This window comes from Apis cerana, linkage group LG5 (assembly GCF_029169275.1).
Source record: "Apis cerana isolate GH-2021 linkage group LG5, AcerK_1.0, whole genome shotgun sequence".
NCBI classification, from domain to species: Eukaryota; Metazoa; Arthropoda; class Insecta; order Hymenoptera; family Apidae; genus Apis; species Apis cerana.
Genome location: NC_083856.1, coordinates 7151502 through 8304934, shown reverse-complemented (window position 1 = coordinate 8304934; position 1153433 = coordinate 7151502). Strand labels below are relative to the sequence as shown.

Here is a 1153433-nt window from a genome sequence, read left to right as displayed (position 1 = left end):
AAAGAAAGATGGAACGTTTGATACTTGGCCTCGCGATTGTCGGGTTGTGCGGTTCGTGAACAACACGGGAAACTACTTAACGATAAAACGACGAAAAGTTCTTGCCTCGTTAACGTCGAGCCTCGAATCTCTTATTATTTATCAAGCGGGCCGTTTCACGGTATAATAGGAGAATCGTGTCACTTTAGGCGTCGACATCTCTCTAAAACCGTCCCCTACAATATTATATCAGCAGGAATGCAGCCGATTCACCGAGAAAGATCCATTGTTCGTTCCGGCACAATAGCGCCATTTCGAAGCCAATCAAGCTTCCCTGGAAAACAATTAGTACTTTCGCGTCTCCACACAAACCAACCAACCGGTTAATTCATAAACCGCTTATTGTAGAACATATAACGATCACAATTTCGGCGCCGATTGACGCTCTCCATCGTCTTCTTTTTCACTTTCACAAAGATCCTCGCAACGTTCGTTTCAACGATTTGTTCTCAGAAAAGGATGGAACAATATTCCGAACACCGCTTTAAACGGGTAATTACCTCTTTTTCGTCATTTTCTCTCTTACGCGGAACAGAAAGGAGGGGAAAAAGGGGAGGATGGGCGATGCAACGTCTTCGCAAGGAGCAAAGACGAGGCAGAGTTAGCGAGAGTGATAAATGGTGATGAAAGGTCCTGGAGTTTACCAACTATTACGACCCATTAAAGTTTCACGGTGATCACGGATGAAAATTATTAAACAGTATTAAGCCACGTGTCGTTCGTTGAAAACGGGTCACTTAGCGAGGCTCGTGAACGCCATTAAAGTTCAAGGTGGCGGTTAATGATTCAACGAATCCATCCAATGCTCGCTAGGGATAGGTTCTCGATAGAGGGAGGAAACTTTGGTTCGATAGAAACGTTTTCACGATTATATTTCGCGAATCTAAAGAATCTAAAAAACGTGGATCATTCGATCTTATCGAGGGAAAAGATTGGGTTAAGGAGAAGGAAAGAGAGCGGTCGAATTTTCTCGAAGAGAAATCAAGCGACCACCGATGTAAATAACATTTAATGTCTGTATATTTTGCACTTTCGACTCAATTACAATTAATTGATTCTTAGTCGATCGCGTAATGTTTGTTTGTTTCGGCACGCGTGATCCGCTTGCGATCAAGCAACGATTGTTAATTCTTATTATACAACGGGACAAATAAATAAGATATATAGTATCTTTCCTCGTGTGTATATATATATATATGTATATATACATATATAATATAATAGAACAAGTTCGTCTTTTCTAAAATATCTTTTTATTAACTTTGCATATTTTTTTCTTTAATATCCTACTTGCAATCTCGAATAGGCTCTTAATTTTTGTCGAGCTTTAAAAAGGAATTTATATTTCTTTCGTTGCATCGAAGGCAAGCGGTTACCATCTTTTTTCCCTTTCTCTCTCTCTCTTTCTCTCCCTCTCTTTCTCTCTCTCACTCTTTCTCTCGCTCGCATTCTGACTCTCTTCTCGTTCTCGCAACGGGCTCCGTTTCTTTTTAAAGTTTTCTTTTTCCTCTTTTTTTCCCTCAGGGGTTCTCAACGAGATCGTACGTCAACAATTAACACGTTTATCCGCCCCTTCGTCGTTTGCACGCCCATTGTTCTCGAATTTGAATTTTTCGTTCGAGAGCAACGGATGCAAACGACGAAAGTCGGATCGACAGTATAATAATAATAATGCCAATAATAATGAGCGTAGGCATAAAACGGCTTAACGTCTTACAACGATATTTTTAGAAGGAACCCGGTCCTCCCGGCCCTTTTTTCTTTCTTTCTTTCTTTCTTTCTCCCTTTTTCTTTTCCCTTTTGCTCTTCTGCACAGGAGTTATACATAGAAGACGGAAGATAAAGCATTATCGCTCCTCGATAATAGTTAGAAGAATCGAGCCGAAAGATCGATACTTTCGCATAAACGGTAAAGCGCCACGTTTCTTCCATGCTTATATCTCTCCAACGGATCTAATGTCGTGCCCTCGCACGAGATAAAACGCGGAATTTCTCTTCGATAAACCGTTTTGCATCTTTATCAACCCTTTGTTCGCAAACGATTTTACTAACGCGTTTCGCATGGAAAATTGCACAATGACTCGGACAGATCTAAAAGATAAACGGAATCGATATCGTTCTACGGTATATGTAAGAAATCTAACTAGAAGATCGATAAATACAATCACGTATTATGTTCGTAAAATAATAATCACGAGGATTTCGTAGTTTCGTTCAAAAAATTCGATCGAATAACGTCCAATTATTAATTTCTTATCGAGGAAGAGAAACGGCATTGATCGGCACGCTGATCGCAATACTTTTCCACATTATCTCCTAACTCGCGTTATCTCGGCGTGGGTTAATTGCTCTTCGGCAGAGGTATGCGCGATCGGCGGCAATGCGATTACGCGATAAGTCTCGACCTTCCCGCCAGGCGAGGCTGCCTTTAGATTGGTTAAACAGTTTCTTGATTCAAGCGATACACGATCATGCTTTGCGAACGTTTTTGCGGGCGCAACGTAAACGTAATCACATTTCGTTGTATCGGCGCAAAGGTCGAGAGATTAAAAAAAAAAAAGAAAAAAAAAAAAAACGGAAGTTCGTGGGCAAAAGGATCGTTCTTTCGGAATCGGTATATGATATCGAAAGAAATGAAATAATTAAGAGAGGGAGAAAAAGAAAATAAGGAAGAAGGGGTAAGAGTGATCGATCAATTCGTATAAATACAGATTGGAATGTGACAATTCGAAGCGACGTGGTGACGTCGATCGATCGTGTTTTCTCGGTTGAAGGAACGAGAGAGATTAAAAAAAAAAAAACAAAAACGGAATAAAAAAAGTCGACGAAGATAGTGGATGGATAGAAGAGTGAAAAGACGAGTAGAAAATCCGTGTGAAGTGTTTCACAGGGCACTGAAATGAAGAATGTTTCCTCGTTTCTGCAGTGTTCGCTATGTAAACTCATTTTTTTCTTTTTTTTCAATTTTTTTTTTTTTTTACGCGTTACATTCAACTTGTCGATTCTTCTTTCTTTTTTTTCTTTTTTTTGTTCTTCATCTTCGCTACGGGCTTAACTTCTATCTTCGGTATCCTTACGTGCTAAAAGGGACGCGTGTCTCGTCCACCGTGTGGATCTTACGATTAACAATCGATCGAACAGCGAGAATTATTCGAGGCCTCTTAGCGACCTGCGAGGAAACGGTCAACGAAACAACGAATTTTTCGGTGTCATTGATGCGACCATCGGACCAACGTTTCCGCTCGATGATCGCTAGAAATTATATTATTGATATCTTTACAGTGTTCTAATATACCCTAACTAACTAACCGGTGCTTGTAAATATATCGACGACGGTCGGACAGGAACTAAAACTCGAAAAGATAACCGCGACGAGATCCGTCCGGTTGTCGAGCGATCGATTGTCCTAATGATCTCGCATCGATGACACTTGTGAATCTCATAAAATCAGCAACTTTTCATCGTACTTATTTACAACATTACCATTTAATATGGTGCATAATACTCTCATCCTAATCATCGGACAGATGCTCCTGACGGCAAGGAAGAAGAAAGTTTTTTTTTTTTCCCCTTTTAACTTGTATAATAACTCTCTCGATCGTCTCGTAACGCACCTGTTACGTTTCTTTTTTAACTGTTAGGCAATAACGCAACAATACATATATACATATCGTTTAATAATCTCTACTGGCGAGCAGTACTCTCTGTGTGTGTGTGTGTATGCGTGTGTATATATATTACGTTTTATACGATATACAAAACTCGCATCCAATGCGAATCCCTCCTTCCGTTTCATCCATTTTGTTTTCTTCTTCCATTAGCTCGAGTGGCGCCCTCGAAAGACCACCCCCCTCTCTCACCGCGTTCCCCACTTGTGTCTCTTCTTTCCGCTATCTACTTTACAAAGTTTTCCCTATCTTACGGTGTAACTTTAGTTCTCGAAATGTTTCTAAGGAACATCCACGGCCCGACCATCCTGCTACCTGCAACTATTTTCTTATTTATATCACCGTCGCGAATAGAGACCATGTTGCGAGATATCCGAGTCACTTGGCTCTCTTCAAGTCTCTCGTATCGATGTTGTTTGTTTCGTCGTGTCGAATCCTTTATCTATTCCTTTCTTTCTCGCCTCTCTTTTCTTTTCTCTTTCCGATCTTCTCTTTGTTGTTGCGGAACGAAAGTCGGGCCGTTCGATAACGCGATTTCGAATCTCTCGCGACAGAATAAATTCTTCTAGCGAGCCGAAATGGTCCTACGTGTAATAATAATAATAATTTTAATCTTTTTTTTTTTATGTTTCTTTCTTCCTTCTCTACGTATATCGTGCAAGTGACGAGTAAAGACGGTGTGTAAAGACAAAGATAGAACAATAGATCAAAGAGTTGGAGATGGTGTATAATAGGTATAGATAGGAGTACATTTTTTTTATTTTTCTTTTCATACTTAGTGTATATAGTATTGGAGAAAGAGAGATAAGTGTATAAGTATAATAGGATTTTTTTGAGTGAGAGTAAAGTTTGAATAGAAATCTGGATAAGTTTAGTAAATTTAGTAATATGTTTAGTATTTCATAGAATGTTCATGGCCAGCCCCGGTTTACGTACTACTATTGATTAAAAAATTTGAAATCACTTTTTCTCAGTAGTAATTATATCGAATCCTTCGCTAATCTTATTATTAATTAAAATCTAATACTACAGATATTATAGATGTTTCACGAGAAAGAATCTTTTGAGGTTATAAAATTCTAACCTAACTTTTATTTAAATTCGTCAATTCTTGGAACGCGATTGGTGATTTCAAATTTTTCGTGTATTTCTTTATTATATTTCTCGCGAACGAAAACGAAAGTTTAGGAAAGAAAATACGAGCGATTCGATAAGTTGCAGGAATCGAAAGTAGCGCGTGAGAATTTCTCGTTCACTTTATGGCTAATAATGTTTTCATAACATTTTTCACGCGCAGAGAAATGATTTTCCTAATGTTCGTTCCGATTTTGGTCCAAATCGAAAAATTCTCTCTAATACATTGGTCGTTTCGCGTATACGGTTGACTAATCAATTGACGAAAGTCGAAACTAACGTATACCGAATAAACTATAGAGAAAAGAGATTTTTAAAATATTTTTCCTCAAGTTTGAAATTACGTACTGGTCCTGGCTGTGCGTATGACCTTGAAGTTTAATTATTCTTTTTTAATTTACTAGGTAATGCAGATACCTTGTTTCAAAGCGATAATTTGCACAAGAATCGAATTATAACCAGAAACGAACTGGCTACCACTTTGTCCGTGCGATTTCAATATACTTAAATCGAACTTAGTTTACTCTTGTTCACAGGTACAAATGCTAATTAGATGATTGACTAGATAATATGTTTCTCATTTTTTTTTTTTTCAAAATCACAACAAGCGAGGATGTTACAAGTATGAAAGTATAGTACGTAATAAGTTAATCAGTGGTAGCTATCGAGGTTAAATCAGCCTATTGTAGTAATAAACTCTAACGTTAATCCTTATATGATTGTCGTTAAGAAAAGAAGAAAATTTTTCTTAAATATATAAAATACCGAACGATGGATAATTCATTGTCGCGAGAACGGAATCTACCAACGTTTTAGATATGACTCAAAGTTACAACAAGTCGAAGAATGAAAATTGGTCGAGAACTCGATCAAGTCTTTTCACGAAAGTCTTGTAATATGTTTCAAGAATCTGCATTTATCATTTTGGTTCCTTTGTTTCCAATAACAACTAAACCCTACCGATACTGATACATACGATAATCTATAAGAGCCAATTCTAAACTAAAACATTTCTTCCTAACCTCTATTCAACTAATCATCTTTGATCGCGCGAGATCGTATAGAGAATACAAAACGTATAAATGCACACATTGGCCTCAACAAAGATACTCGATATTAATCAACCTACGCGAACACACTTTGCGATACATCTCTGTTAAAATTTATCTAATTCGTGCACGGTTTTACGTACCGTGCATTTCTGGCACAGATACTTTACGACAAAGTAAGAGGGAAAGAGATCGACGTCGAAACAGACGTTACTTTCGACGAGATATAGATAGATTTTTGCTCGATCGGTAATACTTTTCATTCCTTGTGAAATATATTTGTCAATACCGGTCGATGGTACGTGAAAACTTTCAAGGAAAAATTTTCGCGAATTTCTCACGATTTCTTGGAATTCTACGGTATTAGATTCGCTACGTCGATAGGAATTGGGACTGGCCACGTGGAACGACGGTTTTAGATTCGAGCAAACATAATGTCCATTAAACGGCGAGCGTTTCTTCGCTCGCTCTCGTTCGATTCTAAATATATAGCTATGCGTTTTAACAACAAATGCACAGACCGATTAAACGGAGTCGAGTGCCGCGAGGGAGAATTGCAATTATTATTTTTTTTCGTTATTTTCGAGATTCTGACATGTTCGTTTAACTTATTCATTAACTTCGCCTCCCCATTTAATCAATTTTTTCCGGATAGTTTATATCACGGTTTCAATTTCAATTCCGAAAATTAGTTAGTCGTGTCGATGTTGTTCGTGTTGGTAGAATAAAGAACACGAAATTAAATTGGCACTTCGAACATTCCCTTTAATCCGCATCGTCTTAATCCTAAAACGAGTGAGAAATATTTATCCGCGAGCTGTCGTTCACGATGATCTTTCTCAAATATCGAAACGAAGCGAGAAAAGATAAAAAAAAAAAAAAAATTGAAAATTCGGTAACGAAATTTTTTCGATCAGAATCAACGAAACACTCGTTCATTCGTAAAGTAACGGACGTTTGGTTAACGATGATACAAACAAAGCAAAGGAAAAAAAGAAAGAAAGAAAAAGAGAAGAAAAACAAAAAGAGAATAGTTTAAAAAACGACGGTCCGCGAATAAAACGAGCGAATTCATTCGTGGCATAAACATCGAACTCGATCGAACTCGTTTCGTAGCAGGTCCGTTTAGCAGGATTGAAAGGACCTTGCGCGAGAGGCTGGGTGAAAGAGTAATTGGAATAAATGCACGAAGAAGAGAGATCGTCCGTTTCCATAAATTCTCGCCGATAATTCTGCTGGACGTTCCGATCGTCGAGATACATGCGCTTCGATACTTTTTTGACTGTAGCCTGATCAATCGGCTATTACCATTTCTCTACGGTAATTCCGTTGCAACTTTGTAACTGTTGTAAAACACCGTATCGATCTTGGAACGTGCTCGCGAGTGAAATTCGGAATTCGTGTATCGCGTAAATTTGATCGCGAAAGAGTTACGAGAATTGGGTGCAACAATCGCGAGAGACCCGACGCGATCCGATCTCAGCGATAGACGCGGGTTCTCAACTCGAAAGGATCGGTTGAAAGAAGAAGAGATAAGAATACGATTCCATATTTCCATCGATGGAGTAGTACACGTACGAGTGAAAGCGGTTGAACACGTTACAGAGTGATGGTTATAAGCAACGGACGTTGATTTTTCGTTGCTCGTTGAAAGCAAATCGAAGGGATGAATCTCAGGTACTCAGTAGCAGAATGTATTTTTCGCGTGCATGCATCGTTTCGAGACGGTGGAACGCACGAAGGTCGCGACGAAGCACCTCGTTTTCAACAAAAATCGACGAAAAACTTTGATTATTATTTTTTTTCCCTTTTTTTCTCCTTTCTCTCTCTGTCATCGCGACGATCGTCCCGTCCAGCGATAGAAAAATCTCGAGAAATTGGTAACGTTTCGGATCCCGTTTACGGTTTATCACTTCAACGCTTTGCTATTGAGTGTCGTCTATATATCGTCCTACTGTATGTATATTATTTATACATGTATATATATTAGTATATTAAATCTCTTTGAACGGTATCTCTTATTAAAATATCTATGACGCTTGTACACTATATACTTCTTTTTCCCTTTTTTTTTTTTTAAATACATGTATACATATATGTATTTATATCTTTCGTCATCTTTGGCTGACATCACGATTGTGTCATCGTTTACGCGAAACTCTCACCGCCCCTTTCTTCTTCTTTTTTTTCTTCTTGCTTCTTTTTTTTTTTTTTTTAAATTTTCTTCACGCTTTTAATATCGATCCCCCGGAGCTTTTGGTAATGGAGTGAAATAAAACGCGAAACCTGGTCGTGACTGGGATGCGTAAATGGGTATACACGCGGTGCTACACACGTGTGGACGTTCCTCGATGGTGTCTCACGTAAATGACTAGGAGAGATCGCGTGTATTTTAACCTCTGGCCACTATCGTTTGCAGGCAGACGAAAAGGAAGAGATTCGACGGAGCATTCGCATCATCTGCTTTTGATTTATTTTTGATCTACTTTTCACGGAGGCGCGTTCAGAGATCCTCGAAATGGATGGTTAAAAGCAAATTAGGACGAGGTAGTGATTCGTTCAATTAACAATCGCGAACGAAAGCATCGTAATCTGCTTCGTCAGTATTGACCCACGATTGTTTTCCAACTAACCAATGCGGATAATTATGCATACCAAGTTTTTTTTTTTATTTCTCGCAATTTCAATTTTTAACGAGAATCTCGTTAAAATTTTTTTATTATTATTTTTTTCTTATTGAAAATTCTAATCGTCTTATGTGCGTTTGTATTAATCGATTGATCTCTTGTAATCTGAGTAGATACAATACTTTTTATAGAAACTGTACCACTGGATTATATATACAACGATGTGCGTTGAATATTATTATATCGATGCATTCCTAAAGAGATTTTCAACGAAATTTTCAAAGAATCTTGTAATCTGGAAAAAAATATTCGAACGAATTTCAAAAATTTCTTCTGTCTCTTCAAGCAATCTTGAAACGATCTTGGAACGAATCCGCACATCGTTTATGGAAAATCGTTTCGATTCTCTTGGAAATGATTTTTTCCTCGAATATCACAAAGCAAAGAAAAAGAAGTCGTAAGTTCAGTAAGTTTTTCTCTCACGCACAAATTTCCCCTATTTCGATTGTCGATTTTTTTCCCCAAAAAAGGAAAGGAGGAACGGTTTCGCGGATTGATAACCGTCCATTCAGGACTTCCGTGACGCGGGTTCCGTTTGGCTATCCACGAAGATGGCTCGCTTTTTACGATTCGTTACGTTTTCCTTCACGTCTCTCTGCCTGTAAACGACATCGCTCCGATTGATTCACTTCCCATGAAATCCTATCCTTACAGTAAGCGTCGTATCCTGAAATTTTCTCCCCGTATCGGTCGCAACTTCTATTATGTCGTCGGATGAAAAGGGAAGCTTGTAAGCAATCTCGAAACAGTTAGAGGGGAGGGGCAGAGATTTTTCTCGGATACAAGCACTCGGAAGTAACGGTATACGGGGCCGACCAACGTTGGTTCGAGCGTCTCTGACCTTTTATCTTCCCCCTACCCCACCCCCCTCTTTAATTACACGCGATTTCACGAAGAGAAGGTTCACTCGATGCAAGGCTCGGAGCATGAATCGTTCATCAACCACGTCTGTTAACTTTAACGATCGTAAACGGGGATATCTTTTGGGGATATCGTTCCACGGGGATTAGTCGCGACGAGACTTCTGCTTCTATATTTAAATCGACTACGAGAACGGCGAATGTCGGATTACCGGACACCGTCGATCTTTATCTACCGAGGCAAAACCGAGGTTTTTCTTTAATCATCCCTCTGTGAAAAAGATGAAAAGTAATATTCGAATCGGTGTACAACCTTTGCAGTGTGTCGATTAAATCTGTATGTTCGGCTAAAGCTTTTTGAAGACGTCATCCTTTCCTTTTTTTTTTCTTTTTTCTTTTTTTTTTAAGAACACGAACCACGATACAGCCGGTCGGGGCCGTATCTACAACGATTTCTCTAAAATTAATCGAACATTATGTTCTCACTGAGAACGTTATTAAGTCACTGTGATTCTTCCGAGTATTATCTATAGAGATATATATATATATATATAAATGTTTCTGGTGAACTTTGATCACGGTTCTTTCTTTTTTTTTTTTCTTTTTCTTTTTTTAAAAACGAGGCTTCCGGCTAGTTCGGAAAAGCTGTTTTTTTTTCCCAACGCGTGCTATATAATATCTATTATTCGTTATACAGAGAGGCTTCTATAACTTTTATCAGCCCCGAATTGCATTTTTTTTTTCTTTTTATATACCTGATGCATGTTATCGTGCGTATTCTACCTACGTTTCCCTACCAAATGTCCGTTCAAAACTGTTTTTGAAAACTCTTGATCACGGTTTAAGCGACCCTCGATCAAAGGCAGTGAATACCAACGAAAATTTTCAACATTCGAACGAAGGCCGCCACTTTAGCCGCATTGAAATATATTTATTTATTTACTTATTTCTTTCGTCGCACTATCTAATTACTCTTAATAAATAGCAAACATGTTTCATCGTGTTAGTGAGTTAACGATCTAAGCAATTATCGCGGCGAGCAAGGCTTATTATTATCGAGATCGCGCGTTAACATTTTTTTTTGCTTCTTAAGATTTATTGGAATAACAAGATAAACGGAAACTGAATAAAATAAACGAAAAAATTCGATTCGATAATTAAATTCATATTTCGCAATTTCTAAATAAACGAACGCTTTATCTTCTTTCGAAAATTTCCCTTCCCTTCGCGAGGGATAAATATTCGATTTCGCGCTTCCATTATACACTGCCTTGCTCTTATCGCGGCTATATATGTATGTATCCTCGTCTTATTTATTCCCTAATAAGTAAATATTCCTTCGTAAGATCGCGATTTGGAATTTTTGCGATGGAAATCTACGACCTCTTTTGATATAATATATATATATGTATAACACAATGCGTACGAAACGCTCGAAAACTTGTCGTAGGATCGCGAAAGCATCGAGGATCGTGTTATTTTTTTTTTTTCTCTCTCTTTTAAAAGTAGTATCGTATGATAATATACGTTTATATAAAATTAGCGACATCGTTCTCTGGCGAAAGAGGAATGGCAATACAATCCGCTACTAAAATACCATAGAAACCTGTGTGTATGTATGAATGTACGTGTATATGTGTGTGTGTGTGTGTGTCCTGTTCATCGAACGATTAAATAAATACGCTATTTTATACATACGTGTGTCCGTGTGTGTGTGTGTGTATATATATATAATATATCCTTCTGTATTTCTCATCAATATATTTGAATAACAACCGTGAATAACGAATGATTCACGGGCCCACGGGAGATTAGAACACGTTTCTTTTTTTTTTTCTTTTCTTTTTTTCACCTATATAACCATTCGTTACGCGATCTATCCGTTAAATTATATTTTAAGGCAAACTCACTTTACTTCCTCGCACACGTACAAAGCTTCTCCTTTGTTCGCTCTTCTCCTCTTTCTCCTTTTTTTCTTCCCTCCGATTTAACTTCTTCTTCGCTCGTTCTCAGTTATACGTTCTCACGCTCTCGTTCTTTCTCTCTCTCTCTCTTTCTTTCTTCCTCTCATTCTCACTCCCTCAGGTACCTCTACGCACATGCACGCATTCAATAACGTCACGCGATCACGTTCGTTGTTAAATCAATCCCGGATGCGGGAGGGCGAAAGCTACCACCAGTAGTTTTCCGGCACAGAGTGTTCGTTCGCCAGCGAAATCGCACCCCTTCGATTCCACTTCCTTTTTGTCCTGGAAAAAGAAAAAGGATGAATCAGATAAAAGAGTTCCTTATTCAGCAACCTTATTCGCAATTGCACCTTCTCTCTCTCTCTTTCTTCGAAGGTGCAAAATTCGTATCGCAATAGTGTATATATATATATATATATATATATATATATATATGTGTGTGTGTATATACACAGTATATGTAGGTCTCGAAGACGAGTCTCACCGCGCGAAGACAAAATTTTATTCCGCGCTATTTGCATGGACGCCCGATGCTATATTTACGCTTTTAAGTTTCTGAATGAGAATCGTTGCCAACACGAACGTCTGAATTTTCAACGTTTCCATATTGGGAGCACACGTTTCATTCGCGACTTTTTGATTTTTATCGGATTTTATAAATTTGTAGAAGACGGACGTTCGGTTTTTAGTCGAATAGAGGGAGAGAACTTACCGAGAGAACGTTTCGTTGAGCACACGCCTTGGCGGACGCGACGAGTTTTTAAGATACACGCGGAGCGGGTGTAGGCCGACGTTTGCTGCCGCTGAACGGGCTCCTTTTAGAAGCCCTCGATATAGCCGTAGGCCTCGAGGATCGACATAATGAGGTAGAACACCCAGAGGAAAAAAAGGATCAGCGACGTGATCACTTTTGGGACGAATGGCCCGCCGAGTTCGCCGCCGATGCTTTTCGTCCGCCTCAGTAGTAGAACTAATATTACCAGGCACGCTTCCGTGCAGAACAGCGTCACGCAGAAGGCTAAGCTGTTGGGAACACAGTGTTATTTGTCTCTCCTGTGTTAATATTCCTTAATATTTCTTGACAACTCTTACGATTGGACAACTCGGGATTTTTATTTTTATTCTAAAACCTTTATAAAATATTTGCAAAAATATCCGATGATGAGTCAAGATCGTCAAGTTTTCAAAATTTAAGTTTCCAATTTAACGATGGAATTTTTCCCCAGTTTCGGACAATCGAAATTAATCCACGGAGGATTAAACGTGTGAGTTATAGTAGAACACGTCGAATAAATAAAAAATACGCGGTATTTTTATACACTTAAAAATCCTCCTACCTAACGCTTCGATAGTAAAACGAATCGTGTTTCATCGAGAGCGTATCACCAATGTCGAGAATCGAGAGTTGTTTTCGAAAACTCGAATCGATCGATAGGAGGGCGATCGAGAGCAATGATGGAAGACCATCCGTGCCATCTGTGCGCGCATCGTGCAACTACTTCGATCCTTGGACTTGGTTCGTCCGTTGCCAATCCAATTTATTTATGGGTTTACAACGAGATATCGGACGAGAATCTCGATCGGGAAGAATTCATTTATTTCTAGATCGGCGATTTCATCCGGGCTGGCCAACCGTTTCGACGCGATTTTGTCCTTTGTTCCCGGGAACAAGAATTCGATTTCACGGCCGTGAAATATTCTCGTTGGATTTCGGAAGGGGAACGGCCTCGAAATAAGACGCTCGGTTCTCCTCGCCGTTGAAATTCATGCGAGGCGGTTTCCGGTATCGACAACCTCACCTTACCAACCGAGAAAATTGGAAGCAGCCAGAGAAACGTATTCGTGGTGTCTTGCACGGGGAATGCATGATTACGAGTAACGATTCGAACCGTTGCACACTATCGTGTAAATATTTCTTATCGAATAGGAACGTTACATTTTTCACGAGGAAAGGGCTCGAGCTTGATGTTCCAGCTTTCCATTTTTTGGATCTTCGCGTTTGATAAGCGGCGAAATAAAGCAACGTCGACGAGGAAATTGTGAATCCTTCCGTGATTATAAGTGCAACGATTCGAAGGTTGATCGAACCACCTAAATAATTTCTTATCGAATAGAAATTTCATTTTTCGTGCAAAAAAAATTTCCGTGTTTCACATCTTTGTGCAAGATTAAATTTTGTAATTGACGCGGTTTACCATTTTGAAGGATCATTGTGATTATATATGACGATTCGAAGGTTGATCGAACTTATGCGCACCGTGTATGAATATTTCTCATCGAATAAAATTTTACGCGGAAAAATTTCTATGCTTATGCATCTTTGCAATCGACGTGCTGTACCATTTTCAAGGTTTTCTCTGAACATTCCGGAGGAACTGTTTTAAAATATTCTCGTACAGAAAATATGCACGATTACGAGTAACGGTTCGAGAGTTGATCGAACTGCACACCGTGTAAATATTTCTTGTCAAATAGACGAATGGCAGGAATGTTTCGTTTTTCATGCGAAAGAGGCGCGCGTTCGACGTGCAAACTTTGCACGCTTTTTTTTAGATCTCCGGCGATAAATGTGAAATTAAATTTTTTAATCGACTGATCCGTCCAGAGAAACCTCGTTCCGGAGAAATTGTTCTGGAGAAATGGGTATTTCTTTTTTTTTTTTTGCAGAGGCAATGCACACACGATTGCGAGCAACGGTTCGAGGATTGATCGAATAGCGAACTCCGCACACCGTGTAAATATTTCTTATCGAACGGATAGACGAATGGCAGAAAATATTTCATTTTTCATGCGGAAGGGAGGTGCGCTTGATACGGTGCGCAAACTTTCCAACGCTTTAGGCCTTTGATGACAAATGTGAAATTAAATTTTGCAATCGATTTGCCCTACAGTTTCTCCATTTATCGCGCTAATTCTATCGAAAAGTGTACAGAATTTATTGGATTTACCGCGCGCGTGAAACGTATGATAATTTTACCGTGTAAAATCGTTCGGAATTCAGCGGAATTTAAACGTACCGTTGAATCACAATGCTTCCTTGCACGCCAATTCGAAATTAGTCGAATACACGTTTCATATACAAAACGGTAAATTATACATTCTCGTACTGACATTAATCGAGCGCGAAAAAAATTTGTTCGACTCGTAGATCAATTGAAAACGAATCGAGGAAGAACTCGATCGATGGCACGGATAAAAAAAAACATTTTTTTATCATCACTCGATTGATGATCGATCTCTTTTCATGCCAAAATCGGCCCCTCCGTTTCTCGTTTGACGTTTGACTCGTCTCGGAAACATCCGTATCGAGTATTACGAGTATCCTGGAGGATGATATCCCTGCCGACACGGGACAACAATTTTCTAGAGCACCGTCACACCGTTGCGGAGTTCTGGTCACGTTTCAGCGCATAAATCGACAAGCACCGCGAGTTTCTCCCGCAATCTCTGACCGAATTTCTCGAGAGCGTCCCCCTCTCCACCTGCTCGAGATCGTAAACGGTGCCCTGATATCGAGGGAGGGATCTATATATACGCTCTCGTCGTCTTTCACCCGATATTGTTTCGTTTCTGTTCCACTCTTATCCAGTCCCGATGGCGTGGGCTTGTATCAGATCCGGTATCTCGCGCTCTAAATCGCGTTTACAACGGTACGAGGATGCGAGCAGGCCATTGTCCGGAATCGAGATTCGTTTCGCCAGTAAGCCGAGAGCTATCGCGAGTTTTTTTTTACGACTGCGTGGACTGCGAATTATTTACAGCAGTTTCGATTTTTATTGTTCGTAAAAAAAGAAAAAAGAAAAGATGCGATCTGAATCTTTGGCGAAGATCGATGATTTCTCTGGGAGGAAAATACGGAGTGGAGAATTTCCAGAACGATTTTCTCATTTCCTATTCGAAAGTCGAGTCCGATCTCGAAAGTTTTATTGTATTCGTGAAGCTCGTTTCGATAAATCGACTCGTCGAGAACGCGAGATCAATTTTTCAATTAAGACGACCACGCGATTAAATCTAATTTTTTTGTACCCAAATTCCATCGTCATCCGAACGACAGATGTATTATTTTCGAATAAATACATTCGAGATTAAATTTTTTCTTCCCTTTAGAATATTTCAAAGTGACTCAACCGCATAATTTTCCAACACGAATTTTTCGGAATGATTCTCGAACGGATTCGCTTTCTAAACAAATAATAATTCGTTTCATTTATATCCCAAGTTCTCCTGGAAAAAAAAAATAAAAAACGCAATCCGTACGAAGTTGTAAATGGTATCGCAAAAAAGTAAGGATAAATCGATACTGACTTGCCCGGTTTTACTCTAAACTTGTCACCGTGCAACGCATGGTAAATGGCCGCGATGCTCCATGCAACGCCGATCCCCAGGAAGACGTTCACCGCGTTACTTCCGGTCACGTTCCCCACGCTCGCGTCGGCGTACTTGTCCTGGCATGCGGCCACCTTGCTCGCGAACGTGTCTGCAATAAAATCACACACTTAGATCCACCTCCTCCCTACTCTTTCTCTTTCCCTTTCATCGCCCTCTCGCTCCCCCTTCTCGTCAAATTTATCCACTTTCGATCATTCCCCGTTCGCGCGAGCAACGACAATACGTGATCTCGTTCGTCTTATATACGTACGCGCGTTGTGTACATCGCGTGGAGGGTGCGGCATATGTCTCGAGGCCAATTTGCAGTTTACGTGCTTGTAAAACCTCCGAGATCAACCAGTACATCGTGGAAATGTATTGATAAATATTGGCGAAATTTTATGAAAATTTTATGGGTCCATCAGGGGTGGATTGTTCGTTGACACGCGTACGAGCGAAGAGTTTTTTCAAAGTTGAACATTTTTCAGAAAAATGGATCCTTGATCTTTTCTCTCTCTCGCTTCTTCTCTTTCTTTCTTGTTCACGCGAGATAGGGATACATATACGGGAGCATAAGCGTTTTGAAGTTTAAGAAATAATCGGCTTCTTCCGGGAGTAAACCTTCCGTTTTCTAGGAAACGTGGTTCTCGTGGAAATCATCGATCGATCGAGGGAGAGAGGGAACAAATTTCGTAAAAACTTTGGCTCGAAAACTTCAACTATCATCGAGTAAACACACTCGTAGAGAGTTGCAAACCGTTCCAAAAAACGGGATTCCTCCCCTCCTCGTTTAATCGGCGAATATGTTTCGCCATATGCGTCGCCTACTACTTTCGTCGGTTCTTGTTATTGGTCGTTGCTCCTATCGCGACGAGAACATTGTGCACAACAGCCAGCTGACGTGAATAACCAAGGTGTACGTAACTGTGCGTGCACATACACTTGGATTAAATCCAGTGTGCCTGGATTCATTTCACCCACCAGTTTTATATATATATATATATATTCCAATCGATTGTGCCGCTAACTTTCCACTGTAAAAAACTTTCACGCATTCGATACTGTAAACGATTTCGTGATTATTCGAGTCCCGATATCCCGGGTTGAATATTATCGAGTTTTGTTTGAAAAAACGAGGAGACAAAAAGAATTATTGGCAATCGTATCCCCGTTTTTATCCGATGTATTTCACGGTTTTTCGTTACCTCGATGCCATTCGTACGGTTATTTGGCTAAAAATTTGGAACCATTTTTCCAATCGTTCTTTCAGATCTTTTTACAAGACTGTGTATAAAAAGATCATTGGAGAGAAGGAGAAAATCGTGGAAGGATATTAAGTTTATTCACTATTGCATCGGCTCGAATCGAATCGAATCGAAAATCGAGGTATCGACATGGATAGACCAATCAAGAGTAAGAAACGACGCATCGATTCGAAGTTCGTCCATTCCTGTAGATCGTGTACAGCTATCGAAAATTCTGGATGCCAATCGGGGCGCTGTATCCACGATCCCCGTAGATCGGAATCAATTTTCGACCGGGGATGTTGCTCACGATCGAGAAAATTTGTATAATTCGCGGGCCGAGGGATGAATTCCGGGCGAAACTATTGGCTTCCCCTCGCGTTTCGCGTATTTTTACGATCGTCGCAAACTTCCTTCCTTCCTACAATTCTCATCAATATTTATGGCCGCGTATTTTGACCAAGAAGATCGGAATTTTCTCTTATTGTCCCTCGTCTCTCGTTGAATATGTCGAGGATCCCTTGTTCGTGAAACAACTTATCTCATGGAGGATTCTGAAACGATGTTCAACGACGACGGTTTCGAACACCGTTACCATTCGTGCCCGCTTTCACTATCCGACTTTGATAGTTCCATCTCCTCGGTTTCGAGAATTAGAATTCTCTCTGTTGCCGTTGGATGGAGAGGGATCGATTTTCACTTTAATTGAACTTGAAATTAATCAACGGAGTTCGATCTTCGAGTTGTATCCACTCGCGATATAGTTTGTTCGATCGTCCTAATGGTATTCCTCGCCGATAAATCGAAAGATTATAGAAAGTCAAATTTATTTATGAAGTATAGATCGATCGATTTATATTTTTCAAGCTTACAATTCGATTATCGATCGATCGTTATAAGACGTTACAAGAAAACGGACTATTAAATAATGAACAAGGACGCGAAGGGTCATTTTGCTGGACGAGGAATAGACGAAGAGGCGACAATTGATCGAAATTTCCGCGTTTGGCGTTGCATAAAATTGGGTTTCACCGTTTCGATCCACTGGCTCCATCTGTTAATGTGATTAATGGCCGATCGATAATTAAGTTCGATACGTAAAATTCGTCCAATTATCCGTTTATTTTACCTTCGTTGTCAACGTCGATTGTTTCGGAACGAACGAGGCAGATTAACGACTCTCGAGATCCGAACGGTTCCAACGGATGGGAACAATTTTTCTCGGATATCTCTATGGGGGGAGAGAAATATTTGGAGGAAATGTTCTTCGCATTTGGATCGTTAGATGGAATGGAGAGTTTTCACACGATAACGCGTTAAGGTTGATCCAACGATCTATCGGAGGGGATGGCATGGAGGACAGTAAGGGGGTGGCGTGACCCCGAAGCGAAAGCATTGTTCGAGCTCACAATGGCCAAACGCAATAAATTATCACCGACCCCGGCTCTCTGCCGCATATCACCACGCCACCTTATATACTAACCCCTAAAATCCTCGTTGAATACGGAATACGCCGGTGAAGGCGGGGTTGTGCCACGATTCGCGTCGATAAATTCCCATTACCAGTGATAATCGTTCGCTGTTATTCCATTATTCAATAATTTCCTGTTAAAAGAATAACAACATTTTCGTCGCCTCAAAACGTTGATTCTTTTGCACGATTTATTCAATCGAAGGTACAAGGTTAAATCGACGAAGATGAAGAGTTTCACTCGGTTGGAGATTCGACATCGGGAGCAAGTTAAACGACGACGAAATGGTGGAAAAGAAGAAACTAACCGACGGGTGATTTTTCATATTTCCCCCCTCTTTTTTCATCCCTCCCTAGCGAGGAAGTGTCGAGATGAAAGCCCTGGAAACGGGATCGGCCGAGCACATTGAAACCTCTACTATAAATCTTGCAAGAGATCGCGTCACTTTGCGAAACGTTCCCTCTGTCGTGGTCGAAATACGATCTCCCCACGGTCTCTTCCCGCGATTCGAGAGTGGAGTAGAGTCGAGGAGGAGGAGACTTTTGTCGGCAGAAGACCGCACAATTCCTCATGGCCTTGCGTACACCTCGAGGAGATCTTCTTCCGAGGTCTGAAAGTTAAACAGAAGAGGTAGGTGGGGAGGCAGGAACGGCTGCAATTTTTACGAGCTGCGCCAGCCGTTGGTCCCGTGGATCCTTTGAAATTTAAATGTCCCTCTCTAAAAACTATTCGAGCCACTGAGAAATACCTTTACTACGAACTCTATTTAGATTGTTGTTCTTCCTCTCGAGTTCCTTATCGCTCTTTCTGATCAGCGTGCTATTTAACGGATAGATCTGATTTTAGAAAGGAGATGCTCGATCCTTTGCGCCTTATACTCCTTCCAATATCGATGTATATATATATATTCTTTTCCTTTACTTGATTATTCTCCATCCGTTTTCACTTCATTCTTCTCGTATCGACGATAATCACGCGCATCACCACTTACGTGTATCCGTGGCTCTTGATCCAGTTTCCCTTTGCGAGTGAATAAAAGCACGGAAAAGTATCGACGAAAGAAAGAAAGAAAGAAAAGGAGAAATCCTACCCCTTTTCGTATTGAAATAAAAAAAAAGGAAGTAAATGGCTGGCGAGATTTTTAATTAAACGCGATAAGGTTAATTTCGCGGCACGTTTACCCTCTACGAATTGGCCGTATTCAGATGGAGGAAGAGGGCTATTCAGGGTGGTTTCGCTCGAACGCGCTTGTTCCAAGGATGGAAGGGAGAGGAAGCTCGCTCGGGCGAAATTTGTAACGGTGCAGTCAAGACGCCCTTTTTCAGCGAACGGCGGCGGCGGTTTCTTTTGAATAAAATCAAGTATCAGGTTATTGTGCCGGAACGGAGAAAAGCCGCGATAAGAAGGTCTCTTTCAACGCTTTTCAAAACCAGCCTTCCCTTCGCCTTTTTTCATTTTTCATCCTTCTTTTCAAGCCTCGTTTGTCCGGCCGGAAATTTCTTTCTCGCAAGGGTGGAGATGTTTTTCAACAAGGCGGGCCGTGTGCACGTGTGCTCGTGCAACGAATTTCTCCCGTCGCGACAACGCGGGGATCGTGCGCACAGAAATTCGGTTTTGCCAATTGTGCAAGCTTTTAAGAAAAAAATTTCTCGAAAGCTGCCTCGAACTTTGAATAAATAAAATTATATCGACGAGAATAATTTAGAATGATAAGAAAAATTTACGCGATTGTACGCGACAATATTACCGTGAATATTAATCCACGCGAGTATCACGAAATGTATTGATAATATACTAGATAAAAGCAGTAATAGCATAAAAATTAATTATAACGTAATTACGTGTTTGTATTATATAGTGCTTTCTAGCATATCATTCATTTATATTAAAATGCTGCCGCGAGCCGAGTACCGTTCCAATTTGGATGAAATTTACGTATCGCATTTACTCTAATTTTCTTTCTATTACCGATCTGTGTATTATTCTCATTTTTTAAAACGCAGAAAATTAAACATTAAACAATTCTCCTAATTTCGAAGAGATCTGGATCTAAAAAAAAAATGATGCTCGCGAGTAATTTAAATTTAAGAAGTATCCTGATAATTTAACGAAACAAAACAGTTTGATAAAATACCTGGAATTAAATTCAAGAACGATTATTACCGTAGGTACCGTATTTTTCCGATACTTTTTAAAAGAAAAATTTCGTTTCCTCGCGGAACGAACCGAACCATTTCGAACTTTCGAGGGGGAAACTATCCCAAATTTATTTTCCTCGCCGAACGTGTATCGAATCCCTGCCCAAGCTCCACCTTTTCCACCGTTTCCACCGAGCGAAGCCGGTATAATTGCAAACGCGGCGGCCAACGAATGGACCGCGAATATGCAAATGCAGCGAGCGGGTTTACCTCCGATAAAAGCGGCGCCCGCTGATTTATTCCAATAATCGTGCGGATGGCCGTTGACACGCCAACCCGCGCACGCACACCGCTGATAAACGCGTTCGCACGCCGTTGCCCACGCTTTTCACGCGGCAATGGTCACTGCAGAACGATTCTATTCGTTTCCACCCCCTGCCTTCATGCGAAAAACGTACGTGGAGACGCGTCCATTCTCGTCAACCAAACTGCCAAATTCATCCCCATCCCCTTTCGTAAAAAGAAAAAAATATATATATTTTTTAATTATAATTCGCGAATTGATATAATAAGTTATCTCGAGACGCGACGAGAATCTTTATCCTGTTTAAAAATAACTTTGCGATCCAAAAACGATTCGATAATCGCTCTCTTAGAAAAGTTCGTATGCACATTTAGTTCCGTCGTTCTTATTTTTAAATTCTCTTGAGAGTATACACTTCTGGTTACTTCTAATTACGCGTCAACGAGAGGGCTAATCTTATCTCGATTTATCTATCCTCGAGAAAATGATAAATTCGCTCAACTCACCGGGGATGCTGGTGCCGAGGGCGACGAAGGCAACCGCGGTAACCGAGTCCTTGATGCCCAGGGTGCAGCCAAAGTAGGATGCCACGTCTCCTATTACCGCCGTCACCACACCGATCCCGAATATGCTGACGACAAAGCACAGGTAACCACCGGCGATATCTGAAAACCGATATACGATCCAGTTTAAATCGCACGCTTGGGCGAACCTCGCCAAATTTCTCGTCGATTTAAATTATTTATACGCGAGAGTGGGAGGGGAATAAGTAAGGGGGATTTCTGACCGAGAATCGTGGAGCGGATAGGGGTGGTTTGGAGGTTGGAAAATTGGACAGAAGAATTTTGTATCCACCTGAAATCGTGTTTGCCAACCAAAGTGGATGTGTATATATGTCGCATAAATTGGATTAGTTACGTGGAAAATGTTACGTTCTTATTAACGTTCGAAATTAACGAGCTGTTTGAATTAAACAACGTTCCGTTTCCACGATGCATAACCAGGATTAAAAGCGTTTAATTAAGCGCGCCAGGAACGTAACTTTTTTTGCTCCAATTTTTCCCCCTCCTCGATCAAACCATCCGTTAATCTTCCTTATGGTTTAAGATGAGGAAGTCGTGAAATGCGCAACGTCGAGAGAAAAATCGGGTGTTATGTTGTTTGTGCGTAAACTTCAACTTTCGTGGAATAGCATTGGAAGAAAATTGGCAAACACGTGGAATGCATCGGTTATTTGGTAGATATTCGACTCGATGCGACACCGGTGTCGCATCGTCGTTCCCTTTAGCTTTGATTAGCGAGACTGCAAACTGTGTTTACTAATCAGCATAAGCTCTTCAAGTTCATGTTAAGTAAACGCGAGGGAGGATATCCGGTTATCTCGTCACCTGAGAATTACGTTCAGAATCATGTCGGACAAGTGGATAGCGAGAAATTAGTCGGTCGACGAAGTTCTTTTTCTCTTTCAAAAGAGCTCTCTTGCGTGTGTGCATTGCACGAACTTTTCCTTTTTCTTTCTTCTTCCTCGATATAGGAATTAAATATTATTATTCTAAGGTAAATGTTATACTTCAAGGAAATATATATATTCGAGAAAAATTTCTTAACTCATTTCTTTGCATCGCGAAACGAAACTCATAAATTCTTGCATAATAAACTCTGGGCACAATCCTTGGAATAAGCAGAATTCATATTTATTTCTTCAACGTATCTCGAATTTAAATTCGTTTCGATTTCCATTTGTTCGAATTATTTGTTCCTGTTATTAAGGAATTGTTAAAACCTTGACTTCAACTTTAATCGATATAAACGAAGGTGAAGTGGAAGCATCGCAATTTGCATTCCACGCATTCCTACCTCTTCCCATCTTCCTTTTTTCCAACTTGAATTAATTCCCGTTTACACCTCATCGACTCCAAAAACGTACCTACACATCTTGCCGTGCAGAGCGCAGCTTTCTCGAATTTTCCCCAGAATTCAACGATCCTTTTTTTTTTTTTCCAAACGAAGAAGCTCGAACAAAGGTGATTAAATTCGTTAATGAGATACTCTTTGAACGAAACAAAGCTGGTGAAAACTAGGGGGAAACTGTTCAAGTAGGCAAGCAGTTTCGGCGGATTCCAAATTGTCGTGGCACAGGCTTAAACTCCTGAAGTTTAACGAGGAACGGCGGCTGCGCATGCAGCTGCATCAGCTGCACGAGTTTCTCGAGTGGCGAGCGTTGAATGCGACGATTGAACAACCAGCTTTTTTTTTTTTATTATCCTCACGTCACGCGTTTATTCGTTGTCAAGGAGATCGGTACACTGTCGTTCGAGATTCGCGAGGATTAGAAGGGAGATCCTGGTGTAAACATGGCGTCTCCAAGATGTCTCCACTCTAATCCTTCTCTCACCTTCTCGATTCTCCCAAAAGCGGACTACGATAAGATTGGAATGGAGAGGAGGAAAATCTCTTTCCTCGTTACGAAACGAACGAGATTTAGGGAGGAGGTAGGAATAATGGGAATTTTTTTTTAGGTCGATTTCTTTCGGAACTGGATTATTTTATCGGGATTGAAAATTTGGTCGATCCAGGAATTTTGGCGCGGAGAAAATTTCAGAATAGAAAAAGTTTTTAAATTTCGTTTCGATGCAACATTTTTTTTAATTCATACTACGAGGATCCGAAAAGAATTTCGTATCGAGGGATTTTGGCAAAGCACGCGAGAATTGGAAAAAGTTTCTCCTTCTTTTAAGGGGAATTTTTTATTATTTCTTTTTTTGAATCGAAATGCAAAGATGCGAGTTTAATTTTCGTGGTAAATTTCTCGAGTGAAAGCTCAGCAAGGATTCGTTCAGCTAGAACTCGATGATGATTCTCCTTCTTCCGACTTTCGATGTTCTATCTGAAAAGAAAGAGAATTATGGTACGAGGTTCGGTATTGTTATCGTCGGTAAGATCACGCGTTTGATTACTTTTAGGAGATAGTTGGATGGAGTGAGCTCGGTGATAGGAATTGCCACGGATGGAATTTTATTTCGTTCGTTGAAAGTTTTCTCCGAGCGTCTACTACGTTCTCAAAGTTCGTAAACAGGGTCGGTTAACCGCCACTGTTCTGGAATTTGTATCTGACGTCTGATCCTCCTCCTCCTCCTCCTCCTCCTCCTCGAGATCCTCGAAACCTATCCACGATCCACGAACGAACTTCCCTCGTAGGATTTCCAAACTTCGTAACGATTGTAGTTCCCTCAACCACGTGCGAATTCCTGCAGCTTCGCGAAACTGCTACGACCACGCGCATACTTGACGAACCAATTAATTCTCTTTTTCAGACGAGATAATATCCCTTTTTCGAGAAAATCATTATTAACTATAAACATCGATTTTTTCAGATCCCACAAAAATCTTTTCTCTTTCGCAATGTTCATCAAACGTAAAAATAAAAGTACATCAACAGACGCTGGAGGACTCTCTAGAATATGTGGAGATGTTCAAGCGAGATAATATCACCTTGTATAAATAGGATTCCAGCTTTATCAAGACCTTATCGTCGATGGAATGTCGATAATGGAGTCTTTCGAGGACAAATTCGTAGTTGGACGAGACGGTGAGGCTGGACACGAGGCGGGGTAACGCGGTTTGCCAATAAATCAAACCGCGGCTAGTCCATCGATGCGACCGATATCCAAGGGAACCGAGGATCGATAGCCACGAGGTGACCCGAGGTCCGTGAATGTAAATGAGATTAATCGACACGGATCGTGAATCGTCGATCGTTTCACTCGTTGGCCTCGATTTTTTTTTTAGATCGTTGCACGTTCGATTCGTAATTTCAACTCACGTTAAATTCATCCGATCCGTGTTTCGTTTACGGTTGTCAATATCCATTTAATTTGGTTCGAGGGAGAAACGATAATATCACGGTTTGTTTCGAGTCATCGTTGAAAACATCGTTTCAGCGGCGTCGGTAATTGAATCGACAAACTGAATTATCGACCGAAATCAGCGCGAACTTTGATTATAAACACTTTCATCGTAAACTCGATATTTAATTTAATCACCGCCAAGTCGATCCCTGCTTGATAATCGTTTCGGAGGATAAAACATTATCCATCGTGGTTTCGATAATACGACTCGTCCCATCCTCCGTTTTGTTTATCGAATGGAACTCGACCGACTTTATACGCGCCCAACATGTTCGCCCACCGATATACCCGACTCTCTGTTGCGCGTCGGCGATGACCAAAGTCGCCCCTCTCCCCGCCCATGAATTATGCGATATTATCATCCCTGCTAAATTCGGGGAAGCGCAATGCGGTCTCCGCCATTTTCACAGTGTGTGTATGTGTGACACGAATCGTAAACTTTACCAAACTTTATTAACGAAACACAGTGATTGGAATTAGCGGAGAATTGATTTCCTTCCAACTCTCTCAGTGATTTTGAATCCGGTCTCTGGAAGAGACTCGAATTTTTTCTTTTCTTTTCCCGTGCATATCGGATACAAACATTGGTAGTCGAACACTGTTACGAGATAAATCAATGAGAATTTGTTTCGTCGTTTTTATCTCGATACGTAAGAAACGTAATTCTACCTTATCTAATCCTATCTTATCGATGTTCTCGAACGAGAATTTGTCAAAAATAAATCGAACTCGTATTTCAGGAAAACTCTTTCCAATTTATCTATATATCATAAACACTTTATTGCCTATTTCTTACCACGTACAAGGAAGGAATCGAGAAGAATCGTGAGCCAGCCAAAGTCGAAACGAAACGATTTCTCCAATTTCTTCTTCCTGTTAGAGATGTACTCACGTTCCAACTTTTGGGCCACAATCGATAAATGTGTTTATAGTTCGTGTTCCGTAGAATCACCGAGTATGCTTAGCAGATGCAGTCTCCTCAGTTTTGTTCTCCCAACCAACGTGACCCGATTACATCATATAAATTATATATCTGCCACGCGTGACGCAAATCCTAATGTTCCGGAGAGGCACGATGATCCTCGTTCCAACTATGTCTCATTCCTCTTCCATTCTTTTTTCTTCTTTGCGCTTCTTCGAAATCTACACGTTATCGAAGAACTCGTTGCATCGTTGAAATTATTCGTGCGCCAATCATTTCGAAATATCTGTGGATGCATTTAAAACAATTTTATGAAATGATTTTCGTTTTCTTATTCTCGATCCCGTTAGAAATATCTCTTTTTCGATATCTTTCTCTATTTTTTGGGGATAGATGAGAGTATTTTTCACAAACAAAGTCGTTTTAAGATTTTCAGCATCAAATAAATCGAAATAATAAACTTCTCGAAAGTTTTATTCTCAAAGATATTTACATACTTGAAGGATGTTCCAATTTCTTCCCAACGTACTTTAAGCAGTAATTTTTACTAATACGTGCGATAACTTCGTTGTCAGATCCCAAGAAGGGACAAAAGGTTCGAGAATTCGTAAGATCCACTCGAAGAATCTCGCGCAAGATCGATGCATCCTCCATCGATTCGATCAGAAACAGACGCGAGGATTTCTCCCGTTATTTTCTCGCAGTGTTTAAATTGTTTCGAAGATTTGATCGCTTTGACAGTATGATGAAACAGCTGGCAATTTTTAGCCAATGTACGTGAATATGCATCTAAAGAGATCGATTTCACAGATTCGAGGGATTGAAAGATGCGCGCTTTATCGAAATTTATCGCGTCGTTTTTAGATAAGAGATATAAATAGTTTTGGATAAAACGCGCTCTTGGTAAATAATAAATCGTTTCTATCTTGGTGAAAAAGATGTTCCTCCATTCGGACAATCTTTTCTCTCGCGATACGATACGATAGGTACAATATCTCAACCCGTGGTATATAAGTATTGAATTTGCATGTTGGATGAATTTTCTTGCAAAGGAACGGAACTTTATTCCGCCATAAATCTTCCGCGTTCGACAAAATTGTTCGAAAAAGAGAGCATATAATAAAATCGTAATAAATCCGAGATTTCGAAAGAAAGAGCGTTCGCGAAGATTTCCAAAAAAAAAGGAAGAAAGAAATTTAATGCGATATTACGAAAGAATCTAGAACGAATTAAGATATATTCAACATGTAAGCAAGTACCTCGAGAATTTTGAGAAATAAAAATTTCGTAACATCATCCCAACAACCGAGCCACTCAACTCAATATCCCGTGCACGTAAGAAAATAATTTCCAAGCATTTGGAATAAGCATTGTTTAATTGAGCGGAATTTTATCGAATCGAAGTATCGTGACGCGAGTTTTCGACATCATCCACCGAAGCATTCGCGACGTTGATTTATAACAGCCTCGGCCTCCGACACTCGAGGAGAGGAATAAACAAACTCAAGCCCTCCTCCTCCTCTCTCGCCAGTTTGATACAGCGGTTTGGAGGGCTTTCGCCAATTCAGCGGGGCTTTTGTGTCCGATTGTGCCGAAATAAAGCCCGCACTTCTCCTCTCCGTCTTCGCCCTTCTTGGCCAAGTTCTCCCCGTTCCTTTTACCGTTTATCTCCCCCTCTCCATCCCCCTTTTCCCTTCCAGACACCCTCGGAAGCTCCCTCCGCGAGACAATGTATTATTCACCTTCGCGTATGGCACCTTCGACCCTCCCTCGTATTCCCCGCCACTCCTTTTCTCTTCGTTAATTCCTAGATCGATCCGTAGGGATGGAAATCGAGCGCTCCTTAAAAATTCACCAGTGGATTAACGGAACGAGGCCGAAATTGTGACGTTAAGAGAAACGATTCTTCCATTCTTCCAATAATTGATGGACGGATTTGGATAAATTTTGGATCTTCGAATCGCTGAGAGAGAGAGAGATGTTTTTGAGAATGTAAAAACCAGTTTCGTGATCATATTGGAAAGATGGAAATTTAATAATCGAAGTTAATGAGAAAGTTAGTTGGATGAATTGTATTATTCGAGTAACTGTTTTTTAGCGTTTTGAATAATTTTATTCAATTACAACTCGAGTATTTAACTGATTATACTTTTTCAACGCGTTCAGAGTTGAAAACGTTCTATTATTTTCTTATTGCGGTGTACGGCGCGCAAGTGGTACGACTACGTATCACGTCAGACGAAGTAAATCGCATCGACTTCTTTCTTCGATATATATGCAATACACGTATATTTTTCCAACCGAATTTCATAGACCGAAGGAAGGAAAGTTTGTGTGGCATAAAAAGACGCGGGAAGAAGAAATTTCGACGAAACTTGGCTTACTTTTGACGGAATTGTCCGAGGAAAGTTAATGGTTTAACGAGAGGTTTTAGATCGTCGTTGGGATAAAGTTGCCCCAATAGAGAATAAAGTACGAGGCACGCTCTTAGCGACTATCATCATCTTCATTTTCCACTTTCCGTGATATTTAAAAGTCAGCACTTGAAATGGCAGATTACATTCACTGACTCGATTTCGAGACTCGAAACGAGAATCTCAACTCGACGATTTCCTAAGTGATCTTGGGTAAAAGTAATCTCTTTCCAAAATCAATTTTCTCTCTCCCTCTCTCTAACCATTTTCTTCGTTTATACCGTGTATTTGTTGCGCCGTTACGTTCTCAATATTCTCGATAAATCGATCGTATCAAGTGGCATACGCGTATAACCGCGATAACGCGATATTAGTTATTGCGCAATGGCAATGGTAATAGCATTGGAGGATACAATAGGGTGTGTCAGAGGAGGTGTGGGGGAGGAACTCGACGTATATGGAATACACAGAGGCATCCGCGCGGATTCTACAGAGTCTCCAACGACGCTAATTGCACGGTACACAATGGACCGACCCTCTCTCCTCGTCCACTATCTCCTCCTCCGGTTATTCTCTCGATTCCGCGGGAGAGGAGATCGGACGTCGAGCCTTTAAATAATTTCGCGACGATCGTTTATCCCATCCCATCCCCTTCGACCAAGTAAACAACGGCGTTTTTCTCTCTCCCCAGTTGGTCATAGTTGACCATTTCGACTATTTCAATTCGAAAACCGATGAATTGAAAGTCGATCGAGCCGATTGGGAGAACCGAGGGAGGGGAGAAGATCGAGTTGGATAAATTGAAATGGCGAGGAATAATAGTATTTGATGGGTCGAATTTTAAGATTAATATCTTTGTTTCTTAATCGAGTTGATCTTCGATAGAGAGGATCGAGGGGGTTGTAAAAATTTCGAAGCGTCAAGTCGGTCTTGAAAGCTTCTTCTTTATATCTGTCAACGATTTGCATATAGGTGAAATTCGGCTATATCGCGAGATACGAGAGAGAGAGAGTGTTTGGCCAACATTTCGAGGATGATGTTCCTCCTGGCCTATTTTTTCTCCTCCTCCTGGTTGAAGGACAGTGAACCCGATCCTTTCAGCCGCTCGTTGGAAGATTTACGATAAAACGTGTGACAGACGTCCTCTCTGATGGATTATTCGACTCTTCTCTCCAAGCGCGGGATACGCATTGTGACGTTGCTTTCGCTCAGACGTTGATTTTTATAAGAGCAGGAAGAAAGGAAGGGGAAGTTTTAAAAATCAACTAATCTCTACGACGTTTAATAATTTCCACGATTCGAATACAGGTGAAAAATGATCCATTTTTCTTAATTGATTAAAAATTATGTAGAAAAGAGATCGTTTCTATCCATCGCGATTGATTTTCTCTCTCGTCACTCGACAAAGAACATTTCAACCTCCGTTTCCGTTTCTTGCTCGAGAGGATATCTCATCATAGATATAAGAATTCTCGTTCCTTTCTTGCGGAAAAGTAAGTAAAAAAGAAAAGAACACGGTATCCGGTTGAACGACAATACTAAGCAAGATACCAAGGAAATTTACCATCTCGTGCACGGATCGTTACATCGTTTCATCCATTTTCACGGAATTACCGGCTTGTTCTCGTTCAACGGGGCGAAATTCAATTTCTACCCTTTCCTCGCATTATACGCGATAAACAGGTAATAACGTTCGAAAAACAGGAGGAGATGCGCAATGCAGGCAGCTACACGAGGCTCTTAAAATTTCCCACCATTTCCCTCCTCACTACGCTCTATTCCTCGAAATAGGGGTTGATACTCGAGGCTTAATCGTATAATAACGAGATCATTCCTATTCATCTCTCGATTCCGTTAAAATACTCGAAGAAAATATAAGAAAATTTCCACCCTTACACAAAAATAAAAGATCCTCGTTTATATTCGTTTCGAATAATATAACGTTCTAGCATCAACTTTAATCCTCGTGTTTCGTGTAATCTTCGATCACCATTGGAGAATTGACAACGATTTTCATGATCGTTTTACGCTCGAGATTATATTGGAAATTGGAACCGCTTCCATATCATACATCGTACAAACAACAACACGCCTTATTTACACGACAATTGAACGTGTAATCATATTTGCCCATTTCCACCATCGCTTCCTCTCCTAAAATACTCTTAGATAAATACAATTTATTCATTTATTCGCATCCCTCCCTAAAGCTACGATCCAGCGTGCACACCAGCTGGGATGAAACGAAACGCTGCGCACGCCAGGGGAAGAAACGTTTTATTGTGATCGGCATTAATAAAAAGAGGAATAAAGGAGGGAGATCAGTTGTGCGCCCCTGAATAAATTAAACCGCTACGTCTGGCCGCCTCTCGCAAGATCGTAATTGCACGGATATTTTTCTCAATTAAAACCGTAATTCCGTTTCCCGGCCAAGTTTCCCAGAGAGAGAGAGAGAGAAAGAGAGACGCGTTTACCGTAAAAATGAACACCGGTTAGTAATGTCGATCGATATCCTGCCAGCCTGCTGGGATTGCGGAGGCTGCGGAAATTACCTGCGGAAATTTCATTTCGTCGGGTTAGGCTCTAATACCGGTCGAGAGCTATTGCCAGATCGTAATGCCGAGATACACTCGTCCATTATTACCCTCTGCTTATTTCTTTATTTTAATCTATTAATCCGTTAAAGTGGGCGGCGGTTTGTGCTCTCGTCAAATCAAATGATTTTTCGCTATGAAATCAAGGGAGGAAGAATAGCAGGTGAAATGAAAATTCAATGGGGGATGTTTTCTGGATTAATACCATTCAAACGATATGAGAATTTCTTACAGTCAGGACGATACCGTTAAACTTTGTTCATCCTCGATTTTCCATAGTTTCATTAAACTTTAATGCAACTTTTCCAACGTTGTTGAAGTGAAAATTCAATTTCGAGATATTCAAACCTCGGATAGAAATCGAGGAACATTACTATATCGAATTATAAAAACTTCGAGCAAAGGAAATGTCCGAAACGATCGCGACGAATCCTCTGTTTAGATATTTTTATCTCTCAGCCATTCTCTTCCTTCATTGCTTCCCGAGTTTCGACTCTTTCCGATAGATGGATCAGAATAACATACACGAAATATTCACGCCGTTAAACGTTCTAATCTATTGAAAAAGCAATAAACTTTGAACGTGATGGAACAATTCCATTCGACCTAGTCACCGAACTTCATTAAAATATAATACGGGGAAGCATACGTGAGAGATGATTCTCGCGAGTCAGCGTGCAAACCCAGCTTCGAGGATGAGTTTAATCAAGAACGCCGGTTATCTGGCCTCCCTTCCTTCCATTTCTAGCTAGCTTTATCACCACCAACTGGTTTATCATAAGCTAGGTAGCCTGGAATGGCTAATGAAGTCCAAGATGGGGGCAGTAAATAACGAGAGCAGAGCCGGGCGTTTCGCAATTTATTATTCCTGAAAAATGGATAAACTGCCAACACTTGCCAGTTTATCCTCACGATTTTACCAACGTCTCCTTTTCCCCGATTATCGAGTTTCTCGGGGATTTATCGGTTTCTAAAAATGGGGGAAGAAATTCCCCCCGTTAACACGACTGTTCATCCACAGCTTCACGGATGCATTACGTGTACGAGCAAGCGCGTGAAACGTCCCATCGGCCGCGTACATTACTCCTACCACGACAGGATGTTCCATCAGGTCCTCGGAGAGCCATCGGTTTTAGTTTACGAACCGAGCCCGATCCCCGAAGATCAAGGTTTTTCTTAATTTTCTATTCGTTGCTCGAGATATGTATATAATTCTTCACGTTGCTCTCCGTTAAACAGATCGTGTACCTTTGCATATTCAACGAAGGAATATCGATGAGACGAACGAAAGAAGAAATTGAATATTTAATAAGTCGCTCGCCGATATCACGGTTTCGCTTTATCTTTCCTTTTCTTTCTAAGAAACACGGAAGTTTAAAAATAAATATATTTCTTTTCTTATGCAACGGATCTTGTATGTATAAATACATCTGATTGTATCTTCAAACAGATATTGAAAGAAACAATTTTTTCTTATCCTTAAAAGAAGAGATTAATCTATTAGTAAGTTACAATTAGTATGCGAGTTAAAGCTTAAGCCTTTTGTTTGTAATTTCATCTCCACGAATCTTACAATTGCTTTTTAAAATAAGAAAAAAGAAGATATAAACTTTCGTTCGTTCAATTTCTACGATCTTAGGGATGGCAAACGCTTCGTTTTCAGATTATAATTGCACGAGCGCGCAATTGCCACGCCAAGAAATTTGCATCGCGAATTTTATTCCATACACAGCGATCCAAAAATGCGCGGTGGAGAGCCAAACGAAATCTGTAATTTTTGTTGTTTTTCGACCGTCGAAATTAGAATTTCATTGCGGCTTGGTCACAGCTGGAGACACGCCGGAGCGTTTCGAAGCTTTTTGTTGATCAAATTTTGGAACGGTCCCGCCTCGCATAATCTGTAACCGATATAAAGATCCATCGATTTACGATCCTCCTTCGAAACCAACGCAAATTCGCGCTTTTTTACTTTTGCAAATATCATGCGTCTTTTCAATCATGAATCATCCTAACCATTATCGCCAATTTTGACCATTTTTGTAAAATTGATCAATTTTACATCCTCCTGAAGTCAACTCCACGCAGAAATTTTTCATTTTCGAACAGCATATTCCTTTGTCTCTTCAATCGTTATTTTTCCTGACAGTTTAATATCTTTTTCATTATCCATCGATATGAATCTTTGTTCCATCAGAAACGAATTTTATTCCATTATTTGGAAGGAATAATCCATGCATGGTTTGTAAACGTTTCAAATAATTTTGCAGGCCAAAATAGATAGGGGAAGGGGTAAAGGCGAGCGGACAATGAAAGCCCACAAAATCCCTGTGGAGTTGCGATCTCTCCTGCAGGATAATATCATCCTATCGAGCTTCTTGTCGAGGAGAAAGGAGAGAGAGATTCTCATCGTTGGAGAGAATCGGAAACCATCCTTGTCGCTAGGAGGGTACTTATTTCGAGATAAAGCTCGTCACAGTTTCAGAAATACCGTCCGATCTCAAATTTAATTTTACTTCTTTTCTTATCTTTTTTTCTTCCATCCTTTGTCGTTCCGTTCTTTACAATTTCACTTTTTTTCCTTTCCTTCTTTTTAAAAACTGCCTGGCAATCATACACTCACGATTAATCACGATGTTTCAAACCAAATTGTACACACTTTAAAAATCTGAAAGAGTTGTTCGATCCTACGCCTATCACACCGCCTAGGGACCCGAGACCTTTACAGCTCCGATACACCGTTTACTTCGCCGTAAAGTTTCCCGATCTCTCCAACCATTACGTCGAAAGCGCTCCTTGGAAGAAGTTATCCTCCCGGAAAGCGGGGGTAACTTCTCTCTATCTCCGTTCTCGTTTCATTACCCTTTTCCCCATCAATTATGCCATTGTTCCATCGCATAAACGCGTGCGTTGTCTTTTTTTTCTTTTCCTTCCGTTTCTTTCTTCGTAAATAGATTTGCAGAAAGCAATAAACCCCGATCTTTCCGCTTTTCTCCAACTTTCTTCTCTCTTTTCAACCATCTCCCTCTCCCCATCGTTGTTTCGTGTAACTCTATCTCCGCGTGATTGATGGCCCCCGTCAACTCGTGATCTATCGCGTTAATCACGGGATACCTCGTTTTACGCTTTCATCTTTTTTCTTCTCCTTTCCACCCGGTCGTTAAACGGATTGCTGCGGACTGTATACATCGAAGAATCTCGTCGTTGTCTTAATCTTCTCCCCGTTTTGATTTATCGCTCCCCCAACTCTTCCCCCCCACCATTTATCCTTACAACAAACGAGGCGAATTCTCGTCGCATTTTAACCTCTTCATCGACAAGCTTTTCTCTCTCTCTCATCGATACATCTTCCACTCTTCTTTCTCTTACTCTCTTTTCCTTTCATCTTTGCGTCACGCATCCCCAACGACGGATACTTTTTGCATTTGCTCGAGTCAAAATAGAAGTCGGATGCAAAAGGAAACGCGTGCAGGAAAGAGAAAAGAGGAGGGTAAAGAAGATATTTGTTGTCAATAATCGTGATGGGCGTGGCCGTGCATATGCGATATGCGAGACACTTGCATTTCGTTTCATTCGATTCCTTCGAGATCGCGTTATTCCCGCGATATTTTCTAGGACACTGCAGCATCCACCCTCCTCCTTTCCCTCGCCACCGTCCCTCCCTCCCTCCCGTTATCTCGAAAATTTCTTCCACGATTCTTCCACCATCGATAGATCGAATCGAATAATATTCCAAACGAGCGTTTTTTGAATTTCAATAATTGCAAGAATTATTTACTTCGCTTCATCTTCGTCTAATTTCAATTAGCCAAACTTCAACGTCTTTATAACTTCATATGCTTGTTTTTTACCCTTATAAGATCTCCCAAAAAGATAGAAACGCGCGTGTAAATTGAAAAAAATGTTAAAAAATTTTAGAATCAATCCGAATTAGCCGGCACTTTTCGCCTCGAAAGAGAAAGATATGGAGAAGGAGGGGAGGGGAGAGTTGGAGCTGTGAAAAATACTCGTATTCCGGAAACGGGGATCGGTTCCATGTAAATTGGCTCTCGCGGCCACGCGAATTATTACCTCGAGGGCGTGTCATGAACACTCTTCACTCTGGCTCTCCTCTCCCTCTCCTTGCCCGATGCTTTTATCGAGTGGCTGTCGACCTGGCGGCCGATCGAACCCCGATCGAACCTCAACCCCTCTGCACACGATCCACTGGGGAAAAACCACTTTATAGCCACTCTAGATTTAGCTGAAGGATTCTTCGCACGAGCTGATCGCGGTCTACCCTTCTCTCTCTCTCTCTCTCTTCGTACGATGACGATGATTTAAACGCTCCTCGCTTATCTATTAACTTCTTGCTTCCAGCTAATTTGCTAACTTCTCCTCCGCCTATTTTTAATTCACACATTTGCGCTTCACAAATTGTACGTATTAAATTGTACGTTGTTGGCGGTAATTTTAATCTCGAAAAATTTCCAATTTTCCTTCGATGTTGATTAATTTTAACTGCCGCAATCCGGAAATTGTATTTCATTTTTGAAAATTGTGCCTTCCGAAATTGCGTCGTTCAATTATCGAACTTGTTGTAGTTAGTTGTTGATTTTTCAGTTCGCGCAGAGTCAATCAAATTTCGTTGGTGGAATTTCCTTCTCTAGGAAGGAGATATTTCTTTCTCGCGTTTTTTTTCGTAACCCAACCTGAAATATCCACGACCATCGCGCGTAATTTAATAACGTTCTTTGCATGCCAAACTTCCTCCGCGCGTCTTCTTTTTCGCAAGAGAGCCTCGATGAAAATTTAAAGAGTTCCTCGGGGAAAGGAAGAGGATTCGTTAAGCGTTGGACGGAGACGTCGTGTTTTGAAAAAAAAAAAAAAAAAGAAAAAGTTAATCATTCTTTAAACACGATTGCAACGTTTTATCTATCAAAGTAAAGAAAAGAAACGAAAGGAAGACGGTCGACAATAAGAAAAGAAAAATAATTTTCATTCACCATTGTTCCACCTCTCCTGTTTCAACTCTACACCATTCCATCCCCCATCGATCTATCTCGTCGCTTCTCCATTTTTTCTCCACCCATTATCGCGAGTCGAATCGAATCGAACGCGACAGACACTTCACAACCATCTGTGCGTACGATTTAAACCAATCGAATTTTTATTTCTTCGGAAATTTTTCCTCCCCCAAACGCAAACGCGCACCGAAAATGGAATTTCACGAATTAACGGCGCTTGTACGACGCGATATTTCGTTAAAAAAGGGGGAACACGCGAAATACGCGAAATTCTCCAACACGCGCGGTCAAAAAATTGGCCGACGTTTTTCCGTCGATCTCTTTTTACACGCGGGCAAATATCATTCCTTCGCGTGGAAGGGGAAAATCGCGTTAACTATTCGTTTCGCTCGTTTTCGTACGCAAAAATATGGAAGGGTGGGGGGCTTTTTTATGGAAATTAATCCAACACCTCCTCTTTATTGGATCGAGCCATCGTGAAACGCCGATTTTGCGATTATCGGATCGCGACTCGATTATTTATCTGCAATTTGACAGGAGAGGGAGAGGAAAAAGAGAGAGAGAGAGAGAAAGAGGATGGTGTTTAATCTCCCTCGGCTTTAAATAATTCTCCATCTCCTCCCCCATGCCGTGCTCGTAAATTATGTTACCTTTATTCGCGCGTTAGTCACACGAATTTCACCCAACTTTTTGAAATATTTGAATTGCAGCCTGACGAGACGAGAATTCATTAAATATCGAAATACGGTTTTTTCCGTCCGCGTTAATTCAAAAATTAATTGAAAAACGAAGAAGGGCCGATGTTGATTTTTGGTGGGACGAACGAAAACTTTCCTTGCTTCCAAAAGAAAATTCTTCGTAGCTTAAAAATTAAGTTGCGAGAGCCGGTCGTTAAATTCCGAGTCGCGAGTGGAAACTGCTGATTAGTTCCTTCGGAATTCGGACGTGGCCAGTGATAGAGGTCAACGATAATCGAACAACTTTTAATCAATCCCTATCTCTCTCTCCTTCCATCGTTTCGATCTCTCTCTTCTTTCCCCGAGCAACGATATCGTGAACTCTGTAGAAAACGCGAAACAATGGCGTTAAGGAAGAAGGGAAGAAGAAGAAGAGAAAAGAAGAAGTTCTGGTGACGAGAAGGTAACCCGGTTAGAATTTAAAAAGTAAATAAATACGGTCCACGGAGAAAACTCAATTTCCATTTCCCGTGGGAGTCCTTTTTTCCAGTAAAAGTATCCACTTCGCAGTCACGTTCAACGTTGTTGGCGCGATACACGTCCCTGTAATTCACTATCTGTCCGCGGTAACATCTTCTCGCGAGAGAAGGAATGAATGACTTCTTACCATCCTCAATCGTACAGATTCTTCCATGGGACCGATGAAAGATGGCTAGAATCTGTTCGTACCGTGATTTCGTGTATTCTTCAAAAGAAGAGAAGAATATACTTAATCAAACTATTTAACGTATTTCGTTAATGCCATTTACCTTCAAAGTATTCTCACTGTGCAAGAATTGTTCATCTTTCGAATAATAAATTTGATGGAAAAATCGCGTTATGCCCGGTCTCGTCGAGCGTCGTCATAATGTTATTAATTATCTCGATTCGAGATAAAACGAGCAACATTTTTCGCCAACAAATCCCTATCAAACTATTTTAGTTCAATTTATATTCTACCCAGCCTCTTCCATCCGCTTCCATTTAACCGTAAACAAGGCGTAACCACGGAGCAAGTTTTAATTTATTTAATTACGCGTTCGAGAAGGCAACGGGTTGCGCGAAAAATATTTCAACGAGCATAAGCGAGCCTCGCTCGGCTGTGTTGATAAACACAAGTTACGCGTGCCAGATGCAGCGCCTACCTCGCCCCCCTTTCTTCCCCCACTCCTCCGCGCTGGGAAGAGCGTTCGTTCGACATCTGGAAAGAACGGAACTTACCCGTGGGCGGAACGAACGCGAACAACACTTTCCACAATATCGTCACGCCGTGCATCAGATAGTCCAAGGTGGACGGCGCCGCTGGTTCCCCGCCGCCCTCGTCGTCCTCGTCGCCGCCGCTCACCGTCAATGCCTCCGTGAACTGTTCCTTCCAGGAACTGGTGCCTGTCAACATTACACCACTCGATTATTATTAATTGCTCTTCCAGGGGATTATCTTTGGTAAATAAAGAATAAAATGGATTTAGGGTATTGGAAATTAGGTGGTATAAAATTAGGAGGAAATTGTAGGAACGTGAAATGGGCGTTGAATCGCAGCCAAGTTGACAATTTCTTATCTCTCTATAAATTAAATACGGAGAGGTTCGTGGATAATTGTTAAGAAAAGAGGGATGTTTCGAGCATTAGATCCTTTCACGAGTCGAATTTTCCCTCGTTGATTAATTTATATCTTTCTGGATAATTGGCAAGTTTCTATTACGACGCCGTGAAATAAATTCAGGTAACGAGATCGTGTACCTTTGATAAAACGAGTTCGAATTTCACGTATCGATTTCGATACGTGGGCAATAATTTCCACTTAACGTTTCGAAGCGTGCCACTTCGTTTACTTGGTTCGAATGTAATTTTTCCTCGTTGAAGATTGTTCCAAATGGTAACGCCTCGATCAATTATTTCCGTTATCAACGTGAGAGGAGAGCCAGAAATGGAATCAGCGTGAAATGGAATCACGAGGGAAGGGAGGGAACTATCAAAGCTATGGTTATGAACCAAGAGAGGGGTTCTTTTTAATAATGAAATTCCGGACAAGTTATGCAACTTCCCTCTGCTAGTTTCTCGGATATTTACGCTTTTTACCCGCTCGATATTTAGTTAAACGTTCGAAAAAAGCCTGCACGCCACTTGCTCCCAAAGAATACTCCCTCTACTTTTTTCATAACTCGACGAAATTTTATTAACCGTTTTATTCTAGGCCCGTCGTAAAAGTTTCCATTACCTCATCGTTATCCCCCTACATTTTCATATTAGAAATCATAAATTCGACGTGCTATCGGATCTTTTATTGTCGCGATCATGCTCGAAACACTTTGAAAATTCTCGACAAATTTCAAATATCAATCTTCGTCGAGAAAGCTCAATTAAGAAACGAATAATTGTTCGTCCGTGGAAAACGCAACGAGCAACGAGTCGACAGTTGAAAAAGAAAAAAAAGAAAAATAAAACGTAAGAAGGAAGAAAAACTATTAATTTCAAATCGCGATATACGAAAAGAAAGGAGTTTGGAGGAAAGAAAAACGCTTCAACCGGTGTGAAACGAACGATGAAACTGGGATCTCGCAAGGACGTGTCTCGCAGGACTTTGGCCGCGGATGTGGGTCACAATTTCTTGCGGAAAACGCGAGCGCGAGACAACTCCCCCCTTCTCCCTTCTCGAAAGATTTAATGATTCGTTTCACGATGGAAATCCTCGCTCGAGGAGAAGCATTTCGAAAAGATTTCCTCGCTTGTTCATTGTGGATCCTCTCGCGTGAGATTACCAACGATGGCCAATCTTGCGAAACGGGTATTCCATCCCCTTCGTGTTTTAAAAATCTTTTATTCTTTCGAACAGAGAGAGAGAGAGACGAAAAGAGTGTCTACCGTAAGTGTTATGGAATTCTGCTCCATGATTTTAAGAGGAACGTTTCGTTATTCAAGAATTCAATGTTAATTACTTGGAGTAATTGAAAATTTTTTAATCGAAAAATTTAATTATTCCACTTGGGTTTTTTTTGTGTAAATTATAATTCTTAATTTAATTACAATTTTGAAATAAATCCACTCATAGATTTCCACGATTTTAATCAAGCCATCAAAGGGCCCGACCAATGAATCTAATTCGTACGAAAACTCAAAGGGAACTGATTCGAAAATCGTTTATCGTAAAATAAATGGAATCGAACGCATTAAAGGCGGTAGACCGACGGCTCGCACCTTTGAGTTTAAAATTAACTTGCCCGAAGGCGAGTTGGGGTGAGTGCACAAAGGATGCCAATTCTTTCCCTTCCCCCTCCCTCCCCCTTTGTCTCTTTTATTTTTCGACTCGAATAAAAACCACCGCCACAAAGGGTCATTCACTCGAAAACTTGCCAAGAAGAACTTCTCGCTAATTCTTGGATGAATTTTCGAGTAACACGTACAAATAAATCATGCTAATTCGATCGTTTGATGAACGAAATCTGAGCTTGGTTGGATCTCAAAATGTTCCGAAAATTTGCATTCTTTTTTTTTTTTTTTTTTTCCAGTAGTTGCGACGAGCGTAGCAGAAGTAGAATTTTTCCATAGATATTTCCCGACGTATTTTCGATATTTTTGCATTTTCGTTTTCTCTCTGTCAATGCTTAATCTGAATTTCAATACGGTGTTTCTACGGAGAGAAAAATCGCAACGAAGGATTCGTTTGAAAAACAAGATCAAAGTTTGACAGGGTAGATATGTATACACGGTTAAAATAATCCATCACTTCACTTTTTCAACCGAGATAATGACGAACGTTTGTCGCCTGTCAAAATTATGTTGCACGATTTTCAAGATTCAATGAGGAGCTGGAAATCCTGAAGGAGATCGCGAGGAGACAGATTCCAGATTCCAGGAATCTATCTCCACGTGTGGATATGCTTTGCGAATTTACATTTAAAGCGGTCGTGCCGACTAAGTTCTCGATAGTAAGCCGCGTGGTTGCAGTGTTACACCGAGTGCACAATTTCACGCTATACATCTTGAATCGAAATCGTTAGAGGAAAGTTCGCTTACTCGGTGTGAATCTCTTTATCGGATAATTTCATTAACGACACAGGTAAATTCGCCGTATCTTGCCATTGTTGGAATTATCATAAGTAAAATTTATCATATTATATATATATTATATATTATTGTCAAAGACAAGAAATTTGGCAAACGGAATTTGTGAATTACAATTCTGTACATCGTTATTTTTCTTTTTTTGCGAAGAAACATGGAATATAATTGCATAAAATACATAAACGTGAATCGATCAATATTATTGTATGTAAATTATTATACTGTCAAAAGAAATTCCTTCGTATATTCCATCAAAATATGAATATAAATCAAAAAAATACGAAAAAATTGGATTCAATCATTATACTCGAGGATTCTGTTAGAAGAAATTCCTTTGTATATTCCAATATAAAATAATGAATAAAATTAAAATATATTATCCGAATAAAATTGAGTATAGAAACGTATACTATTAATTTAAAGAAATGGTTTTAGCACACGGAGGGTTAAGTGATTTATTCGAGGGAAAATGCCTTGCAACTATTTCGTTCTTGTACACGCGCGTGTAGATCCGTCATGATTGGTTCATTTTACTGGACAGTTAGCTGGTATATCTGGAAACACGCGTTCTACTTTATGCTTGACCTAGCACGAGCATCGTTTTTCAATTACGACGTGTAATCGAATTTGCTACGTACGTAGATTCCGGTATCGTTCGTTTCTTGAGCAGGGCCACTTGACGAGAACAACATCGAGGACAATGCTGAGACGTAGCAAAATTAATGAAATGGTGGTTTAAGACCAGTGCTTTAAGCCAGTGCTAATCAGCAATTGTCTTTATGGATAGAACGACGAGTTGTAATTGCGAATAACGTCGGGCATTATCGGGTATCGTCGGTTAACATCGGGCAACATCGAGTAATATCGGCTAATATCGGACAACATCGCACGAATATCAGGGAACAGGCAAATGTATTAGGTTTTCAATTTCGTAGCTTTGTTCTTAGCATTGTTCACGAAAAATTGCATTGGAAAGTGATTTTTTTTTCAAAAATGTACGATGCAAAAATCATCCTCTTCGCTATATTTCGATATTCTACGGATACTCGGCGTGGGAGCGAAGTTAAAAATAAAAATTGAACGATCTTAAACTGAATTCGAACGAGGTTAACATTTGGAATTCCATTTGAATTTCATTTTCATTTCAACTAGTAAGCGTAATGTTATCTTGCAAATGTTCCGCGCGATTATATAAACATTCCGGAATATGGTGGCTGCGACAGGTTAATAATACCTTGAAATTTATTTGAATATGTTAACGACCGTAACAAACTAAGCGACCGTGGGAAAGGATCACGAGTTAATTTCCCATTTTTGCTTTCATTTAACTTTTACATTACTCCATCAGTCAAATTCTTCGATTCCTCTTCAACCTTATCCTTAATTCAATCCAGAAGGAATTGGATCGAAATAAAAATTCTTCCATCCACGCTCTTTAAACTTTAACGATATCATCACGAAATATCTTCCACGAGTTGACAAATGCTCGAGGATTCGCCGTGACATGAAGGCTCAATCGCCTCGAACGGCAATGTCACGCTCGAGCACGATTCCACTCGCGGAATTAGATCGGACAGAGGGAGGTGAGCTCGATTAACGAAGATGTCCCCCGAGTCGATAGACACATTGCCAGCCAATAAATCAATCGGATGCCTCGGAAACGCGCCACGGAATTCCCTTTCTTTTCTTTGTCGGCCACTTGCAAAGTCGATTCGCCTCATCTGGAGCTGGAGGAATCCATTAATTTTCGACGGTTCCCTCCCTTGTTTCGTTTTTCCTTCCTCCTCGCTTCTCCCTATTCTTTCCATCCCGCCTCCGAATTTCCATCGGGCGATGGAAAACCTGAATTCGAGCGAAAGGAAGCTACACCGTTCGAAAGGAAGACGCGGCGCAAAGAAGGCGTGTCCCCGGTGATTTTCTTCTCACAAAAGGGAGGATGCAAACCGTGAAATGCAAAACGAGCGTCGAACAAAGGGAATCTCGCGCGCGATAGAAGGATGCCGATTCACCAAGGCTGCACTTCCTTCTTTCAACTTTCGCCCCCGTTCCTGGACTTACCGGACTTTGCGTTAACTCAGCTCTCTTTTCAACCTCCTCATCATCCCCCCCCCTCTCTCTCTCTCGCTCTTGCTTGCGACACGATCCAAGTTTGCAACTCAATATAACGGGACAGTGATCTCGAATGTAATATCAACCATGGAAATGGAGCAGAAACGAAGTAGCCCTTTCACTGTCGTGCCCCATCTTCACGCGTTGTAATACAGATGCAGTTACGAAGCTGGAGGATTGAAGGTGATTAAAAAGATTCGAGGAAGAAAGGGGGTGGCAGAGAAAATAATACGAATTCTCTCTTCATTCCGGAATCGGCTAGAAAACTTCGTTGCTCGAATTTCGTTTCCGCCCCGGTAATCCAACTTCAAGATGGTTTTAACGGAGCAATATTTTGTGCGTTTACCGAGTTCCCGGACAGAGTGTTTAGATTTTAATCTCTCTCGATATTTTAACCTCGTTTGAATATTTTCTCGTCCCCGTTGTCTCTGATTCTGAAATTGTATATGGATGGAATGAATGTAAAAAAGAAAGAAAGAAAAAGGAGGAAAGAATGGAAATTCAATTAAAGCAGATAAACGATCATCTTTGGATAACGATTAATCACGAATTGTGTTAATTTTTAAAATAATGGGTCAAGCATGAAACGATTCCTTCTTTTCTTTTTTTAAGATATAAAATTTTCGTTCGCGTTTTAAAAATGAAATATTGAATATTACATTTTCCTCTAATCCTTCGTTTCCATATTTTTATCTAATCGAAAGATGTACAGAGCCACAAACACGAGCGCGATTAGTGTCACGTATGGCTGTCCATTCCGACAACCTGTGCAAATATTAGGATTAGAGTGAAGGTACTTTCGCCAACGACGCGGATAACTCGATTGGCCACGGTAGTCCGATCCAGCTGACGGAAGAGATTTTTCTCAACCTTTTTCCGGCTTAGACCGATTCTTTCTTCTCCAAAAGCAATAAGCCGTACATTATTGGATTCTATTAGCCAGGAAATATATAGATAATTTCTTATCGCCACGTCTTTTATTTCGTTTAATCGACACAAATAACATGGAAATAAAGGGATAAGAACGAAGATAGAAATCTTGAAGGAGGAGGAGATCAAATATTGAACAAAAATCTCATCCTCTTGTGTATTAAACGTTTTACCAAGAAAATGTTTAAAAAGAGAAATGGTGAAGATCCAGGCCAAAAAAGAAAAGCTGCTAAAAATGGATGTATTCTTCCTTTCTAATTGTTCTTCATCAGGCGCAGTCTTAAGCGTGATTCCGTTTGTTTCCTTTCGCCAGTGGAACAGCTTAACACTTTCTCAGCCTGCCCTGCTTTAATCAAGGTCTGTTCACGGACAAATTTACACTCGAGTGGTACAATAAGGAGGATTTGAAGTGGTGGATAATGCAGGTGGAAAATAAGAGAGGACGAGAACCGGCTGAAATGATAAAATGCTGGAGGATCAAGGAAGAAAACAGGCTGTCTCGCCTGTTAGAGGGAATAAAGTAGTCCTCGGAGGGACAAGAATCGAGTTCTCGAGCGTTTCACCTCGTAAAACGTCCATTTTTAAAATAAGCGGAACGAGAAGTTAATTTCCAAAATTATGCAGAAATAAAGGTATGTAAGAAGACGAGAAAATCGTCGGTGAGAGAAGAGTTAGCGAAGGAAAAAAGGTCTTTTAAAAAAGTACGCGAAAAATTGAAAATTGAAACTGTTCAAACTTCTTCTCGAACAAGTTTGAGAAAAGTCTCGAGGGAATTTTTTAAATCGGAAAGAAGAAAAAAAAGACTCACCAAGCAGTATGGAAGCGTTGGCCCTTTGCACCAGTTTGTCCACGGTATTCTTGAACTCCTTCGACTCTTTGATCCGTATCTGTGCCCTGAACACCTCGCCCAACTTCGGTTTCCCGAGCAACGCCATTTTTTCCTCGGCGGTCCGCTCTTCCGGCTGCTTCATTTCCGCCGCTACTGCGATCCCTGCCTCGGCTAAAAACAGATCGCACAGACTCCCTGATCAAATAGTTTCACCCAATGTTCGAAAAATTCTACCGTTGCCGAATATATGGTCGAAACTTGTGGTCGAAAATTTCAAGAAATGAAGAATGCAAAGAAAATCAATTTCTTCGATCACGCGTTTATAAATTATACAAAACACAACAGGCTCCAATACTAATTCGCCAAAGTCTGACCATATATCGGCTGTCACCACTCGAGCGTCAATTTCTTATCGATACTTACTACTTGCATACATATATATATGTATATCGTAGCTAACTAACTCTCTATGAATTACGTTACGAATCGTTTTTACGCTGATTTATACCCCTGAACGTATATTCCCCTTCCTCCCAAGTCTTTGGCCCCGCTTCATTTTCGTTTCGCGCAAATATATTCGAACGTGCACGTTGAATAAATATCCTGGTAACGCTGTTTCCACGAGAAGATACATCGTTCCGCAACAATAGAGCGAATAACGAAGAAGAAGAAGAAGCTGGGAATACAAATGGATGCTTATCGGTAGGGGATGTACTTCACGTTCTAATCTAAATCGAGCAACGATAATAATCTTTCCACAACGTTGATTTTTCGTAGAAGTGAATTTCACAGAAGATTTCGATGTTATTCAAAGTTATTCCTAGTTGGGCGAATTTTCGAAAAGAGTTGTAAATATTCTTCTCGTTAGCTGCGTTCAGGTAGCCTGGAACAAAATCGAATTCCAATGTGCTCTCTTTTGTTCTTTTTCTGCTATCCCCTCCTTCCTTCGTTTTCTCTCTCTTTCTTTCCACAGCATCCATTCATCCCTTAATTCAATACAAGTTCCCCGATGCAACCGAACTCATTTCCTCCGTGACGTGAAATACGATCGTTTGCGTGTGTACACGTATCGGGCGAATGCATTTATCATCGGCTTAGAATGCGCATCGGTTCGAAAGATTGTCATATCGATTTCGGCGCGTGTTGCGTCACGGAGGATTTTTCCTTCCTTCCCTGCGGGCAATCTGTGCGGAGAAAAATATGATAGGGAAGGGAAGAAGAGACAGTTGTGTTTCTTTTTTTTTTTTTTTGGAAACAAGGTAAGAAATAAATTTGTTTTTGATTAAAAAATTTTAAGCGTTTCGTACACATTAATTATTATCGTTATTGTAAGAAGATTTGAGAGGGGTAAAAGATGATGATGGAAACGAGGAGTGATGGAAAATGTTGGCTATCCATTAGATTAAATAATTAAAAATTTGTGCATCTCTTGTATAACGTTGAATGTCATTAAGGAAGAGATAACGACTTGATAGCACATCTACTGCACGTTTTATTTTTTTTTTTTTTACAGAAATTTATGTCTTATTTAGCAGCTCATACCCCCATTTGTTTAAACATTTCATTGTTCATGTGCGAGTAAAGGTGGCGAGAGAGGAGATGAAAAGTGCGTTCATGATTTATGAATTTAGACTTGGGAATAAAGAAGTAGGTACGGAAGAACTCATTTGTGCTTGCGGAGATGTTGCGCGATTATCGTGCATTTATATAAATTTATAAAAGGAGAAGAATCGTAGAAATAAAACGATGATGAACATTTTTAAATAAAATGCGAACTTTTACACACTTTTTTTTCTTTTTTTTAAATAAGATTGACAAGATCTTGGAAACAAGCGTTCATTCGCGTTTCAAAATTTCTCGTGTTCTATTTAAATTGTTTCATAAACGGAGCAGGAAAGAAAAATTCGTATATAAACCTGGCGATTTTACGGCTGATGTTTCTTGGAAAGTTCCCAGAAGGCTCGAACGAGGCTTTTCGTTCCACGTTAATTCGATTTACCTGTTACTACTTGTTCTCTCGATTTCTATCTCCTTTATTTAAGGGAGAACGCCTGTTCAGATGTTTGATATCGTAGATAACTATTACACGAGCGGAAGTGCACGGGGATCGAAGACTATCACGCAAATCCAGGATAATCGATAGAGAGTTTACCGAGCAAACAACCGACACGCGATTTACAAGACTGATTGTCCATTTTGCAACGTGATGGACCGTCCGATATTTGTTCCACGTCGATTGTTTTGTATCCAAATTTTTACGATATCGATAAAGTAATGGCTACATTTCACAATTTAATTAAATTCGCCATAAAAATTCAATTCAATTCAATTCGTGAAATTCCTTTTCGTACGATGTTAAAAAAATACAGTGCAATTATAAAATATCGGTTTAAGATAGAAATTATACAGGGAATAGAGAATGGTTGAACAGACGAGTTGTTTAAAAAATTTTACAAGTATTAAGACGATAAATTCGATCGTCATTTTCGTTCGAATGGAAACCAATTGTTAAATTTCTACTCCGAGGCATGACTCGGTATCGTTCCATCCGTCCAGGTCCTTTTATCCATCTTCTTCATCCCCTCAACTCGAACGCCTTCAATTTTTCGCCATCTCTCGTCCCTCGAAACGTCGTAATTCGGATAAAATTCTTCGAATTCTCGTTCGTTTCATCGGTTATTCTATCCGGTTGGACTTTCTTCCCCTCGTCTATTCTTTGAAAATAATATTTTTCTCGTCGTCGTCGTGACGGACGAAGTGATTAAAGACACGCACCACGTCATATCGACGTTCGAGCCGAAAGATCGATTTTACGTCATCCGCAGTCTATCTGCTCAACGACTATATTTAAAATGTCTTTTCTTTTATATATATCATAGGTATAAGGATAATGTAAGGTTTGAACGCTCTTCAAACGAATCTGATTATTAGTTATATTAATAATATAGAATAAAATTTTATCGTGTAACCATATTATCGAATATTTTGACTTCCCCACGCGAGAAAATTATTCTCTTTCCTCGATTTATTTTTACACGAGTAGAATTCACATACTCCTTTGTGAAACACCTCAAGTTTCCATATAAAACGATCATTGTACGTGTAAATCTAACGTTCTAGACATCGATCAATCCTGTCAAAATAATTATACGAATAAAGTTTTATCTAGAAATGACAACCAATATATCTATCGAGATGTAATCGCCGAGGTAAGTTTACGATATTGAAAAAAAAGGGGGAAAAAAAAACGGAGCAAGAAACTTGCAAATATGAGATCTATTTATATCTCTGATAGACGGATGTGTGCTTTTGTGTCAGTTACTTCTTGCAACGCGATTTCAAGGAATTTGCGCATTTTCCTATACGCAAGGGGCTCGAAATTCCATCGAATCTCAGCCGAAATATTATTCCATTCGGCGGCTTTTAGCATCATCCCGTTCCTCGAACAAGCTCCTTATCCCGTTGAAGAAGCTCGCGCGAAACCAATCCCTCCACGAATCTGCTGATATATCCTCCAATTTCTCGGTTTCGAATTCGATTTCTCGACACGCGTCTTTTTTTTTCTTTTCGTCCACGGCCTCGATATCGATTCCCAACGAAACTTCCGCTTTGCTTCTCGAGTTCCATCGAGAGTTTCGCTGGAAGACGATTCACGAATCGTTGATTTCATTGCCCTTTCCACGTTTACAGCTCGACGACGTTCAAGAGGACCTCAAGAGGTAACGAACTTGTTGTTGGACGTTAAAGGTCGCGAGGTCTGCTTTTCTCCTTCCTCGGTTATCACCATACAATCGAAAAATAAAATCCCCGTTGCCCTTTCCAGCTCGTTTACGGCTCTCTCATGATCCACAGTCAAGTTACGATGATCAATTTCATTCTTCTTTAAAGGTCACAACACTTGTTCTTTCGGGTGGTTAATTTTTCTCCATTATCGTAAAATCGAGAGAGGAAAGAAATGAAAATCTTCGACGAGATCCAAAGTTGAAATCAATCTTCGACTTCTCGTCGAAAGCAAGAGCTGCTCCCTCGATCGATCAATCTCCTCGTTGCCACGCGAAAATGAGATGTAAGAGAATCGTCCTCGTTATTTGATTCGTACACTTTACACGGATCGGAAGTGTACAGTTATTAAACATCGAATATTGAGAATTGCGTTTGTTTAAATATTATCGATAATTTAATCTCAACAAATTTCAACCGCTTTTATCCAATTTTTCCTTCCATTTGCAACACTCTTGTTTAATACTTGTTTAATATTGGTTTAACATCGAACCGCAGTGCATTGATTCTCCATCATTCCATCGTTCACGACTTTTATCAATTTCTCTTTTATATCCATAAATCTTTGAAACGTATCTACATATAATTCCACGATCATTATCATCCATCGTCTCCCAATTTATCCCAAACCAGGTTGAAACACGATCAGAGAAACATAACGCCTATTAGAATAAGCTTCGGAACAAAGCTCCGGCGGCAAACATTCGCGGCAACATTTGAGCTCTGTTATTTACGAGCAGTGCTTGTAAACGCGTTTAATCGCGTTAGAAATGTCAGCAGCCTAACATCCGGCCTCAACGCGACCCAGAAACGCTTCTATTTATCATCCTTTTGGAACGTGTGCAACCCTTCCCCTGCACTGGGGGCAATTCTACCCCTTCCCTCGGTAAAAACACAACAATCCCGCAATAATTCGCTCGACCGGGTGAAATAGAACGTCTTAGTCGAACATCGTCGAGAATTTTAAAAGTTTCTTTCTAAAAGTCTCTCATTTAGAGAGAAAACAAATAAATAAAAAGAAAAATCCGTTCGACGAAATTCCATTTTTCATTAATTCTTCTCTTACGTTCATCGTATCAAGCAATTTTTTTATCCAGAGAAATTGTCGGTTTTTTCGAAGATTTTTTCCTTTCTTCCAGCCATACGATTACTTTTACTCTAATTTTTCATTTCATGCACAACGGAATTTAACACTCGAGAACGTGTCTTGATCTCGATTAAACAGTATAGGTTCGTTTGCACCCGACTTAGGATTACTTTTTTCGCCGGATATCCGGGATGAATTTGTATCATTCACGACATCTCGAATTTCCGGGAAGCGAAACCGGCAGTGGCCGTAATTGGGAGAGGAGACGGGGTCCCGACCGCACCCTGATTCCACCCCCTCTCCATCGGGTCACGGTCGTCCCGTCCCTCTTTTTAATAGCGCCGTTTAATGAGAATCGCGGAAGAAGATAAAATGGAGAAAAAAAATGAAGGAGAGGGAGAGAGAGCGAGCGACAATCGCCGGCCAACGAAACAAAAATAGAAAACATTTCGTGGAAATGGAAAAACAGCGGAGAGAAATATTATAATAATCGAAAAATTAAATTTGAAATATAATACGGCTTTTTAATTTTTTTTTTTTTACTAAATTAAAGTATCTCGCCATTATAAAAACATTTCCCACGAAACTCGTTTCTTTTTTTTTTTTTTTAAACTCGCGAAATAAACAAGTTCCACCAAATCGAAGAAAAATGTTCATCGAAAGTCATTTTATAATTTTCATTATACATAAGCTTCAATCATCTTCCTTATTAATCCCCTTATTAATTAAATACGAAAACCTTGATGTTTCTACTGTCGCTTTCAATATCGGATGGTAGAGATGGATGGAAATGATCGAGCTGATTCCGAAAAACGATCGAGTTTGGGGAAGTCGTCCCCCCGCGAAGCGTATTAAAAAGGTGCTCAAACGTAACGAGCGGGACGATTTATCGCTTGGAACGAGATTAATAATGGAAACGGGCAACGAAGGGAAAAGGAGAAATCGATTAATCGATCGAGCTACGAGGCGATACGATTTATCGCCTTTCCGGGATCCACCGTCATTTTGCGTCCCGTTCTCGAACTTTCCTTATTACGAAAGAAAATTCGATCGAAAAAATTTCGACTCCTCCTATATATATATATATATATATATATATATATCCGTAAAACGAAATTCTCTCGGCTGTTTGAAGCATTTAAAGGGTTAGTTCGGTGTATCCGGCCTTTATAGACGGCCTCGTGGCTGCCGCATCCTAAGTGGATTACGGGATTAAACACGAACGTTGCTTCACTCCTCGGTCTGATCTTTTCTATTTTAGGAACGCGCGCATTTAGAAGCTTCCTAAAACTTTGGGAACAGACGCATGCGCTTTTACGGTTTCTCGCGTCCAATCATTGTTTCCCTCTTATATCAACCGACGGATCCCTGCAACCGTTTCATTAATTATTCACCTTCTTTTGCCTCTACGTTTTAATCTATTGCAAGATGAAGAACGCGATGAATTATAATTCGTTTCGGAGAAAATGAAGATGATTATGCGTGTTAAAAGGAACGATTAATTATATATATATATTTTAAATATAATGTAATCAAAGTATGAAAGTAAGTCTCTTCGATTACGTTAATTTTACACGATATATAAAAAAATTGCAAAGAATAAAAGCGTGACAGGAAAATTGATCGTTCTTTCCAATACGCAGGATCACATTTATTGAATATTAGAAAATTTCATAAAAATTAATAAGCAATGGAACACGTCACGTATACGCGATAACAAACGTGTTGAATGCCATTATTACAAATTGCAAAATCTGAAATCTCCCTCGTCGAAAACGTTATTTTCGAAAAAATACGGACGGACAAATGGAATTGATCGACCAAGTTCGATTTTACCCGCGACGCTAAGTTTCGTTGTGCATAATTTTTGGGACGATCGAGCGTTTCGTCGCGCGGCAACTATAGAGAGGCGCTTATATGCACGTAAAATGACGTAAACGTATTAGGCGCATCGTGAAACCTAACCGCTACCGTGGCTAATTAGTTGCGCCATGAAAGCGGCGCAACTAGCAGCGGCGCTGCGAATGCGGCAACGCTTTTCTCTCGTTCCTTTCAATTACAAACGTTGCTTCGACCAGACAACGTTAAACGACGGTGCACTTTTCACCTGTGTTAATTAATTAAAAACCCCCCCTCAACTGATCAGGTATTTATGCTCGTTAAAACATCGAATGCGGGGATGGAATACACCGACTTCTTTCTCTCTCTCTCTCTCTCTCGCCTCCATTATTTACCGACTGAGCTTTTCATTACGATGCTCGCTTACGTACTACGCATCGTTGCATAATACGTTCATCAAGGGTTTTTAGAATCTCTATCTGGAATTACATCGACGTGAATTCATTCGACACTTTTGTTCTGCGCGAAAATTTATCAGAGACATCGGTAAAAGCGTTCGAGACACGATCAATGAATGCCTCAAAAGGATAAATTACTAATAATATCACAGGACTGGCATAGCATCGATTGGTGGTCGGGAGAGGCGAGCCCTCAAAGAAGATATCTCCTGTAAATCTAACAAACAAGATCATCTTAACAAGATCAAATTTTGGTAATCTTTAATTCAACTTACTATTCTTATTATTCGATAATCACGCTATATAAGATACCCCTGTCGAATTTTCTCTAAATACAAAAAAATTTCCTTCCATTCTCTCTCTCTCGACGATCGAACGATCGAGTAAATCAATCTATGGACGTCAATAAAGATCACAACGACGATTGACATATAATAAAATCCGTCCGAATCGCGTGCGGAAACAGAACAATAGGTCGAAATAGTTATCGTCCATGCGTGTAAAAGTTATTCCATTCCTTAAGCAGAGATCGATCGAAAGCGATGGCGGCCATAGATTCGAGGATCATTTTTCCTCCAAGACTAGGAAGCTCCCATCCGATCGTTTATCTTCATTTCCCTCTGTGACCACGCTCGAATATTTATCGATGACGTTGGAAAGGCGCGAGCAAGACCGGGTTTCGATTCAATTTCCCGGGGAAAAGCTTTCAACCCCCGGTTGAAAGCTGGAATTCTCGAGGCCGAGCAATTAAGGGTGGGCACAATTGCTTCCAAGTTGTTGAAACTCTTGGACCGCGGAAAATCCTTTCGGAAACAGTTTTCCAACTCCTCCTCTCCCCACCCTCTCTGCTTACTTCCCGACTCGGGGAGATAAGCCGCAACGGTGAAGAGAATGTATCCAACGGCTATGTATCGGGATCGTTGTAACGCGGCCACTCGTGCTCGTGTACCGGGTGAGCCTCTTCGAAATTTTCCTTCCATGAAATGCATGAGGCTTCGAAAATTTAATCGTTAAAAGTTTTTAATTTCGAATGATTCAATTTGGCAAATTAGAGATGATCGATTGAATTATTTATTATACGATATTATATTTATCGTACGATGATGGATGGAACTGTTCCTTTCTCAAGAAAGGATCTATTGGAAAGGATTTGTATTTAATATTTCTGATTTATTCTTTTCGTATCACAATTTTCTCTGAAATGAATTCTTTGCTATCAATGCAGATTGATTACCTTACTACGAAAATAAAGAAAAGAAAGTAAAGAATTCTCGAGAATCCGTGCAAAATATGTTCAAATATCTTTCGAAGTGTCGCGATTTCGATTCATTTTAAGTACAAATTATTCGTTATTTATTATTCGTTATTGCGACAAGCTGTCAGAGCACGGAGCAAAGATTTTATTTCGTCCTTTTTAGGTCATCCTCCTTTCGCTTGCGCCACCCTGTATACACCGCTTCTACGTGTTCAAACAAAGAAAGAAGATCCTCTCGAAGAGGATCTCTTAATGGTGTCCGAGTTTCGTAGCTACTTTGCGAAATTAGTCCAACAAACTGTCGACTCACATCGCACTGTTTCCCATTCGAAAGGAAAATAATATTCTCCGGATCGATCGAACGATAATTCATATTCGGCCATCCTTTTGGAAAAAAAGAGAGAAGAAAAAAGAGGGGGAATAATTCATTAGAGACCCAACAATGGCGCGCACGGTGTGGAAGCCACGGCGGGACTATCAATCGCGGGCAATCAGGCCGCAACGTTCGCGATTCGATCATCGAAACGTTCGTACTCGTCAAAGAGAAATTCAATAGAATGGTAATAAAAACAATCCCGTCGAGGACGGATCCCTTCCTCCCTCCCTTCCGCAACAGAGAGATGCTTTCATTCTCCAAATACCAATTTTTCGTGGCTGTCAATCTATCGTCTCCTCTGGTAATTATAAAATCGAAGCTCTTTTATCATTCTAAAACCTCCCTTTCTTTTTTCTTCTTTTTTTGGAGAATAAATTTTATAAAAGTAAAATATCCTCGCGCAAATATTATACGTCCACTGGGTAAAATATTGTTGAAATATCAAGTATATTCAAAAAGTGCGTACATATTGATCACAATATCGCTTCGAAACGTCGTTAACGTCGAATCAGTTGGAATACTCGAATAAAATTGGCATCATCCAGAAATTATAATTTTTAACATCTAATGAGCGGCTAATGAGTAAGAAAGTATCTTTCTTTTTAACATCGATTCATCATCTCCTTTTGCGACCGCGGCTCCTTTCGAAGCTCACTCGTTTTGTTCGATCGTGATCGATCCTTCCTTCCCTTTCCCGTTAAAAATAAAATCGAAAATACACGACGAGGTTTCCGAGGCATCCCGACAATTCCCAACGACGACGAGTCATTCGTTCCAAGCAGCCATGTTTACACACTCGATCCACCCTCAAAATTCCGGATTATCCGTTTCACCCCGTGCTCTCTCTCCCTCTCTATTTTTCTCCCTCCAATATCCGGAACCCCTCTCCGTCCCTTTCAATCCGCTTCGACAATCGGTCCCCGGAGAAAGACTTTCATATTTTTCCGCGGCCAAACATACATTTCCTTTCATTTTCAACGTACGATTTTCGCCATGATTCTTATCACTCGCCACGGATTCGATTTAAATTTAAAATATCGAGCTCCTCGCCTTTCAAAAAAACCCGGTATCGCATCGAAGCGAAGAGAGACAAAATATTCGTACGAGCTGTATTTCGTGTTCCTTTTTCGGGACAAAGAATTAATCCTCTTAATAAAATAAGAGCAGAAACCGTAGAATCGAGGGGAACACAGGGGAGACTCCCCTTTGGAAAAGATTTCGTTGGAATTTGTCGAATAACATTATCCACGAGAATTGAACGATAGCATACACGGCGCGAAAATCCTCAACCAACCCCTCTCTAGTTCCTAGAGATCGCTCGAAACTCGTTTGCTGTACACGATGATTGTTCGAGTGTTTCACAAACGATGGAAGGAGAGGAATAAAATAGAACGAGGATCCATGGTACGAAAAAGAAAGGAGAAAGGCGGAAATAGTGGACGAGGGGGTTGGGCGGAAGAGATGGAGCCAAGGTCGTAGGAAGCCGAGGGTAGAAATGGAGTGGGGAAAAAAGTGAAATAATCGACGATGAGGCATACGTCGACCGTTGTATAAAAACCACGTCGTAACTACTCCTTTTTACTTTCGAAGCTTGACAGAGAGAAACTTCGTCGTTTACCTCGTTCCAGGTGTCCCGCCGCTGATAAAGTTCCAACTTATGCGATGCTTTCTCTCGATTCGAGCAAGGAAATTTTAAAAAATCGTTGGAACGTACCGCTTTAATTTTTTTTAATTCGATTTAGACAAGCAAATTACTCGCTAATTAGAGCACGCGATATAACGCTACGAAAATTCTTAATTTTCATCCCTGCTTATAACGTTAGTCTTGCGTGGTTGTAGCTTGGAAAAAAAGAAATTAAAAATATCATATTTCGAGTAGACTGCGTTTTTTAATTTCGATCTCAAGTTTCGAATTCGCATGAATTTTTCGATATTCCAAAAGAAAAAAAAAAAGAAAAAAAGGTTAGAAGACATCGCGTTTCGAAAGTTATAATTCCTCAATTTCGTAAGAGAGAGTAATAGAGAAAGTATCTCTGGACGATTTTGAAATTCTTTTACCGTTGAATTATTAAAACTGCGAGTACACGATACTCACGCAATCCTCCGATGAATGATCTCGAGACACGAAGTGCGCCAAGTATACATACGTACATATCCTCTCAATATTTCATCGCGTTTCTCATTTCTCGCGATCTCATTTCCCTTCGATCTCCCGCGTATAATTTTCCATCGGTTTCTCCGATTCTCCATTTCCAGTGAACGCTTCGGTTGATCGACACATCCGCTTTAACAACCCCTCCAATACCCCCTTCGTGTGTTCATTTAAGCCCTCCTCGAGCCCAAGGGCTCTCTCTCCCCATTTACGAATAAATACGAGCGTAAATCGATATTTCTTCCCTTCTCCAGATTATTTCCAATATCCGGATAATTAAGCGCGTCTAATTCCATAACGATTCGACTCCATTTTCCATCGATTCATTTATCATTTACTTTCAACGATGTACTCTCTAGGCGAGACGATGATTACTCCATGTCTCTGTACCGTAACCATTTCAATCAATTCAATTACCACCCGATTTACCTGGGAAAAGAGACGTTCGAGACTTGCTCGAATCACGTCTCGGCTTTCCAACCGATTCAAATCCCTCCTACTCTATTAATCCCTTAATGAAAAATACACAAGTTCGAGTTAATTGCGCTCGTTTCGAACGGGAGAGAGGAAAAACTAGTGGATTTACTACCATCGTTTCCTTTTTTCAAGCGCGGTGGAAAAGCAGGTCTTAAGAAGGTTCGACCGAGGCTCGTTTGTACCGCGTATCGCACGTGCACCATATTTTTCTCCGGCTTTGAGGCTGTGGCTATATTTCTTGGAAATTGTAACACGCGAAACGAAGGGAGACGTAAGGCGAAAAAAGTCACAAGGGAACACTAACATCCAACGAATGGAAGGTTTTAAACGTTGTAGAACGATATTTTATCTCGTGAATTGTATCCAGTCGCGAATAAAAAACAGATATAGGAATGAGAAATAGTTCTCTCGCTATATTATTTATCCTTTTTCCATCTCGATTCTATTGTTACATTAACCCTAGGTGGACGTTATTAAAGTCTTTTTCACGTCAAAAGTTTTCCAATCTGGTTGGATATCTGAAATTACTGGATACTCGAAATTGAGGTTAAATTGGAAATTGGTTGCATTGGAAATCGCGGTTATCAGAAATTATCGGGATCGTAATTGTTGTAGATATTCGAAATCGATGGCATTCAAAAAAAAAAAAAAATTGACCACTCAAAATTTTTGAAGTATTCTCAAGTATCGTAGACATTATACAGGAAATTTTATTCATTCATATCGAATCTAAGATATTAAAAAATTTTAAGTATTCAATCATTTTAATTTACTCGATCAACAAAGGGATTAACAGATACGCGGGAGAATATTTATCGAAGCTCGACACTTTTGTCGAGACTCTTCTCTGCCTAAGACTTGGATCAAACAGGAGTCTCCATTCTCTCGGCTCAAACTTTATTGATCCGCAAGGCAAGAAATAACGACGAGAAATTCCACAAACCGAGGAATAACAAGAGAAGCATCTAAGAAGAATTAATAAAAATCTTATTTTTCGACATTTCATAAAAAAGACACGAAAAGCCCATTGGATTTTCCTCCGTTCCATTGTCCTCTCATTGGTTCGTCGCGGAGGGAAAACAAACGGGACAATGAGAAAGAAATTGAGGAGGAGGAGGAAGTGGTTGCTCGCCCGATTTTATTATTTCACGCCGCGAACGAATCGAGGAACCGGAAGAAGAGGGCTCGATCCGATGGATAAAGAGAAGGGAAAAAGAGAAGAGGGAGAAGGAGGGGAAACGAAGTTTGTTTAATCGCGGTTACATTATTAGAAAACTTGGCGGAAGTTCCATTAAATTTCGAATGGCCGGTGTCTTACAGCGGATTCGATGGCCTCGCTAAATCACACCGCGCCACACTCTCCCCATAATGCACCGCCACAAATCGATGTTCTCCATTCCCTAAGCTCTTAGGGGTCAATTAATTCGATTGAATTTCTACCGTCGCCTTTAATTAATCCCATTATTCCCGCGCATCCGCCCATTTTCCACGTCGAACAAACTTTCCATCTTTCCACCCCTCTCCCCCTCCCCTTTCCTCCACAAATTGATCATCCAACGTTTTTCAATCCTGTCCGTTCGATCGATCGTTTCTTAAGAAAGTTTCGCTTTCGCTCTTATCCCAATTCGATATGTTTTGCGCGTATAAACGCGTTTGATCTTGAATCAAATTGGCAAATTGTTGGCAAGCTTTTTTAATTATTAGAGAGAGAGAGAGACGCAGAAGCGTTGAATGACGAGAAATGTTCTCTCTTTACTTAGAGTCTGTTTAAAAGTAGCGAGGAGGAATATTTTATACGATTTCTCGTCGCGTGACGACGAGAAAAGAAAGGAAGAAAAATTGAAGCGTGGTATCGGAGGGGTATCCAACTTGAAACTTTTCCGCCCTTTTAATTAAACTTATCGAAACTCTCGTGAACTCTCGTCGCGCAAGATAATCCCCCCGGCTCGGAATTAAGGTTTATCCCGTTAATTATCGCGATCGTCGTATTATGGTAACAAGGGGGAAATTGACAAAGAGAAATTGACGGGATCGTTGAAGGGAGAAAATACGAGTTTCCCTTGTAGGATGGTTTGCGACACGGGATTCGACCTTGAACGTTACGATCCTCGAGCATCCTTCGTGCTGTCGTGTTATTGCATCACGTTCCTCCTCCTTCGCGCGCAATTAAACGAGCTATAAACCAAGATTCTTACACCCACGCGAGATGTATAAAGGCAAGAAGCAGGACGCAACCGGAGGTGGCTTCCGACGATAAAAACAGTGATAAAACCAGCTTCTAATTCGATTCTGCGCCTACGCAACGTGACGAGAAACAGATTTTCTAGGTCGCTAACAGCGTGGACCGGGAATCTTGAAAGAAAAAAAGGAAAAGAAAAGTAAAGCAGCATAAACTCTGATAAACTCTTACAGTAAATCGAAAACGAAGAATTATGGACGATGATAAAACAGCTTCGACTTGGTCGATTCCAGATATCCGCTTAACAGATATCCCTTCAATCCAAGCAAACGGAATCAAAAAATCTTAACTTTCAAAGGTGGATCTCGAAAAATGTTGTCTTCTTCCGTTTCAAAACCGGCCTATGATATTCGGGCGTGATCTTTCCTCGCGAGAGTGCGTTTCTGGCGTTCGTCGTGGCCATCCTCGAACGTGTGCATCGCTAAAAATATGGGCCACGCGGAAAGGGACCAGCAGATGGCGAAGAGAACGATCTATTCTTCCAAAACAAAGTGGGCGAAAAGCACGAGCCCGGAATCTCTCTTTCTTTCTCCCTCCATTCTTTTTTACGCGAAACGAAACGAAACGAAACTAATTCCCCCGATGACTGGCAGAAAAACCAACTGCGTCGTCATTCCACGCCGTTTTACCGTTGGACACTCGTCCTTACCCTTTCTCTTTCTCCTTTTTCTTCTTTATTTTTCTTTTTTTTTTTTTATTTTTCAACCGTTCCACTTTCATTCCGCCGCGCTCGTTTCCTCGCGCACAAAGCAAGGATTCTCGATAGTCGTAAAAAAAAAAAAAAAGAAAGAAAGAAAAGAAAAGGAGAAAAAGAAGAGAGAGAAAAATCGAGGCAAGGACGCGACATTGGGTCGAGCATTGGCCACGAGGATGACGTTTTCAAAAAGCGTGATGGACGGATTAATGGCCCCGTTGAGTGTGTTCGCCGGTAAAAGCTTAAAATTACGATCTCTATTTCGTCCCGATGCGGTTAATTCGCGCCCATTTTCGCGCTTTTCAAACGTCAACCGTTTTTTTTTTTCTCTTGATTCATGCCAACCGTTTCGAGCGATAATTCCTCCCCGATTTATTCAACGAAATGATTCATAAATCGGTAAATATACGCACGTTATCGATTCTCCCTTGTTCCAGTCATATATAGAGAAGATATAGGATATTGGAAAAAGTTTGGCCGCTCTTCGACGCCCCGATGATCAAATTCGAGATCGAATTTTCATTTGAAAATTCGCAAATCTAACGAGCGAACAGTAATGGTAGGAGCGAAAAAAATGTATACTTTCAATCTTCCTCCTCTTTTTCGATATTCTTGTACATATAGATATATCGATAGACAGAATACACGAGCAATGAATCCGCGCAAATCCTCGCACATCCTCCTCCCCACCCGTCTTAATTAAAAGGGAATAGAATAATTGAAAGTGACGATAATCAAAGTGAATCGAAGCAACGGGAAAAATATCGGAATCGCGCGATTTCAACGCGCTGGCGCGAAAAAAAGTGGAGCAAGGTTTCCCCGTTTCTGAAAGAAACGTTCGACCCCCCCTCCTCCCCTGCCATCCGATTAAAAAAACTCTCGATCCCTCTTTTCACTCGTCGCCCTGCATCAACAACTTTTTCGAATCGATAACCATCCCCATCGACCATCCTCCCCATTCTTCCGTCAATTTCACTTTCACTCGCATGCACGCAGGCATTTATTAATATCCCCGTCCACGTTCGTTTATGTAAGGTCGAAGCATCATTTCACGTGGGACGTTGAATGATGACGCGTTCATGTTACGTCACCACTATGCTCTATTATTAAACGATCGTTGGGATCGTGAAATAATTATTAGAATTAGAAATTCTCGCGCATTATGTCCTAACTTTTTTTTTCCTTTTTATATATCTTCTCTCGCCCCACGGCTATTAACACTACTCGGCGTTGAAGAAATCGAAGCGATCATCGCGCTTCCATTTTGCGGATATAGATTTTTTTTATCGGTGCAAAATAGAATTGTGAAAAAAAAATGCAACGAGTTGCAAAAAAAAAAATGTGTACAACGATGACGATGTTGTTTTCTGTATGGAACGCGTGTACGTAAATTTTTTTCATTTTTCACTTTTTCTTTTTCTTCTTTTATTATTTTTTTTTTGGAAAATTCGATCACAGGACGAGAATCCGCACGAACGTGTGTTATCAATTTTTGATTTTTTTAAAGGATAGATAATTCACATCTCGAATGTTTGTCAATCTTTGAACGTTTGAGAGTGCAAAACACGAGAATACTTTCGCAAATTGAAGCATCAGTTGCCAGCGATAAGATAAACACGCGATTAGTATGTATCGCTATAATGATGTTTATTTTACGCGAGCGGCAATTTATTTTGCTAGATCCATAAATTAATTTTTAACGAGAGACAGATATATATATCATTAGTTATCGATTTATTAATGCAGTAGCGTAATTACGATTGATCGAATTGCGTCTTTTTATCGAGAGGAAAAAAAATGAATTCGTTTCTGTAATCGTCCGTAAACGATAAAAAGTTTAAAGAACTTGTCCACGCGCGTTTGCTCAACTGTCCCTCGCTCGATCATTCCGCTCGTAAATCTTTCGTTTGAATCGGTCGAATACATTTAAATTTTGAGCGGTGGATTGAAAAATTGACGATTGCACTTTGATATTGGATTTTTTTTTTTTTAGAATAACAAGCCGAGAGTAAGAGTTTAAATTTGTAAAGATGCAAATTCCAACTCTTTACTTTCTTTAAATTTTTAAATCTTCCCGCGCGAATCCTATCATATTCTTCACTTGATAAAATCTACTTACCGATATATAAAATCAGAATTATTCGTATGAATTATCTTCAATTATCAATCTATATTTCATCTATGTTTGCAACGTTATCCATCATACTTCCTCACGTTCGATATTTTTCGCATCAACAGAACAATCTCGAATAAACCGACTTCAAAAATTATTCTCGTCTTAGCTTAACTTTTACGCACACAACGATCTGTCCCAATGTTTGATTATTCAATTTTTCGCAACGATTGAGAAGCTAAAAACTTCTCTTACCTCGAACGATACATATATATTCAATCTACGTTTCGGTTCGGAAAACTTGACCGTCGCTTTATGCAATTTTCTCGAAAGCGAGTTTCGAGCAAAGCGAGAAAACGCGTTGTCAAAATCTGTTCAAGCACGAGCCGACTCTTTACCGAAAATTAACGAGGGTAATTCCCACACGAGGCGTAATTAATCGTAACGATCGTGTCGTTACCAGAGGTGGTCAATTAGCAACGTTGTTACGCGCTCGTTGGATCCCTGCCCTGATATCCCCCTCCCCTAATTACGCAACTTCGTCTTATCAAGCTGGCTCAGAAGTCAGAAACCACTGTGGAGGCCGCTCGTAGTCGGCTCGTCGTCTATCAAACGATAAGAGAGTGTAAGGAACGATTACGTAATTTTCCGTCCGATTTGTTATCTACGAGGTTCACGGACGTTTATCTCGTTGAATGCACGCGATTCGCCGCTCATCTACAGATATAGTTTAAATAAATTTCGATACGATAGGTGATTAAATTCCATTTCCATGATTTTTAAACCATGCGTTGTCCATAAAAGACACATGATTCTACGTAATTAATCTGGTTGCGTGTGATCTTTGATCGTTGCAAATACCTGCGAAAATTGACAATTGATATTTAATGATCATGGTAATTTTATCATTTTATGTAATTGATCGCAAAATTTTTTTATATAGGTATTTTAGATATTACAGGTATCTTGTCTAGAAAAATTTATATATAACTGGGAAATTCTGACGGATTACACGACGGAGAAACATTTTTCACGGGAAATCTGATTGAGCAGTGAAATTAGTTCTCGAAAGTTTTAGCATTTTTCCTCGACAAGAAAAATTTCCCTTATAAAAAAAAAAACTTTTATATCAGCTTTAAGAATCCTTGAAATAATTTTTAAACAACCTTCGGATGGTATAAAATTTTCCTTCGATATAATTACTTTAAACTTAGAAGAGCAATTATTCCGTTGATGAATATGGGGCAAAGGTCACCCAGAGAAAGTTATTTATTCCCATCGACACGTTTAATTTCGTGGCCGCGATTAAAATCATATTCGCGTTAAGAGGAGATCTCTTCTGTCAATGCAATACGCGACGGACGGATGGTCGACGTCAAATTTCTAAAAATTTCAAAAAAAAAAAAAAATACATATCCTGTGACAACTAACGAATAGATCGATCATTCATCGATTAAAAATTCTAAATTTTTTTTTTTTAAATTCGATGTACAAAATTCCAGCTCGTACGATATCGATGACAATATTCGAATCGATTAATATGTATTTATTCATCTGGATATTTCGAAAATTAAAACTGGCAATGATAAATTGTTAAATCGACTTAATTTAAGTAGGTGAGACACGTAGCGAAAACAAATCAAATTTTACGGATCGATGGCGAAGCTCTACTCGACGAGCCAGTTTTCCAGGGACTTCGAACAAATTGTAAAAATGCACAACCGATTAAAGACGAAAGTGGAACGAAAGATAGCGTATACACGGTCGACAAGTGGGTTTAATCGCTTTAATCGCGATCGAACGAAATTATATTCGGCCGAATCGAGAGATTTCATCAAGTTTAAAACGTTGCATCGTTCCGCTTTTCAACCGATCGCGGCCCCCCCGGAGCCATTTATCCCAACCAGGCCGTTCAGCTCTCTCTCCTTCGACCTCCACTCGAGAATTCTTGATCAACTTCCTTCCCTGCTAACCGCCCGTTAATTAACCAATTAATTAATCCTAGAACAAGTGGTCATAAATACAACCCTCTTCCTCTCGTCTATTATCGAGAAATCGATCTTGAGAAGACGCGTTTGATATTCGATATCAATGATTTTATCTTCTTATCGAAACATGGTGGACAAACCACCTCGTCCACGAATAAAGTAACGCGAAATGGTTTATGGTTTACCGGAAACGATATCAAACGATATTAAACCGCGTATATTATCCGCGGCGAAATGCGTGTTAATCCATATTCATGAGTCGTGCGGCATAACCACAGCAACGCGAGACCACGCGTAATATGCAAATCATGATGGCAAAAACAACACTAACAACGATCGGCCAAGAACACCGCTGTGAAAACGGAACACATGCGGACGTATTTCGTCCCAAATCAGTTCCACCTTACTTTTCTTTCCCTTATTGTCCTTCAATTTTCACGGGATTTCCTTCAAGAATCCGCCCTTAAGAGGCAATCTCTTTGAAAATTCTCCGTGACGGATAACGCGTTTCCATTATCGTAAATCCGTTTCCAAGATTCGTCCATCGATCCAGGCATCGATCGTTCGAACCCCTTTCTCTCTCTCTCTCTCGGACGAAGGAGCATGAATTCCGTTGCGAGACGAGCAGCAACCTTCTGTTCCTCTTCTTCGAAAGGAGGGGGATCGTTTCGTCCAGGACGACGTGTAATGATGATATGCGTGATGATAATGTCGACGTCTTCGATATTTTCGCGATGTTGGATTTCCACGTTATTGGAACGCAATCGGTGTCACGGGAATGCGGAGAATCGAGCGAATCGATGTCCTCCACCGCCACGCCACGCCACGCCCCGCTCGCTGTTAACCGAACCTTCTTGCCGAAGAGCTGTGTTATCGGATTCCCCAAGGAATTCGCACGTGCTTCTTCATTCAGGTTCTCGAATAAGTATTTTTCACCAGTTAAGCTTCCTCTTCCATTATTATTATCAGTCATCTTCGGATAGAAGCAGCATTGTGATCGTTATTTTTGTTAGAACGGTACGAAAGGAAAAGAAAAATGATTCAAGATCGAGGTAACAGGTTTAAAGCTGTAAGGATTCGTATATTTGGCGAATCGGGTTTAGATTCTGTTTTTGTCTGTTCGAATCGTCCTTTTTACTTAGAGTGCTGATAGAACCACATCCACATATTCATTTCTATCTCCTTTATTAAATATATTCTTTCTTGCTTCTTTACTTTTCGATCAACCTGTTCCCTAATAAGAGAAGATGGCAACTCGAAGAAACGAATAGACACGCAAGGTTCTTCAAAGAAACAAATCGAGGGGGCAAAGATTCGTCGTTTATTATCTCCGCTCCATTTTACAATTAGCGAATATTCACCAGGCGATCAAAGTTTCTAAAGTATTACGCGTGATTTAGGAGGGGGTTGTAGGAAAATTGCTGTTTAAACCCTCGCGTATTTTCGCGAGGATGTCAAGTGTAAACCAGGCTTAATGCGGCTGAACTAGCAATTCGAAACGAACGAGCAGAGTTTACAATGGTACAAAGCAACTACACTCTGTATCGGATTGGAGAGATTCTAATGTACGTGAGCCATTACTGAGTTGGTTTGCGTTTATAGATAGCAAGTGCTGGTAACCGATTCTATGCCGTTTGTCACGGATTCAAACAGTTTGGGAGAAGCTAAACGACAGGAACGGCGAATCGATCCAGCTTCGAGTTAAATGAAGAAAAAATAAAAAAAAAAAAAAAAAGAATCAGACTTACGTCCATTCACGTCGGATCCAGTTGCGACAAACGCGTGAAGCAAATTACACATATAATTAACAATTTCATGCTTCTTTTTTTTATATAACGAAAATTCTCACTGGGAAATTTTTCTCTTTTTCTCATTTTTTTTTTTTGTTTCCATCAATCGGATTCAATCGATAAATCAATTCACGACACGTGGACACGCTTTCCTATTTTTCCTTCTCGATCAATAATTTCACGCTCGTTCCACACTCGCGATTTGTAAGAAACGAAATCCGAAATCCGGAGCTTGTTATCGGTTAACCTTGTCGCGATCTATCGATATCGTAAATGCTAATTTCACGGAAATTATACGTGGCGAAAGGGAAAAGGAATTTCCGGCCCAATAACTTAACGCGCCCGTGAGAAGCGTAATTTAGGGAAGCTGGCTACCGATCGCTGCTAATTTTTCTCGAGTAACGCTCCATTTAATCTCGATCCACTTATTTCGAATTTCCCTCGAATTTCAAACTTGCGAGATTTCGCGCAATTAGCCAAATCGAAGGTCGCGAAAAACTGTAAATCAGCACAAAATTTACAACGACTCGAGCATGCTTCGTCGAAAAAATGAAAAAGGATCAAAATTTACGATTCAGAGATCATTAATCAAGAAGATTACTCGTCCCTTCGTCGCGGACAATTACGAATGAAAAAAATCGATCGATGGAAACGCGGTTACCGTTTAATTAAAAAAAGAAAGTCAGCAAATTTTGCGGCCAATTTTCTGCCTCTTTTTCTTTTTTTTTTTCACTGGACAGCGACCACTTTAGAGTGTTCCAATAATTTTGAACAAGAGACATTGATAGAACCCCTTTGACGTTCCCCTCTCAATAGATTCGCTTTGAAAAATTTCTTCGATTCCTTCAATTTCCATTTCTCGATCGTGAAAGAAAAATGCTTTCTTTGAAGCGCCCACGAAGAGAAAAATCACAGTTACGAATCTCGTTCAATTCTCATACGATACGTTTAGAAAAATATTACTACTCACCCCCTTGCAACTGTGGCTCACCCAGCTCGACGTAGAACAGGGCATCCTTCTCGTACGAATCCTCCTCGATAATCTCCAACGTGATCTCTTTTCTGGAAAAAGGAAAAGAAAAAAAGGAAAAAAATAATAAAGCGGAAAAGGTAAAAAAAAATACCGTGAGATTATTAATCCGCGTAGGAGGAAAGCTCGTCGGGTCGGGTCGGGTCGGGTCACATGCCGAGTTTCGAAAGAAAGTTCGAAGGCGAAGTTCGGTTAAACTTGGGTAAACGGCTAAAGAACGGCTCGAGGCCTTAAAATAAGCGTCGATCTTTGCTTGTTGGCCGAGCAACTTCCGGTCCCAAGGCGCGCGACGCGCTTCTCGAGTCCCGCAACTTTTTCGAGTCCATTGAATTTGTTTTGAGACGGCTCAATTTCGTTCATGATCTCCTCTCGAGTTGCAAAATTAAACAGCTCTCTCTTTCTCTCTTGAACTCGATTCTTCGTAGGATTTCCAAGGATTAAGTTTAATGATTTGATATCTCGAGTCGTGTTCGTCGAGATTCTGTTTATTAAATTTTTCTTCCGAAAAGAAAAAATTGTTTCGAACATTTTCAACTCAACGATCATCGTTCGAAAGAATTTGTTTAGACTGAAATTTTTCAACGCGAACGAATTAAAGAGAACGATTGTTCACGGATGATTAATGGAGAGAGAGAGAGAGAGAAAGAGAGACTAGTACGTAAATATAAAGGGATTATTATTTTTGACAATTACAGATCGCGCCATCTTCAAACAACTTTGCATTATCCTTGAATTTAAGACATATTTTACGACGAATTCTACTACAGTATCCATTAAACGCAACGGATTAGAGAGATCCCGTTTCGATTGTCCCCTCGAATTAACAACGTGGAAATTCTGTATATCGCGATCATTACTCTAGATTGCTGCCGGTAATCGGAGCCAATAAGCGCGAGTTATGATAACATTACGCCAACTAACCGGTATCGATATCGTCATAAAGCGACCGCTAAGGGAACACAATGTCAGCATCGATAATTAATCGGGACACGTCGGCCGGACGACGAATCTGTTCTACGAATGAACGCGAGATTGGCCAATAATCCAAGTTTCTGTTCCAGAATAATGAAAATAATTACATCCAACATCGGATAAAAGACTTCGAGTTTGAAATTTCGGGGAAAAATATGTTTCGTTTCATAAATTTCATTCGAACGGCGGATTTCGACAGACGTCGTCGATCACGCGTCGCGTTACGAAGACGTTAACGTCGATCCCGTTGCGTTTCCAAGAGTGAGTGCAACGAGAGGTCGGCCGAGAATCGCGCATCGACGAGAGATTTCGGCGTTGTCACAGCGAGACGGCACGGTAAATTGATTTGGCTGCCAGTCTGAATCGATTTGAATTTCAAATTTGAACGTCTAATTTGGCAAAAGCCGTCGGATCGTTCGTTCCATCGGCCGTTACTCGATTATGGGGATCGTGTGGATGCACAGACGCCTCAGAGGCTGATTGAAAACTGGCTAAATGGAATCTCTTATAAGCCTGATACGATCCTCTCCTTTCTTTCTATTTTATCCGTCGCTCTGTACACTTCTCTTCGTAAAGAAGGAAAAGATATTTATTTGCAGCGTAGGAAAAATTCTTGGAATATTTTTTCTTTCTCTCTGTCCAATGCAGCAGCGATGGAGGAACAACGGGCGGCGGTGTATTTTTCACTCGATATCCACGGCTCGTCGAAGGCAAAGTCTTCCTGAAATAACTCTGACCTTAGACTTGAAGCCACGTCGCGACGATAACCCGTTGACTCGAAGCGTACGGACAGTTTGCGACCAACTATATCGCGTCGATCGATGCACACTCGTTTCTGTGTACGCGCAGTGACCACACGAGTCGAACACGGGAGGAAAGATTGTTAGCTTTAGACCTAAACTATCCGCCGTCGATCACTCGAATCGTTATTTCCCAACTTGGGTAAAATCGGTCGAGTTTGAAATCTCGATAATTAAAAAGCATAATTAAAAAGGAAATCTCTGTGAACTCGATAACCCTGTTCGATCCTTCGCATTGCTGCCTCGCGTTGCAAACGATTTTTCAATAATTTCGTTAAATTTTCTATCCTTCACCACTCTCTCGAAAACGTATAAACTTTGTTAAAATATCAAACTTGGTACAAAGGTCTTCGAGAACTCTGGATGGAAGAGACTTTGTCACGATAATTAAGAACATTCGTTGCGGAAAATTTCTCGAAAATTGTCCTATTTTCCCTTCTCGAAAAAAATGACCGAATTTGATACAAAGATTGTACCATGAAATCTTGATAACCCTGATAGAATATCTTCTTCGCATTTGTAACGAATTCTCGCATCGTAAACAATTTAAATTTATATTTTCTATCCTTTACCACTCTGGAAAATATCTAAAAAATTTTCGAGAACTTGGCAGCTCTGCAATCATTCGATGAAAGGAAAACTTTGCCACGATAATCTCACCGATCATCATAACGTTTCCGCGAAATATTCAAGTTTTTCCAAAGATCGAATCGGGGCCTCTCTCACGCGGTTGCCTCCTCTCTTCTCGTTTAATTCGCGTTTCGCGTTACGAGTATTGCCCGGTCAACGACATGTTCGAGTGTTATTCGGAAATGCGCACGACGATGGCCGGCGTTAATGCAAATGTGCATTAACCCAGTTAGGCCTGTTTACATTAACCGAGCCACGGTGCTCCGAATGTTATTCGCCATCCTCAAAATTGACTAAGGCAACTCCTCCTCTATGCTAATGATGCTCCAACCTGTCAAATAATCTTGGGATCGATGTTTGCGGGTCAGAGTATCGAGAATCCAACATAGAATTTCGTAAATGTCCTTTTTCCTGATGATATTATATATGAGTTATCCGTCTCGTTTTATTCGTTTGTTCGGTGAAATGTTTAGCAAATATTTTTGTACACATAGTTTGAAGCGTATGATAAAAAGAAATTCGATCGAGATGAAATGTATTCCGATGAAGCGATTCGAAATAATAGGAATAAGCGATTATTATTTCCAAATTTTTAATATTTCGTACGTTGTTTCAGGGAAAATGTTTCGTGAAATCCTCTCGTACGAACAACAATATCATCAACGAAATGGAAATAATGAATTAAACGAACTTTTATTATATAAACGGCCCAATTAAATTTCCTTATCCTTATCCTGTGTTCTATGAATTTTATCAAAATAAAAGTACCGATGAGATGGGAAAAATCACTCGAATTCGCTCGAAGATTTGTCAATTTGAGAAGGTTTTTTTTCTTTTTCTTATCGATGCGAATTCGTGTCCAGCCATGGGACCCATTTTGACCGGTTTTTGTTTAGAAACGTCCCTTGGACACCGACTCAAACAGCGCTGGAGAAAACGAGAAAGCATCGAATCGCGACATTAAACCTCCATGGAATGAGGAATTCGTAATGGAAATGAAAGGAATAACTTTATATATACGTCGCCTCCCCTCCTCCCGTGTAAACAAGATTTGCCCGCCGGAAACGAGATGCGTGGCAATCTCAGCCATGCGAAAAATGGTCGTGGAATAAAATTCTCCCTTCCAATCTTGTCACCGGGCAAAAAAAAAACAGAGTTACATTTTACGAGGACGAACTCCTCCTATTTACGGAGGCGCTCCATCCGGATTCTGCGAGAATTCAATTTTCCTATCCCATCTCCTCTCCCCCCGGTCAAGGTTGAGCGATCCGTCGGCCTTGCCCTCCGTTACAGGCCGAAGAGAAAGGACAATTTTCGTATCGTTTAAGCGCGATAAAAATATCGTAACACGCAGCCAATCCGTTTTTCTCTCAACCGATTGTTATCGATTTCTTTTTAAAATCGCTCCACCTGATTCTTCCCCTCCTCGACTCTTGTTGTTGTCCACTCGAGAATACGATTTTGATGGATCGATTCAACTTGGGGAGATTATATGAAAGAAACGAGATTGTGAATTGGAAAGATATTAGAATATAATATTTAATTTAACTTAATTTCATTTAATCGATCGTCACTTTGAATCTGGTAGCCGCGATTGATATTACAAATTTACATAAAATAATAGGGATACTGGAAAAAAAATCGTCGAGTGGCGGATTAATTAATTTTGTTTATGATGACATCGACCTCTTTCGATTCCATCTTTAAAGCAATCGCGTATTTCTGAAAATTCATCGTATTGGTATGTAACGTATAAAAATATTTCTGTCATAGACGCAGCGAGAAAAAAACTGATCCACCAACCGATTCACGCGGATTTTTTTCAGATTCTCCTTTTTTTTTTTTTTCCTCCAGCTTACGTCTCGCTCAATGGATCGATCCATGGAGGATCTCGTTTCCTCGAAACGAGACCGAATCCAATCTATACGAAACTGGATTTTTTTTCACAAGCGAGATATGAGAACGGACACGAGTAGATATAGAACGGGATACGGATAAAGAGACGGCTCTTCGATTTTTTAACGTTCGTTGGAATCTATCCTTTGTGGTTACGAGCTAGTACTTGTTTAGAATTTTTCGCTATGGAAATACCGTAGCTCGTATCATTGCAACAGCTTTGAATGGGATCGAGTTATCTGGTATAGCAGACACGTGTTAGAGATCGATTTAATTTAAATTTGACCAAAGGGAAACGAATCACATCTACTCCAAATCGCTTTTATTATTAGAATCATATCGAATCGGCAAGATCTCGTAAAATATCTTCGTTCGACGAGAAGAGAATCTGTCAAAGTGAATAATAAAATCATAAGATAAAAAAAAAAAAAAAAAAAGAGTAATAGATATCCAAAATATACGTCCTAAATCCGACAGACTCGATCTCTTATAAACGTGCAATCAAAAATTTAAGCTTTGTCCCCTGGACAAAGAATTCCACCACGATTTCGATCCTTAAACTATCTTTAAAACCAATCCTTTTTAATCTCGATATTTCCTATTCAATACTTCTGCGTTTGTTCTCCAACAATGCTTCGATCGCGAGATCACCCGAAGATTTCGAGATTTCAAACTTTTTTTCACTGTTATCCTTGCTCTTCGACCCTGTCAATACGAAAATTTAAACTTTCCAATTATAATTAAAAGATGAGACGAGATCATACAAACACGAGTATTGGAAAATACTCACGGAGCGATACGAATAGTATTCTTTCATTTCGACCCGATCGTCGAGCGTATTTCGCAGAAGCGTTTAACTTACACCATGAACCAGGTGTTTCCCGTGTGTAATGAGAAATCGATACGGGCTCGATCGAACCTCGAAACGGCATGGAAAGAACTCGCGAGATTCCTTTTTCTATCTTCAATCTCTGCTACATTTGCGAGCAACAACGATAACATATTTCTCGCTGCCTGGCCACAATCCATTCGTTTCCATCTGGCGTATGTTTTAGTAATATTCTAAGCGGTGTATTTCGGCCGCAATGGCGTCCACCACGCTGGAAAAAGGAAGGAAACCGAGATTTTTCGAGAATTACCATGGGATGGCCATGGGTGGTTAATCAAAACGTTTCTCTCTTTCTCTTCCTTTTCTTCTTTTGCTCTTTCTTTCTTTCTTTTCTCTTTTCTTTCTTTTTTTAACGAGAACAACCGACGCTCTGAAATATCACTCGGATGGAAGGGTAAATAATGCCGAACTCCGTGTGCAAGTTTTCATGCGGTAAATGCGAATCCGCTTCGGCGTCTCACATATGCTGCTCTATTTTCTCTTTTTTCTTTTTTTTTTTTTTTTGCATCGCGTTGCGGAAACTTTGCGCTTGAGAGTTGCGTCAACCTCGAAGCCAAGATCCGTTCGTGCGAGCTTCGAACAATCTCGATGAGCACTTATGCTTACGCAAATGGATCGAGAAGAAATTTAAATTCTGAGAGATCGGAGGAATTAGTTGGATAGAAGAAGAAGAATTGTTTGTAACTTCGAAAATATTAATTTTATCGTGTTGAAATCCTCTAATTATCCTCCAACATTTCTAAAATTTGTAATATCCTTCGCACATCCTCGAGAGATTTTTACTCGATAAATCGAAGTTGGAAGAGAAAATGCATTAAACGATTAAACGAGAATTTTTCTTTTCTTAGACTCCTGTTTTTCACCCGAAAGAAAATCTTCGAATCTTCTTATCGAGTTAGAAAAGAAGAAAAGAGAAAGGTGTTCGCGTCGTAATTGCAGAGAGAATTAAAATTAGCCCCTCGTCCGCGAATATATCTTGAAAATTAAGCGATGCGCACCGATAACGAGGGTAAAAGTTCAGTGTCGGTTGTCACGGAGTTGAAGCGAGTTCACGCGCGGTGCCTGTACTTGACATAATTCGAATCCCGCCGGCTCCAAATTCTTCGGGAGGGTGCACACGCGATTCGAGCCTCCACGCGCGTCTCTCTGTTGTTCAGATTTCGCACATTCTACCACGGATTGTTCTAGCAACGAGCAAACGCGTCCTATACCCGGTGTCCTCTTCCACGAAACTCTTCCAACGGAGTTTTCGCGCGGCACGAGTTTGCCAAGTTGCCGCCTCCGGGGCGATGTGCAATAATTCGAGGATCCATCGAACCGTGAAGATTTATCGTTCCAAGATCCCGCATTCCGGCGGGATGAATGCCGAGGGATGAAAAGTAGCCAGGAAACTTTTGGATGGCGCGATATGAGAGATTCGCGAGGAAAAAAGGGGGAAAAAGCTTTGGAATCGAAGCCGGATTGAAAGGAGAACGCGAACGTCCAGACCTTTCTTCCGCTATCTATTTTTCCAACGATTTATGCTTCATTATTTAAAACTGGCGATATGAATGGCTGAAAAGGTAAGGTTGGATTCGTAGTAGGATATCGAACGATGACGCAAAGCAAGTTTCGATTATTTTGCAGATACTTCTTTTAACCTTTTCGCGAGAGATATTGTTTCATTTCTATAATCTCGTACGAAGATCGATGAAAAATGATTTCGTGATATTCATAACTTGCAAAATCTTTTAAATTAACGAAACACCGCTTGTCTTCTTGTAGAATATAGCAATTCTGTGTGCCGAAAGTCAAGCTTAGAAATCCACTGAAAACCTCCGAGAAACGTTTCAAAGACTTTTTTCAAACAAATTTACGCGATATTTTTTCCTCGCCTCCCTCCATAATTTTTCATAACGAAATTCTCTTCTTGCAGCAGTTTTTATCCACCAAGTTTGACGCAACTCGCGACGTTTCAAGACGTGAAAAATCGTCTTCCCTTGCCCACCACCCTTGCCCATTGTCGCAGCTGTGAGTCCTGGCGCCTGTGGCATGTATATGCGCTGCAGTTTGTCCGTCACACTGGTATACAGGGGTTTTAGAACATCCCGAGTAACGCCGTGTATGTATACGCGGGTATGCATAATATATGACCGTAACATCGCGGGCTGTAGTTTCGCGCATGAACACGCGGTGTCTGTGTATCTCGCGCGGTATTTCCCACGGAAAAAAAAGAAAAAAGGTAAAAAAAGAAAGGAAAGTAACCTCGCTTCTTTCTCCCTTTTTTCTTTTTTTTTTACTTTCTTCCTTTCTCCGTTGCAAACACATCGTAGTTTCAATTGGATTTCGCGCGAAAAGAAAAAGAAGGGAAGATCTTGTCCTCGCCTTTTTATCCTCGCGGTTCCAACGTTGTTGTTGTTCTTCTTCTTCTTACGTTGCTTCCTTTTGCAATTTTGAAATTTCCTTCTGAAATTTTTTCTAAGACGAATATCATGAAAATATCGACGGGATAGGAACAATCGTGGTTTCCTAATTTCGATAAAGAAACTTGTTTGTAAAAGACACTTTTCATTTCTCAATATTTTTCACGTTTTTCATTACGCTAATGGAATAAATTAATGGAGGAAGTTGTTCGTGTGTACGTTCCATAAGAATAAAGATATCCTTGGCAGCGATCGATGATAGCAGGTGGGGATCCAGATCTAAATCGCTCGCGCGGAGTTACAGTCTGCTTTTTTACTCCAACTTGCGCGGCAAACGTAACGAAAATAGCAACTGGGTAAATCTTGATGTCAGAGAATTCTTCAGAATTGCCTTCGAGACGCGGTGGGAAGGGAGCGAAGGAATTCGGTCGAAAACTTTTCATCGTTTTTCCAACCAACGATGGAGGGCTCGACGTTCATCGACGAATCATGCGGAAAATCGCCTACAAGCTTGCGATAACCCTTCCAGACGGATCTCTCTCTCTCTCTCTCTCTCGTTGACAAAACGACCAAGATATCGTGTCAAACTCGTCTCATTCTCATTCAGTGATTTCGCTCAAATAAAATTCCAACTCTCCGCTTAAAGAGGGCTCCGGTTAAGAAGAAATAAAACCAACGAACATCTCGATAATTGGATCTTTTTCGAAAAGCGAACACCTATATACCTATGTATATTTACACGCGACACGTGTGGCTAAGCGAATTTAAAGGCTGCAAATAGTACTCGACACGCTGACAATTATCGAGTTAATTTTGACGACGATGACGTGGTAAAACGGTACACTTACTTCAACCTACGATCTTTATTAAATCCGTTGCAACATCGGAATAATTCGGACTAATTCGTTTCGATTTCGATCATCTTCCTCCCATGTTGGATAGTCGTAAGTGAATAACTGAATTATTTAATGCAAATTAAGCTGTTTAACCGAGAGATTCTTACAGATTCTTTCTGTTTTCAACGGTTTGACAAACGTTCAGCTTTATTTGCATTCGGTCCATCTTTTCTAAATCGGACAAAGATTAATGTATCCGATGGGGGTTAGGGCGGACGTACATTGTTGCGTTGCGCTCGGTGATTAGTCGGACAATGGACGGTGTCTGGTCGCGGATTTGGTATTTATCCGTGGGCTCTTCTGTTGCCCTGTATGCGGGGCGATAATTAATTTCCCGTTTAAATAAGCCCATCGTGCGGCGACTACCTAATTAATCAACCTTCATACGTCAAATGACGCTAACGAACTCGTGTCACTGATGCACTTCGAAACGTCCACGGAGATAATCGGGATGAAAAGTAATTGTCATTTCTGTACCCTCGTTAATTGATACCTCATGTAATTAATGCCGCAGCATTATTGCCGATGCGAATTTTTAATAATTTTTAATAAAATTTTTTTAGGGGATCGACTTGCATTCCCCTTATCTTCGTTCGAGGGGGAAAAAAATCTCTCCAACCGATTAATTCCTCACCATTTATAACGATTTATAAAAATTTGTTGGAAAAGTGGATATATAATATTTAAGAATTTTTCGCTGCATCTTCTCCAAGATGCACGAGCAGTCCGATAATCAAACATTGTCAACAATCAAAATTATTACAATTCATCGTGATAGGAAAATGCAAAATTTTTCTCAGTCGTCTCGACGACAACGATCGTGTCCTAACGAAGGAAATAAAGATTCGAAATTAAGAGATTCCTTTCCTTAACACGGGAATTCACAAAGTTTTTAACAACGATCCCGTCCGATCGAGATCGAACGACGAATCATATTCTATTCTAGCAAAAAGACGTCCAAAGAGGAGAGATTAATTAACATTCGAGAATATTCGAGGAACATTGAAATTTCGGTGGTCAAGTTCGGTTTTCAGGAATTAACGAGTTTCCAGACGAAAGAGAGAGAGAGAGATCGGGGAGAATCCTCACAATGGCAGACCGCGATTGTAATTTATCCGCTTTGAAAACGGTGCATAAGTAGCAGCTCCCCTCCCCCCGTCCGGCCTATCAGCTCGCCGCGAAATTTTGAAATTTTAAACGTGACTTCCAGCCAAGATCGGGATTATGGGCTGGAAGGCAAAGTTTCACCCGAATTATTCAACACCCAGCGAATCGCTCGCTCCTCAGTGTTTCTCATTCCGAAGAGACCTTCGCGTCGAACGATCAAACCGTCCAGGATTTCCAGTTTTTCTCCTCTAAATATTTTCCCTCGAATTTTTCTTTCTTTTTCTTTTTTCTCTTTCTCACGTTTGCGTGGTTCCTTTTTTACCCACGATCGGAATCTTTTGTCCTTCGATCAGAATCTCGAATTTACGTACATCCCTGTAAAAATCGTGCGCATTCTTGTTGCGCTTTTAACGATCGACACGCGAAATTATTAAATCGTTAATTAATAAACGTATGTTAATAAATTCTATTAACTGGATCCGCTATAATAGCATCGAATCGAGTAACTCGATTTTTCCAATCCTTTGAATAATTAAAGCTCGTTCGATTGGGGAAAAATCATTGTCGAAGTTTCTGAAACGGCGAAAAAAAAATTATAAAAAGCTCGTAATGGCGTAACAGTAGGTTCGATACACCGATCGAAGAGAATTAAATTATTTTATCGTTATATATTTATCGTTATTGGCTACTTTGATACGTTATTGACAAAATATAAATGAAACGCGAGATTCGTTACATACGATTCGTTTTTTTCCTTTTCTCGGTGCGTTTTCAAATAAACGTTACGATAACAATGACGTATAATATATAATTAGGTGCAAGAGAGGAGGTGCACATTAAGTTCTCTTCTTTAAAATCGTTCGTTGGCCATGCACTCGTCAACGAATCACAACAATTACGATTAAACGACCGAATCCAATTAACGAGCTTTTATATTCATAACAGGATCACGGATAAACGATCACAGCGACACCACGCCCTTTTGAAGCGTGCAAAACCCACCCTCCGGCAATCAAGTGCTTCCGAGGGGTTGTCACGGCATTTATAAAAGCACTTTCGCCTACGGAGACGCGACGAAAAGGTAAATAACGTAATATCGCGATCCCTCTCTTTCCACGCTTCTCCACCTCTCCTCTTTTTCCGTCCGATTTCCAATTGCCAACTTGCGCATTATCGCTATTTCCACACCGCAACTTTCGCGTCCTTATTTTTATATACGTGTTTCGATAAATGGAAAAAACAACTTTCCAATGGGAAATCTCTTTCTTTCTCCCGTTTACGAAACTTTCGAGCCTGTTTTTAAACGCGCAATTTCGTCCTCGAGTACCGTTTATCGAATAAAAATCGATAATTTCTTTACGAGTTTAGTTGGAATTTTTAGAAAATCACTCTTATCGCGACAACTGCGTTTGAATGCGAAACTTTCAAGAATATTTTCTGACCAGTTTCTGGTATCGGAAATAATCTTCATTAAAAAAAAAAAGATCCACGTTTAAAAAATCGCCAAGTTAAGGAATTCGATCGTATCCACCACGAGTTCCCAGAATGAGAAAAATAAAAATATATTCGAATACACGTGGCAAATGGTTTGGAATATACATAGAAGACACGTAGAAGAGACGATAAAGCGGCATTCTAGGGAAAAGTGGTCGACGTTGAATATCGAAACGGCTGTCATCCAGGCATAAAAGTCCGTCCGTCTGTCGCTTTTTCACAGTATGGATTTATCAATCCATACAAGCGATAGGCCACCTACGTATAATACGTCATGTAACGTATTCGCTTCGTCGTCCCTCTTCTTTTTTTTTTTTTTTTGCTTCCCCTTAAAACCCATCCGAAATTCTTCCGCCAAGGTTCCACTCGAATAATTCGAATGAATCCAACGGAGTGCTTCCTCCCCCTCCTAACGTTATATTTCGGCCGCGAGGACATCGAGATTCTCGAAAAGTTGCACGTTCGATTATGCAAATAGCGAGATTACCATGAAATATCCATGATAATCCGCGACTCGAAAAGGTGGAACTCGGCAGCCGGCAGCACATCGAGAGTGATAAATCCGGCAGAATTTGCAATAATCGTCCGTGTCTGGGCCACGAGGGTGGAGAAGAGGGTTTGGCGACAACATGCCCCTTAGTTCGTACGATATCGATTTTCGCGGGAAAATTAGATCGTTGGATGGGAACAACGAGACTGACAACTGATATCCCAAAGAGACTAATTCCACGTGCAATCGGATACGCTTGCGAAAGTGCACCGGTTTGTATACACGACAGGTTATGCTAGATATATGTGGATCATCACGAAGAAATGCAAGGGAAGGAAATAATTAACGAATTGATAAGTTACCGATTTTTACCAATATCTTTCATCTTTGTTTTTTCTTCTTCGATCGAAGGACGCGTTTTCTTTTTGCTCCTCCGATTATCGTGGAATTGATCGCGAAGTGTTCTCGTTGCGTATGAATTTTTCTTTCGTTCACTTCTTTTTTTTTTTTTAACCAACGATTAAAATTAACATCACGGCAATTACATCCGTCACGAGTCAGCCAATTCGTGCGCCCATTTACCTTCGAGATATATATATATATATATTATAGGATATTTCAATAACACGCGGCGTTTATTACCCATAAAAAAATCCTGAAATATTTTTTAGGATTGAAATTAATCCGTTTCAACGCGCTCACTCGGAATTATTCGTTATTCAATTGCTTACAATTTTCGTGATATTTCGACGAAGAAATAAGGGGAGGCAAATTTCACGATCCCTCTCTCGATCATTATTCAACATCTCTAATAATAAAAATACGCGTGGGCCGAGAAGATAATCCCATCAGGATCCTGGCGGCGATATTACGTTCATTCCGCGAGCACCGCGAGCTTGGTCATAGTTATTTCATATTTCCATCCGCAGGGCAACCTCTCGCAAGCCGCTTAAGTCAGCATTCACGCTCACGTTTTAGAGGTGGGTCGTTCGCTTTCATTTCTCTTCTCCCCCTCCTTCTTGCCCCTTTTACGGCACAGGAGAAACCCGCTCTTTCCGGATTTAAAAACTCGAACGGCGGCCGAACATGGCTGTTACGCAATACGAAAAATATATTTTCGTGTTTTTCCGTTCGATTGGAAAACAGTGATTATATACGTAATACGTTTTTAAGTGGCTCAATCTTCTTCTTCTTCTTCGTTCAATCGTGGAGAAATCCAGCCATCGATCCTTGAAATGAAATTTCTCATGAATTCTGAATAACGAGAATATTTAGCACGAAAATTAGCAAAGGCAAAGTAATTATTTAAACTTAAAAAGTTCGTTTCGGATAATTTAAAAGTGAATTTTCATTTTTTTTTCTCAAGAAATAGGAAAATATTTCGTTCAAAAGTTTTGCAAATTCTCGTTTACCAAGGGATACTAAAACTATCGAGCGCTGTAACGAGCGAAACATTATCCCAACTTTTTGTTCGTGCCTCGTACATCAGGCTGAACGAAACATCTAACGCGAAAGTGGATCGAAATGGATATTTGGCCAGGGATGGAATATTTGTCTTCGATTAAAGAAACCTCTCTTCCATCTTCTTCAATCAAACACGCATCTCAAACACGAATACCAACGAGTAAAAAAAAAGTGGAAAACAGGCGATACCCTTTAAAATTTCGGATCGAAAATCATGATTTGCAGCAACCAGAGACCGAGCACTTATCCCGTGGATCCTAAACGATCGAAGTCATTCCGCAAAACCGTGGAAAATTATGGTCGGGTCGCTCGTAAATTTGGGACGTGTGATCGTCGAGGAGGGTGGAGAAGGGAGAGGAGATGGATACGCATCCTGTATACGCGGCAGAGAGAGAGGGAGAGAGAGAATCGTGGGCGTGGAATATCCAGTGTGTGTATTCATCGATCAATCTTAACTCCGTTATGATCCACAACCCCCTTTTTTCAACCACCATCCACGCACTTGGTATTCGAACGCGCGAAGAATGTCGTCACGAGGACGGTGGAACATTGGTGAACTATCTACGAGAAATACGATTCGTGATGGATGATGATTCACTCGATCTTCTGATACTATGATCTATGAACACTGTATTAACTTGTTGGAATTTATGTAACCTTAGAGGATTACGGTTTTCTTCTACGTATTGCGTTTCACGTGGCTCTGATATTTCCACTTTTTGAGTTTTATACGTAATACAAGGAAAATATGTCTATTATTGCTCGTCACAGATTTTCAGAATCACACGTGTTAAAAGTTTTTGAATGCGAGTCGATCTCCTTTGATACTCATGTATCGTAGAACATAGTTTCATGATAGATGTGTCTTTCAACGGTAAAATGAGTTGAATTTTCGAGGTTTAAATTATGAAAAAATCTGATAATTTCCAAGTTTCCATTTTAACCGTTTATACTCGCACGACGATCCATTTGAAATTGACACGCTTTTCTTAACCTTCCAATCGTTCTATCTTTGCATCGTCGTGAACAATCGATATTGCTCGATTAGATTCCCGTGACAAAACATAAAAGTGGAAAATAGAAGACTTTCACGGTTGACGGAACATTTCCATCAAGGGATCGAATTTAAAATTTCGCTGGAATCGAATCGAATTCTTCTAAGCTCCGCGGTCGCATGTGAATTGGCCGAATTATCTATGCGGGGGGAAGGAAGGCGAGTGACGAGTTTCAAATTCGAATCGATGAGAGACAGAGCGAGTTCAGAGGCGGGGAAAAGTTGCTTCCATTCAATGGAATTTCTCAACTTCCGACTCTCGACTTCGAGACCTTCGAGTTTTTGGCCGAGTTTTCCTCGCGATCGACGGAAACGTCGACCAAGTTCACCGATTCCAAAGCCTCTTAACGAGCGTCGACGTCTTCGAAGAATCTTCCTTCCTTCCTTCCTTCCTTCTTCCTCTCCTCTTCGCGCGTTTCACGGTTCCGTGAAACATCGACGCGAGTCGATTTCGCAATTTTCGCGACCTCCAACCGCTCCGTGACTCGTTCGGATGCGCGAACGAATAGAACGAAACGGATATCCTATTGGATACCTTTTTTGATTGATTTTTTTTTAATCAGCTAAACGAATACGTTTCTTCTAAGTAAATATATTGTCTTTGCTTTTGATCGACGTGCATTGTAAATTTATCATTAAACGATACGCGTCTAATAATAGCGCAATAGCAGGGAATTAGGTAATTTAAATTACTGTGGGATACATTTAGATAATAACTATGAAATAATGAGGCCGGTAACGAAGGCACACGTTGATTACACAACGGCTACGAAAAGCATTTGCATATCAATGCAGTTATGTATACGATTGATTAGGAGATATTGCATTTCGTGTAATTTAATAACACCTTTACGTGATTATAATTTTATAAATATGATAAAAAAAGTTTCATTAAAAAAATTAATAATACGTGTAAAACTTCTTGGCGGAAGAGAGAAAAAAAAAATATTGGCGAAACGATAAATTGAAATTCATTAATTTTTTTTTTTTTAACTTTCATAACTACGTCACAATCGTATACATCTTATCCGTTGATATTCCCTTATCAAAAATTTCTAAAATAATTATATTCTTCGTATTATTACGTAACGTTACACTACAACGAATTAATCGAAGAAGAAGAAGAAGAAGAGAAGAAAAATTTGTCTTTCGTGGAAAAATCAATAATCGGAGTTCTGCACGGTATTCAATTAAAAAAAGGTGTACATACAATTTACAATACGATCCTTCATCGATTCCTATTCATCCAATGGTAATTCGTACCATGCTCGCGTTCCCGGATAATTGCAAATTCCAGAAAGTCGTCGAATCCATCGGGGAAGGACGACGTAGGAAAATTGGAATCGGTCCTGAGACGTTGATTTATCGCATCTGGAACAACAAAGCTGTTCCACGAACCAACTGTAGCACCTGGAACCAATCCCTACCGAAATCAACCACACGTTCGATTCACGCGGAATCCTCCCCAGTTTCGTCGTTCGGTAAATATTTGAACGGTCGAGTAATTGCGTTTTTTTTCTCCCCTCCCTCCCCTCCTTCACCTATTCTCGACCGATGAAAATCGAATGGCCGTTAAATGGATCAAAGTTTCAGGAATGGCCTCGTGATAGCAAGTTTCCGTTTGAAAAATCGCGCGTGGAACGATATTTCGAGAAGAAATTCGCCCCCTTTCTTCGAATTACTTTCCCCACTCTCTTATCGATCTTCTAACTTTCTAAGGGGCAAGAATCAACTTTCCCCTCTGCACCATCTATTTGGAACGAATGGAGAATAAAATTTCGAATATCTGAAAGGATCTGAGGATTTGAGATCGAGAATATGATCGATTCGAGGATATCGATGTGTATCGAAGAACGTAAGAGAGGAAGAGTTGACGATATAATTATTCCATTAACGTCGATTCTTCGAGTATTATTGAGCAACCGACTAGATCTATCAGTTCGAAAGATGCAAACTTATCGACAGATTCTCTATAAAAGATATAGACGTGCTTTTAAAAGCTCGTGCTTTCATCGGGATAATATAACACCGGTGCTTCTGGCTTCAGGTTCGTAAACTCGATCGAGGGAAGAACGTACGTACGTGACCATGAAACGTGTTCGATACAATATATTATTTCATTTATTAATTTCCAAGAAATTCTAGCATTGTATTTGTACAAGTCGAAGATAATTTCCTTTTCGGGGAGACGAGAAAAAAAAAAAAGGAAAAGAAAAGAAAAATATAGAAATTTTCTTTCTTTCCGTCTCGAGAAAAAATCGCTTGATTTTTCAGACAGGGCAAACAGGAGTATATTTTTACGTGGAAAAAGATTGGAAGCAGCCGAGATACGAGGGTGTTTAGCACTTGAGAAGTTAACAGGCTTGCCAGGGGAACGAAGGGCGCGCAGGGGTGTAACATGCCGCATTTTACGGGCTTCCCGCCCCTCTATTAGTCCACTTACAGACTCGCGCTTTTTTTTTTATTTGTTCAATGGCTCTCCATGTTCTCCCTTTCCTTCGTTTCTCTTCCTCTCCCCTCCCCTTTCTCGTATTATCAATATTATCGTCGTTTATTCTCACTCTATAAATACCAAGAACGCCAACATCGAGTTATCACTGTCGTATTTTCTTTCGATCCATTTAAAAGAGATTTGGCAGAATTCGAGGTTCGATTCCTGATCGAATTCCTAAATTTAAATTTTCTTCGACAAAATTCACGATTGAAATCAAGATCCAATTTTCGTCATAAATCCTTCCAATTCTTTTGTTAATACACTTAATACGCGTAATTAGTTATTATTCGAGACGAGTCAGGATAACGCAAGGAAGAAACTTTTCTGTCAACCCAAACAACATCTCGAGAGAGGCAGGAAAAAAGAGGAAGCAACACGATATCGTGTATCGAGAATAAGAAACCCTCCACCATTCTATTCTGCTTCTTCCTCGACTTTTCACCGCGTTCTACGGACGGTGGAAGAGACGAAAGTCATTTGTCTCGAACAGAAAATTCTATCTCGCGGCAGGCGACTCGTCACGATGACGAGTTTCGTGTTTCATCGCGCCACTCTCGAAAAACTGCGAGCGAAAGCTCGAGAAAACGCACGAAAATGAAACGAATCTCCGCGCCATTCGCAGCGCTTCCCTCTTTCTCCTCTTTCCCCCTTCCAGTTTATTCTGGACCCGTGAAATTCTCCGGATATCTCGTAAATACCGCCTCCTCGTTCTTCGTGTTCTTTCGCGAACTGGGTATTGTACATCGAGATCACAATCGTCGAGGATCCGGCGAAAATCGGCCGAGCTCGCTCTTGTTAAATGAGAAAAAAAACTTGTACCTCTGTTTTAAGCAACATTCCAGTCTTTCCATCCGTATTCGCGACGTTGTGAATATTCAAAAAGTTGTAATATTTTGAATTATCCTCGAATGCTTTTTTTCGAAAGATCTCCCTCGTCATCGTTACTGAAGGAAACTCCTTTTGGACTCCAATATCGCTCGACAAAATATTAAAATTAAATTTAAATTTCTTTCGAGACCCGAACATTCTTCGATAATCGACTAATTTGATTTTGAGTCGAATAAAGTTTTTAGGATCGATTAAGTTGCAAAAAATTAGATTGGAAAGATTCGAAAAAATTCGGATAACATCTTTGATATGAATCGATGAGAAATTTAATGGAAGCCTACCTCGATCGGAAAGGATACTACTTACACAACCCGGAAACGATTCGTTTCTCTCGAGAAGTAGAAAAGCCACCTTCTTCCGGCAAGATAAGTGATGTAGTTCTCGGCTAAAAGTAATTCACCCATAGGCGGCCAGTTGGTGGTGGTTTCTATCGTGACTCTCGAATCTTGGCGTGGAAAGAGGCGACGGAAAGGAGAACAACGATCGAAAGAACGCAAGAGAATTAATGGGGTCGTAAAAAGTGAGATGGGGTCGCGCGTGACCACGATTCAGCTAAAACCGATCCCTTATTATCGTTGCCTACTGGCCTCGATTTCTTCGCCTTTTCCCTCTCTAATTTCCCCCTCGATTCGTTTCACGTTCGTTAAGCTGATTGCCGATCGCAGTGACGAAGTCCAATTCCGAAATTTCCAGCTTCTCGATAAATTTTGCGGCAGCATTTTTCTCCATCTTGTGGCTATTGTTTTCTCAATCCTCGAAATAAATTTAGGAAGCTTGGAAGTTTTGAGAATTGGAAGAATAGGGAAGGGGGTCATAAGTCAGGCTCGATGTGTAGTAGGGCTTGATCGATGCTTACAAGAACATATTTCATCGATAATTGATCGACGAAAGTGACGTTGAGTCGAAAACGAACTCGCTTGTAAAATATCCTTCCCAAGAATCCTTCCACTCGAACGCGAATCCCGCTTTTCCAAACTATTATTCTCGAAAGTAGTTGTTCCTGGTATTCGAAATAAATTTAGAAAGTTTTTATAAAGTGCTCCTGTGAATTTAGGAAAAACTTTCCAAGAATTGGGGGATTTTTCTGGGGAATTTTACTGGAAACAGGCTATTGGAACGTAGAAATATAATAGTTAAATCTGAAAATCAGATTTAACCTACTATTTTCTTTTCTATTCTTTTCTGTGACATCGCATAGAAAAAAAAAAAAAGAGAAAAAAGAAAAAGAAAAATTTGTTTCGAAAGGATTAAGGAAAACGTCTAAGTGAAACAAGGATCAGACACAACGATCGAAGACGTATCTAAATAATTTTTCAATATTTTTCATTCGTGCATTGTTAACACTGGAGTGTTAGAATCGAAAACGAATCAAATAACTCGCAATATATTTCCCACAAAAATTTCTTGTTCACTTGCAATTGTTGGAATGCGTGGTAAATCGCCTTTTTTAAAATGCAATAACGAGCCCTCGCTGCCCTCGAGCGCCCTTCCACGCTCCAATTATTCGTCCAACGATTGATAATCGACGAACCAGAATACGATAACAATCGATTCGAACGCGACGAAACAGCCGCTCCTTGATATTATACATCGCCACCCCGCGTTTATACCTCAGCCCATCGAGTTTCGGTTTAATTTATTCGATCGAGCCGGCCAACCAGCTTTAAATTCCATTAATCCGCGACTCGATGCATAATATCCGAGCGTTACCTCGCCTCTCAATTCTATAGGCTTATTGTTACCTTCCGTACAGTGCACGGTTATCGATCATCCTTCGAATCGTCGTTTCCTTCTCGATTATTCTTACGATTGTATTCATTGCACCGATGCGGAAAAAGTAACGCGACGGAAGAAAGAATTTCCGGGGAAAACACACGATTCCAAGAAGCTTTTCGTACCGTTTCTTAATAACTTTTCTACGCGTTTTCGAAACTTAACTTTCGATTCGAGTCGGCTCGCTCTCGTCAACTTTCATTCGTGTGTTACAAAAACTCTAAAAACACCACGAGAGCTGAAAATGTGAGGAAGCGAGGTCAAATTTTCCGATCCTAGTCAAGATGAACGCGATAAATAATAAGCAACACTCGAAGATATCGGATATAAGCATCGAATAATTTTAAATTGGAATCGCGTGAGATAAAATCGCTCGATAAAAACGCGCCACCACCGCGCCCCCCGACTGCTCCATCGCGCTAGAAAATTCGATTAAGGCCAAGAATAAATTTCCACGCGCTTTCCCTATCTTTCCACGCGTTCATCGTGCAATCCAAAAATGGAATGCCACGCTCGTCCTAGTAAAAAAAAAAAAAAAAAAAAACGCACTTAATAACTGGCAATGGCCTATCCCCCTCACCGAATTACCTAATCTAAAGCTCTTTACGGAACGGCCGCCACTACCGGTTGAGAAACCAATTAAGGTCGCCGATAAATCTCCCTCGTGTCCACGAGGGGGCAAATTCGAAATTCATCCCCTAAACTTCGAGTCACGTTCTTCACCCTCGAGCCAGATGCATTAACCGATCGATTAATTATCCATAAATATAAACGGTAAGAGTTCCGCTTTGATCTCTCTCCTTTGACAAATTTCCGATTGTACAGAACGAAGTTGGACAAATTCTTAAAAAAAAGAAAGGGAAAAAGTTATAATCAAATTAATCGCACTTACTCGGTCTGATTGTCCTCGAAGGTGAGGGAGCTCTCGGTATGCATGTATTGCTTTCCAGGCTTAGCTGTACCCTCGATCGTGCGATAAGGGACGACCACGCGCCCCCTTGCCCCGCTGTATCTCATCACTCGCAAAGGATACTGGCCAACGCTTTCCACGAGCTCCATATCCCTTTCGGGGAACCCGAACACGCCGCTGTGATCGTCGTCGAGAATCATCACGGTCGCTAAACTGGGTGAAACTAGCATGGCTGGCTGGGACGCGTTGCTTAATCTGTAACAAATTGTATCGATATCGTTAATTTAATTCAACAACGTGTTTTATACAGGCATATATCAAATATACGTTTTAGAATTAACTGAACAATGCCAAATAATTTATCAATCTCATTTCTTTTTTTTTTTCTTTTGAATAGGTTATACGATACTTGTGTTGCGACACAAAGTGTATAGGTATATAATTTAGCACATTTTTCAATAAAAATTCGCAGCCTATATAGAGAATAAAGATCGATCGACCGATGACAGTAAATTTAGTGTTGAGAGAAAATTTCTCCGCGCATTTGTCATAGCGACGAGTATGCATTCTGTGTCATAACCGCAACGCAATGGAATACTTCCGCCGATCAAACCAGCCCATCTAACCTAATTGCTTTCCTTCTAAAGTTTGGATTAAGTCGGTCGTATAAGCATAATTGAAAGTAACTTGAAACAAGTCTGCCCTCGTTGCTTCCGTTTTCGAACCGTTTCTTCGCTTCATCGAAGCGAATACGACTGAAAAATTCGAAATTCGTAATGAACGCGCACAGAGAGCGTATTTAAACGCGATAGATCGAAGGAAATCTTTCGTTCTTTCGTGCTTTTTGATCGCTCTCTCCTCGACCTGGACTTTCGTTCTAACGATCGAAAGAAGAAAAGGCGACATTGTTTCCCTCATTATCGAAACCTTTCCATCTTGTTTCACCGCGAGAGACGATAAGAAAACAAATTTATGCCGTGACTTGTCGTTTCTCGCGAGATCGAGAACAGATTATGTTGCGTAGTTAAAAAGATGGAAAACTAGTAGTCTTTCAGCGTTTCTCTTTGAAAGACAATTTCAGTTCTTCGAGATTACTTCGAGGTTCCTTTAACAACGAAACGAAACGGTGAGAATTTCACGAAACGCTTACTTTCGCTAAGAAAGAATTCAGGGGAGTTTCCATGGAAAAATTACCAAATCAAAAAACTGCTCAATTAAAAAGTTCGAGAAAGAAACTTAAGTGCGATCTCATTTCCATTTCTCAGATCATGGGACGAGAGAAGTCGTCGGATAAGATAAAATACAAAGAAACTTTCAAACTTTCGAAGATTTTTCAGAAAATGTGAAATCTTGACAATCTCGAACTCGATCGATTATTACGAGTTCGAGAATGGATACGATATCTCGACAAAATGAAAAGCCCTGACAATATTTATAATAATCTCATCCGATTCGGCAGGAGAAAAATAAGGATGTCGAACAGGTGAGGAACATCCTTCGAACGAACGCAATCTTTGCGAATTAAAATAACGATTCCAAGATTTTTCGAGCTGATTCAACATAATTGTCAGATATTGGCACGATAAAACGATGGTAACGGACATCAATCTATAAACGAAGCCGCGAGCAAGTAACCTATACCCTTTGTACGCTCTAATTTAAACGATAATGAAATTGCGCACGCCATCCGGCCCGAAGTTAATTGAAAGATGCACTTCCCCGACGATTTGTCAATCGTTATCAATTTGTTATCGTGGCTAGCTAGTCGACGGCCAACAGACGCTCTCGAATTAGCGTCTTGGTGTATCGAATCCGCTTCCTGTTTTCCAAGAACCGGGTTGCTCTTCGATTGCTAAGCTCGCGAATGCTAATCGAGTCTGGTCACGATTCGATGAGAAAAAAGTACGAGGAGAAAAGTAAAGCTCGTGCAATGAATTGGAATATCTTCGAACGTTGTTGTCATCGTGCGTGAAAAGATGATTCGTTAGAATCGAAGGACGAATCTGTATTTTTATTCGATTGCAACTTTTTGCCAATTTCTGCACAAATGCATAAATAACGTCGGCCAACAAAAAGTATTTCCTATGTTAAATTTATACCCAAGTATCGACATCTTTTATCGAATCGATCGATAGAATATTAAACAGACGCCCCGTATGATGCATCGAGGCTCGACGAAGATCGTCCAAGGTCCTCTTTTAAAAGAAAACACAGATGTTCGATCAATTTGAACGCTCGTTATTCCTCCATGATCTTTGGAACAATGCACCACAATCAACCACGATTTCCTTTTTTTTTATTTATCTATATTCCCGTTGGATATTGTTCCTCGACCTCGACCTAGTTTCATCGGGAGGGTGGAAAAATGAAAACCGATTTTCCAAGGTTTCGATTCAATGTATCGCGAAACAAGGAAACATTTTGTAATATTTCTCCGCCTCGTTTTTCCCCGCCACAACGATTTTTCAAGGTCCAACGTATTTGACAGAAATACCGCCAACATGGTACCCATTGTTCCCTTCCTTTGATTCCCCATTCCTATCTCCCGAACGAACGCATTCAGCGTGCTCCAAGACAATTCGCCGTTGTATTACATCGACCAACGAAACGGTTTCACCCTTTCACGAGCACGCGTTTCACGAGCCCCCGCATTACACGTAACTTTGGAATTTCGAGCTAACATTTCTTCGTTGATTCACAAAGGTGAACGATGAACGAGAAGTGCAATTTCAATATTACAAGTGTTAAGACAAAGTTCGATTCGTACCATCTTTTATTATACATCTGCAAAAGTAGATAAGAGGCGTGTGGAATTAACTCCATTAGAATCGGATCTTTCCATTCGTTCAGTCGGCTCTCTCTGGAAAAAGAGAGAAAGAGAGAGAGAAAAATTGTCTCTCGAAAGCTTGGTGCAATTTCGAATCGTTGATTGCGTCTCTGGGTTTAATAGATGACTAACGTGCGCCAGAGAGGCGCTCGTTCGAGTTTCCGCGCCGTTATTGACCGTGGCAATAAAACTAGGGGGTACATGCAACTCTGCAATCCGATCCCCCATGCGTCCTTGATCCTTTCCCTTGAATATCTTTTTCCGGAATAGCAATTATCCCTTCCTTTTTTTTCTTTTTCTTTTCCTAACGCGTCAGAATTATCGTCGTCGAGTCGAGAAACGAGAGTACACGTTCGAAGATGCATTTTTTATTCGATTTCGATTGGATTAATCGGCAACAGTTTACAACCTCGATGGAATCGAAAGAATCAATGAAAATCGGTCGTTGAACGCGACACGAGATTTTATAGAATGTTGGAGCAATTATTTTGCAGATGGAGTGAGTCCAGTAGGCTATTTGCCATCGAGGAACGGCCGAGCGAATGGAAAGTTGCGCGTGCCAAGTTCACGAAACTCGAAACCATTTATTGCCGACAAGATGTTGGCGTTTGCCAAACATATGATATCGCGGATATTTGATTGTAAACTCTTTACGCGACTTCCAATTACATTATTTAAAACGAAACGATTCGACCATCTCGAAGTAACATTTCTTCCTTTTTCACTCGTAAACGAGTGGGGTAAGATGAAAGTGGAGGATAATCGGGAATGAAATTGAGCGGGGGAAAAAAGTCTGACCTAACGTAGAAATGCTCGTCCTCTTCGAACAACTCGTCATCGATGACGGACAGCTTGATGGTCTTCTTGGTCTCGCCCGAGTCGAAGGTGAGGGTGCCCTTGGCGCTAATGTAATCGGAACCAGCCTCGGCGGAGCCATCCTCGGTGCAATAGTCGACGGTGCACGGTTTGCTCAGGTCGCCACCGGCTCTGGTCACTCCCACCTCGAAGCTACCAACGTTCTCCATCACGGTATAGTGGCCAGGCTCGAAGAAGATTCTCATCGCGTTCACGTTCTCGATCTCGATGCTCTCGGCTTCTTGCTTCTGAAGCTCGGCCTTCACCTCGCTCAAGTCGCTCTGCGCCCTTTCGCTGATCTTCTTGCTCAGATTCCCCGCACCGACCATCTTCCTCGTCGCTTGCACCCTGTAGAACGCTCTGCTCTTCGGCCCTTTGCCGAGCACCTCCTCGTGCGCCATCACTTCCAACTGTTCCAACGGCAAGGTAGGATACTTCTTCCTCAACTCTCTCAAAGTGTTGATGTAGTCCCTCCTCGTCTGCTCGAATTCCTTCGCCTCGGGCGTGTCGGCGTCCATCATGTTGTGAAAACTGTCCTGCTGCGGCTTGATTTCGAGCTCCACCCCGCCGTCCGAGTCGCCTGCCTCGGCCTGCACGATCACACCCCTCTTGTTCATCCTGTAACCCTTGTGCAGATACTTGTAGATGAGGAGGCGGCGGTCGGCCACGTAGGCCGTGAGCACGGTTGCAGGGAAGAAGGAGAAGGTGAGTATGCCCTCCCAAACTTCGAGCACGCCAGGGCTCGAGACCGCCAGGATCAAGTAGAGCCAAACGTAAGCGAAGATGCTCCACGTGGCGGTGACGAAGAAAACTCTCAGATGTTTGATCTTCCTCGTCTCCCCGTTCGGTATCACGAACACGCACAGCGAGATGATGACGAAGAGATTGTAAGCGGCCGAGCCGACGATCGTGCCCGGCCCCAGTTCACCGGCCTCGAAGTTCTTCGCCCAGATCTCGATGATCGACAAAAGGATCTCTGGCGCGCTACTTCCCAACGCCATCAACGTCAAGTTCGCCACCGTCTCGTTCCATACTCGCACCACAACGATCTGAGGCTCCTTACCCTGCCGGCGAACGACCAATTCCTTCTCCTTCGAGGTGATCACCTCGATCGCCGCCATGAAACGATCGCTGATGATCGACACGCCGATGAACAGGTACAACAACAGGGAGAAGTATACGAAGCCGCGGAAGATTATGTCCGAAAGATTGAGATTCTCCTGCGGCCTCCATATCGGTACAACCAGACCTGGCTCGCAACGAGTCGAGTAATTTCCCGGCATCTTTCCTTTCCCGATTTTTACGCGCGCGTAACGTTCGCCAGCCTCGCGATTCAACGTGGAAAGATCGAATTGTCCGCGGTGATAACGACACCCGCCGGCTCCCGACAACCCCCTATTATTTCCCAACAACTACGACTCCAAAGAAGAATCGAATATCTCGGCGAAACAATTTCTTCTTTCCTTTCTTCTTTTTTTAAACCCTTTTAAACCAAAACGCGCGACAAACGTCGCACGAACCCGCGTCTTCCTTCCCTCGTGCGATCTTCTCACCACTATTTCTTCCCCATCGATCAGAATATCTCGACGAGTTCGCAGCTTCACGCTTTCCTCACCGTTACTCCTACACTTTTATCTCCCCCTTCCGATACACTTTCTCTCTCTCCACGACACGCACTTTTCACCCTCTTCCTCCGTTTCCAAGTCCCCCCCTTCTTTATCTTCTCCCGGATATTTATCTCCGAATTGTATGTATATATACGTGTACTTGTGTGTGTGTGTGTATATATATATATAAGTATATATACGTGTGCCGATTATACGGACCGCGAGCGAGAATCGCGCGTGTCACCCTGACGGGACGTGCGACATGGATGGGTCGGGGAATCGGCTACCGAGGGAACCTGCCGATACCACCGCGGCAGCGAGCTCCCATCACGAAGAGAATCCTTCGAGCACGGGGCGACAGAACCGTACCGGGCCGTGTTCGAACGAACACTGAAAGAGGAGAGAGAGAAAGCGAGCGAGGAAGAGGAGAGCTAGGTGGGAGTAGACTCTCGGAGCTGCCTAGACGAGGCAGACCTCGGCCGCTCTCCGTCCCTCCTGTTCTAGCTATCGCTGCGCGCCGCTAACTCTCTCTCTCTCTCTGTCTGTCTCTTCCTCATTTTTACTCCCTATACTCGAGCCTTCTCTCTCCAACTTTCGCGAATCGACGCATTCGATTCGTATTCTCCATATCCTTTGGATTTTTATTCTTCTTTTTTATCTCTCTCCCCTTTCGTTTCGTTTTTTTTTCCTCCTATCTTCTCTCGCTATTCCATTTATTCCGTCCGTTGTGGCTATCCTTTTCCAGAGGTTTAGAATCGCTCTCGTTCTTGATCGTATCTCTGTCTCGCTCGCGGGAGGCAAACACTCCCTGCCTGCCACTCGTACTACTCGGTTAAGAAGGTGCGCATGCGCTCCCATCCACCCTCTTCCTCCATCCCAACTGACACTCCTGATCAGCAGGGACACCTCCCACTCTCCGACATATCGCCACTATGGATGGCTTGGTCAACCTAGGCCAGATCTAACTGGATGGAACGCGGTGGTCGCGTCGCGTAACACTTCCTTTTTCCACCCTGATTCCCATCCGTTTTCTTTTCTTCCTTTCTTCCTTCAGCCTTCCTTTCCGCGCTTCACCCTGTCCCTCTTTTAACCCTTAACCACGGTTGAGCGCGTTTTTTATTAAAGAACGCCGAGTTTATTCTTCTTTTTTTTTTCTTTTTCATTCGAAGAGTCTCAGTTATTCTCAGTAATTTGAAATATAAGTGGGTAAACAAGTGGTATTTTTCTATAATCTCTTCGAATCGTTGTTCAGTCTTTTAACAGTGCGAAGAAGATGAAAACGTTCGTCGACGTTTCGATCATTAAATTTAAAAATTATTACGTAATTCTACTATTTATATAAATGTATAATAATTTAATAACGAGGAGAAGAACATTGACAGATCCCGAAAAATTTCTTCTTTTCTTCGTTTTCATTATTATTTTGAAGAGAGAGGGAAAAAAAAGATTCGCGCGTTCTTGATGATCCATCAAACGAATGGCTCCTAAGTGGAAAACGTTCTTTTCGTTTGTCTACATCATCCTTCACGTAACAAATCCTCGACATGTTTTGGTAGCCTAATGTATCTCACCATGGTTGACAAGAAAAGATATTCGATGAGAATGTGAGAGAAAATCCAAGAGATTGCGAGCGATAACTACAACTGGATCTTATACGATACGAAGATCGTACCATCTTCAATTCACAATGATTTCTTAACGATCGAGATTCCATTATATGAAACGAAATATTTTTTCTGGCAATTTGTTCGAATTTATCTAACATTATAATTAAATTTTAGAATTAAATTTGGAAAATCGTATCGAATCGACTTCAAAGGCTTTGATACAAAGAAATGATAGAAATGTGATTTAAATCGATCAACGAAATCATTTCGTTTCAAAAGGATCTGAACAAAATACCTAAGTAGTTGTACGTTCGTCGAACGAGTACTTCAACTTCTCGTTACAAAAATCAGACTCTTTGCAGTATCGTCGAACTATCTCCGATCCAAGTGATCTCGTTATCCGTTAAGGGAGCATTTCAAATACTCGAACGATCTTGAAGATCGATAGTAATTTGATGACAAGCTCGTTAGAAGAATCCTCTTCGATCAATTCAAGAGTAACAAGCTGTTTTCGCTCAAGGATCATTTTAATTCCTTTTTATATAGAAAAAAAATCGCAATCTGACCATTTTAACGACTTCAATGAATGTAATTTTAAATCGTGGTTATTCTTAATTGTATTTTGCATTCGATGCCAGAAATATTTAAAATTCTGGCAAAAGCTTTAAATTATTAATTGAATATCGTTTTAAGCTCGTCTGTTTCGATATTAATACGTCTATATATGTAAACATATATTTATTGCAAAAATTTATATAGCAAATGTAACATAACAAAATTGAAAAATTATCTTACAACATTATTACACATTAATATGTATTTATTGCAGAACTGAAAAGATAATTAACAAAACGGAAAAGAGATAAAAGAAATATATCTAATTTAAATTCATAACTAATATGCATATCTGTTATTTATAAATGTTGGAAATATCAAAAATAACGAATTAGATCCGAATTCCTTTGCCTCATTAACTTTTTAGTTCTGCATTATGTGTATATTTCTAGTTAAATAAATATTTTTTTACTAGCGATTGCAAATTCATAACTGTGTCGCCATCTAGAGATCTAAAATGAAAATACTTTCATACATTTTCGTCCAGTCGATAAGTCTGATATCTTATTACCTTAATTGACTCTATTTTACCGAAAAAAAAATATTTAAAAAAAAAATAATAATAATAATATATTATTATTTAAATTATAATTAGCGAACAAACACTGACTCTACTTTCGCGAGAATACACTATAATAATTTAAATTTAAAATTATTATGCTTTAAAAAATATTGAAAATAATATTACGAAACAAACACTGATTCTACCGATCGCATTATATGCAATTACAAAAATTTCCTGAAAATAAAACTACGTTAGTAGAAAAGGATGATAGTTAATAGAAAAAAAAGAGAAATATTTTTTCAACATTTTTTTTCTTTTTTCCTATAGAGCATTTAAAAAAAAATAATTTTTCTGAAATTATTATAATTGAAAATTATATAATAAAAAAATTAATTTAATTTATTTAAAGATAAAAAAAAGTATCCGAAATAAAACTTTGATTAATGTCTTTTTATAATATTCATAATTATTAACGTAATAATTATATATTAATATAGTATAAATTATTATATAAATCAAGAATAATCTAATAAAAAGAAAATAAAAACGTATTTACTTTTTATATAAAAAGAGATGTTACCAATTCTTCGTCAGAAGTTATCATCTACTTGATCATTGTGACGAATGGTTATTGTGTGACGTCCATATTCTTTTTTCCCCGCTTTGAATTCACCAATCAACTATTAAACCAAAAAAGAAAAAAAAATTAAATCTTTAAAATAAATGTAATAAGAATATAAAATAACAAATAATCGTATTAAATCAAATTTTATTTTAAATGATCATGATATGATCATTTGTCGATCGTTTTAAAAAAAATATGTTTAATAAAAAAAAAAATTATCGATTATAATAAATTAAAAATAAAATAAAAAAATTAATAAAGACAAATAATTAATATACATTAATAAATTAAATTAATTTATTAAATTAAATTAAAAAATAATATGCAAAAAATGAAAAAATAATTATTGAAATAATATTCTATGTAATAGATTATATACCTGCTACGAATTGAAACGTCTAATCGGCACGAATTTCGACGACATAATGACTCGTTCGCGGCACAATTTCGATTATATATATGGAAAGGAATATAAATATCGATCGACATTGAACGTATATAAACACAAACCTTCAATTTTCTAAGAATTATTTTAAGAAATATTGCCAACAATGAACGAAACATAAACACGATATACGTCGAATATTTGGATAGACACATTTAAAAAGAAATATGTAAAAATATGTAAAAATTGTTAAAAAAAATAAAAAATATAAAAATATTATTAAAGAAATAAAAGTAAAATCTTACTAGATTTCACATATGTAATTAAATTTTATTCCATTACACTTTCGAAATTTAATTAATAATCAAATAATAATCTATATAAGTAAAAATCAAAATAACAAAATAAATAATATAAGATTAAAATAATGTTAAAATATTAAATGTAATGATTAAAATCAAATTTTGATCTTTCTTTTATCTTTCCAAGACATGAAAAATTTTGATATAATGATGATACAAATATTGTCAAATAAGCAATGTAAAATGATAAAAAGAGACAATAAACTATTTAATTTTGAAATATTATTTAATAAATAATTAAATAAACACTAATTATATTATTAGACTATTCATAACTATCAATCACATCACATTATCAATAAAATTATCAATAATTACGCACTTTTGCCGGTATAACATGCACTGTCACCACGTGTTTCAATAATAACTGACGCCATGCACATTAATTCGTTAGTAGCTTTCTGATTGGCTGAAATGGCGCAATTTCTTATTTCAACCGCGCGAAAATTAAATATATTTTAAATTTTTACTATAGATTCTATACAAAGGTAAATTCATTAAAAATATAATAAGAATAAACTATTATAATTAATTTAATATAAAAATTTTCCAAAATAGAAAAACTGGAATTTAAAACTTAATATTTAAAATAAAAATTGATTATTATAAAAATTGATAATTTAAAAAAATATAAATATAAATAGTATGAATTTATGTATCTATATGTATGAATTATGTATATATAGAAAGAATATATATTTAACACATCATTTAATTTGAGTTGAATTTAATAAATTTCTTTTATCTTTAACGATAAATAAAAAAATTTTATAAAGATTTTAAATACAAAATGGATAAAATAAATATGATTAATGATGATATATTGATGACTTTTTTTTATTTTATTGTTTCATTCTATGCTTCACATTATGCTTCACAATATTAAAAAAAATTAAGATTAGTGATAGTTTGAATTGTTAGTAGCAAAACTGGTATTATTTCGATGGGCATGTATTAATGATCCATTAATAAAAATGACAAAAATAATAAAAAAATAATAAAAGAAAAGATTATTAAAATAAAGTTGTACAAAAGTAAGTTGAATGTAAGCAAATTGAAAAATTACAAATATATGAAAATAGCGATTCTTCTAAATTTTTTATTTATTATAGATCACTAAATATAATGTCTGTATTTTCTCCCAAAAATAATTCATTTCCAAATGTTCGATTTTTCAATTTATCGTAAGAAGGATCGTTTCTCGTCGAAAAACGAAAAAGACCGTAAAAGTTCTGAAAAAGCATTTTAATATAAATAAGATAAAATAATGAAAAAAAAAAAAATAAATTAATTAAAGCAAAATCTTACCATTGAGATTATTGTTAGTAAATTTCATTGCTTTCATTGCTTTCATTGTTCGAAGAATCATCTTCTTCGATGCTTGCAACATGCTTTTTTAATATTTCAGCAATTTCTATATCACAATTCTTCATTTCTCTATATTCTTTTATATGTATCATTGAATTGTTCAATCTTAAGAACAAAAACGGATTTTCTTCAAGATGTATTTCGCGTAATGTTCTCAATTGTAAAGTTAATAAATCATCGATGTTCGTTATGCTATTATTCTTCAGCAAAAGAATTTCGAGAAATTGTGTCCTTTGAATCAACATTATCGGAAGTTTATTGATAAAATTGTTCGAAAGATCCAGTTTCTGCAACGTTTGCAGTTTATCGAAATTATTGTTGATATTCAAGATGTGATTATTGGACAAATCTAGCGTTTCAATGAACGTCGTGAAACAGAAACTGTCGCTGTTTATTTCCACGATTCGATTATGGCTTAAATCCACGTTTCTTACCGAATGTAACGCGCATATATTCGGAATGGAAATAAGTCGATTGTGGCTCATTCGAAGTTCCAATAGGGATTCTAACCCTCTAAAAATATTCTCTGGAAGCGATTCTATCTCGTTCCTGGATAGATCCAACGAGACAAGATTCGTCGTGTATCTAAACGCGTTCTCCGTAACAGTCTTGATATAATTACCGGACACGTTCAGATTCAATAATTTTCTCATCCCTTCTAACGACAAGAAGGAATACTGTTTGCAATTTATACTGCACAATTCCGTGATCTTATTGTTACTTAGCTTTAAATTTTCAATATTGTGTAAATAATTTTTTTTTATGCTCGAGAACGAGTTATTATGTAAATTCAAATAAGAGATAGTTTCCGGTAAGTTAACAATAAAATCGATCGATTTCATATTATTTCCCGATAGATCCAACGATCTCAAAGAGGGTGCGAAATTTTTTAACGAGATATTCAAATTAGAAATTCCGTTGTTTTTTAAGGACAAACGTTCTAATTTCGGTAATGGATGGAATATTTTATCTATAACAGTGTCAGTTCCATTATACTTGTTGTTATTTATAATCAAATCCCGCAAATTATCATGCTGGTTGAACCATAACATTTTATCAATGGAAATGTTGTTGTTACTCAAGCTTAGAATATTCAGCTTGGTCAACGAATCGAATGCTTTAATAGAGATTTTCGTGATCTCGTTGTCGTCGAGATACAACTCCTTTATTTCTTTACTCTTAACGAAAAAGTCGCCAACTGTTTTTATACCAATACCCTCAAAATGTAGTATCGAATTTGATTTACATTCCTGGTATTGTATTATTGGTTCACATTTTTTACACGGAGTAATCGGCATTGGTGGTATATTTGTATGAGAAAATACGGGTCGATTATTGTCACCATACTGATAATTATTGTTACCATATAACAGATACTGTCCGCCATACACCAATTGCAAACGAAAAAGAATCGCGAGTAACACTGGCCATGATTGCACGAACAACATCTATAAATATAAATTTAAGAGATATAAAGGATGTAATGAAAATGTAAATTGATACATAAAATTGATCTTTTCTTTTTTTTTTTTTTTCTTTCCTGTATTTTGCGAAAGTTAAACTTACCTTAACGATCGTAAAGGATCTTTTCATCCGTTATGAAACACAGTTTTTTACTTCAACACGTATCAAACACCTTCTGTTGCAAACTGGTTCGTCTATCTTCTTATAATACAGCGATAATCCTTGCGAAATTTAACACTGTAATATAAATAAATAGTCTCAGGAGTGTAACCTAGCGAGGATTGCCCTGTAATTAATCGCACAAATAAAATTTTCTTTTTTCTAATAGACATATTTGTTTCTAAGTAACATTGTAAACATGGGTAAAATTATAAAAAAGAAGCATACGTTTATTTGAACGAACGGATTCAATGATCCTTTTAAAATATGTACGTTAAAACATTAAATTCATACATATCCAAGAAAGTTTCTTTTCATTGATACATGTTTATTTTTTACTTTGATCCTCTATGTATACAAATATGTAGATATCTTCTTTCTCACTGAAAAAGAAAATGTACAGGGTGAATAAGTGTTATTCGTTCGTCACTTTGCTGTATCGAATAATTGCTGAGGTGTACATATCATTCTGCGAAAAGCTATCTTTCTTCGCTCATGTTACAAAGTTAGAAACACTATGGCATAATGATGACTTCTGTTTCTCTTCAAGATAAAATTAAACCATACTGTCACAGCGTGGTTCAAAAAATTCAAAAACAAATTATCGATAATCAAAATCCGAATGTTTCTGACGAATGTTTCTAAATAAATAAAAAAAAAACAGTTTTTTCGCCACGAATTATAAGAAATGTATGTGTGTGAATACGCATAGACATATAATACATAATATATATAATAATTTGTTAGGAAAAATATTCTCATTCGAAGATAAGTATAAATCGAAAAGATTTCCTTCAAATGTTTCGTTAATTTGAACTTATGCTTCATAAAAAATGAAAAATTTTCCGATTAAAATAAACTTGAATGATTTTAAAAAATTATTGTATTTCTCAATATTATCTTATAATTATTATTTGCTAATAATTTTTAATCTTTATCTATCGTCTAAGTAATAAGATTTTTAGTTCTTAAAAATTCTATACTTAAGAAAAGATATCGTTCGTATATATCTTATATAAAATAATTCTATATTATTTTCTTTGTAAAAAAATTTTTTGAAATATGTACACGATAAAAAAGGAAAAATGAATATTATAAACATTATCGTAAACTGAATTGTTTTATTTTTATCTAACAACAATTAATAACAATGAATAATGACAGTTTAACAATAATGATAAGCGAGAAATTCAACATAGAAATGTGATAATCGAAATACATTCAATCTTTTATTCTTTATCTCGTGTGTGATAATATTCAAAGCAAATATATAGTACAGTTTTGTGGTATAATTTTTAATTTATTTAAATCTATCGACATGATATCATTATTTTTTATATAAAGTTTCTGTAAAGTAAATAACGAATTCAACATCATACTTTCTATTTTTTGAAAATAATTTGACTCTAAGTTGAGATATTTCAACATTGACAAGTTTTTATTCCAAGCAAATGGTAACGATTGTAATTTATTTTCTGATAAATCTAAAAATTCTAACTCTGTAAATTCGAAAAACGCTTTTTCATTGATGTTATATATCTGATTTCCTCGTAGACTTAACATTTTTAAAGATTTTGTTACACTTATATCTTTTACGTTGGTAATTATATTGTAAGCCAACGATAATTTTTTAAGATTATTTAAAGAAGTTAAATTTGGAAATTTATCAAATTCATTTTTACTTAAAATTAAATTTTCTAAAGATAATGTATATTCTAAGATATTCTCATTTGTAAAATGAAATCTATTTTGAGATAAATCTAATGTTATTAACGATGGAATGTTCAGTTTAGGAAAATTCAACGTAGTATTTGATAATGAGAGAATTTTTAAATTTTTTGTAAATTTTGGGTCGAACGAGAGATCATAAAGAGGATTATTATCCAAATATAATTCTTCCACATTTCTAAAATTATATCCAATTAATTCATTGATCAAATTATTTTCTAAATGGATATTTTTCATATACGGGAATATGCTTATATTATTTATATATTGTAAATTAGAATCGGATAAATAAATATTATTTATTCTCGGAAATGATGCTGCTATTGAAGTTAAAATATCATTTTTGAAATTTTTCCAAGATAATGTTTCCAAATTTGGAAATCGTCCTTTCATTTTGACTGGTAAAAAGATTTTATTTCTATTACTTTCTAAATTCTTTTGATAATCGAGAATTAATATTTTCAAACGATCATGTTTCATTTCAAGATTATTAGGCAAAATTTTATTCCGTGCTAGATCAAGACACTGTAAATTTGGAATTTCGTAAAATATATCACTAGGAACTATACTTATTTCATTATTTTCTAATGAAATTGCCTGTATTGTTTTACTTTTAATTAATTCTGTTGGTATACTATTTAAATTTAATTCTTTTAAGTTTACAATTTCCTCTTGAGAACATGTTACAAAAGATTGTTTATCAAGTATTATTTCGTCTAAATTTTCTTTTATAATATTTGGATCCCAAGATATTATGCGGCTGCATTTACTTTTTACGATAGTCAATATCAAGATAAATAAAACAGTTTTATGTTGAATCTGAAAAAAATGGAAAATAGTTATAATAAGAATAGATAAGAATAAAATTGTATTGTTATATATTTTGAATTACATATAGAAACGTGTTGATAATTAAAAAATAAAAATAAAATGTAAATTAATATTATTATTTATATTTAATTATTAATTTTTCAATTATTAATTTCATAAATCTTTAAAACAATATGTTAAGTCGAAATAGAATTAAAAAATAATTGTTTGATACATACCATATTAAACTAATAGATCAATTACTAACAAATATATCTTATTAGTAACTAAAGACCAGTAAGTAAAGACCAGTAAAGGGATTAAAAATGTATTTTATACAGTTGCTGAAGTATTTATATCCAAAATGTAGTTCCTATCTCTTAAATTATATGTATAATTTTTCATGAAGATAGATAAGTTGCGACAAAATATACTTTGTTTCCATTACCATGAATCAATTTCATTTATATATATTCTAAGAATACCTATAATACTTATTTATCTTTCATTTGATTGCAAATGAATATCATTAATTTGCAATTGAACATAAATGTTGCATTAGAATAATCGTGTCTTTATAATCTGAGCAAAATATATATACAAAATACAAAGCACGTACATATTTAAAAGCTAAATTAATATGATTTTTGTAGCATACATTTTGCATATTTAAATATGTGTCTCATGTCAAAAAAAGCGAAAAAATAAAGCAATATGCAATGAACAATTTTAATATATTCTGTATTTTAATATATTTTTACAATAAAATTACAAAACATTATATCTAATGTAACTTAGTGTCCTTTGTAACACTAAAAAATCGAGATTGCCATAATGGAGTTGAATACTTTGTAGAAGTTGGATAATTCTCTTCCGTAAATGTTGAAGTTAATGGTAAATTTGTAGTTTCGGTTGGTATAGAAGGCATGCATGACGATCTGTTAGTTTCTGAATCAATCTTTAAATAAATTGTCATATTTTTTGGTATTATTTGCAATATACTTGACATATTAATAGATTGAACTGGATTACGTTCCAAATATAATTGTTCTATTGGCAAAGTAGAACTATAAATCACCATTTCTAAAGAAGTGAATTTATTTCCCGACAGATTTAAATATCGAAGCTTCTTCATAAATTCACACCAATTTCTTGGCAAAAAACTTAAATAATTATCATCAAGATATAATTCCTCTAACAATTTTTGAGTTTCAAATGTGTCCACATTGATGCTTGAAATCATATTTCTGCTTATGTGTAATTTTCTTAAATTTGGCACGTTGATGAAAGTATCATACGTTAGATTTCTTAATTTGTTACAATTTAACGAGAGCGTAGTTATATTTAAAGGTATTGAAATCGGAATATTTTCGAGTAAATTATTATCTAATATAAGAGTCTCTAAAAATTTCAAAGGTTTCAATATATTGAAATTAAAAGTCGAAGAAGTATTACGAAGATTTAAATATCGAAGATTGGGCACACATTGAAATGTATTATTGTTGAAAACACTGATTTGATTGTTCGCCAATGATAAATTCTGTAACGCATTCAATCCATACAAAGTAATATCGCTTCCCATTCTGCTGATTTTATTATTATCTAAAATTAACGACAATAGATTATTTAATCCTTCGAATAAGAATTCGGAAATTCTATTATTGCTTAAATTAAGATACGTTAATGTGTCAGGTAAAATATTATTCAGGGAAGTTGACTGAATCATATTCCCTGAAATATATAAATGTGTTAATTTTGGGAATGGATTGTACACTTCACTATATAATGCAGAGATATTCGCATATTCTAAATCCAAATATCGAAGTTCAGGATATACATTCCTTATTACTATTTTTCTATTTTCTATCCAATTTGAAGTTCCTTTTTGATAACCGAAACGTAATATTTCCAAATTTGATAGATTACCAAAAGAAAAGAAATCAACTGGATAAATATTATTTTCTCGGAGATCAAGATATTTTAAATTTGGCACATTATCAAAAGTTCCTTCTTTAATCGTAACAATGCCTTTTATATCAATACATGTTACGGTAGGAGAAGCAATAAAATATTTATCTATTGTTGTTAAAGAAGAAAATCTTAGTATCAAAGTTTTATTTGCACAGATATTTGATGCATTCGTAATTATATTGTAATCATTTGGAATAACGTTTCCATATATAATTAATGACGAAAAAGTTAAGACTATCACGAAGGTAATTAATAATTTCATGATTCCAAGATTTCTGAAAATAAAATATAAATTTTCAATTATTTCTTATATATGCTTATTATTCTTAAAAAATATTTATTAATCAATGAAATTAAAAAAATATAAAGAAAAATAGAAAAAATAATATAGTAACATCATATGTTAATTTTATAATGTTTCAATCTGAATATTAAAATAAACAATTTTGATATTTTTTTTAAAAATAAATCCATATATAAAAATACAGACAAAAAGAAATTTGATATTATCGAGATAGTAGCATCATATTTTATTATATGTTATAAAATTTTTAATATTTTCTAATTTAAAAAACTATCATCTTTTTTATAAAAATTCATCTTTTTTTATTTTATTTTATTTCTATTTTAATTATTATTAAACTTTAAGCTACAAAGATCACTATTTGTCAATTATCAATTTATATTTAAACTTTGCACATGACATGTATTAATTATAAAAAAAATCGATAATAACACAAAATTCTAAAATTCTAAGATTATCAATCATATACATATTTCATATAAATCTATTTAATATGTATAAAACAAAATTTTTTTTAAATATACCTATTACAAAATAATTTTCAATTAAAATCATATGGCCCTATCTTATTTATTAAATAAGATAATTAATCGATTTAATTATTTTTAATATATTTTTAAATAATAAATAAATCAATTTAAGAAATATAGATTGCTAAAAATATATTAAAACACAAAGTAATTGGTATCGTTTAAAATCAATTTCATATTAAAAAAAAGTTAATACTATATAATATTTTGGCGATTGCATTTTGAAATACATTTTCAAAATAATTTAAAAATATAAAAATATTCATAATGATTTTAATTTAATTATATATCGGAAATTCTTTTTTAGAAGAGATTCTCTTTTTCTTTTTTATAAAATCAAATTATACATTTATATTTGTTACTAATGAATAACAAGATATTCTATTATTTCGAATCACATGCTTATATGATTACATGCTTATATGTTTAATACAAAAAAATTATAATAAAATTTTTATGTATCAATATATATAAAAAATAATTTTCAAATTTATAAAAATTGATATTTTTCTCACTAAAAGATATTTATATAATTTCAATATTATTAATTCGATAAAATTAAATAATACATACGTGTTAGCATCAAAATATTTAAAAATATTTATATAAATATAAATGTTAAATAATAAATATAAAATAACTTTATTTATATCGAAATATAATATTTTCTTTATCTTCCTGCACTTTTCCTATTGAACAAATAAATAAAATTAAATAATAAAACTTCTTCTATATATATAATATGTAACAATGTTATTTTTTTAATTTTTAATCAACTAATAGATAATTGATATTATATATCTTTAATATGATTTTTCAAAAAAAAAAAACATTTAAAAAATTGAAAATTGTTTATTTTTAAAAAAATAATAAATTAAATTGATTTTTACTTATCATTAAACTTACTTATCATTATTTATCATTACTTATCATTTTTTAACTTATTTATCGTTTAATAGGAGGACAAATCATATAAATCTAATTAATTTTTTTCTTTTATGGAATTTATTTAATGAATAATATTATCACATGTATATACTGATTATATTAGATTATAAAGTATTGTGATATTATATGATATGATAAAATTATTTTAAGTTATTTATAAACGATATATATATCTTTTCAGAACTTCGAAATCGTTCTTTTTCTCTTTTTAACATAACATTGAATAAAATTTTTATTTTTCATTTTAGATTTATAAAGAAACTATTCTTCATTAATTTTTTTTTTCTTTTATTATTTTAATGAAAGACGAATTTTAAATCAAGATAAATGAAAAAAAAACAACAGAATAGGTTTTTTTATCTAGATAAAAAGTTATTTAGAACAATACTCTTCATTTGATATTTAATGACTCTTACTGAGATTTTTATCATTTTCATTAAATAATTCCAATAATTGTGATATTTTTTATATATTATATATTATATATATATATATAGTATATTAAAAAACTATACATCATTCGATATTTCCGAATATAAGAAAAATTTAAAAAAGATTTATTTTGAATAATTCTAAAAAAAAAAAAAAATTATTAAGAAACAGTAGGAATTATAAAGTGTTTAATAACGACAATATTAAAATATAAACTCATGATATTAAAATATTAAATATCGCGATAAAAGTGAAATTTAAAAATTCTAATATATTATCATAAATGAAATAAATGAAAAAAGCATTTTGAAAAAAAACTTTCTTACATTTTATTTAACAATAGATTTTTTATTTCGTAAAATATTCAGTCCTTCTTTGCATCTTTATCTTTATTGGACGCCTTTTCCAAATTAGATGTATTTTTTTTAACATCATGTTGATGAATCATCTTTGACGTATTTTCATATTTATGTTTTATGTGTGTCCAAAGTCTCTATAAAAATGATAATAAATATTTGATAATTAAAAATTTGTAATACAAAATTTATTAATAGGAATTACAACAAATATTTGAAAATATAAATAAATTATAATGTAAATTAAACTGTCACATTATAAAATTTATTTATTTAAAAATAACTTTAGCGTTCAACAAACATACTATTTTAGTACATGTTTAATTTCAAATTTCATTTCAAATAAAAAAATAGTTTTAAATAACTCATATAATATAATTAAAAGATTAATAGCATACTCCTTTGTTTATCCATTCAAAAATATTTTCACAAGCGTGATCATAAGCTCTTTCAAAAAATACAGATGCAATAACAATACTAAGAACAAAACTAGATGTCCGTTTAAAAATATAGCGATAAATGAAACGTGAAATCATTTTTAATATTTTGATTTTAAATCACTTTTAATAAATATATTTGAATATATTAATTAAACGATTTAACTTGAAACGAGCTACATATCGTTGGTTGATATTATATTCATAGTAATCATCAATCATTGAATTATTAAATTTATATAGTATTTTAGATTAAAAAATTTAATAAGGAATTGGAAAAGCTTTATCCTGAATAAAAAAACGTGAATTATCAAATTGAATTAGAAATATTTTAATTTAATTCATTATATAAATGATATCTAATATTATATAAGAAAATATTATTTAAATTATTTAATAAAAATACAAATAAAAATTTTAACAAACTAATTAATTATATTTTATAATATTATTATTATTAATATACAGTTATTAGATTTGTCTTTTAAAAAAAATATAAAAAATATTTATAATGATTTTTTCTGCTAACCTTTAGCAGTATCGAAATTCGTTTGCATAACTGGAATTTGCAATACTTTTCGAGATAATCTGATTCGTCCATTTACTGGATCTCGTCCAAAATATTTTACTTTTATTTCATCTCCGACATTTAATCCAAGTACATCAGGATGATGAATTTTACGTTGATCTAATTGTGAATTAGGTAATAAAGTTGGTATCATAGTCGGATATAATGTAACCATAACTCCAATTTCACGAATTTCAGTTATTTTTGCTGTATAAATGTCACCAAATATCAATACGGGTTCCTCTTGTGTTTCCAAAATTTTATTTATTATATATTTTGCTTCATCCATTGCATTTTGATTAGGTGCAAATATAGAAAATACTGTATCATTTATCGAATATATCTACAAAAAAAAAAATAAATGCTAAGTAATTTTCATACTAAATTAGTCAATTTCTATTTTTTTTTTTTTTGAATTTACATTAACTCCAGTTTCATCAAATATCTTTTTTATATTTAATCCTCCAATTCCAAGAAATTTTCTTCTTTGATGTATTGGTATTTCTATAGTATCAAGTACAGGTTTATTCGTTTTTTTATTATTTGTTGGAGAAGATATTACTTTATTCATAATATTAATAATTTGGTTTTTTGCTAAATGTGCATTTTGAATAGTTTTTATTATCACGTTAAAAGGAATTCCCGGTATTTTTATATCAGCTTGGAAAGCAGTAAATCCTTTCTTTGTACCTGCAATTTTGAAATCCATGTCTCCAAGATGATCTTCTATACCCTGATTATATAGGAAATCAAAAATTAATCTTTTTATATTGTAAATTATATATAATTGTATATCAATAATAATAAAATAAATTATTACAGATATGTCAGTTAAAATTTTATAATTGTCTTCTTTTAAATCAGCATTATCAGTACTATTGCAAACTAATCCCATAGCTACACCAGCTACAGGAGATAATATTGGTACACCTGCATTCATTAATGCTAAACTACCACCACAAATAGAAGCCATAGAAGATGAACCTTTACATAAAATAAGAAAAAATATTTAAATTTAGATGTATACAAATATTATTTTCATATTTTTATGCATCATATTTGTATTTACCATTTGATTCTAATACTTCACTTGTTAATCTTATAGCAAATGGATAATCTTGAGGTATAACTGATTGCAATCCTTTTTCTGCTAATGCTCCATGACCAATTTCTCTACGATCCATTCCAATAAGTTTACCTGTTTCGTTTATAGCATATGGAGGAAATTCATAATGGAGAAAAAAATTTTTCTCTTTTATACCACTGCAAATTGTAAAAACATAATATTTACTCATTTATATACTCATTTATATTTGTGAATATTAATAAATAAAATTAGTTTACCTAGAAAACATTGAAATAGTATCTAATTTAAGAGAACTTTCTATACTATCAAGAGTTACTGTACATAAAACTTGAGTTTGTCCTCTTTGAAACAAAGCAGAACCATGAAGAGGTTGAAATAAATCAACCTGACAATTTATGTTTCTCAATTCATTTATAGTACGACCATCACATCTAAAATTGTTTAAGTCTTTATAACTTTTCATTAATTACCATTTTCAATTAAATTTAAAAATAAATAAAACACAATATTTTTTAATAAAAAATACCTTTTCTCTGTTTCAAATATTAAAGATCTGAAAATTTCTTTACAAATATTGCTAAAAATTTTTAAAGCATTTTTAGTATATTTTGAATCACGATTTTTTATACTTTCTAGCATTCTACCTCTCAAATTAAAAATAGCATCGTCTCGCGAAATTTTATCATGAAAATGATAATTAAAAATTTTACGTAATTCATCTGACACAAATTCTCTTACAAATTCTTCCACATCGTTATTTTCATCACTGACAATATTTAATTTAGGTTTACCAATTTCTTTTTGTAATTCTGATATAGAATGTATAATTATTTGACATTCTTTAATACCTATCTTTATTGCTTTTCGAAGTTCTGGTTCTAAAATATCATTTGCTGATCCTTCTATCATAACAATTAAATTTCGTGACATACATGATAAAACAAGATTTAATTTACTTTGTTGAAGTTCACGTTTTGAAGGATTAATTACATACATATTATCAATTAAACCAATTCTTACAGCTGCTACAGGTCCATTCCATGGAATATCCGAAATGCTTAAAGCTGCAGATGCAGCATTGATAGATAATACATCTGGACTATTAATTCCATCAATAGCTAATAAATTACATACTATCTGTGTTTCATATGAATATTTTGGTGGAAATAGAGGACGTAATGATCTATCTATTAATCTACTAATAAGAATTTCATGATCTGTGTAACCTAATTCTCTACGAAGAAAATTTGTTGGTATACGGCCTATTGCAGCTGCTTTTTGCCTATAATTTACTGTTAATGGAATTATAGAATTTTCAGATAATACATTTTTTCTAACTACAGTTGTCATAATTGATGTATCGCCAATTGTAGCAATGACACTTCCATTTGTAAATCGTGCATATTTCCCAGTTGATAGTTTAATTTCCGACCTAAAGAAATATTTAAAATAAAGAATAATAAATATAAAGTAAATGTAATTATAAATAATATATAACAAAATTTATTCATATTATATAAATATTTATTATAAATATTTATATATAAATATATAATTTAATTATGACTTTATTATTATGACTTAGGTTAAAAAGTACGTAATATTCTTACCCATTAGATAACTTTATATTTATATTTTTTACATTATCATGTGATATAAATTTAATATGAAATATATTTTTATTATGATTTTTCAATCGTAAAAAAATTAAATTTCTATTATTTAATAACCTACAATATCTAAATAGTATCATTTTCGTACTAATTTTGTTTCAACATATTCATAGTTGCCATCGTTTACAAAAAAAAATCCTATTATAAATTTTTTATCAAATATTGTAAAAATTTTTATTAAAAGTAAAAATACATATATAAATTAAATTATATTATATATTAAATTATATTATATATTAAATATATAATTTACTTTTTAATAATACATATATTAAATATATTATATATTATCATTAAATTATATTTTATTTTACTAATGAATATCAATTTTTTCTGATCTTTTATAATCTTTTTCTTTTGTAATTTTATTTGTAATTAAGTAATATTCATTAAATTATGTTATATATAATTATATATAATAATTATTATATAATAATTATATAATTATTATATTAAATTTATATACTTTTAAAATTGATTTATATTACATTTTCGTATGTCAAAATAATTAAGAAAATTAAAAAAAAATTTTAATATGTGTAACTATTAAAGAGAATAATAATGAAAAAAAACTAAAATATAAAAATTAATCTTTAATCAAATTTAAAATTATATTTATATTATAATTTTTATACAAATTATATTGTAATAATCTCTACTGTAATAATCATAATCTGATTGAATTTTTCATATGCAATACAATACATTGTAACATGATTAACTAAGTTATAATATCAGTCAAAAAAAAGTTATAATTTATAATTTAATAAATAAATTATTGTGAAAAAAAATATGGAAAAAAGTATTTTTCGTCTATTAAAATCATATTTTAGAAACTCTTTAACTATTAAAAGATTTTACAAAGATTATAAATCAGATCAACCAATATATGATAGAATAACAGAGGATGATTTTAAAAATCTCAGTTTTTTTCAAAAAATAGAAAGAATATATTGTATGTATAAAGATGAGTGTAAATTATTTATACGTGAAGCATTGCAGAATTATTCAATATATCCACGTAAATTTATAGAAAATGAAATTGATATTGTATGGAAGTTTGATGGATCTCAAAAGTCGCTGGATCAATGGATTGTAAATTCTGACAGTGATTATAAATATGGTTATTCAAGTGCTAAGTACATAATATTTTATATATTATCACATTTTGATAAAATATAAGTAAATTAGTATAAAAAAATGCCTTTTTTTTGTTGTTTTTTAGGTTAGAATTATCATCTCATGGTTATGGAATATTTCACGGTATATTAAATACCACTCCAGTGAAAGATGGCATAACAACAGATAGTGGTTACTGCAATATCACTACAATCCCAAAATTTAAATCTTTTTATCGAATAGATAAATATGATTGGAGTGAATATAATGAAATTGTATTACGAGTTAAAGGAGATGGTAGAACTTATATGCTAAATATCTTACAAAAAGGAACACAATTTAAGAATTTTACTTATCATTATTTTATGTATACAAGAGGTGGTCCACATTGGCAAATAGTTAGAATTCCTTTTTCAAAATTTGTGGTTTGTAACAAAGGACAAATTAATGAAAATCAATATCGTTTACTTGAAAGTACTGTTACAAATTTTGGTATTACAATTGCTGATAAAATACCAGGTTCTTTTAAATTAGAAATTGATTATATTGGAGTTTGTTATAATACAAATATTTCTGAAAATTTTGCATATGAAATGTATGATGTAAATAGGAACTAATATCTTTTTTTTTATCAGATAATTATAAAGTAAGAATATTTTTTTATTAATTTTATTTATGTAATAAGTATGAAATAAATACTTAAATATTTAAATAAAGTAAATAAATTTATATACATTAGTTTATTGTTGTGATCATTAACATATATGCTTAAAAAGATGTTTTCGATGAAGTTTTTTTTCTTAAAAATTTATATGTATTTTTTGATATTAAATAACTTAAACCTCCTGCTAATGTCGTTAATGCTGTTATGTAACAGGAAGCTATTAAAATTGGATGATTTACAAAATGAAATACAGGTGCAGCCAATGTTCCACCAATAAAAGATAATTGAATAGCAGTATTGATTTTACTTATGGATGTTGGAGCTAATTGTGCTGTTGCATATGTAGGATTAAAATATCTTGCAAAAGTTTTCTGAAATATATTTTATAAATAAACAATACTTAAATATTTAATATTTAAATACTTGTATATAATTTAGCAATATATACATACTGGAGAAGGTAAAGATTTATATCTTATGTATGAAGCAGCAGATATCAAGACAATATCTCGTGTAATAACAAGACATGTTAAAGGAATAGGAACCAATCCTACCCAAGCCAAAGATAGGAATAGTGTACCTACAAGTAATTTATCTGCAACTGGATCTAGAAAAGTACCAAGCTTAGAAGCTTGTGATGACCATGTACGTGCAATCCATCCATCAGCTAGGTCACTAAATCCTGCAAATACTAATAACCACAATGCTATCTGTAACAAACAAATCATAAATATCAAAAATAATAAACATTCACATATTTATATATTCATATATATTCATATATTTATATATTTTATATATTACCTGATAATCTTGTGATAAAATTAAATAACTTAAATATGGTGATGTTAAGATTCGACCCATACAAAGAAAATTTGGTACTGTCCAAATATTTTCTTTCTCAATAATTATTTCTACTTTTCGTTTAGTCTGTTTGATACCTTGAAGCATTGTTCTTGAAACATTATGTTTTTTTCTAGTAATATTTTCCTTTTTAATATAATTTTTATAATGATTAGTAATTCCAGTAGAATATATTTTTGCATGATAAATTAAATATTGTTTCAAATATTTTTCCAACCAATATTTATTTAAGGTTGTAGATTGTTTCAAGCATAATATTGTAAAGTGATTCATAATTGTTTATTCCTGAGATAATTTAATGGAAAAAAAGATGTTATAAATATTAAGATCACAATATGTTTATTTATATTTTATTAAAAAATAAAAGTACATAATATAAGTACGAATAAATTTATATTAATAAATATCTTAATAATAATAATAATATTATTTCTAATAAAGTTATTTAAGAACAAGTTGTTAAATTAAAAGTTAATATATTATATATATATATATATATATATATAGTTAAACTAAAAATATTAAAATTAAAATTATTAATAAACAAATAAAATGAAATATATCATATGTATATACATATATATATACATATTTTAAAACATTTTATAATAAACTTTCTAGTAAAAAATTTATTGAATTAATATATATAAAAAAGAAATTTTATTTTCGAGGTTATGTTATCGAATAATATAAAACTTACCTGTCAAGTTAAATTTGTTATACTTTAATATGTACCGAAGAAAAATTAAAACTATTGTTTTTCAAAAAATTAAAAAAAATTAATTATGTGATTAATCCTATCATATTTAATCATAATTTTTCTATTTCAAAATCAAGTTAGTCTTGATCGAGTTAAATAATATTCATATTAGTTAACTAAAATTAGTTTCATTAACAAATTGTTGTATTACAACCTTATATTAATTCTAATTCAATTAATAATATATATATTAAAAAATCAATGTGCAAGTTATTTAAAATACATAATAACAAAAAGGTGAGAAAAATAATTTCGTGAAATGTTTCTGTTTCTTAATAGACAAATTCTTATATGTTTATAATATATTGATTATTGATGATGAGAACCATTGTTTTTTAATATTTACACTCAAATAATTTATATATTAAAATACTATAATTATAGACAGTATTTATTATATAATATATAATAAGATATACTTTATATTTCTTTAAATTTTTTAAATTAATTTATAAAAGATGCAGTATTTAATTTATTTATAATTATCACTTTCTTAATCACTCTTCTAAATAGTTTATATGAATTTAATATTTAATATATTGTACAATATGATTAAAAATATAATAAATAAAAATATTTATTTAATAATTGAAGGATGAGAGATATATATTAAAAGAAGTAAAATAAAAAAAAATTTATTTCATTCAGACTTCTTTTATTTAAAATATATTAAATTCAATATAGTATTTTTTTTAAACAAAAAATAGTATAAGTTAAATGTAATAATTATTGATAAATGTATTGATAATGTTATAATTAAATATATAAAAAAACTACAAACTTCATACTAAAGAAATTATCTCAAAATGAGAATCCCTGTTGAAATTTTCGTTGTAAGAATGTATGCCCGCGAAACGCATGCGTATAACTGGTCGAAGTATTGCAGGCGCACGACAAGCAACAGAGTGCTGTGTACATCTCCGCCTACGTATTATTATTCGTCTGTCTCATAACCACGCTTTTTGTTGATCGTGATCAACCACGAGTTCTAAATAGTTTCCAATCATATAGATAATGAATTCATTATTTACAAAAAACGTATTGTGGCTTGTCGACAAAACGACGTAAGAAGGCTTTAATGCGATACAAAAGCAAGCATGATTCTGGCAGGATCAGACCATTTTCTGGCGGGTAAGTCCACTATCTTTTATTTGTTATCTACTTTTTTCCAAATTTAATTGTTCAAATGTAAACTTTTATAATGAGATTAACCTTATAATATTGATGATTGTAGGAAGAAATTGAATAAGTATTCATTCGAAATATGCGTTCCCTTTTATACCCTTTTCGTTATGCTTTTCTTAGTTAAATATATATACATATTTCTAATAGATTTAAATTTTAATACATTTAATTTTTAATAAAAATTAATTTTGACTATAATATAGCAACTATCTTTTAATATACTGTTAGATTCTGACAATAGAAACATTTTTTACATATGTAGAATATGTATATCGTTCGCTTTGATTAATCGAAAATGATTCGAATGTGAATGTATGCCATGGTTTCCGCATTGCGCAAATTAAGATTATTTCAAAATTCACTATCTTGAATACTATTTTATTATTATTTATTTGCTTCTTTTTTTATGAAAGAAAATCAAATGATAATTTTAATGGTAGATGGAGATCGAAAATATGATAATTTTGAAAACAATTTTTTAATTAAAAATCTACATAAGTTATTAATAAATAACACAAGTATATATAATTTTTTAATATTCATTTCTTTTAATGACAAGTTCTGATTTTCGACAAAAATTATTAGAATCAATAAATTTTGTAAGATTTCAGTATCGTGAATCATATTCATTATTTAATATAGAGCAGTGGTTGCGTGATAAGTGAAGCGATGGTTAATTATTCCAGGTCATTACGACGTAATATGTCGCTGCTGTTATAACGCGTTCGATACATCGACTACACGTATAACCGCCGGTCGAGAGAAAGATTTAATCGGTGTATGGGTGAACGCCTTTCTCCATAGTCAATAAATAACTTTTGCTTTGAACGTGCCCTTTTTAATCATGTTTTTTACATCTATGAAATCTTCCTTCCGGTTTGTGTCATCATTCTTCTTTCAATGCGCGTTATGTTTGTTTCTTTCTTTGATTTTTCGTTTTTTTAATTCATTTTCATTTATGATCGATCATTTGTCGGACGATAAATAACGTACACAACCAATAATTTATATCAACTAGTTGTTCTCACAAATCGATCAACTTACAGTACCGGTGGAAGCGACAGCATTTCTGGGTGCTATTGCTGGTTTTGTGGTTCTTCTGTTGGCTCTTTTCCTGTACCTATCACGCAAATGGTGTTTTACTCCGCCGTCCACGACCACACTTTTCGGCGGCGTTTGCGTGCCTCTTTGCGAATCTAATAATGGCTCCACTTCTCAAATTACAAAGAACATAGGTAGGTTAATGCATGACTGATCCTACGCTTTTAATGTTGAAATTTTTTTGGAAAATATAACAATCCAGAACAGGCGCAATGATCCCAGTCCTTTCAAAGATCGTTATCAGCTACTTTGTACCTGAAATTAAACGAACATTGAAACCCTAAGTGAACATTGGGTTTAATATTCGATTTGAAAATGAAACTCGGCAGGGAAGGCATTTTCCTATTCGGATCCAGAGACTAGTTCCGATTCGGAAGAAGATGTCCGTCGATTGAATTCTCATTCTCATCCACCACCGGATACTTTAACTATTCAAGCAGAGGATGGACCGACTATCCTGGGTTAGTTTCCACTTTTTTTTTATTTTTTCTCTTTTTTATTTATTTTGTTCATTTTTAATTGATTACATATCAATATTTCAGATGCTGGCACCACTTCTAGCAGCTGCACAGAAGAACACTCGTCCAATGATCAACAACAAGTAAGTGAAAAAAGACATGTTTTAATTATGTGCGTTCAAATTTTATTCTTTTGATCTGCTTGTTGCCATACAAATAATTAATCGGAATTTGAATTTCCCGGATATCCTCCCGAATATCTTATCATGCAATATTCTAACCATATAAAATCTCATCACTTTTTGATTTATTTGTTTATATTAGCTCAATGTTTAAAATTTATTATCAATATATTTTTCAAATAAATAATTTTTAAATAAGAAAGGAAAAATATAATAAAAAAATTTAATAAATTTTTTAATTTGTTTATCTATTATCTATATAATTTATTATTGATTTCTATGAAGCAATAATTTTGTTTGATACAGTGCGTGGTAGAAGTGGGAGCTTCCGGTCTTGACAATAGAGAACAAGAAGTAGAAGTGGAACAAAATGGTTCAACTACTAACGATGTTATTACAACAATGGGTACTATCACCGAAGAAGTGGGTAGCTTGGAAGTCGCTTTTCTATATGATGCACCAATGCGCGAGATGACGGTTTGTATTAGTTAATTTTATTTATGAAATTTATTCATAATTTAATAGCTAATAGATTTGTGTTTTGATAGGTTCATGTATTGCAAGGTCGAAATTATCCTGAAGGTATAGGCGGTAGTCAAGTTCGACTAGTATTATTACCATCAAAGAAACAACGACGCAAAACTCGGGTGCGCCAGGGTACATCTCCACAATATATGGAAAGTTTTTTACTTCCACGAGTAAATCCGGAAGATGTAAATGCCATGGGTGTACGCTTAAGAGTATATTTATGGGGTGGAAGAATGCGTAGAGAAAGATTGTTAGGCGAAGCGAGAGTTTCTTTCGATCAAATTAATCTTCAGCTTGAAACTACACTTTGGTTAACGCTACAACCTCCACCTTTTTCTTCGGTAAAATATTTATATAATTGTCATATTTATATTGTTTATATATATATATATATATATATATATATATATATATATGTATTTATTATATATATTAGTTATATATATTTTATTTATTTATAAATTCCAAACAAAATAATATATTGATAAAATAAATATAATCTTTAAGGTACAAGATTGGGGAACAACTAGTAGTTTGACTCGCAGTGATTCTACAGGATCACAACAGTCAGTTCAATCATATGCATCACCTACTGCACGTGTACCAACTTACGCATCGCATACTATACCTCCTTATGGCAGTAGTATGAAAGGTGGAAGTGTAGCAGAAATTTTAATAGGTTTGGCTTATAATGGAACGACCGGACGTTTATCGGTAGAGATAATCAAAGGATCTCATTTTCGTGGTGGTGGTGGGAATGACACGAAACCACCTGATACATATGTTAAGCTTTCTCTTGTGGATAGTAATGGTCATGAAATGGAACGATCAAAAACTGGTTTGAAACGTGCTCAGCCGAATCCTCTTTATAAGGAAACATTTATATTTCAAGTATGTTTGTTGCTAATTATTGCTATAATGAATAATTAAATAAAAAAATTTAGCATATTTTTTTATTTTCTATAAATTAATATAATTTAATCAATATTTTGTTTAGGTTGCACTATTCCAACTTGGAGATGTAACACTCTTTTTATCGGTTTATAATCGACGAAGAGGCGGAATGGGAAGAAAAGGAAGAGAAATGATCGGTTGGCTCAGTTTGGGATTAAACAGTTCCGGTTCGGAGGAGCTTCAACATTGGAATGATATGCGTGCAGCAAGGCAACCGACACAAGTTCAACGTTGGCACTCGTTGCTACGTCCTTGAAACATATGATCATGAAAGAGTTTTTGTTACAAAACAACATTCCATGTTAACGATTACGATATGGTTTGATCAATGGAACATGGTACAGATTACGGTTACTCTTGCACACCGTGATATATGACTGATCGTGTAGCAAAGCAACTGAATTTTTCAAGATGAATGCGGCTGCGCTCTATTGGATGCCGTTTGTACTGCCCGAACAGAACAAAGAAGTCAATATATTGATCTGTTGATCCTGTGAATCAGAGCTGTCATAATTTAGCATGTGGTAACTCTGAGTTCAAAATCTATCGATGTACCAAGTACATTCCTTTTTGATACGCTGGATGGAGTTGAGGGTGTTTCCAACATACATATTACGTATGTATATTACATATACAAACAAAAAAAGAACGCGTGTACTTATACCATTCATACACTTACACGTATTTACCTACATATACGCACAATACATTTCAATTACACGCGCATACAAATATGCAAACATACATTTCATCGGTCCCAAAAATCGAATGTATATATTACCAGATGGACCGCGAAACTGACTTCGATTCGATATGTGCCTGAGCCAACCTTAATCGTTTATTTTTTACTTTGTGCCTTTCACCCTTTTTAGGCCGCGTGTCCATCGACGGAGAATCGTCGTGGGATACCCAGCCGAGTCGAGAGCCCATTATGAACCGCGATCCTCTAGTCGTTCTCCTTTGGACGAGTTAAATTAAACTAATGTAACTTTTCCTCTCTCGACTCCGCGATACTTTCAACGGAATATTCGATTTGCAGTATTTATTTGTTCGATACGTTCGATACTACGAATCTTGGCGTTTTGATCATATGGTTCGAGAATGGATTGATACGCAAAAAGAATTAATGCTTTGTTGCATTTGTTCGATTTTCGAGTATTACTCTTTGTGTGAAATAGAAAACAATATTTCTAAATAAATAAATAGATTATATTAATTTCTTACATATTTATGTCTATTAATTTTTTTTCTATCTAATATTCTTTGTACATGTATATACTTATTTAATATTGGATAATTTTAAAACAGCAGAAAGTTACATCAACAGTTATTAACAGTTATATGTATATTTATAGTTATGTATAAGCGCTACATTATAAATATTTCGTGTATGCAAGATATCAGTTAATCAATTAATAGCATCGAGGGGTTATAGTTAATCGATGGAATAAAAAGAATGTATTACGAGGACAGATTCATAATTCAACGACGCACAATAAATTCATAAAACACCTTGTAAATTCAGATGTGATCGTAATATTACTAATAATAATTAACATTACTAATAAATTAGTAATATACATTATCATGAATACGATAGATTACGTAGAAATGTTTTTTTCACGCATTTATAGTTGAAATTGGTTACTGATGAAACGGGCGACTGATTAATGAATAAAAAATATCAGATACTACGAATAGTTCAATGCTTGACTTTTTCAAGCTTTATTATAATATTTAGATGATTACCAATGATTAATCCATGCTCGAACTATTCTCTCGTTTACGTATTTAGATAATATATAACGCGATTGCAAGGACTCAGAAGTTTTTTTGATACAAATATAAGTAATTATGAATTTTCTCTATAAAATGTGCAAAACTTCTTTTTACGATGCTTTCCTTGAAAAAATACTTTTAAGGCTTTCAAATTTAGCATAATCATTAATAATCGATAATATTGTAGTTTATTGATACGTCTAACTTTTAATCTTTTTAGAAAAGATTGCGAGAAAAAAATAATGGCAGAAAAGAATATATAATAAAGTGTGCGATTGAATTATTCAAGTTTCTACATTGAGTAAAATTTTAAGCTAGCATTTTACTGAAATTTTAGCTAGCATTATTAGGATACTTTTTCACTTCTGAGTCCTGGTAAAATAAATCGTATATTGTACAGTCTGTTTATAAACAACACGATGTTGAAGATGAGAGATTTGAGAAAAATAAGAAAAGCATATTCGATCTCTCATTACAGATGAAACAAATGTAACGTGGATAAAAACAGAATGTTTTCGAAATATTTATGATGATAATTAGTTAATGAGTAAGGCTTTTTCAGGGTGATTTCTATGCCTTTGATTGTTCCCGATTTGTTACGATATAGTTGTAATTGCATCGAACTATTTTAAAGCAAATGACTGGCTTTTGCGAGATGATTCAATGATGATGAAATGCAGAATGCTTGATTAAAGATATTTAAAATATTGATTAGACAAAAAGAGTGTATGAAGTTCAATTTTATTTATCTAACTATTAATGTTCTATGAGCATGAATGTATGGAATGAAAAGATACTTGTGACATTACAATCTTGTTCTCTGGTGTTTTATTCTATTGTGTCGCTTTCTCAAGTGAGCTTATAATGTCGATAAAAAAAAAAAAAAGAAAAAAAAACTCAAGAATCGCGAGGATTATAAACAGACTAATGTTGAATTTTTATCTATATTTTATCTACAGCACTCTATCTCGATAAGTATTAATTGAAGTTTGAACGTCTACTGCACAAAATAATTACTTAATCAATGTTATTACTTATAAATTAATAATAATTATTATTATATCTGTCGCGTTTTATAAAAATGTACTCTAATACAATTAAACAAATAAACTTATAAATAGTTGTTACTGAATACATTAAAAACTAAGAATAAAACCTATCAAAGTACATATTTCTCTAATAGTTCTTGTTTTTTTCTCGCAAGTAATGCTTCCTGAATATCTTGTTGTGATGGTATTGCTTTTTGAGCAGTTGTTTCGATTTCTTCTTCGATCTCTGATTCTTTTTTATTTTGTGTTAACCATTCTTGTACTGCTTTTTCTCGTGCTTCCTGTTCAGCTTTTTGTTCTAAAGGTAATAAAATTCCATCATCATCATCTCTGTAACCGTAATAATCGGCATCAATATCTTTCATTAATTCGGCGCGTGTTTTACGAGGCGGAGGTGGTGGTTCTTGCTCAAATAATTCTCTGACACCCGGTAATTCTTTTGCTGCTCCAAAATATTTGTAACCACGATTTCCAGGTACCTAAATATTATAATTAGTTTTTATCAAAGATAAATTCAATTTATTAAAATAAAAATATACTATACCTCACGACCTTCATGATCTAACATACGTGGTCCTACTCTAGAATAATCAGGCCCACCTAATTCCTTAATTTGAGCTTCCCAATGTCGTTTTTCTCGTAATAATTTATTGATTTCATCATTTAAATCTCGAATACGAAATTCTCCTAAACCTGCATTTTGTATTTGCGCAACTTTTTTTGCAATTTCTCTAATTATTTGCATTCTCCATTTTTCTGCTTTTCGCAAATCTCTGCATTCAGATGCTAAATATGGTCTTCTTTCTTGTTCTTTCCTAGCTCCTTCATTACTTTGTGCAGCTCTCCATCGAGCAAGGGTGGTCCTGTTAAAAGATATATATTTAAATAAATATATAAAAAAAAATATATTTTATAAAAATTCTATTAAAAAATTCTTTTTGACATACTTACATAGCTTTTTCTGCATTTCGTGCCTAAAAAAAACAAATATATAGTAAAAAAGTAAAATTAATTTTATATATGTAAAACTTACCATTTTTTTAACAAATTACTATTTAAATAAGAATGTTTAATAAAATAATTCACTGTCAATCTTCAATATTCATATATATACAATTTATGAAATATTTGTAATTTCAAACAATATTATTATTTAAATGTTTGTATTATATATTATAAATATCAAATTTTATATCATTTTATAATCGATAACAAATAAATAACATGATTTATAGGTTATGATTTTGTTGTATTATGAAGGTTATGTTGTTGTATATGGCAACGAGATTATCATATATATATATATATATATAAAGTTCTGTAATGTCCGAAAGAATCAACAAAAATGAATTAATAAAATTAATAAAATATTGAATGACATAAATTGTTTTTTTATATATACATATATATGTATATTTAAATCAGAATACACAAAAGCGCATAAAATTTATATAATAGATAATGAAAACAAATAGTATAAGAAAGACAGAGATAGAAAAAATATGAAAATCAGCGCCATCTCTAAAGTATTGCAAATTAAACACATAAAAAAAAGAATAGAAAATAGTAAGAAAATGATAAAAATAAAATTGATCATTAACATCATCTTTTGAGTTTTAAATACATAATTTCAAAGAATATTTTTAAATGTATTCGAGAGATGGCGTTGATTTTCAATTCTTATTTATACTATTTTTCAAAGATAATACTAGCGATCAATTCTTATCGTAATTCTATCTTTTTTATATTATTTTTTGTTCTTTTTTGTGTTTCATTTGCGATACTCTGAAGATGATCGCTGATTCCCATGTTTTTTTTCTATCCTTCTCTTTTTCTCAGTCATTCGACTATTTAGTATTTTATCTATAATTTAGTAAATTGCATGCGTTGTCGACTGATGGTATACTTAGCAAATATATTTTGTGGTATGTGAATATAGAATAAAACTTAGTTATTTTATTTTGTGAGCATTCCAGAATCCTCGATGTCATAGATTCAAGGACAAAACTGGACAAAGGTTAGTGTGTTTCGATCTTAAAAATTCTAGACAAAGGAAAGAGCAACGTTATTTACGTTTGACGAGTTGAAACGTATAGACGTTTGTGCTAAGTGAAAAGGTAATATATTTGTTATATTTTCATTTGTTTTTTTTTAATATTTTCTAAATAATATAATATAATAAAAATTAATAAATATTGTAATAAATATATAATATAATAAAAATTCATAAAAATATTGATTAAAATTTCAGGATAACAATATTCATTTAAAATGCAGAGTAAGTAATTTTAATAATATTTTAATAAACATTTAATAAGCATTTTAACTACGAATAATATTGAAAATTAATCTTTTAAACATAATTTCATGTGCAATTAAATAATAAATATTTAATTTATAATAATATTAGCATTGTTTGGTAGCTAACAATATAAAAACTTTTTTGTTAATTCTTTTTTATGCTTTTCTTTTGTTTCTTTTTTTTCATTTTTTAAATAAATTTTGGCTTTAATTTTTTCAAATATTAATCATAATATTTTAATATTATTTTAATATTAAATTTTAATATTAAAGAAATATTTTAATAGTATTTAATAAATATATGAATATTTAACAAATTATGATTTATAATTTTTTCTTTTATAGAATTGATATTTCTAACAGTTCTCTTCTTTTGTGGAGTCATAGGAGAAAATTGTGAAGATAATAATAAGAAAGAAGAATGTGCTTTAGCACCTTTAGATCAAGACAAGAATTGGAAATCAGCTTCTACCATTTATGATTTTCATGCAAAAGATATTCATGGGAATGATGTGTCATTGAATAAATATCGTGGACACGTTTGTATAATCGTTAATGTTGCTAGTAATTGTGGACTTACAGATACAAATTACAGAGAACTTGTACAATTATATGAAAAATACAATGAAAAAGAAGGTTTAAGGATTTTGGCATTTCCATCAAATGAATTTGGTGGTCAAGAACCAGGAACCTCTGTAGAAATTTTAGAGTTTGTCAAAAAATATAATGTTACTTTTGATCTATTTGAAAAAATTAATGTTAATGGAGATAATGCACATCCATTATGGAAATGGTTGAAAACACAAGCAAATGGATTCATAACTGATGATATAAAATGGAATTTTAGTAAATTTATTATTAACAAAGAAGGAAAAGTTGTTTCTCGATTTGCACCAACTACTGATCCTTTGCAAATGGAATCTGAGTTGAAGAAATATTTTTAATTGCATTTTTTTTTAATTGCAATATAACATTTTATTTGCTTGATTCAGTTTTAATCACCTGTAATACTCTTATTATATATTAATTGTTAAGATTATTTTTAAGATTGTTATAAGAATGAATTTTTAATATCTTTGCTGTTATGTCTTCTTTACTTTATATGAACAGAATTAAAATTAAGAATTTAAAATTAAGAATTTAAAATTATTTTCTATATAATGAAATTTTATTGAAAGTTAAAAAATTATATAAATAAAAAAAAAATTTCAAATAAATATTTCTGTTCATAATTTACAAACAGTTTTATTTATTTTATATTTTAACATTTTTATACGACATATTACACCTTATTTGTAATATATATAATATTTTTAACAATATAAACTGTACAAAATGTGATTCGGTCATTGAGACTCAACAAAATTATATATATATATATATATATAATATGTATTATGACTTAAATTTTAACATTAAATACATAGAAAGCAATTGTTAATAATATAAAGGATTATAACAAATTTGCTTTCATATATATCTAAATAATATTTCTAATTATTTTTAAATTACTATCTTATTATATAGTATGATATATAGTGTTACTTAACATTGCTATTTACAATTTTTAATACAATTAATCGATTATTTAATTAAAGAAATTATAATTTAATGTAGAATATCAAAATATGCATATATAAAGTATATATTTCGTTAATTCGTTGTGTTTTAAGTTTCATTCGATCGAAAATTTCAATTAAGAATCCTTTGATAACAATATAATCAAAATGTAAATCAAATGTAAATCGAAAAATCGAATAAAAATAAATAAATACAGTAATATAATAAATTACAAAACTTTAAATAGGTTCTTTTAGGTTGCTATTAATGGTAGCCATTTCATGATCGGTGCTTTTACTTCTACCATTCGATATCGTAATGGTATCTTCACAAGTCTGAAAAATCACAATATGTTTTTAACTTGTCGGCAATTGTATATTTATAAAATATATCAATATATATAACGAATGACACGACGAAAGAAATAATGGCCATGATTATCGCATTAAAACAATGAGAATGAATTACCCATAGTCTCTTGTTGTAATTCTACCTTGTAGGAGGGATTGTCGTATGCTGATGTACTTTTACGGGAAGATATATCAGCCTTACTGCTAGTACGTCTTTTCATGAGCATCATTAGAAGAATTAAGGTTGACAGAATAGCAAGAGACGCGACAATGGCCACCACAACCAAAGGTCCGTAATAATCACCTTCATGAAAAGGCAAAGAAGCAAGTTTTCCTGTTAAAAAAATAAAATATATTACTGATTAAAAATCAATTAAGTATATTTATTGATCGTTTATTAGAGTTTCATCTGATTTTTTTATCTTCATACCTTGTGATATCGTAGCTGGCAAAAGAACACCAGGCTTGGTAACGAAATCTTGCACGTTGCTCTTTTTTATTCTTCCATTAGTCAAATAAATTTCAAGCCATAAACGATACCTAGTACCTGGTTTAAGATCAGTAATTATGGTTTTCGGGTGAGAATCTCTTTTAGCGATTTTAAATGTACTTGTATCTTCTTTGCCACTATCACTTTGGTAAATTGCTCTATAAATATTCACATATTTATCCTCCGGATAAGGTACACCAGTCCAAGTCACTTCCACATCAGTCGACTTAATCGTCTTAATCTCCACTTTGACATCGAACGAATATTGATCTGGTTCCATCAAAGTAGTTGCTTGAATCTTAGAGAAGTATAGATTTAATTATAAAAATAAAAGATATATTATCAGATATATTTTTTATCATTAGTAATAGTTTTATTGAAACTTACCATTTTTTCATTAATCAATTCTGTTAATTGTCCAGGAAATGGAACAAAAAAGATTCCAATTTCATAGGTAGTCGATGATTGTAAATTTTCGATTAAATAATTTCTAACTGCTCTATGAATCAATGGTGAAGCGGTATAAATTTTATTGTCGTGCTCCTTGTATCTCAATTGAACACCATCGATAAACTGTAACTCATACTCTGTGAATTTTCTCCACATCACGTTGATCCATGTGGTATTCGTCTCCGCAATTTGAAGTTCAGCGTCAATTGGTATTTGTGGTGGCAAGGTGGTCGCATCAGTTCGCTTATCCAACGTTCTCACACTATAAATTTTGCTCGTAGGACTATTGGCTAGATCTTTCAGTTTTACCGTGATTTTTACTTTGTATTCGGTCGAGGGCTTCAAATCGCTCAATTCAAATTCGAGCTGCGGTGTCGCGATTAAATCGTTTGGAGGAGCGAACACTTGCGACTTCCAAGTGGATACATCAAAATTTCTATAAGAAAAAATATAAATGACTAATTAATTTTCGTTTCCTTAATGCGATATTTTAAGATGGAAAAGTTTAATTATAAATTATTGCAAAATATAAATTTTTAGAAGAAAATAAAAATAATAATTTTTCAAAATAGTAATATATGAGATTTCATGAAAAAAATATATATAAAATACGTTTTGTCATTGGTGTAACGCAGCTCGACTCGTCCATGAAGTCCAACTAGAACTTGCGGCACTGTGAAAACAAGACGAACAGTGTTCTCATCAAGAGCCTCGAGAACTTGTACAGTGACCTCGTCCGCGGAAGAAGCAACAGGGAATCCAGGAATGGCACTAGGTAACGGGAAGCCCATCGCTATGTTATGTTCCATATCTAAATTTTACGTACATAATTAATCATTCGAATTGATTAATGCAAAATCTTAATGCTTGTCAATGCTCATCGATTTCAAGTAGCTTGAACAATTCGAGCAAATCAAATATTATAATAAAATCAATTATAAAACTCTCTCATCATTTATTAAAAGATCACTGATCCTTGAATATTTATACAGCTGAACTTTTTTTTCTTTAACGATTAATTCGCATAATACCAAAATAAAAAAATTAAAAAAATAGAAAAAAAATACGATCCGATTCAAACTATTTCTATTATTGACAAGAATAAAAGAATTTCTTGCTGATTTCAGGGACGAACCTGACTGGTTAGGCGTTTGTGCTGCGAACTGTGGATGATTCAAGTGCGTGAGTCCTGAATGCGATATGTGAGCGTCAATGTGAAGAGGCAAAGTAGCTGTCGGGCCACTCGCCACGTTATGAGATATGGCTGGCTGTCCGGGATAATGTTGGAACGGTCCAGGATTAGGATCGTGTTGACCGATATGGGCTAACAATTCCTCGATTTGCTGTGGTGAATTCGGTATATCTGGTGTGTGTATGTGATATGTCGTCTGACCGTTTTCGTTCTTCTGCGTATAAATATGCGGCTTCGCCGGTTTTTTTACCACGCCACTTGCGGCGAAGAATCCATTCTGTAACTGATTGTTTGGCGTGTTCTTCTGTCCCGATATCTGTTGATGGATGTCGTATAAACCAGGATGCCCTTCGGGCGGAGTGTGTTCCAATTGGATCAACCCTGGATGTTGAAGATTGATCAGATGATAGAGTTCTTCCGGTAGAATTTCTTGATTCGGATTTCGTTGGTCCTGTTTCGGCCGATTCGCCAATCCTGTCGGTGTTTTACCTTTCTCACCATCGAATGCATCGCTCGGTGGAGCTTTCTTTTTTGAATTTATGGGAACGATCACGTTCGGATCGAGATTATCAGGACCATTATGTCCTCTATAAGGCGAACCGATCGCGGAATTGTCGAGCTGCGCGTTGAGATCGACTTGAGGAAGGCTTTGTTCATTGTTGGCGTTCGCGATTGCGAATCCTGGGCCGAGCATCTCTCGATGTGGATTCAACGGGACGAATTGCGGCTGATCAGTCGCGTGGCCAACTTTCTGCACAGGTGGCAACTTGTTGGGATTGACGGGACCTGGAATAAATTGGTGATTCTCGTTCGTGTTTGTGAGTAGCGGACCACTCTTGTCCAAGAACTTGTCCGAAGTCAACAAGCCGGGAAAATAGTCATCTTTATGCGGTTTCATAACAGGCTCGACAGGTTTCTTAGCGTCTATCTTCGATTTGATGGTCTTTTCTTTGAGACGTTCGCCAGGCGTTGGAGGTTTCTCGGTGTGAGGGGGTAAATGGAACACATTCTCTACGGTAGGGTGTGTAGGTTTATAGTCAGGATTGTACGGTCCATTGTACGGTACGGTTGGATGTCCAGGATCCATGGGGTAGTGAAATAGTCCATGAGTAATGGCGGTATCTGTGTGCGCGTGAACGTCTTTCGAATCTTCCCGTAAGGAGGAAGTTCCAGGATCCGGTTGCTGGCTGGATTCGGCCGAATTCGACTTGTTATTCGGTCTTTCGTTATCGTCAATCGATTGCCGATTGAATGGATCTGTGGCTAAGGGGCCGAGAAACGTCGCGTTCGTTCCTGCAATAAGTAATAAAGTCGATTGTCATATGCATGCAGTCGTCGGATCGTAGAATACCGACCAAGTTGTCCGAATTTCTCCATGCATATTTACAGCAAGAAGTCCAAAAGTACATATATGTACAAGCGTATCGTACAAAGCATGCATTTACAGCTTCTTCTTTCCTTGCTCGAATCGCTGTGATTGAGATTCGTTTCTTCCTATTTTTTCCCCCTTCATTAAGGAAGAATAGATTTTAGAAAAATCAACCACTTTTCGAAATTATAATAACGTGTATAATACGAAAGAATATGGAGCATAAATAATGTACAATGTTTTGATGTTAGGTTTGAGGTAAGTAGGTATTGTCGATGAGAAAAATATTGAATATGGCGCGAGAGAGATCGGTCCACTAATGAGAGGTGCGAAATGTGAGAATATACTTGAGTGTATGTATCGGATCGAGACATCATATTTGCACTGGAGAGTTCCAGTCAGGTCCGCACGATAAATAAGCATCACCCATAACCAATTTAGCGATCTCCTTTACAATAATAATCGCTTGGAAGAAAATATCACTGATATTGATACGACCGCCACCAAGGAATCAATTGAACGATCTCGATATTAATCATGTACAATAATCAAATTTCTACTGATATTTCTCAAAATCATACTAGACAGATGTACAGGCTGGTTCCATTTTCGATCAAATATTTTTTCATCTATTTAACAACTTTGATTTTCAAACACAGTCTGTACACACTCTAGAGAAGTTCATTGAATAAATTTGTTTAAATGGATCAATTCTCCGGTTATTAACGAAATAATCATTTTATCCATACTACGTTCTTTACACTATTTTTATGTTCTCTATTATAGAAGCTTACCTGGCAATTGGTTGGTCGGATGTCTGCAATTCCACTCTAAGCAACATTCGTCACCCGGTAGATGCATCAACGCGGCCTGATTAGGCGGACAAGGTAAAATTGCAGGTGGTAGAGCAGGAACTGGTGGACAAGCTGCTTGACAGGATACGTTCCCCATCTCGCAATAACATCGTTTCTCGCATCCGGTTACGTTCAAGGGCAGCTCGCTCCAATTGTCGTACGTATTACCCTCGTAATCGCACGAGCCATTATTTCTGCACCGCACTTCCTGCGACCGTGATAATGTTATCATTAGACTTTGTATTATCGATCTTGTATCTATGCAAGAAAGCAGTTTGCAAGCTATTGACTCGTGTACTCTCGTCCAAAATTAATACATTCGATGCAACATTAAAAATCGAAGAGAATTCTCGATGGCATGTATCTATTTTCCAAAAATAATTATATCAAAATTATATTCACAGCAACATTCAAAAATTGGATATTTAAAAATCTTTTACATTTTTTACATTTTATGAAAGAAAATTCGTAATATTATTGCATCTTTTCAATTTGTTTTAGATCTTCAACGAAAGAAAACGAAGGCCGATTTCTAACGAGCTGAATTCTATACCTGGGGACAGCAGTGAGGAGGTTTTGGAATAAAATTCGGAGGTACAGTTTCCCAGTCCAAACAGTGAGGATCGAGAGCATCAAGACCAAAGTCCGTAGGACATTCGATCGTCAGACATTCGGTTTTACCACCCTCGACGCAAGTGCAGAAAGAGATACACTCGTCGTACCATTCCGCTCCTATTTTGTATATTTTTCCCATATGGCTGCAAGAGCTTTTATCCGTCATCTTGTCCGAGATATTCGTCTTGATTACCTCTGCAGGAAGAAAGACTTGTAGCGCTGGACCCATTCGAGTTCCATCCGTCACTCGCACGTAATATGAATGCGCAGGATCCAGATTCGATATGATACCCTCTGTATTCAATTATCATTCATAAGAAATTTTCTTGAAATAATATATCTTAAATATAATTTTAGATATATTATATATTCTTAAATATAATTCTCACCTTTGTCAGGCTTCTGCTGTCTCCATACGTGATTGTCATCGGATATCTCTACGGTCACATCTTGTGGATTCTTAGCCGACAATTTCAGCTTGATCGCCGTTGAGTTTAACACTTTTACGTCCGTAAGATTCACGGCCAAATCGGTCGAAGTTTCTGGTTTGATCTCATGATCGCCCAAAGTAACATCACAAAGCGTGATCGTGCAACACGAGTCTCTAAAACAAAGAAGAAGTTATAAGCGAACGAAGAAATAACTTTGGAATCTGGAGAAATTAGAAGATTTTTTTTGTACCTTGGATCGGAGAGTACGACGCAGCGATCGTGTTGATTCGTTGCTGAGATTGTGTCGTTTGGTGGACATCTTTGTTGACACTTCAAATTTCCTCCTGCTTCGCATATGCAGACCTTGGAACAACCATCTTCAACTCGTTGACCCCTCATTATCGTTTTATTTCCAAAAATACAAGTCTCTTCCGGTTCAGGTGCTAAAGAAAATAAAATTTACAAAAGAATTTCTTTATAATATTCCCTTTATCATATTCCACGTCGATTTTAACTTACCTGAATCAGCAGCGCAAACTAAAATAGCGCAGCATGGTTCCTCCTTGACAAGTTTTTCCTGGCACAAGGGATCTTCGATTCCTCGATTGGCTCGGATGTATGGTGAGGAGCAAAGTGGTTTGCAATTTATGGCTACGCCATTCTCACCGCATATGCACTTTTCTTCGCAATTTCTGACAATTTTCTCTCCAATGGCGTATGTTCGGTTTTCTTCCACGCATACATCCACCGTTGGTAACAGAGTCGAAGAAATATTTACAACTGTTTCGTTATGAGATGCCACGTATTCGCCACCTGTATTAAAACATTAAAATATTAAAATATTTGAATTTGTTTCTTTTTCGTCAAACGATAATACGAACTATATGGCATATTAACATATTTATTAGACTCTTTTGAGAATTGATTCTTCAGATCCAAATACAAAAATCTCGATTTAGATTTATTTATTTAAATTTAAATTTGTATTAGATAAAGATTTTCGATTCAATCATTTCTTATTTTTATTCTTGTTTATTATTTTAGAATTGATTTTCCAAAATGATGTTTCAATATATTAACACTTTGTATAATAATCACCTTCGACTTCCTTATCGTCATCGTCCATACTGACATCGCTCAAATCGGTAATATTTGGATGCAAAGAATTAGTCGGTTCTGGTGCTGAAATGTTCAATGCCCTTCCTCTGAATGATGTCGTCTCCTCCGTCACGCGAACATTCTCCGTGATATTTTTCGATGTCGATAAAGAATCATTATTTATCGATGATATTTGTCGATTTTCCATCGACATCGTGGAATTCGTTATGATAGGTTCGCCATGAAATAGAAAGGGTATCGTGACTCCTAAAATTTCGATTGATCTTGTGGTTGCGTCTTCGATTGCCATTGTCGTTGTGGTCGTTATGCCATTGCTTTCGCTGTGCTTTGAATCATCATCCTTGAATGTTTTTTGATATTTTTGCTCGGTCTTGACCTTGAAATCGATCGGCTTTTTCTTTGGCTCGATCGTGGTTTTTGATTCCGATTTGCGTTCATTTGTCTGGTTTCTCGTTTCGCTACGAAGCGGTTCAACTCCTAGTATTTCTTCGACAACAGCACCTGGAAATTCGAGATATATTTTTCATTAAGCGATCTATCTTTTGAAACGATATTTAACGGGTTTAATGGAAGAACAGCGTAACAGGAAAAGGTTCGTCTAACGGGAATAAGATAATAGAAGTATTGTTCATGAACTTGAACATCAAGATCGGAATTGTTATCATTTGACTGTCAGTTATAGACAATGGATCATAATTAATTTAACCAACTTGTGAATAGATGTACTTATTTTTGTATTTTAATCAAATATATCTTTGGAAAATATTAATACTTATCGAATCGAAAAATTTGGTTAAGAGTCTATGGAGTTTTTCAAGAACTCCGTTAATACGTTTCTTGAGTTTTGTAACTGCAATTTGTATCGACTTCACTCATTAGACGTTCGCGTTACTTTCTCCTCAATGACGTGTGTCCTCCATTTTATCCATCTTGACGTAATGAATTATCATCTATATTATTATATTAAGATTATATTCACATTTTCCGGATTCTGATAATTTATAAGATTCAAACAGTGATCTATGTATAACTACAGATTCTCAAATGAATGTTAATATAGTCTATCTTTAATGTTATCGTATGCACATATTTCAATTCTGAATAACTACAAAATAGTTTAAACAAAATATTACAAACTGTTTTCTCAGAAATCTATGAAAATATTCATATATTTATTATTTTTTTTCAATCAATGTATCTCAATTTGTTTTCAGTGTATCAGTTTAATAAAATTTTGTATGAAATAAATTCTGAATTTCAATATATCTATGATATCTTGATGATATTGGAAGAATCGTCAGATGTATCTATTTTTAGAATAATTACGAATTCATTTCTAACATTATTGCAATTAGGTTTACCGCACAATCGAAAGAAGCAGAGAATCGCCATTTCCATAGATCTTTCGCAATATTGGAGATCTGCCGGTGATATTATGACGAGAAACTTTCCATCCGGGGCTGAAAACGCGGGATGCGCTATTACGTCAAACAAGTTAGTCGATCTCATCGTTCCCATCGACTTCTTTCATTTATTTATCCACGATCGAGATCGAGTTTTTGCTATACAACGATCGGTCAAACCGTACAAAAATAATGTAACAGTATCGGCAAGGTATGTTTCCGTGAATCTAGCGCATCGATCGTTTGGACTGAGGTTTTCTTACATTTAGATCGAGCGGTATATTAAACTTTATTTAATATTTATTTATTTAATAGAGAATCATTATTATTCATAAAATCTCTCTACAATACTTGTGAATTTTTCTCAGGAAAAATATTAATCTTTGTATAAAGGTTAATGTTAAATTTCTCTTACTTGAAAACTAGGACGAAGTCTTCGTAACTAGAAAATTTAAATTTTAGTTACCAAAATTATTGACTATATCGATATAAAACTATATTGACTATATCGAATTAAACGAACTTGATAATTTTAGAACTGAATATATTTATATTTATAGCCGAAAAACAATTATTTTGATTAATCATGTTATTCATATAATCGCAAAGTCTAGTGATAAATCAATTGCCAACTTAGATTTCAGGTATTTGAATTCACTAATTCCAAAATCTAAATTTGATCAATAGAATTGAAGTTTTAAAATAGTTTCATCGATATTTATCACACTTTTTGGACCAAGCGTAAATGAACAAGACAACTGTGATTCCATCCATCCACAGTTTCGATCTTTTCCACGTTTGGAACACGATGTTTCGATCAGTCAGGAGCGAGAAGTCACGTTGATTGGTCGGTTTCTATCGAAAGTCGGATCCGGCCATGACTTTTATCGCGGCATGAATGGGGAACCGTAACGGTGCGACCGGTTCACACGAGGCCATGTCTCGTCATTGGGAATCCACCTGATGTCGATGGCCGGTTCTTTCGAATACGTGTAACGATTTTACGCGTAAGTAGGTAATGGTCTCCTTTTCCGAACGCATATGCATCAAAGCTGGTCCGAAGAGGAATTTAGCTCTTTCTTCTTTGACATCAACATTGATATCTTGTTTTTTCCACTTTTTCCGCGATTGAAAAAAACAAATAAGTCTGGATAGTATGAGGAGAAAATGAAGAAAATTTGAAGATATTTTTTTTGAAAAATTCTTCAAGATAAGAAGAGATAAGAGTATGGATGCTTCTCTTGCATCTGTTTAAAATTATTATTTTTAATTTTATATTCTTCATAAGATTGAGAAAAAATGTTTTTAATTTTTATTAAATTTCTAATTATCAATGATTAATTTAATTTGATTGAATGTTGGATTATTCGAAAAATTGTATTTATCAGATAAAAAAGATTTATCGTATCGAGGAACGACAAAGGTGCAATAATACTACGTAAGTAGCTACATTGCTGTGTTTTGAATTTAAATACGAAAAGTTATGATTTCTATAATATTTATTGATAAATGTTTTTTTTATCAATTATTGAATGAACTTCTTAAAGATTCTTAAAGAAAATTTGATGATATTTATATCGCTCATATTTTTAAAAAAAAAAACAGAATTTCATTGATTGTTTTGAATATTATTATTATTTTTTTTAGGGATTTTGATTCTGATGAAGACGTGGGCCAAGAAAGCAGGTCGTGGAACGCGGAATCGCTCATCGCGCATTAAGAGGATCTTCACTCGGTTTGCTCGTCGCCGGAAGTCGCACATCGTCCATAAACCCAAGTCTAGAACGGGCGCATTCGACCACGTTTAATTGTTAACTCGACTGTCTTCGTGTACGCCATTACGTAATTGAACTTGACAGAAGAAACTATTTGTAATTCGTGTTCATGATTTCTTTAGAAACAACGCTTTTTTTAATAAGTGAGCAATCTACGTAACTTTGTTTTCGTGTATTCTCTGTTTATAAATACAATTAGAATTAATTATTATTAATATTTATAAAATCAAATTGTGAAAAATCATGCTAACTGTAAGTTAATCAGAACCTAAATTATTTAGTATTATAGCTTAGTATTATATTCTTTGCAATTGATTAGCGTTGCAATTGATCTTGTCAAATTCATTAAATTATAATGAGTCTATAGTATAAGAAGTAGAAAAAATAATTAAAAAAATTTATTGTATCTCAATAGATTCGAAAGAAAAAAAAAAGAAAAGTACTTTGTATTAAAGAGTAGAATTTGATGAAAAAAACGAAATTAAATTAAATATTATCTTTCAGTTAGCTATGATAATAAATACATATTAATTTTTTTTATATTTTTTGAAGATCATTATCAAGATCTAATCTTCAATTTCTAACTTTGTCATTTTTAATGTCAAGAGCTTTCTACGGCCTTGATAAATTCATCGAATAAGTTAGTGCAAGTTTCAGTTTCGAGCAGGCTAATCACGTTACTTCTTACAGCATGTCTTCTTCACAGCGGGAATTACGTTCCGGTTCGCGTTCACGGAACCACCGCTCGTAATCTATCCTGTAAAGTGGGTAGAGAAACTTCTGAAACAGCTTCTGTCATTTCTCAGAGACCTTGAACTATGCTGCTTCTCGATAGAAAAGCAACTATTCGTGTAGCTCGATATAAATTCAACAACGAAAGAAAGAATCTTATTCGAATGGAATAAAAAATCTCTCAAAAATCAAAAATCGGAGACGTTAAGTTAAAGAAGTTAAAAAGAAGTTAAAAATATTTCGAGTTTTAATCGATTATATGAGGAAAAAAAGGATAAATTAAAAAAAAATGGAAAATAAGAGTGGATAAGCAGAAGATAAAAAACAAGTGAGAAGATGAGAGGTTAAAATAATCGGTCACCAAACGTGCCTTTGACTATACGGTATCCTATCCTACTTGTTACTCGTTGCACGATCATTACTTCGTTCCATACATCACGTTTCGTCGGTCATCATTTTTTTTCTATTTTTCGAACGAACGATGAGTAGCTAATGAGTATCTTTCGATATTAATCATAGTTTCATCATAGTTTCCTTCTTCTCTTCAACATAGAAAAAAGGGGAAATTTGTCTTGCCATTTCGAATCTTTTACATTCTATTTATTCAAGAATAGTCTCACTTCCTGTTTTAAATTATTAACTCTCTGTTATTGGCAATAGAGATACGAAAAATTCATGAGAGAAAATTCGAGGGTTGCGTAAAGGAAATGTATAAAGAAACTCGACTTCTGTGAATTATAATGTGCAATGGCAAAAGTGTTTTCAAAGATTTCGTTGCGGAATCTCTGTATGCTATCTGCATGCGCTACTTGCTCGACTATAGTTTTACTCGATGTACTTACGTGTTACATTTCACTTTGCTAACTATTCAGATTTTTCTCTGAGAGACATTTTTTTCTACATTTTCTACGAACAATGTTTTTTGATCCTTTTTTTCGATATGGAAAAAATATTTTTTTGAACATTTGTACATTCCTTATCATTCTGTTTTCTGAAAACTAAATACAAAAAGAAAAAAATTCATTTCTATGAATATTCCCTCATAATCTTTTGCGTTTCAACAGATGTCTTTAATCGATTCTTTGTTGCGCGATTATCTGCTAGCACAAGACGATCTATTGTAACGAACGGTTCTTTCTTGATCCATATGCTCCGTTTTTTTGCTCCAGTTAATCGACACGCGATTAATCAATTCCACGGTTCGTCGATCACGCTGATTACGAGCGCGACTGAGAAATCATGAATTTTCACCATTAGCGATCAGATTCTTTGATTTATTTTATATTTTAATCCTTCTTAATATTTCACTTTCACTGAAATAACGATTCAATCGCATCGAAATTAATTGTTTTTATAGAAAACATTGATATATTTATAATCATTCCAGAAAGCGCAATAAATATAATAATGCTTAAAATTGTTAAAATTCAAGAGATATAACAGTAGATAAATTTTTGCTTAATCGATAATATATACTCGTTGGAATATCATGAAAAAATAATAATTAATTTTAATTTTAATTTCTACGTTCAACAAGGATGGATGAAAAATCAGTGGTGATTGGATAAATAACATTTCCAAGATGGTAACCTGTTCCTCGAACAGGAATTCGTATATTACCTAAGACAGGTTTAAAGTACAATATTCGTAAAAAAAAATTTTCTGAAAATGATTAGATTGTGGACATATCGAAGAATCATAATATATAATGAACGATTTTTTATCATTCATTAATAGTTCGTCATTCAGCTGCTTATTTCATAAAAAAATCTATAAGTTTGATTTTTTTTTCGATGCTTCGTTTTTAATATTTCACAATTTTGAATTTTTATTTTTTTTCTCGTAAATGATTGTTGCACAAAATTCAAGATCTATAGATTGAACTTCAAATCGTGAAATCATGAATAAGTTCATAATTCGTCCTCATCGATGCTATTACGATACTGAATTCGCAATCGTACTATTTATCATGATATTGTTAAATAGTGAAAAAATAGCCGAAGGACATTAAAAAAGAATTTGTAAGATTTCACGATGAGATTTGATTCTGATTATATGTACCTTTAGTACAGAGTTATTTCCGTTTTTTTTTCTTTTTTTTTTTTTTATCTTCATCGAATAACATAAACAAAATTAAATTAGCGCGGAATTTCTAAATTTCACCAGAAAAATTTCGGCCTTTTCTATGAAAAATTTTTTCTTAATTAGAAATCAAATCGTCGGTTTATCCATAGCCGCAATTATTGTTCACGCTATTGAAACTTGAAAGCGATGCATTCAGTAAATAAATATCCATTTATATTTCTCACTGTTACGCGTATAAATACACTTCTTAACTCGTCGAAATCATTTTGACTGCTTTTGCGAGAAAAAAATATCTTTATTTTGACGTAGAATTGAATCGCATTTGTGCTTTCACTCTATTACTTCGCCCTTTCTCTAACACGAATAAAGCTGAAATAACAGGATCAGCCGCAAATATTTCGTGTTGCAATCGATTCGTCTATTTTGCAGCATGTTTAGAGACTATAACAGTTCGATACTCTGATTTCGATATTCTATATTTTTACCAACTTACAAAAAATCGTAAATTGATCAAAGCATACTTTCAAAGATTTAAAAGACATTAAATGTATATAGTATCTCGAAGTAGGCGGATCTTTGTAATTTAATTTAAACATATTCATGATATACAAGACAAGACGTTTCTCTTTTTATGAAATTACTATTTCCTATACTATGACTACACATTTCAAATAGAAATAAAATATAGTATAATAATCTCGAACGATCGCTGTTATGCGGGCATCAAAGTTTCCAAGCGTCAACTGGTTAGAAATACGTTTTCACGACTTTAACAGTTGTATTATCATTTGCATATAATTAAATAAATACCCGCAGTCATTTATATTACTATAAATATAGATACGCAAATTTTATAACGATTTAAAATTTTTTATCGTAAAATTACTTTTCTCTGCAACGTTTTTCAAAGATATTTTTAATCGAAAAAATAAAAAAATAAAGAATAATCATCCATGCTTTTTCTACTAGAAATTGCTTCACCTACAAATCGACGTTTTCGGATACTCAAACCGAAAAATGTACCATATCCTTTTCGAATTAACTCGCAATGCACGAGGAGAGAGTCACGAGGCGCTTGTTTGTCGTTGTTGTCGAAATGACAGTTTCCACCGATGCATTCTTTCTTTTCTCGTCCGTTAAGCATCGAACATTTCGTCCCATTGTTCTTGCGTGGCCGAGAATAACGCAAGAAAGCCGATCGAGGGAAAGTTGGGCGAGCAGGTTGGAAAATGAAACGCTTTTGGCAAATAGAGCGGCGGTGCACCGATAACTTAATTAACGTGCCCCGCGGGACATCGGTGTCCAGTGACCATTAAGTGAAAGTCGAGAAACAATGAGGCGGGAAGCTCTGTGACTCGGATTTAATCACGGTAATTACCATTAACGACGATGCTTCGCGTTTTTTATCTGAATCGCGTGGAACTTGAGGCGGAATTGGAAATGTGGACACGATAAAAAGGTGAAACGATCCACGAGCAGGAAGTTGGTGGTAGAGATTTTAAATCGTACGCCGATCATTGTTTTTCGAGCACCGATGAACAGGTTATGTAGATGATACTGGAGGATAGCATTGTGATGTTGTTGTTGCCGTAACAAAGATATCAAGGGGACCGGGATCGTGTTAGGAATATAAAGGAAGGAATATACGTTCACTCGCATATTTATAGTACCGTTAACCAGGTTACTTCGCCAAGTACAGCGTTTATGAGACTTTGGAGATCCCCATTAGTCTGCGGTTTACCTGTGCGGTAATTTCGCAACATGCTCTTGCTTCCTTCGTTCTTAGACTCGGTTTGTACCATACTTTTATCACGCGATAGTAATCGAGATAACACGCATCCATGCTTCGTTATGTCGATGAAATGAATATCGTGGCAATTAGTTAATTGGTTACAAAGCAACTTTTCGTCGTGACACCCGTTATAGCGTCATGTTTGACCGTTTGACCAGATACACCGATACTTTCTTTTCCTTGGTAGGAAAGGATTATTTCGTGATTGGAATCGAGAATCTTGTATCCAATCCATTTTTGATTTTCCTTCGGTTATCACGTGTATGTAAAAAAATATTGTAATTAAATAATATAAAGAGATTTTGATGTAAATCGAAAGCAACTCCAAAAAATTATTAAAAATTGAAATATAAAGAATTAGGAAGGATTATTTTGTAAAAATAAATTGTGTATTTAATGCTTTTTTTTAATGTCGAATAAAAAAAATTTTATAATCAATCTTTTCATTAATTTCCTTAAAATTTTTCAAGATCCTCAACTATTCTTTGGTGTTAAACGTGATCAGCAAAAATTAATATAAATCGATTCTTCAAGGGAGTATAACGGTATCGAAAAAAACGTAGAACGAATGATCACGGTTCGAGCAAGATAATCCAGAAAAACGATACAATCACATACAACGATCAAGGAGATCGAATAGAAACCGAGAAACCGAGATCGTTTCGTTCGATCGTTGGACGTGCGAACGCGCGAGATTGGAACGATTCTCGCGTGGGATTAACCATGCAACACGAAATAGAAAGTCTGAAGGTATTACGCGAATTGGAAATGATTATACATACGTATCACAGAAGTGTAATCGTCGTTTAATTAACCTCCTCTTGTTAGAAGAGACAACACCCGGCAACTTTTCCAAGATGGTGCAACGCGCGAGAGGATACGAGCGAGCCTTTCCAAACCAGCCGAAGGACAAGTTTCTGCGATTACCTTGCTCGGGATGCAATTAAAAAATCTTTCGTTCTCGTTTTACGGGACAGAATGTGTACGGTTACGTTGATCGTTCAATTTAGATCAGATAAATACATTTCCATATTGTTCTTGATAAATGTATCATCGAGATGCATCAACTCTGTGTTTTTATTGAATGATTTAATCTGGGATCTTCCCAGATTTGCTCTTTATCTTTATCTTCATATCACGTAAAAAAACTTATCGATATATTTATTTACAAATGTCTGCTTTTAGTATATTTAATATTATTATATTATTATGTAATATTAATATAATATTTAGTATATATATATATATATATATTCGAAAATGAGATAATTTTCTGGGTTAATACGTTATGTATCGTGAATGATCACAAACCCGTTACAAGAATTTCCTGATGTTGCATCATGGATTTTCTTTTAAAAAAATATTAATATAAAAAAATATAAAATAGTTTTTGAACTTCTCTTTGACTTTCGTTGCAGTTTTCGTCAATTTACAATTATTTTTTGTACGTATCAAAAAAATCGATATTTTGCACAAATTTTACTTATGAATGTATCGATAAAAAAAATTGATTTAACGATTGCAGGATTAAAAAATCAATTTGCATCGCGAACTCGTTATTATCCGCATTATTTCGCGCTTCTATAATTCAATTACTCAATCTTTATCAAGTTTCATTCTTTATAAAATCTTTGACTTGAATGAACAATCGTTAACTTCACCAGAATAACCTACATACCGCGTGAAATTCGTCTCATTGTTTCGTTAATAATCTCGTCCATTGTGCGATGGCAGACAATCGGAAACGAATTCAACGGCCGTGCTCGATCAAGTTGAAAAAAGAAGAAAAACGTGACCGATGAGGAAAGAGGTCTTCTCCACAAGAGAAAGGTGGTTATACCTAAATTCCATTGGATACGATCCATCTGCTCGCTCGAAATTACATCAAGAAGATAGATTCCAGTTAAATAAAACGTTCCCCTTCATCATTCGATTTGTGCCACGGTTAGTCACCGTGTTTCGTTATTGACAAAACTATTTTCGACCGAGGAACTCCGGTTGAATCACGCTTACCTGCCTATTACCTTCAATAGTTGGTTTAGTATGCGTGACAAGCGTCGTCAGTTGTACGATCGAGGGAACGATAACTCGAGAAGTCAACAGTTCATACGCAAGAAATTTTTGTCTTTTATTAGTAGAAAATCCTTATCTTTTATTAGTGAAAAATTTAGAGGAAAACATTTCGTGCGATTTACAAATATTATGAGTTATGAAACGAGAATTTATTCGATTTATGAACGTTGGAATTACGTAATTTAAAATTTAACGTAAAATTTATTCGATTCGCAATTAATAGGATTGTGTAACAAAAAAAAAATTCCATTTGATTTACAAATAATAGAATTATGTAACGAAATTTGAAGAAATTTATTCGATTTATAAATGTCAAAATTATGTAACGAGATTTAATCAAAAATTCGTTCCACTTACAAATTTTGTATTAATCGTCATAGTTGAAGATTCGATCGATCCATCTGTCATCGAAAACGCTCGATCCTTCTCAGCCTTTCGTCTCTCGTGATCCGCGTGTTCTTTCTCTTCTCGCGTTCCATCGATCGATTCGACTTTATTTTTTCCCAAGGACGTTCATAGCGGCGAATACGTGTCGACCAGTTCACCAACTGGATCCAAAGCTACCGTTAACACGCATCGCGTCTCTGTCCCTCGTACATTACAGCCCCCTCTGGTCTGTTTACCTTTCGATCACGTGCAGTCGACAATCGATTTAACGCGCGCCACTTTTAATCATTTCTATAAATGCAGTTTTTCTTATTTTCTATTTTTTTTATTTTTCGACTTGCCGATTCATCGACTCAACGTGATATAAATATATTTAGGCGATTGAGAAGCCATTTTTCAATATTTATACGCTCTGAATTTGTTAGAGAGAAATCAAAAACCGGTTTTGCGTTTCGCAACATTGATGCTAATTTTACTCAACACGGATAAAGCAACGAATTCAAGAGAAAAATTTTTTCGCTATGAGATTGAATTTTTTGAAAAGATTCAAATTCTTGTGGTCGAATGGTCGAAAAGTTTCTGATATTAAATCGAGAGGATACAATTCAATTTCTATCGATGTTAGCGAATGATCTGAACGACGTCTTTACGAATTGATACTCCTCCATGATTGGCAAAATGTATTTTTTCTTTTGATCCTTCGTAAAAAAAAAAAAAAAAAACGCTATAATTATTTCTTCCGATTTTATTCGCGAGGATGACATCAGTGTACTCGAACGAGGACGTGATAGAATTTTTCGCCAGTTTCACGTAGTATACCGTTATGAGAACACCGATCGGCCGTCTCAGAACGATGTTCTTCTCCTATAGTTACGTTTCATGCCTGTCTTCGGCATATTAACCTTTCTTTACGCAACAAATTCTCCCTTCTCCCTTCTACCTACTTTTATACATTCTTTTACCAATTTTTGGATCAATCAAAGAGTCGTGATCGAATACATCGTAAACATTCGATATAAATATACATCTTCCTCGAATAATTTTAAAAAGAACCTTAATTTTCGATTAAATTACAAACGATTGCGACTCGAGTTTCATCTCGGTCGAGGTGGTTCGCGCTAAAAAAGGCGGAGCGAATCGCGAAAGATCATGGCTTCCGTGCACGAGAGGCAAGAGGACGTGTGTCGGGGTGGAAAAATGAAGGAGTGCGGGAAAAACTCACCGGTGGTGGTTTGCATCGATGGCTCGACGTCGAGTGGCGACGTCGAAGCGACGACGACCCCGCCTATCAGGCAAAGTCCTGCGACCGCGCGCAGAAAGCATCTTTCCTGGATACGCATCCTACCGCATTCTTCTGACCACGGCCCCTCTGAAACGCTGTTCGAACACCAACAATCGCGCACTCGCGATTAATCTTGCCACTCGATCGAATCGTGCAACACGATTCGAAACGAAACGCGCGAACAAAACACAGGACGGCCGGCGATCGATCGATCTCCGATCGATCAATGGACAAGCGATAAATAGGAGCACAAACGAGATATACACGGTGTCCACTTGGTCGGTTCACTTGGTCGGTCGCGATCCGTGCCGAGGCCGGAGGTGAAGTGCACCGGTGAGCGGGATTTACCTCCTCCTTGCCGGTGCTAGAGCGTTGTTGCCTCGCTTGCCTTTCATTCCTCCTCTCCGGCCAGCCGGAGAATTCTCCACGCTCACCTTGCTACAGGCTCGCCACGATGCGATTCTACAGGCTGTTCCTGATCAACCGGGCAGTATCGATATACTCGTCTTCGACTCGATTTGGTGTGCGCGTTGCTGCCCGCTTCAGTTTTCAGGGGAGACCCACTTCCGGCCTTCCCCTCTTCCGTTTCAATCATTGATTCGAGAGGATCGTTCGACGAGATTTCTTCGATTTTTTTACGTCTTGGTGTCATATTTGTGATTGAATTAGGATTAACTGTAAATTTGGAAATTGTTTGTTTCACAGTGGATGGATTAATTAATTGGAGGAGATGATCAGATGATTGGATAGAGAAATATGTTATACGTATTATTAAACGTGCATTGTTTCAACATTTTCGGTCTTCTCGATTCTTTGGATAGATTTCGAAGAAGAATGTAAAAGGTATGATATAGGTGGATATTTAGAATTTTTCTTTTTCCATTGTCCAATGATATAAAAATTAATATTCTTACATCTATTAATATTCTTTCAAACGGTAATGATTATAGTAATGATTACACAAAGTTAAAATAACAAATGTTTCTATTTTCTTACAAAGAAACAGTGAAAGAAAATTTCATTAAAAATTCATCGGTATGTTAAAGACTCTCGTAAAATTTTATTTTTCAAAGCTATTCCTTCTTCATAGTTTCGTCTCTCTTTTTTTTCCCCTTTCGAGGAAAAAAAATTTTTCCCATTTCAGCTCACACTTCGAAGAGAGATTCACTTATAGAAAATTATATATATATTTTTTTATACAAATCAGATTTCCTCAAAGTTTCTTTTCCTCGGTAAAATTGCTCGCCATTGAAAGTTTCGCGCCAAATGCACGCAATAGCCTCCCCTCCTTGTTTATTGAATCGATCGATTAGATCGTGCGTGGGCAATCGAAGGATAAATCGATCGATGTTCAAAGCAATGGTGAAATCGAAAGTATTTCGCTATTCGCGTATTCCATCGATCGCCATGTTATCCCATCCCATTGCACGAATGTTGAAAATGTTGCGTATCGAAGATGTAATTTTAGAAACAGTTTCACCTTACTAAAAACGAGGCGACGATCAATGACAATTGCGACGATCTTTCTCTTCCTCGCAGAAACTTTTTCTTCTTTTCCTTTTTCTTCTTTTTTTTACGAACCAATTAGCACACAATCGTTCGAGTTGTATCGTCATGGACATACACCTTGGAATTACCAGTCGTATGCAACAGCTTGTTAAATTCATTTGAAATTCGTTACACGTTCATTCCATTTTTGTATGCGCGCTGTGAAAGAGATATTTTCATTTCTGAATGGAGACAACTCAATTATTCTGTATATTTTCTTTTTTTTTTTATATTATCATATTTCCATTGATAATTATAATGGTCTCTGCGCCACAATCGCCAGACAAAATCAGTTGAAGATTGTCTAAGAATAAACAAACGAATAGCGTAAGAGGAGACAATTTCAGATGTGTCCTCGTTTCTCAAGTTCCTCCAATTGCATTGCTAGATTTGTATTTTTTTTCTTTATTTTTTGTGAGAGATGCAGCGGATAGGATCTTAAGAAAATAGGGTGATTCGTACACGAATGATCATCTTATCATTCGAATATTTCGAATTGAAAGAATTCGAATTTTTTTCTCGCGAAATAATTTTCCTTTCTTGTACAAGTCGAATAAGTCACCGTTTTTTTTTTTTAAATTTTTAACAAGTTCCTTGTTCTTTGAAGAGAAAGCTTTAGTGGGTCAGGGTGACGACATATCGCAAGACGGGTCTGCGACGAGGGAAGAACAGGAACAAGAATCTCCAGTTCGTGCGGGTCGTCGCAGTAATCGCAGGATTCGAATTCGAATTGCATGTTACATTGTGTGAAAATTTTTATTTCGATTTAATTATTCAAATTCTTATTCCTTCCTTAGTAAACATATGTCGTCCTTTGATAAAAATAATTTCATGGTATTAAATACACATATATCAACTCTGATGTGAAAATTATATCTTTATCGTGACGAAATTAAACATGTGAAATTTTTCGATTGACAGAATGTACAAATTATTAAAGCAATAATCTAGAATCTATAACAAATGTGCTAAGCGAAGATTTAATTCCGATAAGAATTAAACGATATCTGCAGATGTTGAAACATCAGAACGCAGATATCGAGTCAAGTGATGGGTTTGAGTTAATTGTTCAAACAAATCTGGAAGTAGTACAATGAACGTTTTATGGATTATTAACAAATACTCTTACTATATCCTTACTATACATCGATACTCCCATTTTTTTCTAAGTATGAATGGCAAATAGCTGTGACGGCTACTCTCTTATTCTCTTTCTCATTGAAATAAAAAGTCATCCGATTTTATTTCCTTCGTTTAATTTAGTTTTTGATCAAAATTGCTGGACGTTACTTATCCTTTCACCATTAAAAATAGCTCGATTTCTCCACGGTGAATTTCTATAGAAGGAGAATGACGTCACATTATTTCCACTGTTGTATTAGGCAAACTGACCAGGCTTCCGTCAAAGGTAAGCATGACGTGTCTCTGCATAATTTAGCAACGATGGTATAAGAGGAATCGAGGTACTTTTAATAATATTCGTCAACTCCATTGTTGTTGACTCAAACCCATCACTCGAATCTGAGCTACATCTGTGCGCTACCTCAGATTTTACGCGTAGAACGTTGACATTCCTTTTTAATCGAGTCACCCTGTATAGAATCGAGTCCGCTCTTCGACTCGAACATATAACATTTGGCCGGAGAAATCTTTTGCGGGGAAAAAGCAAATGGATACTTATCTAGCTCGCACGCACTCACTCGGCCTCACCTTCCTAATGATCTCTCGTTGCATGCGCCCGTATATGTGTACGTGTCTTATGTCATGCAGCCGGTAAACTAGATTCCTCACGCTAGGCGTTTCAGAAAATCGTTCCCCGCGCTCTATTATCTTACGCGATTCTTCGGGTAATAACGTCTTTGAGCAATCTTTTAACAGTCAGGATTATATCACGTTAGATCGTCTACATATTTCACCAACGTAATACGGAGATCGTGTTGCGAGATTTCTGTTCCATGGTAACATTGAAAGCGAGACACGAGATAGAGATAGTTCTTGTACTCGAATGTCTCGTCGATACACCGATACAACGATGCTTCCATATTTTTGTCATTGAGATTTTCATTAATATTTTTTTTCTAAATCAAAATTTTCTAAAAAAGGAACTCTTTATAGAATTGTGTTAAAGAACTTTTATGATTCCAATTTCTTTTCCCTTACGAAAAAAGAAATGTACGTTGAAAATCCTCGTGGATAGGCTTATGTCACTTTTACGTAATTAAGGGATATCGTTTAGTAGCTATATGCTATTAAAATATTCAAGGTTTTCGTTCACAAATTAGCCTGTTAATCATAGATACACAGATTTTCTACGTGAAATAGGATTTCTACTATCTTGTTCGAATCCACGGTAAAATTAAATTATGGGACTTTCACGTAATTACGAGATTCCAAGTTGTGCTACGTAATAACCAGGTTCACGTCATAAAATAAACGATTACTCATCGACACGCGTTCCGGATTTTCTATGAGGTCTGTCGATTTAGGGATCATCGGTTCGCATCGCAATGAATCTCTGATTCGTAAGTAGGGACGTCATTGAATGCTAATTACACTTTGCAGTATCCGATAATGAGACGTTTAAAAAATACGATAAACTTTGTTATATCGGATAATATCTTAACGATTGGATGCAAAGTTGTTATTGAATAATATAATTAAAATATTCATTACACGATATTCGCGAATATTAATGGGAAGAAACGAGGAACAGCAACGTGGAAAGTGTAACGCGGGCGAAGGAGGACTTAAAACCAAGGAGAGACATGGATTCGGTGAAAGCGTGCCGAATAATGTAATACGCTTCCGTTAATTTGCCGCTCGTATTGCAACGCATTATCAGCCAACTGTTTTATCTTCTTCTTCAATTATTTATCACCAGCTGCATCACGTGCGCAGAACAATGAACCAAAGAAAATATGTTTAGAAAATACGCACTAATCCGTCGCGATTCTCTGTTCAAGTTTCCTTTTCCAGCCTTTCTCTCGAGCCGCATTAGTGGCGCGTGAAACGAAAGGAAATAAAAGTGGAGGAATAACAATGTTATTCGGAAAGATGATTAACGTCCATCTTTCTGTTATGTAATCCAGATTGAATGTATCATTCAAATAACAATATCTAAGTACTCGCTAATCCATCGAGATCGAAAAAGAAAAAAAGAAAAAAAGTAAATTATTATTATTGAAATTAATTATATAATATCGAATATTCTGTATATGTTCTGAATAATTTCTTATCGAAATCTCAATTATCGTGTTTTTATCTCGATTCATAATTTTCAATTAAGTTATCGCAACGATTTTCGATCTTATTGTAAAATTCCATGGATAGATATCTATACATATCTATTTTAATCATTCTCGAGAATCTCTCAAAGATTCAAATTATTACAACTCAATTTAATCAAATAATTGTGTTTTTTGATTAAGAGAATTTCTTTACGAATTTTCATCAGATTCGATCGCAATGTCGGCGCAATTTCGTATAGTTTCTTGAAGCCCGCATTGAATAGTAGGATTTTGATTCTCGTAGCACCGCCCAAAATTGTTCTCAGCTTTGTATGTCCATCTGAACACGCATTGTTTGCACGTTATATTCGGTATACGAACTGTTATGTCGAATTCTGTTTTCAGGTTGGGCACTGGGAAGTCGTAATTATATTGATTGACCAATTTCAACGGGTACTGATTAAAACATTGCTCGGTTTCGAGATGGAATGTCTCATTCAGAGGACACAGATTGAATTTGAACGTTCCTAAATGGTTCTTGGTCAGTTTCAGCTTTACATTTATGACTTGATTTGTCTTGTATCTGTGAACGACAGAACAAATAATATTAATTAAGGAGAATTTCAAACGACAATTGATTGAAATTTGATTTTGTGTTAATAAGTTTAACAGTGAAACATCAAAGGATCATAGAGATATTGTAATAAGAAAAAGAAAATGGATTTACCTTTTAACAATTACACCGGTTCCATAAAGACCACCGTTCTCGTTTGGTCTTGGACGAGGAATAGCGTAATCGTCACCGCATTCGCCACATCTTCCCGCATTTTGTCCATATTGGATCTACGATATAAAACTGTATCAATCGTAATTAATTAACGATTTGTTTTTCATTTACAACACTTTAACACTTGTTAACACGTTCAATATATACGAAGAATTTGATCCGTTTTTGGAATATAATTTATCGTTTACTGATCTGATTTTCTTGAATTTTCCTCGCGATTAAAAATATTATTGATTCTTACATCTATTCCTCCGCACAAGAGTTCATGATCGTTGTAATTCGGTTCAACAGAGAATCCTTTTCGCCAAGCACTGCTTCTGCTAATAGGATCGAGCATTAAACCTCGTCCTTGAATCTCTGAAAAATAAATCCCGATCAGGAAAATGATCAATAAAAATTTTTCAAATGTCATCTTCAGTTTTTTCCTTGTGTTTTTTCTTTGATCAACACTGCTATAATACTATTGTTAAGATTATTTTCTTATATAGAATAATTTGATAAATTATCGGGACATTTATCGTATCAATGTGGAATTAATAGATGGTTTATCATCAATCATCTTATCATGCTGAATAGACGAGCATTTGTGTTGAAAATTTATTTCATTTTTTTTTAATAAAATAATAAAGTAAAATCATGATTTACCATGTTTAGTTCCAATTTTTTTTTATATGATAGCTTGAATAAAAAAGGATAAATAATGAATGAAGCACGATAGAAAAATGAAAGATAACGAAAAAAAATAGGAATATATTTTCTATAAGTTAATATAGATTTATAATAAATACATTTATTGTATCATTTTTGTTTTATTATATTTATTTCATAATTATTTAAATTTAAATAAATTTAATTAAGTCGAAGAGACAAGATGTTTAAAATGAAATTGTGAAGTTTTGAAAAAAAATTTTAAAGAAAAAAAAATATTGCGATATATAGGAAAGTAAATTTATAAAATTTATGACAAAAATATGTAACAAAAATATATATATATAATATATATATATTTTTTTAGTACTTAACTTGTTGCGCCATCTCTTTGATAATCGCTCAAACTTGTCGCAGATTACCGATACCAAAGCGAATTGTTAGAGATTTTTGTCTAGTGATTTTATTTTAAGAAATGTTTTTTTTATATATAATTATCGATAATAAAATGAATTTTTAAAAGTTTAAAAAAATTAATATTGTATTTGAATTATAACTCTAAATTGATATTATATAATAAAAAGAAAATTATTTTTATTAAATAATAAAAACTTAAATCAGAAAAATATCGATAGTTTCGATATATCGATTTTTAAGTATCGATGGTAAAATTGATGTTTTCAATCGATATATCGACGTCTTTAAAATATATTGTTACCATTTCTACATGTGCTTCATTGTTTGTAATATTATAACCTCTAAGGTGCGAGTTTCCCGCCAATTGCAATTAAACACTTTATACTTTTAAATTGTAAAAAGACATGTCTAAGGAAGAACCAGAAGAATCAGAAAATGAATTCATGTTGCGGCCAATGAATTGTGAGTTAAATCAGTTATCTATGCCTGATGGATCAGCAATGCTAATGCAAGGTAGCTATTAATTTTTGTTATAACTTTTCATTATGTTTATTAATAACGTTAAATCTTATTTAATAATAATCTTTTATGTAATTTAGGAAATACTGCTGCAGTTGCTGGAATATATGGACCAATAGAAGCAAAACCTCAAAAAATGATTTATGATAAAGCATCAATCGAGGTATCATATATTCCAGTCAAAGGTCCAGCGAGTAAGTTAAATTATATTCCAAATGTAATTTAATTGTTTTATAAAATATTGATATGTGTATTAATTTTCCAAGAGATTGATGATAGAATGACAGAAATGTACATTAAAGAAACTTGCGAAGCTGCAATAATTGTTACTTTCCATCCAGCGACTGCTATATGCATTAACATACAAGAAATGGAAGATTCTGGTGGGGTATGAATTTATTTCATATAAGTTTGTATTATAAAAATTTAAAATATACTTTAAAGTAATAAATATTAATTAATTTTACAGATGTTAGCTTGTACAATTAATGCAGCTTGTTTAGCACTTATTAATGCTGGTATTCCAATGAAATTTACTATTGCAGCAGTTAACTGTATGATACAGGAAGGCACTAACAATATTATATTAGATCCTGATAGTACTCAGTTACAAGTATGATTATATCAATATATATTTACATATCTTAGAGATAAATTAATTAAAAAAAGATTCAAGACAAATAAAACATTTCAATCGATTAATCTTTCAATTTTTATTAAATCTGTTTCAGGATGCTAAAGCAGAATTTACATATGCATTTGATAGTGTGAAAAAAGACATCATATGTTGCTATACTGCTGGTTGTTTTACAGAAGAAGAATTTTTAGAAACAATAGATAAATGTAAACAAGCTAGCCAATATGTATTTGATTTTTATAGAAATCTCGTAAAAAAGTACGCAAATGTAATATAATATATAGAAATATTTTCATGAAATATGTTTGTATTTTTTTGTTTACCTAAAAAACAATAAAATTTGATATTTTATTACTTAATTTTTAAATATTTATTACGTATATGTGATGCAGAATGATAAAGTTTAAGAATTTCTATGATAAAAAAAAAATATCACTGGAAAATATTTTATTATATGCATATTTAAAAAATATAAAAATTGAATCAAATAAAATGTTAAGATTTTTAATCAACAGACAAAAAAAAACAATAAGAATAATTAAATATCGAAGCGGTATTTTTAAAAATATTGTATGAACAAGGAGAGCAAATATAAGAAAAAGGATAGAGAGTGGGAAAAAATATTGAAATCAGCGCCATCTCTAGAGTGCCGCAAATGAAACATATAAAGAAAGGATAGAAAATAATAAGAAAAGGATAGAAATAGAGTAAGAATTAACCGCTAGCGCCATCTCTCGAATATCAAAGAAATTCAATTTCAAGAATTTTAAAGAATTGTTTTTAAAAAATCCAAAAGATGGCGTTGGCATTGAATTCTTTTTATCATATCTTTAAAGAAGTGTCTTTGAAATTCAAAAGATGGCAGCAGTAGTCAATTCTTATCCTATTTCTATCCTTCTCTTATTATTTTCTGTCCTTTCTTAATGTGTTTCATTTGCGGCACTCTAGAGATGGCGCTGATTTCAATATTTTTATCTATATCTATCCTTTTTCCACTATTTTCTTTCCTTGTCTATCTTACTTTTAGTACACGAGTTATTTATTATATATCAACTGAACACATTTTTATCTTTTCTCTTTTAAAACTATAATGTATCTAATTTTTTATGTAAAAAATATTATATTTTCGGTTTTACAATATATATTTAAACTCATAAAAGTAAAATCGTAAAAAATAAAATTTTTAAAATAAAATTTTTCTAATATATGATAGAAGTGTTCTGATTTGAGGTATTGTTTGTAATAGCAAAATTTAAAGAAAGTTTACTCAGCGATAAAAGTAAGAAGAAATTTTTGAAATATTTAATTAAAAAACGATATTTTTTGCCGAATTTATTCTTTCGTTATTTATAATTTTGTGAAATATTTCTAAAATTGTGTAATTAATTATTCGCAAAGTATATATGTATAGTTTCTAACAACTGTTACTAGATGGCAGCACATGATTCTTTGATCGCTACTGCCCTCTGCCGGCCAAATCTGTAACTACTTTTAACCGGAAGAAATTGAACCTGCAAAAAACAATTCAACGCGAATTTTTTTAAATATTTTACTACATTAACAGTAAAAATTCAATTGTTATCAAAAGAATATATAAAATATCTTATTATTACGATATATCTATCTCGCTAATCTAACATTATCCTTCAATTAAAGATTAAAATTATTAATTCAATATTAATCTTTATCTTATCTATTTCTATTTTTTCCTCTTTCTCGTCACGCAAGCAATAATATAATTATCCAAACGATTGATTTCATTAATTTTCACACTCGTTCACACGTCACAATTACAATACAATATGTTGAAACATATTCCATGGGGAAAAAAACAAGTCTTTCCGTATGTGCAGTCAATCTCAACTATTTCTCGAATCTTTAGCGGAAAAAAAAAGAAAAAAAAGAAAAAAGAAAAAGAGTAGAGAAGGAGGGAAAGCCGGAACGTGTCCTCGAATTCAGCGACGTTTAAAAAGAAGCAGGATATCTGTCGGTGGGACCACGCCCGGTCGCCAATCACAGCCAGTACCGAAGCTTCGACGTGGATCCTTTGTGTCCCTCCGGACCCTTTTAAGTCCCTCTTTCTGGTTCTCGGGAGCCGAGGACTCGGTGGCCATCTCTGGACGTCCATTAAATACAGAAATGAGCCTTCGAAGAGCGCCACGAACGGGTCGGACCAGATCTTCTCCGGTCTCGGGCCCCGACCATCGTACGAAAGAACGAAGCGGTGGAATAGCAAGAGCGAGAGAGGAAACGAACGGAGAGAAAGAAACAGAGAGAGGCGGAGAGAGAGAGAGGAGGATAGAGCCGGGTCAGACCGGGCCACGTTTAGCTGAGGTCGCCCCGGGGCCCCAGACCATTAACAAGGAGCGGAGCAATTTATGGACCGGCTCGCTCATTTCCACTTTATTATTATTTTCTCATCTCATAGATGGTCTTCTGCATCGTTTTGTTACGTTCGTTCCCTCGCCACGCCGCCCTGCCTCTCCGCGCCGAGTCGCGGCCGCTCCTCCTCCCTCCGCCGTTCCACCGTTCGCCGTCTCCTTCCCTCCCGGAATTAATACCCACGGCGGAACCGGGAGAGAGCCGGTGGCGCAACACCGAAGTCGTCGATGAGCCCGGAATGGAACTCACGGCCGGGCAAAAAATTGCGGAACGCGAAATATTATTGCCCGGGACCCGCCTCCGTACCCTCCGCCCTACCAACAGTCGATAATACTCTCTTCCTCTCCTTCGCTAATTTCGCCCGACTCTGCTAAGCGGAAGTCGTCCATTTTTCCCGAAACTTTGCGATTTTGCTAAAACATCGGGATCGCAACCATCCGTTTCGATCGATGCAAGTTAGAAATTTCTTACAATTATTAAATTTCATTTGATCGTTGCAATTTATCGATTATTAATAAAATTCGCTCGTTTCATGTGACTATCAAAGGGGTGAATTTCATAGGTGGATTCGAAGGCCGGTTGACGAGGAACAAGGGGTGTCAACCGTTCACGTCGCTCCAAGTAAGTAACGTTTCTGGGTGACATAACCTCGCGTGACGGTGCGCCGCATGTTCGCCCCGATAAATCCTCGGTGCGCGAGTTAATTTTAAACGGTCACGATTTCCAACGGCGATGACAACACGATGGTGTGCCAACCTTTCCCTACCAATAGTTCGCCACCACCATCATTTGCCTCCCCCCTTTAAAATCGGTCCCAGCCTCGAAGATGAGCTCTCCATTTTACGACGTACGGCTAAGTTGAACGCGCGGACGCACGGTTGCCGAACGAAATAGGCGGCTTTCGTTGCCTCTTCACGGCATGCTGGATGGACCAACTCTCAGCTAAGGCCGCTTCGAGATCTCCTTTCTTTTTTTCTCTCTCCTTTCCTTTCCTTCCTTTTTTTCCCCTCCATTTTTTATTTCGGTTCCTCGCGGCCACTCGAGCCGCGTCGTTTTCGCTCTTTTCTACGGCTGGCTCGCCCATTGGCGCAAGGGTAGTTGTTATGAAATTAGCATGAGCGATCTGGCCGAGGTAATCGCTTCGACGAGGGCACCACGTCGGGATTGGACAAGCCGGTTGGAACCGGATGCTTTGCGCAGTGCCGCCAATAGTGGGCCGAGGCTGTAGCATCGCCACGTCCCATTGGCTTGCAACGATTTACGAGCACCTTTTGCACCGAACGTCGATGAAGATGATCCTCTTCTTCCACTCTTTCCACGCTTAGCGGCTCAGCAACCCCCCTTCGAGGCACAACCCTCGCACGGCACGGTTACTTCTTCTCCGTTCATCGGACGGCGGTACGCAATTAAGAGTTCCGATGTCTCAATGGGAGCCGAGAGGAGAGATTACCGCCAAGGAGCTGTGCATCTTCGAACGGTCGAGTCGTTCGGTTAAATGATTGCGTTCATTAGAGGACGCCACTCATGGAGGATTCTTCAGATTCTGCGCGTTGGTGATATTTCTGCTCGGTTACGAGATTGCTATTGGCGTGATACTTCGTTTATTTGGTTAAGGTTGTGGAATTAACTTTCATCATTGCCAGTAATTGAATATTATTTAACATTAATTGCGCATCATTTTGGCTTTTTGGATTTTTTGGATTGTAACGCTTTGTGTTATCGAAAGTAATTTTATGTATACACGTCTTGCATTTATGATATTGCTAGTAAGTATCAAGAAAGAAAGTTCAATATGCGGAAGAAAGAAACAATTTTTTTTTATTTTAAAAATTTAATGGGAGAATATGTTTGCGTTTGTTTTCTCGAATTATAATTAAATTAAGTAAAAGATAGAAAAATATTAAACTGATTTTTTACTAGTTTTTAATTAGGTAAGCAAATTTCTAGTTTCGAGCAAAATTTTTTGAAGTTCTTTGTATAATAATTTTTCAAAAAGAAAACATCAACTCGATCAATTCTTAAGCAATTAAATTACAAAATCAGGAAGAACTCCGTTCCTTTTGCCATTCTTGGATTTATTACACCCCAAAATTACAGAGCAACTTCAATCCTCCCCTTTCCATGCCTCCAAACTTTCAAAAATCTCCATTCCGAAAGAAAACATCGTTTCGCCAATTCCTAAGCGATTAAACTACAAAATCAGAGAGGAACTTTCACCCTCTCCCCTTCCATTTACTGCACACATATCAATAATTAGCAATTACCCCCAAAATTACAATCCCTTTCCATGCCTCCAAACTTTCAAAAATCTCCATTCCGAAAGAAAACATCGTTTCGCCAATTCCTAAGCGATTAAACTACAAAATCAGAGAGGAACTTTCACCCTCCCTTCCACTCCACTATTTAATTACACACATATCAATAATTAGAGGGCAGGGGGACGCACGACGCTCGATATCTGGCCGCGCATCGGCCCCTATATCGCCCGATATTATCATATCGAATCGAAACTAATTACACGCGCCGTAGCCCGCAATTAATACGCGTCGCGGGCCTCGCGGTTCCTCCCGTCGGAATTGAGTCGTCGGCCCTGAACGGATTCGTTCCACAACTCTCTCTCCCTCCCTCTCTCTCTCTTTTTCTCGTCGAAGAAAGTGTGCGCTTCGGGGATATGTTCGACCGTGAGGGTCCGTTTTTTTGCGCCCCGCCGGTGAAATTTCGGTGGCGAGGCCCTCGAATGGAATCCAGGGCCCCGAATCGGGGCCGACCGGTAGCCTCGTTTCGGCCGACGTTGAGATGGCCGTTTGACGTTTGACATGACTCGAATTGACAGCCGGCTTGTGTAAGACAGGAATCGCGCGTCGTGAAACCGACACTCGCGTCGGGCCCACGCGTCAGGGGACCGAGATGCGATTTCAGGGTCCGTTGGGGATGATTGATTCGCGTCATGATACTTATTGCGGGAACAGTGCTGGAAAGTACTCTCTCGGATGAATATAGGTTTGGTTTCGACAGTGTCTCATTATATGCAGATATATTTTTTAATAGTAATCGCTTCTTTCAGAAATTTTTATCTGATTTGTTTTTTGGAAGTTGGGAATAGATACACGCTGTTAATTAGGTTAAATAGGTGTAAGGTTTGATAAGATGCGAAGAAAAATATTTTTGTATTTATCTCTTACTTTCTTTTTCTTAATTGCATGTTTCGTTCCTTTTATATCAACGTCTTTGCTCGTTTCTGACGTTTGCAAAAGTAATTCGAGTCAATTTTTCATCATGATTTGAGGATTAACGGAGACAAAGATGGAGAGAAAGAAAGGACAACGAGAAAAGTGATACGATAGTTAAGGAAAAGTCTTACGATAAATGTAAAAAATTAAATTAGAAAAAGATATGGAATGGGAAAATGCGCGATTAATAAATTCGGCAGATACTCGATTTATCGTATATTTACTGTATAAGATCGTACGATAATATCGAATAAATATAATTCCTTCTCATAATTTCATATATACATATATATATACACACAAACACGAGTGCAATGGTTCCTCGTGCCAATCGTATCTCGATCACGATCACGACAGGTGTTTTATAAAATTCGCTCGATCATCGGCTCTTGCGCAAAAACTGTTTTGTAACATTCACACCGATCGTTTAGTAGGGTATGTATAATTTCTAGCGAAATCGGGGATTCTGTGACGTTATCTGCTTGCGGATCGATTAATTTCGTGGTACAAGTTCTACGTTTGACAGGTGACACGACTGGAAGTGACACCCGTTCCTGGGTGCGCGCGTACGCGTGTACGCGTTCACGCAACAATCTCGAGGAACAGAGATAAACAGATGACGAGAGAGAGAGAGAAAGAGAGAGAGAATGGCAGAGAGAGATGGTTTTTTTTTCGACTCGTTTGGGACCTCAAGTTGAAGCAAGGCCCCCTCGGCCCTCGAATGATGGATTCCCGTCACGTATCCCACTCGCTAAACGTTCTCCCGAGAAATTCCCTCGGTGCATTCGATACAAGCGTACGTGCCGCTATAAACGACGTTATTATCGATAATCTTTTATGTCGTACCTTGAATCGCCGACGAATGGCTGACAACCTTGAGCAATCCTGTCGCCTCGATGCTCGGTTTCGATCGGGAGATATCTCTTAAGGGGTTTTCCCTTTTTTTTTTTCTTCTTTCGAGGCTTTTGCAATGAATTTTCCCCGAGCAAGATTTACTTTTAATCGAGGAAGCTCGTGTAAGAATATTTAATTGGAGAGGTGAAGCCAATTGTATCATCGAATTCTTTCAGAGTTTGTATGTATCGATTGTTTTGATTTATACAATTTTGGAAATTGATGAAAATGATATATGATACGTATTATATTTAAAGGATTAAGGAGGATCGTTCGTTGTCTAAAAATAATTTATGCGATTTCTTTATCGTTTAAATTTTCAGATGACAAATCAATTGATATATTAAAGTAAGTTATTCAATTGTTTCGTTAACTAAAAGTTTTAAAGAATAAAGAGACTTTTAATTGACAATTTTTAACGATTGCCAATCTAATAATTTTCAAACATAAAAAAGAAATTTAAATTATACGATAAAGTCGATTAATACTGGTTTCAAATCACTGGTATCTTTAAGATAATCGTGACACGGAACTACCCCAAGAAGTCTGTTCACGCCCTGCAACGCCTTCCAACCCTAATCCCCGATCCTTTCGACAAGCCTTCGAAGAGAATCAAGATCACGATTCCCAAACAGGTCCTCTTCGAACATCGTTCAACTCCTGTCCAAGGGGATCCACGTTGAATCCACGGTTGATCCTCGGAACAGGACACGGATGGAAGCGGATGTTTACACAGGAGACAAAAAGCCGGGGTACAATGATGACGTTACGGTTCCGTTGTCGATCTGTCAGCCTCGCTTACAACCCATAACGTTCTCTCCCTTCTCGAATGATTAACCGGTCTCTGGTGATCCGATCGACCGGTCGGATGAAGATCGAGCTTGGTAAAAAGGAGGATCTGATGTGAAAGAGAGAGAGAGAGAGGCGGAGGGAGAAAAAAGGTCGAGGAGGGGGTGAAACGGGACCCGACCGGCTCTCGTGGCGAGGATAAAGCTCGAATAGACGGTGTTTCTGGTACGTGTAAGCATAACGCGGGGAGGAAAGGGCAACGAACGGAGGAGGAACACGATCAGAACCCTGTGGCGCGATCCAATCGGCCGACAAGATTGATGGTTTCTTAATAACCGAGAAAAACCGGCGAAACGATCGGCGCAACGTTGCACCCCAGGTGGTCACAATACGCGACGTGCTTTTTCGCTGCTCGACACGCGCCATTTTCTCTGCCCACGTCTCTCGTCTCCTGGTCTGGACACCTTTTATTAGTAGTAGTTGAAGCCGCGCTTGCTTACTTCGATTGCGAGCGCTCTCGCAGTTTCGGTCAACGAAATGGTGGTCGTGTTCACGGAGGAATGGTTCGAGAAACCTTGTCTCCTGACTACTCCAATGAGGCAGAAATTAAAAATTTTGACGCCGGGTATCAAGATGCGCCGTCATGTTCCCTGACAAATGTACACGAGAGATATCATCTTCTTAAATTCATTGAGCAAACTTCACCTGCTGTCAATTCGACGCCTCGCCATTAAAATTAAAAAGCACGAGCGTATTTATATGACATTTTGCGATATTTAATTTCTGAATCTTTTTCTTCTTCCATTAAATTTTCCAATCAATCGTCGATCTGAAATATCGCGACAATTGTGTCGTTTCCAAACAAATATTTCATGTTCGAGACTTGTTTCAGAAGAATACCGAGAAAGGACTTGATCCGTGAGATCGGCGCGAATAATTCGTGGCGCTGAACATCCGTATCCAATCCGCCCTGTTTCCCCTTTTTTCTCTACGGGCGCCGGGGGAATAAGAAGAACGAGCAATTTCGGCGAGGCCGCCGCCTACGTCGAGCGCTCGAAACGAGCGGGACAGCGAAGTCAGTTTGGTTCTTGTCACATTCTTGTCAACCGAGACAGCGTGCCACGTCAATCTCTCGCTTCACCGCGATGTCCGCCTTCCCCGTCTTCGTGCTGCTTCTGTAAAGAGCAGGGAGGGGAAAGAGAGGCTGGATCCCTGCCACGAAGCCCCTCCGATCTGGATGGATGGACGGACAGTCGGACAAGCGCTTCGATGCGTCAAAGAAAAATATAACCGGCGCCCCCTGACGCAGCCAAACTGCCTCATTAGCCCGGTTTACCCGCGAAAGCGTATCGTTCTGGGACGCCTGGATCGACACTGAACACCTCTCGATACCTCCATTTCCATTGGTTCTCAATCGTTCCCGGAGGATCGATCTGTTCTTGGAAAATTAATTTTTTTAAATCGAATTTTCGATATTCTGAAACTACTCCTCGATCTTTTTTACTCGTGAGGCGATCCAATAATACGATTGATCCGAAATTTTACATCAGATACGAGTGCTGTGACGAATTATCGGAAAATAAAACGGTGTTAATTTACTCCGTGTACCATATTTTTAATCTGATCGAAATATCATCAGCAAGAATCTAGTTGACCCCAATGGAGAGTGGAGAAATTCGAGATGCGGTAGCGAAGGACAACCTTCATCGAGGAGTGGTCCGTGTTCGAAGGGTCCGCCGAAAAATACGGCGGCGACGGGGTCCAATTCATCGCGAGCACCGTGGCCATCGATCAATCCACGGCGGTGGCGGGAAAGGGTTTAAGAGGAAGCCGTTCGAGGAGACGGTTGGAAGAAGGAAGCTACGCTTGAGAAGGTAGCCGTGCAAACGTTGTACGAAGAGGGACATTAATTGACACGAGTCGAAGGCGGGGTGGGACAGAGGGCAGGACATGGGCCTGAATGCTAGCGAAACGAGGGGACCGCATTCTCTTCGCGTGATGAGAGGAAGAATACTACTACTACTACTACTGGAAGAGAGACGAGAGAACAACGGGTGGCGACTGTCCACCGAAGCAGCAACAGCAGCAACAACAATAACAACAACAACAACCGTGAAGGAGAAGAAGGTGAGCGAGCGACGTAGGCGGAGCTCCGAAGCTTTTGTGGATCGGTCTCGCCGCCAGGTTCGCATTGGTCGCGTTCTGGAACGAACTTCCGAGCGCCAGAGGTCGTCTTCCGTCAGCCACGTGATCGTCGATTGTATTCCTCGATCGAGCTACTGCCGTGAATCCCATGCCTGTCTCTTCTCCTTCTTCTTCTCCTTCTCCTTCTCCTTCTTCTTCTTCTTCTTCTTCTTCTCCTCCTCCTCCTCCTTTCTCCTCGTCCACTGGTTCTGGCTGTACGTTGTCGTCGTCGTTCACGTTGCTTCTCAGGCACTGGCTCCTCCGAGGCTGAACCAAGATTTATGCCTGCCGCCAGTTGAGACGTTTGCGCGAAGAGATTGGACGAGATACAGGGGAGGGCCGCTACGCCGTGTGCGCACAAGAGACACCGCCGGTAACTGGACGATGATAGTGAAATATGTACGGGATCCGTTCGCCGAGGGAATCGCTTCTGTACACCTGTAACGCTTTGTAATCGAACCAGTCGAACCGTTCCTTTGCCTCGATCCTTGCCTCGAGGTATCGATGCGAGACGTTGATCGCCGACAGCGAAATTTTGACGTACGATCGGTTTTGCGGTTTTTCGAGAGGGGATCTGTTTGTTGAGGATGGCCGAGTTGAGAAAGGATTTCCGCTCCCGTGAGAATTATCGAGTCGCACGTCTCGTTTCCCACTATATATTGAGTTATATCTCGGATTCGAGCACCTCGAAATCTATCATTATTTTCTTCGAATTGAAGTAAGTTTCGAAATGAGTGAAATCGAGATTCTTTTTTGAAGAACGAACGTTTTCTGAATTTTATACGAGTACAATATTTATATTACTTTTAATATGCAAGATTAAGTATTAGCTTGAACTCAAAGTAGTTTGACTCAAAGTAATTCGAACAAGATTACAGTGGTCATTTTACGAGACGGTATATTTTCTATCAATTTTTCTACTTGAATTCGAAAAATGTAAATTGCATGTCATTTGACTAGTTTATTAAAGAGAGATAGATGAAAACAGGATTTAATTATACACGGCGATGAAAATAGAAATCTCGGTTTTCTAGTAACGCAGCTTTTCATCGTAAGTGGCAAACGTTGCTAGAAAATATTAAAGGATTATGTATGATCGCCCTGGGCGATCATCGGTACCCGCCGCGTCCGTCAGAACCGTCCAAATAACACGTTCCCGTTTAATTTCACTTTACTACTGTAAAATTGGCCGGCAATAACGAAAATGAAACTGTTTCTGCCGAACCCACTAATAACGGTGATCCATCTGCTCCAGTAGCTGACTGTCAGAGTCCTACTTCTCGGTTGCGGTTTCTAAAAACCCTACCTTCCGAGGAAACGGGATACCCTTTCAAAATACCTTCCCGTATGTAACGTATTAATCATTTCCTTTCCATACATAATAACACCGTTCATCGACAATTAATAATTTTCAAATTACCCGCCAATTATCCGAAAAGAAACTGTCCGAAAATCTGATTTGACTCTCCCTCCCTTTGCCCATTCATAATCTTCAAAATTTCAACGTTCTATGTTTCACAATCTTCCTCGATAACTCAAAAAAATATTCATCAAAGATCGATCCGCAAAGGATTCGTTCTCAACGAGAACGAGACGAGCTGCCAGCATTCATCAGCATCCTGTTTCCGCTCGGAACGGCGCGATTTTCATTAAGATCCGTCGCCTTTCCTCCTCGGCGTAACGAACTACGCGCTGCCTACCAGCTTATTAAATCAGATCCACGGTAAATAACGCATCCCATCGTTTTTTCCTTTCCGATTCTCCTCCTCCCCTTCCTCCTCCTCCTTCCCCCTCTCTCTCTAGCATCCATTCGTTTCGATCTCTTTCCCCCTGTATCTGTATCTATAATCGCGCGGTGAACCCGGTCTCGTTCGTTTCGTCGCTAATTATTTTAATTGGCCGGCGCACATTCAAAAGAGATACCGAGAAGCGGAGAAGGTGGAAGGTTTCTCCGGCGGCGAGTCCGCTTCGATTACCGATCAGCCTCTCCACCACCCGTTTCTTTCCTCCGCTCTTCCTACCCTTCTTCCCCTACCCACCTCTTCTTCCCCATCTCACCCTCTTCTAGGCCACGAAATCGCTCGTTAGCACATTGATTGATCCGATGACAGGATATCTCGCGCTACGGTGCCCTCGAGAGAATTAAAATGGAATCGCGAGTTAATTTCGCGATAAGTCCTTGGGCTTCCTTTAACGAGCTACGACGACAACTATAGTAATTGAGAATCTTGTAATCGAAGGGAAATATTATTATGAAAAGAATTTATATATCGCGTTAGTGTAAATATATACGCGGATAATTAATAAAATTGTTGGATACTTTTATTATTGCGGGGTGCTCGAATAATTTTGGGTTTGGATTCTTTTTCGTTTCGTTTTTAAAGCTTGTTGAGAGTTTAAATGTGATATTAAAGGATTTGAACTTTCAGACTGATGAAAATTCTCTTGGATTTTTCTTATCTTCTTACGAATTTTGTACCGAGCACTCTGCGAAATTAACCACAAAGGAGAGGAAGGCGAAAGAAGAAGAGCTTTACAAACAAAAATGATAGTAAAGAATACTTTAATTTTAATAATTCTTAATCAACCGATTGAACGCACGAAAGTCTTCTCTCGATCTTAATTACTCGTTGAGCACACTTCAGCAGTGCGAGTGGCCGTCACGTCACTGTCCATCGATCGAAATCGATCCGGAGAGTCACCTGAGCTGTGGAGGAGATAGGAAAAAAAGAAAAAGAAAAAGAGAAAAAGAAAGGGAGAAGGAGAAAACGAATGGGCGAGTTGCGAAAGAGGAGGGAAGGGTGAAAAGCGGCGAGCTCCCTTTAGGCTTCGTTAGTCAGGCCAGCGACTTATCAAAGGGCAGGCCTCGGCCGATACAATGGCTGAAAATCCTGCAGCGTTGCTCTTCTGTAAAAGATGGCCCGGCTGTCTCGTAAATTCACCAAGGACCCGCACGGTCTGTTTCTACTTTGACAGGCAGCGCGGCCTCTATACGTAAATCTGGCGCTGCAAACTTCCACGCTATTATGTTTGGACAGGGTTCGACAGTAATCGATTACGCAAGCACCAGACACGATTATCGCGTTTCTTTGTTTCTCCTTTGCTTCTGTCTATCCACGATGGCGAGAAACGATGCCTCCCGTTGATTGCGCGTTTCACGTTTGCTGCCTATGCGATTGAGATATGAGTTTCACCATCTCTAATTAGCGTAGTGTTTTTGCGTGGAAATTATATTTTTATGAACGAGAGTCTTTTTTTCTTTTGCATGCAACATTTAAGTTTTATTTAAACGCATAAACGCATCCGCGAGCCTGCAATTAGTACAAGTTTAACAATTGCTTGCAAGGATATTTTCAAGATAAGTTAATTTAATTATAAGATACATGGCTGTAGTAAGGGAATGTAAGTCGATAAATTCGTTCGATGATTCAATTTATTGATTTATAATTGGACAACATATCATTATCGTTTCCTTTTGATACAATGGATAACGCACGTGTACGAGTACGAAGGTTCTAATCTACTTACCAGCGACTCGCATTAACATATTCATACACCGCGTCTGTGCCCGCAGATTATTATTGTCCTCCATACATTTCCTTACACAATAGCATAATTGAATCGATCATTTTTCTTTCTTTTCCCAATATTCCAAATCACTTGTTAATGCAAACCTAAATGTTATACGATATTATGCAAATTGATCGTAAATGACAAATGATCGTAGAAAAATGACAAAGGAAACAAAGTACATGGTGATGATAAAAATTTCCATCGATTCTCCGCTCGACGTCGAGATCCAGAAGAGAAACTGTCGCCGGTGAGGCCGGTGTCCGGTCGCTACGTTATAAGGGGATATCCTAGATCGGGCACGACGTTGACAGGCACCCGTAGGGCGGCTGGTATCAGGAGGCCGCGGGCGTCGTCGTTTATTTTGGCGAAACGCTTAAAACATTGTCCCGTTGAAGGACTGCTGCCGCTGCTCGTCCGGCGAAACCTGACTCGCGTTCGGAACGGCCGCTCGCGCGGCGTTTCATTTATTCAAAGTAAGTTATTGCGATCGGCCGGGCTACTATATTACAGGCCGAAGACTCCTCTCCGCCATTTCTCTTTCCGCCGTTTCCGTCTCTGTCCGACAGCCGATCCGGCGCGCTCGCGTTCACGGTCGGCCTCCTGATTTCCAGCTAAGATATTCATCTAATTCCCCTCCCGATTAGCCCGCGGACGACCGAATGGCCGATCCTTGGGCCGCCGCCTATATAAGCTTCTCAACCGTTTGGACAGCAACCACTAACTTCTCCGTGCCCGGTCGATCCGTTATATCCACGCACACACGCGAGACCTAGATGTTCTAGGACAGCGTCCCCTTGCCGGCTGGATGGATGCCCGTTTTTCTGGACACGCTTCGTTAGCCCTCTCTTTTTTTTCCTCTTCTTTGAGAACGGGTTGATCGATCCGTGGATGGATTTGTCCTCGCAGCTTGTAATTTCTGGATTCCCCAGGATCATGCTCTCTCTTTCTCTTTCTCTCTGGAAGGAGATGTATAGGTTTCGGATTCGTAGCGTGGGAAGATGTCGATGGAGGTGCGGATAAAGGTTTGAAGGGTTCTTCGAAGTCTTTAAGTCAACTCGTCGAAACCTCTCAAGAATTCGAGAGCCTTCAACAACGCCTTCGATTCAAAAATTTTTCCAAACTACGACGATCTTCCAAGTGTCTCGCGAATATCACCAGTATATAATGCCAAAATAGATACCAAGAGTCTCGATTCTAATTTTTCGAAATAAAACTATTCCCCAGAATTCTCAGTAGAAATTTTTCTGATCTCCACATTTTCTGCGTTCTCAACGCCTCCGTTCCTTCCAATCCAAAATTTTTCGACTATGATCGAACTCTGAAAGATTCTTCAGCCCTTCGAACGAAAGAACCTTCCAATGAACAGACTCGTTGGAAGTTGTCGGATCTGGTCGCTCAGTATGCCGGTGCGCATCGGTGAAGGTCCCCTGGGAAATTTCTTGACAACGGCTGCCGTGCAACGTGGGAACAATTTGCAAGCCCGTGGCGGTTCCAAGCCACGGTTCGTAACATTCCTAAGCTGAACGGTAAACGGTTATTCGGGACGCGTTCTCGTACGTGCATTGCAGAGAGAGAAAGAGAGAGAGAGAGAAAGAGGATCGTATCCTCGTGTGACGCCGAAGACGCCGGCTGGAATTCCGGAATTCGTCGGCGAAATTCCATTCCTCGCCCCCCTCGTTCGTCCTTCATCAAGGAAGACGCTTCTCTCTTTTGTCCGCGCCTCGCGTTACGGAACTATGCTGACGTACTCGGAAGAAGAATTCTACCGGCCCTCGTACCCGGTAAAATGGCCGCCGTGGCCCGCGTCCCCTGCTTTTTCGAGTTTCTGCGTGATTGCTGTCAGGGAAGGCGGTGGAAAGAGGAATGGCGTTTGGTACGAAAGTGTGAATATGAGTTCGGTGGGCGAGCTTTTCAGTCGATGGTATGCCGTTTCAATGCACGATTTCGCTCGTGGGAAGAAGGATTGAGAAAGGCAAGAACGATCGAGATTCTGTTTAGATATTTTATCGAATGGGTGTTATGTTGTAGTAGATTCGGTAAATGAGGAGGTGATCGCGAGCTGGACGCGAATAGACTGATGGATAGAGGGATAAAAGAATTCTTTTTGGAGAATTAATTAAAAAATGTCCCACTCCTTCAACAATCTGATATTTTTTTCTGCAATAACACCAAGTCGAATAATAAAATATATCAATAACTCGCTTCATAATTAACTATCTACCTAATTCATTTTTTAATTTTCCTCTTTTTTGTGTACCGTTACTATTAAAAATGAACGAATTAATTTCTTTTAATCTTTCCGACATAGTTCCACCATTTTTCCCATCTCTCGCCTCCTTATTTTTTATCTAATCTCCAGACAACACGCAACACAAATATTCCAACAAACGAGATCATCGTTCACACGACGTGTAACACCGTGTGATTCCTCCTCCCCCACACCGGAAATACGATCTTTGATTCGCCGTTTATCCGTGGAAAAGGGCAAATCTTAGGAGTGACGGTTATGCATGAAGGCGGGAGGGGAAGGGAAAAAGAGAGGAGTGAGACGTCGTTCCCGGCGGCCAGGAGAATTGTAAACGTCGGCGCGGGTGACACGCGTATTTCGAGCACGCGGCAACGAAAATCCCGTCGGTTCTATTTGTGGGGTGGCACCGGTGATGTTTCACATTGACGGGACGACGAGTCTGTTCGGCTGTGCACGAGGCTGAATCTTCATAGCCGAGGAAAACTCTCTCCCTCTTTCCCTTTTTGCCCGTTCGAACCGTCTCCCGCCTAGACGTCCCGCGAATTTATTCCGGATCCGCGCGATCTATCGCCCTGCTTTCTCGTAAATTTCGTCCCCGTCGTAGGGGGAAATCACCGCCTGATACGATCCTGTTATCGCGGTGATTAAGCGCTCGTCGTGTCTTTTCCGTTCTCGATCCTCTTGATTCCAGGTGGAGCGAAGCCGCCGAGGTTTCCGCAGAGCGGAATATTTAAATTGGGCTTGGAACATAAATGGATAAAACACAACTTGGAACAGGATGATTTTTTTCAAACGAGCCATCACTTCTCATCGATGGATCTGAACGTATTTTTCAGACAGATGTATGTAAATTTGACGCGTTTTATCAACAGAAATGGAGGGTTAATCGTCCAGATTATGGCAACAATGTTTCGTTATTTCTGAGTTAAGGAGCATCGTAAAATAATAATAAAATAATAATAACAGCTTGGTTTACGCCGCTCTAGGAGATTTTTAACGTAATTTTTTTTTTATTTCTCGAGATTAACTAGATTGATAGTATTATGAAGACGTTATCGCCTTATTATTTTCACGCTCTGGGAAAGCTCGTAAAACCGGATAGCCTTGCAATCTTGAGTATCAAGTGAAACGATAAATCTCCTTGTCTGCAAGAGACATGTTTTTAAAACAGAGTTTAATAGTTTTTCAAAAATTCTTTAATTGAAAAAGATATCGAGATAGATTATCACCGGGATAGATTTTTTTAAACAGGGGTGTCGATTAGTTTCCAAGGGGATCGGAATTGGCGTCGACCAACCAGAGCAATCATATCCTCGTTACCATGCTCATGGTGGGAAGCCATGGTGAATTCATCGTTTGTGCACACTGTGTACGTGTGAGTGACGGATAATGCACACCACCTGCATGGCCACTACGTACACGGTTAGTTCAAGATGGCGATCGTCAGCCCTCTCGTGCCACGAGCCAGTTCATTATAACGACTGTCTTGTTATGCGAAAAAATAGCACGCGAATATAATAATCTCCCGTCGTTTCTACGCGTGAAACTGCTCTGTCCTTTGAACGCTAATTACACCATATCTCCCGTGATTGTTAAATTAAATTCAACTTTGTAGATTTATGAAAAAAAAATTTACGACCTTCTACTCGTAAAGGATATTATAAGTTTCAAAACTTTTATATTTTAAGTGATTTCGATAAATCGTCTTTCGATTATTAGAGGTTGATCGAATAAACGCGAGATTAAGATAACGAGGGAAAGAAAATTGGAAAGTTTTCCGGAGGAAGAATTCCTTTTGCTATTTTTTTTATTCTATCATTGTATCTTTCTCTTCAGATTATATAGCTTTTCAGAAAGCTTCTCCTTTATTAAAATTCTATGGTATACAATGGTGATGATAATTCGTACCAAATAAATTAATCGCAATTTAATACAGAACATTTTTTTATGCAAGTTTCATGCAATCTTCCAATTATTTCATTTCTGTGTTATTCTCTCAACACGTATATATTTATTTGAAGAATTATAAAAAAATAATATTAAACAAGTAATTCATTTTCATTTACGCCAATTATCACGATTTCCTAAAAGTTAATCCGGAAACTTAATCCGGTTCTAGACAAACGAACAAATTGCAATGAAACATCGAGGGGTGTTTAAACCGATTTCCATGGCGAAGCAAAGCATCGATCACGCGAATGATCACGCGAACGTTTTGGGTGGGGTTCTGGAGAAAATTGGCGGATTCTTCGTAACCAATGCTTTGTTGCCATAATCCTCGAATCGTTACGATAATCCACGACTATTATGATCATCGAACTATGCTCGAGGAGTTTCGCTGCATCCGCGAATGAAATGTTCGTGAAAAATCGTGGTCTCAGTTTAGATATCGATACAAAATTTAGAGAATGATGAGAATGATGCACCGGATAAGAGAAATGGGAGATGGAATTGTCACGCTGGAAATCTGGAAACGTTGTTGTAATGCCGTTTGAATAAGAGTTGTCAGTTTTCGACGCATTGAAATCATGATTGAATTTTTGTAATCGAACGGGCCTGCGTTATTTATTTCAGTTTTTGATTCACTTCCAAAATGAAAATGCTCGTTTTCCTTCGAGATATTCGAACTCTCGATTTCGATCTCTCTTATTAAACAAATTTTATCAAAAGTTATTAATACTCTATTAAAAATTTTTATTATTGTAAATTTCCTAGTTTACATTCGTATACAAAATTTTTACCGATCGCTTTACAACACTCTTTATAACTTTCACAGTGGAGAAACGATTAAAGTAAAATGGGAAAATACGGGACGGAATCGACAGAATACGATCCAAGATTCTCGACACGAGAAGGCGAGAGGATTAAAGTCGACCGACAGACCATCCTCATCGAGGTAAAATTATCGTGGGACCATTAAACGAACTTTAGCAGCGGCTTATTTTCACGAATAATCGTGGCGCGTGCGAGGAGGGTAACGATGCTTCATAAATCCGCCGTTTTTTCATCACGCCGCCGCCATCTTAATTTCGCGGGAAGGGTGTGCGGGATAGGAGAGGGGGGATGAAGAAGAGAGAGAGAGAGATAGAGGAAGAGGAAGAAAAATTCGGGCGGATGCTTGCACGTGCCTCTCCTCGTTGAATGGTGGCCCTTTCGTTTCGCGAGTTTCTTCGGCCGCCATCGGTTCGTGAAAGAAGAAGGTGGAGAAGGGGCGCCGGCAGAAGGCAGGGAAACAGCGAAAGGGCGAGGGTGTAAGTAACGAGTTCAGAATTTCATTAGTGGACGAGCGGCGAGATTATTTTAAAGAGATACGGAATTACCTGATTAGCGGGGAAAAAGTCATTAACTCGGGCGAAACTAATTAACGCTAGGCCCGAGAACTCGACTCCTCGAAGAGCAATGCCGAACCTTTCACAACCGTTCTCGCTTCCCTCTCCTTCCCGATCTTTTCTCCATCTTTGATCCGTACGAAATTTTTATTATCTTGAAAAAAAAAATTTGAACCCGCGAGTTTTTTCCAACGATGATATTATTTCGCTTAGACGTCTTCAAGCTTTTCTAAATGTATCGTTTTCAAGATATTCTTTGATTGTTTTTGTATAGTATATATGCATTATATTTAATTAATAAGCAAAGGAGACTTAATTTTATTTAAATTTCATTTCTCTATAAAAATTCATTGTAATATCGCTGTAATATATCAAAGATAAAATAGTTTAGATAAAAGAAATACAGGAGGATGTAATAAGAAATTTTGAAAGGTAAAGTTACAAGGAGGAAGATATATAGGATCATATATAAAAAAAACTTTCATTAAGATGTAACCTGTCCTGTTGATCTGTCGAAAGATTTTATACGCGTTGACTTAATACTTCCTAAACATTGTCCTCGATATTTATGTACTCGAGAAACTTAATACTTCCTAAACATTGTCCTCGATATTTATGTACTCGAGAATAATTTTTCAAGCATAAATAAATAATTAACTTGCCTCTCCCTTTCACGTAAGATCAGAGAAACGATTTATTTCACGCCGGGATAAAACCGAGACCCTTATCGTCTCATTATATTATTACAGTATTGCAGTACGCGCCGAATTAATTCGAGTGTTTTAGAAATAAGAAGCTTCGAAACTTCCTTGGTGGTCTAGCGTCTGGTGTATATCGTTTCAACCGTGACGTATTAAGAAACAGAGAAGGGAATGTTTACGAGATCCCGGGGTGAATCCCGTGGAACGATCCGTTTGCTCGAACGGAAACGTTACGAGTCTATTATCTCCGGTGTGAATTGCGAGAGAACGGACGATTTCGTGCGCTCACCGTGAACTCGAAAGAGTCTCACCTCGTTACACTCTGTGGCGTACACTCCGATCGTACACGGTATTCCTCGTATTCGTTCAATGCCGATCGGCCCTAATTTCCTGCCCCTTGCTTTATGATTTCCCGATGGGTCAGATAATCGAAAACTGTAAACGTTATTCACGCCTCGATGATCCAATTACCGGTAAAACAAACACGTTATACCTTTGTGATTCGTGATTCGTATCGCGGGATTTTTTCAATCGAGATCCTCGCCTATCGACCGAACGATCGTCGACGATTTTTACTGGAAATAGAAATTTCAAGCGATCATATTACTTTGAATTAATTATTAAAGGGGATTCTTAAGTATTAAAGCGTATTATAGAGAGGGGAAGAAAGAGAGAGAGAGAGAGAGAAAGAAGGCTTCATCGGTGGAGGCGGGAATAGAATTAAACCGCGTCCCTGAGTAGATATTATCACGAACACGAGCGATTCATAACTGTAACGAGATTAGCTCCGAGCTCAATCCGTACCATCCGGATTTTATTTGTTTACACTTCCCTTCTTATTCCACTTCCGCGTATACGCCTTCGGTTTCTGTATCCGCCCGCCTGTAAGGGATACTGATATCGAGTTGAGAATTAAGAGAAATGATCGTGCACATGATCGTATGTTTAGTATGTTCGTGTAGACGTGTAACGTCATGGAGATTGATTAGGAAGCTTAACGTACAATGAGGATGGGAATATACGGCAGTGAAATTATTAAATTTATTTATTTTTGTATGCATCGAACGGATAATATGTTCATTATTTTTTTGCCTCGTTTATTATCTTTTTGCATGTTTGGCGAGACGAAAATTTGAAATTTTTAAGAGTTGAAAAATTAAAAAATTAAAAAAAAGAAAAGAATGTCTATGTTTTTACATAATGAAAATTTGCGTTGAAGACGGACGATTAAACGTACAACAACACTTTTGTAAACAAGAGTATATAAAGTTGCATCTAGAAAAATAATTTATTAATATAACGGATAACGCGATAAGGAATTTTTAAGAACATACGAATGGGAATTTAAACAGAACGCGCATAAACAGGTTTGAATAAACTTTGTAACAAATTACACGCCATATATGCTTTATCAATTCTTGTTTCCGTCTGTTAATAGTGAAAATATGGAGATCTTTAATGATCTCTAATTCCACGGGCGTTAATAAGATATTCATGAACTCTTAAGACTGAATGATTCCAGACGTTCGAGCATTGCCAGCGGTTCATTTCCATAAATTGTGATAATATTGCATAGGTATCTGATCCTAAGTGGTAGGAATAATTAATCAGTTCCCTTCTTACCTTCTAATTACCAGTCCATTTTTGAGGAAAAGGAAATTAAAAAATTAAACAAAAAAAAAAAAAGAGAGAGAGAAAAACCAGCATAGGTAAGCTGAAAGTTACACGATACCCTAGATCTTTCAACATTCTTGTCTCTCAACATCTTCCACTAATTAAGTTTTAATCGTGTTTCAACGAAACGATCGCTTACATCCATCTCCTGCCTCGTAAAACAAAATTAAGACGATCTCACGATCATTGTTTCGAATTAAAATATAAATTTCAAACAAACCGTGTTAAACATCGTAAATTTCTTTTAACAAGAATCCAAAGTTTTTCAAAGTTGCGATGTCTGGTGAACAATAATAAATGTATGTTACGATGTTGTATTATTGTTTTGCCCATTTTCATACGATTACAATCGACTCGTGAAATTGCATTTTCACACAATGGATAGTTAAAATAGTTCCAAGCCGTAGTAGTATTTAATTCGCACACATACACACACATATACACGATTATTCAAAAAAAAGAAAGAAAGAAAGAAAGAAAGAAAATAATGGCCTTGTTTTTCGGCTTCGCAAAACAATGCTAAGCGCATATATAAATCCACGTGTCGTCGAAAAGTATGTTATTATACCTCCTCTATCTCGTAGTTCCCAGAAACGAATCGCTTTCAAATTCATTTATTTGTTTTGCAAATATCAGAATACATTATTTGAAGTCAGACTTCTGTAATACGCAAAGAGAGAGACAGAGAGAGAGCGAGAGAGTAAGAAGTATTCCCCACTCATAATTCTTCGACCAGTCGCATCCGTTTCGTATAAATATCTCGTTATCTGATCGAAAAAAACGACCGTTTCCATTGCTTCGGGACGCGTGTAATTCGCTAATTAAATAAAAATACGGGCCGCCGCTCGTGCCGGGGAATTGCACAATTTCGCGCCGTGGCTTCGCCACGCTAGCGCTGATAAAAGCAACACATGATAACAGAAGGTTACAAACATCATGGCTGACACTCTCTAACAGGCGCACGTAACCGTCTCAATTTTTATTGGACAGTTCTCGCGATTGTTGTCTTGTTCTTTCAGAATTGCCTGATTGGGGCTCTCCCTTCAGGTGTGAATTAAGATTCACACGGGTGTAAAAAAAAAATTAGCGCATACTTGTTTGCAAAGGAGGAGAATGATTATTTCCTTGGATCGGCGAATTTCGCATTATGCCCCCGACTTATCTGGGAATTCTCAAGTAAGAAACTATTTCGTTTATCACGATCGGTCTTGTCTTATTCGCCTTTTCCTATATATTTATATATATATATATTTATATACAAGTTTCGTTAATTGTACTTATGACATTAATGAATCACGGGACGTGGAGATATCGCAGGGATGCGTTCGTTAGCGTAACGAAAAGAACAATTTTGCGAGAGGCAATTATCATGTTAATAATTTATCCGGCTGAAATATTCATAGAGTGCGATGCGAGAGACCTTGACTCGAGGCGGTCGAGAGATCCGTGAAAATCACGAATCACGAGGGTGAGTTTCGCCTTCTTCCCTCCTCCTCTCCAAGATTTTACGAAAAGATTCTTTTTTTTTACCAATTTACCGGAATAAAAATTTCGAGAGTAAAATTTTGCTCCAACTATATAACGATATCTCCTCGTGGGTGTTCGTTAAGCGGGGTAGAATTTTTCGAGACCCTCGTAAAATTTCCAACTAAAGCCGGGCGACAAAAATCGTGAGGAGTTATTATGGGTGAACCGTTTTAACGTGGAAAGCATGCAACTCGTTTTTAGCCGTTCGTGGAAGCTCGAGAGGATTGTTCCCCCATCCTTGTTCCACTCCTCCTGTCTACCGAATTTTTTTTTCCTGTCTATTCTACACGCTGCTCCTCTTCCCATGGAATTCACCCTCTTTCTCGCGGCCACCACGCTTCCTCCCGCGCATGCAATTCCCATGCATATTTGCGCCGTTCTTTACGAGCTACATTTTTCCCTCCTGTCATCGTCTTGCCGGTTATTCGGCCGGGAAAGCGCCAAGAAACGCACCTACCTTTCACGCCTCTTAATCGCGTCGGGTCTTACGAGAGAGGGTAAAACGGTGATTATTATTTGAAATTGAGCGAGAGAATTTAATAGTCGTGAAGGGGGATTGTGGGGCCGTTTGCTTTGTATGCACGTTTTATCAAGTGTGCACACTTGTTGGCTTTGTATTTTATCTGGACGGTAAATTAGAGCTGATTGAAATTTTTGATATTTTTTTTTTTTTATTCACTTATCATGATAAGTACGAAATAACGATATTTGATTCACACGAATATCGTGTCTCAATCTATTAATTGCAAATTAAATCTAACACGGATTAGATATGAAGTTCATAATGAAAAAAAAAATCTGACGCATAAATTATCATAATGGTATTAATAGGAAAACTATTTATTAATGAATATATATATACCTATCAATTGAACGAAATAAAAATCTCGAATAAACGACTTATAAATCAAAACACGACCGATTTCTCGTATCAACCGTAACGAATATAATTAACACGATATCACGTTCAATTACGTCGTTCATCATAAATTATCGACATTCATCCCAAGAAATCTCTTCACGCTCCTCATCGAGGACCTCCTCGATCCTTCTTTCGTCTATCGATGATGATCGCGATAGTTTACCGTTCAGCGTTATGCATCGATGAATACGTGAATGCAACTTCATCGCGGCATGCCGGCAGCTGGAGCCGCGTACCGAACCGGTTTCGCTTACGATATAACTTACGACGTCAAGAAACGGACGGTCGATAAGCTGATAAACAAATCTGCCCGCTACCGAAGGAACGATCATTCTTCCACCACGTTGCACGCTCGAAAATCGTTCCTTTTAATCGTTCCCTGTTTATTGGCCAAGCGTGTTCCACTTTGATCGATAAAAATCCTTTGCCGAAAATCGTTGAAACGAGAGGAGCAAGGAAGCAGAGAACAATTTCGTCCAATTTCGTGTTTCGTCCTATCCGTGATCCGGCTTGGTGGCGGGGATTAATTAAAAAGGGATTAACCAGTGTCTCGCGAATTCGCGTATTCAACGATGGCGGACACCGATGTTTCCGCTGGTTATCCCTGGCAACAGCTGGATACGTATCCAATTATATTCGAGTATAAACGTTAATGTTTCTGTTTAGACTGGATATTGGTATTCCGCTACGAGATAAGTAAGTGAAATTTTGTCCATTTTGCCACGGAATTTCGTAATTACTACTTAGTTCCATGATCCAGAGAAAAATCTAACTGATCGACGCGAAGTCTGAAAGTGTTTCTCGTACGCGATGGTAAGAACTTATTCTCCAATTAATTCTCCAAACATTCTAAAATTCTTTTCTCTATCATATCTCATCCTCTTTCATACTGCCAATGATCTCTCGCCGATCTTCTTACAAAGTTGCAAGATCGACACCGTTACAAGGGCAAGGCAACTCCGAGTCGAGTTCCAGATCGATACGCGTAAGCGAGCGAAGAAGCTCGTTACGTCGAAGCCACAAAAATGGAGAAAAATCGGCGCGAGGAAAGCGGACTACGTCCGGTGGACGGTTAAGGGTCGGTAAATATCCGGTCCGCGTCGGGTGCAAGAAACACGATGCAAGTTTACGCCAAAGTCATATACGAGGCGAGCCACGTGGTAACAGGAAACTTACCTTAACCTCTTCACCCTGCCACACTTATTTCGTGGCCGCAGCCGTTTTCATGGTCTGGCTAGTAAGCGATTTCGAGAGAGAGAGAGAGAGAGCGTGGAAGGGTGGTGGTACATAGCCACGTGAGCACTCAGAAATAGAAGCCACCGCCGCCGCTGTCACTGTCAACGCCTAATGAACAATATATATATATATATATATATATATAAGACGGGAAACACCCTGGGCTAAGAATCCAAGATGGCCACCTGCATCCCGAAGGATCGCTAGGGAATCCTGTGATTACATTCCACGGGGCTCTCTCTCTCTCTGTGCACGGGCTCGCCACCGCCTCTCACGCCTCCACTTCCCTTCGAAACCTCCTTCCTTCCTCCTCAACCGTAAGAGCTCTGGATCTCCCTGGGACGTTATTTCAAGGGAGTCGAGCGTCTTGGATAGTTTTAGAACATCCTCGAATGATGCAGGGCTGGGGAGAGAGAGGGGGTTTAATAAGGCTCGATTTTACGTAGAATGCGATGGAGGGTCGGTTATGTTTTAATATGGGGGGGATACGATGCGAGGGAATTGTGATTAATAGACATTTGAATGTGTTACTTGCTTCGGATATTTTAAGTATTTTCTACAAATGCGAGGATGGTTTAACGATGTAACAGTTGGATTTAGCGAAATAATAGAGTTGGAAATGAAAGATGTTTTCGAATGTTTCTCGCTCAGGTGTTTGTGAAATAGGAGAGAAGCAATAAAATTTCATATTTTAATACTCTTTATTAATACTCTGTATTAATTCTACAAATTGTTTAATTTTTAACGTTATGATATTGTTAATATTATTGAACGTCGTGACAATTTTTTAATACGCATAAAATTTCTCTTTAATTATTGGAGAAAATTCAAGATGATATAAACAGTATTGTTACTTAATTAAAGATTTCGTTTAAAGATCTTCCAGAAATGTTTTCCATCCAAGTGTCGTGAAATAACATTTTTAATTGCATTTTTATCGCGCAGTTACACATAGAATTATACCTGTCACGAACGATCGTGGCCTACCGATAGAAACCTCGTCGCACGAACTGTGTGACAACGCCGAGCTCGAGGATCCATCGATCATCGGGGATATTACGATCATTTCAACGTTTCTGTCCCGCGTTCTACCGCGCCGAACGATTTATCCGCCGATATGTACCTTATTCGACCACGGCTCTCGCCATTCATTGCAAATCGCACTTGTTAATTGCTTTTAAACCCTTACGTTTATAATCTCTTTACACTTACACAAAATTTATTTCCTTTCTATTTCTTTTATGAAAGAAACTGCATCGTCATTCGTTATTTGTTCACATTTCTTATCGATTCGTCGGTTTCAAATATAAGATTTTATAACGTCCTAGAAAATTAGTGAAATCTGAGAAGTTGATTGATAAATTTTGAATATTGACCAAAGGATCTTTTAAATTCAATAATATTCAATTATAAAATTTTAACAATCATCTACCGAATAATTTTTTGTACCATTGGTGTTTATAAGATTGTAAATATATAATAGGCGCACAGTTTCATGTATTCCTCATATATCGTCTGATGGAATGTTCTGATGAGCATGAAAACGAGTATAATCAGGGGAGTAGGTAGATAAAGCGTCACGTGAATCTGATAATTATATCGCGAGTCAAACTTTTTAAGCCGTTTGATAATGTACAAAATGACATGGGATAGAAAGATGGAGAAACCGAGACGAGTCGAACGGTCGGGAACGAGATCAAACACTGGCATGGAAGGCACGAGTTAGTTCCAACTACTGAAATAATAATCGATTTCAATTTTCCGTTGGTTGAGAGAAAGAGAGAGAGAGAGAGAAAGAGAGAGTGCGCGCGTAAGAAACGTTATTGCGTAATTTAAGTCGAATCTATTTCGCGTTTTATTGACATTTCACGTCGATTCCCGTTCCCGCGTAACGTTTAATTTAATGAACTGTCAATATAACCCGAGTCAAATCGACAGCCACCGTGGCTCTTTTCTCTCTTTTTTTCCAAACCCCTCTCTTCCCCCCTTCCTCTCCGCGCGGAATCCGCGCGTTTCGAGCGTGTTGTTTATAAAACCATCGACCAGTAGATTACATCTGTAAATGGAAAAAGATATTCGAAGCTGCAAATTACGTGTCAATGCGAGCAATAATTACGATTTGATGTGTTCACATCGTTCCAATTGCGTTTTATTTCCCGGCAGGGAGGGATTGTTATATTGTATCTCGCCGACTGTTAAACATCGATACAATGTACTTAAAAACGTCGTTCCGTTTTAATTCATTCCCCTCATGACCGTTAATTGATTATCAAATTTTATATATATATATATATGTATATGGCGGAGAAAAATTTTTCCATGTTCGTTCCATTAAAGGCGGGGAGAGGAGGAGGGTATATTCCGCGTTCGATTTACGAGAGGAAAGAGGAGGGGAGGAGGATTCGTGTCACGAGGATAGGTTCGATATTTAATTTCGCGTGTATAATAATAAATATAAAGATCGATCGCGGTTTCGTTGCCACTGTCACGCATGATGAAGCTTTTCAATTTCACTCAACAGATAACACCGCTATAAATATCACTCGCTACCGATTAAAATTCGGAGGATGGAAAACTGTGATTGGAACAAAAAAAAAAAAAAGAGAGAGAGAGAAAAAGAGAAAAAAGGAAAAAAATAATAATGATATCGGGAAAAGAAATACATCTGTATATACGTATACATACATTACTCATTGTAATCACGGTCGTATGGACGCACCACTTTGCAAATTGCGTTCATAAATATTCATCGATAACGTTGGGCCCCGTAACGAAAGCGGGAACCGTCGAAAGCGTACGAAATTTATCGATCGGCCCCGCTCGATCTCGAATCGATTCGAGATCGAAACGCTTTATCCGTACCTTTCTTAATGCATCCGAGATTAATATCGGGACAGTAGAATGGAGGGAAATTTTCATCGTTCGAATAATTCAGATCGAGTAAGGTTTAATAACTTAATAACCGTACAATTTTATAAATCGAAAGATATAATAGGGAATAAAGGATTGTCGAACAATAATTAACTGTAAACAAAGACACGTAACTCCTTATTCATGCATCTTCGAAAGTTATTATTTTATCCTGAATATTAAATTTATCATTCTTTCAATTTCAATTACACTAATTTTTCGAGTTCTTTGATCTTAGAAATTCCGAATCGGAAACATTTCTGACGTTCTCTCGACGTGTATCAGAATACACAAAAGAATCGAATTTTTCTTCGCCGCTTTCATTAATTCAATCAAAAAAAAAAATTACACCGCAAAATTACAAAATACAAAAATCATCCTCCAGTTTTTCATCCATCAAAACGACACATCGCATTCTCGATTTTTGCGAATAATCATTTCGCACGAAGTACGCACAGAGGGAAAGATATACGGAGGAAGGGGTGGGGAGAGAAAAAAGAAAGAAAGAAAGAGAGAAAGAAAAAATAAAACTCGATTGCGCAAAGAATCCGTTCGCCGCTGCATCGGTTGAATGCGAAAGTCCCTTTGCCTCGAACTGTCCGCGCGTTTTACGCAATACTAATTATGCAAACGAGAAAGGAACTCGCTGGAAAAATGCACGCTGGGAATAATAATGCTGTCGATCATGCTAATGGCGGAAGTGAAGGCGAGGATAATCGTGGAGGTAATAACAATGGTGTACGCGTCTCGCCGCGACCGCTGAGTGAGAGCGTGGAGGTGATAAGGTTGACGTTAATGCATTGCGATCGGAACGGTACACGATTGTGAACAGTTTCGTCGTCTTTTCCAGAGCGTGGCCTCTATTTCGTAATTTTGAGCCGCAGAGAAATTGTTGTGCAGCCGCATTGTTAACCACAGCTTGAGGGTGACACCGTGCGACACCGTTAAATGGAAAATTAACCATTAACCACCGTTAATTTCCTCGTTTTGAATCGTGGAAATATAATCGATGGTATCAATCATTCGTATACGATTATTCGTATACGACGGTGATTCTCGATATTTTTTTTTTTCTCTTTTTTTTTCTTCGAAGAGGAATGCGGTTGAAAAGGAATGTAGCAGGCAATTTCAAGGAAGTTTTTATCGAGGAATACCAGAAACTCTTTCAGTATACATGAGGTTATTAAACTCAAGGATTACGATGGATTTTGAATAGGGAATGTTCAAAGAAATGTTGTAAATTTTTGTGCGAAACAGGAAATCACGATCTTTAATTAACCTTCCGATCTTTCTACGATCGGAGAACGTGGCTGTTGAAATATAAAATTTCGTATATTATCGTTTCGTATATTATACATTTGCAGAGATTTTTAAATTAAGGTTTTTAATTAAGTCGTATAGCGCGTAATAGACGAATAATACGTCATTGTGATCTTAGTCAATTTTTCAAATTTATATCGGTAATTAAATAATTAATTAAAGAACAGGAAATTCCATTTGAAATTTTCTAATAACGCGCAAGGAGATATTCCTTCGCACAATCTTTACAAAATCTTAACGATACCATATTTCTCTCTTAATAATCAGTTAACACGATTCCGATTTACACTTCGTTCAAATAATATAAACGTTTCAATTTCGTTTTATCATGAAAGATAAAAAAAAAAAATCTTCGAGCATTATTATTCCTTTACAAAAGTCTAACCGTCACCTAACCGTTACATATGTTTTGCGCCTCGCTCGTCCAACGAAACGCGATCGTTCAAACGTCGCGAAAAATTTCAAATTAAACAAGAGGTCACGTTCTCTTTTTTTCTTTTTTTTACACGGCCGTTATTAGAAAATTCCAGCCGAAACAACGGGGAACGATTGGCCGGCGTCGTTTTTGCAACGGCCGGCCAAGATTAAAGCTCGACTTTACGAGGGAACTTTCGAGGCTGAACCCTCGGTGAAGTTCATCATCATCAAGTCGCGGGTGCGTGACCAGCGCGGGACACGAAAAGTAAAGCGGATTTATACCTTTTACGACTACCGCTCGTTAGGTCCGCCATTCAACCACCATTCGTTTCGAAACCACGTGGAAAATCTCATTGTCTCGTGTTCTCGGTTGATCGGAGAATATTTTTTTAAAATTTGCTTAGAAACTTATTTATCTTGAGTCGATCAGTTTGATAAAACTCGAATATTCGCGTGAGTTTCTTTAAGAAAAGAAAAACTCTTCTCTAAATGATTACTGTATCTTTGAAAAAAGTTATGGATTTTATTTTATTTCCTGTTTTGTAATTATTGAAAGTATATTAAATTATTTAAAGCTGATAGTTCAAGTATTTTTTTTTTATTAAATGAAAAAGAGTAAATGAAATTTTTATTGATGAAATGCATTAGTTTTAATTTATTGCATTTAGAATCCATTCGTATTCGTTACATACGTCACATATGTAATAATTTATACTTTTATGCTAATCTTTGGAAACACAACAAGATTCTTCGAATTCGTGTAACTCATGTCAATGGAGATCGCTTAATATCGTATAATTCAATAACATTGAGCGGCTATATTTCAAACATGAAAGCTTTGTGAATCCCTGTTTATCAAAACATCGTACGAACGTAAATCTCCAAACTATACTGTCGAATCATTCTATATATTTTCTTTGACGTTAATTTTTCCACGTCCATTAGCATTCTTACATATTTTATGTATCTGACAACTTTTCCGCTGTTTTTCCTCCTAATTCCTGATCGGATTCAATCACAAACTTAACGTTGATCAATTTTTCTTTTCCAAGATAAATTTACATCACATTTTAACTGAAAATTTCTTTTCAATGCTCTGACGATGGAAATTTTCTTCTACCCTGTAGAACATCATTGTATCTCACCATCATCGTTAATCAATTTTGATCAAAAATTAATTTTAATTCCATTGTATCCCATGCACGAACAATAATTCATAACGATTGTTTTAATTTCCGGAGGCCCTCAATAATACTGTCATTCATCGTTGGAATATTCCATTTTCCTTCAAATCCTTCTCATACAATTTCCATAAATTCATGATCAAAACCTTATAATATAATACCGTATCGAAGAGACTAATTTTTTTTTTATTTCAAAGAATTAAAAAGAAACATCGTTCTTAAGAACGGAGGCAGTACTGTGCCTCGACACGGATGCTAACGGTAACTTATTCCCCTTTCATACTTAAATACAGCAATTTTTGAGTTTCTTCGACGCGTTGTTTATGATAATTCATCGGTACCGCTATAAATATTCCCACAAATACAAAAATTGCAAGGCTCGCCCGCGCCGCGATAGCCGCCTCTCACGCCAACAGGAAATCACCTGTGGACGTTAAAAAGAAAAAGAAAAAAAGAAAGAGAAACAGAAAAGGACGAGGGCCCGGTGAAACTCGGTGAAATATATTTTCGACAAGCGATCGTTAAGAATTTCGCGCGACTATTTTTACTTTGGCCAACGTATGCATCGTATGAAGGATCGATGAGAAGCGGAAGTGGAGGCACGATCGACTCGCGATATTCGCGGCGCCATATGCTAATTATCATGGATCGAAATATAATTGGACTTATTGCGCTGTCTGCCAATTAAGGAAGTCGTTTCCTAATTGTAATTTAAATCGATTTGAGCAACGTTCCAGTATAAGCTCCTGCACGTTTCGGGCGAAATGGAGATCGTGGGTCGCGATATCGCGTTGCAAAAATGAATTCCTTTCGTAGAAAGTTTCGCCGAATAGGAGTTAAGTTCGAAATACATTAACATTAGTAACATTAGTATTTGACATTTTCCTGAATCCACGTGTGTTACGATTCAAATTATATCAATTAGATCATTTTTTTTCCCTTTCTTGTTCACCTTTCATCGAGCATGAAATTCGTGGAAAACATACTTAAGCAACATTAAGGCCGAACTAGGTTAGAAAAAAAAAATATGGAGATTACTGTCTGTCTCGAGCATTGAAAAGTTGTTCGAAAGTGAACTTCTAGCCAAGCTATATAATTTCCAATATAAAGGAGGTTGGATATTAAGTAAGAGCCTTAAACGAGCATTTAAACAGGGTTCCAATTTGCATCTATAACCGTTCTTCTACGAAAAAGAATCTTACGCGACACTTACGCGCTACTAATCTCGTACAAAAACTCGATTTCTCCAATTTTAATCTCGCTCCTCCTCGCATTATGCAACAAGGTTATAGAACGAAGGTTAAAATACAAATTGATTCGAGAAAATAATTAAACGTTAAAACTCCTTGTACATTAATACAAGCGCCGACGATCCACCGACTAATCGCTCGCGCAACGGAATCCCTCATCCCACATCAAGCCGCGCAACAACAACATCCTCTCTTGCACCACATTCTGCGCGCGTGACTGTTAAACTAATGAAGAGGAAGGACGGTGCGCGGAGTTAGGGAGGAGCTAACAGTTGGAGCGAGCAATGCAAATTACAATCCCTCTTTTCATTCGTTCCAGGTACCGATCGTCATTTCGCTTTCCCATTTCGCCCAGGCCGGATTCATACTCACGACTCCAATCCGGGACGTCGGTAAATACGTTCGTGCTCGCACGATATTTGCGATAGACAGTCCCTAACGAACAGCCAGGCGAGAAGACAAACGAGTTATCCAGTCGATTATTGTCTCCGCCCACGCCGTGGGCTCGATCCTCTCTCCTCGTCGCACTTCCAAAACGAGACCCCTCTCTCTTTCTCTCGCCACCTATCGTTGCCAGCCAGCTTATCGACCAGCTAGATGTTAATGTTAGATGAGCGGGGGGCACCTGGCGCTCGCGTTGTAGTTATTGTCACGAGTCGCTGAAACTTTAATCGGCTTCCTCACCTGCCCTTCCTCACCTTTCTCCTATTTTTCTTGGAAGAACGCGCCCTTCGACACGGGGCAGGCCGAGCTGTATTTTTAGCCCGATGCGTTGGCCGTGGTGTATCCGTGTGTCGTGAATTTTTAGCCTCGTTGTTGAGAGAGGGTTGGGTTAAAAGCGGAAAGGGTTGGATTAACTCGCGACGAAAAAGGGAAGCGAGATAGGAAGATGGAAGGTGGATCGTAATTTTTGCAAAATGTCGAATCGAAGTCTATTTTTTCGTTCGTTTTGTAAGCTTTGCGGGAACCGAATGTTGTCTTTTTTCAATATCAAGTTTTTTTAAATTAATCATTTTCTGAATCTTATATATATATATATTTTTTTTTTCTTGAATAACGTGGCATTTTTAGTATTTTTTTTCGTTGTTTTAGGTTCTTCAAAATTTCATTTATCCAATGAGAAAGATATATGGAACATCAATTGAAATTTTAATTCATATCAATGAATGATTAAAAGTTAAAAAGAAATCGTTACTTCTTTTCCTTTGAATTAACAATTGATTAAATTGTTCTATGAATGGAAGAAGCATTTCTAGTTTCCGATTATTATTTCACGAAATCAGATAGTTACACCGGCGAATCCTCTTACACGAGTGTCAGTCTCCTCGTGTCAGATTCCGTTCCAATTCTCATTTCTTCCATTACCGTTCACATCACGCTTTCCAATATTAAAACACGGTACATTCCAACCGAGACTATTCTGCCAAACGAACTTACTAGTATCATCCTTCTGACTATTTCATCATCCTAATGTAACAACTTTCTCATTTTCTTAAGAGCTTCCACCTTCCCAACAAAATTTCCCCCTTTTGAAAAATTCACACACATACTCGACCGCAAACCTCCACAGAGAGAGGTAAATTAAAATACCATACGTACACACCATAAATTAAATAAATTGCGAGATTACAAGGAATTCGCAAATTGCAGGATTACAAGAAACCTGTCATGCCCAACCATCCCCTTATCTCTCGTTCCCCGAATTTTTAATCTCTCGTCTCCCTTTATCAATCGTTTCTCGAATATCTTTTTTCGTATCTCGAGCTCGTGGACGCGGGGAGCGCTCCGTGTCAAACGCTAATTATTCTCCCGGATATCAAGCATTCCGTTACCAATTACCCGACACAGTCGACACAATCGCCTCCCGATGCAGGGTTAAGTAATCGCGCGTATTACGGATAATTATTGGCCAGTATCGTCGATTTATCGGCCAAGAATTTTCAGAGGGTACCGCTTAAATTAGCCTCTCGCATAATGAGATAACAGGGCGGTATCATTTGTCTCGATCTTGCAAGAGGAACCGATCCGAGATCGTGCACGCGCGCTTATCGTCGCGGTTGTATCGTGTTCTAGTGAGTTTATCCTTCTTGGGACGAGTTCTTTCGTGCATCGTTGTGATTAATAGCCGGTGCACAATTTTGTCGCCGATATCGGTCGCTAGATCCACAACTTTCTCCGCCTCGAAATTTTATTGGATTATCGGGGAGAGGAGAAAAATTGTAGCCAAATTGTTGAAGTTAACGAAAAAAAAAAAGAACAAGTTGTACGAATATATTCTTATCGATTATTTTAGCATTATAGTAGCCAGGAAATCTTATATATTAATTTATATATATGAATATTTAAACTACTTTCTTAAATCAACACTTACGAACAACTCTCCTCGACTAGCAATTCGCTCGTAAATCTAAAACCCTACAGTCATAAAAGAAGGCCTTAGTTGTACGATCAAGAGCATCCCTTCCGTAAAAGTTACTCGACCCTTTCTTTCGCTTTATTCCCTCTAATTAAACCTTCCCTGATCGAAAAAAAAATAATCCGAACGTTGTTTCGACTCCATCGAAAATATATCGAATATCCGATCGAAATCAGCGCTTGATTTTACAAATATTTTCGCGAGAACGCAGGGGATTAAAATTTTCATCAACGATCGAGACTCGTTCGAGCGCCGTTTTCCAATTATGATCCATTAATCAAAATTAGATGAAAATCGATGGAAAAAGATCTCGTGCTGGAAGCCAACCTGCTCGCATTTTTCCGCTTAATCGGTGCACGTACAAGGGGTGGCGATCCCGGGTGTATCTCGTGATACGGTGGCGCGAGAGAGCTGGTTCCTGGGATAGGAGCGGAGGAAGGGGGTGGGACTGTTCGAGCTGGCGAGAATGTAATTATGAAGCGGAGATCTACGGGAGGAGATAAGGCCCCACGAGCGTGATGGATGTTTTCAGCGTCTGCTACGCGTCTGCTCCGTATAACTGACTTACGAGCTCGCAACACCGTTGTCCTTTTCCATCTCTCCTCTCCTCTCTCCATCTATCCTCTTCCTTTTCAACCACCATCTTTCTCGTCTCTTCCGCTCTTTCTTCTTTCGTTCTTTCTTTCCTTCCTTCTCCTTTTCTTCTTCTTCTTCTTCTTCTTGGGGACTCTAATGCCGCCGATATACTCCCCGGCAGTCGGCCATTCTATGTAAATCACGTCGTAAAAGACCCGACACCACCACTGGGCCTTGAGGAGGCCCTACACGTCCTACGGTCCTCCTCCAAAGGACGACGTCGTGGCACGACATTAAAACGGACGACCGCTTTGATCGCGAGGGAAATTAGAGTGGCGCGGCCCGTTGCCGGGGTGTGTATACTTTGAATATCGATTTCTTTTTCGTTTCGAACCGATTCCTTCGTATTATCCTCTTCCCCCTTTCTCTTTCTCTCTTTTGTTTCCCGTTTTCCCCCTTCCTCCCGCTACGTTCCCTCCGCCGTCTTTTTTTCATTCGCTTTATCGGCCCCTTTGGCATTGTTGGCCTCCTCGATGGTATTGATATTGCGGTCGAAACGCGCGCGAGCACGTTAGAAACCCTCGATGGCGGCCCTTTATTGATAAGCACCACCGTTCAGAGCAGAAGCCGCCGCGGGAAGATTTATGGAAATTGGATATTAATGTAGCGTTCCCGGCGTTCGTTACGTTCGAGGAACGATCACTGGGAATTCTGACACTGTAAAATTGCCTTGTGCACGATCGGCTGTACGGGCAAATGTTAACGAAAGTTTAACGATTAATTAGTCAAACGACTGATCGGATATTAATTAAATAAAATATCCCTGTAAAAGAGGTACTTTCTTTCTTATCCCGTTTCGAATAATTCTCAGTTTCAGAGTATCCTTTATCCAATCAAAGAAATTTAGAACTGAAAGGAGTGTCCCTTGCGCGCATAGATTACCTTCTTCGAAAAATTATTCTGCGCGAACCCATCTTCGAAATCGCTTCGCATAAGATATAATCACTATCACATTGAATTGAAATGAAATATCGACTCGTTTGATCTTCGTCACCTTAAAAATACTCATAAAAGATAATATATTACTCGTTTTCAACGATCGTTTCGAAATTTCTTTTCGTCGGTTCTTTTCAACTCTCTCTTCTATGTAAACAGAAGAACGCGCTCTGCCTATCGAGATTCCTATATCTATTCTGCGCGCATCCCTAGGAAAGATCGGGCAGAGGGAAGGAAATATTGCTGGAGGCTCGATCCCTCGAGTCTGCCCCACATACGCTCGGCTGTGCACAAGCGGACAAGTTCTCCGGGTCCCGCCCAGGTCTGCCGGCCAATAGTCATTAGTTGGGCCCATTAAACCCCCGGACGTGCACGCACGCACGCACGAGGTCCGCGAGGGCCACACGGCGAAGCGGGTACGCGCGTTTGCACGCGGTGGAAGGCGGTTTCGAGCGAATGGCGCGGGAAGGACGGAGGGATCCTGCCAACGGGAACGATCGACAGGGATGGAAGAGAAGGGCCGAGCGAGGAGGGAGCTAGGGGAGAGCGGCGGAGGGAAGAGAGAAAGAGAGAGGGATGGTCGATCGTGGAAGAAGGGTAGGAAACGGTGGAATTGCGGGAGGAGAAGGAAAGTGGAGAACGAGGATTTTGAACAGCTGGTATTGAACGATTGCTAGAAAGGTTTTTTTTACTATTTTCTTGTACAAAAGAATGTTTCAAATCGGTGTTTATCCGATCATCGTCGGGAGATTTTTGAGATCAAGTTTTGTATTGAGCTGTCGTTGCGAGGATATATCAACTTACGTGTTCTTATTAAGTATTCATTCCTGTGTCGGATAATAGTAGTCTTTAGTCATTTCAGGTTCTTCGTCTTTGTATTGGAACGATTGTTAAAAATATTCTATCGTCAGATTATATATAGTCTTACGTGTTCTCGAATTCGTTTCTGCTATCGAGCTATTATTGTCATACGTTCTTGGATTCGTTCTTGTATCGAATGATGAATTGCGAATTGTTGCGAAAAATTTGTATTCACTTTTAAGAATATCACATCGTGATATGGAGAAACGTTCTTGGACAATTCCACTCGTACATATATTCAAATTTCCATCTTCTTCTCCAAATTCTCGAAATCATTTCAAGAAAAGGAGCGAAGAGTAGAAAAGTCTGGCTACCAAACGAGGCAGGCTAATTAAAAAGAAAAATCAAAACGATCGATAAAGCGAAACGAAAGAGGGGGGGGTATCGATGTGGAGTGAAAGAGCAGAGGCGTAGTGTCGGTGGAATGGCGTGTTACGTGGCCGTTGGCTCTCGATCGTCCGCCAGTTCCGGCGAGGCGAAACGCCAGGTTGGCGGCCAACTTCATGGCTAGCGGCAGGTCTGGTAGCGTCTCCCGGTGAGAGACGGCGAAAACGGTGGGGGATCGTGCACAGGAGGTAGAGGCGGGCCCGAGGAGGCGGCTTTAACGCCCGCCTTCCATCCACTTTATAGCGGTTGATAGCGGGCAGCGTAATCAAACGGCACTTGCCGCGACGACGTTCAGCGTTATCGTACGGCTCGCGTACGCGCGCCACCGTGCTCGCTCCACTCCGCAAGCAGAGGGGTCGCCGACGTGTAAAACGAGCATAATAATGGCCGAAACTGTACGCGGCCGGAATCGTATTGCGCCACCGGTTACTTGCCGCTTTACAAGCGGAGTTATATGTTTACCGTACCAGGGCCTCGTAACTCGTCTCGAGTATAGGGCGATCGAGTATCGCCGATCTTCTCCACGTTTTACGATCGTTTTTTGGGGCGTGCTCACTTCGCGGCCTTACTTCTTCCTTTCTTTCTCTTTTCGTCTTCTTTCACTGTTTCGCCTTCACGGCTTCCATCTCTACTTTCCATTTTCACTTCGTGGAAGTCACGGTGTTATCGCGACACTCGTACACTCGTGTTATCATATTCGAGGTATGCACTGGTCACCGTGGAGCGATACTTTTTCTTTTTCGTAAGGTAAATTTTTGCAGCACGAACGCGCGAGACGCACTTTCAACCGTGCGCGAGAGGGTGTCGTTGGTAGGATTCCGCGAATCCTTTGGCGAGGATTACACACGGCGGAGGAACGACTTCCGCGGCGAGGAACGTCGCCTCCTGGCATCGTGCGAGGAACTGCCGCCGCCAGGCCGTGGCCGGCGCGAGGCAGAGGAGGCAGAGCAACGAGCGGATATTTCAGCTGCCGGCTCCTGCTGAGATGCGGCGATTATGTTTGTCCATTAATATGCGCCGAGACAAGGCAGCTTGGTCCTTTATCCGCTCAGTGGGTCTCTGGGTCTGCGGGTCTTCTAGGGCCTCCCGGTATGCTCTATCATTTATCACCGGGGGCTTTCACGCACACTTTTCGCCCTGCCCTCTCGTTCCACGCGAGAACGGCCGTTAGTCTCGGAGGCCTCGTTATACCTCCGGGGATCTTTCAGCTTTCCGCTTCTTTCGAATAATTGGAGAATAATTTTTCGTTTCGGTTGTCATCGATTGTCGACCAGACGAGACCGGACAATTTTGAGTCTCTCGATTTCGGATTCGTTATCCCGGAATATGGACGAGTCAAATTATCGAGTTAGCTCGCTTCAATGGACCGAACTTTCACCGAGTTCGGTAACGATATTACAATAACAAGCGGACAACTTGACCCAGAAGCGACACAGGTACCGCGGACGTGTCGGCAGCTGTCCGTCTTCTTGGATGACGAGCGGATTTCGAGCGTCGTTCGTTATTATCGGCAACCAGTTTGACGAAGAAATGCTCTGTTTGATTATGCTTTGGTTTCGAATTTACTATCGAAATACTTTTAATAGATCTACTTTTAGTAGACTACTGCAACGATTATTTAAGCTTCGTTCAATTTTATAAAAATTTGATTTCATTCGCAAGAGAATCCAATCTATCCTATCGATGATGTATAATCTCCATTTCACAAAAATGTCCGATGCCTTTCCATTTCGAAATCGTAGGAATGATCGAGCGCCAATTTAGCCCAGTCGATCCCTCAATCCTCTCAGCTGGCGCGCCACCAACGATTCTATGATTCCCTGAAAAAAAAAAAAAAGAAGAAAAGGAAACGAACGCCCACGCCCCTCGAATCGATCCAATCAACGGTCAGTCGGGCAAAATTAGAAGAAGTTCTCGTCCTCTTAACGAGAATTCTTTAGCGGGATCACGGATGCAGGGGCAGCAGGACTCGCATGTCTGTCAGGCATGAACGAAGCCGGGTTACTACATCGGTATTAATAACAATTCCTCGGTCGAATAGTTTCGTGGCCCGGGCCCGGTGATTTAGTAACTCGTTTCTTCTCCTCCGCTCTTTCTTTCCTTTCGTGGATCCTCCTACGGAACACCGCGTCAATATGTTAATCCACGGAATATAATCCCCTTACGATACGAGAGAGAGGGAGAAAGAGAGAGAGATAGAGAGAGAGAGAGAAAGAGAGAAGGGGGAACGAGAGGTTATTAAAGCACCGGGGAAGACCCCTGTCCTCGTCCATTGGATACACGTTATACCAACCGGTACGTCGTCGTAAATATGAAATATCGAAGGCCGGATCCACACGGAATCCTCGCTTTCGGTTCCTCGCCACGAAATCGTGTACGTGGCGACGATCCACCGTTTCCACAACGACTCCACCTCCTTTCGTCTCTCGTCTCTCCCGGGGCCCTCTCCCCCTCCCTCCATCCCTGATGCGCAACCCTTGCGACCGTGGCTCCCATTCGACTCCTATGCCAATTAAAAATCTTCCTTTCGGCGATTTTATGAGGGGAGCGGAGGGAAGAGGGGGGAGGGAAGCGAGTCGACTAGCGTGGGATCGAAACCTCGATTCCTCTCCTCTACGCTTCCAACGGAATTAACGTCCGTGGACGAGGAAATAATGCCCCTCCGAGCTCTCTTGTTGCACCACGATCGGACCTCGGAACTCGAGGACTTTTGTCCTCGTTAATTCCGGATCGGGCTCGAGGACCCGTCCGAGGCGAGTGAGTTGGCGGCTTGGAAAAATGCCTGCGAGATTCTTTTTTTCTTTTTGGACTGGCGCGACTTCGCTCTTGGTCCCGCTACGGGAGGAGGGATTATGGAGTCTAGGAATATTAATGGGAGAGGACGGAATTCCGGGAGTGAATTTTGCCGAGGATCGTTCGAATTCTAGTTGATTCCGGAATTTTCGTTAAACGATACGAACCAATGGATAAATGGAAAAATTGAGGAAGAGAAATTTGATGAAAGAAAAAGTCCGTGACGATCTGAATAATCGAAAGAAACGGAGTTTAAATGGATATACTTGCTTCGAAGAAAGATCGGTAAATCGGTTTTGATCGAAATTTATTTTGATTCGACAAACGAAATCTTTGCCTTATCGATCGCGTTGATCTTCTTCGTTAATTTCTCAGCGATTCCACACCGGAACGGAACGAAAATTCAGAGAATCGCGAATCTTATCCCCATCGATACCGTACGAATGTTCAACCCGTATATATTCTCGAAACACGGAGACAAGATCGAATTAAATCCGCGCCATTAGCGGCAGTATTTCCCGCGCGTTCCTATGTCCATTCACGATCGTAATCGGCGGATTAAACAAGAAGAGGTCTCGCGCGATATCTCGCTATTTTGTGCATTGGTCGCGATAAATTGCGCCTCGTTGTAATTGCGCTTCGATTTTCTCGTTCGATCGAGCGAACGAAATGGAACGAAGGTCATATAAGCGGGGATAAGAAGGGGAAGGAAGAAGGAATGGAAAATGGATGGCGATAAATTGAAGTGCGTAAGGAATTTGATAAAAGGAGAGGGAAAAAAACTGAAGCACCTTTGGTGGTTGAAGAAGCGATAAATTAAAACGTGGTAGGAATTTGAAGCTTCTAGGGGGCGGGGGTTGAGGAAACGTGGTGGCAAGAAAAGGAATTAAATGGCGAAGAATCGCGGTGCAGAGAGGAGAAACGGTAGGAATTTGTAACAAATTGATGTACAGGAAGAATTTAAAACCTCTGAATGGTGGGGCGGAAAGGGTTCGGAGTAACGGCTACTGAAAAAGTAAGTACATTAAATTTTATATTCCTTTTTATACTCTTCACTTGATGAACGGTCTGACCCGTATTTCTAAAGATTTACTTCCAATGTAATTCGAATTCATATTTGTCGTTTGATCGTTTCGTTTTTTTGTTTACAAGTTCTTTTTTTTTTTTAATTTTTGAAATATTAACTCCGACACGACGAAAGAAAGATTCTTAATTTTCACTAAGGAGAAAAAACTAATTGTTTACGGAAGGAAGTGGGCAAATATTTTAAAGGGATAATGACGATCCATGCATTCTTCGATGAAGCGAAGATCGAAGTGTAGGAGGAAAGGAAAAAAAGGGCGATTTGTCAGTGGAGCAGTCGCAAATTTCAAGTGACGCGCAATAAAAGCGTCGTCGAGTGTATCTCTTGAACCGAGGAGGGTTATTTATCGTTCTGGAAATTGCGGAGTGCTTCTGCAGAGTTAATATCGTCAGAGTATAATTCTATCTTTATAATGACGACGATCTTTTCCCACGGACGAGTCCAGGCATATTACCGGTACTTTATTCTCCGCCCGGGAAATTTACACCCTCTGGTGTCCCTACGGTGCTCGGGCACTCCGTTGGAATTTTCGGTAAACAGCTTCTTGTTACATTTTAATTATTCTTCGCGCCCCCTTTATCGCGCCACTTCCTGCGTTTTACTCTACAAATAGGTTTCTCGCCTCTCGAAACAAGCAACTCATTGTACCCTCCTTGGAACGCTTTTATCAATGTACCACATTCACGATTTGAAAGAAAATACACGACCTAATTACGTTTTAAAACATCAATTGATCCCTTGTCTCGCGCCTTTTATCATATTTTCTAAACAAATTTAAATTACTTATCCTTATCGATAATTAAAACACGTCTATTCATCGTCCTTCGATTTCTTACACGTGAAAAGATCCTCGAGGCAAAGGTATTGGAAAGGTGAGCGAGAGAACCAGAAGAGCGGAGAATACGTGGAAAACGCGTAAACGCGAAATCGAAATCGAAATGGAAAGTTTTCTCTCTCGGGATTAAAACGAGGATTCACGGAGGAGGAGCGTTGGTGCATCCCCGCGAGACAATGCCACTATCCGACAAAGAGCGGGCATCTAACGCGGCGGAACAAGCGTGTTCGCGATCTCTTAACGAGAACCAACGTCCCCCGGAGCACAAGCCCCGGAGCGGAGTGGAGGAGAAGAGGCGAGCCGCTTCGCTGGCACGATTTTATCTTCGAATTCCGTAACTCGATAAACAACGTCGAGATGTCACGGCAGGTCCCGTGCGCTTCTTCTGTTCGAGAGCTGGGCCCCGTGCAGCCCCGTGTCTCGTAAAGATCCCTCTTTATAGCCGCCCCTCTCGTTTCCAGTCCGCTTTTATAATTTCCTTTTTGAAAAATCTCTCCTCGGAACGAAGCGGAGCCAACAACCTACGCCGCGCCTTCCTGCTCGCCTTTTTTCCCCTCTTTCTTTCTCTCCTTATTTTTCTTCCCTTTTAGTATTTTTATCTCTTCTTTCTCGATTTCGCGATCGAGAGATTCTTCTTTTTCCTCCTCCTCCTCCTTCTCTTCTTCTTCTTCTTCTTCTTATTCTCCCTTCTTCTTTTTCCTTTCCTCGACGGTCTTCTAAGGCAGGAATAAAAAAAGGAAGGAAAGAAGGAAGGGAGGAAGGAAGAAAGAAAGAGAAACGAGGATTCTTTCAATCGAGGATTTCTCTCCATTCAGAAGATCCTTTCGCTCGAACTCTCGTCGTTCGTTCCTACGCTCGCGAGATCGTATTAAGATGCGAATTCGGAGACGGCTAGCCTCGTTGATCCGAATTTATTGCGACCGATCCACGCGGATAAATTCGAGTCTTATCGGTCGGTGGTTGCAACACGGGCGAAGAGATTCCGTTTCTTAATCTTCGACCCATCCTTCGTACCTATCTCCTCGGCCAGAGTCTCCAAGTGGTTCCGATGCGTCTTGTCATTGACGATTTCCTTTTCGATACCGATTTTTTTTCATTCCCATTACAGATATTTCACCTAACTTTTCTCTCCTTGATTGAATTAAAACTTAAATCCATTTAGAACAATTCTATATTTTATACATATTAATTATGCAATGTAACATAATTATTAAAATTCGTAAAATCCATGAAAAGTAGATATTTTTTGTAGTTCTTAAATAACAATTTAGCGACGAAAATAAACATGTAATTGAGAGATTCGTAAAAGCGATTTTTGTCTTATTTTAATCTGCTATTTTAAGTACTTTTTTCTACAATACAATTGAATTAATAAAATCAAATATCGTAATTTTATTACAATACAGCTTTGCACGATAAATGAGCAATTATTTTTTGAATAAATTATCTTAAACTCCATTTTACTACATTTTGAAGTAGCTAATGATATAACTAACGATTTCAGGCTAATCGTCTTTATAACTCGGTTTTTTAAAATAGTTTTAAACAATATCTTACCGCTCATTCGAGTCGTAATTCTCGTTTAATCCTTTATTCGAGGCTCGATCTCAGCCATCCGCTTCTTCTCTCAGAGAATTTCCGCCGATTAACGAAGAGATACCCTGGCCAATAACAACACGTACAAATTGTAAACGGCAACATTATAATAATTCCTTCTAGTATATCACGAGTCCATAAACACGCGGGAGAGCTGAATTTATCGAACGATCGCTCGAAACGCTTCTGCATTCCTCGTCTCCTCTTGAATTCCGCGGTTCAACCGGGTCACCCGTTTTTCTTTCTCTTATTTCTTCTTAATTCACGATCCACGGCGTCCACGCGTCGAAGATGAGCGAGAGAAAATTTTTGTTTGCAATCACATCTTTTTCTAATAATATTTTTTTTTATCGTTTAATATCTATTAACATCGAATTTATAATTATTTCATTAATGGAACAATGGCTGTAAAATAGGTAAATTTTTAATCACTATATCAAACGAATGTTTATATTTATCCGTTTTTAATCTTCTCGCGATGAAAGTTGGTTTTTTCGATCATTCGATGTAGAATTCTTTAAAATTTATTTATCACAATGCAGGATTGTTGATATAATCCGCATTGCTTAATTAGTAAATTATTTCACCGAGAAAAAAATTTCCTAGTTTGGAAAAAAGAAATACTTTTTTTTTAATGAGGAAATTAATTTTCGATCAGTATTCATATAATTTTCCTTAAAAAAAAAAGAAAAATATTTTTTAAAAAATAAGAAATCTAAGAAGACAATTCTCAAAGAATATCAATCGTCGTTTCCTTTTTTTCCAATTGCCCCTCTTCTTTTTTTTCTTTTTTAACATTAATCGACTCGTTATCCGGTTAAATTCAGATCTTCAAATTTGTTGTTCCCTTGTACCCAATTCGAGGCCCGCTTTCGCCAGTTACATTTAATCGAGCCCGAATTCGCCGACGAGCACGCATTCGAGTGCAATTTGCATAATTCACGTATCAACGGTTCCGCACGATTATTGGTGTGCGAAAGAAAGGAAGAAGGGAATAGGGAAAGGAGGGTAAGAAGGAAACGCCGAAACGGCTGATAGTCGAGGTTGTTATTCCGTATGAACGGGGATCCCGAAAGAACGTGCGGGCAAATATTTAAAGCGCGATAATATTCCGCGCGGCGCACGCACCGAATCGCACGAGGAATAATAAAAAGATACCGATGTATTTTCCGGTAGGAAAACACTTGTATACGCATCGACACGCGCATCCGATCAAATTCGGCTCATTATTACATATCTTCCTTTCAAATTTAATAAATTTCAGTTGAAATTTGACACAGATTTCTTCGAGAGATTTTAAAATATATGATTTGCACGAATTACGAAATCTTCCGTGTGCTCGATCCTTAAAAACTCTCGAAATATTTTCTTTCCTCGAAGTGAAAAAAAAAATTTCACCGAAACAACAAATCTACCTTCTTCGTTATACCAAGGTTCCTCAAAAGGTAATCAGAAAGTAACGCCCTCGACGTTTACGTGTCTAATATCGAAATCAATCAACCCCGACGCCCACGCGAGACCATCTCCTTATCCCATTTCATTCCCAAAAATCTTTCAGTATCACTCGATCGAGGTGCGTGTCGCAACGTTTACACAGCCTCACGCTCACAGTACACGTGCACACGTGATCGAGGCAAGGGGCGCACGTCAGTTGATTTAGCGTCAGATTGGTCACGCGGGTTGTCGCCTCATCCTCCCCTCACCTGATCTTCCCCCCTCGCTTTCTTCCACCTCGAAACCGCCGCCGCCCCCTTCTCCTACGCCTCGACACCCCGGCGATATTTTTTCGATTTTTCTCCGTGTCCCCCTCCTCCTCTTTCTTCTCCTTTTGGTCCCTTTCTTTGGCCGGTTCGTAAGGGCGCAGGCTGGGATCTTTGATCACCCCGCCGACCATCAACAGCGACCTGATCATCCGCGGCCTCGCGTCGAAAAGAAACCGATCCCTCGCCCTTTCTCTTCCTTTTCTTCCATTTCTCCTGCGAGCTCCTTCTTCTTCTTCTTCTTCTTCTTCTTCTTCTTTCTGGCCTCGAACCGTGGTGCTCGAATCGGGCCCTGGATCATTAGTCGAGCTTATTCCTGCTTCGTCAGAGGATCCGGCGACGGAATTTTTAGAATTGTCCAATCCTCCGTTTGTTTACGTTACTTCGCATGGAAATTGATCGGATTTTTTTTTAAAATGTGAAAGAAGGGGTCGATTGCGCTTGTCCAAATTATTACGTATTTGTCGTCGTTTTATTTTATTAGAATCCTACTAAAATTATAATTACATCGAATTGTTGTACATTCGGAAACAATATCAATTAATTCATCACGCGTCATAATAAAATTTCGTCAATAATTTAAGAATTATTAAATTATAAACTATAAAGATTCTATGTTCCACGAAAATTGGGAATTAACATCCTCCAACAAGTGGTAAAAATATTCTCTCTGAACGAAAAAATGACAAGGTAGAAAACGGTAGCGTAATATCCAAGCAACCATTCAAGAAACCAAGTCCTCGTCCACGACACCCGTAATCAGACGGTGTTCCCAAGTGACACCGACAAATATAACAAGCGTTCGCCGACTTTTATTCATTCGCGGGATCATCGTAATCTTCTGTGGAAGTTTGTTCCGTATACGCGCGGCCTACCATTATCGCGATTAAACGGTCGAAAACGGTTCGTGGCCGCCTCGCACGCTGCAATTTTCGTGGTGCACAGCTGTGATCAGAACGTTCACGAACAGGCTGCTCGTGCCGCTCGTGTTCTCCCTTCCTCTCGTCTCGTTCGAGGGCCACCCGTTTCTCTCACTGCCTCCTAATTCCTAGGTGTGGAAATGACTTGTGGGATCGGGTTGGTAGCGGAATGGCAGAAAAGTGGTACTTTCGAGGCGATACCCTAAATCATGGAATCGAGAAACAGCCGCTTCAAACATCCCTCGCATCGTTTCGCTCCGTTTTCTGTGAATCTTTTTTCTTTCTTTCTTTCTTTCGTCTTCTTGCTCGATTCGACGATAAAAATTTTACGAGGCGGAGAGATGGAGAGGATACTATCAACGAAATAAATTTTGCACAAATTCATCGTTGATGAAAATTGCATCGACAATTGTTTAAATTTGATTACTCCAGTGTAAAGATGATTATAGAATGATTCATAGATAGAGCAATGCATCAGAAAAGAATATTCTTTTATTCCTTTCAAATTTACGAGATGATAATGTACGTTAGATAAGCAAAGATTATTCCTGTATTTTGATTAATTAAAGAGGGGCGAGCCGGATGGCGGGCATACGCTTTGAATACGCTTTTGTTGGCGGGCAAACGCAGGTTGAATGGCTGATGAATTTTTGAAAAGCGAGAAACGCGGTATGGTTCGTTTAAATGCGAACGGGGCTGAATGAAAAGGAGATGCGCCGACGCGTTAGTAAATTAAACACTTTCAAATTAAAATTTCACGATAAATATGAAAAATGAAATTTATAAATTAATTAGAAAATTAAAACGATTACATTTAATCTTTCGTCCGCAAAAGACTCTTGCAATTTTAATTCGATTTTTAATTTCCTGATTAATCTCACCAATTCTACCTATTCTAACTTTTAATCTCGCCTCCTATCCATTCCCATCTTCTTCCCCTACTTTCCTCGATTTCGAATCCCCTTTCTTTCGCTTTCCTCCTCCTTCGTTCCATCCCCCATATCATCCAACCCATATCAGCCCACGTTTTTAATGCCAGACTCGGTTCTCGAACAGCAGAAAATCAGCGAAAGACGTCGATTGATCAAAAGATAGCCGACGTTTCGTCAATTGTAATTATGTCCAGGTAGATGGCCAACGGGCGAACGTTCACGAAAAACGTCGGGGTACACGGTGGGGAATGAAACGAAAAGAAGGGGGATGACGGCGTGACGGACAGGAGGCGTTTCAGGGCGGGGAAGGCGTTTCCTCCCGTGTTCACTTCGTTCACCGGCTGTTCCACCGGCTTTCTTTTTTCTCAATCCATCGAACTGACCGCGAATTTGACTTTTTTCTCTTTTTTTTTTCCCGTGAAAGATAATCGAACGTCCGACTCTCCAACAACTTGAAAAGTCCTAAACTATCGCTGTCATTCTCGTTCGAGGATCTCGTTTTCTTCGTTTGAAATAATGTTTGCCATTTCATTTAATATCTGCCTGTTCCTTTCCGTAATTATTACGAGATAAAGTAAACTACGTTTAATAACACTCTTCTTTAACGAATCAAGCTTGATATTAAATAATATATTCCATTTATTCCACTGTAATTATTTTCCTCGAGGATTTTAAAGGAAAATAAAGATATCGTTTGTTGATATATAATAAACCCATAATATTCAATGCTTATCTTAAATCACAATTCGTTTCCGTCGAAATGAAACAAAATTTCCTGTAATAGTTAATAAATACAAATAATTTCCTTGCAAAAAAATCATTTTAACTAATAAGAAATTGTCCGGGGAAACGAAATTAGAGACGAAACAAATAAGAGACCGAGCTAATCCGTAAATCGGTCGTTGATCCGTTTCATCGTTCCGTCGTGTAATAGGCGGGCAAAAAGAGAAAAAAAGGAAAAAGAAAAAAACGAACGTGCGACGACAGAATCTGGCAAAAGTTCCGTAGGAATAACGGTCCTCGCCGCGAGATGAAGGATGGATGGGCCGCGGTCGAGGATCGCGTGACAAATTATCAATAATTCGAACTCGTGGAGTCTCTCTAGCAAGAAGACACTCGGGCAAGAAGCGAGCGAGGAAAAGGAAGACTAATGACGAGATTGATGCCGGGGCCGTGTGGTGTACGAGCGTTGTAAAAGAGTGGCCGACGACAACCGACGACGACCGGATGAAAAGGATCCTCGTATCATCTTGCCAAACAACTGTATATCATTTCGGCGTCTTCCTCTCGCCTGTGGTTCGAAGAAATTACCCCCACCCCCTCCCCCTCCTGCTCGCGCCACACCACCTCCTCCTGCGGATCTATCTTTGGAATTGTATTACGAGAAATTTTCCGTCCATGTATCGATTTCACGCTTCCGGTTCCAAATTCTCTCGAGAAAAATTGACGAAATTGAAAATCCCTTTTTCCAACAATTCATTGTAATTCGAGATCTTTCTTTTACACGTATTAACAGATGATATATACGAGAAATATTAAATTGTTAAATTGGAAACATATTTTTTTTTAATAAAACTTTTGGATCGTCTGTCAAAAGTATCGGTTCCATTCGACGAACCAGTGAGCTTGGAGAGATTCCGGACAGTGGACTCCGGATTCGCCACGGGAATCGTTTCCTCCGGACGGCTAAGAGTAAGGGAAAGTGAGTACTCAAGGCGGTTAGAGTTTCACTTAAACGAGGAGTTTATCCGAAACGAGCCCGTTCCGCGGATTAAAGCGAAACGCCGCTGTCTAGGAGGGGATGGGGGGCTGCGAACAGATGGCAGGAGACGAGGCCGCCACCAAATTGGCCGGTGAAACGTAACGGAGCCGTGCAAAGCGCGTATAATGAGTATGCGCGAACCGTGAAATAATAAAGACGGTTACTTGCACGAGGAAAACGTCCGGACGCGTGCTGCGATTCGACGAAGATTTATACAGGGAGGAAAGAGAGAGAGAGAGAGACGTGGTCCAGATTTCAATCGAGTCTTAAATAGAATCCTTTGAGGAACGGTGATAAATCATATGGCGGATATTTGAAAATTTGCGTAGAATCGAGGATTCGATCGAGAAGTTTGCAGGGATGATTTATTCGTCGACGCGATATCATTGTTGATCGTTAATTGAAGTTTTGGCAAAAGAAAGGAATTCTCTCGGATGAAAGTGCAAGGTAGGTTTTATTAATCGATATTTCAGTCAAGGAAGCGATGCTTCTCCCTCGAAAGGATCGAAACTGCTCTCATCATCTTTTACTATCCCCCCCTCGTTTCTTCCTTCGAAAAGAATTCCTTTCCTTTCCTTTTTTTCTCGCGTAAAAATTCTCGTTCCTAAAGAGAGAGAGGGAATAGGAGAAACGATCAGAGGCTGTACAGCGAGACGAGAGTGGTTGAAGGGTGGGCTGAAGCGGTGGGCAGTACACCGCGGTTCTTCTTCTTCTTCTTTTGTTTCTTCGCGTTTCGGTGGTATACCACGGGTTGCCTGCGAAACCAGAAGAGGCCGACTAAGGCCACGGGGTAGTGCAGAGGAGAGCGAACGATGGCTCTGGAGGAGAAAGGAAGAAAGAGAGAGAGAGAGAGAGGGCCAACGAGATTGGATGAGGCTCTCGCGCAGCCTGCGGTATAATTAAAATACAGCCGAGCACCAACTGCTGGCCCGTGCTGCTGTTGTTGCTCTGCCTTCTTCCTCTTCTCTTCCATCATCCTCCTCTTTCCTCCGTCTCTTTATCCAACCTGTACTCTCGCTTCATTTTCCACTTCTCTCTCTTTCTCTCTTCCTTGCCGTCTTCTCTCGCAGCCCGTTACTTCTTCTTCCCTTGAGTAGAGCCTCAGAGGTTCAGTGATTAGTATTTAGAAGCTCCGGTATTGGTGTACCATCGAGGTACATGTAAGTACGCAGACGAGCTTCTTACCGCGGTTTTTATTTTTTTCTTCTCCCTTCCTTTTTCCTTTTTTAATGAAAATTCGTAATGTAAAATGTTTGGAGAGATGGGGGGAAACTTGGTTAATTTTTTTCGATTGAAATAATTTTTAGATCATGCGATGCGATTGAATTCGATTGAAATTTAGAAAAATTGTATCATTTTATGAAATTACGTAGGATAAGAAAATGTAGAATTAAAGAAACGAAAGTTTCACATTTTCGGAAGGAAGAAAGACACGATGGAGGGGGAAAAATGAAGTCCGATTCAATTCCAATCCAGTTCGTACAACCGAAAATTCTTCATTGCCTCTGCATGATCGTGCTGCACGGTTCATTACGCATAACGAAGCGATGCCTCATATCGATGCAAAGACCGCGTGGATACGCTTCACGCCGGCAGATTACAAATTACGATACCGTAGGCCGCCTCCTTCGTTCCTCCCCTCTCTACCGTTCCGTCTTGTCGTCGTCCCGTTCGCCTCCGTTGGCAAATAATTAATATTCATTACATATTAACGAAGCTATCGCATAAATCGCGAAGCCCGCGGCAAAAATGGTGGCAAGGATAGCGGGCGAGTTGGCGGATGTTCCGATCGAGAACGGAACATAGTTCCCCTGAGCGCCGCGAGATGTAGCTGCGAGTATCGATTCGAATCGAAGCAAAGCGATTTCAATCGTGGGTGATGCGAAGATGGTTGGAAAAATGATATTGAATTAGAGATGGGGTTATTAAATATTAATAAAAAGCTCGAAAAATGTAATTTAGATAATTGCGCGAATTTGATAATAATTGCTTGATTGAAAGAGTAAAGAATAATTTCGATTTCTGGAATTTAATTCGGATTAATATTCAGAGCGAGTGATTGATAAATAATTTTTCATTTCGAACGAAGAAAATTTTGATATATTTTGAAATTTTAAACTTATAGAACAATATATTCTAAAATATGGAATAGTAGAAAGTAAAAGAATAGAAAATTTTAAAAATTCGAAGGATAATTAATTGTTGGACGAGACAGATGTTTGAAATAGAGAAAAAGAGGGAGAGAGAGAGAGAGGAATGTGAAATATACCTATATTTGTAATACCTAAATGGAACACAATTCTGTTCCACCTGTTCGAACATCGGCAACAAACGCGAGAATAGGTACTTTGTGTGATTTAGAGCTGGAAGATTCACTCCATTTCCTTTCGGCTTCGTCAAACGGCAATCGTAAAACAAGGTTGTAGCACAGTTTCAACAGACCTCGCGTCCCGCAATATCGGGACAAAATACAAAGTACATAAATCACACGGAAGCCCAAACTTTTTTACAACGTCTAAACCATCCTTCACGGTTTCTCAACGCGGCGTGAAAAGGATCGAGGTCTTCTTCTTCTTCTTCTTCTTCTTCGTCTTCACCTGTCTTCCCAACTTTCCCTCCGAAACCGGCACACAACCCGTGAACCGCAACCAGGAGGTTTATTTATTTTTTTTTCAACGCGATAAAGCGTCGTTTTATCGGCGCGTTTAAGGGTTATCGTACAATAAAAAACGGCATTATTATCAGTTAGCCCGTGCACGAGGTCGAGGGCCAGAAGGCTTGGAAAGAATAGAAGAGGGAGCCCTACTCTTCGGAAGCAACTCGTGAGACGCACGAGTGACTTTATGACTCGTAAAAACCTTCAGACCTCTTCACCCTCTTTCTCCGTTCTCTTCTTCTACGATGACACGTCCGTTCCTTCCAACTACTCGAGTCTTAATTAACCATCTAAATTCTAAGATATGATCGAAAAGAGACGAGGATTGATCCTCGTATAAATTTTATTCATAAATTAATCCGAATTTCGTTCTTGTTCGAAAATAAGTACCTTTTTTTAATAAGCAACTCAAATATTTCTATCGTGTTTCGAAAAAGTACGAAAATAGATATTTCCAATCATGTCGCTTTTCAATCTAATTCGACATAGAATTCATAATCGATAGTTCGAATCTTTCTTTTTCCATGAAAAAAAAAAGACTCATAGAAATAAGAAAAGAAAAGAAGAAAACTTATTACTAATATCAACGTGAAACGAATTTAGTTTAATTCGAGAAGAAAATCTTCTTTCATAAATACTCATAAATAATATCCATTTTCGAAGGGCATAGTTATTCCTCTTTGATCGCTAACCGGCGTGTAGCCAGCTCGCTAATCTCGTTGCCTCCGAGACCTCGTCCAGAGGCTTATTTCGAGATTTTCAGATTAGATACGCGGCCAAGATCGCTGGATATGTCTCGCCGCGTGGCAACCTTTAATTAACTCTTCTGCGATTTTAACAGGAGGTTTCTCTCTCTCTCTCTCTCTCTCTCTCTCGAAACAAAAACGGATCGTATCTCCTCGGTAAATTCTGATGCGAAATAAATTCAGAGTCGAAAGATCGTGAGGTTTCTGAAGAATGTCGCGAAGATGGAAAATAAAGATTGCTCGTTCCTCGCCTGCTCGCGATAATTGAGGCCTGGGAACGAGACTTGCCAACGAGTGACTTTGATGGGTTTATATGAAGTGACTCGAGCTTAGCCTCGATGCGTAAATTCTTGGTTTGTAACAGGGAGAATTAGGTTAATCGCGCGATCCACGTTAATTTGTACGAGATTTTCTAAACGGCTCTTTTATTACGTTAGTTTTATCATTTTTCGCCGAATTGTTTCTTGTTGGATACTCCTTTCTTTTGAAATTCCCACGGTTATTTATTAACAATACAATAAGATCGATTAAATCTAAAATATGTTAAATTTAAGGTATATAAGTAATCTTTTACTATACTGATTATAATGTAGAATTTTTAATTGTATCTATGATTATTATATTACGCTGAAATCGAAATTAAAACAAGTTTCTTCAATTACAAATTACATAAAAATCCCAGAGAGCCTTATTTAATTCTCTTTGATATTTAACATTTTCTTTACTACCTATTATCTTATCAAAAAAAGAAAAAGAAGAAATTAAAATTCAATCTTTCACCTTTCTTCGAATCATCCCGAGCAAATCATCCCGTGCAAAAGTTATCCCGATCCAACTTGAAAATCGTTTAATATTCGCCTAGCTCATCGAGATTAAAATTGAATCTCTCAGCTTCCTTCGAAGCTTTTTCGAGCGAACCACGAGAAAGAGAAATCGAAGAGGAGCATTAGAAATAGCCCGAAGACGGGATCGAAGAGGATGGAACGTGTCGCGGAAGCGCGAAAGTGGAACGAATTAATCCGCGTGTAAGTGGAAACGCGTGTCCACGCCGTAAGAGGCACCGTTTCAGCATTGACCCTGAGGGATTTGACATTGATCGATCGATATATTTGCCGGACAGCCGGCTTATTTTCAGAATTCATAATTCATCTAGCCGGTGTGACGCGTCAACGTTCGCTTTCACTCGCGCGATAAATAAAATCGGCAAAGATAACGTTGAATATATATGTATATAGCATACATAAGTAGCGTGTCAATGGTAAAACAATTGATTAAGTCAGCTGAACAACAATCTCGGAGATTTATTCCTTCGATTCGATCATTGTTCTCGCGTCGCGTGATAAATTTATGCGTGTAAACACGTATGAATTATCCCTCCCTCTCCCTTTTCCCTTTTTTCATCGTAATTCGACGACCTCATGTCAGAAGCCGTCGCGTCTTCCCTTTCGTCTTGCCTCGTTAATCGAGGAGGAGGAATTTGTGGAGGGAGCGTCTTTGGATCGAAGACGATCTTCGAGGCTGCGTTGAATTATTGTCGAATGAAAAATTCGAAAAGCAAATTTAAAATTTCACACTCTCCTTAAGACACATGAATTTCACATTTCTCGCGATCCATCTATTATGAGAAGCATAAATAAACCATCTTTGATTTCATTAATTCGACCTAACCTTGAGCTTGAAACGTTTCACCGGCATCTTTATTAAGTATAACTTGGCCTCTACTTACCAGGATGGAATATTTATCGAAGGATGAAAATTGGATGAAGGGGGGAGAAATTGGAAAAATTTCACCATCACAGAACTCGAATTCATCGAGGAGAAAATTGTCATTTCGAATTAGCGGATTCTCGAGGCGGGGGAGAGATTGATCGAGTTGGGAGATTGTTTCTTGCCTTCCTTGCAACCTTTCCGTGCGATGGAAACGCAAGCATCCGATGTTACATTCTTAATGACATCCACGTTTAACCTTCCTATCTGACATTTCGCCTAACCTCCGCCGACGTTTCTCGGAATCGCGAACAACGTTCGCCTTCGGCCGAAGGTTACGTCGCGAATGTTGAAACGAGCACGGGGGGGGAGGAGCCTCCTTCGCCATATATATATATATATATATATATATATATATTGACTCGAGGAATGAACTACGATCCGAATAATTAAACGCGAAGACACGGGGGATATAAGTGGCGTTAAATATTACCCGACTTTAATTGAATATCAATTTTCGTCCGTAATTGAAACGTCCATCAAACTTATTGCGAGATGTAGACGCTGCTAGGCGAACTTGTGAATAATTTCATTCAGCTAGCCCACCGTTCCCGTTCCGAGAAAGTATCCTTCCGTCGTGGCTTGGCCATCGAAAGAAAATACGAGAATACATAGGAGAGATTGAAAATTTGATATCAAATTACCTGTAATTACTCCAAAATTCTGTTCGAAATAATACAAAGATCCTCGCACGATCGAATCGTAATTTCGTTCTTTTGTTTAATCCATGGAGACGAAATTTCTCTGGGAAAGAGATCAATTTCACGTCTGAAAAAAGAAAAGAAGAAAAACCGATGAAAAGTATAAGAATATTACGTATATACGAGAGAGGTATGACGAGGGAAAGGATGAAAAGAGGGAGGAAAAGAAGAGGGTTCGGGATGAACGGCCATACGGAACGACATATTTTTCCGCGCGGAGCGTCCCGCGTTGCGTGCAACCGCGGCGGCGAACGGAGGCGTCTCCGCATTGGCGGAAGGGCTGTTTGAGATCCGAATGCGCGATACGTTCGCGATAACGTTTATGTAGCGTGGTTGGTACGAGCGGTCTGGCGCGAGCAAACTTCCTTCCAGGTTGTACAGGAAACTCATTGTAAATCTCGGTAGTCAGCGAGGAGAATCGAGCGACGGTTGCTCGACCCGCACGCGGGGCCCACGCCACGATTTCCGTGTCCCGGTGAACGAGATAACGTGGCGGGATTCCACGGGGCTTTCTCAAATATTGAAGTTGGCCCCGATCTTCTCCCTCTGACGACAGGGCCACCCTCCCCCATCCACTTCCTCGAGGATGTGTCGTCAACGCGATCAGGAAACGCGGCTGAATAATCGCTGTAAATCTCGAGCGACACCGGCCCTCGTCCTCCTTATGGAGAAGGTTCAAATCGGGGGAGGGGAGATATTTAATCGATGTGATTCATGTTCATCGAGGCAGATCGATCTCTTTCTTTGTGCTCTTGTTCGAGAAGAGAACGATATTGGGTTTAATACGAGGAGATGTTGATAACTGGGAGATGAATTTTGAGAGAGAATATCATCGGAGATGGGTATTTACGGAGGAGGAAAATAATTATAGAAGGGTTAAATTATGATTTTTGTATACAATCATTTTTCACGTAGATAGATTTTTAAAGATGTATAGATCCTCGTTTTAGATCGCAAAGTCTTCGAAGATTGGTATTTGCTTACGAACGGTGCGAACCTTCTCCACTCGAAACGTGTTCAATCAAACCAGTCAGACGCTGTTTAGTATGTCGTATCTCCGAGAATTTTTTCTAATAGGAACATGTCCCAGACAGTGATCAGGCATCAATAATTCATCGGCTCTAGGACAACAACTTTCTTCGCTCGATTCTCCCATCCGACTTACCAATACAGGGAGAAAGGGAAAATAAAAATCGAGGGAAAATAACTAAATCCACGCTGAACCAATCGAATTTTCGAGTTTCAACGTTCATCCAACGACGTTGCCGCGATAATTAACCGCCTTATTCCATATACCGATCTGCGGGGCGCACAAAAAGAACAGAGAGAGAAAGAGAGAGAGAGAGAGAGAAAAGGAGACATTGAAGAATGAAAAGACGGGCGTAGCCGTATAAAGAAGGATTTTCGATTCAACTCGTAGGGAGAAATCCTTATAAGTTGACGCGTCTTGGATCGGTAATCCCTGGCTATCTTGGCAGAAGGACGACAGACCAACGACGCTCTCAACGATGCACCTATCCCGGCTGCTTTGCATACTGCATACTGTTCGCTTGACGCACACGGCCGTATGCAAACTTCTGACGAGAAACAAATACCAACTAGTCCGTGGAGGTTGGAGAAGGTGCGTGCACCTCATTATAAAGCAGCAGCCGGATCCGCGATGAGATGATTCGAATTTACGGTAGCGCGCCGTTCCTTCTTCGTTTTCTCCTTTCTTTTTTCCCCCCTCCCCCTCTTCCCCACGCTGGAATCCGCGTCTTTTCCACGCGGACACTTTCGTGTCTTCCCTCCTCCCTCGATTGTCCTTTGATTAACGTGCTCGGGATGTGCTTCGTGTCCTGGAACGACGTAGCGATGCCGAGGTCTAAATGTCGGACCGAGTTATCGTCCAGAATTCGTAACTCCGTTTGATCCCTGTTATACGATTCACCTTCGTTTCTTGGATCTACTTAATACTCGAAGATCTCGCTCGAAAAAATTACAATTACATATAAAATCGATCCCTTGATTCCTTCGTACGTCCCAAACATCGAAAAAATTTTGAACCACAGGATTCATCTCGATCCTTGTCGTCTCAAACGAAACTACGATACTAAATCTTTCGAAATCCATCGCAAAAATTCAATCGCATTACCCTTTCACTCAACTCCAGGCTACTACTTTGAACCAACTCTAGGCTAAATTAACGCTAAAAGCCGTGGAAAAATATTCGAAGAAATCGAGAAAGAGACTCCTGCTACCGGGTCTCGAGGCTTGGTCTTTTCGCCTGTACACGGAGAGAAAGAGAGAAAGAGAATTAACCTGCATCTTGTCGCTGGAGTCGGGCGCATCGAGGAGGCATCGCCTCTCGACCTCCTGCAACTCGATCTCGAAGAGGAGGGAAAGAGGCCGGATAGATCTTATCGCGGGAAACGCAGCCGGTTCGACGTAGCAGAAAGATAAAAAGGAGAAGGAGCAGGGTGCCCTCGGGGGGCCGGGGGGGCGAGGGGGATCCGCGACATCCCGGTAAATTAACTCCGTTTGCTTCGTTCTGCCCTTCCCTTCGCGCCTCGTCTCTCCAATTCTCCACTCTCGTTTCGCCTGTTTTCTCCTCTTCTCTCCTTCCTCTCCCTCCCTCCTCTCTTGGACCCCCTCGGTCCAACCCACCCCCTCCATCGCACGCTCGTGTAATTACAGAACGCTTTAAATACTCGAAATGCCTGTGTACCGTTGCCGGCGGATTTTAAAAATTACGGGACACCGGGATCGATAAAACGCGCGATCCATAAATTTTCACCGGGGCGAGGATCCATACTTCTATCTTGTACTTTATCGTGTATCGGAGGAGGAGGAGGGGGAACAGAAATGAAGCGGACATCGGAGCAAAGGATATTCAGTTGACAGTCGACTGTTGATTTCGTCGTTGATTTATCGGTTTCAAACGTTTAATGACTCGTTGTTGAATGTTTGTTAAAAAAAGACGCGAGAAAGGGGACGATCGGCGATTTGAAACCCTTGTGATTTCTTTTTAGAGAATTTTACAGAAGAATATAATTTTGAGAATCGGAATAAGTATAATTAATAACAAAGTCGTTGTAAATTCTCTTTCATATTGTAAGAAATCAATTATAAAATTTCGTTCGAAGCAGATAGAATATTTTATAAGGTAGACAGAGATAATTATCTATGAGTCTAAATGAGTCCAATTAAAAAGTAATTTTCACTCGAAAAAATTATTTTCCTATAATTAAAGACCGAGCATTAAAGTGAGAAATGAACGGTCGTCGTTCAAATTTCATTCTTCTCTCGTGATCATTATTAAACGAATTAATCCCTCTCCGGGGAAACAAAAGAAAATCGGGACCATTGGACGTACCCGGCTTCGAAGAAACACCGGTGGCCGCAATAGTGGAGGGCTGTAACTCAATGGCCTCTCGACCTAGCGACCGTGAACCAACTGCTGCCACGGCCCACGCCCACGAATATATATATTTTAAGTTCTGGAGCGATGCGGTGTGACACGGTAAACACACTTGGGCCACACGGCGCACAGCTTCCGGCCGAAATCCTGGAGAAATCTTGGAGAAATCCGCGTGATAAAACCAGCCACGGATTAATATATCGTCGGGCCAGTCCGATATTGCTTCCACCGGTGAACGATCGATACTCTCGGCCAAAGTTTTTGCGCTTTTCTGTGACTTTGTTCCTCGGAGAGTTTTGCTACGAGGGTGGAATGGGTGGGGATGATGGAACGAGTTGCCGTTTTGGTTCTGCGGAACGAGAACCTGACAAAAGTTTGACTTACAATGTTTTACTTACACTTGTTAGTTCTATTGTTCCATCGTTCTATGCTGATCGTTTTGGGATCTTTGCGTCGCGAAAGACACGATAATTTTTTGGAAGTGTCGAAGAAAATTTTTCATGACGATCTTCGGTATTTGTATTACGATATTAATAATTAATTTATATTTTTATGTTATCGAAAAATGCTCGATGTACTACGATTTATATTTTCTTGCTGCGACGATGTTCGAATTATCTATTTTAATCTTATAACGTCGTAATGTTTATCAATCGAAGTTACATAAACGAAGAGATTGTTCTCTTCCATCGACCAAACTGGAAAGAAATTCATTACAAAGAAGCTACGTTTAATTCGCGCAAAATGAACATAAAGTTTCCGAGCATCCAACCATTCTCCTTCAAAATTGGCTGCAATGAAAAGAAGCTTAAGGGTTGTCTCCAAACGCAGAGGAAATACTTCGGCAACCGTTTTCCCCCATACCTTTCACCGTGACCGCGAGTTAATGGAGTCTGAATATTTATTAAGATCCTTAATTCGAATTCTCCGGCTTCGTTCTCCCATTCGTTAATCGAGCTCCTTCCGAAACTGTTCGCCAAAAGTCATCGAGGTTAAACCAGGAATTAGCAAACATTCGTTACATCCCATCCCCGATTAAACATTTGCTCGTTGGTCCTCGTCGACGATCGATGCCAGCTTATATTGCACAGATCTTTCATCTAAATTGACGAGTAATAAGGAAATCAAGAATGTTGGAATTTAGAAATTTTGAAGAATATTTTTCTAATGATTTGATTATCACGAATAAAAGATTCGCGATTTTTTTTTTTGTATTTTTAATTTGAAATTTCTTCGGAATTTACAGTCGGTTGGTAAAAGTCGGGAGAAGAAAAACCATGGATAAAAATGAAGCTGAAAGATTTAGAAAAATTTCTATTCCAAGCAGAATTTTTTTACCTGCTCGATTGCTCGAAAGTATCAAAATATAAAGTTTAAATAAAATTTCTATTTTCCTACACACATACACACACACACACACACGTAAAATCCTTTCCTCCGTTTCAACAATGGGAGAGAAAGATATCGCGTTATCAGTCGACGCCGTGGGACATCGAGTTTGCGAAACATCGGATGCAAAAATATTCAGCGGCGAGCCGAGCTGATCCGTGAATTCAATCTACCGAATGATTAAACATCTCACTCACCCCGTGGAGAGATCAACTCCCCACCTCTTGGTCGAAAGAGGAAGAGGCGGAGAGAGAGTAAAACGGAGCAACAGGGAGAAAGAGGGACGGCTCGTGGTTGCTCGAGGGATGGGGGATATAGGATGAGACAGGCGGAATGGCCGGAGTATTCCTCCGCTGAAACTTTTTCTTCTCTTCCCTTCCCTTTTTTTTCTTTCTTTTTCCTTTTTTCCCCTTTTTTTCCTTTATTTTTATCTCGGAAACCGACCGCGTCCCCGTACAAATTGCCTTTCGTCCCGCTTATCTCGCCGTGGCCCCTCGTGCGCACATATTTAATTAGAATTAATGCTCGAGCCGCGTGAAAATTAGCATCGTGCTCGGCTCCGCTCCTTCTCTCTCTTTCTTTCTCTCTCTCTTCTTCTCTTTCTTTCGATGTCGTTCCTCTCCCGTGTCTTGCTCCTCTCGCCCTCCTGCCTCTTACGTCATTACCGGAAATAACCTGGCCTCGCAAGGTGCGAAAACCCGAGTCCGTTCGTGCGAGTTCCACGGCCAACGAGGCCCTCGAGGAGTGGGCAGGGGTCGTTAAAACTTGGATCCCTTATCTGACCGGATCGCGGACCGGTGAACGCACCTTTGCCTCTCCATCTGCTTTGTCGTTTTGGGTTAAGGAGTGGCTTGGGTTACGGCGCCATCGTTAGTGGAAAATTCGACGGTATCGCTTGTTTCCCATGATTCTTTCCGGACCTCGATGTCACTGCTCTAAATCCAATTTAGATTCTCGATAGATGATTGATTCGATACGAAAATATATTTCTTCTCTTCTCTTTTTTCCGTGGAAATCTTTCTTTTGTAGATTATTTAGTAGAGAGGATTATAAAATTGGTATTTCCAAACTTTCCAATATGTCTTATCTCCAATTTTGATTATTTAATTATCAATGGTACGAAACGTTTAATAGATGCTACATTTTACAATTTTCAATTTTAAGAAAGTTTATGTTTATTCGTTTATTTACACGCTCGAACGAACCAAGTTTCGCGAGTTTCGACATCGCCTCATCTCTCTGTCTTCCATTATTCTTTACTACTTTTTAATTCAAAGAAAAAAAAGAAAAAAGAAGAAGAAGAAGAGAGGGGAAAAAAAGGGAGAGAACTCATGTATCACGATCGAATTTCGAGCATGACACGTTACAATTCTCTGGTTACATTACGGGAAACTAACCGTTGGCATAAATCACGTGGAAAGTGGATGCGCGTGCATTCACGGGCGGCGTGGACGGCGAACTGTCGATCCCTCGTATCGCGATCGTGCATCCCCAAGGGGAAGGGAGCCGGGATTTCGCGGGAATATCTTTTCCTCCTTGCGTCCTACGATTTTCCAGCGTCGGACATATATTATATTCGGCATTCAGCTTTTCGCGCGAAAATATCATTCCTCCCTCGAGTCCAATACGATAACTCAAGTCCTTGTTGGAACAACGTTATAGGAAGGATGCTGCTTTTCCACACCGTCCTATGACCGGTCAAAAGTCGATCGAGTATGCATCACTCGATTGCCTTGGTTTGCGTTACGAGCGTAGTCCCCGATCGTTCCCTATTTGTCAAACTTTTGAAGAATTTCAAGAATGCTGAGAATGGAAGAAACGAGATATCTGTTCACGGTGTCTCGATAATTTGAATTTGTATCGTGGATCAATATATTTGAACGATTTTGGCTTTCGAAAATTATTTCATATTGTCTCTTTTTCTGTGAAACTGGAGATATTAGATTCGAAGAATCAAAGGGGATTGCGAGGATAAATATATTTTAGAGCTTGACGAAATGTAATCATAGTACGTTTTATTACTTTTATCAAATTGTATCGAGCAGATCGTAGCGTAAAGTGAGAAAAGCAACCAATTTTTCCCACATTTTTCGAGTAAGCGAACCAATCCAGAATTCGTGATCCAATCAAGTGAATATTCGTTTTACAAAATTACGCGTGAATCTTTCCACGTATCAACGTTCGCTCCATTCTTGCTCCACTAACAATTTTTCGATTTTTAAGCACGATCAATCAATCGACACGTATAACATTCTTGCCACGAAATCGTGATAATACGAAGAATTCGATAGATTTTTTCGATTGTCTCTTTCCTTTTAATATTAACATTCTTATCTAATATTTTCACGGTGGATCAGGAGAATGGAAAACGATGCTTGACGCTTTAATTACTTTCCTTTGCGGGGCGTGGAATCGTCTGGAAACTGATAGAACGTCCCTCATCTTTCCACCGGTGACACACGAGCACGAAACTAGCTCTTTTGTTGGCCCATTGTCCGGCTTGGAAGTGGCACGATGGGTACCGATTCGCCGATCCAATTATCTACCGACAATGTCTCGCGCCGCATCCTGTAGGCGGAACACGGACTGACAATCACGTTTCTATCTGGTAACGGCGACGTTGCCTCTTCGCGCTACCTCATCGGATCCGATCGAATTGTACGGGCTTTCAATTTCGTGCCTTAGTTCGATGGACAACTCGGTGAATACGGTGGCTCGTTCAAAGCAATTCGTATTTTACGGAAATTCACCCGATATTGTCTTGATTCAATTAAGAAACGTTGCCCACCGTTCGCCCAAATGATTTTCATCCGATATTAGTGGCGCACGTAGGGACCGATAAGAGTAATCGATGCCTTAGTTTCTAAAAATTCAATCTCCAAGGTGATTTACACTCGAGAGCCATATTTTTTTTTTAGAATAGGAAGAATAAATTAACATCTAACAGGACAATTATCTCAAACTTCAATTTCACGGTGTAAAATACCGTTTTACCTTCGATTCATTTCTCATCGATCTCGTGCCTCCTAAGAGAACAAACGAAACGTTAAAATTCGATGAATAGAATAATAAATCCGCACGAAAAAAGTACAACCTCCCCCCCCATTCCGGGAAGCATCAATTGGAAGGATCACGCCGAAAGCATCCCATTAACATCATCATCCATTCTGTCAAGAGGTCGTTCACCTTGTTCGATCCTCAAGAACGGCCGATCAAAGTAACATCTTCCCCCCCTGCTGAACCGCATCGATCGCGACGTGACGTGGATCCGATCTAATTATCCTCCTCCGCCACACCGTCGTCTCAGCATCGTCAGCTTGGTCAAGTGACAATCAGCTCTTCTATATCTGGCGAACGATATCGTTCCGGCCGCTGCTTCGTCGGATCCGTCAGGGAGCCAATCACGGCGTGGCCGTTCCCGTGCCGGAAACCGGAAGCGAAGGAATCTCCTCTCACGGTGTACGTGGCGTACGCGCACCGTACCGTACGTTTCGCCACGTGTGTGTGTCCTCTCTTTCTCCCTCTCCCTCCCTCTCTCTCTCTCTCTCGCTCTCCGTTGGCCCCCTTCGTAGCGGGAGGATATTGAGAGCGGACTCGCATCGCGCTGGACATAATTTCCGCCCGACAAGATCGGAATTGCTAATGACGTCACTACCGCCTCCGCATCATTCAACTCGAAACCAACTCGCCAGCTTTGCCCGGGCTCGGATCGGATCCTCTTGAACGAGTCTATGTCTTTCGCTCTCATCCCTTCCTTTCTTCCCCGCGCAAGGGGTTACGGCGGGAACGTTATTCGAAATCGATGCTGGTGCTCCGACTCTTCGTAATTCGTCGCCTGATGAAATACCTTCGGATGGGGTTCTACGCTATATCTATACGTGCAACTGTGCGTATATAACAGAGTTCTTTACGAGATTGTATTTCCAATGATGAATATACCGTGTCCATCTATACACGCGTTCTTTCTTTGTTTTTAACCCCAGGGAAAGGGTAGCGGTAGTGGGTTCGATTTTAAGCTTCTCTTATTACCCTCCAGTGAAATACCTGTGAATCCCAACAAATCAGAATCACCGAGACCGTCATCACGGAGGTAATCTACGTTCCCCTCCCCCCTCCTCCTCCCCGTTCCTTTATGTATATATAACGCGGTTACGTCTAAATCACACAGCCGAACAAATATCCTTATTTTATTCAACTACATAAATCGAGGGACGTCGAATCGGGGAGCGAGAACTCGACGAGCCAACAGATTAATGTCCCGAAAGTAGTCTATCCCCGTGTGGTATCCGGGGGAGGGGGGAGGAAGGGGAACAATGCCGCTACGAATCCCGCGTTGGATTAAATTCAATTGTTAAGCACGCAACGAGACGAAGTAGATTTACGATCGAGATGCCTCGATCTTACAAATTTCGAGCGAGTTCCCTCGCGACGCTACACACCCACCCCTCGATAAATATATCTCTCTTCAGATTTTAGATTATTGTCACGCCCGATTGAACCAAGGGAGATTCCCTCTCTCTCTCATCATTCCTCTCGTTTAGATTATATACCATAAAAAGTGTCCAGTGTTTGTGCGCGGACAGAGAAGCGACTCGTCCGATTTATTCATCCCAAAATGGCGCTCGTTCCTTCGCGAATTTCAATCGGCCGCTGTCGTTCTCGCTGGCTGTCTTTCTCATTAGCGTCACACACACCGCCGATGAGGTTTTTCATTAGTCCCGCCGATGCATTCCTGTTAGACAGCCCCGTGGTGCCGCCTCGAAACCGGCCACCGGGGTGGGAGGGCGGGAAGAGCGGAAGGGGTCGGGAGACATTTTTAATTACAAGCCGGAGGTAGCGGCCCTCCCTCGCGCCAACTACTCGCCATCAACTGCCAAATATTTCCGGCGTGTCATTGGACGACACCCCTATCCGCGCCTCCCCCCCTCGTCCATCCTGCCACCCCCTCTTCTCCCCCCTCGAATCCTTCACGGTGACGAATTCGCCGAATTAGCGCGAGTTTTTATTCCAGATTCTGTGCCATCGTCTCGAGAAGGGTTCTTTTTTTCCCGTTTTCTTCCGGATCTAATTGGGGAGGATTCGAGCTCGCTGCGCAGCTTCCAATTTAACGGAATTAATTTTAACATTTTTGGGGAATGAAACCCAAGGGGGTGGGGATGAAATCGAAGAGAGTTCTTTTTTTCTTCCTCTTCTTCCGAAAGAGAAAGTACGGAAGAATATGATGTTTTCGCAGAAGAGGAGGCTCCGTTTATCGATGGACGTTTAATGATGAATTAGTGAACCCTTTCGGGGAAGGCCGTTAAAAGCGGGCTCTCTCCCTTCTCCCCAGACACGTAAAAAGCGAGTGTATCGACGGTGGTACGTGGAACGCAATTTTATCGGTCCTTTTTACATATTACATACACCGAAACGGTTTCCATTTGATCGGCCCATAAACCCCGCATTCCGGGTTTTTATTCACCTCCGTGACGTTTACGAATATCTGCCTAGGGTAATTCTCGCGATAATAATTCCCGAAAAAGCGAAACAACGGGGACGTCATCCTCGAAAAACCGATGGAGAGTGACGAAAACAAGGAGGTTGGAAAAAAGGGGTGGATGAGAATAAAAACACGGTTAAAAAAAAAAGAAAAGAGAGAATATATATATATATATGTATATCGAGCCTAACTTTCATATTCGTAGTTTCATATTCGTGTGAAGTGAGAACAGGGGTGTGAAGGGTAAAAGGCGTGTGTTTTCCCTTCCGCGTGTGCGGTCTGTTGGCGAGTCTGTTCCTCGCGCGCTGGTAGGGACGATTTAATAACGACGCGGTAAATTAAAATGATAGACGTCATCCCTCGACTGGCGGCCACTGAGAGCCCATCAATTAATGGAAGCCTCCACTTCATTTGCCTATAAATAAATAATCGTCGAGTGGCTCCGCTCTCGTACAAGAGGTGTCACTCCGCGTGGGACGGAGAACGTGGGGGTGGAAACGATGGAGGCGGAGGATGAGAAGGCAGCAGGAAGATGGCTTTCAAATATTAACGTCGTCTCGTGGACGTCACATACGTTACCCTTGCTCCGACGTTCCCGTGTTCGAACAGATGCGTACCGGTTTCCATGTAGCGTTTTTTCTCGTCCCACGCGACGGGAAAATCGAAAAAATTCCCTCCTCGTGTTCGACGAATGCGGCGCAAAAAGGGTTGGAAATATTGGCGTGAAAATTGGAACTACGGTATATGTGGGCTTATTTTAATTTGTGGAAAAATAATTTTCTATTTCTTTACTGTTCCAAATTATTATTAATTTGATCGATGACTTTTCTTTTTCATCGATTTATACTTTTTAAATTTGCATCCCTGAATTTCAAGAAATTACACGTTGATAATTTAGTTACGTTTAAAAATTGTATTATATAAAATCCAATTATCGCGATACCATCTACCAATTTTTGTCTAGAACTTTCGTCTTTTAATAGTGGGAAAAAAATTATACGCTGAATACCGATAAATTAAAATTTACCCTTCTTTGAACAAAAAACAATATCCAACGTTTTACAAACTTTTTCAATACGATCCCCCCCCTCCCCAATTCGCTCACTCCTGTTTAAACATCTCCTCTCCGGTCGGGGGTTGTTTATTCGCCTGGTGGGCCAAGAAAAATCGTTGAATAGGAGAACGCGATGCGGAGCTGTTTTAATTAGTTTTTAATTTGTTTCGTAATGGCCAGGCGTGCCTTCATAATTCGAGGTATTTTTACCACCGCGACCCACCCCTTCTCGCCCGCTAGTTCGCGCTCCGTATCTCTACTCGTCTCGAATAATATTCAGACCGTGAATAGGTGGTGGATTCTGGGGTCTCAAGGGACGAGTACATCGCTGGAAACTTTCCACCAACGAAGGGATAGCCTGCTAACCAGGTAGAATTAGTTTATAGTTAAAAAAAAAAAAAAAAAAGAACGCATTCTTATCCGCTTGCATTGCCACCACTTTTCATCCCTTCGGCCATTTATCTCCTGGTCGCGTAAAAAGAAAAAAAAAAAAAGAAAAAAGTTCGATCAAATGTATAGTTGTCTCGCGGATGGGCCAACATTAACGCGACTCTTGTGGTTTATTGGTTTTATTTGCAACCCTTTAAATTCGTTATTCGAAATTTTAATATGGAGAGATTATAATCGGCACGTAGTAACTTAGAGACGGGGACACGAATGAAATTTTACCCGAAATCCCGGTTTATATAGGCGTGCTCGATAAAAAGTGGCCGCACAGGATGCGCTTTCGGCTGGTATATTTTCGAATATACCATTGATGAAGTTCTCCCAATGCAATAATGTTTAATTGTATCGACGAGGTGGCTCGTTACTCGTTCGCGGTCCCACGTGAAAAATAATTCGATGGCTGCTCGATAGCGAAGGCAACGAGCACCTGTCACTCCGCGTAATTAACAATTATTATACCGTATTTTTGGTGCGCAGTGAATCATCGTAGATTCGTAATAAGGAAAACATTCGGTTACCTGCAAGAAATTGGATTTGAGTATTATGCATCGTTAGATGAACAATTATCAATTCGAACTATTCTCTTACTTCGACGATAAAAGTACGAAAAGTATCCTCTCCATTTTCTCGACGAAATTCTCGAATCTTTTTTTGCTTTCACTTACGAATACAAAACGTGTTCCAAATTTTTTCCAATCCCGAACGACTTGCATTTCTTCAACGTTCCATTTCCTCGATAAAATTCTTAACAAATCCGAAAAAAAGAATCTCAAACACAAAGAAACAAAAGAACGTCCATTCCTCCAACGTCCATTCTTCATCTTCGTTCCTACATATCTCTTCCAACGAAATTTCTCAATTTCCTTGCTCGCTCCGAACGAAGGAGAAATCCAAAAGTTTTTCTCGAACTGCAAGAAAAGAAAGAAAGAAAGGAAGAAAGGTGCAACAATGAAACCGTCTAGATCTGAGCCTCGTAAAATCTCGAGGACGTGGTCGAACTTTCCGAGCGGGCAGGAGTTAACCTTCCGCGACGACGAGCGAGTTCGTCGCTCGTAGTTTCGCGGCGTCGGCGAGACAGAGCGTCTCTCGTTCCGGAGGAGGCGAGGAGGCGCGCACACACCCCCTGAAGAAGAACGAAGGACGCGCTCCGTCGGCGGGTAAGCTCGGGATTTATGGTAGCGTCGCGACGTCCGTCTTCACTCGCCGTGACGCCCTTCCACCACTCGAAAAGTCCAAGGTGAGAGCGCCACGGGAAACGACGTGGATCCTCTTCTTGGATTATACTCCTACGCTCGACCTACGAGGATATATCGCAAACAAAAGAATCGCCCTCCTTTTGTGTTTCGCAATTTTTTTCTTTTTTTTTTGGCGGTGTGGAGATGTTGGTACGTTTCGTACGCGCAACTTGACTCGATTATTCGAATCGTTTACGAGTTTTATATCCCTCATTTCTTGAGACTTGAGAATAAGATTTGGAGAAATAAGTCTTTCTTTGAAATTGTTCGAAATAAAGATCGAGTTATAAATTTGATTAAGAGATTAATGGGTATTTGTTTTTTTTTTTTTACCTCGAATTTGAAACTATGCAGTATACGAAAGAATTTTATTTCATTCGTTTTTTGCATGGAAAACCTCATGGTTGGTTTTACTTGGGTCATTCTGCACAAAACACGAAATTTAAATTACACGCACTATAAATTAACGAAGAAGTTTGTTAAAGTTTGCTGTCATTAATCTTTTTCCCAACAAACGGTATATAAATAATAATAATAGTCGTGAAAACTTTATACAAAATTTGTTATAATAATATTTAACGTTTTCATGTTTCAAACATAAAAAATCTTTTAGTTTCAATTGATGGAGTTATTATCTTGTTATATTATTCATATTTTTCATCGATCGATACAAAGAATCTTAAAAATCATCTGGCCAAACGTGCTCCATTTCTTACCCTTTGAATCGTATCACCGGGAGATTCTTTTAAATTCAAAGAAAATACAGAAAAATTACCTCCGGATGAAAAAACGTTTTCCATCTTTTATTCTTTGAATAAAAGATCACTTGAAATTATATAAAATTCATCTCACGTTCAGTTCAATTCTTAAATGAAGAATCTCCCATCTCCAAGTATTATTTTCAAAAAATAATCCATCGAAAATCATCGAGATCAGAAAACTTTCTTCGAACTTGTCGTTAAAAGTCATAATATCACGATCACCAATGATCACCGCTACTCGATCAACCAAATTCAAAAAAGAGAAAAAATCCTCGCCATCCAAGCTTCTTCGAACCTGCCATTAATTTCTGAAACAATATTTCAAATCTTTCCCATCCTAATATTCAAATATCACGAACAAAGTCACCAATGATCGACCAAATTCGAAAAAAGAGAAATAACCGTTCTCCTCACCCATCGATCGCCATCCAAGGATCTCCAAAAATCATCCGGATAAAACATCCGCAGAAACGTCCTCGGCCTTACTCGTTCGGGCTTATCACAGGAGGGGCGGAGGGGGTTAATGGTAGGAGCGACTCGCGTATTTCACGAGCACCTTTCGTGGCGCGGCTCCGGAGGAAGGTTATCCCGGTGTATATATATGCGCCACGAGTATCTGGACTTATGATGGAAACAATTTAGAGGCTTTGGCTGCGAGGCGGACATGTGTGGCGGGCCCCGGGTCTCTTCGAACGCGAGCTCGTAGCTCGGGGATGTGCTCAGGGTGCTAGCGACCGGTCACAGGGACGAATACGACGCCGTGTGTGCCAGTTGGAGGGAGTTAAGCCGCAATAAGTCGAGGGATGAGCGCGAGATGTGGCCGAATCGTAGCTCGCATACTGATACCGTTTTCCATGGATGTTCACACAGAGAGAGAGAGAGAGAGAGAGGCATATCTCCTTTTTCCATCCCCTGTCTTCTTTCCGTGGCTGTTCCATCGGCGCGGTCAGAATTTTCAAGTAATTTCACCAACCAAAGGCCATCTCGGGTGTCAACGGTCCGCTCGTGGCTTTCCCCCTTTCGAAGAGGGGATACTAGGAGGAGAAATATATCGGCGAATGCGATGGTTTCCTCGGTGCGATGAGATACGATACGACGCGTTTAAATCGTCGGAGTAATCGTGGGTAATTCGAAGTTTCGAGCTATTTCGTGATCGACTGCCTCGCGCGAGCAACCGGTTTCTTCTCCCTCTCCGTGGTGATTTTTGCCTCGCATACGCCACTGCTATATTTTCTACAATATCGTTAAATTTTTAGAACGATCGTTATTTCGCACAATAATAATAATAATAATAATGAATCTTGATTTTTTATTACGTTATTACGATTTCTTCGTTATTAAGATTTCATTTAACGAATCGTTGTTCGTTGCTGGCAGAAAAGCATTACTTCGAGACGGTTGAGTCAGGTTACTTTTAATCAGATTCATTCTTAAAAGAAAATCCCTTAAAATTCAACCTTGAAATTCTCCCGAAACGACGAAATTCCTTCAAAATTTTCCAAGCGAGACACGACGAAACGAATTCCATCCCGTGGTAATAATTCATCGAATATCTCCAGAAGATGGGAGCCACGGATCTCGCGGGTGCGGGCAAAGGCGGCCCCGCTCATTCCGATATACGTTTGCCAATAACCCCCGGGACCGTGTACATTTTTATCCTCTCGGTGCCGGGAGGCGGGGGAGGGGGAGGACCACCTACCGGCACTTTAATACCTTTGCATCGAAACCGGCAGACCGGATAAACGTCTCGATGCGAGGTCGAGAGTTATGGATCCGGTAGCCGCGCCGCGTGGATCTCTCGAACCTCCTCCCTCCCCTCCCCTCTGCTCGATCCCTCAAACGATCGTGAAACGATCCGGTAACGACAGCGCCAGAAACAACCTTCCCGCTAACGAGTGCTTGAAACGAAATTGCTCCATCGCCGACGGTTCTTTTATAAATTTCGATCGGCGATACTTAATCCAGGCGGCGAGGCGAGGCGAGGCGAGGTGCTTTTATGCTTTCCGATCGGTATGGGAGGGAGAGGGTTGGTATACCGATGCCTCGAAGAAAATTTATCAGGTGGACGTGTTTCGTTAATTTTATCTCGGTGGTTTTGTAATCGAGCCGGTGTTTATTGGCTTGTTAAGCGCAGTTGAGAAAGTTTTCTCTTTTTTGGAGAGGAGAAGGAAGCCGTCTTGATTTTTTGGAACAATGTTTAAGTTAAGGGGCTACCGTGGTATTCGAGAGTAGCGCGGGGCACGGCATCTTTTTTACTCGTGCTTATTATTCTTATATGTGCAAATATATATATATATATATGTATAGGAGTTATTATTCTTGGAAGTGCGTATATATATATATATATGTATATTTTTCAAGGTACGGTCGTATGATTTATGCTCTCTTCACCTTCGTCGTTTTCTATTTACGCCGTTTTTTTTATTATAGCAACGCTATCGCTATCTACGCAACAAAGCGTATTATATGGAGTCACGTTCAATAATTACATACTGCACGCGTATGTAATACAAGTACGTATATCTATGCATATAGCCGACGATTTATGCCTGCACGAAATGTATATTTACTTTGAAACTTTATCTTGTCTAGTTCTAATCTACTTTAAACTTAGGTAGAATCTCATCATTTTTCAAGGAGTTCACGTTGCCTCGATAAAAAATTCGAGTAGCTACAAAAACTCCCTCTTGTTTGCGCACGTTCCCATTTATATACGATTGAAAATGAAGGTGCATCAAGAAACGCTTTTTAAAAGCGTTGCGAAATTCGCACGTAACACATCGGCAGACACGGTCGGAGACAAGCGTGACTCGCGCGAGATGCGGCGCGCGAGCGTGGCCGAATTTAAATTCGAGTTCGGAACGGCGACCGTGGGACGAGCGGTTGTGTGTTTCCAAGTCATACGTGCACGCGGTGAAGCCTCAAGAATCGTGGTAGATCGGGGTAGCGCAAACAATACACGTTGTAGGCAACCCGTGTCCATGCATAATTCAAATAGTCGCACAGCCGTCCGTGGAACCGCGGAACCGAGCGAATTTTCCCTTCCGTTTCTGCCTCCGCTCCTAGTAAATACGTAATCAGACCTCGCTATCATCCCGGCTTTCCCTTTTCCTCCCCCCGTGATCCAGCCCCGTGAGCGTCAAGCGTGTATATACGCGCGCGCGCGTATTTCTCGTTTCACCTCGTCCCGTGGCGTGGAGCACACGGATCTTCATCGTCGTAGACGCGGTTTCATCCCATCGACCAGCCCTCCGCCATCCCTCCTCGATCCCTTCTCCACCATTCATATACCGATACGGGAGGTTTACACAACAACGCCCATAAAACACGTATGAGATCTTCTGTACCGCATTGCGACACTTTGACGCTACCTGCTAGTTGGTTGGGGAGGGAATGCCGCGGCCCCACCTGCTGCGTGCCACGCGGAAAATGGCAAAGTTTCGCAAGTGCCGATCCACCAGGATCGAGGGAGAACGATACATGGTGACGAAAAGTCCCGATGAAGTTGCTCCGCTGAACTTTGAGCAGAAAATTGTCATGATATTCTGGGAAGATAACATTCTGAAATTGAGTAAAATTATTTTTTTCGACGCTTTGTTTCTTTAAATCGTTCAAAACAAAAAATATGTATAAAAAATTGCGAAAATCTGGGCGAAAGATTCTTCTATGTTCGTAAAATGCAGCGTTGCGCGAATTTTATATTATCCGTATAAATTTCCAAGCGGAAAATTTCTCTCTTTTTTAAAAAGAGAAAACCGGCACGCAAGAATTTCGCGACTTCCTTCGAGGGTGGTACGCACCCCGTTTCGGCCGATTCTCGACGTTACCCTCCTCCCTTCCCCTCGCGCCAGTTGATCGCCGCGGACGAGCGTATCTTTCTTTTTGTCAAGCCTCCGGTGAAAAACGTCGTCGCAGCTGCGGAATGCTAATGTACAACGGCATGGTTCTGTCTTGCACTTTAAACTGTCGCCCCGCGGAATTCTTCCCTCTGGAAGAGCAAATACGCGGTGGAGAGGGTAGGAGAGGATGAAGGAGCGAGAGGGAGGACGGGAGGTGGAAACGAGGCAAGGAGGAAAGCTCTCCACCAAGCGATTCCAGCAAGCGGTGCACCGTGAAATTTCGAGGCAGTAAATTCCGATAGCAGGGTTCCAAGCTCCGGCTGGTGGCTGCCACCGCTACGCTGTTCCATTTCGGATTCGATATCGGCTATCGACGAGCATTGTTTCACGTTGCAACCGCGCCACGTTCCTCGGTATAAGTTAACGGCGACACGGGGAGAAGAGTGGAACCGAAGTCGAAAATAACTGTGTGCGCGCCGTTGTTTGGATACGTCGCCTCTGATCGATGATCTTCGTTCGTTTGGCAATGGAAATTTCGATAGAATGGAATATTCATATCGTTGGGTTAATTGTTTCGGCTATATTCGATTTTCGTTTAAGATATAGAACGTAATACGTAAATTTAAGTAGAACGTTCAGGGACAAGAATTTAAGTTAAAACCTTATTAAAATTCGAAAAAATTTAAACCTCTGTAACTCCGAAGATAATAACTTCCGATCAATCAATGAAAGATCGTTAGAAGCGCGGAATCTTGCCTTTTAAAATACTTTTTTACTCGTCTCGATACGACTTCCGGTTGCCGAGATATCGTCGTGTAAAGAAAATGTAATTTTTAATCGTTTACTATCTCTCGCTCGCTCCTCGTCTCACTGATCTATCCTAAACTCTAGACGCGATTCTTAGAAAAAGTACGCAGTACGCATTTCCAGGAAGAAAATATAGGTCAACCGACTCGCGGATCCATTCATAATCTTCGCGCGATCTCCGTGGAAACTTTGAATCCTTATATCTCAGCAACCGATCAAGATATTGAGACGAAACAAAAAGGAACTTCAATGTTATAATTTCCTCTATACTCTGACTATATTTTCAAATATTTTTTCGTTTCTCCTTGCGTTTCTTTAAAATCGAAGTTTTAGTTATTCCTCTGCTATACTTTTATACAGATAATTCTTTTCAAATTTAAAATCTTTCTTCTCGTAACGCGAGAACCCGTCTCAGCAACCGTTCCTTCTCATCACCCCAAGACATTAGCCAAGGTTCAATTAACCACGATACACATACGCCCTCGTCCTTTAATTTTCCTAATGGACGTTAAAGCGTGGCGGGGGCCACTTAGCGTGACATTTTCATCGGGAGATTTCGTGGGATAAACACGAGGCGGCCACGGGAGCCCCGGAGTAATGCCTGCGGTTCACGAGGCAGTCGCGCGGGGCTTCGTCCTCCGGTAATCCGACGTGACACATCGCCGATGCATCGAGCTGAACACCGCCTCCGCCTCGGGAGGGGGAGAGATGCATTTGCAGCCGATTGTCACGGCTCTGTGCTCCTGGCCGAGCACCAGACGGAGACGGAGAGCCGTGCCAGGACACGTGGTACGGGGTATGCCCTCCGTTGGTGAAACGAAGACAGAGAGAGGGAAAGAGCGAGAGGGGGATACAGAGATGAGAATCCGTTGTCGCGGCGCGGTTGCCTTAAGTCGGTTGGTTGTTAAGCCGCGAGACGAATTCCCTTGGACGGGGAACGTTTCTTGCTAATGCCAACGCCGTACCTAATCTGCCTTTCGCCTTTCCTTCCACATCCACATCGCTCGGGAGGGCATCTCTTAGGGGATCTCTTCTCGCGTTTGATTCGCCACTCTTTGAATATTTTGACCACGGATTTGATTTCGACACGGTTTCGAGGGGGAGTAAATTTTACACGCCGATGAAATTTTCTCGTTTGATTATGAACGCGATATTCTCCAACGTGTGATTACTTCGTGATTGAACTTTTTATTTCCATTCGATTTGAGGTATTATAGGAGAGAGAGAGAGAGAGAGAGAGAATAAAAGAGTAATTGATTGTACTTGTTCTTCATTCGTGCGATGATATCAAATAGAATCCTTTATTCGAACATCTCTCTATTCTTCGCTCGTTCCGTATAATTTCCATGATTGTTACGCTTGTTACGTGTAAAATATACACAGGCACGCGCAATTCGGTAAATGGGAAGAGATATATGGCTCGCAGTGTGTTCTTCATTTTCAAGTTTCGGCGCAGGTTGATTAATTATTAATGGGATCGTGAAATGTACACACCGAAGATGGTTATAGAACGAGTAACTTTATTACGGATGCATGGCGGATGCATTATTATTAAGTCATACGATTCGATGTCGGTGAATACCTTCGTCCAAACAACTACTACGTGCGCTCGCCTATTTTAGACTTGCGAAACGCGATATAGATGATTCCACAGCTCCGTGGCTCGCAGCATCTGGCGCGGCATAGATTGTAAAACTTGGATGGTTCGAGTCGTGAAACTGTACACGCCGACCGATGACAACTGAATCATGAAATTTAACTCCCAAGATAAACTACGATCGCGCAACCCACCTTCGCCTTTCCCAACCTTCTTCTTGTCCTTCGGCAATCTTCGTGATTCGCATTTGCGCAAAGATTATTACCACGAGTCGAATATTGCAATATTCACGACGGAACGAAACCACCAATCCAAATGCAAAAAAAAAATTAGATCTCTCTCCACTACACCGATCTCCAAATATCCTCGCGATTCGGAAAATATTTCGAGAACGAAACGGGCCGCCGTGGAGTCCTCTCCAAAGGGGAGCCTTATGAAAATTTAGCCGGCAACAGAGTCTTAAATCTCATTAAAACGGGGAGCTCGCCTCTCCGTTGGTTGATCGAAGGGGGAGGGGGAGAAGAAGAATGGATAACTCGCGCCCGGTGCAAAGAGGGTTGGAGAGCGAGAGCGAGAGGGGATCGTTTGGCTGACGACGACGACGTTCGGAGGGAGTAGCGACTGCTTGGGAGGATGCCACCACCCTAATTACCCCTGGCTCGATAAAAAAAAAGCGAATTAAAGAAAAGAATGAGGTGGGGCAGGGCGAGGGTGGGCTGCTCGTGACAGCTAGCTAATCGGGGTGTTTAAGAGTCTACATTGATCGGCCGGGCCTCGTTAAAACCGGGCAGAGGAAAAGGCTCTCGCCGCCTTATTTTTGCCGGGCGTGATAATAGGTGGGGGAGGAGGAGGGTTGGCTCGAGTTGGAGCGAGGACGAAGCCGCGGCGAACGAAAGAACGGTGAATCCGTATGGGCAGGCGATGGTGATTTACGGGGAGAGGGGGTGGGTTCGCGCCACTTTGCATACCGATCGACGAAATCGCGCCCTGGCCATTACTCGATGGCCAATGAGAAGGCCACAATGATTCATGCATTACGTGCAAAAAATTGCGGATAATTTCGCCCGATAATTAAACGCGCGATCGATCCGATTTTTTTCTTTTCTTTTTTTCCTCTTCTTCTTCTTCTTTCTTCACCGGCTGAATCTTGAGAGAATATCGAGTTCCGAAGAGAAATCCCTTATTTCTGGATTGGAACTCTTGATTTCTCGTTGTTAATCGATATAATATTGTTTGGACGAATTAAAATAAGTCATAAGTCATATATCGTTTATCTTGTATCGATCCAGATATGTATTTCTTCTAAATTAATTACAATAGAAATAACAATGACGTTTAGCTTTTTACGAAAGATGATCAATCATTGTTAGGAAGCAAGTCGGAACCAGTCTCCTAGAATCACAATTTCTCGAGTTTGAAATATTGAACGTGCATGATCGAGATAACAGAACAGAATTTATCTGAAACTCTACCAACATCGGACATTGTAATCTCTGTCCTCTCCTCTTCCTAAAAATTAAAACACAAGTTCCAAACGCAAGCAGCAGAATCGTCTCGCGCGCCGTCAAAATCGGGGCTCGTGGCGCTCTCATGCATATTTCCCAACTGTTTCGAGTGTCGTGACGAGACGAGGCCAAGACGAGGGTGGGGGAGAGGAGATCGTCGATTTTAATAATGAAAAGAAACGAGATAACCACGCGTCCGTTTCCCGGGGCGACGTACGGGATGGGGCGTAATTAAATAAAGTCAGCTTCTTCCGTTCTCCATTATCTCTTATCTCTGAGCGTCGCGATGCCGTTTCCATGATGGCCGACCGAACCTGATATTTTATTTATTTAGATGCCGAGATGAGAAAAAGTAATCAAGGGTGCGCTAATGGAAGGAGTCGGCTCCTCTCTACTTTTTCTTTTTCCTCACCCTTGCCGGGCCCATCATCCGCCATAATTAAGCGGCGGCGATCCAACTCGCTCGCTTCGAAGCGAATAACGCGTGTGAAAGTGCACCGCACTTCTCAAGATGCCAATCGCACGTGTTCCACGTGTGTTTGTTTCGTTTTCTCTCGAGCGCGAACGTAGCGATTAAGTTGCGCTTAATTATTATAAATCGAAGGAAATTGTAGAATTGATGTCACTTTGAGAACTTATACTATTATTATATTATTGATGAAATTATGAGGAACGGTGTCGCCTTGAGAATTATGCGTTTCGTGTGAGTAGTGGTGGCAGAAGTAGATTATGTAGATCAGGTATTTTTATGTTTTTTCGTATCGTTGAAACTCGTAACTATTGCCGATAAAGAAAATTAGGGACGGTGTTATCTTGAGAATAACGTATTTTGTATATCGTGTATACGAGGCAGTATAATTTTCGCCTATCTTTTCGTTCTTCTTTTCTGCCGTTATTAAACTTAATTCTTGAGAGATATCTTCATTGTTTGAATTCCACTTCAAATATAATCTACGTAAATGGGAACAGTCACGAAGAAATTAAGCCAAAGAAAAATTTTCCTCTTCCCCGCCTCGACCCTCGATTTTTTTCTTTTTTTCTTTTTTTTTTTTTTCACCTTCCGTTTCCTCCGTTCCTGGCTTCCCGCGGCCGGTGTAGAGACTATCAGATTGCGCCTCAAGGAAATTGAAACATCCACAGCCTCGAGGTGAATCGAGACCCATGATTTAGGGAACGGTTTTGAGTTATGCGTTCTCCTATATTAAAGTATTTCGAATGCAAAGCTATTTCGCGCGGGTGCCCTTCTCCTTACACCCCTCCGCATTTCCACCACCGGCTACACCCCTTCTCCTTCTCCTCCTCCTCCTCCTTTTTCTTTCGTTCCACCCTTATAGAACGATTCGTCGATTCCTCTCCTCGAGGAAACCGTTCCACCGTTTCGTGAGTTATTAGAAAGCGTATTAAAGCGTTTCAGTTTCGATCGTATTCGGGATCGGGGTCGCCGTTTTGAATCTTTCAGAGGTGTGCGATATTAATGTATCGAATATGTCGGTCGATATAAATCTATCAATGATTCAACGCGCGTCAATTTCGTACGGGTCGAACCTGTAACAGGATAAATGAAAATTGATCGAACCTCGGATTCTGATTTATAACGTGAGGAAAAGTCAAGAAGCTATTACTTCCTAACTTCCAACAACGGCTTCTTCCAACCTTGCTTTATTATTTTTTCGATACCTATCCAATTTATCCCTTAAATATTAATCACAACCTCATATCGTACAGCCTTCTACAGAATATCTACAAATAATTCGTTCAAAATTAACATTAACAAACAAGGAAAAATTCGATTGCAATGAAATTAAAGTTTCTTTATCACGAATATGAATATTTAGAATTACCTCAATGAACCAGTAAACCATTCTGATTACTTCGTCTAATTATTTTCAACTTTCATGAAAGCAATGGCTAAAAACTCCATACACCGTTGTAACAAAATCTTGTTTCCTCCCCACTCCTCTTAAACGTTCAAAATTAACCTCGACACTCTCCATCCTCCGTATATTCAACGAATACCTTCCCTCATTCTCGACAATCAAGGAACCCAGGAAGCGCCTTTTTATTCTCCCTCTCCCCCCGTCAAAGGCCCATCGACGAAAATCAATCAAGTCCTCTCGATGACAAGGAGAAAGAGAGAGAGAGAGAGAGAAAGGAGGCACGTTCGAAACATCCACGCTCGTTTGTCCGCTCGTCTTTGCCCGCGATAGATCCGTAGGAACGCGAGCATCCGAAATCGAATTTGTCTCTCGCGACGATCCATTATCGAGGCGTCCCTCTCCACCCTTTTTCCCTTAGTCCTCTTACCTCTCCTCGTGGCTGGTGTGCAGGAAAACCTGGTGCTCGTGCACGTCGTGTACACACAGGTAGCTGGGAGGGGACGGGCAGGGACGGGCCATGCATTATGTATAATACATCACGTTATTGGTTCTCTCAGTGATTCCACCCTTGCCAGCCTTATCGTGTACCGTGCCACGGACCGGCCTAGTAAAACATAAGCATCGGGAAACGATAAATAAGGGAAACGTGGGCCGCATGCCGCAGAAAGCGCGCGGGGTGGAAAATGCGACCCTCGACTCGGCACACCGCTACTTTTCGTTCGTGGTTACGCTCCCCGACAAAATGATAGCAAGCCCTATGATTTTCCAGTTGTGACTCGTGAAATTCTTTGAATGTAATTATTGAGAACAAAGTAGAAAAAAAGAAAAGGAAAGGAAAGAAAAGAATGGAATAATTTCTAAGCAGTGGCGAAAATAAATCTTGATGAATTGAATTTTGATTTTATTGCAAAGGAAGGATGCGATTGAGAGATATATTTTAATTGAACAGAAAAGATTCGGTACACGAAGATAGGTAAGAAAGGTTTCCAAACAATTCTTACCTCGTTGATTGTAAAATATAAATTGGTAATCGAACGTTTCTTACATTATTAAGAAGGATATATTTTATGCAGTAAGTGCAAATGATAATAGATTTCGATAAAGAGCGAGCTCGAGGGGCTTCCCTTCGATTTCTCTCGAAGGAACGATCGAAAATATAAGAAACGACCCCTACATACCTATCACGTATGCGCGCCACCCTCTTTGCGATGCGTCACGCGCTCTTTTCGATATTGCGCCAAGTTGTTCAGGTTATTTGTCCCCAACTTATCGTGGGAATTCTTGCGGATGCGGTGGGACGATTTTGAAACGGGTGAACGCAGAGGGATGATACGTTATCGTTCGGTGTCACGTGAATTATCGGGATAATTGGTGGTGGTCGTTTCGTATTATCAGTTAGCGGTACTGTTAATGAGAACGGTGTGGCCCGTTTGTGAATTATTGTTTCGTACGGTTTGTAGTTCGTTTTATATCGCCGCCAATTCCCGATTAATCGCGCAAAATCGAATTTTCTCCTACTGTTAATACCGATTTTCATACATCTCTTTTTGACTAGCTGTTAGATACGCGAATTAATTTAATTTAATTAAAAAATAACTTAAAAATTAAATTTATTAACTCTTTCGTTCCTTCCAGAATCGAACATAATTAATAATTTTTTAATCCTGTTTCTTACACATTTATGTGTAATATACACACGAAAGAATTAAATAACAAAGAAAATACTGCTAAGATAAGAAATAATCTCCGCAGTTATTTCACTTAACTAAAACTGGCACGAAAAGAAATATAGAAAGAGAGAGAAAGAGAGAAAAATTTTCGAAAAGAGTATCGCAAATTACGATCTCTTACCCGAATCCTCCCTGACGAAACTATGTATCGATGACACGGTAACCCATATAAAAGAGGCCATGGCCTCGCCGATATTTTTCCAACGAGCTGCGTTTCCCTCGAGCCCTCCAGTTCCCAGCCAATCGATCATCTCGTCAATGTCGTGACACGGTTGCTCGACACTCGATACTCGTCGTTCATCGCCGCCAACGATGATAGGACAGGGAGAGAGGAGGAAGGAGGGGGAGGGAGATGTTGAAAAGGGGGATCGGTGTTCGTCGCGTTATCGAGTCGACCGCACACGGCCAGCCCTGTTGATACACAATTATGCGTAGCAACGCGCCACGACACAAAGGGGGTAGGAGTCCTCGCTCGGAGGCAGACCTCGAGGAGGTTCTTCCGTGGAAACAAGGGCTATCAGGCGTTTATCATACGACAACGAAGAGTTGGCAGGGCGTCAGGGTGATCCATGACTCCTTGGAGAACGAGTGAGAGGGGTTCTGGGAGCGGAAATAGGTTTGGGAACTTGTTTGCACCGTCCCACAGCGTCCAGCTTCTCTCCCTGGTAGGAATACGAAATTGCGTGAAACTGAATAGTCGTTTTTTTGGTTATTTTGTTTTTTAGAAATTTCGTGAAACGTGTCTTTTGCTTTGCTTTTCCAGAGAATTTTAAGAACGTTCAACTTCTCTCCTATGAAATGTGGAATTATGGTATGCAGCTCGTGTATTGAATTTTGTTTCAGAGTTTGAAATAATTTTGTCTTTTTGATTATTAATTTTTTCTTTTTTTTTTTCAGGAAATTTTGTAAATTATATGCTCTTCCCGTAAGATGTTGTTGGAGGATGAGATACGTTTTTACGAAATTTGCCAACGTGCAGTCTGAAGTTGTATCTACGTACATGTATTATAAGATAGGAAAATAGATCTTCTGCAGGTGTTACAGCAGGAAAGAATATCGACTAAAGTGTCCATGCACTTTCTACATCTTGGCTTGAAGTTTGCATGTACACTTTGTCATTGTCGATCTCGTGCTAGTACATCGTGTCACACTTTTACATCGGTAAGTTTATCCACTTCCATCCCATCTGAGACCTGTCGTTCTCAGATTTCTTCGTATATTCTTATCAATCCTTTTCTCGTCTTCAACTCTCCCCAACTGAACGTAGTAACATTTTTATTAACCGAATTCATAATTAAAATTGATACATCGTATCTGGAAACAGAATTTTGATATCAATCAATAATTAAAGAAAATCAATTTCCGTATAAATCATTTGAAATAGATCAATAAAATTAACTCAGTCAATACTTGTTGTTGGAAATCAATTTAAAAAATTCCACTTCAAACTTTTATTAATCTATAAACATACAACACAATCGTTATTCTCATCAATCTCAATTATTCAATTCTCAAGCTTTGTAATCATATTTAAAAAAAAAAAAAAAAATCTCAAATATCCGATAGCGCCACCTGATTCGATCCTCAAAATCTCTACCCTATACCAATCTACTCCGCTCCTCTTCCCCCCAATGAAGCGGGTTCCATTTAAGAATTCCACAACAATCTCCCCGTATACACGTCCATATCTGCGGTGCACGCAACAGAACGCAATATTCTTACCGATTCACGGTACGTTCTCCCGGGCACTTTACATTCTCGTGATTTCCTGTCGTTCGAGAACCGTCGTTCCCTGCATTCATCGACGGATCTCTCCACCACGTTGGACTCCGGGACTCTCTCCCTCGCTGACGAATTTATTGCATCCGAAACGGAGCGAGGAACTTCGCGGTCGACCGTGTGAAAGGCGAGCGATTCGCGAAAAAGAAGAGGGGCGAGGAGGAGGATGAGGAGAAAGGGTCCCTTTTGGCCCGGGACGCGGAATCTCATTTAGAATTCATGCGGTACGTACGACTGGAACGGAGTAGATCGTTCTATCGCAGGGAGATGAGGGGGTGGGGTAGGAAAGATCCTCGAGGAGAAAGGATGGTGGGGGAGGGCCGCGGTGACACTCTCATTTCGGGGAAAATTTACAGGCGGTTCCCTCGCGTGCCTCGCATAGTCAGACCTGGTGTCGACCTACTATGCAGATAGTATTCCGAGCGTAGTCAACGTGAGAGTCTGATGTAGCTTTAACGCGCTTCCGCTACCAACCGGCGGCACTTGCCGCCCTCTAGTATGGGGGAAAGGGGGTGAGACTCGAGTAAATAGGAAGGAATGAAATTGCGATTAGGTATCGGTCGGATTCTATCGATTAAATATGATTGACGGAATTTATTCCCAGGAATAGATTGACGTTACGATGTCGTGATTTCTTATATGCGTATAATAAGAGCAGTTCTCTTCTGGAGAAAGTTTGCGTGTGTATACGTTGACGTTGATGTTAGAAATTGAAACGGTAAAATAATCGATATTATCAATATGGTATTCGTTGTCGGATATTTGTTGAAGGAGTTTCAACTTCGAGCCACTTCCAACCTAAAATTTTTAAAATCAGAAATATATATTTCCAGAAATATATATCACTAGATAGATATCACTAGTTACTTACTGTTAACTTAAACTCAACATAATATTTATTAGAAGAAAATTATGATTATTCTTGATTATATAGTTCAACTAACAGTAGCAATAAAATTATCTCAAAACTTTCGAAATTACACGGCAGATTAATACCATCGCGTATATATTTTTGCTCCTTTTGTCTCTCATCCACTCAATGTTCAATCATCCACCTCACTACCGGTCTACACGCAAAGATCGCGAGCTACCCCCGTGATGCCCTTACCTTTGGCCACGCCAGTGGAATTATTGCGCCATTATGGAAGTTACGTGGGCGTGCACGGTCGCAATTCGCCGCTTGCCAACTTTATTTACGAATCGGCACGGGCGCAAGAAGAAACCTGTTTTCTTCGTTGGCTCTTCCGCAACAGTCGATCGTAATACAAAACGGGAAAATGAACGACTCGCTAACGATTCGATATTTATTCGATCCGCTCCCGGTGCGCGTTTTCAAACGATAGAACATTCGTTCCGATGGCTTCGAGAGCTAGAGGAGAACTGAAGGAAATTGAGGATGATTTGTCCCAATGTTTCTGTTGTCATTCCGTTCCTCGAACCGTGAGAAAAGTAAGAAGGAACTCTTGTAAATAATCCATTGTGTAACGAATATTTGAAACTAATCTACGATGTATACAAATATTGGAGATCGATATCTCTTTGTTTTCCATCCTTTTCTACTTTATATATATACACACACATTAGATTCTAAATAGATTCAAAGTATAATATGATAAATATTTCGCACCGATGAATAAATATCGAACATGTTGTTACATTATATTATTTAACGTATTTATTCAATTAAATCTTAATTCTCATTCATTAATTCTCATCCCCTCACGAGCACCAAGCGCAAAACCTTCTCTTTTTACCCTTTCAATGGGCAGGATTCGAGGAGCGGAGACGTTGCGGATAGGATAAGGATACGATAGGAAGGAGGATAGGAGCGTGAAAGGTACGTGTCGCCGCGGGGGAAAACTTACATGCATATCCCGGGGGAGGGCACGCGGCGTCAGGTTGGCACAAGGGTGGCAGAAATTACGGCGTCTCGACGACGCCACTTCCTAAGTCTGGCCCCGGCATTGCCTTACCTCCCCCGTCTAACCACCCCGCGTATCCGTATCCGCCTCCTCCCCCTTTCAGCTCGCAGCATCCTCCTCCTCCTGCTCCTTCTCCTCCTCGCGGTGGCCCAGGTGTTGCTTTCCACCCGTTTAAAGCCACTTCCACTTCGTTCCTCGTGTCGCGTTGGCCAGGCCTCGGGTGTCGAGCCTACGAGAGGTTGGAGGTGCACCTGGAACGCGGTTCACCATCGGAGGGAAACGACGAACTTGATGTGCCCTCCGGGCTGATGCAAGTTTCCCGGAAGTTTTCACGTGGCCGATCTCTCTCTCTCTCTCTCTTTCTCTCTCGAGTTTGGGAGAAATTTTAACGAGTGGCCCTGGGAATATTAAATTTGTTTAACAAGCGTCTCTCTCCCTCTTGCGAGTCGACGACTCCCTCCCTTCCTTGAAGTTCGGTTCTCCGTAACTTTCGGCACTTGGTTCGTTCGGGTTTCCGGGAACTTAAGGGATCGCAAAGGCTGAAATTAAATTTTCGTCTAATTAACGACTGCAGACGGGAGGGGGGCCGGGTGATAATCTCTCCGCGGAGAACGTTATTGCCGTTCCGCGAATATTCGTGGAACTTTGGCTCCTGATTTTATTTCGAGCTCGATGGGTGATTATCGGAGACGCGTTCGTTCCTCTCGCGTTAATTAATTGTTGGGGAGAGAAAGAAGAAGAAACGGTGGAGAATATTAGCGCGAAACCTTTCATCTTCTTTTGTGCCTGGTAAGATAATCGTTTGTACAGGTATAAAGTGATATTTTATATTATAATAAATTCTTATTCTTTCTGCAAAATGTAGTTTGAGTTTCGCGATGAAATTTATTTTTACGTAGAAATGAGTTTACGAAGTACAAATGAAAATACAATAATTGTTGAAAATATTTAGAAGAAACAATTGGAGAATAATTAATCGAAAGATTAGTGGAAGCAATGATAATAAACACGAATTACAATATAAATAATTCAATAATTCCGAAATAAATAAGTTTGAACGTCAATAAAAATTAATTTTATTTTATTTACGATATTAAACATTTATACGTTGATAGTACATTCCATAAATGCTCGGATATTTTTAAACCAATACCAAACGCGATAATATTCATTCTTAATTGACTAAGAAATATTTCTTAAACCAATCTATCCAAAAATTCACACTATTTCTCTACCTTCTCTCATCGAGACGACCATTAAAACAAACATCCCCGAAACCAATGATACTCTAGAATCCTCTTCCCCCATACATTATCGCGAACAATTCGCCAATCAATCCCTCTCCGCCTAATTACCTAGCTTAGAATCCATCAATCGGCCCCCTTTCGCCATTCTTCCAACTCGCATAAAGAAGGAAACGTGGCGGCTAATCCGTGGGGAGGGGGAGACAAAAGCGGAGTGGATGGACGAAGATCGTGGCCGGGATATCTTCATCCATATCAATTACTCCGCGATTAGATGGATGAAGATACGGCTTGAACGGCCGCGGCTTCAACCCGACGCACGGACGGACCCTCGCGGCATGGGCCCCGTGGAGGGAGAGAGAGAGAGAGAAAGGCCCCCCTCGTGATTGACAACGAGGCTTGGACGGGCCGATTCTTTGATTGAGCGCTGTCACTCGGCCGATAAGAAACGGCCCGTCGAATATCTTAATGAGAGTCGGGCACGGAGAGAAAGAGGCCCGGATAGGCGGGTCCAAGTTTCGCGTTTCATCGTGGCTAATTAACCGGAGTCCGGATCTATTTACACCGCAGGATATCGGCCTGCTCTGGTTGACGTCGATGCCTGCCAATTAACGATGGCCAATCGATCTTTGCGCTCGGTACTTGCGCTACCAAGCCTCGTTATCGTGCAAACGGTGTGTCTTTTTGCCTTGGAAACGGAAACCATGCGAATCGATCGCGGCAATTAAAGGCGAGCGCGTGTTAATTGATCGGGGAGGTTGGACGGATAAACGGATAATCGGATGTTGAATGATGGAAAAGAGATAGGATTTCTCTAAGAAGAAGTGCGATTCTTTATTTTCGAAATACTATTTTTTTTGATTTTGAAAGTGCAAAAACATTTATCGTAAATTTGGAGTGAAATAATTCTGACAATGTAGTTTGCTCCATTTTTCCCCTCCTCTCTTTGCAAATAATTAACTCTCGGATATAAGCGCAAATATATTTTGAGCGTAGAACAATCTCGACAACATCGTTCTCGAGACGTAACAAAGTTTCCCCCTTGAACGTATTCGCGGGCCGAAAACTTTCCAATGTTGGAGAGCGGCGAAACAAAGGAACAATAAGCTCGAGTGATCGGTAAGCCGGTCTAATCTACGATCGATAAGGAGCGGACGATCGCGATATCGGTACGCGAAGGCGGGTTTCCAAAGCGGGCCTCTCGAAGCCTCTCGAAGGAGGACGGGGCAGAGTGGGGGTAAAGCCGTCGGAGGGAAGCGTGGAAGAGTTAAAGAGATGCGGTGCATGTAAGACGCGGTCGTTATCTTGTCGATCAAACAATTAACAATGCCAGGAGCCGGCGGAGGGCGAAGCGGCGAGGAAGCAAGAAGAAAGCAGCACACGCAGGAGGTGCACCTTGATCAAGGGTATCCACCGAGTCGGGAGATACCGGAGCGGGAACAGATAGAAGGGGACACAGAGGACCCGAATGGCCGTGTGTAGGGGAGCCCGGCCTCTCGTCGACGTCTCCTTTTCGCAGTGTTACCGTTAATTACCCATTAATTAGCCGTCCCTTAATTGCCAGTGACCGTGCATGGCCGCGTACTACTAGTCGAAGGACGAGGTCGAGGGAGCCTATATCTGACCCTCTTTGCGATCGGCCATCGATGCGCCTTACTTAGATGCCGACTTCGATTCACCGGCTCTTTTATTCATCCATTGAATTTCGAATCTTTTTTCTTTCCCCCCCGATTGGAAATTCTATTGCTTCCTCGAACTTCATTTCAATTTTTTTGCGATTGTTTGTTTAATCTCTTTCTCTTCGTTTCACGGAAAAGTGAATATATCTTTACGATTATTAGACGATAGGATCGGCAATTTTTTCTTATTACATCCTTATACAATTCTTTACACTTTTTTTTTTAATCACGAATACGAATGCGTTACAGACACTGTCGTGTAACAAAATAATTATATTTTTCGAATAATCCCCGTTTCGACAATTTTCAACAATTTTCTACTAACGAGAATCAAATAAACGTGGGACATATAGAAACACTGGTACGAGCGTAGAAGGAGGAATGGTCCCACGATGGCGGAGATAGTCGAACTGGAACGGCGAAAAGCGATCGCTTCATAAGTCAACGCCAATCAGGGAAACGGTTGCGGTTGTGGAGGTTGGGCGCCCCAACGTTTCTGGCCGGGTGAGGGGGAAGAGGAAGAGCGGAGAGAAAACGTCTGGGGGCCGCGAATCGCGGCGCAACAAGAAATATAGCACGGGGTCCGCTATTTCACCCGCTAAAAGAGAGCTGGCAGGGCGCCCAGCCGGGCGAAAGTGTGACGAGGAGGAACGGGCGAAACGGCTGAGGGAAGAACGGATAGAGAGGGTGGAGAAGAGGGGGGTTGGAGGGAGGTCCTGGCAGGATATAATGGCACAAAGCTTCTTTGAATCTTAGATCCTCGCCGCACCGCGCTGCTCCTCGCTATCGGCGATCTGCTGCATCGTATGCAAATCCTCCTCCTTATAAATACATCAGCCTCCGCGGATCTTAGCTGCCTCTCTTTCAACCAGCCCCCTTCCCCGCTGTCGACGCATTGACAGTTGACTCGGGGGACGATGGCGTCGCCAGGCTATCGAATGAATATTCGGAGCGGGCCGACTTTTGCGTCCACGGCAGAACGAGGAGATTGATGGCCGACTCGATTCGTGGAGAGGGATGGTACTGGAATGGCGCGAATGGTACGTGGCGGCTGGATGACTCGTGGGTGAAAAGTTAGAAGGGGAGGGAGGAGAATTCTATTCGTCGCTCGCGATTTTTCTTCAAATTTTTCTTCAAAAGGATTTTTTACAAAATTTGCATCGATTAAGTGAATTTTTGAACGATTCTATTGTTCGAGTCGAAAGGAATGACATATCGTTTCGAACGTCCGATGTACGATTGAATTGTGAATTACGAGGAAAGTATTAATATATATACATAATCGAAAGAAATTTTCTCGTTTCGATCAAGGTGATCAAAATAGATTTTGTTTCGATCGAATACGAACGTACGAACGCACGCGGTTTCAAAACAAAATTCCACACAGCTCGAAAGGTTTAAATGCTCGTAACATTCGAGGTATTAAGAAGGCATCGTGCGCGTCGAATGGCCGATTACCATCGATCGACACCGAAATCGTCGTCGCCTGACGTGAATCGCGATTCCGCCGATTTTTCTGAGAAACGCCGGTTTGGCAATCCGGTCAGGCCTGCCCCCGCTGGTGCGAACAAATCGTTATAATCGACACGATGGCTTCGGTACGCGGTACTCCGTGACAAGATGTGGCAGGATAAGGATGATACGTGTCTCATTGTGCGAGGCGCGCCGCCGCCGCCGCCACGGGGGCCGGATGATCGGCCCCATCAAAATGCACCGCGCCTCTTCTCGGCCCTCGATTCTCCCCCATTGTGGGACACAGCCTTTCGAGCCGCGTGATAGCCGACCAGAGCCTGGCACACCTGCACACCGTTGCATTAAATCACCATCGAAACACACGTCGAAAAAGGTTTCGCGTGGTCGCCTCACGGTGGTCCTCATCTCCATTTCGCCCTCGCCGTGGAAAGCGGACGGACACGCGCCCGATCCTCTGGATTTATCGCGAGGATGTCGATGAGAGGATTGCTACTGAAGGGATGAGAAAGAGTTTCTTTTTTCTAGATTTTTAAAAGATTTTTTTAATACGAACTTGTTATTGGATAATTGATTTAATGTTGTAAAGAAGTGACGTTTCGTATTCGATTGCTGTCTTTTTCCCCCTTTGATTTAGAAATTGAATTATAATTAAATTAATTGTTAAATTATAATGGGAGAATAGTGGAAGAAATTGTGGAGTAGAGAGATCACATTGCTTGTTTCGTGAATTCTTTTTCAATAATGGAGACGAGTAATAGATACAATTGTTGTGAATCATGTACAACTTTTTCTGCTCGTTATTATATTTTATGTTATGTTTCACGTATCGCTTATTTGTTTAAGAAAAATTATATAAGGAATAAATTTGTATTTATCGAATTATTGTAATATATGAAATCATCATTTATATTTTTATAATTTTTCTGTTAGAAAAATTGAGATATAACGTGTCCTCATTACATGATGTATTTCATATATATATATATATATATATATATTTCCATTTGTCAATTTCATTAGGCAAGCAGAGTGATGGCGTAGGTCCTGTCAAGCTCAAGAGGATCGAAACCACGCTCTGCTAAAACGAAAAAAAGAAAGCATAATTTTATACGTTTCTGTGAGATTCGAATTCTTTTCATCTACCGTTGATCCAACTATTCAACAAATTCAAATAATTTTAGAAAACAGATTTACAAATTTTTCCACAAAAATTCAAAATAAATAAAATTCAACACAACGGGGAAAATCTGCAACACAAAAATTTCTAAAAATTCGCATATCCCGAGAATTGTACGATCGAACGGAACACGAATAATAGCGGAATGATTCTAAAAAAAAAAGAAAAATATACCCTCCGAGCAATAATTTTCTTCGATGCAACACGAAACAATACGGAACGGCGTAATAAAGAGAAACAATTTCGACGAAGGGAAGAAACGATCCCCCAGAAAGTAACGATCAAAAGACACGTTGAAATCCGGTCTAAACTCCGTTTCCTTTCGCCCGTGTGTTTTCCCTGCTAAGAGAATTAATTACCCCGCTCATTGTCGGGATTGTTGTCTCGTTGAACGTTGGAAATTGCGCTCGAATTACACGGTATTTCCATATTTTTAATCCCGCCGCCGGGATGTTGTAACGAGAAAAATGTTACCTTCGCAATTATAGATAACAAATGGTTTGTTTGGCGGCCGGCCCGGTTTTCGTTGATGGCGGCCTCCACGCATATTCATCCACCCGCACGCGTGTGTGTGCGCGTGTGTAAGTTTCGTACTTTGGGAAACGCGAGGGAGGCGGACGACGGAAAAGGGGGACACGGGTGGCAATAATGCTGGCCTGGAAAAGCTGAAAAAGAGGGCCAGAAGGGCAGCCATTACTTCCGACGTTTCGCGTCCAAACGATCGCCATTTGTCTGGTCGCAGCCGGTGTTATGCAAAGAGCCCCCTCTGCCATTCGGCCCGTGCTGCCAGTGAAAGTTATAAACAAACGGCTTGTCTCCGTTTTTCTTTTCCTCGCCCCCTCGTCTCTCTTTCTTTCTCTCTCTCTCGCTCCTCCCACCCCTTTTGTATTCTGCCGTCGCGCGGACCGGTTTGGAACGCGGTGACGTACTGCGAAAACAAGGTCAACTTTCATCCCTCCGAATTTATGAACGTTTGAGAAATTTTTCAGCACGTTGGAATTCACGGCCGGGCTGGAAACGCGTGCAGCGGGCGGAGGAATTATAATAGTCGGCTGCGTCCACGCGGATGCGAAATTATGCAAATTCTTGACTCCTCGTCGAGATGAATGGAGCGGGGGAGGCGGTTCTTTAAAGAAAAACTCGCGAGATAGCGAGTTTTGTTTTACTTTTCCTTTTTTTTTATTCGATTTTTAATTGTTTTGGGAGGGAGGAGATCGCGTAGATTTTGTTCCAGTCGTAGATTTTTCTCTTTCTTTTATTTCCATCAGTTTTTTGAGAGTCGTATCGTTCGTATCTTTCGCTAGGGACGAAGTAGGAGCGTGATCGTATGGAAACGTGGGTCAAGAGGTGGCCAGATGAAGGCGAAGACAATGTATGCCCCTGGTGGAGGTGGTATAGAGACATCACAACGGCTGGAAACGTGAGCATCCACCGCGCAGGATCTTCGAGATACCTTCAATCACGATTTATCGCCCCCGATGTGTCCCATCCTCGGGTCTCTTATATTACTCCTTGCGTAAAATGTATAGGTATAACGTTTCCAACAGCCATGGCAAACACATTTCTCCTATATTATAAAATATATTCTTATGTGTGAAACTAGTAGAAGCGATAAAAATTTATACAGGACGAGGAAATTGTGAAAGAGATTGAACTTTGATGGAAAAATTTTCTATTTAAATTTAAACGTAGGAAAAATCACTTTTCTTTCTTTGAGATATTATTAAAATATAATACCTTTATCGATGCAAATTGCACGCAACAACAAAAATTCGAAGGAGGATTTTAATAAAAAACATTGTTTTCGAGAAACGAGATTCCCTCCCTCGTTGTGTTCGTTCACGAGTGGAGGTATAAAACGCGAAGGAACCGCAGTAGTGAGTCGGGTTACGTGGTAGACGATGGTCGATCCGACGGCCATTAGCTCCGGGTAAACAGAGCCATACTTTATTCGAGGGGCGTCACTCTTCCTCCAACGCGGTTCCGCTCCTTTTTGCCCAAAGAAAACTCGTAATGTTCTCTGTCAGAAATACGCTCGAGATCGGGACGGCAACGGTGTTCGTTTTCGCGTTTAAACCCAGAAAAATCCCATCTCTTCCTCAAAAGAAGAAGTATCCTTTCTTTAAAACTCGATCGAACATTTCGCTTCCTTTCTTCTCTCGATCGAGCAAGTTAGGCCCATCCCTGCAATCGTTGTTTATATCGCAAACAAAATTTTCTTATGGAAAAATCTTGTTTAACAATGACAAACAAATAAAATTTTCGAATCTCCAAATCTCGAAAAGTTATCTCAACAATTTAATAACAATAATCGCGAATAAAATTGTAGCATCAATCGAGATTATACGAAAGATCTGCTACGATAGCCACGAAATAAACGTTATTCTAACTTCTTAACTTTCTAACTAATAATTGCTTAAGACAATTATTAATCACACACGGAATTTTTAACCAGTTTTACTTTTTCATTTAATTGGCGGCCAATACGTGGCTCGTCGCACACGATCAATTTCCAAATTCCACGCACGGGGATAATCGCATAGATTAAAAAGTCGAGACGAACGTAAGGGTTGAACCCATACATTGTCCCGAGCATGGTGATTCACGGCCTCTCCTCTCCCATCCGTAATTTCCCAACTCGTAAACAAAACACAGGTAGACGAGGAAGAGGGCGCGAGACGCGACGCGACATGTGGAAGAGTGTGATCGGATGACGGTCGTGTCTGCACGGAAACGGAGGATCGAGAAATATTCGAGGAGCGGAAGCACAGCAGACGGCGGCGTCGGCGAGACACGGACGAGGACGAGGCGATGAGCGTCGATCGCAAGGAACGACCTTGTCGATCGGCGACATGCAGACCGCGTCCTCCCTTTCGCGGAAACTTGGTGGCACGCGAGGAGACGGATTTTACGAGGGAGGCGGGCAAAGTAACGCGCGCAGGTTAATTGCCGGGAAGGGCAACGCACGGATAATGGCCGAATAGCAGGACGGCAACGCGGCGAACTTTCTTCGAGGGCGCCTTCTCATTGCGATCACGTCCCTCCGCGCCTCTGCTCGTCGCGTCTTATTATTTTCTCTCTTCCCCCTCTCCCCCTTTTTTCGTTTTTACAATTTATACTCATTCGATCGTAGAAATTCGATTACGAGATTCGAAAAGGAGGAGGAGGAGACGTTGCGAGTATTTTTTTGTTTCACGGGGTAAGATTTAACAAGTGCGCGATTCCATTGTATAATCATCACGTTCGCTTGGGCCGTGAAAATGTTATGATTATAACGTTGAAATGGAAGAATGAAGTTATGGTATGAAATAGGGATATTCGATCGTAGAAATTCGATTCCGATTTAGTCCTGGATATTCGATACAATCTTTCTATACTACTCAAACATACCATTAATTATAATTAGCGAAAGCGAATAATTTAAAGGATTACAAGAAAGTTACAAACGTGTCGTCCACAAGATTCCTGTTTCAATACATTGTCACTCTCCAAATCGATTAAATTTCAAATCGAATCGAAACGACCCAAAACACCACGACGCCCAAACGAACCGCCCAACCCTCCTCGCCCTTATTCGCCCCTTGAGCGTCCCCATCCGACCGTTTCCCGTCGCGAAACGGCTCGTCGATACGTCTTCTCGCGAGTGACCGGCCCGATCCACGTCCACCACCGAATCAACCGGCGAATGGTTGGAAGGTGGCCGTGGGCCAGGGCCCGTTTAACCGCCGATAAATTCCCCGTCTCGTCGTCTCGCCCTCCCCGCCGCATCCTCGCCACGGGGAAATACGAAAAAGTCGATCCGGACGCGTATCCGAACGTATCGAACGAGTTCTCCGTGTTCTCTCCTCGGACGAGCCTCGAAGGAAGCTCGTTGGGCAGAGAAGGAACGTGCGGTTACGGCACGTGAGTGGAAGAAGAAGAAGAAGAAGAAGAAGAAGAAGAAGAAGAAGGGAGAGAAACAGTTTGCAGGAGGAAGGGGAAGACCTGGAGGATAAGGAATACTTGGTTGGCGGAGAACGGGAGAGGGTTCGTTAAATATACGAGTGTATTGAAATTCCGGCTGGAGACGCGATGGGACCCGGTCGTTGTGGAAGGACAAGATCGCATGACGGCTCGAGGGCTTGGGAGCCTCCCGCTGTTTTGAATACGATCCTCCGCAGTCCTCCGTGTGTGCGAGCGCGCACACACACACCTGCCACGACAACGACCCGACGCGACTCCCCCTTCTCCCTCTCTCTCTCTCCCTCTCTCTACGCATACCGTCGTCCACTCTAATTTGAATGTAACAACGTTCCGTTCGCCCGCGATCCGATACCATCTTCTCCTCTGCTCCTCTGCCTCTGTCCTCCTTCAGGGAGAGGAGGGTCCTTCAGAGAGGAAGGAAGGAACTTGGGCCTCTCCGCGTTGCTCCTTCTTCGTCCTTTTTCCGCGGAGGAGGAGGGCGATCGCGTGGTGTCGTCTCCTGTTGGCGCGGAGGATCTCCACGGACAAAGGGTATCATTACGGGATCGTGGATGATTCTGGATGGGCCTGGGATTCGGTATCGATGTCCATGCGCACGATCCGCTTGATCGTTGGTGAGAGGGTCGAGAGAGTGATTTTTAGTTTAAAGGAACTGAGCGTTTCATCAAATATGCAGTAGCTTTTTTCCTTCTTTTCTAAAAATCGTGATGAGAGTATATTATACGTAGAGGAGGAACGGTGAATTATGGGCTTATGATATTCGTAAATGTCGATGTTTCCCCTCTAGATTGACCGATTTATTCCCATTACTTCGTTTACCTTCAAAACAGCCCCTTTGATCCCCGGCCGGGACGCTCGAGGCGCGATTTCGCAAGAACGTCACTCGATCCTCGGAACAGAAACGGAACAGCCAATCGACCGTTTATAATACGAGCCCTTCGAGCGTCTAAATAAAAGGGGCGCGAGCATTGTATAATATCCGATTATACAGCGTGCAAATACGACAGGAAGCGAATTAAATGCACGTCGATTGTGTCAAGCAGGGCGGGCGCCAACCGGCTATAACCAGCCAACGTTGCACGAATTTACCGTAATGTTGCCTGTAGCGGATTCACGTCAGCCGTTCAATCGGATCCGACAGTCTTCGTTTCTGCTACGTAGTTGCTGCTACGTAACACGACTGAAAAAGGGGAAAAAAGGAGAAAGGGAGCGAGAGAGAGAAAGGAGGAATGACGAAAAGGGCGAAACGCCACCCCGCCGGCTCGATCGTTCATGACAATATTCGGTTACACGTGGTCCCGTGTCGCCTGGCGAACGCTTGTTGTTTCCCATTGCGATGGAAAATTACCCGGAGCGTTGTACGTCACCTGCCTCGTCCTTTTTCATCCACGCCACCCCCGATCGGGCCAATAGACATACACGCGTACCGTTCTCCGAGCGTCGCGCGGCCGGTGAAAATTCCACCACCTTCCTTTCTCGACGCCGGTGTGACAGATACGCGCCGCGATTCGTATGGACAGTCGTAGGATAGCGATGGGATTAAAAGTTGGGGGAGGGCGAAACGAGGGGGAAGTCGCCGATTAAATCGATTCTTGAATTATTCTTGATGCGCGTGTTCACTTCATCCTTTCATAATTTTGAAATATATCGTACGATATTTTACATTTTACAAGATTATATTTATATAAATGATCGAGCGTTTCTACGCTTTACGGTTTGCTTAAAATACAATTCTTTGTATAATAATCTGCCCAAATTCTGTACTCCTTTCTCTGGAAACAAATTGGGAAATTCGTTAAGAAACTCGGCCGTGGTATGCTACCGGTGTTTGCGAACCACTGGCAAAGCCGAAAAGCGTATACCGGGGGCTTCGGTTTCCAATAAACGCGAAAAAATTCGAGAGGGCACGAGTGGAAACACGGATTGTTTACACGATCGAGTAGGCCGAGTCCCGGTGTTTGGTTATATTACATGCAGAGTGCGCGATGACGGGGACGTGTCTCTGGATGATTGACGGACGACGGTGCACCACGTCGCATCGCAATGCAGGACGTCGCCTGGCTTCCCGGTAGCCGCATGACGCGAATCCGCAAGTCCACGGTGTGCGTCTGTGCGTGCCCAGAACGGGAGAAAGATGGGCCGTGGATGCGTGTGTGGGGGGGCCCAGGTGTGGGACGAGAGAGGGGAAGAAAGAGAAAAATGAAGGGAAGGAAAAAAAGGAGAAGAAGAAAAAGGGAGGAGGGATTCATCGCGTACGATTGCGAATGCGTGGACGCGTTGCGCCGAGGCAAGGACGATCCCTTATCTTCTGGCTGGCTCTTCTCTTCCAAGAAATCGAAGGCTCCGCGCCAAATTACTATAAATAGACGTTAATCGATGCGGTGGGAAAAACGACTGGACGTGGATCGAATATTTACTAGTCACTGGCTCGTCGGAGGAGGGATGCTCGTTCGGACTTTGGCAACTTGCGATGTTTCGGCGCGAGCTCGAATCGATTTCGGTAGCTTTACGTATCGAAGGATGAAAAAGGGTTTTTGATTACGACGTTGATTCGATTTTATAATATAGATCGTCCTTTGTGATATATGGTGCTTAGGGAATCATTGCATCAAACATACGATTTAATAGAATTAAATTAAATTCTAATATGTACAATGTTTCTAATATTTAGATTATATATTACTTTCAAACAGTGCTCTTTTTTTGATATTAACTATTGATTTGACTATTTAAGTAGTCCCACGACGAAAATTAACTTTAACGATAATCTGTTACTCGAATCATCGAATAAAACAACTGTAAGGATTATATCAACGAATCGCCCGTAATAGTTATATCAATAAATACAATACCCCGAAATTTTTATCCAATTACTTTTTCCCGGGCACAACAATCGCCCCGATAAATCCATACCAACGATACGAATCTTCCGTTCGAGCAACATAAAACCGTGACACGTTGCTCTCCCACGTAGAGAACCGTCTACCGTTAATTAGTTCCTGACAAGAGAGCCCGTCCACCGTTCTCCCCTAACCAACCCCCGAATCTCTCCCTCCGCCCCCGTGTAAACACGTGTCTGCGAATCGTTTTTCGTCGTTTGTAAAGTAACCGAGGAACGTAGCGCAGCGTGCGCGAGCATACGTCAAGCGAGGCCGCTAGACAGGGCGGAAAAGGAAAGGGCATTCGGTCGATTGGTGGAAAAATGGGAAATACCGTAATCCGCGGACAGCCGAGGACAGGCTTCAGAAAATGAGTTTGCCGGCGAGCCGCGTTGCACGTTCGTCGCTTGGTAACATCAAAAGAAGTCCGGCCTCGCTCGTTTTGGACGTGGCGCGGATCGTCCACGCGGATCGTACGGCTCGAGCCCCATTATTCGATCGCGGGATCGGGAGGATCTGGTGTCGATTGGATGATACCGCCGGTTCAGGCGCCCTCCTCCCGTTACTTTGTCTCGAGGATAATAATTATTCCGCCTATTCTTTGCGGGGGCAACGAATTGCGCGCGCGCGTGTGTGTGCAGGACGGCCGTGTTGCATGGCGGGAGACAGGGTGAATTAAAATCGGTATCGGCTCGCCGATGTTTCGCGGCCCGATTGCATTACAACGGCGACACTTGTGATCGCTTGTCACCGGTGCCTTTGTGTATCTTTTCAACGAGCGAAGGCCGGTGTGCCTTTAATCGTAGGCGGATGTTTCTTTGTTTTTTTTTTTTTCATGATGGGGAAGTCGTTATGGAGGATGGACTTGGAGATTTTTTTTTTGTTTTGTCTCGGTTTTTCGTCCGTTAGATCGAAAATGAATCGAATGAAAAATACGTGGGGAAAGGAGAAAGATAAGAAGAAGAATGAAAGAATATTATAATTTTCAACGGGTGATGAGTGAGAACTGGGGGAATGTGTTCTTTACCTGTGTGTTTTGCGAAGTTTATAAATATATTGTAGATATAATATAATGGTGTAGAGTGGATTGAATATCGTTTCTGAAATAATAAGGATTGCATAATTTGATCGTCAAGTTATCTGCCATGATAATTGGATTTCTTATGCGGATCGAAGGCAAGTGACGTTGAGATGTGTAATTGCTTGAAAAATACTTTCGACGTTCTTTGGAAAGTGAATTATTATCCTCGAATAAATCGAATTTCTCTCTTTTTATATTATATACTTTTGTAATGATTCTACGTCTTACAATTAGACAGACGTTATTAGTTTTCGATTTAATTAATGTACATCCATCGACGAATATTTTAAAATATTACTCGAATCGATAAATGATAGGACGTCTAGAAGGACTCTCTTCTTTTTAATTCAGAGCTGTTCCAAATGATCGAAGAAGGTTAAATATTTATCTGAAATTGAAAATTTTATCAATTTTAGGTTCGATAATCACTCTAACGATAATTTTTTTTAGATACAAAAAATTCGATGACTATGATTTAGTACGGTTTCTAAGGGAAACAAGCGTTCCCTTTCGAACAGGTTAAAATAATTCGATACACCTGAAGAAATTCTATATGGAGGACGAGATTTTTAGATTAGACGAATCACCTTCGATCTGAAAGGACCGTTCGTCTCACGAGGATAGGATTTCTCGGGTCAAGAATTTTATATCTATTCGTTTAAGAAAGAATGCTTCTGTTACGAAATCAACGTGTATCTGTGTATCCAATCAATCGAATAATCTTCTCGTTGGAAATTCGTCAAATTTTTGTTTCATTAGGTTCATGATTATTTATTTTTAAACCACGTAGGATAGAATACATCGAATTTTTCAATTTTTCAGAGAAATAATTCAAAATAATTCTAATACCCAAATTATCTATTATTAATATAAAGAAATTTTTTTCATATTTTACAAAAATAATTATGATTCGCGATAAATTTTTACTTCTCGAAATATTTTTCACTTTGTATAAAATTAATGTAGTCAAAGTATTAACGAACATGTTGAACACATTTAAAATTACCAACGCATGTACAATCGCACCATCGAAAATATTAACGTTGCAAAGATAAAAAACGGATCGTGAAATAAAAAAAAAAAAAGAGAGAAAAAATTATATAGAACAATAATTCAAAAGTAATTCGAATTTATCTACGCGCAAAAAAATTGCTAATCTTTTCTCGCGATTTCGAAATTTCCGCGGAGAGGGATCACATCACACGTACAAAACCACGATGGAGTTAACCGAGCAGAACGTATAACAGCCGACCGGCTTCCAAGGAAAATACAGGGCGCTCGAGATTTCTCGAGGATCCTCGCGAATGGAATACGTAAGGGTCTTGGCCATTGGCGGGCGTTTATTTCCCTGCCGAACGTAAATTTGTTTAGGGGTGGACATCTAAGGGACGAGTGGTGGCGAATCGCAGTACGCCGTCACGGAACATTTGCCGCGAAAACTGCTTTCAATGTGGCGGCCGCGGTTCTCGATCGCTTTTTCACTTCCGGTGATCCTGAATCTCGGCGGCGTTCAGAGATCCTCCCCTGTTCCCTCGTTCCGCGATATTTCTCACCCTCTCAAAGTCGAAACGAACACAGGATGGAGCCAGACGATATCCGACAAATATCGTTGAATTTTCGCGAATGAGACTATCGAGAAGGTTTGTTTCGTTAGAGAGATTGTATAAATTCTTATTTATTCATTCGTGGATGTGGAATCTTAACTTTTTTCTTTTATGGAGAAATATCATTTTTTCGTTTTAATTAACAATAAGAATTCGGATAGAACGATTCAGAAAACGTTATCTCGATACCAAACGAGTTATCAACAATATCGTAAAAAGTGTGCTTCGTAATACATATTACTTGAGAATTACAATCTGTCCATTTCGTCTTTCTAAAATTTTTATTCGTGACCGAATCGCTCTCAAAAATTGACGTAATCTAAAAAGGAAAGAAGAAAAGTAAAAAATCAAATTACAAATATCCACGCGAAAATCCATCCTCCCTCCAGGATGGATCCAGGTACACGTCCCAGCGAAATCTCACGGCGGCATAAAAAATAACGCGACATCGTCGTCCGTCGGAGACCACGGGCATCGAAACGACCGGTCTCGCCGCCAGTTTTATCAATCAGTGAGCCGTAAGGTCGTGAGCCATGGGTTACGATATAATAAAACGAAGCATCTTGACGCGCAACACAACCGAGTTGACACCGTATTTACGGAGGACAGTCTGGTGTTGGCCTCCACGTAGCGAGCACACAAGGTGAGGTCGTAAAACTCGGCCGTCCGGCCGACATAAGTTCGCGTTGTAACGCGACACGTGAACGAGGATCCCGCGTATTCGATGACGACCACGAGGCCCTCGCCTCGACCCTTTTTGCGATACTTTTAGGACGCGCGCTGGAGGGACGCTTCTTCTTCTTCTTGGAGCGCCCGTAACGTGGTCGCTGCTCGCTTTTACGAGCGCATCATCGCGGATTTGTGCTTACTTAGGAACTACCGCTACCGCTACACTAGTGGAATAGAGATCTTAAACGATGCTCGCCCATTCCCCGCGATGAAATCCTCTTTTTCATCGTGGCGATTCTGATTTATAGGCTTTTCCTTTCGACTCGGCTCGTGCTAAGTACTTTTTGCACATCGAACGTGGTGGGTAGGAGGCAAGGGAAGAGAATTTGAGTAGGCGTGCATCTAATTGAAATCTTTCTTTTTCATGACGGCTATTGTGATTTATTTATTTATTTATTTTTAGGGAGGAGATATATTTTTCGACCGGGGAATTTCGATAGGAAGTCCCAGAGAGGAGAATATTTCCTTTTTTTTTTTTTAAATATCGGAAAGGAATAAATTGATGCGGTTTAGATAAATGGAGATGAAATTCAAATTGAATTGGACTAGATTTCTGTAATATCAATGATATCAGCTTTTCGTATTGAAAAATATCGATATTTTTTGAATTTCTAACTTTAATCCAAACCTCATGAATTTTATCCGTTGTAACTTACAAATTGGATGGACTTCAGATCTCTTTGATAACAAGTAAAATACTTAAATATTTTAATTAAATTTTTATATTTTTTTTTATAGATATTCTGTAAATTTCATCGATGAAATTATACGTTTTGCAAGTCAATGGTGGCCAACGAATACTTTATCACTTTAGCATTTCTTGCATCCAACATTTTACAAACGTGTCAAATTCTTTCCAAATTTTAAACGAAATTATTGATCCGAATTCAATTATCTTTCTTCAATAATTTCGACAAAATGACAAAATACACAACCCTATATAAACTAACTAAGAGATAAATCGTTTACTCAACATTCGGATAACAAAGGGATTAAACAAAGATACATCTTTTGGATAAATCAGCCCGATTATTCTTCTCCCAAAAAAAAAAAAACGAAAAAGGGATATTTATCAAGAGATATATCAAGGTTGAATGGAAAGGAGAGGATGAGACACGATTCATCGGCAATATTAAAGAAAAGGGGGGAAGCATCCCGCGCAGATGTATCTCCCCGTGGAAAATAATAACCGTGTGGCGTTATCGCGTTTTTATCGCGCATCGACGCGCTCATCTTCAGCCAATAAAAAGTGAGCCGGGGCCCGTTCTATTAATCAACGTGGTCCACGCCCGGTTCCGCTCCGTTCGTTTTCCATAAAAACTTATCGCGCTGCACCGTAACGTTTGTTAAGTGATATCCGAGCAGCCTGTGGCACAATGCGCGCCGTGTAATATTTCCGCCCCGTGCCAAACGCAATCCGCGCGCAGTAAACATTCATCGGCCCGGCTCGGAGGAATCTATTTGATGGATTCTGAACGATCCAGCCGAATTCGAGATTCGTCGATCGGATATCACGTTTGCCAATTGCTCGTCCGACTTGCGATTTTTTTAATATTTTGGCCGTTTTTTTCTATTTTGTTTTTAACCCCCTTTTATATTATCAATTTCGAGATTTAGTTATAATATCGGATTATCGGATCGGAATAATTTTAGAAAATTTTATTAGAATTATATTTTACGCGTATTGCGTGTATGCATATCTATTACTTTTATTTATTTATTTATTTTTTTTTTTGAGATAAAAAGAAACCAGAGAACGCGTAAATTTGTTTGTTGCGAAATGAAAAATGAGATAAAAGGTAACTCGTGTCGCTTACAAAAAAAAAAAAAAGAGAAAATAAATAAAAAAATAAAGCTACACATTTTACATTCGCATCAACGCGTCAATTTGATGCGGTCGAGTCGAACGAGGATTAATCGCACGTGGATAGAATTATTATCGTAATTCGACCACCCGTAACCGTCGATCGTAATTTTTACACGGGCATTTCTCGGCCGAACGAAATCAAAATCAAACGCGAATCGACGCCGAATCCGAAAAACCGTCACGCCCCTCGCGACAACGCAAACAACGCGAACAATATTTAACCAGGATCCGTGAATTTACACCTGCGGAACGCGGAAAATTTGAACGAAGCTCGCGAACGGCGACAATTGGAATTCGTCATCAGCGCCTAGAAAAATCTGAAACGAGGCTAAAAATTTCTATCGAATCGTGAAATCAAAAATATTCCGGACAGCAAGCGTTTGAAACGAGTCGACGATCATTTAACCCCCCCCCCCCCCTCCCCAATCCCCTATGGACGCGCGGATATATCTGGAAAATAAGGTATCGATGGCGACCGGTTGGCCTCGGTACGCCGATCGTTGTTCGGTTTATTCGTTGCCGCGGTGGAAATTTTGCATTTGTCCGGAATCCCTTCCGGCCTTTTTACGCTGGCCTTCCAACGTGTGCGGGATACAACGTGGGCAGGAGCGAGGTGGAAAGAGCGTAACGGCACCCATAGGTGCTACACACACTTTTGTCCGATTATACGGCGGACGCCCCCGAAATCGCGGGTCGGTCATTAATTTCGGCGCATAAAAATCAATGAACAGCCCATAAACAACGCCGCCCGGTGGTACGCGCTCTCCCATTTTCCAATTTGCAATTGCGAATCGCGTTTTTAATTATAACGAACACAATGGCACACCGAACGGTGCGCCACGCAGCTCTGCAAAACTCTCGCGTATATCCCTCCCCCGTCCACTCTCTCTCTCTCTCTCTCTCTCTCGAAAGGGGAGCAGGAGAGAGTCCGTCCACCGATTTTTCGTCCTCCTCCCTTTCCAACTTTCTCTCCCTTTCGCGGATCCGTTTTACGCGGAGTCGCTCTCTCTCTCTCTCCTCGCCGATCTTTCCATTTCTCTCGTTCCCTGGTGCCCCTCTTCTTTCCACTCGGTGCAAACGACGCGACCGGGAATGACATCCGGCTGGTCTGTCCCCCACCCCGCCCGCCCCCACGCATCCCTTGCCCACACAGATATTCCGTTTTCACGATAATTATTGTCGTTCGATTTCTCTCTGATTCCACCCCTCTCCCTCCCTCCACGGATGTTTTTCGCGGGTCCTCTCCCCGTTTTCAACCCTCTCTCGCGTGCCCCTCGCCGATTTTCCACCACCACCACCACCACCACCACCGTGATCCGTGTACCAAAAATCGCAGCCAACGCGCGATAACCGTACGTCCGTCGCAACGGCAAACATTTTACGCGTTGATGTTCTCCGCCCTTTCTTTTTTTTTTTCTGCTTTTTTTTTTGCCTCTCGTTTCACCCTCCTTCTCTCTCCTTTCCTCGTTCTCTTTCCTCTTTTTCTTTTTTTTCTCTTTTTCTCCTCCATTTTTGCTTTTCCATTTTTATTTTTTCGGCGCTGTTCGATTGTTTGTTCGCTCGGTCTGTTCTCGTCGAAGCACACGCAGCTTTTTTTTCTCTCCTCTCTTTCTCTCTCTCTCTCTCCCCCGATCTATCCACCCCGACCGAACCCCTCGCGATCGCTCTCTTTTATCCCATTCCGGAGCGTTTTTACGAGCGGTAAGTGTTTCGAACGCGAGCGCAGAGTGAATTTTACAGTCCGGTAATTTTTCTGATAATGCCTGACGATTAATTCCACCTCTCTCTCTCCCCTCTCGTGCTCTCCTCTCCTCTGCCCGATTCCGCGTTTTCGAAAAGAAAAAAAAAGAACAAAACAGAAGGGAAAAAAAGCGTCGTTCCGAAAACGAGAGACGGGATCAGCCTACACCCAAGTTCGATACCAACTCCGCGTTCTTTCTACCGATCTCTCGAATCGAGTATCCATTCCCGTACGTGTAAATAAAAACGTATATACAAACGTAAATAATCCCGTATCCCTGCCGGCGTTGATGACCGGTTGTCGTTTTACGCAGGGAACGAACGAACGATACGAATCCGGTGATCCTTGGAAAACTCGGAGAAAATCGCGAAACCATTAATGACACGCACTGACGTCTATTCGAATGTATTATCGGCTGGCAATTGTTCGGTAATACGTTGCGCATTTTATATTCTACATACGTCATACGCATCACCGAGCGCGGAAATTTCAACGGTGCCACACCACCACCACCACCACCATCGCCATCACCGTCACCATCACCATCACCACCGCCACCGCCACCATTGCCGGTGGGCTCCATCCAGCTCGAGGGGATGCGCGGCGCGCGAGGAGAGCGGAGGACGCGGGAGGGGAGGAAGGAGGGGAAGGGAATGGAGAGCGCAGCGGTGGACGGAAAAGCGAATCAGCTTTCAAATAAAAACGTCGAATTCACACGCGCGGCCGCGTCGAATGCATCCTCTATATAATTTAAAACGGCTACCGTGAGCGTTGAAGCATCAAATAAAAACAATCGCGTCGCGGTGTATATGATGTAATGAACGATATCGGATTTTCAGCTAATTTTTAATCGCGCTCCGCCGCGTGGACGCTCTCTGGTCGCGTGGAATCGCGTAGGCGAAAAATCCCCTCCCACCCGTGGAACAGTCGAACGGTGAATTTACATCGTATACGTGGCCCTCCCCCCCCCCTCCTCCCCACGCTTTTTGTTTTAAATATTTATGAAATTCTTTGTCGCACCGCGCTGTTAATTCTTGCGTCTCCCTCCGCCACCCCTCTATTATCGCGCCCACCCCTGTATTATCGTGTAAATTTCTTTAATGTATATATTCGCCATTGTTACCGATGCGGGGAATCGGTTGTCGATGAACGTGTAAATTCTACGGGTAAAAACCCGTAGACTCGCGATTTTTTATTCGCTTTGACGTGCATTGAACGTAACGGGATAATGAAATAGATGAGGGTTAAACGCGTATGAATTGTGTGGACCGGATGCGAAGGATCGGGTGTAATGGCGTCATCGGCTATCTCTTTCTGTTAATTGAATTTAAATTTTTGAATATTAAGCTGTTTGACGTGTATTTTTATTAGGTTGTCGTGCACGGAATAACGAAATTTGACAAATTTATAAAATTATTCAAAAATAAGTGAATACGTGTTTTGTTTGAATACGATTTTAATATTATCCTGTCGATTGTATCGTATTGCAACGAACTATACATCAAGTATTGTGTAAAATACTATTATTGTGGTAATATTAATAGAACTTTCGAAAAGATAAAAGGAAGAAATATTTTTCTATCGATCTAAGAAATTATCATTAACGAATTTTGATTAATATTATTCCCGATAAAGCAACGACAAATATCAAAAGAAATCGGAAATATCTCAGTTTCCCAACAATCCGATATTTAATATAAAGAAAAGAAACGTTAGATTGGATCAACGAATCCGAAAATATTATCTTCAACTTTTGCAACTTTTACAATTATTCGTCAAAATTCGTTCGAAGTATACGAAAAGATGGACGAGATCGGGGAACAATGGAAAAATAAAAAGAAAAAAATCGTGGAATATCGAGGTTTGATAGAAAATATCTGGGAGGAACAGTAAGAGGCTTTTCCCCATTCCTGGTTTTTTTCCTTTTTTCCGCCAATCGAGGGATGAGGGGAGAGGGGAGCGCGGAATTGATTAGAGGGCCGCGTAAACGTCGCGCGTAATTGACGGTGAAAGAGAGGAAAACACTCTTTAGGGTGTTGGCACGACTGCTTCGGCGCGACGCAATAAAACAAAATGCCGGGCCTCGGTTTTGCGACGGGAGTGGCGCGATGCCACAGGCTTACGCAGCCGTTAAGAGTTAACGACGTAACGATTATGTCGCCATCCGGGATAATCACTATCACCGATACGAATCTTTATAACTTGAAACGCTGTGGAAAACACGATCCTAAAGACACTCCCTCCCACTGTACCAAATGTCCATCACTTTCCCCGGAAATGACATCGTTGTTCCGCTTCTCCCCTTTTCAGTTGCGTCACGTTTATTGTCGTACTCGTTCCTCGAGTAATTGCTCGAAGGAAGAGCTTTTCGTAAATACTTTGCGCGATGAAACAAAAAAACGACTTCGAATGCTGTCGCACAGTTGCGAATGTTGCATTAAAATTGAATTTATTACGAACAGTTTTAATTTAAAATATAAACGCACGAAACGTTCCTCGTGATTCGTGAGAAATAATTCGAAATTTCGTGATCTTTTTCCTTGCGAACCAACGATAAACTTATCGCCACGATTCAGATGGCGCCACCATCAGCGAGATCCCTAGACCCATCAGCCGTCCATTATCGGAGAGAGGGAAACCCCGGACGTGAGCGTGAACCGTTGACTTCTCATTTGTTTTCTATTTCTAGCAACGGGTCCGCGTAACAACGTAGCGACTTTTCTTCGCCGGTATAGGTCGGCCAGAGAGGTATAAGGGTAATCCCGTGGGGCGCTCCGGAGGGAGTTTCATATAGAGGGCCGCAGCGGTGCGGCCTCATATATAAGGATTTATCACGGCTAAGTCTCCCGTATATTGCTACGTACCGAACCCTGCTTCTTCGTCCACGAGCTTCTACGTTCCCTCTTTCCCTCTCTCTCTCTCTCCTCTCTTTGCTCTTGCTTTCGTCCAAGCTTCTCTCCGTTCGACCAGTTCTAACTGCTTGCTCTGCCGGCCTGATCTTCGACCGCATCCTCGAGGCCATCCAGGACTTTTCTCACAGATTCGTCTCTGTGATTTAATATCTAAATTTTTTTATATAATTATTTGTAATATTTAAATTCAATTGTCCGTGATACAGTTTGTTAGAGCGTTTCAAAATAACGGGGAAAAATTGTCGTATCGTATCCGATTGGATGGAATGTTATTAATACCGAATGTTATTAATATTAAAGAACAGTGGCACGACTTTTCGCGAATCCCATCAATCTACACGAGAAGTTTGAATTTTTCTGAGATGATAAATACGAGGCCGCTCGTAAAGAGTTTCTCTCCGCTCTGTGTTTCTACTCAGACTTCTCACCGAACTCTCGAAACTTTCCACGAAAATGCGAATATTCTATGCAGAAGAATAATTTGGAATGGAAAACATGCCGTTTTACAATACAATCTCGTGTCAATTTTTATCAGAGATAAAAGTTCGAGTAACTAGAAACGTTTCTTTTTTAAATATCTTCACTAATTCATGAAACGCGCATCCGATTGCGAAAATAAAATTATTTGGAAGCCGCGGAGAGAGCGCGTTAGGGGGTGGCCACAAGTACAGGCCGATAAAAAGTTACCCCTTAGCAGGGTGACCTCTTGCCGCGTACGAGCAACCAAAATGTGTCCGCTCCTTTCTTCTTTTCTCCCTTTCGTTTTTTTCCCCGTGTCAGCCTCCGCAAAATGTCTCCTCGCGCCGTTTATTCCGAATCAGATTCGGAATCCACTCGTATGACGTCGCTTCCGTTCCCCAAGGGATTAGAACGTTTCGCCTCCTTTTCGCCTCCTCGAGGAGATCCGCTGTCCTCTTCAAGCTCGCTTATTCGCACGTTCCTCTTCGAGGGGAGGATCGGCCGGAAAAGTAGGGTAGGTTATCGAGAATTTTCCGCTATTCTGGGACCATTGCATCTCGCGGGGATCAGGGATACCTTCGTGATGTCGGCTTTTAGGGAACTATTATTGTTTGGAGATTATTGTTTGGGATTGCTTCTTTTCTTTTCTTTTGCTTCTTTTCCAGAAATGAATTTTTTTTATTGTATAACGAATCTTAAGTTAAATCAATTCTTTGTGAACGTGTTAATTATATTATTTCGAAAATTTTGATATAAAGTGGTAGAAATTGAAATCGAATGATTCGTGAATATTATTTATGTAAGATTTTATTGTATTATATTGTACAACGCAAACGAGCTGTTCATTTTTAAAAAAATCTCTCTCCTATCTACGTTACATCAATTTCTAACAACGTTGGAATCCAAATTTCGTTCTCTGTTTGCGTAATAAATAAATAAATCCTTCCACTTTCCACCGAATTCTTAACCGATACCATCCTTTTCCTCGAAGGATGAAAAGAAAAAAGAAGAAGACCATTGAATCAACCTCGTAGGTACGAGAAATTCCCTCACCCACCGACGAACTTGGAAGCACGAACTCTCCCAATATCCGCTCCCCAGAAATAGCACGATCGTCTGAACGATTAAACGAAATAATCCGGCGGAAATTCCCTCCGTCATCCGGAGTTTAATCGCGTAAGCCCGCGTTCCACGGCTCGTTCCGACAGTTTCGGAATGTCTCGGCCGGTTGTGGCAGCCGACGGAATCGCGGAATTCCTCGTAGGTGCTCGGTGCCCAGGATGTTTCGCCGAACATCGTCCTCGTTCGTCGCCGTTCTCGTCGTCGTCGTCCTCGTCCTCGTCCTCGTCCTCGTCGTCGTCGTTGCATTAACTCGCGCGGCCACGGCATCGTTAGCGGCATACCTTATCGTTTGGAGCGCGGGCACGGGCCGTTTGGAATGCGCGAACACCGTTTAGTTGCTCGCCAGGGGTGGTTGTTCCTCCCTTCTCCAACTTGTATTAGGCAGAAATGTTGCCTCTCCTTCCCGCCGAGTTTATACGAGGAGATTGACAATGGGAGGGGGAGCGCGTGAATCATCTCGAGATTTCGAGGGACGATTTATTGGAACCGTATTGGGGGCAGGATTGTTTTGGACGGAGAAAACTAGAAATCTCGAATGAGTATCGTTCGAAGAGGAATAATGTTCGAGGAAGAAGATAGTATTTTTTTTTTTTTTGATATTTCGATCTTTTTAAGATTAAGATTAGAGAAGCTTTATTTCATATTGGAAAAAATATATTTAATTAAAGCATCGTGTTGTAAAGAGACAACGATCGAAGAAATTTAATTTGGAAAAGGAATGCCGGTTTATAATAATAAAAGCAGCGAACGCTAGAATAAAAACTAAAAATTCTGGGCAACGCACGTTCATCTGTTTCTCCACTCCGCTCTTAACAACAGCAAAATAATTACTAGGGACCGGAAACAAAAAGTGGATACTACTTGACTCTAAAAAAAAAAATGAAAATTAACAAACTAAAATTATCACCGACCATCCATAATAAAACGCATCGTTGAAATTTAATCAACCCTTGTTGAATATACAAGTATACTCCTGTACGAATTTTATAATTCCTCCTATGCACGAATTATCAAGCTTGAGAGAGAGAGAGAGAGAGAGAGGAAGAGAGAAAAGGAAAAATAGGAAGGGACAGGGAGAGATAGGTGAAAATATTAACGATGGGACGTGGGTGAAGAGGATGAAGTTACGACCTTGGGTAAGGTCGAATTGCCCTGCAACGGACGAAACATTTCCGTCCGAGCGTGTAAAGCGGCCTTTAGGCAGAAGCTGGGTTCTATCGCAGTTCGCGAATTCCGTCCTGTCATTTGTAACTGTCGGGCTGCTCATTACAATTCCCCATTCCTCGCCTCTGAACTAAACCCCCTCCCCCTCCTCAACTCCACCTCCACTCTCCCCCCACCTACCCTCCAACGTCTCGTTCCGTGCAACGAAGGGTTCTGGCGTTTGTGCGCTTCCTCGCTTTCTCTCTCTCTATCTCCACCTCCTGTCTCTCCCCTCCCCCTTTATTACGCAAACGCAACTCCGCTAATAATAATCAGTCCCGTGACGAAGAAGAAGAAGAAGAAGAAGAAGAAGAAGAGGGAAAAGATTATTAATTTTTAATCGATCCTTTTAATCGTGTCTCAACCGAGCGTCAAACCCGATCACCGCGAAAGGAGGTTGTAACCCTTTCGTTATACTCGAGTATAGTCGAGGATGGATAATCGGGAGAGATAGCGGGGAGTTTTATTTATAAACGGTTCAATGGGCGTAACGGATAATGTTTGGAGGTAAGTTGGTCGCCGATGATAGATTTATCGCGGTCAAATATTGGCGCAAAATTTCGAAGGTTACGCAGGGCCGGTGACATCCCCTCCCCCTCCCTCGTAAATTATAAATATACGAGCGCGAACGATAAATATCGTGAGGTTTATCCTACACCCAGCGCGGATACATCAAAATTCGATGACTGAGGTATGATATACGTATTCAATATCGATCGATACTTCGATAAACATTATCCACGCGCACACATTTGGATCGGGGTAGATATTTCGTTTCCTTTTCCCTCGACTCGGCGAAAAGTCTCGAGTACAAATTCCTCGACCCTTTGGAACTCCGTAAACCGGGGAAAGAAGGCAAAGAAGAAGAAGAAAAAAAAAAAAACACTCGAAACGGCTCTATTCACGGGTACAATGAGCGAGATTCATCCCCGGGAAAAATATTCTTTGGAAAATCGGAGACGACTGCTCGACCTTCTCTCGCGAGGAACCCCCAGGATCGGCCATTTTCTTTATTACATTCCTTATTTCCTATCCACCAAGCCTTCGTAACTGTAATACAAATTCCTATTGTGATTTATGTTGATATCAATGGCAACCCCTCGTCGTGTCGTTGCTCGTCCGCGCTCGTCCTCCTCCTCCACCCTTCGCCCCCATCGAAAGGACACCCTCCTCGCTCCCACCCTCCCTCCTCCTCGTCCAGACATTATGCTTTATTGAATCAGAGTTGTCACCGTTATTGTTGCCTTCTCGCCATCGTTCTACCCCTCCCTCCATCCTCGCATCACTCGCTTCTTCGACTAGTTCTCGTTTTCGTTTTCGTTCCGGCTGCCAGACCGGCCCTCTTGGGGTGGTTGCCCAACCAGTACGGGGATCTCTATGAATTTTATTAATAAAACAACATAGGCGCGCTGCTGCGGCGCCGACAAAGCGGCGACTGACAGGCGTTACGCGCGTATCTCTCTGTTCGGGGCCTGACGAGCGTGGAAAATCCGGGAACGGCAACCCTCTCCAACGAAGGGGGAAGGAAGGATCACGGTTTTCTAAAACTGAAACGAGCGCGAAAACCGAAACTCGTCGTTCTGCGAAGGAAGTCGAGTCAAGTTCGGTGTTCTTTATTTGCCAAGATGATTTATTTGGAAATGAATATCTGATGATTCGGGAGGGGAATCATGGAGAATAATAGCGCAACATTATCTTCGAGGTATTCCAATTTAGATTCTTTTCTTGAACTCCGTTGATCCGTTCGAATCTTTATCAAAAGTGTCACGTGAATGGATGGAATAACGAAATATCGTTTCGATGGTGGTCCCGATGCACAGAATTCTTCACTCTTTGTCGGGGATGGGAGCAAGGAGCCATTCTTACTTGCAGCGTCATCGTCCAACCATTCGCGCGCCTCTAAATGGATCTAAGAACCAATACTCCTATTAGCGGTCGATTGAACCGGTGCTCGAACGCGGAAACGCGAGAGGAGGAAAGAAAGAAAAGGCACACGCGCAGCTTTACACAGTGTTCGCACACACACACACACACACACACATACACGTGCGGTGACTTGCGTCAGTGGGCCGCTATAAAAGTGATTAATGGACACGAGTCGTTTACCATTCTGATACTCTCTTCCTGCATTCGGAACAACAAAGTGCTTCTTCGCTCGCTAGACTCTCCCTCTTCCCCTTGTTCTTTCCATTTCGTGTATCTTCCCCCTTCGCCTCCCCTTCCCTCGCGAAGTTCCTTCAATGGGACATTTTTGATATCATTGGAATCTTCGAATTTTACGTAACTTAAGTTGGAGAGGGCAAGAGGAATTATTTTTCAAATATTATTCGGTAAATTCGGGTTTTCAACACAGAATTAAAGTATGTAATAAAGAAAGTTCAATGTTATCCTTCTTTATTTTTTTCCTTCTATGATTTAAATACACGTATGTATAGCAATCGAACATCCCTTTTTTCGGTGGCGAGTCGCACGGCGCGGCCATGTGGGAGTATTCTCTCTCGTGGAGGGACAGCACAAACATTCTCGATTTACACGTTAGCCATTCCATTTGGCTCGAATCGGTTGGAAGCCATTAATATCGGACAGCGTGAAAGCCACTCAGGCTCTTGGCTCAGTGGCAAGACAGCCAACCCTTTGCCACCGATTCCCTAAACTGAGTAAACGTTCCACCCCCCTTTTTTTCGCCGTACATGCCTTTCTTCCTTTATTATTATTATTTTTTTTTGTTTCTCCTTTCGTGCGTATCTCATTCTTACGTTTTCTTTCGTTCTCTCTCGCTGTTACATTATCCTCCTTCGTCTCTTTCATTCTTCAACTTCATCTTTCTTCTCTTCTTCCTCATCATCCCCTTCGTTCTCCCATTCTCTTTCGCTCTCCATCTCCTCTCCCCAATTCACCCTTTCCCCCGAAACAGCCCCTCGAAATCAATAAATACATATTTGTTCGACACACATCGCATCAACTATCAATGACACTAATACCATTAGCCTAGAGAGAGACAGAGAGAGAAAGAGACCTGACGCAGCACGCCACCGTGTGTACCGGTCGACGTGCGTTCGCCGAAAGACGAAGACAGACACTCGGCTGTATTAAACGGATGAAAGGGAGACAGGGGATGAGAGAAAGCTCCTCCCTCCTCCTCTGTTAGAGCGATTCCTCCCGCGTGATTTCCGCAGAGTCACGTTACAAATGACTGCGGCCGCCTTCCATCCTCGTTATCGAAGTGACATAATCGTCGGTTCGTAACGCGTCGGTTCTACGTATCCACGTATCCACGGCCTAGGTACGCAGAAAGCCGAGGCGCCACGCGCGTCGCAAGACCGGCGTCACGCAATGACGTACCACCGTTTAATAATCCTGTATATCGTCGTCTCTGTCTATCAGGATGCACGTTGCCGTCCGTTCATTAACCGGGAGATTACTGGCCTGTCCTGGTCAAAAGATACTTGCATCCAGATGGATCCGCCGCGTGTGCAATGTGCTGGTCAAATGCTTCATTCCCCTGATGCTAATGGCGATTTTGATGTTGTAACGGTGCAAACTCTCCCGTTTAAGGAGAGTTAACGCTCGAATGGAATTGTTCTTTGAAGAATTTTGTTGTCAAATAAGAAAATAATTGTATTTAACTGCGTTTATAAAATATTTATTTATAGGAACGAAGTGTTGCCATCGATGATTAATTGATTAATATCATTTGAAATTTGGAAAACTCTTGAACGATTTTTAAGAAAAATTATATTTATTTGAAATACGTGCTTGTTGATGATTAACTTTGGAATATTATATATTGTAAAAGTAACAAGTGGAGGAATTCAAAATGGAACATCTGCTCTTTTTGTTTTTGCTGTTTGTTCGTCCGTTTTTCGCAATTTTCCAGCTTAAAATGAATTTAAATTCTGTAATCCTTCGTAAAAGAATGAAAAGGAAAAAAGAAGCTGTACAAATATTCCAATTACTCTAATTGACTCTGACCAAGATTAATTAATCTCCTTTAATTCAAACGGTTTAACTACATCATTTTTCTCTTCTAATCATAAACTCAAATGCTATATTCGATACAATACGGAATGCAAGTATTCGATAATAAAATCGACTGTCACAATTTATCGGTTTAACGTATCTGAAAACACGATGCAACCTCGTTGGAAATCGTAACGGTTCACCGTTCAGCAGGTAGCTACTGCGATCCGGATCGGCGTTAATAGAAAACGTGCGGCTGGAATCAGGCGCAGGTGCGAAAAATCGGAGAGTTACGAGAAGGACGGGGAATAGGTGGGACAGGGAGGCGCATATCGATATCTTATCCGACCGGGGCACGAGTTAATTTCTCTCGATTGATCGAGCGAGATTATTCGTGATCGCTTCGATTGAAATTAGAAACGAAATCTCTCGATCATTCATTCGGCCTCGTTTAAAACGGGCCCCGTAATTGCCTATTGCCGCGCGGCAATTAAAGGGAGAAAAGCGGAGGAGACGTGGAAAAATATGATAGGAGGCAAGGCTGCACGTACACAAGACTGCATAACGTAACAGAGCCGCTTTCGTTTTGCCACCGGTAATCCTGGAGGGGAATACACCGACCCCCGATAGGCTTTGATCATAATTTATGGTTATATAAGAATGCGAAAGGGAGTTCCCCGCCACTGTTTACTGTCCTATACAGGATTACACGTGATACCCGACCATTAATTTCGCCGGCCATCACCTGTCCCTTTTTCCCCTCTCCTTTCGATTCCGCCGCCTCGTTCGAGGCCGATCCTCGATTTCCCTGGGATCTAACCTAATATCCTCCGAGATTGCACGAATTTTATGAAATTTTATTACGCGCCCTGAGGAGACGCGTAACCGAGCCGGAATTTGGAAAAGTTGTTTATTAAAGAAGGACAATTTGCCGAGATTATTTTTGGGGCAAAAGTTGGACGAATCGTAAAATTTCTCACGATATTCATAACGATACCACATTTATTATTACTGTATCGACTGTACAGTGCTATTTTCACAAATTTTCCGAAAGGATCGTTACCTCGAACTCGCGACTCCCCGCTCGAAATCCTCGAAGTGCGGAGATCGAATCAAGCGAACTCGGAAATAAATCATTCCGATATCCCTCGTTGCACATGTTCCTCCAATTTACGTTTGCTCGGCGTCTCGACTTTAAAATGCTGATTTCAAATTCGGCAATAAAAAGAGCCGGTGATCAAGAGAAAAGAAATGAAAAGAAAAATATAAATATATATGTATATCGAGCCGCGTGCCACGAGGAACACCTGCTGCTCCCGATCGAGAAAGAGTTGGAGTAAATTATCACTGCGGCACTTTCGCGAAGGACGATGGTTCACGGGGTGAAGCTTGTGGATAGGGTGTTCCACACGCGGCGGTGTGTACACACACACTTATACACGCATACAGCGAGACTAGGATCACGCCATCTGCGCCAATCGCGGTTACTCCGTTACGTTAAAGCCCCTCAGCCAGTTTCCAGTTGGCAGTTCCAGTACGGTCGTTTCCAAAGGGTTTCGGAGTCGTAGATTCACTCGGCCCGGCCAGCCCGCCATTACTCATTCCAGGGACGCGAGTACACGCCACCCTAGACCGCGCAAACAATTTGTTTCGATGGAAGAGGAGGGGAGGGGGAAGAGGTTGCATCTCTCCGCCGTGTTCAAGTCGCGCGAAAGCGGCGACGAATCGCTGTGGAATTCGGTTGCAAGGGTTCTGTTCCTGGAATTTTGGAGGAGAGTCCTCCTCGTTCCGGATGAGGGTGAGAAACGGGATGATTGCCCCATGAGACTTTCGGTGTTCGCATTAAGTGAACTGCGTTTGGCGGAGGGAAAAAATGGGGGATTTCGTTATTTCCCGTAGAATTTTCCCATGATAAAATTGGATATGGAAAGATGATGTTCTGTCTTTCGTTTCAGGATATCGTGTGCGATAGGAGGAATCGAATGGAAATAAATCTTTTTTTATTTTATAATTTATCAATAATTTTATTAACAATTGTACGCAATGTTTTTTGTTTTGGAATTTTTTATTGTAAGAAAAAAGAAATAAATAATTCAATAATTTATTCCTGAAAATAAAAATTTACAATGTAAAAATATAAAATACGATTTTATAATACGTTCGGTGTTATTGCGTTGAAATTATATTATGTTTTCATTGTGGAACGAAGGTTTGTATTGGTGACTCACCTCTGTAGCGTAGCGATTGTTGTGTTTACATATAAGACGCGCAAAATCCGTACTCGAGTTCATTCGTAGTTTCGACGTCGTATCGAATGGATGTATATCGGAGACGATGGACGATAATTATCTGCTGCCATTTTTCATTGAAAAATGGAATATCGAAGGTAAATTTTTTATATTGATAATAAGATTTCGAATAATATCGTTACGATAAATCGATTATTAGTGTACGTCGACAATTCGATAGTTTTACGGAATAAAATTTACAAAAACAATAATTTATTTTTATTTTGCGATCGTTAATGATTAAAATTATTGTTAAAAATATGAATAATTCGCATCGTTAGCAAATATATTAAGGAAAATTTTCGCAATATCGATACATGTCGATGATTTATTCGTATAATAATTAATATCGAATATTATTATTACTTGTGAATTATTCATATCTTCTTTAAATATTTTTGAACATTAAAGAATGTAATTAACTTTATACTCGGAGATATTTATTTCTTATTCCATTAATTTTAACACAATTTTCGATTCGATCAAAGATTCGAAGAAAATTTAGAATTCTTTTTTTTTTTTTTGTAGATTTTTGCTTCTCACCATTTCAAACACATAAATAATCGTAGTGGAATCCAATCCCGGAAGGGCAATGTGTCGAACGACACAAACATTCTCCGTGTCATGCAGCGAGATTCCTCCGGCAGTTTATCTCCCTTCCGCCCGATAGCCAAGGCGCTTCCGTTATCATCGGCCGCGTTGTTGGCAGCATAAATTGATACAGATGCGAGTTAGCCCGAGTTTTTCGCCCCTGCTGCTATTCCACGGGAATAGCTGATGGCGGCTTGGATTTCGTTCTTCCAGAACGAAAATCATTCGAGAAGATTTCAAAGGAATCAAAAAAAAAAAAAAAAAAAAAAAAAGAAATCGCGTTTGGAACGAGCAATTTCTTCGCGAGCAAAGCGAGCGAGGATCGTTGACCTCGATAATGGTAAACCGATAATGGTAAACTAATTGGATCTCGTGCGTCGATTTCGAGCAAAATAGCCGGAAAAGAAGAAGTGGCTTTCACAAATTATCGTTTCCCTCTAACTAATAAGAATTTAACGTCGAGAGGTTGATTACCGATTAATTTATTCGACACTTTCGATAAGAACGAATTTACCAAGAATTATTCGTCGAAATTTACATTCCATTTTAATAATACGGAATAAGAAAAATAATATACTCTCGTACAACAATTTCAAACATATCAAAAGTTTCGAAGATCGGAACGAAACGAGACACGATGAAATACTTTGTCGTTTCACGAGTAATGAGCATTAAACCAGGTTGAAGAAGAACGGATAGAGAAGGAGAGGGGTGTCAAAGTTTCGAGTGGCCCTTCCTCCCCCTCCCCTCATAATTAGGATCAGAATTTTGGTATCTCGGCCTCGGTTGGATCCTCCGTGTTGCGTCCCTTGTGTTTTCGAGTGTAGGCGTAGGTTGTTGGAGTGTCCCCGTGTAAACAGACAACAAATAGTCCAGGAAGGCCGGATAAGCCGCTAACATCGTGCGGTCTATGTTCAATGCGGTAATTAACGGCGCGATGTCACATAGGGCCTTTAATCTCCCGGTAACGATTCCCGTGGCCGCGAAGTTCCTTGAAAATTAGCATAATAATATATCGTCGTCTATCTCGGCCAATTAAACGGCCATAAAGCCGGCCGAGCTTTGGCGACGGTCCGGGGCTGCCACGACGTCGTACCAGGCTAACTCAGGGACTCAGCTATTAATGAATGGTGGTTCCTCGTCGAGGGTGACGGGGAACTATAAACTTGTCCCCTTGGCCGACTAGACGATCCTTTGATTTCTCTTTTCCTTCCGACCACGATCCTCGATCCCCGCCACGTTATGCTCCTTCAACTCGTACAGATTGTTTAATTTAAGGAGGACGCACTTTGTTAAATTTTTAAATATCTTCTTACTTATTTATTTATTTCTTTTTATTTGATTGAATTTTAGAATGGAAAGAAAAATTTTTGAATTTTTTTAAGTCTTTTCTTTTCTTTTTTTTTAAATACAGTTTGCATTGATGGTATATTTGTAGTTCAAACTAGAAATAAAAATTATTGTGGAATAAAAAAGGGAAAGAAAAGGCTCGAACGATTAATCTGAGATTAATTGCGAAATAACGGTACTTTTTCAAAACGATTAAAAGCGTCGAAAGATACAATTGAAGACAAATTTTCAATAAATATGCGACTTTTTTTTTTACAGATTTAAGCGAGGTGACGAGGTTTCTCGATTTGAGATCCATCAAAGTAGGCGATAACTGTCTCTCTGCTCATGGGACATTGCGGTTTTCTCGCCGTCGCAGAATCGTCGGAACATTCGGACCACGGGCATCGTTAAACGATCGTTAACAAGGCCTCCTCGAAGTTCCAACGCGGGACGGATGGAACGATTTGTCAAGATCTGTGTGACGCGGGTTTCTCACGGCAGTTTCTTCGTCGAAAAATAACATAATTCCGTTCAATTCGAGTTTCCATTGCATCTTTATCTTAATTTTAGAAAAATTAGAAATCACTTTACTTACTTTTATTAACAAAAAAAGAAAAAAAAAAGAAAGAGCACGCAATTCTAAGAACGATTCTCAAATATATTTCCACTCTCCTCCTCTTCTCTTGCCAATCCAAAAACCAAAAAAAGAAAAGAAAAAGAAAAAAAGATCCAACCACCTTCCAACAACCCCATCCCACCACGAGAAATCGCAATTGGAAGCGGCCACCCTAGATATACTTCACGGTCGATTAGCCGGAAGCAACGCCAATCTTCCTCCTCGATTTTCAACTCTCGCGCTCGGGGTGGGGGAGGGGGAGGGGGAGCAAAAGTTCATTTGCGCTTAATGCCGCGCGATTAATTGCCCCTCGGCCACTCGGCGAGAGGTTGTAAGGCCATTTACGGCGGTGGCTCGGGCCTGTGTTTACCCCGTGCTGCCTACAAATTCGTTCGCACTCGAATTCCAGCGTCGTGGCCGCGCGAGGGGCCGATTTATCGACGGCTTCCGTGGCCGGGAACCGCGGAAACGGCGCTTTGCACGAGGATCCACGTGGACACGATCGTGGACGACCCGGGGACACGAATACCGTACCGGCCTGGCCTGGCTCAACCCGCCCAACCAGCACGGAAACCGACGCGAGGAGACGACTCGTCCACTCGCGACAACTCTTCTCCATTTCCGGCCGGCCGTGTTCGAGGATCGGTGCCGCAATTAGCAATGACCTCTGCTCCACTCCTCCGCACCTTCCCTCCCCTTCCGCTCCCCTTCTCGATGCGCGAAGAACCGGCACGGAAACGGCATTTGAATTGCATTTCGCCCGTGAGAGCATTGCCTGATTCCGTGTCTTCGCCGAGAAATTGCGAGTTGGTGGATTAAAAGGGAGAAGGGGAGGAGGAGGAGGAGGAGGAGGAGGGTGTCGAGGAGAGTACGGAGGGTAAATCGGGTGCCACGATTTCCTTCGCGGGGACACGAATCAATGAAATGGGAGGAACTCGAGGAGGAGATCTTTCATTCCTTTTCCCCTTTCTTTTCGTAAGATACGGATATCGTTTCGCGGGATTATTAAGAATTTTGTATATAGGGAATAATCGTCAAACGAGTGCGTCTTTTGTTTTGAACAAAAGACGGATCGACGGTAATTCAAATTATTCGTTATTCCGAAAAATAAAACGAAATTATATATCCTATATTCAGGCCTGCGTCAAGCGGTTAAATTAAATTATCTAAATCTCATCGCTTCGAGAGAGATCATTTACGACCCCTTTCCTCGAATTCTTTACTCTATTTCGATCTGAAACCCACTTTCACCTGACCAACACTCACCTATGTTCGATTCGTTTATCCGCGCCGTATTCGACCCTCCCCTCCCCTCTCCCGTATTCCATCTACTCCATCACCCGCTCCCGAGAAAACCGAGCGATAAAGAAATCGCTTCGTTCCGAAAAAGCCTCCGACCAATCCTCCGGAATAACGCGAGAGAAAGGGAGAGAGGGAACGGGAGGAGGGGAAAGAAAAAGGAGAGGAAGGGAAAAAGAAAGGAAGAGAAAGAAAAGGGAAAAAAAAAGAAAGCAAAGGGGAGAAAGGTTAGCCGTGGAAGAATATCGCGCGCAGACGCCCGGTAACGATCGAGCGGGGCGAGCTCTGCTCCTCTCTCTCTCTCTCTCTCTCTCCCTCTCCCTGTCTCTCTCGGTTACAAACATTGCATAGCCGCGTGTTTTACAGCCGGGCCCGTTTCGGCCTTAAATTTCTCGATCGTCGCGACGGTGGTCCGTGGGAAAATTGGCGTGTCCGTGCAACGCGGCAAAAAATTACATGAATTTCTAAAGGGCAAAGGACACGGGGAATTGTCGAACGGTTGTACCCCGCGGCCGCTGTAACGCGATCCTACCGTAATTCACGTTGGTTTTACGCTTTATGCGACACGCAGAACATTGCGCGCGGCTCGCGCGAATTTACGGGGGAGGCGCGCGCGTACCGAGGCGAGCCGAGGCGGACAAAACCTTTGCGACCACGGGGCCACGGCTTGATGGACGCCTGGCCGGTATTGGATTAAACGACGGGGAGGGGAAAAAAAAAAGAAAAAACGAGGAGGAGAAGAGAGAGAGGGAGAGGGAGAGAGGGAATAACGCGACGGTTGTGGATCGACGTTGTTTCTCTCTCTCTCTCTCTCTCTGTCTCTCTCTGTTCCTTTTTTCTGAGAGACTTTCCGCGCCGAGCCTCCGCGGACAAGGCGATCGCGATAGGCGGCCGGCCGGATGGAGGAATGGTAAAATATGCAGGCGAGCTTTGCACTGCCGTGGTCGAGGTTTCTACGCTACGTGAATGGGCGGTTTTTTTTCGAGATAGAGACGTGAATTTTTATTGTTTCGCGGGAGACGGTTTGGAGATGGTTAAGGAGATTTTAGTATCGCGGAAGGGGAGGGAGGTGAATGAATGAGATGATTGATCGTTTGGCGATCGGTGAATGGTTTCGTTGAATGGGATGATGAGAGGGAGGAGCGGTCAAAATTTTATCGATTTCTTGTTTTGGAAAAATGTTTTGAAACGTTTTGAATGAAATTATAGACCGCGTTTAATTCTTTTCGTTTAATTGAAATTATCCCAAGTGAAAGAAAAAAATTGAATCGAATTAAAACAAAAACTTGAAATGGCTTGTCTGGAAAATTAACTTGTTTGGAAAAATGTTTTGTACTAGATTTTTGAATGAAATTATAGACACGCGTTTAATTCCAAATTCCAAATTGAAATTATTTTGGAATATTATTTCGCTTGGTTAAAATTAAAAAAAATTAAAAACTTGAAATACTAATAATGTCTCTTCAATTGTTCTATATTAATGTATAAAATTAGTGTTCTATTCTTCGTCGTATTTTTGGAAATATCCATCGAAAACAAATAACGCGTCCAAAGAAATCGCCCAAGTCGACGATGCAGTCGCTCAATTCATTTTCAATTGAACGCGTAACGTCGTATCAAATTCGCGCTTTCACGTAAACAACCATACGTTGCGATTCTCGTTAAAAACCGGCAACCAGAAATTTATCGCGAGCGGTCAAACATCACGAGTTCGTTTTTCGCGTCGGATGCATAATTGTAAAAACGTCGTTGGGGAGGGAGGGTAGGAGTATGCGTGTGTGATAAAAAGCGCGAATCCGCGGAATAACGCGCGCGATTTTAAACGAACGACGTTAATCCGTTCTGCAAACCGCGTTACGCGATCGCGTACTCGCCGATTTTATTATGTGAACGCGTTCATAGTTAAACGCTTGTAAATTTCTGTAATGCGGCGGTGGGAGGGAAGGGAGGAGAAGGGTTGGGGGGCGCGCGCATCGAAAAGTTGCGAATAACCGTTTTTATATTTACACGGTAATCCGGCGATAAATTCGCCACTCCTTTCGCGCTGGTTCATCGGGCGGTATCGGGCGCGAGTTATTTTAAATTTTAATTTCGGACCGGGTCCACGGTCCGCGGCGAGAAAAAAAAAATGGCGCATTGTAAATCCGTCGCCGATTTTTCATTAAGCTTTACCTCGGTTAACGCCCGAACGGTTGCATTAAAAACCGTGTCTTTATCGCGTTGAATTTTTGTCTCTTTTTTTCCTCTTTTTATATTTTTAATTTTGACGCGGAAAGAAAGGAAAGAAGAGGCAGAGATATGTATAATATTTATTCGATTGCTGCGAAATAATTTGGAAGGAGAGAAGGGGGAATAAAAAGGGAGAATGTATAAGGGTGATTAAAATACTTGGGAGGCTCGTGTTGCGCAGCTTGGATCGCAGTTGTTGCGAAGTTATCTTTCGTCAGAATCAATTGGTGGCCGCTTTCTTCTTTCGTATTATAAAGTGTTCCTTTGAAACGGCTATTTGGATTCATTTGATCCCTCGTAATCATCCTCGGGGATAATAGAAGAAATTATTTAACGCGAAGAAAAATGAAGCTCAAATATTCACAGAGAAACATTTATTCGTAACAATCGAAACGCACAATTTAGAAACGATCAACAGAGATAATAAACGTTACGTTATACGTAAACGTATTCTTTATCCATTTCTCAATTCCAAGAAAAAAAAAAAAAAAGAAAAGAAAAGAAAAGAAAAGAAGAGAAAAAAGTCAAATAAACATCAATCGCCTGCTCCTCCAACACGTATTAAAAAAGTTGCAATAACCGCCACTTGGAACTCCCCCTTCGCTTCACCCTGCGCAGGTAACATGGCCCGATACACTGGCCTGGTAAGTCGACCTTTAAAGATTCAATGGCCGGGCTATCTGCCGGCTTTTGTACGTATCCCGCACACGAGTGCTCGCAACACAGTCCCAACGTTACGCTGGAAAAAGGGTTGAAAGGGTAGCGATAAGAGAGGATAGCCGGAGTGCTCGATCCGCGAAAGAAGAAAAGAGGAAGTTTGGTGGGAGGGAGTGGCCGAGGCAGGTGGAGTGAGATTCGGTCGGGGAGGAGGGTGGCAGTCGTGCATTGTATCGCGAGTTTTTTCGAGCGAGGCTGCTCCGGGGACGACGCCACGGCCGTGCTAGCGGAGGGTGTTTCGAGAGAGGGTGTACGGGGGTGGAGAACGAGCCGGGAGGGGTGAGTCGGTCGGTCTGGTGGGCGAACGTCTGTCTGTTGGCTGCCAGCGAGCCAGTCAATCATTACGGGCTGCGCAAGCGCCTGCGACCCATCTTCGCTCTCCTCCAACCATCCTTTTCGCTCTTCAACCCCCTCTCCCTCTTTCCAACCCAAGCTCCTCGACCAAGCACGTCTCGCTTCTCCTTCGACTCGCCTCACTCTCTCTCTCTCTCGTTCTCTCCTCTCGTTCCGTTCCACTCGTCCCTCTCTGTCGCCTTCTCTCGTTCATCCCCTTCGTTTCCCTCAGTAGCGAGTTCACCCCGTTGCCTCCGCGCCACAAGCACGCTACAATGCTGCCCGCCACCGCCGCCGCCCATCCTGCATATTTAAGCGAGCTGTCTTGCCATCCAGCCACCCGTACACCGACCGTCGACCGTTCTCCACCATAGCCGACCGCGGCTTCCGCGTGTGTACGCGTATACACGCCTCTTGCGTAGAGAAGAGTCGCTTTGATAAACGGAGGATCTGATGCCTGTGCTTAGCTATGGATATATTCTTCGATCGAAGGAATATATATGCCACTTCTGAAATTAAATTACTTCTTAAAACAGAAGAACGTAGGGAAAAGGAGAAGGGAAAAGGTATAACGACACGGCAAATCAATCTGTGTCTATCTCATCCGATAGAAAGGAAAAAAGTAGCATGAAATTATAGAACTAATTTATTAATAAAAAAGCGAAAAAGGATTGCCAATTGATTGCCTTTCCAATTTCGTCGACGAGAGAGAAAACTAAAGCTTCCGCCACACACGACGCACAAAAGCTACGCGTCCTGAGGCGCCCCCATCGGCGAGGGTGGCGAAACGAGGAACCGTGGCGGCTTTCCCTGTGGGCATGCGCCGTGGCACACGGGCGTCCGCGGGGGTGGGTGTCGGAGGAAGGACGAAAGGGTGGTAGCCGGGCCGTGGAGCGGCGGTGGTGGTGGAAGCCCGGGGGTTGCGTTGTGCCGGCGGGGTGGTAGTGGCGCAAAACCGGAGGGTCGCCCACGGCTCCGCTCGGCTCGTTCACTCGCTCGTGCTCGCTCGCTCGCTTACGCCGCTGCCGGCTGGCCGGGGGTGTTTCCATGGATACGGCGCTCGCGCCTTGACATTGACAAATGGCTGACCGAGGGTGAGCCGAACACAGCGCCGCTTTTACATATGCAGGGACACCCATTTGTCCGCGCGGGGGTGGGATGAGGCGGGAAGCGGACGGTGGACGGCGGAGAAAGAAGGGAGCGGAGGGAGTGGAAAGGGTGGCGACGACGACCGCCGGCCACGACCGCCGCAGCGTCGCCCGCTGATTCGCGATACTTCGATACCTTCCTCGGTGAAACGATTCCCTTTTCCTACGATCGTCGGCCATTGCCGATTAATCTTAATTAATCTTGTCGATGATACGATCTGAAATGAAAACGTTTGTGCGTACAAAAGAAGGAGAGAGAGAAAGAGACGAGGATAAGAGTGGGGTTGAAGAGGCAATGACAATCCACGCGTGATTGCGATGTACCACTAGTGGCCTACTTTGGATTTCGTATATATATATTTTGGGGATGAAACGACGATCGTGAAACGATTCCCTGTTTAATACTTTTGTAATTGAAGCAGCATCCATCGAAATCTTTGATGTGACGTGGAGATGAGGGAGAAGAAGGAGAACAATTAAAGAGAGATATTTCGTAGTAAGATCTTTTGTTATTGACACGGTGAATTGGAAAATTCCGTATGCGAGAGAGAGGCGATGAATTAGATAGATGAATTCAATCTTGGAATGGCTGGCTGACTAAATCAATGCGCATCGAATTTATTTACCTCGTTATTTCTCGAGAAATTCTCGAGGGAGGATATCCCTGTTTAACCTATCCTCGTTGGCGGAGACTTTTCACAAAGGAATAGCGGACTTTGATGAAATTATATCTTCTATTTCATCGAATAGTCTGAATAGTCTGATTTATTCGAGGCGCATTGTGAAGTAGATGTGAAATTTTAATGCGTGTAATGTCCGCTCGACCCCGGGGGTCGTCGAAAGAGAAGAATGGAAAAAATTGATGTTTATTGAAGGACGATAAAGCCGTCCATTGTTTCGCGCTTTCGGCTCTTCGGTACGGGAAGGCGAACGCCGAAAAATAACGGCATGGAAGCGAGAATATGCTCACCGATGAATATGCTGACCGAGCGGAACGTCGGTTTAAGAGATAAACGCGTAGCTGACTCTCGTTAATCCGATCCGTCTACGTTCCGAAATGAAAGTTCTCGAGTTCGCGATCTCGATTGTCGGTAATTTTTTATCAGGAGATATAATAGAAAATGTATTTTCTATGAATATTTCTCTTTGTTATAAACTTACGACTTCCGTCCAAATCGTTTTATCAAATTCTTTTCTACTGTCACCTTTTGTTAGACAAACAGAATAAGACAAAGTTCTTGTTTAAGTTTCTTCAATTACAACGAACTTTAAAAATTTACATAGAATGTATTTGAGTATATATATTATATTTCATGTATGATATCGTATGAAAATGCTGTTTTTTTTCAGGAACAAGAGAACTTCTTGACTTCCATAGGCAACTGGGCAGAGGAAAACAACATCCTAATCGCGTCCCAGGAGAGAAAACGATACCAGCCCCTTAGCATCGTTCCCTAATAATGACCCTCGAGCTCGTACGGCATAAACGGCCGCCTATCGCGCATTACTACCCCGAAGTGGCCACTCCCTTCTGGCAGGCCAACCTCGAGTCTAATATCTCATTACTGCGCCACCAGTCAGCCGTGCCGTGCTGCCATTACGAGATTGTTTGCTCGCGGGGCCTCTCGTCTAATGTATTGCCGACTTCCTAACGCCGTTCAACCGTGTCCAAAGAGAGCGCCCCGTTTCGTACGCCGGCAAACTTTCCGACGCGTTCGAGTATCCGCGATAATCAGTCTCCCTCCCCCCTTCCTCGATCGCCAAACAACAATTTTCCTCTTCTCGACAATTTCCTCCCTCGAATGTATATTTGCGAAACGAGATTTCTACTCGATTAAAATTACGTTTCTCTTACGTTCTCCCAATTTTCGAAGTTTCGCACGTCGCTCATCCTACACACTGCTTTCTAATCTATTGGCCGTTCTCTCGAAACCACCCACGCGTTACTTCGACCTGCCTCGATGGTCTCGGCCAACCCCCGCGACAGGATGGGAAAAGAAAAGAAGAAAAAGGAAATAAAAAAGAAAAAAACAATCGACGCAGCGAAACGAACTGTCGCGATGAAGGAGGGAGGGATGGGAAGAAAGGGGATCCTGGCGAGGGGATATCACGATTTGTCTCGTTATAAGGTGGAAAACGTCGACGACAGAGCGTCGAGTCGGCGTTTTCACGTCGCTGACGCCCGCCAAAAAGCATCGACGGCAGCGAAAATAATTGGTGCCTTCCCCTTGATTCCCGACACTCGCGTAACAAGGTCCATTTCCATGGAATAACCATCAGCGGTAATTGGCACCCACGGTGGATACGCGGCCCCCTATCATATTTCAGAACCGGCTATATATATATGTATGTATATATATATATAAGAGGGATGTGGGTGGAAGGGGTTTGAGGAGGAGCACGGTCCAGGGGATGCGAACGTGGATCGCGAACGCGTGTTTTATAACATCGACGGCACCCTTTCGTTTTTTCAGTCTGATCGAGGGACGACCTTTGCCGGATAACAAAGCGGACCCATCGACAGCTCGCTAACGACTATTCGTCTACCTTGTCGTAGCAGAAGTCGAATCGTTTCGAATGCGAATTCCAGCCATGGTGGAATCTCGGTTTAATTGGTTCGCGAGACACGAGAAAGTCAGTCGGATGAAACTTTGATTTTTTTCCATGCAACAAACGTGAAACACGAAAGGGCTTTTGTTGTTTATTGTGCGTAGACATAAGGATTCGAAGTTTCGAGATAGAAGGCAGAAGGGAAGATCATGAACGGGTTTGAGAACGGATATTTTTTTAGAAAAAGCATGCTGAAAGCGCTTTTCCAAGGAACGCGACTCTCTCGCTTCACCGAATGAGTGAGTTTGAAATGGATTGAAACGAGATGAAACGAAGCGCGAGGGAAATAGTTTGAATAACAGCAGGGAAGGAGATTAGTGAACGAATACTAAAAAAGATTAAAAATTAGTTTCTCTTTAGATATCTCGGAAAGTGGAAATCGTATCGAGATGAATAAAAAAGGGTAAGCTTTCAATAATTTTCTCAATTTTTAATAGGATTTTAATCGAGTTTTAAGATAAATTACGCGAAAGTATTTATCTGTATGTGCTCTAATGAGATTTAAAAAGCCTTTTGATTAAAATAATTTAGATTTTTATTTGATAGATTGATTCGAATTTGATTATATTATTTGATTAACGAAGCGGATCTTGTATGGATTTCATAATTTTCGAGCATTTGTAACCGACTATTCTATGCTACCTGTATGTATATATATATATATATATACAAAATGTGCAAAAATATGCAAACATCATGAAAAAATAAATGCATTCGCGTTCGTGAAAATCGCAGTCTAATAATAAAACTTACCTGTCTCGAGAGAAAGGAAGGTGAATTCTCAAAGGCTGTCGAAGTTAAAATACCCAGTGTAAAGTTGATTTTGCTTCTGTACAAATAATGAGAACTCGGCTATTTCTGAGAATAATGTGGAAGAATTCCACCGTGAAGGAATTGGATGTGAAGGTTTCGAATCCGGTGCAATTTGTTTCGAACAATACGAACGGTTTCAATTCGGTCGAAATTACAAAATGGAATTAAACGAAAATTCCCATTTCGAATGTAATCGGTCTCGAAGCATCTCGAAGTGGATCGGTTTTCGAAAGCGCAGAATTAACCGAGTTTCCGTAAATTTCTCGTAGGTGGGACGCAAGGAGGTGCAGGTGGGTTTGTCATCTCGTGATAAAACGCGACGCGCGCGTGATGCTCCAACAAGATCGAAGGACGATTTCTCTTTGGAAGCAAAAAGAAAGAAAGAAAGAAAAAAGATAATCTCTTTTTATCATCGAGCATCACTCGAGCGTCCACGTATTTCCACGCGAGCTGATTCAAAAAAAATAAGAAATGATACACAAGAGGGCGTACACAAGATGTAGCATTTAATGCTCACGTTTCAAAAAAACACTATACAATGGACACTCTCTAACATAGACCACCTTTGACATCGTCCTTCCTTTCATCGTCATCACGTTGCGATCCGTGAGTGTTTTGAACACAATCGATCCGGGCCAATTTTCACGCGATTGATCGACTCTGTTCCCTCTTATATACGCCCGAGACGCCTGCGATACGCCTCTCACGCAAAGCCGGGGACGCGTGTACGCGCGTGTCCAGACACATTTTCTCTGTTAACGGATGGACGCGTGTGTGCACGTAATCCCACGTTACGTTAATACTAATATTTTACATCGACAGGTATCAGTTTCCGTTCACTGTGTTTTTCTTCCGTTTCTTTTTCCCCCTTTTTTTCGTTCGTTCTCTCTCTCTCTCTCTCTTTTCTTTCTTTTTTTTGCTCGCCTTGTCCCGTCGCTTCCATCCGCGTTGTCTCTCTCTCTCTCTCTCTCTCCAGAGACGAGAATATTACGTGGATCGACGCGGGGGATCAAAACGAATCCTCGCCCCCCCAACCGATTTTCTCGAGGGGTCGAAGGAGGAACGAACCCCCGTGCACGCGTATAATTTCCGCGTCGTCGCGTTATCACAATCATTGTGGAACAACGATCGAAGAAACGGTTGTTTTGTTCGACCGATTTTCACAAACACAGAACACAAACAGTTCGATTCGATTTCATACTTATTTTTTTCTTTTTTCTGTTTCTCTTTTTTATTCCTGTAATTTATTCATTTATTTACCGTTCCTCCTTGCTTTTTTTTCCTTTCCCCCCCTTTTTTTTCTCTTTATATTTTTATTCTCTTCCTTTTTAATCTCACATTTTTTTTTTCTTTTTTCTTTTTTACTTAAAGGGTGTCAATAGGTCGTCAATACGCAAACAGTTGAAAAAATCTGATTCCATACCGATATAATAAATTTTTAGCTTACTATACACATCATCGTCACCATCAGCATAATCATAATCATCATCGTATATCATCATCATCATCATCAGCAGCAGCAGCATCGTATCGTGGTTATCAGCTATCGTCATCTGCGTTATCGTAATCGTTTTCACCACTTGATGATCATAATGACGATGGTCCGCGATCTTCAAGCGGCCAACAAACACGTTTCCATATATATATTATCGCCTCTCGTCATTACGATCATCATCGCCAACGCCGGCGACATGGTTGCTAACATTCTTTCCGTAATTACACGATAATTATACATTACTTTCCCATTTTTCTGCCTTCTCTCTCTCTCTCTCTCTCTCTCTCTCTCTCTCTCTCTCTCTTTCTCGTTCCACTCGCTCTTCACTCGTTTTTCATTCGATCGCATCTTCGATTCATCAACGCCGCGTCGTTGCACTATTACTCTCTCACTCTCTCTGTCTCTCTTTCGCATACACACACACACACGCACACTCTTTCACTCTCTCATTGCCCCATAGCCGCTCTCTCGTCGTCGCTCATAAAATCTTTGTTTTTAAGTTTCTTTATTCTCTAATATGATTATTACTTAGATACCTTACTGTTACTTCGTATACATTTTTAAGGCGATGATTCATTCAATCGGGTGAACTCATTTAGAAAAACGAACAGCCAATAAACGTACGCCGCCATCTTCACATCACTCTCTTTCTGTAAACCGCTGCCGGAAACCGTTGTATTCCCTCTTTCCATCTTTTTTTTTTTCCCTTCTACCTTTCTTTCTTCCTCTCTTTTTTTTTGTCCCTTTCCTTTCCACGCGCCTATACATCTCGCGCCCTTTTGTATAGGCTCTTCTCGTTAATCGTTCGTGCGATCCTGCTTTTATTTTTCTTTTTTCTTTTCTTTTTCCATATTCCCTCTTTCTCTCCCCCCGTTTCCCTCTTTTCTTCGCCGCGTAACGCGTCACCGGGCATTTCCACGAAAATATTGATCGCGTTCTCCGACTCGTCGTCGGGGATGGATGTGTCAGCGAGCGGGATAAAAAAGACGGAGCTCGTACAACTTTCGTGGACGAAAGCTCGCGCTGTGGCAACGGAGAAATGAAGCGGACAGACGATCGCGGACGCAACGACGACAATATCCCTTTCCGATGCAACCGGTCTTCGTCCCATTGGAAAAATAATAAACGATCGCGGTTCGGTTTGCACGATACGAGGATAATCGCACAGAAAGAAGTGACGGTCCAAAATAATTTCTGTAATTTCTGTAATTTTTTAACCGCCGATCAGCTTAGGTCAGAGATTAGAATTTTTAGAAAGTTATTCTTTCTTTTTCCCCCTCTCCTCCGCTCGTTGAAATTTCTCTCGCGAACGACGACGGAACGAATCTCGGGATCAAGAATGATCAACGGGAGGCGGCCTGTCAACAAAATTAAACAATATATCGTTCAACAAATAGAATTCGTAAAAATGCACCTCCTCGTTTCAATATCGTTCTCGAACTCGCGCTTCGAAACCTCGCCGTGTTGCTCTTGTTGCTTTCGTATGATTGTCTCTTATAATCGATAATTAACAAGATGTTGTTCACCGAGCGTTAAGGATCGTCCCTCAACGTGATACAGGCTTTCATTCTCTCTCGTCGGTGAATTTGTGAAAGAATACACGATATCGATGATGGATCTGTCTGATAACAATCTCTTGAGATACTTTGCTAGGAATATATATCCGCGTGCGTTGTAAAAATGGTTTCGCCATCTTGATACCGTCGTTGGATATCCCGCCATGTTAAGCGGGAACGTTCTCACTTTCAAAATTCACCAACGAGTGAATCATCCTGTTTTATATATGTGTATATATATATATGTATACAGACATTTCTGATAAAAAGTTTTCTGGGAACGAGATTCAATTGGTTCATTCGGTAAAACTGTAAAAATTCTGGATCCCCGTGTAAAAACGCCTGACTAAAAAGCATCGGTAAAACTCGGTCGCGTTTAAAACGTTAAAAAACGCGTCGTAGCCCCCGGGACGATTTCGAACGCGCGCGCGAAATTCTACTATTTTTCTTCTTTTTTTTTTTCTTTTTTTTTTCTTTTTTTCTTTTTCCTCTCGTATACCGTGTATCCAGGTAACCAGGTCGTTTGAGAAATTTCAACCTAAGGGGGGGTGTTAAAAATATTTTTCCGTTCGTTCATTTTTTTCTTTTTCTTTACCCTTCATTTCCTTTTTTTTTTCTTCTTGGTTTTTTGGCTTTTCGAGCGAGAATTTCAGAATTTCGATATTTTCAAGGACGGAGGATCGCACGATCGATCGCAGCGCTCTCGTGAAGAGGAGCAACGCACGCGTGCTCGCTCACCGATCAGGAAATCGGTCGCGATGGGGTCTCGACGAGTGTCGGGAATTTTCTCCAAATTTAACTAGGACCTTAATAACTGACTTTTCTCGCACCTGAGTCTTTCGGTATACGTGGGTTATCGTTTTTTTTTCTTTCTTTGTTTCAGTATACTAATACGCCGCTACACCGTGGCGCCGAGGAAAAGATCGAGTCATCGTTTCGCGTCGTCGTTTGTCTACCAAGCGGAAGAAACGATTTCTCTCGATCGATACTCGAACGATCTTGTCTCGAGAGCGAATGAACGGAAAATAATGCCATCGATTCTTTCTTTCTCTTTTTCTCTTTCCCTTTCTCTCTCTCTTCCTCTTAACGCCACGGTTCACGGCAAGAGCAGTGTGTTTACATTAAAATTTTTATACAAGATTTTTGCGTGTATGCGGGCGTATTGAAAATATCGATAAAATTTGTCTCGTTTTGTTCTACGTTTCATTCGTTTCCCTTTTATTTATTTTTTTTTCTTCGAAGCCTCTCTCATTCTTTTTTTTTTTGTTCTTTAATCCCCCCTTTTTTTTTTGAATGTTCTATTCGATCGTTGGAAGATGATCGGGCCAAGCGATTTTGAATTTTCGCGCGGTTTCCTTCGTATTCGTTCGCTCTGCTTTCCCGTTTCTCTTATCTCTTATCGAGAATTTCTGTTAATAACGTTTTTCTTTAACCTTTGATTAAAATCGAAGCGAGACTTTTGAATCGTTGGAAAAGGGAACAAGGCACGGTTAAAAGGAAACGAAAAATAGAGGGAAAGTGAGAGATCGAAGTGGCCCATCGCATCTTCGCGATCTTTTATTAGACGATAAGATTCAAGGATAGTTTCCAAGACTCGTTCCACGACGAATATACACGGCGATTACATTCACGAGCTGCATCGTTTCCGAGGACCCCTGCGGAACTTGGATCGATTCTCGAGCACCGATCGACAGTTTCGCCGGGGTGGGATCCTCCGCAAGAAATTCCATCTCGTTTCCAACCTTGTTCTCTCGGGAGAAAACGAGAAAATTTCAACGAAGATACAGTCGATCTTGCATCGTTGGCAATACTCGAGAACTCGTTGATTTCCGATCTTCTCTCCCCTTGCTCGAGGCACGTCGATGCGGCGTCGTTCGATTACGATCCTGGAGAATTTCACCAACCCACCCCCACCTCCCTTCTTCCCCATTTTGATGCAGAAATCGAGCCAACGAGCTTCTCTTCTTTTCGATGGTGAAATCGAAGAGATTCAACGGGCCAATTCGTCTCGAATCGAAGAGAATAGAAAAAGAAGAAGAAGAAGAAAAAAAAAGAAACTGAACGAAATTAACGCTTAAAAGAAGCGAATATTTATTTAACGTTTGAAATTTTATTCACTGCCCCTCTTAAAAATTAAAATATCCATATCGTTTCTTCATTTTTCGGAAAAATTCCACGCGACTTTTATCCTTCATAAACAAATTAGAAATTAGAAAGCCCGTGTAAATTTTCCAAATGATTTAGAAATAATTTATTTTTTTTCTAATAAATAAGATATTTTAATTAATCGAGCCGAGGGGCGAAATGATTAAACAAGACTGAAGCAAAGAAGAATTACCGCTATTAAATTTCTTTCTCTCTTTCTTTCTCTTTCTCTCTCTCTCTCTCTCTCTCTCTATATATATATATATATATATACACACACACACAATGTATATAGATATATATACATCTATAAAATAACAAGATACGAGAAAATATATTTCGCTATGCTTTGATTAATTTAAGAAGGACAAGAGGGATGGTGGGAAAGCAAAGAAGACGAAAGAACGAAAGAAACCAACCATCGTCCCAATTACGATTCTCTCGCCTTTCCCGATTCATCCTCCATCGTTCGCCGAGGATCTATCTGGTCCACAGAATTCTTCGTTTATTACCTTCGCCCTTTCACCTTCCTCCTCGGAAGGAACGAAACGATGGGAAAAGAGAGAGAGTCTTTTCTCGTCTTACATGGAGTCTTGCCAATTTTCGATGTTTCTTTCCATCCTTTTCGCGCTTGCCATGGCCCCGATTAACTATTTCACACGCCATGCGTTATACTTAGATCTCTCGTGTTTCCACTCTCCGCTTTGCCTGTCTCGAATTCTTTTTTTCTTTTCTTTTTCTTTTCCTTCTTTTTCCTTGAGATGCGCGGGAAGAGGGTGGCGGGCTCAGGTAATAACGCTCGTTTCATGCGCGCCTCTGTTTCTTTCTTTTGTATGACTGTGTGTATGCATGGGTGTATGTGTGTGTGTATGTCTGCTTGTAGTCAGATGATCGTGTGTGTATCGTTTTCCATGAGTGTGGAATCGGGTCGGGTGGGGGATGAGGGATCTGACCGTGTGTCATCGAGCCGTGTCACGATGAAGAACCGTCTGATCCACTCGTAGGTATCTATATTTTTTTTTCTATTTGTATATCTATATATATGTATATATATATATATAATACATAATATATATATACATATATACATAATCCCTCACCAACTATCGTTCGCGTATACTTATCCTCTTTCTCGCGTTCATCACACACGCACGCATACACACGCACACACGCACGCACGCACGCACGCACTCGCCATTTCCCCGTGTTTGTTGTCAAGCGTAATTTATCCCGTTCTTGCATTTTCTCCCCCCGCTCTTCGTGTCTCCCTTCCTTTTTTTTTTTTTTCTTCCAACGCGTCTTCTCATCCGAATAGCGCACACAACAGTAGAACACGGCACAACACACACGAGAATAATTATCGTCCCAAATTTCGTTTCCAATTAAAACGCTCGCTTGTGTATATATATACACATATTACAACCGGGGCAGGGGGGCAGGGGAGGGGGCACATGTTACTTCAGTTATGTATATATTTATAATATATAATTATTTCCTCCTTTAATTAGTAAATTCATTTATAATTAATAACTGTACAAATTTCAATGTTACCTATATATATATGCAAGTGAATGTGGTCGACGCTCGAGTCCGGCACACGCGTCGATTTCATTCTTCACGTCCTAAAAAAAAAGTTTCTTTTTTTTTTCCTTTCCTCCCTCGCCGTTCTCTTCTTCTCCATCCTCGCCTTACTCCTTTCTCGCATTTTTCTCTTCACCTTCTCATTTACGAGTCGAGCCTCGCGCCTTTCCTCACTCTCCTCGTTTCCGAGCATCACAAATTAGAGCCCACGCTTCGCAATTACGCACGCGTGCGCAATTTTTCGATAATACAGCGTTTAAAACCGATCTCCCTTCTATAATTCTCTTCTATGTCATCTTTTTTCACGATCCTCTTTTATCCGTCAATTTTTTAAAACGTGCACCCATCGCGCATCTAAAATTCTTTTTATTCTTCTATATATATTTTTTTTTTTTATTTATTTATTTACCCGTATATATCTATACACATGGATGCATATCTGCGCGCGTGCGTGTGTGTGTATATATATATACATATACCGCATATTCGATCGTTCGTCGAATTTCAACGTTCGTTCCATCGAACGTTCATATCTCTCTCGTGTCCGCACTTTTTCTCTAGAAAATCTCCATTATTTCTCGTCGATTCTCGTAAGCACGTGAACACCTATCTATTATCGTATAACGGATCCGTGCGAGCACCGGGTTCGCTTTTTTATTTTTTACTTTTTTCCCCCTATCTCTCTCTCTCTCTCTCTCTCTCTTCTCGTAATTCTTCCCTCTACCACTTTCGTTTTACATTTTTTTTTAACCTTATCTTTATTTGTATCATTATTATTATTATTATTATTAATATTAATTTTTTTTACGTTTTTACCACCCCTTTAATGTACACATGCCCGCTAGAAATTGCCTATATCACTCTGTTCGAGGTTACCTCGTCGTTAATTCTCCTGCTCCTCCTCCTCCTCCTCCTCCTCCTCCTAATAATAATCGTTTCAATTAATAATAGCTCGATCGCGACCGTGTATTAAAATTTAACATTTAAATTCTTCGATCACTACAATATTACACCGCGACATTTGTACACAGAACAATCACATGAATTTCCCTTCCTCGCGGCTCCTCCGTTCTTCCCCTCTTGTACCAAGCCGCGCCCTCTTCAGACTTCCCTCTTCCTTCTTCTTCCCTCCTCCATCTTGCTTCCGGTTCCACGCGTACCAACACAAGCCTCTCGGTCGGTCCACTCCCCTCCATCGCTCCTCCAAGTTTTTCCTCTTCATCGAAGGAAGAAGGCTCGCAGGTCCATCGAACCTCGAAACCACGATTTTTTCCTCTCCACCTTTTTCTTCTTCCTCCTTCTTTTTGCTCCTCCTGCTCCAGAATCGGACCGACGGCCGTGCTTTTCCGCCTCGACTGTCCGCATCGTGCGCTCCTGGCTCTCGAGCACCATCCTCCATCGACGAGACCGCGACGCGCTACGTCGAAATATCCTCTTCCTCCTCCTCGCCTCTTTCGCGTCGATCACGAGCCGGAGGCGACGCGAATCGCTTCCTCGTTGCCCCCGTTGCACCTTGCCGCTCTAACGCCAACCGGAGCACGCTGCTACGTTTCCCGTTCCGCAAGAATCGTCATTCCATCGTCTACCTTCATTTGCGACTACTGCTGGAACGTGACAGATCGCCTCGTATTAATAATGGGCCACCACCGTTTCCCGCTCTGCTTTCGAGGACGATGGAAAGAAATTACGACTCCCTTCGACTCGGTGTAATTTTCTTGCCACCGATCGTTCGCCACCCGGAAGTCTCGAACACTGACCACGGTAATTTCCACGGTATTATGACCGACTTTGCTCCCGTTTCTTTCTTTTCTTTTTTTTTTTCTTAATCGTAACGTATGGTATAATTGGATCCATTTCGTTTCTCTCTTTCTTTTTTTACGAGAATTTTCAAACGAAATGCGCGTTCCAAAATTTTCAAGATTGAAATAATCCTTCTGATCGAAATTGGATCCAAGAATATAGTAGAATAATAATAATAAAGTTCAAGTTCATCGCGCGATAATTCCAGATAATATCAGGAGATATCACGAACTCGACAAACCTCTCCCCCGAAACCCGCATTTTCACCAATTTAGCCATCCGTTCGATCTTCGTTTCCGGCCATCAATCTTTCCATCGTCATCGCCACGATTATCAAATCAACCGCCAACGGGGGTTGACCTGTGCAACGCGTTCGCGGTCAATCCTGACCTCGCACAACCGAAAGTTGGGGCGCGAGCTACTTTTCCCACGTACCTTTATAAGTGATGTCCATAGTACTCTGGGTAATGGTACTGATTGTGGAAGGTGGGATCACCGGGCGGCCGGTGCATCATGCTCGCCGCCTGTCCGTCCATCATGTAGCCCATCGTCGGGTCGGGACTGTACGCCCCGCTAGGACCTGCAGACAATGGCGGAAATACTACACGTTACTACGGTTAGATCACTGTCCTGTAATCGGCGGGGTGGTATTGGAAAAGCTCGTCGGTTCCCTTCGAGTGACATCGTTCGAGTTCGTCCCGCCTTCTCGTCCTTGGACGAGATCGAACGACGTTTCGAGCGAATGTTGCTCGTCGAAGATCGTATGCCGAGAGACGTTGCATACGTTCGAAGAATTCGAAAAGTTTTGTTTTTGAGCAGATAGATAGTTGATAGAAGATTATTGCGCGTGTAAATATAATTTTTTTTTTTTTGGTTGTTCGATAAATTATATTTCTGAATAGATGTTGCTATTGTTTGAAAGATATATATATATAAGGAAAGTCGAAGTATGTAGAATCGAATTAAATTTCGAAGGTACAATGATTGATTTCAACGTCTTCTTGCGTGATCTTCGTTTAAGAAGTAGGATCCAACGAGCTGTGTTAAATGGTGGATAGTCGGTATCAATCGATATTTCAAAAGATAATATAGTACAAATTGTAAAAAATTGCTCGTGATATCGACTACATATGGACGCGTTCATGTCACCTTCATAGATAGAATTGGTCTTCCTGTAACGAAAATTCATTCCACAGGGTCTCTAATATCTGGAAACGGACGAGGATCGGAAGCACATGCGACGCCAACGATTCATTCGGGGGAGAGGAGGGAGGAGGGGGAAACATCGAAACTGGGATTCAATCTTCGTGCGTCAGCATAGACTAAACCGTTTCGGGCGACGACAGCTCCTCTCTCTTTTCGTAAGCGGTAATGGAGCCAGGAATCCACGGGAGGCTCCCCTAGTTTTAATGTCGGTATCTTAATGTATATTGCCGCGATAAATCAAGGCCACTGATTGCGTCCTACCCTCGGGCATCAATACGAGAAGAACGAAAAGCAAGAGAGAAAGAGAGAAAGAGAGAGGAGAGTCATCTTAGCCATTGCCAAACGCTCTTCTAATCCTTTTTTACGCCGAATCTAAAGCTTATTTCTCGATATTGCACGTGTATGGTTATTTATTGCTCGCGGAACACCTTTTAACAGATCGGTGATGTTGGATCGAGTTTTCTAGAAAAAAAAAAAAAAGTCCTTTTGAGAATGCGGGTAATTGTTCACTCTCTGTTGATAAATGGCGGCGGTGTGTATGGATGAGGTGCTAGAGATTGCGATAATATGGATGGATGGATGCGCGAGAAAGTAATTTCAAATATCTCGTGATTTATTTCGCGAGAAATTGTTTCTTCCGTGGCTCCTTTCCATCGGAGATATTGTAGATTCGAAAGATTGGAAAGATTTAAAAAAAGAAGAAAAATAAAATATAAAATTGTAATTACAAGAGATAAGAAATTTCTTGGGATCACTACATATAATTATCATAAATTCGGAGTAATTGAATCAGCTTGAAATTTTAAATTGAATTAAATTACTCGATCTCGAAAGGGAGGAATGAAATTAAAATTATAAATATATTCCAAATAATATAATTTAACTCGCTTGGATATATATATATATATTTTTCTCATGAATTTTTCGTTACGATAATAAGAATAAATAATCGATAATTAATGTTTATCACCGTATTTCCATTCGACGAACAGCGAATTCTGCATAACGCGGTTTGCTTCGTTCTCAACCCTATCGTAAATCACAATTATTGCGAATGTTTCTTCTGCCCCTCTCTCCCTTCCTCCTACTCTTTATCCATCCCACGGCTCTTCCGTTTCCTCGGACTCGTGTTTTTCTGCCGCGAATTCCATACCTCCCATTTGTTCGCGGGATTTGTTCGTTCAACCCCTCCGAAGGAACTCGAGGAATTGACGAGGGGGAGGAAGGGGGCATCGACAATGGTATGCAAATAATTTTTAAACGATGACAACCGCGATTCCGCCTCTGTTTCTTTATTCCATCGCGTATTTTCCGCGGAGAAGTGAAACATGTTGAATGATCGACAGAATTTAAAAAAAAGTGTTATCCATATAAAAAGATCGCGCATATTCGATCCGAATTCGCGCACAAAGTGATTCGCACCTCCTCGTTGAAAAGCTCCAACGAACGAAAGAAAAATCTCGATGAGAAAATACTCGCATCTCCATCACCAGATACCTTCTTCTTCACACTTCTTCTTCTTCTTCTTCTTCTTCTTCTCTCCCTTCAATGGCCGACACGCGCGTAATTCCCGATTTCGCGAGGTAGATAATCGAACGGTAGATTCGCTTATAACGACGCAATTTGCACGCGAGCGAAGAGACAACTTGGAGGCTGGCTCGGTCCACGCGCATCCCTCGGTTCACGCCGCGGTTTCCTCGAACGCCTCCCGCGTGGCCGATTCCTTAATTTCCCATATTGCGGCCGGTCGACCCACGGCCGTCCCGCTGCGTTATAGCGCGGTTTAATCACACTACAAGCGCGCGTCCCTCGTTAGTGGGATATCTGGACGGCTATAACGGCTAGAGAGGCCGCATTCCGCGCAGCTCGTGAAAGATACACGGAGGAATCGTTTCGTGGGCCCCTATCCTCCCTCCTTTCCCGCGATAATCGTTCCAGGCTCCCGTTGATTGGTGGAAAGCGGGATTCTTTTCACGGACGGGTCGAATTATTTCCTCGCGGATCTTGTCCTCCGTCGGACTGATGGATAATATCGTAATATAGCGATTCTTCGTTGTCCTCTGATGACTGTGGATGAGGCTGTAAGAGGCTGTAAAACGATCGTACTGTACTCGTGTGAGGATGATTATGATCGAGGAGATTGGTGGTAGATCGTTGTCTCGTAAAGGTAGTCGATAATGACTTCATGCGAGAGGTAGATTCCAATGTTCCGTCCCTGTTTGAGTTGTATCTTTTTTCTCAGATGGGATTTCGATGGAACGTGACACAAGATACGATTGTATCGATTTGATTTTATTAATTAATAATTGTGATTGTAAGAAAGAAAAGTAAAATTTTCCAACCAATTATAATTGCAATTTAATAGAAACAAAAGGGAGAGACACAAACGCAAAAATACAGATGGGCAAACAAACGTGCACGATACAGGGAAGGACAATCGCGATATCTCACGGCATCCACCTGTATCCACAATCGTTCGAATTCACGAGCCACCCTACAACTCACCAGCCCGCCATATCGCAACGATTAAACCTATACACAATCGCCTCTCTCTCTCGGATTGACCAGTGTCGAGGCAAGAACAAAAGGATCGATAATATCTTTTGGATCGTCAGATTCTTATCTAGACTGGACCTTCGAACGATTCGCAAAACTCGAAAAAGAGAGAGAAAGATCTCTCCTCGGTTTAACGAACGAAGACGAACCATCGTGGGATATGATCGCAGTCTTAAATACCGCTTTTTATCTTCGAGTCTCGTCAGAGCATTTCGCAGTTAACGATTGCAACCGATACTTTTCCACACGGCCGAGATTAACGTTTAATCAAAGTTTAGCGATGAAAGGGTAACGAGGAAAATTGGATGTAACGCGTTGGTGAGACGTGTAAATCCGTGAACTTGTTCCTGATGCGATTTTCCGACCTTCCTCGAAGAGGGTTAAGACACACGAAGCTACGAGCGCAATACCGTGGTGGCCGGCCATTCATTTTGGAGAAGGAGGAGAGGAAGGAGAAGGGGAAGGAGGAGGAAGTTAATTGCAGACGCGGCAACTGGCGAGAAAGTATGTCGAGGATGCGCCAGGGAGCAACTTGGAGGTGTCGTTTAAGGGGTCAACGCGATCCGGAAGAGAAATTTGAACGCAACCTGTGAAATTCGCGTTCCGTTTACAAGTTTCTTAACCGAGCCAAGTCAAATCGGGTAAAATATCAGTTTCGAGTTTACTTTCTCGAGTTCGGGGCGAAGACGAATTCGGGGAATTAGAGTTCTGGAAATTCCCGTGATCGCAAAGAATTTCTCGGAGAATGGGGGAGAACGATAGTTCGCGAGAGTTAGTTCTTCCTCGTTAGATAAATATCGAGGAGGAGGGAAGTGTCGATACTCCGTTTCCTTGACGGGCAGGCGATTTATAGAATTGAATAATGGGTGAATTAGCGACGATTACAAATTGGCCGGTCGCGTAATAAATAGCCAGCGAATTGATTAATAAGGACGCGTTAAACTGTGCATCGTTATAATCGATGATAAATTATGCGATGCACTGCGGATGCAGAAACGACTGACGGAATTTATGAGACGGTTCGCCATCCATAGGTATCTCTAGCCGATGAAATTCGACGAAATTGAAAAGATCAGTTTTGTCTCAGTTTTGCATTAACAAACAGAGTGAGAAACGTAACAGAAGAAACAATTTACCATACTCAAAAATTTTATCCAAATTTTTACAAATATAAACGACAATCTAAAGATTCGTTCAGTTTCATTTTTATGTTGTGTATAATTGAAAAATATACCAGCAATGAGAATAAAATAGAAACTGCCTCGAACGATAAACAAATATCGCCGAATTGTTGGGACAAATCTTTATCGATTTCATCTTCTGCCCTGTCCCAATGAATTAATTTTCTAAAATTCATCACCGACCTGTACCCTTGTCGATCACGACAACGATAAAAAAGCACACAGCTTATTTAATTAACGACCCCATCGCGAGCACAACGCACTCATCCCCCCATTACGAAACTTCCCTCCTCTCTGATCAGCCGGCTCGAGCAAACCGCAAAACACGGAAAGACACGTTGGAGCAGCCCGCTAAAGCGTATCTATTATACCCCGGCAAGATAATCCCCACGGAAACGAGGTAAAACTTGGAAATCCGTTTTGCGGGGGCGTGGGTTTTGGGGGGAAGGGGTAGCCCTTGCTCGCCCCTCCCGCGCCAACACGGGAACAACATTAGTAACTTATGGTTGCAGCCCACACCGGCTGGGATGGCTGGCTGCGTTTCAGACGTAGATCCGGAACTACGGAACCGTGGTAAGAGGTCGAAGGCCTAGAGAGACCGGGTGCAAACCTGGACGAGCGTGGAATCCTTGCGGGAAAGGTACGGGAGAGGGGAGGAGGGTGAACGAAACCGAGCTTCCGAACTTAGTTCCACGCGACACGGCGAGTTTCGAGAGGCTCACGAGGACTCCTCTCAGAGGAGGAGAGGAGTAGTTGGCCGGAAGGCTTCTCTCTCGCCGGTGCGAAAACCGCGGAAGAAGGGACGCCGAGGAGGACCAGATAAATATGAGCGGTCCAAGTAACCGAGCATCAGTTCTCAGGGAGAAGTTCACGCTCGTGGCCGACCGTTGTAACGAAGTTTACCGGCAAGATTTAAAGCAGCCCGTAAAGTTCGACCTACGTCTACTCCGCTCCTTCTCCTTAGTGGAATTGACGATTTAATTAGGGGGAGCAAGGACCATGAGTGGTTAGAAATCCTCCGGACTATTGGATATACACACGTTATTCGATACGATATCGATTAGCCAGAGACTTTCTAGAGGTATCCTCTCTATCAGGATTGATCATTCGGATATTTAGAATAGAATGCGGATGAAAGAGGAAGGGGGAAAGAGCGAGAGTATTTATATTACAGCGTCGGATCGGAATTCGTTCGAAGAAACGGTGAAACTAGAATTCGAAACTGGAGAGTCTAGGAGGATAGTAACTACCATCGTGTTACCCTCGAGTCCTCGAGGGATGAAACGAGGAAGAGCGTGACGAGGGGAATCGTCACGGTTAGTGGATAGCAGGGGGAGCTCCTGCGCTTGATCCCACAGTTTCTAGCCTTGGTTCGTTCACGGCCAAGCAAATTCCGAGAGTCGAGTCGAGGCACGAGTAAGAAGAAGAAGGGTGATTCGTCGAGCGGAAACCGGAAATGTGGTCCGGAACCTTCAACAATCCCTCGATGAAACTATTGGTCATCCGCGACGCAATACGCCGGATACGCCGGATCTAATAACTCATCCGCCTGCTGCCTGCTCTCTTCCACACACACGCTCTCTCTCTCTTTTCTTTTCCCTTTAACATTCTTTCTCCTCCGCGTTATTTTCTCCTTCTCTCTTTCTCGCTCTCGTTCCTTTCGCGCTCACGCATTCTCCGTTTTTCTCTCGCCGCGTCGTCTGCCGGTTTCCTAGCATTGTTCGTTTCGACGGCGATCGAAGATAACGTCGTCGGCCGAGGAGAGAATAATATCGGTGTCACGGAGGCCGGTGTGTATTGTGACGATTCCACAATGAATTTCCACCGAATCGACGGCTCCGCGCCATTGTCGGTCCGCGCTACGAATCCGTAAATGGTATGATTAAAACGGCTAATGGAAACGATTCCGGAAACTGGTCGACATCGTCGCGGCCGTCGCTTTACATCAGTATTGTCACAACTAATTTACGATGCTTTTGGCAAGCCGGTCACTACATACATAAAGTGACAAAGGATGTAAGATCGTGCGTATCTCTATCCGATCAAGATTTTTCTATCGAGAACTTTGAAAATTTGGAAATTTTTATATGCGATATAAATCTTAAAATATTTCGTTATATGCGCGCAGAGTGTTAATACTTGTTCATTGTAGGATATCTTTGGAAAAGTATTTGATTTTAAAGGCGAAAAATACAAAAATTGGTATTTAATTGTCAAAGATCTTTTAATCACGTTTGTTATCAACTTAAACTCGAATACGATATTTTAGATATTGATCTAAGGATTAACCTCTCTCGATTCGAAGACACAACGAATATATACCCTTGCAAGGCGAGACCATACTACCCGGCAGGACTTGAAACAATCTCTCCGGGGTGTGATATACGACACGACGTAATTGCAGGAATTTAATCAATCAGAAATATACCCCAGCGCGAGTACAAGGCGGTCGGCTTGCCAAGCCGAGTTAAGCCTCGAGGGAGTCTCATTTAAGATAAATCCGGGGGAACCGGAATCCGGGGAGAACAACGGCGAACTTGGGTCATCGCGATCCTTCGTGCGGATGATGAAACGTTTGCACCACTATCCTAGATTCTCCTCCATTCATCCTCCCTCTCCTCCACTTCTCGTTCTTCGCTTCGATTTCCTCTCCCCCTCCTCCCGTTTTCGTCGATTTCAACTTCACCGCTCGTTCTCTCCTCGTATGTACAACAAACGTTTCCACGTGTACACGCGAGAGGAGCGGAGAAGAGGCACACACAAACAAGGGCGCACACGATCCTCCTCCGCGACCCTCTGATATATAGCCCCTTGGAGGTCGATGACTTCCGCTATTTTTCTTCCGCTGTCTCCAGCAAGCAACTTCCCTTTCCTAACCTGCACCCCGCCCCACCACCGTTTCGGGCTACTTTTCTACGCTCGTGGCTCGAGGATATCCAACCGTGGACATCGACCGAGGGTTGCTCCGTTGCATCGAAGATGCGGCCGAGTGATCGAATCTCTGGAAGAAAATGTGTGGGGAATGGGAAAATTCATCGTCTGCCTTTCGAAATTGCCGCCTCAATTGTGGTGAGATTGAAACGATGATAACGAAAATTCTTGGCTGTTTCAAAAATTTGGAGAGAGGAAAGGAAAAATTGTTGGTACAACTTTGACTAATATCTTGAATTAACATTATTGATTTTTGTGAAAAATTGTGAAGAATTCGGACATATAATAATCTGAAACAGATTTCGAATTGATCTAATACGATTGGATGGTTACTCTCGTTTTAATCGCTCAAGTCGTTTCTTTTTTTTTTTCTTACATCCGATATCTACGAAAGCGATATCGATTCGCCGGGAGCAACGTTCAACGAAGTACTTATTTACAAATGCAAAAGCAACCAGCGTTACGAGGCAGATTTTTGTCGTGCAAGTTGCAGAACAATCTCCAAGCCAGCGAGCAAGAGAGACAGAGAAAGATATATATACATACAGAAACAACAAAGAGAGCGTATAAACGGGTATACACGAAATACGGTATCAAAGAAGCTACTGCATTTATGGATGTCCTCCCCGTGACAAGCCGAAATTAATTTACCCCCCTCCCCCTCAAGACTCGAGCGTTGGCATATTTTAACCCAGTTCTTCAACTTCCATCCTCCTTTCCTCCTCCTTTTTTTTCTCCTCCTTTCCCTTCAACCCTCGTCCAACCTTCTCACCCTCTCTCTCTCTCTCTCTCTCCACCCTCAACCAAGACTCCACATAAATTTCTATCGACGGATCGGGAGAGATCAGCTGAAATCCTTCGCGGCGATTCGATAAAACCCGAAGAGGCGCTCGCGGCTGACTGGCTCCTTCTTAGTTGACGCGATAAATAATTAATGATGGAACGAATGGCCAAGCATCGGCGGAGAAAGAGAGAGAGAGAGAGAGAGAGAAAGCGGGTGGGAGGGGACGAGTATTGCCAGGTCCATAAAACATTTAATATTTATAAGGTACGAAACGAGACGAGACGGGACGGAACGAGACGAGACGGGACGAGGGCGGGAGGAGGACCAAGACTGCTGCCACGGATATATATTATCGTATCTTATACGGCCTCTTATACGGTATTTAGATATTTTAATTAACCGATTGGCTATAAATTATGATAATTAAGGAGGACCACGGCCCTCCTTAGAGAAACCTGACGTTCGCGTTGTTTTGCCGCTCTCTCCGGGGGATTGTACGGGTCGACGCGGGTCGACATGTGCACGACGATCCACGTGGAACGGATCCTCCCGGCCTCGAATTCGAAATCGGGATTAGACGATTGTTTCTCGGCAATTTTTGGCCCTATTGAGAAATCAAATGTGGATGGGCAACAAGAGACAGTTGAGGATCGGGGAATGGAAAATTGTTAGGAAGGATCGGTTAAGTTGGATTTTGAGAGTGTTTTTAGGGGATACTTCGGCTGGTGGGACGTCGTTTTATGTTTATGGGAAAACGGTTTATGCGGAAAGCGAAGTTAAAGAGCGCTTAGGGAGACGTTTGAGACGGCGCGTTAGTTTTACTTTATTCGAACGTTAAAAGAAAAACAAACTTGGAGGTATAGATCACTCGTTTGTCGATTACTTTCGTTATTGACATATAATATTCGTTTCATAAATTTCTATTAATTTATAGCCCGATAAAATTGTAGAATTGTATGTATATATAATTTTATGAAAATGTGTCAAAAAAGAAAGAAAAAAATGAAGAAAAATTCTTGGAAAAATTCTCATCGATAATAATGTTTTACTAGGATTCCACGAATGATACGTATCGAAAGCTCCCTCGAAAAGCAGCTTTTAACGTCGATCGAAGGCATTGCATCCCCCTCTGAATATTTATTACGTGTCCCGTGGGGAATCAAAGTGGACGTCAGCAAAGAGAAAGAAGCATCACTCGCCACCTTGGTCAATTAATCAACGCGTCTCGAGAATCAAGCGTCGTCGCGATTTCCTTTCAATTGCATCGATCGTGCCGAGCCGAGCTGGTACGAGCATTGAAATAATAATGCGCGTAAAAGGTGGATTTTAACGAGGCGAGCGGATGCAACAGTCTTGGTCAGGGGCATCCGAGTCCGCTGTATTACACAGAGCATTCTTAACAGTGTCAATAAAAGGGAGGTTATGAGAGCCACAAACGTCGGAAGTGTCTCTCCTTACGACGGGCATAAATAAAGCCGAACGGTGGCTGGCTGGTCGTTTAAATGTCGTAGAAATAACTACGCCACGAGTTGAACTTTGGGTTCGACGTTCGACTTTCTTGCCTCGTGATACGCTATTACTCACATTCGTCTCGCTCTTTGACTAATTGTAAGCAATCTCCTAAGCGTACACGAGTAGGTGGTCAAAAGTCTTGGATCGAATTTTCTGATGCAATTCTCTGATCCGTTGTTAACGTCGAACTATTTAAAATTTATTATCCACGAACGATTCGAATTAAAGTAATACACGGAACATGTACATTTTTAAAAATAATTTTCGAAAAACTCGAGTTAACTCGATCGATTTAATAACGTTGCTTGAAATAATCGAACAAGTATCAGGATTTTTACAAAACTCTTGGTATAAATTCTTACGAATTTTTACGACGACAAGCGAGAATATAGAAATTTATTTTCCATCGAAAATAAAATTCTTTCAGCAGCTTTTCATACAGAAAAATTTTAACGATAACGAACGTCCTTCGACGAAATTCAAACTTTGAATGAATCAAGCGACGAAGAAGAAGAAGAAGAAGAAGAAGAAAGAAAGAAAGAAAAAGAGTAGAAAAGGAAAAATACCTTTCACGACGGGTCGGTATCGAAAAGCACCCCGATTGCGCGATAGGAGCCGACTTAACAGCCGGCTCGGAACGGGCGTCGATGCGTTTCCGCGATATCATTCCTCCCCCACCCCCTCCCCTGTCTGTCGAAGCGAGCCAGGTTTCTTCCTGCTCACCATTACCGCGGATGGAGGCTTGATGGCGAAAGTGGTCTAGAGGGTAAACGGTCAACGAGACTCGAGATGAGATAGAACAGGCTATTATGGCCACGCCGATAAGATAGGTCCACCCCTCCTGCGATACGCGATAGTCCGCTGGACGGAGAGCAGGGGAGAGGGGGGAGGGAGTTGATACACCGGACGCGATCCACGGCATGAAAAATCTAGTTGGAGGAGACGAGAATGGGGAGAAGAGGAGGAGGAGGAGGAGGAGAAGGAGGGTGAAGGCGAATGGAAAAGGGGATGGACGAAGGGTGGGCGGTGTCCAGCTAGAACCCGGAGAACTCGGACCTTATCTTTTCATAGCGATCGTGACCGTCCAAGACTTCATTTCCGTGCTCGAGGAGTCACCCCAGCGGGTCGGTTTATGGTACACGTACATACGTAACCGGTAACGAAATGGACCTCTTGGCTCGTTTACATGGGAACGGATTTCGCCGGGAGGAAATTAGTCGCGTTTCGTCGTGGTACAAACGAAGGGAGGTGATTCTAAATTGATCGACGATTTATGAAGATACTTCGATATTGAGTTGAAAAATAAATAAATAAATGAATAAAAAAGTAAAGGGACGATTGTCTAGGGAAATCGTCGAGAAAAAATATCGCACTTGCGATCTTTTCTTTTCTATCGAGAAATGAAAGGGACATCGATTTTTTTCTTTTTGATACGTATAAATATATCTAAGAAACAATTGTGGAAATTGTGTGCGAAAGAAGAAAAAGAGAGAAATTGTTCCTCATCATGCTGCGGATCGTGGAAAAATGAATTTGCAATCGAATTCTTCGACCATCGAATAACATTCGCGACCGGTTAACCCCCGTCGGCTCAATATTACGTTCTAACCACTGAAAATCGCGCGCGTTGATCGAGACTTTAATACAGCCGGATGCAATTTCCCGCAAGTAAGCCGGCCGTGTCCCAGTTCCGCTCGATCCCCGAGCAAATAATAACATTTCTATAAGTCGGTCGTTTGTATTCGACGACTGGCGCCCGTGCACCCCATTTCAATTAACGTATGATCTATGTCGTATAAGAAGCCGTATCCACGCCACCTTTCAAACATTGGGGCCGTAATGTGCGAGGGATCGGCTCTCTAAGTAACTCTATATCACGTCTACGTGACACGAAACGCAGAGAGAAAAAAAAAAAAGAAGAAGAAGAAAAAATCTTATATAGCCGAGAAGGCTATAGCTAGAAAGGACGAGAATCGTACTCTCTCTTTCTCTCTCTCTTTCTTTTTCCCAATTGTCCCCAAGATTGTTCTCCATAGGCCAGAAACGGAGTGAAATACGGCTACTTATTCGTCAAAGAATATGTTACGCGACACGGTGAAGGGTGCAACGAATAGCAATTTGTCGGAATATTCTCGGGGAGGGAAGAAGAGACGCCGACTGAATTTCAAGATTTACGCAATTTTTTGCAAATTACCAACGAGAGAGATCATCGATAGCTCGTTATAGATTTTATTCGGATCGTAAATTTGCTCGCAAGACATTCAAGAGCTTTCAATCTCGAAGAGGAGGATTACGGTTCGTAGATTTCATTGAAAATACGTATGTATGTATATATATATATATCCAATAATCTCCTAAAACGAAATAAAAATAAAAAAGAGCCTAACCCCTTATGATTACCAGCCGCGGAAATAAAACCATCTCGAATTGACCGCGATCTCTCTAAACCGACGAATCGCGCCCCCATTCACGGGGGAGAAAACAAAGCAAACAGAAACTTACAAACAAAACTCTCGACAACCCCCTCTTTTGCCTCCCCCTCGCGATTCAAATCCAAAGTGAAGTCGACGCCGTAGTAGTCGACGTCGGCGCTTTCGATGACGTTCCCAGGGGGAGGAGAAGGTGTGGGTGTGGGTGCGGGTGACGTACGGGGTGTTCGCAATTTCTCCCGATTCCCGACCCCAGGACATCCATTTTATTTAGCGCACTACGAGGTGGACCACGAGGCAGGGCCAGGGGAGGTGGGGTAGGGAGTGGAAACGCTCGGACGACGACGACGACGAGGGGGAGGAGGGAGGCTCTTTCTCTTTTTCTCCATCTACCGATATCCCATCAGTGGCAGCGGGAACGTTTACCAGCGGGCTGGTGTCCAGCCACCGTCGAGGAGGAAACGAGAGAGGGATAGGGATGGAGGAGCGTGGAAGAAGAGAGGGAGAGAGAGAGAGAGGAGAGGAATCTCCTTCTCTCCATCCCCCATCCTCCTCGACGAGTTGGCCAGATATAGAGTGGCGCGGAGATCGAACGCCGCGCCGGGCAGGGCGGAGGGGGCAGAGGGGACGAGACGACGGAAGAAGGGAAGAGAGCGTGGGCTGGGGTGTCTGGACCGCTCTCCCGAGATGGACACAGAGAATCGCCATTACAAATTGACAAGCTTGATTGATGGTCAGCGCGCAAGGGACGACGCTGGAGGAAGGGAGGAGACGAGAGGAGGGGGAGGAGAAGGATAGGCCGAACGGACGGAAAGAACGACGAGAAAAGGGGAATCGGATGTGGCTGGAGACCCACCCAGGGGGGAGGCCAGGGCAAAAGGGATGGATGTGGACCAAGTGAGATCGAGTGGATATACCGAAGCTACGGATACTAAACTGGACCCCGAGTTTACAGGGACCTTTCCACTTTCTCTCTTTCCGTAGCAGGTCGGATAGCATTTTGCAACGATGGGGGGAGGGAAAGGGGAGCAGCGTTATCAACCGAGACCTCTCAGCGAGCGCGTAACGAATGGCCCGCGAGGTGATTCGTAAAGGGGGGTTGGTGGCTCGCCAAGGAATATAGGGTGAAGAAGGAGGAAATCTTTTGATCCTTGATCGGATTTTTTCACTGATTTCGTTGAGATTTCGAAATAAAAGCGAGAACTTAAGGAATTCGAATTTAAAGGGATTGTTTTAACAGGAATTTTCCTGCATTTTCACAATGCAGATACATTGTCTTTGATAAATGTTTCGGGAAGAATGATATCGCAATTCGTTCCAAACTAATTGATCCCTTCCTGGAAGGACACAATGACGCGATCAAAAATAAAACACATTTCGCTCGATTCATCTCCATTCACAAATGTTCGTTTCACGAATCAAGTACGTCAGCGGAATATTTAATCGATCCATCAAAACCATCTCGTACTGCCATCGAAATACCCAGGATTTAAAGGGTTTACAACGAGAAAGAAGATCTATCTTCCGCACAACAGGCATCGGCCAACCCTATCCGATTAGGATCAGCCTGTGACGCGATTACGTCTCACGCACGCGACCCGCTCGAATTAAAAACAAGCCGGCCAATTAAACACTAATCGCCGGATACTCTGCGAAAGTCGGTTCTGGAAGGGATTGCTATTAAAGTCGACGGTCACGGACGTTCGCTTGTCGATCTCTCTACAGCATGGGAAAAACGAAACTACGAAGCCGATCGTAAACGACAGGCCAAGCTTCTGTGAAAGTGAGCGTAAAGAGGAAGTTTTGAAGACGTGGTGGAAAGGAAGAGAGAGAGAAAGAAAGAAGGATTCGGTGGAAAAGAGACGGGGAACAGAGTCGACACGAAGCCGACCTTTCCTCGTGATCTATGGCTCTGAACTCCCATAGCCAACGTTGACCCCTGGCTACCGACGAATGCCGGGAATAATAAGCAAAACCGGCAATTAAGATATCTTCGACGGAGTCGTCGTAGACTCCCCGCCAATTCCTTTGCACTTTTACGCGATCTTCGTTTCTCGGTACGCGTAAATCGAAAGCCCCTCGTAAAGTCGAACGCGGGATTCAGTCGTGTGTTTATTGGATACGCGGTGGCAGACGATTCGCGATAAATCGTTGGAGAGAACGAACTGATTGGAAACAGAGGGATGGCATGTTCTGATAGCGGAAAAATGAGAAAAATTTCTCTTCGAAATTTTGGGTCTTTTCGATTTGTTCTCTCGGATATACAACAACGGAAGAAAATTGCAAATCTCTGCAAATTGAGTTCGAGAATTTAATTGTAATAGCTGCGTTCTTTCAACTCTCGATGAAACTGAAACTGAATGAAATTTTAGAAACGATAACGATTATTCTTTGTTGCAGAAAAAAATGTGAAAGTGTCTTTCGAAGGATGAAAGAAAAATTTCCTCTTTCTTAGCCAATACTCGCATCGCACTTTACGTCACGATTATAATTATAGCCAGTTGAGAATTCCGATCTAGGAATTTCAATAGAGGCGATGAAAAACATGGAATGAGTTGGCGGTATCGGAAACAGCTTGTTCAACGAAGGGAAAACAGGCTCGAGGAAGGTTGGCTCGAGGTTGGCCGGCTTCCTTTTATCGTAGTATCGTTACGAAATGCGCCGTACGGTCACAGCTTTACGGTACTTCGGGGCTGCTGTTACGTTTTTACTGCGTCGTTTCGCGCTGCACGCAAAGGAGACGACGATTCCGAGTTGTGGTGCCGTGTGTGCGTTTAAGTTGGAAATCGTTGGGGTCAACGAGCAAAGAGAACGAGCGCGAGATAATTCCTAGAGCAGTAAACTTTCACAGAAACATATTTTTAAACGTATTTTATTCTACAATATATCTCGAAACTGGATTGAGATTGGAAGAAAATTTTTAAACCTTTAACAATTCCGAAAATAGAACTAACTTCCGCTCCGATGAGTGAAGGATCGTTAGAGGCGCAGAACGCTTAAGAACGCTTTATCTCGATAGCTTCTTCCGGCTCTCGACAGTCGTGCAAAGAAAAAGGTAATTCTCAATCGTCTCACTGACCTATCTCAAACTCCGGACAAGCGGCAGATACGATTCTTGGAAGAGCGTTTTTTTCCAGGAAAAAAGAAAAAATGTAGATATTATTCATAGACTCGTTCATAATCTGGCAACCGATATGAAGCAAAAAGATGATTCGATAGCATCGTATCCTCTATTTTCTTAAAGTAAATTTTAATAACGAAATTTCGATACATTGTTGTGTATGTTAGTTGTACGTTAGTTTCAGCTACGTAAAAAAAATCCGGAAAATAAGTAACCAATTTCGAGTGAAATATTCTCGCGATAAAATTTACGCGATTTCCACGGAACGTTTAAGGGAGAAGTTCGCTGGCGGAACTTCTGTTTAGCATCATGGCCATTTAGTGGCATCCCCCGTCAATTTCGCTCGCCTCCTCCTCTTCTCAGAATCCATCCAATTTGTGCGTAGGTAACAATGTAGAAATTTCTGCGTTTCGACGTAGCTTTATGATCGGGAGGGACGGGGGACGCGTTGTTTTTGGAACGCGACCGCCAATTCCCATTAGCCGATTCTACGTGGCTACGTCTCGTTCAAAAACAGAGACATCCTCCTCCCCCACCTCCCTTCTAAAATATTACATTACACTTTCAAATCGGACGGCCAACGTGTAAATTGAATTCGATTACGAGCCGTTACAAAATCAAAGCTCCACAATCTGCTGATTGGAATGCCAGGCAACGAAACGTGTGAAAACACCACCGATCATTCGCAATAAACTATCGGGGCGGCGCGGCGTTTCAAAAATTTGACAGGTGTAGGTAGGGACGAGTGTTCGATACGACGAGATGTGTTGTAAAACCAATGCTCGTTACTTTTAAAATATTTAATAAAAAAAAAAATATTAAATAAAAAATAGTAGAGGGAGAGAGAGAGAGAGAAAAAGAGAAATGGAGGATTTGGAATTTAATCCATACGTCCATATATGCGATCATCGAATTTTTTTGCAAATTTGATACGATTGAAAAATTTTATAGCTTCTTTTTTTTTTGTTTTTAAAGAGATAAATCAAACATGATGACATACAAAAAAAAAAAAAAAAGAAAGAAAGAAACAAGTAAATTGAATCTATTAAATGGTCCAGCGTTTGGTTAATCGCGATTTAGCCAATTGCTCGAAATTACACAGTGTAAAATTAGCAGTGCTCACGCATGGCCTCGAGAGCAGTAAAGGGATACGTACGAGGTTTTAACGCCGCCATCCTAATACTCGGCCGTAAAACCACGATCCCTTTTAAATCCTTCCCCATTCGATGGCGAGCACGATACACAGACAGGGCAACTCGCTCGAACTATAAAATATAAAGCCACGACGCATCGTTTTACGACGTACAAGCTGCCTCCGTGTCTCCCCGGATCCGGATTCTATTAGGTTTATATCGTGCCCTCCTCGCGATCAAAGAGAGACACGCGTTGGGGATCTCCTTGCCCGAATGAGTATAAGGGCTTCTTCCCTGTTACTACTGGAAAATTGCCTTTTTCTGCCGTGTTTAGCAGACAGGAAGTGGGGTCGAGCAAGTTTTAAACGGCGATATGCGGAGGCTGATTGATATCAAAGATACGATTCTGAGCTATCTTCGCAGTTAAAAATCAAATCAGATGATTCGATACTCGCCGTTATCGTCATTGTCATCAAATATTATTTTTATCGATTCGATCGAAAGGCACACGATTACGAATTTTACACGCGAGTATTCACCTCTTCGCGCAAATACATTTCTATTCTTGCTCTGTTCCTTTCTTCCTTTCGTCGATTCCTGTACCACGAACATCCTCGACCACCGAACCGAAAATCGTACAATCCTTATTCCTCAATTTTATTCTTCCCCTTCCAGCTCGGAGGACTCCTCCTTTGGAATCGTTATCGGGGCAGAGGGGAGGCATGAAATCACTGATTGCGGCGGGGCAAGAACGCGTCTGGGACGCGAGACGAGGATGGATGCTCGGGAATAATAAGAATGGGCCGCGGGCCACGCGGAGTCAATGCGGAGCAGCTGCGATCCGCGTAATGAAAGTATGATTGATGATGGAGCCGACGCGCGTCATTAGCTCGACACGAAGAGGCGCGACAAGGAGGATTGGATCCTCTCTCGACAAAATCCTTTCTCCCGTTCCGTAGTTGTTGCAGCCATGGAACGTGTTCTGAATTAGCGGTGCCGCCCTAATACAATTTCGAACGAGCTACTCTTCGTCCCTTCCCCTCTCCTCGGTGCATGCCCCTCTCCTTTCCTCGGGCTGAGATGGACCGGTAATATTTCCGGAATAGAAGAACAATGAGAAATGACAATGTTCGAGTAGTGATTGGCGAAAGAAGAGGGACTCGGATTTCGTTTGGCGCTTGCACTGTCTCGTTAGTTGAAACAAATGTTTTCTCTCTCTCTCTCTCTCTTTCTCTCCTTTTCTCTCTTTTTTTGAGAAATTATTGTTTGAGCAAGTAAATTGAATTCTTGTTTAAATTAACGGTTGCAGGGGACGCGAATGATTAGGAAGAAAGAAATAATTTATTTTAATAGAACTGTAGCAGATAGAAAACGGATGATCTGGTAATCACGTTTCCACGATTAAAAATAAATATGAGACAAGTTAGGCGTTAATTACGAAAAAAAAAAAAAGAAAAAGAAAAGAAACGAATATTAATACCATGTGAAGCATACAGCTCTCGAAAATGAAAACTAACGGGAGAAACGATCTCGACAAATCTGATAACCCACGCCATATAGATCATCATTTAGACCGTCGTTATGATTAATGAGCCCCGAAGCAAATACCAGACTCGCAAATTGCGGATACGATCGGCTCGTATGTACGTGGACAATTATCGATCCATCCTGTTACGAAATGAAACGCGACCTCTCACCTGGTCGGCCGAAAGTCGAAGGAAGAAGGCTGATACGATCCACGGGGGAGCGGGGGAGCATTTGAAAGACGCATTTATCTCGCTTCCGTTCGAGCAAAATCTGCCCAGGGGCCTAATGCTCCGGCTATTAAGCTTTAATGGACTGCTGATCGTCCAGCATCCTGGACCGGAGGGGGGAGGAGAGGGAGAGGGATTGAACGATGCCCTCGATGCCGATTCCCAAAGGAATCGAGAAAAATGGACGAAGGGCGAGTTTTCTTCAACCTTCTTCGCGAAATTTTTTCTCTCCCCTCCTCCTCGTGTTTCGAACGAAGCCTCTCGAACGCGATCCCACGATTCCACGGGGGGCAGAGAGGGGAATGGGTGTGTTTGTTCGGGTCTTCGCCAGGTCTCGCGAAATTCACGGCGCGCAAGGCCATCGATTTCAATTCGAGAGAGGCGAATTCCTCTCTCTCTCTCTCTCTCTGTCTAGGAGGAAGAGACCGGTGGTACAACGGCGAAGGAAAAGGGGTTGCGAAGTGGCCGTGATCAGGATTGACTCGGGATGACAATCTAACCGTACACGAGTTTCCACTTTACTCCCGATACGGGCGGCGACATTTCGGCTCGTTAGCTCCCCTCCTCCCCCCGCTCTTTCTCGCCACGGAATTACCACCACGTTCCGCGTATCCCCCATCCTCCCCCCTCTCCCTCCTCCCTTAGTGTCGTGATTTGCTAGCGAAACACGCTCTTGGTTTATTCCGGATATTACCGATTTAAGAAGTGGATGGAGCTGATGATGCTGGTGGTGGTGGTGGAACTGAGCTGGAGTAGAAATCTTGTTAATTTTTGAGCCAATTCTACGATCATTAGAATAACGCAAAAAATGTTAAAACGTTTAAGCAAAGAATAAATAAACTCTTGAACGAGTAAAAAAAAGCAAGCGTATCCACGAAGATATATATATATGTGTACACGCACTCGTCGACTTATAATCAGAGATCTTCCCTCTTAAATCACCGGTGAAATCGGCCCGAGAGCCGAGCATCATCGTCGTGGCAAACAATCCGTAACTCGGTGGGTGTTTATGAGGGAGCGAGTCGTAAAAATACGAGCTCCTCTCTCCGTATCGAGGACTCTCTCTCGCGTTTCGTTGAGCCAAGCCTCGAAAGAAGGCGTCCTCGAAAGGAGGAAACAAAGGAGCGTAACGAGGGAAAGGTGGAAAAAAGACGGCGTCGTCGGGGGTTGATTCGAGGGTGAGAGGCATGTCGACTGGTCGTAAAACCGGGTCTGATCACCGCTACCAATTATCCCGCCGTTATCCGAACGTTATCCGGAACGTTATCCACCTTTTGCCCGGGCGATGGAACGAGCCCTCCCGCCATCATCCGAATCACTAGGCGGACCCTTGAACCCTTGAAGAGCAGAGAGAGAGAGAGAGAGGAGAAACTGTGTTACAAACCCTAACACCGGGGACTAGGTAACCGTTGTTGTCGCCTTTTACTGCAAACGAAGTGATTCTCTCCTCGTAAACGCGACGTCTTTACAGATTACACGGGCCGGAAACCGGAGGCTCCCGTGTTTTTCTTCACCCCCTTTCCTGTTTCCACGCTTTTTTTCCCTCCCGCTTGAATGGCGGCGAGGGAGAATTTCCAATGCGCGCGCGTGCTGTTGTGCTGGAATATCGTCTCGTTTGTGAGAGATAAAAATTGTTTCGAATTTTTGGCCTAATTTTCCTCCGCTCTTTAAAATCGTAGATTAATCGAAATTGTAGATTAACGATATTTTGTTTAAGGGGGAAGTGCGAAATTTAAAACATTTAAATATAGAAAATTTTGATCATAAAAGATTGAAATTCGGAAGAAACGCGAGTACAGAAAATTTTTCATCCGAAAACAAATATATCGTGCGCAAAAGAAGAAAAAAAAAAAAAAAAGAAAAACGAAGGAAAATTTCATATCAATCTTATTCCACCCGATTAAGATTAAGTCTGTTTCTCGAGACAGAAATGACAAAGTGCACGAAACGAATTTCAAAGTCGTATCGTTAACGAGACAGAAAATGGAGAGGTTGAACGAAACGCGCGATTACGATCGACGATAATCGAGTCACGGGGAGGTTATAATTGGCTTCCGCCAAAGAAACAAAAACGAGTATACCGTGTATAATATTGGTTCAGATTGTTCGTTTATTGATAAATGATCAAGATGGAGAAGAAACGGCGCTTGGGAGAAATCCCTTCCCAGCAGCCGAATTACATGATTCGCACGGACAACACGTCGCGGTCAATTCTTCGTCGGATTACATTACGAAGGGATGAGGGTTCGAATTAACGGGCGACGTGATTGCCAGTTCTCAAATTTGATTCTCTAGCATTTATAAACTAGGGGATCGAACTTATAATCTAAACGGGTGATAAATCAATAATAGAGTAATAATCCGAAATGTGAAATTGGAAGAAAATATTATCCAATTATAAAGAGAAAGATACAACGAGCTAAATTAAGCTAATCGGATTTAAAAATTTCTAAGAATAAGAAAAACTAAAAGTAGAGTTCTAAAAGTAAGATAATATCGAAGAGAACAATTAGAAGTTGGCCTATTTTTAATCTATTGCCAAAAATTTTTAAAGCATGTTAGCCTGCTTTAAGAAACGTATTATTACACATTTATTAACGATGGAAAGATATAACTAAAATAATCTTAAAATCTTAAAATCTATGCGGATATACTTAAAAATTTATCAAATTTATCCAAGTTTTCACCATGGCTCTTCGTGTAAAAATTAAAAACTCTTAAAATATTAATAAAAAGCAAGAATATAAAACGTTGCCGTAACAATTTAACTATATAAAGATACAAAGATAAAGGACATGATAAATCGCGTAATAAACAACAATTATTTGATGAGATAATAAAGTTTAATGGTTGAACCAACGTGTATATCTTGGGTTAATAAGAGGCATCGAATCCTCGATGAGCCCTTATGGGCACGCGTAGGATTCCTTCGTTAGAACGCATCGATCTACGTCAACCGATAAGGACCGGGAGTGTAACCCTCGTGATAAGCCGGATAAACGTATCCGTGATGCATGCCCGGCACAGGTGACATGAAATTATACGCGTCTTCGGTGTTGTATGTGTGTGTGTAAGGATCTGTTGACAGAATTGGGCTCGTCTTACCAGCTCGATTACTCTGGTCGATCATAGGTTGGACGATTCTACGCCTCGCGTTGATGAACCTGTAACAGATCAAACGTGGAGATTAGAAATGAATAAAATATCGAGATATCGAAGTATTACTTAATATAATTTTCTCCACACATGTCGAACAATATCCGTATATAATTATTCGAATTTGAAAGAAAAATTCCGAATAATTCTCTGTCTAATATACATTTTCAAATATCACGATTAGATAATTCGAAAATATGGAGAGATGTGGCATTATGGATTAATTCAAGAAGCGTTTCAACGACACGCGAAAATTATCAGATTTAAATACCAGCCCAACCTTTGACTAATACGATTTTTGGTAATGTTCCAGAAACATGGCGACGCCGACAACAAGAACAGTTAAATCGTACGGAAGCAAGTATCCATTCCAATTATCGTCTGTTCCAAGTTTCCATCATTAATTCCACCCTCCTTGGCTACCGATCCCGATAAGAAAATCAACGTCCCTTGCATTCCAAAACCGCCGCATTTCCCGGCGTCCAAACAGGAGAGAGATCCTAAAAATATTTGGAATCCGGATTTATTCCGTCGTATATCCCGCGCATTAACTTAAAACGTAGAAAACTAGACTCGGTTGATGGAACGAAGGAGTCTATGTTCGCAACGTTCGGTCTAACATCGGTCATTTAGGATCCCGCTGCTTCGTCTAGTTGCAACGACAAGAAATCTATTCGGGTAATCAGAGATAACGATAGGCCAGTCAGGTAAGGGAGACGTATTCATGACTCATTATGTAGATCAGTGGATCATGGGCAGCGGGCATCGGCCGATCGGCTTGATAAAGCTCGAAAGCTCGGCCGGCATTCGTACACGTATACGTATACGTCGATGTATCGTTCATCTCAATTTGGCCGAGTTCTGGGCGGGCACCGTCGATATTTCATCGGCGTAAGGTCGGTAATTGTCGGACGTAATTTCCGCCCGAATCGTGTATGTTAATTTGACGAAGTGGCCGAGCGAAATACACCCTCGAGAAGAGAACTCGTACAGGTGCGCAGGTGTCTCGTACAGGGATCGAACTGTCTTCCAATTTTTTCCATCGCTTTCTTCCGTTCCGAAAATTTTCTTTTCCTGACGATACATACACGAACGAACAATCGAAATCGATCTTGAAGATCGTTGAAAGCGTTTTCGTTCAGTTTTCTAATATAAAGAACAAAAGGATCGTAAGCGAGTTACGTATGAAAAGAAGTTGAAAAATCGCCCCCCAAGTTAAAAAGTTTTGATTGATTTTTAGTAGTGCCTCAAGAAAAAGGATCTAATTTAATAATCAAGCGCTACAAATTAACACGAATACATTCTTGGAGAAACATAGCCGTTTCGCGACCCATTATTGTACATCTGAAAATGAAAGAAAAGAAGAAAGGAAAACAAGAAAGACGGTTATCGAACGAAGACGAGGCGAGCGTCTAGCGATAGGAAGAGGAAGAGCAGGATCCTCGATACGTCATTAGCCACGGTGAAGGAGCTTCCGTGCGAGCGCTTTCCAAACAATAGATCTGCGGTCTATTTCGAGTTTGGTAGTGGTCCAACCAAGTTGTGGAGAGGCCGGGAGAAAGAAGCGAAACGAAGAAGGAGAGGGTGGGTGAGAAAGGAAGACAGGCGAAAGGGCGTACGTCAGCCAACGTCAGCGTCGCGGCGCCCTAATGGGCGCAGACGCCGGAAGTGATTGGGTTTCTGCTCGACTGACTCGTGAACGCACCCTCTTCTCATCGTAGAAAACCATGGTTCCGATGGGTGAAGAGAAAGAGAGAGAGAGAAAGAGAGAGAGAGGGGAACAGGGTGGCAGCTGCAAACCCTCTTGTTTCGCGTCGCATCTTTCTTGCGTTCGGTATCACGCCTGGCCGCTTCCTGGCCCCAGAGTCTTATGAATAATAATTATTAAACTCTGCCTCGATGCGTTCGCCCAGTTGCGAATGGCCGAGTCCAACACCTCGAAAGCGGAAGTCCGACTAGAGACTCGAAGTTTAATTAACAGGAACAGGGGTGGAAGGAGTTGGTTTCGTGGAATATCGTGGAATTAAGAGAGTGTAAAAGACTATTTTTAATACTCTGAATATCGAGATTTTTCTTGAGAAAGATCACTGAACTCTCGGACAGAATTATTGTTAACGATTGAAGGATAATTACATATTCGATGTTATATATGTTTCGAGGATACGAATATAATAAATATTTCGCTTTCGATTGTTGAAGAAAATTCATCGACGAAGAAAGAGGGGAGAGAGGAAATCACAAAGCGGACACCCTGTTGAACAAACGGAACGAGTGGACACGCGAAACGCGGAACGTCGATGAAAGAGTATTTCGTGTACGGAGGTGGTTGGAACGGAGGGCAACGGGTGTGTAAACGCGCGGGAGGGATCGTAACACCGTCTCCCCTCAAAGTCAAGGCCTCGGATATCGTTGGATGAAAGAGTATCCCTGCTTGTATAAACCGAGGGCCCCTTTCCAGCCCCCAAATACTCCTAAACGCCTCTGGTTCCCCTTTGGCGGCGTAGGCAGCGTGTCACAGCCAGCTGACTACCTCTGCCAACCCCCGCGCCCACCCTCCTACCGACCACCCCCGTAACTGAAATATCGCCCGAACAATGGCGCGCACAAGAACAGAGACGGGGAGAAGAGGAGAGAGAGAGAGAGAGAGAGAATGGGAAGCAGTGGCAACTGCCCAACCTTTCCTCTCTCTTTCCTTCGTCCTTTCGTGGGGAATGGGGGTTGGAAACCGGCAAAAATATCTTCGCCACCGGAAAACTTAAGCCCGCCGCGCGTAGAACGGACAGGATGAAATTTTACAGTCGAGATGGCGGCTGGCAAACGGTCCTGTCATCTCTCGTTTCTCGTCCACTGGGGCTGGTTATTTATAAGTATCGTGATTTCTTTCGTATTTCGGACGTTTGATCGAGAATCGTAAATCTTTGACTCTGGTTTCTTTCTTTTTCGTATTGGATTAAATGAATTAGAAATTAGAAATTAAATATTGTTAACTCATCTTATTTGGTATTTGATCAGTGAAATTCTTTTGATATCCAAATAAAAGAGTAAAGTAGCAGGAAAGATTTACGATATTTCAAACGCTTGATTAGCATCTACACGATAATTATCGTGTCGTGGATAGTTAAATCAGCATTAAAAGATTGGAAATTCACAAAGGAAATTCAATCCCGTCTATCAAAGATCGTCGAGTTTTCCATCTGGCAACGCGAAATTAGTTTTATCGCGGTTATTATCGCGTTTAAGATAGTCCGTCTGTACTCTCGAAGCTCACGGATGCGCTTTTTACGGCTTCGTTATCGCGGACGATCGTAATGGCCCGGTAAAATTATCGGTTTACGACGCTCGCTCGGATCCAACGTTGGAAAGCGTTAAGGGAGAGGCCATATTGCGCCAACCCCCACGGGATGACAAAACACTTTTCAACGCGCCCTCGTCGCCGCTTTCAGGATTTTAATGCAGTTTTGATTATGAAACCGGAGGGGGGCGTCTCGGTTTCGCGGCGTGAAACAAACCCAGTCACGCGAGGGGCTGGATGAAAAGCGTGACTGACTCTCACACTCACCTCGTCATCGTTCCGAATTTAAATTTTTCAAAAAATAGAATATCTTTATAAATATATAACGAAGCCCTCTCCATCGGACAATTACAGTTTCGAAGAAATTCGATTTAATTATCAGTTTCAGATACCAATGTATTAAAAGTATATGGAATACATTGCTCGGTGAACGACTCGGCCAAGTTCAAGTTCATCAACGTCGAGCAGCGAAGCAAGAGGAGCATATGACATCGAAAAAGGCATAAAAGTCAGAGTTACGAGAGGGTGTATCCCGTATAAGTTTCCGGACGAATTTAGTGAGCTCCGTTCGCATATATGAATAATACTCGAATTTGTTTGTACAGATATATCTACGTATTCTACCAGATTCGATTCATACGGTTTCGTAGAGAACGAAGTAATGTGGGCGAACAAAAGAGAGACAGGATGTAGAAGAACACCTTTAAACAGTCAGTAATTTCGAACAAACTCAAAAAAAAGATACTCAGGATTTCTTGGTTAATTCATTCCTCTTACAACTTCTTCGTCGTTTTTCTCCGTGGAAACGAATATTATTACAGAATTACGTCACATCGAGACAGAATGTTTACATTTTAATATCGTAATTTATATTTAGAAAAATTTGTCCAAGTTTGATCGAGCCAAGTTAAACGAGCCATACACCGGTCGAGAGTTTCTCAACGCGGTGGCATCGCTCGAATTCGTTTCGCGGTGTGATAGAACAGCGGTGGTAACGATGATTACTGTCGCGCTGGCAACATTTACTCTCCGGCGGCGCTCGCAATTATCGGAGAGCTTCCATTAGTTAACTGCAGTCGATACGCGCGGTGCACCGGGGTCCTCGCATCAAAACATCATTACTGCACGAACACGAGAACGCGGCCGGCGATAGTCAGCCCAGCCAGCCACCGAGAGCTGGTATTGGTAATCAATTTCGCCGGTGTACGCAGAACCGCGGACTAATGCGACGCGAACGGCGAGCTTTCGCATTAGCGAGGATCGAACAGCCGTCCCCGTGATCATTGCCCATTACAGAATGAATCGAATCGGCTGTCGGTGAATCCGCGAAACCTGTCCAAGGATCGTCCCTTCCGAGTGCTTTCGTTCGAATAAAAAAATTTCACCCTTTCCCTTCCGCTTGCGTCCCCCTCCCTTCGTCCCTACCTCTTATCTATTCACGAGTTTAAAAATTTACTTCGTTATTCGGAAATATAGACGGAAGTGATTTGAGTGATTTGGAGAATTATTTAAAGATATTGGAAGAGGGATATCGTTTGTCCAGCATTTGTTGGAATCCAGTGTCGAAAACGGAAACAGGACGAGAAAAAGAGGAGAGGACGTAGTTGGTTTCTTGCATCCAGACTCGCTGCGGCCGATAGAGTCATAAAACAGGCTCTTCCACGTCGAATTTTTATGCGGCCATTCGAAACGCGCGCCTTTCACGACAATTTTGTTGCGCCAAAAAAGAGGAGGAGAGGAGAAGTCCGTGCGGGCCTAGCACGGACGACATATCGAGAAGGTGGTTGTAAATCCAGCCGCTCATAAGCCGGCGATGCCAACCGCTGCATTTACGATCGATAAAATCATTTTATCCGAATATAATGCGCGCTCGATTCGCGCACCGTCTCTCTTCCTTTCTCTCACTCTTTCTCTCCCTCTCATTTCATTCTCTTTTTCTCCTTCTTTCTCGTGCTCTCTTCTTTCCTTTTCCTTTCTTCTTTTTCTCGATCGAGATCGCGATTTCATTGTGGCGGGCTCGATCGGTTCGCGCTGAATTTCTACCTCGCCCCTCCCTCCCCCTTCCCGTCTCCTGCCTTTTCTCCGCTCTCCCTTCTCGAGCTCGCGATACATAATTCCCCGCTCGACAAATTCAATGAGCATTGTAGACCGTGAGCATCCTTCCACCGTGTAATCGGGTTTCCTGGCGGCGTTGCGGGCGAAATCGCGGCAACGGGGCGGGGGCGGCCGAATTTAGGGGTTGGCCCGCGCGGCCACATCGAAAATTTGTATCCCACCGCCTATCCCGCGGCATCCCCGATTTTATCAATACTTTATGATCTGTTTAGCGGCCGATACTCGCCGCCCACGGATATATTGAAAAACTCGACGCTCTCTGCCAGGGTGAAATCGATCGGTCTTGCTTTTCGACTCTCTCTCTCTTTTTTCCTCTTTCTCAATTGGTTTAATCGAACGAATTGTGAATTTCCTATAATATTTTCGATTTCTTGATCGATCTCTGAAGAATTTTAGTTTTGTAAATTTTGTGGAATTTAAATTTTGTGCATTAGACGAAGGGAAGCGACGTTCTGAGAGGATCGTCGAGGGAAAAATGAATCGTGCATTGCGGCGCAAGATATTAATATCTCAAAATCCACGAATTATCGAAGTCCATATTTCCAACCTCCCTTGAACCTACCTATAGAGCGTAGCTAAAAAAAAAAACCATTTCTTTCTCCAAAAAGCAAATCAAAAACGAGTCCCCTCTCGTCCCTCGTCCCACCAAAAAAAAAACGACGCGAGCAATACAGTTATGCAAACACACCTCCTCTACTCCCACCCCCCTCCCCAACCAAAAAACCCATTCAACAAAAACGAAACACCAACCAAAACCAAAAAAAAAAAAAAAAAGAAAAAACCGTCGAAAAGAAGAGAGGAGGACAGAGAGAGGAGAGAGGGAGGATCGCGCAAAAGATGGGGAAAAATGCGCGGGCCGAAAATTCTGTGGGCGGCGGTGGTGGTGGCTCGAGGGGGTGTTACGGGCCGCGCTCGTAGCACGCTCGCGCGCGGCGATCGCGCGTATCGGATACGCGTAGACAGGTTATGTGTGTCAACAAAGCGATTTAACACGCGACGTGTCACTGATAGCTCCCGCCGCTCGTTGCCACTGCAGCCGCATGGCCGCGTCGCATCGACGTGTGCAGCTCGGCTGCGTTTAATCTATGGCCGTGGCGCGACGGTTTTTCCGAAAATTCCGACCTCCGTGGCCGGCCACCCGCCCTCCCGCCCTCTCCCCCTCACCCCCACGCTGGAATTTATATAATTGTTTTGCCGGGGTCGCCACTAAATCGTGTTCCGTAGCGCGATAGCCGCGGCCCCCCCGTCGTTTCGCGCTGATGTTGATGGGCGGTTCGACGATCCCGCCAATAAAAGGATCCCCGGGAAAAAATGTTCGACGTCCGACGCGACTCGGCCGCCCCGATTTTCGCCTCTCTCTTTTCCGCTCCGACTTTTAACGTACGATCGATTTTTCGAACGGCTTTTCGGTCTCTTCTGTTTTTTTTCCCTTTTTCCTTTTTCGGTTTTTCTTTTTTCTTTTTTCTTTTTTTTCTTTTTTTTTTTCGTTCGGGCCGGTTTTATTTTTCCAAGCTTGGTGCCTCGATGCTTTTTTCGGGTTAGCCGGAGGGAGGGTGGGGAGGAGGGAGGAGAGGGGAGGGAATGAGTGGACGGTCTCAGGTGATTGAAAGAGGATGGGGAGGGATTATTGAATGAAACGGGGCCGTTTTCGATGACCCTGTTTTTTTTTTCCTCCCTCCTCCCTCCAGATTTGTTATTGGGATTACGGGTTGGAAATACGGGATTTGTTGTTATTGTCGGTCGTAGCGTGATGTGACAGTTTTCGTGGGAAGAGAGGAGAATGGAAAAGGGTACGTATCGATACTGAATTAAACGAAAGACGATACGTATATGTCGATCAATATAAATAGGAGAATCAAAAAAAAAAAATAGTCGTTAAGAATATCGGAAGAGGCTTTAAAATAGCGTGAGTTTCGCTCGACTTTCCATTCAATCTAATTAATCGTGTTATTTAATCATCCACTATTTATTCATAATAACAGTAATTACAAAAGCTAGAATAAACTTTGAATCGTATCTCTATTAAACTCGAACTAAAAACTTAAAATTTCGAACGTCTCGTAAGAGTAAATCGTCATGCATCGAATTTAATTACGTCGAATTAATTAATTTCACACTGGAATTCCAGGAACCGAGAGGAGCGGCATCGAAAACGGAGGAACGTTGTCGCCATTCCAAGCCCTTCCAAAAGGCTCGCGGCAAGTTATTGGGTCCACAGCTGTCGCAAGCATCCCCCGTTATGGGGTGGATACTCGAGCCGATTGTCACCGGCCACCTCGTCGTCGGGGTCAGACTCATCTCGTCGTCGGGTCGAGGGTTGATACCCGGTTGCGCCGCACCTAACACCCTCTACTTTTCCCGTGTCCTGGCCCCTCGTCGCCCGATTCCCACCCCATCTCCAAAGGTCCCGACGAAGGCGTCAGCTTGTAACAGTCTCTTAAACTCTCCGCCACTGTATGTACCAACTGCTGACGCTGTTATAAACTGCCGACCCCTTCGCTCTTCGTGGCCCCCACCAATCGCGGGACCAGGAGTAACATCTTGGAGGATAACGATCAAGTGTTTCGCGAGAATCAAGCCTTTCGTCGTGTGATGAGAGGTAGGTTAATTCTAAACAGTAACATCCTGATTTCGGAGTTCAGAGATGATATCTTGTTCAAACATCTTAGATATTTTTACGAGGAAGAGTATTTTGTTATTTCTCTTTTGATTTTCCTAAGTAAGTGTGATAAGTCGAAAGAGAAAAATTGCGAAGTCGATAGTAAAGTTTTGGGATAGTTTTAATAAAAAATTTCTTTGTATATTTTTTATTTTTTAAAGAGATATTCGTATTGAATTGTTGGAATTGATTATTCGTGAAAAAGGTAGGAAAAGTGGGAAACTGAATTAGAATGATTCCCTGGACTGCAATTTCAATTCAGTTGTACAAAAAAAAAAAGAAAAAATTGCTGTTCTACGAGACTAGGAACAAGAAATTACAAACAGCTGCAGCTAGATTATACCTAGACAGACTATAAATTTACATATACCTTATACACCGCTGCATAAAACACGATCTTTATTGTAAAACATATCGTAAATTATATTTTATGAAGTTCCTTTGTGCAGTTCCTGGACCAATGTATACGATACTATGCAAATAATCTGTGCCACTTCAACTACCTCTATCTTTATTTCCATATTTTATCCCATATACACTTGTTACATCAGTACCAGAAATATAAAGTGATTCTTAAATACGTTAAAATTTCCGTTCAGAAAATTAAAAAACTAATTTAATTTAATCGCGAAAGGAAAAATTTTTACCGATCACATCGAAAGATCAATAACAGAAATTAATTTTTAAAAATTCTTCGCGATGTTGAAAGAACAATTTAAAGAAAATTTCTACTTCTTTATTCTTGTTAAACGTCAAACACCAGAAAGAAAGATAAAAATTTTCAAACGCATTGGAACGCATCCTCCGCGACATATTAAGAAGAATAATTCAATTGAAATTTCGCGCGAAAATTTCCACTCGCTTCTCCATTCTTCACTCGATACATCAAACCAACCAGGAACAAAAACTTATCGTCGGATTCTAAAATTAGAAAAATAAATCAAAGATTCAAAGAAAGAAAGAAAGAAAAAGGAAAAATTCCATTGGACAAAAACAAAAGAAAGAAAGGCGGATCAGAAGGGAAGTCGGGCGAATGGTTGACTCTCGCCACTAGAAAATTTAGGGGCACGTGGCGGCAATAAAGCAGACGGCGCGCACCGTTCCCGAGGCAAATGCGGTTGTTTAGGCTTCTAAAACCGTGGCGGTGCCATCCGTCCGCCAGGACCGTTGGTGGCCCGGAGGAAAAAAGGAACCCATTATTCCCGATCTCGGCGATCTCTCGGCGTTTCACTCGAGCCAGCCAACCCGCTTTTTATTCAGATTTCAACCGGAGGAAAAAGGCTGTCGGAGGCCCGCGCTTTCGAGAGATAAGGGGTCGTTTAGATTGACCGCTCGTCCTCTGGATGGCCCTAAAGCGCCCCGTTTACCATCTCCACCGCCGCCACCGTCAAATCTTTTCCCTACATCTCCGCCCCGCACGTGGAAACCTTACGTCCAGGACGTTTCTCATCCTGACGTTTCCTTGCTCGCGCGAGACCAAGACGTGTCGTGTCGTGGCGTCAGGTCGCACGCGTGTTTTCGCGCCAGCCCCGCGGCCATCTCTTGAGCTGGATTCCGCTCACGAATTTTGATAGCCTTAAGATTCGAGGATGGAAAAAGAAATGAAAATGGAAACTTGTACGTTATAAGAGAGTAAAGAATGTTTCTTTATTCTTCCACGTGTCCCTATTTCTCCAAGGGTTATCTCACAAAGTTTTACGTATAAATTACGTATAAATTTATTTGTAAGGATGGTATCGAGAGAATACCTAAAAACCATTTCAATTTTCTCTTCAATTTGCGTATCAGTTTGCGTTTACGCAAGATTCAATTTCGCATCCTTCTTGAAAAAAAAAAAGAAGAAAAATATCATTCAACTTCACTAATATTACTCGCGCGCTCTAACGCGGTTTACAGTAATATTAAATTTCCAATAGTATTATCAATAAATTGCAATTTACCAAAAGAAAAAAAAAAAAAAACTAACTCGTCGAGGAAAGGGAAGAGTTTACGATATTCGAACGAAGGGAAAAAGAAAAACAAAGTTAACGCAAAGTTAAACGGAGGAAGAGCGGGACGGAGAAGAGGAAGAAGAAGAGGGAGAAGGGAGAAGAGGGATGAGAGATCGAAATTTTTATCCGCGAGAAATAGAATACGGGAGTGGTTTATGGGTTTACACCGCGGGAGGATTCACCGGGGTCCGCCAGGTATTTTTTTATATTCCTACGCTCTTTCTCTCGTTTTCTTCGCTCCTCGAATCTCCCTCCCCCCTCCGCCTCGGCATGGGGGCCCACGCCGTGTGCGCGGAATTTGAATCCCCTTGTAATAAAATCCGGGCTTTATGCGACGGCCGGGTTACCCCGCGCATTTACCTACGAAAAGGTGAAATGTATACAGGTAGAGGTACCTATATACCGAGCCGTGTCCGCTGATCAGGTATAAAGCGTCGGTGACCGCGAGAGCTGACCACGGAAGATGTAAATAATACCACGAAATTGCTACCAGCCTCCTTCTTCCTTCTTCCTTCTTCTCCCTTTCCTTTCCTTTCTTTTTTTTTTTTCTCTTATTTCGCTCCTCGTATATTTTCGCGCCGAAAAATCGAATTCACCCCCTCCCCTTTCTCGAGATTCGAGATTCCAGGTCCCTCGAGTTCGACTCGGAAGGAAAGAAGACTGGAGAGATCGATAAAACGAGAAGAGAGAAATTAACGATGACGATTAATTAAAATTGGAGGACAATACGTTATGACTAACGTATTATCGGGAATTGTTCTCGAATTATTATTATTATTAAATTTTTCTCTCTTTCTCTCTGTTTTGTAAGCAATTTCTACGATAGAAGAAGAAAATGGTTGGTGGAGATAAGCATCGACGATAAGCAGGGTTACACTCTCGTGTCTCTGGTGGATCGGGTTGCGGGGAAAAACGTTGGAATGGAAAAATTCATTGCGGCGGGTTCTAAATGTCGTCTCGTTAAAGTCACGCGCGACATCGGTACATCGTTTGCAAAAAGGCCGGACAAGCAACGGCGTGTCCGTTTCGTTCGCCGTGCTTGCTCCTCTCCACTAAATCTTCCCGGTATCTCGCATCTCTCCTCCGCTCTTCCCACCTGCGAATTACAAATTACTCGGAGGACTCGCGCCATTGCCACGTCTTCCCTCGCTTCCCCTCTTCCTCGAGTCGTCGCCGCTTGAACGGTCTCGTAACCGAAACTGACACCGATATTTTTCCCTTCTCACGATTTCACCTGTTTTCGAGTACTTGCTCGAATAAATTCGGAGCGGAGTCGAGAATCCTAATGGTAGGCACCTGGGTACGTATGAAAATTGAGTACGTGCACGAAACGTGAGATCGAGGAGCGCGTGCATGATTTAGTGGCGCGATGTTTATGCGGAAGAATTTTTTCACATTCTGCGAACTTCTGGGAATATTCGGATATTTGAATCGATCGAACAGTTTTTCATCCTAACGTTCGAATTTAATTTAATAAACAGACGAGCAAAATTTTAAGGTTACTTTAACAATCATAAACCGTTATATGAAGAATGGATCGAGATATAACATAATTTGTTGTGTTATATAGAGATTGATAATCAATTTAGTCAAAAACACTTGCACGCATTTAACAATCGAAGATTTAATAAAAGAATCCAATCAATTGTTTCTTAATTGACCTTAAATATATATTTACTTACAAGAAGAATCTGACTTAAAAAATACTTCATATTTTGGAACAAAACTAGTATCCGCAAATAATCGTAATCGTTTATCGAAATGAATAAATATTTCAAACGTTACTCGACAAAGGTTCGATCGATCGTCGTCACCAAATGATCCTCGACGAAATCTCTCGTTAAGCGCGGATGAGGGGAGGCGGAGGCCGGTGTATAATTACCCGAAGCTGGGGGGGCGAGGAGAGGGAGAGATGGCGGGGGATTGACGTTGATAGCGAAGTCGAAGTAAATCGGATTACTAGGATATCATCTGCGTAATGTATGTATGCAGGCATGTATACACATAGCATGTGTACAAGCGGGGTTGGTGCGGGGTTAGAAATCGGGGCGCAGGGGTGCGCCTCCTCCGCACGCTCGAGGGAAATAAGGGTGGCTCCGGGGGTATAGAGATAAAGGGTGCAGTGCACGCGCGGGAAATGCCCCGGCTACGACATGTTTTTCTAGACAATTTGTTCGGCAACATTAATCACCGGGAACGCCACGAAATGCTCGAAGGGGTGCGGACCCGAAATAGGGAGGGGGGTCGTTGCGCCTGGGCTTCCTGTTCTTTTATCCTTACTCTCGTCGAGCAAGAACGACGTATCGTCGATTAGTCGACTCTGGATCCGAGAATGACGAGTTTCGATCACCCTCTTTGGATTTATTTTTCCAGGGATGGACTCGAAATTTTGTAATTCACGTTTAGATTTGTGCAAAATTCGGATGTAAAAGGAATCCACACGCGAAAAAATATTTGAAATATAACAAAAGAAAAGAATTTTTATTCGAACTCCATTTTTCAAATGCTTTAATTCCTGGGATGGAAAAATTGCAACGATAATTCGATTTTTAACGATATCGAGGAAAGTCGTGAGAAAATAAAAGGATGTAAGGAGAGGTTAGACAGTCGATCGAAGCAGGACAGTATAAAAGGAAGGGGCGAAAATTACCTCGCATAATTAATTTCGCACTAATTCCCGTTTATATTTCAACTCGTGCTCGCCGGCCGTGCCTGCGAAATACGCCATCCTCGAAACGATTTCACCCCTTCTCGCCCGTCCAGGAAACTACGAGACGTAACGCACAATGCCGTGAGATGATTATCTGGAAAACTAATTTCAGCAACGCGCGAGCGTTATTGCCTCTACCACTTCCCTCCCACCCTCCTCCTCCCTCCCGTGCCACGCGTTGCTCTTCATCCCCGCGCCACGCGTTCGAGGTGTCGGAAGTGACGCTTGTTTCCATCGCACTCGCAGAAACAAGTTATTAATCGCGAAAACTGAGCCACCATTCCACCCTTCTTCCCACGCAAAATTGAAAAATCCATATTTATTCCGAAGAAAAATTCGGATAATTTCATCCGATCGAACGCATCGCAAGGTATCGTCGTATAAACCCGATCGATCACTCCAACAGTCGAAACGATCATCGAACAGCAAAAGCCTCGCCGCATATCCGAGCAATTCCATCAACCCTCGCAACCCTTCCTTCCGACCGGCGCACACTCGATCAGATCTCCGGGACATTTGTCTCCAGATAACGACGAAACGAGGAGAACGAAGGGCCAGTGGCAATTGCGCGGAATCAGCGAAGGGAACACGGTCTGCAGCCAATCTACTTATCGGCACTTGGAATGTATTCCACGCGATGACTCGCTTCCTGCCACTTCTCCCCCCCAACGAAATATAACGGCCGACAATTTCCTATATTATATATATATATATATATAAGTCGAGGGCGCGGCTTGGTCCACTCTGGTCGGGGAAAGTTTCGACGGTGTAGATTCGAAGCGTGGACCGTGGCACGTTGTCCGTGCACGCACGTACGCCGCTGGGCTATTTGTAATTTTCATTATCTCCGCGTAAAGGGAACATTTAGCCGTCGCGGCACGTAGGGAGTTAATAGGGGAACCGGCCCCTTTGGGGGGTGCGCTTCGTTTTTGGCTTCGATGCGTTCCCTCTGCTCTCTCTCTCTCTCTTGTTCTCTCTCTCTTTCTTTCTCTATCTGTTCGTGTAGATAGGTAGGCGATTCTGCACGCCGCTCGATCCTCGTTATACATCTTCCTGCCACCGAGATCGATCGCTTCCTGTTTTGATAATTCGACCAGGCCAGCTGATGCATGGCCCTCCTTGGGAAATACTGCGATCGCTTTTACCGCGACGCTTTGATTCGCCGATTTATCGCCACCGACGGCGTTGTTCTTGTCGGTGGCCGGAGGAAATTCAGAGGATCGTGCACAGTTTGGATTGGCCGTGGACGGTATTGAGAAAAACGGGAATCGTGGAAACGGGTTTGGGTTTTATCGGGAGAAGAATGTCCGGGAATTGAGAGATTGACGTATGAGGATCGTTGAGGGAGGGAGGAAGATGTGCAAGGTTTTGGAAACGTGTTTAACGAGTTTTTTAAAAATTATTGCATTGAAATTAGAACAATCGTCAAAAAAATAATGAATTTCTATTTACATTCATTTATATAATCATAATCGTTCGACACAAGTATTTATATAGAGATCAGTTGTTATAAATGAAAGAAGTAAGTAACGAAACATTTTTGTGCCAGAATAAATAGTTATAAAATTAATCATTTTCACAATGTAAATTGCAAGGTATCTAAATCATCTTCGATAATATCTACCCAATCGCGCGTATCGATACACAAATGTTGCGAATAATCGAGTTGACCACTAAGTAAATTCCAGAGAAGAAGAGCAATAAGGATCGAAGCAGTAACTCAGACAGGCAAGAGATCAGACAGCCTGGTTCGTGACTCGACGATTTGTCGATTCAGCACGCGACACCGTTCCTGGACGCAACAACAATTTCCTGAAATCTGACGAAATTGGCCCCCGAGGCCGAGGATGGAAGACAGCCCACCGCCGCCGCCTAGCGCCGTTTATTGGCTGCTTGAGGGCAGTTTCTATGCGCGACACATTGTCGCTAAATAACGCGCGAGAGCCATCCCGCCACGGGCTCACCGCCGTTCCTTCCGAAACGTGTGGACGTCCCACGACGTGCCCCCCAAGCGTGGGACAACCAAAGCTTCGAAGGGAGTTAGGGGCGTGGAGGGGGCAAAGCCTTTGAGATTCGATCGAGGCGATTGGAACGAAGCACCGATGACCGAACTCCTTTCCACCCCTCCTCCCCTCTTTCCTCGATCGGAAGGAACGTCGTAAAGGGATTAGGCGAGCACGGAGAAAGAATTGCGGTGGATCTTATTTGCATCGGCCGGCTATAAATCTAATATACTCTTTCTCTACGTGGCTCTACGGGAGGAAACGTGAATTTCGATCAGCCAAGGAATGTTTGAATAATATTTTCCCTTGAATCCGGCGGGAAATGCGATGAAATTTGCGTAATTGTAAAAATAGCCGAGAGAGATAAAAGATAAATGTTAAATTTATCATCAGAATCATCTACTATGAGAAATAACTTAGTTACGATTTAGGAATATTCGATGATAATGATTCTGAAGAAATGATGGAAAACGAATAATCAAATTCGAGATTCCGATCAAGATTCTATTACAGATTAATTCACGGAAAGAGGAACATTCCAACTCTTAGGTGGAATAAAGGAAACTTGCTCGTTTCGTGCAAGCGTACAATAATCGAGGCACATTATCGAGAAAGAAGGAAACCCCCGCACGTATTAAGAACCGGAATATAAAGCAATTTTCTATCCATTGTTCGCCCTTGTCGACCATTATCCGGGTATACGCGACATCTATCCCACACACGAGCGGAGATGCGTGGCAGCGAAAGGGTTGAACCGGCAGTCAACCCCTTTCCGCCTTCTCCGTTCGGACCATGTGCGAGACAGAAAGAAAGAGAGAGGGAGAGAGGGAGAAGAGTCACGATCGGAGGGGATAATTCTCATTTGTGTGTAATCGCGCTCGCAAAACTCCATCACACTTTCCTAATAGAGGCCACGAGGGAATAGCGCAGGCGGAACGAGCAGTCTTTGAACGCGTCCTTTAACGCTTCCATGTTTCTCTCGATATTCCAAGTATACGTATTCTGCGTGGAGAAAGCTGGATCCGGGGATGCGCATCGATAACAGAGATGATTTTCTTAAATCGAGGAGAACGATTTAATTAACGATTCATTAATAATAATTTTTCACAATAATAGAGATATACGTGATTCCTTTCTTTTACCGTGTAAAAGGAATTGGAGTAAAAATGTGAAAAACATTATTTTCCAATAACTTTAATTTGATTATCCGCTTCGTGTCTTTTAAATACGAAGAAAATAAAATTTTAACATCTTTATAGAAACGCGTCGCGACTCGATCACAATTTGAAAATTCAATTTGCACGAGTTATACCCGTTTCAACGATACGATATTCGTTCCTCCATCCAACGAAACGTTTCCCTCGGAATCAAATTTCAGTTACGGTCCCACAGAGGCAGCCTCGAAATCATAATTTTTCCGGCCATCTCATTTGAGAGCGGCGTGCAAGCCAAAAGAGGGAAGCAAGGAAACAAGAAATGCAGCGGCGTACGTGCCGCGTGCCGCTCGGCCTTCCTGTTTTACATATTTCTTCCCGGTGGAGGCTCGCGCTATTTTTACATGCCTCTCTCGCGGAGAGCGGAACAGAAAGAGAGAGAAAACGAGAGAGAGAGAGGGAGAGGGAGAGGGACGCAGGTGCGGCGGGGCAGGATCGAGATTATCGGCGAAGGAACCGAACCGGAAACTGGTATCCCGGGCACGAAGCTTCTCCATCACTCTGCGTGGAGCGGGTTACGCCGCCATTGCTCGCACGACGTGTACGTAGCAAACATCCGCGCGCAGTTTCCGGAACGGTGCCCTCCGCGCCGTCCTTTTCCACCTCTTCTGCCGCCGCACAACTCCTCCTCCTACGACCACCTTCGTATCCATCCCGATGGATGCACACCCGACGTCACGGCCCACCTATAACCAAATCTATGGCCGCACCAGACGTGTATCGGCTAACCTTTGTTGCTGTTGCTGCTGCTCGGATAAAGTGCCTGATGATTTGCAAGAGGAAGGGTAAAGGGGAGGTAACGATCTCGTGGCTCGGCGTCGAGTTTTTAAACGGTATAAGATTTACGATTGAAGATAAAATCTAACTTTTGAAATCTTAATTGCTCGACTTTTCAGAATAAGAGAAATTGCACGGGAATTTTAAATAAGATACGTTATTTCAATAGATGATAATTGTACAGGATGAGCAAAATTGAAAAATAAATTCAGTTGATTAAGTATTAATTATGAAATATCATTGATAGGTTGCTACGAACGACGTGTAATTATTTTATTCGATGTAACAATAGAAACGATAGAAACGAATATCAACGCAATTTTAAAAGATATATTAAAGGGAGTTAAAGATTAATCGAGAAATAATTCGACGAATTATGTCCCCAATCGGTGGATTATCTCGAAAAGAAGTGGCGGTTCGAACGATATTGCAGAAATTGTCGGAGAAAATAAGAAATTGGAGGGCAGAACGCAATTTTCCATCCGGAAGCGAAGTGTCCCGGGCGGACGATGGCGGCCGAGGGAAAAGAAATACTCGAGACGTCGCAATTACGGGACAAAGATCAGCAGACCGGAAGGGATAACGAGCTCCAGAAAAGGGGTGGTTGTTGTAGGTTGCGGGGGTGTACGTCGCGCGAGTAAATAGGCGAATTCGGTCGGGCGTGGATGGCTTAGTTGCCGCGATGGCACACCTGTGGAGCAAATTTACGAAATGTTTACGAGCGTCTGAAGGGGCGTACAACCCCGGCGTCGTCCTCGCCACCCCCTTCGAACCTCGTATCCCCCGGAGAGGAAGCTAGAGAGACGGTACAATGCTGCGTCATTCGGTATTATTACATCGTCGCTATCACCATCTCGCGGAACCAACGACCGCCCCCGAATCCACCTCTCTTTTCCGATCTTCCTCGTCTCTTCTTCCTGTTATACTTTTCTACTGATTGGGGTGCTTGTTCTCTCACATCGAAATGAAATTTCGCTCTATTTATTTCGCGACCAATGGAAATTTTGACCAATAGATTGCAAAAGTTTATCGAGTTTATTTTTCAGAAATTTCAATATGTAGAAAAGAAAAATAAAAATATGCGTTATATCGTAACATTTTTAAGATTTTCGTCCGTGGTTCAGATTTAGACAAGTGGATTTAATACATCTAATCCATTTCTCGCTTTTCTTCTTTTTCATTTATACAGCACAGTTTCGTGTGATTAAATTGACTGAAAAATAACAAAATCAGAATTCGTTCAATCGAGAATTGACGAAAATTTCGTTTCGATAAATGCAAATAACTGCCCATCGAGTTTTTCTTCTGTTCTTGAAATGAAAAATAAAAAACGTAGCGCCTTGATTAGAAATGTTTCGTCGAAACTTGCATCTCGGTTGAATAAGAAAGAAAAGAAAAAAAAGCGACGTGTATATAGCTGTATCAATTACAACAGTGTATTCTTGCGCCAAGGTAGATTGGCCATCCCTCCCCCCTCCCTATCTCTCCCTCCCTTCCCGCAACTGGCCGCGCTTTTTCTCCGCCGAGTCTCCTTTCACCCCTGAGTTATGAATGTGCCCAATTACATCTTAAAAGCTGTGCTCCATTAATTTTCACAGCTGCTGCCGCTTAATTGGGAGCCCGGCCTGATAATAAACCCCGGAGCTTGCACCCAGGGCCCACTACTGCGTTTATGGTCGAGAGAAGGGGAGGTGGGTTGAAAAAGGGAGAGAGAGAGAGAGATTCGAAACCGACGTCTTCGCAGACGATCGCATCGATCGGACACACGCACAAGGCTTATCCCCTTTCGAGCGAGATGTCGTTCGCTTTTACGACTCTGACCTTGATTCCCGTCCATGTAAGCCTGGAATAACCGCGAAATCGTAACGGAAGAGATAACGAACAGAGATTCGTAGGGTTTGTGATTAACTCCATCAATTATATTTATAAAAAGATAAATAAATTATACATAAATTTCCGTTGAATTAATATTTTAATAATTCTGCATTTCTATTTTTTAGTAATTCGCGCGTTTAAATTTAACTTCCCGCAACAACATTTTACGCATCTTTATTATTTCGAAGACAGAGATCCGACGCTCTTCTCGTACCCGCCATCCCGTCGATAAACCACGCGGAATAATCCTCGCTGTGACGACACCTCGACTCGCATTTCCATAGATCATTTCCCTGAGGGAGAGGATCGAAACGTAGCGACACAACAATGACGTCGGCGGGACGAGAGTTCCATAAATCGGGCGCGGGCCCTTTTCAATAGGAATCGTTAACGTATATTCCATAAAGTTCGGCCGTGGATACGGACGAGAGAGAGGAGAAGGGGAGGGAGGGTGGTCGACCGCGGAGACGGATAAATCCGGCGGTGGCATCAACTCGGCATTAAAAAAATAACTGATAGGGTCGTGGCAACGATTTGCATGCGCTCGTTACTCGAGCCTCGAGTATACGCCTTCCTGTGTATACGCGGCAAACAAGGAATGAAAGAAAAAAGAAGAGGTAAAAAAAGAAGGAAGAAAAAAAGAAAAGAAAAAGGTAGGAGCGTGAAACGAAGTTGCGAAACCATGATCCAGCGCACTCTACACCATAGCAGTAATATCTTTATGTATGCCGGGAATACTCTGCCGCGGTGTGCGCAACGCAACTTTGTGCGACTCGAAGCAATCTCGACTCGAGGAGGGCTGCGTGCCTGTTTGACCTGTTCCACCCACCGAGGCTAAACATCTCTCCGATTCGTTTGAGAAACGTCTCGCTCGTAATATTACCCGCGAGCAAACGACCAGGTAAGCTCGAGCCACCCAAGTGGACCTTGTTAGCACGGACATCGCGGAGACGCACCACCCAGAAACCGGAGGAGCGTGCACACAGGAGCGTGCGCGCGTGAGGCGTAACAGAGAGTGGAAAGGAAGGGCTCGCGGGTAAATGGAAGGCTCTCCTTTGTGGCTTCATTATCGAGATAAAGCGAACGGGGAGGGTGAAGGAGCGGAAACTGCACGGTAACTTGGAGGCTTCGATTAAATTTTCTTTTCCTGGAAATCTGGAAATTATATCCGAGCTTGACGATGAATGTTCGTACGTGCCAAACAATTATTTTTACTTTTTAAGAATCTTAAGAAACGATGTATATCGTATTCTAACTATTTTATCCAATTATCGGTTGTTGGGTATTTTTTTTCGCAGAAGGAAAAGAGAAAGAAAAAGAGAAAGAGAGAAAGAGCTTAAACGGCGTTACGGGGCTTCGGGGTTGACGCATGGGGTTGTCGCATATCGAGTCATGTGTCATTGGGCCGGACGGAATCGGGGAAAACCGGGGTAAGCACGGGGCTTTCTCCTTTCTCCCTCTCCCCCTCCCCCCGGCGGCGTGGAGTCATGGACGAGGGGTCTCGCGATCAGCGAGAAAAGAAGAAAAAGAGAAGCTTGCCTAGGCACGAGGGGGGAGGAGGAGTTAGGGGGCGAGTAGCACGGAAAGGGGAGGTGGGGCAATGGCCCGTGAACCACCGCCACGACGTAATGACGCGGCTCTCCTTTCAAAGATTGCATCGCAGGAAAAGCTTCGTGCGAAGCTGCCTCCCCTACGTCTCGTGCCACACCCCCATGCGGCCCCCCCTCGGTTACCGGTCGATTCCTTCTGCTGGAATCGATACGATGGCTCCAAGAATCCGGAGGGTTTTACGTTAAAATACTGCAGAAAATAATGGCCCGGTGGGTACCTTCGACCGTGAAAGGACGGCGCTTCGTTCGTTGCTCCTATCTTTTCCATCTCTCTTTTCCCACTTTTCGATTTGCCGTTAAATTCTCCTCTTATTTCGCCTTATTTCTTCTCTCTCCTTCCTTCGCCTCCGTTTGCCCTGCGATTGTTCGCCAATTGCCATGCGCAAAGCAACTCCTTTTAATTGTTCAGCTTCAGGGATCAGCTATTTCGAATCGAAAATTGGTAGGAAGGTAATCGATGTGCGGTAAGATAAGAGGGGGAGAAAGGTGAGAAGGATTCTCAGGAACAGGATAGAGAGTGGCGTGGATCAAGCGTGATTTCGTGGAATCGAATCACGATAACGCGGCTGTCACGAAACCCTTTCGTGAGCGTCAGCGATCTGTCGGCTCGGTGACGACACACGATCCTTGGCAATGGTGGATGCGAGGGAACTGGTTTCTTTTCCTCGATCCGAATCTTGCCGCCCGATGGGTATCGTTCTTTGACGATCGTTCCTCCTTTTTTTCTTCCCTCTCTGAGAATTTCTTTCTTTTTTTAAAGATTATTTTCAATAATTACCAAATCGTTCAGAGAGATACTGCACATGGCATCATATAGTACAAAAAAATAATAATTACCTTCCCTCACATCTTACATCACAATTTCCCCAAACTTTGACGTTAACGTCAAGTTCGAAGGAAGGTTCGTCCGAGCAATAAGTGATCCGTGAAACAAGAGGAGCCGAGGGAAAAATTGGCGAACAAAAACCGCGTATTGCACCGACATGACAAATTACATTCCTCCCCGAATATCTCTAAAAAGAGAGGACGAAACTCGAAACGGAAAGGGAAGGGAGGAGGGGGAGGCAGGAAAAGGAAGAATCGGCTAATCGAGCACATCGAAGCGGGCAAAGCGACGTGTACAAATCTCGCGGGAGATGGTCACGGGATACGGCGTGGCGGCCCGTCACTTTCGATTTCCCGCGTAATTACCTCGCGAGCATAGTTCCGCGACAGTCTTGTTATCTCGGCCGTGATAGATAGCGCAAATAAACATCTCACGGCTGAGCCCAGTTGAGAGGAGCAGCTAGGTCGGAGTGGCGTGCCACCTAAGATGGCTAACGGTATCCCGGCCGAGAATAGAAACGCTTATTATTGCCGAAGGTGAGCGGAGAAAGGGCGGAGGACATGGGAGAAAGAGAAAGAGAGAGAGAGGAACTTTTGTGTCGCGGTCGCAACTTCGAAACACCTCGTCGCCTCGAAAAGTTTCGTCGTTCAAGTTTTCGAGAGAGAAGGATGGCGGCACGGCTTTTGAATCGTGGAGAGCGAGAGAGCGACACCTTATTTTCCAACCGTGAAGGCAAGAGAGAGAGAGAAAGAGAGAAGAGGGAGGCAAAGCGAGATAAGAGAGGGAGGGAGAGGCGATCAGTTTCTTCCCTTATCGGTCCATTCGTATCTGAGCTTGTAGCTCGCTCTATAATTGCCTCTTTTAACTAAGATTACGGGATTTAAGTTTCGGATGGATGCGTGGCCCGTTTCGCGGCCAAGTGGACGGAGGGGCGGAGATAGAGTCCGGATTTTTAAATTGGTTCTTATAACTTTGGATACGGAGGGAAAGCGCGCGGAATCAAATCAGGCCAGCCTTAAAAAGTTTCGCGTTATCTCGATCCCCCGCCGAGTGTTTCTTCCGCACCCTTTTTATCGCTCCTTTATGGCGGAGAGTTTTCCTCCGGCTTGTTTAATTGTTTTCTTCCGTTTTTCTACTTGTAATCGAGAATTTTAAGCCTTACATGTAATCATCGATATCGCGCATCAAACCCTATAATAACGATAGTTCATAGTTCGGCGAAACTTTATTTTAGAATTTCTCATCGAATTTACCAATTCATATTACCTTCACCTTAGAGCTCGAATATTTTTCTCTTCTTTTTCCTATTTGAATCGAAGAGAAGTATATATCTCTTCATTATTCTCCACAAATTTCTAAATAACTTTTCGAAATCTTTCTTAATAAGAAAAATTCTGAAATATTCGTTTTCAATATTCGTTCGGGTACGCGAAGACTCTACGAAGAAACGCATCTGGGATAAAATCAAGCGTTGCAGGTTTGGGGAAAGTGGTGCAAACGTGGTATCCACTGTCTCGACGGGACGCATTCCCCGCTGTCGTGCTATTTGTCAATGGGATCTCCGCTCGAGCGGACCGCTCGCTTCCTAGGCGGGGAAATACCGAATCCCCGAGAACTCGGCGAACGTTTCGGGCCTAATTTTCACGAGCTGGTGATCGATCACGTCACGTTCCAGCCCGGCAAACACGGCCACGTGCATACATTTCCACGGAGCCCCGAGAAACGAGCCCCGGGCTTTTAGCCGGCTCTACAGCTCCTCTCCTCTCCTCTCCTCTCCTTTCCTCTTCTCTCGGAAATGGCGAAAAAGGCAAGCGGTGAAATTCAGCCCGGCCTCTCTCCTTATCGTCGTCGACCGATTTTTCGTGTTTACTCGCGAGGAGACGTAGTGCCGGCAATACATCAGCTTGAAACGCGCGCGTGTGCAGCCATGTTTATGTATAAGTCTCGCGTGGCCACTTTTCGGGTGGAGCTTCGATCGGGGCTGATGGAGGAGGATGGGACGAGACGCGGCATGAGGGATCGGCGAAAATTCTCAAGGAAATTTTTCTGGATTAAAAAAATTGATCTCAACGCTTTGTCGATAATCTTTTCTTTTCTTTTTTCATATATCTTTCAATCTTAAGAAGATTCTTAAATCCAAAGTAACTTATTCTGGTTGCGTTTATTCGTTTCTTTTTCGATTTGGACTTCGAGATCATCGAGATCGAATGATTAATTCAGGTAATTATTTCAGGTATGGATATAAGGATTATTAAGAGAATGGTTATTTTCGTAAGAATGAATCGTTTAGAATATCAACACGTAACAGATCTTTTTGACGAGGATACAATTGCCAGAAACACGCGAATTTCTCCTAATTTCGCATTGCACAATGGCGCGTGTAGAGAACAAAGTAACTTCATTCTCCAAAAATCAAGCCAGATAAAACCAGCAACATCCTCTAGAACCACCCCTTTTCGTCTTCCAATTTGTGTTTCCATTGTTTACTCCTATTCCATCATACTTTCCTACTCGCACCTACCACGCACTCCGTCATCTCGTTGAATCGTTCTCCTTTATACACGGAAAGAGAAGATAAACATGGACGAAGAGAGAGAGAGAAGAGAAAGGAGAATGGAGAGAGGTTGGGATGCCGGGAGAAGAAGGGTAAGAGCGGTGGTGAATCGGGAGCGGAATGAGACGGACGGAATGAGAAAGGAAGGGAGCGAGAGAGGATGGCAGCGTGTTTGCAGATCCTCTATCGGCCGCTTCAGCCCCCGATCCAGCATCCATCCCCATTCCCGGTAGCGCGCACGGCTTCGCCTCCACCAGCGGCTCCATCCGCCCCTGGATGGTTTGGGGTAGAGCGGCAGGCGGCGCGAGGCAGATAAGAGAATTGCACTGTCAAGCCGGAATGATATATTTGACCAACATTTCCATATAACCCCGGCAGAGGCGCTCTCTCGCGCGTCACTCCGCTCTCTTACTCTCAGATTCTTCTCCTTCTTCCACCCTCCCTTCCCCTCTAACTTTTCCTCACACTCTGCCTGTATTCCTCTCCATTCGTTCGATTCGTTCCATCCTTTCGCTCTGGCGCTTTTTATTTTTGCTCTCCTATCCCTTCTTCTTTCGATATTCTCCTCCTCACTCTTACTTCCGATACTTGTTTCTCTCTCGCTTTTCTTCCTCCTTTCTTCTTCTTCTCGTCTCGACCACCGCGTGGCCAGCTACCGCCCCTCCCCCTCTTGCAAAGAGAGAGAGACTACGCTTCGAAATTACGTTTGGGGTCAGCGCGCTTATTGACAGTTTTATACGTCGACATTCTTATTACAAATCCTATATAACCGGAGGTGGAGGTGGAATCTCTCTGTCTCGATACCCCCTCCGCGCAGGAAGGGTTCCAACAGATCCGATTTTCTCGGGCTACGAGGTAAGGACGGGGAAAAATGGAGAGAGTTCTACGTGCGTCTACGTGGTCGCGATAAATAACACGAGAAATGTGAAGAAAGTCAAGAGGAAATGGAACATTGGATGGAAATTTTCGTCGTTCTCCGACAAGTTTTTGATTATCAGTTAGGATAGGATGAGTTAGTAAGGAGTTAGTAAGGAGAGAGGGAAATTAGAAAAATGTAATGAAAACGACGGAATGACGTGTCGTTTCTATCGGTTGAAATAAAGATCGCGTGCTTTCCAGCCTTGAATAAGGGACAATACAATTTAGATAATTAAACAGATATCAGGGAATCGTTATCTTTCGGTTGGATGTAAAACAGTTCTCTATTCCATTGTAAGGGAAAATCTCTTCCGCCCAACCCTGTTTTCGAAAAACGAAACTGCAGACCGAGTCCACTTTATTCTCGCCGACTTATGGCGAGCGTACGTTACAGTGGCGACGCGAATTCGTGAATTTGCAATATTCGTATGCAGTAGCGAATTTTTAAACGCGACTCGTTGTTGAAAAAAAAATATAATTGAAATTGATTGTAAATTGTATCTTCTCTTTCGTAGACTTCGCTTATACTACATTTAGGGATCACCAATATGAAATATTTAACACTATTTAACTCCTCATCACATATACAGATAATTTTAACAAGATTAACGTTCAATTTCACGTGCACGTATCGTAAATTCTTGGAGCGGTGAAGGAAAAGTCGAGTCACTAGCCCAACCTCGAATCAGCTTGGGATAAATCAGAGAAGAGAAATTCTCGGGGCGATCAGCGAGGAAAAGTCGAAGCGCAGGGATCGACGATTAGGAGACGGATTTTAGATCGGTGCAAGGGTCGACCACTGGCTTCCTTTATCGACATTTTGATACAAAATGGCTGCTCGCCGCGGGTAGTCCCCGCGTAATCTCTCTCGATTCAAATTAACACACGCAGCGCTCGGCAGGGGGCCCGGGCCGTGCCACGGGGGGAACTTGCGCCGCGGTATGGAGGAGATAATATCGTGGATCCTCTTCGTTTCTTTGTCTTTCTTTTGGGCGAATCTCTCGATCTCCATTTTTGTCTCTCTTTTTTTCTTCTTCGTCTTCTTTTTCCTCCTCTTCTCCTTTTTCCTCTCTCCTCCTTCACGTTAACGATCGCGCAGTAAAGAGACGAATGACAGGCGCCACGCCGGTTTTGACAAATCGCTGGCGACGGGGGATGCCAGTCGGTGGATATTCCGTGAATGGTCCGCCTCAAAAAACTACGTCTTGTTCCGTGGCCACCGATCTCTCTCCCTCTCTCTTTCTCTTTCTCTTTTTCTCTCCCTCTAGAGGATTCGTTTGTCGCTACGGTTTTTCGTCAATTTTTTCGCGCCGCGATTTCGTGCCAGAAATGTTGGATTCCAAAAATACGGATCTTTCCAATTCGTGCGGAATGATTTCTCGTGGAGAAATAAACGAAAAGAAATAAAAAATTTTCCAAATTTTCAGAACACATCTTGGCGAATAGAAATAAAATATCGATATTTCAAAGAAAAGATATACGATAATTGTCGCGCAATGATTATTAACTTGTCAGTCCATACAATACAATCAAATTTTTTTTCTTACACTTCGAATGAATAGTATAACTGTCTTAAAATAAAAAATTTTCTCGACAAACTCTCTTACAGTATTTACCACATTTTTGATTAAATAACTTTTCCAACTACACCAGATCGAGTTATAGCAGCAACACGTTATATAGATTTAATATAAAAAAAATTGAAATTTTATAAGAGCGAAAAATCAAGACGCGTAGCCAGTGGTGTACAAGTATCCCGATCCCAACACTTGTCCGGCAAATAAAAGCAGAACCGGAAGAGCCACGTGCTCCGACATAAATCCCCGCGTGTTGCGCGGCCGTTTTGATGGTCGGTCGGGGCGGAGGGAGGGGCGCGTGGTTGTTTGCGCTCGCGGATCGCGTAAATAAGATCGACGCGGTAAAGATAAATCACGTTTCATAAACTGCACCTGCGATCACACCGTGCAACACCGTGTACACGAGGGTGATAGATCGTTCGCCTGGAAGAACTGTCCGGGAATAAACAGCGGCGTCAGCGTGATTCGGCTGATTTCGATCGAGCGTGTTTCTTATGCCCGATCCCGATCCGATTCACCGTGTTAAAGGATCCCCCTCCGTGAACAGATCGCGACTAAGTCGGATTAATTTTCAATTTCTAACAATTCCCTCGGTTAACGATTAATTCTTCCCTCCAGGCCCGAACGATAATAACATTTTTATTCATAATTGGTAAAACGTGGGTTTTCGCGAGCAGATGGAAAGAGAAGGGAAGAGAAATTTATTTCCTTCGAGTTAAAGTATTTTCGAAATAATATATAGTACAGTCGGGTAGAAAGATAAACACTTTTGAAACACTCGCGTGAGAATCTATCTTATCTATTTATTCTTGGATAACAAATTGTTGGAAATAAAGTATTCTCGAAAGAGAGAAATAAAGTTTCGGGGCGCAAGTTCCCAACGGAGGTCTTGGAAATTTTGTTAAGAGTATATTTGGAAAAATTTCGAAACACTTGCGAGAATTCATCCCGTAACTTCATTTCTCTCTTTCAATATATTTTATTTCAAGGGAAACGAGATTTTCCTTCCGCGCCTTCTTCTTTCGGAAGAAAGAAACTTTTTCAAAAACTTCAACGTCGCAAATTTCACGCGAAATCAAACGCTCTAATTAATATTCGCATTTCTCTCTCGATCATGGGCATTATCCGTGGCTCTATATATATACGGTTATTTATTTAGTTGGGTATTGTTGCCACGCAGAGCGAAGAATGCTCGAAACATGGAGCGTGTCGATCACAGCCGACCAGGAGGATTAATTTAATCCAACGGTTCAGCACATTTCAGCCCTGTTCCGAATTTCCTAGATCAAATCTACCGACAGAAGCCTCGTTCCGGGGGCGGTGGGTCGGCCGACAGGAATTCGGCCCCAAAGTTATTGGAGTTCCTCCAATGGTGGAGAACATTCCGGGGAGCCGTATGACGAGCGCAGGAGAGGACGTTGACCCGCCTTTCGAGATTTATTCGACCATCTGGCGAACAGGTGAACTTTACCTAGTTGCACGTATCTCTGCGCACGTCGCACGAGAAGAAGAATTTTCTCGTGACGGGCATGCATCATCCATCCGTGACGAAATTTAATCTCAACCGTTCATCTCAACTCCCTCCGTCTAACAGACGAAAACTTGGAAAAATTAACCAACCCCAATAATTACAATGCGCGGAAAATTTGAACGACTCGAGTACCTTTTTTAAATCATTAATTAAATTATTGACACGCGTGCAGATGATCTCGAGAAATTAAATAAGGGAGTTAGAATTAAAGCTCGAGGAATAAGAAATGATGGAAGCATATTAAGCAAGTTTAAATCCGGAGAATTCTCGTCGCACGAGTTTACTAGGTCTCTAGCGATGGAGAAGAGAGAGAGAGAGAGGGAGGCGAAGCGCGCGTTATATCATCGCCGACATGGTGTAATTCTGCTCGAGCCGTACGCGATACGCCTTCTTCTTGCTCGCGCGGCAACACTCTGCACCCCATAAATATCTCTGAATCATCGTCGTTGCCCTTCGTTGTTCTGCCGCCGCTCGAACACATCGGCGGAAACGCGGATACGGTGCCCGCGACCTTATGCTGCCAGTGTCCCGGCCTCTCGCGGAACGTCGAAGAAATATGGCGCCGCTTCCCAGGAACTTGGTCTTCCGCGATATGGTGATTTCGTTAATCCGTTACTCTCGATGGCATTTATCGTCCCATCTGCTCCACTTCGTACAATTCAACCGGCCACCGGTTACACGCGGCGATAAATATACCAATGGTATTTACATACGGGATGAAAAGTGTGCGAATGAAAGTTCGCTTCTATTCTTCCGTGTTTGAATTATCGAGTTTAAAAGTATGGCAAGGAAAGGAGAAAAATAGAATCGTGGAAAATTAAATCCTTGAGAAATTTTTCATCTCGTCGTCAAAATTTAAACGAAAAACTCTTCCAAATTCTTTTCTCCCCTGATCCCTGATTCAAATCTAAACTCCTTCCTTCCACCTGATACTTCCCATGAGAATCAAGCAATTATTAATTTCCAATAATTCCAATTTCAAAGAAAAAAAGAAAAGAGTCGAGAATCCATTGGCGGAATATAGGGCAGTGACACTCGATCAATCGTCGCGATCACCCCCTTTGTCCTCGGTGTACAGTTTTCAGCCGGCGATTTGCCGATCTCGCGTTTCCTGCCGATAGCCGGGAACGGGTCGCGTATTGCGGAACACGCGGGGCGTGTGCAGCGGCCACACGGCCCGGTCCAATGCCCGCCGCCCCGTTCCGCTCGGTGCTCGTTTGCGCGGAAGGCGGGAGCGGACGCCGGTCTGCGAATCGGCGCCGAGTCGTTGTTGCCGGTATCCTCGATTGTTCGGTTCCCGCATGCATGCCCGATTAAACGATCATTGTACGATTCGGCAGGGAACCGGCAGTGGCCGCGAGTTGCCGCCAATCCGCGCGGAATATTACGCTTCCATCGCGACGGACGAAGCGTCCGTCCGCTGTGAAGGTAAGGTAGATTCGAAACGGATCTGGTGAATCGGGAATCGCGTTGTACGATGTTGCAACGATAAAGGTCGAAGTAGAATTATACGTAATTTTGAATAGATTTTTAGCGAATGTTTGCAAATAAAATATTAAATAAAATTTAAAGAAAGGTTAATCGTATAATTTGAGTTTTGCCACGGGAGTGTTGGGAGTGATAGAAAGAAAAATAAGCGGCGGGCGATAATAATTCTGTAGTTTTAAGAAAGGAAAGCAAGAGCGGGAGCGAAATCACCCTGGCGAACGTCACGGAAAGAAAATATGGCTTCCGACGGAAAACCCCCTGCCTCTCTGACACATTATTTGGCACGGACATGTTTATTCTCACTACGTACGGAAACATCGTATAACATGTGCAACCCCTACTTCCTTCGCCGCCCTATTAATGCAACGAATAAACAGTAACAGTCATCGTGCCGACTATCGCGCGCGTTACGGAAAAACGAGACCACGGGAAAACCGAAGCGTGTGTATGTAACTTGGAAGAATTATTATTACCCGGGAAATTCTACGAAATTTCACAATTTCTGAAACGGGATCAAAATTAAATTCATCTTACCGATAGACGAAAGCGATGAAAATACGAAAATCCATCCTGTTTTACTCACCTGTAACAGAAGAGAGAGAATAATATGGATTAACGAAATAAATATTGAACAAAAAATATATCTATAATGAAATAAAACGCGAATATATATATATTCTCTTCGTTATTTTCTTCGCGAATGCGAAAGGGACGCGAATGTATCGGAGGTACCGAGATGAGATCTGGATTGCTTTTTACGACAACCGAGGGACACTTTCTCACCAGGTTCTTCCTTGGAAAGAAAAAAAAAAAAAGGAAGTAAGGAAAGAAGAAGTTGGTCGGTAAAAGAAGTAACCCGAACCCAAGCAAACGAAGCAAAGGGTGTGAACGATCCTTCCAGGATACCCGGACTAACCCGTATAATTGTGTTCCACCGCCTCGGTGTAACACCGTGGTAAGATGTGAATCTCTTTCGCGAGACATTCGTGGAAAGGCGACATAAGGAAGGAATAGTCGAGGAAGAAAACAAAAAACAAAAAGGAAAAAAGAAAAAATGGAGAGAAAGAAAGAAAAGGGATAAAAAGGTTTCTCCTTCGCTCGTTTCGCTTCGTTCTTTGCAAACATTCATTGATAGCAAGGAAGAAAGAAACTTAAGGGGAGAATAAAATTTGAGAAAAATTTCTTCTTCTTGGAAATTTACTTTAAAAAGGGAAAAAAGAAAACAAAAACGAAAGAATTTCTTCTTGGATTAGGAAACAATTCAAATTCTAATAACGAAATCAAAGGAATCATTCTTTCCGCGACATCAGAGAGAGGTCAAGGACACGGTATTCTCGTCGAACCACGCACGAAACTCTTGATGGAGGCTCGAGAAGTTTTACGAGTGGCTGGACGAGCGACGCGAAATGAACGAAGTTGGAATAAAAAGGATGTTGATGGTGGCACTGGTCTCGAGTACAGGAAAAAAGAAAAAAAAAAAAAAAAAAGGAAGGAAAGATTCGAGAGAGAGTCGTACTCTTCGGCAAATTCGCGAGATGTCTTCCATCGGATTCTCGTATCAGATTCCACGGCGCGGTAGGTACACTAGGCCTATCGCGATCTTCGACATTCCATCTGGTCGGGACAAAGTATTTATTTTCCACGAAACGCGCCGAAAGAATTCCGAAAGTACAGTTATTGTGGGTATTTCTCACGAATGAGCCCAATTTACTTAACTTTCAATTAAAATATATTTGTAAATGAAACGTAGCTCAAATCGTGTATTAAAAAGCTTCTTAATAAGTTAGAGTTGAGCGTTAAAAAGTAACTAATTAAGAATTTACCTTAAATAATTATTAAAATGATTGAATTATTAACTCTATTCAATTTATCATTAAACTTTACCGTTAAAAAGTGATGATCACAATTTTGTTATAACTTCTATTACTTCCTACCAATATTTATAATTAATTTCTCTCTCCATTATTTTAAAATATATATACAATAACTTAAAAAAAAAAAATAAAATCAGAAATTATTCTCCACTTATAAATATAAAATTTTCACATTTGCGACCGTTTAATCCTTCTCCGATACACATGAAACGCAACACCTTTCACATCCTCATCCTCCATAATTCATCCCCGTCACCCTTACCTGAAAGCAACACCTGAAGCAACTCCATCCCCGTCCGGCAAAAACTCGCCGCGGCCGATCACATATCGCGAAACCCGAACGGACGGCCATTTCCTGCGATTCATAGATTCACCTACGCTGCCAGTACGAATTTACAACGTTCGATACTCGCACTAAATAATCGGGGCGCGCGTTATAACTCTGACCGCCCCTGTTATCCCCGGCGTACGTACCTGTCGCCGTCCGATAATCCTCGAGCGCAACGTAAAATAGAGGCGAACCCTTTTCCACGAAGCATTAAATATTTCCACTTGGAGAGGGCTGGTTTGCCTACGAAAAAGGGAAGCTTGAGCGAGGCAGCTGCGAGACGCGCCTCGCCTCGCCTCGCCTCTCGATCCATCCATTTGAATTCCGTCGATGGAATCATCATAGGTGGAAACAAAGGTGGGACCTTTCACCTGCCACCTGGAGGTTCTGCATATGTTCCCCGAGATAAATAGAAAATATGGTGGATAGGCGAGAGAGGGATTAGACGAGAGAGAGAGAAAGAGAGGATTTCGTAAATAATTAGATATTGGACGAGTAGCGCGTGCCATTCTCGCGGAATTCTTCGATGAGCGCTTATCAGCAGCGAGACGATCAATTAACCACTGCGAAATTGCTTACCGTTACAGGAAATAAAGATAATCGAAAATTGTTTAATACGCTAACTCTTGCGTTTACAATATTTCTCTTAAACCATTCTTAAATTTCCCAATTCCGAGTTTCGTTTCGCTAATTAATTAATCGATCCTCTGCAAATGGAAAAATTACACGATAGATCATGTCGATGTATATATTGTTTACGGAGTTGAACGTTAGCAGAAACATAAAGGAAGAATTTTCCGTTTAGCCACGATTTCGAACGATACATCCCTCCCAATGTCAGACCAATGATCTTCCGTCAGAATTTGCGTTCCCTGAATAATCGCAGCCGTTGGCGGACGAAAGATACAAGGGAGAGAGAGAGAAAGAAAGAGAGAGGAAGAGAGAGAGGAGGCGGAATCGCGAGCGGAAACCTCGCGTCTATTATTACCACGATCGCAAGAATGCCGCGCGGCGAGGGAACAGCAGGGGAGGAGGGAGGAATCTCGCGAGGGAGGCAAGAAGCGGGTGGAAGCAGGTAGCCTGGTCGGCAGAGGAGGAACGGAAGGGAAAAAGGGACAGGAGCGAGGAAAGAGGGGACGAGCGGGCGAGTGGAAGGAGGCGGGGGAGCGGTGGGAGAGAGGGTGCGCAATCCTCCCCCTACTTACGTAATTTTAAATTAAACTGTGACGTTTTCAAATTAAGGTTTTTGCTCGAGCCAACCCTGTTCTCGCGCCTCTCCTCTTCTCTTCACCAGCCGTGCACGTCGTCCCTGCGGCGCTTCAACGTGAAGCCCACGCGCTAGACGAGGGAGGGAGACGGGAAGAGGAAACTTGCGATATTACGGCGAGCTTTTTTTCCTCTCTCTCTCTCTCTCTCTTTCCATCCGGGCGGTGGTGGGCGGTGGGCGCGGAAGCGCGCGTAATTTAGGTACCAGGAAATTGGTTTTCTCGACGGTGAAATAGAAGAATGCGATGCGCGACGAGCGGGGGCACATGGCGAAAAAAGACGAAGAGGAGGAAGAGGAGGAGGAGGAGGAGGACGCGATGGAGCGTGGCGTTCTCGAGCAGAGAGAGCGCGCGATCTCCTGTCCATCGCCGAAGAGAATTCGGCGAATTTTCGTGGCACGGTTTTATTAAAACGAGGAGAAGGAGGAGGAGGAGGAGATGGAGGGGTGTAACGTCGTCGCGGTGCTCTTCATGGAAATTTCATCGGCGGCGCGTTGCCGTCGCCGAGGAAGGAGCGGAAAGCGGCCATTGTCCCCGAAGCGACGAGGAAAAAGACAGCGATGACGACGCCACTAAAAGTCACGGCTAACTGGAAATCCACTTCCGCATCCTAATTTCGGGAACAAAGGGCGGACGACACGTTAATCCATCGGGAAACCGAGCGGAGAGTGAGCCGACGCGAGAGAACGAGCCGAGTTTTCAACAAGGAGTTTCGTTTTAGCGGTCCAATTATTCCTCCACCGGTTCCAATACCCCTACGTCCTCGTGTGTCCTGTCCTCCTCTCCATTCTTTCCTGCCCTCCCCCTCTTCTCATCTCTGCTCTCGCGCTCTTTATTTCCTCGTTACCACGAGAGACCATAATGGCCGCGGATAAGGGCTGAAAAGGAGGGAATCGCGGGGGAGGGAACCGCGTCCCCCCTGAACCGTAATTAAGGAAATAGGGACGTGATTTCTTTCTCGTTGCTCCTGGAGAAATGGTGGCCCGGGGTAACGTATGAAAATTTTTATTTCAATTTTTCAAGGGAGAGCGAGATTATGTCAGCCGGCTTGTACTTGAAGTACGATCCGAAACCGGCCGACTCCAAACTCCAAACAAGTAAAACGTAAATGTAAAGATAACGAAGGAAATTGCGATACGAAAAATTAATTCAATTAAACCAGATAAATTATACGTTATATGTATGTACGCGTAACTCATCTTACGTTTGATCGATTGATTATTATTCGGATAGACGTTCGGACAAGCAACGTTCCATTTCTATTTCCTTTCTAATCCAATCTCGACGATCGAACCAAAAACCTGACCAGACAAACATCTCCTTACTCCCCATTCATTCGATTTCATCAGTTTATGGATTCTCACGGAGCGGACAAAAGAGTTAAACTCGACGGGAGTACAGTGGCAATCCGAAGCGAAGATTAACCGAGCGAGCGTGTCGCGCACCGGTGGATTCGTGTCTCCTCGAATCGCAATCGTTCTACGATAATTACCGGTCGTGCACACAATCGGGGCACTGTATCCCGCAGGCGAAATCTGCGCGCATCCTGTGCGATGCGTGGCCGGTAATTGTTCGGTCGTTGGGGCCATTGAATAAAATACAAGCTACCGGACCCGTTGCCTGTCACTCCCGTCAGCCCTGTCTGTCCGTCACGGTGACGTGGGAAGACGCCGCGTGCTTCCACCCCGAAACGCCCGCTACCGAAAGCTAGTTACGATTGTTGTCGAGAAACTCGGAGTCATGCAACGCCCGCTTCCACCTCTTCCGTCCCTCGGCCGCTTCCTACGCCCCCGCGCTCGCCACCACCAATTTCACAGTCATGCAATCATAATCAACTCGAGATAATAGATTTTCTCGGCCGGCCACGCACTCGCCTCAGCTATGCGGACTTCTGTCGTTCGAGGATCGACTTCCGCTCGCGGATGGACCCGATGCGTCGAGATTGACGATCGAAAATCGACCGTTTGTTCGAGTGAATTTATATCTTACGATGGATTCGTTGATGCAGAAATTGTAAATTTGCGTGATAACCGTTGCGAGGAGCGAAGGAAATTTCCTATTTTTCGCGAAATCGAAACTGTTTACTTCTATTTTAATTTATTATAGACAGTTTTGACGCGGTGAACAAATTTAACTCGTAGGACGAAAGTTCGATTATTCGAGAAAAGGGAAAATTTCGCAACGGATACGGGCACCGGCGCGCATCGGATCGAAGTTTAAATTGGAGCAACGGTGGGCGAAAACAAAAGAGAGAGAGAGAAAGCTTCCGGCGATTTCGTACGGCCGATTGGCCAGCGCAGCGTCGCCTTGATATCGCGAGCTCGTTCTAAGACGGCGTAATTTGCGACATCCTGTTCCAATTACGAGCATCTGTTGGCCGCCGAGCGATTCGATTTCCTTCCTCTTCGAAACTCGCAACGCGCGTTACACGCGAAATCCTGTTCCGGGATTGTATTAAACCCGTTGCCGGAAAAGAACCGCAAAAACAGAACGCGGAAGAAGGGCGAAACGAGTTGTTGCGGGGAGGGTGACAAAGTCAAAATATGTCAATGGCCTCGCCGTATGCGGTAGACCGCACAAACGGTCGGTCGCTTGTCTAACCCCCCCGATGAGAAGAGCTTACGAGGTTACTTTGAGTCATGCGAGGTGACGTGTCGACAAGCCTAACTGCGCCATCGTCTCGCCTTAAACAGGGGAATAATGAGCGGCGGTGGTTTCCTTTCGATTCGAAAGAAACCAAGTTGCCGGATGCGACGAGTTCGCGAGTCGGCCGAGTGGAGCAAGAAACTGGGAAACCGCAAATTGCGGTTCAACACTGATTGCTCTGTCGATCGTTCTGTCCCGTTCAAACTTCTAAACCCGATATTTCGCCCAAAATTCTATCATCGAATTTTAAATATATGAGAACGACGATCGATGATTCCTTCTTCTCCGATATTAAGTAGAAGAAATAAACGCGTTTAAATGCGATGATATACAGAATAGAATCTCTCGTTATCGATCCAGCAAAACGAACGACTCTTCCATTACACTTTTTGCTTCTCCAAGCTAAATAAAAAATTCAACATTTCTCACATTTTCCCGCACAAGATAGAAAAGGAACCCGTTGTCAACGAGTCGTTCCATGCTCCAAGCAGAGAAAACATTAGCCTGAATGACGAAAACAATTAATAAGCCGAATCCGTTTCCCACTCGGGGATCCCTTTTCCAGCACGCTCCATCAAGATCCTTCCATTCCTTCACGACCATCATTGGGAACCTCTAGCATCGGGGCCAGAGGATAACCTATCTGGTACCCGTAGGGCTAATGCATCGCACAATAGATCAATTACATAGTGGTTCCGTGAGGGTGTCTATAAGCTTCCCCCTCCTCTTCCTTCAGACTCGGCCATCCCTCTCCCTCCTTTCTCGCCTTCCTCGGCTCCCTGTCCTCGATATCGATATCTCGGGGGTTTAACATCGGTGCGGAGGCGCGAGAGTACGAGCCAAGCTTTAACTGGCCATCCTACTCTGTGCGCGTAGGCTTACCAGACGTCTCCCGCGGTGTAATGAAGCTTTATTATTAATACTCTTTCGTATCTCTCTCGCGCCGAGTAACGGAGGCCGGTCGAAGGTTTAATGATTTTTCGGTGCGCCAGTTAGTTATCGAGCTCTTTGTCTCGGCCAACGGTCCGGCCACGAAGCACGCGATGGATCATGCTGTTCTTTACGATAACGATTTCTCAAAAAGAAAAAAAGAATTTACTCGCATGGATGCATTCTCGAAGTTCAATTTCCAGAGAAATCAATCGTTCCTTGCAAATAGGTTCGAGGAAATTACCCAATGAAGACAATGATTGGAGAAATTTATATCGCGAGGGAAGAAATTTGGAGAGTAAGTTAACGTAGCAGGGAAGAAGAAGAAACAAAACGTGTAACACTTACGGGGAACGACGGAGGAAGAGAAGGAGAAGAAGGAGGAGGAGGACGACGACGACGACGACGACGACGCGAGACGTCTCAAGCAAGGCGAAGGCGAGCGGGCATGCGAGGGAATCGTAAGTTAAGGTGGAGGACGGTAAAGGAGGAAGGTTAGCCGGCGTAAACATAAAGTTCCAGACTTACGACGCGAGATCCCCGATAGCTCGTCCGCGGTGGGCATAAAAGCATTAAAAAGCGGCGAGGCAAAAACGCAAGTGCATACATACTGCGCGGTGTACACACGTGTAGACACGGATTCGAGCGTGTGGGTGTGTGAGAGTGGTGTTCATATAGGTATATAGGTTCGAGAAGGCGACCGCCTTGTCTTATTCTTCTTCTTCTTCTTCTTCTTCTTCTTCCCCCACCTCCACTCGTCCTCCTTCTCCGTCCTCCGCTTCTTCTTCTTCTTCTTCTTCTTCTTCTTCTTCTTCTTCTTCCTCCACCTCCACCTCCACCTCCTCCTTTCTTATTCTTCCGCTCGTCGGTGCATGCGTTCCTCGCGGTAGACCCCCGCGGCGACCAACCTGTCTTTCCAACACCGTTCCCCCCGCTATCTCGCCGTGGATATCCCGATAATACCCGACCGCGTCTAAATTCTTTTATAACCCTCGAGCCCCGCCGAGGGAGCACGCATCGGGCCAGCGATAACGATAATCGACGAGCGTGAAGCCAGCCCGTCCCGCCGCAACCGTCCCGCGTTGGATTACTCCGATGCACGCCTTTGATTGTATTTCTTTTTCCTTTCTTTCTTTCTTTCTCTCGCCATCCCCACACTCTTCGCCACGCGATTACTCGCCCCCGATAACGCCCCCGTCAGCTTTTTAACCCGCTCGAGAGAGATTTCCTGCAATATAATCCTTGATTCATCGGTAATTTGAGTTACGATCGGCGGGGATGATAAGGGGCGCGACTTTCTCCTTCTCTTCGATAAAGTTCGTTAAAGTATCTTGGCGTTATTGTGTATTCGATTTGTCGGAGGGTGTCGAATTTGGTGGCAAGTATGTATATGGAATAATTTATATAACGAGATTAGCTACAGAAATGCAAGGTGTATCTAGATTTTCTTCTAATGGAACGATTATAGTTACGATGATGCCCCACGATCCCCAAGATTCCTCTGAAGGGAAAAATCTAACGTAGAAATTATTCGCGACTCCAGTCCAAGATTATTCCCGAATAATAACCTCTTATAAATAGCAATACGAAAAAAGAGGAGGAGGAGGATCGTGTCCAAAGTGACGGGGGACAAGCGTAAAGAGGCGAGCGCCGTGCCCTTTGAAATATAGGCTCCCCGGCGATAATGATGAACCGTGTTTACACTGGAGGGAGCATCGAGGGGCGCCTTGTGAGGGATCGTAACGGGGTCGCGGGATGAGACGTTGGATCCTGGGATGAAACGGGGTGGAAAAGGAGGAGGAGGAGGAGAGGATCGACTCCTTTCTCATGTAAATACGATGTAGCCGCGTGTAAAGGCGGCTGACCGGTCGTGTATGTGGCACAATGTCGGCTGCTGGCCCCTCGCGGGCCACGAACAGTGCCCCACGGTGATGCGCCGTGGATGCGAGAAGAGAGAGAGAGAGAGGCGAAGAAGCGGGGGGAGAGGGACGCCCGTAAAATATATCAGCCGCTGTGTGACTTCTCGGCCCGGCCACAAATCACGCGACCCCCCGTCGTTCCCCACCAGGCCGCGGTGTGGGTGTACGTACACGACGAGTACACCTTCTTCCAAGAGCATCGGAGACTCCGGAGGTGGTTGATTTTAAGTGAAGCTCGCGAGGGAAGAGCAGTTTCCTCCGGGTCAACGTTTGATTGGATATTAAGTTTCTTCTCTTTCGGAGGTATTTTAGGTGTTGGATATTTTTGAAGAGATACCACGAGATGTAGATTAATCTTGGATATCGTTATTCATAGAGAGATACAATTGGAATTGTAAATCCATCGATATTTTCGATACTTTTTTTTTTCTCATAATTTTGAGAAATCGTCCTCTTCTTCCTCTTTTTACATACCTTGATCACGCAAACGGATTATAATTTCACAATCTGCGCGAGAATTTTCCTCGAAGAGACGCGAACACAGCGAAACGAGGGGAACAAAGAGAGCATCGAATCCGAAAATACTCCCGACGACGACGACGACGACGAAGAGGACACGCGCGGGGTTCCGTCCGGGGAGGAGCGCGCGTCCCGAGGCGGCCTAATCCGGCAAACCCATGTATCATCCCAAGTTCGTTAGAAACCTTAAACGTGGCAGCGGTCAGATGAGCAGGAGGAGGGAGGAGCGGAATATCGCCCCGTGTCCGTGCAACGCGATCAAGCTGGAATCTCCTCCGGTGAATGCTATTAATGAGGGGCCCGTCCGGGAACGAGGAGCAGAAGAAACGCGGAGAAAAGATCGAGCTACGTCTCGAGGGAGAGGGAGGGGGGGATGTACCTTTTCAAAGGAGCTTCCTTTTGTTGGTCCACGCTACGAGCGAGGAAATAATGCGGCGTGGAATGTGACCCGTCGACCGTGCGCGTATGTAAGTGTGTGTATGCGTGTGTGTGCGCGTAGATCGACGCGCGCTCCGATCTTGATGCACGCGATCGCGCACCGTTATGGATAAACGACGACGACGACGACTCTCGTTCGGGATTACGGCGGTTCGAGTTGCGCTGGAAATATTTGGAAGAAGAAGAAATGGGAGGATGTTCTATGATCCGGTTCGAACGACGATGTCTCGAAAAGAAAAATAATAATAATAATTAAAAATAATCCCTGCGATCCGATTCGATGAGATCGAAGGATAGAACGAAATTCTTCTGACGTTCGGACTGTCAATTATCCAAAACCCTAAATTTCAATGACATGGGTCCCCGCATCTTTCTTACGAAAGATGGAGCAGCGGATAGAGCGACAAAACAGTAGGAATCGTCGCAAAACAAGAGACGGCCGTACCTCTCAATAATCATCAGCAAGCTGAGGAGGCAGGTTGGCGCGGTACGAATCGAGAGATTCGCGGCGAAAAAACGACGCGTCGCGGGGGGACGTCGTGCAAGATGGAGCACGAGACGAAAGCAAAGGGTCATTTATAACTCCGACGGGGAGAGGCACGTGATTAGAAGTACGAAATGGCCGAGGAGGGGAGGGAGGAAAGAACGCGCTCCCTCCCTCCCTCTCTTCCTCTCTCTCTCTCTCTCTCTGTCGCTTCCTTCCTCGCGCCGAAAGAATGTTTTAAGTTTTAACCGGTAGCGAGCGGGATCATTATAATGATTCAAATCTACCATGGAGGAGGGGAGTCGGGTCTCTCCGCTGCCTCCGCTCGTTATTAATATCGAATAACGAGATGCTGCGAACGGCGAACGATGGTATGCGTGCCCAAGGCGTATTCTTTATTAACGATGCACTCTCCTCCAAGGAGGCTCCGTCCTGGCGCAGAAAAAAATTCACCTGACGCCCCAACTATGCGCTCCTCCAGCTGATCCAGTTGAATAGAATTGGATCGAGGAGGAGTTGTGCGTCGAGGAGTAGCGGCGGAAAGGGGAGGAAGGCATCCTGGCAAAAAGAATGCTCTTCTTACGATGCGATACGGTTCGTGCACAAGTGACTCGTGTGATGAATAGGAACTGGTCATTGTTGCTGATTATAGAGATGATAAGCGAGTTGAAAGAGAACAGGTGAAGAGGAATATGTTCCGAGTGGAACGTCATTGTTCGCTTCTCCTTCGGATGGAATCGGATACCATTTTTATCGTTTCGCGTTTATTATTACGATTTCAAAATTCACTTTCGCGTCGACCATCCTTTTCTTTTTTTCTATTCTTTTATTTCGCTAGACAAAGCGTTAATCCAAAAATAAAAATTCTGAGAGATGTCGCGTATCCAACGAGGATACGCGTAGCCGAGGTCTAGTTTATCGTTTATACGAGAGGATCGAGAGGCGATCGCCGACCGCGTTCAAGATGTCATAACTCATCCGGAAAGCGACTTAATTCCGTCGCCTCGTCCTCGCCGGGTTCCGCTTCCATTCCGCGGCCAATCCGCGCTTCATAAATTTTCATTTGAGGCCGGGATCGCATGCGTGCATCCACGACAAGATAAATGCCCGCCGTAATAAACAACCGCGGAGGAAAGAAAGAGGCCGAAACGTCCTCTCGCTTCGATTTTATTAATACATCGATTTCCCCTCCGGACGAGTCACTTTCTTTCCCCGTTCCAACTTCTCCTCCTTTCCAACCATCTCTCGAATCCTCGCGCACAATGGACGACGCTTGTTTATTTTTTCCTTTCCCTCCCCCTCCTTTTTATTCCAATTACACGCCATCCAACCTAATGATTATCGATGACGATACCCAACTACGTTGTTCCGTAGGTCGGTCATCGGTGGTCTTTTTTAGAGCGTGGACCAGGCTCGACGTGGAGAGCGTTATGGAAGCGATGGTCGAGCCGTGATACTGTCGGCCACCGACCCCCTGCCGCACGCCCGACACACACAACTTGATTCACCATGGGGGCCACTGACGCGGCGCTGCGGCCGCTTCCTTTTTGCCTCGAACCGATCTCATAGGCGATCCACGAGCCCAATAAAAATGCACCGGGCCCCGCAAGAAACCGAAAGGAACGCCTATCGTCCAGAGGAATCGATCCACCGTTCAACCTCCGCGCGCTCTCTTTCTCTCTCTCTTTATATATCGAGCCACGAAATACGGAAACGTATTAATCCGAGAACGCGATACTCGAGATATTCGAGGACAGTTTGAGGAATATTTTGGATCGTTGGATCGAAAAATTGATTACAAAGATCGAATGATTACATTCACTCGTTAGATAAAAATTAATATCTGACGAATAAATAATATTCAATACGGAGGATCGCAACTAACATCTTCCTATCGTTCTATTATCGATTAAATTTCACCGATTTTTGTAGAAAAAGGTATAATTCACCTGATCTAATTATAAAACGTTCATCCGCTTATATATATTCCTCGGCGAGAGCGGTAAGGAAGGAAGGTGTAAATTCTCGCTCGAGGAGAGTTCTTAATTTCCGGCTGTACAATTTCCATTTAAAACGGGACGATTAACTCGTTACTCCGTGGTTGACCATTAACGGAAACTCTTTTCATCGGGTAACGACCGTCCCCACGATTTTTCCCTTACGTTCGATAGGAACGGGCTGCTGTTCGCTCGCCATTAAATCACGCAAAAACGAAACGCCATTAGAGGGACGACTGGCTAAAGAGAGGGCAGATAAGAAAGTAATTAAAGCGGCCGTTGGCGCACTGTCTTTACCCGTTTTCATAGCGCATTCTAACCCATCGACGATCACTTTTTCGCTCTCCCCTCGACCCGCCCGGTTAATCGACTCGATCGATCCGCCATTAGCGTTTTCTTGAGCGCCCGCCACGAGTCGATTATACACGCCACCTATTGGAAACGTTTGCACCGTGTAATTAGCGCACCGAACTCGAAATGGACGAATATCGAAATGGCGGTGAATCGAGAACGAGTGGTCTCGTTCGAACGGATTCCGAACGCGAAATTTCGCCGCGTCATCCCGCGATGACTACGCTTTCAGACGAATTCCAGAGACTCGAGAGAAATAATACATTGACCCAGTGACCCTGTAGCTTGATGATCTCATTTTTTTAAACCGAAATTTAATCTTTGGACAAATATTGCGGTTTTTTTTTCTATTTAAATTCAAGCTCATCGATAATGCAAACAAGAGGGAAAAAGATTTCAATTAATCCAATAAGAGCACAGTTTAAGAAACACGATCGCGGCCGAATCGCTGAATGATGATTTGGTTCTTGCAGGAGCAAGTTCATTTTTTTCCGCGAAACTGTTTAATTGCACGCCGTTCGTGAACGAGCGAGATTCTGAATTACGCGAGACCGATCGTGAATACTTGACGAGAGCGTTCCCCGAAAGTTTCCAACAGGATATCGATCTCGCCTCGGTTTCGTTGAATAGAGGAAATCGATGGAAATTCGGTGCCCAAAAAGCATGCGTTCGAGGAAAATGGCTCCAAGATGAATACATTGCGAATGAAATTGAACTCTATAAAACGAATTGATAAAACGATTTTAATATTGTTTGATTACTTTTACCTTTCATATATAAAACGAAGATTATTATCATATACTTTCGAAACGAATTATGTTACAATTATAAGAAGAGAAGATAAGGAATCCAGCGAACGTTAGCCACGCTACGTTCCTGGATTCGAACTCCTTTCGAGATTCCGTTTTCGAAGTTCGAGATAGGTGGAGAATCGCGAAGAGTCAGATTTCAATAAAGCCGTTGGAACCGTTGTCAATCCGTGAGGAGGATCGATGCCCTGGCCTTGGACTATCCCTCCCGGATGGAATTGCACGAATGACGCGAGGGGCGAGGGGAGAAGGTAATAGAAAGACACCGGGAGACACGACCCCAGCTTCCACTTTCGCGGCTTTCTTTGTCGGCCTTTTGTCAGCCGGTTGAATTAGATCGCGTAATCCCGTTTGTATACGAAATGACACCGTCGCTCTTCGCACGGGGTCTGACGTTTTAGGCAGCCAGCTAGGTCCCGGCCATTGTCAGCCTGTAATTGACTCCGATTGGAAGATTGGATTTGGATTCGTCGTCGCAAACTGGCGCGTGGGGCGTGGAACCGGATCGCGTTTCGACGACGAATTCGTTTCCACGCTGCCAGACACTTCGTTAAGTTCAATTATCCCCGGTGGCGCGGGGGTTATCGATATGACTGGTGTCACCGGAGATTCGATTCGCCTCCATTCCGAATTCGTTTCGTTTATCCTCGAAATGTTTCACCGCGACCTTCCTCCAGTCGTATCGAAAATCGTTCGACTTTAACGTGTTCGTGTTTAATTTTATATGGATATGATTGCGCGACAAGTTAAATCGTTTCAATTAATCCATCTTCGTTCACTTCTAAATCTAAATTCTCTTCCAAATACAATATAATCATATTCTTCATTTTCTTCGGGAGGATATTCGACTAGATTCATATTTCCTTCCGCGTAATTCAACCAATCCAGATTTTCATTCAAAGGCGCGATTCAACTCGCCATTCCACGCTCTCGAGTATCTCCGCTCCGTGGACCGTGCCACGACCTCACACGACTCCTTTTCTTTTTTTTTCTTTCCTTTTCTCCACCAGGAGAGGAAACACAGGGCAGGCAGAAAGTCGGGGCGGAACACAACGCTCGGCCCCGGGACACTTGAGCCTACTTCGCATGTTAATATAATGTCTTAGGTGGCCGTAGCCGTGTCGACAAGCCGCGGATACTCTCTCTACGTGGAGCGTTCCCTCCTTACAAGGAGGGCGGATAGATAATCGCCGCATTGTCTTACATCGAGCCCCGCATTATACGAGGCCCGCGCGCAGAGAAGTGCAACGAGCGTTTTGCATCGCGCGCGCTTGTACCGCGACTCGCGCTTTATCTCGGGCCGACGATCAAACGACCGGCAAACGAACTGACGAGACTAATCACCCGTCTGCTCTACGGATTCCTTCCTCGTTCTTCACGATTCGCATCGATCGGATCAGATCGAGGAACGATTGTCTTCGTCGAAAAGAAAATTTTCAATTTCCTTGAGTCGATAATATCAACGAAGTGGATATACCTCGAAATACGTATGGAAGCTTGTCTTTACGATCGCTTTAGAGATAGGAGAGAATCTATTCGCAAAATATAATTATCAATCGATGGACAGCAATGGATTAGAGATAAAGAATTATTTGATTTTTCCTGTCGCTATCTCGCGAATCTCGAGCGACGATCCGCATTTTCAATTTCGAAACTGCTCCATCAATCAATCAATCTTCCCCCGATTCGAAACTACGAATTCGAAGCGAGTTCGGATCGAGGTTTACGAATTAAACGTTTCGCTGTATTTCCATCCGCGATTAGGCCAACTCTTGTTTTCACCGGCCTCGATAACGGTTCATAGATTTTCACATCTCTCGAAAACTTGTGCGCACAAACGCGCACGCATATCGCGCCGATATCGAGTTGGAAGTCTCGTTTCCAGGTGAGCCTCCGGGTATACCTGCGCGTGCCACGTATTCCGGTATCACGTGAGAGAAGAGCGATGCACGTACAACGACGAAACAACGGAACGCTCGGTTATGCGCAGCATGCACGCCAGCTATGCCGGGAAATAATATATGCGGACGCTAATACATAGACGTTAGCCAGATACCAGTCAGCCGGGGTGGATCTCTCTCTCTTTCTCTCTCTCTGTGTATCGTGTCTCCGCGCTGAGTGCATATTGCAATATTTATCCGCGTGGCCGAAACACGCTCTCTCTCTTTAGAACGAGTAAAATTGTAGCCGGCAAAATTGTCAGATTCCTTGACGCGGCCGCTCCGTGGAATTGGAAATAATTCAGAGCTGATTTGGAATTGATTCCAGCCGCGTCTCCTCCCCTCTTCTTCCTCTAAATTGAAAACCTTTGTTGCGATAAGTTTGGTTAAGATCTTTGTTGTGTATAGGAGATTTTAAGAATTTTTCCTTTTTTTCTTACGCGTATGAGAGTTAATGTTTGGAGGAAAAAATTGAATGGATAAAATAAAACAATATGGAATATTTAATACGAGTATATGGAGAGGAAGCTTGAAAATTCGATGCGTTCGAAAACGTTCAAAAGGTCGCAACAATTTCGCGAGCAGAACCGATAGGAAACAACCGGAGGGATCCGGCGGAAGGGCGATCGCGCTTTTACGAAAGTCGCGGTTGTTCCGAGGAAAAAGCATCATAAATAACAACCGAACTTTGGATCTTACTCTTACTCTCTCTCTCTCTCTTTCTCTCTCCTCGACGCTCTCTTCTCTCGCCTCCACCCTTAAACCGCATCCCCTTTCTCCGCCGCTTTTTGCTCCGGTCCACCACGACGCCCCCCCACATCCCATTGCGTTTCAGGGTCGTAGCTCTCGCGAGACAGAAGTAAAAACCAGGAATAAGGTGTAGGGTGCGAGTTACATTCATAAATAACGGGACACGTGACAAGCCGAGCCGCCGTCGTATTACGGTGTCTTTCGTGCGTGCTCCCTTCGCGTGCACGATAGCCGTGGGATGTTTCCGACAGAAAACCTTGTCCCCGTTTTGTCGAAAATTCGGCGACGATATTTCAGGTATTCGTATCCCCCGCCTCGGGCTGTTTTGCGGGGTTGCGCGTGGGACACGGCACAGGTGCGTAACACACTGCGAGAGATGGAAGTGTCGCGGTTCCGCTCTGTTCAATATCTTATGTCACCTTGCGACGAGGGTTTCTGCTCCCTCTCGAACAGAATTTTAGTTTGCACATATATATATTACAATATAAAATGAAAGTAAAATCTGCTAACGATAAACTGGTGAAACGATGTTATTAAAATTATACGCACAGAAGTGGAAAAGTTGAATATCGATACTTGAATTTTATTCGTAATAATAACACGGAAGCAGCTATTTCCAAGGAAGGAGCTATAAAAGCTGCGGTTTCTTCGCCTCGTCCTCGACCATCTTGGACGCGAAACCCGCAGGTGTATCCGCAAGAGTGGACCGCATAGGTAGAAAGTAGTACCGCGAAATACGCGCAAGGGATTGGTGTGGTCAGTTGGTACGTCCAGGGTTTAATCCCTTATCCCTTTAAGCGTTGTGTATTATCCTCGTAAAAACTAATACAGAAGCGACGTTGGCCCAACTCCGCCTAAATCCTGCTCCCTCGAGCTAGGGGTGTATATATAAAAAAAGAGAGAGAGGAGGCAAGAAGCAAAAAGACAGAAAGGAAAAGGGAAAAAAGGAACGGACGAGCAGTCGAAAGCGGGGAGAGGAGGGGAGCGGGCAATGGCGGCCCCCGGGGCTCGAAAATACGTCGGTCCTCGCCTCGTCGGCGGGACGAAGACGAGGCACGGTTGGAAAAGAGAGAGTTTTACGGACAAGAGGGGCGATATATCACGGGGCGACGAAACAACCAACCCCCGACGAGAGTTGCATTTGCATCGACGGACCGTTCTCCGCCAAACACACGACCGCACGATCGAACACACACACACAGGCACCCATGTAACCGATCGACACCTCCCCTTTCGCCCTCTTACCACCCCTCCCCCTTTCGACCGGCGGCGAAGCGCGAGAACGCGAAGTACGCCATCCTTTCCCCTAACCCTCGAGCTCTGATTTACATTTTCTTTCCTGGCGCGGAGTCTCGTTTCACTCGATAAGAGGGAAACGCCTCGATCCGACGGCGTATTTCAACCCTTGCGAGAACGAGAGATTTCGCAGGGCTCTCTCCAAAGGTCTCGCCAGGGAGAGGGGAGGAAGGAGGAAGGAGAGGCTTAATAAAGTGGAAAATGCGACAACGGTGTTCCTTGTCCTCTCTTTTGATTTCGAGACGTGTCCCAGACTGAATCGTCTCCTTTTTAAAGAGCGGCGGGGTGGAAAGATTTCACGGGATGTTTCAATGTTTTTATCGTTACGTTCAAATATATATATATATATATATATATATTGGAGATAGTTTGCGTTTTAGGAGAGAAAAAGGAGGCCGGTAACGATTAGAATCTTTCGAGGGCAAACCGTAAAGTTTCCAGACCGTTAGACGGAACAGTAATCTGTTTCACGTCACGTTCGACAAGCATTTACGATTGCCGGTAGCGTCGTAAAGAACGGAATAATGGGCGACGGTTGACCGCATGATGGTTGCACTGGTGCGAGATCGAGCCGCACGCGGAAGAGCGGCGCGTAACGGAGGAAATCGAAAGAGGGGGCCTCGTGTTTTCGGGCGTCGTGGTCAACGTGTAACGCGGCGTGTTGAAATTTCCTTGCCCGAGATTCCCCCCTTAACTGGAGGAATTGCCTAAACAAAAGGTCAAAGAGGAGGGCGCGTCAAAGCTGGCTGAGAGAGGACAGGAAATACGATTTCCAAAGAGCAGACGTGTGATTGGGACGACGAGGTGTCACGGCGACAGGTTAGCGCAGGATAAAAGCTTCGCCCATACTTTGAAGATCAGAGACCTGGCACGAGCCTCTCCATTCTCTGCTCCATTCTCTCCCCCGCACCCCTCCCCAATGCATCGCTTCCTTTCTCGGTTTACGCTCTATAAACGGAGGCAGAAGCGGCGCCGTTACACGATCGCCGAATCGTTGTTGGTGATAGATAGCGCAGCTGTTGCGCCCGAGATCACACGATCTCGAAATAGTTTGCAACAATACCCCGGTCGGTCGGTCGCCCGCGGCCGAACACGTCGATTTAACGAACCTCTTGCTCGCGACCAAATGGTAGAGACCTGATCGACCATCACCGGCCTTTATCTCTACTCGAGAATAATCACGGAGCATCGCTTGCTCCCTGCGACACCTATCGATTCTTCGATAATTTGCTCTCTCTCTCTCTCTCTCTCGCATAATTATAAGGTTAATTATCGATTCGAACGAATATAACGGAAACAATCGAGATATATTACGTTTTAATTAATTAATAGAAAGGTTAAATTAATTTAACCGTTATCGTATACGATATAATAAGCAATATGAAAAGAGATATATATTATTCGATATCGGAATTGAAATCTGACGCGTATCGTGACAACGCGTTTCGTACGGAACAACACGCATCGGATGAATATTCTCGCGGGGAGATATCGAAACTTCTTTCCACCTTCTACGTAACGCGTGTAAATTAAGTGAGACGTACAATCGAGCGCGGTAAATCGGACCGATTGTTATATTATCGGAAATGCAATAACGAATTTGTTGCAACGATCAATGATTCCCGATGAATTAAAATTAAATTGAACCGCGTCAAAATATCAATAGCTTTGAATAAACGATAATAAAGAGAAGAGCGGCAAAGCGGCGGCGTGTCTCGAATAACAATGCCGGCCTAAGCCAAGTTCAAAAGCTTACACTTTCCAGCGTAGCGAGCCATAATCACGAAAATAGACAGCTCGCAAAGTGCCAGAATTGTGTTTCACGGGACACTTGTGCGCCTTTGAGATGCATTCGCAAAATTATTGGCCGGAAATCACCCGGCCTGTTGCACTCCGAATTGACAAAGTGTCGTTCGGCAGAAAGGAATTTCTATATAAATGGGGAATAATTGAAAAGCGGACCACCGTCATCCAAGGGGGAGGGAGGGGAGGGGAGGAGGAAGGCAAGCCTTAAATAGAAACACGCGAAAGTGCGTTTAAGAGGCAGACGATTAGTCTGATTCATCGCCCGGCCAACTCTTGGCCGAAGTTAAAATTTATACCATCTGTTTAGTCTGCGAGGCGATCTCTTTTTTCGCCTCCCTGTACTTGGATCCTTCCCTCCCTCCGTCTAATCCCTGCGCTCGAAATTCGCGAGAAAATTTACTGGCTTTACCCGCAATCGTAACCTTCTATTTGGAAGTCCGTCTCGAAATCTACGGAAGGAAAAACCGAGGCGGTTTTCAAGCGACAATGAAACTCGAGTAACACGCCCTCAGGCAGAAACTATTCCTTACACTCTCTATATATATTCTCTACGAGGAATTTTCACGTTTTTTTTTAATAAAATCCTTAATTTTCTCAAATCGTCGCAAGATCGATATCTTTCATACAATATCTCGATGTTGAATTACATTTAGAGTTTGATCATTGGACGATTTATCCTGATCCTAACAAGATCTTAAATAAAATCAAGCAACTCCGTGAAGATTCTTGATTTTAATCGCGGCCGAATTTTTCAGAAACGAATCAATGCACCGTCTCAAATCAAAATCCGATCGAAATCGGTAACGAGCGGTATCTGGATAAACACGAAGCAACGAATCAATCGAGTTGGAGCAATTGGCAGAACTCCACGTTGGCACAAGGAGGCGGGGGAGGACGGAGAAGCCCTTATAAGAGATAGGGACGTATTATATAGGGAAGAAGACCGGTAGCCGGTGGGACCAACGAGTTTACGGTTTAGGAAAGGGCGAGGAGAGGAGGTGGAGGGCAGTCGCTAGCTACCGTATAATTACACGAACGCCCCTTCCGGAGATGACGCGTTATTGCCTCGAGGCGACTTCCTTCGTGCGGCCCATCCGAAATCCTCGGGACCCTTGCTCCGGGAGAAGGGAGAGGAGGACCCAAGGGGATGGCGGGGACAGCGTAATCGCCTCGTTATGCCGGCGCTCTTGACACGTTTCGAGGATTTATAGAAAAACTGAGAACCGGAAATCTCGTCCCTATCCTGCGTTGACTGTCGTCCACGTTTCGTTTCCTCCTCCAGGAAACTTTATCTTCGTATCTTTGTGATATGTGCGCATACATAAGATTTCAGTTTGGAGTGTCGATAATGAGGATCGTTTGAAGGGGAGTATAAAAGTTTTCTCGAAAGTTTCTCTAATCAAGTTTGAGGCGATTTACTTCATATTTACACACGATTGTTTTCTAATTTGTTGTAATTTCATATTTTCATGAACGATCCGGAATGTAATTGTAATCGAGCAATATTGCTGTAGTACCTTGAATACTTTTTTAAGGTAAGCCTCTCTGTTAATTAAAATTCGGGGAAGAATTTATCCTATTCTATCCTATTCGACGATTAATTCTTCAACAAACATTCTGTTCTACGCAGGCGCGCAAATGTTCGTTGAACAAATTTTAAAAAAATCATAGCCTCGAAGATTTCAATTTCACGACGAACCGATGGACGAGGAGCAGGTATTAATGCGGCCGTTTCTCAATCCTGATCTATTAAATCGCGAGGATTGTACAAAGTAATATCCGAAGGAATAATCGGGCGGATACCGAGGACGATCTACATTCTCGAATCGCACCTTCCATGCCCATTCTTTGAACGAGTCCCTTCAGCCTTTATTGCTTCGCCTGGTTCGCTCGTGCCATTCACCCTTCTTCCCTTCCCTTTCTCTCCACCTGGTCCCACCGCGTGATAAATGGCCCTGCCCCATCCACCCTCTCGCCCTCGTCCTTCGAGAAGGTCTTATCAACTCGGACGCGCGCCTCGTTCCCCGCCCTCCAAACCCCATTTCACTCTCTCGAGTTCGAACCGGCATCCTTCACTCTCATCAATTTCGCATGTTTTTATTACAATTTTTCTTTTATGAAAAAAATATCTCCATTTCACCAAATTTCCCAATTTCAACGATCGTTGATTCGATTCGTCAGGATTCTGCGTTTCAATTCGGCGAACATCCAAGCAAATTTCGGAAAGACGATGATTTCAAAATTTCATTTTTTATTCGTTCGTCCTTTCTCCGCCGTTTTAAGGGGACGACGAATCAGAGGGTTATACGCGAGGCCTCGTATTACGATATCACGTCTTCTTTTTCCCGTTTCTCTCCGGTATCCCGGCGTGCCGTACTATATCGGTAACGTCCGTGCTGAATCCGTAGTCCCGTAGGCGGGTGTGCAGGGGATGTGGGGGATGGAGGACAGCGACGGCGAGGGAGGAAAGAAATGGCCCCCGGAGGAGTGATAGAGGCTACCTAATAGCTCACGGAATTGCCCCTGAAACACCTTTTTAATGAACTATTGCTACGGGAAATGAAAATAGGGGAGACGACAAGCTTTCCTCTCTGTACCTACCGCCAACTGAAAAACTTTCTCGCGGACAAAACTCCTCCATCTCGTCTCTATTATTCTTTGTAATTGGACCATCTTCTGGTCCACACACACAAAAAAAAAAGAAAGTTATCGTGCTTGTTTGCCCTCCCACAAAGTGTCTCCGTTTCGTTCGAATGCGCGGTGAAACGTGTCTTAAGGGAAAGAATGAAAATGAAAAAGAGAGAAAAAAAAAGATTCTAAACCCAAAGTTATTACTAGGTTTCCTTCCACGTGAAACGAACGATCCTAGAAAATTTTAGCTTAATGTTTGTAAAAATTATCGATGAGATTTTGGATGAAAGAATTACATAATTTCAATTGAAACATCACTTTCGCGTGATTTTTTTTTAAGACGCTGTCTATAGAAATATTACCAAATACTAAAGAAATTTTTGTAAAAACATTCTTTCGTTGGATCGAAAAAAAATCTCCCAAAGACTCTTTTTCTTATCTGATCGCGATCATTTCGATTAAACAGAAATAAATTAATGTCCTAATTAAGAAGAAACCTCGAGAAGAATCCCGACCCCGAAATATTTTCACGTATCGTTTTCGGGGATTCCTTGGAGGAGTCCGAGAAATTCAGACACCGAAAAAGCCACGGTTCCGGGCTATCTATCCACGGAATCGCGAATAAATTCGACACACGAGGGGCAACCGGGGGATCGACCGGGTGACGACGAAACGCGGGAAGAAAATTTCTGGTGATGGTGGACGGGGGCAAGCTGAGCGCAGCGAGAGATCGGCCGAAAACATTCCGGGGAATTAGACGCGGGATCTCGGCGGGAGATGGAGAAAAGCAAAAAGAAAAAAAGAAGAAGAAGAAGAGGAAGAAAAAGGAAACGAAGGGAGAGAAAAGGACGATTTGTCAAAACGCGTCTAGGCTTCTCCCTTTCACCAATCGATTCACACACACACACACTCTCTCTCTCTCTCTTCCTCTCTCGTTATTACGTCGAACACGAATCATGGGCGATGATTCGAGGCAAGGGAATCGTGGGCCGGCACGCTGTAAATTCGTCCGCTCTGGAATAAAATTTCTCTCGGATCGTGGCAACCAGGAGTAAAACGTGTTTCTCAACGATCCTCCCTTCCTTCCTTCCTTCCTTTCGTCCCGTGGAACGAGGCAACGATGCACACTGCACCCGCTGCATTTTGCAAAGCCGAGTCGACTCGGGATGCGGTAAACTTGGATGACGTCACAGTCCAGGACAGGGCGAACTACCCCCGTGGGAATCGAAATGTCGGCCACCTGACCCATTAAGGGGTGATTCGGCCACACCGTGGTGGTTTCTGGTCAGCTAGGTAAGGGTTCGGATTATGGCCGTAGCCCGCGGTGTTTACGAGTCCACGAAGGCCGATTACAGTCCGCTCGTCCGGTTAGGTGATCGTTTTACGGGAAATAGCTTCTCCTCTCTCCCCCCTCCTCTCTCCTTCTTTCAGTCTTTACGCCTCTGGACCGGACGTGCTCTGCAAATGTAAAGTCTCGCGGCCGGGTTCCTCACAACGAGGCGACCGGAATTTTCAATCCGATGGAAACGATTAAAGCCGGGTGTACAGGAAGAAAAGGTTTAGCGTAAGTAAAGGCCTGGAAAAGCTATGGAAAGATGGAGGTTCGAGAAGATGGGAGAAGGGAGCAGGGATCATTTCTCAAAGCGGGTCGACTGTTATTTCGCTGCCACATCGAATTAGGCCTTATTCCTTTTTGTTCTACGCTCCTCGAACGTAAGCAATACACTCCCTCGGTCGATCGTTCGGTTTTCCAACCCTCGGCCTTCCCCCCCCTCTCTCTCTCTCTCTCTCTCGGCACCAGGCCCGATTTCATTTCTTTTACAAGCGCCGCGTCATCATTTTTCATAGACCCCCCTTCAAGTCGCAACCTCGGTCTCGCCCTCTCAATGGAGAGGGAGAGAGAGAGAGTTTTCACGATACCGTGAAAACTTACCCTCGACGCATTTTGCACCGGCAACACGGTCGAAGGGAGAGATGAAAGAGAGGGCAAGAAGAGGTAATACCCCCCTTCTTCGCCACCGTGAACCGCATTGGCACTTTTAAACGACTCGGGCAATAACGCCGCGTCATCGGGTCTAACGGGCGTTAGAACCCGCGCGAGTCGATTCCTAACCCGCGACCGAAAGTTGCCGGTGTAAGTTTCGTGAAAGAGTCTTTATCCGATCCGGATAAACGTCGATGGATTTCTATTGCCTTTGCCGCCTCGATGACTTTAAATTTTAACTTAACTCGCGATACGCGGTGGCACAAAGTGATACAACAAGAAGATATAACGAAGTTATCAATTTTGTATTTTAGTAATCTCAAAATAATCTCGTTATGCTTTACGAATTATCTCTCTTATACAAATTTCTTCAAAATTCAAAAATCTTTCCCGAAAAATTCTTGCGAAATCGAGTGCAAACTCCCCCTCTTACCTTAAAATCATCCCCTGCCCCGAATCGGGAACAAGCAACGCGGCGTGTAATCCGCGTGTAACCAGCTCGCATGAAATATTTTCGAGGCAATCCAACAAATCCCCGATAAAATATTCAACCGCGGTTCAAGTGTACCGCGTACGTACACCGAGTGACGTCCTCGCTCTCCCCCGCTCCGCCCGCCGACAGCAGCCGTTCCCTCTCGTAAACAAGGAATGACGTGGAACAAGGACGCGAACATGACACCGACGACAGGAGGAACGACGTGGGACCCCTCCCCCCCTTCCGACGGCGAAGAAGACGACGGCGACGACGAGTGAGTGATTTAGAATATTCGGTGGCGGATGTCAGCTATTGCTCGCCCACCGGGACGTCATTATGTCATCATCATTCTCCTTCGCGCCGACCTATCCTCCGTTGACGGGAGGCGCGCGCCTGGACATCACTCACCCGGTTCACAACGTGGCATCCGTGGTGGCACCGCGATGCCAGGGCCTCCCCCTCCTCCTCCTCCTCCGCTCACCGAGCCGGCTGTCTGTCGGACGGGGCTAAACAATATTTATCATGGGCCATCGGGGGCCCCAACGCTGAATTGGAGTTCCGGTGCCACCCACGGCAGCGGACCCGCCTCGACCCCCAACGTCACGCATAATCGTCCGGACCAGATTCGGCTTTGCTCCCTCTCTCTTTATCCCTCTTTCGCTCTCGCTCTCGTTCCGCGATCGCTATGGGAAGCGATGCGACACTTTCTTCGTCGGAGAGGATTGTGATAGGATGTGGGCGCGCGTGGTTTGCCGATCTTTGAACGCGATCGCGTTGTGGCGAGGGGGAAGGGATGTTCGCGGGGTTTAATGCACTCCTCCTCCGGGAGGATTTATGATTTTCGCGATCGAGGACGAGGAGATAACGATGTTTATTGCGATGGTCGGTTGTGGAATTATGGTAGGAAACGGTGCAAGTGTTGTTACGTGGATGGATATAAAGTTAAGGAAGATTTAGAGAAGGAGGATAGAGAGATAAATCGATAATCGGGAGATTGATCGGGAACGTTGTAATTTTGCTTCTGACGAAAATTTTGACGAGTGGAATTACTTCTTTTTGTTAAAAAAAAAAGGAAGGAAATGATTAATACAATACAATACTCGATCGAGTAAAGTTCTACGAGGAGGGAGGTATATATAATTCGGTTTTAACGATTCCAATTTCCGAAGCTTGCGTTCCTGCGGCCCAAGTTTTCTTTTTCTTTTTTCCTTTTTCTTCCACCCTCCCCGTTCGGTGGAACGACCGAAGTCTCCGAGGAAATCATTGAATATGCAACTTAAGGAAATCCTCGGATATTGCGCTTTATTATAAACGGGCATCCCCCCACCCCCTCGAGCCCCCCTCGCTTCCAAAGACTTTGCATATTTCCGAATCTGAAAATATTCGCATGCAAAGTCCCGAGGGGGCTCGGTTACCCTAGTTATATTTTCCAACAGGGCTGCGTTCTCGAAGACCTCTCGTTTCTCGGGGATATCGAGATGGAATCAATTTGCATAAATAAGCCCTCGATAATGAACGTTGTGACGCGAGATCTCGATGGGATTCATTATCGAAATTATCGGTGATTCTTTGATTTGGAAATTAAAAAAGAAGGGATGGATGAGGTTGTTACTTTGTGGTATTTTCTCTCTCTCTCTCTCTCTCTCTCTCTCTCTCTCTCTCTCTCTCTCTCTCTCTCTCTCTCTCTCTCTCTCTCTCTCTCTCTCTCTCTCTCTCTCTCTCTCTCTCTCTCTCTCTCTCTCTCTCTCTCTCTCTCTCTGGTTTTCTTTCTTTCTTTTTTTTCGTTGAACTGTGAACTTTCGCTATTTCCACGTCCAATTCAATCTATATCAATCGTGTCATTTTCAATCTGGCAGTTACAAAGCACTTGTTCGACTATCGATAGATAGAACGGGATCGCAAAAAACCTGGATACACAAAAACTGTAATACAATGAATGAAACTTGACTACCTAAACCTCTTAAAAATTGGGAGGATTTGAATTTACCCAATTCACATTTTCGGCATGAGGGCCTTTCCAACGAGTTTATCAATTTTGCAAGTGTAGAGAAATCTAAAAAAAAAAAATCTCTCTCCGTTTTACGAATTTATGATCAAAATAACAAATAACAAAATTCCCCTCCTTAAGACTAAATCAACCAAAAAAAAAAAAAAAAAAAGAAGAATATTATAATTTCGAAACTCATCCACTTAACAACTGCAAAGACAAAACTATAAAATCTGAAACTCAACATTCTTCGATATTGATAATTAATCTTCTCGCGCGGAAAATAAATACCAAAATAAATTTATTAGAAACCACGGTGTCGCATCCGAGGCGAGCAAACCACGGCGTCCAAAACCATAATTTTAATCCACGGCGATCCATTAAAAAGTTTCGGGGGAAAGTTGGAATCCCGCTCGACTTGCCGCGACTTCGTTATCCGCGTGGACCAATAAGAGGTTATGCAGAAAAGAAAGGATGGAAAGAGAGAGAGAGAAAGGTGAAATCGTTCGAGAAGCCGTAGGGAATCAAATCGATGGAACTGGGTCGAGTGGTGTGTTATGGGAAAGAGGGTTTGTGCGGTGTTGGTGGCGCGCGTACGTGGCAATTTCAGCATCCACGAGGAATGGCGGATGAGGTTAGGTAAACCCAGGTGTACGCACGTACACGCTCGCGCGGAACCTTCATTATAAATGGCGTCCCTCCGCGCTTCCTGTAACGAGAGAAGAGGAGAAGGAGGAGGAGGGTGCGATCTCTCTCGAAAGCAGCGCGGAAGGGATGGAGAGAGAGAGAGAGAAAGAGAAGGGGTAGCCGCGGCACGGCGAGAGATTTCGGGGTGAAGGAAGGATAGGTCGGATGTATAATTAGGCAGCGTTTGTAATTAGCGTAAATTGTTTCCCAGTAAGAGGGCTCGTGGATCTAATACCGAGCGGGAGGTGAAAACTATGATAAATTTAATATAATGCAATCCAGTTACCGTGCTCCACACCGTTGCCGGGGGTGTGTAATTAATAAAGGCGAACGAGCCCCCCTCCTCGGGAAGGGATGACGAGCGAGCGTCTCTCTCTTTCTCTCTCTTCGTTGTCGAGCCACATCCGTGTCGAGAAGGATAGGTATTAATCACGGGACAAGATTTTTGTGGATGAATCGATATCGATAGTTAATTTTTCATGTTTGACAATTTTTTTCGAGGCCTGAATTAAATAAGAAATGTTACGACTTCTTTTCTTTACTTCGTGCGAAGATATCTTTGATATTCAATGGAAGAGAAAAAATATAGCACACAAAAGTGGTTCCATTCCTCGAGAAGTTAGATGGCGCCACGGACAAGTGTTGGCACTCTCTCGTGCTGTATCCAATCCAATGTAGGCGAGGATCGTTTGCTCGAATAACTAAGATCGATTCGAAAGAAAATTTCGATACATTTTAATACGCAACGTACAAATCGATAAAAACTCGAGGAACGATTCCTTCGTTTCGAATTAAACTCTCGCCGGACCCCGATCACGGAAACAGGGGGTTAAAGTCTGCAGAAAAATAAGTCGACGAGGGGAAAATTCGAGCGCAGGTGCGTGATCCTGCTTCCTGAAAGTATACTGTTATCCGCTTAACTTAGACACCGTCGAGACGGAAGCCATCGCGGCTCCTTCTTAATGTACGAGTCCAATAAAGATCCCTGTTATCTTTTCTCCGAGACTTTTTTCCGCGAATCCAATCCTCCATCGATTCGATACGTACGAACGCGCAGGTAAAAGAGCGCGAGAGATAGGGAAAAGAAAAGAAAGGGAGGGAGAGGAGGATCGGAGAAGAGGACGGAATTCGAGAAAGAATTCGTGAAGAAGTCGTACGTTTTTAACAATTTCCCGGACTGTCGTTATCGAACGTGTGGTCAACGGCGCTATAAGGGGCCGGATAACGTTACGAGATACCGTGTTGAGACAATAACAGCTACAGCGAGGCCATCAGCCGAGCTTCCGAATGGCGTAGCAAGGACTTCACAACCGCCATAACACGAGACCTCCTTCCTCTCCTGTACCAGATATCGGGACGCGTATCCTTAACCAGTCTTGTCTTCTCGCTCTTTACGAGCCCTTTCCAACGCTTACACCCTATTGTTTCTTAGTTTCGAAGAGATGAATTTCCTAAAACTCCACTTTGCCATAATGGAACAGTATTGTACATATCTTGTACGAAGTGGAGATCGATTCTATGGCTAATAAATAAAAAATTCCTTTTCGAAATATAAATATATATACTTTTTCGTCGAGTCTCTTCATCGTCCTCTCGATCGAAATATGCAAGTCCGTTGCTCGTCGAGGCTTGTCTCATTTAGCGAATCCAGTTGTCGCGGTTGATCGATCTCTGCAAATTTCCTCGAGTAATAATTTCGAGAATCACCGTCTGGGTGGACGCCGGTTTTTCCTGATTTTTTCCAACGACACAAGGGGACGTTAGAAGGACGTTAAGGACCGACACCAGGGTCGAACAGGATTAAAGCAAGAAACTCGTTTGGTCGGAGGGAGGGGATGAAAGAGAGGCGAACGATTCATCATCGGGCTATCGTCGTAGCCGAGGAAGCGAGGAATCCGTGGGCGCAAAGTTCACGGACAACATCGTAATAACCTGCCCCTGGTGCGTAATAACACTCCTAGGCGGAGTCTTTAATAACGGGCGGGATGACGCTAAACTAGGTAGACAAGCGTTAAGTCAGCCGCCGCGAAGCAATATGAAGTCAGACCGGTAAAACTTCCGCAATATATATATATATACACGCCGCGGCACGCTAGGAAATTAGAATCACCTTTCTTCCAAGGAAATTAAAAGTTACCACCTCGAGGTAAAAGGAAGAGTTACGAAGGCGGCTTAGAGCGGACATTGGCTGCGAAATGGAACTGCTCTGTCCAGGGTTGAAAAGTTGAGAAGAAGGGAGAGAAGGAATCGAACACGGATCGAGACCTCCTTTGCGCGTAACAAGAATGTGTTACGTTGTACGTGGTTGCAATTAAAATCCTATTTTCCTCGAAAGCTTATTCAATCGATCGATACAAAGGGCATCGTGCACCCCTGGCAAGGAGCGGGGTTGCACCCTCCTCGTGCAAGGTGAAAAATAATCACTCCCAGCCGCGGAGGCATATGCTCACTTGAGGCGTATCACGAAAAGGCTGAAGGGTTGTGTTTTGGTTCGTCATCCAAGCAACCGAGCGCTCGGAGGGTGGCAGATTGTTTGATGGTTGATTGTCGCGCACCGCTTCGGGGGTCGTCTGATTGGGTCGCCGCGAAACATCTGCCGGCCTCCCGCGGGGCTCCACGACGACAATCATCCTACAATCGCGAGGTAATACACCGAAAGACGTCTTCATTCGGATGAGGGGGCAGACACGTCGGATGGAAACGGAGGATTTGTCAGTTCCGGGACAGGGGTGGCCGGCCGGATCCTGTGTCGCGTGATAAACGAGCGCCAGCAATTAGGCTCGAGCAAACGGAGATCAAATTATTGGGAGGGGGTGTTACGATTTTAATTATATTCTCGACCGATTCGAAAATTAAGAAAAATCTTACGATTCTGAAGATAACGATTCCTCGTCAATGCTTCGAAATAATAATTTCCAATCGATAAATGAAAGATCATCACTTTAAAATTTGAATTTAAATAATTCAATAATAAATTCTCGACATGTAAAGAAAAAGGAAATTCTTAATCGTTCGTTACTTCCTTTCTCGTCGGTTACTACAAACTATCTCGAACTCCAGACCAGTAATACGAGACACGATTCTCAGAAGAACGTATTTTCAGAGAAGAAATAGATCACTCGATCGTGGACCCATTCGTAATCTTAAATACTACGAAAAAACTTTGAATCTGTAATCGATTCAGATATCGATGATGAAACAAAAGATGAATTGAACGGTACATATACTTCATATTAATTGAATATTCGAAGAAAAGAATTACCGTTTAATACCCTAGTAAGTAATATTCCTAAATTTTATCGAAACCGCTCAAAGCACAAAATAATTTCGTCGGGACTGCGAAAGCGACTTTGAGAACGGAGAGAAACGGTGCAGCAAGGGTGGGCAGGGGAGGAGGGAAGCGGCGCAAGGTATTGTGACAACGAATTAGAATCAAAAGCGACCCTCCTCCTTCTCCTCCTCCTCCTCCTTTCAACCGATACGACTTTGTCCGTGGCTCGACGACTTTCCACGAGAGAGAGAGAGAAAGAGAGAGAGGGCCGGTGCTCATTCCACCTCCGCTCTCGTCATCCACCCGGAGGAGCAACGCGCACATAATCGCGCTCCCCGCGGCCCCGGCCAAAAAGCGGCGTGGAAGAGGAACCGTCTCCCTTTTAAAAGCGCGGCGTGCACCGAGGCTGGCCGCGACGAGGGCTGGTCTGAAGCCCGGGTGGAGAGGGAGGGGAGGGGGAGGGAAACACCCGGCAAAAGAGCCGGGGAAAAGAGAAGAGAAGAGAAGAGAAGAGAAGGGACTTTTACAAAACTCATCCATCCCCAACCCTGGCCCGCGTAGAGACACTGATACCTACCGGCTGACGGTACCCACCTACAACCCGACAACGACAATGGATCCTTTGCGGGCAAAAAAGCGTAAAAAGAAAGGGGTAACAGGGAGGAGAGGGGGGAGGAGAGGGCAAAAGAGAGCGGTCCACCTCCGGCACGGGGGAATGAAAGAAAGAGCGGCAATGATGAAAGCATTGTCCCTGTTCAACGGGCTTTTCTCCCGAGCCTTCGAGGCGGCCAGCCCATCTTCTCCACCTTCAGCCCCCGGTCGTCCCGATCTCCCTCCCCCTTCTTCCTTTGCGTTTCGCCCGATCCCCGGTCTTTCTCGACACCGCGTCACGTCCACGTCACTCTCGTGATTATTCGAAACGACGTTGGTTGCACGCGTATGGCCAACTAGGACGCTTGCCAACCGTATGAACCCTGATCCTTGCTTTTTTTTTCAAGGGGAACGAGTAACGCGAGGTGGATTAGATTAATCGGGGGAAACGAAGGTAACCTTCCATTTTCTTCTCTTTTTCTCTTCTTTTTTTGTTGGAACGGTTTAAATGACAAAGCGACGAGATGTTTATCCGAATATCCGCGCGAGGAAACGAATTAGAGGTGTAATTATACTCGTTCCTATCCTCCTCGAGGATTTCGGTGACACGTGTCCGTTCCACGAAGATCGCAGAACCCTAATTCGAGGAATGTAATTCGAGATGCCAAGTGTTTGCGCGTCTTCGAACGCCCAAATCCCACGAGCAACGAGAGCAAGACCCTTGACTCGCCCCCGCGTAATAATGCGATAATCTTCTCGCGCAAAACAAATAACAAATAAGGGGTCCCTTCTCCCCCTGGCCAACCTTCAACCCTTTCCCTGAAACTGTTCGCACGCGGGGAAAAAAGGGAGGGAGCGGGAGAACGATCCCTCGATGATCGATCACAATCGGGCTCCTTTCGGTGTTGTTTCGAGGGTTGTTGTTGTTCTTCTCTGCTGCGTCGACGCTCGTCGAGAATAGAAGCTGTACAGGGGTTTAGGGTTACGACCCCTACGCGCGCTGTTATTCTTCCAACGAAAACTATTTACAAAGTCGGGGCTAATGGCATCAAGAGATTTCGAGGCTCCATATGCCTCGACGCCCCTCCGAGAGTTTGTCACGCGAGTAGCTGCGACTCTCTTTCTCTCGATATGACATTAGCGTACTGTTTCTAACTGGATCCCATGAAGCTCCCAGTGGCGTATCGTCTATATTCTTTCACAACCTCTTTTCTCGCAAAATACGAAAATTCAAAATGAACAGGTATAAAGGTTACAACGTTTTGGATTACGAGAGTTTCGTTTGATGAGATTTTTGTTACAAGCGCTTTGAAAGGCGTTTTTTCAAATATTTTTCGAGACGTATGTTATAATAGCGATACACGATAAATGAATCAATTTTTATAAAAGTTAATTTCAAGATACGTTTAAATACGATCAAAGATTTTCCTATTTATTGAAATAGGATCGATCAAAGGATGTCCTCCGCTGCCTACGCCACTGATAACGCAGCATCTCAACGAGCGTAAAGGAAGGGGGGGACGACAGCAAACGCACGGTGTAGAGCGTAACGCAATAAAAAGTTCGTCGAGTGGGTCGAAACGTATGCATATTGACCCGGTCAATCTCGTAACGCTACCGATCTCTTCCACCTCCATTTCTCCCTCCGCGCATCGGTGTCAATTTCGAAATTACGTAGGCGAGATCCATTCATTAGAACGCATTCAACTCGATTTCCAGTTGACGAGGAGCCCTCCCCTCCTCCCCACGCAAATCGTCGTCAAGAAAACGATAGGTGTAATTGACGCTCGTTTCGAAACCGAGCCACGTTTCTTCTTCCCTTTCCGAATCCTCCCGCTCGAATAATAAATCTAATCGAATTCACTCGGTGAAGCGCGGCCCCATCTCCTCCCCTCGGTAACCGATCGATCACTTCTCCCTTAATATTCCGTCGAACCAAGTACAAACGAATCGACGATTGTACTTTAACAGGCCGACATCCCTATCTCGGGATAGCGGTGGAGAAGAATCGCGTCGGAGGGCCGATAGGTGGCCACCTATTGTGAGGATTTAATTGACCGGAATCGGGCGACAATCCGAAACTAGCAAACGAGAATCGTGGTGGTAGGAACAACACCTCGGGATCGGCAACCATCCCTTTTTCGCTCCTCTCACCCCTTTCCCTCTCGAACGCCTATTCTTCTCGCGTTTCTCCGCCCAGAACCACCCTCCCCTTCTCGCGGTTCTTCTCCCTTCCGCACGGCCGAGCGCGCACAATGCGCACAAATGGAAAACGGATTGATTAATCGTAGTAATTACCGATCAGCTACCCCGCTAATTAGATATCCGACTCCTGGCCACCCCTCACGGCCTCCAGAGGGTTCGGTATACGGGACACGGGTGATGGTGCGGTGCGCGAGGGGGACCTTTCCAGGCGGACGACGAGGCTTGACGAGAGAGAGACGCCATCGAGGCTGACTCGGCGAGGGTGGAGAGCAACGGCTAAATGAGATTGTTACACGAAGCCAGCCAACGGGGTCCGAATCACCGACGTGGTACGGACACGATTCCGGATTTCTAGCGGCGGTCTACCGATCCCCCGTGCTTTCGCACTCGCTCCGTTTGTCAACCGTCACCTGCGTGTGCTCTTTTAGTTAGTTATCGGTCTATTAGGGGCTGTGATTATTATAACCACTTTCCCTTCTCGTTTTTTTACGATCAAGTGTTCAAATATATTAGAAAAATTTCCGTGTATCTTGCGAAAATCATGGAACGAACCCCGTTTTTCCATTCTTTCTTTCAAATCGACTATTGTATCGTTCGTTCTATGCATAAATCCTACGAATTTTTTACGAAGCGTGCAATCCCTCGTGCGAATTTTCCCGAGATCGTCAACGAAACTCGACTCCTCTCCGCTTCCTCCCCCCAACTTTTATCGCGGCATCATCAATCGCGGCCAACTCGTGCAGACGCGTCGCGAATTAAGCTCGACGGTGTGCAGGCTCGTTTGTACGTTGTAAGAGCAGGTGATGCCAGGGTCCGTAAGTCAGCCGGGTGTGCGGTGTCACCGGTGCGCGTATCGCGTCACTCCATCACCTCTCCGCGGCCCTTTCTCGCGTCGCTGACAAGCCTCGCACCGCTGTCCCAAGATTTTCGACTCGGCCGAGCGTGAGCACGGGGTCTTCGGTTACCCTACAGAATTTCACCTCGATCCTTGGATCCCTGTCACGCGCCCGGATCTCTGCTGATCTTTCGAGAAATCCGGGGATCCTTTCGAACACGTCTGAAACGACGCTTCAATTCGCGGTTTATATGGTGTTTTTAACGTCGATGGAGAAAGTTTTCCAATTTTCTCTCTTTCGACGATCGCGTTTTATCGGAATTAAATTGGATATCGAAAGCTACGAGTCTGGAAAAACGAATAATTCAAGATATCGTCGAGGATTGAAAGAATATTGGGTTGATTTAAAAGATCGAACATCGAAGGATCGATTCTCTCGCGTTTAACTGACCACAAAAATCCAATATCTCTTTCTTAACGGGAGAATCGACGAAACCAGTGAGTCGTTCGGCTTCTCTCGAAACGAGCTCATTTGCGGCGAATCGACTGCTCTCCCGCGCTCGCGGCTAATCGAATCGCCTAATCTTCGTACCGAATCGCTCCTTACACGAAAACGACTCACCCTTCCCGCAACTTTTTCCTTTCCACGAAAAGAAGACGAGTTCGTTTAAAAAAAAAACCATAAATTCAAGATTTTTAAAAAATTTAATACATTCTCGAATCGTCGTGCATCGATTTACGAATAATCAAAATTATGAATACTCAGATTGATCCTCACCTTTCTTTCTACGAAGAAGAAGAGTTCATTTAAAAAAAAGTCATAAATTCGCGCCAAGGTTTCTCACAAACGAACGCTTTCGTCGAACATTTACCCCCAATGGAATACCTTTCATAATTTTACTCCCAAATAGGAAACGTAGAACGTATCCGATCTTAAAATCCACTTATCCCTTGTACGTTCTTCGAATCAAACTCGCTGTCCACGTATCCCTACCTCCCCCTTACACGTATTCAATTTCCACGTCCCGTTTAAACAGCCAGCCGAGCCACGTTTTCGACGAAACGCACGTTGCCACCTCCACCAAGCTCGGCCATCACGGATGATTTAACCAGCCATCATTCCATCGCACTGACAGCCTAGCAGAGTTTGGCCCGGGACGTTTTCGCGGAACGCGTAAAAGAGATTAGTTCCCCCGGCAAGTGACGTTTAACGGCCATCGGCGGCTCAAAACTGCGACATCCGCGCGTGGACCGCGCGCAACAATATTTGCGGGCCACGCGAAGTAGGAAAACCGCGGAGGGCGCCGCGGCCGTTGGATATTAACATCCGGCCCCGGGATTTACGGCCCCATTCGCGTGGCTCCCGGGTCTCGGACGATTTTGTAAAACGAAACGTCTCGTTAGCGACCCGCTCACAGCCGAACGTCGTGTCCACGTGCACGCGAGCTGGTGGTATATAATAGGCGTATATATAGACGGCCGCGCATCGGGATGAGGAGTGGTTGGTGGTTTTACAGCGGTCTAAATTATCCGTCCGACGTACAGTTATGATGTTAACGATCCGCTCGAGGAACCGCGACAACGGCGCGAGACGCGGGAGGGTGGATTGTACACACGTCGTTGCTCTCGGTGCCCGCTTCCATGAGAAATCGCTTTATGGACGGTGGTACTACGCGAAAGGTTTTTCTTTTTTTCTTTTTTTTTAGCAGTAAGAGACGAGGAGAATGGAAGCAGGAGAGGCAATTCCTTTCTCTTTATAAATACACATTTTTGCGTAAAGGATACGTAATTGGTAATTGGATGCAGTTAGCGTGCAAAATGGTATATCGAATCGCGCCGGTATGTTGGCAAGAAGGAACGGATTTTATAAATATCTCGTTGCTTTAGGGTTTATATTTTCATTAGAATTTTTTTACGAATTTGGAATTACGTTTACATGATATTCTTATTTTCATTCATAGAATATATGCAGCTTAATCCGAGATCACCTGTTCTACTTTCGACCGTGCAAAAATTTTCCAAAAATACCCTCGATCGTATAAATATCGAGGATCGACGTTAGATCTACGAAATGAGGGAAGTTGTGGCGTTTTCTTCGCGGGAAATCGTGTATCCACCCGTGTGCCAAGCGGACTTTTTCGGGGGAGGGAAAATGAAGGAAGGAAGGCCTAAGGACGGTAAATTTCGAGCGGTGATTAAGCGTCGTCTCGGGGGCTTAGGCGAAATCGCTCTTCGTCTCCGTTAACATCGAAATCCTCTTAAGACACGCCGAGCCGAGGTGCAGCTGTAAGTGATAAAATTATTTCAACCTCCGCCGCTCAAATAGAGCAAATCGCGCGGATGCCGCGTGGATCGCGCGAGAAGCGGGGAAAAACGCGTCGGGGGATGGGCCGGGGCGGGAATAAATGGCCTGGCCGATAAAATTATTTCGGAGGCGATGTTAAAGAAAGGAAGTCTCGCGGCGCCACGCGCGATACTCTCTCTTTCTCTCCTCTCTGGCCGGGAAGAGCAAAATAACACTTGCGAGGGATGCTCCCTCTCTGAGGAAATTGATTAACGAATTAGACTCTGCCCCGTGTAAATTTGTTGCGAGTGTAAAGTGTAAAGTGAACGTTTGTAAATGATGTTTTAAGTTTTGGAGGTTATGCGTGACTCTCTCGTGAGAATTAGAATAGACACAGGGTTAATTTGGAAATTTTCGTTTTCAGAATTAAAATCGTGGATATTATTATATTCTATAAAAAATAAATTAAAAAGAGAATTAAAAAGAAGTTAAAGATTATTCGAATATTATTCTTTGTGCTCAGTGCTTTGTGACTTTTGATTATTGGTACATAGATAATGAAATGAATTATTTATAGATTTACTTATGATCTATTATTGATACCCGCATACGTGATGCATACGAAGAGATGCATAAAAATCCAAAGTAAAATATATATAATCGCGAAATATTTTTATTTCAAATTTGCAAATTTCTATGCGAGCAAAGTTGAACAAAGAAGAACGGAGAAATCTGAACCTCGAGTCAACGTGAAGAAAGAAAAAAAGTAAACAAACGTTAGATTTTCCTTCCTAGAATTGGTAGACAAGATTACGGCGCACGAGGCACGGCGACAAAAACGATTCAACCGTCGTCGAAGCGAGGAGATAAACGTCTGCGAGTAAACAACAGTCGAACGTCGGGAATTGCGCAACGTTCGAAGGGACACGAGGATGAACGGGCCTACTGATAAACTTATTTCGAGCGTGTCTCGAAACGCGTAACGGTCGTCAACGGTGGCGGAGGTGTCGACGAAACGTACGGCCTAGGCGATAAAATTATTTCGGCGAAATAGAGTAAATCGGTGTGCAGTGGGGCGGGGAAAAACGGCGGCGGTGGACGCGACGTCGAAATAAACGGCCTAAGTGGCAGCCACCGCACGTGGGGCGGGAGGCGCAGGAATGGGGGTGGGCAGACCGATAAATAACCGCTGGTTTATTAGCCAGATACCGGACGGTGGGGAGGGTACGGTTAAATTAGCAGAAATATTAGTACACATTTGCGCCACTGTGAAACACGATGGCGTTCGACGGAAGTAGTCGACAGTCGTGCATCATACCGCGCAAACAAGGATCAAGAGGACTTGGTGCTTCCACTTGGCATTCGATCGTGCAAATTATACGCTTTCCGTTCCCGATCTTCCCTTTCTCAGAAATAATGAAAATAATTTGATAGAATTTTAAGGGATAACGTTTAAGGGATATGATTTAGTGATTTATAAAAGTAATTTTTTAGTACTTTTGTTACGAAACGAGGTTGATGGTTACGGTGCATGGTTACGGTGGCTCAAACGAGGATCGATTCTTATTTATTAGCGAAATTTGATAAATGGAACGCGATACGGGAAAAGGAATAAAAGCAAAAGATCAACGAACCTGTTTCTAATCCAAGATTAATCGGGCTGTTTACAAGAAACTAACAAATATCCGCCGTCACTCGGATAAATTCCATCTTGAACTCAATTCGAGCGCGGTTTCATCCCCGCGATACAGCCGGTAAGTCAGCACGCGTACGAAGGGTAACACACGGTAACAAGCTGGCAACGGTTCTAACTACTGTCCAGGCTGATATATGTGACGGAAAATTGTGGGCGAAGGTGGAGGGGAAAGAGGGTAAGAAGCACGAAGAAAACGAAAACGGACGGAGAGAGAGAAAGGGAGAAAGAGAGAATACAAAGAATACAAAGTAAATCTCGTAAGAAGTAGAGAGGAAAGGGGTGGAACCTTGGTCACCGAGGACAAAGGGAGGGCGGGCTCCTCCGTTCACGTAGGAAGAGACGAAGGGGCCTTTTATTTCACGAATTATTTCATTTGTCTCGAGTTATTCCAATTAGACCTAGGACCTGTTTCTAAGCGGGCCAACACCGTCGCGTTGCCCGTCGTCGTCCCTCGGCGCAGCACCCCTTTTCGTCCACCACCAGAGGCAACGTTCCACGGTGCAACGGCCACGCTCTAATTGCATTACGGAAACATGAGTTTCCCCCGGCGAAATATATCACGAAACTTATCGCGCCACGAAGAAATTGCCGTGGCTCTCGCATACACTTCGCCGCCGCGCAAGTGCAAGCCTCGTAAGCTCCGGGGCCCGCCTACGTGCGCCCTTATACCTGCCCACCCACGCCAAGCATACATCACGACCCGCACTTTCGGTCTGCGCTCAAGAAGAAGAAGAAGAAGAAGAGGAGGAGAAGGAAGAAGAAAAAAATACCTTCTTCTTTCCCTACCTTCGTCCGCTTCCCGCTCGTTTAAGCTTTGCGAGGAATCTTCCTCGCGAGGAACTCCGCGGGAAAAAGCTTCATCGTCGATGAGACCAAGTGGCGCGGGGGCAAGTTCATCGTTTTTACGTAATTCTCTCGTCGGTCGAGAGGAGGAAGGGGGCGGGAGAGAGAGAGAGAGAGAGGGAGAGAGGGGCAGGATGGACTTAATTAAACTCGAAGCCGGACCGGGGAGAATGCGGAGCAGTGGAGTCGCTGGTTATTTCGGAGCCGAGCGAAAAGTTATGCGCTACTAATTTGCGCGTGGACACCGGTTACGGTTAATTACGAGGAGGGAGAACGTCAGCGATATGGACAGACGCCTGAGAAAATATTGGCGGCACGAGGTGGCTTGTAAACAGGGATCCTTGCCAGAAATTCCGCGCGGCCCGCCTCGCCACCAGATGCATGCGCCGTCTCCCTTCCGCTCGCCACGCAATTAACACCGTTCGGGACCGTCGCGGCCTAGCAATTATCGTGGCATCGCGTGGGCGTCCCCGGAACGTGCACCCGAATAAATATCAACCGCGTGGCCGAATCGAAAAAAATCACGAGCCTAACCCCTCCTCCCCCTCCCCCTTCCAGCCTTCTTAGACTTGATTTGTGTTCAATTACCGGCACCTTCTCTTTCTCCCTCTCTCTCCCCCTTTGCTTCTGTATGCGTTTTCTTGTTACAGGCGAGTCGTCGTGCGCGGATGGACGTCGTTTCGGACGAGGCGTCGCGACGATTTTATTTATACGGCGGCGCAAACCACCCGCGTCTCCGTGGCGTCGCGAGTGCGAAGCGGAGCGGAGCGGGCAGATGGCACGGACAAAACGTGCGACGATGGAGGGAGGGAGGGAACGTCGGGCAATTCGTTTCGCATTTTATATCCGGCCTCGGCCACCCGTCAGCTGATTCACCCCCCCCTCCCCCTGTGGACGACATCGGTGAACGAGGATTTTATTTCGATCCTTGGTGGGGTTTACTGAACCTGAGACGGAGGCCGGCCTTCTCGGATTCGCGGGAATAATTTAGGCGGATGTTGTTCTTGGAAAATTGGAGGATGGAGGCAAAGTTTACGATAGATCGTCGGTAAGGAGCGGATACAGAGTTTAAAGAAATCGTTTTTAGATTCGGGAATGGGCGAGGGAATTCCTTCGAATTCGTTGGAACAATCTCTACAGTTTTATTTGCTCCCGTCTTTTGTTTTCTAGAAAAAGAATTTTTATTTTTATTTTTACGAAAAGTCACTCTCGATTCCACTGCGCCCTCGAATTCTTACCATTTATCTCTTTTTCTTTATCCTCCTGAAATAATCGTTCTTCTATCTGTTTGCGCGAAAATATCTCGCAAAAAATTCTTGCAATTTATCTTTATTATATAATTCCTGGAATAAATTCGGGAAAGGATTTCGTGAAACGGCCAAAGCGAATCCAATCCCCTCTCCTTCCCTCTGCCTCCCCTCCCTCTACCCCCCACGCAACGAAATTTCAGCAAGAGAGACAATGGGCGGGGAGGGGGGAAGGGGAGGGGAGGAGGACGCGTATTTTCCGTGAAGTTGTTGGAGAGCGGAAGGGTGAAGAGGGACGCTTAAACATCACGGTAAACAGGGACCGGTGTAATTCGGATGCTGGCGCAGGTGTTACGCGGAAACATCTATCAAGATAGCGAGATACGAGGCGAGGGGAGAGTCCCGTCCTCTGTAAAGGAAAGTGGGGGAGGGGAGAATTGTGGATCAACTCGAAGAAACGGGGGATTTCTCGGGATAGGACGCACTAAGCTCGCACGAGGGTGCTCTCGTCTTAACCCTTTCCGTTTCGCAACGGATCGCCTGGAATTAACTTTTCTCAACGACGTTCTCCTCCAAAGAGTTCCTCTTCCTTCGCGTGACGTGAAATATCCAAAAGAATTTTTACTTTCCAAAAAACGATATTTCATGGTAATAAATATTCGAGAGGAAAGAACTTTAGAGTTTGTTCGGTGCGATATATTTATAAATCAAACTTTTTGGTTAAATCATAAAATTTTAGAAATATATATAATCGTGTTTCGATATAACGAGCTTAAACTTTCCACGTAACGTAATGTAAATTACGAGAAACGTGTGACGATAATTCAATAATTACGATGTTAAAGAATTTACATTTTTTTTTGCGGATAATACATCATAGAAAAAAGGAAGAAATTCAATTTACCTAATTTACCGCGCCGATTAAATGTATCCCACCCGGTTCATAGATCGAGAAAGAAATTATATCGGTATACTCGATCCTTTCCACCACCCCGATCCACTAAATAAAAGAAATATTCCGGCCAATAACGTTAAGTAGACGTCTCGCCCGACACCCTAAAATCGCCATCCCCTTCGATATTCCACCCACGAGCAAAAACCCCCGCTTCCAATCATCGTCCCCTTCCCAATTTCCTCCTAAATTATCGATTCGTCGTAAAAGGACGCGCCATTCAACAACAACATCGAGAACGTCTCAAAAGTGGAGGAGACACGCACGCGTCTGATCAAACTTGATCGACGATAATCCCGAGATGGCGCGTCGAGCAATTAAATTCGCGTTTTCCACGAGAACGAAACGAGAGGAGAGAGGCTAAAAGACTAAAATCCCGCGAGACTAATTCCGGCTCGTCCATAAACAGCAGTCGAACGATTAACCGTATCATTATGAATCATAAGAGGAACGAAGGCACCGGTTTATTAATTGCGATCGTTTCGACCGGCATTCCGCGCACGGCAAATTGCCGCGAGGTAACGCGAATCACCATAAAATGTAACTTCGCCATCTTGTTGCTTGGAATCTCGAGCATGTACTTCACTTTTTTTCTTCCTTTCTTTTCTCCCTTCTTATATTTCCTTTTTAATTCGAGCATCGATGGAGAGTAAAAAAAAGAAAGAAAGAAAGAGAAAAGATTTAACGTGCTTTATATATCAGCGACGCATTCCTGGAATATTCTTGGTAACGATTATTGTTCGATGGTTCTCGAACGACGATAAAAATCGATCAAAGCGCGTGGATTTTTGAACAGTGTGAATTAGAAATGTTTGTCAACCTCCATGATAAAAGATTCAATTTATATGTGGAATCGAAGAAGGAAATTTTACAAGCAACAACTGTCGATTTATTCAACAATTCGACTCGAGATAAAAACGACTCGTATAAGAAATTTAGATTAGAAACGTATCATTAAAACTCTTCGAAAGTATACGAAGAGAGCAACGAATTCGAATTCCTCGGCGCTTATCAGCCGCACCTGCAACCGCATTCTAAGCGGATGCAGCCACCTACGAGGTTAGTCGGTTAACCCGTTCCCGTTCGAGATCCTGGTGGTGAATACAACGTGGTGAATCGTGTGGATCGCGTTGTCGCGCATTTTTCGCTATCGCGTTTATGGCGAACGGGAACCGAAAATCCTCCAGCCGAGTACACGCGCCTGTGAGTGCGTTTATCGGTAGCGTCAAAATTCCACTGAATTTACGGTACTCTCCTCGGTCTCGATACAAGGATTCTCGAGGAACAGGGACGAGAGGAAAAGGAAGGGGAAGAGAGGTAGAGAAAGAGAGGGAGAAGAAGAGAGAATTAAAAAGGAGGGAAGAGGACGGTGATGAAGAGGATCGAAGGAGAAAGAAATGGCTGGTTGGAACCGAAGGCTGGTTGTCTGAAAATCTCTCTTTCTCGCCCCCCCCCCTCCTCCCCCTACTTGGACGGCCCAGATACGAAAATCGTAAAATCGGTACATAATAGCGGCTAATATAATCCGGTACGGCACTTCGCGCCGAGATTAAAGGTGCATAAAGTGGACTGTCATAAACGTTTTACAAGCTGCTCGCCGCCTACCTGGCTGCCAGCCGTGCAACGATAGATATCATTCTTGGAACGTCTCGTTACGTCCATAGGAGGATAGCCGATACCGACTCCGTTACGATTTTATTCCCGTCGAATCGCGGGAAATATTATTCGTTTCCTCCGTGTTACTCGCGTGTGGTCGAACGAAACGGTGAGAGAAATATATCGTAATAAAGGGGGAACGATCGTCGATCGATGCTACTATTTGGGGAATGATTGGAAATATTACGAAAGACGAAACGAGTATTTTAATTCGACCATAATTCGGGACGATAAAAAATTAGATATTACTTTTCCTCCTCGAATTGAACGGATAACTGGTTTGATTTGGAGATGGAAGGAAAAAGATTTCCGCGATTGGCGCTATTCTATCTCTTAACGACTATAAATCGTAAAAATCGAATTGCTGAATTCCACACGGCCGACACGCCGATACGTCAAATTCTTTTCCGCTTGGCTCGACCGTTTTCCTTCGGAACGGAACGCGAAAAGCCAGCATTGAAACGGTGGCTTTATCTTCGACAAGGGGCACGCCAGGAATCCCGCGGGCACGACAATGCCGTCTTAATGGCCGCGCGGGGCACAGATATCGCGGGAATTTCGAAATCCGCCGCGCAATCGCGTTCCCTCCCCGAACCTTTAGTCAACACAATTCCTCGTAATTTCGCGCGATCGACGTATTTAGCCGATCGAGTTGTCGTTTAACCGACTTAACTTAACGCGTATCATTTGTCGCAACCGGGGATATAAAGAAGGAAATTTGTATCTCGATGGAGAGATATACCAGTGGTTGGGAAAGTGTCCTCGATTTCAGCTTGGATCGTATTAACTCCTCGCGATACGCAATGTCGCAATACGATAAGTTGGCATGAATGAATCGCTAACCACTTACCAGTTATTAACTTGAAGGATCGTCAACCCCGTGTCTTGAGCCAGTTGCTTCTTCTGGTCTTCCGAAGGGTACGGATGCTGGAAAAGAAAAAAAGAATAATTTAATAATTCTTGTCCGTTTTTAAGAGTCGATGATTAATAGCGCGGCGACCGATGGAATTTTGACTACAATCGAGCAATAAACGAATGGAATTCTGGAGAAAACACGTTCGTTTTGAGCCGAATCATAAATTTGCGGACGTTTATAATGTCTATAACCTCAATCGATATTTTTGCAACGTAAATCATTCTCATTACTATCTATTATACGCGTTCGTAAATATCCCTATAAAATTTTTCTCCAAAGCTCATTGCGATACCTTCCCCGAAGGTAAAATCGCTCAAAGCTTTCTCTCTCTCTTTCTCCATTTCTCTCGATCGCTTGTATAAATTTACCATCTTTGTTCCTTGGAATTTCTTTATTGGGACTTAAATTTAAAAATTTTTATCAACTACGTACCATTACAGTTACCATTACATCAAAGATCAAATCTCTATGAGAGCACTTGGCGTAAATTTACCTACCATTCTTCTTAACAATTCATCCAATATTTCAAATCACCCTCTTCGAACGAACAAATTTAAGAATCACGATCCTCGAAAAAAGAATCGATCCAAACAATCGATCTCAACATACCTATTCGTCGTGACTTATTAGATATATATATGTGTGCGTATCCAAAAACGTTTCTCCCAGTTTCCACGTGTTACATCTTTCTCTAGAGCCGTGAAGCTCGAAGCGTGTCCGAGGCGGGAGAGGCCCGGTCGCAAACTTACGCGTTATTTACGACGACAGTGCGTCGAAGTGAGGGCAAAGCCCGGGCCGTTCCGCGTTCCCCGGCAGTCTATGCTTTTAAACAATTTATCGAGTGATTTATCGCGTAACAGGTAAGTGCACAGAGCGCATAGATGGCACGGGGGACTTTTATCTGCGCGACGGCAGTCGCATTACAGGGCGTCGCGTCGTCTGGACGCACCTGCGAAATACTATTTATTGCTGGGCGACGACGACGACGAAAAAAGAGAGAGAGGGGGGAAGGGGTGTGTGTGAGAGAGAGAGAGAGAGAAGGGAAGGGAAGAGAAATGACAAAAATAGAGGGAAGGAGAGAGGGAGAGAAGGAAGTGGTAGAGAGAAGAAGAAAAAAGGATCGTTACCTCTCGACTGTAACGGAAGAGAGGTACGTTTTATCGCGTTGTCGCGCCGATGCAGATGCACACACGGCGATCCATCCTGCGCGATACCCTCGTATTGGCTTTCAGGAAGATGGACTTTACGAGGGGGCCATTCGAGATATACTATACTACGGGGGGAGGGGGAGAGAGAGAGGTCAATAGTGGAGAGAGGGGGGGCAGAGATAGGCGGTTTACAAGATAATCTTTGTGTCGCGAATTATTGAAGGAAATCGACGGATCGGCGACGATAAAGCTCGTGGAAACGACAGGTTTACTGGTGAGCGAGGGATTTAATGGAAAGGTCGTCGCAACTTTGTCGCTTGTTCGGAGGTGGTCGTTATAAATTATTCCCTTGTCGCGTATGAACACCTCCCTCCCTTCTCTTTTCTCCAAGAGAAACTCGTTTCCAAACGATAGCGACAACAACTTCTGCTTCGTCGCCGAAATATTTTCACCCGATCAGAGGAAGGTGATTATTGTGCAAAAGGGAAAAAAATTCATCGAGATGAAAAATCCTGGAGAGAATATCTGGAGAGTAATCCGTCCCAAAGGTGGGAACAGAAAATAGAAAGTTTTCGCGATATTCCCGTCCGAATGGATTCTCCCTTTGACGATGTATCACGATTATATCGCGGAAGATTGCGCCTAATCGAGTCAAAATAATAAATTATTTTTGAAAGTGAGAGATTGTTCCAAGATCGTCTCGATAAATTGGATTTCAGGGGCGTAAGAGTATCCGGTTACGGGATTGGTAAAATTGAATTTTAATTCAGGTAGTATTAGCTTAGAGTTATACATAGACACGTAGCTTTAAAATTCGATATGATGCGTTTGGACCGGTCGAGCGGGGGGTGGGGAAAAATGGGGCGGCGTGACACGTGAGCGAGAAAGGGAGAGCTGCATGGCATTGGCAACAGCTCAAAGACGTGGCGGCGAAAGCGGAGCTAGATGCATAAATGATGCACTCCTCGGTTATTCCATCGGTCTTGTTGCGCGAGTCCATAAATTCGTGTATAAATCTCATCGTTCTTCCAGCGAAGTTACTGCTCGCATTAATTTCGCACTTGCGGCAACGCTGCTCTCCGATGCGCCCGAAGCAACAGGAAGACGAACGACACGTGCCCCAAAGTGCGCGCGCGCGCACGCACGAGAGAAAACATTGTCGCGAACCGCCTTCTCCGCCGATGTTGATCTCTTTGAAAATGATACTTGGACCGATGTTCCATCACCCCTAATTTGTACGTAAACGCGTTTAAACTTATTTTTAATTTCGATGATTCATGATTATGATTATGTCTATCCCTTTGCTGCTTATGTTGAAATAAATTTATTTCGGTCGAGACGCGAAGAAGATACGGTAGGTTATAATTTAAAAAATGGAAAGAATAATATTCGTAGAAATTAGAAATAATTTCGATATTAATTTTAAGATGTTCTTGGGGATGAATTTTTGGAGAGACGTAAGATTAAAATGGTAGTAGCTGTCGAATTATTGGATCATTTGGTGTGAATTATGAATAAGAAACGCTATAACCGGAAGAGAAGAAACGTTGAAAAAAGCGACTCACGCGATCTACGGATAATCACGTTAATTATATTACGTGAGGTACACGTTAATCCCGGGGGGACAATGCGTCGTGCATCTTAATTTTCATCTCTTGTATTAGTTCCCATCGCTATATTAAAGTCGTAATAAAGCGAGGGAACAAATCGCGATCACCACGAATCCATTTATCACCGAAAAAATGGAACACACGAATGTTGAATATGCACAGTATTGGCTATGCGTCACATTTTTACATTTTGCAATTTTAATTTCTACCCCATGTGAAACCATTTTTATTTTCCTGTATTAACGTTTATCAAGTGACATTTTATATTGCCCGTATCGATAAAAATAAAATAAGGGGCAGAATTTCACGATACTTTAAAAATTATCAATTGAAGCATTTGCAAAAGTTTTTTTAAATACTTTTCATATCACAATACGTACAAATAAATTTATCAAGATAATTTAATAATTCGAAAGAATAATATTTATTAATTAATAAAGATAATAATGCTCTTAATTTATCGGCATTCGTATCTATTCAGTCTCAAATAATATTCGCATCCATTCCAAATCGTTTCGATAGAAGAAAAGAGGAGGAAAAAATTTTGCGAATATTTCAATATCGTGTAATAACCATTCTCTTTCGCGATACGTGTTTTCCTGTCAATAGACAAACACCCCAGTTCAAGAAATACCCATTTTTTGAATCTTAAATCACCCATCTTAAATCATTTCTTCACAAAACTAATTTAAAACCGTTTTAATAATTTCCTCCGAACACTTCCTACGTATTCATAATAATAACGATCGAGTATAAAATATTTCCTTCTCCGTTCCGAAGCAAAAAAATATACCGAAGCTGTATTTACGAACTGAATCCCTTCGAGCGTTACCTTACGTTAACATCGAACCGAGCACACCGTGGCTTCCTCGTTGGGGCCGAACGCGTACGTAAAGTAACGTACGCACGACCTTTGGAGAGCGGTCGATTAAATCAGGCTCTGGTTCCGCGACACGCTCGGCGTAGTAATTCAAGGCCGGCTCGTGCGCGAACATTAAATTCGACGTGGAGTATCGGGGGCCCAACGAGCCGATGCCAAAACTTGCCCCGGTTGCGCGCGCGTGTACGCTCGACGGATCCGGCTGCGCATAAAAGCCCGCGGCTGCACCGCAAGCGGCCCGAACCGCATCATATTTTTACATAATTAGCACGTGGCGCTCGTGGTATTACGTTCCAGGCCTCGCGTCCCTCGCCCCGCCAATCCCCCGCCGCTCGTTACTTTTTCCCGAAGCCTGCGGTATTTTTGGAAACCGCTGTAACCCCGTCCCCCTCCTCCTCCTCCCCTACTCTCACCCCTCCTCCCCACCGCCCCTCTGTATATCATGTTTCTTGGAGGCGAGCCATGGTATACATGCACCAGAAGCGTGGCCTCACTTCTCCCTCCCTTTCTCTCTCTCTCTCTCCCTCTTTCACCGTGAAAGCCCATTGTGCGGCCGTGTATACTCGATCCAAGCGATTCTTATCCTAATTAAATCGGCCGAGAGCATTGTCTGCCCGTGGAGTTTCTATCGGATCTTGCCCGCGCTAGGTAGCGTTCTCTCCATTTGTGGTGTAACGTCATACCTTGGGGTATATATGTATATAGTATATATATATGTATATGTATATATAGGCCGAGTGGGGGTGGGATATTGAGACGTGGTTGCGGATTTGACGGGGATGGATCGCGGAATTGAAGTTCCGCGCGGATCGGGTAACGCGAGTAATTGGGCGTGATTAGAGTTTTGAGGTTGTGGACGGGATGAGATTCGATGGAAATTTCGAACGGCGGTGGTTCTCTACATGGGAGATTCGATTTTGAAACTACGAAGATAGAAATTTTAATATCTCGTAAAAAGAAATTCAAAGAAACGTCAATTTCGGAAGGATGAATGGTGATCTTAGGGGGGTAAAAAAAATTGCTGATGATCAAAAACGGAATTTTCATTCGTGAAAATCCCAAGGATCTTACCTCTTGCTCGTGTAGTCGCCTCGTTTGGTGTATGCATAAAACAATCAAGATAATTGTTGAAGCTACATCGGGGGACCGGCTCACTGCTTTCTACCCTCGTCTGGGATCGTGGTGGCTGGCGGAACGGAAGGCGGGCGGAAGTAAAAGGGACAAAGAGAGGGAAAGAGAGAAGGCAGCAGCTATCCAATTACATTGAAAACAATAGTCTTAAGTGCTCGCGGCGGTCCGTTCTGGCCTGCCCACCCTTCCCATGCTTTTCTCAACCGAGGGGTTGCCCTCCCTCCCGAACACCGGGGGGCCACCAGTGACGATGCGCAACTTTGACTCGCTAAAAGTATTACCCGCGAGAAAGTTGCAGGTAACACTCGGCGAATTGAATGAATCTTGCAGACGTTCCCTCTCGTTCCCTCGGCCGTTGGCCGATTAAGAAACGAGCGTGTTAGGTAAGGGGATGTTGAGAATTGCTCGAGAAAGATTGGAGGGGAGTTAGAGGAGGAGAAGAAGAAATCGAGAATCTTTGATGCTGTTATTTCGATTAGTTTGTGGAACACTTGATGTGGAAGCAAGATAATCGTATTACAATTATTATCTCGATTATTTCAACGGATAAACGAGGGTTCTCGATCTTCGAGCTGATAATCTCGAATTTTTAATTCCTAATTTGACGAAATAGTAATATATTCTGTGAAATTTGATACGTAAGACAGATAAGTAATTTCAATTTTCATTTTTTGTCCGAATAAAATTGGAGAACAGAAACGCGAATAAGAAGAGCGAAAGAAACGAAGATGAATCCGCAACACGGAGACACGCGGGATGGCGCGATCCCAAACAAGCGATAAAATGAGAACGAGCGGTAAAAAGACAATATGAAAACCGTTTGCGCTCCCGGTCGATGTCTGGGGTAGAAACGAGCGAGGCGGAAGCCCGGCTAAGTGTGTAAATGAGACCGTAGTTTAGCCCGATTGCCTCGAGACGACCCCTTTTCGTGGCGCTACGCTAACCTCATCGCCTCGTGATACCCGCTACATTGATAGCGAAGACGTAGAAATAACCTTTTCGCCAAGGGAAATGCTCCCTAAGACGATTCTCAGGCGCAATGAGATCGTTCGTGGCCCAAATTCAAATCAGTACAAACCGGCGATTCTTCCCACCTTAACTTTTCTCCACCTCCAAATTCCTCTTACCACTCTTATTTCGTTATCCACAGGCGTGGATAACTACTTCCGTTCGTAAATTCACACCTCGTTTATCGAAAATCTTTATCATTCATCCGTGATATTCGCACGGATGCACGCGTTCAAATTATTACAAACTTCTCCCAAAATCTTTACTCGAGATTCCTACAAATGAGCGTACATGCTCGATATATCGTTCGATATTCGAGGGAGAAGATTGCCGATCAACGTTCGACGATGAATCGATTTCACAGTCGGATTAATCGAGAAATTAGGGAACGCAGACCCATTCCATGTAAGAATAAGAAGAGCGATTTCAACAACGTCTATTAATAATCAATGTACTCGTATTAGCATCGCGCAATGTTTCAACCTGTTTCTCTCGCGAATAGCCTGGCCCCCCAGTCGATAAATCATAGGGAACCGAGAAGCGGGCGGAGAGAGAGGCCGTTATTAATCGTCCACCGATAAGCGACCGGCCGACCGGATCCGACGCGGAATTGCCAAAGTCGGGCCACGATAACGAGATCCCCATTCCCTGTGGTTGGATGGCGTCTTCGCGCGCGATCGGACCAATTGCACACGTATCCTCGTTACAGGGACCGGTTGTCACGAAGAAATCCGTATCCTCGCCACTGGATCGGTCCAGATAATACGCGCAACGGAGTCGATCGGGGGAGTACGTGGCCGCGAGCACGACAATTTGCCGGCCTCTCGGATGCTGCGTCAGGACGGGCGGATGTCGGATGGGCGGTACTCCGATTTCCCGTCCTCTTTCCATTCGAGGCGTTCTTCGTTCCGGGGCAAACCCTAACAGGGCTTCCCGAATGACACGTCGATGACGATCGGTGCTGACTCCGACTAACGAGCGGGGCGTTGGGGGCGTGCGAGCGGGGAACGCGCCTCGTCATCGCCCTCGTGTCGAAGGCAATGGTATTTCAGAATCCGAGATGAATTTATCCGCCGTTAGAGTTAGTTTATATGGGATCGTTGAAGGTTATTTTTGCATCAACGATTCGAGAAATTTTCTAATAATATTTCGCATCGATAACGATTCTTTAACACGATTTGAATAGAAATTACAAGGAAAGTAGTGAATACGTTTGGCAATACTTTGGAATAAGTGAATTCTCTTTCTAAAAGGAGAAAAGAAAAAGAGGGGAGAGGGAAAGAGGAGGACGTCCGCGAGTAAAACCGCCACGGTCGACCGATTCGAAAACCAGAGAAAGGGAGGAGGAGGGGAAGGATTGGCCTTTGCTGATGCGAGGAACCCGGGACGAGGAAGGCGGGGAGACGAAATAGGCGACGTCAGCGCGTCACTCATCCCTAATACCTTCATTCCGACTGTCTCGTTCCATCGGTGGATGGCTATATAAGACATTTCCATGAGCGAGCATAACTTCGTTACCGTCTCGGGGGTTATTCAATTTCGGCGTTAAAATCCTCTAATGTGCCGTTATTGCAAGCGGCTAGAGATGGAGGAGGAGGAGGGGCTGGCGAGGTAATGGCTGGCGCACGTCGAAAGGACTTCCACGGGATTTCCTTTAAGAGGAGAGGATCGTCCGCGGCAAGATTCGAGCGGTTGAAAACTCGTGGCCCGTCCGTGGATGAAACTACTCTCCTTCTCGGAATCGGAGGATAAAAGAGATCATCCCTCGATTCTTCTCAGAGAGAGAGAGAGAGATACGTGTCCATTTGTATGGCCAAAAACGTTACACGATGAAGAAAAAATTTTCAAGCGAAGAAGATGCTCGATATCAATATCGAAATGAATTGTCATTTCTAAGAATTTTTGTACGATAATTCAAAATTTTCCTCTACAACAATAATCCTCTTTCTATCCCGGAAAGAAAAGGAAAACGAGACGAGAATTGTCTCTCTTCGTGAAATTTTAACTACGCAATTTCAACTCGTTCCACGAATCTCCTCCAACCACCACATTCCACCGCGCGGGTATAAACGGATGGATTCTCTTCTCGGCGCGTCTTTCGGAACGTCGTGTGCAGAAACCGCTCGTTCGAGCTACTGTCAATGGATCGTCATCGGGGGAACGGGACTCGGTGATTAGAATCGGGAGAGAACGCGTTCTCCATGAAGGCGCGCCACGTCTCCCTCTCGGCGTAATTACGGGCGAAACACAATGGTATGTATGGAGGACGAGCGCCTGCCGGCTATTCGCGGCGGCGGCAACCTCGAACGATACGAGATAAGCCAAGCCCAAAGATGGTATGCCGCCGCGATGTTGACCCCGACACCGCGCTGCGGAACCATCGCGGTGCATCCATCTATCTGGCAGATGGATATCGGTTGCTTGAATCTGCCTCGTCATTGCGCCCGCCGCGCTCGCTCGATAATCAGCTATTCCGGCGTGAAAAATTCTAGGCTGACTTGCTCTTTCCTGCGATATTTTCGTTGATCGCCGGATACCGAGCGGGGTGAATATTAATCGATGACACGGTCGCCCCGATGATCGAATGCCGTCGAGGACGAAGGAACGAAGGTTGAAGATATATTCGGTAGAAATTTGATCAAATAACGATGTACACGTGAGGAAAGTTGTATCCGAGCTCCGTTTAAAGGGAAGGATTCGGTGAGCGTGGAATCGATGCGGATCGGCGACTTGCAGGGCGTGGTCGAAGCGGGTCTCTGTGACACGGCCACCTCAATCACCGTGCGACGCCCAACCCTGTCATTATCACGCGACCCTGAGCATGGGGGGAAGGGGGGAGGGTCCATATTCGCGTCCATGGACACCGAGAAACGTCGCGCGTACCCCTCGAACCTTGGCGCGCGCACGTGGGTCTTGTTCGTCAAGAACAAACGCGTCGAAGGGCGCGTGAAGGAGGGGACACACCTACCTCATTGTGTCGTGGTTCGAGCCGTAGGTTCAATCGTTGCCACCGACAACCCGGAAGATGACCGTTGACCCGGGCCTGTGACCCGGCTTTGTCTCCCAATCTCATTGATTAGGCCTCGTCCTGCACCCCAAGAATCGTCCTGGGGCCGTATCGGGCTGATTGGGTCGCGCTAATGAAACGACTGACGGCTACTCCCCCCGACTAATCCCTCCCTGCCCCCTCCTCGACAAGGAAACCAACCGTGGATCCAGCAGCCGCGATTAACTGGACGGCTAATGGACCCGGCAAACTGCGCACCTGCGATTTCGTTATGGGGTTGTTTGGGCGGAAGAGAGGGGGGCGGGGGGCCCTCTCGTTGATCGAGCATCCGTGGAGGCGTTGATTACTTCGTCCAAGTTACTCGGTCGCATTTCGCGATTGGATTCTCGCCTCGCCTATCAAAGTTCGCCTCTTAATGGAAGAACAACCAGTTCCCCGTGTTCAATCAATACCGTGTTCATGGAAATTGTACGCGTGTCCGTACTTGTGCTACAACAACTTTCCCTGGATCGATCGATCCCCAAAGTATCGAAGAAGAAAACGCCAAGATCCAATCGCCTCTGGAATCAAATCCAGACGATTCCATCGAGCGAGCCAATTGTACACTATTTTGGAAATACGCGAAATATCGGATCGAATCCGAGTGGTTGAAAGATGCGAAAGTCGTAGGGGGAGCGAAATTCCCTTTCTCCCCCGTTGAGGAGAGAACTGCTGCTCCCTCCTCCTCTTTTCCTCGTCAATCGGAACCGAAGCGAGCTCGTGACTTGTGGGAATCGGGATAATTACAACGTTTCCGCTCGGTTTAGACGCGACGCCGGGAGGATCCCGGTAATAACGAAACCACCTCCTCCTCTTTGGAACAGGCCTCCGGGCGGCGAATCCACGCTCATGCTCGCGCCCGTAACCGGCAATCATCCCCGGTCAGTCTTTCAGTCAGTTTCGTTGCTATTTAATTATCCATTTAAACCGTATAATCTCGTTGGTACGGGGCACGATGCCGCGTGCGGAGAACGACACACGGGGAAAATCGGGGCGAGAGATATGGAGAATGGGGGGGGGGGGGCGAGCGTCGGCGTGAAACGTGGGATCCGAGCAACGAGCGCCGATCGACCGGCTTTGCATCGGCGTCGGTACATCGGTATCGGTACACCGAGATAAGGATGGCAGACAACTTTGTTGCGAAACAAGCAGCGTTTCTAGGCCGTCCGCCACGTGATACGTCGTCGTTTTCGCAAGCCTGATTTACGACCGTTCAGCCTCGAGTATAAGCTTTTTACGATTAGCGAAATCGTAAGCAGTTTCACGGGTGTCGATGGATCGCTTTCGTCGAGAATGGCGTGTTCCGATTGTAACGGAACGTTTCTCGTTTACTTGAATCGTAAACGTGAAATCTTTCAACCAGGATAACGAGTTGGTAGTTTTTTTTTTTCTACGAGTTAAAAGAAATTGTATTGAAATCGGAGTCTTTACAAATAGAAATTTTACGATTTCACATTCTCCACGCGATAACACGCGATATAAATTAATATTTTCGCGCTTGTTCGAGCAAAAAGATCATAATCAAGAGTCTACTTCCTCTGCAAGCGCGCGAATCTCGTCGGTCCCGTCAACGTACGTCTCCCTCCTGACAAACAAGGAAAACAACTCCACACCCGGTAGTATAAGTAAATATTTCGAGGGGAACGCGTTCGACCAACTTTTTTCCACACGGTGAAGAAGAAAAAGAGGGGGAGAGGGGAGAGAAAAATAGAAGGAAGAAGTAATTGGACTGTCCGGGAACAGGAAACGTGGGAGTTGGACTAATATATATATATATACGCATGGAAGGCCTGGCGTGGCTCGGGAATGGCCGTCGTCCTCGGCCGTTACCGGTATCGGTAACAAGGATACGCTTCGCGGCGAGTGCCATTTCGTTCGAAGGTTTACTATCCGCTCGAACGTTGGAGCGGAGCGGTGGATAAAAAGGGGGAGGGAGATTAGAATCGACGCGGGGCCCGCGAGAGACCGTTTCTACCCCCTCCGATCCTCCTCCTCCTCGTGGCGCAGGGAAGCGCGGAGAGATCGCCACGCTCTGAGATCGTAATTTAGATGATTATACGATACCTCGGCTATTTACGCCGTTACAGGGGCCCGCGGCGAAAAAATGGGAGAAATTACGGGCGGAGGAACAACCGCCCCGAAACGACGGAACATCCGCGCGTCGATAAATTACGGGAACGTATCCAAACACGGGCCGAACTTTCTATCGAATTACCATCTGTCGAGGATAACGAGGAGAGTCGTTTTCTACTCCTCCTCCTTTCGCGATGTTCTCAGAAAAATTGTGGATCCTTACCAATAGGTGTCGTAAGTACGAGAATTTAACCCTCTTCCTTGGAAATCTCTCTTCTCCTTTTCTTTCCTTTTTCCGTTTCGTTTCCGTGGGTTCCGCTTCTGTGGATCTTTATTTTATATTTTTCGATTTATCGTAATGTTTATCGACGCGGATTGAAAGATGCGAATGATTGTATTCAACGTAGATTCGATACAGCGTCTTTTTTTATTTTAGTTGTAAAGTTATATACGTCGATTCTATTATTCAACGGATGTATTTATTTAATAATGTTACACAATGTCACCGTCCAATTGTCACCTGCCACCACCATGTCAATTATACTATATACTACGAGATATCTGGTTTAGAATAATCCTGTCGGATTATTCAATTTATCGTAGCCAATTATCGAAGATATAAAATTCAGAAGCGTGGAGTGTGTTTATTTACGGCATCTTTTATTTCCTTCTACTTCTATAAATCCTACTGTTGAATCGCGTTTTCTGATATATATATATATATATATCTAAATATTGCATCCGTTGATCGTATCCGATAAACATTATACGTATACGTCGAAAACGTAACAAATATCATTTTCGACGAAAGGATATTTTATTTTATCGAAAAGCGGACAAATTTTTTCGTCGATATCCCTTTATCCCTATTCGATAAAAAAAAAAAGAAATCCTGGTATTCTCGAGGAGAAGGAAAACCTACGTACAAGGGAGGACGATGTCACGAAACGGCCCTCCGTCACCCAACGGGTGTCGTCTATGCATAGATTCCGGAAAAGCACATTCCCGCTCCCTCCCTCTCTCTCCCCTTCACCTCGTATAAACGAAATAGCTGTTAGGCGATATTGGGATACGGCGTGTTGCGGGAGCATCGATATATATTTCCGGCGTTCCTCGCGCCCGTACGATCGCCTTGGTCTGCGCTTCGCCGGGGAAACAGGGGGTTGGCGGACCCTTCCGCGTTTAGTGTCAATTTATTCGGGATTCCCGAGATTCTCGAGGCTTTGCCGAGCGCGATCAGCCCCGCCCGTTTGCATAATATTGTATTTATTTCGTCTTGTAACCCGGCGCAGGGCGGCCACCAACCCCTTTCAGCCGACAGCCCTTCATCCCTCGTAGGGGGTGACTTCGTTTAGTCGTCGAGGTACGCGCGAATAGCCTCATATACGCGAGCCAGAAATGGGCTATATATAGCGGGGTTACAAGGAGAGGAGGAGATCCACCGACCTCTGTCTCCTTTTTTCCTTTTCCTCTCCCTCGGCATCCTTCGAACCGTGTACCGCCACCCCACCACGTTTCTCTATTAGCTCGTGTTCGAGGGAACGATCTCGTGCCTCGTGCCGTGTAATGGCCGATCGCGAAAACGAGATTTTCATTTTCCTCCCTCCGATCCCTTTCCGCGCAATTTTTTCACCATCGAGACGAGCAAGTGAATTCGTGATTCGTGTTATATTGGAATCCTCGCGACATTTCTGTTGCGAAAAAAAAATAACAGATGTCTCGATTTGTTTAAACGATTCGTAATTGCTCGATATCCATCGTCTATCCACGATACGCTTTCCAAGTGTTGATTCTTCTATCCCAGAATCGAATACCTCTTTCCGTTCGTTGAATTTTCTAAATCGAAATTTCGTCGTATCGTACTTGGAATCGAGGGCACGTGGAAAAATATCAAGCAGGAGCGGGGCGTGTTATTCGGGATCAAAGATCCTATATTCTCAACCCGTTAATATTTCCCTCGTATTCGATTACGAAACGAGCAGCGAGCGATTTTTCTCCTTTCTGGACTCGGTCAAGCCTCGCAATCCACGATCCCCGATGACGTAGCGGAACGTATGAAAACGTACTTGAGAAAACACCTACCTGACAATGTTAATGTTAGCTGGCACGACAGCGGGCCGGAATTATTGAAGCCGAGGTAACGGCGTGGCTCCACCGATAAAGAATGACAGGAGGCGGCCGTTATCGCCCCGTTCCTTTCATGAATAAGCACGCAAACATTCGCATCCATCGCGAGGAGTCGGGCCCGATAAGCCGAATCGCTAAAGTCGGACGGACCGTTATCGGCCGTATCGCGAGCGTGCCGTATTAATTTGAATATTTAACCGTGCCGCTTCATAGGTTGCATGGCTGAGCGAATTTTTTTTCCTTGCCCTCCCTCCTCTCCCCCTCCTCTCTCTCTCTCTCTCTCTCTGTTCGTTTCTTCTTGTTTCGATTCCTTCGGTTAGATGCTAGATCTCGCGAGTGACTGGGCGACGTCTCTATCTGTGCTCGTGACGAAGGATCAGGCGATAGCGTGCGGAGATTAAAGACGGGTAGATTATTTGTCAAGGTGGATTAGTTTGGCCAATTAATTTATTCCCTGGCTGTTGCTCCGCGAGGCTGGAGTTTTCGCTTTTTTTCCAAAGGGATATCAAAGAATTCGGCGAAAGACGTTGAGGACGAAATACGTAATTTTGAAATACTTGCTCCTTTAAGAAGCTTCGATCTTCCTGTTCGCGCGAAATCGAAACAAAGAGCCTGCCGATAAACCTTGCCGAACAAAGAGGTATCGAAAATTCGCGCGAGGATCAAACCGATTCGCGGATGTCGATCAACGTCTGTCATTAAAACGCCCCCGAAAAAAACACGCTCATGATTCTCGTCCGTGACGAGAAAGTCGTAATCGACGAACGAGGGGAAAAAAAAAGAGGGGGAGAGAGAGGGAAAAAAAGAGAAAAAATCGGGACACGAATGAAAACGCGGGATCATAAAATACAATATTCATAATGAGGACACGGAAAGCGGTCGAAAGCGCGGCGTGGACGGTGCGCGGGCGGAGGAGGCTTATCGATAACCCGCGCGCGTCGAAGAGTTTGAGTGATTGACGCGATCGGATGGAACAGATCGTGATGCGCGCACACGAGAAAAGTGTTGACCGCTCGTTCCGGGCATGCATACGCTCGCTCGCCGCTTCGACCCATTGACAGCTGCATAACGCTTTCAAACAAATAGGAACAAATTCCTCGGCTCTTTCTCTCTCGCGCGCGCGAGCTCGGCCGTTCACCGTCGTTCCCTTTTGTGCGCGGAATGCATTTTTAAACCTGGCCCGGCAATAAATATCGGCCAACGGGCACGGAAGTGCCCGCGAGCGAAACCCCCCGTATTTTTTAAGATATTTATGCATGTGTACACGGCATGTTTGCGCTTGTAATACCCGCGTTCCGCGTTGTAATATAACTCTCGCGGGGAGGAATTTTCATATTCGAGAGGAATTAATCTCTAAGCGCTGTTTCGCGTGTAATGATAAGCAACGTGTGCAAGCGAGGCTTCTAATTATCGGTTACGTTGGAAGGAGGAAGAAGATATAATTGTCGTTTGAAACCGTTTCAAATTTCTATCGAACGATTTGTCGAAAATTCTTTTCGAAAATCTGATAAAATACATCATTATTATCGTCAATGCCCAATTTAACTCGTCTCGATTGTCAAATCAAGCACCATTGATCGATCCATCTTACACCGATCTGTCTTGTCTGTCGTTAAAGGGAACAGATTAAAGATATCATCGCCCACCCGTTCGTTTCAATTACATTCTCCCGAACGGGAGAATAATCGTAAAAAGAAAAGAGCAACGATCGAGAAGGAATCGTTGAAAGAAAAGAGAAAGGAAAGAAGAGGGAAGGAATTAACAAGTTATTAAGGGGGAGAGAGAGAAAGCGAGTCGTCTCGGGCAATCAATAAGATTGAGTCACAAACAAGCGGACGTGTTTTTAAATATTTCGTGCACGATCCCCAACGAGGCGTGGATCCTCCTTCCACGACACGATACCGCCGCAATATCGATGATAATAAACGGTAAGTGGCAATAATTTAAAGTGTAACAGCGGCAATGATCGCCGGTAGATGCGAATTAAAATATTTAAGGAGCGGCGCGTTAAGGGAAATCGAAGCCGCGGCGAGACTTCATAACGCGAAAAATTAAACGTGCAATGAAGGACGTAATAAAAACGAGTGTCCATTCGATTTTACGAACTGGACTCGTCGTGGACCGCGTTTCACGCACAACGTGGACCCTCGTTTCCAAGCGCGGTAATCGCGCGTTTATCGGCGCTCCATCTCACAAATATCCGTACCAACTTTCACGGAAGATTCGTGGAATTTTATCTCTCCAACATCTCGATCTGTAATTCCTACTAATTCCGAACACCAATTTCTCCGAGTTTATAGTATTTATTAGCTCTGTATTTAAATAATACCGAATTGTTAATCTCTTGAAACGATTACTTTTTCGTTAATGTTTTACGTTAATGTTTCTTAAATAATTGCCGGACATCGAAACTTGTGCGTTAGAATACGTTGATGTGCACGTATTTGTTGCAATGATTTTTCGCAACTTTTGCCTGGTTGAAGGAGAATAAAATTGGAAGAATCTATTTGCATAGTGTAATGAGAGAAAAAAAAAATTTTTCATTCCGACATAATTCTCCAGCAGAAATTTGGTTTTAATACGAATAAAAATTATCACTCTACACAAAATATTAGTAAAAGTTTGTTTATTCAAAATTTGAATGGAAATGGAAATTCAGCATCGATAATTAACCAAGCGTAATCACGATTCCCGCGGATGTCACGATTCTTTCCCAGCTGATTCTGATCATCACGCCCAAGGCACGTAACTATCACGCACGTCAGCGTCGGCTTCGGCGCCGCATTTTCGTTGTACCCGGTTCAACCGACGCACTATGAAGATCTCGAGGCGTCGCCCGGGGCACTGACAATCACCTGTCCGGGACCAGGCTCGCGTTGCATCCACCGACTTGCAAGCCGCACAGGTGCACACTTGGCTACCTGGCACGATGGATCAATTGCCCGGGACTCGTGTAACGCTGCAACCCACAACCGGAACTTGCCATCTGCCGCTAAAAGCGGAGAAACCTTCCCTTAGACGATTTAATAGAAATTTAATGACAAACATCCAAATAACGAGGGGATTTGATTCGTGGCCGTGGACAGTTCAATCTCGATCGAGGCAATTTTTCGAGACAGAAATATATACCACCCTGTACATACTTGGGAGAGTAAACATAAAAGTTTCGAGAGTGGATCTTAAATTATAAACGATAAAGATCGATGAATAATGATTAAAACGTATTAAAAAACTTAGCTGTACGCGTGAATTTTGTTACTTATTTCAAACCAATATTGAATCGCAACATAGACGCAGGGAGGGGCGAGGATTTAAAAGCAGATAATACTAAATAGCATCGAGACACGTTAATGGATGGTTGAATGGTGGAACGGAAGTTTGGTACAGGTTGTTGTTTCCCTCTGTATCCCATCCGTGATATCGCGTTGCGTTATATCGCGTCGATATAAAAGCAGCAAGGCGTTGTCCGAGGAGGATAGCTTAATTACCCGCGATCCATAATTCAAACGTCCTTACGAGGCGAGTAACGATTATCGCCGGCCGCAAGTAGCTGACACGCGGACGCCGCTCACGGATCGATCGATCATCTTGTCTTATCGACGAGAGCCAGCCGAGTAATTACTAAAAACAGAGTACGAGAGGCCGGTCGATTATCGTTGCTCGAAAGAACCGGCCAATCTCGAGTGCCTTCCACCGCCGCTTCCTGTTATCTGATGCAACGCTTAATGCGCGCGAACCAACGCGCGCGCGCCCCAATCGATGAACCCTTTTTCAATTATTCATCGCGCTTCTATCGCGCCAATTTCCACTCCCCCCCTTTTTTCCCATATTTTCGACAAATTATCTCGCGCATTAATACCGCAATTTGTCGTACTTTTACTTTTTCTCGCCAATCCACAGATGAAATTTGCGAAACTTTAACAATCTATCGCGATGGACGAAAGAAGAGAGAGAGAGAATTCAAATTTTTAAACTTGGAGAAAATTTGTTTTTAAATTCAGGAAGGGAGTAATTGGATTTCGTGTGATTGAACGCGAATCAAATCGATTGTTGGTAGAGAAAAATGAAATTCTCCGAAGGAGAAACTTCCTTCCTTGAAAAAGAATCGTGATAAAAAAAAAAAAAAAGAAAGAAAAGTCACGAGGTGAAACGAAACGAGCGGCGTTTATACCCGTAGAAGGATACTCACGCGAGCGAGCCGCGATAAAGGGGGACAAAAAACAGGAAGAGGATTCGGGGCGGAGGGAAAGGAAGTCGATCATTTCGCGACACGCATCGAACGTTCGGCTCAATTAACCTGACAAAATTCCTCCTCCTCCGATTCGAACCGATACTCGTACACTCGCGTGATTCGTATCGAGCTCGAACCCATCCGCTCGGTCATCGTGGGCGATTCGTTCGTTCGTTCGATGGAAAGAGAGAGAAAGAAAGGGAGAGAGGAAAAAATCCCGTTGACGGGATCATTATCGTTATTTAATATCCTGGTCATTAGCGCGTCCCGCCGTGCCGCTCAGTGTTGTTTATGTACTCGTGCCCGCTTTTAACAGCGCGCGGTGGATCGACTCGCGTGCTTTTTGCGCGTGAGTGCGCCACGACGGTTCGAATCCCCAAGACTTTGAAGTCTCTGTTTCTTCTCCTCCTCCTTCTCGAATAGTCGCGACGCGATGGTTTAATTATCCTCGTCCGGGATCGTTCGTTCCCTCCCCCGATCATAAGGACGGCTTCGAGAGGAGGAGGAGGAGGAGGAGGCGGTTATATATCGAGGCGGCGGTATGTCGAGCGGGTATCGTTGGCTCACCGAAGAAGCGATCGCTGTGAGGATACTTGGCTGGAAGGATAGTTGGCGAGGAGGGGAGGTCTGGTCCGCGGGATTTAAGGGGACAAAAAACGTTGGCTTGGAAAAAGGAATCGGGGCGTAATAAGGGGTTGGGGATCGTTGCACTGCACGACGTGGAACGACGTTCCGTGGATGGCGACCGGTAACACGCTCCCACGATGTTCCTCTTCCGAAAGGAGAAGTGATTGAATTCGTGGAGAATCGATCGTTGGAGTTGCGCGATTTCCAGAATTTTATTCGTTTTCCAGGAGAGGAAGGAGAAAATTGCACGATCGAGAATCCGAAGAATAATCGGAAGAAATTCAATTCTTACGATTACGGTTACCGTTGGGTCGAATATTGAACGAATTGTGAAGTGAAACAGGAGAATCGGAATTCTTCCCCGCGTACGAAACGAGTAATCCGCGTAATTGCGTTAATTCCAATTCGAAACGCGCGAATTTCGTAATTTTCGTTTGGGGGAAAAAAAATTTGTCCGAAAGCGTCATCAAGGGAGGGGGCGATTTCACGGAAACGAGGAGTTCATAACGCAATTTGCCACGCGGCAGCGGGGAATAACGCGAAGGAGTGAGATCGACGGGAGGTAGGCGACCGCGTGAGGGCAGAGATTGACAGCCGGATATTTTTATGCGAAGCCCCATTCGATAATCCGCGGGTTGTTTTATGGCTGCCGCCCGCGGTGACGGTTACGCGTAATGCATGAATTTCCACTATCCCTTGATGTGTGTACACACAGTTCCGCGCGTTGTATCGTTGGACACGGGAGCGAGGATCGAAAATCCGCGACCAATCGGCCGCGAAGAGTGAGCGCGATTCGCGAAAATTTACCGCTCTTCCCCCAATCACCCACCCCCTATCGTTTTCTCCTTCCCGCCTTCGCGCGATAATTTCTCTCTTCGTCTCCCTCCCCTCCCTCTTCCTCTCGCTTTTTATCGGCCCAAGTTATTGACAGATGATGCTTTTCACCGATCGCGATACGCGCGCCATAAACACCCCCCCTCCTCGAATCAACTCGCGCTATCTCCCTCGAGACATTTGTGAGCCAATTATGATCGCCGATAAATTCAAGAGCGCGCGATCTTTTTTCAACAACCGATCGATTCGATTAATGGGATCAGAGTTTACGAGAAAACTTGGGAGCGTTCTCTCCCGTCTTTCTTTCTTTCTTCTCAACCTGATTCTAATCTTCACCGCGTCGAAAGAATCGGAAAAAGAAAGAAAGAAAACAGTCTCGAGAATATTTCGGAGACGAGTTCACGCTTCATCGTCGTACATCCCCGCCGTCTTGAGGAAAAACCGCGGTGGCGGTCGAAAGTGGGAACAAAGGAGGAGAGGATGAATCAGGATGGTCGCTAGCTTTGATTCGCTTAAGCGAACCGCCGCGGCGCGACTCCACGTCCCACACCGATATGGCTGGTTATGCAAACAAGACGGACGCAAGGTAGACAGAATCGCGCGGAGTCGCGTTACCATTATTTATCTCCCTGCGGGGCCGGAAAGAAGGATATCCCGAGCCTAACACGTATCCTCCGGCCAACAAAGACCCCCACGCAGAAATTTGCATGGGCACCACGCGGACGTTTTACGCGCGTATCTTCACCCCTGGTGGGAGCGGGGCCCCTCGGTTGATGAAGATCGGATTCGAGCCGCGTAACTCACGAGCGCCATCGCGTGGGAAAGTACGAAAACCAGCGAGATGTTCCTCGAGGAGATTCCTTAGTTACCTAGGATTACGTGGGGCGAGAAGGGGGGCCACCAGGAAGTGACGCGGCGTCGTCGTAAATATGATTTTGACGCCGCGTTGTAAATTCAGGGAAAGGAATGGAGAGGGGGATTATTCAACTTTGCTCTTCTTCTCTTCTAAAAAAAACGTTTCGCTAAAAAAAACAAAATTCACTCGTACTCCTCGTCTTGTTATTCGTTGTTAATTATTTGATATTTTCGTCGGATTATTTTTTTTTTTCAGTTTTTTTTTTCTTAGATAAAAAAGTAAAATGTTGGACCACGATAATTATATCGTTGAATTATTTCGATCGAATAAAGCTGGAAGATAACATTATGCGTATGACTCGATAATACAGTTCAAATTTATTTATTTACAATTTTATCGCTCGAGGCACAAGGAACGCGTAGTACGACGACCCAAACAAACTCGAACGTTATAACGTATAAATATACAATAACAAACGGAACAGTAGAGCTCGGGCGTTCGAAGAGAACAGAACTATCGGCGATATGAAATATTATATATCGCGAACGAATTTTTTCCCCTCTCCTTTCGTTTTTTTTCTTTTCTTTCTTGCCCTCCGCTTTCGCCCGCGAGTAATTTTAATTAACTCGCGTGGCCGGGATTCACAAAGAGGTGAATTTATTAAAACAGCGTGTTTTTACCGGAGACAACCGTGGGATACGCAATTGTGTGTACAGGCTGGTAATTCCTGGACCTTTGTCGGTGCTCTAAGTACGCTCGCGCGCGTCGTTCGCCGGTCGATTTATAGACGCGCAGCTGGATAAAGAAATTCGTGGGCAGCAGGTGCTCGCTAGGAGGACGTTTATTTAGGCCTATGTTTCGGTGCAGCGTGGTGACGTTCGCGAGGCCAGCCACGGCCCAGCCTCGAATCAACGAAACCGCCCGCCGAATCGAGGAGAAGAATCGAGTCGACGTGTATACAAGATCGAAAAACAAAATGAACTAAAAAAACAATAACGGTGATAATCATAATAAGTCGCAATTAAATGCAAGAACATGTCGAAGGGAAAATCGTTCGAACCTCGCCACTTTGTTAGTTTCGTTAGCGTCTCAGAGACGAAGACAAATCTCTGTAGAGAGATTCGAAACAACTTCAAGTAGCTTAAGAGTGTGGTTAATTTCGTTCTCGAAAGTGTTCGTAAAAATTTCCACCGTTCTACCATACCGAGCGTTCGAAAGAGGATAAAATGTTTCGAAGAAGAAACCTCGAACCGTAAAATGCAATCATCCGCGAGAACCATGCGCCTATCGCGGCATGGGACCAGCAATCTGCAATTAATAATCATCATTACGATCGAGAATCGAGAAATTTAAATATTTTCTCCAGAAGGAAGAGGAGAGGAAAGGAGATTCGTCAAAATGTGAACGCAATTTTGATAGCCGAGATCGAGGCAGCGACTCGTAATTAACCACGCTATGAGAAGAATATATATAGAAAGAGAGAAAGATAGAGAGGCAAGAAGGAGGGAATAACGGAAGAAAAAAGAAGAAAGCGAGTCGTGCGGGCGGTCTGGTCCCCGGCAAATCGTGGCTCTGGCCAGTCCCTATGGCAATTACCGTCGGGCACAGCCTCCTTCTGCATCTTGAACCGCACATTCGATCTCTCAGCCGCACGTATGTACGTACATAAATGCTTCTTTCGCCTTCGTAAAGTTGAAATGCGAATTATGATTAAATTAGAAAAAATTAAATTGCCTTTCATTATCTCGGACAAAAATCATCTCCCAATTCACCCAATTCTACGAATGTATAATATTTAAATGGATAATCGTATAAGTTAACGATAAATCGATCAGAAAAAAAGGAAAAAAGGTTTGAATCCAACGATCCGGTCAATTTCCCGGTTGGAGGTTAACAGGGGAGATAAACAGCCCCAACAGAATATTCAAGAGCTCGATCTCGAAGGACGCAAAGTGGTTGTTTGTGTAGGTGTACCTGAGGCTATTTACGGGGGCGGCACGGCGACGAGCTGTTATGGCCCGCGGACGCTCGCTCTAGGTTTGTACGAACAGACGTGATACGGAATATATGAATAATAATGGGTCGGCCGTAACGCGAAATCCACCACCTCCGTTGCACCAGTAGTCGAGCAACCCAGAGCCGCCACCCTCCCCCGTATCCTCCCCCGCGAGCATGATGTACTGCGAGACCGCGATACGGCATGATTCGCTCTGATTAGCGGTATCTGTAACGATAGTCACCCCATGGTCCCATTGTAATCGGGCAACGGCCGAGTCGGCCAGAGTAAATATTCTAATGATCATCGAATTGATTTCTGGCCGCGTGTCCGCAAGGAAAGCTTTGCCCTCCGGTGAATAATAATCCGAATAATCGATCGATTGATCGTCCGAGCGAACATACTTTACGTATATTATATTACATTCGACGAGTTTATTTGTTTCGAGGAATTTTTATTAAACTTATGTATATCGAAAAAAAATGTGGCCGAATTACCGAATTCAAAAATGTTCGAAAGAGGAATAATGTCGTCTCGCGATACGGTTCGCGATCAACTTGGAAGGCAACTTGGAGATGGTGTTTTGTACCGGTCGGACGGAAGGGCCGTGGTGTATAACGTTCGACGTTATCGATACATACGCGATATCCGTGCGGGGGATAGTAGCGGCTGAAACGAGGGACCGCTTCATTTTTCCGCGGTGTATATACATATACCACGGGAATGGAGAATGGAAGCCCTTTCAGCAGGGCTACCAACGGTGTAATTGGATCGGCGCGTGATATAGAAACTGAATTCAATGCCGGTGCGTGAGCTTCTCCCGAACCCGCCTCGATTCGTAACGCCGATAACCGCTTCATAAATATGCTGGAAGGTGGTGCACACCAAGGTGGTTACATTACCGCTAATATTTCATTACTTTTAAACGACAAGGAACAAGGATCGTGCTAACGAATGCGCGCGTACACTCTCCCTCCCTTCTCATCGATAACCATCGAGGAACATCCACCAGGGTGGATATCCAGTGTATCTCCACTTTTCCACGTAACGAATACATCCTATACACCGATCAACAATGTTCGGCATTTGTTTCCCTCTTATTCCAATCCTAACTTTTACTTTACTAACTCGTTTCTTTCAACCGTTCATCTTATCCCGATTTTCCCACGATTCGCGTTATCTTCTCGTGGAGATACACAGTGTCAACGCGTATTGGACACTTTTATCTCGTTCCTTCTTACAAATTCTATCGTTTGATTCATCTTCTTCCACGTCGGGATATACTTAACGAGTGTATACAAATGACACTCGATTTCTATTCTTCCTCCTTATCCTCCATCGATTCCTCACTTTCTTATTCCCTTTGCCCTATCCTCCTCCTCGATTTACCCTCGCCACCCTCGGACGAACCTGTTGTAAACGCGAGTTTATGGGAGAGAGTGGAGCACGGTGTTGCATTAACGTACGGCTGATTGCCCGTACATCACGATCCACCACCGCGTCCCTCTCCTCTCCTCTTTGCACGTCTCCTGCGTTGGCCGCAGGTTAGTTTACGAGTGGTGGCCGTGGTCCGCTTTATTAAAATATTAGGTCAGCCGTCTTCTCCGCACGACCACGCGCATCGACCCAAACCACCACCACCGCCGCCGCCTATAACGCGTTCTCGCGTACGCGCGCGAGCCCCCACGGTTGGAGTTTGGCGGGGATTGGAGGTGGAGGAGAAGGAGAGGAGGAGGAGGAGGCTCGTTACGAGGCTCCTTTCAGGGGGCCCCTAAGTGGACGTCGAGTTCGTTAGAGGAAGGCCTTCCAGCGGATCGCGGAAGATGAACAGGGTGAAGGCGGGAGATGCATGGGCTCGTGTTTCCACAAAGAGATATGGCTCTCGGTTAGACGGCAATGAGGCGCGAATCGAGACTCCCTCCCTCTTTCTTGCCCTCGCTCCTTCCTTCCTCGAGGTATATGTCCGCGATACACGGCTCGGTCCACGAGCTATATTAACTCTCGTGCAGGTACCCCGCTTGTTCCGTTTGATTACCCGCGAATAATGAGAGCAACCTCCGTCGGGAGAGGGTTTAATTAAGAGCTTTCGATTCCGCGGGAATTATTGTCGGGATTTTTTCTTTTTTTTCGAGAGAGGGGAGAGGACGTGATTTGAATCGCGAATCTTTCGAAATCGATGATTTCTTTTTTTTTTTTGGTAGTATTATTGGTAAACGATATATATTTTTCTTTCATTTTCGATGATGCACTCTCGAACGTGACAAAATTAAACGATCAATTTACTCGGAGAATGATATAATCGTGATATTTTTAAAATGAAAAATTTCTAATTTCGTTATTTAGCAATTGAAAATAAACCAACAGTTTCGATATACATTGGATTAAGAAATGTGCGATTGAGAAAAGGTATCCCTCTGAATCGAGAAAAGGAACTTGATTAAAAGTTGGAAATGTTCGATTTCGAGGATAACAAAAATCACCGATCCGTGGATTCGAGTCGGCCGGTATCTCTGCGCTTTTGAAAAGAGCGGCCTGGCCGGTTCGTTAACCACGGTGCGCTCGATCATAATTAAGGAGAGATCGTTTTTCCCGCGCGGACTTGACAAGGGGAGGGGGAAGAGGAGGGATTCCCCGCTCGCGCTCTCCAATGCGCGAAAACTTTCCGTGCCGGAGTCATCCTATATATCACCGTCATCCGGAAATTACTTGCCCCGCGGAGTTTCTCCGCGATAGGGAACACGTGAAAGGGGTAAAGTTACGAATCCCTGAATTATGCTCACGGCTCTCTCTCTCTCTCCCTCTCTCGGCCGATCCGAGACGAGGCGAGGGATTAACTTTGACGGTGGGGCGACAAGCTTCCTTTTCACCGTCGAATCGGCGGCCGCGAGACGTCGCAACGCGGCTCGCCGCAGGAAATTACCAGTGGAAAGAGGATCGGCAAGCGACAGCCAGTATCCATGTTTCAATGTCTTCTTCTGCTCCGCATCGTCTGCGTTCGAAACTTTGTTGCAAATTGGAACGCGCTTCGAATCTCGCTTCGAATGATCGTAATTATCGCGTGTATGCTCGCCCCTTCCGGTTGTGCAAATCTTTGCCGAGTGAGAGAATTATTAAAATTTATAATTCAAACGTGAAAAGACACGTCCAAGATCCCTTCTTGGAATGAAAGTTCAAAGGAACTTGAAGAATAAACCGAAAAGAATTCAGAGAGAGACGAGCCTCGAAGACGTATTCGATTATCCTCCGAAAATCCGGTGCACGGAATTTCGCGAATCTCGCCTCCAACTTGGTCTTCTAATTCGATTAGTGCAACATTCGCACAAACGCGAAGACGTTCTCCAAAAAGGAGAGGGGTTTCCGGCGACGCGTAACGAGACGTGGAAAGTGTCGAGGAGCAAAAGCGGCCGAAAAAGAGATGGAAGGGAGGAGGGGAACAGGAAACGGCCGAGACGAGATGGTTTCGAAACTCTGTTGCGCAGAAAAGCGTCCAATGTGCCAGCGATGCGTGCACGCTTTGATACATCGCGACGAGTCGGTGTCAACCGCGTGAAGCCACGTCACGTCTTAACATTTCAGTTTGCACGGCCGCTAATCGTGATACGCGGTTTGGAAACGGAAATAGACGGCTTCCGCGCCAATAAAAGCTCGCGGTTTTGCGACTGAATTGCGCTACTGAGACCTTTCCGCGAACGTATCTCCACTCTTCCTTTCAGTTCATCGTGTTTCGGTGGAGAGAAGGAACGAGACGAATGTGTTTCGAGACTCAATGTTGCACGATTCAAGCTTGAGAGAAACTAGAGACGAAAGAAGAGAAATTCAACAGCGTGTTTTGATAAGAGAAAGTGAATTTTCTATGTTTTTGTATAAGTAGATGACGTTAATAACCAAAAGTTGTTCGAAAAATATATCACGAGAACGTAAGAAAGAAATTGAATAATTAAAGTTTCTGTCTCGTTTATTCGACGCTTTGTAGAAAGTGAAAGTCATCGAAATGACTCTCGTTGAGGCAACTTTATTCTTAATCAAGAATACTACTCCCTCTATTAAGGGAATACAAAAATTCTAATTTAATTTCTTCGCAAAATCTTTCTAAAAAAAAAAAAAAGAAATACTACCCAATCAACGTTTTCTTACAACTTCTTTCCCTCCAAGACTTGGAAAATGAATACGCCTCTTCTTATCTAGTATCCACAGCGAGAATGAAACATCTCCTAAATTTTCAGTAGAAAAGGTCAGTCAGCCACAGCCGGCCGTACATCACGAGAGTGGACCTCTCTCGCGTATTACATCGAAATCCACTAAACCTCAATCACCGCGTTTCCCGCGTGTAGCACAATATCGTGGCGGGTGCATAAAGTTCGACGAGTGTTTGCCTCGTGCAGCGGTCGAAGCGCCGAAACGAGCGGCTCTCTCTCTCTCTCTCTCTCACACACACTCTCATTTTTATTTTTATCCCCCGCGAAGAGGAGGGATGGCGAGAGTCGAAAGACTGGAAGAAGCGATCTCGATAAAAAAAAAGAAAAAAGGAAAAAAATGATGGCGGTGGCTCCGTGGCCGAAGGCGGAGTAAGTATGTCCTAAGTGCATTTAACGATTATTTTATATTAACGGGTGAATTTATTAGCGGCCTCCATTATCGGGCTTGGCCGGCCCCAAGGCGAAGATCGTGCGTACTTTCTCGCCTTTCGTTTTTTTTTCTTTTTTTTTTTTATCGAGAAATAAGCGTCCCGAGGACAGAAGGAAAGGGAAGAAGGACTAGCGTGTGGGTTAACGGAGCATTCCGCGCCTTTGTCCGCCAAAGGTCGGGTCGGCCGTCTTTTGTTTCCGATACTCTTCCAGAATACACTTCAAAGAAGCCCCGAAGCCCCTCCTCTCCCCCGAATAACATCGATTCTAAATAAATTTCGAAGCGAAACTCGATCCTCTCCCCTTTGGCTGTTGGCTACTGGTGGAATAGAGATGCATCGGATGTCCGGCCGAAAATTGTGGAATTCGGTATCGATATCAAAACGGTGACGAAGAAGTATAAGATGGAAAGATATTGAAAATGAGCGTTTAACGGTGCTAGTGGATAGGCGGGATTATTTCGAGAGAAATAAAGATTCTCTCACGAGATAAGATTCCTCTTTTCTTTTCTTTTTTCTTTACGAAGATGTCGCGCCGCGCCATCGTTTCCGCTCGTTCCGTTTCGATTCTTCCTGGGATCTCTTCGCCCCCGCGGATATCGGGAAACGGGAAATTAATAACGAGTTTCCTGAGGGGTGGCCCTCGCGGAAAATACGAAAATTCATTCCATTCGCGGAACGCGGTCGGGTCTCTGGTGGGTAACTAAGGCTCTTTTCAATCCTCGTGAACCCCGTGGGCCGAGGATGATGGTGATGGTGGAGCTTCTCTCTCCGTCTCTCTTTCTCTCTCCCTTTTTCTGGAAACCTCGCGCCAGAAAGACTTTCTTTCAGAGAGACTCGATCCAGAGGAGGAGGAGGAAGAAAAAAGGACGGAGAGAAGGAAGAAGACTCGTTCTCTGGTTCTGGTCCTGAAGACCGCAAAAGGTGGTCTCGAGACTCGGGCCAAAAGAAAGGGTCGGGGGAGGGTGTGTTATGCCGCCCCTGGGACAAACCTTGATGGGGTTATGAGCCTCCGAGGCCTACTCTTTCCACTCGCTTTCCACATCCCGTTTTCCTTCCATTCTATTCCATAATACGCCGGGAGATGTATACGTCCTGCAGGACGGCCGCAAAATGCGTTCTAGATTGCATTCGGATATAGGGAGATTCACGGGGCTAGGATAGAGCATTGTGGGAGCGAGAAAGAGAGAGAGAGAGAGACAGAGGTAGCAAAGCTGTCGTAAGGAAGAGGAAGAGAGCGGGCAATCCTTGGTGGAAAGATCGAGCTGGGATTTGCGAGGGTGTCCCGATTACTTTTCGCATCGGTGATTCGCCTTACATTCTAAGAATCGAACGAGCGACCCCGATCGAGCGCAGTTTCTACTACTCACTTCCCTTGTAAATGCATGTACGTCCGAAATTTAATCCTGATCCCGCGGGGATCGAAGATCGAAGAAGGAATCGGACGTGTTTCTGGGTACTCACCTGGAACAGAAAAAGAAAAACGGGTTTAGTAGTAATAACGGGACAACTCGTGCATTGGGTTTCTTATGATGTATATATATATATAAACATCGATAGATGCTAAAAATCCAAAATTATACGTAAAAAGACACGTGTTCGCGTACACGTCATCAATCGCCTCCGTGATGATAAGAAAAATCGCCACGTCATTGGCACGTGACCGTGTTAAGTTGATTTTGAGCGACTTTATATCCGAAAAATCGACTCGTCGATTACATAAAAAACGTCTTCTCAACGACCACTCCTTTGATCAACCGCTCTCGATGATAACCTCATTAAATCGTTGGTTGGCTGCTAGCTCGCTTTTTATCGTTCACGCCTCGTGGCGTTTTTTTCTTCTCTTCTCTGGTCCGCTTTCTTCTCGTCCTTAAACGCAACAATAACTATCGCAAACCCCGTAATAACCAGATATGCACGCGGTGATTACGATAGAAATTCTGAGGGAAGAATTGGAGGATTTCTTCCTCGACGAAATGAGGAAAAGAATCTCCTCGTTCCTTGTACCCTGCGAATCGGCGAACGAAAGCTTGTAAAGAAGAAGGGTGGGAAGGGGTGTGATTAATAAACCGGTATGCTAATTTCTGCGTGGACAGAACTCGGTGTTTTTGTGCTCGGCCGCTGTGCGCTGTTGTAAGGTAAGGAACCACGAGGTTCCACATCGACGAGAGAAAGATGTAAATCGGCGGCGGTGAATTAAAGTTCGCCCATTCCGAGATCGACCTCGTTCACGACAATCGACGGCCCGTGTAATTAAATTATTAAGTCGATTAAGTACAAGTGCGCGCCTTGTCCTGTTCCCTCCTGAAACGGAGAGGAGGAGAGTATGAGAGACTTCGTACGAGGATGTATGTGTGTGCGTTTGGGCGAAGACATCTTCGATTCGGATATGATAGATCTCGTTGGAGTTGGGGCAGAAGCCCGTTTATATCCGATTGAAATTGTGAAATTATAATGCAACGCGAATGCAAAACGGGAAGGACGATCTTGTATTAATGACTACCTCCATTATGCGCTGATTAATTCAAGTATTTCAATTACTTCAGAATCTTAAATACTCGGGATGAAACTTTATTATTAATATTAATCTTGTTATACTTGCAGTTTCTTCTTCTTTGATAAGTCTTGTAAGAAAGTGTTCTCACTTTTTAAACGAAATAAAGAATAAAGGAAGACGGATAATGAGATTTTTCATCTTTATGAATTTAAAATACCCAAACATTTCTCCCAACTCGATCGAATATTCAACTTTTATTATTCAATTGTTGGAAGATGAAATCAGAAATCGCCAGCTCTCCCCTGCCAATTTTCCGAAATGACAGTGTGAATGAAGAAAAGAGCGCAGCGTCGATTCCTCCTGGTCGGCTTTCATTTGCGGTAACAAGGAGAGGGGGGAAGTCAGATCGGGGGGAGTTTGGACAACGCCATAGTTGGCCGGTTAAATGAAGGGTGGTGGTGGAGGTTCGCCTGCGTGCAACGTCGACGGAGGAAGAAGAAGAAGAAGAGGAGCCGGGCGGAAGATGGGAAAAGAGGGATGTCGGAGGACACACGAGGAGTTTTCCGGCAGCCAGCGAGCTTTGTGCACCAGGCAAAGGGTGTCTCGCGGCAGCCGGAGGGTGTAACCCCGGCTTATTCATACGCAGGAAACGGCGGGCGAAGGAAACTCGAGAGTGGAGGAACGCGAAACACGCCGACGGTGCTTTTACGGTGCTGCGCCCCGTCCGGGCGATAACGTCTCGCGCGGCCTCTCGCCGGGAGAACGTCACGAGTCGAGCTTGTTTCACGAGAAAGGGCGGGTGGAAGAGGTGATTCCGTCCGAATGAAAACTGTCGAAAAGGGGGCGTGGGCTTTGGATTCGTACTTCGAGTGGATACGTGGATATATACGTATTTCCGAATTTTTCCAATACCATCGCTTCATACGTTGAATTTATTCATTGAATCAGTAACTTATTAATATACGCGTGTAAATGTCACGCTTCGTTAATTATACTACGCGATACTACTACGTTGATGAGTTTGACGAAGATTTAAAAAATTCCTTGTATCTCGATGCAAGGAAATGGAGGAAATCTTTCCTTGATCTCGGGACGCGAAATTGGAAGCTGTTTAGATCGCGATATATACATACACATAAACGGGATATTCCATATTAAAAACGACGAGTGGTCGAGGTTGAAAAACGAAGATAATTAGCACGGCGCCGATAGTTACCACGGTGACAGAGATCAAGTCTTGGTGCCGATGCAAAGCGAAGAGTGGAACCGCGAGTTGATAACCCGGTCGTAAATTAAGATCTGAGACAAAGAGAGGGAAGAGATGGAGAGGAGGACGGACAACAATATCGATCGACGATGCAAGAAGAAAAAGGAGAGAAGGAGAAACGCGGAGATTCGGAGGCGTGCTGGGCAATCGCGAGTATACGTTCGTTAATTTTCTCCCGAGGAAACAGGTACACCGGGGTCGGTAATATTCTTTTTTCGCCGTTTCTTCTGAGTTCCTTGCTCGTGACCAGGTCCAGAAGAACATGAGCCGGATTACCAGACGCCCCGCGGTCTCGCGCGTGTAAACGCTCCTTATCGCGGCAACGATTGATAAATACGCGCGTGATCGCGCGAACCACGCGTTTCCGCGTTCGTAAAGTCCTGTTCCTTGATGATTATTCGCTTCTGGAAAGTTAGTCAGTTCTCGCCTCTTGGTAACATGAATGTTATACCCGCGAATAATTGAAACCTCTTTGAGAGACATTTCGTCTGCGATTAAAGTGATAAACAATAAATGGAATAGCAGCGAAACAATAGTAATTGGCGTCTTATTCTTACGCAAAGTTAAATTTTTCTAGATTCGATTAAATAGAAATGTATTTTAATATATCGTATCTTAACCATTAATCCTGGTATCATAGAAAGAGTTATTGCAGCCGAACTGAATCATCGCTTTCCCGAAATTGGATAACATGCAAGATGTAGAAACTTTCTCGATCTAAAATTATAAATTCGGGAGCGAAACCAATTTCGGCGAATCGTACGAGCGCCTCGAGAGTCGTGGAGAGTCCTGAAGGAGCGATGGCGAGGCCGCGGAGAGGCGAGGAAGATCGTGTTCGAAGATTTGCTTTTCCCCGTGACGGGACCTTACCTCTATTCCGCCTCCCTTTCGCGCCACGCTACGAGTTCGCCTCCTCCCCCTCGGTTTATGGGAGCGATGCGTCGCCCTTGTAAAACCATTTTCAGATAACGCATCGCGTCCATTACGATCTGACGCGCTCTCTCTCTCTCTCTCTCTCTTACGTTCTACATTATGCATACCTATATCCACGCACCTCCTTCACCGACTATGTATCGTTTCCCCGATCGGTTTATGGGCCGGCGTTTCTGTTCTGGGGTTTTACAATGATTGGAAACACGGATGTACGTACGCGACGGATGCAAGATTCGATGTCGATGAGAAAAATTTATCGAGTTCCAAATGGATATGGACGAAGAAGCTTTATATATATATATAATCAACTCGATGTTCTTGAGACGTTAAAAATTGAAACAAAAATTGTAATAAAATTAATCAAATTAACAATTTTTGTTAAGGAAATATTTCAAGAAGGATAGGAGAATTTTTCTATCTGCTATCTTCTTGCACTTGTTCTTGTTGAAGAAGATTCGAGAAGAAAAATCGAAAGATGAAATGAAATTCAATTTCATCCATTTCCCCCGAAAACTTTTGCCGTCATACGAGGAAAAAGCGGGAGGGAGTCCGGCGATATCACGTATATATAGACGCGTTTATATGGGCTCGCGGTTAGCAGAAGAGGCGCCAGAATGGTGGCAGGAATCGACAGAGCGTCATCAAAATTGCATAAGCAGCTCTTAGGAAACGATCGAGCCCAGCATCCCGCGGGAACCGTGCGGCCACGTGTGCGTCCTGCATCACGCATCCGCCTCGATTACCGTGGAGGACGATTTTTCGTGTATACATGGACGCCGCTTATAAAGCGAAGGGCACGCGGGACAAATCGAACTCGTTACGTTAAGTGGCTCAACGTGACTCACGAAACCGAATCCTCGACCCACTCGCTTCTATTAGATGCGTAAACCGTTTTGAGCTTTACTCCATTTTTTTCAAGACACTTCTCCGACTCGATCTCGTCTCCCATCTGTTTCGACCTATAAGAGTAGTTTATAAACTACCTCAGATTTTAGATCAACGCTGCGATCGAAATTCGAATCCACAGCTCGAGAATCGATAAAATAAACAAATTCTCTTTATCTCGAACGAAACGAGTATTACACGAGTATTCAAATCAGAATTGTAATTATCTTAAAAAGACTAAACCAAAAATACGATCCAATATTATCCATCATCCAACATGCGTTTCGAGTATACGTTGCCACGCCCGATTCCACTCCATTCATCCTCGAACCAGTTACGACCAGAGACCTTTCGAATTAATTCCCGAAGTGCAACGTGATTTCCAAATACAGGGCAGCAGGGTCTGTCTGAGGCGCGATCCGCGCGAAAGAGGATGCATAATGTATGGGATCGGGAACAGATGCCAGAAGATAAGAATTGGCGCATCGACGACGCGAGGCAAAATGGCGCTTATCGCTTAGCGCTCGCGTGAGAACGCTACGTGGGGGGAAGAGCCTGCTCGCCTCGCAAAGGCTTGCATTTTAATATGTTCCTTGTTCCCGATCGGGCGCGTACGTGTATACGTCACCACGCATACACGAGCGCGAACATTTCGATTTCGAGAGGCGACGAGAGGGGGTGTAGAAGGACGGCCATCCTGGAATAAGAAAGCTAAGGTGTATGGGAAGGGGAAGAGGCGGCCCCTGGTTGACTTGTAGATTTATTGACGAATTTGGCCGCACATTTGTTCGACCGGGATTTCAATACAATTGAAGGCTTTTGCCCATTGTTGGCCCCGCGGCGAGACATCCTCGCGAGCGCGTCCACCACGAGGAAGTTGGGCGAAGGGAGAGGGAAGAAGGAAGAGGGTGGGTCGTGATTTGGTATTGTGATGGCATCCTCGTCCGTCGAGGATCAAGTTTGACTTTTTCCCTCTCTTTCTTTTCATTCTTGATTCGCACGTTCCGCCAAGTTCTCATATCCATTAACGCTGAAACCTGACAGAGGCTCCACTGAATTATCGTGGATTTCATTATCTGTGGGAATCGTTCGATCTCTTCCGTAGAAAGAAACACCTTGTAATTAATTCGTTGCATCATTTGTTTCTTTTTAGGGGAAAAAAATATAACGATGAATTTAATAGTACCTTTTAATTTTCGCTCGGTAAATTTTCATAATGTGATCGAGTTACGGATCATTGACCATCCCCTCAAGTATCAAGTATAATTAAATCGTGAAATCATAAATCCTGTAATTAAAAATTCTCCTCGTACGTTATACACGGAACCGTTGGATAAAGGAGAAACCTTAGCCGCTACTCGAAAACAATTGGAGTCAAAACACTCGTGTTTCTTTCTCTCGACGTTTCCGAAGCACGACGATCGATCATCCCTCCGTTGATCATTTTGTCCGCGAGCCCGCGAGGTTGTCAATAAGGAGAAGGCGAACAAAAGGGGGACACGGAGGGAGGCGAAATCGGGTTGGAAAGGAAGGAGTTAGCCGGAGGCCCATACGCGATGCGTGCGAGAGATAGCGGCGGCACGTATAGCGAGCGGCCGCCGTATCGAATAATTGGCTCCTGCGGCAAGTGCACATCCCGCCCATTATGTGCATCACTGCACCGTGCACCGGCATGCCGTGGACCATAGACGGGTAGGATATCGCCGACGATGCACTTCCTCCACCACTCCTCCTGTCCCTCCGCCGATCCACCGCCTCCCCCTCCGCGCTCTCCTCATTCTCTCACTCTCTCCTCCTCGCTGCCGCGTAGCGCAACGTCGTCTCGCAACGTATTCTCCTCTACCATCTCTCCACCTCTTTCAATTACCATCGGCCATCGAATTTCACGCCCGATTTTTACCGCAATTGATAGATCGATTTCGAGCGCGAATTTAATTTCGAGGCGGGGACCGGCCCGCCGCCTCGAGAATGCGCCCGGGTCTTTTTTCGTTGGAATGGTGGGCGCGAGAAGCGGAACACCGGTAGATCGGTCGGTGACGCGACGTGAACGACGGCGGCGTGCAGAGTGCAGTCGACCATAATTTCATCAACGGCACGACTCTCTGCGCGCAGCGGTTGTTAGGTATATGCATTTGAATTTGATTAGTGGTGCGGAGGAGGAAGAGGAGGCGAGGAGGAGGAGATCGTGGGGAGGACTGGTGACACCCTTTGCCACAGCAACCCCAACCGAACAGCCAGCCAGCCAAGCCAGCCAGCGCCGCCGCCGCCACCATGGCTGCACGGTCGTGGCTGTAACTACTGCAATTATCCGCACACGTCATACGCGTGCATTACGCCAAACCCTGTTCCGCCGTGGCTGCGGTCACCTCGCGCCTCTGACTAACCGACCACCCCCTCGACCAACCCCTTCCCTCCAAGCCCGACCGGCTTCGACCGGAGATATAATTTTAAACTACCAACTGTCGGAGGACTTTGGCTACGTTCCGATCGCGAGATCCCTGCCGTAATTTCGCCTCGCGTATTCGCGAGGGTGAGGAGGAGGATGGGTTCGCTTCCAAAATATCTCGCCCTCGCTCTTGTAGAATGGTCGAGTTCCCGCCAGATCCTCCTCCTCCTCCTCCTCCTCCTCCTCCGCCTTCTTCACCTCGCGAGGATGATCGGCGAGAGGTCGAGTTGGCGTGAGTCGTGAATGCCTGGAAGGTAAACACCTCTCGCCTTTCTATTACGTCGTAATTTCTGCTCCTCGCGCGGGGATCACGCGATCATTCGAACCGATTCCCGGCAAATTACGATTCTCGGCGAAAAGACGGGGCCACGATACCACGACATCGATCACCCGATACGATCCGTGATCGTTTTTCGAGGCGCATAATCGCGTTATAAGTCGATTCCACGGGATTGAATCACTGTTCTCCTGGAACAGGGCGGTCAACTCTCGCCGGCAGTAAACGGCCTTTACGAGCTTTCCTGCCCGTTTATCGGCAGGAACGCGCGTTCTTTTTCTTCCTTCCATCCCTCGTTCCCTTTCTTTTCTTTCTCTATTTACTTTTTTTCTTGTTTTATATATATATTTCTCTTTCTTCCCTTTGTTTTCAATCGAACGCCACGTAGGAAAAGAAGAGAGGGGGGAAAAAGAAAAAATAGAGAGGGACAGGAACGAGAGGCAGTGAAACGGTCGGTGTATACGCGTCTACGTATATATTTTATCGCCGCCAGTCTCGTACGGCCGAGTCGACGGGCCCGCCCCCTCGCTCGCTCCGAGTTAGGTTTAATTAAAACCTAAATCGTATTTAACTGCGCCGTAAAACAAACCTGATGTCTTTCGTAGCGGGAACGCGCGGTAGCTACCAAACGACTCGCGCGCTCTCGATCGTCCGCTCGATATTCCTTTTCGGTCGGCGCCGATCGCCGATTCTCCTCTCTTCGTCAACCCCCGCCAATATATCCCACCTCGCTCTCTTTTATGATCCATATTTCCTCTTTCGTCACCTATAAATTGCCTCTGAAGAAAGTCTCCAAGAATCTCTCCCATCCTCGCCGCCTACTCCCTTCCACGAACATTTACAAATTGGACGATCGAGAGGATGATCAGGGACGACGAAAGAAAATTTCGCCCCCTTCCAAAATCGTACATTCGGCCGAGTGGAAACTGAAAAGAAATTCACGCGTGTATACGTGTACAGTCAGTCGGCGGACAACGTCTCGTCCGGTATCCCTATACACGTCCAATATGGCGCCGATTCAAGCAGAAGGATTCCCGTCCGACCAATCTCTCTTCTTCTCGTATACCTCGTGCACCACCATTTCGCCGATGGTGAACCGAGAGAGGGACGTTTGGACGATGAAGAGAGAGAGAGAGAGAGAGAGAGAGGACGCTCGACGAAACGCGAGTGGAGGAGAAAGATGGAGGAGTGGCGCGTATAGCCGAGCGGCAATAACGGCGAGCACCAGACGCTAATAACAGACCGTACTGGCTGCCCATAGGCCATCCCGTGCAATGAAACGGGACCAAATAAAAATCACGGGGGAATTATTATGGTGGTCGGTAACGCGGCTCGAGAGGAACGTGGCAGCGGCCGAGTTTCGAGCCAGTTACGCTCCTTTCTTTCGCTCGACAGTTTTCCAGTCGGACAATTTTACGAGAAACTGCCGTCCAATTATGCTACGGGGCAATTGGATCGATCTTGTCCCGGCCTGTTCCCCTTATTAATTCTTAATGGTCGGCGTTCCACAATCGACTCGTTTCCTGCAGGCCCATTAACGACCGCCACGTCTCTCCTCCTCCTCCTCCTCCTCCTCCTCCTTCTCGTCGACGAGAGGACTCGTCCCCGCGATTCCGCGATAAACTACGTCCACCGCGGTGTATAAAGCAAACGCTATTAGAATATTTCACGGTGGAATGTGCCCGCTATTTGTTACCCGTCCGGCGGATTAATAAAGTCGATTATTTACGCGGCTGCACACGAGGCGCACGCTCCTCGACTGTCTCGATGCACGGGCCAGAACGAACGCGACACCACCCATCGAACCGTTCATTTTCCAATTCTCACTTTCGATCGTTACGTCTGGGCTTGAAAATTGAATCGATCGGTATCGAGGACCGAACGTGAAAAATAATCACCATTGCCTCTTACAACCTCCTTCGACTCAACTTTTCCAATACTTACGTACCAAGGTTTCGACTTTCGCATATACGCGTCATATCGATCGAACGAGGAAGGAGATCGAGCAGAGGAAGAAGAAGAAGAAGAAGAAGAAGAAGAAGGGCATCAAAATACTCGAGAAAGAGGGAGAAAGAGAAAGAGAGAGAGAGAAAGGGAAAAAAGAGAGAAAGAAAGCGCGAAAGCACCAGGTGGAGTCGAGACGAGCCGAGAGGAGAAGAATGGCCGACCGCAATGAAGATTTTAACTGGTACCCTGGTCCCGAACTCTCTCTCTTTCTGTCTCTCTCCGCTCAGAGGCGGCTCGCTCTTTTTTCTTCCTTTTTTTTCTTTTTCGTTATTGTTTCTTTTCGCCTCTCTTTTCCCTATCATTCCCTCGCCCTCTCCCTCGTCCCTTTCTCCACGAAAACGATTTACCGAGACCATCCCGGCCACAGTTATTTGTATACCGGCGAATGTTCGCGGGAATTACTTACGCGCTCCCCTTACTTACGTTAATAGTTACGTAATCGCGAAATAGGAAACGTAATAGAATCTCGTGCATGAATCTCGGGCCGATTAATCGTCCGGTTAATCAGGATGAATCGCAAGCAATACCGTTAAATCGGATATATTATTATTTCGCGACGCGTGCGAGGAAGAAATGATTCAAAATCCGTGGAAATCCGAGCGATCGACTCTCTATCGATCGAATTGGGGTTCGAGGAGGTTTTGTTAAAATTTACATGCGAATTTAATAGGACGAAAGTGCGCAGAAAAAGAATTAATTAATCCTATTTTGTCGGAATCCGATGATACGTTGTTTCACGAGAGTTTCTTCAACGGAGAATTATTATTATCAGAGATATCACTGGTTGTAATTTCTCGGGAATCTTTCCAGCTTGTAAAAGCTCTTCTGAATTAGCTGAGCGATAGTGATCTTTCGCAAGATAAGGATAAGAATGTAAGATTAAGCGAGCCAAATGAATCGAGGAAACAATACGAAAGTTGAGATAAGACGTTCTCACGGGAAGCTTCACCTTCTTCTTCCACATTACGTTACGATACTTCGATGGAAGACGTTGCACTCGACCTAGTCGCGTAGAAAAATGGGTCAAAGACGAACGATCGATCTTCCCTAGGTGTCGATACGCCTCTTCTAATCAAGCTGGAACCGGCACGCGTGTCTCGCGAATAAATTTCATCGACGTCCGCCGTAATTGGCGAGGAACGATACCGAGAATCGAGGTGGCGGTGGAGGATCGTCTTGGGGATCGACCCCTTCTCACCCTCCTCCTCCACTTTTATCCCCGTGGAATTGGTCGCGAATGAAGCTTTTGTGGCGGGTTCGAGGGCGAGGATATCAGGGGCTCGGGATCGGCTCGCGCATAATTATCGATGACGACACGCTGGGACGGGACCGTCTCGCATCCAGCGCGGCGATCTGCGCGTACGAATGAAATGGCGCGGATAATTACACGTGTCACGGATCCTCGACGTGTCTGCTTTCCGCCTCGATCCACCGATCGTATCGGTTGCCGTTCGAATTCCAGATTAAAGGTTCTTTTCTTTTCCCCCTTCTTTTTTCTTTCAGACTCAGACCCTCGATCGAGAGTCAGCGTACGTAAATTGGAAACGCGAGAACCATGAAGATCGGTAACGTGAGAAACATCGACGCGCGGTGTGTAAAGTTGATCTTTTCCTTTCGTCGATTCGACTTGCGGTCGTATTCATTCACCAGAACGAGTAAGCACTCGAGCGAGAAAGAAAAGGGAAAGAAATTCAAAGGGAAAAATGGAAGGATCGTGGAATCATGCCGAAGTTGGATCGATGCGCCCGATATCGGAGCGATATTGGTGCGACAATGGCAGCGAGGTAAGCACCCATGAAGAAGGAGTGCGCGCGCGGTGTTTACAGCGGTTGTGCGTGTGCGGTGACGGTGCACGTACGCACGCGCGCAATTCCACGAGGTGTGCACGCATACACGCGTGCAAACGCACGCCCACACGGTGTGCCGGTACACACGTCCGGCGAAACACGCGAGAGACGGGAGGCAGGTGCTCTGCGCGCCATTGGCCACCTCACCAACATGGCCGTACCCCTTTTCCTCACCAACACAACCGCGAAACACCGCGTTAACGCAACCTACCGAGATGTCTGCACGGCTCGACCCAAGGTGCACCGCGGTAATCGCTCGACACGCGTGTTTCTGCCCGTCCACGAGATCATTCCCTCGTCTTTCTCTCCTCTTCCACCAAAATTTCAAACTTTCTCTCCTATTTATTCTCCCTCGCATTTTCCTTCTCGATTGTACAATTACACCCTAAGAAGTTACCCTAAAAGGCAATGGGGGAATATAGTTTTCAATCCTATATGCACGATCCTTGATGAAACTTTCTAAAATGATTGAGCGAATTCATCGTTCAGCCTCTCTCTCTCTCTCTCTCTCGATCCTATACCAATAGTCCTTGCTACGAATCCACGAAATTCTGAACCGCGCTCGTCTCACCCGTAGGGGTACAAGGCTTCAATAATTATTACTTTAGAGACTCGGATTTCGAGGGAGCGCGGTTTCGCCGATAAAACGGTGAACACACCGGCGCGACGGGCTGCATAGGTGCAAACTGCATACAGAGATACGCGATCTCCGGTAATGGTAGAGTCTGGACCAGGCCGAAGCAATTAGAAGTACGAGGTAAACACAGAGGAGTGCGCGCTCCTCGGACCGAAACCGCCCGAGATGGGGCCCCCGCCGCGTTATTTTCTTCCCCTTGCTTCCCTCTTTCCACTATCTCGCCAAGGCTGTAATTAAATATTCCTGAACCCCGAGAAGAGGGTGGCGGCGGAGAGTCTCCATCGGTAGAGAGAGGGACAGAAACCATTCTCTCCCTCGCTCTCTCCTTGTCCCTCTCTTTTCCGCTCCTCCGTCGTCTTCCCGCCTCCGAACAACGCGCCACCACGTCCTGTCCGTGGTTCCGGCGTTGATGGAGAAAAGATAGATAGACACGCGGCTCGTTTTCGTTTGTCCTGAGAGAGGGGTAATGCCAGACGAAGAAGAGGTAAGACGAGAGCCCCGGGGATTTAAGTTTCTATAAATCATCCGGCTCACTCGAAACTCGGACCCGTATTTACGACCCTTCGACCTTAGCCAACCGGCTGACCTAGCCCCTCTCTCTCTCTCTCTCTCTTTTTCTCTCGCCGCTCCATTCCACATCGTTCCTTTGTACGGTATCGCACCGGAACGGGGGAGGGGACCGTTTAACCGCACCACGCAACAAAGTATCTCGTCGATTTCGACTAAGTTTCTATCCCAGCTACGCGGGGCTTACGGTCCCGGTGAACCGGGTCTGTCGTCGACATAAATTACCAGCAGCTCGCCGGATCCCACGCGGTCCGCTCCACGAAATGGTCGCTTTCCTGGAAGGGAATATTGAATATTCCAAAACGAGAAATCATCTCTCCGGGGAGAGGACCCGACCGGAGAGAACGGCCGATGGAAGCATACCGAGGGGGTTTATTACAATGGATCGTTTCTATTCGATTCGCGATGCGGGCTATCTTGACGTCGGAAGTAAGACGCGACGATGAGGTCTCGCGTGGGACAACGCTCGCCAATTCCGTCGATTCGGGATCGATTCGATGGGGAATAGGCGATTAATCGGAATATTACTGTTGTATTATGGAAATGGAAAGAGGAGAAAAGAGAAAGCTGGAGGATTCGTCTGGAGCGCGCGAGCTCGCATTGCCAGCCGAGCAATAACGATGCAAAGAGTAATTAACATTCTTGTTTTAATTACAGCCTCGCCCACTCCCCCTCTTTATTTTCGCCACCACGAGTCTGCGTTTCGTAGACGCACAGGCGCGCAGAGCGCGGGGCCACGGTTGAAAAATCAAGCTTTTCAGAGACACGCGCGCCTGTTATTCGCGGGCACAAAAGAGGACACGGCCCGAGGGCTCGGCGGCCCGAGGCCCCCACAATTATCCGGAATTAATATCGGTTACTTTCCCATTTATCGCGCGTTCTCGCGCGTTTGATGTACGGGATGTTCACGGCCTTTGCCGCGAGCGAGCCGATCATTCGCAGCCGCGGCCTAAAAATCGGCGTTTGTCGCGCGTCCCGGATACCGCCCTTGCTGAATTTTCCATGTTTGTGCGTGCGTTTGACCGGGACGCGTGCACCGTTCGAGAGCAAACGTATACGCGTATACGTGCCATCATATCGATCCTCCCGTCCCTCCCGCCCTCGTTGCTCCTTTGCGAGCCGCAAATGGTCCGACGTTAACGCGTTCACCAAGTCTCGCATCTGTGATTTTCTTTTTTTATATCCGAGCGAAGAGATGAATGGATTCAAGTTGAGTCATAGTACCATTTTTTTGACTCGGTTGGACAGAATTGTAATTAAATGATAATAATATGATAGAGAGAAAGAGAGAGAGGGAAAATTATGCGAGAAATGGCGTAACACGCTGTTTCGTAATGCGAGCAAAATTTTGTTCACGGTATATATGCAATATGCAAATTGGACGACGAGTTCTTAAAAAAATCGAAAAACCTTGCGAAGATTCGCAGGTATCGATGCCGATGGCGATCGATTAACCGGCATCTTTCCGAAAGACTATCATTTCCCTGCGATCAGGGAATCAAATCGGGCGTCGCTGTATATCACCGACATTCTCCTTACAGTTCTCCCCTCTCCCCAACCACCCGATCGAGACAAGATCTCCGTGTCCCTCGTTCTCTCTCTCGGAGGACGGGAGAGAGAGAGGTCTCTTTCCGATCGCCCGGGGGCCGCTCGAGGAAAGGCTCTCCTCTCGAAGAAGATCGTCCGGATCCTCCGGTCCCGATCATTAATCTCCCGAATCGAATCTCGAGCGCCTCGGGACGATTGGAAATGGTGGATACACGCGGCAATGTCCTTGCCCTGTCTCGCGCCCCCCTTTTTTTCTCTTCGCTCTTTTCTTTTCTTTCTACATTTTTTCTTCGTAAGCACCTGACTGCGCTCTCGCGCGTAGGGGCAGAGAGTGGAGAAATAGAGAGAGAGGCGGCGAAACGGGAGAGAAAAGTTGGGAGTGGAGGTGGACGAAATCGTGCGGCTGTGTCGAGAGGGATGAAACGGGAAGGCGAAGCAAAGGGGGGAGTGGTGGTCGGTGCGGGAAGGGTCGGTCGGTCGGAGGTTCCATTTTGTTTCTCTGGCGGCGTGTGGCGGCGCGATAGCAGCGGCACTCTGTCAGAGCGTGACGTTATCACGACACCCCTTCTACCACCTAGCCAGGGGGTGTCCCGCACCCCTTTCCATCCGCTCGACCCCTCCCCACCCCCTCCTTACTGCACCCCGACCAGCCACGGGTACAACGCTGGATCAAGGCAGGGGTTGCCTGACTGCCTGCCGTACCTCTCTCTCTCTCCTCTCTCTCCTTCTCTTTATCTCCTTCCCGCCATTTCTCTCCTCGTACCCTTTCCCGCTAAGTGGAAGGCTACGCCACGGCCACCGTACGATCCCGTAGAGGGATCGAGAAGGCGGGAGGAAAGCCACGATAAGATTGTGAAACGGGTTGAAACGTTTTTTTGAAACGATTCTGAAACCTGTTCTGTCGCGAAACTCTCCAAATTTGATGGTTCGTTTTCTCGCGGAGAGACAATTCGGAAGAATTCGACGACTCCGTGGAAAAGTAGGATCAGGTAGGGCAACGATAACGCAATTATCGCCTCCGACGATTAAAATAATAAAGGGACTAAGAGGAGGCGGGACGAAGTAAAAATCGGGGTTTCGATGACGCGATCGAGGCTTTAATTGGAAGCGTGGAGGAGGGGCGCGCTCGCGCGATCAATTGCGCCCATCGAGGATTATAATTAGCACGTTCGCGCGGGCTTTCGCGTGACACACACGACGCAAGGGTTGTGCGACCGATACGGGGCGGAGGTTCGACCGCGGTCGAATAAATAAACGCGGTACAGAGACAAATTTGCCCGGGTAGGCGCGGCGGAAAAGAGCGGAAAACGCGGGTCGCGATGTCGTCGGCGTCAACGATGGGCGGCCGAGGACGACAAACGCGACAAGCTCGACAAGGCGGGAGGAGGATGGGGGGCGGAGGGAGAGGAAGGATGGATGGAAAGGGAGAAAGGAGAGATGGTGGTTGGAGAGAGATCGGCGGGCAGCAGAGGGAACGGTAAGAGGGATGAAAGGCAGTAGTATATGATTTCGGATCGGAGCCAAGAACATTTCAGAGATCCCTCTCGGATCTAACCAGGTATGCAGGCAGCGGGTTGAAAATAAGCAGCGACACACCATCAACATAGCATCGCATAGCGAAGGGAGCCTCGCGTTTGACTTTTTTGCCAGCTGGCAGCCTGTTATAGCGGCAGATGATCTCCGAGTCGAGCTCTCTCTCCTCTCAACCTCCTCCCCTCTTCGTCCTTACTCCGCCATCACCTCCTTCTCCCTTTCTTCGTCTTCTTCTTCTTCTTCTTCTTCTTCCTCTTCGATTCTTCTCCTTCTGTTTCTCCTCATCCTCCGTGACGCCATGACGTTCCTTTTATTTCGGTTCCTTATTTCCTGCGCGAGGCGACTCCATCATTTCTCAGAGGCCCGTGCCCCGCGCTTCGTCGTAAAAACGCGCCACTTTTGTCCACCTCCGAGGTGGATAATATCACGCGCGCGTACGCGTACACGCGGAGGGAAATAAGAATCGGAATGAAACTCACGTTTATAAAAATGGTGTTTCATTTTGTTGGAGCGAGAAATCTATCCGCTAAGGCTGGGTAACTGGATCGGATCGCGTGGAGACTAACCGAAGGACGAACAAAATCGTCTATTCGATCCATTCTGTTCGCGATGGAAACGCAAAACCTGTGTACCTATCTTGACAATTACGCAACGTCTTCCCCGCTGGTTATGGATACCAATACAGTCCTTCGAAATCGGTATCAGCTTCCATCCATTGGACGACACGATTTACATGTTCGTCGGATTCAACGCATTCTCGCGCTTGTACTATTCCTCCACGTGGAAGTATGAGCCGATACGGAAGTGTACTAAATCTCGTAGGATCACGATACGAGATATCACCGATACCAGGAAGAGAAGGAGAACTTCTTAGAACGTACTTAATCACGAGACGCAACGAATCGAAACTGGTGATCTACGATTTCAACGGAGAAGCGAGGAATTCGATTCCAGATCTCATCAATCGGGGGGGACCGCAACGGGGACCGAAGGGGCTCGGTGATCACCTCGAGCAGGCGCCTCGCCTCGCCTCCTCGAGAAGCATCAAATATCGTGAAGGAAGTTTCTTCCGTTCCGAGAATCCGTTCAGGCCGCGATGGTTGTTAGTTTCGGGTTTAAACAAAAATAATTAATCAGCTCGCCGCCGGCCCGTCCCCTCTCCCGCGACCATGTCTCGCTCTTCCTCCCTCCTCGTATCCATTACATTATACATCACCGCGGATACTCGAATTCTAATTTATTCACGGGACGACTCTCGAAAGTTTGGCCCGCTTCGATCCTCCTAACCCCCGCGTTTCTACGCTCTTTTTCTCCCTGCATCGTGCCTATAAATCTCTCGGACGTCCCGTAATTGTCGCGATCCCCGCTCCAAGGGGGACTCCTATACCCCGAACCGTGAGCGGGTAAAAACAGATTTTTAAGATTCCGTTTTAATTCGCCATTAATAATTTTAAAAAAAAGGATATACACGCATATATACACATATAGAACAATTTACATATTCCTCGAGTTTCGACAGACTTCTCTTCTCTATCTCCTGTTGTCCATCTTGTGGATTAATAGAAAAAATTCCATCATCTGTACGAAGATTGATAAAATTTAATCGACCGTGTTATTAAGGGGGTTTCGACAAAGGAAAGGAAAGGAGAATAAGGTTCTCATATATATATATATATCACGGATTCGATGAATTATCGGGGACACGCGGAATACACACACGCGGGGTGACGTCTGAGAGAGGGTGGAACGGTATTCGCCTAATTCGAAGCCGAGTTGCCCGAGAGCATCCGGTGGCCGGTGCTATCAAGGCTGATTCGCAGAGGTGGTTCTGGGGCTGGTGGTTCAGACGCTAAGCCCGTAGACGCGGAGAAGCACCTGTGTCCCTGCTCCGCCCCCGGCCGAACCCCGACGACTAGATCGATGCCGGAGAGCTCTGTGTTTCCCCCTTTCTCTCGCTCTCTCTCTCTCCCCCTCCTTCCCTCCCCAACCCCTCTCACCCTCTCTTTCTCCATCGTTTCTCTCCGGCTGTCTCTTCACTCCCTTTCCCTCCTCTTTCTCTCTGTCTCTATCTCCTCGCAATATCTCTCTGCGCATCTCTCCGCAGCGGGTTCTCACGGCAAACAATGCACCGCGCGACGCCCTCGAAAACATCCACTTCTCTTGTCGCGGCGAGGCCAGAGAGCCGCGTGTCGCTTTCGAAATTTATTTCCCGCTAAAGCTCCCGATGCATCGAACCATCCTTCTCCTCCTCCTCCTCCTTCTTCTTCTTCTTCTTCTTCTACTACTTCTTCTTCTTCTCTTTCTCTCTGTCCCTCGTTTCCCCCAGGGAACGAAGCACGTCACCGGCGGGAGGAGACCTGTCCGACGTTCCGCGAACAGCAGCCGCGACGCGTCCGTCCCCGCCAACTTATTCACCTGCCTGCACTTGCTGCTCCGAGCGAGGATCCAAGGGACGGCTTTCGTCGCACGACATCCGATCCCTTTTTCGAGTTAGAGCTGCGCTTCTAAATCGAGCCCTGGCTGAAGATGTGTTTAGATGTGTGCTCAGTGGAGCGGGGGATTTTTTCAGAATATAATAAAAAGTGGCGACAACTCGGCAAGCATCAACAACTCGCTGTATCAACCAGCGTAAAGAGCGCGACGCTTCATAAATCGAAGCGGGCGAGCCTTCGAAGGGGGTTTGTCGACAGTTGCGGAACCGCTGTTCCACTCGTCGCTGGACACAGCAGATCTAATTAACATCCTGGAAGCGTGGAACACCGGTAACCGGTAGCCGGGATAGTCGATTAGCGATAAACCACGATAAACGGCGGTCCCTTTTTCGCGGCGGGGTTCCTCGTGGTGGCAAGGGTCACGAGCGCGAGGCATTATTATATCCGACGTCATCTGGCGACTTGGGAGAGAATGGAATTTGATTGGCCGTTTGCCATAACCATCGGCGGAGTTGGCTAACGCGGCCAACCTCTCAGGCCCTCCAATGTCCCTACGCGTATCCATTCTCCTCGGCTCCTCCATTTTCTCCCTGTTCCGTTCTAACGCGCACGAACGCGCGACACGCACGTGCGTGACGCGGCCGTTGGGATATGTTTCTCGGGGCAAATGTACAAATGCAAATGTACCCCCTCCTCCTCTCCGTTCTTATCTCGCCTCGCAATAAGCCTCCAACATTGGATCGTAATAACGCCCGGAGTCGAATTAAAACGCGTCATCGGCTCGGCTATCCGTGTAACGTGTACCGTGTTACGTTGTAATAACGAAAACCTGTTTTCTTTGAAACTTATCTCCAACTTAGGCTCAATTTTAATAACCAAAACTTGATGTTTTAAGGTACGAATTTTCCTCGACGTTCTTCTACTTAGAATCTTTGATATTCTGCGTCACGTAACTGCCTAACTATTTTCCTATTTATTGTATATTTTCGATAAAAAAAAATTTATACGATGCATAAGATGTATAAATTGTAGATATATAAATTATAAATAAGTAGATAAATAAGTAAACTCGACCGATTCCAACGTATCTGGAAGGGTCTATCGGGGAGGAAACCACCCTTCGGACTGCCCCTCTTCCCAATCTTCGTATCGATGCCGTCTCCGTGAGGAGGATAAACTGGGATAAATGTCTCGGAAATATAACGGGGCAGCGTCTGGCGGGCACCGGAAATGGAAGCTTGTGGTCGGATGCGGATACGTATTTCGTTTGCCTCGGCGAATTTTTTTTCTCCCGCGTTCTCGCCCTCATAACAGTTTTTGATATCCGGAGGGGTGCTGCCCCCGGGTACCCTCTTACACGCCGGAATTTCCTAAACCGAGCTCGAATATAATACGCTCTTACCTACTTGCTGGTTATCTCGAAAACGCGTCAAACTATTCTCAATTATCGTTCGTTAATTGTCGTCCAACAATTAACGTTAGAACGATCGAACGAATCGGATTAAGATGTTTTACCTTTCCAAATCGATTAAACGTACGAAATTATCGAATTCTTTTTAACTTCGGAACTATTGGTGTTGATAGCTCGATTCGATAGATTCGATATATATGTCCGTCGAAAAGAAAAATTAAAATTGATCGATTTGATTAATTTAACTCGTTGCTTGGAACGGTTTTTCGAGACAGTCATATTTTTAAGAAGAGAAATTAATATCGATTAATAAAGAAGTACAATTACACGTGTGACTATCACATCGAATATAAAACGTAATCTTCGTTGTTTATAATTCCAGCTCTACAGACGGGGGAAAAAAAAAGAAAAATAGCACGGAAGAGCTTACAAGCGAGGCCGCCGCGAATACTTGGCTCAAGAGACGCTGTCGAGAACGTGATCAGCCTCTGATGGGTTCGTGTGTTCACGACACCCACGTTCGGCACAAAAGGTTCCCCGCCGCGGATCAACGTCGAACAAAGGACGGTTGTCCAAACAAAAATTCGCATCGTACGCAGAAAAGTGACGACGATGATCGTCCCCTACGTACGACAAAGCGGCATGGCGGATCACAGGTGGTGCTCGACGCCAGAAATGGACGACGATCTTCGGATAGATCGCTGCCCCGATGATCGATCGACCCTCTTTCTCTCTCTCTCTCTTTCTCTCTCTCCTTCTCCGTGTCGAATTCCGTCTAGAACACGGCTCAACGATACTCGCGCCGGATCGTTTCCGTAACCCGAACTCCAGGCCGATCGGTGAAAACGGATCCGAGCCGACGCGAGAGAGCCTCTCGATTCCTTCGGTTCCAAGACTGACGACGACAAATCGCTCTTTGCGACGCTGCGAACGGTCGATCCTTTCCTCGAGCGATATCGCGTCCCACTTTCCTAGAATTTTATCGTTAATTTCGCGATGCAACAAACGTTCGTGACGAAATTCTTGATCCTATATTCGCAACGGTATAAGCAAAAGTATATTCTCGTTTAATAATAATTATTGAGCCAAAGAGTAGATTCGATGTTGATCGCGTCTCAATCTATTAAAAAAAAAGCTTGTCGAGAATCCGATCACTCAACTTAAGGAATAAATTCCTAAAATTCGCGAGAAATTCGAAATTTATACGTAGGAATGTCCTCGAGGATCGCATCGAAAACCGTCTCTTCGTTCCCTCGCGCGTGTGAAATACGGTAAGCACACCGTACAGGTTCGCAAGATTTGGTTTTATTCACGCGAGCGTTCGCGACGCGGCACGATAGTCGGGATAGAGCACACGTAGCGTAGCTGGAACACCGGTCGCGATTCCTCGCCACTGTTCATAAAACTCTCCCCTCTTACCCCGTTTCGTGTGCTCGATAGAGCGTCGGGAACCGCGCGGATTTACCGAGAAGCCGTTGCATTTTCGTATCTTTACGACGCGCGATAAACGAGACACGAGACAATGAGAGAGAGAGAGAGAGAGAGAAGTCAGGAAGGGTAAGCGCGATTAAAAGTCCTTGGAAGAATAGCGTGGATACACAGCTGGCGAGAGGTAATTGCGCCACGTGACTCTCTCTCTCGGTGTTCACTGCACCGAGCAACCCTCTTCGCCTCGCGTTCCCTCCCCCCTATTCTCCACCTTCGAGTCGGCCGAGCGCCTTCGTCGTGCGCCTCGAACAACCGAGTCGAAACCCCGTGTGGGTCCCGGCAAAGGCTCCCACACCCCTCTAGGAACGAGCAACGAGCAATTTCATTACTGCTTAACGCCTGTCATAAATCTCCACGAGCACCCTCCACCCCTCCGCTCCCCTCCAACATCCTCTCCACCCCCTCGACACCCTCCCCCTCCTCCTCCATCCGTCTTTCTCCTCTCAACGTTCTTCCCTCTCCATCCGCACGCACCACTCCCGAAGCTTTCCTTCCTTCCCTCCTCGTTACACGCGTTTCTTTTCCCTCCCAACCCCCTCGACCTTGTCGCCCCTTTCTCCTCTCCGCTCGACTGGAAGGAGTTTCGACTTGGAAAGAGGGGGAGGGGAGGTACACGGGGACACGGAACGTCCATTTCTGCGGCTCGCATTCCGTTTAAGGAGAAGTAACGAGGAGAGGCGTATTTTCGGCCTCTTTTCGCGCCAACAACAACGCCTCACACCTCTTCCCTCCATCTTGCCTTGCACCGCGGGTTGAAATTGAGCGGGGAAGGGAGGGGGGAGAAGCAAAGGAGTGCAAAGTCGCGGAGAAGACGGAAGAGCGATCCGGATTCACCCTCGGTGCCTGTCTTTCTCGTCTCGCCGCTTTCTTCGCGGGCGAGATTGTCGTTAGACGCTTCATTTACCCTCCCCCGCACCGGGGGAAATTCACCGGCCTCGACGACGCTGATAAATCACTAGCGACTACGTTTAACCGCGTCCCCTATATATATATATATATTTCTTTTACTCGCGACTTCCTCCTGATGCGCGTTTGTTCGAGTTCAATGGTCACGAGAGAGCGCGAAGAGAGAATTATATATTCATTCGAGTATAAATACAAAAAAAAACTCGCGATGATTTCTCACATCGAGATCGATCAGTTTCAAATACGATTCTATTGAAATTCGATGAGACTTTCGTTTCGATCTCATTTCGGAGAAATGACAAAACTCTTGCTCTCGTCGGCGAGAATTCGGGGAAAGAAAAAAAAGAGAGAAAGAGTTTTAGAGTCTGTTGATAACGCGAACCGTCGCAAGTTCGAAACCCACACGCGAGCTCCCCGCGCGAGAACGGGGGGAAAAAATTCACGTCCTCCCATAACGTGCGTCGGTATCACCTCCTCCCCCTCCCCCTCAGGACGAGTTTCTGGTTTCCCCAATAAATTCCACGGGGCGAAAGAACGCGGACGGGGAACATTAAACCGGAATTCATCAAGCCGGGCGTGGAGGATTTGGTGGCGCGCGTCGCTTCGAAATCGCGCTGCGTACCGTGCGGTGGATAAAAAGGAAAAGAGAAGAAAGAAAGGAAAAAGAAAGAGGAGGAAGAAGAAGAAGAAGAAGAAAAGGAAAAAGAGAAAGAAATAAGAAACGAGAGAGGATCTCTCCGAGGCCTGGTCGGTCGGCTTTCTCGCCCTCGGGATCGGAATGCAGATGGCATTGTCCCGGGGCGCCAATGGGTTTCGCCGCGAAGCCGGAGGCGTTGATGAGCCGGCGCGGGCCACGGATGTTTTCTACGCTCTCTCGCCGACTTCTCCCGTGGCCCGCTGCTCATTCTCGCCCGTGAAAGACACTGGAATGCGATTCGCCGAGTCCTCTCGCCCGACTATCGCTATACGCGGCCGCAAAAACTCGGCGGCGTTTCTCTCCCTCTCTCCAGAGATCTCGAGGACTCTTCGCAATCGCCTCGCGAAGCGAATTTGCGGATTCGTCGAACCGTTCTCGCCGAGAGCTTGCAAATCCGCGATAATTCAAGATATTAGATGAGCCGGTGCGATATGCGGAAGATCGATGCTCGAAAAGTGAATCATCTCGTTCTCTCTCCCTCTCTCTCTCTCGAGACGCGCGGAGACGAGTCGAGAAGGGTGACGGCGATGGACCTTGAGGACGGTGGCGGAGGGGAGGATCCTCGACGCGTTTGACCGCGATCGATGCTGGCAGAGGACGATAGACGACACGTCCAGAGTCACTTCCAGCCCGTAATCCGACACGGTTCGTGTAATATAACGTAAAGGAGGCTGCGTAAGGGGCCAGACCTATCTCGGTTTTGCCGCCCGACTGTATAAGGTTACCCGTGTGCTCACGCTCTTCCCTATATATACATACATACACCGATTGTACCAATACGCACGAGAGAGTACGTTACGCACACGACTGGCCATCCTCGATAAGAAAACCGACCGATAGAAAAGGAATCGAATCTTCTATCGCGCGATAGCCGAAGGATAGGGGGAGAAGAGCGAAACGAGAAACGGTAGCGAAGCGGGGATCGCCAAGGTGTTGAGATGACGATCTTCGAAAGATTCGCGAGTAGCAACTCGTCCCTCCTTCCGGATGTCCACTCTGGGTGGACAAAGAGCGGATTCAGTTCCGCGAACGCCGAATAACGCGCGGTAAATCATAGAGGCTTCGAGCGTCGCTGGCAGATAGGCGGAAGATAAGGTTGGAAGATTGCGGAGCCGGCTCGCGTGTATCAAAGGACTCGATCTGCGGCTGCGAAGCCACAGGCTCGCGTCCAGAGCCGAGCCACGGCGTCAATGTCAACGGCCTAATCATGACTAATGGTTCTTTGCCTGGCCAACCACGTCCCTGCCTCCTCCCCCTGTCCGTTCGTCCGTGGACCCACCGGACGACGGGCATTTCTCTCGTGAGAAAAAGCGGGAAAGAGCGACTATGGGAGAGGGCAGAAAGCGCGCATTCTGAGCAAGAAGAAAAAGAAGAAGAAGGAGGAGGAGGAGAAGAAGAAGAAGAAGAAGAAGTACTTACACTCAGCGCGGCGAGGCCACACGTACTCGCGACGCACGTACGCGGATAATGCGCCGGCATAATCGTGCGTGCGGAGAGGAAAAAGCGAATGAGGGAGCCGGCGAGCACGGAGGGAGGGTTGAGGGCTCGCGTCGAGATAGGCACTTTGTAAAATCGTTACTCCTCGTTTCCCCGCCACGGTTAGCAGCCACGGCCAGGTAGGTGTACGCGTACCTTTACCTACCGCTCACGCTCACGAGGAGCGAAAGCCGATCCCTATCTGGCCGTGTTCTCTCCACCGCCGATCCGAGCAACGATCGCCCGCCCGAGCGGCACGGAGAAAGTCGATTTTTCTCCAATTAGCATGCACCCGGGTTGAGGAATCCCGAGATCTGCGCGATTAACGCGATCCGACGTCCAGGACGATCGAGGGGCGGTAGTCGTACCGCGGAGATTCCATCTGTATTATTATTATTATAACTGTTTCGAACTCGGGAAATCTTCGTCGCAACAATCGTCGTTGCCGGGGAAGACGAGAGAAAGAAACGAGTATCTCAAATCGTATGATACTCGCGCGAGTTTAGTAGATTCCCGAATTCTCTCCCGTACGCCACCTATCTTCCCATTAAACGGAAAAGCGAACGGCAGAAATTACACAGATTCGATATCTTCTTTCCGAGAGCGAATCCAGAGAGAGGATAAATGGGAAACTGTTAACTTTAACCCGTTAAAACGCTCGAAGCGAGAAAAGAAAAAGAAGAAGAAGGAGGAGAGGGAAGGAAAGGAAAGAAAGAGAGAGAAAGGAGGAGAACAAGAAGGGCGTGCGCGTGATCGATACGTTCCAATTTCCATCGCGCGGGGATTTTCCGTCTCTGCGATAAAAGAGGAGCAAGGCGCAGCCAGAATTGCGTAATTCCGGCGCATTAGCCGGAGAGGAAATGTTTCTGGATTCCCAGCAGATCGAATGCCAGCGCTACCGGCAATTCGGATGAGGCCGGGACGAGGGGCGGCGGGATTGCTTATATAGAGATGGCCGTCGGTGATATAAGATCCGCCGGATCCCGTAGGAAATCCCGGGAACGGATCTATCTTACCCCGAGGGATAGGCGGCGTCGTGGGCCAGGGGGAGGAGGTGGGGTGGGAGTGGAATTCACCTGTCAACCTGAATTAAAGGATGGTCGAGCGGGACGCGCCGCGCGCGCGAGAGAGAGAGAGAGGCGTCCCGCCTCCTCGCCCCGGCTTCCAGCAATTGAAGCGTCTTGCGGACCGGTTAACTCCCATTTCGAGGAACCCCGTGTTTCCACGTCTACGCTCGACCACCCTTCCTGTATCCGCGCGAATTCCAACTTTCTCCTCCGTGTAATACACGTTAATGGATCCCGGGGATTCGCGATACAACGCGCGTGTCGATCACGATTCCGATTCGTTTCTCTTTTCTTTTCCTTCTTTTTTTCTCGTCGCTCGAGGATCGGCTCGAGGTGGTCGCAAAGTGGAAAGTCGAAAGGATAAATTTTCCTCGCTGCACTCTTTCGGGATCGATGAAACGATCGAAAGGAATCTCGGAATTGACGATCGATCCGCGGTGAACATCGTGACGCACGTGTGGCGTAAACAGTAGAAGCGTCCGCACGCGGATAATAAAACTTGGGTCTCGTCGAGGAGTTTTACCCACGTCGAGCGGGCTGCGTTGAACGCAAAAACCTCTCTCTCGCTCTCCCTCGAATCATTTCCAGCGGCTACAAACATATCCAAGCGTGCGCGTAAAATATGCCGGCGGAAGGATGGAGCGGAGAGCGCGAAACGGCCTCGGCTCCGAGAAGCGGTGAAGAACGGCGAAAGAAACGGCGGGGAGAGGAGAGAAAAAGGAAGAGGCGACGAACGATACCGCCTGAAGACCGTGAAATCCGGATCCACTGTGAGCCCTGTTCACCCGGTAAAGCGACTCTCTCCCCCTCGCCCCCCGTCCCCTGCGGACGCCCAATCCGATAAAAGGAGGATGCTCGCGCGCGAGAAACGCGAGGAGAAACCGCGTGGAGAATCGGGACGGCGATTCGTTCGCCTCGCTGGTTCGTTAACCGTCCAATCGCGATGACGGCGTGTGTGTGTGCGTGCGTGTGCGCGCGCGCGCCGGCTGCAAAGGTTGCCGCAAAAATCGCGAGCTCTCCGCTCGCTTCGCTCGAGCGTCACCTCGTTCGCCGAGTCGGCACGCGTTCGTCGGGATTCGAGGGAAAGAAACTTCTCTTTCCCCGCGCCGAACGAGCAGAGGGAAAGGTTCTCGTTCCTCGAACGCGGAGCCTCGGCTTCGTCGGCCATTTGGCGCGCTCGCGACGGGTCAACGGCCACGTGCCAATTATTAATTAACATTTCGTTAATTGCGATAGAAATTCCGCCACGTTTGCCTCCCCTTCCGCTATAATTCGCTACCCGCCTGTAAATAATTTATATATCGGTGTTTCCGATGTGTTTTGCTGCCCCGCCTTTATTATTGCACCGATCGGAAACAACTCGATGATACTTTGTTAACGGCTCGATGAATTCCGCGCGTAAACGTCCGCCCATCGTGTGTGCAAGGATCGCGACTAAGGACGCGAGATTGTGGAGTTTAGGAAAAAAGGAGGCAAAAATTGAGCGATCGTACACAGCTTCGAAATGAAGTTCTGAAAGAATATCGACCACGCTCCTCCTTAATGCGATGCTCTCGATCTCGTGGCCGACGAAAGCCACGCTAGACACGCTCCAGATGAATCGCAGGCGAGCATAGGATCGAGATATTTTTCAGAGTTGGGACAGGTATGAGGGATTTAGAGGTCTACGGGGAATCGCGGATAAGTCGGCTCTCTCTCTAATGGATCGCCATTCGTAGAAGGATCATTAACGACATGCTCGAGAGAGAGAAAATTGGAGGCGTTCTCGAAGGAGGAGGCACGTTTTATCCGTGGAACTCAGCCTAGTTCACGGGCAGCGTGGCTCTTGCCCATAAATCCACCGCCGCGCTCCCACGAGACCCGGCCGCGGCTGCACGATTTCGGTGTCGCGATAAGTGCGGGACGTTAAGCGGTTATTAAGCGAGTCCTCTTAACCGAGGTAATCGAGGTTTGGATGCTGACGAAACGGAGTGCGCGTGTACACGCGTTTAATATCGTTTGGTATCCTCCTCGGGCGGATGGAAGCAGGAGCGAGAACGAATCCTGTTTCGAGGAGGGAGGGGAGGGAGAGAGATGGACTCGCACACAATTGCCTCGATACGGGATCGAATGGAGCGTAACGAGGATCAACGCCGAATCCGCAAGGTGTCGCGGAGGAAGAGAGAGCGTCGCCGCGTAAATTTCGACGTGCTTTCGGATCCTTTCGAAATCGCCGTGACTAATCCTTGCCGCCGCGGGCCACGTTTTGCATATGGATGACGGCGCGCGGACCTTACACGTCCATTATTCGGCTTAAACCTTTAAAGTCCGAGAGAGGAGGCGAGGAAAGGAGGAGAGCGGCGAAACGGGGGGTCTGGATTCCTCGCCTTTGCCTCTCTCCGCCATGCATAATTGGATTAATTTAAACTGTAACGAGAACGCCCGTCCAATCTCCCCGACGGGATTCACGACGCCTCTGATCTCGAATCAGAGCTCGATCGAATGGGAAGAGCCATCATCGTTGCGAGGAATCGCGTCGCGGATCGGACAAGCGAGAAAGCAAGGCTGGGATCGGCCGCGATCGAGAGAATAACTCATTTCCCCGGCTGTCCGCCGCTGTGTTTCATTCGCGTGGGATCTGATAAGACGGACGGGCGAGGAATCCTCCTCGTGTGTCGCCTGAAAAGTGCACGCCTCGTATGCGCTTGGAGCCTAACGAGCATCACGAGGCTCGAGAGGGATACGGCCTCGACGGAGGTGATAGGGCCCCGGAAGTGGCGCTGCGTCAAAGTTAAGCCTGGTCGGATGGACGCGAGATTACGTCAAGCGACAAGTAGGAGCAGAAAGGCTAATGAGTGGCCGAGGATAATACCGGGGCTCTGCTCGCCGCTTAACGCGCCTAAGGACCTAGACGCGCAACATCCACATCTCCACCGATACGCGCTCACCACTTTCTCTCCTCGCCCCTTCGCGCGCCCCGCCCCGGCCACGGGATATACGCGAGTGCCAGCTTTAAACCTATGAATGCATATTCAAGATACGAATGTTTTAAATCCCGGCCGGGATTACCCGTCGACGAGTCTAGTCCGGCGCTCGGCTGAAAGAGGTTGGGGAGGGTGGAAAGGGAAAAGGGCGCGCCTCTGCGACTATAAAGACGCGGCATTTTATTATTTTTCATATCGACAACCGGGTGGGATCTGCAACGGCGGCGTGATGGTGCAGGGCGAAGATGGAGGAGGAGGAGGAGGCGAGGAGAAAGAGGGAAAGGGAGAAAGCGGAGGGAGAGAGGACAACGAGAACAACGGCCACGATGGAGAGAAGGCAGAGAGGGCGAGGAGGGTGAGGGATTAACGGCGATAAATTTCGCAAAAATAGGGGCTTACCCTGTCGTGGGGCGACAGTCTAATCCTGGGTCCGCGCGCGCCACCCCCTTCGCCTAGACGGGGATGCCGGCTCTCGACACTGAACCCGGTACTCGCCCGGGATGCACCGTTCCTCTCCACGGCCGATACACGTCGTTGCGCGCACGCTAACCGCGTACAGTTTTTGCAATTATCCGCTCCGCCTCTTAAGAATTTTCCTCCTTTTTTCTTTTCTTTCCTTTCTTTTTTTTCCTTTTTTAATCATCCCCTCGCCGGACACACGACGACCGCCGTTTCGTAGCTCGGACGGTTAATCTCCCGGAAAACTGGGCTCGCAATTAATTTCGCACGGGGATCAGTAGTTTCAGTTTGAAATTGGAAGATCGATCGTTACCAATCGAGAAGCCTTGCAGCCGGATTAGTTTTCACGCTGCTAGCTTTTGAATCATCGTTTCACGCAAATTATATTTTCATTTTTATTCCGTTTAAAAATACCTTTCGAAAGGGAGAAAATCGATCGAAACAAAGATCGAAATTTGCGTGAAAAAATATATATATATATGTAAGCGAGACTATGTCCAACTTTCCAGCTTCGTCGTCTTCCAATTTCGGTAGAAAGGACGTAGCAAGTAACTGCATAGAAGAAGAATAATCGTCTCGGTTTCTCTCGCCATAGAGGCGGCGTGGGCGAGAGCGGGGGCCTTTCCAAAGAGGGAAAGAAGGAGATTCGGCATTCAGCCGGGCGTCCAGGATGGACGCAACAATGGCCGCGCATCAACATAATTACAGTTCGCTTCGGTACCCGGGATGGCCGCTCGACGAGGGCCAAGTATTATATTCAAATGCGAGGCGAGGCGGCGCCAGTGAGCACGAACCAAAAGGCAGAAGGGGTTGCCGTACCCCGGGGCCAACCGAGGAGGAGGTTGAAGGTTGTAGGTTGACCGTAGGGACGAGGGACGTGGTTGGAGGGATACCTGGAAGCCAGACGATGGAAGGACAACCGGGAGGACACGGAAACGTCCCTTTGACCGGTCTACCAACACGGAGACAGAGGAAATTACGTCGTCTTGTTTGACCCCTTTAATACCCTATGTATTTTCCTCGCTTTGAGGTAACGGGTTAAAGGATATACACATATATACGGCTTGAAATTCTGGATTTTGAAACGAGCTTCAACATTTCAAATTCGTGAAAAATAATCGATCAAAAATTACGCTTTCATAAATATCGAAGAAAACTCTTTGATATAATCAGCCACGTGTATTTAACAACGTACCTGTTAATAATCAGTCGATAACGATAACACGATTACCGCGAATCGATCAAAATATTCCAGAAGGGAGCGAAAATCAATTTTAAATTCCACTCGAAGAAACGAAGCCCCCAAAAAAAGCTTAAATCTCGTTCCACGGTGAAAAAAATCCCCCCGATACGTACTCGGATCGTAAAACGATGGCGGGACACGTTGGAATAAAGGAACACCGGTTGGGGAGGGGTTAAACGAGAGAGGCACTTCGACTTCCCGACCGCGGTAAAAGGAAGGCGGAACGCGCCGCGAGGATTTGTTCGAGCGGAAAACTGCCGGTCGATGTATGCAAACGTCTCCTCCACGTCCTTTTCGAGCCGATAGGGTGACAACGGTCGAAGAATCTCGTTCCTTCGCCGCCGAACAATTGTCCAACCCCCTCCCCGGTCCCCTTCCTAAAAGGTGAAACGAGGTGGTGTAGCGAGGCGCCTTTCGTTGGTCCAACGAGCGGATTCGCGGCGAGACCTTGACCTAGCGATCGGCAAGGACGGCAAGGAAGCGGGTCGGTTGAAAACGGTGGAGGTCCAGGGGTGGTGGAGTTAGAGAGGACAATAGATATCAGCCGGTGTACACGCGGACACCACGGCGAGATAGGAGATCTAAGTGGGCCATGCCGCGCTACGGTTATGGCGGCATAAAACGGTCTGGGTAGTGGAGGGGGATGGGGTAGGGGCGGCGGGGGCAGGAGGCGAGCAGTCAGCCAGCTGGCGGGTCGTGGCAGTCGACTCGAGTGCCGTCGAGAGCCCCTTTATGGGCGAAAAAACGGCCGCTATCATTGTCTATGCAAATTGTTTAAAATATCCGGGGCTAAGGCCGTCCTCCCCGACGTCTTTCCGGGGGCGCCGTTTCGTGAAAACGTTTCGAGACTCGTCGACAACTGCCGACGATGGGGATGTCGACGACGTGCAGGAGCGGAATCCCCGCGAACGAGGAAATCCGTTCCCTCGATTTTCGAGAACGATCGTCAAGTTTGATCGTTTGGAAAGGTGAGTCTGAATTTGTTTTCCCTCTGAATGGGGAATAACGTTGATGCGGGGGAGGGTTAAGGAAGAAAAGATTGTGGCCTCGTGACCACGGGGATGCGATCTTGGATGGATGTTGATACTCGAATCTCTCTAATTCTCTCTTGAATTGGAATCCTTTCGATACAACATTTCATAGTTTGACACTTTCGTACGAGAAACGTGTAGAGTATTTTCCTTTTTTTTCGAAACGAATTTTGTCGGTCAAGCTCGATAGATAGATCGCTTACGTACGTCCTACGTAAAATCAAATTGCAACGAAGGAGAAACGATTCGGTTTCGGATATTAAAATAAGGAAAAATCACATTTGATATTTGAAAATCGGGGGATCGGAAGAGGGATCGGAACGAAGATTCTAAAATAGCGCGGAACGCAAAGGGTTAAAAGGCGTAGACGCAGAGTGAAAGAAGGATGTTGGAAGCGAAATGACGGATTTGCAATTCGATCGGTCGGATAAAAAGGCAGGGATTATGGACTCGTTTTACAGCGAGTAAAATGGAACGTGGAAGAATGCAGCCACGCGTCAGATCGATCTCCCCTTTTTGTTCGCAGCTTCACGCTGCGTCCCGATCCGATCGCCCCGCGCGATACGGATGAATTAAAGATCGCGGCAAGATATATTGGAATGGCAGCGAGCAATACGCTAAATGAAACGCGGTTCATTATCGATCTTGATGAAACTGCATCTCTCAGCTTGTGGCCTTCGGTATGGAGGTACACGTGTGTACGTGTGCGTACGTGTGCATGCGCGGATAATGGCATTGCCGGTTTGCGGTTTGTACCGTAGGCAGCATTACCTGCCTTAGATGGCTTATTGATTGCCACGACTATGCTCCGTTCTCGTGTTACAACACGAAACACGGAATAAGAATCACATTCGCGTTTTCGTTTCTCCCTCTCTTTCTATATACATATATACATGTATATGTATGCACGTCGATCGAATTTATCTTTCCCTCGAATTTCGACTCGAAACGAGGCTAAATGTTGGAATTAATCGTGCGGGATTAAACGAGCATTTTTCATCCCTCTCGAGAAACACTCCTCCCGTTCAAACATTCATAGACCGAGCGAGAGAAGGGTCCGAAGCACGAAAACTGGGAAACCTCGTTCCCAAAGAAATTTATTTGACCGGTAAGGTAGGAGAGAGGAGATTTCGAGGCGCCACTCGATACGTGAAACGGCGAGGAGTGCGCGGAACTGGCAAATGTAATTTCGCGAAATGCTTCCATTGATATAAGAAGGCGCTCCTCCGGCTGTATAGGGATAAGGGCGACGGCGAAGCAGAAGGAAGAAGGATCGTGGAACCGGCGGACGTAGAAAGGCGGAGGTAGAAAAGAGGAGGAGGGAGAGAGAAAGAGAGAAAGCGAGGTCGTGGAAAACTGCAAGCTAGACGGATATATCTTCCGAGTAAATTAAAATGGATTATATATATATATATATATATATATATATCTGTGTGTGTGTGTCGACTCCATCTTCGATCTCTTCTTTTCCCATCTCCGCTTCCGCATTATCGCCATGCGCGATTGTTACCCACTGCTCGTAGCAAACTTTCGTAATGAATTTCTATCCTTTCCTCGAAATCTTGGCTGTCTCGATACGAAAGGAAAGAAGAGAGGGGGGAAAATTCGGAGATATCCTGATCCGATATCAAGGAGTGCGGAATTAGAACTGGCTGCGTCCTCGACTGGAAGAATAATTCGCAACGCGACGCGCGTACACATAGACGTGGAGGGGGGAAGAGGGCACAGACGGAATCCTAAAAGGAGGACAATTCCGGGGAAGAGTGGAGCCGTTTGAAACATCGTGTTGTCCCGGAGCAACGGTGTGGCGAAGGAAGGAAAACGAAGAGAAGAGACGAGGAGAGTAGTGGCATAGTAGGTCGGTGGCCACAATTCTGGAAAGCCCAAGTTGGCTGGCGTGGAAGGTCGGGACACGGAGTCGACCATGATGTATGCTCCTCTTCCGTCTAATTAAACTTGGGGAGGGTCGCAGAGTTGGTTGGTTGGTTGGTTGGTTGGTTGGTTGGTTGGTCGGTCGGTCGGTCGGTTGGTACGCTGGCTGGTCGGACAGACGTACGGACGGGCCGGTGAGGGGCGGCCGTCGGGATGGCTTTCAAAATGACAGCCAAGAGGGAGAGGGAGAGGGAGAGGGAGAGAGAAAGAGAGAGAGAGAAGGAGCGAAAGCGGTGAGAACTGGCGAACAACGGAGAAAGACGTCGCCTCTCGACCTCTCTCGTCCCGGAACAACCGGAACGATTCGCTACTCTGACGTCGTTACGACGTCCTCCGCCGTTTCAACATCTTTGTATCGAATTAACGTCCGTCCATTCCTACCCACCTTTAGAGACGTCTAAATTGTTCATTTTCTTCTTCCGGGGGAAGGATAAATCATCGTTCTCGCGATTCCTTTCTTTCTTCAAACGGACTTCTATTTTCCAAACCGACTTTCACCAATTTTCCCGCTAAATTTTTCGCGTTTCGCCGCTGTATACGAAACCGTTACTCTCCGTTACCTCTTCAGAAAGCAAGAAACATTGAGCGTCAATTATCATCGACAAATAAACGTTTACGATTGTCAAATGTGTCGAGTGTCTAATACGATCGAGACAATGAATCGCGTTAGACTATATATATATAATAATGATAAATCAAGGGAAATTGAACGTACCAAGTCGGTCGCGATGGTATAAATTTATCACGGTGAAAGCGAAACTCGAGGGATCCATCGTTTCCATCGGGAATTCCAGATCTTAGCCGGCCACCGACCACGCCGTTTCACCCCGAAACATTTCGAAATCGCGGCGACCCGCGCCAAGGAATTCGTCGGTGCTCGCCAATAACCTGTCCTCGTTCGAGAGAGCCAACGCCAATCCCCGGCTCGCGTTCCGCATTGACGTGCGCCGAAAGAAAAAGAGCGAGAGGCGAAGGGTGAGATAGGATGGTACGCGGGCCACATACATAGTTTTGCATAGAGGTAAAAAGCGTGTCGTGCTCGTAGACGAGAGGAAAAAGGAGAAGAGGTTTCGGCCGACGTTCCATCAAAGGAGACGAATACCGTGCAAAGGGAACGGGCATGGCTGGTATAATCGTATCGTGAGATTATTAACAGGTTTTTTTCTCTTCTTCTCGAGTTATTGAAATAGTTAGAAGTTATACGTAGATTAATGAATTACAGATTACAGTTACAGAAGATGTGGAAGAAATTATTGAGAAATAAGAAGTTCTCTTAAGAATTAACGAACTTATAATGCGAAAACGAATTTTTGAAAAAATGTATATATATATATTTTTAACGCGAGTATTCTTCGTTTATCTTCAAAAATCCATCCAAAGGCATTCGAAAATATGGAATAATTTCGAATAAAAATATAAGGGAATGATGGAAATCGGCTAGAAGCTGGTTACATCGTGATTGAGCCGCACCCGTTTCAGACATCTGTTCCGCGATAATTACAGGCGAAACGGTCTCGCGGGGTGGAAAGGGGGAAAACGTTAGCCCTTGTTGGTGGGGCCGTAAGTCATCGCGAGAGAAAGATTAGGACGCTAAATCAAGACTGTTGAGGCCGTAATTCGTTTGGTGGAAAAAGGGGGATGTCGGAAGGAGGTCTTTAAGAGAGCTGGCACTCGAGTGAATACACACTTGGCTCGAGTCAGTTACTCTTTTAAGCCGTAATATGTATCCACCGCGCCGAATGAATTCTGGTTCGCGGTATAGTCTCGCTTAATCGCTCGTAATAACGCTGAGACGAATGTCTGAGCGGTGCGACCGTCACGAAAAACCGTTTTAATTTCTGGCAATGAATACCTCGCAACAGCACGATCCTCCGTCACCAATTTTACCAAAGAATACATCTCTACTTTGATACGATTTATCTGCAATCGATACATGAATCGAATTCGTCGATACGAAAATTTTTTACGCCTGATTATAATACATGATCTAGCAAAATCTAGATCAAGATTTAAAAACTTCTTTCGAGGAGTGATTCGAGAAGAAAGAATCGTGGAGAAAGTGATAAATTTTAATATTCCTCCGGTCGATAACTAATTACTCTCATTTCCAACTGTTACAATTAACGCTCCTTTTCTAAACTGCAATATCGCTACACTACGCGTTCAATCTATATTCAACCTATATATATATATCCATTCCAAATAATACGATAACGAGATTTTGGATCGCCACTCGTGCCCACTCGTACTTATCGTCCTTATCGATAATCATCCCGACGTAGATGATCAACACGGTATAATAAAATTTCGCGATGGAAGATTTCGGCGTGGAATCGAATCGAGCCGATATCACCGATATCAACACGGGGACACGTATTCTCGAGTTACATTAAAATCCTTTCAAGCGTCGCGGCGTTAACCAAGGAGGAGAAGGCGATTAACCAAGAGGAAGAGCCGCTCTATCTATCGGGTGCGCCCAAAGCTCGTCTTTTCACGAGCGCGATATCGTCATCGCGCAAACAGCGTATATGCATTAAACCATGAACCCACTATCCCCGACGTCATATCCAATACACGTTGTTGGGATGAGGGGAAGAGGGGAAGGTTGCCGAAGCCGGCGGTGGAGAAGCGTGGAGAAAGCGGGTGAGCGGGGTGACGGGGCGGCGCGCTGGTTGCGGGGTGGTTTCCAGGGTGGCTGCCGACCCCCTCCTCCCTCCCTTCCCCCAGATCCTCCCCTCCTCGTGCGGTAATGGCATTAACCGAGCTGCAATATGATTACCGCTCTCGCAAGGTAACCTGATCACACTCGAAATCTATGGGGTGATCCGTGAGCGCGAGGGACAATGTACGGGGTGATTCTCTCGGCCGTGCGTCGGATCTGTTGGATGGATCGATGTCACAGCGAGTCGAAAATGACAATTGCGTTAAAATTTGTACTAGAAGATAGTGAGTAGTGGGCTTTTGGGTATTTTTTTTTTTTTTTTGAAAAGATAACGTTTTCCCGAACGAGAACAAAAATGCGCTACATTCTTCTCCCTTTCAAGTGCTCTCCCTTTAATCGCGTTGCGCTTTTTACGGCTCAGATTACTCGTGAATCATTAGATGGGCAAGGAGAGTCGGGGACAGCAGCAGGGTTACAAAGAGGAGAGGAGAGGCACCCATACTGCGGCCACCGCTCCTTATCTTGGCATTAGGAGATTAGTACGTCCCTCCGAACGCGTTTTTCCATCTTCGCCTCCGCTTTCTTTTTCCCTTCGTTCCTCGAGCTTAACTCCGACGCCGGGGTAAAAGCAATTTAGGAAATGTTTCTTTTTGCCACGCCGTTTCGTCGCGTCGTTTATCTTCGCTCCCCGGGTTTTAAGCGGGCCTTGATAAGTGAATAATCGTTGCCAAATATTTAGGATTAGGACTCGACGAATTTTCCTATCGTTTGCCCCGCGTGTTCATTCGTATTCGTAACGATATCTTGTCTTGTCTTGCAATAAGAAAAAAGACGTACATTTGCATCCGAAGAGCGCAAAAGCTCTTCGTCGTTTCGGAATAAACAGACTCGTGGACAAACTAACTGTCGTCGGGATCGAGAGACACGGTGACGAAAGACACTTGTGGAAATGTTAACACTTACCGTGAGGTGTTGAAACAGCCACGCCCTGAGGATGTTGGTCGCCACTTTGGGGAAGATACCCCTCTTCTTCTGATTCTTCTTACCCGACGAATCGTCGTCTTCCTCGCCGGTGCCCTCGCCACTGCCGATACTCGCGTTACTCGCGTCACCTGCGATCAAAATCAAATCTCGTTAATCTCCTGCTAATTCTAAACCGAAGCTTGAACGAGCGGTGTATTTAAAACTATCGAGAGAAAGAAAAAAGAAAAAAAAAACAGAAGAGAGGATAAAAACGATAAATCACAACGTCCCCCCCCTCCCTCCCTTTCGAATCATCGAGACGCATTATTATCGAGGGTGAGATTTTTCGAGCACTTTAAACCACGTCCCGATTTTCTGGCGCGAAACAGAGCGAAGGACGATAACCACCTCATCCTCCCCCTTCTGCCCCCCTATAGGTCGGTTCCCATGCATACAAACACCATTAAGCCACCCGCAATCACCCTGTCCCTCTTTCGCCGGCCCCCTTAAACGTTTCCAGCCCCGATCCCAGCCCGGCTCCCATCCCCCTCGCTTTCATCCCCCTTGGCCGCATTAATTCCCCGTCATTTATCAATCTTAGCTTTTTAATTGCACGGTCACCGGGGACCTAGGAGAAGCGAGACGGTAATGAGAGATATTAAGACGGCTTACGGGTCACGCTTTCCCGAGGCAAATATCATTTTTATAAATTATCGGGAGCCGGAGCCATTTCCAGGTATTTCTCCCTGACTAAACGTGCCTCCCCCCCTCACTTCACTTCTCTCTCTTTTTTTTTTCCGTCAGAACCATTCTTCGCATTAATTAAGAACCGGAGCTGATGATGAACTCTCGTCGAAAGCCGGCGGAAAAGCGTGAAATTGACGCCTGACGGAGGAAGGGATAAGAATATTTTTTTTTTCTTTTTTACGAAACTCAGTCATCGTGTGTTATAAATTTCGTTGAACATATCCGAATATCGTACGGTAAATTAAACAGTTTATAAGAAAGGAACGGCGAATTAGATAGGGAAGATAGAATATCGCATTCAAGGGGTAAATAGAATTTCTGCCTGATCAGAGACTCGTTGGAACTCGTACGTGAACTAGAGATGGACAAAATTTCAACAATGAATCCGATAATTCATTTTTTTCAAAGTATAACCGAGAATTATTCGAAATTCCAACTCGATTCGATTCGATTCCATAATTAACTCCGTAAATTATTTGCTTCCTCCAAGAGCAGAGAGTAAGTAGAACGAAACCTTCCTGATCAGACGTTAGATCCATACTTAAACCGCGTATCTAAAAATAGCACGCCGGAAGTCGAATCGAACGACTGCAATCTCGATGAATCGAAATTCACCTGGCGTGCCGTACGGCCGATCTCCTCGTTTTCAACCGGCGGAAGTTTCGAGGAAGTTCCCTTTATACCTTTCCCTCCCCCCCCCCTCCCTCTCTCTTCCTCTCTTTCTCTCTCTGCTGCCGCGGAAGGAGAACAGGCTACTTACGCGGACGGATTATAAATGACCGAGCCTTATCGTGGTGCCCAAGGCTCCGGTTCCCAAGGTTCTATCGTAACAGAGAGATCATGGGTGAGCTCCCATGGGTTTCACGATGACAGGTCGCCCGGGGGCGCCGACCCACCCCTCTCGAGAAGAGGCGGCCCCGTGGCCGAGATTAACTTTGAATTCGTACGGGGGGAAGGGGTTGGGGGGACGACGAAAAATTTGTACGTCCGTGGTAGGAACGAAGACGGTGGGAGATCGATGGAAATCGTGGCCTTCCCGCCGATTTCGTGGGACAGGGATAGGGAGAATCTGGAGGGAAAAGCGATCGACTTCGATCAAGCTCCGTCGACCACCTGCCATTCGATTTCGATTCCCGACGAGATTCCCGATCTGACGGTGGCGGGATACGTCCCATCGACCGGAATAATGGACGAGGGGTGCGCTGGAATGTTCAATTAAGGATGACGGGGGATTGTTTTTCCTTTTTTCTTTGTTTTTGCGTTTTTTTAAAACGTCCCGCGATCCATGAAGACGAAAGATTTGTTTCGATTCGTTTCGATTGTTTTCAAACGGCTCAAGTTTTCAAATCGTTTTCTATCATATCATCGGTGGATTCAAATGTTTGCAATTTTTCCCCCTTCTTAAATCCGATCTTCTTGGATTATGGATCGGCGATCCATTGTCGGAGTCCTCTTCTTCGAGGATCGAAAAATCTCGGCACGCGATGAATCGGCGAGACGCGAAGGTGGAATGGGAAGAGTAAGCTCGTACAATCGAGCAATAACGATCAAGAAATCACGTCATCGCCTCGAGCGTGATCACGGTTCGGTTCACAAGGAGCCAGAAGTCTCGGCGTCATCCGTTTCTCTCTCTCTCTCCTCTCTCTCTCTCTCGATCTAAGAGAAATGCTTGTTTTCGTCGAAATAAACAAAAGAGAGAGAGAGAGAGAGAGAGAGAGAGGATGTTTGCGGTCGCAAAAAACGACGTTAGGTCCTTCTTCTCTGCTGCGACCGCTGTTGTTCCACGGCCCATAATGGCAGGCGGAGGCAGAATAGAGCGGTCTAGAGGCGCGCGGAACGGTCGGCTAGCGGAATAACGGAACGGCCAGCGGACCGTCCCCCTGATTGCAGTTAATTTACTCGGTGAATCGAGTTAATGTAGCGTGGCCGATCGTACGCCGCCGTTACCATGCCCTGACGTATCGGTCGAAGAAGCTCCTTGGCTCATGCTCGTCAGGAATTTCTCATTTCCCCGAAAGAAAGAGAGAGAGAGACACTAATCCCATCGAAAAACGAACCTACTTCACTCGAGAGCAAGAAACCGGAAGACGACGAAACTGGAAGCGGCTCTAGAAGAGATACCGATAACCTTTCTCTCGAGAACGAATTCTGGAATTATTCTTCCGCGATTGAATTATACGAAGATAATTAATTAATTACGGAGGGATCAATACTCGAATTCGACTCCAAACAGATTTTTCGTAAAATCTATATCGTTAAAAGATTAATTTCCAATTTCCCAACGAATGGATATTGAAAAATGATTCTTGATTCTCATCGAGAAAAATACTCGTGATCACGTCGGACGGAGTGGTAACAAGTGTCCTCTCCTCCGAGCAACGGAGGCATAGGAGAGATTAAACTCGGCCAGACGAGAGTCAAAAAAAAAAAAAAAAACGAAATATAACGCGGCGATAAATTCCATGGAGGGGAAAGTCGCGAAAATTGTTCGCGTTGCATGCGCGGGTGCACGCGTGCATGCTTGTTTCCGTCCTCCGCGACGCGTTTACGAGCAAAGGGAGAGAGGGGAGAGGGGAGGGAAAGGTCCATATCGTCCTCGTGTTGATTTACGCGGCGCGCCCTGCATTTTTACTGCCGCGTTATAGAGATTTAAGTGCAGCCAATTATACGTTTACGCCGTTTCTCGCTCCATCAACGTTGGAGCATCGGAAGACGCGGACGATCCTCCTCATCCCCCCCTCTCCCAGGCTCTCTCCACCCCCTGGCATCCCGGCAGCAAAGGCAGAAAACACGTACGCGTCCCCTCGTCCCTCACCTCTTCCTCTGGTTGGCTTCTTTCTTTCGAGCTGTCGCGATCTATACTTAGCCGATGGGTCAAGAATAAGCCGAGTCTCACGTCGGCCTGACTATACGCTATTTCTAGAGGAGGAGCGGACACGGTCAAAACACGCGGTCCCTACGCCGAGCAAGTGACTGCTGCCTTCGAAACAGCCTCCTCTCTGTCTCGGTGCCACGCTTCGTTCCGCCGATAACGGTATCTCGAGCGAAGCGAAAGTCTTTATTTTTTTTCTTTTTTTTTTCATCGAGCCTCCCAGTGAGAAACAATGGTTAATTACACGCGGCTATTACTCTCTCGTCGTAAGTAATGATGTAAGAGTATATATATATGTATGTATACTACGTGTGTAAAAAAGGTTTAAAATCGAGCGGAAGAGGGTAGGTCTGGTGAAGAGAGTTTAAAGGTTTAAGGCAAGCTTTGTGTGCGCATAGGTTGATTCGTCGAGGAAAATAATAAGGAGAATGTAACGGCGGTGATAATCGTGATCGAGAACTAATGAGGCGGTCGTACACGTGATCATTAGCAAAACTGCATACGAAATCCCACGAAAGCGGTGGGACGGATAACGAGAGACGGACGAGCCTTAAACGCTACGATAACGCGATAATTCAGACAGGTAGGCAGGTAGCAATTAATGTCACGGGACTGCGTGCCGTCATTTTTTTTATCCGGGGATCGACTCGCGTGTGGAGGATGACAGAAGAAAAAAAAAAAAAAAAAGAAAAAAGGAGGGAGGCATCGAAAAATACGTTTGAACCGAAGGAGGCTCTATCTCTATTTGGAGGGTGACCGCCACGGATTGTCGAAATAAACCGCGCATATGGCCACCGAAAATAAACTCCTTATTCCCATCCCGTCGAACGAAGCGAGGACCCTGTTCGGATGAGCCTCCTTCTCCTCCTCCTCCTCCTCCACTTCCCTTTCTTCGCTCCTCTTCACGCTGTCTCGGTGGCTGCTCGCTCCAGCGGCGCGGATACGCTTCGAACTCTTCGAACGAAACGCGCCACGTTCGACCTTCTGCACCTTGGCGTGTAGGTAGAATCGTGTATACCGGATACCGAGACATTTATTTGCTGTCACACTGGTACGCAAACGTGTCGAGTGGCCAGGGAGAGATGGGAGAGTGTCGGGGAAGGAGGAAAAGAGAAGAAGCGTTTTGTAGGGTGATTTTGGTGGGTGTCACGTTTCATTGTCGTGGAGGGTTCGTCTAATTTTGGAATTGGATTTTTCTCTTAGACCTCTTAGTTATTCGTCTTTTCTCCTTTTTTTCCCCTCCTTCTCTTTATCAATTGTTGAAATTTTTTGAATCGTTTCGAGAATTATTTTCGAGGGAGAGATCTTGTATCTTAAGAAATAATGACTAAAGAATAAAAGATGTTTTCGAAACGATGTTCGATTCGTTTTGCGACAGGATTATGTATAAAAAGAAAAAAAAGGGAGGGGATTTAATGTGGAAAATGTAATAGCGTTTTCTGCATTATTTTGAGGTAAATTGCGAGCAGTGTCGTTAGAGTATGACAAAATATTGGCCCGTTAAAGCCGCGATTTATTTATCGATATTAGCGAATGTGATATATGAAAGGAGTTAAATCATGCCTGCCCGATACATGCGCACGCATACCTATACATACATTTCATTTTTCAAAACACATCGTGAATGTCACGCAAAAAACAAACGATATAAAGAGTGAATGCCGTTAAGTGGAAAATTTAATATCCCATGTTTCTATATGATGTAATATTTGCAATAAACGTTCGTTGGATTTTTACGCGGTTTTCCACGCATCAAACTCGTGAAATAAACTCGACCCTCCGATGTATTTTAGATTCAAACGCTATAAAAAAAAACACATACACACACACATATACAAAGCGCTTCCTTCATTCATCATCGCGCGATGTATTTTTTCCCATCGACAACCATTCTAATTCGATTATCCAAAACCGTTATCCACGAAACCGTTCCAACGGTTACGAATACCGATATATCTCTTTCCCATTTACTTAACCATGGAATCCAAATTTTACGAGATTACGAGATCCCAAATTCGGAACGCTTTTTCTTTTCTTCTTTACTTTCATATCAAAAGAAAGAAGCATCTCCTCCGACTCCCGTTTCACGTAATCCCTCGCGTAATTCCAATTCCGATTTTATTCAAATTACGATCCGAACTTAATAAAAATTAAATAAAAAAAAAAGGAAAATAAGAAGGATCGCGCGTCGTAGCGAGAAACACGATGCTCCACGCTCAGGAAAGAATTTCCCTCGCGCTTAGATGGAAATCACGGAAGGGGTCAACGCACCAAAACACGCTTATTCTCGTTCCTCGAGAACAGGGTCCTCCAGTCCGGTTATACCGAGCGCGACTTCGCCACGGCTCTCTTCCTCACCGATTCCCCGACTATTTTCGGCGATGAAATGCAGCTCGTCACCCTCTCCCTCCCTCTTTCCCGATTCTCCAGACTCCCACCCCCGTTTTTTACGCCGTGGCCAGCCCTCTTCCGCCGCCGCACCGTTCCTCCCCCTCCTCCACGCGCTTTAAAGATCGTCTCGGCCGATTTCCTCGCGGCCGGAGGTTGTATGAAGCGGACGACAGGCGCACAGCTTGTTAATCCGAGAATCTGCTTAACCGGGAGATTAATCGGCGATTGTGGGAGAGATGAGGCGCGATGAGATGGCTGAGAGAGAGAAAGAGAGAGAGAGAAGTGATGTCCCTCTGGTACGAAACGAAAATCGGGCCAACGGCGAGCCTCGCAGGAGTTTGTCTTACAAATGAGCCGAGCGACGGGGATAATTTAGTGCGACGCGCCCGTTTTCGCTAAACGACGTTTGGACGGCCTTGTTACGCTTTGCTAGCCGCGCCGCGGCTATTCCTTATTCGGACGGAGGAAGATCGCCGCGGTTCGATTATCTTCGAGGAGGCGAGGAAACGGGACGAGAAGAAGAGAAGATCCGTTTGAACGCCAACGTTAAAAAGTGCGAGTTTGAAACCTTGGAAGGGTCGGTTACTTGATTTTTGTGGCGATTTCAAGTACGGCAGAACATTTCGACGGGATGCTTTTCAGGGAATAAAATAAAGATCTTGGGACGAAGGAGATTATTGTTAATAGCGAAAAGCGTACGAGTATATCGGAGAAATGGAAGAAATCCGCGGTTTCTCTCTCTACCTTCCTCTCTACTGTCGCAGATCACAGATTACTCGCTTATTATATACATTGGATCGAAAAATTCCAAATTGCGTAACACGGGAGAAGTGGAACTCGTGGCACGACGAAGGAATCGACGTGAAAGAGAGAGTCTACTTTTGTGAAATTCTTGTATCCACGATGACGCAAGACACGTCGCCAAGAACCGAAGGCAGCGGAGACGAAAATACCGACCTATCGTCATCACGGCGCACGAGGAGGAACACGAGTCGAAGGGACCAGAGGATACCGAATTTGTTCGGATTAACGGCTCGGATCTCCGGATTCCTCGAAATCTCTCTCTCTCTCTCTCTCTCTCTTCGAAAGCGTGGGAGAAGACGTTGAATCGAACGAGTGATTTCGATAATTGTTTACGCGAACTTGGGAAAACGGGGCGCGAAACGACGAGCGTGTCAAAGAGGAACGCGTATTTTTCGACACCTGACGCCGCTCGTCAACGATGAAGCGTCGGATTGCCACTTATTTCGACCGAGTCAAAATAGAAGGTATTAATAGGAGCATCGTAAAAGAGGGTCCCCCGCGTCTTCATTCCTCGAAATTATTTGGCACTCCTTGTGCCGGTCGAACGAACCTCCACCGTACCCTATGACTTTTCCAAATTTCATAATCATTCCCTCCTTGCGCAATCTTTCTCTCTCTCTCTCTCTCTCTCCTTTTTTTAAGCTTTCTTAATTCTCAAAGAAATTATCCGAGCCTCGATCCACAACGTGATTTACGACGCTCATCGAACCAATTGATCTTTCTTCCTCACCTTCAACCTTTATACCACCACGTGTAGATCTATTTCTAATTCCTCTGTATCGGACGCGCGTTCAAAAATATTTCGAAATCCAAACGTAAATCCGGTCTCCCCCTCCCCAGGCTGCTCTCTCAAAGAGACGAGCGAGATCCGCTCGAAACACGGTGGAATAAAAATAGAAGGAGGGGGGAAAAAATCGATGTCAAAGAAACGATGAGAAGAAGAAGGCGGTCGGGGACGGTGGAGCGCGTTGGTCGAGGCGCGCGAGGGCGAGGAACGAGCTCGAGCGGTTGATTGAGACATCGGCGTACGAGCTGTGACAGTTATCTGATTCATGGACATGCCGAGTATATTTTATGCCGCACGACCTATGAATACAGATCGATCGCGGCACCACCGGGCCCGAGGAGATCATAGGTGCCTCCGCGTATATGGATATATCAATTACGCGCTCGTACGCGCGCCGCGCCGCTGCACGTACACGCGAAGAAGCGAGGCGGCCGCGTCGCGGACCAGCGCGGCGGGACACATCGCATTACGATTCATCGGGCGTCTACGGCTACGGGCTCCGCGCGAGGATCCGTCGCGGAGGAGAGAGATACTTATCCGGTAACAATCTACGTGATAAATCGCCGATTTGTATCGACGCTTCGTGTCCCGTGACGCGAGATGACGCGGCGTAAATCGCCGAGGGAGAGAGAGAGAAAGGGACCGTTCCTCCTCGCCGACCGTTATTACGTTTGCGCGGCATGGAGGCGATGGAGCGGATCCTGGGACACGTATATATAGCGTGAAGTGCGAGAAAGTGGACGTCGAGAGGAGAAAGTGGAACGTGGTCCTGTTCGTTAACGCGCCGTTTGCGTGCGAGTATATTCGGTGAAAAGGCGGAGGATTAACATAAAAATCGCGACGGGGATTTATGTTAGCTGGATGGACGATCCGTAACGATCCGCGTCAGAAGCGAACGCTACTCGCCGGAGGCGGTTAATGTTAATGAACCGCACGTGTAACGATTGTTGAGGTTATTTCCAGAGGAATTTCTAGAAATTGAATAGAATGCCAGCTTTTCGAATCGAATTAATAAAGATGATCGATGAACGCTGTCCAAAAAGGATTCTGAACGCGCGTATAGCATATTTCGATCCACCGAGTTTGGCCAGTGGGTCTGCCATGCGAATGGCCGCGATTCGGATCTGTCCGACGTCCGCACGGTCGTCTTGGAGCGGGCAGTCGGCGTGAAAAGCCATCACCGCCGGTTGCGGTTGGTGGCGCGTTGGTCGGGCATGGGAATGGAACGTGAAACGTAACGTAGAAACGCGAAAGGGAGATATCAGCGTGGACGATGCTGGCACGTACGGAGATTGTACTAATTAATGCCACGGGACCGGGAGGAGGGCTGGGACGCTGCGGGCTCGGTGATGCGCTGCCGCTAGGAACGACGCTGTTACTATGATAATTACAGGCAGAACGTGAGCCACCGTCTTAATTGGGACTACCGGGGCGAATTAATAACGCGACGCCGGCGATGACCCCTTTCGCGACACCTACCGCGGACACCCTCCCCCTCTCGATCGCTCCGTTTCGATCAGTCGATGGGAACGTCACGAGCGTCGACGACCTCGAACGTTCATTAAGGAAACGCAATTTCTATGCTAAGGGAACCCTTTGAAACGAGATTCGTGATTTCTCGATGAGTAAGAGTGGAAGAACGAGTGTGGATCAAATGAAATATAGATACGAATCGAGTTTTAATTGGCATTCGATGGCATTTGAGCTCGGATCGGTTCGTCCTTTCGTTATTATTAAAATAAATAAGGAATTCGTTTTTTCGACGTGACTATATTATTGAAATGTGCGATACTTGTACACTACGTATTCCGGTTAATTGAATGAGAAATCGATATTTGAATCGACACGAGTATACAAACTTGCTTACTCCCCAAAAATGAAATTATTGTTCTTTTTCGCGTTAATTTGTTCTCTTAATAAAAATTTGCATTAAGTTTGGTATCGAGTGGATGAATAAAAAAATAGTGAAATGTTCATTTCACAGAGAAGGGATGAGTAAAATCGGTGTTAGTACGGGCGAAATCTTAACGCGTGTTGAAAATAAAAGCGTTAATGGCGATGCGCCACCGGTGGATACCCTTTTCGTCGTTTTCTTCTCCGTCTGCTCCGACTTCTCTTCTCGGTTGACGTACGCGGGATGGGTTTCGAGGTACATGTGACGAGCACGTGTCTCGAACTTGTACATATCGGCTTTCGCCCTGGAATTAGTAAGCGGGGAAGGTTTTCGCGGGGCAAAGCGGTGGGAAGCTTGAGCCGAAAGCTTTACTTTTTGTCACCGTGTGCGGCGTCGCGACGCGTTTAAACTTTTCGTCATGCATCACGACGCGTTAACTCCCGTTTATTTCCAGTTGGCCCTCTCCGCCACATATTTATAACCTAATCGGGTGCGAACGCGTCGAAACTCCCCACGGGACATCCAACTTCACTATATTTACACGTCGACCGTGTAAAATCTTCGACTTGGACGAACTTCGTGAAAGATCAGATCGACTCTTTTTTTAACAGTCCACCTTTCATTCCTCAAAGTTTCAAGCGATCGGCATATTGCTCGTGTAATTAACGAACGAATCATTCCGACGAACGAAACTCAAGTGATCGCCTCGATATCCAATCTCAGGATACAGAAATTCGAGCGTGACGTATTTACTCGACGCTAAAAGGCAAAAGCGAAACTCGGTGGCGGCACGTTTCTTGCTCCGTGACGAGGGGGCCGCGTAACGGAGGAGAGGGAAGGTCGAAGAGAAATGGGCGCCGGTGGCCAGTAATGAGCCAGAAAACTGGCGACAGCTACGCTATGCCCTCTATATCCTATCCCGACGAGACGAGGCGCGATATTGCGTCCAACTCTCCCTCCCTCTCTCTCTCCCTCTCGCACACACGTCGCCGCGCGCGCGTACACGACGCGTACACAACGCCGGCGCGGCGTGCACGCGCACGGGCCCATAATTCACCGCGCGCGCTGGCCCGCAGGCCCGTCTTGTTAGCGCCCCGCAGAAACCGAGGACCGAGGACCTCTCCTAACTATGATACCGTCCGTTCCGCCACGATACACGGACGGGTGCTCTTCTGGGGACGGGAGGGGAGGACGGGTCGAAGACGACGAGAGAGGAGAGAAACACGAGAGGACCACCGATCGAGGAGTCCACCGATGGAGTGGAACAAGAGGGGTGGACGACGAAGGGAGGTTAGACACGAGAGGGGAAAGGAGTCGAAAGCGGAGGAAAACGAAGGGGGAGGGGTGTATATTCCGACCGATATATACCTTGCCCTCCTCCTCCTCCTCCTCCTCCTCTCTCCCGAGATCCTCCGCCAACGCGCATAAATGCATACCTATCTCAGGCCGCATCTTCCCCGGCGGAACGAGCGGACGAAAAGAGCGCGTTATCGGTACTTCGACCTGATAAATCCCCACCCGAAAGAATAATGAGTCGACATTATTCATGCTGACCCGTCAGCGTCGCTCGACCGGTCCAACGCCGGCCCCGACCGACCCTCCTTCTCCCTCGCTCCCTTTGCCCGGAGCCGCGCGCCGCGCGTTCTCGACGCGGCATCGCCATTAGGGGGTTCTCGACAACGAGCAACATCGGTGGAGAATCCGGCCTGTCGGAATCGGAGGAGGAGGGGGAGGGGGACGGTATTAGGAGGCCGGTTAACTTGGATCAACTGGAATTCGGGGACGAGGGGAGAGGGGGAGGAGGTAGGGCAGAGGGGCCGACCAGGAGGAGGGTATCCGTCGGCACCGTTTGGTCGATAGACTTGGACCTCGTCTGTGAGACTTTTCGTATCAGCGCGGGATCGTAAATTAAACCGAGGGAGAGGGGGAGGAAGGGATGGCACGGAAGGAGAAAGGATGTCGCGTGCTCGCGAGGTGGAGGAGGACGATCGTTGGAGGAGGAAGCCGAATTCATCGCGACACGTGTTATTAACGTTAATGGGAACGTGACACTCTTTCCCGCTAGAGAAAGTATTACATCCTTTTTCGTTCGAGCAATGTTGTAATAATCTATCGAATCGTTTCATTCTTTCCTTTTCCCCTCGAGTTTCGAATTTCGATTCGATCGTTCCGTAATCTGAGCTAATCAATTTAAAATATTGATATGATTTGTCGATCGTTGGTTCGAATTCTTATTTCTTACAGTCTGAAAATTAAAAATGTAAATAAAAGGAGAAGAATCATCGCGATCGAGAATGAAGGGGACGATTTGTGGGAAAATCAGGGAACGAGAGGTGTGGATTTTTGCTCGATCCAGCGTCAAGCAACGGGGCGAGTGTAACGAGCGTTGTAACCTGTTCCCAAACGCAATTTCCGCTTTCGTCGGAAACAAAACTCTTGGCCTGGTGGATATTACGGGCCGAAGTCTGAATCGTTGCCGCGGCTCCGCATCTATCTGTGACACGTTGAGTGACACGTTTAGCACGCGCGTCCGTTTTATTACGGTCCCGGTTTCGCGCCCCCTCCCCCGCAGCCTCCGATCCTGACCGCGGCTCTCCATCCAATTTCATCGTACAATAAAACACGTGGCGACAAATTCGCTGCTCGGCAATCACGATCGAAACCAGGCCGGCAGTCACAAGTCCCCCGCTCCCTCTCTCTCTCTCTCTCCCTCTCTAGCGCGCGCGCGCAACGATGATGACGCGACTTTGCGGTCCGCTCGGCGGGGCTTTAATTTCCCATAAACCCGTCGATAACTTTGCCAACGCTGTAAATGTGATTTACGCGCACCGTTTCCCATTTCCCCGAATTCCGTCACACGAGCGATTTTTTCCCCGAAACGAGACGAGACGATCGCAACGTTGAAATCTTCTTCAAGGTACTACTCGTGATCGATCGGTGCGAAATGAAAGAGTTACATATACGTGATATTCTCTCCGCAAAACGAATTCGCAAATGTAATCGATGAACGAGTTCCATCGTATGTGTATCTTTTTTAGAGCGAGATTTTTTGATCTTTCATTAATCAAGCCGATCGATAAAAGTTAAATCTTAACGTGCTTTTCGATTTCGAAATCCAAGTTATCCATCAAACGAACTATAGATAGAGTTTCCGTTCGAGTACGGGGGAAGACAAGAAAAAGTTGAATGGTCAGGGAAAGATGAGGGATAGTCGAAGGAGGAGTACAAAAAGCCAGTTTGTTGCCGCTCGCCTTTTGGACGCGTCGCGTTATTTAGCGGCGAGCCTCGACTCGCTCAAGTGCTCCGGTGACTTACATCCCTGTGGGGCAAGGGCGCGTTAAGGGGCGTGACCGTCCCGTCAGGGATCGGACGTACAATGGAAAGTTGGTGGAAAGCGGGTAAAGGGGGGCTCGGCCGGAAACAAGGAGAATATTTCCTTGGAGAAAAACTCTTGCGCTTTGCAAATCGTCGAAATTGGAGCAGCTGCTCGAGCGTATAGAAGCTGCGTGAGCGTTGCACGCGTTACGAAATATAAAAGATGTTTCGAATCATAAAAGCGGAAAGCGAAAGAGGCACTTTATGGAACAGTTTGTAGCAGGGTATCGAATGCCCTGCTCGAATCTCGAGGGTCCTTAGCACGGAAAACAGCACGGTCCAGGCCGGTACTTACGATCAACCGGCGCAACCAAGCATCGCTGGCGATACATCATCCGGAGAGCGCTTATCTCTCCCGGATCTGCTATCTCGTTGGACCCCCGCTCCCTATCGAACAATGCCTCGCACGAGATCTATCTCTCGCTCGCAGGAGATCGTGGCTGCTGCGCATCGACGACAAATTTTTTTTTTTTTTACGTCATTAAAATTTTTCTACCTTAACGCCGCGATCCTTAAACGCAGAAGTAGAAATCCAAACGTTACATCTCGTTATAAATCTCTCCCTCGAGAAAATATTTCTTAACCTGTGATAAGAATCGAATCTTCGATCTCTCTCGATCGAATCTGTCCGCGTATCGAGCTTATTTTCAATTAAGAAGAAGAAGAAGAAGAAAATATCGAGGGTGAAACAAGAAAAAGTGTCATCGCTACACGCCATAATTCCACTCGCGCTTCACTTTCTCACGTTCCAAATATCCCCATGCATTATAAAACGGAATAGCATAAGCGAGCCCATTCGGCAAATAACAGTGCACCGCAGCGGTGCGCCGCGCAAAGTACCGAGGGGTTAATAAGAAACAAGTTGGAGCGCCGACTCGGTGGTTTCAAAGAGTTCACGGAACGACGTCCATCAACGGTGAAGCGTGCACGATGATTCCACTTCCCACCGACGTGGCCTAATACGAGCACCGCGCGGGGAACAACCGACGATCGTCGTCGTCGTCGTCGTCGGCCCATCACGAGGGGTAGGCCGTGAACGGCGCTGTCCGAGAGCTACCTGGAAATCCGCGACAGCCGTCTAATCAGCGCGCCGCGATTATTATCTCCATTTTAAGCATACGCGGAACGGCGCATAGAGGATAGGCCATATACAACCGCCTAATATGGCGGTTCGTCTCATTGGTTAGCCTTAGGTGGATACGGATCGTTCTCCGGCTATTCGAGAGCTTATTCTTCTCTCTTTCTGACTCTCTCTCCTTCTCTGTCTATCGAAGCTGACTACGAGCAGCCAGCCGGCCGGCCAGCCGGCTTCGTAAACGCGAGAGTCGTCTTAACACAGCCTCGCACACATGTTGCGGCACCGGTGAAGGTGAGGAGAGAGGTGCTGAACATTCGAGGAAGGGGAGAGGACAGAAGTTAGGGGAGGGCGGCTGGGATGGAGGCAGCATTCCATCAAACCAGACTCCATCTTACGTGTACGTCTAACCCCCGGGCAACCGTGTCTCTATCTTTTTTCCACGCTCGTCTCTCAATTCTCGATCGAACGCGCGCTCCTCCTCGGCCTCCTCGACTCGTTTTTTATGAACGCCGTGTAAAGTCCGCGCGGGACATCAAGGGACTTTGCCGATCCGGTCGAGGGCGAGGGAAGAATAACGCGTTCGCTTCGATTTGGGACAGCTGCGATTAGTTTCTATTATTTTTGTATATATATATATATATATATATATATATATAAGAAGGCTGGTTGGGGAGGAGCAAGAAGAGTGGGCGTTGAAATTTGAAACGGACGACTCGGTTGATTGGAACGATTAGAGAAACGGAGAGGACACGTTTTGTGGGTGTATTCCGGTTATTCGTTGGAGATGTCAGAGTCGATACTGGACGTCAACGGCGCGAGAGAGAAAGAGAGAAAGAAAGAGAGGAAGAGTATCGGTCTTCGGGGAAGGTCGATGACGCGATGGCGAATGGCCTCGTTGACGTCTCCCGATGGATGCATTTTTAACGGCACGAAAATAGCGGCAAAAACGCGGCATTCGGCTTGGTCGGAGAGGAGAGAAGCTCCGTAGAGAAGCTGATCGCAGACAAAACAGCGACAGCTGCGACAAAAACTTTGCGCCATGTATAAACGACGACACGGAGCTATACCGAATTTCGTACGCCTCTCTTACCTCCCCCCTCCCCCTTCTCCATCGTAACACGGATCTTCAAAATGTCTCGAGCATAAAGATCGCTACTCGCCACTGTTTCTAATCGGGTCAGTCGTGTATTCTTTTTTAAAAAACTCACACCAATAACTCTCCATACAAGATCGTTACAAATCCATTCCCCTTCCCCCTTCTTGTGACGAGATCCGACCCGAGATTCGAAACGAGCGTGTGCCGCACGCTCTCTAATAAACGTCACCAAAGCTGGAATCGAAGCTATACCCGGCACAACAACGCGTAAAAAGGGCAGGATGATTATTCATCCTGAAATACTGCCTCGCTCCCCCTTTCCCTTATCATTCGTTCGACCGTGGAGGAGCGTAAAAAGCGGAGCGTAATGGCGAAACGGCTGATTGTTAGGCGACGGATAGATTTTCGCGTGATCGCGCTGCGCTCAGGTAAATACACTCGTCCACACCGGTGTAACACACGCGTCCACCACGGATCTGGAAGTGGCGAGGTCAGGCACACACGCGGCGACACGGCCACGATATCGACACCCGGCTCTCGGCTCGTAAACCTAACCCCTTATGGCGACGCCGCCTCGCACGGCACTTCGCCTATCTCACGAAGAGGCCGAAACGAGCGAAAGAAGGGACGAGGTGGAGAGAGAGAGAGAGAGAGGAGCGGTGTGCGGCTTTGGCCGATATGCAGATAGAAGAAGTAGGTGTGCGGTATGTAACATCGCTCGGGGAACCGTGGTTGCGTGGGCAACACCTTCCGTTACTTTACGATTATTTTACCCGGGCCCCGTCGTCGGCCTCGTGTCGCTGGAATCGCGGCAGAAAAAAACGGCGAGGAGTGGAAAAGACGATCGGGGAAAGATGATCGTTTACGACGGATTGGATGTCACGATCGGGGTAATCGATGCCCCGTGATCCCCGGCATTTTATCCGAATGATGGGTTAACTGCGGAAAGGTGCGCCTCTCTCTCTCTTATGGCGCGTCTGAAGCACGAGTAAATTGGAAAATTTGCGAAACGTACGAGCGAGGGCTTTTTATCCGTCCATAAAATTTAGTGGACGTTTAATTTCGTTGTTTTTTTTTTCTCCTTCTTAAAGGTTTCGTTAAAGGGTTGGAGATTATTTATATCTCAGCTCTTTGGGGGAGAGGAGCGTAAAATATCGACGTAAAAAATGATGGAGAGGAGAATTGAATTAGAAGGATTCGTTGAGATTTATCCAAGTTTATATTTTAACGCTTTCAGAATTGACTAGAGAGAGATTATAAATATTTACAAGACTTGAGATTAATCAGTGATTAACGAGGATGGAATAATTCAAAGGCAATTACTAATAGATCGGTCGCCGTGCATGTCTCGTCGTTCAAGCGAAATTTAATTAGCCAAGAAAGTGAAATTTCATACTGCGATTCTGTGTCAACGATCGCGGAACAAGTAGATCCAGACAACTTTCGACGGACGAGGCAGAAGCTTGTCTCGCGGTCGTCGCAAGATATCGATCCACCCGAAAACTATCCAATTGGATCGACGATTCGGGACGTTGATCCCCGCCGTGTCAACGTTCCGTGGAAGGGTTACGTAAAGGCTATTTCGGTGCCGCGACCCTTGTCTCTTTCGTGATTAATGAAGGCGACGAAATGTTTATAAACGTTCCGATTCCTAGCGGGCAAGGTCATTACCTTGTTTAAAAGGAACCCCCCGATCGAACGCCTCGCCTCACAAAAGAAAAGAAAAATTCTTCTATTCGCGAAATATCTACGAAATCGCGGGATCGCGCCATGAGAGGAATATTCGCTCGTCCGCCGCTGCTTTTCCCAATCGGCGTTCGCGATCGAAAGGGATTCGAATTTGCATCGAGTTTCAGCGCGGCAATTTGTAATCGGGCGCGAATAACCGCGCGGAGAATGCGAAAAGAGCGACGGGTCGTCCTCGCGTGTATGTAAATGCGCGGAGGCACCTGCAGTGATAAATTGATTATCTCCCTCCTCGGCGAGGCGAGGCCGGTTCGGTTCGGTTCGGCTCGATCCGGAGAGACTGGATATCGTATTATAATAAATACATAATATCGGTAGTTTACGCGTCGCGCGGCCGAGGGAGGGTTAAGAAACATTGGTGGTAAAGTGGTGGCCCCGGGGCGTGGGGCCGGTGCAATTTTGAAAATTTTTTTCTCAACCGCCGATGCAACAACACGATCCGCGGGCATAAATATGCGCGGTACCCCAGATGGTAGCTGTCCTTCCATTACCACGCCCCCGATTTTCTGGATTCCCTTAATGCATAGAACGCACCACTATTTCATCGATATTGGCATCTTTATCGCGGGTGGCTAGCTTCGACGATATATAAAATAAAATGGAAGGAGGATCTCTGAAACGTTTCGAGATCGAACCTGTGCTTCTCGATACATATATATATATATATATGTGTTTGTGTGTGTGTATGACAGAATGGCCGAAATAGAGGCGTGTTACCCGAACAGGGACGGGTTGTCAGGGAGAAGAAGGTTGAGGAGAAAGCGGAATCGCATTGTTTCTCTCGGTCGTGGCAATCCGTTTGTCGGAGCACTCCACTCGAGCGTTCTCATTTGCCCTTACCTACTCCGTCTGGTCTCATCGTCCAGCTTCTCCACGTCTCTCCCTCTCTCTCGCTCTCGTCGAGTGCTTGGACTTCTCAACCAACCCTCGAATCAACCCTCCAAGCAGCAGCGGAAAGCCCCCTGGCACACGCACCCTCGAAACGTCGACAATTAGTTTCCCATTGACCTATACCGCGGACCCCTTCACGGGTGTACACGCCTTTGCGAAAGAATTAAACCAGAACAACAAACAAACACGGAAGAGCGATTACAGGGGTGGGCCATGTTTGGACGTTAGCGCGGCGAGAAATCGTGAGAGCGATTATTTGTTCTCTCTCTTTCTCTCAACAGAAATTTATCGCGGCGATCTTTGGAATAAAATCTCAAATTAGGAAGAATAATGTCTACATACGTATAGAGAAACGGCCGCATAAATTTACGCGGATGAAAGAATTGGAGGGCTCTCGTTACCGAATCTCGAAGATCGAGCGAGTCGACGTGGTAACAAAACTGGTCTGGAAGTAGCGTGTATATATATATATCACACGTATATACGTGGCACTGATAGCGGCGATACCAGTGTCGATACGTGGTCGGAGCGCGTGTTAGTCGCGAGACCTCGGTCGGTGTCACGTCCGGCAGGTAGCTGTGGAGCGTGTTGCACACGCGCTCAACCTCTTTCACCCCCTCCGGAGTGGCGAGCAGACGCCGGTTGTAATTAAACGGCGAGGATGCTGCCGGAATAAAAGTCGAGTGGCTCCGGCTAATTAACGACGCCAAGGTGTTGAAATCGAGTCGCAGTATTTCACCCGTGGAAGAGAGAGAGAGAGAGAGAGAGGAGCCGGTTGAACCTTCGGGTCGGTCGCGCGACGAGCCGTGTCGCAGGCCACGAGGGACACCGCAGAAAAAACGGGCACCGGTCGTATGGATCCTCGGGACACGGGCAACTAATAGGGCGGGGTGAGAAACACGTCGGCGTGGAGATAAGAGAAGGAAGAGACCCATCTGGCCTGGCATAATAATTTGTGCTGGCCCCTTTCTCTCTCTCTCTTTCTCTCGTCTCTGATCCCTTGTCCCGGGGATGAAGAGAGAGGACCCGATGGTCTCAATTACGGAAGGAGAAAAGAATCCACGTTGAAACGATAGAGAGGAGAGAGAAAAGCGTGTGCGATGAGAAAGAAAAAAAGAGGAAAAAGCGGCTCGATTCACCTGTATCGAATCGAAAATTACGATGAACCGCGTTTCTAATAATAAGAGATTCGATTTATATCGATGTGGGCGAGGCATCGTGCGCGCGAGGAGGACACTGAAATCGCGGAATCGTGTAATAAAACAATGATAAAACGTATGGAAAGTGTGGACGAATACCCGCGAAAGAAGCGACGACCATCGATAATATTTTTTTCCAAGGAACGAACATCCGAGAGAATACGCGGAACACGGGCCGTGTGTCCCCGTGTGTGATAGTTGGACGTGTTCCCCGACGAAGAAAAGGTATTCGCGACGTCGAATGGCCGATGGAAAAAGAGGAAGAGAGAAAGAGGGAGAAAAAAGCGGGAACAACGAAGATCATTGTACTCGCGGATCGAACGCGACGGATTCCGTGTACGATGGAATGTAACTCTGTAATAACACGGTGAGCGTACCGGCAATATCGGATGAGGTATACGCCAACCTTCTCCTACGTCCGACGATGTAAACGCATTGAGTGCCGTGGCGGCTACGTTCTAATAGATATACCCCCTTTCCACCGGTATCCCTTTAGCAACGAGCATCGAACGTACTTACTACGATCGAAGAAATACTCGGATGACTATTCGATGCAGAAGGGTCAAGTTATATATACACACCTAAAGGTACCTTGCAGGCACTTCTCGAAAACATTGTTTCCTGTCTGTTGCCAGCTGTTTCAAGGATTACAAGCAAGAATTCCTTTCGAGTCGGCATCGCAACGCGAATTGCGAAGGCGTTTAACGTAACGATATCGTTCCTTCAGCGAGAGGGGAGTTACGACGGGAAGTGCGCGAGCGTAAAGTTTATCAACGACTTTTGCAACGATCAAGTTTTCAAAAGGGGGTCGAACCCGTTAATTATCCGAAAGATGGAGTGACAGGAGAGGTCGGGAGTGCCCCGTTCCCGAAAGGTTGCGCGAAACTTTCGCTCTATTTTCGCGTTAAAGTCTGAAGAATTTACCGTGCCCCGTTGTTTCCACCACGGTCTACCGCCCTCTCCATCCACCTCGCCTCTTCACCTTCGGCTCCCATTGTAGTCGGGGACGCCGGTGAGCGCATTGTGCTCCGACACAATAATAATTGCGCTAATGATCGCGCTCGAAAAGCGCTTCGTAATCGGTGGGCAGAACCCCTCCGGTCCCCTCTTTAGTCATCCTTTAAAGAGTATCCTAAGAAAGTGTTCCGAGTTTCAAGCCGTTCGAATCTCTCTCGAAAAAAGAAAAGAGAAATGCAAGTTGCAATCCGTAATAACGGGTACGACGAGCTCGGTTCGAAACTGCGTGTATTCGATCGTGCGAACGATTCTAATATAAAAGTACGAATAAAACCCCGTTCGAACATACATATATAAGTCAACGTTTCGGATTATAATTCCGTCCTCTTTAGCTCTTGGAACAAGACAGGAAGAGGGGGAGAAAGAGGGGGAAAAAATGGAGAAAAAGCCGATCCACCTTTGTCGAGCAATTTTGCCAACTCCAATCGACAGAGAGAACAATTACGGACGAATTAGCGAGAGAGAGAGAGAGAGAGAGAAAAAAGAATGAATCTATCCAGACGCAGACAAAATTAAAAGGGGGACATGGGAGGGAGTAATGAAAGAACAAGGGCGAAACGAACGAGAGACGGAGAGAGGAGGCGGCGACCTCCGGTTGAACTCGTGCTCGTCACACAGGCCCTGGCCCACGAACACGTTAAAGGGATAACGTGGACACGCGTGTGAGAACGGAGCGTACATTCCTAGGACGCGCGTTAACGTACATAGGAAAGCGGGTAGGATACGCCACGCGGGGGCACTCTCTTCATTTCCAGGCTGTCACGAGCAGAAGAAGATTCGGCCTGCGTTTGACAGCCCTAGGGTCTGGGTTGGGTGCTGGTGCTGGTGCTGCTGCTGCTGCCGCTGCGGGGCTGGGCCGTAGGTTGGGAGAGAACTCCGTGCAGGGGCACGTTCGAGGTGGATGTGGATGTTGGAGGTGGAGGCAGAGAAAGAGAGCGAAGCGGAGAGAAGACGAAGGGGTAAGGGATGGAGGAAGAGAGAAAGAGAGAGAGAGAGAGAACAAGTTGGCGTGTGCCCATGTGCCGGTACCACCGATTGTACCGCGCTGTACCGTGCTACATCGAGAAACCACCCTTCCCTCCTACGTTTCTCTATTCCATATAGCCTCCACTCACCCTCCTAGCTAGCACACTTTCAAGCTATATTCGTCTCTTTCACAATTTTTCTTTTCCTCTTCTTTTCTTTTTTCTCTTTCTTCCTTTTTTCTTTTCTTTTTCCCCCCGTTTTGTCTCTTCGCTTCTCCGTGTATATTCTCCCGGCGTGCTCTTCCCTTCCGCTACGCTCTCTGCCCTCTCTCGTTTCTTTGTCGCCCGATGACGCAGCCGGCAGACTCTCGGTCCCTTCGTAAATTCCGCGTTTTAATTATTCCACCATGTTTCCTTTGTCCTTTGGCGCGCGCACGATACTTCCCTCGAGATGTGCGAGAAACGGACCACTTCCGCTAGAAGAGAGAGCGTTTTTTAAAACGCTCATCCGAATCAATGATAGAAGAATCGATGGAAGAATCGTGTTCGCCACGCATCGCGGAAAAGGAGTCTCAAAAAAAAGAAAAGAAAAAACAATCTGATCGCGAGAAACAGACAGAGAGAGAGAGAGAGAGAGAGAGAGAGAAAGAGAAAATTAACTAGCCATTATCCCAAGATGACGCGACAGTTACGAGTTTCAATTACAACGAACAACGAAATCCGCGTGGATTTTTCGTATTTCGAAAAAATATCTGAAAATATCCTAGGCGTGTCGCGATTCTTCGAGACGTTCCTACGAAATCGTGAGAATAAAGAGCGCGACTGGTAGGCAGTCGATAACGGCGCGAGTTGGAAGGAAGAGGGAGGGAAATCCGGGGAGAGGGCGCGATACGTGGAAACACGTATGGACGTAGACGGGAAACGCAGATGCAACGACGGTTGCTGTTTAATATCGGAGTCGCACATGGGCCCCGAGACACATTTCACTAATATTGCACACCCCGGCACAGCCACACCGAGGCGGCCTCGCTCCAGCTAGGAGAGCTCGCGCGATTCCCAGTCACACACGGTTTACATATCTCTCGGCGCATTAATATATTCAACGCGTATGAATATTGCAGGGGGTAAGGGGGGAAGAAACAAGGTAGATAGGAGGAAAGAGGGAAAGAAGAGGGAAGGGAGGGGAATAGGAGGAGGGAAACGGGTGCAACTCTCGCCCGGCTAAACGCCCATTGTGCCTATATTTCGACTTCATGAAATCTGCAGTTCCTCTTCTTCTCCTCTCTTTTCTTCCCTCCTCAGTTATCGCCGTTACGGTATATACGACTCCACCAGGCTCTAGGCCCTCCTCTCTCGCCCTCCCCTCCCCCGCTATCTCTCATTGTTCCGCGACAGAGCTTTGTGCTTTGTGCCTCCCGCAACTCCGGAACTATTTCCGTGCCTTTGAGTAAGGAACTAATGAATACGGAGCGTGGATAGCGCGCGGCACGCCTGTGCACACGCCGCTATACCCGCGGACGTGTATCACGTTTATCGGCCTGTCGCCTTCCTTCTTCGTTTCCTTACTTCCTTTCCTCTGCACCCTCTTCTTTCAACTACCGCCACGTATCGTCACGTGACGTTTCTCGATTGTTCCCCAACAACGTCCTCCACCTATTTCCACCCTCCGCCTCTATCTCCCCAACTCTTCTCCGAGTCTTCAATCCTTCTACCGTTTCGCTTCTTTCTTCTTCTCGCCGACCGTAGCTCCTCGGCTATATATCGGGGGTGTATCGTTACCGGAAGGGCTCTCGTTATCTCGACGAGAGGATAAAGGCAGGGGATTTGTTTTCGGGGATTTCGATTCCCGGCTCTTCCGCTCCGCGATGATTTTCGCGTGTGTGTGCGTGTGTGTGTGTGTGCGCAGAGAAATTTTCATTCTTAATGATAATAAGAACGTAATGCTTCGCTGTCTTCGTTTCGTGTTTCGCCTCGTTCTTCGCCTCGAGTCACGGCCGCGTGCAGTTTCGAGCGGGACGACGTTTTCGAGCGAGGCGTTTTCTGCCTCCATGGGAACCCAATTACCCTCTCCCACCCTCTCCCAAGAATGGCCGACCCTCTAGGCGATGGTCGCCGAGTATTCCTGTTGCCGAGTGACCGCGATGTGTACGATCGACTGCACGAGAGGCCGGCTTGCGTACCGTAAATACGTCCAACCGATATCACAAAGGAATAATTGCGAGATATCGAACGGAGGAGAGATTTTCTTTCGAGAGATCTACAACCGCGATTAACCAATTTATAAATTAATATACCCGGCAACAGATACAGGATACAGGATGTATTCTCTTCTCTTCTATTATCTGGCCGATTAAATTACAAAGTATTCAATTGAAACGTGGATAGATGAATATTATAAATATACGCATCATTAACAATTTTCCTTTGACTCCTGAATGAAGTTTCTCGTTCCGTAAGAAGTGTCTTACGTAAAGAAGAGAGAAAGAAAAAGAATAACAATAACTTTGCGATTACATCGCGAGAAGAGGTTCCCTGGAAAATCGCAAGGAATTCGCTCGAAAAGGGAAAAATTCCACGAAACAAAAGCACAAAAGTGAAATACATTGGACCGAGCGATTCTCATATACCCTGAGACACTGTTATTCCGCGAAATACCTCTCGCTAGCTTATGTATTCACCTATGTACGTACATATGTACGAGAGGTACGTATACCCTCATGAACGTGTGTCCGGTTCCTCCGTAAGAATGGTTCCAGAGGAAACTTGCGAGTAAGGGTCGAGGCGCGAGGGTAAGAAGGAGATGGGGAGCGAGAAGGAGCGAGAGAGGAGGCACCGGTGATGGATCGTCCAATCAGTGCCGCGAGATGGAGCACGAGAGAAACGGAAAGGGAACGGAGAGGGAGGGAGAGAGAGAGAGAGAGAGAGAGAATGAAAGAGCCGGAGAATCTTCTCCACCTATGGTACGCAGCGGACGAGGAGAGGAGAGGAGAGAGGTCATGGTCGGGTCGGTCTCCTGCTAATCGAAGAACACGAGGTGGCCCTGTGCGGCCGCACCGAAGAAACCTCTCTCTCGTCCTCTCTCTCTCCCTCACTCTCTCGTTTCCTCGCCACGAATGCCTGGCTATTGTACGCTCCTCCTCGCTGTTAACTTCCCTCTCGCGAGAATGACTGAGAGAATGGATGATGAATTCACGACGACGATGGAACGACGATGGAAGGTGTTTAACGTTTCAATCGAACGTCGATGGAGTTCGAGAAATTCGAGGGATGGCCTCGCACAGGGATATTTCACAGGGTTAGAGGACGGTGGCGATGGTGGTGGTGGTACAAAGGGAGAGTTCGAGGAGGTTGCAATTAGAACGGAGAAAGAGAGAGAGAGAGAATGTGCTTTTAAGGCGAGCTAATTATAAGACCGCATCGATCACCGAGCGAGACAGCGTTCCACGATTTTCTCGGGCGGATCGCGATGTACCGGTTAGAATGGGTAAAGAGGAGTGCGGTTGGTACGAGGGGTTGGACCGAAGGGTCGTGGACCGTGAGCCCGAACATCGTTCAAACCACCGTGGTGCACAATAGGCGGAGGGGTTGACGGAGATCCGCGTTAACGGGAGAATCGGCTCGAAGCGGGACGAGTTATTCGCGCCGGAGACACGGAGCAATAGCGTAACAATCGAGTTTTCCGTTAAATCTATAGGCGATATAAAATTTCCCCACCCCTTCTTTTGAAAATGTAGGAACGACGTCACGAAAATGAATAATAACAAGAGGAAGAAGTATCGGCGAGAAATAATCCTCTTCCGATCCGAGGAGGAAGAATAAATCTCGGATCGAGAGGAAAACGAGACGAAGAGGTGGAATTCTTAACGTTTGGTATCTCGCAAAATTTCGATATCCGGCCATCCCTTCGGCTCGACGGCCCCTCGAGTGGCAAAGGGAGGGGAAAGGAATAAAAAAACGAGGAGCCATTGGAATCGACTCTACGCCACTGGTCGTAGAGAACGTTGAAAGAGGGAAAGAGAGTGGAGCGAGGGCGGCTAACAATGGCCGCCAACCAAAACATCCGATAAATCTAACCGGCCTGGACCTCAAGCCCCGAGGGGTTTTAAACTCTCTCACCCCTCCTCTCCCACCCCCAAAGCACCGTCGACGCGGGCGCAACCCTTACATTACACTACACCGTGCCGGAAAAGGGAGCACACTGTGCCATTGCAGGATGGGTTTCAGGGTGGCGAAGGAGAGGAGGAGAGGGTTAACCCGGGCTAGCACCGCGTCTCTGCGACGAGGTGGTGGATGCCAAGGGGATTGATGCGATTCAGGAAAAACCAAACAGAGAGAATTCCATCCCTTCCGCCCTTTTATATCTTTCTCTCTCGACCAACAACCCCCATCCACCCACCCCGGGGCACCCACCCCGACAAGAACGGTAACGAGATCTCCCGTGAGTGAGCGGTCAAGTAGGTTTTCCACGGAATCTCGACGAATTTGTCGTACGAAACCGCGTCGACAATTTATCCACTCGCAGCCTGGCTCGCACGCTGACACCGAAATTCCACCGTGTGTGGGGCGGTTCCATCGTCTCTTTCTCCATGGGCTATATTTATTTCGGAAGGGAGATTTAACCGTCGCTTAAATTTTTCGGCGACCCAGTTCGAATATAATATGACCAATGTCGTCGCTCAACGGCACGACGAAATGGTACAAAAAAGAAAGTAGGAGAAAAGAAAACAAGAGGAGTATTTCCCACGTTCGTGTAGTTCGTCGAAAATCTATTTTTCTAAGAACGAACGACGATTCGAAACTCGATGCGTAGAGTCGTTGTGTCGTTATATCGATATAAACAAAATAGAGGAGAGATTGTTCGATGTTACGAAGCGAGAAATTTCCGAGAAACAGAAGGAAACAAAAATAAGGAGGCACGAAACGAGTTTTGTTTTGGCGCGCGTTAATCCCCCCTACCCGTGTTCGGCGCGATAGTAGACGGCCTCAGTCGTTGGATTCGCGTCGATCGGGCGAACGTGTCGCGAAAATTTCGTGGGATCTAACGGCGAGAGAAAATAGTTTCATCGGAAGACGAAGGGACGCGATTCAACGAAACTGAAAATAACAGAGACGTCGGCGCGTTAGACGGGGCCCACGGAACGTGCCGGCTGGTAATGGATTGGCCGACGAAAATATATAGCGGTGGATAACGTGGACGCGCTAATGCTGTCGTCGGTGAAGAAACTCGATTCTCGTCCGCGAAATGGTCGACGTATCGGGGAGTTAAGCGACGCCTGGAATCCCGCGCTATTCCTCGCCAGTCATACATAATCAGCTTTCGCGGAGTTTGCTTCCCCGCTTGCTCTGGGATCTTTCTCTCTTTTCTACTCTGGTTGAACGGCGAGCCACGTTTCCGTGTCGAAGAATGTCGATGGCTTTTAAACTACGTGCGTTTAAGCGCGCGCACGCACCGCCATCACCGTGCTTTTTCAACGGCTGTCCACGTTCGTCTTCGCTCCAAGTGTGGAAATTCAAAGTGGGCACCGAGGCACTTTCGCGCGAATTTACCGAGAACGTTTCCATTAGTTTCGAATGCTTGGTTCGTGTAGAAAGGTGAGAATTCTCGGAAATTCGCTTCGTCTCGGACGCGAGTGCGAAGAAAGGGAGATGTGGGCGATGCGGAGGAAATAACAGAAGTGGAAGCGGCGATTCGAAAATTTCGAATCGGTGAAAAGGTGGAAGAGGGAGGGGGGCAGTGAGGGGGAAGGGCGTAAATTGCAATCGCTGGCGGCGGTTCTATTAACGAGCTGCTAGGAAATAGTCATTATTAATAACCGGTTGCATCCTGCAACAAAATTTATCCCGCGCTTCCGGTCGGTCGTTTAATTCAGTCACCGATATCGGTTGCATTCAAAAAGCGTGCGCGGTCCGGCGCGATCTACCCGTGTAGCGAGACCCTTTCCACCGTGGGGTGGGGAGGGAAAGATTATGAACGCATAAATCAAAAATTAGCATTAACGATTCATTATTAACAGTCGAGCTGCGCGGCCGAGATAAAATTTATCCCCCGTTTCCGTATTTCGATTAATTAATGCGAGCCCCCGTAACGCTTTTTAAACGACAATATTAACGCACCCGCGCCGCGGAACAGGCTGACGTTTTAACGAATGGATACCGGGGTTAGCGGGGTATGGACGAGGAGAGAAACGCGGAATAATCATTCTTAACCTTTGTACTTTCATCAATCCGAGCGAGGCTCGAGCGAGCGAAAAATGGAATATCGCGAACTGGGTGAACTAAATCCACCTTTCATTCTTTCTCCCCGCACGCTGTTTGATTACCGACAAGCTATACTATTATTTAAACCGGCTTTTTACCCGACCCGTTCTCCACCACCCGTCCATCAAACTCCCCCTCCTCTTTCCCGTATATTCAAAGTCGGCGCAGTTCACACCGTAATTACGATTAAACCTCGATCACGTCCCCCTTCCCTCCCGTATATTTATCCACCGAGTCGATATCTCGGTTTATCCGGGACGATAAAACGAGTGTGTGCCATTGCTATCGCGATTGTCGTCGCGAGAGAAAAGGGGGAGAAAAAGATCGTGGACGCAGGAAAAGAGCAAAAAGGAAGCGCAGAAGCTTTCTCGGAGAGAGCGCACATCCAACGCGAGGTCCGACGCGGTTGTGTGCGCGCTCCACCTTCCTCTCTCTCTCTCTCTCTCTCTTTGCGGATCCGTCGGTGCTCGTGGCTCGATCCGTGGGCGAAAAGAAGAGGTCCGTACGAAGAGCGAGGCGAACACGAGGAGGACGAGGGAGCAGAAAGAGGGACAGACAGGTCGGTCCGAGAGAGGAACCCGCGGCTGCCATGGTTACCGTCGCATTCCCGCCTCGCCTCGTTGCCATGGAGACGCCTCGCGGCCCTCTCTCCATCTCTCTCTCTTTCACCTCTTTCGCCTGCCCTCTGTCCGTCTCCCTCGTCCACCCGGAGTCGCTCCCCGTCCCTTTCCCTCCGCTGTTCCCTCTCACGCACCCCTCCTCCCTCCGGCTTCCCTCACTCCGCGTTTCTCCCCGTCGTCGCGCCAAGCTTCTCTCTACCTCTCCGGCTCATTCGCTCATATTCTCTCCGTGCTCCTTGGGACGAAGAGGAAGAGAGGGCCGGCGAGATAAAGAGGAACGCGCGCGCGAGATAGGGAGAGAAAAGAGGGAAGGAAAAGAGCGCATGCGCGATACTCCCCGACGTCTTCCACGACGCGGACGTCTCTCGGTTTCGAATCGTTCGATTAGTTATCGACTGAAAGTGATTTACGTCCCCCCCTTATCGGGGCCCTCCTTGGCGGCCGCGTAATTTAATTAAAGGAGAAATCGCGGATGGACAGCTCGCGCCGATCGTTTCCGCGAGAATCGGACGTGTGCGTATCGATAGGTATCGATGCTCGACATCATCGCGCCACCGGGAGATCGCGGCCACCGGTGGCGAACGATACTTAACGAGACTAGCGCGCGCGTTTACATTATTATATATTACGGCAAACTCGACGAACCTCGCCGTTGAATTTTATCCGCCCCGATCTACAATTTTGATAAGAAATATCTTATTCGAAAATACGATCGGTCTTAACGAGATCTTGATCCGTTGATTTTGAATGGTTGCTAATTTTCGAAAACGAACCGATAGAAAAGGATGAATTTTTCGATTTTAAAATCCGTAATCGCGTTAATATTCTTTTCACGAAATATTCGGGTTTCTCGATTTCTCTAAAAAATTGCGTTATACCGTTACTTATGCGGCGAACGAGCGAAGTTCCAAGTGGGAATAATCAACGAACGAGTCCCTCCATCGCCTCTTGTCTCCGACCAATTTTTCTTTTTCCCTTTCTTTCTTTCTTTCCTTTTTTTCTCCCTGGATATTTCGCGGCTGAGAATATCGCAGATAAGCAGCGATGTTGTAACACGTCGAGATGGGAACATGGGGGAGAACGCGTGTACGCGCCGCGGCGCGATAGACAGGCGGAGGTGTAAGCGGCTTGCTTTATAAGCCCCGATTCTGATTGGCCGTCGCGTCACCCGATATCAATATTTATTCAACGCGGCGAATGCCCGAGGCACGATTAAAACTTGTTTATGCCGCGAACGATTGCGCTCCTCCCACCGAGGACCCCGGTTATACCGCGCGTGTTTCACCGTGCTCGACGAAACCGTCTGCACACGTTTTCGTTTCCCTTCGGCCTGAAATTTCGCGGAAATCCAGCGTAATAATACGCGTGCGTACGAATTTTCTTAAGCGGATTTTTGCATCGCGTGAATTTTTTAAACTTTTGCCGACGCAAAATACAGAGACAGACTACGGAGAATATACGGAGAATATATAAAGAATAGTTACAAAAATCGATTCCATTGGATTAGAGATGCTCCTGATTCCAATTCTAAATCTCGTCTAGCAAGCATAAGAGCTTGGATTCGCGACGTTCGATTAAGGGTTAAGGGGGAAAAAGGGTTAAGCAGGGAGAATCATCACATGAGCGCAATTCTACTCGGGCATCATTCGAGGAAAGGTTAAGAAAAAAACAGGCCGAGACCATATTTCCGGCCCGAGGTGTTCAGATGTTTGATGGAAGGGTTTGGAGAAAAGTTTTTTAGAGAGAGAAGAGTGACAAGTTTTGGTATAGAGACTTACCGGGGCTACCGAGGAAGACGGAAGAGTAAAGAACGCCACGACGCGCATCGCTCGCCGCTCGTTGCGCGTCCGGCGGCGAACTCCATTCCCTACGCGGACACCATTTACCTGAAGCAAAGAAAAAAATCGATTTCACCGTTAATCACTCTCTCGTACATACAACCTCGTATCAAGCAAAATTACCCCCCTCGACCGGTTCTTTTCCTTTTTTCCCTTTCTTCTTCTTCTTCTTCTTTTTTTTTCTTCCATTCTCTCTCCTACGTATGCAAGGGAGAACAAGCACGCGGTCGCGTGATCGGCGCGACCAGCGGTCGGGGTATATACGGAGTCGGATTTGCATCGTGTCAATGTAAACGATATCAGAAACGAGTCGAATCACCTCCGAGAGTGGTTTAATGAAATGCATAAATATTTCTGCACAAGTGGAAGGAAGAAGGAAATTGTGTGTGCGAGCGAGCGAGCGAGCGAAATAGAGAGAGAGAGAGGAGAATTCTCGGTAGAAGGAGAATAAATTCGTGTATATAAAAATTCTCGAAAGGGATAGTTATTACAAGGAGACAGAGAGCAGCAGCGTGTGCGCGTGGAAAGAATGCAGCGAGGGCCGATGCACAAAGGGGGCGAAGAATTCGTGATCGTTCGCATCACGACTTCGAACTCGGGGAGATTCTATCGCGTGCTGCTCCATATATATCCCGTTACTCGTTTCGTTTCTTTTTGCGCGAGGGCCGGCATGCGATCTCACCCCTGCCGTGCCTCTCCTCGGCCAAGAATAATCGCGCAATTATAATAATTAGATAAACGCGCGAGGAGAGCTTGTTGCGTTAAGAGCCGGTACTCGCTCAAACGGGTTCACCGCCTACCGGAATGTATCGAACGAATCCTCGAGGCGGTAACGTTGGGTACGACAGATATTCGTGGCGATACTGAATACAACAGATACAGTATCCCGTATATTTCACGATTAAATTGTCCCCGATTAATACTCGCAAAGTGGGGAAATGTTCTCTCTTTTTTTTTTTTGTTTTTTAATTTTATTGTACGCGATAGAAAAAACGAACATTTTTAAATTTCTCTCGAACGTGATATTTTTGTCACATATCAAAAAAAGAGGAAAAAAAAAACGAAATATCGTTTTATTTTAATCGTCGTTTTATATTATCGTATCGTTTCATTTCGAGTCGTTCGTTTCTTCTGCATCTTTTCGAAGAGAAAGAAATACCTAAGTAATCAGGGAGAAAGGATCAGAAGGGGGGAAAAAATGATCGAACGCGACACGATTAACGCGAGAGCAGACCGCGGAGGCTGATTTATAAAGGGGACAAGGAGCGAGTCTCGTGGCGGAGGTATTGCAATTTTCCGGATGCGAAAATAGGAAAGGTATCTACTTTATTTCCAGAGGAGATCCCCGGCTGAATGAGGATACACGGTAAGAAAGGGTGGCACCGGGGGATAAGAGTAAGCCGCGGAGCGAAGTAATTTCACACGAGAGAGTAGGGTCTCGGCTGGGCGGCCGCCGGATCCGGCGGAGCTACAGTCTTATCTACGGAAATATAGCGACCATCCCCCGGCGAAAATTATATTCTTGAAAAGCAGAAAATTGCTTTGGAGACCGGTGGACCAGGCGCGCCGATATTAGGTATCCTCGTTCTTGTATGTGTATGTGCGTCTGATCCACGGTACGAAATAACGAATAACGATTTAGTCATCGATTAAATTCAGCTATTTCGAATATTGGATTGTCGTAACGTGTGTATATATATATATATATATATATATATATATATATATATATATATAAAAGGGAAGTGTGTTTTTGCGAAAAATATTAAACATTATGATTTAAGGATTGGAAGAACGAGAGGATCCTTTTTTTTTCTTGTCGAAGAGTTTGAAGGATTAAAATTAGGGGTTGGGATTCTCTAATTCGAGGGCCCGAGGAAAAGGTGCGTTTAACCCGGCGTTACGGTTATGGTTAGTCGCGTTAATTTGTGGCCTAGATAAATGACAGGGTTGAACCAGTCCATTCGAAATATATAATAGTTAGTTCTCCTCGAGGAGAAGCAGCTGAATTCGCATTAACGACGAGGAGGTTCGATTCGCGATCGAGTCGTGAAAAACAAAAAGAGAAACAAGCTTTTCCAAGAATACAGATATGGATCGCACGCGACACGTTGGTACGCGAACGATATCTCGGAGCAGAGGATTCGTATCGAACGCGGGAAAGACTTGTGCAGGTAGACGGATCCGCGGGAAGAAGTGGGGGCGGGATCGTTCGGAGGGAGCGAGATTCCTCCATCGTCGATGGAATCCCGCCTTTCTACGCTCGAAGCAGGAACGAGCGAATAAACGATACATCACAGGATTATTCGGAGTCGGTCGTTGCCGACCCATTAAACACTGGCAGACCGTGCGTCACAGTTATCCCCGAAGTCGTCGTCGATGAAACGGGAGACTCCGGGAATACCTGTAGGATCCTGGAGCGCGGAGGTGGAGCGGCCGTGAAGAAATTTATGGCCACTAAGAGACAGGGTGTAATCATACGCGTCACCCCGTCAACTCTGTAACCGTGATTTATCGTGGGAATTTTCTAACACTCGTCGTAAGAACTCGCCTTCCATCCTTCGAACGGTATACCACACGCTGGATTCCATTTATTTCACTCGTTCCGTTCTTCGCTTTCTCTCCAACTTTTTGGAGAGACCGCCGCCACGCCAACGTTCCTATTAATCGAACGCGTTTCCGGTATAGATTCGCGGCATAATTGAATCCGTAGCGGGGATAAGTCGATCCATAGCATCGAAAGCGACGATCCCGAATTCATTGAAGCGGCTCGAACCGCGTCATGAATTATTCCGCCCCTGAAACTTTAATCACGGCCGATTCCGTGTTCCGAGGAGAGAGAGCAATCGTCGCATCTGGAAACGGAGCACGAGTCCGGGGCCTGGGCGGGGGAGGGGCGTTCGTTAAGTGGCATCAAGTGAGACGTCTCTTTTGAACGATCGCTCTGCGGCTAAATTGCGGGTTAACTTCGGGGTTCGCGTGTTAGCGACAGTTATGTCGAATCGTGTGCAACGGATGAGACGAGAGTGAACGAGAAAGAAAGAGAAAAAAAAGGGAGAGAGAGAGAGAGAGCTTGAAATGGAAGCGGCGAGAAATCGTGTATCGAAGATGAAGGTGGGCCGATTTCGAGGACTGGATGGGGATGTTCGTCTTCGTTTTCCGCGTTCGATCACGCACGAAAAGTCAGGAGGAGGGATACGTTTCGAGGGATACGACGCGTCCCTCGTCACGGTTTATTTTTACGGACTATCGCACGCTCGACGATTGTAAATTGGAATGTAATTCGAGCAGCGCGTCCATGGATCTCTCATCGGTATCGGGTCCTCCGCTGTCCGCCACTGATTCATTCCGTGTTAACGAGTGTCGTGCTTCCAGTTTCAGCGTTCGTTGAACTTTTTCGCTGGCCAATCGCACGGATATTCTCAATTACAATTCTGCTCTCTTTTTATGAGTCAACCTCCCCCCGCCCCCCTCCATTGCATCGTGCTGCTTCATTCGGTAGTCTGTCATCGGTTTTGCTCGGAATCCCGTCTCGGCCGAGGGTTACGCGAAAATAAAATATACATCATATGCATTAGATCGCAACTCGACTCGACTATCTTCGCTTCGTTATCTTGTTATTTCCGGATTTCCTGATTGAGAAATTATTGAACTTAATTTTATCATTATTTTGCCATTCATTAAAATTTTATTCATCCATTAATCGATTTTTCTCTAAACGATTTTTACATATTTATAAAATATTCGAGATTAATTTAAATATCGTTTATATGAATTTTTATGTGAGAATTATCAAATCGTATGATTACTATATGTTTGGCACATATATATATCGATATGTAAACTGTAAAGAAAACACACGCCTATAATCTAATCAACTCGTAACTTGTTTATTTTCCAATAGATATTGATAATTGGTAACGCTTTTTGCAAAGTTGATTGCCTATTTACTGGAATAATTGTCTATTTTCTCAAAACTCGACGATCGTAAATAACGCGCGAAAAGAAGAATTTTCCTTCGATGATAAACGATTTTTGCTTCTCGATTCGATACGTTAAGCACGTACAAATTACACGTGGATCAAAACGATCGAAAGAACGGAGTTCGGATAAACATCTAAGTAGTGAGGAAGAAACGGGATCCATCGGGCTGTAGGAAACACAGGCGGGGTTATAGGCCGGATACAGATACATTCCCAATAACCCCATCGTATTGGGGTTGCGTCCTCGATATAAATAAATCAATATAACCTGCTTCAACCCTGAGACACCGCCCTCTTTCCAAGGAAGTGACGTATGAGACTCGCATCCCCCCGAAACGAGGGTTGAGGAGGCCACCCTGTTATTTCACAGTTAGGCTCGCCCCACTCTGCCTCCTTCGCGCCACCTTCAACCTTCTTCCATGGCTGGCATCTTCTCTATCCGGAGAAGACCGAGCTCCGTCCCTAGCCTTGCTTCCCAACCGTGCACGAGTCCCTCGGGAAGCTTTTGTCCTCGAGCTGTAAGCGACTTCCTGACAGGCCAAGTTTGCACCTGCTCTCCTCTTGCCGCCGCTTGTATCTCTCCTCGCTCGTTTCTCTCTATCCTCCCCTCTCTTTCTCCCTCTCCTCCTCCGTATTTTTCTCCTTCGCCGGTCGACCCGCACACCATTCACCGCGTTACACGCGCGAGATTTATTTTCCATCGCATCTCGAAACATATATATATACATGTATACTCGTTCGAGAATAAAAATCGGTTTAAAAACAATTATTTCTGAATAATCTCCTTCATCTCGATTACGCCTCGAGTACACGAAATAAATCTCTAATCCCCGCGTGTATCTCCCTCCTCCGCCAAAGATGAGACTTTCGAGGCGAGATACAGCCTCGGATACGGATACGATCTATTAAGCGATCTTGGAATAAATCAAGGGGGCGAAAGAGCATACGGCAAGATAATTCAAAATCCTTCTAATCATTCAACAAGCATATAATGGAAGATCACACGCGATAAAGAGATCAAGAATTTTCCACGACGCTTGTCGTTCACGTTTTTCCATTTCGCGCGAAGCGGTGTCTTTCTCCACCAGGAAGGGGGAGGCGGTGGCGGAGGAGGAGGTGGAAGAGAGAGAGAGGAGAGGGACGCTCGCAGATGTTCGAGACGCCGGGTGATTAATGACGCCCGATAAACGTAATTTGTTGCGGGGCCGCGGACTCGTCGTCTCCCGTCTCGTCTTTCGAATTCAAATTGATAAACAGGACGTAGTTTGTAATGGCCGGTGGGTTGCGCGCCGCTACGGGACTGCCGGCTGTCGGATGAGCCGGACGACTTCACTGGCCGAACCTGGCATAGTAATTAATTTTAAGCAGCACACCGCGCGATTTTCCCTATCTCGAACGCCGCCCCACCTCGCCCCGCCCGGGTATGCCGGCACGCGCACCTGACAAACGCACCCTCGCCGCCACCGGACCAACGATTATCCATTCCCTTTGCGCTTCCTTCATTCCGATCATCTCAATCGGCTCTCGAGAGATTCTCAACATTTCGAAGATTCGGTTCGAATGCTAATTCGATCAGCACGCAATATTCCAACCTCTTTCTCTCTTTCGTCGCTGCAAAAATCAATGCGAGCCTCTCGAGTAAGCCTCGAGAGTTGAGCGTAAATAACAATTTTCGAAAGATCTCTTCGAATAGAATAACCTTGGAGAATTCGCCTCGATGTTGTTCCGTCCCGTGAGGAGGGTGGGACCGAGGAAAGGGGGGGCAGTGACGAAAAGGCGCGCGATACTGGCGCGACAGAGCGACACGAATCGAAGGGACGGGAATTAAGAGGGATAAAGATAAGGGGACGGGGGATGGAAAACGCGAGTTTCGAAGAAACACGTAGGCGCGTACACGCATACCTCGGCACGTAGGCGCGGCTGAGAAACGTCGGGATCACCGTTAAACGCGTAATAGAAAACGTGTGCCCGAAGGAAGCCTGGTCACCAGCCGATAACATCGGGCAAAAAGGTGTTAACGTAATTCAACAGGAGAGAGGGAGGGACAGGTGAGAGCAACTCGCGAACCAAACCTTCCGCGACTTCCTCCATAAAACGCAAATCCACAATTAACACTTTTTCCCTCGACGAATGCACGAATTTACGTTGCCACTTAGCGAGGCCGCTGTCGCACTTCAGCCATCGCCTTTCGCCGGCTAAATCGGGAAACACCCGTCCGCTTGAATTTTTAAACCGTTAATTTTCCCTTTTTCCTTTCTTTTTTTTTCGTTATCTGACCGCGAACGGAAGTGGTGGAAAGCAACTTGCACGACGTAACGGTGATCTAATCGTATCTACGATCGGAGCGTGGACATGGAATGCTTCGAATCTTGGGCACGAGTGGCAACGTTTGAAGGGAGGATCGTGCGAGAGAGAGTTTATTTTTATCAGGATACGAATATATTATATATTTGAGAGCGAAATTCACGAGAGTGGTTATTTTTTCGCAAAGCGGGAACTTCGAGCAAGCAGTTCTCACTACTCGGGGAGATAAATAAAACTCTCGAGAGAGTAAAAGAGTGAAAGATTGATTTATTAAAGATTATAGTTTCCGTAATTCCGCGTTTTCTTTCGGAGTCATCTTTTAAAGAAAACGATTCGAGAACATAGAATCGATAAGCATCGTTCGCGATGGGTGTTTGTGTCGTGAGAAAAGTTTCCAGATATCGGATCGGGTCGGAAACGAAGACGGACGGGAGATATCGTTGAGTGAAATACGTCAGCAGACATAATAAACCGAAACTTGGGAGGAATTTGAAGAAGAAACGCAAGATCTTAAAATAGGGGGTCGTTAATAATAGGGTATCCCTGACGAAAGCATAGATCCATTTTTAGGATTCGCTCCTGGGAATGTACAAATAGAAAACGTCTGAATGATGAAAGTTTCCACGAGTTTGCCTCGTCACGGTGGTTCGCGAAGGTGTCCCTCGTGCAGCGCCTCAAAATTATTTTTATATCTACAGAATTATCGCGGATCTTATTCCGGATTCAAGACGAAGAAGAAGAAGAAGAAGAAGAAGGAAGAGGAGAAGAAGAAGGAGGAGGAGAAGAAGAAGAAGGAGACTGGCCGAAATCGCTAGCCGGCCTCCATTGAAACAACAAACGAAAGGGTGAATTATCGTCGCGTCGACGGAAGAAAACAGGCCGAGGGAAATTCTCGACGGATCCCGTTGGCCTTCCCTATCCGTATTCACGTCCGATTGTTCGCCGAGTTATAAACGCAGCCCGCAGCGGAGGCCGTTTGATCGATGGCAGCCAAAAGCCAGTCGCGGCGTGGTGTGGTGGCATGGAGCAGGGGGAGAGAGGGGCGAATACGGAGTAGCGGAGAGCACGAGCGAAACGGAGAGAGAGAGAGAGAGAGAGAGAGAGCAGGGATGAGATGGAAAGAGAGGAGCGAGAGGGAAATGGAGAAACGTGGAGCACGGAACACAGAAGGTAGATGGTTGGGCGGTCGGAGGTGGTCAGGAATCACGGAGTGATGTCAGCTCGTGACTCGTGACACGCGCTGGTTTAATTAGCGCTACAATGCCGAATCCAGTGTGTGCATGTGCGGAGCAGAAGGTGGAAACGCGGCGAGAGAAAGAGGAGGCGGCCGGAGGGAGAGGAATGGAAGGAGGAATCGGACGATGGAGGATGCAAACCGCACCACCCCGTGTGCCCTGTACCAGGCCACGATTCTCTCTTCTCTTTCTGGCACTCTGCCTGCCCGACCTACGACCCGCCCCCGGGACCCCGGGACCACGTTCTCCGAATTACCGGTCCCGTCGCTGCAACAGCGGTGCACTTAGCGTAAATTCAGGGCGAATCGACGGCGCTTGACGTCCCCTTTCCCAGACCCCTCAATTTCCTCCCCTCCCTCTCCCCCGCCACCTATGTACCGCCGGATCGCGTCTATATCTCGTTTATATACCGATCGTCGAGACGCTTTCCTCTTGCTCTTGCTCCGGAATTAATGTCACGTGGAAACGGAGCCGGAGAATTTGCGACAGACGCGAGAGTGTAGCCTCGATACTTTTAGAACGGAACGCTCTTATGCCAGCTTATTCTCAGGAATGATTCTCTTCTAGTTGGAGGCTTGTTGTTGATCGATTTCTTTGATCGTTCGAAATTGCGATGTTTGGCAGAAGAGAAGGGGGAAAGGGAACGTTTTTTCTTTGAAATTCTTGAAATTGATTTTGCTTATTTTTCGAGACGTTTTTTTTTAGATGTTGAACATTTTTTTATCGTGATATATATAATATAATCCGAGCGACGAGAAGTGGTTTCGAGTGCAAAAACTAATTCGTGATAGTCGAGAATGATACCAAGGATCCTTTCCTTAAGCGTATGGAAGCTTGAAAGCTGACGTGCTAGCACGTATGCGAAGCATATGTCCTCGGCCAGCGCGACACACGGCCGAGATAGGAGAGATTTAAAATGTTGCGGCAGGTCGGGAGGACTAAATGATGATAAACTATCTCGCCGGTCCCGGTAGACTGACCCTGCATGCCGCGGCTTGAATTACAGCCAAAAAACAAAACCACTCGTCGCTCGACGCGCGCAGAGAACAAGTAAAACACATCAGCGTTGCCCTGACCAAGACGTAAAACCCTGAATCACTGGATTTTCCAGTTGAGAAAATTATAAAGATTCGATCGAATAATAAGAAAAAATTTATATACGAAATTTTGATATAAAAATAGCAAAAATCTAATATTAAAATTAAGAAAAAAAGTTGAAAGTTAAGGAAAAAATGGAATACTATCGTACAACGAATAAAAATAAAGTGTACGTATACGTTATGCAACGATCGAAGAACAAAAATAAAATTGCGAATAAACCGCGCACTACGTCGAATGCGTTATAATTTCAATGAATTTTCCATATTGACGATCAAGCATTACGCTCCTTGCAATTTACCGGTATCTTCGATCTCGACTAACGATCGTTCGAAATAATGCACAGAAAAGCTCCATTTACAATTGACTCGACTTATCAGCGGCCTCCTCGGTACGCGGTCAATCCGTCGGCATAAAACTTATAGCCACGCGATTATGGTCGTTATATACATACTACTTTTCTCTCTATGCCTGCTTGAATTTGCCCGCCTTCCTATTCTCTGTCCTTTCCCCTCTTTGTTCGCTCCCACCCTCAGACCGTAGCCCTCTTTCTATCGGATTATTAATTCCCTCGTTAAAATCCGACCCGCGGCGTCGCCACGGTTTGTTATTTACGAACGAAAATTGTAAATACAAAGCAGAAGGGGAAAGAGAGGAAGGAGAGAAAGGGCAGGCGTATCGACGCACGACCATTCCCGCGGCCGCGAGCAATTAATAATCGCATCGAAGCTAATTAAATCCGGAAAACATGCAAATGCACTGTGTTTATATTTCAAAGGGACGACCGATCGGCCGTGCGGTGGCGCAGCAATGACGAAGAGCCGAATAATGGCGGAAAAGGATAAGCGAAAGATAGTGGGAAAGCCGAGAGGATTCGTTTACGAATTATCCATAAAAATATCCGTAAAACATGTTTATGCTCTATTATTCCGTTTTTACGAGCTCATCGAGCTTCGATATTAATTCAATCGACAAATGAATGCTACGAATATATTGTAATTTTATCAAAAAGTTTTCACTTTCTACGTTCTACGTACGTAAATGATGTAAGAGTACTTACATTTCGTCGCGTCGCCACAGATAACTAATCTGTAAGTGTTGTCTGGACACAACCGTCTATCTAACTGTTAACGATTCTTTCAGGATTATCAATCAATTAACACAAGACGATGAACGACACTGCACAATTCTTTTTTCAAACAATTAACGAATTTTTCACACCGCTGCACGTAATACGACTGATGCCCGCCTTGCCTGTGCTGCCAACTATCGAACGATACGGTAACCATACACTGATCCAGACAATGCGCCGCGTATCGGCGACTTCTCGAACTAATGGGATTCAGTGGCGTTATTTCTCGCTTGTAACGATTATACATCGATATATGTAAGTACTCTTAACCTTTCAAATTAATAAAACAATGAAATTAAGAAACGATATTTGAATTTAAAGGGCACAAGAAAGTTACAAAAAAAAAATAGATGATTCTTTTATTTCACGTTATTATTTCATGGAAAGCGAGTCGATTATATCTCGAGAAATCGAATAACTATTGCCTGTGTATTATATCGATTCATATCGATATTACGGAAACTCGTGTGAGTGGAAAAGAAATAGAAAAGTTGGTTATAAACGTAATAAAAGTTCGAAAACGTAATAAAAAAATAACATCAGAGAAATATTTGTTTAAAATATTTGTGTAAAACGGAAAAAGAAATTCTTTAACGACGATAAATATACCGATGAATATTTACTAATGAACGAAACGATTCTAAACGAAACTCGATAAACATTCAGCGAAAAGTTGTTCCGATATTATCAAAACAAGAAACGGAACACGATTTACATTCAGGTAATCGATTAGTGATAACGTTCTCATCAAATAAACATATAAATCAAATTCTGAACATTATCATTGTGAATCTATTCCGAGACTGACATATCTGTAATTAAGATTCTTTTATTTCCTAACCTCACTGCGAATTACAAACAATCGAAAACTTTTTAATGCTTAAAAAATGATAATTTCCCTGAATCTTAAGAAACTTTTTAACTGTAGGTATTCACGAATGAGTTAAAAATAAGTGAAAGAAGTATGATAAACTTTTCCAACCAATCATCCTCAAGTTCATCTCTTACAAGAAAGTTCACTTTTCTTCATCATTCCTTTACTTCAAATTTGGCGAATTCTTATCAAGCGTACAACGGACCATAAATAATCTTAATGTTATGGAAGAGATATTACGAAAAAAGGAGCTAGCCTTTCAAGAGGACGGCGGTTGAGACGTCAAAGGGAGTGCCATTGAAGGTATAGCAGCCATAAAAAGTATATATCGAGACGGATGCATAAGGTGCATGCACGGTGCGCGAGGTATTACACACGAAGTGCACCGTGTATTGGCAGGTAAGCAGTATAACCGGTGGGGGGAGGGTAAATACGGTGCCAGGCAGACGGGGAGAAAGAAAGAGAGACAGAAAGAGAGAGAGGTGGGTGCACTTGGACGGACATGGCGGCACAGCGGCGAATCAAACGATATCGGGCTTCTGGATTAATTTATGCACCGTGGCTTGTTAAAACGCGAGACACAAAGGCCTCGCCGACGGTGCATTCTTATGGCTCGGCTTAGGCCCACCCGCCAATCAATTCGCCTCGCCTCTGCTTTCGTGCATTTATTCGCGCGTAATAACGTTTAAGCCCCTACGTAATAAAATTACGTCAGCTCGAGCCACTTCTTTGTCGCAGCACCGTGGAAATAGGTCTTAATATTAATAGACTGTGGCAGTCGATCGTTCGTATACGATATATTTCTTTAATACGAAAATCGATGTAATAATAATGATGAAACGTTGAACGTAGTTACCAACTCTTTACGGTTTAAATAATATGCATAGTATTATTCTCGTTTTTGTCGAGCTACAAAAAAAAAAATTATACTCATCGATAAACAATAAAAGTACAGTTTTTCTCCGATGCTTCTGTAAGATGATATTCGATGTTCGAACATGAACGATTAAAACACGCGTACAATCCACGTGTACGCGTTAAATTTTCCAAAGAGACAAACACGGAATTAGTAGCAACATCTTTTAGAAACGAGAAGCATATTGCGACCCGGATTGTTACCGCTACGGAAAATAAATCGTGCTCCGTAATGGTTCACGAATTATTTTGCCAGTTGGAATTCAACGATTTTTAACTACCACTACCGGGAGCAACTTTTTCGCCCGGACGAAGAAAAGCTGGAAGGCTATTTATTTCCGACAGGCCGCCGGTACAAATAGTATGGACACTTTATCAATGTTCCGGTGGCCGGTATCTTCGGTCCTGATCGTGCACCGGAACTCACGGAAGATCCCTCCACGTCCGTTTTCATCCCGATCTAAAAAGCGCCGCGGGATTTTTAACGATGGCCGTTCTTTCGCAAACACCCGGGCGGGGGTTGGAAAAGAATCCAGCTCAACTCGCGTATCTTCGCCGGCATTAATTACTTTCGTGGCAGAAAGGATCCGGGGCGATATCACGCCGCTGCAACGACGATACTGACTGCGCCACCCCACCGCCTAACCCCCCCTTTCCACCGCTACCACCACCACCACCTCCACCATCGACCTCCTACTATCACTAGTCTTCTTTCAGCCCGATTTCTCCGTTTCTCTCCGGACCGGGATGCAATTTACCGAATTGTTTTTAAATCCCTCGGGCGGCACGACGGCGGAACAGGAGGAAAGCGCGCCCGAAGAAAAAAGAAATAAGAAAAAGAAGGAAGGAAAAGGCAGACTGGGCGCTGGAAGAGGAGGAGGAGGGGGAGGAGGTTGAGAAGGAGGTGGTGGAACGAAGTTGGCGGCAGCCATGGCGTCAGCTGTTTTGTCCGGGAGGCGCGCCCCCCCGCTTTCTTTATGTTTCTTTGCCCGGAAGCCCCGTTCCGATATCGCCCCCGATACACCGCTTGCGCCCGTTCTCCTTACTTCAATACCTATACACATACACACGATTTATATATATAGCTCGAACAGGAAGAAACGCGCTTACAGTGTGTATTTTCCTTTTGCGAAGTAGAAAATAGCGCGAACCGATTTTTCTGGAAAAATATCGGTTGAAAATACATATCGGGATAACGCGCAGTGTCCGAGGCCAATTCGTGATCAGCCGTTTCTCGACAATAAATTTTATATCGATGGCAAGTTATACCACGCGAGGAAATTACCGGGCAACGGTTGGATTCCGCAATATCCATTATTACGTGTCGCGACATTTGGGAAACTTTATAAAATGTATGTATGGATTCGAAAGAAAGGAAAACGATCGTTTTGGAAATTATATATATATATATAGTCAGAGGCGTCTGTGTCTCGCGAACAAGCGTGTACAAGTACACGTCATATGACTGACACAGTGCGTTAAGTCGCGCGTCGGCTATCAGCGAAGCGACACGACAGGTGCGCGTCGATAACAGTGCCGACAATAATTGCAAATCGTAGCTTGGTCACCATGCCCCGTCGTGTCGATCAAGATCCGAATAATATGGTACGGCCAAAGCGGTAACGTTTCCATTACGCAACGGGCGATAAACGGTCGCGTTAACCGACCGATCCCTTCCAACGTAGACGCCGACCAATCGTATATATATTCAGACTCCTATCCACGGAAGCAGAAACATCACGTCGGATCTATCTGGTACGACAGTGGAGTCGAAAATGGGAAACAATAGACACACGGTATCGTATTATTAATTCTTTCTCGTATCGGCCATTCTTCCGCTAATCTTTAGCCCGAATTTCGCCCAAATCGAAATCAAGAGCCTTTTCTTCGATGTGACAACCTGGATCGCGTTTTGAACGCGAAAAAACACGAGCCTTAAGCTTCGGGAGAACGTTGGATGATCGTTGTGCCGGTGTTGCGAAGGGTGGAGAGGTGGCGAGGGGAAGACGAAGAGGGGCAAGGCTGGGTAACAGTAACGACGTCGACAGGGTTGCGCGGAGGGAAACCCCCGTTGGAGTCTCCTCCGGCAGCGAAGAGGGATGGAAACGGGAATACGATTGGTTTGTGAGGGTCGCCATTCACGGGGGTCGCCGGTACCGTTTGGAGTCTGCGCTCTTCCTTGATCCTGAGAGAAGCATTTCGCTCGCTTTCAGCCGAGAGACACGAAAGGAAAGTGGACGGGGGAGGTGAAACACGGAGGAGGTGGAAGATTCTCTCTTCGAAACCTATGGAGCAAGGAGAGAGAGGGAGAGACTGGGAAACAAGGGTGAGAAAAGGAAGATGGAAGACGAGGGAGGCAGAGGAGGCTCTTGGAGGACCAACCGGCGCAGCTTGACGGACGTCGCGACGCCCTACGTCACCTTTATCGCCGACGCCCTTCTCCGTCACTTTCTTATTCCTTTCCGTACCCTCTAAACGGCTAAAAGAAGCGATACTGTGCGTGCTTTTCTTTCTTTTTTTCTTTTTTTTTTTTGCGTCCCCTGGATTTCCCCTGGAAGTAAAGTTTCGATTCGTTTCTTCCTCGAACGTTTTGCACGTTTCGAATCGAGTATCGAGTATACATATGGGAATGAAAGAATGGAAATACGTGTATATATATATATATATATCCACGTACGTAGAGAAAGAAAGGATAGAGAATTGGAGAGAAGTGTCTCTTGATACTTTGTAGCCCGGAATCGCGATCAAAAGAGCGATGTACGAATTCTTTTACTGCCTCGTTATTCCAGCAAGGACTTCCCTTAGCTCGGTCATGCTCTGTGCAGAGGGTCCGCGCCGTGACGCTACACTCAGGACGTTATTTACGACGTCGTTCCGCCGCTAATGTTTCAGTTGAGCTAGGTCGGGAATGATAGTCGATATGTTTATGACGATCCCGATCGGACGTACGATTCCCGGCACATTACCGGAATCGGGCCGTTGATCGAAGAAAGGAAGAGAAAATCTTGCATCTCGTCATTTCATATTCCTCGAATCATCGGGATGATCGCGAAAATTGCGCAAATTCTGCTCCCGCAGGAAAAGAACGGAAGAAAAAAATAATGTAAATAAGCCGCGTTTCCGTTTCTATTTACGGTCCCGCGAAATTACTAAGTTGAGTTTCCCTTCGTACACGACACGGACGAGAAAGAAAAGAGGAGGAGAGGGGGGGCGAGGAAGAAGAATCACGAAGTTGAAATTATATGCAGACACGAGTTGATTGCCCCGAGACCCTCGTTTAATTAACCATCGCTCTCGCTCCACCCTTCGCAGTCGACACAACAAAGAGGAACACAACATCGAATCTCGAGGCAGAGGCCGACGGAACTCTCACGGGGTTCCACGCGATTCGGCTGGCCGAAAACAGGCAGGAATTATTTCGAGTTGGTCACGTGATCGTATCGACTTCGGCATTGTTTTCGCGTGGCCTGCAATTACGGCGGGGAGTTACGAGGCAGCGGGTGGCGAGCTGGCCCCCGTCGGCTCCGAGCGAGAACAAGAAACGAGGCGAGGAGAGGAGGGACCGAGAGGCGACAGGTGGGGAGGAGAAGGCGGCGGCAACTCGGCTGGCTCGGTGTATTTAAATTTAAATATAATGCAAATCGACCGAGATAAGATGAATAATAATTGTAACAGCAGGGGTGGGGGCGGAGGCGAAGAACGGGACGAGGAAAGAATCTTCGTCCTCGATAAGAGAACGAAGCCAGCGAGGCAACCTTGCAATTTACCAAGTGTGTTTCGCTTTTCGCATCGACGCGAATTTTTATATCTCTCTCGCCAACGATTCGTGACTTCGCGCAACGACGCCACGCTACGTTTTCCTTTTCTTCCCTTTCCATTCCCCTTCCCCTCCCCCTGACGATTTAATAATGAATCCGTTGGTCAGCGCGACTCGTTGTTTTACCTCGTGTTCATTGATCGACCGCCTCGCATTTATCATTCATCGTGTTTCCACCGTAGCTTTACCCCGTGGTATACCATCATTAGACGCAGTTGGCTTTCTTCGCATCGCGTACGGGCAACGCGTACACCCCTCCGCCGGTGTAACGTTACAATGTAACGCCGATTGGCTCGAGGCGAAGTTTCACCGCAAAGTTACGACAGTAATGAACAATCGATAGTTAGCGCTCCCCCCTCGCGCGCGCGCGCGGTCTGGCTAACTATAAACAGGTGGCAAGAATTGGAGCAGGGGCTCCAAGTTTAATGCGCGGCGCAACTCCGTCCGTCGCGAGCAGTTCTGACAGTTTTGACGAACTTGCGCCAGTTGCTCGCGACTACGTTCCGAGGGAGAGTTGCCGCGAAAGATGTGTCCCGATACCGATGGGAGGGAAAAGTTTCTAGGAGTGGAAGAACTGCTTCGAACGTGTAAAACTTTTAACCGCTACCGGCGCGTATAGTCGTCCAGATTCGCGGACATTAATAGTTCCGGGAAACGATCTTGAAACTTGGCGATGCGATCGATAATATAACCGTAATAAACAGAAGAGACGGCGATCGATTCTATTTTCTGAAAATTTCTCTAATTTTAAGAAAATTTATCGATACGACGATCAACATTCAACTTTTCCGAAAGGAAGTAACGATTCTCTCCGTTGCTTCGACCCTGATCGGTTAAATATCTCGAAAAAATTCGATCGAAAATTCCGCTCCATTTTTAATAGTAATAATAATAATATTTCGTAGAAAATTGGAAGATTGGGTAGAAATTCGGCCCGTGTCTCGGCCGAAACAACGATCGTTTCCCGTTTCACGATAGAATTGGAGAAATAATGCACGTGCCGGGTTCGTTACCGGGATAATTAAAACATTAAGGAATCCGAATGCGAGCGTGGAAAGATGGAAGGCAGCCGATAATCGAATTAAAGACAGTTACGATTCTTCGAGCGCAATTCCCTACAAGGCACCAAATTAATTCCCCGATCGAGATTAAAATCTCCCCGTAGTCGACGTTGCGTATCGGGGAGGCGCAGGTACGCGTCGCTTCTTTCCCGGCCAGAAAAACGAAAGCGGCCGCTTGCCTCGAAAAGCGGCACGACTCGCTCGAGACGGGTTCGTTAAGCATCCGCCTCGTGCACGACGTATGTACGCAAGTACGTACGTCGCTCACGCGAGAATGCGAACGAGGGTGGTGGCTTTGGTCGTGGTCGTGTTCGACGAGCCACTCCATCTGGCTCTCGATACGGCGCGTTCGAGAGAAAGAAGGAAAGAAGCATCGAGAGAGAGAGAGAGAGAGAGAACCGCATCGAAGCGCTTTGGATGCACACATCTAAAAACGCGGCTCGATATTATTCCACCGCGGAATATCTCCATTCGACCCGGCGGCTCGGCCGGCAAAAAGGTGAAATACGAAGAGCAGCGAGCGGAGAAGCGGAGGGAGGGAGGGAGGAGGAGTTGGAAAGAGAGAAGAGAAAAACGAGCGGGGAGAAAAGAGAGGCGGCGGAGCGCGCGCGCCGTCACGGGGACCACGGCGCAACAACAATGCGGCCCGGAGTGAACGGTAGATACGTAGATATCCGATTAATTCCCATTGAATGTCTTTATTGTATTTAATACCGCGAGCTGTGGGTATACGCGCGAGGAGGTGGGTGCCGCTCCGTTCCGCCCAAGGAGCGGAGCAACGACGAAGGAGGCGAAGACGAGGAAGGGACGAAGGGGAGAGAGAGAGAGAGCCAGGGAAGGACGAAGGAGAAGGAGGAGGAGATAAGAGGGAAGGTTGTGAGGCACGAGGTTCGGTACGAAGGCAGATATGGTACCGGCCATATACAATACACGTGACCGTGCACTGAATAGCAGCGCGGTGCACACGGTTGCGTCGGCAGGTATCTCGCGCACGTGAGGACTGCGCTCGTGTACTGCGTCCGTCTCCACGGGAGGAGGAGGAGGGGAGCCGGGCTCCCTCGACGACGAACGGAGTTACATGTATATTTATAATATAATCGCGGATACCGATCTCGGCGGAGAAACGAAAAACTCAGCCCCAAGGACGTAAGAGAGGGCGAGAGAATCGCCGCGGAATAGGAACGAAGAAACCGCGAATCGAAGCGTGGTTTTCTTTCTGCAGATGGGAACGGAAGGGAAGGGAAGGGAAGGGAAACGGGCTTCCTGCTCTTTTCCACGATGCCACTGCACAAGTTTATTTTTTTCCTCCTTTTTTTCTTTTTTGCCAGTCGATGTCCAGACTAGGTGAGAAGCGGCTGCTTCCCGTCGCGAATTCCTTTCCGAAGCGCTCGCACGTCAGACCTGTCGAGAGGGCGACGCGTTAATTACTACCGAGACGAGCCTCCACCGCCGTTGAACGCCTGTTAGCTTCGTGGCTCGCGTGATTCTGCGCTATTTTTCACTCGCGTGTCGGCCACGGACAAATTTTTATCGGCCGATCATCGAGCGAATTCCGTTTCCCGATTCCGACAGGTTCAAGCTTGGGCGCAGAGAAATGGTTTTTATTACTCGATCCACTCTACGATATACTCTGTTCGTTACACGAGAGGATACGAGACTCGAAAACGATACCGCGTGACGAACGAAGACGATCCTCGCTTCTTTGTCGGGAAATTCGGCGAGAATTTCAAAAGATCGCCGGATCTGGAGCAGCGTCGCGTCGCGATAGGACAGTTTTGCGGACGTATATAGATTTCAGTCGGCTCGGGAGAGCGAGCAACCGGCAAAGCGACGGAAAGAGAGAGAGAGAGAGAGAGTTCAGGGTCGAGGCATACAGGTGGTCCATAACATAACAGTCACTGCGTTTTATCCGGCAGTAAACCGGCGGCAGGCGCTCCGGCTCTATGATTTAATACCCCGAACCCTTCCCTCCCCGCCGCCACCCGCGCATCCCTTACGACCGCCCCCTCCTCCGTTGACTACCGGCAGCCTCTACCGCCGCCCGTCGTCTCCTCTCGTTTCTCTCCGCTTTCGCCCCCTCTCTTCCTCGCCCTGTCTCCCTCCCTCCCTCCCTCTCTCTCTCTCTCTCTCTCCCTCCCTCTCTCTCTGAAAATCCCTTCTCCTCGGAATTGCACCCGCGTGCTTGCACTAACCCAGTGCCGCGGAATGGCATTATCAGCCGGATGTTTCTATGACCGTGCAAGGGTCAAACGAGGAAAGGGTTTGAAGGACGCATTAATTTCGTGGCCGACGTGAGCGTCACGTCGGTGAAATCACAAACACTGTCGAGGGGAGGGGAGGGGGAGTTAATGATCGGTGACGTGGAAGAGGGGCGCGAGGTGGTCGCGTCGATGACGACGAAGCCGACGCTTGCGGGCGATCGTTTCGATCGTTTCGTTTCGATGGCAAAACGATACGGGAAATACGGATATTTAAAAGAAAGAAAGGAAAAGAGGAGGTGGCAGGGAGTTTAGAGGCGGCGTGTACGGGATTCCGTCGAATGTACAGATCTCGTGACAGATTACGGCGATAATCAGCATTCGTGACGAGTTACCACTCCCACGCTGTCCGACTTAATTACCCTATTAGTCGTACGCGTGTCACGCGTACAAAAAGGGAGAAAAGAAAAAGGAAAAAGGAAACGTGTGGCGTATAACATGAAGCGATCGTATCGTAAATCAAAAGCGATCGAAATACGGATACGGAAGGAATGGAATTTCGAAGATCAACGGATGTCGATTTACTTCCGGGAACGAGGGGTGGCGGAAACGGGGTGAGCGGCGGAGACGAGCGGCAGAGACGTTCCCAAGTTGGTAAGCCGCATAACTCGAAGCTCGGCCGCCGCAGAAGCTCCGTAACTCTGTTAATTCATATCTGGAAAGTTGGCCGTCGCTGGGAGGAAGAAGAACGGCGGTGGAAGGAAGAGGGCTCTGTTCGACGGGGTTGTCGGTGGGTGGAAGATGGAGGCGGATGGGTGAGTGGTCGGGCCGACTGGGTGGGCGGAAAGGGGGAAAGAGAGGGCTGAGTTAGCCGGCACGGCCGCCTGGGGGTGGTGGTTGAAGGCAGAGGAAACCGGTGGGGGAGGAGGGGGCGGGGGTGTGAGGGTTGGTTTCCTTGCCTGGCATCGAGGAATCGATACGCCGGTGGGAGCTCAGCGCCACCAACGCCTCCGACGCCCTACGTCATTGCACCTCGACGACCGAACGAACCTCTCTTCCCCATCCTCCACCTTCTTCTTCCCTCCATCCGGTCAAACTTTTACACCTCGAGTCGGCTACGAGGAATCGCGAGCCACCAGCCCATCGTCAAGCCCCTCCCCCGAGTTTTCATCGCTCGAATATTCCCTTCGATCTCGTTGCCGTTGCCTCGTCGATCGAACGAGGCTCGGATAGATATACTTGGATCGGTAAATTGCTCGGTCGAAGATGTAACTCGGTAAGCGGTGAGTGGAACACGACCGTGAGAAACGAACACGAACACACGAACGGGGGATGAGAATTGCTACGCGGCTGGAAACGGTTTAAAGCGGACACCGCATTAAGAACGCTCGATCGAGCAAGAGGATCTAGGTAGAATTCCAAGTGGGACACGTAGAACGTATCGTGGAAATTCTATTGATATCGTAGACATTCCGCTTCTGCCAATTCTCTCGATCGTAATCTCGTAATCGTGGAGAGCGCGAAAGGTCTTGATATTCAAATCATGCCACGTCCAAAGGATCTTATATATCCCTCGTCCTCGACGCAATCTCGTGATTAATTCATTCAGGTTTATGCATCGCCGTTTGGCGATGACGGAAAGGCGCATTTGCCGCAACGTAGCTGGCGCGCGTTTAATTTTAAAATGCATCGGCTACGACGGATTCGTTTCGATCCGTGGCATAACTATTTATATATATATATGTGTGTATATATATAAATACAACTCGAGAAGAAAGTGGAGAATGGAAGCGAAAGTGGAGAGGGAGGCTAAAGAGACATCGAAATGACACGGCGAGCTTAACTTCTGTCGCTTCTCGATGCTAATGCTGCATCCGTAAGCACGTTGAACGTCAGGAGGCTGGGAAAAGTTGATGTCCCCTGCGGATTCCGCGACCGCGCCTTTGCTGCTTATTCAAATCGTGCCTCCCCTGCTTCCCTCGTCTGGAATGTACTCTCGTGTAAAAGCACGCGCAAACGTTCATGCCTGTCATGTATATTTTTTTTCCTCCTCCCTTCCGTTTTATTTATACCGCCTTTTTTCTCTTTTTTCCCTTTTTTTTTACCACCCCTCCTCCTCTCGTTCGTTCTTTTAATCGGACATTAATGACGCGAAGATTAATGTTTTAAAAAACGGGCGCGCAAACACATAAACAGAACAGTTATTTATAACGCGATAGCCGGCCATTATAAATAGCGAATATATCCCGATACAGCTTAATCGGCGTTAAATAAATTCGAGATCAAAATCGATGCTTGTTGCTCAAAATTTGTTTTTCGAGCGGGAGGGGGCGGGGTCGGGCGGAACCGAGCATACATTCGGGTATAATTGCCCGAAAGTACTGATTTATCGTGTCGACCGTACTGACAGGGTATCAGCGATTTATTTGCCTACTTTTATTGGATCGATCGCAATGTCTACCGTTAATTAGAAACTACTACACATATTGCGGAATCGAGCCGCGCGAATCGACACACGCACGCGCGCGCGGCCAATGCGTATTAATTAACGCGCGGCCGACGCGCGATTTAATTTCGTTTTGTTCGCAAACCGATCGGGGCGCAACCGATCCCGCGGATTAACCGGCTATTTCGACGAATTCCATTCCCGGCCCGAGCGCGAAAATCACGTCGACGCGTCGAAGAAAAGGAAAAAAAGCCGATCGGAATTCCCCTGATCGTACCACCTCCGTGCAACGTCCTGTATTCGAATCGCGTCGCCATTAACGATTCGAAGATGAAAAAAATCGCGGCGAAAAATCTGAACTAACGACGGCGTTCGGGTTAACGCTCCTCTCGCTCGAAGGAGGCTAACGATCGATCGCAATCGGATGGAAGAGAAAGAGTAGGTAGGTCGGACGGGTCCGGCGTCCAACGGAACGGAGAAAGAGGAGGAGAATCGTTGCTCTCCGCGCGACACGGGTTCTCGATTGAGCGTTGTAAAAATAATGGGGACGTGGCGGTGCACGTGGAACCGTTAGCTAAATGGCATGTAATAGCAAAAGGCTCACCCCGCAATACCGTTCCCGTGCTCGTGACTGGTAAACAACGTCCAATCGCTAATTAATACCGTGTTTTCCGTCGTAATTTGCGACGTTCGACCAACCTGACATTACCGTGGTCGCATCACGACTCTATTCCTCGCTACGACTCCTCCGTAATAACAAGCATCGAGAGAGCCTGCGAAACAACAACCGAGGAAACTTTTCAGTAAACACACGTCATTACGGTTAACCGGCTGTTGTACGAGGAACGAGTACGAGGAAATGTGGTGGAAAACTTGGGAGGAACGGTGGATTTCGGATCGAGTCGAGATCGTTCGACGAAGAATTAATAGAACGATCAACGCCGGCTAGTCTCCGGATCGCTTTTCGCCGATGAATCATCCGTCCACCAGGGATATAACTGGTGCGGATTCGATCTAATGTTCCGGTCGCGTGACCCGCGATTTCATTATATCAGCCACTCGAGCTCCTTCACGTCCTCGTCGTTCATATCCCGTAACCGGGAGTCTCGTGTTTCTCTCGTTTCTTAACGCCAATTGTTGCATTCTTGCGCGTCGAGCGCGGCTTGGTCGCCATCGTTAAACGTTCAACGGCTAATACGCAGGAAAAATATTTGTTTCGAAACGATTGCACGATTCTTCGCGCCAATTTTTCCTCAAATCAATTTTTAATCAAGAAACACGGAAAAACACGATCCTCAAATCCTTGATCCAAAAAACTTACGATACTGGAATACCAGATTGTCAGAAGGATCGGCAACACTTACCTGAAACAAACGAAATAAGATGCGAAATTAGTCGTAAACATAGGCTAATTAATACAAAGCATTAGACAAACAATAATCTTTAATTCAACTTTAATTCGCGAATACAATTCGAGGGGGAAAAAAGATCGAAGAACGAATAAATGATCTCGCGAGCTATCTCCCTCCTTGCGCACTCGGTGTCGAAGGGTGACTCTCTCTCTCTCTTTCTCCCTCCCTCCCTCTCTCCCTCTCTCTCTCTCTCTCTCACTCGCGCGATTCGATCGTGTGCGCGCACAGTCGGCGACATACATCATCGTGCGACTAATTTCCGCGATAAATATTTTACGGACGGCCATTACGCGGGGGCCGCGTGTTCGTGCGATATAAACTATGGATGACTATGGCGGGATGTAAACGTGGGGTGGGGATAGGGGTAGGTTTCCAGGGGGTGGAACCGAAAGGTTTGACGCCCGTAAAATTCGCGGGAACGCCATGATGCAATTCGGCCGCACCGTTTTACTCATTAAAATCTGTTTGTCCGCGAGATAGCGGGCCGTGGACGCTTTCAACCATCCCGCGGTCGTGCACGCAGGCTGTGTGCCACGTCGGTGCGCGGGCGGGTAGGGGAGGGCAGGGGAGGGGGATGGAACACCCGCGGATGGTGGCGCGCCCTCTTCGACGAGAGCCTCCCGCGGGAGCAACGTTAACGCGATAGTCGTGTATCCTCGACGAAAAATTGCCTTTCCGCGAAGGGGTGTCGATATCGAATCGGGAGAGCTTTGTGCATACATAGCCGCATCTTTGCGTCGCGTCGCGTCGGTTTAATGCGTCCGTTTCTACCCGATTGGGAACGAAATCCATTGGGGGGAGGGACGTATTGACGCGTCATACGAAGTTCCATTTTTTCGATCGAGCTGATCTTGGGGAGAATGAGAAGATGGAGAGAAACAAATTTTTTGTTTCGGCAATTTTCGAAGGTTATAATATTTCGCGATGTATTTTGTCTACAACGTAGAATTTGCTGTACCACCTGATTTATTATTCACGCGTGTTCGTGTTCTTGCAGTTCGGGGAGGGAAAGGGAATCTCGTATTTTTCTCTTTTTTTCGTAGGCAAACGTTTCAAGACCAGAAGCGGCAACCGCATGCAACACGTGTCTACTATAAGGCGCATAACCACCCGGTACCTTCACCGAATGCGCTTAATTTACGCGTTACCCTGACTTTTCTCCCACGAAATTTCCACCGATGATCCCCGATGCCCGATTCGACACAGGGTGTCTCGATATCGGACGATTTCACACGCCGTCTCTACCGTCGCAGCCCAAAAAAAAAGAGAAAAAGAGAAAAGAAAAAAAGAAAAAGAAACGGGGGAAAAAGAGCATCCCTTACGTCCCTAACTGTCGTTAGGTTTCCGCTTAAAAGGAGCCACTATTCCCGGGAAGATTACCGCGACGAGCGCGTAGACCATTCAGCTGCTCCATTCCCGGAGAAGCAGGTGGTGGTCTCTTGGACTATATGTGTCTGGCTGCGTTTCACTTAACAAGAAGACGAAAAAACGGTGGACGCGAGGGCGTGGCGAGGACGGAGGAGCATTGTCGCGCGGCGCGACTCGGTTTCACGAGGAACATTGATTCGATATGCGGAGAGTGGCCTCTCTCTCTCTCTCTCTCTCTTTCTCTCTCTTTCGCTCTCTCTTTGCCCCGTTTATACAATCGTCGTCTCGTTGGTATTGTATCTCTCATTGTTGGCGGCCGACGGGACCGTAATGGCGTCGTTGCCGTTGCCACGCGGCCAGATTACGCGCCGCTAATTACGTGGCAACGCACTCGATGCCCGAGCAACATCTGCTTGAATCAAGGCTAACTGTTGATGCCGAACAATGCCTCTTAGAAACGTTGGCAACGCTAGCCAGGCGGCCAGATTGAATAAGATATGGTATTGTTGGGCCGGCCACGTTAAACGATGCAGCAGCGACCGACCGTGCCGCGTTACCCGGCCCATTGTTTAAACGGCATCGCCGTTTTCTGCCCTCGTGGCACTAGCCCCCTCCCCCTCCCCACCCCCTCGCGATGCGCACCAGGGTATTTTGATTTATTTCATTGGTCAGTAAGCGTGCAGGTTATTCCAAGGTTCCGCTCGATAAATATTCATTACCGCAAAATTTCCCGATCCCGAAGTAATTGGACTTGAATTACACAGCTGCACCGCATAAATTAGCCCGCGCGGGCGGGTGGTTTAAAAATAATAAATAATTAAACGGGGATTTTCATTTTCGCGCGAGGGAAAGGGCCGATCCCGAATTTTTAATCAATTCATTTCTCGTATAACAAGGATAATAAGGAGGGGGTGTGGAGGAAACGATGTGTCGTGATTTCAATTGACTTTTCTATGATTATTTCTCCTCTACGTTGAAAGACGTCGATCTGAAAAAGGCGTTGATGCGAAAAAGAAAGAAAGAAAGAAAGAAAAAAAAGAAAGTCGCAACGTGGCGTGACAGAAAGCGTGTGGAGGTCGATGCGGAGAAACATTGGAATGCGTTTTCCGTTCCCATCGTGGTCGAAAAAATCGTGGCCACTGGTGGTGAGGGAAGAGAATGGCGCCAGAAAGAAATGAGCGCAATTGGATAAAACGGTAATTGAGTTCTTATCGCGCTTGTCACGGACAATTGGCCGGCAAAACTTCTTCCTCTGTGCTTTTCCTCTCTGCCTGCTAGCGAAACCGGGATATTGTTAACGAGGTCGCCATCGTTTGTCTCCACCTGCGCCCGTTAATTACTTTCCCAAGACACGAGAGGAATCCAGCGTCGTTTCGAGGCGAGAATAATCCGGCATCGTGCACTATATCGAGAAAATCGTGCGTTATATCGATACCTTTGCCTCGATAACCTCGATTATCACGACCCTTGATAAAACAGAATCGACCGAGAGATCGAAATTTCAATTTGAGGAGGGAAGAGAGGAAAAAGAAGACGAGGCGCCATTACGGATCGCCATCGATCAACCTCCCACGGAACAAATAACGATCGTAGTGACGAACAACCGGAGTGGAAACGTTCGTCACTCACCCTCTTCACCCTCAACAAACTCCGCCTCCTCGATTATTCCAATACGCGAAGGCGGTCGATCGACGATCGACGCCGCGGGGACGACTGAACTTGACTTGGAAACAGGAAACCGTGCTCGGATTCGTGTCACGGCCTGGCCGCAGTCAAGGAACAGTCCTTGAACAGTCCGGCGTTGCAACGCGTGAAAGTTGCTACGCCGATCACCGCGAAACGAACTCTCTCGCCCGCGACGTGGACGACGACGACGGCGACGACGATCTCGTGGACAATCGAGGCGAACGCCGGCCACGCAACGCAAGGGAGAGGCATGACTAACGTGTAGTGGTGCTGAACGATAATTGGCTTTATTAATTTGTTCACGCACGCGCCATTCGGTAATTGGGTATCCGGCTTACTTTTTTTTCCGCGGCACAATTTATCGCGACGCTAATTTTAATTGATACTACTCGCTTATCGCGACCTATTAAGAAGGGTAATTAACGGCGATAATCGAAGCGAGAGTAAGCCCGATATTAAACCTGGGATATGGCGCAAAAAGTCGAGCAACGACGATATATAATATATATAAGTCGATTGATCGAGGAGGGAAACGAGTTCCAGTGGTTGTCGATGGCGGCGGGGATGGAGGAAGATGAAACGATATTAAATATGGGCTGCGCCACGGGGGAAGAAGCCACCCGCAGGTGCGAGTCTGGGGCTTCTTCCCTCGGCTGGTTCGGTTGGTAAAGCAGGGATTACCCGCGCTAAGAGGCCGAGCGGGGCTTCGCGCCTCATCGTCTGGAAAATGGCTTACTGCTTACATTTACCATTTACCCGACCCCACTGTCGCCCCTGTACGTTGGATACGTTGCACGCGTGAGCAAATCGCCTCTTTCAATGTACACTTCCACGAACCGTGCGTTTTTTATTTCGAGTTGTATGATGATGGAATCATTCACACGGATGATGAAAGTAAAGTTGAACGTAATCACGATTCGTATCTAATTAACGCGATTCATCAATTATTTCCCACGAGGATTCTTGATAAAATTACACCCCTTATCAGCAAGATACGAAATACCTTCGAGGGTTAAAACGAATAAGGAGTTGATTTATATATACGTTTTGAAGAAAGGATTGGACTTGTTCATAACGGAAGGCAGTCCACGAATTCATGTCAACCAAAGAGAGGTAGTAACCATTACTGTGCGTGCTTGATAAAGCTCCTCCTTAAATTTGCCACACGCCACCTCCGGTGTGCTCTTTCCCGTGAAAATTTCCCTCCTCGCCAGGGAAATTCGATTGCACAATCGAGCGAGAAAATTAATTCGTCGTGGACCGGTGGCGTTCGAGCCGTGGCCTTTAATTCGACGTGACTCGCCTTCGAAATCGGGATTCCTGACACCCTCCAGAAACCGGCTGCGAATCCGGCGAACGGCGCTACAGAAATTACCCGAGGATATTAAAACGCAAATGAGATTTTAGCGAGGACAAAAGCGGTCCGACCGCAGACAGAGTTAAATTGCTGCTCGTCCTGAGAGACCGCACGCTTCCGTAAGAACGCACGCTTCCCAGCCTGATCTACACGCGTACAATGAATCAACCGTTAATGCTATCACCGTGGAAAGTTGTTCAGTCTTCGTCACGAAGAAAAGGAAAAAAAAAAGAATCTTAGAGCCTAGCTTAGCTCCAGATTACAGCAACATTAATATCTCTGCAATTAGAATCTCTGTATAAATAAGGTGAGAAAACAGCGAAGACTACGGAGGAAGGAATAGCCGGATGATAATCGGATCGGTATCGTGACTGCGTGCTTCGTTTCGAAAGAGAGAGAGAAATGAGAAATCTTTGCATTTTTTGTTTCTAGAATCCTTGGTTACACATTTTTTTTCCTCGATATAAATATAAAATTGCGCAAATCACTTGTCGAAAAGCTGAGCAGATCTTGAGTTCCTCGAAAAAAGGACCGCGCAACGCCTCCACGTGGCGTCGATTGTACCCGATGCGCGGGCACAGGAAGATCGAGATTAATATTCATCGACCGATGAAATTAAGCATCGCGTGGTTAAGGACACGTGTTCCTCGCGTTCGTGAAAGCGGAGAGATCCGACTCCACCCCCTGCCGATTCGGCGGTGTCGGGTGTCCTGAAATCTATATGACCTTCGCCAACCCACCCCCTAAACTCATTTTGGCCGTATCGCGTTTCGCGTGTTCTCGACTCACGGCACGCTCTTTTTTTCTCTCTCCCTCCCTCTTTCGCGGTATCAAACCTCGTCGATTCCATTACGATCGTCGTTTTATATTCACGTATAAATTCTGTCCACTCGAATCGTCGAAATTGAAACCTGAACGCGAAGGGAAGTGGAAGAAGAAGGACACATTCCTCGTGAAATCGCTTGCGAGGAATCGGAGCATTTCTCCGTCGAGGAAGATCGATTTCGTTGAAATCGTCAATCTCTTCGTTTCGGCAGAGGTCGAAATCACGATCCCTTTCCCCTGCGGAGGAGGTTGATCACATAGCATAGGTGGATCGTGCGGGCTCCGCGATAATATGTAAATATTCCGTTATCTCCTTTGCCGCGGCCCTACGAAGTTTCCCAGCCGGGAGCGGCGATTATTCGAAGCGCGTAGTAACTCGTGCAATTACGCGGCTTACGACAAATCGATAGCTTTTAATTACGTTCCGGGGATATTTACGAGCGGAGCTCGGAGCGCGACCCCTGCCGAGGCTCCTTGCGCACCCTCGCGTGGCCGATGGTCGATCCGTAGCACCCGCAGAATTCGCGATTTTCTCTCTTCTTTTTCTTCGACGAATCGATCCACATCTTCGCAAAATTATCCATATAATTCCACCTTCGATTTCGGTAATTTTAACGATTCATTATCAATCTTGGAGATTGAACAATTGGTGGAAAATTTAAAATTTCGCATCCCTTCATCCAAAAATTTTGAAGGATCCAATTGAGAATCGTTTGTTCGATATTCAGATCGATTCAGTCTCGAGGATCACGAATGTACAAATCAAAAGTCGAACGATCTCGAAAAAATGTTGCGGATATAAGGGGGTTAACGACTGACTGATGAGAAATAACTGAGGAGAAATGTTTTCGTTAACTTTCCTCGCATTCTACCAGCTCGTTACGAACCGCTTCGTGTCTGGCTATTAATAATTTGCTTATCTGATTTCGCCAACGTTGCGTGCCTCCTGCACAACTCTTGTACAGCAGGTGCTTGTCCCGAGCCTTTTACGGCGTGTAGGGTCCCTCGCTCTATTTTTATCAAATCTCTAAATCCCCTTATCTTACCAAAAAAAAAAAAAAAAAGAAAGAAAATAATCGATTCCGATTATGGTAAATCTCATTCCAAGGTTTTCTCGCGTCGTTAAAAAAATTCAAACTTCCTTTAAGTCTTTCAACAGCCCGTCCCCTTCTCCTCCCGTGAGATCGACTCCCCGACTCCTCGTCCACCATTCGAAAGCATTCCCGACTGAGTCGATTAAAAATATATCTGACCCAGATAATACGCCGTTGTTCCATCGACCGATATATCCGCCATATTTTATCGGGCCGATCTACGGTTTTCTTCGAGCAAAGAGGCCGGCGTGATTACGATGCGTATATAGGGAGGAGGGAGGGAAGAAGAGGAGGAGGAGCGGAGGAGATACGGTAGCGGAGTTCGTCGGTCGGAAGCTGCTCCTTTCTCCCCAGAATTGCGGAGTAAAAAGAGGAAGAAGGAGCCGAGGAAAATGATTAGTTATTAAAATGCCGATAATTATATATAATCAAGTGGCTGGGAGTGTCCTACGCATACGCTTACCGCGGTTGCAACGGGTAAACGTTGCAGGAGCTTCTTCTCCTCCTCCTCCTTTTATTTTCTCCGTCCTATCCTTTCTCAACTCCCTTGGCCGGCAGGTCTCCTTGCCTATAGGTATGGGTACAGGTATAGGTGGTTGCCGCGAACCTGGAGAGAGCGACGAGGAGCAAGAAACGCGATAGACGGAGAGGCGTACGAACCGAGGCATACGCGCGCATTATATATAAAAAGCCCCTAATAACTGTTATCCACGATCTCGGAGCCGGGGCGTAGAGCGGGAGTAGAAGTCGAGGCAGAGAAGTAGAAGTCGCTACTCTAGTGGGCGGACCACTGGGTAGGGTAATGGTTCTGACGACGAGTCAAAAAGGAAGAAGAGCGACGGTCGATTCATCGGCCCAGTTGCCGAAATATTGAAAAAAATCGAAAACCCTCCGTTTTCGATAAAATATATATGCTCGAGAAAGAAACAAAGACGAATAAAGAGAGACTTCTTTTTCTCTCTCTCTTTCTCTCCATTGGAAAAATGAGAGTGTCTGGACGATGTTAAAAAAAAAAAAAGGAGAAGGACGCAAATTCAAAATTGCGAGGATGGATAATGGAATTGAGAAGAGGCGGACGACACGGCGGGATGGAAGCTGGAAGCTGGAATCGGTGGAAAGGTTAAATGCGTGACTCCCTCGGCGGATCGTGTAAGGTTAATGCACACCGTGGAACGAATTAGCGGTGCAAATCGGTGCCGTCTAAATCAGTAGCCGAGATCGGAATTAACGCCATATTTCACGGCCGGTCGGGATTATTCGCGGTACCGAGAGCCGGCCACGGGTACGCACACCGAGAGGCGAGCTAGTTCCTCGATAAGTTCATTCGGTCGAACGGTTGATAAGCCACGTGGTCAGAATACATTATAGACGCAGTTTCTGTTTGCGCGTATGTGTGTGCGACCGTGTATGTGTGCATTAATGCGCGTCGCGCGCGCTTACCTATGCCGCCACGAAATTATTAAAGCGGATCATTTTAGATGCCATATTCGGTGTCGTTTCGCGCTACGGTTCTCTCTATCGATATCTTTTAAATATTTTCATCGAGATATCGTGTATATATATATATTTATTCTTTAAACAATTTCTAATTTATTAAGACTTCACAAGCCGATTTCGTTATTCGACTGGGAATAAAAATGGGAAGAAATTTATAGGATTTTAGAAATTCGAATGAGACGAGAAAGATTAAAAAAAAGAAGAATTTGAGAATGTTGCGCGATGATCGCATCGAATTTGACGAAGAGAGGCGGAATGGAGGCGAGCAGATGCACCCACGAATTCTGAATGGAGGGGCGGCGAGGAACCGCGTCAATGAGCCGCGGCCATCAAACTGGTCAGGCACGTATCGCTACCACGCCGGGCCCCGTGGGTGATTTACAACGTGTCACGCGACGAGAGTTGAACGGCGCGGGGTCAAACGAGGTTGGAGCTGCGCACCGATGCCCGTTTACGTCCCTCGACAACGAAATTATGCGTCGGAAACGGCCCCTCCGAGCCGTTTTGCCTTTGCCCCCATCCTTGTACCTCCTCCGCGACGAATTTTTGTATGCACACAATGCGAAAATCCGTGGAGGAGGCCGTGACCCAATGGAACTACCAGTGTTTGTGGGAGGTGGTCCCAGACATCCTTTCCCATCGAATTAACCAGTAACGCGAGGATTTCAAGGTGCGCGCACTGGTCTGCAGCCACTGGAAAATGGCGCAACGCTTTAATTTGCACATTCTTGGAAATCTTATTCGCAAAGCATCGCCTTTGTTCCACGCGAGGGAAAAGGAGAAAAAGAGAGATAGAGACATTAATCTGGCATTTACACGCTCGCTCGATTCGATTCCACGAGTTACGTGTCTTATTTAAATTTCTACGCTGCATAACGATGCAGCGAATTTCGATCAAAATGGCGGAATATACTCTGAATTAGAATATCAAGAATATTTCCTAGTAAAAAATGTCTCTGGAATTTCGATTATATTGTTTCGTTCGTTTCTTCTTTTATTTTTTTTTTTTTTTTTTCTATTCGCAAAGAATTTGTCGCTCGCAGCGATGAAACAAGGAACTCGTCGACGAATGGATTAACGCAATAAGCTGGTACCCGGAACAAGTCTAGGCAAGAGAGATCGATCAGTAGGAGAGGTAATGATCATTGGAATCGGCAAGAAGATCTCGCGATTACGCGACTCGGAGGGAGTTGAATTTATTGCCGGTGATCTCGAGCAACAACGCGATTTATTCTCCTCTGCATGCTCCATTCTTGTGCACGGTGATGTCATTCTGCGAATTGGGCAGCCTCGTATCAAGGACGGATAAACCACCACTGGTTTTTTTCCACTAGCTTTTGTCACGGTGCCGCGAATTCGGCACATCGCGTTACAATGACCTTCGAATCGCGCGACCGTGAAAAAAAGAATGGACTAGATTCGACATGGCGCTGCGTTACGCTCCCCATAGCGTGTATCGTTTCGAAATTTGCTTTGTACGTACAGTGAACCGAATAACTCGAATCTGAATAGAAAGTTAAAAAAGACTTGCAGTGCTATTAAAAAAAAAAAAGAAAAAAGGAAAGAGAGAATGAAAGAAAGAACGTATTCTTTCTTTCTTTCTTTCCTTCTTTTTTTCCTTTTCCTCGCATCTGTTGTAATCGTTATTCGCGACTGATTCGAATTAGCCGCGTCGCAAATTGGATAATTAATGCGCAGAAGCTAAAATGGCGCGCAATTTTAAATGTACAATTTTAAACGATAAACGATTAACACCAGAGGTTTATACTTAACGCATCATAAACATATCGCGACGAGAAATTGAAGAATAGATTCCGCGAGGAGATTTACAATTTCCGAGTTAATTAACATCGAAAGGATTTTTTTTTTTTTTCACGATAGCGATCTTCGAACACGCGTTCCTCGCCGTGCTTCTCCCCGCGACAACAATCGATCCACTCATCTAACCTTGAATCGCCATCGGTTTGAATAAACAGTTAAACACAGTTAAACGGCATAACTCCTGACCGATCATCCGCGAGCCGTTCATCTGCGGCGATCATCCACCATTCCGATTGCTCATTGCGCAATCCTCTTGTTGTTAATCGCGAACTCACACGCGCGTACGAGTAATACCGTGCCGGATATACGATTCGCGAGAAAACGCGATATCATTCGATTCGATTATGGAAAGAAGATCGAGGAGTATCGAAAATTAAGCTGAACAACAACAATTTCCAGGAACTCGAAATTGATCGATTGGGACAATCGTCGAGCAAAGGGATGACAGATGACGAGCCTACAGTTTTTTTCCATTTTAATCCTCCTTCGTACCATTCGATTAGTCGAATAATTATCGAATGTATATCTGAATCCTCTCGATTCTACTCGCGATATCTGCTCGCTCGATAACGCTCCACTTTCACCGCGGCCTCATATCCGCGTGCTATATTCCTATATTCTTTGGGACCCGCATTCTTCCAGCCTCTCCTTCCCTGTTTCCACGAGGATCTGGTCTCGAGACGTTCCGTCGGTCGCGCGAGCCAAAGCCGATGCTGACGTACCGGCCTGGAGAGAACGAGTCGAAAAGAAGAAAAATAAAGACGGTAAGAAAAGAGAGGTACAGGAAGAGAAGGAGGAGGAGGAGGAAGAGCACGGCTCGGGGAAGAAAGAGGAAGAGAGAGAGTGGCGGGGAGGGAGGGCGGGGGAGAGAGAGATTGTGCCAAGATAGGCCGCCTGCCGCCGTCAAAACTGGTAGGCCTTGAAGAATTATGCGAACTATTCTTGCCAGTTTGTCCGCCGAGAATTTACGAACGGAGCGTTGACGCGCTGCTAGCCGCAGCCATCCAAAGCCTGGGCGTGATCGAGGTAGGGGGGAGATCCGTTTAGATCTCTCTCTCTCTCTCTCTTTCTCTCACTCTCTCTCTTTCTCCACCTCAGACTTATTCGGACGGATCCAACCCTCGATCCAGCCGTCCATTCACGGGAGAAACGAGAAGAAGGTTGAAAATTATATCGGCGCTGTCGCGATTTAATTCGAGGAGCGAGCTCGATGGCCGATGAACGGTAGTCGTCGACGCGCGACCGACGTCGTTAAGATTCGAACACGGCCCGACGACGGTGTCGGGATGATCTCGGGGTTGGGAGAACAGGTTCGTTTCGGTTCTCGCTTCTCTCCTCTCCTCTCCTCTCCTCTCCTCGAGCCTCGATTATCGGCGGGGGATCAATTAATTTCCAAGGGTATTAGCGACGGTTAACGCGGCCCGTTATTGAAACGGAATATAACACAACATGGACGTGTAATCGTTAACTTTTAACACGGAGATAGCGGGTTTAAACGGATGCAAATCGGTGGAGCCGATTGGAGCAGCATCGAGAATAACGGAATAACGGAATTAAAATAAATCCCCCCGTTATTACTCCGCGGTCACAGCGGCGACTCGATAAGAATCGGTTACGAGCTTTCTCTTCTTCCGCCTCTCCCAGGATCTCCCATCGTCCTTCTGCTCGCGACAGGACTCGATGCACTCGCTCCTCGCTGCGCCTCGAATTGCGCAACGCGCTCCAACGGAATACGTGTCTCTCCTCTCGTCCTTCTCCTCCTCCTCTTTCTCTTCCTCCTCCAGCCGTGTTCGGCCGCGTGCTTCCGACTCGCTCGTGCATCATCTCGTGACTCGCCGTCCCTTTCGCGGTCCCGATCCGGATAACGAAGAGATCAGGCAGCGTCACGCTGCGCTGGAGGGTTCGCGCGTTCACCTGTCGCTCCTTCGATTTGCATCGAGCGTTGCGTGAACGTTTTACGTGCGCGCGGGAGAAAAATGGCGCGGGAGAGACCTTGACGGTGCGGAGAACGGGTGACGTCGCCGACTACGAGCCGCGGATAACCGAGCGTCCCTCTCGGTTCCGGCTCGTGCAACGGTTCGTGATTCGCGATTGCCTGTTGATGGCCGCCACCGGCTTTCACTCGAAATCGATTTTATCCGCGTCCACGAACAATTTCGATCTTGGAAGTTGGAAAGGGGAGAGGAGAAAGGAACGAAGGAAAAGGAAAATTGTTGATCGCGTATTCGTTCGTCCGACCATATTTTTTCCATTCTACTACGGGACTCGGGAGATTGTGAGAAAGGATTCTCTAGGATCACGTTTCTGGTTTTTGGATCGTAGAAGGGCAATTTACGGCGGAGAGATGAAAGAATCCGGGGAATCTTTGGATTTGGAGCAAAGAAGCGGAGAAACGCTCGCGGATGCGAGGCACGGGAGTCGCTAAAACGTCGTCCGAGGAGGATCGGAACCGTGCAACGCCGCCACGTGAATTCTAAAGCGTCGCCTCCGCCTTCCCTCCACCCTCGGGATAGTTTTCTAAATGCATCGGCCGCGAGGCGCACGAAACTCGCCAGATGTCCAGAGACCCGGAGAGAGGAGGCTCGCCGCAACGGGAATTCCGAATGAAATTTTCGATAGCGGGCGGAATTCGAATTGAAGCGACCTTGGCCGTTGCATCCAATTATGGGTGAAATCCGCGGTCTGAATTTCCTTAAATCGTCGCCGATTTCGGATGCAGCGTACGAAGTTCAACGACGATGACGACCAGAGTCGCATTCTAAATTTTAGGATACGAAGCGAACGAAACTGTGCGACCGCCTGTTCTTAGACAGAGAGAGAGAGAGAGAAAGGAAGAGAGAATGGAGTGTCTCGAGAAATCCACGTGAATTTCCAAGGAATGTCTTTCGATCTTAATTTCGCTCGTGTTATCTCGTACGAGTGGACGGGAAATTATACGAAAGTTGAAGATATCGATTCGATTGGTCTCTCGAGCGAACATACTTCCTGGAGAAGAATTCGCTCGCCAGGAATATTGGGTCAATAAGTTGCACCTAAAACGTGTCTGGTGATAAATCATCCTCGGTGCATCTAAGAAATTTTCCTATCGTCGATGCGTATAAATCATAGAAACTTACATAGATTCTTACAATTAAATCTTATTAATATTAAGGAAAATTTAAACCGTTATAATTCCAATTAAAATATTAAAATTTTGCTGTTTAAAATGCTTTTCGATTTATCTCGATACATAACATCTGATCTCATCGCGTGAAAAAAAATAAAATTTTTAATCGTCGCTGATTTATTTCGAAATGCAGTCAACTCGCGATCGAAGAAACAATGAATAGACGAGTAATCGCGGAATTATTCATAATCTTTGAAACTAAAAAAAACACTCAACTTAAATAAAGAAACTTTAATTAGATTTTCTCTAATTTTGAGTGAGTTGTATATATATATATATTTTTTAATGTCAAAGTTTCACGTGAATACATTCGTAAGTTCGTAATTCAATTATTTCGTCTAATCTCTTTTCTTGATTCTCTGAAATTATTATGTTGAGAAAAAATGGCGTTACGATACGGTAAATAATAGATCGGGTACAGGGCCTGAACACTGTAAACATTTGTGGGGGATCGGTTCGTTACCGTATCGCGAAAAGGCGACGACGTTCGTTATACCCAGGCAACTTTAAACGATTATCTCTCTCGCCGCGCCAACGTCGCGTCATCCAGCAACATATGCCGCACGCGTATGAATCGCGCATTATGCTCAACGGGTCCCGGCTGTTGAATGACAGCGAGAGCAGCTTTCGAGACTGGTTATTATATTATTTACGATTTATCATCAAGCCTAATATATCGCTATCTCCATACCTCACGTCGTCATTGTAACTGCGAACGCGTCGTTTGTTCGCGCTTCGAGATCCCACGCGATTAAAACCCTTCCTCCCCCACCCCCCTTTCGATTCACCTCCTCGATACCTTCCTCCTCCAATCTTACCATCCTATACTCGTTTCGTAATTTTCTATCGTCCTATCCCGTTACCCGCTCCCCTCCCCTTCTCCTCTTCCCTAATGAGTACACACAGACCTCGAATACACACACACATATATATATATAATTAAAGAGGAGAGATCGACACAGAGAAAGAGAAAGAGGATTACACGAATCGAGGCCGATTCCTCGCGAACGTCCGCGAATGGCCGACGTTCCCTGCTTTTTTTTCCATTCCTTGGTCTCCTCCTTCGCCTTCCTGTCTCGCGTGAGAGACCTCGAGACAGTGGATCGTGTCCGGTGCAATTATCCCCCTTTCGGCCCGTTGGCGGGGCCGTTCCGTTCCCCTCTGGCCGGTTCTCCGGCAAGCTGTTTTCAAGAGACGGGCGAAAGAACGGGCGAGAGGCCGAGTTGTTGGCTCGCCTATCGGAACAGGGCAAGAGACGCGCGCGCGCCACGGACGCGCGGCCACATTCCCTATTCCTCGCGCGGACGGCCATCGACAAAGCGAAACGGCTCATGAAATATTACACGGTGAGAATTTACGCGTACGTGCGGCCTTCCCTTTGATCGCAACCCGGGGAAATCGTCCGTTCCGCTCCCGAGGGGGAACGTGGACCGTACGATGCAACCACGTCCACGTCCGCTCCGCGTATCGATTCGCCAATTTCTCCTCCTTCCTCCTCCTCCTCCTCCTCTTCCTTTTTTATTCCATTTTATTCCATCGTCGTCGCGTGCTCCCTTTCGTTCGTCTCTCCCATCCTGCTCCCCGCGATTTTCGCGCCCCTCCCTCCCTCTCTCTCTTTCGTGGCTACGATCATACCTTATGTACGGCACGCCACCGTCATCCGCAGGGCGGACACTCGTTCGTTTGGTATTCGACGCTGACCACTCGCCACTTTCGTGCGGATCCGTGCGCTTCCCTCGTTCCAACCGCTCGGTACGGTTGTATACGCGCGCGCGTGTGTGTGTGCGTGGTCCACGGATACGAGGAGAGAATTCGCTCTCTCGCCTCGATCCTGCCGGCTGGGATCTACGTACGTACGTACGTACGTGCCGTGCACAGAGGAAAATGTTTTTACGGGACCGCCGAGGGCCTCGGACCTCGCCGGTTGTATTAAGTTTGCGTCGATGGCGGGCTGCGGGGCTCGCGTGCGTCGAATTGGGTAATTGCGCTGGAACTTTGTCTCATAGATCGTTGCCCGTTGTTGAGGAGAAATTACCCGTTTTAAATCTTTGATAAAGCGCGATGCTTTATTTACTCGCGCCAGAGAAAGGCGCCAGCTACGCGCGTATAGAAGATTGTTTCAGGAGATATTACGATATTGATTTACGAGACGATGAATGGAAGGCATCGATCGACCGTTATCGGGATAACCGGTTTGCTTTTTGAAAGATTAAGCATCAATCAAACATCTCGGTATCCGATATAAAATATCGCGAAAATATCGCGGCTATATACTCGAGCTTCCTTCCCTCGAATGATTTATGCGATTACAATATCATTGGAATTGGAAGAAGTTCGTCCAACAACTTTTATCCACTTGTAACCGTGAAAAGGATTACGGGTTTCACGGGATAGATACGAATTAGAGAAGTACGAACGTTTCGTGAAGGGGTTGATGATTATTCGATTCTTTCAGTGATTTCAACGTGGAGTATGAGGATATTGTCGAGTGTATTGGAATACATAAGTAAATAGTCGCGCGAAATTACGTTTTTAGTTAGTTATCGTTTCGGGATCGAATTTGCCTCCTCCAACCCCTCCTCCACTTCCCCCTCTCCCGCCTCTATAAGTATAATTTATAGGAATTTGAACGGGTCGACCGAATCGATCGTAACTCAAACGTTTACGACCGCCCCGTCCGATTCCTAGTCGCTCCGCGTAGCTATAAATTTTTCCCGCCATCCGATCGCTTGTTTATTTAACCGGCCGATCGCAAATCTCGAAATTAGCGGATTCATTAGCGCGCTCTTCCTATATACCCCCTTCAACTTTGTGGTATAATATAGAAAAGAATCACGTCCGTTTTCGTAAATCTTATTATATATAATATATTATATATATTATATTACATAATATAAATATCCAAAATATTTTCACGTCGTTCGATTTTTTCGATTATTCGAAGTCGTTCGAATCTGTTACGCAGACACAGATAACCCAGTTATCGATTAGATTAAAAGAAAAAAAAGAAATAAGAAATTTCAAGATGACTTTAACAACTCCCTCCCCTTCGATCTTGCCTTTTACTTGTCCAACTTCGTTTCACTTGATCGAAATGTGTTAAAAGAAAACTGTCCCGAGGGATGTGGTCCATTCTGCACATTCTCGAAATTGCGCGCGTTGAAGAAAAAAGAAAAGCAGAGCGAGACTTAACGAAAAGCGGCGGTTAATTAAACAGACGGCGAGTCGAAACAAAAACCACCTTTCCGCCGATCGTATCGCGACTTCTCCCCCTTCCCCTACCACCCGTCGCGGGCGATAAGCGGGCAATTTATCCGGAGGAGCAGGGAGTCGAAAATGGGACGTCACAGGAATATGATAATCGCGCCGCTAAATTTTCCGTCCCGTTCCCTCTTTTGTCGAGCAATTCACAATAACCGTGGAAACGTGGTCGCACGCATAAATCGCGTGACGCCGGCCAATAAACCCTGCGGGGAGGGAGAAGGAGGGAAGAGGGGATGGACCGCCGAATCTCCGCCGCGTTTACACGCTTCCGCTCATCGGCCCGCTTCGCGTAACGCGGGGAGGGGAGCCAGCTTGGACCAGATTCCTCGACCGGCGGGGGTTGGAGAGGAGGGGCTTATTAAGTTGCAAGTCGCGTTCGATACCCGCGATACCCGGGGGTCCGCGATCTACGCGGATTGTCGGTGTCGTTAAACCGGTCGTCCGGTTATATCCGCTGCCCTTTTCGGGGTTTACGCTCCGCCGGATAAACGGTGCTAATTGTACGATAAATCGTCGTTTCCCACCCCACCATCCGGAGACGGAGTGCACGCCGAGGACACGGGCCGCTCGCGATAAGAAAGTCGTTAATTCCTTTATGGATAGCGGAGGGAGGGGGGAGAGTCGATAGCGCGAGTTTCAGGGAATAGTTATATAGAGAAATATATTCGCGGGACGTCAGGAGAGGGATGCGGAGGGGCAAGTTGCGCGGTTCTAAGGTTTTCGGGATTGAGGGATTTGGGGGAAGAGGAAAGGAAAGGAAAGGAATGTGAAAACTTGATGATTTTTGATCGGTGGATTTTCGGGGATGATTATTTTTTCTGGGATTTTGATGTGTACGGACGGGAGGAGGGTTGGAAAGGGGAGTGTAGTAATTTGAAATTTATATCGTATAGGGATTATATATTGAGTAATTTTTAATCTATATTTGTGTGTTGTGGGTATAAATCAAAATAGAAGGTCACGTTACAGACATGTCCGACATTTACGAATCAATTTGCATTTACAACTGCAACCGGTTTATTCAACCACGGCACATCAATCAATTACAATTACGGTGGTCAAGCGACGTGAAATTTCGTGGCGCGATTAGGCACGGTCTTGAAAAAGGGCCCAGGCTATCGGCATAATCCAAAGCTCGAATTCCGTTACAAAGGGCACCGAATCGACGAGGCCGCGTTGTTTTAAACCCGTACCGACCCCCCTTTTCGAACAGGCGCGAGTTCGCGGTTAAGCAAAACAAGGATCGATCGATTCGACACGAGGCGGAAGGAAGGGTCGAAGGAACCCTTGCGAATAACCATGGTTCAAAGAAGCGTATTCACCTCCCTACATAAATCATATTAATAAACTGCATCCGCCTCGTTCGATGGACCCGACGATAAAACTTTACCTTCTCTTTGATCGATCATCGAAACGCGTTGTATTTCTTCTTAATTCTACTCCTCCCCCCTTTTCCTAATTGCTATCGCGCTAATTCGACTCTTTCGTTTAAGTTTCTCTCTCTCTCTCTCTCTCTCTCTCTCTCTCTCTCTCTCTCTCTTAAAGCATAGATGATTTAAAAAAAGGAAACGATGGAAAGGGAAAAGGACCTTTCGAAAATTTTCGAAAATTGTCGAGCGATCACCTCGGACCGAAAGAACGGTCCCACGGATCTCACGTTTCCCCGACCGTTGTTGCCGGGGCCCTTTTTCGCTTCTAAAAACGCAATCCGCTCTCGGATACGGAGTCGCGCGTGAACGACTGTCAGGAATTCGACGGGGGAACGGTATCAGCGCGGAACGATTCCACGATCAACGGCGATCTCATGGCGAGCGTGCACCCTTCAAGATCGATCACCGATAAAGCCCCACCGGCTCGTGACATTCCGGTCCGGTAGCGGCCTCGAAAATCTGCGTCCGCTCGCGCGGAATGAAGCGATGCATCTTACCGGGCCGGGAGGGCTGTGCCGCACGGAGGAATCGGAGGGGAAGATGCAGAAAAAGGGCAGGCGCGGAGGAGACTCGGTATACCAGGTCTGAAAAACACGTGGAGTGGCCACGGTGGAGCGGTTGAGACGAGGAAAGAGAGAGAGAAAGGGAAGGAGAGACGAGCAGCAGAGAAACGGGATGCTTGATGGCGCGATAGTTCCCTAAAGACGGATGGCGGTCGAGTCATGATCGTCCAAAGTTATGCGACCGTTCTTGCCTCGAGAAACCAGAGAAGAGAGAGGGGGGGACAGCCGAACCGAGCCCTGCCCAACCACCGCGGCCTCCTTGCGTCCGCTCTTCCGTGGCCAGATATTATCCCCCGCGAAATGCCACGAACGTGGGGCAACCGTGCCGCCGACGAGGGGACGTGGACGGAACGGCCAGAGTGCCGCCTCCTCTTTTATACCACACCACTCGCTCTCGGTATTATATATATATATATATATATACGTGCGAGCATTCGAACCGAAGAACCCTCCCCCCTCCCCCCAAATATGCCCAATTAGCCCGCTCTGACATAATAAGTAGATAAACAACTCCGAATCCTCGCCGCGCGGTGAGATCACAGGCGCGAACTTTTTCTGATCATCGAGGGAGGAGGAGGAAGACAGCCGATCATAGGGAGGGGGAGAGAGAAGCAGCCCGCGAACAAGAAAGAAGGAAAGAGGCCAACCTTTCTCCTCTCTCTTCTCCTCTTAACCACCACCCTCGTCCTATCTCTTCGCCCTCTCGCGACTCTCCCTCCTCCCTCACCCCCTTCGATCCCCAGCCAAGGATCTTCTTCTCGAAGCCGTGAAGGAGATTCTCCCGCGCCTCTTTTGCGGCGCGGGCTTGCGACTACTACTATTTAGGGTCGATTTAGTCACCCGTCCGTCAACAGCGTTCCGGTTTTTCGCGGCGGTTCCACTCGTTTTGCCGGTAAATCGTGCCGCTGGAACCGTTCTTCTGCCGTTCCTCGGAACGGGCATGCCGATCGAACGGTCGACACACGCGGGGGGAGGGGAGAGGAGATTTATCGGGGAGGAGAGCAGGGCAGGCCGCGGCGACCGGCGGGTGCCCTGTCAAATTTGAAGCCCGATCGGACCGGTGATTATCGCGCTCGAGAAACGGGTTTACTTGGTTCCTTTTTATCGTTATCTTTTTTCTTAAGTTTCCCCTCCCGTGTTTGTTTTCTCTCTCCCTTCCCTCCTTCCTTTCTCTTCATTTTATCGGGTCGAGTTTTATATACCCTTCGAGATTTGTTCGAACAAGGATCGAAGAGGAACACGGTGATTTTTTGCTCGATCCGATGTCGCGATGCGAAAAGGATAGGCGAGGCGTTGAAAATTTATGAAGTATCTGGAGGGGAAATTTCTGGATATATATATATATATATATATATATATATTGATTTCGAAACGTTGCTCTTCTTAAACGTGATTCTTCTACGAATGAATAATTAAATTGTCGATCATAATTGAAAAAGAGGAGGGTTGCAAATCGGAGGGGGTTGTCGTCTCGTATTAAATAGAACCGAGCAGGGAAAATATTTGAAGGTAAAATCGGAATTGGCAATGTCCGATCCGCTGTTTTTCGTACGTTGATCAGCATTTTTCTTAAGATCCGATCCGTAAAATTTTCGTCAAACCTTAACCAAATGATCGAGATGGAGAAAATTCGGATCGAGTGGTGTTCGTACAAGAACGACTCGCGTATGCAAGACTCGCGTATATGGCCTCTATAATGAAAAACGCTTCCATCTTGTCTCCGCTTGCACGGCTCGTGCGACGATCGTTTCACGGATCGGCAAATAAACAATCTTAATGACGTGCAACGCGCGGCCACGCTAATGGGAAATTAAATCCGCGGATCCTCGGTGCGAATCTCTGGAAGAGGCCGTGATTAATTTCGCGACTTGCGCGTCCACGGCCTTGATCAATGGTAATTTATTCCGAGAACATATTGCCCGATGTTAATCCTCGACTTCTGTCGCGTTTCCACGCGATGTTCAACGCGACTCGAGGATCGAACGTTTGTAAAATTTATTCCTCTATCTTTTCCTCCTTTTTTTCTTATTCCACGAAATCATGGAATCATGGCAACATCCAAAAATTGATAAAAAAAAAATCGAAGTGTCGAAAATTCACCGTACGAGAAGACGATTCGTATCTTTGCCGTCTGTCATCAAAAATTTCACGATCGAATTCTCTCTCTCTTTCTTTTCCTCCGCACATCGAACTCCGAAATCGGATCCCTTCGAAACGTTGGAATTAAATCACGTTATCAAAGCGAGTTATTACGCTTAATCTATGCCGAGCCTCCTCTCTTCAATGGCGAGAAATCGTCGTGGTCTCCGCCGTTTCGATGGCTTGGACGCGTGTTGAATCTCAATATCGGCCCCCTTCGGCCTCCTCGAGGGCCCCCTTTCTCGCGGCATACGGTAATACGGGCGTAGATTTAATAATGGAATGCTTAGCGGATCTCGGGCTAACGCGTTGCAATTTTTGGAGAGGAGGAAGAGAGAGAGAGAGAGTGAGAGAGAAGAGGAACGGCGAGAGGGATGCCACTACGTGAGTGGCATGTGCGAGAGGCGGAGACAACCCCGCTGGAAAACCCTCGACGAGGCACGTAATCTATTTGTTGAGCGACCGCAACTTCGTCGAGGGAAGATGCGTACATCCCAACGGAGGGAGGCGACAGGCGAGTTTTCCATCGGTGGAGGACGAAAAAAATTGGAAGCGTTTCCGTTCTCCTTTTTGATCTTCGAGATTGGTGTTCTCGATATTTATTTTACGGGGGGAAACAAAAGATTCGATTCGAATCCCTTTCCTTGTCTTTACCACGTAATTTCTCAAGCGTTCGTACTTCAACCTTTTGTGAACGGTATTGTCTCCCTTCACGTATCCTTTTTTGAAAATTTTATTACCAATATCGTATAACCAAAGATTAAAATTTCTGAATTTGCAGTGATTATAAACTGAAGTAATCCGAAAAATTGGTAAATAAAATCGTAATGAATTATTCGACAACATTCGATGAAAGGGATAATAATAAAAAAACGAAACTGTCAAATTTTATCCCGATAAATATCCACTGAACATATCTTCGACGATTTTGACCAATTATAAAAAAGAAACGGATATCGATCCCTTTTTCTTTTTAAAGACTCGTCGAACATCCTACGCGAAATCCCCCGGTACCTTATCGCCTCCTAAATATTACAATGCGGGTAAAAACGAGTTTTCGCGGCCGTTCCAGGCGTAACCCGAGCAAAACAGTCGTTTAAGGGTACCGCACGGGAAACTCGGCGATACCTCGAAACTCGTAAGAATCACTATTACAGGGAGAGGGGGGGATAGGAGCGCGTGGAAAATCCTCGCAACGATCGACGTTAACCGGCTCGTATCCATTCCCGCCCGATGTAAAAACCGACTTTAATACTCCCGTATTTCCGCTCGTAAGAATCTCTCTAGTATCTTCTGTGACGCCGTTCACCGGAGTTGTTGCGGTCTGTCCCTCATTCGATCGGATCCGAAACATCGGGGGTGGAACGTCCGTTCCTCGATAAAATCACCTTATTGCCGCGCCAATATCATTTACGACGCGACACTTTCAAAATCCGGACGAAAATATCAATCGATTCATACATCGAATGGGACGAAATCTTGTTCTTCAACCAAAACTCTTTAAACTCTTAATTATTATCAATTCGAAGTGAAAAGATACGGTTTATTATCCAATTATTATCTTAATTATCGATTAATATATTGAGAAGAGGGGCAATTCCAGTCACTTTTTAATTGTATATACACGTAAGCTTCGAATTTTACGGAGGCTTTACGGAGGAGTGAAACAAAATGGTGGATTCGGAGTGAAATTTGACACGCGTCGGGGATTTGCATTCTAATTGTTGCGCGATTCGACGAACGAGCCGCCCATTTACTCGGTTTGAGGAGTCGTGAAAAAAGGGTGGAAACGGGGAGCAGGAGGAAGAAAAAGAAGAGGAGGAAGAGGAGGATAAGGTGTATGGAAGAACGGTCGTAAAAAGAGACGAGGTCGCTTATCGTCGGTCTTCCTCGAAAATCGTTCCCATTACGTCAGGTTCGATCGTGGAGGACCGATGGCCAATAAATATATGCCCGTACACACGTTACCGCAGGATTAACCGCGTACCCATAAAATTTAATTTTCTTCGTTTACCCTGGCTACTGAATTTTTTAATTAACCCCACACACCTTTCTCTCCTGTTTCCGTGTCTCCTCCTCCTCCTCCTCCTCCTCCTTCTTATCCTTCTCCTCCGGCCAAGGTGCTACCCTTATGCAGATTTTATGGCACGTTGAAGCGATAAACTGTATATCGGTATTTGTATGGATAAGGAGAAAGCAAAGTGACTAGAGGTAGATGCAGGTGTATCCGAGTTGATTGGACGTTGGTTCGCAAGTAGGGTGAAAGTAGGCAGTTATACCGTGACCGTAAATGCGCATAAATGGTATTTTAATGCGATCAGAAGGATGTCATTCCCGTGTGCGTAAATGCAAGGCGTTTCTCAAATTGCCCTCGCCTCCAGATGGTATGGATAATGGGCCGGCTTATCGGCTCTGAATTGCTCGTTCCTTCGCGAATTATGTGTCGCGGCATGTAACGATATTCGTTGGGTAAAAGATAACAAGTGTACGGGAATCAATTTCCTCGATCATTATTTTATTGTAACGTCTGTTTATACAGTTTGTACACGATATTGCCATCAGCGTAAATGAAACCGGCAATATCAATAATAACGTTTCGATTGTTATTCGTTGTTCGTTACGATTTGACTATTGGATAGATTCTCCTCGTTTACGATTATTTTTATTTTCTCACACGCACGAGTAACGAAAGAATGTGAAAATCGTTTCACAATTGTACGTAATAATTTCATAAAATTGCCCCGTTAACGCAAATTGTTCGAAAATAATTTTAGAAAAAAAAAATGTCTAATTGGAAGGAGCCACACCTCAAGTAAAGAAGAACCTTCCCCCAGTTCGCTTGCAAGGCGAAGGCCAAGTATAATTTCCATTAGATACTTGGAACAAGAGATTCTCAGCGACAAGGGCTCGTCCGACTTTCCCAGGATCATTAACACCAGTTCCCGAGATGGTCTTTTAATTATCCCTAGGCAGTGGCTGGATGATCGAGTCGCGGCCGATTCGACACAATGCGGACGATCCAGCGCCTGCATCGATCTAACCTGTCTCTCCCACAAGGGACACACGGGGCTTCCCGTTAATGAATACTTAGAAGCATGGCCGGTAATTACGCTTAAACGCGCCACATGGTGAGCGTATTTCGCGCTGATTGCCGCGCGTCCCTGTCAAAAGAGACTCTTCGATGGGATGAAAAGATCGCACAATGGAGGACATTATGGGATGCAACGATTAAGGTTTAATTAAAAATTAACTCCCGACGGTGTTTCCATCCATTTTTTTTTTTTTGCTTTCCATTTTTCTCTTCTCTTTCTCTCTCTCTTTCTCTCTTTCTTGGTGAGAAACTCTTCGCGTCTAATTTGATCCTTCCTTTGATTAGTTGCAAAATACGATTAATCAACGATTGAAAAACTGAGAATTCTGTTGCGTTGGTCTGGTTCGAAGGGAGATTAAAAATTTATTCCTCGAGAGAAGACATGAAATTTCGTTTAGAATTAGAATCCGAAAAAGTTGCTTCTTCGTAAAATATCATAAAACTGAAGTCTTTCGAATGTAAAACTTTATCGATATAGAATTTAGGATCGTATACTTGAACACTTGAAGAAACATTTGCATAAATTTTATATTTAGATCGAATATAAGGTATCGTTTTCAAATCGAGTAGCGGAAGAAAGGCGCGTCCAACGGATTCACCTGTTCAATTCGCAGCCTCTATCCCGAGGCGCGTCCTTTTTTTCTTTTCTTTTCTTCTCTTTTCTTCTTTTTTTTTTCCTTCCCGCAGTTCTCTCTTCGCAAAATTATTGCCCAACGCAATCCGCCTTTTCTATTCTTCGAGATTACCCGCGGCACAGAGTCGCCGTTACCCGCCTCGTTTCACCGGCTGAATAATACAATGCATAAATATTTATAGGCGTCCGTTCCCGGGCACCAGCTTTCGCCATTTATATATTAATTACTTCGCGCGACCGCGCAACGAGCTTGAAATACGACCGAATGAATTATCCGCTATAATTCGTGACTTCGGGGGCGTTTCTTCGTTGTGTCTTCGCTATGGGGGGGAGGGGGGAAGAAAAAAAAATTCGTTACAACGTTAACTCGTGCAAAATATATATCATTTATATTCAAATATATAAGCCACTCACAATACTCGTCTTTGTTAATTACAGGATCAAAGGAGATTTCTCCTCGCGTCGCGAAATTTCGATTTGGTGAACTCGATCGAAAGAGAGAGAAGAGAAGAGAGAAATGGCGGAGGTTACGATCTATAACGAAGAATGCAGTGGCCGATCGGGTCCCATACATATTTATGGGAACCGTGTACGGATTTTACAGTTTACATATTAATTACATCGTTAAGGATTCGCCCGGCGCCGCCCGGTAGATTACGATTTTGGTATATGATTTAAAGCAAAATTAGCATACGGCCGCGTTGCTGACGCGCGCGACCGATATCGCGCGACCGTAAAAAAAAAAAAAAAAAGAAAAGAAAAAAAAATTTATTTATAAATGCGGGCCACGGGGCGGAGGTAGCGGAACGAGGCGACAAAAATCGCGCGGGCCAAATGGAACGATCCGAAAGATATTTCACGTTTGCTAGAAAATTTTTCGAATCCTTTCAAAAATGGGGATTGTCTTCTTAAAAGAAAGTGATAATTAATAGTCAGCAAATTTTTACGAAAATTTTGGGATAAATTTTCATTGTTTTCCTCGAACGCGTATATCGAAATAAAAAAAATTTTTTAAAAATGTAGCGCAAATGGAATATCTCGTAATACGAAAATTATCGATAGCCGAAGTAATCGAGATTAAATTGCGCGATATATATATCATCTAGGCTATGAAGGATACTAATTTACTGGAACAAGAAGACAAAGGAATCTCGAGGAATCACGATCGCGATCAATAATCGCGTTGGAAAGAGGCATGGAGGATCCCATTGGGCGAATATAACGAGGCAATGAATCGCTTAGAAATGAAAACGTAACGTGGACGAAGGCGATCGCGGATCACGACAGATCTCGGAACGCGCGCGATCCGCCTCGGCTGCAATCTAATTAATCTAATTAAGCCGGTGGAACGGCTCGTTACAACGGCGCGCGCCATACAGAGAAACGTGGCGAAGAAAGATCGCGGAGAAGACTGTCATTCCCTCCAGATACTTGGAACTTTGTTACTTCGTATTAATTAAACCGTCGCCGTTAAGAAGCTGCCAATGCTTTTAACATTATTGAAAATAACGCGTTTGATATTATTACTCCTCTCCTGTATATCTCTATCATCCGAACTTTTACGATCGAATAGAATAAAAATAAGTGTACGCAATTAGAGATTTACGTTCGCGTTTCTAGAATTAATTACTTTCGATATCGTTAAAATGTTATTATTACAATTACTTTCACAAAGGTAAAAGAAATCCGGCGCGTAAACACGGGATGTTGAAAGTGTCACGATTAAATCATTGGTGGTGGTGGTGGTGGTCTCGTATCGATATGAGAAACCGGCCTAGACGCGGGAGTCGCACAACCGTAACACGAACCGCTTCGTTAATTACGTTCATTAAAGTGCGCGAGAGGCAATTGCGCGGAGGGATTTCCGCGCGCCGAAAGGATCGGCTCGATCGTGTCGAGCTTACCGACGATCCGCGTCTTACTGCGAACCGAGGCAGGCAAAGAACGAATGTGGGAACGAAAGAGGTGGGAGCGAAAAAGCGGGATGGAAATGGGCAAGAGGAAGGATTCCGTCCGCTCGAATCAAAATTTTCCATGATTGGAAAGTGTTATCGATCGTTCCGTCATTTTTTCCTCTCCTCTATCGCGAACAATAAAATACATCGTTCTTCTTCTTCCTCTTTCTCTTCTTCTTCTCTCTTTCCGTATTATATGGAAAGGAAGGGTGAAACGACTCTATGCGCGAAGAAGTAAAAGTAAGGAGGAAGGAGAATGCGCGGCTAATTCCTGGCTAATTGCCTCCACGGCGCTAAAGACCGCTTCAGGATCAAAAAAACTCACTTTCCGTGGGCCCCGTGCAAAAGGGAATTAAGAGCGCGAATGGCATTCTTCTCGAAGTATGGTGCGCGCGCCATAAGGCAACGAGGATGAAAGTCGCAATTACCCGTTATGGCCGTAGTATACCCGATCCCGACTCTCTTGTAAAAATGCGAAAATCCGCGTTTCTTCGCGGATCATCATCTTTTGTTACGTTTAATTGAAACATACAACGAAAGCGAGTCGAGGCGAAGCTCGATTCGCTTGTTTTTCCGCGACGAAGAAAATAATGGAACCGGCTAAGAGAGACAGAAGAGGGGGAGAAGAGAACGGCAACGGATCTCCGTGCTTCGAGGTCCGATTGTTGGCGAAATTAGAAATGCGAACGATCAAAAGAATATTCGTATCGTCAATTTGAAAAAAAGAGAAGAACAAAAAGCAAAATACTCGATAAATTGTTAAATTCAATCGACTATGATACCGATTTCGCGGAATAAATTCTCTCGAGAGAACTCTCCTTTCCACCGAGTGAAACCCAACCCTTCTAGTCTACCCCAACATCCGACCGATCGTCACTCTCAACGATCCATCCAGAACTATTTCACGGACGAGCGGCGTCGATGCGCCACATAACCGGCTTTACATAACCTAGAGGCGGTCACTCATAATTCCTCGAGATAATCTGTGCGTGGGCAGGACACGCGGCCTCCCTAGGCCTCCCTACACGCTCTATCTACGCCCCTCTATCTCTATTCGTTATTCCTGGCCGCGGTGTCTTCTCGCGAGAGATAGCACGCCCGAGAGGAAACGGGACACGCGAGAGAGCTGCGTCTTCACGCGGCGTTTGCATACGTTGCAGCGGAGGAAAGAGGATTTTTCGCGCCTAGGAATCCTCGAGCCGATCGCCACGAATCGATCGGTAAACAGTTTTCTGCGGATTCCTCCAGTTCTCTAGTTCTAACTGATGATCAGATCTTAGCATTAATATGATATGGATATCGCAGTTAAAGTAGCTTCTTTTCAAAATTTACTTCGAAATAATTATATGGAATCGAATATTTTTTTTAAAATTTTATACTTAAAATTGTCAAGCTTCGCTTCTTCCCTGATCATCGGTCATTAAGAACGTGTTTATTAAAGTTAAAAAAAAAAAGAATCCAAAATTTAGAATATATATTAATATATATATTATCGTCGAGATGAGGTTCAGAAAGGAGAAAGGAGGAAGATTGGTTGAAGGCGAAACGGAAAAAGCCACGGTGTAAAATTATGGAGACAGGTCGGGGGTGAAAATTGGCAGCGCGTCTATAAAACGGCCCCGCGAGTGAGAATAGTCAGCGCGATGAATGACACGATGACGCGGAACGAGCACGATAAATTCGACGATAATCGCCCCGACGTTGCCAAAACAGAGGCCCCGTCTCTGCGCCGCGACGCCCGCCGACGTATTCATGGGTCTTCCCTGACCGACCGTTTCAAAATTCTCCTCCGAGATCATCGTATGAACTCGATCCCCTCAGGAATTCCACTTCCCTTCCCCGCCTCCCTCAGAGAATCGCTTCTATCACGATACTGCACCATCACCCTCGCCGCCTGTAACTTCCATTATCCGTCCCAAAAATCTGAAGTTTATTTTGAAGATTTTTAAAACTTGTTCCACGAACGAGTCCAGGATATAATTTTGAAAAGCAATTTAGCGGAAAACTCGCAAGTTTTTGATATATTTGGATACAATATCGGCTATGTACGTCGTAAAAATATCCATCCAAACTCATGGTCAATAATCACAAGGAAGAAAGCATATATATATATATATATATATACTGGTCTTGCATCGATCGAAAAGGAAGAAAGTTAAATGCGAGGAAGGAGGAGAGGGGCGAACGAGCGAGGCGAATTTTCGAGATGGTTTCTGCCGATCTGGGCTTAATTTGTAGCACGTTCTTGCGTCAGGGGGTGACGAGTCTTGGGCCGATGAGCGGCGTTGGCCGGTTAGTTAGCGCGAGAGACGAGGCGGCCGCCGCCTCGATGGTGGCTGCTTCTTGCCTCGCCTCATTTTTGCCCCTAAAACATCGTCCCTAATTAATCTCCCATCTCTCGAGCCGGCCGCGCCGCTAATACGAACGGCGACAATGACCGCGAGAGGCGAATCCGCTCTGGAATCCGCCGAATCCGACACGCCGGTGCCGGGACGGATCCGGGGCGAAAAAGGTGGCTGGCCCGTTTAACACCGTCCCAAGAATCGGGGATCGCGCCTAATGGGAATTTGTGAGACCCGACGAAACGTACGACCGACGTACACTTCAACGTCTCACTCTCTGGGCTCCAGGTCCCCGATTAATTGCTCCAATTAACGCGATTCCTCGAGCCTCCTTTTCGACCGTTTACATGGATCGCTCGCTACGACGGCAGGCAAAAGAATTTGAACGATACTCCCCTCTGATTGGAGCGAAACGGGTCCGCGGCGAAGGAACGGAAAGATCGGTTCCCATGGATGGATGGAAGGAAGGAAGGAAGGAAGGAAGGAGGAAGGGAGGGAGGGAGGGTTTTAGAGGAGGCAGATATCGAGGAGAGGACGCAGAGTCGGCAGAGAGGAAAAGCAGGCAAGGCGGTGGAGCGGCATCGGCCGACGATCGGTCGTCGAGTCGGATCGTTTCTGAGGGGCCGAAAGGCACCGTGAAACGCGAGCACGTCGATGCCCGCGCGCGCTCGCTTAAAGGGGGTCGCCGCGATCGCAAAAAGACATAAGCGAACCACGGGCTCCAGTTCCTTTTTAAGTCTCGCTAAGCTAGCGCCGCTCGTTTCTGGTATCCCGTGCCTCCAATTCCCGGGAGTCAATCAACCGAGTCAGGCCGCGACCGGCTGGGACCGACGCGCTCCTATATACGACGCACGGGAACGCCACAGCCGGTCGGACACGAAGGGACGGGAGAAAGGGAATCGCCACTTATTCTCTTTACATTCCCCTTAACAAATTTCCAACGGCAAAAACTCGTTATGCCCGTTCGGGGCCCGACGCCTCCCCGTCCGTGACTCGACCGTCTCTCTCTCTGCCTCTCCCTCTCCTCTTCGTTGCTCCCCTCATTTCTCGCGTCTTCGAAACGCGGGAGAATCTTCCGCTCTGAGAGAGATCGAGCCCTGCTTTTCCGCCACTTTTGTCTTCCTCTCGTCTCGCGAGACGTGGATCAAAGGATCGAGAGATTTGGCAATTTCCTTTCGTGCGCGATCAAAAGAAAGTGAAATTCTGGAAATTAGGCAATTGAAGTTGATCGGTGAAGTTTAAGGGTTGAGGAGAAAAAGTTATTTATTTGTGGGAATCGGTGGATAATTTAAAGACGAAGATTTTTGAAATGATCGGAGAAGGTGGGAGAGAGAGATCGAAGAGCTGGACAAGGGAGAGAGAGAGAGAGAGGAAGCGAGGAAGCGAGAATCTTGCGTCTATGTGGGTGGCGCGAGAGGAAAACAGGAGGCTCTAATACGCGTAATTAATGCGATCTCGGCAACGTGTTCGTCGGACCATGACAAGTGACAAGGACTACAGAAGCGGCATCGCCCGTATCGCTGCTTCATTACCTCTTCTAGCCTCTTCCTGGACACTCCAACAGCTTCTCGCCGTTTTTTTTCAATTGCTGTTAATATAAATCGACGAGGCGAAAACCCGCCCGTATCGTGAAAAAAACCTGTCGAGGATTATCCTCGAGATAAACCATCGAAAAAATAAGCAAATACAGAGGATAAAAGAAAAAAAAGTTGTTTCCTGAATACCTCGTCCACAAGATCGAGCCAAATATCGAACAATTCGGAAAATTCTGACATCCTATCCCTGCTGTACGATCCGTCTCACGATTTATCTGTCCACGAACGTTTGATCGTTTAGATCTGCAAAAAAGAAAAAAATAAACTAGCCTGCACACGCGAGAGTTGAAAACTTTTCCCCGAAACATCGTCTACCCTCTCAAGTTCCTCGATCGAGGCAAAAAGCGCACGAGGAGGGGAATCGGAGGAACCGCTAGCCGGAACGAGGCTAAAACTCGAGCACTCGGAACTAGGTCGACTTTTTCCAACCGTGTTGGAGGCTTGGCCAGTGTTCGAGGCAACGAACCTCTGCGGATGGCCTGGCGAGCGTCGATGAGGGGCCTAATTGGTGTTCTATGAATTTGACGACGATTACCGCGAAACCGATCGCCGGACGAGGCCCGTAGACTCCGCTTCTTGCGCGGCTCGCACGGCGAGACAGTGGCGGCCGGAGACTCCCGCCGGCTCGCAGCGTGGAATTTTAATTATAAATTAGTTGATTAACTCAATAGTGTTTTTACCAGTGGCGACAGTGTGTCCTCCTCTCGGGGATACGCAACGCTTATACCCGTTTTATGCCCGTGCACGGGTCTCGGGGAAGAAACGTCAACCGGGCAGGGGTTCTCCGATCGTAAGCTCGTCAATCAAAATTGGAGTAAAACCGATTATTCGTAAGTTAGAATCGTGAGAATCGCTCAATCTTTTTTCGTTAATTTTTATACGCAACAAGACACGTATGTAGAATAATAGGGGTACGTAAGAGACATTTCAATTTCAATCCGATTCGATTTCTTTCCTAGTTCATCGACGACGATGGAATCCTGTCGCCAATAATTATCGATACGCTTGGAAAATTTCTAACCCTGTTTCCTCCGTTTCCAATCGAACTCGAGATAACGGCGACGTTCGAGAGTTCTTCGGGAGAAATTTCCGCGCGGCAGGTGCACGGAAAAGGGACGTTTGCGTGCACGTAATTCCGGGCAGAGAGGCCCCTTTTCCTCCCGTGGCGGAAGCGGATTTTCGCCCGCGGGAAAAGGCAGGAACAAAGGTCGAGGCAAGGTTGCGGCAAGGTTGAGAACCCCCGACGATCCGTGGATACCTACGTCCGAGCGAGTCGAGCAAACAGGAGAAACACAATGGCCGCGAGAGGATGCGACCGCGTCGATGCCCTCCTCGTCGTCGTTGGCACGCACAGCACGCGGGGGAATGCGTTTTATTTCATATTAAATACAATTTTCGGACCGGCCTGGCCACCGACATTTGGCCAAACCGATCGCCGATCGATGATCCAACGATCCAGGAACGCGATCAAGACCGGACGGATGATACGTCTTGATACCGATACTCGCCTCCCCTGCTTCGAGATTGATTGAACGTTGCGGCGGAATTTCGTTTCTTAAACTCGTTGCAACCAGATTCGTAGTTGGATTACGTTATAGAATCTAATTTATTCGAAGAGAAATTCTTTTCTTCTTTTTTTTTTTTTGTGAGAAGTTCATAATAGCTTCTTTCGTATATTTTTATATTCGGGAGTATTAATTGCAACGTAGTTCTGATTTAAAATTGTTCGATTGAACTTGCGCCATGATTATTACCCCCCATATGAGAGAATTTCAAATTTCAAATTTACACGATAATTGTCTGAATTTTAAATAAATTCTTTAGCTTGTTGGTTATCAAAGATATTCGATTATACTATGTTTTATCACAAGGCTTTCATCGGTAATTCAGATAATAGCTTAGATAGACTTCAAATAATTCGTATAAATGAAATTCCACCGTACTTCATTAACTAAAAATTATAAAATTCTCGACGAAACGTTCGTACAAACGATTTCTTCTTTATATATATATACATATATATTGATAGGATTCGATAGAATTAGCAACGAGACGAATATGGAAATTGCATAGATAGCTAATGCCACGAAGCGTAGAGAATATATTATTGAACCGTGAATGATTAATGATGAAATCTTAATGCAAACGCATCGGAGAATACGAAAGACGAAGTGCCGCATTGTGAATAGCGGAATCGTTTCGATTCTGCTATAATCCCATCGTTAATTTTGTCGGATGAAACGGTGGAAAAATCATGCCGCAGAAGAGGCTGCGTAAACTCGTTTTATTATCTTTTCCAATTTAGCGCCGACAGTTCTTGCCGCGTGGTGGAACGTTATCCGTGGAATTGCCGAGGGAGAAGACGTTGGTCGTCAAGACGTTGTAATCGACTGTAACTACTAATTAAGCCACGTATCCATTCGCGTTACGCAACGCCACTACGTTCAGCATCCTCATTATTAATTTCATAAATTAAATGGAACCACTGTTTTATTATATTCGCTGCCTGGAGGACTCTATAACAATCGGGCTCGAGTTTTTCTATTTCTTCTTCTTACCAATTTGACCGATTAGCTTCGATTTCCTCGTTAAATCCTCCTTACAGAAGCACGCGTTAATTTCACGCGAGAATATCAATTGAACAAACTTGGAAACTTGTATTAATGATCATTAAATTTTAGATATCATTTTAATTAACAAAGAGCGAGGAATTCGTTTCTCTTTTAAATATTTTCTACGTTGAATCGTCCACGTTACGTATTTCAAGCTTAGAATTTTATTACCAGATTTCCATATTATATAGACACAAGGATTAAAGGTGATCCTTTACGTAACAAACGTACGAAATGCTGCTTTCTCGATATCTCGATATCTCCACTCTTTCTATCTCCTCGCAGAGGAGACTCGTATCTCCTTACAAACTTTTTACTTCACTTTTTATTTCCAAATTATACAAATCGATGTTCAAGAAATAACGATTCTTCAATTAATGGGGGGAAAAATTTGCGGAAACGGAAGAGCGAATGGGAGAATCGCTGGCGAGCTATTAGAAGCGATCTCGTGAGAGGCAAAAGAGGTGAGCCACGGTGCGCCCGGAGACGAATGGAATCACAAATTAGGGACGAGGTCCTCGCGGGTCAAAAGATGTCCTGGCACGCATACCGAGCCGTGCCGCCGCAACCACCAACAACCGCCGCCGTGCAAAAAGTATAAAACTGGTGACCCGGCTGCGGGAGCCCTCCTCCTCCCCTCCCCCCTCCCTCGGCCCTGCCGTTCGCCTCCAAACCACCATACTTTTTGCCGACACTCCGCGTGTACGGGAACGAACTGTGCCCGCCACGAACGTCAGCAGAATGTAAAATATGCAACACGACGGCTCTGCCCTCTCTCTCTCTTTCTCTCTGCTCGCCCTCGCCACTCTCCTCCCCCTTCCGCGCATGCACGGAAGCCTCGAGGAGTCGCGGTAAACGCGAGAATTTCGTGTGTCGAAATGACGTGATAATTTTAATACGCATCGACGACTTACTTTTATCTTCCCAGAAGCGAGCGAAAAGGGATGCTCGATAGATAGATATTACTTGTTCTTTTTTTAGAGATGAAGGCAAAAAAAGAAAAAAGAATTTCGAGAAGAAAAGAAACCGTTTTCTCAACGGTAAAATATAAAACTCGTGCAACGATTTGAAATTTCACAACAACGCTACCATTACCTTCAATCCCCTTAACCGTTGCAAGAAATCTGAAATTCTTGGCGAGCAAAGAGCGATCCTCGCTCTCCACCGCAGATCTCCTGGAAATCGCGCTTCCGGGAACGGTTAACCCGCGGTAAATAAGAAATCAATTATAGCGCGAAAATACCAAGCTGCCCGCCGCATACTCCGAATTTACGAACGCGGGAGGGGGGGGAGGAATACGTGGCCGCCTTTCGATCCAATGCGCGGCGAAATGCTCGCCTAGTGCAGCGCGCGATCGCCACGGTTTTGCGGGCATTCCGCGCGTGTCTGGTCGCGTTAAACGCGAGGAATCCTCGACCGCCGCGCATACGTATCCGTCCCTCGCCTCATGCGAGCACGAATGGTGGGAAAGGGAAACGGGGGATCGAGGGAGGCGGCCAGTTTCTCCTCCTCCTCCTCCTTCTCCTCTTCCTCGCGTTATTATCCGCGGAGAGTGGACGATAAGTGGCGCGGCTGCCACCGCTCACCACCGCTTAGTTATGCCTCGGATACCACTCGTACCTTGTATACTAATGATTCCGTGAGACGAGTTCTTTACGATTTCGTAGTTTTACGAGCGACCATCGTTTTTCCAGGGACCGGTAGCGAACGAAGGAACGATCCGCCTTCTCCTCGAGAAAGATCTTTCTCTCCTTCCATTCGAGCGACGATTGAAGGGGCAATTAGCCAGGAGACCAACAGCAACGGGTAACGATCCCGATTAATCTTTTCCGCGATTCTGAAATTTTACGATCGGCCATTTTCCACGACGGTGGAGGATCCGATCTTGCGTTTCGACGAGAGGCCGACCGGTCAGGTTTATACGAGTGAAATTAGGAGGCGCAACGAGGCTTCCGTTCGATCCTATCGTTCGATCCTCCCCCCTCCTGGCCGAGCCTCGCCAGTCGTTTCATGAATCCTCCTTCGTTGAGGAGGACGAAACGCGGATGGGCATCGTCACTCGTCACGATCATTCGATTAATCGTATCCCGTGGATCGATCGCCAACGATCAATCTTGATAATAAATACCTTGGAAAGCTTGTGCATTTTGACGTTGGCTCGAAACGACCCGACTTTCCGAAGCTTGGGACACCGTTGCTCGAGCCACGCTGAATCCAATTGCAATTTCTCCCAACGCGGGAACACTGGAATCCGTCCTCCTCTCCTGCTCTTATCCACGCGAGCGGTCCGTTACACCCACGCCACGGCCATTCGCCTTGATGGTGGCCATACCATTACACGACTTTTGATCGCTGGCCGTTCCTGTACCCCGCGTCTTGTATTTGCATACCTAGTTTGTCAATGTTGCATCGACCATCTTCAAGGAGGGGAGAGAGAGGGAAGGGTATGACGACTCTTTGTCGTCGAACAGTATCGGGACGAAGGAGACAACGACGAAGACTGGAGGATGACTGGGAGGAGAGGATACTGTGTAACGAGATACCGAGGCGATTTCACACGCGTATGCAAATCCCGTCCAGTATCGAGTTATGTCGGCTCTCCTGCCGCGGCCAGAACGAAAGGATCCCCGGCTTTCGAGGAAAGAGAATGGAGGAAAAGAAAAGAAAAGAAAAGACAGGAGAAAAAAGGATCGAGTCGCTGACACACCCTGGTAGGGTAGGGTACGCGTTGGTTGGCCTGACCGTGAGAAACGACCACGATTTTTCCTAATGGAAGTTTGAAATGATTTTTCGCGAGATCAACGAGCGTTTCTTCGTGCGGCGATCCCTTAAAATCCTGTTCCAGAACAATTAACTCTTTCGCCTGTGCAATTTATAATTGGAACGTCTTGGAGGAAACGCTTTCGAAAGCAGCATTTTCAAAAATTTCAAAAGAACGCGGCAAATCTCTCGTTACCAAGAGACGTAACAAATTCTCGGTTGCGATTCGATACGAAATTCACGGGCGAGATTTGATAGTTTGGAAATCGATTAATAAAAAAGGGAAATTGATAAAAGATATAATGATCAGAGAGGAGAACGAGAAGTGCGTTGCAGCTTCTCGTTCAGATCGGGCTGACGATAGGGCAAAGATGGCAAGGACAGGACGGGAGGTGTAACAAGGGAGAAGAATCGAAAGTGAGTGCGGTCCTCTCGCGGTCCTCCTCCAGGAGGATCGTCCAGGTCAGCGAGGGAGGAGCGAATAGGAGGAGGGACGGGTTATCATTAAGTGAAATGCCGTGTCCACTATCTCCAGGCTCTCACGCGGTTCTCCATTCCGCTCGTTTCCTTCGTTTCTGGATATCTTCCTAGCGGGATAATCCCCGCGTCGCGGAGGTTATTAATAAGGCCTTCCCTATCTAACGCAATTAGACGCCGAGTCCCCTTGTTGCACACTCGCACACTCGCGAGAAGATATCGCGAACACCTTCCTTTCACCTCTCTTCAACCGTGCATACCTATTTACCAACCAGGGAACCAGGCCTTATTTATGGTCCCCGACAATAAAAACCTTTCTGTTCCGCTGTTCATCTGAAAATTCGTGGTTTATTGGCCCTTTTATTCGTTAACGGATAACCGATGATCGAACACTTTTTTTATTTCGTTATTGTTGAAAACAAATTGTTGGACGAAACGATCGATGTTGTATCTTTAGATTGTAGATTTATTTATTTACTTATTTATTTTTTTTTGGAGTATAGTTTGTTGAAAGAGAAGGAACTTTCTCATTAAGTTTGAAGTAGTCGTGAGATCTTTTTAGGATTTATGTATTTGGAATAGTAGAGAAACGAATATAAGATTGGAATACGATTTAATCAAATCCTTTCGATGGATTCTTCTTTAATAAACGATTGGAGGATAATGACGGATACATGCAAAGTATTATTCGAAAGAATTGGAAATAATCGGTGTCCTAGTCCTCCCTCGTGATGAGGATCGAGATGAAACGATCATCGTTGGCCACGTCATCGAGCAGATACGATCTCGTGACAGCGAGGAGCCAACTGGCCAGTTCGAAGACGCGGGACGAATTCTCGAATCGTCTCGACTTGAAGTTAATTAACGTGAGATCTTTGCCAGTGTCAATGAGAATTTGAATTCGTCGATAACGAAAAGAAAATTTGCCGATGAAACATGATGGATAAGGATTTTTTTCCTTTTTTTTTTTTTTTAGAAATCTTATAATGGATTCGCCAATGGCATTAATAATATAAAGGATCGGAGGTAATGCATAATTCAGGAACAAAGTGCATCAATGGAAATTGGACATTGGTGTAAGAATTTAAATGTTTCTAGTGAAATTCCATTTCCACCAAGTGAAAGTCGAATTTAATAAAGCGGTAATTAATTTTGACGTTGAAGAAGTTTTCAATTTTAATCTACGTTGAATGAATTCACGTTCTATAAATACAGGATTTGGAAGTGTTAGTTAATGGCGGCTAATCGAGTCTATTGACCAAACGAGATTATTTAAAATCGAAAATCTCGTTTAACTGGAGGAATTGGACGAAACGATTGGTTTTAAGCTTTCTTATCGCTCAATTTTTCAACTTCTAATTTAGAAACATGGAACAAATAACTAACTCATTTTTAATTTACAATTCGTTACCCGAAAATTCAATCTAATTGATTCCCCATTCGTTCGTCATTCTTGAACCTATGAAATTTTATAAAAGAATCAAATGATTCGATAAAAAAAAAAGAAGAAGAAGAAGAAGAATACAACAGATTAACAAAAGTATTCAGAGATCTAACGACATAATGTAATAAATGTAAACTTATTCCAAATTATCAAATCAACGAAAAAAAAAAAGTTCTCGCTTCTTCTTCCAATCGATCCTTTGAACCTAAAGATGAAAAGAAACAGAAAGGGGAAAAAAATCGAAAACTTAAACGAACCTTTTACGGGCGCCAATAGAATCGAGGGGCTCAGGTCTGTAATGCATTGCCGATTATTTAACTGGTAAAAGCAATCAGAATCGTTCATCGAGGGATATTGACGAACGAGTAGGAACGAGCGTAAAGATGAGAGGAACGAGATGGTGGAGTGAAGGGGCGATATACGAGCAGGAACGGGAGGACGGTGCAAAAAGGCGAGAAGACATTTCTAGCGCATCATTACGACGAAGCCGCGAGTGGAGAGAGAGCTAGTTACCAGAGGTGTCTCCTCGTAAACACTCGGCCATTTACATAACGAGTGACATCTGCCGGCCCAATCATACACACCACCGAGAGGTTAATGCCACAAATATACCACTCTGCGTGCCACACTGTCTGCCCGGAACTGGTCTTCGATGGTCTCTCCCTTTCTCTCTCTTTTTCTTTCTTTCTTTCGTTCTTTCTTTCTCCCTCCTTCTCTTGCCATCACCGTTACAAGAGTCGTGTTCTCAGGCATCGAAACATGCCCACCTTTTTGCACCTTTTTCGAGCTAAAATCGTCAATCTTATATATTTTTCGGACTATCGAAATTGCCAGCGTTATTCAGGCTAGTTAACGATCCTCGCGACGACTGAAACGATGGAAATTGTTTTTAAAACGACATTAGATGGTGTATTCGAACTTTTTATATATATATATTGTTTTTAAACAAAAACTCAATTCCTTGATTATTTTACACACTCATTGAAAAAGCATTATCCCTTTTAAGCCAAATGAAACATCGAATATCGCAGATATTTCAAAAGTGATATTTCCACAAACGTTTATACGCTTCGTCGTGATCCACGATGGGGGGAGGATTATTAGCATTCCTTGTTTTTCCCCTGCAGGAATCCTGCATGAATCCTCGGATCATCTTTCATTCTTGGAACGCAGTGTTTTCCCCGCGAACCGAGAGATAAGTGGAAGATCCTCCGATCGATCGATCGATCGATCGATCATACGCCTCTCAAGGCCGCGTCTCTCCTACCAGTCCAAGGATGGTCCGAGAGAAGCTGAGCCCGTACACGATCGTTACAACCACGTTGGCAGACGCGACCTAATTTGTCGGTGGAGGTCGGTTAATTGGAGACAAAGCCACGGACGATGGCTCCCTCCTTTTTCTCCCCCTTTCTGTACCCTGCGCGCGATTCTCGGTTGCTCGCTCACCGCGTCTCACGTTTTCTTCGCTTGTTTTCAACGCAACGAGGAAGGAGTTCTTCCTCCTCTCATCAGGCCAAGTATGAAACGCCGCGCAACGGCCCTCTTTCGTAATCCTGGAGAGGCGGTCGGTTTTTGCCCGTGTCACCTGTCGATCGGCTCGAGAACCGCCCTCGATCCTTTATTCCGATCATCGGCCTCGATCCTGTCATATTTCTTGCCCCGCGCTCGGCTCGACGGGCCAATTTAGCGAGCCGAAATTTTTCCAGACTTCCGCCAGACTTTCGCGCGCCCGTGTCTACCCATCCTTTCCATGGATCTTCCACGATTCCTAATTATTCCCTAATCCTTCTCGAATTAATTCGTACCGATTTAATTATCCTCGACAGATTTCTCTTTCCCCTGGTTGAATCAAAGCGTGCGTCGAACGTTATCTCCCTTCGTTATCGAGGAAGGAAAGGATGAAACGAGTGGCAGCGGCAACGGTTTGGTAACGCGCGAAGACACGCGAGAGAAATTACGGGCAGATTTACCCGAGAGTTGCTCGCTTGAAAATAAACATCGCGCCGCGCAACAAATCCTCCTCTCCCTCCGACGAGAGGAAAACAGAGAGAGAGAGGGAAAGGGAGGAAGCTAGACGGATAGAGAGATACAACGAGGCATCGAAGGGGAGGGAGAAACAGGCGGTCGGGCGGGTGTGGCAACATATAATTACAGTAATTAGCGGTACAAGTAATTAATTAGGATCGCACGTCGTTTGTTATTTCCCGTGGCAGCGGCGCTTACGTACCGCGGATCTCCGTGTGCGCGTGTGTGCGCACGCGCGCGCGCGCGCGTGCGTGATCCGCACAAGGCACCCGTCCCGGTACCTGTGGGATACGTGTAACTACCGCTCCATGTCCCTATACGTCCGCGCGCTCGAGGGGTTACGTCTTGATCCCAATTAACGACCGATTTTTTGCGCGCCCTCTCCTCCTCGCCCAGCCCTCCTCCTCCTCCTCCTTCTCTTTCGGTGGTGGTGGGGTGCGAGAGCACGCACGGGGCACCCAACGATCCTGCAAATTGTGCCGCCGCCGCATCGTGGCCCTCTCGTCTCGTCTCTCCTCTCCTTCACTCTGACCAACAGGGAGCGATCGATCGGTCGATCGAGTGGAACGATCGGGATGGAATCGCGCAGCCGTTCACCGCATTGGGTGGTATATCGATGGATCGATATTTGCGCTGCGCTGCGCGCACTGTCGAAAGAATGCGCGCCCATAGCGGGATGTTCGCCTCGCGGGCAGATTTATCTCGCCGCACCGACACGCTGTCCTCCCCTCGCACAGTTCTTGCGCCTTCCACCTGTTCCACCTGTTCAAGGGGGGTGATTCCCTCGTTTGGCAGGGAGGAGGAAGCTTTTTCGCCGCGATTTTCTTCTCCATTTTTAAGGAGACTCGATCGTGAGTTATTGATAATGAGAGAATAATGATTTCATCCGGTTGGAAAACTGGGAACGAGCTGTTCGAGCTTGATGTTTTGTTTCTTTTTTATTCTTATTCTCGAGTACAGAGCGATGGGAACGATATTTTCTGTTGATGAAAGATTAATCTTTTTTTCTAGAATATCGATTTGTTAACATAGGTTAAAGATAAAGGGGAGAAGAAGGTGTTTATGTTTATGTGTGTATATATTTATGTTCGACGGAGATAAATGTAATGGCGCGTCGTTAACTTAATTAAGTAGATTTTCAATCAGTCTACTTGTAAATGTAAATAGCGCGATCCACTCGACATCCCCCTTGCTATTTCTTTCAGACTTCGCCGCGTCGGTTTATTTGCACCGAGGCGCGAGGGAAGGTAACATCCTGCGGTGTTACGCGTTTCCTGTTGCTATTAAGATTCGCAATGCTTCTTTCTCAAGAAAAATATCCGACCCGTGTTGGCATTACACCGAACTACCGATCTTGGAAAAAATTTCTAGATACGATTAAATAAAATGGAAGTGGATCGTTCCGAAAAACGGCACCATCTTAAATTTCTCGTATGGGAATAAACGTTGACCGTTCCGGTGGTCCATAAACGGTGGAAAATCGAAAAGATATCTCCAGTCGTGGTTTTCCCGTCGATCACGTCTGGGTCGAGCCATTTTTCATTCGTCCACGCCACGGCAAAGATAATCAATGCCGAGAATCGAGAGAAGAACGCGGATCAAAGATCGAGGTTATGTCCCCGTGGCGCCTGTTAATGGACGATACCACCGGGCGCGCGTTCGAAATGAAACGGCGCGTGTACGAGGGAACGATTTAAACACAACCGTGGCCGGCCACACCTTCGCGACGCTCATTGCTCCGACGTGTAACGACGGCATCAAACGGTACGCGGCTCGAATAATGACGAAAGTCCTAGCGACGGATTCCTCTCCCGCGATGGCAGCGACATGCCTGGAATTACCTGTTCTCCGCATTTTTGTAGACGACCCGTGTCACACCCTTCCAACTCGGAGATTTTACCTCTTACGTAGATAGACATAATTTTCTGCATCGGATTCAAGAATTTTCGCTTCGCGATTAAAAAGATTATGGCCGATCGGAGAATAATTCGAGATATATGCAACTAGAAGACAAAAAGAAGAAGAAAAATGCAGATATATCGCAACAAAAATTATGTTTCGCTTTAAACGATTCGTGTCATACTCTTGCGACTAAGGTTTTTTTATGTATTGAGAATTTTTACTTGAGGATAAAAAGAAAGATAATCCAAGAATGATTCGAGACTTGTTTTCTCCACCGATGTATCTTTAGCTACATTTAAATAAAAAAAAAAGAAAGACGGATATACCGAGCGTTCTCTAAAATACTTGCACACGCTGACCGAATAGCGCAATCTTTGTAATAATACAAAATATTCGTTACGGCTACGTTGCAAGAAAACACGTTCGAAGCGCGTGATAAATACTTTTACTTCTTAAAATAAATACATATTCTTCGAAAAAGGAGAAAAAAAGAAGGAAAAAAAGAAAAAAAAGAAAAAGAAATAATTCCTCTTACGAGAGGGATCGATAAATACGAAATCCCATTCGGCCCGATAATTTCACAATCCGTGTGTGTATGAAATAATCCACGCGATATTCGCAACGGTTTAACGATCCAGCACACGTAATCCAACCGGCATAAAAGAAATCGCCGTTTCGAGGTATACACGATAACGAAGCGGGTTTCGAAACGGAACGCGTCGCTTCGCGATCCTTCCCGACTTAAAATAGAGGCTCGACCGTGCGAAACGGGGACGAGGAGATATCCCGGGCAAGGAGCAATACGCGATACACACATTTATCGGCGCGCATGTACGCGCCGATATCGTAACGCCATAATTCGCGGCCTCGTAAAAAGATTCCGGCCGCCGCTGCGCGATTGCAGCCGTGGACGGTGGATATGCAAATGGCTCTCTCTCTCTCTTTCTCTCTCTCTCGATGAAGCACGGCTGGGGGTCCCGCAACGTCGAGACAAAGTCACAGCGGGATCCATTCTGTTTCGATCCTCTCGCCATCTCCCGCCTCCGCCTCCGCTCCAATGAAATTTTCCACGACATTGCGTTCGAATGCGATTAAAGCGCGTATAGCGAGCTGATACTCCGTGGAAACGGATGGAAAACGGACCCCATTCCCCCGCGTTTTACGCGCTCCTCCACGAGACTCCCTCTCCCCTTCCTTCCTTCCTTCCTTCCTTCCTTCCTTCCTTCCTCTCTCTCTCGTCTCTGCCGTCGAGATCCTTCGTTCGTCGAGCACGCGAAATCGAATTGCAACTTGTAGCGGACGGGGACACGAGTGATTCATCGGCGGAACATCGGCCTGATTACTTTCTGCTATCGATTTAAGTGTCTTTCGCGAAGAGGGTGTAGGTTTTATTTTCTTGTTCGAATTGGGGACAAAAGTAACCTTTCCAGTCGATTCAATTTTAACGTTGTTTTTTTGTTAAACTTTCTAGGTAGCTAGGCACGAGTCGAGCGAGTCTATAGATTTCTAGGAACGAAGACGAAAGTTTACTTTACATGAATAATCACCGTTAATCTTCGTTATCTAGGTGTGTATATATATATATATATATATGAATTATAGGCGCCAGTAATTTACTTAATCAGGATACAACAGTATTGTACGATCTCTTTTGTTCCCTTATTTCCAGGAGGGTTTCGCGAGATATCGAGTCGTCAATTTTCTTCCAACAGAAGGATATTCGGGGAATTTTCTTGGCTGACAGTGATGGACGGATAACCTACGCACGACCTCGCGAAGGTTTCTTCGAAGGAAGATCCAAGTATCTCTCTTTCTTTTTGCCTCCTTTCCTATATTACGAATCGTTCAACTATCTCTGCGATATAATTTCCAAGAAATCAACCGCTATATTTTCTTCGTGGCGGGAAATAATTCTGGATATTTTCCAAAATTCTCAGGATCCGCGTTCGACCGTGGCCCGCGCTCTCATCGGGGGAAGTTAGCGGCACGAGGGTAACCTCGAGAAACAAGCGACGACGTGGATATAGGATCGCGGATAGAGGTGGCTCGCGGCGCTTCACCAAGAGCAATATACGCGTCATATATCACCTGGCTGTAGCCAATGCTACGGCGGAGAAGGAAAGGTGTGCGTGAGGCTATCTGCGCGCCATAAAACACTCGCGCCCTGCTCCACGAGGGGTTGCTGGCCGTTCGGTGGCGGATGTCACCACAGGTGCGGACATTCTCATCATAAATACCGGTCCTGCGATACCTACACCCGTTTGCTTCAACCTAATTGGGGCGTGGCTGCGGTTACACCTTCGAGACATCGCGCCTTCCTTCCCTTCCCTTCGTGCCGAGACTTCGTTCCCCGCGCAGTTCCTTGTGTGCAAGAGGATTCTTTATCCTATATACGTGTCGATCGTAACGAGGATTTTTCTTTCGTTTCGTATTTTTCTCTTTGAAAATTCCGTTGCGAGAACGAAGAACTTGACGGATGAACAATAAATTCACGAAGGGTTAAGGGAGGGTTGAGAAAAGTAGATGAGACGAGAGAGATAGGCAAGGGGAACACCTTGGAGATCAAAGATATCTGGCAGCTTGTCGAAGGTTGTCCAGGTTCGCGTGGGAGGCTGGGAGTAGAGATAGCGAGAGATTTGGGGCCGAGACAAGAGCGGGAACGTCGATTCACGCGGCAATGAACGATAAACCCCCCGCCCCCCACGAAAAACGTGGGAAAATCTCGCCTTCCCGGGAGAGAATAGTTCCGTTCGCTCCATTTTATTCGCGCTCGAGTGAAGGAAAAGAAAGAAAAAACGTACAGATTGAATTTCGTACAGATAATTTCCAACTCCAGTTTCGTGATCGATCGTGATCGATTGTAACGTGAAAAAAACTTCGTCTAAAAATAATTTTAGATCGCTTCGCTCGTGTACGGACAAAATACCAAAGTTAAATAACTTTGCCAATTCCATTCACACACGTGAGAAACCAATTCGTAATGATTAAAAATAACTCGGAAGGCAATCAAAGCGACCCCACACAGCCGTCGAACGAAAAGGTGTTCCCCGGTAATGGACTATACTGCGTGCGTGTTCCATCGCAGGGGTGGACGAGAGACGAGAGAGAGAGCGTTAAAAGGTAGGTTGGATCCGGCACACCTCCGCTTAACCACCTCGAATCATTTCGCGCCCCCTCCTCCATCCACTTCCATTCTCCCCTTCCCTCTGTTTATATCGGTCGAATTTATAGCGTGGAACATCCATCCAGGGGACCAGGGGACCTTAACTGTCCGCTGGCATGGAACCTGCGAAAGATAACGAATGGGAGAGGCAACGAATGAGAGATCTCTTCCTCGCCTCTTCTCTCCGGTCGAAGGAAGGCCAGGTAACGGTACGAGGACGATGCGTATTCTCGTGGAGCCATTGGCGTAGCTCCGGACGGATCGCGTTCTCCTCGCGCAATTCTTTTTCAAATCAACAAGAGTAATTTTTATCTTTTTTATCACATCCTTTCGATTAATTGCTCCGAGAGGGGGAGTTCGAAACAACGGATAGTCGGGTGCCCAAGTTGAGTTATGTAAATTATTCGGATGAAAATGGTGAATCGAGTTTTCCCAGGTTCAGACCCCAGGCGAAGTTTCCAAAGTAAACAATATGCCGAACACTTGTCCCTTCTCCGAGAGGAGCATACATGAACTGTCTCAACAAGACCACTCTTACCAATCCCCCTCCCCCCGCTGTAATTCTCTAATAACACTGGAAGCCATCTTATACGAAGAAAACCAAAACCTTAAACAAAACTGAAAACCTCTCAAAGGAAAAGGAAAAAAAAAAAAAAAAGAAAACTAAAAAGACACTTCTTCGCTGATAAATACTTAAACTCGTCGACGTATGTGGCCGTAAATAAATATCCACACACCCCGCCCCTTATCAAACTTCTTCAAACCACCAGAAATTCCCCTTTCACACGCGATCCATCCTAAACTATCCAACTTCGAAAACGGTTAAACGAGCTCCTCCTCCGGTTGAAACTCAAGCTTCCTTATTCGATTCTTCCATCTCGCTACCGGAGATAAACAGAGGACGAGAGATAGACAGATAGATAGAGAGACAGAGAGAGAGAGAGAGAACACGTATACGCGCAATACTCCACGACGACGAAAATTGTTCTCGCCTCGGTAAGCTCGCTACGTATGCACACGTCCCGGTTCACCGGCAATCCTTAATTATTATCGTCGTTCCACGCCAAGAGAGAAAGAGAAAGAGAGAGATAGAGAGAGATAACCAGAGACCCGGCGCGAGACTCTTTACGAGGCTTCCTCGTCGAGAGTAGCTCGAAGACAGATACGAGATGGCGAGGCATGCGGCTCGATGGCGCGCGCGAAAACCTCTCTTAACCGGCGCTGTTATACGTGCCACGACGCGGCATTTGCGTTTTGATTAAATCTGGCGAGCGTGTGATGGTGCGTTTCCATGTTGAGAAGAACGTAACGCTACGGCGGCACACACCGCGAAGGCGGGATGAGAATTTTTCCTCGCTCGAGGACTCCGTGCGAAAACGACGGTTAATTACGCGAGGAATCGTAGACGGGAGGAGGGTGGTTCGATTTGTGACGGTCGTTGTTATTTTAGTATATCGTATCGAAGAGAAGAAAACATATTTGATGAATGAAATAATTTCGATCGAAGATAATGATGAATTCTCACCGAATTTGGAATCTTAAATCGGATATGGAAACGTTGTTTAGAGATATATATATATATAGGGCGCGTGACGAAAGGAAAAAGAAGTCACGTTCGCTCGTTCGTTACGTGGCAGAGGCACGAGACCATGTGTGAAGAGCACTTGGCATCGGAGTCTGTTGGCTTAAGGCTAACGGCGAGGCGGACGGGTCCGTCCAAGTGTTGCTCGGTTTGTTGCTAGACCGTGTTTGAACATATTTCCCGCTACTCGAGGAAACGGGACTCATCATCCTCCAAACGAGCAATCCATCGAGTCTCCCTCACCATCCGCAATTTTCTATCTCCTGTAAATTTCCTCGATTCTTTTTACACCTTCGAGACGACTTCGGTCGACGACTTCCTCGCCGCGCGTTAAACTACACGCCATAAAATAATAGACTAGACGAAAGAGAGTCGAAAAAGAAGAAGAAAAGTCATCCTCGATAATCTAGAAACGATCCAATCTTCCTCCTCCAGAAGATCGAAAGCATCGTCGTCGTCGAGTCGATCAAGATTCATCCATAAGAAAGCAACGTTAACAAACGGCACTCCTCCTCTCTGGGCTGGGAGGAGAGGGCGTCGATCGCGCGTTATCCAGACGGCACACATCCCACACGGTCTTACGATTATCGCGACGTGTGTACCAGCGTCGCGGGAATATACACACGAGGAAGTCGTTGCCGACAACGAACAGGCCGACAAGCACCGCGACGGCCATGAGCGCGGCTAACAGGGTAAACATCAGAGCCAGTTAACCGGTCAAATATTTGTACCTGGCCGGATCCCCGCCCGTTATCTCGAACACCGTCGGCTTCTATACGAACTCTCCAAACCAGACAGAGAGAGAGAGAGAGAGAAAGAGGGAGAGGGAGAGAGAGTGCGTTGAAGGGAAGAAGGCACGGGAGGAACGAAGAAGGAAGGAAGAAGAGTGTGGAAGAGGAGGTGGGCACCTATTATTAACGAAAAAAGGCCCACCTTCTCACCGAAAAACCGGAGACAATAAAAGCGCGGCTTGTTCCCCGTTTTTCCTCGTGAAGGCGGCCATTTCCGGTTTTCTTGCGACGCGATAATCTAATCTACCTTTACGACGGGTGGCGTTTAACCTGCGTGCCTCGCGTAAGAGGATACACAAGGCCAGGCGTCGGAGAAAGGTGTCGTTGTTTTCGCTCGAATCCTCATTCCGCGGATGGCGGATCTAATCTCGACGCGATTTCCGGTGAGAGAGAATCGTCTTATACATGGAAAATCCAGGCGAGATTATTCCTCCCTCGATGGAGGAATAACGATATCAAGAAGGTTAAATTTGTTCTTTCTCGTCGATCGGGAAAGTTTCGAGAAACACGAAACTTCCCTTCCTTCTTCCGTTATTTTCTTCGAATTCTCGTGTAATGATAAATCGTATAGAATGATGCAAAAAATTCCGAGGAACATTTCAAAATCTTCAAACGTCGGGAAAATTTTATTTCCCCACTTCCAGGATTAGCTCTCTCCCTCTCTTTCGTAATTACACGAAGGAACACGTTGGAATAATGTATCGGTTGCGTGCCTGGCGCCGTGAAAAGAAGTATTAGGACGATGGACGGTGCTTAAGAGTTGCTCCGGAGCGAGATCGATCTTAATCCGGGAGGCAGAGGTAGCGGTCCTGGTATCGGGGTATTAGCCCCCATCATTCGTGGGATAGATCGCGAGAGGCGATGCGAGGAGACGAAAAGAAAGATGAAAAGAAGGAAGGAGGGGGCGAGGAAGGGGAAGGGAGCGAGACGTGGCGCGAGTTCGGCACGGTGCGTTACCAGGCGAAAGCACATACATCAGCCTCGTCGGCTAATCTGATTCCCCTAACAATGTGCACGCGTCGGAATCTTCTTACATCCCCCTTCCTCTCTTAGCCCCACCAACGCTTCCGTGTTCCCCATCTTTATTTCTCCTCGGGCCGCCGGTGAAAGATGGCCAACCGGAGGGAAAACTGTACACGTCCAGGCCGATGCTCATCCCCCCACTCCTTTCGACGTATAGATTTTGGATTTGGACCCCACTCGGTCCAATCTGAGCGCAAACCCGCGTAATCTCGCGCTAATAACCGCGATTTATCCTCCTGTCTCCTATTCCCGGAACCTTGACGCCCTCTTGATCGTCGAGCGTCGATTAGAAAAAGCGTGGTGGGAGTCGGGGGAGGGGAAGATTTTCTCCTATGTTTGAGAGAATCGATAAAAGCAGTTCTAGAGAATCGATTAAAAATTTTGATTCCTCCATTTACGATAACTTGATAATTGCCATTACAAGACTCAGAATCCTCCAAATCGTATCAACCCCATCGATTCTTTATCGCTTCATCTTCTCGATCGCAAGGATAGACGAAAGCCACGTATTCCCTTAGAGATTATCGGAAGGCGTGAATAACCGGTGATAAATTTACGATGATAAATTTACGCGAATCGTTCAATTGAATTAACATTACACGAACGGCGCCGCGACAATCGCGTTTCGAGAGGAGAAACTCTTTTTCCGTCGCTCGAAAGGTCGAGAAAGGAAGAGAATCGTTCGCGGATTGATCCACCACTGTTAGGTTTAATTAGACTTTGGCCCGATACAGACTCTTGTCAACTTGTCTCGCGGGGACTACCTCGTAACGAGGCTGTGTTGTACGCTGCTTGTACGCCGGTAAACGAGGGAGGATTTAAGAGGTTCGCCGATTGTTCGACACGGGAAGACGGGATAGTTCGACCGGTAATAGAATTCCACGAGTTCGTGCAAGTTTCACTTTATTTATTATCTTGTGATCGTTGTTCTTGTGATGAATAATGGAGCGCATATGTATCAATGTGAATTATATAAAACGTGTATTAATCGATGAATGGGGAAAAATTTGATGCGTGATTTTTCTTGATTTTCGAGTCGATCGATCGATAGTCCGAGTTAAATTAAGGATCCTTCGCGCTGCCTAAGATTTCTCGTTTATGTTCCAATAATAGAATTCGTATCTAATGGAATGAAATTTCCTTCGAAGAAATTCATTCCTCTTGATTAGCGGATTTATCGTGCTTCGAATAAAAATGACGAATCGCAACGATAAAAATCCCCTCTCCCAGTGACGAAGGACAAATTTTCACGATACACCTTCCTCGACACGAAGGAACTTTATTGCAAGGCTCGGTCGTTAATCCGTACGCACGGAACGTATGTTAAATAAAATTTTTGAGATAATAGACGTCGACATTCAACCACTTCTCTCTCCCTTTCTCTCTCGAAAAATTATCCATCCAACATGAACGTGACACGATCGAATGAGAGGCAGTTAAGGATGAGCAAGACCGGTGGCTAGACGTCCCACGTCTCGTCGTGTCTCGTGGAAGGTGGATTGCTCGTGGATGGCGAGAAAACGTGGGAACAGATCGACGATTTGCTACACGGCAAAAGGTACACGTTGGACGAGAGTCAGACTTCGCGACACCAGAATCTTTCTTCCGTTGCACGGTGAATCCCGTGTGGGTTGAATCAATTACCAGCGAGCCCGACACCTGGACGCAAACGTCATTAACATTTAAGCGCGTACACCCACGGCACCCGCCGAATTCGATAAATCTCCCCGGAATTGTGACGGAATAATGGTAACAGGACCGCTAACAACGTCGTTAGCTGGAGACAACGCAGGAATTTTCTCTTCCCTTCGTTTGATCGATGGATCTGGCTTCGCGATCGATTGTAACGGCGAGGATATTTCGGGAAGAGAAAAATGAAGAGGAGATGTCGATTTTTTTGGTCGTGAACATATATTACCAATTCAAGATTGGACGGATGAGAATGAGATATCGCGACATTTGTGAATTTGATACGTTTAAAATGTTTTAAAAATCGATTAGGTTCAACATTTTAAATGTCGAGAATGTATTAAGATGAATATTTTATCCTTTTTTTTTTCCATATCGCGTATACTTAAATTTTATCAATTCCAAATTTAATACGTGCAAATTAAATGATAAATTTTTTTCATACCAATTATTATATAAAATAACTACGTAACAGCCCTTATTTATCAACTTTAAAAAATAGAAAGGAATATCTATTTTTCTTCTCGCGTACGAATGCGGAAATTTCGCCGCATCTTCAAATAACCTCCACCTCTGCCCAATATCCACGGCGGAACGCGAACAACCATCCACGTCCCATCCACGATCGAATCGGCCCTCCCTCGGAAAGAAAAGGTTCTCATTAAAGCCCCTGGTAGACACGGGGTCGGAATCGCGACTAGACGCAATTACACCGACACGGAATGACTAATGTCTTTTTTATCTATTCCGCCACCGTCGCCCACCCCTCCGCGCCGATGTCATTACGGGGTCGTTAATGTATCGCCTCTGGACTATTTCGGGACCGCCCTCGTTTCGCGCCTCGGAACCTTCTCCTCCTCCTCTCCCCACAACCGAGGAGAAGGCTTCCTCCTGATTTCGTATGCGCCCGCACTCTCGGCTCAGGGTTTAAAGTTGCGCGCCCGGTTATCGTTTAATGAAATCAACGGATGAGCGTCCAAGTTAAATGCGATCAAACCTCTCCAACCAACCTCTCCTCGATCGTGTGGGGGAGGAATGGGGTGGCAAGAGAGGGAGAAGAGCGAGCTCCTCGAATCGCATTTTAATTTCCGAGTGCCATTAGGGCTTCGACGGGAAGTCGATCGCGCCGACGCTTCTTTGAGCCATTATTGAGGGGAGAAAATTACGCGGGGAGGGGGAGGGGAGCACGAGGTATTCCGAACCCATTTTTTACCATTTTAACACGCGAGTCGAATTCGGGACGAATATTTCCAAGTTATATTTTTTTTAAAACGCAGTAACGAACAATCTTGTCGAATCAAGCGTTTATTTTCGACATTTTTGCAGCAGTAAAAAAAAAAAAACAGTCACGAACGACTCATCCGTCGTCTAATTTCAAATTAATTTAAATCAAAGGGAGGAAGGATTATCGGTCGAAGCGATATTTCGAATAGGGGGAAAAAAAATGAGGGAAGTTCCTTCCGTTTTAATTACACGTTTTAATCTCGAAAGCGTCCAACGTTTAACTAAGTGTGGCGATACATAGCTCGATTCCGCGGAGCCGCATAAAGTTCTCGACGCAATGACGTGATTGAAGTAATCGCGGTAGAAATGGGCGCGGCGATCAGCGTGTTACGCTCAATTGTAATAAAGCTGGGCAAGAGGGTGGGCGTGGGGAGGGAGATTTAATATATATATATACTCACGATCTGTACACGTAGTCACGTCCCCGGGCAACGTTCAGAAAACGAAGTCGTTCACACTTACCTGAAACAAAAGAGAATTACTCGGTTAGTTACGCGATCGAAGATAAATCTCGGCCGGGTAAAAACTAGCCGCGCGGAGATTTTAATCGGCTCAAACGGGACATAGCTTTATTTAATTAGCCTCGTGTGCAATTCTCGCGAAAAATTCCCATATCGGTCATCTCGAAACGATTTAAGATTCCTTTTTTTTTGTTTTGTTTTTTTCCTTCATCGTCATAAACAAGAAGATATAAACTTCTTACAGATCAAATATATTTTTCCTTCTTCCTCGTTCCCTTTCTTTCTTTCTTTCTTCTTCGTTCGAGTTGTTCGTGCCACGAGCTTCGAACATTCCCACGAATCGTCTCGAATCGAAGGATCGAGGAGGAGACGCGGCTCGGATCAGCACCGGTAAATAAACCGTTCGGGCATAAAATTCAATTCTTCCCCGTGCACGAGGGAGGAGGGAAGAGAGAAAGTAATGGCGTATAAGCTCGCTTTATATAGGCTTCCTCGAGACAGCTTGCGCTCCTCGATGCGTCATGATCCCCATGTATTTCGGGGATGATTTTCGAGGAATTGAAAGTGGTAAGGACTCGCCCACCGACTTCCAACCGTAGCACGAAGGATAAAGAAGGAATAGTTTCTTCTTTCTCCGTTCGAGAATCGATACGACAAGATTAATTTTTACGGAAGATGAAGAGCAAGAAGGAGTTTTCTCTCCGCATCACACGGTACGAACACGGTACACCACCGTGTACTCCATCCTCGCCCCCGTAATGGCACTTGGCGGCAAGACTCTTTTGCGGCGCGAGAACGGTATTGTCTTTTTACGGCCACCGCAGGCAACGGCGTTCCTCGACGCCCAGAAGGGAGAGGCGCAAGAGCGAACCGTTTCCAGTCCTCTTCCTCCTCCTCGAGCACCTCCACACCTCCGGCTGCCGGCATTATCCGGCCGAGATCACCTTTTTACCGGTCGTTGCGACCTCGTCATTCCTCCCTTATCTCTGGGAAACGTTTCCCCCTCCACGAGAACTCGAGGAGGAGGAAGAGGAAGAAGACGAGGACGAGGACGAAGGATCTGGAAGTCTGGCCGGGAAGGGTGGAGGCCGTGACGAGGTCGTCAAATCCTTGGGCCGATTGAAAATTATACAGGGATCAAGTTTACGAGCGGACGCTTTACCCGCTCTCAAAGAGACGAGCAACCTGCTACCGCCCGCGATAGCACAAGGTACCGATCGTTCGCTCGCTGTTTTATGAACCGACACTACGCGTGCCACCGTGTGTTATGACGCGTTACGTGTGATGATGCAGTGGGTCAGTGGAACGATGGAGAGAAAAATCTTCTCGAGGAAGTTGTACGCGATTAATGACACTGATAAAGCGACCGATACATCGTCCCGCTATCTTCTTCTCGTGTTTCGCTCGTATCGTTTGATTTTTATCACGTATACGAAGAAAACATAGAGAACGACAACGTAATTCTGAAGAATTAATGGTATGACGATTACAAATAATTATCGATGATATTGATGATATTAATCGCGCCGATCTTCGAGGGACGTGTAATTAAACGTGTTCTAATTTTTAGATCACCGCCCTTCCCCCCTCCTCCTCCCGGCCCCGATATGAAAATACTCTTCGAGCTGACTCAATTCCTAAACGGATGTATATAAATTACGATTTATATTTATATACGACTTGGGGCCGTTGCTGGCAAAAAACCAGTAACCGATAACTCGAAAAAAATCGCTAACGAGCACTTTGTCCGATGAAACCCGTAACGATTGATGTTTGAAATTACGAAGGGGCCGTGGACACGCACGCGCAGATTAACGAGCAGAGACGGCAGAATTACGGAAGAACCGGAACCGCCGGCACGGCGATCCACGCGCGATAATTGCTCGTTTCATGGGGACACGATGGGATTATAAGTAAGGAATTATGCAGCGTCGTAAACAGGCGATGCTTTCACGTCTGGAGGAAACGTAGGCACTCGTTAAACGGTTGCTGCCGGCTATCGTCGATTTATTCGCGCGTGTGTCGCGGCCACGTTGTAACTACTCCATTAGCGGGTGAGTGTATACAAATAGCCAAAGTCATAGGAGTATTGAGCTCCGATATACCGCTTTTCTTTTTATCAGAGACCTTCTGTTCTATTATTAGATTTTTCTTTTTCTCTCTCTCTTTCTTTCCGTTCCATTGTAAAATAAATGCCTGCGAATGATTCCTCTGTATAATAACATCGATCTGATCGTTGTCGAAGTTGTCGAAGAAGGGAAAAAAGGTTGCAATATAAATGAATATTTCTCGTCTGAGATCCTCGTAATAAGATGATTGAAATTTAACGAATAATAAGGCACGAATTGTAGAGAAATAAAGTTTTAAAGTTCCACGAGCGAAACGATAAAATGAATCGGCTGTTGGTTCAGATGGGACGTAATAATCAAGGTCCTATATCGTGGAAACGCGGGGGAATTTTCGCGATAAGACTATTTTTTTATTCGAGGCACTCGAAGAGTGTGAAAACGTCACGAGCAGGAGTCGGCCGAGCACCTCTCGTCGTTTTGAACGACTTCTTCGCGGCCTGTCGGCGTGACGGCCGCGTCAATGACGGCACGTGGTTCACGCGTGCATAAATAATTCACGCTGTCACGCGCACGAATAACGGTCGTGCTTCGCTCTCAATTAACCGACCCGCGTCGTCTAGACGTGCCCGCGAAATCCGGCGAGATGCTGCCGCTTTTGGGGAGGGAGAGGGGGAGGGAAACGCGGTCAAGAGAGCGAAGCTCGGTTTATTTTTAATTTTAAAAACAAAAAGGGGAAAAAAAAGAAATTTCCCACGCCCTCTATATCCGTTCATCACTAATTTTACTCGTCACGCTATATAATATAGAAAAAGAAGGAAAAGAGAGTTTGAGATGGGGGAAAATTTCTAACAAATAATTATTCTCGTAAAAAAATCACAGTTTCCGTATTATAACAGGGAAAGTTTGAAATTGGAAAAAGAAATTCTCCTTCGCGTTTCGAATTTCCATGATAATCCAGAAAAAAAGATAAAAAAAAATAAAAAAAAGATGGCAATAAAACGCACGGATAATTAAAATGGATTGGTGACCCTATTTATTTATCGTACTTAATTAAACTAAAGTCGAGTGGGAAGACTTGATTGCAACGAAAGGGAAAATATCGCATTGCGTCTACTCCGTCGACTCGAGAGATTTTCATCGAGAACAAGGAAACGTAGTTGGAAAGTTAATGCCTGCCGCGGTAATGGGGTATCTCTGTAAGTAAAGCCCCACCCCCGCCTCCTTCTCTCCATTACAACGAAGCGAGGCCGGACTCCATACGTTAGGCGCGCAGACAGCCTCAAATTGCTTCATTAGCCGCGCGATATTTTATATAAATTGGAAGGCTAAATTACCTGGCGGCGGACATCGGCGAAAAATTCGTAATTAGAGCGAGTAAAATAGCGCGGGAACGAGTGGGGGTGCGAATTAGAAAAGCCAAAGATAATGAAAGAGGAGGGGAAATTCGTAAGGCTGTTTGTTAAAATTATTCCTTCCAAACGAATGCCTCATCTTTTTGATTCGCCTGCAAACGATTCTTTACGAGGATCTAAATTGTTTCTTGAAAAAGTTTACAAATGATTAATTCTTTCCAAGAGCCAGCCAAATCAATCAGAAGATCTTCCTTCCAGCAACTCCACCGTTAACCACGCGCTTCTTCGTCGCTTCCCGATTTACAACCGAGTTGTCACCGATCCAAGACACCCTGTTTCACTCTCAACCCTTGTTTCAACGACTTTAAACGTTGAAAATCGAGAAAGGAGAGAGACTCTTTCCTGGACGAATCGTCGCCGAGAAAGAAGGAGAGAAGCCGCTTTTACTTAATTTCCTCGGCGGGCGAAAACTTCTTATTATCATCTCTCGACGTGTCCCGAGTTTTTTCATTCCCTCCCCCTTTTCTTTCCAACGAAAGACAAAAGCAGGATCCCCAGAAGGATGTCTCTTGCGAAGAGGGGAGGGAGGGTGGTTGGAGTCGAAATGAATTGGCAACTTTTAATTAAGATAGTATCGTCCTCGCTTCTTCATCCCCGCTCGCGAGGATGCTCTCTTTCTCCGGGAGATCGGCGGAGAAGACTGTTCCGTCTTACGAACCTAACGAAACTAAGGGAGGGGGTTGGCGTTTCTTCGAGGGACGCGGTTAGCATTCTTTTTGTTCATGCCAACTATTCATCATGGGTGACACTTCTCGAGATAGAAGGGAATCGTGCCCTCCCCTCTTCCTTCTTCCGCGCGAGAAGAAAGGGAGAGACCGGCCGATCTCTTCCTCCTCTTGCCCTGGGGATTTCCTAATGTGGGACTACCTCCGTATCTTGGTTGCACCGGGGAGGAGGATCTGTCCTCGCGTAACAGCGCATCGAGCACGCTGCGAGGGAGATTTTAATCTATCGTTTCAAGCGGAGATGACGATGATGATTCGTCACCATCGAACGAAGCAAAATTCACGAGTTAAATTCACAAGTTTCTCGGATCAACTACTAAACTATGCTGCCATCGGCTAGTTGTTGGCGAACCTAAAGGCCAAATGCCTCTTAACTTTCGATCATCTAGCTCTTGGGTCGACTCTTTCTATCTTCCTCGAACGAATCGAAGATGGAAAGGTACTCTACTCTAAACATAATTGACTATTCGCAAAATCCTTATCGACTATTTATGAGAATCCAATTATGCGAACCAGTGGTGGTTACTTTCATAATTTATCGTTCAAAATATAACAATAAATCAATTGCTAAACGGTCGAGGTTGTATAAAAAATGGATAAGAGCCATATCGAGTAAATGTTATTTAACCATTTTAATAAGTAATTACTTAAAGTAACTTTATTATTAATTGCCCAACTCCGACAAAACGCTGGTGCTCGAACGAAATCCCCCTCTCGTCGCTATTTCGATTGCCATCGTCTCCGAACCGTAAACCGTAAACTCGCATCGATTATTAAATCCCTCTTTTCACTTTCAACGCGAAAGGAAGGAGAGCTTACCGCGTAACTCGAGCCCGTTTCCAATTTGACAAAGGCAAAGTTATGTCGGCCAGGTTTGGGAAAAGAGTAGAGACGAGAGAGAAAGAATCGGGGGGAGGATGTGAATAATAAATGCGAGTCGCGAGGAAATAACGTAATCATGGGAAGCGCGACGTGTGACACGCGTGCCATTTTTCCCTCCAACGAAAGCCTTTTTTCCCGCAGCCTTTTTTCCAGCCTTGGGTCCCCCTCCCTCCTCTCCCCAAAAGAGACGAGGCCGGGGCCGCGCGCGCCTTCCTCGGTCCGCGGTCCCTGTGAAAACGAGAACGGGGGTGGAAAGGAGGGTTTGGTAACCGGCAGGTGGCTGTTAACGTCCCCCGGGAGCCTCTGATAAAAACAAATGGTGGCGCGAAGGCAAGACCGGGCAAGAGGAGGGTTCCACTCCCTTACACTCCCGCCTGAGAAAGAAATAAAGAAATTACTCGGTGCCGCGCCCTCGTGTAAACAGAGCCGATGAATGGCAGAGGAGGGAATTTTCTTTTTTCTTTTTTTTTTTTTTTTTCCACCTCGAAGGAGAACAGACTTTAATCGCGCCGCGCGAAATTAAGGCTCTCCTCCGTGGACCATCCCCCATCGAAGGGGGTGCCGTGCTCCGTGGAACGTGTCGCGTTAATCGACTGTCAACGTTTCTCATCTTCATCAAGTTGGATATCAAGATCGAGGGTATTGTTATCATCGTTTTTCTCGAAGTGTTTTAATTTACCAGTTTGCGAGACGATCGATGTTTTTCTCGTAGGAAAATATTCTTGTGATACATAAAATAGTTCGAACGTTAAATTTTGTATTGTATAAAACGTGTATGTTGCGTCTCAAGTTCAACGATTCTAGATTCTGGATATATTTCTAATCGATATTTATTGCTAATAAAGGAAGACCGCCATCTGATAATAAACAGGGGAAACGAAAAGATTTAAACTAGAAGTTTAAAAAAGATCATCCCCCGGGCGAGGAGCAACCGACCAGGAAACCTTCTTACCCGCTCGGGGGTGTGGGTAACCGTTAATAAAGTTAGGATTCTCAGTAGGGAGGATAACTCGCCGCGAAGATGGCAATATAAAGTCGTCGTTCGTCCTCGTAACGATGCTTTATATAACTGTATCAAAGAGAGAGGCCGCGACCCCCTTCATTCTCACGGCGTTGCCACTCCATAGAATATTTAAGGTTCAATTTCATACCATCTCGGTGGGTGTCTCAGTTCGTGGCATATTAAAAAAGAAGGCAATAAAATGTGCCGCACGCTCGAAAGCGAACAACGATAAGCGAGAGAGGAAAAAAGAGAGAGAGAAAGGAGAAGATAGTCGCGCGGAAAGCAAAAGAAATTGCGAAGAGGTCGATAGATCGAGGAAGAGCGGCACGATGACGGTGCATCCCCCGTGGCGTGCCACTTTCCACGTTACGTGCGATTATTATTCATTATGCGACGCGTGCATCGCGCGAGATCGCGAGAGGATCGGCCCGCGTACGCGTGCTGGTACGAGGGCTCGTTGAATTGCAAATTCAAGTCGGAGGAGGTGAAGAAACGAGAGAGGATCGGGCGACAGGGGGTTGGCCGGGATCTAGGACGCGGTGAGGAAAAAAAAAAAGAAAAAGGAGGAAGCGAGGAGGCCGGCCGAAAACCAGAATTTTTGCATACACGCGCGCGTCCCACCAGACACCCATCCATTTCTTTCGACGCGCATTTTGCATACGCGCAACACGCCTTTTCTCCGCGCCATCTTTCTCCCCTCTTTTCTTCCATACTCCTCTCCTCTCTCTCTCTCTCTCGAGCGAGTCGTAATTCTCTCTCTCTTTTTCTCTCCTCGTGGCGTATCATTATGGTTACGATATTAGGCATGCGAGGCAAACAAGCGGTTATATTCCATCGAAATGAGCTCTTTTCTGGAATTTTTCTTCCCTCCGTCGTGCTGCTGTGGTTGCCGCGGAGAGATAAGATGGGAAGAGAATTTTTCGGTCCACGTGATGCGAAGCACGGTTTCGATCGTGCACAAGCCGCACGACGCTATTGATAGAATAATTTTGATAAATATTCGTCAATTATTGCTCGCATCGGTCTACGCGAATATAGAAGCGAATCGAAGGAACTTCAATGCGCACAATCTGTGATCTGTGTACTAACTTTGATCCCTCGATCCCCAAGATCAATATGTTCAGACGCGTTCGATTCCATAGAATAAACATCCCTAACTCTCTGCAACTCGACCAAGGATGCTCTAAAAATAGTGGATTCAAACGGGGATCCGTCCGCCAGGGGTAATTTCTCGCCGCGCAAATCCGCCATTGCGATACGACGGGTCGAGCGTGCGTCGACAGCCGGATCAGAGAGTGCAACGCTCGCGATTTACACCCCCCTCCTCGCTTTTTATCACTCTCGGTCAGGTTCAACCCTTCCGCGCATTGGCCTCCAGCAACACACCTAATGACTCGGCGAGTAGAGACAAAAGGGTTCATTTGCCAAGGCGGCAGGTGTAGGCACGAAACTACTTCTCTTCCCCTCTTTCCTCCAACTCCTCCTCCTCCTTTCTCCGCCTTTCTTCTCATCTTGGTCCCGATATTACAAGTCACTGTTTTCCTGTGCGTGAACGCATCTGCCTGCTTTGCTTTTCTTCTTGCTTTCCTTCGTGAAAGGGCACGGAATTGAGAAAAGAACTGGGCGGGTAATTAACGAATGGAATGGGGAAAAAAAAAAAAAAAGAAAAAAAAAGGAAGACCATTTATTGCGCGATCATTAAGCGCTCTTTGTCGATGAATTCGCGGACTCCTGATTGCAATCTATGTAAACGTAATCAGAAGGATCATCTTGGCCGCCTTTTTTGCAACAGGGTTCCGCTTCTTGCGCGAGGTCGTGGTCGATGACTCGCGGCTTCGCTGTTTTCTCCCTTTTTAAGTCGTTTAATTACCGAGATGCGTTTGTGAATGACGCTCAATTCACGGTTTCTTCCTGTTTCGCGCGATAAATGGAATTAAACGTTGTTGGCGCGCGATTATTCGATCACACGTATAAATATTTTCACAAACGAGATGTGTTCTTTTTAATCTTCGGTCGAGGAAAAACGTTATTTCATCCTTCGTCGATGCGATATATCATTATTAATTCTATTTTTACCCGAGCAATTATAACGTTTATAAAAAAAAAAAAAAAAAAGAAACAACCACCTCGAGAGTTAAGATCATGAGTTTCCACAGATCAAAATCGCCATCTCGATAAATAATCCCTTAAATATTTCACGCTTCCACCGACCCAAAAAACCACCCCTCTAAAAATTCATTCATTTCACGGCGATCAAGGTCGCGCGTTTATCTACCTTCTTAAGACACCTGCAACTTCGTCAAAGTTCCCGGCTGTCACTCGAAAGCGTCCTCTTCATCAGATATCCCGCGGCATAACCGAGTGGAAATCTTCGCGCGGGCACAAGTGCACGCCCCTCTCCTAGGCCACCCCCTAAGGGGTGTGGGAGATAGCTCTCTCGGCCGACCTTAAGATATTAAGCACTTTACCCGCGATTAGATCTCTCATTGTGCCGCTCGGTGTCAGACAAGCGGTTCGTTAGGTCCCTGGAGAGAGAGAGAGAGAAGGAGAGGGAGAGAGGGAGAGGCTGAGTTCCGTTGAAGACAATACCGGCGTAGGAGACAATTGCTCGCGACCAGAGACGGCGAGAGAGAGAGAGAGAGAGAAGAGAGAGAGAGAGAAGGGAGAGGCCGACTCGTCTAACTGCTGTATAATTTCCTGCAACGACACCTTCATTGTGAGCCCCGCCGTTTCATTCTTATCGCGGTGTCCCAGGGTGAGAGAGGGTTGCGAGAGGCCGCTCCCCGTGAATGCCAGAGCGGAAACTCTGTGACGCGGCGAGGATTTTCTACCGCTTGTACTCTGCGGTAAGCCTCGTGCTGGAATCTCGCTCGTCTTTGCCCTCCGTGTATTTTAAGGGATGTTAAGTGATGTAGGGAGGAGGGGGAAGTGAATGATGAGAAAATTGTTGCGGGGGAGTGTGTTCACCGATGTGAGAAGATGAAGAAGAGTGTAAGAATAGATTCTATGAATTTATAATTATTCCGATTTTATCCCTTCCTTCGTTTCGATTTTGTTTCGATTGTAAAATGTCCGGTCAGAGATGTGATAATGTCTGTGTAGTGGAAAGAATTATTGTATTGATATTTTTACGATCTATTATTAGGTATTATTGTTGTCGAATCATACACTTTATGGTTTATCCAAAATATCGTATAAATGAAAGGAGAGAATCTACGATGTAATTCGCTCGCTCAGTTTCAATACTGAGATATATTCTTTACGTATTCGTTTCGAACGATATAAATGGAGATCAATGAGATGCAAACGATAGGTCACTTATAAATCATTCGAATCGATCGATATGCGATTTAACGATCCATGGAAGATCTATATTTTTATATTAATAGCGGACTAATTTGCATGTTAAGTATTAAATCATATTTTTTGCCTATTAAAAGCGGTTCGGATAAAAAAAGGAGAAGAAAAAAACGTTTAAAGTGGAATACAATCGATCGTGAATTTAAATCTTTCGAAATCGAAATCGAGATCGTCGTTTTTTCGTTCGCTGAGCAACGCTCGAGAAACGTCAAATTTGCTCGAAAGATCCGGCAAGATGTGAATCAACAAGGGAAACATCCGCGTAATGACGAATGTTGACAGAAGTATTCATCGAGAAGTGACCATTGTGAATTAATGAAGCGCGGGGAAAAAATGCGATTAGCAATGTTAATGAACGTAATCGCGCTTAGAATGTACTCTATTTTTTTTTCCTCAGGAAAACATCGTCGACTCGGCTATTATTATAAAATATTCTGATGAATATTCGAAAGTTCATTAAATAATTACCGCAAAAACAAGCGTTGTCAACGATGTAATCCTGTATTTTTCATGCTCGTTACATAAAGATGTCAATTATTCTGACTTTGCTTCGCGATTTAATTTCAAATGCGTTTTTTATTTCTCTCTCTCTCTCTCCCTCTCTCTCTCTCTCTTTCTCTCTCTCTTTTCTTATTTTTTAATTTTTTTTATAACGCATATTAATCTTGAAACACAGAAGGGGAGAGAAGAGAAAAGCAAAAAAGACAAATTCACTTCACATATATTCTTTTTACCGAACAATTTTAATATGTAAATTTTTTGTACTTTTATGTTTATTATTCTTCTTGCTAAACAATTTTAATACGTAAATATTTTTCCTTCCAGATCCACGAAATGCCCGAGGTCGCTATGGTTGGATAAACAAGTATGATAACACTTTTCTAATAACTCTAAAATCGAAGCCAATTACGTATAAAGAAAAAAAAAATTATACGAAATGACGCTTTTTATCATCGAAATATTTTAACTTCGCTAATAGCACGATCAATCAAGAAGGAATTAATTGGAAGAATTCTGAAATATATCAACTGTTATCCAAATTCTCGATTGGATGAAAAAGTTGCACGAAATAAAAATTATCTATATCTCTAAAAAAAAAAAAAAAAATCCCAACGCGAGAACAAGTTCTCGAACAGGAGACGGAGGAATTTCGTGACAGTTTGAAGACGGTGTCTCCCACGATCGGAAAGGATCGCCTGCGCATTTGAAAAGCCTGAATGGACCCAATCACGAGCCAGTTGTCCCCTTCGAGGGGACCTCCCTCCTCTCCAGAGAAACACCACCGTGCCCCGACCAGATTCACAGTTTGTTTTCACAGCAAAAGCAAACCTGGCGAGCGTCCACTCGAGCGACGCTCGATTACTCGACACAACAAACATCGTTGCCCGCTTCCAAGCTTCCCTCTATGCCCTCGTTTCGTCCTCTTTTCTCCGCTATTTTGCCGCGGGGATGGGAAGAAGGGATCCAGCCAACAATGATCGCATGAATCGACGACATATGATGATGGAAAACGCGATCGAATCACCTGAATCTTACTTGGAATTCAAACGACAATTTGTTCGATCGATGAATCCCCCAAGTTTCCAACCAATGAGAATAAATGCCAATCGATTAATTCATGGTTCTTATATCATCAGTAGTAACTCTCTTTTCCTTCCTTCCTGTGATAAATACAACGTGTCAAAAAGGTATCTGATGTAGACATCAATTGTTGTCTGAGAATAATTTTTCATAAGAAGATGTAATTAGATTATTGAGACTTATAATGCTTCGTTATAGAAGCAATATGCTCAGAAACCATTTAATTGTTCTTTCATCTTAAAAAATGCTAGGTAAAAATATTGTAACTAAAGAGAGTACTTATAAATATAAATAATGAAGAAGTTCGTCGCACTGTTCTCGCATGGAAAAAAGAACGTTTCCAGGGGGAGTCGAGTCAAAGGAGGAGCAGCATAGGAACAAGAAGAGAACGAAGCATGAACAATGGAGCGACAGAGAGGGCGAAATCGGTGGAGAAAGGAGGAAGGGAGAGGGAGAGGGGGAGGTCGAAGAGTTTTTGCGGATTCGCCACGCAAGCCGGCCGCAAAATCAGGAATGAATGAAGAAGTGACACAATGCAACGTTCGCAGGGAGATACCTCTAAGCGCCCCCCAATATCGGCAACCCCCTTTCGCCCCCTGCTTTAGCCCTCCTCCCCGCGCGGAACCCCTCGACATTCGAACCATTCACCTCGAATGGAAAAAAAGGGAAGGAGGAAGGGGGCGAAAAAGGGGGCAGACAAGAGGGCGAGAAGAAGAGAAGAAGCAGGTCGATTTAAAGAGAGCATTGATGCGTGGCCAGAGACTGGGTGGTGAGCTACCTCCCTCTTTTTTTCATTGTATCGGGATCAAAGTTGTGTAAGAGGCCGCAAGGGCATCGAATGGAAGGGATCTGCATGTGACGGATCGCGGGAATCCGTCACGAGTCACGGGGATTCTCTCGTTCCGCCACTTTTCCATCGCTGCCCACCTACCAATTCGCTCGATCCTTGCTCTCTTCTTAAGGAAAGGAACAATGAGACCTTTTCTGCTTAATTATTTCTAGAATGGCACTCGATGATATATTTATATACATACAAAAATTTCTGTTCGAATAATATTTAAGATGATAGATTTTATCCGAGAAAAAGAAGATGGGAAGAAAAAATTCGAGAGAAATTTTCAAACGTTTCCTTGTCACGAAAAAAGAATGAGGTAGCCAGAAGGTGGCGTTTTTCCAAGAAAGGAAGCGAATGAGAGCGACTAGTGTTGGGCGATCGAAAAACGGGCGAAATATTAAACGGCTTGTAAAAGCGCGAAAGGTTTGATATTCCGAGACGAAACGGGGTAAAGCGGCGTTTACTCGCGGGAATCGCGCGAAGGTGTTTAGCGGCCGGCCTTGTCCCGTTCGCGCCTTGTCACGAATCAATCGAGGGAAACGAGCCGTGACCACCACCGACGTCTCTCCTTTTTTCTCGTCCGCGCGTTAAATCGGCTCGACGAAACAAGCCCGGCGAAAAAGACCGGTGACTAATGAAATTCTCCTTCCGCGCGGGGAACACGCTTTCGACTTCTTTTTCCTCCCGGACATCGTAAATCCGCGAGCATCCGTTTCTTACCGAGAAAAAAATTTCTCGCGAATAAGAAGTGTATTACCCGCTTGATCCGATATCGTCCTCGTCGCGTATTTGAAATGGAAACTTATCGTAACGATATTTCGTTTGCAATTATCGTTTTGCTCTCTTTCCTTTTTTTTTTTTTCTTTTTTTTAATCTAATCCTTTGCTGAACACTTTTTTAAATTCAACTCGCCGTGATTTCAAAAGTATCTGATCTTATAATGAATTGAAATTTCAATGTAAATCTTTCGTACGAATCATCCTCGTTAACAATTATCGTCCAAGCAGAAAGTGGAGAGAGAAAGAGAATAATGATTGTAAATTAAGAAGAAAGGAAACTACTATCGTATTTTTTTAAATACTTTTTAAAACGTTAGGGATATAGGTAACAAGTATTCAATTTCGAATTAAACAACGGGGGGAAGCGTAGTTAACCCAAGACATTTATTCAAATGAAAGGCATTCGCGGGAGACTCGCGAAAAATGGCGCGATAAGCGTGGAGAAAAATGCAATTACGTAACGGCATTACGGGGACGGTAATGGCGCGCCACGTCCCTTCCTCGACTTCGACCCTCCACGCTGAACCATTTCACCGGGTCCCCGCCGTTTTCAATCATACACATCAGTGAGTTTCATTATTACCGAGTTTCCACCCATTCTTCGGCTTCTTCTTTTTCGGGACCAGACCTCCTCTCCGAGCCAATAAGTCCCCGTGCAATCGATAAACTATCATTATCCTTTTCCAATTCCTTCGCGTAAGTACAATACCGAGATAAATTACTAACATTTCGTTTCTTTTCCCAATCCTTTCCAAAATATAAAAATTTAATTCGTAAAATCATTGCATCGAAGAAGATCAAAAATCGCGTAATATAATTATAGCAACCTATTACATTTCCACCATTTGTACGTTCATTCATTCTTACTTCAGTTTAAAGAAGCTATAAAGGGTCAAGTTTATCCGCAAGCAAGGAGGAAGGGGGAGAAGGCCGATATCTTTCGAAAGAGCGTGTTTATGGGAGCAGCCACACACCCGTAACATCTGTTCCAGAAACAAGCCGGCGTACAATTCCAAGGAATACCTCGTTCAGCCGGCGATGTTCTTTTCTTTCGACCGCAGAGCACCACCCTCGATACCGCAACTTAAGTAAAAGGGAATCTCGTCCGACCGCGTTAAGCTTCTCCCACGAACGTTTCTTGCGTACGATAATTTCCATCCGACTAATATCGTGATCAATACGACGATGCAATGATCGAAAACCGGCGCAGAAACCAAGATCGAGAATCATCCACGATCGAGTGAAGGAATGGCGGAAGGAATCGGGTCCGATTTCGGATGATCGTTTGGCTACCAGACGACACACCAGATGGCGCATCGACTCGTTAACTAGCGCCGGTTCGAGCCGAATGAGAGATAAAGCCACGGCTCTTCACGTCGCGTTTACGCCGTACACGCAATAAAAGTCACGGCAACGTCGACGAGGGGCGGCCAGGCAAAAAATATCAACCCGCCGGTGGAACACCCCGCGTATCCGTCCTCGTCTTTCCCTCCCATCTTCGTATTCTCGCGTCTTATTCAACGCGTGATGATCTCAGCCTTCTCTCGCGCCCCTTGCTGAAAACGCGCACGAGACCCACCATTTACGACCGTACTTTGCGGTTTTCGGAGTTTCTTGCGTTGCCACACGCTACTTCGAAGACGTAAGCAGTCGGTGGAAAACTGAGACTCTGGTGTTCGTGTTCGGGGAATCGATGGTTGCGTGGAGGATGTGAATATTTAGGCGAAATGGTAACTTTTTCTTTTTTCTTTTTTGTTTCTTTTCTTTTCTTTTTTTTTTTTGAGGGGGGGATTCTAGGAACCGAGGATCGTGTCGATACCAAGTTTTTTAAAAATTCTATTTCTGGAATTGCAAAGTAGGTTAAATAAAAAATCTTTATTCGTAGTAGATTTATCTTTAGTTGGCTACTGTGGCCCTATGCAACAAGTAACGAATAGAAAGAAAGAAAGAAGCGTATCATTTTACACATATTCACTCGGAAAACAACCAAACCAGGCTCTTTTTTTTGGCCAAAATTTTCTTATGGATCAATGGAATCATTAGAGAAGCAGTGTCGTTTCAATTTCAATCTCCTCGTCTACTAGGACGTAGATCAAACCAAAATTCCTTCTCCCGCTGAACCAGAAAGAATCGCAAAAGCCGAAGAATTCGTCAGAACATTTGTTCCCAGATAGCAGGCTGGCCATAACTCGCGCATATGTTTACCGTAGCTATAAACCACATTTTTACAAATCCACAGATACGCAATCTCGTCCGAACAAGTCCACTTTCCGGTGTAATTGATTCCTTTATCTCGCCCCGATAAAACTCGAAAGCGGTTTTTCGTTTCCTTCCCTCCTCCTCCTCCTCCTCCTTGCAATTTCGAGGAATTTCGCTCCTATCCTTTTTTTTTCTCCTCTTTTCCAACGTTCGAATCTACAGGACGGAACAACAAGGTACCCTTCCTCCCGCGAAATTACCCTCTCGTAAAATCGATGCTTTATAAGATTACCTCCGTACCGTTTACACGCAGAAGAACGACGTCGCTCTCGCGCTCTCTAACACACTCTTCTCTCTCTCGAGATGGCGAGAGAGAGCAAGAGAGAGGGAGAGAGAGAGCGTTCACGCGCTTACGTTAGAGTTCGACGACTTATCTTGGGTCGATGCCGGATGTTATCTCAGGAGGAGGCGCGGGTGAACTTTGTCTTTCGGTTATCGTTTCGCCTTCCGTATTTCGAAACCGCGAGCAATTTGTTTTCGCGGACCTGTGATCACCACTGCTCCTCCTCGGGCAAATGACCCCTTCCTTCCAACGCTTTATCTATTCGCGTCTGGAGGAAGCAGGAGGAGCGCGGATATTTCGAAATACATCGATCGAGGGCCGTGCACTTTCCATCGGGTCGGCCATTACGGGAAGGCAAACGCGTTTATCGAAACACCGTGTGTTTCCATCTCGAGTTTCGAATACACTCCGTGCGACGAGGTTTATCAAATCGAGGAATGCGGCCTACGCTGGAAGGAGATTCGGACGATTGAACGTAATATGCAAATGCGATATATAAATATGGTGATTCGGTCGGCTGGTAATTGTCTTAAGGTCAGATAAACAGTTTCGCCAAGCCTCGTTGATTCGCGGCTGGAATTCGGTTAGGAATTAAATTTTACAACTGGCCGATATAATAAAATTGATTGGACTTGATATCTCACGTGAAAAGGTTCCCTAGTTGAATGATTCGGATTGTCGCGGATCATTTAACCTGACCGGAATATCGATTATACCGATTTCGAATCCATCGTGCAACGATTTTAATTAACCATAATTACTTTTATGGTTCGCGTGTCGTTGATGTACGTAAGATTATCCAATTATAACCGCAAAGGATCAAGGATCAACTTAAACAGTTGTTCGGATTAAAGTTTTTCAATAATAGAATTTTCAGCGAATAATGCATATTTTCCTTCGCTCCTAACTCTTTTCAATAATAATCGAACAATCGATTAAAAGAAGTTGGAGGAAAACGAAGTCGAAATATCTCCACAAGTGATCTCCACTTCCATTCTGGAACGTTTCCATTGAGGAAAAGGGTTGGGCCCAACGCGGCCACCCTCTTTTCAAGCACGCGTCGCGTGTTGCTCGGCCGCTAGAGCACGCTTCCATCCGCCCGACCCCAGCGGCGAGCTCTGCGGTCGTTTTAACAACGTGGCAACCTCTTTTGTAGACCGCACGCTTGTAAACCAAGGATGAAGTCCGCGTCGAAAAAAAAACACTCGGCCCCCAACCCCCCGGCCGGCGTTTAACCACCGACCACCGCTCCTTTATATTTCCACCTTGCGCGTCCCGTTTTTATCCCCCAAGGATTCAATCGTTGTGCGGTTTCCGTTCCCGGCGCGGTCAACCGTGGCCAACCCGTTCCTCCGCGTTTCAAGAGCAGTCGAACCCTCCCCCACTCGTCTCACCACGTTTCGCTGCGCGTCGCGAATGATACGCGCGTGGCGTCACACGATACACCACCGATACATCGGTGGATCTCGTTTCGTTCTCGAGAGAGGAGAGGGAATTGGGTTACGAATTCCTGGCTTTCGATAGCTTCGCCTCGAGAGAAGAGGGTGCTCTTGGAGGGTGCGATTGAGGGCGCTCCTTGACGATTGAGGTTGTTGAAACGGGAGAAGGTGGTAACGTGTGATTTTCTCGGGAACTAAGAGTTTTTATAAAGCTGTTCAAAGGATAACGAATTTATCTCGATTATAATTTCCTCGACAGATGTAAATTTCACGAAACATGCGTCGTCTAAAATTCGATGATAGCGTGGAAATGGGAATGGGAAAGTCGAAAATGGGAGTGAAAAAGAAATTTCATCGAGATACGAAAAATTGGTTGAATCGATTATAAATAAATAAACTTATCGAAATTGCGGAAGAAAAATATTCGACCGTTAAAAAATTTCCATCGAAAATAGTTGGCCAATGAGCGGCGAGGGATATCAACGCGAGAATTCAAGCCCGAGATTCGAAAAGAGAAAAAGACGAGCGGTATGGCAAGCGGAAAGCGACACGAAGGTGAACGCAGAAAATGCGGGGACGCATCGAGGTTACGCGCGCGAGTTCCTCGTGACGAGGCTCGAAGAGGACGACACTCCGCTCTCTGTATTTTTGCACGACTCCTTTCCTCTTCTCTCCTCTCGTATCCGCGCCTCGTCGTGAGTCACGCTCTATATTTAGACGCTTGTAGACGCGTACTCGCGGCTCGAGCGTGCTCACGCGCACGAGCTTCGCAAAAATATGTCATACTTCTCCTTTATATATATATATATCTATGCGCTTGTATCTATGCGCCCACCTCGAGGTATCTTTGCCCTTTGACCGTGATGTGTGGTCCCTCGTGAAACCCTTCAGAGACCCGATGCTTCGAAACTTTGTTCGAACCTCTCCACCGCTTATCCACTCCGTTTAATGGCCGATTCAAGGAATTTTGTAAAAAGAAGTAATAGAATGAATTTCGTTCTTTATTTTTTCGAATCATATTTATTCCGGGACGAAGAATATCGAATGATATTTCGATACGATAATTCAGAAATATTCGAGAAACGCGATAAAATCGTAAAGAAGAGGAGATACTTTTTCGAAAAGTATCAGCGAACGTGTAACGAGATCGTGAATCCAAATCCGCGAATCTATGCATCCCCCTTCAAAAAGAATTTTTGAATATCATTGAAAAGATGAGAGAAATATTACTTGCAGGGATATTTATATAACGAACGTAGACCGGAATGGCCAATTCTCCATCGAAAACCGATCCCCCGGAGGGGAGTGGAGGATCATCGATCCGGCGATGAGGATGCGAAATAGCGGAAATAGCCGGGGAAAAAATCAAGAGCAACGTTGTTGAAACGCGGGTAGAAACGCCTCGCGGAAGCTAGAAATGGCGTCGAAGCGGTCGGACGGGGGTGGGTTTAGAGAGAACGGCGAACGGCGTGACAACCCCTCTTTCTCGTCACGGCAAAGTTTCATCACCGCCGCGACGCAAACTCATTCCCAACCCCTCCTCAACGGCCCCCCTCTCTCTCTCTCTCTCTCTTTCTCTCTCCCTCTCGCTTCGTGAACTTCGACCAACAACTTCGGGTCTCCTCCTCGTTTATTCCGGGTGACTGCACTTTCGTTCCATCGTGCGCGCCTCACCCCTCCTCCTCCTCCTCCTCCCTGTTCCCGTTTCCTCCACCGAATAGCCGATCTTTCCTCCACGAAGCAATTTTGTTCGATGGCCGTACACACGATGGAAAATCTGGCACGTCCTCGCTCGTTCCGGCGAATGCTAAAGCGTGCGTCTCGAGACGAGTCGAGTTTACCCGCGCCGCGTCGCGCATCTTTACGAGCCGCGCGGCTTCCCCCTCCCCCCTTTCGTTCCGTTCCCTTATTTCCTCGCCCACCTCCTCGTCTCCATTATTTCTTTTTTCTCCTTCTCCAAAGATGCGGCGATCAATTTTTCCCTACTCGACTCGAGTCGAAGGATAGGGATGGATAATTATTAAACACGTTTATAAAATTGAAAGATTAACAAAGATTGTAATAACGATATCGTAAGGCGAATTCAGAATATTCCAAATCTATCCTTGAATTTCACTCTTCCGAATCTTATCGAAACAAGGATAAAAATCGAGTCCAAATCATCCTCGCGACTTGGCGAAACGTGGCTCGCTGAAAGGAAGCTCTGGAAGGAGTTGACGAAGAGCTCCTCAGGGAGGAGAAGGAGGAGGAGGAGGAGGAGGTTCTAAGGGACGAGGAAGCAGAGAAGGAGGAGGGAAACCGCAGCGGGACGGCGGTAAAAGGGAGCGCGGAAAGGAAGACGTTAGAAGCAGGGAAGAATTAGCTAATGGCGCACGATGAATCCGTAATGGGTTTGCGCTGTTCCCGGGTCCGCATCGGGATTTGAACGAGTTTGCGGCCCAGCCGCGGCTCTCTCCATCGAGAGAAACGAGAGAGAGAGAGAGAAAGAGGGAGAAGGCGTCGACTTCGCGAAGAAGCTTCGGAAGGAAAATCGTGCTACGCCCGTCCGAGTAATACCCCAAGGAATGCAGACAAGATGGAAGCATAGATAGGGCTGTTTCCGCGTGGTGGAACGGCGAGGGGAAGGGAGAAAAGGGAAGGGAAGGGAAGACACGCGAGAAAGAACGGCGGTAAAAGGGGTGGCCACTCAACCCTGCCCACCCTGTGTGAATCCTTGCGGAAAAGCTTAGGAGCGACTCAGACTCTCTTAGAACGAAATGCTGTTTGCGCCTTCCGAGAGACGCTTTTCCTCCCGGAAATCGGCCACGGGGATGAAGGGGAACCCTCTCTTTTCCAATCCCCTTTCACCAAACTTTCCTATAATTTATTTATTTATTTTGTTTTCTTTTCACCCGTGGAATCCTTTCCTAATGATTTAATTAACGATACCCTCGCTCGTCTTTCAATGCGATTAAAGATTTTGTTTGAGGAAGACTACGTTAAAATGCTCGAAAAAAAAAGGAAGAGAAGAAGTCAAAATGGCACTTCCCAAGAAGCATATACTTCCGGAAAAAAATGGTTGGATATCGAACGAGGTGTGAAGAGAGAGAGAAGGGGGGGGGTCTCGCTATCTCGAGAGGATAAGATTTTACTGCCAGCACGAACATAAACTCCAGAAGAATACGTTTGGACGAGGTGTCGCGAGGACTCCCTCGAGGATCGAGGCGATTTACGAGCGGCGTCTCAGTAAGTATCCGTGACGATTCGTGGCGGTCGCGTGGAAGGAGTGCACCGCAAGAAATCGTTAAATCAAAACCTCGACCTGCCTGGCTGCCTGGCCTGGCCTGGCCTGGCCTGTTCCCGCTTGTGTAACGAGGCGAGGGAGCGTTGACACGGTCCGGTCTTATCCGTTATCGTGCGCGATTCCAACAATCTTCCATTGTCGTTTTTCATCGCGTTTCATCACCGCCACATTTTCTCGGCCGCGAGAGAATATCGGCGCTGGAGCGAAAAAGAGAGTGATGCGAGATGGAAGAACAAAGTTGTTTATTTGGACGAGATAGCGGGCAACGTGCGAGAAGTTCAAAGGTGGGATTCGCCTTAAACTTTGTCGATTCGGTATGGCCTCGGAGCGTGATCTTGATCTTGGAAGCTTGGTCGAAAATAGGTAGAAAGATGTTGATGCCTGCGCTCTGGCCTTGCGATTTTTTTTTCACCTTTTTTTTCGAGAATATTTCAAGAATATTTGGTGAGTAAGAAAAGAAATTATATATCTAAAAAATTGCGATAATATTTTTATATTTTACTGAAAACTTGCTGAAGCTTGATCATTTTTTTCGTCGATCAATCGTCGCAGCGATTTCTAATTTTAACGGGACTGTAGGAATAGTATATAGATTTTATGGATATTTTTTTTTTTGTTGATGATCGATATGAATAAGATAGATTCCGACAGATTTGCAATGCGAATAATATTTAAGAGCGTTTACACAGTATCGTTTATCTGTCACGTAGAGATATTTCTCGAATCATTTGAGGATGAAATTGTTATGGCTTGATATGTATCAGAAATTTCGTAATGGCCGAGTTAAAATTTATGAGATTCGCATCGAAAGGAAATTTATGGAAATATATTTAATATCTTGCACGAGTCAATCTTGTATCACACTATGTATCTTCACGTCATACCGAAACGTTGTTTTCCTGAATCGAATGATGAAAAATGCAACGCATCCGCATCGCAAAATTCACGCGTTCGCGATATCTACGCGAAATCACGCCACTTTAGATTAAATCGATAATTAAGTTAAATTTTCTCCAAAAACCGGTGGTAACTAGCACAACATCTCGTAACATTTATAAATTAAAACTCATTTCCCGCCGTACATTGAATGTTAATTTGAAACCGATATTACTTCAACATCGCCTTAGCTAACGAGGTGTTGTGCAGTTTCTACATTTCGTTAATTAATTACAGATTACCCCGTTTCGAGGGCAAAAAGGGGAGCACGATAAAGACAGAGGATTGGGAAACGTTTGAGCCGGCCGATACCGGAGTGACGGTCAATTTTCCGATTTCGACTCTAATTAGCGTTCGTGGCCGGCCAGGCGAGCGTAAGGCGGCCGATTCGAGACCGCCGTGATCGCAATCACGCTCCAACGCTCGCAATCGATTCCCTAATTACCATATAAAACTCGCGTGCACGCGAGACACCGAGTTCGCGTTTCCTCTCCTAGCGGCACGAGCAAGGAAAAAAAAAAAAATATTGTATAACCCGGGTGCCGGCTATGCTAATTATATTAATAGCGACCGCATCTGCGTCACTGTGCGCGGACCGCCTCATTAGCATACGATAAAACGGGCAAAACACATCCTCCGCGTCGATCGAGCGACGCTTATGAAACGCGGTTTTCGCGCGAGGGAATGGACTGGATAAAGCTGGATAGAGAGAGTATTCTTTCGTTCGTCGTACGATATTTTGGAAAATTATTATTACTCTGTCACGTTTCATTTGATCTCTCGCATGCACGAGAAAGCGATGATGGATTTTATTCGAGGCGTGAGGTGTAAAATTTATAAAATGAAATTCTCGTATTTGTTAATTAATTGGAAACTGCGAGGCGAATAGTGAAACGAATTAAAAGTAAAAAATTGTAAAATTAGGATATAAATGTAGATATATGAAAAAGTAAAGTTTCGTTCATCGTAGAAATTAAATTCTTGCCTAAGGCGAGAATTATTCGGATTATTTGGAGATTGGAAATCGCGAGGAATTGTCTTATTTCTTATTCTTTCTTTCTTTCTTTCTTTTTTTTTTTTTTTTTTTTTTTTAATTTTTGGTTTTGGTTCGTTTCAGCAATCCTTTAGAATTTTCTTTAGACGCTAAATGCAGTGATTAGATGCTAATTTGGGAGATTAGAAGATTTTATTTTTAGTATACGAGTAATTATTCGCGAAGATTGTTTTGAGAGAATTGTTATCCAAGTGCCTTTCCTCGATAGGACGATCGAACATTAGATTAGACTTGGCATATTAAACGAATTAGTTACGGGTAACAACGTTTCGCAAAAGATTCTTCTTATCGAGATTGAACACGAAGAAACACGTTTCCATTAACTTGCCATTAAAGTGGAAAACGAGTCGTCAATAGGCCGAGGATGATTGTGCATTTACGGGAAACTTAAATATGCACAAATGTGGAGAATGCGTATAGTCTGCAAAAATGTGCAAAGATATCGAAGAAACTGCAAGCCGATATTTAATATTTAAAAGGATGAGACAAATTTTTAATTAAATCTCATCTCTTTCATCCTCGACGTTTATCGAACTATGATTTCCATAACCAAGTCACAACACAATTATTATTATCCGTTTTGTCATTATTATTATTATTAATATTAACAATCAAATACTTGTTTAAATTTATTTCTTACAATTGTCGGCAACTGCTTCAACTCGCCGATAACTTGTAATTAAAATTTCATCTCAAGCGAATATAAAAAACGAGAGAGCGTATTGCCTCAGCAATCCTTTCATCACTTGTGTACCCGTGAACAATTATATTGCCAATTCTCGATTAAAAAATATGTACAATTATTAAATTAATCGACAATTTACAAACTCTCAAAATAGATCTTTCGATTCCTTCATTAATTGCAACTCGTATAAATTAGAACAATTTGTTCTAACGCGATAACATTTCGAGCAAATATTTCTCAACATCATCAACTTTCGTTGCAATCGTATACATAAAATAATGTATCTATTCCGGATCAACTCTCAAACATCTAAAACCTTCGCGATCCGAAATATCATCTTTCCTCCTCTCCCCCCTAATTCATCCTCGAAATTCGTGCCTCTCCTCTCTTCCTCCGAAATTCAACGCAAAAATCGATCTGACCGGTACGCATCCATTTTCTTCCCTCTCGTGGCCAACGTTTCGAGGAACTCCTTACGAAGCATCGAGCTGACTTTCACGGTAATTCGTGACCGATCTGCTAACCGGCTGACAGGAAGAAAGAATCTCGGTGCTTCCGAGAAGACAATCAAAGGGAGCTAGGCCGCGACGTCGGCGGCGGCCATTTGGGCATTGACGACTTGGAAAAAAAAAAAATCCAAACTGCTACGTCAATACGCACGCACGCGAGCATAGAGAGAAACAGAGAGGGGGAGGGGGGAGAGAAAGAGAGAAAGAGAGATAAATAGAAAGAGGCAGAGTTAGGTTATCTTACGTGGTCTGAACAGCTGTCGGTCAGAGGTGCTCAACCGCGACGGAATAAATTACGGAGACAGATCGGTCGTTGCCGAGGATCGCGTGATCCTGGCCGATCCCCGTCGTCGCCAAGGTCTGATCCGGCTGATCATTAGAAAACGCTTTATCGCGTTGTTGAAAAATGAACCAGCTACAGGATGGAAATCGTGGATCCATCGAGGCGATGCGTCTTGGAACGGATTCTTTGAAGATAATTTTATTGCGTGTAAACGATCTTGCTGCACAATTCGATTGTAACGTTATAATTCGCCAGTAGGATAGTAGGAAATTTCCTCGTGTATTTGTACACGAATCCACGAATGACGGTTATTCATACTACCGGTTCGATCCATTTAGAAGATTCTCGAAACTTTGTTGCACAGTTCTAAATGTGAAAACGAACGACATGTATTAAAATGTACTACTGGATGTTCGAGGATCTTGAAAGATCTCAAGGAATCGGAAATCGGTTCTCCATAGAGAATACGAAAGAAGGCTCGAAACTATAGCGACTATCCCATAGGGAGGGATGGAAAAAAGCGTGGATCCGAGTGAAAGCTTGCACAGAAACAATGTTCCGGCGCGAGGAAAAACCAGCTTCGTTATTTGCTACCGTTTTGCTCGAGTATTATACTTTCTAAGAGCGTGCGAGAGGAGAGGCGGATCGCGGCCGTGGATCCCGTGATCAAAGGAGGCCGACAGTGGCGTCGCGGGACGTACAAGTGCAAGTGTCGTGGAGGATGTTCGCCAATGAATCGATAACACATGCGTGATCCGCGCGCTCTTTTTCCCGTGGGGCTGTCACATTGTGTGTTAATCAACGGCTACACGCGCCAAGGGACACCGTGGGCTTCCTTTCTCGGAAGCGGGCAATAAAGCGGACAAAAATCGCCGACACGAAATTGGACGGCTCGTTCCGCGAACGAGCACGCGACCTTGCTCGACATTTTAGACCGTCCTTCTCCTCGATTCCTCCCGCACGCTCGAACGATTCTCGAAATTTGGGAATGTTGATGATCCCAAGTATTTCATCTTATTTCGCGCGAAGGACGAAAGATCGATTTGAAAGTGCGCTACGAGTGGAAAATTTTTGGTAGGATGGTGTATAGTGTATCTCGTAAAATGGAATTGCGTTGCGTTGCAAAAGTTTTGAAATTGGTTTTATCTCTGAAAATGTTTTTTTTTTCTTCTTAATCCTGTTTCATAATTGTCAGGGTATCAGAACAGTTCCGCGGCACAGATAAAATTTTATTTCACAATTCTCGGATCGAAGAATGGAAAATAGACTTGTTAGAGTTTAGACTAAACATAGAAATATAATCTTGCCTTTGTTGCCGCAAGTGTGGTTCGAGGTTATAAATCAAGGGGTTAATAATAATAAAATTATATCTTGAGTCGAAGTTTTTCTGTCAATCAACTGCAAAATGATGATAGAATAATTATTACATTAAACTATTAATAACGGACAATGGTCCGATAACAAATATAAAATCTTCTACGTACAATCATCAATTGATTCAATTCCTCTTTCATCCAATTTCCCTTTTCAATCAAACACTTCGTACGCGAAACAGAATTTCATATATATATATATATATATAATTCCCTTCTTTCCGCTTTAAATTCTTTCGTCAAATCCTATAGAACAAACATACCGATAAATAAACCATAGTAGATCTCCGTATCGACATAACCTCAAATATTTCTGCGCATGCGCCGCACAATCGGTACACAAGCGAGCGCGCATATAACAACAGCAATAATTAACAAAACTAAATACACACAAGCTGCATTATTTATCGGCCGCATACACGAGCAGCAAATTTCAGAATATTTACCTTCGCCCGTTTCATCGGCATCCTAATAAACGCGCGTATATTCCGGCTGATTTAAAAATAGTCGTAAATACGGGGCTCTCTCGTTCTCATCCCCTCCCCCCTCCCACCTCTATCTCTCCTCTCTCTCTCTCTCTCTCTCGCGAACGAACGGGCCAACCAGCGAGAGAAAAATCAATTAAGCCGCTTATGTGAAATATCGATGCAATTACGCGCGATTGCCAAATCTAGCCATGCTATCGATGGCCGTATTATCGAGCGGCCTTCGACGAGCCTCGGCCATGGCTGGTTTCACCTGCGATCCTCCGCGTGGCCCCGTCATTTTTTCATCCGTCGCCGCGTTTTTATTAGTCGAGCAGAATCGGGCGGGCGGGGAGAGGGAGGGGATATCGCGCGCATCCATCCGGACAATCCGGATCCGTGGGACGAGCGAGATTTATATCGTTTGAACGCGCATTTGAACGATCATTTTTGGCGTTCCCGTTAGATATTAGATATTATCTGTGACAGAGTTTTTGGGAAAAGAGCACATCATCGAAATATGTTCAATTGTAACAGCGAAGTTTTTGAACCTCTGAATTCTTGGACGAAGAGTTTCCGAAAGAGGAATCGGAATCGGATGGAATGATGAATTATATGAATCACGTTCGATCTGGATAAATTTTGTAAATGAAAGATTTTAAAACTCTATTGAATTTCTATCGTCGATCACTATTATCACCGTGAACACTATCATTATTTTACTTGATACAATTTATTAAAATTACTAACGAAGATAAATTATATATAGCCGAAAAAGTTTAAAATTACGCAACATGACGAAGATAAGATATATGGAGGAACGATCCTTTTTTCGAAAAAAAAAAAATCTTCACAATTACATCACGTGATTGAATAAAAAAATCACGGAAAAAGAGGAACTGATATTGAAATCGGTTGATCGGCATTCTCAAGCGAGGAATCTCGGTTCCATTTGCCGAAGAATTCGCGGTCAGCGATTCGCGCGCCCGATAAAGGAATTTTTGCGCCACGATCGGCCGACGTTTTACCGAGAAGCGGGCGAGGAAGCGCGATAATCTGGAATTATTCAAATCAATGAACCCTGACAGTGGTGGGAAGAGAGGGAAAAATCCGCGATTATAACGGCATAGTAAACAGTAATATTAATGAGAGTTCCACGCCGGGTGTCATGTCCCGGCTATCGAACCGCGAGCCATCGATAGCCACCGTGCTGACGCGCGATTTTATTATTCATTAACGCGCCGATTAACTCCAATGTCGTCGTGACGCTTGGACCGCCGCTTTGTTGCACGATCGTAAACTTTGTACACGGACGATCCACTCTCGCGCATCTGCGCTCCCCACGTGCCATCAGACTCGTCTCGCTTATCGGTTGCTCGTTTTTCGGTACGTGAACCGTGAACCAGGAAAGCGTGGATGAATCGAGGTGAAGATAAAGAAGACGTCGAGCGAAGATCTGTTGTGGAACAATCGTGCATTTGACATAAAAAAATATAAAAAAATATCCCGAATTCAATTATTTTACATTCTCCAAGAAAATTTATCCAAACTATCCGATCACATTTCATCGTGAGAATTCTACGTCGAGCGAGACGTACACGACATTTCTCGTACGAAGTGATCCTCGGTATTCTCAAAAAATAATTTCGAACGATCTTTATCCCGAGTTAATAAAATAACTATCTCCTGGCTCGATCCATATAGAAAGAGAAGAAGCACAGATTCCAGGGACAGATTCCAGGGTCACGAAAATACGTATTCTTAAACCGTGGTTAACAGAGACACGTGGAAAGGGAGGCAACCGGTATCCGGGACCCGTGTTCGACGAGGTTTTACGCAAAGAGGCCGATCGGCAAGAGAAAAAGGGGTTACAAGGCGCAGAAGTTCACGACATGAAGGCCTCATTATGCCGCGCTAGGGAAACTCGAAAGGAGGAAACAGGGACCTCCGTTCGGGGAACACGGGGGCGGAAGATGGCGGCCTCACACAAGTGCGACGAGGAGAAAAACGAGGGACGAAAGAAAGAAGAGAGGAATAAGAAGGGAGAAGAGAGAGAGAGAGAGTGAGAGAGAAAAAAAAAGAGAAGGCCCCGATAACCGGCCGATACCGCCGCTCGCTGAAAACACAGAAAACAGAGAATCAGCCTCATTACTTCTATCTTCCTCCTTCTCTCTGCCTCCCTCTCCCACGTGCGCCGATTTCCAGGAATTCTTCGTGATCTTTGGTCCCCGTACACGCTTTAACACGCTCTCACCCCTATCCTCCTCGCTCCCTTCTCTCTCTCCCTCTCTCTCTCTCTCTCTCTTTCGTATCACACTCTTCCTCGATCCTCTCTTCATTTATTTCTTTCTCCGTCCCTGCTCAACCGTTCTGACCAGATAGTTGTCAGAAACCGGAGGATATCTGGTCCCCAGACTTTTTCCCTCCTTCGACACGAGGAAGAAAAGGGAACAGGAGAAAGAGGGAGGAGGAGAAGGAGAAGGGAGGAGGGAGAAGAGGGGGAGACGAGAGAGGCGAAAGAATCGAAAGTCGACGAACCGTCGATTAAGTCGATTCTCTTACCTCACGGAGAAGCACGGAAAGAAAGAAAAGTACTGGCAAACGTCGAGGAGGAAGGGAGGGGAGGGGAAGGAACGTTGTTGCCGGAGGAGGCAAGTCTAGGAATAGGCAGAGGGAGGAGGGGGAGGGGAAGGAAGAGAGAACGGGAACGGGAGAAGAGGACGGCCCCCTCTCGGTTGACAGGACTCGTTCCTGCCGAATCGAGAGGGTCGATCTAACTCTTTAAAGTCGGGAGGATATGGCGGGAAAAAACGCAGAGGCGGGGAGGGTCTACTCCCCTTCTCCGCGCACATAGGAGATAGAGGGATCGATAGAGCGGGGAGATTGTTTCGAGGTCTCCGCCGTCGGTCTTCCGCTGCTTTAGATCGTAGATCGACGTCTTGTTAAGCTAACGAAGCCCCCCTCCTTCCGAGCCGAGAAAACCGGGTATTCGTATCGAAGTTTAGGACCATCTCACGGACGGAACGGAGGAGAAAGCAAAATCTGTTGGAGAAGAGATGATTGGGCAGATAAGGAGAATTATATTTTAAAATATAGTTGAAATATACGGAGATTTAACTAAGATCGAAAGCAAAATCCGTTTCGACTTCAGTTTGAACGGGATCGAAATTAAAAAAATCTTTGAAATTTTCACAACGGATCGAAAAACGATCTGACTCACCAGCACGAGTCGGATCGACACGTTAACGTCAAATGGTTTAGAGTGTCGAGTATGGAGGACGCTTTATTGCGTCGATTGACGGTTTCTCACGACGAGCAACAAAGCAAAGGAGTCGAACGAACGGGACCGTTCTCTGAAAGGAGGGGCTTTGTTCATCGGGTACGTATCGCGATCGACCAACCTAGACGAGATAGAATCTCTTTTCTTCTAGCCTCGGCGGGAGAACGAACGTGTTTATCCGCGAGCGATTGCGACACGATATGTTAATGCCCGCGCGTCTGCGCTCTTCCCACGTGACGCTGACATGCGTTTCCATCGTGTCCTGGAAAAATATTCCGCCCCAACGACGCCGCGTATCGATGCACGCGGCTCGAGACGAGAGATAGATCTCGAGGAGAGCGAGATCGTCCCGCCAATTAAGACCGACATCTTCGACAAAGGTCGAATTTTCGAAATCGTTGGAAAAAACAAAAAGATTTTCATTTTTCAATACGACGTCAATGTCGCGTCGATCGAATCAATCGGAGTTGAACGATGTCACGATCGATCGTGAGTCATTCGTGTGCCAGTTTCACGAAGAAGTGAGAAACGGAGCATAAAATTAAACTAATGGATTTATTATATCGCCGTGGAAAGAATATTATTTCTGGATTCTATTTTTTTATACAAGCCAATTACAATAACTTGTTTCCCAGCTATTTTTACTTTTCGCGCGATTTCTCAATCACCTTGTTCCAGAATTTAACAAATTCTATTGGTCGATACTTCTTTTAATCCAATCAAAATGTTTCGAGCTTCGTGTCACAAAATTATTCTTCCTCCACCGTTTTTGAATCTTGTTCTAACTGTCTTTTCGCAAAATTTTAAAATTCGATAAAATCACTGCTTTATAAATCGCTTCTACGATTATTGAGTTATCTTGTTCTACTAATCAATTCTTCTAATCAATTTTTTCGCGATCGTATTATTTTAAAACTTATTAATCACAGGCATTCCGATATCGAAAAAACAGCGGTGCACACGGATCCAAGAATTGGACAGAAATTAGGTTCCACGGCCGCGGACAAAGGCAACGCAACGTAGACCCCCGTCGAAGATGATATCTGACGGCAAACAAGCCGGCACGTTAACGAGCCCATGGACCAGAGGGAAACGACGAAAAGGACCGATGGACAGGGATGGTGGAACGGCGAAGAAAAGCCTGGAATGGCCGCCTTGGCCGAGCAAATCCCTCGTCCGTCGGTGACAACCTCGATCGTATCTGAACTTTGGTGGAGCTTAGGCAACCGAGAATCGAATTAAACTGACCGAACGATCCGAACAATCGGACGATAAAGAAAATTTCGTAAGTTTGTCGAAACGGTTTGTTGAAACGGATGTAAAGATCGGGAAAAACGTGCGATGATCTCCACGCGCGGGGACGATTTAAGGCGACGTATGGTCTTCGCGATTCTTTGGGTCGTTTGAGGTATAAACAATATTGTAATTGAGGATTAACGAGAGAATAGCATGCGAACTGCTACCTCGTTTACCGAGGAGAATCGATTCGCTGAACAGCATTTAGAACAGAGATTCTCAATCGTATGGTATGGTCGCTGAACATTTTTATCGTGTCTTTAATATTATTGATCGGCAACAAGAAGCTAAACGTACCATAAGATGAATTGAAACAATATTCGTACGATTCCGTAGAAAGTTAATCGTCGCACAGTTTAAGAATAAGTCGTTATAAAGTTTTCCAAGTGTTGTTTAATTGAAACGGTAATATAAGAGACGTTTGATCGATGCATTTAATTTCCCTCTAATCTTGGAAAAGTTAACACGTCAACCCCTCGATTTCCCCGGCTCGAGCGATGCATTAACCTATCAATGTGGAAACAACTTCCTCTCTCCAACAGCACGCGAATCAAGGAGAAAGTCTCTTTTTGCAGCATGTTTCGACACGAAGAGAAGAAACATTTTCCTCTTTTATACGTGAAAATTCTTTCGCAGTTTCGAGGCTACGATTCATCACGTTAGAATTCCATCCCGCGCGTCTTCTCATCCTCGCGTCCACGATATCCGGTTCTCCCGCCAGTGACGGATCAAGAAGGCAGATATATATAAAATATATAACAAATTATAAGTATACTTTTCATTCGTTTTTTTCACACATTAATTAATAAGTAAATTACTTATATATTTCAAGATCGGAATAATTATCTCCGATTGAAGTGAAGAAAACGTTAAAATTAATAAAATAACAAGATATTTTGCAATATATAATTGATTTACTTATATCTCTCATCCTTTTAGACGAATAAATTACAACTAAAAATTATACTCATAATTCGCGAATCGGCAAGTGGAGATAAGAAAAGAATAAAAAAAGAATTTGCGAGCGATCAGTTTAAATTTTCTGTTTAAACGCGAAATAACGTTTATATAATGATCTATATAACTCTTTCCTCTCGCCCCCTTTCGTTACATCCGTCCCTGTGTTGCGATCGACGTCGCAAAAAGAAAAGATCAAGCGGAAGCCTTGGACAACGAGTCGAGGAACGTTTTAATCGCTGTGATTTCGTTGTTGGCTAACGATGGGATAACGATCGCTATATTCCCCGACGAGGTGGTACGAGATACGGTCGCGGATAAGGGCATGCTTCGCGTGCTGATCGCGGTGAAACGCGAAGACAAAGTTTGATTTCGCGGGTGTTGCGTTACCGTTTAGCATCGCTTAATTAATACGGGTACGTAGAGCTACGTACGTACGAGCGAATCGCGAAGAGTGAACGTGGCTGATCGAAATCTCGTCACGAAACGAGCCGACGTTTCTCATCATGCGATGAATTTTAAAGCCCTGTGACAAATACGCGAGCGGCAATCTTCCTTTAACGAGAAGAAACCGTGACATCATCCGTGGCGAACGTGGAGATACTCGATGGATAATGAGCGTTTCCCTTTCCGATTCACCTTTTATTCCTTATACATTCGCGGTTGAATAATTTGTTGGTGGAGTTTAGTTATTTAGTTGTTTATTTAGTTCAATTGATCCCGTTCGACGATTAGATTTGGATTAGGTTTTCTTCGATCAACAGGAATAAAATTGTTGAGGCTTTGAATTGTGATGGAGTAGGGAGAGAGAGGAGGATATGAAATAGGTATGAGAACAGGTCCAACTGGAATGGGTATAATATCGAATATGTGAATCGATCCTTATCGATATAACTAAAATTCGAATTTCAATTCCGATTCTCGCCGATACTATGATAAATCCAATTTTGTTTCATCGATACCAGTTTTCAATGTTTGATCGATACTAATAAGACGCTAAATGGAAAATACACGTATCTTCGAAACAGTCGATAACAACCGTGCTACGTAAAAATGGCGAAGTGAAAGTTTTCCAGGTAATACTGGAATCGTCAAATATTACGTAACAGTTGTTTTTAGAATTATCTATCCGATACCGAAGAAAAATCTTTAACAAATTATCTTTCATCTAAGTCTTTCAAACCCAATATTAAAAAATTATTATAATATACTTTTCCATATGTTGTTCTAACCTACATCAAATTCCAAAAAATGGGAGACATCATTTGAAATTGCAATTTATCCACAGAAAAATACAATTATCGAGAAATAAATCTCTCGTCACGTACGGATGGAAAAAACTGAATCGATCTAACATCTTATCAACGCGTTATCACGACAGATCACAATCGAGGACGATGAAACGAGAGCGCCGCTTAAAGACACCGCGACACGATTTCCTCGAGCCGTCCCTACTTGATCGACGTGGCGCACGCTTTTGATTGTTATTGATCAATCGTTTCGGCCGTGTATTATACTTACACGGGCGTAAAAGTGAGAGGATATAATATGCACACACACAGAAACACACGCGCGCGCGCACACACCTATACACACGCAACAGAGAGAAAACTGGCACGCCACGCGGCTCTATAACGTTGCCACGACACAACGAATATATAGAGACGGCGGATCTTAATGAATCTTTATGGGATGGTGTCGTGAACTTGTGTACCCTCCGGTGACTGACTGAACCCGGCCAACCAACCAACCATTGGCGCGCCTCGCCACTCAGCTTCTGGGATGCTTCTCGTTCATTCCCTCTCGTCTTTCTCGTGTTCAAACAGAAGGGAAAATCGTGGCAGTTCTGCTATGTCGAGACACGTTCGAAATATATCAAACTTGATATTAAGAATGAATCGATCGTTTCAATCGCTTTAATCGTTTAAGCTTTAGAGAGATTTCCGATGAAATAAGCGAGAGGATACGTTTTCTAGAAAATTGAAACGTTTTCGACGAGTTTGTTGGAGATTGTTGGAACTATTAAAAATTATTATATAAACTTAACGGAGGTACAAGTTGTTTGAACGTTAGAAAATGGTAATAAAAATTTGGAGGGAGCAGGTGCGGTGTGTAAATTAATCGGTAAAAAAAATCTAGACATGCAAATTCGTCGGAATAAAATTATCGCGGAACAGATACGCGACAAAGATAATCCCGGTATCTTTCAAATCCATCATGGTGGTTCGAAACGATAGAATTTCGGTGAAAAAGAAAGAAAAAGGAAAAAGGAAACAAGGAAGAGAGTGCTACGCCAATGCGACGAGTTGCTCATTAGCCCGAACGATGGCGTTGCCGCATGTTTGATAGTGTGTTGACGCGCGCTCGTCGGTGTTCGTAAAATTTGAAGGGCGTGCAGAAGGTCCGTGGGGTCCCGACGAGTCGCGTCTTGATTGTCATCAAGCCGTTTCTCGTCGCGTGATATCGTCATTAACGCGCCAAGCCCTGAAGAACGCCGTCGATCTCGTACACGCGGAGACCGCGTTTCGTCCATCGATCCGCGCCGATCGATCCATTCCAAATCTTCTCACGATCCACGCCGCTTCGATTCTCGTGCGATCGATAAACATTCGACGAACGTCGATGGAAAATCCACCGATGATTAGAGGAATAATTTATTTTTTCTTATCGATTCATTTCTCTCTCTTCCTCTCTCTCTTATTCCTCTTCTTATCTTTTCAATTACTCGATTTATAATATAATAATAATTTATAATAAACGCGGAGTTTTATGGTAGATAAATTTGTTATAAATCGATCGATGAAATGAAAGTTGGGACGTTAAATTGATGTGAAAGATTCATTTGAATTCATTGTATAATTGTGGAAAGAAAGTGAAAGGATTTATTCAGTTAGGTGTATTATTTTAACGAGTTGTATTTTTAAAGAGAATATTGATCTGTTGTTGGCAATTTTTCAAATTTTTACGACGAATGAATTAAGATGTTTCTCTTATCGAACGTTTGAGGAAACGTCGATCGCGATTAATGGCAGACAGAGCGACCATGAATCGTGACAGATTAAATCTAATGACTATCTCGGTGGATAAAAACGGAGATATGGTAAATTAATAGGAGATTAAAGTAATTGAGTTGGGGATCTGTTATCGAATTGTTGGAAGCTAGTAAATTCATTGGTAGTTTCTGCACTTCGATGAAAGAATATTTGCCTAAGTATCTGGTAGTTCAGTTATTATCGCTGGCAATTATCAAACTATCATCCATTGATAGGATTTATAGAAAGTTGCATCGACTTAACTCACGATAAATTATCAACTTGTTCCCCGATACGGGAGGAACCAGCGTCATTTACAAAACTGCGAATTCAAAATTCTATCTTCCACTTAATCCTCTCTTTATTCGTTACGTACTTCTAACTTCCTTCGTTTCAACTTCCAATTATTTAATCAACCTCCAAAGATCTATCTAATCGTAATATGAAATTTTTTTAATATAAATCGTTCTTTACCAAAATGAACAAAATACCAAATTCACCATTATCCTTTCTTTCCCATTCTCTTTACACACTTATCAAAAATATCCACTTCCTCTTCCAGATTCAATTATTTACCGCACCATTGCCTACATTCCCAGCGAAAAAATTCCAAATAAGAAAAAAAAGAGGAATCACTTACCGGGATCCGAGGAGTCCAAACTAGCGGGCGCCTGTGCGCTGAGGGGTCCAGGTGTGCCCCCGCTTCCGGGGCTGCGCGCGTCCTCGTTGCCGCCCGCGCCAGGGTATGAGAGCGACGAGGAGGGTGGCCTCTGCAACAAACAAAAAAACGACACAAGCGTTTCGAGCGTACGTTTGAAAACAACAACGACAATTGCAGGCTAAATCCCCTTGTCGCACGAGGCAATCGAAACGACTACGAGGAAATCGCGCGACACGATCGTTCGAAAGAGGAGCCCCTCCCCTCCCTCCCTCTCCTCTCCCCCTCTCTCTCTCTCACTCCCTCGGCTCTGGGTCCGTCAGACACACGTCACGTCCGCGGGAGAAAGGGTTGTTCCGCGAGGCGTGCGCGGGCAATGCCGCGTTGGCCCGTCCACCGATACACTGAAATACCATTGACGGGGGGGCCCGCTACGGGCCGATTTCGATCTCGATTAAAGGCGGAGCACACGTACCACCGCCACGAAAATGCCCACCGCATAAACGATCGGGACGGGAGGACGCGCGATCGTTACGAATAAACGATGCGCGCGGCAAACGTTGAATATTCTCTCTCCTCGGCCGATTGTCTCTCTGCTCGATTATTCCGCGTGTGTAGCCGGTGTGATAATCAGCCCGAGCCAGCCCGTTCGGGAAAATACGCGCACGGCAAATTGCTGGCCCCGTGCGAGGAATACCATACCGTGGCCGAGGGGAGATGGGAGAGGGGGCCCATGGGTATCGGGGAGCCTAATTGTTCCGTTTAGATTGGGTGATAGATCTAACAGACGAGATTTCTCGAGGCGAGAAAGAGGTGGAAAATTTCGAAATGCTTTTCTTTTCTATCATCAACCATGCGATGGTTATTGTTCGGATGATTTTAACATAGGAGTAATGCGATGTAGGAGTATTAATTTTGCCAATGAATTTTTATTTTTGAGCGTTGTTACGCGTTAAAGAAAGATTGGTGTACTTTTAATCGGATTAAATACCGTAAATTGTAAAATAAAGTTGGAATGTCTCGTTCTTGATGACATTAGAAAATCGAAAAGAGAAGGGCGTATAATTGAGAGCGTCGACAATTTTTCTTCTTTTCTCTTTTTTTTTCTCTCTCTCTCTCTTATAAATGGACGTATTAAAATCACATGAAGGTATCGGATACGAGGATGCATCGACGGAATATGAAATATTAATAAAAGAGGATCCCCGAAGAAGAAACGAACGATTCGAATCGATCGCTTCATTTCTCAATCACGTCATGAAACTTTCCTTCCATCACACGCATCGAACGCAAGCAAAATAATAATCCGGCTGTGACACGTTGCTCGTGCGCATTTCTATTCCACAAACCGTACGTGTAATACGAATCCAACACCTCCAATACAAATTCGTTCCCTTCCCTCCTTCCCTCTCCCGCTCATCGAATAATAAAATAATCGAAACGTATCGTGAAAAAAGTACCATATACATATACGTATCACACGTATGGAAAATTTCCAATTGATCCTTATCGGAGAATTTTGTTTCCATACGAGAGAAATGATCGAACATCTCTTCCAAGTGTTTCAGGCATACGTGTTTACGCGAAAAGCAACGGTATCGATCGTGGCCCGAGGTCGTAGGATAAGAATTCCAGGCAGGCCGGTGGTATCACGAAGCGAAATGTCTGGATATATCACGTCTGGCGGGGCAACAATGAGTGACAGCTGACTCCCACATGCTGTCACAGGCGTCATCTTCGCGATAATGTACCCGACTCCGGTCCCCCTCTCTCTCGATTGGTCGTATCTGGTTAAAATCGTTACACGGTCAAATCTATAGGACCTTCCTGCTGCGTCGGAGAGTCACACTCGCGCGCGTGAGGGGCGATGCGCGCGCGATGTGTATCGATGAGGGAAACGTTTGAGGGGAGGAAAAAATAAAAAAAGAGAAAGAAAGAAAGAAAAAGTTAAAAGAAAGATAAAAACGACGAAGAAACGACGTTGAGAGATTGCCATTGAAATTCCTTGCTGCGAGGAGACAATTTTCTCGCCCAATGAAAACTTTTGAAGAGATTCTCCATTCGACGAGAATCAAATTCTTCTTTTTCTTCGGATCAAGTGTTTTTAAAAATATTAAGATAATTAAATCCAGTATATTAAAGTTTGAAAAAACGGAGCTTGTTCAGAGAATATTTTCTAGAGGCTTGAACGAGTTAAATAAAAAGTTTTCCATCTATCCATCTCTTTGCTCGCTTCGCATCTTTCGATCGACATTTCTAACAGTTATATCATTCGCACGATCGATGATAAATTCCCTCTTTCTCTCTACAATTATGAAACGAAACGAAAGCAATAATAATCGGTGCTGGCCCCGATTAGATACGATTAATCTAGATTTAATGGGAAGGAAAATTGAATAGGCACAAGTTTGTACACGTTCCAATTAATTCCACATAATTCTCGTCCGGGACGTCTTAATTTTCATTTGAAGGGGCCCCGCGATCGCTCTCGTCTCCCCGGGCACCAAGAGGATATAGTGTACGCCGCGCGACCGACTATATACAAGAGCGGGAACAAGCGGGAATGGGGGGACATTAATAATGCATCGGTTGTCGCTGGATTGCTTCCTACTAGCAGCAAGTACGAAACAAAAGGGCGAGATGCTTGTCATTGTCACCTACGAGGCGAAGATCATCTTGTCGGCCGCGCTCGTTCAGATCGGCGAGTTTAATCCGGACGTGTTGACGAATCGATTAAAATCTATCCCTTCGTTCGCCTTGAAATGAAGAAAGACAGTACGTTATGGAGTGGACTCGCGAAATCGAACACGATTGTTTTAAAATTGTTTATCTCACGAAGAGAGAAAAAGAGAGAGGGATCAATTCAAGGTAATAAAATTTATAAATTTAGTAGCTGAACTTGAAGTATGGATTAAGGATATACTTGTGATCTTTTCTTTACGAACGACAGTGTACAATCGCCATTCGTCAATTGTTTGTACGAATCGCGGTAATCAACGGAATCGATGTAATGAGCTTATCTGAAAATCTACTTTCTCATGGATTCGAGAACAGGGACGATTCTTTTCTTTTAGAATTTTTATTCTATTTTTTTTTTTTCTGAACGAATCTCAAGGTATCCCAAATTTTATCAAAAACTATTCTATTATCAAAGGATAATTTAACCGTATATTCGATCATCTTCTAAACTAACAGTTTTTCGATTTATAGGACTTCAGACGCGTATCTTATTTTAACTCTGACCCGTGTTATACATTTTGAATGCCGGCCACGGTGCGATATGTGTTTATATAAACAGTTGGTAAGTGATCGCACACACGCTGCTGCTCATAGAAGCGCACACGTATAAGAAGAATTCAATGGTATAGTGGCAAAACGGTTTGAAGGTGGATTTTGGTCCCCGGTGACGTCACTTCCTACTAAAGTCCCGCCGGTCTTTTTTCGTTTTTTAAATGGACAGGCAAGGGTCCGGCTGCGTGACTCGTGTCGATGCAATGATAAACGGTTAACGGGTCGACGGGCATACGCGGTCTCGTTCCACCTCGTTGCCCGGCCTCTCTATCTCTCTCCCTCCCTCTCCCTCTCCCTCTCCCTCTCCTCCACCTCCTCTCTCATCTGCCCATCTCACTGTTTTTATCTACCACTCCGTCTACAGGCGCTCTTAAAGCGTAATTCGACAAACCGGATGTCTGGTCTGCCCCCTTAAATAAATCAGTTTGCCCGCATCTCATATTCCACCCCCGCTCTGGCCGCGTCTCCGCGTTTCCTTCCCGCTCGCCCTTCCCGCCACGGAAAACGCGGGGTCGAAAGGCGAAAGGAGAGAAAATGAAAAGAAAAAAAAAAAGAAAAGGCGACGATGATGGCGTGATCTGTGACGAAACCGGGGCCGACGATTGGGCCGCTATCATCCCGAGTGAAAGGAGTAACGCGTGATCTCATCGAAAGTCTGTGGAAATACACCGACTTACCGATCGTATTTATTGTGAAACGAGGCTTTTTAAATAACTCGCCTCGATCTCGAGAATCTTTGCATAACGAATTGCAAACATACGAATTTTTTTTTTTTTTTTCGTATTACGAGATTTCTTCGTAATCGATAATCTGTTCGATTATTGGCTCGTTGTAATCACAAGTGATGTGACAGAAACTACACTTTCGGATCTATTCCGATAGAAATTGGAAAAAACGGATGTAGACGCGTGTTAAAGAAGCATGGGATACGGTGGTAGAGAGCTCTCTAGATAGAATACATATAAGATTGCATAAGATTATTACGCGTCGCGGCAAAGATTTATCGCTTGGATGAGGCGTGTATAACGCGGAGGTAGCGATCGAGTAATTGATCGATAGATCTGTCAACGGATCTGGAACGATCGGTGTGAATGGCATTCTTGGATTAATTAATCGATAATAATTCCACTATTTAATAATACATACGAATTTTTTTATAACCTATATACGTACATACATATATATATATATATAGATCAACAAGGATCTTTCAAAACAATTTCCATCTCATTTATTCGTCGTAGAAACAACTGTATAACGCGTGTACAAACCCCGTATTCCCCGATTTCGCATAACGAGAAAAATTTCCACGATCATCGTCGATCGTCCTGATCCTGTTCCCAGATCGGAAGATGAAAGAGTGGAAGAGAGGTTGCGGAAGAAAGGAGGACGTTAGAGTGGAATGGAACAATGGTGATCACACGACACGCGCGCGGGCTATAAATTATAATAAAGGCCGATGTTCGAGGCGCGGACGGGCGACGCTGGTTCGCTATCGGCGCGTCGATCGCGCGAGCCGATGACTTACGCGCTCGCGCGCGCCTCCTCGAGTCATTGTACCCACGTATTAATTGGTCGTCGTAACATAATGCCGTATAATTATGTAATTAGCGGCCGAGCATTACTCTCGCTGACTGGTTTACGGTCGAGATACGTAAATCTCTCTCTCTCTCTCTCTCGCGATTAATTTATTGCAGCTACGGAGCGAAAGCGGGCAGGCGTCGCGCGACCACGACGAGGAGGAAGGCCGATAGCGGGAGGGACGAGGACGAGATTCTTTACCAAATGAGACGGAGAGGAGACGAGGGGAGGAAGATGGGACGAGCGTGCGGAGGAGGCCACAAGATTCATCCGAGACACGGCGGTGGATGTCTAGGTCGTCTCTCGGCCGGGCGAAGAGGAGGCGGAGAAACAGGCGCGGAGGCCGGCCACGACGATAGCGACGAGTGTCGAGGGCGCGACGCGGAATGATCGTCGGCTTGGCGTTGCGAGAAGGCCGACGAGGAAGACGACGAGGGAAGCTCGGGGAGAGGAGAGAGAGAGGACAGGGGTCCCGGTTCGGTCTTGAATTTCTCGACGATACCGGAGGCCGTCCTCGGCGATCATAAATTACGATTTATTGCCGAGCCAGCGCCTCCGCTCCACGGATTATCTTATGCTTATGTCAGCACGCTACAATTATTATTTACATTTTCCCCGGTAATGGAATTCCGGCCGCGGAAGTGCGCAGCCGCGGAAGTAGAAGCCGCGATCCGCAGACCGCAGAACGACGGGTTTTAAGGTATCTTGGACCTTGCTTCCGATGGAGGGAGGAAAGGGGAGGTTGAGGATAAGGTGACGATTGGATATTTTTTTACGATATTAGGATCGTTTTGAAAGCTTGGGAAAAAATTGGAATTAAGGTGACAATATGTTACTGAATCTTCAACGCTTTCCCAATTTGGCGGGAAAGTTTGAAAGAGAAGCGAAAGCTATATTAGCTGGACTGTTGCTCGCTGCGAAGGAACAAGGTTGAGGTTAAGATAGCGGGCAAACTATCAGTCCTACAGTTTCGAGATACGCAACTTTACGACTTCCTAGAATATTCGTTATCTATGACGTTAGAAATTGACGACACGGAGATCGGTAAATAGCGCAAAAGTTGTTGTAACAAAGGTAACGACGTCTTTAAACGCTATCGCGATTGCACGTGCTTCGTGCCCGCATATATAAATCGGAGGGGTGGAGGGAAGGAAAAAAAAAACGAAACATTAATTTTCTTCGGGAACAATATGGTAGACCGTTTCACCGGTACTCGCCATTACGATCCATCAACGCCATTTTATCGGCGGCGATCGCAAACCACGATTATAAATAATAAAACGGACACGTGCACGTCGATCCGGGGTTCAATTATTTCAAAACGAGCAGCTTGTCGATGACGTTTATTGCATCGAGTTAATTTCACACCTATCGAAACCTACGCTATCGAGCCTGCGCTTCGCTCGACGCTCACTCGCAGAAACGCTGACTATTGTAAGATGAAAAGAAAGGAGGGTTGGGGATCAAAGGGAATTTTTGTCTTTCTAATTTTATTCTGCGCTTTGTTCGACGCCCACCCGAAATAAGGACGTGAAATAAAATTAAGAATAAAGTTTTCCAGAGTTATTTTCGAAGGTTGATTGATTCGTCACTGAAATAGTTGCTGTCCGACTCGAGAATAATACTCTCAGAGGGGAATCGTCGAGAGTTTTACTCTCAAATTATTCTAATTCTTGATAAGAGACGAGGAAAAAGGGGCCTTTATGTTTTTCTAATTTTAGAAATATCGATCATGCGATCGTTGCAAAACCGAGGAATGCACGAACGTGATAAATTGCGGAGCAATTACGTATTGACATTCCGCATCATGCTCGATGTTTCGTGTTTAGGTGTGTAATGTCCGCGTGTTTAGCCTTTGTTCGTGAGGGAACGTCATGGCGCCATGTTTCGACTAGCAATCGGCGCGCGGAATACGAAATCGAACGTATCGGATGAATCGGTCGAATGATGAATTATCGATTAAAATATTAGTGGGAAGAGTGAGATTTTAATTTCTCCTTGCTTGCTTTTTCAGACTTGCTTTTTTTTTATCAACACGACGAAGCATTGACCCGTGACGCAAACCGAAGCGTATTACATATTTATGACAGTAAATAAGTGCGTGTAATCTCATCTCGTGTCAACATAAAAGTCAAAATAAATTTCGTCAAAATCATCATCGGTCTGGCTTAATTATCTCTCCGTGCATTATTTTTACGAATATGATACAATACGATTCTACTCTAAGCCTCTGAGTCTCCATCTATTAATTTTGAAATCTTATCGTATTCGTATAACCAAATTGGAAGGAAATCCTAAAAATCCTAATCTTTGTCCAGAGCAAACAACGTTGGAATAAAGTTTCGTTCTGGAAAAATAAATAATTCTCGCAGAGCAAAGTTTCACACGAGTCTCGGTGAACTCGTGAGCTCACGAGGTTCAAACAGACTCTCTCGGTCGGAATGGGACGCGTAAGAGAGATGAAGAGAGAGAGAGAGGAGGAAAGAGAGAAAGAGAGTTTCAAGAAGGTTCAGCGAAGGAAGGAGGGCCAACACTCGACCAGCTGATGGATCTAATCAACATTCCTCCCTAATCACAATATAGTCGCCTCTCTCTTTTCCCCGGGGGATCCTCGTCCTCTTTTTCCTCGCATGCGAGACTCTCCTTCTCGCCGAGGAACCCGCAGAGATTTGCAGACGCGGCCCAGGCCGACGCATTCGTTTTAATTTAGCCGCCGTATAAATTAGACTCCCAAATGATCGTTCCTCGTTCAAAAAACCGCGGCGGGTCCGGTGAAAAACCGTCGCCTCCAACCTGTCCTCCCGTCTTCCTTCCTTCTTTCCTTCCCAATTCGAGCGTCTCGCGATATCTCGTCTCCACGTTCCCCGTCGCCGGTCCCCTTGTCTAAACTGGTCGAGCAACGCGATCATTTCCATGCGAAAACGAGTAAAAAAGGATGCACGTGATATCTTATCCACGGTTGGCTAAACTGCTGTTGGATGATCGAACGATGATTCATTTTGAACAGCTTTGTCGAGAACGGTCATTTTATTAAGAAAATTCGAAGATATGGAGAGGAGAAATTTGAAAGGAATCGAAGCGTCTATTCTTGCTCTCCTTCTCCTGTTAACAAGTAACTTATTAATTTTCAAATTTTATTCCGATGTTAAATCGATCTTAACGCTCGCCAATTATTGTTACGACTACACACGTTGCCCGTATTATCGATATTAAGATAAAAATATTAATTGTTAATATCGAAAAATCCCACGAAACTCGTCTTTATGGAGGAGCCCACATCGTCGAGTGGAAAAATTCTCTTTGACGATAAAATCTTCGCTATTACGGGAGACCGTTTGCATCGCGAACAGAGATGAAAAAACGAAGAGAAGAGAGGAAGGAGGAGGAAGATACGTAACTGATCGACCCGCATGAGGTGTGGTTGTTACCTATCTGGAGACCGGGCAGAAGGATTTTAAGAGACGGCGTCGATCGACGCTTCGTCTACGAGGCTCGCCAGGTAACGATAACGCAGGAACCAGACCGGTATGGTATAACGACAAGGTCGAACCAGCAGCTACGAACCGCTCTCGGACTCATATCTAGTGGCACGGTGGCGGCGTTCCTCGGCTAATTGGTTTCCCGTGTTGCGTTCGCCTCCCTCGGGATAAGGCGGTCACCTTCCACTCCTCTCCCTTATTATTCCATCGATAAACAACTTTTTTCCCATCCCTTGCAGTTTTCTCTCTCTCTCTTTCTTCTTTTCTCTCCTCTGAATTTTCAAAGACGAAAACTCATCGAACGAGGTAACGAGTCGTTGTCGATCATTTTACACACGATTGGCAGTGCAACACGATCTTCGTGCTCTATTAAACTAGTAACGAGACGTTTATCGTACATATATTGCGTAGCTTTGTATTGTCCGGTTATATTATACGGTAATAATAATATCAAGGTAGTATCTTTTGATTTTATATCAATAACCACGGTTCGTTGCCTCGAAAAGCCCCCTTCGTTTCTTCAGCCATAATCTCCACTCGAACGTCGACACCGTTACCATTACTCGACACCCTTTCTAAAACCTCGATATCATCAACGACAATATTATTCCAACAACTATCCTTAACCAATCCTTCCATCTCTCGAAACAGCTTCGAGCATTATCCAATCTTTCGACGCTGCCATCGACCATCTCTTCTTGCATACCCAATTTTCTCCCAATCTCTCTCTCTTTCTCCCTCTGCGAAAAGAGGCGAATAGATACCGTGGATTTACAATGCAAATCGAACGTTTAGAAACATCGGCCAATCAAGATCGATGGATCTTTAACGAGAGGGCGCGAGGAATAAATCTTTTCCTTGGCGCATGCGCGCGAGCGAATAAAGAGGGCGCGTGCGTACATAGAGGCTAACGATTGCCAAGAGGCCGAGCATCTTATCGTGAGCTGCGATCGCATTAAGCGGTGGACAGTGACACCCAAGCCCCCCCTAAGCTATTATATACGTTCATTAGCGAAAAATAATCGAGGGTGCGATGGTCTCGAGTCGTTAAATACGCGCGTTGCAACGTCCAGCTTTGTCTTTCCGGCCAGATCCAGATCGTTTATCCGAAAATTATTCAGGATGCCTGTCGATGCTTTACTTGGCGCGGTTTAACGAGAGGAAAATGCAGAGGGGCGGTGTGCGCATTGGCGGTTTAGGAAGGTCTCGATGACGAGTCGCACCTGCTGGCTCCTGTTGTAATAAGCGAATTGCATTAGGGTGAAATCTCTGGAATGGCGTTTGGAAATGTTTTCAATGGGTGGAAAATTGATGGAATTTCGTTTGGGCTGTCACGTGTGGCGGACGGATCGCAGATGATAATTCCTTGGATTCTTGAACCGTGGAAATCCGTTCTTTTTTTTTTGGAACGTGTCTAAAATTAGTTGGCTATCGATGGAAATTTACGAATCTTGGATTCACGAGTTATCGAAATTAAAAAATAATCTTGCGATTGCACATATATACTTTTAGAATTCATTTTAAAGATGAGTGGATTTACAAGTGGAAAGAAATTCGTGAGAGCCACTGATGGACTGGAGAGAGAGAAGAAAAGAGGCGGAGAGAGAACAGAAACCTTGACTAGCAAGCACTCCGTTCGCATATGCTAACGCATTTACACAGACATTGTGCGACGCATACCAGCGTACACATACGGTGGACACATGATCGAGGGTAACGGCAAAAGTCTCTCAAAATCCGACAGACCATGAAAATGCTACTTTTCCAGCCGCAAAATTGTCCCTGGGATAAATCGAAAAGGATCTCCAATTAAAGAACACTCGAAATGACAAATCTCGATCCATTCTCTCGATAAACTTCCAATCCTTAAAAAAAAAATTAATACAATTCCTAAAATCAATATTAGATCAATATCGAATATTTAATAACATTCTAATAACTTTTCGCGATATCTGATTTCCAAAAATTAACTTTTGACAATGTCTCTCTACACTCAAAAAATATGATTTCCCAATAATATTACTTGCGACAGAAGTAAAACTTTTCTTCCAATATCCCTTCCAGCCTAATTTCCAAATAAAATTCCTGAAATAGTGTAACGAGATCGAAGAGAAAAATCTGGTAACAGTGGACAAAGAAAATGGATCAACCGAGCGGACACGAATATTTGGAGAAACCACGTCGTCGACGTGACCAGGGCCGCAACCCCTGGCGTGGCGAGGGTGGATCTGATACAGAGGCGCGATAAGGCGAACCGGAGAGGCCATGACATGCGGTTCGCCGTCTGTCACTCGGTCTCGTCCTCGTCCGGGATATATTCACCGTTGCCACACCCGTGTCACGTGCCCTCTCCCTCGATCGCCAAGGGATACATCCCCCTTTTCGCGGGATATATACGGATCCGTACAAGTAAAATGCATCCATATTTAATCGGGAGAGTGCGAATCGGGTACGCGATGCAAATTGTTACGAAGTGTAGCGGCAGTGTTCGAGGAGGAAGACTGGTGTGTGACTGCCTCCGAGTCAAGGAATCCCAGCCTATCTCCCATGAGTGATCAAATATAGATTCGAGCGCGTGAAACATTTTTTGAAAAGGATTCGCTCACGACGTCTCGTAGAATATATACAACTTTTAAGATAATCATCGTAGTCGAGGCAAAGATCAAAATTCGATCTACCATATCGCGATGGAATTTAATTTTATTTGCATCCTCGATTCCAAACGAGGCAACGTGGAAAGAACAAAGAAAGAATTTTCATTCTGACCCGTTCAATGCCCCGTTTCCGGGCAGCACACAATCGTGTGTATATTGGCTCGATCGGGAGAGGAGCGAGGCCGCGTGTCGAGATAAACGGTCATTATTAGCCGTCCATGCGTTTCGTTATCAGAGAAGAGGTTGGCATAATGAACGACGACTGGAGTAGCGCGCTAATAATAAAGGTCGTAATTGAGCGGTCGTGTTCTCGAGGCGAGCACCGTTTACAGGAAGAACAAGCGGCCGAGGGTTTCGCGTTCGTGTCGCAACGAATGAATGAATGGACCGTCGCCGTATAACAGAGCCGCCGCCGCTGCTTCCGGTTTCGCCTCCGGTAATTGAGACCGTTCTGTTCCCCGGCCTTTCGTGAGAATATCGCCAAGATTTCCTCGTTTGCCCGTGTTGCGCCCAAGTGGAAGGGGGATTTACTCTCGTAACTCTTTCCTTTTCTGAAGCTTTATATCCCAACCGAGAAACCAATTACCATTTCGACGTGGAAAAATTTTCTTTTCACTTCAACGGTGGTTCAAAAAGATTCGAAATCTTATTTGTCCACGTACGAGTTTCGATTTCATATTATTACTCGATTTCTAACCAGCACTGGTTTCGCACTTGGCTTCCGTTTTACCTCATTCCTCGTCACGAATCATTCGGTTTCTTTCCAACCAAGAAAAAGAGCGAGAGAAGGGAGGAAGTTCTCCCTTTTCGTTCGAATTCACGAGAGCGTCGAAGGAGAGAGTGGGCAGGGTTGGCCGCTTTCTCGCGCGCCTCCTGCGCTTGTGCGCTGTCACTGGGCACACGCAACGCGCTCTCTCGCATGCCAAGCTATTATTACGGTGTTGGCCACCGCGCGTGTTCGCGCCGTATCTCTCTCTCGCAGGAAAGCCACAGACCAGGTAAACATCGCTAACAGGTGCATAGTCGCGAGCGTTAATTCGATTTCACGTCCGACCGACCCGGCTTCACTCCGCTCTCTCCCTCTCTCATCGGCGTCAGCCGGTTACAACAAATCCACGTTTTTCTTTTTTCTTCCTTTTTTTATTTTGCTCGAGAAGAAAGATCCCTTCGATTCGAGATCGTCCTGAACCGAACAAATTTACAGAGAATACGCACAAGTTTCATCGATGCGTCTCGATTTCGATACGAAAATTACAGAGGTCGAACTAACGGTCTTTGTCACGCTTTCTAAATCCTCTCCCTTTATAGAAAACGTAGACGAGAGGCGACAGATTGCTGGGTTTCACCTGACCCCATCGGATGAAGATGCATTTTTCCTTCCGAGCAATCGGTTTGATTGAATGAACGAGAATCAACTTGCTTTCCTTTTTCTCTCTCTTCAAACAGACACGGTTTAGTAAGTTTTTAGTTTTAGATCCGAGCGATACACTGGCGGGAAAAGCGAAGGAGGAAGAGAAAGGAGAACGAGGATACCGACTACCGTAACTACGCGCCAATCCGTGAAAAGTGACCGTACATCAGCGTAAAGGTCGATCTAGCAGAGATATCCAGCAAGAAGAACCGTCAGCATGTGCGAAGTGGTACGGCGTTCGACTGACGAACGAGGAAAGATCCTCCCGAGATTCTTATCGGATAAGTGTTTCTATTTGTAACGATATTCCCCTCCTCGCAATTTTTCCTCGATTTCTATTCCCGTTTCCATTTATATTAACATCGATTAACGATATACATTTTTCTCTCTCTCTCGATATTATCATTTATTTTTCCTGTCGCGTTAATATATTTTAATATGTTACGGCGATTGACGTGTTATCCACGCATCTTTAATCATTCTATTATTTTTGAAATAATAAATATAAATACGAATTATCGTATTTCCTTATCGCTTAATTATGAAAATTACGATACGAGATCATCGTTTATTTAAAGGATGATTTTTTTCTTCCGGCGATCGATCGAAAAAACCTGTACCCGCGGAAAAAAAGAAGGAAAGAATGCTGGATAACAAGGAAAACGTCGATCGAGGAGGAATTAACGAGAATGTGTAAAAGAATGCAACGCGGAAAAACGGTCGTATTCATCCATCCGTCTAGAATCGATTAAGATAAGTGTTCCGCGCGAGGCTCGATTCTCGTGGATGTTTTATGCCCGCTTCGTCGGTAGCGACACGGATTCACCGTATAATTATCATATTACGATTATGTCCACGGCCTTTAATTAAATGCGTATTCGGCCGACAAGGGAGAAGCCGACTCTCGTGTTTACAACGACGTAAAGCCGCGGAACAAGGGGCACTCTATCGGCCAGCTAGGCCTCGCCTTAGAAAACGATGTAACGTCGATTTTATGGATTACAAGCGGCGGCCCGTAGTCGCTTTTAGATCCCTCCTCCCGCTCGTTTCTAACTCGCGAACGATCGTACCCTTTTACTCCATTTTCAATTCGCGTTAATCTCAAGTTAGCAACAACGTTTCTTGTCTAAGAGAATGATGGAAAAATTTGAGGTATGAAGAAAATTTCGCTCGTACGTACATTCGTTGGAACGAGTTAATTTTAATTTTCTATTCTTTTTTCTTTTTTCAAACGATTTTCGCGAGCATCGTGCAGGGAGAAAAATTTGAATCAGGGATCAGCCCACAGCGATTGTTATGACACGCCATATCGTTATAAACCACCGCAATCTTCATCATTGAGCAAACATTCGGTTTGATGAAACTCTCCCCTTTGATCCATCATACACCCTTCTTACAAAACCTTTCTCCTTCGCCGAATCGTCCTCCTAACCTGAATTTCACTCAAAGATTCTGGTAAATGTAAATAAACTGATCCAAAGTTTCAAGGATTCTATCGTAAAACGATAAATTATATAATTCTGCGTTGAATCGGCTTCGAAAAATTCCAAATTCTTCGTCTCTCGTTCGTTCGGATATGTAAACGGTTCGAAAATCAGAGGCAAACGTTTCGTCGACAGATGTTTCCTTTGGCTGTTCTGTTTGATCAGGACCTCGTCCAGGACGACGTGTCCCGGTGTGGAGAGGTCCAGGTGCCGGCCGACAGGAGTCTGCGTCGCAGCGGAACTCCGAAATTCCCGTCGTCAACCTTCAGACGGCGTTCGATAACCGGAAGCACATTACTCGACGCATCCGCCCAACCGTCTACTCGTCCCCCCAATTCCGTCTACGGTTGCTGCCACCAACACTCTACCTCTCCCTCTCTCTCATCTGACTGTCAGATGCTATTGCCACTGTCGGTCACTGGGTTAGACCGACGTGTACCATACGTAAATAACACGTATATAACAAACGGTAACGATTTCATTTCCGATGGAAAGTCATGGAACATCGACGAAAGAATAAATTTTGAATCCTGTTGGAGAAGAGGAATGGAGAATCGTGTCGTGCGAAAGGGTGGAGAATAAAAAATCGTGTTGGTCCAACTTTGGAAATGTAAAAGAAGAATACGCTAATAACCGTAAATAATCTAACTCTCTCACAGCTCGCTTGAGTTGCCTCTGTCGGTCACTGGGTTAAACGAACCCAAACACTATAGTAGTAGTAGTAGTAGTAGTAATAGTAGTAGAAGCAGTGGTGGTGGTGGTGCGTAAACGATCGGCAATAACAATTTTATTTTTGATGGAGGACAGGAAGTCGTAACTTGAAAAGTGGGAATCGAGAGGCGACGAGGAAGAAATTTTTATCTCGATGAATTTCATTTCCCCCGTGATCCCCCGAAAATCGATAATGGGACGCGTTTTAAAGCGTTTCGCGTGTTCCGCTGATCGAATATCTTCGAGCAAAATGAGAAAAGGGGGCCGATAACGAATACATATACGCATATATATATATATATATTCGATGGCAACGTGTAACGTGGGCGGTCACGGTAGCGTTAATATCCCTCGAAAGATACGTCCTCGAGCTTCTTTGAACGAATCCTTATCACCGGTACACTTGCGAAGGTGGATGAGAAGAGGGACGCGCGTATAGCGGGATGGCGAGAAAGAGAGAGAGAGGGCGAAGATCTGGCGAAACATTAACATCGTTCGAGAAACGTATCTTCGGAGCGCGATCCGCGCGAAAGGAGGTCTCCCGTCCCCGGTATTCCGCAATTTTTGGCCGCTAAATGGGCCGGGGTCCGCGGCCGTTTTAGCATTCCCTCTCATTAAGGCGCCCCTGAGAACGTTATTCCGCCGCTCTCGATCAACCGACGCGCGCAATTAAAAAGAATCAAAGTGCGGGCGCCGACCGGGTGGAGGAACACCGCTGGAAATCGCGCGGAGACATTTTTATCTCTACTCGCCTAGCCGTTCTTTGTCTTGTCTTAACGTCGTTAACGTCTCTTACAAGAAATACGCGCGGCTCGAGCGATCCGTATCGTTCGCAATAAGAAGGGTGGAATTGGAAGGCGGTATATACGACGATGGCGGTTTTTAATTATTTCCATCGGTTACGTCCTTTCAGTTATTTTTTTTTTCGTTTAACCCCTTTTCGGGTTTTTAGTAGTAGTTGGTAGCGATATTTGGGAGAATTAGGGATGGAAAATAATATAAATAAATAATTGTAGTCGTTCCATCGGTACGAATTGGTAATTAAGTGGCTAATATTTTTAAGAACAACAAGGTTAATGTATATCTAAAGTATATCTCCCGAGACGAGAGATTCGTATCGTTTTGCAATACGATGGCGGGTATACTGATCGTTTCCAGTCCATGGAATGTTTCACCTTTGAATAAGTAAGATTTTTGCAAATTAGAAATAATAAATAACAGATCAGATCGATTTCCAGGAACACTTTATGTATGAATATCTCGAGATGTTTCTTCGTTGCATTACGTTGCATTATCTCGGGAGGGATTACTCATCACAGAAAGAGTTAATAGCGCAATAATAGTTCCGCATCTTTGTATCATCACCCATCGCTCGCACTCAGAGATTTCATAGATTTCTATTTTTTTTTTTTTTTTTTTTTCTCCCTGTACCGCTCGATAGGCGTTTCGCGCGATCTCCAAGTTTCAGTTTCCCTGACTCACCGTGGAGGAATATTCTCTCACTTGTGGTAATAAAGAGGCGAAGCGACTGGAGGGAGAATTACGAGGGCCACCCGTATATAACAAGTAGAAAACAAACAGCGCGACGTAACGGCGCGGTGGAAGTTAGCAGCCATTAAAACGTCATAAAAAGAAAGTGTCACGTAAAATTTCTCGCGCGAGCGAACCGAGTCGAATTCAGTTGTTATTTCGTTAAAGGAGACGCGCTTCAGCTTCAGCTTCGGTGTGCGTGTATGCGTGTACGTTGTGTGCGTGTAGCGCGCCACCCAGGCGAGCTAAACCCGAGAGACGTTTTCCTTAATTCTTGCATTAACCTCAATCGACTCGAAGACGATTCGCGCGCCACTTCCGTAACGGCGGTTTTCCCTTCTGGCTAGGAACGAGCCAGGTCGTTACCGAAAACGACGCATCAAGACTGCACACCGATTTAATGACGATATAATGACACGCTCGGTCTGCGTAATGCTCTCGACACGTGCACAACCATTCGACGTTTCCCTGGTGTCTATTCTAGGCTAGCCGATCCTTCGACTCCGTGAGAGAGAACTTTTTTAACCTTTCCGACAGAAAATATACTCTTTGTTGCTTCTCATCAACGTTCATCCTTTTCTTTTTTCTTTTTTTTTTACGGACGGATACGATATTTGTAAATTAAAATTTGACGAAGGTTGAAATAAGTCTCGAATCGAGAAATTTAGAAGTTTACGGGAACTTGGATATAATTTTTCGATACTAGGAAAGAAAAATTAGAATTTTAAATGTTAACGTTTCGTATTAATCGTAAGACTCGTTCGCGGAATAATTCAACGGCTAAAATGAAATATCAATCTTACAATTTGGTCTGAAAAGTTTGCGTGTTGTTATGCAAAAACGATTTATTAATATCGCGTAACATCACGTCATTAGTAACAACGTTAAACCTCATTGCGCAAGAGGGCGCAGTTAACATCTAGTAACCCCTAGATCCCAGTATTCAAGCAACATATATATATATATTTCATATCTTAGAAACAAGAATGTCCGAACATTTGAAACTGCGAGAACGAATTTTTTTTTTCAACGAGGCACTGATTGCAAGATCGGTCGCGCGTTGTTAGCCATTTGTTGCCGTTTTCATGGATCGGACAAGCGAAAGAGCGAACGATCTCTTATTTCGCAACGCGGATCGTTCGTAAAGGGCTCGTAAACTCGGCCAGACGGTTTCCTAATGCCCCGTACCTTTTCTTAGAAAGTCTCGTAAACCGCCGCGAAGAATCGTTTACAATTCCCTCTCCCAACGCCGCGATTTAATAAATGCTCGGGAGAACGAGTCCAAGCATCGATCCGACCGAATTCACGGCTCAGCGAAAACCAGCGACCCTATCCCCGCCTCTTATTCGTCTCTTACTCACAACATTTCCCTAATTTTTGTCGATCAATTTTATACGATTCTCGAAAACGAATAAACCCAGATCGATTGGAAAACGAATTTTATCCGGATTAATCATCCACGTATTTGCCCATAAATTTCCAATAGATTAGCAATGAATGGAAAGGTTAGCACCATTCTGAATATTAATTACCGCGTAATAACTAAATAACCGAGCAGAAACTAGTTATATTATACATTTCCAATCACTCCATTAGTTTTATGCGTTTCTAATGATATCTATAAAAAGTCTAGCAATTCGACTCGCGAGAAGAGGTTTATAGGCGAGATGTTACGAAATGGAGAAAAGACAAAGAAATTTCCACGAAACGTTTCGTTACGTTTTCAATCGATCGTGTCGCAACAACACGCACGCCAACTTGCCTCTATTCGAACGGAGGATCGAAAAGAGAGTCCAAGTATTGTCGAGGCGTGCAAGTGACACGCACGCCCGCGCGCGTCAAAGCGGCGAAACGCTTACATGCTGACCAAGCCACCCGCGCACACGTCACATTAGGCTCATTTTCCACACACGGTTTTGCACGCGCGGCAATTACAATAATAACAGGCCTCTGGTTATGCGAGCGAGCAACCGGTGCCCGGCTTGGCCTCCGTTTGTTTTGTGAAATTGATTTAACATATTCATTAGCCTATGCAAATCGGCAATGCTACGCGAGCGAAATGCGCGCCTCTTTGCCTTCCCCTTCGTCCGCCTCTTTCCGCCATTGAAACCGTTTCAACTGCGAGCATGTTTCTCTCTCTCTCTCTCTCTCAATAAGCGTTGCTCGCGGTCACACTTCCTTCCGTTTTTTGAAATCCGATCTCTGCGTTTCTTTTGAATAATAATAATAATAATAATTCCACGTTACATTTGGATTGTTTCTTCTGATAATTTTTTTTTTTAAATTTCCTTTATTTAAATGTATTAAAGTTTGTTTCAATGATCGGTTGCGTCTTAAAAAAATCTTTGTATATATACATATATATATATATGTGCGTATATATCGATGAATAATATGTTTATGTAGAAAATGTATTTATGTACATATTATTTAATGTATGCGCATATTAAGTAGATAACTGTGTATTTATAAGCAATAAAATCGGAAGTTTATTAATAGAAATGTTTGTTTTTTAATGGTGTAGCGAAAATGTACAGCTGAGAATGTATTAATTTAAATCAATATTTTCTTATCAGATATACACATCAACCATGTAATTTATTCAAAATACATTGTAATCTACGATAATATCATGCTATACTTTTCGTATTAATATTACGATGAATAAAAATAGTAAACACTTTTATAAAATTTCAGCAATAATCTTGATTATATACACACACATATATATATATATATATGTATATGGACAATATTTCATGCATGTATCTAAAACAATGGAATGCGAAATAAATTGATGGTGAAGAATCGATGGGACCGATCTGTATGAATATTTTTTCCAATATATCTCCCATTTATCTTATGAATTACAGTCTTACCGATAGCTCACTCATTAGCGTCGATTTATGAAAATTGGTCTAATTATTAAATAACCAGTTATCACCTCTAGTATAATTTCACCGTGGCAAACCAGTCATTGGCTAGATCAGTTCAATTTACATATACGAAGGAACAACAAGCAGATAATCCAATTAGACATTCACTATAATTAAGAATCTCTCCTTCGAATATCCCGATAATCAATCCTTTCATATTTACACTCGATAAACAATCTTTACTTCGGTTAATTTCACACACATACACACACACACATACACGCGCGCGCGATAAATATACATTCCCTATAGTAAAAATAGACGTTTCAATTAGATATTCGTTATATGTATACGGAAAATCTCTCCTTCGATGATCAGTTTTTCGATAAAAAATAATTTCCCTTCTAAACACGCGTTAACTGTTAAACTATTATTATTAATTATTATCTTCTCGAATATTTCATCAATCAACGCTTCGAGATCAATTTCATTCGCGATAAGCAATAATTTCCACCCCCAAACGAATAAACACCGATTCGTAATAACAATTAAATATCTCTCCCTCGAATATTCCCAATAATAATCGATCGAATTTCTCTTTCAGATCCCTATTCTGAACATACTCTCTCTCCCTTTTCTCTGTACTGTTATAAAGAATAAGCGCAGTGGCCGCGACGAAACGATTCGAACCGAATCCCCATCGGGAAGGAATTCCAGATGACAGAAGGAACAGAACGAACGGAGAATAAGATTAGCTCGCGACAAAGAGGTCGCGAGGAATGTGGAAGAACCGAATACCGTGCAAACGGTATGCAAAATTTCTCTGCCAGGAGAGACGAACAGGCGAATCTCGAACGCCTTTCATTTTGCCCCTTCGAAGGGCCTCCGTTTCGCGCGTCTTTCTGCGCGTCGTCCATGTGTCGACGACACGAAAAGGGAAGAAGGGGGAAGGAAGTTGGAGGAAAAAGGATCGACTCTTGTGCAGAAGGTGGTAGCCCTGCAGCTGCCTCGAAAAACTCCTCCTCGAGTCAGGCCAGAAAAACTGCTCTGCCTAACGAACCATTCCCGCTTAAACGAGAATACAAGTTTACGCTCTCGCGATTCCTCCGTTTCCTCTTCGATTTGCCTTTTTCCTATCCTATCCGTGAATCGAGTTTTCCTCTTTCTTTTTTTTTTTTTTAATAAGTTTCGCGAAAGTAGAGACGTAGAAAACAGGAAAGTATTTATCTTTATTAAACGATATATATATATATTTATGCATATATTAGCAATGGTGGAATTTTAATCAATTTTTGTGATATCCGTTGAAGCGGTTCGATATTTCAACGATGGCGAATTATTTGAATATCCATACTCGAGTGCGAGGCAATGCAAAGTTTCCAATTACGTGGGTTTATATTAATACGATGCTTGAAAAGAGAAAAACTATTACAATCCAGCCTAATCTTAATCTGGTTTTCTGGTAGATTCGAAAAGGCGTCAACGTTGACGACGCCACGACACGAATGAAATCGGGAACAACTTCATTAACGAGGAAAATCCTCGTTGATCCTGATAACAAAATCCTTTGATCGCGAACAAGGCGAAGCGAGCTTCCGTGACCGTCTTCGTTGACTTTGATAATTCAAACTCGTTAAGAGATGTACAAAGCGACTTTTGCGAGTGACTTACGTGTGTTCATTAACCGCACGAAAGAGGAAAGTCAAAGCTCGTTTCTCCGCTAACTATGTATCTTTGGATTACAAGGTGTTGCAACCGGTATTCGCGGCGCAAGGATAGCGCTTGCCCGATAAGAGATTGCGCAAGTTTAGCGAGCGTGGCCTAAACCCTCTTCCTCCTCCTCCTCGTCCAACGATCCATCGTTGTGTATGCAAACGAGCCACGTGGCCACGAAAACACCACGCGGTTCTTATTCTAATTATCGCGCGATTCTCTCTCTCTCTTTCTGGACCCCAACACACGCGGGGCAATTAAATATTCTTATCGGGTATCGCCACAGTGTTCGGGAACTGGATTTTAATGGAGGATAGGTTAGATAAACGGAGGCACGATGGTGCACGGTTATCTGGGCGGAATTTAATATTTTATTGAGTATGTACCTACAACGCCGGTATCATAATTCAATATTAGCCGGGGAAACGTTTATGGCCGCGTCGTAACACGGTCTCGAGGCGTCTCTTGTCGCGCTACCGCGCTTCTCGCTCGCCTCCAGCAACGAATTACTCCAGCGACCGATAACCCGGATGCTACGTGTTGTCCCGGAATACCATTACAGTGATATTTTTAGCTACGTGTCGTTCCATCATTTTCTTTCGAAATTCATTCGTTTTGCATTTTTTCTTTTTTTTCTTCTTATTTGGTCGTTGCTCATTGGTAAAAGTTGCTATCAGCAAGATGACAGAAAGAGATACATATATATATATCTTTATTAGAAATACAAGTTATTTTCGCTTAAAAAAGGGAATAAAGCGTTTGTATAAGAAAGGATACGAATATAGAATATTTTTTCCCTCTTTCTTCCTTTCTCCAACGACGAAATCGGCGATATCGCCCCCCTTCCGAAAATCGAGCGCAATAAATTCGAGCTTCGTCGCGAGCCGCCGCGATATCGGCGCCAACCTGTTGCTCCCTACTTACGACGAAACACGACTTTGTCCGCCCGATTTTTCTAAATATTTCAGGCCCCCGAGAAGGAAAAGCAAACTGGAACGGAACGTAAAGAGGAGACCGGGAACGGGCGAGCAATAAACGAGTCTCTTTCTTCAGGCACGTGCCTGGATAAAAACACCTGTCCCCTCCCCCGACGAGTTATAAACGTTTACAACGGCGACATAAACTTTAATTAATTCCCGATTACCCAGCTACGTAGGCCCAGGCCACGGATCTCCTCCTCTTTCCTCCTCCGCCATTAATGCCTCCTCTCCTCGTCGCGCTCACTCGTTAACGAGCCTCGACGACACACAAATATGGGCGAGGGATCTCTCTCCCTCTCCCTCCCTCTCTCTCTCTCTGTCTCTCGATCGGCGAACACCGACCCGAACAAGAGATAGAACTCGAGTAAGGATGGAGTGTGGTAGTAGGGTGGTTGGTCTCGCGTAAATTTCACGAATAACGCAAAAAATTGTGGCGGCTTTAATGCGCGCGACAATTAAGCGAGGGGAAGGATCGAGCCGCGAACGGCCACCGTACGAGGAATGTATAATTACATCGTTAAGGTAGGTACAGACGCACAGGAAACTCGCGCTCGAGGAAGCTCCCTTTTTTCCCTTCGAGATCGAGATTTCGAAATACGGCGTGGATGGGGTTTAACGAGGCCTCACCCCTCCCCCCCTTTCGAGGGCCCGAATTTTTACGCTATCTGGGCCCAAACATCGCCCGATCCTCTTTTTCTTTCCGATTCCTTCGCCCACGCCGACCTATCGCCCGATCCTATATTATCGCCGCCGCGCATTAACCACCCCACGAGGGCCGGTTGTTGAACGCAAAACTGCCGGTGGACCCTCTAATTGAAGATTCATCGAAGTAATTGAGCCAGCCTTTAACGACGAGATACCGAGCAAGCAACCCGTGTAGGGCAGGCAGGCATCTTTTCTTACTTTCGTTCCGAGGGGGACGGTCGGTTATCATCCCCCTCGCGGAATAGGTCTCTAAATAGGCGAGCTGGAACCACGATTTTGCTCGTTTACCTTCGAGCCTCGGTGTTGCGCTTGATAACTCGTAATTAATTTTGAACAGGACTCTCGGGGGCACGGGTTTTCGATGAGAATTTGGAAACATCTGTGCAACGACGAGCGAGCAAGAATTGCGAGATGTATATATATTTTTCGAAGAATCGAAATGATATTGACTTTTAAAACGAGTGACGTGACACGCCATACGCCCATGCTTCGCGTGGCAAGTGTCGAACGGAAGGAGAAGAATAATGCACGACCGGAAACGTCGATGAAGAGGACGTACCGCACTCGAAATAATTTCATACCTGAACAAACCCGCGATGAAAGTGGCCAACCGACACCTGCCCGCTCCAAAGAGGTTCCCTGGATCTTATCCGCGCGACGTGTTCACCGTTTCCCCGATCGCCGAGGAGGAATGACGCGGGCCACCCCTGTCGAGGCCCGCCGTTCCGTCCGTTATCGGCCCCCTCTCCTCCCCACCCTCGAAACCAGGCGTCGATAAATGCGTCGATCATCGAATTTGCGTACCACCGGCCTTTTACGAGGAGAAACCGCGATAAAACGGTGAGTCGTTATTAAACGTGGAATGCGAGGGACCCATCTCGATGACGCGAGAAATTTACGCGATAACGATTCTCTTCTGGGAGAAAGTGTCGCGAAAGTGCCGATTCCGAATAACGATTCCCATCGCCGTAATATCATTGAGTTACGCAGTTTTATAGGGCTTTATAGGAGGGGGCGGGGAAAAAGTATAGATCAGGCTCGGTTTCTCTGTTAAATTTTAAATCGAATTTTCGCGGGGGAAGGAGATGGAAATATTGGAAATTGGAATAGATTTTTAGATTAATAACATCGAATCGAGTAAATTTTCGGGAAGAAATTTGTGGGATATTTAAATATCGGGTAAATAACGGTTTAATTTGATTTAGATTGGAGGATGAATTTAACTAAATTTAAAGTTAATTGTTGTTTCGATGCAATTTGAAGAAAGAGAAAGAGAGAGATTGGTGATGAATTTTAAGTTCCCAACTCGCTAATTTCCACTCGACTTGTCCTAATTTCAATATTTATTCTGACTTCTCAGATATATAGATCTGCACAGATACAGTCACTTAGTAAAAATGAAACGATATTCTTTTCTTTTAACAATATATATATATATACACACATCGAGTCGAGGAAACGAAGAAATTAAACTCGAAGCTGTTCGCATAAACGTTTAAACGGAAAGCATCTGTGTTAATATTTTTTTGGATGGAAAGAGAGGCGTAGGGATGTCCGTGTTGGCCGACAGCTTTATGTTCTCACCGTTGGACCGACACGCGATAATAACAGGTAGTAGGTCGTCCAACGGGCGACAAAAACCGGCACAACGAGGCGATACGGGAGCGCGGAAGGGCCGCGGGAAAAAGTGGCGCTGTTTGTCGGAAATTAGAACGTTTCCGGCCACTGTCCCGATAGCGGCTCGCCGCAGACAGAATTTTTTATGGGTCCAGTCCTGGGCTCGGTTGAAAGGAGCCGCGGCGTAATAATTGCAGGTTGGCCACGCGCCTCCCCTGCCTTCCATCTAGGGGATTTGTTGGAGAAACGGTAGAAAAGGTGCCTCTTCCCAACCTTCTTTACCCAATATTTTACCTTCCTTCCTCTTCTTCCTCTCCTTTCCATAAATCATATCGCGGTGGAATGATATTATTCGTCTCCTCTCTCCTTCCTCGTTCCAAGTTTGAACGAATCGAAAAATTATTCACACTTTCCGATATCTTTTCTCACGGATTCCTCTATCCCTCGTCCGGGAGGGGTATCTCTCCTAACGAGTATCGGTGCAACGAAAAGCTCGAAAGAAACCGTGTAATCTTATCGATCGAAGGATCGGAAACAATGCGTTGAACAAAGCCGGGCCGAGACAAGAACGATGGACACCCCCGATAACGAGCGAGTCCCCAACCCAGCCTCTCTCCCTCGACCCATTCCCGAAAATTCTCAACCCCGGTTTTCCCAAAAAGCGAAACTTTTACCCGGAATCGTCTTAATTAACCGCAAGCCGTCCCTTCAAAAATTCTACGTATATTGTTCCAGGCGGGAGCCATGGTATACATTTTCCATCGTTCCCGGCCCGGGTAACCGAACACTCGAAGCGGACGATGCGGCACGCCGCGCCGTTGAAAAGCCACGTGGGCCCCCCGTGGGGTAAAAGTCTTTCTCCTCGGCCCGTTTGCTCGCCATGTGTTTCAAAGGACGCAACCGACCCTCTCGCAACGATCGGCGTCGGTTATCGGTCGTCCTGGCGCGAAGTTTTTCGAAAAATTCGTCACTGCGAAGGAAGAGAAAGAGAGAGAGAGGAGAGGAAGCGTGGAGAGACTGCTCCGGAAGAGGTTGGATTTCACGCTCGTAACGAGTGGAGCGGCTATAAAAGCGACATAAAGATCGGCTATTTTGACAATCCTCGGTGGAAAAAGAGCGTCGGGCTTGCTTCCTCCTCTTATCGGCCCTCTCGCTCCCGCAACGACGATAAAGTTTACGAGGGCTCGTTTCTCGGGTGTAAGCACCCAATGTCGCCTCTTAACCGTGTCTCCTCTCCTCCTTCTCCTCCTCCTCCTCCTTCTTCTTCCTTCTTTTTTTTATCGCTCGTTGCGGTGTCAGACGACGGATGTTTCCGATCCACGGTCATCATCATCGTCGAGGCTAATTCGAGGGAGAATCCGACGAGTTGGACCGCGATGATTTAGGGCCTCGTCGTGGGATATCGTTGGAGACGCGAGAAATTACGAGGAATGTTTGCGAGTTGACAAGTATCGAGATATTATCAGAAATTAAAACGATCTCGATAACGAAGATGGATTTATTCCCTCCAAGAACGGAGGAATATCGATCGATGGAAGGCGAGAAAATCGGTGTCAACACGGTTGAAAATTGTGAAAATTCATTCTCGACGGAGGATGAGTATAACGCAGAGAGAGAGAGAGAGAGAGAGAAAGTGGCGGGTCATCGTGACGCGGAGGGTGGAGAATGCAAGTCACGGAGGGTAATTGCTATCATTACCTCGCGTGCAGTCTGCTTCGTAGGTGAAGGTTGCTCGTAGGTGGTGCACCTTTCGGGCCGACGATGCGGGAAACGCGGCTTGCTATTCCATCCACGCTCGTTTCGATCGACAACAGACACTTCGTGGAATCGGCCAACTCCATTTCCCTCGAACACGCCTGACATTTCATCGCGAATCGAACAGCTCGTGCGAAGAGGTCGGAAAAGTTTCCTCCGATTTACGACCGCCTTTCTGACCTTTTTTCGAAGGAGAACGCTTAAAATCCTTCTCAACGAACAATTGTAAGAACTCCTATCATCATCTTCGATAAGAATCTTCGATTCTGTTAACGAAATTTAATTTTTTAAATTTCTTTCTATCTATTTCCATTCAAATCATTCTTGCATTCTACAAACACACGTAAGAAAGCGGTGCACGGAGAAAAGGAAGAATAAAAGATATTTACTCGAGCGAGAAGTGAATCAGAAATTGAACGTACGTTTTCACCAAAACAATGACGATCAAAAATCAACTGCTATTATCGAAATCGAAATAGTGTATATAATCGAAACACGAGGCGAGGCGAACTATTAACACGATTAACTTTTGAAATCCGCAACGTCCACGACGAGGCACGCGCGTGCATGATCAACGACTGTATGGGAAATCTGGAAGGCGCGATAAGAACGTTGGCGCGGTTGAGACGCGGGCATAAACCGGAAGCAGCCATCCAAGGTCCTGGCCGCGCGCGCTGCGAGTAAATATTATTCTCAAACAGTTCGAAAACATTAAACATCTCCTCGGCGATAGCGCGGGGACACCGTGTTTGTGTACATACGACAGAGGTACACGGGGTCAGCACGGTTCTCCTTTCCCCCTGTCCCTTTCAGTTGCGTTAGTCCGCTTTCAGCCAGTTCCATCGAGATAAACGCGAGCGGAACGTCGTACGACCGTGACTGAGGCTTACTTGGCTTACCTGAGGAAAACTCGGATAAATCGATTTAAAACGAATCTCCCCTCGAACTCGTTTAAGAAAGGAGGCTGGATTTGCAAAGAAACCAGCTGACTGGGCTTCTTCTCTTCCGTTTTTTTTTGCCAAGATTCGAGAACAGTTTGGAAAGAAGTTTCGAGAGAACGTCGAAAGAGATAAAGGAATTTAAAAATTGTGAAATATATATATATATCTTAGATTTGGAAGAAGCTTCCAAAGGTTTCTTGCTTTCCACTTTTTTTAAATAATAATCTTATGCGAGGAATTTTGTGTGAAACGAACGATCTTTTAATTCGTGTGGTGAATATCGAGATAAGATATTGTTCGTATAAGGGAAATATGGAGGAATGTTTTCTCGAGGAAGGCTTGGCACTCCGATCTACGTAGAACGGATTCCGAGAAATCAACAGGCGAAATTAAATCCGTACGGCCAATGGACCCGTCTTCCACGCCTCTAACCTACTTACATTACGCGTCCACGGTTGATGATTCCTTGAAACGTCTAACGAGGCAGCGCGAATACAAATCGGCCGCGTTATTTCAGACGTGGCCAACCGATGCCCAATTCCCGAAACGACGATAATCCAACGTATAATTGATGTCCATTAGCAAGATTTTGAAGTGCAAGATCGCACGTGACGGGCCAATAAATCCTCGCCATTCGACCAGTTCGAATTATCGGACCCATAAATACCCAGGGACTCGAGGTATCTTGAGGATATATTTAATTTTGCGATAGGTAAGTCCATTATTACGATTCCAACTTCTTCGATACCTCCAAAAATTACGTCCTCCAAATCGAGATCGAAATCGGTTTTTCAAAATCCTCTCCTCCTCCATCAGTCAAACATTTCCTCTCTCTCGATCCCCCCTCCCTCAACCTTCTTCTCGAGTGCGCGCGGTCGAAAAGAACGAAAACCGAAAAAAGATCATACCGGAAAGGGGGTCCTTCCCATACACGCATATACACGGTGGATCGTGGCCCTTTTTTCGAGCCGCTCCACACGTGAACCAGAGGTCCCCCGGGACGTCCCAGGGTGCCATTGAACGCGGAACGGAAGCATCGAACCGCGACACGGGAGTAAGAGAGCAACGATGGGCCCGTCGTTTTTCTAAGGCGAATTAAGGCCGCATTATTGCATCGATAATGAAATTTGACGATATTGTGCATTTCGCAGCCGGCCTCCAACCGTGCTCCCCTTTTGTGAGAAATCGTTCATGGCCGCGTGGCTGACCATCGCTCTCTCTCTCTCTCTCGCGTCGTTATTATTACGTATATAGAAGCAAGCGGTGGAATCGCGTTGGTTCAGTCCCATATCCGAAACGGGAACACGCTTCATCCGACGTGGGGTTGCACGCGCGTGAAATCCACCACGCTCGTTACACGCTTTCGTTAATCTCGACGTGCGCACGATCGCACTTCCTGCTCCGCCACGATTCGCGATATCAAACGCTTAGATCGATATCTCGTTTAATTTCCGCGAGCCGGTTACGGGGGCGAAATATCGCGAGGGTGGTTCCTGGGAAATTGGAAACCGATCTTTTCCAAAATTTCGCGCGTTTTGAAGAAATTAGAAAGAGAGAGAGAGAGAGACTTATCTCGTAAAAAATTATTCAATAGTTACGATCTTATCTATCTGTTTTAAATTAATTTATTAATTGTGTAGATTCTATTCTATTTCTGTCGCACGGAGAATTTCGAGAATATTCTCTTTATTTTCAAATCGATGTTAAATTATCCAATTATTTTAATTTGTCAAGTTGAGCGATAAAGAAACTTTTCGAACTACGTTTTCTCAACTCTTCCGAATATATTTGCAAAAAATGAAGGGAAGAAACGCGTTTACTTAAATTGAAATTACGATTATTTCGAGGGAATAGAGGGAATGGAAGACGGCGGGCGGTCTCGACGCGAAATATCCGCTAAATGCGGACTTTTGTCTAAACTGAATAAGAAAAGGGAGGGACGGGTGCAAAAGCTGCGACACGCCAGCACGTTTGTTGATCCAGAAGGAAGAAGAAGAAGCGGGAGCGGCCGATAAGCAGCGGCTTCCGCGAAGTGAACCGCTCTGGCCCGGTTATAAAAGAGAAAATCCCGGCCCCGTTTGTTTGCGGGCTGGCCAGCAGCTCGTGGAAACCGTTCTTCCACGAGCTCGATCACCGGAATCCTTTTATTGTCCGTAATGCCCGTTCGAAAATGAAACGCCGAGGCGAGGAGGATGGAACGAACGCAGCACCCACTCGTCTCGTCCACCGTTCGCCACGTCGTCGTGTGTGGCCGCTCGTTCGTGCCTCTTTATTGGGTTTACACGGCAATACGGGACCGCGAAGAAAAATATATCAACCACGGCCGGGCCACTGTAAAATCGTTCGAAGAGAAAATCTCGCTTTCGGTTTCGCTTTTTACGGGGTAAGCAGCACGCCTCGACCTCCCCGTCGAAACTTGGAAATTCCTTGCATTTTGGTTTTTTTTTTTTCTTTTCGAATTGGAGATTTTCTTAAGTGGATTTCGTTGAGAAATCGTTGTTGTGTTTGAGATTCGAAAAAAAAGAAAGTTAGTTACGAGTAGAATTTTTTGACAGAGGATGAAGGATATTCGTCACGGATATTTGGATCTTCGAAAATCGAATTTGATTTTGAAATAAACGTGGAGAGAAGAAAGAAAAATTTCGAATATTTTGAACACGAGGAGTTGTATTTTCGCGCGGATACTCGTTGTTTCCGTGGTGTATATAAAGATTGATAAATTCAATTTTTGGCCATTTGTTACGGCGGAAGGTTCTATCCCTGCGACGATTTTATTATCAAACAACTTCTGAATGGGAATGTTGAGATGGATTTGATTTCGGGACGATTTCGATTGTAAAATAGGATAGGGAAAGTTGAAAATTAAATTGTCCCCGATATAGAAAGTCGAAAATTTGTAACGAAATTAAAAATATTCGATATTGGGAAATAAAGTAGCAGAAATAAAATTCAAATATTTCCCAATAAAAACATGTAAATACGTAGCAGAGAAGAAATTTGGTAGTTAAATGGTAGCGTGAAATATCGAAGATAACTCGTTTTCAGTGATAAATGGCACCGGTTTATAAATTGACATTTTACAACGGTGTAAAAAATGTAATAAAACCGAGGCGATTTAAAATTCTCTTTATGAAAATAGAAAAATGGAGAATGATGTTCGTAAAAAAGGATTGAATAATTATTGGGAATATTTATTGATTTTTTTTTTAATGATTGCAGATTTTATGCAAATATTATTTTGCATAAACAAATCAAGAATATTTCTCTATAACTGTTTAAGAGATCTTCAACTTGATGGATCTTTCAAAATAATTTTTAATATTAATTTTCAGTTATCGACGATTAAAAATCGATCAAAATACCTCTACGATCATAATTTCTCTCGATTAAAAGCGCACTGAAAATTACGAAAACTTCGAATCACCGTATCTCCGAAAACAGTAACATCCGGTCAACGAGTAAACGATCGTTAGAAGCGAAAAATCTTGCCCTTTGAAACGCTTTTTGATTTATCTCAATACGACGTCCGGTTTCCAAAATATCGTCGTGTAAAAACGTGGACAAATTTTCAATCGTTCACCTTAAACCTGAATAAAACTTATTAAAATTAGGAAAAACTTTGAACCGTTATAATTCCGAAAATAACGACTTTCGATCAACGGATAAAAGATGGTTAGAAGCGCAGAACCTTCCTCTTTGAAACGCTTACTCGTTTATCTCGATACCATTTTCGGTTCCCGAGATATCGTCGCGTAAAGAGAAGGGTAATTTTTTATCGTTTACCATCTCCTTCCTTTTCGCTTACTCGGATCTCTCGCTCGCACCTCGCCTCATTGACCTATCCCAAACTGCAGACAAGCGACAATCGATTCCTGGAAGAACGTAATACGCGTTTCTAGGAAAAAATATCACCGAGTCCATTCATAATCTTCGCGCAGTGTTTAAATATCGTGGAATCTTTGAATTCTTGTATCTCGGCAACCGATCGAGATATCGGGATGAAACGAAAAGGAAATTCAACGGCGCGATTTGCTCTGCGATCCTGAACGGGCTTCGATGGTAAAATTCTTTCTTTCGTGAAAGAGAAAGAAAGAAGGTAAAGATTCGTTGGCGATTTTACGCGAATGCAATGATTTATGATATATAAAGTGTACGATGAATCAACGTATGTTTCACGTATGAATGTCCGAACAATAGGTTTTAATTATATAAAAATTAGCAATCTAGCGATTCTATTCCACGCCTCGGATAAAAAGCCACCAGAGACGATCATGGCTTAACCACGGCCACAAATCAAGCAGCAGAAAGCCGCGACGTTACCAAGAGATTTATACCTCGCTACGAAGTGGGGAGTCTCGTCTTAATAAAGCTTTCCCCGTTCGTCACCCAAGTTTACAGTGCGTGTAAATACGTGACTGAATTTAGTCACACGTCTGTATGCGTCGGTGCATCGCGGATTTCATTGCATCCAGACTCGCGGCCATGGATACCTTGGATACTTTCGAATTGTATTCCCCCTTAAATCCTTAAATCCTTGAATCTTAAATCTATTTAAAAGAAAAAAACTGCACTGCTCTACAGCGAATTCGTCTCGACGCGATTATCACACTAGCCAGAATTCTCGCCACGAGGAGGTAGAAAACGGGAGAGAGAGAGAGAGAGGAGAAGGAAAGAGAAAAAAAATGGATCCAAGTATATCCAATCATCGCATTAAAAGACTGATTACATAGAAGAAACTCACGATAATTTCTCATCAAGGAACTAACCCGGTGAGGCGAATCGGTGTGACAAGAAGCACCATTCCACGGTGCTTGGCCGGAAAGAGGCTCGCGAGGCGGAACTCGCGACATCGAGGTCGAAATTACCTCGCGTTGCCAGGTTCTGGGATCACGGGAGCGGACGCGAGACAGTCGGCTGGCGGGCAGAAAGCGGCGTGGAAGCGGGACACCGACACCGAGTTCAGCAGCCAGGCCGGTGACACGCGCGAGTACGGGCGAGCCACCGCGGATCGAAGGAAGAGGTGGCAGGCGAGGATTATTATCGCGCGACGTGCATGGAAAATGCGCGATAGCCGTGATTCCTCGGGCGTGAAAGCCTCGAAAGCGGGAGGAGGGGGAGGAAATCGGTGAACAGCGGCTCTCGAGAAGTTGAGAATAAAATTGGCCGAATGGTATGGATCAACGCGTTGCGGAATTTCGTGGCGGTTGAATTTTTCACTTGTAACGGGGGGATCTCTCGGAGATGAGTCACGCCAGATTCTGTTACAGGGATTTAATATATGCCGATGAGCTCGCTTTAATTGGAGATGATGATAATCCGGTTTCGCAAACGGATTCCGGAACCGGTGGAATTCGAAAGATCGAAAAAGATTGCGAAGTAGAATTATACGATCGGTCGTATTCAGCTTCGGATGCTTTGAATGCTTTTTATCTCGGATTTATCTTTTGGGAGGGAAGAGAAACTTATTATATCGGCCCGAGATTGAACAGGCATTTATTATAAAATTCTGATCCCGAGGCTTGCAAGATGGCGCGTTACGTATGCGTTGTTTCAAGATATTTTTAGGATCGCCGATGAATTCTAAAACGCGACCTTCGAGAGGCTTGAAATTGGCGAAATCGAAATCGAGATCGAAATCGAAATGCTATCGCGGGCCGAAAGAACGACGGACGGGTTTCAAATAAAATGGAAAGGAAAAGAAAAAGCGATTGCAACGAAGGCACGGTACATTTGGTATACTTCGATTAACATGTAGGGAAATTGACGCTCCATGAATGTAACGAGAGACATTCAAAGAACGAGGAATACCCCCGAGGAATACGGAATTACTTCCCAAGGACAAAACCGATCCACCGAATGGATTAAAAAAAACCGTGTGCGGTATTCTCATCGAGTCGCGTCGATTTCACCAACAGGAGACAAAAGAGAAAGAGCAAGAGGGAGGGGAGAGAGAGAGAGAGAAAGAGAAAGAAAAGAAAGAAAGAGAAAGAAAGCGAAGAGGCGTTAATTAAACCAGCAGCCCGGCGGGTAATTAAAACACGTGCCCGGCCAAGAGACCCGGATGGATCTTCTGGAGCTTATCGACACGCCGGCGATTTTCCAAGCTACGCTCGCCACGTGATCGGAATATGTGAAATTGGCCGCGACACGGCCGATCTCCATTCGCGGAAAGATAGCGAACGCCTCGAAAGGCGCCTGAAACGAGCGCCTGCCCTACATAATGAAGACGTAAGGCGAGCGCGCCGCTTTGGTTAGGTAATTAATCGAGATGCACTGCTCGACCTCGACGAGACGACTTTCCTTTCCTTTCCTTTCCTTTCCTCGGCTTGAAAAACTGGATAAAATGGAATTTCATCCACTCGAAATATCTCTCTCCTTTCGTATTCATCTTAATTTCGAAACCTGTTCCCGTATCAAACAACCGAGTAAAGATTCCATCCCCGAAATATTCCAAATATTCCGGCGCGAGCATAGATCAAGCGAAGCGCATCTGAAACCCCGTAAAAAAAAAAAAAAAAGAAAAAAGCCATAATCCCCTTACGAAGGAGAAATCATTTCACCAAGGGTGGCGCGAATAAGTTGGAGCAGCAAGCCCCTTGACTCTCGTCCCGTCGGGTGTTGTCGGTCGCCGCGGCACGTGGATATTGTTTTTAAAAACACCATTAACGAGGATGACTGTCAATCGCCTGAAGCACCGGGCGGCAAAGCGCTGCGGCCGTGCACGCTCGTGTAATCACATTACCCGGGCGAAGAGAGAGAGGGAGAGAGAGAGGAGAGAAAACCCGCTCGCACACAATGGCCGCTGTTTTTGTAGTGCGCTCACGGCGGCCATTGTTACGTCATTATTCGCGTCCTGGGCTAGGGGCACCGCAGAAAACGGCGGGTAACTATAGCGGGAATCCTCGGTTGAATCGAGCAGACCTGCCCTGAGCGAGGTTTCGAACCGAGGAGGGTAGACTCTCCTCTTCTGCTTCCCTTTCCCCAATCCCCCCTGTGCATATGCGTGTGTATGTACATGCACGCGTGTGTACACTCGAAGGTGTTACCTCGTCGAATGGTAACGTCTAGACCCCGTCCAAGGGGAGGACTGGTTTTTATTTTTTTCTTTTCTCTCCGTCGCCTTTCTCTGTCCGTTTAGATAGTCGGTTGACGGGGATGATCGCATTCTCGTGGACGAGAATGGGATCGTTTCTTGTGGCGGCTCGCGATCCACCGTCGCGTAACAATAGGAAAGGAAAGGAAAGGCCCCCTTGGAAAAAAAAAAAAAAAAAAAAGGAATGTTTGCAGGCGCAACCGACTTTTCCGTGACAGCTGCGGACACTCGAAGGGGCCGTGAAACGAAGCGCGGAAGCGAGCCGCCTTCGAGGCCCTCGCATTGTCGCCGATACGCGTGGTTGTTGAGATGCAACCAGCCGCTCGATCGTTGTTCCTTTATCCCAACTCTTTCTATCGCTTTTTCCACCTTATCTCGAAGATCGATCTCCTCCAATTTTAAATTTTAATTGTTGTATAAACGAGAAAGAATATTTGGAGATTCGATCATTTTGGAGGAAAAATCTTGGCGCTGCCCTTACTTAATCCGATGAAGAGATTGAGGCGAAGCAACGAACGGCCAAGGCAAACGGGCTTTGTCGCTCCTTTGCCAGGGGGTTGCACTTCGTTAGTCTCGAATAAATCGGGAGGAAATGTAATATCGAGTCGACTTGACCCTCGACTCGGTCCCGGGCGGTCTGCCCTGTCACTCGACTCGTCGTTTCACGTTGACGCGGGGTTACTGGTCGCATCAGTCACCCATCTGGCATTGGCTGGGACCTGGACCATCCATGCGTGCCGCCTTTACACCGTACCCTGTTATGCATTTGACTATCGACAATGCGCGCAACATGTCGGGAACGTACCGAGGGTGCATAAACGACGAGGGTAGGGTAGGGAGAGGCAGGGAAACAGGAGCGGATCGAATCGAGAATTAGAATCTCGATGAAATTTAAAACCTTCTTAAAAACCGTTCATCGAATAATTGTTTCGCGCAATTCTATCATCCGACGATGTTAACATTTTAATCTCTGGATTCCAGTAATGTAATGATTATTCGCGTATATATTCGTTTCTGAACAAGAGTTTTTCCAATATTCCAATATTATTATATAAGAAAGTATTTTTTTTTCTATCCCTAACAAATCAATCTCTAATTTTAGAAAATAATCCGCGTCTTCTTCGCCTCGTCGCCCGGATTCACGCGCCGTTAAAATCGAATTTTGCCGGAGGAGCGGATTCAAATCGAGTGAAACCCTTTTTAGCCGGAAGTGGCACTCGACTCGCGGAAAGAGGCCCCCTTTGGATCCACCATCCTCGCACACCGGCATCGGCTAACAGGATAAGAGCGTAGACCGCGAAGAAGACGAGGGACCGACCGCAAATCGAGCATTCGCCGGCCGCTCGAGTCAATTGGTATTATTAGATTGGTGGATCGGAGGGGGTGGCGAGCATCCCCCGATTACCAAGCACCCTCTACGTTACCGGCTACGTGCGTGATGGTCGGCGGTAAATTTCATTCGAGGAATTATCATGATTGAATCAGCTCCTACTCGCCCTCCTCTCCTCCTCCGCATCACGGATTCGCAACCCACCCAACCCCTTCCTCGTCCCGCCATCGTGTCCATGCGCTCGTAAATTCACCCTTGAAATTTTCCGTGAATCGCGAAAGAAAGGTGGCGTGCGTACAACCACTTTTTTGAAATTTCCTTTGTCGAAATTTTTCGTTTATCCAAACGTACGCGATGGGGTTCGATCGTGAATTTTCTTCGCGTGAGAGGAAGAATATTTTCGAGCAACTTTAAAGCTCTTTCGAGTCGTTGAAGCGTTGATGCACAGGGGAGGGATAAAGGAAGGAGAGTTGATCTTTGGTAATTTGTAATTACAGACTTTTTATCGCGTAGACATGATGTTTAAAATTTTTATTTTCGTGATAAGTTGCAAAAGAATCGGTCGAATACAAATGTTGTGGAAAGAGATATTGTGAGCGAGTGAGTTTCCAATAGGAAGGGAAGATAAGAGAGTTTGAAATTAGGGTGTGAGAAATAGATGATCGCGTGCAGTTTGTCCGAAAGGAAGGAAATTATAGGAAAGAGAAAACGATAATGTACGATAGTTTTATTTTGTTCTATTTTATTTCCTGTCACGTCAAACTTTTTCTTACGCTAATTATAATTATTTCTTTTTATCGCAAATTTTTCTAAAAGTTTCTAAAAATTTTAAACAAAACGCTAACACTTCTATTTCGAAATTTTCTCCACATCTAATCTTTAGAGATAGAAGATTGATATGAACACGTGTTTGTAACACGAATCGTACCATTACGCTAGCCCATTTCTTAACACGCATGAGAATGCGTTCTGTCGGCGACGCTTCTTAGACCGCACAAGTGATTTATGCACCACCGCGTCACGGCCAACTTGATACAGTTACAATTCGCTAATTCGTCCCTAAAATAATTATTGGCCTATAATTATTTTTTCCCGAACCAAGATTCGAGAATGTAATATCAGAAAATCTCGTAGAATTCTTCTAATATACATTTAGACATAATTACTACTCGACGTACTTGTTATTTTCATTTCAATTAAAAATTTTATCTTTCCTGGCCAAACCTGGATTTTATGCTAATTTAACATTGATTTTGATATCCACTTTGATATCGATCGAAGAAAAAGGGAACAAAAAGGAAACTCAAAATTTTTTAGTAAATACTTAGATTGCTTAATAATATTTAGTCGATATTTAGATTACCGTTCAATCTTGAATAACATAATATTTTGGAGAAGATATAAAATACGACGCAAACAATTTTGTATCGAAAAACAGAAGATGAATCCATCGAAAACAAATCAAGCTTCCAAGATAAAAAAACAAAAACAAAAATATATATATATATAAAACGATACAATCTAGAAAAATTTCGTTCGATACTCGAGTTGCGTATCTGTCGCAATCGAATCAGGAAGAGTTTCAAAGATAACAGGGTGTGCGAGGTACGCGTGAGCGTGAAAACAATCGGCCACGGATCGGCGGTATTCGATTCGAATCCGTGCGTCTATTTCGATCGATTATCTGCGGAATTAATCAGTCGGCCGTGATAGCCACTCGATGCCCGAACGTTTGTCGACAGTCGAGTCATCGATCGAACGTCGATCGTATCTACGGGAAACGTACCCTTGGACCCAGCTCTCGTTCCAATTACTTTCATTCCTCTATTTTTTAATTTTCATCTTGATGCGCGACCTTGATTCGTTTCTCAATTTCGAATTATCAATTAGACGTGACGTATCTCGTGAACAGATCAGATATCGTGAATTATTTTTATATAATTTCATTCTTGAACGTTTATTTCTCCTTAGAATTCTTTCATGAATGTTTCGAAGAACGAAATTTGCAATTGAAATACATTATCCAATGAATTATTCGAAATAAATAAATCTCTAAACCAGAGGATTCGTAAGATTTTTTTTTACGAATAATTTTGTTAAATTCGTTTGTTAAATTTTCATCTTCAAGAGCGCGATTCGCGACCTTGTTGATCGTTTCTTAGGATTATTCGTCGTAATGTGGATCATCGAATGCCGATTAGATAACCGAACGATAACGATATAGGCTTTGCTTCCGATATCTCTGACTTTCCACGGTTATCGGTCACGGCTAAGTTTGCGAAAATTTCGCCGAAAATCACGATGCACTCGTCTGCAGATTGCCCGATAAACAGGATCTTCGAGTGTCGCGTGATCGATGAACTTTGCTAAGAATTTCAGGAATGATGAAATACGCGATGAACGATTATTTATTTATAGATCAAGTTGTTGATACCGAAATTTGGACGAAACACTCGGGATTATTCGATTATTCGATGCGAACGAGCTTTCGACGAATGTTTAGAACGAATCAGCGTGAGATTTGCTGGATTAGAAATTTCTTATCCGTCTCTCCACTCGATGCAAGTTAAGAATATTTTTAACAATACGTCGTCCCACGAATAAATACCAACAAATTCAACTTTTTATTAAACGATACCGATTTAACCGATTACGTAATTCACGATCGTCGATATTGGGAATATCCTCTCGTATTCCGGATTTCAGAATCGAAGGAAAAGCTTGTCAACTTGTAAAATATACACGCGCGATATTCCCGGTGCAATATATACGTAATTTGCATACATTGTCGATTCTTGGAAGCGGGTTTCAAGGTCGCAGCAACGGCGCAATAACAATTACCAGCCATTCTGAAATTCATAGTCTCGTCGGGTAATGCGATCGGGCGATACGCGTTTACGGGTGGATCCGCAAACACGAGGGGTTGGCCTCGGGGATAAACCTCGAGCGAGGAGGGGGCTACCTCGACACCAGTGAAAAAACTGCAGAAAAACCGGAGGGCGACGACAATGGAGCGCCCTCCCCGCATGGGAGAAGAAAACGCTTGCCGATGTTCCACTGCACGCCGGCCTGTCTGCCGCTGACTTTTGCAAACACTGTTTTTGAAATGGATACTGGGAATAGCGTATTACATTTCGTCGATATTATTGTCGAGATATAAACCAATGAATTTTATATATTATTCTTATACGTATATTCGATTCGGTTGATCAAATATCTTTATAAAATGGCGAGGAAGAAAAAGAAATTTGACCAAGTTTGATTGGAGTTAGGTGGAGGAGGGACGGTTTTAGATGGTTTTTAGAAATTTAAATTATACGTAATATATAAATTTTTGCGTAACGACTTTTGTATTTGCCTTCAAAAATTGATCCTCAAAAGATCCATGTTGTACATTAATATCTTGTATATATACGATTTACATTACAAATTTCTTCTTTCTCGATTATTCGATAATAACGATTTATTAATAAAAACATGCATTAACTTAATGATATTGTAAGATGATTAGATAATTAGATGCGAGATCGAGAAAATTAAAGACGCAAACGTGATAGGATCGTCGGGTGATAAAAACGTCGAGGTTCATCGGTTCTCAATTTGAGAGTGCAACGATACATACGAGACGAGAGATAGAAATATGATATCCAACTTGCGGAAATTATTTGCTTAACCCTTTGTACGAAAGGAAATAATTGATGTCTTTTCAGAGGAGGAACTTATCCGGGAATAATTAACACTTGGAAATTAATTCTCGATTAAATATTCATCCTTCGTTGATCGATCGCGAAATGACGCGACTGAATATTGTATAAAACACTCGATAATTTTCCTGTCAACAAAGTCAACTCTAATCTTCAATATTTACATATATATAGAACATCAAGACACGTTAGTTCATCCTATGTACTTTCGACGTATCAAATTAATTACGGTATATTACCAAGCATTCGAATCGTAAATAGAAAATTTAAAAATTTTCGTCAAATTTATTTAAAGAGTTCTAATTTGATAATCCAAAGTACGCGACATGGAAGAAAAAAGAAAAAGATTAACAAATGCGATAACCGGAGATCGAAAGGGGCAAGAACGACACAGTTTATCGGAGTCAACGCGCACGTTGATTACTCCTCGAAGAGAGCAAGTTATCCGAGGCAAGAATCTGAGAGAGAAAGGGAATTTCTGGTGTATCGGGGGCGCGCATCGTTAACGCGTAATTGGCGAAATGCAATGGTCGTGGCACAGCCTTCGGGGGTTGATCGTTTCAATAGCGGGGCTTACGGCTTAGAAATCCGCCCCGAATCTCGCCATCCCCCTTTCTCCAACCCCGTTCGGCATTACTGATTACAGAACCGCAACGGCGGCGGCGTGGCAGCACGTGGCCCACGTCTGCGCCCGTCACAGTCACACCGGCCAATTTGCGTTTCCGTAATTTCCGCCCGACAATGGACCACCCTGTATATAATCGCGGCCTATGGATAATCCGGCGTGCTATGAAATCGGGGTACCGAGCATCCTGTGCACGCGTATTCGAGCTCGCATCGATCCGAACCTTCGAGTTCAACCTTGTTTTTCGCACGGTGATTCGAAGTGGTCGATCGAAAAATTCGGAGGAGCAGTTATGGCCAGCAGTTTGAAACTTAACGCGGTGGAAAGAATATTTTTTTTCAGTGATTCGTTCGAAAATGGTTACGACTAAAAATTCGAAGGAGGGGAATACGAAATTATGTAATAGAGAATTTAGTTTAGTTTCGGATGAGGGTCGGATGCGATGATTCTTCATACGGGATTGGTCTATGAATAAAATTCTTCCGTTTGGAAATTTTTAGTTTGTATTTTGAGGAAGAGAAGAGAAGAAATTTCCACTCAAAGTCAAGAAGCACGGACAGAAAAAGAAGCTGTTCTCTGTGGAAAGACAAGAAAGTTCTTGGTTGGCCGTTGGATGCCTGGATTGGAGAAAATTTCGATCCTCCCCGGGAAAATCCTTCCGAAAGAATTTGAAATCCAGAGGCGAAGCGGGGCGGCTTAGCCGGCTCGTAGAAAACAGGTCAGAGGGGCCTGAATTCGAACAATGGGACGCGCAGCGGGGGTGTTGCAGGCCCCGTCCACCGTCCATCTATTTTCCTTTCGAATCCTTCCGAGAATTTTCCGCTCGACAAAGGCCGAGAGTGAGAGGGCCGGGTCTCGATCCACGGCCGAAACCTGGCCCTTCCTTCCTCGATTCCTCGGGGAAACTGTTGACAATCCCGTCGCGAGGGGCGAGGAATCGGGGAAAAACACTTTACTGCAGGCAAGCCTGGCAACGATTTCGCACAATGGCATTAGTGAACGGTGCCGTTTGGAAATCCGTTTAGAGTCGCTTCTTGCGGTTGAATGCCACGTCGGAGACACGGCGTGTGGATTCCACGGACGGGGAGGCGGAGGACGGGTTCGAGATTGGCCGAGGTGTTGTGACCGAACGAACGACGTCGGCAAAGGGAGTCAGTGTCCGCTCGATGCAATCGCGTCAATGGAACCCTGCGGTTGGGTGACGGAAGTCTTCCACGAAGAATGGATCGGGGATGGAAGAAGACAAAGGGGTAAAATAGCCAGAGAAATAAATAGCGATCTTTATACGGTATTTGCAGAGATGAGCGAATACCGCTTGGCGTAGACTCGATTAAGACGTCTGGTTGGAGAAAATATATCCAAAAATATTGAAGATCCGCGGGAAAGTATCAGAAAAACGAAGAATGATCGAATATGCATACATCGGGCAAAATCATCCTCGACTCGTCTCGACTCGACTCGATTCCGCGATGAATACCCGTCATCCCCATCGTGTCCGACGGGGAACAAAATGGCAGCCTCGAAAATCAACCGCGCCGTTCTCGATATGTGACTCGAATAATGGCCACCTACCAGGTGGGGAGAGGGAGAGTAAAAGTTGTCGGTACAATGGTCGCGGGAGGAAGCTCTCGAGCACCGAAACGGGATCTAGGCAAAAAGGGGTTGTTAGCCAGACTACTCTCTCTCTCTTTCTGTGTCTCTTACACGCGTGCATACTCTCTCTCTCTTTCTCTCTCCTTCCCTCCCTTCTTCCTCTCTCTGCTGGGTTTGCGCATGCAACAGGCCCAGAGCGCACCACTCTTTATTTAACTGGAGCACACAGAAAGATATGAATGCTTGGGATGTGGATTAAAAGCAGCAGCTCCGTTTGCCCGAGCGAGATGCTCGATCCGGAATTAGAGAGGAGGGCGGAGAGGAGTGGAAAGGAGAGGGTTGAGGAGGAATACGAAAAGGAAGGGAGGGAGAGCTAGTTCTGGAGAGGATCATTTGAATGAGAAATACTACACCTCGCGCACCCACCCACACTTCCATGCAAGTCCCGTGCGCGCAGCAGCTTTGTTTGATACGGCGCATTGTGCTCGCTGCCACCGGTTCACTTTATACCCCTCCTCCCCTCCTCCTTTGCAAGCACACAGGTATACAAGCGCGTGGTCGGCCTGCGTACGCTACATCTCTGCGTATGCGTGCAACGACGTGGTCTCTTCTATCTCTCTCTCTACTTCTCTTCCACGCTTTTCTTCCTTTCTTTCTTTTTTTATTATTATTCTTTCTCCTCGCTCAGGCAACCACCCGCTTCAAACGGGCTGAAAATCGTATTATAATGAGAGCGGGACAATGAGAGAGCTCGGGCAAGTTGCCTTATGCCAATCTCGCAGTGTGTGCGGAGGCGGTTACGATTTCAATGAAGGGAGAAACCGCGAGCGAGCGGAATAGTAGGCCTTCCCTTCCTTCGCACGATAAGATTCGTTATGAAATTTTAAGCTCGCATGGAATAGAGGGAAAAATTATAGTTGATCGAATATCGATTATCAATCGCTTCATCGCCATCCCGAGGAAATTTTCCTTCTTTTTTCGAGCCGCGATTAAAATTACCAGAATTTGTGGGACGAGTCACGACTAGTAGTTCGGAGGAGACGCGAAGGGTGGTCACGCACCAGCCACGTCCTAATCGCGTGTCCGGCGGCCAGGCAACGCGGAAACGAGACGCGCGTGGCAGGGCGCTGCAACGGCGCCGATAACGGAATGCACTATCCGCACGAACCTAATCCGCGGTGCCCCTGCGAAATTTATCTGGCGGCGAGGACAGATAAGAACCACCGGCCGCGGCCCTCCGCTTTATCCCCGCCCCGGTTAATAGTGATCTCGGTAAGCTCTCGGGCGAAAGGTAGGTTAGGCGTGGCCGCGGATAAACGTGAATTTCGATTAATCGGGACGGGGGTGGCCACCACCGATCCTCGTAATCCCGCATCCTCTCGCGGGCCATGCGTCTGAGGGCATGTCGCGCGCAAGAATCTTCTCCAGTCGTCCATTCATTTTTTCCTTTTTTTTTAGAAAATGTTGATTTACTTGAACTTGGTTGGAAAATTATTATTTTTTCTTTTTTTGGAAGAAAAGATAATTTAGATCGTATCGTTGAGATGAAATTGAGGTGTGCACATTTTTCTCAAGATAAGATTTTCGTTTAAGAATCTCCTCGAATATTCAATCGTCGTGTTCGATTTATGATGAATATAAAATTTTTCAAAAATATTATAATAAAAGAGAACGAATTGGAAATACAAAAATGTAACGAGAAGCAAGAATAAAAAAAAGAGACGATAAAATTCTTGGCGCTTCTCACTTTTAAGGCATACGTAATTGAATTTCTCGTCTCGTTGCTTGTATCGATGCTCCAGGAATAATCGCGAGCGAAAGCGGTCGGGATATCATTATAGAGGAAGGCGTGGTTCGATTTTTGAGAGGAAGAAGGTAATCGGGGTAAAACCGAGGCAAACTCAGGTCCTACGATATCTACGATCTGGATAAGCCAGCCGTAAGAAGCGTAGATAGGGGCCGGTTGCTACAAGAAAGGGATAAACGTGAATTTCGATTAATCGAAGGGACAACAAGTTGTTATAATCTCGGGGTGTATATACCCGAATAAACGAGGGGCCACCGTGTAATCTGGGGGATGAAACCGGAAATCACGTCCCAACCGGTACGTTTCATTAGCCGTAGAACTTATAAACAATAATGGCAATAATGGTCCCCGGTTAAACTGTTCGTGCGTTTAACTGGTTAGAAACGAGAACGCGTATTACGGGGGAATTTACCAAGGCAATTTGTCACGCAATTCTCTAATCTTGGATATTCTAAGGTATTATATCTTTCGTATAAAAATATCCCCGTAATTAATAGTTTCAGGATTCGATTTCTCTTTGGAAGAGAATTTTAAAAAACGATAAAAAAGAAAGGAATTTAAAATTCTATCTACGTTTTTCATCCCACGAGACCATTCTTTCATTCATGATTGAAAAAGAGGAAGAAGAGTCTGATTTTTCCAGAATGAAATGTCAAAGGAGAATTAAATAATTCTTGCTAATGCTTCGTCGAAACATCATCCCTTTATCGATAAATTAAATGCGCGATAAACAAAATATAAAATCTAATTAGTTACGAGAAAGAGGATTAAAAAAAAATTCTTTTTTCCCATTTATTTATCACAAATTAAATTAAATGTAAAGAATAGAGAGAAACTTAATTCAGAGAATTTAATTCTTTCTTGGAATAAAATATCGCGAGGAACGAAAAATTAAAAAAACTAAACACCAACGTCTCCAATTCCCATGTTTCGTGCGGGGCAATCCCCACAAATCGCGAAGAACCTCTATCTTTTATATCGCAGAAACGAAACGAAAAGACTCGACTTCCAATTTACGAAAAGACTTGGTCTCGCGATTCGAGGAGAGCAACAGCTCTCTCTCTCTCTCTCTCTCTCTCTTTCTCTCGCGCGGATTTTCAGCAAAGAACACGGAGGAAAGGGGGTGGAGAGGAAGAGGCGGACGAAAGCTTAAAGGGCTTGCAAGATAGGTGAAGTTAGACAACAAGGAGGATGCGCGCCTGGCTTTATCGCAGACAGCAGGATAATTAAATTTGTCGTGGTGATTTATGGCGTTGCACGAAGGGCTCGCTGATGCGGGGACGGGGGGTGGTTGATACGCTTCGCTTCTTGGGCTCTGGTTACATGGCGCCAGCCTGCTTCCCTTTCCTTTTCAGAAAAATTTTCTTCTACCGATAGAACAGATGATCGAGGAAAATTACGTTTCAGAAAAACTCGTACATGTTGCAATTTCAACGATCCTTTTCTCCTTTTATTCTTCGTATTCGTGGAACGGCGATGAGAACGAAATGTTATATTGTGAAAAGATTGCTCCAATTTTTAACGATGCGTTTTCTTTTTTTTTTTTTTAGCCTTTGAATATAAATACGAAAATTAGTACAAAATTGAATACAAATTGAACGCAATTACCGTTAAATTGAGTACAAGTAAAAATTACATCGTACTGTAAAAAAAATTACCACCTTTTTCGAGGCGAGCTATGAATGAATTTCACTAATGAATTTTAATCCATCGAATAGGATAAATCGTGTGGATTAAACGATTTATAAGACTCGTTAAAATAAATATAAGTTTGAAAATCAAATCAATCCTTCGAAATTAATTATTACACCGGTGATATAATTAAATATTTCTCTCTTCGCATATCTACGAATCGATAACATCAATCCATATTAAGTTGAATCTTATTTTTTGCCCGTGTTTTACAGATCGGATGAATTGATCACGTACCAAATATTGACGAGATAACAAGTCGATCCGATTATCTCCCTAATTTAATTTAACAAACGTAAAAAACGCGGAATTCGTCGAAAGAGAAAAGAAACAAAAAAAAAAAAAATAGAATAAATGAAAGGAACGTTAATTGACACCATCTCCTCCTCCTTCTTCTCCTCTCTTGTCCTCCATTGTCAATCACATTTACACGCATCCCCCCCAAGGCGAACGTGTAAAGCGTCCCACGGATTGTCTCTTTGGTATCTCGACAAATCGTCTCCGCCCCTCGAGGACGTGCCAGGATCTATTCCCTAAGACAGGTGTCGTCAAAACAGTCCATTAAAAGTAGAGACTACCTACCTACCTACCTTAGCTAGTTACGGTTTCAGCCAAGACGAGAAATTTCGCGTCGTCGTCTGTCTCTCGGTGTTCTGGTGAAAGTTTAAAGACGGACGCCAGGGTAACAGGCGCAAAACACGAGGCCCCCGTTAAAAGGGAACGCCTCGTGGATGAATAATTCACCGGTATCGACGATTTACCAACGCTCGACGGTCGTTCAACAATGTTCACACCCGCGAGCCATGGTGTAAAGCTGGTGATAGAAGCGTGGATAGATAAGAGACCGTATCGCAAGAGATTTCTCGCCCAACGAGAAGAGAAGAGAAAAGAGAAGAAAAGAAAGGAGGAAAAATTCCTCCCCCCTATCGAGGCGAAAAGAATTAGGGGCGGCGGTTGTACACCTCAACTCGCGGGTGGAGGGTGAAAAAGGTAGGTGGAAAAGGAAGGAGGTCTAGGAGAAACTTCTTTTCCGATCCCTCGGTGGCGAGGTGTCTCCTGCCTTGTTAAATATTCAAGCCTGTAATACAATATCCGCCGTGTGGAAGGCCCGCCACGAGAGGGATAAACGATTTGCAAGAGGGAGGGATGGGAAACCGCCGTTGGAGAGAATCTCTCCCCATCTCTTTCTCTTCCTCTCTGGCCCCTGTGTGACGTCTCGTTTAGAAAAAACACGAGTCGAGTGCAAAAACGCGTTTTAATCCTTCGATCGATTCCTCGATCGCGTGCCGAGTTTTGTGATGGAGAGGGGGATGACTTCGAGGAATCGAAAAGAGAGGGGAGAGAGAGAACTTTGGAATTAATTAGAGGGGAAATTATAGTAGAAGCTTCATGGAAATGTATTTTATTTACGTTGTTCGGATTTATTCGAAAATTTCGAATCGATAAAATCCTAGTTATACGATGCACAAAAGTTTCGATGTTTGAATAAGTTAGATAATTACAGCTCGTCGATACAACGAATCCGTGGTAACACGATGATCGGGACAAAGGAGATCCTCCTCGTTCGAAGACGTTCGCAACCCTTTGGTTGAAAAGGCAGATGAAGAGGCCACGTGATATCTGATACGCGGCCGGCCGCGATAAAAACAAATCCCCTGGCATCGTTAACCATCGTAATTGCCTGCACGGTAATAGGCAAACGATGACGATGTGTCAACGACACGTGACACGTCGATGAACTCGTAAACACGATAAAAATACGCTCCCGCCGTATTTTGGAGGGGAAGTTATCTTTTTCGCGGCTGATTGCACGGCCGGGGTGTCGCGCGAAAGGGCAGGAAATTTGCAATATTTTTCAATGGAGGGAGAGCAGGGGGCGGGTTGCGCCCGGTGAATGAAAAAGAGAGATTTTCTCTCGAGGGAGGGATACGGGAGGCTCGTTTACTCCTTTTTTTTTTTTTTTTTACGCCACTTTACTTCGAAAAAATTCTCGACCTCCCGCGAAATAAGCTGTTTCGTGGAATTTGTGAATAGAGAGAAAATTTCAAAAGTCTACGATATTAGATCGTATAATTTTCGTCGAAAATTGATCGAAGTTAACATTAGCTATATTTGAAAGAAAATATTCATAGAATCAAATTAACATTATATATTAATTTTAATACTATTAAAAATAGTATCTGTTACTATCCACGTGTTACTATTTACTTGTACAAAATTATAACATTATATTTCGCGTGATATCTATATTGTTTGAATATCGCATTGAATATCTTCCTCTCCACTTCCACAAATAAACTATTCAAAATTTATATCATAAATCTTGTAACGTTATATCGATTATTAATAAAATTAATAATCGGAAGAAAAATATACAACAAATATTCCTTCGCTCTTTTTTCCGCTGAAATTTTTGAATTTTCGCAAAAAGGAAAAAAAAATAATATAATAGACAGAAAGTTTCCTAAGAAATCCCGAATCAAGAGTTTTCTTCTTCTGGCCAAGATTCGCGTAAGCTTGAGAGGAGGGAGGAAGAGGAATCGCGAACTAAGTTGGCGAGGGACGGTTATTTTAATAACGTTATAATAAGACGTCGGGATTGATGCTGAACTATTCGCTGGCAGCGTAACGGTAGCTTAAAGGAACGGCACAGAGAGACGTCTAGATCTAAAGGGTGTCGCCTACGAGTCATTAACATACTTACTACCGTGCCCGTGGTTACGGGTATGCACCACGTTTTCGAGACCTCTCCGCGGAACTCCCTTTTTTCCCGGCGATAAAATTAAACGAGCGCGCCAAGGTTCCCGTTTGTAACTGTCCACCCTCCTCCTAACCTCCTGCTTCTCCCCTCGAGTGCAACGCGCGAGTGCAACAACGCTAGCAACGGATCAACTCCGATTACAACATCACTGTTTGTTGTCGCGATACGCTGCACTTGTTACAATAACGGTGACAGAGACGAGATGATTCCTTTCCTCCTAAACGATGAGAAATCATTCGTACGTCCTAAATAATTTCGCCTTCATCGTTCGATAATAACAAAGGGATCTTGAAAGGAATCTTGGAGAAGATTAATAATAATATCAAGAAAGAAATTGATATTTATTAAAGGTGAAACGTTCCTTTTAATCAATCTTGGCCGATCTTCCACCACCAACGTAATAAAGTAACACCAAGGAACTCCGTTGAATCAACTGCACCCTCGAGCTTCTCAATCCTCTATAAACAATAGTTGTACGTACCAGATTTCCCTCCAACCAAATCGAGAAAAGTAACTCAGAGATAGGTAATGGATATATTACCTAAATGAAAAGGTATGTACGGGGTAAGAAATCAGCGCGTCTCTCTCTCTCTTTCTCTCTCTCTCTGAGTGAACGAGGTATCGTCGAACGGGATCGGAAGAAGGATGGAGAAGAAGATAGGGACTAAATGAAAAGGCATAAGGAGGAGAAGCGGCGATCATCAGATTTACATTGGTCCCGATCCAGGGATCGCCCCACGGCGGGGTTTAGAGGTGCAATAAAGGAGAATGTTTGAACACGAAGAGGCCTCGGCCTCCGGCTCTCTCTCTCCCTTTCTCTCTCTCTTTCTCTCTCCTCGCCTCTCCTCATGGCCTAATCGTTTCTCCCACCATCCTCGCCGATAGAAGTGATCGTGCCCGATGACTTTACGGGCGTCGATGCTCGTTCCCTTGATTTACGACGCCCCTAACCTTCGCCGCGTTACCTACATTGTTTCCACCGCGTTCGTTTCTCTTTACACAAGCTGCTCGTGCCCGCTCCCCGAGCGGAGAGAAACACGAGACCGGCCTCGAGACCTAATGGCGTGCACCGCTCTTGTCCTGCTCGACTTAACCTGAGAAAGGAATCGAGGGGTTGCGGCCAGAGAACGAGCGTCACGGGGTTGGAAGCAGCTCAACGGGCAATTTCTCGTTTCGGAAATTTTTCATGGAATTTTGAAGTCAAGAAAAAAAAAAAGAAAAATTCCAAATGATCTTTCCACCGAGCTTCAGTCGATCAATTTTTCCATACGTTTTCAAGATTCTTCGTTTCTAACTTGAAACTCGATCTCGAATATCGTCCCAACGAGAGGTTATCAACGAGAAATCTACCCCTAATCGATTCGTAGATTGGAGAAGATTGGTTCGTAAAGCGCATCGTTCGCATTTCCCTTCGAGAACGGAACCTTTTCTTCCGTACAGCTGCGCGCCGAAAGGTGGATCGGGGAAAGAGACGGAGAGTGCAGAGGCTCAGGTACGGGCCGAGTTTCTGGCGCTTTCATCGCGCCATGGTTTTTTAGAGGACGCGGAGGCGAGCAGCTGCGGCGTCAGCGTGGCGCACGCGTAAAAGGGGAAATACCTTGGCAAATCAGATGCTACGAAACGACTGAATTACGAGCACCGAGGTCGTAAAACGCGGAGCCGAGTAACAACTTAATTGCCCGCGCTCGCGCCACTCTACGTAACGCGTATTAACATAATTAAGAGGAATCGGATTGCTCGTTGATTGAAGCCACGCTTATCTCGATCTCCCCGCAAATTTTCAACGGAATTAATTCGTCCGCCCGTTTTTCTCCCTCTCTTTTCCCCACGAATCCTCCTCGCTCCTCGTAATCGATGCAGCTTCGTTATCATTCTCAACTATCGAGTTTAAAAAAAAATAATACATCATATAAATCGGTCTTTCGAATTTTTCGAAAGGAGGAATTTTTCGATTTGACGCAAATTCGATCGATTATCCCCACGTTCCATTAGTATTCGCGATATTTTTTTTTCCCACGTGGCCGTTTCTCTCTCGAGCCACGGGTATCTCTAGAGATACCTAGGCCAGCCAGAGATGTTGTTTTGCAGCGGCCGGAATAGATATCGGTGGTGGCTGGCGCGGAGACAGGGAACCGCCACTATTTCTGACAAGAAGCTTCTTCTCGCCTCCTCTCGCCCTCGTCCAACGTCACGTCCCTCCCTGCCGTTCCTTCTTCTCCCCCCGCCTGGCAAGAGGGGGAGAAAGGGGAAAGTCGCGCGAGAGAACGCGCGCGCGTTAATAGAGGGCAGACGCCGAAGCGGACAGGAATAACCCATCGGGATGTCACACTTCCATATAGACATCGAAGCAGAGCTGTTTCGATGATCCCGTTCCCCCTTTCCTCGCTCGCTTCTTCTTCTTCTTCTTCTTCTTCTATCCCTTGCCTCGACCGAGGAAAGTTTGAGGTTAGGCTCCTCCATCCGATTCGAGGAGGAAACGAAGATCGAAGGGAGGGTTAAATGAAGTAACGAGAAAAATTTCGACGAATGGGTTTGGAGAGATTAATAGATAATAGGGTTACGGATGATAGATATTGGATAGAAGGAGGTTTGTGATAAACGATTAATATTTCTAGAGTTGCAGATAATTTATCTGCTGAATTTTCGGATATAAGGAGTGTAGTGACGCGCACACGTAGCAAAATTTGAAAATACGAAGAGTAAATTCCAAGATCGGGAGGAGGGACAATGAAGTATCATCGCGTACTGGGATCCACAGGCCTCAACGATCGATCACGGTTAACGGGCGAAACAACGGAGCCAAGATGAATGGAACGAATGCGTGAAGTACTGAATGAATTTATGAGATTTATGAATCCACACCTACGTCTCTGCTCGCGTTTATCTCGGCAACAATTCATATTTTCCTCCGAATCGAACAGATCTTTTCTCACGAAAGAGAGAGGAGAGAGAGAAAAAAAAGAAGAATCAACATATTCGATCGAGTACGAAACGTGACAAATTTGTGGCGATTCGCGTTAATCGTTTCGTTATTCGGGGAGGAAAAGATCACTCTTTGAAGTCTCGTGGTTAAACGGCCGCGGTATTATAAATCTCCCTGCGACAATTGTGCAGTGCCAACCGTGTATCCGGCACTTTGCACTTCTCGAAAAGGAGGAATACGTAGCTCTCGAGCCACGTGATCACTACGATACAATAAAATTTGTCCTCTTCGAGACAACTTGAAATTTCCCATCCAAATCTCTCCCTTCGAACACTACTCCGTGCAAATTCCTCCGTTGCATCTCGAGAAAGTTGATGATAAACCGTGACACCACAGCGTGCTTACCTTAGTTTAATTCTCATTCGAAAAGACGATAAACAATCCTTCCAACGACGCGAGAAACGAAAAAGAAAGAGAAAGAGAGACGAGGAGATTGTCCATCGCGAGGACTACAAAGGGAGGCCGCGGCTTCCACTTCAAAAGAATCGGGAAATCCATCAGGTCAACGTATCTCGTGGCATACACGTTTATAAATCCTCAATTAACAAGAATGTTAATGTTATGATTCACCGTACATGACGGGACGATGAAACGATGCCGCACGACTTCGTAGGCAGCGGGCGTCGCGCGAGCGGCGGCGTGGAAAAAGGGGGGAAATCGCGATCCGCGATCGGCGCGGCGGACATCGAGAAAGGCGGCGGCGGCGGCGGTGGAAGAGGGATCGCGGCGTGCATGCACGTGCGCGTGCAACTCCCCTTCGCGAGAGAGGGCCTGCGAGGACCTGGCAAGGCCGGCCAAGGCATTCTAAAGCTTTCGCGTTAGCTCCAAGTTTATCCTTAAGCTCGGCGTCACGCGAACGCCCGCTTAGGATACGAAAACCGTCGCGGACCGAGCCGATGGAGGACAAGAAGCGCGGTGAACACGCACCTGCTCGGCCTGGAACGCTGCTTACCTGCAAGAGAGGAAAGCCGTGGGGGAAGAGGGATGAAATTTGAATTCTTCCCCCCCTTCTTCTTCTTCTTCTTCTCCTTCTTCCTCGTTCGTTTGGTCGATTCTCCAGATTTTGTTTCGTGCTTAAGGTGCACTTAACCGGAAACCTGCGATATCGAGCAGTCGTATCTATCCTAACGTTCGTGCTTTGTCGAGCTAACGCTTTGTATTTCTGGTAATTAGAAATATGTAATTGATGTGAACGAAATGAAATTTTTAATTCTTTATTTGCTCGACCTTAGATTTTTCTTTTACATTACACACCAATGACAAGATTTTTAATAATCTCCTAACGTTCTAATACTATGATCTAATTGAAATATTTACGTACATTTTTATCGTACATGGTCGTTTTTTTCGTAAATAAAAATTTGTGTAAAAAGAGACGTCATTCGATTAAGAAACGTTACACAATTGGATTAAATCGGTTTGTTGAACGAGAGTTATTTCTTTTTTTTTTTTTTTCTTGTTTGGATAGTGATCCGGATAGGTCGTAAAATTAAAATCTCCTCTTCTCTTATTATTCTTGGGAGATTACTCAGGTTTGAGACTCCCTGGTCGATGTTTAGAGCGCGTTGAACAAACTCGAGGATCTGAACGTTATCTCGAGATAGACAAAGATTTCGTAACAAGATGTTTTTATTACGCGCAATCGGATAGACGTAACTGAGTTAGTTAGTTTCCGTCACACAACTGTAGTTGAAAAAATTCTCTATCGATCTGTATAGTTCTATCCACGGTGGAAAAGTCGAAACGCGAGAGAAAAAAAGATACACAAAAGAATCGAAACGCATTCTAAGACGCCAATCAGAGTCGAATCCCTCAATTTCTCCTCGAGTCCGGAACGAACGAGTCACGAGCACTCGTCGAGGCGGAGTTATCGGCCTAATCGGAGATGCTGGGCCCATTGTCGAAGAAGATAAGCAGAGGCAAAAGACTTCGACGCCTGTCTCCGTCCCTCCATGCCCCGGATGACCACCCAAGATCTAACGCCTATTCGTGAATGACAAATGCGCCCTCGCGGTGCATCGAGGTCGCTGTGGGAACAGCTTGTCGCTCCCGAGATAATGGCCGGAGATCCTCTATCGCTAGACCAGCTTTCTGGCATTCTTAATACGGGCGACAGAACGGGGGAAGGGTTAATTTTTACACACCGGATTTAATAAAATAATATAATACGCGTAAAAAGTTTTTCTATTGAAAATTCTTTTCCAATTAAAACGAACAAATTATTTCAAAATCGTACCTTCGATATCAATCGAGTTATTTATAAAGTGAACAATTAGGGACGACCGATGGAACGAAAATATATATATATTTATATACGTGTGTATATACACGTTCGATTCTTCGAAACAAAACTGCGCAAATGTAAACAGTGTAGCCTCGAACGTACGCCACGATACTTGATTTCCGTAGTAAGAAATCGTCCACCGAGGAAAGCACTTGGTCCTATCTGGTTGAATGATGAAACTCGCGTAGATAGCGAGTTATGGGGAAGGAGAGAGGCGTAGATAAGACGAGGCAGATAAGGGAGAGATCAGGCGAGGAAGAGGTCCTTTCCGTGGACCTCTCTCGCACAAAAGGGAAGAAAGAGAAGGGAGAAAGAGAGAGGAAAGTGCTGGTACCACGCCCACACGCGACGCTGACAGAAAGAAAAAGATCGTGTCGCGATCGTGGACGTGGTTCGCACCAGGCCGGCTGACTGATCCTCTCAGCGGCGCGTCTTTCAATACTCGCGCGGCGGAGGACCAACGCTGATTGTCGTCGTCGTCGTCGTCGTGAGACTTCGTCTTTTGTCGCCAAATCGGCGGGACGACGACATCTACGTCTCCCGCGGCGGCCACCACCGATTACACCTCGTTCAACGATCCAACCATTGTTGCAGGATTTCCTTCCACGGAAGGAAAGATTAAGATCGAAGCGATATTACGGAGTCTAATTTCCTCGAGACGCTGAACAACGAAGATGAACGATATTGGGAGGGAAAGCACGACAAGTGTGTATTTCGAGAGAGAGGAATGGAAATTATTGTACATAAACATGTTGAGTGTTTAAAATTGGAATATCAGTGGAATAGAGATTCTCTTTCGCTATAAATATGGAGGAAACTAGTATTATATTTCATTTTATCTCTCTTGTTCCGTGAAATTTGATCTTGATTATTCTTCGAGGGAAAAATACAGATTTCGAAAATTAAAAATTCGAAACGAGTGAGGAGAACAGGGGTTGCAAACTGCACCACCGTTCTATTCGCGAAAGACGGGCGCAAGGCTAAGGTCGCGACCCTCTCTCGTTTCTCTCTTTGCGGAGCGTAATGCAAATCGACGAGCGGCGAAACGTCGAAACTCACGTCACCTCGCTGACGAGCGACGCGTCGCGGCGCTGCCTGAACTCTCCACCCGTGAAATCAGGCTGCGCTGACGTGTTACAAGACAGAGCCACGCAGAGGGCAAACGTACCACTTAACACCGGACCGTCGTCGGGCTCTCGAGTCACGCCGATTATCTCGACGATCGACTCGCGCGGAATTCGATCGATTGAACGAGTCGGCGAGATGCGATGAATGAATGCGAAAACCAATCGAAAATGACGGAACAAGGAAAATTCTTTAACCTTTTTTCTTGCGGGCGTTGAGAAGAGCTCGAAGATCCGTAGCGCTCGAAGGGAAAAAATCAGATGCGCAGTTTCATCATCGAGCATGGACAAGAAAATTCACTGGCACCGGTCCATGCTTCCGTAATACGAGCCACAATTTGTTTCCACGGGAAAACGGGACTATTTTCAGCAATTTCTTTAACGATATATAAGTTTCCGATATTTTTCTTAAAATAACAACGGTAAATCGGTAACGAAAGCGTATTCGTACTTGGAGAATTTTCAAAGATCATCAAGGCTCGAAAAATGAAAGATCGTCGTCGAATGTTTTCGATTTGATGTGTTCACGAGGAATCCACGCTCGATTTTCGACCGTTCTCGACTCGAGACGCTTGGTGTGTAATAAAAATTGGGCGGGAAGCGGGTTGGAAATTCGAAATCGAATGAAGGGATCGAGGAATTTTTTCGTAGGCGAGAAAGAGCGGAGGCACGAGTCGATTTTTCGAGATTCTCGTGGCGCGCGTTCCCTTTTTCAGGCCGAACGAATTCTGAAGCGGCGACCGGGTTATATTTAGCCCGGCTGAGGTCGAAAAACGAACTCATCGTGACTCTCTCGAAGCCGCTCTCGGTTGGGAAACACGGTTATCGTTTCTCGAGCGAGCGAGGAGAGAAGAGAAAAACTGTCTGTTGCCCGCCATTGAAAATAATTCAGAGGCGTTCGTTGGATTCTCTAGAAATATCTACGAGACAATGAACGCTCTTCTGCTTATTCGCGACATGTAAAAAGCAGGAGCGAATTCGAATTCGAAGGGACGAGACAATTTGACGAGGACAGATACGAGGGGGAGCTAAAATGGAGTTTCGTTAAATTTTTCGTGATGTTCATTCGTGGAACTTCTTTATTCCGGGAATCTCTGAAAATATCTTCTAATTCGTCCCGAGTAATGACTGAGCGTGCGAGAAACAGGGAAATTTTTATGATAATTTACGTTTAAATTGATGGATAACCGGTTTTAATTGAAACTTACAAGACGTGGAAACTTTTTAATATCGCGCAAGAATTTTCGTCGATCGACGACGAATTTGAAACACGATTTTAAAACTGTTACCTGATGATCTTCGATTTAACACGTTTCTTCGTTCAAAAATATCCATTATTATATATATGCAAACATATATATGATAAACACGTTTACCTTAACAAAAATTTAATGACATTTCTCCTTTAGATCGAATCGTTTATCCATTTGCGCTAAAATATTAAAACTATATATTGAAACTAAACCATTTAACGAGACCGAAAACCAGAGCCAGCTTAAAAAAGCTCCGCGAGTCTGCGTGGTGCTCGGCTTGCAAAATCCAATCCGGTGTTTCAGGAATCACGAAACAGCGGCTTTATGGCGGGCAAAAATCGAGCGCCCCTCCTTCCTCCCATTCCTCCCGATCCCAGCAAGTCGTCGTCGTCGTGGAAAGGACGTCGATTTCTCGCTGCATCGCTCGATTTACCCGAATGCATCCGGCCCGGCGAAGACGTGCCTCGCGTCTCTGAGACGGGAAACGTCTCGAAACTCGAGCACCGGTAACGCGCGTGTTCGCACGTACGGTCCCACCTGATCCCCTAATAGGATTTATGCGGCCGACCAGCCTCTCTTTCTCTCTCCGGGAGAGGTTCCACCAACAAGGACGCGTTGCAATGCCGCGTTAATTTCGATTAGTCGGCGTGGAAAAACGTGGGGATGGAGGGGCGATACTCCCGATTCGGCGAGGAGTCGAGGGCGGGCAACAAAAAGATGGAGGCGGACGAGACGGAGAGGAATAAGGAATGCGAGAGCGTGAAACCGCGGGAATGGCTGTCAGAAAAATCGTAAAGAAGGATCTGGGGCCGCGGCGGTATCCACGCAACATCGTCGAAAGGGCAAAAAACTGAAACGTTCGTGGAACACTCGAACACGATTCTTTTTTTGGAAGAAAATCGCGCGAAACACGTCCTTTGTCCTCGTCCCTCTTTCTCCAGGAGGCAGGAGCCGCGGCACGAAAGGCGATAAAGTGTCCGCTCGGTACGAACACGAGGGGGAGAGGTTTCCCGCTCAAGCAGGCGGCTCACGTACCCTCTCGCGGTTCTTTCGCGATCGTATATCTAACGGGTTGAATCGAGCAAAAATCCTCGGCAAATAGTTTTCTTCGCACCTCCTTCAACCCACCCCTCTCCTCTCCTCCTCCTCGTTACGCCACGCTTTATCCCCCTCCCCGCCCCCGGTTTATTGGAAAGACCGGTCAGGATGCCAAGAATCTTCGCGCCTCGGCGACTGGAGCCGCATACTCTGAGCGTATGCGGCCCTCGTGCGAGCGAGGAGAGTCGCATCTCGAAGGCGTAAACGCGACGAGGGGGAGGAGGAAGAAGTGGAAGAAGGAGGAGAAGAAAGAGAAGAAGAAGGTTCTTCCTCTGACCTGTTACACCCGCTTTCTAGTTTCCGCGCGATCGGAAGGCGGATCGAAGCTACGACGAGAATTCATGTCCACTGGGCTTCGTTCCGCTCTCTGGAAGCGTCTTCTTTTTTCTCCTTCTCTCTCTCTCTCTCTCTCTCAGGACTCTAGCCGAAGCGAGCGCTGCTTCTCTTATTTGGCTGTCCTCTCGGTCGAACCGAGCGGATCGAAGGACGAAACGACCGGCAGCGAGACGACGATCCTCTTTCGGGATGAAGAGAGAGAGAGAGAGAGTAAGCAGAGATACATAAGGTCGAGAGGATGAGAGAGGGACCGATTCTCTCCCACTTGCTCACCCTCCTCGCCCTTTTCCTTTCATGAGAGCCGGCCCGTTAATCCTCCACGGATCCCGCCAGGATCCCACGGAGATGCACCGAGGGAATTTGCATACAAGATCTTCTGCCATCTCCTCCTCCCCCTTCGACTCTTCTCCTCTTGGACAGCTCCTCCTTTTTCCGTCTCGTTCCAGCTCCACGGTGTTGGCTCTCTTCCGCTATTCCCGTTTCGAATCCCTTTCGGTTTCACCTCTTTCTTTCTCCTCCCACCGATCAGCCAAGGGAGAGCCTCGTCCCTCCGAATAAGACTCGCGGATAACTTTGTATACGCGCCGCGCTCCGTCCGACCGGTCAAAAAGGGACTCCGGGGGAACAATGGACGGGGGCCCTCGGATTCGAAGCCTTCCTTCGCCGACCTTGGGCGACTGGATTCGTTCCGCTCGTGTTTTCGAGGTTTGGAAAGCGTCGTTGAAGAAGCGCGTTCGAATAATCCTATGGAAATCTAAATTTTCGTGTCTTACAACTTATTGTACACGAAGTATCGCACACGGGAGAAGTAAGTTTTTAGAAAATTCGAATAATCACAAACGTAGTTTACAATTTTTCTTTTCATTATCACAACACTGCCGGAATCGTCGCTGCTGATCGATCGGAAACCGGGCGTTCGTCCATCCGGTGCAATTTTTCGGAAGCGGTTCGCGGTCGCACGGAACAAAGGCGGCCCCCGTAATCCCGCAGGAAAACTCGTTCGATCGACTAACCCCGAAGAATCGGAGGGTTCTGCCCTGCGGAGCGGCCGCCCCTCCAAAGTTAATCCGAGCCATATACGCGACCGATTACCGTTAATTATATTTTCCTAGCGGCCTCTCACCACCACGCATCCCCGGTGTTTGCGCCGCTCGACCCCCGCCTCCTCCTGGCGGAGGAGAGGCGAGCACGTGGCCGTGACGCGCCCGCTTGTGTGCGTGCGTGCGTGCGTGTTTTCGCCGCCGCGTGGGAAGGGTGAATTCACGAACCCTCCACCCTCGTCGTCGAGGCTCCACCGTGCCTCCCTTACCGTTAATACAGGCCACGTCGAGCGAAGGGCAGGATTAAATTGGCACCAATTACCAGCAAAACACCCTTCGCGCACTTTCCACCCCCTCTTTCTCTCTCTCTGTCTCTCTATATATATATATTTGGGGCTGGAGATCTCCAGTTCCTGTCTCCCTCCTATCTCTATTTCCCCTCTTCGTCCATCCCCCCGCGTTGACGCCCGCTGTGCGTGGCATCCGCTCGACGGCCACCCTCCACGACAGAAAGTCCACCCCTAAGTGGCGCAACGATATTACATTATGAAAATATACATCCCCAGCTGACGTAGCTAGCCGCCCTGCCGATGTTATTATCGCCTGCCTCGGTTCGCGACCACGGTCGTTCGAGAAGAATTTTCGAAAGACACGGAGAAAGCTGCCGGTTTCGAGTAGGTTTCAAGGGGAGGATTGATCGACGTATCGCTCCAAGATTCGTTTCGTTAATTACAGTATATCTCTCTAGCGCATTCGAGGGACACGAGAGTTATTCCGTCAGTTATTACGTCCGATGGATCTATTCGCAGGATCACAGGATTCGTTTTCGATCGAGGGGATCAGAAGGATTACGTAATAGAAATGTTGATGTAACGTATATATATGTATACATATAAATGTTTCGCTATATGAAAATAGTCATACGATAAATAATAACGATCGATATATAATTTTAGAGAGAAAGAATCGTTGAAATAGTCGGATTTAAACGGATATTGAATGTAAATGGATGCGATATGCGAGTGTATTATTTATCTTTTCTTGTAGGTGTAGAGAGGCACGTGTACTCGCGGGACTAGTAAACTTGCTCACCGCCTCCTCCCGCGATCGGTAATTTTCCACGAGACGGGTGGATTTACAATTGACATCGCGTGACGTGACGCCCGTGGATGGTCGTCATGCACGCGTGTCAACGACGATGGAGACAACCGATAAAGGCGGAGATAAAGAGGATGAGAGGAGGGGGGGAAGGCCGAGGAAGCCGATTAACAAGGTGATGATGATGGCGAAGAGGACGAGGATGAGGACGGCGATAAAAATAACGAAGCAAGGAGGATGACGAAGGAGAAGAAAATGGAAGAGAGTTGAGAATCGAGAGATACTTGCGAGGGAAGAAAAAAAAGGAGAAGATGGATTATTTACCACGAATAGATCGTTCTACGATTAGAAGTGGCCAACGTTGAAATTGATCCTTCTTACGTTTATTACGAACTCAAAACGGGGAGAAGCGATGGCCGTACACCTTTGGAGAGCTCTCATGGCCGCGTGGGTGTGGGAACGTGGCTCTCCAGACCGTTTGCATCGCGCGGTTTTTGCGGCGGTCCGAGCGGATTTTCTTCTGCGGCCGCTGTGGTTTAGAAGCGAGGAAAAAAAACGATGGCTCCGGCCATCAGCAGCCGCGCTTTCGTCGACGATTTATGAATATTACCTGGTACGAGCACAGGTACGATCGATAGTCGAAAGTATAATATAACATTTCTTGACGTCGCATTACTTTTTTCTTTTTTGTTTCTTTTTCTCTCGCGAAAACGAGAACAATAGCAGTCGATCGTTTCTTTTTCTCGTTTCTTCGTCGATAGGCGATAATTAATAGTTATTATAGAAATAAATATTTCTTATCATTTGACGTACGTGTTTGGAACGATAATAATTCTATTTTCGAAAATTGTAATTTTATTTTGAAAAGAACTCGGTATTCTCGTTTCGAAATGAAACCGAATGAAACGAAGAAACACTCGATGAGAAGAGGAAGCACGAAATTGCGTATTTAATATTCAAAGAGACTCGAGTGCATTTGCGTTTTTTCTTAATCAAATGTTCGAATCGCGAATCTGACTCGCCGTTTAAAATACTTGGAATAAAGCGTTATCTCGAACTCGATTTTAAAGTTGAAGAAGCGGAGAAGAGGGTCGAGGGTTTAGGAAACCGGGGTTCGGGGATATTTTGAATAATCGTCGGTCCCGGCACATACATCGTCGTGAAAAATTGCTTAAGTGGTAGGTGCCAACTGATGTGTATACGTGTATTGTTGGGTATCTCGGATGAGAAATGGGAACGATGGCGTGGCTTCGATACACACGCACACAGAGATCGACGTTGCGACTTAATTAATATGCAAAATGGAATATGTATTATACATGTGTTCGATTCATCCCCTTTTATACTAGCCGGCGCGGTATAAGAATCGTATTATCGACAGGTCGATTGGCACAGAAATTATCCTGTCCTTGTGTGATATCGAGCCATATTCTTCGTGGCAACAACAAGCGTCTTTATTATATTATTATTATTATTATTATTATTATACGAGTAATTCTCGAAAATTAAAGTTAAAATTCCTCGAAGATATAACAGGCAGGTCGAAAGATTCAGATTGTCCTGCTGATCGATAATAATGATAATGAATTTTTTTAAATCTTATAAAAAAATAAAGAAGACAATACGTTGAAGCAATAACGTTTCACACGAACGAATTGGCAGAGAGGGAGAGGTACCCGCCAACCCGTTAATTTCTTCTCAGAGTGGCAATTGGAGCGATGGCGACCGGTTAAACGGGTTAAGTCCGCTAAAACAGCGGCGAAAAAATGATTTGCCGCGATATAATCGGCTGCTGTCCTCGCGATTATCGTCGCGGGTCGGATGTGCCGGACTCTGTTGTATCGCGTTACGACGGTGCACATACTCTTGGCTTGGAAGGAGGAGGAGAAGGAAGCGACGATGCGGGAAAAGCGTGGAGAACGCGCGTGGAGGAGCGAAGAGGACGTTGGAAGGAAGGAGACGGGGCGATGGTGGAAGGGGGAGGAGGAGAAGGAGGAGGAAGGAAAGGTATAATTTATTATGCTGTCAGTATGTCGCTCACAATGACCGCCTCCTCGATTTTAGTGACACGCCGATTATCGTGGCGACCGATCTCAGCCGATCATCGTTAGCATGAATAACGTGACAATGGTAATCCCTTTCGTGAAAGTGCTAACGGCCATATACGTACCGCGACACCAGATGTCGCTTTGAGAGGAGATCGTTGTTACGAACCTCGAAGAAGAAGAAGAAGAAGAAGGAGAAGAAGGAGATGAAGGAGAAGAAAAAGAAGAAGTAGAGGAAAAAGAAGAAGAAAAAAGGGAAGAGGACGATGATGATGATGATGAGAAGGAGGAGGAGGAGAGAAGGCGCGAGGACATTCACCACGAAACACGAACGGGTCTCGACACGTGGCGGGTATATACGCTCGTCACCCGATGAAACGTTTCTAAAAATATTTTGAAGCGGGGGCAGGGGGAGGGGGAGGAGGAGGAGGAGGGGAGAAATGAGAAAAATAAGAGGGGCCGGAGAGGGTTCGGTTTTAATTTGGCCAGTGGAACGTCGAAAATTCGCGACGTAGCTGCGTATATACGTAGCTCGCCCACGTGATTGCCATTCATTCTTTCGCACGGCGAGATCAAACGTGGCTTATTGTTAGATTCGCGTAATTACCGTTTTAATATTAAAATATGTACGAGGAGTGGTAACGTGGTTTGGAATTAACAATCGATCTCCAGCCAGAAACTAATTATTAATCAGATTCTTTGCAAAATTAAAATTATCTTAGAGCGGGCCATCATTTATGCATTTATGAAATGAAAGTTCATTAATTATTATTACTCCCCTCTATTTTTAACTATCCGTTCAAATAAATTTAGGCAAAAACTTGTTTTCGAGTCGCGTACAGGCGTATTATTCATTTTTCGTTACGCGATAGATCATGTTCATATATGGCGATGCCATTAATCAAAAAAATGAATGTAATTTATTTTTTATTATAAGTAAGCTGAATAATCCACGAGAATAACAAACGCCTTGATGCCCCGTCCAAAAACTACGTGACGTAAAAAAACCAACGAAAAATATCAAAAATCACGTTTCGAGACACGATCCCTCTGATCGGAGACGCGTTCTTTCGTCCGTCCCTCAACGTTCCCCCCTCAAAATATTCTCGAAGCAGTTTCCAAGGGTTGATCGCGGCGCAGAGAGGCTGGAAGGGCGGGCAACGAGACGTGGTTCCTCGTAGGAAGAGACGGCTGGGCCTCGCACCGTACCTGAGGGCAGGGGAGGGGTTAGGTTTTCGGGGGATGGAAAGTGGCCCCGTTACAAGTTTTACTGCAGTTTTGCGGCTCGGAACAGCGAGCGCGTAACGACGGCCAATTGAATTTAAATATTCAATTATGCGATGTGTAAATGAAATAGAAGTCTTATGCAAATCGGTACACGCGCCGAGGGTTGTTGCAAATTTAAAGGGTTAAATATTTATTAGAGGAGGGTTAACCGAGATTTATGGCCGAGCTTCTCCTAATATTCCCTCGTCGCGTCCACGGTGTTGCACGAGGTTCCTCCTCCTCCTCGTTCCTCCTCCTCCTCCTCCTCCTCCAGGGAATAGTTTCTCCGCTCGGCCTCGTCTCGTCGATCTATGAACGATAGATATATCCTTCCGCCTCTCGAAACCCACGAATCCTGCGAAATTTCTATCCCTATGCGCGTCGCTTAATTAATTCGCTCGAAACCTCGATGGCCGCGTTTATCATTCGAGGAATCGCGTTCCTCTGCCCGCGATTTCGCGCCTCAGGATCGTCAGGCAGATCGTCGAAACGAAACGTTTCTCTCTCTTTCTCTCTCTCTCTCCCGTGGTTGCAAGGAAGATTTCGACGAGTCGATTTCGGCGAGTCGAGGGAATTTAATTAAATCCGATCGCAATTACACACAGCCAACAACGACGAGCACGACACCATGACGAAGACCGCGACGATGACGACCAAGAAGAAGAACAACGACGACAACGACGACGACGATGGCGAGGAATCCCTGGATGGTGGTTGGTGGCGTTATCTGGCGAACGATGACGACGACTCAAGGGCCGTCGTGTGTGTTGACGCTTTAATTAAAATGGACACGAAGGTGTTCTGCATGCACAGGGAAAGAGGAGCTGGAGAACGAGCTCGTATCTCGGCCGGTGATCTCGGTGGTATCGGTTGTTTCTCGATGGAAATTGCCGGGCAAAAAGTGAATATATATATATATAAATAATATATATAATGTGTATATATATATATATGTATATATATATATAGTATTGTTTCATCTTTCTTAACTCATTATTCAGTTTCTCTTTTTTTTTCTTTTTAATCCTTTTTTTAACTCAACAAGGCTAACATTTATTTATAATGAAAATACGTTGATTGAGACAATAGTTTAAACAAGTATCCATTATCGGTAATATATTATCGCTATGTAATGCTAGTCGTATACAATTGTTCGGGTGAATGTTCTGCACAAATTTTCGTTTTGTCGCTTCGTTTTTCTTTTTTTCCCTCCATCTTTTCTCTTTTATTTTTCTCTTTCTCTCTCTCTCTATCTCTCTCTTTCTCACATACACACACATTCTTTCTTTCTCTCTTCTCCGTAATCGAAAAAATTCTCATCCAAATCGTTCCTTAAGCCTAAGTTTTTTTTTTCTTTTTTCAAAGGTAAATCTTGTAATCGTAAACATACATACATGCACAATATCCGTCGATGTGGTACCGAGAGAGACACAGAATGGGAGATGTTCTCGTCTCTCTCGACACGCGTCTATAATTATGCACCTCGCTGTTTAATTGAAACAGCGTATGCGTGTCCTCTCTATGTGTACATGTGTGTGTAATTGCGTGTGTTACGTGTGTGTAACCGTGCACATCCGTGATTGGCGCGCGTGCGTGTTGTGTATGACCTTCTGAAGTGTTCGTACGTGATTCGTGAAACTCATCCGATAAAGCTCGTACAAAGTCTCGTCTCGACAAACGTTAACAACAATCTTGCACGAAACGAGAAAATTGAGAAAAAGGAAAAAAAAAAAGTAAGAAAAATAAGAAGCTATTCGACGAAGGAAAAAAAAAAAAGGAATAAAGAAGATATAGTGGTATACATTAAAAATCGCGACATCGTTTAACAAACACGATTTTTTTCTTTTCCTCACCCTGGATGGAAGGAGGAATCGATCGCGCCGATCGAGATTCTCCTTGTTTATCTCGCGAGGCCAGAAGAATTTTCCCTTCTTGGCCACGCTTGGTGGAAAATAACGTAAATGTACAGAGCACGTGTGAAACGCAAGCTACATCGACCGAGCATCTCCGTGAAACGTTTCGATCATGGTCGAACGAGAGCAGTATGTTCCGCTATCTGAGCGGAGTGAAAATTATATCAAATTATATTAGATCGGTGGGAAAGATCGTTTTCTATCGAACGTTAAAAAATATTTCCTTTTCTCTTTCTTAATGCCACTTGTCTTTTGTCAATTGATATTAATTTTTCACCGTGTTTCAGCTTGTAAATAATTCATCGACAATCAACGTACGATCCTTCTCCTCGAACTAATACTCGAAACGATCAGAAAAAAATAATTCTCGTAACTTTTAAAAAGAAAGCATTCATCCTCAAACTTATCTCTCCTTTTTTAACAACAGGACGACTCTCGAGCGACCGTGGCCGATTGACAAATTTACTTTTTCCGCATCTTTGAACATTCGTTTCGTTTAGTAGAAGAATACCGATTAAAGATAATTAAGTACACAGTCTGAGCGCACGCGCGAGCGCCTGCTCTGCACCTATGGCACAATGTATTCACGTCGGTTTCATTCTCATCTGCACGTGCGACTTTCGTCTCGAGAAACGCGCTCGAGAAGACGCTCCGCGTGTTACGTGCGTCCGGTCGATCGTTCGATAAGCGTAATTGAAGCGAATCCTCGCGCGGACGGTCGAGCGAGCAATATTTCATCTCTTTCCGAATATATATATATATATTTCATAATCATAATAAGTACAGAAACTCTTTTCGTTTGAGGAAAACAAAAAAAAAATGTAAAAAAATAAACAATACGAAAAGAGAGTACATACAAAAAACAAGAATGAAAAATATCGCAGCATCAACGAACGTAATATTATTTACGTTTCTACTACGCGATCAAAAAACGTTTACAAAGAAACGATTATCGACGAATCGATCGATTTCGAACGATTCTTAAATGGAAGACGCAACAAACAAAAAAAAAAAATGTACAATTCCGCGCGATAGTCGAAAACTAATAATAATAATAATAAAAAGTACATATAACGAACAAACGTGGCGGGACATATAAAAATTGTTTTGAAGCGTAGTATGTAAAAATTGAGCGTTGTTTTACGTACAATATAATCGTTAGAATCGAATAGAAAAACACCGATTATGAGCATGATTTTCCATTTTTTCCATTTATCTTCAGACATGGTGACTTCCATCCGTATCCGTCGTATCATTATCTTGTGGGGATGAAAGGGAAGCCGAGAGACCAAGTGGTATCCAAGGTCTCTCGACCCTAGGTTCGGCACTCGTAACTAGGGTTCCGACCGACTGGTGCCGAAGCCCACCTTCCAACCTCCGTACACACCCTTGCATTTACTTATTTGTTTATTTTCCTCTTAATACAATAATATATTGCATATATCATATATATATGTTTCATTATCTTTTTTTCAATCTCCTTCTCCGGTTTCAAAGCTGGCCAAATTTTATTGGCTCGAGTTTGACTCGAGAACTCGATGGAGGAGAAGAAGAGGAAGCTTGGAGAACGTATCCTCCGCTCTGGTGCCCTTCACCCTGTTTCCCTGTTACGTACCTTGTCATCGACAAGTGTGTTGCTGTGTGGACCCGCGATATAACAGTACGCAAGCACTTTATTGCTCGTGTACAGTATAACAGTGTTGTATTTGTTTGTAATCTATATCTGTATTATATCTGTATTATATTTTGTTTTCGTTCGATTGTATCGATCGAAAAATAAGAGAGGCGCGTGTCATTTTTATTAGAAAACTCGAAACACGTGTGTATAATAATAATCTTAAAAAATCTTCTTGCGTGTGATTCGTAACGAATCGTGTTATCCTTAAATATATGTATATAAATATTTAAGTATATGCCTGAGTGTCGGTGTATCACATATATAAATTGATTTACATGTTGCAGGTTATTCTAATTCCAGGGTCTAAAGGAGCTCTCGAGGCTCGTTTTATTTCTAGGGGGCACCAGAATTTCTAGGAACTTTCTCTTTTTCTCTTGCCTTCTCCTTGCCTCCCTCGATTCTCCCTCTTATCCGTGTACGTGATACATGGATAAGACGAGAAATTTCGTTCTTTTTGTCTTCTACGTTCTTTCACCATACTTCTTTCTTACGTATACATATATATGTATGTATATATTTATTTTTTTTTGCAGCAATGTTCAAGGGTTATTAAGTACGGGGATTGGGGGTGGACCTCGCGCGCCCTGCCGGCCAGGACTTGTACCTCACACAACTCCCTAGTTACGAGTACCGAGACCTAGTTGTTCTGGTGGTTGGATAATTCGATCGCGTACGACTTCTGGGCATCTCGCTCGGCTCTCGGCTCTCTCTTCGCTCTTTCTTCACGCGGTTCGTATCGTACATAAATATGGTTCTCTTCACACGAGAAAATATTTTTAACCGCGTTCGCGATCGTCCAATCCTGCTTAAGATATCGATAGATCCGAAAGCTTGGAGTTACGTTCGTTGATCGCATTGTTATGGAATATTATTATCGAAAGGAAATTTTTTTAAACGATGGAGGATCTATCGAGGTGACTTAAGCAGGATGAAATCGTCGATCTGTCGCAATAGAATTAATCCTTTGCACTCGTGAACCTAGTATCCCATCTTCCAAACTTTCCAAGTATTTTGAAAAGTAATTTATTCCTCGTAGAATTCTTCAATTCTAATTTAAACGAGAAAAATAATGTTAACGCAGTGACACGCAGAGAAATTCAAGTCCACTTTTTACGTTAATTTCGAAAGTTAATTTTCATCATTCATTTGACATCGATCGTACTTCCTCGAAAAGAATCTTCGAGTGCAAAGGGTTAACAACTTAGCGTCCCTCGTGCCCTTCTTCAACCCAATCATGTTAGAACGATCAGTTACTCATTCTGCTCGGTAACCACTAATCGAAAGCTACTAATAAGTTAGAAACTATTTACGTCTATCATCGCTAAACGATTTTTCACGAGCATTTCTCGTGAAATATTTCATCCATCCACTACACTCACTCGATCGCACCATCTCTCTCTCTCTCTCTCTCTCACTTTCTCCCGTATTCCTCACACGCGCGATTCTTATTAAATTAGAGAGAATAACTCGAACAAGTTCCCGTTTAAAAATAGACACAAAATTCATCTTGTCGCGCATCGTTAAGCCTTACATCCTATTACGTATATCTTGATCACGATTAATAGGTTCGGTTTTCAGCAATGAATTTTCAGCAATCGCTCGCGACGATACCCGATACCCGAGCGAACGTCTCTCACTCTCTCTCTCTCTCTCTCGTCGTTTTTTCTTTTTCTTTTTTCTCTTTTCACTCGTCCTACCTTCCGTCCTATCTTTCTGCCACGCTCTCTCGCACGTTCTCTCCCTACACTCTCTCTTTCCTTCCTCTCTGCCCTTTCTATTTTTTCCTTTCCTTTTTCTTTCTTTCTTTTTCTTTTTGCATTTTTCTTCTCTTTTCGACGCGGTCCACGACACGAACTTCCATCACGCCTGGACGCAGGCTATCCGGAAGGCAGACGCCGCGTAGACGCGCATTACGCCTGTCGTGAACACGCCTACCGCCCGCGATACTATCGATCGCGTGATCTGCGACGCCGAGATATACATCCCGCGGAACGGGGAATAAACGAGAAAGGGAGAAGCAAAGAAAACGGAAGAAGACGAAGAAAATGAGAGAGAAACGCGAGAAGGTTCCTCGAAAGAAACGCGATCCGCGATTCGCCGTTCCTCTCCGCCGTCCCGTCAATAAAAAAATATCATCAATGTCAGTCTATAAGAAGAGAAATTTATCGCAATTTAAAAAAAAAAAAAAACGATATTTAAAAACGCGTTTATACATACGTAGTATGTATATGTATAGTATGTATATATATAGTCTCTCGAGTCTTCGAGATTAATATCGTTAATATGACTAAAGAACTTGATCATGTACGATCGGTTTCAAAAAGGATAGACGCCTTTTAGGCGGCGGCGAAAACCTAGAATGGAAATCTAACTAACCTAGCTAATCTAATATAATCTAAATGACTTAAAAGAAGAAGAAGAAGAAGAAATCAACACCTCGTTCGCGAGAATCTTTCGTGTTCCTCGATCTTGACGATTCTTTTTTTTTTTTTTCTCTCTTTTCCCTTTTCTCTTTTCCTTTTCTCTTTTCTCACCGGCAGCTCACCCCGTGTGCCCTCGCCCTTCGCGGCCGTTCTCCTCTCCAATTAATGCCCGTCGTTTCTTTCACGTTTTACACCACTGCAATGTGCCGTACCTCTCGAGACCTTTCTGCTTTTCTTGGAGAAACAGAGGAGGAAATTTTTCTACGGGGAGGAGGTATATAGAGACAGAGAGACAGAGAAAGAGACGAAATTTGTGGAGAAGCGCGGTCGACGCGAGCACGCGGCGCAGGAACCACGTGCTAGAGAAGAGACAAAGACCGAAGGGAGAAGAAGTGCGTACAGGGAGGAGGAGGGAGCGCACAGAGGCGACCCCAGAAGACGAAGACGAGATGCAGAATCGATTGCATAAGGTCCCCGGTTCGGCTATAATAGCTCATCGTGACTGGTTGGACCTCGAAAAGGCGGTCTCGGAGGGGCTTGGACACCTCCGGACGTGTTTTGAAAGCGGAACACTAGCCGAAAATCGATGTCATCGGACGTGGCTGGTTGGCTGGTTGCGTCTGTGGCTCGGGACGAATTTAGAAGCGTTTTCTTCCTCTCGGCCACGACGCGATCTTACGTAATTCACGAGCGGCGAAATCTAACGACGAAGCCTAAACAAAGTTGCGAACCACGAAACGGTTACTTCCGAAGTGGGGCAACACGATGGAAATATTTTTGGGATAATCCGACGATTGCGTCCAATCATCTAAGCGAGCGAAATCGGAAGCTTCTTTCTTTCAGGCGATTCTTCGATTTTTCGATTCAGCGAGACGAATCGAAGAGATGCTCGTTTCAGAGATCGTTTGTGTATAGATTTATGTACAACGTTGAACGTACAACGAGAATTTTCTCTACCTGTTTGAGCAACGGTTAACAACAGATAGGTAGAGAAGGAAACAGATAGACAGAGAGAATGATAGAAAATGAAACGAGAAAAGAAAAGAAAAGAAACGTAACGTGAATGAACTCAAAAGCCAGCCAAGTGCCAAACAGAGTAACACTCGTCGATTGCTCGGAGCGGTACACTCGCTAGCAACGTACTGGAAATTCCGACAAGTAGCGCCAGTCCAACAATTCGCGGCTTATCGTATGCATCACCCGAGACACCCGTTCGTGACACCCTTGCAACCCCCGAGACACGATCGATCTTGCTCGAGGCTTGGTCGAAGATATTTCGGTCGAAAAAAAGAAGTATTTCAAGAAGAAGAAGAAGAAGAAGAAAGAGAACGACCTCGAGAAAGCTCCGTCCACGCGTCCGAGCGACTTATATACCCAGAGTACACATCTTTCTCGCGGCTTTCGTTCGGATAGCACACGTTCAATCCGGACGTGCACACAACACGTGACCTCGGCCACGTGGAGGACGAGCGAAGAGGGCGCCCACGGTGCGCGTCCACTGTCAGTCGCGATCGAACCATCGCGACGCACGGTTCATCACGATATCTCACCAAATCCTTCGAAGGAACGAGCGAAGGGATGGAGGATAAATGGGGCGTCCAGTTTGGTCGGTCGTTCGAAGGATTGCGATCGAAGAAACGCGATCGTGAAAGGGTGATTAGAATCGGGGTGAGGACGTTCTTCTGCAAAACGCGATAAGTCGAAGAAGAAGAAGAAGAAGAAGAAGAAGAAGAAGAAGAAGAAGAAGAAGAAGAAAAAGAATTTGACGGAAGGGGGGGAGATAAAGGGAGAAAAGGTCTCGCGGTATCGGCACGGAAGTCGCGTCGTCTATTACGAGCACGGATAAACGGCCGAGCTGATGGTGTGGTAGGCGGCGAGGGCGGCGTGCGCGTGCGCAGGGGGCGCGGATGCGGCTGCGTGCGGCGAGGTGGCCATCGCGGATGCCGCCGCGGCTGCCATCATCATCTGTTGGTGCGTACGCTTTAGGGAGTTGGGAGTTGTGGCGGCGCTACTTGGGGTAATAGCAGTAGTAGTGGTGGTGTTCGACTGCGGCGTAGGGTGGTGGTTTTGGCTTTGGTTTTGGCTCAGTTGCAAGGGGGTGGTAGTGGCGGCACTGCCGATACCGGCGTGATTATTATTATTGTTATTATTATTCTGGTGGTGATGGTGGTGATGGTGGTGGTGGTGATGGTGGGGGGTGATCGCGTCGTGCGGATAATAAGACGACGATGGTGAGGTACTCACGACGTCCGGCGTGCTTGCTCCGTCCGTGTGGCTGGTGCTGTCCGCGGTGCTCCTCGGCCCGCCACCGTCCAAACCGTTCCCCATCTCGGGCGGTTTCGAGCTCTCTCTGTCGTCGATCACTAGGTCTATAGGCATTTTCCCTTTCAAGCAGCTGATGTACCGGTGGCAGAAGTTGTCGCACAACTCGTGCACCTGTGAAAACAACGATCGTTCCAATTAACAAAAACTTGTAGTTCCATTACTGTACGAATTAGGATTACGATATACCTATACCTATATTCTGACCTACTCGAAACTTATTCGAAATCTCGAGACGTTCACGATATTTCGGATTAATCGAAAAAAATTGGAAATTTTCGGCCGTTCGTGCACGGGTAAAACGTTTCACCCGGTATTTTCACCTCGAAGCCACGGGTACCAAAAGGGCCGCGCGGGATGGCGAGGCCGATACGAACGCTGGTATCGATACACAAAGATGGAGGAAGCCGGCGAGAGGAGAGCTGGTTGCATCTCGAGGCCGTGGAAGCGGTCCAGCAGCCAGGGACGAAGACACCCCGGTTCTTCTGCACCGAGTAGGAGCGAGACGGAGCGAGGAGGTCTGACCGGTGTCCAGTCGACCAGAATGTTATGTATGCAAATGAGGTCTGACAGGCCTATAGGATACCCGGTCCTCGAGCGTCCTCCTCACGGTTCATCCTCCTCCCGATCCCTCTTACCTTGCCCCCTGGCCGGCCCCTGGACCGAGGTTCGCCTCGGCCTGGTCGCTCGATTCGGTTTAGAAAAAATGTATTATATAAGCAAAAGCAAATAAAAACGCTTATCTTGTTATATGTAAATCGATGGGTAGGAGGGGACGGGGGAGAGAGAGAGAGAGAGAGAGGAGAAGGCGCATTACGAGGCGGCGCGGCCTATCTTCTCTCGTTGCAAGCGCGTACACGCGCTTTCTTCCTAGCCTCTCCTCCTCCTCTTCTCTCTTCTTGCTTTCAAGCTTCCACAGGAGGCTTGACTGGAGTTGGCTGCCTCTCGGCAACCTATCCACCTAGTAGTAGATACTTATACCACGGTTCTTCTTATTAGGCATTTATATGTAATAGAGAAGACGGCCATCTTTGCCGTAGGCGGCACCGTCCAATGGTGGAAGGCCGTGGCCGACACCACCGTAGACAATGCACGCGTTTATCATGCGTTAAGCGTATGCGAGAGGACGCTTGATCGGACGCGAAACCGATCCAGGGACGCAACACTCGCTCTCTCCTCTCTCGAAACACGGTGCCATATCGTATGTTGCCGCGTTTAAACCTCCTTAGTTGCTCTCCTTTTTTTCTTTCTTTCTTTTTTTTTTTTTTTTGTTTTTTTTGTACACATATTTTCCATATTTTTCTTCGACAGATTTCTCGAAACCGACAAAGGACCGTACGCGCAAGTACTAAAGGAGAGATTCTCCAGAATTTTCTTCCAAGTGCCATGCCACGGTAACACAATGCCTCCTCGAGATGACTAGACTCTCTTTAACGCGGGACCAAAAGGGCGGCGGGAGAGGGCGGTGGAGAGAGCTCGAAGGACAGCAGCTATAATGCCGGACTGGTTAGAATTTGATCCGCCGGGAGTCGAGTCGAACCGGCCGACAATGCTCACCGAAGAAAAGAAACGGAGAGAAGGAGGAGGGGGAGGGGGGCCTCCTCGTCCCATTCTCTCTCTCTCTCTCTCTGTCTCCACCTTTTCGCCTCTCTTTCTCCTGCGAATCGCCGAAAGAAGGCCCGGGCCACGACGCTGAGAAGCGTTCACCTACACGCTCGTCTTTGTGTACGTGCGCGCACGGGAACACGGTTATCGAGCCATTTTTTACAGCTCGTACACGCACTCGGAACACACCCCAATCACCGGCAAAAATCGTTTTTTCCAACTTGGCATGACCGTGGAATCTCTTTATTTCTGATTTCTTTTTTTTTTTTTACAGAAAGACTGCCGTGGTTCGTAAATTTCAATGAAAATTTCAGAAGCGAAATTAACGTCCAATCTCGAAACATCGTGTCGAGATTTTAATAAGAGGAATAGTGACATCGCCAAGATGGCTAGCGTCACACGATCATACGTATATATTTTTCTCCTTTACTTTTCAGATACTCGCACGATATATTTTTTTGCTCCTACAGTTTCTTCACTTTCGAGCGAAAGATTATAAGGATAGGTCATATCGGTTCACGAGGGAGGTGGTTGTTATATATATCGCTGGTTCAACCAAAACCTCTCCGAGTATTCGAAGCTCATGATCTAGAACACGATACGATGCACCGCGGACGCAAGTTTTTGCCATCTATCGGCCCTTTGAATCGCGTCACCCTACACCGCAGACCGATCATCCTAACCGGGCTCTGACACAGGATCCAAACTCGGGTCCTCGACAACACGCACTCGACTTCTACTAGAAACGGCGTGTCCATTTTCTGCTCCAACTTCTTCTTGCGGCGAGAAAAAGGTCCCGGCCGTCTCTTCTTTGTCAACGTTCCTCCAACACCGTGTCTAGAAGACACGCGATACTCGCGATCCTAACACATATGTAACTCGTAATCAAAAAAACAACCACGGGGGAATAATACGTTTCTCAAGCTCCGCTCAAAATTCCAAAAAACGACGATGTTTTTTTCCTCAAGCTCCGGAGATCGTTCTTACACCGTATCCTTTCGCACGGTTGACACGCTACACTCCTCCTACCTCCTCAGACCGAAGGATAGTCGAGCACTTCTTTGGCATCTAATTCGTCGAAGCTGGGACGAGAGAGAGAAAGAGATAGAGCTTCTCGGATTTTCTGATACGAGAAAGGAGGTTCGCGGTGGAGGAGAAAGGGCCAGGAAAATATCGAGTGTCTCAAAGGATCACCGTTTCCTCCTCGACCGTTTCGTTCCTCTCTACCCTTCCCCGTCCTCGAACCTCGTGGTGGAGAAAGCTCTCCTTCCTTTCCTCCTCCTTCACAATTCCGTCCACGGAATTATCCGGCGGTATTTAATTTCCGCGATGAACCGCGGCCGTAAATTTTCTCCCCTCCGGCTCCTCCGAAATAAAAGTCGCGAGGCGGAGGAGGAGGGAGGAGGAGAGGAGGAGGGCTTCGCTCGCGAAGAGTATCGCTTTCATCGCGTCCTCCGCGGAACGCTTCTCGTGTTCCCCCCGCGAAGTACACGCGACACCAGCGAAGGTGGCCATTACCGGAAGAGTAGTGGCCCTCCCCCCCTCGACCGTGCAAGCGCCACGTAGGAACGAGTCGCGTTCACGATACACCCGCTACAACGTTGCCTGTAACTCGAGATTATTTCCCATTTTATGGCCGATTTAACAAGCTCCGCGCGGACGGTGCTCCTTCGAGTGTCGCTTCGTAAGTCGTTGAAATTGTTCCCCGGATTTTTCGAAACCAGATGGTTTTATCGATCTCTCCATCCTCCCCCCTTCAAATGTCACCGGAAATTTTCACGTTTCACGATGATGTCGTACGAGAAATGAAGGATGGTTCTTATTGATCTTATGATTGTTCAAGAATGAAATATATAAACGATTCGACGAAATTTCCTTTCTTTTCGGTTCACGCGATGTTCGAGCACGAGAGAGTTCGATCCGCGCGGATGGGTATAGGTAAGAGGAACAACAACGACGAGGACGACGACGACGACGATGACGACGATGACGACGAGGGGCAGAGAGCCGCGGGCCCCTGGGCTCGAAACGAGTTCTCGATTCAAAGACTTCTTAAACGGCCCGTTGTCCCCTCTTCCTTTCTCCGTCCCCTTTCTCCTCCCTCTCGATCGCGCGAGGGGAGGTTCCGCACGAGGCGACATTATACCATCGCGACCGTCCCCTCCCTTCCCTCTTTTCACTCGGCCCCCGAAATTACTCGAGAATTTACGTAAACGAAGGAACGAGCGGGCAAGTGTCCTCCTCCTCCTCCTCCTCCTCCTCCTCCTCTTCCTCCTTCCCTCTGTTGACGGCGTCTCGGAAAGGCAAACGGGTCGAAGAATGGAACGGATCCGGGGTACGCAGGAACAGAGCGAGGGAAAAGAAGAGGGAAGGGAAGGGAAGGGAAGAAAGGAGTAAAAAAAAAAAGAAAAGGAAAAAGTAAGAAATAAAAAAAGAGGAGAAAAAGTAAAAAGGAGGAGGAAAGAGGAGCGAACCCCATTTACGGCACAATGGGCTCCTTTGAAGCCGAAGGTAATGAAGGTTTCGGGGTGTCTGTCTCGGTTCCTCTACCGTGCCCCGATTCACAACCTGACTACCCCTTACGGCACGCACAGGATAGCCATATATACCGGGTGTGTGTGCGTCTACCAACGACTGTGGAACTCTTTCCACAGGCTGTCGATGACGTTTTGCCGGAGAGAGGGGGGGGTGATCCGTTTTCGCTCCTGCGCTTCGAAAAGCAGTCGGTTCGACAAGCGGGGGTTCGCAATTCTCGTATTCGTTCGATATATCAATTCGATGAATCAATTTCGTATTCAATCTCGCCGCTATCCAACGATATTCGTTTTTCTTTTCACAAATATACGCAACTTGGACTTAGTAAAACTCTGTCGGGGTTCAAAAATCAAAATTTGTGAACGTGAAACGTCCGTAAACGATCAACCTTCGCAGTTTTACACCCTATAACTCATTCTTCCATTCCATCGACGACTCTGTTAAGTCGCAAATCCGGGATCCACTTTTCTAATCTTCGAAAAAATCGAAGGTACTCCAGTCGCAGAGATATTAAAATGGCGGGCAAAGGGGGTAAAACAGCCTTGGAAGTCGACCCGGATGTCCCGCCCATCGGGACGTCCACGAAAACCAGCCTCGAGGAACAACAGGAGGGAGGAAGCGCGCGGATGTCCCCACAGTCCTAGGTATAAGTATACAGAACCAGTTCGCGAGCCAGCTAAGACCGAGGATGTCCTCCTGTATGAATCTCGGTTGGTATGCGCCGCATAATACCCCCATAAGAAATTTACCGCTCTCTAACAGGCGATAACGCGTACACGTATATACCGTGTGGTGTGTATCTTACGTAGGACAGACGGGAGAAAGGGGAGAAGAGCAGTGTCGAAGATCGACGCGAAACGGGGAGACTTGTGACTCGAGAGTGGAAGAAGAAAGGAGAGAGAGAGAGAGAGAGAGATACAAGAAGATAGTTCTTTTTTTCTTCCCTGCAAAACGTAATTATGCTAATACGCGATTGGCTCGAAAATGTTAAATGCACGAAGCGCAGCACCGCGGGCTACCATGCTTCAATGCTAGAACTTTCTCTCTTTTCAACAGCCTCTCTCTCTCCCTCTCTCTTCGCCTATTACTCCATCCTTCTTCTTCCATCTTCCATCTTCCGTTTCTTTCTCCATCTCTATCCCAAGCTCCGTCCATCTTCTTCTTCTTCTTCTTCTTCTTGTTCTACTTCTTCTTCTCCTTCCTCCTTCTGCTTCCCCTCCTCTTCCGTCCTTCTCTCGTTACCTATCACCATACTCCATCCGTCCTCCTCTCTCCTTTCATCGCCTCTCCCTTCTTCACCTATCACTCTCGTCCTCTGTCCGTCCTACACTCCTCTCGAGAGCTCCAGATATTTATGGAATCTTCTTGATCGCGCGTCCGCTGCATTCCTCGTTGCTCGCTCGAAGACCTCGCTCGAAGAAGAGCCGCCGCGTGTCTCCGTCCCCGTGGACCCCGGGGACCGAGGGAACGTTTCAATCTTCATTACGGCCGATGCCAGTGCGCGGCGCACACCGTGCCAAATTGCGGCCAGGTTTTGTCGCGGCTTTTCGAGACCCGCCCCTCCGATATCGCGTACGCCGATCTCGGTGAAATAAATCCACCGGCTGGCGTATTGGAATCGTAGCGGGCCGGCCTCGTGGGAGGAAAAAGCTACGGCCGCGGATTGAATATCGGTTTGGCGTCTTGATCCCGGTGAGACGGTTTCTTATCCGCCTCCTGGACCTTCCTTCCCGTAGGAGACGACGACGACGACGACGACGACGACGAGGAGGAGGACGAGTGCACGACGTCGATTTCTTGTCGCCTCGGTGTGTACACGACTCGTGGATAGAGAGGGGGGAAGGAAGGGTAGAAGAGTCGGTCGGTGTCTCGAGCGCAAGAGTATCGCGGTTACTGACAATGTTTTCTTGCAACGATCGTGTGATGCTGCTCGCTCGATATTGATGGATACTTGGTGGAAAGAAATTTATTCGTTTCTTCTTTTCTAATAATTTTTTTCCCCTTTCTTTATTAAAGATGTCTCTCTACAGGGCGTGAGACTCGGGTATTTGATTGAAAATATAGAATTGTACGCATTAAAATTAATATTAAAATACAAGCGTTTCGATGCCTCTGTAATTCGAGGAGCAACAAAATGGAAGCCACTTTTAATAATTTCTTTAGAAATGCGAGTTGCAGTTCGTGATATTTTCAAAGATCGCGCGAAAAAAGAGGATTTCTTTCTATTGTTCTCGATTCCAAGATTCCAAACATTTTCTTATCATTTCTCCCTTCGAGGAACCATCGACCAAAACAAAGAATCCGAGCAAGCACGAGCGTATGCACATGCGTATAAACGGAGAAAAAGAGCAAGGAAGAAGGGAGAAGGGAGAAAAGGAGAAGAAGAAAAGAAAAGAGAAGAAAGGGCCGCGTGCGGGGTATGGATTCGCCGGTAGGATAGCCCCCTGCCTTTATAATAATGTAATCGCGGCAAATGAGGAAAATTGGTATAAAATTGCAGGATCGAGCGGGCCGATCCGAGGCGGGCCGTTGTCCGAGAGGGAGCAACACAACGCACGAGGGTCGGATCGAGCTGGCCGGTCTCCAATGGCTGCCGCCGCCACGTCAGCTGCCATTTCGATGGAAATGCGATGGATGTCCGCTATTTCGTATGATAAAATATCGGCGCAAAAACGGCCGAAACCTGGGGCCCGCCCGTGGTATTCTGCAACCACGCAAACCGTGCTCCTCAAAACTTGCGCTCTCTTTGCCTCTCCTTTCCTCTTCCCTTCTTTCGACAAACCGTCCGTCCTCTTACCCTCCCTTTCGAACGGTTATCAATCGTCAACGGGAGAAAAACGCGAGGCCGTAACTCTAATACTTTTTCCATGCCCGCCTCTCCTCTCTCGATACATTCTTAATTAATATTCGTGGGAAAATCAATAGAGAATGCAATGCGATTTTGTAAATTATGCATGTGTCGCTTCGATATTTAGGGATTACGAAAGGGAAAATTATTTAAAATTCAACCCTTCGATATCTCATGCATGATCGATGACAATTATCTTAGAGATCTCTAAGAAACGAATTTCGTATAAATTTCATTCGAGATTCTCGGATCAATTTTCGATCGATATCGATACAAGCGGGATTATTACATTTCTAGGATATTTTCGAAGGAATTATCGAATATTCCGATAAAGCGGAAAAGTTGGTGCAACTTGCATCTTGGCGAAATATTAAATATCCTAAATCAAGAAACCTTTCGTTGTGTTTCCCTCCTCCAAGAATAAGAGAGACCTTGCAAACTTCTTCTTTTTCCTCTTCTTCGTTCCCAGAAACATGCATTACCACTCTACTGGTATAATTTATTCAATCGTAACTTATTACTTCACCTATCCTATCCATATCTCGTTTCAAAAATAAAAATCGTAAATCCACGCTTAAACGGTTGCCTCTCTCGTGCCGTGACTACTACCGCTCCGTGGAATCTATTACGCGACACATGTACTCCGATTTACGAGTTTCCGGTTCGCGAGGAGGGGAGCCCAAAGGGAAGGGAGGGAAAAAAGGAGAGAGAGAGGAAGAGAAGAGAAAAAATCAGGACCTCGGGTGGAGAAAGATGGCCGTTCCAATGCAAACAACTCGGAGAGCACCGCGTACGTCTAGCGGCCATTGGACAGGTAAATGACGCCACTTACGCCTGTGGAGCTCGAGAGCCAAGGTGCACGCCATAGCCGACCGACGACCGACGACCGACAACCGACGACGGCGACGACGACGGGTGGCGGCCGAGCTTTCACTACAATTACGGAAAATTGCGACTCCGCCCGTAACAGTTGTTTTTCAACCGTTTCGAACGGCTTATCTACCCCGACAATTGGAGCGGACCAGACGTACGCACCACGTACGCGCTCGAAACTCGCCTCGTTTCCGTTCTATTAATCTGATGTTTCGCGATAATTATTAAGGGCCTTTATACGTCCGTCGGTGCATCGTTAAACGTGTTGAGGGATGAGAGTAAATAATCGTGGAAATTATTTTTGCAATTAACCATTAATAAAGTATAATTCTCGAACGTTTTAATCTCAAAATCTGTATTTGGTAAACAGTTGATTTATATAGTTATTAATCGTGCAGCGTGATGTTAATCGACGATGTTAATCTTGTTTTATATATCGTGATAGAACGTCCTATTTACGTGAATATGTTTGGGGGCAGGGGGGGGCTAAACAGATTCTCGTGAAAGGATTTCACGGAAACGTTTTGTCTAAAGTGCAATTAATAATTATTTGGAAACGATTTTGCAAGTACGATATCTTTCTAACGGTTAATAAATTAATTCTCTACTTATTTTATATTGTAGATATTAATTATTAATCTCTTAATCCCGCTCGTATAAACATATTGCACGATGAATAACATATAAAATTTGATTGTCATTCCCGTCATTTAATCTTTGCTAAAAAAAAAAAAAAGAATTTACAATATGTCGTATCAATAATTTATCGTATCGAAGATGTAGCTTATCAAAAATGAGGCTTATCACACAAAGGTCACACACGCTTATTTTTATTTTTTCGAGCGTTAAGATTGTAAATATCATTAATAAAATTAAATTATATATTAAATCACGAGTGAATTTATTGCACCAACAATTACACACGCCAATTAATTCGCCAATTATTTAAAACTAAATTAATCGATAGTTAAAGCTCGAAAAGATAACGTTGTGAAAGTAACAAACCCGAAATACTTTTCGAATATCACGATATACCGTATAATAAAATAATAACACAATTTTTGTGAAATCGCAAAAAATTTCACTCATTCACTCACCTTTTCTAGCTCGAGGAGGTGAAACCGGAGAACTTGGATCGCTTGTACCATCTGGAACAAGAAAGCAAAAGTAACGGAATAAAATTCGTCCGCTTGAGATGGAAGGTTGCAAAGAAAATCAAAAGGAGGGGGAAGATTTCGACGCTCGCTGGGAACGATCCCATTTATTTCTCCCGGATAGGAAAAGCTTGGTTGACTACCGGTCGATTCACTCCGCGAGGATTAACGGGAATTAATTATTATTGCATCTCTACACGCCGCTAATTACATCCCCGAAATTCCGTGTGCACGATCGATACGCATAGGATGCTAACGGTTCAACGACCGTATGTCGATACCTCGACGCTTTTCAATTTGAGCGTTAACTATTAATTTCACGCTTATACTTTATACGGTACAAGAAGTCAAGAGGAATGTTAAACGGCCGATTACAATGGACTTTTTTTCTTAATATTTTTTTCACACGTCGATTTGCAGTCGACTCGCAATTATTATTATTATTGCAAATTACGGTGATTAAGTTCGACAATTTTGTCACGACAATCTCTCAAGCGAGAAGCATAATTTTGCAGGAAAAAAAAATATACATTCGTAATACGTTCTTCTTTCTCTCGATAATTGGTAAAAAAGAGCGGGAAACATCTCGAATAATTCTCTCGAAGCACGATTTTATTTGAACGGCCCGATCCTGCCATTGCTATCAACTTTCTCAACGGTGAAGAGACCAACAGTCCTCGCCTTCCACCCCCTTCTTCTTCATTTCTCCGAATCGACATCCAGAGCGTGTGTATATATATATATATATAAATACGCGTTTTTCTAAGGCGACACACGGTCACGTTTCTCTCTCCGGGTATCGAGCGTGTGCATACTCGAGCCACGGCCATCGGCATAATTTTCCGATACGGCGTTACGTTTAAAGCCACCTTCGAGAGGCCACCTCTCGAATCCGATCGAGCGAGGAGAACCCTCCCCCCTTCGGGCGCGGCTGCAGGGAGCGGCGATTCAATTAGGCAAAGCGGCAATCTTAATTGTTAATTAACATTATATTTATGCAATTATGGCCCATTATGATTCCGCGCTGCCGATAACGAAGCGACCGCGATGAGTGCTCCCTCAGATAGCGAGACTCGAGAGAGGCCTTCGAACAGGGATCCTCCTCCTCCTCCTCCTCCTCTGCCTGTCCCTGTTGCGGAGAGGTACTCCTTTTCGGTACACGCACCGATCGACTCACGTGTGCGTCCGCGACCGCGATACGAACAATCAGCCTTTAATGGAACGTGGAACGAACGTGAAATCGTGGTTCAGCGAGGAGGAACGACGAAGGACGTTGAAAGGGGCCGTGTTGCCGCGGAGCTCGATGATTGGATCGAGAGGAGGAGTTTATTGCAATGGGGAAATTATTAATGCGTACAAATTTTTCTCCAAGCTTGGACGAAAAAAAATGTTTTAAAATATCCCAAGATAGGAAAGGGATTTCGGCAAAAGAAAGAGAGGGAAAAAAAGGTTCGAAATCTCGACTGTTATCGGGACGAAGGGAACTTTCATAATGAAGGCAGCACGCTTTATCAATTTCCACAGAGGCAGAGAGGTCCCTCTCCTATCGAAATCTCCCTCGGCGATAATAAACGAGCGGAGAGTTACAATGAAGGAACAACATCGTCAACACGTCCTCTCGTTCGGTGGGATAACGCTGATTCGTTGAATATATAAAGGAGCACGGGATAACGAGGGGAAAAGTGACCGTGTTTAAATATCGAAATCGAGAAACCCTCTCTGAAACGTGTACGTGTGTAAAAGAATTCGGATCGAGGTAATTAATTGCACGGATCTAAGTGTCTTGGCGATCTTGGGTAGAGAAAAAGCTTATTGTCTCCCTTGTCTTCCTCCCTTCGTGCGAACGGAACGGGGGAAAACCGATGATCGCTCGTTACTCGCAATTACCCGAGCCAAGTAATTCGAAACGAAGAGTTAATTGATGCGTGCTCCGATGTACTAAACCGTTATTAGAACATCTGGTCGCGTTTCTCTAAGCTCTTTTTCCTTATCGAAATGCAGCAACCGGGATAGCTGGTACCGATAACGAAGTGGCCTCTTTGATCCTTGCTTCTCTGCATTTTATATCGTGGAAACGGTTGTCGAGGTAATTTGACAATCTCTCGTATAAAATTTTGCCTCGCGTGCCCCATCTTCTTTCTCGAATTCGATCTTAATTCGATTCTCGTAATATTTTCCAACGATTAATATATCTCGATCTCTTTGCGCATCGAACGAAGAAGCGGAAAAAAGGAGAAAAACAGCGGGAAGGAATCGAACCTCTCTCTTTCTTTCTCTCGCTCGACTCGCCAACGTCTCGAGGAGGAGGAGGGCGAGGTGAAAAAAGGGGCGCAGGCACGCCGTGGCGAGCAGAGCGCGCGGAGAAGAAGAGAAAAAGAGAAGATGGTATCGCGGCGGTAACGAACGAACGGACGGACGGACGCGCAACACTCGCAAGGGCCGCGAGTGCTCGAGTTGACGAGATGGTGCGAGGCGAGCAGTCGATTCGCCACCACGCGTTCCTCTTGTCCGCGCGCGCACAATGTGTCCTCTATATCCCGAGAGCCGCGGTTTTGTTGCTTCTCGACCGAGCGAAAGCGGAGAATGCCCCCTTCGTTCCTCCTCCTCCTCCTCCTCCGCACCAGCAGCAGACCGTTTCGTTATCTACTCGGTACTCGGATACACAGCCGACGCGACGTTCCTCGCGCGTTTCCATCGCCCTCGATCGCGATCTCGCGTGTCAATTCGAGAATCGAAGCACCAACGAGTCCTCTTGCTAGGAATCGCCACGTTTCGATTGATATTTCGCGAAAGATGCTGCTCTTCTTTCGGGAATTTTCTTTAAGAGAATATCGAGTATCGAATTCGAGGATCGAGCCATCCAAGTTCTCTCCCTCTCTTGTGAAGAATCGCGATATTTGGATCCATGTATTTGGTGAAAGATATTGTTCTTCTTTTAGGAATTTTCTTAGAAAAGTATCCGGATACACGCCTCCTGATCTCTCATAGAAACCAATTATAGATACAATTTTTAAAAAAAAAAAAAAAAGAAAAAAACACGAAGAAGGAAGTATCGAAATTGACAAATACGAAGCAACATGGAAAAGAAGATCACAAGAAGCCAACGACACTAATTTCCCTTTACTATTCTTTCGTTTACGCATTTGTCCATTCCTGAAATTGCACGCCACTTTTCTTCTACCATCGGTGTACACTGCAACCTCTCTCCACTCCCCACTTACACGACGTTATTCCATCCACGACGCATTCTTCCCAAAGATCTCGCGGCAACGGGAGAGGAGGTTTTGCCGCGATCGCTCATCACGTGATATTAATTAGGCTTGCACAGCAGCATGCAGCAGCAAGGATGGACGAGGGGGGCCAGAGAGAGAGAGGAGGATCGGAAGAGAAAAACTGCGAAACGCGCGAAGAAACGGGGAGATGGTGTTATTTATAAGCAGACAGGGACGACGCAGTCGGAAGCGACGCCCCCGACCCCCAAACAGCTCCCCCCTCCCCAAACCGTCTTTCAATTCCTCTCGTCTCGCCCTCCCCCTCCCCTTCACCCACGTTTTTCCAACGTTATTCGACGGCCACGAGGCTTTCTCTCGCCAGCGTATTTGATGCATGCCCGAGATAGAGGCGCGTACGCGCGTTAAATGAGCGGCGTGTCGAGGCTCCGCGATTCACGCACGCTGATTTCCTCTGTTTTTTGCGCCTATCCCCCCCGTCCTCCTTCGAGGAACGAGCCTCGAGAATAACCGAGAATAAGGTGGGTGGGTGCACAAGGTCTATCCGTTGCTGAATATTTTGGCTCGTGTTTCTCTAAAACACGTTGTTTAGGATAATAGGAAGATTGTTGGATCGCCGATGGTTCTTCTTTCATTTTTCGATGAAGTTCGATGAAGTAGATGAGAGACGGAGGTAAGAAGAGGTAAAATTTGAGAGGGTACAATTTTTGAAATTTTTTGAAATTGAAAAGGGGGAGGAAGAGTTCTGGAGAATTTTTAAAAATTCGCAAGAGAGTAGATTAAATTTAATTATAGATTGAAGAATATTCTTCTTCGCTCGACGAAGAATTTCTACGCTTCTGGTGTATCATTTATTTAATGATTAATTTAACGCGAAAAGATGGATAGGAATAAATTTTGGCCGAGCCGCTGCTTTTCTTCCTCCGATTGCACGGTATTCGGCAACTTTTGGCGGCCAGTGTACTCCTTCAATGCCAACTAATTTGCCCGAATTAAAGAGAACGAGACAGATCGCGAGACTTCAGAATTAGACACGCCGCCCGAAATAATTGGGGATCGGCCGCTACGAGTCTCGGAAACCTACTCTTCCAATATAATACGAGCCACACTCGAGTCAAAACTCAAGACGCAAACTGATAAATTGCATAAAGATAAATTATTCCATTTTCGAAAAGTTGATACCATCCGTCCGCTAGAAAATTTAGAAATTTGTCAAGTGGGTGTAGAATCGAGTTTCTTTTCGATTTATTTCGTACGAACTGCAACGTACGTTGATTATCCGAAGTAATGAGAGAAGGACAAATTGGATGGTTGAATAATTTAAACCCCTAAAAGAAAGAAACCATTATTCACGAAAAAAGTAAGTAAGAACGGAAACGAGGCAACAAAGCTTCAAATTACCGGGGAAGACGCAGCAATCTAATTAAAACCGATCCTCAAACCGAGCCGCAAATTAGCTAACGCGACAACGACGCCCATTAATCTACGCCAATGAACCCCGTCATCCTCGACACCTACAAACCGCGCGATTTCTCGTCTACTCTATGCTCCATACTCTACTCCACTCGCTCGATTTACCCAAGAAGCTCGCCAACTCGTATTAATCGATCCTCGTTCACGAACGAAAGACCAACGCGTTTGAAAACTCGGCGTAACAACCTGTGCGGAGAGTTTCCCCGTTGGAAACAGCGACAGAAGAGAAAGGAAATTCATAGAATGGAAGAAACGGGCGCAAACTCGATCGAATCCATTTCATCGTATCGAAATGGTTATAAACGGATTGTAAGCGCAATCGTAGTTTGGTCAAACGTGTTGTTCGATCGATGGAAAGAAGGGGTCGGTCGATATTCAAGGGAATTTCCAGTCGGTAAGGAGGATCTACGACGTCGTAAATCTTGCGGGTGACGCGCGCGGACCGATGTGATACTAAATAGAAATATGGATAAGCGGCGCGAGAGGCGAAAGAAGCGAAATAAATTATGGTCGCGGTGGCCGACGACGCGACAGGAGGAGGAACTCGAGACTCGATGATTTAATAATTGTAACCGATAAACGAGCCATCGGTTCAAGCTAATTGAATCGCGCCTCGAAACTGCGAGACAAGGTTCCGTGGTTCGTGCGATTTCTTCCTGCAGGAGAGTCGCCGTGTTAATTTCTCATGCTCTTCCATATTTCATTTAGAATGGAATTTTGAAACGAAAGATTTTTAATTTCCTTCTCGAATTGGATCGTTGTTGAATAAAATCTCTCTTATTGGGATATCTCGGCTTGGGATAAAATGAGAATTTTGATAGAATCGATGATTTGAGCAGGATAAAAAATTAACGTGTTATTAAAATGACTACGCGTTACGTTGAAATATTAAAATTTATGGCGATAAAGTTAATTTTTAAAAAAATTAAACGCGTTTAAAAACTTTATGAAACACCATACTCGTTAAAAGTTGTTTATCTTTGGATTATTTAATTTCCGAGCAACAAGCCCGATAAAAATGATTCCTCTAAGCTGATAGAAACGCTACCGCAATTAATTTAAGTATGCGGCCGTATCTAAAACTGACAGTTACACGAACGGATATATTTTATAATGTTGTTAACATTTTAAGCGCATAATCTATAATATTCATAATATATCAATAGTAATTGCATCGCTAGTTATTAATATACCCAATTACCGTTAAATTTATTACACTTTTCAACACAATAAAAAACCTCTCCTCAAAAAAGAACAAAGAACTAATATACATCCACTTATCCGATCCCACTAATTAATTAATATCCGACGACTTCTTTAAAAAAACAACAAGTCCTTATTCGCATCATTCACACAATCTAACATTGATTCGACGCTCTATCGATCGATTCCAATTATTAATCGACATGAAAAATTTCCTAGAAAAAAAAAAATAACAAATTCATCGATAGACGAAACAACACCATGATCAAGATCATGATCAAATAATCCACCATAAGGAAGAACGAGCATAGCAGGTTATCCGAAAGCGCAACCTCGGGAACGACAAAGCGAATCGCGTGACGGCGCACCTCGAATCCTCTCCTTTCATCCATCCATATGTGTGCACGAGCGGCGGACTCTAATGAATGGTCGTTAATTGTATCAATTATTAACGAGGGACATCGCGCGGACGCCGCGACGACTCTTATCGATGTCCAGTGATTTACGAGCCGAGGTCTCCTCCTCTTCTCATCCCTCCGTCACTCTCTCTCTCTCTCTCTCCCTTCGCCGCTATCGCGCATACACTCGTCTTCTTCCCACCGTGTAAACCTCGACTCGACTCCGCAACACTTTGCCGATTCGCGACCGCTTCATTATCGGTCGTGGCTCGTGTGCCCAGCGTCGAAAATACAGCGACGCCACCACCGACGTCGTCCCCCATTCCCCGCTAATTAATTTCCAACCACCACGATCCCGGCCACTGTCACGATCGCGTGTCACTTATTCATTGCCCATTTGCTACCTCGCCTTATCTTGCCCCCCCTCCCCTCCTTCCTTTCCTTTCCTCCCGAGGATTTTCGCGAGTTTCCCCACCGTTATCGAGTGGAAGTTATCGAGGGAATGAAAAAAGGGAGTTCTTCGCGGTGAAAGGGCACGTGTTTGAGACGCGTGGGGAGATTTGGAATTTGGAATTTCAATAATCAAAAATTGTAATTGCGACGAAGGAATAAGTCTCGAGGGACTTATTAATTAATGTAGTTCGAAGATATCGATGGAAACGCGATTTGTTATGACGAATAATTGGAGGAAGAGATTTGGAAGAGATTTGGTGTTTTGGAAGGTAAGAAAATGTGCGTGAAACTGTGGAGAGGAAACGTAAATGTACGGCCTCGATGAGGCGCTTTCGGTTGGAAAATGGACGAGCATCGTTTCCCTGGCTGTGTATATATATAAAACAGGAAATTGTTGAAGAAGCTGCGGTACACGGTAGCCAAGAGCGCTGTGCAAGCAAGGGACGGTTTATCTACGACCCTCTGGCACGTTCGACGAGCCAACACACTCGACGCGACAATATTTAAATATTGTTAAGCAGCGCGATACTTGCCATCGACAAACATTGCTGCGTCTCGCCGATTCTTGTCGACGATCGAACCGCGAAAAAACTGATAAAATTGCAATTGGAAATTGAAACGAATAAACAAAATATAAAAATATCGAAAATAACAACGATCGTAATAATAAGGAGAATTAATGAGACGAAATATCTGTAATAAAAACGAAAATTTTCCCAAAAATTTCCAAATTATCCCAGACTCGCAGACTGTAATTGCAAGTTAGAACTTTCGAATTGCTCACTTCCCTTTTCCCTTTTCAAAAGAAATCGTCCTCAGCCCTTTTCTCTCTTTCTTCTCCCTCGCGGACCACCCAGGCTAGGCGATAACTTCTTTCTTCCCTTTCCTCCACTTTTTTCCTTCTCTTTCCTTTTTTTCCCCTCTCTTCTCCTTCGACTGGCTCACTCGCAATCGGTGGCAACAGAGAGAGAGAGAAAGAGACCTTTCCTCGTCCTCCACGGATCTCCTCGTGTTTCTTCCCTCCCTATATATATATAATCGCACACACACACACACACGCTATACCTACACCTCGCGGCCGTTCTTTTCTGCACCCGGGAACCATGGGTTGGGTTGGGTTAGGTTACGCCGAGGTTAGGGCCCTCTCCTTCTCCCGTGAGGCTGTGTGACGTTCCGTCGACTCGTCGGGACTATAAATCTCGAGCTATTAAGACGGTAGTCCGCCGTTTTGATGGCCCGTGCCAGGCCGCACTATCATCTTAATACTTCGTTATACGCGAGAAAACGTACTGCCTCGGGTTTAACCGCGACCCTGCTTTGTTCCCGTTCGCACGATTTGTCGTATCGCGAGAATATGTTGGACGATAATTCATAAACGTGGGAGGGGAGGGGGCAGCTTTGAAAATTTAGATAATCAGCGTGCGTTGTATTCGCGAAATATAACAAACGTTGCGTACGGTTACATGGTTAATATAATACCTGGTAATAAAAGAAATCGAGATATATTTCTCGAGATAATGCTTAATTACTGTACTTTATATAATTAACTTTATTTTACATAATTACTTCTTTGTAACATTCTTTTTTTATCGAAGGAAAGAGTAGCAAAGTTATATCAAGATCGCGTTACTCGGTGGAAAATCTAAACCGCTTGGAAGAGTCAATAAAATTTAACCAACCGTATAAATTTATACTTTTACTATTTCTCTTTCCTCTTATCCCTCTTATCTTCTTCCGATGTTAATTCTGTTTAATATATACGAAGCCACGGTTGATGCGAGAAAATTGAAAATTGTTGCGTTATAACAGTAGCACGAGAGTGGCAAACAGCGAGTATTTCTCATTCTAATGAAATAAGTGAACGCATAATCGCTGTGAATAACAATGAATTTCCATTGAATACTTGATCCACGTTGCGCGAGTAACTCGTTGGAAACAGGCGTTACATCCTTGCATATAAATCTTTGCCTCCATCTGCCATCCTTGATTTATATCTTCGATACAGGCCAATATTTCCACGATAAATCTCCCGATAGCGACGAGACCGATCCGGCCACCGTTAAGCATTATTCTAACACGTTTGCGCAACACGCGTCCACCGTGTTTCTTGTCCTTAAACGATAGCCAGAACGACACTTGCTTCGACGCGTCGCCATATTTGGCGGGACGAGCGAGACAAAAACAGGGGAGGCCTGGAGGAGGACCCGAGGATGGAAATTTATTCGGGCGGCCAACAGCGGAAGCGACATCGTTAGCCATCGTTCTTTTCTCTCTCTCTTCCTCTCTTCCCTCCTCCACGATCCCGCAAATTTTCAATTTCACATTCGTACAGATTAGACCGTGGAGATAGGGGCCGGGGGACCGGGCTGGGCCGAGCCGAGCAGAGCCGATCCGAGCCGATCCGAGCCGGCAATTACGTTAATCGGCGCTTGATTTACGATAACCGACCGAGAATAACGAGCATGCGCCGCTTCCTTCACGGCCACCTGCGTTTTTCCAAATAATTTTTAATGCCGTTTTTAATGTTAAACGAAGCCATCAGCGACTCGATCTTTCGAGAAGAACTCTCGAATCGAGGCCAAATCAGACCAAGCCGAATTTTCTCGAAGTCGATTCGACCATCGTTCGAGATGCGTATTATTTTTCTTCTTCTTCTTCTTCTTTTTTTTTTATATACATGAATATGCAAAGAATTTAACGATAAAAGTCGTTTCGTGTGCCGTTATCTAAATGTATTCGAAATAGAACGCCTTCTCGCTTCGAACGCTTTTTAATGCGTAGTATAAAAATTCGCGGTAAGGAAAAAAAAACAAAAATTCAAGAAAATTGTAACATTGTTATTAGAAAATTATTAGAATTCCGTATTTTTAAACGCGCGGTATACCATACTTTTTTAAAAATATTGCGCCTACTATTTCGAAACGTTTCGAGAAACTTCACAGGTTACGTAACAACAAATCAAAATAAATTGTAAATTTTATGTATTTCTCGTACTTTCTAGCTTTATTTACGAAAAAAAGAAATAGGCTAAAAAACCATATACGACAACATCCGATGCAAAAAAGAAAACCGTATTGATACAAATATGTGCATTTGTTCGATTCCAGAAAAGGGGAACGAGGTTACGCAAGAGAAATACTTCCTGAAATCCTGTTCGAGGCTCTCGAGGGGGGACGCCCCGGACGTGCGGCGGTGCCCCTTTTCCCTTCGTCCAACCAATGTTCTCGAAAGAAAAAACGCGCGAGCGCATCCATTTGCATGCGATCGAGGCCGTAGAATTCCTGGCGCGATTTTTCACCGCGATTCGCAACAGGCGTCGATCGTGCCTCGTGAACCTATTTTTCAACGTCACCTGCCCGAAGGTAAACAACACGGCAGGAACACGGGAGGAATCGGCCGGCCGGTCCCCCGCTTATCGGCCATTATCGAGCAAAAGCGTGTGCACGGAATTTAATCGATATTACAGCGCGAAATAATTTCGTATTCAGATATTTCGCCTCGATATCGTTCGCTATTTCCGATTCCACTGTTATCGAACCGTTTGGAAATTATTAAACATTTGCGCGCCGGTTCCTTTTTTTTTTCCCTTCCTTCGTTTCTTTCTTTTTTTTCTTCTTTTTTTTTAATAATATCGTTAAGCGCTCGTGATAAGGACAAGTATGGTCAAATAGCTGCGCAAAGTGGTTCTGTCATCCGTTACTGTTTGCGTATTATTTTTTTCCTCTCCTCCTCTTCTTTTTCCTTTTTTTCTTCTTCTTTTTTTTTTTTTTAAGGTGACTATCAGATAGTTTTATAGGAAGTGGTCTAATAGGTGTTATTACGCTTTATCTCGCCGGCTCGCTGTTGTCTCAATTGTCCGTTTGCCTCCTCCACGATTCTCTTCTCCATAATAATACCCGCGTTTCCGCGATACCATCGGGAGGAGTTTGTAATTTTCTACGACTTTATTCTCTCCCTCCTCAACAGTTTGCATGTTTTACGCGCCGCTCCATTAATGAGCGAACGAATCGAATCCAATAAATCTTGGGACGTTTCGAAGTGACTTGCAGCCCATCAGTAATATCGTTATGCACGTAAACTCTATGACTACATACCCGTAATATCGACATCCACGTGTACTACACTTTTCAATTAATCAATCCCCCTCTCAATCATTTCCCTTTTTCCGCCCTCCTTTTCCCAGGAAACGCAGATTTCCACCGATGAGAAAATACGGAGGAGCGATAATATCTGGAAATATAATTCAATGGAAGCGAGGGATTTATCTTGCGTCATACAAAGTTGCGAGAAAGGCTGGTCCTCGTCGCCAAGAAGAAGACCGGTATAATGGACCACCAGCGTGGCAACGTTCGCCACAGTCCCTCTGTTACGTTATACTTTACACATGCTTCCTCCTCTCTCTCTCTCTCTCCCCCCATTTCGAAGCAACTTCTTTTTCTCATCCGACCAAGTGCACACCGCGAGGCGCACACCTCCTACGAGCCGCGGACAGCTTTTTATTTCTAATTCGCGAGCCGGGCCCGCAAAAGGAACGAGACGAAGCGCGGGCGGGAAGAAGACAATGGCGTGGGCAGTCCAACAGTTCAGCAGGGAGAGTACGAAAGATTAAGTTGGGGAGGGGGGACGATGGACGATTCGCGGATCTTCGATATGGAATTACTATCCAATTGTCACGTTTGGAACGAAGTGATTCGAAAGTGGACATGAAAATTTCGATACTACGTACTCTTGCATGATATTGGAAAATTTGTGATATTTGGAAGGAAGGAAGATTGGAATATATCTTGGCCGATCCGTGTTTAAAAATAGAGGTTCTTAGAGATACTATAATATTTAGGATGAAGAGAATATGTGTTTATAAATTTATGATAGAATTTGTATTTACTCAGTTAAGAAAGCTTATTCGGAACGAAGATACATAAATGATGAAATTTAACGCACTGAAAATATTGTAATAAAAATTGGGATTTATTTATCGCTGTATACACATGTTCTTTGGTAAATCGCTCATCGTTACTAATTCAAGAATATTCTTTCTATTAATAATTTTTCTCGCAATTTCCTCTCAAACTCGAAACCAAATTCTTTCTTCCTTGCATTGTTTTTTCCTCGCATTCTTGGAGGAGAAGGGTTGATCGATCCTTGGGCGAAAGGTGATTTACTCGATCGCGTGCCCGGTTGCACCGTGGATCTAATGAGCGAGACTCGTAACGAGCTACGTGACAGAACGGTAGTTACGCGGATCTCGAAGGTACTCGATGCGCAGCTTGTTACTCGGACCAGATTCTGCGCGAATAATCGCCCATCTCGACGACACTCGGCTCGCCCATTATACGATTGAAAAATTGAAATTGCCGGGTGGACAACTCCGGAATTTTCGTGTCTATTCTTTTTTTCTTCGTTCGATAATTCGAGTAATTTAGTAACTTCTTTTCTCCCTCCCTCTCAACTGTTTCTCTCTGCCAACTCCACCTCTATATCCGTGATCTTTAAAATAGCGAGGCGCTTTCTTAATCTTGGGAAAATTCTTGTATACGAACATACTCGTTCGATTCTTCCGTCTATTAATTTAATCCATCGTTCGAAAATTGGATGAAAATATCCAGAGATATGGGATAACACTGGGATATCAGGGTAATAAAAATTTCGTTAATGTGGTCGGTTAACGAGAATAAGAAAAGTTGGAGATCCTTGGAAGGCGGACGCACGCGCGGCCATGTGAGGCGGCCCCTGAAAAGGAGACGGAAAGATTTCGTTCTCCTGATCCTTGCGGCACCATTCGAGAGGGTATCCTTGGCTTCCAGGGTACCGTTACCGTGCCGCTTCTCTTCTTATACCGGCTCTACGAGAGCGGGAGCGCGTTTTGTCGCTTTTATTGGGCCCGAGGCAAGGTTGCAACCCGCCTCCGACCGTGGCGTCCCTCCAGCTTCGCGCTGATTATTCATGGAAATGGAGCAGATACGAAACAAAACGAGAGGGTATAGCTTTACCAACCCGGTGAAAAAGAGGCTTCTAATGTTTCCACCGTCCCAATTATCCAACATCCCTAAGGAAGGAGCGAACGAATCGATTAATTTCCTTTTTATCCGTCGCGTCCACCTCTCTCACGAGTTTCGGATTCGTTAAATTCGACCAGATTTGAGATAAAAAATTTCTTCCTCCCCGTTTCTTGTGTATCGTACGGAGCAAAAACCGTGGGAGTGATGTTTATTTATGCTCGTGTAAACGGTGTGAAAAGGTAATACGGAAAAATTGGCAGAGAATGAGCTCGGACTGGTTTCAGAGAGACAGTTTATAAATAACTACTACGGCCAACTTGTTACTGTCCCTCCTTTAATAGGCGAGGTTTTAAGTTACGAGTAAAAGAAAGAAAGGAGGAGGGAGGAAAAGAAAAAAGGGAATCCTTATTAACGCATAAATTACGCACGCTTGTTCCACTGCAATTTCCACTGATTAACATGGAAACGAGCGATACGTATTTAAAGAAATATATATATATATATACACACATATGTGTTATTAATTTCTATCTCTTCTTGTTTACTCGACGATCAACTTCAATTTCTTTTTCCGTTTTTTTTTTCAGTTCTCTCGAGTTTCCAAAATAAAATTTCCAAGCCGGATAAAATCGTGGGAGTCGAGGCAAGAAAAGTCGCTCGAGTGCAATATCGATCTCTCGAGGCTCTCGTCAGAGGAAAATCAATTAATAAACATTCCATTGGCGTGTAATTAATTGATAAACGGCGGCGGGGAATACGAATAAAAGATCCAAGAGCCCGGAAATCAATCGATTCACATTCGATATATTTCCAGGAATAATTCCGCACGCATATTTAATGCATTCCGATCGAAAATTCACTTCCGCGCTCTTACAACTTTACACGTGCCTATTAAATCGATACGCTTTCCTTTCCTCAATTTCACGCAATAATCCAACGATATATGGATCCTGGAAGGAACATCGTTACCCCTCGTTCGTCTCGAAAAAATATAAATATCGATTTCTGTCTGCGATTAATGAAAAATCCGTTTCACGGATCGGTATCATTAGAAATGGTCGAGAACTCGAAGAAACGTAATATATATATATATATATATAAGAAAGAGAGAGAGGATGAAAATTATCGGCAGATGATCGAGATGCAGCAAGAAAATAGCGATCTTTAATTCTAATTAACGCCATGTCTTCTTTGTAAATACGCGCCATGAAAATCTTCATATTTCTTTCTATCCGCGTGGTTATTATCTTCTCTATTTAATCATTAATCATCAAGGATGCACTTTGTCTCATTTTTTTTTTTCGCCCAACTTCGTTCGAACGATACAGGTTTTTCCCCACCGCGTAATTAACTTCTTCGTCCACCTTGCTAGGATCCTTAACAGAGATTGGCCTATGGATATATTCTTCCATTTTGCAATATTGATAAAAACAACCTCCGTCTTGATGACCAGTACGGAAAGAAAATAACGACTGGCCGAGAATTTATAGCTTCTTCCTATTCGTTTTCGATAACTGTGAGGAACGATCTAGGAAGCCACCAATTCCACGTGGAAATGAATCACTTGACCTTTAGAGAGGTTAGACGTTTATTTTTTTGGAAGCTAATGTCTTTTACGTTTCAATGACGTTAACTATAGATTATATTTCCTTTCTTTTTTTTTTTTTTTTTGCCTCTTTAAAGAATAAATGGCATTATTGAGAATGGAAAAATCAGATTTGAAATTTTAATAACGAAGAAGAGATTCGAAATATTAATTTAATATTGGAAAACTAGTTAACTAGTTGTTGGAATCTCGAATATAATCGTAAATAAATAAGTAAAGTAAACTTCTTGTAAAACAAGAATTTTTCTTTCGAGGAATATCGTAAATATCGATATCATGATTTTTCTGATACACATGATGCGTTATCTGTTATATTGAATAGATATCGCAGAATATCACGGAAAATGATCAAGTTTAAATACACAGATTGTTCTAACGATTCGAATCTGTTCGAAATTATATTTGGATTAAAGAAACGTTTATTATTTATTTTCCACGGGAATTTTCCGTGGGAAATTTATCGTGGGAAAGAAATATTACGACTGATCACGAATTTTTTTTTTGCCCTTTTTTACCCTATCTAAGATCGACACAAATTGCTATTAATAAAATATATTAATACATAGATCCAAGAAATGACTAATTAATTAACAAATGTTGAGAAGAATGCAAATTAAAGATCTCCATTAAAGATTTCCAATTTCCACAAATATCTGGGAATCCAAACATCGTTTTAGATGTTGAAAAGAAATCTAGAAATCTCTAAATAAAACAAACGTCCATTTTCCACTTTTAAAAGACCAGAAACATCTGCATTACGTGCATTCCATCTCGTTAGAAGGGAGTGACGTTGCCAAGAGTTCGTGGGAGCGTTCGCGCGTGCAAAAAGAAAAGAAGAAGAAGAAGAAGAAGGAGAAGAAGAAGAAGGGAAATCCCTGTTCGAATCCGCGGGAGCAGCATGGAGAAAGCGTGGTGGACCGGTGGTGGCCACGTCCGAGCGAGCCTAATGCAAAGCACTCTCGCGGTGGTAATAATTATTCTCGAAACGCGAGAGGGGCAATTAGCATCTCATTGGCTCATTTCTCGCTTATGCTAAATAGGTAGAGCATTATTAAAGCGCGTGTGCGAGGGCAGATCCCTTTTCCCGGCGAGCTTCATGGAACAGCTTCGCGCCATCAACGGACTTTCTGCTTTCCTCTCTTCCGCGAGTCTAAACGTCCGGCATGCCTCATCTTGCCTCCTGCGGAAGACTTTCGCACGCCTTTTCCACGCGGCTCCTTCCTCGTGAAAGAAAGGCGGGAAAAAATGATTCGAATAATTTTTGGAATTTTCTCCCTTTTTTCTTCCAGTATACTGCTGTACTAGGTTGATTTAAATCGAATGTTATCAAATTACATCGTTTTTCGATCGATATTTTGGAAAAAATTCGTTGCAATTTTTCTGAAAAATCCGATGTGTTTGCATAAAGAAACTTTCATCATCGAGAACAATCGGAATATTGAATCGACACCAGGAACGAAAAAGAGGAGAAAGTTCTCGGGGGGCACGAAAGATAAGACGTCGAATGGAATTAGACGAGGGGGGAAAGAAAGAAAAAAAGAAAGGAAGGAAGGAATCCTCGAAGGCTAGATATTTTCGTTCCGTAAGAAAACGTTGTCTCGTTGTCAGATAAGATCCGCGTGCCAGGCGGGAAACACGGATTTCAACGGAAGAATAGAGAGCACGGCTCCTCCGCATTGGATTCGCAGAGGGTGAACGAGGATCCTCGCTTTTAACCTCGAAGGAAACCCTTGACCTTCGGTGGATTGAAGAGAGCGGGCTCGGTACACGCTTTTTACCTCGTCCGCCATTGTACGTGCCTCTTCCGGCCGAAGAAACAACTCTTCGTTTTGCATGCCGAAGGTTAAAGATTAAAAAGGTAAGAGAAATGGAAGAAAGAAGACTGAGCGACATATTTGCGATACGTGCGCCGTTTTGTCTCATTCTGACCACTTGTTCTCGCATCTTGAACACGAATAAAGGCAATATCTCTTTTTATAAGCGTATTCTTATGGTTGAATAGTCGAGAGTACACGTTTTATTTTTATAAAAGTAAAAATAATTACGTTTCGATCGTTTTTTTTACATCCAATTTTCTTACTATCATCCAAAAAGAAACCAAAAGATGTACGTACGTGAAATTTTCTTCTCGCAAATAAAAATAATCGTAACTCTCTCTTGATAAATGTCGCAAGAGAATCAACGTACGTATTGCAACAAGAATCGCTTTCTACCGAAATCTATGGAAGAGAAATTTTCCAAAGAAATAAAGAATCTTGCGAAAACGACCGATCGAACAGTCCAAATCGAAGGAAATACTCGAGCGAGCGATTTCGAGGTTGACGGAGAAAGCACTCGAAGAGCGCAACGATTTCCTTTGTTTGCGCCACCCCTGAGGGACCGAGCCGGTGAAACTCGGCCCTTTTTTCGAAAACCTTTCCAACAGGGGCCGACGGCATCTGCGTCGAATTTTCCGCCATCTCGAGCCCTTTCGACGCTCCCCGACGTTCCCTCGATCGTGTCACCGCGTCGTTTCCAGCCGACCTTTCCAATCAACGCATCGTGCGTGTAACCCCCGACCACTCTCTCCCTCTCTTCCCGCGTGGCTTCACTCTGGCAAAATAATCGCGGCAAAAAGCCAGTTTCTGGACGGCGCGAGATGGAGCCGAGAGAAGAGAAGAGAAGAGTCGTGTTGGAATAAAAGAGGCCTCGCCTCTCTTTCCTTCCCCTCCGAGAAAGGATGGAAACAAAGGGGAAGGGGGAAGCAAAGGGCGCGGACAGCAAAAACCGCGGACGTTACGTGCCTCTTCTTTACGATAGAAGCTCATTGCTCGTAGATTGCGATTTGCCACGAGCGTAATGAAGCCACGCCACCGGTTTCTGCACCGACAGAACGAGCCACCAATGCGATTTTCGATCGTCCAACTCTCGTCGCCTCTCTCTCTCTCCTCGGCTTTCCTCGACCTCCCCCTCCGCACCTTGGTGCCGTTCGTAAATTTTCTAGCGGATTCGACTCGCGAGTTTTTGCAATGTTGAGGAGGCGTGCGTTAATTGGACCAGTTTTCTGAACCGGTGGAGAACTCTTGCGAGCAGACGATGGGGAAGAGGGATCATCCCCTCCCGCGGTGCGATCGGTGGATCTCGAAAACATTTCGGAATTGGCGGATTCCGAATGGCGTGCGCCACGATGAATCATTTTCAAAGCGTTCAAAAGGTTTGGAATTGGTCGAGAGACGCGTGCGGCGTTATTGGTCGTTCCTCGCGCAAAAGAAACATTATTCCATTTGTAGCAACAGGTGCAATAATGGCGTAACTGGATCGATAATGACCGTGTTAGAATGGTTTGGAATGGTTTGCTCGAGCATTATGGAATTATTCATAAAGATTTCGATTCGAACGAAAAATTTCTGTAATTTTCCCTAATGTTTCTTTATCAGATGGTTACCCTCCCCCCCTTTTCCGTAAAAGAAAAAAGGTTGAAGCGATCGCGAATATCTGAAAAAAAAAAAAGAAAAAAAAGAAAACAATTCCTCGAGAAAGAAGAAAGAAAGAAATGATAGAGAATAACTTTATTGCGTACGTAACAGTAATTCCTAGGAACGCGTCACTGGAAAAATCAGCGAGCCGTTCAACCGTCTCGTTTCCTTTTAAAATTCAGATGAAACGCGCGCGTCTCACCCGTTCGCGCTTTACATTTATTTAATGTCACGGATGCATAATTCGTCACCGCTCTCTCGATGATGCGAATCCACCAATACGTACGAATACACGTACATATACATCGCTGATACGCGATAATATATACACGTACATGTAATATTTATCTCGCTCGTTTCATCCTCTTCTCTCTTTTCTCTCTCTCTCTCTCTTTTTTTCTTCCCATTCCAATATTTTTATTTTTAGTTTTTTTTCCTTTTTTTTCTTTTTTCCTTTTTTTTTTTTGGTTTTATTTCGTTCGTTTTCTGTTTCAACAGATCGAGACCGAGCGACAGTTGTGACAACAGCGGCGCGAGATTCGAGCGGGGTACACCTTGCGTGGATGTTTGCGCGCGGACCGATGCCGTCCTGACAGCTCAGATAACGGGCGTGACATTTTGAAAAATTGAGGCCAACGATGCGAACAACGTCAACGAAATGCATCCCCGTCGTCCGTTTTCCTTCTCTATATATATATATATATATATATTTTTTTTTTGTTTTCATTTTTTCCCACCGCTGTACCGCGGACTCGACGAAGAGGGGGAGGGGGGAAAGCGAAAAATAAAAAAGGGGGAGGGGGAGAGGGGAGAACGCGAAAACACAACGTACACCGGTTCACCATTAACACGCTCGATATATCCAATTTTGAATTACGAGCGAATATTCGAAAACGCGAGACACCTTTTCCCCGGTGCAGACGAAAAGGCTTGAACGAACTTTATGATGAAATATTTGCAAACCTCGACTCCTCGACGTGTCGCTTTTTCACGGATAATTAGAAATCAGATCTCGAAACAAATTACAGACGCTGTCATAATACGTTGCACGTTCTCTTAAATTCGGGGGTATTTATACAATTCTTCGAAGTTTCGTTTTATAATAATAACTCGGGTTATCGAGAAATTTTTTTTTCGAGGGAAAATTTTTGTTCTTGTAAAAAAGCTTGGTTTCTACGTGGCTCGATGAAACATTTCCTCGTTCTCAATTGCGGATTAATTTAATTTTGGTACGAATCTCACGCGGTATTTTTATCCAAAGAATCTCGGGATTTATTTTTCGCTAAAAACAACGGCATCCTTATCGCTACATCCGCATAAATCCAGAATACATTTCAAAAAGCGAGACTTAACTTGCTTACCTACGAAAAGACTTCACCTGTAATAGACCCATTTTCCAAAAAAGAAAAGAAAAAAAAAAAAGGAAAAAAAGACCCTCAATCATACGCAGTGAAACACGAGCCACCGCAAGAAAGGAAAGATCAATGAGAATCAGGGACAACGGTCTCGAAAAAGGAATCCATAATGGCAGGTCGACTTTGAGCCGAGCCATCGATGGGCCCGCGTGTGCGCGCCGTCCTCGTCCACCAACGAATACACCCGAGTTATTTAAAAAGCCCACTATCCGTTATCTCGATCAGAGAACGCGAAGGGTCGTTTGAAATATTTCTTCCTCCTCTGTCTGCTCTCCTCGAAGGTCTGCCATTCGAATGGCCGCCGCGTCCAGCCACGAGGAAACAAAGGCGAACTCGCCGACTCCTCTCGGCCTTTTCCTTTCTTTTCTCCTTCTCTTCCTTTTTCTCTTTCCTTTTTTAATTATCGCCTTCTGCCTTACTTTTACACACTCGGTTTACTCCGAACCGAATCTTCCATTAGTCCTAGTATAATTGAATATGATAAAGTTCATTCGGGTAAGTAATAATATCTGCTCGCTTCGGGATACTCGTATATCGGCTTAATGCGCTCGTCGAGGAGGAAGTAATTTTCAAATTTCCAGCGCTCGTTCCTTTCTTTCTTTTCTTTCTTTTTTTTCTCCCTTCCTTTCAATTATCAAAGCAACATCGTTGTACAAGAGTGTACATTATATCCTCACGGTATAAGGATATTTATCGTAACGTCCTGCCTTTTCTTTTTTTTTTTTGATTTTCCACCGGCTCGTTTTCCCTTGCTTCCTTTCCCATCGATAATTAAATGTGATCTTTCCATCGCCATTCTTCGAGCGAAACGATAGCCGGATAAAATTGAAGCGATATTTGATCCTTTCTTCGAAGGTGGAAAGAAAATTACTGTGACATTTTTTTTAATTATTTATCCACTTGGGTACAAAAATTTATTACTTAATCGAATTCAAGTTGCGTTGCATCGTTCTTTTTATCATTTAAATTTAAACATTCTCGTATGAGAGTAAAGCGTATGGATAAAATTTGAAGGATATTTTTTTTGAGACTGTGTCGCTGAGATGAGATATAATCATTCGTAGAATTAAAGCGAATACTCACCAGCGAGTCCACCTCCGGATCGGCGATGTAATAAGGTTTCTCCTGTCTGATCTGTAACACACGTTTAAGAATCTTTAATAATTAGACATAGTCGTTAATTGGAATATTAAAACTGTAGAGGATATAGATCGTATCAACAAATATGTTTGTACGCACGTTTATACCTCCGTCTCTCTCTTATACACCTGTTGACTCTCTCCCCCCCCCCCTCTCTCTCTCTCTGATCCAAAAGATTTCCTTTACTCGTGCTTTCTTTTAATTGGATCCCCGCTGTTCGATTCGTACGTGTAGAAACGGAAACGCGCCGGTGAACGCGATGGAATTCCTGCAAACACCGCGGCCAAGAAGGGCGAGAAGGAAGAAAACGCAGAAAAACCGAATGGTATAAAGAGGAGAAGAGGCCAAAGAGGGAGAGATTCTCGAGCATTTTCATGGCGCCGCCTAGTGACGATCAGAATAGAAACAAAAGGGAGGATGGCCGAGTCTCTGTTCGATGCTCGGGGGATCCGCTCTTAATTGGACCCACGATGTTCTTACTGAAAGGATCGAGGAGAAAAAACGGAATGAGATGGACGACAAATCTCGATGGAAGTACCGGTTAATCTCGTGGAATCCACGCCAGATTATTCTCCCTCTTTCTCTCTCTCTCTCTCTCGGCCGACACCGAGCCAAGCAGCCATCTGATTAGAACACTCTCCTGCCCGACTATGGGATTGAATATCGTTAACGTTCTTCCTCCAAATATCCTTTTATCGGTAAGGAATATGACGTTTCGTAATACGAATTGATTCTCCTTACGCGAATGGAGATTCGGGATTCGAAAATCGGGAAGAAGAGTCGATGTGTTGGAGGCAAAGAGAGAGAAAAAGAATCCAACATTCGATTGGAGGAAGAGTCGTTACAGGAAGAGTATCGCGATGATTAAATCGAGCCTGCCGACTGGCAACGAAGGAATCCGGGCGGAAAAACGGGTGGAACGTTAAAATCGAGTTAACCGGTCGAGTCCCGCGACTATTGCGAAGAATTCTGGGAACGGGGCCGGAGGAACGTATATTCATGAGGCTGAATTCTGAATGGGAGTTCCTCTCGCATCGGGTGTATGGATAATGAAGGCGTCTTGTAAGCCGCACAAAAATACTGTCAACTCTTCGTAGGGGGGAACTAGTTCTTGCACTGGGCCCTGTCACCGTTGCTTTTTCGACGATCCCCAAGCGGCGACCTAAACGCCCGTTCAGGTATCCACGTCGATTACAAATTGTAAGCAGCCTCGTCCCCTTCTCTCGTCTCCAATTTTATTTTATCCTTACCTATTTCGGTTACCGCGTGTCGCGGAGCACACACGCGTAAATATATATGCATCATTGGGAAAATTTATATTCGGTAGGGAAGGAATTTCACGCGAAGGAAATAAATGATTTCTGGGGGGACGGGTAAAGGAGAATTCGCGCGAAAGCTTGCGCCTTTTATCGGCCTCGATCGAAACGACTGTATCACGCTGATTAGAGGCAGGGGGGCTGCGAGTGACAGCTAATTGAGCCCATGCATATGTATAAAGCGATACGAGCGCTATTAATGTGAAGCTGGCCGCCGTTAAATATCCGAGATCCTCCATATTTATGGCGAATGAAACGAAATTAAGCATCGAGCCAGTACCATTGAACAGCCACTTTCTATCCCGAGCTCCGATAAAAATAAGAGCAAAGTTTTTACTTCGACTTTTTTTTCTCCTTTTCTCTTTTTTCTTTGTGAAACGAGGATAAGAATGAACAGCCTACAAAAATAATAAATATATATAAATAAATAAATATATATATATTGTACGTCAGAGGAAAATTCCACCAGGATCAGACTGTATCATCCGGCGCAAGATAAAAATATTGCGCGATAATATTTAGAGAATGTTCTCGTTCCGGCACGTCTGTTTAGGACAGCGTGGTATGCAAGTTGGCGGTGTGTGCGACGATCCTGCCGAGAGATATACGAAGCAGCTGCTCCTCCGCTGTGCCCGTGTTGCTCTTCTGCCGTTTCCTTCTCGGCCATCGTGTGTTTCCCCCCGGCCCCGGCCCCGTCAAAGCTTCCATTTTTCGCTCGACGAGGAACCGTCGTCGTTTCGCGCCAACCACGGGGAATTATGTAACGATTTGTCGGCCCATTTGTACCGACACTCACGGCCGGGATCGACGAGAGATCAAAATAAAAGGGCCCTTCCTCCCTTCCTCCGTTTAGAGTTAGAGGAACAGTCCCAAACAGTGATTGTCTTCACGCAATAAAACGAACTGCACCCTGCGTAAACTTTACGACACCTTCGTGGCACGGAAACGTGCAGTGGTCTTCCAGTGACCACTTTCGAACGAGAGATATAATGGCAGCATCTTCCCGAATAGCTGAGCCTAAAGTTCGTAGCTCATGAAAGCTTTCTCCAGAACCTTGACCTACTCGAGGTAACCAGATTGACCTGGAGGTTGTAAAGAAAATCTGGACAAAGTCGCCGGAAGTCGAGCAAGAGTCGAAGTTAATCTTATCGGAGGGACGATGGAGAAGATTGTAAAAGTTTCTTTTTTTTTTTTTTCTTTATGGATAAGTTGGTTAATTGCCAGGTTTCAGATGAAAACGCAGCTGCACACGCACCAGCTTGTTTCGTAAAGTAAAGAAATTCTACAATGTTTTTTTTTCTATCTTTTTTCTCTTTTTTTTTTTTTTCCTTCCATTTCGAACAGTGCTTTACGAGAGATACGAGACGATGAAAAGTTAATTTTTAAAGTTTGATCGATGTAAGTGGTGAAATGGAAACACGCCCATCTAGCGTATTTAAAAATGGATCGTAGGGTAATCGAGCTGTCCTTGAATGAGAGATAACGACTGAACGATTAGCGAAGGTAGCATGGGGAAAGGTGAGCCAGGTGAGTGAGCATATGGACAGGACTTAGAAAATCGTTGCAAGCTTCGTCGACGAGAATTAATCAGATAATAATCCGATAAAACTTTGTTACGTTTCACGGATTAAAGTTTCTCAATCTATAGATTATGATTCAATGTTGTATAACGTTTTAAATCGTTCTCGATCCAAATTTTTCTTTAAGAAATATAAAAATTAATTTCTATTCTATTAAATCCCATTCAATCGTTGATGGACTTTTTTCGCGTAAAACTTGCACGGCTTGATATATAAACATTTCAAGAATAAGAAGGCGAATGATTTTACAACTTTCCCGCCCTAACCACGTTTCGTTAATTAGGATCGACTGGCGAGCCGTTCAAAAAGCATCGATAAGCGAGCGACCAGGGATCGTTCAACGCTCTGGAATTCCGTGTAATCACGTTTAATTGCATCGATTTTATAAGCGGCCAATAAAGCGGGCAATAAAGCGCGAGTCTATTAAATTTTTCCATTCCATGGAAAGAGAGAGAGGGAGAGGGAAAGGGAGAGGGAGAGAGGGAGAGGGAGATTCGTATAATCGCGAGATTATTGCAGATCGAACTTTAGCATGAAAATACCGGTAGCGTTACGAGAGATAAGTCGATGCATCGATCGTGGAAACGATGATCACGCCTTTGACGACAAAAGAGACGTCGCGGCTGTTGTTATCGCGATTATGATAATGCGACTTTACATCTGTTTACACTCTTCCTTGTCGAGGGATGGGAAGGAAGAAGAAGGGAAGAAGTTGGCCGATCCGCTTATCGAAATATGGATCGTTAAAAATAATAAGCGTAAACAAGTTCTGATTCGTTCGTAAATAGTTTTAACCCCCTGCTTTACAATTTCCTTGATAACCATTTTAATCTTAGAACACGATCGTTCAATCAATATCTGATAGGGAAAGTCATAAAATTTACGACTATCTCCAGATTTTGATATTTTAACGTTTTAATCAATAAATAGATAATCGAATATATTATTTGCGATAAATAAAAGTATTCGATTACAAAAGTTAAGAATATTCCGAGAGTATTAACTGATATAATCGAATCAGATACGAAATATTGAAATACGTTATACGTTAATTTGTATTCAGTAGTCGTAACTCGTAAAATTGAAGACAAGAGTTTGATTTCTGTGCAAGTTCTAAATTCGAGATAAGTTTTAAATTCTTTAGCACACCGGAGAAGATCTAAACTGTTCGTAAATATCTTCTCCGGTTAAAAGAAAGAGAGAGAAAGAGAAAAGAAACAAATACATAAATTCATAGGAAACAGTGTCCACACCTTCGAAGTGGGAAAGCAGGTAGCGTGCGTGGAGGACGTGCCTGTCTCGCGGTCGCATTAGTCAGGCCGTCAGAGTGCGGGGGCCAGCGTTTTACAAGGGTTTAATGCCCCCGGAGGTGCATTCTAATTGCACCAATAAATCCCGACGGGTCCTTGTCCGGCGTTTCCCACTCGCCTCCTTTCTCTACCGTTGTCTTTACAAGCTGGCCCAACGCAATTTCATCGTCTTGCCATCGCGATGGCCCTCCACACGCCTACGTTCCACGCTGTTGGCCACTGTTTCGACCGTCCGAAGGGCGACCTACGCGTTTCAGGTGGTGCGATTACCTCATTGCGAGTCGAGTAAACGGATAAGTACTAAATCCTCTTTTTGGTGGCCGCGAAAAAAATCGACGAGAAATTTCATCGAACGAATGTATATCGGTAGCCACAAAAGAGCATCGATACTCGCTTGGACGAACGATTAATTTGAACGCAGCGAAGCGCAACACGGCGCAGCAGGACGCCGACGAAAACGAAATTTTCGCAGCGGAGTGTCCACTGTGGGCACGAAAACTGGGACGGCCGACCCATCTGGTAAAAAAGGGCACAACAATGCGCGTAACGTGGCACAGTGGGACGTTCCTGCCGAGCGCGTTGCTACGTCGCAGGCAAGCCAGACCGCCTGAACACGGAGAAGCCAAAGCCGAAGGCAACGCGCAAAAAGGGAGCGAGCGCGGAGAGACGGGGTTCTGGTTGCGTGTGGAATGTATCGGGGCCCCATAGAGTACGCACGATGTGTGGACCGCACGGGATAATACCGGGCCCCATTGAATAGATCAATTTACAATGGCAGAAAATGAGCAGCGCTCTCCACCGGCTGCGGAGCACCCCTTCTTTACCCCCTCCAACGTGGTCCGATCTCGTCACGGTTCGTCACTTCTCACGACTCGACAGCGGCGGTGGTCGTGCCGCGACTGAGACTGCGCATGCGCCGGCCGCGGTGAGGAGGCCATCGCGCATGCGCCCGCTCCTGTGCCGCGCACGCAACGAAAACGAAACGCGGACGAATAATCTCGTATACGCGAGGCGCGCGCGGCCCTTTTGTCGCGCGCACCGGCCCTACTATATCTTCGTCCAAGTATCGACGGGGTGTAAAAGGGTTCGAAGGACACGCCTCGAAAACCGCCGCAAGAGGATTGTCACCTGCTTATCTTTTCACGTGTACCGCCGGTGTGCGTGTACCATGCTTCCTCCCTGGCCCCTCTCCATTTCACATTATAAAACGACCTCTCTAGACATCGGTGACGACAGATCGATGGTAAGTAAAGAACGAGTGGGCGAGGCGACTTAGATTTACCTATACGTAATCGACTGTGTAATCTTCCCATCGACGAGCTAACGAAATGAGTTTAGTCCCGTGTACACGAGGTACTTATAGACGTCGTGGAAGGAAATAATAAACGGGAAGATAAATGCGAAGAAAATTTCATAACGCCCGATGCCGGTTGGATATCAAAATTCATTATCTCTCCTTGCAAGAATGGGCCGAGGGGGAACACGATCGAACGACAGGGGGTAATCGCGGGCCCTTTCCCCCTCGACAATTTGTTTATCCGCTCGTGAGGACGGCGCGTAATCTCTGAATTAGCGGGACACGTCGAGAGTATCGGCTACGACTTCCACTTCCTCGTTTCTCGAAACTTTTTGCCAAGTTCCTCGTATACATAATCGGTCTCCCGTTTTCTCGAGGAAGATACCGACACGCGAGGGATAACGATTCGCGCGCCTTTGCAACGTTCATTCTCGCTTCCAATGGACAGAAAAGGAAATTAATTGCGTCGATAGCACGGTTGAAATACGAGGTCCCGCGTGGAGGAAGAACGTCAACGAGATACGTTTGTACGGCGCGAGATCGCCGCGGAAATAAAAGGAAACGGTCCAGCAAAAGGCGGCGCGCAATTTACCACACGCGGTTCACCGATTCGCCGGGGGAAACGTCACGGTATCCTTCTTTCAATAATTTTTTCCCCCCACTCCTCTTCCCGCTCGTCCCGCTTCCCGCTTCGCCGCGTAATTCTATGCTCCTTATTAAGATGCAAATGTCACGTCAATTTCGCAATTCTAACGGACTCTCCGTGAGTACGCGGCTCCGTTGTCTTGGCCGACATAATGTCGACATGCCGCGGATAAATAACAAGATGGTTGAGCATAGGCGAACGATTTAACGAGAATACCAAACGATCGAGAATAAAAGAACAGAGAAGGAAAGATTCAACTGCTTTTCTTTTCTTTTCTTTTTCTTTTTCTTTTTTTTTTGTTTTTGTTTTAAAGCGTAGCTTATTTTCTAATCGCAAACACGAACGCATTCGCGATGACGTAGCATCGAATTAATTAACGCGAAGAGCAGCCAGCTCGCCCCTTATCCCACCTCGCGACTTAGAGGCTTAACGTTATCTGTGACTCGGGTCGATTGCTACCGTGTCACCACGCTCTATATTTAAACGCGTACGTAGTTGATTTTTCGGCGTGGAAAACTCGTTCTAACGAAATTTACCACGTAAATAACCCCCCTTCGGAACATCTGAAAAGCCGGGTTCACGGAATAATTAGCCGGCGTGGCACATGGAGAGGAGAGATGGAGGAGTTTGGTCGAAAGCAGAAGTGCAATTTTATGCAAAGATAACCCACGAGCAGCTATCTAGCTCCGCGATATACATAGGCGCCGATATCCCTCAATCTAAATGTGCTGCATTCGTTTGCATCGACTAAACGCGCAAAGAACCACCAAGGCAACATTTTTATCGTGCGTACTGTCGGCTCCGACTTAATCGCCTATGCTTTGTTTCCACGGGCAAATATCCCCACCGCCACGGTGTTGTTCCCGTGCCTTTGCGAAACCGCCTCTATCATTCCTGTGAGAAATACGTACGGACGGGTTGGTACCCAATCCCCGTTTCCATCCCACGGACTCCCCCCATCCCTCCTCCTTTCCCCCTTTTATTTTTGCCACGACCAAGGAGGAAGAAAAATCGATAATTTATTCTCGACGACAAATCCATCCGCTTCCCAGAAGGTTTCTACGGGGAGAGACACGGTCACGGATGTATATATACCTGAACGTGCTCCAACACCGATCTTAGAGAGGCGACCTTTTTCGAAGTCGAACCGGCCCGGGGAGCGTAGATGGCGAAACGGTGTGTTTTTAAAAGGCCCGGAATCATTTCGCGTATATAGGTTCTCCGGTTACCTACGCGTGTGTCCTTGGCAGGACTCGCCTCAGGTGAGTTTACCTGTGCGGGAAGAGCGACGAGGACCCGTAGCTCGCAACGAGCGAAAAACTAGGCGACGAGGAGAGAGCGAGAGAGAGAGAGAGAGGGAATGGTAAAGGAGGAAAGAAGAATCGCGAAACGACAAGCAGACCTCCAGAACTCTGTGCCTTCTTCCGGCTCGTCGTAGAACGTACCGTAAGACGGAGAACGCGGCCATGAGAACGATCTTTCGCTCGATGCTCGTCGTCGGGTGGCTCGTTGGAATTCCTAAAAATAAGTTCCAACCGACGAGAGCCAACCTCTCCTTCGAGACCCTAAACATCCACGGGTTACATCCATGGCCGCGCAACGTTATTTCGTCGCCTGAGAGAAGGACGTGTCGAGAGAGTCGTGACTCATTTGGAGCGGCCCGAAATTCTCTCTCTCTCTCTCTTCCTTTCCAAGTGTATCCTCTCCGTTGGAAAAAAAAGCTTACTTTCGAACATTCTCTCACGGAACAACGTTGAGCACCGACAACGTTGGAATTGGGGAAACGAGGGGTGTTTCTCAGTTTTCGATATATATATATATATGTGGGGTGAGTTACGAGCCGAGTTCTACGCGTTTTGCTTCCTTTGAAAAATTTGTACACTTCGAAATATTCGTTTGCACGTTTCGAATTCTCACGTTTCAATGGAATTTTTTGACGTTAATTTTTATTTCATTTCGTTATTCAATTATTTGTTCAATTATTTGTTATATAATTTATTTATTTATTTTTTTTATATTACGCGAAGATTTAAAATCCATCGCACGTTTTGAAATCTCTGTTCGAATTTTCGCGCGATTAAAATATATATATTCACCATATTCATGAATATTTATTTAAAAAAAATTGCCCTCCGATATATTTTAATCTTTACCCTAAATGCAATTACCGTACGATAAAATTTGTACTCGATGGTTTTTGAAATAATCGTCGCAACATTTTCCAACATTCTCCGTTTAATTGAATTCTCGTGTATAAGCGAAATATACGCTGACGAATTTTTTATTTAAATATTCCCTTTCGGTATTTTGAAAAAAAAAATATCTTTTAAAATCTTAAATTCACACCAGTTTTACCAGATTTAATTTATCGCCAAACGTATTATCGAATAGAATACTAATTCATCGTATAAAGTATCGAATAGATACGCTTACCTGTTTGGAGAAGACAGCTATGTCCTCGTTGAAGCTTTCTGACGAGCACACGTCACCACCCGCTACGCCAGGTTCGCGCGGCGTACACGTTGCCAATTCGCACTTCTCGAAGATCAGCGCGAGAAGCGGGAACAGGGGGTGTCTGTAACAAGGAGAAAGTCAATATGAGATAAAAGTCAGCCTCAAACCACCGTCTCAACGATATCTCACTCGAGACGAATGTATTTCCAATTCGAGATATTAATTAATTCAGTGACTAGTCAACAAGCCCGTTTCATATTTCGAACGATTTATTCAACCATTTTATCTTATTCTTTCTCTCTCTCTCTCTCTTTCTTTCTCTTAAATTTTCTTCCGGTGGAAAGAAGAGAGGGCGACGCAAGGCTGGAGATGTATACACGACCCTCGATATATTTATCCTTGCATCGGTAAACGATATCGTCGATTAAAACGCGAGCAAAGACAACGTGCACAGATGCAGATAAGAAAGCCGTGAAAACAACAACGAAACGGTGAAAGCGAGGTTGAATAAAAATCGTGTTCGACATTGGGATATTACGTGCAATTACGTGCCATTTTCACGATAAAATAAAATAATAGGGATTATCGAAAATACTATTTTTCTTTTCTTTTATCGATCAAATTAATTATACTCGCGGTATATTTTACATAATAAATATTAACGTGATTAACGTAATTTGAAACATTCGTCTTACATTTCTTGTATATTACGGCGTAAATAAATTAATGGAACAATTAAAAAATATAAATGTAACGTAACGATGTATATATAAGGAATAGAAAAATACATTAAAATTTCTATTCTACGATACTAAATATATAACAATATAAATGTGAATCTTGATATTTTTCTATTTAAATAATCTATACGTATGACTCACTCGATGTTAAAGTAAAAATATCAATCATCATAATCGATCGTCCATCTTCTTTTATCTTCCTTTATCTCCTTTTATATTTGAATACAAATCAAAGTAAATGATAAATAAAATTAGAAAAAAAAAATATTCTTTACATCCATCGATTAAAATACATCGAAATCGAACATTGACAAGTCTCTATCGAAAATCGTTCACGACTGGTGTTCAGCTTGCAAGGTGAACCCTTTCTCGATCCGACGGCACTCGATCGCTTCGCGTTCTTGCAAATGTTCTTCGATAAGTTCATCGACGTTTACACGTTGCCTTGTTGGTACGATTCATCGTTTTTCACACATTTATACACGTACATACACACAAATATATATATATATATATATATATATATTTTTCTCAACGACACTTTTCTAATTGAGTAATTGGTCCGCGAGAAAACGTATGTCGGTCTCGTGTATAGCCCGCGGTGAAAGAAAAACACGTAAAAAGCATAGAACGCGTCAATTAAGCAAGGTGTGCTCGACCGACTTCGATACCATAAAAATCGTCCGCAACGATTTCTATTTCGCGCGTTAATTATCTACAGTCGGTCACAAAAGTATTCGTATACTTTACACCAGCTTAATTACAACGAGCTTAATTACGTTATTAAAATATCACAATCCCTATTCATCGCGATGCGTAAAGGATAACGAAGTAATTTTTTTTAAATAAAATACGCGCCAGAAATCAAGCGTTAATCGATGTACACGACGTTACACGACGTAGGAGAAATTTTCAAATTAGAAAAATCTCCAGTTTTCCCATACTTTGTTATTATAAGAAATATCCTAACGAACTTACGATACGACAACTTGAAATTATATTAAGAAGAGAGAAATAGATATAGAATTTCGAGACACTTTTTCATACGTGCAAAATAAGAATCAGAATTTTTTTTTTAGGTTGAGTGAATCTTGTTTGGAAGAACAACGAGGACTGTTGCGGCCGACTGTACTGCACTCGGTGTATCGACAGGTTGTAAATAATCGATCTTACGTTAAACGTTCTTCTTTCCTCCAAGTTGGAAATTCCAGCCACGAGGGCGGAAAGAATATTTTTCACGTTTGTTCTTCCGAGCTTGTTCTTGGCGCGGCGTGCACAGTTACAGAGCGCGGCATTAGGAGGATCACCGGATAAGATAAGATTAGCCGATGCTGGTGCAACCGTACGTTGCAACCGGTGGGGAACCGCGGCTCGTGATTTAAAGGTGCGTATACACCTCGAAGAAAAAAATACGCGCGTGACAATTTAAAATGATCTACAGCGCGCATTCTTGATTGCAAGAGTTTCGTATAATGAGGGTTTATTAATTGTTGCGAATATATACGGTGTAATGAATCTGGAACAGGAAGGAAAAGGAAATAAAGGTGTATCGTGTTTTCTTTCTTTTTTTTTTTTTTTTTTTGCAAATAATAGGATTTATATCAGCGTTATTGATGATCGTAATAATTAATTTTAATTACCTCTTCCGTTTTCCTCCGCTTAATTGTTTAATTATGTATTGTATCTTTTTTCTTTCTCTCTTTTCCTCCTTTTTAGATTTACATGCGATAAATTACAAATTTTTACCACATATACTTTTCCTTATATACTTTCCTTCAACTTTTTCAACGGGAAATAATTTTTGATGGATCGTTTCGAGACGATTTATTTCGCGGACGAATATTATTCCCCCATAATGTCTCCACCCAATAATACGATTAACGACACATTTATTAATTATTATTACTCTCGTGCGAAATTTGCATTTGTCTCTTTAACATTTTTTTACGCCACTCGTATTTATCGATCTCCACTAACGATCTGAAACCGTAACGATCTCAATACTAAAAAGTTAATGATCTAGGAAATACTAAGTGCTATTATTACGCGTATAATTTATGTATCCATAAGAAGCGGCAAAAAAATGTAAAGGAATACACGTAAATGCGAAAAAATATTCAAAATAAAATGTCCGTTGTAACTATTAAATGGCCTTTAGTATATATGTAGAGAGAGAGAGAGAGAGAGGCAGAGAGAAGAAAAAAAAGAAAAAGGGAAAAAAGCGAATTTCTTAAGTTACGTTCGTAAAAACGCGAATTTGCATAAACGTTACGCAGTCCAGTTTATTACTTTCCATACTAGAGCGTTGCCCCGCTGTTCGATATCCTTCAACAGTGAGACCAGTCCGATTCCAGCGGCAGGAACTTCTCGACGCCAGCCCGCATTTCATCCGAAAACCCTGACAACTTGCATCAACCTTAATCGCTCAATTACCCCGGTCTAATCGTCGAACAATTCTCAGCGGGAAACGAACAATTTCTCGGTGGTGCGCGGACACGGCAGAGAGAGAGAGGGAGGGAGGGAAAGAGGGAGAGGGAGAGGGAGAGGGAGAGAGGATAGGAAAAGAAAGGAGGAGAAGGAACGAAACGACGAGAGAAACCGACCTTTCTTCCTTTACCCTTTTCTTACCATCGAAACAGAGATGAACGAATTTTAACGCGTCCTCGGGAGGTCTCGAGACGAATTCGGCCCCGACGAAACGGCTCACGGTGGATATATACGTGGTAGCACCGTGGTCAGAGGCATTTCAGAGGCATTGTGTACGTATGGTAGCGGGTCGCGGTCTCGCGGCGTGGCAGACATAAAACGAATCGGAACGAATTTCGACAAATTGACGCGGGGCCCGACGCGAGCAATGGACTTCGAGACGGCAAAAAAATCCTCGTGCCCTCTTTCGTTCCCTTTCCTTCCGTTCCGTGCACCTAGACCACTCTTATACCTTTCCAACCCTCCTCTCCCCACCCGTCCAGTGCCTTTTATTTTTTTCGAAATGACAAGTGAAGTTATCCGGTGAGGTAACTGTAGCGAGGATTGGAAATTGCGATTGAAATGAAATTGCCAATTGGCTTTCTCTTTCTCTCCATTCGTTTGGGAAAAAATTAAAAGGAGAAAGATCGGGGAAGGATTCTTTCGTTTGATGAAATTACGCGCGAAAAGGAAGAAGAAAAGGATGTACAAAAGAGCAGTGGTTCGACAGAGATATTTTTCCGATCGAGAAGAAATTATGCAAATTACGACGTTTCGGTTCCAGTTTCTCGGAGATGGGATTATTACTGCACAACTCCCGATCGTCCCGCTTTTTCGAAACTTAATTTAACATCTGGATAACTTCCCGCATCGTCCTCGAGACTTTCTCTCCGCCTCGTTCTGCGTTTTCTATCGCGCCAGGGATTTCTATTTTCACCTATTAGCCTAATTGTACGCGCGAACGGGCGAAGCGAAGAGGATCGGACGGTGGATGAAAAGCAGACACCGACCAAGCCTCTCTCGTTATGCTTAATTATTGTGTAACATATATTATCGATTATTGTCGGTCGTGAAAAAGCGAGAAATTAACGCGCGCCGCGTTTATCGAGGATGGAGAATCGAGTGATGCCGTTTTCGTCTCATCGATTAGATGGTATCGATTTAATTAGAGCCACGTGTTCTCAACCAACAACTCGGTCTCGTGATATTCTAGGTCGAATATCGGTATCCACGGGATTTGCGATAGGAATACGCACAATTTCCAGCCACTTGACCCGCACCGTCCTCGTAATTGGAAATATAATCGCACGAAGGGTGGAAATTATGAATTTTAATGAACAGGGAATGTTTACAACGTGTTAATTAAAAGAATGGCTTATAAACACACGCGTAATCGTGTTCGAATAATTTATCGATAAATTTCTATCTTTATACAGGAACGCGCATCGAGTAAAAATGCGCGTATATATACATATATATACCTTTCCACCAGTCGCAAACGGTTAACTAAGGATGCAGCGTAAAAAGGACCCAGGTGAACGATCACTTTCACCGCATATACGGGATGATCGTCACAGGTTGAATCTCGCCAAACCGCGAATATCCGTACAATAAAACACTCTCCTACTTTTACCAATTTGCAGAAAACAACAACGGGTTTCAAAGGCGGTAACAACAAGTTTGGAACATCAGCGCTTGATTCATCGGGCCAAACGGCGGGGGAGAAGAGCAAAAAGGAGGAAAGAAAGAAAGGAAGAAAAAAAAGACACGTGTTTACGTAGGAAAGAGAAGAGAATGGAATGAAAAGCGGTTTTATTAACAGGTTATTCCGGTAAAAAAGAGGGGTTTGGTGCGGTTTGTCTTTCGCGCAATCAGGAAAACCACGAGCCATATGAATGGCTGGAGGGGTGGTGCAACGCGGTTCTTAAGCGGGCGCGCGGTGCAACGGCAAAGTGCAACGTCGATGACAAATGACGGGTCGAAACGAGGTGTCAGAATGACGGGACCGCAGAGGGTAATGATATGATTGTCCGGTGAACGCGGAGGATGTTTGCGGTTTTGCGGTTTCCGCCCTCGATTCGTGGAGGGGCCCTCCTATTTGCCCTTAACCGACCCGGCCCTTCTTCTCTTTTCTTCTTCTCTTTTCTCTCTCTTTTTTCTTTTCTCTTTTTTTATATATATACACACGCCGCCATCGGCAATTTCACGCCGTGATTCGACCAGTTTAACTTCCACCACTACCACCGCCGTCAGTTCGAAGGTGCGGTGGTGATTCCGGATTCGTCGACATCATCGGTTTTTGCACGCTGCTCTCATCTTTTTCCCTTGGCTCTCGTTTCGAGCACGTGGTCCTCCAAAAGGAGAGCGCGATTGGCCGTTATTATTGACCGTGGCGAATGGCGGTGTTAATTGGGCGTAAATGGAAGATTGCGCCGATTTTGCGATAAGTTAAGCTCTCTTCGTTTAAGAGTTAGAGTTTGTTCTGAACGAACGGAATACGCGGTACGATAGCATTTAAGAGCGAGGTATTTCCGTTCTATTTTTATCTCGAGAAGGATGGCATTTTTTCTTTTTTTTCTTTTTCAGTGTATTAAAATATTTAAACGCAACCCTCGAAACTCGAGGCGTCGTTAGCGAAAACGAACCCGCTTTGCATATCGGTTTTGCGCGCCGATTTTATCGCCGTTTAAATAAAAAGCAGCGGGGAACGCGTGACGTCGATAATAAGCAAGCGGAAACCGCGATACGGTTCATCGAAATCTCCACAGGTGGTTCTTCAACTGTCCCCCTTTATCCGTTTAAAGACAGGGTCCTCGCGGATTCGTGACGATAACTCGAACTGACGTTCGACTCGAGAGACGAAAACGAAAAGGAAGAAAGAAAATAAAGAAGACGATATCGAGAAGTCGAGAGGGAAGCTTGACGATCATCCGCGTATCAAGGAGGGATAAAACAAAAAGAAAAACGAAAGGAGACAAATTTCGAACGGACCCAGTTGAAAAATAGCTTCAATCGTTTTAATCGTTCCCCTTCGTGGATACGTTAAGCGTAAAGAACGGAATATCCCTGTTCCTCCGCAGGGTTTCCGTGCAATTACAACGCGTGTGATGTAATCAGAGAGACTGGCGCTCACCAATCAATTCCATTAAACGGTGCATTAATATTCATTAGCCGCTCATCTGCTGAAACGTCACTCTAATGCACTAATTATCGTCAATCAGAAAAAAGGGATATTAAACAGAGGAGAGCGTATGAAATCGTTTGACCACTTCCTGCTGGCCACAGGATCACAGAAACACGCGAAACGTGTGTTTCCCCCCCCTTCTCTCATTTTAATTCTCCTTCAAGAGAGAGAGAAAGATAGATTTGCGTAAGACGTCTAATCCATAAATGACTCGGCCAATCATGCTCCTTGCATAAGGATCCGAGCTCCGAGCAGTGATTGGCAGATTCGCCTTACGTCTCTCTCTCTCTCTCTCTCTGCCAAGCTTACGTAAAACTCTTTCGTGGCTCACTGAAGAACCGTGGCAAGAATCATCGTTCGAAAATTTTTCTTGCATTTCTCTATTCGTAACCGATCTGTCCGTGATAACGATCGGATCGAGTCAATTAGAAAATGACAAAGGTAAGTGGACTGTCTCTCTGAAAAGATAGTCAGTGCATAATTGTATTTTTATTTTATTTTTAATCGTGGAAAGTATAGCAATTAAACATGTGGAAAAGTAGGTGTACGAGATTCATATATTTTTAATTAATCGCGCTCGATTTCGTTTATATTTAGAAATGTAAACGTCGGGGGTTTATAAATTTCCCGCCTAAATTTCACGCAATATTTATTTCACGTTTACGTACAGAATCACGTCAACGTTATACCGTTAACGTTGCGCTCTACGGGACTCTTCTACGGAAAATCTAGAAACTGATAACAGATTCCCACTCACTCACAAAATTCAATCACGATCCCTATTATATCCCATCGATGTATAAATATTTTGGACACCGCGTATTTCTCGAATCCGGTCGCCGTTTCTGGCCAAGTCGAAGCGAGTGGATAAGTTGTCGCCGATTTTCCACAGAGTGGAGCAAACGCAGCGGAGGCGCCGTACGAGGAGGCTGAAAACTGGCTCGCGATTTCACGATTGGACGGCTCAATCGGGCGGGTCGGGAGCGGTACACGATCGGTTTGTAAACAACGGGTTTATCAACCAAGGCCAAGGAAATGAACGGGCGGGTTAGGAGAAGGGGGTTTAAACGCCGCCTCGTAACGGGCCGCCGAGGCCAACCGTTCCGAGAAAGCGCAGGAATCCGACGGGGGATAAGGGAGGGGGGAGGGGTCGGGGCACACGACGAGTGGACAAATTACAGGGTGCACGAAATAATGAGGCTCCCGTTCTAGGATGTATACCAGAAATCGGGCCATCTCGCGGCTATAAATCACACGGAACACGGCGGAGCAGCTTCGTAAAACGGCCAATTGACGAGTTTCAGAGAGAGGCTGTTGGGAGCGTGGCACGAGGCACAAACGGATATATATATATATATACGCGTTTCCCTCGCGACCGCCATAGCTTTACCTCCCCAATTTTTACCTTTCTCCGCAAACACGCCGATCTTATTATTTTTCTCCCCGCCCCCATTCCAGATCTCCGTCTTTTATTCCGTCCGTTCTTGTTTGAATGGAGGTAAGTGTCGAAATTTCTTTTGTAATTAGGAAATAGAAAAACGTAATTTCGCGAAGCTTTCTTCTTTTCGAATATAAGGATAAAAAGAAACGGAATGAATACTTTCGCTCTACGAACGTATGACTACATTCCCGTCTAATTATCAAAAGATAAGTAAGACGCAGCAAGTTTTTTCGCCACATTCTTATTACCATACTTTACCACTGGCAAAAATACGCAAAAAAGAAGCGAGGAACGTGTCGAGCAGCAAGATAATTCCGCCCGAGACACCCTATAAGAAATCGCTTCAAGGAGAAAAGCGAGCACGGCACTGTCCCTCTCCGAGAAAGAAAACGGACGACACGAATTTTTATTACGGAACACGAATCATCATCGATCAGAGTGGATATCGATATAACACGCGCGCAACGTTCGAAATTTATTTTTATCGATCGAGAGGAGCAAAGTTCAAAAAAGGGGAGAAAAACCTGCTCGATACGCGAGCACGCTCGTTGAAATTCGTTGGCCATTTTCGTTTCGTTCGGCGTAAGGGGATTCGGAGAAGAGCGAGAAAAAGCAAGGTGGCGGTGTCGCAATAAAGAAATAAGTGGCGTAACGCGTCATGAATTTTCATGTAAAGCACGCGTTCATTACGATTTATCAAACCCCCATTGTAGACACGCCGCATTCCTCGATGCCAGGCCTCGACGTATGGCGAAAGTTACGAGCAGATTAATGCCGATAGGGGTCGTATTAACGCGAGCGGTGCGTTAAACGGTCAAGTATTAACCGACCCCCCTCTTCCGATAATGAATTTTAACTCGACCGATTTTGCGCCGCGCGCGTTTTAATTGCATATCAACCAGTCCGCGTATATACGTATATACAAACATATATAACAACTTTGATCTTTTACCATTGAAATCGTTCGAAATACGATCCCTTTCCTCCGTGAAAATTTTTCACTCAGACTACGAAGATTCCCTGTAAATTAATTTCGTAGATGAAAAGATGAAAGAATTCAAGAAATAACTTGGAGAAATATTTCTTTATCTTTGACAAGAACCGGTTAGGAGGGAATTATTTTTAATTATGGAATGAGTATGGAGGAGATAAGAAGAAGAGAAATGAACTCACCCGTAGATCGCGTCCTTGTCGCGTTTGTGGACATCGGGTACCGCGGATGCTGCAGCCGCGGCCGCCGCCGCGAGAACGTGTTGGGGTGGCTGTGGCGGGGGCGGTGGATACTGAGGGTGCGCGGGCCCCATGCCCCCGAGGTGGGGACTGTGATGGAGGCCAGGAACACCCCGGGCGCTCCCGTGTGGATCGTACAGCCCTGCACCACCTCCTCCACCTCCGCCCTCGAGATAACTCGAGTGCAGCCCTCCATCGTCATACTGAAAGAAAAGAAAAAATTAGTTCCAATCGTCGAGATCTACGCAAGAGATTTTTTTTTATATATCGAGCTCCTCGTAATTTAAGAACGACCCTTCTTCTCAAATTTATCGATCAATTGACGAACAATTTCTCTCTCTCTCTCTCTCTTAAGCGGCTCTCTCGTAATAATCAACGCAAGTAGAGCACACGATTAACTACTCGACCAAAAAAAAAGAAGAAGAAGAAAAAGCAAACTGTAAATATATACATCAGACTGGACAAATTTTACGACCCGCCAATCATGAATTGACCGATCACAATTTTCACAATCACCAACAAGATGAAAACCGACTCGATTATTGCGTTAGTTATAAACTTGGAGAACGAAATGAATCAGCTCGATAAAAAAGAAAAACGCAATTAGCCAGCCAAGTCCGCATCATCACGTGCAACATCGCGAACCATCGTATCATCTGAAGCGTGTAAAGCGGTTCGAAAATATCGCGGAAGTTACTCAATCCATTATCAGCGATCATTATTATTGTTGTTGTTGTTGTTGTTGTTATCATCATCTTGCTTTAATCGTCATAATCGCGATAAATCGATTAAGATACGGAGCGAGCAACGGCGAACAGATCCAAACGATAACTCGTTAAATTTCGTTTCGAAACGGCCGATAAAAGGAGAACAAGATGGCGAGATGATGAATCGCGATCCGTCAGGATCCATCGATATTTAAAGGATTCAAAAATAGAAGACGGGACGTGTCCTTGTTTCGTGAGATGAGAGCACCCATAGCCGAATGGGGACGTCGGTTGGTTGTGTTCTCTGTGCGGCAGTGCGAAAATAAGCGGAATTTATTTCCGTTGTTCGAGAGACAACCGGGGCTTCAAACCAGGGGGAGGGAGGGGGAGGGGGAGATGGATAATCGAAAATACATTCGGGCTACAAAAATACCGGGAGAAAACACTTAGGAATTTATTGCGAAACGTGTCGTTTCTGTCCTCCTTCCTTTTTTCTCTTTACATGTACACGTGTTTTTCTAGTTTGCATGATACTGGTAACCTTGCTTGACGGAGTGTGGAAGACGCATCTTTCACGAGCGTCATAGAAATATTTTATTCGCTTCGTCCGAAGGAAGATCTTGTTTCTCGAGAATTTTGTGATTTTGATGGATCCAAAAAAAAAAAAAAAAAGATAAATAAAAATATCCGATTCGGTGTTTTCTTTCGTCGCGAAAGAGATTAAACGTTAAACTGGGGAAATATATGCTCTCAACGATGTCCCGTTTCGGGGAAAAAATTGTTGGTCCAATTTTTGGAAAAGTTTTTCTAAAAACTCTCGTTAAAACATGCGATTAACGTTTAACGCTGCTTTCGAACGAGATTTTTGCACGGTGATTGGAATCAATTTTTATCGACCAATAGGAGGACGATAAAAGTAGAAAGCGAAAGCAATTCTGGCTCGTGGATGCAAGTGGAACGGCTGTTAGCGAAACCTTTGGACGATAGCGACGCGCTTGAAATATGAATTTCGTAAGCGTGCGTGGAATGTCGCGTGCGTTGAAATCTATTCGAGCAGAAGAAACTCATCCGGAAGATCGTTCACTAGAATCGAATGTTTCTTCACCAGGAATTCGAGGCGAGAGATTGAGACGCGGTGAATGGAGATGTTAGCATGAATTAAAGATTCGAGGTAAAATAAATTGAAGATAGAGAGATCCGAGTGTCCGATTAAATAATGCAACTTGCACGTCTCAATTACGAGAAAATCGGTATGCAATTTCATAAATGATATCAACGATAAATAATAATTTGGGAAACTCCATTCATCTTCCTATCTATTCTTAACGTTTTTTCCCCAATATTAACGATCGTATCATAAATTTATATTTGCTCCAAACTTTCCCGCTAATTATTTACCGACGCCAAGACTCGTCGCATCGTTGATGGTTGATCAAATGCGTGTAAGATTCATCTTTCAAATCGAAAAAAATTCGCGAACAACTCTCGTCAAAAATCCGTTTACAAAAAGTGATCAAACGCGAAATGGACGAGTCACGTGGAACAGCGATTCTCATGCCAACAATTAGCAATGGAAAACCAATGATTTTGTTGTTTTTTTTTTTTTAAAAATCACGTACCTTATTATCGAGAAAACGAAAACCAAAAACGGTTATTATTGTTAATTACTGTGACGATCGTCGAGTTTGAACGTTGGTAATTTTACGAGGAAGAAGAAAAAAAAAAAAAGAAAAAAGACAAAAGAAAATGGAAGACGCGAAGAAAAGAATAAAAGAGGAGGAAAAATCGAAGTAGCGATTCGCCGATTAACGAGTCGATTGTGGAACGAACGGAAACACGAGTAATCGAGAATCTTTAATTGCATACCGTTAGAGAAGGTGACGTTGTGGAAATGGTGGAGGATCGTTCCCTGCACTTTGACTTTCCATCCAATTTGACTCGTGCCATTGGATGCGCGCGTGGTAAAAGAGCACGAAATATTTCGAGAACGATTTCGGAACGGTTTCGCCGCATTATCGTAAAAAACGATGCTGGTCGTCCGGTTTTGCAAACGAATCGAGAAAAAGGGGGTCCTCCTCCTTCGATCGCTCGAATATCCGGGGTAAATCGAGCAAATTTTAAACGATGGCTATATTTCTACTATTTCTCGATCGTCCATGATTTCTTGCCTTCTTTTCTTTTTTTTTTTCCTTCGATGGAACTTCAGAGATAACTCGAACGGTTTTTCCTTGAAAAAAAAAAAAAAAAGAACCCCTCGTTCGTAAATGATTCTCGTCATGCAAGAATTACCGATCTTATCGTTAGAAATTGAACGAGCGAAGGAAGTATTTTTCTTTTTTTTAATATCACCATTTTAAATTCGTAAATACATTTGACACTTTTAATTTAACAATTCAAATTGGTAATCTTCGGTAATTCTGGTAGAATGCGTATTAATCGTGACAAGGCGACCCCTTGTCGTTTCGAAATTGGGGAGAGGTGCTTAATCATATCGCCGCCTTTCCAACCTTTCGAAACTGAAGTTCACAAAAAAAAAAGTTGAAAAACAAGGGAAAAACCAATGTCTGAACCAATCTACTTTTCCATCGTTGACCGAAATTCGTGGAAAACGTGTGTGGGTGGCGTGTGAAACGACACGTTTCAGCAGGAAAATGGATTCCATCGCTGAGAAAGGATAGAGAGGGGGGAGGGGAGGGAAAAAAAGGAGCCGGCGTCTAATAATTCACCACGAAGCCAAGCTATGAAGATATCACTGGTCGATCGAGCGGAATAACTTAAACCTGAGAGAGTAAGTAGATAAATGTAATACGAAGGACTCGTTGACTTTAAAGTTGTTATCGGCAATATTCGAATAATCTCAACTGAATTATCTGCGCACTCCTAATGAATAAAATAAATGTAATCAATCCTATCCAATTTATTTTTCTTTTTTTTTTCATAATGATTATTTTTATCTAATAGAGGAAAACTGTTTGGAAAAAAATGGAGAGTCCATAAGAGGAGAGAATATTGAAAAAAAATTTGTTTGAAAGTATTGGTTCCATCATTATGTTACGTTATTATACATTATAAATAAATTTAATAAAATAAACGTGGATAATAATAAGAAGAAGAAAAAATAGTATTTAGATATTGTGAAGAAATAATCTCAGAATTTATATTATTTTTCTTTCTCAAGTTTTATAGAAGAAAACTTTTCAACGATGACGTTACGAATCCAACATAAGCATAACGATCGCAAACAAAAAGAGACCGCGAGGTATTATATATGCATTCGCGCGGAATTAATTCAGATTTAAATGTGCAAAAAAAAAAAAAAAAAGAAGGAATATTTTATTTACATATATGAAAAGAAAGAAAAAAAAAAAATTATTATTCCACGATTGTTACGACGAAAAAGGAATCGTTAATCGAGTCGACTGTTGCGGCTCGGGATGGAAAAGTCTATCCTAAAGCTATGGCGCTAAACGTAGAAACGTGTTTTCACGCGTGGTAATTCCGCGATGTAAACGATTCTGAAATGCCTGGAGGCGAATTATTTGGCATGAATTTCCACGGGCAGCGCAGCTGCGGCCACGATGAAATATTCATAACGCGATTGAAGAGCTTACTACTTTTCGCTCGATTCGACAAATGCGCGCGTAACCGGAAATTTTTAACGATATACAACTCGATAAGAGAAGGGAAAAAGTAAGACGAGTTGTATCGCGAATACGTAAACGCTAAGACAAGCGCGATGCTCGTTAAACCGCATCTACGGTTAAAGCGTTGCGACACCGTTGATTGAGAACGACGCCATTTGCATATTTCTTTGTTCCTCCGATCAAACGTCTTTCGTGGAGTGACGTAAAAAGAATATTTCCATATTTAGTTGTTTACATAAACACACATTCTATCGCGAGTGTTTATTATACGTGTAAATAAAAATATCGCGGAATATCGAAAATTGGACGATCAACATTTTAAGGACTATTTTTTCTTCTCCTTCTCCTTCTCTTTCTTACTGGATGTAACACTATTTTGTTATCTTAAGTTTCCGATCGATACTTCGATAAAAAAACAAATGAATATCGTTACATTATTGCCGGATTGCGGAATATTTAGGCGAGATAAATAATTTTCGTGAATACGAAATAAAAAAAAAAAGAGAAAAAATAGAGACGAGATGTGACATGTTCTTCTTCAAACACCACAGATTTTTGTACGTTTAAATTTCGCATAAATAACTCGTGAAAAACGGAACGTCTCGTATATTCTCGGTTATATTACAAGATTCAAAATTAAAATATTCTCTTTAACAAGAATTTCAAGAATAACAATTAGAATCTATTCAACACGATCGAGTCCAAGCATCCTATCGCTCTATCTTTATCGCGGAGCGTGATCGAAAATTTATAAACACAACGTATTTATAAACTCACAAGATGGAAAATAGCGGGATAATTGACGAGAACGCGCGATACAGAATTCGCGTTAGGAAGGGAAGATCGATCGCTGAGAGAAGAGGACGGAGAGAGAGTGGATCGATCGGATCGAGGATTCGCCGTGGTCAAACGTTGCTCATTTGCAAGCGGATAGGTCAAGGCGAGTGTGCTTAAACGTCAAGGTATAAATCACCGTGGGCGAAGACAAGGGAGCGAGAGCACGAGGGGGAGAGGGTGTGGAGGAGGGCACAAAGCGGAAGACGCGTGCACCCTCTCTTTCGCGATCAATACGTCGAGTGCGCGCGCGCGTCTGATCGCGATTAACGTCCTTGAACCGGAAATATAAATCGGGATCAATACGTAGAGCGAGAAACGAGAAAATTAGCCGCTGATCTGCCGCCCCACCGATTTTTCCAAACCTATTTCGCGACCTACCAATAATCCATTCATTCCACGTATAAAAATAGTACAATACTGCGTGTCGTTTATACCCCCGATGAAATCAATTTCGAAATGGTATAAATGCACGGGGAAGAAATATCGAAGTCGTTCCACTTGCCTATTAATCTCGGGCGACCGTGAAAAAAAAATTTGATTTGATAAAATGGAGGGGTGGAGAGAGATGTACGCTATCGTTCATCGATGGTCGGGTTAATAATAATGTTTAGGATAAACAAGATGTTGTAATTAGAAAATATTGACAGTTATTGAAAAAGGGAATTATTATATCGTGGTTTAAAAATATTATCGTTAAATCGTGGATTTATATTTGAACGTATAAAAGCGTGTACCAAAATGATTTTAATTCCTAGAGAGATCGGAGAAATTTCTATTAATAAAAAGATAAATATTTATAAATAACAGTTTAATTGGATATTACGTAACCGAACAATGAAAAAATATTTTTCCACTATATGTAATAATCCGATCGATAGAAGTAATAGTTTCTTCTGTAAAAAAATTTGTTTGTGAAACGGACAATAGATAAAAAATTACATTTAAAATTAATATCTCTTCTATTAAAAAAAGAAAAAAAGAAGGAGAGAAGTTCAACGTAAAATTTGTCGTTTTGAGAATTTTAATGAAATTTTAATCGATATTTTAACGCAAGGGTATAATTTGTAAAAGATGGATCAATGTATGGGAGAATACAGAGAGAAAGTTTGATTGACGCAAGATTTTTGCGTGTCACTGTAGTTCGGTTAGAACTTAAAAGGAATGAAAATGGGTTCCATTGAACGGTCTTTTGAAAGGCGATCGTGTATGGTGTGCTGGTGTCCTATATTAACGTCACCGGCTACCCTGCGGGTCGTCGACACGACTGAGCTTACAGGCTTAGTTGCAATGTTTGTATAAACTTCTGGTCGATGTTAATACGATGAAGCGTAATGTAAAATAGATATTTGAACGCCTCTGAGAAGTGGCTGCGGTCCGCGATGATGGCGCTGCGGATTAATCGTATCATGGCCGATGAGTGACGCTTAGCAGCATATTTTATACCGACCAGTTATTCCAAATTAATTCGTTTTTCTACTAACTCGAAAATTTAATAAAAAAGAAAGCTTCGATAATTACGATCAATTTTTCTCTTCTACGATTCGAATAAAATTTTTTTAATACGAATTTACTTCGACTTAATCTCATTTTAACGAAACGGAAAAAGGAAAAATAGTTTCTAGAACCGAATAATTATATTCCCAGTACGAAGACAATTATTTTCAAATTTTCACGGAAAATAGAAATTTTTTTTTATCGAAAATAGAATTTTTTAATACGAATATTTAAACTCAATTCCATTCTAATGGAAGGAAAAGGAAAAAATATTTTTTAAAACCCAATAATTGCGAAGATAATTATATTCAAATTTTCATGGAAAATAAAATTTTATTGATTTACGAGTATTTCAACTTAACACTATCTTCGCGTGACGATAGATTTTAAAACATGGTAATTGCAACGATAAGTAAACTTAAATTTTCGCGAAAAATAAAGTTTTTTTTTTCTTTCCTTGTATAAACTTTAATCATTAAATAATTATTAAAAATTCACAAGTTTCGAATTTCAATATTTCAACATAATTTATCACGTTAACGTAATAAATTCCGAATTCTGAATAATTACGCAAATGATTAAAATTCTAAAATTCCATTCCTAAAACCTAAAAATTTCGTACACATTCTCAAATTCGATCTCTTTTTTTCTTTCTTTCTTTCTTTTTCTTTTTGTATTTAACATTCCCCATTTTTTCCCCGACTCATTAAGAATACAATATCAAATTAAATCCGACTATCTATATACAAATTATTACAAAATTTTTTTCAGAACAACCTTTCGTAAGTAATTTGCAAGTATCATCGTATACATTGTAATTCGAGTAAACTTCTTCTTACTCTTAACCTCATTTTCTGACGACAAATTTTGGAACCCGATCCTTGCCGCAATTTGTTCGAATCGATACCAAGTTTCACGAGTAAATCGATTATTAATTGCGCCACACTCCCCGATTTAAATTTATATCGGCAGAAACCAGTTGTGAATGGAGCCTAAAGGACACGGCCCTCGAGCGTGTATACTGCTTGGCTCGCAGAAACATGGCTGAGATTCCAGAATGGAGAAAGAAGGTAGAGAGGAGAGGAGAGGAGAGACGGAGAGAGAGAGAGAGAGAGAAAGAGAGAAAAAGCGGAAGAGAGAGGAGAAGAGAGAAAGGACCCGGCGACTGTTCGTTACTTTCTGATTGATGTCGACATTTGGAAAACATTGCGACGTACAAGCATGCATCGGGACAACGCCATGTGCCTCGCCTATCTCGAGGGCGCATCGTGCATCGCCCGTTTTATCGCCAGCTCTTTTTCGACCAGCTCGTCGATTTTAACCCTCGAATCGGCTCGAGATCCGACGATACCGTGTATACGACCTCGGTGGACCAACATTTCGATTAAAACGTCTTGCGCCACTATTCGAAATGAACTCGAGATAAATGCAACCGCGAATCGCTCCAAGATCGTTGTTCCAACATGGCGATCTTTTTCTTCTTTTTTCGCAACATCTCAACGTTCGGAAAAATTTGAATATTTTTCCTCTCTCTCTTCTCGACGTGGAACGATCGAAAACGAGTGCGAACGAGTCCCTTCTAATTGAAAAAACTGAGTAAATTTTACTCTCGATAGACGCAACAATTATTCAGAGAAAAAGTGTACGATCGAAAAGCTTTCAGGGATCGATAAATCCGAAACAAAGTTCCGGGGAAATGAATATTAGGATGAAAAACGAAAGTGAACCGTCTCGCTTCAAGATGGCGAGATGAAACTTGCGTGCAACGAGACGTTACGATTCTTTCACTCTCCTGTGAATATATCTCCATGAATAATCACTATAATTCAAACATTCGGATGATACGTCAACGAGAGAACATGAATTGAAAATAATACAAGGACTTGGAGGCGAGTTGCGTTTCTAAAATTAAAACGGAGGATGCACCAACGAGGTTGACATTCGACGGATCGGTTTGAAACCGATCGTTCCACCCAACATCCTTAATCCTCCCTTCCCCCTCCCTCCCCCGACCTAAATTCTTTCTCGCCCGTGAAATAAATACGGGCTACGATATACGTTACGCCCGGTCCACAATATTTTTTCGCGTCCAGAGTAGGCAGCGCAGCGCGGGATATTTTAGAGATTCCCCGTTAAATTTCACTGTGAAACAACCAGTTAGCCGGTCGACAGATATCCCTCGATAACTTTCTTTTTCAACAGCCGCGAAGGAAAACGCGTGTGTATTGCCCCGAAAAAAGTCTACAGAAACCTTTCGAGAGAAAAAGAAAGAAGGGAAGGGAAGGAAAGGAAGGGGAGGAGAAGGAAAGGAGGACGAGAAAGGAGAAGAAGAGGAAGAAGGGAAAAAAAGAAAGAAGGAAAGAATCGAGACTCATCGAGGCCAGCGAATGGAACGCACGACGAGAAATCGATACGACTTTAATCCACAGGCTAAAGGCCGATATCCGCGGCGATCGGGAGAGCGAAAGTGATTGATGGATACCCATAAATACATAATCACGGCTCGTTCGTCGCTACGGCGCGGAGAAAAAAATCCGCGGCTATTCGATGCCCTTTGGAATTTTTTGGAATCGTGGAAATCGGCCGCCCGTTCTCGAGAACGAGGTATTTGACAGCGAGATGACGACGACGACGACGACGATGATGATGATGATGATGATGATGATAATGATGATGGGCGAGAAGCGCTTTCAAAATTCGTTTTTGCGAGAGCAAATGGAAGATTTTTTCCCAACGGATGAAAAAAATATTTTTGCAGAGAAAGATATTATTTCCAGCACGCTGCTGATAGATCAAGCTTTTATATTTCGTATTATTCAACGATACTTTTACGTGGGTATTTATATTAAATTTGTAAGTGAAATGTAAAAATGATACGATAAGAGATTGCGTAAAATACGGTATTGCTTCATATTGAAAGTAGATTATTTTTTAAATAGTCTAGACGAACTGATGTACACGAGAAACACGATTCGTATAAATAAATCTCGAGATACGCCAATTTTTCGAAATTATCCCTAAATTATCGCTTCAAAATTGGTCGAAAATTTCGAATTGGGATAAACAACATCTTCCTCTGGCCAAACCGACTGAATCGGCAATTTCCAATCAATTGGAAAAACGAAAGAATTCAGGAAGGAAGGAAGGAGAATTTCTGTTTGCATAAATCGAATCGAATCGGTTTCACGTTTCGCAAACGCTACGAAATTGGTGGTGGTCGAATATGATGGAATCGGATGGATGGATACAACGCGGAAATTACGTCTTCGTGGTAGGTTGGGAACGTAATGGTGGAACGAGAAGATTCACACACGCGAAACATACGGGCGCTGCACGCAGCAGCCAATGGTATCTTGGCAATTTGGGGCAGCTGGGAAAATTGAGCGGTAAAACGTGAACCGCCATGCGGAAACCGATCGAGACGGCGTCGATGCACCGTGTTATTTCGTACGATCGACCAATCCGCGCCTTTCATTATTTCCACGCTCTCTTGGATCGCAATTAAACGCACAAAAGCCTCCCCATTCGACTTCCGAACTACGAGTGGAAGCCACTTCTTTATCGCGTTTTTCTCTTTTTTTTTCTTTTATACCGAATGATTGGATCACCGAATGAGTAGTTCGATCCAATTTTTTAAAAGACGCAACATTTTTTTCATCACTGTCGAATCATTCGATATCGAGGATTCATTAACAGGACGGACAAATCTTGAATTTACTTTGCCAGGAAGAATCGCATTTTTTTGAAAGAACGGCAACAACGAGAGAACAAAAAAAGTACGAGTTATCATATTTCAACTATAAGAGAAAAAATTTTACGACACTTCGAGCAATACTCTCTCAAATGCTTTCTCAAATTTTACTAAGAATTAACAGGCCGTTGGAAACTAAGACTCCGGGAGTCTTAAATCGACGATGGAAGAAAAGATTTCGTCCCATTCGATTGTCTCTTGGAAATGGATAATTTTCACGATTCGAAAGACAAATAGATTGCGTAACAGTGTTGCGCGGCTCTCGTGCACGCTCGATTCTAGGGGATACTTTTTTTTTTCCCCCTTTCTCTGATATCGATCAGGGTCGCGCGTTTGACAAATATAAGTGGCAACGCCGTTGTTGTACGGGTTAATTAAAGTTAGTGGTGGCGGTCAGTGATGACCAAGATGGCGGCGAACAACTTGGGAGCACATATTTCATTCGTCGGCGATTCGGTCGAAATGAAAGGCGGATGGAGAGAAAACAAGGAAATATGGAATTGAAGAATCTCTCTCTCTCTCTCTCTCTCTTCCCTTTCGTTCCGCATTTTTATTAAAAAGTTCGAAGCGGTGAGATTATATTGCGGGACATAAAATATTCCGGCGCATGAATGCGTCAGAGAGATTAATAAAGAACTTTCTTCCATTGCTGCGTTTACAATATTCGTCGGGCAACGGAACAACGCGTGCACCTGAATTTTTCCATCCTGAATTAATATATCAGAACGTCGGAATCCATTATTCAGGCGGAAATACGTCGAATTTTTGCTCGAATTATTTTTACCGGGTAAATCTCACGGGTAATCGAAACGCCTCAAGGTACCGTTCGCAATATTTAACAAATAGTTTAGTTTCCGCGGAAGCTAACCTCAACATTCCTCCCACATGAAAATTCATTCGCCTATTTCGCCGGGATCGTTGGGGAAACAATACACAGCACACGCGTGCACACGCCGTTCGACGTTCCAATCTCGAATTATGCATTCGAGACAAAAACTCGCTTGCTGTTTAAAATTTCTAAACGCGGCCGGTCAAAACCACAATCCATTATTAAAACGTGACACAAATATCCGATTATAACACGCTTTATCAACTTTACGAAGAACAACACGAAATTCACCAAATTGGGCAAACGTTAATCGCTCGAGCGAGCTCGAGATCTCTTATCGATCTCCGCCCGATTCACTTTCTACGCGAATTTTCCCACGAAAATTCTCCTCTGTCGAGAGGCCGAGGATCGAGTCAATTTTTTTTCGAAATTCTATGCCGCTAGTCGGAAAATAACGCGGGATCAGCAGCGATTGTCGAGGCACAAGAACATCGGCGAGGACGAGACTGACGGGAAGGTGAGTCCCTCACTTGAAAATCGTCTGGCACGCGAGCGATCGTCGCTTATCAACGATCACGTAAAGCTCTTTATCGAGCACCGATATCGTTTTCACTTACGATAAAACTGTGCGATCATCGAATCGGAATTTGAGAAACATCGCGGGAAAAGCTGTGAGATTAAGACCCTTTGCGAGAGCAACATTACAACCCGGCCACCGTGGAAATCGTGACACGATGGATCGAGGGTATCGACTGATAAATTTTATCCTTGCATCTGGCGTTATCGCGCTTAAGAAAATATTTCTTTTTGGGCAACGACACGCGTTTTCGAATAATAGAGGAATGTTAAGCTGGCGGTAACTTTCCTCCAGGAGATACGGAAAGATTTTCAAACTCGGGCTTAACCTGTTTATTTTTACAATTATTTTTAAATTGAAACAAAATTTATGGAATCGAGCAATAAAAGTTGATATTGATAAGAAGCTCGAGAAGATTTCTTTCAAACGCTTAACTCACTTTGGGATCGTTAACCTGAGAATATAAAAATCTACCTAGCGACAACTGTGATTCAAGAGAAAAGTTGGAAAACTTTCCCCCCTAATTTTCACTCTAACAAATAAATTGCATTATCCAAGAAATTGCCTCGAGAACCGTGGACGGAGAAGAACACGAATTTCCTATTGGAAAAGTTGGGGAACTCGGAGGAGAAAGAATCGAAGAGAGACCTCACCACCGAGTGGACGCTATTTCACATCCGACGGGCAGTGCAGCGTCCGATCCAGCGTCGATTCGATTTTCCTGGAGCGAGAGCGAGCGAGAAAATCGGCTGGAACACGTGGAGGACGAGCAATGGGTAGAAATGGATTCGGACGTTCCGATCGACGACGGAAGAATCGTAATCGATCCGATCGCGTATCGATTCCTCGAGCGTGCATCCCGATAGCGTGTCAATATTCGAGCACGGTATTCGCGTAAAATGATAATTTCGGGTTGTCTTTCGCCTCTCCAACAATTTCTCCGGAACGGACCACTCGAACGGGATCGGCGACACAGCACTTGCACGCGACGACTCGTTTCTTTTACCCGAGGAAGAACGACGTATCTTATCCGAACTCGACCATCCAAGTACTATACTCTCTCACCAAAGTATCTCTACACGCATTTCCAATCTCTCATTTCTTCCGTTCCATCTGTAAAATCGTTCTACGATTTCTTCTCGCGCACTTTTCTCTCTCTTTCTCCCCACAGGAATCGACCGAGTAAAATTACATTGCTCGAACGATTCGAGGATTTTCACCAAATTTTTTTCTCCCCCTTCTTCGCAACACGCCGCGCCAAGAGTCGAGAATAAAATTACACTTACGGGAGAGAGGCCGATCCCTCGAGAGACACCCTTCGAGGTTTTGCCTACGCGCGGCCCTGCGCTCGAGCATCCAAGTTGCTCAATTACAGCGAAGCCCGAGCTAAACAACAACAAAGTCCTATCGAGGCCCTCGTTCAAGTCGGCCGTGCACGAATCCCATCCTACTCGACGCGTCCTCCTCTTCCAACCCGATTTAACCCGATCCGATGGGCCACTTTCACCAAATTCTATCGAGCACAAACACCCTCTACTCTCCTCTACTCCGCTCACCCGATGGAATATCTCCTCAAGATTGGAAAATAGGTTGCATTTGGAAAATTTATCTCTTTAGCGTCGATCTCTTCGGAGATGGAGCAGCACGGGATGGAGAGCATCTACCGACGGACGGGATTTCGGATTCTCAAGTTCGCGCGTGGCCCGATAATTGGCGAAACAACACTCCATGTCGACGATCGTTGACGTATGATCCACGTACGATCGTTTTAATTCATCCAGGTGAGGTAGGAAAGATTTAAACCATCATCGAGCCACTTTTTCCATCATCGATATTGGATACAACAATATAAAGAAGCGACACGAACGTATATCCCGACCAATTACGAATCACAAATATAAAGAAAAATATATATATATATACTTGTTATCGTTCTCCAATGATCGATACGTTAACTAATAAATAAACAATTATAGGAAGAACAAGAAGCGACACCTATGTTACATTACAGGAATCGCACGTCGAGTAAAAAGTAATTTAGAAACTTTCCAAGTATCAATCACTTCCCTATCAATTCCTCCAACAATTACAGAAGCAACGAGGCAACATCTATCACGGCCGGTTACGGCATATTACTCGGATAAGGAACGAAGTTACCGAGAAAGAGAGAGAGAAACTCGAAATCACTTTGCTACCATTCGACACCTATATACCACGCGCCTACGTCTCGAAATATTCGATCCCTATATCCCAAAGATCGTATAATCATCGATCACGTACCCTTGGCTGCGCCATGAACGCCCTGGCCGCGCCGGGGAACTCTGCGTGCTGAGCCACCGTAGCGGCTGTATTTTCCCACAGTATAAGCAAGTAACCTCGAACACTTCACACACACTGGTTTCCCCACTTTTCGATCCGCCTTATCGCGGCGATCGGTTTGCCCGTTTCCGTTTCTTTCGTCACACTCAAAGGACTCGCGGATTATTTCCTTTCGCCGAATATCACGGAGGATAAATCCACAACAAGGGGGAACGAGACAGATGCCGTCGCTGGCCGAACGTCCGTCTTCCAGTTCACACTTTTTCTTCTCTCTCGACCCTTTCCCCCACCTCTTTCCACGACGTATTTATTTGTATTTATACTCTTATTACAAGGATCCCCTCTCTCCTCGTCGAGGAATATTAACGTTGGAACGATGGAGTTGAAACGACGGAGAATCCGTTCCCGACACACTCCCGACGGTCCCCTGCACCTCGATCGTTCCGCCACACTACTCGTGACGCTGGATGGCTGCTCCGTCGGGTCCTTCGACGATCCCCGGATCCGAGTCGACCGGCGACACGCTGTTCGACGACGAGAAATCGAAGCGAGCGTCAGCACAGCTTGGCTCGCGCGGTTGAACGCTGCAGCAGGACCACGGCTACGGCCGGACACACGTGCTTCCTCATCGTCACACCGGCGGAACTTCCGCTGTACGGACACCACCCAGAGAGCGTGCCTCTCCGTAACGTCAGTCTCGCGACATTATATACCGCTCGATTTCCTTTTCTATCCCTTCTTCGCCTCGTCGATCGTATCTCTTCTACTTCACTCTTTCAATCCTTCCCCTCCGATTTCTTCCGTTTCTTTCTCTTTCCCCGAATATCAATTTTTCGATCCAATCCCCTTAAACTCGTGTTTCCAGGGTAAGGTGACCTCTCTCGGTTGATAACGCATTAAAGGTGTAAATGTACGAAAAATTGTAAGGGGGAGGGGGGCTGTTCGAGTTTCCAGACGGATGAGAGAAATCAGAGAGAGGATGAATTTCTCTTCTTTTCGTTTTATGATTCGTCACCAAGGTGTATTCGTCACACGATCTTCGATTATCACGGATACTCCGATGCGCCTCGCTGATGTCCACTATGGGTATCGGGTCCACGAGTTGGGTATCGGGTTGGCCGTCGGAGAGGAGAGATCCGAGGATGCACTGGGTTACGTTATTTCACAGTAATAAACGGCACGGATAAACACCGGAAAGATATGCGTATGTACGTCACTGCGGTGGACACGTTTATATCCTTCGATACACCGTCGATCATTGGCGCGAATTCAAGGCGTTGTTGCAGTTTCGGATGGATGCACTGATGTGATGAGAAATCGATAAAATGGAGCACAAATGGATGGCGTTGGACTCGCGTGGACGAGGATCGCGCGCGTGATACACTGCGTGGCTTCGAAAGAACTCGGACGCGAGACACAACCGATATCTCGACGATGATCCTTCAACGATTCGATGATCTCTACTCGATGAGAAGAGAACGGAGAAATACGCGAGGTTCTCGTGCGGCGAAATTGCGTCAAAGTTCACTGTTGTTAAATCCGAAAATTCGTAGAATCGAAGATTCGTTCGTGGTCGCGTGTCGCGCGACACGAACGAAAACTCAAGCCTCGAAAGTAGCTTGGATGTGTTGCACGATTTATCTCTTGTTTTCCTTTTCAATGTCGTCCCGTAGCGCGCCAAACAGATCTCCGTGGTTTACCGTTTAAATATACGACGATATAATAACACGATAGACACAACCGAGTTCGATTCGTATTTACCGATGATTCTCCACGCGACGAATGTGGGAAAACGGTCGGATATCGCGTCGTAGACGGAGTCCGCGGCGGAAGAAGAAGCGCGTTCCTCCTCGCGGCGATTACTGAACGAACGAACCGGTCACGCAGAGGAGTGAGAGAAGAGGTGACGCGCGAGAGAGCTGTCCGCGAGACGGCGGCCGACCCTCCTCCCTAACCGTAACTACTACTGCGTGTGCCACTCGTAACTCCGGCGGACAGAAGGTGGAAGGTTGGTGTATATGTTGCGCGCGGGCCGGCGGGCAAAGGCAGCCACGGGAATATGCGTGTTTCGAGTTCTTCCCCCACGAAAAAGCACCGGGTACATCCACGGGTAAGAGAAGAGCGGAGCGAGCGAGCGTGGAGAGCAGCGCCTAGCGCGGTTTTAGATCCTGCGCCGTCCGCAGTCGTTCGCCAACTGTCAATCAGCGCCGCGCTACGCCAAGGAGTGGGAGGCGCGCAGTCACGCCCACCGAGCGCGGCCAATGCGTCCCCTGGCGCCGCCTACATCCCCACCCCGGCGCCCCGACCGCAGCGCCGCGCCGGCGAGACCGCGAACCACGGGATTCTCCGCCATCGCTACACCACTACCAACGAGACCGCCGACGGACGACGACGAACGAGACCGACGAACACACGAGGAGGACGAGCACGGCATCGTCGAGAATGCCTTGTTTCTTCGATTCCTACGTCTGGCTAAAGAGGAAACCCAGAATCGGTTCGACTCGACTTTCTACCACTCTGCCGCTCCGCTCCACGTCCAAGTTTCTATCTTTACCTAGGCGGATTCTCGTTACGCGTTCGATGTGAACCTCTAGGACGGAACGAACGAAACGAACGATCGTATCGTTTTTCACTCGTGCCGGTGAAACCGACTACACACAAGTGATAACTTTCCGTACCTTTTCGCGGTTTCGTTTATTCTTAGAAACTGACCATTCACGACCCATGCAATGGTGCGCTTTTTAGGGAAGAAGAACGTTCTTCGACCTCGCATAACTGTAACGACGAAAGTGTCGACGGATGATATCGATCAAATCGATTCTACAGTTTCGTTAAACACTCTCTTTTAAAAATTACCGTTATATTCCCATCGTGAAAGTCGAAGATCATTCGAAATTTTTCACGCGTGTTTGCCAAGGAGAGGAAAAACTCTGCGTATCGCGCCAGAAATAGTAAAATAGACGCGGGGTTCGCGCTTCTTGGCAAGAAGTTTCGTCGAAGCTCTTGCTCGACGTCTTAAATAACGCAGTCGATGATCCTGACAAATAACGATGCTCGGTTAAATTCCGGCCGTCGGACAGACCCGTTGGAACGCGCTCGAAGACCCGACCAATTTATAGAATCGTATCGACGTTGTCATTCTCGACTCGTTGCCATATTTCATCGCTCGGCCAAAGGGGTGTTATACACAGGAGGGCAATCGGGGGTGGGAAAACACTCGACCGGCGTTAAACATCGTTTCGTTTTATCGCCACTTCTTTTTTCCTCTCCTATTCCTTTTTCCCCACTCTCGCTCTTCCCCCTCCCCCTCTCTTCCTTTTTCCTTTTTCCTTTTTTCACCAGCTCCCTTTTTTTTTCTTTTCTTTCTTTCTTTCTTTTTTTTTTTTTGTTTGTTATTTCCCCGGTTATTAATTCAACGCGTCTGGTCGCGGGACGGCCAGCCGGCGGCGGCGGTCGATCGAGCTTTGAATGAACCGAACGAACAGCTGACTCCACGCAGGAATTGGGTCGCGAACGTGCGGTTTCGAACTTTGAATGGTATTCGGCGTTGGGTGAGTAATAGCGACAGGAGGCGGCGGAGGCGGAGGAGGGCAGAGAGGCGGCTGTCACCGACATCACTCAGTGTCTCCCTCCTGGCGTTCACTTCGCTCGATTTTATGACTCTCTCTCATCCCGCGCGGCACACTTCCACCCCCCAGACCCCTACGGCTCTCTGCCCCCGTTGCGTTTCGCGACAGTGGCGCGTACACAAGCGTCCCTATCGCGTTTGCATAATGTCGCGAATCGACGTGTATCCCTTTTCATCCTCCTCCTCCACCCCCACATTCTTCTGATTTCTCTCGCTGATGATTTTTCTTTCTTTCTTTTTTTTTCCCCTCTTCTTCCTTTTTTTCTTTTCACTTTTTTTACGTTTCGATCTTCGGATCGTCTTTTTTTTCCTTTTCGGTTCTCGATGGAGGAGAGGAGAGAGAAGAGAAGACTGGAGGTCGAAGGATGCCGTCACCGGCGAAATATGAAAGGACCAGGGCCGCGAATCTGGTTAATATTCGACCGGATTAAAGGATGGGCCAGACGTCGTTGCGTTTAATCCTCGCGCTTCTCGCTTCTCTCCTCTTCGTTGTTTTCTCCTCTTTCTTCTTCTTCTTCTTCTTCTTCTCCTTTTTTTCTTTCCTCCTTTTTTTTCTTTTTCCCTTTTTTTTCTTTCATGAATATATTTCGTCGTGGGATTCTTAGCAAAGGTTTATTAATATTTCGAGATATTCGACGTGATGACCGATTCGAAGGATATAATCGGTTGGTTTATAATCGCAAAAATTGCATCTCCAAGAAGGTTAAATGAACACGTGTGTATATATATATATATATATCGGTTGGATGAAAATATTTTCGGCCGACGATGAAAGCGGAGAGTCGGTTAACGTTTCGTTTTTGTCCTCGCGATACGCATCGGCGGATTTTTCGCGCGGTGGTTTATTCAAATTACAGCGCGACCTCGATTATCCGACCGAAATGGCGGACACTTTGTTCGGATAATTGAACGTGATTACGTTTTAACGAAGCGAGGAACGATCATCCGTTGCATTAATAAACCAGCGCGACGAGCAAAAACTGGTCCATCGCTTTTATCCAAAAAGCTGTTAGCTTTTCGAGTCTCCCTGCGATTACTATTTTTCCTCTCCAAACGTGATTATTCGTTGTTTCATGATCAATTAATTATCGCGTGTTAATACGCGCGATAATATTTTTTTCTTTTCGTTCGTACTGTTACATTACGGCCAGTAAATGATTAAACTTTTGCACGAGTTATATAATAGGCCATCGAGTTTGCCTGAATTTTATGGAGAAGTGAAAGAGACGAAGGACGAACGATGATCAAAGGATAAGAAAGAGAAAAGAGGATAAATATGAAGAAATTGGATTAAGTTGATTCTTAAACATCAGAGGAACACATTCTCCGTTAATCCAAACGAGTATACGCTTCTCGAAAATAGGATAATTACACGTTTCGTGCAGAAGAAATAGGAAGAAATAATTAATCCGTTTAAATCGGACAATAGGCCCCAAGCTTTCGATTTATAAACTGGGCTTAAAAGGGTTTAAAAATATTGGATAATTTTAATCTTCTTTCACAGGTACGAATATTTATATTTGTTATTAAGTCAATTCTAGAAAGAAGTAATGTTCTTATTGTAAATTGTTTCTACTCCGTTCCCAATATTTTGTTCCAAATTTCACTTCCAACGCCCAATATAAATTTTCCTCGAAACACAATAAAAATATTTGCTTTCGTTTATGATATGATATTACAGGTTCGTACAAAATGATTATCGGGTCAACATTATAAACGATCAATAAAACCGAATTTCTGAAAAGGATTCTTAATTATCACAAAAATTTACTCCGCACGAAGGAAAATTTTCAATGATCAATCCTTTACGAGATAATTCAAGTTATTGCAAACACGCTCCCTCCAAGAGCGAGAGATTAATGGCCACTATATCTATCAAAAATGATCTATACCTTTCGTAGCGATTCAAAATATGCAAAGCTTCTCTCTCGTCCGAAATTGAACGATCGAACGGCAGTGTTTTTAACAATTATGAAAAGTAGAAGCGAGCGAATCTCTCCAATCTCGTCGAGCACCACGAGAGAGCGGATCTCCCTCTCTCTCTGGTCGGTCGAAACACCATTTATCCGGTTAATTCGTAGGTGTTCCGGACATTGTCGGGGCTTTACCTGGCACGGGACACTTGGAGCCTGTTATTTCGCAATAAATCACACTGCGAGATGGAACCGAGCTTGTCGATAGTAACGAGGGATTCTCCCCCGTGCGATTTGGCCCCTCCGCGAAGTAAACATCCACGAGCCATTAAACTCCGCGTAATACCCGAAGATGATCGATTCTTACGTAACGCACGGAAGCCACGGCCTATGGCTAATACCATAAAAACCAACCCAACCTTTACTTTCCCGTTCGTCCAATTTAAACGATTTTTCTACGAAACGAAGGGATCGATGAAAATTGTAGAATAATTAAGTAGAATAGTATCACTATTCTCTCTCCTTTGAAATATATCCGAAAAGATTGATCAACAAATAAGAGAAATTTGTCGTTCGAGAGTAGCTGATTCTATTTGAACCAGTTTCGAAAGTCGTTCTTCGTTTACTCTCGATTATAACAGCTCGATACATCTGTTTGTGACGAGTTGGAAAAAAAATGAACCGAGAATGAGCAAATGCGGCGAAGGATAAAAATTAGAGAGATATTCCATAATCGATGGGATACGGACCTCCACCGTTCCTCTCGGCCATCAGTCGAGGCGCACAGTTAATTTCAACCATCAAACATAGTCTGAATTACTCGTTATTCGGTTACGAACTTTCTCGAGAAACTGCCTCTCCGTACCTGGATCGATCGATCGTTACGTAACCCCCGAACGAGAAACGAGCAGCGCGCGCTTCATGGAAATGGAGTTATATTAAGATGGAAGGCGTTTCCGAAACGGTACACGGGGTATAATACAGAGGCGATGATACAATGGGGATGGTGCGCGGCCTAACCCGTCCACTGTCCCTCGCGTAATTCTGCGAAACACCCCTACTCCTCTCCCCCCCTACTGTCACCCCTATTGTGCCCACAGGCATAACAATGTCAATGTCTATACCGTTAAGCCATCGACGAAACGTGTACGCGGTGTACCCCAATTATTTCATCTCCGTGATACGGTTTTCGTTAACCATGTCAATGATTTTCGATTCCTTCGATCCAACGCTTCTACGTCTTTAAATCTTTGGCCCGATCTTTTTGCGCGATTCGCGTGCGAGTTGTTCTCGTTCTCGATCCGACTCTTCCTCCGTGTCTTCTCTTTCGTTGCAATTTGTTCGAGGCTGAGGTCGGATATAGCGTATATTCGGATTCGAAACGCGTTTAAATTTAATTGCACGGTAAAAATTGGGAAATAAATTTTCGTAATAAATCTATTTCATCGGTGAAAGTATTTTTTCTTTCTTTTCTTTCTCGAAATAATATATGGACATCGTAAAAATACTTGCTTACTCGATATTATAACCAATAAAATTCTATACGAGTCGTAATAATTTTAATTTATACCATTTCCATTCCATTAATTTCACTCGACTCCTATTTAATCATATTGTATATATATATACATACGAATATATATATTTATACATATTCATATATTATAATATATTTGAATAATATCGAGTATTTAGAATTTTATTCGCACTTTACTCGGTATTTAATCATAATTAGAAACGAAACAGGGCGTTATTTTTCATCGAAGTTAAATGGAAACGATCGGAGTTGTCGATCGGCGAATTATCGAGGCCGGCGGTCCTTGTAAACCATCAACCACTTTTTCACTCGGCTCGGAGGATACGTACAGGCGTTAAAGCCGCGTATCCGAGACGATTCTCGCTCGATCCGCCGGCAACGAGCCAAAACTCGAGTTCGAGGGAAAAGCTGGCCTTTCTTTTCGTCCTCTCTCGAACGTTATTCGCCACGGGTTGAGGAACGCGGCCAAATTGGTTGAGCAAGAATAAGACGAAGTTTGAAACGGGCGGAGGGAAAGCGTGGAGGATCGAAAACTTGGTCTCTTGATATATTTTCAGCATTGTGCGAGCGATGGCGGTGTTCAAGGGCAGATTATTGACCTTTAGACTCCTCGGACCTCTCCTCGCCACGATTTATTTTTTTACGCGAGATTGATCACCGTACAGCGAGGACGTAGGTATATTTTTCTTGATCCCGAGCATCCCGTAATATCGATATCGCGGGAAATAAATATTCTTTGACGGCTTTCCAACGTTTCCACGTTTCCTTCCTATTAGATTATTGAATTAAAAATATTCCGTCCATCCTGGTATCTTTGAGCCAGGAAACCGTGAATACCGATTTCCGATCTTGGCATCCGATGCAAGAATCCGATATTTGATTCAAGAAAATTGGAATCGTACCAACACTTCTACATCCTCTCTATCCCCATCTCACCCGTCCAAGATACGCTTTTATATTTATGGAACCTAAATGTTCCACTCGAACGAGAAATTAAATCGAGATGCGTGGATCGATTGCTCCGGGGGAGGCAAAGGAATAAAATATCAAACGAATCGAATTAAAGAAAAAAAAAAAAATAATAATCGAATCAATCGGATCGAAGAAACAAATTGTGCCAATGATGAATTAATAATAATATTTCTCGATGATATAACACTCGTAACACCGATAGAAACGCGATTTACACGGAGATTGAGAATTCTAGAAAAATTAGAAGATCAAAAATGATCCGCGACGGCATAATCATATCGAAGCGATCCTCCAAGTCGATCCATCCATCCGATCGTTCAAGCCCGGCCTCGTTTCCCCTCCGACTCAATTCCGCCAATTACGCTTCTACCTAATTAGCAGTCGACCCAATGGGAACGGTAACGACACGAGGCGTCGTCGCGCCAATTTTCCAACCCCCCTCGAGGGATGATTCGAAAAAACGATTCCAGGGAGAGCCAGGTATAAAAACAGCTGATCCCCCTCCCTCTTCCCCGTCTCAAACGAGGATTGACCCGAGTAACGTTCCACAACTCGCGAAACGCGACACCGATCCGATTATGTCTCTCGAATTACCGAATATTCTCCTCCACTCCCCGCTTCCTAAACGCTCCTCGATCCTCTTCTCTGCTCCCCTCTCTCCCCCTCATTTTCATCCTCGCGAGGAGCGCTCAGCTCCACTCAGAGCCACTCGACGACCGAGCCCTCGTTTCGTAATCGTGTTTATGGTTTTCCAACGAGAGTTGGAAGGATAGAGGAAGGATGTGTGTGTGTGTGTGTGTGTGTGCATGTGGGTTCGCGAGAGTATCTCGCCATCCGGAAACCACGACGTGGTCCGTGAGAAAAAAGGTCTGTTAGTAAACACGGGCCACGGCGTAAGCAGCCTCGAGCGCAAGAAACAGAGCAAACCGTGTCGCTTACTCCCGACCCCCTTTCTCGCCGTACCCTCCCTGTTCATTGACCATTCATGCGAACGCTTTGAACAACCGGAGTTTTTTTCCCTCCTCCTCCTTCTCGCGAACATCCTGTAGATTCCTTATTTTCTCGTGCGTTTTTTTCCTCCTTCCTTTTCTCTCTCTCTCACTCCTCCCCCCTCGCCTCACTCCTTTTTTTGCCCGCGCTCGTTCCGACGATTCTGGGAAGCACGCTGGCTCGGTGACGAGAAAAAGTCGCTAGTTTTTTTTGCGGATTTGCTATTGAGCCGAATGTTAATGTCCAGCTTCGATGTTCTTTTTTGTCCCCTTTTTTTCCCTCCTTTTTTCTTTTTTGTCGGAGTGACTGTTAGTAATGGATCGTTGAATTTTCTGAATATGCGATCTCTTTTTATATACAGATATCTTATATATCGTTGGAAATATATTAATTCTAATTCCGATGCAATTCTTTTTTCTTTTTTTTTTCCCATTTCCACCGAGAAAATATATCACGAATGATTCTCGAAATCTCGAGATCGCGATTTTATTCTTTGGAAGGATATTTTATAAGCGTTATTTTTGTGCAAATGCACAGTTCAACTTATAGTTGCGCGATACACAGGCGTATTCATGCGCATAATTCAGTCTGATAAGTATGCTAACCAAGGTGACGATATATTTCTCTCGCTATATATGTATGCAAAAAAAAAAAAAAAAAAGAAAAAAAAATACGGCTTAATGCACTTGGCTAGGTTCATCGAGTCACGTGACTCGGTTATCAACACTACGAAAAAAATAACTTCGCCTTGTAATCGTTTGTCCCGACACTTGCCTCGGCTAAATGAATTAACGGTGGAGGAAAGAACATAAAGAATTTTCCTCATTTTTTTATCTCTTTTATTCCCGATAACTTTATCAATATTTATAAATTTAAGATTGAAACGCTTTAATAATCGTTGCTGTTAAATCGTTTCTCAACGATCAAGATTCTACAGCCATTTAAATGAATTAACGGGAGCAAGAAAAATAGAGTTTTAAAATAATTCTTCGTATCTTTTCTACATGTTTTTATACTACAATTGGCAGTCAAGATATTAGAAATATTTTTCACTTTCCCGAGGATGAAACAAAGAAAACCTACTTAAAATTAATTCAACTCCAACCTTCTCCCTTCAAAACTGAAGTATTCGAACACCTTTTCGTAACAATCCATTTTCGTTATTCGATCATATCATAATAATCATTTCTCCTTTTAAATTAAATAATACGACACTATCCAGTCGCGATCAAAATCAAAATATCACTTTTTAACCCCCCTCCAATAATTATATTACCGACCAATTAAACAGTCAAACGTTCCCTCAATTCAAACGCACGTTGGAAAATGGTCGAAAGCAGGTTTCAATCGCATTAAAGGGATGATCTCCAACCCCCTTGTTCGTTTCGCACGTTTCTTCTTACGCAGATGATGCTTCTTATGGGATGGACGAAGTCAACTCCTCCCTCCCTCCATCTCCTCCACTCCGCGTCGCGATACAAATTTTATTCATGGTGAACACGACCCGGCGGTGCACCGTGACGGACGTCTTTCACGAATTTATCATCCGAGCACGCGCGATCTCGAGCCTGGTATACGGGGTGGCGCATTATAACGGACTAAGGCCGGATAACCCGTGATCGATCACTCGACGTGAATGCGACACCCCTAGGAGCCCTGTATCCGCGCCCCATTAAGCCCGCCCTTTGCGAGCCGAGCTCTATCGCGACCGCCTTTCCAACCCTGATCGAGCCCTATCTGCCCGATGGAATCGGCCTCCAGTGTTAAATAATTGAGCGAAATGGCCACGCTCGATACTTTATTCGATCCCTTTCGATTTAAGAGAGAATTTAAGGTGGGATAAAGGTGGAGGATGGTGGTTGACGTTGAGGTGGCCACCTATGTGAGGAGGGAGAGTTGATTGTCGTTCGATTTCGAAAATTTCGCTGTGAGAAATTGCGACCAAGATGATGGCTCGGTTCACGGAGTTCAAACGGGATATTATCATAAAGGATAAGCAATGAAGAATTCGAGTGCAAAGGATAAATCTGCTTTTTCATTCTTCGCCAGTTCAATAGAGAAAAGTTTTGTACGAAATTTAATTCTCCTGTTTTTTAAGACACGGTGAAATTCTTTGAAAATCCGCACTTGGAAAGCCGTAGAAAGTATTTAATAAAAATCTAGGGAGGATCGAGGAACCGTGTAACTCATTTATTTTCCCAACCAATCCAAACTAAAGGAGTCAAGTAAAGGAAACGTTGCGAAAACGTATCACTTTCAATTTCATATATATATATATATAAAAAAAAAGAAAAAAAAAAGAGTAACTCGCATAAAAATCGCTAATCGACGAAATCGATCGTCGATCTTAAATCACGATAAACCGCTAAACTTCTCGTGCCGTACGCGTTCAACGCGTTTCACGGTTTTTAAATTACCGACATCTTTCCCTTCCGATCTCCTCGTGAAATCGCTAAACAGAGTGGTTCGCGCTACATGGACAAACGAGCTCCAAACGTTGAACGTCGAAATAATTACGAGCTTCACCCCCTCCCTCCCCCCTCCCCCCCTGCTATCCGCAGAAGAATCTAGTTGCGGAGAGCGCGCAACCTCTCACGGTCGTTGCGTTTGCGATAATAGTGATAGACAGGGAACAAAGTTAACGTGGGCGTCTTAGGCGAGCGGGATCCCCGGGCATAAATTACCATCGTGAATGAAGCCGAATGAGGGAATCTGATCTCGTCATTAAACGCTCCTCCGCGATACTGGAATTCCCTCGATAGGGCCGTAATTGCGGGCAACGGTGAAACGAGGCCGCGTCGCCCCCGTAAAAACGCGTTCCTCCACACCGTGGTGTCGGTAACGAGCGTGCAAAACGGCGAGAGCGGCTCGTTTCCTTCGTTCCGCCTTCACGCTCCGGCCAATAATCGCCGGGATCCCGAATGTTTCCTTATCAAGGGGCAGCTAATTGTTCCCTCGTTACGCGATTCTTTTTTCTTATGCTGTATTATAGATGCGTCGATGGATTCCGTTCGTCGCGGAAGCGGTGCAAATCGATTTCGTTTCTTTTTTCGTTCTTTTTGGTAAAGATTTTTCCACGATCGAGAAGATTCGGTGAGAGAATTGGATGGAAATTCGGAGGGCGAGGTAAGGATGAGCGAATCGTTTTATCATCGAAGGAAGTTTATTTTCGAGCAAAATTGGTGAAACGAGTAATTTGCATGCGCGTATGAATGTTACGAAAAAGGAACGAGATGATTATCATCGAGGTGTATCAAGATTTTCGTGCATTTATTTCCAGAGAGTTCCAGTTTCCAGAGAGAAGAATGGAGATTTAAATTATAATTATACGAGGAGATCGGGAATAAAACGAGCTTCTTTCGCTTGTATCGCAGTTGCTACTTGGTTTCCAGCGTTTTGAGTTATCGCTGTCGCGTACGGGTGATTATATAAACGGACAATTATCCGGTTGTCATTAGTCAAATATGAAGATTAAAACAACGAGAAAATAAATTTGGAGGAGCGAAATCGAAGCGTCGAATGCAGCCTCGAAGGAATTATATAAGCTCCTTTTTTCCTTTTCCTCTTTTTTTTTTTTTATAACAGTGGCATGCGTGGCAAAGGATGAAGAATAAATCTCGTACGGTGGACAGTATCGATTTAAAAAACGACGTCCCGTAAAAAATTCCATCGTGCATATATAATTGGCGCGTCGATCACGTTTCGTGTGAAAATTGTAGCGGAGATGAAGTTATGTACTGCAGATACATGCTTGACAGGCATTTAGCGTCAAACCATCTTCAATTCACGATATTTTGTCGCAAACCGGTGTTCGAATCGATGCTGGAATTAAACCGAGTTAACCGAGACACCTCTACCATCATCCGCGAAACGCATCACATTTTTCAAAAAAAGGTCAAATTAAATCATCGAAAAAGTGCGAAAAAACGACTCGTCTATCTTGAAAAAAATCCCACCTTGAACATCATACGACGATCACCAAGCGAAGTCACAACGCTTCGAAACAGAATGGTGATATCGCACGAAATACCGTAGGATAAATCGAACGTCCATCAGGGGCGACGTTTTCCCTGGCTGCGATGCGCATGAAAACGGAATAGTTGGGGGTCTAACGAGTGCCGAATACCGCACGATCGGCCACGATTTTGGAGGAGGAGGAGGAGGAGGTGGTGGTTCGGGCGTGTGATTCCACTCGGCGAATTCCACGGAGGATGGACAAGGAATTTGGTCGCTCGCCGCGTTCCGAGACGAAGGACGGGGCATCCAGAGGCAAGCAGAAATCCTACCAACCGAATTCCACTGTGACTAAACCCCCGTGGATGACTGGCAGGCCGGCTGCACACGGCCTGGATGCATACCCGGAGGGGGTTGGGGGTCGTCCGTGGGTATATATCGGAAGATCTCTTCGCCTTCGCCCCCTTTCCTTTCCTCCTGCGCCGAGGTAGGGGAGCAGGGGGGAGATGATGCATCGAAACGAACCTAGTCAACGTCCAACTATCTTGCGAGTCGAATATTTCTAGATACATCGAATGTATATTCGGTATAATTAAATATCGTTATATAATTTCGTTGTAATGTTGAATTTTCCGTGCCAAAAAATGGAAAAATGGGCATCGAAATGGTTCATCACAAGGGGAAAATGACGGCGACGTTATTGTTTGTGTACACCGCGAGATCGGAATCTCGATGCACGGAGGATTCGTTCAGTATGCAAGCAACCACTCTCATTACTGTTGGGTCGCTGTCAAAGCGGGAAACGGTTGGCTCCGGTTTCGAAGAAGAAGAAGAAAGAGGAGGAAGGTTTCTTGCCTCTTCCCTTCTCCACTTTGCCTCGCTACGTTTCTGGTGACGGTAAATGGTCGTTCGTAGGCAACCTTATCTCGACGGAGGCCGTGGAGGATCATCGGTTTAGACGCGTTCCCATACATTTCCCGAAAAGACCGAATTACCTGACCTGTTGGTCCGTTCGCCCACACCATTCTCATCCCATTTCTGTATTTTATTTCGCCATATCTGCCTAATATCTATCTAATTACCGTGGAAATATCCTTGTTATTATTGTTCCTTATGATACATCCATTATGGATAAATTGAAGTAAGTAAAAATGGAATAAGAGAATTCGAGACGCACCACGTGCAGCGTCAGAGTCAGCGTCGCGCAACGAGGATGCTAATTTGCTGTGGATGGAACGTGAATGTTAAACGTTAAGATTTAAACGCGAGCAAGTAAGCGGTTCGAAACGAATTCGCCCCCATCGGCTCTTCTTTTCCACGGATGGAAAATCGAATGACGTTTGCCCGACAATAGAGAGAACGGCGGTACACGCATCTCCATACATATACATAACACAGGCGGGCGATGACACGCGAGAAATCTCAACCCCCGTCGCATCTCCCTGTCGTCACTTGCAAATGCATAGAAATTCTCCACGTTCTGGAACGGGGTGACGGAGAATAATAAACGCAATTGTGCACTTTTCCTTCGTGGTTAAACGTGAAAACGTTTCCAATTTTTATTTTTTCTTCCCTTTCTCTCTCTCTCTCTCGATCAGAGGACTCTCTTTTTCCAAATTAGTTCCTCGATGCTTCGACCTTTATTAGAAATATCGAAATCCACCTATCCTTCGTATGTGTTTCTCTTTATCAATTTTCACAAGCCGATTTTTCTACTTCGTTTCAATCCAACAATCGAGTAAACATTTTCATCGAACAACGAATGGAGATACACGAGGATCTTCCATTTTAAACCAGAGTCTCTTATCCATCTTTACTCGAAAGAGCAAGTCTTTCCTATTTTCCTCGTTATCCATTCCACTCTCACAAAGTTCGATCCAAACGATTAATACATGGATATTGGAAGATTCGAAGATTGCAATTCTTACGCACAAAAGCACATACGATAAACGATGATAAGATGATAATCGAATCCGTTGAACAATCATATCTCTTTATCGATTCCATTTGACGAACGTATTTCATCCGGAAGATTGGAAAAGAAATAGCAAGCACTGGGAGGAGTAAACAGGGAAAACGGAATAATTAAGACGAAGAATCGCGATGTGAGAGGATGGGTCGATCCGGATTCGAGATCGACGGCCCCCTCACGGATCATCCACCGTGCCCCTTTTATTTGGAAATGTTCGATCCTCGGTTCGACAACCACTTAACGCTCCGCTCGGCCGTCACGCGAAAGCGCGGACTCATCCTGACTGGATACGCTATCCCGTGGCTATCGAGATCCTCTCCTAGACAATCCGACGCGGCATTCACGGATCCATCGATCCGACGCTGTCGTAGACTTTACAACGTTTCAATCTTCGTCCAACGATCCTACGATTATTAATTATCCATCGAGGGATCGATGACGATAACGACTCAATTGTCAACCGTAGCCTCGATACATTTCTTGCTTCTTACGTACGTTCGAGGGAGATCTATTTATTATCGTCTCCGACGCCAAATTCCAACGACAATTCGTTTATCCGTTTCGACGTCTCGTTTATCGATCGCGTAAATCACCGTGAAAAGAGGAGTGGCGCACGCGTCCTTGTCGGCCGCGATCACACGGACGATAACGAATCTCTCACGGATTCTCTTCGGAGCGAGATCGATAATAAAACGATACCAATCGTACATAGATAATTTCGACTCGAACGGTGGAGATTGTATACGACGACGTGTGTCACGGCGCGTACTTATCGTTTTAAACAAAGTTGCGCCAAGGTATCGCTGTCCACTCGAGAGTATGATGATCGGTTACACGTTTAACACTCCACTCGAGCCGATAACGTATCGTCACACACCAGATAATGAAACGTGCAGATATGGAATAGAATTTTTCGCTCGTTTCTCCTTTTTTTTTTCTTTCTTTCGTACCCGCTTTAGGGAGCGAGAATTAAAAAGAAAAAAAAGGGGGAAAGGAAGAAAGAGGAGGAGGGCGCAACAGCTTCATAAATCGCCGGTGGCAATCATTTGATCCATGGCTGGTTGTAGGCCAAGTCGATCGAGGAGGAACATCGGCCCCCGTTTAACAAACACCGATGTAACCGCGATACAAGGACCCGACTTAAGATGTTATTTCTGTTATTTACGAGATGTGTCCCGGAACAGGTGACACGCGCCCTATACCTGCCGCGGGGGTAAACGGCCTCGAAGCCACGCTTCGAGCCGGTGCTGGACGAACGATGGTGAACGTGGCAGCGTGGCTTGGAGGGGAAAACGATGGAGGGGAGAAGGGGAGGGGTGCGATAGACACCCTGTAATTACGCGAGGGTGAGTTATGGCGGCAGCGAGCGCCGTGGTTACATCGCGACCCGGAGAACCGAGGATACCTTTCCACTCGATGACACAAGGGGATATAACATCGCTTTCCGATCCCGGAAACGATAAATATTCGATCCGCGAGACCCCTGTTGACTTTAAATTTTAAAGGAGACTGCCGAATTTTAATCCTCCTTCGCGATATTCGCCACCAACAATTCGATCGTCCGAAAATTTTTCTTATTAAAGAAGAAGAAAGAAACACTCTCGATTCATTTTCGATTTTCAACGCGTGTATCTCAACTTTTAGATTATTTTTCCAAATAACTTTCTCTTTGGATAAACTGGCTCGACAAACCAAAGCCTATCCGGAATCGTTCCATCTCGGAGCGTGCTTGGGGGATGGAAAGGCGTAACCGAGTTTGGCGCGAAATCCTGGCAGGATTTTTTGCAAGACACGATCCCGTGACGCGATCCTTTGTTTTGACGCCAGCCGGACAAGTGAGTTATCTGTCGCAGTAGGACGATCGTTCTTCTTGGACACGCCGCGCAAGTTTCTCTCCTCTTCCCGAAAAAGATCCGTCCGAAAGGGCCACGGTGTAAACACAGGGCCGATAAAACGGCGGGAAGAAGAGAAAGCGAGAGAGAAAAATAAAAAGAGAGAAAGGAGCCCCTTAACCGGCGGGTAAGAGTGATGCGCCGCGGGAAACCATTCTTTAAAATCCCCGCAACCAGCCCTTTCGTTGCACCAGCCCACCGTCGGCCAGAGTAAAAACGCCTCGACCGGCTCCTGCAAGATGAACAACTACCGCCACTCTCCGTTACAGATATCGACTTCAACACTTTGAACCCGCCATCCTCCTCCTATCCTTCTTGTTTACTCCGCGGATCTCTGTCTTTCTTCCCTTCTTCTTCCTTTTTTTTTCCATCGATCCAACATTCAAACGGAATCTTTCTACTATCGATGGCCTTCGGTGAAGAGCGGAACAATACAGGATTGATCGGAGAAAGAGTGGTGATCACGTGTAAAAATCTCCTCTCTCCAGAAGAGCGTAGCTCGTGCGCATAGATTCAGACGTTCGAGGCAAGGAGTTGGAGGAAGGAAAAGGCACGGGTTCGTAAATTGGACGGGACGAGCGCGACAAAAAGGGAGCGAAGTCTAATCGCAACGGTAATAAAATCGTTAAAAGGGGCTGGTGGAGGAGAAGAAGAGACGGTGGTGCAGAAAAACGCGCGGCCGGTCCCGGAAGCCCGGAGCTCGGTTCCACCTCCGAGACGAGTCGGCCATGTCGGCGGGCCCGTGTGCACCGATGTCGGGACATCAGTCAGCCGGCCGGCCGGCCGGCCGCTCTCAGTCAACGGGGACGTTTGGTCACACTTGACGGGACATTATCGCATTAAATATCGACAGCCGGCTTTCAGCGGGGCCAGGCGGAATCGGGGGAGAAAAATGCCCGAATCCATTCGACGCCCCCCTCCTCCTCCGCTCGCATCCACGATCCGTGTCCACCCACACCCCGCTGCGCTCATAATAGGCTCCGGCCAACCTAAGCCCCTCTAATACCTTTCCTTCACCTGACCGCCTCGCCTCCCTCGTTGCATCGCATCCTCCTCCAACCACCGCCCTCTCCGTCCTGCTCTCGACGCCGCATCACGCTCGCCGTCTCCCTTCAGAGCGTGCCTTTGAGCGGCCTTCCCATAGATTATTATTAGAATGCGCGTTTGTACCCCTGGCCAGGTAGATGGACACTGCTCCGCCCCGCGAGCGAGAGAGAGAGAAGGAGCCGTGCAAGCCTGCCGCTGTTGCTGCTTGCTGCCTGCAACTCGTGCGCTTCTGATCCATCTCCTCTCTACCTGAGGAATTCCTCCCTGTGAGATGAGAATCGACCGACGCACGCACGGACCAACGCCACGGGGACAACAGCGCCGGGAATTATTTTCGGGGAAACGGGTTTAACAGGGGCCCTTTTTTGGCAGAGCCCCCTTTCTCCACCCCTCTACCCTTCCCGCTCTCTCTTTTCCTCTCCGACTTTTACGCACCGAGCTGGGTTTCCGGTTTACGCGCTGATTTGTCGCGCGCGCAGCTTCGTTAGCCGACATTATCGCGGCTAATCGGGAGGAATATGACGGGATCCGAGAGAGATCGTCCCGGCCGAGTAAATCCCTTTATCCGATGCGATCTTATCGAAGGTATTTTGGAAGACTGGAAACTGGCGGAAGAATCGATGGGCCGAGAGACAAGGGTGGACGAGAAAGATAAAGAATTTATACGACGCTTATTCGCTCCACACGAGTACGTTTCCCTTCTCTCTCTCTCTGTCTCCTCGTGGAAAGCATCCTCTGTCTTCGCGTCAACGATCGCCTCGTAGCGATCCTCCTCGTTGCATAACCTGGTTACCGGTTCCCTTGGAAAAAGTCAAAGTTCGAGGACTCGTCTTCGTCTCGTTTCCAGTCTCGCCACCGAGGGCAGCACCTCCCAAGTTGTTCGCCAGTTTCTCTCAACCCTTCCTCGCCTTTTTCTTCTCCATCTTTTTCCCTCGATCGAGGGATGACGGCGTCCACCCGTCTCGTCTCGATCCTCCGCGCTTCGCAGGGCAAGATAAATCGTTTGTTTTGAACCGAACGCCCGCTTCGAGAGTCGCGATCCGAATTTATTCGGATTATCTCTTAATTCGCGAAGAAAGGATAGATGAAGAGATAGGGATGATTATTCTCGAGATTTCTTTTCGACACATTGATAACGGCCGTCATCGATCACGGTTCTCGCCGGATGGCGAATTGAAAAGCCTCTACCCGACCACGGTTTCCAACCAATGACGTCTTGTTTCGCTCCCTCTTGGTGACGATTCCTGACTAATGGACCCTCACCCTCGCCTCGAGAATTCGTTTCGCGTGATCAATCGTTATCGCTGTACAAAAGTCTTCTCTGCGCTAAGATCAAGATCAGTCGGACGAAAGTTGGTTCACAATCGAAACGCCGAGTTTCGAATTTTTTTGCGAATCAAATTTTCGTAAAAACGAAAAATTTCCTACCCGATTTCTTTTTCTATGCTCCGTAGAAACCAGGATTTTCGAATTTCTTCGTAAAATAACGAAGGAAAAATTTTACGATTGAACGTAATTACTCGAGCAACGAGCAAGTTTCTATTAATTATTACCATAAATATAACTCCGTCTCTTTCTGTGTGACTCTATTTGCCAGCCTGTTCGGAAGTTTTCTAAATAACGACCCGTTTTACGACGGTGATAATGAAATTCCGAAACTATCGATAATCGAGACATTGATTGGTAGCAGTCACGGCCACCGCCGCCGCGTAAGTTATGTACCGGAAGTGGAACGTGCCCGCCCGTGCACGCGGTTCAATGTCAGTTTCGAATACCTCGAATTCCACCCCTACCCGATCAAATCACAATTTTACGCGGTCCGAATTGAGCTTGGCCTCGCTGACTAACGAGCTGGTTTACGTGGGATGTTGCGTGCACGATGATGGAGGGTATGCTGGAATGCTGGAATATCGGTTAATTCTTTAATCCAATCCAAGGAAAGGAAGGCTTCTTTGAAAGAGTGGGAACGACGGGGAAATGGACGTTAGATTGTGGTAAAAAAAAGAGGGAAATGTTGCTTTAATATTGAGATATTTGTTTTTTTTTTCTTTGTTCAAGGGATAATATTTTCGTTCGAGGATTATATAATTATCGCGGAGTGAAACTGACGTGAAATTAGGAAGGAAATAATTTTACTTTCTATTCCTCTGGAAAATTCCAGAATATAATAACAAACGTGTATAGAACATTATATAATTTATACAACTATTGTGATGAAGCCAATAATATTTGAAAGGGATATTCAAGCATTCGAATAAATAAATTTCAAATAAATCATTCACTTTCTAGAATGCGAATTTTATAATGGTATATTAAAACATCAATAAAGATACGTAACTGAAATATAATCATCGGTTAAATCTTAAAATATTGTGAATTCCAATAACCATATAACGAAACAATTTTCCTTTTCCCGTTACAATATAGAATAAAACATGATTTTAGAAAATCAATTGAAACATTTAATTGAAAAGTGGAACAATTTGCAATTTTCTAACTATCCGGAATACAATATTCAATTATTATCTCGAGATCAAAATGCTTTCTCACATCGTTAACTTCTCCAACATGCTCGATCATATCTTAAAATATTATAAAATATTTAAATAAAAACGAAACAACGGGCAAACTTCCCTATTCCCTAACAATTTAAATTTCAAACAAAAATTATTTTAATCTCATATATTCATCGGCATTAAGCGCGCTCCCATCTTGGAATATTACACGTACTCGATAAAACCCAATAAAATCTCGTTCCAAAAAAATCGACACTTCCCCGCGAGGAATCAGCCAAAAGACCTAGCACCGCCACCTCTCGACCAACCGAGAAACCATTCGAGCTCAGCCGATACTTTCACCTCACCCTTATCAGCGTCCTAAGGTCACACGCTCTCTCGCCTAGAACTCGACCTTATCGTACGTCCATCACGGCCGTTCCCCCAAAACGGATCCAACGATTGGTACATATATCTGATCGCCTCGAAATTCCTCCCAAAACGGTGGGCCAAACGGTCCATCCTATCCCGCGTTAATCTATTCGCTCAACTCGTCGGTCGATCGTCGCGATAACGTTATCAATAGACCAATGAGCGGGCGCACGTCGTTCACATTGTCGTCGACGGTTGATGGCACGGCTCGCGGCGACCGAGAGGGTCGTAAAATATTCATAACTTTTCGAAATCCCGTCAATATGCAAATGGAAAATGCTAATCGCATCCTGTTCGCGCCTACGACGAAGGCTATCGTTCCGTTCGCACTTCGCCCGTCCAAAGATTTTTGTTTTTCAAATACTCCTCCCTCCTCTCCTGCGAGTTATCCGCACAGTTTCGCGGATAACTCAAGGTTTACGCCTCGATCTCATGTTTCGAAAAAATAAGCGCGAAAAAAGACACGCGATTCGAACCTACAAGAAGGAATCGAGAGAATCGAAGTTGAAGTTTTTCTAGAAGGTTTCTAGAAGGAGAGAGAGGTGGATCTCGCGCGTGTTGTTCAGATGATTCCGTAATCGACTTATTATCATCATCCAATATTATATATTCATTCACCGTGGCGAAGGACGATATCAAAGATTCATAATTCCCCATTGAAATTCTCACTCGATAATTTCTACGCCAATTACGATCGCGCGGAAGCTAAATTAAGATTCAATTTAATCTATCTGTAATTCATGAGTGCAAATTTTATCTTTGCAATTCAATCTCATCCTTGCTCGACGAGAATTACTCATCCTTATTCATCGTTTCTCCTTCCTCCTCGCTCTTATTTTCGATTTTTTTTATTGTCTATCGTGGCGTGAAAGAAAACAAAAAAAAAAAAAAGACATCGCTCGATGAAAAATGAAAAACGAGATTATCTTTACACGCTCCAATCTTTCGTGAGACAAAAACAAAAAAATTCTCAAAAAATTCCCCGCATTGCAAAATATAAGATTAATTAAGAAATATCGTACAACTCGTGTAACTTTTTAACTTTAAATCCAATACGTATTTTCCATATTTTTTCCCCCTTTAAATTATACGAAAATTACTTAATATTCGACGTGACTCTCAGTGTCGCGTGGCTCGCGAATTCAATTTTTAATTCGCGAATATTTACAGAGGCGAGAGATCAAGGTTCACAGAGATTAGAAGAAAAGAGGGATCGTGATAAGACGGGAAGTCGGCGAAAGGGTTCGATTAAAAAAATATGCTCCTCATGGCGCAATTTATGGACCACCATTCCCGCATGAAACACGACTCGTTATTGTTCCTAATTGCTCTCTCCTATCAGAAAATGAAAAGACTTCCTCCGTTCATCCATCTTTTCGAGATTAAATTATGAACGATATCCGATCAACAGTTTAAATTAAACAATTGGAAACGTCAACGCTTCTCTATCTTGCACGATCCATCTTAGAAATGGATAATTTCATGTTAGATAAATGATTTATCCTGGAAGAAAACGAAGCAGAATTATAACTTGAAACGATTGTGCTTCCGAAACAATTAAAATTCCATTCAATCCTTTGCCACTTTGATATAAGACGAGGCTAAAAAGACTTCTTCTTTTCGTATAATAAATAGGAGAGTAGAAAAAAATAATTTAATTTGTAGTACAATTATTTTAAAATTAACCCAAAAAAAAATAATAATACTTTTGTAATTAAAATTTATGAATAAAATTAAGTTTATCCGAAATAAATATAACTCTTAAAGATTAAAAATGATTACGTACGAAGGTTGCACGATCCGAGGAAAAAAAAAGAACGATTCGATGAAAATAAAAAAGGGTTACGTTCCCCAGGATCTCGAATTTGGTCAGAAAATTGCGACGTTGGATGCAACCAGTTGCCTCTTTAATCGAGCCGCGAATAATTAGCGGACAGCGATTAGGGTGATTAAGGGCGAGGGACCGAGAGTCACGAGGACGATGCAATTAGCCGAATCACTTAACGGGGGTCGGTCGACGAGTGTAAGGCGTGACGCCGAAGACACGAATCGTCTGGTGGTCCTTTCCACGAGACGGGAGCAAAGAATCAAACCCGAACTTGTCGTTCGGATATTCTTCCCGTGAAATTTGAGATTAATGGGAAAAAAATTTTTATAATTCAACTTGTGTTAGATTTACAAATTGTTCCGTTCACTTCATGTTGAAATTATCATCATCATCATCATCATCATCTTGAGTTAATCTGTAATATCGATAATCATTTCGTGAACTGGTAACCGTCGTTAACAAACACAACGACACGAGGAATTCGAGAAAGTAAGAATTTATACTCCGGCTCCTAATACCTCGTCTCATATTTCGTGCAATAAATATGAACGGGACAGGTGTTAAGATGTTAAGCATCATTGGCGGCCATAACCGATACTACTAATTCTCGAAAAATCCTTAATTCCATATCTCTTGTACAAACGACTCCTCTGAAAGATAATTAAGTCGGATCGCATAACTCAAAAACTCTACAATGTACCGATTATCACGTTGCACGCAGCGCACGCACGCGCGCCACTCAAGAAAAAAGGAAACGATGGAAAAGATGCGTCGAACCGTAGAACGAGACGAAGAAGCTACGCGATGCAGGAGGAACCGAAGTCGTAAACAGAATATTATCGCGGCGAAAAAAATACGATAACGTTGCACGGCTAATTTCACGAGCGGCGTGAAACCCACGAAATAATCCCGAAATGATTCTCGAAATGATTTACTGAAATTATTCTCTTTTGAGCGGGGTCCGCTGGAATTAATTTTGCGCCCGGTTTAATCTTCTTCCGCCCGTTGCCATCCGGGAGGAAGGAAGGAAGGAGGGAGGAATCTTTCGCCTCACCCGAAAATACCCTTTCGATATTTATGCGAAACTTTCTTAACAACCGTTGGCCGGTTCGCGGCCAACCAACAGTCTCCCACGTCCTCGTCGACGAGGTCCTCGAGAAGGACCAGGCTCGCTCATCTACATAAACATCTTGGTAGCCGATGCAACCAGTGGAAGGGAACATCCAACGAGAGAATGGTCCCTCCCATTCTCCTGTTCCCTCGGTTATGCTCATCTGCATGAGTCCATCCGAGACGCAACTAGCCTCGAGGACGCAGCTCTTTGTCGGCTCGACTACTCGGTTCAAGCGCTATATATTTCCTCCGAGAGAGTGATTTGATAGGTTGGCAGCTCGTTGTATAATCCTCGGTTGAATCCATTTTCTCGGTAGAACAGAACGTTTCTCTTTGCGATATTTTGTTCCATTATCCTCTTAATCAGTAATCAATAAGTTAAGCAGATTCGCCTTCAATGTTAGAGAACAGAAAAATATATCCCAAACGTAGATGGAAGATAAGTTAAAAAGAAGACGAGAGAAAATCTGTGGAAAACTCTCAGAGAATCACGATGAAATTATTCTTTCTTAAAAAATTTTTACTCGCCCACTTGATACCTGTTCAGAGACCGTTCGCCCGCCCACCACGCTCCCATCGCGAGATTAAACATCGCCCCTCCCCTTCCCACCATCCTCTCGTCGCAACCGCGCCGGATATCGTTTTTATCAAAGTCGCTCTCGTCTCGAAAACTCGAGCGAGAGTACACGCGTGTGCCTATACGCGCCATAGTCTACGGCGGCGCTCGCGCCGTGCAAACAAGTGGAGCAAGATAGTGGCACGGTAGCAACGTCAAGAGATTAGGATTTGTTTTACAGCGAGCGGTAAAGCTGTCGCGAACTCCGCTGCCGTATTTAAACTCGCGCCCTGCTTAAGCCGCATCGTTGAACGGAGCACTCCTCGTTGTTCGAATCAACGACGTTTACATCCTGGATAATATCTTTTCTAGTTACAGGTGGAAAGAGAGAGGGAGAGAGGGGGTTCGCCTAGGCCGGTCTGCAGATAGCCCAACGCTTTTTCAAACGTTGTTTGTCCCATTCTGTAAATTTCACCACGCCTTTAATCTAAGATTCCAGATTCTTCGTAAAGGGTGGTTGGACGATACATTGGGAGTTGGTCGGTCGACTCGGCTCGTTATAATTTTTCGTTTATCTAATTAAATGGTGGATCGTATTAAGATTAACCGTATCGGTTTATCTTTTTAGATTGTGCACAGAGTTTAGGCTTGTTTCGGTTTCTAAATAGGAGGGAGAGGGAGAGTGGAAAATGATTTTTGGGATCATGGTTACGATGTTTGTTCAGATTACGCTCCGTTCGAGATTACGTTTGTCGTTAACGTGCACGATTCTCGCGCTATAATTTTGATCTATCCGATTAAACCGTCGACCGTATCCGCGTTATCTGGTTAAATTTTATTTTACGTTTGTTTCGTTTCTTGAATTTCCAGAGGTAAATCGCACTCTTTTTTTTTTTTTTTTTTTCAAAGATTTGCGCAAGATTTCGTCAAAAAATACAAAGTCGGAATATATATTTTACCGCGAAATTCTATACGCGGATATTTAATATTTTGGAAAATTCGAACGGGATTGTTACGATTCGGGAATGAAAAATGGACGGTCGTAAATCGATCAAAGAATCGTTTCTGCTTCCTTGATCCTTAATTGCACTTCTATGTCACGAGCGTGCTCTGCTGCCCGATACACACGTATCGATACGTGCGTTACGAGCGAGAAGAAAAGTACTAGAATTAACAACAATATTTAACGTATCTTGCGATTAGACATCGAGCAGAGAGGCAAGGCGATAAAACATCGGTAAAAGTGTATCGTTGGACGAGGCTGGAAGGTTATTCCACAACTGAGAAAACACAATTAAGAAGCAATGAAAATAGACGCGTGGCGCAGGGGGTGTGCCACGTCGACACGTCTGTCGAAGGCAAACATTGGCGCGGCCGCCTACGCTTTGGATGCAGATGGTGCCCAACACCAAGTCGAGCGTGTCATTTGTAAAAACGATATAGAATCGAAACCGGCGTCTAATGTCCTTACAGGTGAGACCAACGGGAATAGAACGAGCTTAACCTTTAGAGAACGATGTGTCGGGATAACACTACCAACCTTCCATCTCCGATACATCCATTGGAAATTTTCAAAATCTTTTTTTAATAATAATCCAGTTTTGGAGTTGAAACGAACTCTTGTATATCCTCTTCGTCGCCAGGAACGAAATGCCGTGCCGTTTATTAAGAAGCATCATTTTCACAAAATAAAACTAAATCCAGAAGAACTCGTTTATTAACTCTATTCTGGAATATAGTCAGTGGAAATTTTTAAAATCTTTTTTCAATCATCCAATTCTAAGCAATTTTCTCAGAATTTTCTTTACAAAGGAAGACACAAGAGACGCGATTGAACTGGATCCAAAAGAACGCGACGATTGGTACTCGATATACGTTACCCAACTCGTATATTTCTAAAACCGATCTATGTTCGATACACGCTAGAGGTTAATACATTCTCGCGAAACTGGGTAAAGCACATACCTCTACCCCCTTCTCGAGTCGAATTCGTCCAAGGGGAAACGGATAAACGACATCCTGTGCCCTTTCGGTACCGGACGACACACAACGCTCCTTTTATCTCACCCGTTACATCCGGCCGGCGATGTTCCACCCGACCAACTCTTAGAGTCTATCTGATCGTGAGTCAACGAAGGTCAGCTGCGCGTCGAGGCGAAAAAAAATGGGCGAAAAGGTCAAAGTGGATGTTGTCGCGAGGCGTACACGGTAGCGGGTGACAGGTGCGGGCGACACCTGCCAGGATTTAAGACATCGCCGCACATCGATCGACGTCGACCTACCTAAAGAAGAGTCGCGTGCAATGATAAAGTCCGCGTTTCCATTCCGCGTCCTCGCCTATCTGGATCTCGATCTGCCCTCTCGCGACACGTTCCTCCTCTTCCCTCCCCCAATTAATTTCGTCGCCCGAGGCGATCGATCGAGTCGTGATCCCCGATCGTCCCAGCTATGTCCTCGCGCTCCAACAACTCGATCAGCGTGATCGGAGAAAGGATCCCTGTTTAGAATATCCTTCATTAGGAAGGCGGTTTTTCGCGAAATGGAAATTATTCGAATATTGACGGAGTATTCTCGACGAAGAATTTCCACGAATCGAAGTCCACGTTTCACGTCCGAAAAGAATTATCAATTGGATGATCAATGACGTTCTAGAAAAGCCTTTTCACGCGAATGGAACGACTCGTTCGGTTCTGCGTAGCTAGGAAGGCTGGAACATCCTTTCGAAATCGGGACGGAGTGTATCGTAATAAAGGAATGGCGATTTCCGGGAAACTCGCGCTTTGTAGCATGGCCCGCTCCATAAATAACGGGACTGGTGGCGGAGAAATCCAGATCCGAACTCGCGAGCGAGTATTTACGCCACAGCTTTTCTACCGTCGAGTTTACGTACTCTCGCGGCGTTGCTCGTTCCACGCTCGACAATCACGAGATTACGCACGGACGAGCGCGTATGTACGCACCGTCTCCACCCCCTCGCCCCGACAAAACCCCTTTTTCCACGGATGAAATATGTGAGAAGGGGAGGGGGCCGACCGCCTCGCGGGATAATTCTGAATTATGTTTGTCCTCGTCTGGTTACTGGCCGCTCTTTCCGACCGAATCGCGCGCTTTTTCTCCTCTCTTCTCCTTTGTCAACCTTCGCGGGGTCCCCCGTTTCGGGGGCCACCCATTCTTCCTACAGCCTGTTCACACAGAAACGATTCTTCGATTCGAAACGTTGGTCGCCTCGAAGAATGCGCCTCGTCGATCTTCGATCCACCTCCTTCTCTTTCATCCTTGCCCATCCTTCGATTTAACGGTCGAAATATTTTTGGAAATTCGTGAGGGAGGTGTGTTTCGTTCACGGATCACGCCACGGCGATATTTCGGGCGATAAATATCGGATATACGATGCCCGCAACAGTCATCGTTTATTCGACGTTTCGATTAATAATATTCGATTCGATCGGTGTAACTTTTTTCTTTTTTTTCCCTTATTCGATTGTTTAGCTCGGGAGAATTTGGTCGAGTGTCGTTGAATGACTATTTGCCAATGTTAAGGAGAGATATCGAGGATTTACGCGCGCGTCAATGAGAATTAATATTCGAATAATTTCATCGATGGGATATATCGGTCTTCTCGATTCTTTTTCTTCTTTTTTTATCCCGAGATGTTTTCGATATTACGGAAACTTTGTTTCGACAAAGTTTTTTTCATAAAAGAATTTGCAGCTTTCGATTATTATTATTTCATCTTTTTACGTGAATGTTAATTAAATTAATCAACAACAAATCGTTTCATCCAATTTCACATTTAAAATTACTTAAGTTAAAAATAACAAAATTCGAGATAAGTGTAACGCGATAACGATGTATTCGCCAGGATCTGAAAACGCGATCTATATATATTTATTAAGGGAACAACCATATAAGTGAAGAACCATTTTCCGATTCAATTTTACTTAATCTTAATTATTAATCGCGAAGAATTTTAATAAAGTTAATAGGAGGGGCGTTTACGGAGAAATATAGTAGCAAAAGTTACATGCAGATGCAAGCAAATTGAATTATCGAGAAAAATGAGAGTTGACACGTTGAACGTCAATTCAACTTAATTTTATCAGTATACTAATTAAAAATGGAAATATTTCAGAAATATTAACGCGATCGAGGCGTCGCTCGGGATGATCTGAAGCGCGATCTACATGCTCGCATATGTAGATTCTTATACTCTACATATGGAATACAATTCAAGAAGCACGCATCGACGCATAAATTACACACGAGGAAGCGCGTCGTTGCATAAATTAAATTATCGAGAGAGAGAGAGAGAGAGAGAAAAAACTTGACAACATCTTCAATGTCGATCATACTTAATTTTATCGGTATTAATCAGAAATAAAATAATTCCAGTAAGAAAATTACACGTACGACGGTGTTGCACGCTCGGATCCGAGGCGCGATCTAACATACGGGAGAGGGAAGTACATCCAGAAGCGTATCGATAAGCGTGAATTAAATTAAAGCGAAGAAACAGAGTAAACAACATGTTCAATGTCAATTCTGCTTAATTTTCTCGATGTTAATCGGGAAGGAAAAAATTCCAAAGAAAAAAAAAAAAAGAAAAAAAAAAAGAAAAATTGCGCGATCGACGCTCATTTAAATCGCGATCGAAATATTCGTAACGATACAATTACATAATTAAATTATCGAGCGAAGAGGAATCGAATCCGTCGCTCGATTCCCCGGTATCGATCAGAGACAAAGGAGAAAGTGTTCCGCGATCCGACAACGCTTTCTTCGTGGAAGAGGGGATACGTGCATCGAGATGCATCTCTCGATCCCTCCGGTGGTGGAGGATGGCCCCAGGTCCCGGAGAAGCCGCGTCCCGTCCTCCCCCCGTGGCGGACAATTATTTAAAAGGGGAAGGAGGGGAGGGAGAGAGAGGCCGAAAAATCCAAAGGCGAAACGGGACGAAACGAGAAGGGACGAAAGCGTGGCGAAGCGGTGGGAAGTGGAATCGGGGAGGTGAGGGGGGGAGGAAGGGGCCAGAAGGCAAAACGAGGAGTTTTGTGACTGGCAGCGAAGAACCGGAGGGAGCACCGGAGCACCACGGGGAGATCGGTTCGAGTCTGTGAGAGGGATAGGAAGGAGGGAGAGGAGGAGGGGGAGGGGGAGGGGGAAGAGAAGAAAAAAAAGAGAGAAAAGAAAAAAAATGAAGAAAAAGAAGGAAAAAGAAAAAGGAGCACACACCACCACCCGCTGGGTTCGGACGAGACGCATGCGTGCGATCCCATGGCGTTCCATACGGCTATCCTATCCGATCCCTCTTCCCCTAGATTTCCTTCCCATTTATTAATTCCCGCGGAAACTTGTTCTTTTCTCTCTTTCTTTTCTGCCTCGAATGACGTAACTTATTAATTTTACTCTTTCCACTTCTTCGAACGAAATTGAATGAAATTCATCGCGTTCGACGAGTCGAGTTTATTTATACGTTTTTTTCGTTCGAATAATTGTTCGCGTGAAAATTATCCGAGACTGTGACGTATAAGTGATTTCTTTTTTTCCTTTTCTTTTTTTTCTAAATTCTCGATCAAAGAAGCAGTTTAACCAGAGAAAGTACGAGCTCATTGAGAATAGACGATCGAATGTTCAAAGGATAAATCTTTTTTCTTTCCTTTCCTTTCTCTCATCGCCTTTCTCTATTTTTTTCTTCTTTTTTTTTTTTCCTCCTCTCCAAATCTCCCTCCGTTTCTCGAATTTTCTAAGTCCACGTGGAACTTGGAATCTCGTTGCGGTGAAACGATTGGGAAAAGATGGAAGGAAGAGGAGGCCTGGTATACCCCGATGTATCGTCGCGACATCGTTTTTTCACGTTGGACCTTTGGCTTGTTCTTTTTTATCGGGAACAGGATAAACGACGCGGTTGCGTAGGACGCGGGGAACGGCTTAACTCGTCGAACGGATCGCGAAAGGACGATGTCTAGATAAAAAAGAAAAAAGAGACATTTACATATTCCACGAATAGTTGTCGTTGGAAACTTGATGCTACCCGGTCGGTTTCTCGATATTCAAATCTTTCACGCTATTGTTGCAGAGACACGAGGCCAATGTCTTCTTTTTCTTACATTTTTGTTCTTTTTTTCTCTCTCTCCAAAAAGGATAAAAAACAAACTTTTTCCTTTCAATCTCCCTTCCATTCTTTCTATTTATCGTGCAAGACAAGATTTGCATTTTACGACACGATAGTTTATACATTGTGGCGAATTTTTTGATAATTTTATTTTATTAATCACAAATTGTAATATCGAAAATATCAGTCCCATAATCCAAATCTTTGATTTTCTTCGATTTTCTTTCGATATTTAAGAATAGAACGTAAAAGTGGACCAATAATATTTTTCAGAATTTCTTGCACGATATAAACGTACAAACGTATTACACCATCTTTGAAATAGCAATGTGTCGTACCATGAATCGAAAAAATAGAATATCGTCGCAAGATCAATAATAATTTCCTTTACTTCTTTTCTTCTCAGACGACAAAATTTTTCTCCAAATCTCTATATTCTATACGATATATTCTATTCAAAGTATTTAATATTATTCGAACACCAAGTTCACATCTTTTTTCTCATCCTTTTTTTCGTTTCCCGGAAATTACTGATTTTGTCATGGAATTACGTGAAAAACTGTCCACTCGATCCTTTCGGCTGGCGCCCAAGTTGAATGCTGGATAAATGTTTTAAATAATAAGTAGCAAATATTTCCCGGGATTTATTCCACCGGTGCGTACACGTTGCAACAGAATATTATTTATAGAGGCAGAAGTACGGCCGAGATAAACTTTCTGCTCTTTCCTATCTGAAACATTATTTTACAGGCGCGGGACTGAGCGCGACGGCAGAGTTTATTCTAATGAGTTCAGCCGCGGATTGCAATTTTACACGGATTTACATAGATATATATTTTCGAGGAAATATATCTTTATTTTAATTGCAGCAAGATTAAATAACGAGAAATTGGGACAAGATTCGCGATTGAAATACGGAAAGGAAATTCGATTCTTTTTTTTTTTTCTTTTCTTTTATCGAGTAAAAACATCTGTGATATTCAAGGTAACGTAAGATAAGTAAAAGTATACTTAATTATTAAACGAGCAATAAAGTATCGTAAAATATTATATTTCGATTTATACGAATTGCGTTGAAAATTGCACGAGTGACGAAATTTTTAATGCTATTTGACGTTTTACGTTCTTATTTATTGATAATCCATAGGTTAATAAGATTATTTCAAAACGTGATTCTAATTTCTCTCGGAACCTCGCAAACGGATAATTCCGCGAATAATTCATGTTAAATTAAATTATCAGGGATGATAATAATAATAATAAAAAGAAAAAAAAATTCATAAATTAATATATCTTTACAATTTATCCTATAAAGATTCAAGTATTCGGGTAAAATTATTTCGTTTTGTTTGTTTTTAACGAATAAAAATGGCGATGAACATACGTTATATACAAGATCCATTTATCAAAATTAAAGCAGAGAAAAATAACGCGAATAATATTAACCGATAGAAGAAAGATACAAAGAAATGAAGGCACAAAGGGATCGTAACGCCGGGAAAAATCTATTCCACCATTGGTCGGAACGTGGTCCGACAATGGCGAGAGAGAAAAGTTATCCCTTTCCCTACGCTTCGTTTTTCCACTTCATCCCGGCGGTGCGGATTGTTGGGCGTGATAATTTACGACATGGCAATGGCCGTGACAAATCGTGTATGCAAACATTGTAAGGAGGCAGAGCTCGATAAAAACGGCACCACCTCTCCGTTCTCCGCTAGATGCAATAAAACCGAACTACACATTTTTCTCACTCTTTCACGGGACGCACAATGTTCCGTCACGGCCGTGTCTTCCGTCCTGAGAATATCCTCGACCGGTCGTAAACCCGGCGAGATGCAATCCTAAATGCCTCGAAATCCTTCTGTCACTGCGAAACACGTAAACACCGACGGATTTTTTTCACGGTGAGATTCGATCGCGGACAATCGACGCTTTCTTTCTTTTTCGCCAAAAAGGGCGTTTTATATATCTCGATCGCGAAAAGATGAATAGAAATTTGGATATAATCGGAATGATCGATTCAAAAAAATATTTAAGGAGATTATCATGTATTATTATTATGTATATGGAACGAGTGCAGTGAGAATTTTGCATTAACATTCGCGAGCAACGTAATAAAAATGAGAAGCTCGACTCGCGAATCAATAAAGTTAACAAAGCATCGAGGAGGATCGGAAATTGAAAGCTCAGTCGTCCAGATGCAGCCAGCCTTTTCAATCGATTCCGCTTGATTAATAAGTAGATACATCGCCGGTATCCATTCCCTCCTATGCTTGTTCCGGGCCAAGCATAGTTTGCGCACGAAACCGGAAAAAACCCTCCACTCTCTATACCCCTCTCCTCCTCCCCTAAACGATTTATCCCAGATTTTCGTCGCGGATAAACGCCGCCGTAAAAAATGGGCAGCTAATGGAAACGATAACGGGCCACGTGAAATTAGCCGGTCGGGCGAATAAAAACAATTATCGGGCGCGCGGGCTATCGCACCACCGAAACGCGTGGTTCGAATTATTTATGGACTCCAGCTTCGCTGTTCCGCGCTTTATTATCCTCCCTCCTCTCCTCCTCCGCGTGGTGTGCGGAGAGAATGGAAAGGAGAGAGTAGGAGAGTGGAAAAAGGGCGTTGAAAAGGGAGGGAGGAAAGGAGACTAATTATTATCTTGTCCCCGGATACACCTGTAGCTTCGAGAAATCGCGCCACTCTCGTCGAAATGACCACGCTTTCTATTCCTCTTTTTCAACCCTTCTCTATTTCCTCCCCCTTCGATATGCAATCGTCGCCCCTTTCCCTGCGATCGGGATACACCACCGTTCCAAATCGTTTCGCATCGCTTGATCGAAGGCGCCGATCTCGCGTAGATGGAGCCACGTTTAGAGTATTTACGCGTCGTAAATGCCCGCTTACATCCCCTTACCCCAATATACACGACGGATCGGTTTCGAAAGTCTCTATTAAGGGACTCATACACGCGTCCCATAAATTTCGCCCCGAGTCGAGGATCGACCTGTCTCTCTTTGTGGCACCGTTTTTGGCGTTAGAATATTAGGTAAGCAGAATGCTTCCTTAACGTGGAATCGATAGATTTGCATATATATATATATATATATTTGAGAACGGTTAGATGTAAGCGAGCGAGATTGCTTCGTAAAAGAAATTTTCACCGCGTTTCTACCGCTCAATAACGCTCGTCCATAAATTATCCCCATCGTTACGAACACGTTTAAGCTTCCCCTCCCCCGATACAATAACCCTAAACCTTCGACAACTCGGCTCCATTAAGTTCCTTATTTTCTCATAATCGGCGCCACGCTCGTCCGCCAACCTTCTTCTCGCGCTGTCCCGAATTTATGCTAATTACGAATCACGGATAAAGGCAGGCAGTCGTTGGCTGGTGATTCGAACGAGTCGCCGGCGTTGCACCGACACGGATAAAGGAGGCAAGAGAGGCAAGAGATAGAGAGGCCGGGTCGAGTCGGTCTTCTACATATTCATACGGGATTAAAGTCGGTGTTCCTTGGAGAAAGAGGAAGGGGGAGAGCGAAAGACAAGGAAAAGGAGAACCGTTGGAGGAGGAGGGGGCCCGTCCCGATTATTCATGACACTGTAGAGCACGGGAGTGAGACCCGCGCCTGTTTTGTTTGCACGGTGCGAGGGAAACGCGTTCGCCGATTCCGTTTGTTTACTCTCCCGCCTTCCGCAGATAAGATTCGTTTCCGGTACCCGGTGCTCGGATTACCAGGCTGGAAAAAAAAAAAAAAAGAAAAAAGAAGGGGGATAGGGCCGCGACTAATCAATTCTGAGAGGAAATCCTGCTCGCTCGGAGATACATTGCGTTCCCGCGATTTTCTAGATTCATTCCACGCTGGATTTCTCCCGCTTTGGTTTTCGTTTAATGGACCGTGATTCGAATATTTGTGCTGGCAGGTGGTTGGAATTGAGTAATGGTCGAAGAATATTACATATACATCTCCAAATTCTTGTACAAATTTTTTTCAATTATACGAGAACACGATATATCTCGTCCCTTTTTTTATCAATTAAATTTAAAAACGTGTCGCACGAAAGAAAAAGGGAAAAAGAAAAGGATATCGTCTACGAATCTAATTTTTTAAGCATTCTTCTAAGACAAAACGTGAGAGGATCGGCATGTTCGATCGGTGGATCGAGTTCACTCCACCGGGAGCGTGGCACGCAGCTGATGGACCAGATACAAGAAGCGACATCCCTGTCTCGTATTTCTCACGCGTGTTCCTCCCAGCCATCTTATGATTAATCGTCTTCGAATATTCGAAGGGTCATGCGCCTCTCCCTGTTCGGCCGTAGCACAACTCGTGTGTGTGTCAGGGGTTGCTCGCTCCTGCTACTCTTCTCCTTTTCTTTTTCCCTCTCCACTCCTCTCCTTTTCTTTTTTTTTTTTTTTTTCTTTCTTTTAAACGCGACAAACCCCTCTCTACCCCGTCATACCTTCTCGTTCCTCCACCGCGGAAGACTTTCAATTCGGTCCATGTTTCACGCGGCCGGTATTTTTAAACAGAAGCAAGAATGAGTAATGGCGATATCCCTCCTTTTTTCCTTTTACCCCTAAACCCGAGGGCTCCGAATATAGTAACCGTGTGCAGAGCCAAACAACTCTCAACCGAGTCGGATTCGGTTTGTGTATCGACTCGTTCGATAATGAAAGAGACGAAGTTCGAGAGTCTCAACCCCTCGCGTGTCGAAATATTTTTATATATATCCCGGTAAGGTGAAAACGGTCGAGAAATTTTGTGACAACTGCGTCGTTACGTAATTACGAGTGTCGGATCGAAATTGATTTGAAGGAGAAATTAATTCGTCGGCTATTATGATGTGCTTAGAATTTATTATATTATATGGACGATGATAAACGAGATTCGAGATTTTTTTAGTTGTACAATTATTTGTTTATTCAGAAACTTTAATTTTTTTTTTTTTTTTTATCAAAGAATCAAGTCAGAATTTCTTCCATTGAAGTTGAAATTTTACGAGAGACTAGTATCGATTCTACGCAAGTCAGAAGATTTGAAAAGATAGAAAAATCAGTCGTATCGATTGACTGAGAGTCTACAAAAAAAAACTTGAAAATTGTAAAATTCAAGTAAAAAGAGAGACACTGTCTTCTAATTATGCTTGAACTGGTGGCCGAGGATCACCCACGGTCATGACACGGCCATGGAAAATGTGACTTTGGACTTTGTGACTTAATAGGATTAGGATGGATTGCAATTCAGATTATAAATTGGATTATGGCGTACCGTTAATCGCTTTAAATATACTATGTATTCTTGGGCTATTATCCATTGTAAACGTGCATTTCACTCCTTATTATTACTATTACGAATTTTCAACTTTTGAAAATTTTACCTGGGAAAAGGTTCAAAGACCGCGTTGGTAAAGTTCAGGATTTTCTAATTTTACAGATTATCGTTTACAAGAGTTAACCGGTAGCTTTCTATTTCACTCAAATACTTTTGTACATTGAATTCTTTTCTCGAATTCAATGGATTTTCATTCTAGAAATCTAACCAAGGAACGGGTTCAATTCAGATAATTGTTTGAGACAATTTTAGAAATTTGGAAAAAAAAAGAAATATCATTTTTCTCATTTCAAGATTCTTTCTAGGATTAATCATCGAAATGTGCCATCTTCCAGACATTTTCAGACATTTTTCAGAGAAGTTTTAAATTTAAAACTTCTCTTTTCTACAATATTATGCAAAAAAATATAAAACAGGAATCGTTTTAAATTTTTGCAAGTTTGTAAGTTTTATAATATCGACGATTCGTGAAATGTAGACCGCGAAAATGAAGAAGTTTGAAAAATATAATATAAAAGTAAAAACGGGTATACTTTTCATATTTCGAAAAAAAGTTTGTCTCCAAATTAGCCAATTTCTATATATCCACCATTCGTTTCCCTATTATCGATCGGCCTCGTTTATTTTCAACCCATTGTAATTAATAATTCTCGAAATTACATATGGAAATTGGTGATATCCCTCGATATCCGGCTGCGATATCCACGCAATTATTTACACGGCGTGATCGGATTGCTGCATTAATTTTTCGCCGTGACTGGTCGAATATAATTTGTCCATCTCTCTCTTTCTCTCTCTCTCCCTCTTTCCCTTTCTCTTTCTCTCTCCCTCCTTCTTGGCCAGGTATCCTCGTCGAGAAACTCGAGGAATTCCTAGACACAGCGACGACGACTGTGTTTTCAACAGGTGTGCCCGCTTCGTCGGTCCATGGAATTATGAAGTCTCGAACGTGGCAATCGGTAATTATAGGTTTCCCCTCGAAAGAACCTAGAACCTCGAAATGGGAATACCGTCCCTCTCGTTCTCATTATACGAATCGTTTTTAGATTTTCAACCGTTTCACGGATTCCACTCGGTCGAGAGGATAACAGAATTTTTATAATCGGTTTCTCGTCGGTATATGTATATGTACGAATCGAGGAGGAAATAATACTGCAGAACAGATTCTTTTTTCCTTTTTTTTCAAGAGGAATTTAAAAAAAAAAAAAGAAAACAAAGAGAGAAGAATATGCATGAATCTCTTAGGAGGAATTTTAGGAGGAAAGATTTCGATCCACGATTACCATGTTGATGAGCATCCGCGACACGTTACATCATACCAATTCATATTCGACGCGATCATATCCTCGATCGTTTGGAATATTAAAAAAAGAAATACTTCGATTTCTTTTTCACACTTTCGATAACGAACGTTGAGTATATTAATACAAGAGAATATATGCGGAGACGCGATTTTTTTTATCTCCTTTATCTCCCCTTTATCGTAATTTGATTTAACTTGTTCGTGGAAAGATCTTCTTCAGAAATTCTCCCCTCGATTCCTCAAAAAAAGATTCTTCTCCCTGAGAAAAGAGGATGGAGATCCTCGGTGGAAAAATCCAGGGTGAAAATAGGGGAAAAAATTGAAAACTCTTCGACACGAGCGAAGCGGGAAGGTTGGACGAGATACACAGCGATACGTCGAAAGATCGCATCCGAGGTCGCCTGCGCACGACTTCATAAAAGGATACAATGGGACGAGAAGAAGAGAAAAGGGGGGAGGGAAGAAAGAAACAAAAAGAAGAAAAAACTCGCGGGTTCCAGAAAGGGAGGAGGTGGAGGGGCCGGGGAAGAGAAGAGAAGAGAAGAGAAGAGAAAGCAGCGCGATGGGGATCACCCGCAGGGACGAATAATGGCCGGCAAAATGCGGTGGGCCACCCCTTGCCAAGCTTTTTAAAACGGCGCGAGATCGGGGGATCGCTCTGGCCGGGCGAAGGGGGCCAGCAGGGTTGGTCGGGGCCGGTTACGGTCAAGATTTCAGATTTAAGTGGGCAGAGGTAACCCGCAGCCGTCAAATGTGGGCGGACGTTTCACCTGCTGTCAGGGTGAAACCTACCCTGCAGCCTTTGCGCTTCGCCGACTCTTTCACCGATTCTTCCACCATCCCTTCTCGGTTACGAAGCTTTGAATATTATTTCCCTCCGTTTATTAAACCACTTTACGAATATAGATCGTGATTGTTTCGTTTCGTAGTGGAAGGACTCCTAGGTTGAACTTCCGTCGAAATTATGCAAGTTAGAAGTCGAAATGAAAGAAGCGACCTTATTATTCGAGGCTTTCTAATGGTATTGTACGTATCGATCATTTTGGCATTTCATTCATCATTCTAATATAACCCGATTTCTTTGTTTTTAAACAGGTCCTCAGCAACGTGCAAACAAATATTGAAACCTGGAAGATTTACGGTATTATTACGAGTTTACAATTACTTTTAACCTCGGTTTATGCATCGATTATCGTAAGGCCATTTGAAAATCCTCAATATATACGGTAAGTAGCCTTCTACGGCCAATATTCAATTACGTGAACTCGTGAAAGGAAACTCGTTTCCTGTCTTTTTTCGAAAAACCCTCTCAATGAAAAAACTAATGACATTACTCTGGAAGATACCTGAAATTTATGACGTCATCGGGGGACACAATTCCTTTTTTTTCTTTTTTCACCGAACAATGATTAATGATACACCCGGTCAGTATTGAGCATTGTCATCGAATCCTCGAGGATCAACCCAAACAACTTCATTCATCGAGTTTCGCCAAACCGTAAACTACTTGTCAGGTTATAAATGGATGTTTAACGATCGTCAGCGGGGTTGCTTGCGATAGGCTCGCGACTCGCATCAAAAAATCCGAGTTAGAAATCGCTCTGTCTTCGCGTTGCGACTGGAACTTAAAATTCCAGAAACTGGCTCAGTGGGAGTAAACGAGATTAACAGTTGTTAAAATATCAACTGAGCGCGTGCGAGAATTGCAATTTTGATAATTTTCTAAATTTTTGTAACGAATCGAAAAGGAAAATCCATTCGCAAGTTTTAACGAAAAAAAATGTAAAGAAAGTTTGAATAATCAAAGTTGAATTCTCAAATTGTTTATAAATTATAAATCGGAGGGAATTTCTCCTAAATTATAGGCTATCGTGTGTAATGTTTAAAATCCGTGGAAAAAAAATTCAAATGTACCGCTGTAAATTTTTAAACAAACAATTCCAATTTATAATCTGTTGATTTCACAAGGTGATAAATATCGCTCATAGCCGTTATTTTGTACATTTTAGTAACGTTCATATATTATTACTGCAAATCGAGCAAAGTATTCGAATTCTTACGAGCGTTAATGCGAGTAATAATGCGAATATTACGAGCGTAATTGTGCTTATAAGTAAGTAGATGGCACGTATAAAATACAGGTTAAAAAACCTATTTATACCGAGGTATATATATTTATAATTCAACGATTCTTGCCATACCTGCGTTTCAAATATTTTTCTTAAGGAACGATCATCATCTTTTTTGCGTAATAGAAATAAGACATTCGAATCACTTCGATTATTTTAATAGTCATTTTTATTCACCAGCGGCTCGTAACGTTGAATATATCTACTTTTTCACCGGCTATAATCTACCCTTATCTCCTCTGAATTATTTCACGGATAACGTAATAAAGCCTACGATATTTTCAAAAGGAAATTTCGACGTTAGAACACGATATAGAAGAACATTGGAACAACGATTGACGATAATTGGACGTTGACGTTCCACATATTCATTATTTAAACGGATCAACTCAAAATCGTCCCCATTCGATCAATCAGCCGATCGATAGATTAACAAAATTAACACAAAGCTTACGCTAATAAAAAATTACTATCCGATCTTCGTTCGAATCGAAATTTTCCTCGAAAACGGCACGTAATAGCTCGCTTACGAATTACGCCAATAAACTCGAATAATAACAACGACACCAAAATGGCGGTCGCGGCCAAAGTTTGGCGAAGCTACGTCCCCCGCCCCGAGAAGTTAATAATAATCGTAGCCTCGAGGATATTTCCCGCGTATGCAAATACCTACGAGAGAGGAGTCTGTATCGCAATTAGAGTCGCAGCTGCAACCGCTCGTCCGCCTCGTAACTCCCTTGAACATACGTCGCCGTTCCGAGTAAACCAACCGAGCACGATACCGCGAGGCCTCTCCACCCCACTTTCTCGAACCAGGGAGAGAGGAGATACTTTGCGTACACGCGCTCCGACTAATGCGTTAAGTGACCATACGCGCGAACCAGCGGGAGAGAGGGGCTGCGCCTTTATCATCGATTTGACTGTGATGGAGCTGGACGAACACCTTTCGAGGAACACCTCGCGAGATTTGTGCGACGATCGAGTGGAAACCTCTTCGACCCTTCGAACTCCGTTGGGAAGGATCCAGAGGCGTATTCGCCTCGTTCGTTATTTTCATACCTTATATAGATAGACAAACAAGGGTTTTCAAAGACGACTCGTGAAATTTCTTTTCTACCATCCCCCCTTTCCGAACGGAGATCGCAATCTCGCGGAACTTGGACCGACGTTGCAGATGACGATTATTCGCGTTAGTTCACCTCCCCCCTTTTTCCACTATTTGCAACCCCGTCCAACGTCGACGAGCGTAATAACCCGACGAGCAAGCTCGGGAGCGAGGAGGCAAAAAGGAGGAAACGGCGTACCGGGTATAGAGGCGTAATACGTTCCGCTCGTTCTCACATTTTATGCTTCGTTAGCGTGCATTTACAGCGGGTCTCGGTTTCGCCGTGCAAACCGACACCGGTTTCCAACGGCAGCCGCGTGCACGGTGGCAGGGCGGTGAGGCGGACGAGGTTGCCACGGCCACTGTAAAAACAGGCGAAAAATCCTCGATCTCGATCGATATCCTAATAACTTTCTTGGTAATCGCTCCAACCTATCGCGTCGCCCCTTGTACCGGACCTCGAGGAATCTTTCGAGAGTGGAAACGGGGCCCGAGCATCGAATTCCCCATTTGCGAAGGTGGGAAGGGGCTGCTCATTTGCGCCGCGAAACAGGGATGGATGGAGGGGGGAGATTCTACCTACGTGGCTATCTCGCTGTTATTATTATGATAAAATATTTTTTCGCCCATAAATACACGTCCGGGACGAGAGAGAGAGAAAGGGAGGGAGGGAGAGGGAGAGAGACCCCCGTGGCGAGGCCCACTCGAAGCCACGATCGCGCGTTGCACCACGATAAACGCGCGGTTGCACGTGCGCGTTTATGAATAAGGAGACGACGAAAACCTCTCGCGATTCTTCTTCTTCTTCTTCTTTCGGCCCGTTTCCCCAGCGATAATGAGTTTCATTGCTCGATCTCGTTCAACGAGAGACGCTCCATCATCTTTCGGATAGTTTGATCACGTTACGAGATATCTGGAATGTCTGCTGGTCTCCAGTTGATTCGGTTGAGTCGAGATTTTTCTATTTTTTTTTTTTTTTATTAGTTTAAGCGATTTGATTCTTCAATGCGAGAGAGTCGAAGTAAATGTGAAGTAAAGTGATATTAAAGGTAGTCGACGAGATAAAGATACACGAGAGTTAATAAACATTTATTACTTTTTTTTCTTTTTGTAAAGTGCTCGTTTTATATCGACGCGAAGAAATATTTTCTCTAGAAAAATATATGAAACACATAACGCGTTGTGTTTTATATTATACGTGCAATGATATTTTCGATATAAATGATCAAATATCGGAGAATAAGTATTCACATATTCGTAACGTCTCGATCATATATAATATCCCGATATTTCCCGCGAAATATTATCCGTTTTTGTCACCCCCGGCTATGCAGCAAAGAGATTATAAAAAGAGGAAGCAGAAACGTGAAATCGCCACAAACTACGTAAAATTATTCGCAAAGATAAGAAAGTATTTTAGTACATAAATATATCAGGAATTAATTGAAAATTCCACCGTTGCTGAGAAATCGTATCTCGGTTTACCGACGAATTACCCATAATTATTCGAAAGTGTGCAATCAGCTCGGTGCATAAATACATCAGAAACGAATCGAAAGTTTCCACCTTTCCCAAGAAATCGGCATTACAACTCGAGATACGAGAAACGATCGAACGTTTCGTGCTCGATGTCGCAACCACGGATCTCATGATCGCCGCGTGACAATACCTGAAATTTCGATTGTTCCCTCCTTTATGCAAAATGATTTATTGCTTCCTTCAACCGTGGTGTGGTTTTGCCCGAATCAGATAAGAGACTGCTAAGATAAAGTCCTCTCTTGCGCGTACGCTCTCGAATACTTCGTTATTACCGGTATCGACCGGTTCAATTTCTTTATTTCGATTACATTTTGTTATATCTCTGTTATATATATTTATATAATCACGTGGCCAGTCTCATGTGCAGATCATGATCCTTAATTCGGTCACAATCGATTCTTTATCCTTTTTAGGATAAATTTTTTACATCGCTACGTACTTTTTGCGATTTCCTCATAATTAAAATTCTTGAAGTAAGAGAAAAGATGAGGTTCATAATCAATAATTAAAATTCAGTAGCCAATTTTCTAGAATATTTCAATAATCATTTTTCACGATCAACAATATTTTCATAATTCCATACTATTCCTATATAATTGCAGCCTATATGCTACATCCCCTCCCCCATATATCTCGTAAGCCAAAGATTCGAAAAATCAGGTCCGAAATTATCGTTGAAGCGTACTCCATAAAGTGGGTAACTTCGATCGGTTTGCATCACGTTTTCCATCAACGACGACAGCGATCTTAATTGCCAGTCGTATCGTGGCAAATTTCGGCACGGTTTCAACGCGGTTTCCAACACTGGACGGAAAGCAGCGGGGTGGGATTAATAATTAATAGGAGCGCGCGTTATTATTGCCCCGTGCCCTCCCCCCGAGCAAATCGTGCGGACAAGTGTGCCGTAGAGAAACGTGGCGCGGTAACGCCGCCACGGCCACGGTTTATTTAACCAAAGGGTTTACATCAGACGATCGAATCCGTGGCACGGTTGGCCGAGGCCCGGGCTGGCCAAACATTCGGCGACTCGTGTTTACACCGCAAGTATTTATGGGCCACGATCCGCCCACGAGGAGAGCACGGTCTCGTTTTCGGAATTCGGAGCATCCCCGCCGCGAGTGGATCGAGAGAGAGAGAGAGAGAGGAGTCAGGATCTCCACTACACCGTTTCTGACCCCTACTGTGGATAGCTCGGCCGCGGGATGTCCCGGCGCTTCCAGAACCCCGACCAGAAATCCTGAAACTCGATGCCTCGATCCTCGAAAGTCGAGTAGGACTGATTTGATATGTATAACAGATAGATAGGTATGCTGCGAGCGTTCGAGAGTTGGATCGAATTAAATGGAATTAAGAATGAAAGTAGAAGAAATTGAGAAACGATTATAGAAATTATACATATTTAGTCTGATCTTAGATGAGTAGCGAATAAAATATGTTTTCGAACGAAATAGAAAAGTTTTGTGAGTAAGTGTACGGAATTAGAAGTGTAAAATTGGAAGTATTTCACGTTACGACGCACTCTCAACATCTCAGTGTTCGATAAACTTTCCTATTGTTCCTTTCAAATTTACCGAAATGACAAAGGAATGTTAAAAATTTGATCTTCCAAATAAACGATATCATTGAATTAAATATCGCGACACGTATTTCTCTTCGATTATATCGAATTTTTTTCGAAAAGACTTGCACGAATCTATAAATACAAATTTCACCCTCTCTCCCTCTCTCTCTCTCTCTTTTCAATAAATCAAGGATGGAACAGGATTTCGGGGAGGATTTTTTCCCAATCGTAAGTCATCGATGTAAAAGCGGCAGTTTTGACAGAATAGAGAGTGTACAGGATAGGGAAAAGAGGGGGGGCAGGGGTTGAGAGATCGGTCGATATCGCGAGGGAACGGCAATTTGGCTGATGGGGAAAACAGATGAGTTATGTATGAGATAATAGTTGGAAGATGAATGCGACCTGTACGTGTTTCCAACTATTTGACGCGCGCGTCGACGCGCGTACAACTGTTAGGCGCGCGCGCGCTCAACGCGTTTCAACGGGCGAAAAAGCGTGGAAAAATGTTTATTTTCGCCCGGTAGCCACCTAGCACGGCCGAACAAAATTTCTAACGGCAAAGAAAACAAATCACTCCGAATTCGATCTGTATATTTTGTCGGGTTACGCAAATACCCGGGGATCCGCGTGCCGGACGCCCGCGTTTTCGACCGGATAGAGCGCTTGAACATCGCGCAACCTATCGTATCGTCTCGAGCGCTCGTTCTACGTTTTTTTCGCGCCGATCTCGAACCTCTCCCCTCTCTCCTCTTTTCATGAAAAATTCTCCAATGGAATTTTAATCTTGATCCCCGCGATCTTGTACACCGAGTTTCGCTATGTAATTCTTCTGGAAATTTTCCAACAATGATGCAATTATAAATTCTAATTTCAGTTTCAGAAGGGCATTTTCAGAAGTGGAAGAAATTTTTCGAATGTGAAACCGAGGATAAATATATCAGACGAGTTTGAAAATTCTATCGACAAATTTTTATATTTCGTTTCGAAGTAAACGAAATAAGAATTAAATAAGATAATGTTGAAAATAGCAGAGAGTGGAAATGGAAATCGCCATTTTGCGGTCTTAATTCTCGATATATCGTTAATAAATGATGAGGCAAATATTGACCAATTCCTTTACGTTTATCGTATTTTTTCACTGCTGTCGAATCGCTATCTTTACCTTAAACCTCGATGCACCGAAAAAAATCCGAGCAATCGTGATATTTATGTGTGTGCTATGCGTGTCAACCGAATAATATTTAATTATACTATCTCTGTTTGTGGAAAGAGGTTGATAAACGTCAAGAAACCGTTCGTTTCAAACCAAACAAATTTCTACTCCATATTTTGCAGTTACGTCTCGAATAAGAGATTCCCTTAACGCAAACTTGAAAATTTATGCAACAATTCCAAAAGAAACAAATTCAATCGTACAAAAATATCTATAAAAAAAAAAAAACGTAACTAAATCGTCCATAATTCACATATAAAAAAGATTGAACTCGAAAATAGAAGCGAGCAGTACACGTGTATACACGTGTGGAGCGAAGGGAGCATCGATCGAACGAAGGAAGAAGAAAAGCGACGGTGGAAGGGAACAAAATCCTTTTCCTTTTCCTCCTCCCCTGCACCTACAGCTAATTGATTTGTAAGGAGTTCGTCGAGTAACGAGCCCACGGAATTCCATCCGCGTTAGAACGTGTAGAACATCTAGGTGTACAATAATTGCCGAGTTTCCCGGCGGTACCCGCGTACGCGCAATTATCCCAACTCTGTTTCGCCGCGGGAAGATCTATGGGACAGTTGACGGTGGCTCGAAGGCGAAATACAATCGCCGGACCTCGCGGCACCGGCAATTATACGCGATTCGCGTAATCGTAAAACGAAACGTTAAGTATGGAGCTTGCGTTATTTCCGAGTGGCGAGGCGAAAACGTTACGCCGAGCGTAAAGCGGCGTAAATCAAGCGGAGGCCTTAGAGAGGAGGACGTGGCATACGAAACGCGGGGGGAGGGAAAACTCGAGTGGCCGTGTGGCATCCTAATAATTGCGCGTGTCCACGACGGGGAATAATTCACTTGGAGGCCTCTCGTTTCGACGATCGTTTCCTCTCCGCCGTCGCGTATATCTATTCCTACAATGGAGATTCTATCGAGTGTCGAAGCAACAATCCTTGGGAAGATTCCACGCGAGACCGATCCCTCTCGCTTGGATTCGCGATATATATATATGTATGTATGTATGTATGTACGTATATGTATTTGTTGGATTAGATTAGATAGTCGCGATGGATGAGATTTGAACCCTAAGGTGTCCTAGGGCGATGCTAGATCTTTGAAATTTTGCCGGATTTAGAAGTTGAAAGTTGGAATAAAGTTTGATTAAAATAATCGTAGTCGCGATTCACACGTAACATCGCGATACGAAAGTAAAATAACGAACGTTTATAAATAACGTGTTTGTAATTATGTAATGGAAAAGAAAAACACTTGGTAATTATAAATATATAAAATAATATGAATTTCAATAGACTTTGTAGAATAGGTATTATATTTTTTTACGTAATGAACACGTCGTTTCCTGTTTATTTTAACTTGATTATTCAATGCTCCATGTATTTTTTATCTTTAAGCATCTATCACTAGAGAGTGGCTCTAATATACCAACGGGTTGGCAATTGGGTATCGTTTCTATATTTTGAATATCGAAATTGAAAATCGTAATCGTAGCAGCAATGGATAGTAATTTCGATTCGGGTAATAATTTTCATTTTTTTCTTTTTTCTTTAAATCCAAGACTTAACAAAGGTAACGCGACGAAATAGTTAATATATACCACGTTGAATCACGAATATTCTTATGGAATATTTTAAATATTCTATACGGAATAATTATATAAACGCGAAGCATCGAAGAACACTTTGCTCAACGAAGGCGGATTCATAAACCACCAAGGTCTGCGCTACTGTGACATGATCGGTTCGTGTACCGAAGCGAAAAGGGTCGGCTCGCGGTCAAGATACCAGCTGTATTACGTCACCGGTCACAGGTGCGATGCGAGTGCGCGGCTACCCCCGAAGATGAAGAAGGTGGTCGAGCGGAAAGAGGAGTTACAAAGAAGCGCGACTGCGAGAAGTATAACGCGAGCACGAACAAGAGAAACAAGGTTCGCGGATCAGATAGGGGAGGACGGAGGAGAAACAAGAAAAAAAAGAATAAAGGAAGAAGTGGGGGAAGAAAAAGGAAAAAAATAGAAACGACAAGAAGACGAGGACACGATGTCGTCGAGAAGAAGGAAACGAGCGAGCGAGCGAGCGAGCGGAAAAGAAGCTTTGTGAGCGTAAAAAGACAAGAGACCACGGTGCTCCGCCCCAGGTACACGAGCAACATGGCCGCTGAGGGACGGATTGGTGGAGGCCAGCCACGATGCCGACGTCGTCGTGACGCCCGCGCTTCACTCACCTCGACTCAAACTCAACGGTCTTCGCTCCTATCGGCCCCTACGGCACTCCTCCGCTTGAAACGGTCGCCGCCCACCCTACGCTACTCTTCCCTCCAATCCCTACTCGCTCCTTCCCCTTTTATTTCATGTTACATATCGTGCTGTTCCTCTCCCTCTCTTTTTCCTTTCTCCATCTCTTCCTCTCCCTTTCCCTTTCCTGAACTTTCTCGTCTTCGTCGTCTTTCTCTTTGTCTTTCTTCCTTTAGTCGTTTCGTCATATCTCTCCGTCTCTCTTTCTTTTCTCAAAGGATCTCCTCCGTCGATAACCCTCTCCACTATCACCCACGCGATATACGCGACACGATTCACGCACAACGCACTCACACGTGTTTAGTTGCGCCTGCAGTCGAACCATGTAAATCGTAAGCTCGCCGATCACACAGGTAATCGCGAAGATTCGCGTCAAGGAAATCGTTAAACGAGGACGTTGTATGACTTTTTCACGCGTATGTCGATTCCTCTTTTATGATTCGGAAGAGTTCTAAAATACAATGATAATAAAAATCGTGGATAGGGCTCGTTATCTTGCGTTTTAAGAGAATCGTTCGTTGTTGTTCTGTCATTCGGCACATGTAATGAACGAGTGATTAAATTTCAGTTATGATAGTTCTTATATCTGAACAGGTTTGCTTCGAACTCTGCACGCAGATATAAATGATAATTGGCTTAATAACAATTTTCAAAATCGGAGAACGGATCTATGAAATATTGCAATGAATGATCATCGGAAGATCATCGCAATTGCATTCCCGCGTAATTGGTTGCCATTCGTTTTTAATAGCGCCGCACAGCGACGATAAGTGGAAACGTAGTACCACGTGCGCGGATGCAAATGCGCTGAACATCGATATGCGCATTTAACCTATCATATTACATAACTTTATTTATTCCATGATGTCATATTCGCTATACGTTGCTCGGTGATTCTAACGAAGTTCTAATATACATAATCGATGCATATTTATATTCTTGCATGATAATGCAGAGATTATTAGTGAAATCTATTTGTATGCACAATTGTGTTGTTTTGAAATTACACGAAAATGATTGATTATTTAAAATGATTCGAAAATTCCAAGTTTTTCAATAAAATGGTTATTGTACAACTTTGATAAATATCATTATTTTACAAATAAAATATGTTCGTTACAGATGTTTTATAGCTTTAAATTGTCTATTATATATCCCTTGAAAGTAGCTACAGAAATTAACGTAATAGAGATGATTGACAGTTGAGTCGGCGATTCGTCGCGCTACTCAAACTATCGTGTTAAAAAAGAGAACTAACGAAACACTTGCATAATAATTCATTGTATCTAATACTCAAGATGACGAAGGATCGTTGCTATTATTAGAGAAACGTAAATACAGTTTCTTAAAATTACACGAAAGTTTAATGTAATTGCATTTAAGAAATACCGATTGTTATGACGTAGTTAATGGACTGCGATGATATATGTCCATGAAACGTTAAAGTTATATAGGTAGGATGATAAATGTAATTGAAAAGCTACCTGTTGATTCGAACATGCTCCCCGATATTCATAAACTTTATATAAAGAAATATTACGCGAACATCTTATGAAATGAATATTTGAGATATAAAAATCATGCATATATATATATATATATATATCAATATTACAATTAAGTAATGAACTCACAATGTGAATCTGTCTCCTCGAGCATCGTAATTTCAGATTTGAAGTATGGCGGTTTTTCTTAATCTGACAACGATCTGAAAAATTGAAGCAATATATCATTATAAAATATTGTATTTAAAAAATAATAACAGAAAAATAATTATTGTGATTACCTATTACTTTCTGTTGATGTATAATAAAGATTGAATTATAATTTATAACACTTTAACACTGTAAAAGAACGAACGAAATTTTTTTTGAGCGCGCGACAAACAACGAACCATGACTAAAAGTTTATTAATAACGCCACTAGAGTGTAGCACTTAACAAGAAAACTTGTGCTGCCATCTGTTGTAACTATGATAAATTAATTTAAAGAATTTAAAGAAAATATATATATTTTCTTAATTTTTTTTATTTATCTTTTTTATTTTTATAATTTATAATTTATAATTTAATTTATAATAAATATACTTTATATAATAAAATAATTATTTTTTGCCTAATACGATTATTTTATTCTAAAATGTCTTTCTAAAATAATTCAAGAGATGGCGCTAATCTTTTATTCTTATTCAAATTATAGACAAGAAATAGAATAGAAAGAAATAAAATAATTGTTTTTCTTTATTAAAAAACCTTAAAATTTTTTTTCAATATATAAGATATTATAAAATATTATTCGATCTTAAAAAACAAATCAAAATATTTCTTTATGATATATCTATATTTCTTATGATATATGCTACAATCTAATCAAATTAAATAGTCAAATTAAATCAAAATTAATTCAAAAAACATAATAAAATGAAAATTTATGTTTATTTTTTATAATTTTAGAAATTGAAAAAAATATTATTCATCATCTTCTTTAGCCTCAATTACTTGGTTGAAAATTCTATTGGTTTTTAGGGTAATTTTAATTGAACATGTTGGCCAACTTGGTTGGTGAAAAATATTTTTAAAATATATTTTATGAAATTTATTAAATTTTATTGTAGTTTTTTTTTATTATAATAATATTAAATATTAAAAATTATAGTAAACATTAATTTTACTTATTTTATCTTTAAAAATTAATTTATTACAGAATTTTTTTTAACACACTATAGTACTATATTATAATATATATAGTATTTAAATTATATGAATTAAATATCTTTATTTATTATAATTTTTAATTCATAATTCTTCTTAACATTTTTTTTTTTTTTTTGCTTATATTTTAATTATAAATATTGAATCGTATAAATTAAGCATAATTGTAATGTGTAATAAAAAAAGACGCCATAAGTAAACTAACTGCGCCTTCTTGCGGAGCATCATAGAAATAAAATCAGCTGACCCTGTCTTCCTAGCGTCAAATACGTATTTATAAATAGTGTGGCGTACTAGTTCATTGGTGGTTGAAATTGTTTTTTAATCGCCATAAATTAAAATGGTTGATATAAAGAGTAATGTAAGTTTTGCGTGTCAACGATGTCTACAACCTCTCAGATTAGATCCAAGTTTTTATCATCTGGGAGAACATACTTTAGCTGAACTTTCACGTAGGTAATTTCTATTTCGAAATATACAATTTTATGAGATTCGTTACTTATTTAAATTTAAATTTAAAAAGTAAAATGAAAGTAATATCTTTTTCTCTTAATTATATTTTTTAATTATATCATTCTGTGAGTTTTTGATAACCCATAATTTATTTATATTTTAAAAACGTATTTTTACGATATATATATATAGATATATATATAATAATTATTCTATTCTACGGATTTATATAAATTATGTTTTATAATATATTTTATATAAAAATTCATAATATAAATTATAATAATAATAGTTCCCATCCAACAACAAGTGATGGGTGAATTAGAGCCTCAAACTGGAAGTATGGAACATTTAGTACCTCCATTTAAATTAACTGAATCTGCAAATGGAACTAATGGATTCATGTTAGTTGGTGATTCTGGGGAAACAGAAAGTTTGAGTCATCATTTAAAGGTATTATACATATATATTTGTTCATTTTTGCACTTATTATATATTTATTTATTTATATATTCATTATCATTATTATTATTATTTATATAGTTTTTTATTTATTAATTTATATAAAATATCAATGTGCTTTTTTTATTTAAGGTACGGGCAACATTGTTTGATATTCTCAGTAGCAGTAGTTCTGCTGATCATCCACTCTGTGATGAATGTACAGATAGTCTTTTATTACTAATGGATCAACAATTAAGAATGACTGAAGGAGAATGGTCAGATTATAATGAATATTTAAAGAAATTAGAGATAGAACAACAACATCAAGGTCATGAAGATATAGAAATGGAAACTCTTACCAAAGAATTGCAAGATGTGAAATCAGAAGAAGAAAGAATGATAAGTGAATTAGAGGCATTGAGAAAAGAAGAAATTGCAACTAGAAATGCTATAGCTCAACAAGAAAGAGAAAGGGAAAGATTACAAAGCGAAGAAGAAAGATATTGGAAGGAATATTCAAAACACAAAAGAGATCTCATATTGGCAGAAGATGAATACCGTAGGTAATAATAACATGTTGTATTAATTTATATTCTTTATTATTCATTTTCATTAATAGTAATTATTTAATTAGTTTGGAATGTCAATTGGCTTATGCTGCTTCACAACTAGAAAGATTGAAGAAAACAAACGTTTTCAATGCTACATTTCATATATGGCATTCAGGACATTTTGGAACTATAAATTCATTCCGGTTAGGCAGATTACCAAGTGCACCAGTAGATTGGAGTGAAATAAATGCTGCTTGGGGACAAACAACTTTATTGTTAACAGCCCTTGCTAGAAAAATGAATCTCACATTTAAACGTTTTCGTCTAGTGCCATTTGGTAATCATAGTTATATCGAAGCTTTAGATCAGCACAGAGAACTTCCATTGTACGGAAGTGGAGGATTCAAATTTTTATGGGATACAAAGTTTGATGCAGCAATGGTAGCATTTCTTGATTGTTTACAACAATTCAAGGAACAGGTAGAAAAAGGAGACAGTGGATTCTGTCTTCCATATAGAATGGATCGTGGAAAAATAGAAGATTCTGCAACAGGAAATTCTTATTCTATTAAGTAATTATAATTGTTAATTATTTATTAATTATTTATTAATCTTTAAATACACATAATATATATTTCCTGTTTTAGAATTCAATTTAATTCAGAAGAGCAATGGACTAAAGCATTGAAATTTTTGTTAACTAATTTAAAATGGGGTCTTGCTTGGGTTAGCTCCCAATTTACAAAAGATGAGACTGAACATTAATTTTATGCTAGTTTATAGAGATTCATCCTTCTTGTCTTAATCATCTCTTTTACATTCTCTTATGTACATACACATTATTTGTAAATAAATCAGTTAAAGGATAATGCTTTTATTTAAAATATGATCAATGTTTAATTTGAACAAGTTTAAAAGATATTAAAAGTTATTAAGAACAATATTCAGATTTATTAGCTAAAAACCAGCTTATACCATATAGTAAACATGGTGGACTTTGTACTTCTTCAGAATTGATGTATTCTTTTACTTCTGGAATGCTTAATTCCACTATTTCGATCAGTTCTCCTTCAGCTGCAGAACCCCCTCCTTTAATTTGAGGAATTATTACTCGAGGACAAGAAACAAAATTTCTTTGAAAATATTTTGTTGAATATTATGAATTTATTTAGAACTATATCATCTTTTATGAAATATATTATTTTAATCGTGAAACAATCTTAAAAATTTATATTTATAATATTAGCTTACCAGGGTGAGTATGCATTTCATCTGTAACTTCCACATAGAAAAGTGTCTGCTTGCAGACCAAAGTGGAAACATACCTACAATCAATCCATAACAAAATAAATAACTAAACATGATAAATTATAAATATATTTATTCTTATCTTTTTTAGTAAGACACATTTTACAGAGGAATAGAAGCAGAAAGAGAAAAAACACATATAATTTAAAAAAAACAAGATGACACATGCACTTGCAAACTACACTATTCACTAACATTTCACTCATTATTTCATTTAATATCATAAGAAAAAACATTAAACAACTTTTTAATGTATAACGTAATAATACTTTATTTTAGTATTTTAATAAATTATTAGTTTGCCATTGACACACCTGCAAGTAATGATATATTTAAAGGCTTCCGATGGTGCTTCATATCCGCATTCTTCTCGTAATTCATCTTTTGCAATCTCGACAAGTGGTTTGTTCTTATCCACGATACCGGCGCAAAGTTCCAAGGTTAAACCCAATGATGGTGGATATTGTTTAAGATCTACCGAGCCATATTTCTCCGGTATAAATGTATAAAAATATGCTGGACGATATTGACGAACAAATACGAGTTTTTTTCGGCTGACGTTGAAAATAATTATATTGACACCATCATGTGCTTTTACCACATCCCAATCTTTATGTTCGCCATTTTGTTTATAATATATCCTAACCGGTCTGATCCATGGTGAATTTGACGGACATTTTGCTATACGCAATTCTTGCACATCGAGCATTTTTTTTCTTATACTTTCATTTTGCTTTTCTTGTGTCTTGATATCCATTTTTTACGTACTGTAAAACCTTTGATATTTCACTCGATTCAATAGTTTAACTCCAGTCGGTAACGTTTCGATGGACATGCGCAACAAATACATGTAGATGCCGCGCTCAACACTAAATCGAAACGCGCAGTCTCAAATATGTATCAGAAATTATGTTTATTCAAAAATCATTTCACTATATGTTATCAAATGATATCAATATTTCTATTAATATTTTAAAAAATCTGTGTTATCAAATGATATCAATATTTCTATTAATATTTCTATTAATATTTTAATGTTTTATATCGAAATCATATAGCAATTGTATTATAATTTTCCTGATTCCAAGTATTCTATTCGGTGTCTTTATTTTTTAACAAAAGTCTTAGACTCTTTCTTTAATTTTTTTTCCCTTCTCACACCTCTTCTGCTCTTTTTCTTAAACTCTTCCGCTTTAAACGCATCTATAATTTCCTGTTGACGAACTTGAGTATCAACATGAACGACATCAGGTTTTTTGCGATACCTGGTAACCGCCGCGGGAGGAGAGAATTCGATCTCCATATCGGATGCCGTCGAACTAGTCGCATCTGTATCATCGTCTTTGTTCTTTACGATCTTAAATTGAAGCGGTTTCATCGGTGTAGACAAAGTTGGCTCAGTACTCGTTTCTTGTTTAATAGGATACATCGTTACGTAATAAGTGCCATCTTTCCTATGGATATGCAAAGTCGGTGGAGCTTCTGGTCCTTCTTCTTCTCCTTCCATCTTCGTTTGTTTCTGCATCGATTGATAACTTATAGTTCTTCCTGTTCTGGGTCGTCTCATAGGGCTCTTTTGCCGCGAAGGTAAAGATCTCGCTCGTTCCATTATTTTTACTCCTTTTCGATCGATCTTTCCACGTTCGATCTTTCCACGATCGATCCTTCCACGATCAATCTTTCCCTTAGGTTTTACACGCTCTTTTTCCTCGAGCTCCGGTTTTCCTTTCTCATACTCCAGTTCTTCCATGGTAAGCTCTTTCGCATCTTGCAACATTTCGTACAAATAACGACCAATAGCGCCCGGTCTCCAACCGATTCGCGGTTTCAATTTTCCCGCCGTGGCCATCGTGTTCCACAACCAACCCATGTTAGCGGGAACTCTCATAGGTATATCGATACAATCTCTGTGGCCAAAATTGATACCAGGATAAAAATCGCCAACGAAGTAAACGTAACGCGTTACTCGTCTGCTAATCGGAATCGACGAATGCGGGGCAACGGTGCGATCTCCACCGGGCCCCAAGACTTTTCCTCTTTTATCACGACCCATCGTTTTACCACCGCCTACTTGTTGACGACTAGTTATAAGCGACATGTCTTTTTGAACGTCGGACGTCTCATACTTGGATTTTCCGAAACGTTTCAAAGAAGCGTATTTAACCTCTTTCTTCGATTTATGCTTAGATTTCGAGGCAGGGCTACGCTTTTTGTCCGTCCGCACCTTGGCGGAGACATGAGTGCTACTCAAGATCACGCTAGTATTATCCGCAGGCTTTTTTCTCCTCGATTTGCATCTCGGTTCACCGCAAGGACCCACCTCCGCTTCAATCACAGCAGACGACGTGGCTTCGATCTCCTTCTGTTTCTCTGATTTCTCCTCTTTCTTGTCCTCCTTCTTCCTGTGTTTGAATGTAGGTGCGACTGTTAAACCTCCCTCCGGTAAAACAGGTATTGCCTCGCGGACGATTCCCAACCGTGGCGACACAGTGACTGGTCGGGGAGCCGTAGGCGTGTAAGAGGCGAGATGAGCACGAATATCTTCGGGGGGTTTGCCTGGAATGCTACACGGTGCCGTACAAGTAGGAGCTGTCGGTGTTGTCGGTGTTGCTTGTATACCCTTCTTCTTTGGTGCCGGCCGTTCCTGTACGGGCATATAATCTTTGTCGATGTCTCTGCCGAAATACGGGCTCTCGGATGGATCCATTAAGCCGAGTCCTGGCAATCCTGGCACTTTTCCAATAGAATCCACGAAATCTTGAGCATCTTTGAATGCCCTGATCAAACAATCTATCCCCATGCAAGGCGATTTCATACACTTGGCGGCTCCTCTAGGCCACTTGGTATCTTTTCCAGGACAAATGCAAGTAGGTGTCGCCCCGGTCGTTGTCGGACGAGGCACGCAAGCGTCGAAAATGGCCACCACGTCGTTATCCTTGGACAATGATTTTCGCAGCGGTACCGAAACAGGCGAACCGGAACAGCTGCAACTGCTCATATCTTTATCCTCACCCCCACCTCCTTCCAATCGAATTTCATTATTTTTTTCGCCGTACAAACCGTAGTCGTTGTCGTAATTGTTCCATCTAAGGCTAGTCGGATCGAGATATATCTGCTCTACGTCTCCACCACCTTTCAGCCTAGTCGGATTACAACACGTGTGATTTTGTTCGATCGGAAAGTGTAAAGCGTTCATGCAATAAGTGTTAAATCGATTTTCCTTGGTAGATTCTATGTTGGGAATTTTCATGTTGTAGGAAGATTCCAGCTGCTTTAATTTGTACAAAGCGGACAGGCTGTTGTTCACGCAGTAAGTATCGATCAACGGATCCTCGCGTTTCTTCTCTTCGTTGAACAATATGTCAGGATTTCTCAATTTTATGCAGCAAGGATAAGTGCAGCCCGAAGGGCATATCATAGGATGCTTGGAACGATCTTTGGGCTGGCAACAGCACGTCGGCTCGTCCGGATAAGCTTTGTATATCAATTCTCGATACTTGGGATCGTTGAGCTTTTCGGCCATGGTCAGAGTCTTGAACGCGGGATCCTCGATCGGGATGCGCAGAGGTGAGTCTGGTCGTTTCAGTATCGGTTTGTGCGGATCTTCGTCTTTCGGGTCTTCTTCATCCTTTAAACTTTCTGGATAAATATACGGACACAGAAACTTTTGTAACGGCGAATCCTCCAGCATAAAGGATTTCCCAGCGAGAGAAAATTGTTCGACGATGGAGCTTCCGAAGCATGATAATTTTAGAATTACGGTTATGCTACCAGATTCTTTCCCGCTATAATCGATCAGATCGAAGGTATCTTTTACCACGCACGGCTTAGACGAATCGTTGGATTTCTTTTGATTATCTGCAATTTGTTTACACATACAGGGGGGCAAAGATATTTTCGTCGTTCCCAAAAAATCACTCTTCTGCGGGCAATTGACATCTTTGTGATACACATCCATGTATAGCGGTGACCATCTCAAAGCCCTGATAAGGCAGCTGGGCGTTTTGGAAAATAAACACGATTTTCCATATTTAGAGTTTACGATTGATTTTTCATTATTCTGACTATCATTAACTTGTGGGACGCTTATCTCACATTCCGGCAAATCGATGAATCTTACGTGAACGATTAAATTTTCAACATTGATATCCGGTACTTGAGGATTTAAAGTCACTTTATCGATCAATATCTCGAGCATGTAAAGCTGTTCTCCCTTGGATTTCACGGTTCTCCTTTTCTGAGCCATTTTACGTTTTTTTGTCCCGCCAGTGTTGCACAAGAATTTAGAAAGAAAAATCGTAAACCGCAAAAAAAGCGGGAACTTTTGGTAAGATTTTTACCCGTAACGCGCCATTAATTTTGTAATCGTTTTACGGCCAATAAATGTACGAACCTAACCACGTCAATCGTTTAATTTAATGTGTCTTTTATGATCACCATGGTAACCTGTATTAACAGAACTCCTATACCGGATGATCATTTTCTATTTCCATGATGAAACCGCGAATCATCTGCCGCGTCCCCTCCCCCTCCCCCTCCCCTTCCCCTTCCTTTCCTTCTTTTTCTTCGTCGGTTCTTCCTTCACCTTTCCCTTCATCTCGTCCACCGTGGTTTTCTCCAGAAATTCCGTGACCTCCTTGGCCTCGCCTTCCGGATAATAACTGGGCGGAAGCAGACGCCTGACACAGAACTCCCTTTCCTGCCCGTTATTCCTGAACGTGAAGAATTTGGGGTGAAGCTCGTAGTGGGTCATGATCGATCGGCCCAAACACGACAGTCGCATTTCCATCTCCAAAGTTCCCGACGGATTCTCGCCAGGATCCAACAGATTGAAACTACCTTTCACCATAAACGGTTTCGGCAGATTCTGGGGATCGTTCAGGGCCATCGCCACTTGGTCGCACATGCAGCCGGGCAACGTTATCTCGGTCTCGGCCATGGGGTACGAGTCTCCGACGCGAAACACGCCGACCTTTATATTCTGCGATTGCAATTCCGTTACCAGATCCTTCGGTTGTTTTATAAACAGGCAACTTCTGCCCACCATGAAATAGAAGATGCCGTCCTCGGTCGGCGGCGGTGGTTTCACCGAATAAAACTCGTCCCTCGTGATTTCGAACACCGAGAAGTCGAGAAACTGAACCTTCACCGCTATCGGATAATCGCCGAGATCTTTGATCTTGCTCTTCGTCAGTGTCAACTTGTGGATCAGTATTTCGATTATGTAGATCTGCTCGTTGCGACCACCGAAGCAGGACATCTCGAATAAAATCGATAGTAGTTCGGTGAAGTGCTATTGAGATTTGTGGGAGGAGTGGGAAAGTGGTTGAAGTGGTGGTTGATCGGTGAGAAGGGAAATACTCGATGTGGAAAATTACTCGGAATTTTTAGAGAGAGGTTCGGTTTACCAATGGAAAGTGACAGATCGAGTGTGTAACAATCGAATCACGCGAGCACGATAATTGCACAATAATTGACAACTTTAGTTAATTTAACCTTATCAATTTTATCTCCGTTCCCCCGGATTCTCACAGATTCGCCGATATCCCCGACGGGCATCCACGGGATATAATAATTCGTTACGACGAATTCCTCGAATGGGAATCCAAACACCAAAGATTCTCTTCCTGTATCTCGGTTCCGTGTTTATAGATATTCCCGTCATCGATCCACCGGGTAAAAATCTCGTCCACGGCACAGTCACGTACACGGCATCATCCATCCGCGTATATACGCGACCGTGCAGCGTCTCTAATTCCATTGCCAGTTATTACTTAGCTCCCACAGTGGTGTACGCTTAATCTTGGCGCCGTAAACATCCTGCCAGAACCGTTACGAAAATCCCAAGGAAACCCCTCGACCCGTCCCTTTTTTCCCCGCTATCCCGCGCGATAATCCCGCTACCCGGGTGTCATTTATCCGAAACACCGGGGGGATATAATCTCAGGTAGCTTCTCTTCACCTTTACCTCCATTCTTAGTCGGTCCGTGACTAATCGCCTCCTATTAGCGAGCAGGGCTCATTGTCTGCGCCCCAGCACGACCTCCAGCCATCCAGGAACACCGATAATTCCCGTTCGAGCGTCTTCACAAGTGAGCCTTGGAAACAATTCCGCGATTTCTCCCCCGAAACCGGCCACCGTTTAGCCCACGCTCGAACACACCGCGCGCGCGTCCAAGTATGCGCTAATTGGTACGCGCGCGCATACACACGCACGCACGCACGCACGTTAGAGGCTCGAATCGTAACGGAGGAAAGAGAGGCGGTGGAAGGGGAACAGGTTAAAGGGAGAGAAGTTGAGGGAAGAGACGACTTGGAAGCCGAGCGTCCAGAAGAGTAAAATTCCGGGCCGGGCGACACGGCGGCTCGTTAAAATGCTTGTGGGGTTTGGGGCGCCCAGGTAATTGGCGATTAGCGATTAAAACGAACGGCCGTCTCTTTCGTTCCCGTTCGTTTGGTCCGCCGTTTCGGGATCACCATCCTCCTCGCCTTCTTTTTCGTCGCCGCCCTTTTCTTCGCCGTAACGTGCTCGTATAAACCGCCTTTTATCGGTTCACCTTTCGAAACAGAGAGGAATAGAAGAGGGGAGCAAGGTTTCGCGTAGATTGGCCGATTTTATCTTCTACCTGGCAGCGATGACACTCGGCCGTGGCCGTTTTTGAAGATTCTCTCTTCTCTCCGGCGGAGACGAGTGGAATGGCGTCCTTAATCGTGCGACCCGAGCCGACGATCATCACTTTCCGGACGAGACTCGGAGCCATTTCTTGCCCCACCTTCGCCTGGGAATCCGCGCGTACGGGATCCGGACGACCGGAAATAAATAAACCGGGTGGACGCTAATTTGATCGTATTTAGCCCCGAGAGGAGGCTCGTTAAGCCGAAAATTCGTTATCCGATATATTCTTCGCTTTTAATTACGTTCTACGCGCGATCGCGGTTATTAATTCCCTTGCTGCCCTTTTAGAACGGGAAAGTTAAAGTTCTTATTTCGGGTTCGAGTATCGGTACGGCTTTCTTAAACGCCATTTATTTTTAATATCGATGTGTACGCGTTAAGAAAAGGATTATATTCGGAAGATATATAAATTCCAGTTAATTGGCGAGGTAAAAAACGAATTTTATAAAATCGCTTCGATAATACAGGATGATAAAGTCTTGTTCAAGATTGCACAAGACGGCCATTTTTTCACCTCGTAATCTTAAATGAGATACGATCTCGGAAAGTAGCTCGATAACACGATCCAACTGTTACAAAATATACGAATCTTTTCAATAAAATCTATAAAATTGGAATAATTACAGATCGTTCCTTCAACGTTTCGATTTAAATTTCTCACCGTGCACGCACACCGGACGTAGACGGAATAAAGAAATTACGCGCAATCGTTGTCCTTGTTACAGTATTAACTCCCGTTAAATGGTGGCGGAAACCGGAGGACGAGCACGCCTGTTATTTATCCAAGATCCTCTCTTTGTTCGCGGCTCGTCGGTATCGACGATCGGAATTATACGGTGAAAACGACGAGGGCCGAGTGAAATTAAATGCCGCGCGACCGTTTAAGGATCGACCATTGTGATTTCCGATTTTTTCCACGGTAGCGGCCGGTCGAAGTCGGCCAGGTTAATTTGCCTTCCCGCCGATGACCGTTATTTCGGTATTGCTTGAAAGTGGTTACCCTTGTCCGGATCGGGATTAGTCATCGAGCCGATCCGCGATCACCGTGTACACGTGAATGAGTCAACATCATCCTCCAGTCTCTCTCCGAGCTCTTCGACCCGAATATTCTGCGAAAATTCTTCTTCGTTTAATAATCTTACGAATATCATCAACCGATATTTGGAGTAATATAACATTGCGTTACCAATTTCACGTCGTTCAATCTGAATGATCTTTTCGATAATTATAGTTTTCAAAAAAAAATTTTTTTTTTCGAAACATTTCTACGTTCTGAATCGGAAACGTGATTCGACCGTGATGAATTACCATCTATAACGATCTTTCATTTCTATAAAGCGTCTAGTAGATATATCTGAATACACCGTCTACGCTGTTAAAAAAAGTTATTTTATCAAGTTATTTATTTAAATTTCTCAACATGGCATACGCAACTTTCCCTTGTTTCATTTCGACTTGGTCCTTAACGGTCACGAGCATTTCCGTTTAAATACCTGTTCACATACGTTTATCCGATTTACGATCCGTCAAAGCATCGTTTCCTCCGCGATATTCCAAGGCACGTTCATTTATTCAACATCCAGAGGGACGTGTGGCCTCGAAACGAGCCGGTGAAACCTTGATAGCGCGCGAAACAATCCCACGACATTATTTCCTGCAGAGCTCCTCGTTTCGAGTTGTTCTCGAGTAGCTGCGCGCGCGCGCGAACAGCCCGCCGCTTCTACGTACTTGTTACAGTGCTCGCCGTGGAACACTGTTCCAACTGGCGGGTTCATCGGCAATTTGAATAATTCTCTCTCGAAAGGAACGGTTTCTCATCTCGAATTCGCCTAACGTCCGATGTTTTTGTTGCACCGGCCGGCTCGCTCGCTATTTACCTCGGAATGCGAGTGCTTCTGCTCCACGCCACTTCGTAAATGCTCCATTCCCACGGGGAAAAGTCTTCGAATCACCTCCTGCTTCTATCGTTCGATTTCCGTTTTCCAGGTAAAACCTCCATTCATACCGTGTCCACCCCATTAAAATCCGATGGACGTTTTACTTTCCACGCGTGGCGTCGTTGAATTGATTCCGAGCGTTTTATCCGAGCGTTTGCATCTACGAATAAGAGAGATACGAGATAGCGATGAAATGTTATGGGTGATCGGTGTCATAGATATACCCAATTTATGTCACGTCTTTGAATTCGTGTGAAAATCGGCTCGGAGAATATTTTTTTATCTTGTTAATCGTTAAATTTTTCTTTCTTCTTTCGACCACCGCGAGAAGGGGCTTAATAGAACTCTTTTCCGAGTTATTTCGAGAGAGACAAGAGAGGGAAAGGGGAGAAAAGAATACAAGACAACAGAAGCAGACTATCTACTCTGTGGATCTCTGGCGATCGGAATATCGCGTGCAAACTCCTCGAGGGAGTCTCGCCGGTTAGATCGATCCGGTACGCTCGTCCTCAGCGTGAAGAGCGCGAGGCTCTCTCTTCTCGCGAAACCGGGGAGACCCTCGTCTTCGATTTTCGATGATCTAGATCTGGGTAGCACCAGGAAGCCGGGGCCGAAGGCAAAATTACCGGTGCCTGTGGAAGGAGGCCTCGTTCGCTCGGCTCGAGAGGTCAGAGGGCGATAGCGGTACCTTCTTCAGAGCCAAGGAAGGCCTCATCCTCCGGGTCCTACCACCTATCGTGCTAGTGTGCATTGCACGCTCCAGTACCAGCGTTCCCTCCATCTTCGTATACGTATACGTGCGCATGCAGATTCTTACGTGCACACAATGACAGCACACGTTCGAATGGAACACACGGATCCGCTCATAGAGCGGGAGAAAAGTGGTCGTGCAACGAATGCTAAAGGATGGCCGCCGCCGGCGGACCAACTCGAACAGAGGGCAAAGAGGAAGGCGAGAGAGGGAATGGAGATGGCGGGGAACAAGGAAGAATCAACCGGGAGGATATTAGAAAGCACTCTCCCGCGGTGCTAGACGAAATTTGTCAAACAACCCGGCGGGCCCCAATTTGTTCTGCTGCGTATCTTTACCACGATGAAGGAGCCGTAGGTGGTTCTTCTTCGAGATCCTTTCGCTGCACGATCGGTGGATGATCGTTATCCTTGCTACCATATATCTTATTACTAGCTTATTAAAAAATTACGACGATTAATTTTGCGTTCCTAATTTCGATTTCGTTTATCAATGTCATCATATTGATCGATACCTTTGTCCACAACGTGAAGAAGACACGTGCTACCGTAACGATCGACTTGACTTTTTAATTGATCGGTATCGGTTGGCACCGGTAAAATGTTAAACTTTTTGAGAGTAAAAAGTAATACTCGTTTAAATCTGAAGTTGAAAAATTAAGAATCAATTTGTAAGAAAATAACATCAACCGGGAAGAAGAATCCGGGTAAAGAAATAACATACATACGCAAGCATACGTAACCAGAGGGGCGTAACGATCCACGTTACTTCAATTTGCATGGTAGCAGGTAATCGCGTTCCCAGAACTAATTTAGCCATATCAGACTGAGGACACGGTCCGTGATCGTGAGCCAGATAACATTGCAGATGATTATCGGACGGTGCGATTTCTTGCTCGCCGGAAACCGTAAGTAAACGCGCTAAGCCCCGCGTCAGATGGCCGCCACAAATTAACAGCGTATTATTTACCGCTTGACACTGTCATAAACCCGTTATATTTGCAGACGTTCATCTCCGTATAATCTCATTGTATGATAATCATTCGCGAAATATAGAGAATAAAAAGAAGAGTTAAAAAAAAAAAAAAAAAGAATATCATTACGCGATTCATCTTCTGAATCCATTCATAGGCAGAAACCGTAGAAAGAGTAAGCGCTACACGTGAAACATTATCCAACTGAGGATAACGTTTCCCAGATTCTCATTCGATTACGCCACAAAATTAAGAGAATTAATGAGCAACATCGTGCGACAGATATTATAACGTTCGAGGAGGAATTGTGTTAAGCTTGACAATTTATTTTATGATGCTGTTTTGTAAATCTAGATAAATCCGGATGTGTAACAATCGTTTACGTCAGAACGCAGAAAAAATGGTTATCGGTAAAACGGACGTGACGGTTCATTCATCCCAAGGACAATTTATACAACTTCCACTCCGAGGTGAAACTTTCGTCCATTTCGAGATACACGGGTGAACGAACTCCGTAAGTTGTTCCTCTTCTTGTCCCGAGAGTTTTTAATTACAGAATTTCTTTCGGCGAAGGATCGTGGTTGAGAAAGCTTCTTTGCCGATCCTTGTACAACTGTCAAGCACGATTGTCTAGGACAGGGAATGGCATTGGTATAACTGTTCAGCTGAAAGAAAGACGAATAGAAAATATTTGAATTTCTTTTAGGCGGTTTCGCGTCACTCGATACCACAACTTGCTTCTTACCATCGCGATCCAATTGATTCCTGGAAGGTAACTGTTATGATCTCCACTCGTCGTTACCGCGCTTCTTCGCTATAGGTATAGCTTCTATGTTTCTTTTCGAAAGAGCATCGTCGAGATGATTATTTGCTTCACCGGCGATAACCAGTGTCAATTCTTCCGACATCAAAGCTTCCTCGTGTTGAGAAATCTTCCCGATCCCCGGCCACATCTCGATCCCAAGGGTCTCGTAATGAGATTAACCTTTCGAACACTTTTTTCCATCGGAGAAGTCGTCCATCCAAGGACTTCCGTCGGAGGATGATCACTCGAGTACCTCGCGTAAATACGTTCTGAAAATTATGCGGCCGCACCGGACCGTGTATGCACGTGCAGCTCGCGTTTAAATCGTGTAAGCTATCGGAAAAGATCGTTACCAGGAACCATAAGAGCTCAGGCCACGTCGGCACGAGACACACGGGGATGAATCTTCAAGAACCGGGTTAGCAACGACCGTTGAGCGGCCAATGAAGTGCAAGCCGGGGATCCAGGGACGAGGCAGTTTGCCGGAGAAAACGGCCCGAGCACCCACTTCCAGAACCTCTAAAACACTTTAAAGGGGAATGAAGCTAGTCGTAAGGGAATATAGACTATCGTTGTACCTGGCGTAACCACAATGCAGCAACTCTTGGAAGCGGCACCATCGGCTTGGTCCCAGCCCTGGAATACCTTATCCATTAGACTATTATTTAGACAATGTCTTAAAGGCCAGTGTGGCTGAACGGCCACGGTCTGTACTTCGCCTGCGGCCAACTTGTAATTTGAAAATTACCGCGGGGTACCCTTCACCCGCGTGAAATTAATATATCCGATGCTTTCGAATTATTTGAACAAATTGCGGTCGAAAGGTACGTGTCCACTTGAGAGTGAAATTATAGCAAGCTCTTCTTGAAAGTATTTATCACGATATTGAGGGTAACTATCTGAAAAAGAGAATTTTCTAAATTAATTCCGATACAGTTTCTGAGAATAACTGTTGATTGATAAAAAGAAATATGATTATAATTTTAATTAACAACAAAACTTTCGGAATATTCTGTCATCAATTTATGACAAATTTCGAACGTTGCTCTTAAATGAACATACAGTTTGAGAGCAATTGTCTGAAGAATCTTTCAAATATGTCTGAAAACTGGCTACGAATCATTCTCCTGCGTTTTCAAGCTTGTTACGCTACGATAACGGAGCAATGATAATCGATGGTATACGTCGATCTACCTGATGTATATACAGTTAGAAAGAAGTAGCAGAATTTATGACAAAAATCGTATCGGTATAAATTCCAAAGGTTCGCGGTTAGAGTTAATTACAGCCGCGAGTGTTCCTCCTAACGAGGCAACTGTGATGAAGCGTAAATAAAACCGAGGCAGCCGAGAAATTCGCGTAATTCTGTGCGTTGGTCGATGAACGTGCGATTAAATTCCGATTACTAAATAGAACTAGAACGTAAGGTTAATCGTAGTCAGGAGAAATTAAGTGACTCGACTATAAAATTGATTCCTACATATATATATATATATATATACATTGAAATGAATAAACGATTTTTCTCTCTCCACCAAGTTATACCACTCGTCGCGTATACGCCGTATATGCAACGTTCCCGGGACATGATTAAGCTCTTCCGATCGCGGAGGTCGTGATCACGAGTCGGCCGATGTACGTATGCGCTCGACTCGAAAATCAGGGCAAGCCGCTTCTTCTCGCGGGAACGTCGCGAACCTACGTCGATATCACGAGCGGAGCGCATCGTCTTCTCTTATATTCCCAAGGAAGGTAGAGAGGAACCCGTTTTCACGTTGTCAACCTCCGATCGAACATCCCGACCGGCGATAACCCAAATCTATCCGGCCAGAGATGCATCTATCCACCGGATGAAGTTAAGCCGTTGGAAACTCCCATTGATCACCGTGTTGGGTTCGCTTAACGAGAGTGACTAAGAATAGACGACTCGGGATATCTTGGACAACGGGGACGAGAGGAGAGTGGCAACGAGACGGCGGTGGAGTGAAGACGGAGAGGAGCGAGTAGGCAAAGGGAGCCGGGTTAGGTAAAGCACAAAGGTAAGAGAGAAGGGAGGTAAAAATGTTTGGAGAAAAAGAAAAGGAGGCAGGATGGAGGTGTAGGGAAGAAGGAGAAGGATGGAGAGCGGCGAAGGAGTCGAAAGAAACAGGAGGAGAAAGAACGAAGGGGCGGGAAGGGAAGAGGGAGTGGACCACGTTGAGGTCGCGACCTGTAGCCCGCAGGCCCCAGTGAAAGGCCCAACGGCGATCCGCATCCGCGGGGCCCTGAGCGATCGAGACGGCTAGCCTTACGAGAGAGCGAGCGAAACCGAGACGGACGGCGAGCCCTGTACTAAGGCACCGTGAGCCGTTTCTTAAGATCGCGTTCTTCTTAGCGAGCCCACTGCCATTATGGCGCACTTAAAGTGGCAATCGTGTGGAAGGCAGCACCGCCGCGCAATAGCCACGAGTTGCGCAACCTTCGGTGACCCCACCCTGCGAAACCGAACCGTGAATCGAGTTCGATGAAGAAGCAAGTGGTTCTACGCTCGATAACTAATAAATCCTTGATAATTAGCTGGATGGCGACGAGTGGATATGCTGAATCACAAGATCTGTAAGTACAACGTGGATGATATATGAATTTGAAGAAAAGGAAATGAGTAAGGAATTGTACTTACTTATTCATTGTTTTTAAAGATTTGCGTTGGTTACTGGTAATTATAGTGTTATTTTACAATATTTTATTGTAATTTTTACTGTAAAATAATACAGATTTATATCATGTTATATCATGGTAGCAAAAAGTGTAAAAAGCAAAGATAATTAATCAATAAGAAAACTTACTTTTCTTTCTAAAACGCTTGCTTTGCTTTTCTCGGATATTATTCGGTTTGTAATAGAGCATTGGATAGGAACTTTCTGTACAGATATCCCTTATGCTCTTCATCGCAGTCAAGTTTCTCTCGGTGGCTGGGGGTCCCAACAATCACGGATACAGCTCTGATCGAACGATAATTGGATAGATTACGCGGAACCTCCTCCAACTCCGATAGCATCTCGTTTATGCGCCCGTTTTATGTGTTATACTGCCCGTAGTCCTCTGCAACGTATACTTGGCTACAATACGTTGGCCCAGTACCTGTAAACACGATACAGTGGTCGGTATGGGAATTTTTTCTCGTTTGTTAATGCTTAAGAACCATGGAAAATAATCGTTAACTTCTTAACTTCCGATTCAGCTCGCTGCTTTTGGCACTTCTACTTTCTCATCCATCACGAGAAACATTTTTTGATTATTATATATTCAGACTGTAACAAAATGTAAGTAGATCGATCACTCATATGAAGCTAATTGAAACAACTTTCGTGCAACACGCGAATTTAATTAAGTTTCATTAAAAAGTTTCGAATGAAAGATTCCCTTAGTTATTCTTATAGATATTTGGAAAGTATATGTTAACACTTTGTTTATCTATAATTAATATTCTCTGTATTATGTTCTAAATATGAATAAGGGAATATTCAAGAATATTAAAAAAAAAAAAAGATATTTTGGCACGAAATATGGCGCGGTATACGATTAAAAATACACAGATTCTTCGGAATAATTCGCGCGAAATAATAATTCTAATTCTAGCGATAAGGAAACCAACCATTCCGTTGCATTCGAGTCAAGAACACTCGTGAAAACTCGTGGAGGAGGCGTGATCACGCGATCGCATAAAATTTCAGCTGCCGTATCCTACGATTTAGACGCAGTTGTCTGCAACAACCATGGATCTTCATGAAATTCTAGAACTTTAATGTCCCTATTTTCATAGTCGATGTATATCCGATACGATGAACTCGTACATCAGCCTATCTAAAACTTCGAGAAAGAAAGAAAATAAGATTTAAAATACGAATCGAAAACATCAGAACGATCAAGATCAAGGTTACGTAACTAAAACAGGTCATTTGTTCGACTAGGTGCTAGTTTCCATTAGTTTGCGATAAAATCGAGGTGATGCGGAATCGATCATGCGCACGAATGAACGCGGACAAGAAAAGAAATCTTCGTGAAAAAGCAGGGATTGTTTGCTATAGACTAAGGTAATAATGCGATCATTGATTCGAGCGACCGCGAACTGATTTTTATCCATCAATATAGATACCAACGACTTCAGTCGTAGATTTTATAGTTAATAGTTAAATTCTTATAGTTAATTATACGATATTAGCCGATAATGAATTGAAATAATATTGAACGATTAAAATAGAAAGATAATTACCAGTTGTCCGATATTTGACAGGTTATGTATACCTATTCAAGAAGGAACCGAAGTTTGCCACTCAACGTTCGATAGATCGGTATAATCGATTCTCGTCTTGCATCTATTCTCGCTTGTTCAGTGTGATACGATTGAATCAATGGTTTCAATTACACGCTAGTGTTGAGTTTTAATTAGTGGTTTAGAAGATGTGAAGTGGAAGATAATATAAACTACCTGTATACAATAGTTTATCTCTACATAATTCAATCAGTGAAACGTGTCAATAAAGTTTTAAATCAAGATGGGCTTGTCAATGCGAATAGAACATCAATTGGCTACCATCATCGAAGCAAATCTCTGAAGAGTGTAAAACATGTAAGTATTTATTCATGCTACGTTAAAGCCGACTTTATATTAATTACTTTAACTCGTTCAAAATCTATATTTCAATCGAATGAAATAAACTTTTGATCATTTATTTAAAATTTGCCCATTTTCCTATGTTAAATGTAATATACCTATCCGATGGCGCCCACTATAGTTGATCATATGAACAATTCATTGCAATTATCAATATGGCTGAACCGTTATACAATATGGCTAATCATCTAATGGTGTCCATTATTCGTTAATCGTATAAAAAATTCAAATTTATTCATACTTGAAAAAACTTTTAGCCAATAAAATGTAACTTAATATGATCGATCGAGTAGATAACCATAAATTTCGGGTCATTCGGACGAAAAAATTTTTCGAACAGTAATTAGTATCATGTTTCTCTCTTTCTCATCTCGATAAGCAATAATGTTTCGGTGGTTTGGCGCGAAATCGTGTAAACTGGAACGATCGTAGACACACGTTTGAGAAAAAGAAGCAACGTACGAAAAAGCGATAAGAACCGCCATGATTTCTAGCCGAGCTTGGAACCAGTGTTCTGACTGTGGGAAAACGATCGACTCGAACGGTGAAAGAAGATCCGTGGATGTCGTAAAAAGCGTTAAACTCGTGATTAGACGCGGATTCGCGCATGCCCTTGCTCGCGTCCGATTCCTCTTTGTATCCAACCCACCATCGTCGTCGATATCCCGACATCGATCGTTTCTTCTTCTTTCACGCGTTTTTCGCGACCGCCCTCAAGATCGGTGATACCCGATTCTCCCCTGGCACGAGTTCGGTCCACGTTCACGTCGCTTCGAAAAAAAGGAGACGAGGTTGGAGAACGATTTTCGAGCCGTTCAATCCGATCCGCAAACCGTGACCATCCTTAACAGGTTTGATTTAACGCTTCTTTCGTGCGTACAATCAGTTTCGAATGTAATTCCGATCTCTGCCAGTAATTTTTAGTTCCCATTAGTCGATTTCTAGATATTTTTGTATAATTACGTGACTGTCGGCCGAGTTGAGCTTTCTCGATTAACACATTCAACGAGGTAGTAAAAATCGAAGCGGATCTCCAGATATCGGCGGATATTATTTTTTGATAAAAAATAATTGTAAAACGAAATGAGAAATGCAACAAAATTCAAAATAATTGTGCATGCTTGTACTTGTATACGGAACGATATGTGAAAACTTTTTTTCATTTTTTGCATATCTTGCTCGTGACGCGTACATTCACCTGCATTAAATGTGTTAAAAGTAAAGGTATTTATACGCGATTAGGAATACCATCGCAGATAAAAACTGTGTCCGAAGAAATTGCGAGTCCCACGGAAATTCAAGTGTTCTGGATGAAAGATTTTGCGATCGGTTGATCGTTACCATGAATATCCCGCACGGGCAATGTAACGCAAGCAAATTGGAGATGTTTTTTTGTAGCCTCGTTCCATTCGTACGAGGATGGTTTAAAATATCGAATTAATAGCGACAGACTCGTGTTTAGCATCGGTGATTGTAATTTAGTGGTCCAGTAATAGAAGGCACAGCGGGAGCACGCTGCTCGATGGAAGCACACTGTTAATTGCTGGTCAAAAGTAGGAAATGGAATCGTGTCGTGATTCCACGGATCATTAAGTGCGAACTGTGTCGTGTAAGATATTCAATATCCTCTCGGTCCTCGACACGCGCGTCCTCGACTTCCGTAAATTAGCTTCGCGAGTAGAGATTTATCCCAAAGGAAGACGCGATTTGTAGTATTTTGTATTATGTTCGATAAGGAATACAACTATTGGGAGAGTTCAAAAGTCGTTAAACTTGAAGGATCAACATATCGGTAACGAAAGACTGTTGTAAAACATGGAATCGTTTTAACGATTGCGAATAAATCTCTTCGAGTATTGAGGAATTCACTTATCACAAGATTCTAATATAGAATCAATAAAGAATTTGTTCATTAGATTAAATTAATCCTACATACGATCATTTATTTTAGATTTTTAGAATTTATTCGTTAAAAGGGAACCGCCATCTGAACTGACATTTTCTCACATTGTGCTTAATAGAATTTGTACCAATCTCACAGTTTCACGGATGAGTCTCGATTTAATATTTTTCACGTGGACAATAAAAAGCTGGACTGTATTTGAGAAATTTATCGCACGTGCTTACACGGTGGGTAGTCGAGGTGAGAAAAGGAGCGCGTAGCCAGCTAGGGGTACGGGGGAAAAAAGACGGAACAAGTAGTCTGAAGCACGTAGCGTGACCCAAACCCGTGACAAATTCATCGTGTCACGCCGTCTCACGTGTTCCAGGGATCGTGGACCACCGTTGAGACCGTAGAACGCAACGCAATCGTGACTCTCGTCATTGATACAATTTAGAAACACGATCATTAACGCTCCATTCGTTAACGTATCCGATCACGCGTGACTTCCTTTTTTTTCTTTTTTTCACACATTCCGATTGATTTTCAAATTTACAATTTAATTAGCAGAAAATTAACTCGAGTCAAAAATTCCAAAAGAATTGATCATTGAGATTTTCCCCTACATAAATATCGATATCCTTTCCTTAACTCGATCTCGAATTTGTTCCTCGTTCGTTTCTCTAAAACATCGAAGATCCTCTTCGATTCATCTTCCTCCGTTAATCATGCATCGTCCCTAAATGGTCCTCCACAACGGTTTCACCAACGCGACCAGGCTCCCATTCCAACTTTATCTTCCTCCAATATCATCCAACACGTCACCCATCGATCAGTCAATCTCTCGTCGGATCTGCGAGCCCCGGTACTACACGATAGTTCGTTTCATGCTGACCCCTTTCCAAATTCTAGATTAAATCGTAGATTATCATCCGTCTGCCAATTCGTGAACAACCATCTTTAATGTTGTATCGTTAATACTTTCGAATTCGAAATTTGAATGAAAATAGAAATATTTGGTGATGGAAGAAATAGCGAGGGGAGGCAAGAGAATACAGGATCGTCACAGCAGGGATCGTGAGATACCATCTTAGTTAACATCCTAGATGATATCTACGTAGCTCGAATCACGAGCCAGTCTCGTCACTGTCCACTTATCCACTGTCCACTTATCTGTATCGAGTATTCACAAAGCTAAACTTTTGAATATTACACACGAATTTATCGACCCTTCTTCGCGTATAGATCGTTTTATTCTATCCATGGTGTAATAGGGTTAACGAGTGACAGGGTTCGATGAGAGAAAATAGGATGATTATGATCACCGTTAAATTTTGATATACGCGCGTGGAAGATGTTGGATAAAGAGTGTTGGAAAGAATGCAAGGAATGAATTTGATGAAACGATTAAATGAAAATATAAGCAGGCTCTGGTTACTATTCATTATCATTCCTTCATGGTTGTTAGGAAATTTTATCACAATTTTATATGTATTCACCGAGGATCTTGTTGGACGCGTTCCTTCATCCCCTTAATTCGAAATTCTCGACATGATTAAGTTAGGTTAATATCGGTGGATAACTCGTAACTTACACGTTTTCCACTTTCATAAAGACCGCTCCCGTTGTTATCTCATTTCCTGCAGTTTCTATTTATATCCAACACACATTTATTAAATCTTGGGAATTAATCGCGAGGAAAACACGCGAAACTAAAAAGACGGAAGCCGGCCAGCCGCATCTGATAATTCGTTGCGCCATCCGCCATTTTGACCTCTCTTCGTGTGGGTATTTCGCATTCCCTGAAATGTGTCTTGCTATTGTCTTCAAACGTGGTTATTAACAACTGTTTATGAGTCGTAATACGCACTATGGAAACGAGTGGTTAAATAATAAAAAAAGAATTTTTTCTCTTTCTCTATCCATCTCTCGATCTGATTTCAATTTTAATTAGAATCTCATGGAAAATAAAATTTCACGAAAGACATTTTTATTATACACTGTACCATTATATAAATTCTCCAATGCTTACGTAGTTGTGTACAAATTTTTGTACACAATTTTTATCTTAACAGCGGATTTATTAAAAGCAAGCATTTTTAAAATTTTAAAACCGTGGTTCACGTACTTTATCTCGACTCATTGTGACGTCTCGCGGCGCACGTTACGGGACTTTCGAAACACTTCCGCGCGTTCGACGAGTTTGCTAATTCTGCCCCCATTTTTCACCGTTTTTTAACAACGACACAGATATCGCTGCTGAGATTTCTCACCGGACTTTATATCCCCGATCAAATCGTTTCGTAACGCGGAGGATTCACAACGAGTGAATCGTACGCTTGAATCAATTTCGTCATCCGATGCCAAGTCCGGCATCTGGAAAAGTTGCAACAACCGGAGCCAGGGCATTCCGGCGTCCCAGACAATTACGGGCATCGATCGGCTCGGTTACGCCTACGATCTCGTTACAAAATCATCGGTCAGAGAGATTAAGAAAGGGTTCGGAATCTGTTTTATCTGTTCCCGATCTCGGGGCAATAAAAGTCCATCGAGGGTGCCCCCCTTCCCCCTTCAAGATAGAGGAGAAAATCTAGCCGATATCCAGGCTCCCTGATTAAAGTAATCTCTTATTGTGGGAACACAAGATTTTTGCCACGATCTTATTCTCTTAAACAGAATTCCAAAAATATTTTTCGATTCGAAAATAAGTATTGTAATTTCTAGACATGGAGGTCAATCCCTTGTGTCGAATCTTGAACTCTTTCTTTTGTATTTATGTGTCATAGCGTCTCGAGTTGGTCGATATGAAACGATCACCGATCGAAAATTAAAGGAATGGATCCGGCACGGCCACGCTCTCGATCCGATAATAGGATCGTTACGTAAAAATACCTTCCTTTCTCCTCTTCTTCGTCGATGTGAAGCTTCGAAAATGGTATCGTTGTGTATATAAATTATGCATATAATTGCGCATACACTATAATTTCTGGCTAATAATAAGAAGTGTATAAGTCATACAAATCATTATTACTTGGTTATTAAGAATCGTACGGACTGTCTCGCAACGAATTCTTCTATATGTCTATATTCCCCGTATCCTCGTGATTCCGCCATGCTTTCTAATTGCGTTAATATCCGCGAGATGGAGAGGAACGTGACGCATTAATTTCATCCGCGCAAAATTAGGTGGCCGATCTTTTAATTAACATCCTAAAAGCATTAGAATTAAATTGATAACTCGAGATGAATTACCGTATCTGCAAAATTAAAGATTTTCTTCGATCCCGGTAACGAAATAAAATCGTAAAAGACGCAATACCAAAGAAACCGAGACTAGTCGAAACGTCCAACGATTCAAGAATAGTCCTCGATTCAGATTGGCAATCGTCCACGTAACGAAAACTCCGTATCCGCCTGTTGTTCCCCTTCGACACGGTGGCAAGAACCCACATCAGCGGCTCATTTATTCAACCGGTCGACGTGGAAGTCGCCTACCAACGGTGGCCCCGTTCCACCCTCTTCCAGCCTCGTCCCCGCCTCGAAACCCTTGCGAGGGGGCGCCAGGACGGCGAGAAGACGTGGCTCATTACGCGGCACGGTCCTCTTTTATTGTTCATTACCGTAATGAGCGGCCCGAGCCTCTGTGCGTTGTCGCATTTCGGATTAGCGATCAATTAATGAGCGGCCACGGCAAACAGGGGAGGGTAACCCGAAACTGGAAAATAAATAAAAGGAGGAGAGACTCTCTCCTCTCCTCGCGAAGAGGGGTAGTCTCGGGTTGGGGATCTTGGGGAGGGGAGGGAGGCATATAATCGGCACCGAATTCGAGAGAATGCGAGACACGTGTATTAATTTCACGGGACGGCTCGTAAAACTCGTGCCTTTACGATTCTAGCGCAGATACCAGGCGTGCGTTGCCTCTCCGGCTGAGCGTCCGGCCAGCCGGACAGGTAGGTACAGGTTGGTTACAGGTAGAGGTGTATCCGATATGCTGCCCCGAACGTTTATTTAAAACACCTTTTCCACCGGGCTCCGTGAGTAATATTACCACGCTGATACTCGTGTGGATCCTCGTGCTTACCTTCTCTTATTTTCGTCCCAAGTTTCTTTTTTCCTCCTCCCTCCCTTCGTTTTTCTTTTTTTTTCTTTTTCGCGTCTTTCAGGCGAAATTTAAGGGAGGCGAAGAGGAGGCTTATATGTATATAAGAAATATGTAATGGTTCGATACGTTTATCACGATATTTTCAAATTTGCATCTACTTATATGACGTGCTGTGGTATCGGGGCAAGAAATGAACGCATCGCAGAAAATTCCATTTAAATTCGACGATTGAAAAACGTAAAAAGAAGAACGAGCTACTTCTTTCGCGTTAAACGTGTATTATTATACTCTCCGCAATACATCGACTTCGAGATCGTATCATCCGCTTTTGATAATAGGAGAAAAACATTCTAGATCTTTAAGATATTTCTTCGATCGCTTCGGATATATATTATTTCAAAAAATATATCGCGATTGCGACGAAGTAAGAACGTAACCATAAAAAAGAAAAAAATAAGATAATTGAACGAAGACGATAATTCTTCAATTTACTGGAATTTCCATAAAATTATCAGGTACGCTAATTCGATCCCCGGATAACCGCCTCCCACTCAATTAATCTGGAGCCTCGTTCAAAGCCTCCTCGACAAGAAACAAGCCGCTTCTTTTTTACCCCCTCCCCGCTTCTTTGTTCCAATATCGAGCGGAAATTACGTATTTTGTCGGCTCGATTTTAAAAACAGTTATAATTCATCCGCGAGTACGTTCTTGCCGCGTTGTTTTGCACCTCCTCCGTTCCGATCGTTCCTCGAGCAGTCCATCGACGTGCCATCAAACGTCGGTCGAAACGGTCTCGTGAGAACTCGTCGATCGAAATCCGGGCCGGGTTTCTTCCTGTCGGTCTAATCCCTCGGAACGAAGAGGGACGACGCATCGCCGTGTAACGAGAGATCAACGCCTGTTTTATCACGAATCATTCCTCATCGTTTTCGCGGCGCCTTCTTTACGACGCCAATTACTCGATCGGAGGAACGGTTGCCGGGGATATTGGACGACGTTGGGTTCCCGTTACTTGGCCAGGCAATCATGCAGTCCGATTTGCCCTCGAAATCGAATCGAAGCCGCCTCTGACTTCCCGTGGCCGTCTGTGTCAATAACAGTAACCGCGATTGAATGGAATCGGTGATAAAAGGGTCGATAAAATCGTTCGCTTTTATTCTCTGTTAACTTCCGTCCCTTCAACGCTGTCACTTTATTTTTCTGTTTCTTTTATTTCGTATCGAAATCGTTAGGGATCGATGAAAATTATATAGAATTTTAAAATTCAGATTTCCATCCACGAGTTTTTCGCTCGTAAAAATCATATCGACTCGTACGATCTTGTTTTCCTTTTTTCTTCGTATATTCTTCAGTTTTTCTTCACGCGGAAAAATCGCACGATCGGCATAAGATATTAAGAAGGTACAGGTTAAAAGTTAATACTCGTACATCGATACATACATTAAGAAAAATTTCTCTTATAAAATGCAACGAATATCCACGGTATATAAATATGGAGAGAGAAAAATACCACTCGATGCATTCCCATTATGCTATCCACGATTAACGCGTTCCCCAGAGTGGTTCAATCGGATGCAGAGCGTAATGAAGAGAAACTCGAAGATCGATCTCCGCCGGTTCGGAACCCGTTTTCTCCCCCACCAAACCCGCCATTGTCTAATTTATTCGAATGATCGTGTAAAGACCATCTCCCTGTATAACGTGCACCTGTAAACGCGAAACCTGTGGGGAGGAACACGGGTACCACTAAGCGTCTCGCTAATAATCGACGCGATCGGACTCGTAAAAGCTGCCGAACGAAAACCGGACCCCACGACCGATTCCAGACCTCTCGAGGATACGCTCTCTCCTTCTCTCTCTCTCTCATCCTTCTCCCCCTCCACCTTCTTCTTCTTTTTTTCCACGTCCCATCTCCGACCTCGGCCGACCTCCTCGACGTTTCATCCTTCGTGGACCCACGCCTCGAGAGTGATCTTTCGATCGCCGCCTCCAATAAATGCAATTAATGATCTGTCACGTTTGATCCTTGGCCAACGATCGGCTCGGGTCCTGTTTCAACGAGCCGACCGTGTACAGATTTTCGATATACCCGTGTGTGTATGTGTGTCCCTCCACCCCGATTGTTTTTATAGGATTAGGCGAGAATTTTTATTTCGATGGATAATCGGAATAATCGAGATTTCGAGAGAAGCGAAAAAGGAGGGGATACGAAGGACACGAAGGGTGGAGAGTTCGACTCGTTGTTTTGGGTCATAGAATGATCTCTCGGGCTCGTGTTTCGCGATTCGTCATCCCGCGATGCTTCGTGGATCCCGGATAGGATATCGGCCCGATCTAATCGACGCCTCATTAAGGATCTACCTAACGTCGCTCTGGTCAACTTGCTAAGTCAGTGGCTCTCATCCCCTATTCCCTGTTGGAAAAGAGAAACGTTTCTTGTTGCAATATTTATCTTTGGTTCAGAGCTTAAAATTGTGTATATAAAAATCTATATTTTCAATATCAATCCTTAATAATTATATATATATATAAGAAACACGAAATACAAATTATAGATTGGCCGCAACGATGTCGATGCTCGAAGAAGCGATTTCGAAAGTTTAAATAAAAAATAGAGTCAACTTCACCGAGCGTTTACTTCTCACACAATTCATGCTCCACTTCTGATTGTATCTGGGGCACCGATCCCGATTTACTACTCTCGAACGATCGACGATCGGCGCAAATCTTTTGGCCGATACGTAGAGGTTCAACGACCCCGTGTAATTACCGCGAGGTGGTTAAAGACGGACGACACGTAACCGTAGAAGACGAGAATTGCGGATCGAACAGTCACGTAGCGATTGAAGAAGAAGGTGGGAATCGAGGCGGTTACGAAACGATGAAAACAGGAGAGAGAAAAAATGTGAAAAGGCAAAGAAAAGCATAAAAATCCGCGGGAAAAAGTCGATCTCGAGGTAGAAGGGACGACACGATTGAAATGATCGATCGATAATTACGAGTTCCGTGACTCCTCTCCATCGAAGATATGCTTGCGATTTCCTCTTTTTTCCGTTCCTTCGTTGCAACTTATCTTGATGAATTCTGGTCAACATGCTTGCCAACCATGCTTGCCAACCATGCTTGCCAAGAAACAATACACGTTTTCCTCGAAGGACTCGTCATTTCCTATGTGATGCGCATTGTATTTTAGATGAATTTCGATGTTAAACATGGAGTTTGGTCTGTTAAATTTTGGGTTTATATTTGTTAGGACGTGTGATGTTAGGAGGCGTTGAAAATTTTTGTCACCGAGCAAAAGGATTATACGTTAGATCAATAACTTTTTATCGGATCGAAAGGGTCCGTTGACACTTACACGATAACGCCGCCCACACGTAATAGTTAAGCTTCGGTAGCTAGACAAATTGGGCTACGAAATTTTACTTTACGTTATCTAAATCTGTCCTCCTTCATCTGGATAATCCTATCCTTAATTTGTTTCCAAACAATTAAATTAGGTAGCAACCTGTCTAGGGATCCCTAATTATATTAGAAATCCCTAGATAGTTCATAAACTTACTCAACAAATTCTAGACATTCGGATGTTCAAATTTTCCATACTATAACCCATCCCAGTAAATAGACGTAATAATTTAAACGAAATTACAAGCATTCGATGTATTATTTCCCACGAAGAAATCAATGAAAAATCACCGGCGATCGAGCCACCAACGCGTTGCAAAATCAGATAAAACTGACTCACGTCAAAATGCGATATTTTCGCGCGCGACGACACCTTTCGAGACGACGACACCTGAACGTCTCCCACGAGAGCTTGGCCTCGCATGCCCCTCGTCCTTTCCTCCCCTGCATCCCATCCGGTTTTCCTTTTCATTCTCTTTCTCTCTCCTTCCCCCTCCTTCCCTCTTCCGCCACAACGACCAATAATCGTAACGTCTGCGTGAGGAATTCGAAAGATCCGTGCTGCGACCGGCCTCTAATGAGAAAGCTGTCCACCGGCCTATTCCAACCGACCCACCTTTCCTCGTCCTTCCAAACAGTGTGAACGCTCGGCCACCTACCAGATGATTCATGCTCATGCCCATCCACGTGGAAAACGAGGCGGTGGAGATGGAGCGCGATCGGAGCGCGCGGATACGCGCGTGTCACACATACGGCTGTGACACGGATTCGCTCGTTGGGACCGCCTTTTCCCCCTAGGCTCGTCAACTTTGGAAAAAAGGAGCATCTGAAACCGTTGCACGTCGAGAGGGGTCGAGGTTGCTCGATTAATATAGAGAGCAATTAGTCGCGATGATCTTTCGTTCATTCTATCCTAGCGAATGCGATCGAGGCAAGTTGATGGCGGTAGATTACAGGGTGGCAACTTGTCGTGTGAACTTCTCTCCCGTCGTTTAGGATTGCGTAAGTTAAGTTAATTTATACGTGAGACAAGGTTCGTTATTTTTTTCTAAAAATTTTCTTTTTATCATAACAGCGTACGTAGAAAATGATGATCGATAGATATACTTGTAATTATTATAGATAATTATATTTGCTAATTTTTAATATATAAAGATAATTGTATATATTATAAAAAATTAATTATATTTTTCTCATACCGTGTAAAATATAATCAAAACCTGTTGAAATGGCGATCGAGATTAGAATATCTAATCTTTCGCATCTTCAATTACATTTAAAAGATTATACCAGCAATCGATATTAAATCGAGTTTGATTTAACTATCTCCTGTGAGAAAAAACTGAGAATATCATTCGCGAATTGTTCTATCAATTCTCTTGCTAAATCCAGCCAAACTTTCTTTCGAAAATGAGCACGGAATTAAAGCATTTATCTCTTGTTGACCCTTCGCGTTAACGATAGCTTTCGCGATGTCCAAAGCTTGGCAAACTGCCAGTATCCGCTTACACGTGTTAAAAAATAGCAATACCAGAGTCGGCCTCGATTACCGGGATCGTGTTCACGAAGGATGAACGATGCCTTTAACCGGCGGCCGAAATTTCGCGGGCGTCGGCGTTGGCCGGGCTTAATTTTCGTCCATTCGAAACAGGCGCCCGATAAGAATTATCGTATTAGCAGCCGTGCACTCGTTCAATCGAGATAAACACGGGGGACGAGCGAATGGAATAAATAGCAATCGGCGGGCCTCCTCTGATCCGACAATCTGTCGCTCGCTTCGAACATCTGTCGCGACTCTTCGTCGAATTATTCCACCACGAATTCTCGATTAATTTCTAAAACCAATTATACCGCCCTTCTTGTTTGATCTCAATTCATCCCTGCTACGTTTTTTTTTTTGCAAAGCTTTCTTGACTCCAAGTAAAGTCTTTTTTAAGATCCGTCTATATCTCGTTCTTCTTTTTTTTTAATTTTGTCGATGTCTTTTGCGAAAGTCTTCGCAGCGATGATATCAGCGATTAAATGGCGACAAAATGGCGGGAAACAGGGTCGAGGGCATAGCCGCGGGACAGGTATCGTCCGATTCTTTAAGAGGCGAGCGCATCGTTGGAATTTCTATTGAATGGAATTCCTCGACGCATCCCGCCAAGAATCGAGTTACGAACACGAAGGTCGTCTATTCTCGTCCCGGGAATATAATTGCATTTAATTACTTAACCGCGCGATAAACGATTCTCGTATTTACGAACGATACTCGTTCGAAAGGATAATATTTCATATCTCGATTCTCGCGTACTTCTTTATAAAAATAATAATAATAATAATAATACAAACAGATATACGTAACACGTTTCTTCCCTCACCGTTCGACTCGACTAGTTCGAAGCGATTAAAATTCACCATCCAAATTTTTCTCAAAAAAAAAAAATAAAAAATAAAAAACCATTTCACCTCGATTACCGTCTCGATTCCACCAACTATAAGCCGGCAACCGTCGAAAAACCGGTGGTCGTTTCACGTCGAATTACACGAAAACATCGGGGCGGCCTCGTCGAGAAGATCGACGATCGTTCACTTGCTCGTCTTTTTGATCGGGGCGCGTTGCGCCCAGTGTCCCAGGGGCGGTCGTGTCTCGTCAACGGGCCACCGGGATGGCCGGTCGTCCCGAGGTAACGACCCGCGGGGTCACAAGAAGAGGAAGGTAGTAGTACCCCCCGAGACATCCGCGACGGGAGGAACGTTGGAGGAGGAGGAAGGGGCTCGCGCACGCCCGAGTCGCGCCTCGGGATCGTGGGTCTTCCGTGGAGGAGAAGATTCGGCGCAGAGATCGACGAGAAGGTAAAAAGGAGATGTTCGAGCCGAGATTCGATCGGTGGTCCCCGCTCTTCCATCCGTCGATGGGCGCTCCTCGGATCGTGGAGAGAAGCTGGATCTCTCTCTCGTGTGTTGCGCGCGTATACATAGTTTTCGAGGGGGGTTGTGTGTGTTGGTGGCGAGGCGAGGAGAAGTTCCGTGTACCGTGGAGTCCTTCTTGGATGGAGGAGGAGGAGGAGAAGGTGCTAGAAAGAGGAAGATGAGGATATCGTGATCGATGGAGGCGTGAGAGGGAGAAGGAGAGAGAGAAGGAAAGGGAAAGGCGATGGAGAAGGAAGGAGAAGAGAGGAAGTTGAAGAAAGACGGGGGATGAGGAGGACGTGGAAAAGTGGAAGAAGGAGAGATAGAACAGTTCGAAGAGATCGGGAGTTCTCGAGGAGATGCCAGAGTTCTCTCTCTCTCTGCGTTGGAAGAGGACGCAGGCGAACCTCCGATGGACCACCTACCGTTCCTGATCCGATCTTCTTCGTCCGTCTGTCCGTCTATCCTCTCGGTTCGAACTCGTCTCGCGCGTGGGGTATTCCGCGTCGCCCCGATGTTCCCATCAATAACGCTTATAATGTCTAATTAATCACAAATTATCTAGATCCCCGGTGAGGAAAAATCGGAGAGAGCGAGTTTGCGGATGTCGATACGGATTGGGCCGCGGATGTGTCAATAATAAACGGCGAGGTTAAACCGAGCTTTATCACAGGTAGCGAACAAATTCGTGCGCTATTTGTCAATGGACGAACGGCTCGTGGAATGATGATGAAATCGTCGAGAGAGGCGGCCATCTTCCGACCGGTGTTATATAACCGATTAATTGATCGTCTCGTTAAGAGAGCGAGCCGCGTTGGATACGCGGGATTAGCCGCGCCGATCATTAATTTTCCCGTATTTAAAATACGGGCCTCGTTCGTTTCGCCCGGATTACCAATTTGCTTTTTCCACGAACCTCGGCCACGAATGATTTATGAAGAGTCAACCGCGTGGACCGGCGGATTCAATCCAATCCGAGTGACCGATGAATACCGCTTCTACAAACTGTGAAGGGCCGTGAAGAGGGGGAGGAATCATTGTTCGATCTTGCCTACGCTTCCCTCCATCGAGGCGACCTTCCACCCTCGATGGATGTGTACGCACGCTCGATCACGAGAATGTGTCGAGTCTGTGCGCGACAACAATAAGCGCCACCGCGGACTCCCGTGTTCGTCAAGGCAACGAGCTTGCTCACCGTGGCCAATTCTCGTTGAATGATAACACGTAGGAGGATGTATACGCGCGTCCAGCTGTTGGACATTCACACGACAGACCGATTCTTGGTGGGATCTTTCTGCGAACAAAAGGGGCGGAAATCCTGTCGCGTTAATTTTTTCATCTCGACTCGGGGATTATATTTAATCGAATTTGCTTTACTCGTTTGCCTGGCAGGAATAATGTTGGATCTAATTGATTTGATTAAGGCGTATTGCGAGTGGAACACGGAAATTCTTAGCTAAGATTGTTGCATTGCAGGAATTTTAAAATCGTTCGACTATGGGAACGTGCGGGATATATTGATTTATGGCTATCGTTTTTTTAAAAAATGAATATTGCGCGGATATCCTCGACGAATTTATTAAAGACTCTCGTGTCAGTAGAAGATTATTTCTTTCAGTTTCGTACGTTCTCAAGGTGTTCGACAAGCTGTGACGTATCAAAGCTGGCTCGACCAACACCAAGTTTCCATCTTGCAATTTGCAAAACGTGAAATTAATCGAACGTAACCACGATATATTACCGATGTATTAAACGGATATATTAAAGAATTTTAACCTCGGCATTTCGACAATCGTGTTAAGTAAGACAAGCTGGATCAAAAAATGATGGAAATCTGGACGAAGAAAAAACTTGGATCGATATTCGAGCATCGCTCATCGAGCATAATAAAAATTCTACGGATTATATCACGTTTTTATTAATCGTCTAATCCTTCGATCCGACCGATAGTACGATCGATCAATCGTAAACCTGGCGTCGAGCCAGCAAGATTCATCGCCTCGGATCAAAAGAAGAAGAAAACGATCTATCGGGAAACCCGCCTGAAAGTTTCCAGGAACCAATGTTTGGCGTGGTCAGAAACGCGGGGAATAAAAGAGCGGGCTGGTATCCAATTAAATCTGTAGCATGTATCACGGTTATAGAGAGGAGTTGTTTTTTGCGGGGATTCGGGATCACGCCAGGCGGTCCAAGAAGGCCTACGTTCCCGTGCCGTGGAATCGACGCAACACGAAAGGCGGATTGCTTCTCTTGTGGCTCCTCCGTCTCTTCTCTCCTGTTCGAGGTGACGATAAAAAGAAACAATCGGAGGAACGTAGGAAACGGAGGGAGCGAAATCGGCGCGAGAGAAAGAAGAGAATCGGGGCGAGGATGGAAATGGCGCAGGAGAAAAGGAGTAAAGGAAGGAGGGAAGGAAGAGGGAGAGAGAGGTACGAGAGTTAATAGAATAAATGACACGCTCGTGGTGGGTATCCAGGATCAATGTCGATCGCGGTGCGTGTCGAATCGTTTCGAGAATTAAATTCGTTCTCTCGTTCCTCGCCACTCGCGCGTGTGTGTGTGTGTGTGTTTACTCGTTGTGTTCACTTTCTTTTTTTATTTTTATTCCTACTTCTCTCTCTCTTTCTCTCTCTCCTTCCCACTTTCTTCTACCACTTCCTCCAGATTTCACGCAATACTCGTAAAAATCGGGTCGGTGGTGAAAGAATCGTTGTTTAAAACTGTTTGCGTTCCTCGTTAATTTCTCGCTCCTCGAATATGAGAGTTTTATTTACGTCGCTCGATCTCCTTCTCGACATCCTCGAGATATCTCGTTGTAATTGGCGGGCCGAGAGGAGTCGTCGCTTTTCATTTTATCGCGGGGAAACCGGTTGTTGTCACCGATGGGGAATCATCGACGGCGATGAAACAAGCGGCTCCCTTTTTTCTTTTCTTTTCTTTTCTTTTTCCTGTTCAACGAACGAACACGCGATTACGGGAAATTAATCGAAGGAGGAGGGTGTGAAATCCGGGGACGGATTTATTAATCGAGTTTTATTAATCAAACAGAGTTGCGCTTAATTGATCGGTGGCTTCGTTTAATCTTGATCCGAATGCCACGAATGTCGTATCCTTTTCTTTCTTCCTTTCTTTCTTTTTTTTTTTTCGTATCCTCGATCTCTTCCTCGTCGATCTTCATAACGACGATGATCTCGATCTCGTCGAAATAATTTACAACTTTCTTTTTCGATTCGAAAACGCGAGAGAACCAGATTCTTCTTCCTTATTAAGATAATCCTTTACGAAAAAAAAGAAGAAGAAGAAACGAAAGTAGAAAATTTAAAGATTTTAAAAAAGAATTTACCCAGAGAAACGAAGCAAAGATGTACAGAGTATACGAGAGTTTAACTTGGCTTGTCTATAAATCCAAAGTACCGTCTACAACACCGTATTATAAAAATTGAAATTGTAAAAGCTTTTGCGACTAACATCTATCCACCATTATTATTTAATAGTCTCATTATTGATAAGTGAGAAGTAAGCCCGGCCCTGTTACGGCAGGAACAACGGTTTTATTGGCGGCGAGTATTGCCAACGGTGGGAAAGAGAGGGAAAGTGGGATCCTCCTCTTCTTCTTGCAGCCTCCTTAATGAACAAAACTGTTTAACGCCAGGCTTGATAAGAAGTCAAATTATCTCCGGCCGCTTAGAGCGGCAACCGCCGCTCCGACGTTTCGTTCCTCTCTTCTATACGATACTTGGCTTTACCCACCACGAGAATATGTAGCGGCCTACAGTGCATGCAGCACCCGTTTATAAATACTCGTTTAATTATGTTGATCTTTAACGGTCCCCAGTTTTACCGGCGTCCCTCCCTTCGGCAACAGGTCCTTGGAAACCGGGAACGAGGATCAGAGTTGATTTTGCGCATAATACACGCTATTAAGGTGGAAATTATCACTGATCACGTTATTAGAACCGTTACATCGCGCCTTCGGCGTGATATCGACAGCCTGTTATCGGTTCCGTTCCTCTTATAGTTGCACCCTATAACGCGTAATTGGTTTACTGATTATTGTAATTAGGAATATTGGAATACATCGCGTGGAAAATTATCGCGTGTCTCGAATTAATCGATGGTGAAATTTCAATTTATAAGTCATTAGTACGAAACTATAATTGACTGGTAATTCTTAAAGTAAATTCTATCTTCCTAGTTTCAAAAGATTTGGAAGAGTTAAGGAAAAGCTAAGTTGAAGCTAAGTTGAAAACTTTCCTCAAAATTCAATTCTTAAAATACACACATATATATATATATATTCTAAAAATATGGGCTTTCTTGATATCAATAATGAAATTTCAATTTATGAAATTATTCGCAGTACGAAACTAGAATTGACTGATAATTCTTAAAGTAAATTTTATCTTCGTAATCTCAAAAGATTTAGAAGATTCAATTACTAGAATATATATTCAAAACGTGGTCCCGATTGACGGGCTTTCTTAAAACAAAGACGAGGGGAAGCGCACCTCGAAATTAAATTGAGCTTAATAGGTTCACCGCCGCTTCCGATCGATGCACGGCACGTTGGAAATATTAGCAGAAATTTTCGCAGGGAATGTTGTCCGTCCGCGCCGCGGCTATCCATCCGCGATGCCTCTTGTGCGCTTGTATATACTAGCGTAATGATGGTTTATGGCCGATGGAGGCGCGGACCCCGTGGCGGCCGTGTTGGACATGCGGTAAACCGCAGAACGCAGCCGCGGCAAAACCTACGGCGGAACAACCGCGGACAGGAATCGCCGGTGGCTTGCGAGACGATGCGCGTTAAGCTTAATTACCTCGTCCCCTGCGTTCCACCCTGGAAGGGCCACCGCCGCGGGGAGCCGTCGTAAAATTCGTCGGCCCTTTATGAAATTTTATTATCGGGTGGAAAGCCCGGTTTTCGATGCGGAAATACGATTCGGAGTTTATCAGGTGTCAAAGGGAGGAGGAGAGAGGATATACATTTGCATTTGCCGATGAATGGTTGGAATCCTGTTCCAACGGGGAGGCGTAATATAGTGATGGTTCGGGTTATTTTTGGATTGGAAGGTGTTGAGAAATTACGTGGAATTCGAGAAGGGTGATGGATATTAATTTTCGGGGTAAAAATACTGGGATTATCGAGATTTATAAATGAGATATTGGACGTTTTAAAATTCTGTATGTATGTACACTTTGGGATAACTTCTCTTGACATATGATTCCGAAAAATAAATTTACAACATTTACAAATACGTTAATATATTTAATCAAATTATTTATTTGATCGAAACTACGATAAATTTACCAAAAAAACGAAATTGTTAAATTCGGACTGAATTCGTCTCGCATCGAACGAAACCTAACCTCAAAACTAAAGAATCGTGTTCATAAACGTTTCAAGAATACGATAGACGAATATATACTGGACAAAATAATTGATAAGATTCACTTTTAATATATTTAATTATTAATTGATCAAGACTTAAAAAATTCATCAAACAAAATGGTTGAATTCGACTGCTCGTCTCGCATCGAACGAAACGTAACCTCAAAACTAAAGAATCGTGTTCATAAACGTTTCAAGAATAGACGAATATATACTGGACAAAATAATTGATAAGATTCACTTTTAATATATTTAACAATTGATCAAGACTTAAAAAATTCATCGAACAAAATGGTTAAATTCCATGCATAAACAAAACCTAACCTCAAAAGTAGTGTATCGTCTCTATGAACGTTTCAAGACGACGCACAAGGACGAATTGGCGCGAAAAACGTTTGGAAAGAGATTCGTCGATTTATCGTGACGCATTGTATCACGTTCCAAGCTCACCCCGTTGGGATTCGTCTGGATTCGTTTGATGGAGCGCCGCAGTTATTGCCCGGCCGATATCTGCTCCCGCATCTCCGGCTAATGATTATCGACCCCTCTTTATTTTTCTATTCCGCCTTCGTATGCACTCTCGCACTCGCGGATCGTATCCTCGCGACGTGTAACGAGTCATCGACGAGACAGGCCTTAGCCGAAGTAAGAGACGGGGCCATATCCAGAGAGAGGATATCGGGTCCGTATCGAGGATCATGACTTTCGGTTCGCGGTGTAAATCAAACGATGTAATAAAGATCGATCGCGGGCGAGCGAGCGGGGGATCGTTGCTCCGTCGTGGTGGCCTTTTTTAATCCGTGAAACTCGTGCTGGGGAACTCGTTCGCAACAATGTGATACATTGTGATGGAACGCGATTGTGTGCGCGATAAGAAGGGTGAAGGGAGATGAAGAAAGATTTGTTAAGAAGAGATCGGTGTATAGTGGCTTTTGACGGAGTTCGATTATCTTGCGATAATGGGGTAGACTCTGTCCGGATGCGATGGTTTTTCTTTTATCGGATGTAATATTATGTTAATTGTCCAAACGATTTTCTGATGATAATTTTTGCAGCGAAATTAAACTAATAATTATTATTCTGATTGATTTTAATTAAGATCGGATATAAAGTTTTTTTTATTATATTATATTCGGTAATAAAATGTAACGTGAGTATAAAAGTATAAAAACCATCGTGTTGAATTATAAATAGAGACACTTTATATTTGAATAAAATATTATCGGAAATATTATAGCATCGTAAACGATTCTCTAAATACGACATTTCGTCGAAATAAATCCTCCTGAAATGTTTCTCACTCTCCTCGGTCGCGTTATTCCCCGAGAGCCAACCAAGATCCGAATGAATTATGTTGAGAAGAAACACGAGGTCGCCTCTGACTGAGGTTGTCAAGCACAATTTATAAACTTGTATCTGCATTAACATGAATTATAGATCATTTATTACCATTATTTCGGCCGTGATTTCGACGTGATTCCGTTTGACGTAATCTCTTTTATCGTATCGCCGCGGTGATCAACTCGAAATTATAATTAACGATCGTTCCACTCGCAATTCCAAATATCTCTCTGTCGTGACTCGTTTGTTTTTATCGTTTTTATACTCACGTCAAATTAACGAACAGATTTAACAGAGTACAAACGTGCTATCTCCTCTACCATTAAAAGTAGCTCAATTTTCTCATCACGAATTTCTCTCCGAAGAATAATGACGTCAAGAGATTACTACCATTGCTAGGTTATGGAGACAGAGACGTGTCACGTGACACTATGAAACGATCACGTGATATTAGAATACATTATCCCCACTATTATCGACAAGAATTTGATCTCGACGAAAGCAGTCACGAAAATGGGAACCGAGCCACTTTTTAATGGACTCGAAATCGAATTGAGAGATCGAAATCAATATAAAATAAAATAATTATTATTTTTCCACATCGTTGAAAACGAGGCTCTTGCGGACGAGAGACAGCTTCTTGACGAGCTTTGTAAGAGGAGACTAATACACATGCGAACTTATCGAGTTCGAGGTTAGGATAATTAATAATTCGATATCCGTGTATCGACATTGCTCCCTCGATTCTAAATGATCTCACGTTCTGGATTAGACTTTCAGCGTGCCGTTTCGTGGGGCACTAAGATGATAATTGCGTAACACGCGTGTATATACGCACACCATCGTATATCTAGACATTAATAGGATCATAATCCGTTTTAAACGGTAATTTTATCGTTCGAGCTGATCTTTATGTTTCTTTTTTTCTTTCCTCTCCTTTCTTTCTCTTCCCCTCCTTTCTCGAGTTTTTTTCGCTGGAGAATCGATCACGACTATTGCACGAAAATTATATGCGTGATTCTGTTGGCAGAATCAATTTTGGTAAACGTTATTATTATTATTATTCGTCCGGTTTCGATGATGCTCTTTATTGCCTTTTTGGAAACAGTATCCGACATTTCGCTCGATACCGTTCACTTGGAATTTATTAAACGTATCGTATATAAAATCTAGCGGACACTAATGAGGCGATTAAAAATTTTTCAAGAGTTGTAATTAACTTTTTTATTGACCACGCCGAAATTATAACCGTGGGGATAAAAAAACCATCAAATTCAAAAGACTAGGCGAACGAGCCTCGGAGAAAACAAACGAATAAAAATTCTCGGGGAAAATTTTAAATTCCTATTAAAAAGAATAACATTCAGATCCGTTGAACGAAACATTTTTTCCACGATAAAAGGAACCAATACAATGTTAAAAAAAATGAGGCATAATCAACGCATCGTTCAAAGCCTTCGTCCAAATCCACGAACGATTCTAGATTCGATTTACGAAATCCTTCGCCACGATGATAATTAATAATAACTTGATAACAACTGGAATTTTAATGATTTCTCGTATCGCGTAAAACCAAGTGGAATATTTTCCATCCGTGCGTTCCGGTGATAGATTTCGATGAAGGCCGAGCCGGATGAGAATTAATGATCGCGAATCGTGGGTTACACCGATCACAGCCGATCTGGATTACCCTGCATCGATCAACGGTTCCGTTACGCATCGTGCACGATCGTTTTTCCTGCTCTGCCTCTCTCCGTTCCTCTCCCTCTTTCTCTCCTCTTCTCTCTATCCCTCTCCCCTCTTTTTATTTCTTCTGATCGATTTGGCATTCGTTCACAACCGATTCCACGCTCGTCCGAACTTTGTTACGCTGTCTGGAGGCGAACATTGCGGAAGCGATCTGTTATACACGAGGAGTAAACAGGGCCCGCAACTTTTGGATTCGGATTGGTAGGTGTTTTTGCCCGTGGAACAGGTATATACCCTCTGCTCGCCGGTCGGCTCGCCTCCGGTTGATGGGATTTATGGCTTATGGAAGAGTTTTATTAACTCGTTTTGAATGGATGCACGGTTTTTGCGCGGATACGTTGTTACGTATCGAAAAGTATTGTATCTGTCGTCTCATTAGAAAAATGGTTGTACGTTTCTTATGGATTCGAAGCTGTTTGTAACGAAGATTATTAACTCGTTTGTAAGAAGAAAAAAAAATTAAAGATCGATATCTTCTCTTTCAAGTTGACGTTTGACAGAAATTTTTTTCGTGAGAAGATAAAAGAAAAAAACACAACAGAAATATCCAAAGTATAATATTCAATGATGTTCGAGGGATAAAATCGATCTATTCAAGCTTTATTTTTTCGATTCGTGTTCATTTTACGTCGAGTAAAATATCATAAATAAAACGAAAAGTAGGTCTCGAAGAACAGCCACAGAAGAACAGTATATAATACTTGTTATACAGATAGAGTCTTCCATCGTTACACCAATTTCCAACCCCCAAGTAACACAATAAAAATTGTCTCGTTTGGTTAAACTCGAATCCCTTATAGATTTTCGAGTGGGTGAAACGGAAGCCGTGAAATATGACACCGAGCCATCGATCAATCCCGAGGGATGTTCATGATGCTGGATCGGTTTACACACGATGAGGGTGCGCTATCAATCGACGATAGGATATAGAAAAGAGCCGTCTGTCGCCACTGGGAAAACAACAAGTGTCCTCCGCTACCCTTATACATCACCCTCTTTAACTAAACTGTCCCTCGACACCCTCTATCGTATCCCTCGTTTTACATTTTATTATCGAGATCATCTCGTGAAAACATGGTGTAGGATCTTAACTGTAAATTATCGGATAAGCTAAGAGTCTATTAGGTTGTGCAAATTCCAAAAAAAATATGAATACGAAATTTCGAACGAAAATTAATATCGTTTACCAATAATAACATTATTATTATACAAATTAAGGTAAGATAAAAAGGAGAGCAATATAAATTTTAAGAATAACTTTAAATTCCTAACACCGATAATGATTGCCTCTTCACCTTTCCACATCTGCATTTTCTCTCGCGACATCATCATCGTCATCGATTCGACTCGAGGTCGTAACTCAAGCTAGCAGCAGGGCACCTGTGTAACGCAACTCCCTCAAAGATTAATCCTTTTCTTGCTCTCTCCACCTGAGCAGATATCGCGTGTATACGCGCAATGGCGGACCAGTTCGAACTGGTCCACCGGTTTCGTCTTACGTTTTGGCGCCACCGGTGTTATTAACGTCGCGGCTTAGAGAGAATAAACGAAGGAGGGAGGATCGGCCAAAAGGGTTTCGGAAACAAGAGAGCAGCCGCAGGAGAAAAAGAAGCGGCGAAAGAATGGCGGCGTAAAAGCTCTCGGATTACGGAGCTGTCCTAAGCTCCGTGTCGCACGTGGGTATCAAGCGCGTGCTGGATCACTTGAACACGAGATTCGCCAAAGTTTTGACGCCAATTATCGTGCATTGGCGTCGACCGTCCTCTCGACAATTTTATTTTACGAGATTTGACAGATTTTAAGAGATTGGATTAAATCGGTGATTTACTTTATTGGCAAAATTCGATTCTGGATATCTTTTGTCGCGGGAAATATTTAATTTTGAAAATTCGACATAACAACAGAGAAAAATACGTTCTCTTATATTAAGATACTATTGACTTCAAATTCTTAAAAAGAAATTCATTACGAAAAAACTTTCACTTCGATAAGTAGATGAATTTTATTTTACCTACGTTTTCAATTTGAAATAACCCCCCTCGAAACCACCGCTCGACCATCGATAATACAGTATTTAATGAAATCCTACCTTCCAAAACCTGCGCCAATGGGCGAGTCCGTAAAAAAGCGGAAGTAGGATGAAAAGGGCGATGAGGAGGCGCGTGGAGCGCAAAGGGGTCAGGGGTAGCCCCATTTAAATCGCCTCCGCTCTGCTGACAATGCCGCTGTGATTGCGACAGATGCGTGGCCGCGCGTGTCCCTTTAAAAGGACGTTTCCGCAGCCCTCGTGTTCCTTCTCCTCGTCCCCCAACCGCGAGGGCGCTCATTCACCGCTGAAAAACGAACACAGGTGCGTGCCACCGGGGTTCCCCATTCACGCTCTCGATCCCATCTCTCTCTCTCTCCCCTCCTCCTCTCTGCACTCTTAGTCCAGATGCGGGGAACTCGAAACGGGGGCGATCCTCCTTCGAGGACCGCATCTGCGGATATTAACTTAGTATTCACGCGGCGTATCGCTAGGATTCCAGCCTCGATGCGAATCGGCCAATTTACGAGATCTCTCGAGCGGCTCGTTTTCCCTCTGGCTCTCCGCAACCCGTCGTTGCGACAGGTCAAACACACGGAGGGGAGGGGAGGCTATTAAAACGCGGCCGATGGCTTTCACTTCTTCCACGTACGTTGGAGGAATATTTATCGAGTGTGTATATAAATATATATAATATATATATATATATATGTATAGGGGAGGTTGCGTTGGATGACGCGAGGCTAGGCGAGTTTTAGGGGAATCTCTTTTGGGGGATAATGCGCACGTTTGGCGGAGGAATGTCGAGTATCCGCGGGACAATAAGTACGCGTTAGAGGTGCGGCTGTCGCGCTTTGGTTGGATACTAATGAGACGAGTATGTTAACGAGAGAGGAAAGTCCATCGACTTCGGGTGAAAGAGAAAGGGGGCGTGGTGGACAAGAGGAATGACAATTATTCCAGCATCTCTGGAAATATCTTGGCATCGAGAAACGTTTCGAGAATCGTCTCCCCTAGAATTTCCACGGACTTCGCAGCGAGTAACTTCACGGATTTCGACTTCCAATTCGGAATGAATTAATCGAAGGAAAAAAAAGAGAGAAAGAATCCTCTCCTTCGATCATGATATAACACCGAAAGCAAGAGGGGGAGCGTGTAACAAGGCTCGGCTGTTAGTGCACAGGAATAAAGATATAGTTCGCTGCAGATCGATCCTACGAGGAGATGGATCGAAGGGGGGCGTGCGAGGAATCAATGGCAGAGCGTAACTTAATCCATTTTGACGTGGCCAGCCCTGAAAGCGCAATCTGTCGGATCTCCCCCCGGACGGGGCCTGCCATTTGACGGGGTCTCTCGATATTGGGCCCTGATTGGAAACTCGATCGATCCCCTCCTCGCGAGGCAGAACATTGGAAACGCGGGCTTAGAACAGAGAACGGGGAAAAAGAGAGAGGGTTTATATCCCTCCTCTTTGTAATATCTGCCCGCTCGATCTACGATCGTATCGGACGCGATGGTACATCCAGCTTGGCAAACAGGAATCGCGATACTGGCCGGGGGCCGGCGTCTCGCGGCACAAAGCTCAAAACCGCGATTTATATTTATCGTGTATATATCCACGCTTGTAGAATCCGTGGTGAATTTTATCGCCGGTTCATCGCAGCGGCGAACGTTCGATAAATTTTCCTCGCCGGGGGGGTACGTGACCGTTGCCTTTCCCTCCCGATCGTTACTCTCCCGAGCAATTTCGATTATTAAGTCCAGCTAACTATTTAAGCTTGTGGGGCACACGGGAATCCTGTTAAGGGAAGCGGATACCGTTGCCTCCGATCGGTGTCTCAACTTAGCATCACACGATCGAGTAATTAGAGTTTCGCATTGGTGACGAACGGCGATCGATGAATAATTTCCGCGATTATCTTTGGTTTAACGAGGAGAATTTAGTATATAATTGATATATGATTTGATAAAAATTGTATCTATCGATTGAATATACGAGGCTCGTAATGAGGGATTTTATTGCAACGGTCGTCTTAATTTTATTTCTGGTTCATGTTATGAAATTAATGTTACGAAAAGTGGCGGTACGATGGATAGCAGTATCGCTGGTTTCCACAGTATCTGGCGACTCGATCCGATCCGCGATCGTATCGAAACACGAAGCATTCCGCATGGCAAACGGGAGCCGTGATATCACAGCGCTGCTCGAGAGCACACGGCGGACCTCTGTTATTACACCGGTGGCCGCCAGTGTCGGCAAAATGTTTGCCTTAGGGCGTCCGCTGGTTTTCTCGAAACGAGAGGGGGAGGGCTTCGACGACTTAACAAATTGCAAAACGGTTGATGCTAATTACTTCTTCTCTATTGGCGCGACATCGAAAATGATTTTTCGTTTCTTCTCGATGAAAATTGTCATTTAAATATTTTCAATAGTTTCCAATTTTACATTACGTATATTGTTACAGATGAGGCGATCGAATTCTTATAAGAATTTTGTTACCTTATCGAAAGTGATACAAGCTTTTCCGTAATACGATTTACTTAAGATGGATGGATAAAATGATGAAATTCTTTCGCTCGTCTTCGAAATCTTACAAATTTCGGGCGGATTCGTCGTTGAAATTATTTATATCGCACGTAAACAAATTCGGGCGATACAAATTCCACGCAAAATGGGGAGATTGAATAACTATCGATAATCGAGGCCGCCCTTCGGCCATTCTCACGCGTGGAGGAAACAGTTGCTGGTTCGCGCTCAAGGTAATATGCTGGACACGCATAACAGCTCGTAGTTACCGGTGCACGGGCGTAGGTTGACGGGTAAACCGATAATCAGCGCATCCAGGGAACGAGCGGTGCACCTATTAAGACCCAATAACGACACTTAATGGCTCAGGTGTTGGTCTAGGGAGTCTCTCCACGTGGACGGCGATGGCGTGAACGGCAGTGTGGGAAGCGAATTCAGCAGGATAGGAGTAAGTGAGTTTCTCTTTGCATGACTGGCGTGACTAAGCTTCGCCTTTCAGTCGCCTAGCATCCGCGCAATAGAGGTTCTATCATCGAGAAAACGGAAATCCGTGTGTGTGGCCCCGGAATTTCACGGTTACTACAAGTTTTAAAATCACGATCACCGCGTTTTTCCACGTTGCCTCCTCCTATCTGGCTTCCTTGGATCGTTGTTCGATCTTAGGAACTTTGATCAAACGGGGTGAAAAAGTTGGAGCGAATCTTTGGTTTTCTAAAATCACCACAATTTCACGTTCTCTATGCTTTACTTTTATATATTTTGTCGCTATTTTCTCCTCCGCGAATCGTCTACGCATCTCGTTTTCTACATTTTACGAGATCATTTAACAAGATCATACGAGATTATTTCTAAACTCGTTCGATATTCACGTACCTATTCCACGAATACTTCCGAGCAGATGAAGCATGAAAAGCTTCGAGAAATGAAGAGATCGACGCCTACACGTTTCAACACACCCCTCGTAACGGACGTTTACACACCATGCTAACCAGCCCATCATACTCTTTATCCCCTCGTCCCGTTATTATTCCAACGATCTCTCCAACTTCCTCCAAGAACTCGAAGCGGGGTCAACAGCGACATACGCGATTAACGCTCGTGGCGAGAGCGAGAGAGAGGACTCGTTAATTTGCACGGCTTATCACCAAGCGCATTGCCCCGTTATCGAGATCTCTCTCTCTCTGCGCTCTCTTTAACCGCTCGCGGCCAAGAGTGTCCGCTTTCCCGCGCGTGCAATCTTCTGGACGGCTGTTCCCCCGGAGAGGAAGCTGGAAAACCTCGCCTTTTCAACCGAATAACCGGGGTGTAATTAGATATTCGTGTCGTGTCCTTTGTGAAATCCGCTCTCCTTTGTAATTACCTTCGCTGCTGAGGGGGGCTGTTGAGGGGGTGGGAGATGGCGCACGAAAACCGCAACAATTGGCTACGCGGTAATTAGAGGACTCGAATGGAATCTGGCGGTGAATGGGTAACTGTACACGCTCGATTCTGTGGTATTGTCGGATCATGTGAATATTGAAGTTTTACGTTTCCCCCGAAACGGGAACGTAACGCAAGAGATTCGTGAAATCTTCCGCTTCTTTCGCCTCTTCCTCCTTTCGAGGACGAACGAAATTATCCTTGTTCCTTGTTTTTAAAAAGAAGATAAGATGAAAGATATATATATATAGAGAGAGAGAGAAATTTGTAAATCTTCGTGAAAAAAAGAAGAAGAAGAAAAGAAATCTGTTCGATCGTTATTATTATCCATCTCTCGGCAACCGGAAGTAATCAACGCGAGTCAATGCGAACAATCAACTCGATTTTTCCTTCGTAGAATCGTGACGTTTCTTCTGGAAATGTCTGAACGTTATATATTTACACTGTGAAAAAGAAAAAGGACGAGTGTGATGCAATGATCGTCGAAGATAAAGTTCAGAGCTTCCCGGTCATCGCTGTACTCTACTCGATACATGGTCCCTCTACACTGCTTCGAACGGAAGTAATCAACGACTCGAGATCGCTCGACAGGATTTTTCTTCGCGCGTGTTACGACCGTGCCATCAACAATTCACGGGTTGAGGTGGAATAGCCGGGCCGAAAGTTCCTAGTCACCCATCTAAGCCTGGACCGTATACCCGACGCGACCCGGCTATACCCGAGAATTCATGCGTTTCCTGCGTGTTTCGAGCCGCTGGCGAATCGAGAAAATGATCGTCGACGATCAAGGCAAGGCTCTCACGAGTCGTTTCCAGAGAAAGAAAAGTGAAATCCAGATAGCTACTGTAAACCAAGTTAAAGAAGAGGAAATCTCTTCGAAATCTGTAAAATCTTTTATCCTTTTTTTGAAGCTATTTAATTCTACCGTTATCAGATCCTGAAACTGGTATTTTAATTCTCGATTCGCGAAGGATTCGGACTTTTAAAAAAAAGTAATTATCTCGTTCACATCCATACTATTAAACCGATCGAAACCGTCCTTAATACGAATATCTTTCACGTAATGGAAACCACCAAGCTTCATACCCTCCATTTTTTACTCACCCTGTTTCTCAATCAACCTCCCGCGAGGAATAACAATTTCGTGAAGACTCACGCAAAATCCGCGCTTCTAACTGAGATATTCTCGATAACGCAGATGTTAAAAATAACTTAATTAATGGCCGATAGAGACCTATGGGATAATTGGACGAGGCCAGTGGCGGCACCAACGCCAAGCGGAGAAACTATGATTAACTCGGCATCCAATTAGCTCGTATTAGGAGCAACCTCGACGATCGGCGTCTCTCTGTGCACGCTGTCCATTTTGCTTCCTTCTTTTCCCCCGTCTTCTCTCCTCCTTTTTTTCTTCCTTTCTTCGGCCAAACCGGTATACCATGCGTTACGCGCCACAAACGCGCGCGTACAACGTCGCGGCGTCTCGTCGTTAGATCGGAATTATCGGCGGATTGTTCGCGGTCCACGAATATCCCGGTAATAGGCAGCCGGCCTATTACGTATGTATGACGTGATATTGGCTCGATTTCTTGCATTCGGAAAGGACCGGTGCAGGCCGCCTCATTACCGTGCCACCGCGTCCGATACGCGGCCGAGTTTCTTGCCCGCTTTCCATCCACCGTTTTTTCGCCGGCGATTTGTCTCCTTTCGAGACCCCCGCCTCGACACTTTGTCCGCGCCGAGGGATGCTGCAAGGGGAATAGTGCGTTGATTACGAGGGAGGAGACGAAGAAAAGTCGAGGAGGATTTCAAGCATGGATATATCTATCGGGAAAAATTATTGTCGGGTTTAATTGATGTGCCGTTTCTATCTGTCCGAACGATTACTTTTGAAATATAAGAATCGGCATGAAGATCGAGATGATTGATTTTGAAAGGTGTGTGTAGTAATTTAACGTACGGTATGGTCGAATGAAATGCTTTCTGTATTTCGGTTTGTAACGTATCGATTATATTATCGTTCTCTCGAGACTCCTGCGTTCGAGTGCGAAACAACAGCCGCTTGGATTCCGCGATAATTGTGCGATAAATTGTTGCTTAATTGGGCGGCGAGCCAAACCTGATTTACATCGGGCTTTCATAAATCCGACCGATAAACTTGCTGTTGGAAGTTGGAAGGTGATCTCGCTTCCCGTGTTCCGGAAGTTGTAGCGCGTCCGTCCTCTTTACTTCTTTTCTTTCCTTGCAATGTTGGAGGAAATTTTGATTAATTTTTTGAGCAACGAATGATAAAGAGAAAGAGAAGGAATGCCGGAGAGGATCCAGAATTTAAAAATTCGACTTGAAAAACTCAAGCTTGATTTAAACTCAGTCGTTGAGGACCCAATTCAAAATTCAAAATCTATCGAGTAACCGTTATCAAATCATCCGTATTATCCCTAAATTGATTTTCTCAAAACTCATATCCTCCTCGCACTAATCTTTTCAATTAAGCTTCTTGCTTCCCCTCGCACAACTTCCAATTACCATTCGACAACAAAGGGATCGTCGTTCGAAAATTACCAATCAACCATGGTCCGCTGACGCGATAATTCTCGGCCGATCGTGCAACCAAAATAATCCATCCAGCCGCCACGATCGAGGCCTCTCGAGTGGGCCGCTGACCACGGCTAACTTCACCTCTCCCGGCCTCTCGTCATCATTATTTCCATCGTGGCAAAAATAGACGAGTTTCCAATCGAGCGGCGGAGTTACTTCGTCATCGGCTTCTTCTGCCGTGGCAGACGTCGCTCTCCCGCGACAAGCGTTTCACGATCGCTTCATCGCCGATCTCTTTCTCTCTCTCTCTCTCTCTCCAACGCGCTATAAAACAATGCACACGGCGAATCTCCTCGAGGAAAGGGCAATAAGTAACAACCGTGACCCGGGATAAGGTTCTTAAAGGGGTCAACCCGCGTGTCACGGGAAGAAAAAGTCGTGGAAAGTCCGGATTGCTCTTAGTCGATCGTTTTTCATAACTCTCGTTGTCAGAGAAGGAGAAGGAGGAGGAGGAGGAGCAATCGTGTCGTGTCTTTTTTATAGCTACTTTGAATGATTCTTCCGAGTACTTCGATGAATTGGCTCGATGAATTGGCGATTCTTTTCGAAAGTGAAATTTCGTAATTCGTAGGATGAAATATTTCAGAATTTTAGAAATCGTGTCTCTTCTATCCCTGCTAATTCCAATTCGATTCGTTAGTTTTGATTCATCGCGTCTTTCTCCTCGCGAAATTCAGTGTCTTTTCGCAGATAACAATTTATTAGATGGTTTTAAAAAATTTTGGAAATAAGGCACAATGGGATAAATTAATATACAATTGTGCGTGATAAAGGAAAATTAAGATCCGTTTACGAAAGGAAAATTTTAAGTAGAAATGTAACGAAATCGCGAAATTCTTCCCATGCCCCATGGGCGACGTTCTTTCCATTCTCGTTGCCGTGACTGGCATTTAAGAGGCATTTAATAATTGTCATTTACCCGCGTCGCATTTTCAACGCGATAGGCCGTAATTTTCCCGTGTACACCGAGCGCCGCGAACCCGAAAGCAATCACGAACTCTGTTCACGTTCGTTCCCGATGTGTCGTCCCGATGTTCCATTATTATCTCCTTTCCCCAACCAACCGCAAGCAATCGAATAACACGACTCCTTCTCTCGCCCCTCTTTTCCAACCTCTTCATCTTCTCGAACCTAAATACATCCCCGAAAGAAGAAAAATAGAGAAGAAAATAAAGTAAACATCGAAGCGGAGAAAAACGTTTCTTCCGAAAAAACGATCGATTTTCTCTTCGCCGAATTCGCCATTCGTCTCCCCTCTTTCCCCCATCCTGGATTCGTGAATGAAAGATGGAAGAGGCGACCGATTCGTTGCCTCTTTTCGGCCGAACAATCGATACCTCGTGCATCGACCTCGATCATAAACGAGACAAACGAAAATTTCGTGGCGTCGTCCGACACGGTATTTGATTACAGTGACGGGGCTGAATGAGGGACTCGAGCCGGGCCCGGACCGAGCGATAATACGGCAGTTAGTATGCGGCAGGTACTGTTACTTAATGTTAATGCCTCCGGACCCCATTGATACTCGTGCACGAGACGGAACGAAGAACAGATTCCACGCGGCTACGAAACGGAGAAGGCGGCCGCCGGGAGGAGATGCGAGGCCCTCCCCCCGCCACGGCCGGCGAACACCGGGGTGGTGGTGCACGAAGAAGCTGACTCTGGAATGCTACGATCCGGTGTACGGCCCGGGCCTGTTCCAACCTGTCCGCCGTGTACCACCGCCGAGCCGAGGGGGGCGGGAAGGCGAGGGAGGGGATAGTGGAGGGGGAAGAAATCGCTTTATCGCGCCACCGTCTCTTGCTTCGAAACTTTATCGCGAAACTCCTTGTTCTCCGCTTCTTCCACGCTTGGAAAAGCCGTCTCGGGATATTTAATTACTAGTTGGAGACTGGCCCTCGAGTTTTAAAGCGATATTTTTATTCCACGCGTGCAACCTCTCCTCTGAATTTATCCGCCGTTCGAAGCTTTCGCTTTCTCGCCTCGAAACCGCGGTAAATAATTAAACGAGTTCTTTCACCAGAGATCGATCCATCACACGTTCCTACTATTTTACAATAAGATCGGGGGATGTGTTGATCGATCGGACACCTAGGAAGAACGTACGATCCGTCCTAGGAAAGATCATTCGCGCCACGTAGGTCCGTTTAATCTGGCCAGGTATAAATCAGGTTGATTTCTTAAACGAGGGAACCACCTGGGCCCCTCTCTCTCCCCCTCCTCTCCCCCAGCATCTTCGAATTAACCTTGCACACCGTGACATCATCTTGTATATTTCTTTCTCCGGCTTTTTAATGGCGTCGAATAATTCACTCGGAAAGGGCGACGAGTGAAAAGAACAACGTGAACGAGAACCGAGGAGGGCGGGGACGAAGGGAGGGTGAAAAAGGAAGGAGAGGAGAGGGTAAAAAAGACGAGGCGAGGAGGAAGAGGGAGAGAGACGAAGGCGGAATTGGAAAGACGGAAACGCAAACGGGGAGAGGGAGGGGGAGGGAGGGGAGGCGGGGTCGGGTTTGGTCATACCGCTTCGCCGGAAGAAATTTTTATGGGGGCCCATCTACGAGCTGCGAGCACTCGTGGAAGAGAACGCGTGGAATTTTTAGATCCATTCCGGCTCACTCGTAAAACCGCACTCCGTAATTAAAAGCCACGGTGATCGCGCGGGATCTTCGCGTTTAGTGTCGCGGACATTTTCATTATTGCCATTTACTCGTCGGACGGATACACAGCGAACCGACCAACGCACGAGTATGCGACAATAAACGAGCTCGCCGAGTATGAAATACTCGATACTTGTTGAATGTGTAACTATATAAACGCGCGCCGTTACCAATCGTCTAATTAATAACCTTTACTAAAACATTTCGTGTCGTCGATCGAGTCTTCAATCTCCCCCTCTCCCCTTTTATTACGCTTCGCGTTAACTTTTCCCTTTTTCTTTCTTTCTTTTCTTTTTTTTTTGCAAGATTAAAAATTTCCCCGCGACTCGGCATCTCTAATCGAGACGATCGAAGAGAAGGAGAGTAAAACGGCGAAATCCGATAACTTTTCCCTTTTGCCCGTGTCAATCTGCTCGAGTAGGGTTTTAAGGGAGGGGGTGGGATACGCGATAACGAAGAGGGTTTTGCCGTGGCCTCCCTCCCCCTTGGGGAGGGAAAGGAAGAAGTAGAGAGGGCGTGGAGGGGGAAAAAAGGTGGAGAGAAGGAGGGGGAGGGGGCCGGTGAAAGATATCGACGAAAGAAAGACACGGATCGGAGGCGAAAAGACAGAAAAAGGATGGCGGGCGAGGCGGGCAGGCAGCTGGGAAGCAGGGAAAAAGGCAAGTGGAAGAAGGACGGGCTGCCGAAGATTCTCGAAGGATGGAACTATGGAAGCAAAAACAGAAACCAGTCTCACTGGCTCAAGGCTGCCTACCCGGGAGAGTACCTGGCCCAGAGCGGAGGCAACAGCTCGAGCCTCGGCTACCTGGTCTGTCCGTGAGTACCTGTCTGCCTTTACCTCTCCGATACCTCGTCTCTTTCTCCTTCCTTGCTCTCCCCTCTTTCTCATTTTCCTCCTCCTGCTCCTCCTCCTTCTCCACCTTCCGATTCCTTCTCTTCTCTTTCTCCACACGAGTCAGCTCTCGTCCAAGGGGGTCCCTTCACCGTTGGCTACCACCTTTATCCTTGGCACACCGATACGCAGAGTCGTTTCACGCAAATTCACCGGGAACGCCTTCGTTGACCGCGTACACCCGAACTCGTTCCTCCGTTAAAACCGTGACGCATCGTTGGGACCGGTTGAAGCCGGCCATCGAGCGGATATCGTCCTCTTTGATCCTTTCGACGACGACTCGGCGAAAGGAACCCCTTTTCGCCCTTTTGCCTGCGACTCCTCCGTTCTTTTCACGTAATTATACGCGCTCTGCTCCCCGATAACGCGGCTCCCCTCCACCCTCGCTTACACATCGCCATCTCTGATTTCTTGCGGGTTGTCCTTCAACCGTGTCATTCCTTTCCGCGGCGAACAACGACAGAGACGACGAGGAGGAACTAATTAAGAGAGAAGCGATAAATGGGAAGGGAGGCGAAGGGAGAAGGGGAAGAGAGGTTGGAAAGGTCGAAAAACAGGGGTTTAGGGATATTAGATAGTGGATCTCGATGGAGAGGTGGCGAGTATCGGCTCGATGAGTCGATTTCACGCGTACGATCACGACACCCCGTGCTAATGCACGTCCTGTCCACGCGATCCTGGGGATCGGCTATGACGCGAGGAATGATAAGTCCTGCCGCACCGTCGCGAATCGGGATAATTCGAAATTGATGATCCGTCGCGGGAATTTCGTGGTTGCCGATTGATCGCCGGCGAACAAGACGATCGATTTGCGAATGGAAAATTTATATATCCTCGTAAAGTTTGTTTTATCCATCTCAAGTTTCCGATTTCGAATTCGGCTCAGAAAAGCTAATTATCCCATCTCCTCTGCAAGATGCATTTTTCACCTAATGTATACATTCTCTGTTTCGTCTCGAGGTGCTTTCGTGCTCGAAAATTCTCAGAACGTGTAGAGATGTCGCATGTATTCCCACGATCGATATCGGAAGATTCGCTTTACTTGGAAGAAAAAAGGTCTCGAAAAAAAAGAAGGTGTTTAACACTTGGTTAGAGAAGTCTAAAATCGGTGTGTGGTCGGAAATAATGAGAGGCCGAGGAAGGCGGTAGCCGTTTCCTCGTTGCCTCGTAAGTCGGGCAAAAATTCGCCCGGCATCCTTACGAAACCGACGCGAGTTCGTAACACAGAAAATTCCCGTTTCTTCCACCGGCAACCAACGGCGAAGAATGCGAACTCGTTATTTCAGCGATCAGACTGCGTCGCGAAACTCGCCCGCATTCCATCCCGCGTCCATCGTCCCGCCTTCTCGTTTCTCCCTAGAACAACTGACCAATCCATCCCTCGAATCTCGCTCCATAATGAATAATTTAACACGCGATTTTCCACGAATCGAATTTTAAATATCTTCCTCGATCAAACGGATTATCCCCTTCTGATGAATTTCAAAAATCGATCTATTCGTTCCATCGCGTTTTTCGATTCCCTGCCAAAAAGCAGGCATCCCAATCGCCCTCATCCTCCACGTGAGTCGTCATCTCTCGCGTTTCCCTCTTCGTCCCATTCGGTATCGCGCGCATATTCTCACGGAGCGGCCAATCTCCCTGTTGCCCCACCCTCCTCGGCGGTGTCCATCGACGACAACGTCCCACTTAGAGGCCCCCTCCTCCCGTATAACAAACTACCTCCTCGGAAACGTATATACGGCACACACGGGAAACCGAGTCGAGCGGGCAAACCAGTCGCGCTGTAATCGCGGAATAATTGAATCCGCGCTCACCACGGCTACCGATCTCCTCTCTTTACTCCGCCTCTGTCTATCCACCTGTTCCACGTCGTTTCTCTTCTCCCTCCCTCTCCTAACAGGGGAAAGAGATAAAAGGCGGAGGGAAAGAGACGGTTTATTTATAACCGCCTCCAGCTACCGGCATAAATGTGGCTGAATGAGGACTGCATTCATAAAGGGCCGCCTCCAGGAGGCCACCTTTCCTAGAGGCCCTAGATCCCGCGTGTTGTCGTCGTCGTCGTCGCTCTTGTTGATGTTGTTATTATTTTCGTTGTTGTTGCAAGCGACGACCCCGTTTACAACGGCTCCGGCCTGCTCGGGCCCCGGGGGCACGCTACCTCGCTTACTCCGACTCAAACGATCCCCTTTTTGCACTTCCCCTCTCTTTCTCTCTCTCTCTCTGTCCTCGCTTTCACCTATTCGCCATCCTCCTTCGCTCGCAACACCTCGGGATTCTAAACGCCGCCAAAGAGATCCCATCCTCGACGATCACGGGACCCCGTGGGTGTTTAGAGAAAATGTTTTCGATTCGATCTTTTGATTTTTTTTTGCTAACTTACCCGAATTGGAACGGTGTTGGAGGAATTAATAAGGAATTAATTTTCCTTAATGCGGGGAATTGTTCGAATATCGCGAAAATTGAAAGAAATTTGCGATTGCTTTTCAATAATGCAATGTTGTTGTACGAGTATGTTGTACAATATTGGAAAGAGTAATAAACGTGGGGAAATGAGGGGTTGCGTTACAAAATTCAGCGACGGCGTTGCGACACGCTCGCTTGGGTTTCGCCCTGATTTCTTGAGAATATTTATGAGGGACGGGGTACGCGTGTTTCGTGACCACTTGATGCTGCAAGCGCAATCTCTGTTCGAATGGATACACGAGGGGAATCGAGGGAAAGGTTGAACCTCTCCGCGTTCTAACAATATTTGAAACATTGCCGAAAAATCTGAATCGATGAAAAAGCTGGGAAATAAATTCGAGGGAATAAAAAAAATCGGAAATTACGATTTAAAATGGGACGTATCGAAATCAGTGGAGAAGAATGGGAAAGCAATAATAAATGCTGGCGGCAAGGCGAAAACCAACGGCGTCGAAGAAACTATTATTGCTTCGAGTTAATTGATACTAAAAACCAAACACCGCTATCAGAAAAACATAAAACGTAAAGAGAAGAGAAAGGAAAAGAAACACGCGCACACAAATCAAAGCATAATCTTCATAAAAGCGTGGTCTCGCCTCTCGAAGAGGCAACCCACCCTCGCCACCGAGCCGTACAAGATGAAAAGCAACGCGCGTCGCGAAGGCGTTCGGATACGGTGGCTACTCAATTTTATTGCCAATAACAATGGCGCATTGAAAGCTCGAGGAACGCTAATGCATCATTCTGATTGCGGGCCGCAATAAAGGAGGAGGGAACGAGGAGCCTCCTTTTGTTGAAAGAGAGACGGCGCGGACTGCGTCGCGTGTAGTAACGCTTTGCCCCGATTTAATGCACCTGAGAAAGAGGTTTAAGAGTCGCGTAAAGAGGAGTAGTATCTCTCGAGAGCGCCTTATCCTTGAGCGCGGAAGGCTATTCCACGGCCTTGGATGTTGTTCGTGCCACGTTGTAGACGAGACGAGAGGTGTACGCGTCGTGGAAACCATTCTTCTTATTATTATTTTCACAATCGTGTGATGAATTTACCATCAAATATTTATTATCCGGAACAACAATATTCGTACGTGTGCGGTGGAGATCGTTGGTATCGTTGAATAAAATTAAAAAGAAAGAAGAGAGAAAAAAGAGGAAGAAATATCGGATAGAGCTTGCCGATTACCGTAAAGCTATTTGCTTGTTCGCTCATCCAGAAAGGATCGATGAATCGTGTAGCAATGGAAAGTGGCGAGAAAGAATCTCGAGGCGGGTGTTTGAATCATCGAACAATGCGGACGTGTCGTCGATTTCCGCCCCCGGCGGTACCATCCGATTATCGCGAGTATCCTTGGAGGAAAGGTTCTTGGAAAAAGTGAGAATGCGGACGTGTAAAGTATCTGTTAAAGTAACTGTTCGCGTTGAGTATTCGAAGAATTTAATTATTGCGATAGGATCTCCTATATCATCTAAAAAAAATCCAATAGAAAATATCGAATCGTCCGAATAAACCTAACTCAGAGCACGTAAAATTCGAACACACGATTCACTCGAAATCCTTCTATCAAAGAATTCAAGCATTCAATTCGTATCTACTTTATCCCATAATGTATCCCACGAGTGCAACTGTAGCCACAATTATCCCCTCTAGGCAAATTAGAATTAGAAGAAATCAGAATGGGCCCTTCCCAGCCTTCCTTCTTCTCCTCGCCGCGATTAGGATCAACGGTATTTCTCGGCGCGCGAAATAATCCTCGGTCAGTCGATTTTTCCCGGCTCATTAAGCCGGACGTCCACGGTCCGTGGTCCTGCGTCGGATCGTTGCCTTCCCTGTAATTACGCGTAAATAATAACATATCCCATTATCGGTTCATAAATTGGTGGGCTGCGAAGCGTGTCGAGCGAGCTCCCCTTCCTCGCGAAATTTCTTTTGGAAAACTTTTACCTCTCTCCATTCCACCGATCATACATCGCGTTCCAAGCGTTTTGCATCGTGGAAAATGGAAGTGTAACATTGAGTGTAAGTCGAACGACTGCGATATTACGGAATTCGAAGGTGGTTTAATTAAGCCGTGGTTTGCTTCGTTAAATTCGACAAGGTTGCTGCTCGAACGAAATATCGTTCCATCGCGCTCGATGATCCGTGCCATTCAATTTCCTGATAATATTCAGAATATTGTTTATCGGATTGAATTTTATCTACGTCATCCGAATTTTTCCAATTATTTATTATATCGAATTATTCGAGCGTGTAATCCCATTGGATCGAAAACGAGTGCTCTATGCTCTGTAGAACGTAGTTTACAATTATCGTTACACGTTCATCGCGGTGTAATTTTTTTAAACAAGCAAGCAAGAAGAAAAACGAGCAGAAGGAACCTCTCCAATTGCTTGGGGAGGGCCATTATTATTGTGTCTAATAAGACGAAACAACGTTGATCCGGGACGAAACTCCGTGGGACGAAAACCGGTAGAAGAGAATCGTGGCTCGATATTCCAGTTTCGATGGCGCGCTTCAATGGCCCCCGTAAGAAGCCCGAGGGCCCCTCCGGACGCTCCTTTTAACCGGCTCTGATCCGTGACGAAATATTAATTGACAGAAAAAGTGGTAGCTCGCAGCCGCCGACGCCGCCACCTTACGAAACCGCGTAGCTCGCCTTCCATCTCGTGCTTTTCTCTCCGCCCGCGTGTATTAATTCGTATTGAGTCCTAGTCGCGTGGTGGAAAGGGGGGGGGCCCGCCATTGTCGTTCTTAGCCACCGTTATTACCTTTCGGGGATTATAATTGATATCGGTAACGAAAAGAGATAAAAGAGACGACGACACGAGACGACGAGAAAGAATGAAGGTGGCTCGTGAAGGAATTGGCCGTTTTGTCCGCCGTTAATTGTATCAATTTCTAAGGATGACGAATCTTTCTTCTCGTCCCGAGTTCGTTCACAAAAAAAGATATCGGATTCCGTCTGCTCTTTTTTTTTTCTTTCTTTTTTTTTTCTCTCTTAACAGGAGAAGACTAAGTGAATTCAATTCTAGAAGTTATTTCTCCCTCCTTTTTTTTTCGCCTTCCTGGAAAAATAAACGTACAACTTTCCTATCGAAAGCACCATTTTTCTAACCGTATTTTGTTCGCATTGCGAAGCCATAATCTTCTCTCTGCAATTCTTCGGAAAGATAATTATACAGTGGTTAATAATAATAATAATGATGATGATGATAATGTTGATCGATTCGTCGTAGAAATTTGGAGACGTTACGGCGTATTAACTCGGCGTAAGATTCACTTCGAATCTAATTTTCGCGGTACAAACGAGCGTTATTTATCTTAGGTGAAAATTGATTCGAAGAAAGGCGATCGATGGCTCGTTCGCGATGCTTGCACGGTACTTTTACTGCCTCCCCCTCTCCTCGCCTTCTTCTCCTTCTCTTTCTTCCCCTTCTCCTTCTTCTTCTTCTTCTCTCCCTCTGTTTTCGCCTTTACGCTTTTACTGCGGAATATTACACGGGTGCCGGCGATTTACGAGGAGCATCCACCGCCGTAAAAACGCTTCGTAAATTCGTGAAAGGACAAAGAAGCTGCCATATAAAGTTTACTGCCACCGCATCACTGCTCTCGTTTCTCCCCCTCTGCCACCTGTCCGTGTTTCACACAATGTACCCTTCACACGAGCCAACCTCGCCGTTTCTGATATAATTTCCGGGTAATTTTCTCGAACGATGTCTGTATCAACATCCGAACCTATTTCCCTTTTTTTGCCTCTCGTTTTTTATGCTTTTTTCTTATCATCTAAACGGATTATTCTCGAATACTCGCTTTGACTCTTTCTTAATTAAATAACAGCAGTATATATTATCGTTTCTTCATGTTTCTTTATTTCAAGATAATTCGCTTACCAAACTCTATATTAAGCACCCCTATTTACACCAATCGTGTACTGATTAAATACTGTTTCTACTTTCGAAAAAAAAAACGTGTTCCATTAATCGAAACGAGGTAGTAGTCCTCGTGTGCTTATCGTTCGACGACAACATCACGAAATTCCAATTGTAATTCTAATTACGGTCTAAGAAAACGTTTACGACACAAGGATAACAGCCGTGAGAGTTGAATCGTTCCTATCCTCCTGCTATGGCGAATCGGCTTCTTTTCACCGTTCCTAATCCGTTGCCTGTAATCCGGTTAGCCGGGCGCATTAGCCTTTCGGCCTCCTACGAGTGTCAAGGTGTGACAGGTGAAAGAACAGGGCCGCGGGAGAATGGCGTTCGCGCAACTTTCGCCGCCTCGTCGATCGGATGAGGAAAAAGAAAAAGAAAAGGACGGGCACGAAATTATTCCGGGTGGAAAGTCGATGGATCCTCGTCGATGGATCGCGGTATTCGAATACCTCGGAACGGGTCAGAGAGATTTAACCGTGGTGGTGTCACTATCGGCCCTCGAGCGGACGTAATTGCCCACGACAAGCTAATCTTCGAATGGGATAAACGACAAGCAGCTAAATCACTTCACGGTGTAATTCGCCTCTGGCATTCGCCTTTAATCCGCCTCCCCCCATCTCTGACCTTGTTTTCTCGTTTGGTCAATCGTGCGCGAGGTGTAGGATCGAGCGTTTGCCGAATTGAATAATTAAAAGAAGGGGAAAAAGAGAGAGGAAGGAGCGTTTTTGCCGAGGAAATTCGTCACGTCGAGTCGCGGTTGATTCGATACTCTTTCATACTTTATAATTTCAATATCTACTGTGCAAAATTTCAATTCGGTGGTTGTTTGAATTCTAATTCAACGTGGTAACGAAATTTTTCACGAACCAAGATTTGCAATATTTTATTTTGGGTCGAGGGATTGGCATCTCAAGATCGATATCGAATCGATAATTTAACGATGGTGGATTAATTATTCGAAAAAAAAAAGGAAAGAAAAGAGAAGAAAAGATTAAATTGCTGGAGAAAATCGATCGAGACCCTTACACGAGTATACGCCGGCAAACGCCGCCGTCTAGTAAAGGTACGAGAATAAAATTGAGTAAGGTCTCTGACCCGAGGGTCGAAAAGGTACACGAAAATCCCGGTGGAGAGAATCGAGGCCCGTTTATTAATACCAGCCCCGAAGGCTCTCGAGCAGAACCAAGGCGGCGAAGCGTGCTCGCAGTGTTCCTCGCCGATTAGCTTGCCTCGACAGGGCCTCCGAGGAGGGCCACAGGGGACCCAGGAGAGGGCCATTCCCTCGGCGAAACGTGGTGGTGTACGCCTATGCAATTTTTAACTCTTAATATCGTATCCGTGACCCCTCTCGACTACCTAAAACCGCTCAAGGTATAACAATTTAAAGACAACTTTACGTCGAAATTCCTGCACCGTGGAAATAAGAAAGGGAGGGGGGAGTGGGGAAAAGAAAAGAACAAGGAAATTAACGAAGTCGGAAGGAGAAAAGTTTTAAACATTATTCGAAGAGCCTGGTGAAACTTTCCTTTTTTTTTCTTTCTTTCTCCTTCTTTTTTCCCGAATTCGGGACTCGATTCGGCCGATAACCGAAGGCTCGGTCGTCGGCAACGATGGTACGGCACCAGGAATGTTAATTAGTTAATTAAAACGTCTTGGTCCGTTTCCACCTTGGGGATATATTTAGATAACACCGATGTGTCCCATATCGGTTTTGGGGTGCTTTTTGGGATCCGGGCCCGGACCTTCGACCGACGAGATAAGTCCTTGATGGACCGACCACTCCAGAAGACGTTTAGAAGCCTTTAGGCAATCTTTTTGATTGTTTCGCTCGAAGATAGGACCGAAGCAACGGTTAATTAGTAACCGCCTAAAGAAGTCGAAATTCGTATCTTTATCGCGCTTCCCGAAATATAAAATAAGAAACTGTCGTTTCTTTTTCTTTTTCTTTTTCAAAAAAAATCACAACGATCAAATATCAACGTCGAATTTCGAATTTATCCCAAATTGCATCTCGGCAAGGTACGATCGACACCGAGGAGGACAAATCTCGCCACTCGTACGCTGTTCCAACCAACGGTGGAATTTCTAATCTCTAAATTTATTCGAAATCACATCTCGACAACCGATCGCCACCACACAAATCTCCCGGCTACACGCCTCCACCACCCGGTAGCGTTCACCACGAACCCCTTCGACCCACGCTCGCTCCCCCACCGCTCGAAGGGTTAATCTGCCCGCGATCGCAACGACCGTGAACGCCTGCAACAACGGCCTCGTGCCGTTTCCTTTCATCGGTTCTCGGACTCGAGCGATTAGATCCGACATCGAGGATCGAGCAACAGATGGGGGGATCCTTGTGCTCGAGCCATTCTCTCCCTCTCTCTCTCTCTGTTTTTCTCTCTGTCTCTCGCGCACGATAACGCGATTACCCCATATTGTGCGTGCGCCTGTTGCGTGGTCGTCGCAATTTACATCGTGACCGATCGTTATTGGAATACGACGACGTATCGTAATCTTGACATTGATCGCCCGATCATTAACACCGTTCACCTGGATTCCAAAAAAAAAAACGATGTATCAAGGATTTCTGGGAATTGGAAATTTTTTTCTTCTTTTTTTGGCATTTGCAAATTATCAGATATATTCGGTATATTTAGGACAAATTAAAATTATCCGAATAAAGTATATACGCGTTAACCGTTTTTGAAAATTGTTAAAAATTGAATTGCAAAATATCATGAGAAATCTGCTCGGAATTCTTCGCCTCGAGTTGGTCAATTTCTAGTGAATTGTAAGTAGAAGTGAATAGATATAGGGAACACTAGATATATATATATATATATATATATATATATATATAGATATATATATATATATATAAATTAAAGATTATTGGCCGAGATGTAATTCCATTCCTTTTTGCAATTGGTTTAATAACAACATTTTGTGGAATACGGTATCGGTTTGTGGCATTAGAAAGTACACGTGTAGATGTTTCAAGTGTCGGAATGAGTAAGTCGGGTTGCAAAACGTGAAACAGGAGAAGAGTGTTAAGCCGCAAACGATTAAGCATGAGTGTTTGTGGAATGGTGAAGATGTATTTATATTTGCTTGCGCAGCCACGCTCTATCCGAGATTTATACGAACGATTTCGATCAAGCTGGCTCGAATTTATTTATCGCTAAACTTCCGAAAAATTCCTATCACTCTAATAATTCCAAATTTCAAATTCTATCATAGACCCTCCAAAATCATAGTTTCTACGTAGCATAATTCCAGCATCACATCCAAATATCTAAATAAAAAATCCACCAATTTATTACCTCGAAATCGTGTATACAAGAGGTCTGAAGCGCGACACCTCGTGATCATCGCGTGGAAACAGAGGTTCGCAAGCTTGGAAGCGGAGGTAGCCTGTCCACGTCCAGGTGGGCCCCTCCAGGGAGGACAAAGACCAGATTTGCGTGGGCCAATGCACCGTGTCCCGTGCTCCACCGAAGCAATTACTCGCCACGATCCTGTCCAGGAGGCAGGGGGAGGAATCTCCATCGGTCATCGACGATCCGGATGCCCGTCACGTGGCGGCGTTTTGCGTGAGTACCGCCGTAAGACCCTGAAGAACGGTCCATTGAATGGAGGACCAGCGAGAGAGAGAGGGAGAGGGAGAAAAGAAGACGAGAAGAAGCAGGAAGAAGACGGAGGACGGCGGATGGGACGAGGAGGTGAGGTGACGAGGATCCTGACGACTGTCGCGTCAATGCAAACGTCTAGACGTCACGAATAATACTCCACCGACCTCCCTTTTATTCGTCCCTGGCTTTCTCGCGATTGTCATTGATGTCCACGGGATATCTCTCCGCTTCGAAGAATCCAACGTGATAGAAGAGGAATCTTTGTGGAAACTATGGCACTCTTTTCGATACAATTGTTGAACAATATCGTATCGAGCGAAAACAACGACGATAATCCAACAAGAAATTAGACCGGAAGATCGAGGGGAAAAAAGCAAGAATTGGAATTCGAATAACTCGAATAACTCTCGGAGGGCTGTTTTTCTCGGACCTATTAGCAGTTGCAAAGACGCGTCCTTGTAATTAAAGTAGCTCGGTTGGTTCGATATGCTTGATACATTACGTTCGATGCATTACGCGCTTTTTCATAACGAACGATCCCCATAAAAACGGCTTACGAACCGCGCCTGCGCACCTTTCGCGATAGAGAAGAGGGGTATTCCCTCCCCCTCCTCTTTAAAATATCGCCCGCCTAATGGAAACGCCGCTTCTCGACGGTGGAGCAAGATTTTTCTCCGCCACGTTTAATCGCCACCGTTCTCGTTAAATATGCATCCCGTACTTAAATACGTAAATACGGACAACTGTTACGCCGAAACACACCGATAACCACGACGCTTCGCCTTATCTTTATTAAACCGTATCCTCGTTAAACGTGTGAGAATCAACAACGCTCGTTCGATGATCGTCCCTTTCCATGGTTATACGTATAATATACACGAGGAGTATATTCATTTTTGCCGTGGAATTACTTTTGGAAAAAAGTACACGCAAAAGTAATAAAACTGTGATGGTAGTAATGATTGCGCGCGAGCGAGCGAGCGAGCGAGCGAGAGTATTTGAGACGGTGAAGCGAATGCAACCGATCTCGAGAAAGAGCGGGGGAGGGAGAAGGAGAAGAGAGGAGCCGGTTGGCAAGAAATTCCTGCAATTTAATGGGATTCTTTGATTGGTACTTGATGCCAGTCGCCATTGGCTCGATACATACGCCACTCACGTACCCCGAAAGGCATTCATAAGAATCGGGATTTCTGCCCTCGGCAGCGGTTACGATTTAGGCGTTTTGTCAAAATTCGCTTTCCTCCGAGCAGAGTTCTTTTTCCCAGAAGAATAAAAAAGAGGGGAGGGGGAGAAGAGAAGGAAATTCGAATTTTAATTCAAAATTGCGTCTCTTGGTATAGAGCTTGGTATAAAGACCGAGTAAAATCCTTTTCATCGGAATCCCATAAATCAATCATCGATTTATTTATCTGAAAACGAAATTCAATATCGTGCGGTTTGATATATCGGTTTTTTCGATATTTCTCGATTATTATCGTCGAGCCCATGCGCAACAATATCACCGAAACCGAGGAAAAACTTACCCGCTACGGGGAGCGAACGAAAGCGTTCTCCTTTTTTCCCCCCTTCCCTCGAACGTACAACACGCCTCGACGTTGCACACAAAACCTGCTTTACAATTGTAATGCCTCGAATTAATCACGATAACCTGGACTAATCACCGCTCTCTCCCGTATATCGATGAATTTATATAGCGAGAGACCAAGGTGGCAAACGTCTCGACTTCGTAGCCGCGTTAAACAGCCAATAAAACTTCCTTTTAACAGGACGGAGTCGGATGGAATCGGGTTTACCAGGCCTTGATCACGCCAATCTTGCCGAGCGATCGCGACGTTTCCCTCCACGCTGGAAATTTCAATACGCTCCACGATTTTCGATTCTCGAAACGGCAACGGGTCCCTGCTAAACGGTTGACGAATTATACGCATACGAATTATTATAATATAATGATATTCGAGTTGATTCCGAACGATGGAGAAAAACGCGGAACAAATGGCGAAACGAACGAATAAATATATAATCAAGATTCCAACCGATCGTATTATTAATATTAACAACGCGTAATCCGTATATATCTCGACGCTTTTCCACGCCTGGGCATTCCGGGAATTTCTCAAGGATCTCGAGGATTCCGATGGTGGCGCCTGCGTGGCGTCACAACTTTCAACCTCTCGCGTGCTATTCTAGCGATATGTTTTCCTGTATCAAATGACACGCCGATTTTTTTTTCTTTTTTTTGAGCAAACAACCATCAGAATCCATTTGACCGACGATGCTCGTTAATTTTCACTTTTACTAAGTTTTATTAACGAGTTAATTTGGATAATCGTTTAATGGATAAAGCAGTTGTTAAGTAGAGCGTGAAAATTTGACTCGATCAAATTGAAATATTAAATAAAACTTGGTCGGATGAGTCTCGATGTTTGTTTAGTCTCCGTCGACCAGTCGTTGGATCCTCATCGGCCCCTCAGATGTGGAACTTGTATTTAAAATAAAATTTCGATAAGTTTTCGGACCGTTTGAGAGACGAGAGATGATCGGATCGGAATACCGTGGAACGCCACAGTGCGGGAGACGTGACACTTCTCTGCATTCAGCATAATGCAATCGTGTGTTGTGACCCGAAACCGTACTCCAGCAGACGTTATGTTCAAGATACGCGTGAGACCCGATCGCGCGTTCAGACACCGTTGTCTCGCGGCAAAAGAATGTAAGATAAGAGTTCTGGGTAATAATGAACGGGATGACGACGAGAGCCGTCCGTATCGGATGCAAATTTCGAGGACTGACCTATGCTTGCTATCGATATTCAGGCAAACTCTCTTTCGCAAAAATAAGAGAAAGCACGTTTTAATTTTGGATTTTGCGAAACAACAATCGAATCGAAATTATTGTATACAACAAATCTGAAACGAACTTCTTGCAGCGAGAAGAAGTGGTCACCTTAACCGTTGGAATCTTCACTCTCCTCTCAATATTTAGAATATTTTTGGAATTTATACGATGCGATAAGAAATCGTGTGTTTGAAAATAGGAGGAGACAATATGGAGACTCGGGGTCTTTACCTGGAAAATTCCTTCAAGCCTTTCGAACGAATTCTGGCTCTGCTCTCGAGTTTCGTGGTTAATCTAAGATCTACAAGTCGCAGAGGAGCTGGCCCTGCTCCTTTATCAAGTACGATCTTCTCGGTTCCTTAACGAACAAGGAGTTGAAGTGTCGTTAATAACCGATCTTTCCACGTAAGGAGGCGGTCTTAAATTACCGGGAAGAGCAGTTTTTAACGGTTTAAACGACCAATTTCCCGACCATGTGTACTACCTTTACGTTTCGAACGGTGACTACGGACACCGTTAAAAATGAAAATCTGTTTTGAAGCGATTCTTTCTTCTCTCCAATTCGACTTTTATCCTTCTTTAATTGTTGGACGAATTCGAAATCTTTCGAAAAATAAAAAAAGAAATTCTCATCGCGCGATTTATTCGTGATCCACTTTTGGATATGATTTCATTCCAATTCATTTACATTCAATAATTGTTGAAGAAAGCTCGATGAAAACGTGGCAGGTATTCGAGAGACACCTGTTCGATCCTGGCTTCCAGAATCTGAAAATCGTCTCTCGACTCGGTTCCTCGTTAAAAAGTCAGGGTTTGCTCGGTCCCGATATATCACGTCGGTGGCAGCTACACGGCTGACACGGACGGACGTTTCCTTCCAGAGAACCGACGATCTTGGAGGACTAATGGGATTTTAAGTAACGATCGGCCGGCCAGAGAAGAAGCGACGAGCCAGATCGATCGATCGATCGCCCCTTTTCTTCTCTCTTTCAGTTTCGTGGAAGAGCGTTTGCCACGATAAATTGGATTCTTTTATATCGATTTCGCCTCCCCTTCGTCCAAGTTGGCGCGAGTGGTGATAAATTGTCACGCTTTTAATTTATGATTGGATATGGGACTGAAATGTGGGTTAATATTTTTTTCCTTTCTCTCGATAAAAATTCTTACAACATCTTTCGCTGCTTGATTGAATCAATGAGTCATTATTGCATTTCTTGAGGGCGTTTAACGAAATTTAATTTTTCTGAAAAAAAAAAAGAAAGAAAAGATCGTTATCAGAATTAATCATCTCTCTGTCTCTTTCTCTTTCTCCGCCCAGATTTTTACAATCAAAAACTTCCTATACGTGTATAAATCTAGAACGTGTCGGAGCACGCGATCGAATTCCAATCAATATCACGAGAATCATTATCGAATTGCTCGACCGATTTCGACGTCCATCCCCCAGATCCCTACCTCGTTAAATCTTTAATTAAAATTCGCTGATCGACTTTCCACTCCTCCTCCTCCCCCTCCTCCTCTTCCTCTTCCTCTTCCTCCTTTTTTATTTCCACGGAGAGCAGGTATACACACCTGAAAGCACAAGTACAGATAACGAAGAATATATCCGTACTTCCTAATGATCGAGCCCCCTGAAACTAGCAACCGGCCCATCCCAGCCTTCAAGTCGAGGCTCGCAAGATTAGATTAGCTCTCTTTCTCTTTACCCGGAGTTTTTACTCCGATCCTGCCTCCGATTATTTTCGTTTAACGAGCACAATATATGCATACAACACGTGGCCTTCCTGAACCGTGTGCCACGAACAGCAGGTCTCCCCTCCCCACGTCACGCGAAATCACGCACGCACCACGAAACCATTCTCCTCCTCCTCCTCCCCCTCCCCTTATCTCTCGCCCCTTTTCTTTTCCCATTAATTAACCCGACCCAGGTCTTATCGCTTATACCTGCTGCTCTCGAAACCGCCTGCTCGCGACCCGCTGCCGCGATGTTGCCGGTCACCCGGCGATGACTGGCCAACACTGGACCCGCCAGAAAATTGAACGATCACGCGCCGTATCCCGGCGTCCACCATGGTCGGTCGATACGTCATCGACGATGATTCGATTATTGGCGAGCAAACGTCCGTGTCCCGCCCCGTTTAACGACGAACGCACCGCGGAAGAAAGTTCGGTGATCGGCCGTGTAATTACAAATTTTTTTCCACCCCCTCCCCATCACCCTGAAATCCCTCGTGTCGCCCCTCTGGTCGCGCGCATTACGCTCGCAGACCCCCTTTCGGAACACGCCTCGAACCCGACCACCCAATAATAAAGTGGCTTTCTTTTTCCTTCTTCTTCTTTCTTTCTTCCTTCCTTTCTTTTTTTTTACACGCCGCGCATTAACCACGGCCCCCTAGTCGATTTTTCTTGGATCGGTTATCGCGAGGGAACAGCGCGCGAACACGTCACAACGATAAATCTAAAACTCTCTCCGCTTTGATACGTCCGTCTTGTGCGTCTTGTGTACGTATCTTTCGATCGTTTTATCGAAGAATCGGCGTCGGTGAGTTAACGGTACGGAATGGACGACGATTGATCCATCCTTCCTTCCGCTCTCCCCTCGAGATCGATCGCGTATCTTTCTCTCTCGCTTCGATGGGCGAATTAGAGACTCGTCCGATATCGAGTTGTGCGCGTAATGTAAGCAATATGTACTTACGTACGAATATTTGGGTACAGTGGGAGCGAAAAGTATTCGGGCGTGCAATTGTTGTGAAACGTTTTCATAATGTGCTTTATTATTATATCGTTCAATTGCGTTAATCGTTAAAGATACCTTTTGTCGCTCTTTTCTTTCTTTCTTAATTTTTCATTAATAAATAATGAGTGAAGGAATTTAATAATGGGAGGAAGATCTCGATTCTATCGTGACGGATAAACGTATGGACAGTTGACAGTTTTGCACGTCGATTTATATAGAAAAAAAGAAGAAAGAAAAATTTACTCGAAAGGTAAACGAAGCAATTGGACATTCTGCTCGAAAGCTCGAAAGAAGAAAATACTTATGGACGATAGTGTACGCATTAAAACGCGTGTCAAGCGCGTTTCAGTCGAACGTGTTTCACAGACACGAATACAATTAAGCATCTACGAATCGCCTCTCCATGTCCAATCCCATGGCGGGAGTTAGCGCGAGCGCGATAGGGACGTGTAATTTGCTGAATAACACGTTTTTAGCCGGGCCACGCGTTATTAATTCATGAAATCGCGGGTGTCCTCGCGTGATCACCCATCGAGGAGGTGTTCAATAGGCAAAGGAGAGAGGAAAAAAAAAATTATACACCGTTGATCGCGGAAGGATCGTTCGTTCGTTCCATTCCCTGCCATTTCTTTCTTTTTTTTTTTTTTCCATCTTCTCTAAGAAGACTCGACGTGTTATTAGTCCCATAGATGTTTATAGAAAGACTCTCGACAACGGTTGAACACACAAGCCTATTATTCCTCCGTTTTGTATACTCCCCTCCTGTTCTCTCGAACGAGAATCGATATATCGCGAGTGACTCGATAATAAGACGGAAGAAAGAAACGGTTTTTCTTCGATTCGATTCCTTTTTTCCCGATGTTCTTCGATTTTTTAATTATCACCGATTTTACTGATCTGAACGACGAGCGAGCAAGAATTCGAGATAAGCGACAGTTCTTTTTCTTTGTGTATTTTCATCGCGTGGTTCGTTGCCAGTGAACCGATACTAATTACGGCGGCTTTTTTTTTTCTTTTTCTTTTTCTTTTTTTTTTTTTTTGCAGAATACTTACACATTCGAGCGGATTACAACGCGATTTTCGAATCAAAGACGGCTTTTAATTCGCGGTTACGTAACGGATAACGCGATTTCATTGCGGAGTAATTAACGTGTCGTGTCAAAAGGACACACTGACGTGTGTTCGCGGTTAACGGAACCGGGAAGAACACCGTGACTTCGTGATACGCATGCAAATTCCGTTGGGAATCGATCAACCATCCAATGAGAAATTTTATACTACACACGCTCGCCTTTCCTTTTCCCGTCCGTAACAGCGAGTTCGATTACCTTTTTTACCCTTATTCTCTCTAACTTATTTATAACAAATATAAAGAAAAGAAGATAAATATTTTAAAAATCGTGGACAGCGTTGAAGACCTTTCTAAATATTCAATCTATCCATTATTTCATTAACTTGGAACGTTCTTTCAATTTCTTTCCGTTTCGTTTTTCTTTTCCCTCCCAAATTCTCTCTAACTTTCTCTGACTCTCCCCTCTAGCTTTAAATACCGCCGTCAAATTACTCTCACGAGTTCCTCCAGAAACGTCAACAGTGAAGGGCTATTTCACGACAGCCGGTGTGTAGAAGCCAGAGGCAAGAAACTCTGTGCTCGCGAAGCCCCGACGACGAGAAGACGCGGATTTCGAAGCGGCGGCCCAACTGGAATCTGGTATCTATAGCCGGCCGACGAATACCTGAAGAAAGATCATTAAAATCCTTCAACGTATGCGCGGTTTGTACCCCGTCGCGTATCCATTACGCCTTAATTTCGCGCAGGCCTTAACCGACCCACGGATAATACCTGGCAGGAATAATCGAAATGGAAATGAGCCGGAAACGCGTTTGAAGAAACGCGGGTCGAGATTGAGCGTAATCAGAAAAATGAAAGAAAAGCATACGAAGAAAAAGAAAGAAACTTATCCAAAATCCGTATAGAAAGGAGCGATATACCGTTCAAATTTCACGATTATAATTGGTAATTTTTGAACTGGCCAAATTAAGAGTTTTCATCCAATTGTCGCCGTATTGTACCATAATTGTGACTATAAAATTTGAGCTACGTAATAATGGAAAAGAATTAGTTGCACGATCCGATGGAAGGAAAAATGTCGCGGAGAATCGAAAAAGAAGAAGAGAGAGAGAGAACCGCGGGTGGACGAATTCGAGAGGATCTCACGACACGAGGGAGAGAACAAGGAGGACAAGGCGGATGAGCATGGCAGCACCGGGCAAGATATCACAGGCAGCACAGGTGGAATCTGGTATCTGACGAGAAGGTAGTTCGCCTGGGACAGCGGGCACAAGGATGTGAGAGAAACAAAAAGAAAGAGAAAAAGAGAGAGAGAAGAGAAGGACCGAACGAGGCGAAGCCTCGAACGAGAAAGAAGAAGAGATATATCTGCGACTCGAAACCCGGAGATTCACCCAAACACCCTTGCGTGTAACGCTCGCGCGTTTTCTCAGTCTCCACGTTGGTGGAGCGCGTTTCGCCATGGCTTCAGCCCCATCCCTCTCCCCCCTTCCCTATCCCGAGCGTAACCCCCTCGAAAACCCGCGGTGCTTGCTCTTGCCTCTGTTGAGACTGTAATAATGTGCTCACATATTGGAGTACCTAAGGAGAGCCGAGAGAGAGAGAGAAGAGAAGGGAACGAGTAGGTGAAAACAGCGAAGAAGAAGAAGAAGAAGAAGAAGGAGAAGAAGAAGAAGAAGAAGAAGAGGCTCCCAGGAAGGGGACGAAGGGAGAGACTGACGGGACTCTGAGCTGGACCAAGGCGCCGATAGCGTGTACACCGACTGCGCTCGTCCTCTGAGCATGTGTGAGTGCGTGTTAAGCGTGGCCACATGCCCACCAGCGGTAATAAGAGAAAATAAGTAAAACCCTAAGGTACGGACCGGAGGGGGCATAGGGCGGCAGAAGGTGGGAGGAGGGAAGAAGAAGACCATGGCACGAGGAGAAGAAGGGACGAGAGGGGGAGGGGAGCAGTAGTAGTAGGTACCAGGGTAGAGGGAGGAGGAGGAGGAGGTGAACCTGTTCCCGAGGGAGTTCCTTGACCCTCGGGCGGGGGGGCACACACTCTCGGAGTTGCGAGTCTTGGAGAGACGCGAGAAGCCAGCAGTGTAGCCACCACCATGATGCCCGCTGGCTAACTTCTCTCCTCGGGGCCCTCGAGAGTAAAGCAACAGGCCGGTGGAAAGAGATGGGGAGAGATGGGATATTCTTCTCTCTGGCTGCGGTAGGCAGACGGGAAAAAGATGAAGGATGAGCGGCCGCGGGAGAAAGAGACGCACATATATGTGCGTGTGTGTGTGTATATATACAGAGGGACCAAAAAGGGGGCCTTACGAGCGAGAGAAGGAAGGAAGGAGATGGAAGAGTTAGACCAGTATCCCACTACTACCGGGCTGTCCGTGGAGATCCGTCCATCCGTCCGTGGACCACGGTGCACCATACTGGCACGCTACTACCCATCGTGGACTCGAGAGATTCTCCGCGCGAGGAGAACAGGCCAGACGGAGAGGGAAGAAGAGACGACTCGCCTCGATGTTGCGCCGTATCGTCTCCTCTCTCCGCATATATATATATATACATATACAGGTTCTTTCACAGGCTGACCTCGCCGGGTGTAACGAGTGGAAGAGATCGGGGCTCCTCCGGGAGGAGGAATCGCGAAAATTTAATTTCGATCACCACGGGGGAAGAATATATGGACGGAGATGGTCGCAATTAGGTTAAACGCGATCGAGCGCAACGGGGAATTAATTTCACATTGTACGCGCGTTAAAAACGGAGAAAAAATTTCATAGACGATTTCATGGATGTCATTCGCGGATTCAACTTGGCCCGTTCAAATTTTACTTTCAAATTAGCGGGAATCGTGAAACGATTCCGTCAATGATCGGATTCGAGAGGTACAATGTATACTTGAGAACGAGATGGATCACCCCCCGGTTTCTCCTGGATCGTTCCGGAACAACTGGCCTCGCAGCCGGGGTACGAGACGCGACTAGTAGAAAGGAGGTGAGCAGTGTCCGGGGGAGAGGCCCAGTTGCCGGTGATAATTTATTGCCATTTAACCGGCCGTCCCTCCGTCCCGTCCCGATAACTCGACACGGGAATTACGTGGAACATTGTATACGGGGGCAGAAATTCAATGACGATCAGCGCCGATGGCATTTTCTCCTATCCCACGATTCCCAAACATAATGACGGTGGACACGCGACAGCCACTTTATCCATTATTCATTATTCGCCCGAAATCCTTCTTCCGGAATATACATAATTTCCGAGATCCTTTCATCCCCTCCTTTCCGTTACACATTATACCCTCCTCCCCTCTTGCGTAACCGCGCGCATTAATCGGCTGGAGGGAGGGAAGAGCGGTCTCGAAGAAAATTGAACCTGTTTTTTTCGACACGCGGTGTTTCCACGTTGAACGCTCGTCGTGCGACGAGAACTCGATATCCCCTCGCCTAGGTGAGAATGCACAACGTGGCCGCCGTTTACGAGGGCTCGCTCGATGAAACCGATCGTGAAGATATACGCGAGCGGGCCGCCGCCGCGGATATCCAGCATCCCGACGGCGCGGCAAGTGTACGATCGTGTGTAACGCCGTTCTCTGGAAAGGCAATCCGCACAGAGACGGAATATCTCTCCCCTCTCGTAACTGTGTGCGCCGACACGCACGTACATCCCCCCCTTACACAATCCCGCGGCGAACGTTGCGCACCGAGGCAGACCATGAGGATTAGAGAGATCGGTGCGTGCACCACGAGCGTATCCACCGGGTGTACACCGAGGAGGAGAGGAACGATCGGCCGCGCTGGACGTACAACCGAGAGAAGAGCGGACTATAGGGAGAGAGAGAGAGAGAGAGGGAGATCCGTAGGGGTCGGGGTGAAGAGCGGCGACGGTGGTGGGAGTCGTGGATGCTCCCGCGGTGGAGGTGGCGGAGAAGGTGGTAGTAGGAAGAAGGGGTCCGTGGGTGAAGAAGGAGGGAAGGAGACGGGTGGCTTGGGTGCAACCGAGACGAAGGGTAGGGAGTGAGAGCGAATGAGAGTGTGTCTGGCGAGGGGGAGGGGGGAGGCCCGCAGGCCGGCCTGCGGCTCCGACTCAGTATCCCCGGAGCGACCGTCTCGTGTACCCCGCGGAGGTGCTGCGTTTCCGTGCTCCAGCGTGCACGACACAGCTGTGTATCGCGCGCGCGCACACACACACACGCGTACGCGTGTACACAGGTAGAACGGCATATACGTGGATTTACGTGGCCGTGCACGCACGCCTTGGCCAGGCACACGTACACGCGTGGAATCGTGGAAAGGTGCGCGTACGTGCACGAGGCACGCGCGCGTGTGCCGCGATCCACACACCTGTTCCTCTCGGTGAGGGACACACGCCGATATCTGGCGACAGAGGCGACCGCGACAGTTCGACGACACGCGTGTGTTTATCGAAACCAGCCCGCGTTTCGAAGGTACACAGCGCGGGTTACGAGGGGTGCGATTCCTTCCTCCCTTCGGAGGAGAGGGAGAAGAGAGAGAGAGGAGACCTCGAGTGGAATTTCGAGTGGAATTTCGTACGAAAGTTCGTCGATTGCGGGATTACGGGATATTGGAATCGTGATCGAAGAAGATCGTGGACCATCGGATGAAACTCGATTTTGGATTTATTCAGCAAAGTGGATTTCGTTCGATCGAACTGAACTAGTGAGGTGATGCCCGAGGTTCGATCGATCGAGTAAAAAATATTTCGCGTCAATTTCCAGGGGTGTGGAATAAGCACGTGCTACCGGCGAGAGAGGAAAGGAGAGAGAAAAGGCGGATCTCGAACGATCACGTGTCGTTCCCTCGCGCGCCTTTTGGAAAATAATTTCGAGCAGTGCGCAAAGGAGGTCGATCGTCGTTCCGTGCCAAGATCCAGGAAGAAGAAGGAACGCGTTTATCGAGTTGCGCGCGTCACGTGAACACAACGCGGCTCCATCCTCGATTAATTACCTTTTGATCGAGGTGAAACGGGCCGAGAGAAGGGAACCGACAGAGAGAGGAGGAAAAACGAAGAGGATCGTAACGACCTACCGATATCGCACGATCAAAGCCAACCGTACGAGGGAAAGGTGTACCTGTCGCGACGCGAGAGTGCACGTAAACATCTTGAGAGGCCCGTCCCGCGCATCCTGGATCGTCCTCGTTAGAAAGTTCGATCTCTCTAACCGAACCGCGAGAAAACCGACTCTCTATCGATATATCCCACGTTACATTCTACCCGCGTCTATCCAATTATATTTTCAGTTTCCTCTTCTAAACATTCCCAAGTACGCTACTCCCACACGTATCGTTACGTATATATATATATATATAAAACAAAAGTGTTAAACAGTGATTGAATAGTGTCCTCGACGGAAAAAAATATCGTTAATTTCAACGGGAGATTCAATGTTATTATATTTACGAAGTGGAAAACCGTGAGATTCAACGAGATATATATATATATATATATCAGTGGTTTGTATTTATAAGTGTGTGCCGCGGACCGGAAGTAAATAATAAAGTATCGAAGAAGTGAAGTGTTAAACGATCGAAGAAGAAAACGGGAGCGGGATAATCGATAATTGTTTCGTGAACTTGTGAACAGTGAATAGATTTCAAACTCTCTTGGAATTACAAGGATATATATACAAACACGCACGCGCACGTATTTATTAACATATAAAATAGGAAAGGATTACGCAGGAAGGATTTCCGTTGGATTGGAAAATTTTTGGTTAGGAGAGGAGCTGGAGAAGAGCTAGAGAAGGAGACCCACGGGGGGAATGGTGATGCGGTAGTCGAGGGATTCCTCGAGGAAAGACATGAGGGCGGCCGCCGCCTACGTCCTGTTCCTTGCCCACCTCATACAGGTAACGTGTACGCTTTATCTGCCCTATTCGCGACAACGGATCCTCTTCCGTGTTCCACTCGTGCATGTACCTCCGTGCCGACGGAGAACGTCTTCTTGTCTCTCCTCCGTTCTTACCTTTGCCGAATCTCTATCAAATCTTGCTGATTAATCATCATCATAATAACAAGCTTTTGAAAGAAATCTACGAAAAATTTTAAAATTTATTTATAGATAATTTAATTTATTTAGCTATTTAATAATTTGCCAGTTTTTTTACGAGCCAGGAAATTAACTTTCCGGTGATTAACTTTGGAGAAAGTCTCGTCTCGTTGACTTTTTCCTATGAATATTCCGTCGATGTGACCTTTGCTCGGAAATCTTAGGATTTTTAGTTAGATTGATTTGATGTATGGAATACTTGGAAATGAAATTAATAATCGTTTCGAAATTCTGTTGATAGGATATACGATCGAGCAATTATAAACCTTATTATAAACCTTACACAAATTATTATAAGGAGATATAAAATCTTGGACTTCTTTTGACCGAACAGATATTCCCAAAAAACGAGAGATCTAAAAAAAAAAAATAAAATTCTAATAATAATCCTTTTATAAGAGAATGGACGAGTTTTATCGATCCAACGATCGAAAAATTAAACAGGATTATTTTCGAAACACTCTTGTCTCTATTTAAAAGACTAGGAAAAGTCTACAATTATTAATAAATCGTATTAGAAACACAGGGTAGAATGCACGTTTATACGTTCCATGCGTTAATCTCCCATCAAATTGCTTCTCATTTGGAAAAAAAAATGGCTAACTTGGATCAAACCGCGAGAGACGGAGCAATTACTCGGCGATCCTGAACGATAAGTTCGCGAGTCTAGATAAGCCTAGTAATTATCGATAAACCAGTCGTGAGTCGAACACGACTGTGTATCGATGCCAGATATAAATAAACGGAAGAAAAAAAAAAAAGAAGAAGAAGAAGGAGAAACGATTACATATTAATTACATGCATTAGGGTGAACGAAGCGCAAACTGTCGCAAAGTGGAACGATTAGATAAGTAGCGGCCGGCTCGAAACGATGAATCATTGGGACGAGGTTTATTAACTTATCTTAGACGCTAATATTATTCGATGAACGTGTAAAGACTGTCGACTGGACAGTGTATAGACATATATATATATCACGTATACACTCTGTGCACATTTCGTCTCTGCCTTTAAATCTCCATCCTCGAATTTTTTTCCAAATACATACGTTATCTATAATTTACTTTCTCCTCTGTATCGTTATATTCCTCCACATATTCTTTCTTTTATTTAATATTCTCCATTTCACCAACAAAGTTTCCCATCCAAATCACGAGTTTCTTTTCTAAAGATACGTCACGATGCACTAAAACTTGCCAATGTGAAATCATCCACATCTCCATTGCGGGCTCCATCGCTGCTCCCGCTCAAATTTTTCCACCCAATGAATTTTACAAACGAGTCACAACGAGTATCCACGTTATAAAAACATTGTAAAACTTGCAACCGGTTGCATTCGGTTGCATCGCGCACCACGTAAAACGCCTTGCAAACCCAGCACGGTTCGTCTCACGACGAGTTTCTTCTTCTTCCTCCTCCTCCTCCTCCTCCTCCTCTTCTTCCTCTTCTTCTTCTTCGTGTCGTTGCGCGAGGATAAAGAGGGCGGCACCAAAGCATCATCCTCCCGCTTCTTGTTCTCATCAAGCGGATACACGGTGCAACCGCGGCCCTTTTTTCCCGCCGATCTCGCCTCCTCCTCACCCACACTTATCATCCGCTCCACGCATCCTCGCCCCCTCCCTTCCTCTTCCCTTTCTTACCCTCCCTCTCCTGGAGAGTTATTCCAGCGCCGCGTGTATCTCCATTGTGCAGGCCGGTCGAAAAATGTGTAACACGTTGAATCGGTGTAATCGGGCACGGCCCTTGTTTGTATCTCCCTGCTCGGTTATTATTACATGCGTTTGTGCGTACGTTTTGCGTGTACATTTGTACGCCATAGGGATGATCGAAGACGGAGATTGCCCGCTAATGCGATTCTTTTCCACGAAATCCATCGATAAACATAACATTGTGGAGTCGTAATTTATTTCGTAAATTATTATTGGTAAATTTTTGGAAACTTGTTGCGCGAGATACAATTTCGCTATAATCGTGATTCTTGATTTGTTGTTAAATATGTTGCAGCGAAACGATTGCAATAAGAAAATGCGTTGCATTCCTCGCGAAGGAATAAATGACAGAATAAATATCGAAAGAGAAACAGGAATGATTGTTACCGCTGTGTTTCTTTTTTAATTATTTCTCGTCAGTTATCCCGCGTGAGTGTGGAGTGTGAGAAAAGTGTTGCTTTTGAAATTACGAAAGGGAATTAGTCTGTTTCCCCTCTGTTAATCCGTTTTATTTTAGAGAAGACATGTTGATTCGTCTGGATACGAGAGACAAGCGAGAATTATAACTGGGCTAATGTCGGTGTATCGTATGACCAACGGGGATACGTTGGCTGCAATGCAGGCAAAACGTCTGGATATAATTCATATTGAACGTGGAAGCGAGTAGTTGGAATAAGTAACGGCTGTGTAAACCGTTGTAGCCGTGAAAGCTTTAAAATTCTTGACATAAGTATTGAAGTATTACGCGTAATCTAACTAGCAATTTGTGAAAGCAAGATAGAATCAAAACGTTCATAAAAACATACGTAACAATGATGTTCGCTTTCGAGAAATTCATAAGGCGTTAATAAAAGAAAGAAAGAAAAAAAAAAAAAGGAGCCATTTGTAATGCAAAGCATTGGAATTCATTTATTTTCAATGGGGGAATTACGTGTTTTGCAAAAAAAGGAATTAATTGTTTTAAGGCGTAATTAGCGTAAAAGTGAAAAGTGTTTGTTTAAAAACGGAACGGAAAGAAATATCTAACTTAAAGATATACACGTTCTACGATATTCAACCTAATAATTTATTACGAAATTTTTCTCATTCCAATTTCGTGACACGCGTCCAACGATATAAAATTGTCACCGTATTACATTACAATTGCGACAAGTGACCCGTCGAAGCTTACACTTCGAGAAAAAAAAAAAAGAAATAAAATCCAATTCCTCTTTGTCACAAAACCGAACAAAATTCTCTCTTTCTTTCTCTTTCTCGTGCACGAGAAGTTCGTAAACAACAAGTTTAAATACCTCAACAACCTCTCTCGAGACGATATTCTCTGGAGTAATAAGGGCTCGAGTAAGAAGGAAAGATGGATACCACACGGTGGGACCACTCGAAATCTTTCCGAGCCAGCTTCCAGATCCCAGGGAGTGAAAGATTTTTTTACTGTTCGAAAAAACACTGGACGACGGGAGCTCGCGAAACGCAATCTCGTTGACGGCTAAACATAGCCTCCGCAACCACTCGAAACGGTGCCTCCAAAACGATGCTTCGGATGCAACCCCGCTGCCGAGATTTCGGGGGTAATTGGGGCTCCAAAGTTTGGAGCTGCGCGAGTTATGAGAAAGGGGAGGCCCTTTCACAAATGACTTTCGAAGAAGAGCGGCGCTTCCCCTCCCGGATGATTTCGACCTAGCGCAATTAACCGCCGCTTCTGCTCTCTTTCAATTACAGCCCGAGCCGGAATTACCGTTATAACGCGCGAGATGGCTGCCGTTTGAAAAAAAAAAAAAAGTATTCCGGCCGAAAAGTATTCCGAGAAACCGATACCTCGCCGATCCAACTCGCGGCCAACGTGTCACTTTGCTCCTCGTGTCTGTGTGTGCGTGCAATCTTGGGTAATTTCTCCCGATTTAATATCGTCGATCGTCACCGTGGATGGAATGGAGAGATGGAGTAGAATTCATTCGACAACTTAATTTATTGGGATTTATTGAAATTTTTGAATCGATGTGCTTTCTTTTCTAGGTTAATTTAGTTTAGAAAGTAAAGGATAATTCTAATCTAAAGAGACAAGTAAGAATCGTTGCGAATTATCATTCATTACACTCCATTTAACTCGGATGATGAGGGGAAATTGTCTCAGATACGCGTTTATATTAGTTTAAAGATGGTAATCGAAGGTATCGATACACCTCCAACACGATGGTTTGCCCACCACGATTTCCTCCCCCACGAATGTGGAATTCGATCATCGAAATTGCTACGGGATGCTCGAGTGCAATTATCGTAAATCCCCGTTATGGAGATCGGCAACGAGAGATCGATCTGCGCCCGTGGAATCGTGCACGCGAAATCTCCACTCGCTCGCTCGTACACGTCTTGGATTTTTCTCGGTCCGACTCGATTATAATTCATCCACCGTCTCCACCGTCGGCGCGTCTTAATTATCCAGGCTTGAACGAAGGATGGATCGAGCCGGCTTCTTCCCCGTGGAAGAAGAAAAAGCAAGCGGTGGAGGAGAAACAGATTGGAGGGAAGATCGGTCACGCCTGTATCGCGGGCCGTAGATGGATCTAAACGCATGTCTCGAACGAATTAATAATCCTATATCGAAATTCTTTTTCTTAAATCATTCAGGTAATAAAGATCGAAGCTTCGAGTCGAGTCGATTCAAAGTTTCTCTGTATTTTCATTCTTTTTACGTTTCGTTATACACCGTTCGTCGATTAAATAGGACGGGATTTCTCGGTTAAAAAATCGGCAATAAATTTGAAGGACGATCCTAGATCTCGAGAATATAAGAGCGTATATTGAATTGATCGCGAAGGTCACGAATCTTTAAATAGGCTCCATTTCGGAGTAGAACCGCGAGCCGGGAAGAGAATATCGACGATAATAAAATATTTTTTCGCGTGAAGAGCTTAAAAAAAAAACATTCGATACATTTATACACGAACGGTTTTTTCACACGAAAATTGACATTCGCAAGATCGCAAAAAAAAGGAACACTGGCGCGTAATTAATCAACGCCAGCGGATGAAACTCATTGGAGTGAACTCAATAACCCTGTCGAGGAAAATTAGCTCTCGCGTACAACTCTCGCGCGCAAATTTCTCTCTCCTTCTCTCTCCTCCCGACCAGGTTTTTACACGAGCCCCGTAACATCTTAACCGCCGTTATCAAGAAATCCTCTTCCAGAAACGAGAGGCGAGCCGAATCCCGCCTGGAAAACTCTATTACTCTATTACGCCGCAAGTACGAACTCGATCAATCATCCCTTATGCGAAAAAAAGAAGAAGAAGAAGGAGAAATATCCTATCAAATACCGTGGATCACAACTTCTTCCTCCTCGAGGAGACGAGCCCGAGGCTACGAATTAATAAAAGTAACGATCCCATCGTGCGCCGTAATCATAATCCGAAAACGGAAAAATACTGCAGGGTGGTGCGTAACACCCGGTAAATCACATCAAGGTGAAAGAGGCGAAGCTCCATCAAAGCTTGTGGAAGTGGAGAGAGAGAGAGAGAAAGGGTTGAGAAAAAGCCCCGCAGCGGTCGACGACGACCCGTTTAGCGCATTAGCGCGCCGCTTCCGCTTTTACCCTGGGAACCTATCTCTCTCTCTCTCTTCAACTATACATATACACACGTACACGCTTCCATACAACGAATACGACCGCGTTCTTGCCGTTCCTCTTCTTGCTATCACCGCGGCCAATTATCAGCCGCCGTCTCGCAGGAAGTTGCAGGGATGCGGAGTTGGATAATAGTTACGTGGTGAAGGTGAAACGAATATCGAGGGAGGGGGGAAAGGAAAGAGATATCGGTGGATGTGGCGTGACGCGGAAATGATAAATAAGACGTACGACGCAGTGGAACAGGTGGAGACGCAAGGACGACGCTCGATAGCCGTGGAGGAGGAGAGAGAATGGGAGCGCGCCGTGAATAAGGGGGAATGCAAATAGGGCGGCCGGTTGGAGATGTGGAGAGAGAGAGAAAAGAAGGGATAAATTATTGGAACGACACCGAGATCCAGCGTCTGACCCGTGCTGAACACCAGAAGATCAGGAGAGGAGGGGTTGTACACGTACGCGTGAGTGGAGAAAGAGAAAGGGAGGAGGGGATGATGGGAGGGAAGGAGGTGAAAATACGGAGGGGGAGGTGGAGCGGGTTAAAGCGAAGCGTTTAGCCTGGCGGTCACGCGAACCTCCTATAAAAATCGGGGCCTCGGGGCTCCGGGATGCTCCGGCGGATGCTCTACGCCAGATAGACGGATAATACGGTCTCGTGGCTCGGCGTTACACCGGCTGCTGCGTGATCCTGCAAGCTCTGTTGGCCTGGGCTGGCTGGAACGGTGGCTGGTGGCGCACAGGTGCGTGTCCGAGAGTCCTTCTTCTCCGCCCGACTCTTCCCGCCATCCTCGACATCGGTGGCCGAGGAATGAAGAGAGGAGGACCGCGGGGCTGGGAAAGTGGTTAAGGGTTTTACGAGTTCGGGGAACCGGGCGAGGAGGCGCGCACCACTCGAGAGTAATTTCGTGATAAACAGGGATAAGTTTTTGGGGCGGATGAAGTTCGTTCGTCAACACGTGAGAAGGGAAGTAAACATCTCCGATTCTTTCTTCCTTCTTTTTCTTTTTTTTTTTCTTTTCTTTTTTTTTTCCTGACGAAAGGAAAGGGTCGGGAGGTTACACATTCGAGGTGTTACACGAGTTGAATTTCTTTTTAAAAATAGGAAACGGTATTGTTCCTGAGAATAATTTCTAATAACTTTCGATATTCCGACTTCGAATTTGCTTCTCCTTTTTAACGCGATAAAAAAGATTGGTGGCTAACCGAGGTAATAGAGATGGAATAGCGATTTTATAAGTCGCGCGTTAAAAAGTCGGAGTTTTTATCGCATTGGAGATTGAAAGGAAAGGGCATGGTATGTTAGGCTAGTTAAAGACAAAGCCTGGTGTCGCGTTTACCGCGGTTAAACTGGCTGTTACCGTTCATCGTTGCCTATTCTTTTTCATACCTCGTTGGCCGTCGTTTATCAAGTTTGAGAGCAGAAGTGCTGTAATTTCACGGGTGTCCGCGGGAACGGGTGACAAAACCGTGACAACGAGTTACGTAGCAACCGGCCTGGCTAAGGCGGTAGCATTTTTTTGAACGGTAGAAGCATTTCACTCCGGACGACATTCCCCTGTCCACTTCGATTCTCGTACAGAGCGCTCTTTTCACACGCCTTATTTCACCTTTTCCTCCCCGGTATTCATTTTCCCGAATAACACTTTCACCGATATTTTATCCGAGATTAAAAAAGGTTCGTAAAAAACGCTCCAATTTTTCTTTTCCAATTAATAGCAGAGAGACGACGATTTCGATCCGGAATATTTCCATAGCTTTAATATTTTTTTCTGTGCCGTGTTCTTAGAAATTTCTAACAATAGCTCGACAACGAAAAATAGAGACATCGTTCGAATACGTAGAACACCGCTCAATACCGCTCCGATTCCCCTTTGTCTCCATCGAGTAGCATTTACGAAAAAATTCCAACGGAGCGGCCGACCAGCTGGTCGTCCCCTCGTCGAATATCAATTGGCCGTAGCGTCGTCATTTTCACGTCGACCGAACCGGTCATCATCGATCTTCGATAAACGCTTCAATCTTAACAACTTGGACAAACCCGTTTTAATTTATTGTCGCACCGAGCGCAATATCGGTCACTGTCGCCACGCACTTACGCAACGTGTAATCGTCGCTGATCGAGCAAACGATCTATCGCCTGGTTGATCAGAGACCGTGGAAGCCGCCCTCTTTTCAACAGCCCCACGATCGATAAAACAATCGATCCTCACGTGCGAACGAGTCGAAAAGATGAGAAGAAAACGAGTCGAGAGAAAATTGGACGGCAAATTTGTGTTCCGAATCACGAGGCGTTCGTCCACCGATATTTCCGATCTCTTCCTGTTCAATTCGTCGAACGGGGGATCGCGTATCATTCGTTTAATTTTCTTTTACAATTCGTAGATTTCGTCGTTTTTAAAACGTTAGCTTTTAGCCAATTATTTTTCCACCAACATGGAGACATCGACAGCCTTCTATATATAAACGAACAGTTCGATTACAATTTGGTATCGTCTTCGAAAGGCGGGGGGTTATAGTTCAGAGACCTGCGAGTTGCACGAAGTTTTGGATGCAGCATGCAAGGGTATCGAGTCAATAGAGCGAGGCTAACGTCTGCCCGAGTGTCTTGACTCACACCTGTCCTCCTTGCTTGCCGAGACGTTCGATCCCCGCCATCAGGTAGATCAGGTTGAGGAAACTGGATGATCCACCCTCCCCCCTCCCCACCGGTCGTCGATCGTGTTTCATCCACCCTTGACCGGGCCAACAAAAGCTCGATCGATAATCGAACAGCCTGCCTTTTTAGTTTTTAGCAGCGGCGACAAGTTCCCATGACTGTTCCCACGGGGAAACACGATACACCCACGCAACGATTACTCCTCAAATCGGCTGAGAAAATGCCGATCGTAGTGTGCCACGCCACGGTAAAAATTTAATCTCCGACCGGCCGGTGGGGCGAACGGTCAGAAAATTATTGCGTCGAGTTCCGCTGTGTGTACACAGTGGGAGAAGGGGAGGATCCCCTCTCTGGAGGTAAACACGAGGAGGGTAAACTACGAGGAGCCTTGAGGAGATGAAAATTTTTGTTCGAATCTCTATATTTGTACATTTGTACATTTTCGAATTCGATATCGTTTCGAATTATTAATTTGTCTTTTTTCACAACTTTAAACAACTCGGTATACTATTCGATCCCTGATAAAATAACACGCATATATACGTACATTATTCCAGCGAAAGCGTATAGGACGGCTCTATTGCTGAACCTAATTAGAGAATTACCAGCTCGGCCGATCTTATCGCATCGTAACTTAATTAGTCCGTTGAACTAAACCTCGGGCCTTATTCCATCAATTTAATAACACCCGATAACCCGTTTAGTAATTATCCAACGCGAATTATTATAATTACAAATTAATTTCGCCCAAATATATTTCACGCGACATAGACTCGTCGTGTCCGTGAAAAACAACTCGCCTCCGTCAACTTCCTCTCTTTCTCTCTTTCTCTCTCTTTCTCTCTTTCTCTCTCTCTCTTTCTCTCTCCATCAAGATTTTCGAAAACGAGAAAGTAGGCAACGGATCAAAAAGGGAACTTCTTCTTAATTTATTCCACCCACCTCTCCAGAGATTCGCGATTAAAATCGCAAATTCGATCGTCCTTCGTTCCGATCGTTGGCGGAATCATCGGCGGTAGTCGAGGAGAAAGGCTTGGGGGGGAGAGAGCTTCCCACGCGAGCTAACAGTTTTTAATTATTTCGGTAATTTGTGGCCGATCGAGGGGCCGAGGGATCGAGCGAGGGTAGCGAATAATATTAAGTATAGGCCTCCTCCCGCGAGAAGGGAGGGGAGGAGGGGGATATTGCAGAGGATTGGAGAAAACGTGTGGTTCGAAGGAGGCGGCGGCGGCGGCGGCAATCGTGGATACGTGGTCCGTGGTGAAATTAAATGGTGCTTCGGCGGCCCCATCGAGTCTATTTCGGCCGGGCAGGTAGCGGCCACCGGTAATTACTACCTTAGAACTTAGGAGCTCAGAGGATGAAATGAAAGGGCCCGGGACGATTTTCGAAACGGAATTCGCGTCAGTTGTTGCTCTTCCTCGCGTTCCCCGACAGGGGAGAACGCGTTTTGCTCCTTTTCCGGTTCGACTCTGGGTCGCGTGAGCGACTGCTTCTTTTTCTTAGTGCCGAGTTCAGAGAGAGAGAGAGAGAGAGGAGAGAGGATCTCGATGGTCATCGAAGATGGAACGATCGATCCTCCGCTGCATTCTTTGTTGCAAAAGGATTCTCGTTCCCTCGATCGGTTTTATTCAATGTTCATTTCAGTGTTGTACAGAAACACTGTAGAAAAGGAACGATTCCGTTTTGTTCTGGTTGGGGTTAATTTGCTGGATTTTGAAAAATCGGTACGATTTATTAATTCACTCGATCGACTCGCGTTCCAAATATTCAATAAACGCGAGTGGAGTAATTAATACCCGACGATAATAGTACCTTCTCATCGATTCCCATCCCTCCCCATAACAGTTTAGCTGGTTTTATTTAATTAAGATATTAAGCGGGCACTTGCCACTCGCGCTTTTGCATAATTGCATCCAGCTCTAATTAAGCATTTACATAATTACAGGTATTCCATACGAACGGTAGTAGTAACCTCCTCCTCCCTCCTTCTCCGCTTATTCGCGCTAATGAGATCGCTGATAACAATTAACCCGAACGTCCCAGTGCACCGTTTACCCTCGATTATCCGCTGATGATCGCCGCCGTTTTCCACAGTCATCCTGTTATTAAGGCACCTTTTGATTGAAGAGCACTCGGCTCTTATAGAAAGAGCCATGAAAGATGAATAAAGCTTGTTTTATCAATAATCCATTCCCATGAGACCCCGCTTCCAACCTGTTTCTATCTTCGAGCGCTCAATTATTTTCCAGGAAGAAACGAGACGTTCGACATTGTCTCGAGATTCTCTTCAGACCCGTTTCATATGACGTTTATTGGATCGTTCTGGATCCCCTTGTAAATTGTGGAACATTGAAACTGATAAAGAGCGTACTAAGAGCTTCGATATAATGACGTCGTCTCGAAGAAGTATCCAAAAGCCAATAAACGTAATAATAAACGTTTATGCAAAATGAAATATAAGTATCTATTACCAGGTATCGATACTCTCTCGATACGATGCTCGAGATTTTTAAAACGAATTTATTGTCACGACTTTTTCTTCCTCCATTCTCCGAACCGTGGCCAAAATTTATCTCCAAAAGCGTCCACGATTTATAATATATTTTACACGAAAATAAACCATCGTAATAATTTCCACGGCACGCCTAGCGCGTATTTTATATCAAACATTCCACGTTGCTCAGTTTACGACATCGTGTGGCCGGAAATCGAGTCGAAAATAAAGGAAAAAAAAATGCGAGGGAAGATAAATGGGATGACGGGAAGAGGGTCGCGAATATCCCATCGATATCCCATAGGATCGCGAGAAATTGCATGAGAACCGATCGAAAGGATACGCTAGGCTCGTTCCTCAGTACGCGTAGTGTGCGCCGTTTTTTCGCTCGAATGAGTTATTCGTATTAACTGGCGCGATCGTTGGACGCGAAGAGGAGGCTAAGCGAGCGTATGCCTCGCTGCATCCTGGCTATGCGGAAAGGAAAGCCTGTTCTCCCGCGAATCGGCGCGGCTCACGGACAGCGAAGAGAGAGAAACGGCTCATCCTCGTCGTGGCGGCTCGAGGCTCGTAACGAGTCACGAGCAGAGGTGTGTGTGTGTGTACGCGTGGACGGCAAGGGCCTTAAAACGTGTAAAACCCTCTGCCCTCTCGTGCACCAGGTGTCCAGAAATCAATCTCGTGACAGAAATCCCGCTCCTTTGTCTCCGCGTGCCGATTTTTCTTTTCTTTTTTAGGGAAGAGAGAGAGACTGTGAGAGAATAGAATTTTCGAGGCTCGAAGAGTTCTTGAAATTTTGACTTTCATCGCAACAGGGTTCTGTCACAAAAGATACAGAGTTATAATAAATAAGTTTCAATGATTTTTCCTCGAGTCTCGACGAAGTAAAAAAAAGATTTCTTTCGACAATTCGGAAAAATACACGGAGCAAGTTTGTAATTTGTTGTGGCAACAAATATTTTCTAGACGAATCTTTTATAATCCTTTTTCCTTTTTTTTTTTAGAAACGATAAGCAAGCAAAAGCGTCGTAAAAGTTTCGTTTCGCACTGGTGGAAGAAATTTTGAATAAGCGCGGGAATTCGTTGCAGAGAAGGATGATAGTTGTTAAGTAGTTGGAGGTAGTTGACACGTTAATGACTGATGGAACTGATGGGCTCTCTGCGTCGTTTCCTTACGCATTTAACCGGTTGCTGCGTTAATGTCTGTTTATATTACGGTACCGTCGCATACCGATCGCTGGTATATTCGCACGGATCGGACACGGAAAAATCGAGACTCGGCTCGGCTATTCGGTTATTCTGCATCGATCGACAATCAGTTTGACAGTTGCCAAACTAAGAATTAACGAATTAATCCTTTATAACCGTGAGACGATCGATGGAACGGACTGGACGTGGATATGCATATTTCATATTGTAACGATGGAAAGGAAAGATATATAAATCTTCGATCGTTATAATAATAATAATATGTCGATCAATCACGGTTTTTAATTATTTCCATTTCGCTTGATATTCTGACTGTGCTGTCTTTTGTTGATTCGATTGGTCGAGAAAATATACTCGAATATATATGATTGTACGTATTTGCATACTCGCGACCATTATCTGAATTCTTCCCTGAATAATTTCAATCTCCTTTCGATCGAGATAATCGCTAATTGTTGAGGTTTACGAGGTTTTGAGGAATAGGATATTACGGAACGTGATAGGGAGGAGGGGGAAATAACGTTAGCAAAGAAACAATCGAGGCTTCACAAAGGAGATTCCCCAGCGAAAAATGAGCTTTCGCACAATTGACCCGATAACCGTGAAAGGGAGCAACTCGGGCAAAGTGATTGTTGAAGGGGCGCGGTGCAGGATGGGAAGTGAACGTTAATACGAGGTGTCCACCTTTATTACACCTCTCGACAGCTCTGAAGATCTTCAATTATGGCTGGGTGGCGGCCGGGACCCCGACCATATGGGAAAATAACGGATCGTGGCTGCTCGTGAATGCTCCAACATCATCAAGAGACGTGAATGTCATTTCCTGGATCTCGTATAAATCTCGTATAAATATATTTAACAGTGTTTAAACGGAAACTTTTGCGTAGATTTTCAAAATCCTCTTCGTTTCCATTTATTCCTTCGAAATCCTCGGCGTGGAGATTCCAACTAACAACTGGAGAAAAGTCTATTTTAATTTAAAATAAAATCCCGCGTAATTTCTTCTTCAACGGGCCTCGAACCGTTCGAGGATCGTTCCACGAAGCCATTTTCAAACCTCATTTAAAAAAGAAAAAAAGGGAAACATCGGTATCCCAGAAGGGGCTTTGAAACTGACCGCAGTTACACCAATAAAGTACACAGCAATTTTGCACTCGAGCATGCCATACCTTATCTCGCCTATCTCCTATATATAGACCAAAGACCACGATCGATCCACGATCGACAGATCCGCGAAGATAACCAAAAAAAAGAAGAAGGAAAAAACGGCGAAATTTCCTAAAAACGGAGCATCTAATCGTCCCAATTAATCCTTTATAAGAGAACCGGATCACGCGTCGCGTCGCCTCGCATAGGTTCACCGCGATTCGACCGCGTGAGAAAGAGGCCTCCGGCCTCGATCGACTGTTCAAAATTCCAGCCTCGTTTTTCCCCGCAACAGACCCATACGTACCCATCCCCTATACCCACACACGCGCACACACTTACGTACACACACGCACGGTATCATCGAACCATGCCATACCGTACCAACTTGTCGTACACCGATCCCAGTTTCGAAAAAGGCCGGTGCTCTTCCGCATCGGCGGCGGCGGTCTGAAAAGCCATCTCCGCGACACCGGCCAATTTCACGTCGGCACGTGAGCGGACTGTGCAAACTCGGGCCGCGCAAACTCTCCCCCCCCTCCCTCCCTCCCTCGCCCTGGCCAACAGTCGTTCACGGTTTTCAGCTGCTTTCGGAGGCAACGGGTTACCGGCAAGTGCCTCCAGAATAAGTATGCACGGCTAATAAAACGACGGAGGAGGGGGAGAGGAGACGGTCGTTACGCCGTCGAGTTGGTCAAACACGGTTCCGAGCAGAGGGCGGAAACGGGCACCGCTCCTTCTCGGTTCCTTCTCTCCGATCGTAAACGGCGGCGACGACGACGACGACGGCGGCGGCGACGGCGACGGCGATCGGCCGCGCGGAAACGGCTCGAACCGGCGAAAGAAAACGCACGCTGCTCGTTTTACGGCCGCGCGACACGCTCCGCGTTTGCACGCTCGATTGATATATTCTCCCCTCGGGGAGGGGGTGGCGGGGGGGAAAGACTCTGGTGGATATATTGCCGGAGGGAGAATTATCGGTTTTTAGCTTGGAAAAGTTTTTTTTCTTCCTCCTCTTTTTAAAGAGAAGCTTGTGTACAGGTTGGGGAGGGGGGAAGGTGTCCAGAGCGTGGCCACGGCGCGAGTTAGTCACGATTGTTTTAGAAGAAAATTCAACTATGACGTTGTATACGGTGTATAAAAAGCATGGAGAGTGGAGAATGTTCACAATTGTGTGATTTATGCTGTGATGCGAATATAACGTAGTTAGTCACGGATAACACGTGCAAATCGCGTGTATTTCTCTGAGGAGAAAGAGATATTGGCAAATGTTGCTAAGTATTATTGGATTTTATTTAACTTGGGAAAATTGTTTGAGAACAGAGAGATACGAGGTGTGTGTTAAATTGTTATACGTTGGGGGAAAAAAATAAGAATGTTGTTGTTTTTTTTTTTTTGCGATGAGACGAGGAACGTGAGAATTTTAAGTTTGGGTATGCGGGGAGGGGAATGAGGAAAGATAGAAAATGATATACTTTGACTTTGGGGGGAAATTTTCTTCCTAGGGGAGGGAGAGGGAGGGGAATGAATTATATTCGATTGAATTTTCAAGATAGCCGAACTACTGCCTTATTTCTATTTTGAAAGTTACCGATTAATAATAACCGCTTCGAAAAGTGAAACTTCTATTTTTATTGCGTATACAACATAAGTGAATATAATAAAGTAGTTTTTGTACGAGTATATATACATAGGGTGTATCGATGAAACACAAATCGTAATCCTCTCTCACGGCAATAATTATCATTCATCCAATTATCCAATTTATAATTCGATCATCCATTCTGGAAAATTCGGAAAACTTAGAAAAAGAAAAAATTCAATTCAAATTATGTACAAACGTGTCCATAACGAACTCGGTATAAAATCAGTTTCGTTTTAACAAAGATTCTCGTGCCGTGTCCCCTCCCCGACAGCTCCGTCATTTCCTGCGCGCGGCACCCGGACATTATCCGTAATTCACTGCTCAATTTCCTCGAGATTCATCCTCCCAGGCCCTCGCCTCGTTCGTCCGCGAAACCGCAGAAGCTCGGATCCCAGGCAAAATGTCACTCGAAGAGAGGAACGTTATATAACATAGTAGGAAGCGGTTTGTGGAAAGCAAAGGCCAGCAGACGATCCTCCGCGCTTTCTACCTTCGATCTTACTCTTACGGTAATTACACAGGCCCCCGGGGCCCGTGCACGATCCTTGGCTCGCTTGATGCACACGCTGTACGTACGCGCCCCGCATGCACACGTACACACGTATAAACACGGCGTAGAATGCACGTGCCCGATTCAGAAGCGTGCATTCGAAACCGATAGGTGTAGGTGAGAGATACGTGGAGAGGAGGGATTTCGTAAGCCTCGAACAACGAAAGGAAGACTCTCCGCGTTCGAAACGGGACGATTTCGTGCCGCTTTTATATCGTTGATCCGTGTATAATACGGATGGGCGAAAAAGCGAGAGGCGAAATGTAAAATTGGCGTGTCGGTTGCGGCATCGAGGCGAGCGATTGCGCGATCCCATTTTGACCGTGAATGGGAAAGTAGATGGGTGACTTTCGCGCGTTGAATTGGATTTTCGAGAGAAATCCTCCTTTTCCCGACTGCTCCCGACTCATTTTCATCGAGCTCGTTTTATTTGAACAAAATTGAAAATGTGGATGTGAAAATGAAACGATCTCTGGAACGACTTCGAACGGTCGTATTTTTTGTCGGAGGGGTGATAAATAAAGTCATCGAGTAAAAGGTACTTTTAGAAGAAAATGGCGGAGCGGTGTTTCGAAACCGTACGTACGACTTTTTCTATCGTATCGGTTCCAAGCTGCCTCGTAATAGACACTCGAGGGGCCTTTCGCCTCCTGGGGCCGCGAAGACTTCCGTTTTCGCCAGAGACCCAACCTGGAAAATCCCGCTGTTTTATTATGCCCATTAGAAACGAACGAAACATCGTTCGATGCGGATCGTTTTCTCCGCGTAACGAGCTCGTAATAAATCCGTTGGAAAAAAATGTTGGAGTTATAACACGACAGGATTCAACATCGAAATATCAAGCGACGAGGATCTGAGCGCGAATCTCGTCGATGAGATCGAACCGCTATCACGTTCGCAGAGATATTGGTTTCAGAAATTGGAATATTGTAACACTCTCGAGAGAGTATTTTTCGATCGTGCGACGATATAATAAAAGTGGAGGGGATAATGATCGTAATAAATTCTATTTTTTTGTTATCGGAGCAGGCGACAAACGCGAGCGGATTCTTCGAGGTGCAAATCCTCTCGCTCACGAACAACAGGGGCACCCTGGTGGACGGTAGGTGTTGCGGCGGGGGAGGCGATGGCGGAGGAAAAGGAGAATTACCACCGTGCACGACACCGTGCTCGACGGCCTTCTGGCTCTGCTTGAAGGAATACCAGTCGAATGTCACAGCCATAGGCTCGTGTAGCTTTGGCAACGTATCTAGTCACGCCCTCGGCCAGAACACCTTCACCCTCAGCGAACCGGTCACCCTGCAACTGCACTTCACCTTTCGATGGACGGTGAGTGGATCTTCTTTTTCTTTCGATCCAATTTTATTTTATTACGTGTCTATTATTGTCTGAAATTGCACGTTCGGATCGTTGAGTGCGAATAAAATAGTTCGGATTGGAAACGAGGGAAGGGAAAAATTCTTCTCGACTCGCGATTCGAAAATATATTTATCTCGTTCGTTACGTTTCGAACGAACAAACACCTCTCGTCCCAGTCTCGAATAATTATCATAAATGGCGTAAATGGTATTTTCTCGAGCAAAGAAACGAAACTCTCGCCTTCGCGAAACCTTCGAATGCTCGGTTAAAAGTAGAAAAAAGAAAAGAAAAACACGAGCCGACCCTATTATAACCCATACGGGTTCGCGAATTATCGTGTAAAATTTCTCTCCTTCGTGATCAACAAGCATCGCTTCTAACCGCTTCGTCCATTGATCCTTCCTTCGTGAAAAGAATTTTTCACAAATAAAATTCTCAAGAGGCTCGGGTGTAATCGATGTTTCGAGATTGTCTCGCTCGGAAACGATTATACACGTGCATATATTACACCGTATTCAATCACGAAAGGAGATGCGGAATTATCGGCAGACGTAATGAAAATCAAGTTTTACCGTTTTCCAAGGCAGACATGGTGGCGAAATGATTTTATAATTATTACAATACCAGCATATCATGCAAGTTACATAAGTTAAACCATCCTTACCGTACATTTTTCAACTGAGTCGAGAGTTCCATTTATGCTCGGGTCCATCTAAAGAAATTTAATTATTATTCCAATAAGGAAACGAGGCGTAGAAATTGCATAATACAAATACATGATTCTCTTCGTGATTTTCATCAAGATCGGAAGCAAGCTCGCTCGGTTTTGATACTCTTCTCGGATTCCTCGCTGGAAAAAAAAAAAAAAAAAGAAAGAAAAAAATACCACGGCGTTAACGCTCCAACGCTTAACGCTTACCCTCGAAAAAAAATCCCGTGTCGGCGTGCACGTGTATTTACTTTCCATATATTTTTTTATTGCGCGCCCATGGCCCCATAATTGAATTAGCCCGGGCAGCGCTAAATGCTCGAAGAAGCGTACACACGCCCGTTCTAGTCGCCGAGAACGAAGGGGAGTGGGGAGGGGGAAAAAAAGAAAGAGGAAGACAGAAAAAAGAAACGAAAAGAGAGGAGAGGAAAAAATGCTTCACGGAAAGGAAGCAATTTAAGGGTCTCTGTTTATGCCCCTCGAGAAGAGGGGGACACCATCGGACCCACCCTTTGTCGCCCCTCGAAGAAACGGACCCCGCATCGGGTCCCTCTTACAGCCTCGAGCGAGCGAGTTATGAAATATACAAACACGCTAGTGCTCTTCAAATAATCCACTACTGGACCGTCCACGCGTGTGTGCGCGCAAACGTCTCTCTCGATACATACGCACGCGTACGTAAGCGCAAAGAAAGCAGAGCTCGATTCGGTCCGTTAGGTTCCCTTGTTCGAGGACCCTTGACGTATACGCTGTGACCGATGTGTATACCTCTTGGGCGCGGAAACACGTCGTCATGCTTGGCTCTCGAGCATCCTACGAGCATCTCCTCGCTCATCGAAATCGGCCGTTCGACAATTATACGCTCGACAGAGGCCCGACCTGGCCCCGGTGACACGTCACGTGGGTGGATGCAACTGGTCGCTCGCATCTTCTTCTTCGCTCTCTACTCTCGTTGAACGCTTACCGGTTTTTAATTACGCCAATAAGATATATATCGACGACATATCGATATAACAGTAACTGGAAGCCGATTTCTAATGATTTCTGTGAAAGGAAATCGTAAAGGTTCTCCTCGATTCGTAGCTTCTTCGTCTTTTAGGATTTGGAAGATTTATTTACTAGTGGAAGTTTCGCGCGATTCTTTTTCTCGCCGCTTTACGTAACGGAAATTTGTATAGAAAAGAAAATTTCGAGGTAGGCATGTCGTCGAAGAGGAATTTCTGGAGAGGGACGTCGAAGTTTACATTATTCATATTTCGGTCGTTTCAAGAAAAAAGAAAAAACTTCTCGGTTGGTCGAAAAAGGAGGCGGGGAAACGCGAGAAAAAGGCGTGAAGTGCCAAGTGCCGAATCTTCCTCTCCGTTCTCGCGCCAAAAAGATCCTCGTTCTATCGAGGGGAATCGGAAATTGGGAAAGAGAAGACGTTCGAGAAAGATTTCTCAGCCAAAAAGAAAGGAGAAAGAGAGGAACGCGATGAAGGCGTTGCCAAGCGACTGGAACCGAATTGGAATTCTACGTAACGACTGCTCGCCGATAGAGGAGCAACAGACCGGAAATCCTTTGGATTCGATAGCTCTCGCGCGTCCCGCATCGACAAAGGAATCGGAGCTAGAAATTTGCGATCGACGTCGCGATACAATGCCCCGTGTGCAAGCCTTTTTCCAACCCAGCAGCCCCTCTCTCCCCCTCTTATTGTTGCGAAATTGCCGCCTCTCCCAACCCTCTCTCCCCTCCTCCCCCGGGAAGAGATTCACTCGGTTGCCTTTCAACGATTTCGAGAATGAGAACAAGAGGCCGCCGTTTAATAGAGGCAGGGGCGGCGCCTCTAAATGAGATTTCCCGCGATTCGAGCTCGAAAAGGAACGCGGATACATATTTATATCTTGAATCTCGTTACCATTGCACGGAAAAATTCTAGGCAATGATCTAGATTCACGAAGATAGTCGAGTTATTGATCACCTCGAAGTAGTTTCGTATCAAAAATCGAGCAAATAGAATACAAAATTTTGTGTGAAAAGCAATCGATGTAACTCAGGGCCAAACGTTATAAATAATTGAATAAAATAGAAAATACAAGAGGAAACCTTTGTATTTTGAAATCTCGTTATCTAATAAATTACCATCGTACAGAAAAATTCTAAGTTCACGAGGATGGTAAAACTTTCAATCGCTTATTCTCCAAAATAATTCCAGTAGCGAAAAATCGAGTAAATTTGGAGTAGAATAGAAAATTCTCTATGAAAAGGCGAGGACAAAATACAAAAATCGTTCGATCATCGCCTGTTTCCAAAGCACCGCGGTGTCGGAGAACATTGAAAAATCCCTATACTTGCGTATAATCTACCTTTCAACCGCCTTATATACGCTCCACGCGTTTAAGACCGCGAAGTTAATAAGCACGCCACTCGATACCGGTTACCAGCGAAGGAAGAAACAAACATACGTGTACGCGTATCCACACCACACGCCGGAATAATCGTCCTTCGACTTTCTCCGTTTGCGATTTCAATAGCGGCGTAAACAGGCATACGTAAGAAGGGAATACAGCCGGCTTTTCAGCGGTAGCATAATGGCACAGGAAACGATCACCGAGATGAGAGTTAGCCGTGCCTTTGCACAATCCTGGCCGTAGCGTCTACGTGCGCCTTCGAGCAGACGCCTTCGACGCCTCTTCTCTCTTCTTCGCCCCATCTTTGATTTCCCGTTTCCCCTTTTTCGTCGCGGATCCTCTTTCTTTCCCACAATCGTGCCCTCGTTCGATCTCCTCGCCAATTTTTCTTTTCTCTCTTTGCACGCAACACATCTCGAATCGCGATTCCCTATTCCATTATTGAATTAGTGATCTTTTTATTTTTCATCGTCGATCTTCTGTTCGTAATATAATCGTAATTTCTTCGTCGAGTCCTCGCATCCTCGTCAACTTTATTGCGTTTATTATGGGGAGAGAAAAGTAGGATAAACGCGAGTGAGTGGATCAACGACTTTCCTCTCTTTCTTCCTTCCCTTTTTAGACGATTCTCGTCGATTTTCGTTTTCATTTTGCAACGCGATAAGTGCGAATAGGTGGATCGATAGTCTATTCTTGGCACAATATCCTTCAATGTGGGCGCCTATCAATGATGTGACGTCACGGTTGGTGGGCCCACGTGGATCTCACTGGGCATTGTGTCGACTGAATTAGCGAGTAGCCGGCACGAACGTGTTGGCTTGCGCGAGGGTGACGAGATTGAAAACTTGGATGATTCAGTTGTGGAGATTGTCGTTGTATCTGTCGTATGTATAGATAGATTGTCGCGTCGATGCATAAAAATAGATAATTATTTATAAATTCGGGCATTTTTTGTCACTAATTATGATTTATTCTCGGTACGAAAGTGATTGCATGATTATATATAATCGCAAAAGGAATGGAATTGGTTAAATGTACGATTTATGGGGTATATTGATCGAAGGATTGAGTGAATAAATATGAACGACCGGCTTGGAATTAAACACATTATAATTCGACGAGTAATATTCTTGCTTTATTGTTGGAAACGTTATTGGACGCGTCAAGATTGAATAATAATCGATCGGCGAATAAATCATAGAATAACGACGTATTGGTGTATACGATTTAATAAATGATACTCGTACTATCAAGAAGCGAAAGCTATACACCATCGACCAAAACTTTAGAACCAAAATATATCCTTCGTTCCTTTCAAGCTCACGAATCGTTATATATCCAACTGGAATGAAAAATAATCTTTGCAAAAAAAAGAAAGGGAAAAGAAGAAGTCTCGCCGCTTTCGAACTGATCGATCAATCGATATCTCCACGTCGCGCAATCGCGAGGGAAAAAAAGGAAAAGGAAAAAATCGAAATTATTCTCCAAGTCGGGACGGGTCTGGCCGAAGGACATCGGATGATCGATGCGACGTTTAAACGGCCGTGTCACGCGTCAAACGGCATCATTCAATTTAAACCGAGCCGCTATTGAGTTCCAAACCGCGGCGTCGTGTAAGTAGATTAGCCGAGGCGGCTTTAATCACCTCCTGGAGGGGACTTTCTCACGCCTTAATAAAGTTCGTTACGGTTCGCCGTGCCTCCAAGGCTCGAATCTTTTAAAATCGACGTAACTGGGCCGACTTTGGAAATCGAAAACTTCTTAACTTCCCCCCTAACGACCTAATGATAAAAATCTCTTAAATTTCCCAGGTGATGTCGCCTGTATTTATCGACACCCTCCTGAATAATTAAACTAATTTTCGTCCGCCCGGATGGGACGAAACCCAGTGAGAAATCCCTATCCTTCTCTCTCTCCGTGGCGCGTGATAAATTTCGATAATTATAGCCTCGATAATGGGCCGTGTAATGATAAACGATAGTCGTCTAAACGGTGTTCGACGGAGGGAATGGATAAAAACCGCGGGGGGACGAAAATGAAGGAGCAAGCGTGAGGAGGGCACGCCTCGAATCCCCGCAGGGGATCATCGTCGTGAGTCAGGATCCAACAGGTGTATTCTTCGCGTCCTCTCCTCCAAAACGATTCTCTCTCCCTCTATTCTCTGTTCGAAGGGGTCCCTGCATACTTTTCGGGACTCGTTTCCTGACCCTCTCCCCTCTTCCTTCCTCGACCAATCTCCCTCCCATCTTCGTCGATATCGCATTCCATTCGGTCGCAAGAGAACGTGGTGGCCTCGTTTTTCTAGAATTACCTGTGAACATTTTGGCTCAGCTTGTGGAAACGTGGCAGTAATTCATTCGTATTAATCGTTTGCTGCGTGTACAAATTTTATACAGCATCATAATTGTCACAATTCCGCCTGATATTTTCAACCTGCAGTTGAAATTATTCGACCCGAATAATGCAGAGCGAATATTTCTTTAATTTTCGTCGTTGAGAATTGTTAAAGAATTAATCGAAGGAAAAAGTTAATCATCGTTTTACTCTCGTTCTTTCGAAGAAGAATTCCATCCCCCCTCTTCTTCTTCCTACTCGTTTATTAATCGGTCATCATCAATGAGCTGTCAATTCTTCTTTCTTACGAATGAAATCGTAAAAGCCGGATGATCGAAGCGAGAGAGAGTGGCTTACCAACGGATGTACCGATAGAGATATTCGTGGCGTGTCATTTATATTTTCGTAAGGGGAAGGGGGCCGATTCCTAAGCACGAATAAATCACGCAGCGGCGAAGATACGGAAGCAGGATCGATTTGTCAAGGGAGATGTGCGCGAGCCGGTCGATTAATCGAGCGAACGAACGGCTCCAAAATCGCTTTTCAACCGCCCGCGGGAATCGCAATCAGCCTCGACTTGTTGTTGGCCGTCCACCGATCAAAGAGATTTACGTCCAACTCGTATGAAAAATTTCCCATCCGCCTTTCTTTTTTTCTTTCCTCTCTCTCTCTCTCTCTACAATTCCCTTTGACGCGCCTCCTCGCTAATGAACACGCGAGTGCACGTCCGAGAATCACATAAACGCGGGGCAGGTAATTAGAAATTTTGATCGAACATCCCGTCCCCGATCCCACTTTTCTCCTCCCATATTAACGACACTCCGCTCGTCGGTTACGTCGATCCCGTTCCACGAACGTACAAATAATATCCCCTCCGCTTTCATATCGTCCACGTTTTTCCGTTTCCGCGTTCCCACATGCGTGAATTCAATCTAGATTCCTGTACGTGGCTCGCTTAATTCGAGCCGCGGCCATAATTCGCCTCGCCGAGATTATTAATTTAACCTCCCCTGAGAAAAGGAGCGAAAGTCATCGATTAAAAATGGCGGGCCAACGAAACTGCCCTCGTTGACGCGGCAGGGGGCCGGAAGGGAGGGGGTACATCAACCGTGGAGATTTACGAGAACTTATTGATCAGGTGTAGTACGAGGAACACGCAACGCAAAGTGAAGCACACAGGTGTACAGTATCAAGCGTATGCAAATGAAAGGGAGGAGGAAGAAACTGTCGCCCCGGTTTGGGCAATGCCTCGCGAGCTTGTCCTTACCTCCATCTCCTTCCTCCTCCTCCTCTTCTTTTTCTTCCTCCTCTCCTCCTCCCGTTTCTCATCTCTCTTTCTCAAAGCAGACTGGCTTTGGGCTGCCTTTGGGTCGTGTGTGAACCCGCTGTGCGGACCGCATACCAATCTCCTCCTCGTGATCCCTCCTCTTCTTGCCTTCGCAACAGTGGTATCGTTCCTCTTCGTTCTCCTCCTCCTCCTTTTCTTCTTCTTCTTCTTCTTCTCCTTCTTCCATCGCTAGTTAGCCCGTGGTACGAGTCGCTGCCGTTGCCATCGTGTCTCCCGAACCACGTTTTCCGTTGCCTGTAAGTATACAGGTCTCGATTCTTCGCTGTTGCGACCTCGCGTGCCCATCCGCGATCGTGTGTACGTGTGTATATGTGCGTGTACTATGTGGCATTATGTCCACGGTGGAAAGAATTCGCGTATGGGTACCTCGGCGGATTTTAGAGGCAATTTTTGAATGCGTTATCGTCCACGGTTGAAATATCGCCATTATTCCCTTGAGCGTGCTCAAGGGAGATTGTAATACGAATGTTTAGCCAGTGGGATTTTATGGCCGGAAGAGTTATGGCGATTGAATATTTAACAACTTTTCGCGGGCTTCTGGATTTATGGAACGTTCGGACAAAGCGCGACTCGTGTACCTTCATAAGCGTTTAATCATTTTTTGGGCTTTTTATCCGTTTTCCTTTTTTCTTTTCTCGAAAGTGAACTCAAATTTAAAACATCCCCTCGATTCATTTTCCATTTTCATCGAAGTGATCGAGCGTTCTGCCTCAAAAAACCCAGGTGCACCTGCGCCTCTGAAATTCTATTCTCTCTGGCGATGCTCTCTGTGTGCACGAAATAAGCTATACGCATACTCAACCTCGATCCCATGCACGTTCCACACACACACGCAAGGGGACGAACTCGCGTACGTGTAAAATGGGCGCGAGAGCTCGGCTCGCTAGGCTCGAGGAGGCATTTAACGCGAAGAATGTCAGGTTCCTCGCGATATGCAGGTAGAGAGGCACCACCACACGACAAACCACCGCCGGCATCGCGAGCTGGCTCCTCCTTTAACCGCGTCTCCTTTAACCGAGCGACTCCTCGTCGCGACATCGTGCCAAGGCTTCTCGGCCTTGTGCCCCTGTGAACAGTGGCTTGAACAGAATCCCCTCCTCTTTCTTCCTTTCCTTCCTTCCTTTCTTCTTTTCTTTCTTTCTTTCTTTCTTTCTTTCTTTCTTTCTTTCCGCTTCCTCCTCCTCACTTCGATGCTTTTTTTCCTCTCTCGAGGCGGTCCTCCCCAGCTACACTCTCTCTTTCTCTCTCTCCAGAGCCTCTCCACGGTTCTCCTCGGGGACAACGCGAGATTTATTAGCCAACCGGTTAATTGGGAACCGTGGACGAGGAAAGGATTCCAGAACGAAACTTCCCTTCGCCTTCAAACGTTGGAATTTTCAAAGGAACAACCCCTTCTTCTTCTTTTTCTTCTTCTTCTTCTTCTTCTTCTTCTTCTTGTTTTGTGCCGATGAATCGTTCTCCGTGGAAGAGGGAAGAGGGGGAGGTTTATAAGTCTGCGAATTTATCGCATCGCGACGCCTGACCTCGAGACCCCCGATTGTTGCGGCGAGATTTAAGGGTCAAGGGTAAAGACAGCGGCGGTGCTCGAAAGCGATCAAAAGTCGGAATTCCGCCGAGGGATTCCTCGACCTCGTCCGCGGCTCGCGTTCCTGCGAAATAGCTCTCGAAAGTAATTGAACGGTGGAGCTGTTTGGAATGCAGCTTTCGGGGAGGATCGGCCCTCCTCGAAATTCCGTGGAATTTATCGCGGCGGAGAGGTGGATCCGTGGAGCTGATTTTCCCAACGTTTGCAAGAGTTTTCTATCGAGCTATTTGATCGTTCTTTGGGAGGACTTTTCTTTTTTTTCGAATTCAGAAGGACAATGAACGCAGTGTAAATCTGAGCCGCGAAACTCGAACGCGAATCGAGCGTGCTTCCTTCGAAGAGGAAGAGGAAAGGGGGCACGATCGAGTAAAATGAACGAATAACGATCCGAATAGACGCAATTTCTCCGATCGATGAATCTTGTACTTAAAATTCTTGACATTATTTAATAATAAGTTTGCGATATTAGCATAATAAAGTAGCCACCGGGCGTAGTAAAACGACCAATCCAATTGAATTTAAAAATCCTTGGACACGCGGGGATTATATTGCCGCGCAGGTAAAACTTTTTCACGGAAACCATTCGAAATATTCGACACGACCCCTGTTTACGGGGAATCTGAATTCGCAAACTTTACGGCGGGAAGAAATTTGCAAATTGTTAACGCTCGCTCGGCCACGTTTTCAATTTATTTTAATTTCTAATCCTTCGCGTATGACCATGCAGCGCCATAAAACACGAAGGGAGGAGGATCATTGAAAGAAAGAAAGAGGGAAAGCTCGCGGAATAAATCGACAAAAGGCATAAACCATTCAAGGCTTCCCGGATCGGTTGCGGGCGTGCTTGGTTGGATTCGCTCGCTGCTTAGTACGCGTCCTCACGTACCGCTCGTTCGATCTTTTCCGCGAAACCAAAGACACGTTGCCTCACATAGAGAAGGAGAAGGCGTTCTATTCGGCGTACGTAAGTATCTACGTGCAGTTACCGAGCCGCACGATCGACGTGTAACGCGTCTCTCGGCCCATCGCCGAGCGCCACCACGGCCAGATGGAGCCGCTCCTCGACCTCCTCTACGTGCTTCCGCTGATCCTTTTCGGACATGCATCGTTTCTACGATCACCGTTTTCATTATCGTAAAACCAAACCCTGCATCTCGAATTGCACTTGCAAAGTTTTTCTTTCTTCTTTTCGAATGAAACGAGAAAAAGCGGATTAACTTTAAAGGCGTATTTCGGACGATTAATTTGAAATTGGTGATAAACCGCCAATTTTTTTATCATTCTTAAATAGACGAATTATATTTTTATTTTAAGAAACGATTCTCCTCGGATCTAATAACATTCCGTGCGACTAACCGGTGTTTGTTCAGATTTTACTATCGTACAAATAACGTATTACTTACAAAACGCCAATCGTCGCAAGCGAAAAGTATCCATAAAATCCCGAGTCGAGTAACAAGCGATTTATTTACATCTTTCTGCCCAACACGAAATAAATACATACCTGATCTGTAACGCATCGTGCATATCCATTACCCCTTCTATCCGTGCGAAATCACGATGCTCGTAAATCGGGAACCGCCACGATGTGCGAATACCGAATACAGGAGATTAATTAATTGATCCACGCTTGGAACCGCATCTTGCGGAATGATATCCGACTTAATGAATTTCCTACGCCCACAACGCGACCCACGTCCCCCGTCCCGGATCGATCGATGATCGAGAGACGCGCTGATCCTGACTTTTACCCCGACTTTTATCCATCCGATAATTTATTAGAGGAACGCCTGTGCGAGCTGTCCGCTCTTTAAATGCGCTCCAGCTTGCGAATAAAAGGAGAGAGAGAGAGAGAGAGAGACGTCGTTTTGCCCGGTGAAAGGGGAAATTCGCTCGCAACGCCGTTTTCTGCGCTACACCCACGCGAATTCCTAGATCCATCGCTACGCTCGCTTGGAGATCCATCGCTTTGGTGGGTACTTTCATTGACAATGGGATGGAGGAAAATATAAATGAAAGTTTCGAAAGGCGAAATTTGCACGGTATTTATTTATTTGATGGAAATTAATTATTACGAATCCGAGATAATGTTTTACACGGTTGGAGTTTCTGTAATTATATTGCGATTATGAGATTGTAATTGTAACCGTTAATCAATTCGGTGTATTAAACGTGCTTGGAATTCTTGGAATTCTTTTTAGAGTTATTAATTTAGGTTTAATTAATTCAAAAAGATACGTAAATGCGAAACATAAATAATCCACTCGCGATCGTGATGTACTCTCAGAAACAATGGAAGGGAAAAAATGGAAATTTTGAAAGTCGTATATACATCTAATTATTGCAATTGAATCTTCTTAATAAAATCGAGATCGATCATCCGCTTCTATCCCATATTCGTGAAAAAGGTGTCCATCTACGAACGAAGATGGACGAAACGAAAAAAAGGAAAAATAACGATCTATCTCAACAAACAAATTTGTTCCACTTTCTTAATTTCCTCTTCATGTTTATAAAAGGAAGGGAAAGAAGAGAGAGAGAGAGATAAAGATTCGATCAGGAAAATGCCCGAATAATATAAATTTTACGGTGACTCATATCGATCAAGACGGTCCGAGAAGAAGAAGGTCTGACGAAGAGCCGATGGCGACTCGAACGAACGGACGGACGGACGAATTAGAATATATATAGTGCGAGGTGCGAGGGAAAAAAAAGGCGAGCGAGAATGAAAGTCGCGGGCGTGGGAACGGCGGGCCCCAAGCTCGCCACCAATTAACACCAATTAACGCTCATCTGCTCTAGGTAGTGGCAGACGCGAGTGAACCGACTTTACATTTAGCGCGGAGACGCTCGTGTTCGACCGTGATCGGCCACAACGGTGCTCTTTATGCCCCCCGTCCAGGTCCGACAATTTTTCGCATCCGTTGGAAAAAAGATTGGATTGGACGAGTTTCTCCTTGGTAATCTAATCGACTACGCTTCCCTTTTGTGCGACATGTATCTACAATCGACAATTACACTGGTTGCTTAAAAAATATTTATTATTGAAAGTAAGAGTAAAGTATTAATTCAGCCCAAAGAATCAAATAATAAGGAATCTCTCTCGGGTTTAAGGGTTTCCATGTTGACGTTCCACACAATGTTAATTGATTCTGAATCAATTTCTCTAATATCGATACGTCGAAAGAAGAAGAAAAAAGCATCGAGGCGGAATTCGCATCAAAGGCCTCACCTCCGAGTGAAAATCTCGGGGAATCACCGATCGAACAGGTTTCGCCGTCGTTTTTTCCCCTCCAAATCGGTCGGCTTGGGGAAAAAACGGTTTCCAACGGTGGAAGTGTCGCGCCACTTTAAGAAGCGATTTGTCGCGCGAGAAACGCGCGCGACATTAGCCGCGTTATCTAAGCATTTGGGCTGCCGGCGGGGGAGATTGTTTTCGCTAATTCGCCGATCAAGCAGTGCGGTCACGATCGAGCGGTTAGCCGAGCGCGTTGAACGGGTGTCCCGCCCGTTTTCAGAAAAGGAATCGATCCACGAGGTTCCCACGTGTCTGCGTCGCCTTAAAAAACGAAGAAATTGGCCGCGAATATTCCTCCTCCAAGGATAACCGAAAAGAATAAGATATCTCTTGATTTTCGAATCCACCTGCGACTCTAATTGAAAAGAGATCGAAGCGAGAGAGGTGAAGCTTCCAACTCGTCCCAACCTCCTCTCATTGTCCACCAACGAGATCCGACCGAGTTCATTAAACCGGGCGCGCGCACACACGAGCCGGGTACACGCGAGATCACCGATGCGCCTCGTTCGCCGCGATCTTTTTCTCTCTCTCTTCCTTTTTTTCTCTCCTCTCTCTCTCTCTGTTCCACGGGACCGGTTCCATGGGGAACACTTCCAGCTTTCTATCGTACGTACCTCCTTGGACAACCCCCTTTGGGATCCATCGCTCGGTTACCTTCGCTTCTGGTCTCCTCTCTCGGCAGCGTCTCTCGGCCCAGCAGATAGCCGCCGTCTTCCGCGACAGCGCGATTGGAATTTATTTATTGCATTAGCCGACCGTCACTCACGGACCTTGATTGGTGGTAGCAATCGAGGCACGCCGTGGAGAAGGGACGGGGCAACACGGTGGCGCGTCCAGCGCGGTGGAGGCGAGCAACGCAAGGGAGAGCACGCAAACTCTGCTGGCTGTAATTATTCTGATTTGTGGCGGAGGGACGACGGTGAAAAATGTCGACGGCCACCGGTAATTATCGGTGGTGGTTGGCCACCACTTTCGATAAGGCATTTGTTTTACTTCCTCCTGATTCTGCCTCCCTGGCGAATGTCCAATGGCGCTTCCACTCTCTCGAGTGGGTTGAGCGCTTTTTTCCTTGCTTTATATCGATCTACCACCCGGAGGAGAGAGGTGCAGGGATGATTGAACGTTTGGATCCTTCTTGGATCGATTGGATGCGGGCGAATGGGAAATGCTGAGGATTTAGAAATGATTCGTCGTTGATGATCGATGAACGTCGAAGGTAATTTGCAAAGTCTATAATATTCACTTACGTGTGCGTGTATAGGTTGTGTGACGTGGGAGATATGGAAGTACGGGAAACGGAAGTGAAAAAATTGATAATCCTATTATGGGAGTAATAGGGGAGGCAAAAGGTCGAGCGAGTGATGTGTAAATTTGCAAAACTCCATCTTGCGCTGGTGGCCACGTCTGCCAAGGAATTATTCAAGCTGGGCAAGGGTTAATTGCCGCCTTCATCAAACTACCTCTCTTCCTCTTTCGAACCAGCCCTAGACAACACCGTGACATCATCTTTCCGTATTTTCGATCCGCGTTTGCCGGAACAAGAAATGTGTATAAAATGTTATAAAATGTGTCGATTGTTTCGAACACGAGATATATATATATGATTCTTCCTATATAAGACAAGAGAAAAATAGGGAAAAATTGATATAAAAATCATTCCATCGTTTATTTGATTCGTGTAATTACTTTAGAGTACTCGTTGACTAAAAATGACCGGTTGGAGGATCACTTGGTGGTCCACGAGTTGAGAACCGGTGATGCAAAACCGATGAAAGAGCCGAGTGATCTCAATTTATGATAATTTATTTCTTTTTTCTTTTTTTCCTTGTTTAAGAGAGTTATTAATATTTTTAAGGGGACTGGGAAGATTCCCATAAGATGCCTCGTTACATGGTATTTTTCTCGGTTCGCAGAGGCAATTCACGCTTATCCTGCAAGCGAGAGACGAGGCGAGCACAGGCGTGATCGAGGAGGCAAGTTTCAGCGGCATTGTCCTGCCAGGACCCACGTGGCACACTCTCAATCATGAAGGGAGAAACGCTCATCTAGCTTATCGCGTTCGGGTCCAGTGCGCGGATCATTATTACAACGCGACCTGCACGAAGTTCTGCAGGCCGAGGAACGACATATTCGGCCATTACACCTGCGACGAGAACGGCGACAAGGTGTGCATACAGGGTTGGAAAGGCGCCGACTGTGAGATAGGTAGGTTAACCTTTAAAAATTTCATTCACCTTTTGTTATCTTTGCGTGATGGATAAAAAAACTTTTTGCCATTCCGTAAGAGAAACGTACGTGAAATTGTTTATCTATATTTGTTGGACGTTGAAAAAGTATATCGATACTGTGTATAAATATAAATTAGCCAGTGAGAGATATTTTCAATGTGTCCACAATGTGTGAGATTTTATATCGATCAAATATTCAGAATCGCAGTTTGGAACGTGTATTAAGAATTTAAAAGTTTGTGCTCTTAAATACACGTGTATTTCGTCTCGTAGAAAAAATTTTATTCGCGGAAATCACGGAGAATATCTCGTGCCACCTCTCCTCTGATTATGTTCTTCTAGTGGAAAATTAAAATTTCCAAATGGAAAATTGTGTCTGAATTTCACATCAAAGGAATATTTAATTAGGGAGAAAAGTGACACTCGAAATTTTTTCTCGAGATATCGTGACGTAAATTTTTTACCAAATTTTATAATTTTACCATTAGAAGAATACATAATCCGAAACAGGATGTGAAAATGTTGTTTTAGAATTATTCGTTCGTTTTATATTTATTTTTTAAACGTAGAACTTATGCTGCCGTATATAGAAAAATGTAATTCCTTTTTGCCCATAAGTTAGACAAGGAAAGTAAATAAATAGAAAATTTTAGTACCCGTGGCGCCATCTCGCGTTTGGACGCTGGAAGCTCCGACTTGCTACTAGCATAGCAGAATGTGCAAGGAGGTATTCGTGACGTCATCAAAGATAAGGATAGCAGCATTGCGCGAGAAGGACAGAGAATACGTGCCACTAATTTTGGTTATACGGCTCCTAATAACGGCTCCTAATAACGGTTCGCCACCTCTTCGAACCACGCTACATCGATAATTAATTAATAATTAATTTTCTATCGAAAATATTTACACTTTTAGGCTCGCATCTTGCGGTTGTAACCTAAAAAAAATTTCTCCCGTTAATTTTAACGTAGAATTCTTTTCAATTGATTATTTATTAACGATTAATCCGTCACGTCGTATCATCGACGCCATTATTATATGGCAATACGAATTTTCATCAATTCCTCCTTATTACAGGATCTATCTTTAAATATTAATACGCGATTCTGAAACGTATTTCTCTCCTACTTTCACGTGTACAATTTTTATTCGCAAGACGTTTGTTTTCTAATTCAATCGCGAATCCGATTGCGAAATAGATTCGTCGGCGACATTTTCACGATAATTCCTACCTTATATAACAAAATCTCGAAGAAACATAAAAGAATCTCGAATCGTAGTGGTGGAACGAAGGAGCGAGGAATTGGAAAATGGTTCGAAATGATCGAAACTGATATTTTAACTACCCCTATAAATTCATCATTAAATCATCCTCGTCACCGGAAGCATTAAGAAAACCGAGACAAAGAACGCGTTCGGCTTAATCGAGCGGAACGATACACGAACGAGCAAACGGAGGAGGGGATAAGGATGTAAACGAAAAGAAACGCGTTACGATATATCCATAAAAATTAGTAGTCACGGCAAAAAGCGTGAAACGGCGTGGTAACACGCTTTTGTCGTCGACGAGATCTCGTTACGTATGCAACGAAGCGTCGCGCAAGGCCTTTTGCCAGGATATCGCCGGTTAAACGATTCCACCGTGTTTTCTTTTTTCGCTTGCACCCCTCCCCTGCCTCCGCCGGCCGAGGGAATAATTAATCGATCCTCGAAGCGTGAAATCTCGCGTCGCAAGCAAGCCGCGCGATCCGCTTTTCTCACGAACCGCTGACTCCTCCTCGTTTAATGAGCCGATCGATCGATCGATCGACTCGAATTTTCAACGGTGATACGTTCTCGATACCTCTCGTTTTTTCTTTCTCTCTCTCTCTCTCTCTCTCTCCCGAGAAAAAGGGATATTCAGGAGGATGGAGGCAAGGGATGATTCGAGATCGATGGACGGGAAATTTTGTTTTACGTTTAAATTGAACGAATTTTTCTTCCGCCAATCGTGTTTTCGATCGAGAAAAATAATCAATTATACGTTGTACGAGGAAAACAAAGTGTGCCTGATACACGGTTATAAATCTTGGCAGACAAGATAGGATCGACGTGTAATTTGAATTTTCCAATGTCAGGCTGCAAAAAATCGCAGATGAGAAGGGGAAATGTTCGTTCTGTTGCATAAAATTTATATTGTAGATACTTGTTGCATCCTAAAATAATGAACAAGTCTTTCTCAGTTTTGTTCGTCAAAGATTTCTCTAAATCTTTCGAGATTTAGAGATTTGAAAAGAAAAAATGAATCTGTCTAAAATCTAGAAATCTTGTAGAAACGCTACAAGATTTTACTTCAAAAAAAATGAGTCGAGCTAGATAGCCTTTCCCTTCCAAATTTTCTTCCACTCGAAATGCGAGATTTTGGAAATTAGAAAGAGGAGAGATGAAAATTGTAGTTTAGAAATTTGTCAAGAAAGTTTGTTTCAACGAATCGTAAGAGCAATGATTGGAAGAGGAAAACTCGTTCCACGTGTTTCGTTCTCTTGTCGGACGGAAACCGCGAGTCTCGCGCACGTCTGATTGGCAAATACGCAAACACAGTGAAACACACGAATTATCTCGAAGCGTGCCTCAATTGGCGGACGTTAGACGCATGTCGTACGATCGTGCATAAAGGTAGCGAGCAGCATCACGCCAGATCCCCTCGCACAATGCTGGCCGGATTAATACGTCAGCTCTTTCTTCGCTGCTTAATCGTTACTTCCGTCTCCCCGTGTGTGCCGACCCGTGCTGCGTCTTATCCCTCCCTCTAGAACATTTTCTTTTTTTTTTAAGGGATCCTCTAACCTTAAATCATCCCAAATCTGAAGAGATTACCTTTGCCGAGGAGAAAGTAGGGTTCTTTAACGATTGGTTAAACGATATTTCACGTTGTGTTGAGTCGATATAACCGAAATCACAACATTATCTATACATATATTTTACACCGCGTATATGATTCTATAATTTAGTGTAGGAATTTTTTGAATTTTAGAAAAATAATAGTAAATGTCTGAAGTGTATTAAATTTAAGAAATTAATTAATTTGTATATATTTTGGGATTTGAGATGTGAACGAGCTTTCTGCATTGTGCTGCATTTAATATTGCGTATGTTGTAATTAATCAATATGTATAAACAATTTTACAAAGTTATAAATTTTAAACAGAATATAATTTTGTTCTCTCTGTGAGAAAAATTGAATCGTGAGAACTCACGTTCATGCATGATAAATAAATAACACAGATCAAAGATTAATTGCAAAATAGGGATATAAAAAATTATTTATCAAGATTTTTTTTTATTAAATATCGATTATCGTTGAATAGAGAATTATTATAAAAACTTATTTAATAGTTATCGTATAAAATATATAGCATTAAACGTGTTTACTTACAAATCGTTCTTCCATTTCGTATGCAAATATCTCGCTCGATCGTTGGTTAATTATCGTTTAAACGTGATCAAGATATCAACATAGGCCTGGTTTAAATTTCGAAAGAATATTAAATTGTGCTGGAATAGTTGAAAACTGGCCAGAGAAAGTAGGACGAGCAAACTATTAGACTTTTCTGCGGTGATAGTAATTAGCAAGCACGGTTGATATCGTGTGAACACTATGTTTCTCGAATTGTTTCGAGGGTATAATAATAATAAGAAATGTGACGAAACGCGCGTCGAATTTAAATCCCTCAAATTGGTCCCGGTTTAAGTTCACTTGGAAAATAGTGGCCGCCATCACTCGAGGACGCAGCCAGTTTCCCTTGACACTGTGAACTTTAAGATTTTCTTCGTTTCGCCTCGCGTTTAATATCTTCTCCTTATCGACAATACCATCGGTATTCGATATTCATCAACTCTAGCGAATAAAATACACGCGTTAATATTTTTCAGGATGACTTGTACAGGATGTTCGAAAAATACGAAGCTGAGCAATGAGTTCATTTCGATATTTTCCTTTGCAAAAACTTTCATTTTTCTTTGTTATTGAATTGTTAAGAAGAAACGTTTCGATCGATCACGGAGCATATATATAGCGAAGCGACGGTAGTGTTGGATATGTACCGGCATCGAGCACGAACAAGCAAAATGTGTCGAAGAAAATTACATAACAAATATTTTGTCGTATAAATAACATTATCAATTTCAAAAATTATAGCTCACTCGTTCATCTATAAATCCAAACTTCTGAAACGGAGGATACGTTGAAATTATATTAGCAAAGAAAATATAAAAAAGATTCCAAAAAGACATCACCTTCCTCTCCTATCTTCTCCTATCCTCTTCTATATACGGACAATAAATATTCACACGGAGAATGTATTCAAAGAAACGAACCGGGTCGCATCCCCCTTGACAACGAATTATTCCGGCGGTTTAACGATGCAGCAGGATCATATTATCGGTATCACAATTAGACACGTTCCACTTTCGTCGAACGTAGGGGGGAAAAAAGGAAAGGACAAACGATCCCAATTAGGGACTATCGGTGGAAATCGTGTACTCGTGAGACGACGAGACCGGTCGGTCGGTTACGAGAGATGAGAAGAAAGGGTGAGAGAGAGAGAGAGAGAGGAGAGGAGGAGAGGAGAGAACTGGCTCCAGCATTTTTGTCGCGCTGTGAAAGGTCAATACGAGAATTTCACTCGTGCATCGTCTTCACACGAGTTCTATGCACCGACCGCATCATGCAACACGCCGTTCCTCCTCCGAGAGTACAACGTAGTATTTCTAAACTCATAGCGAGAACGTTCGTTTGCATTTGACCCCTTTTCACCGTAGAGATCGTAAAATCGTTCGAGATGCTCTTTTACTCTTCCAGGATTGGAAGGATTGGAAAAGGAAGTCGGCCGCATTTCAAATAACACGGTATCAAGATCGCGTGAAATTAAAATCACGATCTAATAAATTCTTTCGATCTGTGTTAACCATTATTTTGGAAGGGCTTTGGCGTAATCTATTCTTATTACTATTTTTTATTATTATTATACGTTACGTCCACGGAAAAAATTCGAGAGAAATTGGAAAGAGATTTATTTGTACGGATGTAGAGAGGGCTAAAAAAAAAATCGATATCCGAAAAAAAGTATGTATAAGTTTGATGAATGATAAATTTATTGGTAATGGCGCTTGAGATAAACGTTAGCCATTCTACGGAAGGATCTGTCGGCGCTGGTGGCAAAGGTAAAATCGGTTGGGATCGTGAAAGTCGTGAACCTTCACCTGTAATCCGATTCTTCTCGCATCTGTTCCGTTCACCAGATCGGGAGATTTATAAGAAAATAAAAGAAACGGCGGTTGTACGAAGATGAATCGCGCAGGTTAATTCGCCTACTGGCGGCGGATTAACAAAAAAAATTCCATAGACGTGTAACTGTAGATGTTCCTGGCTAGATTTATAGATCCTGAACAACGAAAGAACGGTACTGTACGAGAAGTGTTGTTAATGTGTCGGGGGTTCCTACACGCGAAACGTAAGTACCTCGTGAGATTTGCCGCGGTGAAACCTCTGTTAATTGCTTTTCGCACGACCGGCACGCCGAAATTCGACAAGAAATTTCACAATTCTTAATTAACACGTAACCGTTCAACGGAGAAATCCGGTCACTAAAGTCTATTCTTAGACGATACATTTAAAAAGTGAAACATCTTTTAGAACTTGAGATTTTTTCAGAGTTATAAATTGAAAGAAAAAGTTACGTAGTTTTCCAAGAAACCGATAATTTCAAATACAATATACCGATTCTTCTATCGATCAAATCATGACGAACTTTCAACAATAAAGTACAACAAACGTATTTAAATTTGTTTCTCGTTCGTATCGACCGAGCAAGAAATCTTGTAAGCGGGTTGCCTACTCACAGGCAACGAAAACTTCGCGTTTTTAACAACACATTATCAACGATTAAAATTTACCGTTCGCAATAACCACTCGTACTTTTCGCAATCGATTATGAAAGCCCACTTTCCAATAAAGTTCATTAGATCATCGTCAACGAGAATCGTTCGCCCCAAGACAAAACCAAGTTATTCGTCACACGTTTCACTCGATTATCGACCCCAAGACAATCCGGATAATCCAAAACGAAGCGAGAATCGTCGGTCGCACGAGAGTGCGGTTCTGTTCTCCGCGCCCACGCGCACCTGTTGCTTCGTCGATCAGGAAACAGAGGGTTGAGGGATGGTGAATTCACGAGTGATTCATCTAACCACCGTTGATCGAGCAGACCTTGCTTCTCTCTTCCGATTTCCGCGAGCGTAATTGCGAGGGAAATCCTCGCGTTCCCATCTTCCACGCAATAATTGGAAATCAGCCGATTCCTCGATCAATCGTGGAATGTGGATGGAAGAAAACGAGTGGATCGATCATTATTACCGGATGGATTCGACGAACATCACGCCGCAGTCTCATAAATATCCGTAAAACGTATTGGTCGTCCACGCGAGAACGAGAAAGCTCGGCCATTAATCATTAAAGAATCCACAAGGATGCAAGGGGTCGAGAGTCCTTCGAGAGTTTACTCCTGTCTTGTGTGGAGATGCATATTGCATATGTTAAAATATGCAATTACGCGTCGGTGATCGTCGGTGTACACTGTGCGGTTAACGTTGAAAAATAGTTGATGTGGAATAGAAGCGTAGAAGTGATCCATAGATTTAAACGGACATCCGATTGACAGAGTTTACCGATCGAGACGATGTGAAAAAGTGTTTCGAGTAGGTTCGATTCTTGTATGAATCGTTCAATATGCTATTAATTTAATTGTGTATATCTGACGTTTCAATGAATCTTATTAATAATCTTATACCGGTTTATCAATGACGTTGGCAATAAAGTAATTAATACCGATACGAATCGCTGTCCAAAGTATTCTAAAGAATCTATTCCTCATCCGATGATTTTTCCAAACCTTAATCGACTATATCGAAACGAGCTGAGATTGTATATTCTATATTCCGTAGAATGTATATACCTACGTAGAATCTACGTGGTGTAACACGCGATTCCTTCGGTTCTTTGGGGCCACAGTGTGTAACGGTAAAGAGACGGCTAAAAGTCGCAGGCCTCCCCTACACATGTACGTGTACGTGTATGTATGTGCATGCACGCGTGTGTCGCCGCGGCGTGAGTTTTCGTTTCACGGTCAAAAGGATAATCCTTCTCTCTGTCACTTCTCATCCGTCTTTCTGTCCCACCGGCTAATTGAGTTGCTCCGGACCGCGGCCACGGATCTCTGTCACGTTTCATTTTCTCCCGTCTCACCGTTTCACCGTCACAATCGACCACGAAACTGTCGTTTCCAGGGATACGATACGTGTATACATATATATATATACACACCTTTTCTCTCCATTTCGACCATGGACGAAATTGGATTTCGTCATCCTTAGCCACCTGTGTAAGAAGAAGGCGAACTTGCGTTACCTGTTAACCCGCTTCTCCTCCTCCTTCTCTTCCTCCGTATATTCTCTATTTTTCTCACTTTGTCATACACGAAGGATACGCCAATGGTTTCCCCGAGACGAGACGAGATATATGAAACGTCGTTGATCGTATAATCCGTCGGGTGAACGTGGAAAATAATCCGACACTTATGCTTTCGTGGCCGTGGGCGGATTAATCGTTTGTGTTTTAACTTCCATTCACGGAGGCCTTTTGTGCCGCGTTACGGAGCGCCACGTTTATTGTTCGCCCCGGCGAGATTATTCCTTTGGAAAGTCGCTTGAATTATGGCCGATGGTGGCTCTTCTTCTTTCTACGTTATTGGGGAGACCCGGTATATATATATATATACACACGGTGGAAAGAACGAGCGAATGGGAAAATGGTCCGCAACCGTTGGTGGTGGTTGCGGTTCGCGGATTGTAACTGGAAGATACGCGATCTTTATTGTAAGCGGGCCTGCGAACGAATAGGGAAAGGGAGGAATACGAGTTTTGTACGTACGTGAAACGTCGGATATAAAAGAAGATAGATTAATTACCTGCAGTCGGTACAGTGGTTTAAAAGGTGTTTAATTTTATACGTCTTATCTAAGTGGTTTCGGTTATTCCGGTAAGAGGTTGTTAAAGGATAAAATAGTCTAAACAATTTATAACGTCTCGCTTTTTATGTCTTTCTAACATTAAAAGCCGGAATTGAAAATCGTCGTTTATTCTGTTCATGTCTGATCATGACGTGGCGCCGTCAACATTTTTTAACGAAAATGTAATTAGCTACGACGAACTTTATTCCGTGACTCAACGTTTACACTCGTATTAACGTAATTCTTTTTTTTTTTTTTTGTCAACCTCATGAACCTCCTCGGTTCTCGGTTCTATATGAAAATTTGATATATTGTTGGGAAAAATAATTAATATTAAGTAAAAAAAAATTCTTGTAATTCCGTATGTATCATTTATCTGAATATACAGTTATAAAATATTAATTGAAATAAAATATTAGTTAAAAAATATTAAAATATACATTTTATTTTATTTTAAACAACAAAAACGTAAAATTTTTCATTATATGTAACAAAATAATTTAAAGTAGAAAGCAATATTGCAATCAAACTGTAAGAATAATTTCTGATCTTTCTTCGATAATTTATCTTTATATATATTTTCTTGTATTATTTTCTCAAATAAGAGTTTCACTAATACGCTCGTTTTTCAAATATTAGCGTTATACTACAGACAATAGCGTAATTTTCAATTACCTTATCGTTGCTTGTGCAAATAATCCTTCCTAACTGACAGGCACGATTAATCTGTTTCAGCGGTGTGCAAGGAGGGTTGCCATCCCGTTCACGGTCACTGCAACGTGAGCGGCGAATGCAAATGTCGACACGGTTGGCGCGGTGAACTCTGCGACCAGTGCACCCCCTACCCTGGCTGCAAGCACGGATATTGCAACGGTTCCAGTTGGCAGTGTATCTGCGACACGAATTGGGGCGGCATCCTCTGCGACCAGGACCTCAATTATTGCGGCACTCACGAACCCTGTCAAAACGGTGGGACGTGCGAGAACACGGCGCCAGACCAGTACAAATGCACCTGTCCCGAGGGATTCTCGGGACCGACCTGCGAGAAGGTGGACAACCCCTGCGCCTCCAACCCTTGCGCCAACGGAGCGACCTGCAGGGAACTCGGTGAGAGCGCGCATTGCGAGTGCGCCCCTGGATTCTCGGGCCCTTACTGCGCGACGGATATAGACGAGTGCGCCTCCCAACCTTGCCAAAATGGCGGCACTTGCGTCGACGGGAAGAACGAATTTGTGTGCAATTGTCCACCGGCCTGGCAGGGAGTGCTTTGCCAATTCGACGTGGATGAGTGCGCCCTGAAGGAATCCCCCTGCAAAAATTCGTTGACCTGTGTGAATCTTGCCGGTGATTACAAGTGAGGGAGCGAGAATTTGTTTTATTATTTGATCGCGATTTGAAAATTTAACATCGGTCGGATAGATAGATAGCTCTGAAGGAGGCTCTTTTTAATTAAAAAATCTCGGTCTCGTTTCAGGTGTCGCTGCAGGAGTGGTTTCACGGGGAAGAACTGCACGAAGAACATCAACGATTGCATCGGCCAATGCCAACACGGGGCATTGTGCATCGATCTGGTCGACGATTATCACTGCAGCTGCACCGCCGGCTATTCGGGCAAGGATTGCGACGTGGACATCGACGAGTGCGCCTCGAAACCGTGCCAGAACGGTGGCGAGTGCAGAGACCTGGTGAACGCGTACGAGTGCGTGTGTCCTGTCGGTTTCACCGGATACCAATGCGAGATCGACAAGGATCATTGCAGCCCGAACCCATGCAGAAATTCGGCGCCTTGTTTCAACACGCAGACGGATTACTACTGCCACTGTCCGGAGCAATGGCAAGGGAAGAATTGTTCCGAGCCAGCCTCCCATAATCCGCAATTCGGCATGATGGACGAGGAGTCCGGGTGCGGGAGTGAGGGAACACCATGCGGCGGCAGAGGCAGATGCAGCGGTGGCAGATGCATTTGTGACGCCGGGTATACAGGGATGCATTGTCACGAGAACATCAACGATTGCAGGGGTAATCCTTGTTTGAACGGTGGCACGTGTGTCGATTTGGTTAACTCGTTCCAGTGTATCTGTAGAGAGGGATGGACTGGAGATCTGTGCGATCAAGGTGAGCGATTCTTAATTTGTTTCGCCGTGTAGAAACGCGATGAAAAAATTATCACGGTCGATGAAAAGAGGAAATGATATCTCTAATGATTCTACGATGTCTCCTTTATTATAAAATTATTCCTTATCGTTCCTTCAGACGTGGACGAGTGTACGAATTCACCCTGCCGCAACAACGGCACCTGCGTGGACGGTGTCGCAGACTTCACCTGCATCTGCAGGGGTGGATGGAAGGGCAAAACTTGTACTCTTCGCGCCGGACACTGCGAACCAGGTACCTGTCGCCACGGTGGAACTTGCCAAGATCGCGGAGATGGATTCACTTGTCACTGTCCACCAGGTTGGGAGGGAGCAGCATGCCACATAGCATCTCCAGCGTGCGCGAGCAATCCTTGCGAGAACGGAGCCACCTGCGTGAACACTGCCGATGGGAATTACAGATGCGTCTGTCGCGAAGGTTTCGAGGGTCCGAATTGCCGTCGAGACGTCGACGATTGCCAGCCATTGCCTTGCTTGAACGGGGGTAAATGCGTGGACGGGATCAACTGGTTCAGATGCGAGTGCGCGCCAGGCTTCACCGGTCCAGATTGTCGTATAAACGTGAACGAATGCGCCAGCGACCCCTGCACCACTGGGTCCACGTGTGTGGACGGTATAGCGAGTTACACTTGCATCTGCCCGCCAGGAAGGACCGGGGTACGCTGCGAGATTCGTACAGCAGGTGGACCAGGATGCCCGGTAGCTAGCTGGGACGACGATTGCAACGTCTGCGAATGTCGTAACGGGAAGAACCAGTGCAGCAATATCTGGTGCGGTCCTGGGAACTGTCTGAACGGTACATCGTGTCTGGCTCACGAAGTGTGCGTGCCCAGTCCGAACGAAAGCTGTCTAGCTCCACCGTGTCCAGCATGGGGCGAATGTCGCCCCGTGGAGACTGGAAGAAGAGTAGGGCCGCCCGCTCTGCCCGCGCCGCCTTCCTGTTGGCCTGGACAAGCCACGCCGGGTCCGACCTGTTCCAGGCTCACCATCCTGTTAAGAAGAGACACTCTGGCCGCCAGTACATCGGTAGAAATCCTCTGTAGACGGCTGAGAAAACTGCTGTCCGATCCGAGAAGGCCACAGTCAATCGTTCTTCTGTGCGATCTTAAACCTGGTGATAACGATACTGTGGAAGTGACCATATTCTCGGAAGCAGCCGCAGATGCGGCCAGAGATCTAGGCGAAGCCCTTAGCAGACCCCTGGGCAGGCCACTCGCTCTGGCCTCCGTGCTCGAGGTCAAAGTGGAGACGGCCTTGCTCAGCGAACCGAGTTCCGTAAACTCGAGCAGCGCGGGAAGCTACGTGGCCGTCCTCGGTGGAGCTCTGGCGACCGTTTTGGTCTTGGCTTTGTTCGGTGGACTGTGGTATCTTCGAACGGTGAGGCAAAGATCCAGCCTGACCGCGACGACCAGCAGCGAGACATCGTTGCATCGACACCGCAGCGATTTGGACGAAAAATCGAACAATCTTCAAAACGAGGAGAATCTTAGGAGATACGCGAACCCTTTGAAAGAGCAGGATCAAGGAGAACCAAGAGTATCCGTGGTGAGACCTCTGTCCGGAACTTCGTTGGGTGCGCTGGGTGCAACCGAAGAGAGTTTGGAAATGGTCTCGGACGAGAGTAGACATCGGTTGCCACCACTTTACAAAGCTCCCAGCGCAGAAGCCAGGAACAATACCGCTAGTTTTACGTACGAGGAAGGGCCTCATAAACCGTACAGCAAACCTAGATTGCAGGAGCCGACGTATTCTCAGCAAGCGAGCAGCAGTCAGACATCGGGACCGCATCAAGTACTGACGGTACACGTGTAACGCGGACAGACTTGGATGTTTCGTGAAAAATTTCATTCGAAAAAAACACTTACGAGAAAGGGACACGAAAACGTGCTGAAACGGAATTATCGGACTCGCTGTACCAAGTGTTTTCGCAACGAACAGACTGAACAATTAATAATTCACGATTCGACGGATCGCTTACTTTAGAAAATGAAATTGCGAAAAATAATGCGCTGCCTTTTTTTACCCGCTAAAAATTAAGAAATCTCGAAAATATTTTACTTCAAATCTTTTTTCCTTCTGCGAATTGATACGAAAACAAGGGAGATATTAAAGAATGTAGAAAGATAGAGAAAGAAGAGAATCATTTTAACGTTATTTTATTAACGATATTGGTATTGATTTATAATCAAAAATCGATCGTTTCAACAAAATTGATTCATTAAACGAGAAAACATCATTCTCTACCTTTCTCTAATATGTCTCTCGCTAATAACGCAACGACAATAATTGACGGTCTACAATTATATATCGACAAGTTGCCGAGTTGTTTTATCGTATTGTACATATGTACATAGCCCGTACTTATTAATTTCGCTAAGCCTGTATCACTTCTAAATGCCGTCGTCCCTTACGGACAGCCTTAAGATCTGATCTATCGACGTTTTATTCAATCATAAACGTTACAATCATAAACATTCCCCTATGATCCGAAGCAGAGAACACGGGCCAAATGACGGCGTAACAGGCCACCGTAGATATTGTAGAGCTATAATAGCACGTAGGCGAATTAATCTGCGCGAAAGCAGGCTTCGGACGCTCCGTCGGGCGATATTATTGTGATACTCATAGAGCGAACGAGAGAGAAAGAATGCGAGAGAGAATATTATCGCGCGATAAGATTTATCAAGTCCCTCGTAGCACCCTCTTGGAAAAGTCGTGAATCACGATTAATAACGATAACAATATTAAGAAAAATTTTCAATTTGGTTTGCTAACTAGTTTGCAACGGTTTGCATCCGTTTGCCGTAGTAATCAGTAGAATTAACGCACGGTTCTATCATTGCGATCCGTGATTTAATTGCACAAAAATTAATTAATTATTCATGGGATATATCGTCGTATCCACGAGTCGATCTATAATGAAAAGGAAGTATTCTTTTTTATTTTTCCTGCGAAGAGGGTGAAGGGGGCGTGTAGGAATCGATAAGATGCGACACATGGCATAGCCATTCGCGTGATCGAAACGTTGTATGATGTAAATAAACTCTATTACATGGATACAGATAATTCCCCATCCCACTTTGGATTGTATTTTATCTTATTCCCTTTTTTCTTCCCTCTGTTAGATGTGCAATTTTATTATTTTTTTTTTTCCCCCCATTCCCCCTTTCTCTTAATTCCAAGCGTAAGGCAACGCGCAACGACGGGCACATGAAACGTGCGTATTACTAGATTTTAAACGAGAAAGAGACCGTATTGAGCGTATGATAACGGAAGAAATTTTTTATAACAGATAGTTTATTTTATAAAGAAATCTATATTATTATACAAAATATATAGAAGCGATGAAGAAAAAAAAATATATATATATTATATTATTTTATATTATATTATATTATTTTTTATATTTTATTGCCTTGTATTTTAATTGTTGAGAGATCATGGACAATAGTTACAATCGAAACTATACTGTACTGTACGATCGATCATAACGATCTCGTGAACAGTTTTTGTTCTGTTCTTCAATTCAACGAACTAATGTCCCTGGTCTCCTTTAGATAGCTAATCCACGCGTTGTGATCAATCCCATGTCAAATAATCGCGAAGAAAGCGTGAATGAGTGCGTGTAAATAAAATTAAGCTCCTTCCGGTCCCACAATTTCTTTTTTTCTGCCTAAGTTTACAAGTTACAACGACTACGACGACGATGATGACTATACAACGATAGCGACATGATGATGATGATGATGATGATGATGATGATGATGATGATGATAGTGGTGGTGATGATGGTGATGATGGTGATGATGATGATGATGATGATGACGTTGATAATGATGATGATGATGATGATGATGATGGTGATGGTGATGGTGATGATAATGATAATGATGATGATGATGATGATGGTGATGATGATGATGGTGATGATGATGATGATGATAATGATGATGATGATGATGATGATGATGGTGGTGGTGGTGGTGGTGATGGTGATGGTGATGATGATGATGATGATGGTGATGATGATGATGATCATGATCATGATCATGATGATGATGATGATGATGATGATCATGATCATCATCATGATGATGGTGGTGGTAGTGGTGATGATGATGATGATGAAGATGATGATGATGATGATGATGATGATGATGATGATGATGATGATGATGATGATGAAGAAATTTCAATAAAAAGTACAACCCTTGTGACACCGTTTCGTTTTTATTTCTGGTTTATTGCACCCGAACAGTAACAGGCCGAACGAATTCTCTCACGTGGTGAGAGCCCGAGTCGATGTCCGCGCAAGTTGCATTCAAATCACCGAGAACGCAGAATCGTAGGTAGACGTGCCTTCCGGGAGCAACTGGCATAGTCCAACGATGAGAAACAGAACGAGCAACGCTAGATTGAATACATTTTTATTTAAATGATAAACGGTGTCGAATAAAATAATGATAATAAATACGGAATTTTAACAATTATTTTATTTATTCATTTGCGTGCGCCAATCGCGAAGGTATCAAAATTTATTTAGAGAAATCATGATTGTAATAAAAATAATAAGATAAGAGCTAAAATTTATCATTAATTGTAAAATGGAAAGAGATATTTTGAATCCCTTAAATATTTGATTCTGTTTATTTATTATACAAAATTCTGGTATTTTATTTATATTTCATTCGTCAAAAAATTTCAAATTCATTCTTTTTGTATTTAATACAAATGCGATTTACAAAAAACTATATTACATACATTCGACAAATATAAAAAATAAATAATAATAATTAATAAAAATATCTTACGTGTCGATCATTATTTCTCGAATAATCCCGAATAATTCCAAAATTCATTCTAGAATTAATATATATAGCCGGCGAACGATGTCGACAGTCGACGGATCCGGATCTCGTCAACAAAACTGAGCACGGATTTAAATAGATCATTTTATCGAGTACAATACGATGTTCATTATCATCGAAAGTCTGAGATTAACAAAAGCCACGTGTGAAGGCAATTTTGTGAGAGAAGAGGATCGGGCGATCATCGAGGGTGATTTTGACCACGATACATGAGCTGCGTATACAACCGCATGATTGTTGAATGAACGACTTGCCGAAATTACAATACAATGGCCCAGAAGAGCCACTTGACGAATACCCGGTAAATGAGTCAGCCTAGCTGCTTGGCCGAATAAGGTCCGTGTGAACCACGGGCATCTAAGAGCACCTTCACGACGACAAATACGGGATATGCCTTGAGAAAGCGCAACAACATCAATTACTCTCTAATAACGTCAACGAGAGAAATGTGAGATGCGTTTAAACATTTTATGAATATGCTATTTCCGGGTATTTAAAAATAACTATATCATAGAATTGTTTGAACACGAACGAACATGTTTGATATCTGAAATGACACTTGACCAAGGAAAATGAATGTTGTTGCAAATGAAGAAAATAATTATTTTTTTTAATCTGAAAAAAAAATAGCATGAGATTATGACAAATTTCAGGATAAAATTAATTCTGGAAAAGGAATTTGATTTTTTTAGAAAATATTTATAATCAACTAGAATTATTCAATGGAATTCGATGTTATCGTTATGATAACTTCATATTATAAAAATATTAAATAAATTATTAGTAATAAATAAATTAAAAAAAATTAATTAAAAAGTTTAATTAATTAAGTGAAGATAAAAAAGATGGATCCTTTAAAAAAATCTGAAGTAATTTTATAATCTTTTTTTTTTTTCTTTCTTTTTTTTCAACTAATTTTTGAATTTCTCATTTATTATATGATATTTGCATTTTAGAATATAATTGAGCCCGAAGATATATCAAATTATTATTTAGACTATGAAGGATGGAATAAAAAAGAATGGGAATTTCTGGAAAATGAAGAAGAAGAGAAAGAAGAAATTAAAGAAGAACTGGATATTTTTGAAGATTTTTTAGTGGAATTTGAAGATATAGCCGAGGAAAAAATTGAAGAAGAAGAGCTACGAAAAGTGATTGGTGTAATATTATTTTGGTAAACCTAATTTAAAGAAAAAGAATATCATTTATGTGCATAAAAATATAAGAACGAGTATTTAATGTTAAATCTATAGATATAAAAAAAGAAAAAGATGTATCAGAAGAAACACTGATCACCTCAGAAGAAGAATCCATTGTTTCTGAAGAATTGTCTGTCGAAAGTTCCATTCATCCTTGTCTTAAAGACATAGATATCAGTGATTCCCGATTGAAATTGCAAAATCTCTATACAATGTTTCCAATCCCTGATGATCCTGGCTTGGTACCAGCGTTCTGGACCATTCAGGAACGTCGACCTTCTTACGCAGATGATGGTATAATGAAATTTTTCGATTTAGTTAAAACATTCTATATGAGACCTATACAAGCAATGGAAGATATGTTACGAACTAATAAAATCAATTTACAATATTACGGACTCGATTCCCGTATCATTAAACCCTTAAGTGAAGCTTTGATGAAAAATCCTACTGTGAATACTATCAATCTTACAGTAATTTGATTTAATTTTCAGAATTTAATTAATAGTACAAAAGAAAAAAAAAGAAAATATTCTTAAAATTTTTGTATTAAATAATTGTTTTACAGGGTAATTGGTTATCAGAGGATGCCTGTTATCATTTAAATGAACTGCTTTTGAAAAACAATATAATACACACTTTGTTATTATCAGGATGTAAAATCGGTGCAAATGGTGTTGCGAAATTATATGATGGAATTTTTACGAATGAAACACTGAAAAAATTAGATCTTTCCGATTGTAATTTACGTAAAGAAGGTATTGACTACCTTGTACAGGCAATTTGCAATAATGAAAGCATTGAAACTCTTTTATTGAATCACAATCATCTTGACGAATCGTGTTCAGATGCTTTGCAAAAATTAGTCAATTGTTCAAAAACAATAAAACATTTAGAATTATCTTGGAATTCCTTATACACAACAGAAACTTGGAAGAAATTTATTAGAGGATTCGAAGAAAATGAAACTTTACTTGATCTTGATTTATCTTGGAATGCTTTAGGAAAAGAATGTATTTCGTATTTGCGCCGATTATTATTACGATCTTTAATATTAAAAAAGTTGCATCTGAATGGTAACATAAAGATAAAAATCAAATATCTATTAAGATTTTTTTTAGTATTGATATTTCTTCATTCTTCATTTCTTATTAAAATATAACATAATGAACATTGATATTTAATAAATAATGAAATGCTTTCTTTATATTTCATACTGCCTTTATATTCAGGAAATCGTTTTACTAATGATGATGTAAGTGTCATCGCAAGAGCACTATCAAGGAATGCAACACTCGAGGAGCTATATATAGGTGACAATCCTTTCAAAGCTGATGGTGCATTTGCTCTCGTTAAAGCAATTACACCAGAGAAATCGTCAGAAAGTCAACTACGTATTTTAGATCTTACGAATATTTGGGCAAATAAAAACATAATACCAGAACTTGAAACAATTCAAAATAGTAAACCATGGGTCGACATTAGATTGGGAGGTATATTTAGTAATTATAAAATAGAAGGTCCAGATGTAAAAGCAATACTTTTAAAAAGAGCCAATTATGAAGCCATGAAACCAAAGAAAAAACGACGTCGTAAAAACTTTGGTCATTTTGTATTATCACTTTCTGATGATCTTATTTCGAAAGGTATATGAAAATGAAAACGATATAATACTTACTTTTATTAAATTAAAATTAAATTAAAATTAAAAAAAAAATTAATATTACAGGAAAGTTTTTAGAATTGGTGCAAAATTTCCAATTAAACTTATCTAAATCTTTATTAAATGAACTAATGATTGCATTTACTGGTATAAAAAATACCGTTGATCAAGGCTTATTAAAATCTGTTTATATGAAACAATATCCGAATACAAAACTTCCAACAGAAAAACCTAAAAAAATCAAAAGTAAAAAAAGAAAAATTAAAAAGAAAGAGATAAAAGAAACTAATGAGGAAGAGAATCTATGAAAAAGAATTTTGTAATTTATTTATAATACCTTAATTTTAATAATTTAAATAAAGTATAATTATATAATAACTCTGCTTTCTAATATATAAGAAATAAACATATTGTATTATAAAACATTATAATATTAGCAATGTAAGTTGTAAAATTTAATTTCTTTTTTGATATTAATCTATATAAAATATCCTAGCAGAAATATCATCAATAATCCAATTTATTCCTTCTACAAGATTTTCTCCTGTGATTGCTGAACATTTGTATATTTGCCAATGGTGAGTCTTAATAGTAGGTAATTCCAAAATTTCTGCAATGTCAGATGCAGACAATGCTCCAGGTAAATCCTGTTTATTTGCAAGTATTAATAAACTTGCACCTTCTAATCTCTCCTCTTGTAAGAGTTTATATAATTCTATTTTACAATCTTCCAATCTTCTTCTATCTGCACTATCAATTACCCATACAAGACCATCAGTAGATTCAAAATAATTTCTCCAATAAGAACGTAATGATTTTTGACCACCTACGTCCCATATATTTAATTTATACCCACGATGTTCTAAAGTTTTAATATTGAAACCAAGTGTTGGTGATATTGTGTCAATTGGTTCCCCATTAATTCTCTTTAAAACTGTTGTTTTGCCAGCATTATCCAAACCTCTATAAATATATAAAATATATGAAACAATCAAAATATACATAAAAGAAACAATAATTATATATTAATATATATATTATATCAAATCATAATTATTTTTATAAGATATAAAAAAATTATTTTTATAAGATTAAAATAAATAATATAGATATATATACATAAATGCATATAATAATATATATACAATTTTGTGAAAAAAATATACTAACTTAATACAATAACATATTCTTAACCTATAAATATTGAAAGATATATAAAAAGAAAGATACATACAACATTAAAATGCGCATTTCTTTTTCCTTTTGTTTTAATTTTTTAAGTACTGTTAACAAACCCATTATTAATTACAAAAATATCACTAATCACAATTTTATACACGCATTATCTATGTTCCAGAATGTGTAAATATAATTGTGCAACTACTCAATCTTAACCTCTATGTAAAACAATAAAATTGAATATAACATCAAATGAATGTCAAATGAATATAAAATATAAAATTAAATTTTAATTATTTAAAATAAATGAATTTAATATTAACAATAAATTAAATACTAAATAATAATAAATGATGAAAAAAATTGATAATAACTTATGTAAATAAATTGAAAATTACACAATATATTATATAAATATTAGGATAGAAATAATTCTGTAACTTTATTAACTACATCAGGATGACAAAATGTATTGATAATATTTTCAGATAAATGTGCAGAAGAGTAAATATTCTGTAAATTAATATGAGTTTTGGAAGAATCCTCTTTTAACATTTCAAAATATTCTTCAGAAAATCTTTCCCTTTTCATTTTCAAAAATTCTTCTAATTCTGTTATTTTAAGCTCATAAGGTAATTTTACATAAACTGGATACTCTATTGCTAAATCTTTGGCAGTCCATGTACTATGTTTTATTTTTTTATTGGGTGATTCTATATTTTCTATATGTTTACATTCTTCAATAGCAATATTGAGCTGTTAAAATAAATTAATTTTAATTTTTAATATTTATATAACTAAAAACATCAATATAATTTAACATTACTGTTAATAAATATTTATTATACATTACCAAATTTATACTATCTATTTCATCAATTTCAGGTATATTATAGATATCTTTTCCAATTTTAGCTATTATTAATTTAACAATAGCTTCTTTAACTCTTGATATATTATCTGTTAATACTGGTAACCACATATTAACACTAATACTAAAATCCAATGATTCAACGTAATGCCACCAACCAGGAGGCACAAATAATATATCTCCTGGTTCTAAAGTTACTAATTTTGCTGTGTCTTTTATTTTTAATATATTAATTTCATCTTCCTTAGTAGGACAGAAAAAATTATATTTACTATATATTGTAGATTCTTCATAAGGAATCCTTGTTGGTTGAAGAAAGTTAGTTGAATTTGGAGGAAACAATAACCATTGTTTCCTAAAAAAAAAAATATATCATTAAACAATCTTATTTTTGTATTATTTTTCTTTTTATTTTTCATTTTTTGTTTTTATTTTTCTTTTTATTTATAAAACTAACCTTCCATGTATTTGAGCTACTAAATTACACCCATAAGAATCCTGATGACAATTTGTATGAGCTCCTTTGCTTCCAATCCAAATAGTAGAATCATCACCAGTTTTATCAATATCAAATCTTTTCCAATTTACTGAATTTAATATTTCTGGCTTATTTTTGAACCATTCTTGCATATATTTATAATCAAAATAATACCATTTTTTATGATTTTCATGGAGATTCATATTTTGAATAAATTCTAATAGTGTCATTAAAACTGTCGGACAATTTACTTCCCATTGTGGATTCTGAAACATATGAAATTTTTAAATTTATTATAAATTTATTATTATAATAATATAAATTATAAATATTATAATAATAATAAATATAAATATAAAATAATATATAAAAAAAAAGATAAATAAGATAGCAATAACAATTTACCGTAGATCTAGCATTATAACCAACTCGAAATGGTAATTTAATGTCTCCGAATTTTTCAGCAAGTTCCGATAAATTCCATTCAAATAATTTCCAACAGTAATCATTTTTTGCATTTTGTAAGAGTCGTTGAAATATCACTGGCTCTTTAATTTCCATAATAGCTTGATATAAAACTTTATCTGACGGTGAATTCAATGTTTCCATTGTTAGAAGTTATTTATTCTTTTCAAATATAATTTGATCAGGTTATATTATTATATAAATTATATAAATTATATAGTTTTAAAAAATAAATTCAATTTTATTTAATTTTATATATTCAATTTTATAAAAAACAGATAGATTATTAAATTATTTATTTTTTGTTTTTTTTTTTAATATAGCAATATAAAAACATATATATTTCAATAATGATATCAAAATAATCTTTAATTTAATAATTTCAAGTTGTATACATCGAGTACAATTTAAGTAATGTATACACAAAAAGTATAATAGTATTCCTAACCTAACCTGAAACAACTTCATATATATAATTAGCATATAGTTTAATATTGATTCCTATGCAATGTGCTTTTTAATTGTATAATTGAATTCAATAAAGAAATAAATATGTTAAAGTATACACAATTATGTAAAAATTATTTAAAGTCACGATTAATACTTTTTTCGAATCAGAATAATGTATTAATGCAACAAAGTCGGGTAATATTTAGTATTAATTTGCAACAAATTAGCATAATATTAAATATATATTGAAATAGATAATTATTATTTCTTATTTTAGAATACATTTATTTTAAAAAGAAAATATCCAGTGCCTCTTTATAAAAAATATGAAACACGTGCAAAGCTAAAACATAAACATTTTATTTATGAGCTCGTAGAAGATACAAATATTAAACCACAAAAAAAAATTGACATTGTCTTGTTAGAAAATGTAAAAAAGATTGGTGAAAAAGGTGAGAAAGTCTCAGTATCTTCTCAAAAGGCTTATGAAACTTTAATACTACCCAAATTAGCTGTATATGCAACACCTGAAAATCTAGAAAAATATTTAATTGAAGACCAAGATGAAAAGAAGAAATTATCTATGTATAGTTCTCAATTTGTTGAAAGAACAATGAATGTATTGTCTGTGTGCTATTTATCATTATCAATGTCCATGGATATTCCATGGATTATAGAAAAATGGCATGTGAGAGTATCATTTCGAAAATTAGGATATATTGTACCTGAAGATGCTATAATTCTTCCAGATAAGACTATATCTGGACCAAATCTATCTATTGAAAATAAAGAATTTTATATTATTATTAAAATCAATAATCATGAAGAAGTTAAAGTTAGATGTAAAATACATCATTATACTTCAGATCCAAAGAAGCAAATTAAGTATGATGTACCATTTTATCAATTAAAAAACATAGCAATTTTCCCAGAAGATCAATCAATATTAAATTCCCTTCCAAAACATCGTTTAGCTAATTTTGAAACTAATGATGTAAATAAATGAGTAATAAATAATTGTATTATTTATTATTATTATAAAAGTATCATAATCAATAAAATTTTATTTTTTTGAAAATCCAAAAAAATTTTAATATTATTTTATAAATTTAATAATATTGAAATACATATAAAATAACTTTATATTCTATGATGTAATGTATAATAAATTCTAATAATATAATGAAAAAATAAATTATAATTAACAATATATAATTTCATAACTATTTTCACAGATATATGAATTCTTACATATATCAATTTTTATGAATATAAAAATGAATATAAAATTTAAAGAAAATGATTTTGAATAATTATTATTTTGTTTACGTTTTTCTAAATATTTTATATATCACATTCATATATAACATCATTCATAATATAATCTTTTTTTAAAACTATACTTATTTTTATAAAAGAAGAAATACATATAAATATATAAAATTAATAATTTACTTATGCAACACTGAATAGTGATTTGCTTTTTATTTAATTAATTAACCTATCTTTTTACTAATTCAATTATTACGAATAAAATGTTATTATTCTAATATTTAAAAATGGAAGATAGATATTTTGCATGGGACGAAATTTCTGATGGATTAATTTTAATAAGGTAATAAATTTTCTAACAATTAAAATATATATTCATATAAATTACATTTGTACAAATTTTAATTTATTTATCAACGAAATATGACAAATATTTGTTGCAATTATAATTTCTTTTTGTATTTAAATATACAAGTACACAAAAGACCGAAGATGAACACGTTAAAAAAATTAAACAAAAATCTGATCCTGTTTATCAATCAAAGGTGTATTGTCCACATGCATACTTAATTTTAAATTTTCAAGAAACCTTAAGTCAACGTGAAAAGGTAAATATCAGAAAATAGATGATACATTTATATTTTTAATTTTTATATTTTTCAAATATATATTTCAGTTACGATTTAGAAGATATTATTTAAGAAAAGTATCTCCAAGTGAACCAGATGTTATTATTTTACAAGATATAAAAGATCTTGTAATGTTTTTATTGATCAGTCCTATAAGTCCTCAGTTTATAAATTTTTTCCATTTACCAATTGTTGATCGTTTTTTAAGAGCTGCAATACTTTATTTTCAATATTATGTGATAACATGGGAAGAATTAATGAAGGAACGTGCAGCTACTATGAAAAAAGCACCAAATCCTTTGGCTCAGGGTTATAGATTTAGATATGCAGAAGAAATGCAAAATCTTCGTTGTGTTTTAGGTAGAGAATATGCTGATTTAATAATAGGATGTCAAGATGTTATTCAATATCATCATATGACAGGTGGAAAAAAAGGAACATCTTTGACACAATCACAAGGAGAAAAAGATTTACGAATATTTGAAGTACTAATTTGTATGACACATCGTATTGTCTGGATAGCTTTAGAACGCAAATATTTTAGTTTAATTGGTAAATAAAAACTATAATAAAATAATATTTTAAAACATATAAAGAATAAAATAATAATAAGATAAAGATTAAAATATTTATTTTAGAAATAGAATTGCATAGATTATTTAGAACAGAAACATATAATATAGCAGAAAGACGAAGTATAAGCCATACTATTCAGGATATGTTATATGATGATATTATAATATTGCAAGGTCATAAAATACAAGAAAAAAGGAAATTATTAAGAAATTCTCCTTTAATACAAGAATTAATATATTCGGATTATGATTATCGTCTTCTATCTTTGGGTATTATCTTTTCCTATATATTTTTTTCTTAAAAAAAAAAAAGAGAAATGATACAATATAATTTACAGGAATAGAAGAAAATTATGATGATGAACGTATTCTTTATTTAAAATATGCTCTTGTTATTGAAGAAGATAAATTACGTGAATTGGGAATAAAAGTAGGAATTTTAGGAGAAAACAGAGCAAATTATGATATTACTCTAATGCCTTTAGAAGAAAAAGATGAAGAACAAGACAAAATTCAATTATCTGAAAGAAAAAAATATGAAAAAAGTATTAAAGATACAGTGCAAGATATAGTAAGTTTTTACAAAACTGTAATTTGTTTATGAATATTTTTTTATTAAAAATTAAATTATATTTTTAATATTATAGGAAATACCGATAAAAATTCGAAGACTTCCATTATTTCAAACTAAACCTGATCTGACACGAGATTTTTCGATGAAAACTATAGATATATCACCAAAAGGCTATAAAATTGCTCGAGAAAGAGCAAGAAAGAATTGGTTGATGAGAGAATTAAAACGTCAGAAACATACTGAATACGATACATATTCAGTATCAACACTATTAGAATGATTACTTAAAAACAAATTAAAAATTATAAGTATAAATATCTAAATCAATATCAATATTTTTTTTTACGTTTCATATTTATTTGTTAAATCTTAAAAAGAAGTTTTTACTAACAAAATCTTTTTATGAAATGTTTTTAATCCAAATATAATATAATTTGTATTATTATAATTTAGATTACTTTTAATTATATTAAAATTTTTTAAAAAAATTTGAAATTTTTTTTTAAATATCAGTTATTAAAATATATTCTTTAAAAGAATATTTATGCAAACTTAAATTAAAAATATATTATTTTATCAATAAATTAAAAATTTTAATATTATAATATAATATGTTTATATATGACAAATAATAAAAATAATTGATATATTCTATCAATTATCGAATATAAAACTATTCACATTGCTATGATAAACTATATATCTATATATAAGTATATATCATTGATATTATTTACAATAATATCACATGAATAGATATAAATTTCAGTTTTTATTAGTTTTATAATTAAATAAATAAAATTTATAAATTTATTATTTGTAACAAATATATACTTATTTACAAGAAAATTATTATAAATTATTACATATCATGATATGCAAGAGATAATTAAAATAAATATTTCATATGATAAATAAGAAATAATAACAAAATACTATTCTTAAATGTTTTTCAAAATAAAATAAAATAAAATAAATAGAACACAAATCAATTGTTAATTGTTATTTCAAGACCGTTTTATTTCTTGTGTAATTATTTGATATTAATATAAATTAGCAACAATTAAATTATTGAAAATATGTGCCTATATTTGATTTTATGAAAAATTTACTTCAAAAATAATTTATTAGCTTTTCATTTAATATTATAAAAATAATAAATATATGAATATATTGAAAATAATGAATATATGAGTATAGAATATTGATATTGTTAATTAAATAAAGGAAAGCAAATATCAATAACTAATACATAATATGAAAAACTATTTTTTAAAATAATTTATAACATATATTGAAAGAGATTTGTAAATAAAAATACTATTAATTTTTAGTAAGTATTATTAAATATAGACACATATGTTTAAAAAATAACTTTTTAAGGATATGTGATAAGGGTGGATAAACTGAGTACAATAAGACAATGTAAAAAATATGCTTATTATAATTAATAATGCTTAATAATGCGCACTAATGTTGATATTTTACAAGGAGATACATATATAGGTACATATGAAGCAATGCATTTGTTTTCTGATTAAATTTTGCATTGTTCTTATATAAATAATTACTGTACCTACTTACTACTATTATATATAATAATAATAATATATATATATATATATATATATATATATATATAAATATATATATATGACATTAATTTAATCCCAATATGGGTTAAATTGTAAATTATATTGTATTATTTTCCATTTACAAGTGGCAAGTTCATTGTCCATTTGTGATGATTTACATTTAGCTAAAACATTTATTATTCAAGATACACTTCCTTGCAACCTATTATGTATAAATAATGACATGCACATATAAGATACAAAAATGAATATATTTAGCACAGAAACTTTGATAATAAAAGCTAGATCTCACAAAAATTTTTAAAATCCTGGTATTATAAATTATGCATGGAGGTATTGCGATACTTGTGAATGTATCTAATTAATTATTTATAATTTACAAATTCAACAAAGTATTTTTACTTAATTTTAAATACGATATGTATTAAAATTATATAATATGATCTGAAGTATATTATATACACTTGAAAATGTTACATATAATATAATGCTGAATTTTAATCATTTAAATGTTAAATGGCAGTAAATGATTTAGTTTTCTTTATAATTATTAACATCTTTATAATTACTAATCTAGCTTTATTCTCAAAATCTATGCTTTACTAAAATTATTTAAATTTTTTTATATTATTATTTTGAATAATAAAATAATATATTGCATGTCATTTTTTCTTTCATAGGTTGCAAAAGAAATTTAAACATATTACAATTACTAAAAATATCAAAAATGAAACTATTTCGGCACTTCTTATTAAGTTCAATCTTTAATCATATGTTACAGCTATCTATTATTGAACATTTGTCTACATGATTATAATACAAAATGAAGAAAATGATGATAGTGATCATTATGCATATTAATAAGATTATTTGCAATTATTTGCTTATATTATTACAGCAGGTAGGTGATAAAAATGAATGATTATTTATATATATATGTAGTTTTTTTTTTAAGTTCAGTCATGTGTTCATGCAATTTTATTTATTTTTTTATAAACAAAATTTCTTGGTAGAAAATAATTTGATAAAATATTTCTAATTTCTATTTAAACAAAAATTAAATTACATTTTTATCAAAATATACAGTGAAAATAATAGTGTACTGATTTTCAATAAAAGATTTTAATTCTACTTAAAACATTTTAGAAAATTTATACAACTAGAGAAGTTACATAAAATCATTTGATCATATTTTTACAAAATATTTATGAATATTACTTGCAGATTAGATCAGGGTTATATTTTTCGAGTTATATTTTATTTTAAAAACAAAATAAAAGTCATTAGCGAAAATGAATATTAATAAATGTATTTAAATAAATTGAGTTTTCAATTTGTATTATAACTAAAGTAATAAAATAAAAATAAATTGATATACCCTGAAAGATTCAAATATAATAGAATTATTTTATAGAATGTTTTTGTCCTTTAGCTTTTATATCTTTTATAAATATTTTGAAAAATATTTAATGATCTATTTTGTTATAACTAAAACACTCTAACTGAACTTTTAAACGATATTCAAAATAATTTGAAAATGTATAAAAGAACAATATTTAATTGTAATTTTTCATGATTACTTTTCAGTAAAAATGAAATTTTTAGAATATTATCTCTTTTTTTTTCATGAATCTATACCTATATGATGTAGTTTTACTCAACGAAATTTATATTAAACAACTGATAATTTTTATTTCTTTTTACTTTCTGTATATCAATCCCTGCCTTTCTTGAATTTTTATAACTATACAACAGAAGTTAATAACACAATCTTACGTTTAGCAGCACAGACACAAACAGTATTTTTTTTATATATGTAAGGAACACACATGAACTCATTTTTAAATCATTATCTTAATAAAATAGACGGGGCTACGAAGCAATGTCTGACATGAGTTGAGCCAGTAAGGCTGGCTCTAAAAGTCCATGTGTTTGTCCCATTCTTTCCAAATTTCGTACATCTTTATCTACTGCCTCTAATGCTCGTTCTAATTCTTCTTCCTCTTCTCTTGATGGTTCATATTCTCCATTTCTACCCTCTAAAAATAAAATAGAAAATAAAATAAAAAATCCTACTTTTGATTAGAATAATATTTAAAATAAGAATATTTCATGTTTATATGTATGTATATTTATAATTCTAAATTATAAAGCATATATATATATATTAAATTAATATTAAATTAATATTAAATTAATATATGAAATAGTTAATATATTTGTAAGCTTTGGAAAATCGATTCTGTATTCAAAACAAATATAAAAGTTGATTTCTATAATAAAATATAAAACTGTTGATTCAAACTCATTTATGAAATAATAAATAAAATAATAAATTATAAAAATAATTGATAGCTATAAGTTAAATTATAACATAAATTATAACTTCATATTGAATAAAGCGAGATATAATGAAATGCAATGATATGACGAAGACAAAATAGTCTCATTCTCTCTAATGCAAATTTAATTAATTGTAATTAATTAATTGTATTTAATAATTTATTCTCTAAAAATATTTTATAAATATATTAATATATTAACACTTTATATAAAATTAATAAATTAATAAATAATTATAAATTCATATAAATCAATATATAATTTATCTATATTATATATAGAATATTAATGAAAAAATATTGTAAAAAAAAAGGGACAATTGTAATTACCAATGAATAAGTCATTAAAAGCATCAGCAGGTAAATTATTGAGCACATTGCCAAAATCATGCTCTGCAGGATCCAGAGAAGGAAACACTTCATGATCTCCTAAATCTACTTTAAGTCCTCCTCCAAGACCTAATCCTAATCCTAGATTTAAGTTAGCGGAATTTGAACTTCCTTGCACTACAGTATTCAAATTATTCAAAGCTTTTGTCTGATTTTCACTAGAGTTTATTTGATTCAAATATTGATTTTCTTCATGTATAACTGTAGGATCTTTATTAGTTTCAAGTTTATTCACAGGAGGCCGTTTTCGTTTCTTTGGCCTAGATTTTGGTTTAGGCCTGGGAATTGTGGGAGATGTTGGTTTTTTACGAGTTTTCTTTGGTTTAGACTCTTGTGCTTTACGATGGTAATTATCTCTCTTCCTTGCATGTTCTGGACAAAGAGGTAATTCATGTGCAACATCAAACACAGGAATACAACATTGTGTATTATCACTAAATTTGGCAGTGCAATGTTCAAATAAAAGTTGATCTCCATTCAACATAATATGACGAGAACAATGACGTGTACAGGGCAAAGATGTCTGTTGACATCCTTCAGCTCCACAGAGTCCACCAACTAAAAGTGGTCCATCTATTACTTTGCTCGTACTTGGAGAACCACTTAAAGCTCTTGCTGTAGATGCAGGATCCTTATAAGCAGCTTCCAATAAACATTTAGCTCTATCACGTAACAAAATTTCTGAGTCTGTTCCACTTTTATGTAATTGAAGTAATCTTCGTCTTAATTGAGAGCGCAATTGAGAGAGACGAGCTGAACGATTCAATGTTGAAGTATTATCTCCAGAAAACCAATAATGCTGATAAATTGTCATTTCATCTCCACTAGAATCACTATCTGATATTTCATCTCCAGCTCTAGGATAATACAATAACATATGGTCCCGACTTTGCCTTCTATTCTTTAGTCTTTGTAAATTTTCAATATGATGTTGTTTTTGTTGAATTGCTTTTGCAAATTTATAATCTATATGTTCACCATCACCATTACCATTGCCACCACCACCAACATTACAATCAGCATCTAATTCTACAGCACGATCTTGTACAGCTTTGAATTCCGCATCTGATACGGACGTTATCCTTATTCTTTGTTTCATACATTTTCCTTTAGTTTTATTATTTTTACAATTTTGCATTACTTTAGAATTTTTAGATGACACTACTGTAACATTTCTTCCTGTTGTATGTGTACTAAATGGTTCTGGTTCACTGAAAATGTAGGGATCGACATCTTGACGAACCTCAGTTTTCAGCAAAGCCTTTAAGCGATCCGAAAACTTTAATTTATTGTCCATGTTTGAATTTTCGGATATAGGGACCTTCATTGATTACCGTTTTCCTTGTATCCTGTTCTACCTGCATTCTCAAACCCTCCAAATCTTTCCTCTTATCTAGATAAAACTTAGTTCACGCCATATGCTTAAATCCAAATCCATACATAAATATTTCTGAATTCATAATACTGAGAATAAAAAAATAAAAAATTATTTTTATTGTATTATATCACAGATTGGTATTTCTTACATTTGTTTTAGACACATTAATGTTTATATATGCATCAAGATGATACAACTAATAAAATGAATTTTTGTACAAAATATAATAAATTATAAAATAGTTATATGTACTACTTATGCTAATAATATTAATGTGCATTTGGCTGTGTTATTTACATGTATCTGCATATGTACAAAACTTAGTTTTGTCATGGATCATACTTTAATAGAAACATTAAAATTGATTACCTATTATATACCTATATTCAGTATCAAATTATGTAGTGGAATCTTACAAAAAATCTTATATATTTAAATGACAATAAAATTTCTGTATTTCAAAAGTGCAAATAATACTTTAGCAGTCAATTGTTTAGATAGTTAAAGCTATGTATCACTAAGTTTAAATTTGCATAATTCTGTACATAATATGTCAGATGGATATCAAAATCTCTCTTGGTTCAAGCAATAAGCGTGAACTTAGTCCATGGCTAGATCAGGATAAAAATAATCCTTGCCTCGCATAGCAATTCAAATTAAATATACTCTATACATTTTTTAATAATTGCATTACATGAAACATCAAAACATTAAATGTGGATTCTAAAAGTTCTGATAATTTCTGATAAGACAAAGCCATATTAATAAACATTTTATCTCTGGTGTTGACATGAGTGCACTATGTTGGATATCAACACTGTTTGGTTATGTTCACTTTATTTAGGTAATATGACACTATGCAAAATACTGTAATCGAATTTCAATAATACAGTTAGAAAGATTCATAAAATGAATCTTGCAGCATATTTATATCCTATAACAAGGGTAAACTATTCACAAATACTATCACGAAGTTTCCTTTATGGACTCGTTTCGTTTAGTTTAACCGAGGTTGGAACAATGAAAATTATTCCCAACAATAAGAGAGATTATTGCCCAATCAGAAGCAATTCGACCTTTTTCATGCAAAATACACTTCAACGAGATTGAAGATTCACGCACAAATTCCAGCATTCATCGATAATAACATTAGAAAGACATGTCAGATGTAAAGAAAGCAAAATGGCGGACACTGCACACACGAACAGTTTCTGATGCGAAAAATCTTTGAATTCACTGTATTATCATTATGAATTTGGTATACAAACATTTTGCGCCCATTTTAAGTGTTAACTAATTTTATATGATAATTTACAAAAATATATTTTTACAAAATTTTGATTATTTCTATTAGAAATGTTTAGATTATTTTTCGTTATTCATTTTTACATAACCTTTTAACTTTATATATATAAGTATTTAATTTATTTCTTTTTTTAGAAAATTTTTTTTAAAATAATAGAAACGAAAAAATTTATATGATAATATTTTATTTTTTGAGTTATGCATTTTTTGTTTAATTTCTTTAATGTTTTATTATATTTAAAATAATATTCAATATATAAATGTGTGGTTTTTTATTGATATTTCAATAAATTGTTCTATATATGAAATATTATTTTATATTATTTTACAAAAGTATTTTAAATTATATAAGATTGCAATTAATATTTGTAGTGATATAAAAAAAAAATTTTACAAATTGATTTAAAATAAATTTTGATTTTTGCAATTCAAACATTCAAGATGAAAAAATTTTTTCTCAAAGAAATCTTAAACACAAAACAATTTTTCATTTTTAATAATTAATAAAAAAAAACTGCGTGATTTTTCGAAATATGATTAATATACTCTAAAAAAAATACTATCTATAATTAAATGATATAAATATAAATAATAATAATAATAATAATACACACGCGCGCGCGCACACACACACGCACATATTCTTTTATAAATATTATTTATGTTTATTATTTATTATATTATTAAATATAAAATTATAATAGTAACAATAAAATGTTATGATTTAAAAAAAATTTTTTGCATTTTATAAAACTATTTTTAAAATTTAAACATTTGATTATTAAATTAACAATCAATATTAAATATATATATATGTATTTTATATTTAAATAACAACATATTTGTATATGTATTCTATATTTAAGTAATAAGTTATTTAAAAAAAAATTAAAATTAATAAATATTGTAATTTTAAAAATATGATCAGCTGATTTTGACATTTAAAATTATAACCTATTTATATTTATTTATATATTGCAGATTATCACTTGTTGATTTATTTCATATTTTTTCAAACAATTTTAATTATTTAACTTTTTTTTATTAATTAATAATTAAAATTAATAAAATAAATTAATAATTTATTAAATTTTAATTGTTTATTATTAATATTTTACTGCAAAAAAGATCTGATTCAAATATTATATTATCTTTTTCAATAACATAGATATACAAATTACATAAATTGTTTTATATATTTTTTGTACATATTATTATTTTACATGTTTCATATGTTTATGTACTAAATTATTTTTTATAATTTAAATTTTTTTAATTAATATATTATAATTTATATTTATATTTTGTAACATTTTAATAATATAATTGCAAATTTTTTAATATACATAGGAGAATTTTATATAAAATAACATTCTTAATATATATTTTTTTTTTCATTCGTATTTCATTTTGTATTTTTTTCCTTGTTTCTTTTTTATAATTAAATATACAATGATTATATATACACAATTCTATTTTATATATTTAAAATTACTTTAATTATAATTTTCTCATAAACATGTCTTTTAAACACATATGTCTATTAAAAATAGTAATCAGATTGTTATATATATATTATAAACAAATAATATATTTTCCAGAAAAATAAGAAATAATAATTTAGATTAAAATAATTAAGAATAAATTTTAGACTTGAATATAAAATGTTATTTAAAATTTTTAATTGCATAAAATTTAATTTTTTTTTTGTTATATTTTTCAATAGTATACAAAAGAAATCAAATATATTAATTTTAAATTTGTTTTTAATAAACATTCAACAAGAATAATATATAATAAATTGTGTACATAACACACATTTAATCCCTCTGATCTCACCTGATATTTAATAAATTTTTTTACTAGTTTATTTTGACTAGTGAATATTTCTTTATATATATTAGTGTTAAGCATTTTATATATATATGAAACAAAAATTTACATATTAACTTTCTTATTATGTTTTTCATTTAATAATTAATAATTCAAAGATCATAATTTGTAATAAAAGAAGTGAACAAAAAATTAAGAAACTAATTAAGTACAAAAGTCTTTAAAATGCAAAAGATACCATTTTTCTATTTTATAAATGTGAATTTGTTTATAAAAATTTATTACATATTGTTACCATGTAGAAATTATATTTTACTTAAGAAATATGTAAAAACATTATACATAACATTTAAAGATGAATTTTAGGAAAAATAACAAATATATATTGTAATAATTAAAATTAAATCCTTTTTTCGAAGATTATTCTTGTTAAAAAATTATTCCAATTATTTTCAATGTTGAAAATTTATTTTATTCTATATTTTCATTGATTCAATTTTTAATGATATTAAAATTTTAATTTGAGGTATAATTTGTGGCAGACCCAAGGGACGGTAATTTTTTTTTTTTATTACAAAAGTTGTATTTGAAAATTATTATGAATTAGATAATAATGTATGTTACGTAGTTTTTCGTTGAGGTTTTTGTCCTTTAATAATAGTTGGCCGGCCTTTTATATAACCTTTCTTTCGGCGTGGTGTCTAAAACATTAATGTCCCCCCCCCCACAACTTCAACTACATTTCAAAATTATATAATGTTATAATTTAAAAAATGTAAAACGATACGACTAAAACTGTAAAAAAATAAAAGTTTTAATTTATTATCATAAGACATAAAATCCTTACCTTTTTACTAACATATGAATTAGCATTACGTGTAACAATTCGTTTAGATATCGGAATGGTTGGTCTATTAAATTCATTTGGTTTTTTCACCCTAAAATTATGTCAATTAAAAATAAAATTTATATAATAGAAAAAATATTTATATACATAAAATTAATTCATAATCTTATTATTATCTTTTATAGAATTACCTGTAAATTCTAACAAGCCAATGTTCGGTTGTATAGGCTTCTTCTAAATATGTTAATTGAAAATTTTTATTTCCTATTTCGGCATTACGTGTACGATCATAACCAGATGGCGTTCGATAATCAATTTTTACTTCTCCAAATCGATAATAGCTTAATTTATACATTAGTGAATTCAAGAGGGTTGGTGATCCTTCTGAATCCACGCGAAATTCTCCTTTTTCAGTAAAATAATCACTTTCACGAATATGTTGTGGATATTCACCTTCAGCAATTCGTACCATCCAAAGGAATTTATTAACATCATCTCCAGAATATCCAATCATTCCTCCAAAAATAACTAAAACATAATCTACATCTAATGATGTCATAATTTCATAAGCAGCACTTTCATTTGAGCTCATTGCTTTTCCAACTAAAGCTATGTGTGAATTATTCCAAGTGTTATTGTCCACAAGTGTAGTTCTATATTAAAATAGAAAATATTTCATATTATTATATATTATTTTATAAATAAATAAAACATTTAATATATTATTTTCTAATAATATATACCTATTAGCCATTCCAGCAATTTGATAACCATAATCCCACCAACTCATAATTCTAGCATCAATAGGTGTATTTTGTGCTAACCAATAATAAGCTTCTCTAAAATCATCAAGAATAGCTCTACCTCCATCATTACTATATGATGCCAGAACAATTGAAGGACTAGAATATGCATTACTTGTAATCCAAGTACAATGCAGTGTAAACATCATCATTAACATAAATGCACCAATGACAACACCATTTCGAAGATTAACACCTAATCCATCACCATTGCCCCTAGGTCTCTCATGTTTCATTCTACGAAGTTTACCAGCTTTATCATATAATGCTCTACCAGGACTTCTTTCTCTTTCTTCTTCACTTTCTTCTTCACTACCATTATTACTTCGATCGTTTCTTTCATTATCTTCTTCTTTAAAAAACAATTCAAGAAGATCACTAAATGCTACTCCAGCAAGCATACAAACAACTGGAGTTAAAGTGAGCATAAGTCGCACCATTACTCCAGCAAAATAAACAGCGCTTATAGCATATAATATAACTGTAAAATAAATAATTAATAATTTTTATAACAAAATAATATTATTTTGAATCTTACCAAAAACACGTTCATCATTAATACGTTTAATGCAGTACCAGAGGCCTACAGGAAATGTTGTAACAAGAATATGTAAATCAAAGAAAAAACTAAACCATGTAGTAGGTTGATGTTCAGAAACAGATGCTATTATTGGAATGTGTATTTTTGCATAGCCAGTATCCCAGAGTGAATAAAATCTTCCACTCCAAGGTGCAACAACACCAGCATAAGTTAAACAGATTAAAGCAAATAAAAGAATACCAGCTGTAACTGCAACTATTCCCCCAAAATATTTCATTTCAGATTTTGTAAGTACAGTTCTTAAATATCTACAATAATAAAATTATATAGAAATATTTATCAAACTCATATTAAAAATATATTAAATTAACATACCTGAGAGTTGCTATAAAAATTAATAATCCAAATACACCTCCAGCTGCCATATGTTCTGATGTTCTTATTGGTTGAAAACCAACAAATGGTATTTGCATACTTAATAAAAGGCCCAAAATATAGAATGTAGTATAACTTGTAAAAAGACGATTACTGAATCGATTCATGACTAATAATGCAAAAACATGAAGTGGAATTAAATTAATAATAAAAACATAACCACCCCATGCAGATACCATATAAAAATAGGATAGAGCAGTCATAGAAGCCCAAAAAATAGAACCAGTTTTAACTGACTTAACCCAAAGATAATATGTAATTTGTAGTGCAAAAATAGCAATGCCTTCATTATCATAACTTCCTGCTACAGATCTTGAAATATAACCAGGTACAATTGCAATAAAACATGCTGCAAATAAACCAGCTCCTGCACTCCATATTTCTTTTGTTAATAAGTACGTAGAAATGGCTGTAAGGCCACTAAATATTGGAGCTAAGAATACACAAATATCTCTTATATGTACTGGGATATTTAAAGAATGTAATATGTAATGTATAGATCCAGATGTTATCATTAATCCAGGATAAACAGTTCCACCTACAATACGACCCAATGGATACCATGCTCTTTCATCAAACCAATTTATAAAATTATAAAATCCATGTTGCACCATATATGCTGTTGCTCTGTAGTTAAACCTATGTTATAAATATATATTTTATTTTATAATAATATTATAATTATAAAATAATATACAATATTAATATATATTATTTTACATATACTAAAATTATTATACAATTAATATATTATTATAAGATATTAAATAAACATTAAAGAAAATATATTATTATATTAATCTACATTAAATTATTAATATATATATATATATATATATATATCCTAATATAATAACATAAAAATACATACCAAGGATCGAATTCGTGTATGATACTTTCAAAACGTATTACTGCAAATAATCGAGAAGCAAATCCTGAGATCCAAGCAAGTAGCAAAACAGTAAAAGTAATGAGAGAACTAAGACCAGCAGCATTTGTTAATGTAGAAGTTTTCATTTGCTTAGATGACGACTTCTTATCGGGAAACATATCTTTTTTGGTATTTATCATGGATGTTCTATTTGACAACATATTTTCTTTAAATCTATAAATATAATGAAAAATATTTCTGTTAAACTTTAAGAAATATTTGCCATAAACATATTAATATTTGTTTTTATTCAACACGTTACAAATCAAGCAGTTCACAACAAATTACCAAACCACTATGTATTTAGGCTAGAACTGTTAAGAGACACGTTGTACACCGGCTACGTGTTAATCATGACTCCCAATGATGTTCTATATATATATATATATATATATATATATATATATATATATGAATATATATATATTAAAAATAATATATTTTGCGCTTAAACACACATCATGTTCGATGTGAATATCAATTGCTGATTGGCTTTATTAACAAAATAAAATTAAAAATAGTTCGACTGCCAATAGAATTAATTTTACATCAATATAACATCCGGTCATTGACTATAATTTAAATCAGATATAGTCATATAGAATGTACTGTTATTTTAAAACGTCATATCCGAATAATCTTATTACTTAACTGTTTCTTGTAGTATATTGCAAAATTAATATTTCTTGCTTTGTGTATTGTATTAATGTTATTGTATTAATATGTATTGTATTAAGTATTAATCAAAATATTTTACTCAATAATAACGTAGATAAAAGTCTTGATTGCTTATAATATAAAATAGTGATTAAAAATTATTCGGTTTAAACTAATGAAATAACATGAATTAAATATTAATCATTATTAGTAAGGGTAATGTTTTTTTATATAATACAAAAGAAAATTGTTCTCTTATGTTTACTAGCAAGGAACAATTAATAAAACGTACTGGGAAAAATTCTATTGGTCGTTATGATTTCTTAAAACTTTTAGCTACAGAATTTAAAACCACTAAGTCTAAAGGTAATTTAAATGACATATGTAATTGTTTGTAATTAAAGAATAATTAAATAAAATTAATACCATATTATTATTTTTACAGATGCAAAGGAGCAAGTATTGGCAAATCTTGCTAATTTTGCATATGATCCTATTAATTATGGATATATAAGACAATTAAAAATAATCGATTTGTTTCTTCATACTTTATCAGAAGATAATTTAAAATTAGTTCGTTTTGCTGTAGGAGGTATCTGTAATGTCTGTGTTGGTACGTATATAATTATTTCAAAAATAATTATTTTGATAAAATATAATTATGATAATAATAATTAAAATAAAACTTATATTTTAGATCCAATAAATAAATTATATATTTTACGTAATCAAGGTATTCGATTATTAACATCATTACTTTCATTACAAGATGAAGATATCATACTTTCAGTAATTACCATTTTAATATTTTTAATTAATCCTGATTCTAAAAATGAAGTAACAACCGAGTTAATTGAAAAGTTATCTCATCTGTCAAATTGTAAAAATAAACGTATAAAAAATTTGATAACAATATTTTTTAATGATTGTATTATAATAAAAGATAAAATTGAAAATTCTAAAAGTATATAAATATTTTAAAATATAAAAAAATTTTTAAAATAAAATAATTTAAAAAGTTATATATTATAAAATAAATATAAAATAAAATGCAAACAAAAACATTTTTTAAATTGTTAAAAAGATATTGCACAGGATCTTCAGATATTTTAAAAACTCTAAAAGCTGGAAATGAAATATCAGTTATTAAAACTGTTACAAAAGATGATATATTAAATTTTGCTAAATTAACTGGTGATTATAATCCAATACATTTTGAAATATCAAACCATCTTGTTCATGGTGCTTTACTTAATGGTTTAGTATCAGGTATACTTGGTACAAAAATTCCAGGTCCAGGAACTATAGTAGTTGAGCAAAACTTTAAATTTCCAGCACCATGTTATGCTGGAGATATAATAGAAATAAAAGTGCAAATTGTTTCTATAAGAAAAATTATGAAATGTGAATATATTTGTATTGCAAATGGAGAAAAAATAGTTTTAAAAGGAAATGCAAAACTAATTAAAAAATCAATATTTAAATAAAATATCAATATACTAGATATAATATTGTATAATTTTATTAATAAGAAAAGTAATATTCTTCTTATTTAATATATATATATTTATACATTAAAATTATATTCTTGTTAAAAAATAAATTAAATTTCTTTATATGTAATATGATTGCAATATTATAATATTATGAAATATTGCTTATTAAGTATGTGACCTATTTTAATTGCTGACTTAACAAGACAAGGCATTTTTAATAAAACCTGCACAACTTATTCATTTTTATTGTTCTATACAAGTGAATAACTTTTAATTTTTATTATTTCATATAATCAACTCAATTAATGTAAGTATTATAAAGGAAAAAATATAAATTGAAAAATATATATTTTTTTATTATTTCAATAATTTATAATTCTTTTGTAGACTTTATATATTATTAAAAACTGTTTTTATTTACTTATAATTATTATTTAATATTTTACTTAAATAAAATTTAATATAAACATAAATATTTTTTTTACAGAAGAAATGTATCCAATATTTCTAGTATTTGTTTTTTTTTTCTCATCCATATTAGCAGATAATCAAATTAAAATAAAACCTTTAAATAACACTTTAAAAATCTTAACTAATGAATCTTCAATTGGCTGCATTTGTGGAATTTTTTTAAGTGGAGAGTTTAAAAAAGATAATAAAAAATCACTTGAAGAAAATCCTGCTCTTATTCATGGTTTGCCTGGAGTATTTCCATGTACTTCAATTGGAAATAAAATTTGTATAAGTAAATGTTTAGACACTGTAAGTTATTTCACAAAAATATAAATTTATTATTATATGTATATTTTATTAATTTTTTATTTCTTAATTAAAAATTATTAAATATTTATTATAGATTATTAAATATCTTCCAAATAGTTCTAAAATTTTATGTAGTTCAATAGAACGTGATTGTTATAAGGAAAAGGTAAGTTTTATTATATTGTTTCATAATAAAGAATTTATGTTATATTATTATGCAATTTTATATTATGATAATATTATAAGTAAATTATATGTATATATTTTTTTATAATAGGCCTATTTATTTATTAAAAACTGTAAGAGTGGATGGATTAATACAAATCTTTCTGCTGGAAGGGAATATTGCTGTAAGGATGGTAAACCATACAAATGTCCAGTATTTTAAAATAAATATTTTTTATTATATTTATTATATTATTATATTATTATAAATTTTATACTTCTTCAATTTAATAAAACTATTCTTGATTTTATCACATTTTCTTCTTAAATATCCCGCTCTTTTTCTAAATATAGCTTCAAAAGTATCATATACACTTTACAAAGAATTAAAAGAATCTCAGATAAATATTTGCAATCTTTGTTCTATAATTAAATTGCTAAATATAAAACTTTATTTTCTGTGTATTTTAAGAAAAAAAAAATTTATTCCATTATATTTTTTGTTTTAGTAATTGACATTTGAGGTATAATTTTGATCTTTAATTTGTGCTATTGGGTCAAGTTCAGGCATAACCCTAATATTATAGATAACAAACTGTTAAATTTAAATTAATCAGTTTAAATTTGTATCTCACACACTCTGTATTTTTAATAATCAAAATAAAAATTAATTTTTATTGATTCAAAAAAAAATGAAAAGAGTAATTATCATTTATATTATATTATATTATTAAATATATATTAATAATAATAACAATTATAGTGTCTTATAAAAAAGAAACAATATGAAACTATACTATATATAATATTAATTAATTATCTCGAATAAAATATATTACAAATAAAGAGTGGTAAGAAACATGTGTGCAAGACTTTTAGCATGTCCTTTGTGCGCACAACCAAGTTTTTTAACATTGGATGCATTGAGAGCAGGATTGATAAGTGTAGCCACAAGACCTCTTACATGTCCTGTATGTAATGAAGTATTGCTTGGTATTGATAAACTTACAATTCATTTATTTAGCCATACTATTAATTTAAGCAATAACAATACAATAGAATCATTGAAACATACAAATATTATTCCTAATACTTATAATTCATCAGCAATTAATAATTTAGAAAATACTATTTTTCAAGATTGGAATATGTCTAAAATAGAAATTACAGATTCAAATAAATTTTCACAAAATATTTTAAATATTCAAAATAATTCAGTATCTTCTCAAAGTTTGCATACAAAAAATGAATCTCCAATTTTTAATTCAGAAATTTCTATTGATCAAAATCAATTAAATCATGCATCTCAAATTACATCTTTACAAAATTCAATTTGTGAAAATAAAGAAACAAATACATTTCAAAAGAACAAAGAAATAGAATTAGAAAAAGATTCTCAACAAATATTGCAAGAAACAATGAAATTAAATTATGCTACACAATATTTTACTAATCAAAATATTAGACATATAAATTATATGCAAAATTATCCAGAAACAGAACATGGAAATGTTCAAACATATAAAAATTGGATGCAGAATCAACAGCAGAATGAAAATATAACAGATAAAATAGAAAAATCTCTAGAAAATAATGAATCTCATAATAATGAAATGACATTAAATAAATTTTCAAGTACTTATACTAACATATCATTACAAAAAGTTAATAATAAAGATATACAAGAAAATTTATATATTACATGTAATGAAAATCACAATGAAAATCTTAAACAAAAAGAAATATTACCTCAATTGAAACTTATAAAAACATTATCATCAACAAAACAAAAGACTGAACGTTGCAATATATGTGGTTTTCATTTTCCTGATCATAATATTTTGCTTTTACATAAACAATTAGTACATATGATTAATGAAAAAGATTTAAATATTATTCCTGAAAATTTACTTAAGAATTATTCATGTCATTTATGCTCTAAAGTATTTAAGATGAGAGGTAGTTTAATGGTGCATATGCGAGTAGCACATATGGGATGTAATTTAGGTAATTTATTATAATATTAATATTTATAATATTAATATTTATTAATAGATAATCAAATAAAATAATAAATATTAACATATATATACTTTTAGGTTCTTTAGTTAAAGGTGAACAAATAGAATTCATATTTAATGAAAATAAGTATAATTGTCCCACATGTGGAAAAAAATTTAAAAAGGTAGAATTAATAATTAATTAGCATTTAAAATATTTTCTTTTTATAGAAAAATAAAGTAAATTATTTTAGGAACAACATGTAATACAACATTTAAAAACACATGAAGCTAAACAATGGGAATGTGATATATGTAGTAAAATGTTTACAACAAAATATTTTTTAAAAAAACATAAAAGATTACATTCAGGAGAAATGCCTTATAAATGTAATATATGCAATAAAACATTTACTTTTCAACAATCATATCATAAACATAGATTATATCATAAAGATGATAAACCTCATACATGTACAACTTGTGGCAGATCATTTAAAGAATTATCTACTTTACATAATCATGAACGAATTCATACAGGAGAAAAACCTTTTGCATGTGAAACTTGTGGTACGTTAACTTTTATAAAACTTTTGTTTAAAATAATGCTATAAAAACTTTAGAATAATGCATGTTTTGTTTTCAGTTATTACTAACAATTTAATATGGATTGTTCTGTTTCTGCAATGTATGTATAACAATGTTTTGTAGTTTATTATTAGATTATTAGATAATATAGCTTATATTTAAAAACAATGACTAAATAAACAATAATTATGCTTTTATATAGTCTATAATTTGCAAATTTTATAATTATAAATTATTTTTTATAATTAAAAATAAATAAAATAATATAAAAAAATTAATTTTTTATTAAATAGTTCTATAATTCACATATCTTTTTTTTTTAGGAAAATGTTTTCGTCAACGTGTTTCATATTTAGTTCATCGTAGAATTCACACAGGTGTAATGCCTTACAAATGTACAATATGTGGAAAAAATTTCAGATATAAGGTATAATACATTTACAAAAATGTGACATTTTATTAATTAATTTATAATTCAATATTTGATCATAGGTAAGTCAAAGAACTCATAAATGTCCAGCTCAACAAATAGGAAATACATATCAAACAAGCACCATAGATCAAAAATCAATAAATCTATCCAATATACAAGATACAAACAATGATATATATAAAACTCAAAAACATTTTTTAAAAGAAAATCAATCAATGCTAAATATTATAAATAATGAAGAAAATAAATATGTGTTAATAATAAATACTCAAGGCCAACATCTTTTAACAAAAGAAAGTAACATTGAAAAAACTATTACAAATAAGAAACAAAAATTAGAAGAATATACAGAAACAAACAATAAAAATGAAAGAACAAAAAATATATGGAAATCTGACATTCCTAATAGCTCCACATTTAAAAAATCTTTAGAAACTTGTAAAACAATATATTCAAAAACTGAAAAACCATTTCAAGAAGATGCAAATGATTTTTTTTCAATGATAATACTTCCAGTTGAAAATGGATTATCTTCACCCACTGTAGAAATGGAACATTTACGAGTATCATCTCCCATACAAAAAGAAATTATATCAAAACCTTATGAAACTTTTAGAAATGCAGCTTATGACATGGAAATGAATATATTCAATACAGATATAGAACAAAATTTTAGTGGTGTAAATAATAATACAAATAATTTGCAAACTATTAATGAAGAATCTTTGAAACAACTATTATACACCATTAATGAGAAATAATTATCCATAAAAATTACATTATTAGTTATATATTGTTACTATAAATAAATAAGTATTATTTTAAAGAAAAAATGATTTATAACTTACAACAAATTTTTTTCAAATATTTTTAAAATATTAATTACAAAAATTTACTTTTTTAAAGTATACTTTTTAAAATATAAAAAATATTTACATTTTCCAAAATAATAACATTATATTTAAATTATTAAATAAGTTTTTAAATTATTCAACAACTAAATATTTAAATTAATCATATTAATAATATTTAAATAATACATATGTTTAGTTTTCATTAATATCTATAAAATATTAGTATATATTTTAACTTATCTTTTTTTTCATGAAATAAAAAACTATAATATTATTTTTATCGCTGATTGGTTAAGAAAAACAAATAATATAAATTAACCAATCACTATTTAAAAGACATTATATCAGAGCGAGATATCATCTGTGGTTATACTATGGCTACATAACGAAACACACGTGGTTCACTTGAATCAACCATACAACCTGCATCATGTATAATCCTCGGTCGAGATATCGTAGCAGACGACGCTCGAATCGACTTGACAGCACAGTCTGTATTTTCACGTGTCCTCTTGTACATCGCATTGCGTAACTGGAGTCCGACTTCCAGGGAGGAGCTCCCTTTTTCGGTAAGTAATTATTTTAAGTAAAATTAAAGATCAAGGAATATTTAATAATTATACTATCTTTAACAATATCAAAGATTTGTTCATTTTATTTTAGTATACCTTATTTATTACAAACAGGTTTGACGTAATTCGCGAAATATTTTAACTTATCGGCCAATTGGATACTACCGAACGAGGTTTTCAACCAATCATAACGATGTGTACATACTTGTCAGGATTAAACAATAGAACTAGAACTCATTTATTATAACATTGTGAAATTTACATATTTTCATAGAAAATTTAAAAATGATAAAATAATAATTCTATAATTGTTTAAATTTTAAATTCGTGATTAATTTCAAAAATATATATTTTAATTATCAATTAATTCTTCATCAATTAAACCTTGTATATCATTAAAGATTATTTTAACTAAGAGATTATAGATATATTAATAATTTTTATAACAAATGAAATTTTTATTTAATTTATTACATATTTAAATTAATATATATTAATTTTGCATTTGATAGTGCTAATGTTGTTTTATTATTATTTTATTATTATTTGCGCTTAACTCATGATAACCTCATCATATTAATTAATGTTTAAAATTTTTTTATTATGTCACTCATTAATATTAAATTATAAATTATACATTAAAAAATTATATTTGACTACTTGATTAAAAACTAAATAGTTCTCAATAACTTTTTGCTTATAATTTATAATTTCATTATGCATACTTAAAAAAATATAAAAATTGTTTTGATGCATTATAATAATATTATATGTACATACATAATTATATGATAAAGTACATATATATATGTGTATATATATATATATATATATATATATATATATATATATATATATATATATTTTAACCTAGGAATAACCTATTATATATTTGAATTCGTCACTGATATTCGATCATTTGTTTGCGGCTAATTTTACATCATAGATGAAGAGAAAGTAAAAGTTGGTGTTTGAAAAAACTGCAGCAAGATGGCTATTCGCGCCGGTTTTACGTCTGCTGTTCCGTTATGAATTACGATTTCACTCCACGCGGGCACCGTGTTTTCGAACGCACCTCCGTTGACTTCGTGTGTGACGTTTCCTGATGGGGGCGGAGCGTCCTCCAGCTTCCCAATTCTAACCAACCCGATCTCGATAGCCGTCGCATTCCGCTGAGTTGCTTCAGTGTGCCTCGGTAGTGCATTCGGTGCGTTTTTTGGTGTGTGCTTGTGCACATAGCCACTCACTAACGTACGTGCTTGCACGAGAATCCATTTCTCTGTCGTACGTAATAAAGAACGTTGTACTTATAAAAATCATCGACAAGAAGACATTTTCCTCGCAATGCCCTGGGCATGTTTTTCCGACATTCAGGTAATCTTATTTATTAATTTGGGAATTTTTTTTTTATTTTTTTCTTCTTGATGTAAACCTGTATATTCAGAGTTCTCTTTTTCGAGGACCTCAACCTGAGGTCATACAGTAACGAGAGTAGAGAAACGAAAGAGAGAAAGAGATGAAGAAAGAACTCGTCCTCCATTACTTGTTCGCAAGCAAATGGTGGCTTGCTCACTTACGAGTCTTTGTTATAATTATTTACATCTTTCATTGAATTTCTTATAGTATACTGAATTATTCGTGACTTTATTACAATCATGTAATTCTAGTATTCTTAAAAAATATTCTATAATGTCAACGGTACAATTTTGCATTGCCCATATTATAAACGGGCACCAGTTGTAGTGTTTGTTATGATTCTTGGGTTTGTTACTATCTTTTTCATCGTGGAGGAAAACATTAATTGCGCATTTCTTCTATATTATTTAATTACGTTGCTTTTATGCAAATGGAGATTGATTTATCGTGATAAATGATTTTTGTTTAATCTACTTTGTTAGAATTTTGTGCATATACTTTTTTGCTTTTAACGTATTATTTATAAATAGGTACATTTCTCTCATTATATTTTTAAATAATAATATATTTTTTTTTAATTTAAATATATGCTTTTATGTAATGAACATATTTATTTGTTATTTTATTAATTTCAAATATACAAATTTGATCAAAGTTAGATAAATGTAATATTTTTTATGATAAAATTTTCATAAAAAATTTGATCTAATTTTAATTTTTAAAATACTGTATTTCGTGTTATTATGTTATTATGTTTAATTATTAAAATTAAAATTTTTTTCCAATTTCAATTTTTATTGTATTTTAACTTTCATTTATAGATAATAATTTTATTATTATATAATATTGTCAAAAGTTTTTTGAATTATTGTGAATTTTATTAAAATGTATATTTAAATTTATATATAAAATTTTGCAATATTCTATTTAAATAATTATAAAAAATTTTTTTTTGTTACAGACAGAATAGTGGCATGAGTCGATTAATCTATGGCAGATCAACAAGATCAGTTGTCATCAGGGGGGTCTGTAGAGACGGCCAGTGCTTCAGCAGACACCTCTAAAGTTAGAGGGAAGAGCTCTAGCAGTGGTAGTAGTGGTTATAGAAAACGACAAAGCACTGGTTCTATTCCTATTACAGTAGAAGAAAAAAGACGTAGACAAACTATTGGTGATCCACAATCGTCTGAAGTTTTTGATAATACTTCTTGTAAACATTCAAGCGATTCAATACAAAACGAATCAAGAAGTGAATGTAAAAGTCATGGCAGTGGCTTAGAATCATATTTAGGTAATTATATTTTTTAAATAAATTGAGTATAATTTTTGTTTTTTTCTTTTATTTTAATTTTTTCTTTTATTATTTTAAAGTTTTAATTGTAAATTATATTATTTTCTTATAGATAATAATTGGAGATCACAACATAAGATTCAACAATCAAATTATAATATTAGTGGAAGTAGTACAAGACAACGTAGTACTGCAAGAACAAGTCTACCAGAGTTAAACTTAACAGCTGTTGATTGTGTTGCATCAAGGACACGTTCTCGTACACCACAAAATCCACAAGCCATATCACAGGGACATAATAGTTACAATTTATCACTATCTAGTGGTTATAATAATAAAGAGGACTTGTCATATAACAATTTGGTACCAACATCAACTACTACACCAGTTACTAGTCATCCATCTACATCAAGAGGAAGAGGTTAGTGTATTTATTTGTTTCATATAAAAAGTGTTGGTTGCAATGAGATGTGATGTGTGATTTGAGTGAACACATAATACAAATTAATACTTAAATATATTTTAATTTTTACTTTTTACTTTAAAAATTGTGACAAGTATAAACAATTATAACAATAGTAATAATAAATAATTAAATAATTAATAATAATATATTTTACATAGTTATAATTAATGCCTTTTTAAAAATAAGCTTTTTTTATTTAAAAAAAATAATTATTTTTAATCTTAAAAATTTTATTATTTATAAAAAATGAATTTATGATTTTTGTAATATAATTAATTAACATTATTTTTTAATCTATTAATTTATTATAATTGAACTTCATTATTTATATTTTATAATTTGCTATATAATAATAAATATCAATTACTTAATAAAATATTTAAATTGAGAAATATTTTTTAAAGATTTTAGTCTATTAAAAAAAATATAAATATACTTTGGTTTATTATTAATATATTATTAATAATGTTTCTTTTATTTAATATACATTCTTTAAATAATTTTTATTAACATATTAAAAAATAATAAAAAATTTTTATAAAAATTAAAAAATATCTTTTAAAATAAATAAAAACAATTTTTTTAAATAAATATTTTAGTTCTATAAAGTTAAATAGAAATTTTTATAAGTAAATATATTCATATAAATAAAATAATAATATCTTTAACATGCAAAAATAAAAATACTAATAGTGATATCTACAAAATGTATGTGGTACAATAATAATAGCAAATAAATTTAGTATTATGATCAATTAAAAAATCTTTATTCATATATTAAAACAATGTGTTTTGCAACCTTCATTTAATGAAGTAGTAGGATAAAGTATAGGGTAGTATAAAATTAGGATTTGATTCACAAGTATCTTAAAATTAAAGAAAGAAAGTATTACCAAAATAAGAGTCATAGATCAGACTGTATCATTAGGCCTGAGGATGAGCGAATGTCTGGAAGGATTTGTGTCTGCTGTCAAAGCACTTTTTCCAATATCAACACAAACGTATCATCAAGAAGGTAAGCCTAAGGAGTACACATTTCGTACTACATTTTCTTACCCTTATTTTCTCTTACAAGTTCATGAGTAGATGTCTTTAAATGAATACAAATCACTATAAATCTGCTCTCTAAATTGATTTTCCATACCCATATGCAAGTATATCATATTTAATATCTGATCAAATTATTTGTGTCAAATTTGATTTATGCATGACAGTATTTCTCCAGATATATACAATAAATATGATGTAATTTATACAACATGTTTATGTTATTTAAAATTCTATATGGTGAAATATATGTGTGTGCGTGAGAAATTTATATATATATATACAAATTTATATATATATAAATTTAAATTCATTTATTCTGTTATTTCATCATTTGGAAATTATATTTTGGTATAAAAATATTTCATGAGATATGAAAATAAATTAAAAATCAATATAACAATTAATTAGAATATTATAAAATATAAATATAGATTTAATTATTTACAAATATGACAAATAAATCTAATATATGTTTAATATTTATTATATACAAAATAGAGTTTTAACTTTTTATTTAATTCTGAGTTCCTTGCATTTAAAAAAATTTTCCAAAATTAAAATACAATTTAAGTATTAAATAATATTTATAAACATAATGATATAATTGTATATATATAATTCATTTAAATCTTATATATAGTAAAGTTCATTTAAATTCTGTATATAATTATCATCAATATAATATAAATAACGTGTTTCAATTTTTATAGATTTATGAATATTATTTGAATGATCTAAATTTTTACTAAAATAAGTATTATTTTCAGTTTTGAAAATTTCTAAATATGTTAAATTTATATATCCAAATGTGCAATAATCTGAAATATTTTCATTTACTTTAATGGGATGGATAGTATCAAATTAATAAGGTAAATATAGTTTACTTGTGATAATGTTGAGCAAAAATATATATATTCCATATATGCAATTTATTAAAAAAATATATATATATACATATATACATTTGTGTACTCTGCAAAAGAGAGAGATGTATAAAATTTTATATGCAAGTATGGAAATATACAGTGCAATTATACATGAATATTATTTTTAATGTTATAATTATATTTTGCAAATAAATAATATCATAATATTGCAAATATTATTAAATTTTAATTTGAAATTTTAATCATTTAATATTTTATAAACTGAAAAATTTTTATAATTATTAAAAAATAAAAATAAATTTTTATATAAATTATATGTTTGTAACAATTATTTATTTTATATGACAATTATTTTGAATCATTTTTTTCATTATTTCTTATTTCTTATTATCATGTATATATAAGCATCAGTTTACTCAATTTTTTAATTATATTTATAAATATAATATTATTATCAATTTGCAATACCACATATCTTTTTAATAAAAAATATTTGTGAAATTTAAAAATGAATAAAAGCATGTCGTTCAACAAAGTTATTTTTATTTAAATTTAACATAGGGATATGTTTATTAAAAACATTTATAATATGAATATATATGCAATTAATATAGATATATAAAATATATAAAAAATATATAAAAAAATATATAAAAAAAGAATACATGCTCAAACAGAAAAACTTTATTCCATTAAAGACAATATGTATATAATATCATTTAAGTTATAACATATTTATTATCAATTTTTAACTAATGAAGATGTTTAATATCTTTAATTAATTATGCACAAAATAATTATATTTAAAAAATTTGTTTTATTAAAAATTTATATACACTAAACCATTATTCACATATATGTTAACGTTTCTCTCTTTCTTATTTTTTAATATACTTGTAATAATAATTTTCAATAATAATCAATCAAATTTTAGATCATTTAAAAGTCAGTTGAATTCTTCATATATAAATCGTAATAATAATAATAATAATAATAATAACAACAACAACAAAAACAACAATAATAATAATAATAAATAATAATAAAAATTAATAATAATAACAATAATGGTAGTAGTAGTGTTAATAATAATAATAATAATAATAATAATAATAATAATAATAATAATAATAATAATAGTATATTTTAATATTTTAGGGTCAAAATCCCACGGTGGTGCAACCTGCGCAAGTAGCAGTGCGAGTAGTCAAGTTTTAAGTGTGAAGTCCAGCATCAGAGTGGGTAACGCAGCCAGTAATTCTGTGGAGAGTGGTGGGGGGGCATTGGCACATGACGGGGCAGGCACTAGTGGCATCACTACAGCCACTGCCAATCCACCTGTGTCTGCCACCGCCACTGCCAACCCTACACACCCTCATCCAACGCACAAACATATATTACGTTCTCGCACAAAATTATCCAGTGACTATAAAGAATTATCAAGTATTAACAAAACTTCAGGAAAGCATCATAAGAAAGATACTACAGGAACTTGTTCAAGCTCTAGGTAATGGTCTTTTACTAAAAATGATAGTCAGTTATATTCTGAAAATCATGTTTTATACTTATAATATCCTATTTAAATAGACATCGTTCTTCATCACGTGCAAGAAAGGCAGTGATAGAAGGAAGCTCTGGAGGAAGTGTAATGTCAGGTACTGAATCTATGACTAATAGTACCACTCCAACAACTGTTTCATCTACAGTTTCTAGCAATCAATTAGTATCTACAACAGGAGAAGACGAATTAGCATCTACAGCTACATCTGCTACTGGTAATTTCACATATATATTCAATTTTTCTAATAACTGATTTTTGGTTCAACAAAAATAATTTGTTATTTCCTTTTCTTTATTTGAAATTGCTCGCAAAATTAAAAAGATAAAGGAATGAAAGATAAAAAAACAAAAAGAAAAAAAAATCATAAATTTTTATATCCGTTTAATGAAATTATTCTATTTTTTTCAAAAATATTTTTGCTATTATTTTAAATTTTTCGTTCCATTTGAGAATAAAATCGAGCCGAGTAATATATTTAATCTGTAAAATCGCATCCTTATCGCATCGGCATTTTACTACTGAATAATTTAGCACTGATTAATACTACTAAATATTGATTGATTTGTATATTGTAATATTTGTGATACAATCTTATATCATTGGTATTATCGCATTTAATAATTTAATGATAACTGAAATCTGAATTGTCAATCATATGATAGTTGTAACATAATTTCTTTTGATTTACCGACATTGATAGTAAATATAATGGGATAATTCATTCATATTCAATCGGGAATTGACCAAATTCATTTATAAATATTTTCAAATTTAATTTATTCAAAAATAAAATCTTAGATAAAAAATTTCATTCTTTTTTTTTATCTTGAATTATTTATCAAATAATTTATATATAATTGAAATATTTTAACAATATCATTTATTAATTAAGCAAGTGGAGGACCATCTGGAATGTCTGGTACTACTGGAGACAGTGAAAGTGATGATGGAGAAGTTGGGAGATTGCAAGCATTACTTGAAGCTAGAGGTTTACCTCCTCATGTATTTGGCGCATTAGCACCACGAATGCAACATTTATTAAATAGAAGCATGGGTGCAAGTTCTGGTATTTTATTTTTTAAAAATTTTATTATTTTTTTATAATTTATTCTTTTTTAATTTTAATTAAAAATCTTTTTTTAATAAAAAAATTTAAATTATTTAGAAAATAATTTTATAATTTCAGCTGCTAAAGCACAACAGTTATTGGCTGGTTTACAAGCTGTTGATGATGAGGGGGAACAATTACAAGCTGTTATAGGAATGGGTGAAATTCTTGTTATGGGGAATGAAGATACATTAGCTGGTTTTCCTGTAAAACAAGTTGTTGCAGCATTAATAAATTTACTCGGAATAGAACATAATTTTGTAATAATGACACACGCATGTCGTGCTCTTACTTACATGATGGAAGCTTTACCTCGATCATCGACAGTAGTAGTTGATGCTGTTCCAGTGTTCTTACAAAAATTAGAATCTATTGAATGTATGGATGTAGCAGAACAATGTTTAACAGCATTAGCTATGCTTTCCCGGAGACATAGTAAAACCATTTTACATGAAGTATGTATTTATTAATAAACATCATGTAATGATTTAAAATGAATATTTTTTATATATTAACTTATTCATTTCTAGGGAGGAGTATCAGCTTGTTTAAAATTTGTCGATTTTTTTAATATCACAGCACAACGAGCTGCATTAACAATTACAGCAAACTGTTGTCAAAATCTTCATCCTGATGATTTTCACTTAGTAGCTGACAGTTTACCTTTATTGACGAGTAGACTGACAAATCAAGATAAGAAAAGTGTTGAATGTGTTTGCCAAGCATTTAGTCGTTTAGTTGATAGTTTTCAACACGATCCGGTAACTTTGCATAAAATTATTAATGCAGAACTTCTTCAGAATTTACAACAATTGGTACGAAAAATATTTTTTTTTCTATTTTAATAATATAATCTTTTATTAATTAAATTTATATTTATTTTAGCTTATGATTACCCCACCTGTTAATAGCATTAGCAATTTCATAACAGTGTTGCGAATGCTCTCTGTGATATCAAATCGCTGTCCTGATTTGGCACAGCTGCTTTTACAACAAAATATAGCTTTTACACTAAGTTATCTTTTAACTGGATCACTAGAAGTTAAAACAGAAGATGTAGAATTAGTACCGCGATCTCCGCAAGAATGGTTTGAAATCACTTGTTTAATTGAAGAACTTATGCCTCCATTACCAACAGATGGCATATTTAGTGTAAATAGTTTACTTGAAAGGACCAGTAATCAACAAGAAAATGTTCATTGGGAATGGCGTGATGAAAGACATTGCTGTCATCCATTTAGTACTATTGATTCTAGAATCATTGAGGTATTATAATCATTATAAATGATATATATTACATACTATATAAATATTATAAAAAATAGAAAATAATAAAATAAAAATAATTTTTTCAGATGGCATTTCAAAATGGTGAAGATGAGATCTGTCTTTCTTCTTTAGGTCGAACTTATACAATAGATTTAACTGTGATGAAACAAATTAATGAAGATATTGGATTAGCAAGAAGCATTTTTCGTAGAGTAAATGCACATCCTACAGAAGGAAAAAGTCCTACATGTTCATCTAAGTAAATATCGAATTTTTAAAATAAACTCATTAATTATTATAATAATTTTCATTATAAATTTTTCTAGTATGGATGTTGTACCTCCAGTAATTGAAACAAATGAATGGTTAGTATCGTTTATTCGAACTCTATTCTCTGTGTTATATGAAGTCTACAGCAGTTCTGCTGGTCCTGCTGTAAAATGTAAATGTCTTCGAGCTCTTTTACGTATGGTTTATTATGCCTCAACTGATTTACTTAAGGTATACAAATAAAATAAATGAGAATATATATTTTTATCTATGAAATTAATTGTAATTATTTAAAGTTTTGTTTGTTATTATTAAAATAGGATGTTTTAAAAAATCAAGTGGTATCATCACATATAGCGGGTATGTTGGCATCCCAAGATTTACGAATTGTTATTGGAGCTCTCCAAATGGCAAGCATATTAATGAAAAGATTACCACAAGTATTTGGGGTTCATTTTCATCGTGAAGGCGTTTTGCATCAAATACGTCAACTAGCTGATCCTGAAGTACCTCTTGGTGTTTCACCACCCAAGTGTCCTTCTAGTACTGGTAATTTATTTAATTTATTATGTATATTTATACGCATATTACATATATTAAGTTTTTTAAGTGTTATAAAATATCTTTTATTTTTTTTTAGGTACATCATTACCAAGCCCACAACCAGGTCCATCTAATACATCGCTTTGTTCCACCACGATGTTTTCGTCTAATAATGCTACGTCTCCAATTGCCTCTCCATCAACGAATGGTAACATATTATTTGGTACAATTGCAACATGTCAGTTGAAATCGAATCTTTCTGCATCAATGGAAACACATACTAGAAATGAATTAAATTCTACTGTAGATGATGTAACTACACCACAAAGTGCTCATTTGTAAGTATAATTCAAAATACTATGGAAAATTATATTAAAAAAATATATTATAATATATTATTTATATTAAATATTTTGTTAGGAGAATTGGAGATGTTTTGAAAAGAAAACGACAAAATAAAAAAGGTCGATTTTCTAGATTAGGCAGTACTACACCTCAACAAACTCAACAACCTGAATCTCTATTTACTGGTTTCGCTCCTAAAAATAATCGTTTCTTAGGAAATCTTAATCCTGCTAGATGGGGTCGAAAATCATCATCTTCAAATTCTGCTAACGATAAAAGAGATACGAGTTCATCAACAAGTTTGTCAAAACCACCTAGTAATTCAAGTTTAACAGGAGGAAATAGAGATAAAGCTAAAGCATGGGTACGTGAACAGGCTGCTCAATTTTTAGCACGATATCAGGATGATGCTCCATGCACGCATCCTGCAATGACAGTTCTTTCCAGACTTACTGCTGCCATTCAACGATTACAATCTAATGTAAGTATATCTCAATATAAATTTAATATTTAATAATTGAATAATGTATTCTTAGGAATTGGATGAAATGTTATCGGCACTTACCGAATTAAGAGATATAGTACTTGAAAGTGATATATCTCCGTTTGAAATGAATTATAGTGGTCTTATCAAAGCTCTGCTCAACTACCTCACTACTACAGATGCTCCTGGTAATCGTTATGATCGGCTTCGCATGTTCTGGAAATTGTTTGCAGAATCAACTGTAAGTAAAATGAATAAATATAATAGCATGATTTAATGGAGATTTTTTTAAGAATATGCTCTCTATATTATATATATATGTGTATATATATATATATATCTGTGTGTATGTGTGTGTGTGTGTGTATGTGTATTCAATTTTTAGATGCATCAGGATAACAATATTACTGATCTTAATCCTGGAGCATTTGGTGCTCTAGTAGCAAAATTAAACAGTTGTGTTGCACAGTTGGAACAATTTCCTGTAAAAGTACACGATTTACCGGCAGGATCTGGTGCTGGTCGTGGAGGCACTAGTGCTCTTAAATTTTTCAATACACATCAACTCAAGGTACAATTTAATTAAATAATAATTAATAATAATAGTAATAATGTAATTCAATTTTTTATGATTTTATAGTGTAATCTTCAACGGCATCCAGATTGTAATAATTTAAAACAATGGAAAGGGGGTACTGTTAAAATAGATCCTCTTGCATTAGTGCAAGCAATTGAACGTTATTTAATGGTTCGTGGGTATGGTAGAATACGAGAAGCAGAATCTATGGTTAGTGACGACGATAATAGTGAAGATGATATAGATGATACATTGGTAATATTCGTATATATGTGTATGTATGTATATGTCTTATCTTTTTTCTGTTAAGTAAATATTAATAATATTTATAGGCAGCAGTAGTTATAAGTCAAGGATCAGCAAAACATAAACTTCAATTTTTAATTGGAGATGAAGTACTGCCTTTTAATATGACTGTTTATCAAGCTGTAAGACAATTTGGTTGTACTGGAATAGATCATTCAGAAGCAGAAGCTGATGGTGAACCACCACTTGGTCATGATGCCGTATGGGTACAAACTCACACAATTTATTACAGGTGTTTTTTATTTTTTCTTCTTTTTAAGAAAAATATGAAAATTAAGTAATAAAAAATAATTTGTATACATTTAGACCTGTACCAGAAGAAGAAATTATAACATCACCAAAACCAGGATCAAGTTCACAGAGTAGTAGCCGCAAAGGCAAAGGAAAAAGTACAAAGATCAGTTCAAAACGAAAAGAAGATAGTTTGTGGCTTGAAGGAACAGTTCCTCCGCAACGTTGTCCACTTGATCCTTATCTATCACCTACCTTGCCATCTTCGGTTACTATTACTGATGCTTCATTGGATGGTTTATGTTTACTACGTCTTTTACATGCTTTAAATCGTCATTGGGGTGTTTTATTTCCTCATTTGAAAGGTTTAAGTTTACTTTCTCCACAAGATTTTATTAATAATAAAATAGCCGCAAAAGCGAGTCGGCAGCTACAAGATCCTTTAGTGATCATGACTGGAAACTTACCTTTATGGTTACAACAAATTGCTACAGTATGGTAAGTATTATGAAAATTGTAATAAATTATTAATATAAATTTAATTAAATTATATTTTTTAATTACAGTCCATTCTTATTTCCATTTGAAACGAGACAATTATTACTCTATGCAACATCGTTTGATAGAGATAGAGCTTTACAACGTCTCTTAGATTCCGCTCCAGAATTATCGGGATCAGATAGCCAAGAACGCGTTACTCCACGTTTAGAGCGAAGAAAAAGAACCATTTCCAGAACGGATATTCTCAAACAAGCAGAATTAGTTATACAAGATTTAGCATCTAGCAAAGCCTTACTTGAAGTGCAATATGTTAATGAGGTCTATTTTTTGCTCTATATTGTGATATAATTTATTTTTTATTTTTATAGTAAATCTTATAGATATTATTTTACAGGTTGGTACCGGTTTAGGTCCAACATTGGAATTTTATGCTCTAGTCTCTCAGGAATTACAGCGTGCTGATCTTGATCTTTGGCATGGTAGTTCAAGTCCTACTGAGACAGGATATGTTAATGCTCCACAAGGACTTTTTCCAATGCCAATTTCATGGAGTACTAAAGTATCCCATCTTGCAAAACTTAAAACAAAATTTAAGTTTCTTGGAAAATTTATGGCGAAAGCGATATATGATTCTAGAATGGTATAACTTTTTATTTTGTTGATTAATTCAAAGAAATAATAAAAATATTTCAAATTTATAATTATAATTTTTATATAATTTATATATATAATATTAAATTTATATTTTTTTACAGTTGGATTTACCATTCAGTTTAACTTTCTATCGTTGGTTATTGGGAGAAGAACATATGCTAACATTAGCTGATTTAGCACATGTATGTCCTGATGTACATCGAACTCTTACTAGATTACAGCAAGTTATTAGACAAAAGGAAACAATCGAGAAAGATCAAATATTAAGACCACATGAAAAAGCACAACTAATAGAGTCACTAAATTTAGATGGATGTCTAATTTCCGATCTTGGCCTTGTTTTCGAATTACCGGGTTATGAAAATATCGAATTAAGGAAAGGCGGAAGTGAAATACCTGTTACTACTTATAACCTAGATCAATACATCAAGGTATTGTAATAATAAATTCATGAATTTTTTTGTATAATTAATTTAACTATTTAAAGTTTTTCTCTTTATTATATGATGTTATTTTTTTCTTATAATATTATATGTATTATCAGTAATATTATACTATTTACAATTAATTTTTTTAGTTGGTAGTACATTGGTTCTTATACGAAGGTGTCTTCAGACAAATGGAAGCATTTAGGGAAGGATTTGAATCTGTTTTCCCACCATCACAATTAAGATTATTCTTTCCTGAAGAACTGGAAGCTGTATTCTGTGGACATGCACAATCAGGTGGACAATGGGATGTGAAAACACTTTCGGAATGCTGTAGGACTGATCATGGTTATACACCAGATTCTCGTGCTATTCGTTTTCTATTTGAAGTTATGTCAAAATATAATAGTGAAGAACAAAGGCAGTTCGTTCAGTTTGTTACAGGTTCACCTCGATTACCAGTAGGAGGTAAATTTTTAATTTTAAATTTTAAATATTTTTAATTTCAAATAAATTATATAACTATATAATACTTAATATATTCATAAAATTTTGAAAAAAAAATAATAGTAAAATTTTATTTTTCAGGTTTCAAGAGTTTAACACCGCCGTTAACAATAGTGCGTAAAACGTTCGATCCATCTATGAAAACAGACGATTTCTTACCATCCGTAATGACTTGTGTTAATTACTTAAAACTGCCTGATTATACAACATTAGAAATAATGCGGGAAAAGTTGCGAATAGCTGCACAAGAAGGACAACATTCGTTCCACCTTTCCTAGAAACGGATGGAAAACCGGCGCGCCATTTGCTCTTTTGCTATCGTATTGTCCAGGTTGAAAAAATTCTTCAAACACCATTTAAAATATTTAAAAAAGTAACTGCGCGCGCGTTTTCTTCAACTCTCAGTAATCGTATATTTGCACTTTATATGAGCTTTTTCGAAAATATCTTTTTCTTGATTTTAGTGAAAATTCATTTAAATAAATTTTAATTTGATGTTTATCTTTTTACTTATAAATATGGATTGTGATATATTTTCTCAAAAAAGTGCAAAAATGACATTAGCTCTATACTATGAGTTTCCTCTTGTGGTATTATGAACCAGGTAGAATGGGAGCAGCCTTGTTCTAGGAAACTTATCTTTGATGTGTTACAATAATTAATAAAAGTTGTAAATATAGTTTAATATGCGCAAGTCTATATAAATACTTTATATAATAGTAACAAAAAAAATGATATTGCTACGAAACTCTATACTAATTAAATATAATTTAGTCTGAGAGGACATCTATTAGACATAAGTAAATTTTATATCAGTGGTGCATTTAGCATCGCCATAAATCGCCAATTTCATGCCTCACTGCAGATTGTAATGAAATCACAAGTCAAAATTGATCAAAAAAAAAAAAAAATTCGCGCTAACAACGTAGCTCATGTTTCATCACCATAAAAATATAATAACTGCGAATATAATTGCGTGTTTACGATTATCGTTTTAATTTCTTAATCGATCTCTTTTGTTCGCTGCTTAGTTCTCAGTATGCGAGCACTGCGCGAATTAACGTGCAAAACTCTTATATTTAAGTTTATTCAATGTATCACTAATTAAACTATTTGATATTTTTATTCTAGGTAAGATAGTCCAATTAATACTTTACTTAGCTGTATAAGAAAGCAGCCAACATCATCAAATCAAGTCATCATAATGATACATGAATCGAAGAAAATTCTTATATCCACTTATTTACAGGCAAAGTATCTATTTATGAAACATGTACGACAACTGTATAATACGAAATAGAATGGATATAAAAATCAGCGAAGCTGGTGTATCAAATGGATTATACAAGGTACATTACTTTCTTATATTTCTGTAGAAATGTGATTCTATACAAAAATTATGAAAATATGAATTGATCACAAATAGAAAAGAAAATAATTGACTATTTGTTTTACATTTATATTGTGTATTATTACTTGAAATGATCAATATATACATACATCACTTTTGATTTTTATTTTTATATATATGGAACTTAATTGATAAATTAGCGATTAAATTAATTGGTATTAAATCATTATTTCTCGTTTTAATTTTTAAAATAAAATTAATAAGATTACTTCAAAACTTTGTTCCATCCTTGAAATATTTTTTTTAGCATTATACAAAATTTCTTTTCTGATAATCTACGATATTCTTATACTTCATAATTTTTATGTATTTTATGATAAAACATAAAACATGTTGTATTTTTGCATTACATTTCTAATAACGAATAATAATAATGAATAGTTGATAATATATACATAATGTAGAAGAAAAATCATTCTACACTATGAAATATGCAATTAGAAATACAAATATAATGTATAATAGTTTAGGATTACTTAAACTTATATCAGTAATATTACAAATTTATGTTTACATCAATTCATTAGTATAAATGAGTTTTACTTTTATTTAGATCATATTATATTTCTTTAGCAGTTTTCAATAAATGAAAATACAAATGTTGCCTGCCAACAAAATATTTTTTCTAATCACTATTTCATAAGTAGTTTCATAACATTTTCATAATAATAAAAATATTAATACTAGATAGTTTATTTTAAATTTAAAGATAATATTAATGATTATTTTTTACATTTACATATAATAATTTTTTTCATTTACTTTTCATTTTTTCACACACATCATTTTGTAAAATTTTAAATACACATACATAACCATCCTATTATGAAACACATTCCACCTACTTTTGTTATTATATCATGTTGTTTCTTACCCGTAAATGCATAATAATAACAAGTTCCACAGCACAATATTATTCCAGAAACCAGGAATGTTGTAGACTAAATAATGAAATAGTAATTAATATATTCTTCCAAATTATGTATTGATATTTTATCAAAGTTAAACATACCAACAAAGGTCTTTTGCATAGAGGTAATCCTAACATTGCTAATGTATGAATAAAATGAAAATAACTTGCAGTTTCAAATACTTTTTTGAGGTGTACTTCATCATATTTTGGATATTGTTCTAAAATATAATAAATAAAAATTATTTTATATAAATAATATTAAAAAATTGCATAAAATTTATTTTTGTTAAAAAATATTTAACAAAAAATATTAGTAAAAAATTTATATTAAATTACAGTATTATATAATTAAAATTCTTTCTAAACAAAATTTCATTTCAAAGAGCACAACAATAATTTTGATCTTACTATAAAAACCATATCCATTAAGAATTACAGCTGCTGCACCACTAAAAGCGGCAAGTCTAACATATGGTCCTGTATCTGCAGCTAATTTCCATAGTGGTATTGGTGACGGTATTTTTATTTCATTTTTTGATTTTAATCCCAAATATTTGGGTGCCTAAAGACAATTTCTCATATAAAATTTTTATATTTTATAATATTAATATACAAATTATTGTTAAAATTATTTGTTATAAATCAATAATTATAAAGGTAAGTTTATATAAAAAATATATAAAATATTAAATAATATATATATACATATATAAAATAATAGTTAATAGAAATTGTAATTACAAATTAAGTAATAATAAATTAGGTACAAATTATATTTTGAGTTGAAAAGATTCTAAAAATAATAATATATTATTTATAATATATATAATTATAATATTGCATATTTAATATCACTTAAAGGGTTTTTTATAAAAATAAAGATAGTAGACAAACTTCATAATAATTTTTAACTTTTGTTATAAGTATTAAATCATAATTTCAAAAAATATGATTATTTTTACAATTAATAATTCAATTTAATGATTATAACGACAATAAATATTTAATATAATATTAATTTTATTTTTCGAAGATGTTTATAATTCGATGTCATTAATTTAACATCGGTAAATAATTATAATATGGTTTTAATAAATTATAATAAATTAATTTCATAATATTTATATAAGATCATTTAAATATATTTTAATTATAATAGAAGTAGAAATCATTTTCTTTTATTAAATTTTTTAATAAATTTGCAACTTACTGCTTCAAAAGTTCGCCAGACATATGATGCAGAATCTCCAAGTAGACTTGTATAATGTAGAGGATTTATAAATACCATGATATTTTGCATTTACAAAATATATGCAAATATTATACAAATATTTTTTATTTAAGATATATATTTATAAATAATTCGTATATTGTACTCTACGTATATACATTTAAAACATGTTTATTTGGTATTATTGTGAAAAGCAAGATTGCCAGATGTAGAAAAATATAATCTAGGGAATGAATCGCATTGAATCATTGATAATATAGTAAAAATGATTTTTGACCAATGAACAAGATAATTAATTTATTCATAGTTCGTAAATAATATAACTCGATATAATTTTTATTTAATAATTGTTCAGCATATTTATTTCAACTTGTTTGTTTAAATCTAATAATTCATTGGTGATATATACTTTAACATTCTATGATTGGTTAATTTTTTTTTAATAATTCGTTAATAAAATCGAAATAAAAATTTTTGTAAAAGAAAAAAATAGCTTGAAATTGCTTAAAAAATTACTAGTCGAGTCTTATCTATTGATTTCTAGAAATCTATATATTTTATACAGTGCATATAAACAAAATTATCTTAAAATAGATTTTTTATGTAAGATTGCATATATCTATAAATTTAAACAACGCATTAATTTTTTGAAATATATTTTCCAAATCTAAGATAATTTTAACTTAATTTAAAAAATTTTACTTAATGCTAATTTATACCGATTTTTTTATGTATTATATATTATAAAAATATATATTTATGAAAATACATGAAAATTAATAAAATCAATGATACTGATATTTTATAAAATAATCATTTTTATTATTATAATTATATAGAATACAACATAATTTAATTTTTCAAAATAATGTTGTAAATTCAATAAAAATTGAATTTCATCAATTATATGGGATTCACATTGAATGAAGTTAGGAATTGTTGCAATATTAATCCAACTGTAAAAGAAAATTGAAAATAAATATATAAAAACATATATTTTCAAATTTAAAAGATTAAATTTTATACCTTTTTAAAACCAATATCAGCAGCATATTCTCTAAAGCATTGTCGACAAATATTTAAACCATATTTGCGAATTAATCCATGTCTATTTGCGCAAGCACGACTATAAAATAAAATGATTAATTGTAACATCGAGGTTATTATCTTATCATTAAAAATATTAAAAAATACAGAAGTTTTTTTAAAATATCATTTTATAATTAATAATAAATAATAATAATATAATAATTAATATTTTAAAACAATTTTTGTTGGAAAAAATATACGATGATATATAGAAAAAACATTGACACGCGGTCGAATATATTTTACATAATTTTTTGCTACAAATTTATTTATTTGAATTATAATATAATAAAAAATAGTAATATTTACCAAGATCTAGATCCTTGTCCATATTTTCGCGGATGCGAATACCAAATATTTTGAAATCCCATTTCTTTTTTATTGAAATAATAACTGCACTGATTCAAGAATCTAAAAGATCGAAAACAATGTTAGTCACAGATAATATATAAACTAGATGTGATATACAATGCTTTTTAATGTTGAATTCACTTATTATGCTTTAACATTTTTGTAACAAACTTTCATAGAAAGATTTATTAGTTAAAATTAAAAATCAATTTCATTATAAAAACTATAAATATGATATAAATTAAAACTATAATAAAAAATATAATAAAAAATATAGATACAATATATACAATAATAAAAAATAAAATATAGAAATTTATATTTTTCGATTTGATCCTTGTATATGTAATAATATAGATGACTATAAAACATTGATTGTTACTATAACTTTGAACATTTTTTCTGATTTTATTAAATTCTAAGCATATAAATTTTTATTTTTAAAACTTACAATGAACAATAATAAATGATAAATGTTCTGAAATACTATACATAACAAATTGGAATATTTGATATATCTTCTACAATTTAAAGTGATAAATAAAAGAATTATATTTAATACAATTCTTATAAAAGTTAATTAATTTTAAAAATAATACCTTGACATTTTTTTATAAATATTATCATGCATTATGCATTTATAAATTTTTTAATTGCTATATATTCCTAATATAGATTTATGAGTTGAATTATTCATGAATTAAAAATTATGCACATGTTTTGTATTATAACTTAATAAAAATAAATAATAATAAAAATTTGTAAAATTTTTTGTAAAAAAATGAATTTATTAAATTTATTTATTGCCTAAAATTTAATGATTTTATTTTAGGAAAATATATATTAAGAATAATATTAAAATAATAAAGATATATATTAAAATAATAAGCTTTGTAAAGGAGCCCTAATACTTCTAAGTATGAATATACATTGAAAATGTTATCTATTCTTATCTATTAATTTGTAATACATTATTCATGGAAATAATGATCTATATATTTTCCGCCAATTTTTAAATATATTTAAATGTTAATATATCATTAAAATGTATATTTATTTTACATATGTATTATTATATATACATATATATTAAAATTGTATAAAAAATATAATTTAGTAATATAGTATAAATAGTAAATATATAAATATAAATAGTAAATATATAATAATAGATATTATAATAAATCAAATAGATTTTATTACTAAAAATAATCTTGCATATTTTATTTCATTTTAAAGAAAAGTAAATAAAACATTTGAAAAATAGAATATAACATATGCGATTTATTGTACAGAAATTAATTCTTAAATGTATGTTCTCATTTAGAAGTGAATAATGTAGAGAAATTTATAACGGTACTTTAAATGACTAAAATTTAATAGTTTGATCACAAATACATTGTTTTTATATATATATATTATAATTTCATAAATATATGTAATTTTATTTAGATTTTTACATTTAATCATGTCGAATAAACAGGTTTGTAAATCTTTTTAAGTCATACTGATTTCATTGTTTAAATTAATAATTAAACTGTTTTTAGAATGTTCATTCTACAATTTATACTCAAATGATTAGTTTAAAAATGAAAATATTTTTAAAGATTTTTTTATATTCTATAATGGGTCCAATAATTTTATATTATTTATTTTTTTCTTTTTTACACTACCATGAAAATTTAACAAAAATGCAAATAAAAGTATTAGAAATGAAAGAAAGAAAGCCATTGTATCGAATATATACAAGAAGTAATAATATTGAACATTTAAAACATGTATTTATCGTATTAGAACGTTTGGGTTTTAAACAAACTCATGATGAATATAATTGGGATTTACTGTGGGCACATGATTATCCATTTAGAACTTTAAATTTTAGTATGAACAAATTGAAACCTCATCAGCGAATCAATCATTTTCCTGGTTGCGGATACATTACAAATAAAGTAGATTTATCTACATCGAAAAGTCGTTATATCTTACCGGCATTTAAAATACCAGAACAATATGAAGAATTTCTTTTATATACTAATCAACATTCCGAGAAAATATTTGTACAAAAATCGAATAATCATCGGGGTATTAGTATAAAAAATATAAGCGAAATAAGTGTTACAGAAACTGGATCTTTTATGCAAGAATTTATACAGCGACCATTTCTTATAGATGGATATAAATTTGATATTGGAATATATGTCGTAATTACATCTGTGAATCCTCTTAGAGTATATGCATATAAAGGTGATGTTCTTTTTAGATTTTGTCCTATAAAATATTATCCATTCAATTCTGAAATTTTAGACAAATATATAATTGGTGATGATTACTTGCCAATTTGGAATGTTCCATCTTTGAAATATTATTATACTAAATTAAAATTTTCAATGAAAAATTCATTCGACGCATATGTACGTTCGCATGGAAAATATCCAGAAAAAATTTGGAATGATATACATGAAGCAATCAAAGAAATTATCCTTTTGAAAGAGAATTATATTATAAAAACTGTAAAACGCTTTGGAAATGAAAGAAATTTTTTTGAATTAATTAGAATTGATTTTGCTCTTGATGAAGACTTAAATGTATATATTATGGAGGCAAATATGTCTCCAAATTTATCTTCAGCACATTATCCAGCAAATCAGTTACTTTATGAACAAATTATATTTAATTTATTTTCATTAGTCGGTATAGGACAAAGAATCAGAAAAGATTCTTTAAAAATAAGGTCTCAGAAATTTATAAAATTTAATTAAAAATTTTTTAAGATATATTATTGAAAAAATTTCAATTTATATTTTAGAAATAAAATGGAAGAACGAATGGAAGTAGCTGACAAGAATATAATGGTTTTACCAGAATTATGTATAAAATGTAATGATTGTTTTCGTGTAGAATGTCAATTGTGTAGCCCATGTTTTACACCAGAAATTAAAATGATTTTCTCACAAAGTTATTTAGAACATCAGAACAAAATGGATTTTCAAAGAATTTTTCCACCTCCTATAGTAAGCTTTTTTAAAATAAATTTTATTTTCATTAATAATTATAATTATTTTATTAATAAATTATATATATATGTATAATATATTATTTATTTATTATTTTAGACAAAAAATATGACATCAAAAGATTATACATTAAAAAATCAATTACTTGTTAGATGGTATCAAGGTAAATGTGAATTAGATCTTTCATGGTGTTTATAAATATATTTTTTAAGAATTTTATAAATTATTACATTTTTATATAAATAATGTTTATATGTATATTGGCAGCATACAATCAATTCTGATCTAGAATTATTTGACATCTTATTTGTTATTTATGTATTTCATTATCCAAATTAAAATAAAATTAAAATTTATTTCTTAATAATGAATTAAAAAAATAAGAGAAAAAAACAAGAAATGACCAATTTCATAATTTTTTGTTTATTAAAATTAAAATTAACAATTATTATTTTATTATTCATTTTTTTTATGATTTAATTAAAATATACATTTTACTTATTATTTTTTTATTAGTTAACTAAAATATCAAAATAATCTTTTTCAATAAAAATATTTTATAATATTTTTTGTTTTTCCTCTTTACTCTTCAATTATAGTCATGAAAATTATTAAATTTTTGTTTAATTTTTTTGTAGCATTTTTTTATGATTTTTTTTTACCTTTGATTCAGGTACATTTGGATTTGTGCCTTTATAAAATTCTTTTAATAAAGTCATTGCTTCATGACCTTTAATACCTCCCATTATTGTTGTTCTTGAATTATAAAGTTTTGGTATTTCAAAAACACTAATGCATCCCCCAAAACGATCATTTCTACAACCATATATAATGTTACATACTTGTAGCTGACATAATGCAGATGTACACATTATACAAGGTTCTACTGTAACAATAACATTAATATTATAAAAAACATTTTTATAGCTTAAATTTTTTATTTTACAGAATTCTAAAACTTGATCTATACAATTTATTTCTGCATGTCGAGTTGCATTATGAGTTTCATTAACTGTATTGTTATCTGTAGCAATAACTTTATTATTATATATAAATAAACAACCAACTGGAACTTCACCAATTTGTAATGAATCATTTGCCTTTTGTAAAGCAATATTCATCCAACTTAAAATATCCATTATGTTTTTTTTTTGAATATAATAATAATAACATAAATTTTATATATTTTTATAGAAATATTACCAAACATATTCACATGTGATAATATAAATTATCACAAATTTTTAAAACAATCTCATAGATTTTACACATAGTAACTTAATATAATTTGTACTGAATAACTGATAGTTGTATAATACTGACAAACAAAAAATTTTCTGTATTTTTTTATTCTTCTTATTCTTTTCTTTTTATTAAATATTCTCAAACTTTTAATGTAAAATGAATCTAAGATATAAAACATTCAAGTAATCCAAATTCACTTAATTTTTTGGTTGCTTTTTCACTCCAATTTTTATTATTTACAGCACGTGGACTTGGATGAGGTAAACATAATACCTAAAAACATAAAAATATGAAAAATATATGTTTCAAATCTATTTTAATTTGAATTTTCATGATTACCTTAACAGGTAATTTTGATGATTGAATTACAAATTGTGCTCGCTTTTCTGCATATCCACCAATACCAATTATAATTTCAGCTTTTATGATTTTAATTATATCTAATAAAGCCTTGTCACAACTAGAATGTAATATTTGTATCTCTGATCCCTAAAAATATATTATTTTTATATAAATATAATTATATTTAAAAAAAAATAAATACTGCCTTTATCTCGGCTGGTGTAATATTGCAGCCATTTTTTTTCATTAAAGCAATAGGACAATAATTATGTATATATGCTTGTTGAAAGAATTTTTCTGGACTTCCACACAATTTTTGGAAAAGGCTCCATAATCTTTTCCCACTGATCTCACTGCGATTGCATTGAAATCCTGTTACTTTTCTCTTTGGTTGTTCTTTGACTGGTTTTCCCACAGGACCACAAATTTTTAACCAATCCCGAACCATGCTTATCTCACCAAATGGCACACCAGTTTGAGACATACCCCAAGGACCGGGATTCATTCCAAGAAATAATATCTTTTTGATAGTATTACAATATTTTTGTACATACATAGTATGTATATTAAATGCATATTCAAGTGGACTATAAACATATTCTATTGGCGAATGGAATGTAATTTTTCCTAATTCTATGACTAAATCACGTTCTACTGATAGTACTTGTTCAGATATGTTTCCAAGTGATGCATCATTGGGAATTTTATTATCCTCTATTTCAGAATTATTTTCATTTGATAATTTAATTCTTTTAAAATTAACATCTATCGAGTCACTATCACGTCTTGTTTTAGTTTTTCTTGAATTCGACATTATGACGCTTATTTCAATTAGAAATATTTCGTTATAACACTTTTAGAAATTGTACTTGACTATAATTGAACACTTTAGAATTGAACTTTTAAAACTTTTGAAAATATTATTATAAAGAAATAATAAAATACTATATTTTAAATTAAAATTTATATATAAAACTATATATAATTTTTTTAAATAATATTTTCTATTGAATAGATTACGATAGCGATTAAAATCAAATTTAAATTTAGATATATAAATACTAGTCTACATATATCTTGAATGAATGTGTAGAAATATATAATCATTTATCTATCAATAATATATATATATCTAATCTATATATCTAATCTAATCTAATAATATATCTATCAATAATATAAGAAAATATAGTAAAAAAAATAACAAAATATGTATTTTATTTAAAAAAAAAGAAATGTATACTAACCTTTATTTTTCTTGCGTATATTTGTCTTTATTTAATTTTAAAATAAAAATTTAATGAATAATTGTAATATTTGACTTTATATACTATATAAACTTTCATATACTTTCAAATATCTTTAACCAATAGTAATAATTGGAATTTTAGTATAACCAATCAGTAACTGAAGAATTATAAAGTTCCGAAAGAATAAAAATTGTATATGTAATTATGAATATAGAATATTCAATATATAGTATTATTATTCAATAAATAAGAATAATATATAAATATATATATAGTATATAAATATAGTAAATAATATTTAAAATAATATAATATTAAAAAGTGATATAAATGTCGTAAATAATAATACATACATACATAATATTTGTATGATGTGAATGTATATTATTTACTATCATACACAACATTGGTCAATCTTGATTAATTGAATCAGATTATATTTTTTATAAAGAGTAAGTAATTAATTTTTATGTCTTAAAATCTTTAAAATTTTGTGAACATAATTTAAAGCTACATTTTTAGTATTAAATAACTGAGAAATTAAAAAGGATTGGAACAAAAGAAAAATAAAATTAATAATACTTCATTTAGAAACTACCAACCAGATTCATCGGTATGATTATAGAATTACAGATTTAAACTATATATACTAGTCTAGACATACGTATATATGGTCTAAGATAAGGACTTGTAGGATTTATAGGTTACATAAACATTTTATCAGAGCTAATTCAAAATATCGACGAATTTTTATATTTAAAAATTTGATATAATAATAAAATCAATGGAAAATCAAGTAACAGTAAAAAGCAATAATCCTGCTCCTACGGTAGAGCAAATTAATGCTGATCGTATAACTCAGGTATTTATAATTTAGAATTTTATTTTTTTATTACAAAGAAATATATTTATTTATATATTTATATATTTATTTATATTTATTTATATATTTATTTATTTTAATAAACAATTACAGCTAGCAAATAAGTATTGGGCACCACATACTATGGATTCACATCTTCCATTTAATTCTCAAATAGTAGAAGATATTTATATTCAAGAAATATGTGCATCTAAATTTTCTATTCGAAGAATTATGATGTTAGAATTCAGTCAGTATCTAGAAAATTTTCTATGGCCAAATTATAATGCAAAAATTGCAACTCGAGCACATACAATGTCCATTGTTGTCATGGTTAATGAAAAATTTCGAGAACGTGTACAAGTTTGGGAAGCATTTGAAAAGAATTCAGAATATTTTTCTGATTTTTTTCAAAAAGTTTTAGAAGCATGTCTTGAAGAAAGTATAATGGATTTTGATTTAAAAGAACAAACAGCATTGATTGTTTTCTTGAATCATTGTTTTAATTCTATGGAAGTATCATTAGTTAGAGAAGAAGTAAAACGATTAGTGTCATTAGCTATGTGGATATCTCTACAACAAGGTCGAAGAGAATTGGAATTTAGAAAATATCCGAAATGGAGGAAATATTGGAAAGTTATAAGGAAAAAAGATAATCCTGAATATAAAGAAAAGTTAGAATGGGAACGTAAATTTTTACATAAATTGATGATAAAATTTATGACAATATTAGAAACAATACCAGAAGAAGGTAAAATGAAAGAAATAAAAATCTAGTCTTCTATAATAAAAATATTTTGTATTATAATAATTTAATATTTATTTTTTAATAGGACTACTTTTACCAGATAAGGTACGATATTGTGAAAGATTTTTGGAATTAGTAATAGATTTAGAAGCTTTATTACCAACTAGACGGTTTTTTAATACTGTTATGGATGATTGTCATTTAGTAGTACGATGTCAATTATCCAATTTATTACATCGTTTGGAAGGTGAATTATTTGGTCAGGTAAGTTATAATTTCTAACTTTTTAAAGTAAATAGAAACTAACTTTTTAAAGTAAATAGAAAAATGCTAAGTAATATATTTTTGATAGCTATTATATTTCTTATCTTCTAATATTAATTGATATAATTTATTTCTCATTATGAATTTAATTATAATATTAAAGTAGTATTTATATAATTTTATCATATAAAATACATTATATTATAATTATATTACGAATAATTTTATTTATAAAAAATGTTGAATCTCACTATGTTTATTCAAAAATACAAAATATAATTATTTTATAAAATATATAATTATATAATATTTTATAAAATAAAATTATTTTGATTATCATTTAATTATCAAATCAAATTTCATATAATATATATAAATGTTCTATTTTTATTTTCTTATATTTCGGAAGGTATAGGGATTGATGATATAGAATGTAGGATAATAAATGTAGGAGAATAAATAGATAATAGCATCATTTATTTACTTTTGCAATAATTTTGTAAAGTTATTGTGAAAATGAATTTCGAATTTTTAAATTTGAATCTATATTATTTATATTATTCATATCATTTATTATTGCAATTGACATCGAAATATTTTAAGTATGTAGAAATAACTATCTAAATATGTTATAAATAGAAATGTATCTTCAAAATTATCACAAATTCAAATAAGTCATTTAACTTTTTAATATTTTACAACTTTCATCTGATACATCTTTATCTTCCGTATTTTTCGAAATATTCATCTGATGAAATTAAAGAATATTTCATATAGTTTGAAGAATTTTTAATATCCCGCGTTAATGGCAGTCATTTCTTCTCCCCAATCAAGACCATCGATATTTTCCCCTGAATTACAGCAATTACATGTTTTACTAAGTAAAAATGTAACTCTTCTCTGCCCGAATACACAAACGTATAATATTAAAATTGCTTCTAATAAATTAATGATGATATGACAATACTCTAATGCTTCGTAACTTAATCTCGATAATAATAATGATAACCAACCAGTACTCATTGTTACAAATAAGAAAACAAACATTCTAAAGCTATATTTCATTTTATGATGAATTCGACCATATGTATTCATTCGTTTTATTTTGTTCGCAGTTGTTAATACGAAACATAAATCAATCATTATTGTAAATGCGATCGATGTAAATAATACAGAAATACCAAGCCAACCAATTGTTTCTTGAGGTGGATACATTTTTCCGCCAATAATAGGTTTATTAGTTTCTAAAGTAAAATGTGCAAAAATTGCAGTACCAGCTATGCTAATTGTTGAACACCAAACATACGTAGAATAATAACAATATTTTCTACCGTCAGTAACTCTTAAAAATACATTTCGTGAACGAAAAGTGCTCCATACATAATAACCGAAGGCGTTCAACCAAAAAAATGCAGCTAACAAGGAGACATACATGACAGTATCTGAAAAAAATATTTTCATAAATATTTGTTAATTTGTTTTTTTATTTATTTGATTGAAATTTTATTATTTTTATCTTAGTAATTTAAAAAGTGTAATTAAAATTTCTTTTAATATCTTATATGTCATACCAGCAATCATAAAACTGACGTGATTGCCAAATTCTGTAAAGATTCTGACTGTTGATGCACATTGACCAGCTATAAGGCACAGAGTCATACTAGTTATCATGTTTCCCACAAGATCACGCAATTGTGGTAAAACAAAATAGATAACTGCGACAATTAGATAACTGATTATAGATATTGCATGAAAGGTAGGATCAATCGCATGTTTCATCAAATAATTTGTATCTGACCATGTAACAATTACATCAGGTACGCAAATCATCGCATACATCGCTACTAGTCGATCTCTACTCAAAATTGCTTTGTCAGCGCAATAATGTCCGAATGGATAATCATAGTGAATAGACACTGTTTCAAAATTATCTTCATCTATTGAACTTGCAGCATCGAATCCAAATACATTACTGTATTCGTGTTTTTCCTTTGTTAAATCAGTAGTATAATGTCGTAAGACACCGTTCGTTAATATCGCAAGTCGATCGTCACCGGATCGATAATGATATACATTCCATTGATGCTCATTAGATTGACATTTAGGTCTTCCGATCTTTAATTGATAATTCGGTTTAATTAGTTTATTTTTTGAAATGCCATTGACCTCTTCTATAAATTCCGGTCTCCACTCCGTCTCGTTCGTTTCCGTCAATGGCGTGCACGTGTCGTCGACAAGAAGCTCATTGTGTTCGCAACACTTTGCAACGCTAATTAAATTCGATTTTTCGTCGGTATTTGCAAGAAGGGGATAATTTGACCCCAATATACCGATGATGATAAATAATGCACTCATGAGATAATACATATCATTAAATCAACACCGTTGCTAATCTTGTGATTTCGTTTCCATACATTAGTTTACATTCGCCAATCAACTTCCTTGGCTATGGTCAAGTTAACGTTTTTCTTAATCAATTTTGCGAGGACTACGATTACCTCGACGACGTTATTATTCACTTGTTCATTGCAACGCGACGGTGAATTTCTCGTGTGTTCATCGCCATACCTGCCAATGCCGCCAGCGGATTACCCGCCTAGTGAGACCTACCCCTGCCATATCCGCCGCCATCACATCCCATCCATTTCCATTCTCTATTGCACTATCTTTTTATCTCTTTTTCTCTTTCATTTATTCGCTCACGCGCCAGCTTGTCTACTGTCTTTTTCTCTCTTTCCCCCTCTCTTATAGCTATCTCATCGTTTCCTTTTGCCCCTCCCTATATTCATAATACTCATCCTTACCTTTCTCGTTCACTGCACTAGTCATTATATTTTTTTTTGATGTTTGTATTTTTACTATTCTGATAATTTTATAATTTTATTTCAAATTATATATTCAATATTTAATAAATGATATTCAATATAACATTCAATTTTTACGATAATTTTAATATATATTATAATGGAATATAATAGCAAATCCAGAAGAAAATAAAGCAAATAATAAAATAAATTATTTAGTTATATATATTATAATTATTTTGATTTTTTATAATGTATTAAATCAAATTTAATTATTTAAACTGTAATATTAAATAAAAATATTAAAATTATTATATAAATTACAAATGTATAAAAATTAAAAAATGTTTATAATTATTTTTATATGTTTTCATCTTCAAGCTAGATTTCTGGATCTATTTTTATTATATTCTGGATCTATTTAATATTTATAATATCATTTATAACGACTTATTGATTTATTGATAAATTTGTGTAATAAATTTATGTGATTAGTGACAATTTTGTCATTTACATCATATTATTATTATTTATTTATCTATATATTAGATAATCATTTTATCTTTAAAATTATTTCATGTTTTTTGTTTTTACACTTTTTCTTTATATTTTAATTTTTAATTGTAAGCCTCCTTTATGAGTAACAAAAATTATAATAATTAAAATTTATATAATTCCACAATAAAATATACGATTATATATATTTTAAAAATATTTACTTATTCTTTTTTTTCATATGATTATTATTGAAATGAATTTATACTGAATATAATAGAAATCAAAATACGAAATTTTCTTTAATGATTGATTATTATACGTATTGTATTATAAGATAAGTTAATATATAATATATAGTATTTAATTATTTAATTTGATTTTTTTTATATTTATTATTTACATATTTATTTATTATATAGGGTTATAATAGGGTTCATTTATACATATTGTACTTATTATATATTATTGATATTTATTAATATAAGTATAATAATATATAAATGACAATATTTTATAAATAATAAGTTAAAAAAAAAGTTCAAAACAAATTGCATTAATAAATGATTAATAATTTCTACATAATCGTATGTAAAAGATTTATAAAAAGATTATTTTATATGTTTATGAATTAAATTTAAATAGCTTGCAAACTTTCAATACTTATGTATATATTAAATTACTTATAATATATAAGTAAAAAAAAAATTGTTTATAAATTGATATATATTTCAAAGAATACTTTATATAGTTATTACTAAGCAATAAAAATGTTACGTTTTTGTTGCAGCAAAAGTGTTTTTTGCGTTATTAAAATATTAATTAGTAACATTAGTGTTTCATTGGTGTACAAAACACTACATTACTATCATATATATACGACAATAATAATTTTAATCTTTGTGTTAGTCAAGTAGCATTACTCATAATAATATGCAGATATTATTGAATATATGTTTCTTTACAATATTTTAATTTATTTCTTTATAATACAGCATATTATTTTATTAATCATGTTTATTGTTTTCTTTTTTTTTATAAAATTTATATTAATTTATATTATATTATTCTATACAATTTTTAACACTTTTAATATTATATATGATTATTATTATACACGATTTTTATTAGTTATTATTAGTGTACAATTTTTAAAATAATGCATGATTTTTATCATTCATAATTAATTGTTTTTCATTTTATTTGTTAAATTTATGAAGAATAATTTTATTAATTTCCAACGTTTATATTCAAAAAAAAAAAACAAGTATTGACTAACATTTTTGTTTAATATATACAAGAAGTAATACATATAATTTAAAATGAATTATCATCTCGCCGTTATAAGTGCCGCGTCAGTCACTTATGAAAGTTTGATACGAACGTTTTTGAAGGAAACAATAAAATAATAAGATAAAATTATTACAATGACAAATATACTAAAACGATAATAATCGATTTTCTCTTAATATATACCGGTAAAAATTGATATAATAATAATTGACACAATAATTAACGCAATATTCATTATTTAGTAACGTTCCTAGAGATTCTTAAATAATTATTATTACGTATTTCTTGACAATTCATTTGAGATTATAAAAAAATATATTTCTAGTAAATACATTTTTAGCTATAAAAATTATATATATGTATGTTACGACTAGGTTAATGGTAAAAGAGTATTGAATTCTATACAATCCTTATATCACTTTGTTATTAACAAACAAATATATAATTTTTTTCTTTATCATTATTTATAATTATTTCAAACTAAACGGTGTTGATATAAAAAAATTAAAAAAATCATTTTTTTATCAATGAAAAAAATGTTTTAATAAATATTAGTCATGTTGTGATAACTCAACTTCTTCAGGTAAAACTTCTTCGCATTCTTCGTCTTCATAAGCAGTCCAAGATTTTGGAAAGCCAATTCCACAAGGTTTTTTTTTTGCCAACAATTTCCTGACACGTTTTCGCATCGCGACTAATAGTAAAAATATTATTAAACCTTGTAATGCATTTAGTATATCCGTTAGTATCCTAAATTGAAATTTAAATTAAAAATTAAAATTAGAAATTATTATTTATAAACGAGATCAACCAATATTTATTGTTTCTTGATTAAAATTATTTTCTAAAAAAAAATTAATTTTTAACATTTTTAAAAAAGTAAAAAATAAGTAAATAAGTAAATAAAAATTACCAAAAATCATTTTTACTATGATCAACAAATGAAACTACTTCAAATATCCATGTAATACCCATAACAAATATCAGTTTGACATAAAGCAGACATTTAAAACGAAGTGATCGTAAATTGCTTCCACTATAATCTTTATATTGATGCCATAATCGCCAGCCAGTTAAGCCAAGATAGATAATATTTAACGTCAATAAAATAGCAATTGGCCCATAAAAATATGCCCACGTTTGCTCAGGGCCTACAATAATATAAAAAATAATAATAAGATTTATTAAAAATTATTAATATTTTATAAATATCGATTTTACCATTAAACCAACAAGTATTATCTCCAAAACCAGGTTTCAAATGGGTTCCATCTACATGATGAGCGATCAAGGATATTATTAAAAAACACATTGGTCCACCCCATCCAATAATACTATAAGTAATAAAAAGTGGTTTATCTGCGATTATGAAATCTTTAAACCTGAAAGAATAATATATTAATAGATATATTAAAAATATAAATGGAAAAAATTGAACTTCAAATATTTTTTTAATAGAATATTTACCAAACTGTCCTCCATATATTAAAAGAGACAATGTTTAACCAGAAAAATACAGATATAAATCCGAAATATAAAATAAACCCTAAAGAATATTTAGATGAATTATCGATCAAATTAATCTCTATGAATTCATATCAGCATACCTAAAGAAGCACATATCATGTAATCTTCTTCTTCTGGCAATCTTAAATTTTGTACAGAAAGGATAATATAACTGACTGCTAATGATGTGACTACGGCCATCATCGCCTTATCTTGAACTTCCCTTAATTCTGGTAGTAAAACATAAACTGCTAGGGTGGCGATTAAGAATATGGCTGATATGATACTAAGAATACAAAACAATGTGTTCTTCCACATCACGTAATGTTCGCCTTCGAAACATGTCAAAACCACTTGCGAGTTGTTTTCCCAATTTGTCACGCAAAAACTGAATATTTAATTAATTTAATATAACATATATATTAATTAAACACGTACTGAATATTTTCATAAATTCGTATAAAATTATCCAAAAAAATTCAAAATATTTAAAAGCGAAATGTAAAAAGTGAATTTTATTTTTTCTTTATATTCTGAGAAAAAAATGAAAGAAAAAAAATTTTTTAAATTAAAAAAAAACATTATATATATTAAAATATCAAACTTTATATATATTGATTATCTCTTCTTATTTTAAACATTTCTTCTATTTTATTATTCTTTCTTTCTTTTTATTCTGTTTTTTTCAATAGGAAATTTTAATTGGATTTATTATAAAGATATTGATATAGAACGAAATAAAGATATGAAATACAGAATTTTATTAGCTAAAATTAAATAACTTAAATAAATTAATTCAAATTATTATGATCATCTATAATTTCATCATAAATCATCTATAAAATTTTTTAAAACTAAGCAAAACAAATCTTTTTAAAAGAAGATATTTTCTCATAACTTTGAATTCGAAAATGACATATGAATAGAATAGAATTTTGATATTATGATTTACCTATCTGCCTTTAATTTTATATGACTCATCTCCACGAATTGAAGCCATGGCATCCCATGCTCTTCGATTATAGTAAAGTTTTCCTCTTTAGAATCGATTATGTAATATCCATCAGACAAGCATGTAAGACGAATCTTTGTGCCATCGGAACAATTTTTCGAAGATGACGACCACGTCGAGTCCGGGCAACAGTTGATGTTGATCGCTAGACTTGATGAGATCGTCCATATTAACAAAAAGATCCATAGTAATTCTAGAAAAGAATAAATTTGAAGGTATTTGAATCACATATACAGTATGTTTGATCTTCACGGAAATTTTCATTATTCATGAAAACTTATTATATTGATTAAATTACAACATGAAAACTTATTATATTGATTAAATTACAACATAAAAACTTATTATATTGATTAAATTACAACATACTTGAATTGTATTTATATGCGTACGCACACTTTATATATACTTATATTAATATAATTTATCAATATAAAAATCACTCTTTATAAATATAAAAATTTTTATTAGGAATCTCAGTCACAGACTCTTCGCGTATGTATATAAATAAAAATTAGAAATATATCTTCTATTCAATCTGAAGAAAGACGCTCATTTATTTCAAACGTCACATTTCAACGATAAAAACTTAAAAACACAAAAATTTGCGATAATATGTATAATGAATTTGTATATACATAAAGAATCTTATATGTATCGGCAAATTTCCATTATTTTATCTCTAGCTATCGGAATATATATATGTGTATATGTATATATAGCTATATATATATATATATATATATCTATTGATTTAATAGCAAAATGATAGCATGATGAATTTGTTAATGATGATTAAAGTAAATGTATATAAACAAACAAAAAAAGAAAAAAGTAATTTTTTAATTTTAAAATTTTATATCCTTTTATGTACTTCACGTATTTTATTTTGTTTCTTTTCGTGATGGAGTAAATACATAAGAAAATATTAATTACTATATCTTTTAAAAAATTAATTAATCTGTTTTTGATAAGATAATAATATATAGATTTTTGATAAGAGATTAAAATTATTTCTATTATCGGCAAGTAATAATATATCAAACATATCATACTTTGAAAAGTTCGCATTTCTTTAAACGCGATTCGGTGGTTAAAAGTCAACTATATGTATGCAATATAAAACGATCGCATTGAAAGAAAGAGTGCTTCTGTTAGTGAGAATGCTCTTTATGTTCTCTTCCTGGGTTCTTCAATGCTCTTGCATACAAAACGTAGCTCTTTTTTCATTGAGCCACATACATTCTATATATTATATTTTTTTATTTTTCACAATTATATCATTAAGATCTTTAATTTAATTTAATTACAATGTTAACAGAATGAAATATAATTTACAGCATTATATTGCATTTACTATTTGCATTGAATATAATTGATTAAAAAAGAAAATTTTATCGATATTTATATACTTTTGTTAAGGCTAGAATAAATAGAGTTTAAACACGCGCGAAAATGATAAAATCACATGTTACTGATTTTTTATTTTTAGAATTTCCTATTTGTATAGAGATAGTTTTGCAAAAAAAGTTTATGTATGAAAGTTCATAACATGAAACATTTTTTAATCATAGGCGATAATGCTGTTTATTATATTGTAAATATATCAAAAGCACATAGAAACAAGAATCTATGATTTTTTTATTTTTCTTGCTTTTCATAGCTCTTTTTTATCAATTACGTCAATGTAATCAATGAAAAAAAAAACGTAAACATTTATAAAATTTTTTTTTCCCAGGTTTTTTGCATGATGCAATATGTATTTTTGCACGAAATTTCATATTTGTTCTTCGAACAAAGAAGAAAGATTAATTATTTCATAGGATAATTTATCGAAAATTTTTGACGATATATATGTGTTTGTGTTTCGATCATAAACAAAATTCTTAACGTATTACGTGTCAAACAGGATATGTAGATATAAAATTCATATAAATTCTGAACATGTTTACTTATTTACTTGAAATTATTTAAATTATATTATTAGTATTTCTATACATAATGTCTATCAACCATATCAATTTTCTTTAATGAAATTAAATTAGAAGATTTCGAAAGGTTTGAGAGTAAATCATAAATATACAATTCTCGGGTAAACAATGGATTATAAACTCAACGAGTCTTGACAAACATTCAATGTTATGTGCAGTTGAGATAAATTGTATATATATGTACATATATATATATATACATACATACATACATACATACATGTACGTGTACATACACAAGATGTATACATAAGATGAAAAAGATTCAACAGTAGAAATATACAGACCTTTAGCTGGCAACGTGTCCGAGTGCCTGTTGTAACTCACGTCCAACATTATATTTTTGATTCTCGTTACCACATTTCTTTGTTCTTTATTTACTAAAAAAACGGATTTGTTTCCGCAAAATTTATCGAATAATTAATTAATCAATCCAGTCCTCTTAATCGATTACACTGCTAAAAATGTTTAAAAAATTAGTCCGATGAAAAGTTAAAACGAACAAATCATAAAATTCAGATTTAGATTAGATTTATCAATCAATGATTAATCTTTGTTATTTACATTTGAATTAAGATATCTATTCTGTAAGATTTTTTAAAAATTATATATGTTTAATATATTTTCTTTTATTTAAATATTTCAAAGATTATATGAAAAAAATATCGATGGATATTTTTTTCATATTTTTCATATTCACTTATAAGTTAAAAAAAAAATAGCATTGTGTCATAATGCTAACTCTGATTCGTTTTTTGCAAAAAAGAAAAAAAAACAGCCATTAGTTTATCCATTCACGTTTCAAACGAATAACTTGATTGAAAAGTATGACAAATTAAAACTTGATGTAACGAAGAAACACATCGAAAGAGCAGCTTAGATACGTTAACACACTAACGTTGCGCGTGGTACTGAAACAATTGTGGATGAAGCATTGACGAACTAAGTAACTACTCGATTAGAGATAACATATATCTCTCAAAAATATGAAAATATCTATTAACTGAAGATTGAAGATTATTAATTTTAAATATTCAACATTTCTTTCGTGTTTTTAAATAATGATACATTTAATTTATATCAATATCGAAATAATAATTGAATTATTATTCAAAATACAAAAGTGCCTGCGCTCATGTTTTAATGATTTTTACGTAATATTTTCATGTGAAATGAAAGAATAATTAAACTATTGTTGCTTCATCAATCTTTTTTATGATGAATTTTGAATGATAATTTGATAATCAAGCTATTAAATAATTATTGATAAAAAAAATTAAATACAAATTAAAGATATAAGTTATAAAATAAATGGATAAATGTTTAATATGTAATAAAATATAAAAAAAAAGATATCGAATGGAAATCATTTATAAATAGTAATAGCGATAAATAATGTTTCTTCACAATTTAATATTATTTATTTAATATCATTGAAATTTTTTTGATTTATTGTTTTCAGCTATTAGAAATGTTGAAATTTTATGCCAGATTTGAAATCAATGAAGAAAGCGGTGATCCTCTCACTGATCATGATATGACACAATTACATTATACCAAGATTACTTCACTTCAGGTATAAAATATAATATATCTATGTATTTTGAACGCTTCAAAAATTCTTACTTTTAAAATTAAATTTTGTATCATTAGGAAAGAGAATTTTAAGAAAATAAATAAAATAAACTTTTTTTTATCAGATAATTTAAAAAATGACATATTTTTTATATTCATTTTGATATTTTGATTTTTATAAATATTATTTTTGATTTGATATTTATGATTTTATAAATATTTATGGTAATATTTGAGTTATGAATCATCAAAAAAATTCTTCCATATCATTTGTCAAATCATCAACATTGTCGTTAGAATGGGCGTTTACGTATTAAATCCAAAGGAATACAAAAGCACAAACCAAAAAACAAAATTCGAACTCTGCACAGAAAGCAGTTTTTGCGAAGTTTCCGGATTTACGAAGCTTTGCATTGGCGAACGTGGCAAGCGTTGATACAAGAGAAGCTCTTTATAAACATTTTGGTTTACTCAGGTAATATTTTGACATTTTGAATCCTATTTATTGTATACTTTTCTAAATTATAAATTATTTACATATTTCTTGTTTATATGAATTTTTAGTCAAGAAAAACTAAGATCAATCGCAAGCTATCTCAGCTTGGTACCATCAAAAGAACGTGAGAAAGAAGAGAATTGGTTTCGGTATGATATAGACTTTCTTCGAGAACTTTTAGTAAGTTGAATAACCTTTAGTAAGTTGAATAAAAAAATTAAATTAAAAAAAAACAAGGAATTCAAAATAATAGTTAATAAAAAATATAAATTTTTAGATTTCACGTCACGAGCGTAGAGCTTCTCAATTAGAAGAACTTAATGAAATGCCACTTTATCCAACAGAAGAAATCATCTGGAATGAAAGCATTGTACCAACAGAATATTTTTCTGGTGAAGGTTGTTTAGCTCTGCCAAAATTGAATTTGCAATTTCTCACTTTGCATGATTATTTATTAAGGAACTTTAATTTATTTCGGCTGGAATCAACTTGTATGTATAAAATTAATGTCGTTGATTAAATAATGAAATAATAATATAATATAAATAACAATATGAAATATTTATAGATGAAATACGACAAGATATTGAAGATGCTGTAAGTCGATTGAGTCCTTGGTATGTTAAAATTACATTTTATATATATATATTGAATTATCAAAAAATATATTAATAATAATTTTATTTTATAGGCGAGCAGAGGATGGTGGTGTTTATTTTGGTGGTTGGGCTAGAATGGCTCAACCCATTACACAGTTTGCTGTAGTTGAAGTAGCAAAACCTAATATTGGTGAGAAAAGACCATCTAGAGTACGTGCTGATGTCACAATAAATTTAAGTGTTCGTAAAGAAATTAAATCTGAATGGGAAAATCTTCGAAAACACGATGTTTGTTTCCTTATTACAGTTAAACCACAAAATCTAATTGGTAAAATTTTGGTTATCCTATTATATTCTTTATAATTAAATCAAACAATTAATTTGATAATTTATTATTATTTAGGTACAAAATATAGTCATAAGTTACCTTTTGTACCACAAGTTGGATTAACAACTGTTCGAGGATGTGAAGTTGAAGGTATGTTAGATTCAAATGGTAGAGTAATTGAAGATGGTCCTGAACCACGACCGATTTTACCTGGAGATACTCGTACATATAGAGTTTGGTTAGATTGCAATCAATACAGAATTGATATGGATAATGCTAGTCATGGTAGTGAAGATGTGTATGAAAGTTTCAATGTCATAATGAGACGTAAACCTAAAGAGAATAACTTCAAAGCAGTTTTGGAAACAATAAGAGAACTTATGAATACAGAATGTGTTGTGCCTGATTGGCTCCATGATATAATCCTTGGATATGGTGATCCTGGTGCTGCTCGTTATTCTAGGTACATATCAAATAAATTTTATATAAATATTATATTGTAAAAAATGTCATATTTAAAATAAAAAAAATATTAGAATTGCTATATTTTATATAATTACAATATTTTAATGTTTTATTAGAATGCCAAATGAAATTGCAACAATGGATTTCAACGATACATTTCTTGACATAAATCATTTAAAAAATAGTTTTCCTCAATACGAAATTAAAATTTCTACTGATGAAGAATCAAAATTAGTACGACCTTTTCGTTTAACATTTGAAGATGTACTTGCTAAACATAATAATGAATCAATAAAGAAAGTTATTAAAGTTGAACCTCATGTACCACCTAGTAGAGGTCCTTATAAAGCTAACGAACCAAAAAAGTATAAAAATTTTTTTAATAATAATGAAATAATGATTAAATATAATAATATTACAATTTTATTGCAGAAATCAAATTCCTTTTACACCAACACAAATTGAAGCTATTCGTGCAGGTATGCAACCAGGATTGACGCTTGTTGTAGGTCCACCTGGTACTGGAAAAACAGATGTTGCTGTTCAAATTATTTCAAATCTTTATCATAATTTTCCTAATCAAAGAACACTTATAGTTACACATTCTAATCAAGCACTTAATCAACTTTTTGAAAAAATTATGGCACTTGATATTGATGAAAGACATTTATTACGTCTTGGTCATGGAGAAGAAGCATTAGAAACTGAAAAAGATTTCAGCAGATATGGTAGAGTTAATTACGTTTTAGCTAAACGTTTGGATCTTTTAATGGAAGTTCAAAGATTGCAGGTTTGTAATTTACATTATTAATTAATATTATTATAATTACGATATTTTCTCATATATTCAATATTCAATATTTATATTTTTAGGAATCTTTAAATGTTAAAGGTGATGTGGCTTATACATGTGAAACAGCAGGACATTTTTTTATGTATCAAATATTAACAAGATGGGAACGTTTTGAAACAAGAAGTAAACAAAGACAAAAAACAGAAAATGATTCTGCTTTTATTATAGATGAAGAATTTTCATTTCATAAATTTTTCGATAATGCACCGAAACCATTATTTAAACGAAATACTTTCGAAGAAGATTTTGAAATTGCACGTAGTTGTTTCCGGTAAGTACTCTATATTGAGTAATTTTATATACGAGATTATATTTATAATTAAATCAAATATTATTTTTCTAGATATATAGAGCGAATTTTTGCCCAATTAGAAGAGTTTAGAGCTTTTGAATTATTAAGATCTGGTTTAGATAGATCAAAATATTTATTAGTTAAAGAAGCAAAAGTTATTGCTATGACTTGTACTCATGCTGCCCTTAAAAGACGTGAACTTGTAGATATGGGATTTAAATACGATAATATTCTCATGGAAGAATCTGCTCAAATTTTAGAAATTGAAACTTTTATACCACTATTATTACAGAATCCTCAAGATGGATATAATCGATTAAAACGTTGGATAATGATAGGAGATCATCATCAATTACCACCAGTTATTAAAAATATGGCCTTTCAAAAATATTCAAATATGGAACAATCTCTTTTCGCAAGATTTGTTCGATTAGGTGTTCCTACAGTTGATCTTGATGGTCAAGGTCGTGCAAGACCTAGCATTTGTAATCTATATAACTGGCGTTACAAAAAATTAGGTAATCTCGCACATGTGGAAAATAGTCCAGAATACTTAGTAGCAAATGCTGGATTTTTATATGATTTTCAACTTATTAATGTCGAAGATTTTAATGGAGTGGGTGAAAGTGAACCTAGTGCTTACTTTTATCAAAATCTTGCTGAGGCTGAATATTGCGTAGCTGTATTTATGTACATGCGTCTTCTTGGTTATCCAGCTGATAAAATAAGTATATTAACTACTTATAATGGACAAAAGCATTTAATAAGAGATGTAATAAATATAAGATGTGCTAGCAATCCTTTAATAGGTAGACCAAATAAAGTAACAACAGTTGATAAATATCAAGGTCAACAAAATGATTATATATTATTATCTCTTGTAAAAACACGAGCTGTAGGCCACTTACGAGATGCACGACGATTAGTAGTTGCTATGTCAAGAGCACGTCTTGGTCTTTATGTTTTTGCTAGAGTGTCTCTTTTTAAAAATTGTTTTGAATTAACACCTGCATTCGCTCAATTAATGCAACGGCCATTAAAACTACAGCTCCTTCCTCAAGAACATTATCCTACAGAAAGACTTAATAATACTATTCCTTCAACTTCATCAATGGAAATTGAAGATATGCCACATATGGCTAAATTTGTTTATGATTATTATATAGAAAAAGTTAGTGGTATAAAAGTAAGTTAAATTTTTTTTATTCATTATAAATAATTATTAAACAGTAAATAATATTTAATTATATATTATAGGAATCACAAAAAGTGTGGCAAAAACCAGGTATGGTGCAAACACCCAATAATCCATCTTATAAAATTTCTACTCATCCTGGAGCAGATGATGATACAGATGATGAGGAACTTAATCAAATGGATGATGAACAGGAAAATACCAAAGAAGAAAATGGAGAACTAAAATTTGAAATAATTAAAAATTTAGTCGAAGATTTAACTTCAGAAAATGAAGATAATGATTAAGAGCAAATCCATATATTCATAAAGATTCATGAAGAAGTAATAATAAACAAATATTTTTATCGAAAATACTTTATTTTACTTTTTATTAAAATTATACTTATTATATAATAAAATACTATTGATACTTATAAAAAAATTAATTTATTATAATATAATTTAATTTTATTATAATAATAAGATTTTTTTAAAATTAAGATTTTTTTTTATATTTATTATAAATAATATTCTGATCTTTATATATTTTACTCCTTTATTTTACATTTATTTTTATTATTTATTAAAACGTTTTTAATAAATAAATATATTTTTTTTATTCATATTTTTTTCGGATGTAGCTTTGTACAGATATATATAAATATATATATATATGTTATATATATATATATATGAGTTGCCAAGTCAGAATATTATAAGCTGCTTATATGAATATTATATTAGAAATATTAATCTGATATAAAAAAATCACAATATCACGTCAATTCATTAAGATTTAATATTTCTTTTTTTTTTAATATATATTTTTCTGATTGTAATTTTTTGTGTCTCTCAAATAATTTTTTCGAGTTTTCATTGGTTATTTGAAGACGTGATGGCACATAACTATTATCAAATTTCATTGTTTTATTAGTAAAATCTGGATGATATTCTTCAATAAATGCTTTTACACCTTTTGAATTTGGAATATATTCTTCAGGATGATACAAAACAGTTGTAGCACTAGGCTCATATGTTTCGTACGATATATTTAATGAATTCATAGAATTCGGAATATATTGCACTTCTTCCATTATGCTTTTACTCTCTGATATCATAGAAGAATATTCATTTGAAAGTACTTGAATTTGCTTTAATGTATTTTTATTGCTTTGTACATAATTTAAATTTGCACATAATTTTTTTGATATAGGTGCATTTGGCACATATTCTTCCAATATATTATTTTCAGTACTTTCAATTGGAAAACATCTCTTTATTTTATCATTTTTTGTATCAATAGATACCTTCATCACTAAATCATTATTTTCTGGTTCCTTTGATAAATTATAATTATCCTTTTCATGCATATAATTGGAATTTTTTCTAACCATATTTTCTGTTATTTGATTCCAAATTTCTTTTTTTTTTGTTACTATTTTAGGCAATTCTAATTTTGTTAATTTTCTTTTTGCAGGAGATACATTTACTCTAATTGTAGGAAATGACATAATATCTTTTACACCTTCTGATGGTTCAAATGTATATCTATGATTTATAAAAATATTTATATAAATAATAATAAATATTAATTTATTAAATATTAATTAAATATTAATTAAATATTGTAAGATAGCTATTGATGTCTATTTACTTTTTCAATTATAATGTAATAAATTAAACTAATTATAATAATTACCATTATATATGTAATATGTTTAATTTATTACATTATAATTAAAAAAATATTATTATTATCATTATATAATTATATAATTATTATCATTATATTATTATATTATATATAATTATTATATATTAAATATATAATAATATATAATAAATATATAACATATTTATATAAATAAATATAATAAATAATTTATATAAATAAATAAATATACTTATATATCAAAAAATATAATTTAAATAAAAAAAATTAAAATTAAATTTTAAAAATAGAAATAGAAAATATTTCTATTTACGTGACTTCCAGTTGTCGAGTAGATTTTTTCCATTTGCATTTTTTAAAATTTTGAAGCGACCCTTCTGTTTGGAAATTGCGTAAAATTGCTTTCTCCAAAATTTTATATAATGCTACCCAGTCTTCAAGATTAAGCCATTTATTAGTAGAAATTTTTTTTTCTTTAATTTTTATTATCTTTTCTTGAACAGTAACGACAACCGTAACTAAACAATTATTTGAAGCCTACAAATATCGCTTCTGTTTTATTTATGTAGATGCAATTGACAGCTGTTAATAGCTATAAATTGATACCTTAATAATTTCCAAATATTGACCATTACAAAACATTGTTATAATATATTTAAAATTATTCAATTATTTCTTGGATTATTTGCGTTTGATTATCTGTCCTAATTTTGTATTATATTTAAAAAGTTATTGATGATCTTCCTGATGATGAATTTTGCCTTGACTTAGATATAACGTCAATGTTGCACTGACTCACGAATGTCAGCACATGAGTAAATATGAATATTAATAAACAAAAAGAAAAATGAAAATAAATTAAGAAATTTATAAATAAAAATATTAAAAATTTGTAATTAGTAATCTAATTATTTATAAATTTGTATATTATATATGTTAAAATGTTTATATATGAAAAATAAATAAAACATTTAAAATATTTTTATTATTTTATCGATTTAATTTTTAAAAAAATATATATATTTTATTATATTATAAAATTTTATATATTAAATTAGACCTAAATTTATGATCGTTATTTAGTACAATGTATTTTGTAAATAATATAGTTTAAAAAAATATTATTTTTATTAAAACTAAAAAATAAATAAATATCTCTTATTTTATTTTATTTTATTTATTTTGTAAAATTTAATATATTTATAATATGAAAATTTTTATATAAAAAATATGATATTTTAATCTTTTCTTAACTTCAGGAATTTATATAAAAATAACTAATGATCAAATACTTCAAATGTATATGTATATATATTTAGTAAGATATTTTCATATACATGTTTCAGATAGTTTTAATAATATCTTTTAAAAAATAAGAAAATAATGGTTCCAGAAAAAAAATTAAATATTTTAGAAAAATTTATAATTTTTAGCGAAACAAATACTAAAATAGTAAAGGTATATTCTAACCTATATTTTATTTTGCAAATAATAATTTATGTTTATCAATTTTTAATTTCAGATTTTCAGTTATGGAATTGCTAGTATAAGTTTAGCAACTGCACTATATCAAATTAAACCTGTATGTATAATAAATAATAATATTTTGTTTAACTATAAATTTTATATTTTTTATTATTGTATTTTTAGTTTGTTAAATTTAGAAAACCATCCAGTATACCATCTCGTTTTTTACACAAAAAAGTTCAACTTCAAGGTACTGTGACACGTATAGAACCCAATTATGGTACGCTTCTAATGGTTGATCACAAGCCATTAATACCTTTGCCTCGATTAAGTAATCCAAAATATTTACCAATTAAAATAGCAGGTCTTGATATAACAGTTAATGGTAAGCAAATATTAAATTATTGATTAAAATATTTGCAAATATGTTATTTTAATGAATCTTACTTCTAGGTATCAGTTGGTTACAAACAATTGTTAATAGAAAAGATATAAATTTCATACCTTTAACTACAGAAAAAAATTATGTAACTTGCATAGTATCTATGCAACAAAATGAGGTAAAAGATAATTTATTTATTTTTGTTCACTTCTTTAATTTATGGATTTATAATTTTAAATTATATAGGAACATATAAAAATTGGCGAAGAATTAACAAAACTTGGTTTTGCTATAGTAACAGAAGATTCTTTAAAGAAATTGATGAAAGATAAAGATATTTTAAATTATTACAAATGTTTATTAAATGCACAAAAATGGGCACAACGAAAAAGAAATGGACACTGGCATTTTGTTAAAAATTCTACTCTTTTATGGAGAATTCAACAAAATTTAAGTAATAAATTGAAATCAATATTGCCTATGTTTGTAGTATAACAATTTAATATTTATATAAAAATATTTAAATACAATTTTTATTTTTAGTTATAAATTTTAATCTGAATAAAATATATTTTTTTAATATAATAAATATGTTCAAGTCGTACATATAGTGATCATATATACTTAAAAAGTTCGTATTTTGTTTGTTCTTATAAATTAAATGAGTAAAAGACAATATTTAAAAAAGGAAGTTTATTTTTATATTAATTGTACATCCCTTTATCCCTTTAAAAGATTTCTTTTCCATCATTATATTCAAAATTAATTTACATAAATATATATTTCACTAAAGACAAACTATAAAGTATATATTTATATATTACATACAGCATATTTTAAATAGAAAAATATGCTAAGTTACATAGAAAAATAAAAATTAAAAATTTAATGGAAGATTTATACTATTTTTATAATTATAGGAAACAAATTTAATAACAAATTTAAATATTATAAATAAATATGTAATCTAATATAAATTATTTCATTTATAAGATAATTGCTTTAATAATCTTATATTATGCAATTTTTTTTTGAAATGCTAATTTATATCAAATCAACAAATATTTATACTAGATATTTAAAATGGATTTTTTCTTTTTTTTCATTTGGCTCTCATTTTCATTATACAACTAAATAAAATTGGAATTTACAAAATGCATATATATATATACACATATATATAAATATACGTGTATATTAAATATTACATTAATACATATGTTATAATATGGAATGATTTATAAAAACAGCATGATATTCTCAATTTTATATACAAACCTAAATCATTGTGTCTCTAACACATTTTTCAGTTATATTAAAATTAATATACAATAAAATAATATCATTTCTTTTAACATTGTTGGAAAAATATAAATAAGAAATAAATTCTATAACACTAACATAAAGTTATACATTATAAATCTTATAAAATATAACAAATAAGTCGATATGTTTGAAATGCAGAATTTTTAACATGGAAGAATTAATACAATGCAGTTTTGAACTTAGATATCTCAAATTGTACACATCGATTTACTTCTTATTGGAATTATCATCTTTTTTTACAAGTTTAGATTTTTCAAACTGAGTCTCATGAATATCTTTTTTAACAGGTTGATTTGATTTCATTTTTGCTTCATTGTTTTTGTTTGATATTTCATGTTTAGTCTGTGATTTGGAGTTATCTTTTTTAATTTCATTTGGAACTTTTTTTGATGTTTCAGATTTAATTTGTGAGTTAAAATTATCTTTTTTAATTTCCTTTGAATCATCTTTTTCAATTTTTAAATTATCTTTCATAACTTCTTTTGATGTTTTTGAAGATGATGATGATGATGTTTTTGAAGAAACACTACTAGATTGTTGATTTGTAGATTTTGGTGTAGTTGATTTTGATATTGTTGCATCTGAATTTGATTTTTGTATTGTTTGTGCTTTAATAGTTGATTTCAGAGATGATTTTATAACTTCTTCTTGTTTAGCAGTTACTTTTTTAGATTTTGCTTCTATTTTAACATTTGGTGTAGCCGAAACTGTTAAAAATGGTTTTTCTTGTTTCTCTTCTTTTGTATCTGAAGATTTCATATTATCTGCTAAATCTGGAAATACTTGTTTTAATGAAACCCTTATAATATACTCATTCCAAGGAGAACCAAGCCATAAATAACCATTATATATATAAGCAGAAGATATATCAGAGACATTCTTCATCAATAAAGTATCCAAAATTTTTCCTGTTTTATCCATTCTAAGTATTACTGAAGTTCTGTTTGGTTGTATACATTTTGCTACATTGAGTGAACCTAATGCATGCAAAACTCTTTCAGAATAATAATTTGGATAAATATCTTGCAATAATTTAAATGGAGCTTCTATTAAATAAAATAATCTCAATAACATTTTTCGTATATATGGATGAGGTATAAGAGATTGAATTAAATAAGGATTATTAGAATCTATTAAGATTATCAAAGATACTAAAAAACCTCCTTGCTTATCGCTATTTATATTATCAGGTACACCAGGTAAACCTTCTGCAAAAATTTCTTGTTGTCCAGCTTTTGAACCTTTTAAATTATATTTAATAATACGTGAATTACTAGATTCTGATACAATTACAAAACTTTCATCATCACTTAATATGACACCATTTGCAAATCCTAAATTCTTCAGTAAGACTTCATTTTTTCTTGTTGCTGCATTGTATCGAATAAGTCTATAAAAAAAAATTTACATATTATAAAAATAAATATAACTTAATTAAATTTAAAACTTACCTTCCTGATGGATTAGCTAAAACTGAATACATTCCATCATAAAGATAAAAGTCTGTACTTGAATCTGTCCAATAAATATCGCCATTTTTTGCTATATCTAATGAATTGACTATTTTTGGAATTTTTCCATCAATAGGTTCAGAACTATTGACTATATTTATATATTCTCGCGTATTAATGTTTACTTTAAAAATACCATAGTAAGCATCATTTACAAATAGTTCTCCCTTATCATTAAATTTTAAACCAAGAGGTCTACCACATTTTTCTTCTTGCCATAAACCATCTACAAATATCATTTATATTTAGCATATGCATTTTATTAAAAAGAATTTGATAAAAGTTTTAATTTTTATATTTACTTATAATTAAACTTATTTGACTTGAATACATTGCACAAAAAATAATAATACATATTTAAAAAAAAATTAAAATCTAAATATTTTCCAACAATTAGTATTACAATTATTATTACATACCACACTTTTGACCAAATTTTACAAGTGGTTTAATAAGATTTTCTTCAATTTGCACAACATAACCTCCATGTATACCAGTATATATTTTTCCATTAAATGAAGCAAAATCTTCCGGACCATTGACTTCACCAGAAAACAATATTTGTATTTCTTCTAATCGACTTTTAAATTCAGTTTGTGTATTTGGATATTTTATACTTAAAAATTAATTATAAAATAATTAATTATTTATGCATAACACATAATTATTATACATATATATAATATATTTGTAATATAATATATTTTATTTTATATTGTTATAAAATAAATATTATACCTATATTCGGAAATTTCTACTTCTGGTGGTATACCCGGTAGAAAGGTAATGACAGTTAAAAAAAAACCGATATAAATTATTACGGTACCGATAGATTTTAAATATCCCATTATTTGAGTAATCGGCTACTAATATTTTGAAAATATGATATTTTTGGACAACTTTAAAAACATGAGATTTTTTTAATGTTCTTTCACTACTACACTAATTGTACTGAGAAAAAAGAATTGCTAGTTTTAGGTAACTGTTTCTTGCCAGTGTAGATAACGGCATTCACAATTTTAATGGCGGTGTATACCGTAAATTATGCATCTTTACGAATATCAGCAAAAGTAAGATCAAATAAATGCCACGCGGACGGAAGATGTCGATATTAACAATTTCCGTTGACCACATGATTTTATCTTCAACAATTTGAATAGTCATGAAATTTAATGATCAACAATTGATTAAAAAATTTAAAAAAATTTTGAACATAAATATTTGTTTATTAATTAATTTTTAGTTTTGAATAATATATTTACCTTTGAATTAATTATACCTATATTAATATATTATTACGTTTTATATATCGAAAAAATATTTAATTCATTTGCAATATTATAAATAATGTTTATATATTTTTCATAGAATAAAATATTTCTATCACAATTTTAAAAAATATTATAATTTTTTAAAATGATTAAAAATAAAAATAATATTAAACAAAAATTTATTTCAATCAAAATAAAATTAATGTTATTTTACATAAACATGGAATTAAATAGATATAGTATAATATATAAATTTATAATATATAAATTTTATTTATTTAAGTTAAGTTAATCAAATACATTTAATCAAATAAATCTTTTAAATTATAACATATTAAAATATTTAATTAATTAAAATATTACATATAAATAAAATCATTACGTATAAAAAAATGATTTATAAAATTCAAATCCAAAACTTTGTAAATGTCGAAATTCTCGAAACTCGAAATTCTCGAAACGCAAAATACTTCTCTCTCTCTCTCTTTCTCTCTCTCTCTCTCTCTCTCTCTCTCTCTCTTTCTCTCTCTTTCTCTCTCTCTCTCTCTCTCTCTCTCTCTCTCTCTCTCTCTCTCTCTCTCTCTCTCAAGGAATGCTAAGTATTTTGTTAAAAATTAAAATCATAATAAATTTTGATTTCTAGAATTTTCCAATCTTAAATTCATGATCAACCAATAGTAAGTCATCTTTTATTTGTGAAAAAGAAAATTTATATAAATTATTATAATAAATTAATAAAATCATATCAATTAAAATTAGTTAAAAATTTAAATATAAAATCAATTAAATTATTATTAAATAAATAAAAATAGATTTATATTGTAAAAATATTTTCATAATTTTTTATAAATTATTCGTTACTTTTCATAAAAATAGACAAACAATTCATAAAATTTCATAAAAAATTTTGAAATTCGAGAACTCAAAATCTTTTAAGGTATTCTTTCGAGATTTTAATCACATTTCTAGTAAATATATTGAAAATAATATTTGTTAGCTTCTTAGCCTCTTTCTATTTCTATTTAAATTTCTAATAACATTAAATTTTAATTATTTTCTCTTCGTTATTTACTTTATTCTTACTTTTTATTCTTTTTTTCTTTATGGTACAAATGTTATATGAATATATTTGTTAATATTTATTTAAATGAAATATATTTTTGAATTAATTAAAAATAATATCGTTTTAAATTGAAATATAATAATTTAAATATTATTAGCAATGGGTAAGTGTAAAAATTTTAAAATAATAAAAGATATAGGTTAAAATAAAAGAATTATATTTTTTTAATTTAATTTTTTAGATGATATTGAACAACAATGCGAAGATGCAGTTTTTGAAGTTTGTGATGCTCGAGAACGATATCCATCACGATGTGCAGATGAACTTCAGAAATCCATTAAACTAAAAAGTGATATGAACGTAATAAATGATTATAATAAATTCTATAGTATCATTATATGTGATAAGTTTATTTATTATATTTATCTTTTTAATTTTTTAAGTTTTATCTCATTTATTAAAACATTATTATAATTATCAAACATATATATATTTTGCAGATGCTGAAGAAGTTTCAAAAATCAATTATAAATGATCTACCTATCTTACAGCAAGACCAATATATGAGAGAAAATCTTAATTTTAATAAAAATAAAATATGTTTTAATTATTTAGATTTTAAATTACAAAATACTATAAATAAATTGAATAATTTAAAAGCTATTATGGATCAAATTGAACGAGAAAAGACATGTTGTATTAACAAGTTATTAGAACATTAAATTGATATATAATTATTCTAAATAATACACATTTATTTATTATTTATATTTATTAAATGAAATACATGTACAAAAAATTCTAAATGTACAGTTAAAATTATAAATTAAAATATTTTAAAGTTTTTTATATTTCTATTTTTAAAAATTAATATTTTACTAATATTTTATATTTAAATCATGAATATTTATTTATATTTATGCGCCTTATAACAACCTTGGCACCTCTTGTAATATCTTGAAAAAATTTAACCATTTGTATATGCATTTCATCATTACGAGTATCATTTAATATTAATGATTTCCTTCTTGACCTGAGATACTTTTGATTTGTTAAATTTTTCTTTTTTTGCAAATATGAAAGATCTTTATAAAATTCTTGTGTTATATCCTTTATTTTCATTAATGGCAATTTTGTTTTATCAATATAATTTTTTTCTTCTTGTAATTCTTTTTTTACATTATTTTTTGCAATATCAGAATATTTTATTTCTTTCATTTCTTTTTTTAATATTGGAGATAAAATATTTTTATCACATATTTCTTTATTATCTTTTATAGATTTTTGATAATGTTTGGATAATATATTACTATTTGCATTTCGATTTTCTACTTCTATGTTAGAGACATTATTTTTTACTTGACATAATTGTATATTGCAACTCTCAATATTATCTTTATTTATTTTATTTTCATTATTTAAGGAATTTTGTTTCATTGATAATCTATTTTTAAGCATTTTCTGTAAAGGTAAAGGTATTTGATCCAGAGTAATAACTTGATTTGAAATAATTACTGGAACACTTAATTTGCGTGTATCTTTATATGTAGATTCATATATTGTATTATTACATAATTTTTGTGTTTCATTTAGAACAGAGTTTATAGAAGAATTGTAATCTGGATTATCATTTTTTAAATATATTTTAGAGTGTGAATTTTTATTAAGATGAAAATTAAATTCATTCTTGCCTATTTCAGATTTCAATTCTTCATTGTCAATATCATCCATTAATAAATCTTTATTTGATATTAATTGTAATTTATCTTCACATTTATCTAATTTATGAGATAAATCAGAAGGTTGAAAAATTGCATCTTGTAACACTTCAGGTATTATGTCTTCCTCTTCTTCTTCTTTTTCTTCTTTATATTTTAAATTCTTATTTACAATAAAATTTATATCTTCTTTGCATTTATAATCATTATATGTTTCAGTATAACAATATTTATTTGTAATATCTAAGCTATTATTATTGTATGAAAAACTAGTACTAGCTAAAATAGAGTTATTACAAGTATTCCATTTTATATGTTCTACTTCAGCAATATTTTGTTCATTAATTTTATTATTTGTTAAGGGATATTTTATATTATTAAATATGTGTTTATTTATAGATTTATTTCTTAAAGTATATTCTTGATTAATTACATTTTGATATTTATTTTCAGATTCATTTTTTTTTGGTAATTCAATCATTGTTATTAAATTTTCTAAACCAAGCAAACTAGAATTTCGTAAACATTTTTCATCTTTTTTTATTTCAATTTTTTCAGAATTTTCTAATACCTCATCTACTTCTAATTTAGTTTTTTGTTCTATAACTGCTACAGCATCTTTCCCTTGACGAATTGTAAACATTAATCCCTCCATTACTAAATCTGTAATATCAGAAGATCGTGATTCATTATTTAATGCATATTTTCTCCTTTTAGGACAAGATGACTCTTGCATTTTCATAATATTTGAAGGTATATAATTTGTGGTATTTTTTTCATTTACTTCTTCTAATCCATATTTTTTAATATTTCGTTTTGCATTTTCTATTTCTTTTTCTATTAAGTATTGATATGGTAAATTTGCAGAATCTGCATTAATGTCATCAAAAGTACCATTATTATTTAACATTTTAGTATTATTTATAAAATCATCTTTATATTCAACAAAGTTTTTTTGAATATTATCCTTATTTAATTTTATTTTATCATCTGATAATTCATTGCTTTTTCTATCAATTTTTTCTAATGATAATTGATTATTATCCTGTAAGTTAATATTATATATTAATATTTTTTTTTATTTTATTATTCAATATTATTACTTTCATAATATACATACCTCAAATGATATATTTTGATTTTTATAAAATTTGTTTGTATCTTCGCGGTTCATTATTTGTTTTTTCGATTCTTCATTTACTGATAATTTTTTAAAATTATCATTTACTATATTATTATTTGATTGAAAAATATTTTCATACTGATTATCTTTTTTTGAATAATCATTTTTAGAAGAATGTATTAAACATTTTTTATCTTCTTTCTCATTTTTATTGTTATATGTATGTATATTGTTTGAATTTTCGTTTTGATAAATTAAAGTATCATTTGAAGGAAAAGATGTTATTTTACATAAATTTTGTTCCATTTCTACAGAATGGAACAGTTTTATAGTCAATATAAATGCATGAGAAAATGCTACAAGAGATTGTTTTTTCAATTTCATCATTGCAAATATTTTATCTTGTCTAGTCCATGATGTACGATCTATTTATTATGAAATGTAGTTAAGAAAATTTTAATAATGAATACAAAATATTTAAAATTACAATAAGTTAAAAATTTTTTATTTTGTTATTAAAAAAAAAAGGATACTGAAAGTAACTAATAGGTTTCTTGTACAAAATTGTTGTTTTCGAGGAGGTTGATTTTTTATAATTCTTCTAATAATTTTCATTAATTCTTTTTCAAAATTAAATTGTTTTTCATTTCTACAAATATATACATTAAAAATATATTTAATTAATGATTACTAATATACTCAATTAAAATTCTTATACTAAATCAATAATATTCAATATATCTAATATTAAAAAAATTTACCTAGTTGTACGATGATACTTAAAAACAAATTTATATATATTATTCTTATGACACAACCAATATGAACCAGGCACTGTTAAAGTTAAACTTTCTTTTTTTTGGGTCCAATCAATCCAGCTAGTTTTTCGTACATATATTCCAGGCATCTTCTTTCAGGTATTAAGTTTTGAAATAAAGGAACCAATTTTATTGAATCTTTTTCATTAAATGTATCTCTTATTATAATAGTAAGATAATATAATACCTTTTGCTATATAAATATATATATATATATATGTCAATATATTTCAAATATATCTATTAAATATATCAAATATTTAAAAAATCTCTATTATGTGTAATCTCTCTATATGTATCTCTATTATGTATTTTTAATATTTACCCCTATTATAACTTCATTAATAAATATATCCACAACTGTATCCCAAGGAATAAATTCACAAGAATTAAGACCATAAAATATTCTTCTTTCTTCAATATATATTCCAACAGATTCTACCACTATTAATATATCTATAAATAAAATACAAAAATTAATATAAATCTAAAAGTTCATGATAATTAGTTAACCAACCTTTGTTTACAGAAGTAATAAAAGAAATAAATTGCAATACTAATAATAGTACACATCCAATAAATGGTATGAAAATATTAAATGTCTTCCATAAAACTATTGTTCCAAGTAATACAAGAATAGTTATATTCACATTCAAATGTATATTTTTATATAAAACAAATTTCATAACATTTTTAGTTTTGACACTTTTATCAATAAGCTTTAATTTACTTCCATTTACAGTTCGAAAAAATAATTCAGTTGAAGATACATTTTTAGAAAATATAGGCGACATTAATGGTAATTTTCCACTTTTTATATTAACACAGAAATTTTATTGATGATTTTCTCTAAAGAAAAGAAAAGATATTTTTAAATTATATTTTATTAAAATAATCATTTCTATATTTCAAATAATTCTCAATTTATTATAAATTTAATATATTATAAAAATAATGAAAAAGTTTTCATATTAGAAATGTTAAAATATAAATGCATATGTATAATTGCGATTTATATATGTATAAAATTTCATATTTTATATTTGTGAATAAAAATCATACAACATAAATTTATACTAATTTATATAAATATTTATCTATAGAAAAAAATATAATTTAATATTAAAAATATAGTTTAATATTTAATTCGCATTAAAAAAAATTAAACCTATTTTAACAAACAAAAGACAGTTTAAATAATTTTAAACTTGAAAAAATTGATAATTAGAAACAGATATTAAAAAAAAATTAAAAATGCAATATAATATAGATATGCAGTATAACATAGATTTTCTTTTTACAACTGATTTATATATATTAAAAAAAAATTAACAATAAAAACATTATTAACTTTGATTGGCTAAAATAATAATTCTCATTAAATATTTAAATATAATCAATTTTATATATATATATAATTTAAAAAAAATTTATTTTTAATAACTTAAAAATATATATACCTACATGTATTAGAAATTATTAACTTACATTGTCATATCAGATTAAAAATATTTATTAAAAGAAATATTTATTTTTATCTGAAAATAAATAATTTATTGCAATAATACAGACGAAAATTTTTAGTATTTAAATAACGAACAGTTTTCTTTAAATGTGTATAAATATATATACACATAGATAACCTGTATATAATAAATACCTACTCACTTATTATATTGATCATACTTAGAAACAATATCTTGAAAGTATATTCTAAAGTCGTGACTTCAGATACATATACAATAATATATATTTCTAAAATATTCAATATAATTTTTAATTTTTTATAAAAACAGTTAATATATTTATTCGTTTGTAAAGAATTTTTAGTATTATATTTATTTGTAATATTAAAAAATTGTAAAATATATTGAAAAGAAGAATAAAAATTTAAAAAATTATAAAAAAATAAAAAGAAAGAAAATGATCTTTAAAGATAAATGCGCAGACGTGGTTTTGTACTGAATCGCTCGTGTCCCGTCAAATAGAGGGAGTGAAACAGCACCTGCTGCCATTCTGGCATTACGTCAATGGTAGACATTTCATTTGCTGGTTGGGGAGGAGTTACCGTGACCGCCATTGTTACAGATCTTTCATATTAAAGAACGTGATCTGTGAATTTATATTGTCATATTGTTGATTTCATCGAATTGTGTTTATTTTTTAGATTTCCGCAACAACAGTACAGATATTAGTAAGAGTGTTCTTAAGCATAGCATGTCCACTATGAATCCCGAGTAGTGAGTAAACTTTTTTTTGCGCAGGCATAAGTGTATCTAAGAATGTTCATTTCGTGAAAATATCACATAATCACTTATTTATAACTCTAACAATTGAACTGAATCAAAGAGATTGACTTAATATTATTTATACGTTATATAGCTGAATTAATGTGATAAAGTTTTGTTTAACGTTTACTATCTGACAGATTCACCTTTTCCCCCTCCCTTGCTGTTCATATTCGTAAGCCATATTTTAGAAATTCATTTTCTATTATACTTATTTTTAATTTTTTCAGTTTGTTCCATATATTTTCTTTTCATTAATTTATTAATTGCTTATTTAAAATTTAAAAATTTTAAATTGAGAAATTATATTAATATAATTTAAGATTCATCTTAGTAAATGTTATAAAAAAATATAAGACAAAATTTGTTTTATTGAGCATTTTTATTTGTCAAAATAATTCAAATAATATTTTTGTTATATATTTTTATTAGAATTATTAAAAAATTGTGTAATGTGTGTGTGTGTGTGTATGTGTGTGTGCGCGCGCGCGCGTGCGTGTGTGTATTTGTTTAAAAATATTAGAAGATATTTCTATAATTTTAAAGAAAAAAGTTAATCTTAATTTTTAATATATTTACAAATTTTTTTTTAATAAGATTTTTTAATTTTAATTTTTAAGCTATTTATATATATATCGAAAGATTAATCATTTAATGAACTTATGTTCATTAAATTCTATAAAAAATTTAAAAATTATTTTTAAATAGTAATTAAATTAAAATAAATATGTAACCATATTTGATATATATATATAATATCTTGCATTGTATTAAATATCATAAATTATAAAAAATAAAAGAAAAATAAATTTATAAGATTATGCATGCAATTTATTAAATATAATTTATTTATTCATTGTAAATATTTTTTTGCAGTGATTACTTGTTTAAGTTACTTTTAATTGGAGATTCAGGAGTTGGGAAATCATGTCTTTTACTCCGTTTTGCTGATGACACATATACAGAAAGTTATATCAGTACTATTGGTGTAGATTTCAAAATACGAACAATTGATCTAGATGGAAAAACAATAAAATTACAAATTTGGGATACAGCAGGTCAAGAACGGTTTAGAACAATTACAAGTTCTTATTACAGAGGTGCACATGGTATTATTGTTGTTTATGACTGCACAGATCAGGAAACATTTAATAATGTTAAACAATGGCTCGAAGAAATTGATCGTTATGCTTGTGATAATGTGAATAAGTTGTTAGTCGGCAATAAATGTGACCTTCATACTAAAAAAGTTGTTGATTACACAACAGCAAAAGTAAGAAATTTATAAAAAAAATATATATCAATAATTATAATAATTATTACAATAAAATAAAAATAATTACAATAATTACAATAATCAATAATTAATCAAAATTTGTTCATAATATTTGTTAAATTTGTTCATAATGTTTCTTTTGTTCCTATATATTTATTATTAATTTAATGTCAAAAATGTATTGTCTTAATAAATATTTTAAATTTTATAAATAGGAATATGCAGATCAACTTGGTATACCATTTTTGGAAACATCTGCAAAAAATGCAATGAATGTAGAACAAGCTTTTATGACAATGGCTGCAGAAATAAAACTTAGAGTGGGTCCTCCATCAAGTGGTAACAGTGATCCAGCAAATAAAGTGAAAATAGAACATGGACGTCCAATTGAATCCTCTAAATCTGGATGCTGCTGAGAAATGTAATTTTGCAATTAAAACCAAAGTAAGTTCTTTTTGTACATAATAATGATTAGTAATTATATAAATATAATTGAAAATTATAATTTGAAAAATTTATACTTGTATATTAATGTTAAATTTATTAATTCCAGAAGGACATCTTATGGTAGCAGTTTTATACTGCTTAAAGATATTACAAGAAGACATAAGAAAGATTGTGGAAGTTTCAGTTTATATTAAAGAAAAAAAATAAGGTGTGAAACATTATTAATTATGGACCACCAACTCTGTTATAGAGTTGAATAAAACAACTTTTGTTCTATCTTCTTTTTTTTTTAAGAAAGAAGAACATAATTATTCATTTGCTAATTATTTAATGCAAAAAATTGACCATAGAAAAATTTCTCGAAGCATTGATCATTGATTCTATGCAATGATGTGTTTAACAGCAATTCGAATTTATATAAAATACGTAATACTATGTATCGTGGTTATAAAGATAAGCACTTTTATTTTTTAGCGTTATTGTAATATGTATAATTGAATATTTTTTGTCTTAGAACAAGTCATTCTTACTCTTCATACTACCCAAACATTTTTCCACATCTATTCCAACTCTTGAGATAAATAAGAATTAGAGTAATGATATAATTGAAACATGCCGTCGTTGCTGCCTCCCTCTTTTTTTCAGTGCTCATTAGTATAATTTAACGATATATTAATAAATATTTCAATACTATTACAAAAAGTTGTAATACTTATACATACAAAAATGTGTATATGTGTATGTGTATATTACACACATACACACACAGAGACATACACACGCGCGCGCGCACACACATGCATATTAAAAACACTTCCAATTGGTAACTTCTATAAAGTTACATCAATTTTTTAAACTTGCTACTCATAAAATTTATGAAACTATTCGCCTATTATAAATACATCATACTGTTTGTAAAATATTCTATTCGCTTGATAAATTCAATATATTTTGTTCTGTAACTATATTCATAAAGTGTGTTTCATATGAATTTGTAAGATAAAATTTTTTAACTACAATATTACTTTACTTTTGCATCAATTATTATTCAAGTCTAGTTATATTATTTTGTATTACATACTCGTTATCAATTGTTTTTGCTTATAAAAATACTTAAAAAATATTTAATAAATCAAATTGCTCTAATAAAATTTTATTCTGCAATATTAATACCAAAAAAGACTTTATATATCATATAGAAGAAAGAAAAGAGAGAAAAGACATATTTTGTACAAATACAAAAAAATATTACGATTGCAATTAATCTTGTTTTTGTATTGTTATTACAGAATTTTTATGAAACAAAATAAGAATATTTCGTAATTATGAGATTTATTTCAATATAATAATAATATGGATTAATTAATAATAATGTATGAAACTTCATAAGAAGAACGTATGTAATAAGTAGAATGTATGATTATAAAAAATAAATATCAATGTATAAGTTGAAAATTAATTATTTTTTATTTTATATAAATACGTTTAGTTTTAATTTGTAATGGTATATGAACTATACAATATGATATATTTATTTTTAATATGATAGATATTCAAGTTGATATAGAAAGTAAGTATAAATGTATATGTTCTCCTTTGTATAGTAATATGAAATAGAATAGGATACATTAAAAGTTAAATAATCGAAAGATAAAATGTTTTTTAGCCAAACTGTAGTTTTTAATAAATGATTAATAACATTTTATTAAAATTTATGTATCTTTTTATTATTTTTATTCAATCGAAATAATATTTATATTTCACAATATATTGTAACCTTACTTTCATAATTGTCATTTGAATTTCATCAAAATGATGCAACAATATATGAAAGAATTAGAACAGGTAAATTGTAATATTAAAATAATAAATTTAATTTTTTTGTTATTAATTTATAAAATAATAATTTTTTTTAATATGTTTCAGGATCCATTTGATCCTGAAGAATTTGTTGAAAGACTTGCTTGGAGAACACTTAATGATACCATAAAAGACGATGGAAAAACATTTTTCGATCCTACAATAGTGCATGAGACATTTTTACAAGCAATTAAAGATTTACAAATTTTACAAGAACGTCAACAAAAAAAATGTGATAAACTTGAAACAGCATTAAAAGATGAAGAAGCAAAACATATACTTGAAATACTTGAATTACAAGAAAGAAATAAACATTCTATTGATCTCTTTCATCAATTAGATGAAAGAATAAATCTTGTGGCTACTAAAGTTTTACATTTAGGAGATCAATTGGAAAGTGTTAATACACCAAGAGCTAGAGCTGTTGAGGCTCAAAAATTAATGAGACATTTTTCAGATTTTTTAAGCCCTGGACCTCTAACAGATCCAATTTTTACAGATAAGTCATCGGTACAAATATCTATTTTATATATTTGTGATTATATTATATATATAAAACAGAAATTAAAATGCTTTATTTTGTAATAGCTACATGAAGCAGCAGATGTGATACAAAAACTTCATCTTATTTCACAAGAATTACCATCTGAAAAATTTGAACATGCCAAAAAAAAAATTATTGCTAAATATGATGAAATTGAAAGAAATCTTATAGAAGAATTTGTTAGAGCACATAATAGAGAAGATGCTAATCGTATGAGAGAATTAGCATCAGTCTTAACTCATTTTAAAGGATATTCGCAATGCATAGATGCATTTATAGAACAAAGCCAGATGGGTTCATTTGGTGGAAAAGATGTTTTTCAGGATGTTATACCTATGTGTACGAAATATCATAAATTAATGCAACAGGTATTTACAAATCCTGAACAAGTGATGGCAAAATTTGTGTTAAATATTTACCATTTAAGACTTCAAAAATATGCAGTTGCTAAATTAGCAGATAAAACTGATTCTGATAAGTATCTTAAAAATTTATATGATTTATATACAAGAACTGTGAAATTGTCTACAGAATTAAAAATGTTTAATATATGTACTGATGAAACATATCTTACTAAACTTACTAGAAATATATTTCAAAAATATCTGGATACTTATATCATGTAAGTTAATAGAATAACTGAGAGAATATAATAATATATATAATAATTAAATATTAATAAATGCAATATTTTAGTATTGAAATAAAAGCATTGAGAGAAAAATCAGCAGCTCTTCTTATTGAATATTATGAATCTAAAAATCATCAAAAGAAACAATTGCAGAGTGGAGGATTTCAAGAATTAAGAAGAGATCTACAAGCAGTTTTAGGTGCAAGAACTAATATTAATATTGCACAAATAGAAAATTATGGAGGAGAGACATTTTTATCAGAGGAACTTGCAATTGCTTTATTACAAAGAAGTAAAGTGGCATTTCAAAGATGTCAATTATTATCAAAATCTGATGAAATACCAATGAATGCACTTCAAATTTTTGAAATATTATTACAATATTTAATAAGTGAACATGTTGATTATGCATTAGAATTGGGTTTACAAAGTGTACCAATTCCTGAAAGTAGGACTCAACCTGAAATACATTTTTTCAATATTGTACATCAATGTAATGCAATTGTACGCTTATTAGAAGAACAATTTAATGACAGTGTGATACCTCTTATTGTGTATGATTTATTTTATCAATTTTACATATTTTTATATATTTCATTTTTAAGAATACATTTAAAATATATAACTTTTTTTAGATCAACACCCAAACACGGAGATTGTATGTTAAAAAAAAAAATTATATTGGATCAAATTGATATGAAACTAGAGACAGGATTAGATAGAAGTATAAATGTTATTATTGGTTGGGTAAAAGTATACTTACAAAATGAACAACGAAAGACTGATTTTAAACCTGAAACTGATGTGGATACTTTAAGCACTTCAGCTTGTTTAACAGTAGTTCAGTATGTAAACGGGATGATACGACATATTCGAAGTACTTTAGATGGAAAAAATTTAAATAATGTTCTAACTGAACTTGGAGTACGATTTCATAAAGTTATTTATGATCATTTACAACAGTTTCAGTTTAATTCTGCTGGTGCTATGTGTGCGATATGCGATATGAACGAATATCGTAAATGTGTTAAAGAACTTGAAATAGATCTTGTTACTTCTTTGTTTGATACTTTATATGCTTTATGCAATTTATTATTAGTTAAACCAGAAAATTTGAAACAAGTTTGTACAGGAGATCAATTGGTATGTATTATAATTTAATCAAAATTTAATCAAACAATTTTTTATATTAATTAAAATTAAAATATTTTTTTATTACAGGCAACATTAGATCGTAATGTTTTAATAAATTTTATACAATTAAGAACTGATTATAAGACGCAAAAATTAGCAAATTGTTTGAAGGGTTTAGCTACCTAACTTTGTTTGATCTATAGATTTATAATTTTTTAGAGTTATACACAATATTTATGATTATAATATTAATATCATTGTGTAAATTATACTTTAATAAGTAAAAATATTGCTTTCATTGCAATAATAATACTGTACTATATAGCCAATTGTACAAAATTTTGTTATAAAATGCTATATAAATTGTTAAACTATATAAAAACAATTATTTCCTTATCTTTTAAGTTTTAATTAAATATGAAAAGAAATAATTTTTATTCTTTTTCAATTTTGAAGTAAATAGTAAACGTGTGTGTGTGTGTGTGTATGCATTCATTTTGTTATATATAAGATTGTCAAATAATTGCAGCATACGCTATGAACATTTTTCTTATTTTAGAGAAAAATTATATGTATAGATAACAACTATAAAATTTATTAAAAATTTTTTTGTTTACTTATTTCTGATATAAATTGATATCAAACAATTATTTGCTTAAAATTTTGTAATATTTTGACATATTACATACCACTTCATTTGAAGCATATTTCATATATATAATTATATTATATTAAATTTCATAATTAATTTCTGTTTATGAAAAAGTATTTCTTCTTACATATTTATGATTTTTAAACTTAATAAATATTTTTTATTTTTAATACTAGTATTAAAAAAATCTTATAATTAATAAATATTAATATTTAGAAAGCAATATTAAAATGTAATATTTTAATAATTAAAAAAAATTTTTTAAACAACATAATGTATTGAAATTAATATTAAATTTTTGACTTTTTTTAATAAAAAAAAAAAATAAATAAAATTTAATATAAAAACTTTTCTATTTATTTACATATATTTTAAATATATATTATTTTCTTAAGTTGTAATATGGATTAAAATTTTTAAATGTTATTAAAATGGATTATTAACTTTAGAATAGAATGTATATTTGCAAATTTTTAAAAAAATTTAATTCTAATTTTCATGTTATGAAAATTGATATAATAATAATTTAAGAAAATACACAAAATATAAAATTTTCATGTGTCAATACATAGATTAATAAAGAATTAATTTTAAATAATGTTTATAGAATATTGAACTTAATATTTACTAGATACTCATCAAATATTTTATCATTGCAAAAATCTTAAACATTTATACAATGTTATATTAATACTATTAGTAATATAAATGTTATATATAGTACTTTAAAGAGATTATAATGTACATGTAACATAAATATTACTAATATCAAACATAATTATAGAAAGGTTTTGATAAAATGAATAGTACTAACAATGAGGTTCAATTTACTATCAAATTAACAAAATATAATATAAATTTTTCATTTGTCATACATAATGTAAACGAGCATTTAGAAATTATTTGAAATTTAGTTTAATATGCATAATCTACAGGTCAAAAATTTGAAAAAAAATTAGTTTTTAAGAATACGGTACAAAAATGTGGTAAATAAAAAGTTGGTAATTTTATACAATATCAAATCAATAATGATTTAATAGCGCAAAATTATAAGTTATACATAAAACAAAGACAGAAATTTACAATATGTAATACAAAATGGTCACAGGAAAAAATAAAAATATGAAACTATTATAGTATTCATATTTCTAATACACACTTACATGAAATAATGTCTTGTAAATGTACACTAATTGTGATTAAGTATATCAATCCTATTTTTCTTAATTGTAGGTCACATTGCAAACTCTTACTAGATTAACAAAGATTCTGGACGTTATAATTCTTAAGCAGGAAGCCTCTAACTTTCTTATATTTAAAGGATGAAAACATTAAAATAATTCACACCATTCATTGTACCGTACTATTAAATTTCATTAAATCATCTAATATAATTCAATGATAATTAAAGTCTTGATTTCTATTTGATTACAATGTTATGAATCATGGAAATAAAAGGAAGAAGATAAATAATCTGATAGATATCAGCGCATACGATAAGTATTAGTCTCATGTACTTGGCACAACTCTCCTTTGAAGTCCAATTCAATGCTGAAATCCAAATCTCTGTAGTTCCTTGCATTGGGCTTCATTGAAAATACACCATATATTTCTTCTCCTTTCTTAACGGTCATATATTCATCAAAGTAGAATACAGTTTGTTTCCAATGAGTATACTGTACTTCTGGTGCTGTACTGAAGCCGATACGTTTGTGGCACTTGGTGAATTCGATGTTAAAGAATGTGACTAATGCTTGGACATAGTCATTTCTACGAACTTGTAGCGTAAATGGTGATGAAAATTCTAAATCAGCCTTAGTTACTGTGTATAAATCAACTTCTTTAATGAGGCATGCATTTGTAACAACTTGTTTTGGGTCCACAACATCCACTAGAGGTTCACTAATTGCTACTTTTCTTATACTACTCATATCAAATCCATATACATCATCCCACCAATTTATTTTTTCATCTTTATATTGTCTATCTTCAATGCCACAAATAAATAAAGTTGCTTTATCAGGAAATAACATTCCATCTTCACGAAGCCATTTATCTCTAGCAAAAAGCACTGTATCTAACATTGATTCATAAAATAAACAATAACCCATCCATTCAGAAATAATTATGTCAACTTTTTCAATGCCATCAGGTAGCGAAACCTCTTCAACTTTGCCTTTAAGTATTGTTATGACATTTGACAGTTGATTTGCTTCCACAATTTTTTCTGCATATTCAACAATATTAGAACACTCAATACCAATAACTCTGGCTGCTCCAGCTTTAGCAGCAAACATTGAAAGTATACCAGTTCCACAGCCAATATCAAGAACAGTTTTTCCTTTGAAAAGGTGCTTATTGTGATACATAGAATTACGATAAGTCACTGTACGCACTTCATCCTTCAGCATTTCTTCATGAATTCCATAATGTGCATATGAGTCAAAATAATAATCTCGAGATGTCATATCATCCACAGATATAGATTCCCTACAAGATGATGGTGTTGCATCTTTATTTAATGCAGTATTTTCTGTAACTTCCATAGATTCCATTTTTGACACCTATAATAATACAAAAACAAAAATTATTAATGATAAAATATAATATATATTATATTTTATATCATTAATAATTATTATATATATATATATAATTATAAATATATAATTATTCTATATATATATATAATTAATCTAAAAAAACAAAATATATTAATTATACTCATATTATTAGATTTATTAGATTTATTAGATGAAAATATAATATTATATTAAAAAATATATTTCTTTAATAATTAAACACATTAATTAAATTATTATTCATTTTATGAAAAATATTATAAATAATTAAGATTTATAGATATTTAAGAAAAAAATCTACAAACACGTGATATGACTTCATTATCTTAAATTAAAATATATAAATATTTTTTCATTTAATATAATAAAAATTATTATTATGTATGTGTAATAAAAATTATTATTAAATATCAATTACAATGTGGTTCATCAGTAACAGAAAACTTAAAGACTTCACAACGATGAAGTCGTTAAATATACTCGTTTTTGTCGACACCAAAGATGTACACGTGCCCGCCAAAACGAATGGCGTCTATTTAAGATCGAATGATCAAACGAGATTCTTTATACGCACACATATTTCTATATTATCATATGAAAAGTACAAGCACATACAAAGGAAACGTAATCTAATTTTCTTATAATAATATTGACAATAATTTCAAATGATTAAAAATTATTCTTAAAAATATGTCTAGGAAACTTAAAGAAATAAGTCCGAGCTAATCAATTTGTCTTTAAGATACTTAGCTATAGTGAAAACTATAATGACAAACGACATTCAAACATTTTCTTCTTTTAAAAGTTTATGAAATATCGCTCATTGCTCGTAATGATATTAATATATCAAAAACGTTGTTAAGATTTTTTCTCTTTACTTTTATAAAAATATTGAGCTAAAACTTACTGAATTCTCTGCTGTGCACATGCCACTCTGGTTGATTTCTACCGGCACTTCATTACTCGACGCCATTTTGTTCCGCGTCACAGCAGACGACCACAGACAGGAACGTAACATGAAGGCACATGGCAAAATCTAAATATGATTCTGTCAACAAATATTCAAACAGTGATTATTGAAAATAATCAAATTTATTCTTTGATTTATTTTACAGATTTTATAATGACGTTTAATTGTAACTTATGTTTCAGGTTAATTAATATTTTATTTAGATATAATTCTCTTTGCTTAAATAAATGAAAGAATGACTAGCCTCATATCAAGATTTTATTATGTATATATATTTATAAATTTATAAATATTTTTCAAAATTTTCATTAATTTTTATTTTTTATTCTTATTATAATTATAAAATTCTTGGAATAATATATATTAACCTATAAACATATATTCAATTAAAGAAATTAATCGAATGTTCAAGTATATGTACATATATATATATTTTTTTTAAATTAAAATTAGCATTATTTATTTTAATAAATATATAATATTACATTTTACATTTAAGAATAAAAATATTTGTAATGTAAATTCTAGAAATTATAATATATTTTATGCATAATAACATATTTAAATTATAAATTCTTTATTCTCATATTAAAATCATATTAATCTTTATATGTCATAGAAATTATATAATACTTCGCACAATACATCATATAATTATTATTTTAAAAAAATATCGATTTCAAAACATTGTTTTGTTTTAAAAACAAATATTATTTACTTTTCATAATCCACATGATACATACACATTAAATTTAATAACAAAAATACACTATTATTTGTTGTATTGAAAATACGAGATTACTTTTATCCGAATATTCTTAAAAGAAATGATGAAACGACCCAAAATCATGATGTTATGAACACATTGATACATCCCTGTCGTATGCGCAGTGCGGTCTTTCTATTATTTCAATTTTTATCTTAAATAGATATTCATTTATTTTTAAACCTTATTGAAAAATCTTAACTTATTAACATAATAATATAGCCATTAAAATTATTAATAATTTATTAGTAAAATAATATTTTTAATTTCGTATCTTTGGTCAGTTGTTTTCAGAGAGTGCAAAGACATCATCCAATAGGAGTCGAGTGGCTAGCTGACAAGTTGCGTCGGGGTGGAAATGGGCAGGGAACAGGAGCTTGTACGCATTCGAGCCGAGAAGTGTTGGTTTCACGAAAGGGGTCAGGTTCCGTGTCTACGTGATTTTTCCTGTGTTATTACTTTCAATAATATAATGTAAATTTCGATTTTAATGTCATACACATCCCAGTGTCTTAAGATTATTTATATGGAGATCGTGGAGCGCTAGAAGATGCTGGTAAGGAAACAGGCGGGAGCAAAGTTGACGTAGAAACAAGTGCGCAAAGATTGTATAGTTGAGTTCTTTTTTCTGCCGTGCGTATCGAGAAAGTAAAATCCGTGCTTTTGTTATGTAGTTACAACGCTTTCGCAGGTCATTTACTTCGGACGAATGTCTCACCTAAAGTACCTTCGAGGTTACAACTATTACCTGATGTCTGAGAAATCGACAGGCTGTCACGAACGTAGTGGACTCCGTTTTGAAAACGTGGTTAAGATATCAAAGTATGAGTTTTATTTCAACGAAATATCTTCGTGCGAAAGTTCTTGTTTATCGTAGGACAATTTCGATTTAAAAATAATCTGTACCTGCGAGGCATGATCGCCTACATAAACAATAGCTCATCATACAAGACAGTTAATGTTTTTAAATCAATTTTGATATTTTTATTTTTCGGTTATCGTTAATAATAATACAAATGTAATTTAAAACGAAATTAGATTAATGGTATATTTAGATGAAAAATTAATAATAATTATCTAAAATTTCATTGATATTATTTATTATTATTATAATTTTTTATTAAAGTTGTATAATAAAATATTAAAATTTTAGATATTTCTTATTATTGTATTATAGTTAGAGAATGAATGTATAATAAAATATTTATAAAAGTATGTCATGAAAAATTATACATAAAAAAAACTATAAATCTTAAATATAGATATATCTTCTGTTACAGGGAGACGATCCACCGTACCTATCAGTGGGTACGGAGGTTAGTGCTAAATACAAGGGTGCCTTCTGTGAAGCAAAAATTCGAAAAGTAGTAAGATCAGTAAAATGCAGAGTGACTTATAAACAAGGTTTGGGTACAGCAACAGTAGCTGATGATCAGATAAAAGGAACTTTAAGAGTAGGTGCAGCTGTTGAAGCTAAACATGGAGATAGAAAAGAATATGTGGAAGCTACTATTACTAAAATCCAAGACTGCAGTCAATATACTGTAGTTTTTGATGATGGAGATATTACAACATTAAGAAGAACTGCACTTTGTCTAAAAAGTGGACGACATTTTGCAGAAAGCGAAACTTTGGACCAACTTCCTTTGACACATCCAGAGCATTTTGGCAATCCAGTAATTGGAGGTAGAAGAGGACGACGCTCTAGACAAGCACAGTGAGTATAATGAAATAATATAGTATAATTTTGTAATATAATTTGAATTAATATTTATCAATGAATTGTTGTTAAAGAGATGAAAGTAGTGATGATGAAGATAGCCCTCCACGAGGAACTCGTGATTCAGGTTCTAGTGGAACTGGAAAAGAAGGAATGGAGACAGAACCTGAAATTGGACGAGTTGTATGTGTGGAACTTGGGGACAAAAAGAAGAAAGATAATTGGTTTCCTGGATTAGTAGTTGCACCTACTGCTCAAGATACAGTGAGAATTAGAGTAAGAGATGACTATCTTGTGCGCTCATTTAAGGATGCACGATAGTAAGTTTAAATTGTGTTTATATGTAAACAAGTTCTGTGGAAAATATGAATACATAAATATTATACATACATATGAAATTTTTCATATATTATATTCATATATTTATAAGTTTTAAAATTATAAGTTTATAAATAAAATAATATTAATATGTTAAAATTTTTTATATAAAATTTATATATATTTTTTTTATAAATAAAATTTATTTAGTTTATTATTAATTTTCATTAAAAATATTTACTAAAAATTAATTTTTACAATATTACTGTTTATTTAAATATTTTTTTTTATATTACTATGATATTTTTTGCATATTCAGTTATACAGTTCCGAAGAAAGAAGCCACTGAATTTACAAAAGAACTTGTCAACAAAGTTGAAAATAGCACATTGAAGGTTGCAGTAGAAAAGGCATTGCTATTTTTAGAAAAGAATGAGTTACCTCCTCATTGGGATAGAGATTCTCTTTTTGGGCATTCTGTATCAAGTGGAAACAGTGATTCTGATGGAGAACTTGATTCTGATGTAAGATTTTTTTTTTCTAGTTATAATTTATTGTTTTCATATATTATATAAATTTTATTTATTTTGCAGAGTTCTGATGATGAACCACGTGAAGAAAAAGATCATTTTGTAGCACAATTGTATAAATTTATGGATGATCGAGGAACACCTATTAATAATTGCCCAATGATTGGTTCTGAGGATATAGATTTATATAGATTATTTCGTGCCGTTTATAAATTAGGAGGTTACAATCGTGTAACAAATCAAAATCAATGGAAATTGATAACACGTCGCCTGAGTTTTACAATGCAAAATTCACCATCTACGCACAATTTGGTTAAACAGGCCTATAAAAAATTCTTACACTCCTTTGAAGATTTTTATAGAAAATTAGGTTGTACTATGGTAAATCATCCAAGAGGTACTATGCGTAAACAACGTCCTGGAAGAAGTTTGATTAGAGATAAAGACAGAAATACACCTGTACCTCCTCAAGTATCAATTGCTAAAAATGAAAAAGAAGAAGAAGATAAAAAAATTATGGAAGAGGAAAAAAAGGAAAAGAAAGAAGCTAAGAAAGAATCAATAAATAAGGAAGAAGAAATTGTTAAAATAAAAAAGAAGGATGAATTTGAGGAAAGCGGTAGTGGACAAGAAAGTGATGTAAATATTGAGGGTGAAGCTGAATCATCTTCCAGTGAAAAATCTCAAAAAATTTCAACATCATTATCATTACCAAATAGAGGTAAATCTAAAAATAAAGAAGATTCAAAGAAAAAAGTTATAGAAAAAAAGAAAAATGAATTTAAAAGACAAGAAAAAAAAGATGATAAAATAAAAGAAGAGGATGCTACTAAAACAAGATCAAAATCTAAAGACGATAATCTAAAAGGTAAAACGCCTTCTGAAAATAGAGAAACACGAACTCCATCAAGAGAATCAGAAAGAAAAACTTTATCTAAACAAAGACGATTAATAGATGAAGATTTAAAAAGACGAGGAAGAAAACGAAAAGAATATGAAGTAGAAAAGTCACGTACAGATGAACAGTTAACGGATTCAGCTCCTTGTTACAAAGGGCCTGTAGAATTAGGAGATAGACTGAAAGTTTATTATGGACCTACTCATGAATCTAAAGTTACTTATGAAGCAAAGATTATTGACATGGAAAAAGATGGTACAGAACCAATGTATTTAGTACATTATACTGGATGGAATACAAGATATGATGAATGGATTAAACCATCAAGAATAGCACAGAATTTTACACAAGCTCAAGGAAGAGTAAAACGAATTAAAGCTACTTCAAGACCTCAAACTCCTAGTACGAATTTACCGAATAATATAAACAAATCGTCAAAAATGGTTTCTAATACTAATTCAAATACATCTCAAAATCGACGTCGAGCACAAAGTGTTGCACCTACATCAATTGTTTCATCTTCAACAAAAGAGGTCAAAAGAGAAGATAAAGATAAAGAAATATCTCAACCAGTTAGATCTACAACTCCATTATCTGTTATAAGTTCCAGCTCTAGAACTAAAAGTCCAGCAACACCAGCGAATAATCGTCAAACACGAACAAGAAATAATGATATATCCAATATAGAACATCGAAGACGAACTAGAAGAACTTCTGGACATGCAGATATAGTTCCATCAGAAACTGAAGAAAGTGAAACATATGATTCAGATACTACAGAATCTGAACAAACAAGAACTAAATCTAAAACTACAGAGGAAAGAAAACGTAGGGAAGCAAGATATAGAGTAGAAGATAGAATAAAACCAGAGGAAATTAGTGAGGGTGAAGAAGATAAAGATAATTTGGAAGAACCGCGTAGAGGTAGACGTTTAAGAAGGACAATTAGTAAATCTCAAGGTATAAAATCTGAACCAGATAGTGATGAAGAACAGCCGAAAGGTCGAGATTTTGATTTAAATCAAATACGATCTGAATTAAAAGGTTTTGATAAAGCAGTAAAATTAGAACTTGTTAGAGTTGAACCAGATCCAGAAGATGAAATAAAAATAGAAGAAAAAGAAAATGTTGTTTTAGTTTCACCAAAATCGGAAAAAAATTTAGAATCATCAAAATTAGAAACAATGTCTGAATCTAAAATAATAGATAATACAGAAGATATATATGAATTTAAAGAACCAGAACCATTTGAATTTGAAGTACGAAACAAACGAGATACAAGTGGAGAAAAAGATAAGATAAAAAAGAGAGTATTTGAAGATGAACCAAAAAGTCCTAAGAAAAAACAAAAAATAATATCACCAGTTATAAAAGAAACTAAATCAGAAATAGATATTGATTCACGAAAAAAAGTAAAAAAATTGTTTAGTAAAAGAGTTGATGATATTACAGATAATTTAGCTTCTCATAAATTACAATCTACATCATTAACAACATGTGAAGAAGCATTTGATAAACTTTGTGAATCACCAACATTTAATCAAATAAAACCTATACCCATTATTGAGGAAACAAATAAAATAAGTAATGGTATAGATCTTTTATTTAGTGATTTACCTGGAGATGATGATGCTACCCATGATGATTCAGAAGATCGTTTAATAATATCAGAAGCAGAAGTTTCAGAAGCAGAACAAGAAAACTTATTTACATATCAACAAGAGATGTTCTCTTCTAATGATGCAAATGATTCAATAGAATTAAATAAAGAAGATTCAAATTTACAAATTGAATCAGTAAGAGAAGATACAACATTAACAATTTCAAATAAATCTGATATTCTTGTTGAATCAAAGGAAATGATTAAATCTCCATTACATAGTCAATCTCCAGAATTAAAATCACTGGAATCAAAATTATTAGATATAACACCTGTTTCATCTCCAATTGTAACAGTTCCAGCACCAATTAGTGCAAGATTACCAGCTACATCTACAATAGAAGAAAAACTTTCAGCTGCAATGGCTTTTCGTAATAAAACTAAAGATATCAAAAAAGAAGAAGAAATTTCTGAAGTTGTATGGAAATCTTCAAAAGAAATTTGTAAAAAGTTAGATATTGCAATTGCACAAAAAAATAAAGAAGATCAACATGCATCTAAAATTGAAAGTGAAAATAAAAAACAAGAAGATGAAGATATTATAATTAATAATGAAAATCAATGTAAAGAAATAATGTGTGTGGTAATTAAACAAGAAGAGGAAGAACTTCAACAATTTAAATTAAAAAAAGAAATAGAAATAAAAAAATTTGTTGAAACTAAAGTGGAACATAAAAAAATACAAGAAGAAGAAGAATGGAAATGTATAGAAAATGATAAATCTAAAAAAATAGAAGATGAATTTAAAGAGCATGATTTTAATAAAGAAAAAGAAAAAGAAAAGCATAAGAAAATAATTAATCAAGATGTGGTAGATTCTGCAGATAGTAGTGATTCTGAACAGAGGCTAATAATTGATAATGAGGAATCACAAGACATAAAAACTTCATCAAATTTTGATGTTAAATTAAGAGCAGAATTAGATAGGCTTCAAGATACACAAGAAAGATATTCACAATTACAGACACAAAAGCCTATGCAATCATTGAAACACCAACAACAAGAATGTGAATTTAAAAATGAAATTAAAGAAATATCTATTACAAAAACAGATGAAGAAGGAGAAACAATTAATTCTTTGCTTTGTGAAGAAGAAATACCAGGTTCACCAGCACCTATTATTGAAAATATAGAACAAATAAATGCTGGTCCATCTTGTTCACCTCCAAAAGTTGAAACTACAGAAAGTAATATAGTACTAATGGAAATGCCATTTGCAAGTGCACCTACATCTGGTCAAAGTACAACCAGCAGTACTGTTGCTACTCTTAGTATGGCATTGCCAAAAACTGTAGAAACATCTGTTCCAGTTTCTTTATCTATACAACAAAATCCTACTCTTGGTGCGAGGCAACAATCTCATCATCAACATTTACCTGCACTAATGTCTGCACAGAGAAGAGAAAGCAATGAAGCAGCACCTGTAATGGATAATACTCCTCCAACTACACCTGATTCAAGTATTTCCAATATTTCTGGATCTCCAAGAGAAGAAAGAACAGGTGGTTCATCACCAACTTCGGAAGATAATATGAAACATAATCGTGATAGTTCTGAAGCAGATAATGATAGTGGTGGTAAAGGTCCAGGATTTAGTGAAGATGATACATTGCCAAATGTTGAAGGAAATTCTGCAGATAGGATATTAAAACCACCAGCAAAACGTTCTATTGAAGAAACACAATCTCCTAAAAAACGTAAAAGAAGTAGAAAGCATTCAGAATGTGATAAAAACACTACTAAAAAAACAGGAAGACATAGTAATAGACATGGTAGACATGGTGGTGGAAGTGATAGCGATGATACGAGTGAAGGTTCTAATTTATGCGGAGTTAATTCAACTTCAACGAATCATACGAATATAAGTAGTGTTCCCGATTTGAGTAATTATTCATCAAGATCGCCTCGACCTACAAAATATAATTTTTATGTGGAATTAGGTAAAAAATTAAATAGTTTCTATCTTAATTTTATTCCTTTATTTTTTTTAACTATAAAAAAATTTATTAATTTTTTTCTTCATATTATAGATCCTGAATTGGATGGTAGTCAAAGGATAGCTGTATTACAGCAAAAATTAGCTGAATTACGTAAAACATATAATGCTGTGAAAGTTGAACTTGCCGCTATTGAAAGACGCAGAAAAAAATTAAGAAGGAGAGAACGAGAAGGTAAAAATTTTATATATATAATTTTTTGAATTATTAATGTTTTTTAAAATAAAATATATAATTTTTAAATAAAATATATAAAAATTTTTACATAAAATTTCTTTTGCATACCAAAAATGTATTTAATTTGGTTTTAGCCATAAAGGCAGCTAAAGCAGAAATGCAACAGGCTTGTTCGTGATGAGCTGCCTTCAAATATCCTAATTTATTTAATCTGCGTTAAAGAAACTTTTATACAACACTGATAAATAATAGAATAGAATCACTATATGGACATCCTGCAATTACAGCAGATTTCATGACAATTTTTATCTACCTAATATTGTTTAGGTAATTTTTTCTCTATTAATATAATAAATTGTAGATATAGATATAAGATTTAGTAAAAGAGGAACACTTACCAGAATGAAAAAATATATTCATATGTGCTTTGTGTTGTACATTGTTTTGTCAAGATCATAATGTGACAAAATTTTTATCCTTTAATTTGTCATTTCACCTGCTCAGATGCAAAGTACAAATTATCGAACTTGATGATCATTTCATCGTTCATTCTTGTTTTCTAAGAAAAGGCTGAGAAAAATGTTACCGATAGTGTGTTATTGTAAAGACATCTTGGGAACAAATAATTGTCATAAGCCGTCTGTCATTTTTGTTTCGAATATAGTTTTTAGCACCGTTGGCAGTTGAGCTGTTTTCAAGACGATAAAAAGATGTCAACCATTGCATTCTTCCTAGGATAGAAAATTTTGTATATATTAGAATATAGTAATGTTATAGTGATTCACAATATATATATAATTAGAATTTTAGCACTCTTATGATCGAAATTTTTTATTTAAAGAATAAAATGTTGCAATTTAATATAATTTTTAAAGTAATAAAAAAAATGATCATATTCAAAGCAATGTACGTAAACAATTTATGAATGAATGATTGTACATTGATATGCATGTGAAATATAGCACAATTTTAATTTCTAAAAAATTACTTTAATTTATGTAAATAATTTACACAAATAAAATATCATATTATATTATTCTCAAATATAAAATATTAAGATTTATTGTAATTAATAATCATATTCGTACTTCAAATTAAATTTCTTGACAAAAGGCATAAAATTGGATTTTTATGCAATTGTCATGAATGCAGCTCAACAATATTCATCAATTTACAGCCTTTTGCATTATATTCGAAAAATTGCTGCCATTGTGCTTTAATCATTAAATAGGTATTAGACGTTCATCGTCATATATATCGTAATTGGTCAAAGATGCATTTATATTTCTATTTGAGCGTTAAAGTACCTCAGGTACTAAATTAAAAGAAAATGAAAAATTAAAGTTAAGAAACAAGTTGCAGAAAACAAAATCAAATACCCCTGAGTGGAATTAAATTTGTACGAAGACATGTTGGCTGAGAAAAGAAAAAATGAAATTTTATATAGATATATATATATTATATATTTTTTATAAAAAAATCAGTCGCGGACATGCTTTATGGTATCAGACAACATGATCATACATTGGGGGAAAAATGAAAGAAAATTAGGAGTTGGGCTCCATAAATCTTTGTACATATTTTACATGGTGTGTGTTAAAGAGACACTCATAAGTCAGGTTTTAGTAGTTTATCGCACACAGGTATAGCTACGTATATTATTGTATAATGGTTTCAGAAATCTTGCAGTAGCACATGCTAAATATTTGTTTTAAGAAGTCAAGACGATGTGTATCGACACTCAATCAAACAATAAACAAAATGTATTTTAATTTCGCGTAAAAAGAATAAAAACAGAGAATGTCTTATTTATATTTCATTGTTTATTATTAGATGATCTCATCAGAGATATATAAAAAATTTTATTTTCAAAAGTTTTCATTATTCAAAATAATAAAAGATTTAAATATAAAAGTATTTTAATATATTGTATAACTCAATTTAATAAACTACAAAATAATTAACAGCAAATAATAATATTCAAACATTAATATTAATGATATTTTTTCTTTTTGATTATTGTTATAAATAAATTTGTTATATAAGATATATTTTAAATATTATATATATTTTAACATTATTAATTGAATTTCATAATTTAAACTAGATATATGAAATATACATTTTTGTCAAAATAATATTATTTTTAGATATAATATTTGAAATATAATATTATTTAAATGGATCTCTATTTATTAATTTAAAAAAATAACAAATGAATACAACATTATTCTATACAAATCTTGAATACATGTCTACTATTTCATTATAATCCATCATTATCTTTATTATTTGTACTTTATATATTTAGGCAATAATATTTGTAAAAAAATATTATATAAATATTGGATATTGATTTCAGGATATTGATTAAATATATAAATAAACTATTATGTACATATATTGATCACAGATACATAGCTTTATATTGTCTTTTCTTATGTAATAATAATAACATATTGAGTAAAACAAATAATATTAAAATATTTAAGAACATATAACAAATGACGAATTATTTGAGTGACGAACGCATCCTTATCTTCTAAAAACAAATTTTCTCTTTGTAAATCATGAATTACATGTGAAATAATACATATAGTAAGCACAATATGGATTGTGTCGCCAACCAATAATATTGTTCTACGTAACATTTAATTGTGTTAGCGAATATTGTTAAGAAATAAATCCTATCTTAACAAATTATAGTAATATTATTTATCCTTGTATTATTCTTAAAATGATTTTTGGTTTTTCAAAATATAAAATACTGTAATTAATTAAAATTTTTATTTCGAAAGTTATTATTTTGAAAATTATTATAAATTATTCATTATATTGCAACTTAGAAGTAAACATTCAAATTTTGTTAAACTCTGCATAATAATATATATTAATATATTATAATTATGCAAATATTTTTATTATTATAGTTTTATACATATATTTTATATATAAAACTATTAATATTTAATAACAAATGAAACATGATTACTTTATGTATATTAGTATTGACAATTTTATGTATCTAATATATAATGCTAGTAAACATCTGTCAATAAAATGATTTCTTATTTTTAATTTATTTTTAATTATATATAATATGACATTATTTAATATTTTAAGAAATTTGACATAGCTATCTATCTTTGTACACCAGCAGTATAAATTTGTTAAAGAAGCAATATACTATCTGACATTATTAAAAAATGATTACAAATTTGTTATATATATATGATAAAAACTATATAAAATACATAACATAAAATATTAATTGAAAAATTTGAATTAATATTCAAATAAACTAAAGATATTTATATAAAGATATTTATACCTAATTTTAATTTTATTCATTATAATCAAAAAAATTTTTAATTTTTTAAAAAAGTAATGAAATATAAAGAAATAATCATTATATATATTTCATAATATTAATAAAAATATTAATAAAAAATTATAATTTGTGTAAAAAATAAAAAGTTTATACAATAAATGAATAATTTTAAGAAAAAATTTTGTATAAAATTATTAAAGACAAGTAAATTAAGTAAATAATTTTATGGATTGCTGAATGAATTGATTAATTGTATATATACCTTTTTGTTTAACAATATTATGTTCCTAGTAATAAATTATTCAAATAACAATACAAATAAGATACAGAAAATGTTTAATAATATTGAGCGTAAAGATATGCTTTTAATTCTATATGTCAACATGGAGGTGAACTAGATGTTGGTGCAGTATCAACAGTTTGTGTCGAAGTTGATGCAACTGTTGATGATTTTGTTAACCTTCGTTTAGCTAACAAAAATTGTCCCATTAATTCATGATGAGCTTCTAGTCGTTCGATACAATGTAGACATGCTGTTTTAGGTAATGGGTCATTCATGTTTACCTATATGACAAAAATATAAAAATTGTATATTTTATTATAATTGTTATTTCTAAATTAAATTTATTTATTAATATATTATATATTATTATTATACATTAATATTATTTATATATTTGCATATATATATTTTAAAAAATTGGAAACTTTGTTTACATATAAAAGTTCTTAAAATATATAATATAATATGTATAAATAAATAATTCAAATTAATATAACTATAATAATTATATTTAAAAAACTTAATAAATTTATAATAAAATGAACTTTTTTTATCATGATGTGCAGTTTTTAATCTTTAAATTATTATATTCGAGTCAATATTGTCAAATATGGTTAAAAATTTTATATAAAAAAAATTAAAAATAACTTAAACAAGTTGAAATCTTATTCAGCCATATATAAAATGTTATACAAAATATAAAAATTTTATTAACAATAATATTGATAAAAATGATTTAAAAAAATATAAAAGTACAAAATTATTTTACCGTAATTGGAAGATAAGCATTTATTTTTTCAGCAAGTTTCATTCTTTCACCCTCTTCACCGTATATGTGGATCACGAAACGGTTCATTTTGCTGCAAAGTCTACATATAAAACCCGTGATCACAGCTTTATCTGTGCTACCCATTTCAATTATTTACTAAAATTTATTATTCTTTATATATGATACTTATCGACACCCTATAACCCGACACAAGTCAATAACTTCACACAAAAATTACTATTCTATAAATCGCACAAGATGTTATGCTTCTTTCGAGATTGTTTATCATAGTTCTGAATAACTGGCGCTACAAGCACTGTACCATATCATATCAAAATTTTATATAAAAAATTGCTTACTCTTCCTTATTAGTATTATAAATTGAATATATAGTCATTTAATTATTTTTAATTAAATAATATTATATAATAAATATAAAAAATTGAAAATGAATTGTTATAATATATTTAAAGTTTATTAATATTTTAATAATTAAAGATTATGAAGAAAAATTTAAAGGTTATAAATAAATTTAAAAGAATTGATAAATTAAAATTATTTTAAATTAGATTTCTAATATTGATTATTTTTTAATAAATTCATTAATATTTGATTATTGTAAAAATAATATATTTATTTTATATAATAAATAAAAATAATTTCATTATTTTTTTTATTTCATTTAAACAATTTAAAGTTATTTGACTTTAACTTTATTTGAAAACTTTCGATAACATTTATTTTTTTTGCTAATATATTGAAGATATTATTTGTTATTTAATATCATTTTATTAATTATATTTACTAATTATATATTATCAATAAATCATATTACTAATTATCAATAAATAGTATATTAATAATTATAATTTTTTGAAAGATTTATATATATATTACATATATATATAATATATATAGTGCATTATAATTTTTATTAATATAAATTATAAATAAATTATTTTAAATAATCAAATCTATAATTAAATAATTAAACAAATATTTAAGTTAAAAAAAATAAAATCTAATTAATATTTAATTTTATCGCTTATGTACATAAAAAAAAAACTTTTGATTTGTATATTGTTAATAGTAGTGTTTGAAGTACTGATACAATAATTTATATATCATATTACTTCAATAAAATATGGCGACGATCAGCTGTCTTCTGTCATAATGACATTCATATTGATAAGCATAAGATTAAATTTTTTAGAAATTATTTAAATAAGATACATTTGTAAACTACAAAACTAAAGTGAAATAGTTTTACGTTATTATATTACTTTTTTGTAAATACAAAAGATTTACAAAAAATAGAAAGCTATTTACTGCTGCTCATCTGAAGTAAGCGGCAAGTGAATGCAGCTGCGTAAAAAAGCAATATGGTGACTAACGAATTAATCAAGTGTTGAGGATAATCAAGAATACAAATGTTTAATAATATTACCAACTTTTGCAATGGATGGTGGTGAAGTTGAGTGATGAACTTAACGTGATTAAAAGCCTTTCAGAGGCTAAAGGGAAGAAAACCATGTGCGATGTATGTGTTGACTTTCACGATCTTCTGCTCTCCTGTAAGCAAAAATGCACAATATTTTCATATTAACCTATTGTACTATCGAGCATATATATAAATTAAATTTTTGTTTTATATCATCATCTAATATCTTAATATAAATAATTCAGAAAAAGAATTACTGTAAAAATTATTTTTATAATTACATTTAATTTTATTCTTTAAAATTTCGTTTATAACATTATAATATATAACCTCATCGTTTATATATGATTTTAAAGCCTATTAATGCACGAATATATTTCAGTATTAAATATATGAAATAATAAAATATTTAAATAAGTTATGTTTTATGAAAATCGTAATTATTATTAAAATAGGATTAAATATTGATATAAAAAAAAAATTATAGTAATATAAGAATGTTTTCTTACATTGATTTAAATTTTGCTTATAAAATTTTATGTATTAAATTTTTATATTCTTTATTTTAATTTATAATTTATATTTAGATGATGAAAAATCATCAAAGGAACAAGATGGATTGGCATCACTTTGTATTTCGGATGTGGATACGACATTACATTATGTTAATCAATGGGTGCAAAGGTCTGATTTCATTTTTGTTTTTATTTAAATTTTTATGTAAACTATATATATATTAAATTTTTAATATAATTGTATTTCTATTTTAAAAATTTCTTTTCATTTATTTTTATAGGCAATGCATGTGTTGTTATCGAGAAATAAAAAATTTTGATCGATTTATAAGATTAACACAAAGTGTTGTATTATGTACATTACAACAATTACAAATTATACAACAAAATGGTCAACAAACAAAAGTATCCAAAGATGAAAAAGAAGAAGAAAAAGCAGATGAAAATAAAATAGAAAATTCTGATTTTGCACAAATAGAAACACAAATAAAACAAAACTGGTCTCAACAAGATAGAGAAAAATTATTTCATCTTCTTTCAAAAATATTTTTATTAAATTTTCCTCTATATATTGCAATGAAACATAGTGGTGCAATTAATCCATTAGCTCCAGTAAAAGTAATAATATATTATAAATAAAGTTAAATAAATTTCTTTAAATTTATAAATTTGTTAAATATATTATATATTTATATATTATTTTTTCATTATTTTGAAGGATGAAGGAGGATATTGTGAACCTCATGACCCAGAAGTGCCAGCTCCTTTAATTAGAGCAGTTTCTATATTTTGTCATCAAGGTGGTTTCAATTTAATGTCTGCTTGTTTTGATATGGAAAATACATTACCTGTTAGTCTTGCTCATTCAATGGTTGCAGTGATTTGTAATTTAAAACTTTGGTTGAATTATGGTAGTGTTATTCAGCTCTTTATACCATTACGCAGTCGTGTTATGAAATATATGTGTCGCTTAGCAGATAAAGAATTACGCACACCAGCAGTTAGAACAATGGCAGGTAAATTTTAAAATAAGTAAAATTAAAACAATTTGATATATATTAATTTTCAATTGTGAATTAATACTTTTTTATTCTTAGATTTCATGTGGAGTGCAGTAAAGGATCCTATTGATGCTGTTTTACCAAGTTTTGATCGTGATGGATTGGATTTAGCATTTAAATATTTTACTAGTACAACTTTAACAATGAGATTAGCAGGAATAGCTCAGATAAATGCTCATATCACTGCATTCAATGAACTTTGCAATAGTGAAACTGTCGCTGAAGTGGAACAAGTGGGCCATGCATTGGCAGCTTGGTTAACAGAAAATAATATAATAGCTCATATATTTGGACCAAATTTGCATGTAGAGGTTATTAAACAAAGTCATATTGTATTAAGTTTCTTAGCTATGGAAGGTAGAATCACATGTTCAGATATGGATACTATGTGGCAAGCTGCACAATTGAAACACTGCGGTCGTCCAGTATATGATTTATTGGCACCCTTAGTAAAACATTTGGCTCCAACTCCAGTTTTACATTTATACTCTTTGTTAGGAAAATTGGAGCCAAAAGATCATACAGAACAAAGTTTATTCCTGGCATCTGCTTTGATAAAATTTATTTGGACAGCAGGTGGTTCAGGTTATCCAAGAGGTTTATCTATAAAAAACAGAGAGATTTTAAGAGGTAATAATGGTATTGGTGGTAGTAGTACTAGTGATCCTAGTGGAATAGATGGAAGCAGTCCAGATGAGGATGAAGAAGAACCTAGTCCTGCACCATCAGAAGGACCATCACCACGAAAACAAGCAAGAGGTGATAGTAGTGATGGGGAAGGTATGCTATATATAATTGAAATTTTTATCTTTAAATTATATGACTTATAACAGAAATATTAACAGGTCCATTTAAAGCAAAAAGTATGGGCACAACAATTGTACAAACAAGTTCAAATGAAGGAGAAGATCCTACAATAGAAAAATCTGAATGTTTTGCTGAATCGATAAAAGATTCTACATGTAATATACAAGATGACATAAAAGAAAAACAGAGTGGATCAGATGCAGAAGCAGATACAGAAAAATCCAATACAGAGGAAACAGTTGCAATTGAAAAAAGAAAGAAAAAAGTATTAAGAAAACGAAAAAAACCTCAAAAACGGTCATTAGTTAATGTAGATAAAACATTAGAAGGTATCGTTAATGAAGAAAATAACATAAAGACTAAAGATTTAATGTTAGATATGAAATATAGGCCGGAAGATGTTTTAAACAGTACTTTAGATACTGGTGGATTAGTTTCTATTGATGATCCAAAAAATATTGATGCATTAGATCGTGTAAAACAACAAGCAATGGCTTTAGATCCAAGTGATCAACAAGTTCCAACAACAGCAACACTTTTAAGAAGAGCTAATAAAAATAAATATATGTCATTAGTAGCACATAATGTAGATCGAGCTCCTGATTCTGCAGATACTTCGCACGATGAAGATGATAGTGATGTAGCTGGTGTTCTTGCAGCAGCAGATGGACCTGGTGCTGTTATATCAGAACTTGCCGGTTTAGTACATGCGACTGGACCTACATTTTTACCTTCAGGATTAGACGAAATGCTTTCAGATGAAGAAGGATCTTATAGTAGTAGAATATCTAATAAAAGTGAAAAAAATATGGCAGATTTTGATGGAGAGGAAAGTGGTTGTGAGGAAGAATTAGCTCAATTAGCTGCGCGTCATTTAACAGCTATACAAATGCAAGCTTATCATCCTCATCATTCTCATCCAACAATGACGATCAGACGCTCTGTTTGTCGTCCTCCACAAGTAAGAAGTATTCGCCAAACAGTAACACGTGTTAGTTCTCAGTTCAATTTGGATACTGTATGTAAAGCTGGAAATACATTATTATGGGATCTTTTGCAAGATGATAAAATTGGTCAATTAGGAGAAGGTTTGGCTTTGGAAGCTGAAAAAGCTTTGTGTAATCTTCTTTGTTTCAATGTTGATCGATTAATACCTATGAAATTTATAGAAGGTTGTTTAGAAAATCTTGCAACTAATCGTTCTGTAGTTGTATCTTTAAGATTATTACCTAAATTACTTGCCAGTTTTCAACAATTTGGTGCAATGGATGCACATACGATAACAACATGGGCTGATCGTGAACGTGGAATGATGAAACACTTCTTTAATAATCTGAAAACATATACTAGTATAGGGCCAAAAAATAGTTTATATTCTCATCAAACGGAAATACAAGTTAGGTTACAATTTTTATCTTCTATTTTTTCACCCTTAGGTTCACCTGATTGCTTTCGTTTAAGTCTCGAACAGGTGGACATATTATGGCAATGTTTATCACAAGATTCTACATGTGCAGATGAATTATTTAGTTGGTTACTTAGTCAAGCAAAATCAACAGAACAACATGCACTTGGAATGGATACACTTAAACATTTATGTATGCGTAAATTACCAAGTTTGCCACCTGAAACTATTAGTATGACAGGCCTCAGTCTTTTTCAACAATTGTGTAATTTAGCTCGTTTAGCTGCTGCACATTTAGACAGACCTTTAAGAGATGTGGATTCAGTTGGTATGGATTTCTTGTGGAGAATTGCATTAAAAGCAAAAAGTACAGATGTCAGTATGGCAGCTATACAATACCTAAATGGATATTATATGTCTAGACAATTAACTCAAGAAGCAGAATTTGTTTCACAATGTATGACTCACCTTGCTGCAGCTAGTGCTGATCTGGAAATAAATGAAGAAGCTAGTTTACGTTGTATACAAAGAGCTTTGTTACTATTAAGAACACATTTAGAAGCATTCCGAAAACGGTATGCATATCATTTACGACGTTGGATACTAGAGGGTAGAGGTGCCGGTAGTCATGTAGCTATGAATACTTCGGAAAAAGGTCAACAATTAAGAATATTTGTACAACCGGCAGGAATTCCTGAAAAAACAAGTTTCACTCTTCTTAGTACTGATTATGTAGCTGATTTAAGAGCTGAAGTTGCTAAATGGTGGGATGATACTCAAAATAATCAAGAAAAATCATCATCCAATATAAATGCAGGTCAAAATAATAGTTCAGTACTAGGTTCTTTACTTACTGATGGGCCAATTAGGATGATTACACAAGGTCAAGAATTAACTATTGATTTTGATGAAAAAACATTGCAAGAAATGGGATTTAAAGATGGTCAATTAGTGTTCATTTCTCCCGGCGCTGGTCGAGGTAATGGTACGGGTAGATGTAATAAACGAGATGTGGATTCACCATCTCTTTTGCCACCACCTCCTCGAGAATCTTTACCGACTTTATTATTATTACGTCCACAATATTTTGAACAATTATTTACGTTAATGAGAACTTTAAGTGCTATGAAAACAATTGTCAAAGGAGGACAAGAAATTCCTCATACAAAAGCTCAAGTACTTTCAAGAAGAGTTTGGGATACATTAACTTTACTACCAACTAGTCCAACCTTACTAAGAGGATTTCAAAAATTAGGAGAAACAACCTTGCTAGAATTATTAGATCCTGCTAGTCCTCAAAAACTAATGTATTCTTTATATATAGTAGAATCATTAAGTAGACGTAATACAACGAATCAATCTTCTGTTGTAAATTGTACATCTACTGCATCTGGTAACGAAGGTGATGCCGATATAGATGATAATCATGAAGACAAAGAAAAAGATATTACTTGGTCCACATTGTTTGTTCAACACGGAGGTTTACGTCATTTATTTGATATTTTTATGTCTGGTTGCTTGGAACAAGGTGATGGTAGTGAATGGCAGCAGGACTGTCTCGCTAGTTTATTAAAACAACTTTGTTATTTGGGTGTTATTAAAGAAGAAAAAAAACGAAGTAAAGCAGATAAATTGCTTGTACCTAAATTGAGCGAAGTGATGCTTTCAATGATGAATGTTGAAGCTGTTATGTCTCGAATAACAAATATATTAAATGAAGCATCTTTACCAAGAGATCCAAATCATTACAAAACAGGACTTTTTGGAAGATCACAAGTTATACATTACACTATGGCTTTATTGGTTTGTTGGGTACACAGTAATGAAACAGTTAAGCAGTATCTTTTTTCATCTTCAGAATCATTTGGAAAAACTTGGTTAAGAAGATTAGTGTTGGAAGATCCTGAACCAGCAGTGAGAAGAGAAGTTTGCACAGCCTTATATAAGTTATGTTTAGGAACCACAGGATTTGAAGATGAAAATTCTATTAATCCCAGTTTGATTGTACCAATGTTAAATACTTTATTGGAACACCTTGTAATTGCTGAAGCAATGCAACCTTCTCATCGAAAACCAGATTTACCATTACATTTACATCCAGTACTTGATGATGGAAAAGAACCATATGGACCTGCCTGTAGAGATTATTTTTGGCTTATTTGTCGATTAGTTGATTCTCTTCCAGAAGAAGCTATTAAAGAAGGTTCAGATGATTCTAATTTAACAATAGATCTTGAAGCTTTAGCAATAAGAGTAATTGATTCACTTTTAAATAGAGATCATCTTGAGACGCGACACAATACAGTGGAAGATGATGGTTTAGTTGGATTATTAAACCTTACTTGCAACATTATGACACATAATCCACCTTGTAAACAAGGGAAAATTGGACAAAATTTATTACATGAAGTATTCGATTTTTTATTTGCATTGCCTAATCCTCGATCAAAACATGTACCAAAATGTAAAAGTCAAGTTTCCAGATCAGCAGCTTTTGATCTTTTAGTCGAACTTGTAAAATCTGCTCCAGATAATTATAGAATTCTTCATGAAAAATTATTAATTCAACATAAACCTGGTCCTCATTCTCCATATCCATGGGATTATTGGCCCCATGAAGATGGACGTTCTGATTGTGGATATGTTGGTTTAACTAATTTAGGTGCTACTTGTTATATGGCTAGTTGTATGCAACATTTGTATATGATGCCACAGGCACGTGTTTCTATATTAGGAGCTGATTGTAATAGAGCAAATAAACACCAACTTACATTAAGAGAATTACAAAGAATGTTTGCTTATCTTTTAGAGTCTGAAAGAAAAGCATATAATCCTCGAAGTTTTTGCCGAGTGTATACTATGAATCATGAACCTCTCAATACTGGAGAACAAAAAGATATGGCTGAATTTTTTATAGACCTTGTATCAAAATTAGAAGAAATGACATCAGATTTAAAAAATTTAGTAAAAACATTATTTTGTGGTGTAATATCTAATAATGTTGTATCATTAGACTGTGAACATGTAAGTAGAACACTAGAAGAATTTTATACTGTACGTTGCCAAGTGGCTGATATGAGAAATCTTTATGAAAGTTTAGATGAAGTTACAGTTAAAGATACTTTGGAGGGTGATAATATGTATACATGTTCACAATGTGGTAAAAAAGCAAGAGCAGAAAAAAGAGCATGTTTTAAAAAATTACCACATATATTGTGTTTTAATACAATGAGATATACATTTAATATGGGAACTATGTCAAAGGAAAAAGTAAATACACATTTTAGTTTTCCATTAAGATTAGATATGTCTGGATATGTTGAGAAAAAACTTATACCACAACATTATCAAGAAGAAAAAAAAGCTTTTGAAAAAAGAAAATCTGAAAGTGATTGTCAATCAGAATTAAACGAAGATGATGGTACAGAAATGGAACATTATCAATATGATTTAATAGGCGTAACAGTTCATACTGGCACAGCTGATGGTGGACATTACTACAGTTTTATTAGAGATCGTACATCTCCTAATAAAGATAAATGGTTTTTATTTAATGATGCAGAAGTTAAGCCATTTGATCCAAATCAAATAGCAGCAGAATGTTTTGGTGGAGAAATGACAAGTAAAACTTATGATTCTGTTACAGATAAATTTATGGATTTTAGTTTTGAAAAAACAAACTCAGCATACATGCTATTTTATGAATGGTGCACTGATCCTGGAGATCAAGCAAAAGAAGAAGAAGCTACTGTTTCAAGTCCAAATGGACGACAATCTTCTTCATTGATTCATAAAAATACTAATAAATTACCACCACTAGAACTAAATAAAGAACTTGAAGATTGGATATGGCAAGATAATATGCATTTTTTACAAGATAAAAATATATTTGAACATACATATTTTACATTTATGTGGCAAATATGTGGATATATACCACAAACATTATTCTCTATACAATCTGATATAACAGAAATGTCAGCAGACCTTTCAACATCATTTTTTATGGAGACTTTTATACATGCCAAGGAAAAACCAACAATGGTGCAATGGGTAGAATTGTTAACAAAACAATTTAATGGTTCAGCTGGTGCATGTGCTAGATTTCTTGAAAAAATGGCTGGAGATTCATGGTGGCCAATTCAAATTCTAGTCAAATGCCCTAATCAAATGGTAAGACAAATGTTCCAAAGGTTATGTATTCATGTGATACAACGTTTGCGCGCTACTCAAGCACCTTTATATCTTCTTTGTGATGAAGAAAATGACGTAAATACTGTTGGCACACGATCATGTGTGACAAGATTTGTAAGAATGCTTTTGTCTCTTATGGAACATGCGAAACAACATTTGAAACACCTTACTGAATATTTCAGTTTTTTATATGAATTTAGTAAAATGGGCGAAGAAGAAACATTATTTCTAATAAGAGTACAAGCTATATCAACTATGATAAATTTTTATCTTGGACATAAAACACACGAATTTGTTGATGCAGTTAGTGAAGAAGAAGAGGAAGAAGAAGTTGTTGCTATGCCAACAGAAAAGTTGAGACCTGCTTCTTTAGACAAAATGATTACCTTAATAGCAACTTTAGTTGAACGTAGTAGAGGATCTGATCATAGGTACAGTTAAAAGTTTTAAAAGTTTTAAAGTTTGTTAATTTTACTTAATATAAAAACTGTATTATATTACATATTATATATTTTTCATATTTTAGATTATCATTGTCTCCAATAGATCTTAGTGCTGTAGCAGGAGGTAAAGGGTTTCCCTTTTTATATCAGCAAACACGAGATGTCATTAATCTTAATCAAACACGAAACTTAATACAATCTTTATGTCGTTGGAATGATAGATTAGCAATACATATTATAACAATGATATTTCAAGCTATAACAAAACATACAGATGTTTGCCAACCATTTTTCAAATTATTGACATTATTAACAGAAAGCTCAGGATTAAGTGGATTGCCATGTATGACTCAATTAATTTTAGGCAGAGTTTGGGAAGCAGCTAGAGTTGCTCCACATGGAGCATTAGAATGGCTAGCTTTAGCTGTTACAAGAAGTAAACTTGCACATGCTTGGGTATTACAAGGATTAGATACATGGTTACAACATTTTTTATTGGAACATTCAAATCAAAGAGTTCGTTCTGCAGCTGCTTTTCTTCTTGTATCATTGGTTCCATCTACTCATTTCAGACAAGGTTATCGCAGTGCTCATAGATTAGGTTTAGGATGCAATACATCTAGAGAATTACAATTATCCCCGGAAGCTACTTTAATTTTGCATAAAATATATACTGCACTTTTACGATTATTGCAACCTGCAAGACATTATATTGATATACAAACTCATGGTACAATGAAACTCACTGCCTATTTTGCATTACTTACATATTGTGTTATTTCTAAAACAGAGAAGTTAATGGTAAGTATTTCATATAATATTAAATTTTAATTAATATTATTATATAATTTTTATTTTCAGTTCGGACAATATTTAAATGATTTATGGACACTTTTTCACCCAAAACTTTCTGAACCTAGCATTCCAGTGCATCATAATAAACAAGCTGTATTACTATTTTGGTATCATGTTTGTTCTGATTGTCCGGAAAATGTTGCTCTTATACTTCATAATCCTCATATAACTAAAAACATTGCATTTAACTATATACTGTATGCATTATTTTATTTAATTTAAAGTTAATATTGCAGAAATAATATGTTTCAGAATAATTTTTAAATTTTATTTAATTTTTAGTGCTGATCATGAAGATCAGGATGTAGTATTATTTAACAGAGTAATGTTACCTGCTTATTATGGTTTATTACGATTATGCTGTCAACAATCACGCACTTTCACGAGGCAATTAGCAGCACATCAAAATATTCAGTGGGCATTCAAAAATATAACACCTCATCCTACTCAATATTCAACTGTAAAATTTTTATTAATTTAGTCTATTTTTAAGTTTATTTTTTTATAAAATTTATATTTAAAAATAAAATTTATTTTTTCTTGCATAGGCTGTGGATGAACTATTTAAATTAATGCAATTGTTAGTTGCAAGACATTCTGATCAAACAGAACAAGAAGAAGCTGAAATTGCATCATTCAGAAGAGGAACTTTATCTTCGTACTTACAAGGATTAGATGGACGATCATGTTGGGCTACACTTATTTCTGCATTTCGGTATAATATATATTTAATAATATTTTTTTTTATTTTTATATATATATTTAATTTAAAATAAAAATTAAAATATTTATATATATATTGGTTTTTGTATTATAATATATATATTTAATCAATTTTTTACAGTATTCTGATTGAATCAGATGATGATCGACTTTACGTTGTGTATAATGGAGGATTAAGTATGGCTCTGGAAGCATTTCATATGTTGCATATCATGTATCATGAAGCCACAGCATGTCATGTTGCTGGTGACTTAGCTGAACTTATAGCCATTATTGTGGAACTTATACGATGTATCAGAACTGCTAGAGATGGACCTGATGCAAGAAATATATTAGCGAATTGTAAAGAATGGCCAGATATTCTACGAAAATTAGCAACATTGTTAAATACATATAATCCTCCAGATATGAGAAATCTTGCTATAGATCTTTTGAAAGAACTTGTAATGCTTGTTCCTGCTGAAGCAATCTCAATTTTAGCACCATTGCTGTCACACTGCCATGCAGCTCTTCAAGAATCTCATGCTGCTGTTCCACCTGGTCCTTATCTTCCAAGAAGATCTACTCCTCCAGGAAAAATGCCTACTCGACCTGCTAGACCAATGGTTCAGATGGCAGTACCACATTCTCAATTAGAAGCATCAAAAGGAGTAGATCCAGAATATGATAATGCTTTACTTGAATTTTATTTACCATATCATGAACTCATTGATGTAATGTGCAGATTAGCAATTAATAACGATTGTATGACAGATACACTAGTTAATCTGAGCGCTATGTTAGGATTTGAAGGTAAATATTATTTGCTATTTAAAATTTGGAAAATAAAATAGTTTATAATAATTATTTGATTACAGGTGTTCCATTACACTTAGCCTTATTTCCTAGATTATGGTTAGATGTTCATGCTGCTACACATATAGACAGAAAACATATTGCATCTCTTCTTTGTTCTTCCTATACAGTGGATTATGTAGATGCTGTGTTATTAGATGAAAGATCGTCGTTAGGGATACCAGCAATTCATGCTTTTCTCAAGACCTTCTTTCCAAAACTTGCTAACCATGTATTGACTGAACAAACTTGCTTACTTATTGACAATTTAGTTAGTTCTATGGTGGCAATGGTGGAAGCAGTAGATATTCAAGCTTCTGCACATAGATTAACGGGAGATTTAAGAGCCTTAGCTCTTGTTTACAATAGCAGTACAAGACTGAAGCCACCAAGTAGTTTGTTACCAGCTTTAGAAACGTTATTGTCTCGAACCAGAGCTATTAAAGTAAAAGAATCTAATCAACAGGAAGTAGAAGCTCCTACGAAAAAACGTAAATTTATGGTGAATGAAAACAATGAAACTAATGATAAAGAATTACATTTACCAATCAAAGAATTTAATGAGCAAAAAAACATTTCTAACATAAACATCGAAGAAAAAGACAAAATAGAAGTAAATGATATGACTTCTTCTGATTCTGGAGATGATAAAACCATATCAAGAAACAATATTCAAGCAGAAAATATTTCTACAAACATCAGTACAATATCTCCAAGTTTAATCGATACTGTGACATCTAATAATTGTACGAATCAATTGCGATGTTCGTTGACTAATGTTTCTTGGTTTGAAATGTTGGAAAAGACGATTCTTGATTTGCAAACAATTGTGCAATTGCAAGCAAAAAATAACTAATTCTCTACATGTTTTGAATGGTGCTTTTATTATAGAAGCATATAATACAGGACTAAGTTTACATATAAATGTGTGATTCTTTAAGATAACAAGACGAAAATTCAAGATCTAAATGGACAAATTTTAGTGCTCTTATGTTATTAAAAAATGATACATATTTACTATATTATTACATATTTCTATATATGTATCAAATGCGATTTATTTTCCAAATGTAGGTAAATAAGATACTGTTGCCTATTTAAGTTATATTTAAAAAGGGAAGAAAAAAAATCATCAATTTGAAGTGAACAATTTTCATTTTATATAATAAATGTTCGTTAGTGTTGTGAGATTATTTATCTCCTGATAATATTCATGTACACTTTTATGTACAATATAAAACTACCCAGTATTCAATAATAGAAGTTGTGAAAAACTTTGTGAAATAATTTAAGAAACACAATTAAAACTTTTGTTAAAATTATAAGTCTTTCCATATTTAATTTTTCGATATAAATTTTTTCCATTCTTTAACATAAATTATAAAATAATAATATTTTGTCAATTTTTTAAATTGTATATTTTCATCATATTTTTAATATATTTATGAATAATTAATTACATAATTAATTATTCTATATATATAAAATTATAAACAATTTCACATTTATTCAACACAACTTTCTAAACTTTACATATATAATTATATTATTACATTTTTTTATGTTTAATGTCCAAATAATCAAAAAAATTTATCATTTAGATAAATAATGTTAATTATTTTGATACATTTATTTCTGATATTGTAAATATGTTTTGTTATATTTTTAAAATAATTTGTTTATTTGAACAAAATTTTTAAAGACATTCATTTATATTTTGGACTGCAATCGTTTTGATTATTGAAGCTATATTTCGCATAATTTTTTGCAAAATTTAATTAAAATATTATTTTATAAAGATAAATTTTAGTATTCATTTAATTTATGTTTTAATTATTTTTCATATTATCATAATAACATTTATAATTATCGCAATTAAAAAGTATTTGAAACATTAGTATAAAATATTTTTTGTTTATATAAGAATTACAAATATCTCACATCACAAATGAACAATTTTATCATTAAATTTCTAAAATATTTTCTAAAATATTTGTTAAAAATCAGCAAAATATTATTTAAATGTAATTTTCTTATAATGTATAACAAACAAACTTGGAAACATATCCATATAAACTTTTATGTATGCGCTTAATTTACATGCACTGCTTTATTATATTTATTATTACTACATATTTTATATATATATATATATATATATATATATATATATATATATATATATATATATACATATATTATTGTCTCTTATTATATATATATATGTATATATATGTATATATATGTATATATATGTATATATATATATATATATATATATAAAAAGCATGCGCTATTAAAGAAAAGAGGAAAATATAAATATATATATTTATTGTTTTTTTTTTACTAATTTGTTACATAAGCAAGTTACTTTATCGCCATTTGTCAAACATTTTTGGGAATTTACGTTCAAGAGATAGTTAATATAATTAAATTTTAATTTTTATCCTTTCAGTAATTTTGTATTATAAAAAACAAATGCGGGCTAGGATTTTTTGAGTTAATCTAATTGCTCAGTAAAATAATATTTCTAACAATAAATTATATATATTTCAAGAAATATATATTTTTTTAAGTATTGGATATTTGATATATTGAAATAAATAAGTTAGTATATCAGAGTTAGTAGATCAATAATTTTGCTAGAAATATTAAATCCCAATTATTTAACAAAATATGTTTCTTAAAATATTTTCATTTTAAATTATTTTATTCAACTCTATAGCCTAATATACAATTTAGATACAAACTCATAATTTATTTTATGTGCTTGATACAGAAATATATACATGTTTTCATCATAGCTTATTATTAGACGATGGCACTAAAGTATAACTTGTCCATATTAAGATTCAAGAATCATCACGTGTATTTTTGATTTCGATATATTAAAATAAGAAATGATTGAAAAGAGAAAGCAATGAATGTTAATAGTAAGATTATATGGTATTCTTGTGCGATATCTTTATTTCTTTATCATCTTAATGTTAATTAATTAATTGATTGATCTTGAGAAGTATTTTGTAGTTTACCTACTTATGAAACATAATTTTAAAAGAATCAAATTAAGGGATTAAATATAATAGCAATTTTATGATAGAATAAGTCTTGATTTTTTGGGTGCATTTTAAAATGAACTACAGATTCTAGAAATGACTACCAAGATTATATGATTAATTAACTTTCGTGACAGTTATTAAGAAATTTAATAAGTATTAATGATAAAAAAAAATGAAAAAATGAAAGTGTAATGATTAAATCAAAGTTTCTTTGCTATTTTCAATTACATTAATATTATTTTTTAAAATCTTCGTCTTTTCAGCGTATTATTCTTTAGTAAATGTAAAATGAAAAACAGACAAAATATGTTCAGTAGTTTTACAAAAATTCAAATGAATAATTGTGTCCATATAATTAATATCGCATAATGTCTCAAATGTATTTCTAATGTTTGACGTACGTATTTGTGATCAAAATACTGTGATTAGTGTTGGTAGATTTATTCGCTGATTGCAACAAACATGAATAACAAGCGTACTATACACGCACATACAGTATAATGAATTTTTCACTAAATCAAGTATTTTTAACTTTTACGTGCTGGCAGTGATTTATTAAGTTCAATAAAATCATAAATATAATCGAAAATAAGCTAAAAAAAAAAAAGAAAAAGAAGAAAAAGAATAAAGAGTGTAAAATCATATAAAATTACATATAAAAAAAGCATTTATATTTACTTTTATTCATTAAAAGCGACAAATGTCTTTGTCTCATGAAACGCGTTTCGATAATCTTCATATTTATAAATAAAAAAAAGAAGTACATGCGATAGACGTTTGTGCTTTTTAATAATTCGGAGATGGTTAAGACTGTATAAAAAATATTTGAGGCGATCTTATAATACTTTTGTCATTTTATTAACCTTCCGAAAATATTAAACTATAATATCAGATTTACATCTTTAGCATGTGTTTACGTTTATGTATTCATTTATATATTTAAGGTGTATAGTTTTTGATCAATAATAAATAAAATCTTTTCATTTTAAATTTTGCATATGAAAATAGTTTTACTATTTTTTAGAATTTCGTTTTGTGCATATACAAAAAATTATGTTAATTAATATTTTATATCTTTATGATGTGATTAATTACTGATAAACTGTGGAAAATAAATTTCTGGAGTTTATAAAAAAAAAGAAATTTATTTTAATAATTTTTTAATTTAATTAATTTAAAATAAATTTAAAAAAATTTATTCATAAATTTTTTAATTTATTATATTTTTATTTAAAAAAAGAAAGATAAATTTTTCAAATACAAATATTATATATTATCATGTGATCTATTTGATCGTTTTATTTTTTTTTATTGATAATAATGATGATGTACATCATATATAGTTAATATAGAATATTGGATAAATGACTACATAGTAGTATACAGTATTTACTTCTTGTAACAGTTTATCATTTCTAATTGATGATAATTTTCTAAATATTTTTTTATTTTTTTTAACAAGATATTAAGTAACATAAAAATTCAAAATTAAATAATAAGTGCTAAAAACAAGTTGATTACTTATTCATGATGGATAGTACGAAATCACCTATGTATAACCTCTTTAACATGTTATCAAGCTTTAGTACAGGTCATGAAAAAGCATTAAAACAAGGCATTTATAATGCCGTGGCATTGTTTCTCTTGTGTCTAATTTCAGCGGCTGGGTACGGATTATATATTATATTGAAACCATTTGTAAAACCTTTAATCTGGGCTTTATTATGTGGCTCTGTTTTATTCCCTTTCAAATGCTCATTAACTACGATTGTACAATCGTGGTTTGAAAGAGCAGAAGTATCTCATACGCCTTTAATAATAAATTTAATAGTTTTACCTATGCAAATAATAGATAAAGCTTCTGACAGTTTAGGATCATTTTTGTGGAAACAAATGAAATATATTGCTAGTGCATTTTTACTGACAGCATTAGCCTTAGGTATATATCATTATACACCTACAATATTAAGTTGTCTCATATGGAGAATATGTTTGATATTTAATACTATTTTTGGATTTTTTATAACAACTTGCAATACTTTTATGGTAATTTTTAGTTGTTTAAAAAGTGTTTTATAAAATATATATTTTTGTCAATATTAATATTATTTTTTCAGATTACATTTATACTTATTGGATATTTATCTATATTATATATTTATTGGACACCAAATAACTCTATTCATTTTCGTTATACATCGTTTGTTATGTGGTTCATAATTAGTTTATATATTTCTAATATATTAGGTGCTTATCAAGTTATTGTATTTATAACATTGCAAATACTATATTTAATAGGATTTATTTATGAAGTAGTACTTATTATGGAAAATCAAGAATTAGAAGACAAACATATGACATTTATGGAAGCAATATCTTTTGCATTAACAAATAATTTAACTACAGATATGCAGCAAAGTTCATTTTCTTCATCTTTTAAAAATGAAAAACTTATAAAAGATATTAATGAAGAAAGTATAGATAACAAGACAAATATAGACAAGAAGACTGAATATCCAGAAATAAAAACAAAATTTTCCAAAAAATCAATATCATTGGATACAAATAATAGAACTGTAATAAGCCATAAATTGCAATCTAACTCTATGTCATTACGTGATCGTTATTTGTTAAGAAGATTAAAAACAGAATTACGAATATCTATAGATATAGAAAATGATAAAGTTGATACTGACAAATATATGTATGGTACATTATATGCTTGCATAGGTATGCTTTTTTGGAAACATAGATGGATGATATATATATTGATTATTCCTATAGCTTTTTATATCATTAAACAACTTAGTAGTTATTTTGGATTATGGAAAATGATTGAAAATCAATATAATATTATAAAACAAATTATAAAAACATGGTGTATAAAAAGACATCAAGCTCTCTTACCAGCTAATATTAGAGGTTTATATAAATTTGGAATCATAATTGATGAAAAATTAACAAAAATTTTAAAAGCTTCAGTTGATTCTGTAGTAACAATTGCTGTGATTTTTGGATTACTTATATTTACTACTTGTACTTCTATTTTTATAACAATACAGGTAAAATGAATTTATTATAAAATTATTTTACATTATTTTATAGATAATTATACATTATTACAGTTTTTTTAGGTTTATACAGAAGGTATGCATCTTATTCACATTACTGGAGAAATACTTAACTCATCTTTAATGAATAATCCAGATATTGATTGGTTACCTGAACACTGGGAAGATTCAGTTAATAGTGTATTAGATAATGCTTATACATATGGACGGAGTGCTATTTCTGATGGAGTAAGATATATATATATTCTTATATATTATTGATAAATGTATCTTAATAATGATATGATATATATGTAATATAGATAAAAGGTTTAGTAAGAGATCTAGATGCTACTAAAGCTGATCAAATGGAAAAGAAAGTTTTAGAACTTTGGGATAGACTTTATCAAGCATGGATGATGTCTAATGTAGATTCTGATTTAATTGGACCTACTGTAGATGTTACAGTAGCTTATTCAGTATGGGAAAGTTTTAAAGAAAGTTTTGGAAAAACACCTTTACGTAAGATTTTGTATTTAAAATAAATATTAATTCTTATTTTTGTACATTTAAGTATTCTAATATTAATTAAAAATTATTTGATATATTTTTTTTTACATAGAATTATTTAACATGACTGGTATACAAAACTTTATAAAAGAAAATATTGGAATTTTTATGTCAGTATTAGATTCCATTTGGAATATAGTTAAAGGAAATATGTCTGTGATATTAACAATTTTTACAGAATTATTTTATATTATACTTATGAGTGGAACAGCAGTATTTAACTTTGTCCTAAGCATGGTAATTATCAATCAAAGTTATATATAATTTAAAAATATTTAATATATATATCATATAAAAAAAATTTTTTTTAAGGTGGTATTTTTTACAACACTCTTTTATCTTCTTAGTTCTAGTGAAAAAACATATAAACCTGTTGAATTAACTACAATATTCAGTCCTATTAGTTGTCACAGGTAAATTTTTAAAATTTATATTGATATATTTTATATTAATATAATGTAAATTTTTTTATAAAATAAATTTTATGGTTTATAAGCACTCTCCAAATTGAAGGGTATGTATGTATGTATATGTGTATATATATATATGTATATATAAAATTATATAAAAATAGGTATTATATAAAAATAAATATAAATATCTAATGTTTTGTAGATTTGCTGTAGCATTACAAGAAGCTGTAATTGGAGTTTTTACTGCAACATTTAAGCTTGCTTGTTTTTTTGGTATGTGGACATGGTTTACACATAATTTGTTTCAAGTAAAAATAATTTATTTACCATCAACTTTTGCAACAATACTTGGAGCTGTTCCATTTTTGGATGCATATTTTGCTTGTATCCCAGCTACTATAGAACTCTGGTTTAATCGAGGACCTATGATTGCTATTCTATTTTTTATGTTTCATTTTCTTCCTTGTAATATTGTTGTAACTGAATTCTACAAGGAAATTAAAGGGTATTATAATTTTTTATATTTAAATAAGAATATTTTATTTATTTATGTACAAAATACAATAATTTATATTTATATTTTAGTGGTGGACATCCTTACCTTACAGGTCTTTCCATAGCAGGTGGAATTTTTTGTTTAGGTGTAGAAGGTGTAATTTTTGGTCCATTATTATTATGTTGTATAATGGTAGCAATTAATCTAAGTCGCCGTTACTTGCATTCACCATCAGAAGAAGTTATATCCACATATGCAGAAATTAAACATTGATAAAAAAATTTCTAATTGATATTTATTGTTATATAGTAAAAAAAAAATTAACAAATTTTTATAAATTTGAATCTCATTATATATAATATTGAATCTCATACATTAATCTTTAAACATATAAGATTAATACTAAGAATTAATGTTCTAAATTTAAGATTTAACTATTTAAAATGAAATTTATGTAAAAATTATATTTAAATGATTTTTAAAAATATTTAATTTTAAATTTCGCATTTTTAAAATAATAGAATATTAAAAAAAATTATTATTTAATACAATACAATATAATACAAAAAAATCTAAATTTGCAAAAAAAAAAATAATTTACGAAATATAAAAATTTTATCTAGTCTTTAAAAAAATAAAATTTAGCATTATTTTGCTTATAACAGAGATTATAAATTAATGCTCTTACTCGAATTTATGGATATTGCTATTGAGAAAATATATTGTTAAAAAAAAAAACAAATTCGGATTATGATGAATATTCTGAATATTCAGATAATAATAATAACTTTATTATAAATATATTAATTTATATAATATAATATGCTTATATATTTTTTGATCAATTTTTTCAACTGATGCGTCTTGTTGATAATGTAATTAAAAAAATTTTAAGAAATTTTTGAAAGCTTATTAATATTATAAATATATTATTGAACTGAAAAAATTAGTTTTTTTTAATTCTTAAGAAAAATTTAAAAGAAAAATGAATTAGTTTTATCTTTTTATTATATTTAAAAATCCTAACTTTTATTATTATTTATTTTTATATTTTATTTATATATTTTATTATTATTTATTAATTTGATTATTAAATTGATTAAAATTAATTTTATAATCAAAATAATACATATATATATATATATTTAATGTACGATATCTTTCTTCATTTATAATATTGTATATATTGATTTTTCTTTGTCTGGTAACTTCAGTATTATTCATATCAGATTTTGTTATTAATTAAAATGTTATTAAAAATTATTGTATGTTTTTAAGTAATAATTTATAAATTTGATCATCATTTGAAATTTAAAAATAAATTTATAAGTTAATAATGTCAAATTTAATATATTTGATAATTAGTATAATTTTAATTATATTTATTATTCTTATTGGATTTGAAATTTATTTACATCGCGAAACATATTTTCCACAAACATGAAATTTAATATTATGGAGATAAACAATTATTTAGTTACAATTTAAAAATGGATAAATTGAATCAATTTAATAAATATCAGAAAGTGTAGTAATTTTTAAAGTTTTTCTTAACATTTCTGATGTAATAACATCACATGCATGGAATAAAATTTTTTTCGTATTTTCAAACATATGGAAACCATTTTCTGAAAAATGACCACAAATATTACCAGCTTCCAGCCATACAAAAAGTATTATATTATTTGTTATTAATTCAATTTCAATATCTAAATAATTAAAGAATTTTTCGGATAAATGATAATCATTTATATTTACCTAAAATAATATATATTTGTTAAACAAAATAAGTAATTAAAATTTTTTTTTTTCAAATTTAAATATAAACTTACAGAAACATTTGCTATTGGTAATGCAATATTTTTCAGGGCATTACTTGGATATATGTAATTTCTTGGTGCTATTGAAAGTCCATTTTTGTCTCTTAAGGTAAGTGTTGTAATGCAATTATTTTTAGTGATATTAAATTGGCATTCGTTAAGTATTGTGGAATTTAAAATCCATGAATATTTGAGTAAATTATCATCAATTTTAGTTGCTGCATTGGCTTCCTATTAAAAAAATGTTAATTAAAAGTTCATAATAATAATAATAGTGTAATAATATTTATTTTATTTTATATATATAAAATATATATTAAAATATATTAATGATTATTTTTATCATATAATTACAATGGTTATATTGGAATGAAAATATGATTGTATAGGTTTTAGACTATTCCATGTATAAAGATTCATTTCTAAAGTAACATTTTTTATTGGATATGTTTTATCAGAAACGATATAAATGGAAAGATCCATGTTTTGAATATAATATGTAACAATAAGAGGTGCAAAAAATTCTACAGCATAATAATGAAGCATTTTCCATCGCCCATCAAAATCTAAAAAAATAGGATTGTCAATGATGATAATTTAAATATTACATCTTATGTTCAATAATAATTATTACCTATAGAAGACCATGATGGAGCTTGCCAAACATCATTTAATTGCCAATATAAAGCACCCATTGTCATTCCTTCTCCTACTTCATTTAATTCTGACATTGATTGTCGATAATATTCTGTCTGTATTTTTACAGAAACTGCTTGATTAATTTGACTTAAATATATATAATTTTCAAATTTTTTTAGAGTATTTTGAATATTAGGCAATTTTAAATTTTTTGAAATAAGATTTTTCAAAAAAAATATTCCCAATGGTAAATGTTGACGATGTTCAAGAAAGTTACTATCTATATCCAAATCAGTAATTGATTTTGCAACTGGCAACATAGTATAAATTGATGGCAATGATTGAAATCCATATTCAGATGAAAATCTTGCACGAGGATATTGGTGCATGTCCCAACCATTATTAAAATAATTGTAATAATGAACTAAAATATTATTTTATTAATAAACTATTTCTATAATAAAATAAGAGATATATTTTACCATCTCCAAATATCTTTGAATATGGATTTTTTCCAGTATAATTATATTGTTCTGTATATAATCCATTACTAGGACTAGATATCACAAAAGGTCGTGTAGAATCTAATCGTTCAATTGTTTTCTTGATTAAATTTATATAAAGTTTGATATAATCAGTTCTATATATTTGTTTAGTTCCAGTTCCATACCAATTATCATATAAAGCTGCTTCATTTTCATTATTTCCAGCCCAGAGAACAATACTGGGATGATTTTTTAATCTTCGTACATTTTGTATTATCTCTTCCTTAACTGATTTAAGAAATTCTTCTGTAGTAGGATACATTCCACATGCAAACATAAAATCTTGCCAAATCATGATTCCATATTCATCAGCTATATTATAAAATAATTCAGATTCATAAAGTCCACCTCCCCACACTCTAAGCATATTCATATTTGCTTTTTTCGCAGATTTTAATAAATGTTTAATTGTATCCATTTGAGTAGTCAATTCAGGAAAAATACTAGCTGGTATAAAATTACTACCTTTTGCAAATATTGGAATATTATTTATTTTAAAATAAAAACTTAATCCTTGTTTGAGAGGCTTTTGTATAAGTTCTACTGTTCTGAAACCAATACGTATTGTTTTTTGTTTGACATTAGTAGAAGTAGTTGCAGTTACAGTTAATAAATAAAGAGTTTGATTGCCATAACCATTTGGCCACCATTCATGTACAAGATCCTATATAAAAAAATTTCTTTTTTAAATATATAGAAAAACATTAATTATGTAATATGTTATATATAATTAATGATATTTTATGATTATGAACATACTATAGGTACATTGAGAAATGTAGTACTTTTTTTATATTTGTTATTTGTATATAAATTAATACTAGTAGAATTATAAATGTTTAGTTGTTCGTTAATATTAAGAACAGATGAAATATTACAAATTATAAATTGGCTATTTTTTTGTAAAGTAGTTTCAAAAAATAATGTAATCATAATATTCCAAAAATTTATTTTTTTGTGGATATCTATTGTAATATCCATAATATAAATTTCATTTACAGGAATTATTTCTACACTTTTCCTAAAATATTTTTCAATTAACATAAGGCAATAAATAAAACAGAAATGAATAATAAATATAAACATACCAAATACCCATTGATGGAAAAGCAGGACCCCAATCCCAAGCAAAACTTGCTTGCATTTTTCTTATATGGTTTATATGACATTCTCCATTATAAGTATTTGGATTACATATTGGAGGAATTATATATTTTGATGCTTGTTCATTATATAAATTTTCAGCTACTTTAACAGGAGAAGAAAAAAAAACTTCTAATAAATTTTCTCCTTTCTGAAAAGTAAATGTATTAATAAACATTATAAATAATTTTATAAAAATAAATTACTTACTTTTAAATATTTTGTCACATCAAATGTATATCTTAAAAACATATTTGATGTTTCTCCAATTTTTTTAGCATTTAAAAGAATTGTAGCAAATGTATCTACACCATGAAAAATTAATAGTACTTTAGGATCATTTAATAAAGTATCATTCACTATAAAGTAAATAATTTCTTTTAATAATTTTTTTTTAAATATTTTTACATAAACATATTAATATTCTTATATTAAATGTAAAATAATTTATAATTACCACAAAAACTTTTAGTATATAAAACTGATTGATTACCAATCCAACGATTAGTTAAATCATTATATCCAACAAAATTATTTGGTATAATATGAGCATTGCTTAAATCGGTATAAATACCTCCTGGTACAGTTGCAGAAAATGTGATATCTAAAAATATGTATGATTAAAAAAAATATTACAATTATATCAGATAATTATTTTCGTAAAATCTTACCATATTCATGTTTTTCAGTTATAATTTTACCTAAATTAAAAATATATATAATAATAATAAGAACGATATTATATAAATAGAATTTTCTTTATATAACATATTGATATATTTAATATAATATATTTAATACCTATCCATGAACCATCTAAGGTTAGAGATAAAACATTATGAATTAAAAATATAATGGTTATAAATTGAAAGAATATTTTCATATTTTTCATAATACTTGTTTTAGGAAAATTTAATGAAATTTTATATTATATAATATTATATTATTTTAAAATATTATTTTTTTAAATCTTATATAAACTTGAATTGAATTTCTTATCGTTTCTTCGAAATATATATTAGATAAGAGATTAGATATATGTTTATGAATCATAAAATAATTTATTATTTATCATATCATATCATATTCAATTTTAATTTTTATAATCATATTTTTTATATAACATGTCAAAAAAAATATATTTTTAATACGAAAATAATTTCAATATATATAATTATGTTTAATTGATCTATTTATGTAGTTTGCATATAATTAATATATTAATTCATAATTTAAATTAGAATAAAACAAAACGTATAAATAAAATATTTTATTCAGGATGATAATCCTGTATAAAAATACATTTTACTATATAATATATAAATGCTTACAATTGATCTATAAAAATTGATATTAGATTATCAGTACACTTACACGTTTTTTTGCATAAAACATATTTTTTAAAATATTTTAATATAAATTTTTATATTATTAAATTTAAATTTAATGTGCGTATTATTAAGAAAATAAATAAATTTTTAAATAAAACTTCATTTTTAAATTTATATTCTTACTTGATAGAGAAACATATTTTAATCAACATTAACTATTTTAATCAAAAATAAAAAATATAATTGTAATACATAATATATATATATATATATATATATATATATATATATATATATACATATATATATACGTTTATAGAACATGGAATGTTATAAACAACAAATGCAAAAAAAATTATATTTGATATAAAACGTTTGAATTATACGTTTTATAATGTATTAATTAATGTATTAATTAATTAATAATGTATTAATCTTATTTTAATGATATTAATGATATAGTACTTTTATTAAAGCCATGATAGAATATCAATTTTTTATCAGTATGTAGATATATATTTGCTGTTTTAAGATAGGAGTTGTACTTAACGTTTTCTTTTTCTACTGGAATATATTTGTGTTTTACTGTTTGAAGGAAATTGTCTTCTATAATCTATATACGAATCAGTTTGTTCACTAATTGGTCGATAGCAACGAACAGGCGAATTAGGAATGTTGCTGAATTCATTGCTTGAATATTCTGAAAATATATGAAATTATTAACATTATAAATTATACAATAATATAATTATAAATTAATTTAAGAACATATAATTTTATATATTTTTTTCAAATAAAATGAAAATTATTACCATTTAAGGATTCTTCTTCATGTTGTCTTTGTAAACAAGTATTAACATGTTCTTCATAATGTATTCCATTAGTTGTTTTATATTTTGAACAAACACCACATTCAAGAATTTCGGCATTATTAATAGCTATTGGTAATGATTTACTTTCTAATAAATGTACATCATTTTCATATTCATTTTCAGATATATATTGTTCACATCCAGCAGCATGTATTTCTATTTTATCATTTGCAAAAAATTTATTACATATAGGACAATTTGTATTATTTGAAAGATTATTATCCATTATTTCAATTTCATTAATTTTAGAAGTATTTTCATCCTAAAAAAGTTAATATATGAAGCATTATGTGATATATATATAATTTTTGTATTTATGTATTGATTTGATTTTATGTATATATATATATATATATATATATATATATACATAAAAATATATATATATACATAAAAATATATATATTACTAAAAAAAATATACAAAGATTTATTACCTCAAGCAATCTGTTATCTATTGATATCTTATTTTGTTTATTTATACTCAGTAATTTTTCTTCATCTTTTTTGCTAATTTTTTTTTTTGATTTCATATATACTATATTCCATCTTTTGTTTTTTTCTTCTTTATCTTTTTCTTTTTCTTCTCTTTGCTTTTCCTTTTTTTGTTCTTCTTCTATTTGTTTTTTATATAATTCTTCTTTCTTTTTTTTTTCTTCAATTTCTTTTTTTTGAGCTTTTTCTCTTTGAGTTTCAAATTTTTTTTGTTTCTCAAGTTGAAGTTTTTCTAAAGTTATACATTCATTTTTTATTCTATATGAAAAATTTTTTATGGGTAATGGTTTAATTTCAATATTTTCAAATGTAGTTTTAGCTTTTTCATTATCTTTTTCTAATTCTATGAGAATTTCTTCATCAGTCAGAATATTATTTTTATCTTTGGATATCAAATTCATTGAATTTTTTTTCTCATTGCTACTATGTGCTATTGAATTGGGAGACATATTAACAACGTGCTTTATATTTTTATTAATATTTTTTCTAATTTGAGGTATAATTTTTTTTGGACATAAAGAAGGTAATTCAGATGGCAAACAGTCTTTGGATTTTTTACATTCCATTTTGAAATGTTCAATTTCTTTATTATCAAAGAATTTACTAATATTATCATGATTTAAATTTTTATTTTTTTCATTGCATTTAGCAGTATATATCATTTTATTTAAACTTAATTCTTTATTTTTGTCTTCATAAGATTGAATTTTTTTTTTTTTAATAGTATATTCATCTTCATCACTGCTAGAATATATTGGATCAGAAAAAGAAAAAATCATAGTTGATTTACGTTTATTATTAGGTCGTTCATTGCTATATTTATTTATACATTCCATTTCATTCTGTTCAGTCTTAATATTTGTTATTGATTTTTTATCCAAATTATCTTTAATAAGACCCACCTATAGAAACGTTGAAAGAAGGATTAGAATTATAACAATGAAACTATTCTTTTTTTACAGAAATATGATTTATTCAAAGATTGTTTGAAGCTTACAGTTTTAATTACTGTTTTTCTTTATAAACATTTATGAATACATGTATTTGTATAAATGCAATTTTTTTAAGAAACACCAATCATAATCTTCAATTATTTTTATACAAAGCATTAATGTTATTTATTTTTAAGTTCTTATCTTATTGGTATATATATATATATATAAATAAAAAATATGTAAACTTTGCCAGTAAAGTTATTTTTAATATATTAGTTTAATTTTATCACAACCATTGTACTGCTAATCATAAGAGATAACATCAAATATTATTTATGTCAAAGAGATATTATATTATATATTATAATAACCAGTTACACATTTTTTATTGAAAAGAATTAATAAAAATTTATATTAAAATTGTAAATACTTTAGAACTTTTACAAATACTAACATTAAACTCAAAAAAAATGTGCATATAGTTAATTTTAACTTTAATTTTAACTTTCCATGGCACAATTTTATTATGAAGAATTTAATTTATATATGCAGAAATAAATATTTAGAAAGTTCATATTTTAAAAAAAATTTAGTAATTTTTTAAGTATTTTTATAATTTCATGAGTTTTTTTTTGATTTACTTAATAAAAAAAAGATCATAAATTGTAATCACTAAAAAGAAAGAAATTTGTTCTAAAAATTTCATTTTTTTTCTTTAGAAAAAAAAATTAAAATTAAATATTTCATTTTTTTTTAAAAAAAAAAAACAAAATGAATAAAAATGAAATTATATCATATCTATAAAACAGATTCTACATTTTCTTATTTTTAATAATAAGATTATCTTATTGAAAATAAGATATTTACTAATTTAAAAATTTTTAATTATATTTAATGTTCAATTCTAGAATAACTTTAATTATTTGTTATTGTATTTGTATTTAATAATTTTATTATTAATCACAATATTAATTATTATTAATCATTATCATTTCACAATTCTCTTTTAATTTAATTAAATGCACAGTAAAACTTAATATTGATTGTTAAAATATGAACTTTCCAAACCTAATATTTTCTTATATTCATTAATGATAAGATCTGTAAGAAATGGATTGGATGGAGGTACCCACCTGAATGGGTGACCCCCATTGAAACTTAGTATCAGTAGTACGATGCCAACTATGCCATAATTCTGCTGTTTGTTTCAAATAAAAATTTAATGCAGGCAGTAGTTTCTCAAGCATTTCAGGTGTTTGTGCATCTTTGCATAATCTAAATGGCATACGATCTTGAACTATAGGTCGATTTGGCTCTTGCAAAGGCACATCATTTTCACTAACACATGAATCAAGAGGATTAATTTGCCATTGATCCAATTTTTTATCACATTCAGAATATATGTCCATTTTTTTCTCTGAATTATTTATAATATCTGAATCTTGTGAAGAACTTTTCGATTTTAAAGAAATGTATCTACTCATATTATGAGAATAACTATCTCTCATATTTGAGTTATCTTGTGATCTAATAAATATATCTTCACTATCCAAATTTTTTTCTGTATACACAGAGTTTCTTGAATCAACAATAGCAGATGCAAGATCAGAATTACTACAATCATGAGTTACTGTTCTTTCATGTATTGGAGATGTATGATTAGACCTATGTGAATGTATTGATTGAGATGTATTATTGATGTGTTCTTGTATTTCCAGTTCTTGTATTAAATTTGTCTTGAGCATTACTTCTGGAGAACAATCACTAGAAGATTGTATTAATTCCTAAAAATCATTTTATTATATATATATATATATATATATATATATTGATTAAATCAATATACATATAATATGTATAATTTCATATAATTCCAATTAATAAAATATATTTAAAAATATATATTGATTAAATATTATTATAATTATATAATATAAATGAACAAATTATATTTATTAGATATTAATTAAATTAATATTAATAAATTTACCTTTTGTGCATTTTTTTCATCATTAGCCATATTTGCCATATCTTTAGATTCATTAATGAATCCTAAAATTTCTTTCATATCCTTATAAGTATACCATGTTTCATACATTTTCATATCTAAAAATTATTTTTAAAAAAATATTTTTTTAAATTAATATAAAAATTATAAAATTAATGATTAAAAAGATTCTAAAATTTTAGAATATTTAATAGATATTAAAATACCTAAAAGTTCTCGTTTCATTTCTTCCTCTTCTTCTCTTTCTTTAGATGTCAACAATTCAATTTTATCTCGTTCCATACTGTCTGACATATTTATAATTTTGTAAATTTAAATTAAAAAATATCAACAGAATATTTTATATGTAATGAATAAAAATTTAATTGTAAAATATATATGATTTGTAATTTCGAATTTTTCTTCATTACTATTTAATTACTTTAGTTAATAGCCATTTATGAACAATGACGTTGAAAGAATAAAAGTTCACGTTCATGTACAAATGATCTGAAATTAACTTCAAAATTATCAACATAGAATGAAAGAATCGATATCGATGATAACCAATTTCAGATTATTCAATTTTCCAGACTTTTACATGAATAAGTTTAACTCATTTATATTTGACAATATCTATATATTTATATTATAAAATGTATCTTATTAATTATATCGTATAATCTTATAATTATCATATTTTATAAAATAAATTAAATTTTATTATTAAATTTAATAATACAATTATATTTATCAAATATAATTTAATTATTATATAACATTAATAAAATATTAAATAATCAATAATATAAATCTTGACAAAATCAAAATATTCAATCAATCGTCAATAGATATTAAAAATATGTAATTAAATCTTTAGGAAAATTAGAGAATTACGAAATATTATTTTAAAATATGAAATAAGAAATTTATTTTTGAATAGGAAATATATTTTTTGTATATTAATTTATTATTATTCATTTAATTTTTCAGATTTTTAATATTAACTTATTATTTTTGCGATAAAAATTGATAAAGATTGGTAAAATGAACAATATCAATACAGCTGAAAAAAATAAAATTGTAATATGTTTAATTCAAATCATAATTTTATTTATATATAATAGTTATGTAATTCAAATGATAATCATATAAGAATTTATAAAATTAATTCAATTAATTTATATTATTTAAAAATTAGAATACTTTTCAAATTCTATGTGATTATTTTTTAAATTAATATCATTATAATTAAGATTTAATTTGTATATAAGATAAATTTAATATTTAATGGGATTTTTATTATTAAAATTTTAAAAATAAATTTTTATAATTTTATAAATATAATATAAGATAGATTTAACATTTAATAGGATTTCTATTATGAAAATTTTAAAAATAATTTTTTTATAATTTTATAAGTATTTTTAAAGATATTTCTAAAGTACTCTTCAAAATAAAATTGATTTTCTCTCTTTGTATATTTGTATATTTACAGTGTACAGTACAGTGTATAATTATATGATATATAAGATGTTAATTAAATACCTTTTTATTACTTTTTGTTTTAAAAACTACAATGTATCTTAATATTTAATTAAAAAATATAAATATTTCATTTTTTGTTTTCTGAGATATATATTCGAAGAAAATAAAATTTATTTAATTGAAAATTTAAAAGAACGAATTAAATGACTTGTTGAATATACTGTGCGTTGTTAAATATAGAGCTTAGGAAAATAAACCAACCTATACAAACATATTATCGTATTATATATTTTCTTATAATTTGTTAATTTGTTAAATTCATCTATTAATTATCCATAATAATATATGTTATATTTAATAGTTTATTATTTACTCTTCGAGTGCCAACTTACCAGAAATATAATATGAATAGTATATATCAATTTTCGCAAAAAAATAATATGAAAGGTGTAATATGTAACGGCATTTGAATATCTTCTTGTTGCAGTTCTTGTTTCATTATTCTGGTGCTTTCTTGCATATTAAAAAAAAATATATATTTTTTTAGTATTGACAAATATAGATTTTACTAAGCATTCAATTTTTCTTTATTTTCAACAAAATTGAAATTATAGTCCATTTCAATTACATAATTTACTTTGTAATTGTTTTAATACAAGATATTGCCCGGTGATAACAATCATGATTTAAATTCTGTAACTAATATTTGTTTTTATTTATAATTTTATATTAAAATTTAATTTCAATGTTGCAATATTATTCTGAGTTGATTCGGTAATATTGAAAATAACAATAAAATAATCTTAGTATTTTTGAGAGATAAAAAATTTTATTACATTAATATTAGATTTATTGTGTATCTTCTTTATGATATATATAAAGTTATGAGTGTATAAATTAAATATATCAATACATGAATATTTTTTTCGTGTATAAATATGTAAAAATAAATATGGCTGCATCTATTATCAGAACATATATTCAATCTAGGTATTTTGTATTTTTTTTGATGTTATGAATTATAAATTACTTAATTTTTTTATTTATGAAATTATATATTTAATAAATATATATTTATATATAATGTTTATTTCTATTATGTATTTATTATGCACAAGTTGTAAACATAACCTTTATAATATTAATCTTAAATATTCAATATTATAATATATTTATATATCTTTACATATATATAAACATATATTAATAATGTATTTAATATATTTAATATTATTAAATATTTAAAATTTTAATTTATATATAGAATTGAATATACTTTTCATAAATAATCTATTTATCATCGTTTCTATCTATCTTTCATAATAATCTATTTACAGTTTATCAAAACATGTAATAGAAATTATATGGCGAGAACAAAATATAAATTGTACTTTACAAACCATGAATGTATTACATATTCATTATCAACATTATCACGTTACATCAGTTTTTACTAAACAAAAAAAAGTTAAAGAAGAAACAGAGCTAGTATGATTTTGATTTAAATATAATTTATAAATATATTTATAATTTTATTAAAATGTACATTATATTTCAAATTATTTTCAGAATATGAAAACAATATTTAATGAAGATAAATTAAATAATTTAATAGATAAAGAATTTAAAAATAAATCATTACCAGTAATAGAAGTGTGGAATAAAATGACAGTTAAAGAATTAGCAGATTCTGCCAAAAGGGATATTAATGATGTTTTAAATATTCTTTATTTTATAAATAAAAATATTAAATATGAAGAAAATAGTATTTTAACGACTATGCCTTTATTAACTAATGTAGTAAAATATCTTGGGGGAAAACACAAATTCATATCAAAAAAAATTAAAGAAACTGTGGAATATAAAGATATTACTAAACGGTAGTATGAATTAATATGATTATTATATAATAAAAAAATAGATATATAAATAAGAAAAGTCAATATACACAGCTTAAAAAAATAATATTTTTAAAGTTATAATTTTTTATCTTTACTAAAGTGGATGGCTTATTTGAGAAAATACTATGATAAATATTAAAGTATTAAGTATATATAGAAATGAAAGACAGATATATAAAAATTTCTTAAAAAAGAAAAGAAGAAATTATAAGATAATTCATTGTTTTTATGCAATATCAGTTTTCAAAATGAATAAGTTATTCACTTTAAAAAATAAATAAAAAATAAATTTTTTTTTTATTTAACTAGTTTGACTTTCTAAAATTTGAATTTTTTTTATCCTTTTTTTATTACACAAAAATTTTAATCATTTTAATTAAATATACTATGTAATATGTTTAATTTTATATAGACCTCTACCAAATGAATCTCAATTAATAAAACGACATCCAGTTGTAACAATAATGGGGCATGTTGATCATGGCAAAACTACTTTACTTGATGCATTACGAAATACATCAATTGCAAAATCTGAATTTGGTGGTATTACACAATGTATTGGTGCTTTTGATGGTTAGTATTGAATTAATTATCTTTAAACATTTATTTTCAAATTTTATTATTATATATTATATATGCTCTTTATTTATAGTATTTAATAGAATGAGCCTGCTTATAAAAAATCAGAAACAAAAAGTCTTAGAATATCTTTAAATAATTCATTTTCAAGAAAATCAATTATGAAAATTTATCAAGTACACATGAACTTAATATATAATAATAATAATTTAGATAATAATCTAATTGATGTATATTATATAGTATAATGTTATGATTTATTATTAATTATCATATCTATTATTACTTATTTATTATTGATATAAATTCTTTTATAATATTTAAATAATATAGTTTAAATAATATTTAAATAATATATTAATATTAATATATATATATATTATAATTTTAGTATAATAGTTCATTTATAATAATATTAATTTCAATTATTTTTTAATAATATTTAAATATTTTCAGTCTGAATCATTTCAATATATTAATTTTAGAACAAATTCTTTATTATTATAAATTATTTTCAAAATCAAATGTTAAAAAAAATAATAATAAATAAACCTTATTAAAAAAAATATATTCCTTATTTATTTTCTTTTTTTTATAAAGAATCATATTTTGTTCCATAGTATTACAAAATTAAATTTTAAGATGTCATTAAAATATAAATAGTGGTAAAATATATTAAATTATATAAAAAAAAAAGTAGGAATTATCATAAAAATATTTTTTTATTTTTAATAAAAATTATATTTAAATTATTGATATTTGAATTTTAGTAACATTGGAATCTGGAGAACGAGTAACATTTTTAGACACACCTGGACATGCTGCTTTCATTTCTATGCGACATAGAGGCGCGCATATAACAGATATTGTAGTATTAGTTGTAGCAGCTGATGATGGTGTTAAAGAACAAACTTTGCAAAGTATAGAAATGGCAAAAAATGCCAAGGTCCCAATTATTGTAGCTATTAATAAAATCGATAAACCTAACATTGACATTGTAATGTTTTAAAGCTTCATATTTTAAATTAAAAATAAAAAATTGGGAAACTTAAATCTATAATTTTTTTTATTCTTTCAGATTAAAGTCCAACATGAACTAGCAAAACATGGAATTGTAATTGAAGAACTTGGCGGTGAAATACAATGTGTTAAAATATCTGCTTTAAAAGGAATTAATTTACGAGAATTAACAGAAGCTATAATTGTACAAGCTGAATTAATGGATTTAAAAGGAGATTTTGAAGGTTTAGTGGAAGGTGTTATTATTGAATGTAGTAATCATATTAGAGGAAAATTAGTGACAGCCTTAATCCAACGTGGTACTTTAAAAAAAGGATGTTTATTAGGTAAATATATTGCATTAATTTTTATAAAATTAAATTGATTAAATTAATTTTCATTAGTTATTTTTTTTTTAAAAATAGTATCTGGAATAGCATCTGCAAAAGTAAGAGGTATGTTTAATGATTCCGGTAATCCTATCTTAGAAGCTAAACCATCAGAAGCAGTACAAATTATAGGATGGAAAGAATTACCTGATGTTGGAGATGAAATATTAGAAGTAGAAAATGATAAAATAGTACAGGAAGTTATAAAATTTAGACAAAAACAACGTGCTGAAATTTTAGCTAAGGAACATAAAGAAGCTGCCAATCAAAAATTAGAAAAACATCTTGTGGTAAATTTATATTTTATAAAAATAATTTATATAAAATAAAATTTATATATTTTTATAATTATAGGAGTATAAGAAGATGTTAAAAATAAAACAATTATTTGGAAAAGATAGAAAAGTAATGGAAAAAGTGAGAGAAAAGATAGCCGAGGAAAAGAAAAAACATAAAATTAAAAATTTTACTCCTGCAATTAATATTATTGTGAAAGGTGATATGGCAGGAAGTGTTGAAGCATTACTAGATATTTTTGATACATATACGTATGATACAATATGCCAGTTAAATATTGTTCATTATGGTATAGGATTTATTACGCAATCGGACATAGAATTAGCGGATACATTTAAAGGTAACATTTTAAAAGAATATCCTAAATATTATTATTATTATAAATACAAGAATCATTATTTATCATTTTCTTTCTAGCAATTATTTATGGATTTAATGTAAATACAACTAAACAGATAAAAGATGAGGCTAATAAAAAAGGTATATCTCTTCGATTTTATAACATTGTATATAAACTTATTGATAATATTAAAGAAGAAATTTATAATATCTTACCTGAAGTTGATGTTGAAGAGATATTAGGTAATGATATAATAATAATATAAATATAACATATAAATTATAAATAATAATAATAATTTCTCATTCTTTTCAAATATAGGAGAAGCAAAAGTATTGCAAAATTTTGAAATAAAAGATAAAAACAAAAAAGTAAATGTTGCAGGTTGCCGTTGCGTTAAAGGTATTCTTTTAAAATCTGGATTATATCATGTAATAAGGGAAAATGAAAATATTTATTCAGGTAATAACAGAAAATTAAAAAATTAATATATTATTTATTATTATTTATTTTTCATTTTATTTTACTTTTTATTGAATTAAAACTATATATTTTGTATATTTTTATTAAAGAATTATTGATCATGATATTTAAAAACTGTAGGAAAATTAGTATCAATGAGACATTTAAAGGAAGAAGTGTCATCAATAGAAATAAATTATGAATGTGGTCTTAGATTTGAAGATCCAATAATATCATTCCAACCTGGAGATACTATTATTTGCATCAATATAAAAAAACAGAAAGAAAAAATTGAATGGGATCCTGGATTTTAATTTAGTATTGTTGTATTTATATATGGACAATATAAAATAAAGAATTACAAAACATTGGATTGTCTTCTACTTTATTAATGAGAAATTAAATTATTTGTATAAAATGCATTTTTACAAAATGTAAGTACAAATTTCTTTATTATTGTGTGATGCGATATTTTAGTTCTCATATTTCATCATTTTCTGAATCAAATTTTTGTTCTTTTTTTGAAACAGATATAAACAAGCAAATTTTATTATAAATTATCATATTATTTATAGTCAATTATTCGTGAATTAATTTCTTTCAAAAGGAAACTTATAATGTTTTATAATGTTTCAAATATATAAAATCATGTTATTTTAAACATTTCAAAATTTTAAATTTCAGTACAAATTTCAATAATAATTTTTCTAAAATATTTTATCTAAAAATAAGAACATATAATTATGAACAGTGTTAAGAAGCATAAGTTTCTCGAAGACGACGTTGAATATGATGATATGCAGTCAAAACACCGCGTTTTTTTTTCTGTAAACGACATGGAGCTGGTTCTTGATTAGTTTTTACAATTTTTGTATCTAAAGGCTCAATAGGAGTGTTAGTATCTGGATGCACAAAAAATGCAATGGAATGACGACCTCGACCACAGTGTTCTGGTACAACAACTCTGTGTCTTAATGCTTGTAATTGATTGTTTGTCCAATTTGCTAATATATCGCCAGTTTTCACCAAAATAGCGCCTGGAAGATGACCAACTCTTCCCCATCGTTCTCCATATGGAGATTGTATTTCTAGCCCACCTTCGCAATCCTAAAAATAATTAGATTATTAAAAGTTATTTTTATTATATTATAATATATATTTTAATGAATTAAAAAAATTTAAATAAAAATATGTATAAATTAAATTTAAAATATAAAAATATAAAAATATCCATATAAGTTATATTCTCTAAATATAAATTATATTTGTAAAAATTTTTAATAATTATGAGATTATTTTAATTATGAGATTATTTTTTACAAAAGTACTTTAATTTGCTAATATCTGAAGATGGAATAGGATATAGTTTATGCTAATCATAATCATAGTTATATTCATTTTATTATTAAATTTTATAAATTTTATAAATTTATAAATTTTTACCTGTGCTAATAAAGTGAAAGTTCCATAATCACAATGAGCGCCACAACGAGCCAATCCTGGCGCTGGTGCACCAAGAGGAGGGTAGTAAAGAAGACGAAGAGTTGATTCGTTTCCAGATTCCAGCATGCGCGAGTGCTTCGAGAGCAGGAAATCAGGGGATTGCTCTAGGCCCACGGCCAGAGCCTATAAGGTATAGATCACATACATTGGCCCCTATTTTTATTTTATAGTACCTAATGGCTGTAAAGCAACCGAAGAAACCAATCATGTTAGTTTGTTTGTTGGACAGATTGGTTTATAAGGTTACTTACAGTTAAGGAAATTCGTTTATATTAAATAATCTATAAAGACTTTCGAATTGTTATCAATTTCGAATAAATATCAATGAAGAAAAAAAAAGAGAAATTTATTTAGAATTGTTTTAAATGTTGCATAATTTAATATGCAATATTGTATAATTTAATGATATTAAATAATCAAATGAATAAATAATAATCAAATGAATTTGATTAATTTCATAAAAATTCTTTTTCTTAAAAATTTTTAAATTCAAAAACTTAAATTCTTTATCCAAATAAATAAAAAATCCATTTTTGGTTAAATATTTTGATAAAAAGATCGAATATAAATATTTTATTTCTTTTCATTGAAATTAATAAAGAATAATATAAAATATTGGATCTTGTAAGTTAGATTCGAAAACATTATTTATATATATATATAGATTAAAAAATTAAAATTAATAACAATTTAAAAAGTGATATTACAGTTAAAAGCATAGCAGACAGTTGTTTAAAATCTCGAGCAAGTTCGTTGACTGCTAATCTGAAACCAGGCACTTCTTCATCCGGAAGAGTTCCTCCGCATCCAATCACATTGAAAACATGTCGAGCTTCTTTTTCATCAGTATATCTATAATAAAGATTGGTAAAAAAAAAATAATAATTTTAAAATAATAATATTATTTAATAAAATCAATTTAAAATCAATCAATATTTTTAATAATTATAAAAATTTTACTTTGACGGTCCTGGCTTCACGTATCCGTAATTGCCCATAGGATTACGCTCATATTTAGTTCGAATATCTTCTGAAAGTTCGCAGAATGCATCGAAAGCTCTATAGGCCGCCTTCATCTATAAAAATACATAATAACTGTATATTTTATAAAAAAATTTAAAAGATCAATGATTAAAACATAAAAACAATTATATATTACAATAATATTATTTTCATTATTATTTTCATTGAATCAAGCATTATGTAATTAAAATTTTTATATCAGAAACCTCATCAGGTAATATCCTTGAGATATCGATAAAACTGATGACGTCGAATTTTTCATCACAGTGATGCGTGCTATTTTTGTTATCATAACCAGCTGAATTGCGGAATCGTAAAACCTACATATCATCTTATTGACTGTAGAAGATATTCATAATATATATTCAAATGATAAAAGAAAATATATGAAAAATATAAGATAAAAAATAACATTTTGTTATAAAAATTAAAGAAAATTAAAGATTGCATAGAAAAATCTAAGAATAGTAATAATTTTTTAATAAAATTAAAATATACGATATTTTAAATTTTATACATCAAAATTATATAATACATATTTTCTTTATTCGATATTTTATTTGATAAAAATTGATAAAAAAAATACAGTAATTTGTAATATATATTGAATAAAATTATATTATTAGTTTGATTTTTTTTCGTTTCTTTTAGAAAAGTATATCTATTGAATTCTAATGATTCTATTTCAAATATTGTTGAGGATTTTAATGGATGTGTATCATATGTGTGTTAAAAAAAATAATTAATAAAAATAAAATATAAAAAATAAATTATAAAATTGATTTAAATAAAAATAGAAACAAAATAAAAATAAAAATAGAAAAAAAAAAATCTATTCACAAATCATTCCAGATATTTGTTCTTTTTAAATTAATCAATAATTGGGAAAGTAAAATGTTTCTATGCATGCATCAAATGAATTAAATAAATTAAATCTAGACATAGAGATAAATACATGAAGCTATTTAATAATCATATGCATTAATATAAAGATCATATACATTTTTTTTCGAATGAATTATCTCGTAAAAATATACCAATCATGATAATTATGTTTTTTTTTTACAAGAATAAGAAGTCTCATCAACTTTAGCAAAGTTATCATGTAAGATCCACTTATTGTTTTATCGTCCGTTTTATAATTCTTAAAAATTCATCATGATATATTGTCATAATGAAAACATTGCGAAATCTTCATTAATACAAAATGAACCGAAAGTTGCAAAACTATTTAAGATCATAATAATCTTCTTTTTCATTATGAATTATTTATTATTTATCAAATGAAAACATTTTTCAATTAATTTTAAAAAAAATATAAGTCTTCTTGACTTGGCAAAGATGGATTTTTTCTATAATTGTTTGTTAAAATATAAATTTACAATTTTATTGTTTGAAATTTGATGGTATTAAATTGCTCGCATTGGTTATAAAACTGAAAAATTTCATAAAATTATTTAATTTCTAAAAATTTATTTTAAAATAAAGAACTATAAAAATATAGAGAAAGAATAAAATATTTTTGAAAAAGTTCAAAATATAAATTACAAATATTTATATGATACATGATTTTTTTTAAAGATATGAACAATTAATTAATTATTATAAATAAATTATAAGTAATTTATGATTTTTTAATCATACTATATATAATTTAACGAATGATAGAAAATTATTTTTTAATTTCATCTTTTTTCTTTTCTTTGAAATTATGATTTTTATACACTTTTTCTTCGATAGTGGTTTTTGCTGTAAGTTCTTTGCCTTGACTTCTTTTATTCTGTTTCTATGCGAGTAATTTTGTAAATTAACCGAGGACATGAGTTTCGTTACAAGGTAACGAATCTCATGTAAGCGTGTAATGCGATCGAAAGTACGAAGAAAGAATTTGTATGACTATCAAAACTTTATTTAATAAATTTGTGACTAGTAATTGATAAGTAAACACACACACACACACACAAAATTATTTATTTATTTAATAAAATTATTATTAATAACAATAATTTTATTATTTATTATTAATTCAAATCGATTTAAATTATTAATGAATGAAGTTGTATATTTCAATTATATTATTAATAAAATTATTATGATAATGATAAATTATTTATAATAAAATTCGTAGAACTTATCAAGTTAAATATTTTTTTTTTAAACTTAAATTAGTATCGAACTAGTTGAATATAAAATAGTGGGACGAAGTTTATTTTATAGAATTAAGCAGTTGATATCCTAGCTGGATATATATATGGTTATAGGGCTCTGGTTATCGAAACGAATCAAGTATCCGAAATTTGAGTCGAGCACTTTTCTTACTTAAAATGAATCAAGTACTTGACACGCGAGTCGAATAAACTCTCGGAACTCAATTATTTGTGTAAGTACTTTGCGATAGCGAGTAACTTGAATATCTGAATATTCAAAATTTTTATTTCAAATTTAATTGTAATTTAGATACAAAAATTTAAAATAATTTAGAAACAATGTTTAATTTTTAAATATAATATGTTATATTAATTGTAATATATCTATATTTATAAATATAACTCATATAAATATATTAATTGTAATAATATATATAGATAATTATAGATGATACGGTTAAAAATTATGCGAATATCGATGAAAATACGTACCTTGCATTCCGGAATGCCATGGTTGACAAGCAAGGCTAATCCTTTCTCGGACAGCGCCCTTACCAGTTTCGAAGACACTTGCTTCACGACACCCTTCTGAGGACATCTCTCAGTCCCTGGAGGAATAAAGCGAAAAGAATAAGAGAGAGAACGGAGAAAAAGAAAGAGAAAAGAAGAGGAAATACAAGTATATATTTAGGATTTCCACATACGTTGTTTTTGTTAAAGATAATAATCACTGATTGAAGTGAAGACTCTTTAAATTGAATTTTTTATAACTACTTTTGTCAAAATAAGAAATTAAATTATTCAACTTAATTATCCAGTTTCCAAAATTCAAATTTTTAAGATTCAAATAGATATTCAAATTTGTGTTCTTGTTTCAAAATCGTTTAATATTTTTTTCTCCTAAGACAATAGTATTTTCTTACGATAAATACGTACGATAATACTACCAAGTCATTCTCCTTACCCCGTTACCCGTACGTATCGATCATTTCTTTCATTCATGGATTGCTGCTCATTGATAGACACGCGGTTATCGGCATGCAGAATGCAAAAAGATGAAAACACTTTTCCTCTTAGGAAACTTACTCTTAGAAACTTACGCTGACAAAGAGCGATAATATCTTGATGTAAATTGTGTTTTTATCTTTTTTGAGATATGTGATGCAGATAGATTGTGCCTTTATTGTTATTACATATAATATTATTATTTTTTATTATAATATACAAATTATTTTTTTTAATTATCAAATTATATATATATATATATATTTATATATATATATATATATATTTATAAATTATAAGAATCTATTGATGGATAAGTTTTGGCGATCAAGTTTTTAATTTTAGAATTAATTTGAAATTTTCGATAATAAAATTAATACATAGAGCTTAAAATTTTTTATATTTGAATGATAAATTTTACGTTATTTTTCTTTGTTTAATTTATAAAGTATTTTTCAAAATCTTTAAACATTTTTTTTAAATTCAAACGTTATAAAATTTTGTTTATTCATGTAACTTTTTTTTTTTATTTTGAATTGAAAATCTTTTATTTATATTATTTATCTACGTTTTTTATCTTCTTATTTTGGTATCTCTTTAAAAAAAAAATGCATAATTGCTTGTTTATGAAATATTAATATATGTATACATATATTACACGTCGAAATATAAAGCATGAAATCATGCATTGTTTATTAAGGGATTTATTATATTTTTATTCTCTGATAGAGTTATAAATTTCGCAGTATTTATCAAAACATGCAGTTTTACGCATGATTTTCAGCTGTGAGGATGATTTAAACGGTCACGGTGATAATTAATTCCACGACAATTATTTATAGAGATCAAATTCCTTGATGACGTATTATAATCCGTTGTATTATATTGACGAATAACAACGCTTGGAAACGTGTGGATAATACGATCTTTACCGTGACACGACTTCTCCAAACCATTTTTAATCGAATAAAAAGAAACTATGCAGAAATAACAAACTCGTGATTTAAAATTCCACATTTATATCTTATAACACTTGCATCTAAGTATAATCATTTTATAATGATATTCTAATGTTTTTAAAATGTAGAATATTGGAATTTAGGTTTAGAGCTTTTCAAATTATTTCTCTATTAAAATTTTAAAAAGTCTTTCTTTTTTTAATGAAAAATATTATTCGAAAAAGTTACAAATAAAAACAAAATTTTTTAATTCGAAAATATTTATTTAAAATTCTTTTAAAAAAAGTTGGAAAGTTTTATCTTATTCTTTTATGTTTACGTATCTATCGTTAGAAACAATTATACTATTAAACTGTTTATAAATTTTGTTTCTGAATGTTGTTTATTCATCTAATTTTTATGCTAAAAGAAATTAAAATTATTTAAGAATTTAAACAAAATTTTGTTTAATTATAAATTTAACAAATCGTAAATTTTAATAATAAGAAATTTTTCCGATTCTCTTTGATTAAAAACGTTAAAAAAAAAAATGCGACTTGAAGCAAGAAGCGAAGTTCATGTCTTGATCTCATTTTTCGCAAGATACCGATAAGAAACGTTATCACGATTCACGCACGATGCGCTCACCGACAGATCTTGTTTCAACGCCACACGGCGACGACGATTGCTTTCTCGGGGTTTCTTCGCTCGTGAGAACGTGATTTCATTTCGCGACACGAGAGATCGTGTAAAAATCCACAGCATGAATACGTTTCCTCTTACACAAAGGTATACGTATACATATTCCTCATCAATGTCAACAAATTTTGCGCCAGGTGATCGTAATTGGAATAATCGGCAATCAAATCGATTTCTATCTTTATCGCTTGATAACTGATACAATGGAAAGTTCTGCACTGTCTCCCCTTAATTAAAACGTCTCGATCTTAATAATTCGAAACATTTGAAATGAATTTCATCATTGATTTCCTGCGGTTTTTATTTAAACAAAAAAAAAATTAGAGTTTACAAATACAAAATATATATGACGTATTTCTAAATTGGCATAAAAGAGTGAAAAATCTGTCGAATTTCAAATATCTCGAATCCACATATCCCGAAAAATAATAAAATAACGGATAAGATATTTTAATTAAACAGGGGAATATATTTTTAAAACATATTACATTATATGTATGAATTAATTTTTCCAAGCATTAATTGATATACGTTTTTTGAAATCATTTTCATTTATGAATATTTATAAAATTGTCCATTGTTCTATTCTTTTATGCATTCCAGAAAATTAGGAAATTTATAAATCAGTTTTAATATAAAATCGGCCCAGTTCGCATTTCAAGTGTTCCAATGCTGTATTTCGCATATAGTTTGCTATTTCTGTGACAACTCGACAGACAGAAAAAGAAAAGAAAAAGTAAGAGATTAAAGTAGACAAGAAGGGAGAGACGAGAAAATAGATCTGTGTCTTCTTTGGGTTTCTATGTCCTTCTGGTTATATGGTCACTTAATATACTAGATCACATTGTGCAAAAATCAAAAATAGGAAGAATTTTTTTCCGTGAAATTCTCGCATCGTGTTATCAGTTTTATTTCCTTGTAGTTTCGTTTCATGGAAAAATAATATGAAATCGTTTGAATATTTCAGGGAAACGTAATTACCGGAAAAAAATTGTTTGACTAAACAGACTGAAGACCGCGTTGTTAAAGATTTAACAATATAATGATGAAACTGTTGGAAATTTTTCTACGTATTAATTAATTTTCGTAATAATAACTTGTTTTTAATATTTCCAACGTGACACGATATCAAATTTAAATTTTCTCGATATGAAACATGTTGAAAAAAAATAATTGATCGTTTATTTAAAGATTATTCAAATTAATAACTGAGTCATTAATCTCAAAAGGATCAAGTTGTTATTATTTTTCATTTTTCGAATAATTATTATTTAATCCTCTATGATATGAAATTTTGAAAATCTCTTCGTATATTTCATGTGTTTTAAGATTCTTTGATCGACGTTCCTTATCGAAACTTTATCTGTTATCGCAGAAAAAAGTTAATTTAATTTATATGACATTTTACTCGACTAAATACAATTCTATATCACTTTGAATATGTTTGTTACGAAAATTAAACTATTTTATTACGATTCAAGTTTCTGAAAATTATAAAAAGATTATTAAGACATATTTCAGACTTCGAAGATTATTGTTCCTCTCTTTTATTTATATATTTAAAAATAATTGAAATTAATGAGACAGATATTAAGAAAATAATATTACAATTAACATATTTATAATTCTCTGCATACTTATTAACATATATAATTAAAACAACTTCTAAAACTGCTTTACAATTGATTTTTATTCAAAATGTGAATAATCTTCGCCGTTATTCGCAACATATGTTTCACAAGATTTTCTATTTTTCAAAGTATTTTTATCCATCCATTGCAAAGAGTTGCGCAATTTTTATTTTTCGCTACTTTGCAACAATTACGATTTCAATCTGAACATCAGTCGAAACTTCCATAACGATATATTTTACTATTCCAAGCAATTTAATAATTCGTAGTTAGAATTTAATCATTCTTATTTATCAAATAATTGAGAAATCGTTTCTTTGTTCCTCTAAATATCCTTCGAAGTTAAATATCCGTAAAAGGACAATGTACAAAAGATATAATTTTCGAAACTTTCTCTACACTGGTAACTGTTTAACCCTCGATAAAATAATACGAGGGTAACGACCAGGAAAAATTTGCATTTGATTTATCTTGGTTGCTTTCCGTGAAATAGTTGGACAAACATCCAGGTAGGATACTAACCGACTGAACAGGTCAATCTCCGTTAAAATCGGCTTTAACGGTACTTTTACGAGTTACCATTATTAAATTTTTAATAATAAAACTGTATATCAATTAGCGTGTTACAAAATAATCTTATCACGATCCTTGAATTTTTACTTATTTATTCTTTGTAAACTGAAGAGCTTTTAATATTTTATTTAAAAAAACTTGAATTATGCACCTTCCATAATTCCATAAAGATTAGATGTATAGTTAATTTCAAAAGTACAATCTCTTGAATATACTTAATTTCTATACATACAATTTATCGTATATTTTATTTTCATTTTAAACTATTATAAATCACTGGAATAAAATAATAAATATATTATATATCAAAAATTATGATATAGAAATTTATAAAATATATCAAATATCCAATGTGATCAACTATCAAAATTGATTTGTTTTTTTAAATAATCGGTTAAAATTTGACAAGTTCGATAAATACTCGATATAAGAGATCAAATGACAAAAGAAATAAATAATTATATAAATATCACAGATTGTTGTGTCGTATGTTTCACATAAGAGATTAGATTAAGTTAAGTTCAACAAAAAAAGAAAAAAAATCATTTTGACTGCTAATTTCTATCAACGATCTGATTTATTATAACGCTCACGTTTGTTCTGTTCAATTTCCTATTTTTCATTCTATTATAAAATATTTTTTTTTTCGTGAAATCTTTTGTTTCATAAGAAATTTATCGATGATTGGTTAAAATATTAAACAAAGAAATGAAGTAAAAGGTGCGACATAAATTGCTGATAAGATTAAGTTGAAAAAATCTTTTTTTTTCTTTTCTCCACTTTTTATTTCTTTTGTTTCATTTTATTGTTTTATCAATTTTTATTCTTTATTATATTATATTTTTATTTTTTCTTCGTTATTTTTTTTTTATGAAATGAAACAAAACGCTAAAAAATTTTTTTCCGATCGTTTTTGAAAGAAATTTATACAGGAAGAGTTTCACTATCGAACACCGAATGAAAACAGAAGGTAAATGCGAAACAAGATGATCCGATTACATTCAAAAGTGTTAATTGCTTTTAATGAATAAAAAATGAGCAGTAACATCGCGATGGATTTGTTTCTCCATGTAAAAAACGACGGTGTCTAGTCGATCATTTTCGATATTTTTTTTCTTATTTAAGCGCATTCGTGACTCATTTCTTATGCAACACCGAGAGTTGGTGGAGTTAAAGGACCGTGGTTATAAAATTTTCACTTTTCAATAGCAATATCTTATAATTTAAAAAAAATAACTTTGTTGTAAGTTTTGTTTATTATAAAATAATTTCAAAAAAATTATTTTTATTTAAAATTTGTTTCAATTAAAAACTTTTCTTTAAAAAAAAACTTTCAAATATTTTAAAAAGGAATTAATAAAAAATTTCCATATCATATCGTATATAATTATCACAGATTCGATCGCAATGGAAACCACAGAGAATGTTATCGGAGTTGTCCACATTCTTTTTGTCCTCATTATTCCTATGATCAAAAAAGAAATTTTTTACTTTCATATTTTAGTCATTATTATAAAATACAACAAAAGTTCCGACACAATTTTAATCCGAAAAAGTAAGCTTACGGAGACAGTGTGACTAAGCTCGTATCAATTAGCTATACCGAGAAAATTCATGCGAAATTCTGAATGGCAACGGTTTCCGTGAACATTAGCGCTGACGGAGGCGAAGGTCTTTCGTCACATGCCGTCGTAAATCGTCCCTTCCCTCTTCTAAGCATCTGATCGTGTGTAATCGCTGTGCAGTAAATCAGCCGTTGGAAATCTATTGCAAATATCTATACTTAAGTTTTTTTCTCATCATGTTGATCCTGGACTCTTGTATCTCGAGACGCCGCGCTGTGCATTCATTGTTCACGTGAAGACATACGAAACGCAAACGAATAATTCGAACAGTTGGTGCCAAGCGCAAAAAAAAAAAAAAAAAAAAGAATGTCGTTGAAATAGTCGTTTCGCGAACCTTCGAGTATAAATTACCATTCCATCGTGACCACGACACGCTGACTTATCGAGACGTGGTCTGGATAATTTACGAGTTGACTGGAAAATCTATTGTCCGCTAAGCGCTATTGTTTTATCTTGATAATGAAACCAAGAAACCATTAGAATGACAAATATTATAAAAAAAAAAAAAAAAAAAAGAAATCTATTCCTAATCTATTAACTAGTAATATTTAATTTGCAATTTTTTCTTCCTTTTTTTTTCAATCAATTTACAGTATTAAATCTGGCTTTTTAAATATTATGATTATGAAAAAAAATTCCATTACTTTGTTTAATATTTTTTTATTTCTATTTTTTTTTTTGATAATATTTATTATTTCACTTTGATCTTAATTTTTAAAAAATTATTTTTTTAAATTGTAAAAATTTTATTATATTTTGAAATATGGATTATAAAATATTTATCTCTAATCTTGTGACTTGAATAATATTTAAATAAATTATTTGTATTTAATTTCATAATTAAATTACATGATTTTTATTAATCGTTTATTTTAAATTATTCGATATATTTTAAAAGATTAATATAACATATTATAATTTTATAAATATAACATTTATAATTTTATACGATTTGTAAGAAAATTTTATAAAAAAATTTTGTACTTTAAAAATTCTACTTTCAATAAAGATTGTTAGGCATAACGTGTTTTATCGTATATAAAAATAAGCGTAAAAAAATATAGCGAATAGAATGTGCTCGATAGTATTCGTATCATGACGTTCAAAATGAATGGTGTTAGTAAGCATGAGCTTATCAGTTAGGTGGACTGCAAAATTGTCTTTATCTATTGAGAATACGAATACACGATTCTTTTAAACAGTGACAGACGAGATATTAAAAGACATCTTTACTTGGTAACAATATATAGTATACATATATATTTGATTCGTTTTACAAGGCGAAAGTATCGGTGAGACTGCCGGTACCAGGAGAAACTAGTGAAAATTTTCTCCTAGTTATGTGTGCACCCTAGAAATTGTTTTAAAATGATATTTGATTAATGATAGATCGAATAGAAATAAAATTCAATTTAAAAAATTAAAAATTTTATATTTTATCTATATATATATATACAATGATTAAAGTTAAAATTCCATATTATCGATAGTTTTCTAATATTACTATTATTAATACAATATTATATATTCCTATATTGTTTTTTTATAATAAAGACCGTTTCTTATGTTATCTTGTTGTCTTATGTTGACCGTATGTAAATTATAGAAGATAATTATAGAAAATAATTAATTATATAAGAACAATCTTTTTTTTTAGGTCGGTATTTCAGAATATAATACAAAGATACATTATAAGATATATTAATAAGATATAAATTCTGTATCTCGTCTATGATACGATTACCGTGTGAAAAGAAAAACAAATTACGTACGTTTTAAATACTGTATGACGTTGACTGACGTCCACTTTTCATCGGGTTTCTCCTGAGTATAAAATCTTATTTTGTAGAAATTTTTTTTTCTTTGTGTTCTTTTTAACATTTTTTTTTCTTTTATATCTTATAAAAATATCTTAGATATCCATCATAAAAAAACGATTGTTCTGTTGAGAAACAGCAGACTTGAAATAAGATATTTTGATAATGAAATAATACTTCAAAAAATGAGAAATTCAATAGAGAAAAAATTTTTTTAATAAAATATTATACATGTAGAATTATTATATCTTTATTTAATAAATAAAGATTCACGTAATTGAAGGAATTATATGTATTATATATTAACAAAAAATCGTAAAAAACTTGTAATAAAAAATTAAAACATTTGTTGCAATATAATACAATAAAAGATTACATATTTTTTTTACAAAAACATTTAATGTATAAATATATGATTAAAAAGAGAAAAAATAAATATCAAAATTAATTTTCTCCCATTAAATACAATTATATTATAATTTTACTTATTATTAGAAAGTTAAATGCGTAACAGATGCGTATAAAGTAAGACTGAATAGTAATAGAATAGGAAGCAGAAATTGCTTTCAATTAAATTGTAACCATACCAAACCAACTTTCAGGTAACACGAATATTGGTTACAGTTTAAAGCGTACGATCGCAACGACGAAAGTGAATTCAATGATAATGATCTACATTATTCATTCGTTAATATTTTAACCGTATACGAATAAATAAGTATATAATAAGTAATAATTGGTGCCAGCATATAGCACGTTTTTTTCCACTTAGCAACTATTATTTCATAGATGGATCTGGCATAATATCGCGCCAATAAAATTTCCGTTCTATCACTTCTTTAGGACATTATCGTCACGTAAATTTGTATCATGATAACATGATATCAAACCATTCGACGAATATTTTTTTACACAACAATCGTTTTCTTATTATGAGTCGTTGTCGGCCATCTTGTTTCTAGTTAATTATTTTATGAATCGATGCTTGCTTGAATATATTTGATTCAAATAAAGAATTAAGCTATATTTTACTTCTATTTTAAATATATGTTAAAATGTTACTTTTTATTTTCTATAAAAATATATATCTAACAGTTTTTTAATTTTCTAATATACATTATATATAAAGTAATTATAACAAAATTTTATTTTGTATTTTTGAAAGAAATAAATTGATTAATTTTTATAAAATTGTATAATTGATTAAGTTCAACAAAGTATTATGAACAAAGTCAAAATATGATGAATTGACAATTATGACGATTTTCTTATAAACCAGATGAAAAAAGATTTGTTTATTGTTTCGAGTTAAAAATTTGTTTTTGACCAACATTATTAATAATATTTTAGAACTTTATTATTTATACATATTTGAAATTTATATATTGTTAAATAAGTATCATCTATAGTTTTTTAATATTATCTTTTTAGACTATAATACGATAATCTTTTAACTTTAATACGATATATATTATCTCAATTATTTTTAATACGCATTGTTGTTTCATAAAAACAACTACATTGGAATTATGAGAGGTATAAATTATTTAAATATTTTTTTAACAAAATATTAAATATTCAATTTATCTTAACGATTTGTTTATTCATTGAGATTGAAAGCAAACAAAATTTATCAGTTGTAAAATTTTCCATTAATATTAAATTCTTCTTATAGAAGTATTATGATTCAAAAATTGTCTTTTTAGAATTAAAATGAATTAAAATATAATTCGAAATCGAATTAAATATGAAAATGTCGGCACTTCTTTTAATTTGATTACTATTATCCTTATTGACATATTTATTTACAAAATAATGCGTTAATATGTTCAAAATATTCAGTTTTTTGAAAAAAAATGAATGTTTGTAAGTTGTGCCACTTTAAAAAGAAGAGATGCGATATGTTGGAAACAATCGTTCAATACAGAAATATATGTTTTTTTTATGTTATTATTTTTCAGTGGTTGGAACACATGATTAAAGTAACCGTCGACCTTGTTTACGCTCCATTCTCTGTTTTCTGCTTGAAAGTACATATATAACAATTTAACACGAGCAATTGACAATTTCAATTCTTTTTAGAGCTTTTGCTCCAGAAAGATGACCCAATTTCTCTAATTTTTTCCGCATCCCTTTCCCTTTCCACTTGCCTGTATCTTCCGTTACACAAGTATATATACAGTTATTTATGTTTCTTTATTTTTTGTTTCTTATTTTCTCGTTAATTATTTATTTCCTCTTTCGACATTTTTTTCAATCTTTGTTTATCCTATTTATTGCACACTTTAATCTTTATGATAGTCACATTTATTACGTCCCTAATTTTAATTTAATTAGAATAAATTTTTTTTTTGGTAATTTTAATTTGATTAGCATTGCAATTTTTTTATACACTGGTTATACTATCGGTCATTCGTCTCGCATCACTTCCGCTTGCCATTGTTCGTCACAATTGATTCTTGGAAAACTTGATTGTATTTTCTAATTTATATTCACAAAACAATTTAAATACGAGATGCATCATAAAAAATAATTTATTTATAGATTATTATTATTTATAGATGGCAACCATTTTTTTTGCTAACAAAAACATAATTAATACGAACTAATGAGCAAACTTTAATTTGATCGATAATCCAAGTAAGAATTTACGTGATTCTATCAACGTCATTTGATTGCATGTTCATGGTAAATAGTATTTGCGCAAGAACGAATTTTGCAACTTATTGCCCACGTATTTTCTTCGGATTCTAAACGATCTCTCGCTATAATCTCGTCGCTTTGTGCATTCCGTGATTGACGTCGTGTGAAAGACGTTAATGTGAAAACTTCGGAAGTATTTGTTAGAGAATGTAATTAGACAAAAAAAAAGAAAGATTTTGTACGAATAAATGCATTCATGTTATTATATGTTTGCAATATTCTTATTGTTAGTATGTATGTATAGATTTTATAAAGAAAAGATTTATATATTTCATCAACAAAATTGAGGAATTTATAGTAATATCTCCAGTTCATTACCAGAGGGATTTTCTAGTAACTTTATTCTAGTAACTTATGTATTGCATACGCGTAATATTTATTTGTTTGATTTATTATTATTATTTTTTTTTGTTAAACTTGATTACTATTTTCCTTTCTCTTTTTTTTACGATCCTCAAACAGAAAAAGTTTAAAAGTATTCATCGTTGAACTATGGACTAACAAACAGGATGGCGGCATTTCAGTGAGAAGGTTTTGAAACACGCGTCACGCTGTTTTTCCCGTTACGGACGCGAACACTATCGACCGAATTCTTTCATGATGATTGGCACGGAACAATTAAAAGCTTGCTGGACTTGTTTCAGTGTGAAGTGTTATATATACGATGTTTTATAGATCAACTGGTCATGAATTAATGGAGGACCATAGAACAAATTATTTAATACAGCGATTTCATTAAATTTATTACTTATAATGGAAAAGAATTTAAAATTATATTTAACAGTATTTATTAATTTCAAATTATTTATTTTTTTATATATTTGTACTGATATTATATGTATGTCATAATATCATGAAAAGATTATTAAAGAAAAATAATAATATCGTAATGAATAATCAGAAAATCATAAAAAATATGAATAGCACTTGATTGACATAATTATATTGAATCAATTTTCCTACAGTTCGTAGAATGCATTTAATAATTAATTTTAATGATATTTCATAACGAACAAATAAAAAATTTACATTACTGAAGGTCTATTCTTGGGTTTGCGCGTAAGCATCCGCTTATTCGCGCCGTTGCATATCGTGGCCACGGGGGACAGGCACGTGTAATGTGCGCACACGTAAAAGAAAAAAAGCGCAGCGCTCATCTACATCAGTATATACATGCACATGCGCGATGTGGACAAACAGTTTCTATTCAGAATATAACCAAACAATGCGAAAAGTGAATGGAATCACATAACTTGTGATTACGATCATGCAAGATATGTATAACATAACTCATGTACGTGATACAGTTCATATTGAAACATTTAATTTTGTTTCGTTATTAATTAACATTGTAATATAATATATACACATATCCCTCAATTTAGTATATATTAATGTAAGCATCAAAAAGAGGACATATTTTATCATTGAAAAATCTTGTCAAGGACGAAATTCCGGACTATAAAATTATATTTAATATTTTCGTTTATAGAAACTTTGTATTAATGAATAAAAAGATCAAATTAATCAATTACAATTTGGAAGTAAGAAATAAAAACTTATAAAAAATATAACAGAATCCAAATATTTCGATTATAAAATTAAAGATCAAAAATCGTTAAACATTTTGGAAGGAAGCGTTTTAAGGAAGGTTGAAAAATCGCGATAAATCATGTGACGGTTATTGATGCTAACTATAATGACGATAATTAGTTATGGCTGCCTTCGTGTGATGAAAGTAAAATTGAGAACGCCAATTGAAATAAGAAGCGTAGAACAAAGAAGCAATGTCATGCATCCAATTATAAGCAGGGACGATTGTGTGCATTGATAAAAATTTTCTCGCGATTGCAATTGAGGTTAAGTACGTAGTACAGATTTTGCGCAATTGTTATTCGATGGCAGTTTCTTTGAAAAATATATTCTAAGCATTGTTCAACAAGTAGTTCTGATTCAATAGGAACCACATATATATATATATACACCTGACATAGAGATCAACGATGACTAAGGAAGTATATCAGGAATTTTAATTAACTTTACTCACATTATTTACATAATCGATGACTAATGTTATCGTTGTAACGATATTTCCGTATTGATTGTGATTTTAACATTTTTGAACGATATTATGTTTCTTTAAGACGATGCTAATATGCTAGTGATACTGTACGCGAATATGCGAGTCGTTGGCCTGTCACCTAGCATCGAATATATGTGTGGATAAAAACGAAAGAAACGGTTGAATTGAACCGAAATGAATATATAGAGAAGAATGATAGAAACAAGAAACGATGGAACATTTCATAATAAATTGAAACGTTGCTATTTTTTCATTTACATATATGATCATATGTTTTATTTTATTGTATAATATTGTATTATACGAGAATTCATATATTTTTGTACTAATCAACGATCAATATCTGCAATTGATAACTATATAACTTTAAAGATTTCACATTACATAAAAATCTATTAAACATTAAAAATATTAATATTTTCGTTATAATGTTAAGTATTGTTTAAAATATTTTAGAGAGTCTAATCACAATGAATAATTGTAATTCTAATTCTGTCAATATTGTATTTGTCAATAGAATCATTGCACAAGTGCCAATGTGGTTTATCAATATTAGCAACTGAATGACTTGTTTGAACACCCGAGTTGCTATTGAACTGTTTGACTATCGTTTTCAATTCTCGAGTATAAAGGAATCAAAACATTATAGAGAAACAATAACAATTCGATTACAGATGATGCGAAGTAATTTATAAATAATAAAAAATGCCTTTTATATTTAAAGCTATATAAATAAAGTTTATTTCTTTCTATTTATTGTACTTATAATCAATTAAACAGATAAAAGCAAAAAAAAAAGATTCGATTGAATCACTATTAATTTATTTAATTATTATTATTATTGTCATTTATTTATTGTCATTATTACAACATAATATATTTAAGTATTATATATTTAAATTTTCTATATTAAAAATATAATATTAAAAAACGAAATTAAAAAGAAAAAAATTTTTCCAAATGATACATGATGTATAAAAGATTATAAAAAATATTCTTAATATTATGATGAATTTTTGTTGTAAAAATAAATATAAATAGGTACATTACAGAACACCCTATATGAATCGAGGAGGGCGCCAAGGGAGGGGCCCTTCTTTGTGAGACGGGCTCTGACCTCAACGGATCGTTGGGCCCGAGGTAGGTGCCTCTGACTGTGAACAGCTAAGCTGTTTCTGTTGGTTTGCTTGTCTGTCTGGCCAGTTGCCTGGCCTCGTTGCCAAGCAACCGTAAAAGCGTCACCCTCTGAAACTTTAAAATTCCTTATACCGAATTCTCAAACAACACTCGCGCACAACACGATCACGTTTTCCACGTGATAAAACAGTTGGTTTAAAAATACATGCGAAAGGCCAACGATTTTGTATCCTGCCAGTATATATTTAGAAAAGTACACGTATATATAGAATATCATTCGGTACGAAATCGACTGTTACAATAGAAGTATAGTGTAGATTGTTTCTTTGTGTTGGTATTTAAAAAACTTCTTCTCTCTGGTTAGAAAAAAAAAGAATATCAACGTTTACTTTTTATATTTTATAGTCAATTTTTTTTCTTTACATGTACAATCGAGTGATCGATGATCGATATAACCATGAACTTTCGCGTGAAGTCATCATATCGAGTGGAACGGTCAGTCATTAAGAACGTTAGGATATCGTGTATATGTCTTGTCGCGTATTGCCACGTGCCTATGCATCGCGGTTAATTTTAAGCTATGTCAATTTTGTAATACAGTTAATTTCGTCAAGTTGACCTATGATATTAAATGCGACATCTTACGATTTGTGACATCTTTTTCTTTTCTTCTTTACACTTCGCAATTTAATTCACAGCGTCGATTGCTCGATAATATTTAACGATTTATATTAGTTTTGAATAAAACAGTGAAAACTTACCCATATGAGCGAGGTCGATGATCGGGATTTCACACTTGCTCAGAAGAGTCTCACAGGTTTGGGTTACAATCGGAGCACTCGTACAGCAGCTCATCTTGCTTGTGGCTAGTTACTCGTCGAAATGAGATTTCTATTGCTGTCTTTATCTATCTTCTTTCTCGGTTTTTCCTTCTTCGTTACACAGACTTCGGCTGCTCTCGCAATTTCGTATCTTGTCCCCGATCTTTCTGTTCCGTTCACTCGATTGCTTCTTTTTCGCGCGTGTTGTTTTTTCGTATTATTTCTTCTTCTTTTTCTTGATCTTCGTCGTTTACGTTCGATCAAATAGCACCACTATGGACGGAAAATATGTGGCTTGAGGTTGTGATGCTCGTGCACACTGCCATTTACCACGTGCGAACTCATCCACCTAATACAACCGCGATTCCGAATTCACTAAAATATCCAAAAAAAAATCATACTATCACTGCACACCAATAGAGATTCTTCGTTTAAGCTACAGCTGAATATACATTCTTTAACGAGAGAACGAAAGGAAAACTTGCAGACCTTACAATGGCGTTACCGGTTTTTTCTAAGAGGAAAGGACACGACTAGATATGATGTCACAGCAACCCTAACGGTAGCCGTAAGAGACAAGTTTATTGTGGGGTTGGTGATGCGGCAGGTAAACGTATACGTGACTGTGAACTGGTGGGCACATGCTACGATATCGACAAAGTGGCGATTATTAATAAAGATTGTAACAAGTACGATGTCTTCTGACACGCAAACGCTTCTCGACTGAACTAAGTGAACTAAGCGAACGCGCGCTTGGTAATCCGAATGAACCCGAAGGGGACGAAGACTCACGATCACTAGTAGTGGGGACCGAAGTACAACGCACGAATGTTTACGAAATTTACCGATCGCATGTGTGACAAAGAGTGGGGATTACTTCCAATTTCGCGCGCTTATATGAAAAAGAAACTAATAAAATTTAAGATTTTTGACTTTTATTCGAATATTTATAATGTTATTTACATCTTAATGTCGTAAAATACATATATTTTGATACTTTCATTTACATTAGGAAGTATTATTATTTTGCAAGTAGATTATATCTCAAATATTAAGATTTAGAATAAAAGAATATTATCCAATGCATTTCGGAAATGATAAACTCGATTTAATTTTTTATCGCAGAAATGTGAAAACAACATTAATTCTGAGAATCATGTTTATGTGTAACGATTTCAGATTGATTTCAAAAATTTCAAAAATCGATACGATTCTCCGTAGCGATAGCGATAACTTTATACATTTACATTATTCATAGTCTAACCGTACACTTATACAATATTGCCTACGTCTTACCAAACTATAGCTTATGTTAAATATTACATCTGTAAAATCTGCGAGACAGAACTTTACAAACCTGCGACAAATCGTTTCGATAAAGATACGAAGTAATATCTTGCCTTATGTGCAACTTAGGTTTATCAATGCGTCTTCCACAGTGCTTTGAGTCATACTGCACTCCAGTGAACGATCTTGAATTACTAAACGGAAGATTTGTCGATCCCCACTACGAACGCGGTTTTCCCTCGCTAACTTCTCTGATCATTATAATTTGTGTTTCATTATTATCAAAGACGCTTACTTAGCCTTGCTTAGCGTCACCTCCACACCTTTATCACATGTCATGTGTTTTTGCGTTTCTTTTCAGAAGGTGTTTCTTTCCACGGAAAAAAAAATCTCATCTCTCTTCTCGAATTCCCTCGAGGCTTCGAATATTCTTTAAAGTCGAGCTTTTACCTGCTCGAAGATCAAGTCTCTCTCTTAGAGTGTTTGCCAGCTGTTCCTCCAAGAAACGATCTTTACATTTATCTTCTCGATTCTTTGTTCTTGAACGTCTTCTTTGTCCAAAATTCGTGCCTGTTTCGACTTGTCAATGCTTTTTTTTTTCTTAATAAATCTTAATAAATCCATCTAAACGGTCGTAAAATATCCTTTGTGACGCGATATGATTTACACGGATGGGATAAACATGTGAATAGTAAATTTGTCAACGCGTTTCATCGTCGTACATTCGTTTTTTGCATATCGTGTGTTGCTCGTGGGTGCTCGGTTTGATCTTGGCGGCACCGAAAATCTTACTAAAACGAGTACCACGTTTCCCACTTTTTGGCGAAGAATCGAACGGTGAAGAAGAGGTGTTCAAATCCCTTTTCATGCTGTCTTTACGTTTAAAAGAAGTGCTTTTTGTCGACACTTGTTTATCGATTCGTTTACGTTTATCGCGTTTCTTCGCATGCCGTGATTCCCAGTTCGAAGAGGATGTGCTTGAGCGTCTTTCCGTCTCTGAACTGAAAGTAGGGAGATAAGAGGTCTCATTTGTCATGTTAAACGCCGAAGATGTGTCGATTCTAGAATTATCTTATCCGTGGACCACACTGGGATCCGCGGAAACGACGCGACGCTGGTCGTTTATCGATAAATTGTAACTCGTTCTTAATTGAAATTTAACGATTCGATTGAAATTATTGAACAATTTACGACTGCGATATATTTTCATCTTGAAAAACAAATTACGAATGATTACCTTGAGCTATCCAACGACGCGCTGGTAGACTCATTGGCAAAGGACTTGGGAAAATGATACATGCGACACGTTCCGCATAAAAGTTTCCGTATCATCTATAAGGAAAGGTCGAAAATTTAATCAAGAAAATCTATTTGCATTTCGTCAATGACAGTCTACTTCGTTTATATATATATATATTTTATCCGATTAAGACGAATAAATAAATTTTCACCGATATTCTTATTAAAATTTTATGCAATAATAAAGGAGAAGAGATAATGATAGAGGGAGAAAGAGAGATAAGAATTCATAGGATAATTAAAATCACCTTTGAGATTAAAAAAGCTAAAAAAAACTGAATGATCACCAATGTGCTGGTCATGACATAGGCCACGATCACGATCCTGAGAATAACAGGACTCATGACTTCGACACAACCATTCATGTTTATAGTTCTGAAATCGTTTTCCGATATTTGCGTGTGCTCGCACGGTGACATTGCATGTAAATTGCAGCAGCTAAACGGGACACTTTTATCCCTATATTCTTCGTCAGATATCGGACTGTGAATTGCCATTTCCTCTCGCGAGGCATAATCCACACCCTGATCAACGAATTACATTTTTGATATCACATTGCATTTTAAATATTCTGCATATATCTTTTGTTCACACTTGCTATACCGTGTTTCGAATTACCCTTTTTGAATGGTGGATTCACCTGCCAGTCAAAGAGGAACCAATCTGCGTAAGAGGAATGACCGCAGCACTGAAAGATGAACTGTATCTCGTCGATCGCGTACTTGTGCGATGCTGTACTCGCGTACAAGTGCATCGAATTGTTGAAAATATCGATCAATGTCTCCTGCCTGACGCTTATGTGATATCCTATGGAGACTATGGTGGCAGCGTTCATTATGGCGCATATCGCAATCACTATAAGCAGGCATTGCAGTGTTCGTCTTTTTTTCGCGCAACAATGTGGTATCTTTCGTCTAAACGAGAAAAATAAATGGATGAATATGATTCGAGAAATTCAACAAACAAGAAATAACTATCGTTTTGTGTGTGTGATGTAATAACAGATATACAATGATTAGAAATAGAGACGATAAACAAATAAAAAAAAATATTGCAAAACGCACGGATACGACTTTATTAGAGGATTCATTTTTATTACGGTTTTCGTTTAACTTTGAAATCTCAAAGATATTAAATTTATATTGGGAATAAATTTAATCGTGTACTCACTTCCGTATATTACGGACCGTGATCAGAGCAGTCGGCAGACCCAAGCTGACGTTCGTCAAGGTAAATACGACTGGTCGCAGACCACCAGCGAATCGAATGATCTGCCATTCGGCGAATATCTCCAGGATCAACATGAAAAACCGTTTTGCCTCGAAGATGGCCAGGGTAACCGCGACACCATAACCGAATCTCACCTCCCATCCACAGTTGCACGGAACTCTTGCATTTTTCTTAAATACTATGTTGCTTTTTCGGCTGCCCTCGTTACTCGACATTCAACGAATCTTCCCGTATTATTCTACGCTTTTCATTCACTGGATCTTCGTTGGTTTACCTGTAAATATCTTCTAGAATCACCAGTTTATATCAAAATGAAGCAACATTGCCGATTAATTTACTATTTGTAAAATATCAAAATTTTGAAAAAAAAAATTTGTATTTTCCTATACAATTAAGTCACTCAAAAATGATAGATATTCCATTTATTTCATCGTTCGAATAAGAAAAAAACTGTTCGTCAAATAGCCGCTAAGAAATACGCAAACTATTTTTCATCTTTGGATTTTGCAAATAATAAAGCGCTATAAAATTGCCAATGACATGCGATGTCGTTGTTGTACCGTTGTGCATGTTTATCGAGAATGATACTGACCGGAAGTTACCAAAGAAAAAATATAATTTCCTGAAATTGAGATGCAATTATTCAAATTACGATCACAAATTCGTGTACAACGGGTTCTAACTTTTGCAAAAATTTTACGATTTTTACAAAAATATATTAAATTGAAACGTGACGTTCGATCGTAACGTTAAAATTTGTATATTTTGTCCGACGAGATTAAATCTGTTTTATAGTTATGTGTGTAATATGTTTATCGCAGTCACAGTGTCGTATACGCAATATAGTATTCAAGGTTAATTGACTTTGGACATATATAAACTCTATTATTACAACTCGGGTCTTAAAAAGATACACCGATCTTAGATTCGATTAACAATTTTTTACTTAGATATATACGTATATTCATAAGGAATTTATCTTCAAGAAAAGTAAACGAAAAAACGAAAGTCTCGACGCGACTTGTTTCGAGTGAATAAATAAAAACATGGGTCGAACGACAGGTTTACGATTCATACGATAAGTATTGTAGATTCATCTGAAAGAGAAACACTCACCAGACGCCATGGTGCGAGAGATAAGGCAGACTTGACTAAAATTACGAAACGTTGCGTGGAAAAATTACACAGTTTTTAAGGTTTTCGCATACGCGAGATGGTGCACGCTCGATGGGTCATTGTCTTTGATTTGAAACTAATTTCACATATATCCTTGTCCCAAATCTTGAATTCATCATTTTATTTGAACTTATTAGCGGGAAGATAGAACTATCTATCTATCAAATTATAACTATAGTTTTAGTTTGAGATTGTATTTAGCATATTACTATATTATACGTATGTACAAATATATCTATATTTACATTTAGTCAATACATAATTTTAAATACAGTTTTACAAATTATTCTCTAAGTACGAATTTTCTTGTCATTGCAGGTACAATAATTAACATAAAACTATTATAATCCTTATTTTCTAAATCGAATTTCTACTTAAAATCGATCTTAACTTATTAACTTATACTTTAAGCATTTACAAAATATATTTTAATATATGTATCTTATTGATATATATAATAAGTTAACATTTTATATATTAATATAATCATTTCAAATTATGTACATTTTAGATAGGGAAAATATCTTCTTTAATTATTCGTTTGCAGTTTAAGTTCGGATATTGACGCGATATTTATATATATCGACGTAAGAATGTTTTATACCATAGTTCCAGAAAGCCAGAAATGGCAAATTTTCCGTCAAATAAATCGCTAATCGCATTTGACTATTGAAGAACGCCCTGAAGAATCTGGACCACCAATAAGAAGATGGTAGCAGGTATTTGTGTGTAAATAACTGAAGATTCAATATAAATCTGCTGTACCACGACATAGTTGATGGAGCTGAAAATATATAAGTTTTATTTAAATTGTTGTTTAAATAATAATAGTTAATATTTTTATTATAAAATGATTTACCTATTTTTAACGAATGATTATTATTCGTAGCAATACTTGATGCAAAAATAAAAGTGAATTGGACGAAAGCGGTTGAATCTAAATAAGGATTCACGGACCATAGAGATTTGATTAAAACACGACTCATTTCCTCGAAATCTTTATCACTAGAAGCGAGTGATGGAAGAAAAACTTCGTCTAGAAGTCGTCTACAAAGAGCAAGTGTTTCTTCAACGCTTCCAGTGCATATGTTGTATCTATATAAAATATACTTAATTATTTATATACATAAAAATTTATTTTTCTATTTTAATCTTTTTAAAATTGAATTAAAGTTACTTTTATTATAAAAATTATTAAAATTAAAGTATTCAAAATATTAAATTATAAAATTAATCTATCTAATCAATGAAATATCTATCTAATATAAAATATACTTATATATTTATATAAAATATACTGGTCATTATTAAATTACAATTTTTTAAATTAATAAAATGATTTTTTATAAAATAATTTTCGATAATCGGTGTATGAATTAGAAAAAAGAAAAGTCAAAAGCATATACAAACTTGTCTTCCATGCCTAACATACTGCCAATGACTCGCCAGAAGTGAATCAGTCCTTCTAGTTCCTCGAAATTGTTATTCACCCCAAGATAGTCACCGCCCAAAAGGGTGAAACCCATGAATCCAAATTGAGCCAATGCCATATCCAGTTGCGAGACTCTGTTCAGCCCTGCTTCTGAACTTCTTCGAAACGCTACGCAGTGTTTTTTTCGCACAATTTTCAACGACTCGAGAAATCTGTAAAAGATAAAAAAGAAAATAATCCTAGAATACAGAACATCTTGTTTTAAATAAATTCAAGATTCACATTTGATTCATTTTATAATATCTGTTTTGAATTAAAAATCAATTTTCTTTTTATTCTATTTTAACAATATTTACAATATTTACAAGATATTCGATTTTAAATGTTCAAATAATTTTAAATAAAATTTTTATAAAATACTTATGAACGAGTGTAAATTATTTGGAAGCTCAGAAAATGCAAAATTCTAACTATAATTAATTTTTCTATTTTAAATAGAATATAAAAATAATATTTTTATTATTAATGTTAAAATTTTTTGTTTATAATGATATTCTTTATTTAAACATGTATAAAAATATTGTATAAAATATTGTACATATGTATAAAAATATTTATAATACACTTGTCATCGATGGCATTTTGGATTTTCCCAGATACGAAATTATTCTCTCTGATCATAGAAGATTATATTCGGTAAGATAAATCGATTAAAATACTGGTGCTGCACGCGCTCGTCGATTCCTCGAATATCAATGATGTTTCTCTGTCGATCTTTCCAAACATATTTTCATCGTGTGCAGATTGTTTGGATAGAATTCGTAAAAAAATCAAATTTTCTTGACGCGTGTTAAATCTGCCTAATGTAAATTCTAAATTGTAAATTTTAAATTTTAAATAAATGATAAATAGAGATATATGATAAATGATAAATAGAGATAAATATTTATATAATGATAAATAAAGATATGTGATAAAGATGCTATTTGTAGCAAATGTTAACAATAAAAATTAATTTGAAGGAAAGTGTTATTCTTAACATGCTTCGAACTTCCAAGAAATTGGATTAGTAAGCTACTGATTCAACGAAGAAAATTTATTATCTTTTTTTAAGAATTTTTTAATTTTTTTTTAGCCATTTTTGATGGATGAATTTTTATACAAGTTCTACGCATTTTTAAGCTTAAATATACATATCTACGAAATACATTAGTTAATTATTGATTAATTAAACGATAAACATATTTATTTTCTATAAAAACTATTAATAATTGAAAAAAAAATGTTCATTCTTCAAAAAAAAGAATATTTTGTTATTTAAAATCATGAAGAAAAAAATTTACGATGAATTTTGATAATCTCAGATGTGTTTTTACTATTTTCCTAAATATTTATAAAATATCATTTTTCTAGGTTTATATCTTTGTTTTTTAATAAGTTATCCCTTTTTTCTTGAAATTATTTTTTAAAAAAAATTTTACTATTACTTACTCTTTTTCTATACCAGCTCTTTTTCCATACCAAATCCAATTGTGCAAAATAGTGGATACGTATCTGCGAAACGCTGTACATGGTGTACCACTCTGTCCAGTGAACATTAAAACGTCCTTGATCGATGGTATAGCGAATAAAGATAACAATCCACACAGTTTGGCAATCATCATGGTGAAAGCATTGTTATAAAACATCTGCTGACCGAGAAGAAATTTTTTTTCATCGAAAAAGGACGGTAATTTTGGTTCTAGCCATTCGAAATCCATGAAAGTATTTGTTCCATCTTTTAAAAGCGTCTGTAGTTTTAATTCTACTACATCTAAATGGAAAAATATTAATAATATTATTTTAGTAAACAAATTTTGATCATTCTGATCAATAACAAATTATATTTTTAATTTATAAATTAAATAGTAAATAAACGAATATCTTTCATTAAAATTTTTCCTTTTTTTTTTGTATGAAGTTCAAATTATAAATCTTTTAAATTTTATAAACTCAAAACTCGAAATTTAAAAGTTTATTGCTTAAATTTATTGCTTAAAAATTCAAGACAAAAGAATTCTCTTTCAAATTTTGAAATATGGTCTTGAATTTTGAATTTATGATACTTGGAATTTGCAGGTATTTTAAAGATATCTTATTTTCTTTAAGTTCTGTGCTTTATGATTTGAACCGTTCTTAAATTATTCCCAGAAAAACATGAAGATTAGAAATTCTCAAGATTATATAAGATTAAAATTTCCATAAAATGTATATTCTTAGAAATTATAAAAACTTTTATTTAATATTTATATTTTATGATATAAATATGGAATAACCTCAATTACATTTCATTATGAGTATCCATTACATAAATTTTATATTATTTTATATAAGTGTCATTTTTTCCAATAATAATTAATAATAATTAATTAAGTCATTAATATAATATAATGAATTAAAATATCTTAGAAATAATCGATTATCTTTGGTTAAAAAAAGTTGTCGGACGAGTCGATCATTGTTTGATAAAATTCGTAACAGTCCACCGATTTTGTAAAACAAACTCACGCATGTTGATTGTAGAATGATCTTCGATTCGACACGTCAAAATTCATTTAGTATTCAGACCCATCGAAAGTGGATACATCTGTGCAGCAAACGCGACAGGAATAAAGAAGAATGATGGATGCCCATTATGGTAATCGTATACAATATATATTATCCATATTAAATTTATGAAATTACAAAGATTATATTGAATTATTCTATTTATTTTGAACTTTTTATTTTTAAGGAATAGATTTTTAATGAAATTCTTCATGATTTTTTGATCATTTATAATTTATAATAAATCATAACTAGAAGTTATTATGTAATCAACATACAACATTGAATTTAAATTATATATTATACTTTTTTTCAGAAGAAATGATTATATGAAATTACAAAAATTGAATTATTCTATTTATTTTGAACTTTTTATTTTTAAGGAATAAATTTTTAATGGAATTCTTCATGATTTTTTGATCATTAAGATATCATTTATAATTTATAACAAATTATGACTAAAAGTTATTATGCATTCAGTATACAATATTGAATTTAAATTATTATATTATATTTTATTATTATTATATTTTTTTCAGAAGAAATGATTATATGTCGCCGCTTATGTAATCATGGTAGATAGATCTTCGAGTAATTCAGAATTTAGAATTTATATTATTCGATATTATATATCAGTAATTAAATAAAGATAAAAAAACATCAAAACAATTTTCAAAATAACTCAATAAATTACTTGTACTTCCATTTATGCATGCTTCATAGAAAAGCTATTATAAGACATTGCGAAACTTTGAAGACATCATGCAACTTGTTTAGACTTCAAATCGATTTAATCGTATGTTAGATTGTTATAAGAGAATAAATATTATTGTGTATTTTTATTTTAAATATTATTACATTAAGAGATTTATTTCAAGATGGTAAATAAGTAAACAATTTTTTAATTATGCGTTGTATTAATGTAATTAAATGTTGTAAATTAAAGTTTTATCGTATTTGATTTTTTTCTTTAGATATTTGTTATTTCAACTTACATATTTTTAATATTCGATAAGAAATGTTTCAAAGAAATATTTTATTCTATTCTCATTCATAGTAGAAAGTTAAATCATCAACATTATGTCACCTATGTTGTTACGAAAAAAATTGCTTTCACCGATCAATATTTCAATATTGTCTTTACTTAAACATTTTTTCCTATTTAATGTTTATTACATGATTACTCGAATAGTGTTAAAATTGAATAATTACGAGTTGGTTTACTGGTTTATATTATTATTATTATATATATTCACTACCGTTCATAGTTAAATAATCAAGGAAAAGTAAGTCGTGGATTTCTATTTACACTTTTGTGAAACATTGCATTTAGAAAATACATGCAATTCTCTGAAATATGTAAAACGAGGTATTAAGAAATATGTAATCATAATTAACAATTGTAAGTCCAAGATATTAACTTGACTCAAAGAAATATTGCGTATTTAAATACTATTGTTAATATTGTTTTACAATATATTTAAATATTGAGCAATTACATTAATATCATTAATCATCTTTATACCATAAATAATAACTTGATATAATAATTTAATAAATAATATCTTGACATAATAATTTAAAATATATTTGAGTTTATTTAATTTTAATTTCATCTTAAAATTTTTTTTGTCAATGATCTATTAATTTTTATGTAACATAATTCTTACATAAAGCAAACTAAATTTAAGAAATGAATATATATACATATGTATAATGCTTAAGATATATAATATATAATAAATATTATAATATAATATACACTATAATATACTTAAAAACAAAAATTATTATATTAAATGACATTAATTTCTAATTGAAAAAAATTATTGGAATTGTGAGATTACAAAATTTTATATATCACTATTATACACTATATATTATGTACATTCTTCATAAAGAATTATTATATAAAGTTAAATGAAATAATGATTTACAATAAATTTTTTTCACCCAATATAAGTCGAGAATATTTATTAATAATCATTTTGATCATAATTTTTATGATTTTGAAACTTTTTTTGAAATTTTCAGAATTTGAATGCGATCAAGTTTAAAAAATTTTGATTTTTATATAAAAAAAGATTAATAATTACATATTCTTACATATTTTATTTATATTTTTTATTTGAAATCGATATATAAGTAATTTCTATCTTAGGAGCAAAAATTCTGCTAATTACATTAATATATTCATATTTTAAAATTCTATATTTTAAATTTTCTATATTTTAAAATTTTTATAATAAAATTTTATATTTTATTTTAAATTTTAAATATTATAAAAAAGAAAGTCAATTTATATTATATACTTATAAAATTAAAGTTTTCTATTCTATAGAAAAAAAAAATCAGATTCAATGTAAATATTTTTATTGCAAAGCAAAATCATTCTAGAACAAAAATATATCTTTTGGCAATAAAAGCAAAAAATTGATACAAAATAACACAAATTCGCTCACTTATAGCAAATATTATCGATACACTGCACTTTTTGTAAAAAAAACACTGACCTGTGAAGTCCACTTCTTTTTCTGAATATCGATGTTTTTGCTCATTTTTTCCTCTCATTTTCAAGTATAGAGGAATAATAGAATCAATTCTTTCACTTAAAATATATCTATCTATGAAATGTACTAAAAAATAATCAACATTCTGCTGAAAATATCACGTTGTCATAAATCACTATAAGCGTTACCGATATAATCCTCGTATATGGAATGATTAAACGGACCAATATCACGCAAAAATATAATTTAGCATAAATAATGTATACAAAATTATCACGTCTTCGTTATTTGATCGTTCTAGTTGCGTGCATTGCAAAGAAATGAAAGAAATAAGTTTCTAGCGCACATCTTAGGAGAAAGGTAGTCTCCTACTTTTCATTCGTTCCTTCCTTCTCTTGGATGCAATCCAAATATATATATAAACATCGTAATAGATGTATATAATATATGTATGTGTGTATATATAAGTGTATGTGTAGGATCTGAAGGACCTTGTAGAAAATCGAACATCAAGTTCTTTATTATAAGAGAATTGCTTTTTTTTTTATTATATATTAAAAATGTATCATTCAAAATTGAATGTCGTATTTTTTGTTATGATTAGATTTTTACGATTTCGGATAAATTTTTGTTTGTTTAAAATTTATATTATAGTTTTACACGAAATTTGTGATCTATAGTTTATACGTAATTTTATTTGATTTTTAATATTCGTATATTTTTTAATAATTTAATTACATTTTAAATCACTTTCGTGTTATGAATTATTTAATAATTTATAAAAATAAATTATATTAAATATATTTATAAATATTATATTAATAATAGATTAAATATTATAATGATATTTTGTAAAAACATTCAACACAATGACATAGTTTAAATTCATTTAATTTAGAAAATTATAATTTTTTTTCAAATAAAATTTATAATAGCGAAATTTGCATGGTTACCGGTAAAATAATGGATGAAGTTATCGATAGAGTGAATTCCCTAGTTGGTGAAAATAAATGTTTCATACGAAAAAAAAGAAAAAGTATTTTACTCTTACTTTTCTATCAACTCTATATGTACGCGGAACTTGTCGTATAGTGTTCGCTGGTGAAAGTAGCTATTACTGTATTTTCGACATCGTTTTGATATTCTACACGTATAATATTATTGTAAACTACAGACAACATATGGCCATAAACGATATATAGAATAGATGCGACAAACAACGCTTATTTTTGTTTATGATTTTAGAAATTATTTAAATCCTTTATCTAATTCCTATTTTGGATTACATGCAATATTATTGATTAAGTACATTATAATCACAAATGAAGTATATAATAAAAGTTAATTTTATACAAATTGTTAATATATTATGAATGTTATTTATTCAATATAATAATAAAATATTTATGATTTCTTGAAAAAAAAAAATAATAAAGTTAATTATTGATATATTTGAATTTTTTCTTGAACGCATAAATTTTACAGAGTAAATATAGATAAGAAGAATAAATAGTGGAAGAAAGATATAGATGGAGTAAAAATATACAAATCAGCACCATCTCTAGAGATTTGTATGAAATTAACATAGACAATTAAAAGAATAAAAATAGAATAAAAATTAGCCATTAGCGCTATCTCTTGAGTGCCTCAAAAATATTTCTTTAAAGATAAAATAGGATAAGAAATGAAGATTAGCGCTAAAATAGTATATTATCGACAGAATAAGCTAAATCGTTTAACTTTTTAAACTTTAAACACAAACTTAGATTCATAAGAATAATTTAAAATTCTTATTTTATTATGATATATCTTTTATAAAAAATGTGATTAAAAAATATTTTTCATTTATATAAAATGAATGAAATATCTAATAACGTAGATTTCTATTTGTGTATTTATATTATATCTTATAAATATATTAAATATTACTTTAAGAAGGCAACATGTAAAATATTTATGATCATGTTGAATAAAAGATTTGATATTTTTAATTAATAATATTAATATTGTAGATTATTTTGTAATGTTTAGTAATATATTTGTAACATTATAAAGCTTGATCATCATATAAATCTTTTATTCTAATAAAAAAGATGATTGAAAAAGTAAAACATAAAAAATAGGATACTAACACATTTTGAATATCTCCAAAATATCAAAAATTAAAAGTTGAGGATCTTATATGACACGTTTTGCTGATTATAACAATAAGTAATTGCATTTGTAGGCGAAGAAACTAAGCGTAAACAATATGTATAGATATAAATACAATATTAAACAGTAAAAAGTTGATAAGAACATGAAGTAAGTTGCATTTATATTTATATATATGTCAATCATAACACATTGAATATATCTTCTTTTGTTAATTTAATTAAATTAAATATTTTGAAGCTTGTTATATAATGTTATAGATTTAATGTTTCTTATAAATAATGGGATGTATCATTTTGACAGGTAAATAAACAACAACAAACGAGCTTTGGAAAAACCATGTATTATAGAATAATAATAGATTACATTGTTCATGGTAATAATGATATAATAAACCAGAATATACCTGACAATAATAATAAGAATCTAAAATAACACGAATACTGAATACATATTATTAACAATAATGAGAGGAGGGACTTTGGGGATGTTTGGCAAAGGAAGGGGCCAAGCCGCTCAGAATTGTATTCGAAATAAAAGAAAAAAGAAGAGAAGACGAGAAGGAAGTAAATAAAGTTTCTTAGATAAAATTAATAAGATTTTCTGATTAAACGTAACATCTTTGACACGTTTAGTCATTTGAGCATTTTAAAATAAAAATTGACTAAATAACTCGACGCAAAACGATTTCAATTACGTTTGACATCCGCTCCTCTTATCGTATGCAAAAAAAATTATATATTTGTGAATTAATAGAACAAGACAAAAAAAAATTAAAACAAAAAAAAAAAAAAAACGAAATACAATGACGGGAATGACAATTGGCTGCATTTAAGACTTACTGCTAAAGTAATTACGACAAATTGCTAATGAGCAATTTATACGATCGTTTAAAAAAAACAACGCATTTATGGCGCTGATTCATATAAAATGTAAATTTTTTTTTTTTCGAAAAATAATAAAATAGATGATTTGCTCGCATTCTCTCCGATTAAACATGAAACCCGTAACGTTTTGTCTTGTCTAACGTGCTGTCATATAAAATAAGGAAAAAACCTTTTCATATGTATAAGTATATATACATATATACATATACATATATATATATATATATATATATATATATATGCATATACATATATATATGTTGAGTGTGCGTGTATATATTTGTAATATGTATGCATAATGCACGCACCACGATAACATTTTTATATTTGTTTGTAGCACGTGACAGTTTTTACGTGTCAAATTATTTAATTATTGTATTTTTCAAACCGAAGATGATAGAAGAACGAAGAAAAAAAAAATTAACAAACAGATCGAGCACTTTTTTTTCCACTCGAGAGCCAGCTCGTTTTAGGAATTCTACTTTGTTTCCAGACTTCTGGAAATCGTTAATTGCACTCTGGTCTTGCGGATTGGTCCTTTCCCATCAGTGCCACGATAATCAAACTTATTTGTGTATCACGAGCTGAGATCTTATTGTTAGACTTACTAACAAACCACCTCAAATACTAAAAAAATACGGACAATGTCTAGATATTTAAAAAATTTTTTTTTGATATTAAAAAAAAAAAAAAAAAAAAGAAAAAAAAAAAAGAAAGAAATCGGGAGAATGATCAAAACAAATATTGAGGTTAATTAGCTCAATGGACAGATCACGCTGACATTGTTTGTAATTTTTACGGTTTCTTCTCTTTTTTTTTTGTTTTGGTTTCATTTCAAAAAGTTTTGATCATTATATTGATTGTAAATGAATTATAGAATATATCTTTTTAAAATATCAAAACATGCAATTCGCGTTACGAGAACGCATGACAGTGGTTTAATAACGCTAAATAAATTGATAAGTGACGATGTCGTTTCGCGTGGCAGCAGTACTTTATAATATTTAGAATGCAAAACGGCACGTCAAATTTACAGAGGCCTCAGTTAATTCGATGTTCAACTAATGCACAGATATGATTCGTGCACGTGGTGAACGAAGCCAAGTTTATTAATTGACTGTCCAATCTTTATTATTGATACATAATATCGATAAAATGAACCGTTTTCTTCTTTTTAACAAATTATTGAGAGCCTCTGAGGCAAACTAAAAATTGCGGTAGAACAGCGCGTACAAATTAATGACAAACAGTTGGTCAATCAATAAATTATTTATGTAATATTTCTCTAAATATTTTGATATGATTTACGGAGATTTGGCAGCCCTGTGTATTTTTCAACTAATAAACTATGCATTAGAATGTAATGATTCTATCAAAGAATATACCGAGTGAACAAATTTTTCTTTCTTTTTATCTTTTTGGATTTCAAAATACAATGTTTGAAATTCTTTTCTATGCGCAAGATCTTATGTACGAATATGAAAAATAAAATAAGCGAAAAAGAACAGAATATTAATGCTTAGATAAGAATTCGAATTCAATCCTTAATAGCTACTCTAGAAAATCTATTTATTATGATTCATAATATGGTATTAAATATTCGATTTGTCCCACTCGGTATAATTCCAAAAGTAATTTCACTAACTGCATGGTTGGAAGATAAGTACGCGATGACCAGCTCTTATTCCATTGTGAAACTGTTTTCTCAATTTAATCTACGGGAACGACTTAATATTTTACGTTAAATTATATGTTACTGAAATACCAGATGTATTAACTAGTTTTCTTCCTTCATAATCGATTTTTTATCATTCCGGACGTGTATCTATTCAAATCCAAAATCGAGTTTCCTTGCATTCAATATATTGATGATGTATTATAATTTTGCTATAATAGCGTATCACTATTTTATTTATTCAATTTTTTCTTTCAAAGACTATTAATAGACATTACTGGAAGCTAAATTGTATGACGGATCTTGATGGATAAATAACATATTAATGTATAATTCATATTATTGTTTTAACTCAAATTGTAAACATTTGTTCAATTCGTTTAACATTTAATGAAATTCTTCTTGTTTCTTAGTAGCAATCTTAAGATCTCCTTTTAAAAGTTTTTTTTATATTGTTTATCTGCGTATATTCACAGAAAATAGATATTTTTTTTTATTCAGTTTTAGTTAGTTTTAAAATATTTAGTTTTGCAGTTTTTTCATTTAAAAAACTTTTCATTATGATCCGTCTTGTCAAAGTTATGTCAAGGAAGACGAATGGATTCGTCAAAAAATAAATGGCCGTCAGCAAAAGCACGTCCTGATATTTTGGTACGATTGTATTCATTTCTATTGTTTTATGTCCCCCTCTTTAAGATTTATTTTTCTGACTTTTTTTTTTATTGATTAATGTTCTATCTATTTACATTGTATTCACTGCTCTTTATTTGCAAGCTAGTACTTGGTACCAGCTACAAACTAGGCTATCACGAGAGCACGGGACTAACTTCGGTCGCATCTTTGCAGTCTTGAATGGATAATTGAGCTAATTCGCTCGCTATTTCTTCCTGAGTAGTAGACTCTGTTTTTTTTAATATTGTATATCCTTGCTGTATTTCTTCATTTTCACCATTAATCTTAGAATTATTTTTAGCTTGGCCATTAGTTTTTCGTTTACTTGACGTTTCTTCAGCAGACATACCTGGATGAATTTTAAAAACGCTCTTAATAATATTATTAACTGTTTGAGAACGTTTCGGACTATCGTTTTTCTGATCAGAAACAAATCTAATACGAATTGTTCTGTTATTTTCCGTATTTTCCTTGTGTTTGTTTCCTTTCATTACAATCGCTTTTGACTTTGAATGCTTTTGATCAGATAAATTTTGACCATTTGGAATATCCGTATTTTTTACTTCTTGTTGTTTCTCTTCGAAAGTAGTGTTGTCGTCAATAAAACTCATTGCATCTCGTTCTGTATTCGTTAACGTTGAGTCTAAAGTATGAGTATCATTTGGTTTTCTAGGTAATTCGGGCGTTTCGTTATTAGAAGTATCAGTTTTTTTGATTTCTTCATCTAAATCAGTGACTTGCACATTCTTTGTTTCTTCAGTAGAATTTTTTTCGATACCTATTTTATTATTGGTAGTGAGTATATGATTATTTATATCTTGTCGATCATTCGATGGCAATTCCCGTTGCAAAACTTTAACAGGACTTTTCGGTTTCGTACCATTATCAGATATATCTTTGTTCTGGCAATTTGTACAAGAAGATTGTTTTGAATGAGTAGGAGAATTCATTTGTCTTTTACTAGCATTGTTCTTCTGAGCAACACCCATGTGTGGTCTACCTACTCTAATTGTAAGAACGTTAATCGACGAATTTGTTTGAACATTATATGGTGTTGCTGGTTCATATTGTGGAACAGGTTGTACATGATTTAAATGTATTTGTTGCTGTTGTGGTTGCATTCTGCGCATATCAATATGCATTGCATTATCAATTCGCTGTTGATAAGTTATATATGGTTGAAAAGGTGGTGCTAAATTCGTATTCATAGCTGGATTAACATTAGAATTTGTAGTTGGCCCATAATTAAGACTGGCATTAGGATGAACATTTGAATTTACATATTGTGGTACCATTTGCCTAGGTAATTGTTGAAATTGATACTGTTGGGATGGATATGCAGGGCAGTTTTGTTGAGGAATATTCTGTACTATATTATCTCTACGATCTCTAGAAGCAATTGGTGTAATCCGAGGAACGTTTCCATGATACTGTTGTGGCACTAATTGCCCGGATTGATATAATTGATCGTTTTGTGAAATAACTGGATTTTGAGGTTGATGACCATAGCTTTCATAATGCATACCTTCATTACTCATTACCCTACCATATGCAATACTTGAATGATATTGTGGAGGTTGTGATGTGTAATCTTGTTGTTGATGATCTTGATACTGAGGATACTGAGGAACAGGTGGTTGCGCGTCGATCCAAGTTTCTTGCTGCGGAGGAGGTTGCTCCATATCTCGTCTTGCTTGTACTGCATTCCAAACTTCTTTTAATTCACCAGTAATATCCCGATCTTTCAATATTGTATATTGTCGCATAAAAATTACACCTGCATTCATCCTTTCCACAAAATCTAGTAAAAGTTCTATTAAACTGGTACGCTTCTATAGCAAAAATAAAGCTGTATGAGAAATTGTTCATAAATGTAATAAAATATGATAATTATGAATAAGTACCTTTGGATCTTGAGCGTTTTTACCACTAATTCGAAGAACTTCTGGATTAGCCATTACTGCAAATATTACAGCTTCTGTTTTTGTACGTGGTGGTCGGACTCTCATTCCACCATAAAATGGTACAGGCTGTGAAGGTTTCAATGGCATTGCAATTTTTTCCCATGATAAAACATTTACATAACATGGGACAGCAGTGCCCTAAAGTAATAAAACAATTAAAGTTTCAACAAATAATTTTTATAATTATAATTATATAAAATTATTATATTTAATAATTCATATGAAATTCTAAAAATATTTGAAATATTTAAAGCTTTTTCTTAATTAAATATACCTGTATGAAATCTTGTATACACATATGGGGCTGAGGAGGATTTTTAAACAAACGAGCGCCATTGCGCTTCATTCTAGTTGCACCACCTTCTGTCATTTTATAACTGAAAACAAATTTATTTTAAGTGAAAAAAGAAAGTGATAGTATATTATAAATATTTTAAAAAAATTATATATATATATATATATATATATATAAGAAAAAATTTTTGCTTTAATAAATAACATATATAATAAACAACATACATAAATATCATTTAATATTAGAAATATTATTTATTTATTTTTATTAAAAATTTTTACGATTATTTAGTAATAATGTATACATAAACAATGAGATTCTACCTTTAAAATAAAAAAGAGAATATATTGTTCATTATTAAGTTTAATGAGCAAGAAGAAAAAAAAATTATCAGTTAAAGAATATTAATAATCATGTCACGTAAGTATGATGTGATCGTAAATAGGGGGCCGTAGAAGGGGTGGCTAAAAATTCGTAGTAACAAATGTGGCGGAGCAAATGCGTTAAATTGCATACCAATGTACATTTAATATATCTTTATACTTTTACACCAATAAGAGGAAAATTTTTGAATCGAATATATTATGTATAAATTCAATGAAATTGCTTGAATACAGAAATTGAAGTTTCTACGATAACGCCGATGCATTAGAGCCCTTTTGTTACACGACCATCATAGATTGTCAATATAACCTCAAAATTCTTCAATTTTACACACTAAATGTTCAAATAAATATAAATAGAAGGGTTATCTGTAGGACGCAATACGTTACTTTAACAACGTATAGTCTTCTGTTACGTAAACTCACCCCACGATGCTGTTTCACGTGTATAAACACTTAAACATGCAAGGACACGATACGACACATTATCGGACAGCTTCGGTGGAAAAGGTCCATCGCTCCTTTTGTTTATTATTTTTCCGGAGTTTGCGCGATTGAATTGACCATAGGCGCTCTGTTATCTTATGTGTTTAAATTATGAACTAAAATGTTCAAGATGGACGAAAACGGAAGTCATGCTTGATGCATTAATGTGAAATGGTTTGAAAATTCCCTAGATTCAATTTTTATTATATATAATGCTATATAATTTTGTTGATATTAATTTATATATTTAACTTAAAAAATTAAAAACATAATATTTATTTTCAACATATTAATATTAAAAAATATTTAATTAGTATATTACAGATTGTAAAATTAAAAAAATAATAATAAATATAAATCGATATATTCGGATATATAATCGAATATAATCGAATATAATCGAATATTATCGAATTAATAATCAAACAGTTCGAGTAGCAGAATTCGCGATAGTTGTGACGCACTAAATATGTTCTTAAATAATTATATTTTAATAATAAATTTAGTAAAAAAAATATTTACTGTTAAGTATTTGTTAAATTTTTAGTGTGACAAATGTGTTGTTATCATATATTATATATTATGGAACTATTGCTAACAGGTAATCAGTAATCATTTATTATTTATTATCATTTTAGACATATATATATATATATTTTTTATTATTTTACATATTATTTTATATATTATAATATATATTATAATTATATATTATATGTATATAATATAAAATTTAAAAATTTTATAAAATTTTTTTTCTATATTACTTATTTTTTTTATATATCTTTTTATTTTTATTTCTCATATAATTCTCATATAATTCTTATATACTACAACACGCTTTATAATGATATGTTACATATTTTTTACTTTATAACATGTTTTTATCTCTATCGATTTTCCACAGATATTGTACCATATTTTCTAATTTATCCTTTGCTTTAAATGTTTTTATCGTAATGCATAGAAAAATATTTTTATTTTTAATAAGTAAAAATTATATTTTCAATCATATTTATCATAATATTTTATATAATTATTTATATAATTCATGATTTTCTAAAACTAACAACTTTTATTAATTATTATAATTTCAAATAGTAGGAAAACGTTTACTACATATCATGTAATTGTTCATTTTATTTTTTTTTCATAAATAAATCGATCAATTTTTTTTAAAATAAATTAATGATCGATTAAAAAAACATGTGCTACATAATCGATGACATTAAATTCTTTTATGAATGAACGAAGAAAACTGTACTATTTTTGATTAATTTCTCATTGTTAATATAAATTATCTAATTTAAAATTAGAAATTTTATAAAAAATATTTTACAAGATCATTGATAATGAATTTTTGATAAATCATGTCGTTTGTAGATGTTCATCTCTATCCCATTTTTTCTCTTTATACTTTAGTTATCATTATTTCAAATTAATTCAAGCAATTAATGGAATGATAATTAGGCGATCGTTTGAAATAAGTTATCGTTAGTTTATTTGGACGTATACGATTTCGCAGTGATCGTTAGTGGCGCCACTTGTAGTCGAGTGTACGATGAGTATGTGGCGGGTATCGAAAAAGTATCGATGGGGCTCCGTTGAATCCACCGTATCATTATGACGCCTCGCAGGCAACTATCGATCCCGATCGATGATATTAATAGTCGCTAACTACAGTCTTCCACGCCGCTCGCGTTCTACGCTGTGTTTCACCAGTCGTGCCGGCATTTTTTCTCTTTCTATACCATGTTTGCCGCACATCATGGGACATCATGGGAATCGCGTTTCTTGCTATTCATTTGTAATCGGTATGTAAAAAAAATATAACAAAAAGTAATAGAAAAATTTCTAGCGTTTCTCTAATATAAATTATATTTCTTTTTAAAATCTTGAATTACTAAAAAATTTGACCTTTAATGCAAAATTTAAATTAGCAATTCGTTATAAATTTTTATAGTATTTGTTTGATATTTATTGACTGTATTGGAAATTACGATATATTTTTCTTTGCAAACTTTTAAAAAACTTGTAATTTTACAGATTTCATATTGAATTTTATAAATCGCTATAGTATATATAACGATTTATATATAGTACATATAATATGTTAGTATAATTAGATATTTAGATAGTGCGTTTAATATAGGTTAAGTTTATGACGTGACTCTAAATAATTCTTATCGATTTTTCTTAAGTTTTCATTGATTTATTTGCATTTCATTTTCGTTTTTCATCTTCATCAATTATTTGCTTTACCTTGTGGCTACATTGATATGCTAGAAAGGACGACCTTGTTGCGAAATGATTTATTACGGTTGCTTTAGTCGGTAAGAAGAAAGCAACCGGTTTGCTTATTATATACGACATGTTTTTATACCGAATTTATTGGAAATTTCTTGAATTTTTTAATGACTTTATAATTATTAATTTTAATAATTTTAATTTTAATATTAACTTTTTTTAATAATTTTTTTCCGATTCGTTTTATTTTTGACATCCCAATAATTATTAGCGTAGTGATAGGATTTGTCAGGGAGATATAGCAGCTAACTTCACAGGAATAAGGAAAACTGAATTCCGATAGTCGTGTATCGATATCGAATCAGAAAACGATATCTGTTTCTTTATATTATGAAGATATCTATATACAATCCAAGTTGTAATTAGAAATCTCTTTTATATACATACCTTTTCATGTATATATAAATATTTATATATTTATATGTATTATTTACATGTTATATTGATTCTTAATTTCTCTTTAGATACATTACACGTTTTATTTTTCTAAAGTAAATTTCTCTAAAAATTTTTTAAAATTAATTTTTGAAAAATACTTTTATATTTTTAAAAATTGCAAAAATGAAAAATATAAAATCTATTATGCTATTGATAATTAATATATATTTAAAATGATATCTTCTAATATCAATCTCTATTCATATGATATACAACTTGATATATAATTTAAATATATATAACTAAAAATTAATCTTATATTATTGGTTTTAAACTTAATTCTAATCTTAATTCTATAATAATTCAAGATTGTCTTCTAATGTGAACATCACATTAAAGTATAAAAAATTTCTCAAGATATCTATATCGTAGGGATTAAAAATATATAAAAATGTGAAAAAAAAAGCGAGTGTTATCGCACTTTTCCGTTTCAACTTTAAAATCATCCTGTTCGTACGGTTCTCTTCGTCGAGGGCATTCCAGAAACGTCCCCCTCCCCCTTTCTTTCTCTCCTCTCCAACTCTCTGAACGTTGTTGCACGCTGCGCGGAAGATTAAAGTCGCGGCGCGTCGGGAAGCGTGTTAACAGGCGGAAGACGTGCGAACGTAACGCGAAGTCGCGATGGGGCCGCGATTCTACGAGAGGATCGGTGCCGGTAAGGAGCCTGTAATGCGAAATAATGGGTATCCACCCACTCGATGAAAATTACACGAGACGTGGCCCCTCAAAGTATCGGCCGATTCTTCCCCTTCTCGAGGATATATCTTGAAAGGTTTGTGAAAATAAATAAAAATAAGAGGAGAAAAAGAAAAAGAAGAAGAAGAAGAAGGGAAAGAACGAGATGGCGCGCGTGGGGAACCTGAAGTTCTAAGGGATAATTGTTTAGCAGGCGCGAATGCTGTAATTAAAAAATGATGCAGATTCGAGATATTATATCGATATGAAGTTGCAAGATGACGCGAGGCTGGCACAGGTGGTGCTTTTTCGCATCTGTTCCAGGGAACATCGATTCGAAATATAGAATAAATGGATGAGAGGATGAGAGAGTGGTTCGGTTTTTGCATAATTTCGAGGAGAAATTAGATGTTATTTCGAGCAGATATGATATTTGTCGAAAATAGAAACTTTTTAAAAGTATTTTAATATTTTTTTATCGACCATTTACTTTTCCTTTCACTCTTACTTTTCCTTTTGATTAATTTAATTTTTTTAATTAAAGAATAAAAATATAGACTAGTAAATAAATTGCTTGAATTAAATTGCTTGAATTGAAGAAAAAAAAAAGAAAAAATAGAGGGAAGCAGATTAAAAAGAGAAAAGAAAGAAGAGTAAAAGATTCGAAGGGAGGGGAAACCCTGAATCTGACCAGGTGCGCGAAACAGCGCGTACGTGCCCCCATTGGGTTGTGTCTGGCCATTTAACCGGATCTGCTTATGAAAATTAATTGACATATCGATCGACGTCGATACGTGTGCACGTACCGTGCACCAGGCTTCTCGTCCCGTAATCTATAAAACCAAAACGAGGCCATACCAAACATAATATTTCTTTCCTCTTCCCACATTCGAAGCCAATCGAACGAGTTAAAAATAAGATAAAAAGGAGAAAAAGTAGAGGAGATAAATAAAAACTGAAAACAGAAGAAGAAGAAGAAGAACAAAGAAAAATGTTCGAAGCCGGAGATTAATTAAATTTGATGTCTCGTAAAAATGGAGCAAAATGATTGGCAGAATAACGATCACCCTGTTGGGACACAGTGAGTGGATGTAACGCGACCTTTAATCGCCTTCTCAAATCAACGAGAACGAGCATCGAACGCGTTATGCTTTCGTGACGCGCGAGTCAACACGATAAACCTTTCTCGTTGTAATTAATTCACACCTACGGATCATTCTTAGGTAAAATCTTCACCATTGAAGCCGGTCGTGCGGGAAACGAAAAATCGGGAAGGTGGCCCTCGTCGAATGAAATTCAACGTGGCGGGGGGAACGATGATAAAAATAATTGCATCGATGTCCGTTCTTATATTCCGATCTCGTTTACATTGTTTATCGAGGTTTCACGCGGCTCACGCACGTGGTGTACGCGCGGGGACAAATATGTCGGACGATGTGCACCACGGTCACGATTAGGAACGAACGGTTCAGATAATATAATAACGAAAAAAATCCATGTAGATATAAAAATAAATAGTCGGGGAACGGAGAGCCCGACGTGCCACACGCAGAGACCACGCGAGACGTGTTTATAGTAATGAGCCTTGTCGTTATTTGTCCAGCGAAAGGGATTTATCGAGATACCTCGTGAGATCTTGTTGCTCGATCTTCTTCTTCTTCTTCTTCTTCTTCTTCGTCGCCGTCGTCGTCGTCGTGGAGGTGGAAGTTGCCTTCTTCTTTCCTTCTTTCCTTCCTCTAATCTTTTCTCTCTCGCATTTTCACCGTGTCTCCCTCTTGTTTCCTCTTCGTCGCCCGTTTTCTTTCCTCTCGCGAGACGGCTATTCAATTCTCCTGCGGCTTTTCAACCGATCCACTCGTATGAAAGGTTCGTGTCGTACCGAGTATTACTCGAATTGAAAAATGTACGGAGAGATCCTCGAGGGGATGCCTTCGATCTTTATACGATTTTAAATGAAAGGAGAATTTACTACATTATCGGGACTCGCGTTAATGAGTTGGTGGATTTTTTTAAACACCGCTGTTGGTCCAACCGTTATAAGTTTCAGAAATCTAACGCAAGATACACGTTGACGAATAAGTTAAAGAATTTCTCTTCGTTGGATCTAATTCTTCGAGTGAATGAAAAAATCAACAAGTTGATTTCACATCATTTATACATTTTTTCACTCCTTCGATTGAATTTGACCATTGTTAAAATTACAATATCGCTTATTTATAATTCTTAATTATAACTTAAAACTAAACTTAATTTAAGGAAATTTCTAGAACGACAAGGATCTCACCAAGTATCCGTTTTACCGTTCCTCTCCATCCACTATGGTTCCGTGATCGCGCACGCCTCGCGTTTTCGCATTTTCTTCGTCTCCCTCCCCAACCCCCATCGACCGCCCCCTTCATTCTCCCCCTCGAAACACACAAATCATCTGAATCGTCACGCATTAAGAGCGTATTACAGTGATTGGAAAGTGATAACCGTAATAACCAGGCTAGGGAATACCCGGTGTATGGCCGGGCTGAGGAGGCGTCGACCGATCAAGGAATCAGCTTTAAATCGCCGATAATTTCTTTCTCCGTCCTCGTCTGTCGGCCAAGGGACGTGCCGTGGGTATCGAGTGCCGGCCAGGTACCGGGTGATCGGCTCGTAAAATTTTGTGACATCCAAATTATCCAAATGCAAATGTCTCCTTATTGGCCCTTAACGAATCGTAAACCTCTACTTCCGACCTATTATTAGATTTGAATAACCGAAACTTTTAATAAAAAGAACACGTGCGTTCAAAATCGCGCATTTTTGATAAATCTAATAATCCTTTTATCTTTGTCTGATCTAAATAGCATATATTTATTCGCCCTTCTTGACAAAAATGTCCCACCTATCGTTTCTTCATTTTTCATCACCAAAGTTTCACGCCAATGTAAGTTTTTCACTAACTTGAAATGGAGAAGCATCCGATTAATAGTCGGTCAAATTCTTCCAATTATTCCCAGGCCAAATGATGATGGATAACCAAGCGTAAAAATTTGTAAACGCGTACTATTCGCTAAAATGTGAGCACGGCGTGTAACTTCCGCATGCGCGCAACCAGATACAAATCACCGGAATTGTCACACATTACGGGCGTATTACAGTGATTCGTTCGGAGATAGGGTTAATAACGAGGGGAAGAAAGTACATGTGTATAGGGGGCAGGCGGCAAGGCGTCGACCGTGCAGAAAATCATCTTTAAACCGCCGATAATTTCTTGCTTCTTTGTTTTTTTTCTTGCCTTCGGGGTCCACGGTGAGGTGATTCGACGGGGGCTTGGAGATAGAAAGAGAGAGGGAGGGAGGACGGAAAAGGGGAAGAGGAGGAGGATGAGGAACGAGGCGTATGGTGGCGCAAGTATATCGGCAGGTACGAGGGTCACGAGCGGGCTCGTTCAGGGCCCCAGCCACGGTGTGATCTTATTATACCGCAAACCGATGATGACCGTGTTTAGGTGTTGGCTTGCCAGATTTAAGAATACACCGGCCACCTTATTCTCTTTCTCTCTGCATCGACGATTATGGTAACGAGGCCTCTTTAGTCACGTTGACGTACACCTTATTCGCTTGTTCGCGTTCACGCTTGTGCGCTATTTTATACGCCGCTTTTACACGGCCGATCATCCTATATACGTGGAGAAGCGGTTTTATATCGTGCCTCCTTATTGAAACTTTGCGGTTACCACGGACGGCGAGGCCTGGTTGCCTCGGGAACTGTCAAAAAGCGTTAGACACGCCATCGAACGAGGGGGGGCTTTCGATTCTTTCGTTTCCATCCAGGATCCCCTATTTTGGTCGTGGAATTAAATTATACCGCGCCGGGGAGAAACCACAGGTTTATGAGATTTTCAGAGCCTGTATCGCGGAGAAAAAAGGCGAAAGTAATTTCCAGAGATGCTGACACCGTCCAAGGTTCGATCTTTCGATCTTTTTCCAAAGGATCATATCTCTGAATGGAGCGAACGAAGGAAACGAAATGTGTAGCTCGTCGAAGTAGCTGATATTCCATTGTGTTGTTTCGAGAGGAAAGATTGGACGAATATCGATATAGATCGTACAGGGACGGAGACTGTCGGTTATCGGGGAACGGATCGTGTGTCTGTTTGCGCATGAGAATAAATTAAAAAAAAAAAAATTGATTCGCACGGAAATCAGACTCGCGCAGACAAAGGGGCATGCTGGTGGCTTCACGAAAAAAGGGGAGCCTCTGTAATTAACGGTGCAAAAACTAACCAAAGACTTAACCTTAAAGAAAAATATTCTGAATCGATTCTTTCGGAATATTATATTCCTCGACAATGCCACTTTCACTTTGAAATTTATTTTTTACTCTGCTATTTTACCCTATCACAACGATCCCTGTCTAAAAATTCAAAATTGTATCGTACAACAATAATAGATAACTTGGGTAGTTGTCGAATTGAATTTAAAAGTGTCGAAATTTCGAATGTTTGGTCCCTACCTAACCTCAAAACGTATAATAGAAGATTAAAGCTGGAAGTAGCGTCTTTATATGTCGTAATTTGTTTGAAAAAAATTCGATGTACGGCGAAGACGACGGGTACCGTGAGATTTCTCACGAATTGTCGAGGCATCGTGGGGTTGGCTTTGGCCAAGGGTGGAGGAGGCCGTTCTACCAAGTTGCAGGTACGCGCAGACGCGTTAATGGCCGCGAGAGGGCCGGGGCTTCGATGTCATTTCTTGTTTGCGATGTGTTGTTGCCGGTGTGAGATATATCGGGCCTAATGACAGACCGCGCCGTGCCGCCGTACGCGATCCTCACACCCCGATTCGCAACTTTTTATTTCGATTCGCGATTCTCCTCGCCCTTTTTCCCAACCACGCCGAAGGCAACGCGATTTTTCATCGCTTTTCATCGCGACATTTGATCGAGAACGGTTGCCCCTCGCATGGTGGGGAATTTTATAGGGAATTTTTTTTGTCAGTGATATTTTAATCGTTCCACGGAGATAATTAATTTCCAGCGAATCGGAATAGCTTTTTCCCTTTTGTTTCGTTTGGAATTTCATCTGGATACGTTTTATCAAAAATGAAAAGAGAAATGGAAGATAAATTATATAATATGGAAGGATTTTTAAGAAGGAATTAAAATACCTTTGTTTGTTGCACGAGATTAATTTTAATACATATAATAGAACTTACGATGTAAATGTGAGAAAGTATTTTGGAAAGCAGAAAAAATTTATGATATAGTTATCATTATCTTATTGCAGACCAGATTTTTTGATAGTAATACGTTTATGACAATTGCGCGATAAGGCTAGTGAAAAATTTATTCTCGTATAAAATGTATGTATACGAAAATAACAAGTAAAGTATGATTCAAATAAAGTTACAAAGTTATAATATCAGAAATTGCATTGATTTAAAGATGATTTAGAGATTGCACGGATACGAAATATATGACAGGCTGATAATAAAAATTATTATTATTTTTCATTGTTAGCGCACAAATGTGCTCTTACATTACATCGTAAATAATATCTACAATTTTTCTTTACATTTGAATTTAAAATGATCTCGACCACGGTAGAAATTTCATCAGAAATAGAAATAGAAAGAAAAATAAAAAGAAAAATATAACGCTATCGATCTCTTACATTCCCGTCGTCCATGAATCCAACTTGATTCTGCAGAATCGAAAAGGAAAAAAGAAAAATTTCGAAGCAAGGATATATCGAAGATTCATCGATCTTCGTGTTCCTCGTTGGTTGAGAATATTTCATTGACAAAATCGTGTATTTTTGCCAGGTTGTCGAGAAGAAAGGCCCCGTTGGAAGATCGTATATCGCGCGAAAGATGGTGGTAGTGGTGGTGGTGGTGATGGTGGTGGTGGTAGGTTTCCTCGTGTGTAAAGCGGGTACGAGACCGACGTCTCGCCGGGCTCTTGCCATTTTCCAAGCTGGCTGCTTTATTATTGGCACGGAGCCTTAAATCTCGTAGGCGCTCGTAGGCCGTGCTCGTCGAAGCCTCCTCTCCTTGGCAGTCGAGTTGTTGCCGGCTATAATACATTATGCCTACCTAAGGCTGTTAGTGGCCACCTCGTGCTGGCGCGTTAAGTTATTAGAGAATCAATTACTCCTTGCTATTGTTTATGACGGCCCAAGGGTCTGACGCGCCCTCCCTCTCCCCCTCTTCATCCCCCACGTAGTGTCTCGTCCTCTTCGTCCTGGCTACGTTATCCATCCTTTTTTCTCCTTTTCTTTTTCTCTCTTTCTCCCTTTCTTCCTTCCTTCCTTCCTTCCTTCTTTCTTTCTTTCTTTTTCCAACCAAGCTTCGTTCTCGTTTCGGTCCCTTCCCTTCTCTCCGGTCGTTCATCGTACTGTCGGCGCTCTTCCGACCATCTAAACAGGCCTCGTTTGTAGCCCGCGTCGTCGTTTGAAAGAGTTACCATCGCCGGCCTGTTCCCCTAACGAACGAACGTTCATCACGCTTCGTTGCCGTGACAATCGAGAAACGTCATGTGCCTTCCTTCTTGAAAAGGAAAAAGGTCATTGATTGTGCGCTGTTCGTGTCGAGTGATTTTGAGCAAGTTTCACCAGCTTTTCAGATAATAGACAACGTATCTTTTTAATTTTAATGGACGTATCTTTTTAATTTTGTAAAAAAAGAAAGAAAAAAAGATAAGAAACGTAAAATTCAAAATACTCCTTAGATGCTTCCACGTTTATTCAAATACTTTCAAGAGAATTGAAACTTTTACGTGAAACAAACTCAATCTCGAATCCAACAATAATCGGAATTAACGAATTCTCGATCTAGGATACACATTTCTCGCGTAACGTTATCACGCGAAAGAGAAAGAGAAAGAGAAAGAAAGAGCGGGAAAACGTTTTCGTGAGCGTGGACAGGCAGGATGGAAACAGGCTGCGTTTGCCCATTCGAGCGAAAAGACGAGGGCCTGCGATGGGTGGTCGATCGTGCATGAATGTTTCATGGCTCCTAACTATCCACGAAACATGATCGATGGCCGGTTAGCACTCCACTGCTCGGCCCTTCTTATGGCCGGGGCCCCATACGCCCTGTCTTCGTTCCGTACGTGTGATTACACAACGCGGACTCTCCGCCTCGTACGTGTCCCTCAACGGTGTGGTTGCACACGAGGCGTAGTTCATAAATACGCTGCCATTTGGCAGTAAATCTTGGTAGCCACCGAGAGAGCGGCCGAGAGGTGGTCTCTCTCGTCCTCGTCGGTTCTCCACGGCGTTCCTCGTTGTTAATTACCGTGTTTTAACACCTAGCCCCCACACCAGTTTTGCCCGTCAGCCTCCTGCCAGCCCCTCTATCTCTCCCTTTCTTTGTCTCTCTTTCCCTTTCTCTTTCTCTCTCTTTCCCCTCACCCTCCTCGCCGCGGAACGCCAGGGCCGTCTTCCAACGAGAAGTTCCTCTTCTCGTCTTGTTAGCCACCATCGACCACGAGGATCTAATGAGTGTCGTTGTTAAATTACACGGGACCCATTGCGTCCCGCGGTATTTCTTATCACGGGAGAGGAGAGAATATTGGTTTATTAGATCGAGATCTTCTTCTCTTTGGATTGGATTCCATGGAGTTCTTCTTTTTTGAATTGAGGATTTGTATATTTATATATTCAATGGAGATGGAGAGAAGATTCGAAGATCAACGGTTTGATAAAAGAGATAACTTTTTATGATCCCAATCTTTTATTAGTATCCAAGATAATAAGGTTAGAATAATGCTTTTTAAAAGAAGTTGACGCAAGGTGCTTCGAGTTTGGGGGTTGAAGGATTGGATGCGATCGGTATAGTTGCAATAGGTTTTCTCGAGGATCGGTAACAGGTAGGCAGAACAATCGATCGTCAGATCGATCACGGAATGCTCTCGACCGACCCTCGGGGCGACGAAATCACTCGTCCCAGAAGCGACCGCGCCCAATGGGAGCTCGAATTTCAGCATTTTTCGAAGCAGCCTGTCGGCCCACCGTTAATTATACATTTGGCAGATATTACTGCTACCAGTTCCTCGTAAATCCCTACCGAAACCCGCGACGACCTATCCCTCGAACACGTTCGGACCAGTCTCGAACAGTTGCATGCAATGCGTTAATTTCATTTTCTTTTTTACGCCTCTCGTTTCTGTCAAACTCGTATATTATTCAGCTCGAGAGATATTAAGATTCCCCGTTTTGCTCTATTTATTGCTCCACACTTTAAAATATCGTCGCCAATCCCTTTCTTTTTCTTTTTTTTTTGAAGACCGTACGAAAAAATTGGGGGAAAAGGTTAAAATAAGAAGGAGATTATGAAATACATACAATAAGAAAACTATTATAATGACTAGTATCTTTCTTAATAATAATTTTATCCTTAACAATTATCTCTTCGATTATCTCATACAACTTTTAACAATTGAAATAACATCATGATTTTATTATTCCTATATGCAACTCTTCCAAATTTCCCTCATCACCTCTTCAACTAGAAACAATACTACAGAATCCTTGCGATTTGTAATTTCAACCATTTCCTGCCCCCCCTTTATGTATCGAAACAACAAACGATGCGGTAAAAGAGAAAAGAGAAAAAGGAGAAAAAAGAACCCTAGATAGAAATTCAACGTTCTCCCCGGACAGCGTGCTACCCCGTAGCACTATAAATCAAGTCCGGCCAGTGTCTCGTTAGCTATATGCAACACATTCGCGATGGCGCATATCCGACGGATAATAACCGTGCATCCTGTATCTCTAATTGCGGCGGCAGAGGTGGTGCACGGTGGCGGTGGTGGCCTAGGAATGGCCCTCCTTGCCGCGGTTCCTCCTCCTTCGGGACCGGATAACAGATAAAGATCGGCGAAAGCACGGAACGAGCCGGGGTTGTTGGCCAGCTACGGACGTTTAACCTCGGCCACGGGGAGGACGGGCGGTTTCAGCCGGCAGAAAATACGACAGAGGCCGGGGAATTAATATAACGCCTGTGCTCGAATACGAATGGCGGTTACGCAATTATCGGTTAAACCCACAAATTGAATATGGAATAATGGAACCCCTGGCCCAGTGTTCCCCAACCAATGGGAAGAACAATTGCGTGCACAATTGGAAATATATAGAGGGAGAGCTTCTTCTCAAACGTGATTATTCGTTATCCTTAAGTATTTAATATTGCATCGAACGGTTAAGGAAGAGTGTTACCGATGATACGGATTTCCGGAAAAATCGGAGTTTATCCGTATGAGTTGGCGTTGGAGATCTCTCTGGGTATCGTATCGATAGCGGGTGTCGTCGTCTTGGTACGCTGGCGCGCGAGAAGGAGGGCGTGACGTATGGTACCCCGGGGTCCTACGATACGAAAGCGTCTCTCCCCAAACAGCACCACCACCGTGGCTGCTTATATTATTACCGGCATACATATTTATGCGTGGAACACGCAAGAATCGGTGGAGGTGGAAAGAGGTGAAGGAAGAAGGAGGAGGAGGAGGAGGAGAACTGGGAGAAGAAGAAGAAGAAGAAGAAGGAGAAGGAGAAAAAGGTCTCGACGAGGCAGACAAGGAAACGAAGAGGGAACAGAGTGAGGAATGCACGAGAGAGGACGCCTCACGTTGGCTCGGTTGAGTTAGTTATTACTGAATCAATTACCCGTTCGTATTTATAGAGTGTAGCGTGTTTCTTTTCTGTTTCTCTCCACTCTCTTGCCACTCTCTCGACCCCTTCTTGTGCCCTCCACGCATGCCCCCACTCTTCTTCCTCCTCTTCTTCTTCTTCTTCTTCTTCTTCTTCCTCCTCTTATCCTGACGTTGTCTTCCCGCGCGCGAGTCTTCGACCGGATCGAGAAGAATCTTTGCCCGCGACCACGGCCAAGATTGTATCGAGATACCACCGGAAATTCACGGCGCCCCCTGGAAATATACGGCATCCATCCCTCTGCTCAACAACGAGAGCTTTTTTTCTTCTTTTTTTTCTTTGCTGCATCCTCCTTTTCAAATAGAAGAGAATTTTATCCCTTCTTTTTTCAAAGAAGATCACGATTTATTGATCACTTCTTTTTTTACAAATAATAAGTTTTTAATAAGAACGAGAATTTCAATCGAAGTCTCGCCTGATCTTGAAATCTTGTATTTCGCGGATAAAAGGTGAATTACGTATTACGAGCACGTAATTTGGTTATGAGTGGCTGATAATAATATGGGCATAAAAGGAGTAGGCATTTCAATCGGGATACGTAAAAATTGGCAGAGGCGCGAATGATGCATCCGTCGAACATAATACGTATTTTCAGGCAATGTCAGTAACCCTGCGCATGCCTGGACGAATCATCCACTTGCACGTTCGCGCTATCAAACTATCCTATTTTCAGCCACGTTTATCTACCATTCACTCTTCCATCCCGACCGAGCGCGTCGTTTAATAACTATCTATCGGCCGTTCGTGTCAAAACCGTTCGTTTTATCGTCCATTTCGAAGATCGGCCCCTTGATTTATCGCGACTGTCGCGAGGTTATTTGAATCGACGCTTGGATCCAGAAAATCCGCTGACAGAATGGATCCGTCCCGTTGCGGGGCCCGATGGTGGGTCGCCAACGGGGCCAACGTTGGCAAAACAATTACCACGCCTCTCTCTCGCGCCTCTCGAGTAAGCAGGTAGCCGGCTATTTACGACTATTGCCTCTTTCTTGCTGGCTCGTTTCATTACCGATGCATTGCCGGATGCCAATAGCACCGGTCCCCAAAGTCACGCGACCATAATGCCAGAACTCGTAAATAGGAAACGAGCGCCATTGTGATCCTCGCCACGATCGCTGTCAAGTCGTCATCGTCCAACGGGGAATTGGATTTCGTATTGGATCGAGAAACGATCGCTTGCGAATTTCTTTGTTCGGTTAATTACGTTTTATCTATTATTCTAAAAGTCTAAAGTCTAAAAATCGTCTACAGGATGGAGCTTGATTGGTGAATCGGAACGAATTGGTATCGTTTGTTATAATTTTAAGTCGGTAGGAGGGAATATTATCCAGTTATTAAGTATGTAAAATATCCTTAGATTTTTAATCGAGGATACAAGGACGTTTGTAATAGGATTGATTAATAGGAAAAGGGGAAATGATTCGAGTTTCGACACGTGGTAATCGGAGAATATAGATCAAAATTAGCATTTTCAATTTAGCGTGGGGATTATTTCGAGAAAATTGGCTGGAGACTTTGCATCTAACGCATCGCGTTGGAAATTAAACGGAGGGGAAGGCTGTAACTTCTCCCCGCTGTATAACCGGGTAATTTGTTTTGGATTTATTTTTCATGGCTTGGACGTCGGAATAGACGATCGTTGATCGGTATGCATTTCACGGGGATGGCGTCCGTCTAGAATTCCACTGGAAATCGAAAGAGTTTGTTAAATTTATTATCACGACGCGATCAATTGTTTCTCTCTCGCGTTCGATCTTAGTTTTCTCGTTGTCGATTCGATATTGGGGATAGTAACAGGTTCCGGATCGTGGAAATAAACTCGTGGAGGATGCGAACGACTCCCGTTTCACGGGACCCTGCTACGACTACTCCCACGTCGTCAGACACGAAAGAGACCACCCCCAAATTATGGAACCCAATAGCGACCACTCTTGTGTCGTATAACCTAATATCGACCCCCCAAAATATCGTAAAACACGATATTATTTAATTAACATCTATTCGAAGGTATTTTGTCACGGTGACCGGTGTTCGTTAAGATTATTAAGATGAGTTTAATGATACAAATTAAAAAAAAGAGTAGGAATGTAAAATACCGAGACAGCGTAGAGAATAATGATGCTTGATTGTCGGCAGGGAATATTTCATTACGCAAATGAAGAGTGTTAAAATCATTAACGTAGTGTACTTAAACAACGAAATGTAAAAACTTTGATAAATACGAAGGAGAATGATGTAACATCTAGGAGAGCGAAAACAGGAGCATCAATTTGTTTCGACACGATAATGAGGGGATCGTTAAGAAGAATAATGATCCGCGTGTGCCAGTTCTCCCTTCCACGTGTCTGTGCCCCTTTATTCGTCGTCCTTTCATCCTTTAATACACCATGAAAGGCGCATTATGGAATCGAAAACCAAAATCACAGATAATATACACCGTCGGCCACGTGCCGACGTAATGTACGCGTTGATGTTCACATGCTGCAAATTTCTTTCCGCATCGCAATATTCATAAAAATCTTCGCTATTTTATTTATTTCCCATCGCTCCGAAAATTATCCCTTGTTGTTTCAAAATCGTTAAACTCGCGCTTATTTCTATATCTCGTTTCTTTTCCTTCTTTTTTTTTCAAAAGCCAACGGATCGAATCGAGCAAGTTCGGCTGCCTTCGGCTTCCCTCGTATCACATCGGATCGCGACGAAGCAGATCGGCTCGGTTCGGCTCTGTTCGGCTCTATTTAACCGAATAGCGCGACCCAGATCTTCCTTCGGACCTGTTGTGTACCTGTTCTCGCCGCGACCCTCGTACGTCGTACGTGAGGACATACGACGTCGTTAATGCGTGCACGGAAGTTTTCCTCGTAACTGATACTTGTCTCCGTTCTCCAGTTACCACAGAGGAATGGTACCGCGCCAGGGTACCATGACCACCTCGGCCGTCGCATTCGTTGCGCTCGAACGTGCAATTTCGAGACGGGTGCCCCTTCTTTCCACCTTCGTCCGCTGCCCCCGATATCCACGGCGTCCTAACTACGAGACGTTTTCTCCTACCTCGTCTTGGGAATCGTCCAGACGAGTCTAGAAATAAGCAGTCTATGAAGCAATCGAAATCAATATCGATGTCCGCGATTGAAAGTTAGCGAAAGAAAGTTTATTTTTGTTCGACTTTTTAAATTAAACGCATGCTTGAGATATGAGATTTATGAGATCGCAAACAAGCTTTGGAATATTAATATCCGATGAAAAATTAATCTTACGAGTGATTTTCTTTTCATCAAATATTTCGAAAACACGAGCCACTCTCGTTTTTCGAAGACGAGGAATTAGAGTGGATCGGAAACGGCGAGAACATAGGCTCGCACGATCCACCCTCTTGGCGTTATGATCTCGTTACGCGACACCCTCGACCGTTAACATCCCCAGCGTGTATACCAACGATCCCTTTGTCGTCCCTTTCTGTTCGATGTATGAAAGCACGAAGTACGGTGGTTTCTCCTCGATGCACGTGAATCAACACGTGGCCAAATATCCGATCCCATAATATGTTTTCTGAAAGCTTGTCGATCAAAACTAACACGTTTTCGCTACGAGAAGATTTTCTTCCTTCTCGTAGAAGAGAACGGGCGATTCGTTGATCTAATCCGATAGAATAATTGTTAATATACGCGTATAAATATTTTTCCAATTTTTCTCCACTTTATGGAACGATATAATGACGTTAACGATTCCAAATTTTTGGACGATATAATATAATAAAGCGAATTGCAAAGTAATATGTTACTTTCGATTTTCCCCAATTAATTATCTCTGTTTCGAATAATCGAAAGTATCGTTATATTATATCTAGGTTGTTTCGCAGTTGTTTATCGAAGGGGTATTTAGGGGATGATACGAGAGGACAATAGAAGGGGTGATTTTCGATCGTAGTATTTCCAGTTACGGACACCCCTCGATGCCAGTATCGATTATACACCCTTTGCCGAAGATATGAAGAGTAGAAAATGCGGCTGGGGTGCGTTTTAATTATCCACTAAAGTAATTACAAGGGGCCGACGGAGCATTGATCGATAAGTCAAGAGAATGATTTCATCGATACTTTACTTGTTTCGGTTTCCACCTCCATTACATATTTACATCGATGAAACAAAAGCGACGAAGACCTCGAAGTTTTCCATTCTCTTTTTCACCTCTAAGGTTTTCTACCTGTTTAATTAAGTTTCTTCGAGCAAGAGTTTTGATCGCAAGTTGCGATTAAAATTTCCTCTGGTCGATTTTTTTTGACTCGATATTTGACCCGAATTTTACCATTTTTTTTAAATATTTAATTTCCTGAAATCCGTGAAAATAGAAGTTTCTCCAATTTTGATTTTCATTCCCGTAGTATTTATTAATTTGCTTGACGAACATATCGATCTCGTTCATAACTATATAACTTATAATTGAAATCTACCAAAGCTTTTTCAATTTCTCTTCATTTTTAACTTATTGCAATAATATTGCTATACAACTCCAATTCTCCTCTTTCAAAAATACTCAACTTACACCGCTTCGACGAAAAATATTCACAACGAGATACGTCGTTTCTATCATCCCCGATTCCACATCCGTCAGCAGCTAGGCGACCTGACGACGAGCCTCTTCAAAGTTACAAATCACGACGACATCCACGATATCAATAAATCTCGAACAAAGAAACACCTAACCCCAAAAATGCCCTTTCAAAATTGCAGCTCGAACCGTTATTGGAAGAGAAATTGTCGACGACTATTACCCCCGACTATCATCCTCAACCTATTGCTCCAGAACGGATATAGGGGAGGGGGTTGGGTGCGGCGATCGAGGACGGCGAAAAAGCGGGACATGTGCGAAACTAAGGTGACAGGACGGATGGTAGGCGTACGTAAGGACAGACGTACAGACGGCCGATGTCGATGGTGGCAAACTCGCGGAGGCACGGAGGAAGATGAGGTCGGAGGTAACCCGACACCTGGCCGCACCGAAGGTAACGTGAGAGCCCCTTTACCCGCCTCCGTTCCTTTTCCTACCACCTCCTCCAGCCTCCTCTCCAGCCGGCTGCTCGTCCTCCCGTGGCCACGATCCATCCTCCCGCAGACTCATCCGCGGAACCGTGAATCCGTTGGAGGAATCGAGATGAGCTTACGCGTCCCCTTCATCGTCTCTCTCCCTCCTCCTTCTCCTCCTCCGGGAGAAACGGTCCTTTGGGAGGCGCGGGAGAACTCAATTATGTCCCACGGGGTGAAGATTGACGGCGAGCTTTTCTCTTATTTTTTCTTTCCTTTTCTTTTCTCTTCTTTTCTTTCGCGCGAGAGAAAAGTAATTAAGAAACTGAGAATTTTGAAAGACGATTGGTAGCTAGGTGGTTTAATTATTATTATTATTTTATGATTATTTTTTAGATGGTTTTAAGCAGGCCTCGAGAAATAATATTTGTACTATAGTTTTTATTTAATTTTTACAAGGTTTTCGGCTACTAAATTATTGCATCTTTTACTGTAGAATTTACTTATATTTATTTATATCTTGGATGTAATTTTTAATAGAAGCGCGTAAAAATATATTATGGTTTTTAGAGAGAGAGGTTGTTCTTCATCTGTACAACGAGAGAGTTGAGAGTAAACTAGTTTGTACGAAAAAAGAAGTAATTTAGAACTGATAGTAGTGGTATAAATAATTATAACATCTTTCTTTCGTGCTTTCACTATACGTATATATATATATATATATAATTTTCTTTCACTCGTATTAATTTATCATTTATCCGTCGCTATCAATTCAATCAAAAGTTTTATCGAATTTATAATGAAGTGCAATATCGATAAAATATCGGAATTTTTTCTCGTAACGTAATAATTCAGATATACAAGTCTCGGAGCAAGAATTCTATTAACCTTTTGCACTCGAAAGGTTCGATTGCAACGTATTTGTGTTCACCTATTGTAAAACACCACGGAATATCGCTTCGAGATACGATCTTATCTTCAAAAGAAAATTTTACCGCGTGTAAAGATATGTAACAAAGTGGAAACAAAGTGTACCGAAGTCATAAGCGTGACATAACCTTAAAATTTTCATAAGACAGAAGAATAGAAGAATATTTCAAAGGAAGCCGTCAAAAATCAGATACCATAATTAATACCGTTTTTCACACGGTTTCTCCGAGTCTTATCTTAACTCTTAATCTTCTCGAGACCTAATCGAAACTTAGAAAAAATCCTTGCTCATCTCTCCATCATCAATCCACCGAACATCCGTCAAATAACGTTTAGCTACCTACCAGACCCAAGACTACAACAACTTCCCAACAGAAATCTCAAATCAATATTTTCAAAATTCACCGATATTCTTCCCTAAGAACCAATCAACTCAACTATCTGTACAAACATTAGCCATTCAACAATCTTCGCAATCATATTTATCAAGCATATTCTTCTTTAAAAATTTTCTTTAAAAAAAAATTCACGTTCGCTCGATTAAAATTCAGGTTTAAAATTCGTGCGAATAAGCGCGGCCTCCGTCGTCGTGCACCTGTTACCTCCGTTCCTAAACCAAGCAACGGCCGAGTCTAATCGAAAGGAATGGAGGAGGCGGTGAGAGGACGCGATATAGTTAAAATTCAGCGGTCGTAAGAGGCGAGGCTTGGCCCGCTTGCGGGACACCCCGTGTAAGAAAAATGCGTCGATACAGTTCCCGACGGTAGGTTAAGTAAGAGAGTTGCCACATAGGGGCTCGCGGTGGTAATTCAATCCGTTTGGGCGTAGGTAGGTACGTACTTACATCCCGGCCGTGTACATGCTCCGCAGTACGTAAGATCGGCCACACAACGGCGCGCCGCACACGCGGCTACGGAGAGAGGCGTACGTACGTGAAATGCGCAAGAGGGAAAGGACGTGGCTCGAGGCGAGGGAGACGGTCGTCGAGAGGGAGGAGCGAGGAAAAGGTGGATGGGAGACAGAAAAGTCGCACGGAGGAAGCTCTCGTCTCGAGAGTTGCCACCGGGGAAAAAAGTGTCACGATGGAGAGAGGAGGGGAAGAGTGTTTAAATAAGATGATGGAGGAGAGAGCCGTGGTGTTTGAGCTTAAGGGAGCTTCCTCTGCTCAAACGTCGACGGTTTTAGTGGCGGGGCGCGCTTGCTTTTAGCTGAAATTTCGAAATGAATTGCGAACGATGGGATAGGAGCACTTTTGGATTAGGCGAGAGGGGAAGAAAGATACGTGGTGTCGAGCTTCGTTATCGAATAGGAGAATTTCCTACTTTGGCGAAACAGTTTGAAACTAGAATCCAGTCAAGATTCCTTATTCAAAATTTAAGAAATACGTATACGATGCGCGAAGAGACTGGAAGGAAAACGAGAAGCAGACGAGGCAGACGCGGCAGGGGAATGGGAACGAGGCGGGTCAGACTCGTTACCCAGCCAGACGTCCTAATCCCCTAATTGTAAGACGAGCCAAACGGAGCTGTACGTTTTTTCGGCCGTTCCCTACGTAACTGCATCTAGAATAAGGCGAAAAGGCGAAATGGTGTGCAAGCACCGAGACGTTAGTGGAATAGCCTTGTTTTGGGTTGGACTTGGTAGAGGACGGAATGTTCTGGACTGTAAGGGAGGAAAGTAGACGGAGAAGCACGAAGGAAGCTTGGCACGACGGCGATTCTCCCGTGTGCAGCGCAGAGGGAAGAAGGATGGGAGACGAAAGGGAAGGGAGAAGGTTGGTGGAAAAAGATGGAAGGAAAAGAGACAGAGGAGGCACACGAAGGAAGCTCGGCTTGCATGGCGGCCTCGAGTACCTACCGACTCCCACTGACTGGCTGCACCATCGCCATCGCCTCCACCTTCTTTGCCCCACCTCCTACCTGCCTATCCTCGACGCGTATCCTGCACCTTCAGGGTGGCGTCACGCTCAAGACGCTTCCGGTATTAAATTACTCGGTGCCTCTCTCTTTTTCACTCTCCTCCTCCTCTTCCTCCTCCTCCACCTCCTTTTACTCCTCCCGCTTCTTCTGCTTCTTCCCTTCGGCAAACTTCTTCACCTCCATCACACCTCTCTCTCCTCGCCTCTCAGTTTTTGTCTCGATACTCCTTTCCCCGTCGTGGTCTCCCGTTTTTCTTTTTTACTTTGTTTTTTTTACTCTTCTTTTCACCACTCTTTTGTTCCGAACTTGAACGATCCAGTTTGCAACTTTCTTTTTTTTTTTTTTTTTTGAGTTTCTTGAATAAACGATCGGAAAAAATTCAACAATCCCGATTTCTTTTTGGATTAAGTATCATTAATAGTTGTCGATTTTATATATATATATAATTAGGAAATTTACGTATCCGTGTAATTGTTCACATATGTTGCAATATAATGCAACTTTAACAGCCAATGATACGAGAAAATCTTTCCAAAATCTTAGAAAAATCAAGTCCTGCCCCTTTAACCAGCCCAATATACCGCACAAAAATTAGTCTTCTACCGTTAAATCGAACCATCTCCTACCAATTCTCACCAAATCTCAAACTCCATTAACCCGACTCATCCCCTTTGACGGACACCGAGGCGATCGATCTTCGTGCGACCGGGGTTCCGGAAAAAAAAAAGAAAGAAGCGACGCGTGCGCCACTCTTTCGAACAAAGAAAGCTTCCGCGCGGGAAGCAAGCGTTTCGACGCGAAAGAGCGGAGCGGAAAAAGATCGTGACACCTCTCTCTCTCTCTCTGGATAAGAGGTGAAATCCAGAGGAAGATTTTCCTCTCTCGAAATGGAAAAAGCGATGGGGGACGCGATACACGTCGTGTGTATATTCTAGCCTCCAAGTTGTGGGCTTAACGAGCCGGATCTCACGACGTAAATTACAAATAATAAATATCCGGACCGTAGGTTTATCGTGGCCGAAAGATCGGGATTTTAGGATCGGATAGGGCGCCGCTGTTCGCCGCGATGTGGGCGGGCATCGGGGCCCTTCTTCGGGGCCCCCCACTGACACAACGCCGCGTGGTGCCCGCTGTCTTACCTGACCCTTTCTCACCCCCTCCTCCCCCCCGTCACCTCGAAAAAACAATACTGGCAACGGGGAACACCTGACCCGCGAGAAACGGCCCACTCGATCTCGTCACTCCTGTTGTCGATTTTTCAATCCACTCTCTCTCTTCCTACGCGGATAAATTTGCGTGTTTTCCATCTTCCTTCCAAATTCTTCTCGGAGATCGACTGGAGAATAACGAAGGTTGTTTAATGATATCCGTCTGGAGATTGAAAGTAGCAATAGTTTGGTAAAATTTGAGTATAAACATTTCGGTTTAACGAAGATCCTTGCCTCCCCCGATTACGCAAGTAACGGAAAGAAGAATGCATCCGATCGATGGTAGCCACGAAACGCTTCCCAGGCCCTTCCATAATTTGTTTGCCCGATTGGGGAAAGAGCGACGGCCTGTTATCGAGATCCCCGGGGCGCGCGATCCTTCTAATCCATCGAAATTAGCATTATCCCCGTGGCGGGTACGTGGGTGTGGAACAGGCGGCCCCCGCCGACGCGTGATAAACTTTTGGACAGTGGGCCGGACAAGGACACGGATACACATGCGTGGCGGTAGGAGAGAGAATGGGAGGGGGGCGCGTTTTACACGGCATTCACGGACGCACGCGACGCGGCACGATTCACGAGGCAGGGGACGGCGTGCGTGCGTGCGTGCGTGCGTGCGGCGGTTGTGTGGGTGTCACGGGGTGGCCACCTGTCTAGCGAGGTATGCGCCGATAGCATCACCCGAGAGAAAGAGAGGCAAACGGAACGAACGCCCAGCGCTAAGCAAAGACAAGGGCGGTAACTCACCCCGACAAATTATAGAGTGGCCAGACACCGCGATTCCCTCCACCTCTTTCCGTCTATTCCTTCTCCCTCCTATCTGCTTCTCTCTCTCTTTTATTTATACACAAGTATCTGCGTTTTCTTTTATATGACGATCTTCTTTTCGCAATTCCTTTCTTTTTCTTTGGGGAGGTGTGATTCGTATTTTCCTTTCTTTCCTCTGTTTGTGATCTTATTTGCGATTCTTCCGTTGTTAGATTTTTTTAAGGATCGATATGGATCCGTGAGAAAAATCGGAATAATGGATGTTCGATGGGTGACGTCAGGAAAGATGGGAGGAAGTTTATTTCAATTTGAAGGAATATTTATTGCAAATGGTAAGAAGGTGTTAAAGAATTGCGCCTGCCAACGGTGGCGTTATTTATGGTAAATAGGTCATGGTTTTGCGACGGATAGATTGCGAAATTGTGGCAGTTCTTTGAACTTTTCTTGCGGTGAAGGAAACCGATATTTCAAGCGGCTGTATGTAATTATTGATATTACGCCGCAGTGTACACGTATACGTGAACGCTAAGCCAGCCAACTACTACCATAACGTAGCTCTAGATTTCCTCGTTAAAACCTAGAAACCTCGAGCCATCTCTTTCGGATAATATCTTTCTTTAAGGAAAGGAAGCCTCTCGAAAGCAGCCTCTTTCGAGCATCGCAGTGTTCCGATATATATATATATATATTCGATAAAAAAAAAGGAAAGAAGGAGAGAGAAGAAAGAAAGGAAAATAGTGAAAAACGTAGAAAGAAAAAGAATATCCGCAAGAGAGACGGCAAGGCTGGTTTCCATTTGAACTCGTAGCATGATTGGACGTAGTTAGTTCGGGACCGAGGCAACACGCATCCCAAACTTTGATTAAACGAGTCGCAGGGACCCGCGGCCCGACTCATTTGTCTGCCGTCTGCCTCTCTCCCTTCCCCTTTTCCGCCCCTATCTTCGTGATTCCTCCACCGGTACCAAGAATCGTAACGATTCCTTGAACCTCGCCCGCGAGGGTGGTCAAAACTGTTTCCCTCTTTTAAAACAGGTGATCTTTATCTGTATCAATCTGTATCGAACCGAAAAATTCAATCTTCCCGCTCTTCGAAAACTTCGAAATCGATTGTTTCGAATCACGTTAAAGAGAGAGAGAAATCATCGTCGACACATTTGGAATATTATTAGAACTCGATAGAACGATACTAAAATAGGAATACTTGTTTAGAAATCATAGAGATAAATCGATAGAAAAATGAGAAAATTCAATCTTCCCATTCTTTGAAAACTTCGAAATCGATCGATTTCGAATCACGTTAAAGAGAGAGAGAGAAATCATCGTCGACACATTTGGAATATTATTAGAACTCGATAGAACGATACTAAAATAGGAATACTTGTTTAGAAATCATAGAGATAAATCGGTAGAAAAATGAGAAACCAATCTCCTTACACTCCGTGTAAACTGTAAACAGTGGATTATTTATGTAAGGTGTGCACACAAGGTGTATCGGACAAAAACCTATAAACACCAGGAAACTATAAAGTCCCCTCGCCACCAGCTAACACGGGCATAATAAACGCGCATACCGTTAAAGCAGTTTCCTAGGTAAGACACTACCGCGAAACTAATAATTTTCTAATACCTTTCTTCAACCGTGTCTCCATCTTCAAAAAAAGAAAAAAGAGAAAGAAGAAATAAACTCTCCTTTCCCCTACAACCTTCCCAAAGCAAACTATCCGTATGCATATACGGATGCGTGTACACATATCGTTTAAATGCCAAAGGCTCGTATCGTGTACGAGCGATTTCCTCGATGATGCTCTTCCGCGTGCTTGACCGACTCTCACGGTTTCCCTGTCCAGCCGACCGCGCGTTAATCAGAGATAATGGAACGATTTAAAATGTTTGCTGCTTCTGAGAACTGGGAGGGAAATCGTTCGCGAAGGAGACGATATTTGTCGTTTATTCGGACGGATGGAGGCCGCGAAAAACAGGGATTCGGTAAACGGATAATGGTACTCGCCACCTTCGACGTGTACAACGGCCCTATTCCCTTTGGAACATCTGTATGGAAGCCGTCTGCGGCCCGATATCGGGTTACCAACGTCATCGTTGTCGATGCGACCCGGGCAGAGGGACTACGACGAAACAGAAGGACGGGGACCACACACGGACCGTTTCCACGGCTGCGAAACTACCGTAACTCGCCTCCTCGGCCACGTGAGACACGTTACGCATTTCGTATCGAAAGTCGCGAATCAGATTACCTTTAAAAATCCCTTCCTTCCGATATTCTTTATCTTTGGAAATGGGAAGAAATCATTGGAGGTTAGTTAATCGAAGCTCTCTTAAAACTCTTCTAAAAAGGAGATATGTAAGATGTGTGTTTCTACGAAATTAAATTATCTTCAAAAATTCCTTCCTTTCCTTTATTTTCTTTCATCTTTGGAAACGGGACGAAATCATTGGCGGTTATTTGAAGCTTTCTCTTAAAACTTGTGAAAAGGAGATATATAAGAGGTAGGACCGTTTCCACGGCTACGAAATTAAATTATCTTCAGAAATTCCTTCCTTCCGATATTTTCTTTTATCTTTGGAAATCGTTGGAGGTTAGTTAATCGAAGCTCTCTTAAAAATCTTCTAAAAAGGAGATATATAAAAAGTATAAGATAGGATCGTTTCCACGAAATTAAATTATTTCCAAAAATTCCTTCCTTCCGATATTTTTCTTTTATTTGGAAGAATTGGAGATTAGCTAATCAGAGGTCTTTTCTAAGAAGGAGGCTTAATCCACCTTTAAGCCTTACGTCATGTCCTTTACGCAATGACCAGAGATGAAAGGAGATTCGCGTAAGAGGGGCTACGAAACTCGAGCACATTTGATAGCGAAAGTTGCGAATTACCTTCAAAAGTCCCTTCCTCTCGATATTTTCTTTTATTTTTAGAAACGAGAAGAAATCATTGGAGGTTACTTAATTAGAGTTCTCTTAAAACTTTTCTAAAAAGGAGATCCATAAGTTGCCAATTATCTTAAAAAATTCCTTCCTTTCGATATTTTCTTTTATCTTTCGCTCGAAATCATTTAGCTAATTGAAATTCTCCTGAAAAGAAGATATATATATAAGAGATAACATTGTTTCCACGAAATTAAATTAAATTATCTTCAGAAATCCCCTCCTCTCGATATCTTCTTTTATCTTTGGAAGGAATTGAGATTCAGATAATTGAAACTCGGTTTTAATTAAAAAGTCCGTTTTTAATTCGTATCCCACGTTCAAAGTTTCACGAGGGATGGAAGGAGATGGAAACGGAAGGTGCGAGATAGGGATGTCCGTGTGTGGAAACAATGGGTTCAGAGGTGGTGGAAGAAGGCGCCACCGGAACTATGGCCGGGAGGAGGAAGCCTGTGTTGCCGGACGGGAGGAGGGCAGCGTGCGCCAAGACGCGAGTAGAAAAAACAAAGGAGGGACGTGTATACGATTCCCTACCGGCGATAAACGTCCCCGAAGGGAGGTTTCGCGTGACGGAAACACGCGAGAAAACGTGGATACACGCGTGTCTTCCCGTGGGCCGGCCGTGGATCGCGTCGCATAAAGTAGGTGGATATGGCTTGTCCCCGTGGCCAACCGCCTCGTAGATAAGCAATTACGATGGAATCCGCAGATAAGGGGACAAATTCGAATTCCGAGATTCGGGGCTCCGATAGGATCGACACGAGGACACCTCTTCTTCGCCTCCTTCTCACCCTTTCCTTCACTCTCCTTCACGTTCCCACGAACCGTATCACCGTGTCCCCTCTCTTCCACTCTCTGCGATCGTATTTTCCGCCTAACAATTCGCCTTGTCTACGCACCAATACAATCTATTTCGTAGCTCGAAGTAACAGGGAAATACAGCGCGTGTGACGTATGGATATTTGGATGATGGAAATCCAGTTTCACGGGATGTTTCGTTTTTTTCTTTCACGGTAGCCGTTCGCTCGACCCGGATGTAAGACGAGATTTCTCATTGTCTGGTGGAAATCCGTTGGCGGAACGGATTTCACGACCGTGAAAATCTGCGAGAGACACGTAACGTATACTTTTTTTTTTAACCGAGAATCGATCTGTGGAAGACTATATAAGTCTTGCAAGTCTCTTGTTGCTCTGTATCCTTTATTTTTCGAAGAAATAAGTATTTTGAAAAAAAAAAACGACGCCGTGAACGAGTTGCTTACAAAGCCAATTCGTGCAAGCGTCCAAAATTTTGAACGCTGAAGTTTCCCCCCTCCCCCAATTTTACACTCGATTCTTGGTGTCGATATCCTCTTCGGTTTCCATCCGAACAACTATCACGATTCGAACGAAAGCTCTTATCAACGGCCACGTTTGGCCGGATACCGGCGGGTACACAACGTGTGCACACGCATATTGGATACGTACATTTACATAGGAGAGTACAAACGTATCGCGTTACGATGGAGCAACGCCCATCGGTTTCGGATGGCAGAGAACGCACGAAATCGCCTAGCCACGGCGCGCAATACGCGAAACGTTTCGCGTAGACACGGAGCGGGGATTTGACACAATCGGGAGCGCCGATTGCCACTTTGATGGGTGGCGCGCTAGGCGATAGTAACAACGTCGACTTTTACCTATACACGCTTGCCCGTCGTCGTCCTTTGAACGCTCGCTTCTGGTGTTGAATTGCCAACGCCGGGGATTATTCGTGTTCCCCTCGATCGATCAGTATTGAAAGATATTCGATAATCGATTCGCTTCGATTTTTCCTCCGCTTGGAAAATGTGCGTTTGGAGGATAATATCGAGTCGTTTTTTTTAACTTTTTCGTCCATCTCGAAACGTGTTTGAATCAATTTCAAGAAGTTTACGAGTATCGTGGAGATAAAATAGAAAAAACAGAGTTTTCGCACGTGTTATTGTATTTAGGAGATAAAATTTGAAAAATCAAATAATTTTATATTGACAGTACACGAATCTCTCTCCTATATGAATTGTATTATAGAAATGTTTACAGATTAGATACAAAAGAAAATCGGAATGGAACGATTTTTTATGGTAGACATCTTTTTAAATACGATATTTAACGTGGGCGGGCAACGGTTTGTCGAGATTATTGTGACGATTTTTGAAACAGATTCGAACGTTTGTCCGAATGGATTAAGAATCCACGGACGTATTCTATAAGAATAGGGAAACCGGAAGTCGACCTCGTACAGTGAGATTTATAGTCTTTCGAGTGTCTCGTTGCTGGCTCTTGCACGATACCCACCCCGCCCACGAACGGCAGTAGATTACGCGGTTTTTGCACCGTGAAGCATCCTGTACGCGTTCCCCTAGGCGCAGAATTTATCGATTATACAAACAATAAGGAAATCCTCGAGCGAACGAGACGTGGAAGGATTCCGAGGAATGGTTTCGCTTTATGCGACCAATCCCCCTTTATCCATCTCCTTATCCATCGTAAAAATCTTTTATCATTCTTATATTACGTTCCAAAACAATTTTTCTTACCGATTTCCCTTACAAACTTAACAACGATCGATAAATCCCTTCGAATCTAATCCCTGTACAATATCTTCGATCAAGAAATTTTTCTTCCGACACTTCTTTTTTGAAACGAGTTCCAAACCTTCAAACTTTGGGATTAAAATTTCCCGAATCTCACAGTTTGGAATTTCAAAATTTCCACGATTACGAAATTAAAAACTCGATCGAAACGCAAAACGATTGTCGAAGCATTTCTTTCGCATTTCATTCACAAATCTCGAAAGGGAAGAATGGATTTTCCTTGGCTGGATCGCGAGGCCGTGTCTTCTCGACACCTCAGGCTTAATTAATTTTAAACAAAGTTAAAGTCAGGTGACGTGCAGCCACCAACGCGAGCGGATGCACTCGACCGAGCGTCGCTGGTAACGTAATACGGAGTCGGACTACCTGACCGATCTGACAGTAAGCTCGAAACAAAATCGAATCGGTGCACGGGGAGCATCCGTACAGCTGGAACTCGTTTATAAACAAGCGTCCCCTTTTGGTTTCCACTCGAATCGATTGTGAAAAAGGAAAAAAAAGAAATAAAGAAAAAAAAAAGAAAAGAAAGAGAAAGAGAGAAAGGCATCGCGTCTGTTAATCCTCTCCCCTTTGGGCCGCATACTAATTCTACTTGTGCCATAAATATCAAATTTTGCTCCCATTTTATTTTTCTTGCTTCTTACTTCCGGTATTTAATCTCCTCCTAATCTTTTCCCGAATCTTTTTCTTTTTTTTTTTCTTTTACAGGAACGAAATAGAATAAATAAATAGAATGAAATCTTGATCGAGTACGAAACTTTAAACAAATTGTGGATTTGTGCATCTCGCAATTCTCGATATTTAACGTAACAGAGATGCGTCTATAGATTATGTTTAATTGCGATAACTCGCGAATATGAATGTTTCCATTCGAATAAATTATTAGATAAAGGTACGTGAGAAAGGAATAGAGAAATAGATTCGATGATTTCTTTTTTTTTTTATTGTCTCTCTGAACGAAAGATAATAAAACGTTTGGAGAGGACCGAGTTCCATTGGAGCATGCTCCGTACCGGAAACAAACGTCAACGGCGAACAGATCGATGATTCGCGTCCATGGAAACCGCGGATGGACCAATGCGGGGAGGTTATTCTCCTTTCCGGACAGGCGCATCCGCCTTTCGCCTCTCTCGTCTCTTGCTACCCAACCGAAGGAAAAACCTCTGCCGCCAAACCAAGTGATATTTATTTCGGCCAACTAACTATCTTGCCTCCACGAACGAAACCTCCAACATTCTGTGACAGGATTTTTCATCAATTTTTGATAAAAACTGTAGAATTTTTTTTACTATCAGAATCATATCATTTTCATTTTACGATTAAATTATCAGATAATCGATCCATTCTGTATAATTAATGCTGGATATTGTCGGTAATTTTGAAGACGAAATATATTTTAAATCGTTTTTGCACGGATAAAATGATTGTTGAAAAGACAAGACAGTGTTAGGATATTAAGAAAATTCGTCCAGGATTTTAGCTTCGAGTTTCGAATCGAGGCTGGAGAAAATTTCGACAAGAAAGATCGAAGAAGCGACTCCGCGCGAGGGGCAATTAGAGGGGCGGTTAAACAAAGCTCGGATACTTTTCAAGTCTTGTGAAACAGACTTCCCCCTCCCGTTCGTTTCCACCAAGCAGTGGTTCGATTCCATGGTTCGAGAACTACCTATCGGCAAGTTTTAGTCATTAAGTAAAGATATTATCCCGCCTCGTCTGAGCCAACGTTCTGCAACGATATGCAATCAAGTGCACAGACGAGAGCGTGCACTTAAATTACTCCTCCTCGAGAGTTTATCGAACGTACGACGAGAACTTGGCTCGTTAACACGGAGTTGGAAATCACGGTGGCCAACTTTCAAATTTACCGATACGATACGATACGATACGATACGATACGCCATTTTCGAATCGACTAACGATCATCGATGAGAACTATCATTTTATTTCCCTCTTGTTTTTTTTTTTCTTTTTTTTTTTTTGATAGGTTTTTAATTGACGAGAGTATTATTTTTTTTGGAAACCGGATTCCATATAATCAATCGACGATTCGTTTCTATTTTATTTTTTATTTTTATTCGAGATAAATAATTTTTTACTGGTTGGATATATTGAATGTACGAATATTGCGTTTCCCCAAACGTTATAATCACTTACGAAGAATCGATACGATTCGAAATCGATATTTATTTCGTGCTCTCTTCGATTTATTTATTTATTTATTTCCCTCTCTTCTCCTCGTCAATTTTCAAACGCGCACTATCACTCGAAGGAATAAAGAAATTTTTCCTTTTTCGGTTTTATCTTTCGAGTTAACTAAGAAAGAAAAAGAATCGAAATTCCTATTTCCTTGCATACATCGAACGTATCGTGGAATAAAATTGGAAGGAAAGAATTTTACAAATATCTATATCTAATAATTATCGCTTCAATCCGGATCCGAATTAAAATGAAATTTATTTTCTCATTTTTATTCAACAAAGATATTCAACGTAAATTTTTCACAAAGCGAATGTCACTCTACGTTTGAAAGGCTTCTTCCCGTTATTATTATTATTATTATTTCGTTTCCCCTTTGGATAAGAGAATTTCAATATTTGACCGTAAGATTGAGGATCCTCCGCCGGAAATCTTCCACCATTTCCCTTTTGATCTTCGGGCGGGGACGGTTGCAGCGCACCCCGAAGACAGTCTTCGTTGTAGAGGGAGGTCGATTCATCCGGTTCTGGATCCTCGTTTGAGGATCCCGCGGCAGGAGAACTTCCACCCAACTGGACTCGTCTGTCATTTGTGTCCACTGATCGAAGATCGATCGAAACGGTACCCATAGCCTTTTGTCGTTCGATTTATCCTTCTATAAATTGTACGATCGTAAACAATGGAGAAAAATTTATCATTATTAATTGTGCTTTCTATTTTCTCGAGGAGAGTCCGAATCTTTTTTTTTTTTTTTCTTTTCTTTTGGAGGGGGCGGAGAGGGCGATCATTCAGAGATTTTTCTTTTAAATCTTAGATCGAAATCACGTTTTCTTTTTTAAGCGTTATTTTTGATAAATTTAAAAAAGGGAAATTTAACGCGAAAAGAATTTACCGTGGAAAAGGATTCATATTCGTTACTTTGAGATTCATAAAAGAGTTGAAAAAAAATTAAAAGATATTAAACGGGATGGGATATCTTTTGCAATGACGTTTCATTTTTTATTATTAAGTAAATTTTGTTACATTAAGATACGAAACGAAATCGTTGATAATTCGATCGATTAAATTTTGTTACTTTGCACGAAAAAGAAATAAGTGTATATGTATGGTTAATTGTTTTAAAATGAATTTATTCCATTCATATTACGTGACGTATTTAAAAACATGAATTATTTGTCGATGACCGAGTTCGCAAAGGGTTTGAACGACGAATGAATGACGAGTGAAAAGATTAGAAATAAAGTGTACGAAGTAATAAAAATAATATAAAATAATAATCAATTCGACACACGAAATAATCGAGGAAAATGAATTGGAGGAGAACATCGTTAAGAAACAGCGACGGTCGATGATCAAACATTTTGGGAACGAGATTTAAAATGTTAATTTTTAGAGCAGAGAGATACGATTCGTTCGAGTTCTCCGCGGATAAATGTATAATATTTCATTTGTAGATATAGATAAAGATATAATTACGTGAAAAATTACGATACCAGCGAGGAATTCCTTAAAATAGGCACAAAAGATTGTTTAGTAAACACTCTGATTTCGTTCATGTCCAACCTCTTCGAAATTTGGTAATAGTCTTTTCGAATCTTGTTTTTTTACATAATTTTACATTACAAAGAAAAGGAATTACATCATAAAGAAAAGGAAAAAGAATTCATAAAAAAAAAAGAATCTTTTTGCCAGAAACGAAATTAATTATCTCGCCATGATACGAACGACAAATTTTTCCTCACACGTGTGAACTATGCCTCGAAAAACAAAGGACATCGTTCTCGATTTATTTATTTATTTATCGTTAAGTTGGCCGTTAATATTTCTTTGTCGCGAGTCAATATCGTTGAAATGGACTTTCGATGACGGTCGAGTGATCCATGCACTCGTATCTCGATCACGTAAAATCGAGAGTCGATCCTCATATGTTTCGGTAACCGAGGATCGGCCGATCCACCATTGTTAATTAAATGCACGTTCAGTAATCGTTCAAAATGTCGCGTCACTGAAGAGTCGGGAATGACATATTCCATTTGAATTATAATCACAGTTTCAAAATTTTAAGTGTTTATGACGAACCTGTCCAAATTGCATAGTAAAACGTTAAAGTTCAAATCACAATGAAAGGAATTAGGGCATTAGTTTTGCAGGATCTCCCTCATGTTTTTCCTTCTAAAAGTTTTCAGGTACGTATTATTATTGATAATTCGTCGATAAGACTCGCTTCACGTTAACCGTATATAATATTTTTATTCTCTGTCGTTCAATCGATACCGCTCGTACGCGTAAAATTCCGTTGAACTTGTATCGATAATCTTATAATAGTTCCATCCATTTAATCCTTTCCTATTAAACGATAATAAATATACACCTGATAAACGCAAGATTTTTATCATCCGATCACTGGTACGTAACCAACTTGCATAAATTCCGTTAACCTCTTCGTATCTCGTTTCATTATCTTTTTCATTGTTCGTTACAATAACCAAATAATAAAGGTATTTCTGTTTGCCCGTGAAATTTCTATCCCTTCTCAAATTTTTAGCTTAGATTCGACGATCTTTGCAAAAAAAAAAAGATCGCGAGAAGGATAAAATATATTCGATTCGATTTGAATAATCGATAGGCGAAAAAAAAAAAAAAAAAGAAAAAAAAATGTTTCGTTTCTCCAGTTGAAAGAAAGAAAGAAAGAAAGATTTTAACGAATAAACGATTTAAATTTAAATCAGCGATCATCGACGCAACTTCACACAACAGCGTCATCCCGACGATTCTGGAGTTTTTTCGAGTTCTCTTCGAAGGAAGAAAACTGTCAGGATGCGAAGAAATGTCCCTCGTCCAAGGACATCGTTTCAACCTCGTTAATCTCAACGAACGAAGTCGATGAAGTATCGAAATCAGGGTCGCCTAATTTGATCCGCAATATTTCAACGGTGCCGCCTCCCAAGCGGTACAATTCCCAGTTCGATTTGAAATCGAAGACGCCGATAAGCTGTCTGAAGCTGCAGAACGTTTTGAAACAGGACAGTTTGGTTTCCCTGCTGGACGGGAATCCTGTTCCGAAAACGCTGAAATGGAAACTGAAGGGTTATAAAACCCTTCGAAACGAGCAGGCCGGTGACTTCGCATTCGTGCCAGGTGGAAAGTCATACGATTTCGATATTCTCACGAAGGACGAGCAGCAAGAGCTGATGAACTCGAGCAATTACACGGATAGATCTCGATCGAAGGCGAGGAATAGCGACGCGAAAAACGACACGATATGCTTGACCACGAAATCTATAGAGAACGTGGAGGAAATATTTTGCAGGAACAAGTTGATGGGCGAAGATAATTCCATCATCGAGGGGTCGAGGACCGACAAGAAGGGGACGGATACAGGTAGCGCGGTGACCGCCTCTAATCAGAAAATTTCCACCACCACGAAATTGCTGGTCGGCAACCCTAGCACCCCTAAGAAGGAGGATATCAAATACCTGCCGATCTTGAAAACCGATTTTTCCACCAGCCAGATGAAGTATCAGACGCAACCGTCTGTCCAGTTTTCCTCCAAACCGCCTAAGAACATCCCGAAACCTTTGCCGCCGATAATGAAGAAACAGGACAACAACAGCGAGAAGAAATGGGTGGGTGAAGCGGAGAAGAAGAAGGTCTCGCAGGTTCCCGACCCATCGATAACACCGATCGCCTCGACTCAAACGGAAACGCTCCCTACGGAAAAGTTGAGTCCGATCCCCGAGAACAAAACGATGGATGGAACGATAAACGATAGTAGCACGTTTCAATTCGCAAAGGTGCCCGAACCCACGCTGCAACAGCAACTGCAACAACAACAACTACTACTACAGCAACAGCAACAACTGGAACTAGAACAGCAGAGACAACTGCAACTAGAGCAACAGAAACAACTGGAACTGGAGCTACAGAAACAACAACAACTAGATCTGGAACAACGGAAGCAGCAACAGCTGCAGCTGGAGCAGCAGCAGCAGCAGCAGCAACAGCAGCAGCAGCAACAACAACAAACGAAAGAAACGGCGAAATCGACGGAAAAAGAGGCGGAGCCGGAAGTGATGGTGGAATCGCAAGTGAAGGAGGAAACGAATGCTCAGGAGGAGAACGATATAATCAGTTCGAAATACGCGTTGGAAATGCTGAAAGCCGATGAAATGGAGGAAAATTTACAGGAGAGCAAATCGCAGGCGTATTTGGAAAGCGATAGAAACGCGTCGAGAACTGAGAAAACGGGGGAGATGGAAACGGAAGCGAGCGAAGGGGATGCGAACGAGTCGTGCAGAAACGAACAGATGGAAATGAGAGAGGTGGAGAGTGATATGAACGATTCTGAACTTGCATCAACAAATCCTCAAGTTGAACCGACAAAAGGAACGGAAAACATCGAATCACCAAGCGAAGAATTGAAATTAAAATTTTTCAAATCTACTCCCGAAACGGTCGAGAATAAACAAACCGATCCAGCCACCACGTATTTCGCGCCACGGAAGTCGAACAGGAATAGCAGGACCGCTTTCCATTCCATGACGGAGAAACCAATCATGAACATAACTAGTCCCTACGAGAACGAACCTCGGATTCCAACCTCGCCTTGCGCCGCGACACAGGCCAAGCTGTTGCGGGCCAGCTCGAACAAAAATTCTCAGGGGTCGGATATGGGCGGTGGTAAAGGCTCCTCCATGGCTGGAAACTCTGGGGGGGGATCGCGGAAACCACCGGCCTCCTATCCTCCGTTCACGACTAGGAGATCGGCCTCCAACAGCTCCAACTGTTTGACCAAAAAATTGCCGCTCGCCAGGGAATCGGAGAGCGGGCTGCGCGCAATGATGAACACGAGGAGTCCCTCGTCCAATATCTCCACTTCCACTATGAATTTGCGGAACAAGAATAAGGAGAATCAGAATTTGAAGAACCGGAAGGACAAGAAGTGTAACAAAAAGGAGTGCAAGCGTTACTGCTGTCCGGCGCTACAAACGCCGACAGATTGCGATTACAGCAAGTTCCAATGTCCGAACACGAAACACATCGTTAATGCTAGCAAAATGGTCCATTACGATCCAACCTGTTTGCCGCAAGAAGACGAGAACGAGATACAAGAGATTTGCACCGATCCGAGGGCGCACAGGAAGTGCAACAGAGACAGGTAACAAGTCCTGATTTATTATCTGCCTGTGTAAAAAGAATTTTTCCATTTTTACGTTTTTATACTCTAAACATTTTTTCTTTTATTATTGTTTTTCGTTACTTTTTTCCATTTTATTCGATATTTTTTTGTATTTTTTAAATGCTTTTTCCCATTTTTTTTCCTTTTTTTTCCTTTTTTTTTTTTTTAAACTCAAAACGTACCGATACCTAGATAAAATCGATCATTTCGAGTTCTCCGATGAATTTTTTTCTCTCGGAAATTGATGGAACGAACTATTACAAGTTTTTATCATAAAAAAAAATAATAATTAAATTGGAGAATAATTAAAAAGAAATATATCTCTTTCGATACTATACTTTAAAATACTTTGTGCATTTTTCCCCGTGAATTTTTTTTATCTATACGTTTAATTTTTAAATTTTACATCGCATCGAATAACGATTGACGGAAACGTATATAGGAATCCGAGTCGAACAACGTCGAGCAGACGTGACAACTCGTATCCTGGAAGTAGTAGTACTACCCGGAGTAGTAGTAGTACTACCCGTGACAATTCGTATCCTGGAAGTAGTAGTACTACCCGGAGTAGTAGTAGTACCAGGAGTAGTAGTAGTACCAGGAGTAGTCGTGACGAAAGGAGTTCGACGGAAAGCAGAGGTACCGAGTTCTGCACGAAACCGAGGAACAAAGACGTGAACAAACGGTCGACGAGGGACGACAGCGGGAGCAGATCAGCGAAATTCGGGAAAAGGAATTTCACCAATTCCGCGTACGTCAGACGGCCGAAAGCAATGAAAAGCGTGAAACGATTTTCCTCGTTGCCAGCCTTCGCTATTCCTCTGCTTGGCGCGAAGGAGAGCAGGGAGGTGAATCAGAAGATATTGATCTCACCCTCGAAATGCAATTTCTCGAAATGCAAGAGGAGCGACGATAGGACAGGGTGTAAACAGAACAGGTGCAAAAGGCAGACGAAGTGTAAAGTGCGGAGCGATAAGAAAGGAGAGGACAATTGCAAAAAGCTGAAGGGTTCCTGCGACAATAATGCTTGCAAGAGGCAGACTAAGAGGGATACTAAGAAGGACACCGATGCGTGCCAGAGGGTGAAACCTGTCCTCTGCGACGATAACGAAGAAAATGCTTGTAAAAGACCTACGAAAGTGGTGGACGATCCTTGCAAGACGGTGAGGTCACGAGGAACGCACAGCAAGAAGAGGGATGATTCTTCTAAAAAGGTAAGGTCAGGTTACGACACAAATAATAATCCTTGTAAAAAGACTTCAGGGAAATTGAGTTGCAGTAGTGTAACCACGATCAAGGAGGGTCAGTATGGCACTAAGGATTCGGGGAGCACTTTGAACATATGCGGTAAGAAGAGGGAACAAATGTGCAAAGGTGAATTTTTCCATAAATTATTCTCAACTTCCCTGTTGATTCTTGAATTTTTCGGCGTACAAATACATAAAAATGCTCATCGTATTTATTTTTTTTGCAAACGACTGTTTGCAAAGTTTTATGATTAAGAGATAGTTAAATTTTTCATTTTTTTTTTGCTTTTTTTTTTTTTTTTTTTTTTTTTTTTTTAAGTATTCGATCGATTTAAGAAAACTATAAACGTAAATCGACATTGGCAATATTTCGTTCTTAAAAATAAGATAAACTTGTTTTTGTTACAAATATTTTATTTAATATATTAAATTTGGAGAAATTTCCTGTTCATTTATGGCTATAGATAGGAAAAAAACAATAATCCCAGAAAGCGAAAAAGCAAAAGAATCCGCGAAAGAAAGGATGGATAGAGAACGAAGAGAGATCGAGGAGTGCAAGAAAGATATAATGCCTAAAAAGAAAAAGGATGAGAAAAAAGTGGTATCCGGTTTAGAGCGTGTTATCAGTCCGTGTAAAGAGCAATTAAAGAAGAAAGACGTGAAATTTTCAAACTTAAAATTTCCCTTGAATCTTATAAAGAGTCTGCAAGATTCCAAATTACTGAACGATCGATTGAGGAAATTTTCCAACGAGGAAACCTATGAAAACAATGATGTCGGTGTGAATGATTTGGTACCGGAAAAGAAATTCTGGATTTTTCATGAAGACTTGAACTACCCGGATGTACCTAGTTTAAAAGAAAATGTTGAGGATATACCAGAAGCAGATGACGATGATAATGCTAGCAATACGTGGTTCTTTTCGTGGTTCAACGGCTGTCAATAATTAAAATAATATACTGTCAATAACAAAGAAAGTGAATGGTATATAATTTATTTTTAAAGTTCTACGCTTTTTCGTGTAGTCCCGGGAGTAGTTTATTTAAAAAAAAAAAAAATGATAAAATATATGTAAATTAAGAATTGATTATATAGAGTATATATAGATCAACTGTTTTTATATCGAATATAACGAAATGAAGAACATAATGAATTATATTTTTTCATTCTTCTTTATTAGAACCATTTATAAAATCCACTTCGCTGTCAACCAATTACGAAAATTGTCTTCCTATTTCGTTTTTTAAAATTAAATATATATTTTCAAACATGTATATATCTTAAATATTTTTTAAAAAATTTATATTCTCCTTAGTTAAAATATTAACGTTCCGATATAATATTTCAAGGTATGTTGCATTATATAAAATTTTACCTTTCAAACGAATTTATATAGACTAGAAACAGTCTTTAATTTATTTATTCCAAGGCAAAAAGATAAAATCGATAAGATCTCCAAATTTTCGTTTCAAATATTACGTGAAACATTTTACCTAAGGAGCGTGATTAAGTACTTATATATATATATACATATGTGTCGATAAATCGCGATGGATCTTTACAAAAATTTTTTCCAACACCAAAAAAAATGACCATTATTCCGTATATTCCGATAAAATTTCTACTCTCAAACCTACCTTCTAATTGTCTCACGAACTGAACCACCCGGCTTTCTAGTCTACTATCATCGAGTAAAAGATCGAGGAACACGTAAGTACTTATTGTAATGCGCATAGCATTACCCAGTCGAAGACAGTCGACGCTCGAACGAACGATCTCTGGGGATCGAGCGGCAAACCTCGTCCCCGAATGAATTCGTGTGTCGCGGCCAGTTACGAGACGTCTTTGTTCGAGGAAAACGAGCAACCACGGCAGAGGCGTGCACGTGAATGGAGGGTTAGCAATTATGGGTTATTCAGATCTCGCCACGGGATACCCAGGGTGCCGTCACCATGGAATTTTTCGTACATACGTATATACCTGGCGCCTCGCGCGCGTTGTGCCCCCCTTTTTTACTTTGTGCGCACATGGTGGACGTTGCGTTGAAAGAGTGAAAAAGAGAGAGGTGAACGAAGAAAAAGAAAGTAAAAAGAGAGAGAGAGAGAGAAAGAGAGGAGAGAAATACAAGAGGAGGAAGAAAAGGATGGAGAGAAAGAGGGAGAAGGGATGGTGTGCTGTCGAGGGTGAAAGAGAAAAAGAGAGGAAAAATGAGAGAGAGAGAGAGAGAGAGAGAGAGAGAGAGAGAGAGAGAGAGAGAGAGAGAGAGAGAGAGAGAGAGAGAGAGAGAGAGAGAGAGAGAGAAGCGTGAGGACGTCTCTGCGGGGATTCTCGCGCCCTGCCACTTATGGGAACGTGATACGAGCTTTTCGTTGGATGCTCTCTTGCGTTTTCGCATTGTTACGCAACCACGTCGTCCTTCCTTCACGTTCTACACTTCCCTTCTCTTTTTTTCTCTCTCTCTTTCTTTGGTCTTCTTCTTTTTACCGTACCTTGCCTCTTCGTCTTCTTTCTACAAAGAGAATCGATGTCAATGCGAAAACGTTTTCCTTCTCGACTTCCGCCTCGTCCCAGGAGACATCAAAAATTTGTGTTTTTACGCCGCTGGAGATTGACACTTCCCCTTCTTACTCAATGAGGAATAATTACGTTTGGATCTTTAGATTTTTAACTCGATTATGATAATAATCGTTTGTCTCGTTTACTTAATCATTGGATTATAAGTAATTGGATTGTGATATTAAATAAAAGTTCGTAAATTTGATGAAACTGATAAGGACAAGTCAAATTCAAGATGTTTGAAATTATTATCTCATAGCCGTGTTATCTATGATGAATTCGGGTATGTATAATTAATATGACTTCTATTAATAGAATCGAAATGATACGTTAAAAAATATTTATCGATAGATAAATAAATAGATTGAAACAGATTGAGCAAAGTACAAGAATTCGAAGATTAATTTTCTTAAATATTTTAGGATGAAATGAAAGATAAGCGGCACGTGACACAGAAATTATTCTTAACACGGCCGCGGATATTTTTGAACAAGTTGTCATCGAGAAGATCGAACGGTTGATTTCACGGGGCGAGGAGAACCGTAAGCATCTAGACGTCACATTATGATGTCAACGACTTCTTCCTGGACCACAAACCGCTTCGACCGTATGTCCAGGATGAATGGTGACGCCACGGGTGGCACCCCGTCGGAGAGAACCGCATACAACCACTGTAAATGTGTCAATTTCTGCAGGATCATTCGAATCCAGATGAGAATCTCCACTATCAGTCAATTCTTGCTCTTAGTTATTTATATAATGTGCTATTATCTTATCTGACAGACTTCGTATTAAAAAATTCCAGGACAATCTGAAAGATAACAAATTGTTGGCTATCGAATTACTCAAAATATATCAACTCTAATGAAGCACGTCATAAAGAGAGAAAGAGATGAAAGACATAAGTAATTTCATCGGTTAACCGAGATTATTTATTTCTTGAGGAAAAAAATTAAATTTTATTCTATAATATTGAAACATAAAACAAAAATAAATTATTCTATCTATAAAATTTTATAGTGATTAATCGTCAAATAATGAAGAGAAAAAACTGAGATTACAATTACTGTGAAGAAATAGAACTTTCATCATATATCAAGAAAATCATTCCTGTCTGTATTTCTACTATTTCTCTATTGAAATTTAAAAAAACACTCTTAATTTTTTTTTTTTTAATAACCATCAAAAGTGATCCACAAAAGCAACGAAAGAAGAACAGAAGGATTTAACCACGATACACGTGCGAAGCTTGAAAAACGTCCCATGTCAATCAGAAAAGATGGAAAACGGTGTGTGCAAAACAAACGGCGTGTTCGTTTCGTTCGAACGAGGCTTTTGAGCCAGAACATACCGAGAAATTTGGTCGACATGCATTATTTTAGGGAGCGAAGCCTTGTTTTTACAAAAGTCCTTGCAATCTGAGAAAACACGATGTCCTTTTGTCCACCACGCCATACGATTTTTCTCAAAAACGAAGATTGGTCAAGTTTTTAAAATGTTTATGTTTAAAAGTCTTTAAAAATATATATATAAAGCATATTTCGCAATAAAAAGAATATTTTAAACATTTTATTCATTAAAGTGAAACATTTATTCTCAATTAAAATATTTAATTTTTTCATTCATTTATAGCAAATATTCTGTATTTTGTATATTTTGTCGTCAGCATTAATCTGATATTATATTAATGTCAATATTACTTCGAGAGAGAATCATTTGTTTCATTAGTGATGTGAACGTGACAATAAAAACGTAAAAATATTTCGGTGAAAATTTGTGAGGTTATGTAAATCGCGGTATTGCATCAAACAAATCGGCCAATGTTTTTCATTTTCTTTGTGAATATACACAATAAGGCTTTATTTTCATAAAATTTATTGAAAGAAAAACCCGACTGTAAAACATTTCATTTCAATTTCTGTTTAATATAAATGGAAAACAGTTATTAACGTCAACCTCGAACAAGTTCAATTCAGTCACTGAAAAATCGATGACACTTGTTTATGAAAATATCCTGAGAGAAGAGCAGAAAGTATTTAAAAACAGAAATTAAATAAATCGTGGCAATTTATTATATTTAGATTTCATAAATATATCTATTACTTTTAAATCAATGTATTATATATATATTATATCAATACAAAAATTATTCAAACTAAAATAACGAAAATAAAAACATATGTAAAAATAGGTTAGATTCTTTCAAGTATAAGTATTCATCTATCGAATTTAATATTAGATCAATATTTTCTTTCTTAATCATCTATAACTCGATATGATAATCTGAAATATTTACAAATAAAAGGTAAGTGTTTAAATATTGTTAAAAAAAAATTACCAAATTAGAGTTACCATAATAACGTCACGCAAAAAATTCACCAAATGCTGATAACGATACACCAATAAATTACTAGGTTTTTACATCATCGAGTGAGATACGTATTCATAGAAGATAATTAAATAGTTGGCCAATCGTAGAATTTAACGAGTTATGTGAAAGTAACTGAAATATGTTCGTTCTGGGATGGATTCGTCCGATTTACTTGCCCGTCTCTTTAACTATGTTCATATTAAAGAAAGAAAGGAATACAAGTCGGGGGTGTAATGAGATTTATTTATTACCGAACGAGGCTCGACCAATGATGAGACGAGATGGTGGTCGTAGCCATGCCCAACAGCCAATGAGAAAACACATCGACTAGCTGTCAGTCCGACCACGCCCCAGCCAATCGGCGCTTAGCTGCGCATGACAGAGTGGCTCGGTCTCGGAACACGCCGGAGCGGCAGTCCCTTCTGGTGCGTGCGTAGGAGAACGTCTCTTTTTCGACCGGTCACAAGAGAGAGAGAGAAAGAGAAAAAGAGAGAGGGAGTGCGTAAATCTGACGTTTCGTTATCATTTTTCGAATTGTCTTCGATGTCACGGGTTCCGATATACTTTGATCATCGTGTCGTCGCGCGTGATCGTTGATATTTATTGGTTATATTCATCGCATCGCGTGTTTTCTTTCGCCGGTAGTGTTAGGAGTGCGATATAAACAGTGCGTTTTTCGAATCATTTTCAAGTGTATCGCGTTGTGTCGCGTTATTTTCGACAATCTGTTCTCAAAGATTCGACGACAATGGTTTGAAAAATTGTTTCACTCGAGATTTGATAAAAAGAAGAATCGAAAAAGATAGAGGAGGACAGAAACGGACTATTTAACGCTCCTAATAATAGCCAGTGCGCGTTCGTACGCGAGTATACTAAGCGCCTATAAATACACACCTACCACGGCCCGCGGAAACACGAGCCCGTGGATTTCACGGTGCAACCTGCCACGAAGAGATAGAAAAGACGCGAAGTCGAAGGGAAAAGAGGGAGGATAATCTTGAAGGAGGGCGCACCTGGCGCTCTAAGAGAAACTTGCCATAATCGGATCTAGTCGGAGGCAGTAACGCAAGATAATCGCGCAACACGCGAGATGAAGAAACTATAGAAAAAGATAAACGTGCCAGAGAAAGAGAAAGAGAGACTGTGAATCAACCCACTGGCTGCTAGTTACATATCAGCCTCTGAAAGCAGATTAGAGAATAACCTGCAGCTGGAGTGTGAGATTTTATTATTCCACGGAGTGTATCCTTTCTTTTACTCTCGTAACACGAGAAACGTCTCGTTGGAATTCGTCGGCAGCCAAGCTTGCAGCAAGTCTACCAGCAGTAGACTAAAAATATCCCCTTCCTGCATATTCTGACGCGTTTATACCGTCACAAGTGTGGCGCGTTCTTCCTTTGTGTTGCTGTTATAAACTCTTCAACCCTCTGCTTTCTCTCTGTGCTCAAAAATACACGACCACTTTATTCCACTAACTACTTAGTTTTGTCTGATCGAAAGAGAAAAATCTTTATAACAATATAGTTTCTCCAACTATATATCTAGACGCTAGCGAACGTGTTCGTTGATTCGACTACGGTGAAAACGCACCGAGAGAAGGATGCCTCGCAGAAAATTGTACGTGAAGAAGCATCGTGGATGACTATCGAAAGGTATGAAGATCGTTGATAAGTTCATTACCGCCGGTGGCTCGTACGCAGCTGAATATCCGCCGTCGGAACGATTCTTGAAAGAATCAAGCCTCGTCCGTCGGCTAAACGACCAGTGGGCCGCGGATTTTTCACAAGTGGTTAATAAAGAATATAATTCTATCGCGTGGTAAAGAAAACGAAAAAAGAATAAGAAAATAGTGAGTGAAACGAAGTGCACGGAAGAAAAGTGGTCCACGGTGGAGGGTGGAGGGAACGGAGTACAAGGGGTCGCCGTGGGCCCCGGAGATGATGCGATGATGGCCTACGGAGGAACCACCGGAAACGGAGGTGCAATGGGACCTTCTTCTGGTGGTACAGATGTTTTGGGCTCGACTGGTGATTACAGTCCACAAGGGACACCGACACCACTCACGGGACACACTGCCGGACCCGTTGAAGCAACTACCTACGGTCCTGGAACGGGACCAGCGAGTTATAGCCCCCAAGACAGTCCTGCGAGCTCTGCCGGCGGTGGTAGCGGTAGTAATGGACAACTTCCCAGCTTCGGATTTACGCAGGAACAAGTCGCATGCGTTTGTGAGGTAAGCTTTAAAAAATATTATTCGAGTGGAAATTTGAAATTTGAGTTTGCTTTAACGCGTTGTTGATCGATAAAATCAATTCCGTACGCGCGGTGTTGGACGACGAGTGTCCGACGGAAAGGTGCTAGATACAATTTTCTTATACTTTACTTCATTCTTCGTTTGGACAATATTAAAATATTGATTTGCGAATAATATGATTCAAATAATATCCAGTTATGTATAAATTTCATGTCAGTCGATAGTTGTGACAGTAACATCGTGCATCATAAAAAGTCATTATATTTTTTGCAATCGAAATATTATAAATGATATATCGTAATATACAAATGATTTATATTTTATTTTTCACTTAATCAATAAATAATATAAAAATATTATTTCCACGATATTATTATTTTTAATAAATTTATTTTTTTTATTTTCTTATTAATTTATTTCATTTATGTAAGGACGATAAGACATACGTAATCGGAACATTCGATCAAGATATTATTAAAATCAGAAATAATAGAAATTAAAAAATTTATATGCAGATTTTCAATTACGCGGAAGGTCAACATTCATAAATTATCGTTTAAGGACCAAATTCTTGTAATAAAATTATTCGCGAAATAATATTTAACTTCTTGGCCATTATTTATGCACTTTGCGGTGATGAAACTCTCCCTGAAATTTTCTATTTTTCCGCGAATACAATATTGTACAACACCGCGCGCCAAGATTCACTTGCATGTCACATCTAATGGAGTTCATACGATTTTACCAACCATAAATTGTTTTGTGTGCGACGTTTACGCTCTTCTCGCATCGAATAGCCCATGTGTAGCCCACGACGGAATTCATTAGTTACACATCTCGAATGTTTTATTCGAAACAGTAGTTCGAAATTCTGATTTTGTATAATTTGACGAAGATTAAAAGTGAAGAAAATAAAATAAAAAAAATGATTCGTTAGTGACGTAGTATCATATAAATACGATTGTATAATAATAAATGTATTAAAACAATTATTTTTCTGTACTTAAAAAAAAAAATGTGTAAAATTATAGACATAAACAGAAATCAATAATACATTAGGAATGTGCGAGGAACGTTAACATTTGCACACTTTTCCCATTTGTCTTACATATACGGCTAGACGTTTAACTCCTTGCCCACGTCACATGGATATTCTAATTTACGACAGCGTTTTGTGTTTTCGATAAACGACCGAGCTGTTTGTTAAGAATAGAATTGTTTAACAGTTAATTACGCCCGCGTCATAATAAAGAGAAGCTTAAAAAAAAATTTAAACATTAACGATCGTGTCTTTCAATATAATTTAAGCTTATCGTTTCGGTTAAAAACATTTCGTGCGTGAAACATTTACCGTGATTAAACGATCGATCAATTTAAAATTTGTAATTTTGAATTTAAAATTTAAATTAATCGTTGAAAAAGCGTACTGGAAATAATAATAGTAATTATGCGTGACATCCGCCAGATGGTATTTTATCGTCACTATGGTTACCGGTAATTCGTGAAAATCCCGTGAGACGTGGGCGCTAGTTGTCTTGTATCATACGAAGTAATCGGCGAATCGACTCGTTCGAGAAAGAACGATCTATCGATATTTTGCCGTTAGCCGGGTGGTGCCGGTAGTTTCTTGTGCTACCGTTTGTTGCGTGCTTCAAGTTCTCGCGCGAAGACAAATCGATTCTCGAGTTCGCGGCAGAACGGTGGATGGAACGAGACAGACTGAAATCGTTTAACGGTTTAGCTAGCACGCCTCGGTATGTCGGTTTGATTTGTCGTCGACCAATCGAAAACTTCCGTATACCGTCGTTAAAGCCCGATCGCGATCTCTGTGTCAGCCATTTCTCTTAGGCTTTCATCGCGACTCGTTTCTCATTATATGACCGGATTTCTTGCACACATTGTGATTAATCGTTCGTCAGAAGTGTAGAAACTAGTGGCACCCGGCGACGCGAATGAAGAAGTAATCGAGGCAGGTGCACAAGACTCGTACCATCGTCTCATTTAATGGATGATCGTTTTCGATAAGTTGCTTGTAATAAGCAATCGAGCATTGATTTCATTACATGTTATAGCATAATAATTTTTCCTCGATATTTATATTTTTTCTTATAATTTTTCTCAACTTTTCTCAATTTAATGTTTACGCGTAATAAAAATTCGGTTTTTTTTCTTTTTTTTTTTTGCTTTTATATTACGAGTCGTGTTGCATCGAAGAATAAACTCGTGAAAAGGGAATATTAGCATAAATTTATCCAAGTGTTATCTTTCTTAATAAATGAATGTAGATATGTTACATCTGCTGATTGTTGATACGTTAAATTATTAATAATTTATCGAAAAAAGAAAAGAAACACCCTTTTCGCGGAATGAAATAGATACGAGATGAAATAATAGTTACGATTGAAAAATATACAAGATACACTAGAATAAGAGGAGATCGGGATGAGTTCTGCCGACTAACAGTGTGCCCCCCCTGTCTATCGTCTTCAAGGCGATGGTGTCGTCTGTCCAGGTTCTCCAACAGGCAGGCTCTGTGGAGAGGCTTGGCAGGTTCCTGTGGTCCCTGCCAGCGTGCACTAGGTTGCATCGTCACGAGAGTGTGCTGAAAGCTAAGGCGATTGTCGCCTTCCATCGGGGCCACTTCAAGGAACTGTACAGGATTCTTGAGAGTCATACATTCAGTCCGCACAATCATCAGAAACTGCAAGCTCTCTGGCTCAAGGCTCATTACATAGAGGCCGAGAGATTGAGAGGAAGGCCTCTGGGTGCAGTTGGTTAGTATAAGATTTTCCTCAAATCATTCCAAATTTTCATTGGATAATTCGAAATATAAAGTGTGTTTAATATGCATTATCCTTCGAAATAAAAGATAATTTTCTGTCTTCAAAATAAATTAATTGCCGATATTAACCGCCATATTGTTTACGAAATTTTGTCTCTATATCTCATTGGTAGCTATAACTCACAATTCCCCGCTCTAATGTATAAATCGAAATTCAAATTCTTAAACAGATTTACCAAAAAAAAATTGATAATACGTGTATAACTTAATTTACTTTATGTAATTGTACTATATTCTCTATCATTTTGCGTAATACATGAGAAAATTTTTTCAAATTCTTCGCGTTCGTTTCTTTTTTCTGTAATCTCACTTAGTGTTGGCGATAGTGAAAGTTTAAAAGTACAAATCGGCCGCGTAACAATGGGCCGACTCTAATTTATTGACAATCATAATAGCGCCGGAAAGGAAACATCTCGCGCAGGAGAAAGAATCGCGCCGCAATTTCGCGCCCGAGGCCTGCCAGTTTTATTTCCGTCGCGCATTGTAAACAGGGAAGAAGGCGAGTTTAACGAGCCGACATTCTAATTAGATCTTTTCATTTACTTTTGTGAACCAATTTGTGTCATTTGATCCTTCTTTCTTTCTTCCTTTGTCTTTGTGCTAAAACCAGAGAGCAAAGAAAGAAATTCGTGTGACGCGAAGTTTGTGTGAAGATTTCTTGCTTGTTTTGAAAAAGAACTTCGCTATACGTATTTTTAAGAAAGGGTTAACGCATAACTGATTCTTTTAAGAAGTTAGAGCAAAAATTGTTATCGGTTTCCTTTTTTCTTTTCATTTTCCATTTTATTTGCATAAAATGATTACAGTGAAACATCAGAAAAGTATTTTTAAAAGACCTTCGCGATGTAAAGTTTTATTTATATGTTTGATTTTTTTATTCTCTCGAGTATCGATGGCAATTGATAGCTGAAGGAGAATGCAAAACAATGCACGATATTTGTAGATCGAACGACGAAAATAAAATCGAACACACGCGATGTTTGTGCATCGGTGTTGCGTCGTTTTAAAAATATTTCCTCTCCTAATTCGAAGATTTATCGCCTTTGAACGTACAAATCGCGTTATTACTTTTTTGTAATTGATGATTTTAATTAACGATAGTAACATATAATTTTGTTCGTAAACAAGAATAATCTACAATTTAAATGCAATTGTATTTATGTAATTAAAATATAATAGGATTTTAGTATAAAATACAAAATTAAATGAAATATCCTTTTTTGATAAAAGTTAAAATCGCTTAAAGTTAAAAATATAAGTATTTCATATTTGTATATAAGAAAAAAAATATTTAAATTACAGGAAAATATCGCGTTCGGCGTAAATTTCCTCTGCCCCGTACTATTTGGGACGGCGAGGAGACATCTTACTGCTTCAAGGAGAAATCCAGAAGCGTTCTGAGGGATTGGTACGCTACTAATCCTTATCCTTCGCCTCGTGAAAAGCGAGAATTGGCAGAAAGCACGGGACTCACTACTACGCAAGTCAGCAACTGGTTCAAGAACCGGAGACAAAGGGATCGTGCAGCTGAACATAGGTATTTATCTTTTTTTAATATCTCTTCAATATTTTTAAAATTATTTCTTTTCTTTAACTTATACTGCGTCAAGGGGGATTGCTTATTATATATAATCCATATAATATTTTTAAATCGCGTCAGACGTATTATATTTTTCTATTTCGTTTGGATAATTCTATATTTTTGAACTTTGTTCGAAAGATCAAAGTCATTTAGAGCGTTGACATTTAGTACATTGTCTTTATTGCTGGTGAAATATCTGATATCCTTTGTTCATCTTGCTCGGCTTAATAATAATAATAATAGTAATATTAGTAATAACGATTTAAATATATATAGATATAGCGTTATTTTCGCGGGAATTTTAAAAGCAATTTCTCACGCAACAGTGTTACTTATAGATATTAAGATAAATTTACACTTATGCACATGGAATGTGTAAATTAGCTTATGAATATAAGGAGTTTTTCTGTTCGAACGTTTCAAAGAGGAACATTACATAATCTTCTTTTAATAACCAAATATACATATATCGCGATATGCCAGACGCGTCTGCTTATTTTAAAGTGGGAAAGAGATGAGAAAACACGTGAGAAATGTCGATGATGATACGTGTGTTGTTACAATAATAGCTTCGTCATATCGACCTGGGTATACGTATGCATTTTCATACATATTTTTCGCATGGCCTTGTTCGAAGAGTTAATGACGGTGGCCGAGTTGATATCCGTGGAATTCGTGGAGGGCGCAAGCGTAGGAGTTTCATGTTGTTTGGAAGGTCGTTGCTCTATATCCGATTTTAGAAACGACCGAACAAACTCGAAGACGGCCTCATAACTACGTAACGTTAGCGATGTATTTCACTTGCGTCGTGCGATTCGCTTTTTATCAGATCTTAACCTCTACATTTTCGTTTTTTTATATCGAAGGACACGTTACATCGTTATCTATCGAAAGTAAGAAAGAAAGAGAGAAAGAAATAGCGCAGAGGTTATGTTGTTACGTTGTTGCTTCTAAATCGTCCTCGAATTTAATTATATGGACGTTAACTTTTTCCATTTTAGCTCACTGTTGGAACTCTGTAATTTTCGATCCGAAATGAACACCTTGTTCGAGACGTAACACGATCTGTCGAACCGCTTAATCGTCGGATCCTCGTTACTGCCATTTTGCTCTCGAGCGGAAAGAGTTAAAATTCTCGACTACTCGGAACAATTTAGATACCGTTATAATATCTCCTTTGAAATCGTGTAATAATCTACGTTCATTTTTTATGTTCACCGAATGTAATCAATATATACTTTCATATCGTGATTCTCTATTTCGTATTGGAACGGATAACACGAATCTGCTAGTAATATTATTCCTCCCGATTAATCCTAGAACATTATAGTGGGATACCTCATTCTCCAATTTTACGATATTCAAGTTTCACACCTAAATTTATTTCTTTATTTCATCCCTTTTTTATTTATTTATTCTTTTTACGTCTTCTAAACTTGCGAAAAACTAAAATCTCGCGTTAACAAAATTATATTAATTTAACCAATTTAAAACTTTATTGTTATTCATTTTCATAATTGCGATATACAATATACATCAATGTTTACACACGCGTAATCAGTATGGGAATATCGAAAAATAGATGAATCTCTTGGAGTAAAAAAATCATCTGTTTCCGGTTTAGTATAAAAGATTCAACGTGATGATTAATAGCGAGCGTAATTCAAGAATCGTCGAATGGACGATCATCGTACGTCATAAATAACACGGGGGGGAGGAAAAAATAAAATAAAATAAAAAACCAGTTCTTGTTCCCTTGATTTCGGTGCGAATCCATCGATGCGAATCGTGGCCAGGATAGACGGCGTTTCTCCTCGACGAGAATTTCGCGAGGGAGGAAGTGGGAAGCACCACCGTGGCGAGGCCCAGTCCAGTACACAGCCGTGTCACGCCACGGGGAACGTATCGAATTTCTTATGGCTTCTGTGTATTCCCATGAACGGAGAAGGACTCGGAGAGAAACAGAAAGGTAGAGAGAGAGAGAGAGAGGTTAGCGCGAGGGGGAAGTTGGTGGGGGTAAGAAAGAGAGAGACAAACGAGCGGTGGTGGATCCTATAGTCCTATCCGATGGCTTTGGGGGTATCGTGGATACGCATGGCATCATTCGCGGCATATTAATTACAGGAAATCCTACAAAGCATCCATATCACCCTCCTGCACCTTCCCTATACGTTGCACACCCCCTCGATGGAATATCGAGTCGAAATAGTTCATTGTTGCGCTTTTCATATCGAGGTTATACCATATGTAGATAAATTTTATTGAATAAAATCTGTGTCTAGAGCCGATATATAGGCGGCGATTGAATTTGAACGATGCAGAGAAAAGATCCGTTTGATTGCTTGGATGGCTCAATTAATAGAGTGATTTTATGATTTAAACAACGAAGGAGATAGCGATGAACGATCCTTTTTCTCGTTCCATTAACCGAACCACGTACAACGTATTTCAAGGATAAATTTTTTGATGCCGTTGCGTATATGTTATCTATCTCTGTATGATTCATAACATTATTGCGAGATTAGATTTCAGTCTGCGGATGGCCAAATTGCTCATCATTTATTATTATCAAAAGTAGCTTAGAGGATTTTTTCGAATCTTTTCAAACGTGTTTAATTAATCGGTTCCAATAATTGGAATGCAACCTTGATGATAGAGACTCGACGATAAATTCGACCGAAACGAAAATACGAGCACGGAGCTAGGACATTTCGGGGAATTAATGAGTCACACGTGCTCGCACCGAAATTGGACGACGTTAGAAAAAGGTGAAGGGGAGAGTGGAGGAAAGGACGAGGCGCGCAACGGTGCGTAGCGATAAGAATTGCTTGTCTAAGCGGCGCAATCTGGTACCGCTTGTTTATGTTTCGCGCTACCTTCTAGTCTCTTTATTAGATAGTTGGCTACCCTGCACAGTCAAGATGACGGTTCACTATCGCGAAACTGGACAAAGATCGCATTCCGTTACGGTTGGGGGGGGGGGGGGGAGAGATATCTATAAAAACATTCGTTGGTCTTGTTCTCGTGCGAACAATCATCGTTTTTCTTTCCTTCTTCTCTTTCGTTCTCGTTTTTCTTCTCGTTTCTGTCGATCAGCAGAAAAACGTTGGCTACGTTGTCTGTGACCGGTGTCCGGTAACCGAACGTGCGCACAGATCGTAGGAACGCGAAGGGACGATAAGAGAAAAAGATGCTGATCGCGAGATTTCAGACGGCGCCGTCTGCTCGTTATCTTCACCTCTTTTATTCGCGCAATTCCATCCGCGCTCTCGAATATCTTCTTCTTTCGCGACACACACGTGGTCGGAATATTCTCCGAGCATTGATAGCGCGTTACTCTTTCGGGAATTGAAATGTTACTAAATGTTTCGGCATGGTTAATATGCTAAAAGGTTGAAGGACGCGTTGAAAGGATAAGTAGTTAAAAATTTCGAATAAAAATTACTTTGAGTAATCGCTTATTATAACGAATAACATTTATTCCTAGCTCTTTATTTTTAATTATAGTTGATATCCGCTCTTTACGTAACTTCAGCCGTTTCTAATTACTTTAAAATTTTATGCATCTCTGCTTTTTATTCGGTGACATATAGCTTTTTATTTTACCGTTTTATTACATTTGTCGCCACATCCTACGTTGCATTTCGTTATAATGATTACGCCTATTTGATTTAAAATCAACAAATGTATATAAAAGTCAAAATATCCCTGGTCGATACATTCTCAGAGTCGCGTTATTCTGAGCGTAATTGCAAAATAGCGCAAATTTGCGGTAGAATGAAGTTGTCGAAGGTTATTGCCTTCCGAAGTAGAAGTTCCGAGTCACGCGAACCTTTTGAATAAATCGTCTGTTCTTCGTTTATGCGTTTATATGTATGGATCACGTGTAAACGAGCCGGTTAAATCGTTCGATAAGAGTTCCCCAGGGGAGAGTGTACACCGTGTGCATCCTGGAGTTTGACGTTTTTTGCCCGACACCGACGCCCACGAGACGCCCCAGTCTCGTGGGGACCGCGATACCGCCAACGGTTCCGCCCCTGCACGCGTGATCCAACTTTAATTTACATCAGCTTGTCGAGAGCCGAATCGAACAATCGAAAGAAAGTACGCTCCACTCTTATTCTTTATCATCGTAAACATTTTTATTGGAATATATATATATATTTTTTTTTAAATAAATTTGAATTGGAATTTTAATATATTATAATAATATATTAAAATATATTAATAATATATTAAAATTATAATAATTTTAATAAACGAAAATATATTTCGATGTCGAAATAATATATCGTAAAAAATTTTTCCCCGAATCAATAATGTATACGGATATGGAAAATCTTGAATTTAGATCGAGACCCTGAAAATGTGTAATACTTCATCATTCGATCGATTTCGAGTAATTGTATGCCTCTACAATGTAGTTATAAACGTTCGTTACGGTACTGCTTAGGAAATTCGTAGAGTGGGGGAATGTCGAATTTCGGCAGTCGCGTATCGGCGCTCGTAGAAACAACACGGTCGTCGTATCGATTACACGATTATCGTTTCAAATATATATATATACATATTTTATGTTGTGTATTTTAAATTTTTATTTCAATTCTTTTATTTTTATTAATATTTACGAGAAATCAATAATTATTAAATTATTAGAAAAAAAAAGAAAGAGAAAGGAGAAAAAAAATCGTCATCGATCTTTCTAACACAATCTTCCTGTTTTTCACAGTAGATTCGTCTTTATTACATTCTAAAAAAAATAGAATATCGCACACAGACGCGTGTGTGTGTTCTATTCGTTATTGTAGTTGCTACAATAAATTGTCATTAACGACTCTTGAAATATATTCGAGTCTTCTTCTTGGGCATAAAACAGTCTCGTTGAGAGATTCGGGGCCTGGCGTCTCTTCGATGCATTATACTCCTCATTTCAAGTGGACAAAAATAAACTTCTCTTCTCCGCACGTGCCGTGACAATGTTTTTTCTCCTTGCAAACGCAATCCTGCATTATAAATACAGCTCGACCAGGAAAGACACGTTTAATCTCTATATCACCCATGTTATTTGAAACTTATGTACACATCCATATATTTAGATATATTCTTGAAATTTTTATCTTATTTCACCAATACTACCATTATGAACATCGGATTCGACCTATCTATCGAAATTATTTTAGTCTTTCAATTTTGAATCGAAATCGAAATGCAAAAAACGAAAAGAAAGAAGAATAATAATCGGTTTATAAAATTATTTTTCTCGCGAGAAAACAAAATTCCAGCTAATTATCCCGAATTATTATCGTCGTAATAATTTATTTATTTTACAGAAGTCTCTTGTACTTGTGATGTATTCGTTGAAAATCAAAATAGTTTCTTCCACAGATCAAATTCAGACCAGATTTTTACCTCTGAAATTATGCAGCGGCAATCGAGCGTTAATTTTTAATCCGTGACACGGAGAAAATTTTCATAATTGAGAAACTGACCCGATTAACGGATTAAAAGTGACGTTATTGTATGGACGCCCTGACTAATATCGTAATATCCCAAGTGGAAGTGAACTGTTTCTCTTTTAGACGCGTTTCTAATCTTCGAAAATGCCGGGCATCGTAACCCGTTCGCCTCGGCCGAAGGGTTAAGAACAACAACATTGCTCCGCCGAAAATAAATAAAGCCGGAAGAGGCAGACCTCTCCTACGTGCCGTCCAGACGTTTTGCCTCTTCCGTTTAAACGTTTAGCCTCGTTTTCGTTACCGCCACAGAAGAATTATATCGATGAATAAATAAAGGAACGGGCAAGATCTTTGATTGGAAGTTCAACCGAAACGGATCGGATATTTTATGATATCGTTCCTCCACGCGGATAGCGTCATAACTCAACAAATATAAATTTACTTGATAAGGATTTTAATTTCGTTCCGTAGTATTCCTTTTTTTTTTTTTTTAATTAACGAACATTGCAACAAACGCAATACTTTTTTTTTTAATTTTATTAATAATATTTACCTCGTAGATAGTTTTTAACAATCTGGTTTGATAATAGGTTTGACAAAATTGTCAAAAAAAAAAAAAGGAAAAAAATAGATTCGAGATTAAACGGACAGAGAGTTAAAAATATATCCAAGAAATCTTAATCCTTTGCGCTGGAGAGGAGGCCGACTCTCGGTCGCTGTGGCGCGGCGTTTCACGCGACAACTATTTATTTATTATGCTAGATTTCGTAATCTCCGATTAATAAAAGCGCAGTATCGATCTGTGAATAGATTCCTTAGCTCTTTATTTCTTAATTAGAAAGCGCGAGATAACACTCGTCGCATCGAAATCATCTCGGCACGAAAAAAATCGTCGTTGATAATTAATTTAATAATTTTGATAATACGTTATTGTTCCGTAATAAAAATATCTTCCGTGACACGAATATCGAAACGCTAGGTTAATCCATTTTTCTACAACTCTCGCGTGGTTTCTCGTGTGGATGGATCGAAGAGAGAAGTGGTGACTGCACAGTTCGTTGGGGTTGGAGCCTAGTAATGGGCTCTGTCGTTGTTCTCCAATGTCAACAAAACATTGCTAATGTACCCCAGGCCAGCACAAACTCACTCTTGCCTCACCCTCGTTGCGCCACTGTCAGCACACCCCCTCTTCTTCGCCCGACGATAAATCGAGGGCTGGCTCGAAGGAAAGGAATAATCGGGAAAATGGAGGTTGCTTCAACTTCTTCCTCGATATTTATCCATTCTATGGAAACGATCTTCTTTGCGAAATTTATCGAATTTTTTAATAATTCGAAGGATTGATTTCTAAATAAATATATATCTGTTTATTCTTCCATTTATTTAAAAAAATTGGAATCCGGAGAATCGGAGAACGTCTACCGATTGTTGGATAAAATTCAACTCTTGTTTCTTGCATAATTTTTCTTAAAATTCCCGTCAGCAAAATCCAATATTCATTAATCTCTCGGATTAATACTCTCCCCATTCTGGTCCATCTTGCAGACTCGCTTTGGAAATTTTATACGAAGATCGGATTCTTTTAACAGCTCGACCGACGATAATTTTTTAAACTATGGATCATTTTGATAACACATTTTTACGTAATTTTAGATAATAAAAAGATAGTTCGACTCTTGTAATTTGCATCTTTAATTGTTCTTGATTACATTGATTTCCGATAACCGATTTCTCGTTCTATTTGTGGCCGCTCCGACAGACATTCTTTCATAAGTATTCTATCAGGAATTCGAGATGTTCTTGTATTATTCTTTTACTCGATTACGATTGATCTTTGTAACAATAGTCAGCCCTACATTTTCTCTTTCATTTTTCATTTTCGCGCTTCTCGTATCCAATTACGGTATAATAATTACATTATAAACAGTAGATATTACGATTCTATTGATTGTAAGCAACAATCAAATTACATAGAATTAAAAAATCTTTCTAAAAAAAAAAGATTCTTCTTTTCGATCTTTCTATGCAATTTGCAAAGATATCCTATATATTTCTATCTTCAAAATGCGTAAATATGCATATATATATACACTCTCATCCATGATGGATTATAATAAATCAAAATATTATCTCTTAAGGAAAGAAACATGTTAAAAAGAATGTAATATAAACTATATAATCAAAGGAGAGATAATATCGCGATTAAACGATTCGAAAGGAAAGACTGGAGGAATTTCTTCGTGGCATTCTTTCCTCGAAACGTTTGAACCGTTTCTCGCGAACGATGAACATATTTGGACTTCTAAATTAGATTATCTCAACAAATGGATGGACGTATGTTTGTTTGTAACTATATATGCCTATTCCAACGGCATCGACGTGTGTGGCTTTAATAATTTTACGGATTAAATTTAACCGATAGTGTTCGATTCAAAATCATAGTTAATTTTTAACCCCCTTCTCTTAACGGTAGATTTAATTTTAATCTTTAATAATTGATTATTAGTTATTTGTTAAACGAATGTTAACATAGATGGTGAGGAATGGGGGGATAAAATGGGATTGTAGGCACGTTTTTTTGACTTGGATCTATTAGTAAAATTGTTGGTAAAGCTACTTAGGAAACTGACGGTCCCTTAGGTAGTTCGTCTCTGTTTGCTGGTTCTTCCTTGTGTAAATCTTGGCAATCTTCTTTGAGAAATTTTCCGACGCTTCCACGAGTCAACTTTTATTCGTAAGGAATATTGGAAATTCTTGAATATCACTGTTATTATAAATCGTGCAATTTGAAAAAGAGAAACATTACAAAATATTGATCTCAATTTGAATAAATGATCGATAGAAAATTTGATTATAAGATCTGATCTTAATCAAATAGTTCTATCTATTCATCTATAAATATCAAATCATTAACTTTAATATCATCTGTTTTAAAATTATTACTACGTGTAAATTATTACGTATTTTAATACCAATTTTATTTCTATTTTTTGAGATAATTTTCTATGTTATAGATTTATATATGACATAGATAACATTGATGATGTATTTCCCGATTCACAATGCGCGTCCATCATTATCCTTGGAAATTAAATACATACGTATCACCCCTAAAAAACTAAAAAAAAAAAAAAAAAAAAAAGTATTAAATATCCGTTATTCAGACCTTAATTAAATCGTTCCATCGAGTGTTGTCACGTAAGTGGAAAATGGAAGCGCATCAGATTGAAGTGGACGCCGATTGAGGGGGTGTATATGGCGTTGGTGGGTTTCTGGAAGGGTGGATGCCACTTCCCGGATGTGGAGGAGGACAGATGGGGGAAAAAGGGAATGGAGTCGGTGTCGAGAAAAGGGCGTTTCGGAAGGGGACACGAATAGTCCGTTGGGTAAGGGTTGGACGGGGGTGGCTGCGCCAATATTGACTCTTTCTGAAAACTGGGGACCTCACGGTGACAAAGAGGGTGGCGCTACTTTACCGCGCCTTTTGTGCGTCTCCAAACGTGGAAATGGCGCCTGCTCGATCATCAAACTCGATTTATTCAGTTCACTTCGGAAATCGTATTTTATATTAAAGAATATTTCGTAAGAGTAAGATATATTATCGATAAAGTTTATCGAAACCGATATATAGCATTATAAAATATTCTCGTTCACGATCCCAAGTTCAAATTAACTTCTTTAATTAGAAGAAATTAATTCTTCTATCTAATTTTGAATCTAGGGATCTCTAGAATTGGAAGATCCTTTTCCATCGTATTAAATTTTTCGTTAGAAACCATCCAATTAGCAAGTTAAACTGGAAAAAGAAAGAGAAGGTGATGGGAATATTTTTTCCACGAGTGTCGACAAACGCTCGATCCTAAAAGACTTTGGATCCACGTCCATAGTCGAAGGACAACGTTGATGAATCGTCGCCTGTTATAGGCCTGTCTGGCTGCTGGCCGCAGCCAGTAGCGTGGGTCGACACCGCGACTCCTCGACACGTCGACGATCGTGATCGATTTCCATCAAAGTCGATGTCGAGCTTCGATACCGATCGACTTCCATCAAAGTCGAAGACCTCGCCCTATTCTTTCTCCCTCTTTCTCTCTCGTACGCTAATACTCGCTCATCTCTCGCTGCGACCGGATGAATCACGAGGTCCGTAATCTAGTTCTTCGATGACTTTGTCGTTGAATCGCGACACAACCGCGATTTTATTGCATCGTGAGGGGAAATATGCGTGAAAAAAAGGCAAACGGGTGATGATAGTCTTTTACTACTTATGAGAGAAAACATTTTTTCGTCAACATTAAAATAATCACCAAAATAATTAACCAATGATTACATTTAAAAAATATGTTCATAATATGTCGATTTATCGATTATAGTAGTGACTTCAATATAATAATTTATATTGAAAATGTTATTCATAGCCAGTAACTATTCTAACCTATTTCTAACCTCAAATAATTTCGATAGGTAACGAGATATTTTATTAATAATAATAAGGAACTTTATATGTAATATAATCATTGTCGTAATAAACCTAAGCCAAAGTATTAATTGTGTAACTTTTTCACATTGAATAACAATCAAAATTTCTCCTTTTAGCGTAACCGATAATGATCAACGAGAATAATAATCTCACCATATTTCGTTCACTTAATTCTCGATAAATCCATCATGTTGCAATAAATTACACTCGTACAAAAAAAAAAGGAAAGAAAGACGAAAGAAAAATACAGGGTCCAGTGACAATGGTGGCCGGAAGTCCATGGTGGCGGGCAGAGAGAAAAGAGAGTTTCGCTGCGCAAATAAAGATGCGTTCGGGTCAAGCGGGTAGACACTCGTTGAAATCGTTCTCGCGATGCCGACGTCCCCGAAATAGCTACGAATACTGCCCGCGTACCATTGCCTGGTTTACGGTTACAGCGTGCACGGTGTCTGGGCAACGCGCTCTGCGTATCTGAAACCAGAGAACCCATCTCGTCACCGTGTCTCGTACGCGCAACGACATTCACGGAACCGTTGCACGAAAAAGGCGACTTGGTGAGTCGCACGCGCTGTAATTCCGCTCGGTTCCGAATTCTCATTTTTCATTGCCACTCGGACGCGGTCTCGTGGTCCCATTCGCGAATCCTGCTCGCGCAAACGAGATTCGTTCACGATCGTTCCGAGGCATGGAAAAGATGCGAATTTCTTTAAGTGGGCTACGTACTGAGAGGGCGCTACTTGTCAGCTTTTAGTTAATAGCTTTTCACACTTGTTTATTTTAGTGTATTGATTGTACTCGTATCTTGTTGCTAGTTAATTTTAAAGACGAAGTGGTATACGTCAATAAATCGTGTTAATTTATTATCGAAGGCAAATTGTAGGTTATTTGAATATGTATTATAATTCGGAAAAAATTGAAAAAATTTGTTTGCCATATAGATAGTTATATCTATTCTATCTTGATTAATATCATTTCACGGACGGATATATTTATTTAATGACGGATAAATTATGAAAATTCTTGTCTCGTCATTTAATTTTACGTATATAGGAAGAATAACATAATATAAAATGATAAGAATAAAGTTACGTAATGAAGATGGAACAGTTAATATGATAATATCTATAATATAATATCTGTAGAATTATAATAATAGCAATGGGGGTACAATGATGTATCTACGTTAATGAACCGTAATGCTCGAGGAGTTAATAGAATATTGAGAATTTATCGGGTGAAAAGTGAATAGTAACGAAGAATCTAGAAAAGAGAAAATATTGAGACGGTTCACAATTTTTTAAATTTATTTATCGAAAATTACACTTCCAATAGATTGTAAAGAAATTACTCGTTTTAAGTTATATCACGTAATCATTATTTATTATTAGTTCTCTCCCCCTATCTTTCCCTAAAACATAAAGGCGTCCCCGAATCACGGCGTAGAAAATAACCAGAAATAGAATCCATTTAAATTCTTAACTCTGTCTCATTAGTCTCTCAAAAATTGAAAATACGAAGCAACGAATATCAAGGCTTAATTTATATTTCCCTTTGCCAATCCCGTACAGCGGAACATCAAAGCCAGAAATTCGCGATGTTGGAGATGCGTGACGGCCACTGAATCATCTTTTGGACGAAAATTTTGAAACGATACGTAACCGACATCCGGGGAAACCGAATTCCAATGCGTGTTGCACCGAGGCCTTCCCATTCATTCCTTTCCCTTGCCACCGTTTTCGTGTAGATTCTGTCGCGAGAAACGGAGAACACCGTATATAAATAGACCGCGTTTTCACGTTTACACGTTTATTCCTGGTTGATGAATTCGCGTTCTGGCCTCAGCGATGATTTTCTCATTCAGATTTTCGATTTGGCGCGTTTCACGCGAGTTATCCGTAACCGTGATCGCCTTCGATGATCCATCGACGAGTGGGTGGCTCCTCTTAAAATTTTCATTAATGAGACATCGTGGAGGAGATATATTTTAGGAAAAACGTATTTATGAATATTCATGGTTCATTTATGGCGAGGAAATGTTTAATTTTATGTTATCGCGAGGTGACAAAACGACGGATTGTTACCGCAATCGTTAAAAATATGCAAATTCTCTTGGGAACGATTTATATTGACTCGCGTTGAAATGGAAGAACGAGGATCGCTATTTTAGTCCCAGTCATTTATGTAGAGATTAAAGCTTATTACCTTGGGCCGGTAATACTTGCAATAAAATAATAAAATTGCTAAATCTGACGAAACAATGATAGAAAAAAATCCAAGACTTTTGATCAAATTTATTATCGATGTATTATTTAATGGATGAATTGTTGAAATGATCTAATGCCCGATTAATAATACAATTCCTCGTATTTGACATGGATTTCTGAGGATGTTAATTGGTATATATAACACGATGATGACAAGATGATTACCATGATTATCTGCAATTCTAACATCGTATAAATTGTAATAATTAGATACATTGGCATGATATTTAAGATATGAATTAATAGTTCGATAACTCTCATATCATATTACGTAGCAAAAGAGTTAACAAACAACCTATAATCTTAAATATGAATATAAAATTAAAATTTTTCCAGTTAAAATTTCAATATCAGTTTAGAGTAGAATATTTTAACTTAAGGAGGAGCATAATTCTCCCTTAAAATTTGAGGGACCATCGTCTGATGTGACACAGACATCGCAGGAACGAGAGAAGACGACCTTAGCGTCAATCATTTGGCTGTATTTTCTGCGTGGACGTGGTTACAGTCGGATCTGTTGATTCGTAGGGAATCATTGACTCGAAATAGCTCCTCTTGGTCGTCGAAACATAGGCCAGGTCGTGATGCAACGTAATGGTGGAAATCGATGATAACTGGGTTAGTTTCTAAGAGAATATCTCGATGAAATTTAAGAATTTTAACTTTACGATCTAATGAAAATCGATTACGTTTACATTGCACTGCGAAATGTGTTTCTAGTTGTAGAATATAATTTATTGTCAATCCCTATGGTCTTCTTGATTATTTGTAGATTCCAAAGATTCTTTCGTGGATATAACATAGAGAAATGATTGATGCATCTTCTATGGTCCAGTGTTTCAAAAATATATGAATTATTGAATGTTATGTAGAAAGATTATTACATCGAGCCAAAAATAAGATTGTTAATATCATCGTGGGTAAATTATTGGTATTAACGAACGTGACGGTTATTTGTCGATACTCGTGATAAATCAATGAATAAGAAACACTCGACGGTATACGGTGCTATGCTACTCGATAAAGTTCAAACATTTATGACAATTTATTGGGCAGCTTTGATAACATGTGGATATTTTATATAATGCGAATTTATTGAACGTGATAACTTGCATTTTATGATTCTTGGTAAAGTATGGATGGCGCAATGGATTTCTGTGATTTAAATATCTATTCTCGAGCTCCGTTCATTTAACGAACGTAATTTTTTCATCTTTCTATAGTGCTATTCTTTTTACGGTAGAATTTTTAATTAATTCAGCAAGAAATAGCAAAACGTGTCTTTTTACGCATCCCTGTAAGAAACAAAACTCTATCGTCGAAAGAGAATTTTCAAAAAAGTTCCCACAAAAATCCAACAGGTGTCCAAATCGACGAACCGAAGTTATCTCCGAACAAACGAGCAATCTTCCCTTTCTCCGTGCCCTGGAAAGACAATCGAAAGGTAAATTTCCTTCTTTCTGCCTGCGAAGAAGGAGGAGCGGAGAAACCGTGGTTCCAATTGTAGAGGAAGGTCGGCCGAAGAATACTTCTTGATTCGAGCTATCAAACTGCACAAAGGATGCGTTTGAAAAAGCGAGAAAAGGACGAGAGTTTGATACGGCGAAGCTTTTACCAGGGAGCCGGGGTTCGAACCCTTTTTCGCCGAAGAGAGAGCGAAGGGGCGGCCATGTTGGGTCGCCTCAGCCATTTTCGGGCACACGCGGACAAAAAAGGCGGGTTAGGGGCCCCTCTCGGTGAAAAACCGCTTCTAAAGAAGGACCACGTCAAATCTGACAGGCCGAGGGAAGAAGGGGCCACATATGGCCACGTAAGGGCCAAAAAGGGCCCGCCTCGTCGCGTACACGTCACCGTCCGCTGCTCTCCGCTGTCGTTTGAAAAAGAACAATCCTCTCTCCGCTCTCTCTTTCTTCAGGGCGCGTGTTCCTCCTCCTTTTCTTCTTCCTCCTCCTCCTCCTCCTCCTTCTCCTCGTGCTCTTCTTCTTTTCTCCTCCCCTTCTCTCAACGAGCTTCCCTCGCTCGTTTCCTTCTGTCGACTCTCTCGCAGGCGACAGAGGGGGCATTCATTCATGCACGCATTCCCAGAATGCACTGTGTGCGCCTTGCGTACATGTGCTTTGGAAGATTGTGGCGGCAAAGTTCAGTTTTCTTCAGATCTGGCGAATGATTAGAAATACGATAAATCGTTAAATTTAAATTGGGAACATGTTTTCTAGTCTTCTAGTAACTTGCGCACCTGTAATAATATGCATTATAAGTGTGCTTAATCTGGAGAAAGAAGCTAAAAAATGTAATAATAAGAAAAATTGAGAATCAATGATGCGTGAAAATTTCCATTATAAAAAAGCAAATTCCGTTAGAAGCAGGACTTGAGAAAGAAGAAGGATAAAATAATTCTTGTAAATCCGGTTCGATATATAATTAGATGATATAGGTTATCTTATCTTGTAGGAATTTCGACCTTGTTTAAAGAAATAAGAAACAGAAGAATTTTAGTAATCGAATTGAAAAGATATTTGGAAATGCATATCATAGATTTGATTGTCGAACGATTTCTTCGAATCTCCATCCGTATAACTGGTTGCATAATAAGACGAGGTCTAAACAGATTAAATCAATCTCCCTGTGTTTTTGTTCTACGTTCGACGATGTAGTAAAACATAAACGATCCTGAACGGATTGGTAGATCGAAAAGAGAGAACATACCGAATATCAGAGAAACTGGCAGGCTTTTCTATTAATGTTACTTTTATTGTTAAACTGCCTGGCTGTTGCTTGCATGCTACATTTGAATTTCATTGTTCGTTGCGACACTTGGTTTCTAGGAAGCTTAGCCAATGTTTTGCTTTTCCCTTGTTTTTTTTTCTCTCACGTCCGAAAATACATCCCTGGGATGATCACGTGATTTTAATAGCCACCAGTTGTAATTGACCATGTAGCTCTTGAAACGGCTAGTTTCCATTTTCTTTACTCGATCATCCTTTTTCTTCGTTACTACAACGATTATTTTGACACTATGATTTCTCGTTTGTTTTGGAGAACTGTTTCTGTTCAATTATCACGAGTAAAAATATCTATTATTTAAAAGTAATAATAATTTAAAATAAAATAATCTATTTTTATCTTATAGGATGACGAATAAATATAAAATCTTATATAAATAAAAATATTTAAACGTCATTTTAAACGAACTTTTGGAACATCTCTTTGCTTAGAAGAACTGCTCTCTGTCGCAGTTGTTAACTGAAAAAATTTCTCGTTCTGTTTCGGTTGAATAAATTCGACGTCTATATCCGTTTTTTCTTTTTTCTCTCCAATTCGTGGTAGCATCCCACACGGAAGCATTTTCGTGTGACGTATCTACATATACAATGGTACACGTACACATTCCCTTAAACGGTATCGAGTTACTCCTCAGCTTGGAACACAACTTATGTAAGTACGTCAAGAAGTTTCGATCTTCGTGGTATGGTGTACACACCTCCTCTCCCCTTGTGCGTTATTCGTGCTAAAGTTTCACCTTGTAAAGATAGAAATATTGCGTTCTTTTCCTTTACGTCAAACAAGATCGGAAATCAAGGGAATAGAGAAATAGAATTGTTTTGTAATCAATATTTTATATAATATACTGATAGATGTGAAATACTTGAATTACAAATGAATCTTTTTTTTTTCGACAATTTATGCAATTCGTTTCATTTCTTTTTATAGATATGATATGTAATAAGAATAATAAAAGATTGAAAAATATCATTGAAAAATAATAAATAAATTATAAATAAGGTAACATAAATTAACAATATATCACGATATTTCAGAAATTTCATGAAATTTCGAAATACGATTATTTGTCCGATGCCAACTATTTCACATTCTAAATTAAGGCATGATTCATAAAGGGTTAAGAGTTTATAAAGAATTTTTAACGATTTGTTGTGATATTTTATTTTCTATATTCTCGGTTAAGAGAAAACATAAAATATAACTTTATCATTTCATAACTTCCCGCGCTTCGAAATAAAAGACTCATTTGTAATTAGTAGTCATCGTACGGCGCATGCCTATCAAAGCTAAAGCATTGCTATTTCTACTTAATTGTAATTTATCGTGACAGTTTTTAATCACGGATTTTATTGCATCGATGTTTTACAGAGATCATAGATTTATAGTAAATAATTAGTTAAATAAAGAGAAATGTAAACAAAATTCTTATTTAATAGATTTAAAATTAAAAAATATTTTATGATGTCAAGCGATAATGTCACACCATTGCACTGTATCGAACTACTGAATAAATTATATTTGCGCATGCGCATGATTACTGAACATATATGCATGCGCATGCGCATTGGAAGATTAATAGAATTCACATGTGAATTCTCCAAAATTTACGATTAAACATTTGTCATCGTTCTTTCTTATGACATTAGATTGTATATAAGATTTGGCATGAAAACACAAAATTTTTGGCAAGCAACGTACAAGAACATTCTTCTGTCCGATTTCTATGTGGAAACAAGCCGATCATTTGGAATAAAGTACCATTCATTGCAAATTTCGATGCGACTGACACTTAGGGGTCGATAACTCTTCCACTCGAAATTCGTCGGCTATTCGTCTTTCGTTTTGTTATCCATGCGTTGCATTTGCTACATTCGTAATTATCACGTCATTAATCTCACTGGATACGCGAAGGATTCCGTTTTCAATGACATTTTCGAATTAGTATGTTCAATCGGGAAGACAAGCCGAGAATTCTTGCCGATATCAATTGAGATTAATTGTTACACTTGTTACATCTACTAAATTTTGTTAAATGAGAATGGTTTTAATTGAAACTTGTAAAACAGATTTCTTGTTGTTTAAATAACATAATGATTTATATATATAATGAAAATTTTGTATTCACTGAAATATTTCCTGAAATATTATATTTTTATATTTTAAAATTTCATATACTATTAAACAATATTTTATACATAATTTAATTTCTGCATGATTTATAGACAACCAATTGCTTGGAGAGTTGTCTGCAAGATAAAAGTCAATAAATCACTAATGTATCATTGTGAAAAAAAGAAAAGAATTAATCGTCGTCATAAATCTACAGATAAATTACTTCTAGGTGCCTATCTAGAGTCTTCATCTCTCACACGTGATCGATTTGCATATTTTTTAATAAAATAAAGGACGCTCACTGGGTGTTCCGTCGCGGTATCTTTGGCAAGATTAAATCTGTTTCACGCGATGGAATCGATCAACCGCTCATTGACATGATCATTAACCCCAACCATCTCGGGTGTGGTACAAAAGTTTCATTCGAGATTCCGCCTTCAATAATACTCTGTGTCACCCCTAGAAAGAAGTTGAAGAATAGACAGATATATCCGTTCGCTTGAGCAACCGCTCTTTATAGATCGAAGAAAACTAGTGGCAGGTTCAACATAATCCGGATTAAAGAATTTCAAAACATCGAAAGCGTTTTAACGCTTCATCCCTGTTATTCGAATGAGAACTTCTGAGTTTACCTGTAGCGATGTTATCGCTCTATCACGCATTCAATGAATTATCGGTCAATCAATGGTATTAACTTTAAAATCAAAGTGTGAATTGTTGACTATAAATTAAATCAGGAAGATAATTCTTGATTTATTCTTACACTTTTATTCTTTTACACTTGTTTCTTCACATTTATTAACGTTATCGAAATAATTAATTTTTAAATATATCGATACAACAATTCTGATTACATATTATTTGTCATTAAATTTAATAATTATTAAAAGTTGTTTAAAAATATTGATAATAGGTATTGTTTCATACAATATCGTAAAAGTAACTTTCTCACAATCAGTATATAGGTATTATTTTTCATACATATTATTATTATATCCTTAAAAAGAAAACAGTACAAGTTACAATTCATGGAGGATATTTTTCCTTTAAAATTGCGCGATTGGTATATTTGCAAAGAGGTAGAGAAAGAGCAGGTAGAAAAAAAAAAGGTGGATGCGTTTCAGCTGACCGTGGAGGAAAAGAGAGGCGAGCCAAAGTTTGTAAACAGAGGCGGTGTGTACACGGTAGGCTGCATCCCCATTATTTTAGGCCGAAGAAATTCTTTCCTATCTGCTTATGGAATCAGCTGCCGGTGAAGTCCCTTCTTCTCTCAACGCTTCTTCCTCAACGTGCTCACCTGCCGAGCAGACTGGATCTAAAGAGTAGAGAGAAACTGTGAGAGAATAGCGATAGACTTCCCTTTTCTCTGTGTACTTGGGAAAATCTCTCTGCTTGCCGACAAACTGACCAACCGATTTTCAATTTGCTCTCTTCACATCCATGAAATGCTTCTTCGTCCGCGGAGAAAAGCTTGCCTTCCTGCCTTTTTGACGGTGTTCAAAGTAATCCTGAAGTATTCATCTTTTGTATTTGAAAGAGCTCTCCTCCTGAGGGATAATAACGTGTCCTTTTAATTCGTGGATAATCTCGTGAAAATTCGAGATAAAAATCAAACTTATGCAATAGAATTTATGATGCCAAATAATTATTACGATCTGTTAGTACTTACTCGAGAAAGATTTTATAGTTTTCCTTAAAACAATATGTTTTTTTATTACTGGGAATAATAAAATAACATAAAATGTGAATCGTAAGATATTCCTTCTGATATTATTAAATTTCCAGCTTCATTGTTAATTGAGTTGTATGATCTATGTCGTTAATGTCGGTAAGTTTGTTAGAAATTGTTTTTTCTTTTTCTCCGTTTTTCCAACGTGTCTAATAATATTGTCTCGCGTTTCTAACGCGACGTCGAGCGCAATCGGATCGCATCTCCGACCAGAATAGAAGTCGAAATCTCAGATCTCTTGGCTCGGGTTTTAGTCGGCTTTCCACTGGCCACTTCTCGTGTCTTTTGCTCTTTCTTCTTTAACCCCATCCTTCTCCAACTTAAGACAAAGATATACAGTCTGTCTACGCGTGTCTCATGCAAGACGCCACGCTGACGACCATTGGAAACGTGGCATTACATCTCACGCCCTCAAAATTCCTTGCTATCTTATAAACTCGAATAGATGGTTAAAAAAACACTGTTGGCAATCAGATTAACGAGTAAGAAATAGTATGACAATCTTGTCATTGGTTAAAATTATGCACAATAAACTTTAAATAAGAAAGAGACGACGAAGTCGAACGAGGTTATGTACGATGAATAACGAAATACCTACAAACCATAGACATTTTGTAGACTACGAATCGTCCGGTGTACTTACACTGAAATTAATAACACTCTTCAAATAACCAGATATATTCCATTGTTTGTTTTAATCCATTTTATTGCATTACATGCAAGCATCGTCTTTTATCGTCGACAATGAGAAAAAGATATTCCAATTGGCGGCCAATGATGGCGAGTGGGTGGCACTGTCACGCACGACATCTCGCGTGTAATTCGAAAACCGTATGAAATATATTATAAACAAAAGTCGCATCGTTGGTTAGAACCGATGGACCGATCATATCTGTCAGTACGAATCGAACAACATCGTCGTCTTCACTGGTCGTGTTCATTCTTACGGAGATGAAGAAAGGGAGAGAAAAAGAGAGAGGTGAGCGGCTATTCGGTTGGATTAGCATAATTCGTAATTTAATTTCCCGATAAATTTCCTATGGTGGTTATTCGCCAGCCGGCCGAAATGAGATGGTATCGGCTTGCGCGATTCCACTAATTCGCGTCTAAGTTTATATCGCTCGGGAGAGAGCAGCACGGGGTCGAGATAGGATCTCCCTACTTTCTCGCCCTCTTTGTCGCACCTTCTTCGTGGACTTTCTCTGTTCAGCCGGTTGAATCTTTTTCTCTCGTGGGCCGCCTCGTAAAATCGGATTATATCGACTCTGTCGCCCCTGCGTTGTCGCACACTTTATTCGAGCCACCACACGATATCGCCCCCTCGCAAACGAGTGGGGTCAGGGTTCGTGGCGCGCGGTACATGGTAATCACGTTTTTCTTTAATAAATTCACCCCGCCATGACACGGTGATCTTTTTCGATAGAAATAGTGCGCATGCGTAATACGAATTATTTGATAGTATCGCGGCATATAGACATTTATATATCAAATTTTCTTTTTTTTCTTATCCATTGATTTTTTCTTTTATATATTGGTATTTTTCATGTTTTTTTTTTACGTTTGTCATTTGATTAATATGCAGGGTTCAACATTTTTAACGTCGAAATTGGTTGAATTATTAAAGAATTCTATAGGTTAGGAGATAACCTTAAGAACAGGAACGTTGTTTCTTTTGGAAGATAGAATCTTCTCACGATCCCATCGTGAAATTGTTTCTGGTCTTTTTCGTTTCTAAAATCCAAACGAATCGATCTTGGCGCGATTAGGGTGGGAGAACCTTGCTACGGAATTTCAAAGTAAACCTTATTTACGAACTAGTCGATTAATAAAACGTGCCGCGCCTTCGATCATTATCTCAGCGCCGTTTAAAACGGCGAGACCACGCTGATGCCATAAAATCGCATGGCACGTCTTTTCGCCATTTCAATGTTGTTTTTGGCACCGTGTCACATTTTTTGAATCGAGAAAATGATTAAAAATAATAGCAATAAAAATTATCCGCCCATCTTCTATTTTTTTTCGAATCTTTTCATTTCCTTGATCAGTTATCAAATCTCATTTTTCAAAATTCCCTACAATTTTAGAATCTTAAAGTTATATCTCTAATTATTTTCATAATATTATTTTAATTCTAAATATCCGTGTACGATATATTTCGTTTAGACAGATCAGCAATATCGCGCGTCAATGAGAAAAATTCCTTAGATTTACTCATTATATAAAAAATCATTCCGAGATTATTTTTGCATCCAAAATTGTACTTATCAACAGCAAAAATAAATAACAAACAATCATGACGATAAATTAAAATAGCAAAAAAGGAAAACGCGCATGGATTGAATGAGTGGGAGATGAGCGCGAGAGAATGGCTACGGTTATAGGTGTCGCTGCGAACGAGTCCGCCAAATAAATGTCCCGTGCACGCGATGAGTCACAAATCCTAATGAAAATAATAATGCCCGAAAGGATTCCGTTCTCTGTCGCAGAGAACGCGCGCGGCGTGCAACGCGGATAAATTTACTGCTTGATCTCGGCTCGGATAAGGCATACCTGGGGACACCTCGTCTGGGGTTATAGACCCAGGCATGCAACGGGTGGCACGAAAAGTACCGGTGGAAACAAGCTTGATCCTCTTGTCCCTTGCTTCGAAACCACGCCGTTTCACGTGTGGGATCCGTGTTGCATCGCGTCTCGTGGAAATAATTCTTGTCGAGGACCAGAACTCGGACTCTCCCCTGCAACTCTCGAACGGCCAATGAGATTTTCACCTGCCGAACGGATTTATCGTTGGCTTCGTCTTGGCCGAGACGTAGTCGAGAAGAAATCTGTCCTCGGGTTTCTTTCCTTTTTTAGATTCTTCCTATTTTTTCCCCGTGATTAGTATGGGATCTTCTATGGTAGGCGATAATTTCGCGATTCGAAAGATATTTTATTCCCCTATCCTCCATCGATGCATCATAGATAAGATTTATAGATGTTTGCAAATTTGTGTTTCTCGCTTGGATATCGAATTAATTTTACTTTCCAGATAACAGATTTGATGTATAAAAATATTCCAAGACTGAACCTATGCTTGAAGAAATTATATTTTTACCACGAAGTAAAGCAAGAAGACAAAGACTGGACGATTCGAATCGATTCCGAACTTTTGACCGACACGTAACAAAACTTGGAATTGAGAAGGGTTACCGCGATAAAAGGAATAGAAGAAACCGATGTAAAACGACGTCCGTTATCAGTTCGGTAGCGAGAGGCGTGCGGCCGTGTGCCAACTCGAGGGACCGGTTCTCGAAAACACCCCGTAGACAAGTGTCGTGGCACTTGCGCGCCTGAGAAGACAGTGCCGTATCGCGGCGGCCACGTCTAAACGACTTGTAAAACAAGCGCTTAACGATTGCTCGTACCTGGATATAGAGAGTGTAGCAGGCGTGACGAAGAGGGAGCCAATGATGGAGGGAGAGAAAGGTTATGGAGAAAGAAGTCCGGAGCGCGAGGCACAAGAGCCCGATAGGTCCCACGTGCTTCGGCTTCGAGGAGGTCCAGCCTGCTAAATTGAGTTTACGAGACGTCGAGAGTAGTTCGACTCCCCTCCCTCTCTTTTATTATCTTTCTATCCTTCCTTCTCTTTTTCTACCATTCGCTTTATATTTCTATTTGTCCGTCGATTTTACTCGTTTCTCTCCCTGTTCGTAACGGCTCTTCCACCCTTAATTCACCTAGGGAGAAGCGGTACCCTCTTCATGCAAGTTTACGCATCGACGCCGGTATTATCTTAACCGACGTTATTTCGCGCAGCCCTTATCCTCTTCCGCTTCTCGAAACCCTGGCCGATCACTGGCCGGCCCTTTTTGCCTGCAATTGTATTAGACTCGAGCAAGGAGGGTTTTCGTGTCGTGGTGTAGGTATATATATATATGTAGGTATATATAGGTTGTTTGAAGGAAATGTGTAAAGGAAGTGGGAAGAGAATGCAAATAGATTAGGTTTGGAATCGATTGGGAATATTAATTGGCATGTGACTGGTATGAACGGTATATGTGTTGGAGTATTGTATCTATCGACTAACGAGATAGGTAATTTGTTGAGTAGATAAGGAATGGAATCTATACGAGTAGAAGGAGGATTGTTGTAGATTCTTGATATTTAATATAATTTAACTATTGAAGCATATCGATATACAATAGAATTTAGAAGTTTATAACGATTATAAATTCCAAAGTTGATAAAAATTGTTGGATTAAATATATATTTACATGCAAACTCGCGATGGAAGTAAATTTTATTTGAATCAATTTGGAAATTACTAAAAATCGCCCAACCACGTCTTTTCTTTTATTCTCGTTTCAGTGGGCAACGGGAAGACAAGACTCATGGCGGAGGACTAGGTGATTCGAGCAGCGAAAGTGGGGACGACACGAAGAGACAAGCGGTGAGCCAGCAGCAGCAACAACAGCCGTCCTCTTGCGTTGTTCAGCAACAACAGCAACAGCAACAGATGGTGGATCACCAACAGACATCGGGCATGTATCAACTTCCTCCTCCGGTCTCGGTGTCCAGCCCTCACTCGTACCACCAAGGCCACGGCTCGACCTTGAGTCATCCTCACACGCCGACGCACCACATGCAGCACCACGATACCGGAAGCGAGAGCGGCGACGACAAACGAAACCTTCATCACCAGTTGCAACACCATCTCCAGGTCGGTGCTCACGGTACTCATGGCTTGGTACATCCCACGGCGACCTTGCCACCACCGCCACCCAGCTGCGCCCAGCAGAAGAGCCAGTTGGACTATATGCAATACTATGGTCCACAGGTATAGTGAAATGTTTCGTGCGCTTCCGTTTATTTTCCCCTCCTTCAGTTCTTTTTTCTTTCTTTTCTTTTTTTTTTTTTAGCAGGGAAAAGAGGGATTACTCTTATGGCGAAGAAAGATGTTGTGAATTCGAATGGATTCTCAGACTTTCGAGAAGTAATTTATAACGATTTGATGTTTCTTTTCTTTCTTTTTTTTTTCTCTCTCTTCTTTTTGTTACCTGAAATTTAATCGAGTTTGTGTGCACCGGTGTGATAAGATTTTTTAAGGATCACAGCGATGTAAGTCAAAATTTGAAGAATTGTAAATTGCTTATCGATTATATTTGTGTAATTAAATGAATCGGAAATATCATAATGAACGGACTTACATTACCGTGATCATCAAGATTTAAGTACGTGATGCAAGAGTGTCAGGTAAGCTGGATAATTGTGTTTGACGTTTACGAAGAAATTTTTAACCGATTAAACGTGATAATTTGTGGGAATGATAACACGATTGACTTTGTCTTATTAATTCAATTTAACAAAAATTGACATCGAGTGAAACTATTAACAAGTGTTTAATTAATTAATTAATCGGAAGTAATGCTATTCAACGATTGGATCACATAGGTCCACAGGTAACGATCACTTCATAGATAAACTCTACGCAAAGTTAAATGTCTGCTCGATGATAAAAGTGCGGCTAAAAAGGAGCCTTCCTTTTTAAAATTTATGCTACGAATTTAAGAGAAAGGAAGAAGAAAAAAAAGGAAATTATTAATTCCCGCACCGGTGAAAACGTGTTTGTATTCCTTTGTTCCAGGATTACCTAATCACACCGACCTCGGCGGATCTACAAAAGTCGCTCCCGCACACAGCCACGTCGATGCAGATGGGTGCTATAGCTCCTTCCATGGGCGGGCTGAGCCCGATGGGTCCATCGACCATGCTCCCGAACACGATGCAAAGCGTGAACACGATGAACACTATGTCGATGAACGGGATTGGAATGGGCGCGTATCAGGGAATGGGCTCCATGGGGATGTCTACGTCGCACGGTAGTTTTCACAACGGGTTGGTGTTAGGCGATTATCACTCGTTGTGACCCTGGGCTCCGAGCGGTCAGAGCAAGAGAAATCAAGAAAAAACTTAAAGAAAGGAACGAAAAAAGAAGAATACGTGGAAACGAAGGAAGAAACTTTTTTTTCTTTTTCTTTTTTTTCTTTTTTTTTTTTTTCTTTTCTTTTGATTCGCAAGGAATCTGACTACGAAATTACGCCTGTGAGAATATAAGAGAGGAAAGCGTATTATTTTCGAGACACGTCTGGACATTTGGACTCGTCCAGGTTATACTCGACTCGAAGAGTCTGCAAGAGTTAGTAAATTAGGGGGAACGTTTTCTCGCTTTTTTTTGTGATCGTACCATTAATAATACTCGATCGAAAACGTTCTCGAATCGAACGAACGAACTCTTCCGTACTCGAGGATTGTAATACTAGGTGTATACATTATCAGGCGACATCAGTTACGATTTTTCGTGGCGTCGAACGGAGATTGGAAATTGGTGAAATCGTGTACCACGGAAGCATCTCGAATGTAATATAACGCCGAACGAAATCCTCCCCGAATTTTCTTCTAAGGAAGGTTTCTAGGGACGTTTGCGGAACGTTTGGAGTTCGGATAAAGAGAAGATTTTTGCCAGATTTTGAAAGATCCTGGAACCGAAGCGACCACATCATGCCTCGACTTTTTGATCGCGACACAACGCTCCAGTCTTAACCGTCATTTTCGAAGAGAGAAGAAAAGGGAAAGTTCGCTTGCCCGCACACACACACACACAAAAACACACACACAAGTATACATAACCGGCCACGAATATTGCCCTTCTAATTTTTTTAGAAAGGAACGATACACGGTATATATATATAATATAACCAGGAATAATAGAAAAAAGGAGGAAAATCGAGGCAGCGGGGGAACGCTTCCGGCGTGAAAATAGCAAAAGACATATTAGCATTTTCTTTTTCCTTATTATCCCATATCGCAATCGCGACTCGACGCAAGACACAAAGTTGTTGTTATACACTTTTAGATACACATACGCCGTATATTACATTATTCTCTTTTTTCTTTTTCGCGAATTCAACAACCAATCCTCTATTATACCCATTCTAATCTCGTAGCGTACCGCCCGTACCTAGGTCCTGAGATGTAAGAGAAACACACGTTATTTACGGTTACCAGTAGTCCGGCTTAGATGGTACAAGCCTCAGAATCTTCCTGGATCTCGACGAACGCCGTGTGTTATAATCTTCGATTAATCTAAAGTCTTTCGTAATTGGATGATGGTGTTTCATATTCGATTCGGTTTTTAAAAAAGGAAAAAGGTATTTTCCTTTTATTTTATTGAACGAATATTTAAATTAAATTTCAATGATAGAAAAACTCGAATCGTTTAATGCCTTCTACATTACATTGGAAATATTTTGTGCGCAGAAAATTAAAACTTTAAACGATCTTTGATTCACACTGCCATTAATCAAACGTATCTCGACTCGAGTTTCCAATTTTATTCCTATAAAATATAAACTTTCCCGCAAGGAGAAAAGGAAAACGTGATTTAACGTTCATTTTTCTAATAAACTAACGAAAATACGTGGTAATAACGTTAATTGTTTCTTTCGTCAGCAAATCGAAAGGAAGGGGAAAAAGTCGAAGTCCTCGAAACACCGATTACTCCCCTTCCCTGTGGAAGATGGAGATGTTGTTTCAAAGATTCAGCATCACCGTGCGGATCCAAGATCTTCAAGGATGATCCCTGAGGCGTGTACGGATCTCAGCCACCCGCTAATTAATTAACGTCGCTATAACGAACCACACACGCTCTTCACCACACCGATCCTCTCACACCGTACGCTTCTGTGTTTGTCCTGTGTACATATGTAGATAATACACACACTTTACATCTTTACTTACACACACATACACACACATACATTTACACGTAAACTTACACGTAAGTCATATTACACGTACACGCAGACGCACACACAATTATCATACACACGCATTCGAGAGAAGATTAAGTTAATCTCGTCTAAAGCTAGGCGAGTACCGGGTGTTTTTCGCGAATCAGGCTCAAACTCACGATTCAATTTCACTCCCTGAATACGCGATTATTCGAGAAACCTGCCCTTATTTATGGCTCACACCAAACGTCTCGTTTCTATCGGTTCGCGATCTTGCTGTTTTGTTCGTGTACAACGTGTTCAATTCAGCCTCGTACGTAAAACACCGTGGTTGGGGGGAAAGGAAAAACGGAGAATAAGGGGAGCATAAACGTTGGTCGGTTTCACTCTCGTAAAGGTATCTCTTCATCGAGCCACGGTGAAAAATGATCATTTTAATTGGTACACGCGTGTCACGGCTGTTTATAGACGGCTAGATGCGTGTGCACTTACGGTGCAAATCCAAACGGTATGCAAATTAGCGTGACCAAGGCAGCGCGAGCGGTAGGCGGAGCAGCTGTTTCCTGCCAGCCAATTGCCGAGTGCCAATCTTTTCATCGCAAATAGAATCAGCAACACCTTTTCACAACACCGCTCTTCTCTGCCCCCTTGCATCCCTTCCTCCCCTCCGCTCGTGTGCTATCTCGTGTTATGAATCGTGTCGTTGACAGATATTGCTACGAGTTTCTGGATAATGACAATTGGATGCGGTTTAATTGGGGGGATCGTTGAATTAGAGGTGAATTAGAATGTCTACGAGATGTTTGTCGCAAGTTAACGTGTGTCAATTATTTCCGGTGAAGATTAGATGGTTCAGGATTATCCTCGAGTTATTTTGTAAAATAAATGTAAAATAAATGTGCGTCTGTTTGTTAGGTCGTGCTCTACCTTGTGCGTTATGAATCGTGTCGTTGACAGAAATTAGTAAGGAGGATTATTTCTGGGCGCAAGGAACCCGAGTGGTTTAATTAGAATTCTTAAATCGCTGGGAAATGGTCCAACAAAGTTTCAAAGTTTTTTAAAAATTATTGAAATATATCGAATATTTCCGGCGAATTTTATATCGTTAGGATTATTTTTTGTGAATATTTATTTTATGTAAAATAAATCGCGAATATTATTTTAGCGAGATGGAGAAAATACGGTGATGTGAATGATCGACGAAGAACTGTGATTCGTTAAAATCAACTTTTTAATTCGGAAAGGGATTTATGAAAAAAGGGATAATTTTATTTTTTTAAAAAATTTCCAATTTTAAATTTTAATTATTCGTAAATGATTTCAAATACTGGAATATTTATTCATTTTATATATCGTGGAAGCGTGCATAAAAGAAAAAAGGGAAATGCGTGTCAAGTCTTATTTATTTTACGAGTAATCAACACCAAAGAAAGTCATATTTTCCGAATACAATTTTCAAAACTACATTTTAAACTACATTTTAATATACTCGTTAAATTCTTTTATTTTTATATTCCAAATCCAAGTTAGTTATCCAAGTTGTTAAAATCTATCTCGAACTGAACAATCGGTGTACACGAAACCAAACCAGCCTGACATTATATATAAATCAAACGAGAAAAACAAGAGCCTTCGGGTTTTGCTTTTTCCTTTGAAAAGAAACACCCGGTATAAGATAAAAAAACACTGTCGTAGCGTAAGTTAGGCCGTAACTTATCATTTATTCGCAGTTCGCAGTCTGTACATAAGAGAAAAAGAAGAGCGAAAACTTCGAGTGCGAGAAACAAAAGTAAAAAGAGAGAAAAAGAGAGAGAATGAGAATGTGATAGAGTATAAACGATAAGGAATGATTGTGATACGAGTGAGAGATGCTTGGCAAAAGAATTGAAAAATAGTGTGTAGCTGGAACGAAAACGGAGAAATGAAGCGAGAATGAGTTATAATCGTGGAAGTGACAAAGTTTACGTACACACACACACATACACACACACATACACACCACGGGGAAGAAGAGAATGAGAAATAAAAGTGAGAGTTTTATCGGTTCTCTATTTAAGGGACATCTCTCGCGCAGATGTTGGGAATGCACTATCTATCGCGTTGGCTGCAACATTGCCTTGTAAGATTCTTATCTAGGATGATGATCAGGGGAAAGGATTTTTCCCTTTTAGAAAGAAGTCGTCGGGACGAAACAGGGTAAGAGAAACAGTGGAGAGATAGAAAGAGGGAAGACTTTGAACGAGGGAAAGAAAAAGAGTGAAAGAGGCGCTTTTAAGTATTATTGATAATCATTTGCTTTTTTTTATCGATACTTTAAATTTGTCCAGACTTAATTGATTGATCGATCAACACTATCAAATATTCGCGCCACCCGATATATACGAGAACATCGCGACTGGTAGAGAATCAAAATTCTCCTTTTCTGATCGTTTTTACTTTTATTTTTTCTTTTTTAATCGAATCTATCGAATCTAATGTATTTTAATGTAAATTATTATATTATTTTTACCTTTCCATTGAATTTTCTCTCAATTATTGTACAATTAGAAATTCAATATTTTAATGCATTGCTTGCTAAATTAATTTTCCATTGGATGGAACAGTTTTCACTCTAATTTTTATAATATCGTGTATTTTTACGTATCGTGTATCCCAGAATTGTATTAGGAGTTTTAATCAAATACACATGTTTTTATTTTTATTTTACAGATCCAAGTAAATTATTTATTATGAAAGATATGAATTTAGATGTAAACTTAAGATGATGAAGACGCAAGAATCGATTTAATAATTTCATTTTCGCACAAAATGGAATGGCCAGAATGGAACGAATATCAGAACACAAGCCTGTCGCTCTGTTCCTCGATTATATCGACATCCGTTCCCTTTTCGAGATTTCTGTAGTCCGCCGACGAGCCGAACCGTTTTCGTGTTTTCGATTCACGCACAATCTACGCTTTGTACGATATACACGCGCGTATACTCATCGTCATTCGGGGTGCACACACCATTCGCGATACATTACGAAAATGCACACAAGCGCGGATTCAACCGAAAGATTTCTTCTCTTTTTTTTCTTTTTTTTTTTTTTTTTTTCCAACTTCCGGGGAAATCGTTTCCGTTCGAGGGAAACGTTTGTTTGAAAACGCTGTGAACGAACAAGCGGCACCTTTTATATTCGATCATGGCTTTTATTATAAATTTCGATCAAATTTCCAATAGAAATATATATAATGTGTACATATATATATATATTTTTATACTTTCGATCAAGGATTTATTTTTATTATATTTTATTATTATTCTCGATCAACGATGTTATAATGATTATTTAATATTTTTTATTACGAGACACTTTTCGTTTGCACGAATCGTGAAATTTGTAATTTGAAGAGAAAGTAATGAATTTTTTTTTCTGTTGAATGAATTTTCTTTTATTTTGGTTCAATTAATAATTTTTTAAAAAATATGTAGCGGTTAAAAATATTTGCATGTATCCCATTTTTTAGATTTCATTTTCGTATCATCATCAAATTTTTATTGTTACATGAAACCGCTAAAATAATGTATATTTCGATTTATTTATGATTAATGTACAATGTTATAATGAATAGATCGTGTGCAGATTTTTTGTAACCATTGTATGTACATGGTAAACTCGAAACGTATGATCGTTCATTTATTACGTTCGTTTCGACGTTCACAGAGTTGGCTCTTTTAACTTTTAGAGACGTTTTGTCACTTTACCGGGCCAAGGCTGCCGATGAATCTCCCGCGGATATAATTAGATAAGAATCGCTTGTCGCGCGGATCATCTGCTCCCAGAACGATGGGACATCTTGGCCTTTAAACGAAAAAGAAAATCTTTCAAAATCACTAATATTGCACGTATAATAATTATAAATTCCACAAATTGATCTAAAGAAAAGAAAAAGGGGGGGGAAAAAAAAATGAAAATGAAACATTAAACGAACAAAGCGCCACAAATTAAATCCAAATCATTAGATTCAATTTTAGAAATGATCGCATTAAAACTTGCCAAACGTTGAAAAAAGTATTTATATAACAATATCGTCAAATCGAAATAATGTATAAATTTCAAACATATTTCAAAGTTTTCTTCCTCGATTTGTATTGGTCACTTGGACCAAATCTTAGCACAAATCTAAATAGATCCATAATTTACAAAGGGTAACTGTAGCATACAGGAAGAAGAAGAAGAAGAAGAGGAGGAGGAGGAGGAGGAATACACGCGTAGAAGAGATATTGTACCGGTTTTTCGATAAAATGTTTTATGACGCAAGGACGATTATTAATAACCGACAGTTCTTCCCAGAAGTTCTCATTCGTGTATTTTAGCGGACAAGTTTAACGTTGCACAACTAACTAAGACAAATTGCTAAGAATGCGAGTATGTGCGAGTGAGAGAGAGAGAGAGAGAGACGGATGAGAAAATCTAAAGAAAAATGTGAGAAAAAATATTGTAACGAAAGAATGAAAGAGAGAAAGAGAGAGAGAGAGAGAGAGAGAGAGAGAGAGAGAGAGAGAGAAAGAAAGAAAGAGAGAATGATTTTGCGTAGGTAATGTGTGAATGAGAATGAAATCAGAAAGGTACGAATAGATTAAGTAAAAAGAGATCACACGATGTACGATCGAACTGTAATCGCGAAGTTGATGTTATTTAAAATAAAAGGAAAATATTATATATATATATATATATGTATATATATAGTATATATGTATATATGTATAAATATAGTATATGTGTACATATATATATATATACACACATATATATTTACATACACATACACACACACACATATATATATATATATATATATATATATATATATATATATATATATACATACACATGTGGGTAATTCCTTTACATGATGTATTATCCTGTAAACATTTCTGCGCTAATTAAATGTTAAATTAAATTCGTTATTGAGAGCAGTGATTTATTTTTTTCAGATACATATCGTGTAAAGATTTGTTATCGAATTCTTCTCTTATGCTACTTATGGTTTACATTAATTTATAACAGATACTGATCGTAAAAGACAAATATATTTAAGAGTACAAAAAAGAACCATATCGTGAGTCATCTATTTTTTCTAATGTTAGAGAAGATTTTTCTCAAGTTTGTTAAAATTAAAAAAAAAAAAAAAAAAGAAAAAAAATATATAAAAAATTTGAGGAAACAATCAAAGATAATTTTTCTTCTAAAAAAACGTGCAAGAAAGAAGAAAGGAAAACTTTCTCGCCTGAGAAAGTTGGCAAGGAAGGAAAAAGAGGAAAGCCCGCAACTACCTGCAAACAGCTTCGTCGAAAAGATCGTTGAACGATACGTAGTAATTACTTCAAAACGAGCATCGGTCCAGTTCTATTAACAATATCGGTGATCGTCGATGGCAGATAAGAGCGGTCTGCTCTTTGTATCGATATTGTTACGTTCGATCGCGTAACATTGTCCGATGGGGATCTTGGTCTATCTTGAAGATCGCCGTCGATCCTGAAAAAGAGCATCTGGCCGTGCGCTTCCACGTGACCCCAATTTCTTTGTGCCCCGCTACACATCTCCTGTCTGTCGTATCCGGAGATCGAGATTCCGAGAATCTGACAAGATTGACATTGCAAACAAGGGTGAAAAATATAAATCTCTTTAGGAAAGTACAAGGTACATTGTTTTTATTCTTATGTAGAACATTATAAAATTCTGTTTTCATTATAACTTTTATATTCTAGCAATATTATACAGTTCCACTTTTCTTTCTTTCTTTTTTTATACATCAGCCAATGCAACATAATACTCTCCACATGAGAAATAATCGCTTTACTTTTTTACAATTCAACATTGAATGTAAAATATAGTAAAGTGGAAATACAAAGAAGTCTGAAGCTAATCAACTCGATACCTTCCATCCAAGATCAAAATCTCTCCAATATATTTTTATCATCCCTCTCCTCTCTCTCTCCTCAAGATAATTTCTTCCTAAATCGCGTTTAGCTTTCAGAATTCGTCAAGATGGTTTTTTAAGAGGTCCTAAAAAGCATCGAAAGATCCTTTAATCGGCTCCCTGGGACTGGGCACGCTCTCGAGCGTTCTCTCCCCGATTTCAGCCGCCTCGCCTCCCTCTTCCTCGACGACTGGTCTTTTCTTCGATCCGTCAGCGGGGCGGAATAAGAGCAGTCGACGCATGCTCATCGGCCTGTTATAATTTCGGTTCTATTAGCCTCGTAGTGGGACCCCATAAGCCCCGAAGGGATTTCAAGAGATCGTAAAGTTAAGCCCACGGACCCCACAGAGGTATATACCATCGTAGTGCCTCTTCTCGGCTCTCTGTATGGGTGTCTGTTGTATAGATGTGTACGTGTGTGTATACATATGCGGACATGTGGTTTCTATACATAGAATCTATCAGTGGTACTCAGCAGCAAGGTTTTAAGATGGATGGATAGATTACTTGGTGACGCGTGCACGATTGCACGAGGATAATTTGATAATTATAAGTTGTAGAGGGGTTGTTGGTTGGTTAGGGAATTCAACTTTGGGATTGGGAATTGGGGCGGAAGATAAAAATGAAAAGTGTGAAAAATATTTATTGATGGTATTTTGACACTGGTATTTGTAATTGTATTGATAATAACGTTGGATGATGATTAATTATAACGTGATTATTTATTGAAGAGTATATTTTAAAGTATATTTTAAAGAAATGAGTACTTCATTATTTTTTATTGTGCGCTAGTAAATATTTTAATTATTGAAATTTATATTTTTTTTTGTTTCAAAAAATAGTAGATATGGCGATGACTAATCGATAAACGAAAATCCTGACAAGTTAAAGAAGTATTATTGTAGATTATAAAATAATTATCTTATCATCAGTGATATAAATATCAATAGAATGTCAAAATTGTTATATTATATTCTAATCGTTGAAAACGAAATGAAACCAAAAGAGGTGAAAAATATTTTATATCTTGTGAGTATCACTGGTTTATGAAGAGGTAAAGGTTCGTGAGCTTTATAAAAAGCAAAACTGTCTGTGAAGAGGGTCCGTTCAGGAGTACAACGTCAAGTAGCATCTTGACACGGGAGTTCACAATGGCTACTTGTTAGCTCGACACGTCAACAGAGAAAGGGAAACGACACCGGGATCCGATTCACCTTTTCAACGATCAAATACACTTGTCCTGAGTACGCTTTTTTCAACATCCTTTAAAAATTACTTCATCAAAATTCTCTAAAGTAGAAAAAAAATAAGTTAATATAATTGAAAATAAGGAAATCATCATTCTTTCTATATTAAATAAGATCTATGCAGATAGGATCTTATTTCTTCATCATATGATTAACAATTAACAATTTTCAGAAAAAAGTGGACAAATTAAAATTTACAAATGTATTAAAAGTCCTTTCATTTTTCCTCATGAACAAAATTCATTGCTGAAAGTGAAAAATACAAAAGACAATAGGCAGGTGCTTTAAACGCCCTATTATTATTATTTGTCTGCAGAAAATTGTGAAGAAATTTCGGAAGAGGGATCACGGAAGAGGATCCCTTTATACACGTGTAAATGGCGAACGCCGGTGGTGGAAGCGGATAATAAGTTTGACGGCGTTACAATGCAGTCATTACGCGCCGATAATGATGGCGCATTCAAGCACGAACGAAGGTGAATCGCAATGCACCACCGGCCCCTATACGTTACATCTGGCCGCTAACAATAGCTTGTGAACGTTGCGCCACCCTGCGAATCGTTATGCGGAAATTAACGATGCCTGTTCGTGGTGCTCCTCGAAATTACACATTGACAGGAGATCGCCTCTAATGTTCGTTCAAATCGATGAAAATATCATGAATTTGCAACGTTATCCCTTTTAAGTTATAAATCGGAATATTTAAGTGCGTAGAATTTGAAAAGATTCTATACTATACTTATAAATAATTATAAAACAAAAGAGAAAAAAAATGAATTAAAATAAAAATTGATAGATGTCGTTTGAAAAAATTTTAATCATTTCATTTTAATCTATATTCTTATCAGACTATCAATGCTACACAACAAATATCCTTAATTTTGTTAATCCAAAACTTGGTCACTTATAAAATAATTACATGCATCTATTAATTTGCAATTTTTCTAATAATTTACAGCAAAAAGCAAGTCAGAAATCTTCTCCTCATGAAACATTTAAGTACGTATATACTCTCGTAAACTAAATTTACAATTTAAAATAATATAAAACAGCAAGAACAGGGAACGTTCCTTAAATCTCTAATCTTAAATCTCGATAAATAAATCACGGTAGGATCATCCTAGGTGGCAATCGAAAACGCGTCGATCAGATCCCATTGATATTCCACGGACGTTATCCGGATCAGGAGGCGGCGGATGCGTTAGATCGGCATTTAACCAGGGCATCGGTGTAAATTACGAGACACGACGAGAATCGTCTCGGCACGGTGTTGCTTAGACGAACGCACCGCTTTTCGAGGTGGGAGAACGATTTCGAAGGGGGGAATATTTATGGGCAGACCGGCTGAAATTAATTTATGCAGCCGCATAGGCTGCCACGTAATTTATTCGCGGTGCTTGCGACGATCAGTCACTCTCTTCACTGGCTTTTGTGTGTAAGAAAATCCTTGCCCATTAGAAACGATCACGAACAACCTTCCTCCACCTATACATACACGTATACATACTCCTCCCACCCCTTATGTATGATTCTTCTTCTTGTTTCATCAACGAATGCTCGATAACGGCTAGTGCGTAAATCCTGACAAAGATCAAGTATTGGATATTGATGATTCTGTGACTGCATAAAAATGATTCTTTTTAAATAAATCTAGATATTTTGGAATATAGAAAGAAATTAATGAATAAAGAAAATTTAGAAAATTAAAAAAAAATGAAGAATAAAATTGTATCTATGATAAATTATGCTTCTTTGAATAAAAATAAATGGGTAATGTAAGATTTAAGAATTTAAAGAATTAAATGATTTTAATTCTTTTATGCAGTATTTAAAATACAATATCAATTTTGAATTGGATTTATAATTCCAATGGAATTAATTAATTAATATTCAATTAATTTTATATTTTTAAATGAGAAAAAATATGGATATTAATTGGAACAACTAATTGTCTATACTAATTAAATAATTAATCGACTTCTAATTGAACACAAATTTCCACTAAAACTTATAAAAGATATTTTCTAGAACAAGACTCTCAAGCAAAGTTTTATCGAAAATCGATAAAATCAACTTCTAATCAACTTTTAATTGAACACAAATTTCCATTAAAAATACTTCCTGGAACAAGAAACTCGAGCAAAGTTTTATCGAAAATCGATAGAAAATATCTTTTGGCAATTGATCGTCATTCGAAATTTCTTTTCGAGAGCGCAGATATTCGGAATAAGAGAACACGCGCGAGAAGAAAGAAGAAGAGCAGTAAGGGATCTCCATACGGGATCTCTAGTGCATCCGCGTTATGATTTGTGAGGGCCCAGATCCTGATCCTGTCTGCCTGGAAGAGGCACCCACGCTTTCCAGGAACTGCGTCCACCTCGTGTGGACGAGGCTTCTCTCGGAGGCAGAGAGGATGCTGAGGAATGAGGCAAAGGAGGTGGAAGAGCGAAACCTCTAACTTGGTGGGGCGAGATCATCCGACCTGATTACACCGAGGGTGTAATGGACGGACTAATTTGTGAAATTTAAATTCCGTCCCCGACGTTTTAACCGCGATGCAAAGCTCGAGCGGACCTCGAGGTCGAGATAAATCGCGACCACCCTCTTTTTTTGTAACCAGCCGCGACTTCATAGAATATCCAAGATTCAACGGGAATCTTTCTGGAAAATCGTAGGTGGGCAGGTTTGAAGTGGTGAACCCTGATGTCGTGTAGTTCCAAAGGTGGGATTGGTGTGCGCGTGTGTTGGTTATCTTGATTCGCGTTTCAAGCCGATCGTCTTTACCCTTTGCCCGGCAATTTGTCAGATCGCTTAATTCCGACTATCAACCAGTCCTTTTCGTTCTCGGGGGTCTTGCTGCAAAAGAGAATACACAGATTAGAGGGGGAATTTTAGAAAGATTCAGTTATGGAAAGGTTTAAAAAAGAATTGAGAAAAGAATTGTTAGCTGTGAAAAAGATTAAAGAGAGAAAAGAATGAAAATATAATTTGGAAATTATACAGTAATCAATATCAAAATGCATAAAAATACTTTTCTTAAGAAGCAATATTGAAACGTTGAAAGAATTGTAGAAGCCGGATGATAAGACAATGCTATTCTTCCACAAAGAAGAACAAGAGAAACAAAAAAAAAGATGGAAAGAAAAGAAAGGAACACCAGGAAGGGAAGTGGTACAGAACGATGAAAAGGGATAGAGACAGAAAAAAAAAGAAGAAAAAATAAAAGGGAGAAAGGGAAAGATGGGAGCATCGGGAGCAAGATGTCGACGGAGTGGCGGATTAGAGGCGGCTTCTCGGTGTATAGCGAGCGGTCCTATTGTCGGTCCGCATAATACGGTTATGATTTAGTTTTGGGTCGTGAGGATCGCAGTGAACGAACGAATGAACGAATGGACCGAAGGGGGCCTGACATACTCTGTGTCTCACTCTGTGCGCTGGATGTTGGCGCAGAGAGGGGAGCCAAAGCTTTTGGTGTCGGGTTACAAGCAGGGCCAGGGCCCCGCCTGGACATCCACACGTCCTCGTATCCGCGGACCCACACGCAGTCGGGACCTTTAAGCGTGCCCATAACTGCGTGTACAGAGGATCACGGTCACGCGTGTCTCTTTCTAATTTCTCTCTATTTATATCTTTGTTCTTATTCCATAGAAAATAGATTAACTTTTGTTTTGTTCTTAGTTTTTAGTGAAATTGATTATTTGTACATATGTTTGATTATTTGTCTTGTGATATAGATTTGTTTTATTCTCATTCATTTTCAATTTTTCATTTCATCCAATGAAACAATTATTTATTCATATAATTTTTTTCAAATGCTGAAACAGGAAGAATCTATGTCAGAAAAGGAGAAAGTATAATTGTAAATATAATTTCCTCGATGTAGAAAATGATTGATAATAACGATCGTTGATTATCATCGATTATTCTAATACCAGAGAGAGAAAGGGAGAAAAAGAGAAAAGATATACATTATAAGGCAAATTTTTCTAGGGTTAAAATAAAAATAACCTGTCACCTTTCGCCACAATGTCCTTTTCTTGCACGACGCGGGTGCACGTTCCGCGAACTCGCGAATTATGAATATGATTATCTCGGACGGGCTCTTGACGGGAAGCCAGACCTGTCCCAGAGGTGTCACCTTACATCCTCCCTCTCCTCCATGGTGTCGACGCTCCTAGGTCCCCTCGTGCTGCTCTCTCATCCTGACTTGACGCGTGACGTTACTTCTCGTAACCGAATCTCGCGAATAATTGGACCTCGACAGGTCTTTGCTTTTCTTTCGATAGTTTCGCCAATCATATATCTTAGATAATAATTAAAAAAGAAATTAAAATGTGAAGATTTGTGTATACTTAATATTTAATTAACTGTATTTGATAAATGTAAAAACAATTTAGGATTGGAGAATTTTTATATTATTGTTAAAAAATCATTTTAAAAATATTAATAATTAACTTTATTTATTGTTACTTTTATTGAAATAGTTTCTCTATATTTAGAGTTACTTTACATTTACTTTACATAGAAAACAAATAGATATATTATATTAAATTAATTCTAACCTTTTTTATAAAAATTTTCCAATTTTGCCTTATTTTCAAACATTGAATGATGTTATATTATATTATTGCAATTAATTTTTCTTTGATTGTCTTTCATATTTCTTGGATTGAATATTTATCAGGTTTTTTAATAATATTTTTTTCAACTCAATTTTAGCTTAACCTCACAAACATTTTATCCTGAACTATGATCAACCTTGGTTAATATGTAAAAATGTAAATGGTCCAGACGGTCGACGTCCAGCAATAATCTCTCGTCTTCAAAAATGAAAAATTCAAAAACCTTAAAATTCTTAGAACGGTCGTTCCCGAATTTCTAGATTCTAAATTCACCGAAAATTATTGTTATACCTGAAATATTGTATTGATATAGAATTAGTTCGTAAAATTAAAAACTTTTCGAGAGAAACAAAATCATGTGTTATAAGATATATTTTTGATATAAAAATAACGAATATAATAAATTTTTTGATTGATTGTTTACTCTCGTTATTTCTTCATGGATTACATAATTAAAAAGAACATTGTATTTCAAATTCTATTTCTATTTCTATATCGTACTTCATTTCACATCAAAGTAGAATTCTTAATAGATATTGATATACAAATATTAATAATTGATTATTATTGATAGAGAAATTTTTGTAACAATAAATGAGATACAAACCATAACCTAAAATTCTCACTTACTTCTCACTTGCTTCTAAAGATATATATTGCATTATGACAAATTACATATGTCAAAAAAGATTGCCAATAATTACTATATAAGTTACTAAAATATTCGCAAAATATTTAAATTCGAAACGTTTCCGTCGTCCATCTCTCCCAGAATTATCGTATGTATAACACATTTCAACTAGAGATGAAAGAAAAGAAGTGCAGGAGGATAGGGGGAAAAGAGAAAGAAAGGGGAATGCAGATGGGCCGTCAGCCTCTTTTCCGCAGGGGCCCGCAATAAATTTAACGGGCCAACGAGGGGGGCAGGGCCGGTTCGCAAGCGACGATAACGATCGAACGAGCGTCAGAGAAGTGCTAAGTAACTACCGATCGTATCGAAGATAGAACGTTAAGCTGGAAGCGTTTTCGAACTATTATATAGTACACGTCTGCTGTTGTGCGCCATCTTTCATAGTCATAGAAATATCTATTCTATCATTCGGTTCGCTATTATCGACGTAGTCAGAAATTGTCACCGACACCACAGAGAAACCGATACAATGGCCGTCTAGTGAAATCTATAGCACGTGTTTGACGTTTATGAATCGAATTTCTCCATGGATCGACACGTGACAGAGGTAATGTGGTCCCATCGAACGCCCATGGGACCGATCTATATTTGGCTGATACGATATGTCAACGGATCTGTAAACAATTTCAATAGTTTGATCTAATAGAGGAAAATTACGACTTATCGTATAAATGTGAGTGGCTTGAGTATTAAATTTTATTGTAAAATTGATTATGATTTAAGTGAGATAAATTAGAATAGATTTTAAACTTTTAGAGATGAGAATGTTACGATATTCACAGTCATTAATTGTTTTTTATGAAATTAGAGTTTTAGATTAAGATGCAACTGATTGCAAAATTGTTTTATTGAATTTTTTATTGAATTATTTGAATTCTTATCTTAGAATTGAGTTTCAAATAAAGGATTACTTTAATTTTATTCAAATGATTGAGAATTGAATGTTAGACGTATAAACGACCATTCTCTTAATTCCCTGTATCGTTGTATATAGTGTGCCGCATCTACCCTAATTTCATTCAACGCTCCATAGA

At 40.0% G+C, this 1153433-nt stretch overlaps 58 protein-coding genes and 12 long non-coding RNA genes across 147 annotated transcripts; 31 read left to right on the top strand and 39 right to left on the bottom strand.

The window, feature by feature from the left end:
* Window positions 1-1037: 1037 nt before the first annotated feature.
* Window positions 1038-94109, bottom strand: LOC107994407 (sodium/calcium exchanger 3). 4 transcript variants are annotated; one of them, XM_062074861.1, is made up of 9 exons: window positions 89480-94103; window positions 85837-86109; window positions 65637-65727; window positions 64624-64642; window positions 44397-44588; window positions 37709-37873; window positions 21437-21595; window positions 15710-15881; window positions 12116-12427 (listed from the first exon to the last, which is right to left on the bottom strand). In XM_062074861.1, the coding sequence occupies exons 1-9, from the start codon at window positions 90817-90819 to the stop codon at window positions 12223-12225; spliced, it is 2616 nt and encodes an 871-aa protein (XP_061930845.1). In that variant the 5' UTR covers window positions 90820-94103; the 3' UTR covers window positions 12116-12222. The 4 variants fall into 4 exon arrangements, with proteins under 4 accessions (XP_061930846.1, XP_061930845.1, XP_028520885.2 ...); XM_062074862.1 differs by lacking the exons at window positions 12116-12427; window positions 15710-15881 and adding an exon at window positions 1038-11686 and having other exon boundaries at window positions 89480-94108; XM_028665084.2 differs by lacking the exon at window positions 64624-64642 and having other exon boundaries at window positions 65636-65727; window positions 89480-94099.
* Window positions 94110-94433: 324 nt separating this feature from the next.
* LOC107994309 (leucine-rich repeat-containing protein 15-like) lies at window positions 94434-105406 on the bottom strand. 3 transcript variants are annotated; one of them, XM_062074899.1, is made up of 5 exons: window positions 105283-105406; window positions 98462-98616; window positions 98177-98360; window positions 96551-98058; window positions 94434-94550 (listed from the first exon to the last, which is right to left on the bottom strand). In XM_062074899.1, the coding sequence occupies exons 3-4, from the start codon at window positions 98201-98203 to the stop codon at window positions 96565-96567; spliced, it is 1521 nt and encodes a 506-aa protein (XP_061930883.1). In that variant the 5' UTR covers window positions 98204-98360; window positions 98462-98616; window positions 105283-105406; the 3' UTR covers window positions 94434-94550; window positions 96551-96564. The 3 variants fall into 3 exon arrangements, with proteins under 3 accessions (XP_061930883.1, XP_061930880.1, XP_061930881.1); XM_062074896.1 differs by lacking the exons at window positions 94434-94550; window positions 105283-105406 and adding an exon at window positions 96064-96474 and having other exon boundaries at window positions 98462-98600; XM_062074897.1 differs by lacking the exons at window positions 94434-94550; window positions 105283-105406 and adding an exon at window positions 96064-96474 and having other exon boundaries at window positions 98177-98311; window positions 98462-98598.
* On the bottom strand, window positions 99341-101681 carry LOC133666088 (podocan-like). The gene is made up of 2 exons (XM_062074901.1): window positions 101011-101681; window positions 99341-100780 (listed from the first exon to the last, which is right to left on the bottom strand). Exons 1-2 carry the CDS (start codon window positions 101011-101013, stop codon window positions 99491-99493), a joined length of 1293 nt encoding a protein of 430 aa, XP_061930885.1. The 5' UTR covers window positions 101014-101681; the 3' UTR covers window positions 99341-99490.
* LOC133666087 (protein artichoke-like) lies at window positions 101487-104305 on the bottom strand. Its single transcript, XM_062074900.1, has 2 exons — window positions 104150-104305; window positions 101487-103017 (listed from the first exon to the last, which is right to left on the bottom strand). The coding sequence occupies exon 2, from the start codon at window positions 103002-103004 to the stop codon at window positions 101556-101558; it is 1449 nt and encodes a 482-aa protein (XP_061930884.1). The 5' UTR covers window positions 103005-103017; window positions 104150-104305; the 3' UTR covers window positions 101487-101555.
* Window positions 105261-109208, bottom strand: LOC107994455 (polyribonucleotide nucleotidyltransferase 1, mitochondrial). The gene is made up of 8 exons (XM_028665028.2): window positions 109015-109208; window positions 107931-108836; window positions 107662-107835; window positions 107387-107580; window positions 107138-107301; window positions 106739-107050; window positions 106279-106660; window positions 105261-105449 (listed from the first exon to the last, which is right to left on the bottom strand). Exons 1-8 carry the CDS (start codon window positions 109155-109157, stop codon window positions 105424-105426), a joined length of 2301 nt encoding a protein of 766 aa, XP_028520829.1. The 5' UTR covers window positions 109158-109208; the 3' UTR covers window positions 105261-105423.
* A 275-nt stretch (window positions 109209-109483) lies between these two features.
* On the top strand, window positions 109484-110934 carry LOC107994359 (complex I intermediate-associated protein 30, mitochondrial). Its single transcript, XM_017051221.3, has 2 exons — window positions 109484-110216; window positions 110303-110934. The coding sequence occupies exons 1-2, from the start codon at window positions 109870-109872 to the stop codon at window positions 110811-110813; spliced, it is 858 nt and encodes a 285-aa protein (XP_016906710.1). The 5' UTR covers window positions 109484-109869; the 3' UTR covers window positions 110814-110934.
* LOC107994358 (probable cardiolipin synthase (CMP-forming)) lies at window positions 110645-112565 on the bottom strand. Its single transcript, XM_017051220.3, has 4 exons — window positions 112425-112565; window positions 111665-112009; window positions 111313-111570; window positions 110645-111231 (listed from the first exon to the last, which is right to left on the bottom strand). Exons 2-4 carry the CDS (start codon window positions 111995-111997, stop codon window positions 110965-110967), a joined length of 858 nt encoding a protein of 285 aa, XP_016906709.1. The 5' UTR covers window positions 111998-112009; window positions 112425-112565; the 3' UTR covers window positions 110645-110964.
* A 907-nt stretch (window positions 112566-113472) lies between these two features.
* Window positions 113473-119851, top strand: LOC107994466 (synaptotagmin-14). 3 transcript variants are annotated; one of them, XR_009829699.1, is made up of 10 exons: window positions 113473-113615; window positions 114716-114904; window positions 115100-115231; window positions 115313-115371; window positions 115717-115887; window positions 115959-116279; window positions 116446-116829; window positions 116936-117230; window positions 117304-117508; window positions 117765-119851. XR_009829699.1 is itself a non-coding variant. In XM_017051409.3 (8 exons), the coding sequence occupies exons 1-8, from the start codon at window positions 113582-113584 to the stop codon at window positions 117146-117148; spliced, it is 1503 nt and encodes a 500-aa protein (XP_016906898.2). In that variant the 5' UTR covers window positions 113473-113581; the 3' UTR covers window positions 117149-119851. The 3 variants fall into 3 exon arrangements, 1 of the variants encoding a protein (XP_016906898.2); XR_001765324.3 differs by having other exon boundaries at window positions 116936-117508; XM_017051409.3 differs by having other exon boundaries at window positions 116936-119851.
* On the bottom strand, window positions 119394-121263 carry LOC107994467 (pre-mRNA-splicing factor ISY1 homolog). Its single transcript, XM_017051411.3, has 4 exons — window positions 120754-121263; window positions 120672-120694; window positions 120265-120583; window positions 119394-120199 (listed from the first exon to the last, which is right to left on the bottom strand). The coding sequence occupies exons 1-4, from the start codon at window positions 120754-120756 to the stop codon at window positions 119831-119833; spliced, it is 714 nt and encodes a 237-aa protein (XP_016906900.1). The 5' UTR covers window positions 120757-121263; the 3' UTR covers window positions 119394-119830.
* A 130-nt stretch (window positions 121264-121393) lies between these two features.
* Window positions 121394-123261, top strand: LOC107994450 (uncharacterized). The gene is made up of 3 exons (XM_017051382.2): window positions 121394-121837; window positions 121972-121998; window positions 122367-123261. Exons 2-3 carry the CDS (start codon window positions 121992-121994, stop codon window positions 122963-122965), a joined length of 606 nt encoding a protein of 201 aa, XP_016906871.1. The 5' UTR covers window positions 121394-121837; window positions 121972-121991; the 3' UTR covers window positions 122966-123261.
* LOC107994448 (putative epidermal cell surface receptor) lies at window positions 123251-142401 on the bottom strand. Of its 3 annotated transcripts, none has more exons than XM_017051379.3 (13): window positions 141921-142401; window positions 130431-130952; window positions 129852-130145; window positions 129583-129775; window positions 129291-129505; window positions 128840-129195; window positions 128227-128494; window positions 126007-127356; window positions 125484-125682; window positions 124809-125307; window positions 124362-124719; window positions 124075-124265; window positions 123251-123916 (listed from the first exon to the last, which is right to left on the bottom strand). In XM_017051379.3, exons 1-13 carry the CDS (start codon window positions 142036-142038, stop codon window positions 123821-123823), a joined length of 4659 nt encoding a protein of 1552 aa, XP_016906868.1. In that variant the 5' UTR covers window positions 142039-142401; the 3' UTR covers window positions 123251-123820. The 3 variants fall into 3 exon arrangements, with proteins under 3 accessions (XP_016906868.1, XP_016906867.1, XP_016906869.1); XM_017051378.3 differs by lacking the exon at window positions 141921-142401 and adding an exon at window positions 131813-132075; XM_017051380.3 differs by lacking the exon at window positions 141921-142401 and adding an exon at window positions 131813-132073 and having other exon boundaries at window positions 124050-124265.
* Window positions 132218-138677, top strand: LOC114577054 (uncharacterized). Its single transcript, XR_009829700.1, has 2 exons — window positions 132218-133292; window positions 133502-138677. It is a non-coding gene; the product is annotated as an uncharacterized LOC114577054 (long non-coding RNA).
* A 73-nt stretch (window positions 142402-142474) lies between the features above and the next one.
* On the top strand, window positions 142475-150063 carry LOC107994380 (exosome complex component RRP46). 2 transcript variants are annotated; one of them, XM_028665091.2, is made up of 6 exons: window positions 142475-142823; window positions 148954-149120; window positions 149207-149320; window positions 149393-149514; window positions 149596-149739; window positions 149858-150063. In XM_028665091.2, exons 2-6 carry the CDS (start codon window positions 149012-149014, stop codon window positions 150038-150040), a joined length of 672 nt encoding a protein of 223 aa, XP_028520892.1. In that variant the 5' UTR covers window positions 142475-142823; window positions 148954-149011; the 3' UTR covers window positions 150041-150063. The 2 variants fall into 2 exon arrangements, with proteins under 2 accessions (XP_028520892.1, XP_016906742.1); XM_017051253.3 differs by lacking the exon at window positions 142475-142823 and having other exon boundaries at window positions 148879-149120.
* LOC107994493 (uncharacterized) lies at window positions 146703-148064 on the bottom strand. Its single transcript, XM_017051457.3, has 3 exons — window positions 147784-148064; window positions 147483-147598; window positions 146703-147338 (listed from the first exon to the last, which is right to left on the bottom strand). The coding sequence occupies exons 1-3, from the start codon at window positions 147952-147954 to the stop codon at window positions 146966-146968; spliced, it is 660 nt and encodes a 219-aa protein (XP_016906946.2). The 5' UTR covers window positions 147955-148064; the 3' UTR covers window positions 146703-146965.
* Window positions 150064-229280: 79217 nt separating the features above from the next.
* LOC107994495 (uncharacterized) lies at window positions 229281-232593 on the bottom strand. Of its 2 annotated transcripts, XR_001765327.3 has the most exons (4): window positions 232092-232593; window positions 231164-232018; window positions 230442-230755; window positions 229281-230103 (listed from the first exon to the last, which is right to left on the bottom strand). It is a non-coding gene; the product is annotated as an uncharacterized LOC107994495 (long non-coding RNA). The 2 variants fall into 2 exon arrangements; XR_009829889.1 differs by lacking the exon at window positions 231164-232018 and having other exon boundaries at window positions 232329-232593.
* Window positions 232594-264493: 31900 nt separating this feature from the next.
* LOC107994497 (uncharacterized) lies at window positions 264494-268238 on the top strand. 2 transcript variants are annotated; one of them, XR_009829696.1, is made up of 3 exons: window positions 264494-264621; window positions 265052-266036; window positions 266723-268238. It is a non-coding gene; the product is annotated as an uncharacterized LOC107994497 (long non-coding RNA). The 2 variants fall into 2 exon arrangements; XR_003696790.2 differs by having other exon boundaries at window positions 265052-268238.
* An 8462-nt stretch (window positions 268239-276700) lies between these two features.
* On the bottom strand, window positions 276701-760416 carry LOC107994307 (homeobox protein homothorax). 8 transcript variants are annotated; one of them, XM_062074850.1, is made up of 14 exons: window positions 760317-760416; window positions 760165-760238; window positions 697389-697648; window positions 688364-688505; window positions 679725-679775; window positions 659353-659403; window positions 650317-650508; window positions 580181-580310; window positions 472187-472294; window positions 442669-442817; window positions 379238-379314; window positions 306501-306559; window positions 285224-285389; window positions 276701-284589 (listed from the first exon to the last, which is right to left on the bottom strand). In XM_062074850.1, exons 3-13 carry the CDS (start codon window positions 697517-697519, stop codon window positions 285226-285228), a joined length of 1254 nt encoding a protein of 417 aa, XP_061930834.1. In that variant the 5' UTR covers window positions 697520-697648; window positions 760165-760238; window positions 760317-760416; the 3' UTR covers window positions 276701-284589; window positions 285224-285225. The 8 variants fall into 8 exon arrangements, with proteins under 8 accessions (XP_061930834.1, XP_061930830.1, XP_061930831.1 ...); XM_062074846.1 differs by lacking the exons at window positions 760165-760238; window positions 760317-760416 and adding an exon at window positions 711565-713874 and having other exon boundaries at window positions 276701-284592; XM_062074847.1 differs by lacking the exons at window positions 760165-760238; window positions 760317-760416 and adding an exon at window positions 711565-713874 and having other exon boundaries at window positions 285224-285368.
* LOC133666086 (uncharacterized) lies at window positions 478239-483271 on the top strand. The gene is made up of 3 exons (XR_009829698.1): window positions 478239-482253; window positions 482320-482719; window positions 482927-483271. It is a non-coding gene; the product is annotated as an uncharacterized LOC133666086 (long non-coding RNA).
* Window positions 537245-538034, top strand: LOC133666085 (uncharacterized). The gene is made up of 3 exons (XR_009829697.1): window positions 537245-537335; window positions 537438-537569; window positions 537706-538034. It is a non-coding gene; the product is annotated as an uncharacterized LOC133666085 (long non-coding RNA).
* A 1027-nt stretch (window positions 760417-761443) lies between the features above and the next one.
* Window positions 761444-763558, top strand: LOC107997679 (beclin-1-like protein). 2 transcript variants are annotated; one of them, XM_017056441.3, is made up of 5 exons: window positions 761444-761693; window positions 761987-762147; window positions 762289-762701; window positions 762773-763261; window positions 763337-763558. In XM_017056441.3, the coding sequence occupies exons 1-5, from the start codon at window positions 761582-761584 to the stop codon at window positions 763452-763454; spliced, it is 1293 nt and encodes a 430-aa protein (XP_016911930.2). In that variant the 5' UTR covers window positions 761444-761581; the 3' UTR covers window positions 763455-763558. The 2 variants fall into 2 exon arrangements, with proteins under 2 accessions (XP_016911930.2, XP_016911931.2); XM_017056442.3 differs by having other exon boundaries at window positions 761539-761697.
* On the bottom strand, window positions 763548-764863 carry LOC107997680 (uridine diphosphate glucose pyrophosphatase NUDT14). Its single transcript, XM_017056444.3, has 3 exons — window positions 764312-764863; window positions 763941-764014; window positions 763548-763778 (listed from the first exon to the last, which is right to left on the bottom strand). The coding sequence occupies exons 1-3, from the start codon at window positions 764752-764754 to the stop codon at window positions 763621-763623; spliced, it is 675 nt and encodes a 224-aa protein (XP_016911933.1). The 5' UTR covers window positions 764755-764863; the 3' UTR covers window positions 763548-763620.
* A 107-nt stretch (window positions 764864-764970) lies between these two features.
* Window positions 764971-768488, bottom strand: LOC107997601 (uncharacterized). Its single transcript, XM_017056299.3, has one exon. It carries the CDS (start codon window positions 768241-768243, stop codon window positions 765103-765105), a length of 3141 nt encoding a protein of 1046 aa, XP_016911788.1. The 5' UTR covers window positions 768244-768488; the 3' UTR covers window positions 764971-765102.
* Window positions 768489-768504: 16 nt separating this feature from the next.
* LOC107997569 (uncharacterized) lies at window positions 768505-770706 on the bottom strand. Its single transcript, XM_017056259.3, has one exon. It carries the CDS (start codon window positions 769255-769257, stop codon window positions 768505-768507), a length of 753 nt encoding a protein of 250 aa, XP_016911748.1. The 5' UTR covers window positions 769258-770706.
* Window positions 770707-774639: 3933 nt separating this feature from the next.
* LOC107997690 (uncharacterized) lies at window positions 774640-779472 on the bottom strand. 8 transcript variants are annotated; one of them, XR_001766061.3, is made up of 8 exons: window positions 779392-779472; window positions 778774-778988; window positions 777965-778429; window positions 777799-777876; window positions 775718-777732; window positions 775493-775666; window positions 775080-775408; window positions 774640-774999 (listed from the first exon to the last, which is right to left on the bottom strand). It is a non-coding gene; the product is annotated as an uncharacterized LOC107997690 (long non-coding RNA). The 8 variants fall into 8 exon arrangements; XR_001766060.3 differs by having other exon boundaries at window positions 775718-776038; XR_009829691.1 differs by having other exon boundaries at window positions 775493-776038; window positions 777965-778259; window positions 778341-778429.
* A 147-nt stretch (window positions 779473-779619) lies between these two features.
* Window positions 779620-879301, top strand: LOC107997670 (protein jagged-1). Of its 2 annotated transcripts, XM_017056428.3 has the most exons (8): window positions 779620-779748; window positions 829816-835210; window positions 851471-851770; window positions 865378-865669; window positions 874473-875091; window positions 875212-875852; window positions 875991-876125; window positions 876192-879301. In XM_017056428.3, exons 2-8 carry the CDS (start codon window positions 835163-835165, stop codon window positions 877700-877702), a joined length of 3546 nt encoding a protein of 1181 aa, XP_016911917.1. In that variant the 5' UTR covers window positions 779620-779748; window positions 829816-835162; the 3' UTR covers window positions 877703-879301. The 2 variants fall into 2 exon arrangements, with proteins under 2 accessions (XP_016911917.1, XP_016911916.1); XM_017056427.3 differs by having other exon boundaries at window positions 875991-879301.
* A 2746-nt stretch (window positions 879302-882047) lies between these two features.
* On the top strand, window positions 882048-883938 carry LOC114577513 (protein NLRC3-like). The gene is made up of 4 exons (XM_028666604.2): window positions 882048-882430; window positions 882526-883033; window positions 883190-883603; window positions 883687-883938. The coding sequence occupies exons 1-4, from the start codon at window positions 882170-882172 to the stop codon at window positions 883926-883928; spliced, it is 1425 nt and encodes a 474-aa protein (XP_028522405.1). The 5' UTR covers window positions 882048-882169; the 3' UTR covers window positions 883929-883938.
* Window positions 883712-884997, bottom strand: LOC107997676 (ADP-ribosylation factor-like protein 2). Of its 2 annotated transcripts, XR_009829690.1 has the most exons (3): window positions 884855-884997; window positions 883958-884583; window positions 883712-883851 (listed from the first exon to the last, which is right to left on the bottom strand). XR_009829690.1 is itself a non-coding variant. In XM_062074839.1 (2 exons), the coding sequence occupies exons 1-2, from the start codon at window positions 884917-884919 to the stop codon at window positions 884094-884096; spliced, it is 555 nt and encodes a 184-aa protein (XP_061930823.1). In that variant the 5' UTR covers window positions 884920-884997; the 3' UTR covers window positions 883924-884093. The 2 variants fall into 2 exon arrangements, 1 of the variants encoding a protein (XP_061930823.1); XM_062074839.1 differs by lacking the exon at window positions 883712-883851 and having other exon boundaries at window positions 883924-884583.
* LOC107997570 (HSPB1-associated protein 1) lies at window positions 883924-886757 on the bottom strand. Its single transcript, XM_062074832.1, has 4 exons — window positions 886554-886757; window positions 886128-886414; window positions 885653-886025; window positions 883924-885555 (listed from the first exon to the last, which is right to left on the bottom strand). Exons 1-4 carry the CDS (start codon window positions 886755-886757, stop codon window positions 885217-885219), a joined length of 1203 nt encoding a protein of 400 aa, XP_061930816.1. The 3' UTR covers window positions 883924-885216.
* A 367-nt stretch (window positions 886758-887124) lies between these two features.
* Window positions 887125-888151, top strand: LOC107997675 (large ribosomal subunit protein bL9m). Its single transcript, XM_017056436.3, has 2 exons — window positions 887125-887258; window positions 887341-888151. The coding sequence occupies exons 1-2, from the start codon at window positions 887166-887168 to the stop codon at window positions 888067-888069; spliced, it is 822 nt and encodes a 273-aa protein (XP_016911925.1). The 5' UTR covers window positions 887125-887165; the 3' UTR covers window positions 888070-888151.
* A 386-nt stretch (window positions 888152-888537) lies between these two features.
* LOC107997591 (uncharacterized) lies at window positions 888538-891101 on the top strand. The gene is made up of 6 exons (XM_017056289.3): window positions 888538-888678; window positions 888811-888943; window positions 889012-889516; window positions 889603-889809; window positions 889878-890110; window positions 890187-891101. The coding sequence occupies exons 1-6, from the start codon at window positions 888623-888625 to the stop codon at window positions 890391-890393; spliced, it is 1341 nt and encodes a 446-aa protein (XP_016911778.1). The 5' UTR covers window positions 888538-888622; the 3' UTR covers window positions 890394-891101.
* A 438-nt stretch (window positions 891102-891539) lies between these two features.
* On the bottom strand, window positions 891540-898874 carry LOC108004319 (INO80 complex subunit D). Of its 2 annotated transcripts, XM_062074827.1 has the most exons (3): window positions 896188-898874; window positions 894381-895904; window positions 891540-893747 (listed from the first exon to the last, which is right to left on the bottom strand). In XM_062074827.1, the coding sequence occupies exons 2-3, from the start codon at window positions 895765-895767 to the stop codon at window positions 893581-893583; spliced, it is 1554 nt and encodes a 517-aa protein (XP_061930811.1). In that variant the 5' UTR covers window positions 895768-895904; window positions 896188-898874; the 3' UTR covers window positions 891540-893580. The 2 variants fall into 2 exon arrangements, with proteins under 2 accessions (XP_061930811.1, XP_016922611.1); XM_017067122.3 differs by having other exon boundaries at window positions 894381-898874.
* Window positions 898875-899405: 531 nt separating this feature from the next.
* Window positions 899406-902959, bottom strand: LOC107997661 (dolichyl-diphosphooligosaccharide--protein glycosyltransferase subunit STT3B). Of its 4 annotated transcripts, none has more exons than XM_017056415.3 (8): window positions 902802-902959; window positions 902454-902687; window positions 901523-902221; window positions 901145-901455; window positions 900547-901087; window positions 899995-900456; window positions 899804-899894; window positions 899406-899692 (listed from the first exon to the last, which is right to left on the bottom strand). In XM_017056415.3, the coding sequence occupies exons 2-8, from the start codon at window positions 902672-902674 to the stop codon at window positions 899666-899668; spliced, it is 2352 nt and encodes a 783-aa protein (XP_016911904.1). In that variant the 5' UTR covers window positions 902675-902687; window positions 902802-902959; the 3' UTR covers window positions 899406-899665. The 4 variants fall into 4 exon arrangements, with proteins under 4 accessions (XP_016911904.1, XP_016911902.1, XP_016911903.1 ...); XM_017056413.3 differs by having other exon boundaries at window positions 899406-899657; XM_017056414.2 differs by having other exon boundaries at window positions 899406-899657; window positions 902776-902879.
* Window positions 902960-903275: 316 nt separating this feature from the next.
* LOC107997571 (uncharacterized) lies at window positions 903276-904902 on the top strand. The gene is made up of 4 exons (XM_062075582.1): window positions 903276-903536; window positions 903616-903783; window positions 903868-904130; window positions 904217-904902. The coding sequence occupies exons 1-4, from the start codon at window positions 903428-903430 to the stop codon at window positions 904655-904657; spliced, it is 981 nt and encodes a 326-aa protein (XP_061931566.1). The 5' UTR covers window positions 903276-903427; the 3' UTR covers window positions 904658-904902.
* Window positions 904833-905904, top strand: LOC107997689 (follicle cell protein 3C-1). Its single transcript, XM_062074842.1, has 4 exons — window positions 904833-904973; window positions 905154-905428; window positions 905523-905594; window positions 905706-905904. The coding sequence occupies exons 2-4, from the start codon at window positions 905159-905161 to the stop codon at window positions 905814-905816; spliced, it is 453 nt and encodes a 150-aa protein (XP_061930826.1). The 5' UTR covers window positions 904833-904973; window positions 905154-905158; the 3' UTR covers window positions 905817-905904.
* Window positions 905905-905943: 39 nt separating this feature from the next.
* LOC107997688 (zinc finger protein 510) lies at window positions 905944-909447 on the top strand. The gene is made up of 5 exons (XM_017056456.3): window positions 905944-907600; window positions 907693-907778; window positions 907848-908163; window positions 908505-908608; window positions 908674-909447. The coding sequence occupies exons 1-5, from the start codon at window positions 906454-906456 to the stop codon at window positions 909373-909375; spliced, it is 2355 nt and encodes a 784-aa protein (XP_016911945.2). The 5' UTR covers window positions 905944-906453; the 3' UTR covers window positions 909376-909447.
* A 171-nt stretch (window positions 909448-909618) lies between these two features.
* LOC133666083 (uncharacterized) lies at window positions 909619-910278 on the bottom strand. The gene is made up of 2 exons (XR_009829694.1): window positions 910137-910278; window positions 909619-910029 (listed from the first exon to the last, which is right to left on the bottom strand). It is a non-coding gene; the product is annotated as an uncharacterized LOC133666083 (long non-coding RNA).
* LOC107997641 (E3 ubiquitin-protein ligase TRIP12) lies at window positions 909898-925511 on the top strand. Of its 7 annotated transcripts, none has more exons than XR_009829689.1 (26): window positions 910985-911414; window positions 912418-912747; window positions 912860-913168; window positions 914142-914228; window positions 916309-916657; window positions 916738-916925; window positions 917604-917777; window positions 917898-918274; window positions 918350-918634; window positions 918705-919085; window positions 919175-919347; window positions 919415-919589; window positions 919679-919907; window positions 919999-920239; window positions 920322-920727; window positions 920783-920971; window positions 921116-921301; window positions 921371-921562; window positions 921640-921845; window positions 921920-922342; window positions 922411-922663; window positions 922740-922985; window positions 923101-923430; window positions 923577-923895; window positions 924016-924265; window positions 925184-925511. XR_009829689.1 is itself a non-coding variant. In XM_062074811.1 (25 exons), exons 2-25 carry the CDS (start codon window positions 912447-912449, stop codon window positions 924210-924212), a joined length of 6216 nt encoding a protein of 2071 aa, XP_061930795.1. In that variant the 5' UTR covers window positions 909898-910037; window positions 912418-912446; the 3' UTR covers window positions 924213-925511. The 7 variants fall into 7 exon arrangements, 5 of the variants coding, with proteins under 5 accessions (XP_061930795.1, XP_061930797.1, XP_016911879.1 ...); XR_009829688.1 differs by having other exon boundaries at window positions 925066-925511; XM_062074811.1 differs by lacking the exon at window positions 910985-911414 and adding an exon at window positions 909898-910037 and having other exon boundaries at window positions 924016-925511.
* A 491-nt stretch (window positions 925512-926002) lies between these two features.
* Window positions 926003-927713, bottom strand: LOC107997642 (transmembrane protein 256 homolog). Its single transcript, XM_062074841.1, has 4 exons — window positions 927469-927713; window positions 926667-926820; window positions 926358-926476; window positions 926003-926286 (listed from the first exon to the last, which is right to left on the bottom strand). The coding sequence occupies exons 1-4, from the start codon at window positions 927556-927558 to the stop codon at window positions 926143-926145; spliced, it is 507 nt and encodes a 168-aa protein (XP_061930825.1). The 5' UTR covers window positions 927559-927713; the 3' UTR covers window positions 926003-926142.
* Window positions 927714-928289: 576 nt separating this feature from the next.
* LOC107997594 (small ribosomal subunit protein uS14) lies at window positions 928290-929048 on the bottom strand. Its single transcript, XM_017056294.3, has 2 exons — window positions 928888-929048; window positions 928290-928615 (listed from the first exon to the last, which is right to left on the bottom strand). The coding sequence occupies exons 1-2, from the start codon at window positions 928947-928949 to the stop codon at window positions 928510-928512; spliced, it is 168 nt and encodes a 55-aa protein (XP_016911783.1). The 5' UTR covers window positions 928950-929048; the 3' UTR covers window positions 928290-928509.
* A 1172-nt stretch (window positions 929049-930220) lies between these two features.
* LOC107997623 (probable tubulin polyglutamylase ttll-15) lies at window positions 930221-933020 on the top strand. 2 transcript variants are annotated; one of them, XM_017056359.3, is made up of 5 exons: window positions 930251-930412; window positions 930477-931173; window positions 931234-931660; window positions 931736-931940; window positions 932043-933020. In XM_017056359.3, the coding sequence occupies exons 1-5, from the start codon at window positions 930398-930400 to the stop codon at window positions 932139-932141; spliced, it is 1443 nt and encodes a 480-aa protein (XP_016911848.1). In that variant the 5' UTR covers window positions 930251-930397; the 3' UTR covers window positions 932142-933020. The 2 variants fall into 2 exon arrangements, with proteins under 2 accessions (XP_016911847.1, XP_016911848.1); XM_017056358.3 differs by having other exon boundaries at window positions 930221-930412; window positions 930477-931660.
* LOC107997626 (tRNA-specific adenosine deaminase 2) lies at window positions 931942-933082 on the bottom strand. The gene has a single exon (XM_017056361.3). It carries the CDS (start codon window positions 933080-933082, stop codon window positions 932567-932569), a length of 516 nt encoding a protein of 171 aa, XP_016911850.1. The 3' UTR covers window positions 931942-932566.
* A 194-nt stretch (window positions 933083-933276) lies between these two features.
* LOC107997625 (single-strand selective monofunctional uracil DNA glycosylase) lies at window positions 933277-935163 on the bottom strand. Its single transcript, XM_017056360.3, has 3 exons — window positions 933736-935163; window positions 933528-933677; window positions 933277-933461 (listed from the first exon to the last, which is right to left on the bottom strand). The coding sequence occupies exons 1-3, from the start codon at window positions 934342-934344 to the stop codon at window positions 933351-933353; spliced, it is 870 nt and encodes a 289-aa protein (XP_016911849.1). The 5' UTR covers window positions 934345-935163; the 3' UTR covers window positions 933277-933350.
* A 2-nt stretch (window positions 935164-935165) lies between these two features.
* Window positions 935166-951911, top strand: LOC107997627 (RNA helicase aquarius). 4 transcript variants are annotated; one of them, XM_062074814.1, is made up of 17 exons: window positions 935184-935232; window positions 935303-935393; window positions 935475-935642; window positions 935757-936393; window positions 936476-936654; window positions 947218-947331; window positions 947702-947805; window positions 947895-948006; window positions 948104-948317; window positions 948395-948443; window positions 948518-948753; window positions 948829-949216; window positions 949335-949583; window positions 949651-950008; window positions 950092-950342; window positions 950415-951549; window positions 951621-951911. In XM_062074814.1, the coding sequence occupies exons 3-17, from the start codon at window positions 935565-935567 to the stop codon at window positions 951843-951845; spliced, it is 4329 nt and encodes a 1442-aa protein (XP_061930798.1). In that variant the 5' UTR covers window positions 935184-935232; window positions 935303-935393; window positions 935475-935564; the 3' UTR covers window positions 951846-951911. The 4 variants fall into 4 exon arrangements, with proteins under 4 accessions (XP_028522430.1, XP_061930798.1, XP_016911853.1 ...); XM_028666629.2 differs by having other exon boundaries at window positions 935166-935232; window positions 935303-935642; XM_017056364.3 differs by lacking the exons at window positions 935184-935232; window positions 935303-935393; window positions 935475-935642; window positions 935757-936393; window positions 936476-936654 and adding an exon at window positions 946573-946701.
* Window positions 937113-939731, bottom strand: LOC107997628 (probable G-protein coupled receptor Mth-like 5). The gene is made up of 2 exons (XM_017056366.3): window positions 938226-939731; window positions 937113-938096 (listed from the first exon to the last, which is right to left on the bottom strand). The coding sequence occupies exons 1-2, from the start codon at window positions 939019-939021 to the stop codon at window positions 937444-937446; spliced, it is 1449 nt and encodes a 482-aa protein (XP_016911855.1). The 5' UTR covers window positions 939022-939731; the 3' UTR covers window positions 937113-937443.
* LOC107997629 (G-protein coupled receptor Mth2) lies at window positions 941224-946668 on the bottom strand. Of its 6 annotated transcripts, none has more exons than XM_062074830.1 (9): window positions 946498-946637; window positions 946320-946340; window positions 946043-946213; window positions 943705-943957; window positions 942854-943140; window positions 942714-942792; window positions 942468-942628; window positions 942160-942397; window positions 941224-941996 (listed from the first exon to the last, which is right to left on the bottom strand). In XM_062074830.1, exons 3-9 carry the CDS (start codon window positions 946089-946091, stop codon window positions 941798-941800), a joined length of 1266 nt encoding a protein of 421 aa, XP_061930814.1. In that variant the 5' UTR covers window positions 946092-946213; window positions 946320-946340; window positions 946498-946637; the 3' UTR covers window positions 941224-941797. The 6 variants fall into 6 exon arrangements, with proteins under 6 accessions (XP_061930814.1, XP_016911858.1, XP_028522432.1 ...); XM_017056369.3 differs by having other exon boundaries at window positions 946043-946210; XM_028666631.2 differs by lacking the exon at window positions 946320-946340 and having other exon boundaries at window positions 946456-946668.
* On the bottom strand, window positions 951899-953958 carry LOC107997630 (uncharacterized). Its single transcript, XM_017056370.3, has 3 exons — window positions 953818-953958; window positions 953525-953748; window positions 951899-953087 (listed from the first exon to the last, which is right to left on the bottom strand). The coding sequence occupies exons 1-3, from the start codon at window positions 953851-953853 to the stop codon at window positions 952316-952318; spliced, it is 1032 nt and encodes a 343-aa protein (XP_016911859.1). The 5' UTR covers window positions 953854-953958; the 3' UTR covers window positions 951899-952315.
* A 569-nt stretch (window positions 953959-954527) lies between these two features.
* LOC107997671 (uncharacterized) lies at window positions 954528-955751 on the top strand. Its single transcript, XM_017056430.3, has 5 exons — window positions 954528-954669; window positions 954734-954793; window positions 954862-955063; window positions 955132-955238; window positions 955307-955751. The coding sequence occupies exons 1-5, from the start codon at window positions 954595-954597 to the stop codon at window positions 955553-955555; spliced, it is 693 nt and encodes a 230-aa protein (XP_016911919.2). The 5' UTR covers window positions 954528-954594; the 3' UTR covers window positions 955556-955751.
* On the bottom strand, window positions 955739-959041 carry LOC107997672 (adipocyte plasma membrane-associated protein Hemomucin). The gene is made up of 4 exons (XM_017056431.2): window positions 958636-959041; window positions 958317-958513; window positions 957838-958123; window positions 955739-957776 (listed from the first exon to the last, which is right to left on the bottom strand). The coding sequence occupies exons 1-4, from the start codon at window positions 958743-958745 to the stop codon at window positions 956594-956596; spliced, it is 1776 nt and encodes a 591-aa protein (XP_016911920.2). The 5' UTR covers window positions 958746-959041; the 3' UTR covers window positions 955739-956593.
* Window positions 959042-959697: 656 nt separating this feature from the next.
* On the top strand, window positions 959698-960978 carry LOC107997654 (uncharacterized). Its single transcript, XM_062074843.1, has 3 exons — window positions 959698-960394; window positions 960473-960591; window positions 960732-960978. Exons 1-3 carry the CDS (start codon window positions 960391-960393, stop codon window positions 960951-960953), a joined length of 345 nt encoding a protein of 114 aa, XP_061930827.1. The 5' UTR covers window positions 959698-960390; the 3' UTR covers window positions 960954-960978.
* A 6-nt stretch (window positions 960979-960984) lies between these two features.
* On the bottom strand, window positions 960985-965531 carry LOC107997655 (MATH and LRR domain-containing protein PFE0570w). Of its 2 annotated transcripts, XM_062074817.1 has the most exons (7): window positions 965379-965531; window positions 964408-964739; window positions 964216-964346; window positions 963834-963982; window positions 963606-963721; window positions 963070-963497; window positions 960985-962994 (listed from the first exon to the last, which is right to left on the bottom strand). In XM_062074817.1, the coding sequence occupies exons 2-7, from the start codon at window positions 964682-964684 to the stop codon at window positions 961129-961131; spliced, it is 2967 nt and encodes a 988-aa protein (XP_061930801.1). In that variant the 5' UTR covers window positions 964685-964739; window positions 965379-965531; the 3' UTR covers window positions 960985-961128. The 2 variants fall into 2 exon arrangements, with proteins under 2 accessions (XP_061930801.1, XP_061930802.1); XM_062074818.1 differs by lacking the exons at window positions 964408-964739; window positions 965379-965531 and having other exon boundaries at window positions 963834-964083; window positions 964216-964351.
* Window positions 965532-965583: 52 nt separating this feature from the next.
* LOC107997656 (ras-related protein Rab-1A) lies at window positions 965584-969081 on the top strand. Its single transcript, XM_017056410.2, has 4 exons — window positions 965584-966130; window positions 967055-967451; window positions 967670-967898; window positions 968008-969081. The coding sequence occupies exons 1-3, from the start codon at window positions 966108-966110 to the stop codon at window positions 967868-967870; spliced, it is 621 nt and encodes a 206-aa protein (XP_016911899.1). The 5' UTR covers window positions 965584-966107; the 3' UTR covers window positions 967871-967898; window positions 968008-969081.
* Window positions 969082-969434: 353 nt separating this feature from the next.
* Window positions 969435-972676, top strand: LOC107997686 (exocyst complex component 5). Of its 3 annotated transcripts, none has more exons than XM_017056452.2 (6): window positions 969435-969746; window positions 969828-970271; window positions 970350-970927; window positions 971002-971490; window positions 971572-972079; window positions 972158-972676. In XM_017056452.2, exons 1-6 carry the CDS (start codon window positions 969714-969716, stop codon window positions 972254-972256), a joined length of 2151 nt encoding a protein of 716 aa, XP_016911941.2. In that variant the 5' UTR covers window positions 969435-969713; the 3' UTR covers window positions 972257-972676. The 3 variants fall into 3 exon arrangements, with proteins under 3 accessions (XP_016911941.2, XP_016911942.2, XP_061930809.1); XM_017056453.3 differs by lacking the exon at window positions 972158-972676 and having other exon boundaries at window positions 971572-971781; window positions 971900-972075; XM_062074825.1 differs by lacking the exon at window positions 972158-972676 and having other exon boundaries at window positions 971572-971813; window positions 971900-972062.
* An 856-nt stretch (window positions 972677-973532) lies between these two features.
* LOC107997678 (protein arginine N-methyltransferase 1) lies at window positions 973533-977139 on the bottom strand. 3 transcript variants are annotated; one of them, XM_017056439.3, is made up of 3 exons: window positions 977018-977139; window positions 976212-976352; window positions 973533-975286 (listed from the first exon to the last, which is right to left on the bottom strand). In XM_017056439.3, exons 2-3 carry the CDS (start codon window positions 976320-976322, stop codon window positions 974207-974209), a joined length of 1191 nt encoding a protein of 396 aa, XP_016911928.1. In that variant the 5' UTR covers window positions 976323-976352; window positions 977018-977139; the 3' UTR covers window positions 973533-974206. The 3 variants fall into 3 exon arrangements, with proteins under 3 accessions (XP_016911928.1, XP_061930817.1, XP_016911929.1); XM_062074833.1 differs by having other exon boundaries at window positions 976993-977127; XM_017056440.3 differs by lacking the exons at window positions 976212-976352; window positions 977018-977139 and adding an exon at window positions 975723-975981.
* A 125-nt stretch (window positions 977140-977264) lies between these two features.
* LOC107997617 (AT-rich interactive domain-containing protein 4B) lies at window positions 977265-987040 on the top strand. 3 transcript variants are annotated; one of them, XM_017056348.3, is made up of 8 exons: window positions 977358-977635; window positions 977715-977862; window positions 978321-978757; window positions 978835-979080; window positions 979398-979602; window positions 979672-984106; window positions 984197-984337; window positions 984475-987040. In XM_017056348.3, the coding sequence occupies exons 4-8, from the start codon at window positions 978914-978916 to the stop codon at window positions 984516-984518; spliced, it is 4992 nt and encodes a 1663-aa protein (XP_016911837.1). In that variant the 5' UTR covers window positions 977358-977635; window positions 977715-977862; window positions 978321-978757; window positions 978835-978913; the 3' UTR covers window positions 984519-987040. The 3 variants fall into 3 exon arrangements, with proteins under 3 accessions (XP_016911835.1, XP_016911837.1, XP_016911836.1); XM_017056347.3 differs by having other exon boundaries at window positions 977358-977653; window positions 977732-977862; XM_017056346.3 differs by lacking the exon at window positions 977715-977862 and having other exon boundaries at window positions 977265-977596.
* Window positions 986724-989063, bottom strand: LOC107997619 (uncharacterized). Its single transcript, XM_017056352.3, has 2 exons — window positions 988724-989063; window positions 986724-988235 (listed from the first exon to the last, which is right to left on the bottom strand). Exons 1-2 carry the CDS (start codon window positions 988865-988867, stop codon window positions 988050-988052), a joined length of 330 nt encoding a protein of 109 aa, XP_016911841.1. The 5' UTR covers window positions 988868-989063; the 3' UTR covers window positions 986724-988049.
* Window positions 989064-990165: 1102 nt separating this feature from the next.
* LOC107997618 (ubiquitin carboxyl-terminal hydrolase 34) lies at window positions 990166-1005050 on the top strand. Its single transcript, XM_017056350.3, has 12 exons — window positions 990166-990297; window positions 990752-990848; window positions 990961-991297; window positions 991398-991695; window positions 991777-992520; window positions 992586-998577; window positions 998673-999390; window positions 999451-999641; window positions 999727-999904; window positions 999993-1000159; window positions 1000289-1000959; window positions 1001025-1005050. Exons 1-12 carry the CDS (start codon window positions 990186-990188, stop codon window positions 1001855-1001857), a joined length of 10338 nt encoding a protein of 3445 aa, XP_016911839.1. The 5' UTR covers window positions 990166-990185; the 3' UTR covers window positions 1001858-1005050.
* A 252-nt stretch (window positions 1005051-1005302) lies between these two features.
* On the top strand, window positions 1005303-1010200 carry LOC108004210 (transmembrane protein 245). 5 transcript variants are annotated; one of them, XM_017066956.3, is made up of 9 exons: window positions 1005347-1005999; window positions 1006359-1007122; window positions 1007195-1007359; window positions 1007434-1007632; window positions 1007733-1007917; window positions 1007993-1008093; window positions 1008177-1008194; window positions 1008296-1008598; window positions 1008679-1010200. In XM_017066956.3, exons 1-9 carry the CDS (start codon window positions 1005588-1005590, stop codon window positions 1008860-1008862), a joined length of 2331 nt encoding a protein of 776 aa, XP_016922445.1. In that variant the 5' UTR covers window positions 1005347-1005587; the 3' UTR covers window positions 1008863-1010200. The 5 variants fall into 5 exon arrangements, with proteins under 5 accessions (XP_016922444.1, XP_016922445.1, XP_016922443.1 ...); XM_017066954.3 differs by having other exon boundaries at window positions 1005347-1006106; window positions 1006178-1007122; XM_062074821.1 differs by having other exon boundaries at window positions 1005980-1005999; window positions 1006178-1007122.
* Window positions 1009955-1020376, bottom strand: LOC107997684 (beta-mannosidase). The gene is made up of 16 exons (XM_062074844.1): window positions 1020236-1020376; window positions 1018583-1018865; window positions 1018359-1018474; window positions 1017502-1018152; window positions 1015376-1016335; window positions 1014880-1015201; window positions 1013408-1013437; window positions 1013194-1013340; window positions 1012947-1013095; window positions 1012682-1012887; window positions 1012353-1012614; window positions 1011531-1012257; window positions 1011044-1011472; window positions 1010764-1010975; window positions 1010422-1010640; window positions 1009955-1010347 (listed from the first exon to the last, which is right to left on the bottom strand). Exons 2-16 carry the CDS (start codon window positions 1018668-1018670, stop codon window positions 1010099-1010101), a joined length of 4767 nt encoding a protein of 1588 aa, XP_061930828.1. The 5' UTR covers window positions 1018671-1018865; window positions 1020236-1020376; the 3' UTR covers window positions 1009955-1010098.
* A 160-nt stretch (window positions 1020377-1020536) lies between these two features.
* On the top strand, window positions 1020537-1025178 carry LOC107997637 (translation initiation factor IF-2, mitochondrial). Of its 3 annotated transcripts, none has more exons than XM_017056386.3 (11): window positions 1020537-1020833; window positions 1021181-1021331; window positions 1021413-1021723; window positions 1022157-1022317; window positions 1023094-1023320; window positions 1023402-1023669; window positions 1023748-1024001; window positions 1024066-1024348; window positions 1024426-1024590; window positions 1024670-1024810; window positions 1024952-1025178. In XM_017056386.3, the coding sequence occupies exons 1-11, from the start codon at window positions 1020757-1020759 to the stop codon at window positions 1025122-1025124; spliced, it is 2211 nt and encodes a 736-aa protein (XP_016911875.1). In that variant the 5' UTR covers window positions 1020537-1020756; the 3' UTR covers window positions 1025125-1025178. The 3 variants fall into 3 exon arrangements, with proteins under 3 accessions (XP_016911875.1, XP_061930806.1, XP_061930808.1); XM_062074822.1 differs by having other exon boundaries at window positions 1023727-1024001; XM_062074824.1 differs by lacking the exon at window positions 1021181-1021331 and having other exon boundaries at window positions 1020692-1020833; window positions 1023727-1024001.
* On the bottom strand, window positions 1025178-1046800 carry LOC107997640 (uncharacterized). 4 transcript variants are annotated; one of them, XM_062074835.1, is made up of 7 exons: window positions 1045873-1046800; window positions 1044456-1044890; window positions 1029976-1030091; window positions 1027274-1027389; window positions 1027021-1027165; window positions 1026254-1026436; window positions 1025178-1025917 (listed from the first exon to the last, which is right to left on the bottom strand). In XM_062074835.1, exons 2-7 carry the CDS (start codon window positions 1044547-1044549, stop codon window positions 1025564-1025566), a joined length of 1008 nt encoding a protein of 335 aa, XP_061930819.1. In that variant the 5' UTR covers window positions 1044550-1044890; window positions 1045873-1046800; the 3' UTR covers window positions 1025178-1025563. The 4 variants fall into 4 exon arrangements, with proteins under 4 accessions (XP_061930819.1, XP_061930821.1, XP_061930820.1 ...); XM_062074837.1 differs by having other exon boundaries at window positions 1045916-1045965; XM_062074836.1 differs by lacking the exon at window positions 1045873-1046800 and adding an exon at window positions 1045005-1045273.
* On the top strand, window positions 1028992-1030363 carry LOC133666084 (uncharacterized). The gene is made up of 2 exons (XR_009829695.1): window positions 1028992-1029716; window positions 1029922-1030363. It is a non-coding gene; the product is annotated as an uncharacterized LOC133666084 (long non-coding RNA).
* On the bottom strand, window positions 1044618-1048624 carry LOC107997639 (uncharacterized). The gene is made up of 5 exons (XM_062074838.1): window positions 1048272-1048624; window positions 1047720-1048015; window positions 1047350-1047625; window positions 1047040-1047134; window positions 1044618-1046803 (listed from the first exon to the last, which is right to left on the bottom strand). Exons 1-3 carry the CDS (start codon window positions 1048544-1048546, stop codon window positions 1047573-1047575), a joined length of 624 nt encoding a protein of 207 aa, XP_061930822.1. The 5' UTR covers window positions 1048547-1048624; the 3' UTR covers window positions 1044618-1046803; window positions 1047040-1047134; window positions 1047350-1047572.
* Window positions 1048625-1049680: 1056 nt separating this feature from the next.
* Window positions 1049681-1057465, bottom strand: LOC107997589 (uncharacterized). Of its 2 annotated transcripts, none has more exons than XM_017056286.3 (5): window positions 1056039-1057465; window positions 1052431-1052752; window positions 1050918-1051151; window positions 1050367-1050602; window positions 1049681-1050291 (listed from the first exon to the last, which is right to left on the bottom strand). In XM_017056286.3, the coding sequence occupies exons 1-5, from the start codon at window positions 1056094-1056096 to the stop codon at window positions 1050056-1050058; spliced, it is 1086 nt and encodes a 361-aa protein (XP_016911775.2). In that variant the 5' UTR covers window positions 1056097-1057465; the 3' UTR covers window positions 1049681-1050055. The 2 variants fall into 2 exon arrangements, with proteins under 2 accessions (XP_016911775.2, XP_016911776.2); XM_017056287.3 differs by having other exon boundaries at window positions 1057087-1057465.
* Window positions 1057466-1057498: 33 nt separating this feature from the next.
* On the top strand, window positions 1057499-1058995 carry LOC114577515 (uncharacterized). Its single transcript, XR_003697660.2, has 2 exons — window positions 1057499-1058339; window positions 1058493-1058995. It is a non-coding gene; the product is annotated as an uncharacterized LOC114577515 (long non-coding RNA).
* Window positions 1058514-1064629, bottom strand: LOC107997682 (uncharacterized). Of its 2 annotated transcripts, none has more exons than XM_017056445.3 (4): window positions 1064492-1064629; window positions 1063662-1063764; window positions 1063328-1063525; window positions 1058514-1063255 (listed from the first exon to the last, which is right to left on the bottom strand). In XM_017056445.3, the coding sequence occupies exons 2-4, from the start codon at window positions 1063755-1063757 to the stop codon at window positions 1061558-1061560; spliced, it is 1992 nt and encodes a 663-aa protein (XP_016911934.1). In that variant the 5' UTR covers window positions 1063758-1063764; window positions 1064492-1064629; the 3' UTR covers window positions 1058514-1061557. The 2 variants fall into 2 exon arrangements, with proteins under 2 accessions (XP_016911934.1, XP_028522409.1); XM_028666608.2 differs by having other exon boundaries at window positions 1064006-1064595.
* A 1401-nt stretch (window positions 1064630-1066030) lies between these two features.
* On the top strand, window positions 1066031-1102835 carry LOC107997574 (putative mediator of RNA polymerase II transcription subunit 26). Of its 2 annotated transcripts, XM_062074806.1 has the most exons (6): window positions 1066031-1066365; window positions 1082384-1082655; window positions 1097981-1100409; window positions 1100873-1101644; window positions 1101687-1101804; window positions 1102142-1102835. In XM_062074806.1, exons 2-6 carry the CDS (start codon window positions 1082617-1082619, stop codon window positions 1102621-1102623), a joined length of 3840 nt encoding a protein of 1279 aa, XP_061930790.1. In that variant the 5' UTR covers window positions 1066031-1066365; window positions 1082384-1082616; the 3' UTR covers window positions 1102624-1102835. The 2 variants fall into 2 exon arrangements, with proteins under 2 accessions (XP_061930790.1, XP_028522414.1); XM_028666613.2 differs by lacking the exons at window positions 1066031-1066365; window positions 1082384-1082655 and adding an exon at window positions 1096157-1097437.
* On the bottom strand, window positions 1095491-1106776 carry LOC107997573 (uncharacterized). Of its 2 annotated transcripts, XR_009829687.1 has the most exons (3): window positions 1106572-1106776; window positions 1104167-1104443; window positions 1095491-1095906 (listed from the first exon to the last, which is right to left on the bottom strand). It is a non-coding gene; the product is annotated as an uncharacterized LOC107997573 (long non-coding RNA). The 2 variants fall into 2 exon arrangements; XR_009829686.1 differs by lacking the exon at window positions 1106572-1106776 and having other exon boundaries at window positions 1104167-1104802.
* A 223-nt stretch (window positions 1106777-1106999) lies between these two features.
* Window positions 1107000-1144365, top strand: LOC107997651 (homeobox protein SIX1). Of its 5 annotated transcripts, XM_017056407.3 has the most exons (6): window positions 1107000-1108837; window positions 1111350-1111632; window positions 1113003-1113237; window positions 1136452-1136920; window positions 1137003-1137076; window positions 1137728-1137867. In XM_017056407.3, the coding sequence occupies exons 1-5, from the start codon at window positions 1108550-1108552 to the stop codon at window positions 1137045-1137047; spliced, it is 1320 nt and encodes a 439-aa protein (XP_016911896.2). In that variant the 5' UTR covers window positions 1107000-1108549; the 3' UTR covers window positions 1137048-1137076; window positions 1137728-1137867. The 5 variants fall into 5 exon arrangements, with proteins under 5 accessions (XP_016911896.2, XP_061930791.1, XP_016911894.2 ...); XM_062074807.1 differs by lacking the exon at window positions 1137003-1137076 and having other exon boundaries at window positions 1111371-1111632; window positions 1136452-1136803; window positions 1137728-1144365; XM_017056405.3 differs by lacking the exon at window positions 1137003-1137076 and having other exon boundaries at window positions 1111371-1111632; window positions 1137728-1144365.
* On the bottom strand, window positions 1131098-1135448 carry LOC107997653 (uncharacterized). Of its 4 annotated transcripts, XR_001766055.3 has the most exons (4): window positions 1132748-1135448; window positions 1132045-1132564; window positions 1131784-1131922; window positions 1131098-1131708 (listed from the first exon to the last, which is right to left on the bottom strand). It is a non-coding gene; the product is annotated as an uncharacterized LOC107997653 (long non-coding RNA). The 4 variants fall into 4 exon arrangements; XR_009829682.1 differs by having other exon boundaries at window positions 1131788-1131922; window positions 1132045-1135446; XR_001766051.3 differs by having other exon boundaries at window positions 1132045-1135445.
* Window positions 1144366-1147604: 3239 nt separating the features above from the next.
* Window positions 1147605-1152692, bottom strand: LOC107997596 (uncharacterized). 3 transcript variants are annotated; one of them, XR_009829684.1, is made up of 5 exons: window positions 1152339-1152692; window positions 1151649-1151999; window positions 1151102-1151389; window positions 1150501-1150901; window positions 1147605-1149942 (listed from the first exon to the last, which is right to left on the bottom strand). It is a non-coding gene; the product is annotated as an uncharacterized LOC107997596 (long non-coding RNA). The 3 variants fall into 3 exon arrangements; XR_009829685.1 differs by having other exon boundaries at window positions 1151845-1151999; window positions 1152339-1152678; XR_009829683.1 differs by lacking the exon at window positions 1150501-1150901 and having other exon boundaries at window positions 1152339-1152678.
* Window positions 1152693-1153433: the final 741 nt, after the last annotated feature.

Bases quoted from the DNA above. Each gene is read 5' to 3' on its own strand.
- LOC107994407 (XM_062074861.1), bottom strand. From the start codon at position 90,819: ATGCCGGGAAATTACTCGACTCGTTGCGAGCCAGGTCTGGTTGTACCG. The intron at 86,110-89,479 runs GTCAGACTTTTT...AATTTGTTACAG, and splicing joins GACGAGCATTTCTACGTTAG to ATTAAGCAACGCGTCCCAGC. The intron at 37,874-44,396 runs GTGAGTCTTTTT...TAATGTTGACAG, and splicing joins CAACGCTTCCATACTGCTTG to GCACCAGTTCCTGGAAGGAA.
- LOC107994309 (XM_062074899.1), bottom strand. From the start codon at position 98,203: ATGAAAAGATCCTTTACGATCGTTAAG. The intron at 98,059-98,176 runs GTAAGTTTAACT...TTATATTTATAG, and splicing joins GATCCTTTACGATCGTTAAG to ATGTTGTTCGTGCAATCATG.
- LOC133666087 (XM_062074900.1), bottom strand. From the start codon at position 103,004: ATGAAATTATTAATTACCTTCGTGATAGTCTTAACTTTTTCGTCATTA.
- LOC107994455 (XM_028665028.2), bottom strand. From the start codon at position 109,157: ATGATACTATTTAGATATTGTAGGTTATTAAATAATAGAAATTTAATT. The intron at 107,302-107,386 runs GTAAATACAAAT...TTTTATGTAAAG, and splicing joins TGAAGTATTAGAATCAAATG to GTTCATCTTCTATGGCTTCT. The intron at 106,661-106,738 runs GTAAATTCAAAA...TTTTTTTTGTAG, and splicing joins TTGATGAAACTGGAGTTAAT to ATATATTCGATAAATGATAC.
- LOC107994359 (XM_017051221.3), top strand. From the start codon at position 109,870: ATGGAAAAAAGTATTTTTCGTCTATTAAAATCATATTTTAGAAACTCT. The intron at 110,217-110,302 runs GTACATAATATT...GTTGTTTTTTAG, and splicing joins TATGGTTATTCAAGTGCTAA to GTTAGAATTATCATCTCATG.
- LOC107994358 (XM_017051220.3), bottom strand. From the start codon at position 111,997: ATGAATCACTTTACAATATTATGCTTGAAACAATCTACAACCTTAAAT. The intron at 111,571-111,664 runs GTAATATATAAA...TGTTTGTTACAG, and splicing joins TTTTATCACAAGATTATCAG to ATAGCATTGTGGTTATTAGT. The intron at 111,232-111,312 runs GTATGTATATAT...AATATATTTCAG, and splicing joins ATAAATCTTTACCTTCTCCA to AAAACTTTTGCAAGATATTT.
- LOC107994466 (XM_017051409.3), top strand. From the start codon at position 113,582: ATGATTCTGGCAGGATCAGACCATTTTCTGGCGG. The intron at 114,905-115,099 runs GTAGGTTAATGC...GAAACTCGGCAG, and splicing joins TCAAATTACAAAGAACATAG to GGAAGGCATTTTCCTATTCG. The intron at 115,372-115,716 runs GTAAGTGAAAAA...TGTTTGATACAG, and splicing joins CGTCCAATGATCAACAACAA to TGCGTGGTAGAAGTGGGAGC.
- LOC107994467 (XM_017051411.3), bottom strand. The intron at 120,584-120,671 runs GTAAGTATGTCA...ATCTTTTAACAG, and splicing joins CGAAATGCAGAAAAAGCTAT to GACCACCCTTGCTCGATGGA. The intron at 120,200-120,264 runs GTATAGTATATT...TATAATATTTAG, and splicing joins TAGATCATGAAGGTCGTGAG to GTACCTGGAAATCGTGGTTA.
- LOC107994448 (XM_017051378.3), bottom strand. From the start codon at position 131,969: ATGGGAACGATGAGATCGACTAACTTGTTTGACGTAATAGCGCATCCC. The intron at 129,196-129,290 runs GTGAGAATTATA...AATTGAATACAG, and splicing joins ACAGCAGAAGCCTGACAAAG to AGGGTATCATATCGAATCTG. The intron at 127,357-128,226 runs GTAAGCTTCTAT...TACTTATTGCAG, and splicing joins TCCGACCAACCAATTGCCAG to GAACGAACGCGACGTTTCTC.
- LOC107994493 (XM_017051457.3), bottom strand. From the start codon at position 147,954: ATGACATTTGAAAAATTTTTATTGATCATTTTCCTGATCGGGATTTAT. The intron at 147,599-147,783 runs GTAAGAATCAAT...TTTATATCGTAG, and splicing joins TCTTGTGCGGAGGAATAGAT to ATCCAATATGGACAAAATGC. The intron at 147,339-147,482 runs GTAAATCCATTT...TGTCGTTCACAG, and splicing joins ACCGGTGTAATTGTTAAAAG to ATACAAGACAAATCAAGTCA.
- LOC107994380 (XM_028665091.2), top strand. From the start codon at position 149,012: ATGTCTAAGGAAGAACCAGAAGAATCAGAAAATGAATTCATGTTGCGG. The intron at 149,321-149,392 runs GTAAGTTAAATT...TAATTTTCCAAG, and splicing joins TCCAGTCAAAGGTCCAGCGA to AGATTGATGATAGAATGACA. The intron at 149,740-149,857 runs GTATGATTATAT...AATCTGTTTCAG, and splicing joins CTGATAGTACTCAGTTACAA to GATGCTAAAGCAGAATTTAC.
- LOC107994307 (XM_062074846.1), bottom strand. The intron at 472,295-580,180 runs GTAAGTGATTCC...TCTTTGCTTCAG, and splicing joins TTTGGACTCCTCGGATCCCG to GTAAATGGTGTCCGCGTAGG. The intron at 379,315-442,668 runs GTAAGTGTTAAC...TTTCTTTTCCAG, and splicing joins GGCTGTTTCAACACCTCACG to CATCCGTACCCTTCGGAAGA.
- LOC107997679 (XM_017056441.3), top strand. From the start codon at position 761,582: ATGGTTGATATAAAGAGTAATGTAAGTTTTGCGTGTCAACGATGTCTA. The intron at 761,694-761,986 runs GTAGGTAATTTC...TAATAATAATAG, and splicing joins TACTTTAGCTGAACTTTCAC to TTCCCATCCAACAACAAGTG. The intron at 763,262-763,336 runs GTAATTATAATT...TTCCTGTTTTAG, and splicing joins GGAAATTCTTATTCTATTAA to AATTCAATTTAATTCAGAAG.
- LOC107997680 (XM_017056444.3), bottom strand. From the start codon at position 764,754: ATGGATATCAAGACACAAGAAAAGCAAAATGAAAGTATAAGAAAAAAA. The intron at 764,015-764,311 runs GTGTGTCAATGG...GATTGATTGTAG, and splicing joins AAATATATCATTACTTGCAG to GTATGTTTCCACTTTGGTCT. The intron at 763,779-763,940 runs GTAAGCTAATAT...CTCAAATTAAAG, and splicing joins TGAAATGCATACTCACCCTG to GAGGGGGTTCTGCAGCTGAA.
- LOC107997601 (XM_017056299.3), bottom strand. From the start codon at position 768,243: ATGGCTCAGAAAAGGAGAACCGTGAAATCCAAGGGAGAACAGCTTTAC.
- LOC107997569 (XM_017056259.3), bottom strand. From the start codon at position 769,257: ATGTCCTGCTTCGGTGGTCGCAACGAGCAGATCTACATAATCGAAATA.
- LOC107997670 (XM_017056427.3), top strand. From the start codon at position 835,163: ATGAGGGCGGCCGCCGCCTACGTCCTGTTCCTTGCCCACCTCATACAG. The intron at 865,670-874,472 runs GTAGGTTAACCT...AATCTGTTTCAG, and splicing joins AGGCGCCGACTGTGAGATAG to CGGTGTGCAAGGAGGGTTGC. The intron at 875,092-875,211 runs GTGAGGGAGCGA...GTCTCGTTTCAG, and splicing joins AATCTTGCCGGTGATTACAA to GTGTCGCTGCAGGAGTGGTT.
- LOC114577513 (XM_028666604.2), top strand. From the start codon at position 882,170: ATGTTTCCAATCCCTGATGATCCTGGCTTGGTACCAGCGTTCTGGACC. The intron at 883,034-883,189 runs GTAACATAAAGA...CTTTATATTCAG, and splicing joins AAAAAAGTTGCATCTGAATG to GAAATCGTTTTACTAATGAT. The intron at 883,604-883,686 runs GTATATGAAAAT...TTAATATTACAG, and splicing joins TGATGATCTTATTTCGAAAG to GAAAGTTTTTAGAATTGGTG.
- LOC107997676 (XM_062074839.1), bottom strand. From the start codon at position 884,919: ATGGGTTTGTTAACAGTACTTAAAAAATTAAAACAAAAGGAAAAAGAA. The intron at 884,584-884,854 runs GTATGTATCTTT...ATATATTTATAG, and splicing joins GAAATGCGCATTTTAATGTT to AGGTTTGGATAATGCTGGCA.
- LOC107997570 (XM_062074832.1), bottom strand. From the start codon at position 886,757: ATGGAAACATTGAATTCACCGTCAGATAAAGTTTTATATCAAGCTATT. The intron at 886,026-886,127 runs GTTAGTTTTATA...TTTTTTTTTTAG, and splicing joins GTAGCTCAAATACATGGAAG to GAAACAATGGTTATTGTTTC. The intron at 885,556-885,652 runs GTAATGTATAAT...TTATTTTAACAG, and splicing joins AAATAGATAGTATAAATTTG to CTCAATATTGCTATTGAAGA.
- LOC107997675 (XM_017056436.3), top strand. From the start codon at position 887,166: ATGTTAAAGTATACACAATTATGTAAAAATTATTTAAAGTCACGATTA. The intron at 887,259-887,340 runs GTAATATTTAGT...TTCTTATTTTAG, and splicing joins TATTAATGCAACAAAGTCGG to AATACATTTATTTTAAAAAG.
- LOC107997591 (XM_017056289.3), top strand. From the start codon at position 888,623: ATGGAAGATAGATATTTTGCATGGGACGAAATTTCTGATGGATTAATT. The intron at 888,679-888,810 runs GTAATAAATTTT...TAAATATACAAG, and splicing joins GATGGATTAATTTTAATAAG to TACACAAAAGACCGAAGATG. The intron at 889,517-889,602 runs GTAAATAAAAAC...TATTTATTTTAG, and splicing joins CAAATATTTTAGTTTAATTG to AAATAGAATTGCATAGATTA.
- LOC108004319 (XM_017067122.3), bottom strand. From the start codon at position 895,767: ATGAAGGTCCCTATATCCGAAAATTCAAACATGGACAATAAATTAAAG. The intron at 893,748-894,380 runs GTAATTACAATT...TTTTATTTTTAG, and splicing joins TTTTAATGACTTATTCATTG to AGGGTAGAAATGGAGAATAT.
- LOC107997661 (XM_017056413.3), bottom strand. From the start codon at position 902,674: ATGTTGTCAAATAGAACATCCATGATAAATACCAAAAAAGATATGTTT. The intron at 900,457-900,546 runs GTATATATTATT...ATTTTAATATAG, and splicing joins ATTGCTGGAATGGCTAATAG to AACTACACTTGTGGACAATA. The intron at 899,658-899,803 runs GTAAGGATTTTA...TTAATGTTTTAG, and splicing joins ATTCATATGTTAGTAAAAAG to ACACCACGCCGAAAGAAAGG.
- LOC107997571 (XM_062075582.1), top strand. From the start codon at position 903,428: ATGTTTACTAGCAAGGAACAATTAATAAAACGTACTGGGAAAAATTCT. The intron at 903,537-903,615 runs GTAATTTAAATG...TTATTTTTACAG, and splicing joins TAAAACCACTAAGTCTAAAG to ATGCAAAGGAGCAAGTATTG. The intron at 904,131-904,216 runs AAAAGTATATAA...TAAATATAAAAT, and splicing joins AAGATAAAATTGAAAATTCT to AAAATGCAAACAAAAACATT.
- LOC107997689 (XM_062074842.1), top strand. From the start codon at position 905,159: ATGTATCCAATATTTCTAGTATTTGTTTTTTTTTTCTCATCCATATTA. The intron at 905,429-905,522 runs GTAAGTTATTTC...TATTTATTATAG, and splicing joins TAAGTAAATGTTTAGACACT to ATTATTAAATATCTTCCAAA. The intron at 905,595-905,705 runs GTAAGTTTTATT...TTTTTATAATAG, and splicing joins GTGATTGTTATAAGGAAAAG to GCCTATTTATTTATTAAAAA.
- LOC107997688 (XM_017056456.3), top strand. From the start codon at position 906,454: ATGTGTGCAAGACTTTTAGCATGTCCTTTGTGCGCACAACCAAGTTTT. The intron at 908,164-908,504 runs GTACGTTAACTT...TTTTTTTTTTAG, and splicing joins TTTTGCATGTGAAACTTGTG to GAAAATGTTTTCGTCAACGT. The intron at 908,609-908,673 runs GTATAATACATT...ATTTGATCATAG, and splicing joins GAAAAAATTTCAGATATAAG to GTAAGTCAAAGAACTCATAA.
- LOC107997641 (XM_062074811.1), top strand. From the start codon at position 912,447: ATGGCAGATCAACAAGATCAGTTGTCATCAGGGGGGTCTGTAGAGACG. The intron at 918,635-918,704 runs GTACGAAAAATA...TATTTATTTTAG, and splicing joins TTCAGAATTTACAACAATTG to CTTATGATTACCCCACCTGT. The intron at 921,302-921,370 runs GTACAATTTAAT...ATGATTTTATAG, and splicing joins TCAATACACATCAACTCAAG to TGTAATCTTCAACGGCATCC.
- LOC107997642 (XM_062074841.1), bottom strand. From the start codon at position 927,558: ATGCAAAATATCATGGTATTTATAAATCCTCTACATTATACAAGTCTA. The intron at 926,821-927,468 runs GTAAGTTGCAAA...AATTGTCTTTAG, and splicing joins TCTGGCGAACTTTTGAAGCA to GCACCCAAATATTTGGGATT. The intron at 926,477-926,666 runs GTAAGATCAAAA...ATTATATTTTAG, and splicing joins TAATGGATATGGTTTTTATA to AACAATATCCAAAATATGAT.
- LOC107997594 (XM_017056294.3), bottom strand. From the start codon at position 928,949: ATGGGATTTCAAAATATTTGGTATTCGCATCCGCGAAAATATGGACAA. The intron at 928,616-928,887 runs GTAAATATTACT...TTTATTTTATAG, and splicing joins GGACAAGGATCTAGATCTTG to TCGTGCTTGCGCAAATAGAC.
- LOC107997623 (XM_017056358.3), top strand. The intron at 931,661-931,735 runs GTCTCAGAAATT...TTTATATTTTAG, and splicing joins AAAGATTCTTTAAAAATAAG to AAATAAAATGGAAGAACGAA. The intron at 931,941-932,042 runs GTAAGCTTTTTT...TTATTATTTTAG, and splicing joins GAATTTTTCCACCTCCTATA to ACAAAAAATATGACATCAAA.
- LOC107997626 (XM_017056361.3), bottom strand. From the start codon at position 933,082: ATGGATATTTTAAGTTGGATGAATATTGCTTTACAAAAGGCAAATGAT.
- LOC107997625 (XM_017056360.3), bottom strand. From the start codon at position 934,344: ATGTCGAATTCAAGAAAAACTAAAACAAGACGTGATAGTGACTCGATA. The intron at 933,678-933,735 runs GCAGTATTTATT...ATATATTTTTAG, and splicing joins TTACACCAGCCGAGATAAAG to GGATCAGAGATACAAATATT. The intron at 933,462-933,527 runs GTAATCATGAAA...TTATGTTTTTAG, and splicing joins CATCAAAATTACCTGTTAAG to GTATTATGTTTACCTCATCC.
- LOC107997627 (XM_028666629.2), top strand. From the start codon at position 935,565: ATGGAAAATCAAGTAACAGTAAAAAGCAATAATCCTGCTCCTACGGTA. The intron at 948,318-948,394 runs GTATGTATAAAA...AAATATTTATAG, and splicing joins ATTTCGGCTGGAATCAACTT to ATGAAATACGACAAGATATT. The intron at 950,343-950,414 runs GTAAGTACTCTA...TTATTTTTCTAG, and splicing joins ATTGCACGTAGTTGTTTCCG to ATATATAGAGCGAATTTTTG.
- LOC107997628 (XM_017056366.3), bottom strand. From the start codon at position 939,021: ATGTATTATCTCATGAGTGCATTATTTATCATCATCGGTATATTGGGG. The intron at 938,097-938,225 runs GTATGACATATA...TATTTTTTTCAG, and splicing joins CGTCAGTTTTATGATTGCTG to ATACTGTCATGTATGTCTCC.
- LOC107997629 (XM_028666631.2), bottom strand. From the start codon at position 946,091: ATGTTGGACGTGAGTTACAACAGGCACTCGGACACGTTGCCAGCTAAA. The intron at 943,141-943,704 runs GTAAATCATAAT...TTAAATATTCAG, and splicing joins ATAAAATTAAAGGCAGATAG to TTTTTGCGTGACAAATTGGG. The intron at 942,793-942,853 runs GTATGCTGATAT...AATATTCTTTAG, and splicing joins CATGATATGTGCTTCTTTAG to GGTTTATTTTATATTTCGGA.
- LOC107997630 (XM_017056370.3), bottom strand. From the start codon at position 953,853: ATGTTTTGTAATGGTCAATATTTGGAAATTATTAAG. The intron at 953,749-953,817 runs GTATCAATTTAT...CGATATTTGTAG, and splicing joins AATATTTGGAAATTATTAAG to GCTTCAAATAATTGTTTAGT. The intron at 953,088-953,524 runs GTAAATAGAAAT...TATAAATCATAG, and splicing joins ACTCGACAACTGGAAGTCAC to ATATACATTTGAACCATCAG.
- LOC107997671 (XM_017056430.3), top strand. From the start codon at position 954,595: ATGGTTCCAGAAAAAAAATTAAATATTTTAGAAAAATTTATAATTTTT. The intron at 954,670-954,733 runs GTATATTCTAAC...TTTTAATTTCAG, and splicing joins CAAATACTAAAATAGTAAAG to ATTTTCAGTTATGGAATTGC. The intron at 955,239-955,306 runs GTAAAAGATAAT...TAAATTATATAG, and splicing joins TATCTATGCAACAAAATGAG to GAACATATAAAAATTGGCGA.
- LOC107997672 (XM_017056431.2), bottom strand. From the start codon at position 958,745: ATGGGATATTTAAAATCTATCGGTACCGTAATAATTTATATCGGTTTT. The intron at 958,514-958,635 runs GTATAATATTTA...TTAATTTTTAAG, and splicing joins GTAGAAATTTCCGAATATAG to TATAAAATATCCAAATACAC. The intron at 957,777-957,837 runs GTAAGTTTTAAA...TTTTTTTTATAG, and splicing joins TTAGCTAATCCATCAGGAAG to ACTTATTCGATACAATGCAG.
- LOC107997654 (XM_062074843.1), top strand. The intron at 960,592-960,731 runs GTAATAAATGAT...TATATTTTGCAG, and splicing joins AACTAAAAAGTGATATGAAC to ATGCTGAAGAAGTTTCAAAA.
- LOC107997655 (XM_062074817.1), bottom strand. From the start codon at position 964,684: ATGTCGCCTATATTTTCTAAAAATGTATCTTCAACTGAATTATTTTTT. The intron at 964,347-964,407 runs GTTGGTTAACTA...TTTTATTTATAG, and splicing joins TATTACTTCTGTAAACAAAG to ATATATTAATAGTGGTAGAA. The intron at 963,498-963,605 runs GTATCCTTTTTT...CATAATAAATAG, and splicing joins AAACCTATTAGTTACTTTCA to ATCGTACATCATGGACTAGA.
- LOC107997656 (XM_017056410.2), top strand. From the start codon at position 966,108: ATGTCCACTATGAATCCCGAGTA. The intron at 966,131-967,054 runs GTGAGTAAACTT...ATTTTTTTGCAG, and splicing joins TCCACTATGAATCCCGAGTA to TGATTACTTGTTTAAGTTAC. The intron at 967,452-967,669 runs GTAAGAAATTTA...TTTTATAAATAG, and splicing joins TTGATTACACAACAGCAAAA to GAATATGCAGATCAACTTGG.
- LOC107997686 (XM_017056452.2), top strand. From the start codon at position 969,714: ATGATGCAACAATATATGAAAGAATTAGAACAG. The intron at 970,928-971,001 runs GTAAGTTAATAG...GCAATATTTTAG, and splicing joins TATCTGGATACTTATATCAT to TATTGAAATAAAAGCATTGA. The intron at 971,491-971,571 runs GTATGATTTATT...AACTTTTTTTAG, and splicing joins AGTGTGATACCTCTTATTGT to ATCAACACCCAAACACGGAG.
- LOC107997678 (XM_017056439.3), bottom strand. From the start codon at position 976,322: ATGTTACGTTCCTGTCTGTGGTCGTCTGCTGTGACGCGGAACAAAATG. The intron at 975,287-976,211 runs GTAAGTTTTAGC...GTATTATTATAG, and splicing joins TGTGCACAGCAGAGAATTCA to GTGTCAAAAATGGAATCTAT.
- LOC107997617 (XM_017056346.3), top strand. The intron at 978,758-978,834 runs GTGAGTATAATG...TTGTTGTTAAAG, and splicing joins CGACGCTCTAGACAAGCACA to AGATGAAAGTAGTGATGATG. The intron at 984,338-984,474 runs GTAAAAATTTTA...ATTTGGTTTTAG, and splicing joins AAGAAGGAGAGAACGAGAAG to CCATAAAGGCAGCTAAAGCA.
- LOC107997619 (XM_017056352.3), bottom strand. From the start codon at position 988,867: ATGGGTAGCACAGATAAAGCTGTGATCACGGGTTTTATATGTAGACTT. The intron at 988,236-988,723 runs GTAAAATAATTT...TTTGTCATATAG, and splicing joins ATGCTTATCTTCCAATTACG to GTAAACATGAATGACCCATT.
- LOC107997618 (XM_017056350.3), top strand. From the start codon at position 990,186: ATGGTGGTGAAGTTGAGTGATGAACTTAACGTGATTAAAAGCCTTTCA. The intron at 991,298-991,397 runs GTAATAATATAT...ATTATTTTGAAG, and splicing joins ATCCATTAGCTCCAGTAAAA to GATGAAGGAGGATATTGTGA. The intron at 991,696-991,776 runs GTAAATTTTAAA...TTTTATTCTTAG, and splicing joins AGCAGTTAGAACAATGGCAG to ATTTCATGTGGAGTGCAGTA.
- LOC108004210 (XM_017066954.3), top strand. From the start codon at position 1,005,588: ATGATGGATAGTACGAAATCACCTATGTATAACCTCTTTAACATGTTA. The intron at 1,007,633-1,007,732 runs GTAAGATTTTGT...TTTTTTACATAG, and splicing joins TTTTGGAAAAACACCTTTAC to AATTATTTAACATGACTGGT. The intron at 1,007,918-1,007,992 runs GTAATTATCAAT...ATTTTTTTTAAG, and splicing joins TTAACTTTGTCCTAAGCATG to GTGGTATTTTTTACAACACT.
- LOC107997684 (XM_062074844.1), bottom strand. From the start codon at position 1,018,670: ATGTCAGACAGTATGGAACGAGATAAAATTGAATTGTTGACATCTAAA. The intron at 1,016,336-1,017,501 runs GTGGGTACCTCC...ACGTTTCTATAG, and splicing joins AATGGGGGTCACCCATTCAG to GTGGGTCTTATTAAAGATAA. The intron at 1,013,096-1,013,193 runs GTAATTATAAAT...TTTACTTTATAG, and splicing joins ATATACTAAAAGTTTTTGTG to TGAATGATACTTTATTAAAT.
- LOC107997637 (XM_062074822.1), top strand. From the start codon at position 1,020,757: ATGAATATTTTTTTCGTGTATAAATATGTAAAAATAAATATGGCTGCA. The intron at 1,021,724-1,022,156 runs GTAGTATGAATT...AATTTTATATAG, and splicing joins TATAAAGATATTACTAAACG to ACCTCTACCAAATGAATCTC. The intron at 1,022,318-1,023,093 runs GTTAGTATTGAA...TTTGAATTTTAG, and splicing joins ATGTATTGGTGCTTTTGATG to TAACATTGGAATCTGGAGAA.
- LOC107997640 (XM_062074835.1), bottom strand. From the start codon at position 1,044,549: ATGAGCTGCTGTACGAGTGCTCCGATTGTAACCCAAACCTGTGAGACT. The intron at 1,030,092-1,044,455 runs GTAAGTTTTCAC...TTATTCCTCCAG, and splicing joins CATCGACCTCGCTCATATGG to GGACTGAGAGATGTCCTCAG. The intron at 1,026,437-1,027,020 runs GTAATATCACTT...TATACCTTATAG, and splicing joins TGTCTGCTATGCTTTTAACT to GCTCTGGCCGTGGGCCTAGA.
- LOC107997639 (XM_062074838.1), bottom strand. From the start codon at position 1,048,546: ATGTCGAGTAACGAGGGCAGCCGAAAAAGCAACATAGTATTTAAGAAA. The intron at 1,048,016-1,048,271 runs GTGAGTACACGA...TTTCTCGTTTAG, and splicing joins ACGGTCCGTAATATACGGAA to ACGAAAGATACCACATTGTT. The intron at 1,047,626-1,047,719 runs GTAATTCGAAAC...TTCGTTGATCAG, and splicing joins GAATCCACCATTCAAAAAGG to GGTGTGGATTATGCCTCGCG.
- LOC107997589 (XM_017056286.3), bottom strand. From the start codon at position 1,056,096: ATGAGAGGAAAAAATGAGCAAAAACATCGATATTCAGAAAAAGAAGTG. The intron at 1,051,152-1,052,430 runs GTAAGTAATAGT...TATCTTTTACAG, and splicing joins AGAGCTGGTATAGAAAAAGA to ATTTCTCGAGTCGTTGAAAA. The intron at 1,050,603-1,050,917 runs GTTTGTATATGC...TATTTTATATAG, and splicing joins ATGTTAGGCATGGAAGACAA to ATACAACATATGCACTGGAA.
- LOC107997682 (XM_017056445.3), bottom strand. From the start codon at position 1,063,757: ATGACAGAAGGTGGTGCAACTAGAATGAAGCGCAATGGCGCTCGTTTG. The intron at 1,063,526-1,063,661 runs GTATATTTAATT...TTATTACTTTAG, and splicing joins GTATACAAGATTTCATACAG to GGCACTGCTGTCCCATGTTA. The intron at 1,063,256-1,063,327 runs GTACTTATTCAT...TTTTTGCTATAG, and splicing joins AAAACGCTCAAGATCCAAAG to AAGCGTACCAGTTTAATAGA.
- LOC107997574 (XM_028666613.2), top strand. From the start codon at position 1,097,372: ATGAAAGGAATTAGGGCATTAGTTTTGCAGGATCTCCCTCATGTTTTT. The intron at 1,100,410-1,100,872 runs GTAACAAGTCCT...AAACGTATATAG, and splicing joins AGGAAGTGCAACAGAGACAG to GAATCCGAGTCGAACAACGT. The intron at 1,101,645-1,101,686 runs GTAAGGTCAGGT...CCTTGTAAAAAG, and splicing joins GGGATGATTCTTCTAAAAAG to ACTTCAGGGAAATTGAGTTG.
- LOC107997651 (XM_017056404.3), top strand. From the start codon at position 1,108,550: ATGATGGCCTACGGAGGAACCACCGGAAACGGAGGTGCAATGGGACCT. The intron at 1,108,838-1,111,349 runs GTAAGCTTTAAA...ATCGTCTTCAAG, and splicing joins AAGTCGCATGCGTTTGTGAG to GCGATGGTGTCGTCTGTCCA. The intron at 1,111,633-1,113,002 runs GTTAGTATAAGA...TTTAAATTACAG, and splicing joins AAGGCCTCTGGGTGCAGTTG to GAAAATATCGCGTTCGGCGT.